Genomic DNA, 1,153,433 nt, shown 5'->3' on the forward strand with positions numbered 1-1,153,433 from the left:
ACATAAATACATTATCTGTAGGTAGCATAGAATATATCCAAAATACTGAAACCGGTCAGGGGAGAGCACAAGACAGGCTGCTGTTTTTCATTGTTTGATTAACTGTAGGCTAGTTGAATACTAGAACAAAAAAGAGTGTCAGATAAAAAATGAATAGTGTTTTTAGTATACCTCTAGTACACTACTTGAGACATGAGAATTCATGTCTACTTGAGAATTCCTTATAAAACCTGATTTTAAAAAAATGTTAATATACTAGCTGGATAAAAATTGCAAATACAAAAAAAAAAAAAACCTTTGAATACGGAAAAGTGTTCAGACTAGGTGAACACTAGATTCAACCAACCCTAGAACCATTGAAAAAGGAATATCTGGGGACATTCCTTTACCCTCCAAGCCTCCGGAATTCTAATAGCAAACGGAGCAGTGGTGAATCGCTGCTAGCCAGCTGGAACTTCATGCACTGCTTTTACTTGCTCCCTTTCTATTTTGTGTTTGACTTACTAGTCTTCTCCCCCTTTTCCCTTCTCACATTTCACGCCACCCTGCAATTCTTCATTGCAGTGTAAGATTAAAAAGAAATTAATAAGCCCAAGGCAACTGGCTGATCATTGAATTCAACTACTGTGCCATCTAGACAATAGTATGACTACTTTTCCTCCCAGCAACACCACATATGCCTGCTCTTTTATGGCATTTTTTAGCAAAAAGATCCTGAAAATCACTAGTAATCCTAAGATAACAAGAATTTCAAGATTCAATAAGCTTTCAAAATGGGATCCAGATGTATTCTTTAAGCCCTTTTAAATCACAAAGCAAGGCAAGGTGGCCTGACTGACTGATTAAATGATTATTTCTGCCTGGATTTAATTTCTGGCTCTTTTGGGAATTCATCTGTGGTCTAGAGTAAAGCATTAGTCTTTTACTCAGAAATCTGAATTTGGCTTCTCTTAGGTTTACATGTGTAGCACTCATTAGAGATGAATTCTTGTCTATTAAAACTCAGCTCAGAAATCACCTCATTTCTGAACCCAATTTTCCCCTCTCCTTCCTCAGACACTTTTACACAAAATTGCTCTTAAGTTCACATACACACCTTTGTGCCTACACCTCCTAGGTTGAACTACAATCTGTGTCACAGTCTATACCCATTCTACTTACTAAAGGGTTCATTTTTAGACGCACAAAGGGTGTGTATAATCCTCTTCCTTTGCATATGGGCAGGACTTGCGCTTAAGGAGGGTTATTGTCCCATGGATCAGGTTACTTTATATGACAAAGATGAGGGAATAATATAATGTTCTATAATGTTCTATAAGATTTTCAGAGCAGGTGGCAGGGACACTGCGCTACAGGGGTTCTTGATTTTGGTCCACTGTGATTGATTTTGAACTTCTGATCTCCAGAACAATAAAATAACAACAAAATAACAGATTTGTGTTATTTTAAGCCACTGGCTGTGTGGTAATTTATTTCCATAGCAATAGAGATTTCAACCCCTGCCCCATTCTACATGATTTTGGTGACTATTAATCATGTACTTTTCCACTCTTTCTTCTTCTTCAAAGAAAAGACATAACCCACATTTTCTAGACCAAGATCAGAATGGAAGACAGTTGGATCAAAATCATGCCAGTGCATCCCCCAGGATATCTTAAATGAATTTCAACACTTGAGACCCCTGTATGTCTATCCTTCCCAATGTTGACTGGTTACCTCTGAGCCAGTAAGAATGCTAGTAAATGCCATTTGGTGTGGGCTTGGGGGTTTAAACCAGTCAAATGCAATTTCTTTTGCCTACAATCAAAATACCCTACCAGCTATCATTTAGTGAGAACTTATTTTCTTCTCCCCCAAATATTCTCTTCAGTTGACTTTGCATTTGAGGTATTATGCTTTGTCTGTAATTAGGTTTTAACTCTATGATAACTCTTTATATTTCAACTCTTTACAACAACTCTTACAATAATTCTAGAATTATTTATTTTTAGTACCATTTCACTGAAGGGAAACAGACACAAAGTGTTAATGTGCCCAATGTCACATGGCTATTTTGTGGATCTTGTTCTTACAAGTCCACACACCCAGTGACCAAGTTATATTGTTTTCAGATAGGTGATGTCTGCCAAATAAAGATGGAAGAGGCATTTCTCACAGAGGGAAGGAAGACCCCAAAGTTAAGGGCAAGGAGGAGGCTATGCATATAACCGTTACAGAGATAAAAGCTAAAGGAGGAGAGTATTTTCAGAGGGGAGGGAAATTGCTGACTAGAGGAACTAATCAATCAACCAGTGTTGGTTGTTCCTTCCAATTACTGTGTTTTGTGCTGTGATGTTTGGACAAATATCAAGCGAAAGAATTAAGAGAACAAAAGACATGGTTCCTGTTCCCTTGGTCTTAGTAATCTAGCTCTGATGATAAGATCAGTGACCAATGGGCTCTTTGGAGGATTACAAGAGATAATACAAGGAAATCTCTTAGTAAGGTGTTTGGAAATAATGAGGCTAAGTAAATATTTAGTCTAATTCCAGTTTTTTTTTTTAAGATTTATTTATTTACTTACTTACTTAGTTACTTATACAAGCACTGGGTACAGTCAGAAGCGCAGGAGGGTGAGAGAATTCACCAGAGCCAGAGCGGGGAGCAGAGCAGGCAGAAGGACCAAAGTACACTGCTGAGGGGAGCAGCGGGCGACAGAAGAGGTGTACGCGCCATGCAGGACCCTCCTCTGGTGGCTGGGGAGCAGCCGGGGATCGAACCAGCGCTGCAGAGGCTGTGGGCAGCTTTGCAACCCAGCGCTCAACCGCTGCGCCACCGGGGAGGCCCCTAATTCCAGTTTTGATCAGCCCTTCATCAGGGATAAATTCTTTGCTTAGACATGGTAATGCCTCCACCTGAGATTTACCTTCCTCCTCTGGCTTCCAGCACTAGTGCGTTTCCTGTACACCTGTCTGAAGGTAATCTTACTTTCCTCCTCCTTCATTTTCTTGGAGGGCTTTCACTTTGGGTTCCAACATATCACCAGTAATGCTTGTTGGATAATGTGGCAGGATGGAGTTTTCTCCTCCTACCTCATCCTCATTCCCTGGTCAGAAGTCCATTTTTGATGAGAAGGAACAACTATGGGCATAATAATGCATGAGCTGTATATTTAGCAATATTAGCCTATGAAAGGTTGACTATTCTCAGTGTTTCCTTTTGAGGTTGGATTATTTCAACCTAATGTCCTCCAGATGGAAGGAAGGGTCTAAAACCCTCCCCTCCAGGATCATCTAGGAAAAGTCGTTAGTCTGGGGCAGGAGCCTAAGGGAGGAGATGAGGTCTGGGGAAGGGACAGAGATAGAAAAATCAGAAGAGATACAGGGGAGAACTGACAGTGGATTAGGATGTGAACCAAGAAGTAATGAGAGAGGAGCCAGTACATTTCTTCATTACTTTAATGGATATTTCTAGCCAATGACTACATTTGAGGAAATGTGTTCATGGGACAATTCTCCTGACTTCAACGATCTCAAATGACAGTGAAAACATGGACAATGCACTAGTGAATGGTGGAACAACTAGAAAATGTTGGAGAGTAGTAAGTCATAAAACAGAGAGAAAAGAGGGTGATACACTGGAGAGCACCTGGGGGTGAATGAGACAGGGATTCATCACAGGACACCAACACAACCTGGAGCTGGGACTTTCCATTTAACTAGTATGGCTGTCCTAGACACTGGAATCCAGGTTTAGCTGGGCCTTTATTTAGAATCATATCACTCTCCAATGTGTCCCTTCAGAAAGCGTTCTTGGTGCATTGCCTTAACCTCCCCCTCCTCCAGTGATCCGTTAAGGATCTTATTAAGGTTAAACACCTTGTATGGACCAGTGATGATACTGCAGCTCAAGTCATCATCTGTACTTCTAGACCCTTTTTTAAAAAAGTTTTATTTATTCATGCATACAAGAACCGGGGTTCAGGCCAGATGTGCGGGAGAGGATTCACCAGAGACAGAGCAGGGGACAGAATAGGTGACTGACGAAATACACTGCTGAGGGGAGCAGCGGGCGAGACAGGAGACCTTCATCATGTCAGCGTGTATTAGGAAACAGGTCAGACTGAGAACCTGAAGCTGTGTGGGGTTCCCCCTCTTGTGCACAGCCCTGTCCTTCTGGGAGCTCCATGAGAACCTGGAGAGACCTAAGGGTTCTCGCCCCTTGTCCTCTGCCCCGTGGCCACACGGGGGCGCTGCGGCGCTGTCCTAGTCTGGCAGCCAGGGGAGAGGCTGGGTGTGTGTGACTCAGGCTGAGAGGGTGAGCTGGGGCTGAGCATCACTAGGGGAGCCGTGAGATGCCCTGTGAGCAACCCTGGCACCAGGCTGGGGTGGGGGTAGTGAGGAGAGGAGGCTCTGGAGCTGCCATCTTCTCTCCCCACAGCCTCTCTCTGAGCCCCTTGATGACAACACCCTGGAGACTGCAAAGCAGATGCTTTTCCCTTCAACGCCCTGTTACTTTCATGAGGCCTATTTTTTTTTTTTTTTAATTGAAGCAACACTGATTTACAGTACTGTGTGTGATTTAGGGGAATAATTTCACATCTCTTCGATGTGAAATTACCAAAGCAGATATGTTTCTCTTCCACTCCCTGTCCCTTTGCTGAGGGCTGTTTTTCAAATTGCAGTAACATTGATTTACAATTCATGTAGGGAACAGGCTCCCATCTCTTCAGAGGTAGTGACCACACCACCCCTCCACCCCAGTGCCCAGAGTCCTTTTCCAGATCCACTGTGCCCCCCACACTCTGCTCTCACCCTCCCTCCTGGACAGAGAGGCAGGGACCTGCTGTCTGGGTCCCTCAGGCCTCGCTCCTGCCACCTTCTGCAATGACAGTAAAGGTTTGTGGTTCTACTTTCTATTTCCTTGGCATATCCTTTCACCCTTTCACTTTTAAACTACATTTGTTTGTATAGAAAGTCTTTCTAACACACACAGAATACAAATCTCCTTGATATTATCCAATCTGAGAATTGCAGGCTTTTTTTGAATTTTATATAATTCTTACATCATTTTTCATTTTTGCATAGTGTATGCATTTTTATTTTGGTTATATTCCCACACAATTCCCACCCCCCTTATTCTGACCCTAATCCCTCTTCTCCTCCCCCTGCCCCCCACTGTAGTGTGTCTCTGGTCTAGAGGTGCTTATTGATTTTGATTTTTACTTTATTGCAATTAGTCTTTTTCCTGGTCCCTTATTTTGGTTTTCTAAATTCCTGCTATGAGTGAGACCATCCGGTATTTTTCTTTTTCTTTCTGGCTTATTTCGCTGAGCATGATCCCTTATAGCTCTATCCATGTTGCTGCAAATGGCATGAGTTTATCCTTTCTGATTGCTGAGTAATATTCCGTGGTGTATATGTACCACACCTCCAGTCTTCTTTCCTCATCTCAATCCACGTCTTCCTCCTGTTCCTTAGCTTCTCATCCCTGCTCAGCCCCACATTTCCTTGGGTGGGGCGGTAACCTGGAACCTCTCTTTTCTACGGATAGCACATTGGTCCTGCCCCTATGGAAAACAAATGAAGTTTCCTCAAAATATTCAAAATAGACCTGTCCCATGGTCAAGCATTCCATTCCTTGGTATTTATCCAAAGAATGTAAAATGCTAATTCAAAGGAATATGCGCCTCCTATGGTCACTGCAGCACTGTCTGCCATAAACAAGCAATGGAGACTACCTAAGTGCCCAACGGCAGGTGAGGGGATAAAGAACACAAACCGTATACACAATGGAATACTACTCAGTCATGAAAAAGAAAAATACTGACTTTGCAACAAGGATAGATATGGATGGGATTATGCTAAGTAAAATAAGTTTGAAGGAGAAAGTTAAATACTGGATGATTTCATTCATATGTGGAATATAAAGAAACAAAACAGGCACAGGTGAAACTAAACCAAAACAAACTCTAGAAATATGACGGTGGAATTGAAGGTATGGAGTGGGGTAAGAGCAGGAAACAAGGTAGGAAAAGAGCCCAGTGAACTATGGTGAAGACTGTGGGTGCCCTTATGGTAGGCGTGATGTGGTAACAAACATCTGAAGAGGGGTGACCCTGGGCCTCTGAACACATACGGTGTGTAAAGCAATGTTACCTCAACTGAGTAGTACAATGAGGGGAAAAAGAAACGAAAAAAAAAATTGTCTCCTCCAGCAGTCACTGACCTCAGGACTTTGCCTTCGCCTCCTCATTGTCACGCAGGCTTAGGGGCTGGTTTCCCACAAGGTCAGAGGCAGGAGGTGCAGGGACTCCTGGGGCTGCTCAGACCCTGCTGAGTAGAGACACTGCAGAGAGGGCGGCTCTGAGGGGACCAGAGACAGAGGGTCAGAGTAACCCCAGTGCTGAGTGAGGGTCTGGTTCCCAAGGAGAGGGGAGTGTGTGTGTGTGTGTGTGTGTGTGTGTGTGTGTAACAAGAATGACAGGATATACAACACAAGATGATGGGAAGACAATTAACATCAAGCCCCAGAATGAATGAATTGAAATCGCACACAGAGTAAAGAGTGTGAGAACAACACCTCAGTAAATGCAGTTCTGTGGAGAAGCAGTTTCCAAGCAGGACTGAAAAGGCATTGGACCTGAAGAAGAGGCTGAGGTTTAGAACTATCTCATGGTTGGCTTGAGGTGTAAGGAGCTGGGCAGGACCCCTGCTCCAGACCCCTGCTAGGATGTGGTGGTAACTTCACCCCTGACAGCTCCCTCCCCCAGTCGCCAATGTTCATCTTCAGTCCCCGACGTTCATCTTCTTTGGACTCACCATAGAAAACCCACGGGCCTCAAAATGAGGTTGTTCCATGCGCTTCAGCTACTTTTTCTCTAAACCAGAACTGGAGGGAGCCACACAGGGGGAGGGAGGAATGTGTGTCCCCCCACTGGCCTGGCCCAGGGGCAGGATTAGCCCGAGTCACCCCAGTTCCTGAGCTGAGCCTTTGTCCACAGTCCAGGAATGGAGGGGAGATGGAGCAGGGTCTGTTGCGTCAGGCAACATCACACTGATAAAGAAACGGGAGTCGTGGAGCAGGCTACATGATGCAGGATGCTGCGGAAGAGGAAGATCTGGGCCGTTTTTATTGCTAGAATAATCATACAGCGTCAGTTACGTGGGGTAGGAGGACGAGGAGGAAAGGATGGGTGAAATAAGGAATGTCATCTTGGGCTTTGGGGGCACAGGAGTCTGCTGACCAGATAATTCTTATCTGCTTGATGATCACGTGTTGGAATCGAAACCAGACCCCAGACCCTGGACCATGGGCCTAATCTTATCAACAAGGCGGTCCCCTGGTCAGCTTCTGGGCTCCCTTGTCCCACCTCGTGATGCATCGCCTTCCAGGGAGATCAAGCTTTCTCTCTGGAAAGATTTGAAAGGCACCTTGTAAGGCTTGGCTCCCGTGACTGAGTGACCCGGCAGCTCTGACCTTGTGCGGGAATGCAGAACTGCAGGTCACACAAATGGCACCTGAACAGGCTGCTCAAGTTTAGCGGACCCGCCAGGGTCTCCCTCAGCTCTTAGGGGAAGATGTAATGTTAGAGGGGCGAACTGACGTTTCTTTCTCATTCTGGGGCTCTCCCGTCTCCCCAGCATAACCCTCCACGTGCAGCAGGGAGAGGATGTCAGGTCAAACCCAGGCTGCTTCCCCCATGCCTCTCCCCACTAGTGTTCAGGATGCATCTGCTTGTCCGCATGGCCACGCTGGAGGAGAGCACGGAAAGGTAAGTATCATCATGATATTTGCTACTGGGATTGGAGGTAATTTTTTTTTTTTTTACAATAAAAGATCTTTTATTTGGGTTGTTGCTGTAACAAGGCTGTGCAATTAGAAAAACACCTGGGAGAAGGAGAAAGTGTTGAACTGAGTTTTCATAATACAACCAAAAAAAAAAAAAAGAAAAAAAGTCAACAGTGAAAATAAGAGAAACATTTGCATGAATTATTCAGTTAACCCACGACACCCTGTGAGTTGTCAGATACCATGATCCCAGGGTAACTCATGACTGTGGGGAGTGAGACTCAGAAGCGCAGCCCAGGCCGCACATCGGGAGACCCGGGGTTCTGACCACCCAGGGCCCCCTGCTGTGGCAGCTGCAGTGAGGAAGGGTCTCCGAGCTGAGTAGGCTGAGGCCTCAGTGTGGTCACATCCACTGGAAACATCCAGAGTGAGGGTTGGGTCCTCTTAGTGATGGCCACCCACTACCTGCCCAGGCGCCCTTCTACTGACAAGTCAAATTAAAAAACATTCCTCCTGATGTTGCTCTGGTGCTGGAGGCAGGTGAGGTGGGAGAGAAAGTGGAGGTGATGCCAGGCCCTGTGAGCCCTCCCTGCCTGGTGTGGGGAGCAGAGAAGGCAGCTGAGGGTCCAGTTTGAGAAAGGCCTGGGGCACCGTGGGGAGCAGAGACTGGAGAGGGTGAGAGTGTGCGGGGCAGGGAGGAGGCTCCTGCGGTCTGACCAGGGCAGGTGTGGTCACCTCCTCCCTGAGCGTCTCCTCTGCCCTCCCTTGTTCAACTTCCTCACCCACCTTGCAGGACAGTCATGGCCTTGGGGTCACTACTGGACCCCTCCTGGAAGAAGTGACCTGCAGCATCTGCCTGGAGACAGGAGGCCCCTGGGAGCATCTCCTGTGTCCACAGCTTCTGCCAGGCCTGCTCTCAGCTGAGTGACTCTCTGACCCGCCGAGGTCACTGTGTGCTGTCCATGCTGCCAGGAGCCACCACAAGAGGGAACAGCAGGTTCAGTTTTATTCTGGTCAGTTTGTCCTCTGGGAGCAAACTTGCCCAGAGGTCATTTTCCTGCTTTTACATTTAATCTGGATCCCTGCAGCCTGGTGCAAGTGGTGGGGTATGACCAGCTTTGCTGAGGCCCGCTTCAGTAGCAAGCCTTGACAGAAGCCATGGGGAGAGAGGCCCATGGCATTCTAGGCCCAAACTCAGCATGTGGACTGTGGGCCTCCCTGAGCTCTGGCAGCGTTGGCCTGGGCTGTGCTGTGGCAGGTGGGAGACCGGCCTGGTGGCCTGTGATAGAGGGGTGCCTGCTCTGGATGCTCAGGTGAGCATCTGGCCCTGCTGAAGCCCACACCCACTGTGATCCCTGATGCTGGGGGGAGAGGGGACCTTACTGCGTGCAGCCTATGGGCCTGTTTGATGCCCTCTGAGTGACAGCAGCCCGCACTCCAGGGTGAGACTATCTGACCTCAGGCATCTGGACACACTGGCATGTGTTTCATTTGAGAACACAGTGCCAGAATTGTAATGGACCAAACAGATTCAGGCTCTGACAGGTGTCATTCAAGATATTTTTTGTTTTGTTTGTTTGTTTTAAAAGAGATTTTTATTTTTACTTATGTATGCACACAAGAATGGGGGTTTAGGCCAGAGGTGTCAGGGGTAAGAGGATTCACCAGAGTCAGAGTAGGGAGCAGAACAGGAGGATCTACTGAAATACATTGCTAAGGGGAGCATCGGGCTAGACAGGAGAGGCCTGCTGTGCCACGTGGATTGGCTCCCTGGCCAGGGATCGAACTCATGTTGTAGTGGCTGGCAATAGCTTGATTGTGCTGTGTCTTTAACCCCTGTACCGCCAGGGAGCACCCCACTATTCAAGGTTTTTGAGACCATCCAGGCCTCTAAATGGACCAATCTGATTGGAGCTCCACTGGCACCAACCAAACAGCTGGCATTATAAAGGGGCCAATCAAGCTTGAAAGGTGGCACCCTGAAGAGGATACAAGCCAGAGCAGCAGCCAGCCTGAGCCACTTGATAGACAGCTCCTGGTCAGATTTGTCGGTACTCCTAGAAAGATCTTTGCCAAGCCCTCTGCAGAGTGTGAGACCTTTCCAGACACCTTTCTGAGACCTGATGGCTACACCTGCCTCTGGCCCTGGCTCTAACACCGCCTGCAGAGAACATCGTCAGGCTGTCCCTGGGGTTTCTAAAGGGGCTGTTTGCTGGTGGCTTATGTCCAGCCTCTCTAAGGCTGTTTGCTGTTGGTACAATGGCATCTTGATTAAGATGTAAACTGGCATCTCTGGCACCATTGCCTGCTGGACCAGTGCTGACCAGCACTGCTGACCTGTATCCGGCCTCCTCTGAGAGCTGTCCACCACTTCTCATTCTTTGGCACTATCTCCTGGTGCTGTTGCATTTGACAGTGTCCAGTCCAGGGTCTGGTGCTGTTCGCCTGGCCTTTGGACAGCTGTTGCTGGCTGCTGCAGCATCACCTGAGCAGCCCCACCTGGGATCACCTCCTGCTGCCACCGGGAGTTGGATCCTGCTCCACTGCTTACCTGTTGTCACCAGCTCCAGGCTGTCACAGCACAGCTTGTATGAGTAGCCTTTGTTTTGGACCACTGGACACTGAGGACACTGTCTGAGGTAGGATGGATGGCCATTTCTGGGCTTAGACACTCCTTCCTTGTTTGCAGTCTCCCCTTTTTAATAAACCCTGTTGCTTTTACATCCTGAGCCTGAGTGTTGTCTTGCAAGTGTGAATACGTGGATGAGGACCCAGAGACAGTGACTGTCCCCAACATTGCCCTGTTTTAACATAACCTGAGAGTGGAACTGGTGACTGTCCCGCTGCAGGGTGTGGTGTCCTGCGCCCACCTGACCCCCCCTTCTCTGTTCTGTCTTGAGAAAGTGACAAGTGAAGCTGCAAAAATTCATGCCTCGTCCTCCCTGGTGGCATAAGGGGTTAAGCACAGCACTGTGAAGCCATCCACAGACTCTGAAGCGTGAGTTAGATCCCAGGCCAGGGAGCAACCCACATAGTGCAGCAGACCTCGCCTGTCTCACCCACTGTTCCCCGCAGCAGTGGATTTCAGTCAGTCTGCCTGTCCTGCTCCCCACTGCCTCTGGTGAATCCTATTACCCCCCACACCTCTGCCCTGTATCCCAGTTCTTATAAGCATGAATAAATAAATCTTGGGCCTCCCAGTGGCACAAGGGCTTAAGATGCAACCTATGAAGCTGTCCGCAGTCTCTGCAGCACGAGTTCAATCCCTGTCCATGGAGATACCCACATGGCGCAGCAGACCTCTCCTGACTTGCCCACTGCTCCCCTCAGCAATGTATTTCAGTCACTCTGCCTGTTCTGTTCCCGCTGTCTCTGGTGAACCCTCTCACCCCCACCTCTGGTCTGTACCCCAGTTCTTGTATGCATAAACACATAAATTTAAAAATAATTAAATAAATCTTAAAAACAAAATCCATGCCTGCCAGAGTGTTAGGATTTGAGCTAAAAAGAACTTCAAATTCATTCTTATTTTCTAGATGAGGGTAAATAATGAAAAGAGCATCAGGCCAGTGATGGCAGAACCTAGACACAGCAGGTACCCCGACTCCCTGTCCTTGTTCATGCCCTGACGCCTGAGGGAGGACAGAGGCTGAGGGTCCGGAGAGGAGCTGGACACTCCCCTCCTCCTGCTCGGCCCTCATGGAAAAAGCAGGAGCCAAATGGTGAGAAAAGTTCAGGCCACGGGAAGCTGTATGTCTGTCTCCCATGACCAGTCCTTGCCCGGGGAGGGCTGTGCGCTAGGAGATGTGACCATAAGGCTGTGAGCCCTGATGACAACATCATCTAGGAGGGGGACCATGCAGCAGAGGGTTCCTGTTTCTCCCCAAACACTTCAAACCTTCTCACTGAAAGGATGTTAATATAGAGGGAAAATGAGGAATCAAGTTTAAAGCAAAAGGATACTTATGAGTCCGGGGTACTGAGGCGATACAATACATCATTATTGAAGCGACATGGAGGATTTCAGGACAGACGCCCTGTGGACACGCACAGGTGCAAGAGGAAGTTCTGCAGGTGCAGCCTGTGAGCACACGTGTGAGGACCTATGTAGGGTCAGAGACACGTGAAAGAGACAGAGATGTGGGTGAGAGACCCAGGGGAGCCTGACAATGGCAGCTGTTATCTTGATGTGGATTTGACATTGCTCTTGTCCTTCCAGACTTGCCTGGCCCCTCCTGCCCCTGTCCCATGGGTCACCAGTAGGTGCCATAGATTGTGGCAGGCTTTTGGGCCTCAGTGGTTCTGCTTTGAGCCAAGCCTGTTTGGCTGGACATTTACCCATGAGGGGACAGGTAGCTTTGGGTGCTTAATTGGGAATTATTTATCTATGTTCTTTCTCTTCTCTTTCCCTATTGCACACTAATTCTCTATTGCACACACATTGTGTTCAAGTTCTTTTCTAACAAAGATGTTATGCGTTAGATTTTGTCTTTAGGCAGCTGATGCAGATCCCATGTAGAGTGTACAGGTTTGAGGGCCCCTGGGAACCCCTCATTCAGACCGCTAACAGGACCAGACTTCATCCTCATGTGCCAGAGTTCCTTTCCCTCCACACCCTTCAACGGGTCATTCTCACAGGTGTGAGGTGGTAACTCATTGTGGTTTTAATTGGCATTTTCCTGACAGCACATGATGATAAACATGTATCCATGTACCTGTTGGCCACATGTGTGTCTTCTTTAGAAAAGTACCTATTTAGCTTCTCTGCCCCTGTTTTGATTGGGTTGTTTCCTTGTTTTGGAGTTCTTTGTAGATCTTGGATAGTAACTCCTTGTTGGATTGATGATGTGCAAATATTTTCTCTGACTCTATATTGTCTTTTCATTTTAATGATAGTTTGCTTCACTATGTAGAAGCTTTTTAGTCCCATGTGATTCCATTGGGTTTTTGGTTTTTTTTTGCTTTTGTTTCATTGGGGCACAGAAGACATTATGGGCAGTGAAAATACTCTGATGGACACAGGTCATTGTACATTTGTCCAACAACACCCACAGAATGGACAACACCAGAGTGAACCCAAAGGGAAACCATGAGTTTGGCGACTGTGACGTGCGGGTCCATCACTGGTAACACACGTGCCAGTCTGGTCTTAACACGTGATTTGGTCGTGATGTGTGAGGAGTGTTATAAATTGAGTAATGTAGTGTAATTTACTTTTGAAAGCATATTTCATGCACATACAAGAACATTTAAATAACACTCAAGGACACACATAGGTAAGTCACCCCCCCCAACACCCAGTCAGCTAGGACATCTGCTCAAAGCCAGTTAGTGATTTATCATTTCTCTTCTTTAAAAAAAAAAAATATGTATATATATATATATCTCCAAGCTTCTGTCTGGACAACAATGCTTGTTTTCCTGTCAGTACAGGAGTTCAGGACACAGAGTGGGGGAAACATTTGCAAATCATGAATCTGATCAAGGACTGTATCTAGAATTTACAAAATAACGCTTAAAACTCAATGAGCAGAGAGAAATAACACAATTTTAAAAGGGACAAAAACAGTGTTGTAAATGAGTGGTGCCTCATTTGAAAAATGGACAAAAGACTTTAACAGACACGTCACCAAGAAGAGACACAGACGACAAGGAAGAACATGAACAGATGCTCAGCATCACAGGGCACTAGGGAAAGACAAAGGGAACAACAATGACACCATCACACCTGGTAGGGGCTGAAAAATGCAAACCCTGCACAGGTGCTGCCCAGGATGTGGACAACAGGAGCCTCAACACTGCCTGCAGGAATGCTAAAGGGTGCGGTCACTGTCAAAGATCTTTGACAGTTTCTTTGAAAACCCAAAAACCTGACATACAGCCCAGCGATCACTGCCCCAGCTAGTTACCCAAATATTTTGAAAACACATTTGGGGGCCTCCCTGGAGGCACAAGTGGTTAAGACGCAACCTATGAAGCTGTGTGCAGTTGGGGAGGTGACACACATGGCACAGCAGACCTCTCTTGACTCGTCCACTGCTCCCTCAAGCAGTGTATTTCAGTTAGCTGCCTGTTCTGCCCCCCACTCTGTCTCTGGTGAATACTCTCAACCCACTCATCCCTGGCCTGTACCCCAGTTCTTGTATGCATGAATAAATAAATCTTTAAAAAAAATGAAAACTTATATTAAAAAACTCTGCATGCATGTAAATGGTTTTTTCTACTTTATTTTTTATTAAGATTTATTTTTTTATATTCCCCATACAATTGCACCCCCCTCATTTTGACCCCAATCCCTCTTCTCCCCTCCCCCCCATAGTGTGTCTCTGGTTTATAGTTGCTTGTTGATTTTGATTTTTTCTTTATTATAGTTATTCTTTTTCCTAGTCCCTTATTTAGGTTTTCTAGATTCCTGCTATGAGTGAGACCATCTGGTATTTTTCTTTTTCTTTCTGGCTTATTTCGCTGAGCATGATCCCTTCCAGCTCCATCCATGTTGCTTCAAACTGCATGTGTTTACCTTTTTCGATTGCTGAGTAATATTCCATGGTGTATATGTACCACATCTTCTTGATCCAGTCACCTATTATTGGGCATTTGGGTTGTTTCCATAACTTAACTATTGTAAATAGTGCTGCTATAAACATAGGGGTGCAGGTGCCCTTGAAATGAATGTTTCTGTGTCATTTGGGTCAATGCCTAGGAGTAGAATCATGCATGTAAATGTTTATAGCAGCACACCCGTAAGTGTGAGCTGCCCATACTGACTTCCTTCCAAAGACAACAGCCTCTAAATAAATGGGAAAAAGAAGCTTTTCAGGAAGAAATCTGGGGAAGTGTGACTTAGCCAGGTGTTGAAGGTTAACACCATCAGTGATGAGTCAGGTGGACATAATGAGCACTGCCGTGGTGAGTGGACAATGTCCCTGCACCCCTGGAGTCTGCTTCCCCAAACCCACAGTCCCAGTCAAAACAAAAAACCTAAATTGAGGGACAATACTCCTGAGCAGTGCTCCTTGATGGAGGCTAAGAGTAGGAAATTTAGGGTGGAGGGGTCATAAGACCTGAAACTGGAGGTGGGGGTAGAAGTGATTAACATAGTCATTAAATCAATTATGGAAATGAAAATCGCTGTGGGCCAACTGCTATAGCAAGTATCAGATGCTACAGGAAGTATAAGGAGGTGCAGACCAGAGGCGGGATACAGGGATAGAGCCACTGCAGAGACTCGCTGCTCCTGACAAATCAGCCTAGTCACACCATAGAAGTAATTAATTTAACAACAGATGACAATTCCACAAAGGAATGAGCCCTCCCAACTAGAACACGACCTCAGTGCCTTTTCTGCCCCAGGAAGACGCAGCTCTGCTCCCAAGGCTCCGCCTGGGGCCTGCAGGCTTCTCCTCACACACCCGCCCTCTCCAAGGGCAGCTCCTCCGGTCTACTGGTGTCTGCACAAGCATCATCTTCTTTCCGTGTGTGTGTGTCCCCTCACGCCACTGAGAGGAGGACTCTGGTGAAGCTTTTCTTACAGGTGACCCAAGAACCTCCATCTGTGATCCCAACACCTCTCCCGAACATCACTCCTCACCAGTGTCAATGTTATAAAAACAAGGAAAGTCTGAGGAACTGTCATCCAGGCAAACTGGATGGGATTATGGAGCATCAAATGGACATTAGCAAAAACTGAAATGAAAGTATGGCGTTTAGTTATTATGTCAACATTGCTGCAGTAGTTGTTAAAAAAAAAAATTGTACTCGTGTAGGATGTTAACATGGAAATGGTGTGGGATAAACAAGACCTGTACTGCCTTTGCAACTTTTCTGTAAATCTGATAGTATTCTTTAAATGTTATTTTTTAAAATACTCTCAATATTTAATAGGTTATAGAAGGAAATATTTTCTCTTTTTCCATTGGTCCCAGGAATCACCGTCCAGGGACTGGAGAGAGGGGTTCTGAGTAGAAAAGCTGGAAACCTCACACACAGGGCAGGCTCCGGAGTCTCCTCTCCTCTGAGCCCTGCTGCTCTGACTCCTCACAGAGCATTTCACCCCCACGCCGCCGCCCTCCAGGACCCCCAACTCTGCCCACCTCAGCCCCCGCCCCGTCCTGGCGGCTCCACCAGAATCCGGAACAGGCGGCAGCGCCCCCGTGTGGCCACAGGGCTGAGCACAGGAGCCCAGAGCTGCCCTTTCTCCTGCTCAGCCAGGCCCTCCCCAGGCTCCCTGGGCCCCCAGCGGCAGGACAGGGATCTGCTCACAAGGGGGCGCCCAAGTCCAGTGTCAGGTCTGAAGTCCTCAAATTTTCTTGTCCTATGGCCAAAGGACAAAGCTGGTTTCCAGGTCATAACAGCTGATTCCCAGATTATGGGCTGGTCTCCCAAATACAGAGTTTCCTTTAGTCTTGGATGGATCCTTGGACTCCAGAGTCTCTGTCATTTGTTTCTGCTTCTGCTTCCAGAGGTGAAATCACTTCCACCTGGGAATTAACATTCAATTCTACCCTGGAGCCCAGGTCCTCACCTAGGAAAAGGACAAGGTTCCAGGAAAACGCCAAGACCCGTGGGCCAACCACCCATCCACGTCTTACAGCAGAGGGGAGCAGGAGTGATCAGAGCCGGGGAGAGACACGAGGAGCTGGTGGTGGTGTGTGGTGGATCATTGGTGAAAGGGCCGCACCTAAGAGAAACAATAACTATAGAAAGATGACCCACGCTGTAAGGAAATAAATATACATATTTAAAAAATTTTCCATCCCTGAATGAGGGGAGGTTGAGGAGAGCCCCCAGGGCATGACTAGGAAGACAGGGAGGCTCCTGGAAATGGAGCAGAGGATGAAAATGGGGACTAGGAAAATGGGGCCCAAAAGGAGTGGTGGGGGCACCAGGGAGGGTGGGGCCAGGAAGGGGCAGCATTGGGGACACTGTGAGGGGAAGGTCTGTGTGGGTGACACGGCTCTGGCTGGGGCTGGGAGAGTCTCTGTCTCCCCTGGTGGGACTGCAGAGGGGCTGGTGCTGTAACTGACCAGGGAATCACTTAAGTTCTGGGCCTCTCCTGTCCGTGCAGGGCTGGTGTGACTCAAACACACACACTCAGGCTGATGAAGGAGAGAGAGGAGGAGAGGACAGATGGTTTGGAGGAGGCCCCCATTTCCTGAGCCTCAACATCCTCCCCAACTCCCCAATGCTCGGGTGGCAGGGAGATTCCTGGAATCAAGAGGAGGTGATTCAGGGAATCAAGAGGAGAAAGGCCTGTGTTGCTCTGGAGGGCCAGCCCTGGGGGCTGATTCTGGGGCTCCAGGGCCCCACTCCCTGCAGGCGGGTCAGAGTCAGCCCTGCTTACAGCTCCAGGCTGCTGACAGCCCCTCTGTGCCATGACCCTGCAGACACCGCTCTGGGGATAGTATAAAGAAAAAAGAGTAAAACTAAATGGGAATCTAAAAACGGTAGAACTCATTTTTTAAAATCACATATTTTGAAGGACACTTCAGAGGATGTGGAATCCTTGTCTGACAGCTCATTGCAATCAGGACCTTGACCGTCACGTGAGCTACTCTGGCCTCCACTGTTTCTTGTGAGAAAACAGCCACTGATCACTTTATCGCCTGAATATTTTACTGGTTTGTACCAAATCTTTCCTCCTTTGCACCTAAAACAAAGATCTGGCGTCTCCACAGTCTCTGAGGGGGAGGCGGCAGGAGGGGCCTCCCTCAGAGGCTCCAGCTCTGGGTCCCACGAGGCTGCGATGGGGACGAGATGTTGGCGGATCTGAACGGCCGTGATCAGCGTGGAAGGACCTGCCTCAGAGCTCATGCATGTGGCTCCTGGAGAAAACCCTCAGGTCCTTGTCCTGGGGGCATCCCCTTAGCTGAGGGTCCACCGTGTGCAGGGAGTCACCCCAGAGAGGGACCAGGAGGGGAGCCCGGGCGGGAAGTCTCAGCCCCTGTGAGCCTGACTCTGCACGTCCCTTCTGCTTCATTCTCCTCACAAGGAAGAGCCAGAGAGTCAGACACACTCACAGGGGGGAGTTGTCTCCCCTCATGTTTATCACAGAATTGGTGGAAAATCAAAAATCAACACAGAAGAACTTCTGGGCACTCATTATTTCCATTCTGCCCACATGAAAAATAAGCTGCCTCCCACCCAAGGCCCCCAAAAGTCTCTCCCATCACAGAAGCAGCGTAATGTCAGCATCTCATCACGTGACTCAGGACCATGCAGAGGAAGTTCCTTGAGAGCATCTGTGCAGTGAAGCCGTCTGTGCTCAGCTCCTCGTGGGCTGAGGCAGTTTCCTGCCCCACAAGCCCTCACTGTGGATACAGTGGAGGACAGACACAGGGCAACTTGTAGACCCATTTCTTAATATGGTTCTAAAGCCACTTAATTGAGATATAACTTACGACCATCAAGTCACTAGTTGAGGCTCACCTCTCATGTCCTTCCTGTAAGTAATGAGCCGGGCGACCCCCTCTGTCCTTGCTCACCGGGCACCAGCCAGCCCCCCACAGGCTGTTCCCTCCATGGGACCCTCACCCCATCACTCCTCCCCAGGGCTTTGCTCCCATCCCACCATCTACACTGACCCCCTTAATGGACACAGGAACCTCCACATCCCTCCCTCCCCTGCTGCCCGACCTGCTCCCTGCCTGACCTCCTCTCAGCCCCTCTACAGGTGGGGGTGATACAGTTACAAATGACTAGTCTCTTAGACAGGCATTAACAAGGTTGTCTTTCCCCTATGTCCCTACAGGTTTGTCTTTGATGGGCATTAGCAAGACTAAGAGTTTGTCTTCCCCCCATTTGTTGCAGTTTCCCCCTTGTTTGAGAGATTTATCTTGATGACTCATCTCCCAGATGAATGTTCCTGCATTTCCTTTTTTTTTTTTTCATTTTATTTTTTCCTTTTTTTTTTTTAAAGATTTATTTATTAATGCATACCAGAACTGGGGTACAGGCCAGAGGTACGGGGGAAGGGGTGGTGAGAGGATTCACCAGAGACAGAGTGGGGAGCAGAACAGGCAGACTGATGAAATACGCTGCTGAGGGGAGCAGCGCACGAGACAGGAGAGGTCTGCTGTGCCATGTGGGACCCTCACCCGCCGGCTGGGATCGAACTGGCGCTGCAGAGGCTGCAGACAGCTTCACAGCGCTGTGCTCAACCACCTGCGCCATAGGGGAGTCCCGGGGTATTTATTTTTTTTTAATAATACTCCAAGCCCTCACTGTTCCTTCTCTTCCGTGCTGCCACCTTTCAACCGCAGTAGCAACCCTGTGCTGTCTGATTCTGTGTAGAAACGGGATGTCGTAGAGATGACCCACTCCCCACACTGCCTGGTTCCCCTCCCCCTCTCTGGTCATGGCCACTCATGGAGGCAGGACTAGTAAGGGACATTCTATTACAAAGGAAAAGCACAACAATTAAAAGAAAACTGTGTATATATGTCTCTGGTGAAGCCTCTCACCCTCCCGCGCATCTGGCCTGTACCCCAGTTCTTGTATAAATAAATAAATAAATAAATAAATAAATCTTTATAAAAAATACCCCAATATACCTCTTGCTGCTGGAGATGGGGGCACCCAGAGGAGGAGAACAGAACTGAGCACAAAACAGTCATAATTCCCTTCTGGGGGGAACGTGGTCTGCTTAAACCCAAGAGGGATCAGATCAAAGGTGGTTTGGGAAGGCCAGATCTGTCAGGGATGGAGGTTGGAAAAAGTTCTGGGGGTGGGGGGGGTTTTGGCAACTAGGTGGAGGCTTCGTCCTCCCCCTGCTGGGATTCCCTAGTCCCTCTGGTCTGGCAGGAAGGGGGCAGCCTGCAACCCCTGTGGGCAGGTCTGGGGAAGCCAGATGTTTTAGGCAGGGGTTGGAAGGGGCTTGCCCTCCAGGAAGATGACACGCTACCCCCAGCTTCTCTGCCAGGGTAGAGTTTTTTTTTTTTTTTAATTATGCATACAAGAGCTAGGGTGCAGGCCAGAGGTGTGGGGTGGGGAGTGAGAGGATTCACCAGAGACAGAGTGGGGAGCAGAACAGGCAGACTGACTGAAATACACTGCTGAGGGGAGCAGCGGGCGAGACAGGAGAGGTCTGCTGCGCCATGTGGGTAACTCCCTGGCCAGGGATCGAACTCGTGCTGCAGTGGTTGCAGATAGCTTCATACCGCGGAGACATAACCCCTTACACCACCAGGGAGGCCCCAGCAGTTTGTAATTCATACTTGATCCATGTCAGCTTCTCCTTGGAGCTGGCAGAGATGATTTTGCACTTAAGGGTGCACACTCAGGGGCCCAGAAGATAAGCATCAAGGCCTCCTTCTTGCTCTCCTTGGTCTGTTAGGTTGCGTCATGGAGGGCACAGTCCTGGTCTGGCAGTATCTTGACAAAGATGGGTAGGGGTTGTTCATGGCCTGGCCCACATCAGCTACCAGGATTTCTCTGCCCTCCGGGATGATGTTCTTCTTGTCCTCACACGGGCAGAAGAGCACCACCTTCTTGCGCCTCTTCACTTCCTGTGGCGTTGATGACTTACACACCTTCATGTCCTTGGACACTTTCCTGACACCTTCAGAGACAGCCACGCTGGAAGCCATGTTTCCCGAGAAAGCAAGGAGAGCCAGGAAAGGCAAGAGCTGCTACGGCTGCTGCCAGAATCTGACTGCATGTGGCCTTTCCCAGCCCCTTCTGTTTAGTATCAGATTCTCTATTTTATTTTTTTTTAAGATTTATTTAGATTCTCTATTTTAACAGAGGAGAAGCTGCAGCTCAGTGCAATAGAAGTTAAGACAGGGATGAAGACGACCCAGTCCCGCCTCTGCTGGAGCAGGAAAGTCATCAGGGAGAGACACAGGTCAGTGTGGGGAGGGATCTGGTGGGCAGGGCTGGGCCAGTCTCCCCACCTCCTCACATTATGCTAGTAGGAGCACAGACAGACACATGCAGGTACCCTTTGCAACAAGAGAAGTTAGGTGGTCTTTTCTTTTTAAAGATTTATTTATTTGTGCATATAAGAGCTGGGATACAGGCCAGAGTTGTGGGGGGGGGGGTGAGAGGATTCACCAGAGACAGAGTGAGGAACAGAACAGGCAGATCTGCTGAAATACACTGCTGAGGGCAGCAGCGGGTGAATCAGGAGAGGTCTGCTGTGCCATGTGGGTAGCTCCCTGGCTGGGGATCGAACTCGTGCTGTAGTGGCTGTGGCGAGCTTCATAGGTTGTATCTTAAACCCTTTCACCACCAGGGAGGCCCCAGAGTTTTACTTTAAAAGTTGGTTGGGGCAAAACCAGAAGACAGACCCTGGTTAGAGTGCCCAGAAGATGAGACTAAGGAGCGATTATGGGGTGGGTGAGCTCCCCCATGGACTCCATCTACACTTTTCTTTTCTTTTTTTAAAGATTTATTCATTTATGCATATAAGAGCTGGGATAAAGGCCAGAGATGCGGGGGGTGAGAGGATTCACCAGAGACAGAGTGGGGAACAGAACAGGCAGATTGACTGAAATACACTGCTGAGGGGAGCAGCGGGCGTGACAGGAGAGGTCTGTCTCGCCATGTGAGATGCACCCTGGCCGGTTGGGGACTGAACTCGCTCTGCAGAGGCAGCAGACCACCCCATAGTGCCGTGCCCAAGCCCATGTGCCACCAGGGAGGCCCACCATCTACACTTTTCTAAGGGCCTTCCTACCCCACATATCCAGACTTAGTATTTCTCTCCTTCTCTTCCTATAGGAAGAAAACATTTTGTGAGAGGTCAGGGAGGAGGCAGGACCAAGAAGTCCTGAGGAACTGGCCTGTCCTGGTCTTCAGGACAGGATCAGGGAACATGAGGAGAAAGCACGTGTGGGAGCTGGGCCAGCCTCCTCCGTCCTTAGCAGGGACATTTCCTTTTTACCTGCAGCTACTCAAGTGAGGTCCCCATGACCAAAGTCATCAGTTGAAATATTTGTCCTTCATTTTTCATACCAAGGAGTTTCATGAGCTTTACAAAAAAGTGTCAGCAAACCTGGCTCTCAGCTGAGAAAGTGCATGTATGTGAGACCATGCCTCACAGTATCAAGCAGATGTTAGACAAGAAATCTCAGACCTCATATGAGGTCTTCTCTACCTGAGAGCCTCTTCCTCCAAATCACAGGTCCAGTGAGCACAGCCCCAAGGAGAACCAGGACAGCAATGATGTCCACAGTGGGTAAGGAGGACTGAGGAGGTGGCTCTGGAAGGGAAAAGTTGCAACTCTGACTTTCAGGCCTCAGCCTCCATCCTGCTGGAGGGCTCCAGAAGGGCTCCTGATGCCCCTGAGAAGCTCTGTGCCCATGACCCCCTCCTTACCCCATCTCAGGACTCGGGGCTCCAGCAGCCCCTCATGCTGCACACGGCACATGTATCTCTGCTCCTCTCCAGAAGGCACCACCACAGCCGCCCACTTCTGGAAGGTTCCATCCCCCCCAGGCTGGGTGTCCACCAGCTCCATGTCATGGGTCAGGTCCACCCCATCTCACTGCCAGGTCAGGATGATGTCCACAGGGTAGAAGCCCAGGGCCCAGCACCTCAGGGTGACCTCATGGTCAGAGGTAGCATGGTGGGTCACGAGTGTCTTTAGGAGTTCTGAAAATTCATACTTTAGGTTACTTTCATAGGCCACTGAAGCAGCCTCATGTGACCATCCTGAGAATGGACAGATAATTGCACTGGGTGGACAGAGTGCAAAACTGGAACACCAGCCTGGCCTTGGATCACTGGGATAGTCTCCTAATCCTTGGAAAGTTCTAGAATCAGGGTGCAGGGTGCAGGGTGGCAGGCTGCAGGGCTCTGAGGGAGAGACTAGAGACTTCTCGTCTTGACCTGGATAGAGGCCCAAGTGACTCAGGAAAGTTGGAGTCAGGATCCAAGACCTCTGAGAATCAGATGTGAGCAAGAAATACATGGTTCACCAGAACACCGCCAGGATCAGAGAGATCAGTTATTTCAGGACTGTTCCTCACCTGGAGAGAGCGCCTTCCTTAATTGCCCCCAGGAAGGGCTGGCACTCTAGGGGTCACTTTCCAGGATCTGGACACCAAGGAGGACTCCTCACCTTCTGGGGCCATAGGAGGGTGGTATCTGGCCTTGAGCCCACTCTGCTTCCCTGTGCTGGACGCCAGCCTTGGCCCTAGGGGAGGCCCGAGGCAACTCTTACTTGCACGCAGTGTCCGGTTCCCTTTCTTCAGTTGTCCTTGGAGCCACTGGCCACACTCGCGTTCCAGGCGGGGAGTGTGGAATTCCGAGCGAGGACCTCCTCCCATTCACCCTCCCAGGTCTGCGCCTCAATGCCCGCTGGGGTCCTGGCGCGCAGCTCCTCCATCAGGGTGAGGGGATCAACGCCGTCGTAGGCGAACTGATTGAAGCGGCTTAGGCTACCGTCCAGGCCCACTTCACAGCCATCCCTCACCTGCAAGGTGTGAGGCACCGGCCGCCCCCGCCACGTCAGCCGCGCCCACTTAGCACCTCCCATCCCCAGGCAAGCGCAGCTGCTGGGGATTTGTAATAAACTAAAATAGAAACAGGGTAAAAGTTCCAAGGCCTCGAGGGGAAGCTCGGACCCAGAGACTGGAGGGAACCCCTGCCTGTAGGTGGGGATCACGCACCTGTTCCGCTCTGGGTGTAGTGTATCCGCAGGTTGCTCAGTCGGAGCCTGGACAGGTGTACGTGGCTCTCGACAATCCTCTTTTGGCTCTCCCAACCCCTCTAGCTCCATCCAGGGCACTGTTGCCTCCATTTTCAGACTCGGGTCATTGTTGTGGCACCACAGGAACTGCGTGTCGTCCACGTAGCCCACGCAGATGAAGTGGGGTTCCCCGGGGCCAGGCCAGGACATCGCGGTGTGCAAGTACATTACAGAGTGGGAGCCTGGGGGAGGGGAGGGGCTGAGACCCCAACTCTCCTCTGGGCGCCAGTGTCTGGGTCCGAGGATGAAGGGGCCGGGCAGGGGGAGAGAGCAAGGGATTCGTGAGAGTAAAAGGGGGTGGCAGGAAAAGGTCAGGGCACAGGAGTGGGTGGAAGGGAGGAGCAGGACACCGAGGTGTGGGGTTTGATGCGGGTGGAGGAGAGGGCGGTCCGGGGACTCTTCCTGGGTCCTGGCCACTGCAGGGTCCTCTCACTCCTTCCAGGCCAAAGCCTGGAAGGACTTTTCTCCTCCGAACTTTTCCCCTCCGAACTTCGCACTCACCTGCCCAGGTCTCAGTCATGACCAGGGCCCCGGACAGCAGCAGGAGGAAGGTTGGGGGTGGCATAGTCTGGATCCTCCTGGTCTGGGAAGACTATAAAACTCAGTTCAGACTTTACACCCCGAAAGCCTTGACGTTGATTGACTTATCCGGACGGTCGTGTACAGGGAAATAGAACTGGGCGTGTACAGGGTGAGGACTTGGCGCAGCCTGTGACAGAGCAAAGTGGAGATGAATATTCCCTTCGCTTGGCTCCCCACCCAAACACGGTCCTGAGGCCTGAAGCCCTGAGAACCAGCCTGAGAGCTGGGGCTGGGTCCCGACCCTCCTGCAGGTGGCTCTTGGCTCTGGCGTCTTTGCTTCTGCATTGAGTAGCCTTTCTCACACCCTCTCTCTGAGTACCAGGGTCTGTTTCAGTCAGTGATTCTCAAAATTTCTGTCTTTATGATCTGAATACACTCTCACAGATGAATGAGGATCCAAGGTAATTTTGTTGGTTATATCTATCAATATTTGCCATACTAGAGATCGAAAATTAAAAAATGCTTATTCATTTAGAATGATATTAACAACCCTACATGTTAATAGGAATAAAATATTTTTATAAAAACTTTTTTCCAAAATAAAAACTATAGTGACAATATTAGGGGGCAGGATGTCCTGAGCAAGCTTCATACAGGCTTTGTGGACCCCACCCCCACTCCAGACCAAAGCCATCAGGACATTGGGAAAGACAAATCCCATCACCACCAAAGGGAGGGTGGCTGGGACCTGAGGGTGGGGTTAAGCTGCCAGGTTTGGTATAAAACCAGACACGTGGGCTTGTGTTGGCCGCACATGGCTCTTGGCTCGTCCCCAGCTCTCAGCGTGCCCTTGGGATTCCAGGTCAGCAGAACTTGTAGGATGCATTCATGAATTTATCTCCCTCTTTATCTCCCTGAGTTATTCATTTCTAAATTTCCCCTTCTTTGGTAAATTAACTTTTTATTAACCATTTTTGTGTGCCTGCAGTCAAGCCTTAATAAGGCCCTTCTAAGTGCGCAGGTGAGGACCCACAGTCACACAACCAGTTTCATAAGGGGGTTGCCCTGTAAAAGATTGGTGTTCAACGTGGTTGACCAGGTTACACCTGTGGTTGACCAGCCCAAAGTAACTTTCCTTGCGATGGTCACCACAAGTGCCACTAGGTCTGCAGGACGTGTGGTGTAATCTTTGTCTCAGGTCTTGAAAAGTCTGCTTTTTCCCCTGCTTGTGTACAGCTCTCTCTTATGGGTGTGTTTTTGACCAAAGCATGGCCTCAACCATGAGCTTAAGCAGTTGTATCCCTAGTTTGAGTTCTTTCGGTTTTTTCCAGCCTTGAGTTTAAGTAGCCTTTTTCCATTAAATATTATCACCAGTTTTATAAATGTACATAATTTGATAAAACCTGGTATATGGCACATTTTTTTACTTCTGTACACAAATGTGGGTGGTTTATAAGCCATCCCTACTTTACAGTCTTTGCTTCTGTGTTTTTTTTTTTTTGGGAATGTGCATAAGCGCCATTTGCTACATTCTTGTTTCTATGAGAGGTAGATGTTCTACTTCACATACTGAGAATGTGCAAGAACGCATTCAGGCTCTTAGCCATGCAACAACAAATTCAGGCTCTTGATTTAACTATTAAGAGTATGAGGGATGAAAACCGTACTGTTTTTGAGTCAGCTTTTAAAAGCATGCAGGATCAAGCTTGTAAAAGTATGTAGGGCCAGCTACAGGCCGCCCTCCACGAGGACTGCAAGAGGGCAGAGTTAGAAGAGGAGGATTATCACGTGTTAAACATCTTAAACACATCAAGACAAAGTCCTTCTCCGTGTGACAAGGCCCCTCCCACGCAGACTCCTGAGGCATCACAGCCTCCACTGCCCTCCAGGGAAGAAAAAAAAAATGGCATCTCCCCCCACACTAGATGGGGCACCCACTTTTGCAGGAAGAATCACCCTGATGCAGGACAGTTTCCTCTCCGACAGCTGCCAGTGGGTGGCTTGAATGAACATGGGTGACCTGCTGGGTACTTTTGGTCACACCATCCCTTTAGCACCGCGGACCTCCTAAATTGGAGGAGATCTGTCCCCTCATACCGGCAGGCTGCTAAGAGGATGGCGAACTTGTCTGCATTTATCTTCCTCTCCCAACGCCCTAACAGTCCATGCTCACTGCAGGGAGGAGGGACATTGGAAGTACAGTTGTCCCAGATTACAGGGGAGCAGCAGACACAATAATGACAGAAGACAGGACAGAAGACAGAGGACACCACGACATGACGATTCACCCAGGGGTGACTGGACGGAATATAGACAGAGCACACAGAACCCAGAACCACGGAGAGAGGAAAGGAGAGAAATGATAGCCCAGAGTAGAGGCTCCGATGAAGATAGGAGGGAATATAGACAGAATAGAAGGAATCTAGAGCCAATTACAGAGGAAAGGAGACAAATGATATTCATGGAGAAGGTTCAGATGAAGAATAGGCGTTCCCGGGGGCTCCACTAAATCTAAAGAAGCCCATTACAATAACCGCCTCAGAGCCCCGATAACACTCGCTGTGGGGGATCGTCTGATTGATTTCTTGGTGGACACTGGAGCGACATTCTCAGTTCTGAATTCTAAATTGACTAAAGTGAGCAAAGAGACCGCAGCAGTCACTGGGATCCCAGGAAGGCCACAACAGAAAGCCTTCTTACAACCTCTGGATGCTGGCTGGGCACCACACAGCTCCAGCACAGCGTCCTGTACATGGAAGAGTGTCCAATCCCGCTGCTTGGTTGTGACCTTTTAAGTAAGCTTAACGCACAAATTATGTTTTCACCCAAAATTCTGAGGCTTCACCTACAGGTACCTCCAGAACATGCTCTGTAGTTCCAGATGTTTTTTACTCAAGATGTTCCACCAAAAGTGAAGTTTTACCTTCAGAAATCATTGAACGAGTAAGTAAATGGGTATGGGCTGGTGGGACCCCAGGACGTGCAAAAAATGCAGAGTCTATAAAGATAGAAGTGATTGCAGGGGGCCTCCCTGGTGGCACAGTGTGTTGAGTGCTGCGCTGTGAAGCTGTCTGCAGCCTCTGCAGCGCTGGTTCGATTCCTGGCCGGCCAGGGAGATTCCCACATGGCGGGGCAGGCCTCTCCTGCCTTGCCCACTGCTCCCCTCAGCAGTGTATTTCTGCCTGTTCTGTTCCCCATTCTGTCTCTGGTGAATCCTCTCACCATCCCTCGCTTGTGTCCTGTACCCCAGTTCTTGTATAAAAATAAATAAATCTTTAAAAAAATAAAAGAAGTGATTGAAGGAAACAAAACCCCAAGGAGGAAGCAATACCCCTTAAAGAAGGAGGCCTTGAGGGGAATTGAGCCAGTGTTAAAAAGATTCCTTCAATCTGGACTCATTAGGCCCTGCCGCTCACCATACAACACTCCGATGTTGCCAGTGAGGAAACCCCATACAGGCCGTTTTGTCCAAGATTTTTGGGCCATTAATGACATTGTCCAGGATTTATATCCCGACTGTGCCTAATCCCTACACCTTATTAACTGCCATACCTGGTGACTTTGGATGGTTTTCTATATTAGATCTTAAAGATGACTTTTTCTGTATCCCAATAGATGTTCAGGATCAACTGCTTTTTTTTTTTTTAAAGAGGTATGTATTTTTATTTATTTGTTTGTTTGTTTTGTTTATACATGCACTGGGTACAGTCAGAAGTGCGGGAGGGTGAGAGAATTCACCAGAGCCAGAGCGGGGAGCAGAGCAGGCAGAAGGACTGAAGCACACTGCTGAGGGGAGCAGCGGGCGGCAGGAGAGGTCTGCGAGCCATGTGGGAACCTCCTCCGGTGTCCGGGGAGCAGCCGGGAATCGAACCGGTGCTGCAGAGGCCGCGGGCAGCTTTGCAACCCAGCGCTCAACTGCTGCACCACCAGGGAGGCCCAGGATCAACTGCTTTTTGCCTTTGAATGGCAAGACCCTAAGTCCAAGAGCACCCTCCGGTATTGCCGGCCTGTGCTTCCACAGGACCTCCCTGGTGGTGCAAGGAGTTAAGACGCAACCTATGAAGCTATCAGCAGCCACTGAAGCAGGAGTTCTAGCCCTAGCCAGGGAGCTACCCACATGGCACAGCAGACCTCTCCTGACTTGCCAGCTACTCCCCTCGGCAGTGTATTTCAGTCAGTCTGCCTGTTCTACTCCCCACTCTGTCTCCAGTGAATTCTCTCACCCTCCACGCCTCTGGCCCATACGCCAGTTCTTATATGTATAAATAAATCTTAAAAAAAAAAAAAAGAGAGTTATAGGTATCCCAGAAGGTGAGGAGAGAGACCAAGGCACTGAGACACTATTCAAGGAAATTAAGCATGGAGTTTGGTAATTGTGTCACCATTGCTTTATTAGCTATAAAATAAACAACAACTTTAGTCATGCAAGATGTTAACAAAGTGGAAATGGTGTGGGGTAAACAAGAACTGTACTACCTTTGCAACTTTTCTGTAAATTTAACAGTATTCTTTAAATGTTATTTTTTTTTTTAATGTCCTCAATACTAAATAGATTGTAGAAGGAAAAAATGATCCACTTTCCTGTTTTCCAGAGACTGGAATCCAGGGACTTGTTTTGTTATCCAGGGACTGGAGGGGTCCTGGGGAGAAAAGCTGGAAACCTCACACCCAGGGCAGGCTCCAGAGTCTTCTCTCCTCTGAGTCCTGCTTCTCTGACTCCTCACAGAGCATCTCACCCCAGGACACCGGACCCCAGAGCCCCCAACTCTGCCCAATTCACATCCCGCCCCATCCTGGCGGCTCCACCAGAATCCGGAGCAGCGCGGCAGCGCCCCCGTGTGGCCACAGGGCTGAGCACAGGAGCCCAGAGCCGCCCTTTCTCCCGCTCACCCAGGCCCTCCCCAGGCCCTGGGCTCGCAGCGGCAGGACAGGGATCTGCCACAAGGTGGCGCCCAAGTCTGTGTCAGTTTTAGTGTCCTCATTTTTAGTCTCCAGTGGACATGACAACTGGTTCCTAGATTCTGAGAAAATCCCCAAATATAAAGGTTGCCTCAGTCTCTTGGGATGGAAACTTAGATCCCAGGGTCCCTGTAATTTGTTTCTGCTCTGCTTCCAAGGACGAAAGGCCTTCCTCCTGGGAATCACCTGACATTCTCCATCCTTGGAGGAGGGGAAGGCCTAGGAGAGCCCCCAGGGCACTGACTAGGAAGATGGGGAGACTCCTGGAAAAGAGAGAGAAGATGGAAATGGGGACTTTAGGGGACAGAGGTGGAAAGGGGTACAGTGGGGAGCCAGAGAGGACCGGGCAGGGACGGGGCAGCATCAGGGACACTGTGGGGGGAAGGTCTGTGTGGGCTGATCTCAATTACAATACCCAGTCAACCAGCAGATGAGAAGTGCCTGGAGAGCAGACTCACAACCCCTGAAACTATAGATGTGGAGCACATTTTCTAGTCACCTTCTTCCCCTTTTTCTTTTTTCCTTCCCCTTACAACTGCTACTGTATGATTATTCTGTTAATAAAAAGGCCAGGATCTTGCTCTTCAGCAGCATGCTGCATTATGTAGCCTGCTCCATGACTCCCATTTCTTTATCAGTGTGGTGTTGCCAGATGCAACACTTGGTAAAACACCCATATTTCCAATAGTCAGTCAACTAGAAGGGAAAAAAGAACCTTATTGGATATATGCAAACTAACATTTTGACATGAGAAAATAGAATACTTAGTAAAAGTTTTACTGCTGCAAACCAGCCGCAACAGCCTGGGTGTCAGGGGTTCCTGAAATATGGGACAGCGTCGGCGCGATTGTAGAAAATGAGTGAGGATGAGATGCAAACACTTAATCAGGGTGCGGCCCGGACCCTTGTCAGACAACATGAGTAGCATGGCTTCCAGCATTTTACATCCTCGGGAGAGAGAAAGAAAGGAAATATTTCAGTTAGCTTTTATATATATATATTTTTTATTGAAAGATATATCAGGGCCTCCCTGGTGGTGCAGGGGTTAAGATACAATCAATGAAGCTATCTGCAGCCACTGCAGCACTAGTTTGATCCCCAGCTAGAGAGCTACCCACATGGTGCAGCAGACCTCTCCTGACTTGCCTGCTGCTCCCCTCAGCAGTGTACTTCGTCAATCTGCCTGTTCTGTTCCCCACTTTTCTCTGGTGAATTCTCTCGCCCCCCTATCTCTGGCCTGTACCCCAGTTCTTATATGGATAAATACATAAATCTTTTTAAAAAAATATATATCGGGCCTCCCCTGGTGGCGCAGGTGGTTGAGCCCTGTGCTGTGAAGCTGTCTGCAGCCTCTGCAGCGCCGGTTCTATCCCGGCCGGCTGGCGATGGTCCCAAATGGTGCAGCAGAACTCTCTTGTCATGCCCGCTGCTCTCTTCAGCAGTGTATTTTGTCAGTCTGCCTGTTCTGTTCCCCGCTCTGTCTCTGGTGAATCCTCTCACCCTCCTGCGCATCTAGCCGGTACCCTGGTTCTTGTGTAAATGAATAGATAAATCTTTTAAAAAAAGATATATCATATATCAAAAGATATATTTATGGGCCCAGCTTTGCATAAGTTTTGTAGTTTTCTTTAGTTTCATGACAAAACTGTAGTTTTATTTCTTAGTGTGAAAGAAGTTTAAAAGAATTAATGTTCATAGAGAGAAAGGAAGAAATAACATTAGGAATAAAACACCCAAAGTTCCCCAGCCCCTCGTGGGTAAAGACCCAAACACACAGCCTTGGCCCAAAGCAGGCCACTGTGGCCTGAAAGGTCCCCCAATGCTAAGGCACCTTCAGGTGGGGACCTGGGAAGTGGATGAAAGGAGCCAGTAAGTCTGGGCCAAAAGGAGCAAAATTAAAGTACAAGGGAAAGGTCTGTCTCCCCCCTGAGTCTCTTCCAGGAGTCTCCTTCCACGTCTCTAAGTTCCTGGTTCAAGTCCAAAGCCAAGAAGCAAGGCGGCTTCTCCACACGCCTCTCTCCTGTGTGTCTCCCGGGGCTCTCTGCGCTGACAAACCTTTATGTTCTAAGCAAATCATCCATCAGAACAGCCTGTCACAGCTGACACTCTTGGTGTCTGTCATGAGCAGCCCCAGAACTTGCCATCAACCTCCTGGGTATCCTGCCCCTGGTACATCAGAAGGCATCAGTGTCCGGCACTCTTTGGGGCATCAGCAGGGCAGGATCTCAGTTTAAACAAGAGCTTTAGTTCAAAGAAAACAGATCATGAGTCATGTAGCATGTATGTGCAGCCTGCATGTGTGCAGATTCCTCTACTAGGTATGGGCCCTTCCTTCCTGGCCCCCTCTCAGAAAGACAGAGCTAAGGTAGGGGAGAGGACACTGTGGTTCTCACCCCTGTGCTCAATTGCAACCACTCAGGCTCAGGGAACAGCAATGAGGTTTCTCTAACAAACAGGAGATCAGGGAAATAAAGAGTTTCTAAGGCCTCAGTGGCCGGCTGTGTCACCCAAGATAGTGTCCGCTGTGTCCAATAGTCCCAAATTAAGGCTGCCTGTGTAAGGTGGTACAGTCCCATCAGGGAGGGCCTGGAGCTGGTGGAACAGCCGGAAGCACTGGGCCAGGACCCAACCCATAGTGGCAGCAGGAGGTGTTCCCCGGGGGTGCTCCCCTCTGAGCATCACCCCAGCAGGCACAGCCACAGTCTGAATGCTGGGCCTGAAGGGAAGGAGGCAACAGCACCGGGAGGTGGTGCCGGACAGTCAGCAGCAATGACAGGTCTCAAAGCTGACCTTGCTGCTGTAGCCCCAGTGGGCTGCATGCCCTGGGGTGGTGTGTGGGGAGAGAGAGCCTCTGCTGCCCGATTGGTTGCCGCCATTTCCATGACACTGACGGTGGCTGCTGGTAAAGTGCCCACCTACTGTCACCCACTGCCACTCCCGCTGCTGGGTGCAGTGGCCACAGCTGTCAGGGTGGCCTCAGCCCTGTCCTCAAGCAGCGGCCTTCTGGAGCCTGCCAGAGCTGGTGGGGTCCATTCATACCCAGCTGATGCCCCCCAGCTATCATCCCTAGCTCAGTGAGGAGGTCCTTAGCGAAGCTGTCATGTGGCACCCACTGCAGGGCGGCCTTGGTGCTGCCCAGAAGCAGCTCCTCTGAGGGGCCAGGGATGGAGGAGCCAAGCCCTAGGTGCTCCTGTGCTTAACCCTGGCTTGCTCTGGGGGAGGGGCCCTCTGAAGTCTGTCTGCCCCCTGTCAGGAAACTCCCCCTCTGCCACCACCTCTAGAGCTGCGCCCACCAGCTCCCACCTGCACACACAGGGTGCCAGGGTAGGAAAGCCCCACTGCATCTGCCAGCCCTTTCAGACTCCTGCTCCCACTGGCCTCTGGCTGTGCCCACTGGGGCAGCTGCACCAACAAAGCCCACATGTCCCACCACTCAGGGGGCAGGACAGAGCTGGGTAAGCCACAGGGATCTGGAGTCAGTGTTACACACTACACTATTATATACAGACATATACACATTCACATGTATCTATTAATGCCTTTAGTAAATTTTACTTGAAAAATCTATGTTGTAAATTTGTATGAAACGAGTAAGAAATCCATCCAGGAATAGTGACAGATTTTCCTTATGCTGAACCACTTCCTCATGTCCACCTGGATATGCCTTCTGGGAGAGAAAGCAAAACAGACCCCCCAGCACATGTCTTGTCTTTTTCCTCCCAGGTCCTCACAGCTCCCTGATCACCGACATCAGGGGGATCCCAATTTGGCTGTGTGGCATCGGGCAACCCCACACTGACAAAGACGCGGGAGGCGTGGAGCAGGCTGCATAATGCAGGCTGCCGCTGCGAGCAAGATCCTGACCGTTTTTATTGGTGGAATAATCATAGAGCATCAGCTACGTGCGTTAGGAGGACAAGGAGAAAGGATGGGTGAAACTCGGGAATGTCATCAAGGGCTTGGGGGGACATGAGTCTGCTGACTATGTTATCAGCTTGATGACCAAGTGTTGTAATCGAAAACTGGACCCCAAACCCCCGGCCATGTTTCTAATCTTATTAAGAAGGCATTCCACTGATCAGCCTCTGGGGTCCCTTGTCATACATCAGTCCTCAGCGCCCAGGGTGTTCCCGGTCCTATCTCTTGATGCACACCCTTTCCAGAGTGATCCAGCTTTCTGCTCTTGATTGGTATGAAAGTCACCTTGTAAGGTTTGGCTCATATGACTGTGACTGGACCGTTCTGACCTTGGTATAGGAATGCAGAACTGCAGGTAACCGTAATGGTGGCTGAACGGGCCACTGAAGTCTGGCAGACCCACATGGTTGAGCCCCAGGATGTATGTGGGCGTGTTACAAACGCTCAGGTCTCGCCCAGATCCAGCAGCTCAGAGTGATGAACAGGGAGCCTGGGAATCTCTTCTTCAACATGCTCTGCATGTGAGGCTGACGCACAGCCAGGTGGGAGTCATGGTTTTGACCTGCTGCTAAAAGTGTGATATGAAAGCAGCACATCAGCACCAGCGCTTTTATAAACACAGACTCTCGGGCTCTGTTCTAGACCTTCTCAGTCTTCATAAGCATCCCAGTGACTCCTCGGCTCACTGAAGTGGGACTCTTTGATCTTTGTGTCTTCTCCACGTGGGGTCAGACTGTGCAGTGAGTGGGGCTTTGGTCTGATCAGGTCACCCAACAAATATCATTTACATCATATCACCTCCCAGATCTATTTCTCAGTTTACATATTTCACCTGTGCTCCAGGCTTGTCTGACCTTTGCCACCATCACTGTATTTTCAGTAACCCTCAGCTTCAACTCTCCTAATGAACACCTCGGATGCCATTTCCACAAATGTGCTACTTCTGAAGCCTGCTCGTGTCACCGAGGGCTCCACATCTCCACTTCACAGTCTGAGATGTTGGGTGGCATCCTGACCCATCTTTCTCACAACCCAGATGTTACATTAGGAAATGCTGTAAAGTCCATCTCTAAATATATCCAGATCCAAACACTGTGTTACTTTCCTCATCATACCCCATAAAGCTACCAAATTTTCCATCTTAGAACCTGTGCTAGTTTCCCACATTTATCTTCCCACCTATCACCTTCACCTCTTGATTCTGCACAGCAGCCAGACGGAGGCTTCCAAAAAGAAGTTGCACCATATCAATCTCTGCTCAGAAAGTTCTGGTAATCCCACATCTTACTCAGAGAAAAACCAGTCTTCAGTGACAAGAATAAATATTTGGCAGTTATTTCTTTTTAGGAAAAGTATAGGTTTTTCACTTTGAAAAAAGCAAAAGCACAATGTATCAGTTTAGCTAGAAATCCAGCAGCCAAATATACTACTTGGCCATCAATGTTCCCTTTCCAAATACATTTAGATGCACACTATTTTACAATTATTTCATGATGGTTTTAAATTAAAAGCCATAAAATCTTTAGTTAAATAGCCCCACATCTGGATTGAATCATGGTAGTATAGATATTTTTTAGAAATTCCAGTGTAGGGCCTCCCTGGTGGTGCAAGGGGTTAAGACACAACCTATGATGCTATCCTCAGCCACTGCAGCAAGACTTCGATCCCTGGCCAGCCAGGGAGCTACCCGCATGGTGCAGCGGACCTCTCCTGACTTGCCTGCTGCTCCCCTCAGCAGTGTACTTCAGTCAATCTGCCTGTTCTGTTCCCCACTCTGTTTCTGGTGAATCCTCTCACTCCCCCGCTTCTGGCCTGTACCCCAGTTCTTGTATACATAAATAAATAAATCTTAAAAAATAAAGAAATTCCAGTTTATCTATTCATCAGTAAAATGCATTTCACAATGTCCCCAAAGAAGAAGCTTCCTGTGTGTCAGGAGTTGACAGTGTCATCACACCTGCTAGGAAGTGGGTCACTTGCACAGTCACTACTAGATTCCATCAGACCTGCTGTCATACTGAGGCTTCCCGTGAACAAAGTACTACAAGTGGTCATTGCCAGACCAGCAGGAAGACGGAGCTCACTCCTGACACCAGACACCACCTGAATCCTGTACTTATGTTCCCTTGTCATGGTGCTGAGCCTTGGTGCTATTAAGCACAATGAGTTTTCCTTAATGAATTTTGGGAGTTAAAGCAAAGGTATATTGGGCCTCCCCGGTTGCGCAGCGGTTGAGCGCTGGGTTGCGAGACTACGGCCTCTGCAGTGCCGGTTCGATCCCCGGCTGCTCCCCGGCCACCGGAGGAGGGTCCCACATGGCGTGCAGACCTCTCCTGCCGCCCGCTGCTCCCCTCAGCAGTGTACTTCGGTCCTTCTGCCTGCTCTGCTCCCCGCTCTGGCTCTGGTGAATTCTCTCACCCTCCCGCACTTCTGACTGTACCCAGTGCATGTATAAACAAAAAACAAACAAACAAACCAGCAAACAAATAAATAAAGCATGCCTCTAAAAAAAAAAAATAAATAAATAAATAAAGCAAAGGTATATTACCTGGCTCCCTCAATAATTTACTATCTCTCCAACTTTTTAAAAATTATTGATGAGACTATATAAGTTATAGATTCACTGGCTAGGAAGACACGGTGACCTCTTAGGTCAAACCCTGGTGTTTACCCATGAGGTTGGTTTCTCTTGGTCTCTCACCATGACCATCATCTATCTGTCAGCAGTGCCCTCAATGTGGAGTTTCAAATGCTGTCATTGCTATGTCTCCTGGCTGGATATAGATTATTTCCCCTCATTAAAAATATTTAATAATGGAGCAATAATGTGCTCAGGGTGTCCCCGGTGGTGCAACGGGTTGTGCACAGTGCTACGAAGCTGTCCACAGCCTATGCAGCGCAGGTTCACTTCCTGGCCCAACAGAGAGTTGTTGACATGGCATGGCAGACCTCTCCTGTCTCACCTGCTGCTCCCCTCAGCAGTGCTTTCAGTCCGTCTGTTTGTTCTGCTCCCCACTCTGTCTCTGGTGAATTCTCTCACCTTCCCGTGCCTCTGGCCTATACCCTATTTCTTGTATAAATAAATCTTTAAAGAAAAAATAATGTGCTCAGTCTTTGTAAAGTCAGCATTGAATAATTTCTCTCTCTCTTTTTTGGAAAGATTTATTCATGCACAGAAGAACCGGGGCACAGGCCAGATGCATGGGAGGTGAGAAGATTCACCAGAGCCAGAGCAGGGAACAGAACAGGCAGACTGACGAAATACACTGCTGAGGGGCGCCGCGGGCGAGACAGGAGAAGTCTGCCATGCCATGTGGGTTGCTCTGTGGCTGGCGAGGATCGAACTGGCACTGCAGAGGCTGCAGACAGCTACACAGTGCTGCGCTCAACCTTCTGCACCATCAGGGAGGCCCTAATTTCTCATTTTTCACAACCATTTCCTGCTTGCTGCTGTGCTTTTCTTCTGTCACCTTCTTCCATAACTGTGGTCTCTTTCCTTCAAAGGAGGAATGAGCCTCCAATTCTACCCCACAATGTAAATTATTGTTCACAGCTGAAGTCAAAAGAAGAGGTGAATGTCTGTATGGTGAGCTGAGCCACTAATAAGTGGCCTTAAGATCTGAAGACATGAAAATCACCATCATGAATGGAAACTGAATGGCTTCATCAGCACTATCCCCAGGGCCTCTGGGATCAAACCCCTGACCCACACTTACCTGCAACCTGAGTGTAGCTTCCTCTTTGTCCTCCTGTGGGATGAATCATCATGTGAGACAAGGGAGGAGTCAGCCCGTGCAGTCCTAAAGGAATCTTCTAATCCTGGAATACTGTGACTAAAGACCCAGGTCAGGACTGGGAAAAATGAAGAAAGGAAGTGCGGGGACTGGACCAAATGCCTTCTGGGCAACATGTGTGTGGATGGTACTTCCCATTAACCAGGCAGGGCAAGTTCTCCCTCGGACTTGAAAGCCCCCAGTGGACAAGATCCCCCCAGTCCCTTCCCTACCTGAGTGCTTCTTCCTCCAGATCACAACTGCAGCCACTGCAGCTCCAGTGAGCACAGCTCCAAGGAGAACCAGGTCAGCAATGATGCTTTTGAAGTTCTCAGAAGGGCTCCTGATTCCCTTGAGAAGAGGCCCTGTGCCCAAGTCCCCCTCCTTACCGCATCTCAAGATAAGGGGCTCCAGCAGCCCCTCATGCTGCACATAGTATGTGTCTCTCTGCTCCTCTCTAGAAGGCACCACCACAGCCAACCACTTCTGGAAGCTTCCATCACCTGCAGGCCTGGCGTCCACCCAATCCATGTCCTTCATCAGCTCTTCCCCATTTCTCTGCCAGTTCAGGCTGATGTCCACAGGGTAAAAGCCCAGGGCCCAGCACCTCGGGGTGACCTCATGCTCAGAGATGGGGTTGTGGGCCACATGTGCCCTTTGGGGGTCTGAGTGGGAAGAATCGGAAATTTTATGGTTTATATTTTCTCCATGGACACTGAAGCAGCTTCATGACGATCCTCAGAATGGACAGGACAATATGCTTGGAAGAAGGAAGCACAACCCCCAGAAACCAGCCTGGTCTGGGAGTCCGGGAGAGTAGGTGAGAGCCTGGGGTAGGATGCGGGTCTCTAAGCATTTTGTTGCTGACTTGGGTGGAGGGTAATGACACAGACAGGCAGGAGTGAGATCTCCAAAAATGCTCTCTGACTAAATATCAAGATCTTGAGGGAGAAACTCATTGTTCCTAAGAAGACTGCCAGTGAAAAGGATCCTATGCAGGGTGATTTCAGGGGGTGTCTCCCCTCTTTCTCAGGAGAAACTGGATTCCTTAACTGTCCCTCAGAAAAAATAGGAGCCGCTGGACCAGTCTCTACTACAGTTTTGAAATGTGACAGACAGCTCCTTCTCTGACCAGAAGGGGGCGCTTTTCTGACCATGATTCCGTTTTCCCTGAGGGGTGTAAGCCTCAGGGAGATGAAAGACTCCTCAGCACCTCTTACTTCTGAGCTGCAGCACCTCCTTCCCCATCTGCAGGAGTCTTGGGAGTCACTCCACGCACCTGCCCTCCAGGTTGTTCATTTTGTGCTTTGCCCAAACTCCTCCTCCACTATGACAGGTGCCATAGCCTCTCGAAATCACTGTGGAATGGGATCTGTGACCTGCCCTGGGCAAATATTGTTCACCATCCTAGCTCTGATTGTAGTAGCTGCGCAGGTCCTCCAGGAGCCATGTAGGGCAGCTTTGAACCTCTGTGCCTCTTGTCTTTGGTTCTGTATCATTGTCCAGATCCTCCTGTCCCATCTGCTCTACCCTGGGCTCCAGCACCTCCACACTGTGACCTGGAGAGTCACTGTCAAACCGCCTGAACTGTGTGTGTCGTCCATGTAGCCCACGGCGATGTGCTGGGGCTCCTTGAGGCTGGGCTGGGAGGTCTTGGTGGTACAGGTCAGAAGCGTGGGAGGGTGAGAGGATTCACCAGGGACAGAGTAGGGAGCAGAACAGGCAGACGGACCGAAGACACTACTGAGGGGGGCAGTGGGCGAGACAGGAGAGGACTGCTGTGCCATGTGGGCTTCTCCCTGGCCAGCGTAGAATTGAACCAGTGCTGCAGAGCCTGCAGACAGCTTTGCAGTGCGACGCTCAACCACTGTGCCACCGGAGGCCCTGGGAGATCTTGGTTTCGAAAAGCCTTAGATAGTGGGAGCCTGGAGGCAGGAAGGGGTGAAAGCCAGGCTGACCCATCTCCCTGGGTCCTGAGTCCCAGGAAGATGGGGCATGAGGGGAGAAAGTGTTCAGGGAAGGAGGAGCCTCCAGAGCTTGAAAAGGGGCATCAGGTGGAGAAGGAGTGGGACTCAGGGGGACAGAAGAGGGAGCTAGTGTGGGAGGGACAGAAAGGCACTAGGACTGAGAGGAACCGTGGGGGGACAGAGGGGCCTAAGTCAACAGCCTCCACCAGAGAAGCCTTTTCTCTCCCCATCCTGCACTCACCAGCCTGGGCCTGGGACACAGCCCTGGAGAGAAGCAGCAGGAGGAGGTTGGGGGCCCCATGACCAGCACTGCTGGGGTCTGGGGAGCTTCTGACTCTAGGCTGGTGGACAGAGACTTAACTGGGGGCCATGCTGATTGGCTTCTCTGGGAACCTCCAGGCACTGGGGACTGAGAACTGGGGGGGAGTCACAAGTGTCCAGGGTCCAGCACAGGTGGTGGAGACAGAAGGGAGGCTAAGGGGGCAGTGGGGTATCCCCAACAGTAACCTTCCTGCCCTGGACACAGCCCTGGGGCCTGGAACTATGGGAACCAGACTAGGGCCCTGAGGCTTTGCTCTGCCCCCTCCTCTCCTCACCCAGAGCTTTGTCACACTGTCTCCCCGATTCCAGGCCCAAGGACTGGGTCAGCGCTTCTCAGTCATTTTCCTTTCAGAATCTGCATAAAGTCTTACAGATACGTGAGGACGCCAAGTATACTTTTGTTTATGAGGTATTACTACCCCTATTTACCACCCTAGGAATAAAGCTGTGTTTAATCATGTAACTATTTCATTTAGAATAATATGTATAACCCAATGCATGTTAACAGAAAGTGTTCTTAACAGAAATAATATTTCTGAAAATAATCGGGGCAATGAGAAGAGTGGATCTTTTGCATTTTATATTTTTGCAATTGTCTTTCTTGTCTGTCTCATTAGAAGACCTTTGCATTTTCATATTTTCTTCTCCATTTGGTCTGTTGTTCTGGTTGAAGTCTATGAAAAAATACACACTGCCTTACTATAACTATGCAGACACTGCCTTACACAAATATGTTGAAGTAGTGTTTTCAGACAATTTGAAATATTCCACTTTGATACTACATTAAAACTATACAGGTGGTGTTTTGGTATTTTCTCCAAGGTTAATTGCAAAGTGAAACCTGAAACAGTATCATTGAATATTTCTTATTCTGTTACATTTCCATAGTGTTCTTGTAGAAATAAATTCTGGCCTTTTATCCAGGCAGAGGAAGAACAATCGGTACTTCAGGAATGGTGAGGTCAGCAGCTTTATTATTCATGTATGAGGTCCCAGACCTGGGTAGCCCCATAAGGTTTGAGCACCGGTTTAAAGACCAAGGGCATTTGGTTTGTTTCCAAAGCTTAGCTATTGTAAACAGTGCTGCTATAAACATAGGGGTGCAGGTGCTCTTTGGAATTGATGTTTCGGTGTCCTTTGGGTAAATACCTAGGAGTGCAATTGCTGGATCCTATGGAAGCTCTATGTTTAGTAGGTCCAGAAATCTCCACACAGCTCTCCATAGTGGTTGGACCAGTTTGCACTCCCACCAGCAGTGCAGGAGAGTTCCTTTTTCTCTACATCCTCGCCAACATTTGTTGTTGCTAGTTTTTTTAGTATGTGCCATTCTCACTGGTGTAAGATGGTATCTCATGGTAGTTTTGATTTGCATTTCCCTGATGACAAGTGATGTTCAAAATTTTTTCATATGCCTGTTGGCCATTTGCATTTACTCTTCAGAGATAAAGAAGGTGTGGTACATATACACCATGGAATATTACTCAGCATTCAAAAAAGATAAACACATGCAATTTGAAGCAACATGGATGGAGCTGGAAGGGATCATGCTCAGCGAAATAAGCAAGAAAGAAAAAGAAAAATACCGGATGGTCTCACTCATAGCAGGAATCTAGAAAACTTAAATAAGGGACCAGGAAAAAGAATAACTATAAGAAAGTGAAAATCAAAATCAACAAACAACTATGAACCAGAGACACTCTATGGGGGTTGGGGGGCGGGGAGGGGAGGGATTGGGGTCAAAATAAGGGGGTTCCAATTGTATGGGGAATATAAAAATAAAATTTATTTTAAAAAAATCAACAAAACAAAACAAAACAAAAAATAAAGACCAAGGGTTCCTTTTATACACAACTGTGTCCATATCTCTTACATTGATAGTGATGTGGTTTTTGTGGTCTGTGGGTTTAGAATGTGGGGTCCTTGGGGTCACTCTGGGAAAGGTTTCACCAGAGCTCCTATTTCAGCGACACATGGAGAATTCTCCAGGCGAGTTTCTCCACGGGACAGAGACACTAGTTATATTTAAAGGGAAGGTTTATTAGGGCAAGAGACAGAAGAGTAAGACACTTACATAGACACAGGTGGGCAGGAAGAGCTGCTCCGAAAGGGACAGGTTTGCTGAGAGAGGCCTGCGTGGTTGCAGGGGAGCGGCCTTGAGGAGAGCTGCCTCCACTGAGGGAAGTCAGTGAGGAGAAGCCTTGGCAGGTACAGGTCATGGCAGGCAGGGAGGCTGCTGCCCTGCGGAGAGAGGTATCTGTCACAGGTGGGCAGAGGGATATAGTCCTTTTCTGTTGGGAGGGGCCACTCCTTGTAAGCTTTAGGGTTAGTGGCTGATTTGGGATAACTTTGCAGAATCTGAAAAAGACCTGAAATTCCACAATGGGCTCAATCTCCATATCTTTACCTTTGGATGCACCCTGGGATACCTGCTTGGATGTTATGCTTTGTAATCTAGGCTTTGGCGCCAAAGGATCTTAGTTTTCACAACTGTGTAGTCTGAGCAGAAGGATCCTAGTTTCCACAACTGTGTTGATGGTTATGCTAATCTCTTCTACCCCCATCCTTGTGAGAGCCAGTGTAGGACCAGGATGGCCACAGAGCAGGTTATTTATCATTCGGCAGATGGGGTAAAGGAGAGTCCTGGAGCCCGCATTGGTTTTATTAGGCTTTTATTGAGCTTTACATGTAGTGTGGCAAACAGGTACAGGGTAGGCAGGGGTGCCAGGGGGCCAGAAAGCCTGCAGGCCTCCTAGCCCCTGGCAAGTCTTCACTTTGGGCTTCTCTGGCTACTTTCTCCCCTTTTCTCTTCTGCTGCTCTCCTGCTTCTGCTTCTCTGGAGCCTATCTCAATACCCCTCCCACGGCCCACAGAAGTAAACCAGACAGCTTGCAACAATGTAACAACTGCAGGTGCCCCATCAGGCAAGGCAATCCTGATAGTGGAAGGGCAGAAAAGCCTGAAAACCATTTATCCTACAGCCAGGTTTCTGGTCTTGTGGTGCTTCCTTTCTTCAGTTTTTTTCATTCCTGTCCTCCATCAATAGCATCGTTTTCAGCAGTACAGGGTCAGGACTGGATACAGTGCAGGTTTTCTGATCCCATGCAGACCGGGTAAAGGAGGAGTCAGAGTCCTCAGTGGGTTTTTTGCAGGTCTTTTATTGGGGTTCACCAGGCATATGGCAGGCAGGGGTGTTGGGGGGGGCGGGACGCTGGCAGGCCTCCCAGCCCCCAGCAAATCCTCACTCGATCTGGGCTCTCTGGTGATCTCGGCTTCTCTTTCGGTTTCGGCTTCGGCTTCTACTGCTGCTGCTGGCATCCCCGTGACGCCGCCCTTAAAAGCACAGTCTTAGCTCAGCTGAATCCCATCTACCTATGCCCACACCCTATTCCAGGTGCCCGCCATCAGGCACGCATTCAGGACAAGGATCCATCATCTATCCTGATGGCGGAAGGGCAGAAAAGCTTGATATTTTCTTTACCCTACAAGCAGGCACAACCATTTGCTGCAAAGTCCCCAGACAAGGGGCGCCAGGCAAAGGGGGCAAGATGAGGTATTTGAGGATGCCCTTTAAGAGACAGGCCAGCTGGTTTACTGCCCAACGTTGTAGATAAGAGTGCTCAGGCCCTGGCCATGCATCTTAGAAGGGAAAGAGCTGTGAGTAAGCAAACTTGTTAATTATGCCTGCATGGGCGTGTTCATTGTGTTACAGGGCAGGGAGAGGAGCACCCCAGGCCCCGCAAACCTGCCTGCTCTAAATAGGTTCTGTCATCGGCCATATCAAGACAAAACATTTAAGACTGTAATGGAAAGGAAATTGAATACAATTAGTAAACTATATAGAAAAGACAAAGAATATAGTTTCTAAATCCAGCACCCAAAGTTACCCGTCCCCTCATGGGTAAAAGACCACCCGAATGGGATTGGCCCAGAGCGAGGCCCAAAAGCCTGCCACAAATCTAAAGCATCTTTTAGTGGGGACCCACAGAAAAGGATCAGAAATAACCAGACAAGTCTGGAGGGAAAAGAGCAAAATCAAAATCAAGATAAAAGCTAACATTGCTCTCCTCCCCATGGGTCTCTCAACCACGTCTGTTTCAGGACCAAAAGGCAAGCGCAGTTTCTTCACGTGTCTGTCTGTTCCATGTGCCTCCTCCATGTCTCCTTCTGGCTCCATCCTGCTTCATTTCTTCTTCTGTCTCCTCTCCAGGTTCTTCTCTTCTCTTTAGCTCCACCCTCCTTTGGGTGGGGCGAGGGAACATTTTCCTGGGCACCACTCTATTACAATTGCACCTAGACTGGAAATTCTGCTGGAATCTTTATATTCATTTGCTCAATAATATATTTTCTCATCACTCTCTTGCATATTGGTTGGGTCTTGTGCTAATGTGTGATTTTTTTTTTTAAAGTAATATATTGTTCCACTAAGTTATAAAGTCAAGGTCCATGCAGGAGGCCAAATGCAAAAACCCACCAGGCAGCCCACCTGGGAACAGCCCACCAGGCTTCACTGACCCCCACCATGGGTCCGTGAAGTCCGCCCGGGGCGCAATAAATTTTCCCTTCCTTTGAGAAAGTTTAGCCTGGCTCTCCTTTTCTTTACCAGGCCAAACCTTTCATAAAGCTCTTCAGTATTCATTACACTGGAATCAAATTATTTATTTTTTTAAAAGATTTATTTATTTATGCATACAAGAGCTGGAGAACAGACCAGAGGTGTGGGGGGTGAGAGGATTCACCAGACACAGAGTGGGGAACAGAACAGGCAGATTGACCAAAGGACACTGCTGAGGGTAGCAGTGGGCTAGTCAGGAGAGGTCTGCTATGCCATGTGGGTTGCTCCCTGGCTGGCCTGGGAATCCAGAGCAGATTGAGGCTGCAGAGGCTTCTGATTACCTCATAGGTTGCGTCTTAACCCCTTGCGCCACCAGGGAGGTCCCTGGAATCAAATTATTTAAAAAAATTTTTTTCACTTTATTTTGCACCACAAATCCCAATAGTAAAAATAGTACTGGAAGTTGTCAAGTTAGTAAATGATGGAGAACAGACTGGAAAGGAGGTTCCCCAAGATCAGAAATCTGGCTCACACAAGGAGCAGGGGGTAGAAGGGATTAACACAGCCACTGACACAGATCTAGAAACCAAGATCCTTAGGCACCAAAGCCTAGATTACAAAACAGAAAATCCAAGCAGGTATCAGACTGCTGTCTAGAGCACAGGCCCAAGGGTAAAGATATGGAGATTGAGCCCATGGTGGAATCTCTGGTCGCTTTCAGATTCTGCACAGTTATCCATAATCAGCAACTAACCCAAAGGCTCACAAGGAGTGGCCCCTCCCCAACAGAAGACTGTATTAGTGCGGTCTCTGCACAGGCTGGGGTAGCACTCCCTCTGTCCACCTGTGACTATGCAGGTGCCTCTTTTCACCAAATCTCTCCTCCGCAGGGCAGCAGCCTCCTGCCTGCCCATGACCTGTATCATGCCTGCACTTCTCTTCATTGACCTCCCTCAGTGGAGGCAGCTCTCCTCAAGGCCGCCCACTTGCAACCATGCAGGCCTCTCTCAGCAAACCTGTCCCTTTCTGGGCAGCTCTTCCTGCCCACCTGTGTCTATGCAAATATCCTTTACTCTTCTGTCCCTTTCCCTAATAAACCTTTCCCTAATAAACCTGAGCAGCCCCGATATAAAAATGGGTTGCCTGGCTGTGGGTTCTCACCTGCGCGCATAAAAGGGACTTATTTGTACTCCACTACAGGCACACACAAAAGGTTAATAAAAGGGAAAGGGACATGAGGAAATGTACAACTCAGGGAGAAAATAGGGAAATAAAGTCTTTAATGCGTCCTACCCTATTCGCCAACCTGGAAACACAAAGGCACTGTCAGAGCTGGCCAAGCACTGCCAGCTGGCAGAGAGCCAAAAAAAGAGCCCCCCCACCAAAGCCCACGTGTCTGGTTTTATACCAAACCTGGCTGCTTAACCCCACCCTCAGGTCCCAGCCACCTTCCCTTGGGTGGTGATGGGATTTGGAGTTCCCAGTGTCTTTGGCTTTGGCCTGGGGTGGGGGTGGAGTCCACAAAGCCTGTATGGAATTAGCTTTAGGACATCCTTTTCCCCGTAAAAAACCTTCCCTTTAAATATAACTAGTGTCTCTGTCTCGTGAAGAAACTTGCCTGGGGAACTCTCCACGTACTGCTGAAATGGGAGCCCTGGTGACATCTTTCCCAGAGTGACCCCAAGAATCCCTCACTCCAAACCCACTGACTCAAAAACTCCATCATTAGCATATCATAGGTTATTAGTATTCTTTTTAAAAAAGATTTATTTATTTATGCATACAAGAACTGGGGTACAGGCCAGAGGTGTGGCAGGTGAGTGGATTCACCAAAGACAGAGAGTGGGGAGCAGAACAGGCAGATCTACAGAAATCCACTGCTGAGGGGAGCAGCAGGTGAGGCAGGAGAGGTCTGCGGTGCCATACGAGTTGCTCCCTGGCCAACTTGTGCTGCTGCAGCTACAGGTCACTTCACAGTGCTGATGCTTAACCCCTTGTGCCACCAGGGAGGCCCCAGGTTATTTATATTCTAAAGTAAAGAAGCAATAACATCTTTTAAAAAGGTTTTATTCTAGTAAAGTAAATATTTAAAGCTGTAACCCACGTAACAAAATCATACATGGGATCCGTAATAATTTGTGAGACTGAACAGAGTTTCTGAAAGAAAAATGTCTGAGACTTGCGGACCCAGTCCCTGGGCCTGGACTCAGGGACACGGTGTGGCAAAGGTCTCAGAGCAGGATAGGAGGGGGCGGCAAAGTCCCAGGTCTCGGGGTGTGGCTGTCTGGGTCTCTGTCCCCAGCGCGGGGTGCAGGGCTGGAAGGTGACTGCTGGGGATTCGCCCTCTCCCCTCGGTTCCGCTTCTGGGCTCACAGCCTGGGCGGGTCCTCCTGCCTGGATACTGGTGACTCACCCCAGGGCTCACTCCCCATTGCCTGGAGGTCTCCAGAGCAGCCAATCAGCAGCCCCGCGGTTCCCGTTCCAAAGCCCTCGCCCGCCCGCCCGGACTCCGTCTCCCCAGCCCGGGTGGAGGCGCGTCCTGGGGGATGGGGGGCGCCGCCCTCCTGCTCCTGCTCGCGGGGGCCGCGGCCCCGAGGGAGACCCGGGCGGGTGAGTGCGGGTCGGGAGGGGACAGGGCGCTCCCAGAGGCGGGAGCGAGGGCGTGAGCGGGCGTGGGAAAGGCGCGACCTCGCCGCCGCCCTAGTTGTCCCCCCACCTCGGCCCCGCCCCGTCCTGGCCCCTTTCCGTCCCCCGAGACCCCAGCCTCCTCTGGCCCCCGAGTCCCGGCCATTTTCGTCCCGCAGCCGCTTTTCACTCTCATTCGTCTTTCACCCACTTTCTGTCTCGTGGGCGCCCCCTGGGACTCGAGCCCCCGAAGGGGAGAAGAATAACCCGGGTCTCCCCTCCCGCCCCCAGGCCCCCACTCCCTGAGGACTTTCTACACCGCGATGACCCGGCCCGGCCTCGGGGAGCCCCGCTTCATGGCCGTGGGCTCCGTGGACGACACGCAGTTCGGGCGGTTCGACAGCGACTCTCCGGGCCAGAGTGCGGAGCCGCGGGCGCCCTGGGCGGGGCAGGTGGAGCAGGAGGAGCAGGAGGAGCAGGAGGAGCGGGACGGGAGGACGCGGATCCTAAGGGACAGCGCACTGAGGTACTGAGAGCACCTGGACGCCCTGCGCGGCCTCTACAACCAGAGCGAGACCGGTGAGCTGGCGCGGGTCCGGGCCGGGTCAGCACCCCCATCCCCACGGACGGGGGTCGCCCAGGGTCTCCCCCTCCAGGCTTCTCTGCAACCTGCCCGGGAACAGCCCACTGGACTTTCACCCCATTTCATTCTGTTTAGTTTATTCCCGGCGGGAGGGGGCGTGGGCGGGGAGATCCCGGGGTGACGGGGCAGGGACAGGCTCTCACACCTTCCAGAACATGTTTGGCTGCGACTTGGGGCCCAATGGGCGCCTCCTCCACGGGTATGATCAGTTCGCGGTGCTGATTACCTGGCCCTGAACTAGAACCTGCGCTCCTGGACCACTGCGGACATGGCTGCTCAGATCACCCGGCGCGAGTGGGAGGCCCAGGGTGAGGCAGAGAAATTCAGGAACTATGCGGAGGGCAGGTGCTTGAGGTGGCTGCGCACATGCCTGGAGTACAGGAAGGAGACTCTGCAGCGCATGGGTAAGAGGGGCCTGGAGGCCTCCCGGTCCCCCCCCTGCCTGGAGTCACTGCGGGAAATGAGTCCTCTCTCTAGTCCCGAGAGGGGGGCTCCCCTGGGTTTCATGTTCTGCACTAGAAAGACTCCCAGAGACTCTGGCTTCTCCTGAAGGACAGGGAAGGGATCCCGTCTCTCCTGAGAAAGACAGACAGCCCCTGACCTCACACATCACCAGGTCCTTTTGACCAGGGGCCTGTTTGAGAACCACGAGTTTCTCTCTCAGTCTTGTTTCTGGTCTGAGAACATTTTCAGTTATGTGATTCCTGCTTTTCTGTGTCATTCACCTTCCACCCAGGTCAGGAATAAAAAGTCTGTGTTCCACTCCCTCTGCTTCATCCTACCCTGGGCTTTCCTCCTCATTCCAGAACTTTCTTAGGAATAGGAGAATCACACAGATTCCCCAGATTAGCCTGTTTTTTACAGTTTATGCTTCTTCCTGCCACACCAGTTGTCTTGTCCATTGTGAGGATGCTCTCATGAGGATTCTTCAGTGTCCATGGAGGAAACACAAAATGACTTTTCTGATTTACCACCTCAGATCCCCCAAGGACACATGTGACTCACCACCCCACCTCTGAGCATGAGGTCACCCTGAGGTGCTGGGCCCTGGGCTTCTACCCAGCGGACATCACCCTGACCTGGCAGCGAGATGGGGAGGACCTGACCCAGGAGATGGAGCTGGTGGAGACCAGGCCTGGGGGAGATGGAACCTTCCAGAAGTGGGCGGCTCTGGTGGTGCCTTCTGGAGAGGAGCAGAGATACACGTGCCATGTGCAGCATGAGGGACTGCTGGAGCCCCAAGTCCTGAGATGGGGTAAGGAGGAGGATGTGGGCACTGAGGCTGTTCTCAGGGCCATCAGGAGCCCTTCTGGAGACCTTCAGAGAGTCAGGATAAGGTCTGGGGCTCAGGGTATGATCTTCCCTTCCCTTCCAGTGCCCCTTCCTCAGTCCTCCATCCCCACCGCGGGCATCATTGCTGGCCTGGTTCTCCTGGGAGCTGTGCTCCCTGGAGCTGTGGTGGCTGCAGCTGTGATGTGGAGGAGGAAGCACTCAGGTAGGGAAAGGAGTGGGGGATCTTGTCCACTGGGGGCTTCCATGTCCCAGGCAGAACTTGCCCTGCCTGTTTATTGGGAAGTGCCATCCACACACATGTGTTGCCCAGAGGGCATTTGCTCCAGTCCCCCCTCACCTCCTTTCTTCTTTTTCCCCAGTCCTGACCGGGGTCTTTAGTCCCAGTTCTGGAAACTTCCCTGTGGTGCAGGATTAGAAGATTCCTTTAGGCTTCTGACCTGACTGCTCCCTGGTCTCACATGATTTTTCTACCCACAGGGAGACAAGGAGGAAGCTACACTCAGGCTCTAGGTAAGTGTAGATCAGTGGTTTGACCCTGAGCCCCTGGGGACAGTGTAAATGGACTCCATGAGGGAGTCACCCTCATCAGTCCCTCCTGTGGTGTCATCTCTTACCAGGTTCCGTTTTGTTCTCAACCAGGCAACAATAGTGCCCAGGGCTCTGATGTGTCTCTCAGCCCCTAAAGCATCTTTTAAAATGAATGTGATGAGGGCCCTCCACGGTGGCACAGTGGGTTGAACGTAGTGCTGTGAAGCTGTCCGCAGCCTCACAGTGCAGGTTCGATTCCTGGCCAGCCAGGAAGACTCCCACTTGGCAGGGCAGACATCTCCTCTCTCGTCCACTGCTTCCCTCAGCAGTGCTTTCAGTCCATCTGTCTGTTCTGCTCCCCACTCTGGTGAATCCTGATTCATCAGATCTGGTGAATCAGGTCTCTGGTGAACCCTTTCACTCTCCCGCGACTTGGGCCTGTACCCCAGCTCTTATATAAATAAAAAAATTTAAAAAAATGAATGTAATGAGGCTTCTGTTGTTCACACCCTGGACAGCACCTGGTATTGTGCAGAGTTTGCATTTTCAGTCTCTCCTAGGTGTGATGGTGTCACTGTTCTTAACTGTGATAGTGAGCATTTGTTCATATTTTCACTTTTCTATGAATACAGTTGCCGTTTGTATAGAAGTTTTGTACATTTTTACAGATGAGGTGCCATTCATTTATTACACTATTTTTGTCCTTATTAAAATTGGGTTATTTCTTTCTGATCATTGAGTTTTCGGCATTATTTGTAGATACAGTCCTTTGTCAGATTCGTGATTTGCAAATGTTTCCCCCCAACTCTGTGACCTGAACTCCTTTACTGATGGGAAAACGAACACTGTTGCCCAGACAGGAGCATGGAGATACATATATTTGGAAGAGAAAAGATAAATTGCTAGGTTTTGAGCAGATACTGGCTGATTGGGGTGTTGGGGGTGGAGGGGAATGACTTATGCGTATCCTTGAGTGTTATTTAAATGTCCTTGTATGAGCATGAAATATGTTTTCTAAAGTAAATTACACTTCATTCCTCAACTTATAAAACTCTTCACACATCATGACCAAATCATGTGTTAAGACCAGACTGAAATGTGGGTTACAAAAGTAATGGACCTGCTCGTCATAGTTGCAAAGTCATGGTTTCCCTTTGGGTTTACTCTGGTATTGTCCATTCTTGGGGTGTTGGACACGTGTAATGACCTGTATCCATCATGAGAATATCATACAGAGGATTTTCACTGCCCATAGTGTCTTCTGTGCTCAAAGGATTCAAAAGCAAAAAGGAACCAGTGGAATCACATCAGACTAAAAAGCTACATAGTGAAGGAAACTATCATTAAAATGAAAAGACAATATCAAATTAGAGAAACTATTTGTACATCATCAATCCAATAAGGATTTAATATCCAAGATCTACAAAGAACTCCAAAACAAGAAAATACCTCAAAACAGAGGAGAGGAGCTAAATAGGTACTTTTCTAAAAAAGATACACATGTGGCCATTAGATATATGGATACAAGTTTATCATCATGTGCTGTCAGAAAAATGCCAATTCAAACCACAATGAAGGTCTCCCCTGGTGGCGCAGCGGTTGAGCACTGGGCTGCAAAGCTGCCAGCAGCCTCTGCAAGCCAGTTTGATCCCCGGCCGCAGGCGAGGGTCCCACATGGTGCAACAGACCTCACCTGCCCCTCCTGCTGCTCCCCTCAGCAGTGTATTTCTTCGTCAGCCTGCCTATTCTGTTCCCTGCTCTGGCTTTGGTGAATTCTCTCACCCTCCTGCGCTTCTTACTGTACCCAGTGCTTGTATAAATAAATAAATAAATCTTTAAAAAATAAATAAAACCACAGTGAGTTCCCACCTCACATCTGTGAGAATGACCCATTGAAAGGTGTGGAGAAAAAGGAACTCTGGCACATGGTGGGTGGGAATGATGTCTTGTCCTGTCAGTGGGCAGAATGAGGGGTTCCCTGGACCTTCAAAACTGCACACTCTACATGGGATCTGCCATCAGCTGCATAAAGACAAAACATACACTAAAGTGTAAGACCTTCAATAGAAAAGAACTTTAATACAATTACTATAAAATAGAGAATCAGTGTGCAATAGAGAGAGAAGAAGAGAAAGAATATAGTTAGTATAGTTCCCAAGTGAAGCACCCAAAGTTACCCGTCCCCTCATGGGTCAATGCCCAGCCAAACAGGCTGGGCCCAAAGCAGGCCCACTGGGGCCCGAACGCCTGCCACAAGGCTAAGGCACCTACTGGTAGAGACCCATGGGAAAGGGTCAGGAGGGGCCAGGCAAGTCTGGAAGGAAAAGAACAAAATCTAAATCCATGACAAGATAACAGCGGTCATTGTCAGCCTCCCCATGAGTCTCTCACCCATGTTTTTAATCCCTTTCACATGTCTCTTTCCATGTCCCCAACTCCATGGCACAAGTCCAAGTGAGAAGCAAGGCGTGGTTTCTTCTTCACATGTCTCTCTGCTCCATGCACCTCCTCAGTCTCCTTTCCCCATCTTGCTCCATGTCTTCCTCCTCTTCCTTAGCTTCTCATCCCTGCTCAGCCCCACCTTTCCTTAGGCGGGGCGGTAACTTGGTACCTCTGTTTTCTATGGATAGCACATTGGTCCTGCCCCTATGGGGAAAAAAATAATGAAGGTTCCTCAAAATAGACCTGTCATATGGTCAAGGATCCCATTCCATGGTATTTATCCAAAGAAATTAAAACACTAATTCCAAGGAATATGCACCTCCTACAGTCACTGCGGCACTGTCTACTATAACCAAGCTATGGAGACAATCTAAGTGCCCAACGGCAGATGAGGGGATAAAGAACACAAGCTATACACACTATGGAATACTACTCAGCTGTGAAAAAGATGAAATATTGAATTTGCATCAACATGATAGATATAGATGGGATTATGCTAAGTGAAATAAATTTGAAGGAAAAAGTTATATACAGATGATTTCATTCATATTTGGAATATAAAGAAACAAAGTTGGGACAGATGAAACTAAACCAAAACATATTCTATATATATGACTGTAGAATTGAAGCTATGGCTGGAGGTAAGAGTAGGAAACAAAGTAGGAAGAGGGCCCGATGGACTGTAGTGAAGACTATGGGTGCCCTTAGGGTGGGTGTGATGTGGTAACAAACATCTGAAGAGATGTGACCCTTGCCTCTGAACACATGCAGTGTGTAAACCAATGCTAACCTCAACTGAATAATACAATGAGGGGGAAAAGAAAAGAAAAAGGTAAATTGTCTCCTCTATTGGTCACTGACCTCAGGACTTGGCCTTCGCCTCCTCACTGCCATGCAGGGTGAGGGGCTGGTTGCCCACAAGGGCAGAGGCAGGAGGTGCAGGGACTCCTGGGGCTGCCCAGGCACTGCTGAGTAGAGACACTGCAGAGAGGGAGGCTCTGAGGGGACCAGAGACAGAGGGTCAGAGTACCCCAGTGCTGAGTGAGGGTCTGGTTCCCAAGGAGAGGGGAATGTGCGCGTGTGTGTGTGTGTGTGTGCGTGTGTGTGTGTGTGTAACAAGAATGACAGGGTACACAATATAAAATGATGGGAAGTCAATTAACATCAAGCCCCAGAATAAAGTAATTCAAATTTCACACAGTGTAAAGAGTGTCAGAACAACACCCCAATAAATACAGTTCCATGGAGAAGGAGCTTCTGAGTGGGACTGAAAAAGCATTGGACCTGCAGAAGAGGAGGAGGTTTATGGTTGGCTTGAGGTGTAAGGAGCTGGGCAGGACCCCTCCGCCTGTCCTGGCCCCTGCTAGGATGTGGTGGCATCTTCACCCCTGACAGCTCACTCATTACCCGAGTGTTAACATTATCAATGGTCCACTGCATTCCCAAGATGTCCTCCTGAAAGCATCCCCATTGCATAGTCCCAGCCTCTCTGCCTCAATCCCCACCCCCACTGCAATTCTCCAGGGTCTCACCTATAGGGGCGGAGATACACTTCAGAGCACAGGGACTGTGGCTGCCCATGGGAGAACACAACAAAACTTGGTGAGAGGTGAGACCACAGGAGAAACTGATGAGAGTGAATCTCTCATGGGCTCCATCTACACCATTCCCAGGGCTCAGGGATCCAAGCCTTGACCACACTTACTTGCAGCCTGAGTGTAGCTTCCTCCTTGTCCTCCTGTGGGAAGAAGCATCAGGTGAGACCAGGGAGTAGTCAGGTCAGAAGTCCTAAAGGAATCTTCTAATCCTGCAGAACAGGGAAGTTTCCAGAACTGTGACTAAAGACCCAGTTCAGGACTGGGAAAAATGAGGAAAGGAGATGAAGGGGGACTGGACCAAATGCCCTCTGGGCAACACCCGTGTGTGTGGATGGTACTTCCCATTAACCAGGCAGGGCAAGTTCTCCCTGGGACATGAAAGCCCCCAGTGGACAAGATCCCCCACTCCCTTCCCTACCTGAGCACTTCTTCTACCCCCTCACACATGAAGCCACCTTGTGTCCAATGAGCACCTCTAAAGAAAACCGAGCTGGAAATGAGGACCAAGGCAAGGATGGAGAACTGAGGAGGCGGCACTGGAAGGGAAGGGAAGGTCAGACCCTGAACCTGAGGCCTCGGTCTGACTCTCTGAAGGTCTCCAGAAGGGCTTCTGATGGCCCCGAGTCAGCCTCTGTGCCCACATTTCCCTCCTTAACCCATCTCAGGACTAGGGGTGCTATCAACCCCTCATGCTGCACATGGCATGTGTATCTCTGCTCCTCTCCAGAAGGCACCTCCACAGCTGCCCACTTCTGGAAGTTTCCAGTCCCCACTGCCCCCCGCCTGGTGTTCACCAGCTCTGTGTCCTGGGTCAGGTCCTCCCCAACTCGCTGCCAGGTCAGGGTGATGTCATCAGGGTAGAAGCCCAAGGCCCAGCACCTCAGGGTGACCTCATGCTCAGAGATGGGGTGATGGGTCACATATGGCGATTGGGGGGCCTGAGTAGGAAGAAATGGAATTTTAATGCTTTTTGTTTCCTCCATGGACACTGAAGCAGCCTCATGTGACCATCCTCCAGTGGAGAGAACAGTGTAGATGGAGGGAGGGGCACAAACCCCAGAAACCAGCCTGGTCTGGGAGTCTGGGGTAGTAGGTGAGAGCCCAGGGAGGGATGCAGGTCTCTGAGCATTTTGTTGCTGACCTGGGTGGAGGGTGATGACACAGACAGGCAGGAGTAAGATCTCCAAAAATGCTCTCTGACCAAAAACAAGATCTCGAGAGAGAAACTCATTGCTCCTACGATGGCTGCTGGTCAGAAGGATCCAGTGAAGGGTGATTTCAGGGGTGGTCTCCCCTCTTTCTCAGGAGAAACTGGATTCCTTAACTGTCCTTCAGAAAAAGCAGGAGCCTCCAGGCCAGTCTCCATCCCAGAGCTGGAAAACGTGGCCGACAGCTCCTTCTCTGGCCAGAAGGGGGCGCTTCCTCTCCATGATTCCATTGCCCTGCGGGGTGCGCGCCTCAGGGAGATCAAAGGCCCCGCAGCCCTCTCACCTCTGAGCTGCGGCGCCTCCTTCCACATCCCCAGGAGTCTGGGGGCCCCTCCACGCACCCGCCCCCAGGCTGCTCCCGTCCTGCTCTGCCCGACCTTCCCCCTCCCCCTCGCGCCGGGGAGCTGAGCCGCGGGCCCGCCGGGTCCAGGCGCGCAGGTCCCCGCCCAGGGCGCGTCCCCGGCGCCGTCGTGGGGAGCTGGTCGTGCCCGCGGGGGAGGCGCCGTCGGGCCCCGCGGCGCAGCCCAGAGTCCTCTGGATCGTGGGAGACCCTGAGCCCGCCCTTCAGTCACCCCGTGGTCTCCGCCCGCACCCGATCTCCCGCCCTGAATAATCCCAAACTTAAATAAAACCTAAAGGGGGAAAGTCCCGCGGACTCTTCCCTGGTCAAGGGGCCTGGCAGGGGCCACGGCCTCGGGGGTCACGGGGCCCCGAGACTCGGGGCGGGGGGTGGGGCGGGCCCGCGCTGCTCCCCGGCCCGGCTCTGGCTGCGGCGGCCGCGCGGGGCCTCCAGGAGCGCTTGGAGCCTCCGCGCCGAGTGTCTGCGGAGCCGCGTCTCCTCGCCCGACCTCCCGCCCCGCCCGCCCGCCCAGGGGCCCGCGGCTCCGCGCTCTGGCCCGGGGAGTCGCTGTCGAACCCCGAACTGCGTGTTGTCCACGTAGCCCCCGGGATGCACCGGGGCTCCCCGAGGCCGGGCGGGACATCACCATTTCTAACACCCTCAGAGAGGGGGAGCCTGGGAGCGGGGAGGGGTGAAAGCCGGGCGGACCCTCCTCCCAGGGCAGGTCCTGAGTCCCAGGGAGATGGGGAAGGGGAGAAAGTGTCCAGGAGGGAGGGAGCTCCAGAGACTGAACATGGGCAGCGGGTCCAGAGGGGGCAAGACTCAGGGGACAAAAGGAGGAGGCAGGGTGGGGGGACAGAAAGGGACCAGGACTGAGGGGGCCACGGGGGTGACAGAGGGCCCTAAGGCAGCAGCTTCCTCTGCAGAAGCCTTTTCCCTCCACCCTGCACTCACCAGCCCAGGTGTCTGTCTGGGCCAGAGCCCTGGAGAGAAGCAGCAGGAGGAGGGTTGGGGGCCCCAAGACCAGCACTGCTGGGGTCTGGGGAGCTTCTGACCCTAGGCTGGTGGGTGGAGACTTAACTGGGCAGGCAGTGATGCTGACTGGTTCTCTGGGAACCTCCAGGCACTGGGGACTGAGAACTGGGGAGGAGTCACAAGTGTCCAGGGCCCAGCACAGGTGGTGGAGACAGAAGGGAGGCTAAGGGGGCAGTGGGGTATCCCCAACAGTAACCTTCCTGCCCTAGACACAGCCCTGGGGCCTGGAATTATGAGAACCAGACTGGGGCCCTGGGGCTTTGCTCTGGCCCCTCCTCTCCTCACCCAAAGCTTCCCCACCCTGTCTCCGTGACCCAAGCACTGGGTCTGTGATTCTCAGTATTTTCCTTCCGGATCCGTGTCCAGTCTGACAAATTAGGGAGGACGCCAAGCATAATCTTGTTTAGGAGGTATCGCTCCCCATACTTACCACACTGGGAATAAAGCGAGTTTGATCATGTAGTTGTTTCATTTAGAATTATAGTAATAATCCAATGTCTTAATAGATAATCAATAACCAATGCCTGTTAAATAACTTCTTTTAATCAGGGCAATGGGAAGAGTGGATCTTTCACGTGGTTTATGTTTGCAGTTGTCTTTCTTGTCTGTCTCATTGTTTTTTCTTGTCTGTCTCATTAGAAGACAGTAGGATTTTCAAGTTTCCTTCTGCATTTAGCTGTGGTTCTGGTTGAAGTCTATGAAAAAATGTCTACAGCCTCACACAAATATGTTGGAGTAGTGTTTTCACATTATTGTGAATATTTCACTTTGATACTAAATTAAATCTATACAGCTGGTATTTTCTCCCAGGTTATTTGCAAAGTGAAACCTGAAACAATATCATTAAATATTTCTTATTCTGTTACATTTCCTTAGTTCTCTCTTGCATAAAACTAACTGCAGTTAGTTTTAATGTGTGATTTTTGTAAAGTAATATATTGTTCCACAAATTATAAAGCTCTTCAATGTTCATTACACTGGAATCAAATTATTTTAAAAAATTCATTTTATTTTTCACCACAAATCCAAAAAGTAAAAGTAGTACTGGAAATTGTCAAGTTAGTGATAGGACACAATTTTCCATGATTCTGGTTTTTTCTGAGCACTTATATTTGGTCAAGGAGAAGTTACTCTCAGTTAGCAATTGTCAGTTGATTTTCTCAAAGGAGCACACACTCATTTTAAGGACAATGTCTGTCTAATTAACCGAATCAAATAGCCACAGATTTTGTCATTCATTCCTTCATGTGCAGATGGAATTACCTACAAAAAAAGAAAAACTGTCTAATTCATCTCATGCAAATATTTTTCTTGGCACATGGTAGTTGGGGACGCAACAGGAGTGTTGTGTGTGCACTTGCGTGTCATCGCATCAGGTGCTGTAAAATGTGGATTTGAGGATGACAGAATTATGAAGATAATTTTTAATGCTTCAACCAAGACACTTTGAAATGACACTGCCTTTGAATTGTGTTTCTGAGGTAAGTAGTTGTGAAGAATAACTGCAGTTAGTAATTTAAGCTCCATTTTTAGTAAGTTTTACCTCAGCAGATGGCGAAGTAGTGAAAAAGCCAATGGTGTCTAAGTGACGTTTAGAAAATAGTTTTGACCTCGTGGCTCCTGTGACAGGCTCTGGGTGACTTCAAGGATTCCACAACCACACTTTGAGAAATGCTTTTCTCAGTGAACCAGGGAGCATCTCCCTAGTGTTCTCTGCCTTTGCCTCCTCTTCACTTGCCAGCATCCCTCTCCCTGGCTGGCTCCTGCCTCCCCAAGCTGCCTCCCCTGCAGACACAATGGCAGCAGAGAGAGGACTCTGGAGACATGGAGCTTGCACTGTCGTGAGAGATGGACACTGAGCAAAGGTGACAAAGACACGTGTAAACCTGACCTGAGCCAAGGGCTGGAGCGTGTTTATTATGAAAGTAGAGCAGTAGGAGTGCTTCTATTATTTTAAATAATATCAAAAGATGTTAAAAAAAAAAAAAAACCAGGGCCTCCGTGGGGGCATAAGGTTTAAGTCTGAGTGCTATCACTTCTTAGACCTGAGTTTGATTCCTGACCAGGGAGCAACCCACATGGGGCAGCAGACCTCTCCTGTCTCACCCACCACTCCCCTCAGCAGGTGATTTCAGTGGATTGGCCTATTCTGCTCCCTACTCTGTGTCTGGTGAATCCTCTCACCCTCTGCACCTCTGGCCTGTACCCCAGTTCTCGTATGCATAAATAAATTAAAAATGCATCTAAAAACAAAGAAATAAAAAATTACATGCAGCATCAAGTACAAGATCCATCTCAGACCCAGTAAACAGCAGAGGCTGGGGACCCAGTGGTGGTGTAGGTGAAACAAGACAATGGGGCACTCAGTCAGCAGGAGTCAGACTTTGTCATCAAATGAGTTTGATGTCAAACTAGAGAGGGTCAGTCCACCATCCAGTGCTGCCAGGCCAAGAAGTCTAGGCTGGTCTGCAGCCCCAGCCAGTAGTCAGGCACCACCTGGGAGACTCAAGGGATAGTTTAATCTAGCCCTTTGTTTAATTTCTCTATATCCATATCTAAGTGACGTTTTTGTCTTTCTCCTTTGGGCTTATTTCCATTAGCTCCGTCCATGTTGCCCCAGATGGCATGAGTTTATGTTTCTTGATGAGTCGTATTCTATTATCTATGTACAACCCCTTCCACAGCTCGGCTACTGTAAATTGTGCTGTAGTGATCAGGGGGTGCCAGTTTCCTTTGAAGTAGTGTAAGGTCCTCTGCTGGTGTGCTGGCGCCTGCCACCCTAAAGGGAGCTGGAGTCTCTGAGAGCACCTGCTTACTCTGCACAGGGGGTTGCAGGAGGTTAGAAGTTCTGCCAATAGAACTTTTTTCTTTTTTTATTCATATAAGCGTTAGGTAAAGTCAGAAGCGCGGGAAGGTGAGAGAATTTACCAGAGCCAGGGCAGGAAGCAGAACAGGCAGAAGGACCCAAGTACATTGCTGAGGGGAACAGTGGGTGGCAGGAGAGGTCTGTCCCGCCATGTGGGACCCTCACCAGCGGCCAGGGATAGAGCCGGGGAACCGGCGCTGCAGAGGCTGCAGGCAGCAGAGGCAGCAGCTTCACAGCCCAGCACTCAACCGCTGCGCCACCAGGGGAGGCCCCCAAGGTGGTTGTTCCCAGACTGAAGTCTCTTGCAATTGTGCACACGGTTGAGAACCACAGTGATGAGTCCCCTACCAGGCACTATCCTTCCATCGGCTCCAGCCTGTAGGCCCCTATCGTATGGGTACTGTAATGCTCCAGCCCTTGGTTTTGGCTTTGGGGCTTTTTGGCGGCTCTCTTATCTTAGAGCCCGGGCAGGTGGGTGCCACTGCGGCCTATCCTGGCATCCCATCCTCATGCCCCGTGACTACCCTTTTCAGTTGGGATCCCAGCCGGTGTCAGAGACACCAAGTGTTAAAAGCTCTTTATGAGTTGCTGGACAACACCAACAACAAACAGCTCTTTCAGACATGAGGCCCGGAGCCTTTGCTCCTTTCCGGTGATGTCAGACTGCGGACTGGAGGCCCAGTCTCTGACAGAGGTCTTCATCCTCTCTTCCTCCTGCAGAGGTTGGCTCCTGGGTGCTGCTTTTCTTCTTTCAGCTTCTGGTTCTCCTTTATTCAGAGGCCAGGAACAGAGTCTTCCCCTTCTTTCTTTGGAGGTTGGAACAGAGCCCCTCAGCTCCCTCTAACCCTGGCTTATATCACTCTTCAGGGTGTCCCAACATCAAGTCTGGTTGGACTATTTTTCCTTTTTTGTGCAGAAGAACTGGGGTATTGGCCAAAGGTGTAGAGTGAGCAGAACAGGCAGACTGACTGAAACACACTGCTGAGGGGAGCAGCTGGCAAGGCAGGAGAGGTCTGCTGTGCCCTGTGGGTCAGATCCCAGCCAGGGATCAAACTCAGGCAGTAGTGATGATGGGTGCCGAGACTTAACATCTAGGCCACCAGGGAGGCCCTGGACAATCTTCATCCTTGGCTGACTGGACCACTTAGCACCAATCAGCTCAGAACTTGCACCTGATTGGTCCTGCCCATAACCCAGGAAGCATGCAGAAAAGGGCAATTCTGAGGAGCAACTGCTACAACAGACTTGTGGTGGAGCAACAGAGTGGAGACCACCGCTGCTGCTGGCTCCTGCCGCCAAGTCATCTCACAGATCTATGCCCATAGATGCGGGGGACAGGCGCGGGCCCCTCTTCCTGAGGCAGGCACTGTGGGACTTTGCCACCTGCCTAGGCCCCTTCCTTCACCGCAGCAGAACTGCTTTCTAGTGCTCTCTGAAGTGAAGGATGCTGAGGCTCAGCCCTGTTCAGTGAAGCATGACCCGGGCCAAGTCTGGAACCAGGATGTCTCCACGTCTCCTCCGTCTCTCCCCTACTGGCTCATGCCTTCAGCAGGGAGGTGACCTGCAGTCCTGAGGAACCCACCACTCCATGTCAGAACCTAGGGCACAGGTGGTCACAGACCTTGCAGGACTGCAGGGTCATCAGTGCCCCCCAGCCCTGAGTTGGAGCTACCTCTGTCCTGGCCTAAGGACCTCCCTCCCAGAGGCCTCCGAGCCCTTCCCAGCTAGCGCAGGCCTTACCAGCTCCTTCAGCTCTGCCAGCTTCTCCCATAGCTGGCCGAGTTTCATGGCCAGCTCGCTCTTGGTGTGTTGCTCTGTTTGGAGGGAGCCGGTCCATACTCTGATGGGCCAGGACAGACAGAAGTAACAATGAGACGCCACCCAATACAGCTGGAGAACCAGAGCTCGGTGTCCCCTTCCACATCAGGACGAGGTCATCCCCCAGCCCAGGGCACCCCAGCCTCCTTACCTTCTTGCCAAGCGCTCTCTGGGCTCCGAACCCTGATCATCTCCTGCACCCACCCTCTGCCCGGGACTCCCACGTCACCCGTTCTCCACGGGGATGAACACTGCCCACCTCTACACATCAGTCTCAAAGGCCACCCCCTCCAGCCTCCAGACCCTTCAGAGCCAACTGCTCCCTCAGTTGCCACATCCCACCTTGCCACCTAGCAAAGTGTCTGCTGCCAAGGGCCCATGGGAGATGGGTAAGTGTCCAGTTGATTTTTAAAAGACAGTGGGGGGGGATGTCCCAGTCACTTATCTCTGGTGAACCTCACGCACTTGCAGTTCTGCTACAAAACTCACCTTAGTCCTTGCACCTGTAACAAAAGCCCCTTTTCTCCTAATCTTGCATTTCCTACTCCTAAGCTAAAATGAATTCATCACTTTGGAAAATCAACTGCAGTGTGGACTGTTGGTCTTTGCAGGACATGCCCAGAGGGCAAGCCCTGTGTTTGGGGCGGGGGTTTATTGAGGCTCTCCCAGTAGGACGGGCCCCTGAGCATTCACCCTGGAGGCTTGGAAGGCCCAAATCTCACACCCCTGCTCTGGAAGCTCTTCCCAAATGACCTCTCACCCTTCACGGTGTATTGTATCTTCTCCAAGATGATAAAGATGTGCAGGAAGGAAAAGAACGATCAACCAAGCAGGTGAAATAGCAGACGTGGACATACCGAGGGTTAATGATGGCAACATAAAATCAGCCAGAGGCCAAGTACCCCAAGCAGACAATCCTCGGGCATGCATGCTGGGAGAGGGCAAGCCAGAGAGGGGGTCTCAGCACAGCCTCACCTTCCTCCTGTCAAATGGGGGGAGCGCTACCCCATTGGAGCGGTTAAGGTCGGACACCAGCACCTGCAGAATGTCCTGAATCTACATGAGGTGAAAAGAGAAAAACAAGAGTATGCGGGGAGGAAGAGAAAAGTGGCTTAGAGAAGACAAAAAGGTCAGAGAAGTAAAGAGAGAGCAGCTCTGGACGATGGATGCTGGAGACATGGTCGAGGGATCATACCACGGCCTGCGCCATCTTTCTAAACGGCCACTCACCACCTCACCTGAGGCAGAAAGCAACATGAACCAAGAGATGATCAAAGCTACCAAATCAGTCTGGAGGACACTGATCTGGCCCAACAACTTCATCTTCCAGGTGAGGAAACTGAGGCCCGGGAGGGACGTGACTTTCCCTGGGATCACCCAGCAAGCAGGTGGCAAAGACGGACTCCCACCTCAGAGGTCACCTAATCCCAAGCACCCAGGGTTCATCTGTGCCACCCTAAAGGGAGAGGGTGTCCTCACTGACTGGCTTCCCCTTGAGGCTGGGGATGAGGGAAATTGCCAGAGCAAGAAGTCCATAGCGACGCCCTGTACTGAAGGCTCACTGCGCACCAGGCCCCGCATGAAGGGATGAATGCACAATCCTCTCACGGATGCTGCCTAGATTTAAGTAGAGCTGTAGCACCCTGACTCACAGGTGGACAAAGAGCTTAAACAGTGTTGCCCCAAATCAGATCCCCAGCAGAGCTACGGAGAGGCCGCACTCAGACCCAGGGTTCTTACCCACTTCTTTCATGCTCTTCACCTCTCACTCAGCTGCCCCTGGAGCACCCCTCTCCCAGCCTGGCTGAGCAAGACTTACATCTTCAGATGACTTACAACCACTGGAAGTGGTTGTCTCTGGCCTACTGCCATGTTTCTTCTTTTTTTCCTTAACTCCTGCAGGAGACCCCAAGGTGTTTTTCCTTTGGTAGTCTGTCAACTGCGGAGAGGAAAAAGAGAGTTGAGGCTCACGAGAACGGCAAGCCCCTGTACTCACACCCCACTTTACAAGTTAGATTTGCCATCTGACGTCATGCCACCAACATCTCCACCAGGTGCTGTGAGTAGTCCCCCCGTCCCATCCTCCCAATGACAGAAGAAATGGACTGATAACTTGGTTTAAAGAAAAAATGTTTAGGAATTTTCACTCAGTCTTCAGACTCGAACTTCTGGGATGCCATGACTCAGTAGCTGCCAGCAGGCAGCGCTGCTCAAGCTCCTGCACCAGTGGATGCTCATGGCAGGAGGCAGTGAGGGGACAGCCAGGGGCACAGCCAGGCCCATTTCAGAGCAATCTGTTACAATCTCACATATGTCTGCATACGTGCATTAACACAGAAGGCTTTTTTTCTCAGGAGACTCAAGCAGAATTGATGCTTCAGTCGCCTGTTTATCCTGTGGCGAGCAGAGCAACCCATGTTGAGACGACTGGGGGAAGATTCCCAACTGGGAAGGTCAGTTTGCTGGGGTCTGCTCCACAGAGGATAAACAGATCACTCCAAAGAGCACCGATTGGGGGGCACTCTGGCCCCAGGGTCATAAGGAATTAGAATGTGAGATGGAGGAGTCAGACAAAAATTGGAAAGTCTCCGAGGAGAAGTAGAAACCCCGCAGAAAACCAAACTAAACAATTCTTCCCAGTGTCACCCAGAGCAGTTGACAGCGTTTCAAGTTTACTAGGGAAGCGTAGGCTTTGTAGGCGCTCAGTGTTTAAAGGTGGGGTACAGTACAGAGCAAGCGAGCCTGAACCCTCTCCCAGGGTCGGGTCCCATGGTCTTGGGTCCCCTTCAAGTTGGTAATCTGCAGCCACAAGAGAAACCTGAAAGGGGGTTAGTCCTGGGGGGCTGGGGCAACAAATCAAGCACCCAGCTCTTGATGTGACATAAGGATGGTTCCCAGGGATTGTGAGGGAACTACCTTCCAACCCTTGCCCCGCCACGCACATTCGCCGCTCCTCTTTGTCCTGGACCAGCCCGTTTATGAGAACCCCTTCTCTAGGTGCTGCTCCCTCATCACTGCTCTCTGGTCTGGCAGAGAGCCAAGGGGGTGGCTCAGGCCTGGTTATGAGGGTCTTCTGCAGGGATGCGATAACGTTGGTGGAGAAGGAGTTGGTTAAAGGTGGTAGGAGACATTTCCTGAATGTGAGCCTGTGTGAATTTCAGGAGGCAAGGAGCAAAAAGAAAAAAAAAAAGTAAAGTCATCATTAGTATTGGCCCCAAGAGTGGGAGGAGCCATGACACTATAGGATTTTGAAACCATGTCAGCGGGGAATTGGAGCCCCCAATTTCCCTTTCCATGTCTTTGCGTAGTTTCATGAAGGCTTCCACATTTTGTTCTACAATCTCTGATTCATTGATACAATAACAACATTCTTCCCTGAGGAACAGGCAGGTGCCCCCCTTGTTAGCCATTTACAGGTCCAGAGCCCGCCGGTTTTGGAGCATGGCCTGTGCCAGGGAGGGGAGCTGTCTTTGTGATGATGCTAAAGACACAGAGGTTTTTTCTAAGGAGGGGTAGATACCTTTAACCGAAATGTTAGAAGTGCAGGAATGAAAGCCGACAAGGGCATCAGTTGGATAGCAGGGGTAGCTGTGATTGGAGTCCCATAGGGCGACTGAGAGTTGGAGAGTCTGGCAAGCAGCGTCTGTAATCTTGATCATAGTGGTATTGAGATGAATTGGAGCTGCCGCCAGTAGAGGCCTCTGAAGGGAAGCACAGAGGAAACAAGAAAGGTATTAGATCCAAAAGAGTTATGTAGGAATAGTATAGCGTTTTGTATTTTACGAATCCAGGTTGAGGGCGTCTCTGTCTTTTCTGATGATGTTAGCTGATTTTGTAGGACTTGCTCTGAATGGAGGATGTCCTGGGAGACTTGGACTGTGGCATTTTGTGTCGGGACATAGTCCCTTGAGATGGGAAAATGTTGCCACTGTGTAGGAATGCCAGCCTGTGTACCCGGTGGCTTGGACTCCCTGTACCCAGCGTAGGTCCCAAGGACCTGAAATAGTATAGTTAACTTGATTCGTATTGAAACCCGTATTATGACAGATGGAGAGAACATTCGGCCTTTGTCTGGAAGGTGCACTGCACATGACGGGCAAGGGCACCCCCCATATTCTTTGTAGGTATTCTTGCAATGATCTAAGGTTTGATGGTAAAAGAAAGAAAACATGGTGTTCATAGTGTTGTTCATTGATGAAAGAGTTAGGGTGAGAGTGATGGGTGCTGTGCATCCGGCCTGTGGGCACTCTGCAGTACCCACCAAGTGGGTAGTCTCCGTGGATCCTGAGACAAAGGTCTCCCTAACTTTGAATTTCTACACATAGGACACTGAGCTAGGGGAGATTTTGACAAGAAATGTGCATCCTAGTAGGACCCAGGTTACAACATACATACTGTTTGTCTTCGGGCGCACGTTTGACCCGAGAGAGATGGTACCAGGAGGGGTCTCCCAGAGGTGTTACCACTATAGGCGTGGTGAGAATGACTGTGTGCGGACCAGTCCATGGAGGCTGCAGTGGCTTTGGCTGAAGCGGTTTGAGCAGAACTTGGTCTCCTGGATGCAGTGGTGGGGAAGGTCAGTTGAGGAGGTCGAGATTCGGGCAGGACTGGGTAAGTACCGGTCTGCGTGTTCCTGGAGCAGTTGCAGAGCTCTCAGGAGAGTTTAGTCAGGTGACCCTTGATTAGCTCATTGGCGCGCTCCACTTTCCCTGAGAATTGTGGGTGGTGGGGAATGTGAAGCTTCCAGGTGATACCCAGAGCTGCGGAGACCTGCTGAGTAATCTTTGAGATAAAAGCTGGACCATTGTCAGATAGGACAGATGTGGGGAGGCCAACGCATGGGATAATGTGGTTAAGAAGGGCCTCGGTTACCCCCTGAGCCGTTTCTCTAGCTGCGGGGAAGGGCTTGACCCAACCTGTTATTGTATCAACCGTTGTGAGCAGATATTTTACTTTTTTGTGAGTAGGGAGGTGAGTAAAATCAACCTGCCAATCCTGTCCGGGTAAGTGTCCACGCAGCTGGGGAGCTGCAGAAGAAGGAGGTTGGTGAATTCCCCCTTGAGGTGATCCAGGAGCACCGGTTTGACGATGGGAACACAGCTGCCAGACTTTTGCATTCAAGGAGGGTGGAAGAGCAGACTCAGGATTTGGCGTTCATTAGGTTCTAAGTCGGAGTGATGGAGGGGACAGATAGAGAGAGAATAGGACCAGGATCTGCAGCAGAGTGAGTGGTGGGAGCCCTTGTTGCTGCATCAGCCTTGTTATTCCCTGTGGTCACATAAGAATTGTCCGTGTGGTGTCCTTCACAGTGGATAATGGCAACTTCAGTTGGAAGCTGCAAGGCCGCTAGAAGCTTAAGGGCAAGTTTAACGTTCATGATGGGGGACCCCTGGGTGGAGAGGAACCCCCTTTCCTGCCAAATCGCAGCAGGACTGTGAGCCATAAGGAAGGCATATGTTGAATCCGTATAGATGGTGACTTTCTTATGGTGGCTGAGGGTGAGGGCCCCGGTAAGTGCTCTGAGTTCTGCCTTTCGGGAGGTGGTTAACGGTAAACCGTGACATGTACGCCATGCAGCTTAAACTTAAAAATAGAGGGGGAACTGCGGCAGCCTCTGCCGCTGAACGCCAGTGAACTTACTGGAAAGAGGGAGGCTTTCACTCAGACACATCAGAGTGAGTAAGTGTAGGGTAAAGAAAATGTCAGGCTTTTCTGCCCTTCCGCCGTCAGGATAGATGATGGATCCTTTTCCTGAATGCATGCCTGATGGCGGGCACCTGGAGTAGGGTGTGGGCATAGGTAGATGGGATTCAGCTGAGTTAAGACTGTGCTTTTTAAGGGCGGCGTCAAGGGGGGACGCCAGCAGCCCCAGCCAGCAGCAGCAGCAGTAGCAGCAGTAGAAGCCGAAGCGGAAAAGCAGCAGAAAGAACGCCAGAGAGCCCAGATAGAGTGAAGACTTGCTGGCAGGCCTCCCAGCCCCCCAGCCAGCACCCCTGCCTGCCATATGCCTGGTGAACCCCAAATAAAAAACCTGCAAAAACCCACTAAGGACTCTGACTCCTTTACCCGGTCTGCATGGGATCAGAAAACCTGCTCTGTGTCCAGTTCCTGCCCTTACAATTGGCGTAAGTCGGCAAGATCCATGCAGACGGGTATTGGAGCCCTCCGAAGACCTGGAGGGACTAAGGAGAACAGACTGTGTGTTTGCCTGTGAGGACGCTGGAGGCGCCATGGCGGCACAGAAGATGGATACGGTCCGGGAGCTGTGGGACGAGACCTCGCATGGAGGAGATGCCCGAGAGGACCAGGCAACAATACCGGAAAGGACCAGCCAACGACACCGGAAAGGACCAGGCAATGACCCCTGAGGCAGCAGGCCGCTGCTGACGCAGGGAGAGGCCAATGGACATGGACTGATAAACTTGGACTGACAATCCTGCCAGAAGGCGGAGGACCTTGGCAGGTTATGTTTTTTTTTTTTTTTTTTTTTTTTAGAATCTGGGGGTGGCCAGTGGGCCTTGATGGCCAAAAGCAGCCTGTGCATGCCCAGCAGCCAGGTGGAGGAGAAAAGCCAACTAAGGCAGCAAAAGCTGGTACTGATGCTAAGTTGAGAAGCCCTAAGCGGCTGTTAAGCAGCCTGACTATGCTGAAGCCCTGTGAGTCTCGTAAAATCACCTGTGGGTGATGCCCTGCTCATTCTTGAGTGAGGGTGAGGAGCTGAGGAACCTGTCCTTGGGGGACGGGTGGGGAACGTGGCTTGGGGTGGAGCCCAAGCCGAATGCAGAGTTTGGATCCCGACCCATGTGCTTGTGCAGTGGGTTGGCCTGAGTGCAGGGGTCTGCGAGTCGCATTGGTGGCTATGAAGGCCGAGTGTTGGAGCGACTACAGACAGAAACCCTGAGGGTTGGTGATTACCCCCAAGAGAATAAAATTGCCAATCCCAGAGCTAGTGCATCCTGGGGGTGGATGCTGTGTGTGCCTTGTAGCCGAGACTACAGCCAGAGAAGGCCAGGAAGCCTGACGGCTCCTGGTGTGATATAGTAGATGCCGTGAGTGATTCCCCTCCCTCGTATGAGCAGTGCCTTCGGCAGCAGATTTGGTGGCTCATCTGCTGGTACCAATAATTGTCTTTTGCGCTAGGTTGGTGCCCTGCCTGGACTTATTTGTGTTCTGTTGTATTTTGTTATATTGTATTTTGTTATATTTGATGTATTTGCTTTTGTGGGCCATGGCTGCATTGTTTGTTTGCTTAGAAAATTGTATATATATGTATAGACTGTATGGCAGAAAACCCTGAGGGGGTGGACTGTAGGGTAAAGAAAATGTCAGGCTTTTCTGCCCTTCCGCCATCAGGATAGATGATGGATCCTTTTCCTGAATGCATGCCTGATGGCAGGCACCTGGAATAGGGTGTGGGCATAGGTAGATGGGATTCAGCTGAGTTAAGACTGTGCTTTTTAAGGGCGGCGTCACGGGGGGACGCCAGCAGCCCCAGCCAGCAGCAGCAGCAGTAGCAGCAGTAGAAGCCGAAGCGGAAAAGCAGCAGAAAGAACGCCAGAGAGCCCAGATAGAGTGAAGACTTGCTGGGGGCTGGGAGGCCTGCCAGCCCCCCAGCCAGCACCCCTGCCTGCCATATGCCTGGTGAACCCCAAATAAAAAACCTGCAAAAACCCACTAAGGACTCTGACTGCTTTACCCAGTCTGCATGGGATCAGAAAACCTGCTCTGTGTCCAGTTCCTGCCCTTACAGTAAGACCCCCTTCCCCTGTGCTCTGGACTGGACAGTCAATGACGGGTAAGATCGGGGGCAGACTAAAGAAGGCACTGGCCAGCCTCATGTCTGTGACTCCTGACGACCTAAGACAGGCGCAGTCCCCGAGGGGCTTCATCATGATAAACTTTGGCGTTCAGATCAAACAAGGCACACATGCCTATAAGCCTAATTTAGGCAACAAGCCCCCAGTAATTAACCCCTCCTTTGATAGAAACAAGGCTGCTAAGGGCGTCACCTGCAAACAAGCCTGATGGAATTACCTACAAAGCAGTTTAACCATTAACCAGATAGACATTGTTTCAGAAATAGCAACAACTTAGCAACCTGTCCATAATCATACAACTTTTCACTTACTTTGCTTTTTCTTTATATGTGTACAATCAGTTTCAGGAAATGCATGATAAAGAAAATAGTGTGTGGCAATGGTAGTTTTATAATAATCATAATACTTCTCACATGAGACAACACCATAAAAATCAAAATGCTTATGTAGAGAATATATTGCTCGTGATCACTAAAAGTAAAAGGTGCCAGTAGGTAAATATCAATGCTTTCTGATAATTGAGGTCTTGGGAAACAAATCAAGAAAAACTAGCTTAAAGAGTGCTGTTCTGTATAAGCAAAAATGATTGTGTAGATTCAGTACCTGGAGATCGTTTACTGTGCCATGTCATGGAACAGCGATCACATGAACATGAATAACAAAGTAGATGTCTTATGCCTTACAAAGTATTTTATGCTGAGAAAGAATTAAATTGTATGAAATCATCTATTGTTGGAAAAGGTATAAAAGTGTATGATGATTTTGAGCAAATTACATTCAGATCTTCACTCTTGAAGTGTGTCTGTCTGTCATTTGTGTGTCTGTCTGTCATTTATGCGCCGATTCCTTGAGCATCCTCACAGTTTCTCAATCCTGAGACAGTCCTGCAAGTCTACCGCTGCGCTGGTCCGTGGCAGTGGTTCCTCCGGGCGGCTTTCCTGCCTCGATGACGTGATCGAGGGTAACCATGGCCTGGGCAGCCCTCCGCTGACCTCGCACACCTTCACAAGAGCTGCCGCCTACAGGTAGAGTCCAGTAGGCATCTGACCAAGGGGAGTCGGCCGAACCCAGTCTGGAGGTTTGCATTTCGCCCAGGATTTCAGGGCATGAATGAGCGGCAGAAGGGGGGCCAGAGACAGAAGAGGGGCTGGGTTGAGAGAAGTTGACTGAGTGAGACTCGCCAGAGGGTTTTCGAGAAAGAGCACGTGGAAGTCCTGTGAGCGGGCAGGAGTGAGAGTGGAGAGTGGGCCGGGAGACAGGAGGGCCTGAAGGCGGTGCAAGGAATGTGCTTGGACAGGTCTTCCCAGAGTAAGTTTGAGGGTTTCCCGGGTGAGTAGAGCTGCCGCCACCAGGGCTCTAAGGCAAGGTTGCCAGCCCCTGACGGTGGGATCCATCTGCTTGGAGAGATAAGCGACAGGACACAGGGCTGGGCCCAGAGGTTGGGAAAGGCCGCCTGCCGCCATACCCCGACGTGCGTCTGTGCACAGGAGGAAAGGCTTTTCTGGGTCAGGAAGGCCGAGGGCAGGTGCCCTAAGGAGGATATGTGTGAGTAAAAGGAAGGCCCTGCAGACCTCCCCGGGGGATTGGAGAAGTCCTTCGAGGGAGGCTTTTGCTGTGTCGTACAGTGGCTTGGCTGGGAAAGCAAAATTAGGGATCCAGTGACGGAAGAATCTGACCAAACCTAGGAAGGAAAGGATTTGTTCTGCCGATTCAGGGGAGGGAAGGTCCCGGATGGCCTGTTTGTGGTCCACCGTCAGCTGTTTGGAGGAAGGAGTTAGTGGAAGACCCAGATAGACGGCTGTGGGAACTGAAAGTTGGGCTTTGGACGGGGAGACACCGTATCCTTTTGAGCCCAGGAAGGTGAGGAGTTGTGCAGTGTGTTGCTGAGATTGTGGCAGAGAAGGTCTGCAGAGGAGGAGGCCAGCAACATATTAAAGGAGAGCCCAGAAAGGAGTTGGACTTACCTGCTACCTTGACTGTTACCCTGGGCTCCTTGAAGTTTATCGGGGTCGATGAGTCCGGGCCTCTTCAGTCCTCAGCTGCCAAACCAAAGACCGCCGGTGGCAAGAGTTGCAGGGGCTGGAAGGACTGGTCCACCGCAGCCAGGCATGGAGGGACAGTCACTTTTCCAGTGACCCTGGACGTTGCAGATGGGGCACGGTCCTGGCAGGTGTTGGGGCATTGTCTGGACCAGTGGCCTTCTCGACCACATTTGAAGCAGGCTCCCAGCGGTGGTCGGTTGGGGGCCATGGGGCCCGTTGTCGTCCTCTGTCGGGCGGCAGGCACTGCGGTGGTTGGAGGAACATGGCCTGGCGGTCTCAAGACCCTACCAGGGCCTGAGCTTGAAGCCCAGCCATCTGAAGACTACGGGGTTCCCTCTCTACCCTGTCCTGTTCCTTCCGGTTTTTAAATACTGTTAAGGCCATATTCAGCAGATCCTGGATAGGGGTTTGAGGACAGTCCTCAGCCTTCTTTAAAAAAAAAAAAAAAAAGATTTATTTATTCATTTACACTAGAACTGGGGTCCAGGCCAGATACGTGGGAGGGTGAGAGGATTCACCAGAGACAGAGTGGGGAACAGAACAGGCAGACTGACGAAATACACTGCTGCGGGGAGTAGCGGGCGAGGCAGGATTGGTCAGCTGTGCCATGTGGGACCCTCGCTGGCCGGCCGGCATGGAACCGGCACTGCAGAGGCCTCGGAGAGACTCACAGTGCGGCGCTTTGCCATCTGCGCCTTCAGGGGAGGCCTCTCAAACTTCTTAAGCTTCTATTAATGTCAGGAGCTGACTGAGATATAAAATGGGTAGCCAGAACTGTTGAGCCTCCATTTGAGTCAGGGTCAAGCCTGGTATGGCGCTGGAGCGCCTCCGTCAGGCGGCTAAGGAAGGCAGCAGGGTTTTCTGAGGCAGACTGGGTGATCTCCCTGAGCTTAGCAAAATTTACACTTTTGTGCACAGCCGCTTGGAGACCAGCTAGGAGACAGGTAATAAAATGGTCTTGGTGAGCCCTGCCCCGGGGGCCCTGCCTGTGTCAGTCTGGTAGCCCCACCCCAGCTCTGGGCTGGGAACTGCTGCAGAGCCTGGGGCCATGGTTGTGTCAGTCACAGGGACCTGATCTGCATGGTCTTGGGCAGACCTAAAAACCTGCTCCCTTTTGTCCGAGGTCAGGGTGGAAGAGAGGATCACATGTAATCATGACAAGTAAGGTCACAGGCTTGGGTAAGACAAGGAAACTCTTTGGTGTAGGTGGTGGGATTGTTAGTGAAAGAGCCAAGAAGCTTTTCAGTCTTGGAGAGACCAGACAGAGAGGAAGGACCATGGACCCTAATTCCTCTTCAGTCCCCGCCACTTCCCTGAGGGGACCCAGAAGAGGACCACCCAGAACGGGTGTGGTGGCTAGGAGGTGAAAAAAAGAGGGGAGGCCGGATTGGGGAGCTGGAGGAGGTGAAGACTGAGAACTAGAGGATCAGAGAACATTGAAGAGGGTCCAGAGAGGGGGAGAGTGAGAGGAGTCTCAAGACTTGGAGAGTGTGGCAGGTTTTCAGGAGGGAGGGGCTGGAGGGTGGCACGGGAGCACAAGAGAAAGACAGCCTGGCCCTAAGGGATCTCTGACCATTTTCCATTGCGGTGACAGAACTCTTTAGGTCTGTAAGGATGGAGAAGTCAAAAGCGCCATGCTCGGCCCATGGGAGCCATTGTCCAATTGGTATTGAGGCCACGCAGCGCTGCAGTAAAAGATGAGACGCTTAGGGCACATATCTGGCCTAAGCTCCAAGGGACCGAGGTTTGAGAGAAGGCATCTGCCGCGAGGGTGATAGATAAGCTTCAGTCAGAAGTTGGCTCTCAGAGAGAATTTGATTCCTATATTGGTCACACACACACTTAAGTTCATACAGGCAAGCCAACCCCAGGTTCCCAAAGTACCTCCGACTGAAGACAGCCACTGAGACTTGTCTTACCCGGGCCTTCCACCTAGGTGGATGTTCTCTGGCTGTGGAAGTCTCTAGGCTCGAGGACCTGCAGTGCAGATGGTCACGCAGGGTGTTGAGTTGATAGGCCGCTTGTGCCGCTGTCAGGGAGCAGGCCGTCAGGGAGCCTTCGAAATTCATGCTGGGGGTGCAGCCCCCATCCCCCTATGTGAGTGTGCTGCTGGGGCAGGGCAGCCGCCTTGGGAGCTTTGGAACAGGATCCACCACAGGGCAGAGGAGGTCTAACCCCTCCTCCTTATGGTGGCAACTGAGTCCCTTCAGGAAGGCTCAGGCTGTCTGATGGCTTTGGAAAGCCTGAGGGTCCAAGCCACACCCTCGGCCCGCAGCCACCTTGCAACCAGGCAGGCCACAGAGCGCCTTGCCCTCCGTGCCTGCTGTTGCTGTTCCCGCCAGCACAGGGCCACGGCAGTCCCTGTGCCCCAGGTGAAGCACCGAAGCCCGCCTGCAGGCCCGTGGACCTGGGCCTGTTGTTCCATAGTGTCACTTCTCCTTTTTCAGCCAGGGGACCTCAGTGTCGGCTGACCTGGGCAAGTCGGCTTCTCTGAGTTCTACCCAAGCTGGTCAGTAAAACTCGCCCCACAGACCTGCCTGCCCCCGCACCCCTACACGGATGCTTGCTCTTCTGCTTTTCCACACCAGGAAGGGCCCAGCCTCACCTACACGACCTGTGGTCCCCCAGCCTGCTGAGGCTCCCCTCTTAGACTTATAAGCCTGTGGCCACTAGCATCTGGCCTCCTGCCCTCCCTGCCTCCCCAGGGTCCATATGGGGAACTACTGTGCTTTCTGCCCACCCCAGGGTCCCCCGGTGCTCCCTCCAGCCATCCTCTCAGCTCTGCCCTCCCGGGGCAAACAGTGGTATTCCCCTGTCTTTCTCCATCAGAAATGGTGGAGTCACGTGGGGCCCGAGGCCGCCTCCTCCTGACACTAAGGGTGACCCTGGGCTGGTGGGTTGAAAGACAGGGGAACAGAGAGGAGGGAGCCGGAGGGGGCCGATCACATGTTTGGCACAGGGGTGCACTGTCTCCTGTGTGTGAGAGGCTGGCGAGTGAGCAGGGAGAGGCTCCAGCTCCTGCTCCTGCATCCCCCCTCCCTGTCCCCCCTCCCCTCTCATCCAGAACCCCTGCCCACACCCTCCCCTGCTTAGTCTTCCCTCCTCACCTCCCCCCCAGCGCTGCAGCCCAGGCTGCACCTGCCTTCCCAGCTCTCCCCCTTCTCTGCCCTCCCCCGTTTTCTCTCTGCTTCTCTCCAGCTGCCAGCTGATCGGGTCAGGCAAGTCCATCCAACCTGAGAGCCCCAGGGCCCCCTTCGGCCTCTAACCAGACCCCTCCTCTTCTTGGGACACCTCTCTTCCCAGGCCTGCCTGGGTGGCTGTTCTGTGACTTGGCCCCCAGCCCCCAAGCCTCCCCCTTCATCTGTGACTTTAGTCTGTTGTGGTGGTGAGCTGACACCCCAGGCGTGACCTCGGTGACTCTTGTGCCCCCTCGGTGGTATGGCTCCTGCCCTGCTCTATGCATGTCTATAAATACACGGGCACACACACACGTGCAAGCGTGCATCTCTGGTGCTGGGAACCGCCGGCTGTGCTGTCCTTCTGAGTCTTGTGGCCCAACTACAAGCAAACACTGTCACCCCAGCCACCCCCGCCAACACGTGCCACCTCCGACGAGCCTCCCTGCCATTCCCGGCCTGTGCACAGTCAGCCCCCCAGCCACCTTCCTGCCCCTTCCCCGAGCATGGGGGTGCTGTCCTGGCAGCTGTGTGCTTCTGGCTGCGACCAGTCCTGCTGTCTCTTGGCTGAGAATGAAACCCATTTCTGAACAATGGGGAGCAACCTGTTGTGTGCTGGTTGTGTTCTGTGGTGTTCAAGGGGAAGGGAAGGTTTAAGCATGGGGGCGCAGGGGTGCCTGGGAGGCCCCAGTTTTTCCCAGGCTGCTTGGGAAAGCACCTGGACTTAGCTGTTCTTCATCTGAACCCTGCTGTGGCCACCAGGGGTAGAGTGCCAGCCTGGAGGACTCATGGGGCCTGGGTGGGAGCCCCAGAAGAACAGGGTGAGAGGAGAAATGCCTAGGCTGGAAGCCAGTACTCTGGCCCTCCCAGCGCGGCACGCAGCCCACAGGCCCCACAGGTCAGAGAGCTGAGGGGGATTGGATGCCCTGACAGGCAGCGCCAATGCGCACCTTGCACCCCGAAGCCTGCCCTCTGCTGGCAGGACCCACACCCAGCGCAGCACCTGAGCCCAGATCCCAGGGCCCGACCACGTGGTGAGTTTGGTTTATTCAGAAACAAAAGTGAAACACCAGGAACCACTCCCTGGCCTTGCCTCCTTCCTCTGTCCTGGGCGATCTATAAATAAGTTTCCTCGATGTCAACTGATTCATAGAAACCTCCTCTCCCAGGGGCCACCGCAGCCTCCGCTGTGATACAGGGGCCGTCTCAGCCCCATGTACACACGTCCCAGCACAGTATGTACACCGCGGGGCGCCCGCACGCCTTCCGCCTGGCCTCCACCAGCCACCCCGGCCCGGCTTCTGGCCAAGCCCAGTTTTCCACAGGGTTGGGGGAGTGTGTACCCCCAAATTGCCTCAGTAAGCCATGCATCCCCTCTATGGGGACTTTCTGTAAAAGAAGAGTGAAGGCCACCTCTGCAAATCCGGGGTGGCCCCAAGATAATCAGGCACAGAGGCCCACGGGACTTTTGCAAAGACAGCAAGTGGAGGCCACCCCCTTGTGGAGTGCGGTGGCCTCATACCTGTGGGACATTCGAGAGGAGCGACGCTGGAGTCCACACCTTTGCGGATTGGGGTGGCCTCATGCCTGCAGGACTTTTGTGAGGAGGGGGATGGGGGAGTTCTCCCCTTTGTGGATTGGGGTGGCCTCATACTTTTGTGAGGGGGCAAGGGGGAGACCACCCCTTTGTGCACCGGGGTGGCTTCATGCCTGTGGATCTTTTGTGAGGTGCAGGACGGGAGAGGCCACTCCTCTGCAGATTGGGTGGCCTCATGCCCATGGGCCTTTTGTGAGGGGGGAAGGAGGAGGCCACCCCTTTGCACATTGGGGTGGCCTCATGCCCATGGGGCTTTTGTGAGGAGGACAGCAGAAGCCACCCCTTTGTGGATTGGGGTAGCCCCATGCCCGCAGGACTTGAGGGGTGATGGGCGAGGCCACCCCCTTGCAGATTGGGGTGCCTCATGCCCGCGGACCTTTTGTGAGTGGGGACAGGGGAGGACACCCCTTTGAGGACTGTGGTGGCCTCATGCCCGCGGGACTTTTGTGAGTGGGACAGGGTAACCTCAAGCTGCAAGACATATGTAGTGAGCAGAGCCCCCCCTTAACAGGTGGGTTCCCACAAAATAATCGGGCACACAGGCCCATGGGGACTTTTGCTAGGTAGTAGGAGAGGCCTCCCCTTTGCAGATAGGGATCACCTCCAGAATAATTGGGTGCAACAAAAAGTAAAAATAAAAAAAAAATAAAGAAAAATCAAAACAATTATTTGGTCCAACAAAAAATTAAAAACAAAACAAAACAAAAAAAAAACAAAAACAAAATTGGGTGCAAAGGCCCATGGGGAAATTTCAAAAGGGAGCAGGGGAGGCCACCCCTTTGTGGATCTGGGTGGTCTCAAATAAACCACTGCTATCTCTGTGGCTACACTCTAGACAGGTGTTGGTGCCCACCTGCCCCAGCTGGTATCTCTGTCTGCACTTAGCCCCCGTGCTGGGCTTCCATAAAGTGCTGCCCCGCTCGACATGGTTGGGGTGAGGTGGGGGGCACGTGGCCCAAAATTGCCTAATATAAACTAGGCCCTCTGCAAGAAGGCCTGGTAAGGATTCAATTGGTCATTCAAGGAGCCCCTATATTGTAGAACGGAGCCCCCTAAATAACTAGCTGGATATTTCTAGCTCCTTGCCTCTGCAAGTATGATTAGTCCAGAGTTAAATTAAGACACAGCCCTAACCTCAGAGGCTAGGGTCTGCACCTATTTCACCCTATTAGATAGGGGAGTTGTTGTACCCCTTTTTTAAGCCGAGGGATGAAAGGACGACTGGGAAGGAGAGCCAAAGGATGGGGGGGGAAAGCCTGGGGAACAGGGATGGGTTGGTGAGGGCCAGGTGGGGGCAGAGCTTCCGGCCCCATGCCGGTGGCCTAGACCACCATTATCTTCACCTCGTTGTCGTCAGCCTGGTAGAAGAAGGGAAGGCATGGGCTGTTTCCAATGGTGACGCCTTCCTGGGAGTTCTGCATTTCTTGAAGCAGCTGAACGACCTGCTGTGCAGAGGTGTTCTCGAGGGGAGTCAGGCCCAGCTGGGCCTCGCCCTGGGTCAGCTACACATCGTGGACAAGGCTCACCTTACTTGGTTCTTTAGAGAGAGTAAGGGCAGGAGCAGGGCACAGCGCAGGTTTTCTGATCCCATGCAGACCGGGTAAAGGAGGAGTCAGAGTCCTCAGTGGTTTTGCAGGTTTTTTATTGGGGTTCACCAGGCATATGGCAGGCAGGGGTGCTGGCTGGGGGGCTGGGAGGCTGGCAGGCCTCCCAGCTCCCAGCAAATCTTCACTTTATCTGGGCTCTCTGGTGATCTCGACTTCTCTTCCAGCTTCGGCTTCGGCTTCTACTGCTGCTGCTGGCGTCCCCGTGACGCCGCCCTTAAAAGCACAGTCTTAGCTCAGCTGAATTCCATCTACCTATGCCCACACCCTATTCCAGGTGCCGGCCATCAGGCATGCATTCAGGACAAGGATCCATCATCTATCCTGATGGTGGAAGGGCAGAAAAGCCTGATATTTTCTTTACCCTACAGAGAGACAGAGACAGGATGCTGTGTGCCTGGCGGAGTGTGCTCTTCCTGACCAGCCGCCCGTTAGGGGCCTTCCTCACCTTGCACGTTGGCGGTGCCAAGCTTCTTGGGGACTAGGCATGCGCTAGTGGGCTCAGCAGCAGGGTTCTGGGCAGGTGCTCAGGGCTTCGCCTGCCATTCGTTGCGTGCCTCCACCAGCCGCAAAACCAACTCTTGCAGCTCTAACAGCTTCACCTAGAAGCAGAGATGCTCAGAAGCCCACCCCCCCCCCAGCCGCACCACCATGGAGCCAGAGCTCTGACTACCTTCATCTCCTCTTTGTCCTGGGCCAGCTGCCTTATGGACTCCTCCTTCTCTTGGTGCTCCTCCCTCATCACTGCTCTCTGGTTCTGGTAGAAAGCGATGTATTCTCCTAGGGGGAGGGAGCGCAGACAGCTCAGCTGCTGGGGTCTCCCCAGCCTCTGCATAGCACCCCAGCTGCAGGGCACAAGACTCCCCGCTCACCGATGGTGTCAGTCTCTCCAGACATCTGGATACATCGATGCTCCAGCTCCTCCATCCAGTCCTGTAAGCCCACTTTTTCCTGCATGAGCTCGGTAAAGCGGCCCTCGGCCAGAGAGCGGGCTCAGGGGCTCAGCAGTGCCGGCCTGCGCAGCACCCAGCCCGCCCAGACCTCCGGAAAACCACACTGTAGAGTAAGATAAAACTATCAGGCTTTTCTGCCCTCCCGCCTTTAGGATAGATGAGGGAACCCTGTGGTCTGAATGCAAGCCTGATGCAGGCACCTGGAGTAGGGTGTGGGCATATGTAGATGGGATTCACCTGGGCTAAGACTGGGCTTTTAAGGGTGGCATTCACAGCAAAAGCAGAGAAACCTAAGCAGAACCGAGAGAGCAGAGCAGCAGAGGCCACCAGAGAATGCCAGAGAGCCCAGAAAGAGTGAAGTCTTGCTGGGGGCTGGGAGGCCTGTCAGCCTCCTGACCCCCTAGCACCCCTACCTGCCATGTATCCAGTAAATCCCAATAAAAGCCTACAAAAGCCACTGAGGCTTCCAGGACACTCTTCTCCTGGACCGAGTCTGCTGGATCAGAAAATCTGCCCCGTGTCCATTCCTTCCTCTCTTACAATTGGTGTAAGTCAGCAAGATGATCCATGTAGACCGGTATGGAGCCCTCCGAAGACCGGGAGGGACTGAGGAGCAGCAGACAGTGTTTGCCTGTGACAGCGCTGGACGTGTCATGGCGGGACAGGGGAAGGGCAAAGTCCGGGAGCTGCGGGATGAGACCTCGCCTGGAGGAGGAGATGCCCGAGAGGACCAGCCAACAATCCCCGCCGAGGCAGCAAGAATCATCGGGGGAGAAAGGACCACGACTCAGAGCTCCCCAGTGTGGACAAAGGGAAAAGCCGATGAACTTGGACTAATGGACTAACAATCCCGCCAGAGGGGGAGGACCTTGGCAAGTTTGATATGTTTTGGGGACCCTGAGGAAGTATGGGATTGTCCACCCCCAGAGATGGGAGTCTGGGGGTGTCAGTGGGCCTTGGTGGCCAAAGGCAGCCGGTGTACTGCCCAGCAGCTAAGCAGAGGAGAAAAGCCAACTGAGAAGGCAAAAGCTGGTGCTATTCGGGAAGCCCTGAGCGGCTGTTAAGCACTACGTAAGCTAAAGGCCAGTGAGTCTTTTAAAATCACCTGTGGGTGATGCCCTGCTCATAGTTGAGTGAGGGTGAGGAGCTGAGGAGCCCATCTTTGGGGGATGGGTAGGGAACGTGGCTTGTGGTGGAGCCCACAGCCAAAGAGGGGACCCAAGAGAGGCCGCATGTGGACTTGTATCCACGGATCCCCGACCCATGTACTTGTGCAGTGGGTTGGCCTGAGTGCAGGGGCCTGCATGTTGGAGCGTTGGAGCGACCACAGATAGAAAACCCTGAGGGATGGGCGATTACTCCCAAAGAATACAGAATCGCCAACCCAAGAGTGAGTGCATCCTGGGGGTGGATGCGGTGTGTGGCTTGTGGCCGAGACTGCAGCCGCAGGGGGCCGGGAGGCCTGATGGCTCCTGGCATGTGACGGCTGATGCCTGAGTGGTTCCCTCCCTCCCATGAGCAGTGCCTTCGGCAGCGGAAGTGGTGGATCATCTACTGGTGCCAATAATTGTCTTTTGCCACTAGGTTGATGCCCTGCCTGGACTTATTTGTGTTCTGTTATATTTCATTGTGATATATTTCATTTGCTTTTGTGGGCCATGGCTGCAGTGTTCATATTCGTCAAGAGAAACGTGTGTATCACTTGTATAGACTGTCTGGCAGAAAACCCTGAGGGGGTGGATTGTAGGGTAAGGTAAAAGTATCAGGCTTTTCTGCTCTCCCGCCCATAGGATGGATGACGGAACCCTGCGGTCCCTAATGCATGCCTGATGCGGGCACCTGGAGTAGGGTGTGGGCATAGGTAGATGGGATTCCCCTGGGCTAAGATGGGCTTTTAAGGGTGGCATCACGGGGACGCCAGCAGCAGCAGAGAAGCAGAAGCAGAACCGAGAGAGCAGAGCAGCAGAGACCACCAGAGAACGCCAGAGAGCCCAGAAAGAGCGAAGACTTGCTGGGGGCTGGGAGGCCTGTCAGCCTCCTGGCCCCCTAGCACCCCTACCTGCCATGTATCTGGTAAATCCCAATAAAAGTCTGCAAAATTCACTGAGGCTTCCAGGACTCACTTCTCCTATACCTGGTCTGCTGGATCAGAAAACCTGCCCTGTGGACATTCCTTCCTGCCTTACACACACTCACCTGCAGTTTCTTCTTCTCACCAGGCTCCCTGAAGGGCCTGGTGGGTCTCCCCAGGCACACTTTCCCCCCGGGGGCTGGGGCCTCCATCTTCTCAGGCTCCTGGTCCCATGGGGCTACCTGCTGAGCCAGGAGCCAGCAGAGCAGCTTTTACTCCTTTAGCTGCCTGTGCAGCCGCACCTGTTCTTCCTCAGCACTGGCCAAGGCCGAGTCACAAAATGCCACCTGTGGGCCAGAAGTGCAGGGTGCCCCTGTGCGCCCAGCAGGAGGTTGGGAGGCACACCTCTCAGGGCCTCCGTGGGCACACCTGAGATTCGAGGATGGTGTTGGTGTCTACCCACTAGCTCCCAGCAGAGGTGGGTGAAAGCTTAATCAAAGGGAGGGGAACCAAGAAGAAGGGTGTGCTGGTGGGAGGGGGAAGGTGGGGCAGGGAGGGGGCCCCAGGGCCGAGCTCACCATGGCCTCGCAGCTGTCTAGATCGTCCGTGATGCTTAGTTTTGTCAGGGGACCCTTGTCCTCCTCTTCCTCCTCCTCTTCACCGTTCAGTCCATTTACTGTTGGGGGGGGGGCAGCCAGAGGGGCTCAGAGAACCCCTGGGTTCTGAAGCAGCCCTGAAAGCCAGCAAGCTCTGCCCCCTCCTCTCTGTGCAACCCCGCGCCAGCAATTCCCCAAAGGAGAAGGATCCAAGTTGTCCTAAGGGTGGCTTCCATCTCTTTGGAGTGCTCCTTTAGGGGTGTCGGAAACTGTTCACCAGACTGAGACTAGCACTGGGGACAACACTCCACCAGAGTGTTGATGCTGTGTTGCTGGGCACTGTCCCTTACATTTCCATCCCTCTGTATTTAGTCAGTTCCAACAGGGAATCAGTTAGTTGGTGATTTTGTTCTGGTCATGAGGTGGCACCAGAGACCTGTCCTTGCTGACCTTTGCTTTTTCCCAGTGGTTCTCCGCTGGCCTTAGGCTATTTGTAGGTCTCCGTGGAATCCTTGTCTTCCTCTGATGGCGCCCGGAGCCGCTCGATCACCTCTGTGGTGATTTCTTCACCGTTCTCCACAGTTCCCATTTGTGGGGTGCGGTGCCTGAAATAGTTCCTCTCTACTCAGTGTCCCACTTGATCTGTAGTTCGTTCTTGCAGTTTTTTTTTTTTTTTCCCCTCCTTTCCGTTGGTCGGAGAGAGCCTACTCAGTGGGTGGGGGAGAGTAGCAGGGTTCTGACTCTTTCCCTTTTTTTAAAAAAAGAAATAATAAAACTTCTCTTTGGCAGAGACAAAAAGTCTCTGTCTTGTGGGGAAACTCACTGTGTATGTGAAAGGGGGAATCTGGTGAAACTTTTCTCAGACGTGACCCAAGAACCCCAACTGTGAACCCAACCCCTCTCCAAAATATCACTCCTCACCAATGTCAACGTTATAAAAACAAGCAAAGTCAGAAACAGTCAGCAAGAGGCACATCGAGGAGAACTGGCTGTAACTGAGTGAGGCAATTTGGATTATGGAACATAAAATGTGCATTAGGGAAAACTGATGAAATTAAGCACAGAGTTTGGTCACTGTGTCAACATTGCTTCATTAGCTGTGAAAAAAAAGACAACTGTATTCATGTAAGATGTTAACAAAGTGGAAATGGTGTGGGATGAATAAGAACTGTACTATCTTTGCAACTTTTCTGTAAATTTAACAGTATTCATTAAATGTTATGTGTTTTTTTTTTAAAGTCCTCAATACTAAATAGGTTGTAAAAGGAAAAAATGATCTACTTTCCTGTTTCCCCAGGTTTTGTTATCCAGAGGCTGGAGAGAGGGGTCCTGGGGAGAAAAGCTGGAAACCTCACACCCAGAGCATTCCCCGAGTCTCCTCTCCTCTGAGCCCTGCTTCTCTGACTCCTCACAGAGCATCTCACCACCAGGATGCCGCCCTCCAGGACCCCCAACTCTGCCCATCTTAGAACTGGCCCTGTCCGGGCAGCTCCACCAGAATCCGAAACACTCCACCAGAATCCGGAAACAGTCAGACAACCCTTTTTATACCGGGGCTGCCCTGTAACAGTTTGGCGCAGTAAAGAAAAGGGGAGCCAAGCTAAACTTTCTCAAAGGAAGGGAAAATTCATTGCGCCCCCAGGCAAGTGTCGTACCCAAGATGGGTGTCCCTGAAATCGTGCCCGTTGTGGGGGGAGATGTCATTTCATAGGGTGAGGAGAGGTTAGGCAGGAAAACTGGGTTGGTAGCGGGGGGGAAACAGGCTTAGGGGGAACTAAGTTGTTTTTTCGTGGAGCTGAGTAGTTTTCTCCTGCTTATGGCTTCAGTTTGGGTTTGATGGAATCAGGGGTACTGGTGTCAGGGCCATCTTGTTGTTTGTATGTGGGCTTCCCCATTCCTGGCCCCTGCATCGACCTTTCATACCAGCCTTTTGTTGAAAAGGGGAAATGGTTCTCTCTTTGGCTACTTCCTGCTGGACAGGGGCGAAGACCAGGGTGGGCGCTCAGGCCTGGCTATGAGACAGTCTTTGCAGCGCGAGGATATGGGTGGAGAAGGAGTTGGTTAAAGGTGGTATGGGACAGTTCTTGGATCCGGTGTTGGATGAAATGGAGTAAGCATGGGGCAAACAGAAAAAATGAGGAGATTAGGATAAGAAGCCCTATGAGTGGTAATACCTGGTCTGAGGCTGTGCTGATCTGGAATTGCTGGGCATAGACAGAAGAACTGGAAGTGGCTTGAAGAGATGGGATTAGAAACAGAGGAAGGAGAGGGGCCTCCCCGGTGGCGCAGCGGTTGACGGTTGAGCGCTCGGTTGTGAAGCTGCCCACAGCCTCTACAGCACCGGTTCAATCCCTAGCCTCAAGGCGAGGGTCCAACATGGCGGGCAGACCTCTCCTGCCGCCCACTGCTCCCCTCAGCAGTGTGCTTCGTCAAGTCTGCCTGTTCTGCTCTTCGCTTTGTCTCTGGTGAGTTCTCTCACCCTCCTGTGTTTCTGACTGTACCCAGTGCTTGCATAAATAAATCTTTAAAAAAAAAAAAAAAAGAAACGGAGGAAGGAGAATCAGAGGGCCTCTACTCTATAGGCTGAGTGGGATGTGGACCAGGGATGCATTGATGCAAACCCGAGTTGGGCCCATGTGCTTGTATACATACTGCTTGTCCACAGGGACCGCTTTGACCCTGGACAGCTGATGCATTGACAGTCATTGGTGTAGTCAGGATGATCGTGTGTGGACCCATCCACTTTGGCGGAAGTGCTTTTGGAGAGATGGCTTTCAGAAGAACCTGGTCTCCAGGGCACAGCAGGTTGACAGGTGCATCAGGGGACGGAGGCACAGGTTGTGGCAGACAAAGGTCTGTGTGTTCTTGGAGCAGCTGTCTGAGCAGAGAAGTATGAAAAATATCCAGCCAACAGTTTAAGTTGGACGGGGAGCTCATGGTTAGTAAGAGGATGTCTGCCATACATCCATACAAGGGGGCTCAGGAACAAGGGGCCACAGGGAGTGGCTCAGAGGTGCATTAAAGCCAGTGGGAGCAGCTCCACCAAGGATTTGCGCAGCTCAGTGGTTAGGTGGTCTCTGGTCAGACCATTTACCCGTTCTCCCTTACCAGAGGATTGCGGTCGGGAAGGAATGTGTAGTTCCCAGGTGATGCCCAGGGAGGAGACCTGTGGAGTAATCTTTGAGATAAAGGCAGGTCCACTGTCCAACTGGTGATGGTGTCCACCGTAGTAAGAAGAGGGTGTTACCTGCGTTAGGGAGTGGAACACCCGTGAAGCCTGGCAGGATGGAGAGTCGAGGATTGGGAGAGGGAGATGAGAGGGTCTTTGACAAAGAGAGTAGAAATCTAACAGACAAGAGGGTGATGGAGGGGAGAGAGCCTGATGAGTGAGCAGGTCCTGGAGCCAAAGTGGAGAACTAACATTTACAGGTTGGCCCAGTGTGGGTTTTAAGGCCTTAGGTCTAGCGAGACGAGCAGCTACCACAAGGGCACGCAGGCAGGGCTGCCATCCTCTTACAGTGGGATCCATTTGTTTAGAGAAATAAGCAACTGCTCGCTGGACTGGCGTAGGTTGGCCCAGAACCCCTAGAGCTACGCCCTGTTGCTCATCTGTCAATAACAGGAATGGCTTTCCCGGGTCTGGGAGTGCGAAGGCTCATCTCAGAGAGCTTTACCTGGATAAAGCAGAGAAAATGGGGTGTAGAAGCAAATAAAAGCATGATCATGATCACCAGGCCTACTATGGGAAGGATCCATGGCAGTAAGGGAGAATTGGTCCAAGTTTGGATGTCCTGGTCCCAGATTCAGCTGACAAAAGGTCAGTCAGAGGGGGCTTTGCTGGTCAGATGAGCAAGCCCAGGAATGTGTTGGAGGAGGGGGAGACACCTGAGTACACACGATTTCTCACCAAAACCTCCCTGTCAGACCTTCAACACTTTCTTTTCCTTGCTTTCATTCTAATGCCATTTCATTTTACCCATCCGGCTTTACATTATCTTAAGGCCCTTCAGAATATCCCTCTTCCATACATTTCTTTTTCAAACACACATACCTCACCTCACTTGCATTTACCAGACTTAGCAAAACCTTAGTTTTAGAAGGGAATTGAACACCATCTAAACAATGATGAAAAAACACAAATTTAAGGTAGACAGCCCCTGTAGCTTTTCATTCCTGTACCCAGTGATTTAATTGGCAGAGACTGGTGTCCAAAGCCTGCATCTGTTGGGCATATTAATGTTTCCAATTTGGCTAAGGTCACCCTGCAGGGTTTGAATCCAGGGAGGAGGAAGGGTGGGTAGCCGTCTGGAGAGGATTTTTAAAAGGAGAAATTCCAGCTGGACTGACACTGTGTAAGAATCCCAAGTTGCAAAATCCCTCCTGCATGTACTCCATGACGAGCTGCAGCTTCGGCCCAGGGGACACTGGACACCTAGGTGTGCTCACTGCGGGACTGAGACTGATCATAGCCTAGGCTTCGTGGAGCAGGAAGATGTGCGGATTTTCCAGCTGAGCAGGTCATGGTGGATTAGGGCTGCTCTGTGAATAACCTATGCCCACCTTGGAGAGTCCTGTTTGGATTCTAATATACTGGTCCCAGAGTCTTTCTTAAGGGGAGCTAGAGAGCCTATCTATGTGCTCCTTGCAATCTGCACGATTTACCACCCAGGCCCAAGCCTTTGCAAGAGCTCCTGCATCCTCTGCACCATCTGTGTGCCCAGGGGTGAGCAGCAGGTTTCTCCCACCAAGGGGGCAATACCTAAGATGGGGGAGAGAGGCCCAGGGTTCCTCGCCTGTGGCCCTGGGACCTCTGGAGGCTCTGCCCACACAGCCCCACACCCCTCTCCTGGTCCTGTACCTGCTCAACTCTCCCCAACCCCCCCGCACGCCAACCCTCACCCGCTCTGCTCCTCTCCAGATGCTTCACCAGTTTCGTTGCCTGCCTGGTCCTTCACCTGCTCTGCTCCAGGGACATCAGTGCTGCCCAGACTTCTGTGCTGCAGTCCTGTGAGTCTCATGCTGCTCCTGGCCCCTCTGACTGGGCCCAGCCCCGGAGCCTTCTCCAGAGCCTCAACCTTCCCTGGTGTACTCCTGTTCACCATGGCCACTGAGTGCTTGTTCTTTGGGGGTGGGGGGTCTTCTGCCGGGTATGGCACTATTTTTAATCTTTGTTGCTCTCCAGTTCCTAATGCTGCACATCAGCAACAAAATTCTAGGATAATTTCTAATACTCTATCTCTGGCCCTGATGATTGCTGAAGGGGCCACTGCACTGGAAGGCCAGTCACATATTGGGGGACGTCTTAGGGTGGTGCTGGAGGGCTGGGGAGCTGGACTGATTGTGTTGGCCCTGCTTTCCTGGTCCCTCTCCAGCTGGGGGCCTGTCTCAGTGATTCTGCCGTGCTCCCCAGTGTTCTCCAGCTGGGGTCTAGCCACAGAGGTGCTGGTGTCCCCCCAGGCATCCTCCAGCTCTGGGCCTAGCGCAGAGGGACTGCCCTTTGGGGTGTCCTCTAGCAGGGGGCTTGGACCTGCAGCAGTGGTGTGCTGCTGCGCATCCTCCAGCTCAGGGACCTGGTGGAGATGACCCTGTTGCCTGGGGTGACATCCTTTCCTCTTTTGGACTTCCTGCTTTCGCAGGATACCTGGCCTTGGGGCATTCCCCAAAACCTCAGGCTGAGGGAGTGGGGTGGGTATCTTTTCCAATCTTCTGCACTGGGTGCTTTCCCAGGATACCCGGCCTTGGGGTATTCCCCGAAACCTCAGGTGCCGGCGGGGTGGGGGTGGGTGGGGATTCCTTGTAATCAGGGTAACCGGGATCCCGGAAGGTGACGCACTTCGGCACCTGGAAGGTAAGGCGCCTGGGCCGCTCCTCCCCCTCCTCCTCATAGTCCTCCTCCCCCGCCTGCTTCCTGGAGGAGGATCAGGTAGGGGGCCATGACCTCGCGGTACTTGTTGGTGTCAATGGCCTCCCGAATTTCCTGCCTCTGGTAGCCCAGGCGCTCTATACCTTTGGTTATGGCCAGGTCCTGGGGGCAGAGCGACGGCTCGCTGAAGGGCAGGAGTCCCCTGCTCGTTTCTGCTACCCAGGCGTGCTGCTGGATGCTCTCCAGGGTGCTGTGCTTCCAGGGGTCCCGTGCCAGCATTTTGGCCAGCAGGTCCCCGCCCTGGACCATGAGGTAGGTGGTCTGGTGGACGTTCCCACCCAGAACGCACTACCTGATTGCCCTGAGGCTGGGCCCCCTGAAGGGCAATGTGCCGGTCACCATTTCGTAGGGCATGATGCCCAGGCTCCACACGTCCACCTTGGGGCCGTTGTACTGCTGGCCAAGGTAGACCTTGGGGGCCCTGTATTCTGGGCGACAGCAGCACGTGCTCAGCGCCTGGGGGAAGCCTTGGACACTGAGCCCGAAGAGGTAAAGGACCTATACAAAGAAAACTATAAAACACTATTAAAAGAAATAGAAGAAGACACAAATAAATGGAAGGACATCCCCTGCTCATGGATTGGTAGAATAAACATTATTAAATGGCCATCCTACCAAAAGCAATATACAGATTCAATGCTATTCCAATCAAAATCTCAATGTCATTCTTCAAAGAACTAGAACAATTATTGATGAAATTCATATGGAATTACAAAAAACTCCGAATAGCCAAGCTCTCCTGAAAAAAAAAAAGAAGGGAATGGAGGCATCACACTCCCAGACTTCAAACTCTACTACAAAGCCATAATCATCAAAACTGCATGGTATTGGAAGAAGAACAGACACACAGACCAATGGAATCGAATAGAAAATCCAGAAATAAACCCACAGATTTATGTCAACTAATCTTTGACAAAGGAGCAAAGACTATGCATTGGAGCAAAGAAAGTTTGTTCAATAAATGGTGCTGGGAAAACTGGGTTGCCACATGCAAAAGAATGAAGCTTGACCACTACCTCACACCATACACAAAAATCAACTCAAAATGGATTAAAGAACTAGACATAAGACCTGAAACCACAAAATACATAGAAGGAAATATAGGCGAAACACTACATGATTTGCACATCAAAGACATCTTTACAAACACATCACCCAAAGCAGTGATAGTGAAGACAAAGATAAACAGCTGGGACTACATCAAATTAAAGAGCTTCTGCACAGCAAAAGAGACAATAACAAAAACAAAGAGAAACCCCACCAACTGGGAGAACATTTTTTTTTATTTTTATTTTTTTTTAATTTTGTTTTTTATTTATTTTTTTAATAATAAATTTTATTGTTATATTCCCCATACAATTGCAGTCCCCCCATTCTGACCCCAATCCCTCCCCTCCCGCCCCCGCCCCCCTAAAAGTGTCTCTGGTTCATAGTTTTTTGTTGATTTTGATTTTCACTTTCTTATAGTTATTCATTTTCCTGGTCCCTTATTTAAGTTTTCTAGATTCCTGCTATGAGTGAGACCATCCGGTATTTTTCTTTTTCTTTTTGGCTTATTTCGCTGAGCATGATCCCTTCCAGCGCCATCCATGTTGCGGGAGAACATTTTTTTACACAACACTAATGATAAAGAACTGATCACAAAAATCTGCAAAGAGCTGATGAGACTCAACAACAACAAAGAAAATAATCCAGTCAAAAATTGGGCAGAAGAGCTAAAAAGAAACTTCTCTGAAGAGGAAATGCAAATGGCCAACAGACATATGAAAAAATGTTCAACATCACTTGTAATCAGGGAAATGCAAATCAAAACTACCATGAGATACCATCTTACACCAGTGAGAATGGCACATATTAAAAAAACTAGCAACAACAAATATTGGCGAGGGTGTGGAGAAAAAGGAACTCTCTGCACTGTTGGTGGGAGTGCAAACTGGTCTAACCACTATGGAGAGCTGTGTGGAGATTTCTGGACCTACTAAACATAGAGCTTCCATATGATCCAGCAATTCCACTCCTAGGTATTTACCCAAAGGACACAGAAACATCAATTCCAAAGAACACCTGCACCCCTACGTTTATAGCAGCACTACTTACAATAGCTAAGCTTTGGAAACAGCCCAAATGCCCAAAAATAGATGACTGGATCAAGAAGATGTGGTACATATATACCATGGAATATTACTCAGCATTCAAAAAAGATAAACACATGCAGTTTGCAGCAACATGGATGGCGCTGGAAGGGATCATGCTCAGCGAAATAAGCCAGAAAGAAAAGCAAAACTACTGGATGGACTCACTCATAGCAGGAATCTAGAAAACTTAAATAAGGGACCAGGAAAATGAGTAACTATATGAAAGTAAAAATCAAAATCAACAAAAAACTTTGAACCAGTGACACTTTTTTGGGGATGGGTGGCGGGAGGGGAGGGATTGGGGTCAGAATGGGGGGGGTTGCAATTGTTGGGGAATATAAAAATAAAATTTATTATTAAAAAAAAGAATAACTACTTTTTAAAACTAATGCACATGACCAAAGTTTAAAAAAAAAAATCAAAAAATCTGTTTGTATCACTATCTAATGCCTTAGGAGTATTAGTTATAAATGACAACTATATAAAGTCTAATAAAAAATTCCCAATTTTGAGATCAGGATTTAAGATTTTGGTAATCAAAAACTAGATCAAAACTTAATGGTTGAATTTGTAGCATTCAAGCCTTACAGTTTTCATGTTGAGTATCAATATTTTATGTTGAAATGTCTCTATTTTCAAAAGGAAGCACACAGTATTCAGGAAAAAAAAAAAGAGTAATTGACCTAGTCTACATCAAAAAAGATAAGTTTGCATTTTGATGGTTAGTCCTAAATCTCTTGATAAAATTCTTTTCCAGAAAAATCCCAGATTGACTTCTTTCTTTCCCCTTGTCCTAGCAAAATCTAGCCTCATGGGCAAGTTCCTTAGCAACACTGTGTTCCTCACAGGTATGTAGGAAATGTATATGATATTAAGTCTCTCTTATTTTTCTTGGTTTTCATCAATCTATCTAGTACTTGCCTAAGAAAGAAATTTGGTTTTTGGGATGTTAGAATTTGCAACTCTGAAATTAATTTAAAATTCCTGTCCTAAGAAAAACTAACAGCTACAATTGGTATCTCTCCCTTAAATTTTTTCTTTTATCACTATTTAAATGGTGGCCAAATTTCATATAAAACTAAGGTCTTATTAAGTTTAAGAATGAGAATGTTAAACAATATCACTTTCTCTAAATATTGTTGAGCTTGCAGGTTTATTTTTTTGCTTCTTATTATAAGAAAACTAAAATTTAATGACATCTCACCTAAACAAATTAAGACAGTTAAAATATGTGTTTCTGTATGAGATATCCAAGATAATAGGGTGGTCCCCAGGTAAAGGGGAAGTTCCAGGTTCCCTGCCCAACCCAAAGGAAGAGAGGGAAGGGAGCTGAGAAGGGAGAGAAGAAGCTGCAGTGGAGACTGAGAAGGAAAGAAGCAGGATGGAGCCAGAAGGAGACCTGGAGGAGGCACATGGAGCCGAGAGACACGTGCAGAAACTGCACTTGCCTTTTGGTCGTGGACTGGGTGACAACAGCATGGGCAAGAGACCGGTGGGGAGGTGACAATGGTGGTTTTTGTCTTGATTTTGATTTTGCTGTTTTCCTCCCACACTTGTCTGGTTGTTTCTGATCCTTTTCTGTGGGTCCCCACTGGAAGGCGCTTTAGACTTTGGAGAGGCTTTCAGGACTTGCTCTAGGCCAATCCTGTTTGGGTGGACTTTTCCCCACAAGGGGATGGGTAACTTTGGATGCTTATTTTAGAAACTATATTCTTTACCTTTCCTGCATTGTTTACTAATTGTATTAACGTTCCTTTTCATTTAAGTCTCATATGTTTTCTGTTGATGCGGCGGATGGCAGAACCTATTTAGAGCAGGCAAGTTTGTGGTGTCTGGGCTGCCCTTCTCCCTGACCTCTAACAGATTCTTTGTCTTTTCTGTATTGTTTACTAATTGTGTTAAAGTTCCTTTCCATTAAAGTCTTAAATGTTTTGTGTCCATGCGGCAGATGGCAGAAACTATTTAGAGCAAGCAGCTTTGGGGGTTCTGGGGTGCCCCTCTCCCTGCCCTGTAGTAGACTGACTACTGACACCTCCTGGATGACAAGTGATAGGGCCCAAGGACGTCACCAGGTCCCCAATGTCATGGTCTCTGTGGTTAAGCCTAGAGTAACCCTGGATGTCACAGGTAAGATATTAATTCTCTGATTGCTATAGGAGCCACTTACTCCATACTCACCCAGCATTCGGGACCCAGCTTCCCCTCCTCACAAAATAGGAATACCTTAATAGCAGACAGAATAGAAAGATTGGAAAGGAGGTACCCTGACACCAGAACCTGACTCACAAGGAGGTAGGGATAGAGGGAAATAGCATGACCATTAACTCAGCGGTAGAGGTCGTGACCCTTAGGCACCAGGGCCTTATCACAAGGCATGAGACCCAAGCAGGATCAGATGCTCTAGGGAGTGGAGCACAGGCCTGAGGGGAAAGATTTGGAGATTGGGCCCATCCTGGAATCTCCACTCCCCATCCTGGTATCTCCAGTGCCTCTTGGATTCTGCGTGGTTATCCAAAATCAGCAACCAACTGACGGCTCACAAGGAGTGACCCCCCCAAACAGAAGAGGACTGTGTCTGTAAATTCTCTGCACTGGCTCGGGGCAGCACTCCCTCTGCCCACCTGGGACTGTGTAGGTTCCTCTTCTTACCAAGTCTCTCCCTCTGCAGGGCAGCAGCTTCCTGCCCGCCTATGACCTGTCAAGGCTGCCCGCCTTCAACCATGCAGGCCTCTCTCAGCAAAACCTGCCCCTTTCCCTTTCCCCAATAAACCTGTTTTTTAAATGTAACTACCGTCTCTGTCTCGTGGAGAAACTCGCCTGGGAAACTCGCCGCGTGCCACTGACAGGGGAGCTCTGCAGATACCTATCCCAGAGTGAAGCCCAGGACCCCGCTGTAACGCAACCAACCCATTCCAGGTGTGTTTATGAACGGTTCTAGCAGCCACATGCTCCTCGCTCTTGTTTGTAGTCGCCGCTCTCCTCCACACACTCCACTGTCCTCCTCCACCCTCGACACCGCACCCCCACCCTACTCCAGGTGCCGCCATCAGGCCTGCGTTCAGGCCCGCACAGATGCGTCATCTCTCCTAATGGCGGGAGAGCAGAAAAGCCTGATACTTTTTACCTTACCCTACAATCCACCCCCTCAGGGTTTTCTGCCAGACCATCTACATATAGACAATTTTGTTTCTTAGCAAACATAAACAACGCAGCCATGTCCCATAAAAGTAAATAGTACACATCATACTATAACAACAAAATACAACAGAACACAAGTTAGTCCAGGCGAGGTACCAACCTAGTGGCAAAAGACATTCATTGGCACCAGCAGATGATCCCCAAATCTGCTGCCGAAGGCACTGCAGCATGCAAAGTGGGAACTAGCTTATTTAACTCATGATAATCTACCGTCATGCGCCAAGAGCCATCGGCTTCTTCACTGGCCACACCGGTGAATTGTCGGGGCTGTGGGCAGTACGCACAATGCCCGCTTTCTCCAGTTCTGATATTGTGCCCAATTTCCTTGTAGACTCCGGGCAACTGATATTGGTTGGTATTAGTCACTCGCCTAGGGACTGGCAGTTGTGTGGGCAGATGCTTAGCGTGTCCTCTCACCACTGCCTTTACCACACGCACTCTAAGGTGAAACTCTCCGGCTGTGGTCTCTAGCCATAAGCCACTTAGTACATCCACCCCCAGGATGTACTCCAGGACGGGCGACACATATACTTTATACTCTTTTGGGGGGTAATGGCCCAATCCCCAGAGATAGTCTCACTGCTGTCACCTTGACACTCTGGCCTCCATAGCCATCAATACAAGTAGACCTGTGAAATCTTTCTGGATTTCCATAGAGCAGAGTACATTCTGCTCCTGTGTCTACCAGAGCTAAAACCCTTTGCATGTTAGTTGGGGACCAGTGGATGGCAAGCTCCACATGTGGCCTCTGGTCCCCGCCCATCCCCTGTGGACAGGTTCCTTGGCCCTCACCCTATTTGAAAGCGATCAGGCCTCACCCGAGGATAGGGTTGGCAGCAAGTGTCTTCCAGGCGCAGGACATGTGCCTGAGGCCTGGAGCTTCCAGGCTCCCTCTGAGCAGCAGTCCTTCTCATGGGCGTGAACCTCTGGTCTTCTTGCAGCTGCTGCCATAATTCCAACAAATATAGATTGGGCTGTGCGTGTATTTTAGTGCTATCTACACCTGCTCTCACTAAATCTGTCCACATTTGGTTATGGGTGACTTTAATAAATTCTGTGGTGCCAAGAAGATTCCTTTCCCTCCTTGGCATTCCTTTTAACTTTTCAACAACTACCCATATTCCCTCCTGAGTTTGAGAGCGCCAGTTCTCAACTTCGCCCAAGCTGGCTATCACTGTTGTGACGTCGTGTAGCTGACGACTCACATGGGGTGCTACAACTGCCATGAGGGATCCAAATGAGGATGAGGGGACATTTTTTAATACCAAGTCTCTCATCCCTGCTGTGAAACGCTCATCATCAGGACCACGGGAATTCACATTAAACATGGCCTGCCGCATCCCCAATTCCCGAAGGACCTGTACCAGCTCGGCGTACGTCTGCCATCCACTTACTGTGTCCGGCACGTCTCCTGCATCAGCCAGACTGTCCGTATGGCAGCCATTATCCATTCCCGGAGGGTGTGGTCGCCCCGGCCATACTGCTGTCTGTTCTGTAGCCTCTGTCGCAAGGATGGGTGTAAACCATGGAGGCCAGTCTCTCCATCACTTGTGCCGTGCAAATGATCCCATCCAGCCCCAGGCCCCACAAATGTAGCAGCCAGGCTGCCAAGGGTTCCCCTGGTTTCTGGTGGAAACTGTTTGTCCAAGTCCACCAGTTCCGCCTGGGTGTATGGTTGATAGGAAGTAAATTCTGTCATTTGTGGTGGTCCAGCAGCCTGACCACCCACCTGGGGCCATGGGTGGCTGCCGCTTTATTTCTGAGTCACCACTCGGCGGGCCCGGAGCATGGGACCAGCCTCCACCTCCTCTCCAGAGGAGTCCGGCATCTCAGGGGTCGCAGGTTGGTTTGCCATTGCTGGTTGTGACTCGGGCAAAGGGGCAGCCTCCCTCTCCTCCTGTCCTGAGGAGGGGTCTGGCATCTCTGGAGTCATGGGTTGGTTTCCCACCACCAGCTGCGATTCGGGCAAAGGGCCAGCCTCCCTCTCCTTCCTTTCTGAGCTGGAGTCTGGCATCTCCAGAATGGTGGGTTGGTTTCTCTGAACTTCTTCCTCCAGAATCCTCAAACATTGTAGTTTTTGCATCTTTTCCCGCATCTCATCCCATACTCGCTGGACTCTAGATTGCTCTTTCTGCCTGGACTCAAGCAGAGCTGTGAGAAACACCCATCCCACTGCTCCTGCCACCTCGCGGGAACTGCATCTGTAACAGGGTGGTCCCCAGGAAAGGGGGAGGTTCCCTGCCCCACCCAAGGGAGGGTGGAGCTGAGCAGGAAGAGGAGAAGCTGAAGAAGAGACTGAGGAAGGAAGCAGGATGGAGCAAGGAGACCTGGAGGAGGCGCATGGAGCCTAGAGACATGTGTAGAAACTGTGCTTGTCTTTTGGTCGTGGACTGGGTAACACAGATGTGGGTGAGACCCGTGGGGAGGTGACAATGGCAGCTTTTATCTTGATGTTGATTTTGCTCTTTTCCTTCCGGGCTTGTTCAGTTGTTTGTGACCCTTTTCTGTGGGTCCCCACTGGAAGATGCTTTAGACTTGTAGCAGGCTTTGGGGCCTTGTTCTGGGCCAATCCCATTTGGATGGACTTTTACCCACGAGGGGACGGGTAACTCTGGATGTTTCATTTAGAAACTAGACTCTTTGCCTTCCCTGTATTGTTTCCTAGTTTTATTAAAGTTCCTTCCCATTAAAGTCTCCTATGTTTTGTGTTGATGCAGCGGATGGCAGAACCCATGTAGAATAGGCAGGTTTGCGGGGTTTGGGCTGCCCCTCTCCCTGTCCTATAACACATCCACTCAGGGTTTCTTCTATTTCATACAGGGCCTGTTCCAACTGCCCTGGGGATCCATCTACCTCTGGCCATTCCTGGAGAGGTGCCCACAGGGCGAGGAGGTTGGCCACCGAGTACCATCTGCTCGTGGCTGGCCACCTGGCAACCCCTCCCCAGGTTCCAAAGGGTTTCGTCTGCGTAGAGCCGTCCTGCTTTGAACCGTCCTGCCGTCTACGCTAGTTGTAGTGCAACCAACCCATCCCGGGTAGGTTTATGAACAGATCTAGCACCCACATGCTCTTCATCGCTGTTTGTAGTCACCGTCCTCCTCGTATGGGGTGGAACTGGGTGATCTCCCGTGCTTGTCAAAATTAACTGCCTTGGAGACAGGCTGCTGCTTGGAGCCTGGCTAAGAGGCAGCGAGCCCTGCCCCTGCGACCCGCATCAGTGTCAGTCTGGGATTCCCAGCCAGGCTCCTGGCGGGGACCTGCTTCAGGGCCTGGGGCATGGTTGTGTCAGTGAAGTGGCCTGATCTGGGTGGCCTTGAGCAGACTGAAAAACAAGTTCTCTTTGATTAGAGGTCAGGGTGGAAGAGAGGATAACGTGTAGTCATGACACCGAAGGTTATAGGTGTAACCTTAGGTGTAACCTTGGGTAAGATAACGAAATTCTTTGGTGTAGGTAGTGGGGTCCTTAGTGAAACAGCCGAGATGCTTTTCAATCTGGGAGAGATCAGACAGAGGGAAAGGATCGTGGACTCCACCTGCTCCTTCAGTCCCCGCAACCTCCCTAAGGGGACAAAGAGGACGACTGTGAGAGCAGGTGTGGTAGCTGGGAGGTGGAAGCGGGGGCAGGCCTGGGGAGCTGAAGGAGGTGAAGACTGAACATCTAGAGGACAAGAGAACGCAGAAGAGGAGAGGGCGAGAGGGAGAGGAGAATGGAGACTTGGAAAGTACAACTGGTTTGCAGGAGGGAGAGATGGGAGGGCATGAGAAAGGGACACCTGGACTGGATGGGCTTCCCCAAATCAGAACCAGGAGCAATGGGGGTCGGCTGGCGTAGGCCCGCGGTTTATGGAACAGTCGACCAGGATGGGGGTGAGGAGAGGAGCCAGGTAACCCGGGGTGAGGGCCTCCTAGGAAGGAGGGTCAGGCAGGTGACTCACCCCAAGGATCAAGGCCGGTGGTGGATGTGAGGCGTCTGCCATGGAGAGGAGAGGTCCCAGGGACGGGAAGGCGGCCCCAGCGCCAGGGGACACAGCCTTCCAGGTTTCGGGCACCAAGATGAAAGGTTTGGCGCGGTAAAGAAAAGGGGAGCCAGGCTAAACTTTCTCAAAGGAAGGGACATTCATTGTGCCCCCAGGCGAGCTTTGCTGATTCAAGGTGGGGTGTCCCTGAAGTCACGCCCGTCGTGGGGGGAGATGTCATTTCATAGGGTGAGGAGAGGATAGGCAGGAAAACTGGGTTGGCAGGGGGGAACAGGTTTAGGTGGAACAAAGTTGTTTTTTCGTGGAGCCGAGTTGTTTTCCCCTGCTTATGGCTTCAGTTTCAGTTTGATGGAATCAGGGGTACTGGTGTCAGGGCCATCTTGTTGTTTGTATGTGGGCTTCCCCATTCCTGGCCCCTGCATCGACCTTTCATACCAGCCTTTTGTTGATAGGAAAAGGGGCGACGGTTCTTTCTTTGGCTACTTCCTGCTGGACGGGGGCGAAGACCGGGGTGGGGGCTCAGGCCTGGTTATGAGAAGGTCTTTGCAGGGACAGGAGGACATGGGTGGAGGAGTTGGTTAAAGGTGCTACGGGGCGGATCTTGGATCCCGTGTTGGATGAAATGCAGTAAGCATGGGGCAAAAAGAAAAAAATAGGGTTAGGTTCAGAGGCCCTGTGAGTGCTAATACCTTGCCTGAGGCTGCGCTGATCTGGAATTTCCAGGTATAGACAGAAGAACGGGAAGTGGCTTGAAGTGATGGGATTAGAAACAGTGGGTCTCTGCTCTGTAGGCTGAGTGGAACCTGGACCAGGGGAGCAGTGATGCGTGCCCGAGTTGGGCCCAGCACTTGCATACATACTGCTTGAGTAGGTCCTGGAGCCGATGTGGAGAATTAACATCTACAGATTGGCCCAGTGTGGGTTTTAAGGCCTGTCTAGCGAGACGAGCAGCTGCCGCAAGTGCGTGCAGGCAGGGCTGCCATCCTCTTACAGTGGGATCCCTTTGTTTAGGGAAATAAGTAACTGGTCACTGGACAGCCCAGGTTGGCCCAGAACCCCTAGAGCAATGCCCTGTTGCTCATCTGTCAATAACAGGAATGGCTTTCCCGGGTCTGGGAGAGCGAAGGCTCATCTCAGAGAGCTTTGCGTGGATAAAGCAGAGAAAACAGGGTGTAGAAACAAAGAAAAGCATCATCATAATCACTGGGCCTACTAGGGGCAGGATCCATGGCAGTAAGGGAGAGCTGGTCCACATTTGGATGTCCTGGCCCCAGCTTCGGCTGACGAAGTATCGATCAGAGGGGACTTTGCTGGTCAGATGAGCAAGTCCATGAATGTGTTGGAGGAGGGGGAGACACCTGAGTACACATGATTTCTCACCAAAATCTCTCTCAGACCTTCAACACTTTCTTTTGCTTTCTTTCTTTCTTATGCCATTTCATTTTACCCATCTTGAACAACATCTAAACAATGATGAAAAACACAAATTTAAGGTAGACAGCCCCTGTAGCTTTTCGTTCCTGGACCCAGTGATTTAATTGGCAGAGACTGGTGTCCAAAGCCTGCATCTGTTGGGCGATATTAACGTTTCCAATTTGGCTAAGGTCACCCTGCAGGGTTTGAATCCAGGGAGGAGGAGGGGTGGGTGGCCGTCTGGAGAGGATTTTTAAAAGGGGAAATACCAGCTGGGCTGACACTGTGTAAGAATCCCAAGCTGCAAAAATTTGAGGTGACAATGCTCACTGTGGGACTGAGTTTGATCACAGCCTAGGGCTTCCTGGTGTAGGAAGATGTGCAGATTTTCCAGCTGAGCAGGTCGTGTGGAGTAAGGTTGGTCTGTGCATAAACTCTGTCCACCTTGAAGAGTCCTGTTTGGATTCTAATATACTGGTCCCCGAGTCTTTCTTAAGGGGAGCTAGAGACCTTCTCTATCTGCTCCTTGCAATCTGCACGTTTTACCACCTGGACCCAAGCCTTTGCAAGAGCTCCTGCATCCTCTATGCCATCCCTGTGCCCAGGATAGAGCAGCAGGTCTCTCCCAGCAAGGGGGCAGTATGGTCCTCAGGGAACTGAGCCTATGATGGGGGAGAGAGGCCCAGGGTTTCCTGCCTCTGGCCCTGGGGCCACCCACACAGCCTCATACCCCTCCTGGGCCCTGTACCTGCTCAGCTCTCCCCAGCCACTCCACACCCCACCACTCACCCACTATGCTCCCCTCCAGGTGTTTCACCAGTTCCGTGGCCCTCCTGGCCCTTCACCTGCTCTGCTCAGGGACATCAGTTTTGCCCAGATTTCTGTGCTGCAGTCCCATGGGTCTCATGCTGCCCCTGGCTCCTGTGACTGGGCCCAGTCCCTGAGCCTCTCCAGAGCCTCAACCTTCCCTGGTGTACTCCTGTTCCCCATGGCCACTTTGTGCTTTGGGGTGGGGAGGCTTTTGTCTGGTGTGGTGCTATTTTTAGTCTTTGTTGCTCTGCAATTCGAATGTTGCACAGCAGCAACAAAATTCTAGGATAATATCTAATACCCTGTCTCTGGCCCTGATGATTGCTGAAGGGGCCACTGCACTGGAAGGCCAGCCACGTCTTGGGGGAGGTCTTAGGGGGGTGCTAGAGGCCTGTGGAGCTAGACAGATCGTGCTGGCCCTGCTTTCCTGGTCCCTCTCCAGCTGGGGGCCTGTCTCAGTTGTGCTGCCGTGCTCCCCAGTGTCCTCCAGCTGGAGGACTGACACCAAGGTGCTACTGTGCTCCCTGGTGTCCTCCTGCTGGGGTCTGGCCACAGAGGTGCTGGTGTCCCCCCAGGCGTCCTCCAGTACCGGGCCTAGCGCAGAGGGTCTGCCCTTCGGGGCATCATCTAACAGGCGGCCTGGCCCTGTGGCGGTGGTGTGCTTCTGGGCGTCCTCCAGCTCAGGGACTCCTGCGGAGATGACCCTGGTGCCCGGGGTGGCATCCTTTGCCCTCTTTTGGACTTCCTGCTTTCGCAGGATACCCGGCCTTGGGGTATTCCCCGAAACCTCAGGCTGCGGGAGGCTGTCCTTGGAATCGGGGTCACCGGGCTCCCGGAAGGTGACGAGCTTTGGCACCTGGAAAGTGACGCGCCTGGGCCGCTCCTGGCCCTCCTCCTCATAGTCCTCCTCCCCCGCCTGCTTCCTGGAGCGGAGGATCAGGTAGGTGGCCATGACCTTGTCGTACTTGTTAGCGTCAATGGCCTCCCGAATTTCCTGCCTCTGGTAGCCCAGGCGCTCCATACCTTTGATTATGGCCGGGTCCTGGGGGCTGAGGGACGGCTCGCTGAAGGGCAGGAGTCCCTCAGTGTTTTCTGCTAGCCAGGCGTGCTGCCGGATGCTCTCCAGGGTGCTGCGCCTCCAGGGGTCTGGTGCCAGCATTTTGGCCAGTAGGTCCTGGCATTGCTCCGTGAGATAGTCGGGCAGCTGGACCCGCCTGCCCACGACGCGCACCCTGATTGCCCAGAGGTTTGGGCCCCTGAAGGGCAGTGTGCCGGTCACCATTTTATAGAACACGACGCCCAGGCTCCACACGTCCACCTTGGGGCCATTGTAGCCCTGGCCAAGGTAGACCTCGGGGGCCCTGTATTCTGGGCGACAGCAGCACCTGCTCAGCGCCCGGTTGAAGGCCTGGACGCTGAGCCCAAAGTCCACCAGCTTGACTTTCCCCTCTCGGGTCAGCAGAATGTTCTCAGGCCTCACATCCCTGTGCGCGATGCCTTTGGCATGGCAGTAGCTGAGGGCCGCGAGGATCTGCCGAAAGAGCGGCCGGGCCTCGCGCTCGCCCAGGCGCCCACGCCTGTCCAGGAAGTCCTGCAGGTCCTCCCCCTGCACGTACTCCATGACCAGCTGCAGCTCCGGCCCGGTGTCCACCACCTGGAAGAGCTCCACGATGTTCGGGTGGTGAAGGGCCTTCATGCACCCCATCTCGCGGGCCAGGAGGCGGAGGTCGGGCACCTCGGACTTGCGGACGCCCCTGATGAGCACCTTCGTGCCCGTGAGCGCGTGCAGCGCCAGCGTCACCTTGGCGTGGGAGCCCCGCCCCAGCTCCCGCAGCACCAGGTAGCTTTGCCCTTGACGTCCCTGGGACATAGCGCCTGTGCGCTTGACTACGCTGACCACCCTCACCAGCCCTGACTATAAGCAAATACAAAAAAAAACCAAAAACAAGGAAAATAAGGTAAAAAACAAAGAAAGAAAAATAAAATAACTAAAATAAATAGCCTAAACAAATAATTAAATAAATAAACCAATAAATAAAACAAAAGAGAACCAAAACAGGCTCTCACTGTCTCTCACGTCGTCCGGAGTGCACAGGTCACTGTCCAGAGCTTCCCGGCTCCTGAGGACACAGGCGCAGTCCGGGCGGGCCTGATGCAGGCGGTGCCGGTGCCGTCACAAGGGCTCTTTGTGGCGTCAGAGCCACAGGCCACAGCCATTGGCAGAGGGAACCGCCAGCGGTTTCTCAGCCTTAACGAAAAAGCTGCCGCTTAACGACAACCCTTGGAATGCCCGAGAGGCCCTTTCATCGGTCCTGAGCAATCCCGGCCTGGGATTTGGCTTTTCCAGGCGTCCCCATCCTGGCCCTGCCTTGTGCAGATGCTTTACTGTCGCGCTCACACTGTGGAGAGAACAGCAAACAGGGGGCGCAGGCGGTTGGGCGCGCGCTGGGGAGCTGTCCACAGCCTCTGCCGCGCCCGCGAGGGTCCACGTGGCGCGCAGACCCCTCCTGCAGCGCCCGCTGCTCCCCTCAGCAGTGGATTTCAGTCAGTCTGTCTGTTCTGTTCCAGGCTGTCTTTGGGGAATCCTCTCACCCTCCCGCGCATCTGGCCTGCACCCCGGTGCTTGCATAAATAAAATACATCTTTAAGAAAATTAAAAAAAAAATAAAGGCACAGTTACTGCTGTTGCAATGAACTAGTAAGGTGTAAATTCTAAAATTTTCAAGAGGTAATTTCAGGATTCTTTTTCAGCCTGTCTTTCTTTTTGGGGGGCTGTAATTGTGTCATGCAGTCAGTTTAGTAGAAAAATAACATTAAATAATAATACTATATGCACAAAACTTCCTTTGAGAAGGAATATACTAACAAATCCAATAGGTCATAACAGTACCAGTGTGCTTCAAACTAAACAAAAATGTTAGGAAATTCAGAATACTTTGTTTTTTAGGTTGCTTTTAACACTTCAACCAAAATAAAGTGATTTAATAGTGATAAATATCAGGAAGTATAAGTATCATTGGTTTAATTCTATGTATATTACATATATCAATATGTGCACTTACATATATATTAATATCTGAGGAAGGAGATTTAGAGAGGCTAATTACTTTTTCCAAGGTTACCTATATATGATATTCACTCAAAAGAAACAATGACTAATTATTGAGAAACTACACTGTACTTTTGTAGAATTGATAGTGTTCTAGTGATCAAGATATAGAGAGATTGTTGTGATAAAACTGACTTTTCAGTGGCAGGGAATAAAAGCAATATAAATAAGTTTTAAAATATCCAACAGAGAAATAACAAATGGTGATAGGATCTGTACAAAGGATTGAAACAAACCAATTGAATTTTCAATGCCATTTAGGATAACATCAAAATATGAAACCCATCAAGATATTTTTAATAAAATGTATGTATCTGTAAAGCTATGAAAACATTATTCTTTCATGGAAATGATAAGACTTCAATAAATGACAATATGAACTCTATTTACAGACCAGGATGCATACAGCAAAGTTTGGGAGAAAGCACAATGGCAGAGGGGAGCACAGAGAGGCAGAAAGGACTGAATCACCCTGCAGTAAGAAAAAGCAGGTCAGTGTTTCATGTGGACAAAGGATAAGGAATTGTGAGACAAGGTCAAAGATATTCACAGAAACTAGTCACTCAGAACTTCCTAATTCAGGGGGATGGCCTGAACTTCATGCTAATTGTGAAAATGGAGAGAGGTGTTGGCGAGTGGAGTGAATTGAATAATTTGTGTTTGAGGAAAATCTCTTTGCATTGGGGAAACTAGATTGTAGGAGAACAAGATGCAACAGGGAAAACAACAGAGAAACTTGCAGTAGACAAAGAGAGAGGTGTGGGTCAGAATGGTACTTTGCTTAGGATGTTAGCTAATAGGGCTGCTTTGGATGGATATAGAAAGTGAGGGAAAGACAGAAATTAAAGATGCTGCCAAACTTTCTATCCTGAGCAACTTGGTAGATGTAATTGCTATTTGCTTTTTTTTTTTTTTTTAAAGATTTATGTATTTATTTATACAAGACCTGGGTACAGTCAGAAGTGGGGGAGGGTAAGAGAATTCACCAGAGCCAGAGCAGAGAACAGAATAGGCAGAGTGACAAAATACACTGCTGAGGGGAGCAGCGGGCACAACAGGAGAGTTCTGTGGTGCCATGTGAGACTCTCGCCGGTGGCCAGGGATCGAACCGGCACTGCAGAGTCTGCGGGCAGCTTCGCAACCTAGCACTCAACCGCTGCGCCACCAGGGGAGGCCCATGCTTTTTTTTTTTTAAGTTTTATTTTTATTTGCTGAATTCAGAGAACAAAGAGTAGAGGTTTGGGTAGATGGAAGATTGGTGTAGTTGAAGAGGTTAGGTTCCATCTTCTTTTATAAGAAATCACACCACTCTATCTAACAAAGATTATTGATATAGAATGTTGTGGGGAAGAATCAAGGTGGAGGCCCTGTTGCAGGGTGAAAGAGTTCACCAGATACAGATGGGAAATACCAGGTGAATTTATTGAAATACACTGCTAAAAGAAGCAGAGGGCGAAACAGGAAGGGTGGACTGCTCAGAGTTTGGGTCCCAAGTCTCTACGCTTTAGAACCATTGACTGGTTAGGGTGACTAGTCTTGGGTGTGTCCTGACTGATGATCTGAATCAGCATAGAGGATCATCAGTTCTGGGCCTCACTAGCTTAATGTCCATGTTTCCATGGCAGTTCCATCCACTCCCTTTATCATTCCAGCCTCCCAAACTTGCCTCTGGCCAAGGAGTGGGGGCTTGGTTTTCAAATTCTTAACGATACCTTGACAGACCAGAGGTGCAGGGGTGAAAAATTTCACCAGAGGCAGAGTGGAGAACAGAAAAGGAACATTTGTTCAAATACACTGCTAAGAGAAGCAGCTAGGGAGATAGGAAAGATCTGCAAGTGAAGAAAGATTTTGGGCTCCCTTTTATAAATAGTTTTGTCAGTTTTGCTTTGGGGAGTTAGTTTTGGGCTGGTTAGTACAGGGGTGTCTGATCCTGGGGGCTTGATCTTTGACCCAGAATGTGTCCTGGCCTTGCCTCCACATTCCTGGTCAAAGGGATCCATCTTACAGATTGGGACCCAGAGCAGCCTTATCCGTTCTCTCTGTGTTCAAGCCTCCCAAACCTTCCTGCTGGGCAAGGGGTAGGGGCTTAATTTTAACCTTATTTAACACTACCCCACCATTTGGTTTCTGTTTTTCTGCCACAGTGGGTAATTTCCTATATGCGATTTACATTCCATCTTCTTGGTCTTCACCTGTCTGCATCCATTAAATTTGGAAGTCTCTACTGACAGAAACAATCCAAAGCATGCACTTTATGACTTAACACTCTTATATCAATGAATGTCAAGTAAATTACCAAAAAGGGAACCCCAAATCCCCAAAGGCTAAACACGGAAGCAATTCTACATTTTCTTAAGAGAGAATTTCTGACAATTAAGTTGTAAGTTATGGTACAATCAAAAGAGCAAAAGGGGGTTGTATTGGGTTGCTTTATTTTTTTATTACTCATTCCCTGTCAAAACCATGTTTAATTACCAAATATTAAAACATGAGCCCATCAAATCAGCAAAAATAGTATAAATTCTGGAAAAAGGAAAGAAAATACTGTGATTTCCAGAGAAAGGATCATGTTGTCACTCCTGCAGTATACATCTGGCCCAACACGGGTGTCAGGGTGTCATTTCATAAGGTTAAAAACTAAGCTCTCACTCTTACCCCACAGTCATGTTTGAGAGACTTGAGCAGAGAAGGGCATCAATAAGGCTGCCACGGGAACTGGGCCGCTAGACTGACCACCATGGCAGATAAACCAGCCCAACTCCAGGAATGCAGAGGCAGGGCCTGCACATGTGTCTGTGTCAAGGGTCTGCACCCAAGAGCAGACACCCCAGCCGATAACCCGTGCAAACTGGCTCCCCAAGTAAGAAACCCTATGGAACCCTAGTGTAAAAGTCTCAAATCCTTCACACACAGCTGTATAGCTCCCTCTTGCCCCCTGTTCCCTTGCAGGGTATTTCAATAAATCCTCCTTTTCTGTTCTCTACTCCATCTCTGCCGCACTCTTACACCCCCATACCTCACGCCTCCCCCAGCTATGGTTCCACCACAAAGACTGCTTAATAATGTTTGTTCCACTTAATGAACTATCCAATCATCGCTTATATCACTGACCCTGAATTATTATTATTTCTGATATAAATGTTATTAACAGCATTAGCAAGCTAATATTGATGGGGCAATCAAAGATAAATTCACTGATTTTCAAACTCTAAAAAGTTCCTTTATTTTCTGTAGATTCAGAGACCTGCTAAGGGAAGAAGAACACAGGCTCAGATCTCTTTCTTCACCCTCCCTATGCCAGAGAAGCTGGGCGTGAATGTTTACAAATCATGACTGTAGAACAAGGATTGACAAATTTCTCTCTCCTCAAAGAATAAATATTTCAAACTTTATTTACCATATATTGTAGTTCCTTTTGCAACTACTAAAATCTGCACTACAGCAAGGAGATAGCCAAGGACAATTAACAAATGAATGTGGCTGGTTTTTCATTGTATTTACAAGGTTGAATTTAGCCTGAGGTGTCATTTTCTTGTTCTAAGGAAATCATTTCCCTTTTCTCCACAATTTTACATCTTTGGGTTTGCTCCATGAATTTTGAAGTGGCTGGAATTTAGGATGACTTAGGAAATTTGCATCAAAATGTGAGTCTTTGAGCAACCCTCATCCATCTTGGAGATTCTGACTCCCATGTATTATAGCAAAAACTGTAAAGAACACACAGCAATCAGAATAAATGTCCTCTGAAATTAAGACCTTGAAATGTCCCTTCATAGGCCATCAGTTGATTCCATTGTTTTTAAAAATTAACTGCTGAGGGAGAAAAAATTTAAAAAAGGAAAAGTATGAGGATTGCATCTAAGAGAGCAAGTCAAAATATCTCAGAATAGCTTTTACTTTTTTACATATATATACAAATGGAGCTTCGGAATTATCACAAATTTCATGAGCTCTAATAAACATCTTTGTGTTTCACTTCATTTTCTTTTAATTTTTACTGAAGTTCCACTGGTTTGTACCATTATATAGGGATAGGTTTTGGTGTACATTAAAAATTAACATTTGAATAAACAGTTTCTATTCTTCACCATACAAGAACTCCTTTACCCAAATTCCTCAGCCCCTTTTCCTGTTTCCCTCTGGCAGCAAATATTTGGTTCTTACAAACTAAGATGTTGTTTTTGGTTTGTTTTGTTTGTTCTTTTGTTTTGTTTCTTTATCATCTATATAGGAGTGAAATTGTTACAGGGTGGTCACCAGGAAAGGGGAGGTTCCAGGTTCCCACCCCACCCAAGGGAGGGTGGAGCTGAGCAGGGAGAGAAGAAGCTGCAGAGGAAACTGAGGAAGGAAGCAGGATGGAGCCAGAAGGAGACCCAGAGGAGGCACGTAGAGCAGAGAGACGCGTGAAGAAACCACGCTTGCCTTTTGGTCGTGGACTGGGTGACCCAGATGTGGGCGAGAGACCCATGGGGAGGTGGCAATGGCGGTTTTTGTCTTGCTTTTGATAATTTACTCTTTTCCTTCCAGACTTGTCTGGTGGTTTCTGATCCTTTTCTATGGGTCCCCACTGGAAGATGCCTTAGACCTGTGGCAGGCTTTGGGACCTTATTCTGGGCCAATCCCTTTTGGATGGACTTTTACCAACAAGGGGACTGGTAACATTGGATACTTTATTTAGAAACTATAGAGACACACTGCAGGGGGAGGGGGTGCGGGGTGGGGGGAGGGAGGGAGGGCAGGGAGAGGAAGGACTAGAGTCAAAATAAGGGGGGGGTGCAATTGTATTGGGAATATAACCAAAATGAAAATGCATACATTGTGCCAAGAGGAAAAATGATGTAAGAATTATATAAAATAAAATATTTAAAAAAAAAGAAACTGTAGTCTCTGCCTTTCCTGTATTGTTTCCTAATTGTATTGAAGTTCCTTCCCAGTAAACTCTCATATGTTTGTGGTGATGCGGTGGACGGCAGAACCCATTTAGAACAGGTAGGTTTGTGGTGTCTGGGCTGCTCCTCTCATTGCCCTGTAACAAAATGATATGGTGCTTTTATTATCCCTCTGACTTATTTTAGATAGCAAAATATAAATACTCTAGGTCAATCCATGTTGTTGCAAACGGCAGGATTTCATCTTCTTTATAGCTGAGTAGTCTCCCACTGTATATATATATGATATATATATATATCATATATGTCACTTTTTTTTATTTTATCATCTATCAGTGGGCTCTGAGTTTGTTTCTCTGTCTTGAGTGTTGTGAATAATGTTATGATGAACATGGTGTTCCATATATCTCTTTGAATTTAAGTTTGTATATTTTTGTGGTAAAGCTTGACAACTAAAGAGAAGTCAGCTAGCTGGGTCATGTGATATTTATTTTCTTAATTTTGTTGAGGGATTGCTACACTATTTCCATGATTAGAACAGTTTAAATTTGTAACAACAATCTACAAAGAATTTTTTCTCTCCACAACTTTACCATCACTTGTTTCTTGTCTATTTTGATAATAACCCTCTTAACAGATAGGAGATGATCGCTCATTTTGCTTCTGATTTGCTTTCTGAATAGGAGAGGAGGAACCACGTTCATGTGCCTGCTGCCATCTCTGTCTCCTGTGGACAAGGCTCTCTTCAACATCTCTGTCCACTTTTCAATGGGGACATTTGTTCTTTTGGTGATGAGTTTAATGAGTTCTTTATAAAATTTCTATATTAAGCCCTTGTCTGACATATGTAAGTATTTTCTCCAAATCATTAGCTTTTTTAATGGTGGTTTCTTTCACTCTATAGAAACCTTTTAGTTTAATATTGTCCCATTTGTTTATATTTGCTTTTGTTTCCTTTGCCAATGTAATCCGATTGACAAAAGTCATCTCTAAGGCTGATTAAGGAACTGTGTCATTTTTGTTTTTCTGTGTATTTTGTGATTTCAGAACTTATATCCATGTCTTTACTCCACTGTTGGTGGAAATGAAGACTGTTTCCTTTCCTAGAAAAGTAGGATAGGTATTTCTGAAAACACTAAAAATAGTTCTACCTGATGATCCAGCAATCCCATTCTTAGATATCTCTCTGAAGTATACAAAAACACTAATATGAAGGGATATGTGCACTCCTATGTTCATTGTAATAGTATTTTCAATACCAAAGTGTTAGAAGCAACCTAAGGGTCCAACAATAGATGAGTTGGTTACAAAAATATGGCGCACAATACACAAATACTACTCAGCTACTAAAAAAACCCCACCGGATTAAATCTTCCTCTTTGCAATAATATCGATGGTACCAGAAGAGACTATGACTCACAGAATTAGCTAGAAGAAAGATAATACCAGGGAGAGTAAATGGTTTGTCCACAGATCCAAAACTATAGCCTAACTTGAAAATAAAACAAAAATCTCTTACTTAGAGAGACCAATTTTCCATCAACTACTTAAAAATTTATGGGCACAGAATGAACTACATCTATTTCAAACATAATGTTTTTTATTAGACTGTTATTTCATTGCAATCTGGTTCAGTATGCAAACTTGTAACATAAAAAGGTAATGAAGGGCTATTTATTAAAAGAGATGGATAAAAGGGATCTGAAAAGCATTATCCTTCAGGGCTACCATGTGAAACCCTGTCATTTGTTATTTTCCATTTTGTTATAATAAGAACGAAAGGTTAAATATTTTCATATTAGTTTTTACTTTGACATTTACCAAAAAGAATCTTTTCAATTTCAGAAAAAACTATTCATAGTAACCATGTAGTATGTAGTCCTTACACATGCATACCAATTAATTTAAATCTAAAACTTGCCTGTGACATGATTCATTGATCAGTAAAGACACATTCATTTTATATTAAATTCTATATGGCCAATGGTGCAGTGAGAAATTATTGGGAAAGGGGCCACGCTGTTGGCTTTGAGAGTAAGTCTCAGCTCTATCACTGCTGTGGCCTGAGTTCAATTCCCCACGAGGGAGCTAAGCCACATAGGGTACAGCAGCCTTCTCCTGTCATGCCTGCTGCTCCCTGGAGCAGTGTATTTCAGTACATCTGCCTGTTCTGCTCCCCACTCTCTCTGGTGAATCCTTTCAACCACTGCACCTCTGGTCTACACCCCAGTTCTGTGATGCTTGAAAAACATACATTGGAAAAAGGTGGCAGTCTTTGTTTGGAAAGTCTGCAAAGCAGATCAAGGAGAAAAGACTTTAATGAGAAACTATTTGAGAATAGTACAGAGCAATATGATGAAGGGATTAACATGGTAATTCCAACTAAAGCATAAACTAACTGAAGTATAAACATTTTGAGAATAAAGCAGTCAGCTAATTCTATTACATTACATTCATTTATCAACTCTTAATCAACTTGCTTCAGTGTACTTCTGCTACATTGTCTAGTCCACAAATCACTATACAACAGAATACAACTTAAATATATGAAGGGAAACTCCATTATGGAAGTTTGTAGATGGCTCACAGCTATTCCATGCAAACACAGTTCGGGGAACCTCCTTCAGGAAACCACAGGAAACAAAGTCTGTACAAGGGTGTTGCCACAATATGCCCCCTGTGGGGCAGAGGAGTGTGCACGCATGAGCCACAAATTCATGGTCCTCCTTGGAACCCGGGTCTAGGTTAGTTATTTAGGCTTATGAAACAGGACTTGGGCACTATTCCAAAATGTGCTATGGATCAAACCATGGCAATACAACCCTGCATTTCCATTACATTGTGAGTGCTCCTGCATCAGGAAATAATCTCCTCTTTTCACCACCATAGAGAACACTTGATTTTCCTAGGGCTACAAGAATTAAGGAGTGATGTATTACTATCTCATCTATTTCTTTCTCTACCACTGTTCCCTATTGGAATGGCATTAAAATTAGCCAAATCAGACTGGAAAGGAAAGGAAAACAATGAAATAACTGCAGGGGACATAATTTGAGGAACATTTTCCAGGACATAATTTGAGGAAATTCAAGGATTCTCTATATTACTGATGCAGATGTTGGCTACATAGATCAACTGAGGAGCAAACATTTTCTTACCCATGACCTAGATGTGGTATAAATGGAATTAGAAATTTCCTCCATATCTGAGGATTGGAAAGCTGATAGTATACCAGAGACTATGATTCAACTAAGAGGCCCACATAGTAAGACCTCCGTAATGGATCATGGCTTTTAGCAGTAATGTAAGCAAAACACCCAAAAGCAATAATTAATATATATATGCGTGTGTTACACTAGTTTATAACACTGTATAAATTTTTGGAGTACAGCTTCACACCTATTAAAATGTGTAATTCCACACCACACACACCAACAGATTTCTAATGAGCCTCCACTAACAGGTTTCCCAACACCCCCCCCCACTCCAGGATCAGGTCCTCCTGACAATTTGTGTCTGTGCAAGCATGGACTTCTTTCTTTTCATATGTGTGCGTGTGTGTGTGTGCCCTCACCCCACTGAAAGGAGGACTCTGGTGAAGTTTTTCTTAGAGGTGACCCAAGAACCCCCATCTGTGACCCCAACACCTCTCCCAAGGAAACAAGGAAAGTCTGAGAAACTGTCATCCAGGCAAACTGGATGGGATTATTGGGCATAAAATGGACATTAGCAAAAACGAATTAAAGTATGGCGTTTAGTTATTATGTCAACATTGCTGCATTAGTGGCAAAAAAAAAAATCTGTACTCATGTAGGATGTTAACAAAAGGGAAATGGTGTGGGATAAACAAGACGTGTACTGCCTTTGCAACTTTTCTGTAAATCGAACAGTATTCTTTAAATGTTATTTTTTAAAATACTCTCAATATTTAATAGGTTATATAAAGAAAAATTTTTTTCTTTTCCAGTTTTCCCAGGCATCACCGTCCAGGGACTGGAGAGAGGGGTTCTGGGAGAAAAGCTGGAAACCTCACACACAGGGCAGGCTCCGGAGTCTCCTCTCCTCTGAGCCCTGCTGCTCTGACTCCTCACAGAGCATCTCACCCCCAGGTCGCCACCCTCCAGCATCCCCAGCTGTGCCCACCTCAGCCCCCGCCCCGTCCTGGCAGCGCCACCAAATCCAGAGCAGCGCGGCAGCGCCCCCGTGTGGCCACAGGGCTGAGCACAGGAGCCCAGAGCCGCCCTTTCTCCTGCTCAGCCAGGCCCTCCCCAGGCTCCCTGGGCCCCCAGCGGCAGGACAGGGATCTGCTCACAAGGGGGTGCCCAAGTCCAGTGTCAGGTCAGAAGTCCCCAAATTTTCTTAGTCCTATGGACAAAGGACAAAAGCAGGTTTCCAGGTCATTACAGCTGATTCCCAGACTATGGGCTGATCCCCAAATATAGAGGTTCCTTCAGTCTCGGATGGATCCTTGGCCTCCAGAGTCTCTGTACTTTGTTTCTGCTTCTGCTTCCAGGGAATTAACATTCAATTCTACCCAGGAGCCCAGGGCCTCGCCCAAAAAAAGGACAAGGTTCCAGGAAACGCCAAGACCCGGGGCCAACCACCCATCCAAGTCTTGCAGCAGGGGGGAGCAGGAGTGATCAGAGCCGGGGAGAGACCCGGGGAGCTGGTGGTGGTGTGTGGTGGATCATTGGTGGAAGGGCCGCACCTAAGAGGAACAATAACTATAGAAAGATGACCCACGCTGTAAGGAAATAAATAAACAAATATACATCTTTTAAAAATTTTCCATCCCTGAATGAGGGGAGGTTGAGGAGAGCCCCCAGGGCATGACTAGGAAGACAGGGAGGCTCCTGGAAATGGAGCAGAGGATGAAAATGGGGACTAGGGCATGGGGCCCAAAAGGAGTGGTGGGGGCACCAGGAAGGGTGGGGCCAGGAAGGGGCAGCATAGGGGACACTGTGAGGGGAAGGTCTGTGTGGGAGATGCGACTCTGGCTGGGGCTGGGAGAGTCTCTGTCTCCCCTGGTGGGACTGCAGAGGGGCTGGTGCTGTAACTGACCAAGGAATCACTTAAGTTCTGGGCCTCTCCTGTCAGTGCAGGGCTGGTGTGACTCAAACACACACACTCAGGCTGATGAAGGAGAGAGAGGAGGAGAGGACAGATGGTTAGGAGGAGGCCCCCATTTCCTGAGCCTCAACATCCTCCCCAACTCCCCAATGCTGGGGTGGCAGGGAGATTCCTGCAATGAAGAGGAGGTGATTCAGGGAATCAAGAGGAGAAAGGCCTGTGCTGCCCTGGAGGGCCATCTGTGGGGAATGATTCTGGGGCTCCAGGGCCCCACTCCCTGCTAGCAGGTTAGAGTCAGCCCTGCTCACAGCTCCAGGCTGCTGACAGCCCCTCTGTGCCGTGACCCTGCAGACACTGCTCTGGGGATAGTATAAAGAAAACAAAACAGCAAAATTAAATGGGAATCTGAAAACGGTAGAACTGATTTTTAAAAATCACATATTTTGAAGGACACTTCAGAGGACTTGGATTCCTTGTCTGACAGCTCATTGCAATCAGGACCTTGACCGTCACGTGAGCTACTCTGGCCTCCACTGTTTCTTGTGAGAAAACAGCCACTGATCACTTTATCGCCTGAATATTTTACTGGTTTGTACCAAATCTCTTCCTCCTTTGCACCTAAAACAAAGATCTGGCATCTCCACAGTCTCTGAGGGGGAGGCGGCAGGTGGGGCCTCACTCAGAGGCTCCAGCTCTGGGTTCCACGAGGCTGTGATGGGGACGAGATGTTGGCGACTCTGAATGGCCGTGATCAGCGTGGAAGGACCTGCCTCAGAGCTCCTGCATGTGGCTCCTGGAGAAAACCCTCAGGTCCTTGTCCTGTGGGCGTCCCCTTAGCTGAGGGTCCACCGTGTGCAGGGAGTCACCCCAGAGAGGGGGAGCCAGGGCGGGAAGTCTCAGCCCCTGTGAGCCTGACTCTGTGACGTGGCGCGTCCCTTCTGCTTCATTCTCCTCACGAGGAAGAGCCAGGGAGTCAGACACACTCACGGGGGGAGCCGTCTCCCCTCCTGTGTATCCCAGAACTGGTGGAGAATTGAAAACCAACACAGTAGACCTTCTGGACACTCATTATTTCCATTCTGCCCACATGAAAAATGAGCTGCCTCCCACCCAAGGCCCCTAAAGTCTCTCCCATCACAGAAGCAGCGTGATGTCAGCATCTCATCGCGTGACTCAGGACCACACAAAGGAGGCGCCTTGACAGCTTCTGTCCAGTGAAACCGTCTGTGCTCAGCTCCTCATGGGCTCAGGCAGTTCCCTGCCACACAAGCCCTTGATGAGGATACTGTGGAGGACAGACACAGGGCAACTTGTAGACCCTATTTGTTATGTTTTTAAAGCAAATTTATTGAGATATAACTTTTTAAAAAAAAATATTTATTTATTTATTTATACAAGCACTGGGTACAGTGAGAAGTGCAGGAGGGTGAGAGAATTCACCAGAGCCAGATCAGGTTGCAGAACAGGCAGACTGACGAAGTACACTGCTGAGGGTAGCAGCGGGCAGCAGGAGAGATCTGCGCGCCATGTGGGACCATCCTCAGGTGGCCGGGGAGCAGCCAGAGATCGAACCCATGCTGCAGAGGCTGCAGGCAGCCTTGCAACCCAGCGCTCAACCGCTGCGCCACCGGGGAGGCCCTACCACACATTTCTTGCCTGGATTTGACTAAAGACAAAAGCACAGTAGAAAGTCATCATGTCATCACCCTTCATGGAAATGAATTGAACTCACCAAAGAGAAAGACACAGAGTGACTGGTTGTACCAAAAAACAAAACCCAATTTTATGCTGTCTCCAGGAGACAGGATCAAAACAGCCCTACTGCGGGAGACAGGTATAGGCCAGGATGCTTGAGGAACTGCCCAGTGTGGACAGTTCACACCCCCACTGCTGCAGAAACCAGGACCAGGATGAGGATCCTGCAGGCGTGATTGTATTTTTTTTTATATTCTTCTTTTTTTTATTTTTTAACTTCACTTTTCACTTGTAAAGACTATTTGTTTTCCCCCTACCCCCTCAGGTGTAGTCCCCATAGAGTTTCCTTCTCCAAGGCACCCGTGCACCATCACCTCAGTCCCCTGTGCTCCTCCCTCCCTCCCTCTGGTCCTCTGCACACTGGGGATCAGAGAGAGACTGAGACAGGGACACAGAGGAATGGGGCAGGGACAGAGAGGCCAAGAGGGACAGGGACACACACAGAGAGTGAGATGAGGACAGACCTGGAGGGGGAGAGAGAACATCAGAGGGACATACAGAAAGAGAAAGGGAGAGTCAGCCAGTGAGGACAGGGAAGGAGACAGAAGAGGCCTCGCTGGCATCAGTCACTGTTGGAGTGGACACCCCCTGCCTTGGGTGGCCTCGTCCCAGTCAGAATCCAGTCCCAAGTCAATACAACCTCCAGGCAGGTGGGCAGGTGTGTGAGCAGGTTGGGGGCCCTGAGAAATCTGTGGCCGGCACGTGTGCACTGTCTGTGGCCCTGGCACCTTGACTGGGACCGCAAAGCCCTGTAGGGCACGGCCAGAGAGGAGCAGGGCTGACAGGTACACTGGGTGGGAGGACAGGCACCCCGGGTGGGAGATGTCTCTGCCCCCAGCAGGGCTGGCCAGGCCTGGGTGAGGCGTGTGCAGGTGCCCTTCCCCGGGTGGGACCCTCCAAGTGCTGTGAGCCTGACACCAGCCTCCCCTCCAAGGGCAGCAGAGAGGTGTGGCCCACTCCCCAGGGAGAGGCTCCACACTCTGGAGCTCCTCTGGGCCCATGGGAGACAGGAGCCTGGAGTTGCCGATGCTGCAGGGCCTGCTCCCTGGCAGGGAGGATGAGCCAGGTCAGCAGCCAGAGACCTGGGTCCCCAGGTTGTCCCTGGCTGCATGGCTCCATCCAAGGTCTCTGGGAGGCTGTGCTGCTGTCAGTGTGAGATGAGCCTGGTATGGAGGGCCAACAGGAAGTGGCCCAGTTAGCCATGTGGCGGGCCGGGGGGGGAGCGGGGGGGGGGCATCTGTCTGAGCAGGAAGTCCAGGGAAGGGGACCCAGGAAGTGACATCACCTCCGCGAGATGACAGGGCACACATGACCTCGGAACCCTGGTCCCCAGGCAGTTGGTTCTGAACCAAACCTGACCCAGCTCACTTGCCTGGTGGGCCTGGACCCGGCCCCACGTTTTCTTGCTGTTTGCCCAGGTCTCCCCGCAGTGGACCCAAAAAAGGTCCACAAAACTCGTGTCACACTCTGCCGAAAGGCATGAGGAGCCTGTGTGTACGCCTCGGGCCAGCGCCAGCACTGCCCCTCAGGTAACTAGGGGGGCCCTGGGGACAGGTCAGACCACGCCAGGGCTCTGATGCCCCCACCCCTCCCTTCCCCCTGTGAGTGCGGGTGTGCGTGCGGTGAGAGTGAGTGTGTGCGTGCTCCAGGAAGGAGGGTCTGGCCCACCCAGGAGTCTGCTCATGTCTACACCAGAACCAGCCTGGCTGGTGGTGGGACCCAAACCGTCATGGCTGCTCCCTCTTGCCCCAGCTGGTTGCTACCCAGCAGGTGCGTCTGTTTACTCCCAGGAGGTCTTTTGTGTCCAGGAAGGTGAAGAGATCCAGAGAGTGCAATTCCCCGACTGTCCTCCCACAGCCCAGTGTGGGATCTGTCCCAGCACAGAGCCCAGGTTGAAGTGCACCTGCAACTTTGAGATTGGGGCACATGTCCAAAGGAACTGGCTGCAGTACCCGAAATCCCTGGAGGAGCCGTCCGAGGGTGAGTGGCCCAGGCTGGTGCATGGGCCCGGCTGGGCGGGGTAGGGTCAGGTGGCTCTTGGAGGAGACCACACGGGCTAGATTTGGACCACGAGCAGTCTGACCTGGCATCTGCAACTGCCTCATTTGAGGAACAGAATCCCAAGGGCCCCCTATTTTAGGGTGGTCCCTGCTCAGGGCTCTAGCATGTGGTCTGTTTGAAAAGGCAAGAGGCAATCTGGCGTGTGGCTGATGGCCTGTCCTCTTGCATCTGTAGCCGCTTCTCAAGCAGCACAGTCGGGCTCCCCTGCAGCCCATGGGACAGGCCAGAGCCCAGCCAAGTTGCTGATTGGAGAGAAGCAGACACCGGGGTTGTCTCTGCTTGTGCTTCAGGATCCCTGCAGGGGCTGGTTCCCCAGGCAGGGCTGCTGCTGCCTTCGCACCCTCACTTGAACCTGCAGGATGTTGGCCAGAGGTGGCTTCCTCCCACAGGTGTGGTTCGAGCTCAGGACGCTCTTGCGTAGGCTGCATTCTCCTGGCCAGGGCCTGGCTTTTCCAGCAGGGTGGAGTGAGCTCAGCACTGTCCCCATGGGGTGCAGCATCCTGGTCATTGTCTGGTTCCTCCTGCAGCACTCCTCTTATCTCAAAATCCTCAAAGAAGTCTTTGGGATCCTGCGCCAGTCTTGGCTTCCCCAGAAGGGGTGGGGTGTGAACTGCCCACACTGGGCAGCTCCTGAAGCATCCTGGCCTCTACCTGTCTCCTGCGGTGGGGCTGGTGTAAACACACCACTGCCAACATGCCCTGCTATGGCCTGGCTAGGGCCTGGCTCCCCACAAACAGGTGGTGTGTGCTTATGCCCAGCAGGTTTTCCCACAGGTTTCAGGTCCTGGACTGGTTTCCCCAGCAGGGCTGGTATTAGCTCAGCAGCCTGGGGACATCCTGCTGGAATCTGGAGGGTTTCAGGCTATGTAGGGGTTTAGTGAGCTCAGAGTGCCCAGGAACAGCTACAGTACCCTGGGCATTGTCTGTCTGACCCAGCAGGCCTTCTGGGCTCTCCTGTTGCTCTGGAACAACATATGCAGAGGGTGCTCACCTGATGCCATTCCTCCAGGGTCCCATCCCCTGACCCCTGTCCTGCCTGCCCACCTCTGGTGTTGACTAAGCACCGCTGACCCCAAACCTCTCCTCACCCACCTCTCTAGCCACATATCCTCGTTTAACTTCTACTATCCCTCCACCCACTGACACCTGGCCCTCCTCTTGTAATTCAAAAATCTTTGTTTCCTAATTGATTTCACGTTTTTTTCATTTTATTTCCTCCAGGGTTTCTTGTTCATTATAGAAATACTAATAAAGTTTGTTTTGTATCACCCAAATTTTTTCACTCCTTTTGCGTCCAGTTCTGTCATAGTGCTGGCCTCCTTCTTGCTATGGCCTATGCAGAAGATCTACAACTAGTGTAAACCCTTTAGCCAAACCACTCACTGCCCAGGCCCCTCAGGCCCTGATTCCTTCACATGTCTGCTGCCTCTGTTCTGAATTCTACCCGGGCGTTTTACAGAGCAGGAACCAAATAAGTGGTGACCTGGGATCTTCCAAAGTACACAATAGAGGTAGTACACATGGTAGGTGTAATGCAAATTTGGTTTGTTGGGCCTCCCTGGTGTCCTAGGGGTGAAGTCTCAGTGCTGCACCACTGAGGCCTGAATCTAGGCCAGCTCAGGGAGCTGACCCTGCTAGGGCTCAGCAGACTTCTCCTATCTCACCAGATGCTCCCTTAGCAGTGTATTTCAGTAAATCTACCTGTTCTGCTTCCCAGTCTGTCTCTGCTGAATCCTCTTATCCCTATGCCGAAAGAAAAAAAAAATTGGGGATATTGAATTTTAGTTAAACAGTAGGGTTTTGTAAATGAGCAATATCTATCAAATCAGCCATATGTCATTACATAAGTATAATCAAGGAATCATTATTAATGTCTATATCAGTCCATGTTAGGACATCCATTTATAAGAACATATGTTTTAGGAGGAAGATATTAAGATTAGAGATGTAATGGGATATCCAGGGCTACAATTTCATTAAATAGCCTCACCCAGGAACACCCAATGAGACAGTGAGGAGTGGCAAGAGCTGCAGGCAGTGCCCTGATGACTTAATTTGAATGGTGGCAATGTTGACCTCCCTCCGTTACGGCTATAAAATAGACTCCTGGCAGTGGTTTGTGACTTTCTGAATGATTCAGTGCTGAGAAGGCGAAAGATGAGAAGATGAACGTCAAAGGAATTTAGGAAATGAGGCATTTTTGTCCATGGGAGTGGACACAGGGTTTAAGACCTTTGTGTCTCATGTTAGTTCTCACCTCAGAGAGCACCTACCACAGATCATGTCCCCTTTGTGTGGATAACACTCAGCCTCTCTCGTTGGTCACCCCAGGGCTTATTCAACAGTCCCTGAAAGTCATAGAAATCGAGATCAAGGGTGATTTAATCATACCTGAGTCCAGTAGCATGAGTTTCTTCTCATCATGGGTGATTCATCAGTCACTGTCACTCACGAATGCCCAGATTTCCAGTCAAAGAAATCACAGTCAAGCTCTTGCTGTGATAACATCACTTAAGTAGACCAGACAGCTACATGGTAACAGGTGGATTTCTTCACTCAGTTTACTCTGTTATGGAGAGTGATTTGTTCTCAAGAATTGACATCCATTCTGGATGTAAGATTCCCTTCCCTGACTGCCAGCATCTCCTTTCAAGAGCCAACAGATTGCCTGATTCACCAGCATAGAGCCTATATAACATTGCCTCTGATAAGGGGCACATTTTATGGTGAAGTAAGTATGACATTGGCAGCGTGTCTGCAGGAATCACTGATTCTACCACACAGCATGTCACCTGGAAGTTGACAGCATAATTGAAGTATGAGAGACATTAAAAACTTTTAACATTTTATCTTGGGCAAAACACTCTGAGATGGTGGAAGACAGCTTTCAACATGTGCTATACACATTGAAGTAATGGCCAATATATAATCTGTGTTCCAATATTGAGAAAGCATGGATCCTGCAACTAAGAGGTGAAGAAGGATCAGCCACTCTCACCATTACTCCTAATGATGCACTGGAGGAATTTATACTTTTCACCCCACGCCTTCACCCTATTAGATTAGAGGCTCTCCAGGGACGTGAGGTGGGAGGTTGGGAGGCATATTTGTACCAGCAAGGTTCTGCTGGATTTGATGTTATATCTACTGCCTAAGCATTTATATTCCTTGAGCCAGTGAGCCATAATGAACTCTATTGTGATCGTTTTCAGAATAATTGACCCTGATTACTATGAGGAGCTAGGGTTGCTGCTGCACAATGGAGTAAGAAAGGAGCTCATGTAGAAACTCTGGAGAACTGGGGCTTCTTGCCAAATAGAAATACAAACGGGCCATGCAGCAACCATGTCCTGATGGGGGTGAGGGACTCAGTCTCCCACTCTGCAGGGATGAAGAATATAGGTTTGCTCCAGGGAGAGTGGAATCTGGAATGACTGTGTGGGAAAGAGACAAAGCACATTAATAATGGTGTTGTGACCACATGCATCTGTGGAGGCTTGGTCCATTAACAGAGTCTTTTGTAGAGCTTGTCACTGGCCACCACATCAAAGACTGTGACTGACTGGACTCCACAGAGTGCGTGAATAGATCTGAGTGGTGTAAGGAGTAGACTGTATGGGACATTTCTCAGGCCTCATGTCTTCTATCCCTTCAGTTCACCTTTTTACTGCTATAGTTTATTGTTTCATAGTGAGCAGTTTCATGCAGGTATAACCTTCCACCACCTTAGTCCAGTTGCACCGTATGTGTCACTTGCTGCCTCAGGTCCTTTCTGAAGCCATTCTGTGAGATGACTGCTGCACTGGTCTGGCACCTGCTCACTCATGTACAACCTAGGAGAGGGAATTAATAGCCCAGGTGGCGACCCTCGATCTATGGGAGATAGAAATCAGCGAGTTAATAGGTCCCTCCATCTTTCCTTCCATCGGTGGATAATTTTCTGTATTCCACAGAATTAGCTCCTTCGAGGGCCCCAGGGAGACTGAACCCCAGTTGCCCATGGCAGTACCCAGGTCAGTAAAGCACCCTGGTATCAACTTTTCTTCCACTCCCTGCTTTATGTTTCCTGTTCCCATGGTAATGAACCCAAATTAACTATTTGCATGCAAAACCACAAGTTTTTTTCTGGCTAAGATACGTGTGTTACTTGGGGAAAATGGAGATGGGGATAAATCTGCTGACATGGGTGTGGAAAGATATCCCAGGAAAATTATCATTTATGCTAAATGCTGTTTATGTAAAAACACATAGATATGTAAAGAGATGCATGCAAAAATGTCACGAAAATATTAATGCTTATTATTATGGTAAGATGACAAGATAATTTTTATTATATTTTTATATTTCAAAAGTTTCATATTTTATAAATGGTTTGAGTTGTTCACAATGAATGTGTGATATTTACATTATATAATTAGAGAAACGTAGTAAAAATGGGAGTACAAATAATGAGACAATAAATAGATCTTTGGGCCAAGGTGGTATTTCTCGCTTTAGACATCTACACATAACAATCTTTTTTTCCTGAAGCCAGAAAGCAAACCCATCTCTATAGAAGTAAATAGAAGTTTTACCTTGTCAAAACAAGTGTCAAGGCATGAGCAGAGCCCACTAGTTGCATAGCAAGGGCTGGACTTCAGTCTGAGCTCCACTGGAACCTCTTGCTCTCCTCACACACCATCCTCCAACCTTGCTGAAATCACATAACTCCAACTCCCACTTGGAGAAAAAGAAAAAAAAATGTCCTAAACTCTTAGGCATTTGGTATTTCCTCAAAATTCTTACTTATGAGAGATAACAAGAGGAATTAAATTGGCTTATTTGTTCCAAAGGCTGATTTGGGCCCTATGAGGAATGATGGCATCTATTTACAATTATCTTTCCTCCACTATCCCTCCCTCTGATCCACAGTTTCAAGTCTTTTATTTATAATTGTCCTTAATATAGTTTGGTTCAGTTCCTAACTAGAACGTGCACTGGGAAGGAATTGAGACAGTGTTTTTGAGAGGTGGGGAAAGTGATTGAAGCCCTTTTATGAACCAGGATTTGAATTTTGGAAAATATAGGCAACTTTCTATTTCTTTTTAAAGATTTTTTTTATTTATATAAGAACTGGAGTGTAGTCAGAGGCATGGGAGGGTGAAAGAATTCACCAGAGATAGAGCAGGGAGAAGAACAGGCAGACAGACAGAAGACACTGCTGAGGGCAGCAGCGGGAGAGGCAGGAGAGGTCTGCCGTGCCATGTGGGTTTCTCCCTGGGCGGCCGGGAATCGAACCCACACTGCAGAGGCTGCGGACAGCTTCACAGTGCAGTGTTCCACCCACTGCACCACCAGGGAGGCCCACAACTTTCTATTTCACACCCCTCACAGAAGAAATCTTCAGGGTGAAGATTCTAAGTATGAAGGATTTTGAAATGTGTACTGGACTGAAGAAGGTTGGGGAAATCCGTTCCAAAATCATCAGGTGACAGTAGCTTCAAATATTAGTAAATCCTGACTTGAGAATTGAAGAAAATTTCCCACTGGGGAAAAAAAAAAATGGAATGGAAGTTGGTACCTGGCACTTGATTCTACAATCCAGAAGAAAGAAAAGGCAAACTTCCTGCAAACATCAGTTTAGGGACTTAAACACACCAGAAGCATCGTTTTTCAACTTCAAGATGTATGTTTCTACCACCCAGTGGCGATTAAACAAACTGATGAACACTCTTTTAAGTTCAATATTCTTTATTGAAAACCATAACTTATAAGACAAACTATCAGGTCATCCCCAAACGCCGGGTTTTCCTTAAACCTCAGGTTCTCACCATCCCCGGCTGCAGGGGGCCTTTTTGGCCCAGTCAGATAAGGTACTAGCAAGCAGCTAAGAAAAAGGGCCTCACACCGTGGGGCTGAAGATTTAACAACCCTTTGCGTGTTCTTGGTCACAAAAAAGAGAAAAATTTATCAGAAAGTATATTAGGCAATAAATTACACGTATCAGCATATTGTAAGTGAACAGCACGGGAAATTATCTGTTTAGAAATTAGTTATTAAACAATTTGGCCCACTTGACAATGGGAGACAATTTATTTTACATGCCTGACAAGCAATCCAGCACAACAATTATAGTAGGTCCTTCTTTTGCCTTCTCTTGAAGCTTCTTGGGAAAGTTTTTTAATGAAGCTATTTGAGTTAAGGAGTTTTAGGTAGAAAAAGTTCTGATAGTTGAGTAGCAGCCTGTCCCCTGGCTGAAGGCCATGCGAATAAGAAAAGTCTTTTCTTGCTTAGGCTTTAGCTGATAGGGGTGTCCTGGCGGCTATCCACTGTCTTAGGTTATTGTTTAACTGAAACAATGAGTTTTAGTGTAAGGCTTAGTTTTTTATTAACCTTGAAGGTTGCCTTCTTACTGAGAGCACGTAGTGGCCAAAAGTCTATGGAAAAAAGGATGCACTGATTGTTTCTGCTTTGTTTCTATGCACATGATATTGTCATCTCAGGGCTTGCTAAAAAAGTATAAAGAACCTGCTGAGTCTCTCGGCAGAAGATACTTGCACCTCATCCAGTGTCAGTGTCTCCTCACTGCCTCATCCCCTTCCCCTCAGTCCTTTTCGCTGCACCTAGACCGTCTTTTCCTTTCAAGGACTTCAGACCTGACATTTTGCTGAAAGCTGGTCTGCGGCAATCCCCCATTCCACATGGCTCCTTAGAGGGAGCAAAGAATAAAGTTTTGCCTTACCCTAGGCCTTAGCCTTCCTTTACCTTGTCAATAAGTTGTTCTCAAGGCATGGTCCTGTTTTGAGAAGGCAGTGGGTGGGGCGTTCTGAGCTCGGGTGCCTGAATGTCTTAGGAGGCCTGTCTTCAGGATAATGCCAGGTTTGGGATGAGCTAGCCACCCGGATGGTGGAGGTTTCCATTTTCGTAATATTTTAATGTTATTTAGATATCCAAGCACTCCAGGAAGCTTCTAGGGAGCAGGAAATGTCCTCTTGGTCTTGGTCAGCGGGGCAGTGGTTATCAGGTTTATAAAACGTAAAAACCAATTTTCATGCACTTGATTATAAATAAGATATATTTCAGTTTAAAACGTTATTAAAAACATGTACCTTTAGTGCAAAAATGTTCTCCCAGTTGGTGGGGTTTCTCTTTGTTTTTGTTATTGTCTCTTTTGCTGTGCAGAAGCTCTTTAATTTGATGTAGTCCCAGCTGTTTATCTTTGCCTTCACTATCACTGCTTTGGGTGATGTGTCTGTAAAGATGTCTTTGATGTGCAGATCACGTAGTGTTTCGCCTATATTTCCTTCTATATATTTTATGGTTTCAGGTCTTATGTCTAGTTCTTTAATCCATTTTGAGTTGATTTTTGTGTATGGTGTGAGGTAGTGGTCAAGCTTCATTCTTTTGCATGTAGCGACCCAGTTTTCCCAGCACCATTTATTGAACAAACTTTCTTTGCTCCAATGCATAGTCTTTGCTCCTTTGTCAAAGATTAGTTGACCATAAATCTGTGGGTTTATTTCTGGATTTTCTATTTGATTCCATTGGTCTGTATGTCTGTTCTTGTTCCAATACCATGCAGTTTTGATGATTATGGCTTTGTAGTATAGTTTGAAGTCTGGGAGTGTAATGCCTCCATTCCCTTCTTTTTTTTTCAGGAGAGCTTTGGCTATTCGGGGTTTTTTGTGATTCCATATGAATTTCATCAATAATTGTTCTATTTCTTTGAAGAATGACATTGAAATTTTGATTGGAATAGCATTGAATCTGTATATTGCTTTTGGAAGGATTGCCATTTTAATAATGTTTATTCTTCCAATCCACGAGCAGGGGATGTCTCTCCATTTCTTTGTGTCTTCTTCTATTTCTTTTAACAGTGTTTTATAGTTTTCTTTGTATAGGTCCTTTACCTCTTTTGTTAGATTTATTCCCAAATATTTGATTTTTTTTGTTTCAATAACAAAAGGGATGGTTTTTTTGATTTCTTCTTCTTCAGATTTATTGTTTGTGTATAGGAAGGCTACTGACTTTTGCATGTTGATTTTGTATCCTGCCACTTTACTGAACTGATAACACTAATGATAAAGGACTGATCACAAAAATCTGCAAAGAGCTGATGAGACTCAACAACAACAAAGAAAATAATCCAGTCAAAAAATGGGCAGAAGAGCTAAAAAGAAACTTCTCTGAAGAGGAAATGCAAATGGCCAACAGGCATATGAAAAAATGTTCAACATCACTTGCCATCAGGGAAATGCAAATCGAAACTACCATGAGATACCATCTTACACCAGTGAGAATGGCACATATTAAAAAAACTAGCAACAACAAATGCTGGCAAGGGTGTGGAGAAAAAGGAACTCTTCTGCACTGTTGGTGGGAGTGCAAACTGGTCCAACCACTGTGGAGAGCTGTGTGGAGATTTCTGGACCTACTAAACATAGAGCTTCCATATGATCCAGCAATTCCACTCCTAGGTATTTACCCAAAGGACACAGAAACATCAATTCCAAAGAACACCTGCACCCCTATGTTTATAGCAGCACTGTTTACAATAGCTAAGCTTTGGAAACAACCCAAATGCCCAAAAATAGATGACTGGATCAAGAAGATGTGGTACATATATACCATGGAATATTACTCAGCATTCAAAAAAGATAAACACATGCAATTTGCAGCAACATGGATGGCGCTGGAAGGGATCATGCTCAGCGAAATAAGCCAAAAAGAAAAAGAAAAATACCGGAAGGTCTCACTCATAGCAGGAATCTAGAAAACTTAAATAAGGGACCAGGAAAATGAATAACTATAAGAAAGTGAAAATCAAAATCAACAAAAAACTATGAACCAGAGACACTTTTAGGGGGGCGGGGGCGGGAGGGGAGGGATTGGGGTCAGAATGGGGGGGCTGCAGTTGTATGGGGAATATAACAATAAAATTTATAAAAAAAAAAAAAGAAGATGTGGTACATATATACCATCGACTATTACTCAGCATTCAAAAAAGATAAACACATGCAATTTGCAGCAACATGGATGGCGCTGGAAGGGATCATGCTCAGCGAAATAAGCCAGAAAGAAAAAGAAAAATACCGGATGGTCTCACTCATAGCAGGAATCTAGAAAACTTAAATAAGGGACCAGGAAAAAGAATAACTATAAGAAAGTGAAAATCAAAATCAACAAAAAACTATGAACCAGAGACACTCTATGGGGGCAAGGGGGCGGGAGGGGAGGGATTGGGGTCAAAATAAGGGGGTTGCAATTGTATGGGGAATATAAAAATAAAATTTATTATAAAAAAAAAAAACATATACCTTTAAAATGTTCAGTGCCAGGGATAAAACCTCACACTGTTCTCCTCATGACTTTGGACTGTCACTGCAAAAACATTGACTTCTCCTAAGAGAAAATTAGAACTTAGAGAAGAAATGGATATTTAATTGCAAGATATTTTGATCGGAGACAGTTATTTCCATTTAGGTGATTCATTTCTTTTCCTTTTTAACATCACATTTGATTTATAGTTGATAGTACCTTGGAATGCTATTTAGTTATAAAACTGGAAATGCTTAATTCTTGCTTTCTGGCTCCTTTCTTAGGACGTGACTTCCATGACCGTTCTTGGACAACCTGCTGACCATGCTGCAGGCCACTCTTGGCTGGAGCCTGCAGCCTGCATGGGGCAGTCCCGATGCCAGTGCACATGGCGGGGAGCCTAGCGGCAGCTGGCTTTTGCTCTCCTCCCCACCCATGCACCCTGGGCTCTTAAAACAGAAGAGGGTGCTCTCCAGACCACGGACCAGGTATGTATTTCCAATTTGGAATTGTTTGCTTTTGTTAAATCAGTCACTCTTTGGCCGACCTGCAAAAGCTGTTTTCTTCTCAGGGTTTCTGTTTTTGTTCACCTATGAAATGAAGGAGCTGGTCTGACTTAAATCACCTGGGGTGATATAACCCAAACAAGAAAACAAGTGCTGTAGCAGACAGTGTTCAGTGCTTTGGTTAAACAATGTCCGTCCCTTAGCTTTTTCATAGAGAGCATGTTTTTCAAAAACACATGCCTGGTGCAACAAGTTTCATCACCTCTACCTCACTGAGTGGCACTCAAAATACACTAGCTTGGCAACGAGGTGCTGTGAGTATGCTCTGTATCTTGCCCATCCCTCCCCCACCCCTCAAGTCATCCACTCTTTGTGAGAATAACTGAAACCATTGAGAGTTATTATTATTATCAAATGTTTATGAAATAATTTTGATCACAAGATATTGCTAAAAATACATATATAAAATATAAATGTGTATATAAAAATATATGTATATAAATATATACAAATATGTGTGTGTATACAGAAATTCCTATTTCTCCTTCACACTGCTTTCCCCAATGACATCAATTTTTATGGAACCTTCATTTCATAACATGATTACCCCTTCCCCACTCTTATCCCCTAGCCATCAGTCTTGGATTCTGAAAAAAATCCTACTCTCAAATGGCAGCATATTCGCAGCACAAGAATGAGAATCTGAGAATAAGAAGCCTTTCCTGGTTCCTGAGCCACAGCTTATTGTCTTTATGTGATATGGCTTCTCGAGGACATAAATAAATTCCCTCAAACAAAAGCCAATGGTTTATTTATATAAAGTAGAGGCAATGAGCTCATGAATGCATGCATTTGCTTATTATTCTTCCTCGCAGAGGAGATGGATGGATGACTCTATTTATCTCTCTGTCTACACATCTCTCTCTCTCCATATGCAAAGAAAAGTGGTTTAAGTTGAGGAAATCAGTGAGTAATGATAGGAGGACTTGGTTGAGATGTGGGAAACTAAAGACTTAGTCCCAGCCCTGCTTATAGAATGAACTTGGCAAGTCATTATCTGAGACATCATTTCCTCTACAATGAGGGAGGAAGGCTGGGGTGACGTGCAGTCAGAGGCTCAAACTGTACAACTCTATGGAGTGACCTTGACAGGCTGGGCTTTCTCAGAAGCTGACTCCATGAAGGGGCTTAGCAGGAAGGCTGCTTATTCAGGAGGAACTGAGGAGCATCATTGACTCTGGTATATAGTTTTATGCAATTTGAGGCAATTTTTCCTGGTGACACTTTCCAACTCTGGACAATAAGGTCTTCACTTAAGTGTTACAGGGCAAGAGAGGGACACCCCAGAACCGCCAAACCTGCCCATTCTAAATACGTTCTGCCGTCTGCCACACCAAGACAAAACATACAAGACCTTTAATGGAAAGTAACATTAATACAATTAGTGTGCAGTACAGAAAAGTCAAAGAATATAGTTTCCAAATCAAGCACCTAAAGTTACCCATGCCCTCATGGGTGAATGCCCAGCCAAACTGGGTTGAACCAAAGCAGGGCCACTGAGGCCCAAAATTCTGCCACAAGTCTAAAGCACCTTCTGGTGGGGACCCATAGAAAAGGGTCAGAAACAGCCAGACAAGTCTGGAGGAAAAGTGCAAAATCAAAATCAAGATCAATGCTGCCATTGGTCTCTCACCCACATCTGTTTCAGTCCGTCTAGGACCAAACATCAAGCACAGCTTCTTCACATGTCTCTTCACTCCCTGTGCCTCCTCTAGGTCTCCTTCTGGCTCTCCATCCTGCTTCCTTCCTTCTCCAGTCTCCTCTTCAGCTTCTTCTCTTCCCTGATCAGCTATAACCTCCCTTGGGTGGGGCAGGGAATCTGGCACTTCCCCTTTTCCTGGGAAGCTCCCTGTTACAGAAGGACCATCTGGGAAGCCCATCACCATGTCCACCACAATGTGAAAGCATAAGGTTGCTGTTAGTAAAATAATAGGATCGTAACATCATGCGGATATTGGAGATCATGCCAGTCTACCTCTCTGTTGAACAGTGGAGGAAAATGTGGGGTTCAGTGACTTGCCCATGATCACTCAGCAAGATTACAGCAAAATAAGTCTGTTCTTTCCAGAACAAGACTGTTCACATGGTATACACCTGATGGAGGACAGGAATAGCAAAACTGCAAAGGCGGCCCCACAAGACCAGCGACCTGGCTCACACAGGAATTGGGGGTAGAAGAGATTAGCATAGCTGTTGACACAGCTATGGAAACCAAGATCCTTAGGTGCCAAAGCCCAATTTACAAAGCATAAGATCCAAGCAGGTATCAAGCTGCTGTAGGCAGTGTCCAGAGCAAAGGTTCAAGGGTAAAGATATGGAGATCAAGTCCATTGTGGAATCTCCTGTCCTTTTCAGATTCTACATAGTTATCCAAAATGAGCAAATGGGCCTTCCTGGTGGCACAAGGGGTTAAGATGCAACCTATGAAGCTATCTGAAGCCACTGCAGGACGAGTTCCATCCCCAGCCAGGGAGCAACCCACATGGCGCAGTAGACCTCTCCTGACTCGCCCGCTGCTTCCCTCAGCAGTGTATTTCTGTCAGTCTGACTGTTCTGCTCCCCACTCTGTTTCTGGTGAAACCTCTCACCCCCCACACCTCTGGCCTGTACCCCAGCTCTTGTATGCATAAATAAATAGATCTTAAAAAAAAAAATAAGCAACTAACCTAAGGCTCACAAGGAGTGAGCCCCTCCCAAACAAGAGAAGACTTTATCAGTGCAGTCTCTGCACAGGCTCTGGGAGCCATCTCTCTGCCCATCTGTGCCTATGCAGGTGCTTCTTTTTACCAACCCTCTCCCTCTGCAGGGCAGCAGCTCCCTACCTGCCCGTGACCTGTACTTCCCCTCATTGACCTCCTTCAGCGGAGGCCGCTCTCCTCAAGGCCACCTGCCTGCAAACATGCAGGACTCTCTTAGCCAACCTGTCCCTTTCAGGGCAGCTCTTCCTGCCTGCTTGTGTCTATGCAAGTGTCCTTTATTCTTCTGTCCCTTTCCCTAACAAACCTGCTTTTTAAATATAACCAATGTCTCTGTTCTCGTGGAGGAACTTGCCTGGGAAACTCACCGCGTATTGCTGAATCGGGAGCTCTGGTGAAACCTTTCCCAGAGTGAGCCCAAGGACCCCGCACTCCAAACCCACTAACTCCAAAAAAATCCCATCACACCTGCTGAACTCTCCACAGGAGCATAAAGAGGCAGGTCACAACTGTCCTGAGGGTGCCACACTGGCCTTGGCCGCAGTCACAGCCCTGGGGGTCTGGAGCTCTAGCCTGCATTTTATGACAACTCTTCTACTCCCAGTGCCTCAGCCTTTCAAAGAAAGTGGCATTCATGCCTCTTGCTTCCTTGGTGCCTGTTCAGGGAATTTTTTCAAGTTGGTCTTTTCTCCTTGGCGCCTGGTTAAAAAAGGGGAAGTTAAAAATGCATTAGGATTAAGCCCAGTGGTGATGGTGCCTTGGTGCCTTTGGCCATATGGGAAATTCTTCAATTCCTCATGCAAAGCTGGATTGACAGAAAACAGGGCCAAGCCTGAGAGGATCAGGAACTGGCATATTCCCCCCCCTCCCTCCCCCCCCCGATTTGCACAATTCACCCACAAGTGTCTCTGGGGCTTGAGCTGAAGAGGCCCCAGGGGTTTGTGTTCAGAACCAGTCTCTGTGCCTGGCAGCACTTGGGGTGGGGGTTAGGAGGCAGGAATCAGAGGTAAAACTGCCAGAAATGGTTACATTTTGTAAGTAATGTGTCTTATCTTGTTCCATTCAGAGAGGAAAAGAAAACATCAGCCTCAGAGCCAAACCTATTTCTGGGGTTAATCCATCTCTGTACAGCTGCTCTCTGTAAATCTCTCTTGCATTAGGTTCCAGGTGCTTTAGACTAATTAATGCACGCATTGTGTTTCTGGGAAATTTAATAAGAGCCGGCTGTGTCTCTTGTAATTCGCGTTTCTGTGTCTTACCTCCACATCATGCGTTCATATGGAAATTAATTTAGTGCTCATCAGATAGCAGAGTGAATGGTCAAGGTGTGGGTTTCTCTTAAGCATTGTTGAAAGTCCTTCCCCCACCCTCCTGCAGGTGAATACTTAATATTATCCAAACAGGGAGAAACTACCTTGCTGCCAATACACAGGAATGATTTTAGAGCTGAAGGTGTAACAAGGCAATCCCCAGGAAAGGGGAGTTTCCAGGTTCCTTGTGATACCGGAATTGTCAGGCCTAGTCTTCCAGCCTGGAACAGATCCCAGGCTGCAGGTGCAGCGCTGAGTCCCAGCCACTAGACCCTCACGGGATGGTGTCTCCGAAGCCGCAGCAGGAACTTCGCAGACTCTCAGGCAAGCAAGCAAGAAGAGGCAGGTTTGTTTTGAGAAAGAAAAAGTTTATTGAGGAGAAAATCCCTAAATTCTTCAGAGGTCCCCTCCTGCACTGTCCCTAAAACTGCCTAATTTCTAGCTTGCCCTGTGTCTCACTTGCCCCGTCATGGAAGTGCGGAGCTGAGCAGGGATGGGGAGCAAGAGAAGGCAGGAGAAGGAAGGAAGGGGATACCAAGACCAGCACCTGGAGGAGACAGTGGAGCAGAGAGACATGTGAAGAAGCTGTACTTGCTCCTTGGCCTTGGGTTGTACCAGGAACTTGGGGGATATGGAAGGAAACAATTGAAAGAGACAGAGATGTGGGGAAGAGACCTGTGGGGAGGCTGACACTGGCAGCCTTTATACTGATTTGGGTTTTGATTTTGATTTTGCTTGTTTCTTTTTTATTTATTTATTTAGTTAGTTCGTTTTTTATTTTATTTTTATGCAAGGTCTGGGGTACAGGCCAGGTGCAGGGGAGGGTGAGTGAATTCACCAGAGACAGAGTGGGGAGCAGAACAGGCAGACGGACCAAAGACACTGCTGAGGGGAGCAGCGGGCGATGAAGGAGAAGTCTGCCGCGCCATGTGGGTATCTCCCTGGCCTGCCAGAATCGAACCCACACTGCAGAGGCTGCAGACAGTTTCACAGCCCTGCGCTCAACCCGCTGCACTACGGGGAGGCCCTGATTTTGCTCTTTTCCTTCTAGACTTTCCTGGCCCCTTTTGCCCCTTTCCTATGGGCCCCCACCAGGAAATGCCTTAGACTCGGGTCCTGTTTTGAGCTAACTCTGTTTGGCTGGGCATTTACCCACAAGCGCATGGGTGGTAGTTTTTGGTGCTTGATTTGGAAACTGTATTCTTCCTGTTTGTCTTCTCTTTATTGCACACTAATTGTATTAAAGTTGTTTTCCATTGAAACTTTCATGCACTGGGGCATGTTTTGTCTTGATGTGCTGGGTGGCAGAACCTAAATAGGTTTGGAGGTCCTGGGGTACCCCTCGTCCTCCTGTAACAAAGGGATTCCTTCACTTTTCACATCTGGACTTGACCTGGCCCTCCATGGCCAGTGTGTTCCCATCACGCCCTGCCATGCCCTACCTGGGAACCCTCTAATTTAGCTGACCTCTAGATGCTTCCTAAATGTTCATTCTTTTCCAGGCCTTCTCGTCCCTTAGTATATGCTGGTCCCTTTGCCTGGACCATCTTTCTCTGCCTTCTTCACTAGAGGAACATCTGCTTCTCCTTTGAAGGCTCCTAAAATGTCATTCCTCTGAAGGATTGGAGTTGGGATTCCTCAATAATGAAGGTGTCATAAGGTTGCTGGTGAGAGACAAGCCTGCATGAGGAAACCCCAGGTAGCTGAGAAACTGATTCATTGTTCTCCCTCCCTGGAAAGATTCTTACAAGGGTCCTGCTCTTGCTTATTTGCTGCAGGGGGTCTTGTTGCCCCAGCCAGATAGGATACTGACAAGCAGCAAAGAGAAAGGGCCTCACACCATGGGGCTGAAGATCTGGCATCCCTTCGCTTTTTGTTCTTGGTCATAGAGAGAGAAAAAATTTATTAGAGAGTATATTGGGCAGTGGATTGTACGTGTCAGCAGACTGTGGGTGGATGGCGTGGAAAATTGTTTAGAAATTAGTTATTAAACAATTTGACCCACTTGACAATGGGAGACAATTTATTGTACATACCTGACAAGCAAATCAGCACAACTATTATAGTAAGTCCTTCTTTCGCTTTTTTAGAAGTTCCTTTTTATTTAGAAGTTTCTTAGGAAAGTTTTTAAATGAAGTTAACTGTGTTAAGAAGTTTCTAGTTAGAAAAAGTTCTGATAGCTGAGTAGCAGCCGGTCCCGGCTGAAGGCCATGCGAATAAGAAAAGTCTTTTCTTGCTTAAGCTTTAGCTGATAGGGATGTACTGGCGTCTATCCACTGTCTTAGGTAATTGTCTAGCTGAAATCATAAGTTTTAGTGTTAGGTTTGGTTTTTTATCTATTATCCTTGAAGGCTACCGTCTAGCTGAAACCTGCAGGAGCCAGTAGTCCATGGGAATAGAATACTCTGATTGTCTCTGCTTTACACATGATAATGCATTTTTTTCCTGATTACTAAAACTGAATAAAGACATGCTGAGTCTCTCAGCAGAAGATACTTGCACCTCATCCAGTGTCAGTGTCTCCTCACTGCCTCATCCCCTTCCCCTCAGTCCTTTACACCGTACCTAGGCCGTCTTTTCCTTTCAAGGACTTCTGACCCGACATTTTGCCGAAAGCTGGTCTGTGGCACTTATTCAAGTAGGCCATCTGGGACTGCTTGCACTGTTTTCATTAGGCATTACTGGGCGCATTGTCAATAATTCCTTGTTGGCTACCCGAACTTAGCAGGCCTGGAAAAGCAGTGGGTGGGGGTGGGGGGGACGATGAGAAAGAAGGCGGGGAAGACAGGGGGTGGCAATGAGTCTTCCTCAGTGAGCACACAAAACAGTGAAGGGATGAAATATAAGCAAGAAGTGAATTTGCTTCCAAGGGAAAATTGGTGGAAAATTATTTTTCCTCTGCTTTGGATTTCATTTTTAAAAAATGCCTTTCTCATTGGCCTCCCCTCGTGGCACAGCAGTTGAGCGCTGGGCTGCGAAGCTGCCTGCAGGCTCTGCAGCACCAGTTCAATCCCAGCCACTGGTGAAGGTCCCACGTGGCGCACAGACCTCTCCTGCCGCCCGCTGCTCCCCTCAGCCGTGTATTTCGTCAGTCTGCCTGTTCTGTTCTCCGCTCTGGCTGTGGTGAATTCTCTCACCCTCCCACACTTCTGACTGTACCCAGTGCTTGTATAAATAAATAAATAAATCTTTAAAAAAAATGCCTTTCACTTTAGTGGAGAAAAAAAAATTTAAAGGTAAACCCACAATGAGGCACCACTTCATGCCCAAGAGGAAAGCCCATCTTGAAATAAAAAAAGACATCCCCTGCTCATGGATTGGAAGAATTAACATTATTAAAATGGCCATCCTACCAAAAGCAATTTACAGATTCAGTGCTATTCCAATAAAAATTTCAATGACATTCTTCAAAGAAATAGAACAATTATTGATGAAATTCATATGGAATCACCAGAAACCCCAAATAGCCAAAGCTCGCTTGAAATAAAAAAGAAGGGAATGGAGGCATCACACTCTCAGACTTCAAACTATACTAACAAGCCATAATCATCAGAACTGCATAGTATTGGACCAAGAACAGACAAATGGACCAATGGAACCGAATAGAAAATCCAGAAATAAGCCCACAGATTTATGGTCAGCTAATCTTTGACAAAGGAGCAAAGAATATGCATTGGAGCAAAGAAATTTTGTTCAATAAATGGTGCTGGGAAAACTGGGTCGCTACATGCAAAAGAATGAAGCTTGACTACTACCTCACACCATGCACAATAACCAACTCAAAATGGATTAAAGAACTAGACATAAGACCTGAAAATACATAGAAGGAAATACAGGCGAAACACTACATGACATGCACCTCAAAGACATCTTTACAGACACATCACCCAAAGCAGTGAGAGTGAAAGCAAAGATTAACAGCTGGGGGCCTCCCCAGTGGTGCAGCGGTTGAGCGCTGGGTTGCGAAGCTGCCCGCGGCCTCTGCGGCGCCGGTTCGATCCCTGGCTGCTCCCCGGCCACAGGAGGAGGGTCCCACATGGCGCGCAGACCTCTCCTGCCGCCAGCTGCTCCCCTCAGCAGTGTACTTTGGTCCTTCTGCTTGCTCTGCTCCCTGCTCTGGCTCTGGTGAATTCTCTCACCCTCCCGTGCTTCCGACTGTACCCAGTGCATGTATAAAACAAACAAACAAACAAACAAACAAATAAATAATAAGTAAATAAAAAAAGTGCCTCTATAAAAAAAAAAAGAGAATTAAAAAAAAAAAAGATGAACAGCTTGACGACATCAAATTAAAGAGCTTCTGCACAGCAAAAGAGGCAATAACCAAAACAAAGAGAAATCCCACCAACTGGAAGAAAATTTTTGCACACGACACTAATGATAAAGGACTGATCACAAAAATCTACAAAGAGCTGATGAGACTCAACAAAAACAAAGAAAATAATCCAGTGACAAAATGGGCAGAAGAGCTAAAAAAAACTTCTTCAAAGAGGAAATGCAAATGGCCAACAGGCATATGAAAAAATGTTCAACATCACTTGTAATCAGGAAAATACAAATCAAAACTACAATGAGATACCATCTTACACCAGTGAGAATGGCACATATTAAAAAACTAGCAACAACAAATGTTGGTAAGGTTGTGGAGAAAAAGGAACTCTCCTGCATTGCTGGTGGGAGTGCAAACTGGTCCAACCACTATGGAGAGCTGTATGGAGGTTACTTGACCTACTAAAGATAGAGCTTCCATATGATCCAGCAATTCCACTCCTAGGTATTTACCCAAATGACACAGAAACAGTCATTCCAAAGGGCACCTGCACGCCTTTGTTTATAGCAGCACTATTTACAATAGCTAAGCTATGGCAACAACCCAAATGCCCAAAAATAGATGACTGGATCAAGGAGATGTGGTACATATACACAATGGAATATTACTCAGCAATCAAAAAAGATAAGCACATGCAGTTTGCAGCAACATGGATGGAGCTAGAAGGGATCATGCTCATCGAAATAAGTCAGAAAGAAAAAGAAAAATACCACATGGCCTCACTCAAAGCAGGAATTTAAAAACCTAAATAAGGGACCAGGAAAAAGACTAATTAATACAAAGTAAAAATCAAAATCAACAAGCAACTATAAACCAGAGACACACTATGGGGGGCGGGCAGGGAAAGGAAGGACTGGGTCAAAACAAGGGGGGGTGCAATTGTATGGGGAATATAACCAATATGAAAATGCAGACATTGTGCAAAAATGAAAAATGATATAAGAATTATATAAAATAAAATATTAATTAAAAAAAAGAAAAAAAAGAAATGCTTTTATTCTTTTGGTACAGCAGGAACATTGCTCCTCAAATAGTTTTCGCCCGTGGGATGAGGAGATGTTGAGTGTTCTAACCTCAGTGTCTCTGACATTACATCCATGAGCTCCTACAAAGATTCACTTCTAAGACATCGTGGTTGTTTGAATGATTGTACCCAAAAGGTATTGATAAATGGATCCATGTTCACCCCCAAAGAAATTTCTAATGGGCTGCAACAAGGTTCTATCTGTAACTCTGTACACTTTATCATTCACTCACGAAGATGTGAAAGTCAGACTCTGGATAAGTAGAATACAAAAGCAATGAATATAGGCTGCAAAGGTGTTCTGAAGTTCAGTTAGTAAAAACGATGTCACAATCACAAGAATAGAACAGGACATGAGACTAAACTGAGGTTTAAATATAAATGTTAAAGTGGGTTAAACTAATTGCTATTCAAAAAAAAAAAAGAAAAGAAAACTAAAACAACGTGTTCTCCAGTGAACACTGGCAGGGCTGTCCTTCTAGCACATCTTTTCCAGAAATTAACTCTCTACCTATACAGAATGGTAGCCACATAAGCACTTAAGGTACAACGTGGCGTAGGTGATAAGACCAGAAGTGGACACTTGAACAAGAAAGAGAATCTATTTCGGAGGATTCCAAAATCAGATCGGAGAATGGTAAGACAGTCCCTTTTAGGAAGTCTGGGGTCTAAGAGGTAAAACCTTGGGTTGGGTGGTAGCCATATCTCCACTATGGGGGCAACACAGGGATCTGATCTGTATAGACAGGAACAGGAGAGACTTCTTTCTATTTTTAGTTTCCTTGGGTCAGTTGCTTCTGTGGCTGAGGTGCATCTTTATCTCTTAGTGCCATTCTACTGTAATAACCTGCCAGAATCTAGTAAATTCCCTTTTAACTCAAGCTAATTAAGTTTCTGTCATTTGCAACACAAAATGTCAGTAATAATATTTAAACTTGACCTCCAACATAGTGTCTAGAATAAGGGTGGAATAATAATAAAGTATTAAATCTCTATGTAGTACTAATAAAGTATTAAATCTAAGCTCTGCCCTGATTATACTGGGTGGACTACAGTGGTCATTTCCAGGTTCAGTTTTCTAAAGATGACTGTCAAGGGATAGGTCTGAAGGAAGAGGATGTAGCTGTACAGAAATGTTTGAAGAGTTGTCATGTGGAAAACAGGGAAGCTGGTCTGTGTTGTCCAATGAACAAAATTTACAGCAAAAGTTGAAGGCTGGAATGTAATATACAAGTTTCCTTTCTCAGCATTAGAGCTATCCAATAATGGATGGATTATCTAGTGGAAGATCAAGGCCATCATCAATGGGAAGATTGCATCACGATTTGGATATTCACTTATTTGGTAATTTGAAATAGGTAGCAATTAATTATTAGTTTATAATTTATTGAAGATTTTCCACTCGTGAACTGTTGTTTGACATATGCTTTATATGAATTTAATCATGTAAACTTCATAATGATCATATGAAATAAGGATTGCCATATCCATTAAAATTATTTATCAACTATTGTGACAAAGGATAATACTGTGGCAATTTTTAAAATGCAAAAGCTAATTTATGGAATGATGCTACTGTTAGTTTCAATTGTCATAAGTACTTGTAATTTTACCATTACATGGAATATTTTAGGTTAATAGATAGTTCTCAATTTTGACTCAATTCTATAGCAAATTGTAACCTTTCAGATTTTTAATAAATATAAGCTATAGCACTTCCCTTTCCATTATGATTAAGTTAGTTATAATTACTCAATTAATTCCCTGTTGTGCTTTCAGGAAGTGGGGAATAATGTGGTGAATAACGTCCTTTCATTTTTTTACATAGTAGGAAAACTGACTCTTGTCTTAATATTTCAGAGTTGTGAAATTCAATTATTTCATCTTTCATAGGAAGGTAAGACATGGAGTTATACTTATTTACTTTACTACGGATCAAATTCCCAAATCTTTAAATTTATCTGCTCCATAAAGATTCCAAAACAAACTACTAAGTGGTCTGCTTAACATCAGATTGAATGTGGAGGGAAGATAACCCAAAGTAGATAACTAGCCCAACTTACCATATTCTTTATAAAATAACAAAATATTATCTATCACACTAACTTCTAACATACATTTTTTAGAGACTACAGAAATAAACCCATACTTATATGGACAATTAATCTATGACAAAGGAGCCAAAAGTATAGATTAGAGAAAGGAAACTTTCTTCAACAAATGGTACTAGGAAAACTGGACAGTCACATGCAGAAAAATGAAATTAGATCACTGTCTCATACCACATACAAAAGTTAACTCAAAATGGAATAGAGATGTGGATGTAAGATCTGAAATCGTAAAAAATACACAGAAGAAAACATAAGCAGAACACTCTACTACATTGACTTCAGGGATGTATTTGGGGAATTGACTCCAACGGCAAGGTAAACATAAGCAAAAATAAACAAATGGGATGACACCCAACTGAAAAGTTTTGCACAGTGAAATAAACTATCATTAAAATAAAAAGATGCCCCACTGAGTGGAAGAAAATATTTGTATTTTCTAATATCAAAGGGGACTAATATCAAAGATCTACAAAATTCAGCAACAAAAATTATCCAATAAAATAGACACTTCTCCAAAGAAAACATATAGATGACCAGCAGGAACATGAAAAAATGTTCATCATCACTTTTCATCATATGTAAATCAAAACCACAGTGGGTTACCACCTTACATTGTGAGAATGACCCATATTGATAAGACCAGAACAAGTGTTGGGGAGGATGTTAATGGGATGCAGACAGGGCTAGCTAGCCCTTATAGAAAACAGTATGGAGTTTGCTCAAAATATTAAAAACAGATCTGATGGTTGATGCAACATTCCTAGGTATCTATCTGAAGTTACTTAGGTATGCACTAGAAGAATTACAAAAAGACTAATTCAAAGGGATATTTGCACTCCTATGTTCGCTACAGCACTATTTGCATTGGTTATAGAAATAACCTCAGTGCCCAAGGATAGATGAGTGGGTAAAGAAGTTGTGGCATACATGTACAATGAATATTACTCAGTTTAAAAATAGATGAAAATTTGCCAGAACAACATGCATAGAACTGGAGGGGATTATGCTAAGGAACTAAGAAGAAGAAAGACAAATACTGGATGATTTGATTCATATATGAAATACAGAGAAATAAACAAAAGGAACAGACAAAACTAATAAAAACAAACTACAGAAATATGGCTGCAGAATAGAGGCTAGAGAGGGGATGAGTGGGAAGGAGGCTCAGTGGTCTATGGCAGAGGATTCTGGGTATACATTTGTGGTAGCAAGGTGTGGAAACATATAGCTTATGAGGTGTGAACCTATATCCCTAAATTATATACAGTGTTGTAAATCAATGTTCCCTCAAAAAGTTATAGAAACATTAAAAATATATTTTAGCTTAGAGAAACTGTAATTATCAATTTAATTTTAAACCCAATTTTTTTACCAGACACTATAAAAATTCTGCTACAGTACAAGATTTTTGCTTAATTTCCTCATTCTCTTTTCCTAGTTTGTCCTACATTTTTTTTTCTTTTTAAAATGTCTGCTTAAAAGACTATACATAAAAATACAAAGATCATAGCTAAACCAGATGCAGAGAGACTAACAGTTAATGACAAATGCTGGAGATTCTTTTCCAGTTAAATATTCAGGACCAGACGGCTGAGTAGGCCTAACAAAAGAACACATGTTTAAGAGGGTTACAAAGATGGAGTAAGAAGAACTGTTCTCATTTGGATAAAATTAAGTTATTTAATGAAAGCATGTAAGAAGGATTTGAAATCAAAGTAAAAGTGAAATTAAGTTAAATCATTTATTCACTCCTATACAAAAGGGAAATGTTTTTGCAATTTGTAAAATTTCTTTTCAAAATTAATGCTTAGGACAAATGCTAGTATTTGGTGCCTTACAGCTGCATGTAGTAAATGAACTGTCCATGTAGTTTGACTTCACCCAGAAGCTAAGGACCTCAGAAGCAGTTTAAGATGTTTGTGAAACACAAATGAAGTGAGTTATCAGAGATATGCTGCAATATGTGTTTGAGATACATGCTCATACATGTGGATAATATTTGTTCTCAAGCAGATGACTATTGCTGTTGCCAAAGTGGTCACTATTTAAAAAGTAATCAAATGAAGACAAGATAACTACTTTTGCTAGGCAAGGTAGCACTGTTTTGTCTTAAATTTATTTCTTAAAAATTCCTTTTATAAGTATACAATAGAAGGTACTGATAAAATAGTGTCTCAAAAATGTTTTAGAAATATTTATAGTCTCAAATTATTTAGACTTGCTCTAGGATTTTGTTAGTGGGTATGGTGAGGCATCTTCATATCAAGGTGTGGAAAATTGTTCAAAAAATCTATATGGTATTGTAATCCAATGATAATTCCAAGAACTTTTTATTATAGTTTTGATTTGCATTTTCCTGATGATAAGAGACAATGAATATTCTTTTCCTTTGATGTCTTCTTTTGCTATCTCATATTTTTGTATGTTCACTGAATGAGAACAAAAACCAATGTTTAGTTTTCCACTGAGATAACATTGGCTCACAACACTCTCTATGATTCAGAGGTATAGGTTTACACCTCTTTAGGTATATTTTACCACACCACACCCACCACCAGGCACCCTTACTCCTCCACATTTTCCCCCTGTGTCTGTTCGCCATCTGCATGTCTTAATTGGAGAAGTGTCTATTTTGTTCTCCTGCCCATTTTTTGATTAGGTTATTTGCATTCTTTTTGCTAAATTGCATGAGTTCTTTGTAGATTTTGTGTAGATTTTGGTAATCAGTCCTTTGTAGAATGTGTGATGTACAAATACTTTCTCCCTCTCAGTAGATATCTTTTATTTTAATGATAGTTTATTTTAATGATATTTATTTCACTGTGCAGAAGCTTTTAGTTTGATATAATGCCATTTGTTTATTTTGCTTTTGTTTACCTTGCCTTTGGAGTCAAGTCCCCCAAAACATCCTTGAAGCCAATGTTGTGGAGTGTTTTGCCTATGTTTTTCTTCTATGTATTTTATGACTTAAGGTCTTACCTTCATGTCTTTAATACATTTTGAGTTTACTTTTGTGTATGGTGTGAAACAGTGGTCTAGTTTAATTTCTCTGCATTTGGTTGTCCACTTTTCCCAGTGTCATTTATTGAAGGGGCTTTCCTTTTCCCAATGTATAGTCTTGGCTCTTTTGTTGAAGATTACTTGTCTGTATAAGCATGGGTTTATTTCTGGGTGTTTAATTGTATTCCAGTGGTCTACTTGTCTGTTTTATTCAATTACTATTTTTATTACTATAGTTTTGTTGTATAGTCTGAAGTCTAGTAGTGTAATTCTTCTGTTCTTTTTGGTTTGGATTGATTTGGCAAGATATCACCCGCCTCACACCTGTGAGAATGGCCCATAACAAAAATATCAGAAACAACAATATTGGTGAGGAGAAAAAGAAACCCTCATATACTGTTGGTGGGACTGTACACTGGTTCAGCCTTTACGGAAACAGTATGGAGGTTTCTCAAAAAAGTAAAATACATCTTCCATATGGTCTGGCAATTCCATTCCTAAGTATCTATTTCCCAAAATGCAAAAACACTAACTTAAAGAGATAGATGAATTCCTATGCTAAATCCAGCACTGTTTATAACAGCTGAGTTGTGGAAGTAGTCTAAGTTCCCGAGGACTGATGGGTGAATAAAGAATTCAAGGTAAATTTACACAATGAAATACTGTTCAACTACACAAAAAAATGAAGTCATGCCATTTGCAACAACATGGAAGGAACTGATGGAACTGGAGGGGATTACACTAAGTGAAGTAAGTTGGAGAAAGACAAATACTGGATGATTATACTCATATACGGAACATCAAAACCAAGGAACGGACACAATTAAATCAAACCCTAGAAATCCTACCATAGAATTGAGGTTACCAGAGGGCGTGTTGGGGGAGAAAAAGGGGGGAACCACAATGGACTGGTGGAGGGTTGTGGGTGCTTTGGTGGTTGGTGTGGAAAGACAAGATGCATCTGAAGGGGTGTGGGGGTAAGTAGGCGGCTTTGCCGCCCTCCCACTGTACATGCGCACTTGGCCAAACAGCGTGGCGCAGCGTGCGTGGCGCGGCGTGCATGGCATGGCGGGCATGGCGTGGCGGGCATGGCGTGGCGTGCGTGGCGTGCGTGGCGTGGCGTGCATGGCGTGGCGTGCATGGCGTGGCGCAGCGCAGCGCAGTGTGATGCGGTGCCGAGGCCGGAGGAGGGGCTGGAGCGGCCGAGTGGACGGGCGCGGCGACGACTGAGCGCGGAGAGCGTGACGACACCAACGGGGCTGCTGGAGCCGGTAATGAACCTCCCCGGGGCGGCGGGTTGCCCAGTTCTTGCGTGTGTAAATAAATAAATCTTTAGAAAGAAAACATTTGCCCCAACAGAAGGTGTCCTTGGGGGACATCACATGTTCTCTCAGAGAAAACCCCTGTTCCCGTCTCTGCGTGACGCGCCCGCGCTGGTGCTCCTGACCGTCTTCGCGGTCACCCGGCGGCGGGTCGCGGCTCCTCGTGGTTCTCGCGTCCCCGCCCCGCCCAGCGCGAGTCCCCGGGCCTGGGCCCGAGACAGACGGGGAAGCGCGAGGCCGGACACTCCCCGCGGGGATGCGGGTGACTGGACGGGCGTGTCCACTTCTGGTGCAGAGACTCCCTGGGTCCTGCTCCCTGGTGAGCTTGGCGGGTCCTCGAGGTCACTTTCCAGGGTGAATATGAAGTTAGAGAGAGAGAGAGAGAAGGGGGGGGTAAATTTGAGAACTGCCGCTTCTTGTGTAACTGTGCAGACTTAGGCAAATTATTTTATTTCTCTGAACCTCAGATTCTTCAGTAACACTTTTCTTAAAATACCAGCCCCCCAGGAGGAGTGTGAGGAGGAAATGGAATGATGCGTGTGAAGAAGTGAGTGCAGTGTTTGTCAGGAGATGGTTCCACCATTCTCCTTCCTGATCCCACAGGAAAGAAGGGAATCCTGGTGATAATAACGCAGTGCACTTTGTAGTCATGTAGACATTACAAAGGAAATGTGTCACTTTCATAGTTCTTAAACTAGAGTTTGAAAATAACTTTAAAATTACCTTGCTTTTGTTTGTATCTTTTTTTTAAACTGAGGTCAAGTGACCTTATGCAAAGTATCCACAGTCACCCAACTAGGTAATGGCGAGATAATAATTCAAACATGGGTGATATTTTGTTCCTAAATATGCTTTTTTGGATATCTTATCTTTATTAAGTTTGTCTTAAAGTAATAGCACTTTATAATCACAAACCAATGCAAGATTTTCTCATCTAATTCCTACAAAAATATCTAGGTAGGTAGCATTATTTTCCCCATTAAGAAATCACAATGGAGGTTCAGAGAAGTTAGGTAATATCTACAAGTCTGCAAATTATGAAGTACCCTCTGAGAACTGCTTTATGTGTATTCCATGAAATTTGACATCGTGTGTTTTATTATGAGTTTGTTCAAAATATTTTCTAGTTTTGCTTGTGATTTGTTTGACCCAAGAAAATGTGGTTTTGTGTATTAAGTGTATTAAAAATGTGCCTTTTAAATTTCTGAATATTTGGAGATTTAATGGATCTGAACTGTCCAATATGATATTCATTGGTCAGTTGTGGATATTTAATTTATTTAAATGAATTTAAATTAAAATACAGGGCCTCCCAGGTGGCGCAGTGGTTGAGTGCTGAGTTGCCCTCTGCAGCGCCAGTTCGATCCCCGGCTGCTCCCCGGCCGCAGGAGGAGGGTCCCACATGGCGCACAGACCCCTCCTGCAGCCCACTGCTCCCCTCAGCAGTGTACTTTGGTCCTTCTGCCTGCTCTGCTCCCTGCCCTGGCTCTGGTGAATTCTCTCACCCTCCTGCCCTTCTGACTGTACCCAGTGCTTGTATAAATAAATAAATAAATCTTTAAAACAAACAAACAAAAAAGAGCAATTATTAAAAAAAAAAAAAGACTGAAGTGTCTTTTAGAAAAAAAAATAAAATTCAGTGGCTAAGGCATTCTAGCCAAATTTTAATTGCTTGAAAGTCATATATGGATAATGGGTACCATATTTGGGTGGTACAGATATAGAACCTTTTCATCATTACAGAAAATTCTATTATAATATTTTGTTAATGATTTCTAATCTAATACTGTTACAGCCTAAGAACATGCTTTGTTTGTATGATTTTGACTTTTGACATTTATTGAGACTTGTTTTATGTCTCAGAGTATAGTCTACCTTGGTGAATTATTCAAGTGCACATGAGAAGATTATACAATTCTTTTCGGTTCTTGGGTGTAGTGTTCTATAACTTTCAACTAAGTTGATTTATATCTCCGATGTCTTTGTTTAATTTTTGTCTTGTTATCAACTGCTGAGATATAGGTGCTAAAATCTGCAACAATAATTTGGATCTGTCTATACTTTTTATTAGTTCATAACAGAACTAGTAATATGACAGCTTTAAAATTTTTAAGATTTCTTGATGACTTAACCCTTTTATCATTATGAAATGCCTATCTTGGTAATACTCTTTGAAGTCTACTTCTGTTATAAAAAATACGGTAATGGACGATGTGTTATGATTAGTATTTCAATGCTGTGTATTTTCCATTCTTTCATTTTCAATTTTCCTGTTGTCTTTTTTTTTTAAGATTTATTTATTTATGCACACAAGAACTGGGGTGTAGACCAGAGGTGTGGGGGGGTGAGGGGTGGTGAGAGGATTCACCAGAGAGAGTGGGGAGCAGAACAGGAAGATCTACTGAAATATACTGCTGAGGGGAGAAGTGGGCAAGACAAGGAGAGGTCTGCTGTGCCATGTGGGTTGCGCCCTGGCTGGCTGAGGGTAGAACTCATGCTGCAGTGGTTGGGGAGAGCTCGATAGTGCGTGTATTTAACCCCTGCGCCACCAGGGAGGCTCCCTTTTCTGTTGTCGCTATGTTTAAAGAGTGTTACTTGTCAAAACATCTACTTTGATGTTGCATTCTTTAGCCAGTCTGAGTCTGCATCTTTTAATTTCTTTTTTTAGTTATTATTTAGTTACTAATAAGTATATGTGGGTTTTAAACTACAATGCTGATATTAGATTTTAATTGTTGCATTTGCTCTTTCTTTGTTCCTCCCTTTTTATTGTTAATTAAGTATTTTTAGGTCTTTACTTTTATTTTCATTTTCTATGTTAGGTATTATCTTTAGTTATATCATTTTATGTTATGTTCTTAGTGGTTGATTTAAAGATTACATTATATATCTCTAACTTGTCATATGTATATAATAACAAAATTCTGCTACTTTACAATGTAAGGATATTAAAATAGCATATTTTAATGATCACTCTCTCTTCCCCTGTGCTCTGTCTTGCCACACATTTTTTTATTTCTAAATATGGTACAACCTAACATTACGTTGTTACTGTTTTTACCTTATAAGATTAATAGTCTTTAAAATGTATGTATTTGTGTGTGTATGTGTTTGTTACTTATATCTACTGATATGTCTTTTCTCTTTCCAGTGTTCTTCACACCTTCCCAAATAACTGGGTCTCTACTTGGTATTTTTCTTTTTGAACTAAACATTTTAGTGTTCCTTTAGTATTCCTTGAACTAATACATTTTAGTATTCCTTATCGAAGTCTATTTAAGACAATTTCTTTCACCTTTTCCTTGGGGAAATATCTTTATTTTTGAAAGATAATTTAACTAGTTCTAGAATTCTAGACTAATATGTTTTTTCTGTTTAACACTTAAAGTTGTCATGGCTGTGTCTTCTGGTCTCTATTGATTCCAATGAGGTGATATAATTTCTATTGTTTTTCTCCTTTCTGGAATGTGTTTTGTTTTCTCTTGTGGCTTTTAAGATTTTTCTTTTCATGTTTGATTTTAAGCAGTTAGACGGTGATGTATAATTTTGGTATTTCTTTGTATTTATTCTTCTTTAGGTTTCTGAGTCTATTGAATCTTGGGTCAATGGCTTTCATATGTTCTGGGCCATTAAAGTATTTCTCCTGGAAATCAAGTTATGTATGTATTAGCATGTTTATCCTGAACGCAAATATGTTTTAAAATCACATTGTCTGTTTTCAATGACACTGATTCCTTCTTCTGCTGTATACAACATAATAAACTCATTGACAGTATTATTTATCTGTAATATATCTTTCATTTCTAGCATTTGCATTTGACTCTGAAATTATCCAAACATGTTCACTTATTCTATTTCTTTCATCTTAAATATTTATAAGCATTATTGTAAAGTGTCTGCCTTATAATTCCAACAACAATTTTATTCTGTAGGGAAGGTTTCATTTACTGTTTTCTCTTTGAGGACATATTAGTTTTCTTACTTTTTCTATGTGTTTTATAATTTGATTTTGATAAAGATTAAATTCAGACATCATCAATTATAAAGAAATAGTAGCGTCTGAAGAAAACAGCAATCATCTCTAGAGAAAGGGCTGACTTTTGTTATCTGGCTCACCATTAGTGAGACGATTTGAGACAATCTAGTCAGTAGTGGAGCTAGGCCTGTAAGGTTTTGTGGCTTTAGTTATTTAGTTCATTATAGGTTTCATGTTACATGGTAGAGGAGTCACAACTTCCTGTAGGGGAAGAGAGGAAGTTTCTCCCTACCCCTTTGGGTTCTTTTAGACTGACTGAACAACAAAGTAATGTCAGATACATCAATAGGACAAAAAAAAAAAAAAACAAAATTGAGTTACATACATATGGAGAATTTTTTTAAAAGATTTATTATTTATTTATACAAGTACTGGGTACAGTCAGAAACGCGGGAGGGTGAGAGATTTCACCAGAGCCAGAGGAGAGAGCAGAGCAGGCAGAAGGACCGAAGTACACTGCTGAGGGGAGCAGCGGGCGGCAGGAGAGGTCTGCGCGCCATGTGGGACCCTCGCCCTGCGGCCGGTAATCGAACTGGTGCTGCAGAGGCTGCGGGCAGCTTAGCAACCCAGCACTCAGCCGCTGAGCCACTGGGGAGGCCCACATATGGAGAATTTAAGTGGATGTGAATTCCAGGGTCAGTGGGGGCAAATGAGGGTCTATGTCCTTAGCTAAGGAATAAGATAGAGGCCAGGGCCTTCAAGGAGAGAGGAAGGGAACTCACATTATGAGGACTGGGTGACTCATATGACAAAGACCAGATTTTTGAATTAGATGTTTGCCCTGCCTTGTAGATAGGTTTCTACCATTGAAGGGTTCTTTCTGGTAAAAGCCTAATTCTGAGTAATAGTCTCAATTTTCATTTTTCAAGATAGTTAAGGGAGTGGTAAAGGTTTCTGCTATGAGAACCTGCAGGGTCTTTATTAACCTTAGTTTGAAATAATCCACATGCCAAATTGACACATCTCCATCAAGCCTCTTCTAAAACACTTACAGAGGCCTATCCTCCACTTCCCTTTAGCAGGAACTGGGATGTGAACACCTGGGAGTATTTAATCACTTCTTTTTTTTTTTTTCAAGATTCATTTATTTATGCATACAAGAACTGGGGTACAGGTCAGAGTTGTGGGGGGTGTGAGGATTCACCAGAGACAGAGCCGGGCACAGAACAGGCAGACTGACTGAAATGCATTGCTGAGGGGAACAGCAGGCGAGTCAGGAGAGGTCTGCTGTGCGATGTAGGTTGCTCCCTGGCTCCGGATCAAACTCATGCTGCAGTGGCTGTGGGCAGCGTCATAGGTTACGTCTTCACCCCTGCGCCACCAGGGAGGCCAATCACTTCTTTCATACCTTCACTTTTAACAACATCTGTTTGCTTTTGCTTTATTCCTCTGTGGTAGTAGTCTCTTGAAAAGGGTTCACATAGACTTTTTCTAAGATATCTAGATTCCCGCCCCCCCATATATGTTATCTTGATATGTAGAACTAGGATCAATTGAGATCCTCAACTGAAACTGTTACTACTTCTTCAAGAATGATTACCTAGATTTACTAAATTTAGGATATTTCCAGAAACAACCTTTTTTTTTTTTTTTTCCTTTTTAAAATCAGAGGAACCTACCTTAAGGCAGGGCAAACATCCAGAGGGAAGATTTTGTCATATGAAGTTGTTCCCTCCTCGTCATGTGAAATGACCTCCAACCACCTTATACTTTAGATCCCTTCACACAGAATATAAACCCCAGACTTGCATCATTTATTTTAGAATTTATAATGTAAATTCTCCATATATCTGTTATTAAATTTGCTATTTTCTCCTACTTATCTGTTTGATATAAATGTATTTGTCTAGTGTCAGAAGAACCCAGGGGGGTGGGGAAAAATTTCCCCCTGTATCCTAACACAGGTATCCACGCTCCTGCCCTCTACCAACTGTACATGGTCCCTTCCTAGTACTCAGTGCAAGGTCTGGGGTTTCTCTCCATATCCCTGTTCTGCCCTTAGTCTTCAGGAGGTCTTTTGTAGTTGTGTTTGGGGTGGGCTGTCTACCTCAACTTCCTGGTCCTTCCCTCAGTGGGGAGAAGAACCTAACCCAGGGTAAGGCCCATGTGTATCTCTGGGATGACTCTGAGTTCTCCTGGAATCACTCTCAGTTTTCCTTAGACTCCCATCTGTACCTGGGGGCAGAGAGTAGATGTTTTTCTCAGTTCTGCAGCTCCTCACCCAGACGTACATGCTGCTCATCAGCAGCACCATGATGTGGGTGTTGGGGACTTCCCCTAGTTCTTCCTCTCTGACTTCAGCAGGATTTCCATGCCTGAGTTCAGGGTCTCTCAGTTTTCTCCCTGCCCCCTCAAGCTGTCCTGTGAAGGTCCATGGAAAAGGGCCAAAGGATAGGTGCAGGCCCCCTGTGTCTGAGCTCTTGAGGATTCTAAACCCTTTAAAATTGCCTTGAAGGCTCAGCTGCTTTTTTTTTCAGCTTCCTTTTCCATTGGATTTGCTGCCCAGGATAAAAGCCGCTCTCCTAGGAGGTTGTTGTCACTTTTTGGATCCGGTTCATTAGGCTTTTTTTTACAACCTGAATTCTCTTCAGGCTTAAAAAAACATGATTTTTGTAGATTATCTGGGTTGCTCTTCTTAAGGTAGGAGCAGTGTTCTCTTGTGGATGTGAAAGTCAAGATAGCTTTTTCTATCATGTTTTATGTTGAAATGATTACAAGTGAACCCTAATTGACTTTTTAATGCATTCTCTTGAAATTCTCATCATCACCCTTAAAAACAGTTTTGCACATAGGTGATAACACTTTGAAACCATTATTTCACAGCCTATTCAAACACTTGCAAGGGTAAATTTATATTTAAAGACTTCAGTAGTTTTTCCTTTTCCTTGTTGACAAATGATATGTTAAATTTTAGCTTACAATAATGCAATCAGAGTTCAAAAACTGTATTTTACATATCAAGTATTTGAAAGTAACAATGAAACTCTAATTTACAGAACATGAATACAGTCATCTGAGAAGCTTGCTAGATTGCCAGTAAGAGCACATGGGCCACAAAGCAACATTTATCCAATATATGTGAAAGAGATTTGGAGTTATATTGTGTGGGCCCATACCTGAAAGATGTCCTGACCACCTTCACCCCGACAACTTGCACCTTGGGCTGTGAGACCTGCTCTTCGAGCATTTGGAATACAAACTTGAAGGTGCATGGGTCTCCTTGTCCATGATGGGCAGTGGCATGCTTTGCAGCTGGCTGCCGATGTAGATGGAACTATTCTGAAAGTCATCCGAGAGAATATTGGGCCCCCTTTAGACCTCATCATGCTTGGGTCACCCTTCAAGGAGTCCTGGAAAGAACTTGTGTTTCTACCACTTCTGACTTCCTTAACTGTGCAGGGGGCTGAGGGAACCAGTACTTCTCCATCTTGTTAAACCATCAGCACACACCAGTTGAGAAGCTCAGAGACAGAGCTTAATGTCCCACTGCTTCCAGGTCACTTAGCTTCCATCTCTACTTTTACTCAATCCTGTGTTCTGAGCTCTGTTTCCAGTTATCAAGTTGCCAGATAAAATGCATATGAAAATTTTTACATCAACAATGCATGTGAAATCTTACTGTAAGCATGTCTCAAGTAGTGTACTAGACATATACTAAAACCACTAGTCATTCTTTATCTGACATTCTTTTTTGTTCTACTATTCAACTAGCCTAGAGTTAATCAAACCTGATAATTTAGACTATTCAAAGATTTTTATTCTTATTTTTATTTTTTAATCGTAGATTCCTGTATTTTTATTCATTAAATTTGGACACTCTTCTCGCTAGGATAGAGATAGTAATAAGGTAAACCCCTGACTATTTTAGTCCTTGATTAGTGATGTTGAGTTAGCCAGCACATTCAAACTTTTGTATCCTTCAAACTTTTTGTATCCAGTGGACTTCTCAGTCCACTGACAGGGTTGGGTGAGACTCTAGGAGATAATAAATGTAAATGATGTTGGTGTAAAATAAGTTGCTCTACAGAGGTAAAAGTCAGCATGATGTTTACAGAAAATGACAGAATCTAATTAATGTGCCTGGGTCTTTAAACAGTCCTTTTGCACTGCTTTCCTTTTAGACAGTTTAGCTGTCATTGGGGGAGGCAGAAGAGTGTCCTGGGGGATTTCTAAACCTGAGTCCTCGATTTGAATCATGACTGCCACTTAATGTGGTGGGACACTGTACAAACTATTTGCCATTTCTATACCTCAGCCTCTCTCTTTGTGAAATTGAGGTACTGTTAGCACAGCTGGCACTCAGTATAGCACCTGCAGGTATCCAGTTCTCAACGCCCTAGCAGATCACTACTGTTTCACTAAAAGGCAACTTTGTGTTCCTTCCATCACATCAAAGAGGAGATTGCCTCCTGGACCTTTTTATAAGCATTTCCTTAAGATATCACTGGATGTGCTGTGAAAAAGTTTCTATCATTAGAAGATTGGAAAATGTTGCATATCACATGCTCTTTTGAAGCTTTACAGCACATATTTGCACACCAAAGCTTCTATATGCTCCATTATAAACAACTTCTACTTATTTACCCAGAATTTCTTAAACTCATTTATACATGAAACACCTTTCTTTATGACCCATCTATTAATATTCTGTGTAAGTATTTTCATCTGTCATCATTCCTATTAAGTCCTTTTAAGGCAAGAGAGAAAGTCAAGAGGTACTATTGTACAGATAATCCAACACTATATAAAAGGGGGATATCATTTACTATTGCAAAATTAATCAAGAGAGGAAGTACAAATAGTGATAAAAAGCTACTGGTGTCAGGAAATATTTCTCAAATAAGCTCACAAAGCAAGAGTGACATAAATACATTATCTGTAGGTAGCATAGAATATATCCAAAATACTGAAACCGGTCTGGGGAGAGCACAAGACAGGCTGCTGTTTTTCATTGTTTGATTAACTGTAGGCTAGTTGAATACTAGAACAAAAAAGAGTGTCAGATAAAAAATGAATAGTGTTTTTAGTATACCTCTAGTACACTACTTGAGACATGAGAATTCATGTCTACTTGAGAATTCCTTATAAAACCTGATTTTAAAAAAATGTTAATATACTAGCTGGATAAAAATTGCAAATACAAAAAAAAAAAAAAAACCTTTGAATACGGAAAAGTGTTCAGACTAGGTGAACACTAGATTCAACCAACCCTAGAACCATTGAAAAAGGAATATCTGGGGACATTCCTTTACCCTCCAAGCCTCCAGAATTCTAATAGCAAACGGAGCAGTGATGAATCGCTGCTAGCCAGCTGGAACTTCTTGCACTGCTTTTACTAGCTCCCTTTCTATTTTGTGTTTGACTTAATAGTCTTCTCCCCCTTTTCCCTTCTCACATTTCACGCCACCCTGCAATTCTTCATTGCAGTGTAAGATTAAAAAGAAATTAGTAAGGCCAAGGCAACTGGCTGATCATTGAATTCAACTACTGTGCCATCTAGACAATAGTGTGACTACTTTTCCTCCCAGCAACACCACATATGCCTGCTCTTTTATGGCATTTTTTAGCAAAAAGTTCCTGAAAATCACTAGTAATCCTAAGATAACAAGAATTTCAAGATTCAATAAGCTTTCAAAATGGGATCCAGATGTATTCTTTAAGCCCTTTTAAATCACAAAGCAAGGCAAGGTGGCCTGACTGACTGATTAAATGATTATTTCTGCCTGGATTTAATTTTTGGCTCTTTTGGGAATTCATCTGTGGTCTAGAGTAAAGCATTAGTCTTTTACTCAGAAATCTGAATTTGGCTTCTCTTAGGTTTACATGTGTAGCTCCCATTAGAGATGAATTCTTGTCTATTAAAACTCAGCTCAGAAATCACCTCATTTCTGAACCCAATTTTCTCCTCTCCTTCCTCAGACACTTTTACACAAAATTGCTCTTAAGTTCACATACACACCTTTGTGCCTACACCTCCTAGGTTGAACTACAATCTGTGTCACAGTCTATACCCATTCTACTTACTACAGGGTTCATTTTTAGATGCACAAAGGGTGTGTATAATCCTCTTCCTTTGCATATGGGCAGGACTTGCGCTTAAGGAGGGTTATTGTCCCATGGATCAGGTTACTTTATATGACAAAGATGAGGGAATAATATGTTCTATAAGATTTTCAGAGCAGGTGGCAGGAACACTGCACTACAGGGGTTCTTGATTTTGGTCCACTGTGATTGATTTTGAACTTCTGATCTCCAGAACAATAAAATAACAACAAAATAACAGATTTGTGTTATTTTAAGCCACTGGCTGTGTGGTAATTTATTTCCATAGCAATAGAGATTTCAACCCCTGCCCCATTCTACATGATTTTGGTGACTATTAATCATGTACTTTTCCACTCTTTCTTCTTCTTCAAAGAAAAGACATAACCCACATTTTCTAGACCAAGATCAGAATGGAAGACAGTTGGATCAAAATCATGCCAGTGCATCCCCCAGGATATCTTAAATGAATTTCAACACTTGAGACCCCTGTATGTCTATCCTTCCCAATGTTGACTGGTTACCTCTGAGCCAGTTAGAATGCTAGTAAATTCCATTTGGTGTGGGCTTGGGGGTTTAAACCAGTCAAATGCAATTTCTTTTGCCTACAATCAAAATACCCTACCAGCTATCATTTAGTGAGAACTTATTTTCTTCTCCCCCAAATATTCTCTTCAGTTTGACTTTGCATTTGAGGTATTATGCTTTGTCTGTAATTAGGTTTTAACTCTATGGTAACTCTTTATATTTCAACTCTTTACAACAACTCTTACAATAATTCTAGAATTATGTATTTTTAGTACCATTTCACTGAAGGGAAACAGACACAAAGTGTTAATGTGTCCAATGTCACATGGCTATTTTGTGGATCTTGTTCTTACAAGTCCACCCACCCAGTGACCAAGTTATATTGTTTTCAGATAGGTGATGTCTGCCAAATAAAGATGGAAGAGGCATTTCTCACAGAGGGAAGGAAGACCCCAAAGTTAAGGGCAAGGAGGAGGCTATGCATATAACCGTTACAGAGATAAAAGCTAAAGGAGGAGGAGAGTATTTTCAGAGGGGAGGAAAATTGCTGACTAGAGGAACTAATCAATCAACCAGTGTTGGTTGTTCCTTCCAATTATTGTGTTTTGTGCTGTGATGTTTGGACAAAATATCAAGCGAAAGAATTAAGAGAACAAAAGACATGGTTCCTGTTCCCCTGGTCTTAGTAATCTAGCTCTGATGATAAGACCAGTGACCAATGGGCTCTTTGGAGGATTACAAGAGATAATACAAGGAAATCTCTTAGTAAGGTGTTTGGAAGTAATGAGGCTAAGTAAATATTTAGTCTAATTCCAGTTGTTTTTTTTTTTAAGATTTATTTATTTACTTACTTACTTAGTTACTTATACAAGCACTGGGTACAGTCAGAAGCGCGGGAGGGTGAGAGAATTCACCAGAGCCAGAGCGGGGAGCAGAGCAGGCAGAAGGACCAAAGTACACTGCTGAGGGGAGCAGCGGGCGGCAGAAGAGGTGTACGCGCCATGCAGGACCCTCCTCTGGTGGCCGGGGAGCAGCCAGGGATCGAACCAGCGCTGCAGAGGCTGTGGGCAGCTTTGCAACCCAGCGCTCAACCGCTGCGCCACCGGGGAGGCCCCTAATTCCAGTTTTGATCAGCCCTTCATCAGGGATAAATTCTTTGCTTAGACATGGTAATGCCTCCACCTGAGATTTACCTTCCACCTCTGGCTTCCAGCACTAGTGCTTTTCCTGTACACCTGTCTGAAGGTAATCTTACTTTCCTCCTCCTTCATTTTCTTGGAGGGCTTTCACTTTGGGTTCCAACATATCACCAGTAATGCTTGTTGGATAATGTGGCAGGATGGAGTTTTCTCCTCCTACCTCATCCTCATTCCCTGGTCAGAAGTCCATTTTTGATGAGAAGGAACAACTATGGGCATAATAATGCATGAGCTCTATATTTAGCAATATTAGCCTATGAAAGGTTGACTATTCTCAGTGTTTCCTTTTGAGGTTGGATTATTTCAACCTAATGTCCTCCAGATGGAAGGAAGGGTCTAAAACCCTCCCCTCCAGGATCATCTAGGAAAAGTCGTTAGTCTGGGGCAGGAGCCTAAGGGAGGAGATGAGGTCTGGGGAAGGGACAGAGATAGAAAAATCAAAAGAGATACAGGGGAGAACTGACAGTGGATTAGGATGTGAACCAAGAAGTAATGAGAGAGGAGCCAGTATATTTCTTCATTACTTTAATGGATATTTCTAGCCAATCGCTACATTTGAGGAAATGTGTTCATGGGACAATTCTCCTGACTTCAAGGATCTCAAATGACAGTGAAAACATGGACAATGCACTAGTGAATGGTGGAACAACTCGAAAATGTTGGAGAGTAGTAAGTCATAAAACAGAGAGAAAAGAGGGTGATACACTGGAGAGCACCTGGGGGTGAATGAGACAGGGATTCATCACAGGACACCAACACAACCTGGAGCTGGGACCTTCCATTTAACTAGTATGGCTGTCCTAGACACTGGAATCCAGGTTTAGCTGGGCCTTTATTTAGAATCATATCACTCTCCAATGTGTCCCTTCAGAAAGCGTTCTTGGTGCATTGCCTTAACCTCCCCCCTCCTCCAGTGATCCGTTAAGGATCTTATTAAGGTTAAACACCTTGTATGGACCAGTGATGATACTGCAGCTCAAGTCATCATCTGTACTTCTAGACCCTTTTTTTAAAAAGATTTATTTATTCATGCATACAAGAACCGGGGTTCAGGCCAGATGTGCGGGAGGGTGAGAGGATTCACCAGAGACAGAGCAGGGGACAGAATAGGTGGACTGACGAAATACACTGCTAAGGGGAGCAGCGGGCGAGACAGGAGACCTTCATCATGTCAGCGTGTATTAGGAAACAGGTCAGACTGAGAACCTGAAGCTGTGTGGGGCTCCCCCTCCTGTGCACAGCCCTGTCCTTCTGGGAGCTCCAGGAGAACCTGGAGAGACCTAAGGGTTCTCGCCCCTTGTCCTCTGCCCCGTGGCCACACGGGGGCGCTGCGGCGCTGTCCTAGTCTGGCAGCCAGGGGAGAGGCTGGGTGTGTGTGACTCAGGCTGAGAGGGTGAGCTGGGGCTGAGCATCACTAGGGGAGCGGGTGAGATGCCCTGTGAGCAACCCTGGCACCAGGCTGGGGTGGGGGCAGTGAGGAGAGGAGGCTCTGGAGCTGCCATCTTCTCTCCCCACAGCCTCTCTCTGCAGCCCCTTGATGACAACACCCTGGAGACTGCAAAGCAGATGCTTTTCCCTTCAACTCCCTGTTACTTTCATGAGGCCTATTTTTTTTTTTTTTAATTGAAGCAACACTGATTTACAGTACTGTGTGTGATTTAGGGGAATAATTTCACATCTCTTCGATGTGAAATTACCAAAGCAAATATGTTTCTCTTCCACTCCCTGTCCCTTTGCTGAGGGCTGTTTTTCAAATTGCAGTAACATTGATGTACAATTCATGTAGGGAACAGGCTCCCATCTCTTCAGAGGTAGTGACCACACCACCCCTCCACCCCAGTGCCCAGAGTCCTTTTCCAGATCCACTGTGCCCCCCACACTCTGCTCTCACCCTCCCTCCTGGACAGAGAGGCAGGGACCTGCTGTCTGGGTCCCTCAGGCCTCGCTCCTGCCACCTTCTGCAATGACAGTAAAGGTTTGTGTTTCTACTTTCTATTTCCTTGGCATATCCTTTCACCCTTTCACTTTTAAACTACATTTGTTTGTATAGAAAGTCTTTCTAACACACACAGAATACAAATCTCCTTGATATTATCCAATCTGAGAATCGCAGGCTTTTTTTGAATTTTATATAATTCTTACATCATTTTTCATTTTTGCATAGTGTATGCATTTTTATTTTGGTTATATTCCCCACACAATTCCCACCCCCCTTATTCTGACCCTAATCCCTCTTCTCCTCCCCCCCGCCCCCCACTGTAGTGTGTCTCTGGTCTAGAGGTGCTTATTGATTTTTATTTTTATTTTTTTTTAGAGGCATGTTTTTCATTTATTTATTTATTTATTCAGTTTTGTTTATTTATACATGCACTGGGCACAGTCAGAAGCGCGGGAGGGTGAGAGAATTCACCAGAGCCACAGCGGGGAGCAGAGCAGGCAGAAAGACCGAAGGACACTGCTGAGGGGAGCAGCGGGCGGCAGGAGAGGTCTGCGCGCCATGCGGGACCCTCCTGTGGTGACCGGGGAGCAGCCGGGGATCGAACCGGCGCCGCACAGGCCGCAGGCAGCTTCGCAACCCAGCGCTCAACCGCTGCGCCACCGGGGAGGCCCGATTTTGATTTTTACTTTATTGCAATTAGTCTTTTTCCTGGTCCCTTATTTTGGTTTTCTAAATTCCTGCTATGAGTGAGACCATCCGGTATTTTTCTTTTTCTTTCTGGCTTATTTCGCTGAGCATGATCCCTTCTAGCTCTATCCATGTTGCTGCAAATGGCATGAGTTTATCCTTTCTGATTGCTGAGTAATATTCCGTGGTGTATACGTACCACACCTTCTTGATCTAGTCATCTATTTTTGGGCATTTGGGTTGTTTCCAAAGCTTAGCTATTGTAAACAGTGGTGCTATAAAGATAGGAGTGCAGGTGCCCTTTGGAATTAATGTTTCTGTGTCATTTGGGTAAATACCTAGGAGTGGAATTTCTGGATCCTATGGAAGCTCTATCTTTAGTAGGTTGAGGAATCTCCACACAGCTCTCCATAGTGGTTGGACCAGTTTGCACTCCCACCAGCAGTGCAGGAGAGTTCCTTTATCTCCACATCCTCGCCAACATTTATTGTTGCTAGTTTTTTAATATGTGCCAGAGAATCACAGGCTTTTGATTAGGATTTAGCTAATTTTTTTTTTCAGTATAATAACAACTTTACTGAAGACGGGTGGTGGGAGCTCTGTTTGGTGTTGGGTCCAGGGAGCAGAACAAACGGGGGACCCTGGAGAAACCCTGAAGGAACAGCGGGACCCCATCACCTCAATCACTGTGAGGCCAGCGGCCAAAGTCCCTGAGCCCAGCCGCATCGCAAGCCCTCCTGGCGGGGTCTGGACTCCGCCCCACCCAAGCCTCTCAGGCCACAAAGCTGTGTGTCCAGGGGGCCGCCTCTAGAGCACCCACAGTGCCTAATTTATTTTTTATTATTATTTTATTTTATCTATTTTTACATCATTTCTCATTTTAATTTTTGCAAAATGTGTGCATTTTCATCTTGGTTATATTCCCCATACAATTCCCGCCCCCCTTATTTTGACCCTAATCCCTCCTCCCGCCCCCACTCCCCAGTGTGTCTCTGGTTTATAGTTGCTTGCTGATTTTGATTTTTACTTTATTGCAATTAGTCTTTTTCCTGATCCCTTATTTAGGTTTTCTAAATTCCTGCTATGAGTGAGACCATCCAGTATTTGATATGGTAAGATTTGAGTCTATCACTTTGATGTTTATTTTTTCATTGCCTCGCATCTTTCTCATTCCATTTCATCATTTTCTGCCTTTCTTTGATTCAAGCAAATAGTTTTCTGTGAAATTAATTCTTCTTGTGGCTTTAGATATATTTATTTCAGTACTTTTTATTGTTGTAAATACTTAAATCTTTCATTTTTCAATATCTACTTAATTGAACTACATTCCATAATATATAGGAAATTTACAGCAATATAGTTCTGTTTAACCATCTTAATGTTATTCGTGTAATATATATATATTAAACCAAAATAAACAGAAGCCAAATAAAACTGTAAAACACAAAATGTAAGCAGTCATATCTGTTCAATAAGTTAAGACAAGCTACAAAAAAAGAGTATTCTGCATGTCTCTGTTGCTAGTTGTTGCTCTAATGTGTGAGTTATCATCTACTGTCACTTCCCGAGGCCTGGAAGAAATCCTTTAACATTCCTTGGGACAGAACTGCTAGCAATGAATTCTGTTTTTAATTAACTCTAGTGTATTTACTTTGTCTTCATTCTCCCCGCTTTTATTTTTTTTTATGTTTTTATTTATTTATTTGTTTGCTTGTTTGTTTGTTTTTTGTTTATACAAGCACTGGGTACAGTCAAAAGCGTGGGAGGGTGAGAGAATTCACCAGAGCCAGAGCGGGGAACAGAGCAGGCAGAAGGACCGAAGTCCACTGCTGAGGGGAGCAGCGGGTGGCAGGAGAGGTCTGCGCGCCATGTGGGACCCATCTCTGTGGCCGGGGAGCAGCCAGGGATCGAACCGGTGCCACAGAGGCCACGGGCAGCTTTGCAACCCAGCGCTCAACCGCTGCACCACCGGGGAGGCCCCCGCTTTTATTTCTTAAGATCTTTACATGAAATAAAATTTACCAGTTATAGATGGACAGTTAGGTAAATATAAATAATAGAATAAATAGATAAATAAATATTCTAAATAAATAGAATCCTGGAAGCACAGACATAGAGCACAGATAGCACAGCCCCCTCATCCTAAAATGTCTCCTGCTCCTTTACATTGTTTTTTGAAATTTATTTATATATTTTTACATTGTTCTTCATTTTTGTACAGTGTTTGATTTCCCCTCTCAGGTGTTGTCCCCATGAAAGTGCCTCCACCAGGACACCTGGGAACATCACCACAGACTCTGCTGCTCACCCCTCCCATTTTGACCCCTTTCCCTCCCTCTCCCCAGATGAATGTCTCCAATGTATAGTTTGCTGCTAGTTTTGTCTTTTCCCCCAATCCCTTGTATGGTTTCCCTATGTTCCTCCTCTAAGTGAAACCATCCACTATTTTTCCTTTTCCTTCTGACTTATTTTTCACTGAGCATAATCCCTTCCAGCTCCATCTATGTTGCTGCATATGGCATCTTTATCTTTTTTGATTGCCGAGTAGTATTCCCTTGTGTATATATGGCACATCTTCTTGATCCAGACATCTGATTTAGGGCATTTAGGTTGTTTCCATATCTTTGCTCTTGTCAATAGCTGCACCTTTATATTTGATCCCTCTCCCTACCCCAGTCAGGCAACGTGCCTCCTTTCTAGCTATACTCTGGAGTTTCTCACTCTATTAGATATTATCATTCTGAGGGAGTTCTCTATATTGCCAATGAATTCTATTATGAAATCTTTTATGGCTGATTTTGATAGAACCACTCCAATCTCCTTGTGATGTCTATCTTCATAGGTTATCTTTTTCCATCAATTTACCTTCAGTGTGTCTTTATATTGAAACTTCATCTCTTGCAAGCAATATATAGTTCACTTCTACAGTACTGTAAGTTTAAGCTTAATCTTCTTATCACCTGTGTGAGGCAGACAACCAAGACTCTATATGTCCCATTTTACAGGCAAGAGTGGCAACATTCCCATATTTAGCATGACACAGACCTAGGACCAAAGCCCAAGGCTTCCACACTCTTAACTTCTTTCTCCAAGATTTCTTTTGTTGTTGTCTAAGATGTATTTATTTATGGGCCTCCCTGATGGCGCAAGGGGTTAAGACACGACCTATGAAGCTGTCCACAGCCTCTGCAGCACCAGTTCGAACCCCGGTCATGGAGCTACCCACATGGCACAGCAGACCTCTCCTGACTTGACTGCAGTGTATTTCAGTCAGTCAGTCTGTTCTGTACCCCACTCTGTCTCTGGTGCATCCTCTCACCCTCCACACCTCTGGCCTGTACCCCAGTGGTGGTTCCAGCTCAGGGCACCTCACATGATGCAATCACAATGTCACGCTGAAGAAAAGGCTTGGTGGACATGGAAGGGTCTACATAGAGGCTCATGCACATGGCTGCTGGAAAAAAAGCTTCAGTTCTTCACCATGTGAGCATCTCCTTATCTGAGTGCCCACCAAGCAGAGCAAATGTCTTTCCCCCAGAGAGGAGCAGGAGAGATCAAGTAGGAGATCGAGACGCCTTTTGAGCCTCACTGTGAAGTAGCGCAGGCGCCCCAGCCTCTTCCATGAGCAGGGAGCCAGCAAGTCCAGGGACTCACAGGAGGGGAATTGGTCTTGACCTCTGGAGTGTATAAAAATATCTGTGGACATTTGAAAAACTTCTGTTCTCCATCATCTGGCCACTAAATATTTGTATTCTTTTGTCAAAGAAGGAAAATCATGCTTTATTCAAAAAAGCACCATGGAGAAAGCAGGTTTAATTCTAAATACATGAAAGACAAGATTTAACACATCTGGATTCTTTCATTTTTCTGGGGATTTCTTTTTTCCCCCACTGACGCTGGACATTTGCCAGAATCAGGTAAAATCTGCCCCTGCAGTGTGCAAAGCTGGGCCCCTGCTCTGTTGCTTCAGTCTCCACTTGCTGCATTTTCATGCTGGGTCTTAAAGGGTTTGACTTGTCTCCATGTGATTCAATGGTCAACCAAGGTTTTGGACAATGTCTACCCAGATGTTGGCATTCACTCACTTGTTGGTTACCTTGTGCCTGGTGTATCCAAATGTCGCCACCAAATCTAATGTTTAATTCCTCAAGTCAGTAAGACTTGATCCAGGAGGTCAAAACTATTTTTATAACATCACTTAGATACCATTTGCCTTTCACTATTTTGACATTTGCTAAGTTAAAACTTAGTAAGAATGGAAATTATAGTACCAACTGCAGTTGTAGTTATTTTTCACCACCACTTTCTTGCAGGAAAAAAAAAAAAATCCAGACCAGTTTCACTTCAAAATGTCCTAGTTAAATCATGAAAGCATATTTTCTATTTATCATCCTGAAATCCACATTTTTTTAAAGGTCTGAAGTGATGACCAGGAAGTGCACATAAGGCACGTCTGGTACAGTCCAAAGGGACATGTCCCAGGGGGAGAAAACATATGACGTGAATTCGCCTCTTCTTTTAGGCAATATCATTTTTAATTGAAAGAATAAATGGCTGAAACCATGGTTCCTTAGACTAGTTGAATTAGCAGACACTTTCCTGAAAATGAACGTGAGTCTGTCCCTTTTAAAAATCAACTGAGGGCACTTGTTGCCTTGATAAAATGTAAACTTCCAGAGAAAACCAGAATTATGGAAAATTGAGTCCTATTACTATAAACTTGACAACTTACAGTATGGACCAATTTTTTTCTTTTGGGATCTGTGGTAAAAAGTAAAACATGATTTTTGATAACTTGATCCCAGAGTAATCAACACTATCTTTTTAATATGTAGTTGAAAGGTGTGGAGCAGTAAAGAAAAGGAGAGTCAGGCTACATTTCTCAAAGGAAGGGAAAAATTTATTGTGCCCAGGGCAGACCTCAGGGAACCAAGGCGGGGTCTGTGAAGCCAAGCCCTTTGTCAGGGGGAAGCAGGCTTTTACAGGGTGAGGAGAGGTCAGGTGGGAGACTGGGCTTATAGGGCGGGGAAAAGATTTGTAGTGCAGGGGGAGGTTCATTATCTGAATTCTCTAGGCAGGTTTTAACATTCCTGTTCCCAGGTAGGCTTCCTGGTGGGTTTTTGCATTCAGGCCTCCTGCATGGACCCTTCATACCAGCCTTTTGTTGATAGGAAAAATGGCGAAAGTTTCTTTCTTTGGCTACTTCCTGCTGGAAGGGGGTGAAGACCAAGGGGGTGGCTCAGGCCTGGTTATGAGGGTCTTCTGCAGGGATGCGAGAATGTGGGTGGAGAAGGAGTTGGTTAAAGGTGGTAGGAGACATTTCCTGAATGCGAGCCTGTGTGAATTTTAAGAGGCAAGGAGCAAAAAGAAAGAACAAGGTTATTATTAATATTGGCTCCAAGAGTGGGAGGAGCCAGGACACTATAGGATTTTGAAACCATGTTAGCGGAGAGTGGGAGCCCCCGCTTTCCCTTTCCACGTCTTTGCGTAGTTTCATGAAGGCTTCCACATTTTTTTTTACAATCCCTGACTCACTGATATAGTAACAACATTCTTCCCTGAGGAACAGGCAGGTGCCTCCCTTATCAGCCATTAACAAGTCCAGAGCCAGCTGATTTTGGAGAGTGGCCTGTGCCAGGGAGGGGAGCTGTCGTTGTAGTGATGCTAAAGACAGAGAGGTTTTTTCTAAGGAGGTATCTATCCTTTAACCGAAATGTTAGAAGTGCTGGAATGAAAGCCGACAAGGGTGTCAGTTTGCTAGCAGGGGTAGCTGTGATTGGAGTCCCATAGGGGGACTGAGAGTTGGGGAGTCTGGCAAGCAGCGTCCATTATCTTGGGTTATCTTGGTCGTAGTGGTATTGTGATTAATTGAAGCCGCCGCCAGTAGAGGCCTCTGAAGGGAAGCTCAGAGGAAACAAGAGGAGGTATTAGTCCCAAAAGAGTCATTTAGGAAGGGTATATAACATTTTGGATTATATGAATCCACGCTGAGGGTATCTCGGTCTTTTTTGATGACGTTAGCTCATTTTATAGGACTTGTTCCGAATGGAGGATGTCCTGGGAGACTTAGACTGTGGCATTTTGTGTCAGGACATATTCCCTTGAGAAGGACAATGTTGCCACTGGGTAGAAATGCCAGCCAGTGTACCCTGCGGCTTGGACTCCCTGTACCCAACTTTGGTCTCAAGGATCTGAAATAGCAGAGTTAACTTGATTCATACCGAAACCCGTATTATGATGGACCAGAGAGAACATGCAGCCTTTGTCTGGAAGGTGCACTGTACATGACGGGTAAGGGCACCCCCTATATTATCTGTAGGTATTTTTGCGGTGATTTAAGATTTGATGGTAAAAGAAATAAAAGACGGTGTTCATAGGATTAGTAATTGACGAAAGAGTTAGGGTGAGAGTGATGGGTGCTGTGCATCCGGCCTGTGGGCATCCGCAGTACCCACCAAGTGGGTAGTCTCAGTGGACCCTGAGACAAATGTTTCCCTAACTTTGAATTTCCACACACAGGACACTGGGCTAGGGGAGATTTTGACAAGAAATGTGCATCCTAGTAGGACCCAGGTTACAACATGCATACTGTTTGTCTTCGGGGGCACGTTTGACCCGAGAGATATGGTGCCAGGAGGGGTCTCCCAGAGGTGTTACCACTATAGGCGTGGTGAGAAGGACCGTGTGTGGACCAGTCCACGGAGGCTGCAGTGGCTTTGGCTGAAGTGATTTGTGCAGGACTTGGTCTCCCGGCTGCAGTGGTGGGGAAGGTCAGTTGAGGAGGTTGAGATTCAAGGCAGGACTATAAAGGGATGGCTTGTAAACCACCCATGTATGTATACAGTAGTAAAATCATGTGCCATACACCGGGCTTCATCAAATTATTTACATTCATGAAACTGGTGGTAATTAATGGATAAGGGCTACTTAAATTCAAGGCCGGAAGAAAACTGAAAGAACTTAAGCTAGGGATAAAACTGTGTAAGCTCATGGTTGAGGCCATATTTGGGTCAAAAACACACAAGAGCTGTACACACAGGAAAAAAACAGACTTTTCAGGACTTGAGACAAAGATTACACTGCGAGTCCTGCAGACCTAGTGCGCTTATGGTGACCAAGGCAAGGAAAGTTAGTTTGGGCTGGTCAACCGTGGGTGTAACTTGGAAACCACGTTGGGCTCAAACTGCTACAGGGCAGCCCTAATACAAAACGGGGTGCCTGACTGTGGGCCCTCACCTGCACACTTAAAAACTCTTATCAATACTCTACTGCAGGCACACACAAAAGGTTAATAAAAGGTTTATTTACAAGGGAAGGGCAAATGAGGAAATGTACAGCTCAGGGAGAAAAGTGGGAGATAAAGTTTTAAATGTGTCCTACCCAATCTGCCAATCTGGAATCCCAAATGGCGCTCTGAGAGCTGGCCGCAAGCCAGGAGCCGTGAAGCCAGGAGGCGAGTGAGAGAGAGACCCCAAGGCCCACGTGTTTGGTTTTTATACCAAACCTGGCTGCTTAACTCCATCCTCAGGTCCCAGCAACCTTCTCTTTGTGGTGATGGGATTTGTCTTTCCCAATGTCTTGATGGCTTTTGTCTGGAGTGGGGGTGGAGTCCACAAAGCCTGTATGGAATTAGCTCAGGACATCCTTTCCTCCTAACAGAAGCACTGGCCCACCACAGCCAGGCGTGGAAGGACAGTCACTTTTCCAGTGACCCTGGACATTGCAGATGGGGCATGGTCCTGACAGAGGGTGGGGGTTGGGGCATTGTCTGGACCACTGGCTTTTTCGGCCACATTTGAAGCAGGGTCCCAGCTGCGGTCGGTTGGGGCCCATTGTCATCCTCTTTGAAAGGGCGGCAGGTGCTGAGATCATTGGAAGAGCATGGCCTGGCGGTTTTAAGGCAGCTACTAGGGCCTAAGCTTGAAGCTCAGCCTTCTGGCAACTATGGAGTTCCCTCTCTGCCCCTGTCATGTGTAAAGGCCATATTCAGCAGATCCTAGATAGGGGTTTGAGGACTGTCGTCAGCCTTCTTAAGCTGTCTTTTAATATCTGGGGCTGACCTAGATATAAAATGGGTAGCCAGAACTGTGGCACCTCCAGGCAAGTCAGGGTCAAGCCTGGTATGGCGCTGGAGCGCCTCCGTCAGGCAGCAGCTAAGGAGGGCAGCAGGGTTATTTGAGGCCGACTGGGTAATCTTTGTGAGCTTAGTAAAGCTTATAGGTTTAGGTGCTGCCCGTTGGAGACCAGTTAGGAGACAGGTGAGCCCAGCCCCAGGGTCCTGCCTGTGTCACTCTGGTAGTCCCACCCCGGCTCTGGGCTGGGAACTGCTGCAGAGTCAAATGGACCTGATCTCCATGGTCTTGGGCAGACCTAAAAACACATTCCCTTTTATTAGAGGTCAGGGTGGAAGAGAAGATAACATGTAATCATGACTTGTAAGGTCATAGGCTTGGGTAAGAAAACGATATTTTTGGGTGTAGGGAGTGAAAGAGCCAAGACGCTTTTCAATCTGGGAGAGGTCAGAGAAAGGAACATGGGCTCTACCTCCTCCTTCAGTCCCACCCACTTCCCTGAGGGGAGGGACAAGAGGATAAGCAGAGAGAGGGTATGGCGGCTGGGAGGTGAAAAGAAAGGGGGGGGGCTGGATTGGGGAGCTGGAGGAGGAGAAGATAGAGAATTTAGGGGATCAAAGAACACAGAAGAGGGGTAGGGAGAGGGCGAAGAGTCTGAGAGGAGTCTTGAGACTTTAAAAATATGGCAGGTTTTCAGGAGGGAGGGAAGGGGTGGAGCACAAGAGAAAGACAGCCTGGGCTTAAGGCAATTTTGGGCCCTTTTTCTGCCTACAACAAAGGTTGTCTAAGTTGGTTAGAATTTTGGGGTCAAAAGAGCCCATTTCCGGCCTCCTAGAGCCATTGTCCAGTTCATATTTGGGCCAGGCCATGGTGCAATAAAAAATGAGGCGTTTAGGTCTCACATCTGGCTTTAAATGTAGAGGGCCAAGGGCCTTTAGGAGGCACCCCAAGGGGGTGTCTGCCGGAATGCGGGATTGCATTGACCCCATAGCGAGTGTCCCTCTTAGGATCTCAAATGGAGGGTCGGGGAGGGAGGCCGGAGTCCCAGCGTCCCTGGCCCGATCCTCAGGGAATCGAGCGGGAGAGTGAAAGGGGAAGGCAGCGTCCCACCATCCTCTTTACCTCCAAGAAATAGGAGAGGTTGTTCCCCTGAGGAGACCTCTCACCTCAGAGGGAGCCCCAAATGGAAAGCGCAGATCAGGAGGGGCTAGCAATCGCTGAATAAAATGAAGAAACCCCAGTGATCCTGTTACAGGGCAGCACCGATGTTAGGGGGAAAGGATGTCCTGAGCTCATTCCATACAGGCTTTGTGGACTCCACCCCCACTCCAGACTAAAGCCATCAGGACACCGGGAAAGACAAATCCCATCACCACCAAAGGGAAGGTTGCTAGGGACCTATAACTAACCAATACAAAACGGGGTGCCTGACTGTGGGTCCTCACCCACAGGCTTAAAAGGACTTATCAATGCTCTACTGCAGGCACATGCGAAAGGTTAATAAAAGGTTTATTTACAAGGGAAGGGGAAATGAGGAAATGTACAGCTCAGGGAGAAAAGTGGGAGACAAAGTTTTAAATGAGTCCTACCAGATCCGCAGATCTGGAATCCCAAATGGCACTCTGAGAGCTGGCCGCGAGCCAGGATCCCTGAAGCCAGGAGGCGAGCCAGAGAGCGAGCCCCCCAAGGCCCACATGTCTGGTTTTTATACCAACCCAGGCTGCTTAACTCCACCCTCAGGTCCCAGCCACCTTCCCTTTGGTGGTGTCCGGATTTGTCTTTCCTGGTGTCCTGATGGCTTTAGTCTGGAGTGGGGGTGGAGTCCACAAAGCCTGCATGGAATTAGCTCAGGACATCCTTTCCCCCTAACAATCCAAGGGACCTTAGAGGCAACAGCTCACCCTGGGAGAGTCACGAGCCAAGTGCTGGTGGTCCACAGGCCGGCCGGCCGGGTCTTTTCGTTATTCGCGATTATTTGGCGAAGTGCCGTAGGAAGAGAAGGTGGGCCAACAGGAGGAAGAGGAGGATGGCCCCTCCAAGGGAGATGAGAAGAAGAAGTTGTTGAGGCATAAGTGGCCACATGGATTGGAGTTACCAGGAAGCCCAGTAAGGGACTAGAGCAAGTCCCTGCTCCGCTCACGTGACATGAGAGGCAGCGAGGGCCTGTTCTCCCGCAGGGAGTGTGCCCCGGGTCGTGTACCAGCGGCCGCCAGTGCACCAGATGAAAGGTTCAGAGCAGTAAAGAAAAGGAGAGCCAGGCTAAATTTCTCAAAAGAAGGGAAAATTTATTGCACTCCTGATGGCCTCAGGGACCCAAGGTGGGGGTCTGTGAAGCCACACACATTGTCAGGGGGAAGCAGGCTTTTATAGGGTGAGGAGAGGTCAGGTGGTAGACTGGGTTTGTAGGTCCCTGAAAAGATTTGTAGGGCAGGGGAGATTCATTATCTGAATCCTCTAGGCAGGCTTCTGCATTCCTGTTCCCAGGTGGGCTTCCTGGTGGGTTTTTGTATTCAGGCCTCCTGCATGGACCTTTCAGTAGTGAAACAATAGGTAACTTTTAAAAAAAAATCATACAATTGTACGATTATCCTTACATTTACAGAAAGTTATTTTCTTAAAAATGCTTTGTTAGCATACATTGGTTATTAATATTCTAAAGTAAAGAAGTAATAATGCCAGGGACCAGCCTCAGCAAACTGTCCTGTGAGGGGTTCCTGTAAGGATGAGAGGGCATGGACAAATCTGAGGGATTAGGGGGAGGGCTAGTGAGGAGATGCAAACACTTGATCAGGGTGCAGACATCATCCTGCTGAGGGTCTCAGCAGCCCTTTATTTATACATTACAAGCAAACCCAGAGTACATAAGCATATGTATTAGAGCAGGAAGATAACAATCATCACATCTTCCTCTAGAACAGCCAGGGGTTAATTTGCCCTTCAGCAGAGGTTGTAACATTCTTTATTTTGAAGAAGGCACAGTTGCTAAACAAAAGTGTTCTTAGAATAGTCATTTATCTTAATCATTTTATTACTAGCAAAAACTTACGTGACTGAGACTAACATTTCTATATTTACTACAGTGAAGGATTAACTAAGGGCTGGGGAAACAAAGGACAGGAAGTTACCTGGAGGAAGGGAGACACAGGGATTTTTTTCTAACTAACCTATAAAGTTGAGACTAACATATAACCATATTGTTACAGGGCAGGGAAAGGGGCAGCCCAGACACCACAAACCTGCCTATTCTAAATGGGTTCTGCCATCCACTGCATGAACACAAATCATATGAGACTTTAATGGGAAGGAACTTTAATACAATTAGGAAAAAATACAGAAAAGGCAAAGAATATAGTTTCTAAATCAAGCACCCAAAGTTACCCATCGCCTCGTGGGTAAAAGTCCACCCAAGCAGGATTGGCCCAGAACAAGGCCCCAAAGCCTGCCACAAGTCTTAAGCATCTTCCAGTGGGGATCCACAGAAAAGGATCAGAAATAACCAGACAAGTCTGGAGGGAAAAGAGCAAAATCAAAATCAAGATAAAAACAGCCATTGCCACCTCCTCACTGGTCTCTCACCCACATCTGTGTCACCCAGTCCACGACCAAAAGGCAAGTGCAGTTTCTTCACGTGTCTCTCGGCTCCATGTGCCTCCTCTGGCTCCATCCGGCTTCCTTCCTTCCTCAGTCTCCTCTGCAGCTTCTTCTCTCTCTGCTCAGCTCCACCCTCCACTTGGGTGGGGCAGGGAGCCTGGAATCTCCCCCTTTCTTGGGGACCACCCTGTTACAATCACCCCTTTTAATTTTTATTCCACCATATCTATGGTGGCACAGATCTCAGGGTGTAGTCTTAGGAGACAGGCTTTTTTCAGGGTTACAATGTGTGTAAGAGAAGCAACAATTAGTCAGCAGCATTGTCCATGAATGTCCAGTATGACAGTTTTCCATTACTGGAAAATAGTCCATTATCCAAGCCAAAAGAAAAAAAAATCTGGAGCATTAGAAGCGTGCAGGTGAATGTTACAGGGCAGCCCGGATACAAAATGGGTTGCCTGACTGTGGGTCCTCACCCATGCACTTAAAAGGACTTATCAATACTATACTGCAGGCGGGCCTCCCCGGTGGCTCAGCGCTGCAGGCGGGCCTCCCTGGTGGCGCAGCGGTTGAGCGCTGGATTACAAAGCTGCCCCCAGCCTCTGCAGCGCCGGTTCAATCCCCAGCTGCTCCCTGGCCACCTGAGGAGGGTCCCACGTGGTGCACAGACCTCTCCTGCCGCCCGCTGCTCCCCTCAGCAGTGTACTTCCATCTTTCTGCCTGCTCTGCTCCCCACTCTGGCTCTGTGAATTCTCTCACCCTCCCACACTTCTGACTGTACCCAGTGCTTGTATAAATAAATAAAAAAATTTAAAAAATCTAAAAAAAAAATACTGCAGGCACAAACATGAAAGGTTAATAAAAGGTTTACTTTTAATGGAAGAGCAAATGAGGAAATATACAACTCAGGGAGAAAAGTGGGAGACAAAATTTTAAATGTGTCCTACCCGATTCGCTGATCTGGAATTCCAAATGGCACTCTGAGAGCTGGCACGAGCCAGGAGCCGTGAAGCCAGGAGGGAGCAAGAGAGCAAGAGCCCCCAAGGCCCCCCAAGGCCCCAAGGTTTTTATACCAAACCTGGCTGCTTAACCCCACCCTCAGGTTCCAGCAACCTTCCCTTAGGTGGTGACTGGATTTGTCTTTCCCAATGTCCTGATGGCTTTGGTCTGGAGTGGGGGTGGAGTCCACAAAGCCTGTATGGGATTAGCTCAGGACATCCATTCCCCCTAACATGAGGACCCACAGCTAGGCAACCCGTTTTATATCAGGGCTGCTTTGTAACAATATGATTAAAGCAAAAAACAGAAGGCTTTTATAAGAAATCATCATCTAATGTATATTGTTTTAATAAGATACTGATTCAATATTAAGGAACCAAGGGCATGGAGGACGTCAGTGCCAGACAAGCCGCACTGACTCTTCACTAGCCCCAAGCTCTCAATTAAGGGAGGAATTCTCCTAATCTAACAGAATCTAACCTATTACTCCTCTACTTATTTAATCAGCCTAGTTTTCATATCTAACTTTAAGATCAAGGGAAAATTCCTTTTTCTGTAAGATTGCTGACTGTTGTTTTAAGGAACTACAAATATTTCATCAGAGGCAGGGCCTGAGATGGTTATAGCTTTTGGTTCTCAGAATGGTTAATATGTGACATCAGCAGTGGTAACATTGACTATTTCCAAGTACATTATTTGTGCTGTCAAGATTATTAGCTTAACCAGTCACAAAATTGTTGTTGGCTTATTCGTGAATGCATACTCCAACAGCTACCATACCCATTGTCACTGAAAGGGAACTGTTAAGGAAAAGGGAATCTTTCCCTGGTAAAGAGCCATAGACATGGAAATGTCAGTAAAAGACAAGCTTGCTTCCTTAACAGGCATATCTAAACAAGGCCTGGCAGCCTGCTAGGCTGGTTGTTCTCCTGGGCCAGTCTCAAAGATCTGCATCCTCCCCCTTTTCCTGTGTCAAGAATGTGTATGCTAACTAACCAATGTTATCAATGAATTACGCAGTGCCATTTGCTGTCAGATTGGTTATTCAGTAATTGATCAAACAGCATTTGCAGTTTTACTTTTAAATGCGTATTTTAACAATGGTAGAAACTAGCCATAAACAAATGAGACTCTAGCAGGAGTCAGCTAAAGAGATTCCTGACTTTTCAGGAATCTGCCCCATGCCTGGACCTTTGTCAGACTGTTAGGGGGAAAGGATGTCCTGAGCTAATTCCATACTGGCTTTGTGGACTCCACCCCCACTCCAGACCAAAGCCATCAGGACATTGGGAAAGACCAATCCTGTCACCACCAAAGGGAAGGTGGCAGGGACCTGAGGGTGGAGTTAGTCAGCCAGGGTTGGTATAAAAAACCAAACACATGGGCCTGGGGGGGGGCTCACTATCACTTGCCTCCTGACTTCATGGCTCGGGGCTTGCGGCCAACTCTCAGAGTGCCATTTGGGATTCCAGATTGGTGGATCGGGTAGGGCGCATTTAAAACTTTGTCTCCCATTTTTCTCCCTGAGCTGTACATTTCCTCATCTGCCCTTCCCTTGTAAATAAACCTTTTATTAACCTTTCGTGTGTGCCTGCAGTAGAGCATTGATAAGTCCTTTTAATCGCGCGGGTGAGGACCCACAGTCAGGCACCCCGTTTTGTATCGGGGCTGCCCTATAACAAGACGACAGGAGTAGCATGGCTCCCTGCATAATAACATCTTTTGAAAGGTTTTATTCTAGTAAAGTAAATATTTAAGCTATAACCCACATGAAAAAATTATACATGGGATCCGTAGTGATTTATGAGACTGTAGAGACATGCTGAAAGAAAAATGTTTGAGAATCACTGACCCAATTCCTGGGCCTGGATTCAGGGAGGCAATAGTGTGACAAAGGTCTTGGTGCAGGAGAGCAGGGGTCTCGGGGTGTGGCTCTCAAGGTCTCAGTCCCCAGAGCGCTGTTCTGGACTGGAAGGTGACTATTGGGGCTTCCTCATCTCCCCAGTTTCACATCTCACAACCTGTGTCAGGTCCTCCCTCCTGGATACTGGTGAGAGTCACCCCAGGGCTCACTCCCCATTGCCTGGAGGTCTCCAGAGCAGCCAATCAGCAGCCCCGCGGCTCCCGTTCCAAAGCCCCCACCCACCCGCCGGGACTCCGTCTCCCCAGCCCGGGTGAGGGCTCCTCCTGGGGGATGGGGGGCGCAGCCCTCCTGCTCCTGCTCGCGGTGGCCGGTGGCCATGGCCCCGAGGGAGACCCGGGAGGGTGAGTGCGGGTCAGGAGGGGACAGGGCGCTCCCAGAGGCGGGAGCGAGGGCGTGGGCAGGGGTGGGAAAGGCGCGACCTCTCTGCTGCCCTAGTTGTCCCCCCACCTCGGCCCCGCCCCGTCCTGGCCCCTTTCCGTCCCCCGAGACCCCAGCCTCCTCTGGCCCCCCCCCCGAGTCCCGGCCATTTTCGACCCGCAGCCGCTTTTCACTCTCACTTGTCTTTCACCCACTTTCTGTCTCTGGGTGCCCCCTGGGACTCGAGCCCCCGAAGGGGAGAAGAATAGCCCGGGTCTCCCCTCCCGCCCCCAGGCCCCTACTCCATAAGGATTTTCCACACCACGATGTCCCGGACTGGCCCCGGGGAGCCCCGCTTCATCTCCGTGGTCTACGTGGACAACACGCAGTCCCAGCGGTTCGACAGCGACTCTCCGGGCTGGAGCTTGGAGCCTCTGGCGCCCTGGGCTGAGCAGGTGGAGCAGGAGAAGCAGGAGGAGTGGGATGAGGACGTGCGGATCCTAAGGGAGCGCGCACTGTGGTACCGAGCACGACTGGACGCCCTGAGCGGCCTCTACAACCGGAGCGAGACCAGTGAGCTGGCGCGGGTCCGGGCTGGGTCAGCACCCCCATCCCCATGGACGGGGCGGGGGTGTCGCTCAGGGTCTCCCCCTCCAGGCTTCTCTGCAATTGCCCGGGAACAGCCCAAGGGACTTTCACCCCGTTTCATTCTGTTTAGTTTATTAAGGGCGGGAGGGGGCGCGGGCGGGGTGACCGCGGGGTGACACTGGCTCGGACAGGGTCTCACACCTTCCAGATGATGTCTGGCTGCGACTTGGGGCCCGACTGGCGAGTCCTCCGCGCGTACAGACAGTACGCCTACGTTGGCGCCTATTACCTGGCCCTGAACCCGGACCTGTGCTCCTGGACTGCAGCGGACACGGCCGCTCAGATCTCCCGGCGCGAGTGGGAGGCCCTGGGTGAGGCAGAGAGATTCAGAAACTATTTGGAGTACTGGTACTTGAGGTGGCTGCACACATGCCTGGAGTACGGGAAGGAGACTCTGCAGCGCACGGGTAAGAGGGGCCTGGAGGCCTCCCGTTCCCCCCCTGCCTGGAGTCACTGCAGGAAATGAGTCCTCTCTCTAGTCCCGAGAGGGGGACTCCCCTGGGTTTCATGTTCTGCACGAGAGAGACTCCCAGAGACTCCGGCTTCTCCTGAAGGACAGTGAAGGGATCCCGTCTCTCCTGAGAAAGACAGACAGTCCCTGACCTCACACGTCACCGGGTCCTTTTGACCAGGGGCCTGTTTGAGAACCACGAGTTTCTCTCTCAGTCTTGTTTCTGGTCTGAGAACATTTTCAGTTATGTGATTCCTGCTTTTCTGTGTCATTCACCTTCCACCCAGGTCAGGAATAAAACGTCTGTGTTCCCCTCCCTCTGCTTCATCCTACCCTGGGTTTTCATCCTCATTCTAGTACTATCTAAGGAATAGGAGACTCTCACAGATTCCCCAGATTAGCCTGTTTTTTACATTTTTTATGCTTCTAGCTGTTACAGGGCAAACCCTGATAAAAATGGGGTTTCCTGACTGTGGGTCCTCACCTTGCGCTTAAAGGGGACTTATGAATGCTAAATTGCAGACACACACAAAAGGTTGATGAAAGGTTTATTTACACAGGAAGGGGAATGGGAAATAAATAACTCAGGGAGAAAAAGAGGGAGATAAGTTCGAAAATACGTCCTACCCGTTCCGCTGACCTGGGATTCCAGTGACCCACAGAGGTGGCGAAAACCTAGCTCGCCTCGTGGCCAAGCCAGAGACTCCCGGCCACATGACCAGTTATATACCCAAATGGAGAGCCTAGTTGCTTAACTCCACCCTCGGGTCCTCCCAACCTTCCCTTTGGTGATCGTGGGATTTGTAGTTCCCAGTGTCGTGGGGGTGGAGTCCACAAAACTTGTATGGAGTTTGCTCAGGACATCCTTCACCCCTGTCATTCCTGCCACACCAGGTGTCTTGTCCATTGTGAGGACGGTCTTATGAGGATTCCTCAGTGTCCATGGAGGAAACACAAAGTGAGTTTTCTGATTTACCACCTCAGAACCCCCAAGGACACGTGTGACCCACCACCCCACCTCTGAGTATGCGGTCACCCTGAGGTGCTGGGCCCTGGGCTTCTACCCTGCGGACATCACCCTGACCTGGCAGCGAGATGGGGAGGACCTCATCCAGGAGATGGAGCTGGTGGAGACCAGGCCTGGAGGAGATGGAACCTTCCAGAAGTGGGCAGCTGTGGTGGTGCCTTCTGGAGAGGAGCAGAAATACACGTGCCACATGCAGCATGAAGGCCTGCTGGAGCCCCAAGTCCTGAGATGGGGTAAGGAGGAGGATGTGGGCAGTGATGTTGTTCTCAGGGCCATCAGGAGCCCTTCTGGAGCCCTTCTGGAGCCCTTCAGAGGGTCAGGATAAGGTCTGGAGCTCAGGGTATGATCTTCCCTTCCCTACCAGTGCCCCCTCCTCAGTCCTCCATCCTCACCGTGAGCATCATTGCTGGCCTGGTTCTCCTTGTTGCTGTGCTCTCTGTAGCTGCAGTGGTTTCAGCTGTGATGTGGAGGAAGAAGCACTCAGGGAAGGGAGTGGGGGATCTTGTCCACTGGGGGCTTTCATATCCCATGGAGAACTTGCCCTGCCTGGTTAATGGGAAGTACCATCCACGCATGTGTGTTGCCCAGAGGGCATTTGGTCCAGTCCCCCCTCACCTCCTTTCTTCATTTTTCTCAGTCCTGACCTGGGTCTTTAGTCCCAGTTCTGAAAACTTCCTGTTGTGCAGGATTAAAAGATTCCTTTAGGTCTTCTGACCTGACTGCTCCCTGGTCTCCCATGATGCTTCTTCCCACAGTAGGACAAGGAGGAAGCTACACTGAGGCCGCAGGTAAGTGTGGATCTGGGGTTTGATCCCTGAGCCCCTGGGGACAGTGTAGATGGACTCCATGGGGGAGTCACCCTCATCAGTCCTTCCTGTGGTCTCATCTCTGACCAGGTTCTGTTTTGTTCTCAACCAGGCAGCGACAGTGCCTATGGCTCTGATGTGTCTCTCAGCCCCTAAGGATCTTTTACAATGAACCCGATGAGGCTCCTGTTGTGCGCACCCTGGGCAGCAGGGTGATGGTGTCACTGTTGTTCTTAACTGTGATATTGAACATTTGTTCATATATTTATTTTTCTATGTCTACATAAGTTGTTATGTCTATAAATAATAATAAATAAAATATAATAAATAAAAAATTTATTTTTTCATTCATACAAGAAATGGGGTACAGGCCAGATGCACGGGAGGTGATAATATTCACCAGAGACAGAGTGGGGAACAGAACAAGCAGACTGATGAAATACACTGCTGAGGGGAGCAGCGGGCGAGACAGGAGAGGTCTGCCGCACCATGTGGGATTCTTGCCTGCTGGCCGGGATCTAACCTACACTGCAGATGCTGCGGACAGCCTCACAGTGCTGCGCTCAACCACCAGCGCCACCAAGGGAGGCCTGGAAGTCAATTTTTTTTTGCTATATTTATAACACTGTTTTTTTGTCCTTATTAAAATTGGGTTATATCTTGCTGATCATTGAGTTTTAAGCATTATTTGTAAATTCTTGATATAGTCCTTTATCAGTTTTTTAATATGCAAATGTTTCCCCCCACTCTGTGACTGAACTCCTTTACTGACGGGAAAGCAAGCATTATTGTCCAGACAGAAGCATGGATATATTTTTTTAGAAAAGAAAAGATAAATTTCTAATTGGTTTTGAGCAGCTACTGGCTGACTGGGATGTTGGGGGATGGAAGGGAATGACTGACTTATGCGTATCCTTGAGTGTTATTTAAATGTTCTTGCATGAGCGTGAAATATGCTTTCAAAACTAAATTACACTTCATTCCTCAATTTATAAAACTCTTCACACATCATGTCCAAATCACGTATTAAGATCAGACTGGCATGTGGGCTACAAGTGAGGGACCCGCACATCATAGTTGCACAGTCATGATTTCTCTCAGGGGTCACCCTGGTGTTGTTCGTTCTGTGGGTGTTGGACAAATGTATAATGACCTGTGTCCATCATGAGAATATCATGCAGAGTATTTTCACTGTCCCTAATGTCTTCTGTGCTCCAAGGAAGCAAAAGCAAAAAAGAAACCAATGGAATCACATGAGACTAGAAAGCTTCTGTATAGTGGGGGAAACTCATTAAAATGAAAAGACAATATCAAGTTGGAGAAAATATTTGCACACCATCAATCCAAAAAGGAGTTTGCTGCAGGAGGCCTTGTTGCTCCAGCCAGATAGGATACTGACAAGCAGCTAAGAGAAAAGGCCTCACACCGTGGGGCTGAAGATCTGGCATCCCTTTGCTTTTTGTTCTTGGTCATAGAGAGAGAAAAATTTATCAGAAAGTATATTAGGCAATAAATTATATGTATCAGCATACTGTAAGTAAATAGCACGGAAAATTGTGTGTTTAGAAATTAGTTGTTGGGCAGTTTGGCTCACTTGACAATGGGAGATGGTTTGTTGAACATGCCTGACAAGCATTACAATACAATAATTATAGTGGGTCCTTCTTTTGCCTTCCCTTGAAGTTTCTTGGGGAAGTTTTTAAATGAAGCTATTTAGTGTTAGGAGTTTCTAAATAAAAAAAAGTTCTGATAGCTGAGTAGCAGCCAGCTCCTGCTGTGAAGGCCATGAGAATAAAAGTCTTTTCTTGCTTAGGCTTTGGCTGATAGGGATGTACTGGCGGCTATCCACTGTCTTAGGTTATTGTTTGGTTGAAACAATGAGTTCTAGTGTAAGGCTTAGTTTTTTATTAGCCTTGAAGGTTGCCTTCTTACTGAGAGCATGTAGTGGCCAAAAGCCCCTAGAAAAAGAGATGCACTGATTGTTTCTGCTTTGTTTCTATGCCCATGATAATGTCATCTCACTTCTTGCAAAAAATGTATAAATAAAAAACCTGCTGAGCCTCTCGGCAGAAGATACTAGCACCACACCAAGTGTCGGTGTCTCCTCATTCCCTTCCCCTCAGCCCCTAAGTTTCAGTCCTTTCGTTTTTGCCGAGGCCGTCTCATCCTTTCAGGAACCCCTGACACGACATTTTGCCGGAGGCTGGTCCCCGGCAGGAGTTACTATCCAAGACCTGCAAAGAACTGCAAAACAAGAAAACAACTCAATAAAAACAGGGCAGAGGAGCTAGATGGATACTTTTGTAAAGAAGACATACAGATGGCCAATAGGTACATGGATAAATGTTTGTCATGTGCTGTCAGGAAAATGCCAATTAAAACCACAATGAGTTACCCCCTTACACCTGTGAGAATGACCCACTGAAGGGTGTGGAGGAAAAGGAACTCTCTCTGGTACATGGTGGGTGGGAATGAAGTCTGGTCCTGTTAGTGGACAGAATGAGGGTTTTCCAGGGTTTCTCAAACCTGTACACTCTACATGGGATCTGCCATCATCTGAATTAAGACAAAACATACTCTAAAGCCTAAGACCTTCAATAGAAAAGAACTTTAATACAATTAGTGTGCAATAGAGAGAAGAGAAAGAATATAGTTAGAATAGTTCCCAAGTGAAGCACCCAAAGCTACCCGTCCCCTCATGGGTAAATGCCCAGAGGAACAGGGTTGGCCCAAAGCAGGCCCACTGGGCCCGAACGCCTGCCACAAGGGTAAGGCACCTACTGGTAGAGACCCATGGGACAGGGGCAGGAGGGGCCAGTCAAGTCTGGAAGGAAATGAGCAAAATCAAAATCCACATCAAGACAACAGCTGCCGGGCCTCCCCGGTGGTGCAGCGGTTGAGCGCTGGGTTGCGAAGCTGCCTGCAGCCTCTGCAGCGCCGGTTCGATCCCCGGCTGCTCCGCGGCCTCCGGAGGAGGGTCCCACATGGCATGCAGACCTCTCCTGCCGCCCACTGCTCCCCTCAGCAGTGTACTTCGGTCCTTCTGCCTGCTCTGCTCTCCGCTCTGGCTCTGGTGAATTCTCTCACCCTCCCGCGCTTCTGACTGTACCCAGTGCTTGTATAAATAAATAAATAAATCTTTAAAAAAAAAAAAAAAGACAACAGCTGCCATTGTCAGCGTCTCAGTGGGACTCTCACCCAAGTCTTTGTCTCTTTCACATGTCTCTTTCTGTGTCCCTAATTCCCTGGCACAAGTCCAAGCCTGAGGAACAAGCCTGGCTGCTGCTTCACATGTCTCTCTGCTCCATGTGCCTCCTCCAGTCTTCTTTCCTCATCTCAATCCACGTCTTCCTCCTGTTCCTTAGCTTCGCATCCCTGCTCAGCCCCACATTTCCTTGGGTGGGGCGGTAACCTGGAACCTCTCTTTTCTACGGATAGCACATTGGCCCTGCCCCTATGGAAAACAAATGAAGTTTCCTCAAAATATTCAAAATAGACCTGTCCCATGGTCAAGCATTCCATTCCTTGGTATTTATCCAAAGAACGTAAAATGCTAATTCCGAGGAGTATGCGCCTCCTATGGTCAATGCAGCACTGTCTGCCATAACCAAGCAATGGAGACTACCTAAGTGCCCAACAGCAGGTGAGGGGATAAAGAACACAAACCGTATACACAATGGAATACTACTCAGCCATGAAAAAGAAAAATACTGACTTTGCAACAAGGATAGATATGGATGGGATTATGCTAAGTAAAATAAGTTTGAAGGAGAAAGTTAAACACTGGATGATTTCATTCATATATGGAATATAAAGAAACAAAGCAGGCACAGGTGAAACTAAACCAAAACAAACTCTAGAAATATGACTATGGAATTGAAGGTATGGAGTGGGGTAAGAGCAGGAAACAAGGTAGGAAGAGGGCCCAGTGAACTATGGTGAAGACTGTGGGTGCCCTTATGGTAGGCGTGATGTGGTAACAGACATCTGAAGAGGGGTGACCCTGGGCCTCTGAACACATACAGTGTGTAAAGCAATGTTACCTCAACTGAATAATACAGTGAGGGGAAAAAGAAACGAAAAAAGCAAATTGTCTCCTCAGCAGTCACTGACATCAGGACTTTGCCTTCGCCTCCTCACTGTCACGCAGGCTTAGGGGCTGGTTTCCCACAAGGTCAGAGGCAGGAGGTGCAGGGACTCCTGGGGCTGCTCAGACCCTGCTGGGTAGAGACACTGCAGAGAGGGCGGCTCTGAGGGGACCAGAGACAGAGGGTCAGAGTAACCCCAGTGTTGAGTGAGGGTCTGGTTCCCAAGGAGAGGGGAGTGTGTGTGTGTGTGTGTGTGTGTGTGTGTGTGTGTGTGTGTGTGTAACAAGAATGACAGGATATACAACACAAGATGATGGGAAGACAATTAACATCAAGCCCCAGAATAAATGAATTGAAATCGCACACAGAGTAAAGTGTGAGAACAACACCTCAGTAAATGCAGTTCTGTGGAGAAGCAGTTTCCAAGCAGGACTGAAAAGGCATTGGACCTGAAGAAGAGGCTGAGGTTTAGAACTATCTCATGGTTGGTTTGAGGTGTAAGGACCTGGGAAGGACCCCTGCTCCAGGCGCCTGCTAGGATGTGGTGGTAACTTCACCCCTGACAGCTCCCTCCCCCAGTCGCCAATGTTCCTCTTCAGTCCCCAACGTTCATCTTCTTTGGACTCACCATAGAAAACCCACGGGCCTCAAAATGAGGTTGTTCCATGCGCTTCAGCTACTTTCTCTCTAAACCAGAGCTGGAGGGAGCCACACAGGGGGAGGGAGGAATGTGTGTCCCCCACTGGCCTGGCCCAGGGTCAGGATTAGCCCGAGTCACCCCAGTTCCTGAGCTGAGCCTTTGTCCACAGTCCAGGAAGGGAGGGGAGATGGAGCAGGGTCTGTTGCGTTGGGCAACACCACACTGATAAAGAAACGGGCGTCGTGGACAGGCTACATGATGCAGGATGCTGCGGAAGAGGAAGATCCAGGCCGTTTTTATTGCTAGAATAATCATACAGCGTCAGTTACGTGGGGCAGGAGGACGAGGAGGAAAGGATGGGTGAAATAAGGAACGTCATCTTGGGCTTCAGGGGGACAGGAGTCTGCTGACCAGATAATTCTTATCTGCTTGATGATCAAGTGTTGGAATCGAAACCAGACCCCAGACCCTGGACCATGGGCCTAATCTTATCAACAAGGCGGTCCCCTGGTCAGCTTCTGGGCTCCCTCGTCCCACCTCGTGATGCATCGCCTTCCCAGGGAGCTCAAGCTTTCTCTCTTGAAAGATTTGAAAGGCACCTTGTAAGGTCTGGCTCCCGTGACTGAGTGACCGGGCACCTCTGACCTTGTGCAGGAATGCAGAACTGCAGGTCACACAAATGGCGCCTGAACAGGCTGCTCAAGTTTACTGGAACCACCAGGGTCTCCCTCAGCTCCTAGGGGAAGATGGAATGTTAGAGGGGTGAACTGACGTTTCTTTCTCATTCTGGGGCTCTCCCGTCTCCCCAGCATAACCCTCCACGTGCAGCAGGGAGAGGATGTCAGGTCAAACCCAGGCTGCTTCCCCCACGCCTCTCCCCACTAGTGTTCAGGATGGATCTGCTTGTACGCATGGCCGCGCTGGAGGAGAGCACGGAAAGGTAAGTATCATTATGATATTTGCTACTGGGATTGGAGGGAAGTTTTTTTTTTTTTTACAATAAAAGATCTTTTATTTGGGTTGTTGCTGTAACAAGGCTGTGCAATTAGAAAAACACCTGGGAGAAGGAGAAAGTGTTGAACTGAGTTTTCATAATACAACCAAAAAAAAAAAAAAAAAGAAAAAAAGTCAACAGTGAAAATAAGAGAAACATTTGCATGAATTATTCATTTTAACCCACGACACCCTGTGAGTTGTCAGATACCATGATCCCAGCATAACTCATGACTGTGGGGAGTGAGACTCAGAAGCTCAGCCCAGGCCGCACATTGGGTGACCCGGGGTTCTGACCACCCAGGCCCCCCTGCTGTGGCAGCTGCAGTGAGGAAGGGTCTCCGAGCTGAGGAGGCTGAGGCCTCAGTGTGGTCACATCCACTGGAAACATCCAGAGTGAGGGTTGGGTCCTCTTAGTGATGGGCACTCACTACCTGCCCAGACGCCCTTCTACCAACAAGTCAAATTAAAAAACATTCCTCCTGATGTTGCTCTGGTGCTGGAGGCAGGTGAGGTGGGAGAGAAAGTGGAGGTGATGCCAGGCCCTGTGAGCCCTCCCTGCCTGGTGTGGGGAGCAGAGAAGGCAGGTGAGGGTCCATGTTGAGAAAGGCCTGGTGTGCCGTGGGGAGCAGAGACTGGAGAGGGTGAGAGTGTGCGGGCCAGGGAGGAGGCTCCTGTGGTCTGACCAGGGCAGGTGTGGTCACCTCCTCCGTGAGCGTCTCCTCTGCCCTCCCTTGTTCAACTTCCTCACCCACCTTGCAGGACAGTCATGGCCTTGGGGTCACTACTGGACCCCTCCTGGAAGAAGTGACCTGCAGCATCTGCCTGGAGACAGGAGGCCCCTGGAGCATCTCCTGTGGCCACAGCTTCTGCCAGCCCTGCTCTCAGCTGAGTGACTCTCTGACCCGCCGAGGTCACTGTGTGTTGTCCATGCTGCCAGAAGCCACCACAAGAGGGAACAGCAGGTTCAGTTTTATTCTGGTCAGTTTGTCCTCTGGGAGCAGACTTGCCCAGGGGTCATTTTCCTGCTTCTACATTTAATCTGGATCCCTGCAACCTGGTGCAAGTGGTGGGGTATGACCAGCTTTGCTGAGGCCCACTTCAGTAGCAAGCCTTGACAGAAGCCATGGAGAGAGAGGCCCCTGGCATTCTAGGCCCAAACTCAGCATGTGGACTGTGGGCCTCCCTGAGCTCTGGCAGCGTTGGCCTGGGCTGTGTTGTGGCAGGTGGGAGACCGGCCTGGTGGCCTGTGATAGAGGGGTGCCTGCTCTGGATGCTCAGGTGAGCATCTAGCCCTGCTGAAGTCCACACCCCTGATGCTGGGGGGAGAGGGGACCTTACTGCGTGCAGCCTATGGGCCTGTTTGATGCCATCTGAGTGACAGCAGCCCGCACTCCAGGGTGAGACTATCTGACCTCAGGCATCTGGACACACTGGCAGGTGTTTCATTTGAGAACACAGTGCCAGAATTGTAATGGACCAAACAGATTCAGGCTCTGACAGGTGTCATTCAAGATATTTTTTGTTTTGTTTGTTTGTTTTAAAAGAGATTTTTATTTTTACTTACGTATGCACACAAGAATGGGGGTTTAGGCCAGAGGTGTCGGGGGTAAGAGGATTCACCAGAGTCAGAGTAGGGAGCAGAACAGGAGGATCTACTGAAATACATTGCTAAGGGGAGCATCGGGCTAGACAGGAGAGGCCTGCTGTGCCACGTGGATTGGCTCCCTGGCCAGGGATCGAACTCATGTTGTAGTGGCTGGCAATAGCTTGATTGTGCTGTGTCTTTAACCCCTGCACCACCAGGGAGCACCCCACCATTCAAGTTTTTTGAGACCATCCAGGCCTCTAAATGGACCAATCTGATTGGAGCTCCACTGGCACCAACCAAACAGCTGGGATTATAAAGGGGCCAATCAAGCTTGAAAGGTGGCACCCTGAAGAGGATACAAGCCAGAGCAGCAGCCAGCCTGAGCCACTTGATAGACAGCTCCTGGTCAGATTTGTCGGTACTCCTAGAAAGATCTTTGCCAAGCCCTCTGCAGAGTGTGAGACCTTTCCAGACACCTTTCTGAGACCTGATGGCTACACCTGCTTCTGGCCCTGGCTCTAACACCGCCTGCAGAGAACATCGTCAGGCTGTCCCTGGAGTTTCTAAAGGGGCTGTTTGCTGGTGGCTTATGCCCAGCCTCTCTAAGGCTGTTTGCTGTTGGTACAATGGCGTCTTGATTAAGATGTAAACTGGCATCTCTGGCACCATTGCCTGCTGGACCAGTGCTGACCAGCACTGCTGACCTGTATCCGGCCTCCTCTGAGAGCTGTCCACCACTTCTCATTCTTTGGCACTATCTCCTGGTGCTGTTGTATTTGACAGTGTCCAGTCCAGGGTCTGGTGCTGTTCGCCTGGCCTTTGGATAGCTGTTGCTGGCTGCTGCAGCATCACCTGAGCAGACCCACCTGGGATCACCTCCTGCTGCCACCGGGAGTTGGATCCTGCTCCACTGCTTACCTCTTGTCACCAGCTCCAGGCTGTCATAGCACAGCTTGTGTGAGTAGCCTTTGTTTTGGACCGGTGGACACTGAGGACACTGTCTGAGGTAGGACGGATGGCCATTTCAGGGCTTAGACACTCCTTCCTTGTTTGCAGTCTCCCCTTTTTAATAAACCCTGTTGCTTTTACATCCTGAGCCTGAGTGTTGTCTTCCAAGTGTGAGCACATGGATGAGGACCCAGAGACAGTGACTGTCCCCAACATTGCCCTGTTTTAACATAACCTGAGAGTGGAACTGGTGACTGTCCCGCTGCAGGGTGTGGTGTCCTGCGCCCACCTGACCCCCCTTCTCTCTTCTGGCTTGAGAAAGTGACAAGTGAAGCTGCAAAAATTCATGCCTCATCCTCCCTGGTGGCCTAAGGGGTTAAGCACAGCACTGTGAAGCTATCCACAGACTCTGAAGCGTAGTTAGATCCCAGGCCAGGGAGCAACCCACATAGTGCAGCAGACCTCGCCTGTCTCACCCACTGTTCCCCTCAGCAGTGGATTTCAGTCAGTCTGCCTGTTCTGCTCCCCACTGCCTCTGGTGAATCCTCTTACCCCCCACACCTCTGCCCTGTACCGCAGTTCTTATAAACATGAATAAATAAATCTTGGGCCTCCCAGTGGCACAAGGGCTTAAGATGCAACCTATGAAGCTGTCCGCAGTCTCTGCAGCATGAGTTCAATCCCTGGCCATGGAGATACCCACATGGCGCAGCAGACCTCTGCTGACTTGTCCACTACTCCCCTCAGCAGTGTATTTCAGTCACTCTGCCTGTTCTGTTCCCGCTGTCTCTGGTGAACCCTCTCACCCCCACGTCTGGACTGTCCCCCAGTTCTTGTATGCATAAACACATAAATTTAACAATAATTAAATAAATCTTAAAAACAAAATCCATGCCTGCCAGAGTGTTAGGATTTGAGCTAAAAAGGAACTTCAAATCCATTCTTATTTTCTAGATGAGGGTAAATAATGAAAAGAGCATCAGGCCAGTGATGGCAGAACCTAGACACAGCAGGTACCCCGACTGCCTGTCCTTGTTCATGCCCTGACGCCTGAGGGAGGACAGAGGCTGAGGGTTCCGGGGAGGAGCTGGACACTCCCCTCCTCCTGCTCGGCCCTCATGAAAAAAGCAGGAACCAAATGGTGAGAAAAGTTCAGGCCACGGGAAGCTGTAAGTCTGTCTCCCATGACCAGTCCTTGCCCGGGGAGGGCTGTGCGCTAGGAGATGTGACCATAAGGCCATGAGCCCTGATGACAACATCCTCTAGGAGGGGGACCATGTAGCAGAGGGTTCCTGTTTCTCCCCAAACACTTCAAACCTTCTCACTGAAAGGATGTTGATACAGAGGGAAAATGAGGAATCAAGTTTAAAGCAAAAGGATACTTCTGAGTCCTGGGTACTGAGGCGATACAATACATCATTATTGAAGTGACATGGAGGATTTCAGGACAGACGCCCTGTGGACACGCACAGGTGCAAGAGGAAGTTCTGTAGGTGCAGCCTGTGAGCACACGTGTGAGGACCTAGGTAGGGTCAGAGACACGTGAAAGAGACAGAGATGTGGGTGAGAGACCCAGGGGAGCCTGACAATGGCAGCTGTTATCTTGATGTGGATTTGATATTGCTCTTGTCCTTCCAGACTTGCCTGGCCCCTCCTGCCCCTGTCCCATGGGTCACCAGTAGGTGCCATAGATTGTGGCAGGCTTTTGGGCCTCAGTGGTTCTGCTTTGAGCCCAGCCTGTTTGGCTGGACATTTACCCATGAGGGGACAGGTAGCTTTGGGTGCTTAATTGGGAATTATTTATCTATGTTCTTTCTCTTCTCTTTTCCTATTACACACTAATTCTCTATTGCACACTCATTGTGTTCAAGTTCTTTTCTAACAAAGATGTTATCCGTTAGGTTTTGTCTTTAGGCAGCTGATGCAGATCCCATGTAGAGTGTACAGGTTTGAGGGCCCCTGGGAACCTCTCATTCAGCCCGCTAACAGGACCAGACTTCATCCTCATGTGCCAGAGTTCCTTTCCCTCCACACCCTTCAACGGGTCATTCTCACAGGTGTGAGGTGGTAACTCATTGTGGTTTTAATTGGCATTTTCCTGACAGCACATGATGATAAACATGTATCCATGTACCTGTTGGCCACATGTGTGTCTTCTTTAGAAAAGTACCTATTTAGCTTCTCTGCCCCTGTTTTGATTGGGTTGTTTCCGTGTTTTGGAGTTCTTTGTAGATCTTGGATAGTAACTCCTTGTTGGATTGATGATGTGCAAATATCTTCTCTGACTCAATATTGTCTTTTCATTTTAATGATAGTTTGCTTCACTATGTAGAAGCTTTTTAGTCTCATGTGATTCCATTGGGTTTTTGGGGTTTTTTTTTGCTTTTGTTTCATTGGAGCACAGAAGACATTATGGGCAGTGAAAATACTCTGATGGACACAGGTCATTGTACATTTGTCCAACAACACCCACAGAACGGACAACACCAGAGTGAACCCAAAGGGAAACCATGAGTTTGGCGACTGTGACGTGCGGGTCCATCACTGGTAACACATGTGCCAGTCTGGTCTTAACACGTGATTTGGTCGTGATGTGTGAGGAGTGTTATAAATTGAGTAATGTAGTGTAATTTACTTTTGAAAGCATATTTCATGCACATACAAGAACATTTAAATAACACTCAAGGACACATATAGGTAAGTCACCCCCCCCAACACCCAGTCAGCTAGGACATCTGCTCAAAAACAGTTAGTGATTTATCATTTCTCTTCTTAAAAAAAATATATATATATATTTATATATATATATATATATATATATATATATATATATATATATCTCCATGCTTCTGTCTGGACAACAATGCTTGTTTTCCTGTCAGTACAGGAGTTCAGGACACAGAGTGGGGGAAACATTTGCAAATCATGAATCTGATCAAGGACTGTATCTAGAATTTACAAAATAACGCTTAAAACTCAATGAGCAGAGAGAAATAACACAATTTTAAAAGGGACAAAAACAGTGTTGTAAATGAGTGGTGCCTCATTTGAAAAATGGACAAAAGACTTTAACAGACACGTCACCAAGAAGAGACACAGACGACAAGGAAGAACATGAACAGATGCTCAGCATCACAGGGCACTAGGGAAAGACAAAGGGAACAACAGTGACACCATCACACCTGGTAGGGGCTGAAAAATGCAAACCCTGCACAGGTGCTGCCCAGGATGTGGACAACAGGAGCCTCAACACTGCCTGCAGGAATGCTAAAGGGTGCGGTCACTGTCAAAGATCTTTGACAGTTTCTTTGAAAAGCCAAAAACCTGACATACAGCCCAGCGCTCACTGCCCCAGCTAGTTACCCAAATAATTTGAAAACACATGTGGGGGCCTCCCTGGAGGCACAAGGGGTTAAGACGCAACCTATGAAGCTGTGTGCAGTTGGGGAGGTGACACACATGGCACAGCAGACCTCTCTTGACTCGTCCACTGCTCCCCCAAGCAGTGTATTTCAGTTAGCTGCCTGTTCTGCCCCCCACTCTGTCTCTGGTGAATCCTCTCAACCCCCTCATCCCTGGCCTGTACCCCAGTTCTTGTATGCATGAATAAATAAATCTTTAAAAAAATGAAAACTTATATTAAAAAACTCTGCATGCATGTAAATGGTTTTTTCTACTTTATTTTTTATTAAGATTTATTTTTTTATATTCCCCATACAATTGCACCCCCCTCATTTTGACCCCAATCCCTCTTCTCCCCTCCCCCCCATAGTGTGTCTCTGGTTTATAGTTGCTTGGTGATTTTGATTTTTTCTTTATTATGGTTATTCATTTTCCTGGTCCCTTATTTAGGTTTTCTAGATTCCTGCTATGAGTGAGACCATCCGGTATTTTTCTTTTTCTTTCTGGCTTATTTCGCTGAGCATGATCCCTTCCAGCGCCATCCATGTTGCTGCAAATTGCATGTGTTTACCTTTTTTGATTGCTGAGTAATATTCCATGGTGTATATGTACCACATCTTCTTGATCCAGTCATCTATTTTTGGGCATTTGGGTTGTTTCCATAACTTAACTATTGTAAATAGTGCTGCTATAAACATAGGGGTGCAGGTGCCCTTGAAATTAATGTTTCTGTGTCATTTGGGTCAATGCCTAGGAGTAGAATCATGCATGTAAATGTTTATAGCAGCACACCCGTAAGTGTGAGCTGCCCATACTGACTTCCTTCCAAAGACAACAGCCTCTAAATAAATGGGAAAAAGAGAAGCTTTTCAGGAAGAAATCTGGGAAAGTGTGCCTTAGCCAGGTGTTGAAGGTTAACACCATCAGTGATGGGTCAGGTGGACATAATGAGCACTGCCGTGGTGAGTGGACAATGTCCCTGCACCCCTGGAGTCTGCTTCCCCAAACCCACAGTCCCAGTCAAAACAAAAAACCTAAATTGAGGGACAATACTCCTGAGCAGTGCTCCTTGATGGAGGCTAAGAGTAGGAAATTTAGGGTGGAGGGGTCACAAGACCTGAAACTGGAGGTGGGGTAGAAGTGATTAACATAGTCATTAAATCAATTATGGAAATGAAAATCGCTGTGGGCCAACTGCTATAGCAAGTATCAGATGCTACAGGAAGTATAAGGATGTGCAGACCAGAGGCGGGATACAGGGATGGAGCCATTGCAGAGACTCGCTGCTCCTGACAAATCAGCCCAGTCACACCATAGAAGTAATTAATTTAACAACAGATGACAATTCCACAAAGGAATGAGCCCTCCCAACTAGAACACGACCTCAGTGCCTTTTCTGCCTCAAGAAGACGCAGCTCTGCTCCCAAGGCTCCACCTAGGGCCTGCAGGTTTCTCCTCACACACCCGCCCTCTCCAAGGGCAGCTCCTCCTGCCTGCTGGTGTCTGCACAAGCATCGTCTTCTTTCCTTGTGTGTGTGTGTGTGTGTGTGTGTGCATGTGTGTGTGTGCCCTCACGCCACTGAGAGGAGGACTCTGGTGAAGCTTTTCTTACAGGTGACCCAAGAACCTCCATCTGTGACCCCATCACCTCTCCCAAACATCACTCCTCACCAGTGTCAATGTTATGAAAACAAGGAAAGTCTGAGAAACTGTCATCCAGGCAAACTGGATGGGATTATGGAGCATCAAATGGACATTAGCAAAAACTGAAATGAAAGTATGGCATTTAGTTATTATGTCAACATTGCTGCAGTAGTTGTTAAAAAAAAAAAAAACTGTACTTGTGTAGGATGTTAACATGGAAATGGTGTGGGAGAAACAAGACGTGTACTGCCTTTGCAACTTTTCTGTAAATCGAACAGTATTCTTTAAATGTTATTTTTTAAAATACTCTCAATATTTAATAGGTTATAGAAGGAAATATTTTCTCTTTTCCAGTGGTCCCAGGAATCACCGTCCAGGGACTGGAGAGAGGGGTTCTGGGAGAAAAGCTGGAAACCTCACACACAGGGCAGGCTCCGGAGTCTCCTCTCCTCTGAGCCCTGCTGCTCTGACTCCTCACAGAGCATCTCACCCCCAGGACGCCGCCCTCCAGGACCCCCAACTCTGCCCACCTCAGCCCCCGCCCCGTCCTGGCGGCTCCACCAGAATCCGGAGCAGCGCGGCAGCGCCCCCGTGTGGCCACAGGGCTGAGCACAGGAGCCCAGAGCCGCCCTTTCTCCTGCTCAGCCAGTCCCTCCCCAGGCTCCCTGGGCCCCCAGCGGCAGGACAGGGATCTGCTCACAAGGGGGCGCCCAAGTCCAGTGTCAGGTCTGAAGTCCTCAAATTTTCTTGGTCCTATGGCCAAAGGACAAAGCAGGTTTCCAGGTCATAACAGCTGATTCCCAGATTATGGGCTGATCTCCCAAATATAGAGTTTCCTTTAGTCTTGGATGGATCCTTGGACTCCAGAGTCTCTGTCATTTGTTTCTGCTTCTGCTTCCAGAGGTGAAATCACTTCCACCTGGGAATTAACATTCAATTCTACCCAGGAGCCCAGGTCCTCACCCAGGAAAAGGACAAGATTCCAGGAAAACGCCAAGACCTGTGGGCCGACCACCCATCCACGTCTTACAGCAGAGAGGAGCAGGAGTGATCAGAGCCAGGGAGAGACACGAGGAGCTGGTGGTGGTGTGTGGTGGATCATTGGTGAAAGGGCCGCACCTAAGAGAAACAATAACTATAGAAAGATGACCCACGCTGTAAGGAAATAAATATACATATTTAAAAAATTTTCCATCCCTGAATGAGGGGAGGTTGAGGAGAGCCCCCAGGGCATGACTAGGAAGACGGGGAGGCTCCTGGAAATGGAGCAGAGGATGAAAATGGGGACTAGGAAAATGGGGCCCAAAAGGAGTGGTGGGGGCACCTGGAAGGGTGGGGCTAGGAAGGGGCAGCATTGGGGACACTGTGAGGGGAAGGTCTGTGTGGGTGACGCGGCTCTGGCTGGGGCTGGGAGAGTCTCTGTCTCCCCTGGTGGGACTGCAGAGGGGCTGGTGCTGTAACTGACCAAGGAATCACTTAAGTTCTGGGCCTCTCCTGTCTGTGCAGGGCTGGTGTGACTCAAACACGCACACTCAGGCGGATGAAGGAGAGAGAGGAGGAGAGGACAGATGGTTAGGAGGAGGCCCCCATTTCCTGAGCCTCAACATCCTCCCCAACTCCCCAATGCTCGGGTGGCAGGGAGATTCCTGGAATCAAGAGGAGGTGATTCAGGGAACCAAGAGGAGAAAGGCCTGTGTTGCTCTGGAGGGCCAGCCCTGGGGGCTGATTCTGGGGCTCCAGGGCCCCACTCCCTGCAGGCGGGTCAGAGTCAGCCCTGCTCACAGCTCCAGGCTGCTGACAGCCCCTCTGTGCCGTGACCCTGCAGACACCGCTCTGGGGATAGTATAAAGAAACAAAACAGCAAAACTAAATGGGAATCTAAAAACGGTAGAACTCATTTTTTAAAATCACATATTTTGAAGGACACTTCAGAGGATGTGGAATCCTTGTCTGACAGCTCATTGCTATCAGGACCTTGACTGTCACGTGAGCTACTCTGGCCTCCACTGTTTCTTGTGAGAAAACAGCCACTGATCACTTATCGCCTGAATATTTTACTGGTTTGTACCAAATCACTTCCTACTTTGCACCTAAAACAAAGTTCTGGTGTCTCCACAGTCTCTGAGGGGGAGGCGGCAGGAGGGGCCTCCCTCAGAGGCTCCAGCTCTGGGTCCCACGAGGCTGCGATGGGGATGAGATGTTGGCGGATCTGAACGGCCGTGATCAGCGTGGAAGGACCTGCCTCAGAGCTCATGCATGTGGCTCCTGGAGAAAACCCTCAGGTCCTTGTCCTGGGGGCGTCCCCTTAGCTGAGGGTCCACCGTGTGCAGGGAGTCACCCCAGAGAGGGACCAGGAGGGGAGCCCAGGCGGGAAGTCTCAGCCCCTGTGAGCCTGACTCTGCACGTCCCTTCTGCTTCATTCTCCTCACAAGGAAGAGCCAGAGAGTCAGACACACTCACAGGGGGGAGTTGTCTCCCCTCATGTTTATCACAGAATTGGTGGAAAATCAAAAATCAACACAGAAGAACTTCTGGGCACTCATTATTTCCATTCTGCCCACATGAAAAATAAGCTGCCTCCCACCCATGGCCCCCCAAAGTCTCTCCCATCACAGAAGCAGCGTGATGTCAGCATCTCATCACGTGACTCAGGACCATGCAGAGGAAGTTCCTTGAGAGCATCTGTGCAGTGAAGCCGTCTGTGCTCAGCTCCTCGTGGGCTGAGGCAGTTCCCTGCCCCACAAGCCCTCACTGTGGATACAGTGGAGGACAGACACAGGGCAACTTGTAGACCCATTTCTTAATATGGTTCTAAAGCCACTTAATTGAGATATAACTTACGACCATCAAGTCACTAGTTGAGGCTCACCTCTCATGTCCTTCCTGTAAGTAATGAGCCGGGCGAACCCCTCTGTCCTTGCTCACCGGGCACCAGCCAGTCCCCCATGGGCTGTTCCCTCCATGGGACCCTCACCCCCATCACTCCTCCCCAGGGCTTTGCTCCCATCCCACCATCTACACTGACCCCCTTAATGGACACAGGAACCTCCACATCCCTCCCTCCCCTGCTCCCCGACCTGCTCCCTGCCTGACCTCCTCTCAGCCCCTCTACAGGTGGGGGTGATGCAGTTACAAGTGACTAGTCTCTTGGACAGGCATTAACAAGGTTGTCTTTCCCCTATGTCCCTACAGGTTTGTCTTTGATGGGCATTGGCAAGACTAAGAGTTTGTCTTCCCCCCATTTGTTGCAATTTCCCCCTTGTTTGAGAGATTTATCTTTATGACTCATCTCCCAGATGAATGTTCCTGCATTTCCTTTTTTTTTTCATTTTATTTTTTCCTTTTTTTTTTTAAAGATTTATTTATTAATGCATACCAGAACTGGGGTACAGGCCAGAGGTACGGGGGAAGGGGTGGTGAGAGGATTCACCAGAGACAGAGCGGGGAGCAGAACAGGCAGACTGATGAAATACGCTGCTGAGGGGAGCAGCGCACGAGACAGGAGACGTCTGCTGTGCCATGTGGGACCCTCACCCGCCGGCTGGGATCGAACTGGCGCCGCAGAGGCTGCAGACAGCTTCACAGCGCTGTGCTCAACCACCTGCGCCATAAGGGGAGTCCCGGGGTATTTATTTTTTTTTAATAATACTCCAAGCCCTCACTGTTCCTTCTCTTCCGTGCTGCCACCTTTCAACCGCAATAGCAACCCTGTGCTGTCTGATTCTGTGTAGAAACGGGATGTCGTAGAGATGACCCACTCCCCACACTGCCTGGTTCCCCTCCCCCTCCCTGGTCATGGCCACTCATGGAGGCAGGACTAGTAAGGGACCTTCTATTACAAAGGAAAAGCACAACAATTAAAAGAAAACTGTGTATATATGTCTCTGGTGAAGCCTCTCACCCTCCCGCGCATCTGGCCTGTACCCCAGTTCTTGTATAAATAAATAAATAAATAAATCTTTATAAAAAATACCCCAATATACCTCTTGCTGCTGGAGATGGGGGCACCCAGAGGAGGAGAACAGAACTGAGCACAAAACAGTCATAATTCCCTTCTGGGGGGAACGTGGTCTGCTTAAACCCAAGAGGGATCAGATCAAAGGTGGTTTCGGAAGGCCAGATCTGTCAGGGATGGAGGTTGGAAAAAGTTCTGGGGGTGGGGGGGGTTTTGGCAACTAGGTGGAGGCTTTGTCCTCCCCCTGCTGGGATTCCCTAGTCCCTCTGGTCTGGCAGGAAGGGGGCAGCCTGCAACCCCTGTGGGCAGGTCTGGGGAAGCCAGATGTTTTAGGCAGGGGTTGGAAGGGGCTTGCCCTCCAGGAAGATGACACGCTACCCCCAGCTTCTCTGCCAGGGTAGAGTTTTTTTTTTTTTTTTAATTATGCATACAAGAGCTAGGGTGCAGGCCAGAGGTGTGGGGTGGGGAGTGAGAGGATTCACCAGAGACAGAGTGGGGAGCAGAACAGGCAGACTGACTGAAATACACTGCTGAGGGGAGCAGCGGGCGAGACAGGAGAGGTCTGCTGCGCCATGTGGGTAACTCCCTGGCCAGGGATCGAACTCGTGCTGCAGTGGTTGCAGATAGCTTCATACCGCGGAGACATAACCCCTTACACCACCAGGGAGGCCCCAGCAGTTTGTAATTCATACTTGATCCATGTCAGCTTCTCCTTGGAGCTGGCAGAGATGATTTTGCACTTAAGGGTGCACACTCAGGGGCCCAGAAGATAAGCATCAAGGCCTCCTTCTTGCTCTCCTTGGTCTGTTAGGTTGCGTCATGGAGGGCACAGTCCTGGTCTGGCAGTATCTTGACAAAGATGGGTAGGGGTTGTTCATGGCCTGGCCCACATCAGCTACCAGGATTTCTCTGCCCTCCGGGATGATGTTCTTCTTGTCCTCACACGGGCAGAAGAGCACCACCTTCTTGCGCCTCTTCACTTCCTGTGGCGTTGATGACTTACACACCTTAATGCCCTTGGACACTTTCCTGACACCTTCAGAGACAGCCACGCTGGAAGCCATGTTTCCCGAGAAAGCAAGGAGAGCCAGGAAAGGCAAGAGCTGCTACGGCTGCTGCCAGAATCTGACTGCATGTGGCCTTTCCCAGCCCCTTCTGTTTAGTATCAGATTCTCTATTTTATTTTTTTTTAAGATTTATTTAGATTCTCTATTTTAACAGAGGAGAAGCTGCAGCTCAGTGCAATAGAAGTTAAGACAGGGATGAAGACGACCCAGTCCCGCCTCTGCTGGAGCAGGAAAGTCATCAGGGAGAGACACAGGTCAGTGTGGGGAGGGATCTGGTGGGCAGGGCTGGGCCAGTCTCCCCACCTCCTCACGTTATGCTAGTAGGAGCACAGACAGACACATGCAGGTACCCTTTGCAACAAGAGAAGTTAGGTGGTCTTTTCTTTTTAAAGATTTATTTATTTGTGCATATAAGAGCTGGGATACAGGCCAGAGTTGTGGGGGGGGGTGAGAGGATTCACCAGAGACAGAGTGAGGAACAGAACAGGCAGATCTGCTGAAATACACTGCTGAGGGCAGCAGCGGGTGAATCAGGAGAGGTCTGCTGTGCCATGTGGGTAGCTCCCTGGCTGGGGATCGAACTCGTGCTGTAGTGGCTGTGGCGAGCTTCATAGGTTGTATCTTAAACCCTTTCACCACCAGGGAGGCCCCAGAGTTTTACTTTAAAAGTTGGTTGGGGCAAAACCAGAAGACAGACCCTGGTTAGAGTGCCCAGAAGATGAGACTAAGGAGCGATTATGGGGTGGGTGAGCTCCCCCATGGACTCCATCTACACTTTTCTTTTCTTTTTTTAAAGATTTATTCATTTATGCATATAAGAGCTGGGATAAAGGCCAGAGATGCGGGGGGTGAGAGGATTCACCAGAGACAGAGTGGGGAACAGAACAGGCAGATTGACTGAAATACACTGCTGAGGGGAGCAGCGGGCGTGACAGGAGAGGTCTGTCTCGCCATGTGAGATGCACCCTGGCCGGTTGGGGACTGAACTCGCTCTGCAGAGGCAGCAGACCACCCCATAGTGCTGTGCCCAAGCCCATGTGCCACCAGGGAGGCCCACCATCTACACTTTTCTAAGGGCCTTCCTACCCCACATATCCAGACTTAGTATTTCTCTCCTTCTCTTCCTATAGGAAGAAAACATTTTGTGAGAGGTCAGGGAGGAGGTAGGACCAAGAAGTCCTGAGGAACTGGCCTGTCCTGGTCTTCAGGACAGGATCAGGGAACATGAGGAGAAAGCACGTGTGGGAGCTGCGCCAGCCTCCTCCGTCCTTAGCAGGGACATTTCCTTTTTACCTGCAGCTACTCAAGTGAGGTCCCCATGACCAAAGTCATCAGTTGAAATATTTGTCCTTCATTTTTCATACCAAGGAGTTTCATGAGCTTTACAAAAAAGTGTCAGCAAACCTGGCTCTCAGCTGAGAAAGTGCATGTATGTGAGACCATGCCTCACAGTATCAAGCAGATGTTAGACAAGAAATCTCAGACCTCATATGAGGTCTTCTCTACCTGAGAGCCTCTTCCTCCAAATCACAGGTCCAGGGAGCACAGCCCCAAGGAGAACCAGGACAGCAATGATGTCCACAGTGGGTAAGGAGGACTGAGGAGGTGGCTCTGGAAGGGAAAAGTTGCGACTCTGACTTTCAGGCCTCAGCCTCCATCCTGCTGGAGGGCTCCAGAAGGGCTCCTGATGCCCCTGAGAAGCTCTGTGCCCATGACCCCCTCCTTACCCCATCTCAGGACTCGGGGATCCAGCAGCCCCTCATGCTGCACACGGCACGTGTATCTCTGCTCCTCTCCAGAAGGCACCACCAGAGCCGCCCACTTCTGGAAGGTTCCATCCCCCCCAGGCTGGGTGTCCACCAGCTCCATGTCATGGGTCAGGTCCTCCCCATCTCACTGCCAGGTCAGGATGATGTCCACAGGGTAGAAGCCCAGGGCCCAGCACCTCAGGGTGACCTCATGGTCAGAGGTAGCATGGTGGGTCACGAGTGTCTTTAGGAGTTCTGAAAATTCATACTTTAGGTTACTTTCATAGGCCACTGAAGCAGCCTCATGTGACCATCCTGAGAATGGACAGATAATTGCACTGGGTGGACAGAGTACAAAACTGGAACACCAGCCTGGCCTTGGATCACTGGGATAGTCTCCTAATCCTTGGAAAGTTCTAGAATCAGGGTGCAGGGTGCAGGGTGGCAGGCTGCAGGGCTCTGAGGGAGAGACTAGAGACTTCTCGTCTTGACCTGGATAGAGACCCAAGTGACTCAGGAAAGTTGGAGTCAGGATCCAAGACCTCTGAGAATCAGATGTGAGCAAGAAATACACGGTTCACCAGAACACCGCCAGGATCAGAGAGATCAGTTATTTCAGGACTGTTCCTCACCTGGAGAGAGCGCCTTCCTTAATTGCCCCCAGGAAGGGCTGGCACTCTAGGGGTCACTTTTGAGGATCTGGACACCAAGGAGGACTCCTCACCTTCTGGGGCCATAGGAGGGTGGTATCTGGCCTTGAGCCCACTCTGCTTCCCTGTGCTGGACGCCAGCCTTGGCCCTAGGGGAGGCCCGAGGCAACTCTTACTTGCACGCAGTGTCCGGTTCCCTTTCTTCAGTTGTCCTTGGAGCCACTGGCCACACTCGCGTTCCAGGCGGGGAGTGTGGAATTCCGAGCGAGGACCTCCTCCCACTCACCCTCCCAGGTCTGCACCTCATGCCCGCTGGGGTCCTGGCGCGCAGCTCCTCCATCAGGGTGAGGGGATCAACGCCGACGTAGGCGAACTGATTGAAGCGGCTTAGGCTACCGTCCAGGCCCACTTCACAGCCATCCCTCACCTGCAAGGTGTGAGGCACCGGCCGCCCCCGCCACGTCAGCCGCGCCCACTTAGCACCTCCCATCCCCAGGCAAGCGCAGCTGCTGGGGATTTGTAATAAACTAAAATAGAAACAGGGTAAAAGTTCCAAGGCCTCGAGGGGAAGCTCGGACCCAGAGACTGGAGGGAACCCCTGCCCGCAGGTGGGGATCACGCACCTGTTCCGCTCTGGGTGTAGTGTATCCGCAGGTTGCTCAGTCGGAGCCTGGACAGGTGTACGTGGCTCTCGACAATCCGCTTTTGGCTCTCCCAACCCCTCTAGCTCCATCCAGGGCACTGTTGCCTCCATTTTCAGACTCGGGTCATTGTTGTGGCACCACAGGAACTGCGTGTCGTCCACGTAGCCCACGCAGATGAAGTGGGGTTCCCCGGGGCCAGGCCAGGACATCGCGGTGTGCAAGTACATTACAGAGTGGGAGCCTGGGGGAGGGGAGGGGCTGAGACCTCAACTCTCCTCTGGGCGCCAGTGTCTGGGTCCGAGGATGAAGGGGCCGGGCAGGGGGAGAGAGCAAGGGATTCGTGAGAGTAAAAGGGGGTGGCAGGAAAAGGTCAGGGCACAGGAGTGGGTGGAAGGGAGGAGCAGGACACCGAGGTGTGGGGTTTGATGCGGGTGGAGGAGAGAGCGGTCCGGGGACTCTTCCTGGGTCCTGGCCACTGCAGGGTCCTCTCACTCCTTCCAGGCCAAAGCCTGGAAGGACTTTTCTCCTCCGAACTTTTCCCCTCCGAACTTCGCACTCACCTGCCCAGGTCTCAGTCATGACCAGGGCCCCGGACAGCAGCAGGAGGAAGGTTGGGGGTGGCATAGTCTGGATCCTCCTGGTCTGGGAAGACTATAAAACTCAGTTCAGACTTTACACCCCGAAAGCCTTGACGTTGATTGACTTATCCGGACGGTCGTGTACAGGGAAATAGAACTGGGCGTGTACAGGGTGAGGACTTGGCGCAGCCTGTGACAGAGCAAAGTGGAGATGAATATTCCCTTCGCTTGGCTCCCCACCCAAACACGGTCCTGAGGCCTGAAGCCCTGAGAACCAGCCTGAGAGCTGGGGCTGGGTCCCGACCCTCCTGCAGGTGGCTCTTGGCTCTGGCGTCTTTGCTTCTGCATTGAGTAGCCTTTCTCACACCCTCTCTCTGAGTACCAGGGTCTGTTTCAGTCAGTGATTCTCAAAATTTCTGTCTTTATGATCTGAATACACTCTCACAGATGAATGAGGATCCAAGGTAATTTTGTTGGTTATATCTATCAATATTTGCCATACTAGAGATCGAAAATTAAAAAATGCTTATTCATTTAGAATGATATTAACAACCCTACATGTTAATAGGAATAAAATATTTTTATAAAAACTTTTTTCCAAAATAAAAACTATAGTGACAATATTAGGGGGCAGGATGTCCTGAGCAAGCTTCATACAGGCTTTGTGGACCCCACCCCCACTCCAGACCAAAGCCATCAGGACATTGGGAAAGACAAATCCCATCACCACCAAAGGGAGGGTGGCTGGGACCTGAGGGTGGGGTTAAGCTGCCAGGTTTGGTATAAAACCAGACACGTGGGCTTGTGTTGGCCGCACATGGCTCTTGGCTCGTCCCCAGCTCTCAGCGTGCCCTTGGGATTCCAGGTCAGCAGAACTTGTAGGATGCATTCATGAATTTATCTCCCTCTTTATCTCCCTGAGTTATTCATTTCTAAATTTCCCCTTCTTTGGTAAATTAACTTTTTATTAACCATTTTTGTGTGCCTGCAGTCAAGCCTTAATAAGGCCCTTCTAAGTGCGCAGGTGAGGACCCACAGTCACACAACCAGTTTCATAAGGGGGTTGCCATGTAAAAGATTGGTGTTCAACGTGGTTGACCAGGTTACACCTGTGGTTGACCAGCCCAAAGTAACTTTCCTTGCGATGGTCACCACAAGTGCCACTAGGTCTGCAGGACGTGTGGTGTAATCTTTGTCTCAGGTCTTGAAAAGTCTGCTTTTTCCCCTGCTTGTGTACAGCTCTCTCTTATGGGTGTGTTTTTGACCAAAGCATGGCCTCAGCCATGAGCTTAAGCAGTTGTATCCCTAGTTTGAGTTCTTTCGGTTTTTTCCAGCCTTGAGTTTAAGTAGCCTTTTTCCATTAAATATTATCACCAGTTTTATAAATGTACATAATTTGATAAAACCTGGTATATGGCACATTTTTTTACTTCTGTACACAAATGTGGGTGGTTTATAAGCCATCCCTACTTTACAATCTTTGCTTCTGGGTTTTTTTTTTTGGGGAATGTGCATAAGCGCCATTTGCTACATTCTTGTTTCTATGAGAGGTAGATGTTCTACTTCACATACTGAGAATGTGCAAGAACGCATTCAGGCTCTTAACTTAGCCATGCAACAACAAATTCAGGCTCTTGATTTAACTATTAAGAGTATGAGGGATGAAAACCATAACATTTTTGAGTCAGCTTTTAAAAGCATGCAGGATCAAGCTTGTAAAAGTATGTAGGGCCAGCTACAGGCCGCCCTCCACGAGGACTGCAAGAGGGCAGAGTTAGAAGAGGAGGATTATCACGTGTTAAACATCTTAAACACATCAAGACAAAGTCCTTCTCCGTGTGACAAGGCCCCTCCCACGCAGACTCCTGAGGCGTCACAGCCTCCACTGCCCTCCAGGGAAGAAAAAAAAAATGGCATCTCCCCCCACACTAGATGGGGCACCCACTTTTGCAGGAAGAATCACCCTGATGCAGGACAGTTTCCTCTCCGACAGCTGCCAGTGGGTGGCTTGAATGAACATGGGTGACCTGCTGGGTACTTTTGGTCACACCATCCCTTTAGCACCGCGGACCTCCTAAATTGGAGGAGATCTGTCCCCTCATACCGGCAGGCTGCTAAGAGGATGGCGAACTTGTCTGCATTTATCTTCCTCTCCCAACGCCCTAACAGTCCATGCTCACTGCAGGGAGGAGGGACATTGGAAGTACAGTTGTCCCAGATTACAGGGGAGCAGCAGACACAATAATGACAGAAGACAGGACAGAAGACAGAGGACACCACGACATGACGATTCACCCAGGGGTGACTGGACGGAATATAGACAGAGCACACAGAACCCAGAACCACGGAGAGAGGAAAGGAGAGAAATGATAGCCCAGAGTAGAGGCTCCGGTGAAGATAGGAGGGAATATAGACAGAATAGAAGGAATCTAGAGCCAATTACAGAGGAAAGGAGACAAATGATATTCATGGAGAAGGTTCAGATGAAGAATAGGCGTTCCCGGGGGCTCCACTAAATCTAAAGAAGCCCATTACAATAACCGCCTCAGAGCCCCGATAACACTCGCTGTCGGGGATCGTCTGATTGATTTCTTGGTGGACACTGGAGCGACATTCTCAGTTCTGAATTCTAAATTGACTAAAGTGAGCAAAGAGACCGCAGCAGTCACTGGGATCCCAGGAAGGCCACAACAGAAAGCCTTCTTACAACCTCTGGATGCCGGCTGGGCACCACACAGCTCCAGCACAGCGTCCTGTACATGGAAGAGTGTCCAATCCCGCTGCTTGGTTGTGACCTTTTAAGTAAGCTTAACGCACAAATTATGTTTTCACCCAAAATTCTGAGGCTTCACCTACAGGTACCTCCAGAACATGCTCTGTAGTTCCAGATGTTTTTTACTCAAGATGTTCCACCAAAAGTGAAGTTTTACCTTCAGAAATCATTGAACGAGTAAGTAAATGGGTATGGGCTGGTGGGACCCCAGGACGTGCAAAAAATGCAGAGTCTATAAAGATAGAAGTGATTGCAGGGGGCCTCCCTGGTGGCACAGTGTGTTGAGTGCTGCGCTGTGAAGCTGTCTGCAGCCTCTGCAGCGCTGGTTCGATTCCTGGCCGGCCAGGGAGATTCCCACATGGCGGGGCAGGCCTCTCCTGCCTTGCCCACTGCTCCCCTCAGCAGTGTATTTCTGCCTGTTCTGTTCCCCATTCTGTCTCTGGTGAATCCTCTCACCATCCCTCGCTTGTGTCCTGTACCCCAGTTCTTGTATAAAAATAAATAAATCTTTAAAAAAATAAAAGAAGTGATAGAAGGAAACAAAACCCCAAGGAGGAAGCAATACCCCTTAAAGAAGGAGGCCTTGAGGGGAATTGAGCCAGTGTTAAAAAGATTCCTTCAATCTGGACTCATTAGGCCCTGCCGCTCACCATACAACACTCCAGTGTTGCCAGTGAGGAAACCCCATACAGGCCGTTTTGTCCAAGATTTTTGGGCCATTAATGACATTGTCCAGGATTTATATCCCGACTGTGCCTAATCCCTACACCTTATTAACTGCCATACCTGGTGACTTTGGATGGTTTTCTATATTAGATCTTAAAGATGACTTTTTCTGTATCCCAATAGATGTTCAGGATCAACTGCTTTTTTTTTTTTAAAGAGGTATGTATTTTTATTTATTTGTTTATTTGTTTTGTTTATACATGCACTGGGTACAGTCAGAAGTGCGGGAGGGTGAGAGAATTCACCAGAGCCAGAGCGGGGAGCAGAGCAGGCAGAAGGACTGAAGCACACTGCTGAGGGGAGCAGCGGGCGGCAGGAGAGGTCTGCGAGCCATGTGGGAACCTCCTCCGGTGTCCGGGGAGCAGCCGGGAATCGAACCGGTGCTGCAGAGGCCGCGGGCAGCTTTGCAACCCAGCGCTCAACTGCTGCACCACCAGGGAGGCCCAGGATCAACTGCTTTTTGCCTTTGAATGGCAAGACCCTAAGTCCAAGAGCACCCTCCGGTATTGCCGGCCTGTGCTTCCACAGGACCTCCCTGGTGGTGCAAGGAGTTAAGACGCAACCTATGAAGCTATCAGCAGCCACTGAAGCAGGAGTTCTAGCCCTAGCCAGGGAGCTACCCACATGGCACAGCAGACCTCTCCTGACTTGCCAGCTACTCCCCTCGGCAGTGTATTTCAGTCAGTCTGCCTGTTCTACTCCCCACTCTGTCTCCAGTGAATTCTCTCACCCTCCACGCCTCTGGCCCATACGCCAGTTCTTATATGTATAAATAAATCTTAAAAAAAAAAAAAAAGAGTTATAGGTATCCCAGAAGGTGAGGAGAGAGACCAAGGCACTGAGACACTATTCAAGGAAATTAAGCATGGAGTTTGGTAATTGCGTCACCATTGCTTTATTAGCTATAAAATAAATAACAACTTTAGTCATGCAAGATGTTAACAAAGTGGAAATGGTGTGGGGTAAACAAGAACTGTACTACCTTTGCAACTTTTCTGTAAATTTAACAGTATTCTTTAAATGTTATTTTTTTTTTAATGTCCTCAATACTAAATAGATTGTAGAAGGAAAAAATGATCCACTTTCCTGTTTTCCAGAGACTGGAATCCAGGGACTTGTTTTGTTATCCAGGGACTGGAGGGGTCCTGGGGAGAAAAGCTGGAAACCTCACACCCAGGGCAGGCTCCAGAGTCTTCTCTCCTCTGAGTCCTGCTTCTCTGACTCCTCACAGAGCATCTCACCCCAGGACACCGGACCCCAGAGCCCCCAACTCTGCCCAATTCACATCCCGCCCCATCCTGGCGGCTCCACCAGAATCCGGAGCAGCGCGGCAGCGCCCCCGTGTGGCCACAGGGCTGAGCACAGGAGCCCAGAGCCGCCCTTTCTCCCGCTCACCCAGGCCCTCCCCAGGCCCTGGGCTCGCAGCGGCAGGACAGGGATCTGCCACAAGGTGGCGCCCAAGTCTGTGTCAGTTTTAGTGTCCTCATTTTTAGTCTCCAGTGGACATGACAACTGGTTCCTAGATTCTGAGAAAATCCCCAAATATAAAGGTTGCCTCAGTCTCTTGGGATGGAAACTTAGATCCCAGGGTCCCTGTAATTTGTTTCTGCTCTGCTTCCAAGGACGAAAGGCCTTCCTCCTGGGAATCACCTGACATTCTCCATCCTTGGAGGAGGGGAAGGCCTAGGAGAGCCCCCAGGGCACTGACTAGGAAGATGGGGAGACTCCTGGAAAAGAGAGAGAAGATGGAAATGGGGACTTTAGGGGACAGAGGTGGAAAGGGGTACAGTGGGGAGCCAGAGAGGACCGGGCAGGGACGGGGCAGCATCAGGGACACTGTGGGGGGAAGGTCTGTGTGGGCTGATCTCAATTACAATACCCAGTCAACCAGCAGATGAGAAGTGCCTGGAGAGCAGACTCACAACCCCTGAAACTATAGATGTGGAGCACATTTTCTAGTCACCTTCTTCCCCTTTTTCTTTTTTCCTTCCCCTTACAACTGCTACTGTATGATTATTCTGTTAATAAAAAGGCCAGGATCTTGCTCTTCAGCAGCATGCTGCATTATGTAGCCTGCTCCATGACTCCCATTTCTTTATCAGTGTGGTGTTGCCAGATGCAACACTTGGTAAAACACCCATATTTCCAATAGTCAGTCAACTAGAAGGGAAAAAAGAACCTTATTGGATATATGCAAACTAACATTTTGACATGAGAAAATAGAATACTTAGTAAAAGTTTTACTGCTGCAAACCAGCCGCAACAGCCTGGGTGTCAGGGGTTCCTGAAATATGGGACAGCGTCGGCGCGATTGTAGAAAATGAGTGAGGATGAGATGCAAACACTTAATCAGGGTGCGGCCCGGACCCTTGTCAGACAACATGAGTAGCATGGCTTCCAGCATTTTACATCCTCGGGAGAGAGAAAGAAAGGAAATATTTCAGTTAGCTTTTATATATATATATTTTTTATTGAAAGATATATCAGGGCCTCCCTGGTGGTGCAGGGGTTAAGATACAATCAATGAAGCTATCTGCAGCCACTGCAGCACTAGTTTGATCCCCAGCTAGAGAGCTACCCACATGGTGCAGCAGACCTCTCCTGACTTGCCTGCTGCTCCCCTCAGCAGTGTACTTCGTCAATCTGCCTGTTCTGTTCCCCACTTTTCTCTGGTGAATTCTCTCGCCCCCCTATCTCTGGCCTGTACCCCAGTTCTTATATGGATAAATACATAAATCTTTTTAAAAAAATATATATCGGGCCTCCCCTGGTGGCGCAGGTGGTTGAGCCCTGTGCTGTGAAGCTGTCTGCAGCCTCTGCAGCGCCGGTTCTATCCCGGCCGGCTGGCGATGGTCCCAAATGGTGCAGCAGAACTCTCTTGTCATGCCCGCTGCTCTCTTCAGCAGTGTATTTTGTCAGTCTGCCTGTTCTGTTCCCCGCTCTGTCTCTGGTGAATCCTCTCACCCTCCTGCGCATCTAGCCGGTACCCTGGTTCTTGTGTAAATGAATAGATAAATCTTTTAAAAAAAGATATATCATATATCAAAAGATATATTTATGGGCCCAGCTTTGCATAAGTTTTGTAGTTTTCTTTAGTTTCATGACAAAACTGTAGTTTTATTTCTTAGTGTGAAAGAAGTTTAAAAGAATTAATGTTCATAGAGAGAAAGGAAGAAATAACATTAGGAATAAAACACCCAAAGTTCCCCAGCCCCTCGTGGGTAAAGACCCAAACACACAGCCTTGGCCCAAAGCAGGCCACTGTGGCCTGAAAGGTCCCCCAATGCTAAGGCACCTTCAGGTGGGGACCTGGGAAGTGGATGAAAGGAGCCAGTAAGTCTGGGCCAAAAGGAGCAAAATTAAAGTACAAGGGAAAGGTCTGTCTCCCCCCTGGGTCTCTTCCAGGAGTCTCCTTCCATGTCTCTAAGTTCCTGGTTCAAGTCCAAAGCCAAGAAGCAAGGCAGCTTCTCCACACGCCTCTCTCCTGTGTGTCTCCCGGGGCTCTCTGTGCTGGCAAACCTTTATGTTCTGAGAAAATCATCCATCAGAACAGCCTGTCACAGCTGACACTCTTGGTGTCTGTCTGTCATGAGCAGCCCCAGAACTTGCCATCAACCTCCTGGGTATCCTGCCCCTGGTACATCAGAAGGCATCAGTGTCCGGCACTCTTTGGGGCATCAGCAGGGCAGGATCTCAGTTTAAACAAGAGCTTTAGTTCAAAGAAAACAGATCATGAGTCATGTAGCATGTATGTGCAGCCTGCATGTGTGCAGATTCCTCTACTAGGTATGGGCCCTTCCTTCCTGGCCCCCTCTCAGAAAGACAGAGCTAAGGTAGGGGAGAGGACACTGTGGTTCTCACCCCTGTGCTCAATTGCAACCACTCAGGCTCAGGGAACAGCAATGAGGTTTCTCTAACAAACAGGAGATCAGGGAAATAAAGAGTTTCTAAGGCCTCAGTGGCCAGCTGTGTCACCCCAGATAGTGTCCGCTGTGTCCAATAGTCCCAAATTAAGGCTGCCTGTGTAAGGTGGTACAGTCCCATCAGGGAGGGCCTGGAGCTGGTGGAACAGCCGGAAGCACTGGGCCAGGACCCAACCCATAGTGGCAGCAGGAGGTGTTCCCCGGGGGTGCTCCCCTCTGAGCATCACCCCAGCAGGCACAGCCACAGTCTGAATGCTGGGCCTGAAGGGAAGGAGGCAACAGCACCGGGAGGTGGTGCCGGACAGTCAGCAGCAATGACAGGTCTCAAAGCTGACCTTGCTGCTGTAGCCCCAGTGGGCTGCATGCCCTGGGGTGGTGTGTGGGGACAGAGAGCCTCTGCTGCCAGATTGGTTGCCGCCATTTCCATGACACTGACGGTGGCTGCTGGTAAAGTGCCCACCTACTGTCACCCACTGCCACTTCCGCTGCTGAGTGCAGTGGCCACAGCTGTCAGGGTGGCCTCAGCCCTGTCCTCAAGCAGCGGCCTTCTGGAGCCTGCCAGAGCTGGTGGGGTCCATTCATACCCAGCTGATGCCCCCCAGCTATCATCCCTAGCTCAGTGAGGAGGTCCTTAGCGAAGCTGTCCTGTGGCACCCACTGCAGGGCGGCCTTGGTGCTGCCCAGAAGCAGCTCCTCTGAGGGGCCAGGGATGGAAGAGCCAAGCCCTAGGTGCTCCTGTGCTTAACCCTGGCTTGCTCTGGGGGAGGGGCCCTCTGAAGTCTGTCTGCCCCCTGTCAGGAAACTCCCCCTCTGCCACCACCTCTAGAGCTGCGCCCACCAGCTCCCACCTGCACACACAGGGTGCCAGGGTAGGAAAGCCCCACTGCATCTGCCAGCCCTTTCAGACTCCTGCTCCCACTGGCCTCTGGCTGTGCCCACTGGGGCAGCTGCACCAATAAAGCCCACATGTCCCACCACTCAGGGGGCAGGACAGAGCTGGGTAAGCCACAGGGATCTGGAGTCAGTGTTACACACTACACTATTATATACAGACATATACACATTCACATGTATCTATTAATGCCTTTAGTAAATTTTACTTGAAAAATCTATGTTGTAAATTTGTATGAAACGAGTAAGAAATCCATCCAGGAATAGTGACAGATTTTCCTTATGCTGAACCACTTCCTCATGTCCACCTGGATATGCCTTCTGGGAGAGAAAGCAAAACAGACCCCCCAGCACATGTCTTGTCTTTTTCCTCCCAGGTCCTCACAGCTCCCTGATCACCGACATCAGGGGGATCCCAATTTGGCTGTGTGGCATCGGGCAACCCCACACTGACAAAGACGCGGGAGCCGTGGAGCAGGCTGCATAATGCAGGCTGCCGCTGCGAGCAAGATCCTGACCGTTTTTATTGGTGGAATAATCATAGAGCATCAGCTACGTGCGTTAGGAGGACAAGGAGAAAGAATGGGTGAAACTCGGGAATGTCATCAAGGGCTTGGGGGGGACATGAGTCTGCTGACCATGTTATCAGCTTGATGACCAAGTGTTGTAATCGAAAACTGGACCCCAAACCCCCGGCCATGTTTCTAATCTTATTAAGAAGGCATTCCACTGATCAGCCTTTGGTGTCCCTTGTCATACATCAGTCCTCAGCGCCCAGGGTGTTCCCGGTCCTATCTCTTGATGCACACCCTTTCCAGAGTGATCCAGCTTTCTGCTCTTGATTGGTATGAAAGTCACCTTGTAAGGTTTGGCTCATATGACTGTGACTGGACCGTTCTGACCTTGGTATAGGAATGCAGAACTGCAGGTAACCGTAATGGTGGCTGAACGGGCCACTGAAGTCTGGCAGACCCACATGGTTGAGCCCCAGGATGTATGTGGGCATGTTACAAACGCTCAGGTCTCGCCCAGATCCAGCAGCTCAGAGTGATGAACAGGGAGCCTGGGAATCTCTTCTTCATCATGCTCTGCATGTGAGGCTGACGCACAGCCAGGTGGGAGTCATGGTTTTGACCTGCTGCTAAAAGTGTGATATGAAAGCAGCACATCAGCACCAGCGCTGTTATAAACACAGACTCTCGGGCTCTGTTCTAGACCTTCTCAGTCTTCATAAGCATCCCAGTGACTCCTCGGCTCACTGAAGTGGGACTCTTTGATCTTTGTGTCTTCTCCACGTGGGGTCAGACTGTGCAGTGAGTGGGGCTTTGGTCTGATCAGGTCACCCAACAAATATCATTTACATCATATCACCTCCCAGATCTATTTCTCAGTTTACATATTTCACCTGTGCTCCAGGCTTGTCTGACCTTTGCCACCATCACTGTATTTTCAGTAACCCTCAGCTTCAACTCTCCTAATGAACACCTCGGATGCCATTTCCACAAATGTGCTACTTCTGAAGCCTGCTCGTGTCACCGAGGGCTCCACATCTCCACTTCACAGTCTGAGATGTTGGGTGGCATCCTGACCCATCTTTCTCACAACCCAGATGTTACATTAGGAAATGCTGTAAAGTCCATCTCTAAATATATCCAGATCCAAACACTGTGTTACTTTCCTCATCATACCCCATAAAGCTACCAAATTTTCCATCTTAGAACCTGTGATAGTTTCCCACATTTATCTTCCCACCTATCACCTTCACCTCTTGATTCTGCACAGCAGCCAGACGGAGGCTTCCAAAAAGAAGTTGCACCATATCAATCTCTGCTCAGAAAGTTCTGGTAATCCCACATCTTACTCAGAGAAAAACCAGTCTTCAGTGACAAGAATAAATATTTGGCAGTTATTTCTTTTTAGGAAAAGTATAGGTTTTTCACTTTGAAAAAAGCAAAAGCACAATGTATCAGTTTAGCTAGAAATCCAGCAGCCAAATATACTACTTGGCCATCAATGTTCCCTTTCCAAATACATTTAGATGCACACTATTTTACAATTATTTCATGATGGTTTTAAATTAAAAGCCATAAAATCTTTAGTTAAATAGCCCCACATCTGGATTGAATCATGGTAGTATAGATATTTTTTAGAAATTCCAGTGTAGGGCCTCCCTGGTGGTGCAAGGGGTTAAGACACAACCTATGATGCTATCCTCAGCCACTGCAGCAAGACTTCGATCCCTGGCCAGCCAGGGAGCTACCCGCATGGTGCAGCGGACCTCTCCTGACTTGCCTGCTGCTCCCCTCAGCAGTGTACTTCAGTCAATCTGCCTGTTCTGTTCCCCACTCTGTTTCTGGTGAATCCTCTCACTCCCCCACTTCTGGCCTGTACCCCAGTTCTTGTATACATAAATAAATAAATCTTAAAAAATAAAGAAATTCCAGTTTATCTATTCATCAGTAAAATGCATTTCACAATGTCCCCAAAGAAGAAGCTTCCTGTGTGTCAGGAGTTGACAGTGTCATCACACCTGCTAGGAAGTGGGTCACTTGCACAGTCACTACTAGATTCCATCAGACCTGCTGTCATACTGAGGCTTCCCGTGAACAAAGTACTACAAGTGGTCATTGCCAGACCAGCAGGAAGACAGAGCTCACTCCTGACACCAGACACCACCTGAATCCTGTACTTATGTTCCCTTGTCATGGTGCTGAGCCTTGGTGCTATTAAGCACAATGAGTTTTCCTTAATGAATTTTGGGAGTTAAAGCAAAGGTATATTGGGCCTCCCCGGTGGCGCAGCGGTTGAGCGCTGGGTTGCGAGACTGCGCGCGGCCTCTGCAGTGCCGGTTCGATCCCCGGCTGCTCCCCGGCCACCGGAGGAGGGTCCCACATGGCGTGCAGACCTCTCCTGCCGCCCGCTGCTTCCCTCAGCAGTGTACTTCGGTCCTTCTGCCTGCTCTGCTCCCCGCTCTGGCTCTGGTGAAATCTCTCACCCTCCCGCGCTTCTGACTGTACCCAGTGCATGTATAAACAAAAAACAAACAAACAAACCAGCAAACAAATAAATAAAGCATGCCTCTAAAAAAAAAAATAAAATAAAAAAAAAATAAAGCAAAGGTATATTACCTGGCTCCCTCAATAATTTACTATCTCTCCAACTTTTTAAAAATTATTGATGAGACTATATAAGTTATGGATTCACTGGCTAGGAAGACACAGTGACCTCTTAGGTCAAACCCTGGTGTTTACCCATGAGGTTGGTTTCTCTTGGTCTCTCACCATGACCATCATCTATCTGTCAGCAGTGCCCTCAATGTGGAGTTTCAAATGCTGTCATTGCTATGTCTCCTGGCTGGATATAGATTATTTCCCCTCATTAAAAATATTTAATAATGGAGCAATAATGTGCTCAGGGTGTCCCCGGTGGTGCAACGGGTTGTGCACAGTGCTACGAAGCTGTCCACAGCCTATGCAGCGCAGGTTCACTTCCTGGCCCAACAGAGAGTTATTGACATGGCATGGCAGACCTCTCCTGTCTCACCTGCTGCTCCCCTCAGCAGTGCTTTCAGTCTGTCTGTTTGTTCTGCTCCCCACTCTGTCTCTGGTGAATTCTCTCACCTTCCCGTGCCTCTGGCCTATACCCTATTTCTTGTATAAATAAATCTTTAAAGAAAAAATAATGTGCTCAGTCTTTGTAAAGTCAGCATTGAATAATTTCTCTCTCTCTTTTTTGGAAAGATTTATTCATGCACAGAAGAACCGGGGCACAGGCCAGATGCATGGGAGGTGAGAAGATTCACCAGAGCCAGAGCAGGGAACAGAACAGGCAGACTGACGAAATACACTGCTGAGGGGCACAGCGGGCGAGACAGGAGAAGTCTGCCATGCCATGTGGGTTGCTCTGTGGCTGGCGAGGATCGAACCGGCACTGCAGAGGCTGCAGACAGCTACACAGTGCTGCGCTCAACCTTCTGCACCATCAGGGAGGCCCTAATTTCTCATTTTTCACAACCATTTCCTGCTTGCTGCTGTGCTTTTCTTCTGTCACCTTCTTCCATAACTGTGGTCTCTTTCCTTCAAAGGAGGAATGAGCCTCCAATTCTACCCCACAATGTAAATTATTGTTCACAGCTGAAGTCAAAAGAAGAGGTGAATGTCTGTATGGTGAGCTGAGCCACTAATAAGTGGCCTTAAGATCTGAAGACATGAAAATCACCATCATGAATGGAAACTGAATGGCTTCATCAGCACTATCCCCAGGGCCTCTGGGATCAAATCCCTGACCCACACTTACCTGCAACCTGAGTGTAGCTTCCTCCTTGTCCTCCTGTGGGATGAATCATCATGTGAGACAAGGGAGGAGTCAGCCCGTGCAGTCCTAAAGGAATCTTCTAATCCTGGAATACTTTGACTAAAGACCCAGGTCAGGACTGGGAAAAATGAAGAAAGGAAGTGCGGGGACTGGACCAAATGCCTTCTGGGCAACATGTGTGTGGATGGTACTTCCCATTAACCAGGCAGGGCAAGTTCTCCCTCGGACTTGAAAGCCCCCAGTGGACAAGATCCCCCCAGTCCCTTCCCTACCTGAGTGCTTCTTCCTCCAGATCACAGCTGCAGCCACTGCAGCTCCAGTGAGCACAGCTCCAAGGAGAACCAGGTCAGCAATGATGCTTTTGAAGTTCTCAGAAGGGCTCCTGATTCCCTTGAGAAGAGGCCCTGTGCCCAAGTCCCCCTCCTTACCCCATCTCAAGATAAGGGGCTCCAGCAGCCCCTCATGCTGCACATAGTATGTGTCTCTCTGCTCCTCTCTAGAAGGCACCACCACAGCCAACCACTTCTGGAAGCTTCCATCACCTGCAGGCCTGGCGTCCACCCAATCCATGTCCTGCATCAGCTCTTCCCCATTTCTCTGCCAGTTCAGGCTGATGTCCACAGGGTAAAAGCCCAGGGCCCAGCACCTCGGGGTGACCTCATGCTCAGAGATGGGGTTGTGGGCCACATGTGCCCTTTGGGGGTCTGAGTGGGAAGAATCGGAAATTTTATGGTTTATATTTTCTCCATGGACACTGAAGCAGCTTCATGACGATCCTCAGAATGGACAGGACAATATGCTTGGAAGAAGGAAGCACAACCCCCAGAAACCAGCCTGGTCTGGGAGTCCGGGAGAGTAGGTGAGAGCCTGGGGTAGGATGCGGGTCTCTAAGCATTTTGTTGCTGACTTGGGTGGAGGGTAATGACACAGACAGGCAGGAGTGAGATCTCCAAAAATGCTCTCTGACTAAATATCAAGATCTTGAGGGAGAAACTCATTGTTCCTAAGAAGACTGCCAGTGAAAAGGATCCTATGCAGGGTGATTTCAGGGGGTGTCTCCCCTCTTTCTCAGGAGAAACTGGATTCCTTAACTGTCCCTCAGAAAAAATAGGAGCCGCTGGACCAGTCTCTACTACAGTTTTGAAATGTGACAGACAGCTCCTTCTCTGACCAGAAGGGGGCGCTTTTCTGACCATGATTCCGTTTTCCCTGAGGGGTGTAAGCCTCAGGGAGATGAAAGACTCCTCAGCACCTCTTACTTCTGAGCTGCAGCACCTCCTTCCCCATCTGCAGGAGTCTTGGGAGTCACTCCACGCACCTGCCCTCCAGGTTGTTCATTTTGTGCTTTGCCCAAACTCCTCCTCCACTATGACAGGTGCCATAGCCTCTCGAAATCACTGTGGAATGGGATCTGTGACCTGCCCTGGGCAAATATTGTTCACCATCCTAGCTCTGATTGTAGTAGCTGCGCAGGTCCTCCAGGAGCCATGTAGGGCAGCTTTGAACCTCTGTGCCTCTTGTCTTTGGTTCTGTATCATTGTCCAGATCCTCCTGTCCCATCTGCTCTACCCTGGGCTCCAGCACCTCCACACTGTGACCTGGAGAGTCGCTGTCAAACCGCCTGAACTGTGTGTGTCGTCCATGTAGCCCACGGCGATGTGCTGGGGCTCCTTGAGGCTGGGCTGGGAGGTCTTGGTGGTACAGGTCAGAAGCGTGGGAGGGTGAGAGGATTCACCAGGGACAGAGTAGGGAGCAGAACAGGCAGACGGACCGAAGACACTACTGAGGGGAGCAGTGGGCGAGACAGGAGAGGACTGCTGTGCCATGTGGGCTTCTCCCTGGCCAGCGTAGAATTGAACCAGTGCTGCAGAGCCTGCAGACAGCTTTGCAGTGCGACGCTCAACCACTGTGCCACCGGAGGCCCTGGGAGATCTTGGTTTCGAAAAGCCTTAGATAGTGGGAGCCTGGAGGCAGGAAGGGGTGAAAGCCAGGCTGACCCATCTCCCTGGGTCCTGAGTCCCAGGAAGATGGGGCATGAGGGGAGAAAGTGTTCAGGGAAGGAGGAGCCTCCAGAGCTTGAAAAGGGGCATCAGGTGGAGAAGGAGTGGGACTCAGGGGGACAGAAGAGGGAGCTAGTGTGGGAGGGACAGAAAGGCACTAGGACTGAGAGGAACCGTGGGGGGACAGAGGGGCCTAAGTCAACAGCCTCCACCAGAGAAGCCTTTTCTCTCCCCATCCTGCACTCACCAGCCTGGGCCTGGGACACAGCCCTGGAGAGAAGCAGCAGGAGGAGGTTGGGGGCCCCATGACCAGCACTGCTGGGGTCTGGGGAGCTTCTGACTCTAGGCTGGTGGACAGAGACTTAACTGGGGGCCATGCTGATTGGCTTCTCTGGGAACCTCCAGGCACTGAGGACTGAGAACTGGGGGGGAGTCACAAGTGTCCAGGGTCCAGCACAGGTGGTGGAGACAGAAGGGAGGCTAAGGGGGCAGTGGGGTATCCCCAACAGTAACCTTCCTGCCCTGGACACAGCCCTGGGGCCTGGAACTATGGGAACCAGACTAGGGCCCTGAGGCTTTGCTCTGCCCCCTCCTCTCCTCACCCAGAGCTTTGTCACACTGTCTCCCCGATTCCAGGCCCAAGGACTGGGTCAGTGCTTCTCAGTCATTTTCCTTTCAGAATCTGCATAAAGTCTTACAGATAAGTGAGGACGCCAAGTATACTTTTGTTTATGAGGTATTACTACCCCTATTTACCACCCTAGGAATAAAGCTGTGTTTAATCATGTAACTATTTCATTTAGAATAATATGTATAACCCAATGCATGTTAACAGAAAGTGTTCTTAACAGAAATAATATTTCTGAAAATAATCGGGGCAATGAGAAGAGTGGATCTTTTGCATTTTATATTTTTGCAATTGTCTTTCTTGTCTGTCTCATTAGAAGACCTTTGCATTTTCATATTTTCTTCTCCATTTGGTCTGTTGTTCTGGTTGAAGTCTATGAAAAAATACACACTGCCTTACTATAACTATGCAGACACTGCCTTACACAAATATGTTGAAGTAGTGTTTTCAGACAATTAGAAATATTCCACTTTGATACTATATTAAAACTATACAGGTGGTGTTTTGGTATTTTCTCCAAGGTTAATTGCAAAGTGAAACCTGAAACAGTATCATTGAATATTTCTTATTCTGTTACATTTCCATAGTGTTCTTGTAGAAATAAATTCTGGCCTTTTATCCAGGCAGAGGAAGAACAATCGGTACTTCAGGAATGGTGAGGTCAGCAGCTTTATTATTCATGTATGAGGTCCCAGACCTGGGTAGCCCCATAAGGTTTGAGCACCGGTTTAAAGACCAAGGGCATTTGGTTTGTTTCCAAAGCTTAGCTATTGTAAACAGTGCTGCTATAAACATAGGGGTGCAGGTGCTCTTTGGAATTGATGTTTCGGTGTCCTTTGGGTAAATACCTAGGAGTGCAATTGCTGGATCCTATGGAAGCTCTATGTTTAGTAGGTCCAGAAATCTCCACACAGCTCTCCATAGTGGTTGGACCAGTTTGCACTCCCACCAGCAGTGCAGGAGAGTTCCTTTTTCTCTACATCCTCACCAACATTTGTTGTTGCTAGTTTTTTTAGTATGTGCCATTCTCACTGGTGTAAGATGGTATCTCATGGTAGTTTTGATTTGCATTTCCCTGATGACAAGTGATGTTCAAAATTTTTTCATATGCCTGTTGGCCATTTGCATTTACTCTTCAGAGATAAAGAAGGTGTGGTACATATACACCATGGAATATTACTCAGCATTCAAAAAAGATAAACACATGCAATTTGAAGCAACATGGATGGAGCTGGAAGGGATCATGCTCAGCGAAATAAGCAAGAAAGAAAAAGAAAAATACCGGATGGTCTCACTCATAGCAGGAATCTAGAAAACTTAAATAAGGGACCAGGAAAATGAATAACTATAAGAAAGTGAAAATCAAAATCAACAAACAACTATGAACCAGAGACACTCTATGGGGGTTGGGGGGCGGGGAGGGGAGGGATTGGGGTCAAAATAAGGGGGTTCCAATTGTATGGGGAATATAAAAATAAAATTTATTTTAAAAAAATCAACAAAACAAAACAAAACAAAAAATAAAGACCAAGGGTTCCTTTTATACACAACTGTGTCCATATCTCTTACATTGATAGTGATGTGGTTTTTGTGGTCTGTGGGTTTAGAATGTGGGGTCCTTGGGGTCACTCTGGGAAAGGTTTCACCAGAGCTCCTATTTCAGCGACACATGGAGAATTCTCCAGGCGAGTTTCTCCACGGGACAGAGACACTAGTTATATTTAAAGGGAAGGTTTATTAGGGCAAGAGACAGAAGAGTAAGACACTTACATAGACACAGGTGGGCAGGAAGAGCTGCTCCGAAAGGGACAGGTTTGCTGAGAGAGGCCTGCGTGGTTGCAGGCGAGCGGCCTTGAGGAGAGCTGCCTCCACGGAGGGAAGTCAGTGAGGAGAAGCCTTGGCAGGTACAGGTCATGGCAGGCAGGGAGGCTGCTGCCCTGCGGAGAGAGGTATCTGTCACAGGTGGGCAGAGGGATATAGTCCTTTTCTGTTGGGAGGGGCCACTCCTTGTAAGCTTTAGGGTTAGTGGCTGATTTGGGATAACTTTGCAGAATCTGAAAAAGACCTGAAATTCCACAATGGGCTCAATCTCCCTATCTTTACCTTTGGATGCACCCTGGGATACCTGCTTGGATGTTATGCTTTGTAATCTAGGCTTTGGCGCCAAAGGATCTTAGTTTTCACAACTGTGTAGTCTGAGCAGAAGGATCCTAGTTTCCACAACTGTGTTGATGGTTATGCTAATCTCTTCTACCCCCATCCTTGTGAGAGCCAGTGTAGGACCAGGATGGCCACAGAGCAGGTTATTTATCATTCGGCAGATGGGGTAAAGGAGAGTCCTGGAGCCCGCATTGGTTTTATTAGGCTTTTATTGAGCTTTACATGTAGTGTGGCAAACAGGTACAGGGTAGGCAGGGGTGCCAGGGGGCCAGAAAGCCTGCAGGCCTCCTAGCCCCTGGCAAGTCTTCACTTTGGGCTTCTCTGGCTACTTTCTCCCCTTTTCTCTTCTGCTGCTCTCCTGCTTCTGCTTCTCTGGAGCCTATCTCAATACCCCTCCCACGGCCCACAGAAGTAAACCAGACAGCTTGCAACAATGTAACAACTGCAGGTGCCCCATCAGGCAAGGCAATCCTGATAGTGGAAGGGCAGAAAAGCCTGAAAACCATTTATCCTACAGCCAGGTTTCTGGTCTTGTGGTGCTTCCTTTCTTCAGTTTTTTTCATTCCTGTCCTCCATCAATAGCATCGTTTTCAGCAGTACAGGGTCAGGACTGGATACAGTGCAGGTTTTCTGATCCCATGCAGACCGGGTAAAGGAGGAGTCAGAGTCCTCAGTGGGTTTTTTGCAGGTCTTTTATTGGGGTTCACCAGGCATATGGCAGGCAGGGGTGTTGGGGGGGGCGGGACGCTGGCAGGCCTCCCAGCCCCCAGCAAATCCTCACTCTATCTGGGCTCTCTGGTGATCTCGGCTTCTCTTTCGGTTTCGGCTTCGGCTTCTACTGCTGCTGCTGGCATCCCCGTGACGCCGCCCTTAAAAGCACAGTCTTAGCTCAGCTGAATCCCATCTACCTATGCCCACACCCTATTCCAGGTGCCCGCCATCAGGCACGCATTCAGGACAAGGATCCATCATCTATCCTGATGGCGGAAGGGCAGAAAAGCTTGATATTTTCTTTACCCTACAAGCAGGCACAACCATTTGCTGCAAAGTCCCCAGACAAGGGGCGCCAGGCAAAGGGGGCAAGATGAGGTATTTGAGGATGCCCTTTAAGAGACAGGCCAGCTGGTTTACTGCCCAACGTTGTAGATAAGAGTGCTCAGGCCCTGGCCATGCATCTTAGAAGGGAAAGAGCTGTGAGTAAGCAAACTTGTTAATTATGCCTGCATGGGCGTGTTCATTGTGTTACAGGGCAGGGAGAGGAGCACCCCAGGCCCCGCAAACCTGCCTGCTCTAAATAGGTTCTGTCATCGGCCATATCAAGACAAAACATTTAAGACTGTAATGGAAAGGAAATTGAATACAATTAGTAAACTATATAGAAAAGACAAAGAATATAGTTTCTAAATCCAGCACCCAAAGTTACCCGTCCCCTCATGGGTAAAAGACCACCCGAATGGGATTGGCCCAGAGCGAGGCCCAAAAGCCTGCCACAAATCTAAAGCATCTTTTAGTGGGGACCCACAGAAAAGGATCAGAAATAACCAGACAAGTCTGGAGGGAAAAGAGCAAAATCAAAATCAAGATAAAAGCTAACATTGCTCTCCTCCCCATGGGTCTCTCAACCACGTCTGTTTCAGGACCAAAAGGCAAGCGCAGTTTCTTCACGTGTCTCTCTGTTCCATGTGCCTCCTCCATGTCTCCTTCTGGCTCCATCCTGCTTCATTTCTTCTTCTGTCTCCTCTCCAGGTTCTTCTCTTCTCTTTAGCTCCACCCTCCTTTGGGTGGGGCGAGGGAACATTTTCCTGGGCACCACTCTATTACAATTGCACCTAGACTGGAAATTCTGCTGGAATCTTTATATTCATTTGCTCAATAATATATTTTCTCATCACTCTCTTGCATATTGGTTGGGTCTTGTGCTAATGTGTGATTTTTTTTTTAAAGTAATATATTGTTCCACTAAGTTATAAAGTCAAGGTCCATGCAGGAGGCCAAATGCAAAAACCCACCAGGCAGCCCACCTGGGAACAGCCCACCAGGCTTCACTGACCCCCACCATGGGTCCGTGAAGTCCGCCCGGGGCGCAATAAATTTTCCCTTCCTTTGAGAAAGTTTAGCCTGGCTCTCCTTTTCTTTACCAGGCCAAACCTTTCATAAAGCTCTTCAGTATTCATTACACTGGAATCAAATTATTTATTTTTTTAAAAGATTTATTTATTTATGCATACAAGAGCTGGAGAACAGACCAGAGGTGTGGGGGGTGAGAGGATTCACCAGACACAGAGTGGGGAACAGAACAGGCAGATTGACCAAAGGACACTGCTGAGGGTAGCAGTGGGCTAGTCAGGAGAGGTCTGCTATGCCATGTGGGTTGCTCCCTGGCTGGCCTGGGAATCCAGAGCAGATTGAGGCTGCAGAGGCTTCTGATTACCTCATAGGTTGCGTCTTAACCCCTTGCGCCACCAGGGAGGTCCCTGGAATCAAATTATTTAAAAAAATTTTTTTCACTTTATTTTGCACCACAAATCCCAATAGTAAAAATAGTACTGGAAGTTGTCAAGTTAGTAAATGATGGAGAACAGCAATATAAAAAGACTGGAAAGGAGGTTCCCCAAGACCAGAAATCTGGCTCACACAAGGAGCAGGGGGTAGAAGGGATTAACACAGCCACTGACACAGATCTAGAAACCAAGATCCTTAGGCACCAAAGCCTAGATTACAAAACAGAAAATCCAAGCAGGTATCAGACTGCTGTCTAGAGCACAGGCCCAAGGGTAAAGATATGGAGATTGAGCCCATGGTGGAATCTCTGGTCGCTTTCAGATTCTGCACAGTTATCCATAATCAGCAACTACCCCAAAGGCTCACAAGGAGTGGCCCCTCCCCAACAGAAGACTGTATTAGTGCGGTCTCTGCACAGGCTGGGGTAGCACTCCCTCTGTCCACCTGTGACTATGCAGGTGCCTCTTTTCACCAAATCTCTCCTCCGCAGGGCAGCAGCCTCCTGCCTGCCCATGACCTGTATCATGCCTGCACTTCTCTTCATTGACCTCCCTCAGTGGAGGCAGCTCTCCTCAAGGCCGCCCACTTGCAACCATGCAGGCCTCTCTCAGCAAACCTGTCCCTTTCTGGGCAGCTCTTCCTGCCCACCTGTGTCTATGCAAATATCCTTTACTCTTCTGTCCCTTTCCCTAATAAACCTTTCCCTAATAAACCTGAGCAGCCCCGATATAAAAATGGGTTGCCTGGCTGTGGGTTCTCACCTGCGCGCATAAAAGGGACTTATTTGTACTCCACTACAGGCACACACAAAAGGTTAATAAAAGGGAAAGGGAAATGAGGAAATGTACAACTCAGGGAGAAAATAGGGAAATAAAGTCTTTAATGCGTCCTACCCTATTCGCCAACCTGGAAACACAAAGGCACTGTCAGAGCTGGCCAAGCACTGCCAGCTGGCGGAGAGCCAAAAAAAGAGCCCCCCACCAAAGCCCACGTGTCTGGTTTTATACCAAACCTGGCTGCTTCACCCCACCCTCAGATCCCAGCCACCTTCCCTTGGGTGGTGATGGGATTTGGAGTTCCCAGTGTCTTTGGCTTTGGCCTGGGGTGGGGGTGGAGTCCACAAAGCCTGTATGGAATTAGCTTTAGGACATCCTTTTCCCCGTAAAAAACCTTCCCTTTAAATATAACTAGTGTCTCTGTCTCGTGAAGAAACTTGCCTGGGGAACTCTCCACGTACCGCTGAAACGGGAGCCCTGGTGACATCTTTCCCAGAGTGACCCCAAGAATCCCTCACTCCAAACCCACTGACTCAAAAACTCCATCATTAGCATATCATAGGTTATTAGTATTCTTTTTAAAAAAGATTTATTTATTTATGCATACAAGAACTGGGGTACAGGCCAGAGGTGTGGCAGGTGAGTGGATTCACCAAAGACAGAGAGTGGGGAGCAGAACAGGCAGATCTACAGAAATCCACTGCTGAGGGGAGCAGCAGGTGAGGCAGGAGAGGTCTGCGGTGCCATATGAGTTGCTCCCTGGCCAACTTGTGCTGCTGCAGCTACAGGTCACTTCACAGTGCTGATGCTTAACCCCTTGTGCCAACAGGGAGGCCCCAGGTTATTTATATTCTAAAGTAAAGAAGCAATAACATCTTTTAAAAAGGTTTTATTCTAGTAAAGTAAATATTTAAAGCTGTAACCCACGTAACAAAATTATACATGGGATCCGTAATAATTTGTGAGACTGAACAGAGTTTCTGAAAGAAAAATGTCTGAGACTTGCGGACCCAGTCCCTGGGCCTGGACTCAGGGACACGGTGTGGCAAAGGTCTCAGAGCAGGATAGGAGGGGGCGGCAAAGTCCCAGGTCTCGGGGTGTGGCTGTCTGGGTCTCAGTGCCCAGCGCGGGGTGCAGGGCTGGAAGGTGACTGCTGGGGATTCGCCCTCTCCCCTCGGTTCCGCTTCTGGGCTCACAGCCTGGGCGGGTCCTCCTGCCTGGATACTGGTGACTCACCCCAGGGCTCACTCCCCATTGCCTGGAGGTCTCCAGAGCAGCCAATCAGCAGCCCCGCGGCTCCCGTTCCAAAGCCCTCGCCCGCCCGCCCGGACTCCGTCTCCCCAGCCCGGGTGGAGGCGCGTCCTGGGGGATGGGGGGCGCCGCCCTCCTGCTCCTGCTCGCGGGGGCCGCGGCCCCGAGGGAGACCCGGGCGGGTGAGTGCGGGTCGGGAGGGGACAGGGCGCTCCCAGAGGCGGGAGCGAGGGCGCGGGCGGGCGTGGGAAAGGCGCGACCTCGCCGCCGCCCTAGTTGTCCCCCCACCTCGGCCCCGCCCCGTCCTGGCCCCTTTCCGTCCCCCGAGACCCCAGCCTCCTCTGGCCCCCGAGTCCCGGCCATTTTCGTCCCGCAGCCGCTTTTCACTCTCATTCGTCTTTCACCCACTTTCTGTCTCGTGGGCGCCCCCTGGGACTCGAGCCCCCGAAGGGGAGAAGAACAGGCCGGGTCTCCCCTCCCGCCCCCAGGCCCCCACTCCCTGAGGACTTTCTACACCGCGATGACCCGGCCCGGCCTCGGGGAGCCCCGCTTCATGGCCGTGGGCTACGTGGACGACACGCAGTTCGGGCGGTTCGACAGCGACTCCCCGGGCCAGAGCGCGGAGCCGCGGGCGCCCTGGGCGGGGCAGCTGGGGCAGGAGGAGCAGGAGGAGCGGGACGGGAGGACGCGGATCCTAAGGGACAGCGCACTGAGGTACTGAGAGCACCTGGACTCCCTGCGCGGCCTCTACAACCAGAGCGAGACCGGTGAGCTGGCGCGGGGCCGGGCCGGGTCAGCACCCCCATCCCCACGGACGGGGGTCGCCCAGGGTCTCCCCCTCCAGGCTTCTCTGCAACCTGCCCGGGAACAGCCCACTGGACTTTCACCCCATTTCATTCTGTTTAGTTTATTCCCGGCGGGAGGGGGCATGGGCTGGGAGATCCCGGGGTGACGGGGCGGGGACAGGCTCTCACACCTTCCAGAACATGTTTGGCTGCGACTTGGGGCCCAAAGGGCGCCTCCTCCACGGGTATGATCAGTTCGCTGCGCTGATTACCTGGCCCTGAACTAGAACCTGTGCTCCTGGACCGCTGCGGACATGGCTGCTCAGATCACCCGGCGCGAGTGGGAGGCCCAGGGTGAGGCAGAGAGATTCAGGAACTATGCGGATGGCAGGTGCTTGAGGTGGCTGCGCACATGCCTGGCGCACGGGAAGGAGACTCTGCAGCGCACGGGTAAGAGGGGCCTGGAGGCCTCCCGGTCCCCCCCTGCCTGGAGTCACTGCGGGAAATGAGTCCTCTCTCTAGTCCCGAGAGGGGGGCTCCCCTGGGTTTCATGTTCTGCACTAGAGAGACTCCCAGAGACTCTGGCTTCTCCTGAAGGACAGGGAAGGGATCCCGTCTCTCCTGAGAAAGACAGACAGCCCCTGACCTCACACATCACCAGGTCCTTTTGACCAGGGGCCTGTTTGAGAACCACGAGTTTCTCTCTCAGTCTTGTTTCTGGTCTGAGAACATTTTCAGTTATGTGATTCCTGCTTTTCTGTGTCATTCACCTTCCACCCAGGTCAGGAATAAAAAGTCTGTGTTCCACTCCCTCTGCTTCATCCTACCCTGGGCTTTCCTCCTCATTCCAGAACTTTCTTAGGAATAGGAGAATCACACAGATTCCCCAGATTAGCCTGTTTTTTACAGTTTATGCTTCTTCCTGCCACACCAGTTGTCTTGTCCATTGTGAGGATGCTCTCATGAGGATTCTTCAGTGTCCATGGAGGAAACACAAAATGACTTTTCTGATTTACCACCTCAGATCCCCCAAGGACACATGTGACTCACCACCCCACCTCTGAGCATGAGGTCACCCTGAGGTGCTGGGCCCTGGGCTTCTACCCAGCGGACATCACCCTGACCTGGCAGCGAGATGGGGAGGACCTGACCCAGGAGATGGAGCTGGTGGAGACCAGGCCTGGGGGAGATGGAACCTTCCAGAAGTGGGCGGCTCTGGTGGTGCCTTCTGGAGAGGAGCAGAGATACACGTGCCATGTGCAGCATGAGGGACTGCTGGAGCCCCAAGTCCTGAGATGGGGTAAGGAGGAGGATGTGGGCACTGAGGCTGTTCTCAGGGCCATCAGGAGCCCTTCTGGAGACCTTCAGAGAGTCAGGATAAGGTCTGGGGCTCAGGGTATGATCTTCCCTTCCCTTCCAGTGCCCCTTCCTCAGTCCTCCATCCCCACCGCGGGCATCATTGCTGGCCTGGTTCTCCTTGGAGCTGTGCTCCCTGGAGCTGTGGTGGCTGCAGCTGTGATGTGGAGGAGGAAGCACTCAGGTAGGGAAAGGAGTGAGGGATCTTGTCCACTGGGGGCTTCCATGTCCCAGGCAGAACTTGCCCTGCCTGTTTATTGGGAAGTGCCATCCACACACATGTGTTGCCCAGAGGGCATTTGCTCCAGTCCCCCCTCACCTCCTTTCTTCTTTTTCCCCAGTCCTGACCTGGGTCTTTAGTCCCAGTTCTGGAAACTTCCCTGTGGTGCAGGATTAGAAGATTCCTTTAGGCTTCTGACCTGACTGCTCCCTGGTCTCACATGATTTTTCTACCCACAGGGAGACAAGGAGGAAGCTACACTCAGGCTCTAGGTAAGTGTAGATCAGTGGTTTGACCCTGAGCCCCTGGGGACAGTGTAAATGGACTCCATGGGGGAGTCACCCTCATCTGTCCCTCCTGTGGTGTCATCTCTTACCAGGTTCTGTTTTGTTCTCAACCAGGCAACAATAGTGCCCAGGGCTCTGATGTGTCTCTCAGCCCCTAAAGCATCTTTTAAAATGAATGTGATGAGGGCCCTCCACGGTGGCACAGTGGGTTGAACGTAGTGCTGTGAAGCTGTCCGCAGCCTCACAGTGCAGGTTCGATTCCTGGCCAGCCAGGAAGACTCCCACTTGGCAGGGCAGACATCTCCTCTCTCGCCCGCTGCTTCCCTCAGCAGTGCTTTCAGTTCGTCTGTCTGTTCTGCTCCCCACTCTGGTGAATCCTGATTCATCAGATCTGGTGAATCAGGTCTCTGGTGAACCCTTTCACTCTCCCGCGACTTGGGCCTGTACCCCAGCTCTTATATAAATAAAAAAATTTAAAAAAATGAATGTAATGAGGCTTCTGTTGTTCACACCCTGGACAGCACCTGGTATTGTGCAGAGTTTGCATTTTCAGTCTCTCCTAGGTGTGATGGTGTCACTGTTCTTAACTGTGATAGTGAGCATTTGTTCATATTTTCACTTTTCTATGAATACAGTTGCCGTTTGTATAGAAGTTTTGTACATTTTTACAGATGAGGTGCCATTCATTTATTACACTATTTTTGTCCTTATTAAAATTGGGTTATTTCTTTCTGATCATTGAGTTTTCGGCATTATTTGTAGATACAGTCCTTTGTCAGATTCGTGATTTGCAAATGTTTCCCCCCAACTCTGTGACCTGAACTCCTTTACTGATGGGAAAACGAACACTGTTGCCCAGACAGGAGCATGGAGATACATATATTTGGAAGAGAAAAGATAAATTGCTAGGTTTTGAGCAGATACTGGCTGATTGGGGTGTTGGGGGTGGAGGGGAATGACTTATGCGTATCCTTGAGTGTTATTTAAATGTCCTTGTATGAGCATGAAATATGTTTTCTAAAGTAAATTACACTTCATTCCTCAACTTATAAAACTCTTCACACATCATGACCAAATCATGTGTTAAGACCAGACTGAAATGTGGGTTACAAGTAATGGACCTGCTCGTCATAGTTGCAAAGTCATGGTTTCCCTTTGGGTTTACTCTGGTATTGTCCATTCTTGGGGTGTTGGACACGTGTAATGACCTGTGTCCATCATGAGAATATCATACAGAGGATTTTCACTGCCCATAGTGTCTTCTGTGCTCCAAGGATTCAAAAGCAAAAAGGAACCAGTGGAATCACATCAGACTAAAAAGCTACATAGTGAAGGAAACTATCATTAAAATGAAAAGACAATATCAAATTAGAGAAACTATTTGTACATCATCAATCCAATAAGGATTTAATATCCAAGATCTACAAAGAACTCCAAAACAAGAAAATACCTCAAAACAGAGGAGAGGAGCTAAATAGGTACTTTTCTAAAAAAGATACACATGTGGCCATTAGATATATGGATACAAGTTTATCATCATGTGCTGTCAGAAAAATGCCAATTCAAACCACAATGAAGGTCTCCCCTGGTGGCGCAGCGGTTGAGCACTGGGCTGCGAAGCTGCCAGCAGCCTCTGCAAGCCAGTTTGATCCCCGGCCGCAGGTGAGGGTCCCACATGGTGCAACAGACCTCACCTGCCCCTCCTGCTGCTCCCCTCAGCAGTGTATTTCTTCGTCAGCCTGCCTATTCTGTTCCCTGCTCTGGCTTTGGTGAATTCTCTCACCCTCCTGCGCTTCTTACTGTACCCAGTGCTTGTATAAATAAATAAATAAATCTTTAAAAAATAAATAAAACCACAGTGAGTTCCCACCTCACATCTGTGAGAATGACCCATTGAAAGGTGTGGAGAAAAAGGAACTCTGGCACATGGTGGGTGGGAATGATGTCTTGTCCTGTCAGTGGGCAGAATGAGGGGTTCCCTGGACCTTCAAAACTGCACACTCTACATGGGATCTGCCATCAGCTGCATAAAGACAAAACATACACTAAAGTGTAAGACCTTCAATAGAAAAGAACTTTAATACAATTACTATAAAATAGAGAATCAGTGTGCAATAGAGAGAGAAGAAGAGAAAGAATATAGTTAGTATAGTTCCCAAGTGAAGCACCCAAAGTTACCGGTCCCCTCATGGGTCAATGCCCAGCCAAACAGGCTGGGCCCAAAGCAGGCCCACTGGGGCCCGAACGCCTGCCACAAGGCTAAGGCACCAACTGGTAGAGACCCATGGGAAAGGGTCAGGAGGGGCCAGGCAAGTCTGGAAGGAAAAGAACAAAATCTAAATCCATGACAAGATAACAGCGGTCATTGTCAGCCTCCCCATGAGTCTCTCACCCATGTTTTTAATCCCTTTCACATGTCTCTTTCCATGTCCCCAACTCCATGGCACAAGTCCAAGTGAGAAGCAAGGCGTGGTTTCTTCTTCACATGTCTCTCTGCTCCATGCACCTCCTCAGTCTCCTTTCCCCATCTTGCTCCATGTCTTCCTCCTCTTCCTTAGCTTCTCATCCCTGCTCAGCCCCACCTTTCCTTAGGCGGGGCGGTAACTTGGTACCTCTGTTTTCTATGGATAGCACATTGGTCCTGCCCCTATGGGGAAAAAAAAAATGAAGGTTCCTCAAAATAGACCTGTCATATGGTCAAGGATCCCATTCCATGGTATTTATCCAAAGAAGTTAAAACACTAATTCCAAGGAATATGCACCTCCTACAGTCACTGCGGCACTGTCTACTATAACCAAGCTATGGAGACAATCTAAGTGCCCAACGGCAGATGAGGGGATAAAGAACACAAGCTATACACACTATGGAATACTACTCAGCTGTGAAAAAGATGAAATATTGAATTTGCATCAACATGATAGATATAGATGGGATTATGCTAAGTGAAATAAATTTGAAGGAAAAAGTTATATACAGATGATTTCATTCATATTTGGAATATAAAGAAACAAAGTTGGGACAGATGAAACTAAACCAAAACATATTCTATATATATGACTGTAGAATTGAAGCTATGGCTGGAGGTAAGAGTAGGAAACAAAGTAGGAAGAGGGCCCGATGGACTGTAGTGAAGACTACGGGTGCCCTTAGGGTGGGTGTGATGTGGTAACAAACATCTGAAGAGATGTGACCCTTGCCTCTGAACACATGCAGTGTGTAAACCAATGCTAACCTCAACTGAATAATACAATGAGGGGGAAAAGAAAAGAAAAAGGTAAATTGTCTCCTCTATTGGTCACTGACCTCAGGACTTGGCCTTCGCCTCCTCACTGCCATGCAGGGTGAGGGGCTGGTTGCCCACAAGGGCAGAGGCAGGAGGTGCAGGGACTCCTGGGGCTGCCCAGGCACTGCTGAGTAGAGACACTGCAGAGAGGGAGGCTCTGAGGGGACCAGAGACAGAGGGTCAGAGTACCCCAGTGCTGAGTGAGGGTCTGGTTCCCAAGGAGAGGGGAATGTGCATGTGTGTGTGTGTGTGTGTGTGTGTGTGTGTAACAAGAATGACAGGGTACACAATATAAAATGATGGGAAGTCAATTAACATCAAGCCCCAGAATAAAGTAATTCAAATTTCACACAGTGTAAAGAGTGTCAGAACAACACCCCAATAAATACAGTTCCATGGAGAAGGAGCTTCTGAGTGGGACTGAAAAAGCACTGGACCTGCAGAAGAGAAGGAGGTTTATGGTTGGCTTGAGGTGTAAGGAGCTGGGCGGGACCCCTCCGCCTGTCCTGGCCCCTGCTAGGATGTGGTGGCATCTTCACCCCTGACAGCTCACTCATTACCCGAGTGTTAACATTATCAATGGTCCACTGCATTCCCAAGATGTCCTCCTGAAAGCATCCCCATTGCATAGTCCCAGCCTCTCTGCCTCAATCCCCACCCCCACTGCAATTCTCCAGGGTCTCACCTATAGGGGCGGAGATACACTTCAGAGCACAGGGACTGTGACTGCCTGGGGGAGAACACAACAAAACTTGGTGAGAGGTGAGACCACAGGAGAAACTGATGAGAGTGACTCCCCCATGGGCTCCATCTACGGCATTCCCAGGGCTCAGGGATCCAAGCCTTGACCACACTTACTTGCAGCCTGAGTGTAGCTTCCTCCTTGTCCTCCTGTGGGAAGAAGCATCAGGTGAGACCAGGGAGTAGTCAGGTCAGAAGTCCTAAAGGAATCTTCTAATCCTGCAGAACAGGGAAGTTTCCAGAACTGTGACTAAAGACCCAGGTCAGGACTGGGAAAAATGAGGAAAGGAGATGAAGGGGGACTGGACCAAATGCCCTCTGGGCAACACCCGTGTGTGTGGATGGTACTTCCCATTAACCAGGCAGGGCAAGTTCTCCCTGGGACATGAAAGCCCCCAGTGGACAAGATCCCCCACTCCCTTCCCTACCTGAGCACTTCTTCTACCCCCTCACACATGAAGCCACCTTGTGTCCAATGAGCACCTCTAAAGAAAACCGAGCTGGAATTGAGGACCACGGCAAGGATGGAGAACTGAGGAGGTGGCACTGGAAGGGAAGGGAAGGTCAGACCCTGAACCTGAGGCCTTGGTCTGACTCTCTGAAGGTCTCCAGAAGGGCTTCTGATGGCCCCGAGTCAGCCTCTGTGCCCACATTTCCCTCCTTATCCCATCTCAGGACTAGGGGTGCTATCAACCCCTCATGCTGCACATGGCATGTGTATCTCTGCTCCTCTCCAGAAGGCACCTCCACAGCTGCCCACTTCTGGAAGTTTCCAGTCCCCACTGCCCCCCGCCCGGTGTTCACCAGCTCTGTGTCCTGGGTCAGGTCCTCCCCAACTCGCTGCCAGGTCAGGGTGAGGTCATCAGGGTAGAAGCCCAAGGCCCAGCACCTCAGGGTGACCTCATGCTCAGAGATGGGGTGATGGGTCACATATGGCGATTGGGGGGCCTGAGTAGGAAGAAATGGAATTTTAATGCTTTTTGTTTCCTCCATGGACACTGAAGCAGCCTCATGTGACCATCCTCCAGTGGAGAGAACAGTGTAGATGGAGGGAGGGGCACAAACCCCAGAAACCAGCCTGGTCTGGGAGTCTGGGGTAGTAGGTGAGAGCCCAGGGAGGGATGCAGGTCTCTGAGCATTTTGTTGCTGACCTGGGTGGAGGGTGATGACACAGACAGGCAGGAGTAAGATCTCCAAAAATGCTCTCTGACCAAAAACAAGATCTCGAGAGAGAAACTCATTGCTCCTACGATGGCTGCTGGTCAGAAGGATCCAGTGAAGGGTGATTTCAGGGGTGGTCTCCCCTCTTTCTCAGGAGAAACTGGATTCCTTAACTGTCCTTCAGAAAAAGCAGGAGCCTCCAGGCCAGTCTCCATCCCAGAGCTGGAAAACGTGGCCGACAGCTCCTTCTCTGGCCAGAAGGGGGCGCTTCCTCACCATGATTCCATTGCCCTGCGGGGTGCGCGCCTCAGGGAGATCAAAGGCCCCGCAGCCCTCTCACCTCTGAGCTGCGGCGCCTCCTTCCCCATCCCCAGGAGTCTGGGGGCCCCTCCACGCACCCGCCCCCAGGCTGCTCCCGTCCTGCTCTGCCCGACCTTCCCCCTCCCCCTCGCGCCGGGGAGCTGAACCGCGGGCCCCCCGGGTCCAGGCGCGCAGGTCCCCGCCCAGGGCGCGTCCCCGGCGCCGTCGTGAGGAGCTGGTCGTGCCCGCGGGGGAGGCGCCGTCGGGCCCCGCGGCGCAGCCCAGAGTCCTCTGGACCGTGGGAGACCCTGAGCCCGCCCTGCAGTCACCCCGTGGTCTCCGCCCGCACCCGATCTCCCGCCCTGAATAATCCCAAACTTAAATAAAACCTAAAGGGGGAAAGTCCCGCGGGCTCTTCCCTGGTCAAGGGGCCTGGCAGGGGCCACGGCCTCGGGGGTCACGGGGCCCCGAGACTCGGGGCGGGGGGTGGGGCGGGAGCGGTGACCCGCCCCGGCCCGCGCTGCTCCCCGGCCCGGCTCTGGCTGCGGCGGCCGCGCGGGGCCTCCAGGAGCGCTTGGAGCCTCCGCGCCGAGTGTCTGCGGAGCCGCGTCTCCTCGCCCGACCTCCCGCCCCGCCCGCCCGCCCAGGGGCCCGCGGCTCCGCGCTCTGGCCCGGGGAGTCGCTGTCGAACCCCGAACTGCGTGTTGTCCACGTAGCCCCCGCGATGCACCGGGGCTCCCCGAGGCCGGGCGGGACATCACCATTTCTAACACCCTCAGAGAGGGGGAGCCTGGGGGCGGGGAGGGGTGAAAGCCGGGCGGACCCTCCTCCCAGGGCAGGTCCTGAGTCCCGGGGAGATGGGGCAGGGGAGAAAGTGTCCAGGAGGGAGGGAGCTCCAGAGACTGAACATGGGCAGCGGGTCCAGAGGGGGCAAGACTCAGGGGACAAAAGGAGGAGGCAGGGTGGGGGGACAGAAAGGGACCAGGACTGAGGGGGCCACGGGGGTGACAGAGGGCCCTAAGGCAGCAGCTTCCTCTGCAGAAGCCTTTTCCCTCCACCCTGCACTCACCAGCCCAGGGGTCTGTCTGGGCCAGAGCCCTGGAGAGAAGCAGCAGGAGGAGGGTTGGGGGCCCCAAGACCAGCACTGCTGGGGTCTGGGGAGCTTCTGACCCTAGGCTGGTGGGTGGAGACTTAACTGGGCAGGCAGTGATGCTGACTGGTTCTCTGGGAACCTCCAGGCACTGGGGACTGAGAACTGGGGAGGAGTCACAAGTGTCCAGGGCCCAGCACAGGTGGTGGAGACAGAAGGGAGGCTAAGGGGGCAGTGGGGTATCCCCAACAGTAACCTTCCTGCCCTAGACACAGCCCTGGGGCCTGGAATTATGAGAACCAGACTGGGGCCCTGGGGCTGCAGCTGCAGGATGTAAACCACCCCCACCCCAGCTCTCAGCACAGTGCAGTCCCTAAATCCACCCACCTCATGGGGAGGGGAGCAGGAAGTGACTGGGACTCAAAACTGCCCCAGGAGGACACAAGTCTCCCCATTAGTGCTTCCTTTTGTTCCAAGTGGAGAGGGAAAAGAGGGGGGTACAGAGCACAGGGCAGGTGTCCCTGGACAACACTAGGGGATCCTGCACACCCTGCAGGAAGGACACTCACCCCCTCACTGCCTCTCCCAGCCCTTCAGGGCCTGTTCCTGCTGCTCTGTCAGCCCACACTGTTCCCTGTTCTGTCTTGTCAGATATTAATGGTCCTGATCCAGATGGGTTCATCATTTACTTTCCTCTTTAATGGACATATGCCTCTAATCTTTCGATCGTTTCAAGAGCTTTTGAAATAGTTCCAGGTAAATACCTAAGGTTGCTGAAAGACAATGGAGAACATAAAATGAATTGTAATTTTAAAATACAACTATGGATGGGAAGAAGTAAACCCCTTTCTCCAACGTGCCATCCAGTGAAGTTTATGTAGGCAAGGTTAAGATGAGGGGGTCACAAGGAAAGGCTCTTCGATAAACGGTGCTGGGGACACTGGACAGCCACGTGCAAAAGAATGAAACTAGACCACTGTCTCCCACCTCACACAAAAATCAACTCAAAATGGATAACAGGCTGGGACTTAAGACCAGAAACCATAAAATCCATGGAAGACAACAAGGACAGAACGCACCATGACATACCAAAAAAAAAAAAAATAATGTGCTCAGTTTTTGTAAAGTCAGCGTTGAGTCATTTCTCTCTCTCTCTCTTTTCCTTTTAAAGATTTATTTATACAAGAAGTAGGGTGCAGGCCAGATGTGCGGGAGGGTGAGAGGATTCACCAGGGATAGAGTGGGGAACAGAACAGGCAGACTGATGAAATAAACTGCTGAGGGGAGCAGCGGGCAAGACAGGAGAGGTCTGCCGTGCCACTGCAGAGGGTGTGGACTGCTTCACAGCACTGCACTCAACTACCTGCACCACCAGCGATGCCCTAATTTCTCATTTTTACAACCATTTCCTGCTTGCTGCTGTGCTTTCCTTCGTCACCTTCTTCACATAACTGTGGTCTCTTTCCTTCAAAGGAAGAATGCCCCTCCAATTCTACCCCACAATGTAAATTATTGTCCACAGTTGAAGTCAAAGAGGTGAATGTCTGCATGGTGAGCTGAGCCATTAATAAGTGGCCTTAAGATTTGAAGACATGAAAATCACCATCATGAATGGAAACTGAATGGCTTCATCAACACTATCCCCAGGGCCTCAGGGATCAAACCCCTGATCCACACTTACCTGCAACCTGAGTGTAGCTTCCTCCTTGTCTTCCTGTGGGAAGAATCATCATGTGAGACAAGGGAGGAGTCAGCCCACACAGTCTTTAAGGAATCTTCTAACCCTGGAATACTGTGACTAAATACCCAGGTCAGGACTGGGAAAAATGAAGAAAGGAGGTGAGGGGGGACTGAACCAAATGCCCTCTGGGCAACACACGTTTGTGGATGGTACTTCCCATTAACCAGGCAGGGCAAGTTCTCCCTGGGACATGGAAGCCCCCAGTGGACAAGATTCCCCCACTCCCTTCCCCACCTGAGCGCTTCTTCCTCCACATCACAGCTGCAGCCACTGCAGCTCCAGTGAGCACAGCTCCAAGGAGAACCAGGCCAGCAGTGATGCCCACAGTGGGGATGGAGGGCTGAGGAGGGGGCACTGGAAGGGAAGGGAAGGGGAGACCCCAGTCCTTAGTCTGACCCTTAGAAGTTCTCAAAGGGCTCCTGATTCTCCTGAGAATGGGCTCCGTGCCCAAGTCCCCCTAGTTACCCTATCTCAAGATAAAGGGCTCCAGCAGCCCCTCATGCTGAAGATACACATGTATCTCTGCTCCTCTCCAGAAGGCACCACCACAGCCACCCACTTCCGGAAGTTTCCATCCGCCTAGCCTGGTCTCCACCAGCTCCATGTACGGGGCCAGGTCAGGGTAGAAGCCCAGGGCCCAGCACCTCAGGGTGATGTCATGCTCAGAGATGGGGTGCTGGGTCACACATGCCCTTTGGGGGCCTGAGCAGGAAGAATCGGACATTTTATGGTTGCTATTTCCTCTATGGTCACTGAAGCAGCCTCATGACCATCCTCAGAATGGACAGGAAAATATGCTTGGAGGGAGGTAGCACAAACCCCAGAAACCAGCCTGGTCTGGGAGTCTGGGATAGTAGGTGAGAGCCCAGCGTGGGATGCAGGTCTCTAAACATTTTGTTGCTGTCTTGGGTGGAGGGTGATAACAGAGACAGGCAGGAGTGAGATCTCCAAAAATGCTCTCTGACCAAAAAACAAGATCTCAAGAGAGAAACTCATTGTCACTAAGATGGCTGCCAGTGAAAAGGGTCCTGTGCAGGGTGATTTCAGGGGTGGTCTCCCCTCTTTCTCAGGAGAAACTGGATTCCTTAACTGTCCTTCAGAAACAATAGGACCCTCTGGGCCAGTCTCTATACAGGGCTTGAAATCTTGAGAGACAGTTCTCTCTCTGACCAGAAGGGGGCGCTTTTCTGACCATTCAGTTTTCCCTGTAGGGTGTGAGCCTCAGGGAGATCAAAGGCCCTGTAGCCCCACTTACCTCTGAGCTGCAAAGCCTCCTTCCCCATCTCCAGGAGACTTGGGATCCACTCCAAGTACCTGCCCTACAGGTTGTTCATTTCGTGCTTTACCCAAACTCCCTCCTCCACTATGGCAGGTGCCATAGCCTCTGGGAATCACTGCGACCCTGAGTAGGGGCAAAGGACTCTGGGGAATGGGAGCGTGACCTGGCCCTGGGCAAGCATTGTTCACTGTCCTAGCTCTGGTTGTAGCAGCCATGCAAATCCTCCAGGAGCCATTAGGGCAGCTTGAACCTCTGTGCCTATTGTCTTTGGTTCTCTCTCCTTGTCCAGGTCCTCCTGTCCCACCTGCTCCGCCCTGGGCTCCAGCACCTCCACACTGTGACCTGGAGAGTTGCTGTCAAACTGGCTGAACTGTGCGTGGTCCATGTAGCACACTGCGATGTACCGGGGTCCTGGAGGCTGGGCTGGGAGGTCTTGATTTCTAAAAGCCTTAAAGAGTGGGAGCCTGGGGGCAGGAAGGGGTGAAAGTTGGGCCGAACCTCCTCCCTGCACTTGTCCTGAATCCCAGGGAGATGGGGCATGAGGGGAGAAAGTGTTCAGGAAGGGAGGAGGCTCGAGAGCTTGAAAAGGGGCATCAGGTGGAGAAGGAGTGGGACTCAGGGGGACAGAAGAGGGCACTAGGGTGGGGGGACAGAAAGGGACTAGGATTGAGAGGAACCCTGGGGGGACAGAGGAGCCTAAGGCAACAGCCTCCACCAGAGAAGCCTTTTCCCTCCTCCCTGCCACAGCCCTGGAGAGAAGCAGCAGGAGGAGGGTTGGGGACCCCATGACCAGCACTACTGGGGTCTGGGGAGCTCCTGACTCCAGGCTGGTGGGTGGAGACTTACCTGGGGGCCATGCTGATTGGCTTCCCTGGGAGCCTCCAGGCACTGGGGACTGAGAACTGGGGAGGAGTCACAAGTGTCCAGGGCCCAGCACAGGTGGTGGAGACAGAAGGGAGGCTAAGGGGACAGTGGGGTATCCCCAACAGTAACCTTCCTGCCCTAGACACAGCCCTGGGGCCTGGAACTATGAGAACCAGACTGGGGACCTCAGGCTTTGCTCTGGCCCCTCCTCTCCTCACCCAAAGCTTCCCCACCCTGTCTCCGTGACCCAAGCACTGGGTCTGTGATTCTCAGTATTTTCCTTCCGGATCCGTGTCCAGTCTGACAAATTAGGGAGGATGCCAAGCATAATCTTGTTTAGGAGTTATCGCTCCCCATACTTACCACACTGGGAATAAAGCGAGTTTGATCATGTAGTTGTTTCATTTAGAATTATAGTAATAATCCAATGTCTTAATAGATAATCAATAACCAATGCCTGTTAAATAACTTCTTTTAATCAGGGCAATGGGAAGAGTGGATCTTTCACGTGGTTTATGTTTGCAGTTGTCTTTCTTGTCTGTCTCATTGTTTTTTCTTGTCTGTCTCATTAGAAGACAGTAGGATTTTCAAGTTTCCTTCTGCATTTAGCTGTGGTTCTGGTTGAAGTCTATGAAAAAATGTCTACAGCCTCACACAAATATGTTGGAGTAGTGTTTTCACATTATTGTGAATATTTCACTTTGATACTAAATTAAATCTATACAGCTGGTATTTTCTCCCAGGTTATTTGCAAAGTGAAACCTGAAACAATATCATTAAATATTTCTTATTCTGTTACATTTCCTTAGTTCTCTCTTGCATAAAACTAACTGCAGTTAGTTTTAATGTGTGATTTTTGTAAAGTAATATATTGTTCCACAAATTATAAAGCTCTTCAATGTTCATTACACTGGAATCAAATTATTTTAAAAAATTCATTTTATTTTTCACCACAAATCCAAAAAGTAAAAGTAGTACTGGAAATTGTCAAGTTAGTGATAGGACACAATTTTCCATGATTCTGGTTTTTTCTGAGCACTTATATTTGGTCAAGGAGAAGTGACTGTCAGTTATCAATTGTCAGTTGATTTTCTCAAAGGAGCACACACTCATTTTAAGGACAATGTCTGTCTAATTAACCGAATCAAATAGCCACAGATTTTGTCATTCATTCCTTCATGTGCAGATGGAATTACCTACAAAAAAAGAAAAACTGTCTAATTCATCTCATGCAAATATTTTTCTTGGCACATGGTAGTTGGGGACGCAACAGGAGTGTTGTGTGTGCACTTGCGTGTCATCGCATCAGGTGCTGTAAAATGTGGATTTGAGGATGACAGAATAATGAAGATAATTTTTAATGCTTCAACCAAGACACTTTGAAATGACACTGCCTTTGAATTGTGTTTCTGAGGTAAGTAGTTGTGAAGAATAACTGCAGTTAGTAATTTAAGCTCCATTTTTAGTAAGTTTTACCTCAGCAGATGGCGAAGTAGTGAAAAAGCCAATGGTGTCTAAGTGACGTTTAGAAAATAGTTTTGACCTTGTGGCTCCTGTGACAGGCTCTGGGTGACTTCAAGGATTCCACAACCACACTTTGAGAAATGCTTTTCTCAGTGAACCAGGGAGCATCTCCCTAGTGTTCTCTGCCTTTGCCTCCTCTTCACTTCCCAGCATCCCTCTCCCTGGCTGGCTCCTGCCTCCCCAAGCTGCCTCCCCTGCAGACACAATGGCAGCAGAGAGAGGACTCTGGAGACATGGAGCTTGCACTGTCGTGAGAGATGGACACTGAGCAAAGGTGACAAAGACACGTGTAAACCTGACCTGAGCCAAGGGCTGGAGCGTGTTTATTATGAAAGTAGAGCAGTAGGAGTGCTTCTATTATTTTAAATAATATCAAAAGATGTTAAAAAAAAAAAAAAAAACCAGGGCCTCCGTGGGGGCATAAGGTTTAAGTCTGAGTGCTATCACTTCTTAGACCTGAGTTTGATTCCTGACCAGGGAGCAACCCACATGGGGCAGCAGACCTCTCCTGTCTCACCCACCACTCCCCTCAGCAGGTGATTTCAGTGGATTGGCCTATTCTGCTCCCTACTCTGTGTCTGGTGAATCCTCTCACCCTCTGCACCTCTGGCCTGTACCCCAGTTCTCGTATGCATAAATAAATTAAAAATGCATCTAAAAACAAAGAAATAAAAAATTACATGCAGCATCAAGTACAAGATCCATCTCAGACCCAGTAAACAGCAGAGGCTGGGGACCCAGTGGTGGTGTAGGTGAAACAAGACAATGGGGCACTCAGTCAGCAGGAGTCAGACTTTGTCATCAAATGAGTTTGATGTCAAACTAGAGAGGGTCAGTCCACCATGCAGTGCTGCCAGGCCAAGAAGTCTAGGCTGGTCTGCAGCCCCAGCCAGTAGTCAGGCACCACCTGGGAGACTCAAGGGATAGTTTAATCTAGCCCTTTGTTTAATTTCTCTATATCCATATCTAAGTGACGTTTTTGTCTTTCTCCTTTGGGCTTATTTCCATTAGCTCCGTCCATGTTGCCCCAGATGGCATGAGTTTATGTTTCTTGATGAGTCGTATTCTATTATCTATGTACAACCCCTTCCACAGCTCGGCTACTGTAAATTGTGCTGTAGTGATCAGGGGGTGCCAGTTTCCTTTGAAGTAGTGTAAGGTCCTCTGCTGGTATGCTGGCGCCTGCCACCCTAAAGGGAGCTGGAGTCTCTGAGAGCACCTGCTTACTCTGCACAGGGGGTTGCAGGAGGTTAGAAGTTCTGCAAATAGAACTTTTTTCTTTTTTTTATTCATATAAGCGTTAGGTAAAGTCAGAAGCGTGGGAAGGTGAGAGAATTCACCAGAGCCAGGGCAGGAAGCAGAACAGGCAGAAGGACCCAAGTACATTGCTGAGGGGAACAGTGGGTGGCAGGAGAGGTCTGTCCCGCCATGTGGGACCCTCACCAGCGGCCAGGGATAGAGCCGGGGAACCGGCGCTGCAGAGGCTGCAGGCAGCAGAGGCAGCAGCTTCACAGCCCAGCACTCAACCGCTGCACCACCAGGGGAGGCCCCCAAGGTGGTTGTTCCCAGACTGAAGTCTCTTGCAATTGTGCACACGGTTGAGAACCACAGTGATGAGTCCCCTACCAGGCACTATCCTTCCATCGGCTCCAGCCTGTAGGCCCCTATCGTATGGGTACTGTAATGCTCCAGCCCTTGGTTTTGGCTTTGGGGCTTTTTGGCGGCTCTCTTATCTTAGAGCCCGGGCAGGTGGGTGCCACTGCGGCCTATCCTGGCATCCCATCCTCATGCCCCGTGACTACCCTTTTCAGTTGGGATCCCAGCCGGTGTCAGAGACACCAAGTGTTAAAAGCTCTTTATGAGTTGCTGGACAACACCAACAACAAACAGCTCTTTCAGACATGAGGCCCGGAGCCTTTGCTCCTTTCCGGTGATGTCAGACTGCGGACTGGAGGCCCAGTCTCTGACAGAGGTCTTCATCCTCTCTTCCTCCTGCAGAGGTTGGCTCCTGGGTGCTGCTTTTCTTCTTTCAGCTTCTGGTTCTCCTTTATTCAGAGGCCAGGAACAGAGTCTTCCCCTTCTTTCTTTGGAGGTTGGAACAGAGCCCCTCAGCTCCCTCTAACCCTGGCTTATATCACTCTTCAGGGTGTCCCAACATCAAGTCTGGTTGGACTATTTTTCCTTTTTTGTGCAGAAGAACTGGGGTATTGGCCAAAGGTGTAGAGTGAGCAGAACAGGCAGACTGACTGAAACACACTGCTGAGGGGAGCAGCTGGCAAGGCAGGAGAGGTCTGCTGTGCCCTGTGGGTGAGATCCCAGCCAGGGATCAAACTCAGGCAGTAGTGATGATGGGTGCCGAGACTTAACATCTAGGCCACCAGGGAGGCCCTGGACAATCTTCATCCTTGGCTGACTGGACCACTTAGCACCAATCAGCTCAGAACTTGCACCTCATTGGTCCTGCCCATAACCCAGGAAGCATGCAGAAAAGGGCAATTCTGAGGAGCAACTGCTACAACAGACTTGTGGCGGAGCAACAGAGTGGAGACCACCGCTGCTGCTGGCTCCTGCCGCCAAGTCATCTCACAGATCTATGCCCATAGATGCGGGGGACAGGCGCGGGCCCCTCTTCCTGAGGCAGGCACTGTGGGACTTTGCCACCTGCCTAGGCCCCTTCCTTCACCGCAGCAGAACTGCTTTCTAGTGCTCTCTGAAGTGAAGGATGCTGAGGCTCAGCCCTGTTCAGTGAAGCATGACCCGGGCCAAGTCTGGAACCAGGATGTCTCCACGTCTCCTCCGTCTCTCCCCTACTGGCTCATGCCTTCAGCAGGGAGGTGACCTGCAGTCCTGAGGAACCCACCACTCCATGTCAGAACCTAGGGCACAGGTGGTCACAGACCTTGCAGGACTGCAGGGTCATCAGTGCCCCCCAGCCCTGAGTTGGAGCTACCTCTGTCCTGGCCTAAGGACCTCCCTCCCAGAGGCCTCCGAGCCCTTCCCAGCTAGCGCAGGCCTTACCAGCTCCTTCAGCTCTGCCAGCTTCTCCCATAGCTGGCCGAGTTTCATGGCCAGCTCGCTCTTGGTGTGTTGCTCTGTTTGGAGGGAGCCGGTCCATACTCTGATGGGCCAGGACAGACAGAAGTAACAATGAGACGCCACCCAATACAGCTGGAGACCCAAAGCTCAGTGTCCCCTTCCACATCAGGACGAGGTCATCCCCCAGCCCAGGGCACCCCAGCCTCCTTACCTTCTTGCCAAGCGCTCTCTGGGCTCCAAATCCGATCATCTCCTGCACCCACCCTCTGCCCGGGACTCCCACGTCACCCGTTCTCCACGGGGATGAACACTGCCCACCTCTACACATCAGTCTCAAAGGCCACCCCCTCCAGCCTCCAGACCCTTCAGAGCCAACTGCTCCCTCAGTTGCCACATCCCACCTTGCCACCTAGCAAAGTGTCTGCTGCCAAGGGCCCATGGGAGATGGGTAAGTGTCCAGTTGATTTTTAAAAGACAGTGGGGGGGGATGTCCCAGTCACTTATCTCTGGTGAACCTCACGCACTTGCAGTTCTGCTACAAAACTCACCTTAGTCCTTGCACCTGTAACAAAAGCCCCTTTTCTCCTAATCTTGCATTTCCTACTCCTAAGCTAAAATGAATTCATCACTTTGGAAAATCAACTGCAGTGTGGACTGTTGGTCTTTGCAGGACATGCCCAGAGGGCAAGCCCTGTGTTTGGGGCAGGGGTTTATTGAGGCTCTCCCAGTAGGACGGGCCCCTGAGCATTCACCCTGGAGGCTTGGAAGGCCCAAATCTCACACCCCTGCTCTGGAAGCTCTTCCCAAATGACCTCTCACCCTTCACGGTGTATTGTATCTTCTCCAAGATGATAAAGATGTGCAGGAAGGAAAAGAACGATCAACCAAGCAGGTGAAATAGCAGACGTGGACATACCGAGGGTTAATGATGGCAACATAAAATCAGCCAGAGGCCAAGTACCCCAAGCAGACAATCCTCGGGCATGCATGCTGGGAGAGGGCAAGCCAGAGAGGGGGTCTCAGCACAGCCTCACCTTCCTCCTGTCAAATGGGGGGAGCGCTACCCCATTGGAGCGGTTAAGGTCGGACACCAGCACCTGCAGAATGTCCTGAATCTACATGAGGTGAAAAGAGAAAAACAAGAGTATGCGGGGAGGAAGAGAAAAGTGGCTTAGAGAAGACAAAAAGGTCAGAGAAGTAAAGAGAGAGCAGCTCTGGACGATGGATGCTGGAGACATGGTCGAGGGATCATACCACGGCCTGCGCCATCTTTCTAAACGGCCACTCACCACCTCACCTGAGGCAGAAAGCAACATGAACCAAGAGATGATCAAAGCTACCAAATCAGTCTGGAGGACACTGATCTGGCCCAACAACTTCATCTTCCAGGTGAGGAAACTGAGGCCCGGGAGGGACGTGACTTTCCCTGGGATCACCCAGCAAGCAGGTGGCAAAGACGGACTCCCACCTCAGAGGTCACCTAATCCCGAGCACCCATGGTTCATCTGTGCCACCCTAAAGGGAGAGGGTGTCCTCACTGACTGGCTTCCCCTTGAGGCTGGGGATGAGAGAAATTGCCAGAGCAAGAAGTCCATAGCGACGCCCTGTACTGAAGGCTCACTGCGCACCAGGCCCCGCATGAAGGGATGAATGCACAATCCTCTCACGGATGCTGCCTAGATTTAAGTAGAGCTGTAGCACCCTGACTCACAGGTGGACAAAGAGCTTAAACAGTGTTGCCCCAAATCAGATCCCCAGCAGAGCTACGGAGAGGCCGCACTCAGACCCAGGGTTCTTACCCACTTCTTTCATGCTCTTCACCTCTCACTCAGCTGCCCCTGGAGCACCCCTCTCCCAGCCTGGCTGAGCAAGACTTACATCTTCAGATGACTTACAACCACTGGAAGTGGTTGTCTCTGGCCTACTGCCATGTTTCTTCTTTTTTTCCTTAACTCCTGCAGGAGACCCCAAGATGTTTTTCCTTTGGTAGTCTCTCCACTGTGGAGAGGAAAAAGAGAGTTGAGGCTCACGAGAACGGCAAGCCCCTGTACTCACACCCCACTTTACAAGTTAGATTTGCCATCTGACGTCATGCCACCAAATTCTCCACCAGGTGCTGTGAGTAGTCCCCCCGTCCCATCCTCCCAATGACAGAAGAAATGGACTGATAACTTGGTTTAAAGAAAAAATGTTTAGGAATTTTCACTCAGTCTTCAGACTTGAACTTCTGGGATGCCATGACTCAGTAGCTGCCAGCAGGCAGCGCTGCTCAAGCTCCTGCACCAGTGGATGCTCATGGCAGGAGGCAGTGAGGGGACAGCCAGGGGCACAGCCAGGCCCATTTCAGAGCAATCTGTTACAATCTCACATATGTCTGCATACGTGCATTAACACAGAAGGCTTTTTTTTTTCTCAGGAGACTCAAGCAGAATTGATGCTTCAGTCGCCTGTTTATCCTGTGGCGTGCAGAGCAACCCATGTTGAGACAACTGGGGGAAGATTCCCAACTGGGAAGGTCAGTTTGCTGGGATCTGATCCACAGAGGGTAAACAGATCACTCCAAAGAGCACTGATTGGGGGGCACTCTGGCCCCAGGGTCATAAGGAATTAGAATGTGAGATGGAGAAGTCAGACAAAAATTGGAAAGTCTCCGTGGAGTAGAAACCCGCAGAAAACCAAACTAAACAATTCTTCCCAGTGTCTCCCAGAGCAGTTGCCAACGTTTCAAGTTTACTAGGGAAGCGTAGGCTTTGTAGGCGCTCAGTGTTTAAAGGTGGGGTACAGTACAGAGCAAGCGAGCCTGAACCCTCTCCCAGGGTCGGGTCCCATGGTCTTGGGTCCCCTTCAAGTTGGTAATCTGCAGCCACAAGAGAAACCTGAAAGGGGGTTAGTCCTGGGGGGCTGGGGCAACAAATCAAGCACCCAGCTCTTGATGTGACATAAGGATGGTTCCCAGGGATTGTGAGGGAACTACCTTCCAACCCTTGCCCCGCCACGCACATTCGCCGCTCCTCTTTGTCCTGGGCCAGCCCGTTTATGAGAACCCCTTCTCTAGGTGCTGCTCCCTCATCACTGCTCTCTGGTCTGGCAGAGAGCCAAGGGGGTGGCTCAGGCCTGGTTATGAGGGTCTTCTGCAGGGATGCGATAACGTGGGTGGAGAAGGAGTTGGTTAAAGGTGGTAGGAGACATTTCCTGAATGTGAGCCTGTCTGAATTTCAGGAGGCAAGGAGCAAAAAGAAAAAAAAAAAGTAAAGTCATCATTAGTATTGGCCCCAAGAGTGGGAGGAGCCATGACACTATAGGATTTTGAAACCATGTCAGCGGGGAATTGGAGCCCCCAATTTCCCTTTCCATGTCTTTGCGTAGTTTCATGAAGGCTTCCACATTTTGTTCTACAATCTCTGATTCATTGATACAATAACAACATTCTTCCCTGAGGAACAGGCAGGTGCCCCCCTTGTTAGCCATTTACAGGTCCAGAGCCCGCCGGTTTTGGAGCATGGCCTATGCCAGGGAGGGGAGCTGTCTTTATGATGATGCTAAAGACACAGAGGTTTTTTCTATGGAGGGGTAGATACCTTTAACCGAAATGTTAGAAGTGCAGGAATGAAAGCCGACAAGGGCATCAGATGGATAGCAGGGGTAGCTGTGATTGGAGTCCCATAGGGCGACTGAGAGTTGGAGAGTCTGGCAAGCAGCGTCTGTAATCTTGATCATAGTGGTATTGAGATGAATTGGAGCTGCCGCCAGTAGAGGCCTCTGAAGGGAAGCACAGAGGAAACAAGAAAGGTATTAGATCCAAAAGAGTTATGTAGGTATAGTATAGCGTTTTGTATTTTACGAATCCAGGTTGAGGGCGTCTCAGTCTTTTCTGATGATGTTAGCTGATTTTGTAGGACTTGCTCTGAATGGAGGATGTCCTGGGAGACTTGGACTGTGGCATTTTGTGTCGGGACATAGTCCCTTGAGATGGGAAAATGTTGCCACTGTGTAGGAATGCCAGCCTGTGTACCCGGTGGCTTGGACTCCCTGTACCCAGCGTAGGTCCCAAGGACCTGAAATAGTATAGTTAACTTGATTCGTATTGAAACCCGTATTATGACAGATGGAGAGAACATTCGGCCTTTGTCTGGAAGGTGCACTGCACATGACGGGCAAGGGCACCCCCCATATTCTTTGTAGGTATTCTTGCAATGATCTAAGGTTTGATGGTAAAAGAAAGAAAACATGGTGTTCATAGTGTTGTTCATTGATGAAAGAGTTAGGGTGAGAGTGATGGGTGCTGTGCATCCGGCCTGTGGGCACTCTGCAGTACCCACCAAGTGGGTAGTCTCCGTGGATCCTGAGACAAAGGTCTCCCTAACTTTGAATTTCTACACATAGGTCACTGAGCTAGGGGAGATTTTGACAAGAAATGCGCATCCTAGTAGGACCCAGGTTACAACATACATACTGTTTGTCTTCGGGCGCACGTTTGACCCGAGAGAGATGGTACCAGGAGGGGTCTCCCAGAGGTGTTACCACTATAGGCATGGTGAGAATGACTGTGTGCGGACCAGTCCATGGAGGCTGCAGTGGCTTTGGCTGAAGCGGTTTGAGCAGAACTTGGTCTCCTGGATGCAGTGGTGGGGAAGGTCAGTTGAGGAGGTCGAGATTCGGGCAGGACTGTGTAAGTACCGGTCTGCGTGTTCCTGGAGCAGTCGCAGAGCTCTCAGGAGAGTTTAGTCAGGTGACCCTTGATTAGCCCATTGGCGCGCTCCACCTCCCCTGAGGATTGCGGGTGGTGGGGAATGTGAAGCTTCCAGGTGATACCCAGAGCTGCGGAGACCTGCTGAGTAATCTTTGAGATAAAAGCTGGACCATTGTCAGATAGGACAGATGTGGGGAGGCCAACGCATGGGATAATGTGGTTAAGAAGGGCCTCGGTTACCCCCTGAGCCGTTTCTCTAGCTGCGGGGAAGGGCTTGACCCAACCTGTTATTGTATCAACCGTTGTGAGCAGATATTTTACTTTTTTGTGAGTAGGGAGGTGAATAAAATCAACCTGCCAATCCTGTCCGGGTAAGTGTCCACGCAGCTGGTGAGCTGCAGAAGAAGGAGGTTGGTGAATTCCCCCTTGAGGTGATCCAGGAGCACCGGTTTGACGATGGGAACACAGCTGCCAGACTTTTGCATTCAAGGAGGGGTGGAAGAGCAGACTCAGGATTTGGCGTTCATTAGGTTCTAAGTCGGAGTGATGGAGGGGACAGATAGAGAGAGAATAGGACCAGGATCTGCAGCAGAGTGAGTGGTGGGAGCCCTTGTTGCTGCATCAGCCTTGTTATTCCCTGTGGTCACATAAGAATTGTCCGTGTGGTGTCCTTCATAGTGGATCATGGCGACTTCAGTTGGAAGCTGCAAGGCCGCTAGAAGCTTAAGGGCAAGTTTAACGTTCATGATGGGGGACCCCTGGGTGGAGAGGAACCCCCTTTCCTGCCAAATCGCAGCAGGACTGTGAGCCATAAGGAAGGCATATGTTGAATCCGTATAGATGGTGACTTTCTTATGGTGGCTGAGGGTGAGGGCCCCGGTAAGTGCTCTGAGTTCTGCCTTTCGGGAGGTGGTTAACGGTAAACCGTGACATGTACGCCATGCAGCTTAAACTTAAAAATAGAGGGGGAACTGCGGCAGCCTCTGCCGCTGAACGCCAGTGAACTTACTGGAAAGAGGGAGGCTTTCACTCAGACACATCAGAGTGAGTAAGTGTAGGGTAAAGAAAATGTCAGGCTTTTCTGCCCTTCCGCCGTCAGGATAGATGATGGATCCTTTTCCTGAATGCATGCCTGATGGCGGGCACCTGGAGTAGGGTGTGGGCATAGGTAGATGGGATTCAGCTGAGTTAAGACTGTGCTTTTTAAGGGCGGCGTCAAGGGGGGACGCCAGCAGCCCCAGCCAGCAGCAGCAGCAGTAGCAGCAGTAGAAGCCGAAGCGGAAAAGCAGCAGAAAGAACGCCAGAGAGCCCAGATAGAGTGAAGACTTGCTGGCAGGCCTCCCAGCCCCCCAGCCAGCACCCCTGCCTGCCATATGCCTGGTGAACCCCAAATAAAAAACCTGCAAAAACCCACTAAGGACTCTGACTCCTTTACCCGGTCTGCATGGGATCAGAAAACCTGCTCTGTGTCCAGTTCCTGCCCTTACAATTGGCGTAAGTCGGCAAGATCCATGCAGACGGGTATTGGAGCCCTCCGAAGACCTGGAGGGACTAAGGAGAACAGACTGTGTGTTTGCCTGTGACGACGCTGGAGGCGCCATGGCGGCACAGAAGATGGATACGGTCTGGGAGCTATGGGACGAGACCTCGCATGGAGGAGATGCCCGAGAGGACCAGGCAACAATACCGGAAAGGACCAGCCAACGACACCGGAAAGGACCAGGCAATGACCCCTGAGGCAGCAGGCCGCTGCTGACGCAGGGAGAGGCCAATGGACATGGACTGATAAACTTGGACTGACAATCCTGCCAGAAGGCGGAGGACCTTGGCAGGTTATGTTTTTTTTTTTTTTTTTTTTTTTTTTTGAGAATCTGGGGGTGGCCAGTGGGCCTTGATGGCCAAAAGCAGCCTGTGCATGCCCAGCAGCCAGGTGGAGGAGAAAAGCCAACTAAGGCAGCAAAAGCTGGTACTGATGCTAAGTTGAGAAGCCCTAAGCGGCTGTTAAGCAGCCTGACTATGCTGAAGCCCTGTGAGTCTCGTAAAATCACCTGTGGGTGATGCCCTGCTCATTCTTGAGTGAGGGTGAGGAGCTGAGGAACCTGTCCTTGGGGGACGGGTGGGGAACGTGGCTTGGGGTGGAGCCCAAGCCGAATGCAGAGTTTGGATCCCGACCCATGTGCTTGTGCAGTGGGTTGGCCTGAGTGCAGGGGTCTGCGAGTCGCATTGGTGGCTATGAAGGCCGAGTGTTGGAGCGACTGCAGACAGAAACCCTGAGGGTTGGTGATTACCCCCAAGAGAATAAAATTGCCAATCCCAGAGCTAGTGCATCCTGGGGGTGGATGCTGTGTGTGCCTTGTAGCCGAGACTACAGCCAGAGAAGGCCAGGAAGCCTGACGGCTCCTGGTGTGATATAGTAGATGCCGTGAGTGATTCCCCTCCCTCGTATGAGCAGTGCCTTCGGCAGCAGATTTGGTGGCTCATCTGCTGGTACCAATAATTGTCTTTTGCGCTAGGTTGGTGCCCTGCCTGGACTTATTTGTGTTCTGTTGTATTTTGTTATATTGTATTTTGTTATATTTGATGTATTTGCTTTTGTGGGCCATGGCTGCATTGTTTGTTTGCTTAGAAAATTGTATATATATGTATAGACTGTATGGCAGAAAACCCTGAGGGGGTGGACTGTAGGGTAAAGAAAATGTCAGGCTTTTCTGCCCTTCCGCCATCAGGATAGATGATGGATCCTTTTCCTGAATGCATGCCTGATGGCGGGCACCTGGAATAGGGTGTGGGCATAGGTAGATGGGATTCAGCTGAGTTAAGACTGTGCTTTTTAAGGGCGGCGTCACGGGGGGACGCCAGCAGCCCCAGCCAGCAGCAGCAGCAGTAGCAGCAGTAGAAGCCGAAGCGGAAAAGCAGCAGAAAGAACGCCAGAGAGCCCAGATAGAGTGAAGACTTGCTGGGGGCTGGGAGGCCTGCCAGCCTCCCAGCCCCCCAGCCAGCACCCCTGCCTGCCATATGCCTGGTGAACCCCAAATAAAAAACCTGCAAAAACCCACTAAGGACTCTGACTGCTTTACCCAGTCTGCATGGGATCAGAAAACCTGCTCTGTGTCCAGTTCCTGCCCTTACAGTAAGACCCCCTTCCCCTGTGCGCTGGACTGGACAGTCAATGACGGGTAAGATCGGGGGCAGACTAAAGAAGGCACTGGCCAGCCTCATGTCTGTGACTCCTGACGACCTAAGACAGGCGCAGTCCCCGAGGGGCTTCATCATGATAAACTTTGGCGTTCAGATCAAACAAGGCACACATGCCTATAAGCCTAATTTAGGCAACAAGCCCCCAGTAATTAACCCCTCCTTTGATGGAAACAAGGCTGCTAAGGGCGTCACCTGCAAACAAGCCTGATGGAATTACCTACAAAGCAGTTTAACCATTAACCAGATAGACATTGTTTCAGAAATAGCAACAACTTAGCAACCTGTCCATAATCATACAACTTTTCACTTACTTTGCTTTTTCTTTATATGTGTACAATCAGTTTCAGGAAATGCATGATAAAGAAAATAGTGTGTGGCAATGGTAGTTTTATAATAATCATAATACTTCTCACATGAGACAACACCATAAAAATCAAAATGCTTATGTAGAGAATATATTGCTCGTGATCACTAAAAGTAAAAGGTGCCAGTAGGTAAATATCAATGCTTTCTGATAATTGAGGTCTTGGGAAACAAATCAAGAAAAACTAGCTTAAAGAGTGCTGTTCTGTATAAGCAAAAATGATTGTGTAGATTCAGTACCTGGAGATCGTTTACTGTGCCATGTCATGGAACAGCGATCACATGAACATGAATAACAAAGTAGATGTCTTATGCCTTACAAAGTATTTTATGCTGAGAAAGAATTAAATTGTATGAAATCATCTATTGTTGGAAAAGGTATAAAAGTGTATGATGATTTTGAGCAAATTACATTCAGATCTTCACTCTTGAAGTGTGTCTGTCTGTCATTTGTGTGTCTGTCTGTCATTTATGCGCCGATTCCTTGAGCATCCTCACAGTTTCTCAATCCTGAGACAGTCCTGCAAGTCTACCGCTGCGCTGGTCCGTGGCAGTGGTTCCTCCGGGCGGCTTTCCTGCCTCGATGACGTGATCGAGGGTAACCATGGCCTGGGCAGCCCTCCGCTGACCTCGCACACCTTCACAAGAGCTGCCGCCTACAGGTAGAGTCCAGTAGGCATCTGACCAAGGGGAGTCGGCCGAACCCAGTCTGGAGGTTTGCATTTCGCCCAGGATTTCAGGGCATGAATGAGCGGCAGAAGGGGGGCCAGAGACAGAAGAGGGGCTGGGTTGAGAGAAGTTGACTGAGTGAGACTCGCCAGAGGGTTTTCGAGAAAGAGCACGTGGAAGTCCTGTGAGCGGGCAGGAGTGAGAGTGGAGAGTGGGCCGGGAGACAGGAGGGCCTGAAGGCGGTGCAAGGAATGTGCTTGGACAGGTCTTCCCAGAGTAAGTTTGAGGGTTTCCCGGGTGAGTAGAGCTGCCGCCACCAGGGCTCTAAGGCAAGGTTGCCAGCCCCTGACGGTGGGATCCATCTGCTTGGAGAGATAAGCGACAGGACACAGGGCTGGGCCCAGAGGTTGGGAAAGGCCGCCTGCCGCCATACCCCGACGTGCGTCTGTGCACAGGAGGAAAGGCTTTTCTGGGTCAGGAAGGCCAAGGGCAGGTGCCCTAAGGAGGATATGTGTGAGTAAAAGGAAGGCCCTGCAGACCTCCCCGGGGGATTGGAGAAGTCCTTCGAGGGAGGCTTTTGCTGTGTCGTACAGTGGCTTGGCTGGGAAAGCAAAATTAGGGATCCAGTGACGGAAGAATCTGACCAAACCTAGGAAGGAAAGGGTTTGTTCTGCCGATTCAGGGGAGGGAAGGTCCCGGATGGCCTGTTTGTGGTCCACCGTCAGCTGTTTGGAGGAAGGAGTTAGTGGAAGACCCAGATAGACGGCTGTGGGAACTGAAAGTTGGGCTTTGGACGGGGAGACACCGTATCCTTTTGAGCCCAGGAAGGTGAGGAGTTGTGCAGTGTGTTGCTGAGATTGTGGCAGAGAAGGTCTGCAGAGGAGGAGGCCAGCAACATATTAAAGGAGAGCCCAGAAAGGAGTTGGACTTACCTGCTACCTTGACTGTTACCCTGGGCTCCTTGAAGTTTATCGGGGTCGATGAGTCCGGGCCTCTTCAGTCCTCAGCTGCCAAACCAAAGACCACCGGTGGCAAGAGTTGCAGGGGCTGGAAGGACTGGTCCACCGCAGCCAGGCATGGAGGGACAGTCACTTTTCCAGTGACCCTGGACGTTGCAGATGGGGCACGGTCCTGGCAGGTGTTGGGGCATTGTCTGGACCAGTGGCCTTCTCGACCACATTTGAAGCAGGCTCCCAGCGGTGGTCGGTTGGGGGCCATGGGGCCCGTTGTCGTCCTCTGTCGGGCGGCAGGCACTGCGGTGGTTGGAGGAACATGGCCTGGCGGTCTCAAGACCCTACCAGGGCCTGAGCTTGAAGCCCAGCCATCTGAAGACTACGGGGTTCCCTCTCTGCCCTGTACTGTTCCTTCCGGTTTTTAAATACTGTCAAGGCCATATTCAGCAGATCCTGGATAGGGGTTTGAGGACAGTCCTCAGCCTTCTTTAAAAAAAAAAAAAAAAAGATTTATTTATTCATTTACACTAGAACCGGGGTCCAGGCCAGATACGTGGGAGGGTGAGAGGATTCACTAGAGACAGAGTGGGGGAACAGAACAGGCAGACTGACGAAATACACTGCTGCGGGGAGTAGCGGGCGAGGCAGGATTGGTCAGCTGTGCCATGTGGGACCCTCGCTGGCCGGCCGGCATGGAACCGGCACTGCAGAGGCCTCGGAGAGACTCACAGCGCGGCGCTTTGCCATCTGCGCCTTCAGGGGAGGCCTCTCAAACTTCTTAAGCTTCTATTAATGTCAGGAGCTGACTGAGATATAAAATGGGTAGCCAGAACTGTTGAGCCTCCATTTGAGTCAGGGTCAAGCCTGGTATGGCGCTGGAACGCCTCCGTCAGGCGGCTAAGGAAGGCAGCAGGGTTTTCTGAGGCAGACTGGGTGATCTCCCTGAGCTTAGCAAAATTTACACTTTTGTGCACAGCCGCTTGGAGACCAGCTAAGAGACAGGTAATAAAATGGTCTTGGTGAGCCCTGCCCCGGGGGCCCTGCCTGTGTCAGTCTGGTAGCCCCACCCCAGCTCTGGGCTGGGAACTGCTGCAGAGCCTGGGGCCATGGTTGTGTCAGTCACAGGGACCTGATCTGCATGGTCTTGGGCAGACCTAAAAACCTGCTCCCTTTTTTCATAGGTCAGGGTGGATGAGAAGATCACATGTAATCATGACAAGTAAGGTCACAGGCTTGGGTAAGACAAGGAAACTCTTTGGTGTAGGTGGTGGGATTGTTAGTGAAAGAGCCAAGAAGCTTTTCAGTCTTGGAGAGACCAGACGGAGAGGAAGGACCATGGACCCTAATTCCTCTTCAGTCCCCGCCACTTCCCTGAGGGGACCCAGAAGAGGACCACCCAGAACGGGTGTGGTGGCTAGGAGGTGAAAAAAAGAGGGGAGGCCGGATTGGGGAGCTGGAGGAGGTGAAGACTGAGAACTAGAGGATCAGAGAACATTGAAGAGGGTCCAGAGAGGGGGAGAGTGAGAGGAGTCTCAAGACTTGGAGAGTGTGGCAGGTTTTCAGGAGGGAGGGGCTGGAGGGGGGCACGGGAGCACAAGAGAAAGACAGCCTGGCCCTAAGGGATCTCTGACCATTTTCCATTGCGGTGACAGAACTCTTTAGGTCTGTAAGGATGGAGAAGTCAAAAGCGCCATGCTCGGCCCATGGGAGCCATTGTCCAATTGGTATGGAGGCCACGCAGCGCTGCAGTAAAAGATGAGACGCTTAGGGCACATATTTGGCCTAAGCTCCAAGGGACCGAGGTTTGAGAGAAGGCATCTGCCGCGAGGGTGATAGATAAGCTTCAGTCAGAAGTTGGCTCTCAGAGAGAATTTGATTCCTATATTGGTCACACACACACTTAAGTTCATACAGGCAAGCCAACCCCAGGTTCCCAAAGTACCTCCGACTGAAGACAGCCACTGAGACTTGTCTTACCCGGGCCTTCCACCTAGGTGGATGTTCTCTGGCTGTGGAAGTCTCCAGGCTCGAGGACCTGCAGTGCAGATGGTCACGCAGGGTGTTGAGCTGATAGGCCGCTTGTGCCGCTGTCAGGGAGCAGGCCGTCAGGGAGCCTTCGAAATTCATGCTGGGGGTGCAGCCCCCATCCCACTATGTGAGTGTGCTGCTGGGGCAGGGCAGCCGCCTTGGGAGCTTTGGAACAGGATCCACCACAGGCAGAGGAGGTCTGACCCCTCCTCCTTATTGTGGCAACTGAGTCCCTTCAGGAAGGCTCAGGTTGTCTGATGGCTTTGGAAAGCCTGAGGGTCCAAGCCACACCCTCGGCCCGCAGCCACCTTGCAACCAGGCAGGCCACAGAGCGCCTTGCCCTCCGTGCCTGCTGTTGCTGTTCCCGCCAGCACAGGGCCAAGGCAGCCCCTGTGCCCCAGGTGAAGCACCGAAGCCCGCCTGCAGGCCCGTGGACCTGGGCCTGTTGCTCCATAGTGTCACCTCTCCTTTTTCAGCCAGGGGACCTCAGTGTCGGCTGACCTGGGCAAGTCGGCTTCTCTGAGTTCTACCCAAGCTGGTCAGTAAAACTCGCCCCACAGACCTGCCTGCCCCCGCACCCCGACACTGATGCTTGCTCTTCTGCTTTTCCACACCAGGAAGGGCCCAGCCTCACCTACATGACCTGTGGTCCCCCAGCCTGCTGAGGCTCCCCTCTTAGACTTATAAGCCTGTGGCCACTAGCATCTGGCCTCCTGCCCTCCCTGCCTCCCCAGGGTCCATATGGGGAACTACTGTGCTTTCTGCCTACCCCAGGGGGCCCCCGGTGCTCCCCCCAGCCATCCTCTCAGCTCTGCCCTCCCGGGGCCAACAGTGGTATTCCCCTGTCTTTCTCCATCAGAAATGGTGGAGTCACGTGGGGCCCAAGGCCGCCTCCTCCTGACACTAAGGGTGACCCTGGGCTGGTGGGTTGAAAGACAGGGGAGCAGAGAGGAGGGAGCCGGAGGGGGCCGATCACATGTCTGGCACACGGGTGCACTGTCTCGTGTGTGTGAGAGGCCGGCGAGTGAGCAGGGAGAGGCTCCAGCTCCTGCTCCTGCATCCCCCCTCCCTGTCCCCCCTCCCCTCTCATCCAGAACCCCTGCCCACACCCTCCCCTGCTTCGTCTTCCCTCCCCACCTCCCCCCCAGCACTGCAGCCCAGGCTGCACCTGCCTTCCCAGCTCTCCCCCTTCTCTGCCCTCCCCCGTTTTCTCTCTGCTTCTCTCCAGCTGCCAGCTGATCGGGTCAGGCAAGTCCATCCAACCTGAGAGCCCCAGGGCCCCCTTCGGCCTCTAACCAGACCCCTCCTCTTCTTGGGACACCTCTCTTCCCAGGCCTGCCTGGGTGGCTGTTCTGTGACTTGGCCCCCAGCCCCCAAGCCTCCCCCTTCATCTGTGACTTTAGTCTGTTGTGGTGGTGAGCTGACACCCCAGGCGTGACCTCGGTGACTCTTGTGCCCCCTCGGTGGTATTGCTCCTGCCCTGCTCTATGCATGTCTATAAATACACGGGCACACACACACGTGCAAGCGCGCATCTCTGGTGCTGGGAACCGCCGGCTGTGCTGTCCTTCTGAGTCTTGTGGCCCAACTACAAGCAAACACTGTCACCCCAGCCGCCCCCGCCAACACGTGCCACCTCCGACGAGCCTCCCTGCCATTCCCGGCCTGTGCACAGTCAGCCCCCCAGCCACCTTCCTGCCCCTTCCCCGAGCATGGGGGTGCTGTCCCGGCAGCTGTGTGCTTCTGGCCGCGACCAGTCCTGCTGTCTCTTGGCTGAGAATGAAACCCATTTCTGAACAATGGGGAGCAACCTGTTGTGTGCTGGTTGTGTTCTGTGGTGTTCAAGGGGAAGGGAAGGTTTAAGCATGGGGGCGCAGAGGTGCCTGGGAGGCCCCAGTTTTTCCCAGGCTGCTTGGGAAAGCACCTGGACTTAGCTGTTCTTCATCTGAACCCTGCTGTGGCCACCAGGGGTAGAGTGCCAGCCTGGAGGACTCATGGGGCCTGGGTGGGAGCCCCAGAAGAACAGGGTGAGAGGAGAAATGCCTAGGCTGGAAGCCAGTACTCTGGCCCTCCCGGGGCGGCACGCAGCCCACAGGCCCCACAGGTCAGAGAGCTGAGGGGGATTGGATGCCCTGACAGGCAGCGCCAATGAGCACCTTGCACCCCGAAGCCTGCCCTCTGCTGGCAGGACCCACACCCAGCGCAGCACATGAGCCCAGATCCCAGGGCCCAACCACGTGGTGAGTTTGGTTTATTCAGAAACAAAAGTGAAACACCAGGAACCACTCCCTGGCCTTGCCTCCTTCCTCTGTCCTGGGCGATCTATAAATAAGTTTCCTCGATGTCAACTGATTCATAGAAACCTCCTCTCCCAGGGCCCACCGCAGCCTCCGCTGTGATACAGGGGCCGTCTCAGCCCCATGTACACAAGTGCCAGCACATTATGTACACCGCGGGGTGCCCGCACGCCTTCCGCCTGGCCTCCACCAGCCACCCCAGCCCGGCTTCTGGCCAAGCCCAGTTTTCCACAGGGTTGGGGGAGTGTGTACCCCCAAATTGCCTGAGTAAGCCATGCATCCCCTCTATGGGGACTTTCTGTAAAAGAAGAGTGAAGGCCACCTCTGCAAATCCGGGGTGGCCCCAAGATAATCAGGCACAGAGGCCCACGGGACTTTTGCAAAGACAGCAAGTGGAGGCCACCCCCTTGTGGAGTGCGGTGGCCTCATACCTGTGGGACATTCGAGAGGAGCGACGGGGGAGTCCACACCTTTGCGGATTGGGGTGGCCTCATGCCTGCAGGACTTTTGTGAGGAGGGGGATGGGGGAGTTCTCCCCTTTGTGGATTGGGGTAGCCTCATACTTTTGTGAGGGGGCAAGGGGGAGACCACCCCTTTGTGCACCGGGGTGGCTTCATGCCTGTGGATCTTTTGTGAGGTGCAGGACGGGAGAGGCCACTCCTCTGCAGATTGGGTGGCCTCATGCCCATGGGCCTTTTGTGAGGGGGGAAGGAGGAGGCCACCCCTTTGCACATTGGGGTGGCCTCATGCCCATGGGGCTTTTGTGAGGAGGACAGCAGAAGCCACCCCTTTGTGGATTGGGGTAGCCCCATGCCCGCAGGACTTGAGGGGTGATGGGCGAGGCCACCCCCTTGCAGATTGGGGTGCCTCATGCCCGCGGACCTTTTGTGAGTGGGGACAGGGGAGGACACCCCTTTGAGGACTGTGGTGGCCTCATGCCCGCGGGACTTTTGTGAGTGGGACAGGGTAACCTCAAGCTGCAAGACATATGTAGTGAGCAGAGCCCCCCCTTAACAGGTGGGTTCCCACAAAATAATCGGGCACACAGGCCCATGGGGACTTTTGCTAGGTAGTAGGAGAGGCCTCCCCTTTGCAGATAGGGATCACCTCCAGAATAATTGGGTGCAACAAAAAGTAAAAATAAAAAAAAATAAAGAAAAATCAAAACAATTATTTGGTCCAACAAAAAATTAAAAACAAAACAAAACAAAAAAAAAACAAAAACAAAATTGGGTGCAAAGGCCCATGGGGAAATTTCAAAAGGGAGCAGGGGAGGCCACCCCTTTGTGGATCTGGGTGGTCTCAAATAAACCACTGCTATCTCTGTGGCTACACTCTAGACAGGTGTTGGTGCCCACCTGCCCCAGCTGGTATCTCTGTCTGCACTTAGCCCCCGTGCTGGGCTTCCACAAAGTGCTGCCCTGCTCGACATGGTTGGGGTGAGGTGGGGGGCACGTGGCCCAAAATTGCCTAATATAAACTAGGCCCTCTGCAAGAAGGCCTGGTAAGGATTCAATTGGTCATTCAAGGAGCCCCTATATTGTAGAACGGAGCCCCCTAAATAACTAGCTGGATATTTCTAGCTCCTTGCCTCTGCAAGTATGATTAGTCCAGAGTTAAATTAAGACACAGCCCTAACCTCAGAGGCTAGGGTCTGCACCTATTTCACCCTATTAGATAGGGGAGTTGTTGTACCCCTTTTTTAAGCCGAGGGATGAAAGGACGACTGGGATGGAGAGCCAAAGGATGGGGGGGGAAAGCCTGGGGAACAGGGATGGGTTGGTGAGGGCCAGGTGGGGGCAGAGCTTCCGGCCCCATGCCGGTGGCCTAGACCACCATTATCTTCACCTCGTTGTCGTCAGCCTGGTAGAAGAAGGGAAGGCATGGGCTGTTTCCAATGGTGACGCCTTCCTGGGAGTTCTGCATTTCTTGAAGCAGCTGAACGACCTGCTGTGCAGAGGCGTTCTCGAGGGGAGTCAGGCCCAGCTGGGCCTCGCCCTGGGTCAGCTACACATCGTGGACAAGGCTCACCTTACTTGGTTCTTTAGAGAGAGTAAGGGCAGGAGCAGGGCACAGCGCAGGTTTTCTGATCCCATGCAGACCGGGTAAAGGAGGAGTCAGAGTCCTCAGTGGTTTTGCAGGTTTTTTATTGGGGTTCACCAGGCATATGGCAGGCAGGGGTTCTGGCTGGGGGGCTGGGAGGCTGGCAGGCCTCCCAGCTCCCAGCAAATCTTCACTTTATCTGGGCTCTCTGGTGATCTCGACTTCTCTTCCAGCTTCGGCTTCGGCTTCTACTGCTGCTGCTGGCGTCCCCGTGACACCGCCCTTAAAAGCACAGTCTTAGCTCAGCTGAATCCCATCTACCTATGCCCACACCCTACTCCAGTGCCCGCCATCAGGCATGCATTCAGGACAAGGATCCATCATCTATCCTGATGGTGGAAGGGCAGAAAAGCCTGATATTTTCTTTACCCTACAGAGAGACAGAGACAGGATGCTGTGTGCCTGGCGGAGTGTGCTCTTCCTGACCAGCCGCCCGTTAGGGGCCTTCCTCACCTTGCACGTTGGCGGTGCCAAGCTTCTTGGGGACTAGGCATGCGCTAGTGGGCTCAGCAGCAGGGTTCTGGGCAGGTGCTCAGGGCTTCGCCCGCCATTCGTTGCGTGCCTCCACCAGCCGCAAAACCAACTCTTGCAGCTCTAACAGCTTCACCTAGAAGCAGAGATGCTCAGAAGCCCACCCCCCCCCCCAGCCGCACCACCATGGAGCCAGAGCTCTGACTACCTTCATCTCCTCTTTGTCCTGGGCCAGCTGGCTTATGGACTCCTCCTTCTCTTGGTGCTCCTCCCTCATCACTGCTCTCTGGTTCTGGTAGAGAGCGATGTATTCTCCTAGGGGGAGGGCGCGCAGACAGCTCAGCTGCTGGGGTCTCCCCAGCCTCTGCATAGCACCCCAGCTGCAGGGCACAAGCCTCCCCGCTCACCGATGGTGTCAGTCTCTCCAGACATCTGGATACATCGATGCTCCAGCTCCTCCATCCAGTCCTGTAAGCCCACTTTCTCCTGCATGAGCTCGGTAAAGCGGCCCTCGGCCAGAGAGCGGGCTCAGGGGCTCAGCAGTGCCGGCCTGCGCAGCACCCAGCCCGCCCAGACCTCCGGAAAACCACACTGTAGAGTAAGATAAAACTATCAGGCTTTTCTGCCCTCCCGCCTTTAGGATAGATGAGGGAACCCTGTGGTCTGAATGCAAGCCTGATGCAGGCACCTGGAGTAGGGTGTGGGCATATGTAGATGGGATTCACCTGGGCTAAGACTGGGCTTTTAAGGGTGGCATTCACAGCAAAAGCAAAGAAAACTAAGCAGAACCGAGAGAGCAGAGCAGCAGAGGCCACCAGAGAATGCCAGAGAGCCCAGAAAGAGTGAAGTCTTGCTGGGGGCTGGGAGGCCTGTCAGCCTCCTGACCCCCTAGCACCCCTACCTGCCATGTATCCAGTAAATCCCAAAAAAAGCCTACAAAAGCCACTGAGGCTTCCAGGACTCTCTTCTCCTGTACCCAGTCTGCTGGATCAGAAAACCTGCCCCGTGTCCATTCCCTCCTCTCTTACAATTGGTATAAGTCAGCAAGATGATCCATGTAGACCAGTATGGAGCCCTCCGAAGACCGGGAGGGACTGAGGAGCAGCAGACAGTGTTTGCCTGTGACAGCGCTGGACGTGTCATGGCGGGACAGGGGAAGGGCAAGGTCCGGGAGCTGCGGGATGAGACCTCGCCTGGAGGAGGAGATGCCCGAGAGGACCAGCCAACAATCCCCGCCGAGGCAGCAAGAATCATCGGGGGAGAAAGGACCACGACTCAGAGCTCCCCAGTGTGGACAAAGGGAAAAGCCGATGAACTTGGACTAATGGACTAACAATCCCGCCAGAAGGGGGAGGACCTTGGCAAGTTTGATATGTTTTGGGGACCCTGAGGAAGGATGGGATTGTCCACCCCCAGAGATGGGAGTCTGGGGGTGTCAGTGGGCCTTGGTGGCCAAAGGCAGCCGGTGTACTGCCCAGCAGCTAAGCAGAGGAGAAAAGCCAACTGAGAAGGCAAAAGCTGGTGCTATTCGGGAAGCCCTGAGCGGCTGTTAAGCACTACGTAAGCTAAAGGCCAGTGAGTCTTTTAAAATCACCTGTGGGTGATGCCCTGCTCATAGTTGAGTGAGGGTGAGGAGCTGAGGAGCCCATCTTTGGGGGATGGGTAGGGAACGTGGCTTGTGGTGGAGCCCACAGCCAAAGAGGGGACCCAAGAGAGGCCGCATGTGGACTTGTATCCACGGATCCCCGACCCATGTGCTTGTGCAGTGGGTTGGCCTGAGTGCAGGGGCCTGCATGTTGGAGCGTTGGAGCGACCACAGATAGAAAACCCTGAGGGATGGGCGATTACTCCCAAAGAATACAGAATCGCCAACCCAAGAGTGAGTGCATCCTGGGGGTGGATGCGGTGTGTGGCTTGTGGCCGAGACTGCAACCGGAGGGGGCCGGGAGGCCTGATGGCTCCTGGCATGTGACGGCTGATGCCTGAGTGGTTCCCTCCCTCCCATGAGCAGTGCCTTCGGCAGCGGAAGTGGTGGATCATCTACTGGTGCCAATAATTGTCTTTTGCCACTAGGTTGATGCCCTGCCTGGACTTATTTGTGTTCTGTTATATTTCATTGTGATATATTTCATTTGCTTTTGTGGGCCATGGCTGCAGTGTTCATATTCGTCAAGAGAAACGTGTGTATCACTTGTATAGACTGTCTGGCAGAAAACCCTGAGGGGGTGGATTGTAGGGTAAGGTAAAAGTATCAGGCTTTTCTGCTCTCCCGCCCATAGGATGGATGACGGAACCCTGCGGTCCCTAATGCATGCCTGATGCGGGCACCTGGAGTAGGGTGTGGGCATAGGTAGATGGGATTCACCTGGGCTAAGATGGGCTTTTAAGGGTGGCATCACGGGGACGCCAGCAGCAGCAGAGAAGCAGAAGCAGAACCGAGAGAGCAGAGCAGCAGAGACCACCAGAGAACGCCAGAGAGCCCAGAAAGAGTGAAGACTTGCTGGGGGCTGGGAGGCCTGTCAGCCTCCTGGCCCCCCAGCACCCCTACCTGCCATGTATCTGGTAAATCCCAATAAAGTCTGCAAAATTCACTGAGGCTTCCAGGACTCACTTCTCCTGTACCTGGTCTGCTGGATCAGAAAACCTGCCCTGTGCCCATTCCTTCCTGCCTTACACACACTCACCTGAAGTTTCTGCATGGCTCCCTGAAGGGCCTGGTGGGTCTCCCCAGGCACACTTTCCCCCCGGGGGCTGGGGCCTCCATCTTCTCAGTCTCCTGGTCCCATGGGGCTACCTGCTGAGCCAGGAGCCAGCAGAGCAGCTTTTGCTCCTTTAGCTGCCTGTGCAGCCGCGCCTGTTCTTCCTCAGCACTGGCCAAGGCCGAGTCACAAAATGCCACCTGTGGGCCAGAAGTGCAGGGTGCCCCTGTGCGCCCGGCAGGAGGTTGGGAGGCACACCTCTCAGGGCCTCCGTGGGCACACCTGAGATTCGAGGATGGTGTTGGTGTCTACCCACTGGCTCCCAGCAGAGGTGGGTGAAAGTTTAATCAAAGGGAGGGGAACCAAGAAGAAGGGTGTGCTGGTGGGAGGGGGAAGGTGGGGCAGGGAAGGGGGCCCAGGGCCGAGCTCACCATGGCCTCGCAGCTGTCTAGATCGTCCGGGATGCTTAGTTTTGTCAGGGGACCCTTGTCCTCCTCTTCCTCCTCCTCTTCACTGTTCAGTCCATTTACTGTTGGGGGGGGCAGCCAGAGGGGCTCAGAGAACCCCTGGGTTCTGAAGCAGCCCTGAAAGCCAGCAAGCTCTGCCCCCTCCTCTCTGTGCAACCCCGCGCCAGCAATTCCCCAAAGGAGAAGGATCCAAGTTGTCCTAAGGGTGGCTTCCATCTCTTTGGAGTGCTCCTTTAGGGGTGTCGGAAACTGTTCACCAGACTGAGACTAGCACTGGGGACAACACTCCACCAGAGTGTTGATGCTGTGTTGCTGGGCACTGTCCCTTACATTTCCCTCCCTCTGTATTTAGTTAGTTCCAACAGGGAATCAGTTAGTTGGTGATTTTGTTCTGGTCATGAGGTGGCACCAGAGACCTGTCCTTGCTGACCTTTGCTTTTTCCCAGTGGTTCTCAGCTGGCCTTAGGCTATTTGTAGGTCTCCGTGGAATCCTTGTCTTCCTCTGATGGCGCCCGGAGCCGCTCTGTGGTGATTTCTTCACCGTTCTCCACAGTTCCCATTTGTGGGGTGCGGTGCCTGAAATAGTTCCTCTCTACTCAGTGTCCCACTTGATCTGTAGTTCGTTCTTGCAGTTTTTTTTTTTTCCCCTCCTTTCCGTTGGTCGGAGAGAGCCTACTCAGTGGGTGGGGGAGAGTAGCAGGGTTCTGACTCTTTCCCTTTTTTTTAAAAAAAGAAATAATAAAACTTCTCTTTGGCAGAGACAAAAAGTCTCTGTCTTGTGGGGAAACTCACTGTGTATGTGAAAGGGGGAATCTGGTGAAACTTTTCTCAGACGTGACCCAAGAACCCCAACTGTGAACCCAACCCCTCTCCAAAATATCACTCCTCACCAATGTCAACGTTATAAAAACAAGCAAAGTCAGAAACAGTCAGCAAGAGGCACATCGAGGAGAACTGGCTGTAACTGAGTGAGGCAATTTGGATTATGGAACATAAAATGTACATTAGGGAAAACTGATGAAATTAAGCACAGAGTTTGGTAACTGTGTCAACATTGCTTCATTAGCTGTGAAAAAAAAAAAAGACAACTGTATTCATGTAAGATGTTAAAGTGGAAATGGTGTGGGATGAATAAGAACTGTACTATCTTTGCAACTTTTCTGTAAATTTAACAGTATTCATTAAATGTTATGTTTTTTTTTTTAAAGTCCTCAATACTAAATAGGTTGTAAAAGGAAAAAATGATCTACTTTCCTGTTTCCCCAGGTTTTGTTATCCAGAGGCTGGAGAGAGGGGTCCTGGGGGGAAAAGCTGGAAACCTCACACCCAGAGCATTCCCCCGAGTCTCCTCTCCTCTGAGCCCTGCTTCTCTGACTCCTCACAGAGCATCTCACCACCAGGATGCCGCCCTCCAGGACCCCCAACTCTGCCCATCTTAGAACCGGCCCTGTCCAGGCAGCTCCACCAGAATCCGAAACACTCCACCAGAATCCGGAAACAGTCAGACAACCCTTTTTATACCGGGGCTGCCCTGAACAGTTTGGCGCAGTAAAGAAAAGGGGAGCCAAGCTAAACTTTCTCAAAGGAAGGGAAAATTCATTGCGCCCCCAGGCAAGTGTCGTACCCAAGATGGGTGTCCCTGAAATCGTGCCCGTTGTGGGGGGAGATGTCATTTCATAGGGTGAGGAGAGGTTACGCAGGAAAACTGGGTTGGTAGCGGGGGGAAACAGGCTTAGGGGGAACTAAGTTGTTTTTTCGTGGAGCTGAGTAGTTTTCTCCTGCTTATGGCTTCAGTTTTGGTTTGATGGAATCAGGGGTACTGGTGTCATGGCCATCTTGTTGTTTGTATGTGGGCTTCCCCATTCCTGGTCCCTGCATCAACCTTTCATACCAGCCTTTTGTTGAAAAGGGGAAATGGTTCTCTCTTTGGCTACTTCCTGCTGGACAGGGGCGAAGACCAGGGTGGGCGCTCAGGCCTGGTTGTGAGACAGTCTTTGCAGCGCGAGGATATGGGTGGAGAAGGAGTTGGTTAAAGGTGGTATGGGACAGTTCTTGGATCCGGTGTTGGATGAAATGGACTAAGCATGGGGCAAACAGAAAAAATGAGGAGATTAGGATAAGAAGCCCTATGAGTGGTAATACCTGGTCTGAGGCTGTGCTGATCTGGAATTGCTGGGCATAGACAGAAGAACTGGAAGTGGCTTGAAGAGATGGGATTAGAAACAGAGGAAGGAGAGGGGCCTCCCCGGTGGCGCAGCGGTTGACGGTTGAGCGCTCGGTTGTGAAGCTGCCCACAGCCTCTACAGCACCGGTTCAATCCCTAGCCTCAAGGTGAGGGTCCAACATGGCGGGCAGACCTCTCCTGCCGCCCACTGCTCCCCTCAGCAGTGTGCTTCGTCAAGTCTGCCTGTTCTGCTCTTCGCTTTGTCTCTGGTGAGTTCTCTCACCCTCCTGTGTTTCTGACTGTACCCAGTGCTTGCATAAATAAATCTTTAAAAAAAAAAAAAAAAGAAACGGAGGAAGGAGAATCAGAGGGCCTCTACTCTATAGGCTGAGTGGGATGTGGACCAGGGATGCATTGATGCAAACCCGAGTTGGGCCCATGTGCTTGTATACATACTGCTTGTCCACAGGGACCGCTTTGACCCTGGACAGCTGATGCATTGACAGCCATTGGTGTAGTCAGGATGATCGTGTGTGGACCCATCCACTTTGGCGGAAGTGCTTTTGGAGAGATGGCTTTCAGAAGAACCTGGTCTCCAGGGCACAGCAGGTTGACAGGTGCATCAGGGGACGGAGGCACAGGTTGTGGCAGACAAAGGTCTGTGTGTTCTTGGAGCAGCTGTCTGAGCAGAGAAGTATGAAAAATATCCAGCCTACAGTTTAAGTTGGACGGGGAGCTCATGGTTAGTAAGAGGATGTCTGCCATACATCCATACAAGGGGGCTCAGGAACAAGGGGCCACAGGGAGTGGCTCAGAGGTGCATTAAAGCCAGTGGGAGCAGCTCCACCTAGGATTTGCGCAGCTCAGTGGTTAGGTGGTCTCTGGTCAGACCATTTACCCGTTCTCCCTTACCAGAGGATTGCGGTGGGAAGGAATGTGTAGTTTCCAGGTGATGCCCAGGGAGGAGACCTGTGGAGTAATCTTTGAGATAAAGGCAGGTCCACTGTCCAACTGGTGATGGTGTCCACCGTAGTAAGAAGAGGGTGTTACCTGCGTTAGGGAGTGGAACACCCGTGAAGCCTGGCAGGATGGAGAGTCGAGGATTGGGAGAGGGAGATGAGAGGGTCTTTGAGAAAGAGAGTAGAAATCTAACAGACAAGAGGGTGATGGAGGGGAGAGAGCCTGATGAGTGAGCAGGTCCTGGAGCCAAAGTGGAGAACTAACATTTACAGGTTGGCCCAGTGTGGGTTTTAAGGCCTTAGGTCTAGCGAGACGAGCAGCTACCGCAAGGGCACGCAGGCAGGGCTGCCATCCTCTTACAGTGGGATCCATTTGTTTAGAGAAATAAGCAACTGCTCGCTGGACTGGCGTAGGTTGGCCCAGAACCCCTTGAGCTACGCCCTGTTGCTCATCTGTCAATAACAGGAATGGCTTTCCCGGGTCTGGGAGTGCGAAGGCTCATCTCAGAGAGCTTTTCCTGAATAAAGCAGAGAAAATGGGGTGTAGAAGCAAATAAAAGCATGATCATGATCACCAGGCCTACTATGGGAAGGATCCATGGCATTAAGGGAGAATTGGTCCAAGTTTGGATGTCCTGGTCCTAGATTCAGCTGACAAAAGGTCAGTCAGAGGGGGCTTTGCTGGTCAGATGAGCAAGCCCAGGAATGTGTTGGAGGAGGGGGAGACACCTGAGTACACACGATTTCTCACCAAAACCTCCCTGTCAGACCTTCAACACTTTCTTTTGCTTGCTTTCATTCTAATGCCATTTCATTTTACCCATCCGGCTTTACATTATCTTAAGGCCCTTCAGAATATCCCTCTTCCATACATTTCTTTTTCAAACACACATACCTCACCTCACTTGCATTTACCAGACTTAGCAAAACCTTAGTTTTACAAGGGAATTGAACACCATCTAAACAATGATGAAAAAACACAAATTTAAGGTAGACAGCCCCTGTAGCTTTTCATTCCTGTACCCAGTGATTTAATTGGCAGAGACTGGTGTCCAAAGCCTGCATCTGTTGGGCATATTAATGTTTCCAATTTGGCTAAGGTCACCCTGCAGGGTTTGAATCCAGGGAGGAGGAAGGGTGGGTAGCCGTCTGGAGAGGATTTTTAAAAGGAGAAATTCCAGCTGGACTGACACTGTGTAAGAATCCCAAGTTGCAAAATCCCTCCTGCATGTACTCCATGACGAGCTGCAGCTTCGGCCCAGGGGACACTGGACACCTAGGTGTGCTCACTGCGGGACTGAGACTGATCATAGCCTAGGCTTCATGGAGCAGGAAGATGTGCGGATTTTCCAGCTGAGCAGGTCATGGTGGATTAGGGCTGCTCTGTGAATAACCTCTGCCCACCTTGGAGAGTCCTGTTTGGATTCTAATATACTGGTCCCAGAGTCTTTCTTAAGGGGAGCTAGAGAGCCTATCTATGTGCTCCTTGCAATCTGCACGATTTACCACCCAGGCCCAAGCCTTTGCAAGAGCTCCTGCATCCTCTGCACCATCTGTGTGCCCAGGGGTGAGCAGCAGGTTTCTCCCACCAAGGGGGCAGTATCTAAGATGGGGGAGAGAGGCCCAGGGTTCCTCGCCTGTGGCCCTGGGACCTCTGGAGGCTCTGCCCACACAGCCCCACACCCCTCTCCTGGTCCCGTACCTGCTCAACTCTCCCCAACCCCCCCGCACGCCAACCCTCACCTGCTCTGCTCCTCTCCAGATGCTTCACCAGTTTCGTTGCCTGCCTGGTCCTTCACCTGCTCTGCTCCAGGGACATCAGTGCTGCCCAGACTTCTGTGCTGCAGTCCTGTGAGTCTCATGCTGCTCCTGACCCCTCTGACTGGGCCCAGCCCCGGAGCCTTGTCCAGAGCCTCAACCTTCCCTGGTGTACTCCTGTTCACCATGGCCACTGAGTGCTTGTTCTTTGGGGGTGGGGGGTCTTCTGCCGGGTATGGCACTATTTTTAATCTTTGTTGCTCTCCAGTTCCTAATGCTGCACATCAGCAACAAAATTCTAGGATAATTTCTAATACTCTATCTCTGGCCCTGATGATTGCTGAAGGGGCCACTGCACTGGAAGGCCAGTCACATATTGGGGGACGTCTTAGGGTGGTGCTGGAGGGCTGGGGAGCTGGACTGATTGTGTTGGCCCTGCTTTCCTGGTCCCTCTCCAGCTGGGGGCCTGTCTCAGTGGTTCTGCCGTGCTCCCCAGTGTTCTCCAGCTGGGGTCTAGCCACAGAGGTGCTGGTGTCCCCCCAGGCATCCTCCAGCTCTGGGCCTAGCGCAGAGGGACTGCCCTTTGGGGTGTCCTCTAGCAGGGGGCTTGGACCTGCAGCAGTGGTGTGCTGCTGCGCATCCTCCAGCTCAGGGACCTGGTGGAGATGACCCTGTTGCCTGGGGTGACATCCTTTCCTCTTTTGGACTTCCTGCTTTCGCAGGATACCTGGCCTTGGGGCATTCCCCAAAACCTCAGGCTGAGGGAGTGGGGTGGGTATCTTTTCCAATCTTCTGCACTGGGTGCTTTCCCAGGATACCCGGCCTTGGGGTATTCCCCGAAACCTCAGGTGCCGGCGGGGTGGGGGTGGGTGGGGAGTCCTTGTAATCAGGGTAACCGGGATCCCGGAAGGTGACGCACTTTGGCACCTGGAAGGTAACGCGCCTGGGCCGCTCCTCCCCCTCCTCCTCATAGTCCTCCTCCCCCGCCTGCTTCCTGGAGCGGAGGATCAGGTAGGTGGCCATGACCTCGCGGTACTTGTTGGTGTCAATGGCCTCCCGAATTTCCTGCCTCTGGTAGCCCAGGCGCTCTATACCTTTGGTTATGGCCAGGTCCTGGGGGCAGAGCGACGGCTCGCTGAAGGGCAGGAGTCCCCTGCTCGTTTCTGCTACCCAGGCGTGCTGCTGGATGCTCTCCAGGGTGCTGTGCTTCCAGGGGTCCCGTGCCAGCATTTTGGCCAGCAGGTCCCCGCCCTGGACCATGAAGTAGGTGGTCTGGTGGACGTTCCCACCCAGAACGCACTACCTGATTGCCCTGAGGCTGGGCCCCCTGAAGGGCAATGTGCCGGTCACCATTTCGTAGGGCATGATGCCCAGGCTCCACACGTCCACCTTGGGGCCGTTGTACTGCTGGCCAAGGTAGACCTTGGGGGCCCTGTATTCTGGGCGACAGCAGCACGTGCTCAGCGCCTGGGGGAAGCCTTGGACACTGAGCCCGCAGAGGTAAAGGACCTATACAAAGAAAACTATAAAACACTATTAAAAGAAATAGAAGACACAAAGAAATGGAAAGACATCCCCTGCTCATGGATTGGTAGAATAAACATTATTAAATGGCCATCCTACCAAAAGCAATATACAGATTCAATGCTATTCCAATCAAAATCTCAATGTCATTCTTCAAAGAACTAGAACAATTATTGATGAAATTCATATGAAATTACAAAAAACTCCGAATAGCCAAGCTCTCCTGAGAAAAAAAAGAAGGGAATGGAGGCATCACACTCCCAGACTTCAAACTCTACTACAAAGCCATAATCATCAAAACTGCATGGTATTGGAAGAAGAACAGACACACAGACCAATGGAATCGAATAGAAAATCCAGAAATAAACCCACAGATTTATGGTCAACTAATCTTTGACAAAGGAGCAAAGACTATGCATTGGAGCAAAGAAAGTTTGTTCAATAAATGGTGCTGGGAAAACTGGGTTGCCACATGCAAAAGAATGAAGCTTGAATACTACCTCACACCATACACAAAAATCAACTCAAAATGGATTAAAGAACTAGACATAAGACCTGAAACCATAAAATACATAGAAGGAAATATAGGCGAAACACTACATGATTTGCACGTCAAAGACATCTTTACAAACACATCACCCAAAGCAGTGATAGTGAAGGCAAAGATAAACAGCTGAGACTACATCAAATTAAAGAGCTTCTGCACAGCAAAAGAGACAATAACAAAAACAAAGAGAAACCCCACCAACTGGGATAACATTTTTTTACACAACACTAATGATAAAGAACTGATCACAAAAATCTGCAAAGAGCTGATGAGACTCAACAACAACAAAGAAAATAATCCAGTCAAAAATTGGGCAGAAGAGCTAAAAAGAAACTTCTCTGAAGAGGAAATGCAAATGGCCAACAGACATATGAAAAAATGTTCAACATCACTTGTAATCAGGGAAATGCAAATCAAAACTACCATGAGATACCATCTTACACCAGTGAGAATGGCACATATTAAAAAAACTAGCAACAACTAATATTGGCGAGGGTGTGGAGAAAAAGGAACTCTCTGCACTGTTGGTGGGAGTGCAAACTGGTCCAACCACTATGGAGAGCTGTGTGGAGATTTCTGGACCTACTAAACATAGAGCTTCCATATGATCCAGCAATTCCACTCCTAGGTATTTACCCAAAGGACACAGAAACATCAATTCCAAAGAACACCTGCACCCCTAGGTTTATAGCAGCACTGTTTACAATAGCTAAGCTTTGAAAACAGCCCAAATGCCCAAAAATAGATGACTGGATCAAGAAGATGTGGTACAGATATACCATGGAATATTACTCAGCATTCAAAAAAGATAAACACATGCAGTTTGCAGCAACATGGATGGCGCTGGAAGGGATCATGCTCAGCGAAATAAGCCAGAAAGAAAAAGAAAACTACCGGATGGTCTCACTCATAGCAGGAATCTAGAAAACTTAAATAAGGGACCAGGAAAATGAGTAACTATAAGAAAGTAAAAATCAAAATCAACAAAAAACTTTGAACCAGAGACACATTTTTGGGGGTGGGTGGCGGGAGGGGAGGGATTGGGGTCAGAATGGGGGGGGTTGCAATTGTTGCGGAATATAAAAATAAAATTTATTATTGAAAAAAAGAATAACTACTTTTTAGAAGTAATGCACATGACCAAAATTTAAAAAAAAAACAAATCAAAAAATCTGTTTTTATCACTAATGCCTTAGGAGTATTAGTTATAAATGACAACTATATAAAGTCTAATAAAAAATTCCCAATTTTGAGATCAGGATTTAAGATTTTGGTAATCAAAAACTAGATCAAAACTTAATGGTTGAATTTGTAGCATGCAAGCCTTACAGTTTTCATGTTGAGTATCAATATTTTTTGTTGAAATGTCTCTATTTTCAAAAGGAAGCACCCAGTATTCAGGAAAAAAAACGAGTAATTGACCTAGTCTACATCAAAAAAGATAAGTTTGCATTTTGATGATTAGTCCTAAATCTCTTGATAAAATTCTTTTCCAGAAAAATCCCAGATTGACTTCTTTCTTTCCCCTTGTCCTAGCAAAATCTAGCCTCATAGGCAAGTTCCTTAGCAACACTGTGTTCCTCACAGGTATGTAGGAAATGTATATGATATTAAGTCTCTCTTATTTTTCTTGGTTTTCATCAATCTATCTAGTACTTGCCTAAGAAAGAAATTTGGTTTTTGGGATGTTAGAATTTGCAACTCTGAAATTAATTTAAAATTCCTGTCCTAAGAAAAACTAACAGCTACAATTGGTATCTCTCCCTTAAATTTTTTCTTTTATCATTATTTAAATGGTGGCCAAATTTCATATAAAACTAAGGTCTTATTAAGTTTAAGAATGAGAATGTTAAACAATATCACTTTCTTTAAATATTGTTGAGCTTGCAGGTTTATTTTTTTTTTTATTTTTTTTTTTAGCACTCCTTTTTTTTTTTAATAGAGGCATGTTTTACTTATTTCTTTATTTGTTTGTTTTGTTTACACATGCACTGGGTACAGTCAGAAGCACGGGAGGGTGAGAGAATTCACCAGAGCCAGAGCGGGGAGCAGAGCAGGCAGAGGGACCGAAGTACACTGCTGAGGGGAGCAGCGGGCGGCAGGAGAGGTCTGCGCGCCATGTGGGACCCTCCTCCTGTGGCCGGGGAGCAGCCGGGGATTGAACCGGCGCTGCAGAGGCCGCGGGCAGCTTCGCAACCCAGCGCTCAACCGCTGCGCCACGGGGGAGGCCCTGCAGGTTTAATTTTTTTCTTCTTATTATAAGAAAACTAAAATTTAATGACATCTCACCTAAACAAATTAAGACAGTTAAAATATGTGTTTCTGTATGAGATATCCAAGATAATAGGGTGGTCCCCAGGTAAAGGGGAAGTTCCAGGTTCCCTGCCCAACCCAAAGGAAGAGAGAGAAGGGAGCTGAGAAGGGAGAGAAGAAGCTGCAGTGGAGACTGAGAAGGAAAGAAGCAGGATGGAGCCAGAAGGAGACCTGGAGGAGGCACATGGAGCCGAGAGACACGTGCAGAAACTGCACTTGCCTTTTGGTCGTGGACTGGGTGACAACAGCATGGGCAAGAGACCGGTGGGGAGGTGACAATGGTGGTTTTTGTCTTGATTTTGATTTTGCTCTTTTCCTCCCACACTTGTCTGGTTGTTTCTGATCCTTTTCTGTGGGTCCCCACTGGAAGGCGCTTTAGACTTTGGAGAGGCTTTCAGGACTTGCTCTAGGCCAATCCTGTTTGGGTGGACTTTTCCCCACAAGGGGATGGGTAACTTTGGATGCTTATTTTAGAAACTATATTCTTTACCTTTCCTGCATTGTTTACTAATTGTATTAACGTTCCTTTTCATTTAAGTCTCATATGTTTTCTGTTGATGCGGCGGATGGCAGAACCTATTTAGAGCAGGCAGGTTTGTGGTGTCTGGGCTGCCCTTCTCCCTGACCTCTAACAGATTCTTTGTCTTTTCTGTATTGTTTACTAATTGTGTTAAAGTTCCTTTCCATTAAAGTCTTAAATGTTTTGTGTCCATGCTGCAGATGGCAGAAACTATTTCGAGCAAGCAGCTTTGGGGGTTCTGGGGTGCCCCTCTCCCTGCCCAGTAGTAGACTGACTACTGACAACTCCTGGATGACAAGTGATAGGGCCCAAGGACGTCACCAGGTCCCCAATGACATGGTCTCTGTGGTTAAGCCTAGAGTAACCCTGGATGTCACAGGTAAGATATTAATTCTCTGATTTCTATAGGAGCCACTTACTCCATACTCTCCCAGCATTCGGGACCCAGCTTCCCCTCCTCACAAAATAGGAATACCTTAATAGCAGACAGAATAGAAAGATTGGAAAGGAGGTACCCTGACACCAGAACCTGACTCACAAGGAGGTAGGGATAGAGGGAAATAGCATGACCATTAACTCAGCGGTAGAGGTCGTGACCCTTAGGCACCAGGGCCTTATCACAAGGCATGAGAGCCAAGCAGGATCAGATGCTCTAGGGAGTGGAGCACAGGCCTGAGGGGAAAGATTTGGAGATTGGGCCCATCCTGGAATCTCCACTCCCCATCCTGGTATCTCCAGTCCCTCTTGGATTCTGCGTGGTTATCCAAAAATCAGCAACCAACTGACGGCTCACAAGGAGTGACCCCCCGCAAACAGAAGAGGACTGTGTCTGTAAAGTCTGCACTGGCTCGGGGCAGCACTCCCTTTGCCCACCTGGGACTGTGTAGGTTCCTCTTCTTACCAACTCTCTCCCTCTGCAGGGCAGCAGCTTCCTGCCCGCCTATGACCTGTCAAGGCTGCCCACCTTCAACCATGCAGGCCTCTCTCAGCAAAACCTGCCCCTTTCCCTTTCCCCAATAAACCTGTTTTTTAAATATAACTACCGTCTCTGTCTTGTGGAGAAACTCGCCTGGGAAACTCGCCGCGTGCCACTGACAGAGGAGCTCTGCAGACACCTTTCCCAGAGTGAACCCCAGGACCCCGCTGTAACGCAACCAACAAATTCCAGGTGTGTTTATGAACGGTTCTAGCAGCCACATGCTCCTCGCCCTTGTTTGTAGTCGCCGCTCTCCCCCGCACACTCCACTGTCCTCCTCCACCCTCGACACCGCACCCCCACCCTACTCCAGGTGCCGCCATCATGCCTGCGTTCAGGCTCGCAGGGATGTGTCATCTCTCCTAATGGCGGGAGAGCAGAAAAGCCTGATACTTTTTACCTTACCCTACAATCCACCCCCTCAGGGTTTTCTGCCAGACCATCTACATATAGACAATTTTGTTTCTTAGCAAACATAAACAACGCAGCCATGGCCCACAAAAGTAAATAGTACACATCACACTATAACAAAAAAGACAAGAGAACACAAGTTATTCCAGGCGAGGTACCAACCTACTGGCAAAAGACATTCATGGCACCAGCAGATGATCCACCAAATCTGCTGCCAAAGGCACTGCAGCATGCAAAGTGGGAACTAGCTTATTTAACTCATGATAAATCTACTGTCATACGCCAAGAGCCATCGGGCTTCTTCACTGGCCACACCGGTGAATTGTCGGGGCTGTGGGCAGTACGCACAATGCCCGCTTTCTCCAGTTCTGATACTGTGCCCGTCATTTCCTTGTAGACTCCGGGCAACTGATATTGGTTGGTATTAGTCACTTGCCTAGGGACTGGCAGTTGTGTGGGCAGATGCTTAGCGTGTCCTCTCACCACTGCCTTTACCACACGCACTCTAAGGTGAAACTCTCCGGCTGTGGTCTCTAGCCATAAGCCACTTAGTACATCCACCCCCAGGATGTACTCCAGGACGGGCGACACATATACTTTATACTCTTTTGGGGGGTAATGGCCCAATCCCCAGAGATAGTCTCACTGCTGTCACCTTGACACTCTGGCCTCCATAGCCATCAATACAAGTAGACCTGTGAAATCTTTCTGGATTTCCATAGAGCAGAGTACATTAGCTCTGTGTCTGCCAGAGCTAAAACCCTTTGCATGTTAGTTGGGGACCAGTGGATGGCAAGCTCCACATGTGGCCTCCGGTCCCCGCCCGTCCCCTGTGGACGGGTTCCTTGGCCCTCACCCTATTTGAAAGCGATCAGGCCTCACCCGAGGATAGGGTTGGCAGCAAGTGTCTTCCAGGCGCAGGACATGTGCCTGAGGCCTGGCGCTTCCAGGCTCCCCCTGAGCAGCAGTCCTTCTCATGGGCGTGAACCTCTGGTCTTCTTGCAGCTGCTGCCATAATTCCAACAAATATAGATTGGGCTGTGCGTGTATTTTAGTGCTATTTACACCTGCTCTCAATAAATCTGTCCACATTTGGTTATGGGTGACTTTAATAAATTCTGTGGTGCCAAGAAGATTCCTTTCCCTCCTTGGCATTCCTTTTGACTTTTCAACAACTACCCATATTCCCTCCTGAGTTTGAGAGCGCCAGTTCTCAACTTCGCCCAAGCTGGCTATCACTGTTGTGACGTCGTGTAGCTGACGACTCACATGGGGTGCTACAACTGCCAGGAGGGATCCAAATGAGGATGAGGGGACATTTTAATACCAAGTCTCTCATCCCTGCTGTGAAACACTCATCATCAGGACCACGGGAATTCACATTAAACATGGCCTGCAGCATCCCCAATTCCCGAAGGACCTGTACCAGCTCGGCGTACGTCTGCCATCCACTTACTGTGTCCAGCACGTCTCCTGCATCAGCCAGACTGTCCGTATGGCAGCTATTATCCATTCCCGGTATGGTCGCCCTGGCCATACTGCTGGCTGTTCTGTAGCCTCTGTCGCAAGGATGGGTGTAAACCATGGAGGCCAGTCTCTCCATCACTTGTGCCGTGCAAATGATCCCATCCAGCCCCAGGCCCCACAAATGTAGCAGCCAGGCTGCCAAGGGTTCCCCTGGTTTCTGGTGGAAACTGTTTGTCCAAGTCCACCAGTTCCGCCTGGGTGTATGGTTGATAGGAAGTAAATTCTGTCATTTGTGGTGGTCCAGCAGCCTGACCACACACCTGGGGCCATGGGTGGCTGCCGCTTTATTTCTGAGTCACCACTCGGCGGGCCCGGAGCATGGGACCAGCCTCCACCTCCTCTCCAGAGGAGTCCGGCATCTCAGGGGTCGCAGGTTGGTTTGCCATTGCTGGTTGTGACTCGGGCAAAGGGCCAGCCTCCCTCTCCTCCTGTCCTGAGGAGGGGTCTGGCATCTCTGGAGTCATGGGTTGGTTTCCCACCACCAGCTGCGATTCGGGCAAAGGGCCAGCCTCCCTCTCCTTCCTTTCTGAGCTGGAGTCTGGCATCTCCAGAATGGTGGGTTGGTTTCTCTGAACTTCTTCCTCCAGAATCCTCAAACATTGTAGTTTTCGCATCTTTTCCCGCATCTCATCCCATACTCGCTGGACTCTAGATTGCTCTTTCTGCCTGGACTCAAGCAGAGCTGTGAGAAACACCCATCCCACTGCTCCTGCCACCTCGCGGGCACTGCATCTGTAACAGGGTGGTCCCCAGGAAAGGGGGAGGTTCCCTGCCCCACCCAAGGGAGGGTGGAGCTGAGCAGGAAGAGGAGAAGCTGAAGAAGAGACTGAGGAAGGAAGCAGGATGGAGCAAGGAGACCTGGAGGAGGCGCATGGAGCCTAGAGACACGTGAAGAAACTGTGCTTGTCTTTTGGTCGTGGACTGGGTGACACAGATGTGGGTGAGACCCGTGGGGAGGTGACAATGGCAGCTTTTTTCTTGATGTTGATTTTGCTCTTTTCCTTCCGGGCTTGTTCAGTTGTTTGTGACCCTTTTCTGTGGGTCCCCACTGGAAGATGCTTTAGACTTGTAGCAGGCTTTGGGGCCTTGTTCTGGGCCAATCCCATTTGGATGGACTTTTACCCACGAGGGGACGGGTAACTCTGGATGCTTCATTTAGAAACTAGACTCTTTGCCTTCCCTGTATTGTTTCCTAGTTTTATTAAAGTTCCTTCCCATTAAAGTCTCCTATGTTTTGTGTTGATGCAGCGGATGGCAGAACCCATGTAGAATAGGCAGGTTTGTGGGGTTTGGGCTGCCCCTCTCCCTGTCCTATAACACATCCACTCAGGGTTTCTTCTATTTCATACAGGGCCTGTTCCAACTGCCCTGGGGATCCATCTACCTCTGGCCATTCCTGGAGAGGTGCCCACAGGGCGAGGAGGTTGGCCACCGAGTACCATCTGCTCGTGGCTGGCCACCTGGCAACCCCTCCCCAGGTTCCAAAGGGTTTCGTCTGCGTAGAGCCGTCCTGCTTTGAACCGTCCTGCCGTCTACGCTAGTTGTAGTGCAACCAACCCATCCCGGGTAGGTTTATGAACAGATCTAGCACCCACATGCTCTTCATCGCTGTTTGTAGTCACCGTCCTCCTCGTATGGGGTGGAACTGGGTGATCTCCCGTGCTTGTCAAAATTAACTGCCTTGGAGACAGGCTGCTGCTTGGAGCCTGGCTAAGAGGCAGCGAGCCCTGCCCCTGCGACCCGCATCAGTGTCAGTCTGGGATTCCCAGCCAGGCTCCTGGCGGGGACCTGCTTCAGGGCCTGGGGGCATGGTTGTGTCAGTGAAGTGGCCTGATCTGCGTGGCCTCGAGCAGACTGAAAAACACGTTCTCTTTGATTAGAGGTCAGGGTGGAAGAGAGGATAACGTGTAGTCATGACACCGAAGGTTATAGGTGTAACCTTAGGTGTAACCTTGGGTAAGATAACGAAATTCTTTGGTGTAGGTAGTGGGGTCCTTAGTGAAACAGCCGAGATGCTTTTCAATCTGGGAGAGATCAGACAGAGGGAAAGGATCGTGGACTCCACCTGCTCCTTCAGTCCCCGCAACCTCCCTAAGGGGACAAAGAGGACGACTGTGAGAGCAGGTGTGGTAGCTGGGAGGTGGAAGCGGGGGCAGGCCTGGGGAGCTGAAGGAGGTGAAGACTGAACATCTAGAGGACAAGAGAACGCAGAAGAGGAGAGGGCGAAGAGGGAGAGGAGACTGGAGACTTGGAAAGTACAACTGGTTTGCAGGAGGGAGAGATGGGAGGGCATGAGAAGGGGACACCTGGACTGGATGGGCGTCCCCAAATCAGAACCAGGAGCAATGGGGGTCGGCTGGCGTAGGCCCGCGGTTTATGGAACAGTCGACCAGGATGGGGGTGAGGAGAGGAGCCAGGTAACCAGGGGTGAGGGCCTCCTAGGAAGGAGGGTCAGGCAGGTGACTCACCCCAAGGATCAAGGCCGGTGGTGGATGTGAGGCGTCTGCCATGGAGAGGAGAGGTCCCAGGGACGGGAAGGCGGCCCCAGCGCCAGGGGACACAGCCTTCCAGGTTTCGGGCACCAAGATGAAAGGTTTGGCGCGGTAAAGAAAAGGGGAGCCAGGCTAAACTTTCTCAAAGGAAGGGAACATTCATTGTGCCCCCAGGCGAGCTTTGCTGATTCAAGGTGGGGTGTCCCTGAAGTCTCGCCTGTTGTGGGGGGAGATGTCATTTCATAGGGTGAGGAGAGGTTAGGCAGGAAAACTGGGTTGGCAGGGGGGAACAGGTTTAGGTGGAACAAAGTTGTTTTTTCGTGGAGCCGAGTTGTTTTCCCCTGCTTATGGCTTCAGTTTCGGTTTGATGGAATCAGGGGTACTGGTGTCAGGGCCATCTTGTTGTTTGTATGTGGGCTTCCCCATTCCTGGCCCCTGCATCGACCTTTCATACCAGCCTTTTGTTGATAGGAAAAGGGGCGACGGTTCTTTCTTTGGCTACTTCCTGCTGGACGGGGGCGAAGACCGGGGTGGGGGCTCAGGCCTGGTTATGAGAAGGTCTTTGCAGGGACACGAGGATATGGGTGGAGGAGTTGGTTAAAGGTGCTACGGGGTGGGTCTTGGATCCGGTGTTGGATGAAATGCAGTAAGCATGGGGCAAAAAGAAAAAAATAAGGTTAGGATCAGAGGCCCTGTGAGTGCTAATACCTTGCCTGAGGCTGCGCTGATCTGGAATTTCCAGGTATAGACAGAAGAAGGGGAAGTGGCTTGAAGTGATGGGATTAGAAACAGTGGGTCTCTGCTCTGTAGGCTGAGTGGAACCTGGACCAGGGGAGCAGTGATGCGTGCCCGAGTTGGGCCCAGCACTTGCATACATACTGCTTGAGTAGGTCCTGGAGCCGATTTGGAGAATTAACATCTACAGATTGGCCCAGTGTGGGTTTTAAGGCCTGTCTAGCGAGAGGAGCAGCTGCCGCAAGTGCGTGCAGGCAGGGCTGCCATCCTCTTACAGTGGGATCCGTGTGTTTAGGGAAATAAGCAACTGGTCGCTGGACAGCCCAGGTTGGCCCAGAACCCCTAGAGCAATGCCCTGTTGCTCATCTGTCAATAACAGGAATGGCTTTCCCGGGTCTGGGAGAGCGAAGGCTCATCTCAGAGAGCTTTGCGTGGATAAAGCAGAGAAAACAGGGTGTAGAAACAAAGAAAAGCATCATCATAATCACTGGGCCTACTAGGGGCAGGATCCATGGCAGTAAGGGAGAGCTGGTCCACATTTGGATGTCCTGGCCCCAGCTTCGGCTGACGAAGTATCGATCAGAGGGGACTTTGCTGGTCAGATGAGCAAGTCCATGAATGTGTTGGAGGAGGGGGAGACACCTGAGTACACATGATTTCTCACCAAAATCTCTCTCAGACCTTCAACACTTTCTTTTGCTTTCTTTCTTATGCCATTTCATTTTACCCATCTTGAACACCATCTAAACAATGATGAAAAACACAAATTTAAGGTAGACAGCCCCTGTAGCTTTTCGTTCCTGGACCCAGTGATTTACTTGGCAGAGACTGGTGTCCAAAGCCTGCATCTGTTGGGCGATATTAACGTTTCCAATTTGGCTAAGGTCACCCTGCAGGGTTTGAATCCAGGGAGGAGGAGGGGTGGGTGGCCGTCTGGAGAGGATTTTTAAAAGGGGAAATACCAGCTGGGCTGACACTGTGTAAGAATCCCAAGCTGCAAAAATTTGAGGTGACAATGCTCACTGTGGGACTGAGTTTGATCACAGCCTAGGGCTTCCTGGTGTAGGAAGATGTGCAGATTTTCCAGCTGAGCAGGTCGTGTGGAGTAAGGTTGGTCTGTGCATAAACTCTGTCCACCTTGAAGAGTCCTGTTTGGATTCTAATATACTGGTCCCCGAGTCTTTCTTAAGGGGAGCTAGAGACCTTCTCTATCTGCTCCTTGCAATCTGCACGTTTTACCACCTGGACCCAAGCCTTTGCAAGAGCTCCTGCATCCTCTATGCCATCCCTGTGCCCAGGATAGAGCAGCAGGTCTCTCCCAGCAAGGGGGCAGTATGGTCCTCAGGGAACTGAGCCTATGATGGGGGAGAGAGGCCCAGGGTTTCCTGCCTCTGGCCCTGGGGCCACCCACACAGCCTCATACCCCTCCTGGGCCCTGTACCTGCTCAGCTCTCCCCAGCCCCTCCACACCCCACCACTCACCCACTCTGCTCCCCTCCAGGTGTTTCACCAGTTCCGTGGCCCTCCTGGCCCTTCACCTGCTCTGCTCAGGGACATCCGTTTTGCCCAGATTTCTGTGCTGCAGTCCCATGGGTCTCATGCTGCTCCTGGCTCCTGTGACTGGGCCCAGCCCCTGAGTCTCTCCAGAGCCTCAACCTTCCCTGGTGTACTCCTGTTCACCATGGCCACTTTGTGCTTTGGGGTGGGGAGGCTTTTGTCTGGTGTGGTGCTATTTTTACTCTTTGTTGCTCTGCAACTCGAATGCTGCACAGCAGCAACAAAATTCTAAGATAATATCTAATACCCTGTCTCTGGCCCTGATGATTGCTGAAGGGGCCACTGCACTGGAAGGCCAGCCCCGTCTTGGGGGAGGTCTTAGGGGGGTGCTGGAGGCCTGTGGAGCTGGACAGATCGTGCTGGCCCTGCTTTCCTGGTCCCTCTCCAGCTGGGGGCCTGTCTCAGTGGTGCTGCCGTGCTCCCCAGTGTCCTCCAGCTGGAGGACTGACACCAAGGTGCTACTGTGCTCCCTGGTGTCCTCCTGCTGGGGTCTGGCCACAGAGGTGCTGGTGTCCCCCCAGGCGTCCTCCAGTACCGGGCCTAGCGCAGAGGGTCTGCCCTTCGGGGCATCATCTAACAGGCGGCCTGGCCCTGTGGCGGTGGTGTGCTTCTGGGCGTCCTCCAGCTCAGGGACTCCTGCGGAGATGACCCTGGTGCCCGGGGTGGCATCCTTTGCCCTCTTTTGGACTTCCTGCTTTCGCAGGATACCCGGCCTTGGGGTATTCCCCGAAACCTCAGGCTGCGGGAGGCTGTCCTTGGAATCGGGGTCACCGGGCTCCCGGAAGGTGACGAGCTTTGGCACCTGGAAAGTGACGCGCCTGGGCCGCTCCTGGCCCTCCTCCTCATAGTCCTCCTCCCCCGCCTGCTTCCTGGAGCGGAGGATCAGGTAGGTGGCCATGACCTTGTCGTACTTGTTAGCGTCAATGGCCTCCCGAATTTCCTGCCTCTGGTAGCCCAGGCGCTCCATACCTTTGATTATGGCCGGGTCCTGGGGGCTGAGGGACGGCTCGCTGAAGGGCAGGAGTCCCTCAGTCTTTTCTGCTACCCAGGCGTGCTGCCGGATGCTCTCCAGGGTGCTGCGCCTCCAGGGGTCTGGTGCCAGCATTTTGGCCAGTAGGTCCTGGCATTGCTCCGTGAGATAGTCGGGCAGCTCGACCCGCCTGCCCACGACGCGCACCCTGATCGCCCAGAGGTTTGGGCCCCTGAAGGGCAGTGTGCCGGTCACCATTTTATAGAACACGACGCCCAGGCTCCACACGTCCACCTTGGGGCCATTGTAGCGCTGGCCAAGGTAGACCTCGGGGGCCCTGTATTCTGGGCGACAGCAGCACCTGCTCAGCGCCCGGTTGAAGGCCTGGACGCTGAGCCCAAAGTCCACCAGCTTGACTTTCCCCTCTCGGGTCAGCAGAATGTTCTCAGGCCTCACATCCCTGTGCGCGATGCCTTTGGCATGGCAGTAGCTGAGGGCCGCGAGGATCTGCCGAAAGAGCGGCCGGGCCTCGCGCTCGCCCAGGCGCCCACGCCTGTCCAGGAAGTCTTGCAGGTCCTCCCCCTGCACGTACTCCATGACCAGCTGCAGCTCCGGCCCGGTGTCCACCACCTGGAAGAGCTCCACGATGTTCGGGTGGTGAAGGGCCTTCATGCACCCCATCTCGCGGGCCAGGAGGCGGAGGTCGGGCACCTCAGACTTGCGGACGCCCCTGATGAGCACCTTCGTGCCCGTGAGCGCATGCAGCGCCATCGTCACCTTGGCGTGGGAGCCCCGCCCCAGCTCCCGCAGCACCAGGTAGCTTTGCCCTTGCCGTCCCTGGGACATAGCGCCTGGGCGCTTGACTACGCTGACCACCCTCACCAGCCCTGACTATAAGCAAATACAAAAAAAAAACAAAAACAAGGAAAATAAGGTAAAAAACAAAGAAAGAAAAATAAAATAACTAAAATAAATAGCCTAAACAAATAATTAAATAAATAAACCAATAAATAAAACAAAAGAGAACCAAAACAGGCTCTCACTGTCTCTCACGTCGTCCGGAGTGCACAGGTCACTGTCCACAGCTTCCCGGCTCCTGAGGACACAGGCGCAGTCCGGGCGGGCCTGATGCAGGCGGTGCCGGTGCCGTCACAAGGGCTCTTTGTGGCGTCAGAGCCACAGGCCACAGCCATTGGCAGAGGGAACCGCCAGCGGTTTCTCAGCCTTAACGAAAAAGCTGCCGCTTAACGACAACCCTTGGAATGCCCGAGAGGCCCTTTCATCAGTCCTGAGCAATCCCGTCCTGGGATTTGGCTTTTCCAGGCGTCCCCATCCTAGCTCTGCCTTGTGCAGATGCTTTACTGTCACGCTCACACTGTGGGGAGAACAGCAAACAGGGGGCGCAGGCGGTTGGGCGCGCGCTGGGGAGCTGTCCACAGCCTCTGCCGCGCCCGCGAGGGTCCAGGTGGCGCGCAGACCCCCTCCTGCAGCGCCCGCTGCTCCCCTCAGCAGTGGATTTCAGTCAGTCTGTCTGTTCTGTTCCAGGCTGTCTTTGGGGAATCCTCTCACCCTCCCGCGCATCTGGCCTGCACCCCGGTGCTTGCATAAATAAAATACATCTTTAAGAAAATTAAAAAAAAAAAATAAAGGCACAGTTACTGCTGTTGCAATGAACTAGTAAGGTGTAAATTCTAAAATTTTCAAGAGGTAATTTCAGGATTCTTTTTCAGCCTGTCTTTCTTTTTGGGGGGCTGTAATTGTGTCATGCAGTCAGTTTAGTAGAAAAATAACATTAAATAATAATACTATATGCACAAAAGTTCCTTTGAGAAGGAATATACTAACAAATCCAATAGGTCATAACAGTACCAGTGTGCTTCAAACTAAACAAAAATGTTAGGAAATTCAGAATACTTTGTTTTTTAGGTTGCTTTTAACACTTCAACCAAAATAAAGTGATTTAATAGTGATAAATATCAGGAAGTATAAGTATCATTGGTTTAATTCTATGTATATTACATATATCAATATGTGCACTTACATATATATTAATATCTGAGGAAGGAGATTTAGAGAGGCTAATTACTTTTTCCAAGGTTACCTATATATGATATTCACTCAAAAGAAACAATGACTAATTATTGAGAAACTACACTGTACTTTTGTAGAATTGATAGTGTTCTAGTGATCAAGATATAGAGAGATTGTTGTGATAAAACTGACTTTTCAGTGGCAGGGAATAAAAGCAATATAAATAAGTTTTAAAATATCCAACAGAGAAATAACAAATGGTGATAGGAACTGTACAAAGGATCGAAACAAACCAATTGAATTTTCAATGCCATTTAGGATAACATCAAAATATGAAACCCATCAGGATATTTTTAATAAAATGTATGTATCTGTAAAGCTATGAAAACATTCTTTCATGGAAATGATAAGACTTCAATAAATGACAATATGAACTCTATTGACAGACCAGGATGCATACAGCAAAGTTTGGGAGAAAGCACAATTGCAGAGGGGAGCACAGAGAGGCAGAAAGGACTGAATCACCCTGCAGTAAGAAAAAGGAGGTCAGTGTTTCATGTGGACAAAGGAGAAGGAATTGTGAGACAAGGTCAAAGATATTCACAGAAACTAGTCACTCAGAACTTCCTAATTCAGGGGGATGGCCTGAACTTCAACTAATTGTGAAAATGGAGAGAGGTGTTGGCGAGTGGAGTGAATTGAATAATTTGTGTTTGAGGAAAAATCTCTTTGCATTGGGGAAACTAGATTGTAGGAGAACAAGATGCAACAGGGAAAAAAACGGAGAAACTTGCAGTAGACAAAGAGAGAGGAGTAGGACAGAGTGGTACTTTGCTTAGGATGTTAGCTAATAGGGCTGATTTGGATGGATATAGAAAGTGAGGGAAAGACAGAAATTAAAGATGCTGCCAAACTTTCTATCTTGAGCAACTTGGTAGATGTAATTGCTATTTGTTTTTTTTGTTTTTTTTTAAGATTTATGTATTTATTTATACAAGCCCTGGGTACAGTCAGAAGTGCGGGAGGGTAAGAGAATTCACCAGAACCAGAGCAGAGAACAGAATAGGCAGAGTGACGAAATACACTGCTGAGGGGAGCAGCGGGCACAACAGGAGAGTTCTGTGGTGCCATGTGAGACCCTCGCTGGTGGCCAGGTATTGAACCGGCACTGCAGATTCTGTGGGCAGCTTCGCAACCTAGTACTCAACCCCTGCGCCACTAGGGGAGGCCCATGCTTTTTTTTTTTTTTTTTTAAGTTTTATTTTTATTTGCTGAATTCAGAGAACAAAGAGTAGAGGTTTGGGTAGATGGAAGATTGGTATAGTTGAAGAGGTTAGGTTCCATCTTCTTTTATAAGAAATCACACCACTCTATCTAACAAAGATTATTGATATAGAATGTTGTGGGGAAGAATCAAGGTGGAGGCCCTGTAGCAGGGGTGAAAGAGTTCACCAGAGACAGATGGGAAATACCAGGCGAATTTATTGAAATACACTGCTAAAAGAAGCAGAGGGCGAAACAGGAAGGGTGGACTGCTCAGAGTTTGGGTCCCAAGTCTCTACGCTTTAGAACCATTGACTGGTTAGGGTGACTAGTCTTGGGTGTGTCCTGACTGATGATCTGAATCAGCATAGAGGATCATCAGTTCTGGGCCTCACCAGCTTAAGGTCCATGTTTCCATGGCAGTTCCATCCACTCCCTTTATCATTCCAGCCTCCCAAACTTGCCTCTGGCCAAGGAGTGGGGGCTTGGTTTTCAAATTCTTAATGATACCTTGACAGACCACATGTGCAGGGGTGAAAAATTTCACCAGAGGCAGACTGGAGAACAGAAAAGGCACATTTGTTCAAATACACTGCTAAGAGAAGCAGCTAGGGAGACAGGAAAGATCTACAGGTGAAGAAAGATTTTGGGCTCCCTTTTATAAATAGTTTTGTCAGTTTTGCTTTGGGGAGTTAGTTTTGGGCTGGTTAGTACAGGGGTGTCTGATCCTGGGGGCTTGATCTTTGACCCAGAATGTGTCCTGGCCTTGCCTCCACATTCCTGGTCAAAGGGATCCATCTTACAGATTGGGACCCAGAGCAGCCTCATCAGTTCTCTCTGTGTTCAAGCCTCCCAAACCTTCCTGCTGGGCAAGGGGTAGGGGCTTAATTTTAACCTTATTGAACACTACCCCACCATTTGGTTTCTGTTTTTCTGCCACAGTGGATAATTTCCTATATGCGATTTACATTCCCTCTTCTTGGTCTTCACCTGTCTGCATCCATTAAATTTGGAAGTCTCTACTGACAGAAACAATTCAAAGCATGCACTTTATGACTTAACACTCTTATATCAATAAGTGTCAAGTAAATTACCAAAAAGGGAACCCCAAATCCCCAAAGGCTAAACACGGAAGCAATTCTACATTTTCTTAAGAGAGAATTTCTGACAATTAAGTTGTAAGTTATGGTACAATCAAAAGAGCAAAAGGGGGTTGAATTGGGTTGCTTTATTTTTTTATTACTCATTCCATGTCAAAACCATGTTTAATTACCAAATATTAAAACATGAGCCCATCAAATCAGCAAAAATAGTATAAATTCTGGAAAAAGGAAAGAAAATACTGTGATTTCCAGAGAAAGGATTATGTTGTCACTCCTGAAGTATACATCTGGCCCAACACGGGTGTCAGGGTTTCATTTCATAAGGTTAAAAACTAAGCTCTCACTCTTACCCCACAGTCATGTTTGAGAGACTTGAGCAGAGAAGGGCATCAATAAGGCTGCCATGGGAACTGGGCCGCTAGACTGACCACCATGGCAGATAAACCAGCCCAACTCCAGGAATGCAGAGGCAGGGCCTGCACATGTGTCTGTGTCAAGGGTCTGCACCCAAGAGCAGACACCCCAGCCGATAACCTGTGCAAACTGGCTCCCCAAGTAAGAAACCCTATGGAACCCTAGTGTAAAAGTCTCAAATCCTTCACACACAGCTGTATAGCTCCCTCTTGCCCCCTGTTCCCTTGCAGGGTATTTCAATAAATCCTCCTTTTCTGTTCTCTACTCCATCTCTGCCACACTCTTACACCCCCATTCCTCACGCCTCCCCCAGCTATGGTTCCACCACAAAGACTGCTTAATAATGTTTGTTCCACTTAATGAACTATCCAATCATCGCTTATATCACTGACCCTGAATTATCATTATTTCTGATATAAATGTTATTAACAGCATTACCAAGCTAATATTGATGCGGCAATTAAAGATAAATTCACTGATTTTCAAACTCTAAAAAGTTCCCTTATTTTCTGTAGATTCAGAGACCTGATAAGGGAAGAAGGACACAGGCTCAGATCTCTTTCTTCACCCTCCCTATGCCAGAGAAGCTGCGCTTGAATGTTTACAAATCATGACTGTAGAACAAGGATTGACAAATTTCTCTCTCCTCAAAGAATAAATATTTCAAACTTTATTTACCATATATTGTAGTTCCTTTTGCAACTACTAAAATCTGCACTACAGCAAGGAGATAGCCAAGGACAATTAACAAATGAATGTGGCTGGTTTTTCATTGTATTTACAAGGTTGAATTTAGCCTGAGGTGTCATTTTCTTGTTCTAAGGAAATCATTTCCCTTTTCTCCACAATTTTACATCTTTGGGTTTGCTCCATGAATTTTGAAGTGGCTGGAATTTAGGATGACTTAGGAAATTTGCATCAAAATGTGGGTCTTTGAGCAACCCTCATCCATCTTGTAGATTCTGACTCCCATGTATTATAGCAAAAACTGTAAAGAACACACAGCAATCAGAATAAATGTCCTCTGAAATTAAGACCTTTAAATGTCCCTTCATAGGCCATCAGTTGATTCCATTGTTTTTAAAAATTAACTGCTGAGGGAGAAAAAATTTAAAAAAGGAAAAGTATGAGGATTGCATCTAAGAGAGCAAGTCAAAATATCTCAGAATAGCTTTTATTTTTTTACATATATATACAAACAGAGCTTCGGAATTATCACAAATTTCATGAGCTCTAACATAAATCTTTGTGTTTCACTTCATTTTCTGTTAATTTTTACTGAAGTTCCACTGGTTTGTACCATTATATAGGGATAGGTTTTGGTGTACATTAAAAATTAACATTTGAATAAACAGTTTCTATTCTTCCCCATACAAGAACTCCTTCACCCAAATTCCTCAGCCCCTTCTCCTGTTTCCCTCTGGCAGCAAATATTTGGTTCTTACAGACTAAGATGTTGTTTTTGGTTTGTTTTGTTTGTTCATTTGTTTTGTTTCTCTATCATCCATATAGGAGTGAAATTGTAACAGGGTGGTCCCCAGGAAAGGGGGAGGTTCCAGGTTCCCACCCCACCCAAGGGAGGGTGGAGCTGAGCAGGGAGAGAAGAAGCTGCAGAGGAAACTGAGGAAGGAAGGAAGCAGGATGGAGCCAGAAGGAGACCCAGAGGAGGCACGTAGAGCAGAGAGACGCGTGAAGAAACCACGCTTGCCTTTTGGTCGTGGACTGGGTGACACAGATGTGGGCGAGAGACCCGTGGGGAGGTGGCAATGGCGGTTTTTGTCTTGCTTTTGATAATTTACTCTTTTCCTTCCAGACTTGTCTGGTGGTTTCTGATCCTTTTCTATGGGTCCCCACTGGAAGATGCCTTAGACCTGTGGCAGGCTTTGGGACCTTATTCTGGGCCAATCCCTTTTGGATGGACTTTTACCAACAAGGGGACTGGTAACATTGGATACTTTATTTAGAAACTATAGAGACACACTGCAGGGGGAGGGGGTGCGGGGTGGGGGGAGGGAGGGAGGGCAGGGAGAGGAAGACTAGAGTCAAAATAAGGGGGAGGTGCAATTGTATTGGGAATATAACCAAAATGAAAATGCATACATTGTGCCAAGATGAAAAATGATATAAGAATTATATAAAATAAAATATTTAAAAAAAAGAAACTGTAGTCTCTGCCTTTCCTATATTGTTTCCTAATTGTATTGAAGTTCCTTCCCAGTAAAGTCTCATATGTTTGTGGTGATGCGGTGGACGGCAGAACCCATTTAGAGCAGGTAGGTTTGTGGTGTCTGGGCTACCCCTCTCCTTGCCCTGTAACAAAATCATATGGTGCTTTTATTATCCCTCTGACTTATTTTAGATAGCAAAATATAGATACTCTAGGTCAATCCATGTTGTTGCAAACAGCAGGATTTCATCTTCTTTATAGCTGAGTAGTCTCCCACTGTATATATATATATGATATATATATCATATATATCACTTTTTTTTTATTTTATCATCTATCAGTGGGCTCTGAGTTTGTTTCTCTGTCTTGAGTGTTGTGAATAATGTTATGATGAACATGGTGTTCCATATATCTCTTTGAATTTAAGTTTGTATATTTTTGTGGTAAAGCTTGACAACAAAAGAGAAGTCAGCTAGCTGGGTCATGTGATATTTCTTTTCTTAATTTTGTTGAGGGATTGCCACACTATTTCCATGATTAGAACAGTTTAAATTTATAACAACATCTACAAAGAATTTTTTCTCTCCACAACTTTACCATTACTTGTTTCTTGTCTATTTTGATAATAACCCTCTTAACAGATAGGAGATGATCGCTCATTTTGCTTCTGATTTGCTTTCTGAATAGGAGAGGAAGAACACACGTTCATGGGCCTGCTGCCATCTCTGTCTCCTGTGGACAAGGCGCTCTTCAACATCTCTGTCCACTTTTCAATGGGGACATTTGTTCTTTTGGTGATGAGTTTAATGACTTCTTTATAAAATTTCTATATTAAGCCCTTGTCTGACATATATAAGTATTTTCTCCAAATCATTAGCTTTTTTAATGGTGGTTTCTTTCACTCTATAGAAACCTTTTAGTTTAATATTGTCCCATTTGTTTATATTTGCTTTTGTTTCCTTTGCCAATGTAATCCGATTGACAAAAGTCATCTCTAAGGCTGATTAAGGAACTGTGTCATTTTTGTTTTTCTGTGTATTTTGTGATTTCAGAACTTATATCCATGTCTTTACTCCACTGTTGGTGGAAATGAAGACTGTTTCCTTTCCTAGAAAAGTAGGATAGGTATTTCTGAAAATACTAAAAATAGTTCTACCTGATGATCCAGCAATCCCATTCTTAGATATCTCTCTGAAGTATACAAAACCACTAATATGAAGGGATATGTGCACTCCTATGTTCATTGTAATAGTATTTTCAATACCAAAGTGATAGAAGCAACCTAAGGGTCCAACAATAGATGAGTTGGTTACAAAAATATGGCGCACAACACACAAATACTACTCAGCTACTAAAAAAACCCCACCGGATTAAATCTTCCTCTTTGCAATAATATCAATGGTACCAGAAGAGACTATGACTCACAGAATTAGCTAGAAGAAAGATAATACCAGGGAGAGTAAATGGTTTGTCCACAGATCCAAAACTATAGCCTAACTTGAAAATAAAACAAAAATCTCTTACTTAGAGAGACCAATTTTCCATCAACTACTTAAAAATTTATGGGCACAGAATGAACTACATCTATTTCAAACATAATGTTTTTATTAGACTGTTATTTCATTGCAATCTGGTTCAGTATGCAAACTTGTAACATAAAAAGGTAATGAAGGGCTATTTATTAAAAGAGATGGATAAAAGGGATCTGAAAAGCATTATCCTTCAGGGCTACCATGTGAAACCCTGTCATTTGTTATTTTCCATTTTGTTATAATAAGAACGAAAGGTTAAATATTTTCATATTAGTTTATACTTTGACATTTACCAAAAAGAGTCTTTTCAATTTCAGAAAAAACTATTCATAGTAACCATGTAGTATATAGTCCTTACACATGCATACCAATTAATTTAAATCTAAAACTTGCCTGTGACATGATTCATTGATCAGTAAAGACACATTCATTTTATATTAAATTCTATATGGCCAATGGTGCAGTGAGAAATTATTGGGAAAGGGGCCACGCTGTTGGCTTTGAGAGTAAGTCTCAGCTCTATCACTGCTGTGGCCTGAGTTCAATTCCCCACGAGGGAGCTAAGCCACATAGGGTGCAGCAGCCTTCTCCTGTCATGCCTGCTGCTCCCTGGAGCAGTGTATTTCAGTACATCTGCCAGTTCTGCTCCCCACTCTCTCTGGTGAATCCTTTCAACCACTGCACCTCTGGTCTACACCCCAGTTCTGTTATGCTTGAAAAACATACATTGGAAAAAGGTGGCAGTCTTTGTTTGGAAAGTCTGCAAAGCAGATCAAGGAGAAAAGACTTTAATGAGAAACTATTTGCGAATAGTACAGAGCAATATGATGAAGGGATTAACATGGTAATTCCAACTAAAGCATAAACTTACTGAAGTATAAACATTTTGAGAATAAAGCAGTCAGCTAATTCTGTTACATTACATTCATTTATCAACTCTTAATCAACTTGCTTCAGTGTACTTCTGCTACATTGTCTGGTCCACAAATCACTATACAACAGAATACAGCTTAAATACATGAAGGGAAACTCCATTATGGAAGTTTGTAGATGGCTCACAGCTATTCCATGCAAACACAGTTCGGGGAACCTCCCCTCAGGAAACCACAGGAAACAAAGTCTGTACAAGGGTGTTGCCACAATATGCCCCCCGTGGGGCAGAGGAGTGTGCACGCATGAGCCACAAATTCATGGTCCTCCTTGGAACCCGGGTCCAGGTTAGTTATTTAGGCTTATGAAACAGGACTTGGGCACTATTCCAAAATGTGCTATGGATCAAACCATGGCAATACAACCCTGCATTTCCATTACATTGTGAGTGCTCCTGCATCAGGAAATAATCTCCTCTTTTCACCACCATAGAGAACACTTGATTTTCCTAGGGCTACAAGAATTACGGAGTGATGTATTACTATCTCATCTATTTCTTTCTCTACCACTGTTCCCTATTGGAATGGCATTAAAATTAGCCAAATCAGACTGGAAAGGAAAGGAAAACAATGAAATAACTGCAGGGGACATAATTTGAGGAACGTTTACCGGGACATAATTTGAGGAAATTCAAGGATTTTCTATATTACTGATGCAGATGTTGGCTACATAGATCAACTGAGGAGCAAACATTTTCTTACCCATGACCTAGATGTGGTATAAATGGAATTAGAAATTTCCTCCATATCTAAGGATTGGAAAGCTGATAGTATACCAGAGACTATGATTCAACTAAGAGGCCCACATAGTAAGACCTCCGTAATGGATCATGGCTTTTAGCAGTAATGTAAGCAAAACACCCAAAAGCAATAATTAATATATATATGCGTGTGTTACACTAGTTTATAACACTGTATAAATTTTTGGAGTACAGCTTCACACCTATTAAAATGTGTAATTCCACACCACACACACCAACAGAGTTCTAATGAGCCTCCACTAACAGGCTTCCCCAACACCCCCCCCCTCCAGGATCAGATCCTCCTGCCAATTTGTGTCTGTGCAAGCATGGACTTCTTTCTTTTCATATGTGTGCGTGTGTGTGTGTGCCCTCACCCCACTGAAAGGAGGACTCTGGTGAAGTTTTTCTTAGAGGTGACCCAAGAACCCCCATCTGTGACCCCAACACCTCTCCCAAGGAAACAAGGAAAGTCTGAGAAACTGTCATCCAGGCAAACTGGATGGGATTATTGGGCATAAAATGGACATTAGCAAAAACGAATTAAAGTATGGCGTTTAGTTATTATGTCAACATTGCTGCATTAGTGGTAAAAAAAAAAAATCTGTACTCATGTAGGATGTTAGCAAAAGGGAAATGGTGTGGGATAAACAAGACGTGTACTGCCTTTGCAACTTTTCTGTAAATCGAACAGTATTCTTTAAATGTTATTTTTTAAAATACTCTCAATATTTAATAGGTTATATAAAGAAAAATTTTTTTCTTTTCCAGTTTTCCCAGGTATCACCGTCCAGGGACTGGAGAGAGGGGTTCTGGAGAAAAGATGGAAACCTCACACACAGGGCAGGCTCCGGAGTCTCCTCTCCTCTGAGCCCTGCTGCTCTGACTCCTCACAGAGCATCTCACCCCCAGGTCGCCACCCTCCAGCATCCCCAGCTGTGCCCACCTCAGCCCCCGCCCCGTCCTGGCAGCGCAACCAAATCCGGAGCAGCGCGGCAGCGCCCCCGTGTGGCCACAGGGCTGAGCACAGGAGACCAGAGCCGCCCTTTCTCCTGCTCAGCCAGGCCCTCCCCAGGCTCCCTGGGCCCCCAGCGGCAGGACAGGGATCTGCACACAAGGGGGCGCCCAAGTCCAGTGTCAGGTCAGAAGTCCCCAAATTTTCTTAGTCCTATGGACAAAGGACAAAAGCAGGTTTCCAGGTCATTACAGCTGATAACCAGACTATGGGCTGTTCCCCAAATATAGAGGTTCCTTCAGTCTCGGATGGATCCTTGGACTCCAGAGTCTCTGTACTTTGTTTCTGCTTCTGCTTCCAGGGAATTAACATTCAATTCTACCCAGGAGCCCAGGGCCTCGCCCAAGAAAAGGACAAGGTTCCAGGAAAACACCAAGACCCGGGGCCAACCACCATCCACGTCTTGCAGCAGTGGGGAGCAGGAGTGATCAGAGCCGGGGATAGACCCGGGGAGCTGGTGGTGGTGTGTGGTGGATCCTTGGTGGAAGGGCCGCACCTAAGAGGAACAATAACTATAGAAAGATGACCCACGCTGTAAGGAAATAAATAAACAAATATACATCTTTTAAAAATTTTCCATCCCTGAATGAAGGGAGGTTGAGGAGAGCCCCCAGGGCATGACTAGGAAGACAGGGAGGCTCCTGGAAATGGAGCAGAGGATGAAAATGGGGACTAGGGGAGGGGGCCCAAATGGAGTGGTAGGGGCACCAGGAAGGGTGGGGCCAGGAAGGGGCAGCATCGGGGACACTGTGAGGGGAAGGTCTGTGTGGGAGATGCGACTCTGGCTGGGGCTGGGAGAGTCTCTGTCTCCCCTGGTGGGACTGCAGAGGGGCTGGAGCTGTAACTGATTAGGGAATCACTTAGGTTCTGGGCCTTTCCTGTCAGTGCAGGGCTGGTGTGACTCAAACACGCACACTCAGGCTGATGAAGGAGAGAGAGGAGGAGAGGATAGATGGTTTGGAGGAGGCCCCCATTTCCTGAGCCTCAACATCCTCCCCAACTCCCCAATGCTGGGGTGGCAGGGAGATTCCTGCAATGAAGAGGAGGTGATTCAGGGAATCAAGAGGAGAAAGGCCTGTGCTGCCCTGGAGGGCCATCTGTGGGGAATGATTCTGGGGCTCCAGGGCCCCACTCCCTGCTAGCAGGTTAGAGTCAGCCCTGCTCACAGCTCCAGGCTGCTGACAGCCCCTCTGTGCCGTGACCCTGCAGACACTGCTCTGGGGATAGTATAAAGAAAACAAAACAGCAAAATTAAATGGGAATCTGAAAACGGTAGAGCTGATTTTTAAAAATCACATATTTTGAAGGACACTTCAGAGGACGTGGATTCCTTGTCTGACAGCTCATTGCAATCAGGACCTTGACCGTCACGTGAGCTACTCTGGCCTCCACTGTTTCTTGTGAGAAAACTGCCACTGATCACTTTATCGCCTGAATATTTTACTGGTTTGTACCAAATCTCTTCCTCCTTTGCACCTAAAACAAAGATCTGGCATCTCCACAGTCTCTGAGGGGGAGGCGGCAGGTGGGGCCTCACTCAGAGGCTCCAGCTCTGGGTTCCACGAGGCTGTGATGGGGACGAGATGTTGGCAACTCTGAATGGCCGTGATCAGCGTGGAAGGACCTGCCTCAGAGCTCCTGCATGTGGCTCCTGGAGAAAACCCTCAGGTCCTTGTCCTGTGGGCGTCCCCTTAGCTGAGGGTCCACCGTGTGCAGGGAGTCACCCCAGAGAGGGGGAGCCCGGGCGGGAAGTCTCAGCCCCTGTGAGCCTGACTCTGTGACGTGGCGCGTCCCTTCTGCTTCATTCTCCTCACGAGGAAGAGCCAGGGAGTCAGACACACTCACGGGGGGAGCTGTCTCCCCTCCTGTGTATCCCAGAACTGGTGGAGAATTGAAAACCAACACAGTAGACCTTCTGGACACTCATTATTTCCATTCTGCCCACATGAAAAATAAGCTGCCTCCCACCCAAGGCCCCTAAAGTCTCTCCCATCACAGAAGCAGCGTGATGTCAGCATCTCATCGCGTGACTTAGGACCACGCAGAGGAGGCGCCTTGACGGCATCTGTCCAGTGAAACCGTCTGTGCTCAGCTCCTCATGGGCTCAGGCAGTTCCCTGCCACACAAGCCCTTGATGAGGATACTGTGGAGGACAGACACAGGGCAACTTGTAGACCCTATTTGTTATGTTTTTAAAGCAAATTTATTGAGATATAAGTTTTTTTAAAAAAAATATTTATTTATTTATTTATACAAGCACTGGGTACAGTGAGAAGTGCAGGAGGGTGAGAGAATTCACCAGAGCCAGATCAGGTTGCAGAACAGGCAGACTGACGAAGTACACTGCTGAGGGGAGCAGCGGGCAGCAGGAGAGATCTGCGCGCCATGTGGGACCATCCTCAGGTGGCCGGGGAGCAGCCAGAGATCGAACCGATGCTGCAGAGGCTGCGGGCAGCCTTGCAACCCAGCGCTCAACCGCTGCGCCACCGGGGAGGCCCTACCACACATTTCTTGCCTGGATTTGACTAAAGACAAAAGCACAGTAGAAAGTCATCATGTCATCACCCTTCATGGAAATGAATTGAACTCACCAAAGAGAAAGACACAGAGTGACTGGTTGTACCAAAAAACAAAACCCAATTTTATGCTGTCTCCAGGAGACAGGATCAAAACAGCCCCACTGCGGGAGACAGGTATAGGCCAGGATGCTTGAGGAACTGCCCAGTGTGGACAGTTCACACCCCCACTGCTGCAGAAACCAGGACCAGGATGAGGATCCTGCAGGCGTGATTGTATTTTTTTTTTATATTCTTCTTTTTTTTTATTTTTTAACTTCACTTTTCACTTGTAAAGACTATTTGTTTTCCACCTACCCCCTCAGGTGTAGTCCCCATAGAGTTTCCTTCTCCAAGGCACCCGTGCACCATCACCTCAGTCCCCTGTGCTCCTCCCTCCCTCCCTCTGGTCCTCTGCACACTGGGGATCAGAGAGAGACTGAGACAGGGACACAGAGGAATGGGGCAGGGACAGAGAGGCCAAGAGGGACAGGGACACACACAGAGAGTGAGATGAGGACAGACCAGGAGGGGGAGAGAGAACATCAGAGGGACATACAGAAAGAGAAAGGGAGAGTCAGCCAGTGAGGACAGGGAAGGAGACAGAAGAAGCCTCGCTGGCATCAGTCACTATTGGAGTGGACACCCCCTGCCTTGGGTGGCCTCGTCCCCGTCAGAACCCAGTCCCAAGTCAATACAACCTCCAGGCAGGTGGGCAGGTGTGTGAGCAGTTTGGGGGCCCTGAGAAATCTGTGGCCGGCACGTGTGCACTGTCTGTGGCCCTGGCACCTTGACTGGGCCCGCAAAGCCCTGTAGGGCACGGCCAGAGAGGAGCAGGGCTGACAGGAACACTGGGTGGGAGGACAGGCACCCCGGGTGGGAGATGTCTCTGCCCCCAGCAGGGCTGGCCAGGCCTGGGTGAGGCGTGTGCAGGTGCCCTTCCCCGGGTGGGACCCTCCAAGTGCTGTGAGCCTGACACCAGCCTCCCCTCCAAGGGCAGCAGAGAGGAGTGGCCCACTCCCCAGGGAGAGGCTCCACACTCTGGAGCTCCTCTGGGCCCATGGGAGACAGGAGCCTGGAGTTGCCGATGCTGCAGGGCCTGCTCCCTGGCAGGGAGGATGAGCCAGGTCAGCAGCCAGAGACCTGGGTCCCCAGTTTGTCCCTGGCTGCATGGCTCCATCCAAGGTCTCTGGGAGGCTGTGCTGCTGTCAGTGTTGTGAGATGAGCCTGGTATGGAGGGCCAACAGGAAGTGGCCCAGGTAGCCATGTGGCGGGCTGGGGGGGGAGCGGGGGGGGTGCATCTGTCTGAGCAGGAAGTCCAGGGAAGGGGACCCAGGAAGTGACATCACCTCCACGAGATGACAGGGCACACATGACCTCGGAACCCTGGTCCCCAGGCAGTTGGTTCTGAACCAAACCTGACCCAGCTCACTTGCCTGGTGGGCCTGGACCCGGCCCCACGTTTTCTTGCTGTTTGCCCAGGTCTCCCCGCAGTGGACCCAAAAAAGGTCCACGAAACTCGTGTCACACTCTGCCGAAAGGCATGAGGAGCCTGTGCGTACGCCTCGGGCCAGCACCAGCACTGCCCCTCAGGTAACTAGGGGGGCCCTAGGGACAGGTCAGACAACGCCAGGGCTCTGATGCCCCCACCCCTCCCTTCCCCCTGTGAGTGCGGGTGTGTGTGCGGTGAGAGTGAGTGTGTGCGTGCTCCAGGAAGGAGGGTCTGGCCCACCCAGGAGTCTGCTCATGTCTACACCAGAACCAGCCTGGCTGGTGGTGGGACCCAAACCGTCATGGCTGCTCCCTCTTGCCCCAGCTGGTTGCTACCCAGCAGGTGCGTCTGTTTACTCCCAGGAGGTCTTTTGTGTCCAGGAAGGTGAAGAGATCCAGAGAGTGCAATTCCCCAACTGTCCTCCCACAGCCCAGTGTGGGATCTGTCCCAGCACAGAGCCCAGGTTGAAGTGCACCTGCAACTTTGAGATTGGGGCACATGTCCAAAGGAACTGGCTGCAGTACCCGAAATCCCTGGAGGAGCCGTCCGAGGGTGAGTGGCCCAGGCTGGTGCATGGGCCCGGCTGGGCGGGGTAGGGTCTGGTGGCCCTTGGAGGAGACCACACGGGCTAGATTTGGACCACGAGCAGTCTGACCTGGCATCTGCAACTGCCTCATTTGAGGAACAGAATCCCAAGGGCCCCCTATTTTAGGGTGGTCCCTGCTCAGGTCTCTAGCATGTGGTCTGTTTGAAAAGGCAAGAGGCAATCTGGCGTGTGGCTGATGGCCTGTACTCTTGCATCTGTAGCCGCTTCTCAAGGAGCACAGTCGGGCTCCCCTGCAGCCCATGGGACAGGCCAGAGCCCAGCCAAGTTGCTGATTGGAGAGAAGCAGACACCGGGGTTGTCTCTGCTTGTGCTGCAGGATCCCTGCAGGGGCTGTTTCCCCAGGCAGGGCTGCTGCTGCCTTCGCACCCTCACTTGAACCTGCAGGATGTTGGCCTGAGGTGGCTTCCTCCCACAGGTGTGGTTCGAGCTCAGGACGCTCTTGCGTAGGCTGCATTCACCTGGCCAGGGCCTGGCTGTTCCAGAAGGGGTGGAGTGAGCTCAGCACTGTCCCCATGGGGTGCAGCATCCTGGTCATTGTCTGGTTCCTCCTGCAGCACTCCTCTTATCTCAAAATCCTCAAAGAAGTCTTTGGGATCCTGCGCCAGTCTTGGCTTCCCCAGAAGGGGTGGGGTGTGAACTGCCCACACTGGGCAGCTCCTGAAGCATCCTGGCCTCTACCTGTCTCCCGCGGTGGGGCTGGTGTAAACACACCACTGCCAGCTGCCCTGCTAGGCCTGGCTAGGGCCTGGCTCCCCACAAGCAGGTGGTGTGTGCTTATGCCCGGCAGGTTGTCCCACAGGTTGCAGGTCCTGGACTGGTTTCCCCAGCAGGGCTGGTATTAGCTCAGCAGCCTGGGGACATCCTGCTGGAATCTGGAGGGTTTCAGGCTATGTAGGGGTTTAGTGAGCTCAGAGTGCCCAGGAACAGCTACAGTACCCTGGGCATTGTCTGTCTGACCCAGCAGGCCTGCTGGGCTCTCCTGTTGCTCTGGAACAACATATGCAGAGGGTGCTCACCTGATGCCATTCCTCCAGGGTCCCATCCCCTGACCCCTGTCCTGCCTGCCCACCTCTGCTGTTGACTAAGCACCGCTGACCCCAAACCTCTCCTCACCCACCTCTCTAGCCACATGTCCTCGTTTAACTTCTACTATCCCTCCACCCACTGACACCTGGCCCTCCTCTTGTAATTCAAAAATCTTTGTTTCCTAATTGATTTCACGTTTTTTTCATTTTATTTCCTCCAGGGTTTCTTGTTCATTATAGAAATACTAATAAAGTTTGTTTTGTATCACCCAAATTTTTTCACTCCTTTTGCGTCCAGTTCTGTCATAGTGCTGGCCTCCTTCTTGCTATGGCCTATGCAGAAGATCTACAACTAGTGTAAACCCTTTAGCCAAACCACTCACTGCCCAGGCCCCTCAGGCACTGATTCCTTCACATGTCTGCTGCCTCTGTTCTGAATTCTACCTGGGCGTTTTACAGAGCAGGAACCAAATAAGTGGTGACCTGGGATCTTCCCAAGTACACAATAGAGGTAGTACACATGGTAGGTGTAATGCAAATTTGATTTGTTGGGCCTCCCTGGTGTCCTAGGGGTGAAGTCTCAGTGCTGCACCACTGAGGCCTGAATCTAGGCCAGCTCAGGGAGCTGAACCTGCTAGGGCTCAGCAGACTTCTCCTATCTCACCAGATGCTCCCCTTAGCAGTGTATTTCAGTAAATCTACCTGTTCTGCTTCCCACTCTGTCTCTGCTGAATCCTCTTATCCCTATGCTGAAATAAAAAAAAAATTGGGGATATTGAATTTTAGTTAAACAGTAGGGTTTTGTAAATGAGCAATATCTATCAAATCATCCATATGTCATTACATAAGTATAATCAAGAAATCATTATTAATGTCTATATCAGTCCATGTTAGGACATCCATTTATAAGAACATATGTTTTAGGAGGAAGATATTAAGATTAGAGATGGAATGGGATATCCAGGGCTACAATTTCATTAAATAGCCTCACCCAGGAGCACCCAATGAGACAGTGAGGAGTGGCAAGAGCTGCAGGCAGTGCCCTGATGACTTAATTTGAATGGTGGCAATGTTGACCTCCCAATGTTGACCTCCCTCCGTTATGGCTATAAAATAGACTCCTGGCAGTGGTTTGTGACTTTCTGAATGATTCAGTGCTGAGAAGGCGAAAGATGAGAAGGCGAAAGATGAACATCAAAGGAAGTTAGGAAATGAGGCATTTTTGTCCATGGGAGTGGACACAGAGTTTAAGACCTTTGTGTCTCATGTTAGTTCTCACCTCAGAGAGCACCTACCACAGATCATGTCCCCTTTGTGTGGATAACACTCAGCCTCTCTCGTTGGTCACCCCAGGGCTTATTCAACAGTCCCTGAAAGTCATAGAAATCGAGATCAAGGGTGATTTCATCATACCTGAGTCCAGTAGCATGAGTTTCTTCTTATCATGGGAGATTCATCAGTCACTGTCACTCACGAATGCCCAGATTTCCAGTCAAAGAAATCACAGTCAAGCTCTTGCTGTGATAACATCACTTAAGTAGACCAGACAGCTACATGGTAACAGGTGGATTTCTTCACTCAGTTTACTCTGTTATGGAGAGTGATTTGTTCTCAAGAATTGACATCCATTCTGGATGTAAGATTCCCTTCCCTGACTGCCAGCATCTCCTTTCAAGAGCCAACAGATTGCCTGATTCACCAGCATAGAGCCTATATAACATTGCCTCTGAATAGGGACACATTTTATGGTGAAGTAAGTATGACATTGGCAGCGTGTCTGCAGGAATCACTGATTCTACCACACAGCATGTCACCTGGAAGTTGACAGCATAATTGAAGTATGAGAGACATTAAAAACTTTTAACATTTTATCTTGGGCAAAACACTCTGAGATGGTGGAAGACAGCTTTCAACATGTGCTATACACATTGAAGTAATGGCCAATATATAATCTGTGTTCCAATATTGAGAAAGCATGGATCCTGCAACTAAGAGGTGAAGAAGGATCAGCCACTCTCACCATTACTCCTAATGATGCACTGGAGGAATTTATACTTTTCACCCCACGCCTTCACCCTATTAGATTAGAGGCTCTCCAGGGACGTGAGGTGGGAGGTTGGGAGGCATATTTGTACCAGCAAGGTTCTGCTGGATTTGATGTTATATCTACTGCCTAAGCATTTATATTCCTTGAGCCAGTGAGCCATAATGAACTCTATTGTGATCGTTTTCAGAATAATTGACCCTGATTACTATGATGAGCTAGGGTTGCTGCTGCACAATGGAGTAAGAAAGGAGCTCATGTAGAAACTCTGGAGAACTGGGGCTTCTTGCCAAATAGAAATACAAACGGGCCATGCAGCAACCATGTCCTGATGGGGGTGAGGGACTCAGTCTCCCACTCTGCAGGGATGAAGAATATAGGTTTGCTCCAGGGAGAGTGGAATCTGGAATGACTGTGTGGGAAAGAGACAAAGCACATTAATAATGGTGTTGTGACCACATGCATCTGTGGAGGCTTGGTCCATTAACAGAGTCTTTTGTAGAGCTTGTCACTGGCCACCACATCAAAGACTGTGACTGACTGGACTCCACAGAGTGCGTGAATAGATCTGAGTGGTGTAAGGAGTAGACTGTATGGGACATTTCTCAGGCCTCATGTCTTCTATCCCTTCAGTTCACCTTTTTACTGCTATAGTTTATTGTTTCATAGTGAGCAGTTTCATGCAGGTATAACCTTCCACCACCTTAGTCCAGTTGCACCGTATGTGTCACTTGCTGCCTCAGGTCCTTTCTGAAGCCATTCTGTGAGATGACTGCTGCTGAGATGACTGCTGCACTGGTCTGGCACCTGCTCACTCATGTACAACCTAGGAGAGGGAATTAATAGCCCATGTGGCGACCCTCGATCTATGGAAGATAGAAATCAGCGGGTTAATAGGTCCCTCCATCTTTCCTTCCATCGGTGGATAATTTTCTGTATTCCACAGAATTAGCTCCTTCGAGAGCCCCAGGGAGACTGAACCCCAGTTGCCCATGGCAGTACCCAGGTCAGTAAAGCACCCTGGTATCAACTTTTCTTCCACTCCCTGCTTTATGTTTCCTGTTCCCATGGTAAAGAACCCAAATAAACTATTTGCATGCAAAACCTCAAGTTTTTTTTCTGGCTAAGATACGTGTGTTACTTGGGGAAAATGGAGATGGGGATAAATCTGCTGACATGGGTGTGGAAAGATATCCCAGGAAAATTATCATTTATGCTAAATGCTGTTTATGTAAAAACACATAGATATGTAAAGAGATGCATGCAAAAATGTCACGAAAATATTAATGCTTATTATTATGGTAAGATGACAAGATAATTTTTATTATATTTTTATATTTCAAAAGTTTCATATTTTATAAATGGTTTGAGTTGTTCACAATGAATGTGTGATATTTACATTATATAATTAGAGAAACGTAGTAAAAATGGGAGTACAAATAATGAGACAATAAATAGATCTTTGGGCCAAGGTGGTATTTCTCGCTTTAGACATCTACACATAACAATCTTTTTTTCCTGAAGCCAGAAAGCAAACCCATCTCTATAGAAGTAAATAGAAGTTTTACCTTGTCAAAACAAGTGTCAAGGCATGAGCAGAGCCCACTAGTTGCATAGCAAGGGCTGGACTTCAGTCTGAGCTCCACTGGAACCTCTTGCTATCCTCACACACCATCCTCCAACCTTGCTGAAATCACATAACTCCAACTCCCACTTGGAGAAAAAGAAAAAAAATGTCCTAAACTCTTAGGCATTTGGTATTTCCTCAAAATTCTTACTTATGAGAGATAACAAGAGGAATTAAATTGGCTTATTTGTTCCAAAGGCTGATTTGGGCCCTATGAGGAATGATGGCATCTATTTACAATTATCTTTCCTCCACTATCCCTCCCTCTGATCCACAGTTTCAAGTCTTTTATTTATAATTGTCCTTAATATAGTTTGGTTCAGTTCCTAACTAGAACGTGCACTGGGAAGGAATTGAGACAGTGTTTTTGAGAGGTGGGGAAAGTGATTGAAGCCCTTTTATGAACTAGGATTTGAATTTTGGAAAATATAGGCAACTTTCTATTTCTTTTTAAAGATTTTTTTTTTTATTTATATAAGAACTGGAGTGTAGTCAGAGGCATGGGACGGTGAAAGAATTCACCAGAGACAGATCAGGGAGAAGAACAGGCAGCCAGACAGAAGACACTGCTGAGGGCAGCAGCGGGAGAGGCAGGAGAGGTCTGCCGTGCCATGTGGGTTTCTCCCTGGGCGGCCGGGAATCGAACCCACACTGCAGAGGCTGCGGACAGCTTCACAGTGCAGTGTTCCACCCACTGCACCACCAGGGAGGCCCACAACTTTCTATTTCACACCCCTCACAGAAGAAATCTTCAGGGTGAAGATTCTAAGTATGAAGGATTTTGAAATGTGTACTGGAATGAAGAAGGTTGGGGAAATCCGTTCCAAAATCATCAGGTGACAGCAGCTTCAAATATTAGTAAATCCTGACTTGAGAATTGAAGAAAATTTCCCACTGGGGGAAAAAAAAAAATGGAATGGAAGTTGGTACCTGGCACTTGATTCTACAATCCAGAAGAAAGAAAAGGCAAACTTCCTGCAAACATCAGTTTAGGGACTGAAACACACCAGAAGCATCGTTTTTCAACTTCAAGGTGTATGTTTCTACCACCCAGTGGCGATTAAACAAACTGATGAACACTCTTTTAAGTTCAATATTCTTTATTGAAAACCATAACTTATAAGACAAACTATCAGGTCATCCCCAAACGCCGGGTTTTCCTTAAACCTCAGGTTCTCACCATCCCCGGCTGCAGGGGGCCTTTTTGGCCCAGTCAGATAAGGTACTAGCAAGCAGCTAAGAAAAAGGGCCTCACACCGTGGGGCTGAAGATTTAACAACCCTTTGCTTGTTGTTCTTGGTCACAAAAAGAGAAAAATTTATTAGGCAATAAATTACACGTATCAGCATATTGTAAGTGAACAGCACGGAAAATTATCTGTTTAGAAATTAGTTATTAAACAATTTGGCCCACTTGACAATGGGAGACAATTTATTGTACATGCCTGACAAGCAATCCAGCACAACAATTAATAGTAGGTCCTTCTTTTGCCTTCTCTTGAAGCTTCTTGGGAAAGTTATTTAATGAAGCTATTTGAGTTAAGGAGTTTCTAGGTAGAAAAAGTCCTGATAGTTGAGTAGCAGCCGGTCCCCTGGCTGAAGGCCATGCGAATAAGCAAAGTCTTTTCTTGCTTAGGCTTTAGCTGATAGGGGTGTCCTGGCGGCTATCCACTGTCTTAGGTTATTGTTTAACTGAAACAATGAGTTTTAGTGTAAGGCTTAGTTTTTTATTAACCTTGAAGGTTGCCTTCTTACTGAGAGCACGTAGTGGCCAAAAGTCTATGGAAAAAAGGATGCACTGATTGTTTCTGCTTCGTTTCTATGCACATGATATTGTCATCTCACGGCTTGCTAAAAAAGTATAAAGAACCTGCTGAGTCTCTCGGCAGAAGATACTTGCACCTCATCCAGTGTCAGTGTCTCCTCACTGCCTCATCCCCTTCCCCTCAGTCCTTTTCGCTGCACCTAGACCGTCTTTTCCTTTCAAGGACTTCAGACCTGACATTTTGCTGAACGCTGGTCTGCGGCAATCCCCCATTCCACATGGCTCCTTAGAGGGAGCAAAGAATAAAGTTTTGCCTTACCCTAGGCCTTAGCCTTCCTTTACCTTGTCAATAAGATGTTCTCAAGGCATGGTCCTGTTTTGAGAAGGCAGTGTGTGGGGCGTTCTGAGCTCGGGTGCCTGAATGTCTTAGGAGGCCTGTCTTCAGGATAAATGCCGGGTTTGGGATGAGCTAGCCACCCGGATGGTGGAGGTTTCCATTTTTGTAATATTTTAATGTTATTTAGATATCCAAGCACTCCAGGAAGCTTCTAGGGAGCAGGAAATGTCCTCTTGGTCTTGGTCAGCGGGGCAGTGGTTATCAGGTTTATAAAACGTAAAAACCAATTTCCATGCACTTGATTATAAATAAGATATATTTCAGTTTAAAGCGCTATTAAAAACATATACCTTTAAAATGTTCAGTGCCAGGGATAAAACCTCACACTGTTCTCCTCATGACTTTGGACTGTCACTGCAAAAACATTGATTTCTCCTAAGAGAAAATTAGAACTTAGAGAAGAAATGGATATTTAATTGCAAGATATTTTGATCGGAGACAGTTATTTCCATTTAGGTGATTCGTTTCTTTTCCTTTTTAACATCACATTTGATTTATAGTTGATAGTACCTTGGAATGCTATTTAGTTATAAAACTGGAAATGCTTAATTCTTGCTTTATGGCTCCTTTCTTAGGACGTGACTTCCATGACCGTCCTTGGACAACCTGCTGACCATGCTGCAGGCAACTCTTGGCTGGAGCCTGCAGCCTGCATGGGGCAGTCCCGATGCCAGTGCACATGGCGGGGAGCCTAGCGGCAGCTGGCTTTTGCTCTCCTCCCCACCCATGCACCCCGGGCTCTTGAAACAGAAGAGGGTGCTCTCCAGACCACGGACCAGGTATGTATTTCCAATTTGGAATTGTTTGCTTTTGTTAAATCAGTCACTCTTTGGCCGACCTGCAAAAGCTGTTTTCTTCTCAGGGTTTCTGTTTTTGTTCACCTATGAAATGAAGGAGCTGGTCTGACTTAAATCACCTGGAGTGATTTAACCCAAACAAGAAAACAGGTGCTGTAGCAGACAGTGTTCAGTGCTTTGGTTAAACAATGTCCGTCCCTTAGCTTTTTCATAGAGAGCATGTTTTTCAAAAACACATGCCTGGTGCAACAAGTTTCATCACCTCTACCTCACTGAGTGGCACTCAAAATACACTAGCTTGGCAACGAGGTGCTGTGAGTATGCTCTGTGTCTTGCCCATCCCTCCCCCACCCCTCAAGTCATCCACTCTTTGTGAGAATAACTGAAACCATTGAGAGTTATTATTATTATCAAATGTTTATGAAATAATTTTGACCACAAGATATTGCTAAAAATACATATATAAAATATCAATGTGTATATATAAATATATGTATATAAATATATAGAAATATGTGTGTGTATACAGAAATTCCTATTTCTCCTTCACACTGCTTTCCCCAATGACATCAATCTTTGTGGAACCATCATTTCATAACATGATTACCCCTTCCCCACTCTTATCCCCCAGCCATCAGTCTTGGATTCTGAAAAAATCCTACTCTCAAATGGCAGCATATTTGCAGCACAAGAATGAGAATCTGAGAATAAGAAGCCTTTCCTGGTTCCTGAGCCACAGCTTATTGTCTTTATGTGATATGGCTTCTCAAGGACATAAAAAAATTCCCTCAAACAAAAGCCAATGGTTTATTTATATAAAGTAGAGGCAATGAGCTCATGAATGCATGCATTTCTTACTATTCTTCCTCGCAGAGGAGATGGATGGATGACTCTATTTATCTCTCTGTCTACACATCTCTCTCTCTCCATATGCAAAGAAAAGTGGTTTAAGTTGAGGAAATCAGTGAGTAATGATAGGAGGACTTGGTTGAGATGTGGGAAACTGAAGACTTAGTCCCAGCCCTGCTTATAGAATGAACTTGGCAAGTCATTATCTGAGACATCATTTCCTCTACAATGAGGGAGGAAGGCTGGGGGGACGTGCAGTCAGAGGCTCAAACTGTACAACTCTATGGAGTGACCTTGACAGGCTGGGCTTTCTCGGAAGCTGACTCCATAAAGGGGCTTAGCAGGAAGGCTGCTTATTCAGGAGGAACTGAGGAGCATCATTGACTCTGGTATATAGCTTTATGCAATTTGAGGCAATTTTTCCTGGTGACACTTTCCAACTCTGGACAATAAGGTCTTCACTTAAGTGTTACAGGGCAAGATAGGGACACCCTAGAACCCCCAAACCTGCCCATTCTAAATACGTTCTGCCGTCTGCCACACCAAGACAAAACATACAAGACCTTTAATGGAAAGTAACTTTAATACAATTAGTGTGCAGTACAGAAAAGACAAAGTATATAGTTTCCAAATCAAGCACCTAAAGTTACCCATGCCCTCATGGGTGAATGCCCAGCCAAACTGGGTTGAACCAAAGCAGGGCCACTGAGGCCCAAAAGTCTGCCACAAGTCTAAAGCACCTTCTGGTGGGGACCCATAGAAAAGGGTCAGAAACAGCCAGACAAGTCTGGAGGAAAAGTACAAAATCAAAATCAAGATCAATGCTGCCATTGGTCTCTCACCCACATCTGTTTCAGTCCGTCTAGGACCAAACATCAAGCACAGCTTCTTCACATGTCTCTTCACTCCATGTGCCTCCTCTAGGTCTCCTTCTGGCTCTCCATCCTGCTTCCTTCCTTCTCCAGTCTCCTCTTCAGCTTCTTCTCTTCCCTGATCAGCTCTAACCTCCCTTGGGTGGGGCAGGGAATCTGGCACTTCCCCTTTTCCTGGGAAGCTCCCTGTTACAGAAGGACCATCTGGGAGGCCCATCACCATGTCCACCACAATGTGAAAGCATAAGGTTGCTGTTAGTAAAATAATAGGATCTTAACATTATGCGGATATTGGAGATCATGCCACTCTACCTCTCTGTTGAACAGTGGAGGAAAATGTGGGGTTCAGTGACTTGCCCATGATCACTCAGCAAGATTACAGCAAAATAAGTCTGTTCTTTCCAGAACAAGACTGTTCACGTGGTATTCACCTGATGGAGGACAGGAATAGCAAAACTGCAAAGGCGGCCCCACAAGACCAGCAACCTGGCTCACACAGGAATTGGGGGTAGAAGAGATTAGCATAGCTGTTGACACAGCTATGGAAACCAAGATCCTTAGGTGCCAAAGCCCAGATTACAAAGCATAAGATCCAAGCAGGTATCAAGCTGCTGTAGGCAGTGTCCAGAGCAAATTTTCAAGGGTAAAGATATGGAGATCAAGTCCATTGTGGAATCTCCTGTCCTTTTCAGATTCTACATAGTTATCCAAAATGAGCAAATGGGCCTCCCTGGTGGCACAAGGGGTTAAGATGCAACCTATGAAGCTATCCGCAGCCACTGCAGGACGAGTTCCATCCCCAGCCAGGGAGCAACCCACATGGCGCAGTAGACCTCTCCTGACTCGCCCGCTGCTCCCCTCAGCAGTGTATTTCAGTCAGTCTGCCTGTTCTGCTCCCCACTCTGTCTCTGGTGAATCCTCTCACCCCCCACACCTCTGGCCTGTATCCCAGCTCTTGTATGCATAAATAAATAGATCTTTAAAAAAAAATAAGCAACTAACCTAAGGCTCACAAGGAGTGAGCCCCTCCCAAACAAGAGAAGACTATATCAGTGCAGTCTCTGCGCAGGCTCTGGGAGCAATCTCTCTGCCCACCTGTGCCTATGCAGGTGCTTCTTTTTACCAACTCTCTCCCTCTTCAGGGCAGCAGCTCCCTACCTGCCCATGACCTGTACTTCCCCTCATTGACCTCCCTCAGCGGAGGCCGCTCTCCTCAAGGCCACCTGCCTGCAAACATGCAGGCCTCTCTTAGCAAACCTGTCCCTTTCAGGGCAGCTCTTCCTGCCTGCTTGTGTCTATGCAAGTGTCCTTTATTCTTCTGTCCCTTTCCCTAACAAACCTGCCTTTTAAATATAACCAATGTCTCTGTCTCGTGGAGAAACTTGCCTGGGAAACTCACCGCGTATTGCTAAAACGGGAGCTCTGGTATTGCTGAAACGGGAGCTTTCCCAGAGCGAGCCCAAGGACCCCGCACTCCAAACCCACTAACTCCAAAAAAATCCCATCACACCTGCTGAACTCTCCACAGGAGCATAAAGAGGCAGGTCACAACTGTCCTGAGGGAGCCACACTGGCCTTGGCCTCGGTCACAGCCCAGGGGGTCTGGAGCTCTAGCCTGCATTTTATGACAACTCTTCTACTCCCAGTGCCTCAGCCTTTCAAAGAAAGTGGCATTCATGCCTCTTGCTTCCTTGGTGCCTGTTCAGGGAATTTTTTCAAGTTGATCTTTTCTCCTTGGCGCCTGGTTAAAAAAGGGGAAGTTAAAAATGCATTAGGATTAAACCCAATGGTGATGGTGCCTTGGTGCCTTCGGCCATATGGGAAATTCTTCAATTCATCATGTAAAGTTGGATTGACAGAAAACAGGGCCAAGCCTGAGAGGATCAGGAACTGGCATTCCCCCCCCCTCCCTGATTTGCACAATTCACCAGCAAGTGTCTCTGGGGCTTGAGCTGAAGAGGCCCCAGGGGTTTGTGTTCAGAACCAGTCTCTGTGCCTGGCAGCACTTGGGGTGGGGGTAGGAGGCAGGAATCAGAGGTAAAACTGCCAGAAGTGGTTACATTTTGTAAGTAATGTGTCTTATCTTGTTCCATTCAGAGAGGAAAAGAAAACATCAGCCTCAGAGCCAAACCTATTTCTGGGGTTAATCCATCTCTGTACCACTGCTCCCTGTAAATCTCTCTTGCATTAGGTTCCAGGTGCTTTAGACTAATTAATGCACACACTGTGTTTCTGGGAAATTTAATAAGAGCCGGCTGTGTCTCTTGTAATTCGTGTTTCTGTGTCTTACCTCCACATCATGCGTACATATGGAAATTAATTTAGTGCTCATCAGATAGCAGAGTGAATGGTCAAGGTGTGGGTTTCTCTTAAGCATTGTTGAAAGTCCTTCCCCCACCCTCCTGCAGGTGAATACTTAATATTATCCAAACAGGGAGAAACTACCTTGCTGCCAAATACACAGGAATGATTTTAGAGCTGAAGGTGTAACAAGGCAATCCCCAGGAAAGGGGAGTTTCCAGGTTCCTTGTGATACCGGAATTGTCAGGCCTAGTCTTCCAGCCTGGAACAGATCCCAGGCTGCAGGTGCAGCGCTGAGTCCCAGCCACTAGACCCCCACGGGATGGTGTCTCCGAAGCCGCAGCAGGAACTTCGCAGACTCTCAGGCAAGCAAGCAAGAAGAGGCAGGTTTATTTTGAGAAAGAAAAAGTTTATTGAGGAGAAAATCCCTAAATTCTTCAGAGGTCCCCTCCTGCACTGTCCCTAAAACTGCCTAATTTCTAGCTTGCCCTGTGTCTCACTTGCCCTGTCATGGAAGTGTGGAGCTGAGCAGGGACGGGGAGCAAGAGAAGGCAGGAGAAAGAAGGAAGGGGATACCAAGCCCAGCACCTGGAGGAGACAGTGGAGCAGAGAGACATGTGAAGAAGCTGTACTTACTTGTTCCTTGGCCTGGGGCTTGTATCAGGAACTTGGGGGATATGGAAGGAGACAATTGAAAGAGACAGAGATGTGGGGAAGAGACCTGTGGGGAGGCTGACAATGGCAGCCTTTATATTGATTTGGGTTTTGATTTTGCTTGTTTCTTTTATTTATTTATTTCTTTATTTATTTAGTTTTTAGTTTTTTATTTTATTTTTATGCAAGGTCTGGGGTACAGGCCAGGTGCAGGGGAGGGTGAGAGAATTCACCAGAGACAGAGTGAGGAGCAGAACAGGCAGACGGACCAAAGACACTGCTGAGGGGAGCAGCGGGCGATGAAGGAGAAGTCTGCCACGCCATGTGGGTATCTCCCTGGCCTGCCAGAATCGAACCCACACTGCAGAGGCTGCAGACAGTTTCACAGCCCTGCGCTCAGCCCGCTGAGCCACGGGGAGGCCCTGATTTTGCTCTTTTCCTTCTAGACTTTCCTGGCCCCTTTTGCCCCTTTCCTATGGGCCCCCACCAGGAAATGCCTTAGACTCGGGTCCTGTTTTGAGCTAACTCTGTTTGGCTGGGCATTTACCCACAAGCGCATGGGTAGTAGTTTTTGGTGCTTGATTTGGAAACTGTATTCTTCCTGTTTTTCTTCTCTTTATTGCACACTAATTGTATTAAAGTTGTTTTCCATTGAAGCTTTTATGCACTTGAGCATGTTTTGTCTTGATGTGCTGGGTGGCAGAACCTATTTAGAGCAGACAGGTTTGGAGGTCCTGGGGTACCCCTCATCCTCCTGTAACAAAGGGATTCCTTCACTTTTCACATCTGGACCTGACCTGGCCCTCCATGGCCAGTGTGTTCCCATCACGCCCTGCCATGCCCTACCTGGGAACCCTCTAATTTAGCTGACCTCTGGACACTTCCTAAATGTTCATTCTTTTCCAGGCCTTCTCGTCCCTTAGTATATGCTGGTCCCTTTGCCTGGACCATCTTTCTCTGCCTTCTTTACTAGAGAAACATCTGCTTCTCCTTTGAAGGCTCCTAAAATGTCACTCCTCCAAATGATTGGAGTTGGGATTCCTCAATAATGAAGGTGTCATAGGGTTGCTGGTGGGAGACAAGCCTGCATGAGGAAACCCCAGGTGGCTGAGAAACTGATTCATTGTTCTCCCTCCCTGGAGAGACTTTTACAGGGGTCCTGCTCTTGCTTATTTGCTGCAGGGGGTCTTGTTGCCCCAGCCAGATATGATACTGACAAGCAGCAAAGAGAAAGGGCCTCACACCATGGGGCTGAAGATCCGGCATCCCTTTGCTTTTTGTTCTTGGTCATAGAGAGAGAAAAATTTATTAGAGAGTATATTGGGCAGTGGATTGTACGTGTCAGCAGACTGTGGGTGGATGGCACGGAAAATTATCTCTTTAGAAATTAGTTATTAAACAATTTGACCCACTTGACAATGGGAGACAATTTATTGTACATGCCTGACAAGCAAACCAGCACAACTATTATAGTAAGTCCTTCTTTTGCTTTTTTAGAAGCTCCTTTTTATTTAGAAGTTTCTTAGGAAAGTTTTTAAATGAAGTTAACTGTGTTAAGAAGTTTCTAGGGGATGTGAGGGCGATCTGGCTGCGACATCTGTCACCCCATTGATCGCCAGGGTTGATTCGGCTGATCTGGCTTGCTAGGCGGGTGTCCCCTTCCTCCCTCACCACTCCATGTGCGTCCCTCCCGAAGCTGCGCGCTCGGTCGAAGAGGACGGCCTTCCCCGAATAGAGACGGACCGGTCTTCGGTCGAGGGTATACGAGTAGCTGCGCTCCCCTGCTAGAACCTCCAAACAAGCTCTCAAGAAGTTTCTAGGTAGAAAAAGTTCTGATGCTGAGTAGCAGCCGGTCCCGGCTGAAGGCCATGCGAATAAGAAAAGTCTTTTCTTGCTTAAGCTTTAGTTGATAGAGATGTACTGGCATCTATCCACTGTCTAGGTAATTGTCTAGCTGAAATCATAAGTTTTAGTGTTAGGTTTGGTTTTTTATCTATTGACCTTGAAGGCTACCGTCTAGCTGAAACCTGTAGGAGCCAGTAGTCCATGGGAATAGAATACTCTGATTGTCTCTGCTTTACACATGATAATGCATTTTTTTTCTGATTACTAAAACTGAATAAAGACCTGCTGAGTCTCTCAGCAGAAGATACTTGCACCTCATCCAGTGTCAGTGTCTCCTCACTGCCTCATCCCCTTCCCCTCAGTCCTTTACACCACACCTAGGCCGTCTTTTCCTTTCAAGGACTCTGACCCAATATTTTGCCAAAAGCTGGTCTGCGGCACTTATTCAAGTAGGCCATCTGTGACTGCCTGCACTGTTTTCATTTGGCATTACTGGGCGGATTGTCAATAATTCCTTGTTGGCTACCAGAACTTAGCAGGCCTGGAAAAGCAGTGGGGGGGGGGGACAGTGAGAAAGAAGAGGGGGAAGACAGGGGGTGGCTAATGAGTCTCCGCAGTGAGCACACAAAACAGTGAAGGAATGAAATATAAGCAGGAAGTGAATTTGCTTCCAAGGGAAAATTGGTGGAAAATTATTTTTCCTCTGCTTTGGATTTCATTTTAAAAAAATGCCTTTCTCTTTGGCCTCCCCTCGTGGCACAGCAGTTGAGCGCTGGGCTGCGAAGCTGCCTGCAGGCTCTGCAGCACCAGTACGATCCCAGCCACCGGTGAAGGTCCCACGTGGCGCACAGACCTCTCCTGCCGCCCGCTGCTCCCCTCAGCCGTGTATTTCGTCAGTCTGCCTGTTCTGTTCTCCACTCTGGCTGTGGTGAATTCTCTCACCCTCCCACACTTCTGACTGTACCCAGTGCTTGAATAAATAAATAAATAAATCTTTAAAAAAATGCCTTTCTCTTTAGTGGAGAAAAAAAAATTTAAAGGTAAACCCACAATGAGGCACCACTTCATGCCCAAGAGAAAAGCCCATCTTGAAATAAAAAAAGACATCCCCTGCTCATGGATTGGAAGAATTAACATTATTAAAATGGCCATCCTACCAAAAGCAATTTACAGATTCAATGCTATTCCAATAAAAATTTCAATGACATTCTTCAAAGAAATAGAACAATTATTGATGAAATTCATATGGAATCACCAGAAACCCCAAATAGCCAAAGCTCGCTTGAAATAAAAAAGAAGGGAATGGAGGCATCTCACTCCCAGACTTCAAACTATACTACAAAGGCATAATCATCAGAACTGCATAGTATTGGACCAAGAACAGACACATGGACCAATGGAACCGAATAGAAAATACAGAAATAAACCCACAGATTTATGGTCAGCTAATCTTTGACAAAGGAGCAAAGAATATGCACTGGAGCAAAGAAAGTTTGTTCAATAAATGGTGCTGGGAAAACTGGGTCGCTACATGCAAAAGAATGAAGCTCGACTACTACCTCACACCATGCACAAAAACCAACTCAAAATGGATTAAAGAACTAGACATAAGACCTGAAAATACATAGAAGGAAATACAGGTGAAACACTATATGACATGCACCTCAAAGACATCTTTACAGACACATCACCCAAAGCAGTGAGAGTGAAAGCAAAGATTAACAGCTGGGGGCCTCCCCAGTGGCGCAGCGGTTGAGCGCTGGGTTGCGAAGCTGCCCGCGGCCTCTGCGGCACCAGTTCGATCCCCGGCTGCTCCCCGGCCACAGGAGGAGGGTCCCACATGGTGCGCAGACCTACCTGCCACCCGCTGCTCCCCTCAGCAGTGTACTTTGGTCCTTCTGCCTGCTCTGCTCCCTGCTCTGGCTCTGGTGAATTCTCTCACCCTCCTGTGCTTCCGACTATACCCAGTGCATGTATAAAACAAACAAACAAACAAATAAATAAATAATAAGTAAATAAAAAAAAGTGCCTCTATAAAAAAAAAAGAGGATTAAAAAAAAAAAGATTAACAGCTGGGACAACATCAAATTAAAGAGCTTCTGCACAGCAAAAGAGTCAATAACCAAAACAAAGAGAAATCCCACCAACTGGGAGAAAATTTTTGCACAGGACACTAATGATAAAGGACTGATCACAAAAATCTACAAAGAGCTGATGAGACTCAACAAAAACAAAGAAAATAATCCAGTGACAAAATGGGCAGAATAGCTAAAAAGAAACTTCTTGAAAGAGAAAATGCAAATGGCCAACAGGCATATGAAAAAATGTTCAACATCACTTGTAATCAGGAAAATGTAATTCAAAACTACCATGAGATACCATCTTACACCAGTGAGAATGGCACATATTAAAAAACTAGCAACAACAAATGTTGGTAAGGTTGCGGAGAAAAAGGAACTCTCCTGCATTGCTGGTGGGAGTGCAAACTGGTCCAACCACTATGGATTGCTGTGTGGAGGTTACTTGACCTACTAGAGATAGAGCTTCCATATGATCCAGCAATTCCACTCCTAGGTATTTACCCAAATGACACAGAATCAGTAATTCCAAAGTGCACCTGCACGCCTTTGTTTATAGTAGCACTATTTACAATAGCTAAGCTATGGCAACAACCCAAATGCCCAGAAATAGATGACTGGAACAAGGAGATGTGGTACATATACACAATGGAATATTACTCAGCAATCAAAAAAGATAAACACATGCAGTTTGCAGCAACATGGATGGAGCTAGAAGGGATCATGCTCAGCGGAATAAGTCAGAAAGAAAAAGAAAAATACCACATCGTCTCACTCAGAGCAGGAATTTAAAAACCTAAATAAGGGACCAGGAAAAAGACAAATTAATACAAAGTAAAAATCAAAATCAACAAGCAACTATAAACCAGAGACACACTATGGGGGGGCGGGCAGGGAGAGAGAGGACTTGGGTCAAAACAAGGGGGGGTGCAATTGTATGGGGAATATAACCAATATGAAAATGCAGACATTGTGCAAAAATGAAACATGATATAAGAATTATATAAAATAAAATATTAATTAAAAAAAAGGAAAAAAAAGAAATGCTTTTATTCTTTTGGTGCAGCAGGAACATTGCTCCTCAAATAGTTTTCGCCCATGGGATGAGGAGATGTTGAGTGTTCTAACCTCAGTGTCTCTGACATTACATCCATGAGCTCCTACAAAGATTCACTTCTAAGACATCGTGGTTGTTTGAATGATTGTACCCAAAAGGTATTAATAAATGGATCCATGTTCACCCCCAAAGAAATTTCTAATGGGCTGCAACAAGGTTCTATCTGTAACTCTGTACACTTTATCATTCACTCACGAAGATGTGAAAGTCAGACTCTGGATAAGTAGAATACAAAAGCAATGGATATAGGCTGCAAAGGTGTTCTGAAGTTCAGTTAATAAAAACGATGTCACAATCACAAGAATAGAACAGGACATGAGACTAAACTGAGGTTTAAATATAAATGTTAAAGTGGGTTAAACTAATTGCTATTCAAAAAAAAAAAAAAGAAAAGAAAACTAAAACAACGTGTTCTCCAGTGAACACTGGCAGGGCTGTCCTTCCAGCACATCTTTTCCAGAAATTAACTCTCTACGTATACAGAATGGTAGCCACATAAGCACTTAAGGTACAACATGACGTAGGTGATAAGACCAGAAGTGGACACTTGAACAAGAAAGAGAATCTATTTCGAGTCCAAAATCAGATCTGAGAATGGTAATTCAGTCCCTTTTAGGAAATCTGGGGTCTAAGAGGTAAAACCTTGGGTTGGCAGGTAGCCATATCTCCACTATGGGGGCAACACAGGGATCTGATCTGTATAAACAGGAACAGGAGAGACTTCTTTCTATTTTTAGTTTCCTTGGGTCAGTTGCTTCTGTGGCTGAGGTGCATCTTTATCTCTTAGTGTCATTCTACTGTGATAACCTGCCAGAATCTAGTAAATTCCCTTTTAACTCAAGCTAATTAAGTTTCTGTCATTTGCAACACAAAATGTCAGTAATAATATTTAAACTTAACCTCCAACATAGTGTCTAGAATAAGGGTGGAATAATAATAAAGTATTAAATCTCTAGGTAGTACTAATAAAGTATTAAATCTAAGCTCTGCCCTGATTATACTGTGGTGGACTACAGTGGTCATTTCCAGGTTCAGTTTTCTAAAGATGACTGTCAAGGGATAGGTCTGAAGGAAGAGGATGTAGCTGTACAGAAATGTTTGAAGAGTTGTCATGTGGAAAACAGGGAAGCTGGTCTGTGTTTTCCAATGAACAAAATTTACAGCAAAAGTTGAAGGCTGGGATGTAATATACAAGTTTCCTTTCTCAGCATTAGAGCTATCCAACAATGGATGGATTATCTAGTGGAAGATCAAGGCCATCATCAATGGGAAGACTGCCTCACAATTTGGATATTTACTTATTTGGTAATTTGAAATAGGTAGCAATTAATTGTTAGTTTATAATTTATTGAAGATTTTCCATACGTGAACTGTTGTGTTTGACATATGCTTTATATGAATTTACTCATGTAAACTTCATAATGATCATATGAAATAAGGATTGCCATATCCATTAAAATTATTTATCAACTATTGTGACAAAGGGTAATATTGTGGCAATTTTTAAAATGCAAAAGCTAATTTGTGGAATGATGCTACTGTTCGTTTCAATTCTCATAAGTACTTGTAATTTTACCATTACATGGAATATTTTAGGTTAATAGATAGTTCTCAATTTTGACTCAATTCTATAACAAATTGTAACCTTTCAGATTTTTAATAAGTATAAGCTATAGCACTTTCATTTCCATTATGATTAAGTTAGTTATAATTACTCAATTAACTCCCTGTTGTGCTTTCAGGAAGTGGTGAATAATGTCCTTTCATTTTTTTACATAGTAGGAAAACTGACTCTTGTCTTAATATTTCAGAGTTGTGAAATTCAATTATTTCATCTTTCACAGGTAGGTAAGACATGGAGTTATACTTACTTACTTTACTATGGATCAAATCCCCAAATATTTAAATTTATCTGCTCCATAAAGATTCCAAAACAAACTACTAAGTGGTCTGCTTAACATCAGATTGAATGTGGAGGGAAGATAACCCAAAGTAGATAAGTAGCCCAATTTACCATATTCTTTATATAATAACAAAATATTATCTATCACACTAAATTCTAACATACATTTTTTTAGAGACTACAGAAACTTATTTAAATGGACAATTAATCTATGACAAAGGAGCCAAAAGTATACATTAGAGAAAGGAAACGTTCTTCAACAAATGGTACTAGGAAAACTGAACAGTCACATGCAGAAAAATGAAACTAGACCACTGTCTCATACCACATACAAAAGTTAACTCAAAATGGAATAGAGATGTGGATGTAAGATCTGAAGCCATAAAAAATACACAGAAGAAAACATAAGCAGAACACTCTACCACATGGACTTCAGGATGTATTTGGGGAATTGACTCCAATGGCAAGGTAAACAGCAGCAAAAATAAACAAATGGGATGACACCCAACTGAAAAGTTTTTGCACAGTGAAATAAACTACCATTAAAACAAAAAGATGTCCCACTGAGTGGAAGAAAATATTTGTATATCATATATCTGACAGGGGACTAATATAAAAGATCTACAAACTTCAACAACAAAAATTATCTAATAAAATCGACACTTCTCCAAACAAAACATATAGATGACCAGCAGGAACATGAAAAAATGTTCATCATCACTTTTCATCATCTGTAATTCAAAACCACATTGGGATACCACCTGACACTGTGAGAATGACCCATATTGAAAAGACTAGAACAAGTGTTGGGGAGGGTGTTGGTTGGATTCAGACAGGGCTAGCCCTTATAGAAAAGAGTACAGAGTTTGCTCAAAATATTAAAAACAGATCTGATGGTTGATGCCACATTCCTAGGTATCTATCTGAAGTTACTTAGGCATGCACTAGAAGAATTACAAAAAGATTAATTCAAAGGAATATTTATACTCCTATGTTCACTACCCACGATTTGCATTGGTTATAGAAATAACCTCAATGAACTGGTCCAACCACTATGGAAAGCTGTGTGGAAATTCCTCAACCTACTAAAGACAGAATTTCCATATGATCCAGCAATTCCACTCCTAGGTATTTACCCAAAGGACACAGAAACGTTAATTCCAAAGAGTACCTGCACCCCTATGTTTATAGCAGCACTATTTACAATAGCTAAGCTTTGGAAACAACCCAAATGCCCAAAAATAAATGACTGGATCAAGAAGATATGGTACATATACACCATGGAATATTACTCAGCATTCAAAAAAGAGAAACACATACAATTTGCAGCAACATGGATGGAGCTGGAAGGGATCATGCTCAGCGAAATAAGCCAGAAAGAAAAAGAACAAAACCAGATGGTCTCACTCATAGCAGGAATCTAGAAAACCTAAATAAGGGACCAGGAAAAAGAATAACTATAAGAAAGAAAAAAATCAAAATCAACAAGCAACAATGAACCAGAGAAACAGTATGGGGGGGAGGGCGGGGAAAGGATTGGGGTCAAAATCAGGGGATTGCAATTGTATGGGGAATATAAAAATAAAAGAAATTAAAAAAAAAGAAATAACCTCAGTGCTCAAGTATAGATGAGTGGGTAAAGAAGTTGTGGCCTATTTGTACAATGAATATTACTCAGTTTAAAAACAGATGAAAATTTAACAAAACAACATGCATAGAACTGGAGGGGATTATGCTAAGGAACTAAGAAGAAGAAAGACAAATACTGGATGATTTGATTCATATATGAAATACAGAGAAATAAACAAAAGGAACAGACAAAACTAATAAAAACAAACTCTAGAAATATGGCTGCAGAATAGAGGCTAGAGAGGGGATGAGTGGGAAGGAGGCTCAGTGGTCTATGGTGGAGCATTCTAGGTATACATGTGTGGTAGGCCTGGTGTGGAAACATATAACTTATGAGGCATGAACCTATATCCCTTAATTGTATAAAGTGTTGCAAATCAATGTTCCCTCAAAAAGTTATAGAAACAGGGCCTCCCCTGGTGGCACAGGCAGTTGAGCGGAGCACTGTGAAGCTGTTCACAGCTTCTGCAGCGTCAGTTTGATCCCGACCAGCCGGCGAGGGTCCCACATGGCACCACAGACCTCTCCTGTCTCGCCTGCTGCTCCCCTCAGCAGTGTACTTCGTCTGTCTGCCTGTTCTGTTCCGGGCTCTGTCTCTAGTGAATCCTCTCACCCTCCCACGCATCTGGCCTGTACCCCGGTTCTTGTATAAATCAATAAATAAATCTTTAAAAAAATAATGTTATAGAAACATTAACAATATATTTTAGCTTAAAGAAACTCTGCATTATCAATTTAATTTTAGACCCAATTTTTTTACCAGACACTATAAAAATTCTGCTACAGTACATGATTTTTGCTTAATTTCCCTCATTCTCTTTTCCTAGTTTATCCTACATTTTTTTTTTGAAAATGTCTGCTTAAAAGACTATCCATAAATATACAAAGATCATAGCTAAACCAGAAGCAGAGAGACTGACAGTTAATGACAGATGCTGGAGATTCTTTTCAAATTAAATATTCAGGACCAGGTGGCTGAGTAGGCCTAACAAAAGAACACAAGCTTATGAGGGACAAAAAGATGGAGTTAGAAGAACTAGTTCTCATTTGGATAAATTTAAGTTATTTAATGAAAGCATGTAAGAAGGATTTGAAATCAAAGTCAAAGTGAAATTAAGTAAAATCATTTATTCACTTCTATACAAAAGGGAAATGTTATTGCAATTTGTAATATTTCTTTTCAAAATTAATACTTAGGACAAATGCTAGTATTTATAATATCAGCTAAAGGGAAAAAAATCCCTTAATTATGCTTTAGTGAGAGCATAATATTTAGTCTGTTTCCAACTCCTACAGACTGGTAATAATTAAAATAATCAACTTTTCTTCATATGAGTTAAAGTAGAAATAGAATCTCATAAAATACATCGTACTTCTTGTACTGAAAGATCTCATAGATGAAATTCAGTTTGGTGCCTTACAGCTGGATACAGTAAATGAACTATCCATGTAGTTTGACTTCACCCAGAAGCTAATGACCTCAGAAGCATTTTAAGATGTTTATGAAACACAAATGAAGTGAGTCATCAGAGATATGCTGCAATATGTGTTTGAGATACATGCTCACACGTGTGGATATTTGTTCCAAGCAGATGAATATTGCTGTTGCCAAAGTGGTCACTATTTTAGAAAGTAATCAAATGAAGACAACATAACTATATTTTTTTTTTGGCAAGGTCACACTGTTGAGACTTAAATTTATTTCATAAAAATTCCTTTTATAGGGCCTCCCCGGTGGTCCAGCGGTTGAGCGCTGGGTTGCGAAGCTGCCTGCAGCCTCTGCAGCGCCGGTTCGATCCCCGCCTACTCCCTGGCCACAGGAGGAGGGTCTCACATGGCGAGCAGACCTCTCCTGCCGCCTGCTGCTCCCCTCAGCAGTGTATTTCAGTCCTTCTGCCTGCTCTGCTCCCCACTCTAGCTCTGGTGAATTTTCTCACCCTCCTGTGCTTCTGACTATACCCAGTGCTTGCACTGTTGGTGGGAGTGCAAACTGGTCCAACCACTATGGAGAGCTGTGTGGAGATTTCTTGACCTACTAAACATAGAGCTTCCATATGATCCAGCAATTCCACTCCTAGGTATTTACGCAAAGGACACAGAAACATCAATTCCAAAGAGCACCTGCACCCCTATATTCATAGCAGCACTGTTTACAATAGCTAAGCTTTGGAAACAACCCAAATGCCCAAAAATAAATGACTGGATCAAGAAGATGTGGTACATATACACCATGGAATATTACTCAGCATTCAAAAAAGATAAACACATGCAATTTGCAGCAACATGGATGGCACTGGAAGGGATCATGCTCAGCGAAATAAGCCAGAAAAAAAAAAAAGAAAAATACCGGATGGTCTCACTCATAGCAGGAATCTAGAAAACTTAAATAAGGGACCAGGAAAATGAATAACTATAAGAAAAAAAAATCAAAATCAACAAACAACAAACAACTATGAACCAGAGACGCTTGGTGGGGAGGGGAGGGATTGGGGGCAAAATAAGGGGGTTGTAATTGTATAAATAAATCTTTTAAAAAATTCCTTTTTAAAGTATACAATAGAAGATACTGACAAAATAGTCTTTTAAAAATATTTTGGAAATATTTATAGACTCAAATTATTTAGACGTGCTCTAGAACTTTGTTAGTGGGTATGATGAGGCATCTTCATATCAAGGTGTGGAAAATTGTTCCAAAAATCTATATGGTATTGTAATCCAATGATAATTCCAAGAACTTTTTATTACAGTTTTGATTTGCATTTTCCTGATGATAAGTGACAATGAATATTCTTTTCCTTTGATGTCTTCTTCTGCTATCTCATTTTTGTATTTTCACTGAATGGGAACAAAAACCAATGTTTAGTTTTCCGCTGAGATAACATTGGCTCACAACACTGTCTATGATTCAGAGGTATAGGTTTACACCTCTTTAGGTATATTTTACCACACCACACCCACCACCAGGCACCCTCACTCCTCCACATTTTCCCCCTGTGTCTGTTCGCCATCTGCATGTCTTAATTGGAGAAGTGTCTATTTTGTTCTTCTGCCCATTTTTTGATTAGATTATTTGCTTTTTTTTTTTTTTGTTAAGTTGTATGAGTTCTCTGTAGAGTTTGTGTAGATTTTGGTAATCAATCTTTTGTAGAATGTATGATGTACAAATACTTTCTCCCTCTAAGTATATATCTTTTATTTTAATGATAGTTTATTTTAATGATATTTATTTCACTGTGCAGAAGCTTTTAGTTTGATATAAAGCCATTTGTTTATTTTGTTTTTGTTTACCTTGCCTTTGGAGTCAAGTCCCCCAAAACATCTTTGAAGCCAATGTTGTGGAGTGTTTTGTCTATGTTTTTCTTCTATGTACTTTATGACCTAAGGTCTTACATTCATGTCTTTAATATATTTTGAGTTTATTTTGGTGTATGGTGTGAAACAGTGGTCTAGTTTAGTTTCTCTGCATTTGGTTGTCCACTTTTCCCAGTGTCATTTATTGAAGGGACTTTCCTTTTCCCAATGTATACTCTTGGCTCTTTTGTCAAATATTACTTGTCTGTATAAGCATGGGTTTATTTCTGGGTGTTTAATTGTATTCCAGTGGTCTACTTGTCTGTTTTATTCAATTACCATACTGTTTTTCTTACTATAGCTTTGTGGTATAGTCTGAAGTCTAGTAGTGTAATTCTTCTGTTCTTTTTGGTTTGGATTGCTTTGGCAAGATATCATCCGCCTCACACCTGTGAGAATGGCCCATAGCAAAAATATCACAAACAACAATATTGGTGAGGAGAAAAAGAAACCCTCACATACTGTTCATGGGACTGTACACTGGTTCAGCCTTTATGGGAACAGTATGGAGGTTTCTCAAAAAAGTAAAATATATCTTCCGTATGGTCTGGCAATTCCATTCCTAAATATCTATTTCCCAAAATGCAAAAACACTAACTTAAAGAGATAGATGAATTCCTATCCTAATTGTGGCGCTATTTATAACAGCTGAGTTGTGGAAGTAGTCTAAGTTCCCAAGGACTGATGGGTGAATAAAGAATTTATGGTAAATTTACACAATGAAATACTGTTCAACTACACAAAAAAATGCAGTCATGCCATTTGCAACAACATGGAGGGAACTGATGGAACTGGAGGGGATTACACTAAGTGAAGTAAATTGGAGAAAGACAAATACTGGATGATTATACTCATATACGGAACATCAAAACCAAGGAACGGACACAATTAAATCAAACCCTAGAAATCCTACCATAGAATTGAGGTTACCAGAGGGCGTGTTGGGGGAGAAAAAGGGGGGAACCACAATGGACTGGTGGAGGGTTGTGGGTGCTTTGGTGGCTGGTGTGGAATGACACTATGTGGGGGTAAGTAGGGGGGAAGCTTCAGGCTTTGCCGCCCTTCCATTGCACATGTGCACTCGGCCAAACGGCGTGGCGTGGTGTGCGTGGCGTCGTGCGTGGCATGCGTGGCGTGGCATGCGTGCGTGCCATGTGTGGCGTACGAGGTATGGCGTGGCATGCGAGGCATGGCGTGCGAGGATGGCGTGGCGTGCGTGGCGTGCGTGGCGTGCGTGGCGTGGCGCAGCGCAGAGGCCGGAGGAGGGGCTGGAGTGGCCGAGCGGGGCGGAGCGCGGCGAGGGCTGAGCGCAGAGAGCGTGACGACACCAACGGGGCTGCTGGAGCCGGTAATGAACCTCCCCGGGGCGGCGGGTTGCCCAGCTCTTGCGTGTGTAAATAAATAAATCTTTAGAAAGAAACATTTGCCCCAACAGAAGGTGTCCTTGGGGGACATCACACGTTCTCTCAGAGAAAACCCCTGTTCCCGTCTCTGCGTGACGCGCCCGCGCTGGTGCTCGTGACCGTCTTCGCGGTCACCCGGCGGCGGGTCGCGGCTCCTCGTGGTTCTCGCGTCCCCGCCCCGCCCAGCGCGAGTCCCCGGGCCTGGGCCCGAGACAGACGGGGAAGCGTGTCCACTTCTGGAGCAGAGACTCCCTCGGTCCTGCTCCCTGGTGAGCTTGGCGGGTCCTCGAGGTCACTTTCCAGGGTGAATATGAAGTTAGAGAGAGAGAGAGGGTGGGGGGTAAATTTGAGAACTGCCCCTTCTTGTGTAACTGTGCAGACTTAGGCAAATCATTTTATTTCTCTGAACCTCAGATTCTTCAGTAACACTTTTCTTAAAATACCAGCCCCCCAGGAGGAGTGTGAGGAAGAAACGGAATGATGCGTGTGAAGAAGTGAGTGCAGTGTTTGTCAGGAGATGGTTCCACCTTTCTCCTTCCTGATCCCACAGGAAAGAAGGGAATCCTGGTGATGATAATGCAGTGCACTTTGTAGTCATGTAGACATTACAAAGGAAATGTCACACTTTCATAGTTCTTAAAAATTAGAGTTTGAAAATAACTTTAAAATTACCTTGCTTTTGTTTTTATCTTTTTTTTTTTAAACTGAGGTCAAGTGACTTTATGCAAAGTATCCACAGTCACCCAACTAGGTAATAATAATTAAAACATGGGTGATATTTTGTTCCTAAATATGCTTTTTTGGATATCTTATCTTTATTAAGTTTGTCTTAAAGTAATAGCACTTTATAATCACAAACCAATGCAAGATTTTCTCATCTAATTCCTACAAAAATATCTAGGTAGGTAGCATTATTTTCCCCATTAAGAAATCAGAATGGAGGTTCAGAGAAGTTAGGTGATATCTACAAGTCTTCAAATTATGAAGTACCCTCTGAGAACTGCTTGTGTGTATTCCATGAAATTTGACATCGTGTGTTTTATTATGAGTTTGTTCAAAATATTTTCTAGTTTTGCTTGTGATTTGTTTGACCCAAGAAAATGTGGTTTTGTGTATTAAGTGTATTAAAAATGTGTCTTAAATTTCTGAATATATGGAGATTTAATGGATTTGAACTGTCCATTATGATATTCATTGGTCAATTGTGGATATTTAATTTATTTAAATGAATTCAAATTAAAATTCAGGACCTCCCGGGTGGCACAGTGGTTGAGCGCTGAGTTGCGAAGCTGCCCTCAGCCTCTGCGGCGCTGGTTCGATCCCCGGCTGCTCCCCGGCCACCGGAGGAGGGTCCCACATGGTGCGCAGGCCTCTGCTGCCGCCCGTTGCTCCCCTCAGCAGTGTACTTCGGTCCTTCTGCCTGCTCTGCTCCCCGCCCTGGCTCTGGTGAATTCTCTCACTCTCCCGTGCTTCTGACTGTACCCAGTGCATGTATAAATAAATAAATCTTTAAAACAAAAAAAGAGCAATTATAAAAAAAAAAAGACTGAAGTGTCTTTTAGAAAAAAAAATTAAAATTCAGTGGCTAAACCATTCTAGCCAAATTTTAATTGCTTAAAAGTCATATATGGATAATGGGTACCATATTTGGGTGGTACAGATATAGAACCTTTTCATCATTACAGAAAATTCTATTGTAATATTTTGTTAATGATTTCTAATCTAATACTGTTACAGCCTAAGAACATGCTTTGTTTGTATGATTTTGACTTTTGACATTTATTGAGACTTGTTTTATGTCTCAGAGTATAGTCTACCTTGGTGAATTTTTCAAGTGCACATGAGAAGATTACAATTCTTTTCGGTTCTTGGGTGTAGTGTTCTATAGCTTTCAACTAAGTTGATTTATATCTCTGATGTCGTTGTTAAATTTTTGTCTTGTCCATTGCTGAGATATAGGTGCTAAAATCTGCAACAATAATTTGGAACTGTCTATACTTTTTATTAGTTCATAACAGAACTAATAATATGACAGCTTTAAAATTTTTACGTTTTCTTGATGACTTAACCCTTTTATCATTATGAAATGCCTATCTTGGGAATACTCTTTGAAGTCTACTTCTATTATAAAATATGGTAATGGAAGATGTTTTATGATTAGTATTTCAATTCTATATATTTTCCATTCTTTCCTTTTCAGTTTTTCTGTTGTCTTTTTTTTTTTTGTTTTAAAGATTTATTTATTTATTTATACAAGCACTGGGTACAGTCAGAAGCGCGGGAGGGTGAGAGAATTCACCAGAGCCAGAGCGGGGAGAAGAGCAGGCAGAAGGACCGAAGTACACTGCTGAGGGGAGCAGCGGGCAGCAGGAGAGGTCTGCCGCCATGTGGGACCCTCCTCCAGTGGCCTGGGAGCAGCTGGGTATCAAACTGGCGCTGCAGAGGCTGAGGGCAGCTTCGCAACACAGCGTTCAACCACTGTGCCACCGGGGAGGCCCTGTTGTCTTTTTTTTTTTAAGATTTATTTATTTATGCACACAAGAACTGGGGTGTAGACCAGAGGTGCGGGGATTGGGGGGTGAGAGGATTCACCAGAGAGAGTGGGGAGCAGAACAGGAAGATCTACTGAAATATACTGATGAGGGGAGAAGTGGGTGAGACAGGAGAGGTCTGCTGTGCAATGTGGGTTGCGCCCTGGCTGGCTGAGGGTAGAACTCATGCTGCAGTGGTTGGGGAGAGCTTGATAGTGCGTGTCTTTAACCCCTGCGCCACCAGGGAGGCCCCCTTTTCTGTTGTCGCGATGTTTAAAGAGTGTTACTTGTCAAAAACATCTACTTTGATGTTGCGTTCTTTAGCCAGTCTGAGTCTGAATCTTTTAATTTCTTTTTTTAGTTATTATTAGTTATTATTATAAACTACAATGCTGATATTTGATTTTTATTGTTGCATTTGCTCTTTCTTTGTTCCTCTCTTTTTATTGTTAATTAAGTATTTTTAGGTCTTCACTTTTTATTTTCTATGTTTGGTATTATCTTTAGTTATACCATTTTATGTTATGTTCTTAGTGGTTGATTTAAAGATTACATTATATATCTCTAACTTGTCATATGTATATAATAACAAAATTCTGCTACTTTACAATGTAAGGATATTAAAATAGCATATTTTAATTATCACTCTCTCTTCCCCTGTGCTCTGTCTTGCCACACATTTTTTTATTTCTAAATATGGTACAACCTAACATTACCTTGTTACTATTTTTACCTTATAAGAGTAATAGTCTTTAAAATGTATGTATTTGTGTGTGTATGTGTTTGTCACTTATATCATATGTCTTTTCTTTTTCCATTGTTCTTCACACCTTCCCAAATAACTGGGTCTCTACTTGTTATTTTTCTTTTTGAACTAAACATTTTAGTGTTCCTTTTGTATTCCTTGAACTAATACCTTTTAGTATTCCTTATCGAAGTCTATTTAAAACAATTTCTTTCACCTTTTCCTTGAGGAAATATCTTTATTTTTTAAAGATAATTTAACTAGTTCTAGAATTCTAGACTAATATGTTTTTCTGTTTAACACTTTAAGGTTGTCATGGCCGTGTCTTCTGGTCTCTATTGATTCCAATGAGGAGATATAACTTCTATTGTTTTTCTCCTTTCTGGAATGTGTTTTGTTTTCTCTTGTGGCTTTTAAGATTTTTCTCTTCATGTTTGATTTTAAGCAGTTAGACAGTGATGTATAATTTTGGCATTTCTTTGTATTTATTCTTCTTTAGGTTTCTGAGTCTATTGAATCTTGGGTCAATGGCTTTCATATGTTCTAGGCCATTAAAGTATTTCTCCTGGAAATCAAGTTATGTATTATAGCATGTTTGTCTTGAACGCAAATATGTTTTAAAATCACATTGTCTGTTTTCAATGACACTGATTCCTCTGCTGTATACAACATAATAAACTCATTGACAGTATTATTTATCTGTAATATATCTTTGATTTCTAGCATTTGCATTTGACTCTGAAATTGTCCAAACATGTTCACTTATTCTATTTCTTTCATCTTAAATATTTATAAACATTATTTTAAAGTGTCTGCCTTATAATTCCAACAACAATTTTATTCTTTAGGGAAGGTTTCATTTACTGTTTTCTCTTTGAGGAAATATTAGTTTTCTTTTTCTATGTGTTTTATAATTTGATTTTGATTAAGATTAAATTCAGACATCATCAATTGTAAAGGAATAGGAGAGTCTGAAGAAAACAGCAATCATCTCTAGAGAAAGGGCTGACTTTTGTTATCTGGCTCACCATTAGTGAGAAGATTTGAGACAATCTAGTCAGTAGTGGAGCTAGACCTGTAAGGTTTTGTGGCTTTAGTTATTCAGTTCACTATAGGTTTCAGGTTACATGGTAGAGGAATCACAACTTTGTGTAGGGGAAGAGAGGATGTTTCTCCCTACCCCTTTGGGTTCTTTTAGACTGACTGAACAACAAAGTAATGTCAGATACATCAGTAGCAAAAAAAACAATATTGAGTTACATACATATGGAGAATTTTTTTTAATAAAGATTTATTATTTATTTATACAAGTACTGGGTACAGTCAGAAGCGCGGGAGGGTGAGAGAATTCACCAGAGCCAGAGGAGAGAGCAGAGCAGGCAGACTGACGAAATACACTGCTGAGGGGAGCAGTGGGTGGCAGGAGAGGTCTGCGTGCCATGTGGGACCCTCGCCATGCAGCCAGGAATCAAACTGGTGCTGCAGAGGCTGCGGGCAGCTTCACAACCCAGCACTCAGCCGCTGTGCCACTGGGGAGGCCCTCATATGGAGAATTTAAGTGGATGTGAATTCCAGGGTCAGTGGGGGCAAATGAGGGTCTACGTCCTTAGCTAAGTAATAAAATAGAGGCCAGGGCCTTCAAGGAGAGAGGAAGGGAACTCACATTATGAGGACTGGGTGACTCACATGACAAAGACCAGATTTTTTAATTAGGTGTTTGCCCTGCCTCTTAGATAGGTTTCTACCATCGAAGGGTTCTTTCTGGTAAAAAGCCTAATTCTGAATAATAGTCTCAATTTTCATTTTTCAAGATAGTTAAGGGAGTGGTAAAGTTTTCTGCTATGAGAACCTGCAGGGTCTTTATTAACCTTAGTTTGAAATAATCCACATGCCAAATTGACACATATCCATCAAGCCTCTTCTAAAACACTTAGAGAGGCCTATCCTCCACTTCCCTTTAGCAGTAACTGGGATATGAACACCTGGCAGTATTTAATCACTTCTTTTTTTTTTAAAGATTTATTTATTTATGCATACAAGAACTGGGGTACAGGCCAGAGTTGTGGGGGGTGTGAGGATTCACCAGAGACAGAGCCTGGCACAGAACAGGCAGATTGACTGAAATATATTGCTGAGGGGAACAGCAGGCGAGTCAGGAGAGGTCTGCTGTGCCATGTAGGTTGCTCCCTGGCTCTGGATCATACTCATGCTGCAGTGGCTGTGGGTAGCGTCATAGGTTACACCTTTTTTTTTTTTTTTAATTAAATTTTATTTTTATATTCCCCATACAATTGCAACCCCCCATTTTGACCCCAATCCCTCCCCTCCCACCCCTCACCCCCTAAAAGTGTCTCTGGTTCATAGTTGTTTGTTGATTTTGATTTTCACTTTCTTATAGTTATTCAATTTTTTGGTCCCTTATTTAAGTTTTCTAGATTCCTGCTATGAGTGAGACCATCCGGTATTTTTCTTTTTCTTTCTGGCTTATTTTGCTGAGCATGATCCCTTCCAGCGCCATCCATGTTGCTGCAAATTGCATGTGTTTATCTTTTTTGAATGCTGAGTAATATTCCATGGTATATATGTACCACATCCTCTTGATCCAGTCATCTATTTTTGGGCATTTGGGCATTTTCCAAAGCTTAGCTATTGTAAACAGTGCTGCTATAAACATAGGGGTGCAGGTGTTCTTTGGAATTGATGTTTCTGTGTCCTTTGGGTAAATACCTAGGAGTGGAATTGCTGGATCACATGGAAGCTCTAGGTTTAGTAGGTCCAGAAATCTCCACACAGCTCTCCATAGTGGTTGGACCAGTTTGCACTCCCACCAGCAGTGCAGGAGAGTTCCTTTTTCTCCACAACCTCGCCAACATTTGTGTTGCTAGTTTTTTTAATATGTGCCATTCTCACTGGTGTAAGATGGTATCTCATGGTAGTTTTGATTTGCATTTCCCTGATTACAAGTGATGTTGAACATTTTTTCATATGCCTGTTGGCCCATAGGTTACATCTTAACCCCTGCGCCACCAGGGAGGCCAATCACTTCTTTCTTACCTTCATGTTTAACAGGATCTGTTTGCTTTTGCTTTATTCTTCTGTGGTGGTAGTCTCCTGAAAAAGGTTTACATAGACTTTTTCTAAGATATCTAGATTCCCCCCCATATATGTTATCTTGATATGTAGAACTAGGATCAATTGAGATCCTCAACTGAAACTGTTACTACTACTTCAAGAATGATTATCTAGATTTACTAAATTAAGGATATTTCCAGAAACAACCCCTTTTTTATTTCCCCCTTTTTAAAATCAGAGGAACCTACCTTAAGGCAGGGCAAACATCCAGAGGGAAGATTTTGTCATATGAAATTGTTCCCTCCTCATCACGTGAAATGACCCCCAACCACCTTATACTTTAGATCCCTTCACACAGAATATAAACCGCAGACGTGCATCATTTATTTCAGAATTTATAATGTAAATTCTCCATGTATCTGTTATTAAATTTGATATTTCCTCCTACTTATCTGTTTGATATAAATGTATTTGTCTAGTGTCGGAAGAACCCAGGGGGGTGGGGAAAAATTCCCCCCTGTCTCCTAAGAGAGGTATCCACGCTCCTGCCCTCTACCAACTGTTCATGGTCCCTTCCTAGTACTCAGTGCAAGGTCTGGGGTTTCTCTCCATATCCCTGTTCTGCCCTTAGTCTTCAGGGGGTCTTTTGTAGTTGTGTTTGGGGTGGTCTGTCTACCTCCATTTCCTGGTCCTTCCCTCAGTGGGGAGAAGAACCTAACCCAGGGTAAGGCCCATGTGTATCTCTGGGGTGACTCTGAGTTCTCCTGGAATCACTCTCAGTTCTCCTCAGACTCTCATCTGTACCTGGGGACAGAGAGTAGATGTTTTTCTCAGTTCTGCAGCTCCTCACCCAGAGGTACATGCTGCTCATCAGCAGCACCATGACGTGGGTGTTCGGGACTTCCCCTAGTTCTTCCTCTCTGACTTCAGCAGGATTTCCATGCCTGAGTTCAGGGTCTCTCAGTTATCTCCCTGCCCCCTCAAGCTGTCCTGTGAAGGTCCATGGAAAAGGGCCAAAGGATAGATGCTGGCCCCTGTGTCTGAGCTCTTGGGGATTCTAAACCCTTTAAAATCACCTTGAAGGCTCAGCTGCTTTTTTTTTCAGCTTCCTTTTCCATTGGATTTGCTGCTCAAGAAAAAAGCTGCTCTCCTAGGAGGTTGTTGTCACTTTTTGGATCCGGTTCATTAGGCTTTTTTTTTTTTTTTTTTTGGTAAGACAAAAATAGCAATTTTATTGTCAATATTTTGCTTTACAGGGAGCAAATAAAGCAATTGAAACAAATTATTCACTGAGGTAACCCAGCCCACAAAAGGGCCTTAGCGGTAGCTTCTGGATCACTTGCCACTAACAGTAAAGCCCACATCATCTTTAGTGCAAGGACAAAAGCCCCTAAAGATCTTTGTGTTTCTCTAAAGATTTTGATTTCCAAAATTTTATATTCTTAAAGTTAGTTATACTATATGCCTAGATGTCTATCAGATAGGTAAGTAAAGGATTAGTAGAGTCCTGAGTTATACCACCTAAACAAAATCTTTCTCTCTGTTGGTTTGGTTTATTGTTCATTGGCTTGAATAGCCTTGAGATACATGGCCACATGCTCACACAGGCCAGGAATCACATTCTAGCTTTATTCGTTACTAATGCATACCAGACATTTACACCACAGAACTGGGAAGCTGACTGATGGGAGAACTGAACTAGGTGTGCCTAATGTTTGTACCAGGTAAAATAAGCCTGTTTAGCATCTGGCACTATAACATGTACCCAGGTATGATTTCAAGAGGGTTCAATTTAGTCAATGTTAATTTTTCCTTTCATCCTATTATAAGCCATGGCTACTTTTTTATTTTTAATGTTTAATGTGGATTTGATTTGAATTTTTTTTTTTTTAGTATATTTCTTTTTTTTTTTTTATAAATTTTATTGTTATATTCCCCATACAATTGCAGCCCCCCATTCTGAACCCAATCCCTCCCCTCCCGCCCCCGCCCCCCTAAAAGTGTCTCTGGTTCATAGTTTTTTGTTGATTTTGATTTTCACTTTCTTATAGTTATTCATTTTCCTGGTCCCTTATTTAAGTTTTCTAGATTCCTGCTATGAGTGAGACCATCCGGTATTTTTCTTTTTCTTTTTGGCTTATTTCGCTGAGCATGATCCCTTCCAGCGCCATCCATGTTGCAGCAAATTGCATGTGTTTATCTTTTTTGAATGCTGAGTAATATTCCATGGTGTATATGCACCACATCTTCTTGATCCAGTCATCTATTTTTGGGCATTTGGGCATTTTCCAAAGCTTAGCTATTGTAAACAGTGCTGCTATAAACATAGGGGTGCAGGTGTTCTTTGGAATTGATGTTTCTGTGTCCTTTGGGTAAATACCTAGGAGTGGAATTGCTGGATCATATGGAAGCTCTATGTTTAGTAGGTCCAGAAATCTCCACACAGCTTTCCACAGTGGTTGGACCAGTTTGCACTCCCACCAACAGTGCAGAAGAGTTCCTTTTTCTCCACACCCTCGCCAACATTTGTTGTTGCTAGTTTTTTTAATATGTGCCATTCTCACTGGTGTAAGATGGTATCTCATGGTAGTTTTGATTTGCATTTCCCTGATGACAAGTGATGTTGAACATTTTTTCATATGCCTGTTGGCCATTTGCATTTCCTCTTCAGAGAAGTTTCTTTTAAGCTCTTCTGCCCATTTTTTGACTGGATTATTTTCTTTGTTGTTGTTGAGTCTCATCAGCTCTTTGCAGATTTTTGTGATCAGTCCTTTATCATTAGTGTTGGGTGCAAAAATGTTCTCCCAGTTGGTGGGGTTTCTCTTTGTTTTTGTTATTGTCTCTTTTGCTGTGCAGAAGCTCTTTAATTTGATGTAGTCCCAGCTGTTTATCTTTGCCTTCACTATCACTGCTTTGGGTGACGTGTCTGTAAAGATGTCTTTGATGTGCAAATCACGTAGTGTTTCGCCTATATTTCCTTCTATATATTTTATGGTTTCAGGTCTTATGTCTAGTTCTTTAATCCATTTTGAGTTGATTCATTAGGCTTTTTTTACAACCTGAATTCTCTTCAGGCTTAAAAAAACATGATTTTTGTAGATTATCTGGGTCGCTCTTCTTAAGGTAGGAGCAGTGTTCTCTTGTGGATGTGAAAGTCAGGATAGCTTTTTCTATCATGTTTAATGTTGAAATGGTTACAAGTGAACGCTAATTGACTTTTTAATGCATTCTCTTGAAATTCTCATCATTACCATTACAGTTTTGCACATAGGTGATAACACCTTGAAACCATTTTTTCACAGCCTATTCAAACACTTGCAAGAGTAAATTTATGTTTAAAGATTTTAATAGTTTTTCCTTTATTGACAAATGATATGTTAAATTTTAGCTTGCAATAATGCAGAGTTCAAAACTATATTTTACGTATCAAATATTTGAAAGTAGCAATGAAACTCTATTTACAGAATATGAATACAGTCATCTGAGAAGCTTGCTAGATTGCCAGTAAGAGCACATCAGCCACAAAGCAACATTTATCCAATTTATGTGAAAGAGATTTTGAGTTATATTGTGTGGGCTCATACCTGAAAGGTGTCCTGACCACCTTCACCCCGACAACTTGCACCTTTGGGCATTTGGAATACAAACTTGTGGGTGCATGGGTCTCCTTGCCCATGATGGGTAGTGGCATGCTTTGCAGCTGGCTGCCGATGTAGATGGAACTATTCTGAAAGCCATCCGAGAGAACAGTGGGCCTGTTCTGAATTTGGCTTCTGAATTTGGCTTCTCTTAGGTATACATGTGTAGATCCCAATAGAGATGAATTCTTGTCTATTAAAACTCAGCTCAGAAATCAACTCCTTTCTGAACCCCATTTTCTCCCCTACTTCCTCGGACACTTTTACACATAATTGCTCTTAAATTTACATACACACCTTTGTGCCTACACCTCCTAGGTTGAACTACAATCTGTGTAACAGTCTATACCCATTCTACTTACTAAAGAATTCCTCCCGGGCCTCCCCTGGTGGCGCAGCGGTTGAGTGCTGGGTTGCGAGGTTGCCCGCAGCCTCTGTGGCTCCGGTTCAATCCCCGGCTGCTCCCTGGCCCCGGAGGAGGGTCCCACATGGCGTGCAGACCTCTCCTGCCGCCCGCTGCTCCCCTCAGCAGTGTACTTGGGCCCTTCTGCCTGCTCTGCTCCCCGCTCTGGCTCTGGTGAATTCTCTCACCCTCTGGTGCTTCTGACTGTACCCAGTGCTTGCATAAACAAACAAACAAACAAACAAGTAAATAAATAAAAAGAATTCCTCCCCTTTAGACCTCATCATGCTTGGGTCACCCTTCAGGGAGTCCTGAAAAGAACTTGTGTTTCTACCACTTCTGACTTCCTTAATTGTGCAGGGGGCTGAGGGAACCAGTACCTCCCCTTGTTAAACCATCAGCACACACCACTTGAGAAGCTCAGAGACAGAGCTTAATGTCCCACTGCTTCCAGGTCACTTAGCTTCCATCTCTACTTTTACTCAATCCTGTGTTCTGAGCTCTGTTTCCAGTTATCAAGTTGCCAGATAAAATGCATATAAAAATTTTTACATCAACAATGCATGTGAAATCTTACTGTAAGCATGTCTCAAGTAGTGTACTAGACATATACTAAAACCACTAGTCATTCTTTATCTGACATTCTTTTTTGTTCTACTATTCAACTAGCCTAGAGTTAATCAAACCTGATAATTTAGACTATTCAAAGATTTTTATTCTTATTTTTATTTTTTTAATCGTAGATTCCTGTATTTTTATTCATTAAATTTGGACACTCTTCTCGCTAGGATAGAGATAGTAAAAAGGTAAACCCCTGACTATTTTAGTCCTTGATTAGTGATGTTGAGTTAGCCAGCACATTCAAACTTTTGTATCCTTCAAACTTTTTGTATCCAGTGGACTTCTCAGTCCACTGACAGGGTTGGGTGAGACTCTAGGAGATAATAAATGTAAATGATGTTGGTGTAAAATAAGTTGCTCTACAGAGGTAAAAGTCAGCATGATGTTTACAGAAAATGACAGAATCTAATTAATGTGCCTGGGTCTTTAAACAGTCCTTTTGCACTGCTTTCCTTTTAGGCAGTTTAGCTGTCATTGGGGGAGGCAGAAGAGTGTCCTGGGGGATTTCTAAACCTGAGTCCTCGATTTGAATCATGACTGCCACTTAATGTGGTGGGACACTGTCCAAAGTATTTGTCGTTTCTAAACCTCAGCCTCTCTCTTTGTAAAATTGAGGTACTGTTAGTGTTAGGGGGAAATGATGTCCTGAGCTAATCCCATACAGGCTTTGTGGACCCCACCCCCACTCCAGACTAAAGCCATCAAGACACTGGGAAGACAAATCCCATCACCACCAAAGGGAGGGTGGCTGGGACCTGAGGGTGGAGTTGGGCAGCCAGGTTGGATATAAAAACCAAACATGTGGGCCTTGGGCTGGCTAGCTGTCGCTCGCCTCCTGGCTACACAGCTCCTGGCTTGCAGCCAGCTCTCAGAGCGCCATTTTGGGATTCCTGATCGGCGGATCGGGTAGGACTCATTTAAAACTTTGTCTCCCACTTTTCTCCCTGAGCTGTACATTTCCTCATTTCCCCTTCCCTTGTAAATAAACCTTTTATTAACCTTTTGCATGTGCCTGCAGTAGAGCATTGATAAGTCCTTTAAAGCGCGTGGGTGAGGACCCACAGTCACGCACCCCGTTTTGTATCGGGGTTGCTCTACACAGTTGCACAGCTGGCACTCAGTATAGCACCCACAGGTATCCAGTTCTCAAAGCCCTAGCAGATCACTACTGTTTCACTAAAAGGTAACTTTGTATTCCTGCTATCACATCAAATAGGAGATTGCCTCCTGGACCTTTTTATTATAAGCATTTCCTTAAGATATCACTGGATGTGCTGTGAAAAAGTTTCTATCATCAGAAGTTTGGAAAATGTTGCATATCACATGCTCTTTGGAAGCTTTACAGCACATATTTGCACATCAAAGCTTCTGATATGCTCCATTATAAACAACTTCTACTTATTTACCCAGAATTTCTTAAACTCATTTACACATGAAACACCTTTTTTTATGACCCATCTATTAATATTCTGTGTAACTATTTTCACCTGTCATCATTCCTATTAAGTCCTTTTAAGGCAAGAGAGAAAGTCAAGAGGTACTATTGTACAGATAATCCAACACTATATAAAAGGGGGATATCATTTACCATTGCAAAATTAATCAAGAGAGGAAGTACAAATAGTGATAAAAAGCTACTGGCGTCAGGAAATATTTCTAAAATAAGCTCACAAAGCAAGAGTGACATAACTACATTATTTGTAGGTAGCATAGAATATATCCAAAATACTGAAAACGGTCAGGGGAGAGCACAAGACAGGCTGCTGTTTTTCATTGTTTGATTAACTGTAGGCTGGTTGAATACTAGAACAAAAAAGAATGGCAGATAAAAAATGAATAATGTTTTTAGTATACGTCTTGTACACTACTTGAGACATGAGAATTCATGTCTACTTGAGAATTCCTCTACAAAGCCTGATTTAAAAAAAATGTTAATATACTAGCTGGATTAAAAAATTGCAAATACAAAAAAAAAAAAAAACAACCTTTGAATATGGAAAAGTGTTCAGACTAGGTGAACACTAGATTCAACCAACCCTAGAACCATTGAAAAAGGAATGTCCCCACATTCCTTTACCCTCCAATCCTCTACAATTCTAATAGCAAATGGAGCAGTGATGAATCACTGCTAGCTAGCTGGAACTTCACACACTGCTTTCACTTGCTCCCTTTCTATTTTGTGTTTGACTTAATAGTCTTCTCCCCCTTTTCCCTTCTCACATTTCACACCATCCTGCAATTGTTCATTGCAGTGTAAGATTAAAAAGAAATTGGTAAACCCAAGGCAACTGGCTGATCATTGAATTCAACTACTGTGCCATCTAGACAATAGTATGACTACTTTTCCTCCCAGCAATACCACATATGCCTGCTCTTTTCTGGCATTTTTTTAGCAAAAAGATCCTGAAAATCACTAGTAATCCTAAGATAACAAGAATTTCAAGATTCAGTAAGCTTTCGAAATGGAATCCAGATGTATTCTTTAAGCCCTTTTAAATCACAAAGCAAGGCAAGGTGGCCTGACTGACTGATTAAATGATTATTTCTGCCTGGATTTAATTTCTGGCTCTTTTGGGAATTCATCTGTGGTCTAGAGTAAAGCATTAGTCTTTTACTCAGAAATCTGAATTTGGCTTCTCTTAGGTTTACATGTGTAGCACTCATTAGAGATGAATTCTTGTCTATTAAAACTCAGCTCAGAAATCACCTCCTTTCTGAACCCCAGTTTCTCCTCTCCTTCCTCAGCCACTTTTACACATAATTGCTCTTAAGTTCACATACACACCTTTGTGCCTACACCTCCTAGGTTGAACTACAATCTGTGTCACAGTCTATACCCATTCTACTTACTAAAGTGTTCATTTTTAGACTCACAAAGGGTGGGTCTAATCCTCTTCCTTTGCATATGGGCAGGACTTGCACTTAAGGCAGGTTATTTTCCCATGGATCAGGTTACTTTATATGACAAAAATGATGGAATAATATGTTCTATAAGATTCTCAGAGCAGGTGGCAGGGACACTGCACTACAGGAGTCTTGATTTTGGTCCACTGAGATTGATTTTTGAACTTCTGATCTCCAGAACAATAAAATAACAGATTTGTGTTATTTTAAGCCACTGGCTATGTGGTAATTTATTCCCATAGCAATAGAGATTTCAACCCCTGCCCCATTCTACATGATTTTGGTGACTATTAATCATGTACTTTTCCACTCTTTCTTCTTCTTCAAAGAAAAGACATAACCCAGATTTTCTAGACCAAGATCAGAATGAAAGACAGTTCGATCAAAATCATCCCAGTGCATCCCCCAGGATATCTTAAATGAATTTCAACACTTGAGATCCCTGTATGTCCATCCTTCCCAATATTGACTGGTTACCTCTGAGCCAGTTAGAACGCTAGTAAATTCCATTTGGTGTGGGCTTGGGGGTTTAAACCAGTCAAATGCAATTTCTTTTGCCTACAATCAAAATACCCTACCAGCTATCATTTGGCGAGAACTTATTTTCTTCTCCCTCAAATATTCTCTTCAGTTTGACTTTGCATTTGAGATATTATGCTTTGGCTGTAATTAGGTTTTAAATCTATGATAACTCTTTATATTTCAACTCTTTACAACAATTCTTACAATAATTCTAGAATTATTTATTTTTAGTACCATTTCACTGAAGGGAAACAGACACCAAGTATTAATGTGCCCAATGTCACATGGCTATTTTGTGGATCTTGTTCTTACAAGTCCACCCACCCAGCGACAAAGTTATATTGTTTTCAGAGGGGTGATGTCTGCCAAAGAAAGATGGAAGAGGCTAAATTTCTCAAAGGAAGGGAAAATTTATTGTGCCCAGGGTGGACCTCAGGGACCCAAGGGGTGGGGGTCCGTGAGTCCGCACACGTTGTCAGGGGGAAGCAGGCTATTACAGGGTGAGGAGAGGTCAGGTGGGAGACTGGGTTTATAGGGCAGGGAAAGGATTTGTAGGTGGGGGGTAGGGGGGGAGGTTAATTGTCTGAATCCTCTAGGCAGGCTTCCACATTCCTGTTCCCAGGTGGGCTTCCTGGTGGGTTTTTGCATTCAGACCTCCTGCATGGACCCTTCATACCAGCCTTTTGTTGATAGGAAAAAGGGCAGAAGTTTCTTTCTTTGTCTACTTCCTGCTGGAAGGGGATGAAAACAAGGGAGTGGCTCAGGCCTGGTTATGAGGGTCTTCTGCAGGGATGGGAGAATGTGGGTGGAGAAGGAGTTGTTTAAAGGTGGTAGGAGACATTTCCCGAATGCGAGCCTGTGTGAATTTTAAGAGGCAAGGAGCAAAAAGAAAAAACAAGGTTATTATTAATATTGGCTCCAAGAGTGGGAGGAACCATGAGGCTATAGGATTTTGAAACCATGTCAGCGGAGAGTTGGAGCCCCTGCTTTCCCTTTCCACGTCTTTGCGTAGTTTCATGAAGGCTTCCACGTTTTGTTCTACAATCCCTGACTCACTGATATAGTAACAACATTCTTCCCTAAGGAACAAGCAGGTGCCCCCTTATCAGATGTTAACAGGTCCAGAGCCCGCCGGTTTTGGAGAGTGGCCTGTGCCAGGGAGGGGAGCTGTCTTTGTGATGATGCTAAAGACACAGAGGTTTTTTCTAAGGAGGTATCTATCCTTTAACCAAAGTGTTAGAAGTGCTGGAATGAAAGCCGACAGGGGCGTCAGTTTGCTAGCAGGGGTAGCTGTGATTGGAGTCCCATAGGGGGACTGAAAGTTGGGGAGTCTGGCAAGCAGCGTCCATTATCTTGGTCGTAGTGGTATTGAGATTAATTGGAGCTGCCGCCAGTAGAGGCCTCTGAAGGGAAGCGCAGAGGAAACAAGAGGAGGTATTAGTCCCAAAAGAGTAATTTAGGAAGGGTATAACATTTTGGATTATATGAATCCACGCTGAGGGTATCTCGGTCTTTTCTGATGATGTTAGCTGATTTTATAGGACTTGTTCTGAATGGAGGATGCCCCGGGAGACTTGGACTGTGGCATTTTGTGTTGGGACATATTCCCTTGAGAAGGACAATGTTGCCACTGGGTAGAACTGCCAGCCAGTAGAAATACACTGCGGCTTGGACTCCCTGTACCCAATTTGGTCTCAAGGATCTGAAATAGCAGAGTTAACTTGATTCATACCGAAACCCGTATTATGATGGACCGGAGAGAACATTCAGCCTTTGTCTGGAAGGGCACTCTACATGACGGGTAAGGGCACCCCCTATATTATCTGTAGGTATTTTTGCAGTGATTTAAGTTTTGATGGTAAAAGAAATAAAAGACGGTGTTCATAGGATTAGTAATTGACGAAAGAGTTAGGGTGAGAGTGATGGGTGCTGTGCATCCGGCCTGTGGGCACTCCACAGTACCCACCAAGTGGGTAGTCTCAGTGGATCCTGAGACAAAGGTTTCCCTAACTTTGAATTTCCATACACAGGACACTGGGCTAGGGGAGATTTTGACAAGAAATGTGCATCCTAGTAGGACCCAGGTTACGACATGCATACTGTTTGTCTTCGGGGGCACGTTTGACCCAAGAGAGATGGTGCCAGGTGGGGTCTCCCAGAAGTGTTACCACTATAGGCGTGGTGAGAAGGACCGTGTGTGGACCGGTCCACGGAGGCTGCAGTGGCTTTGGCTGAAGTGATTTGTGCAGGACTTGGTCTCCCGGCTGCAGTGGTGGGGAAGGTCAGTTGAGAAGGATGAGATTCAAGGCAGGACTGGGTAAGTGCAGGTCTGCGTGTTCCCAGAGCAGCTGCAGAGTTCTAACAAAAGTTTAGTCAGGTGATCCTTGATTAGCCCATTGGCGTGCCCCACTTTCCTTGAGGATTGTGGGTGGTGGGGAATGTGAAGCTTCCAGGTGACACCCAGAGCCGCGGAGACCTGCTGAGTAACATTTGAGATAAAAAGCTGGACCATTGTGAGATTGGAGAGAGGTGGGGAGGCCAGGGTTAGGGTTAGGGTTAGGGTTAGGGAAGTGTGGGATAATGTGGCTAAGAAGGGCCTCTGTTACCACCTGAGCCATTTTTCTAGCTGCAGGAAGACCTCGACCCAACCCGTTATTGTATTAACCATTGTTAGCAGATATTTAACCTTTTTGTGAGTAGGGAGGTGAGTAAAATCAACCTGCCAATCCTGTCTGGGTAAGTGTCCACGCAGCTGGTGAGCTGCAAGGCTGCTAAAAGCTTAAGTATAAGTTTAGCGTTCATGATGGGGGACCCCTTGGTGGAGAGGAACCCTCTTTCCTGCCAAGTTGCAGCATGACTGTGAGCCATAAGGAAGGCATATGTTGAATCCGTATAGATGTTGACTTTCTTATGGTTGCTGAGGGTCAGGGCCCTGGTTAAATGCTATGAGTTTTGCATTTTGGAAGGTGGTTTCTCTGGGCAGCTTTCCTGCCTCAATTACTTGATTGATGGTAACAATGGCCTAGGCAGCCCTCCGCTGACCTCGCGCATTTACGCAAGAGCCACCAGTCTACACACACAGTAGGCATCTGACAAAGGGGCGTCAGTTAAACCCAGTCTGGAGGTTTGCATTTTTTTCCCCAGGATTTCAGGACACAAATGGACGACAGAAGGGGGGCCAGAGACAGGCAGAAGAGAGAATTAGACTGAATAAGACTCACCAGAGGGTTTGCGATAAAGAGCACATGGAAGTCCTGTGAGCGGGCAGGAGTGAGAGTGGAGAGCAGGCGGGGAGACAGGAGGGCCTGAAGGCGGTGCGAGGAATGTGCTTGGACAGGTCTTCCCAGAGTAAGTTTGAGGGGTTCCCGGGTGAGTAGAGCTGCCGCCGCCAGGGCTCTAAGGCAAGATTGCCAGCCCCTGACGGTGGGATCCATCTGCTTTGAGAGAGAAGCGACAGGACACAGGGCTGGGCCCAGAGGCTGGGAAAGGCCGCCTGCCACCATACCCCGACGTGCGTCTGTGCACAGGAGGAAAGGCTTTTCTGGATGAAGAAGGCCAAGGGCAGGTGCCCTAAGGAGGATATGTGTAAGTAAAAGGAAGACCCTGGGGACCTCCCCGGAGGATTGGAGACGTCCTTTGGGGGAGGCATTTGCTGTGTCGTACAGTGGGTTGGCTGGGAAAGCAAAATTAGGGATCCACGATGGAAGAATCAGACCAAACCTAGGAAGTAAAAGGGTTTGTTCTGCCGATTCAAGGGAGGGAAGGCCCTGGATGGCCTGTTTGTGGTCCACCGTCAGCTGTTTGTGTAACAGGGTGGTCCCCAGGAAAGGGGGAGGTTCCCTGCCCCACCCAAGGGAGGGTGGAGCTGAGCAGGAAGAGGAGAAGCTGCAGAAGAGACTGAGGAAGGAAGCAGGATGGAGCCAGGAGACCTGGAGGAGGCGCGTGGAGCCTAGAAACATGTGAAGAAACTGCGCTTGTCTTTTGGTCGTGGACTGGGTGACACAGATGTGGGTGAGACCCATGGGGAGGTGACCATGGCAGCTTTTATCTGGATGTTGATTTTGCTCTTTTCCTTCCGGGCTTGTCCGGTTGTTTGTGACCCTTTTCTGTGGGTCCCCACTGGAAGATGCTTTAGACTTGTAGTAGGCTTTGGGGCCTTGTTCTGGGCCGATCCCATATGGATGGAGTTTTACCCACGAGGGGATGGGTAACTTTGGGTGCTTCATTTAGAAACTAGACTCTTTGCCTTACCTGTATTGTTTCCTAGTTTTATTAAAGTTCCTTCCCATTAAAGTCTCATGTGTTTTGTGTTGATGCGGCGGATGGCAGAACCCATTTAGAATAGGCAGGTTTGCGGGGTTTGGGCTGCCCCTCTCCCTGTCCTATAACATTTGGAGGAAGGAGTTAGTCGAAGACGGCTGTGGGAACTGAAAGTTGGGCTTTGGAAGGGGAGACACGGTATCCTTTTGAGCACAGGAAGGTGAGGAGTTGTTCAGTGTGTTGCTAGATTGTGGCGGAGAAGGACTTCAGAGGAGGAGGCCAGCGACATCCTGGAGGAGAGTGCGGGGTGGAGTATGACGTGACGGGAGATCACTAGCTCATGCCTGACCAAACAGATGAGGGCTGTCCAGGAACCCCTGAGGCAGGACTGTCCAGGCCAGTTGCTGGGAGGTGTGTGTGTCCGGATCTTCCCAAGTAAAAGCAAATAGGAAGTAACCTTGAGGATCCAGAGGGATGGAAAAAAAGGCATTTTCGAGGTCAAGTACAGAGAAGCGTGTGGTAGAAGACAGTATATGAGATAGGAGGGTGTTGGGGTTGGCACTCTGGGATGGATAGGCATCACCGCCATGTTAATGAGGTGAAGGTCTCACACTAGGCAGTAAGAACCGTCAGGCTTTTTAACGGGGAGGATGGGAGTATTACAGGGCGAGTTCATAGGAGTAAGGAGTCCCTTTCCCAGGAGTCATTGGATGATGGGTTTGAGACCCTGACGGTGAGTGAGGAAGATTGGAAACTGGAGGCGAAAGGGAAAAGAAGGATCCTTAAGGCAAATGAGGACTGGGGTATGATGAGTGGCAACAATCAGGATAGAGATATTGTAGACCAGGGGGTTGACAGTGGGAGGAGACAGCGGGGAGTCCTGAGGAGGATCAGGAGATGTTTGGAGCAGTGGGAGGATGAGAGCAGCGCTAGGATCTTGGAACCATGAGTAGCCCCGAGTTTGGTCAGGCTGTCTCGACCCAGGAGTGGTGTGGGGCAAGAAGGCATGACTAGGAAAGAGTGGCCCAGTGGTCCTGGGCTGAGAAGGAAGGCCGTCAGCACCCGTAGCCGAGACCTGAGAAGGATAAACTTGACTGGAATAGGAGAGGAGGACAGAGAAGGCAGCCCCGGTGCCAACCAGAAAGGAGATGGACTTACCTGCTACCTTGAACATTACTCTGGGCTCCTCGAAGATTATTGGAGTCGATGAGTCCGGTCCTCTTTAGTCCTCAGCCGCCAAACCCAAGACTGCCGGTGGAAGTGTAGCAGGGACTGGAAGTGTTACAGGGCAGCACCGATACAAAACGGGGTGCCTGACTGTGGGTCCTCACCCGTGTGCTTAAAAGGACTTATCAATACTCTACTGCACGCACATACAAAAGATTAATAAAAGGTTCATTTATAAGGGAAGGGCAAATGAGGAAATGTACATGCCGCAGACCAGCACAGCAGTAGACGATGAGGCCACCTCAGGGTTGAGAGAAGCGTGCAGGGTGGTCAGGGAGTCGGCGAAAGAAATGACAAACAGACACACTTCAAGAGTGAAAATCTGAGTGTAATTTTCTTTAAGTTTGTGACTAGTATATATATGTTTTCTAAAAGCACAGGAATGAATATCAAAGAAATTAGCTTGCTCACTGGCTCAGTCTATCACTATCAGGGAGGTGATCTACATAACAAGCAATGACCATTATAGAAGAAAGGAGGAAGTTTAGAAAGACAGATAAGGGATTAAAGTTTGTAGTTCTAGAAAGACAGGATAAGATTTTTAGCATTCTTGTAGTGGTTCTTGGTGGTCATTATCTTTTGATAAGCTTCTGCCTTTTCAGGGAACTTCTGCTGCACTTTCTCTGCTTCAGGCTGTTCTCCCCCCCCCCCCCCCCACAGGCTAGTTGCCCAGCCAGATCTAGGGACCTTGGCGAAAGCCATTCCTAAAGATCACTGCGGGGGGAGGTGCAGTAGGTAGGGTTTTGCTGTTCTCCCCCTGCGCGCTGGTTGCCCAGCCGGACCTAGGGACGGTTAGCCCTAAAGGTCACTGCAGGGGGAGGTGCAGCAGTACAAATCAGGGAGAAAAGTGGGAGATTAAATTTTAAATGCGTCCTATCTAATCCACCGATCTGGAATCCCAAATGGCACTCTGAGAGCTGGCCGCAAGCCAGGAGCTGTGAAGCCAGGAGACAAGTGAGAGAGAGACCCCAAGGCCCATGTGTTTGGTTTTTATACCAAATCTGGCTGCTTAACCCCACCCTCAGGTCCCAGCAACCTTCCCTTTGGTGGTGACGGGATTTGTCTTTCCCAGTGTCTCAATGGCTTTGGTCCGGAGTGGGGGTGGGGTCCACAAAGCCTGCATGGAATTAGCTCAGGACTTCCTTTCCCCCTAACAATTCCCCCCTTTCACTTTTTGCCACCATTTCCATGGTGATAAAGATCAAATATGTGGATGCTGGGATATAATCTCAGATGAAAATTTTCCAGGGTTCCAGTGTGAAAGAAAACCAGTCCCTCCAGGTATTGTCCATTGTGGAAAGCAAAAGTCCTCCATTCCTGGAAAAACAGTTCATCGGTCCAAGCCAAAAAAAAAAATCTGGAGGCATTAGCCAGAATAAGATAGCAAATACTTCAAAATCACAGGAAAAAAAATCTTTAAATGGTTAAAACCATTATGTAAAAACAAATTCTCTCAACTTTAATCCCAAATTTTGAACAGCATAGCAAAAGTTTGCAAACTAAATGTACTTTTAAACCATAGTACCTATTTTTGCATAAAATCACAGGGCAGAATAACTAAGCAGCAATTTTAGCTGGCTTTGTTGGAATACTCCATATAGGATCAGAGTGAACTGTTGACATCCGGTCCATGTAGGTTTCAGGAACAAAGTTGGTCTCATCAGACTCCTTCTAGGCTTTCCTCTTCTGGAGGGTACCAGGGACTTTTCGTTGGCCGGGTTGTCCAGTCCTGCCAATGGAGGCAGCTTCCTCGCCTTCTTTGGATGTCTCTGGAACCCTACAAACAAAGCAAACAGGTTCTCTTCCTCTTGGTACAGCTCTGTTTCAACTTTCTGGAAGAACTCCACTCAAAGCCACACAATAACACTCATGTCCAATTTTTTGTTCAAGCAGACAAAATCCCTATGGAAGTTATGCAAAAACAGATTCTGAGATAAGTAGTAAAAGATTACTACCACTATTTTTATGCTGTGTTGGTATCAAGGGGAGAGAAAATGCAAACACAAGTTAGCTTTGCTGGAAAAAAAATTGCAACCTTGCTGCAGATCCTGGTCACCAAAACAAGAAACTTTGTGGATTCAGAACAAAATGCAAAAAAAAAAATCAGTATTATGTGAAAGAAAACTTAGTAAATATCAAGTGTATTTCCAGGTCTATTCAGTCCTTTGTGGGAAAGTTTTATTCTCAACAGTTCCATCAATAGGAATCCGTTGAGACCCTTTTCTCCCTATATTTCCAGAAACCATTCCTGGTGGTGCAGCGGTTGAGCGCTGGTCTGCGAGGCTGCCTGAAGCCTCTGTAGCACCGGTTCGTTCCCCGGCCGCCGGCGAGGGTCCAAAAAAAAAAAAAAATTCTGTAGATATTAAACAATTGAAGTATACAATATTACATTCACCATTGATAATTTACATACATATCAGGTCAAAGTGTTACCCATTTTCCCAAGTAACAGCGCTTCCCTTCTAGTTTTACTCTACTAGGTAAGCCAAATAGAACAAATTCATCGAACGCCTTTCCCAGGAGGAAAGGGAGAAACTTTGTGGAGTGTCTCAGGAGCTCTACTGCGGTTCCACAAAATTTCCGTGCATCAGCCAAATGACAGGCTACCAAATTTGTACTTGAATTTAGATTTCTGGGAAGCTTTGCCATAAATATCAGAAAAACAACAGAAACAACAATATTCAATCTCTATGAAGGCACCGGCTTAGTTCAGTAGTACAATGTTGACAATCAAACCATAACCTTTAGTTTTTTTCTCATGACTGGAGATTCTTTTTTTTTTTTCCAATGTCTATGGGCACCATGTGTACCAATTTTTCAACTACTGGAAGCCAAGACAAGGACACAAGGAAAGGACATACAGACATACAACATATAGACACAAAGAGCTCTTTAGTTACCATTTATCACACGGGGGATATCTCATACAACTGCAGTTTCACTCATAGGCCAAAGTAACAAAAACAAGCAGAGAAAAAAAAGAAAACCTCAAAGTTATAAACAAAAAGTTAAAAGGAAATACCAAAATCAAGATTGAAAGTCTATCTGTGTAAAAAAAAAAAAATACTGCCAGCATATGCATGATCCTAGATGTTATTTCATGTCTCCTAAACTTTGAAAGGAAGATTGGTTAGAGCATGTTAGTTTTCTCAGGGTTTAGTTAGTTTTCTCATGTTAGTTTTCTCAGTCCTTGGGTATCCTGCAATAACTGGAAAAGAAGTCAGTAACATTCAAGTTTTTGTCTGTTTCTTAAACAAATATCTCAAGTCCTCAATGGGTTCACAAGACCAATGGGACTTCGTCTCTGGGTCAGTTCCTCTTGGGGCTTTCTTAACTCTGGAATGATGTACCCGGGATTTTATGCCTGCAAGTTTCAGAGAAGTATATGTGCTCAGCAAAACATCGTAGGGACCAGTCCATTTTTCTGACAGTTGATTTTGGGCATCCCCACCCTGTCAAGTCTTCAGTAAGTCCTGATCTCCAGGTCTGAAGGGATGCAATGGTTGATCAGGAGGCATTGAGATCCTCAAGGTTGCAAAGTTATGAATTACTGCCAGAACCTCCTGGATGTGTTTCACATATTGTGTGATGCGGCAATCTTGTGCTATTTCCAGAACTGAGGCCTGGAAGGGTCTTTCAAACACAATTTCAAAGGGGCTTAATTGTAGCCCACTTCTAGGTGCCACTCTTATGTGGAGGAGGGCAAGGGATAGTACCTGGTCCCAACGAAGTCGTGTTTCTTGGCACAGTTTTGCCAAGGTTTTCTTCAAGGTGTGGTTCATCTTTTCTGTTTGCCCAGAAGACTGTGGTCTCCATGCAGCATGCAATTTCCAGTTGATCTGTAATGCACTGCTTTCTGCAGGAGTAACGTCAGAGACGAATGCCGGCCCATTATCACTGTGGATGGAGTTGGGCAACCCAAAGCGAGGGATTATCTCCTTCAGCAGCTGTTTTGCAACCTCAGAAGCTTTTTCCGTCATTGTGGGAAATGCTTCCAACCATCCCGAGAAGATGTCCACAAAAACCAATACGTATATGAAATTGCCTGTTGTTCTAGGCATTTGTGTAAAGTCTACCTGCCAGTCCTCAAAAGGGCACTTGCCCCAATATTGAACCCCAATGTCTTTAGGGTGGGAGTCAGTCTTGGGGTTATTCCTGGCACATAGTTGACAACCTTGGGTGATGCGTTGTGCTATTGTATGTAAATATGGGCCCTTCAAATATGGGCGCACTTTTTCTAAAAAGGCATCTCTCCCATAGTGAGATCCTTCGTGCAGATGTTTTAGCAACGTATATGCAAGGGCCTTCGGGAGGAGTATCATCCCATGGGGGTTTACTCTCCAAGTGGAGCTGGGGTCAAACTCAGTGAATCCCCATGCACGAGCTCTCTCCTCATCCCGCTCGGTGTATTCAGGAGCATACTGAGTCAGGTCCACAAGAGGGATGAGTGCACCCTGGAGGGCAGAATGGGCAGCAGCCTTAGCCACCCGATCAGCTGTCCTGTTACACTTTGCCATGTCAGACCCACCCTTTTGGTGGCCAGGGCAGTGCATCACAGCCACAGGTGATGGTAAAGCTACTTACTGCCTTTAACAAGGCCAGGATTTCTAATGGATATTTGATGTCCTTGTTACTGGCGGTAAGGAGTCCCCGTTCCTTCCAAATGGCCCGGTTCATGTGGAAAATCAAAAAAGAGTACTTGGAGTCAGTAAATATATTGACTCTTTTACCTTTCAAGAGTTCCAACACATGGGTCAGGGCTATTAATTTGGCTTTTTGCGCTGATATACCTGCCGGAAGAGTCTTGGCCTCCACGGTGTTCTGGTGCGTCACCACTGCGTATCCCGCGCGTCGATGGCCTTGGCCCATGAAGCTGCTGCCATCTGTAATAGCTCCCACTCTGGATCTGGCAGAGGCTGGTCAGTCAGATCTGCTCGTCTGGCAGATCTGTGTCTATGGTTTCTAAACGGTTATATATTAAAGTGGCATCCTCAGGTCTGTCTGCATTACTTGGAAGCAGTGTGGCAGGATTCAGGGAATTAGAAAACTGCAGATTCACATTAGGATTGTCCAACAGAGCTGCTTGATATTTTCCCATTCGCCCAGCGGTCAATCAAAGTCCACCCTTCTGCTCCAGCAATGTCAAGACCTGATGTGGCACACACACAGTGATGGGCTGACCCAATGTAAACTTCTCCTCCTCGTGTAGGAGGTCACAATTGGCAGCGACAACACGCAAACATGGAGGCCATCCCTTAGTGGTATGGTCTAGTTGTTTGGACAGATATGCCACAGGCTGCATTTCTGGCCCCAACAATTGGATTAGCACTCCTAGGCCAACTCCCTGTCTCTCATGTACATAAAGTTTGAATGGCTTCCTAAGATCTGGAAGCCCTAATGCTTGTGCTGAGATCAACTTTACTTTCATTTTATCAAAGGCCTTTTGACATTCTGGAGTCCAAGACAAAGGTTCAGAGTCCAGGCCTTTGAGAGCATCATATAAGGGTTTTGCTATTAATCCAAAGTTAGGAATCCAAATCCTGCAAAACCCAGTCATACCCAAAAATCCACGCAACTGTCGCCGGTTGCTGGGGACTTTAAGGGCTGAAATTACCTGTTTCCTTTCCGTCATCAGGTTCCATCTGCCTTTCTTAATTTCAAACCCCAAATACGTCACCGTTTGTTTACAGATCTGTGCCTTTTGAGGTGACACCTTATAGCCACATTCTGCCAGGTGGTTCAGTACCACTATGGTATTTTCCAGACAAGATTTGTAGTCTGGACTTGCAATCAATAAATCATCTACGTATTGCAACAAGATACCTTGGTTTAATTGAACCTTCCTGAGATCCCTGGCCAGTGTTTCCCCAAAAATAGTTGGGGAGTTCTTAAACCCCTGTGGAAGCACAGTCCAGCAATACTGGAGAGTGCTCTTAGGGTCTTGCCACTAAACGGCAAAAAGCAGTTGATGCTGGACATCTATTGGGATACAGAAAAAGACATCCTTAAAGTCTAATACTGAAAACCACCCGAAGTCACCAGGTATGGCAGTTAATAAGGTGTAGGATTAGGCACGGTGGGATGTAAATCCCAAACAATGTCATTAATGGCCCTTAAATCTTGGACAAAATGGGACTCGCCCATATGGGGTTTCTTCACTGGCAGAATCGAAGTGTTGTGCGGTGAGCAGTAGGGCTGAATGAGTCCAGAATGAAGGAACCTTTTCAGTACTGGTTCAATTCCCCTCAAGACCTCCTCCTTTAAGGGGTATTGCTTCCTCCTTGGGGTTCTGCTCCCCTCTATCACTTCTGTCTTTATAGGCTCTGCATTTTTCGCACATCCTGGGGTCTCATCAGCCCATACCCATTTACTTACTCTTTTAGCAATTTCTGGAGGTAAAAGTTCACCTTGCAGTGGAACATCTTGAGTAACATCTGGAACCGCAGAGCATGCCCTGGAGGTACCTGTAGGTAAAGCCCCTGATGTTTTGGTGAGAATATAATTCATGTGTTGTGCTTATTTAAAAGGTCACGACCAAGTAGAGGGATTGGACATTCTTCCGTGTACAGGAAGCTGTGCTGAAGCTGTGTGGTGCCCAGCCGGCACTCCAAAGGTTGTAAGAAGGCTTTCTGTTGTGGCCTTCCCGTAATCCCAGTGACTGTTACAGTCTCTTTGCTCATTTTAGTTAATTTTGAATTCAAAACTGAGTATGTCACTCCAGTGTCCACCAAGAAATCAATCAGAATCCCCCACAGCGAGGGTTATCTGGGGCTTTGAGGGGGGTTGTCCTAATAGGCTTCTTCAGATCTAGTGGAGCACCCCAGCACCCCTATTCTTCTTCTGAAAATTCTCCATGAACTATCATTTATCTCCTTTCCTCTGCACTTGGCTCTAGATTCCTTCTACTCTGTCTATATTCCCTCCTATCTTCACCTGAGGCTCTACTCTGTGCTGCCATTTGTCTCCTTTCCTCTGTGCTGAGCTCTCGATTCCTTCTGTCTGTATTCCCTATCATCATGAGCCTCTACTCTGTGCTAACATTTGTCTTCTTTCCTCTCTCCTTGGTTCCTGGTTCTGTGTACTCCTTCTGTATTCCCTCCTGTAACCCCTGCGTGAATCATCATATCGTGGTGTCCTCGGTCTTCTATCCTGCCTTCTGTAATTATTGCGTCTGCCGCTTCCCTGTAATCTGGGACTACTGTACTTCTAATGTCCCTATTCCTACAGAAAGCACACTGATTTCTTCCTAGGGGTTCATGTCTCAATCCGTTACTGTTTCCCTGAACCCCTGTCCTGTGCTCTCTTTGTACGAAAACAGTCACAGGTTTCGGTCTCCTGTCCTCTCTATTATTATAAACCCTAAATGCTAAGTCCACTACCTGGGACGGACTCATCTCTGTGATGCTTTCCACCTTTGCTTACTTTTTCTTTATGTCTGGGGCACTATGGATAAGGAACGCCATAGTGATCAAATGAGCATTTTCTGGGGCATCTGGGTTTGTATTCGTGTGGTTGGTGTATGTTTGAATAATTCTCTCAAGGAACTCTGACGGATCCTCATTAGCTACTTGTTCAAGTTGTAATATTTTGTTAAAATTTTTTGTTTGGGGATTCCCTGCTGCAGTCCTACCAATAAACATTTTTTATACAGTTCTAACATCACCATTCCTCCATTGTTGGGGTCCCATTCAGGATCTACCACTGGGACAACCATCTCTGGCTCTGGGGATTCTCTATCCTGTTGGTGGAAATGGTCAGCCTCCTCCCTGGCTTTTCTGAATACCATTCTCTGCTCATCCAGAGTTATTAAAGTGTGCAGCATGGACTGTATATCTGCCTAGTCAGAGCAGTGGGAGATGAAGATAGAGGCAAACAAGTTCGCCATCCTCTTAGGAGCCTGCTGTTATGAAGGGACAGAGCTCCTCCAATTCAGGAGGTCTGCAGTACTAAAAGGATGGTGCGACCAAAAGTACCCAGCAGGTTGCCCATGTTCATTCAAGCCACCCATTGGCATCTGGCAAAGAGGAAACTGTCCTGCCTCAGGGTGATCCTTCCTGCCAAAATGGGTGTTGCGTCTAGTGTGGGGAGGAGATGCCATTTTAGTTTCTTCCTCGGAGGGCAGTGGAGGCTGTGAAGCTTCAGGAGTCTGTGCAGGAGGGGCCTTGTCACATGAAGAAGGACTTTGTCCTCATGTATTTAAGGAATTTAACATATGATGCTCCTCCTCTTCTAACTCTGCCCTCTGGCAGTCCTCATGGGAAGGGAAAGGTTTATCCTTTCTCTGTGCCATCAGCCGAGCCTCTGCCATATCCAATTTATGGAGGGCGGCCTGTATCTAGTACTGCAAACCTTTAAAAGCTTGATCCTGCATGCTTTTAAAAGCTGACTCAAAAATGTTATGGTTTTCATCCCTCATACTCTTAATAGTTAAATCAAGAGCCTGAATTTGTTGTTGCATGGCTAAGTTAAGAGCCTGAATGTGTTGAAGTATGTGAAGTAGAACATCTACCTCTCATAGAACCAAGAATGTAGCAAATGGCGCTTACACATGTTACAAAAAAAAACACCCAGAAGCACAGACTGTAAAGGGATGGCTTGTAAACCACCCATGTATGTATACAGTAGTAAAATCATGTGCCATACACCAGGCTTCATCAAATTATTTACATTCATGAAACTGGTGGTAATTAATGGATAAGGGCTACTTAAATTCAAGGCTGGAAGAAAACTGAAAGAACTCAAGCTAGGGATAAAACTGTGTAAGCTCATGGTTGAGGCCATATTTGGGTCAAAAACACACAAGAGCTGTACGCACAGGAAAAAAACAGACTTTTCAGGACTTGAGACAAAGATTACACTGCGAGTCCTGCAGACCTAGTGCGCTTATGGTGACCAACGCAAGGAAAGTTACTTTGGGCTGGTCAACCGTGGGTGTAACTTGGAAACCACGTTGGGCTCAAACTGCTACAGGGAGCCCTAATACAAAACAGGTTGCCTGACTGTGGGCCCTCACCTGCGCTTAAAAGGTCTTATCAATACTCTATTGCAGGCACACACAAAAGGTTAATAAAAGGTTTATTTACAAGGGAAGGGCAAATGAGGAAATGTACAACTCAGGGAGAAAAGTGGGAGATAAAGTTTTAAAAGTGTCCTACCCGATCTGCCAATCTGGAATCGCAAATGGCACTCTGAGAGCTGGCCGCAAGCCAGGAGCCGTGAAGCCAGGAGGCAAGTGAGAGAGAGACCCCAAGTCCCACGTGTCTGGTTTTTATACCAAACCTGGCTGCTTAACTCCACCCTCAGGTCCCAGCAACCTTCTCTTTGGTGGTGATGGGATTTGTCTTTCCCAATGTCTTGATGGCTTTGGTCTGGAGTGGGGGTGGAGTCCACAAAGCCTGTATGGAATTAGCTCAGGACATCCTTTCCCCCTAACAGAAGCACTGGCCCACCACAGCCAGGCGTGGAAGGACAGTCACTTTTCTAGTGACCCTGGACATTGCAGATGGGGCACGGTCCTGACAGAGGGTGGGGGTTGGGGCATTGTCTGGACCAGTGGCTTTTTCGGCCGCATTTGAAGCAGGGTCCCAGCTGCGGTCGGTTGGGGCCCATTGTCATCCTCTTTGAAAGGGCGGCAGGTGCTGAGATCATTGGAAGAGCATGGCCTGGCGGGTTTAAGGCAGCTACTAGGGCCTGAGCTTGAAGCTCAGCCTTCTGGCAACTATGGAGTTCCCTCTCTGCCCTGTCATGTGTAAAGGCCATATTCAGCAGATCCTAGATAGGGGTTTGAGGACTGTCGTCAGCCTTCTTAAGCTGTCTTTTAATATCTGGGGCTGACTGAGATATAAAATGGGTAGCCAGAACTGTGGCACCTCTAGGCAAGTCAGGGTCAAGCCTGGTATGGTGCTGGAGCACCTCCGTCAGGCAGCTAAGGAGGGCAGCAGGGTTTTTTGAGGCCGACTGGGTAATCTTTGTGAGCTTAGTAAAGGTTATATGTTTATGTGCTGCCCCTTGGAGACCAGCTAGGAGACAGGTGAGCCCAGCCCCGGGGTCCTGCCTGTGTCACTCTGGTAGTCCCACCCAGGCTCTGGGCTGGGAACTGCTGCAGAGCCTGGGGGCATGGCTGTGTCAGTCAAATGGACCTGATCTCCATGGTCTTGGACAGACCTAAAAACACATTCCCTTTTATCAGAGGTCAGGGTGGAAGAGAAGATCACATGTAATCATGACTTGTAAGGTCATAGGCTTGGGTAAGAAAACGATATTTTTGGGTGTAGGGAGTGAAAGAGCCAAGACGCTTTTCAATCTGGGAGAGGTCAGAGAAAGGAACATGGGCTCTACCTCCTCCTTCAGTCCCACCCACTTCCCTGAGGGGAGGGACAAGAGGATAAGCAGAGAGAGGGTGTGGCGGCTGGGAGGTGAAAAGAAAGAGGGGGGACTGGATTGGGGAGCTGGAGGAGGAGAAGATAGAGAATTTAGGGGATCAAAGAACACAGAAGAGGGGTTGGGAGAGGGCGAAGAGTCTGAGAGGAGTCTCGAGACTTTAAAAATATGGCAGGTTTTCAGGAGGGAGGGAAGGGGTGGAGCGCAAGAGAAAGACAGCCTGGGAATAGGCAATTTCAGGCCACTTTTTCTGCCTACGACAAAGGTTGTCTAAGTCGGTTAGAATTTTGGGGTCAAAAGAGCCCATTTCCGGCCTCCTAGAGCCATTGTCCAGTTCATATTTTGGCCAGGCCATGGTGCAATAAAAAATGAGGTGCTTAGGTCTCACATCTGGCTTTAAATGTAGAGGGCCAGGGGCCTTTAGGAGGCACCCCAAGGGGGTGTCAGCCAGAATGTGGGATTGCGTTGATTCCATAGTGAGTGTCCCTCTTAGGATCTCAAACGGAGGGTTAGGGAGGGAGGCTGGAGTCCCAGTGTCCCTGGCCCGATCCTCAGGGAATCGAGAGGGAGAGTGAAAGGGGAAGGCAGCGTCCTGCCATCCTCTTTACCTCCAAGAAATAGGAGAGGTCGTTCCCCTGAGGAGACGTCTCACCTCAGAGGGAGCCCCAAATGGAAAGCGCAGTTCAGGAGGGGGTAGCAATCGCTGAATAAAATGAAGATGTTAGGGGGAAAAGGATGTCCCAAAGCTAATTCCATACAGGCTTTGTGGACTCCACCCCCACCCCAGGCCAAAGACAAAGACACTGGGAACTCCAAATCCCATCACCACCAAAGGGAAGGTGGCTGGGACCTGAGGGTGGGGTTAAGCAGCCAGGTGGATATAAAAGGCAGACACGTGGGTTTTGGGGATCCCCCATTTTTGGCTCTCGGCCAGCTCGGAGCGTCCGGTCAGCTTTGAGAGTGACTTTGGGTTTCCAGGTCGTTGGATCGGGTAGGACGCATTAAAGACTTTATTTCCCTATTTTCTCCCTGAGTTGTACATTTTCCTCATTTCCTTTTCTCTTGTAAATAAACCTTTTATTAAACCTTTTTGTGTGTGTCTGTAGTAGAGTATTCATAAGTCCCTTTAAAGCGCGCAGGTGAGGACCCACAGCCAGGAACCCGTTTAATATCGGGGTTGCTCTATAACAAAGAGACCCCCGTGATCCTGTTATAGGGCAGCACCAATGTTAGGGGGAAAGGATGTCCTGAGCTAATCCCATACAGGCTTTGTGGACTGCACCCCTACTCCAGACCAAAGCCATCAGGACACCGGGAAAGACAAATCCCATCACCACCAAAGGGAAGGTTACTGGGACCTTTAACCGATACAAAACGGGGTGCCTGACTGTGGGTCCTCACCCGCGCGCTTAAAAGGACTTATCAATACTCTACTGCAGCCACATGTGAAAGGTTAATAAAAGGTTTATTTACAAGGGAAGGGGAAATGAGGAAATGTACAGCTCAGGGAGAAAAGTGGGAGACAAAGTTTTAAATGCGTCCTACCCGATCCGCTGATCTGGAATTCCAAATGGCGCTCTGAGAGCTGGCTGCCAGCCAGGAGCCGTGAAGCCAGGAGGCGAGCCAGAGAGCGAGAGACCCCAAGGCCCACGTGTCTGGTTTTTATACCAACCCTGGCTGCTTAACTCCATCCTCAGGTCCCAGCCACCTTCCCTTTGGTGGTGACGGGATTTGTCTTTCCTGGTGTCCTGATGGCTTTGGTCTGGAGTGGGGGTGGGGTCCACAAAGCCTGCATGGAATTAGTGCAGGACATCCTTTCCCCCTAACAATCCGAGGGACCTTAGAGGCAACAGCTCACCCTGGGACAGTCACGACCCAAGCGCTGGTGGTCCACAGGCCGGACGGCCGGGTCTTTTCGTTATTCGCGATTATTTGGCGAAGTGCCGTAGGAAGAGAAGGTGGGCCAACAGGAGGAAGAGGAGGATGGCCCCTCCAAGGGAGATGAGAAGAAATTGTTGAGGCGGAAGTGGCCACATGGATTGGAGTTACCAGGGAAGCCCAGTAAGGGACTAGAGCAAGTCCCTGCTCTGCTCACGTGGCATGAGAGGCAGCGAGGTCCTGTTCTCCCGCAGGGAGGGTGCCCCGGGTCGTGTACCAGCGGCTGTTAAGCCTTAGTGAGCTCAGAGGGGTTGCAGGCTTCCAGTTCCACGGGGAGAGGTAGAAAGAGAGAGAGTGAAGGAGAGGGAGAGTGGAGGGTTTGGGACAGGGCAGGATCCCCAGGCGGGATCGAACCCCGTTCCCGGCCAATGCACCAGATGAAAGGTTCAGAGCGGTAAAGAAAAGGAGAGCCAGGCTAAATTTCTCAAAGGAAGGGAAAATTTATTGCACCCCTGAAGACCTCAGGGACCCAAGGTGGGGGTCTGTGAAGCCGCGCACATTGTCAGGGGGAAACAGGCTTTTATAGGGTGAGGAGAGGTCAGGTGTGAGACTGGGTTTGTAGGTCCCTGATAAGATTTGTAGGGCAGGGGAGATTCATTATCTGAATCCTCTAGGCAGGCTTCTGCATTCCTGTTCCCAGGTGGGCTTCCTGGTGGGTTTTTGTATTCAGGCCTCCTGCATGGACCTTTCAGTAGTGAAACAATAGGTAACTTTTAAAAAAAAAAAATCCTACAATTGTACGATTATCCTTACATTTACAGAAAGTTATTTTTGTAAAATAAATACTTTGTTCTCATACATTGATTATTAATATTCTAAAGTAAAGAAGTAATAATGCCAGGGACCAGCCTCAGCAAACTGTCCTGTGAGGGGTTCCTGTAAGGATGAGAGGGCATGGACAAATCTGAGGGATTAGGGGGAGGGCAAGTGAGGAGATGCAAACACTTGATCAGGGTGCAGACATCATCCTGCTGAAGGTCTCAGCAGCCCTTTATTTATACCTTACAAGCAAACCCAGAGCACATAAGCATATGTATTAGAGCAGGAAGATAACAATCATCACATCTTCCTCTAGAACAGCCAGGGGGTTATTTGCCCTTCAGCAGAGGTTGTAACATTCTTTATTTTGAAGAAGGCACAGTTGCTAAACAAAAGTGTTCTTAGAAGAGTCATTTATCTTAAACAATCATTTTATTACCAGCAAAAACTTACGTGACTGAGACTAACATTTCTATATTTACTACAGTGAAGGATTAACTAAGGGCTGGGGAAACAAAGGACAGGAAGTTACCTGGAGGAAGGGAGACAGAGGGATTTTTTTCTAACTAACCTATAAAGTTGAGACTAACATATAACCATATTGTTACAGGGCAGGGAAAGGGGCAGCCCAGACACCACAAACCTGCCTATTCTAAATGGGTTCTGCCATCCACTGCATCAACACAAATCATATGAGACTTTAATGGGAAGGAACTTTAATACAATTAGGAAAAAATACAGAAAAGGCAAAGAATATAGTTTCTAAATCAAGCACCCAAAGTTACCTGTCGCCTCGTGGGTAAAAGTCCACCCAAGCAGGATTGGCCCAGAACAAGGCCCCAAAGCCTGCCACAAGTCTTAAGCATCTTCCAGTGGGGATCCACAGAAAAGGATCAGAAATAACCAGACAAGTGTGGAGGGAAAAGAGCAAAATCAAAATCAAGATAAAAACAGCCATTGTCACCTCCCCATGGGTCTCTCACCCACATCTGTGTCACCCAGTCCACAACCAAAAGGCAAGTGCAATTTCTTCACATGTCTCTCGGCTCCATGTGCCTTCTCGGCCTCCATCCGTGTTCCTTCCTTCCTCAGTCTCCTCTGCAGCTTCTTCTCTCTCTGCTCAGCTCCACCCTCCACTTGGGTGGGGCAGGGAGCCTGGAACCTCCCCCTTTCTTGGGGACCACCCTGTTACAATCACCCCTTTTAATTTTTATTCCACCATATCTATGGTGGCACAGATCTCAGGGTGTAGTCTTAGGAGACAGTCTTTTTTCAGGGTTACAATGTGTGTAAGAGAAGCAACAATTAGTCAGCAGCATTGTCCATGAATGTCCAGTATGACAGTTTTCCATTACTGGAAAATAGTCCATTATCCAAGCCAAAAGACAAAAAGCATTAGAAGCGCGCAGGTGAATGTTACAGGGCAGCCTGGATACAAAATGGGTTGCCTGACTGTGGGTCCTCACCCACGCACTTAAAAGGACTTATCAATACTCTACTGCAGGCGGGCCTCCCCAGTGGCGCAGCGCTGCAGGTGGGCCTCTCAGGTGGCGCAGCGGTTGAGCGCTGGATTGCAAAGCTGCCCCCAGCCTCTGTAGCGCCGGTTCAATCCCCGGCTGCTCCCTGGCCACCTGAGGAGGGTCCCACGTGGTGTGCAGACCTCTCCTGCCGCCCGCTACACCCCTCAGCAGTGTACTTCTGTCTTTCTGCCTGCTCTGCTCCCCGCTCTGGCTCTGTGAATTCTCTCACCCTCCCACGCTTCTGACTGTACCCAGTGCTTGTATAAATAAATAAAAAAATTTTAAAAATCTAAAAAAAAAAAAATACTGCAGGCGCAAACATGAAAGGTTAATAAAAGGTTTATTTTTAATGGAAAAGCAAATGAGGCAATATACAACTCAGGGAGAAAAGTGGGAGACAAAATTTTAAATGTGTCCTACCCGATTCGCTGATCTGGAATTCCAAATGGCACTCTGAGAGCTGGCGCGAGCCAGGAGCCGTGAAGCCAGGAGGGAGCAAGAGAGCAAGAGCCCCCAAGGCCCCCCAAGGCCCCAAGGTTTTTATACCAAACCTGGCTGCTTAACCCCACCCTCAGGTTCCAGCAACCTTCCCTTAGGTGGTGACTGCATTTGTCTTTCCCAATGTCCTGATGGCTTTGGTCTGGAGTGGGGGTGGAGTCCACAAAGCCTGTATGGGATTAGCTCAGGACATCCATTCCCCCTAACATGAGGACCCACAGCTAGGCAACCCGTTTTATATCGGGGCTGCTTTGTAACAATATGATTAAAGCAAAAAACAGAAGGCTTTTATACAGAAATCATCATCTAATATATATTGTTTTAATAAGATACTGATTCAATATTAAGGCACCAAGGGCATGGAGGGCGTCCGTCAGTGCCAGACAAGCAGCACTGACTCTTCACTAGCCCCAAGCTCTCAATTAAGGGAGGAATTCTCCTAATCTAACAGAATCTAATCTATTACTCCTCTACTTATTTAATCAGCCTAGTTTTCATATCTAACTTTAAGATCAAGGGAAAATTCCTTTTTCTGTAAGATTGCTGATTGTTGTTTTAAGGAACTACAAATATTTCATCAGAGGCAGGGCCTGAGATGGTTATAGCTTTGGTTCTCAGAATGGTTAATACGTGACATCAGCAGTGGTAACATTGACTATTCTCAAGTGCATTATTTGTGCTGTCAAGATTATTAGCTTAATTCAACTCATCAATCAGTTCAGTAAAGTGGCAGGATACAAAATCAACACGCAAAAGTCAGTAGCCTTCCTATACACAAACAATAAATCTGAAGAAGAAGAAATCAAAAAAACCATCCCTTTTGTTATTGAAACAAAAAAAATCAAATATTTGGGAATCTAACAAAAGAGGTAAAGGACCTATACAAAGAAAACTATAAAACACTGTTAAAAGAAATAGAAGAAGACACAAAGAAATGGAGAGACATCCCCTGCTCATGGATTGGAAGAATAAACATTATTAAAATGGCCATCCTTCCAAAAGCAATATACAGATTCAATGCTATTCCAATCAAAATTTCAATGTCATTCTTCAAAGAAATAGAACAATTATTGATGAAATTCATATGGAATCACAAAAAACCCCGAATAGCCAAAGCTCTCCTGAAAAAGAAAGAAGGGAATGGAGGCATTACACTCCCTGACTTCAAACTATACTACAAAGCCATAATCATCAAAACTGCATGGTATTGGAACAAGAACAGACATACAGACCAATGGAATCGAATAGAAAATCCAGAAATAAACCCACAGATTTATGGTCAACTAATCTTTGACAAAGGAGCAAAGACTATGCATTGGAGCAAAGAAAGTTTGTTCAATAAATGGTGCTGGGAAAACTGGGTTGCTACATGCAAAAGAATGAAGCTTGACCACTACCTCACACCATACACAAAAATCAACTCAAAATGGATTAAAGAACTAGACATAAGACCTGAAACCATAAAATATATAGAAGGAAATATAGGCGAAACACTACGTGATCTGCACATCAAAGACATCTTTACAGACACATCACCCAAAGCAGTGATAGTGAAGGGAAAGATAAAAAGCTGGGACTACATCACATTAAAGAGCTTCTGCACAGCAAAAGAGACAATAACAAAAACAAAGAGAAACCCCACCAACTGGGAGAACATTTTTGCACCCAACACTAATGATAAAGGACTGATCACAAAAATCTGCAAAGAGCTGATGAGACTCAACAACAACAAAGAAAATAATCCAGTCAAAAAATGGGCAGAAGAGCTAAAAAGAAACTTCTCTGAAGAGGAAATGCAAATGGCCAACAGGCATATGACAAAATGTTCAACATCACTTGCCATCAGGGAAATGCAAATCAAAACTACCATGAGATACCATCTTACACCAGTGAGAATGGCACATATTAAAAAAAACTAGCAACAACAAATGCTGGCGAGGGTGTGGAGAAAAAGGAACTCTTCTACACTGTTGGTGGGAGTGCAAACTGGTCCAACCACTGTGGAAAGCTGTGTGGAGATTTCTGGACCTACTAAACATAGAGCTTCCATATGATCCAGCAATTCCACTCCTAGGTATTTACCCAAAGGACACAGATACATCAATTCCAAAGAACACCTGCACCCCTATGTTTATAGCAGCACTGTTTACAATAGCTAAGCTTTGGAAACAACCCAAATGCCCAAAAATAGATGACTGGATCAAGAAGATGTGGTCCATATATACCATGGAATATTACTCAGCATTCAAAAAAGATAAACACATGCAATTTGCAGCAACATGGATGGCGCTGGAAGGGATCATGCTCAGCGAAATAAGCCAAAAAGAGAAAGAAAAATACCGGATGGTCTCACTCATAGCAGGAATCTAGAAAACTTAAATAAGGGACCAGGAAAATGAATAACTATAAGAAAGTGAAAATCAAAATCAAAAAAAAACTATGAACCAGAGACACTTTTAGGGGGGCGGGGGCGGGAGGGGAGGGATTGGGGTCAGAATGAGGGGGCTGCAATTGTATGGGGAATATAACAATAAAATTTATTATTAAAAAAAAAGATTATTAGCTTAACCAGTCACAAAATTGTTGTTGGCTTATTCGTGAATGCATACTCCAACAGCTACCATACCCATTGTCACTGAAAGGGAACTGTTAAGGAAAAGGGAATCTTTCCCTGGTAAAGAGCCATAGACATGGAAATGTCAGTAAAAGACAAGCTTGCTTCCTTAACAGGCATATCTAAACAAGGACTGGCAGCCTGCTAGGCTGGTTGTTCTCCTGGGCCAGTCTCAAAGATCTGCATCCTCCCCCTTTTCCTGTGTCAAGAATTTGTATGCTAACTCACCAATGTTATCAATGAATTACGCAGTGCCATTTGCTGTCAGATTGGTTATTCAGTAATTGATCAAACAGCATTTGCAGTTTTACTTTTAAATGGGTATTTTAACAATGGTAGAAACTAGCCATAAACAAATGAGACTCTAGCAGGAGTCAGCTAAAGAGATTCCTGACTTTTCAGGAATCTGCCCCATGCCTGGACCTTTGTCAGACTGTTAGGGGGAAAGGATGTCCTGAGCTAATTCCATACAGGCTTTGTGGACTCCACCCCCACTCCAGACCAAAGCCATCAGGACATTGGGAAAGACAAATCCTGTCACCACCAAAGGGGAAGGTGGCAGGGACCTGAGGGTGGAGTTAATCAGCCAGGGTTGGTATAAAAACCAAACACATGGGCCTGGGGGGGCTCACTATCGCTTGCCTCCTGGCTTCATGGCTCCTGGCTTGAGGCCAGCTCTCAGCGCGCCATTTGGGATTCCAGATTGGTGGATCAGGTAGGGCGCATTTAAAACTTTGTCTCCCACTTTTCTCCCTGAGCTGTACATTTCCTCATCTGCCCTTCCCTTGTAAATAGACCTTTTATTAACCTTTCGTGTGTGCCTGCAGTAGAGTATTGGTAAGTCCTTTTAATCGCGCGGGTAAGGACCCACAGTCAGGCACCCCGTTTTGTATCGGGGCTGCCCTATAACAAGACGACAGGGGTAGCATGGCTCCCAGCATAATAACATCTTTTGAAAGGTTTTATTCTAGTAAAGTAAATATTTAAAGCTATAACCCACATGAAAAAATTATGCATGGGATCCGTAGTGATTTATGAGACTGTAGAGACATGCTGAAAGAAAAATGTTGGAGAATCACTGACCCAATTCCTGGGCCTGGATTCAGGGAGGCAATAGTGTGACAAAGGTCTTGGTGCAGGAGAGCAGGGGTCTCGGGGTGTGGCTCTCAAGGTCTCAGTCCCCAGAGCACTGTTCCGGACTGGAAGGTGACTGTTGGGGTTTCCTCATCTCCCCAGTTTCACGTGTCACAACCTGGGCGGGTCCTCCTTCCTGGATACTGGTGACTCACCCCAGGGCTCACTCCCCATTGCCTGGAGGTCTCCAGAGCAGCCAATCAGCAGCCCCGCGGCTCCCGTTCCAAAGCCCTCACCTGCCCGCCGGGACTCCGTCTCCCCAGCCCTGGTGGAGGCGCGTCCTGGGGGATGGGGGGCGCAGCCCTCCTGCTCCTGCTCGCGGTGGCCGCGGCCCCGAGGGAGACCCGGGCGGGTGAGTGCGGGTCGGGAGGGGACAGGGCGCTCCCAGAGGCGGGAGCGAGGGCGCGGGCGAGGGTGGGAAAGGTGCGACCTCGCCGCCGCCCTAGTTGTCCCCCCACCTCGGCCCGCCCCGTCCTGGCCGCTTTCCGTCCCCCCGAGACCCCAGCCTCCTCTGGCCCCCCGAGTCCCGGCCATTTTCGTCCCGCAGCCACTTTTCAATCTCACTCGTCTTTCACCCACTTTCTGTCTCGTGGGCGCCCCCCCGGGACTCGAGCCCCCGAAGGGGAGAAGAATAGGCCGGGTCTCCCCTCCCGCCCCCAGGCCCCCACTCCATAAGGATTTTCCACACCACGATGTCCCGGCCCGGCCCCGGGGAGCCCCGCTTCATCTCCGTGGTCTACGTGGACGACACGCAGTTCCGGTGGTTCGACAGCGACTCTCCGGGCTGGAGCTTGGAGCCATGGGCGCCCTGGGCGGAGCAGGTGGAGCAGGAGAAGCAGGAGGAGTGGGATGAGGACGCGCGGATCCTAAGGGAGCGCGCACTGTGGTACCGAGCGCGACTGGACGCCCTGCGAGGCCTCTACAACCAGAGTGAGACCTGTGAGCTGGCGCGGGTCCAAGCCGGGTCAGCACCTCCATCCCCACGGACGGGGCGGGGGTGTCGCTCAGGGTCTCCCCCTCCAGGCTTCTCTGCAATTGCCTGGGAACAGCCCGCGGGACTTTCACCCCATTTCATTCTGTTTAGTTTATTCAGGGCGGGAGGGGGCGCGGGCGGGGTGACTGCGGGGTGACACTGGCGGGACAGGGTCTCACACCTTCCAGATGATGTCTGGCTGCAACGTGGGGCCCGACTGGCGAGTCCTCCGCGCGTAAAGACAGTACGCTTATGATGGCGCCGATTACCTGGCCCTGAACCCGGACCTGCGCTCCTGGACTGCAGCGGAAACGGCTGCTCAGATCTCCCGGCGCTAGTGGGAGGCCCTGGGTGAGGCAGAGAGATTCAGAAACTATTTGGAGTACTGGTACTTGAGGTGGCTGCACACATGCCTGGAGTACGGGAAGGAGACTCTGCAGCGCACGGGTAAGAGGGGCCTGGAGGCCTCCCGGTCCCCCCCTGCCTGGAGTCACTGCGGGAAATGAGTCCTCTCTCTAGTCCCGAGAGGGGGGATCCCCTGGGTTTCATGTTCTGCACTAGAGAGACTCCCAGAGACTCAGGCTTCTCCTGAAGGACAGTGAAGGGATCCCGTCTCTCCTGAGAAAGACAGACAGTCCCTGACATCACACGTCACCGGGTCCTTTTGACCAGGGGCCTGTTTGAGAACCACGAGTTTCTCTCTCAGTCTTGTTTCTGGTCTGAGAACATTTTCAGTTATGTGATTCCTGCTTTTCTGTGTCATTCACCTTCCACCCAGGTCAGGAATAAAAAGTCTGTGTTCCCCTCCCTCTGCTTCATCCTACCCTGGGTTTTCATCCTCATTCTAGTACTATCTAAGAAATAGGAGACTCTCACAGATTCCCCAGATTAGCCTGTTTTTTACATTTTTATGCTTCTAGCTGTTACAGGGCAAACCCTGATAAAAAATGGGGTTTCCTGACTGTGGGTCCTCACCTGTGTGCTTAAAGGTGACGTATGAATGCTAAACTGGAGACACACATAAAAGGTTGATAAAAGGTTTATTTACACGGTAAGAGGAAATGGGAAATGAATAACTCAGGGAGAAAAAGAGGGAGATAAGTTTGTAAATACGTCCTACCCGTTCCGCTGACCTGGGATTCCAGTGACCCACAGAGGTGGCGAAAACCTAGCTCGCCTCGTGGCCAAGCCAGAGACTCCCAGCCACATGACCAGTTAAATACCCAAAGGGAGAGCCTAGTTGCTTAACTCCACCCTCGGGTCCTCCCAACCTTCCCTTTGGTGATATGGGATTTGTAGTTCCCAGTGTCGTGGGGGTGGAGTCCACAAAGCCTGTATGGAGTTTGCTCAGGACATCCTTCACCCCTGTCATTCCTGCCACGCCAGTTGTCCATTGTGAGGACAGTCTCATGAGGAGTCCTCAGTGTCCATGGAGGAAACACAAAGTGAGTTTTCTGATTTACCACCTCAGAACCCCCAAGGACATGTGTGACCCACCACCCCACCTCTGAGTATGCGGTCACCCTGAGGTGCTGGGCCCTGGGCTTCTACCCTGTGGACATCACCCTGACCTGGCAGCGAGATGGGGAGGATCTGACCCAGGAGATGGAGCTGGTGGAGACTAGGCCTGGAGGAGATGGAACCTTCCAGAAGTGGGCAGCTGTGGTGGTGCCTTCTGGAGAGGAGCAGAGATACACGTGCCATGTGCAGCATGAAGGCCTGCTGGAGCCCCAAGTCCTGAGATGGGGTAAGGAGGAGGATGTGGGCAGTGATGTTGTACTCAGGGCCATCAGGAGCCCTTCTGGAGCCCTTCTGGAGCCCTTCAGAGGGTCAGGATAAGGTCTGGAGCTCAGGGTATGATCTTCCCTTCCCTACCAGTGCCCCCTCCTCAGTCCTCCATCCTCACTGTGAGCATCATTGCTGGCCTGGTTCTCCTTGTTGCTGTGCTCACTGGAGCTGCAGTGGTTGCAGCTGTGAGGTGGAGGAAGAAGCACTCAGGTAGGGAAGGGAGTGGAGGATCTTGTCCATTGGGGGCTTTCATATCCCAGGGAGAACTTGCCCTGCCTGGTTAATGGGAAGTACCATCCACACACATGTGTGTGCCCAGAGGGCATTTGGTCCAGTCCCCCCCTCACCTCCTTTCTTCATTTTTCCCAGTCCTGACCTGGGTCTTTACTCACAGTTCTGGAAACTTCCCTGTTGTGCAGGATTAAAAGATTCCTTTAAGTCTTCTAACCTGACTGCTCCCTGGTCTCCCATGATGCTTTTTCCCACAGTAGGACATGGAGGAAGCTACACTGAGGCCGCAGGTAAGTGTGGATCTGGGGTTTGATCCCTGAGCCCCTGGGGACAGTGTAGATGGACTCCATGGGGGAGTTACCCTCATCAGTCCTTCCTGTGGTCTCATCTCTGACCAGGTTCTGTTTTGTTCTCAACCAGGCAGCGACAGTGCCTGTGGCTCTGATGTGTCTCTCAGCCCCTAAGGATCTTTTACAATGAACCCGATGAGGCTCCTGTTGTGCGTACCCTGGGCAGCAGGGTGATGGTGTCACTGTTGTTCTTAACTGTGATATTGAGCATTTGTTCATATATTTATTTTTCTATGTCTACATAAGTTGCTATGTCTATAAATAATAATAAATAAAATATAATAAATAAAAAAATTTATTCATTCATACAAGAAATGGGGTACAGGCCAGATGCACGGGAGGTGATAATATTCACCAGAGACAGAGTGGGGAACAGAACAAGCAGACTGATGAAATACACTGCTGAGGGGAGCAGCGGGTGAGACAGGAGAGGTCTGCTGCACCATGTGGGATTCTTGCCTGCTGGCCGGGATCTAACCTACACTGCAGATGCTGCAGACAGCCTCACAGTGCTGCGCTCAACCACCAGCGCCACCAAGGGAGGCCTGGAAGTCAATTTTTTTTTTTTTGCTATATTGATAAGACTGTTTTTTTGTCCTTATTAAAATTGGGTTATATCTTGCTGATTATTGAATTTTAAGCATTATTTGTAAATTCTTGATACAGTCTTTTATCAGTTTTGTGATATGCAAATGTTTCCCCCCACTCTGTGACTGAACTCCTTTACTGACGGGAAAGCAAGCATTATTGTCCAGACAGAAGCATGGATATATTTTTTTAGAAAAGAAAAGATAAATTGCTAATTGGTTTTGAGCAGCTACTGGCTGACTGGGATGTTGGGGGATGGAAGGGAATGACTGACTGATGCGTATCCTTGAGTGTTATTTAAATGTTCTTGCATGAGCGTGAAATATGCTTTCAAAACTAAATTACGCTTCATTCCTCAATTTATAAAACTCTTCACACATCATGTCCAAATCACGTATTAAGATCAGACTGGCATGTGGGCTACAAGTGAGGGACCCGCACATCATAGTTGCACAGTCATGATTTCTCTCAGGGGTCACCCTGGTGTTGTTCGTTCTGTGGGTGTTGGACAAATGTATAATGACCTGTGTCCATCATGAGAATATCATGCAGAGTATTTTCACTGTCCCTAATATCTTCTGTGCTCCAAGGAAGCAAAAGCAAAAAAGAAACCAATGGAATCACATGAGACTAGAAAGCTTCTGTATAGTGGGGGAAACTCATTAAAATGAAAAGACAATATCAAGTTGGAGAAAATCTTTGCACATCATCAATCCAAAAAGGAGTTTGCTGCAGGAGGTCTTGTTGCTCCAGCCAGATAGGATGCTGACAAGCAGCTAAGAGAAAAGGCCTCACACCGTGTGGGGCTGAAGATCTGGCATCCCTTTGCTTTTTGTTCTTGGTCATAGAGAAAAATTTATCTGAAAGTATATTAGGCATAAATTATATGTATCAGCATACTGTAAGTAAATAGCACGGAAAATTGTGTGTTTAGAAATTAGTTGTTGGGCAGTTTGGCCCACTTGACAATGGGAGATGGTTTGTTGAACATGCCTGACAAGCATTACAATACAATAATTATAGTGGGTCCTTCTTTTGCCTTCCCTTGAAGTTTCTTGGGGAAGTTTTTAAATGAAGCTATTTGAGTTAGGAGTTTCTAAATAAAAAAAGTTCTGATAGCTGAGTAGCAGCCAGCTCCTGCTGTGAAGGCCATGAGAATAAAAAAAGTCTTTTCTTGCTTAGGCTTTGGCTGATAGGGATATACTGGTGGCTATCTACTGTCTTAGGTTATTGTTTGGTTGAAACAATGAGTTCTAGTGTAAGGCTTAGTTTTTTATTAGCCTTGAAGGTTGCCTTCTTGCTGAGAGCACGTAGTGGCCAAAAGCCCATAGAAAAAGAGATGCACTGACTGTTTCTGCTTTGTTTCTATGCCCATGATAATGTCATCTCACTGCTTGCAAAAAATGTATAAATAAAAAACCTGCTGAGCCTCTCGGCAGAAGATACTAACACCTCACCAAGTGTCGGTGTCTCCTCATTCCCTTCCCCTCAGCCCCTAAGTTTCAGTCCTTTCGTTTTCGCGGAGGCCGTCTCATCCTTTCAGGAACCCCTGACACGACATTTTGCCGGAGGCTGGTCCCCGGCAGGAGTTACTATCCACGACCTACAAAGAACTGCAAAACAAGAAAACAACTCAATAAAAACAGGGCAGAGGAGCTAGATGGATACTTTTGTAAAGAAGACATACAGATGCTCAGTAGGTACATGGATAAATGTTTGTCATGTGCTGTCAGGAAAATGCCAATTAAAACCACAATGAATTACCCCCTTACACCTGTGAGAATGACCCACTGAAGGGTGTGGAGGAAAAGGAACTCTCTCTGGTACATGGTGGGTGGGAATGAAGTCTGGTCCTGTTAGTGGGCAGAATGAGGGTTTTCCAGGGTTTCTCAAACCTGTACACTCTTCATGGGATCTGCCATCATCTGAATTAAGACAAAACATACTCTAAAGCCTAAGACCTTCAATAGAAAAGAACTTTAATACAATTAGTGTGCAATAGAGAGAAGAGAAAGAATATAGTTAGAATAGTTCCCAAGTGAAGCACCCAAAGCTACCCGTCCCCTCATGGGTAAATGCCCAGAGAAATAGGGTTGGCCCAAAGCAGGCCCACTGGGCCTGAACGCCCGCCACAAGGGTAAGGCACCTACTGGTAGAGACCCATGGGACAGGGGCAGGAGGGGCCAGTCAAGTCTGGAAGGAAACGAGCAAAATCAAAATCCACATCAAGACAACAGCTGCCATTGTCAGCGTCTCCGTGGGACTCTCACCCAAGTCTTTGTCTCTTTCACATGTCTCTTTCTGTGTCCCCAATTCCCTGGCACAAGTCCAAGCCTGAGGAACAAGCCTGGCTGCTGCTTCACATGTCTCTCTGCTCCATGTGCCTCCTCCAGTCTTCTTTCCTCATCTCAATCCACGTCTTCCTCCTGTTCCTTAGCTTCTCATCCCTGCTCAGCCCCACATTTCCTTGGGTGGGGCGGTAACCTGGAACATCTCTTTTCTACGGATAGCACATTGGTCCTGCCCCTATGGAAAACAAATGAAGTTTCTTCAAAATATTCAAAATAGACCTGTCCCATGGTCAAGCATTCCATTCCTTGGTATTTATCCAAAGAACGTAAAATGCTAATTCCGAGGAATATGCACCTCCTATGGTCACTGCAGCACTGTCTGCCATAATCAAGCAATGGAGACTACCTAAGTGCCCAACGGCAGGTGAGGGGATAAAGAACACAAACCGTAAACACAATGGAATACTACTCAGTCATGAAAAAGAAAAATACTGACTTTGCAACAAGGATAGATATGGATGGGATTATGCTAAGTAAAATAAGTTTGAAGGAGAAAGTTAAATACTGGATGATTTCATTCATATGTGGAATATAAAGAAACAAAGAAGGCACAGGTGAAACTAAACCAAAACAAACTCTAGAAATATGACTGTGGAATTGAAGGTATGGAGTGGGGTAAGAGCAGGAAACAAGGTAGGAAGAGGGCCCAGTGAACTATGGTGAAGACTGTGGGTGCCCTTATGGTAGGCGTGATGTGGTAACAAACATCTGAAGAGGGGTGACCCTGGGCCTCTGAACACATACGGTGTGTAAAGCAATGTTACCTCAACTGAGTAGTACAATGAGGGGAAAAAGAAACGAAAAAAGCATATTGTCTCCTCCAGCAGTCACTGACCTCAGGACTTTGCCTTCACCTCCTCACTGTCACGCAGGCTTAGGGGCTGGTTTCCCACAAGGTCAGAGGCAGGAGGTGCAGGGACTCCTGGGGCTGCTCAGACCCTGCTGGTTAGAGACACTGCAGAGAGGGCGGCTCTGAGGGGACCAGAGACAGAGGGTCAGAGTAACCCCAGTGCTGAGTGAGGGTCTGGTTCCCAAGCTGAGGGGAGTGTGTGTGTGTGTGTGTGTGTGTGTGTAACAAGAATGACAGGATATACAACACAAGATGATGGGAAGACAATTAACATCAAGCCCCAGAATGAATGAATTGAAATCGCACACAGAGTAAAGAGTGTGAGAACAACACCTCAGTAAATGCAGTTCTGTGGAGAAGCAGTTTCCAAGCAGGACTGAAAAGGCATTGGACCTGAAGAAGAGGCTGAGGTTTAGAACTATCTCATGGTTGGTTTGAGGTGTAAGGAGCTGGGCAGGACCCCTGCTCCAGGCCCCTGCTAGGATGTGGTGGTAACTTCACCCCTGACAGCTCCCTCCCCCAGTCGCCAATGTTCCTCTTCAGTCCCGACGCTCATCTTCTTTGGACTCACTGTAGAAAACCCACGGGCCTCAAAATGAGGTTGTTCCATGAGCTTCAGCTACTTTTTCTCTAGACCAGAACTGGAGGGAGCCACACAGGGGGAGGGAGAAATGTGTGTCCCCCACTGGCCTGGCCCAGGGGCAGGATTAGCTCAGGTCACCCCAGTTCCTGAGCTGAGCCTTTGTCCACAGTCCAGGAAGGGAGGGGAGATGGAGCAGGGTCTGTTGCGTCGGGCAACACCACACTGATAAAGAAACGGGCGTCGTGGACAGGCTACATGATGCAGGATGCTGCGGAAGAGGAAGATCCGGGCCGTTTTTATTGCTAGAATAATCATACAGCGTCAGTTACGTGGGGTAGGAGGACAAGGAGGAGGATGGGTGAAATAATGAATGTCATCTTGGGCTTCAGGGGGACAGGAGTCTGCCAGATAATTCTTATCTGCTTGATGACCAAGTGTTGGACCCCAGACTCTGGACCATGGGCCTAATCTTATCAACAAGGCGGTCCCCTGGTCAGCTTCTGGGCTCCCTTGTCACATCTCGTGATGCATCACCTTCCCAGGGCGATCAAGCTTTCTCTCTTGAAAGATTTGCAAGGCACCTTGTAAGGCTTGGCTCCCGTAACTGAGTGACCAGGCAGCTCTGACCTTGTGCAGGAATGCAGAACTGCAGGTCACACAAATGGCACCTGAACAGGCTGCTCAAGTTTAGCGGACCCACCAGGGTCTCCCTCAGCTCCTAGGGGAAGATGTAATGTTAGAGGGCGAACTGATGTTTCTTTCTCATTCTGGGGCTCTCCCGTCTCCCCCGCGTAACCCTCCATGCGCAGCCGGGAGAGGATGTCAGGTCAAACCCAGGCTGCTTCTCCCCACGCCTCTCCCCACTAGTGTTCAGGATGGATCTGCTTGTCCACATGGCCGCGCCGGAGGAGAGCACGGAAAGGTAAGTATCATTATGATATTTGCTACTGGGATTGGAGGGAAGTTTTTTTTTCACTATAAAAGATCTTTTATTTGGGTTGTTGCTGTAACAAGGCTGTGCAATTAGAAAAACACCTGGGAGAAGGAGAAAGTGTTGAATTGAGTTTTCATAATGCAAAAAAAAAAAAGGGAAAAAAGTCAACAATGAAAATAAGAGAAACATTTGCATGAATTATTCAGTTTAACCCACGACACCCTGTGAGTTGTCAGATACCATGATCCCAGGGTAACTCATGACTGTGGGGAGTGAGACTCAGAAGCGCAGCCCAGGCCACACATTGGGCGACCCAGGGTTCTGACCACCCAGGCCCCCCTGCTGTGGCAGCTGCAATGAGGAAGGTTCTCTGACCTGAGGGGGCTGAGGCCTCAGTGTGGTCACATCCACTTGAAACATCCAGAGTGAGGGTTGGGTCCTCTTAGTGACGGGCGCCCACTACCTGCCCAGGCGCCCTTCTATTGACAAGTCAAATTAAAAAACATTCCTCCTGATGTTGCTCTGGTGCTGGAGGCAGGTGAGGTGGGAGAGAAAGTGGAGGTGATGCCAGGCCCTGTGAGCCCTCCCTGCCTGGTGTGGGGAGCAGAGAAGGCAGCTGAGGGTCCATGTTGAGAAAGACCTGGGGCGCCGTGAGGAGCAGAGACTGGAGATGGTGAGAGTGTGCAGGGCAGGCAGGAGGCTCCTGTGGTCTGACCAGGGCAGGTGTGGTCACCTCCTCCCTGAGCGTCTCCTCTGCCCTCCCTGTTCAACTTCCTCACCCACCTTGCAGGACAATCATGGCCTTGGGGTCACTACTGGACCCCTCCTGGAAGAAGTGACCTGCAGCATCTGCCTGGAGACAGGAGGCCGCTAGGAGCATCTCCTGTGGCCACAGCTTCTGCCAGCCCTGCTCTCAGCTGAGTGACTCTCTGACCCGCCGAGGTCACTGTGTGCTGTCCACGCTGCCAGATCCACCACAAGAGGGAACAGCAGGTTTAGTTTTATTCTGGTCAGTTTGTCCTTTGGGAGCAAACTTGCCCAGGGGTCATTTTCCTGCTTCTACATTTAATCTGGATCCCTGCAGCCTGGTGCAAGTGGTGGGGTATGAACAGCTTTGCTGAGGCCCGCTTCAGTAGCAAGCCTTGACAGAAGCCACAGGGAGAGAGGCCCATGGCATTCTAGGCCCAAACTCAGCATGTGGACTGTGGGCCTCCCTGAGCTCTGGCAGCATTGGCCTGGGCTGTGCTGTGGCAGGTGGGAGACCAGCCTGGTGGGCTGTGATAGAGGGGTGCCTGCTCTGGATGCTCAGGTGAGCATCTGGCCCTGCTGAAGCCCACACCCACTGTGATCCCTGATGCTGGGGGGAGAGGGGACCTTACTGCGTGCAGCCTACGGGCCTGTTTGATGCCCTCTGAGTGACAGCAGCCTGCACTCCAGGGTGAGACTATCTGACCTCAGGCATCTGGACACACTGGCAGGTGTTTCATTTGAGAACACAGTGCCAGAATTGTAATGGACCAAACAGATTCAGGCTCTGACAGGTGTCATTCAAGATATTTTTGGTTTTGTTTGTTTGTTTTAAAAGAGATTTTTATTTTTACTTACGTATGCACACAAGAATGGGGGTTTAGGCCAGAGGTGTCGGGGGTAAGAGGATTCACCAGAGTCAGAGTAGGGAGCAGAACAGGAGGATCTACTGAAATACATTGCTAAGGGGAGCAGCGGGCTAGACAGGAGAGGCCTGCTGTGCCACGTGGGTTGGCTCCCTGGCCAGGGATCGAACTCATGTTGTAGTGGCTGGCAATAGCTTGGTTGTGCTGTGTCTTTAACCACTGCACCACCAGGGAGCCCCCCACCATTCAAGGTTTTTGAGACCATCCAGGCCTCTAAATGGAGCAATCTGGTTGGAGCTCCACTGGCACCAACCAAACAGCTGGGATTATAAAGGGGCCAATCAAGCTTGAAAGATGGCGCCCTGAAGAGGATACAAGCCAGAGCAGCAGTCACCTGAGCCACTTGATAGACAGCTACTGGTTAGATTTGTTAGTACTCCTAGAAAGATCTTTGCCAAGACCTCCGCACAGTATGAGACCTTTCCCAAGACCTTTGCTGAGACCTGATGGCTACACCTGCCTCTGGCCCTGGCTCTAACACCGCCTGCAGAGAACATCGTCAGGCTGTCCCTGGGGTTTCTAAAGGGGCTGTTTGCTGGTGGCTTATGCCCAGCCTCTCTAAGGCTGTTTGCTGTTGGTACAATGGCATCTTGATTAAGATGTAAACTGGCATCTCTGGCACCATTGCCTGCTGGACCAGTGCTGACCAGCACTGCTGACCTGTATCCGGCCTCCTCTGAGAGCTGTCCACCACTTCTCATCCTCTGGCACCATCTCCTGGTGCTGTTGCATCTGGAAGTGTCCAGTCCAGGGTCTGGTGCTGTCCACCTGGCCTTTGGATATCTGTTGCTGGCTGCTGCAGCATCACCTGAGCAGCCCCACCTGGGATCACCTCCTGCTGCCACCGGGAGTTGGATCCTGCTCCACTGCTTACCTGTTGTCACCAGCTCCAGGCTGTCATAGCACAGCTTGTGTGAGTAGCCTTTGTTTTGGACCGGTGGACACTGAGGACACTGTCTGAGGTAGGACAGATGGCCATTTCTGGGCTTAGACACTCCTTCCTTGTTTGCAGTCTCCCCTTTTTAATAAACCCTGTTGCTTTTACATCCTGAGCCTGAGTGTTGTCTTGCAAGTGTGAGCACATGGATGAGGACCCAGAGACAGTGACTGTCCCCAACATTGCGCTGTTTTAACATAACCTGAGATTGGAACTGGTGACTGTCCCACTGCAGGGTATGGTGTCCTGCACCCACCTGACCCCCCTTCTCTGTTCCGGCCTGAGAAAGTGACAAGTGAAGCTGCAAAAATTCATGCCTCGTCCTCCCTGCTGGCATAAGGGGTTAAGCACAGCACTGTGAAGCTATCCACAGCCTCTGAAGCATGAGTTAGATCCCAGGCCAGGGAGCAACCCACATAGTGCAGCAGACCTCGCCTGTCTCACCCACTGTTCCCCTCAGCAGTGTATTTCAGTCAGTCTGCCTGTCCTGCTCCCCACTGCCTCTGGTGAATCCTCTTACCCCCCACACCTCTGCCCTGTACCCCAGTTCTTATAAGCATGAATAAATAAATCTTGGGCCTCCCAGTGGCACAAGGGCTTAAGATGCAACCTATGAAGCTGTCCACAGTCTCTGCAGCACGAGTTCAATCCCTGGCCATGGAGATACCCACATGGCGCAGCAGACCTCTCCTGTCTCGCCCACTGCTCCCCTCAGCAGTGTATTTCAGTCACTCTGCCTGTTCTGTTCCCTGCTGTCTCTGGTGAACCCTCTCACCCCCACCTCTGGTCTGTCCCCCAGTTCTTGTATGCATAAACACATAAATTTTAAAATAATTAAATAAATCTTAAAAACAAAATCCATGCCTGCCAGAGTGTTAGGATTTGAGCTAAAAAGAACTTCAAATCCATTCTTATTTTCTAGCTGAGGGTAAATAATGAAAAGAGCATCAGGCCAGTGATGGCAGAACCTAGACACAGCAGGTACCCCGACTCCCTGTCCTTGTTCATGCCCTGACGCCTGAGGGAGGACAGAGGCTGAGGGTCCGGAGAGGAGCTGGACACTCCCCTCCTCCTGCTCGGCCCTCATGGAAAAAGCAGGAACCAAATGGTGAGAAAAGTTCAGGCCACGGGAAGCTGTAAGTCTGTCTCCCATGACCAGTCCTTGCCCGGGGAGGGCTGTGCGCTAGGAGATGTGACCATAAGGCCGTGAGCCCTGATGACAACATCCTCTAGGAGGGGGACCATGGAGCAGAGGGTTCCTGTTTCTCCCCAAACCCTTCAAACCTTCTCACTGAAAGGATGTTGATATAGAGGGAAAATGAGGAATCAAGGTTAAAGCAAAAGGATACTTATGAGTCCGGGGTACTGAGGCGATACAATACATCATTATTGAAGCGACAGGGAAGATTTCAGGACAGACGCCCTGTGGACGCGCACAGGTGCAAGAGGAAGTTCTGCAGGTGCAGCCTGTGAGCACACGTGTGAGGACCTATGTAGGGTCAGAGACACGTGAAAGAGACAGAGATGTGGGTGAGAGACCCAGGGGAGCCTGACAATGGCACCTGTTATCTTGATGTGGATTTGACATTGCTCTTGTCCTTCCAGACTTGCCTGGCCCCTCCTGCCCCTGTCCCATGGGTCACCAGTAGGTGCCATAGATTGTGGCAGGCTTTTGGGCCTCAGTGGTTCTGCTTGGAGCCAAGCCTGTTTGGCTGGACATTTACCCATGAGGGGACGGGTAGCTTTGGTTGCTTAATTGGGAATTATTTATCTATGTTCTTTCTCTTCTCTTTTCCTATTACACACTAATTCTCTATTGCACACTCATTGTGTTCAAGTTCTTTTCTAACAAAAATGTTATGTGTTAGATTTTGTCTTTAGGCAGCTGATGCAGATCCCAGGTAGAGTGTACAGGTTTGAGGGCCCCTGGGAACCCCTCATTCAGCCCGCTAACAGGACCAGACTTCATCCTCATGTGCCAGAGTTCCTTTCCCTCCACACCCTTCAACGGGTCATTCTCACAGGTGTGAGGTGGTAACTCATTGTGGTTTTAATTGGCATTTTCCTGACAGCACATGATGATAAACATGTATCAATGTACCTGTTGGCCACATGTGTGTCTTCTTTAGAAAAGTACCTATTTAGCTTCTCTGCCCCTGTTGTGATTGGGTTGTTTCCGTGTTTTGGAGTTCTTTGTAGATCTTGGATAGTAACTCCTTGTTGGATTGATGATGTGCAAATATTTTCTCTGACTCAATATTGTCTTTTCATTTTAATGATAGTTTCCTTCACTATGTAGAAGCTTTTTAGTCTCATGTGATTCCATTGGGTTTTTTTTTTTTTTTGCTTTTGTTTCATTGGAGCACAGAAGACATTATGGGCAGTGAAAATACTCTGATGGACACAGGTCATTGTACATTTGTCCAACAACACCCACAGAATGGACAACACCAGAGTGAACCCAAAGGGAAACCATGAGTTTGGCGACTGTGACGTGCGGGTCCATCACTGGTAACACACGTGCCAGTCTGGTCTTAACACATGATTTGGTCGTGATGTGTGAGGAGTGTTATAAATTGAGTAATGTAGTGTAATTTACTTTTGAAAGCATATTTCATGCACATACAAGAACATTTAAATAACACTCAAGGACACACATAGGTAAGTCACCCACCCAACACCCAGTCAGCTAGGACATCTGCTCAAAGCCAGTTAGTGATTTATCATTTCTCTTCTTAAAAAAAAAAAAAAATATATATATATATATATATATATATATATATATCTCCATGCTTCTGTCTGGACAACAATGCTTGTTTTCCTGTCAGTACAGGAGTTCAGGACACAGAGTGGGGGAAACATTTGCAAATCATGAATCTGATCAAGGACTGTATCTAGTATTTACAAAATAACGCTTAAAACTCAATGAGCAGAGAGAAATAATACCATTTTAAAAGGGACAAAAACAGTGTTGTAAATGAGTGGTGCCTCATTTGAAAAATGGACAAAAGACTTTAACAGACACGTCACCAAGAAGAGACACAGACGACAAGGAAGAACATGACCAGATGCTCAGCATCACAGGGCACTAGGGAAAGACAAAGGGAACAACAGTGACACCATCACACCTGGTAGGGGCTGAAAAAATGCAAACCCTGCACAGGTGCTGCCCAGGATGTGGACAACAGGAGCCTCAACACTGTCTGCAGGAATGCTAAAGGGTGCGGTCACTGTCAAAGATCTTTGACAGTTTCTTAGAAAACCCAAAAACCTGACATACAGCCCAGCGATCACTGCCCCAGCTAGTTACCCAAATAATTTGAAAACATATTTGGGGGCCTCCCTGGAGGCACAAGGGGTTAAGACGCAACCTATGAAGCTGTGTGCAGTTGGGGAGGTAACACACATGGCACAGCAGACCTCTCTTGACTCGTCCACTGCTCTCCCAAGCAGTGTATTTCAGTTAGCTGCCAGTTCTGCCCCCCACTCTGTCTCTGGTGAATCCGCTCAACCCCCGCATCCCTGGCCTATACCCCAGTTCTTGTATGCATGAATAAATAAATCTTTAAAAAAATGAAAACTTATATTAAAAAACTCTGCATGCATGTAAATGGTTTTTTCTACTTTATTTTTTTATTAAGATTTATTTTTTTATATTCCCCATACAATTGCACCCCCCTCATTTTGACCCCAATCCCTCTTCTCCCCTCCCCCCTATAGTGTGTCTCTGGTTTATAATTGCTTGGTGATTTTGATTTTTTCTTTATTACAGTTATTCTTTTTCCTAGTCCCTTATTTAGGTTTTCTAGATTCCTGCTATGAGTGAGACCATCTGGTATTTTTCTTTTTCTTTCTGGCTTATTTCGCTGAGCATGATCCCTTCCAGCTCCATCCATGTTGCTGCAAATTGCATGTGTTTACCTTTTTCGATTGCTGAGTAATATTCCATTGTGTCTATATAACACATTTTCTTGATCCAGTCATCTATTTTTGGGCATTTGGGTTGTTTCCATAACTTAACTATTGTAAATAGTGCTGCTATAAACATAGGGGTGCAGGTGCCCTTGAAATTAATGTTTCTGTGTCATTTGGGTCAATGCCTAGGAGCAGAATCATGCATGTAAATGTTTATAGCAGCACACCCATAAGTGTGAGCTGCCCATACTGACTTCCTTCCAAAGACAACAGCCTCTAAATAAATGGGAAAAAGAGAAGCTTTTCAGGAAGAAATCTGGGGAAGTGTGCCTTAGCCAGGTGTTGAAGGTTAACACCATCAGTGATGGATTAGGTGGACATAATGAGCACTGCCGTGGTGAGTGGACAATGTCCCTGCGCCCCTGGAGTCTGCTTCCCCAAACCCACAGTCCCAGTCAAAACAAAAAACCTAAATTGAGGGACAATAGTCCTGAGCAGTGCTCCTTGATGGAGGCTAAGAGTAGGAAATTTAGGGTGGAGGGGTCACAAGACCTGAAACTGGAGGTGGGGTTAGAAGTGATTAACATAGTCATTAAATCAATTATGGAAATGAAAATCGCTGTGGGCCAACTGCTATAGCAAGTATCAGATGCTACAGGAAGTATAAGGAGGTGCAGACCAGAGGCGGGATACAGGGATGGAGCCATTGCAGAGACTCGCTGCTCCTGACAAATCAGCCCAGTCACACCATAGAAGTAATTAATTTAACAACAGATGACAATTCCACAAAGGAATGAGCCCTCCCAACTAGAACAGACCTCAGGGCCTTTTCTGCCCCAGGAAGACGCAGCTCTGCTCCCAAGGCTCCACCTAGGGCCTGCAGGCTTCTCCTCACACACCCGCCCTCTCCAAGGGCAGCTCCTCCTGTCTACTGGTGTCTCTGCACAAGCATCGTCTTCTTTCCTTGTGTGTGTGTGTGTGTGTGTGTGTGTCCCCTCACGCCACTGAGAGGAGGACTCTGGTGAAGCTTTTCTTACAGGTGACCCAAGAACCTCCATCTGTGACCCCAACACCTCTCCCGAACATCACTCCTCACCAGTGTCAATGTTATAAAAACAAGGAAAGTCTGAGGAACTGTCATCCAGGCAAACTGGATGGGATTATGGAGCATCAAATGGACATTAGCAAAAACTGAAATGAAAGTATGGCGTTTAGTTATTATGTCAACATTGCTGCATTAGTTGTTAAAAAAAAAAAAACTGTACTCGTGTAGGATGTTAACATGGAAATGGTGTGAGAGAAACAAGACGTGTACTGCCTTTGCAACTTTTCTGTAAATCGAACAGTATTCTTTAAATGTTATTTTTTAAAATACTCTCAATATTTAATAGGTTATAGAAGGAAATATTTTCTCTTTTCCAGTGGTCCCAGGAATCACCGTCCAGGGACTGGAGAGAGGGGTTCTGAGTAGAAAAGCTGGAAACCTCACACACAGGGCAGGCTCCGGAGTCTCCTCTCCTCTGAGCCCTGCTGCTCTGACTCCTCACAGAGCATCTCACCCCCAGGACGCCGCCCTCCAGGACCCCCAACTCTGCCCACCTCAGCCCCCGCCCCGTCCTGGCGGCTCCACCAGAATCCGGAACAGGCGGCAGCGCCCCCGTGTGGCCACAGGGCTGAGCACAGGAGCCCAGAGCCGCCCTTTCTCCTGCTCAGCCAGGCCCTCCCCAGGCTCCCTGGGCCCCCAGCGGCAGGACAGGGATCTGCACACAAGGGGGCGCCCAAGTCCAGTGTCAGGTCTGAAGTCTTCAAATTTTCTTGGTCCTATGGCCAAAGGACAAAAGCAGGTTTCCAGGTCATAACAGCTGATTCCCAGATTATGGGCTGATCCCCAAATATAGAGGTTCCTTCAGTCTCGGATGGATCCTTGGACTCCAGAGTCTCTGTACTTTGTTTCTGCTTCTGCTTCCAGAGGTGAAATCACTTCCACCTGGGAATTAACATTCTATTCTACCCAGGAGCCCAGGTCCTCACCCAGGAAAAGGACAAGGTTCCAGGAAAACGCCAAGACCCGGGGCCAACCACCCATCCACGTCTTACAGCAGGGGGGAGCAGGAGTGATCAGAGCCGGGGAGAGACACGAGGAGCTGGTGGTGGTGTGTGGTGGATCATTGGTGAAAGGGCCGCACCTAAGAGAAACAATAACTATAGAAAGATGACCCACGCTGTAAGGAAATAAATATACATATTTAAAAAATTTTCCATCCCTGAATGAGGGGAGGGTCGAGGAGAGCCCCCAGGGAATGACCAGGAAAATGGGGAGGCTCCTGGAAATGGAGCAGAGGATGAAAATGGGGACTAGGAAAATGGGCCCAAAAGGAGTGGTGGGGGCACCAGGAAGGGTGGGGCCAGGAAGGGGCAGCATGGGGACACTGTGAGGGGAAGGTCTGTGTGGGTTACGCGGCTCTGGCTGGGGCTGGGAGAGTCTCTGTCTCCCCTGGTGGGACTGCAGAGGGGCTGGTGCTGTAACTGACCAGGGAATCACTTAAGTTCTGGGCCTTTCCTGTCCGTGCAGGGCTGGTGTGACTCAAACACGCACACTCAGGCTGATGAAGGAGAGAGAGGAGGAGAGGACAGATGGTTAGGAGGAGGCCCCCATTTCCTGAGCCACAACATCCTCCCCAACTCCCCAATGCTCCGGTGGCAGGGAGATTCCTGGAATCAAGAGGAGGTGATTCAGGGAATCAAGAGGAGAAAGGCCTGTGTTGCTCTGGAGGGCCAGCCCTGGGGGCTGATTCTGGGGCTCCAGGGCCCCACTCCCTGCAGGCGGGTCAGAGTCAGCCCTGCTCACAGCTCCAGGCTGCTGACAGCCCCTCTGTGCCGTGACCCTGCAGACACCACTCTGGGGATAGTATAAAGAAAACAAAAGAGTAAAACTAAATGGGAATCTAAAAACGGTAGAACTCATTTTTTAAAATCACATATTTTGAAGGACACTCAGAGGATGTGGAATCCTTTTCTGACAGCTCATTCCTATCAGGACCTTGACTGTCACGTGAGCTACTCTGGCCTCCACTGTTTCTTGTGAGAAAACAGCCACTGATCACTTTATTGCCTGAATATTTTACTGGTTTGTACCAAATCACTTCCTCCTTTGCACCTAAAACAAAGTTCTGGCGTCTCCACAGTCTCTGAGGGGGAGGCGGCAGGAGGGGCCTCCCTCAGAGGCTCCAGCTCTGGGTCCCACGAGGCTGCGATGGGGACGAGATGTTGGCAGATCTGAAAGGCCGTGATCAGCGTGGAAGGACCTGCCTCAGAGCTCATGCATGTGGCTCCTGGAGAAAACCCTCAGGTCCTTGTCCTGGGGGCATCCCCTTAGCTGAGGGTCCACCGTGTGCAGGGAGTCACCCCAGAGAGGGACCAGGAGGGGAGCCCGGGCGGGAAGTCTCAGCCCCTGTGAGCCTGACTCTGCACGTCCCTTCTGCTTCATTCTCCTCACAAGGAAGAGCCAGAGAGTCAGACACACTCACAGGGGGGAGTTGTCTCCCCTCATGTTTATCACAGAATTGGTGGAAAATCAAAAATCAACACAGAAGACCTTCTGGGCACAAATTATTTCCATTCTGCCCACATGAAAAATAAGCTGCCTCCCACCCAAGGCCCCCCAAAGTCTCTCCCATCACAGAAGCAGCGTGATGTCAGCATCTCATCACGTGACTCAGGACCACGCAGAGGAAGTTCCTTGAGAGCATCTGTGCAGTGAAGCCGTCTGTGCTCAGCTCCTCGTGGGCTGAGGCAGTTTCCTGCCCCACAAGCCCTCACTGTGGCTACAGTGGAGGACAGACACAGGGCAACTTGTAGACCCATTTCTTAATATGGTTCTAAAGCCACTGAATTGAGATATAACTTATGACCATCAAGTCACTAGTTGAGGCTCACCTCTCATGTCCTTCCTGTAAGTAATGAGCCGGGCGACCCCCTCTGTCCTTGCTCACCGGGCACCAGCCAGTCCCCCACGGGCTGTTCCCTCCATGGGACCCTCACCCCCATCACTCCTCCCCAGGGCTTTGCTCCCATCCCACCATCTACACTGACCCCCTTAATGGACACAGGAACCCCCATACCCCTCCCTCCCCTGCTGCCCGACCTGCTCCCTGCCTGACCTCCTCTCAGCCCCTCTACAGGTGGGGGTGATGCAGTTACAAATGACTAGTCTCTTGGACAGGCATTAACAAGGTTGTCTTTCCCCTATGTCCCTACAGGTTTGTCTTTGATGGGCATTAGCAAGACTAAGAGTTTGTCTTCCCCCCATTTGTTGCAATTTCCCCCTTGTTTGAGAGATTTATCTTTATGACTCATCTCCCAGATGAATGTTCCTGCATTTCCTTTTTTTTTTCATTTTATTTTTTTCCTTCTTTTTTTTTAAAGATTTATTTATTAATGCATACCAGAACTGGGGTACAGGCCAGAGGTACGGGGGAAGGGGTGGTGAGAGGATTCACCAGAGACAGAGCGGGGAGCAGAACAGGCAGACTGATGAAATACGCTGCTGAGGGGAGCAGCGCACGAGACAGGAGAGGTCTGCTGTGCCATGTGGGACCCTCACCCGCCGGCTGGGATGGAACTGGCGCTGCAGAGGCTGCAGACAGCTTCACAGCGCTGTGCTCAACCACCTGCGCCATAAGGGGAGTCCCGGGGTATTTATTTTTTTTTTAATAATACTCCAAGCCCTCACTGTTCCTTCTCTTCCGTGCTGCCACCTTTCAACCGCAATAGCAACCCTGTGCTGTCTGATTCTGTGTAGAAACGGGATGTCGTAGAGATGACCCACTCCCCACACTGCCTGGTTCCCCTCCCCCTCCCTGGTCATGGCCACTCATGGAGGCAGGACTAGTAAGGGACCTTCTATTACAAAGGAAAAGCACAACAATTAAAAGAAAACTGTGTATATATGTCTCTGGTGAAGCCTCTCACCCTCCCGCGCATCTGGCCTGTACCCCAGTTCTTGTATAAATAAATAAATAAATAAATCTTTATAAAAAAATACCCCAATATTCCTCTTGCTGCTGGAGATGGGGGCACCCAGAGGAGGAGAACAGAACTGAGCACACAACAGTCATAATTCCCTTCTGGGGGGAACGTGGTCTGCTTAAACCCAAGAGGGATCAGATCAAAGGTGGTTTGGGAAGGCCAGATCTGTCAGGGATGGAGGTTGGAAAAAGTTCTGGGGGTGGGGGGGCTTTTGGCAACTAGGTGGAGGCTTCGTCCTCCCCCTGCTGGGATTCCCTAGTCCCTCTGGTCTGGCAGGAAGGGGGCAGCCTGCAACCCCTGTGGGCAGGTCTGGGGAAGCCAGATGTTTTAGGCAGGGGTTGGAAGGGGCTTGCCCTCCAGGAAGATGACATGCTACCCCCAGCTTCTCTGCCAGGGTAGAGTTTTTTTTTTTTTAATTATGCATACAAGAGCTAGGGTGCAGGCCAGAGGTGTGGGGTGGGGAGTGAGAGGATTCACCAGAGACAGAGTGGGGAGCAGAACAGGCAGACTGACTGAAATACACTGCTGAGGGGAGCAGCGGGCGAGACAGGAGAGGTCTGCTGTGCCATGTGGGTAACTCCCTGGCCAGGGATCGAACTCGTGCTGCAGTGGCTGCAGATAGCTTCATACCGCGGAGACATAACCCCTTACACCACCAGGGAGGCCCCAGCAGTTTATAATTCATACTTGATCCATGTCAGCTTCTCCTTGGAGCTGGCAGAGATGATTTTGCACTTAAGGGTGTACACTCAGGGGCCCAGAAGATAAGCATCAAGGCCTCCTTCTTGCTCTCCTTGGTCTGTTAGGTTGCGTCATGGAGGGCACAGTCCTGGTCTGGCAGTATCTTGACAAAGATGGGTAGGGGTTGTTCATGGCCTGGCCCACATCAGCTACCAGGATTTCTCTGCCCTCCGGGATGATGTTCTTCTTGTCCTCACACGGGCAGAAGAGCACCACCTTCTTGCGCCTCTTCACTTCCTGTGGCGTTGATGACTTACACACCTTCATGTCCTTGGACACTTTCCTGACACCTTCAGAGACAGCCACGCTGTAAGCCATGTTTCCCGAGAAAGCAAGGAGAGCCAGGAAAGGCAAGAGCTGCTACGGCTGCTGTGAGAATCCGACTGCATGTGGCCTTTCCCAGCCCCTTCTGTTTAGTATCAGATTCTCTATTTTATTTTTTTTTAAGATTTATTTAGATTCTCTATTTTAACAGAGGAGAAGCTGCAGCTCAGTGCAATAGAAGTTAAGACAGGGATGAAGACGACCCAGTCCCGCCTCTGCTGGAGCAGGAAAGTCATCAGGGAGAGACACAGGTCAGTGTGGGGAGGGATCTGGTGGGCAGGGCTGGGCCAGTCTCCCCACCTCCTCACATTATGCTAGTAGGAGCACAGACAGACACATGCAGGTACCCTTTGCAACAAGAGAAGTTAGGTGGTCTTTTCTTTTTAAAGATTTATTTATTTGTGCATATAAGAGCTGGGATACAGGCCAGAGTTGTGGGGGGGGGGGTGAGAGGATTCACCAGAGACAGAGTGAGGAACAGAACAGGCAGATCTGCTGAAATACACTGCTGAGGGCAGCAGCGGGTGAATCAGGAGAGGTCTGCTGTGCCATGTGGGTAGCTCCCTGGCTGGGGATCGAACTCGTGCTGTAGTGGCTGTGGTGAGCTTCATAGGTTGTATCTTAAACCCTTTCACCACCAGGGAGGCCCCAGAGTTTTACTTTAAAAGTTGGTTGGGGCAAAACCAGAAGACAGACCCTGGTTAGAGTGCCCAGAAGATGAGACTAAGGAACGATTATGGGGTGGGTGAGCTCCCCCATGGACTCCATCTACACTTTTCTTTTTTTAAAGATTTATTCATTTATGCATATAAGAGCTGGGATAAAGGCCAGAGATGCGGGGGGTGAGAGGATTCACCAGAGCAGAGTGGGGAACAGAACAGGCAGACTGAAATACACTGCTGAGGGGAGCAGCGGGCGTGACAGGAGAGGTCTGTCTCGCCATGTGAGATGCACCCTGGCCGGTTGGGGACTGAACTCGCTCTGCAGAGGCAGCAGAGGCACCCCATAGTGCCGTGCCCAAGCCCATGTGCCACCAGGGAGGTCCACCATCTACACTTTTCTAAGGGCCTTCCTACCCCACATATCCAGACTTAGTATTTCTCTCCTTCTCTTCCTATAGGAAGAAAACATTTTGTGAGAGGTCAGGGAGGAGGCAGGACCAAGAAGTCCTGAGGAACTGGCCTGTCCTGGTCTTCAGGACAGGATCAGGGAACATGAGGAGAAAGCACGTGTGGGAGCTGGGCCAGCCTCCTCCGTCCTTAGCAGGGACATTACCTTTTTACCTGCAGCTACTCAAGTGAGGTCCCCATGACCAAAGTCATCAGTTGAAATATTTGTCCTTCATTTTTCATACCAAGGAGTTTCATGAGCTTTACAAAAAAGTGTCAGCAAACCTGGCTCTCAGCTGAGAAAGTGCATGTATGTGAGATCATGCCTCACATTATCAAGCAGATGTTAGACAAGAAATCTCAGATCTCATATGAGGTCTTCTCTACCTGAGAGCCTCTTCCTCCAAATCACAGCTCCAGTGAGCACAGCCCCAAGGAGAACCAGGACAGCAATAATATCCACAGTGGGTAAGGAGGACTGAGGAGGTGGCTCTGGAAGGGAAAAGTTGAGACTCTGACTTTCAGGCCTCAGCCCCCATCCTGCTGGAGGGCTCCAGAAGGGCTCCTGATGCCCCTGAGAAGCTCTGTGCCCATGACCCCCTCCTTACCCCATCTCAGGACTCGGGGATCCAGCAGCCCCTCATGCTGCACACGGCACGTGTATCTCTGCTCCTCTCCAGAAGGCACCACCACAGCTGCCCACTTCTGGAAGGTTCCACCCCCCCCAGGCTGGGTGTCCACCAGCTCCATGTCATGGGTCAGGTCCTCCCCATCTCACTGCCAGGTCAGGATGATGTCCACAGGGTAGAAGCCCAGGGCCCAGCACCTCAGGGTGACCTCATGGTCAGAGGTAGCATGGTGGGTCACGAGTGTCTTTAGGAGTTCTGAAAATTCATACTTTAGGTTACTTTCATAGGCCACTGAAGCAGCCTCATGTGACCATCCTGAGAATGGACAGATAATTGCACTGGGTGGACAGAGTGCAAAACTGGAACACCAGCCTGGCCTTGGATCACTGGGATAGTCTCCTAATCCTTGGAAAGTTCTAGAATCAGGGTGCAGCAGTTGAGGGTAGCAGGCTGCAGGGCTCTGAGGGAGAGACTAGAGACCTCTCGTCTTGACCTGGATAGAGGCCCAAGTGACTCAGGAAAGTTGGAGTCAGGATCCAAGACCTCTGAGAATCAGATGTGAGCAAGAAATACACGGTTCACCAGAACACCGCCAGGATCAGAGAGATCAGTTATTTCAGGACTGTTCCTCACCTGGAGAGAGCGCCTTCCTTAAATGCCCCCAGGAAGGGCTGGCACTCTAGGGGTCACTTTCCAGGATCTGGACACCAAGGAGGACTCCTCACCTTCTGGGGCCATAGGAGGGTGGTATCTGGCCTTGAGCCCACTTTGCTTCCCTGTGCTGGACGCCAGCCTTGGCCCTAGGGGAGGCCCGAGGCAACTCTTACTTGCACGCAGTGTCCGGTTCCCTTTCTTCAGTTGTCCTTGGAGCCACTGGCCACACTCGCGTTCCAGGCGGGGAGTGTGGAATTCCGAGCGAGGACTTCCTCCCATTCACCCTCCCAGGTCTGCGCCTCCATGCCCGCTGGGGTCCTGGCGCGCAGCTCCTCCATCAGGGTGAGGGGATCAACGCCGTCGTAGGCGAACTGATTGAAGCGGCTTAGGCTACCGTCCAGGCCCACTTCACAGCCATCCCTCACCTGCAAGGTGTGAGGCACCGGCCGCCCCCGCCACGTCAGCCGCACCCACTTAGCACCTCCCATCCCCAGGCAAGCGCAGCTGCTGGGGATTTGTAATAAACTAAAATAAAAACAGGGTAAAAGTTCCAAGGCCTCGAGGGGAAGCTCGGACCCAGAGACTGGAGGGAACCCCTGCCCGCAGGTGGGGATCACGCACCTGTTCCGCTCTGGGTGTAGTGTATCCGCAGGTTGCTCAGTCGGAGCCTGGACAGGTGTACGTGGCTCTCGACAATCTGCTTTTGGCTCTCCCAACCCCTCTAGCTCCATCCAGGGCACTGTTGCCTCCATTTTCAGACTCGGGTCATTGTTGTGCCACCACAGGAACTGCGTGTCGTCCACGTAGCCCACGCAGATGAAGTGGGGTTCCCCGGGGCCAGGCCAGAACATCGCGGTGTGCAAGTACATTACAGAGTGGGAGCCTGGGGGAGGGGAGGGGCTGAGACCCCAACTCTCCTCTGGGCGCCAGTGTCTGGGTCCGAGGATGAAGGGGCCAGGCAGGGGGAGAGAGCAAGGGGATTCGTGAGAGTAAAAAGGGGTGGCAGGAAAAGGTCAGGGCACAGGAGTGGGTGGAAGGGAGGAGCAGGACACCGAGGTGTGGGGTTTGATGCGGGTGGAGGAGAGGGCGGTCCGGGGACTCTTCCTGGGTCCTGGCCACTGCAGGGTCCTCTCACTCCTTCCAGGCCAAAGCCTGGAAGGACTTTTCTCCTCCGAACTTTTCCCCTCCGAACTTCGCACTCACCTGCCCAGGTCTCAGTCATGACCAGGGCCCCGGACAGCAGCAGGAGGAAGGTTGGGGGTGGCATAGTCTGGATCCTCCTGGTCTGGGAAGACTATAAAACTCAGTTCAGACTTTACACCCCGAAAGCCTTGACGTTGATTGACTTATCCGGACGGTCGTGTACAGGGAAATAGAACTGGGCGTGTACAGGGTGAGGACTTGGCGCAGCCTGTGACAGAGCAAAGTGGAGATGAATATTCCCTGCGCTTGGCTCCCCACCCAAACACTGTCCTGAGGCCTGAAGCCCTGAGAACCAGCCTGAGAGCTGGGGCTGGGTCCCGACCCTCCTGCAGGTGGCTCTTGGCTCTGGCGTCTTTGCTTCTGCATTGAGTAGCCTTTCTCACACCCTCTCTCTGAGTACCAGGGTCTGTTTCAGTCAGTGATTCTCAAAATTTCTGTCTTTATGATCTGAATACACTCTCACAGATGAATGAGGATCCAAGGTAATTTTGTGGGTTATATCTATCAATATTTGCCATACTAGAGATCGAAAATTAAAAAATGCTTATTCATTTAGAATGATATTAACAACCCTACATGTTAATAGGAATAAAATATTTTTATAAAAACTTTTTTCCAAAATAAAAACTATAGTGACAATATTAGGGGGCAGGATGTCCTGAGCAAGCTTCATACAGGCTTTGTGGACTCCACCCCCACTCCAGACCAAAGCCATCAGGACATTGGGAAAGACAAATCCCATCACCACCAAAGGGAGGGTGGCTGGGACCTGAGGTGGGGTTAAGCTGCCAGGTTTGGTATAAAACCAGACACGTGGGCTTGTGTTGGCCGCACATGGCTCTTGGCTCGTCCCCAGCTCTCAGCGTGCCCTTGGGATTCCAGGTCAGCAGAACTTGTAGGATGCATTCATGAATTTATCTCCCTCTTTATCTCCCTGAGTTATTCATTTCTAAATTTCCCCTTCTTTGGTAAATTAACTTTTTATTAACCATTTTTGTGTGCCTGCAGTCAAGCCTTAATGAGGCCCTTCTAAGCGCGCAGGTGAGGACCCACAGTCACACAACCAGTTTCATAAGGGGGTTGTCCTGTAAAAGTTTGGTGTTCAACGTGGTTGACCAGGTTACACCTGTGGTTGACCAGCCCAAAGTAACTTTCCTTGCGATGGTCACCACAAGTGCCACTAGGTCTGCAGGACGTGTGGTGTAATCTTTGTCTCACGTCTTGAAAAGTCTGCTTTTTCCCCTGCTTGTGTACAGCTCTCTCTTATGGGTGTGTTTTTGACCAAAGCATGGCCTCAACCATGAGCTTAAGCAGTTGTATCCCTAGTTTGAGTTCTTTCGGTTTTTTCCAGCCTTGAGTTTAAGTAGCCTTTTTCCATTAAATATTATCACCAGTTTTATAAATGTACATAATTTGATAAAACCTGGTATATGGCACATTTTTTTACTTCTGTACACAAATGTGGGTGGTTTATAAGCCATCCCTACTTTACAGTCTTTGCTTCTGGGTTTTTTTTTTGGGAATGTGCATAAGCGCCATTTGCTACATTCTTGTTCCTATGAGAGGTAGATGTTCTACTTCACATACTGAGAATGTGCAAGAATGCATTCAGGCTCTTAACTTAGCCATGCAACAACAAATTCAGGCTCTTGATTTAACTATTAAGAGTATGAGGGATGAAAACCGTACTGTTTTTGAGTCGGCTTTTAAAAGCATGCAGGATCAAGCTTGTAAAAGTATGCAGGACCAGCTACAGGCCGCCCTCCACGAGGACTGCAAGAGGGCAGAGTTAGAAGAGGAGGATTATCACGTGTTAAACATCTTAAACACACCAAGTCCTTCTCCATGTGACAAGGCCCCTCCCACGCAGACTCCTGAGGCTTCACAGCCTCCACTGCCCTCCAGGGAAGAAAAAAAAAAAATGGCATCTCCCCCCACACTAGATGGGGCACCCACTTTTGCAGGAAGAATCACCCTGAAGCAGGACAGTTTCCTCTCCGACAGCTGCCAGTGGGTGGCTTGAATGAACATGGGTGACCTGCTGGGTACTTTTGGTCACACCATCCCTTTAGCACCGCGGACCTCCTAAATTGGAGGAGATCTGTCCCCTCATACTGGCAGGCTGCTAAGAGGATGGCGAACTTGTCTGCATTTATCTTCCTCTCCCAACGCCCTAACAGTCCATGCTCACTGCAGGGAGGAGGGACATTGGAAGTACAGTTGTCCCAGATTACAGGGGAGCAGCAGACACAATAATGACAGAAGACAGGACAGAAGACAGAGGACACCACGACATGACGATTCACCCAGGGGTGACTGGACGGAATATAGACAGAGCACACAGAACCCAGAACCACGGAGAGAGGAAAGGAGAGAAATGATAGCCCAGAGTAGAGGCTCCGGTGAAGATAGGAGGGAATATAGACAGAATAGAAGGAATCTAGAGCCAATTACAGAGGAAAGGAGACAAATGATATTCATGGAGAAGGTTCAGATGAAGAATAGGCGTTCCCGGGGGCTCCACTAGATCTAAAGAAGCCCATTACAATAACCGCCTCAGAGCCCCGATAATACTCGCTGTGGGGAATCGTCTGATTGATTTCTTGGTGGACACTGGAGCGACATTCTCAGTTCTGAATTCTAAATTGACTAAAGTGAGCAAAGAGACCGCAGCAGTCACTGGGATCCCAGGAAGGCCACACAGAAAGCCTTCTTACAACCTCTGGATGCCGGCTGGGCACCACACAGCTCCAGCACAGCGTCCTGTACATGGAAGAGTGTCCAATCCCGCTGCTTGGTTGTGACCTTTTAAGTAAGCTTAACGCACGAATTATGTTTTCACCCAAAATTCTGAGGCTTCACCTACAGGTACCTCCAGAACATGCTCTGTAGTTCCAGATGTTTTTTACTCAAGATGTTCCACCAAAAGTGAAGTTTTACCTTCAGAAATCATTGAACGAGTAAGTAAATGGGTATGGGCTGGTGGGACCCCAGGACGTGCAAAAAATGCAGAGTCTATAAAGATAGAAGTGATTGCAGGGGGCCTCCCTGGTGGCACAGTGTGTTGAGTGCTGCGCTGTGAAGCTGTCTGCAGCCTCTGCAGCGCTGGTTCGATTCCTGGCCGGCCAGGGAGATTCCCACATGGCGGGGCAGGCCTCTCCTGCCTTGCCCACTGCTCCCCTCAGCAGTGTATTTCTGCCTGTTCTGTTCCCCATTCTGTCTCTGGTGAATCCTCTCACCATCCCTCGCTTGTGTCCTATACCCCAGTTCTTGTATAAAAATAAATAAATCTTTAAAAAAATAAAAGAAGTGATAGAAGGAAACAAAACTCCAAGGAGGAAGCAATACCCCTTAAAGAAGGAGGCCTTGAGGGGAATTGAGCCAGTGTTAAAAAGATTCCTTCAATCTGGACTCATTAGGCCCTGCCGCTCACCATACAACACTCCGATGTTGCCAGTGAGGAAACCCCATACAGGCCGTTTTGTCCAAGATTTTTGGGCCATTAATGACATTGTCCAGGATTTATATCCCGACTGTGCCTAATCCCTACACCTTATTAACTGCCATACCTGGTGACTTTGGATGGTTTTCTATATTATATCTTAAAGATGACTTTTTCTGTATCCCAATAGATGTTCAGGATCAACTGCTTTTTTTTTTTTTAAAAAGGTATGTATTTTTATTTATTTGTTTGTTTGTTTTGTTTATACATGCACTGGGTACAGTCAGAAGTGCGGGAGGGTGAGAGAATTCACCAGAGCCAGAGCGGGGAGCAGAGCAGGCAGAAGGACCGAAGTACACTGCTGAGGGGAGCAGCGGGCGGCAGGAGAGGTCTGCGCGCCATGTGGGAACCTCCTCCGGTGTCCGGGGAGCAGCCGGGAATCGAACCGGTGCTGCAGAGGCCGCAGGCAGCTTCGCAACCCAGCGCTCAACTGCTGCACCACCAGGGAGGCCCAGGATCAACTGCTTTTTGCCTTTGAATGGCAAGACCCTAAGTCCAAGAGCACCCTCCGGTATTGCCGGCCTGTGCTTCCACAGGACCTCCCTGGTGGTGCAAGGAGTTAAGACGCAACCTATGAAGCTATCAGCAGCCACTGAAGCAGGAGTTCTACCCCTAGCCAGCGAGCTACCCACATGGCACAGCAGACCTCTCCTGACTTGCCAGCTACTCCCCTCAGCAGTGTATTTCAGTCAGTCTGCCTGTTCTACTCCCCACTCTGTCTCCAGTGAATTCTCTCACCCTCCACGCCTCTGGCCCATACGCCAGTTCTTATATGTATAAATAAATCTTAAAAAAAAAAAAAAGAGTTATAGGTATCCCAGAAGGTGAGGAGAGAGACCAAGGCACTGAGACACTATTCAAGGAAATTAAGCATGGAGTTTGGTAATTGTGTCACCATTGCTTTATTAGCTATAAAATAAATAACAACTTTAGTCATGCAAGATGTTAACAAAGTGGAAATGGTGTGGGGTAAACAAGAACTGTACTACCTTTGCAACTTTTCTGTAAATTTAACAGTATTCTTTAAATGTTATTTTTTTTTAATGTCCTCAATACTAAATAGATTGTAGAAGGAAAAAATGATCCACTTTCCTGTTTTCCAGAGACTGGAATCCAGGGACTTGTTTTGTTATCCAGGGACTGGAGGGGTCCTGGGGAGAAAAGCTGGAAACCTCACACCCAGGGCAGGCTCCAGAGTCTTCTCTCCTCTGAGTCCTGCTTCTCTGACTCCTCACAGAGTATCTAACCCCAGGACACCGACCCCAGAGCCCCCAACTCTGCCCAATTCACATCCCGCCCCATCCTGGCGGCTCCACCAGAATCCGGAGCAGCGCGGCAGCGCCCCCGTGTGGCCACAGGGCTGAGCCCAGGAGCCCAGAGCCGCCCTTTCTCCCGCTCAGCCAGGCCCTCCCCAGGCCCTGGGCTCGCAGCGGCAGGACAGGGATCTGCCACAAGGGGGCGCCCAAGTCTGTGTCAGTTTTAGTGTCCTCATTTTTAGTCTCCAGTGGACATGACAACTGGTTCCTAGATTCTGAGAAAATCCCCAAATATAAAGGTTGCCTCAGTCTCTTGGGATGGAAACTTAGATCCCAGGGTCCCTGTAATTTGTTTCTGCTCTGCTTCCAAGGACGAAAGGCCTTCCTCCTGGGAATCACCTGACATTCTCCATCCTTGGAGGAGGGGAAGGCCTAGGAGAGCCCCCAGGGCACTGACTAGGAAGATGGGGAGACTCCTGGAAAAGAGAGAGAAGATGGAAATGGGGACTTTAGGGGACAGAGGTGGAAAGGGGTACAGTGGGGAGCCAGAGAGGACCGGGCAGGGACGGGGCAGCATCGGGGACACTGTGGGGGGAAGGTCTGTGTGGGCTGATCTCAGTTACAATACCCAGTCAACCAGCAGATGAGAAGTGCCTGGAGAGCAGACTCACAACCCCTGAAACTATAGATGTGGAGCACATTTTCTAGTCACCTTCTTCCCCTTTTTCTTTTTTCCTTCCCCTTACAACTGCTACTGTATGATTATTCTGTTAATAAAAAGGCCAGGATCTTGCTCTTCAGCAGCATGCTGCATTATGTAGCCTGCTCCATGACTCCCATTTCTTTATCAGTGTGGTGTTGCCAGATGCAACACTTGGTAAAACACCCATATTTCCAATAGTCAGTCAACTAGAAGGGAAAAAAGAACCTTATTGGATATATGCAAACTAACATTTTGACATGAGAAAATAGAATACTTAGTAAAACTTTTACTGCTGCAAACCAGCCGCAACAGCCTGGGTGTCAGGGGTTCCTGAAATATGGGACAGCGTCGGCGCGATTGTAGAAAATGAGTGAGGATGAGATGCAAACACTTAATCAGGGTGCGGCCCGGACCCTTGTCAGACAACATGAGTAGCATGGCTTCCAGCATTTTACATCCTTGGGAGAGAGAAAGAAAGGAAATATTTCAGTTAGCTTTTATATATATATATATTTATTGAAAGATATATCAGGGCCTCCCTGGTGGTGCAGGGGTTAAGATACAATCAATGAAGCTATCTGCAGCCACTGCAGCACTAGTTTGATCCCCAGCTAGAGAGCTACCCACATGGTGCAGCAGACCTCTCCTGACTTGCCTGCTGCTCCCCTCAGCAGTGTACTTCGTCAATCTGCCTGTTCTGTTCCCCACTTTTCTCTGGTGAATTCTCTCGCCCCCCTATCTCTGGCCTGTACCCCAGTTCTTATATGGATAAATACATAAATCTTTTTAAAAAAAGATATATCGGGCCTCCCCTGGTGGCGCAGGTGGTTGAGCCCTGTGCTGTGAAGCTGTCTGCAGCCTCTGCAGCGCCGGTTCTATCCCGGCCGGCTGGCGATGGTCCCAAATGGCGCAGCAGAACTCTCTTGTCATGCCCGCTGCTCTCATCAGCAGTGTATTTTGTCAGTCTGCCTGTTCTGTTCCCCGCTCTGTCTCTGGTGAATCCTCTCACCCTCCTGCGCATCTAGCCGGTACCCTGGTTCTTGTGTAAATGAATAGATAAATCTTTTAAAAAAAGATATATCATATATCAAAAGATATATTTATGGGCCCAGCTTTGCATAAGTTTTGTAGTTTTCTTTAGTTTCATGACAAAACTGTAGTTTTATTTCTTAGTGTGAAAGAAGTTTAAAAGAATTAATGTTCATAGAGAGAAAGGAAGAAATAACATTAGGAATAAAACACCCAAAGTTCCCCAGCCCCTCGTGGGTAAAGACCCAAACACACAGCCTTGGCCCAAAGCAGGCCACTGTGGCCTGAAAGGTCCCCCAATGCTAAGGCACCTTCAGGTGGGGACCTGGGAAGTGGATGAAAGGAGCCAGTAAGTCTGGGCCAAAAGGAGCAAAATTAAAGTACAAGGGAAAGGTCTGTCTCCCCCCTGGGTCTCTTCCAGGAGTCTCCTTCCATGTCTCTAAGTTCCTGGTTCAAGTCCAAAGCCAAGAAGCAAGGCAGCTTCTCCACATGCCTCTCTCCTGTGTGTCTCCCGGGGCTCTCTGTGCTGGCAAACCTTTATGTTCTGAGAAAATCATCCATCAGAACAGCCTGTCACAGCTGACACTCTTGGTGTCTGTCTGTCATGAGCAGCCCCAGAACTTGCCATCAACCTCCTGGGTATCCTGCCCCTGGTACATCAGAGGGCGTCAGTGTCCGGCACTCTTTGGGGCATCAGCAGGGCAGGATCTCAGTTTAAACAAGAGCTTTAGTTCAAAGAAAACAGATCATGAGTCATGTAGCATGTATGTGCAGCCTGCATGTGTGCAGATTCCTCTACTAGGTATGGGCCCTTCCTTCCTGGCCCCCTCTCAGAAAGACAGAGCTAAGGTAGGGGAGAGGACACTGTGGTTCTCACCCCTGTGCTCAATTGCAACCACTCAGGCTCAGGGAACAGCAATGAGGTTTCTCTAACAAACAGGAGAGCAGGGAAATAAAGAGTTTCTAAGGCCTCAGTGGCCAGCTGTGTCACCCCAGATAGTGTCCGCTGTGTCCAATAGTCCCAAATTAAGGCTGCCTGTGTAAGGTGGTACAGTCCCATCAGGGAGGGCCTGGAGCTGGTGGAACAGCCGGAAGCACTGGGCCAGGACCCAACCCATAGTGGCAGCAGGAGGTGTTCCCCGGGGGTGCTCCCCTCTGAGCATCACCCCAGCAGGCACAGCCACAGTCTGAATGCTGGGCCTGAAGGGAAGGAGGCAACAGCACCGGGAGGTGGTGCCGGACAGTCAGCAGCAATGACAGGTCTCAAAGCTGACCTTGCTGCTGTAGCCCCAGTGGGCTGCATGCCCTGGGGTGGTGTGTGGGGACAGAGAGCCTCTGCTGCCCGATTGGTTGCCGCCATTTCCATGACACTGACGGTGGCTGCTGGTAAAGTGCCCACCTACTGTCACCCACTGCCACTCCCGCTGCTGGGTGCAGTGGCCACAGCTGTCAGGGTGGCCTCAGCCCTGTCCTCAAGCAGCGGCCTTCTGGAGCCTGCCAGAGCTGGTGGGGTCCATTCATACCCAGCTGATGCCCCCCAGCTATCATCCCTAGCTCAGTGAGGAGGTCCTTAGCGAAGCTGTCATGTGGCACCCACTGCAGGGCGGCCTTGGTGCTGCCCAGAAGCAGCTCCTCTGAGGGGCCAGGGATGGAGGAGCCAAGCCCTAGGTGCTCCTGTGCTTAACCCTGGCTTGCTCTGGGGGAGGGGCCCTCTGAAGTCTGTCTGCCCCCTGTCAGGAAACTCCCCCTCTGCCACCACCTCTAGAGCTGCGCCCACCAGCTCCCACCTGCACACACAGGGTGCCAGGGTAGGAAAGCCCCACTGCATCTGCCAGCCCTTTCAGACTCCTGCTCCCACTGGCCTCTGGCTGTGCCCACTGGGGCAGCTGCACCAACAAAGCCCACATGTCCCACCACTCAGGGGGCAGGACAGAGCTGGGTAAGCCACAGGGATCTGGAGTCAGTGTTACACACTACACTATTATATACAGACATATACACATTCACATGTATCTATTAATGCCTTTAGTAAATTTTACTTGAAAAATCTATGTTGTAAATTTGTATGAAACGAGTAAGAAATCCATCCAGGAATAGTGACAGATTTTCCTTATGCTGAACCACTTCCTCATGTCCACCTGGATATGCCTTCTGGGAGAGAAAGCAAAACAGACCCCCCAGCACATGTCTTGTCTTTTTCCTCCCAGGTCCTCACAGCTCCCTGATCACCGACATCAGGGGGATCCCAATTTGGCTGTGTGGCATCGGGCAACCCCACACTGACAAAGACGCGGGAGCCGTGGAGCAGGCTGCATAATGCAGGCTGCCGCTGCGAGCAAGATCCTGACCGTTTTTATTGGTGGGATAATCATAGAGCATCAGCTACGTGCGTTAGGAGGACAAGGAGAAAGGATGGGTGAAACTCGGGAATGTCATCAAGGGCTTGGGGGGACATGAGTCTGCTGACTATGTTATCAGCTTGATGACCAAGTGTTGTAATCGAAAACTGGACCCCAAACCCCCAGCCATGTTTCTAATCTTATTAAGAAGGCATTCCACTGATCAGCCTTTGGGGTCCCTTGTCATACATCAGTCCTCAGCGCCCAGGGTGTTCCCGGTCCTATCTCTTGATGCACACCCTTTCCAGAGTGATCCAGCTTTCTGCTCTTGATTGGTATGAAAGTCACCTTGTAAGGTTTGGCTCATATGACTGTGACTGGACCGTTCTGACCTTGGTATAGGAATGCAGAACTGCAGGTAACCGTAATGGTGGCTGAACGGGCCACTGAAGTCTGGCAGACCCACATGGTTGAGCCCCAGGATGTATGTGGGCGTGTTACAAACGCTCAGGTCTCGCCCAGATCCAGCAGCTCAGAGTGATGAACAGGGAGCCTGGGAATCTCTTCTTCAACATGCTCTGCATGTGAGGCTGACGCACAGCCAGGTGGGAGTCATGGTTTTGACCTGCTGCTAAAAGTGTGATCTGAAAGCAGCACATCAGCACCAGCGCTGTTATAAACACAGACTCTCGGGCTCTGTTCTAGACCTTCTCAGTCTTCATAAGCATCCCAGTGACTCCTCGGCTCACTGAAGTGGGCCTCTTTGATCTTTGTGTCTTCTCCACGTGGGGTCAGACTGTGCAGTGAGTGGGGCTTTGGTCTGATCAGGTCACCCAACAAATATCATTTACATCATATCACCTCCCAGATCTATTTCTCAGTTTACATATTTCACCTGTGCTCCAGGCTTGTCTGACCTTTGCCACCATCACTGTATTTTCAGTAACCCTCAGCTTCAACTCTCCTAATGAACACCTCGGATGCCTTTTCCACCAATGTGCTACTTCTGAAGCCTGCCCGTGTCACCGAGGGCTCCACATCTCTACTTCACAGTCTGAGATATTGGGCGGTATCCTGACCCATCTTTCTCATAACCCAGATGTTACATTAGGAAATGCTGTAAAGTCCATCTCTAAATATATCCAGATCCAAACACTGTGTTACTTTCCTCATCATACTCCATAAAGCTACCAAATTTTCCATCTTAGAACCTGTGCTAGTTTCCCACATTTATCTTCCCACCTATCACCTTCGCCTCTTGATTCTGCACAGCAGCCAGACGGAGGCTTCCAAAAAGAAGTTGCACCATGTCAATCTCTGCCCAGAAAGGTCTGGTAATCCCACATCTTACTCAGAGAAAAACCAGTCTTCAGTGACAAGAATAAATATTTGGCAGTTATTTCTTTTTAGGAAAAGTATAGGTTTTTCACTTTGAAAAAAGCAAAAGCACAATGTATCAGTTTAGCTACAAATCCAGCAGCCAAATATACTACTTGGCCATCAATGTTCCCTTTCCAAATACATTTAGATGCACAATATTTTACAATTATTTCATGATGGTTTTAAATTAAAAGCCATGAAATCTTTAGTTAAATATCCCCACATCTGGATTGAATCATGGTAGTATGGATATTTTTTAGAAATTCCAGTGTAGGGCCTCCCTGGTGGTGCAAGGGGTTAAGACACAACCTATGATGCTATCCTCAGCCACTGCAGCAAGACTTCGATCCCTGGCCAGCCAGGGAGCTACCCGCATGGTGCAGCGGACCTCTCCTGACTTGCCTGCTGCTCCCCTCAGCAGTGTACTTCAGTCAATCTGCCTGTTCTGTTCCCCACTCTGTTTCTGGTGAATCCTCTCACTCCCCCGCTTCTGGCCTGTACCCCAGTTCTTGTATACATAAATAAATAAATCTTAAAAAATAAAGAAATTCCAGTTTATCTATTCATCAGTAAAATGCATTTCACAATGTCCCCAAAGAAGAAGCTTCCTGTGTGTCAGGAGTTGACAGTGTCATCACACCTGCTAGGAAGTGGGTCACTTGCACAGTCACTACTAAATTCCATCAGACCTGCTGTCATACTGAGGCTTCCCGTGAACAAAGTACTACAAGTGGTCATTGCCAGACCAGCAGGAAGACGGAGCTCACTCCTGACACCAGACACCACCTGAATCCTGTACTTATGTTCCCTTGTCATGGTGCTGAGCCTTGGTGCTATTAAGCACAATGAGTTTTCCTTAATGAATTTTGGGAGTTAAAGCAAAGGTATATTACCTGGCTCCCTCAATAATTTACTAACTCTCCAACTTTTTAAAAATTATTGATGAGACTATATAAGTTATGGATTCACTGGCTAGGAAGACACAGTGACCTCTTAGGTCAAACCCTGGTGTTTACCCATGAGGTTGGTTTCTCTTGGTCTCTCACCATGACCATCATCTATCTGTCAGCAGTGCCCTCAATGTGGAGTTTCAAATGCTGTCATTGCTATGTCTCCTGGCTGGATATAGATTATTACCCCTCATTAAAAATATTTAATAATGGAGCAATAATGTGCTCAGGGTGTCCCCGGTGGTGCAGCGGGTTGTGCACAGTGCTACGAAGCTGTCCACAGCCTATGCAGCGCAGGTTCAATTCCTGGCCCACCAGAGAGTTATTGACATGGCGTGGCAGACCTCTCCTGTCTCACCTGCTGCTCCCCTCAGCAGTGCTTTCAGTCCATCTGTTTGTTCTGCTCCCCACTCTGTCTCTGGTGAATTCTCTCACCTTCCCGCACCTCTGGCCTATACCCTATTTCTTGTATAAATAAATAAATCTTTAAAGAAAAAATAATGTGCTCAGTCTTTGTAAAGTCAGCATTGAATAATTTCTCTCTCTCTTTTTTTGAAAGATTTATTCATGCACAGAAGAACCGGGGCACAGGCCAGATGCATGGGAGGTGAGAAGATTCACCAGAGCCAGAGCAGGGAACAGAACAGGCAGACTGACGAAATACACTGCTGAGGGGCACAGCGGGCGAGACAGGAGAAGTCTGCCATGCCATGTGGGTTGCTCTGTGGCTGGCGAGGATCGAACCGGCACTGCAGAGGCTGCAGACAGCTACACAGTGCTGCGCTCAACCTTCTGCACCATCAGGGAGGCCCTAATTTCTCATTTTTCACAACTATTTCCTGCTTGCTGCTGTGCTTTTCTTCTGTCACCTTCTTCCATAACTGTGGTCTCTTTCCTTCAAAGGAGGAATGAGCCTCCAATTCTACCCCACAAGGTAAATTATTGTTCACAGCTGAAGTCAAAAGAAGAGGTGAATGTCTGTATGGTGAGCTGAGCCACTAATAAGTGGCCTTAAGATCTGAAGACATGAAAATCACCATCATGAATGGAAACTGAATGGCTTCATCAGCACTATCCCCAGGGCCTCAGGGATCAAACCCCTGACCCACACTTACCTGCAACCTGAGTGTAGCTTCCTCTTTGTCCTCCTGTGGGATGAATCATCATGTGAGACAAGGGAGGAGTCAGCCCGTGCAGTCCTAAAGGAATCTTCTAATCCTGGAATACTTTGACTAAAGACCCAGGTTAGGACTGGGAAAAATGAAGAAAGGAAGTGCGGGGACTGGACCAAATGCCTTCTGGGCAACATGTGTGTGGATGGTACTTCCCATTAACCAGGCAGGGCAAGTTCTCCCTCGGACTTGAAAGCCCTCAGTGGACAAGATCCCCCCAGTCCCTTCCCTACCTGAGTGCTTCTTCCTCCAGATCACAGCTGCAGCCACTGCAGCTCCAGTGAGCACAGCTCCAAGGAGAACCAGGTCAGCAATGATGCTTTTGAAGTTCTCAGAAGGGCTCCTGATTCCCTTGAGAAGAGGCCCTGTGCCCAAGTCCCCCTCCTTACCCCATCTCAAGATAAGGGGCTCCAGCAGCCCCTCATGCTGCACATAGTATGTGTCTCTCTGCTCCTCTCTAGAAGGCACCACCACAGCCAACCACTTCTGGAAGCTTCCATCACCTGCAGGCCTGGTGTCCACCCAATCCATGTCCTGCATCAGATCTTCCCCATTTCTCTGCCAGTTCAGGCTAATGTCTACAGGGTAAAATCCCAGGGCCCAGCACCTCGGGGTGACCTCATGCTCAGAGATGGGGTTGTGGGCCACGTGTGCCCTTTGGGGGTCTGAGTGGGAAGAATCGGAAATTTTATGGTTTATATTTTCTCCATGGACACTGAAGCAGCTTCATGATGATCCTCAGAATGGACAGGACAATATGCTTGGAAGAAGGAAGCACAAACCCCAGAAACCAGCCTGGTCTGGGAGTCCGGGAGAGCAGGTGAGAGCCTGGGGTAGGATGCAGGTCTCTAAGCATTTTGTTGCTGACTTGGGTGGAGGGTGATGACACAGACAGGCAGGAGTGAGATCTCCAAAAATGCTCTCTGACTAAAAATCAAGATCTTGAGGGAGAAACTCATTGTTCCTAAGAAGACTGCCAGTGAAAAGGATCCTATGCAGGGTGATTTCAGGGGGTGGTCTCCCCTCTTTCTCAGGAGAAACTGGATTCCTTAACTGTCCCTCAGAAAAAATAGGAGCCGCTGGACCAGTCTCTACTACAGAGTTTTGAAATGTGACAGACAGCTCCTTCTCTGACCAGAAGGGGGCGCTTTTCTGACCATGATTCCGTTCTCCCTGAGGGGTGTAAGCCTCAGGGAGATGAAAGACTCCTCAGCACCTCTTACTTCTGAGCTGCAGCACCTCCTTCCCCATCTGCAAGAGTCTTGGGAGTCACTCCACGCACCTGCCCTCCAGGTTGTTCATTTTGTGCTTTGCCCAAACTTCCTCCTCCACTATGGCAGGTGCCATAGCCTCTCGAAATCACTATGGAATGGGATCTGTGACCTGCCCTGGGCAAATATTGTTCACCATCCTAGCTCTGATTGTAGTAGCTGCGCAGGTCCTCCAGGAGCCATTAGGGCAGCTTTGAACCTCTGTGCCTATTGTCTTTGGTTCTGTATCATTGTCCAGATCTTCCTGTCCCATCTGCTCTACCCTGGGCTCCAGCACCTCCACACTGTGACCTGGAGAGTCGCTGTCAAACCGCCTGAACTGTGTGTGTCGTCCATGTAGCCCACGGCGATGTACTGGGGCTCCTTGAGGCTGGGCTGGGAGGTCTTGGTGGTACAGGTCAGAAGCGTGGGAGGGTGAGAGGATTCACCAGGGACAGAGTAGGGAGCAGAACAGGCAGACGGACCGAAGACACTACTGAGGGGAGCAGTGGGCGAGACAGGAGAGGTCTGCTGTGCCATGTGGGCTTCTCCCTGGCCAGCGTAGAATTGAACCAGTGCTGCAGAGCCTGCAGACAGCTTTGCAGTGCGACGCTCAACCACTGTGCCACCGGAGGCCCTGGGAGATCTTGGTTTCGAAAAGCCTTAGATAGTGGGAGCCTGGAGGCAGGAAGGGGTGAAAGCCAGGCTGACCCATCTCCCTGGGTCCTGAGTCCCAGGAAGATGGGGCATGAGGGGAGAAAGTGTTCAGGGAAGGAGGAGCCTCCAGAGCTTGAAAAGGGGCATCAGGTGGAGAAGGAGTGGGACTCAGGGGGACAGAAGAGGGAGCTAGTGTGGGAGGGACAGAAAGGCACTAGGACTGAGAGGAACCGTGGGGGGACAGAGGGGCCTAAGGCAACAGCCTCCACCAGAGAAGCCTTTTCTCTCCCCATCCTGCACTCACCAGCCTGGGCCTGGGACACAGCCCTGGAGAGAAGCAGCAGGAGGAGGTTGGGGGCCCCATGACCAGCACTGCTGGGGTCTGGGGAGCTTCTGACTCTAGGCTGGTGGACAGAGACTTAACTGGGGGCCATGCTGATTGGCTTCTCTGGGAACCTCCAGGCACTGGGGACTGAGAACTGGGGGGGAGTCACAAGTGTCCAGGGTCCAGCACAGGTGGTGGAGACAGAAGGGAGGCTAAGGGGGCAGTGGGGTATCCCCAACAGTAACCTTCCTGCCCTGGACACAGCCCTGGGGCCTGGAACTATGAGAACCAGACTAGGGCCCTGGGGCTTTGCTCTGCCCCCTCCTCTCCTCACCCAGAGCTTTGTCACACTGTCTCCCCGATTCCAGACCCAAGGACTGGGTCAGCGCTTCTCAGTCATTTTCCTTTCAGAATCTGCATAAAGTCTTACAGATAAGTGAGGACGCCAAGTATACTTTTGTTTATGAGGTATTACTACCCCTATTTACCACCCTAGGAATAAAGCTGTGTTTAATCATGTAACTATTTCATTTAGAATAATATGTATAACCCAATGCATGTTACCAGAAAGTGTTCTTAACAGAAATAATATTTCTGAAAATAATCGGGGCAATGAGAAGAGTGGATCTTTTGCATTTTATATTTTTGCAATTGTCTTTCTTGTCTGTCTCATTAGAAGACCTTTGCATTTTCATATTTTCTTCTCCATTTGGTCTGTTGTTCTGGTTGAAGTCTATGAAAAAATACACACTGCCTTACTATAACTATGCAGACACTGCCTTACACAAATATGTTGAAGTAGTGTTTTCAGACAATTTGAAATATTCCACTTTGATACTACATTAAAACTATACAGGTGGTGTTTTGGTATTTTCTCCAAGGTTAATTGCAAAGTGAAACCTGAAACAGTATCATTGAATATTTCTTATTCTGTTACATTTCCATAGTGTTCTTGTAGAAATAAATTCTGGCCTTTTATCCAGGCAGAGGAAGAACAATCGGTACTTCAGGAATGGTGAGGTCAGCAGCTTTATTATTCATGTATGAGGTCCCAGACCTGGGTAGCCCCATAAGGTTTGAGCACCGGTTTAAAGACCAAGGGCATTTGGTTTGTTTCCAAAGCTTAGCTATTGTAAACAGTGCTGCTATAAACATAGGGGTGCAGGTGCTCTTTGGAATTAATGTTTCGGTGTCCTTTGGGTAAATACCTAGGAGTGGAATTGCTGGATCCTATGGAAGCTCTATGTTTAGTAGGTCCAGAAATCTCCACACAGCTCTCCATAGTGGTTGGACCAGTTTGCACTCCCACCAACAGTGCAGGAGAGTTCCTTTTTCTCTACATCCTCGCCAACATTTGTTGTTGCTAGTTTTTTTAATATGTGCCATTCTCACTGGTGTAAGATGGTATCTCATGGTAGTTTTGATTTGCATTTCCCTGATGACAAGTGATGTTCAACATTTTTTCATATGCCTGTTGGCCATTTGCATTTACTCTTCAGAGATCAAGAAGGTGTGGTACATATACACCATGGAATATTACTCAGCATTCAAAAAAGATAAACACATGCAATTTGCAGCAACATGGATGGCGCTGGAAGGGATCATGCTCAGCGAAATAAGCCAGAAAGAAAAAGAAAACTACCGGATGGTCTCACTCATAGCAGGAATCTAGAAAACTTAAATAAGGGACCAGGAAAAAGAATAACTATACGAAAGTGAAAATCAAAATCAACAAGCAACTATGAACCAGAGACACTCTATGGGGGTTGGGGGGCGGGGAGGGGAGGGATTGGGGTCAAAATAAGGGGGTTCCAATTGTATGGGGAATATAAAAATAAAATTTATTTAAAAAAAATCAACAAAACAAAACAAAACAAAAAATAAAGACCAAGGGTTCCTTTTATACACAACTGTGTCCATATCTCTTACATTGATAGTGATGTGGTTTTTGTGGTCTGTGGGTTTAGAATGTGGGGTCCTTGGGGTCACTCTGGGAAAGGTTTCACCAGAGCTCCTATTTCAGCGACACATGGAGAATTCTCCAGGCGAGTTTCTCCACGGGACAGAGACACTAGTTATATTTAAAGGGAAGGTTTATTACTGCAAGAGACAGAAGAGTAAGACACTTACATAGACACAGGTGGGCAGGAAGAGCTGCTCCGAAAGGGACAGGTTTGCTGAGAGAGGCCTGTGTGGTTGCAGGCGAGCGGCCTTGAGGAGAGCTGCCTCCACTGAGGGAAGTCAGTGAGGAGAAGCCTTGGCAGGTACAGGTCATGGCAGGCAGGGAGGCTGCTGCCCTGCGGAGAGAGATATCTGTCACAGGTGGGCAGAGGGAGAGCTGCCCCAAGCTTGTGCAGACTGCACTGATATAGTCCTTTTCTGTTGGGAGGGGCCACTCCTTGTAAGCTTTAGGGTTAGTGGCTGATTTGGGATAACTTTGCAGAATCTGAAAAAGACCTGAAATTCCACAATGGGCTCAATCTCCCTATCTTTACCTTTGGATGCACCCTGGGATACCTGCTTGGATGTTATGCTTTGTAATCTAGGCTTTGGCGCCAAAGGATCTTAGTTTTCACAACTGTGTAGTCTGTGCAGAAGGATCCTAGTTTCCACAACTGTGTTGATGGTTATGCTAATCTCTTCTACCCCCATCCTTGTGAGAGCCAGTGTAGGACCAGGATGGCCACAGAGCAGGTTATTTATGATTGGGCAGATGGGGTAAAGGAGAGTCCTGGAGCCCGCATTGGTTTTATTAGGCTTTTATTGAGCTTTACATGTAGTGTGGCAAACAGGTACAGGGTAGGCAGGGGTGCCAGGGGGCCAGAAAGCCTGCAGGCCTCCTAGCCCCTGGCAAGTCTTCACTTTGGGCTTCTCTGGCTACTTTCTCCCCTTTTCTCTTCTGCTGCTCTCCTGCTTCTGCTTCTCTGGAGCCTATCTCAATACCCCTCCCACGGCCCACAGAAGTAAACCAGACAGCTTGCAACAATGTAACAACTGCAGGTGCCCCATCAGGCAAGGCAATCCTGATGGTGGAAGGGCAGAAAAGCCTGAAAACCATTTATCCTACAGCCAGGTTTCTGGTCTTGTGGTGCTTCCTTTCTTCAGTTGTTTTCATTCCTGTCCTCCATCAATAGCATCGTTTTCAGCAGTGCAGGGTCAGGACTGGATACAGTGCAGGTTTTCTGATCCCATGCAGACCGGGTAAAGGAGGAGTCAGAGTCCTCAGTGGGTTTTTTGCAGGTCTTTTATTGGGGTTCACCAGGCATATGGCAGGCAGAGGTGTTGGGGGGGCGGGACGCTGGCAGGCCTCCCAGCCCCCAGCAAATCCTCACTCTATCTGGGCTCTCTGGTGATCTCGGCTTCTCTTTCGGTTTCGGCTTCGGCTTCTACTGCTGCTGCTGGCATCCCCGTGACACTGCCCTTAAAAGCACAGTCTTAGCTCAGCTGAATCCCATCTACCTATGCCCACACCCTACTCCAGGTGCCCGCCATCAGGCATGCATTCAGGACAAGGATCCATCATCTATCCTGATGGCGGAAGGGCAGAAAAGCTTGATATTTTCTTTACCCTACAAGCAGGCACAACCATTTGCTGCAAAGTCCCCCGACAAGGGGCGCCAGGCAAAGGGGGCAAGATGAGGTATTTGAGGATGCCCTTTAAGAGACAGGCCAGCTGGTTTACTGCCCAACGTTGTAGATAAGAGTGCTCAGGCCCTGGCCATGCATCTTAGAAGGGAAAGAGCTGTGAGTAAGCAAACTTGTTAATTATGCCTGCATGGGAGTGTTCATTGTGTTACAGGGCAGGGAGAGGAGCACCCCAGGCCCCGCAAACCTGCCTGCTCTAAATAGGTTCTGTCATCGGCCATATCAAGACAAAACATTTAAGACTGTAATGGAAAGGAAATTGAATACAATTAGTAAACTATATAGAAAAGACAAAGAATATAGTTTCTAAATCCAGCACCCAAAGTTACCCGTCCCCTCATGGGTGAAAGACCACCCGAATGGGATTGGCCCAGAGCGAGGCCCAAAAGCCTGCCACAAATCTAAAGCATCTTTTAGTGGGGACCCACAGAAAAGGATCAGAAATAACCAGACAAGTCTGGAGGGAAAAGAGCAAAATCAAAATCAAGATAAAAGCTAACATTGCTCTCCTCCCCATGGGTCTCTCAACCACGTCTGTTTCAGGACCAAAAGGCAAACGCAGTTTCTTCACATGTCTCTCTGTTCCATGTGCCTCCTCCATGTCTCCTTCTGGCTCCATCCTGCTTCATTTCTTCTTCTGTCTCCTCTCCAGGTTCTTCTCTTCTCTTTAGCTCTACCCTCCTTTGGGTGGGGCAAGGGAACATTTTCCTGGGCACCACTCTATTACAATTGCACCTAGACTGGAAATTCTGCTGGAATCTTTATATTCATTTGCTCAATAATATATTTTCTCATCACTCTCTTGCATATTGGTTGGGTCTTGTGCTAATGTGTGATTTTTTTTTAAAGTAATATATTGTTCCACTAAGTTATAAAGTCAAGGTCCATGCAGGAGGCCAAATGCAAAAACCCACCAGGCAGCCCACCTGGGAACAGCCCACCAGGCTTCACTGACCCCCACCATGGGTTCGTGAAGTCCGCCCAGGGCGCAATAAATTTTCCCTTCCTTTGAGAAAGTTTAGCCTGGCTCTCCTTTTCTTTACCAGGCCAAACCTTTCATAAAGCTCTTCAGTATTCATTACACTGGAATCAAATTATTTATTTTTTTAAAAGATTTATTTATTTATGCATACAAGAGCTGGAGAACAGACCAGAGGTGTGGGGGGTGAGAGGATTCACCAGACACAGAGTGGGGAACAGAACAGGCAGATTGACCAAAGGACACTGCTGAGGGTAGCAGTGGGCTAGTCAGGAGAGGTCTGCTATGCCAGCCACGTCTTGGGGGAGGTCTTAGGGGGGTGCTGGAGGCCTGTGGAGCTGGACAGATGGTGCTGGCCCTGCTTTCCTGGTCTCTCTAGAGCTGGGGGCCTGTCTCAGTGGTGCTGCCGTGCTCCCCAGTGTCCTCCAGCTGGAGGACTGACACCAAGGTGCTACTGTGCTCCCTGGTGTCCTCCTGCTGGGGTCTGGCCACAGAGGTGCTGGTGTCCCCCCAGGCGTCCTCCAGTACCGGGCCTAGTGCAGAGGGTCTGCCCTTCGGGGCATCATCTAACAGGCGGCCTGGCCCTGCGGCGGTGGTGTGCTTCTGGGCGTCCTCCAGCTCAGGGACTCCTGCGGAGATGACCCTGGTGCCCGGGGTGGCATCCTTTGCCCTCTTTTGGACTTCCTGCTTTCGCAGGATACCCGGCCTTGGGGTATTCCCCGAAACCTCAGGCTGCGGGAGGCTGTCCTTGGAATCGGGGTCACCGGGCTCCCGGAAGGTGACGAGCTTTGGCACCTGGAAAGTGACGCGCCTGGGCCGCTCCTGGCCCTCCTCCTCATAGTCCTCCTCCCCCGCCTGCTTCCTGGAGCGGAGGATCAGGTAGGTGGCCATGACCTTGTCGTACTTGTTAGCGTCAATGGCCTCCCGAATTTCCTGCCTCTGGTAGCCCAGGCGCTCCATACCTTTGATTATGGCCGGGTCCTGGGGGCTGAGGGACGGCTCGCTGAAGGGCAGGAGTCCCTCAGTGTTTTCTGCTACCCAGGCGTGCTGCCGGATGCTCTCCAGGGTGCTGCGCCTCCAGGGGTCTGGTGCCAGCATTTTGGCCAGTAGGTCCTGGCATTGCTCCGTGAGATAGTCGGGCAGCTGGACCCGCCTGCCCACGACGCGCACCCTGATCGCCCAGAGGTTTGGGCCCCTGAAGGGCAGTGTGCCGGTCACCATTTTATAGAACACGACGCCCAGGCTCCACACGTCCACCTTGGGGCCATTGTAGCGCTGGCCAAGGTAGACCTCGGGGGCCCTGTATTCTGGGCGACAGCAGCTCGTGCTCAGCGCCCGGTTGAAGGCCTGGACGCTGAGCCCAAAGTCCACCAGCTTGACTTTCCCCTCTCGGGTCAGCAGAATGTTCTCAGGCCTCACATCCCTGTGCGCGATGCCTTTGGCATGGCAGTAGCTGAGGGCCGCGAGGATCTGCCGAAAGAGCGGCCGGGCCTCGCGCTCGCCCAGGCGCCCACGCCTGTCCAGGAAGGCCTGCAGGTCCTCCCCCTGCACGTACTCCATGACGAGCTGCAGCTCCGGCCCGGTGTCCACCACCTGGAAGAGCTCCACGATGTTCGGGTGGTGAAAGGCCTTCATGCACCCCATCTCGCGGGCCAGGAGGCGGAGGTCGGGCACCTCGGACTTGCGGACGCCCCTGATGAGCACCTTCGTGCCCGTGAGCGCGTGCAGCGCCAGCGTCACCTTGGCGTGGGAGCCCCGCCCCAGCTCCCGCAGCACCAGGTAGCTTTGCCCTTGACGTCCCTGGGACATAGCGCCTGTGCGCTTGACTACGCTGACCACCCTCACCAGCCCTGACTATAAGCAAATACAAAAAAAAAAAAAAAAAAAAAAAAAAAACACGGAAAATAAGGTAAAAAACAAAGAAAGAAAAATAAAATAACTAAAATAAATAGCCTAAACAAATAATTAAATAAATAAACCAATAAATAAAACAAAAGAGAACCAAATACCCCAAAACTGGCTCTCACGGTCTCTCTCGTCGTCCGGAGTGCACAGGTCACTGTCCAGAGCTTCCCGGCTCCTGAGGACACAGGCGCAGTCCGGGCGGGCCTGATGCAGGCGGTGCCGGTGCCGTCACAAGGGCTCTTTGTGGCGTCAGAGCCACAGGCCACAGCCATTGGCAGAGGGAACCGCCAGTGGTTTCTCAGCCTTAACGAAAAAGCTGCCGCTTAACGACAACCCTTGGAATGCCCGGGAGGCCCTTTCATTTGTCCTGAGCAATCCCGGCCTGGGTTTTGGCTTTTCCAGGCGTCCCCATCCTGGCCCCGCCTTGTGCAGATGCTTTACTGTCGCGCTCACACTGTGGGGAGAACAGCAAACAGGGGGTGCAGGCGGTTGGGCGCGCGCTGGGGAGCTGTCCACAGCCTCTGCCGCGCCCGCGAGGGGCCACGTGGCGCGCAGACCCCTCCTGCCCCGCCCGCTGCTCCCCTCAGCAGTGGATTTCAGTCAGTCTGTCTGTTCTGTTCCAGGCTGTCTCTGGGGAATCCTCTCACCCTCCCGCGCATCTGGCCTGCACCCCGGTGCTTGTATAAATAAAATACATCTTTAAGAAAATTAAAAAAAAAAAAAATAAAGGCACAGTTATTGCTGTTGCAATGAACTAGTAAGGTTTAAATTCTAAAATTTTCGGGCCTCCCCGGTGGCGCAGCAGTTGAGCGCTGGGTTGCGAGGCTGCCCGCAGCCTCTGCAGCGCCGGTTCGATCCCCGGATGCTCCCCAGCCACTGAGTGAGGGTCCCACATGGCGCGCAGACCTCTCCTGCTGCCCACTGCTCCCCTCAGCAGTGTACTTCGGTCCTTCTGTCTTCTCTGTTCCCTGCTCTGGCTCTGGTGAATTCTCTCACCCTCCCGAGCTTCTGACTGTACCCAGTGCTTGTATAAATAAATAAATAAATAAAAATAAAATAAAAAAAAAATAAATTCTAAAATTTTCAAGAGGTAATTTCAGGATTCTTTTTCAGCCTGTCTTTCTTTTTGGGGGGCTGTAATTGTGTCATGCAGTCAGTTTAGTAGAAAAATAACATTAAATAATAATACTATATGCACAAAAGTTCCTTTGAGAAGGAATATACTAACAAATCCAATAGGTCATAACAGTACCAGTGTGCTTCAAACTAAACAAAAATGTTAGGAAATTCAGAATACTTTGTTTTTTAGGTTGCTTTTAACACTTCAACCAAAATAAAGTGATTTAATAGTGATAAATATCAGGAAGTATAAGTATCATTGGTTTAATTCTATGTATATTACATATATCAATATGTGCACTTACATATATATTAATATCTGAGGAAGGAGATTTAGAGAGGCTAATTACTTTTTCCAAGGTTACCTATATATGATATTCACTCAAAAGAAACAATGACTAATTATTGAGAAACTACACTGTACTTTTGTAGAATTGATAGTGTTCTAGTGATCAAGATATAGAGAGATTGTTGTGATAAAACTGACTTTTCAGTGGCAGGGAATAAAAGCAATATAAATAAGTTTTAAAATATCCAACAGAGAAATAACAAATGGTGATAGGATCTGTACAAAGGATCGAAACAAACCAATTGAATTTTCAATGCCATTTAGGATAACATCAAAATATGAAACCCATCAGGATATTTTTAATAAAATGTATGTATCTGTAAAGGTATGAAAACATTATTCTTTCATGGAAATGATAAGACTTCAATAAATGACAATATGAACTCTATTGACAGACCAGGATGCATACAGCAAAGTTTGGGAGAAAGCACAATTGCAGAGGGGAGCACAGAGAGGCAGAAAGGACTGAATCACCCTGCAGTAAGAAAAAGCAGGTCAGTGTTTCATGTGGACAAAGGAGAAGGAATTGTGAGACAAGGTCAAAGATATTCACAGAAACTAGTCACTCAGAACTTCCTAATTCAGGGGGATGGCCTGAACTTCATGCTAATTGTGAAAATGGAGAGAGGTGTTGGCGAGTGGAGTGAATTGAATAATTTGTGTTTGAGGAAAATCTCTTTGCATTGGGGAAACTAGATTGTAGGAGAACAAGATGCAACAGGGAAAACAACAGAGAAACTTGCAGTAGACAAAGAGAGAGGTGTGGGTCAGAGTGGTACTTTGCTTAGGATGTTAGCTAATAGGGCTGCTTTGGATGGATATAGAAAGTGAGGGAAAGACAGAAATTAAAGATGCTGCCAAACTTTCTATCCTGAGCAACTTGGTAGATGTAATTGCTATTTGCTTTTTTTTTTTAAAGATTTATGTATTTATTTATACAAGACCTGGGTACAGTCAGTAGTGGGGGAGGGTAAGAGAATTCACCAGAGCCAGAGCAGAGAACAGAATAGGCAGAGTGACAAAATACACTGCTGAGGGGAGCAGCGGGCACAACAGGAGCGTTCTGTGGTGCCATGTGAGACCCTCGCTGGTGGCCAGGGATCGAACCGGCACTGCAGAGTCTGCGGGCAGCTTCGCAACCTAGCACTCAACCGCTGCGCCACTAGGGGAGGCCCATGCTTTTTTTTTTTTTTAAGTTTTATTTTTATTTGCTGAATTCAGAGAACAAAGAGTAGAGGTTTGGGTAGATGGAAGATTGGTGTAGTTGAAGAGGTTAGGTTCCATCTTCCTTTATAAGAAACCACACCACTCTATCTAACAAAGATTATTGATATAGAATGTTGTGGGGAAGAATCAAGGTAGAGGCCCTGCTGCAGGGGTGAAAGAGTTCACCAGAGACAGATGGGAAATACCAGGTGAATTTATTGAAATACACTGCTAAAAGAAGCAGAGGGCGAAACAGGAAGGGTGGACTGCTCAGAAGTTTGGGTCCCAAGTCTCTACGCTTTAGAACCATTGACTGGTTAGGGTGACTAGTCTTGGGTGTGTCCTGACTGATGATCTGAATCAGCATAGAGGATCATCAGTTCTGGGCCTCACCAGCTTAATGTCCATGTTTCCATGGCAGTTCCATCCACTCCCTTTATCATTCCAGCCTCCCAAACTTGCCTCTGGCCAAGGAGTGGGGGCTTGGTTTTCAAATTCTTAACGATACCTTGACAGACCAGAGGTGCAGGGGTGAAAAATTTCACCAGAGGCAGACTGGAGAACAGAAAAGGCACATTTGTTCAAATACACTGCTAAGAGAAGCAGCTAGGGAGACAGGAAAGATCTGCAAGTGAAGAAAGATTTTGGGCTCCCTTTTATAAATAGTTTTGTCAGTTTTGCTTTGGGGAGTTAGTTTTGGGCTGGTTAGTACAGGGGTGTCTGATCCTGGGGGCTTGATCTTTGACCCAGAATGTGTCCTGGCCTTGCCTCCACATTCCTGGTCAAAGGGATCCATCTTACGGATTGGGACCCAGAGCAGCCTTATCAGTTCTCTCTGTGTTCAAGCCTCCCAAACCTTCCTGCTGGGCAAGGGGTAGGGGTTAATTTTAACCTTATTTAACACTACCCCACCATTTGGTTTCTGTTTTTCTGCCACAGTGTATAATTTCCTATATGCGATTTACATTCCCTCTTCTTGGTCTTCACCTGTCTGCATCCATTAAATTTGGAAGTCTCTACTGACAGAAACAATTCAAAGCATGCACTTTATGACTTAACACTCTTATATCAATAAGTGTCAAGTAAATTACCAGAAAGGGAACCCCAAATCCCCAAAGGCTAAACACGGAAGCAATTCTACATTTTCTTAAGAGAGAATTTCTGACAATTAAGTTGTAAGTTATGGTACAATCAAAAGAGCAAAAGGGGGTTGAATTGGGTTGCTTTATTTTTTTATTACTCATTCCCTGTCAAAACCATGTTTAATTACCAAATATTAAAACATGAGCCCATCAAATCAGCAAAAAATAGTATAAATTCTGGAAAAAGGAAAGAAAATACTGTGATTTCCAGAGAAAGGATTATGTTGTCACTCCTGCAGTATACATCTGGCCCAACACGGGTGTCAGGGTGTCATTTCATAAGGTTAAAAACTAAGCTCTCACTCTTACCCCACAGTCATGTTTGAGAGACTTGAGCAGAGAAGGGCATCAATAAGGCTGCCACGGGAACTGGGCCGCTAGACTGACCACCATGGCAGATAAACCAGCCCAACTCCAGGAATGCAGAGGCAGGGCCTGCACATGTGTCTGTGTCAAGGGTCTGCACCCAAGAGCAGACACCCCAGCCGATAACCCGTGCAAACTGGCTCCCCAAGTAAGAAACCCTATGGAACCCTAGTGTAAAAGTCTCAAATCCTTCACACACAGCTGTATAGCTCCCTCTTGCCCCCTGTTCCCTTGCAGGGTATTTCAATAAATCCTCCTTTTCTGTTCTCTACTCCATCTCTGCTGCACTCTTACACCCCCATACCTCACGTCTCCCCCAGCTATGGTTCCACCACAAAGACTGCTTAATAATGTTTGTTCCACTTAAGGAACTATCCAATCATCGCTTATATCACTGACCCTGAATTATTATTATTTCTGATATAAATGTTATTAACAGCATTAGCAAGCTAATATTGATGGGGCAATCAAAGATAAATTCACTGATTTTCAAACTCTAAAAAGTTCCCTTATTTTCTGTAGATTCAGAGACCTGCTAAGGGAAGAAGAACACAGGCTCAGATCTCTTTCTTCACCCTCCCTATGCCAGAGAAGCTGCGCTTGAATGTTTACAAATCATGACTGTAGAACAAGGATTGACAAATTTCTCTCTCCTCAAAGAATAAATATTTCAAACTTTATTTACCATATATTGTAGTTCCTTTTGCAACTACTAAAATCTGCACTACAGCAAGGAGATAGCCAAGGACAATTAACAAATGAATGTGGCTGGTTTTTCATTGTATTTACAAGGTTGAATTTAGCCTGAGGTGTCATTTTCTTGTTCTAAGGAAATCATTTCCCTTTTCTCCACAATTTTACATCTTTGGGTTTGCTCCATGAATTTTGAAGTGGCTGGAATTTAGGATGACTTAGGAAATTTGCATCAAAATGTGGGTCTTTGAGCAACCCTCATCCATCTTGGAGATTCTGACTCCCATGTATTATAGCAAAAACTGTAAAGAACACACAGCAATCAGAATAAATGTCCTCTGAAATTAAGACCTTTAAATGTCCCTTCATAGGCCATCAGTTGATTCCATTGTTTTTAAAAATTAACTGCTGAGGGAGAAAAAATTTAAAAAAGGAAAAGTATGAGGATTGCATCTAAGAGAGCAAGTCAAAATATCTCAGAATAGCTTTTACTTTTTTACATATATATACAAATGGAGCTTCGGAATTATCACAAATTTCATGAGCTCTAATAAACATCTTTGTGTTTCACTTCATTTTCTTTTAATTTTTACTGAAGTTCCACTGGTTTGTACCATTATATAGGGATAGGTTTTGGTGTACATTGAAAATTAACATTTGAATAAACAGTTTCTATTCTTCACCATACAAGAACTCCTTCACCCAAATTCCTCAGCCCCTTTTCCTGTTTCCCTCTGGCAGCAAATATTTGGTTCTTACAAACTAAGATGTTGTTTTTGGTTTGTTTTGTTTGTTCTTTTGTTTTGTTTCTTTATCATCTATATAGGAGTGAAATTGTAACAGGGTGGTCCCCAGGAAAGGGGGAGGTTCCAGGTTCCCACCCCACCCAAGGGAGGGTGGAGCTGAGCAGGGAGAGAAGAAGCTGCAGAGGAAACTGAGGAAGGAAGCAGGATGGAGCCAGAAGGAGACCCAGAGGAGGCACGTAGAGCAGAGAGACGCGTGAAGAAACCACGCTTGCCTTTTGGTCGTGGACTGGGTGACACAGATGTGGGCGAGAGTCCCGTGGGGAGGTGGCAATGGCGGTTTTTGTCTTGCTTTTGATAATTTACTCTTTTCCTTCCAGACTTGTCTGGTGGTTTCTGATCCTTTTCTATGGGTCCCCACTGGAAGATGCCTTAGACCTGTGGCAGGCTTTGGGACCTTATTCTGGGCCAATCCCTTTTGGATGGACTTTTACCAACAAGGGGACTGCTAACACTGGATACTTTATTTAGAAACTATAGAGACACACTGCAGGGGGAGGGGATGGGGGGTGGGGGGAGGGAGGGAGGGCAGGGAGAGGAAGGACTAGAGTCAAAATAAGGGGGGGGTGCAATTGTATTGGGAATATAACCAAAATGAAAATGCATACATTGTGCCAAGATGAAAAATGATGTAAGAATTATATAAAATAAAATATCTTAAAAAAAAGAAACTGTAGTCTCTGCCTTTCCTATATTGTTTCCTAATTGTATTGAAGTTCCTTCCCAGTAAAGTCTCATATGTTTGTGGTGATGCGGTGGACGGCAGAACCCATTTAGAGCAGGTAGGTTTGTGGTGTCTGGGCTGCTCCTCTCCTTGCCCTGTAACAAAATCATATGGTGCTTTTATTATCCCTCTGACTTATTTTAGATAGCAAAATATAGATACTCTAGGTCAATCCATGTTGTTGCAAACGGCAGGATTTCATCTTCTTTATAGCTGAGTAGTCTCCCACTGTATACATATATATCACATTTTTTTTTATTTTATCATCTATCAGTGGGCTCTGAGTTTGTTTCTCTGTCTTGAGTGTTGTGAATAATGTTATGATGAACATGGTGTTCCACATATCTCTTTGAATTTAAGTTTGTATATTTTTGTTGTAAAGCTTGACAACTAAAGAGAAGTCAGCTAGCTGGGTCATGTGATATTTATATTCTTAATTTTGTTGAGGGATTGCCACACTATTTCCATGATTAGAACAGTTTAAATTTGTAACAACAATCTACAAAGAATTTTTTCTCTCCACAACTTTACCATCACTTGTTTCTTGTCTATTTTGATAATAACCCTTTTAACAGATAGGAGATGATCGCTCATTTTGCTTCTGATTTGCTTTCTGAATAGGAGAGGAAGAACACACGTTCATGGGCCTGCTGCCATCTCTGTCTCCTGTGGACAAGGCGCTCTTCAACATCTCTGTCCACTTTTCAATGGGGACATTTGTTCTTTTGGTGATGAGTTTAATGAGTTCTTTATAAAATTTCTATATTAAGCCCTTGTCTGACATATGTAAGTATTTTCTCCAAATCATTAGCTTTTTTAATGGTGGTTTCTTTCACTCTATAGAAACCTTTTAGTTTAATATTGTCCCATTTGTTTATATTTGCTTTTGTTTCCTTTGCCAATGTAATCCGATTGACAAAAGTCATCTCTAAGGCGGATTAAGGAACTGTGTCATTTTTGTTTTTCTGTGTATTTTGTGATTTCAGAACTTATATCCATGTCTTTACTCCACTGTTGGTGGAAGTGAAGACTGTTTCCTTTCCTAGAAAAGTAGGATAGGTATTTCTGAAAATACTAAAAATAGTTCTACCTGATGATCCAGCAATCCCATTCTTAGATATCTCTCTGAAGTATACAAAAACACTAATATGAAGGGATATGTGCACTCCTATGTTCATTGTAATAGTATTTTCAATACCAAAGTGATGGAAGCAACCTAAGGGTCCAACAATAGATGAGTTGGTTCCGAAAATATGGCGCACAACACACAATACGACTCACCTACTAAAAAACCCCACCGGATTAAATCTTCCTCTTTGAAATAATATCGATGGTACCAGAAGAGACTATGACTCACAGAATTAGCTAGAAGAAAGATAATACCAGGGAGAGTAAATGGTTTGTCCACAGATCCAAAACTATAGCCTAACTTGAAAATAAAACAAAAATCTCTTACTTAGAGAGACCAATTTTCCTTCAACTACTTAAAAATTTATGGGCACAGAATGACCTACATCTATTTCAATCATAGTGTTTTTCATTAGACTGTTCTTTCATTGCAATCTGGTCAGTATGCAAACTTGTAACATAAAAAGGTAATGAAGGGCTATTTATTAAATGAGATGGATAAAAGGGATCTGAAAAGCATTATCCTTCAGGGCTACCATGTGAAAACCTGTCATTTGTTATTTTCCATTTTGTTATAATAAGAACGAAAGGTTAAATATTTTCATATTAGTTTTCACTTTGACATTTACCAAAAAGAGTCTTTTCAATTTCAGAAAAAACTATTCATAGTAACCATGTAGTATATAGTCCTTACACATGCATACCAATAAATTTAAATCTAAAACTTGCCTGTGACATGATTCATTGATCAGTAAAGACACATTCATTTTATATTAAATTCTATATGGCCAATGGTGCAGTGAGAAATTATTGGGAAAGGGGCCACGCTGTTGGCTTTGAGAGTAAGTCTCAGCTCTATCACTGCTGTGGCCTGAGTTCAATTCCCCACGAGGGAGCTAAGCCACATAGGGTGCAGCAGCCTTCTCCTGTCATGCCTGCTGCTCCCTGGAGCAGTGTATTTCAGTACATCTGCCTGTTCTGCTCCCCACTCTCTCTGGTGAATCCTTTCAACCACTGCACCTCTGGTCTACACCCCAGTTCTGTTATGCTTGAAAAACATACATTGGAAAAAGGTGGCAGTCTTTGTTTGGAAAGTCTGCAAAGCAGATCAAGGAGAAAAGACTTTAATGAGAAACTATTTGAGAATAGTACAGAGCAATATGATGAAGGGATTAACATGGTAATTCAAACTAAAGCATAAACTAACTGAAGTATAAACATTTTGAGAATAAATCAGTCAGATAATTCTGTTACATTACATTCATTTATCAACTCTTAATCAACTTGCTTCAGTGTACTTCTGCTACATTGTCTAGTCCACAAATCACTATACAACAGAATACAACTTAAATATATGAAGGAAACTCCATTATGGAAGTTTGTAGATGGCTCACAGCTATTCCATGCAAACACAGTTTGGGGAACCTCCCCTCAGGAAACCACAGGAAACAAAGTCTCTATAAGGGTGTTGCCACAATATGCCCCCTGTGGGGCAGAGGAGTGTGCACCCATGAGCCACAAATTCATGGTCCTCCTTGGAACCCGGGTCCAGGTTAGTTATTTAGGCTTATGAAACAGGACTTGGGCCCTATTCCAAAATGTGCTATGGATCAAACCATGGCAATACAACCCTGCATTTCCGTTACATTGTGAGTGCTCCTGCATCAGGACATAATCTCCTTTTTTCACCACCATAGAGAACACTTGATTTTCCTAGGGCTACATGAATTAAGGAGTGATGTATTACTATCTCGTCTATTTCTTTCTCTACCACTGTTCCCTATTGGAATGGCATTAAAATTAGCCAAATCAGACTGGAAAGGAAAGGAAAACAATGAAATAACTGCAGGGGACATAATTTGAGGAACATTTTCCAGGACATAATTTGAGGAAATTCAAGGATTTTCTATATTACTGATGCAGATGTTGGCTACATAGATCAACTGAGGAGCAAACATTTTCTTACCCATGACCTAGATGGGGTATAAATGGAATTAGAATTTTCCTCCATATCTGAGGATTGGAAAGCTGATAGTATACCAAAGACTATGATTCAACTAAGAGGCCCACATAGTAAGACCTCCGCAATGGATCATGGCTTTTAGCAGTAATGTAAGCAAAACACCCAAAAGCAATAATTAATATATATATGTGTGTGTTACACTAGTTTATAACACTGTATAAATTTTTGGAGTACAGCTTCACACCTATTAAAATGTGTAATTCCACACCACACACACCAACAGAGTTCTAATGAGCCTCCACTAACAGGCTTCCCCAACACCCCCCACCCCCTCCAGGATCAGGTCCTCCTGCCAATTTGTGTCTGTGCAAGCATGGACTTTTTTCTTTTCATATGTGTGCGTGTGTGTGTGTGTGTGTGCCCTCACCCGACTGAAAGGAGGACTCTGGTGAAGTTTTTCTTAGAGGTGACCCAAGAACCCCCATCTGTGACCCCAACACCTCTCCCAAGGAAACAAGGAAAGTCTGAGAAACTGTCATCCAGGCAAACTGGATGGGATTATTGGGCATAAAATGGACATTAGCAAAAACGAATTAAAGTATGGCGTTTAGTTATTATGTCAACATTGCTGCATTAGTGGTAAAAGAAAAATCTGTACTCATGTAGGATGTTAACAAAATGGAAATGGTGTTAGATAAACAAGACGTGTACTGCCTTTGCAACTTTTCTGTAAATCGAACAGTATTCTTTAAATGTTATTTTTTAAAATACTCTCAATATTTAATAGGTTATATAAAGAAAACTTTTTTTCTTTTCCAATTTTCCCAGGTATCACCGTCCAGGGACTGGAAAGAGGGGTTCTGGGAGAAAAGATGGAAACCTCACACCCAGGGCAGGCTCCGGAGTCTCCTCTCCTCTGAGCCCTGCTGCTCTGACTCCTCACAGAGCATCTCACCCCCAGGTCGCCACCCTCCAGCATCCCCAGCTGTGCCCACCTCAGCCCCCGCCCCCTCCTGGCAGCGCCACCAAATCCGGAGCAGCGCGGCAGCGCCCCCGTGTGGCCACAGGGCTGAGCACAGGAGACCAGAGCCGCCCTTTCTCCCGCTCAGCCAGGCCCTCCCCAGGCTCCCTGGGCCCCCAGCGTCAGGTCAGAAGTCCCCAAATTTTCTTAGTCCTATGGACAAAGGACAAAGGCAGGTTTCCAGGTCATTACAGCTGATTCCCAGACTATGGGCTGATCCCCAAATATAGAGGTTCCTTCAGTCTCGGATGGATCCTTGGACTCCAGAGTCTCTGTACTTTGTTTCTGCTTCTGCTTCCAGGGAATTAACATTCAATTCTACCCAGGAGCCCAGGTCCTCGCCCAAGAAAAGGACAAGGTTCCAGGAAAACACCAAGACCCGGGGCCAACCACCATCCACGTCTTGCAGCAGGGGGGAGCAGGAGTGATCAGAGCCGGGGAGAGACCCGGGGAGCTGGTGGTGGTGTGTGGTGGATCATTGCTGGAAGGGCCGCACTTAAGAGGAACAATAACTATAGAAAGATGACCCACGCTGTAAGGAAATAAATAAACAAATATACATCTTTTAAAAATTTTCCATCCCTGAATGAGGGGAGGTTGAGGAGAGCCCCCAGGGCATGACTAGGAAGACAGGGAGGCTCCTGGAAATGGAGCAGAGGATGAAAATGGGGACTAGGGGATGGGGCCCAAAAGGAGTGGTGGGGGCACCAGGAAGGGTGGGGCCAGGAAGGGGCAGCATCGGGGACACTGTGAGGGGAAGGTCTGTGTGGGAGATGCGACTCTGGCTGGGGCTGGGAGAGTCTCTGTCTCCCCTGGTGGGACTGCAGAGGGGCTGGAGCTGTAACTGATTAGGGAATCACTTAGGTTCTGGGCCTTTCCTGTCAGTGCAGGGCTGGTGTGACTCAAACACGCACACTCAGGCTGATGAAGGAGAGAGAGGAGGAGAGGACAGATGGTTAGGAGGAGGCCCCCATTTCCTGAGCCTCAACATCCTCCCCAACTCCCCAATGCTGGGGTGGCAGGGAGATTCCTGCAATGAAGAGGAGGTGATTCAGGGAATCAAGAGGAGAAAGGCCTGTGCTGCCCTGGAGGGCCATCTGTGGGGAATGATTGTGGGGCTCCAAGGCCCCCTCCCTGCTAGCAGGTTAGAGTCAGCCCTGCTCACAGCTCCAGGCTGCTGACAGCCCCTCTGTGCCGTGACCCTGCAGACACCGCTCTGGGGATAGTATAAAGAAAACAAAACAGCAAAATTAAATGGGAATCTGAAAACGGTAGAACTGATTTTTAAAAATCACATATTTTGCAGGACACTTCAGAGGACGGGGATTCCTTGTCTGACAGCTCATTGCAATCAGGACCTTGACTGTCACGTGAGCTACTCTGGCCTCCACTGTTTCTTGTGAGAAAACAACCACTGATCACTTTATCGCCTGAATATTTTACTGGTTTGTACCAAATCTCTTCCTCCTTTGCACCTAAAACAAAGATCTGGCGTCTCCACAGTCTCTGAGGGGGAGGCGGCAGGAGGGGCCTCACTCAGAGGCTCCAGGTCTGGGTCCCACGAGGCTGCGATAGGGACGAGATGTTGGCGACTCTGAATGGCCGTGATCAGCGTGGAAGGACCTGCCTCAGAGCTCCTGCATGTGGCTCCTGGAGAAAACCCTCAGGTCCTTGTCCTGTGGGCGTCCCCTTAGCTGAGGGTCCACCGTGTGCAGGGAGTCACCCCAGAGAGGGACCAGGAGGGGAGCCCGGGCGGGAAGTCTCAGCCCCTGTGAGCCTGACTCTGTGACGTGGCGCGTCCCTTCTGCTTCATTCTCCTCACGAGGAAGAGCCAGCGAGTCAGACACACTCACGGGGGGAGCTGTCTCCCCTCCTGTGTATCCCAGAACTGGTGGAGAATTGAAAACCAACACAGTAGACCTTCTGGACACTCATTATTTCCATTCTGCCCACATGAAAAATAAGCTGCCTTCTACCCAAGGCCCCTAAAGTCTCTCCCATCACAGAAGCAGCGTGATGTCAGCATCTCATCGCGTGACTCAGGACCACGCAGAGGAGGCGCCTTGACAGCTTCTGTCCAGTGAAACCGTCTGTGCTCAGCTCCTCATGGGCTCAGGCAGTTCCCTGCCCCACAAGCCCTTGATGAGGATACTGTGGAGGACAGACACAGGGCAACTTGTAGACCCTATTTGTTATGTTTTTAAAGCAAATTTATTGAGATATAACTTTTAAAAATATTTTATTTATTTATTTATTTATTTATTTATACAAGCAGTGGGTACAGTGAGAAGTGCAGGAGGGTGAGAGAATTCACCAGAGCCAGAGCGGGGAGCAGAGCAGGCAGAAGGACCGAAGTACACTGCTGAGGGGAGCAGCGGGCGGCAGGAGAGATCTGCGCGCCATGTGGGACCCTCCTCCGGTGGCCGGGGAGCAGCCAGAGATCGAACCGATGCTGCAGAGGCTGCGGGCAGCCTTGCAACCCAGCGCTCAACCGCTGCGCCACCGGGGAGGCCCTACCACACATTTCTTTCCTGGATTTGACTAAAGACAAAAGCACAGTAGAAAGTCATCATGTCATCACCCTTCATGGAAATGAATTGAACTCACCAAAGAGAAAGACACAGAGTGACTGGTTGTACCAAAAAACAAAACCCAATTTTATGCTGTCTCCAGGAGACAGGATCAAAACAGCCCCACTGCGGGAGACAGGTATAGGCCAGGATGCTTGAGGAACTGCCCAGTGTGGACAGTTCACACCCCCACTGCTGCGAAACCAAGACAGGATGAGGATCCTGCAGGCGTGATTGTATTTTTTTTTATATTCTTCTTTTTTTTATTTTTTAACTTCACTTTTCACTTGTAAAGACTATTTGTTTTCCACCTACCCCCTCAGGTGTAGTCCCCATAGAGTTTCCTTCTCCAAGGCACCCGTGCACCATCACCTCAGTCCACTGTGCTCCTCCCTCCCTCCCTCTGGTCCTCTGCACACTGGGGATCAGAGAGAGACTGAGACAGGGACACAGAGGAATGGGGCAGGGACAGAGAGGCCAAGAGGGACAGGGACACACACAGAGAGTGAGATGAGGACAGACCAGGAGGGGGAAAGAGAACATCAGAGGGACATACAGAAAGAGAAAGGGAGAGTCAGCCAGTGAGGACAGGGAAGGAGACAGAAGAGGCCTCGCTGGCATCAGTCACTGTTGGAGTGGACACCCCCTGCCTTGGGTGGCCTCGTCCCAGTCAGAACCCAGTCCCAAGTCAATACAACCTCCAGGCAGGTGGGCAGGTGTGTGAGCAGGTTGGGGGCCCTGAGAAATCTGTGGCCGGCACATGTGCACTGTCTGTGGCCCTGGCACCTGGACTGGGCCCGCAAAGCCCTGTAGGGCACGGCCAGAGAGGAGCAGGGCTGACAGGCACACTGGGTGGGAGGACAGGCACCCCGGGTGGGAGATGTCTCTGCCCCCAGCAGGGCTGGCCAGGCCTGGGTGAGGCGTGTGCAGGTGCCCTTCCCCGGGTGGGACCCTCCAAGTGCTGTGAGCCTGACACCAGCCTCCCCTCCAAGGGCAGCAGAGAGGAGTGGCCCACTCCCCAGGGAGAGGCTCCACACTCTGGAGCTCCTCTGGGCCCATGGGAGACAGGAGCCTGGAGTTGCCGATGCTGCAGGGCCTGCTCCCTGGCAGGGAGGATGAGCCAGGTCAGCAGCCAGAGACCTGGGTCCCCAGGTTGTCCCTGGCTGCATGGCTCCATCCAAGGTCTCTGGGAGGCTGTGCTGCTGTCAGTGTTGTGAGAAGAGCCTGGTATGGAGGGCCAACAGGAAGTGGCCAGGTAGCCATGTGGCGGGCCGGGGGGGAGCGGGGGGGGCATCTGTCTGAGCAGGAAGTCCAGCGAAGGGGACCCAGGAAGTGACATCACCTCCGCGAGATGACAGGGCACACATGACCTCGGAACCCTGGTCCCCAGCAGTTGGTTCTGAACCAAACCTGACCCAGCTCACTTGCCTGGTGGGCCTGGACCCGCCCCACGTTTTCTTGCTGTTTGCCCAGGTCTCCCCGCAGCGGACCCAAAAAAGGTCCCCGAAACTCGTGACACACTCTGCCGAAAGGCATGAGGAGCCTGTGCGTACGCCTCGGGCCAGCACCAGCACTGCCCCTGAGGTAACTAGGGGGGCCCTGGGGACAGGTCAGACAACACCAGGGCTCTGATGCCCCCACCCCTCCCTTCCCCCTGTGAGTGCAGGTGTGCGTGCGGTGAGAGTGAGTGTGTGCGTGCTCCAGGAAGGAGGGTCTGGCCCACCCAGGAGTCTGCTCATGTCTACACCAGAACCAGCCTGGCTGGTGGTGGGACCCAAACCGTCATGGCTGCTCCCTCTTGCCCCAGCTGGTTGCTACCCAGCAGGTGTGTCTGTTTACTGCCAGGAGGTCTTTTGTGTCCAGGAAGGTGAAGAGATCCAGAGAGTGCAATTCCCCGACTGTCCTCCCACAGCCCAGTGTGGGATCTGTCCCAGCACAGAGCCCAGGTTGAAGTGCACCTGCAACTTTGAGATTGGGGCACATGTCCAAAGGAACTGGCTGCAGTACCCGAAATCCCTGGAGGAGCCATCCGAGGGTGAGTGGCCCAGGCTGGTGCATGGGCCCTGCTGGGCGGGGTAGGGTCAGGTGGCCCTTGGAGGAGACCACACGGGCTAGATTTGGACCACGAGCAGTCTGACCTGGCATCTGCAACTGCCTCATTTGAGGAACAGAATCCCAAGGGCCCCCTATTTTAGGCTGGTCTCTGCTCAGGGCTCTAGCATGTGGTCTGTTTGAAAAGGCAAGTGGCAATCCGGCATGTGGCTGATGGCCTGTCCTCTTGCATCTCTAACCGCTTCTCAAGGAGTACAGCCAGGCTCCCCTGCAGCCCATGGGACAGGCCAGAGCCCAGCCAAGTTGCTGATTGGAGAGAAGCAGACACCGGGGTTGTCTCTGCTTGTGCTGCAGGATCCCTGCAGGGGCTGGTTCCCCAGGCAGGGCTGCTGCTGCCTTCGCACCCTCACTTGAACCTGCAGGATGTTGGCCAGAGGTGGCTTCCTCCCACAGGTGTGGTTCGAGCTCAGGACGCTCTTGCATAGGCTGCATTCTCCTGGCCAGGGCCTGGCTGTTCCAGCAGGGGTGGAGTGAGCTCAGCACTGTCCCCATGGGGTGCAGCATCCTGGTCATTGTCTGGTTCCTCCTGCTTCACTCCTCTTATCTCAAAATCCTCAAAGAAGTCTTTGGGATCCTGCGCCAGTCTTGGCTTCCCCAGAAGGGGTGGGTGTGAACTGCCCACACTGGGCAGCTCCTGAAGCATCCTGGCCTCTACCTGTCTCCCGCGGTGGGGCAGGTGTAAACACACCACTGCCAGCATGCCCTGCTGGCGCCTGGCTAGGGCCTGGCTCCCCACAAACAGGTGGTGTGTGCTTATGCCCAGCAGGTTGTCCCACAGGTTGCAGGTCCTGGCCTGGTTTCCCCAGCAGGGCTGGTATTAGCTCAGCAGCCTGGGGACATCCTGCTGGAATCTGGAGAGTTTCAGGCTATGTAGGCGTTTAGTGAGCTCAGAGTGCCCAGGAACAGATACAGTACCGTGGGCATTGTCTGTCTGACCCAGCAGGCCTGCTGGGCTCTCCTGTTCGTCTGGAACAACATATGCAGAGGGTGCTCACCTGATGCCATTCCTCCAGGGTCCCATCCCCTGACCCTGTCCTGCCTGCCCACCTCTGGTGCTGACTAAGCACCGCTGACCCCAAACCTCTCCTCACCCACCTCTCTAGCCACATGTCCTCGTTTAACTTCTACTATCCCTCCACCCACTGACACCTGGCCCTCCTCTTGTAATTCAAAAATCTTTGTTTCCTAATTGATTTCAAATTGTTTTCATTTTATTTCCTCCAGGGTTTCTTGTTCATTATAGAAATACTAATAAAGTTTGTTTTGTATCACCCAAATTTTTTCACTCCTTTTGCGTCCAGTTCTGTCATAGTGCTGGCCTCCTTCTTGCTATGGCCTTTGCAGAAGATCTACAACTAGTGTAAACCCTTTAGCCAAAGCACTCACTGCCAGGCCCCTCAGGCCCTGATTCCTTCACATGTCTGCTGCCTCTGTTCTGAATTCTACCTGGGCGTTTTACAGAGCAGGAACCAAATAAGTGGTGACCTGGGATCTTCCCAAGTACACAATAGAGGTAGTACACATGGTAGGTGTAATGCAAATTTGGTTTGTTGGGCCTCCCTGGTGTCCTAGGGGTGAAGTCTCAGCGCTGTCACCACTGAGGCCTGAATCTAGCCCAGGCCAGGGAGCTGACCCTGCTAGGGCTCAGCAGACTTCCCCTATCTCACCAGATGCTCCCCTTAACAGTGTATTTCAGTAAATCTACCTGTTCTGCTTCCCACTCTGTCTCTGCTGAATCCTCTTATCCCTATGCCGAAAGAAAAAAAAAATTGGGGATATTGAATTTTAGTTAAACAGTAGGGTTTTGTAAATGAGCAATATCTATCAAATCAGCCATAGGTCATTACATAAGTATAATCAAGAAATCATTATTAATGTCTACATCAGTCCATGTTAGGACATCCATTTATAAGAACATATGTTTTAGGAGGAAGATATTAAGATTAGAGATGTAATGGGATATCCAGGGCTACAATTTCATTAAATAGCCTCACCCAGGAGCGCCCAATGAGACAGCGAGGAGTGGCAAGAGTTGCAGGCAGTGCCCTGATGACTTAATTTGAATGGTGGCAATGTTGACCTCCCTCCGTTACGGCTATAAAATAGACTCCTGGCAGTGGTTTGTGACTTTCTGAATGATTCAGTGCTGAGAAGGAGCAAGATGAGAAGGTGAACGTCAAAGGAAGTTAGGAAATGAGGCTTTTTTGTCCATGGGAGTTTACACAGGGTTTAAGACCTTTGTGTCTCATGTTAGTTCTCACCTCAGAGAGCACCTACCACAGAGAATGTCCCCTTTGTGTGGATAACACTCAGCCTCTCTCGTTGGTCACCCCAGGGCTTATTCAACAGTCCCTGAAAGTCATAGAAATCGAGATCAAGGGTGATTTGATCATACCTGAGTCCAGTAGCATGAGTTTTTTCTCATCATGGGAGATTCATCAGTCACTGTCACTCACGAATGCCCAGATTTCCAGTCAAAGAAATCACAGTCAAGCTCTTGCTGTGATAACATCACTTAAGTAGACCAGACAGCTACATGGTAACAGGTGGATTTCTTCACCCTGTTTACCCTGTTATGGAGAGTGATGTGTTCTCAAGAGTTGATATCCATTGTGGATGTGATTCCCTTCCTTGACTGCCAGCATCTTCATTCAAGAGCCAACAGCTTGCCTGATTCACCAGCATAGAGCCTATATAACATTGCCTCTGAATAGGGGCACGTTTTATGGTGAAATAAGTATGACATTGGCAGCGTGTCTGCAGGAATCACTGATTCTACCACACAGCATGTCACTGGAAGTTGACAGCATAATTGAAGGAGGAGAGACATTAAAAACTTTTAACATTTTATCTTGGGCAAAACACTTTGTGATGGTGGAAGGCAGCTTTCAATATGTGTTATACACATTGAAGTAATGGCAATATATAATCTGTGTTCCAATATCGAGAAAGCATGGATCCTGCAACTAAGAGGTGAAGAAGAATCAGCTGCTCTCACCATTACTCCTAATGAGGCACTGGAGGAATTTATACTTCTCACCCCACACCTTCACCCTATTAGATTAGAGGCTCTCCAGGGACGTGAGGTGGGACGTTGGGAGGCATATTTGTACCAGCAAGGTTATGCTAGATTTGATGTTATATCTACTGCCTAAGCATTTATATTCCTTGAGCCAGTGAGCCATAATGAACTCTATTGTTATTGTTTTCAGAATAATTGACCCTGATTACTATGAGGAGCTAGGGTTGCTGCTGCACAATGGAGTAAGAAAGGAGCACGTGTAGAAGCTCTGGAGAACTGGGGCTTCTTGCCAAGTAGAAATACAAAGAGGCCATGCAGCAACCATGTCCTGATGGGGGTGAGGGACTCAGCCTCCAACTGTGCAGGGATGAAGAATGTAGGTTTGCTCCAGGGAGAGGGGAATCTGGAATGGGTGTGGGGGAAAGAGACAAAGCACATTAATAATGGTGTAGTGACCACATGCATCTGTGGAGGCTTGGCCCATTAACTGAGTCTTTTGTAGAGCTTGTCACTGGCCACCACATCAAAGACCCTGTGACTGACTGGACTCCACAGAGCCCATGAAAAGATCTGAGTGGTGAAAGGAGTAGACTGTATTGGACATTTCTCAGACCTCATGTCTTCTATCCCTTCAGTTCACCTTTTTACTGCTATAGTTTATTGTTTCATAGTAAGTAGTTTCATGCAGGTATCAAATTCCACCACCTTAGTCCAGTTCCACCTTATTTGTCAGGGAGATTGAACCCCAGTTGCCCATGGCAGTACCCAGGTCAGTAAAGCTCCCTGGTATCAACTTTTCTTCCACTCCCTGCTTTATGTTTCCTGTTCCCACGGTAATGAACCCAAATAAACTATTCCCATGCAAAATCTCAAGTTTTTTTTCTGGCTAAGATATGTGTGTTACTTGGGGAAAATGGAGATGGGGATTAAGCTGCTGAGATGGGTGTAGAAAGGTATCCACAGGAAAATTATCATTTATGCTAAATGCTGTTTATTAAAAACACATAGATATGTAAAGAGATGCATGCAAAAATGTCACCAAAATATTAATGTTTATTATTATGGTAAGATGACAAGATATTTTTTATTACATTTTTATATTTCAGAAGTTTCATATTTTATAAATGGTTTGAGTTGTTCACAATGAATGTGTGATATTTACATAATATAATTAGAGAAACACAGTAAAAATGGGAGCACAAATAATGAGACAAGGTGGGATTTCTCACTTTAGACATCTACACATAAAAATCTTTTTTCCTGAAGCCAGAAAGCAAACCCTTCCCTATAGAAGTAAATAGAAGTTTTACCTTGTCAAAACAAGTGTCAAGGCATGAGCAGAGCCCACTAGTTGCATAGCAAGGGCTGGACTTCAATCTGAGCTCCACTGGAACCTCTTGCTATCCTCACACACCATCCTCCAACCTTGCTGAAATCACATAACTCCAACTCCCACTTGGAGAAAAAGAAAAAAAAAATGTCCTAAACTCTTAGGCATTTGGTATTGCCACAAAATTCTCACTTATGAGAGATAACAAGAGGAATTAAATTGGCTGATGTGTTCCAAAGGCTGATTTGGGCCCTATGAGGAATGATGCCGTTTATTCACAATTTTCTTTCCGTCACTCTCCCTCCCTCTGATCCACTGTTTCAAGTCTTTCATTTATAATTGTCCTTAATATAGTTTGGTTCAGTTCCTAACCAGACCGTGCAGTGGGAAGGAATTGAGACAGTGTTTTTGAGAGGTGGGGAAAGTGATTGAACCCCTTTTATGAATTAGGATTTGAATTTTGGAAAATATAGGCAACTTTCTATTTCTTTTTAAAGATTTATTTATTTATATAAAACTGGAGTATAGTCAGAGGCTTGGGAGGGTGAAAGAAATCACCAGAGACAGAGTGGGGAGCAGAACAGGCAGACAGACAGAAGACACTGCTGAGGGCAGCAGTGGGAGAGGCAGGAGAGGTCTGCCGTGCCATGTGGGTTTCTCCCTGGGCGGCCGGGAATCGAACCCACACTGCAGAGGCTGCGGACAGCTTCACAGCGCAGTGCTCCGCCCGCTGCACCACCAGGGAGGCCCACAACTTTCTATTTCAAAGAGTCGTTTATCACAGCCCTCACAGAGGAAATCTTCAGGGTGAAGATTCTAAGTATGAAGGATTTTGAAATGTGCACTGGAATGAAGAAGGTTGGGGAAATCCGTTCCAAAATCATCAGGTGACAGCAGCTTCAAATATTAGTAAATCCTGACTTGAGAATTGAAGAAAATTTCCCACTGGGAAAAAAAAGGAATGAAAGTTGATACCTGGCACTTGATTCTACAATCCAGAAGAAAGAAAAGGCAAACTTCCTGCAAACATTAGTTTAGGGACTGAAACACACCAGAGGCATCGTTTTTCAACATCACGATGGATGTTTTTACCACCCAGTGGCGATTAAACAAACTTATAAGCACTCTTTTCAGTTCAATATTCTCTATTGGAAACCATAACTTATAAGTCAAACTGTCAGGTCATCCCCAAACTCCGGGTTTTCCTTAAACCTCAGGTTCTCACCATCCCCCATTCCACATGGCTCCTTAGAGGGAGCAAAGAATAAAGTTTTGCCTTACCCTAGGCCTTAGCCTTCCTTTACCTTGTCAATAAGTTGTTCTCAAGGCATGGTCCTGTTTTGAGAAGGCAGTGGGTGGGGCGTTCTGTGCTCGGGTGCCTGAATGTCTTAGGAGGCCTGTCTTTGGGATAAATGCCAGGTTTGGGATGAGCTAGCCACCCGGATGGTGGAGCTTCGATTTTTCATATTTTAATGTTATTTAGATATCCAAGCACTCCAGGAAGCTTCTAGGGAGCAGGCAATGTCCTCTTGGGGAGACAATTAAGACACAGAACCTCACTCTGGATGCGGCTCCCCCTTGTGTGCACAGCCCTGTCCCTCTGGGAGCTCCAGGAGAAGCTGGGGAGACCTAATTATATGTCAAGTTCCTTCCCACAAAGGCCCTAGGAGCCCTCAGGATCAAGCAGTCCCTGTGCTGGGTCCCGAGCTGTCTGCACACGTGCTCGGGGGCTCACTCCCCACATGATCCCCAGGAGGGAAGACGTGGCAGGGCAGGTCTTCCTCCCCCGTCACGTGAGTCCTCTGCTCACTAGAGGAGGCAGCAGAGGCCCCTGAGGAGACACTCGGGGACTCTCCTTGGGCCGGGCTGTGAGGGAAGGGCCTGCATGGACACCACCACCTTTCCCTGACACTTTCACTCCAGGGAGGAATTTTTTAAATTCGACTTATCAATAGTAGGACGGCCTGGGCTGGTAGTGAGGCAGCTGTCACTAGGATGACCCAACCTCACTCTGGATGTTTCCAGTGGATGTGACCACACTGAGTTCCCAGACTCCTCAGCTCGGAGACCCTTCCTCACTGCAGCTGCCACAGCAGGGGGGCCCTGGGCTGGTCAGAGCCCTGCATCCCCCGCTGTGTTTCCTGGGCTGGGCTTTTGAGTCTCACTCCCCACAGACATTAATTGCTCTGGGATCATGATATCTGGCAACTTCCAGGGTGTCATGGGTTAAACTGAATAATCCATGTTTGTCTTATTTTCATTTTTGCCTTTTTTTTCCTTTTTTTTTTTTGTTTGCATCATGAAAACTCAATTCCACACTTTCTCCCTCTCCCAGGTTTTTTTTTCTGATTGTGCAGCATTATTACAGCAACAACAAAAATAAAAGAGCATTTACAGTAAAAAATCTTCCTTCTAATCACTTGCGAATACAATAATAATACTTACCTTTCTGTGCTCTCCTCCAGTGTAGCCATGAATACAAGGGGATTCACCCTGAACACTATAGTGGGGAGGGAGGTGCGGGATCCAGCCTGGGTTTCTCTGAGATCCTCTCCCTGCTGCACATGGAGGGGTACCTGGGGAGATGGGGGAGCTCAGAATGAGAAAGAAACCTAAGTTCACCCACCTAACATTACACCTTCCTCCAGGAGCTGAGGGAGACCCTGCTCCATCTCTCCCTCCCTTCCTGGACTGTGGACAAAGGCTCAGCTCAGGAACTGGGGTGACCTGGGCTAATCCTGCCCCTGGGCCAGGCCAGCAGGACACACACTCCTCCTCCCCCTGTGTGGCTCCCTCCTGCTCTGGTCTAGAGAGAAAGTAGGCGCAGCCCATGGTGCTCCTTGACTCTGAGACCAGTGGGTTTTCTATGGTTACTCCAAAGGAGAAAAAAATTGGGGCTTGGGGGAGGGAGCTGTCAGGGTGAAGGTGCCACCATATTGTGGGCGGGGCCTGGAGGGGGGTCCTGCCCAGCTCCTTCCACCTCAAGCCAACCATGAGGTATTTCTAAACCTCCTCCTCCTCTTCAGGTCCAATGCTTTTTCAGTCCTGCTCAAAAACTGGCCACTAACTTAAATAAAATTACACTCAGATTTCCACCTTCTTGATGTGTGTCTGTATGTCATTTATTCACCGAATCCCTGACCACCCTGCGCAGTCTCTCAATCCTGAGATGGCCTCATCGTTCACTGCTGTGCTGGTCCGCGGCAGTGGGGCTGAGCAGGCATGAGAAGCTAAGGAAGAGGAGGAAGACGTGGAGCAAGATGGGGAGAGAAGACTGGAGGAGGCGCATGGAGCAGAGAGACATTCCAAGAAGAAGCCACTCTCGCTCCTCAGGCTTGGACTTGTGCCAAGGAGTTGGGGACATGGAAAGAGACACGTGAAAGAGACAAAGACATGCAGGAAAGACTCAAGGGGAGGCTGACAATGGCCGCTGTTATCTTGCTGTGGATTTTGACTTTGCTCTTTTCCTTCCAGACTTGCCTGGCCCCCCTGCGCCTTTCCCATGGGTCTCTACCAGTAGGAGCCTTAGCCTTGTGGCAGGCCTTCGGGCCTCAGCGGGCCTGCTTTGGGCAAGCCTGTTTGGCTGGGCCTTACCCATGAGGGGACGGGTAACTTTGGGTGCTTCACTTGGGAACTATTCTAACTATATTCTTTCTCTTCTCTTTTGCTATTGCACACTCATTCTCTATTGCACGCTAGTTTGTATTCATTTTCTTTTCTAATGAAGGTGTTATGCATTAGAGTATGTTTTTTCTTTATGCAGCTGATGACACAACTCATGTCAACTGCGCAGGTTTGAGGGGCCAGGGAACCCCTCATTCTGCTGGCTAACAGGACCAGTCTCCATTCTGACCCACCATGTACCAGAGTTCCCTTTTCTCCACACCCTTCAGTGGGTCATTCTCACAAGTGTAAGGTGGTACCTGGGTAACACTGCCTTAGTCTGGCATTGAAGGTTAATGCCATCAGTGATGAGTCAGGTGGACATGATGAGCACTGATGTGTTGAGTGGACAATGGCCCTGCACCCCTGGGGTCTGCTTCCCTAAACCCAGGGTCCCAATGAAAAAAAAAAAAAAAAAAACCTAAGTTGAGGGACAATAGTCCTGAGCAGTGCTCCTTGATGGAGGCTAAGAGTAGAAAATTTAGGGTGGAGGGGTTACATGACCAGAAACTAGAGGTGGGGGTAGAAGTGATTATTAGCACAGTTATTAAACCAACTATAGAAATGAAAATCGCTTCCGGCCAACTGCTATAGCAAGTATCAGATGTTCCAGGAAGTATAAGGAGGCGCAGACCAGAGCTGGGATGTGGGGATGGAGCCATTGCAGAGACTCGCTGCTCCTGACAAATCAGCCTAGTCACACCATAGAAGTAATTAATTTAATGACATATAACATTCCCACAAAGGAATGGGCCCTCCCAACTAGAACACTACCTCAGGGCCCTTTCTGCCCCGGGAAGACGCAGCTCTGCTCCCAAGGCTCCGCCTGGGGCCAGCAGGCTTCTCCTCACACACCCGCCCTCTCCAGGGGCAGCTCCTCCTGCCTGCTGGTGTCTGCACAAGCATCTTCTTCTTTCTGTGTGTGTGTGTGTGTGTGTGCGCCCACACGCTACTGAAAGGAGGACTCTGGTGACGCTTTTCTTAGAGGTGACCCAAGAACCCTCATCTGTGACCCCAATACCTCTCCCAAACATCACTCCTCACCAGTGTCAATGTTATAAAAACAAGGGAAATCTGAGAAACTGTCATCCAGGCGAACTGGATGGGATTATGGAGCATAAAATGGACAGTAGCAAAGATGGCATTTAGTAATTATGTCAACATAGCTGCATTAGTTGTAAAAAAATAAAAGTATTCATGTAGGATGTTAACAAAATGGAAATGGTGTGGGATAAACAAGACCTGTACTGCCTTTGCAACTTTTCTATAAATCTGATAGTATTCTTTAAATGTTATTTTTTAAGATCAATTTCTTTTTTTATAAAGATTTATTTATGCATACAAGAACTGGGGTGCAGGCCAGAAATGTGGAGGTGAGAGGATTCACCAGAGATAGGGTGGGGAGCAGAACAGGCAGATGTACTGAAATGCACTGCTGAGGGGAGGAGCGGGCGAGACAGGAGAGGTCTGACGTGCCATATGGGCAGCTCCCTGGCTGGGGATTAAACTCATGCCGTAGTGGCTGCGGATAGCTTCATACTGCTGTGTCTTGGCTCCTTGAGAAGCCAGGAAGGCCCTAAATATTATTTTTTTAAATGCCCTCAATATTGAATAGGTTGTAGAAGAAAAAAATTTTCTCTTTTCCAGTTCTCCCAGGTATCACTGTCCAGGGACTGGAGAGAGGATTTCTGGGGAGAAAAGACGGAAACTTCACACAAGGGCAGGCTCTGGAGTCTCCTCTCCTCTGAGCCCTGCTTCTCTGACTCCTCACAGAGCATCTCACCCCCAGGACGCCGCCCTCCAGGACCCCCAACTCTGCCCACCTCAGCCCCCGCCCCGTCCTGGCGGCTCCACCAGAATCCGCAACAGCGCGGCAGCGCCCCCGTGTGGCCACAGGGCTGAGCACAGGAGCCCAGAGCTGCCCTTTCTCCTGCTCAGCCAGGCCCTCCCCAGGCTCCCTGGGCCCCCAGCGGCAGGACAGGGATCTGCACACAAGGGGCGCCCAAGTCTGTGTCAGTTTCAGTGTCCTTATTTTTAGTCTGCAGTGGTCTCCAGGACATAATTGGTTCCTAGGTTCTGGGCAAATCCCCAAATATATAGATTGCCTCAGTCTCTTTATATGAAAACTTAGATTCCAGGGTCCCTGTAATTTGTTTCTGCCTCTGCTTCCAAGGACGAAAGCCCCTCCTCCTGGGAATCACCTTACATTCTCCATCCTTTGGAGGAGGGGAGGGCCTAGGAGAGCCCCCAGGGCACTGGCTAGGAAGATGGGGAAGCTCCTGGAAAATAGAGCAGAGGATGGAAATGGGGACTTTAGGGGACAGAGGTGGAAAGGGGTGCAGGGGGAGCCAGAGAGGACCAGGCAGGGAAGGGGCAACATGGGGGACACTGAGGGGGAAGGTCTGTGTGGGTGACATAGGCTCTCACTGGGGAGCTGGAGCATCTGTCTCCCCTGGGGGATGCAGTAGTGCTGGCCTGTAACTGCCCAGGGAACTGCGCACATCTGGGGCCTTGCCTGTCCTTGCAGGGCTGGTGTCACCCACACATATGCACATGCTGATGACAGAGAGGACTGTAACAGGGGGGTCCCCAAGGGAGGATCTGGGTTCGTGCCCCACCCAAGAAGGGTGGAGCTGAGCAGGGAGAGGAAGCTTGAGAGGAGGCTGAGGAGGGAGGAAGCAGGATGTAACCAGAAGGAGACCTAGGGGAGGCACATGGGACAGAGACACGTGAAGAAGCTGCACTTGCTTCTTGGCCTTGGACTGGGTGACACAGACATGGGTAAGAAATCCATTGGGAGGTGACAATGGCAGCTTCTATCTTGATTTTGCTCTTTTCCTTCCACACTTGTCAGCCCTGTCCCCCCTTTTCTATGGGTCCCGCCAGGAGGTGCTTTAGACTGTGACAGGCTTTCAGGCCCTGCTTGGGCCAACCCTGTTTGGCTGAACATTTACCCACAAGGGAATGGTGTCTTTGGTGCTTGATTTGGAAACGTTATTCTTTCATTTGTCTTTGTTGCACACTAACTGTATTAAAAATCCTTTCCATGAAAGGTCTTACATGTTTTGTCTTGATGCTGCGGATGGCAGGGAGATGGGGGAGATAAATAATTAAGGGGAGTCCCCTTCCTCATCCAGAACATCCCCGTTCAGTTCCCCAATGCTGGGGTGGCTGGGAGATTCAGGGAGCCAAGAGGAGAGCAGAGCAAGGCCTGTGCTGCCCTGGAGGACCAGCCCTTGGGACTGATTCTGGGGCTCCAGGGCCCCACTCCCTGCAGGTGGGTCAGAGTCAACCCTGCTCGCAGCCCCAGGCTGCTGACAGTCCCTCTGTGCCATGATCCTGCAGACACCGCTCTGGGGATAGTGTGAAAAATAAATGAACAGCAACATTAAATGGAATCTTAAAACACTAGGAATAATTTTTTAAATCAGGTTTATTTTGAAGGACACTTCAGGGGATGTGGAATCCTTGTCTGACAGCTCATTGCTATCAGGACCTTGACTGTCATGTGACTTACTCAGTCTCCACTATTTCTTGTAAGACAACAGCCACTGATCACTTTATTGCCTTCATTTTTTTAATAGTTTGTACCAATCACTTCATCCTTTGCACCTTAAACAAAGATCTGGCAACTCGCAGTCTCTGAGGGGGAGGCAGCAGGAGGGGCCTCGCTCAGAAGCTCCTGCTGTGGGTCTCAGGAGGCTGCGATGGGGACGAGATGTTGGCAGGTCTGAAGGGCTGTGATCAGCGTGGAAGGATCTTCCCCTCCCCAGCCCTGGGCAGCCAGAGCCCACTCTCTGCCTTTGGGGACAGGTCGGGGAACTTCTCTCTAAATACACCCCAGGTGACTCTGATGGCACAAACTTGCAGTCAGGCATTTGGGATCCCCAAGCCCAATGCATGCTGTTGCCCAGGAACATACTCCATAGGGTGCTGGGGTCACAGAGAACCACGTAACCCCGCCCTGGAGGTCCTGCAGCCTGGGGTGTGTGAGGAGAGAAGGGCTGCAGTAGCTGCCTCAGAGGGGGCCAAGGCAGAGCCAGGGAGGTTCCTTCCTCAGCAGGAAGGGGACATGGGAGTTGGGTCTCGAAAGCCAGATGTGGGCACAGGAACAGAAGTGGCTCAGGGAGCTGACTGAAGGCCGGCTACATACCTCAGCAGTTACTTTCTCTGCGTCACCTGGGGGATTCCTCCCCAGCACTCTGTGATTTGGGAATTGATACTACCCTGACACCCCTCCCCCACATTCCCCTTCAGAAACAAGGACATGGAGCCTGAGGGGTTATGGCAGTGTCCAGGTCTGAACCCCAGCTGCCTGGCTAATGTCTGGGCCTCTCGCCTGACACCATCCTGCCAACTGACCAGGGGACCAAGGAGGCAGGGACCCTGAAGCCCTCACCACCCTCTCCAGATACCACACATTTCTGGGCTGGATTTGACTAAAGACAAAAGGGCAGTAGTAAGTCATCATGTCATCACCCTTCATGGAAATGAATTGAACTCACCAAAGAAAAAGACACAGAGTGACTGGTTGTACCAAAAAGTAAAACCCAACTTTATGCTGTCTCCAGGAGACTGGATCAAAACATTTCTTGGGATGAACATCATAGGATTAAGGAATCCTACATCAGGAAGACATAACACTCATCAATACGCATGCATCAAACAAAGGAGCAGCAAAATACATAAGGCAACTATTAACACATCTGAAAACAGATATTGGCAGCAACACAACAGTGGTAAAGAAATTCAACACTCCACTTTCATCAAGGACACATCACCCTACAGAACTCCGGGAAACTATAACTTTAAGTGAGAAATTAGACCATCTGGGCTGAATAGATATTTATAGGGCGCTATACTCCAAAAAGCTAAATAATATTCTAGTCAGGTGCACCTGGAATAGCCTCCAGAATACATCACTTGTTGGGTCATCTAACAAGTGTCATAAATTCATGATGACTGAACTCATACAAGTATCTCTCTGATCACAATGGTATCAAACTCGAATCAACCATAAAAAGAAACCAGGGGGAAAAATAACATGTGAAGATTGAACGACACACTACCAAATCACTCTTGGGTTAAGAAGGAAAGCAACCAAGAAAATTAAAAATACCTTGAGACAAATGACAACCTATCAGTGGGCACAGCACAAGCAGCACTAAGAGGGGAATATAGAGCAATACAGGCCACACCTAGAGTCAAGACAGAGCTCAGGTAAAGAATCTAAACAGCTAGAAAGAACAAATGAAACCAAGAGACAGTAGAAGGAAAAAAATATTAAAGCAGAAATAAATGACAAAGAAATCAAAGACAGACAAAAAAAAACAATGAAACCAAAATATGGTTCTTTCAAAAAAATAAACAAAACAGACAAATATTTTACTACACTTTCAAGGAGGAAAAAAGGAAAAAAAAATTAATAGAATAAGAAACAAAATGGGAGAAGTTACAACAGACACATTAGGATACAAAAGATCATAATACCAAATATCTATATGTCATAATACAAATATCTATATGTCAATAAATTGAATGACCTCAAATAACCTAGAAGAAAGTGACAAATTCTTTGAAGTACACAACCTTCTGAGACTGAGTCAGGAAGATTCAGAACAAAGCAACTACGAGCAAAGACACTAAAACTTGAATCAAAAGTTTCCTGAAAAACAAAGTCCAGGACCAGACATTTTCAGTCACTTCTACAAACTCTTTAAAGATGAACTAATACCTGACTTCTCAACTCTTCAAAAAAACAGAGGAAGAGGGAATGCTGCCATCATATCTCATGAGCCCAACATTCCCTTGATACCAAAAGCAGAGAAGGACATCACACAAAAAGAAAGCTACAGACTAATCCCTGATGAACATAGATGCAAACATCCTCAACAAGACCTTAGCAAACCAAATTCAATCACACATGAAAAAGGATCACACATCATGACAGAGTGGGGTTTATCTCAGCAACACAAGGATGGGTCAACATTTGAAAAAATCAATTAGATTTCTGCTCACACCAGTAAAAATGTCTATTATCAAAAGTCAAGAAATAAATTCTGTGAGGAACAAGGATTAAAGGACCCTTGTGCACTATTGGTTGGATGTAACTGGTGCAGCCATTTGGGAAAACAATACGGTGGTTCTCAAAAAAATAAAAAAGAATTGCAATATGATCCAGGATTTCCACCTCTGGATATTGACCTGATGAATAAGAAAACACTTATTCAAAAAGAGACAGGGCCCCTATTTTCATTGCAGTGCTATTTACAATTGCCACAATAGGGAACAACCCAAGTTCTAAAGAACAGATGAAAGGATTAACAAAATGTGATTTACATATATCATACACACACATAATGGAATAGTACTCAGATACTGCAAAAAGAAGAAATTTTGCCATTTTCAACAATGTGGATAGAATTTCAGGGAATTATGCTATGTCAAATTGAGAAAGACAGATACATAGGATTGTACTCATTTGTGGAATATGAAGGGAAAAAAGCAATCAACAACCACAACAAAATGGCAATCACCAGAGGGGACAGAGGGTAGAAGGAATATCTTGGTGAAGGATTGTGATTGGACATTTGCTGGTGGATGTGTGTGAAATATACAGTTGCCTGCTGAGAAGCTCTACACCTCACATCTATGCAGTGTGTAAATTAATGTTACCTCAATTGAAAAAGGAAGAGAAAGCTTCACCCAGCCTGCTCCCCAGTCAGAGCCCTCTACCTGATGAGGCCTGGGAAGACAGGACAGCACCGTGCTGTCTTCGGGAGCCCCCTGCACCTCCAAAGAGGCACTTCTCACCTGTGCTGCCCCAGCTTGGCCAGAGCCCCTCGTGTCTCACCTGGAGACACACAGACTAGTCTCTTCTGCCACCTGGGAGCTGAACCAGGCCCTGGTCTGCTCACAGCCTGGCAGGGGCTCCCCATCCCCACAGTTACCCCCAGCCTCACAGGGTGGCCCCTTCCCAGGCCTCTGACACCCACTCCTGTGTCCCTCCCTCTCCCTCTGCTCTAGCTGATCCTCATCCCCTCTGCCCTTGCACCCCGGGCACCAGCCAGTCCACCACAGGCTGTTCCCTCCATGGGAACCTCACTCCCAAACATCCCCTTCCCAGGGCTTTGTTTCCATCCCACCATCTGCACTGACCCCCTTGATGGACACAGCTGCCCCCACACCCCCCTTTCCTGCTGCCCCACCTGCTCCCTGCCTGTCCCTCCTCTCAGCCCCTCTACAGGATGGGGTGGGTTTCTTGTCTTTATTATTCACTGTCTCCTGCATGAAAGCAGCTCTCTGAAGTTAGGAATGTCTCTGTTTTGTACACAGCACCAAGCACATAACATATAAATATTGGTGGAGTTAAATGAATTAGTAACTGACAAGTGTTTCTTTTTTTCTTAATTTTTAAAAATTTTTATTTTTTACATCATTGTTCATTTTTAAACAATACTTGCTCCCCCACCCTCAGGTGTAGTCCCCATAGAATTTCCTTCACCAATGTATCCGTGCACCATCACCACAGTCCCCTGTGCTCCTCCCTCCCTTCCTCTGATCCCTCTCCCTCCTCCTCCCCTGCAGGATGTCTCTCATTTATAATTGTCTGTTTTTGCTTTATTGTGTTTTGTACTGTTCTTATTGTTTCCTCAGAGAAGTCTGAAGTTAACCTGATTGGTTTTCCCTTATAAGGTATTTGTTTCTTCCCCCTAAGTTAACTGACAAGTATTTGATACAAATAAATCAAAAGTAAAAAATGAGGGGATAGGTATTTTCACATTTTTGATAGTTCACCTTTTGAAACATCATAACCCCTGACTGAGCAATGGTCATCCCTCCCCCTCTTGTTGCAGCTCAGAGACTGCTCTTAACTGTGTCATCACAATAGTTTTTGGGGAGCAGCCCCACCATTTATATTTATCTATGTCTATCTATCTATCTATCTGTCTATCTATCTATCTATCTATCTATCTATCTATCTATCTATCTATCTATCTATCTATCACATCATTCTTCATTTTTGTGGAATGTATGTTTTCTTCTCTTGTAACAGGGTAGTGCCCAGGAAAAGGGGAAGTTCCAGGTTCCCTGCCCCACCTGAGGTAGGGTATTGCTGATCAGGGTGGAGCAGAAGCTGGAGGAGGAAACTGGAGAAGGAAGGAAGCAGGACAGAGAGCCAGAAGGAGACCTGGAAGAGGCACATGGAGCAGACAGAACTGTGAAACATGGAGCAGAGAGAACTGTGCTTGCCTTTTTGTCCTGGATTGGTTGAAACAGATGTGGGTGACTCATGGGGAGGTGACAATGGTGTTTTTTGTCTTGATTTGATTTTGCTCTTTTCCTCCCAGACTTATCGGTTGTTTCTGATCCTTTTCTGTGGGTCCCCACCAGAAGGTGCTTTAGACTTGGGGCAGGCTTTCAGGCCTTGCTCGAGGCCAATCCTGTTTGGGTGAACTTTTACCCACGAGGGGACAGGTAACTTTTGGTGCTTGATTTAGAAACTATAGTCTTTGTCTTTTCTGTATTGTTTACTAATTGTATTAAAGTTCCTTTCCATTAAAGTCTTATATGTTTTGTGTTGATAGGCAGATGGCAGAACCTATTTAGAGCATGCAGGTTTGGGGGTTCTGGGGTGCCCCTCTCCCTGCCCTGTAACACTCTCAGGTGTAGTCCCCTTAAAATTCCCACCACCAGTTCACCCACGCACCATCAGCATTGTCCTTTGTGTTCTTCCCTCTTCTGTTTCGATCCCTCTCTCTCCCCTGGGAAGTACCCCAATTTTTCTAGAGCCATGGTCCCCCCCACAGCCATCCTTCCTGAAGGAAGAGCTCCAGACCCCAGGGCTCTACCTACTCGAAAACTATTTTGCCAGGCTAGAAAGGACCAAAGGGCACTCCAAGGACAAGTGGGTACAGGTTTCATTATTATCACACTAGTGGGCACCAGACAGGAGAGTCTCCCCTCTAAGATCTGGGCAACTAACATACACAAAGATTTCCATTTATACTCAGAAATTTCAGCATTTGTTACACTGATAAATTTGACAGATTTCCTTTTTTTTTTGTAGTGCGCAGGCCATTTGGTAGAGTACAGGGCTGTTTAGACAAAGGCTGGGGAGGGGTGGTTAGACAAGGATCTGTGCTATGGGAGGGGAAAGGAGCCAGCCACTTGACTCCTTTCTTTTGGAATGAGGCCCTGTTAAGATAGAGACCAGGGACTCCCTGTTGGCGCAGGCGGTTGAGCACAGCACTGTGAAGCTGTCCACAGCCTCTGCAGTGCCAGTTTGATCCCCACCGGCCTCCCAGCAACCCACCTGGCGAGCAGACCTCTCCTGTCTCGCCCCCTGCTCCCCTCAGCAGTGTATTTCGTCAGTCTGCCTGTTCTGTTCCGCGCTCTGTCTCTGGTGAATCCTCTCACCCTCCTGCACATCTGGCCTGTACCCCAGTTCTTGTATAAATAAAATAAAAATCTTTAAAAAAAAAAAAGATAGAGACCAGTCATAAATTGCTCAGAGGGGAACTTGCAAATGCTAAGATGGTAAACGTGCTAATTGTGCCAGGCGGGTGTGATGGGCCCTTTTACTGCATCAGTTGTTTCATTGCTTTCCCCTTCACCATCAGTTTCAACATTGCTTTGGACAGTTTCCACTTCAACAGAACAGGGAGGGACATTGTAGAGAAAATGATTGTCAGGCTTTTCTGCTCTTCCGCCATTAGGATTGATGATGGATCCCTGTGATCCTGAATGCATGTCTGATGGCGGGCACCTGAGAAGGGTGCGGGCATGCGCAGGTGGGTGCACCTGGGCTGAGATGGGGCTTGTAAGGGCGGTGTCGCAGAATGGAAAACGACCAGAAGTGAGAGAACAAGACCATGAGAGAACGCTGGAGCGCCCAGAAAGAGTGAAGATTTTTTCTTTTTTTTTTTTTTTAAAGATTTATTTATTTACGCATACAAGAGCTGGGGTAAAGGCCTGCGATGCGGGAAGGGGGAAGGTGTGAGAGGATCCACCAGTGACAGAGTGGCAGATTGACTGAAATACACTGCTGTGGGGAGCAAAAAAAAAAAGTGAAGATTCACCGGGGGCTAGGAGGCCTGCCAGCCTCCTGGCCCCCAGGCACATGGCAGGCAGGGGTGTGCCCAATAAGAGCCTGAAAATCCCAATAAAAGCCTGAAAAAGCCACTGAGGGCTCGAGGACTCCTTCACACTTCTGCATGGGTTCATAGAGATCCTACTCTGAGCCATCATGCCCTTCGGTCATCACACTCACCTTCGGACCCCGGGGAGCAGCTGGAGGAGGAGCAGCAGGGAGGGGACGAGGCAGAGCACAGAGCTGGGACAGGAGCAGGCGCCATCTCCTCAGGGCTGGGGAGAGATAGGGCAAGAGGCAGCCAGGCCCACACAGAGGAGCAGGGCAGCCAGGAGCTCTGGGCTCAGGGGGGAGAAGGATCCCCACCAGCAGGAGCAGGGCCCTTCCTGGTGACTCCTTAGGCCCTGAGACCAAGGACACACCTGGCTCCTCTCAGGGCTGCTGAGCCTCTGTGCTGCTAGAGACCAAGAGGTTTATTGGAAAAAAACATCCTCCCTTCCCTTCCCACCCCGTGGAAACCACAGCCCAGACCCACTCTGCTCAAAACACTGGACCCCTCCATTCCCAGCACCTGGTCCCGGGTGCAAACTGCTCTACCCTCCTCCTCATCATCCAGTGACTTCCCAGGTCAGAGGCCCAGGCACAGGCCCCCCATGAAGGATAGGCCAGTGCCTGCTTGTGGACCTGTCCCCCTCAGTGTGAGCATGTGTCATGGAGAAGCATCAGGACACTCAATATTGTCTCCAAGGAGTTGGGGTCCCCCCCCCACAGGCCCCTGTTCTATTCTGCTCTGTCTGCTTCATTAGTTCACCTGAAGGTCAGTCCCTTCCCAGCCCTGACCTGCCAGGGCCAAAGACAAGGTCCTGCCTCAAACAGCAGGAACCTGGTCAGATCCCCACTGAGGGCTTAGTCCTCCTCCTGGGGGATTCCTGCCTCTGGGTGAGGATCCAGTGGGGAGGCAGAGCAATAGAGAAGGGAAATGAGTCATGATCAGAGAAAACACACTGTAAGGGCAGTAACAGACATGGGGCAGGTTTTCTGATCCCATGCAGAACGGGTGAAGGAGGAGTCAGAGTCCTCAGTGGTTTTTGCAGGTTTTTTATTGGGGTTCCAGGTACACAGCATGCAGGGGTGCTGGGGGGCCGGGAGGCTGGCAGGCCTCCCAGCCCCCAGCAAGTCTTCACTCTATCTGGGCTCACTGGCCTTCTCTGCTTCTCTCTCGGCTTCTGTTCGTTCTCGGCTTCTCCTCGGCTTTTGTTTGGCTTCTGCTGGCGTCTCCATGACGCCGCCCTTAAAAGCACAGTCTCAGCCCAGGTGAATCCCATCTACCTATGCCCACACCCTACTCCAGGTGCCCGCCATCAGGCATGCATTCAGGATCACAAGGATCCATCATCTATCCTGATGGCGGGAGGGTAGAAAAGCCTGACATTTTTTTACCTCACCCTACACACCCTCAATGAGGGGACCCTGGACACCCAAATCTGTATGCTCCAAATGGCTTCTGCCATCTGCCACATAAAGGCAGAGCACACTGTGAGTATCAAAGACCACACCAGAGGAGCGCCAGAGGAGAAGGGAAGATGGTGTTATAGGGCAGGGAGCGGGGCACACCAACCCCGCAAACCTGCCTGCTCTAAATAGGTTCTGCCATCCGCCCATCAACACAAAACATGAGACTTTAATGAAAAGTAAATTTAATACAATTAGGGAACAATACAGAAAAGACAAAGAATATAGTTTCTAAATCAAGCACCCAAAGTTACCCGTCCCCTCATGGGTAAAAGTCCATTCACACGGGATTGGCCCAGAGCAAGGCGCCAAAGCCTGCCCCAAGTCTAAAGCACCTTCTGGCGGGGACCCACAGAAAAGGATCAGAAACCACCAGACAAGTATGGGAGGAAAAGAGCAAAATGAAAATCAAGGGATAAGCTGCCATTGTCACCTCCCCATGGGTCTCTCACCCACATCATATCACCCAGTCCACGACCATAAGGCAAGCGCAGTTTCTTCACGTGTCTCTCGGCTCCATGTGCCTCCTCTGGTCTCCTTCTGGCTCCATCCTCCTTCCTCTGTCTCCTCTGCAGCTTCTTCTCTCCCAGCTCAGCTCCACCCTCCTTTTGGGAGGGGCAGGGAACCTGGATGCCCCCCCTTTCCTGGAGACCACCCTGTTACAATGGGATAACAGTTTCCCAACAAAACACTGAAAGTTACCCACCCTGCAAGGTAACTGATTGTCAGGCTTTACTGCCCTCCCCATTAGCATCACATGCCTGATGGAACACCTGCATTTTGTTACATTGTTATATTCAGTTGTATTGTTTACTTCTGTGGGCCAGGGCTGCAGTGTTTATATTGGCCCAGAGAAGCAAAGAACACAGGAGAGGGAGAACTGCCAGAGAGCCCAGTAAAGAGTGCCAGCTCCTGGCACCCCAGAACCCCTGTCTGCCATGTACCTGGTTGCTGCACTACATGTAAAAGGTCAACAAAAGCCTGAGAAAGCCACCGAGGGCTCCAGGGCTTTTCTTTACACGTTTGCTCAGATCATAGAGAATCAGCTCTGTGCCTTTCTGGCACTACCAAGCCCCCTCTCCCCAGGGTAGATGACCAGCCAGACTTCCTGGGGGGCGGGGCTGCAGCTCCAGGATGTACCCCACCCCCACCCCAGCTCTCAGCACAGTGCAGCCCCTAAATCCACCCACCTCATGGGAGGGGAGCAGGAAGTGACTTGGACTCAAAACTGCCCCAGGAGGACACACGTCTCCCCATTAGTGCTTCCTTTTGTTCCAAGTGGAGAGGGAAAAGAGAGGGGTACAGAGCACAGGGCAGGTGTCCCTGGACAACACTGGGGGATCCTGGACACCCTGCAGGAGGGACACTCACCCCCTCACTGCCTCTCCCAGCCCTTCAGGGCCTGTTCCTGCTGCTCTGTCAGCCCACACTGTTCCCTGTTCTGTCTTGTCAGACATTAATGGTCCTGATCCAGATGGGTTCATCACTTACTTTCCTCTGTAATGGACATATGCCTCTAATCTTTCAATTGTTTCAAGTGCTTTTGAAATAGTTCCAGGTAAATACCTAAGGTTGCTGAAAGACAATGGAGAACGTAAAATGAATTATAGTTTTAAAATACAACTATGGATGGGAAGAAGTAAACCCCTTTCTCCAACGTGCCATCCAGTGAAGTTTATGTAGACAAGGTTAAGATGAGGGGGTCACAAGGAAAGGCTCTTCGATAAACAGTGCTGGGGACACTGGACAGCCACGTGCAAAAGAATGAAACTAGACCACTGTCTCCCACATCACACAAAAATCAACTCAAAATGGATAACAGGCTGGGACTTAAGACCAGAAACCATAAAATCCATGGAAGACAACAAGGACAGAACGCACCATGACATACCAAAAAAAAATAATGTGCTCAGTCTTTGTAAAGTCAGCGCTGAGTAATCTCTCTCTCTCTCTCTCTCTCTCTCTCTCTCTTAAAGATTTATTTATACAAGAACTGGGGTGCAGGCCAGATGTGCGGGAGGGTGAGAGGATTCACCAGGGACAGCTGGGAACAGAACAGGCAGACTGACTGAAATCCACTGCTGAGGGGAGCAGCGGGCAAGACAGGAGAGGTCTGCCGTGCCACTGCAGAGGCTGCGGACAGCTTCACAGCACTGCACTCAACTACCTGCACCACCAGCGATGCCCTAATTTCTCATTTTTACAACCATTTCCTGCTGGCTGCTGTGCTTTCCTTCGTCACCTTCTTCACATAACTGTGGTCTCTTTCCTCAAAGGAAGAATGCCCCTCCAATTCTACCCCACAATGTAAATTATTGTCCACAGTTGAAGTCAAAGAGGTGAATGTCTGTATGGTGAGCTCAGCCATTAATAAGTGGCCTTAAGATTTGAAGACATGAAAATCACCATCATGAATGGAAACTGAATGGCTTCATCAAAACTATTCCCAGTTACCTGCACACTTACCTGCAACCACACTTACCTGCAACCTGAGTGTAGCTTCCTCCTTGTCTTCCTGTGGGAAGAATCATCATGTGAGACAAGGGAGGAGTCAGCCCACGCAGTCTTTAAGGAATCTTCTAACCCTGGAATACTGTGACTAAAGACCCAGGTCAGGACTGGGAAAAATGAAGAAAGGAGGTGAGGGGGGACTGAACCAAATGCCCTCTGGGCAACACCCATGTGTGTGGATGGTACTTCCCATTAACCAGGCAGGGCAAGTTCTCCCTGGGACATGAAAGCCCCCAGTGGACAAGATCCCCCACTCCCTTCCCTACTTGAGCGTTTCTTCCTCCACATCACAGCTGCAGCCACCTCAGCTCCAGTGAGCACAGCTCCAAGGAGAACCAGGCCAGCAGTGATGCCCGCAGTGGGGATGGAGGGCTGAGGAGGGGGCACTGGAAGGGAAGGGAAGGGGAGACCCCAGTCCTTAGTCTGACCCTTAGAAGTTCTCAGAGGACTCCTGATTCTCCTGAGAAGAGGCTCTGTGCCTAAGTCCCCCTAGTTACCCTATCTCAAGATAAGGGGCTCCAGCAGCCCCTCATGCTGAAGATACACATGTATCTCTGCTCCTCTCCAGAAGGCACCACCACAGCCGCCCGCTTCTGGAAGTTTCCATCCCCCAAGCCTGGTCTCCACCAGCTCCGTGTACGGGGCCAGGTCAGGGTAGAAGCCCAGGACCCAAAACCTCAGGGTGATGTCATGCTCAGAGATGGGGTGCTGGGTCACACGTGCCCTTTGGGGGCCTGAGCGGGAAGAATAGGACATTTTATGGTTGCTATTTCCTCTATGGTCACTGAAGCAGCCTCATGACCATCCTCAGAATGGACAGGAAAACATGCTTGGAGGGAGGAAGCACAAACCCCAGAAACCAGCCTGGTCTGGGAGTCTGGGATAGCAGGTGAGAGCCCAGCGTGGGATGCAGGTCTCTAAACATTTTGTTGCTGACTTAGGTGGAGGGTGATGACACAGACAGGCAGGAGTGAGATCTCCAAAAATGCTCTCTGACCAAAAAACAAGATCTTGAGAGAGAAACTCATTGTTCCTACGATGGCTGCCGGTGAAAAGGGTCCTGTGCAGGGTGATTTCAGGGGTGGTCTCCCCTCTTTCTCAGGAGAAACTGGATTCCTTAACTGTCCTTCAGAAACAATAGGACCCTCTGGGCCAGTCTCTATTCAGAGCTTGAAAACTTGAGAGACAGTTCTCTCTCTGACCAGAAGGGGGCGCATTTCTGACCATTCAGTTTTCCCTGTGGGGTGTGAGCCTCAGGGAGATCAAAGGCCCTGTAGCCCCTTTTACCTCTGAGCTGCAGCGCCTCCTTCCCCATCTCCAGGAGACTTGGGATCCACTCCAAGTACCTGCCCTCCGGGTTGTTCATTTCGTGCTTTACCCAAACTCCCTCCTCCACTATGGCGGGTGCCATAGCCTCTGGGAATCACTGTGACCCTGACTAGGGGCAAAGGTCTCTGGCGAATGGGAGCTGTGACCTGGCCCTGGGCAAGCATTGTTCACTGTCCTAGCTCTGGTTGAAGCAGCCATGCAGGTCCTCCAGGAGCCATTAGGGCAGCTTGAACCTCTGTGCCTATTGTCTTTGGTTCTGTCTCCTTGTCCAGGTCCTCCTGCCCCACCTGCTCCACCCTGGGCTCCAGCATCTCCACACTGTGACCTGGAGAGTCTCTGTCAAGCCGCCTGAACTGTGCGTGGTCCATGTAGCCCACTGCGACGTACCGGGGCTCCTTGAGGCTGGGCTGGGAGGTCTTGATTTCTAAAAGCCTTAAAGAGTGGGAGCCTGGGGGCAGGACGGTGAAAGTCAGGCTGAACCTCCTCCCTGCACTGGTCCTGAGTCCCAGGGAGATGGGGCATGAGGGGAGAAAGTGTTCAGGAAGGGAGGAGGCTTGAGAGCTTGAAAAGGGGCATCAGGTGGAGAAGGAGTGGGACTCAGGGGGACAGAAGAGGAAGCTAGGGTGGGGGGGACAGAAAGGGACTAGGATTGAGAGGAACCCTGGGAGGACAGAGGAGCCTAAGGCAACAGCCTCTAACAGAGAAGACTTTTCCCTCCTCCCTGCTCTCACCAGCCCAGGTTTGGGCCACAGCCCTGGAGAGAAGCAGCAGGAGGAGGGTTGGGGGCCCCATAACCAGCACTACTGAGGTCAGGGGAGCTCCTGACTCTAGGCTGGTGGGTGGAAACTTACCTGGGGGCCATGCTGATTGGCTTCCCTGGGAACCATCTAGGCACTGGGGACTGAGAACGGGGATGAGCATTCACAAGTGTCCAGGGCCCAGCACAGGTGGTGGAGACAGAAGTGAAGCAAAGGGAGGCAGTGGGGTATCCCCAACAGTAACCTCCCTGCCCTGGACACAGCCCTGGGACCTGGAACCATGAGAACCAGACTAGGTGACCTGTGGCTTTGCTCTGCCCCCTCCTCTCCTCACCCAAAGCTTCCTTACCCTGTCTCCGTGACCCAAGCACTGGGTCTGTGATTCTCAGTCATTTTCCTTCCAGTAAATAAGTGAGGACACCAAGTATACTTTTGTGTATGAGATATCGCTCCCCATATTTACCACACTGGGAATAAAGCTGTGTTTAATCATGTAACTATTTCATTTAGAATAATATGAATAACCCAATGCATGTTGACAGAAAGTATTCTTTTTTTTAATAAATTACTTTATTTTATATACTTCTTACATCATTTTTCATTTTTACATAATGTATGCATTTTCATTTTGGTTATATTCCCCATACAATTCCCAGCCCTTTTTCTGACCGTAATCCCTCTGTAGTGTGTCTCTGGTCTATAGCTGCTTGTTGATTTTGATTTTTTACTTTATTGCAATTAGTCTTTATCCTGGCCTCTTATTTAGGTTTTCTAAATTCCTGCTATGAGTGAGACCATACGGTATTTTTGTTTTTCTTTCTGGCTTATTTCACTGAGCATGATCCCTTCCAGCTCCATCCATGTTGCTACAAATTGCATGAGTTTATCTTTTTGATTGCTGAGTAATATTCCATTGTGTATATATTCCACATCTTTTTGATCCAGTCATCTATTTTGGGCATTTGGGCTGTTTCCAAAGCTTAGCTATTGTAAATAGTGCTGCAATAAACATAGGGGTGCAGGTGCCCTTTTGAATTAATGTTTCTGTGTCCTTTGGGTAAATACCTAGGAGTGGAATTGCTGGATCATATGGAAGCTCTGTGTTTAGTAGGTCAAGAAATCTCCACACAGCTCTCCATAGTGGTTGGACCATTTTGCACTCCCACCAGCCATGCAGGAGAGTTCCTTTTTCTCCACAACCTTGCCAACATTTGTTGTTGCTAGTTTTTTTAATATGTGCAATTCTGACTGGTGTAAGATGGTATCTCATGGTAGTTTTGATTTGCATTTCCCTGATAACAAGTGTTGTTGAACATTTTTTGATATGCCCTGTTGGCCATTTGCATTTCCTCTTTGGAGAAGTTTCTTTTTAGCTCTTCTGCCCATTTTTTTGACTGGATTATTTTCTTTGATTTTTGTTGAGTCTCATCAGCTCTTTGTAGATTTTTGTGATCAGTCCTTTATCATTAGTGTTGGGTGCAAAAATGTTCTCCCAGTTGGTGGGGTTTCTCTTTGTTTTTGTTATTGTCTCTTTTGCTGTGCAGAAGCTCTTTAATTTGATGTAGTCCCACCTGTTGATCTTTGCCTTCACTATCACTGCTTTGGGTGATGTGTCTGTAAAGATGTCTTTGAGGTACATGTCATGTAATGTTTTGTGTATATTTCCTTCTATATATTTTATGGTTTCAGGTTTTATGTCTAGTTCTTTAATCCATTTTGAATTGGTTTTTGTGCATGGTGTGAGGTAGTGGTCAAGCTTCATTCTTTTGCATATAGTGACCCAGTTTTCCCAGCACCATTTATTCAGCAAACTTTCTTTAAATGAGAAAGTGTTCTTCTAAAAAAATATGTATATATATTTATTTATTTATACAAGCACTGGATCCAGTCAGAAGCGCGTGAGGGTGAGAGAATTCACCAGAGCTGGAGCAGGGAACAGAACAGGCAGAAGGACCGAAGTACACTGCTGAGGGGAGCAGCGGGCGTCAGGAGAGGTCTACATGCCATGTGGGACACTCACCAGTCAGCCAGGGATTGAACCAGCGCTGCAGAGGCTGCAGGCAGCTTCGCAACCCAGCGCTCAACCGCTGCACCACCAGGGAGGCCTGAGAAAGTATTCTTAACAAAAATAACATTTCTGAAAATAATCAGGCCAATGAAAAGAGTGGATCTTTTACATTTTTGCAATTGTCTTTCTTGTCTGTCTCATTAGAAGACCTTTGGATTTTCTTCATATTTTCGTCTCCGTTTAGTCTGTTGTTCTGGTTGAAGTCTATGAAAAAATACACACTGCCTTACTATAACTATGCAGACACTGCCTTACACAAATATGTTGAAGTAGTGTTTTCAGACAATTTGTAATATCCCACTTTGATACTACATTAAAACTATACAGTTTTAACCTTGGTATTTTCTCCAAGGTTAATTGCAAAGTGAAACCTGAAATATTATCATTGAATATTTCTTATTCTGTTACATTTCCATAGTCCTCTTGTTGTAGAAATAAATTCTGGCCTTTTACCCAGGCAGAGGAAGAACAAGGGGTACTTCATAATGGTGAGGTCAGAAGCTTTATTATTCATGCATGAGGTCCCAGACCTGGGTAGCCCCATAAGTCAGAGCACCAGTTTAAAGACCAAGGGTTCCTTTTATACACAACTGTGTCCATATCTGTTACATTGATAGTGACGTGGTTTTTGTGAAGTCTGTGGGTTTGGAGTAAGGGGTCTTTGGGGTCACTCTGGGAAAGGTTTCACCAGAGCTCCCCTTTCAGCGACACGTGGTGAGGTCCCCAGCGAGTTTCTCCACGAGACAAAGACACTAGTTATATTTAAAGGACAGGTTTATTAGGGAAAGGGACAGAAGAGTAAAAGACACTTGCATAGACACAAGCGGGCAGGAATAGCTGCCCCGAAAGGGACAGGTTTGCTGAGAGAGGCCTGCGTGGTTGCAGGCGGGCAGTCTTGAGGAGAGCGGCCTTCGCTGAAGGAGGTCAGTGCAGAGAAGTCCAGGCATGGTGCAGGTCACGGGCAGGCAGGCAGGCAGGAAGCTGCTGTCCTGCGGAGGGAGAGGGTTGGTAAAAAGAGGCATCTGCATAGACACAGGTGGGCAGTGGGCTTGCTGCCCTGAGCCTGTGCAGAGACTGCACTGATATAGTCCTCTGCTGTTTGGGAGGGGCCGCTCCTTGTGAGATTTAGGGTTAGTGGCTGATTTTGGATAACTAAGTAGAATCTGAAAGGGACAGCAGATTCCACCATGGGCTCAATCTCCACATCTTTACGGGTGGATGTGTGCTCTGATACCTGCTTGGATGTTATGTGATCCAGGCATTGGTGCCTGAAGATCTTAGTTTTCACAAGGTGAAGTCTGTGCCTAAGGATCCTAGTTTCCATAACTGTGTTGATGGTTATGCTAATCTCTTCTATCCCCATCTTCTTGTGAGAGCCACGTTTCTGGTCATGTGGTGCTTCCTTTTTCAGTTTATTTATTTATTTTTTTCATTCCTGTCCTCCATCAATAGCATAATTTTCAGCAGGCACAACCATTTGCTGCAAAGTCCTCCAACAAGGGAGGCCCGGCAAGTGGGTGAAGATGCAGGCATTTGGGGATGCCCTTTAAGAGAGAGGCCAGCGGGTTGACTGCCCAGCCTTGTAGATAAGAGTGCTGAGGCCCTGGCCATGCATCTTAAAAGGGAAAGAGCTGTGAGTAAGCAAACTTGTTAATTATGCCTGCATGGGAGTGTTCATTGTGTTACAGGACAAGGAGAGGAGCACCCCAGACCCCGCAAACCTGCCTGCTCTAAATAGGCTCTGCCATCCACTGCATCCACACAAAACATGTAAGACTGTAATGGGAAGGAACTTGAATACAATTAGCAAACAATACAGAAAAGACAAAGAATATAGTTTCTAAATCAAGCACCCTTGTTACCCATCCCCTTGTGGGTAAAAGACCACCCGAATGGTCTTTCGGGCCAGAGCAAGGCCCAAAAGCCTGCCACAAATCTAAAGCATCTTTTAGTGGGGACCCACAGAAAAGGATCAGAAATAACTGGGCAAGATTGGGAGGAAAAGAGCAAATTCAAAATCAAGATAAAAGCTGCCATTGTCACCTCCCCACGGGTCTCTCACCCACATCAGTTTCAGCACCAAAAGGTAAGTGCAGTTTCTTCACGTGTCTCTCTGTTCCATGTGCCTCCTCCAGGTCTCCTTATGGCTCCATCCTGCTTCCTTCCTTCCTCAGTCTCCTCTGCAGCTTCTTCTCTTCTCTTTAGCTCCACCCTCCATTGAGTGGGGCAAGAGAACCTGAAACTTCCCCTTTCCCTGGGCAGCACCCTGTTACAATTGCACCAAGACTGGAAATTCTGCTGGAATCTTTATTATATTCATTTGCTCAATAATATATGTTCTCATCACTCTCTTGCATATTGGTTGGGTCTTGTGCTAATGTGTGATTTTTTTAAAGTAATATATTATTCCACTAAGTTATAAAGATCTTCAGTATTCTTTACACTAGAATCAAATTATTAAAAAGAAATTTTCACTTTATTTTTCACCACAAATCCCAAAAGTAAAAGTAGTACTGGAAGTTGTCAAGTTAGTGAAAGATGGAGGAGAGCAATAGAAAAAGACTGGAAAGGAGATGCCCCAAGACCAGAAATCTTGCCTACACAAGGAGCAGGAGGTAGAAGGGATTAACACAGCCATTGACACAGATCTAGAAACCAAGATCCTTAGGCTCCAAAGCCTAGATTACAAAGCAGAAAATCCAAGCAGGTATCAGACTGCTGTCTAGAGCACAGGCCCAAGGGTAAAGATATGGAGATTGTGTTCATTGTAGACTCTCCTGTCCCTTTCAGATTCTGCATAGTTATCCAACATCAACAACTAACCAGAAGGCTCACAAGGAGTGACCCCTTCCAAAAAGAAGACTATGTCAGTGCAGTCTCTGCACAGGCTGGGGGCAGCAATCCCTCTGCCCACCTGTGACTATGCAGGTGCATCTTTTCACCAATTCTCTTCTCTGCAGGGCAGCAGCCTCCTGCCTGGCCATGACTTGCATCATGCCTGCACTTCTCTTCACCGACCTCCCTCAGTGGAAGCAGCTCTCCTCAAGGCCATCCACCTGTAGCCATGCAGGCCTCTCTCAGCAAATCTGTCCCTCTGGGTTGGGGGGGGGCAGCTCTTCCTGCCCGTTTGTGTCTATGCAAGTGTCTTTTACTCTTCCGTTCCTTGTCTAGTAAATCTGTTTTTTAAATATAACTAATGTCTCTGTCTTGTGGAGTAACTCGCCTGGGGAATTCTTCGTGTGTCGCTGAAACAGGAACCCTGGTGAAACCTTTCCCAGAGTGAACCCAAGGACTCCACACTCCAAACCCACTGACTCCAAAAACTCCATCATCAGCATACCATAGGCTATTAATATTCTTTTTTAAAAAAAGATTTATTTATTTATGCATACAAGAACTGGGGTGTAGGCCTGAGGTGTGGTGGGTGAGAGGATTCACCAAAGAGAGTGGAGAGCAGAACAGGCAGATCTACAGAAATACACCGCTGAGGGGAGCAGCAGGTAAGGCAGGAGAGGTCTGCTGTGCCAAGTGGGCTGCTCCCTGGCCGGATTGAACTGGTGCTGCTGCAGCTACAGGTCACTTCATAGTGCTGATGCTTAACCCCTTGCGCCACCAGGAAGGCCCCATGTTATTTATATTCTAAAGTAAAGAAGCAATAACATCTTTTAAAAAGGTTTTATTCTAGTAAAGTAAATATTTAAAGCTGTAGCCCACATAACAATATTATACATGGGATCCGTAATAATTTGTGAGACTGAACAGAGTTTCTGAAAGAAAAATGTTTGAGGTTGGGGGGCGGGGGCGGGAGGGGAGGGATTGGGGTCAGAATGGGGGGCTGCAATTGTATGGGGAATATAACAATAAAATTTATAAAAAAAAAAAAAAATGTTTGAGGCTTGCGGACCCAGTCCCTGGGCCTGGACTCAGGGACACGGTGTGGCAAAGGTCTCAGAGCAGGAGAGGAGGGGGCTGCAAAGTCCCAGGTCTCGGGGTGTGGCTGTCTGGGTCTCAGTCCCCAGCGCGGGGTGCAGGGCTGGAAGGTGACTGCTGGGGATTCGCCCTCTCCCCTCGGTTCCGCTTCTGGGCTCACAGCCTGGGCGGGTCCTCCTGCCTGGATACTGGTGAGTCACCCCAGGGCTCACTCCCCATTGCCTGCAGGTCTCCAGAGCAGCCAATCAGCAGCCCCGCGGCTCCAGTTCCACAGGCCTCACCCGCCCGCCGGGACTCCGTCTCCCCAGCCCGGGTGGAGGCGCGTCCTGGGGGATGGGGGGCGCAGCCCTCCTGCTCCTGCTCGCGGTGGCCGCGGCCCCGAGGGAGACCCGGGCGGGTGAGTGCGGGTCGGGAGGGGACAGGGCGCTCCCAGAGGCGGGAGCGAGGGCGCGGGCGGGCGTGGGAAAGGCGCGACCTCGCCGCCGCCCTAGTTGTCCCCCCACCTCGACCCCGCCCCGTCCTGGCCCCTTTCCGTCCCCCGAGACCCCAGCCTCCTCTGGCCCCCCGAGTCCCGGCCATTTTCGTCCCGCAGCCTCTTTTCACTCTACTCGTCTTTCACCCACTTTCTGTCTCGTGGGCGCCCCCCGGGACTCGAGCCCCCGAAGGGGAGAAGAATAGCCCGGGTCTCCCCTCCCGCCCCCAGGCCCCCACTCCGTGAGGTTTTTCTCCACCGCGATGTCCCGGCCCGGCCTCGGGGAGTCCCGGTGCATCATCGTGGGCTACGTGGACGACACGCAGTTCGGGCGGTTCGACAGCGACTCCCCGAGCCAGAGAGTGGAGCCGCAGGCGCCCTGGGCGGGGCAGCTGGGGCAGGAGGTGTGGGACTGGAGGTCGCAGATCGCAAGGCACAGTGCACTGTGGTCGCGAGCGCACCTGGACGCCTTGCGCGGCCTCTACAACCAGAGCGAGACCGGTGAGCTGGCGCGGGTCCGGGCCGGGTCAGCACCCCCATCCCCACGGACGGGGGGTCGCTCAGGGTCTCCCCCTCCAGGCTTCTCTGCAACCTGCCCGGGAACAGCCCGCGGGACTTTCACCCCATTTCATTCTGTTTAGTTTATTCCCGGCGGGAGGGGGTGCGGGCGGGGTGACCACGGGGTGACACGGGGCAGGGACAGGGTCTCATACCTTCCAGTGGATGTCTGGCTGCGACGTGGGGCCCGACGGGCGCCTCCTCCGCGCGTACAGTCAGTTTGCCTACAACGGCGCGGATTACCTGGCCCTGAACGAGGACCTGCACTCCTGGACCGCCCTGGACACAGCCGCTCAGATCACCCAGCGCCAGTGGGAGGCGCAGGGTGAGGCAGAGAAATTCAGGAACAATTTGGAGGACTGGTACTTGTGGTGGCTGCGCAGATTCCTGGAGTACGGGAAGGAGACTCTGCAGCGCACGGGTAAGAGGGGCCTGGAGGCCTCCCGGTCCCCCCCTGCCTGGAGTCACTGCGGGAAATGAGTCCTCTCTCTAGTCCCGAGAGGGGGACTCCCCTGGGTTTCATGTTCTGCACTGGAGAGACTCCCAGAGACTCCGGCTTCTCCTGAAGGACAGTGAAGGGATCCCGTCTCTCCTGAGAAAGACAGACAGTCCCTGACACCACACGTCACCGGGTCCTTTTGACCAGGGGCCTGTTTGAGAACCACGAGTTTCTCTCTCAGTCTTGTTTCTGGTCTGAGAACATTTCCAGTTATGTGATTCCTGCTTTTCTGTGTCATTCACCTTCCACCCAGGTCAGGAATAAAACGTCTGTGTTCCACTCCCTCTGCTTCATCCTAACCTGGGTTTCCTTCCTCATTCTAGAACTTTCTAAGGAATAGGAGAATCTCACAAATGCCCCCAGACTGGCCTATTTTTTACATTTTATGCTTCTTCCTGCCACACCAGTTGTCTTGTCCATTGTGAGGATGGTCTCATGAGGATTCTTCAGTGTCCATGAAGGAAACAAAGTGAATTTTCTGTTTACCACCTCAGATCCCCCAAAGACACGCATGACCCACCATCCCAGCTCTGAGTATGAGGTCACCCTGAGGTGCTGGGCCCTGGGCTTCTACCCTGTGGACATCACCCTGACCTGGCAGCGAGATGGGGAGGACCTGACCCAGGAGATGGAGCTGGTGGAGACCAGGCCTGGGGGAGACGGAACCTTCCAGAAGTGGGCGGCTGTGGTGGTGCCTTCTGGAGAGGAGCAGAGGTACACGTGCCACGTGCAGCATGAAGGCCTGCTGGAGCCACAGGTCCTGATATGGGGTAAGGAGGAGGATGTGGGCACTGAGGCTAGTCTCAGGGCCATCAGGAGTCCTTCTGGAGTCCTTTAGAGGGTCAGGATAAGGTCTGGGGCTCAGGGTATGCTCTTCCCTTCCCTTCCAGTGCCCCCTTCTCAGTTTTCCATCCCCACCGTGGCCATCATTGCTGGCCTGTTTCTCCTTGGAGCTGTGCTCACTGGAGCTGCGGTGACTGCAGCTGTGATGTGGAGGAAGAAACACTCAGGTAGGGAAGGGAGTGGGGGATCTTGTCCACTGAGAGCTTTCAAGTCCCAGGGAAAACCGCCCTGACTGGTTAATGGGAAGTACCATCCACACACATGGGTGTTGCCCAGAGGGCATTTGGTCCAGTCCCCCCTCACCAGCTTTCTTCATTTCTCCCAGTCCTGACCTGGATCTTTACTCACAGTTCTGGAATCTTCCCTGCTCTGCAGGATTAAAAGATTCCGTTAGGTCTTCTGACCTGACTGCTCCCTGGTTTCACATGATGTTTCTTCCCACAGAAGGGCAAGGAGGAAGCTACACTCAGGCTGCAGGTAAGTGTGCATCAGCAGTGTGATCCCTGCGCCCCTGGGGACAGTGTAGATGGACTCCATGGGGGAGTCACCCTCATCAGTCCCTCCTGTGGTCTCATCTCTGACCAAGTTCTATTTTGTTCTCAACCAGGCAGTGACAGTGCCCAGGGCTCTGATGTGTCTCTCAGCCCCTAAAGCATCTTTTAAAATGAATGTGATAAGGGCTCCTCCCCGGTGGCGCAGCGGGTTGAGCGCATCTCTGTGAAGCTGTCAGCAGCCACTGCAGCACCAGTTCGATTACCAGCCAGTCAGGGAGAATCCCACATGGTGAGGCAGACCTCTCCTGTCTCTCCCCTGCTGCACTTTCAGTCCGTCTGCCTGTTCTGCTTCCTGCTCTGTCTCTGGTGAACCCTCTCACCCTTCTGTGACTCTGGCCTGTACCCCAGCTCTTATATAAATAAAAAATAAAAAAAAATGATGAATGTGATGAGGCTCCTATTGTTCACACCCTGGACAGCACCTGGTATTGTGCAGAGTTTGCATTTTCAGTCTCTCCTGGTTGTCACTGTTCTTAATTGTGATATTGAACATTTGTTCATATTTTTACTTTCCTATGACTATAGTTGCTGTTTGTATGGAAGTTTTGTACATTTCTACAGATGAAGTGCTGTTCATTTATTACACTATTTTTGTCTTTATTAAAATTGGGTTATTTCTTTCTGATCATTGAGTTTTGGGCATTATTTCTAGATAAAGTCCTTTATCAGATTCATGATTTGCAAATGTTTCCCCCAACTCTGTGGCCTGAACTCCTTTACTGATGGGAAAACAAACACTGTTGCCCTGACAGGAGCATGGAGATGTATATATATGTGTGTGTGTAGGTATATATGTATGTATATGTATACATGTATGTATATGCATATGTATATAGGTACATATATATGTATATGTATAATGTATATAAAGAGAAAAGATAAATTGCTAACTGGATTTGAGCAGATACTGGCTGACTGGGGTGTTGGGGGTGGAGTGGAATGACTTAATGCATATCCTTGAGTGTTATTTAAATGTCCTTGTTTGAGCATGAAATATGCTTTCTAAAGTAAATTACACTTCATTCCTCAACTTATAAAACTCTTCACACATCATGTTCAAATCACGTGTTAAGACCAGACTGACACGTGGGTTACAAGTGATGGATCCGGACATCATAGTTGCAAAGTCATGGTTTCCCTTTGGGTTCACTCTGGTGTTGTCCATTCTTGGAGTGTTGGGCAAATGTATAATGACCTGTGTCCATCATGAGAATATCATGCAGAGTATTTTCACTGCCCATAGTGTCTTCTGTGCTCCAAGGAAGCAAAAGCAGAAGAAACCAGTGGAAACACATCAGACTAAAAAGCTTATACATAGTGAAGGAAACTATCATTAAAATGAAAAGAGAATATTGAATTGGAGAAACTATTTGTACATCATCAATCCAACAAGGAGATAATATCCAAAATCTACAAAGAACCCCAAAACAGGGCTCTCCGGTGGCACAGAGGTTGAGCATTGGGTTGCGAAGCTGCCCACAGCCTCTGCAGCACTGGTTCAATCCCCGGCTGCTCCCCGGCCACCGGAGGAGGGTCCCACATGGCACGCAGACCTCTCCTGCCGCCCACTGCTCCCCTCAGCAGTGTACTTCGGTCCTTCTGCCTGTTCTGCTCTCCACTCTGGCTCTGGTGAATTCTCTCACCCTCCCGAGCTTCTGACTGTACCCAATGCTTGTATAAATAAATAGATAAATCTTAAAAAAAAAAAAAGAAAACAACTCAAAACAGGGACAGAGGAGCTAAATAGGTACTTTTCTAAAGAAGACACATATGTGGCCAATAGGTACATGGATAAATGTTTGTCATGTGCTGTCAGGAAAATGTCAATTAAAACCACAATGAGTTACCACCTCACATCTGTGAGAATGACCCATTGAAGGGTGTGGAGGAAAAAGAACTCTGGTACATGGTGGGTGGGAATGATGTCTGGTCCTGTTAGTGGGCAGAATGAGGGGTTCCCTGGGCCCTCAAAACTGTACAGTCTACGTGGGTTTGCCCATCAGCTGTAAAGACAAAACATACTCTAAAGCATAAGACCTTCAATAGAAAAGAACTTTAATACAGTTAGTATATAATAGAGAATCAGTGTGCAATAGAGAGAGAAAAGAGAAAGAATATAGTTAGAAAATTTCCCACGTGAAGCACCCAAAGTCACCCACCCCTCATGGGTAAACGCCCAGCTGAGGCCTGAAGGCCTGCCACAAATCTAAGGCACCTACTGGTAGAGACCCATGGGAAAGGTGCAGGAGGGGTCAGGAAAGTCTGGAAGGATAAGAGCAAAATCAAAATCCACATCAAGATAATAGCTGCCATTGTCAGCCTCCCCATGGGTCCCTCACCCACGTCTTTGTCTCTTTCATGTGTCTCTTTCACGTGTCTCTTTCCATGTCCCCAACTCCCTGGAACAAGTCCAAGTCTAAGGAGGAAGCCTGGCTTCTTCTTCACATGTCTCTCTTCTCCATGCGCCTCCTCCAGTCTTCTTTCCTCATCTTACTCCACGTCTTCTTCCTCTTCCTTAGCTTCTCATCCCTGCTCAGCTCTATATTTCCTTGGGCAGGGCGGTAACCTGGAACCTCTCTTTTCTATGGATAGCACATTGGTCCTGCCCCTATGGAAAAAAATATTAAGGTTCCTCAAAATAGACCTGTCCCATGGTCAAGCATCCCATTCCTTGGTATTTATCCAAAGAAGGCAAAAACACTAATTCCAAGGAATATGCACCTCCTATGGTCACTGCAGCGCTGTCTACCATAACCAAGCTATGGAGACAACCTAAATGCCCAATGGCAGATGAGGGGATAAAGAACACAAGCTATATATACAATGGAATACTATTCGGCTGTGAAAAAGTTGAAATATTGAATTTGCAACAACGTGGGTAGATGTGGATGGAATTATGCTATGTGAAATAAGTTTGAAGGAGAAAGTTAAATACTGGATGATTTCATTCATATTTGGAATATAAAGAAACAAAACAGGGACAGACTAAACCAAAACATAGTCTATATATATGACTGCAGAATTGAAGCTATGGGCTGGGGGTAAGAGCAGGAAACAAAGTAGGAAAAGAACCCAATGGACTGTAGTGAAGACTGTGGGTGCCCTTAGGGTGGGTGTGATGCGGTAACAAACATCTGAAGAGGTGTAACCCTGTGCCTCTGAACACATACAGTGTGTAAACCAGTGTTACCTCAATTGAATAATACAATGGGGAGGGAAGAAGAGAATAAAGTAAATTGTCTCCTCCATCCATCACTGATCTCAGGACTTTGCCTTCGCCTCCTCACTGTCATGCAGGCTGAGGGGCTGGTTTCCCACAAGGTCAGAGGCAGGAGGTGCAGGGACTCCTGGTGCTGCTCAGACCCCGCTGAGTAGAGACACTGCAGAGAGGGCGGCTCTGAGGGGACCAGAGACAGAGGGTCAGAGTAACCCCAGTGCTGAGTGAGGATGTGGTTCCCAAGGAGATGGGAGTGTGTGTGTGTGTGTGTGTGTGTGTGTGTGTGTGTGTGTGTAACAACAATGTCAGGATGCACAATACAAGATGATGTAAAGACAATTAACATCAAGCCCCAGAATAAATGAATTCAATCTCACAGAGTAAAGAGCATCAATACAACATCTCATTAAATTCGATTTTGTGAAGAAGCAGCTTCTAAGCAGGACTTAAAAAGCATTGGACCTGAAGAAGAGGAGGATATTTAGAAATATCTCATGGTTGGCTTGAGGTGTGAGGAGCTGGACAGGACCCCTCCCCCCACCCTGGCCTCTGCTAGGATGTGGTGGCATCTTCACCCCTGACAGTTCCCTTCCCCAGTCCCCAACATTCATCTCCTTTGGAGTCACCTGTATATGTACATATATGTATACCTGTAATCCCAGCTTCTTCTTCATTTGTCACCTGTCTGGGGCATTCGGGTGGTGTCCATAGCTTGGCTACTGTAAATAGTGCTGCAGTGGTGACGGGAGTGCAGGTCCCTTCACAGGAGAGTGTTTATCCTCTGTGAGGAGATCCTCAGTATAGAATTGCTGGGTCCAATGGCAGAACCACATTTACTCTTTTAAGAAACCTCAATACTGTTTCCAGAAGGGCTGGCTCAGTCTTTATCCAAAAACAATGCACGACTGTCCCCCTTTTTCCACATCCTTGCCAGCACTTGTTTCTGGTCTTGTGGATATGGGCCGTTCTCACAGGTGTGAAGGTTTAAACCAGGAGATCATAAAGCCAGAAAATGTGGGCAAAAAGAAATCCTGTAACACTCAGGCCAACACAAGGCTGTCTCTCACTGTGAAAGAAAATAATTGTGAAGAAATTCAGGTGAATTACCTGAGTGTTAACAATATAATGGTCCACTGCATTCTCAAGATGTCCTCCTGAAAGCATCCCCATCACCTAGTCCCAGCCTCTCTGCCTCAACCCCCACCCCCACGGCAGGCCTCAAGGGTCTCACCTATAGGGACTGAGATACAATTCAGAGCACTGGGACTGTGGCTGCCTGGGGGAGAACACAACAAAACTTTTTTTTTTTTATAAATTTTATTGTTATATTCCCCATACAATTGCAGCCCCCCCATTCTGACCCCAATCCCTCCCCTCCCGCCCCCGCCCCCCTAAAAGTGTCTCTGGTTCATAGTTTTTTGTTGATTTTGATTTTCACTTTCTTATAGTTATTCATTTTCCTGGTCCCTTATTTAAGTTTTCTAGATTCCTGCTATGAGTGAGACCATCCGGTATTTTTCTTTTTCTTTTTGGCTTATTTCGCTGAGCATGATCCCTTCCAGCGCCATCCATGTTGCTGCAAATTGCATGTGTTTATCTTTTTTGAATGCTGAGTAATATTCCATGGTATATATGTAACACATCTTCTTGATCCAGTCATCTATTTTTGGGCATTTGGGTTGTTTCCAAAGCTTAGCTATTGTAAACAGTGCTGCTATAAACATAGGGGTGCAGGTGTTCTTTGGAATTGATGTTTCTGTGTCCTTTGGGTAAATACCTAGGAGTGGAATTGCTGGATCATATGGAAGCTCTATGTTTAGTAGGTCCAGAAATCTCCACACAGCTCTCCACAGTGGTTGGACCAGTTTGCACTCCCACCAACAGTGCAGAAGAGTTCCTTTTTCTCCACACCCTCGCCAGCATTTGCTGTTGCTAGTTTTTTTAATATGTGCCATTCTCACTGGTGTAAGATGGTATCTCATGGTAGTTTTGATTTGCATTTCCCTGATGGCAAGTGATTTTGAACATTTTTTCATATGCCTGTTGGCCATTTGCATTTCCTCTTCAGAGAAGTTTCTTTTTAGCTCTTCTGCCCATTTTTTGACTGGATTATTTTCTTTGTTGTTGTTGAGTCTCATCAGCTCTTTGCAGATTTTTGTGATCAGTCCTTTATCATTAGTGTTGGGTGCAAAAATAGAACACAACAAAACTTGGTCAGAGATGAGACCACGGGAGGAACTGATGAGAATGACTCCCCCATGGGCTCCATCTTCATTGTCCCCAGGGGCTCAGGGATCCAACCCTTGAACACACTTACTTGCAACCTGAGTGTAGTTTCCCCCTTGTCCTCCCATGGGAAGAAGCATCATGTGAGACCAGGGAGCAGCCAGGTCAGAAGACCTAATGGAATCTTTTAATCCTGCAGAACAGGGAAGTTTCCAGAACTGTGAGTAAAGACCCAGGTCAGGACTGGGAAAAATGAAGAAAGGAGGTGAGTGGGACTGGACCAAATGCCCTCTAGGCAACACCCGTGTGTGGATGGTATTTCCCATTAACCAGGCAGGGCAAGTTCTCCCTGGGACATGAAAGCTCCTAGTGGACAAGATCCCCCACTCCCTTCCCTACCTGAGCACTTCTTCTACCCCCTCACACATGAAGCCACCTTGTGTCCAATGAGCACACCTCCAAAGAAACCAAGCCGGAAATGAGGACAACAGCAAGGATGGAGAACTGAGGAGGTGGCACTGGAAGGGAAGGGAAGGTCAGAGCCTGAACCTGAGGCCTCAGTCTGATCTTCTGAAGGTCTCGAGAAGGGCTTCTGATACACCTGAGTCAGCCTCTGTGCCCACATCCCCCTCAATACCCCATCTCAGGACTCGGGGTGCAATCAGCCCCTCATGCTTCACATGGCACGTGTATCTCTTCTCCTCTCCAGAAGGCACCTCTATAGCTGCTCACTTCTGGAAGTTTCCATCCCCCCTCCGATCCCGGGACTGGTGTTCACCAGCTTCGTTTCCTGGGCCAGGTCCTCCCCATCTCGCTGCCAGGTCAGGGTGATGTCTGCAGGGTAGAAGCCCAGGGCCCAGCACCTCAGGGTGACCTCATGCTCAGAGATGGGGTGGCGGGTCACATATGGCGATTGGGGGCCTCAGTAGGAAGAATCGGAAATTTCATGCTTTGTGTTTCCTGCATGGACACTGAAGCAGCCTCATGTGACCATCCTGCAGTGGACAGAACAGTATGCTTGGAGGGAGGAAGCACAAACCCCAGAAACCAGCCTGGTCTGGGAGTCCGGGAGAGCAGGTGAGAGCCCAGGGTGGGATGCAGGTCTCTGAGCATTTTGCTGCTGACTTGGGTGGAGGGTGATGACACAGACAGGCAGGAGGGAGATCTCCAAAAATGCTCTCTGACCAAAAAACAAGATCTCGAGAGAGAAACTCATTGTTCCTATGATGGCTGCTGGTCAAAAAGATCCTGCGAAGGGTGATTTCAGGGGTGGTCTCCCCTCTTTCTCAGGAGGAACTGGATTCCTTAACTGTCCTTCAGAAAAAGCAGGAGCCTCCAGGCCAGTCTCCATGCCAGAGCTGGAAAACGTGGCCGACAGCTCCCTCTCTGGCCAGAAGGGGGCGCTTCCTCACCATGATTCCATTTCCCTGCGGGGTGCGCGCCTCAGGGAGATCAAAGGCCGCAGCCCTCTCACCTCTGAGCTGCGGCGCCTCCTTCCCCATCCCCAGGAGTCTGGGGGCCCCTCCACGCACCCGCCCCCGGGCTGCTCCCGTCCTGCTCTGCCCGACCTTCCCCCTCCCCCTCGCGCCGGGGAGCTGAGCCGCGGGCCCGCCGGGTCCAGGCGCGCAGGTCCCCGCCCAGGGCGCGTCCCCGGCGCCGTCGTGGGGAGCTGGTCGTGCCCGCGGGGGAGGCGCCGTCGGGCCCCGCGGCGCAGCCCAGAGTCCTCTGGACCGTGGGAGACCCTGAGGTCAGTCCCCTGGTCACCCCACCCGCACCCCTACTTCCAGCGCAGAATAAATGTAAACTTAAAATCTCGCGGGTGAAAGTCCCGCGGGCTCTTCCTGGTCAAGGGGCCTGGCAGGGGCCACGGCCTCGGGGGTCACGGGGCCCCGAGACTCGGGGCGGGGGGGTGGGGCGGGAGCGGTGACCCGCCCCGGCCCGCGCGGCTCCCCGGCCCGGCTCTGGCTGCGGCGGCCGCGCGGGGCCTCCAGGAGCGCTTGGAGCCTCCGCGCCCAGTGTCTGCGGAGCCGCGTCTCCTCGCCCGACCCTCCCGCCCCGCCCGCCCGGCCGCCCAGGGGCCCGCGGCTCCGCGCTCTGGCCCGGGGAGTCGCTGTGGAACCCCCGAAATGCGTGTCGTCCACGTGGCCCCCCGCGATGCACCGGGGCTCCCCAAGGCCAGGTGGGACACAGCGGTTTCTAAAAGCCTCAGAGAGCGGGAGTCTCGGGGCGGGGAGGGGTGAAAGGCGGGTGGACCCTCCTCCAGGGGCAGGTCCTGAGTCCTAGGGAGGTTGGGCAGGGGAGAAAGTGAGACACAGGGCAAGCCAGCAATTAGGCAGTTTTAGGGACACTGCAGGAGGGGACCTCGGAGAATTGAGGAAGGCTTCAGAGATAAGGGCAGCAAGAGGAGTATAACCAATTCCACTAGGGAAAACAAACATCCCAGGACCAAGGACAACATTGTTAACGCTGGTCCTGGTTTCCTTCAGGTGGTAAAGGGGGGTAGAGATTGGCGAAATGGAGAGTGGTTTAATTTATGGACAACTTAGAAGGGCAGCTGTTTAACTTCAATGCAGGGATGCTCATCCAGAGGACTGGGCCATAAAGATAAAGATGCAACAAATGGGGAAAGACAAACCTGTTAGATAAGGGATGTGAAGATCCCCACTCAGTAGCAAATTAAGTGAGACAGCCGAGAACTAACCAATCACAGAGAGACTGGTGGAGCTTTAGAATAATGAGGGAAAAAAGGTCTATATTCCCTGAGACACGACTCCACTTTGGCTTCCTTGCCCCTCCCAGGCCTGGTTTCCTGGCCTGGGAATCCCACTTTATTTCTGCTCTTTTTCTCCTCAATAAACTTTTTCTTTCTCTAAACAAACCTGCCTCTTCTCGCTTGCTTGCCTGAGAGTCTGCGAAGTTCCTGCTGCGGCTTCATGAGACACCAACCCGTGGTGATCTGATGGCTGGGACTCAGCGCTGCCCCTGCAGCCTGGGATCCGTTTCTGGCTGGAAGACTAGGCCTGACAATTCCGGTATCAAAAGTGTCCAGGAGGGAGGGAGCTCCAGAGACTGAACATGGGCAGCCGGTCCAGAAGGGGCAAGACTCGGGGGCACAAAAGGAGGAGGCAGGGTGGGGGGTCAGAAAGGGACCAGGACTGAGGGGCACCACGGGGTGACAGAGGGGCCTAAGGCAGCAGTTTCCACTGCAGAAGCCTTTTCCCTCCACCCTGCTCTCACCAGCCCAGGTGTCTGTCTGGGCCAGAGCCCTGGAGAGAAGCAGCAGGAGGAGGGTTGGGGGCCCCATGCCCAGCACTGCTGGGGTCTGGGGAGCTTCTGACTCTAGGCTGGTGGACAGAGACTTAACTGGGCAGGCAGTGATGCTGATTGGTTCTCTGGGAACCTCCAGGCACTGGGGACTGAGAACTGGGGAGGGGTCACAAGTGTCCAGGGCCCAGCACAGGTGGTGGAGACAGAAGGGAGGCTAAGGGGGCAGTGGGGTATCCCCAACAGTAACCTTCCTGCCCCAGACATGTTACAGGGCAGCCCCGATATAAAACGGGTTGCCTGGTTGTGGGTCCTCACCCGGGCGCTTAAAAGGGACTTATTAATACTCCACTACAGGCACACACAAAAGGTTAATAAAAGGTTTATTTACAAGGGAAAGGGAATTAAGGAAATGTACAACTCAGGGAGAAAATAGGGAAATAAAGTCTTTAATGTGTCCTACCCGATCCGCCTACCTGGAAACCCAAAGGCACTCTCAGAGCTGGCTGGACGCTGTGAGCTGGCGGAGAGCCAAAATGGGGATCCCCTCCAAAGCCCATGTGTCTAGCTTTATACCAACCTGGCTGCTTAACCCCACCCTCAGGTCCCAGCCACCTTCCCTTTGGTGGTGATGGGATTTGGAGTGGGGGGTGGAGTCCACAAAGCCTGTATGGAATTAGCTGTAGGACATCCTTTTCCCCCTAACAGACACAGCCCTGGGGCCTGGAACTATGAGAACCAGACTAAGGGGCCTGGAGCTTTGCTCTGCCCCCTCATTTCCTCACCCAAAGCTTCCTCACCCTGTCTCCATGACCCAAGCACTGGGTCTGCGATTCTCAGTATTTTCCTTCCGGATCCGTGTCCAGTCTCACAAATTAGGGAGGACGCCAAGTGTAATCTTGTTTAGGAGGTATCGCTCCCCATATTTACCACACTTGGAATAAAGCTGAGTTTAATCATGTAGCTATTTATTTAGAATAATAGTAATAATCCAATGCATGTTAATAGAAGTGTTCTTTTTTTTTTAAGATTTATTTATTTATTTATACAAGCACTGGGTACAGTCAGAAGCGTGGGAGGGTGAGAGAATTCACCAGAGCCAGAGCAGGGAGCAGAGCAGGCAGAAGGACTGAAGTACAATGCTGAGGGGAGCAGCGGACGGCAGGAGAGGTCTGTGCGCCATGTGGGGCCCTCCTCAGGTGGCCGGGGAGCAGCCGGGGATCGAACCGGTGCTGCAGAAGCTGCGCGCAACTTCGCAACCCAGCGCTCAACCGCTGCGCCACTGGGGAGGCCCAATAGAAATGTTCTTAAGAAAAATAACTTGGGCCTCCCCGGTGGCGCAGTGGTTGAGCTTTGGGTTGCAAAGCTGCCCGCAGCTTCTGCAGCAGTGATTAGATACCTGGCTGTTCCCGGGCCACAAGAGGCGGGTCCCGCATGACGCGCAGACCTCTCCTGCTGCCCGCTGCTCCCCTCAGTGTACTTAGTCACTCTGCCTGTTCTGCTCCCCGCTCTGTCTCTGGTGAATTCTCTCACCCTCCTGCGCTTCTGACTGTACCCAGTGCTTTTATAAATAAATAAACAAACAAACAAACAAATAAATAAATAAATAAATAAATAAATAAATCTTTTAAAAAAAACTTATTTCTGAAAATAATCAGGGCGATGAGAAGAGTGGATATTTTACATTTGTTTATTTTTGCAATTGTCTTTCTTGTCTGTCTCATTAGAAGACGGTTGGATTTTCATGTTTCTTCATTTGTTTTTTTTAAAGATTTTATTTTTATTTATGCATACAAGAGCTGGGGTACAGAGCAGAGATGCAGGGCATGAGAGGATTCACCAGATACAGAGTGGGGAACAGAACAGGCGGACTGACTGATATATACTGCCAAGGGGAGCAGCAGGAAAGTCAGGAGAGGTCTGCTGAGCCATGTTGGTTGTTCCCTGGCTGGCCTGAGATCGAACTCTGTGCTGCAGAAGCTGCGGATTGCTTCACAGCGCGGTGCTTAACCCCTGGAGTCACCAGGGAGGCCCTCCTTCTGTGTTTAGTCTGTGGTTCTGGTTGAAGTCTATGAAAAATGTATACAGCCTCACACAAATATGTTGGAGTAGTATTCACATAATTATGAATATTCCACTTTGATACTAAATTAAAACTATATAGGTGGTATTTTCTCGAAGGTTACTTGCAAAGTCAAACCTCAAACAATATCACTGAGTATTTCTTATTCTATTACATTTCCATAGTCCTCTCTTGCATGTTAATGGGGTCTTGTGCTATTGTGTGATTTTATTTTTAAAGATTTATTTATTTATTTACACAAGCACTGGGTACAGTCAGAAGCACAGGAGGGTGAGAGAATTCACCAGCGCCAGAGCGGAGAGCAGAGCAGGCAGACTGACGAAATACACTGCTGAGGGGAGCAGCGGGTGGCAGGAGAGGTCTGCGCACCATGTGGGACCCTCGGTGGCGGCCGAGGATGAACCAGTGCTGCAGAGGCTGTGGGCAGCTTCGCAGCCCAGCACTCAACCTCTGTGCCATCAGGGGAGGCCCTAATGTGTGATTTTTTTTAAGTAATATATTGTTTCACTAAGTTATAAAGCTCTTCAGTGTTCTTTACACTGGAATCAAATTATTTTTAAAAAGTCATTTTATTTTTCACCACAAATCCCAAAAGTAAAAGTAGTACTGGAAATTGTCAAGTTAGTGATGGGACACAATTTTCTGTATTCTGTTTTTTTCTGAGCACTTACATTTTGTCAAGGTGAAGTGACTGTCAGTTATCATTTGTCAGTTGATTTTCTTAAAGGAGCACACACTCATTTTCAGGACGATGTCTGCTAATTAACCAAATCAAATAGCCACAGTTTTTGTCATTCAGCCCTTCATGTGAAGATGGTATTACAAATATGTTCCTTGGCACATGGTAGTTGAGAACGCAGCAGAAGTGCTCTGTGTGCACTTGCATGTCATCACATCAGGTGCTGTAAAATGTGCATTTGAGGATAATAAAATAATGAAGATAATTTTCAATGTTTCAGCCAAGACACTTTGAAATGAAACTGGCTTGGAGTTGTGTTTCTGAGGTAAGAAGTGGTGAAGAATAACTACTACTGCAGTTAGTAATATAAGCTCCATTTTTACTAAGTTTTACCTCAGCAAATGTCAAAATAGTGAAAATACAAATGGTGTCTAAGCGATGTTTTGAAAATAGTTTTAACCTCATGGACCTTGTGACAAGTTCTGGGTGACTTCAAGGATTCCACAACCACACTTTGAGAAATGCTTTTCTCAGGGAACCAGGGAGCATCTCCCAAGTGTTCTCTGCCTTTGCATCCTCATCACTTCCCAACATCCCTCTCCCTGGCTGGCTTCTGCCTCCCTAAGCTGCCTCCCCTGCAGACACAATGGAGAGCAGAGAGAGGACCCTGGAGATGTGGAGCTTGCACTGTCAGGAGAGATGGACACTGAGCAAAGGTGACAAACACACGTGTAAACCCAACCTGAGCCCCTGGCAGGATGGAGTGTGTATATTATGAAAGCAGAGAAGCAGGAGCACTAACTGGCCCCCTTCTGTTATTTTAAATAATATCAAAAGATGTAAAAAATAAATTAAAAACTGGGCCTCCCTGGTGGCATCAGGGTTAAGTATCAGTGTTATCACTGTGTGGGACTGAGTTTGACCCCCTGCCAGGCATGGCAGAGCAGACCTCTTCTGTCTCACTCACCTCTCCCCTCAGCAGTGGATTTCAGTGGATCGGCCTGTTCTGCTCCCCACACTGTCTCTGGTGAATCCTCTCACCCTCTGCACCTCTGGCCTACACCCCAGCTCTTATATAAATAAATAAATAGATAAATAGATAAATAAATAAATAAATAAATAAATAAATCTTTAAAAAACGAACAAAAGAATACCCTGCAGCATCAGGTATAAGATCCATCTCAGACCCAGCAAACAGCAGAGACTGGGGATCCAGTGGTGGTACAGGTGCTACAAGACACTGTGGGGTACTCAGTCAGCAGGAGTCAGGCTTTGTCGTCAAATGAGTTTGATGCCAAACTACAGAGGGTCAGTCCACCCAGCACTGCTGAGCCAAGAAGCCTGGGCTGGTCCACAGCCCCAGTCAGCAGTCAGGTACCACCTGGGAGACTCAAGGATAGCTTTTAAGTTTGACTTAATCTAGCCCTTTATTTGATTTCTCTATATCCATATCTAAGTGATACATTTGTCTTTCTCCGTTAGGCTTATTTCAATTAGCTCCATCCATGTTGCCCCAAATGGCATGAGTTTATGTTTCTTGATGAGTAGTATTCTATTATCTATGTACAACCCCTTACACAGCTCAGCTACTATAAATAGTGTTGCAGTGATGGGGGGCGGGGGGTACAGGTTTCCTTTGAAGAAGTGTAACATCCTCTGCGGGTGTGCTGGCACCTGCTGCCCTAAGGGGAGCCAGAGTCTCTGAGAGCACCTGCTTACTCTGCACAGGAGGTGCCAGGAGGTTAGAAATTCTGCAAACAGAACTTCTTCCCCAAATTAACTCCTGTTCCCTGAGGACATGCTGACTTGTGTGCATGATCCTACTAATTAGAAAAACTTGTTCCAGCAGTAACTTATTCATGTGTATAAGCATAAACACAAATGCACGCTGTTTCCTTATCCCTTTGTTCATATCTTTAATAAGAGCTCAGGCTGGGAGAGTGAGAGGCAGAGCCGCTCTAGAGGGCTCTCCCCAGCCTCCCTCTGCTGCTAATTCATTTAGACTTCAAATCCAGTTCATAGCTGAGAACTTCTCATGGGCCGTCTGAGGCAGGGTAGATACCTTGGAATGGGACTGCTGGGTCCTATGGCAGATGCTCAGTTAATTTTCTAAGAAACTTGCATACTGTTTCCCATCAGGGATGAGCCTGTCTATATTCCCCAAAATAGTGCAGGACTGTCCCTTGTCTCCATGTCCTACCAACTCTTGTTAGGTCTGGTCTTTTTGATATGGGCCATTCTCACAGGTATGAAGTAGTTTCTCATTGTATTTTAAATCAAGGGATCTTGAATGGATCAAGAAGATGGGTACACTTCAGTCCAGTGAGAATGCCCACATTAAAAATGAAAAAACCAGAAACATCAAATGCTGGAGAGGATGTGGAGAAAAAGGAACTCTCCTGCATGGCTGGTGGGAATGCAAACTGGTCCAACCATTATTCAGAGCTGTGTGGAGGACCCTCAAGTTACTACAAATGGATCTACCTAATGATCCAGCAATTCCATTCCTAGAAATCTACTCAAAGGACACAAAAACACTAATTCAGAAGGAAAACTGCACTGCTATGTTTATTTCAGCAATATTTACAGTAGCCAAGATATGGAAACAAACCCAATGCCCCCAAATCAACAAATGAGTCAAAAGGTTTTGGTATATTTAAACAATAGAATATTACTAAGTGATGAAAAAAGACAAACGCATCCCATTTGCAGCAACGTGGAAGGAGCTAGAAGGAATTATGCTCAGTGAAATAAGTCAGAAGGAAAAAGAAAAACAACAGATGGTTTCACATATAGGAGGAATACAGGGGAAACAAATAAGATGTAGGGGAAAAATAATAACAGTATAAAGCACAACAAAGCAAAACAAAAAAACAGGCAATTATAAACCAGAGACATCCCGCAGGGGAGCCTGAGGGAGAGGGTTGGTAAGGAGGGAGGGAGGCGCACAGGGGGCTGTGGGGATGGTGCACGGCTGCATTGGTGGAGGAACTTCTATGGGGACTACACCTGAGGAGGAAAAAACAAACAAACATTGTTTAAAAAGAAACAATGATGTAAAATATATATAAATAAGTTAATTTAAAAAATAAAAAGAACTTTTACAGTTAAAAAAAAAGTCTTATCTCCAATCCTGGTAACAAACACGGTAACAATGCTTGTCTGTCTGTGCTCCCCTCCAGTGTGGCCATGAATACAAGGAGATTCATCCTGACACTATAGTGGGGAGGGAGGTGGGGAACCAGCCTGGGTTTATCTGAAATCCTCTCCCTGCTGCACAGGGAGGGTTACCCTGGAATAACATCACATCTTCCAAGAGCTGAAGGACCCTGCCCCATCTCTCCCTCCCTTCCTGCTCCTTAAATGAAGGCTCAGCTCAGTAACTGGTGTGACCTGGGCTAATCCTGTCCCTGGGCCAGGCCAGCAGGGCACACACACTGTGTGACTCCCTCCAGCTCTGGTCTAGAGAGAAAGTAGCTGCAGCCCACGGAGGCAGTGACCCTTGGGAAACAGAGGGGGTGCCAGAGTGGACGTCCCTGACTCTGAGGCCTGTGTATTTTCTACAGTGACCCCAAAGAAGAAGAGCTTGAAGTGAACATTGGGGGTTGGGGAGGGAACTGTCAGGTGCAACCACATCCTGGCAGGGGTCTTGAGTGGGTCCTACCCAGCTCCTTCAGCTCAGTCCAACCACAACATATTTCTAAACTTCCTTCTATTCTGAGACCCAGTGCTTCTTCACGTCCTGCTCAAAGACAGCTTCTTCATGGAACTGTACTGACTGAGGTGTTGTGCTGACATTCTCCCTCTCTGTGAGATTTGAATTTATTTATCCTGGGACTTGAGGTATAATTCTCCCCTATTTTTTTTATGCTGTGTGCCCTGTCTCTCCTGTTACACACACACACACACACACACACACACACACTCCCCTCTCTTTGGGAACCAGACCCTCACTCAGCACTGGGGTTACTCTGACTCTCTGTCTCTGGTCCCCTCAGAGCCACCTTCTCTGCAGTGTCTCTACTCAGTGGTCTCTGAGCAGCCCCAGGAGTCCCTGCACCTCCTGCCTCTGCCCTTGTGGGAAACCAGCCCCTCACCCTGCATGACAGTGAGGAGGTGAAGGCAAAGTCCTGAGGTCAGTGATGGATGGAAAAGACAATTTTTCTTTTGCTCAAGATAGTTTCTCCCCCCAACCATGATTGTATTATTTCTACTGAGGTAACATGGGTTTACACACTGTATGTGTGCAGAGGCACAGGGTTACACCTCTTCAGGTGTTTGTTACCACTTCACACCCACCTAAGGGTACCACAGTCCTCACCACCATCACCCGGCCCTCTTCCCACTTTGTTTCCTACATCACACTCTCTCCCTCCCCTCCCACATAGCCTCATATTTCTTTTTTTTTTAAGAGAATTTTTTTTAAAGATTTATCTTTATTTATTTATACAAGCACTGGGTACAGTCAGAAGTGCGGGAGGGTAAGCGAATTCACCAGAGCCAGAGCGGGGAGCAGAGCAGGCAGAAGGACCAAAATACACTGCTGAGGGGAGCAGCAGGCGGCAGAGAGGTCTGCGCACCATGTGGGACCCTCCTCCGGTGGCCGGGGAGCAGCCGGGGATCGAACCGGCACTGCAGAGGCTGCGGGCAGCTTCGCAACCCAGCACTCAACTGCTGAACCACTGGGGAGGCCCTCACATAGCCTTATATTTCTAGAATATGTTTTGGTTTAGTCTTGTCTGTCCCTGCCTGGTTTCTTTATATTCCACTAATGAGTGACATCACTCAGTATTTGACTTTCTCATTCTAACTTATTTCACTTAGCATAATCCCCTCCACATCTGTCAATGTTGCTGCAAATTCAACTTTTTCACAGCTGAGTAGTATTCCATTGTGTCTGTCTACCACCTCTTCTTAACCCACTCATCTGTCATTGGGCACTGAGGTGTTTCCATAGTTGGTTATTGTGCTCAGGCTGCAACAAGCACAGGAGGCGCATATCCTTTGGAATTAGTGTTTTTACCTCCCTTGGATGTATACCAAGAAATGGAATACTTGACCATATGGAAGGTGTATTTTCGGTATTTTGAGAAATCTTCATTTTTTTTTTTTTTTTTGCCTAGGGGCAGGACTGCAACAGTGTGATATCCACAGTAAAGGAGGTTCTGTTACCAGGCAGGGTGAGAGAACCCAAGACTCCCAAACCTGCCCACGCTAAATGGGTTCTGCCATCTGCCTCATGAAAACAAAACATACTCTAGTGCATAAGACATTTAATGGGAAGGTACTTTAATACAATCACTGTGTAAAAAAGAGAATGAAGGGACAGAATAGAGAATATGTTTCCCAATCAAGCACCCCAATTTACCCATCCCCTTGTGGGTCACCTCAGCCAAAGAATTTGATCCAAAACAGGGACACTGAGGCCCCCAAATCTGTCAAAAGTCTAAGGCACCTTCTGGTGGGGACCCTTAGGAAAGGGGCAGAAAAAGCCAGACAAGTCTGGAAGGAAAAGAGCAAAATCAAAATCAAGATAAATGTTGCCACTGTAATCTCCCCATAGGTGTCTCACCCACATCTGTTCCCAGTGTCTCCTTCCATGTCCCCCAAGTCTCTGGCACAAGCCCAAGGCTGAGAAGCAATCACAGCTTCTTCACCTGCTCCCAGCTTTGCTGCTGTTAGAGCCTGGAAGGGAAGGTGACGACCTGGAACTGGGATTTAATTAATTAATCTATTTATTTATTTATTTACTCTAGTACATAAGATCTCCAATAGAAGAGGACTTCAACACACTTAGTGAGCAATAAAGAGAACAGAAAGACTATAGTTAAAGTAGTTACTAAATGAAACACCCAGAGTTACCATCCCATTGCGTGTAAATATCCAGCCAAACAGAGTTGGCCCAGAGCAGGACCGCTGAGGCCTGAGAGCTTACAACAAGACCAAGGCACCTTCTGGTGGAGACTCAGAAGCGGCAGACGCAGAAGCGGCCAGGCAAGTCTGGAAGGAAAAGAGCAAAATAAAAATGATACAGGGCAAAAGAGGCATGAAAGCTGACCAAGGTCACTGCTCAGATAGTTTACCAGTCTGAGTTCTTCCCCCGTGCACACAATTACAAGACCACTCAGCCTCAGAGGACAACAATAATGGAGTGTATTTAAAAACCAGGGAAAAACAGAGTTCCTGAGACCACAAATGGCCGTTTACCTCACCTGAAGCAGTGTCCAGTGTTTTAAAGTCCTAAACACAAATGTTCCCAAGTAGCGTCTTCCTGACACTGGGGACCTGGAGCATGTGGCTGCCAGACCATAGGCCGGGATCCAACTCACGAAGACAGCAGAAGACACAACAGGAGATGCTCAACAGAGCTGCCGAGATGCCCCAGCACAGCACCAGACAAGTGACACTCAAAACAGCTGCTGCAGCGGCCAAAAGGCCTGACAAATGGCCACACTGAAAGCTTAGAGAGGCTCCCGGGTCCAGGTCTCGCCTTCCCTGCCAGGCTGTGACAGCAGCAAAACCTGGAACAGTTTCAGTCACTCAGCTACTTGTAAAGCCTCCAAACATTTCCTCTCTTAGGTTGGTTGCAGAATACACAAATAAATGCACATATATACCTTTTCCTTTTAAGAAAGAACAAATTGCAAAATTTACAGCACCTGAATTCAAAATTTACTAAAGCTGCATTAATCGGGACAGTGTGATCCTGGCCTAAGTCCTGACAGGCATCAACAGAACAGATTAGAGTGTCCGGAAATAGACACACTTGGGCAATCACTTAATTTTTAACAAACACAGCAAAGTAATGCATTGGGTCAAGGAAAACCTTTTCAATGAAAGGTATGGGAACAATCAGATATTCAACTGGAAAGTTTATTTAAAAGGAGCCTGAATATTCTTCAGCATTGCTCTCATCCAGCACCACACTCTGCTCTTACCCTTTTCTAGTGACACATTAGTAATGTATCACTACTGATTCGTGTCAGCAATCAAGACAGTGTTTCCACTATTCCAGTGCTATTCCTCATACAGGGATAGCACCTGCTCTTTATTAAAAAAAAAACTTTTTAAATTATTAAAATAGCAGTAGTCATTAATAGCAGTTCCAGTATTAAAGAAAAAGTGCACAATAATTGTCCATTATCATACAACCCAGGAATCACTGAAATTGAGATGATGTTTTTGAGCTTCCACAAATGATATCATAAAATTTGTATAATGCCTTTTTTACCTAATACTATTTTACACATGCTTCTCTTTTTTGATTCCCTGCAATTTTATTATTTTTGTTTGAATGTAATGTGACCATATTAGCTTTCACTTCAACTTATTCTCATGACATTTGTATGTCATTTTCATGATATTTCATTTCCCAAAGAAATAAATTTTAACGGCAAGCTATGGCGAAATTGCATATCTAGTAAACATCTATTTCTAGAGTATTGAACAAACTCATGACTCTTCTATGGAAATTTCACATTTCACAATCCTTTATCAAAAATGTAATTTGACTGTTGAGCAAGCAAGGAAGCAAGGGTAGAACAAATTTATTTTTGTTTTTTTTTTGTTATATTAGACATATTTTGTGTACTTTGTATACTTAGTTGTAACACTGACCACTAGGAAATTTAGGGTAGGCTTCAAAACTGAATATTTCAGGGGCCTCCCTGGTGGCACAAGGGGTTAAGACGCAACCTATGAGGCTATCCTCAGCCACTGAAGCAGGAGTTTGATCCCAGGCCAGGGAGCAACCCACGTAGCGCAGTATACCTCTCCTGACTCGCCCACTGCTCCCCTCAGCAGTGTGTTTCCGTTGATCTGCCTGTTCTGTTCCCCACTCTGTCTCTGGTGAATCCTCTCACCCCCCCAACCCTGCACCCCTGGCCTGTACCCCAGTTCTTGTATGCATAAATACTGCTGACTGTTGAAGTTCTGGCAACATGAACTAACTGACCAACTATGGTCTCATCCAGGCATTTCAACATTATGTACAAGAATAAAGTTTGCCACTTCATGTGGCCTTCCACTATAGGCCACTTTGTGATGTGAAGACCAGAGAGAGGCAAACTTCAGGGAGAAAGAAGACAGGAGGAAATGCAAAAAGGGGAAGCAGATTTGGACCAAGAGCACTTCCTGGAATCTGTCAGCTTAGTTGCAGGTTTCACTTCCTTCCAGAACTCCAGTGCATTCCTGCCTTTGAAACCGGAGAAACCTGTGAAACCTCAATCATTGCAACACCCAGCTCCCAACTTACTTTATTTCAGATCAAGTTTCTGTTAAAGAAGCCCATACACTACAAAAAGAATATGACTTGTGGGAGATTTTCTCTCATCAGCAACCAACCCTCCTCATGTTTAGTATATTCTTTGACGTTGCCCTTGGAGAGATTTAGTCCTTCAACCTAAGGGGTCCCTGTGAGCTATAAACTTGGTGTTTCCAGCTCACTTACTGAGGTGCTGATAGAACTACTCAGGTCATCTGTGTTTTCTTGAAGTCTCAGTGTCAAATTTGTATGCATATTTTCCTGGCTTGAGAAAAATACCTTATCAGAATGCATAAGATTCAATAATCAGTGACTCCTTCAAGTAGTTTAATTCTAGTGCCTTTCTAATCTTGGAAATGAAATCAAATTTAATTTGCTCTATTATTGTTCCCAATGTAGTCAATAATGGCAATACTCTGAGAAGGAAGCATTTGTTGATTTTTGAATGTTAATCTGCTTTCAAAATTTTTGTTGGGTGAAACATAAATTTACCTGGCATATTTTCAGTGACTACCACAAGAAGAATGACATTCACTAACAAAATTAAAATATTTTTTTTTTATATAGAGGCATGTTTTCATTTATTTATTTATTTGTTTTTTGTTTATACATGCACTGGGTACAGTCAGAAGCACGGGAGGGTGAGAGAATTCACCAGAGCCAGAGCGGGGAGCAGAGCAGGCAGAAGGACTGAAGTACACTGCTGAGGGGAGCAGGACCGCAGGAGAGGTCTGCATGCTATGTGGGACCCTCCTCCAGTGGCAGGGGAAACCCAACCTTAGTCAGGGAGGGAAGGTGACATCACCAGTGAGGATCACGTGCAGGTGACTCTCCAGGGCTCTGTGTTGAGAATGACCCTTCATGTTTCAGTTTTTTTCCCAACCGCATCACCCCAGGCAGCCAAACTCAACTTGTCAAGACCATCAAAACTAGGGAGAGTCTGAGAGACTGACTCAGCCAGAGGAGCCTCAGAGACGTGACTGGGACTTAATGTGGTATCAGGATGGGAGCCTGGAGAAGCCAAAAGAAACACTAACAACACCCAAGTCAGGTATGGGGATTATTCATAACATGTGACTATTGCTCCATTGGCTGTACAGACAAGACAGAGAGATCCACGTTAACAGAGAAAAGGCGTGTGGGATACACAGGAATCTTGTACCAATTTTTATATAAATTAAATTATTTAAAATAAAAACATTAAAACAGGCCTCAGGAAAGGCACAGGGAGTGGAAGGGAAAAGCATCTGCTTTGCGGTCTCTAGGGTGTGGTCTTCAAGGGGCTGCAGAGGGAGGCTGTGGGGAGAGAAGATGGCGCCTCAGACACAGGGCAGCTCCAGAGCCTCCTCTCCTCTCCTCCACTCCCCCCACCCAGCCTGGTGCCAGGGCTGCTCACAGGGCACCTTCACTCCCTCCCCCAGTGATGCTCAGCCCCAGCTCACCCTCTCAGCTTGAGTCACACACACCCAGCCTCTACCCTGGCTGACAGACTAGGACAGCGCCGCAGCGCCCCCGCGTGGCCACGGGGCTGAGGTCAGAGGGGGAGAACCCTGTGATCTCCTAGGTTCTCAGGGTCTCCTAGGTTCTCAGGGTCTCCCAGAAGGACAGGGCTGTGCACAGGAGGGGGAGCCCCATACAGCTTACGGTTCTCAGTCTGACCTGTTTCCTAATACACGCTGACATGATGGCCCCTGTCCACTAATCACCACAGACTTTGGTTCAGGCAGGAGCAGATCCCCAGGCCATAACAGCTGGATAATGACCAGGGTGGGCCCCACAGCATGCCAGGTGCCCTCAGTCTCCTGGGATGACACCTTGACCCAGTGTCCCTGTCACTTGTTCCAGCTGCTGACTCCAGGGATGGAGGCTCCTTCTTCAGGGAATCAACACTAATCCCTCCATCCCCAGGATGGGCTGGAAGAGGGGCAGGAGGAGAGACCCTCAGGGTCATGGGCTAGAAAGAGGGGAGGCTCCTGGAGCAGAGGGAGGAAATAGGGGCTTTAGGGGAGGGAGGCCAATAGGAGTAGAGGGGGAGGAGCCAGATGGTGGGGGCAGAGAAGGGTCAGCTTAGTGGACACTGGGCAGCAGGGATGGTCTGTGTGGGAGAGGCCCAGGGGCTCTGGCTGGGGTTGGGATAGTCTGTTTTCAGTTGGGCTGTCACCACACAGATGTTACTCTGTGATCAGCTGGGAAACTGTACTTAAGTGTAAGGCCTTCTCCAGGCAGAGACATAAGGTATAATTCAAACACACAGGGAAGAAAGGGAAAAGAAGATAGAGGGGGTCATCTAGGGGCCTCCTCTTCCAGAGCAAAGTGCCCTTTGCTGGGGTGACAGGGAGAAGCAAGGAGCCCAGAGGTGGGGAGCACAAGGCCTGTGTCTCCTGCTGGGGGCAGCCCTCCCTGTGCTGGGACCTCACAGCCCAGTCTGAGGCCATCACAGCTCACAGCCCTCAGCACCTGGACACTGTCCTGGCACCAGGAACCCCTGCACCAGGAGGAGTGGCCCAGGCCTTGGACTTCTTGTTCTGGAGCACAGAGGCAGGAGGTAGGAGGAGCCTGGAGTCTGAGGAGGCCACAAGGAGATCAACTGGAAGGGGCCTTGACTGCTGACTCACTTCTCCCTTAAAGGGAAAGTATCTCCCCATCCCCATGCTCCAGGGCAAGTACCCAGGGCGAGGCCACCCAGCTTTTGGAGCCTAGAGAGTGACCCCTCCCTCCCTCTCCGTATATGGGAGCCAGATCCTGGTGTCCTCTCTCTTTGCCCCCTTCCTGGGCCTAAGAGATGCCCTCAGGGCTCCTGACTCTTAAGTTAAAGGCCTGGTGATACTGGACACATCGACTTTTGATCTTCAATATTGACCTAGGGGGGGAGTTCCCAGAGTCCCATAGGTGGCAGCTGCACCAGGCCTTCCAGTGGGGCAGAATGATCAGAACCTGGACATAAGACTGGGGCCAGAAGGACTTTAATGCCAAACAAACCTACTACCTGCCAGGGGCCCTCCCAAATGCAAGAATCTGCAGAGGCTGGTGGTCTGTCTTAGAATGACAAATTGCACGTTTTTTAAAAAAATGATAAAATATTTATTTATTTATTTTCTTAAACCATTAATTTTTGTACAGTATTTGATTTTTCCTCTCAGGTGTAGTCCCCATAGTTTCCCCACCACTGTGATCCATCATCACACTCCCCTGTGCGCTTGCTTCCCCTGTTTTGACCCTCTCTCCCCCAACCCTGCTGATTGCCTTAGATTTATGGCAGCTTGTAAGTTTTGTTGTTTTCCTGACACTTTGTTCCATTTCTCTGTATTCCACATACAAGTGAAGCCAAATGATATTTATCTTTTTTCCTTCTGACTTATTTTGCTTAGCATAATCCCTTCTAGCTCCACCCTCGTTGCCACAAATGGCATGAGTTCATCTTTTTTGATAGTTGAGTAGTATTCCATTGTATAAATATGCTATAACTTTTTGATCCAGTTCTCTGTTTTGGAACATTTGGGTAATTTTCATATCTCAGCCATTGTAAATAGTGCTGCGATAAACATAAGGGTGCAGGCTTCGTTTTGAGTTAGAATTTTTGTGTTTTGGGTAGATTCCTGGGAGTGGAATTGCTGGGTCATATGGTAGATCCATGTTTAATAATTTGAGGAACGTCCACACAGCTTTCTGTAGTGGTTGGACCAGTTATATTCCCACAAGCAGTGTAAGAAGATACCTTTTTCTCCACATCCTCATCACCATTTGTTGTTTCAGGTTTTTTTTTTTTTTTTTTTTTTTTTTAATATGGACCTTTCTCACAGGTGTGAGGTGGTATCTCACAGTGGTTTTGATTTCCATTTCCCTGATTATAAATGATGTTGAGCATTTTTTCTTATTCTTGTTGGCCATTTCCTCTTTGGAGAAGTGTCTTTTTAGCTCTTCTGCCCATTTATTGAATGGTTGTTTGCTTTGTTTTTTTGAGTTGTGTAGGCTCTTTGTAGATATTTTATATCAGTTCCTCATCAGTTGTAGGATGTGCAAATATTTTCTCCCATTAAATAGGGTGACTTCTCATTTTAGTTGCTGTCTCTTTTGCTGCACAGAAACGTTTAGTTTGATGTTGTCCCAGCTCTTTCTCTTCTCTTTTGTTTTCCATGTTTTTGGAGAGAAGTCCTCAAGGATGTTTCTGAAGTTTATGTCACAGAGTGTTTGCCAATGTTTCTTCTATATAGTTTTATGGTTTCAGGACTAACATTCGAGTCTCATCCATTTTGAGTTGATTTTTTTGTGTGTGTGAAATAGTAATCTCATTTCATTCTTTTGCATGTGGCAGTCGAGTTTTCCCAGCACCGTTTGTTGACGAGGCTTTCCTTACTCCAGTGTATATTCTTTGTCCTTTTGTCATAGATTAGTGTAGTTTTATTACTGGGCTTTCCTTTTGGTTTTTTTGTTTGTTTGTTTGTTTTAATAGAGGCGTGTTTTTATTTATTTGCTTGTTTGTTTGTTTATACAAGCACTGGGTACAGTCAGAAGCGCGGGAGGGTGAGCGAATTCACCAGAGCCAGAGCGGGGAGCAGAGCAGGCAGAAGGACCGAAGTACACTGCTGAGGGGAGCAGCGGGCGGCAGGAGAGGTCCACGTGCCATGCGGGACCCTTCTTTGGTGGCCGGGGAGCAGCCGGGGATCGAACCGGCGCCGCAGAGGCTGCGGGCAGCTCTGCAACCCAGCGCTCAACCGCTGTGCCACCGGGGAGGCCCTGGGCTTTCCTTTTGGTTCTATTGGTGTTTGTGTGTGTGTGTTGTTGTTTCAATGCTATGCTGCTTTTATTGTAACACTTTGTAGTATAGTTTGGAGTCTGGGAGTGTGATGCCTCCGTTCTCCTCCCTTCTAGTCAGGAGAGCTTTTGCTATTTGCTGTTTCTTTGTGGTTCCATATGAATTTCATCAATATTTGTTCCATTTCTTTGAAGATTTTTATTGAGATTTTTATTGGAATAGCATTGAATCTGTAAATTGGTTTTGGTGGGATGACCATTTTGATGTCTTCTCCTATTTCTTTTAAAAGTATTTTGTAGTTTTCCTTATAAAGTTCTTTCACCTCCTTTGTAAGGTTTATTCCCAAGTATTTAAATTTTGGGGGGGTACAATTGTAGATGAGATGATTTTCTTAATTTCTTCCTCTTGAGATTGATTGATTTATTGCATATAGGAAGGCTACTGATATTTTTGTGTTGATTTTATAACCTGCTACTTTACTGAACTGGTTTATTGTTTTTATTAGTTTTTCTGTGGAATTTTTAGGATTCTCTCTTTAATTATTGTATCATGTACATATAGTGACAGTTTCATTTCTTCTTTCCTGATTTGGGCTCCTTTCATGTCTTTCTCTTACCCAGTTGCTCTGGCTAGGACTTCTAGTACTACATTGAAAAGCAGTGGTGAGAGTGGACATCCTTGTCTTGTTCCAGATCTTAATGGGAGGCTTTCGATTTTTCACCCTTGAGAACGATGTTAGCTGTGAGTTTGTCATATATGGCTTTCATTACGTTAAGATCTTTCTCTTTTAACCCAAGATTTTTGAGGGCCTTCATCATAAATAGATGCTGGACTTTATCAAATGCTTTCTCAGGATCTATTGATATGATCATATGGTTTCTATTGTTCTTTTTGTTGATGTGGTGCAATACGTACATTAATTGATTTTTGGATGTGAATCATCTTTGTGTCTCTGGGAAAATCCCACTTGATTGTGATGTATAATCCTTTTGATGCATTGTTGGATTCAGTTTGCTAAGATTTATTGAGGATTTTTTTATCTGTGTTCATTAGGGAGATTAGTCTGTAATTTTCTATTTTTGTGTTGTCTTTGTTTGGTTTTGACATTAGTGTAATGTTGACCTCGTAAAATGAATTTGGTAGTTATACTTCTTTCCTCACTTTGTGTAAGATAAACATTAATTCATCTTTGAATGTTTGGTAGAGCTTGTTTGTGGAACCATCTGATCCTGGGCTTTTGTGTTTTGGGAGAGTTTTGATTACTGCTTCAATTTCACTGCTTGTAATTGGTTTAAGTTTTCAGTTTCTTCTTTGTTCAGTTGGGTAATTGTATAGTCCTAAGAATTTGTCCATCTCATCCAGATTGTTGAACTTGTTTGCATATAAACTTGTTTGCATGTGTCCACAAGTAAAACTTGTTTGCATATGTCCACAGTAATCTTTTATTATCCTCCGGATTTCTACTCTGCTGTTATAGTTTCTCCTCTCTCATTTATAATCCTATTTATTGGGGTTTTCTTCCTTTTTTCTTTGTGAACTTTGTAGGGGTTTGTTTATTTTGTTAAAATTTTTTGAAGAACCAGCTTTTGGATCTTTTGGATTGTCTCTTTTATTTATCTTGCATTTATTTCTGCTTGAATTTTTATTATTTCTTTTTTTTTTTTCCTACCAGCTTTCAATTTTTTTTTGTTGTTCTTTAATTCCTCAAAGTGGGAGATTAGGGGCCTCCCCTAGTGGCACAGACAGTTGAGCACCACGCTGTGGAGCTGTCCGCAGCTTCTGCAGCACAGGTTCCATCCCGGCTGGCAGGTGAGAATCCCGCATGGCGCAGCAGACCTCTCCTCTCTCGCCCACTGCTCTCCTCTGCAGTGTATTTCATCAGTCTGCCTGTTCTGCTCCCCTCTCTGTCTCTGGTGAATCCTCTCACCCTCCTGCGCATCTGGCCTGTACCCCAGTTCTTGTGTAAAAATGAATAAAATAAATTCTTAAAAATAAAGTGGGAGATTAGGTTGGTTCTTTGGATTATTTCTTACTTCTTGATATGGGCCTGTATTGCTTTATACTTTCCTCCTAACACCACTTTTGCTGAATCCATACGTGCTGGAATGGTGTGTGATCTTTGTCATTGGCCTCAAGGTATTTTTTAATTTTTTCTTTGATTTCCTCGATAACCCAGTGGTCTCTCAGTAGCATGTTGTTCAGTCTCCATGTAGTGGGCAATGTCCTTGTTTTCTTTTCATGGTTTATTTCTAGTTTGATGCCTTTACCATCTGAGGAGACACTTGGTATGATTTCTGTCTTCATGTATTTTTTCATGTTTGTGTTGTGACCCCTGTGTATGCTTCATCTTGGACAATGATTCACTTGTACTTGAGAAAAATGTGTAGTTAGTTTTTATTTTTTTGAGGGGGTAGCAGTGTCCTATAGATGTTTATTAGTTCCATATGGTCTAGATTTTCATTTAGGGCTATTGTGTCCTTGATTATTTTCTGTCTTGTTACTCTGTCCCTTAGTGAGTATGCAGTATTGAAGTCTCCTACCATAAATGTTTCCAGAGCTGACAATAATTGTCTAATGTATTTTAGGGCTCTCTCATTTGGTAAGTATATACTGATGAGTGTTATGACTTTCTGATGTATTGTCCCCTTGATCATTATATAGTGTCCTTGGTGTCTCTTGTCACCCTTTTTAGTGTGAAGTCTGTTCTATCTGCTATAAGTATGGCTACCCCTGCCTTCTTTTGAGGCCATTTGTTTGTTTGAAGAATTGTTTTCCAAACCTTTACTTTCAATCTATGCTTATCTTTAGAACTTAAGTGTATTTCCTGGAGGCAGCAGGAGTTTGGGTTCTGTGTTTGAATCCAGCGTGCTACTGGTGAGTTTAGTCCATGAGCACTTAGATACATGGAGTCTGTTATTGCCATTTGGTGATTGTTTCCTGATTTTCTTCACTAACTTGTTCAGTTCTTCCTGTTCTTTCCTCTGTTGGTTTAGATTTTAAGGCTTCTTGTAATAGTTCTTGGAGTGGGGGTTTAATCATAATGAATTTCTCAGTTTGTGTTTTTATAAGAAGGTCCTTAATTTTCTCTCACAAAGGAAGGAGAGCTATGCAGAATAAAGTATTCTTGGCTCTTTTCCACCATGTTGTTGACATCATTCTCCCAAACCTAATAAATTTAAAAGGACATAAATAATATAACGTATGTTCACACACAGGGTAGAAAATACAATAACTAAAAGATATATGGGAACATAACAAATATGTGCAAATGCACTTCTACATAACCAAAAGATCAAAGAGAAATGGAAATGGAAATTAGAAAATACTTTCAGAATAATGATAATGATAAAACAGCATATCAAAATTTACTGGATGTATTAAAGCCTGTAGAGGGAAGTTTATAGATGTAACTGACTAACTTAATAGAGAAAATTCCATAAACAATTACCAAAAGGTCCTCTTTAAAGCAAAGAAAAAAGAGGAGCAAAGCTAAATCCAAAACAAGCAAAGCAAGGAAAACTAAATAAGTCAGAAATGAATGAAATAGAGAAAAAAGATACAATACATAAAATAACTCAGTTAAATGTGTTCCATTGAAAGTCCAATGAAACGGACATATTTTCAAGTAGACACACTAAAAAAAGAAAAAAAAAAGAATCAAACCTTTTGTGTATGTAGTGAAAGAGGGACTTTATGCGACCTTACAAAAATAAAGAGAATTATAAAAGAACTCCTTGAAAAAGGATATGCCAAGTAGTAGAGAACTTAGATAAAAAACAGGTTCATAGAAAAATATCAACTATGTAAGTAGTTCAAGATGCAACAGGCAATTACAAGATTGAATCAGTTATTAAAATCTACCCAAATATAATGCTCTAGCCCAAATGTCCAAATAGTTTCAAAGTATATAGGCAGTAAAACTACCCGATTCATTATATGAGGCCAATATTGTGCAGATATCAGAACAGATCAAGTTGTCATAAGTAAAGAAAACTGCAGGCCAATATCTCTTACGGATATTCTCTCAAGAAATACTCAACAAAATATAGCAAATCCAAACCTAAAAAAGGGACCAGGAAAAAGGCTAATTATAATAAAATCAAAATCAAAATCAAACAGAAACTATAAGCCAGAGGCACACTACAGGGTGGAGAGAAGGGAGTAGGATCAAAACAAGGGTGGTGGGAATTTTACGGGGACAATAACCAAGATGAAAATGCATACATTGTACAAAAATGAAAAACGGGGCCTCCCCAGTGGTGCAGCGGTTGAGTGCGGGGCTGCCAAGCTGCCCGCAGCCTCTGCAGCATCCGTTAGATCCCGGCGCGGGGCGAGGGTCCCACATGGCGCGCAGACCTCTCCTGCCATGCCTGCTGCTCCCCTCAGCAGTGTACTTCGTCAGTCTGCTTGTTCTGCTCCCTGCTCTGGCTCTGGTGAATACTCTCACCCTCCTGCGCTTCTCACTGTACCCAGTGCTTGTATAAATAAATAAATAAATCTTTAAAAAAAATGTTGTAAAAAATATACAAAATTAAAAAAAAATAAAGGAATTTTACTAAGGGGGGGAAAAAAAAGAATGAATTTTTTTCAGTTGTCTTCTGGGGGTGGGGAGGGGGTGGAATATAATGTCATTATACAATTTTCCAATCTGACAAAATCTACAACACCAAGAATGAACCTTAATGTAAACTATGGACTTGGGGCAATTATAGTGTATCAGTAGAGGTTTATCAGTTGTAACAAAGGTGTTAGTCTGTGGGGATGTTGGTAATGGGGGAGGTTATACATATGTGGGTACAGGAGCCGTATGGAAATTAATGTACCTTCCCCACAATTTGGCTGTGAATCAAAAACTGCTCTAAAAATAACATCCTTTAAAAAATGAAAAAAAAAAAAAGTAAATCCAACCCAGCAACATATAAAAAGAATTATGCAGAATAACTAAGTAGAATTTATTCCAAAATCAAGCCTGAGTTAACCTCCAATTCAATTACTATAATACACCAAACCATGTAATAAAAAACAAAAACCTCAAGCTTATCTCAGAATGTGCTGTAAAGGATTTGACAAGAAGAGCCTGGCAAGTTGGCAGCAGAGTGAAGATACCGGCTCACCTCCTTCTTATATTCACACTAAAGTACAGCAGAACAAAATCATATCCCCTAAAAGATGAGCAACAGTCCAGCGGAACCGGGTGGGAAATCTTTAATTGAACTCTGTTGCAGGGAATATAAATCATAAGGGGGACCCTCCACAGGGCTGAACAGGTCTCCACAGAGACCCTGCACAGGGGCTTAACCACAATGGGGACCCTGGAGATCCAGCACTGGGGACTTTGGAGGGGGTGCACAGAGTTGGCTTCCAGGACAGGGTGTGCACTGTTGGAGCACCACAGGGGCAGGGTGCAGAGTGATGACTGATGAAACTGGTGCTCTTGATAGAGAACAGCCAGGGCCCAAACTAGAGAGAAGGGCCAGGCGGATTCACTTGTCTCTCCTATAAGAGACTGTTATTTGTTGTGAGAGGTTGTGATGTTCTAAACAACAGCCATTACTGAACCTCCTGACTCCCCCTGCCCACCAATTCCCTACCCTCCCACATCCCACTCTCCACACCGCCTCTCACCTGCTCCAAACAGGGTCAAAACACAACTAAATATTTTGTTTTTGTTGAGCCGTGTGAGTTCTTTGTATATCTTTGTGATCAGTTGAATGGAGTGCAAAGATGTTTTCCCAATCACTGGGGTGTCTCTCTGTTTTGGTTAATGTCTCTTTGGCTGTACAGAAGCTTTTCAGTTTGATGTAATCCGTGTTTATCTTTGCCTTCATTATCACTGCTTTGGATGGTGAGTCTTTAAGATGTTTCTGAGATGTAGGTCTTGTAGTGTTGTACCTGTATTTTCTTCTATATACTTTATGGTTTCAGGTCTTATGTCCAGTTCTTTTATCCATTTTGAGTTGATTTTTGTGCAGAGTGAGAGGTAGTGGTCTAGTTTCATTTTTTTGCATGTGGTGGTCCAATTCTCCCAGCGCCATTTATTGAACAAACTGTCCGTGTTCCATGCATATTCTCTGCTCCTTTGTCAAAGATTAGTTGTTCATATAAGTGTGGCATTATTTCTGGGCTCTCTATTCGGTTCCATTGGTCTGTGTGCCTGATTTTGTTCCAATACCAAACTGTTTTAATTATTATGGCTTTGTAGTATAGCCTGAAGTTTCCTTTCTCCTTTCTCCTTTGTTTTCATCAGTAGGGCTTTAGATATTGGTGGTTTTTTTGTAGTTCCATATGAATTTCATCAATATTTGTTCTATTTCTTTGAAGAACTCATGCCATTAGCAGCAATGTGGATGGAGCTAGAAGGAATTATGCTCAGTGAAATAAGCCAGAAGGAAAAAGAACAAGATCAATATCGAGATATTGAGAAGGGAATATTGAGAAGGGATATTGAGAAGGAACCCAATATGGTTTCACTTATAACAGGAATATAGGGGAACGAAATAAGACATCAGTATAAAAAAAAAGTATAAAACACAGCAAAGCAAAAAACAGATAGTTATAAATCAGAGACATACTGCAGGGGAGGCGGAGGGAGAGGGATGAGAGGGAGGGAGGGAAGAGCACAGGGGACTGTGGTGATGGTGCATGGGTGCCTTGGGGAAGGAAATTCTATGGGGATTCAATCTGAGGGGGTGGGGGGAAGCAAATATTGTTTAAAAAAATGATGTTAAAAATAAATAACAAATAAATAAAACCTGGGGGGAAAAAAATCCCGCAACTAAACACATCCGCTAGCTGGTATTTAATATCAACTGGATTTTAACCCAGGAGAAAGCAACCCAGGAGAAAGCTGTGCACAGGAAAGCTCAGTTTGTGTCCAGTGCTGAATTAAGTTCTCAAACTTAGCATAGGGGCTGAGGTTAGCATAAGTCTATTCAAGATATTTAGGGTGAGGAATTGCCCTAGAGGAGGGAATCACTGTGGACCCCTCCCCACAACTCTGGTACCTACAGCACAGGAGGAAGCTTGAGTCCTTGACACTCACTGAAGCTGATTCTTCAGGCCTCCTGCCCTGGATCCTTTCCCCTATTACTCCTCGTCAGTAACAGTTCTCCCGTCACCCGGACAGGTGCAAAGGTGGCAGCCTGCAGTTTAGCCCTGGTCCCTGCTATAAACACTACAATGAAGAGACCAAAGAACAAATCACAAATGCCGGAGCAAACAACAACCAAAACCCTGAGAGAAGCCTCCATCCAGCAGACTGTGGCATCTGCCTGAAGAGGAGCTCAAGTGAACAGTTATCACACCACTGAACTTAAACAAAAAATGCATGATGTAAATCAGGAACAGGATAAAGACTGAGAAAATATGATACTGTTACATTTAGAATCAGCATCAAAATATTAACAACAAATAAGAAAATACAGGGCTTCAATAACAGATGTACATAAGTAATGGAGAAAATGAATGAACTCAAAAAGGATAATATCGGAGAAAATGCAAATAAAACAAATAGTGAAAAAAAATTTAAATGAAAATAGTGTAAGACCAGGAGAGTGTAGCCCCTGCACCATTGTTGTTGGAAGTCAGGGACCTCAGGATTCCCCTCTGGAGCTGAGAGGAGGGGGGCCCTACAAACAAAGGCCAGCAGGAGAACCTGCATGCCTAGCAAGGCTGCTGCAGGCCCCACACACCCTTTTGGACTTAGAAGAGACAGGGAGAGATCGCCATCAAGGGGAACTGTGGGCACTGGGAAGTGCAGCCCCTGCTCCAGTGTTGGAAGTCAGGGACCCCCAGGATTCCCTTCTGAAACTGAGTAAATACAGAGGGAGGGGATCTTCCACAACATCACTACCCTTGTGGAGTCCGCTGTAGCAGAGCTGGACTCGGTCTGGCCACCCGTTCCCAAATCCCAGAAGGAGCACCCAAAAGCGAGGCCTACCAGAACCAGCGACAGTGTCCCCATGCATAGAACAAATTAGAAAACAAACAACAAGGAGAAGGGAAAATACAAATAACCAAGAAGCCCTCGGGGGAAGGACACACCACAAAAAGAAAATCAGCCACCAGAGCTCAATAACAATGACATGGAAGAACTCGTCAGCCTGCCAGATAGACAATTTAAAATTGTCTTGATTAAAAAAAATAAAGAAGATGAAAAGGAAAAGAAAGATATGAGAAATATAAGGAATGAATTGAAGAATGAAATTGAGACCTGACAGAGGGAAATGAAAGAAGCACAGGGAATGCAAAAATGAGTGGAGGAGCTAAATTTAGAACTCTGAGAAAAGCAACAAAAACAGAACTGATGAAATAGAAGAACGAAATAAAAAGAACCAAAAAAGAAAAGGAAAGATATGTCCAAAGGAAAAAGAATGAAGAAACACTTCGAGAACTATCTGACACCATAAGGAAATGAAACATAAGAGTTATAGGTATCAGAGCCTCCCTGGTGGAGCAAGAGGTTAAGCTCTGCGCTATGAAGCAATTTGCAACCTCTGCAGCACGAGTTCAGTCCCCGGCCGGCCAGAGAGCTGCCCACATGGCTCCGCAGACCCCTCCTGTCTCGCCTGCTGCTCCCCTCAGCAGTGTATTTCAGCGGATCTGCCTGTTCTGTTCCCCACTCTCTCTGGTGAATCTTCTCACCCCCTGCATCTCTGGCCTGTATTGAGCTCTTGTATGCATAAATAAATAAATCTTTTTTAAAAAAGTTATAGATATCAGATCTCCCTAGTGGTGCAAGGGGTTAAGACACAACCTATGAAGCTATCAGCAGCCACTACAGCAAGAGTTCTATCCCCAGCCAGGGAGGTACCCACATGGCACAGCAGACCTCTCCTGACTCAGCAATGAATTTCACTCAGTCTGCCTGTTCTGCTCCCCACTCTGTCTCTGGTGAATCCTCTCACCTCTGGCCTGTACCCCAGTTCTTGTATGCATAAATAAATAAATCTTTAAAAAAAAAAAGAAAGAAGTTATAGGCATCCCAGAAGGCGAGGAGAGAGCCCAAGGCACTGTGAAACTATTCACGGAAATTAAGCATGGAGTTTGGTGATTGTGTCAACATTGCTTCATTGGGTGTAAAAAAAAAAAAAATGACAACTTTAGTCATGTAAGATGTTAAAGTGGAAATGGTGTGGGATAAACAAGAACTGTACTACCTTTGCAACTTTTCTGTAAATTTAACAGTATTCTTTAAATGTTATTTTTTTTTTAATGTCCTCAATACTAAATAGGCTGTAGAAGGAAAAAATGATCCACTTTCTAGTTTTCCCAGGTTTTGTTATCCAGGTACAGGAGAGAGGGGTTCTGGGAGAAAAGCTGGAAACCTCACACCCAGGGCAGGCTCCGGAGTCTCCTCTCCTCTGAGCCCTGCTTCTCTGACTCCTCACAGAGCATCTCACCCCAGGACACCGCCCTCCAGGACCCCCAACTCTGCCCACCTCAGCCCCCGCCCCGACCTGGCGGCTCCACCAGAATCCGGAGCAGCGCGGCAGCGCCCCCGTGTGGCCACAGGGCTGAGCACAGGAGCCCAGAGCCGCCCTTTCTCCTGCTCAGCCAGGCCCTCCCCAGGCTCCCTGGGCCCCCAGCGGCAGGACAGGGATCCGCACACAAGTGGGCGCCCAAGTCTGTGTCAGTTTAAGCATCCCCGGGACATAACAACTGGCCCCTAGGTTCTGGGCAAATCCCTAAATATATAGGTACCTCAGTCTCTTGGGATGGATACTTAGATTCCAGGGTCCCTGTAGTTTGTTTCTACTTCTGCTTCCAAGGACGAAAGCCCCTCCTCCTGGGAATCACCTCACATTCTCCATCCTTGGAGGAGGGGAGGGCCTAGAAGAGCCCCAGGGCACTGGCTAGGAAGATGGGGAGGCTCCTGGAAAAGAGAGCAGAGGATGGAAATGGGGACTTTAGGGGACAGAGGTGGAAAGGGGTGCAGTGGGGAACCAGAGAGGACCGGGCAGGGAAGGGGCAGCACAGGGGGCAAGGTCTGTGTGGGTGACACGGGGGGCTGGAGCATCTGTCTCCCCTGGGGGGACGCAGCAGTGCTGGCCTGTGACTGTCCAGGGAACTGCGCACATCCGGGGCCTTGCCCGTCCCTGCAGGGCTGGTGTCACCCACACACATGCACATGCTGGTGAAGGAGAGGACTGTAACAGGGGGGTCCTCAGGGGAGGGTCCAGGTTTCCTACCCCACCCAAGGAGGGGGGGTGAAGCTGAACAGGGAGAAGCAGCTGGAGAGGAGACTGAGGTGGGAGGAAGCAGGATGGAGCCAGAAGGAGACCTGGGAGAGGCGCATGGGGCAGAGACATGTGAAAAAGCTGCACTTGCTTCTTGGCCTTGGACTGGGTGACACAGACGTGGGTGAGAAATCCATGCAGAGGTTGCAATGGCAGCTTCTACCTTGATTTTGCTTTTTTCCTTCCAGACTTGTCATCCCCGTCCACCCTTTTCTATGGGTCCCGCCAGGAGGTGCTTTAGACTGTGACAGGCTTTCACCCCTGCTTGGGCCAACCCTGTTTGGCTGAACATTTACCCACAAGGGGATGGTGACTTTCGTGCTTGATTTGGAAACTTTATTCTTTCCTTTTTCTTTGTTGCACACTAATTGCAGTAAAGATCCTTTCCATTAAAGTTCTTACATGTTTTGTCTTGATGCCGCGGATGGCAGAGAGATGGGGGAGACAGACAGTTCAAGGGAGGCCGCCCTCCTTATCCAGAACATCCCCACTCAGCTCTCCAATGCTGGGATGTCAGGGAGATTCAGGGAGCCAAGAGGAGGGCAGAGCAAGGCCTGGGCCACCCTGGAGGACCAGTCCTGGGGGCTGATTCTGGAGCTCCAGGGCCCCACTCCCTATAGGTGTGTCAGAGTCAGCCCCATTCACAGCTCCAGGCTGCTGTTACCCTCTGTTCCATGACCTTGCAGACATCACTCTGGAGACAGTGTGAAAAAATAAATGAACAGCAAAATTAAATGGAATCTAAAAACAGTAGAAATAATTTTTTAAAATCGTGTTTATTTTGAAGGACACTTTCAGGGGATGTGGAATCCTTGTCTGACACCTCATTGCTATCAGGACCTTGACTATCAGGTGAGCTACTCTGGCCGCCACTGTTTCTTGCAAGAAAACAGCCACTGATCACTTTATCGCCTTAATTTTTTACTGGTTTGTACCAAATCACTTCAAACTTAGCAGCTAAACCACAAATATCTGGCATCTATGGGGGGGAGGCAGCAGGAGGAGCCTCACTTAGAGGCTTCAGCTTTGGATCCCATGAGGCTGCGATGGGGACGAGATGTTGGTGGATCTGAACAGCCGTGATCAGGTGGAAGGATCTGCCTCAGAGCTCATGCATGTGGCTCCTGGAGAAAAGCCTCAGTTCCTTGTCCTGTGGGTGTCCCCTTAGCTGAGGGGAGCCCAGGCGGGACGTCTCAGCCCCTGTGAGCCTGACTCTCTGACGTGGCACGTCCCTTCTGCTTTATTCTCCTCATGAGGAAGAGCCAGCAAGTCAGACACTCTGGGGCGGCGGGGGGAGAACTGTCTCCCCTCCTGTGTATCAGAAAATTTGTGGAAAATTGAAAACCAACACAATAGACCATCTGAACACTAATTAATTCCTTTCTTCCCACATGATAAATAAACTCTCTCCCACCCAAGGCCCCTAAAAGTCTCTCCCATCACAGAAGCAGCGTGACGTCAGCATCTCATCACGTGACTCAGGACCACGCAGAGGAGGCTCTGTGAGAGCATCTGTGCTGTGAAGCCATCTGAGCTCAGGTCCTTGTGGGCTGAGGCAGTTTCCTGACCCACAAGCCCTGGATGTGGATACAGTGGAGGACAGACACAGGGCAACTTGTAGACCCATTTTTTAATATGAATCTTGTTGGGAGAGACCCCGCACAGTGAGCAGAAGGGCCTTGACCTGAGTCCCTAAGGCATGTGAAAACACACGCGTCTCGGAGGAAAACCTCTGAGTAAACGGACCTGGTGGTGAGTGCCCGGAAATTGACCTGTGCAGAGTCATGCCTCGTATTCCACAGCCAAAACCAATTAGGAGCAAAACTCTCTGCACTAGCTAATGAGCAATCAGATGACGTATAGGAGTTGACCACCTGGCACTTAAAATTCGGGAGTAGGCAGATATCAGTAGCAAAGTAAAATAGTTAATCATTTAAGCTGTCACTGTATGGTACGCTTTTATGTTATGCCTAATGCACCCTGAGAAAGTATATAATGAGCACTTAGACAATAAAGATTCACTGCAGGCTGGACATGACAGTCCCCCATGTCTGATTTCCCTCCCCATAGTGTCCCAGGTCCGGGACTCACCAGAAGTCCACAAGTGGCGCCAGAACAGGACCTGAAGGGACCTACCACTAAAGTGACGAGGTGATGATGGCGGTGGTGGAAGTTTACAAAAGGTGGTGAGTAAACAAGGGGAAAATACAGCATGGGGCTCTCTTCTCGTCTTTCTACTTTCACTTCTTTGTGGAAACATTTATTAGCTGAAAATGGAGAAAAAGTCCCGTTCTCTCAAATTCTTGACTGTTTATAGGTTGTTACTGAATATAATCCTTGGTTTCCTGCTACTGGTACTTTTGATATAGAAACTAGAGAACAAATAAGAAATAAGGTGACATGGTCTTATAAATGGAAGAAGAAATGCTTCAAGTTTTTCCTGTTAATTATTTGGGGAGGAGGCCAGGTTTCTCCCTGCCAGAGTTTTGCCATTTATTCTTTTTAAGAAAAATAAAAAAGGTATTTCTAAATAATAGTATTCAAAGTTCATTCACAATTGTTAAAGTGATAGAAAATGGTTAAATATGACTATATGAGACTATATGACTATAATATGACTAAAAGGCTTCTATTAAAATAGGATAAACCCACTGTGGCAGAGAGGTGGGGCCTGCCCCTGGTCTCAACAAATAGCTGCCTGGACTTTTTCTCTGGTGTTGGGATCACTGGCAGGTCTCCACTGCCTTCCTGCTGTGGGGGACTGGACTTTCCTTTCGTCCATCTTAAAAAACTATTTGGTTCATTCTACAAAAAAAACTTCTATTTCCCTGTGTTTTTCTGATTTTATAGTCTAGATTGTCTAAGGTAAAAACTGCTGAGTTACTTTGGACTTGCTAGCAAGCTATACAGAATGCTTATTGGTTGAATAAGAGCTTTTAAATTTACTTTTTGGACCTGTAAAAGGTTAAGCTTCTTGTTAAAACTAATATACCTGGTAAAATATAAAGTGATAATACAGCTAAATTCTAAACCTCAGATTTTGATAAAAGCCTAAAAATGGACAAACTGTAAAAATTTACCTATTCTCCTGCCCTCAGATAATAGTGTTCTTTTTTGTCTTAAAAATATGCTTGCTCTCGGACCTCCCCGGTGGCGCAGCGGTTGAGCTCTGGGTTGCGAAGCTGCCCGCAGACTCTGCGGTGCTGGTTCGATGCCCGGCTGCTCCCCGGCCACCGGAGGAGGGTCCCACATGGCGTGCAGACCTCTCCTGCCACCCGCTGCTCCCTGCAGCAGTTCACTTCAGTCCTTCTGCCTGCTCTGCTCCCTGCTCTGGCTCTGGTGAATTCTCTCACCCTCCCGCACTTCTGACTGTACCCAGTGCTTGTATAAATAAATAAATCTTTAAAAAAAATTTTTTTTTCTTATCTAAAAAAGTTAGTAAAAACTGCTGTGACTGTTGTGGTCTCGAGCTCAAGGTCTGTGGTAATAATTAAGATTAGACACTTATTCTATGTAAAGTTTTTAGCTTTTAACTCATTAAAAACCTTCTTAATATAAAAGTGTATAGAAAAAACTTGGTGAAGGAGAATTTTTTTTAAGATTTATTTATTTATTTATACAAGCACTGGGTACAGTCAGAAGCGTGGGAGGGTGAGAGAATTCACCAGAGCCAGAGCGGGGTGCAAAACAGGCAGACCAACGAAGTACACTGCTGAGGGGAGCAACGGGCAGCAGGAGGGGTCTAAGCACCATGTGGGACCATCGTCCAGCGGCCGGGAATCGAACCGGCGCTGCAGAGGCTGCGGGCAGCTTCACAACCCAGTGCTCAACCGCTTTGCCACCGGGGAGGCCCGGTAAAGGAGAATATTAAACATAAATAAAAAGCTAAGGCATCTGAAAAACTAGGTTGTTTGAGATGTTTTATAAAGGTTCTTTTACTATTTTAAAGAAAATTTTTTTCCTATTTTTTTTTCTGGCCTTAAAATACTAATGTAAATTCTCTGTGCACAGTTTCTTTAAAGCCAGACTCACTCTTAAAAATACAAGTTTAAAATATGGTTGATCTAAAAGAGTTGTTATAAAACTAAAATTAAATCATTAACAGGTTTCTCAGTGTCTTCACAAATATTGATAAAATAACTATCTCTTAAAATATATACACCTGGCCAAAATTTCAAATGTATATCAAGAGATCTCTGTGTCTGTTTGTGTCTGTCTTTGTGTTTTGTTTTGTTTTGTTTTTTACCTCTGGAGGACTAACTATAAACGGCGCCTATATAAATTATAGAAACAAATCTTGAGATCGAGATCAAAAAATTTTTTGATAAACAAGAACTAGTTCAAAGTTTATGATATAATTCAAAGCATATATGCCTTAAAGTTATGTTAAGTATTAATAATTTACTTTGTTTAAATGTGTTTATTTCAAAAGAAACTTCTGGTATAAAAGGTACTTTTGTCTTTCCTGCTGTAAGTGAAAAATGTACATAGTATCTATATGTTGCTTTGATTTTTTTTTTGGTTTTTATTAATTTGCCTAATACTTGTTTAATTATTAGCCAGCCTAGAAAAAACTTGGTATGTGCCATTGTTTTATTAACAGCCGTGCAAAATGGAATTCCAGTCATAACACAAACTAAAGCTACAACTAAACTTTCAGGTTTACTTTTTGCTCCTATTTGTGAAAGCTGAAAATTTTAATGTCATATTACCTTTTGTGTTCACGTTTAAGTCATCCAGTCCAAAGAGATGACATTATTACAATGTATGATAATGCCTGACTGCTAACAAAAGATGTGACAATCCTAAATCGATGTAAAGTGAAATGTGTGTTCACAAAGAAAAACATGTATTAAAAATAGATATTTTAATAGTCCTAAAAGTAAAGTAATGAGTGTTAAAGCAAATGTTGAAGATCTAAAAAAGAAATTAAAAAAAAAGAGTTAAAAGTAACAAAGTTAAGGAAAGTGTTAAAGATATGAGAAAGGAATTTTAGGAAAAGAAATTTTGTGTACTCAAATTATTTGTATTATTTTAGTGTTTTGGGAACACATCAGCTGAAATAATTTTTGGTTAATAGTAACTGAATTGTAGTCTAATGGGTTGTTTCAAAACATGTACTTATAAACTGGCATTGGGTATAATCTTGGCTCTTGTCTGGGTTAATGATGTTGGGTACATGATGTCTTTTTTTTTTTTTTAAAGATTTATTTATTTATTTTATATAAGAACCGGGGTACAGACTAAATGTGTGGGAGGTGAGAGGATTCACCAGAGAGAGAGCGGGGAACAGAACAGGCAGACTAACGAACTACACTGCTGAGGGGAGCAGCGGGCACGACAGGAGAGGTCTGCCGCCCTTGTGGGACCTTCACCAGCTGGCCAGGATTGAACCGTCGCTGCAGAGGCTGCGGACAGCTTCACAGTGCGGCGCTCAACCGGCTGCGCCACCAGGGGAGGCCCCATAAAAGTCTTTTAGTGTTTGAAGAATTACTAAGGTTTTTGAGACAAAAATTAAAGGTTATGATTTGACGTCAATATTATACTTAGGGCCGAAACTTTCGCAGAGATTAAATATGGTTGTTGTTGCTGTTTTCTAATATTTATGACAAAGCTTTCCAAAAATCTAAATTGAAGTAAAATTTGTTAGCCTGTCATTTGATTGATTAAAGGAAATTTTGTGGAACCTTAGTAGAGCTTCAGAGACACTCCACAAATTTTCTTCCTTTCCTCCTGGGAAAGGCACTAGATAAAGTTGTCCTTTATGGTATACTTAATAAAGTTACGCTAAAAGGGAAGCATTGTCACTTGGGAAAATGGTAAAACTCTGATATGTACAAAAATGTTAACCTTGGTTTTCTAAAACAAAATCTTTCAGTACCTCATATGTATGTAAATTGTCAATCGTTATTGTTGCCTTGCAATATTATATACTTCAATGGTTTGATGTCTGCAGAAATTGTTTCTACAAAAAATATGAAGAAAAGGCCTCAATTGCTTCAAATTGATATACCTTTTGATTTTTACTGTTTTAGCTAACTTGTATTTACATTTTGTGTAGCTTTAAGTAAAATTCTTCCAGGGAGTTGACCTAGAGCTGAACCAATAAGTGGAAAAACTACTGCTTTGTTTGTAGGGTTTCAGAGACCTCCAAAAATAATAAAAAAGCTTGCCTCCATTGACAGGACTGGACAACAAGAAAAAACCCTGGTGGGTCTGGTGAGACCAACTTTGTTTTTAAAGTCTATATGGACTGGATTTTAGGAGTTCACTCTGATCCTATGTGGGGTATTGTAACAAAGCCAGCAAAAATTGCTGTTTGGTTATTCTGCCTGTGATTTTATGCAAAAATAGGTAAATTGGTCTAAAAGTAAATTTAGTTCACAAGTATTTTATGTACTGTTAGATAAAATTGGGATCACAGTAGAAAAATTCTCCTTCTTACTGGTATTCCTTCCAACCCTCACAGCCAAGCCATTGTTGAACGCTCTCACCATAAGTTAAAAACACTGCTTTCCTCTTTAACTATAAACAGAAAAGGGGGACATGGAGGACGGCATGGATGGATACGAGAAACCCTGTTATCAGCTCTTTTTACTTTAAATTTTCTGAATTTACCACAGGGGGGGCCCATAACGTGCAGCAGTAAACATTTTGCTACTCAACCAGCACGTAGCATGCAAGAACCAGTATGTGTAAAAACCCCAGGAACAAATGTGTGGGAAGCGGGGGTCATGATTTTAAAGGGAAAAGGCTATGCTTCTGTCATTCTAGATGGATCCTCCGAAACAATATGGACACCTCTTAGGCTCATCCGGCCTGGGATCCTGGCCCTCCAAGAGACTGCCCCAGACTCTAGAGAAATCACCATGGGAGATGCTGTCTCCTCAGCCACTTCCGTGGGAGACACAGAAGCCATTAATCCAGATCATGGCCCGTCTTCTGTTAAAAAGAAAAAGAAGGCCACCAGTAGTCCTGTTGCGCCCATTACATGGGGCAGTGTCAAGGCACTCAGCTACCACGGTGAATGGTGAATGAGTTCTCCGCAAACAGGGAGCTCCAATAACCCGGGAAAATATGTTCCTTGCTATGGTGGCAGTCATCACTTGTGCCTCTGCCGTAGGTGCCAACTAAACACATGTATATTGGGCATGTATTCCACATCCCCCATTGTTACAGGTGGTAGAAAGGGGGCACATTGGGCCTGTCGTTTTCGCCAACGACACTCGACATATGCCTGGGCCATGGTCAAAAGAGGAATCTTCTCGTCCTGATGAGGAGGAGTGTAATTTTAATTTTACCTTGGGATATGAACACCTTCCCCTGTGTGTTGGTGTACACCTTGCACACCCATTGCCCCACAGACCTGGGTTAATATTGCTCCCCCTATTAAAATCAATGATCAATCAGGCTCGCAGGTTCATACGCTTATGGATATGTATGTTGCTCTTTCTTTTAATTTTACTGAAGTGAACACAATGTCCAAGGCACGCGGTAATAAGCTGGTTTGTCGGCAAATTTCATATAAGAATTATACATATTCCCCTACTTTTTGGAATCAGTGCCGTGGATTAAAAGGAAAATTGTTAAAATCAGGGAACTGTACTTTTGTTGATTGGGGACCTCATGGGAAGTTTTTGACTCTGGTGAATCCTCTCATCCCAAGCATGTCTGGCCTGCACCCCAGCTCTTGTACGCATAATAAATAAATCGTTAGAAAAATGCTTTGTTAGCATACATTGGTTATTAATATTCTAAAGTAAAGAAGTAATAACATCTTTTTGAAAGGTTTTATTCTAGAAAAGTAAATATTTAAAGCTATAGCCCACATAAAAAAATTATACGTGGGATCCGTAATAATTTGTGAGACTGTAGAGACATCCTGAAAGAAAAATGTTTGAGAATCACTGACCCAATTCCTGGGCCTGGATTCAGGGAGGCAACAGTGTGACAAAGGTCTTGGTGCAGGAGAGGAGGGTCTCGGGGTGTGGCTCTCAAGGTCTCAGTCCCCAGAGCACTGTCTGGGGCTGGAAGGTGACTGTTGGGGCTTCCTCATCTCTCCAGTTTCACTTCGCACAGCCTGGGCGGGTCCTCCTGCCTGGATACTGGTGACTCACCCCAGGGCTCACTCCCCATTGCCTGGAGGTCTCCAGAGCAGCCAATCAGCAGCCCCGCGGCTCCCGTTCCAAAGCCCCCACCCGCCCGCCGGGACTCCGTCTCCCCAGCCCGGGTGGAGGCGCGTCCTGGGGGATGGGGGGCGCAGCCCTCCTGCTCCTGCTCGCGGGGGCCGCGGCCCCGAGGGAGACCCGGGCGGGTGAGTGCGGGTCGGGAGGGGGCAGGGCGCTACCAGAGGCGGGGGCGTGGGAAGGGCGCGACCTCGCCGCCGCCCTAGTTGTCCCCCCACGTCGGCCCGCCCCGTCCTGGCCCCTTTCCGTCCCCCCGAGACCCCAGCCTCCTCTGGCCCCCCGAGTCCCGGCCATTTTCGTCCCGCAGCCGCTTTTCACTCTCGCTCGTCTTTCACCCACTTTCTGTCTCGTGGGCGCCCCCTGGGAATCGAGCCCCCGAAGGGGAGAAGAATAGCCCGGGTCTCCCCTCCCGCCCCCAGGTCCCCACTCCCTGAGGCTTTTCCACACCGCGATGTCCCGGCCCGGCCTCGGGGAGCCGCGCTTCATGGCCGTGGGCTACGTGGACGACACGCAGCACTTACGGTTCTACAGCGACTCCCCGGGCCAGAGGGCGGAGCCGCGGGCGCCCTGGGCGGGGCAGGTGGAGCAGGTGGAGCAGGAGGAGTGGGAGGAGGAGATGCGGATCCTAAGGGAGCGCGCACTGTGGTACCGAGCGCGACTGGACGCCCTGCGCGGCCTCTACAACCAGAGCGAGACCGGTGAGCCGGCGCGGGTCCGGGCCGGGTCAGCACCCCCATCCCCACGGACGGGGGTCGCTCAGGGTCTCCCCCTCCAGGCTTCTCTGCAACCTGCCCGGGAACAGCCCGCGGTACTTTTACTCCATTTCATTCTGGACAGGGTCTCACACCCTCCAGAGGATGTCTGGCTTCGACATGGGGCCCGACCAGCGCCTCCTCCGTGCATACAGACAGTTCGCCTACGACAGCGCTGATTACCTGGCCCTGAACTGGGACCTGCGCTCCTGGACCGCGGCGGACACGGCCGCTCAGATCACCCCGGCGCGAGTGGGAGGCCCAGGGTGAGGCAGAGAAATTCAGGAACTATGAGAAGGGCAAGTGCTTGAGGTGGCTGCGCACATTCCTGGAGCACGGGAAGGAGACTCTGCAGCACACGGGTAAGAGGGGCCTGGAGGCCTCCCGGTCCCCCCCTGCCTGGAGTCACTGCGGGAAATGAGTCCTCTCTCTAGTCCCGAGAGGGGGGCTCCCCTGGGGTTCATGTTCTGCACTAGAGAGACTCCCAGAGACTCCGGCTTCTCCTGAAGGACAGTGAAGGGATCCCGTCTCTCCTGAGAAAGACAGACAGTCCCTGACACCACACGTCACTGGGTCCTTTTGACCAGGGGCCTGTTTGAGAACCACGAGTTTCTCTCTCAGGCTTGTTTCTGGTCTGAGAACATTTTCAGTTATGTGATTCCTGCTTTTCTGTGTCATTCACCTTCCACCCAGGTCAGGAATAAAAAGTCTGTGTTCCCCTCCCTCTGTTTCATCCTACCCTGGGTTTTCATCCTGATCCTAGGACTGTCAAGGTATAGGAGAATCGCACAGATTCCCCCAGATTAGCCTGTTTTTTACATTTTGTGCTTCTTCCTGCCACACCAGTTGTCTTGTCCGTTGTGAGGATGGTCTCATGAAGATTCTTCAGTGTCCATGGAGGAAACACAAAGTAGGTTTTTTGATTTACCACCTCAGATCCCCCAAAGACACGCATGACCCACCACCCCACCTCTGAGCATGAGGTCACCCTGAGGTGCTGGGCCCTGGACTTCTACCCTGCGGACATTACCCAGACCTGGCAGCGAGATGGGGATGACCTGACCCAGGAGATGGAGCTGGTGGAGACCAGGCCTGGGGGAGACGGAACCTTCCAGAAGTGGGCGGCTGTGGAGGTACCTTCTGGAGAGGAGCAGAGATACACGTGTCATGTGCAGCATGAGGGGCTGCTGGAGCCCCAAGTCCTGAGATGGGGTGAGGAGGAGGATGTGGGCACTGAGGCTGTTCTCAGGGCCATCAGGAGCCCTTCTGGAGCCCTTCAGAGGGTCCGGATAAGGTCTGGGGCTCAGGGTATGATCTTCCCTTCCCTTCCAGTGCCCCCTCCTCAGTCCGTCATCCCTACTTCGGGCATCACTGCTGGCCTGGTTCTCCTTGGAGTTGTGCTCACTGGAGCTGCGGTGGCTGTAGCTGTGATGTGGAGGAAGAAGAACTCAGGTATGGAAGGGAGTGGGGGATCTTGTCCACTGAGGGCTTTCACGTCCCAGGGAGAACTTGCCCTGCCTGGTTAATGGGAAGTACCATCCACACACACATGTGTTGCCCAGAGGGCATTTGGTCCAGTCCCCGCTCACCTCCTTTCTTCATTTTTCCCAGTCCTGACCTGGGTCTTTACTCACAGTTCTGGAAACTTCCCTGTTCTGCAGGATTAAAAGATTCCTTTAGGTCTTCTGACCTGACTGCTCCCTGGTCTCATATGATGTTTCTTCCCACAGGAGGACAAGGAGGAAGCTACACTCAGGCTGCAGGTAAGTGTGGATCAGAGGTTTGATCCCTGAGCCCCTGGGGACAGTGTAAATGGACTCCATGGCGGAGTCACCCTCATCACTCCCTCCTGTGGTCTCATCTCTGACCAGGTTCTGTTTTGTTCTCAACCAGGCGGCGACAGTGCCTAGGGCTCTGATGTGTCTCTCAGCCCCTAAGGATCTTTTACAATGAACCTGATGAGGCTACTGTTGTGCACACCTTGGACAGCAGGGTGATGGTGTCACTATTGTTCTTAACTGTGATATTGAGCATTAGTTCATATTTTTACTTTTCTATGACTACAGTTGCTGTCTCTATGGAAGTTTTGTACATTTTTATAGAGGAAGTGCTATTTATTTATTACACTATTTTGTCCTTATTAAAATTGGGTTATATCTTTCTGATCATTGAGCTTTAGGCATTATTTGTAGATACAATCCTTTCTCAGATTTGTGATTTGCAAATGTTTCCTTCCATACTGTGACCTGAACTCCTTTACTAATGGGAAAACAAACACTATTGCCCAGACAGGAGCATGGAGATATATGTGTGTGTGTGTGTGTGTGTGTGAGTGTGTGTGTTTGTGTGTGTATTTTTTTTAGAAGAGAAAAGATAAATTGCTAACTGGTTTTGAGCAGATACTGGCCGACTGGGGTGTTGGGGGTGCAGGGGAATGACTTATGCGTATCCTTGCGTGTTATTAAATGTCCTTGTATGAGCATGAAATATGCTTTCTAAAGTAAATTACACTTCATTCCTCAACTTATAAAACTCTTCACACATCATGACCAAATCATGTGTTAAGACCAGACTGACACGTGGGTTACAAGTGATGAACCCGCACGTCGTATTTGCAGAGTCATGGTTTCCCTTTGGGTTCACTCTGGTGTTGTCCGTTCTCGGGGTATTGGACAAACGTATAACGACCTGTGTCCATCATGAGAATATCATGCAGAGTATTTTCACTGCCCTAATGTCTTCTATGCTCCAAGAAACTAATGGAATCACATCAGACTAAAAAGCTTCTAATTAGTGAAGGAAACTATCGTTAAAATGAAAAGACAATATCAAATCGGAGAAACTATTTGCACATCATCAATCCAACAAGGAGTTAATATCCAAAATCTACGAATAACTCCAAAACAAGAAAACAACTCAAACTAGGGGCAGAGGAGCTAAATAGGTATTTTTCTAAAGAAGACACACATGTGGCCAATAGGTGTGTGGATAAATGTTTGTCATCATGTGCTGTCAGGAAAATGCCAATTAAAACCACAGTGAGTTACCACCTCACACTGTGAGAATGACCCATTGAAGGGTGTGGAGGAAAAGGAACTCTGGCACATGGTGGGTGGGGATGGAGACTGGTCCTGTTAGTGGGCAGAATGAGGGGTTCCCTGGACCCTCAAAACTGCACACTCTACATGGGATCTGCCATCAGCTGCATAAAGACAAAACATACTCTGAAGTGTAAGACCTTCAATAGAACAGAACTTTAATACAACTAGCATAAAATAGAGAATCAGTGTGCAATAGAGAGAGAGAAGAGAAGGAATACAATTAGAATAGTTTCCAAGTGAAGCACCCAAAGCTACCCGTCCCCTCATGGGTAAATGCCCAGCCAAACAGGCTTGGCCCAAAGCAGGCCCACTGAGTCCCGAAGACCTGCCACAAGGCTAAGGCTACTGGTACCAAGGCTACTGGTAGAGACCCATGGGAAAGGACAGGAGGGGCCATGCAAGTCTGAAAGGAAAAGAGCAAAATCAAAATCCACATCAAGATAACAGCTGCCATTCTGAGCCTCCCCATGGGCCTCTCACCCACGTCTTTGTCTATTTCACGTGTCTCTTTCCATGTCCTCAACTCCCTGGCACAAGTCCAAGCCTGAGGAGCAAGCCTGGCTTCTTCTTCACATGTCTCTCTGCTTCATGCTCCTCCTCCAGTCTTCTTTCCTCATCTTACTCCACATCTTCCTCCTCTTCCTTAGCTTCTCATCCCTGCTCAGCTCCACCTTTCCTTGGGTGGGGTGGTAACCTGGAACCTTTCTTTTCTATGGATAGCACATTGGTCCTGCCCCTATGGAAAAAAGAAAATGAAGGTTCCTCAAAATGGACCTGTCCCATGGTCAAGCATCCCATTCCTTGGTATTTATCCAAAGTAGGTAAAAACACTAATTCTGAGGGACCTCCCCATGCCCTCGGCCTCTGCAGTGCTGGTTCATTCCCCAGCTGCCAGCGAGAGTCCCACATGGTGCGACAGACCTCTCCTGTCTCGCCTGCTGCTCCCCTCAGCAGTGTATTTCGTCAGTCTGCCTGTTCTGCTCCCCGCTCTGGCTCTGGTGAATTCTGTCACCCTCTGTGCTTCTTACTGTACCTAGTGCTTGTATAAATAAATAAATAAATCTTTAAAAAAAAAAAACACATTAATACTGAGGAATATGCACCTCCTATGGTCACTGCAGCACTGTCTACCATAACCAAGCTATGGACACAACGTAAGTGCTGAACGACAGATGAGGGGATAAAGAACACAAGCTATATACACAATGGAAAACTAGTTGGCTGTGAAAAAGATGAAATATTGGATTTGCAACAACATGGATAGATGTGGATGGGATTATGCTAAGTGAAATAAGTCTGAAGTGAGAAAGTTAAATACTGGATGATTTCATACATATTTGGAATATAAGGAAACAAAGCACGGGAAGACTAAACCAAAACATAAACTAAACCAAAACATACGCTCTATATATGACTGCAGAATTGAAGCTATGGGCTGGGGTAAGAGTAGGAAACAAAGTAGGAAGAGGGCCCAGTGGACTATGGTGAAGAACTATGGGTGCCCCTAGGGTGAGTGTGATGTGGTAACAAACATCTGAAGAGGTGTGACCCTTGTCTCTGGACACTTTCGGTGTGTAAACCAATGCTAATCTCAATTGAGTAATATAGCGAGGGGAAAAAGAAAAAAAAAGTAAATTATCTCTTAGATCAGTCACTGACCTCAGGACTTTGCCTTCGCCTCCTCACTATCATGCAGGGTGAGGGGCTGGTTTCCCATAAGATCAGAGGCAGGAGGTTCAGGGACTCCTGGGGCAGCTCAGACACTGCTGAGTAGAGACACTGCAGAGAGGGCAGTGCTGAGGGGAACCAGAGACAGAGGGTCAGAGTAACCCCCAGTGCTGAGTGAGGATCTGGTTCCCAAGGAGAGGGGAGTGCGTGCGTGTGCCCCCTTCCAGTGTGTGTGTGTGTGTGTGTGTGTGTGTGTGTGTAACAGGAGAGACAGGATACACAACATAAGATAAGATACACAACAATTAACATCCAGCCCCAGAATAAATTAATTCAAATCGCACACAGAGTAAAGAGCGTCAGAACAACACCTCAATAAATACAGTTCCATGGAGAAGCAGCCTCTGAGCAGGACTGAAAAAGCATTGGACCTGAAGAGGAGGAGGAGGTTTAGAAATATCTCATGGTTGGCTTGAGGTGTAAAGAGCTGGGCAGGACCCCTCCCCTTACCCTGGCCCCTCCCCCAAACCCCAATGTTCATCTCCTTTGGAGTCACCAGTATATGTACATTTATGTACACGTGTAATCCCAGCTGCTTCTTAATTTCCCACCTGTCTGGGGCATGTAGGTGGTTCCCATAGCTTGGCTACTGTAAATAGTGCTGCAGTGGTGATAGGAGTGCAGGTCCCGTCACAGGAAAGTATTTATCCTCTGTGAGGAGATGCTCACTGTAGAATTGCTGGGTCCAAAGGCAGAACCACATTCACCCTTTTAAGAAACCCCAGTACTGTTTCCAGAAGGGCTGGCTCGGTCTTTATCCAAAAACAACGCAGGACTGTCCCCTTTTTTTGTACATCCTTGCCAGTACTTGTTGTTTTGGTCCTCTGGATATGGGCCATTCTCACAGGTGTGAAGGTTTAAGCCAGGGCATCATAAAGGCACAAAATGTGGGCAAAAAGAAATCCTGTAACACTCAGGCCAACACAAGGCTGTCTCTCACCGTGAAAGAAAATAATGATGAAGAAATTCAGGTGAATGACCTGAGTTTTAACATTATCAATGGTCCACTGCATTCTCAGGATGTCCTCCTGAAAGCATCCCCATCACCTAGTCCCAGCCTCTCTGCCTCAACCCCCACCCCCACTGCAGTCCTCCAGGGTCTCACTTATAGGGACTGAGATACACTTCGGAGCACAGGGACTGTGGCTGCCTGGGGGAGAACACAACAAAACTTGGTCAGAGATGAGACCACGGGAGGAACTGATGAGAGTGACTGCCCAATGGGCTCCATCTACACTGTCCCCAGGGGCTCAGGGATCAAACCCCTGATCCACACTTACCTGCAGCCTGAGTGTAGCTTCCTTCTTGTCCTCCTGTGGAAAGAAGCATCATGTGAGACCAGGAAGGAGTCAGGTCAGAAGGCTAAAAGAATCTTCTATTCCTGCACTACAGGGAAGTTTCCAGAACTGTGAGTAAAGTCCCAGGTCAGGACTGGGAAAAATGAAGAAAGGAGATGAAGGGGGACTGGACTAAATGCCCTCTGGGCAACACCCGTGTGTGGATGGTACTTCCCATTAACCAGGCAGGGCAAGTTCTCCCTGGGACATGAAAGACCTCAGTGGACAAGATCCCCCACTCCCTTCCCTACCTGAGCACTTCTACCCCTCACACATGAAGCCACCTTGTGTGCAGTGAGCACATTTACAAAGAAAACAGAGCGGGAAATGAGGACCATGGCAAGGATGGAGAACTGAGGAGGTGGCACTGGAAGGGAAGGGAAGGTCAGACCCTGAACCTGAGGCCTCAGTCTGACTCTCTGAAGGTCTCCAGAAGGGCTTCTGATGCCCCTGAGACAGCCGTGTGCCCACGTCCCCCTCCTTACCCCATCTCAGAACTCAGGGTGCTATCAGCCCCTCATGCTGCACATGGCACGTGTATCTCTGTTCCTCTCCAGAAGGTACCACTACAGCTGCCCACTTCTGGAAGGTTCCGTCTCCCCCAGGCCTGGTCTCTACCAGCTCTGTCTCCTGGGTCAGGTCCTCCCCACCTCGCTGCCAGGTCAGGGTGATGTCTGTAGGGTAGAAGCCCAGGGCTCAGCACCTCAGGGTGACCTCATGCTCAGAGATGGGGTGATGGGTCACATATGGCGATTGGGGGCCTGAGTGGGAAGAACCGGAAATTTCATGCCATGTGTTTCCTCCATGGACACTGAAGCAGCCTCATGTGACCATCCTCCAGTGGACAGCACAGTATGCTTGGAGGGAGGAAGCACAAACCCCAGAAACCAGCCTGGTCTGGGAGGTGGGATAGCAGGTGAGAGCCCAGGGTGGGATGCAGGTCTCTGAGCATTTTGTTGCTGACCTGGGTGGAGGGTGATGACACAGACAGGCAGGAGTGAGATCTCCAAAAATGCTCTCTCACCAAAAAACAAGATCTCGAGAGAGAAACTCATTGTTCCTACAATGGCTGCTGGTCAAAAAGATCCAGCGAAGGGTGACTTCAGGGATGGTCTCCCCTCTTTCTCAGGAGAATTTCTATTCTTAAACTGTCCTTCAGAAAAAGTAGAACCCCCTGGACCAGTCTCCATCCCAGAGCTGGAAAACGAGGCCGACAGCTCCCTCTCTGGCCAGAAGGGGGCGCTTCCTCACCATGATGCCATTTCCCTGCGGGGTGCGCGCCTCAGGGGGATCAAAGGCCCCGCAGCCCCTCTTCAGCCCCGCCCTTCCGTCACCCCGTGGTCTCCCGCCCGCACCCGATCTCCCGCCCTGAATAATCCTGAACTTAAATAAAACCTAAGGGTGCTTTTTCCCTCCATGGTTTCTCTCCGCTCCCGCGAGTAACGTGGCTCCGGGGGCTCCGCTCGCCGGGACCGCGCCGCCGGCCGCTGCCGCGCGCAGACCCCTCCTGAGGCCCTCGCCGCGCGGGCGGGAGCCTCTCCCCGCTCCGCCTCTGCCGCGGACAGTGAAGTTTGAAGAGGGGGGAAGAGGGAATCGTGGAAACGAAGAAGAGGATCCACCCGGAGCCGAGGAACCGGGCCCGGCCGCTTGTCCTGGACAACTGCAAAGCACCGGACGGAACATTGAGGGCCTGACAGGTGAATGTGTGGACTTAGAGTTCCTCAGTTTGATAAGTGCAGGCGGGATTTCAGTCTCAAATCTCCCCAAACTCCCTAAATTGAAAAGGCTTGAGCTCAGTGACAATAGAATCTGGCGTTCTGGACATGTTAGCAGAAAAACCTCCAGATCTCAGACATCTTAACTTAAGTGGAAATAAACTGAAGGACACCAGCACCTCGGAGCCGTTGAAAAGGCTGGCGGGTCTGAAGCGCCTGGGCCTGTGTGACTGTGGGTCGCTGACCCGAATGACCCCCAGAGGGCGTGTCCACGCTTCCGCCTCGGCTGGCCTGTCTGGGCGGCTGTGACCCGAGGGGAGAAGCCCCGGCCCAGATGCTGCGGCGCGTGGTGTGAGGAGGAGGAGGGGGACGGAGAAGGGGGAGATGCCCAGGATGGGAAGACGGGATGGTGAGGAGCAAGAGTGTGAGGAGGACAAGGACGAGGATGTAGAAGGGGACGAAGACGAAGTCAGTGGGAGGAAGGAGATTTTGGGCAGGATGGAGAAGCTGATGAAGATGAAGATGACGAGATGAGGATGAGGATGAGGATGAGGAGGCGGAAGAGAGCTGAGAAGGAGAAAAAAGGAAGCGGGAAACAGATGATGAAGGAGAAGATGATTAAAACCCAAATAAACTTTTTAAAAAAGAGCGAACTGTTCAGTATTGGTTGGACTGCGCAGAAGGATTTGGTAGATCTTTTTTTTTTTAAAGGCGGCTGTGACACAAACCCCAGGGCACCCCCCACCCAGAGAGCCAAGGAACAGTTCCTGCGACATTCCGCCCTCCGTTGAGTCCCTCTTGGAAGGACTGGGGACTTCACCCCAACAAAACTGTAAGCGTGTTAGGTTGTCGTGTGAGACTTGCTGCAGCGGGGACAGCCGTGGTGGGTGAATCCCCATCTGTGACCACCGGTTATGCCCAAGTTGGAACAGCGTTTTTACTTTCTGTACAACGAAGAAGCTTTGTAAGTAAAATCTTAACATTTTGGGTCTGTTTTTTCATGCTTTCCTTTTTCAATGAAATTTTTTACATTAGGACATTTTATGTGACAACTGACAAAAAAAAGTATTTTTAAGAATTCAAGTGAAATAAACACATTACTCTTTGGTTAAAAAACAAACAAACAAAAAAACAAAAACAAAAAAAAACTAAAGGGTGAAAGTCCCGCGGGCTCCTCCCTGGTCAAGGGGCCTGGCAGGGGCCACGGCCTCGGGGGTCACGGGGCCCCGAGACTCGGGGCAGGGGGTGGGGCGGGAGCGGTGACCCGCCCTGGCCCGCGCGGCTCCCCGGCCCGGCTCTGGCTGCGGCGGCCGCGCGGGGCCTCCGGGAGCGCTTGGAGCCTCCGCGCCGAGTGTCTGCGGAGCCGCGTCTCCTCGCCCGACCCTCCCGCCCCGCCCGCCCGCCCAGGGGCCCGCGGCTCCGCGCTCTGGCCCGGGGAGTCGCTGTCGAACCCCGAACTGCGGGTCGTCCACGTAGCCCCCCGCGATGCACCGGGGCTCCCCGAGGCCGGGCGGGACATCACCATTGCTAACACCCTCAGAGAGGGGGAGCCTGGGGGCGGGGAGGGGTGAAGCTGGGTGGACCCTCCTCCCAGGGCAGGTCCTGAGTCCCGGGGAGATGGGGCAGGGGAGAAAGTGTCCAGGAGGGAGGGAGCTCCAGAGACTGAACATGGGCAGCGGGTCCAGAAGGGGCAAGACTCGGGACAAAAGGAGGAGGCAGGTGGGGGGACAGAAAGGGACCAGGACTGAGGGGGCCACGGGGGTGACAGAGGGGCCTAAGGCAGCAGCTTCCTCTGCAGAAGCCTTTTCCCTCCACCCTGCACTCACCAGCCCAGGTGTCTGTCTGGGCCAGAGCCCTGGAGAGAAGCAGCAGGAGGAGGTTGGGGGCCCCATGCCCAGCACTGCTGGGGTCTGGGGAGCTTCTGACCCTAGGCTGGTGGGTGGAGACTTACCTGGGCAGGCAGTGATGCTGACTGGTTCTCTGGGAACCTCCAGGCACTGGGGACTGAGAACTGGGGAGGAGTCACAAGTGTCCAGGGCCCAGCACAGGTGGTGGAGACAGAAGGGAGGCTAAGGGGGCAGTGGGGTGTCCCCAACAGTAACCTTCCTGCCCTAGACACAGCCCTGGGGCCTGGAACTATGAGAACCAGACTAGGGCCCTGGGGCTTTGCTCTGGCCCCTCCTCTCCTCACCCAAAGCTTCCTCACCCTGTCTCCATGACCCAGGCACTGGGTCTGCGATTCTCAGTCTTCCTTCCCGGATCTGTGTCCAGTCTTACAAATTAGGGAGGACGCCAAGTATAATCTTGTTTAGGAGGTATCGCTCCCCATACTTACCACACTGGGAATAAAGCTGAGTTTGATCATGTAGCTGTTTATTTAGAATAATAGTAATAATCCAATGCATGTTAATAGAAAGTGTTCTTAAGAAAAATAACTTATTTCTGAAAATAATCAGGGCAATGAGAAGAGTGGATCTTTCACGTGTTTTATGTTTGCAGATGTCTTCTTGTCTGTCTCGTTGTTTATCTTGTCTGTCTCATTAGAAGACAGTAGGAATTTCATGCTTCCTTCTGCATTTAACTGTGGTTCTGGTTGAAGTCTATGAAAAAATTATTTTTCACTACAAATACAAAAAGTAAAAGTAGTACTGGAAGTTGGCAAGTGATAGGACACAATTTTCATGATTCTGTTTTTTTCTGAGCACTTATATTTGGTCAAGGTGAAGTTACTCTCAGTTATCAATTGCCAGTTGATTTTCTTTTTTTTTTTTTTAAAGATTTATTTATTTATTTACACAAGAACTGGGTACAGTCAGAGAGCTGAAAGGTGAGAGAATTCACCAGGGCCAGAGTGGGGAGCAGAACAGGCAGAACAAGGAAATACACTGCTGAGGAGAGCACTGGGCAGCAAGAGAGGTCTGCTTGCCATGTGGGACCCTCACCAGTGGCCAGGATCACAGCCCAACCCTCAACTGCTGTGCCACCAGGGGAGGCCCTTGTCAGTTGATTTTCTCAAAGGAGCACACACTCAAGTTCAGGACAATGTCTGCTAATTAACCAAATCAAATAGCCACAGATTTTGTCATTCATTCCTTCATGTGAAGATGGTATTGCCTACAAAAAAAAGAAAAATAGTCTAATTCATCTCATGCAAATATGTTTCTTGGCACATAATAGCTGGGAACGCAGCAGGAGTGTTGTGTGTGCACTTGCATGTCATCGCATCAGGTGCTGTAAAATGTGGATTTGAGGATGATAGAATAATGAAGATAATTTTTAATGCTTCAACCAAGACACTTTGAAATGAAACTGGCTTGGAGTTGTGTTTCTGAGGTAAGTACTTGTGAAGAATAACTGCAGTTAGTAATATAAGATCCATTTTTAGTAAGTTTTACCTCAGCAGATGGCAAAATAGTGAAAAAGTCAGTGGTATGTATCTAAGTGACATTTTGAAAATAGTTTTGACCTCGTGGCTCCTGTGACAGGCTCTGGGTAACTTCAAGGATTCCACAACCACACTTTGAGAAATGCTTTTCTCAGTGAACCGGAAGCATCTCCCTAGTGTTCTCTGCCTTTGCCTCCTCTTCACTTCCCAGCATCCCTCTCCCTGGCTGGCTCCTGCCTCCCCAAGCTGCCTCCCCTGCAGACACAATGGGGAGCAGAGAGAGGACCCTGGAGACATAGAGCTTGCTCTGTCATGAGAGATGGACACTGAGTAAAGGTGACAAAGACACGTGTAAACCCGACCTGAGCCAAAGGCAGGGAGGAAGGAGCATGTTTATTATGAAAGTAGAGCAGTAGGAGTGCTTCTATTATTTTAAATAATATCAAAAGATATAAAAAAATATAAAAACAGGGCCTCCCTGGTGGCATAAGGTTTAAGCCTGAATGCTATCACTGCTTAGATCTGAGTTTGATCCCTGGCCAGGGAGCAACCCTCATGGGGCAGCAGACCTCTCCTGTCTCACCCACCCCTCCCCTCAGCAGTGGATTTCAGTGGATCGGCCTATTCCGCTCCCTACTCTGTGTCTGGTGAATCCTCTCACCCTCTGCCCCTCTGGCCTATACCCCAGTTCTTGTATGCATAAATAAATAAAAAATTAATCTTAAAAACAAACAAACAAAAAATTACATGCAGCATCAAGTACAAGATCCATCTCAGACTCTGCAAACAGCAGAGGCTGGGGAACAGTAGTTGGTGCAGGTAAAACAAGACACAATGGGGGATTCAGTCAGCTGGAGTCAGGCTTTGTCATCAAATGAGTTTGATGCCAAACTACAGAGGGTCAGTCCACCATCCAGCTGCCAGGCCAGAAAGTCTGGGCTGGTCTGCAGCCGAGCCAGTAGTCAGGCACCACCTGGGAGACTCACGGGATAGCTTAAACTAGCCCTTTGTTTAATTTTTCTATATCCATATATCTAAGTGATATATTTGTCTTTCTCCTTTGGGCTTATTTCAATTAGCTCCATCCATGTTGCCCCAGATGGCATGAGTTTATGTTTCTTGATGAGTAGTATCCTATTATCTATGTACCATCCCTTCTACAGTTCGGCTACTGTAAAAAGTGCTGCAGTGATCAGGGGGGTGCAGGTTTCCTTTGAAGTAGTGTAAGATCTTCTGCGGGTGTGCTGGCACCTGCCGCCCTAAAGGGAGCCAGAGTCTCCTAGAACACCTGCTTACTCTGCACAGGGGGGTCCAGGAGGTTAGAAGTTCTGCAAACAGAACTTTTTTTTTTTTTAATTTTATTTATACAAGCACTGGGTACAGTCAGAAGCACGGGAGGGTGAGAAAATTCACCAGAGCCAGAGCAGGGAGCAGAACAGGCAGAAGGACCGAAGTACATTGCTGAGGGGACCAGTGGGCAGCAGGAGAGGACTGTCGCGCCATGTGGGACCCTCACCTGTGGCCAGGGATTGAACCAGCGCTGCAGAGGCTGCGGGCAGTAGAGGCTGCAAGCAGCTTCGCAGCCCAACACTCAACCACTGCACCACCAGTGGAGGCCACCAAGGTGGTTGTTTCCAGAGCCTGAAGTCTCTTGCAACTGTGCACACGGTCGAGGACCACAGTGATGAGTCCCCTACTGGGCACTATCCTTCAATCGCCTCCAGCCTGTAGGCCCCTATCGTATGGGGTCTGTATTGCTTCAGCCTTTAGTTTTGGCTTTGGGGCTTTTTGGCAGCCCTCCTGTCTTAGAGCCCAGGCAGGTAGGTGCCACTGCGGCCTATCCTGGCATCCCATCCTCATGCCCCGTGACTACCCTTTTCAGTTGGGATCCCAGCTGGTGTCAGAGACACGAAGGGTTAAAAGCTCTTTGTGAGTTGCTAGACAACACCAACAACAAACAGCTCTTTCAGACATGAGGCCTGGAGCCTTTGGTGCTCCTTTCAGGTGTTGTCAGACACTGACTGGAGGCCCAGTCAATGACAGAGTTCTTCATCCTCTCTTTCCCCTGCAGAGGTTGGCTACTGGATGCTGCTTTTCTTCTTTTAGCTTCTGGTTCTCCTTTCTTCAGAGGCCAGGAAAAGAGTCTTCCCCTTCTTTCTTTGGAGGTTGGAACAGAGCCCCTCAGCTCCCTCTAACCCTGGCTTATATCACTCTTCAGGGTGTCCCAACATCAAGTCTGATTGGACCATTTTTCTTTTTTTGTGCAGAAGAACTGGGGTATTGGCCAGAGGTGCAGAGTGAGCAGAACGGGCAGACTGACTGAAACACACTGCTGAGGGGAGCAGCTGGCAAGGCAGGAGAGGTCTGCTGCGCCCTGTGGGTCAGATCCCAGCCAGGGATCAAACTCAGACATCAGCTGTAATGGTGCCGAGACTTAACCCCTAGTCCACCAGGGAAGCCCTGCACCATTTTTCATCCTTGACTGACTGGGCCACTTAGTACCAATCAGCCCATAGCTTGCACCTGATTGGTCCTGCCCATAACTCAGGAAGCTTGCAGAAAAAGGCAGCTCTGAGGAGCAACTGCCTCAAGGGACTTGTGGTGGAGCAGCAGAGTGGAGACCACCGCTGCTGCTGGCTCCCGCCACCGAGGCACCTCCCAGATCTGCGCCACAGATGGGGGGGACAGGCACTGACCTCTCTTCCTGAGGCAGGCACTGTGGGACTTTGCCACCTGCCCAGACCCCTTCCTTTCACCACAACAGAACTGCTTTCTACTGCTCTCTGAAGTGAAGGATGCTGAGGCTCAGCCCTGTTCATTGAAGCGCGACCCAGAGCCAAGTCTGGAACCAGGATGTCTCCACGTCTCCTCGTCTCTCCCCTACTGGCTCATGCCTCCAGCAGGGAGGTGACCTGCAGTCCCGAGGAACCCACCACTTCATGTCAGAGCCTAGGGCACAGGTGGTCACAGACCTGGCAGGACTGCAGGGTCATCAGTGCCCCCCAGTCCTGAGTTGGAGCTACCTCTGTTCTGGCCTAAGGACCTCCCTCCCAGAGGCCTCCAAGCCCGTCCAAGCTGGCGCAGGACTTACCAGCTCCTTCAGCTCTGCCAGCTTCTCCCGCAGCTGGCCAAGTTTCGTGGCCAGCTCGCTGTTGGTGTGCTGCTCTGTTTGGAGTGAGCCAGTCACCTCCATGTTCTGATGTACCTGGATAGACAGAAGAAACAATGAGACACCACCCAATGCAGCTGGAGACCCAGAGCTCGGTGTCCCCTCCCACATCATGACGAGGTCATCCCCTAGCCCAGGGCACCCCAGGCACCTTACCTTCTTGCCAAGTGCTCTCTGGCCTCCGAATCCTGATCACTTCCTGCACCCACCCTCTGCCCGGGACTCCCACGTCACCCGCTCTCCACGTGGATGAACACAGCCCACCTCTACAGATCAGTCTCAAAGGCCACCCTCTCCAGCCTCCAGACCTTTCAGAGCCAACTGCTCCCTCAGTTGCCACATCCCACCTTGCCGCCTAGCAAAGGGTCTGCTGCCAAGGGTCCATGGGAGATGGGTAAGTGTCCAGTTGATTTTTAAAAGACAAGGTGGCAGAATGTCCCATTTACTCATCTCTGGTTAACCTCAGGTACTTTGCAGTTCTGCTACAAAACTCACCTTAATCCTTGCACCTGTAACAAAAGCCCCCTTTCTCCTAAGCCTGCATTTCCCACTCCCAAGCTAAAATGAATTCATCACTTTGAAAAATCAACCACTATGTGCACTGTTGGTCTTTGGGGGACATGCCCAGAGGGCAAGCCCTGTGTGTGTGTGTGTGGGGGGGGGGGGTTATTGACACTCTCCCAGTAGGACGGGCCCCTGAGCATTCACCCTGAAGGGTTGGAAGGCCCAAATCTCACACTCCTGCTCTGGAAGCTCTTCCCAAAATATCTGTTACCCTTCACAGTGTATTTTATCTTGTCTAAGATGATAAAGATGTGTGGGAAGGAAAACAACAATCAACCAAGCAGGTGAAATAGCAGACATGGACATAATGAGGGTTAATGATGGCAACATAAAATCAGCCATAGGCCAAGTACCCCAACCAGACAAGCCTCGGGCATGCACGCTGGGAGAGGGCAAGCCAGAGAGGGGGTCTCGGCACAGCCTCACCTTCCTCTTGTCCAATGGGGGCAGTGCTACCCCATTGGAGCGGTTAAGGTCGGACACAGCACCTGCAGAATATCCTGAATCTACAGGAAGTGAAAAGGGAAAAACAAGGGCAAGGGGAGGAAGAGAAAAGTGACTTAGAGAAGACAAGAAGGCCAGAGAAGGAAAGAGAGAGCAGCTCTGGATGATGGATGCTGGAGACATGGGTGACGGATCCATACCACGGCCTGCGCCATCTTTCCAAACGGCCACTCTCCGCCTCGCCTGAGGCAGAAAGCAACGTGAACCAAGAGATGATCAAAGCTACCAAATCAGTCTGGAAGACACTGATCTGGCCCAGCAATATCATTTTTTTTTATAGAGGCATGTTTTATTTATTTATTTATTTGTTTGTTTGTTTTGTTTATACAAGCACTGGGTACAGTCAGAAGCGCGGGAGGGTGAGAGAATTCACCAGAGCCAGAGCGGGGAGCAGAGCAGGCAGAAGGACCGAAGTACACTGCTGAGGGGAGCAGCGGGCAGCAGGAGAGGTCTGTGCACCATGTGGGACCCTCCTCTGGTGACCGGGGAACAGCCGGGGATCAAACCGGCGCCTCAGAGGCAGCGGGCAGCTTCGCAACCCAGAGCTCAACTGCTGTGCCACCGGGGAGGCCCCCCAGAAGTATCCTTTTCCAGGTGAGGAAACTGAGACCTGGGAAGAATGTGATTTTCCCTGTGATCACCCAGCAAGCAGGTGGCAAAGACAGACTCCACTTTAGTGGTTGCCTAAACCCAAGCACCCGGGGCTCATCTGTGCCGCCCTAAAGGGAGAGGGTGATCTCAATGCCTGGCTTCCCCTTGAGGCTGGGGATGAGGGAAATTGCCAGAGCAAGAAGTCCATAGCGATGCCCTGTACTGAAGGCTCACTGCGCACAAGGACCCGCACGAAGGGATGAACGCACAATCATCTCATGGATGCTGCCTAGATTTAAGTAGAGCTGTAGCACCCTGACTCACAGGTGGACAAAGAGCTTAAACAGTGTCGCCCCAAATCAGATCCCCAGCAGAGCTACGGAGAGGCCGCACTCAGACCCAGGGTTCTTACCCACTTCTTTCATGCTCTCCACCTCTCACTGAGCTGCCCCTGGAGCACCCCTCTCCCAGCCTGGCTGAGCAAGACTTACATCTTCAGATGACTTACAACCACTTCCAGTGGTCTCTTGCAGGAGACCCCAAGATGTTTTTCCTTTGGCAGTCTCTCAACTGCGGAGAGGAAAAAGAGAGTTGAGGCTCACGAGAACGGCAAGCCCCTGTACTCACACCCCACTTTACAAGTTAGATTTGCCATCTGACGTCATGCCACCAACATCTCCACCAGGTGCTGTGAGTAGTCCCCCCGTCCCATCCTCCCAATGACAGAAGAAATGGACTGATAACTTGGTTTAAAGAAAAAATGTTTAGGAATTTTCACTCAGTCTTCAGACTCGCACTTCTGGGATGCCATGACTCAGTAGCTGCCAGCCGGCAGCGCTGCTCAAGCTCCTGCACCAGTGGATGCTGATGGCAGGAGGCAGTTAGGGGACAGCCAGGGGCACAGCCAGGCCCATTTCAGAGCAATCTGTTACAATCTCACATATGTCTGCATACGTGCATTAACACAGAAGGCTTTTTTTTCTCAGGAGACTCAAGCAGAATTGATGCTTCAGTCGCCTGTTTATCCTGTGGCGAGCTGAGCAACCCATGTTGAGACGACTGGGGGAAGATTCCCAACTGGGAAGGTCAGTTTGCTGGGATCTGATCCACAGAGGATAAACAGATCACTCCAAAGAGCACTGATTGGGGGCACTCTGGCCCCAGGGTCATAAGGAATTAGAATGTGAGATGGAGGAGTCAGACAAAAATTGGAAAGTCTCCGTGGAGAAGTAGAAACCCCGCAGAAAACCAAACTAAACAATTCTTCCCAGTGTCTCCCAGAGCAGTTGCCAGCGTTTCTAGTTTACTAGGGAAGCGTAGGCTTTGTAGGGGCTCAGTGTTTAAAAGTGGGGTACAGTACAGAGCAAGCGAGCCTGAACCCTCTCCCAGGGTCGGGTCCCATGGTCTTGGGTCCCCTTCAAGTTGGTAATCTGCAGCCACAAGAGAAACCTGAAAGGGGGTTAGTCCTGGGGGGCTGGGGCAACAAATCAAGCACCCAGCTCTTGATGTGACATAAGGATGGTTCCCAGGGATTGTGAGGGAACTACATCCCACCCCTTGCCCCTCCACGCACATTCGCCGCTCCTCTTTGTCCTGGGCCAGCCCGTTTATGAGAACCCCTTCTCTAGGTGCTGCTCCCTCGTCACTGCTCTCTGGTCTGGCAGAGAGCCAAGGGGGTGGCTCAGGCCTGGTTATGAGGGTCTTCTGCAGGGATGCGATAACGTGGGTGGAGAAGGAGTTGGTTAAAGGTGGTAGGAGACATTTCCTGAATGTGAGCCTGTGTGAAATTCAGGAGGCAAGGAGCAAAAAGAAAAAAAAAAGTAAAGTCATCATTAGTATTGGCCCCAAGAGTGGGAGGAGCCATGACACTATAGGATTTTGAAACCATGTCAGCGGGGAATTGGAGCCCCCAATTTCCCTTTCCATGTCTTCACCAGAGTGAACATTTGACCTTTGTCTGGAAGGTACACTGTACATGACAGATAAGGGCACCTCCCATATTCTTTGTAGGAATTCTTACAGTAATCTAAGGTTTGATGGTAAAAGAAGCAAGGAGTTCATAGGGTTGGTAATCAAGGAAAGAGTTAGGGTGAGAGTGATAGGTGCTGTGCATCCGGCCTGTGGGCACTCCACGGTACCCACCAAGTGGGTAGTCTCCATGGATCCTGAGACAAAGGTCTCCCTAACTTTGTATTTCCACACACAGGACACTGGGCTCAGGGAGATTTTGACAAGAAATGCGCATCCTAGTAGGACCCAGGTTACAACATGCATACTGTTTGTCTTCTGAGAGAGATGACCCGAGAGAGATGGTACCAGGAGGGGTCTCCCAGAAGTGTTATCGCTGCAGGCTTGGTGAGAATGACTGTGTGTGACCAGTCCATGGAGGCTGCTGTGGCTTTGGCTGAAGCAATTTGAGCAGGACTTGGTCTCCCGGATGCAGTGGTGGGGAAGGTCAGCTGAGGAGGTCGAGATTCAAGGCAGGACTGGGTAAGTGCAGGTCTTCATGTTCCCGGAGCAGTTGCAGAGCTCTCAGGAGAGTTTAGTCAGGTGACCCTTGATTAGCCCATTGGCGCGCTCCACCTTCCCTGAGGATTGCGGGTGGTGGGGAATGTGAAGCTTCCAGGTGATACCCAGAGCTGTGGAGACCTGCTGAGTAATCTTTGAGATAAAAGCTGGACCATTGTCAGATAGGACAGATGTGGGGAGGCCAACGCATGGGATAATGTGGTTAAGAAGGGCCTCGGTTACCCCCTGAGCCGTTTCTCTAGCTGCGGGGAAGGGCTTGACCCAACCTGTTATTGTATCAACCGTTGTGAGCAGATATTTTACTTTTTTGTGAGTAGGGAGGTGAGTAAAATCAACCTGCCTATCCTGTCCGGGTAAGTGTCCACGCAACTGGTGAGCTGCAGAAGAAGGAGGTTGGTGAATTCCCCCTTGAGGTGATCCAGGAGCACCGGTTTGACGATGGGAACACAGCTGCCTGACTTATGCATTCAAGGAGGGGTGGAAGAGCAGACTCAGGATTTGGCGTTCATTAGGTTCTAAGTCGGAGTGATGGAGGGGACAGATAGAGAGAGAATAGGACCAGGATCTGCAGCAGAGTGAGTTGTGGGAGCCCTTGGTGCTGCATCAGCCTTGTTATTCCCTGTGGTCACATAAGAATTGTCCGTGTGGTGTCCTTCACAGTGGATAATGGCGACTTCAGTTGGAAGCTGCAAGGCCACTAGAAGCTTAAGGGCAAGTTTAACGTTCATGATGGGGGACCCCTGGGTGGAGAGGAACCCCCTTTCCTGCCAAATCGCAGCAGGACTGTGAGCCATAAGGAAGGCATATGTTGAATCCGTATAGATCGTGACTTTCTTATGGTTGCTGAAGGTCACGGCCCCGGTAAGTGCTCTGAGTTCTGCCTTTCGGGAGGTGGTTCCCCCGGGCGGCTTTCCTGCCTCGATGACCTGATCGAGGGTAACCATGGCCTAGGCAGCCCTCCGCTGACCTTGCGCACCTTCGCAAGAGCTGCCGTCTACAGACAGAGCCCAGTAGGCATCTGACAAAGGGGAGTCGGCCAAACCCAGTCTGGAGGTTTGCATTTCGCCCAGGATTTCAGGGCATGAATGAGCGGCAGAAGGGGGGCCAGAGACAGAAGAGGGGCTGGGTTGAGAGAAGTTGACTGAGTGAGACTCGCCAGAGGGTTTTCGATAAAGAGCACGTGGAAGTCCTATGAGCGGGCAGGAGTGAGAGTAGAGAGCGGGCCGGGAGACAGGAGGGCCTGAAGGTGGTGCGAGGAATGTGCTTGGACAGGTCCTCCCAGAGTAAGTTTGAGGGGTTCCCAGGTGAGTAGAGCTGCCGCCCCCAGGGCTCTAAGGCAAGGTTGCCAGCCCCTGACGGTGGGATCCATCTGCTTGGAGAGATAAGCGACAGGACACAGGGCTGGGCCCAGAGGCTGGGAAAGGCCACCTGCCGCCATACCCCTATGTGCGTCTGTGCACAGGAGGAAAGGCTTTTATGGGTCAGGAAGGCCAAGGACAGGTGCCCTAAGGAGGATATGTGTGAGTAAAAGGAAGGCCCTGCAGACCTCCCCGGGAGATTGGAGATGTCCTTCGAGGGAGGCTTTTGCTGTGTCGTACAGTGGCTTGGCTGGGAAAGCAAAATTAGGGATCCAGTGACGGAAGAATCCGACCAAACCAAGGAAGGAAAGGATTTGTTCTGCCGATTCAGGGGAGGGAAGGTCCCGGATGGCCTGTTTGTGGTCCACCGTCAGCTGTTTGGAGGAAGGAGTTAGTGGAAGACCCAGATAGACGGCTGTGGGAACTGAAAGTTGGGCTTTGGACGGGGAGACACGGTATCCTTTTGAGCCCAGGAAGGTGAGGAGTTGTGCAGTGAGTTGCTGAGATTGTGGCAGAGAAGGTCTGCAGAGAAGGAGGCCAGCAACATATTAAAGGAGAGCCCAGAAAGGAGTTGGACTTACCTGCTACCTTGACTGTTACCCTGGGCTCCTTGAAGTTTATCAGGGTCTATGAGTCCGGGCCTCTTCAGTCCTCAGCTGCCAAACCGAAGACCGCCGGTGGCAAGAGTTGCAGGGGCTGGAAGGACTGGTCCACCGCAGCCAGGCATGGAGGGATAGTCACTTTTCCAGTGACCCTGGACGTTGCAGATGGGGCATGGTCCTGGCAGGTGTTGGGGCATTGTCTGGACCAGTGGCCTTCTCGACCACATTTGAAGCAGGCTCCCAGCGGTGGTCGGTTGGGGGCCATGGGGCCCCTTGTCGTCCTCTGTCGGGCGGCAGGCACTGCGGTGGTTGAAGGAACATGGCCTGGTGGTCTCAAGGCCCTACCAGGGCCTGAGCTTGAAGCCCAGCCTTCTGGAGACTACGGGGTTCCCTCTCTGCCCTGTCCTGTTCCTTCCGGTTTTTAAAAACTGTCAAGGCCATATTCAGCAGATCCTGGATAGGGGTTTGAGGACAGTCCTCAGCCTCTTTAAAAAAAAAAAAAAAAAAGGTTTATTTATTCATTTACACTAGAACAGGGGTCCAGGCCAGATATGTGGGAGGGTGAGAGGATTCACCAGAGACAGAGTGGGGAACAGAACAGGCAGACTGACGAAATACACTGCTGAAGGGAGTAGCGGGCGAGGCAGGAGAGGTCTGCTGTGCCATGTGGGACCCTCGCTGGCCGGCCGGCATGGAACCGGCACTGCAGAGGCCTCGGAGAGACTCACACCGCGGCGCTTTGCCATCTGCGCCATCAGGGGAGTCCTCTCAAACTTCTTAAGCTTCTATTAATGTCAGGAGCTGACTGAGATATAAAATGGGTAGCCAGAACTGTTGAGCCTCCATTTGAGTCAGGGTCAAGCCTGGTATGGCGCTGGAACGCCTCCGTCAGGCGGCTAAGGAAGGCAGCAGGGTTTTCTGAGGCAGACTGGGTGATCTCCCTGAGCTTAGCAAAATTTACACTTTTGTGCACAGCTGCTTGGAGACCAGCTAGGAGACAGGTAATAAAATGGTCTTGGTGAGTCCTGCCCCGGGGGCCCTGCCTGTGTCAGTCTGGGAGCCCCACCCCAGCTCTGGGCTGGGAACTGCTGCAGAGCCTGGGGCCATGGTTGTGTCAGTCACAGGGACCTGATCTGCATGGTCTTGGGCAGACCTAAAAACCTGTTCCCTTTTGTCAGAGGTCAGGGTGGAAGAGAGGATCACATGTAATCATGACAAGTAAGGTCACAGGCTTGGGTAAGACAAGGAAACTCTTTGGTGTAGGTGGTGGGATTGTTAGTGAAAGAGCCAAGAAGCTTTTCAGTCTGGGAGAGACCAGACAGAGAGGAAGGACCATGGACCCTAATTCCTCCTTCACTCCCGCCACTTCCCTGAGGGGACCCAGAAGAGGACCACCCAGAACGGGTCTGGTGGCTAGGAGGTGAAAAAAAAGAGGGGAGGCCCGATTGGGGAGCTGGAGGAGGTGAAGACTGAGAATTTAGAGGATCAGAAAATGTTGAAGAGGGTCCAGAGAGGGGGAGAGTGAGAGGAGTCTCAAGACTTGGAGAGTGTGGCAGGTTTTCAGGAGGGAGGGGCTGGAGGGGGGCACCGGAGCACAAGAGAAAGACAGCCTGGCCCTAAGGGATCTCTGACCATTTTCCATTGCGGTGACAGAACTCTTTAGGTCTGTAAGGATCGAGAAGTCAAAAGCGCCATGCTCGGCCCGTGGGAGCCATTGTCCAATTGGTATTGAGGCCACGCAGCGCTGCAGTAAAAGATGAGACGCTTAGGGCACATATCTGGCCTAAGCTCCAAGGGACCGAGGTTTGAGAGAAGGCATCTGCCGCGAGGGTGATAGATAAGCTTCAGTCAGAATTTGGCTCTCAGAGAGAATTTTATTCCTTTATTGGTCACACACACACTTAAGTTCATACAGGCAAGCCAACCCCAGGTTCCCAAAGTACCTCCGACTGAAGACAGCCACTGAGACTTGTCTTACCCGGGCCTTCCACCTAGGTGGATGTTCTCTGGCTGTGGAAGTCTCTAGGCTCGAGGACCTGCAGGGCAGATGGTCACGCAGGGTGTTGAGCTGATAGGCCGCTTGTGCCGCTGTCAGGGAGCAGGCCGTCAGGGAGCCTTCGAAATTCATGCTGGGGGTGCAGCCCCCATCCCCCTATGTGAGCGTGCTGCTGGGGCAGGGCAGCCGCCTTGGGAGCTTTGGAACTGGATCCACCACAGGGCAGAGGAGGTCTGACCCCTCCTCCTTATGGTGGCAACTGAGTCACCTTCAGGAAGGCTCAGGTTGTCTGATGGCTTTGGAAAGCCTGAGGGTCCAAGCCACACCCTCGGCCCGCAGCCACCTTGCAACCAGGCAAGTCACAGAGTGCCTTGCTCTAAGTGCCCAGTATTGCTGTGCCTGCCAGCACAGGGCCAACCAGCCCCTGTGCCCCAGGTGAAGCACCGAAGCCTGCCTGCAGGCCCGTGGACCTGGGCCTGTTGTTCCATAGTGTCACTTCTCCTTTTTCAGCCAGGGGACCTCTATACTCTACTTCTTCTATGCAGAAAGAAAAAAAAAATTGGGGATATTGAATTTTAGTTAAACAGTAGGGTTTTGTAAATGAGCAATATCTATCAAATCAGCCATAGGTCATTACGTAAGTATAATCAAGAAATCATTATTAATGTCTATATCAGTCCATGTTAGGACATCCATTTATAAGAACATATGTTTTAGGAGGAAGATATTAAGATTAGAGATGTAATGGGATATCCAGGGCTACAATTTCATTAAATAGCCTCACCCAGGAGCGCCCAATGAGACAGCAAGGAGTGGCAAGAGCTGCAGGCAGTGCCCTGATGACTTAATTTGAATGGTGGCAATGTTGACCTCCCTCCGTTACGGCTATAAAATAGACTCCTGGCAGTGGCTTGTGACTTTCTGAATGATTCAGTGCTGAGAAGGAGCAAGATGAGAAGATGAACGTCAAAGGAAGTTAGGAAATGAGGCATTTTTATCCATGGGAGTGGACACAGGGTTTAAGACCTTTGTGTCTCATGTTAGTTCTCACCTCAGAGAGCACCTACCACAGATCATGTCCCCTTTGTGTGGATAACACTCAGCCTCTCTCGTTGGTCACCCCAGGGCTTATTCAACAGTCCCTGAAAGTCATAGAAATCGAGATCAAGGGCGATTTGATCATACATGAGTCCAGTAGCATGAGTTTCTTCTCATCATGGGAGATTCACAGTCACTGTCACTCACGAATGCCCAGATTTCCAGTCAAAGAAATCACAGTCAAGCTCTTGCTGTGATAACATCACTTAAGTAGACCAGACAGCTACATGGTAACAGGTGGATTTCTTCACTCAGTTTACCCTGTTATGAAGAGTGATGTGTTCTCAAGAATTGACATCCATTCTGGATGTAAGATTCCCTTCCCTGACTGCCAGCATCTCCTTTTAAGAGCCAACAGATTGCCTGATTCACCAGCATAGAGCCTATATAACATTGCCTCTGATAAGGGGCACATTTTATGGTGAAATAAGTATGACATTGGCAGCATGTCTGCAGGAATCACTGATTCTACCACACAGCATGTCACTTGGAAGTTGACAGCATAATTGAAGGAGGAGAGACATTAAAAACTTTTAACATTTTATCTTGGGCAAAACACTCTGAGATGGTGGAAGGCAGCTTTCAACATGTGTTATACACATTGAGTAATGGCCAATAATATAATCTGTGTTCCAATATTGAGAAAGCATGGATCCTGCAACTAAGAGGTGAAGAAGGATCAGCCACTCTCACCATTACTCCTAATGATGCACTGGAGGAATTTATACTTCTCACCCCACACCTTCACCCTATTAGTTTAGAGGCTCTCCAGGGACGTGAGGTGGGACGTTGGGAGGCATATTTGTACCAGCAAGGTTCTGCTAGATTTGATGTTATATCTACTGCCTAAGCATTTATATTCCTTGAGCCAGTGAGCCACAATGAACTCTATTGTTATTGTTTTCAGAAAAACTGACCCTGATTACTATGAGGAGCTAGGGTTGCTGCTGCACAATGTAATAAGAAAGGAGCACGTGTAGAAACTCTGGAGAACTGGGGCTTCTTGCCAAGTAGAAATACAAACGGGCCATGCAGCAACCATGTCCTGATGGGGGTGAGGGACTCAGCCTCCCACTCTGCAGGGATGAAGAATGTAGGTTTGCTCCAGGGGGAGGGGAATCTGGAATGGCTGTGTGGGAAAGAGACAAAGCACATTGATAATGGTGTTGTGACCACATGCATCTGTGGAGGCTTGGCCCATTAACTGATCTTTTGTAGAGCTTGTCACTGGCCACCACATCAAAGACCCTGTGACTGACTGGACTCCACAGAGCCCATGAAAAGATCTGAGTGGTGTAAGGAGTAGACTGTATTGGACATTTCTCAGTCCTCATGTCTTCTATCCCTTCAGTTCACCTTTTTACTGCTATAGTTTATTGTTTCATAGTAACCAGTTTCATGCAGGTATCAACTTCCACCACCTTAGTCCAGTTGCACCTTATTTGTCAGGGAGATTGAACCCCAGTTGCCCATGGCAGTACCCAGGTCAGTAAAGCTCCCTGGTATCAACTTTTCTTCCACTCCCTGCTTTATGTTTCCTGTTCCCATGGTAATGAACCCAAATAAACTATTCGCATGCAAAATCTCAAGTTTTTTTTCTGGCTAAGATATGTGTGTTACTTGGGGAAAATGGAGATGGGGATTAAGCTGCTGAGATGGGTGTAGAATGGTATCCACAGGAAAATTATCATTTATGCTAAATGCTGTTTATTAAAAACACATAGATATGTAAAGTGATGCATGCAAAAATGTCACCAAAATATTAATGTTTATTATTATGGTAAGATGACAAGATTTTTTTATTACATTTTTATATTTCAGAAGTTTCATATTTTATAAATGGTTTGAGTTGTTCACAATGAATGTGTGATATTTACATAATATAATTAGAGAAACACAGTAAAAATGGGAGTACAAATAATGAGACAAGGTGGGATTTCTCACTTTAGACATCTACACATAAAAATCTTTTTTCCTGAAACCAGAAAGCAAACCCTTCCCTATAGAAGTAAATAGAAGTTTTACCTTGTCAAAAGAAGTGTCAAGGCATGAACAGAGCCCACTAGTTGCGTAGCAAGGGCTGGACTTCAATCTGAGCTCCAGTGGAACCTCTTGCTCTCCTCACACACCATCCTCCAACCTTGCTGAAATCACATAACTCCAACTCCCACTTGGAGAAAAAGAAAAAAAAAATGTCCTAAACTCTCAGGCATTTGGTATTGCCTCAAAATTCTCACTTGTGAGAGATAACAACAGGAATTAAATTGGCTTATGTGTTTCAAAGGCTGATTTGGGCCCTATGAGGAATGATGCCGTTTATTCAGAATTTTCTTTCCGTCACTATCCCTCCCTCTGATCCACTGTTTCAAGTCTTTCATTTATAATTGTCCTTAATATAGTTTGGTTCAGTTCCTAACCAGACCGTGCAGTGGGAAGGAATTGAGACAGTGTTTTTGAGAGGTGGGGGAAGTGATTGAAGCCCTTTTATGAATTATGATTTGAATTTTGGAAAATATAGGCAACTTTCTATTTCTTTTTAAAGATTTATTTATTTATATAAGAACTGGAGTATAGTCAGAGGCTTGGGAGGGTGAAAGAAATCACCAGAGACAGAGTGGGGAGCAGAACAGGCAGACAGACAGAAGACACTGCTGAGGGGAGCAGCGGGAGAGGCAGGAGAGGTGTGCCGTGCCACGTGGGTTTCTCCCTGGGCGGCCGGGAATCGAACCCACACTGCAGAGGCTGCGGACAGCTTCACAGCGCAGTGCTCCGCCCGCTGCACCACCAGGGAGGCCCGCAACTTTCTATTTCAAAGAGTCAGTTATCACAGCCCTCACAGAGGAAATCTTCAGGGTGAAGATTCTAAGTATGAAGGATTTTGAAATGTGTACTGGAATGAAGAAGGTTGGGAAAATCAGTTCCAAAATCATCAGGTGACAGCAGCTTCAAATATCAGTAAATCCTGACTTGAGAATTGAAGAAAATTTCCCACTGGGAAAAAAATGGAATGAAAGTTGATACCTGGCACTTGATTCTACAATCCAGAAGAAAGAAAAGGCAAACTTCCTGCAAACATCAGTTTAGGGACTGAAACACACCAGAGGCGTCGTTTTTCAACCTCACGATGGATGTTTTTACCACCCAGTGGCGATTAAACAAACTTATGAACACTATTTTAAGTTCAATGTTCTCTATTGGAAACCATAACTTATAAGTCAAACTGTCAGGTCATCCCCAAACGCCGGGTTTTCCTTAAAGCTCAGGTTCTCACCATCCCCCATTCCACATGGCTCCTTAGAGGGAGCAAAGAATAAAGTTTTGCCTGACCCTAAGCCTTAGCCTTCCTTTACCTTGTCAATAAGATGTTCTCAAGGCATGGTCCTGTTTTGAGAAGGCAGTGGGTGGGGCGTTCTGAGCTAGGGTGCCTGAATGTCTTAGGAGGCCTGTCTTTAGGATAAATGCCAGGTTTGGGATGAGCCACTGAGAGCTCGAGGACTCCTTCACACTTCTGCATGGGTTCATAGAGATCCTACTCTCAGCCATCATGCCCTTTGCTCATCACACTCATGTTTGGACCCCGGGGAGCAGCTGGAGGAGGAGCAGCAGGGAGGGGAGGAGGCAGAGAACAGAGCTGGGACAGGAGCAGGCGCCATCTCCTCAGGGCTGGGGAGAGACAGGGCAAGAGGCAGCCAGGCCCACACAAAGGAGCAGGGCAGCCAGGACTCTGGGCTCAGGGGGGAGAAGGGCCCAGGGACCCCCACCAACAGGAGCAGGGCCCTTCCTGGTGACTCCTTAGGCCCTGAGACCAAGGACAGACCTGGCTCCTCCCAGGGCTGCTGAGCCTCTGCGCTGCCAGAGACTAAGAGGTTCATTGGAAAAAACATCCTCCCTTCCCTTCCCACCCTGTGGAACCCACACACCAGACCCACTCTGCTCAAAACACTGGACCCCTCCATTCCCAGCACCTGGTCCCGGGTGCAAACTGCTCTACCCTCCTCATCACCCAGTGACTTCCCAGGTCAGAGGCCCAGACCCAGGCCCCCCATGAAGGACAGGCCAGCGCCTGCTTGTGGTCCTGTCCCCCTCAGTGTGAGCAGGTGTCATGGAGAAGCATCAGGACACACAATATTGTCCCCAAGGAGTTGGGGTCCCCCCCACAGGCCCCTGTTCTATTCTGCTCTGTCTGCTTCTTTAGTTCACCTGAAGGTCAGTCCCTCCCCAGCCCTGACCTGCCAGGGCCGAAGACAAGGTCCTGCCTCAAACAGCAGGAACCTGGTCAGATCCCCACTGAGGGCTTAGTCCTCCTCCTGGCGGATTCCTGTCTCTGGGTGAGGATCCAGTGGAGGCAGAGCAGTAGAGAAGTGAAATGAGTCCTGATCAGAGAAAACAACCTCAATCAGTTAGGCAGAATGAGGGGCACCCTGGGACACCCAAATCTGTATGCTCCAAATGGCTTCTGCCATCTGCCTCATAAAGGCAGAGCACACTCTGAGTGTGAAAGAACACACCAGAGGAGCGCCAGAGGGGAAGGGAAGATGGTGTTACAGGGCAGGGAGACGGGCACCCTGACCCCGCAAACCTGCCTGCTCTAAATAGGTTCTGCCATCTGCCCCATCAAAACAAAACATATGAGACTTTAATGAAAAGTAAATTTAATACAATTAGGGAACAATACAGAAAAGACAAAGAATATAGTTTATAAATCAAGCACCCAAAGTTATCCATCCCCTCGTGGGTAAAAGTCTACCCCAATGGGATTGGCTCCGAGCAAGGCCCCAATGCCTGCCACAAGTCTAAAGCATCCTCCAGTGGGGACCCACAGAAAAGGATCAGAAACAACCAGACAAGTATGGGAGGAAAAGAGCAAAATCACAATAAAGGGATAAGCTGCCATTGTCACCTCCGCACGGGTCTCTCATCCACATCTGTGTCACCCAGTCCACGACCAAAAGGAAGCGCAGTTTCTTCACATGTCTCTCCGCTCCATGTGCCTCCTCCAGGTCTCCTCTGGCTCCATCCTGCTTCGTTCCTTCCTCAGTCTCCTCTGCAGCTTCTTCTCTCCCAGCTCAGCTCCACCCTCCTTTTGGGTGGGGCAGGAAACCTGGAAGCTCCTCCTTTCTTGGAGACCATCCTGTTACAGTGAGATAACAGTTTCCCAACAAAACACTGAAAGTTACCCACCCTGCAGGGTAAATGATTGTCAGGTTTTTCTGCCCTCCCGCCATTATCATCGCATGCCTGATGGAAGCCTGCATTTTGTTACATTGTTATATTCAGTTGCTTGTTTACTTCTGTGGGCCAGGGCTGCAGTATTTATATTGGCTGAGAAAAGCAGAGAACACAGGAGAGGGACAACTGCCAGAGAGCCCAGTAAAGAGTGCCAGCTCCTGGCACCCCAGCACCCCTGTCTGCTGTGTACCTGGTTGCCTCTCTGCATGTAAAAGATCAATAAAAGCCTGAGAAAGCCACTGAGGGCTCCAGGGCTTTTCTTTACAGGTTTGCTCAGGTCATAGAGAATCAGCTCCATGCTTTTCTGGCACTACCACGACCCCGCCCCCTCTCCCCAGGGTAGATGACCAGCCAGACTTCCTGGGGGGCGGGGCTGCAGCTCCAGGATGTACCCCACCCCCACCCCAGCTCTCAGCACAGTGCAGCCCCTAAATCCACCCACCTCATGGGGAGGGGAGCAGGAAGTGACTGGGACTCAAAACTGCCCCAGGAGGACACAGGTCTCCCCATTAATGCGTCCTTTTGTTCCAAGTGGAGAGGGAAAAGAGGGGGGTACAGAGCACAGGGCAGGTGTCCCTGGATAACACTAGGAGATCCTGGACACCCTGCAGGAAGGACACTCACCCCCTCACTGCCTCTCCCAGCCCTTCAGGGCCTGTTCCTGCTGCTCTGTCAGCCCACACTGTTCCTTGTTCTGTCTTGTTGTAACAGGGTGGTCCCCAGGAAAGGGGGAGGTTCCCTGCCCCACCCAAGGGAGGGTGGAGCTGAGCAGGAAGAGGAGAAGCTGCAGAAGAGATTGAGGAAGGAAGCAGGATGGAGCCAGGAGACCTGGAGGAGGCGCATGGAGCCTAGAGACACGTGAAGAAACTGCACTTGTCTTTTGGTCGTGGACTGGGTGACACAGATGTGGGTGAGACCCGTGGGGAGGTGACAATGGCAGCTTTTATCTTGATGTTGATTTTGCTCTTTTCCTTCCGGGCTTGTCGGGTTGTTTGTGACCCTTTTCTGTGGGTCCCCACTGGAAGATGCTTTAGACTTGTGGCAGGCCTTGGGGCCTTGCTCTGGGCCAATCCCATTTGGATGGACTTTTACCCACGAGGGGATGGGTAAATTTGGGTGCTTGATTTAGAAACTAGATTCTTTGCCTTACCTGTATTGTTTCCTAGTTTTATTACAGTTCCTTTTCATTAAAGTCTCCTATGTTTTGTGTTGATGCGGTGGATGGCAGAACCCATTTAGAATAGGCAGGTTTGCGGGGCTTGGGCTGCCCCTCTCCCTGTCCTATAACATTGTCAGATATTAATGGTCCTGATCCAGATGGGTTCATCATTTACTTTCCTCTTTAATGGACATATGCCTCTAATCTTTCGATCGTTTCAAGTGCTTTTGAAATAGTTGCAGGTAAATACCTAAGGTTGCTGAAAGACAATGGAGAACATAAAATGAATTGTAATTTTAAAATACAACTACTGATGGGAAGAAGTAAACCCCTTTCTCCAACGTGCCATCCAGTGAAGTTTATGTAGACAAGGTTAAGATGAGGGGTTCACAAGGAAAGGCTCTTCGATAAACGGTGCTGGGGACACTGGACAGCCACGTGCAAAAGAATGAAACTAGACCACTGTCTCCCACCTCACACAAAAATCAACTCAAAATAGATAATAGGCTGGGACTTAAGACCAGAAACCATAAAATCCATGGAAGACAACAAGGACAGAACGCGCCATGACATACCAAAAAAAAATAATGTGCTCAGTCTTTGTAAAATCAGCGTTGAGTCATTTCTCTCTCTCTCTCTCTTTTCTTTTTAAAGATTTATTTATACAAGAACTAGGGTGCAGGCCAGATGTGCGGGAGGGTGAGAGGATTCACCAAGGACAGAGTGGGGAACAGAACAGGCAGACTGACTGAAATACACTGCTGAGGGGAGCAGCGGGCAAGACAGGAGAGGTCTGCCGTGCCACTGCAGAGGCTGCGGACAGCTTCACAGCACTGTGCTCAACTGCCTGCACCACCAGCAATGCCCTAATTTCTCATTTTTACAACCATTTCCTGCTCGCTGCCATGCTTTTCTTCTGTCACCTTCTTCACATAACTGTGGTCTCTTCCTTCAAAGGAAGAATGCTCCTCCAATTCTACCCCACAATGTAAATTATTGTCCACAGTTGAAGTCAAAGAGGTGAACGTCTGCATGGTGAGCTGAGCCATTAATAAGTGGCCTTAAGATTTGAAGACATGAAAATCGCCATCATGAATGGAAACTGAATGGCTTCATCAACACTATCCCCAGGGCCTCAGGGATCAAACCCCTGATCCACACTTACCTGCAACCTGAGTGTAGCTTCCCTCCTCCTTGTCTTCCTGTGGGAAGAATCATCATGTGAGACAAGGGAGGAGTCAGCCCACACAGTCTTTAAGGAATCTTCTAATCCTGGAATACTGTGCCTAAAGACCCAGGTCAGGACTGGGAAAAATGAAGAAAGGAGGTGAGGGGGGACTGAACCAAATGCCCTCTGGGCAACACACATGTGTGGATGGTACTTCCCATTAACCAGGCAGGGCAAGTTCTCCCTGGGACATGGAGGCCCCCAGTGGACAAGATCCCCCACTCCCTTCCCCACTTGAGTGCTTCTTCCTCCACATCACAGCTGCAGCCACCACAGCTCCAGTGAGCACAGCACCAGTTTAAATACCAAGGTTTCCTTTTATACACAACTGTGTCCATATCTGTTACATTGATAGTGACGTGGTTTTTGTGGAGTCTGTGGGTTTGGAGTACGGGGTCTTTGGGGTCACTCTGGGAAAGGTTTCACCAGAGCTCCCCTTTCAGCGACACGTGGTGGGGTCCCCAGCGAGTTTCTCCAGGAGACAAAGACACTAGTTATATTTAAAAGATAGGTTTATTAGGGAAAGGGACAGAAGAGTAGAAGACACTTGCATAGACATAAGTGGGCAGGAAGAGCTGCCCCGAAAGGGACGGGTTTGCTGAGAGAGGCCTGCGTGGTTGCAGGCGGGCAGTCTTGAGGAGAGCGGCCTTTGCTGAAGGAGGTCAGTGCAGAGAAGTCCAGGCATGGTGCAGGTCACGGGCAGGCAGGCAGGAAACTGCTGTCCTGCGGAGGGAGAGGGTTGGTAAAAAGAGGCATCTGCATAGACACAGGTGGGCAGTGGGCTTGCTGCCCTGAGCCTGTGCAGAGACTGCACTGATATAGTCCTCTGCTGTTTGGGAGGGGCCACTCCTTGTGAGCTTTAGGGTTAGTGGCTGATTTTGGATAACTAAGCAGAATCTGAAAGGGACAGCAGATTCCACCATGGGCTCAATCTCCATGTCTTTACCTGTGGATGTGAGCTCTGATACCTGCTTGGATGTTATGTAATCCAGGCATTGGTGCCTGAAGATCTTAGTTTTCACAACTGTGTAGTCTGTGCCTAAGGATCCTAGTTTCCATAACTGTGTTGATGGTTATGCTAATCTCTTCTACCTCCATCTTCTTGTGAGAGCCACGTTTCTGGTCTTGTGGTGCTTCCTTTTGCAGTTTATTTATTTATTTTTTTCATTCCTGTCCTCCATCAATAGCATCGTTTTTCAGCAGGCACAACCATTTGCTGCAAAGTCCCCCGACAAGGGGGGCCAGGCAAGGGGGTGAAGATGCAGGCATTTGGGGATGCCCTTTAAGAGACAGGCCAGCTGGCTGACTGCCCAACCTTGTAGATAAGAGTGCTGAGGCCCTGGCCATGCATCTTAAAAGGGAAAGAGCTGTGAGTAAGCAAACTTGTTAATTATGCCTGCATGGGAGTGTTCATTGTGTTACAGGACAAGGAGAGGAGCACCCCAGGCCCTGCAAACCTGTCTGCTCTAAATAGGCTCTGCTATCCACTGCATCCACACAAAACATGTAAGACTGTAATGGGAAGGAACTTGAATACTGAAAGGTTCGGCGCAGTAAAGGAGAGGAGAGCCAGGCTACATTTCTCAAAGGGAGGGAAAGTTTATTGCGCCCCAGGCGGACCTCACAGACCCAAGGTGGGGGGTCAGTGAAGTGGCGCACGTTGTTAGAGGGAAGCAGGGTTTTATAGGGTGAGGAGAGGTCAGGTGGGTAGTTGGGCTCCTATGGTGGGAAAAGTTTGTAGGGCAGGTAGAGGTTCTTTGTTTGAGAGGAGACTGGTAGGGGGAGGGGGGAGGCTCATTGTCTGAGTCCTCCAGGCAGGTATCCACATTCCTGCCCCCCAGGTGGGCTTCCTGGTTGGCTCCTGCATTCAGGCCTGCTGCATGGACCTTTCAAATACAATTAGTAAACAATACAGAAAAGACAAAGAATATAGTTTCTAAATCAAGCACCCATGTTACCAATCCCCTTGTGGGTAAAAGACCACAGGAATGGTCTTTTGGGCCAGAGCAAGGCCCGAAAGCCTGCCACAAATCTAAAGCATCTTTTAGTGGGAACCCACAGAAAAGGATCAGAAATAACCAGACAAGCTTGGGAGAAAAAGAGCAAATTCAAAATCAAGATAAAAGCTGCCATTGTCACCTTCCCACAGGTCTCTCACCAACATCAGTTTCAGCACCAAAAGGTAAGCGCAGTTTCTTCACGTGTCTCTCTGTTCCATGTGCCTCCTCCAGGTCTCCTTATGGCTCCACCTGCTTCTTTCCTTCCTCAGTCTCCTCTGCAGCTTCTTGTCTTCTCTTTAGCTCCACCCTCCTTTGAGTGGGATAAGGGAACCTGGAACTTCCCCTTTCCCTGGGCAGCAGCCTGTTACAATTGCACCAAGACTGGAAATTCTGCTGGAATCTTTATTATATTCATTTGCTCAATAATATATGTTCTCATCACTCTCTTGCATATTGGTTGGGTCTTGTGCTTATGTGTGATTTTTTTAAAGTAATATATTGTTCTACTAAGTTATAAAGATCTTCAGTATTCATTACACTGGAATCAAATTATTAAAAAAAATTTTTTTTCACTTAATTTTTCACCACAAATCCCAAAAGTAAAAGTAGTACTGGAAGTTGTGAAGTTAGTGAAAGATGGAGGAGAGCAATGGAAAAAGACTGGAAAGGAGATGGCCCACGACCAGAAACCTGGCTCACACAAGGAGCAGGGGGTAGAAGGGATTAACACAGCCATTGACACAGATAGAGAAACCAAGATCCTTAGGCTCCAAAGCCTGGATTACAAAGCAGAAAATCCAAGCAGGTATCAGACTGCTGTCTAGAGCACTGGCCCAAGGGTAAAGATATGGAGATTGAGCCCTTTGTAGACTCTCCTGTCCCTTTCAGATTCTGCATAGTTGTCCAACATCAACAACTAACCAGAAGGCTCATGAGGAGTGACCCCTTCCAAACAGAAAAAGACTATGTCAGTGCAGTCTCTGCACAGGCTGGGGGCAGCAATCCCTCTGCCCACCTGTGACTATGCAGGTGCATCTTTTCACCAACTTTCTTCTCTGCAGGGCAGCAGCCTCCTGCCTGCCTGTGACCTGCATCATGCCTGCACTTCTCTTCATTGACCTCCCTCAGTGGAGGCAGCTCTCCTCAAGGCCACCTGCCTGCAACCATGCAGGCCTCTCTCAGCAAACCTGCCCCTTTCGGGAGGCAGATCTTCCTGCCCGCTTGTGTCTATGCAAGTGTCCTTTACTCTTCTGTCCCTTGTCTAATAAATCTGCTCTTTAAATATAACTAATGTCTTGTGGAGAAACTCACCTGGGGAATTCTTCGTGTGTTGCTGAAACAGGAACTCTGGTGAAACCTTTCCCAGAGTGAACCCCAGGACCCCGCACTCCAAACCCACTGACTCCAAAAACTCCATCATTAGCATACCATAGGTTATTAATATTCTTTTTAAAAAAAATTATTTATGCATACAAGAACTGGGGTACAGGCCAGAGGTGTGGCGGGTGAGAGGATTCATCAAAGACAGAGTGGGGAGCAGAACAGGAAGAACTACAGAAATACATTGCTGAGGGGAGCAGCAGGTGAGACAGGGGAGGTCTGCTGTGCCATGTGGGTTGCTCCCTGGCCATGGATTGAACTGGTGCTTCTGCAGCTACAGGTCACTTCATTGTGCTGATGCTTAACCCCTTGCGCCACCAGGGAGGCCCCAGGTTATTTATATTCTAAAGTAAAGAAGCAATAACATCTTTTAAAAAGGTTTTATTCTAGTAAAGTAAATGTTTAAAGCTATAACCCACCTAAAAAAATATATATATACATGGGATCCGTAATAATTTGTGAGACTGTACAGAGTTTCTGAAAGAAAAATGTTTGAGGCTTGTGGACCTAGTCCCTGGGCCTGGACTCAGGGACACGGTGTGGCAAAGGTCTTGGAGCAGGAGAGGAGGGGGCGGCAAAGTCCCAGGTCTCGGGGTGTGGCTGTCTGGGTCTCAGTCCCCAGTGCAGTGTGCAGGGCTGGAAGGTGACTGCTGGGGGTTTGCCCTCTCCCCTTGGTTCCACTTCTGGGCTCACAGCCTGGGCGGGTCCTACTTCCTGGATACTGGTGACTCACCCCAGGGCTCACTCCCCATTGCCTGGAGGTCTCCGGAGCAGCCAATCAGCAGCCCCGCGGCTCCCGTTCCAAAGCCCTCGCCCGCCCGCCGGGACTCCGTCTCCCCAGCCCGGGTGGAGGCGTGTCCTGGGGGATGGGGGGCGCAGCCCTCCTGCTCCTGCTCGCGGTGGCCGCGGCCCCGAGGGAGACCCGGGCGGGTGAGTGCGGGTCGGGAGGGGACAGGGCGCTCCCAGAGGCGGGAGCGAGGGCGCGGGCGGGCGTGGGAAAGGCGCGACCCCGCCGCCGCCCTAGTTGTCCCCCCACCTCGGCCCCGCCCCGTCCTGGCCCCTTTCCGTCCCCCGAGACCCCAGCCTCCTCTGGCCCCCCGAGTCCCGGCCATTTTCGTCCCGCAGCCGCTTCTCACTCTCACTTTCTGTCTCGTGGGCGCCCCCTGGGACTCGAGCCCCCGAAGGGGAAAAGAATAGGCCGGGTCTCCCCTCCCGCCCCCAGGTCCCCACTCCCTGAGGCTTTTCTACACCACGTTGGCCCGGCCCGGCCTCGGGGAGCCCCGGTACATCGCCGTGGGCTACGTGGACGACACGCAGTTCGGGCGGTTCGACAGCGACTCTCTGGGCCAGAGCGCGGAGCCGCGGGCGCCCTGGGCGGGGCAGGCGGTGCAGGAGGAGCAGGAGGACTGGGACAAGGAGACGCGGCACCAAAGGGACAACACACGGTGGTCCCGAGCGCACCTGGACGCCCTGCGCGGCCTCTACAACCAGAGCGAGACAGGTGAGCTGGCGCGGGTCCGGGCCGGGTCAGCACCCCCATCCCCACGGACGGGGGTCGCTCAGGGTCTCCCCCTCCAGGCTTCTCTGCAACCTGCCCGGAAACAGCCGTGGGGCTTTCACTCCTTTTCATTCTGTTTAGTTTATTCCCGGTGGGAGGGGATGCTTGCGGGGTGACAAGAGGTGACACGGGGCAGGGACAGGGTCTCACACCCTCCAGGAGATGTTTGGCTGCGACGTGGGGCCCGACGGGCGCCTCCTCAGTGGGTATGTGCAGTTCGCCTACGAAGGCGCGGATTACCTGGCCCTGAATGAGGACCTGCGCTCCTGGACCGCTGTGGACACTGCCGCTCAGATCACCCGGCGCCAGTGGGAGGCCCGGGGTGAGGCTGAGAAGATCAGGAACTTTGTGGAGGGCAGGTGCCTGAGGTGGCTGCTCAGATTCCTGGCGCACGGGAAGGAGACTCTGCAGCGCACGGGTAAGAGGGGCCTGGAGGCCTCCCGGTCCCCCCCTGCCTGGAGTCACTGCGGGAAATGAGTCCTCTCTCCAGTCCAGAGAGGGGGACTCCCCTGGGTTTCATGTTCTGCACTAGAGAGACTCCCAGAGACTCCTGCTTCTCCTGAAGGACAGTGAAGGGATCCCGTCTCTCCTGAGAAAGACAGACAGTCCCTGACATCACGCGTCACCGGGTCCTTTTGACCAGGGGCCTGTTTGAGAACCACGAGTTTCTCTCTCAGTCTTGTTTCTGGTCTGAGAACATTTCCAGTTATGTGATTCCTGCTTTTCTGTGTCATTCACCTTCCACCCAGGTCAGGAATAAAAAGTCTGTGTTCCACTCCCTCTGCTTCATCGTACCCTGGGTTTTCGTCCTCATTCTAGAACTTTCTAAGGAATAGGAGAATCTCATAGATTCCCCCAGATTAGCCTGTTTTTTACATTTTATGCTTCTTGCTGCCACACCAGTTGTCTTGTCCATTGTGAGGATGGTCTCATGAGGATTCTTCAGTGTCCATGGAGGAAACACAAGGTGAGTTTTCTGATTTACCACCTCAGATCCCCCAAAGACACACATGACCCACCACCCCTCCAGTGACCATGAGGTCATCCTGAGGTGCTGGGCCCTGGACTTCTACCCTGCGGACATCACCCTGACCTGGCAGCGAGATGGGGAGGACCTGACCCAGGAGATGGAGCTGGTGGAGACCAGGCCTGGGGGAGATGGAACCTTCCAGAAGTGGGCGGCTGTGGTGGTGCCTTCTGGAGAGGAGCAGAGATACACGTGTCACGTGCAGCATGAAGGCCTGCTGGAGCCCCAAGTCCTGAGATGGGGTAAGGAGGAGGATGTGGGCACAGAGGCTGTTCTCAGGGCCATCAGGGCACTTCTGGAGCCCTTCAGAGGGCCAGGATAAGGTCTGGGGCTCAGGGTATAATCTTCCCTTCCCTTCCAGTGCCTCCTCAGTCCTCCATCCCTACCACGGGCATCTTTGCTGGCCTGGTTCTCCTTGGAGCTGTGCTCACTGGAACTGCGGTGGCTGCAGCTGTGATGTGGAGGAAGAAACGCTCAGGTAGGGAAGGGACTGGGGGCTTTCAAGTTCCAGGGAGAACTTGCCCTACCTGGTTAATGGGAAGTACGATCCACACATATGTGTGGTACCGAGAGGGTATTTGGTCCCCCTCACCTCCTTTCTTCATTTTTCCCAGTCCTGACCTGGGTCTTTACTCACAGTTCTGGAAACTTCCCTGTTCTGCAGGATTAAAAGATTCCTTTAGGTCTCCTGACCTGACCACACCCTAGTCTCACATGATGTTTCTTCACACAGGAGGAAAAGGAGGAAGCTACACTCAGGCTGCAGGTAAGTGTGGTTTGATCCCTGAGCACCTGGGGACAGTGTAAATGGACTCCATGGGAGAGTCACCATCATCACTCCCTCCTATGGTCTCATTTCTGACCAGGTTCTGTTTTGTTCTCAACCAGGCAGCAGCAGTGCCCAGGGCTCTGATGTATCTCTCAGCCCCTAAGGATCTTTTACAATGAACCTGTTGAGTCTCCTGTTGTGCACACCCTGGACAGAAGGATGATGGTGTCACTGTTGTTCTTAACTGTGATATTGAGCATTTGATCATATTTTTACTTTTCTATGACTAAAGTTGCTGTTTGTAAGGAAATTTTGTACATTTTTACAGATGAGTTGCCATTCATTTATTACACTATTTTGTCCTTATTAAAATTGGGTTATTTCTTTCTGATCATTGAGTTTTAGGCATTATTTGTAGATACCATCCTTTATCAGATTCGTGATTTGCAAATGTTTCTCCCCACTCTGTGACCTGAACTCCTTTACTGTTGGGAAAATAAACACTATTGCCCAGACAGGAGCATGGATATATATATATATATATATATATATATATATATATATATATATATATGAGAAAAGATAAATTGCTAACTGTTTTTGAGCAGACACTGGCTGCCTGGGGTCTTGGGGGTGGAGTGGAATGACTTATGCGTATCCTTGAGTGTTATTTAAATGTCCTTGTATGAGCATGAAATATGCTTTCTAAAGTAAATTACACTTTATTCCTCGATTTATAAAACTGTTCACACATCATGTCCAAATCATGTGTTAAGACCAGACTGACACGTGGATTACATGTGATGGACCTGCATGTCACAGTCACAAAGTCATGGTTTCTCTCAGGGTTCACTCTGGTGTTGTCCATTCTCGGGGTGCTGGACAAATGTATAATGACCTGTGTCCACCATGAGAATATCATGCAGAGTATTTTCACTGCCCATAGTGTCTTCTGTGCTCCAAGGAAGCAAAAGCAAAAAGAAACCAATGGAATCACATCAGACTAAAAAGCTTCTACATAGTGAAGGAAACTATCATTAAAATGATAAGACAATATCAAATCGGAGAAACTATTTGCACATCATCAATCCAACAAGGAGTTAATCTCCAAAATCTACAAAGAACTCCAAAACAAGAAAACAACTCAAAACAGGGGCAGAGGAGCTAAATAGGTACTTTTTCTAAAGAAGACACACATGTGGCCAATAGGTAGATGGATAAATGTTTGCCATGTGCTGTCAGGAAAATGCCAATTGAAATCATAATGAGTTACCACCTCACACTGTGAGAATGATCCACTGAAGGGTGTGGAGGAAAAGGAACTCTGGCACATGGTGGGAATGATGTCTGGTCCTGTTAGTGGGCAGAATGAGGGGTTCCCTGGACCCTAAAAACTGTACACTCTACAAGGGATCTGCCATCAGCTGCATAAAAAGAAAACATACTCTAAAGTATAAGACCTTCAACAGAAAAGAACTTTAATGCAATTAGTATAAAATAGAGAATCAGTGTGCAATAGAGCGAGAGAAGAGAAAGAATATAATTAGAATAGTTAACCAAGTGAAGCACCCAATGTTACCCGTCTCCTCAATGGTAAATGCCCAGAGAAACAGGCTTGGCCCAAAGTAGGCACACTGGGGCCCAAAAGCCTGCCACAAGGCTAAGGCACCCACTGGTAGAGACCCATGGGACAGGGGCAGGAGGGGCCAGGCAAGTCTGGAAGGAAAAGAACAAAATCAAAATCCACATCAAGATAACAGCAGCCATTGTCAGCTTCCCCATGGGTCTCTCATTCACATTTTTGTCTCTTTCACTTGTCTCTTTCCATGTCCCCAACTCCCTGGAACAAGTCCAAGTGAGAAGCAAGTGTGGTTTCTTCTTCACATGTCTCTCTTCTTCATGCACCTCCTCTAGCCTCCTTTCCTCGTCTTACTCCACGTCTTCTTCCTCTTCCTTAGCTTCTCATCCCTGATCAGCTCCACCTTTCCTTGGGCGGGGCAGTAACCTGGAACCTCTGTTTTCTATGGATAGCACATTGGTCCTGCCCCTATATAAAAAAAAATTAAAATGAAGTTTCCTCAAAATAGACCTGTCACATGGTCAAGCATCCCATTCCGTAGTATTTATCCAAAGAAGGTAAAAACACTAATTCCAAGGAATATGCGCCTCCTCTGGTCACTGCAACACTGTCTACTATAACCAAGCGATGAAGACAACCTAAGTGCCCAATGGCAGATGAGGGGATAAAGAATGCAAGCTATATACACAATGGAATACTACTCGCCTGTGAAAAAGATGAAATATTGTATTTGCAACAACATGGATAGTTGTGTATGGGATTGTGCTAAGTGAAATAAGTTTGATGGGGAAAGTTAAATACTGGATGATTTCATATTTGGAATATAAAGAAACAAAGCAGGGACAGATGAAACTAAACCAAAACATACTCTCTATATATATGACTGCAGAATGGAAGCCATGGGCTGGGGGTAAGAGTAGGAAACAGTCGGAAGAGGGCCCAATGGACTATGGTTAAGACTGTGCGTGCCCTTAGGGTGGGTGTGATGTGGTAACAAACATCTGAAGAGGTGTGACCCTTGCCTCTGAACACATGCAGTATTGTAAACCAATGCTAACCTCAGGTGAATAATACAATGAAGGTAAAAAGAAAAAAAAGTAAATTGTCTCCTCCATCAGTCACTGACCTCAGGACTTTGCCTTCGCCTCCTCACTGTCATGCAGGCTGAGGGGCTGGTTTCCCATAAGGTCAGAGGCAAGAGGTGCAGGGACTCCTGGAGCTGCTCAGACCCCGCTGAGTAGAGACACTGCAGAGAGGGCGGCTTTGAGGGGACCAGAGACAGAGGGTCAGAGTAACGCCAGTGCTAAATGAGGGTCTGGTTCCCAAGGAGAGGGGAGTGTGTGTGTGTTTGTGCGTGTGTGTAACAGGAATGACAGGATACACAACATAAGATGATGGGAAGTCAATTAACATCAAGCCCCAGAATAAATTAATTCAAATTGCACACAGAGTAGAGAGTGTCAAAACAACACCTCAGTAAATACAGGTCCATGCAGAAGCAGCTTCTAAGCAGGACTGAAAAAGCATTGGACCTGAAGAAGAGGAGGAGGTTTAGAAATATCTCATGGTTGCCTTGAGGTGTAAAGAGCTGGGCAGGACCACTCCCCCCACCGTGGCCCCCGCTAAGATGTGGTGGCATCTTCACCCTTGACAGCTCCCTCCCCCAACCCCAATGTTCATCTCCTTTGGAGTCACCTGTATATGTACATATATGTACACGTGTAATCCCAGCTGCTTCTTAATTTCCCACCTGTGTGGGGCATTTAGGTTGTTTCCATAGCTTGGTTACTGTAAATAGTGCTTCAGTGGTGACGGGAGTGCAGGTCCCTTTACCGGAGAGTATCCTCTGTGAGGAGATCCTCAGTGTAGAATTTCTGGGTCCAATGGCAGAACCACATTTACTCTTTAAGAAACCTCAGTACTGTTTCCAGAAGGGCTGGCTCAGTCTTTATCCAAAAACTGTGCAGGACTGTCCCCTTTTTCCACATCCTTGCCAGCACTTGAGTTTCTGGTCTTTTGGATATGGGCCGTTCTCACAGGTGTGAAGGTTTAAAGCAGGGGATCATAAAGCCACACAATGTGGGCAAAAAGAAATCCTGTAACACTCAGGCCCACACAAGGCTGTCTAATACCCTGAAAGAAAATAATGATGAAGAAATTCAGGTGAATTCCCTCAGTGTTAACAATATCAATGGTCCACTGCATTCTCAAGATGTCCTCCTGAAAGCATCCCCATAATCTTGTCCCAGCCTCTCTGCCACAAACCCCAACCCCCCCAGCAGTCTTCGAGGGTCTCACCTTTAGGGGCTGAGATACATTTCAGAGCACTGGGACTGTGGCTGCTGGGGGAGAACACAACAAACCTTGGTCAGAGATAAGACCACGGGAGGAACAGATGAGAGTGACTCCCCCACGGGCTCCATCTACACTGTTCCCAGGGGCTCAGGGATCCAACCCTTGAACACACTTACTTGCAGCCTGAGTGTAGCTTCCTCCTTGTCCTCCTATGGGAAGAAGCATCATGTCAGGCGAGGGAGGAGTCAGGTCAGAAGCCTATGGGAATCTTCTAATCCTGGACCACAAGGAAGTTTCCAGAACTGTGAGTGAAAACCCAGGTCAGGACTGGGAAAAAAAAGAAAGGAGGTGAGGGGGGACTGGACCAAATGCCCTCTGGGCAACACACATGTGTGGATGGTACTTCCCAATAACCACGTAGGGCAACTTCTCCCTGAGACATGAAAGCCCCCAGTGGACAAGATCCCCTCACTCCCTTCCCTACCTGAGCACGTCTTCTAGCCCCTCACACATGAAGCCACCTTGTGTCCAATGAGCACACCTCCAAAGAGAACCAAGCCGGAAATGAGGATGACAGCAAGGATGGAGAACTGAGGAGAGCGAACTGGAAGGGAGGAGAAGGCCAGACCCTGAACCTGAGGCCTCAATCTGACCCGCTGAAGGTCTCCAGAAGGGCTTCTGATGACCCTGAGTCAGCTGTGTGCCCACATCCCACTCCTTATCCCATCTCAGGACTTGGGGTGCTATCAGCCCCTCATGCTGCACATGGCATGTGTATTTCTTCTCCTCTCCAGAAGGCACCTCCACAGCAGCCCATTTCTGGTAGTTTCCACCTCCCCACCCCCAGCCTGGTGTTCACCAGCTCCATTTCCTGGGGTCATGTCCTCCCCATCTAGCCCTTTGTCTAATTTCTCTATATCCATATCTAAGTGATACATTTGTTTCTCTCCGTTAGGCTTATTTCAATTAGCTCCATCCGTGTTGCCCCAGATGGCATTAGTTTATGTTCCTTGATGAGCAGTATTCTATTATCTGTGTACCACCCCTTCCACAGCTTGGCAATTATAAACAGTGCTGCAGTGATCATGGGGGTGTAGGTTTCCTTTGAAGTAATGTAACATCCTCTGGGTATGCTGGCACCTGCCGCCCTAAGGGAAGCTGGAGTCCCTGAGAGCCCCTGCTTACTCTGCACAGGAGGTTCCAGGAGGTTAGTAGTTCTGCAAACAGAACTTCTTCCCCAAATGAACTCCTGTTCCCTGAGGACATGCTGACTTGTGGCATGATCCCTACTAATTAGAAAAACTTGTTCCAGCAGTAACTAATTCATGTGTATAAGCATAAACACAATTGCACGCTGTTTCCTTGTCCCTTTGTTCATATCTTTAATAAGAGCTCAGGCTGGGGGAGAGGCAGAGCCACTCTAGAGGGCTCTCCCCAGCCTCCCCCCTGCTGCTAATTCATTTAGACTTCGAATCCAGTTCATAGCTGAGAACTTCTCATGGGCCGTCTGAGGCAGGGTAGATACCTTGGAATGGGACTGCTGGGTCCTATGGCAGATGCTCAGTTAATTTTCTAAGAAACCTGGACACTTTTTTCCATCAGGGATGAACCAGTCTATATTCCCCAAATCAGTGCAGGGCCGTCCCTTGTCTCCATGTCCTACCAGCTCTTGTTAGGTCTGGTCTTTTAGATATGGGCCCTTCTCACAGGTGTGAAGTAGTTTCTCATTGTATTTTAAATCAGGGATCTTGAATGGATCAAGAAGATGGGGTACACTTCAGTCCCATGAGAATGCCCACATTAAAAATGAAAAACAAAACAAAACAAAACAAAACAAAAAAACCCCAGAAACAACAAATGCTGGAGAGGATGTGGAGAAAAAGGAACTCTCCTGCACTGCTGGTGGAAATGCACACTGGTCCTACCATTATTCAGAGCTGTGAGGAGGACCCTCAAATTACTATAAATGGATCTATCTAATGATCCGCAATTCCATTCCTAGGAATCTACCCAAAGGACACAAAAACAGTAATTCAAAAGGAAAACTGCACTGCTATGTTTATTTCAGCAATATTTACAGTAGCCAAGATATGGAAACAAACCCAATGCCCCCAAATCAACAAATGAGTCAAAAGGTTTTGGTATATTTAGGCAATAGAATATTACTAAGTGATGAAAGAAGACAAACTCATCAAATTTGCAGCAACGTGGAAGGAGCTAGAAGGAATTAAGCTCAGTGAAATAAGTCAGAAGGAAAAAGAAAAATAACAGGTGGCTTCACATATAGGAGGAATATAGGGGAAACAAATAAGATGTAGGGGAAAAATAATAACAGTACAAAGCACAACAAAGCAAAACAAAACAAAACAAAACAAAACAAAAAAACAGATAATTATAAACCAGAGACATCCTGTAGGGGAGCCTGAGGGAGAGGGATGGGAAGGAGGGAGGGAGGAGCACAGGGAGCTGTGGGGATGGTGCACAGCTGCATTGGTGGAGGAACTTCTATGGGGTCTATACCTGAGGAGGAAAAAACAAACAAACATTGTTTAAAAAGGAACAATGATGTAAAATATATATAAATTAATTAATTTTAAAAATAAAAGAACTTTTACAGTTAAAAAAAAAGTCTGACCTCCAATCCTGGTAACAAACACAGTAACAATGCTTGTCTGTCTGTGCTCCCCTCCAGTGTGGCCATGAATACAAGGAGATTTATCCTGTCACTATAGTGGGGAGGGAGGTGGGGAACCAGCCTGGGTTTATCTGAGATCCTCTCCCTGCTGCACATGGAGGGTTACCCTGGGGTAACATTACATCTTCCAAGAGCTGATGGACCCTGCCCCATCTCTCCCTCCCTTCCTGCACCTTCCATGAAGGCTCAGCTCAGTTACCTGTGTGACCTGGGCTAATCCTGTCCCTGGGCCAGGCCAGTAGGGCACACACACTGTGTGACTCCCTCCAGCTCTGGTCTAGAGAGAAAGTAGCTGTAGCCCACGGAGGCAGTGACCCCTGGGAAACAGGGGGTGCCAGGGTAGACCTCCCTGACTCTGAGGCCTGTGTATTTTCTACAGTGACGCCAAAGAAGAAGAGCTTGAAGTGAACATTGGGGGTTGGGAAGGGAGCTGTCAGGTGCAACCACATCCTGGTAGGGTCCTCGAGGGGGTCCTACCCAGCTCCTTCAGCTCAGTCCAACCACAACATATTTCTAAACTTCCTTCTATTCTGAGACCCAGTTCTTCTTCACGTCCTGCTCAAAGACAGCTTCTTCATGGAACTGTACTGATTGAGGTGTTGTGCTGACATTCTCCCTCTCTGTGAGATTTGAATTTATTTATGCTGGGACTTGATGTATAATTCTCCCCTATTTTCTTATCTTGTGTGCCCTGTGTCTCCTGTTACACACACACACACACACACACACACACACGCACATACACACTCGCCTCCCCTAGAGAACCAGACCCTCACTCAGCACTGGGGTTACTCTGACCCTCTGTCTCTGGTCTCCTCGGAGCCGCCCTCTCTGCAGTGTCTCTACTCAGCCGGATCTGAGCAGCCCCAGGAGTCCCTGCATCTCCTGCCTCTGCCCTTGTGGGAAACCAGGCCCTCACCCTGCATGACAGTGAGGAGGCGAAGGCAAAGTCCTGAGGTCAGTGATGGATGGAAAAGACAATTTTTCTTTTGCTCAAGATAGTTTCTCCCCCCAGCCATGATTGTATTATTTCTACTGAGGTAACATAGGTTTACATACTGTATGTGTGCAGAGGCACAGGGTCACACCTCTTCAAGTGTTTGTTACCACTTCACACCCACCTAAGGGCACCCACAGTCCTCACCACCGTCACTGGGCCCTCTTCCCACTTTGTTTCCTACATCACACCCTCTCCCTCCCCTCCCACATAGCCTCATATTTCTAGAGTAAGTTTTGGTTTAGTCTCATCTGTCCCTGCTTGGTTACGTTATATTCCACTGAGTGACATCACTCAGTAGTTGACTTTCTCATTCTAACTTATTTCACTTAGCATAATCCCCTCCACATCTGTCAATGTTGCTGCAAATATAACTTTTCACAGCTGAGTAGTATTTCATTGTGTCTGTCTACCACCTCTTCTTAACCCACTCATCTGTCGTTGGGCACTGAGGTGTTTCCATAGTTTGTTATTGTGCACAGGCTGCAGTGAGCACAGGAGGTGCATATCCTTTGGAATTAGTGCTTTTACCTTGGGATATATAGCAAGGAATGGAATACTTGACCATATGAAAGGTGTATTTTGGATATTTTGGGAAACCTTCCTTTTTTTTTTTTTTGCCTAAGGGCAGGACTGTAACAGTGTGATATCCATAGTAAAAGGAGGTTCTGTTACCAGGCAGGGTGAGGGACCCAGGACTCCCAAACCTGCCCACGCTAAATGGGTTCTGCCATCAGCCACATGAAAACAAAACACACTCTAGTGCATAAGACATTTAATGGGAAGGGACTTTAATACAATCACTGTGTAAGAAAGAGAATGAAGGGGGCCTCCCCGGTGGCGCAGCGGTTGAGCGCTGGGTTGCGAAGCTGCGCGCGGCCTCTGCGGTGCCGGTTCGATCCCCGGCTGCTCCCCGGCCACCAGGGGAGGGTCCCACATGGCGTGCAGACCTCTCCTGCCGCCCGCTGCTCCCCTCAGCAGTGTACTTCGGTCCTTCTGCCTGCTCTGCTCCCCGCTCTGGCTCTGGTGAATTCTCTCACCCTCCCGCGCTTCTGACTGTACCCAGTGCATGTATAAACAAAACAAACAAACAAACCAGCAAACAAATAAATAAAGCATGCCTCTATAAAAAAAAAAAAAAAGAAAGAGAATGAAGGGAGAGAGTAGAGAATATGTTTCCCAATCAAGCACCCAAAGTTACCCATCCCCTTGTGGGTCACCTCAGCCAAACAGTTTGATCCAAAACAGGGACACTGAGGCCCCAAAACCTGTCAAAAGTCTAAGGTACCTTCTTGTGGGGACCTATAGGAAAGGGGCAGAAAGAGCCAGACAAATCTGGATGGAAAAGCGCAAAATCAAAATCAAGATAAATGTTGCCACTGTAATCTCCCCACAGGTCTCTCACTCACATCTATTCCCAGTGTCTCCTCCCATGTCCCCCAAGTCCAAGGCTGAGAAGCAATCACAGCTTCTTCACCTGTTCCCAGCTTTGCTGCTGTTAGAGCCTGGGGGAAGGTGAAGACCTGGAACTGGGATTTATTTAGTTAATTAATTAATTAATTAATTTACTCTAATGCATAAGGTCTTCAATAGAAGAGGACTTCAATACACTTAGTGTTTAATAAAGAGAACGAAAGACTATAGTTAAAGTAGTTTCTAAATGAAACACCCAAAGTTACCATTCCATTGCATGTAAATGTCCAGCCAAACAGGGTTGGCCCAGAGCAGGACCGCTGAGGCCTGAGAGCTTACAACAAGACTAAGGCACCTTCTGGTGGAGACCCAGAGGAGAGGGGCAGAAGCGGCCAGGCAAGTCTGAAAGGAAAAGAGCAAAATAAAAATGATACAGGGCAAGAGAGACACTAAAGCTGTCCCAGGACACTGCCCAAATAGTTTACCAATCTGAGTTCCTCCCCCGTGCACAAAATTACAAGACCACTCAGCCTCAGAGGACAACAATAATGGGGTTTATTTAAAAACCAGGGAAAAACATAGAGTTCCTGAGACCACAAATGGCCGTTTACCTCACCTGAAGCAGTGTCCAGTGTTTTAAAGTCCTAAACACAAATGTTCCCAAGTAGCATCTTCCTGCCACTGAGGGCCTGGAGCACGTGGCCACCAGACTATAGGCCGGGATGCAACTCACGAAGACAGCAGAAGACACAACAGGAGATGCTCAACGGAGCTGCCGAGATGCCCCAGCACAGCACCAGACAAGCGACACTCAAAATAGCTGCTGCAGCCGAAAGGCCTGACAAATGGCCACACTGAAATCTTAGAGAGGCTCCCAGGTCCAGGTCTCGCCTTCCCTGCCAGGCTGTGACAGCAGCAAAACGGGGAACAGTTTCAGTCACTCAGCTACTTGCAAAGCCTCCGAACATTTCCTCTCTGAGGTTGGCTGCAGAAAACACAAATAAATGGACATATATACCTTTTCCTTTTAAAAAAGAACAAATTGCAAAATTTACAGTACCTGAATTCAAAATTTACTAATGCTGCATTAATCGGGACAGTGTGATCCTGGCCTAAGTCCTGACAGGCATCAACAGAACAGATTAGAGTGTCCGGAAATAGATACACTTGGGCAATCACTTAATTTTTAACAAACAGCAAAGTAATGCATTGGGGTCAAGGAAAACCTTTTCAATGAAAGGTACGGGAACAATCAGATATTCAACTGGAAAGTTTATTTAAAAGGAACCTGAATATTCTTCAGCATTGCTCTCATCCAGCACCACACTCTCTGTTACCCTTTTCTAGTGATGCATTAGTAATGTATCACTACTGATTCGTGTCAGCAATCAAGACAGTGTTTCCACTATTCCAGTGCTATTCCTCCTACAGGGATAGCACCTTCTCTTTATTAAAAAAAAAACTTTTTAAATTATTAAAATAGCAGTAGTCATTAATAACAGTTCCAGTATTAAAGAAAAAGTGCATTGTCCATTATCATACAACTCAGGAATCACTGAAATTGAGATGATGTTTTTAAGCTTCTACAAATGATATCATAAAATTTGTATAATGCCTTTTTTACCTAATACTATTTTGCATGTGCTTCTCTTTTTTGTGATTTCTTGAAATTTTACTATTTTTGTTTGAATGTAATGTGACCATTCCATTTCAACTTATGACATTTGTATGTCATTTTTACAACATTTTGTTTCCCAAAGAAATAAATTTTAACTGCAAGCTATATCCAAATTGCATATCTAATAAACATCTATTTCTAGAGTATCGAACAAACTCATGACTCTTCTATGGAAATTGCCCATTTCACAATCCTCTATCAAAAACGTAATTTGACTGTTGAGCAAGCAAGGAAGCAAGGGTGGAGAAAATTTATTTTTTTGTTATGTTACACATATTTTGTGTACTTTGTATACTTTGTTTTAACACTGACCACTAGGAAATTTAGGGTAGGTTTCAAAACTGAGCATTTCAAAATTATATTCAAGCATCCTGTTCCAAGAAAAACCACAGAAGCAGTCTCCAGGCAGTCAAATGGATGACAGGTACGATGGTCCAAGGCCACTGCTGACTGTTGAAGTTCAGGCAATATGAACTAACTGACCAGCTATGGTCTCATCCAGGAATTTCAACATTATGTACAGGAGTAAAGTGGGCCACTTCATGTGCCTTCCACTGTAGCCCACTTTGTGAAGTGAAGACCAGAAAGAGGCAAACATCAGGGAGAAAGAAGACAGGAGGAAATGCAAAAAGGAGAAGCAGATTTGGACCAAGAGCACTTCCTTCCTAGAATCTATCAGCTTCGTTGGGTTTCACTACCTTCCAGAACTCCAGCGCATTCCTGCCTTTAAACTCTGTGAAACTTCTCAATCATTGCAATACCCAGCTCCCAACCTACTTTATGTCAAATCAAGTTTCTGTTAAAGGGGCCCATATAATACAAAATGAATATGACTTGTGGGAGATTTTCTCTCATCAGCAACCAACCCTCCTCATGTTTAGCATATTCTTTGACTTTGCCCTTGGAGAGATTTTGTCCTTCAACCTAAGGGTCCCTGTGAGCTATAAACTTAGTGTTTCCAGCTCACATACTGAGGTGCTGATAGAATTACCCAGGTCAGAGATCTGCTTTCCTGAAGTCTCAGTGTCAAATTCGTATGCATATTTTCCTGGCTTGAGAAAATAGCTTATCAGAATGCATAAGATTCAATAATCAGTGACTCCTTCAAGTAGCTTAATTCTAGTCCCTTTCTAATCTTGGAAATGAAATCAAATTTAATTTGCTCTATTATTGTTCCCATTGTAGCCAATAATTGTAATACTCTGAGAAGGAAGCATTTGTTGATTTTTGAATGTCAATCTGTTTTCAAAATTTTTGTTGGGTGAAACATAAATTTACATGGCATATTTTCAGTGACTACAAGAAGAATCATATTCACTAACAATGTTAAAATATTTTAGTATTACCAGTGCAATTTTTATTGGTCCATATAGCTGAACGGTATGTCCAGAAAGACAATAAAATCATAAAGATATGTCTAAAATTAACACAACTCTAAAATATCCTGATATGAATTTTTCTCTCATATGACCAAGAAAATTATCTTTTCAATTCATTTGGCAATTCTGTCTACTTTGTATGAGATATTTTTAACTTTAAACAAGTTTATTGATATATTAGATTTTAGACAATTGATTTCTCTATACTTCTGTAAAACACCCACTCTTAAACTATTGTGAACATTTATTAAAAGAAGTAACCCGGGCCTCTCTGATGGTGCAAGGGGTTAAGCACCGCGCTACGAAGCAGTTTGCAGCCTCTGCAGCATGAGTTTGTCCCCGCCAGCCAGAGAGCAACCCACATGGCACAGCAGACCTCTCCTGACTTGCCTGCTGCTCCCCTCGGCAATACCCAAATTGTACTTTGGTCAATCTGCCTGTTCTGTTCCCCACTCTGTCTCTGGTTAATCCTCTCACCACCACCGCCCCCGCCCCCCCCTCCCCCCTGCGTCTCTGGCCTGTACCCCAGCTCTTATATGCCTAAATAAATGAATCTTTTAAAAAAGAACAAGTAACTCAAGCAAATACTGTTCGTTAAATATTTAGCACTCTTCCAGATGCTGTGAATGATTTAGGGAAAAAAAAAGATAAGATGTGTTCTTTGCCCTCCTTTACCTGGTAAAGTAGCTGGGGAATCTATAAAGCAATAGTGATAAAACAGGACAATATAGAGTGATGTGTGTGCTGATTTTCTTTTTTAAGTTATGAGATGAGGAGACAGAAACAAACTGAAAAAGAAAACAGAAGCGAAGAATAATACATGAAGAAAAGTACACCTTTCACTTCTGGCAACTTTTCTCTTCTTCCCTTTTTGGGGCGCCACTGGAATGAATCCAAGCTGAAGTGGTTAGAGAGAAGGGGTGGGATTTGATTTGGGGACTGAAGGTATACTTAGAACTTGAAGGGAAAAATGACTAAAGGCAACCTAAGTCAACATAATTATGTTGGCCGGTTCCTTGTAATACTTGAAAGAAATCATTTACACACACACACACACACACACAATCTATAGGACTATTTGTATGGACAACTCTAATACATCTACCCTTTCATTTTTAGCTAAACTGCTATGTACAGTTGGGCATCAGAGCCGCCCTCTTTTCCACCACTATTTCTGTATCTGTCCCATGCTGGGGACAGGGCGGGGCTCTGTGTTTAATGGTCGTTTTCATTAACCTCATGGTTCTCCTGTTCTCAGTCTCCTCTCAGTTCTCTTTTCTGAAACTACATTTCTTCGCTCCTGTTTTAAACTCTTCCTCTGCACCCCAGCATTCTCCCTACACTGTCATCTAAAGAAACATAAGGTGCTGATGGTGCAAGAAAAGCAGCAACTCTCTGGGAACGCGGGTTTTAGGGCATCGTCATCCATCTTCCCGTCACAGGGACCTTCTCACTGGCCATTTCTCTTCTCAGGTCCTGTCTGTCCCCATCATGCTTAACTTCCCTCTATTTTTAAATCTTGCTCCCAATTTCTTCACTCTTACAGGAGCCCCACTTTGCCGACCTGTCTCCCCAAAAGGGTTGGGTGGGCTTCTCTCCACACGCCCAGGGAGGGTCTCCTCCAGGGATGTCACCAGCGAGGAGACCCTGTGCCTAAGGAAGCTGCTACTGTTGCTTCAATAGTGCAGAATATTTTAAATTAAGAGTCCTGAGGACTTAGGAGCTTTTTGTCCTTTTCCCTTTTCCTGAGAAAAGACGTAATCATGGTCCCACCTTTTAGATCCCACAAGAATGTTTCAGTAGTTTGGAGGGAACCAAACTGGTCACGTGTACAGTGACCATGTCTGCTCCCCCGAGAATCTCACCTTTACTCTCAGAGAGAAGCTGAGTCACCCCCTTCTTATCTGCCCGTCCTGGAACATCTCTCCCCCTCTCTCCAGATGCCTCAGGGCCCTAAACACAAAGTAAACATCACAGGTTCACACCATTATTCTTTAGAATTCATAAGCATGTAATTCCCCACACACATGCTTTTAAATTTTGGTCTGTTCGCCCACGAATCTGTCTGTTGTGGATTTGCTCATCCATTGAGTCTTAGAAGAACCCTGATGGGGTGGGGGGAATTCTCCTTTGCCCCAACACAACTCCATCATCTGGAGAAAGCCTCATTTCTCTTACCTTAGTGGGTAAAAATTTATCTCCTTTGACTAAACCTCTATCATCAAAAGTTATAACTTTAGGGCCTCCCCGGTGGCGCAGCGGCTGAGCGCAGGGTTGTGAAGTTGCCCGCGGCCTCTGCGGCGCAGGTTCGATCCCCGGCTGCTCCCCGGCCAACTGAGGAGGGTCCCGCATGGCGCGCAGACCTCTCCTGCCGCCCGCTGCTCCCCTCAGCAGTGTACTTCGGTCCTTCTGCCTGCTCTGCTCCCCGCTCTGGCTCTGGTGAATTCTCTCACCCTCCCACGCTTCTGACTGTACCCAGTGCATGTATAAACAACAAAAAAAAAAACCAACCAAACAAATAAATAAATAAAACATGCCTCTATAAAAAATATATTAAAAATAGTTATCACTTTAATTAATAATAAAAAGATGTGAAATTTAATGAGATCGTTTAAATACGGGTTTTGGCTATTATTTTATAGAGGACCAGTGAGATGACAGTAATTTATTCTAGAGTTTTTAAGATACTCTGTGCCAGGTATGGCCATAGGTGCTAGCGAGAAACCAATGAACAATCAGGCAGTGCCTGCTCCCATGGAGGACAGTGGGAGACCCTAATGTTTGCCTATTGTAAAAACCATTCACCGTTCTCTTTTTTTTATGAAAAGATTTTAATTTTCTTTGGAGTCAATATGCCCATGTTTTTCCAAAGTCACATTTCCCAGTTCCCTCTGTACCTATGACAGACCACATGACATTATTTTTTTTTTAAAGATTTATTTATTTATTTATACAAGCACTGGGTACAGTCAGAAGCGCGGGAGGGTGAGAGAATTCACCAGAGCCAGAGCGGGGAGCAGAGCAGGCAGAAGGAGCGAAGTAGACTGCTGAGGGGAGCAGCGGGCGGCAGGAGAGGTCTGCGCGCCATGCGGGACCCTCCTCCATTGGCTGGGGAGAAGCCGGGGATCGAACCGGCGCTGCAGAGGCCACGGGCAGCTTCGCAGCCCAGCGCTCAACCGCTGCGCCACCGGGGAGGCTCACACATGACATTATTTTGACTAATGAAATATAGGTGAAAAATAATATTTTGAGTTAGCATACGTCAATTTTTTTTTTAAGGGGAATTAGTGAGGGGGCAATGAGTGTGGACCTCGGGGCGTGGAGTGTTCCAGACAGAAGATGAGTGATTGCAAGCGTCCTGGGAGGGACCATGTCTGGAGGGCCCCAGGGAGAGCCAGAATGGTGGTGCTGCTGGAATGCAGGTGTCGGGAAAGAAAATAATCTTTGTCCATCCTGGTAAAGATTTATGGGCGCACCATACAATAAAATTATAGAGCAATCAAACAATTCCCTTCTGTTAAATCTTTTGTCACACGCTCCTTCACTGCAAAGTTTAAGAACTGAGCAATTTTCAGTTGCTACCCTTTTGTCTGGAAGAAGGTCATACACATGGAATGATGCAATAGGCAACCTTTTGAGATAGACTTTGTTTCCCCTCTGCATATCACCTTAAGCTCTGTCTGGGTTGTTGAGTGCATCAGTAGGTTTTTATCTATTTACTATTGAGTAGTATTGGATGGTTTGTACATATTTTTCATCCATTTACACATCGAAGGATATTGGGTTGTTTCCAGTTTTTGGTGCTTGTGAATAAATCTACCATAAGCTTTCTATTATCAAGCCCATTCCATGATATTTTAATTTAAGTTATTGCATTTTTTGATGTACATTTAAATATCCTATGTTTTTTAATAGCGGTTTTAGGTTCATACCATCCTATCCCAGCCGCTCATGTACGTGAAGGTGCTCATCCAGGTGGGATATGAGCCTCTGCCTCCAACAATAGGCCGAAATATTTTTGGGCGGCAAGTATGTCAGCTTCCTGGGCTCTTTTGTTATGCTCAGCACATTGCGAGCATCGATGGGAAGCATGGGTTGTTCACAGGCTTAACACCAAGACTGTGTTCAGGAGTCCTTGGAACTGTGGTCCATGGTAAAGTTTTACAGCATTACCAGGAGTGTGATAAGAATGAGGAGTTAGGACCTGGAAATGCACAGAAAGAAGTTTCATTTTGCTTTGACGGAGTTATCAAGGAGACAACTTCGAGAGATGATGGCCCGTTCTGCTGCTGCCCTCATCACACACCCTTCCATGTGATCACTCTGAGATCTATGGTACAATTTATTGGCAGAGAATCCAAGTACTGTGGACTTTGTGACTCCATTGCAACCATCTATCGGGAAGAGGGCATCCTAGGATTTTTTGCAGGTCTTATTTCTCGCCTTCTAGGTGACATCATTTCTTTGTGACTCTGTAACTCACTGGCTTACCCCGTCAATACCTATGCACTGGACAGTGGGGTTTCCACCCTGAATGAAATGAAAAGTTATTCCCAAGCTGTCACAGGATTTTTTGCCAGTATGTTGACCTATCCCTTTGTGCTTGTCTCTAATCTTATGGCTCTCAACAACTGTGGGCTTGCTGTTCAGTGCCCTCCTTACTCCCCAATATATAATTCTTGGATAGGTTGCTGGTGTATGCTACAAAAAGAGGGAAATATGAGCCGAGGAAATAGCTTGTTTTTCCGGAAAGTCCCCTTTGGGAAGACATTGTTGTGACCTGAGAATGTTAATTTGAAGATGTGGGACAGGGACAGTGATGTTACTATAGTCCCAGATGCACAGAATTATGGGAGAGAATGTTGATTTATATACAGTGTGGCGTGCTTTTTTAATAATCATTTAATCTTGGGAAAATGGAGGTGTTTGGTGTCTGTCTTTTGTGTTCTTTATCCCAATGTAGCATAATTTACCACTGGTACTTTCCCTTGGGTCATTCTGAAATGGACATTTTTGCTCCAGACTCTATTTAACTTAAGCGAAAAAAAAAAGTTACGTTTTCCTAAAGGGACAGGCAAATTGTCATATGATTTGAGTCTCATTTTAAAGCTTTGTAAAATGAAGAATACAATCCCAAGAAGAGAAATAATTCTGTAAAATTTAAGAAAATGAATAAAGCAAACTGTGTCGCAGGAAAAAAAAACAAAAAAACAAAAAAACAAAAGTGAACAGAAAGCACAGTGTCTCCACATACTCTGCCCACCAACATGGCAGCCCTCCCTACTCTCAACATCCTGCCCTGGAGTGGAACACTGTCATACAGCCAACCAATGTTACTGTATTTCCAGTTCTAAAATTTTCATTTATAACTTTTTTATATCTTCTATTCTCTCATTAAAATCGTTTGCAGTTACTGGCTTGAGCATTTTCATAAGGGCTGCTTTAAAGTTTTCAGATGATTCCAAATTCCACGTGTAGGGTAAATGAAGTAATCAGGCCATTTTATATCCTCTGGCCTCTGTGGATGCCCAGGGCTGATGGGTGAGGAAGGGGCATGCAAGCCTTTGATTATGGACACCTGGGCCCAGGAGCACAGGACTTGCATGTGTGACCGCAGGCACCTGTGCTGCCGGGGCTGTAAGGGCAGCGACACTACAAGCACCACATGGACTGGGGGACCACTTTGAGGTGAGACCACGAGATTACAGGAGACTGAGAATGCCAGAGAACACCAGAGAGAGATCAGAGAAAGAGAGCAAAGATTTGCAAGGAGCTGGAAAGCTTGTCAGCCTCTAGGCAACCCGGGACACCCTGCCTGGCCCATGCCTGCCTCCTTGCATGCCAGCTTCCCTGCCTGGTGTGCCTGTGTACCTGTAAAATCCACTAGGACTTCTGGACTCTTGTGACTCGTCTGCCTGAATCCACAGTGAACCGGCCCTGTACATGTTTGCACTAGACCATCATGCCCTCCTGAGCTGATGCCTGTTGATTGTCTCTCCCATGAGAACTGAAATTATCCTGCCAATTCACATATCCAGTAATTTGGGATGACTATTTAGATTACTTGGCTATTTTGATTAGACTCTGTACCTTGTTTACATTTTATTGAGAATATTGACTTTTTTTTTTTTTAAGTCAGCCATCGGTGTGGTTAAGTCATAAACACAAGTTCAGACCAGTATTCTGTGGATTATGCTGTCAAAGTCTTTGCAGCACTAGTTGAAGCTATCCCCCATTATTTGCCACTGCTAGTGTCCTGTCTGGTGCTTAGGTGGTGATTTCTTTTAGTCAGCTCGTGATGCTATAACAAAATTCCATAGACTGGGTGCTTAAACAACAAGTATTTATTTATGACTATTTTGGAGGCCAGGACATCCAAGATCAATTCACATTGGTGAGAGGCATTTTAGCTAGCTACCCTCTCACTATATCCTCACCTGTCAGAGGGCGATCATCTGTGAAAAGTTTCTTCTCATAAGGGCACTAATCCAATTTTTTAAAGACTTAATTATATATGCATACAAAAACTAGGGTATAGGCCAGAGGTGTGAGGGGTAAGAGGATTCACCAGAAACAGAGTGGGGAGCAGAACAGGCAGATTGACTGAAATACACTGCTGAGGAGAGCAGCAGGTTATACAGGAGAGGTCTGCTGCACCATATGTGGGTCAGCTCCCTGGCAGGGTTCCAATTCAGGCCACAGCAGTGATAGTGCTGAGACATAACCCCTAGGGCACCAGAGAAGCCCCCATATGTGTACTTTCATCTCATCATATCAGATATTATTAAAATTTGGCTCTCAGAATGATAAAATAAGGAAGGCAATTTTTATTGCTTCAACCAGGACATTTTGAACTGAAGTCCTCGGGTATTTTTATTCCATAAATAAGTGGTGGTGAAGAATAACTACTACAACAGTACTAACAACAGTAGCAAAACAGTGCCAAGGAGGGGACAGGTCACTAATAATGGGTTGTCATCTGTGTGCACAATTGTATAAGCACTGAGGCTTGGGTCCAACAGCAAGAAGAAGTTTATTTAATTAATCATCACCATGAGTGAAACTGAGCTCAAACTCGATTGGTCCGTTGCCTGATTAGTCCATTTATGACATTGGTGCCAAATTTAAAAGGGAAAAGCCTGGAACCTGCACAGAGGTCAGGGCAGGCTTTTGGGCTGGAGTGGGCACGGTGGGGATGGAGGCGCACCATACCCAGGGACCTTGGATGGGCCAGTTTAACTGCAGCAGGAAGGAATGGGGGTTGGGGGGGTGTAGGGAGGAGGAAATGGCTGCAAAGTGGGCTCTGCTGGGAGCCTGCTATGTTGACCTGGCACTCTGTGGGTCCCTCTGCCTGCAGCTCCAAGGATCAGCAGCACCAGAACTTCCCTAGAGGGGCCTAATGCTCCTCCAAGTCCCCCTGGGCCAGAGGCCATAGGGCTCAGGGCTGCCTCTGGTACCAGAGACCCAGGGCTGTGCCCTCTGGGACAGCAGGACATGGGAACCATGGCCACTGCTGCCTCTGCTGTGAGTGGCTGGGCCCCTGGCCCACAGGCAGCACACGTGGGCAGTGGGCAGGGAAACTCCCTTCTCTGCTGCTGCTTTCAGAGCTGCCTGTGCTGGCTGACCACAAGCTACACAAAAGGGTGGTCCCCAGGAAAGGGGAGGTTCCAGTTTCCCTGCCCAACCCAAGGAAGAGTGAAGCTGAGCAGGGAGGAAGAGAAACTGGAGAGAGACTGGGAGAAAGAAGGAAGATGGAGAGCCAGAAGGAGGCCTGGAGGAGGCACATGGAGCAGAGACATGCGAAGAAGCTGCACTTGCCTTGCTTCTTGGTCTTGTTCTGGTTAAAACACTAGATGTGGGTGAGAGGACCATGGGGAGGTTAACAATGGCAGCTTTTATCTTGATTTTGATTTTGCAGCTTCTGTCCCAGACATGCAGGGCTTCTTCTGCCCTTTCCTATGGGTCCCCCCCAGAAGGTACCTTAGACTTGTGGCAAGTTTCAGGCTTCACTGCACTGGCCTTGTTTTGGCCCAACGTGCTTGACTGGGCATTTACCCATGAAGGGGTGGGTAACTTTGGGTGCTTGATTTGGAAACTGTATTATCTATTCTTTCCCTCCTCTTCTTTTTATTGCTCACTAATGATATCAAAGTTCCTTTCTATTAGAGGTCTTTTGCACTAGAGTATGTGTTGTGTTGATGCGGTGGATGGCAGAAACTATTTAGAGCAGGCAGGTTTGGGGGTTCTAGGCTGTCCCTCACCTTGTTGTGTAACAGGTGTACATGCGGGGACACTGGCTCTAGCACAGGCAACACACCTGCTTCTTAGGCTGTGGGGGGAGCCTGTTTTGTCCTGTGGCTTGTGCCGTGTGGACCCGTTTCACTACTACTCAGTCGTTACTATAATCTGCATTCTTACTAGCCTCACCTCAGTGTTCGACAGCCAAGATAAAAGAAATTGTGGGCAGTAGGATGAGTTGTCCCAGTCCTATTTGAACAGGTGGACTAAATCACGGACTGGCCAGTCCTGACCAAGCAATTGGGCCCGCTACACTGACGTGAAGCACCCTGGGAGATAAAAATTACATCCTGGCACCTTCATGGTGTGGTCCTTCTAGGCTTCTCATTGCTCTGCACATGGACTCTCAGTAATTTTTTTTCTCCTGCACCACACAGTCTAAGGACACAACTAATGATTATCTCCTCATTTCCTGGAGGGAGGAAACTGAGCAACCACACACAGCAGGAACATCATCATGTGCACAGGCACAGGCAGAGCCCAACCCAGAAGTAGCTCCCTCCTCTCTACCTCTGGAACTTACCTTTTTTTTTTTTGAAAGGTTTATTTATTCATGCATACAGAAACCAGGGTACAGGCCAGATGCGCGAGAGGGTAAGAGGATTCACCAGAGACAGAGCAGGGAACAGAACAGGCAGACTGACGAAATACACTGCTGAGGGGAGCAGCGGGTGAGACAGGAGAGGTCTGCTGCACCATGTGGGAATCTTGCCCGCCACTGGGATCGAACTTATGCCGGCCGGGATCAAACTCGTGCTGCAAAGGGGGTCCTCCACCATAGCCCATTGGGCCCTCTTCCTACCTTGTTTCCTGCTCTTACCCCCACCCCATAGCTTCAGTTCTGCAGTCATATTTCTAGTTTGTTTGTTGATCAAATTCGTGCTGCAAAGGGAGCCCAAACTTACCCTTTAAATAGCTCCTCCTAACTCCCTTAGGAGAACTGGGTCATATTCTGCTTTCCCAAACTGGCTCCCTCATACATGAGTCTAATAAATCCTTACCCGGTTCAACTACCATTAGCACTCTCTGGTGAATTCTTTCCCTAGAGTGCAAAGAACCCACTCTTTTGGGTTGTGGTCCTCTAACAAGTGCAAATGGCAAAATAATGAAGAAACAAATGATGTCTGAATAATATTTTGAAAATAGTTTTGACCCATGGATTCCCCGCAAAGTTCCTGGGGACTTCAAGGGTTCCACAGACCACACTTTGAGAAATGCTTTTCTGGTCAACTAGGAGAGTTTTCCAAGTGTTCTTCTATGTCTTTGCCTCCTCTTCATTTCCTAAAATCCCTCTCTTTGGGTTGGATTCCCTGACTTCCAAAGCTTGTTTTAGATCTTTGCCCTGAACTCTTCTACAACTCACCCCTCAGAAACGGGATGCCAGAGAGTGTCCACTGCCTGAGACAGGAGATGGAGGGACGGTGCTTCCCTTTGGGACTGGGAAGTTTGTGCCTGTTTGGGTTTTGTTTTATACCAGCTTAATATGGCATCTCAGCTCAGAGAGAGATCTGACATATTCTTTAAGAGGAATACTACTGGCCCTTTTATTTTTCATGTGTCTAATGCATTTGACTTGATGGCCACAGAGCATGAAGAGCTGTGCTGTCCCACAAGATACTCTGAGACAAGGGATAATTCTATGTGTGCACGGAACACTGTGATGCCTCTAGCTCATTGGTTATTGAGCACTTGAAATGTGAGTTTTTTAGCTGAGAAGTTGAATTTTTTTATTTTTTAAAAGATTTGTTTTTATTTATACAAGAGCTGGGGTACAGGCCAGATGCGTGGGAGGGTGAGAAGATTCACCAAACAGAGCAGGGAGCAGAACAGGCAGATGCCCGAAAACACTGCTGCGGGGAGCAGAGGTTGAGATAGGAGAGGTCTGCTGCACCATGTGGGTAGCTCCCTAGACGGCCGGGAATCGAACCCACACTCTAGAGACTGCAGACAGCTTCACAGCACTGCACTCAACCTGCTGCATCACTGGGAAGGCCCTGAATTATTTATTTTATTTTATTTTATTTAAACCAAAAATTCCCTATATATGACTACTAGGTACCGTATTGGAAATGCATACCTATGATGTCCTTAGTTTTCAGCATCTGTCTCCTCGAAATACTGTGTGACTCAAAGGAAAATGTGTATTGAAATTATCTTCATATGGCTGTCATGGGTTAGTCTGTGTGGGTCTGAGACACATTGTTAAAATATAACATGCCCAAGGAAATTTAATTAACACTTATTTCAACAACTGGATTGTAGAGATATTGTCCCTGCACCTCCTGCCTCTGACCTTGTGGGAAACCAGCCCCTCAGCCTGCATGACAGTGAGGAGGCGAAGGCAAAGTCCTGAGGTCAGTGGCTGATGGAGGAGATAATTTACTTTTTTTTTTTGCTTAAGAACTTTCCTTTTTGCCCTCATTGTGTTATTCAGTTGAGGCAACACTGGTTTACACACTGTATGTGTTAGAGGCACAGGGTCACACCTCTTCAGATGTTTGTTACCACTTAACACCCAACATAAGGACCCCACAGTCCTCCACCATAGCCTATTGGGCCCTCTTCCTACCTTGTTTCCTGCTCTTACCCCCACCCCATAGCTTCAATTCTGCAGTCATATTTCTAGTTTGTTTTGGTTTAGTTTCATCAATCCCTGCTTTGTTTCTTTATATTCCACATATGAATGAAATCTAATATTTAACTTCCCCCTTCAAATTTATTTCACTTCGTATAATCCCATCTGTATCTATCCATGTTGCTGCAAATTCAGTATTTCATCTTTTTCACAGCTGAGTAGTATTCCATTGTGTGTATAGCTTGTGTTCTTTATCCCCTCATGTGTCGTTGGGCACTTAAGTTGTCTCCATTGCTTGGTTATGGTAGACAGCACTGCAGTGACCATAAGAGGCACATATTCCTCAGAATTAGTGTTTTACTTCCTTTGGATAAATACCAAGGAATGGACAGGTACCATGGGACAGGTCTATTTTGAATATTTTAAGGAATCTTCATTTGTTCTCCACAGGGCAGGGCTGTACCCATGTGATATCCATAGAAAAGGGAGGTTCCAGGAGTCCTGCCCACCCCCAATCCCCCCCACCCCGCCCCAGGAAAGATGGAGCTGAGCAGGGATGAGAAGCTAACGAATAGGAGGAAGATATGGAGTAAGATGGGGAAAGAAGACTGGAGGAGGCGCATGGAGCAGAGAGACATGTGAAGAAGAATTCAGGCTTGCTCCTCAGGCTTGGACTTGTGTCAGGGAGTTGGGGACATGGAGACCCTTGAAAGAGACAAAGACGTGGGTGAGGGATCCATGGGGAGGCTGACAATGGCAGCTGTTATCTTGATGCGAATTTTGATTTTGCTCTTGTCCTTCCAGACTTGCCTGGCCCCTCCTGTCCCTGTCCCTGTCCCATGGGTCTCTACCAGTAGGTGCCTTAGCCTTGTGGCAGGCTTTTGGGCCTCAGTGGGCCTGCTTTGGGCCAAGCCTGCTTTGCTGGGCCTTACCCATGAGGGGACGGGTAACTTTAATTAATTCATGTGGGAACTATTTTAACTATGTTCTTTCTCTTCTCTTTCGCTATTGCACACTTATTCTCTATTGCACACAAATTAAAATTCTTTTCTATTGAAGGTCTTATGCATTAGAGTACGTTTTATCTTTAAGCAGCTGATGACAGAAACCATGTAGAGTGTACAGGTTTGGGAGTCCAGGGAACCTCTCCTGCCTGCTAACAGGACCAGTCTCCATTCCCACCTACCGTGTACCAGAGTTCCTTTTCCTCCACACCCTTCAATGGGTCATTCTCACAGGTGTAAGATGGTAACTCACTGTGGTTTTAATTGGCATTTTCCTGACAGCACATGACAATAAACTTTTATCCATGTACCTTTTGGCCACATGCGTGTCTTCTATAGAAAAGTACCTATTTAGCTCCTCTGCCCCCTGTTTTGATTTGCTTGTTTTATTGTTGTGGAGTTTTTTGTAGATAGTAACTCCTTGCTGGATATATGATGTGCAAATATTTTCTCCAAATTGATATTGTCTTTTCATTTTAATGATTTTTCCTTCACAATGTAGAAGCTTTTTAGTTTGATGTTATCCATTGGTTTCTTTTTGCTTTTGTTTCCTTGGAGCACAGAAGACATTATGGGCAGTGAAAATACTCTGCATGATAATCTAATGATGGACATAGGTCATTGTACATTTGTCCAACACCCACAGAACAGACAACACCAGAGTGAACCTAAAGGAAACCATGACTTTGGCGTCTATGACGTGTGGGTCCATCACTGGTAACACACATACTGGTCTGGTCTTATATGATTTGGATGTGACATATGAAGAGTGTTATAAGTTGAGCAGTGTAGTGTAATTGACTTTTGAAAGCATATTTCATGCACATATCAGAACATTTAAATCACACTCAAGGATACACATAAGTTAAGTATGTGTATTGCCTCCACCCCCAACACCCCAGGCAGCCAGTATCTGCTCAAAACCAGTTAGTGATTTATCATTTCACTTTTCCAATAAAAAGTATATCTATGCTTCTGTATGGACACTAGTGTTTGTTTTCCTGTCAGTAAAGGAGTTCAGGACAGAGTGGGGGAAGCATTTGCATATCATGAATCTGATTAAGGATTGTATCTAGAATTTACAAAATAACACTTAAAACTCAATGAGCAAAAAGAACAAACCAAGTTTAAAAAGGACAAAACAGTGTTGTAAATGAGTGGTGCCTCGTTTGAAAAATGGACAAAAGACTTTAACAGACACGTCACCAAGAAGAGACACAGACGACAAGGAAGAACATGAACAGATGCTCAGCATCACAGGGCACTAGGGAAAGACAAAAAGAACAACAGTGACGCCATCACACCTGGTAGGGGCTGAAAAATGCAAACCCTGCACAGGTGCTGCCCAGGATGTGGACAATGGGAGCCTCATCGTTGCCAGCAAGAGTGCAAAATGGCACGGTCACTGTGGAAGATCTTTGACAGTTTCTTTGAAAACCAGAAAACCTGACATACAGCCCAGTGATCACTGCCCCAGCTGGTTACCAACTAACTTATATTTGCACAGAACCCTGCATGCATGCAAATGTTTATAGCAGAATACCCGTAAGTGTGAGCTGCACATAGTGCTTCCTTCCAAAGACAACAGCATTTAAATAAATGGAACAAAAAGTAGTTTGGCAGGAAGAAATCTAGGAAACACTGCTTTAGCCTGGTGTTGAAGGTTAACACCATCAGTGATCAGTCAGGTGGACATGATGAGCACTGACATGTTGAATGGACAATGACCTGTACCCCTGTGGTCTGCGTCCCCAAACCCACAGTCCCACTGAAAAAAAACAAAAACAAAAAAATACCTAAATTGAGGTACTATGTTCCTGAGCAGTCCTCCTTGATGGAGGCTAAGAATAAAAAATTAGGTTCCTTGGTGGCTCCAGGGGTTAAGACTCCACCTATGAAGCTATACTTAACCTCTGTAGCACAAGTTCGATCCCTGGCCAGGGAGATACCCACATGGCACAGCAGACCTCTCCTGACTCCCCGCTGCTCCCCTCAGCAATGCATTTCAGTCAATCTGTGTGTTCTGCACCCCACACTGTCTCTGGTGAATCATCTCTCCCCCCATACCTCTAGCCTGTGCCCCAATTCTTATATGCATAAATAAATAAATATTTTTAAAAAAAGAGTAGAAAAATTAGGGTGGAGGGGTCACATGACCAGAAACTGTGGGTGGGGGTAGAAGTGATTAACATAGTTACTAAACCAACTATAGAAATGAAAAATGCTTAGGGGCAACTGCTATAGCAAGTATCAGATGCAATAGGACGTGTACAGACCAGAGCTGGGATACGCACATGGAGCCACTGCAGAGAATTACTGGTCCTGACAAATCAGCCTAGTCACACCATAGAAGTAATTCATGTAAAGACAGATGACAATTGCGCAAAGGAATGAGCCCTCCCATCTAGAACACCACCTCTGTGCCCTTTCTGCCCTGGGAAGACACAGCTCTGCTCCCAAGGCTGCCACCTGGGGCCTGCAGGCTTCTCCTAACACACCCGCCCTCTCCAGGGGCAGCTCTTCCTACCTGTTGGGGTCTGCACAAGCATCTTCTTCCTTCCTTTTGTGTGTGGGGGTTGGGGGCAGAGTGTGGGGTGTGGACACGCACACCACTGAAGGAGGACTTTGTTTTTGATGAAACTTTTCTTCTCAGAGGTGACCCAAGAACCTCCATCTATGAACCCATGACCTCCCCAAAACATCACTCCTCACCAAAGTCAATGTTTCAAAAATGACGAAAGTCTGAGAAACTGTCATCCAGGCACACTGGATGGGATTATGGAGCATAAAATGGACATTAGCAAAAACTAATGAAAGTATGGCGTTTAGGAATTATGTCAATGTTGCTTCATTAGTTGTAAAAAAAAAAAACTTTACTCATGTAGGATGTTAACAAAATAGAAATGCTGTGGTATAAACAAGAACTGTGCTACCTTTGCAACTTTTCTGTAAGTCTCACAGTATTCTTTAAATGTTATTTTTTAAAAGATTTATTTATTTATGCATACAATAACTGGGGTACAGACCAGAGGTGTCGGGGTGACAGGATTCACCAGAGACAGAGTGGGGAGCAGAACAGGCAAACTGACTGAAACACACTGCTGAGGGGAGCAGCTGGGAGGTCAGGAGAGGTCTGCTGCGCCATGTTGGTAGCTTCCTGGCTGGGGATCGAACTTGTGCTGCAGTGGCTGCAGATAGCTTCATAGGCTGCATCTTAACCCCTTGCACCACCAGGGAGGCCCTAAATGTAATTTTTTTTTTAATGCCCTCCAAATTTTATAGGTTGTAGAAGGAAAAATCTAATTTCCAATTTTCCTAGGCCTTCTGAGGAGAAAAGATGGAAACCTCACACACAGGGCAGGGCTCTGGAGTCTCCTCTCCTCTGAGCCCTGGTTTTCTTGCTGCACACAGAGCATCTCAGCCCCCAAGACGCCGCCCTCCAGGAGACCCAACTCTGAGAATTCTTTAGAATTCTTTGTGTGCATTAGGTCTTTTCCAGACTCCAGATCAGCGCGGCAGCGCCCCCGTGTGGCCACGTGGCTGAGCACAGGAGACCAGAGCTGCCCTTTCTCCTGCTCAGCCAGGCCCTCCCCAGGCTCCCTGGGCTCCCAGCAGCAGAACAGGGCTCTGCACACAAGGGGGCGCCCAAGTCTGTGTCAGTTTATCCTTATTTTTAGTCTCCAGTTGTCTCCGGGACATAACAACTGGTTCCTAGGTTCTAGGCAAATCCCCAAATAGACAGGCTGCCTCAGTCTCTTGGGATGGAAACTTAGATTCCAGGGTCCCTGTAATTTGTTTCTGCTTCTGCTTCCAAGGATGAAAGCCCCTCCTCCTGGGAATCACCTGACATTCTCCATCCTTGGATGAGGGGCGGGGCCTAGGAGAGCCCCCAGGGCACTTACTAGGAAGATGGGGAGGCTCCTGGAAAAGAGAGCAGAGGATGGAAATGGGGATTTTAGGGGACAAAGGTGGAAAGGGGTGTAGGGGAGCCAGAGAGGACCGGGCAGGGAAGGGGCAGCATAGGGGACCCTGTGAGGGGAAGTACTGTGTGAGTGACATGGGGCTCTCACTGCGGGGCTGGAGTGTCTGTCTCCCCTGGGGGGATGCAGCAGTGCTGGCCTGTAACTGCCCAGGGAACTGCGCACATCCGGGGCCTTGCCCGTCCTTGCAGGGCTGGTGTCACCCACACACACGCACATGCTGGTGAGGGAGAGACTGTAACAGGGGGGCCCCAGGGGAATATCCAAGCTCCCTGACCTACCTAAGCAGGGTTGAGCTGAGCAGGGAGAAGAAGCAGCTGGAGAGGAGACTGGAGAAGGAAGGAAGCAGGATGGAGCCAGAAGGAGACCTGGAGGAGGCACACGGAGCAGAGAGACACGTGAAGAACTTGCACTTCCTTCTTGACCTTGGACTGCGTGACACAGATGTGGGGAGAGACCCGTGGGGAGGTTACAATGTTAGATTCTATCTTGATTTTGCTCTTTTCCTTCCAGACTTGTCAGCTCCATCCACCCCTTTACAATGGGTCCCCGCCAGGAGGTGCTTTAGGTGGCAGGCATTCAAGCCCTGTTTGGGCCAACCCTGTTTGGTTGAACATTTACCCACAAGGGGATGGTGACTTTGAATGTTTGATTTGGAAACTTTATTCTTTCCTTTTTCTTTGTTGCACACTAATTGTATTAAAGTTCCTTTCCATTAAAGGTCTTACATGTTTTGTCTTGATGCAGCAGATGGCAGAGTATGGGGGAGATAGATGGTTAAGGGGTGTCCTTAACCCCTCCTTACCCAGGACATCCCCCTCAGTTCCCCAATGCTGGGGTGTCAAGGAGATTCAGGGGGGCCAAGAGGAGGAGAGAAAGGCCTGAGCCACCCTGGAGGAGTAGCCCTGGGGGCTGATTCTGGGGCTCCAGGACCGCAATCCCTGCAGGCGGGTCAGAGTCAGCCCCACTCACAGCTCCAGGCCACTGACAACTCCTCTGTGCTTTGACCCTGCAGACACCACTTGGGATAGTGTGAAGAAAAAGAAATGAACAGCAAAATTAAATGGAATCTTAAAAACGTAGAAATAATTTCTTAAAATCTGTTTATTTTGAAAGACACTTCATGGGACATGGAATCCTTGTCTGACACTCATTGTTATCATGACCTTAACTGTCATGGAGTTACTCTGGCGCACGTGTTTATTGTGAGAAAACAGCCACTTATCAATTTATTGCCTTAATTTATTAATGGTTTGTACAAAATCACTTCCTACTTTGCACCTAAAACAAAGATCTGGCATCTGGCTATGCATTCCACCCACCCGACAACTCTACCTGGTCCCACGAGGGGGTGTGAGAGGTGACCAGGCTCTCCTTCAGTCCCTTGGGACGCGCTGAACTAGAACCAGGGAACCAAAAATGTTCTGGCAGTTTCCCAGAGAAATCAGAGGGCACTCAGAGAGGTAGAGAGAGAGAGATTTAATTGTCACACCGGTGGGCTCAGTGGGATCGCTCCCCAAAGAGCTGAGCACCCAGGAACAAGAATGGCAAGGTTTTATACAGTTTGTATGAGATACTTGCTACCCCATCTCTCATGGTATAAGTGTTCTTTATTGTTTGGGAAGGAGGTTCAAGGGTGTCATGGCTACCACCTCAGGCAAGCAGTGAGTACACCAGCAACTTCTCCGCTCCAGCAAGCAGCAGAACCAAAGCAGCAGATTTGGGAAGGCAACAGAAACTAAGCATCAGACTCCCCCAAGCAGCAGGCTTGGGGAATGTCCTGCTTCAGTTATCACTGTGTTTTAAATCAGGGGATCGTGGGCCTCCCCGGTGGCGCAGCGGTTGAGCGCTGGGTTGCGAAACTGCGCGCGGCCTCTGCGGCGCCGGTTCGATCCCCGGCTGCCCCCCGGCCACCAGAGGAGGGTCCCACATGGCGTGCAGACCTCTCCTGCCGCCCGCTGCTCCCCTCAGCAGTGTACTTCGGTCCTTCTGCCTGCTCTGCTCCCCGCTCTGGCTCTGGTGAATTCTCTCACCCTCCCGCGCTTCTGACTGTACCCAGTGCTTGTATAAACAAAACAAACAAACAAACCAGCAAACAAATAAATAAAAGCATGCCTCTATAAATAAAATAAAATAAAATAAAATAAAATAAAATAAAATAAAATAAATCAGGGGATCGTGAATGGATCAAGAAGGTGTGGTCCATAGATACAGTGGAATACTACTCAGTGATCAAAAACAGAAACTCATGCCATTTGGGAAATATGGATGGGGTCGGAAGGGATACTAAGCTTGATAAGTCAGAAGGAAAAAATAAATATCATGGTTTCCCTTATATGTGGGATATATAGAAATCAAACAAAGGGTCAGATTAAACATAAAACTCGCAGCCTGATCCTAGATCTGAGGCCTACAGCAGGGGGAAGGAGAGAGATGGTTCCAAATAGGGGAGGGAAGAGCACAAGGGACTGTAGTGATGGATCTGGGTGCTATGGTGGTGAGAGAACCATAAGGACTGTAGTCCTGAGAGAGAAATCAAATATTATACAAAAATTAACAGTGATGTAAGGGAACAAATAAATAGATTGAATAAAAACTTTTATATCAATCACTGACAGCTAGAAAACAAATAAAATTAAATAAAGCAGAGGATTCTGAAGTTACAAAATGGGGGGGGGGAAATCCTATAACATTCAGTCCCACATAAGGCAGAGCTCTCATTCTCTGAGGGAAAATAATATTGCAGAAATTCAGGTGAATTACATTAAGTGATAACATTCTCAGTAGTCCAGTGCATCCTAAGACTGTCCCACTCACAGCTCCCCACAACCTGGCCCCATCCTCTGGTGTGTCCCAGGGGGTGAGAGTTCCCTCTAAGCTGTCCTCTGGGGCTCAGGACCCAACCCTTAATCCACACTTACCTGTAGCTTGACTGTAGTTGACTGCGTGTCCCCCTGTGGGAAGAAACATCATGTGAGACAAGGGAGGAGTCAGCCCATGGAGTCCTAAAGGAATCCCCAAGTCTGGGTCACAGGGAATTTTCTAGAACTGTGACTGAAGACCCAGGTCAGGACTGGGATATATGAAGAATGGATATGAAAAGGAATTGGAGTCTTTCCTTAGCAGGATCCTTCCCTTATGACATTTACTGGGAAACAGATCCCCACCACCACAGTTATAAGGTGAACAATTGGTGATGCATTTTCATAAGTGCTTTACAAAGAGTGAGTATTCGCAATCAGCTCCAGACTGGGCAACACATGTGTGCGGATCATACTCCCTACTAACCAGGAAGGGCAAGTTCTCCCCGGACATGAAATCCCCCAGTGGACAAGATCCCCCACTCCCTTCCCTACCTGAGTGCTTCTTCCTCCACATCACAGCTGCAGCCACCGCAGCTCCAGTGAGCACAGCTCCAAGGAGAACCAGGCCAACAATGTGGCCCACGGTGGAGTCGGTGGAGTCAGTAGGACAGTGGACTGAGGAGGGGGCACTGGAAGGGACGGGAAGGGGAGACCCTGAGCCCCAGGCCTCAACCTGACCCTCTGAAGGTCTCCAGAAGGGCTCCTGATGCCCCTGAGAAGCTCTGTGCTCACTTTCCCTCCTTAACCCAAGTCAGGACTCGGGACTCCAGCAGCCCCTCATGCTGCACACGGCACATGTATCTCTGGCTCCTCTCCAGAAGCCACCACTACAGCCGCCCACTTTTGGAAGTTTCCATCCCCACCAGGCCTGGTCTCCACCAGCTCTGTGTCCTGGGTCAGGTCCTCCCCATCTTGCTGCCAGGTCAGGGTAATGTTCGAAGGGTAGAAGCCCAGGGCCCAGCACCTCAGGGTGACCTCATGCTCAGAGGTGGGGTGGTGGGTCACATGTGTCTTTGGGGGATCTGAGGAGAAGGGACAAAAAGTTCACACTTCAGGTTTTTCCTTCCTGGACACTGAAGCAGCCTCACTGACCATCCTCAGAATGAACATGACAATTGGTTTGGAGGGAGGAAGCACAAAGCCCAGAAACCAGCCTAGTCTGAAGAATCTGGGATAATCCAGTAGGAGCCCAGGGTAGGAGGATTCAGGTCTCTAAGGAGAACACAGACTTTTGCTCCTGACCTGGGTGGAGGATGAATAACAGAAAGGCAGGAGTCAGATCCAAAAATGTCCTCAGACCAAAAACAAGGCCTTGAAAGAGAAACTCATGGTTCCCAGGATGGCTGCTGGGTCAAACGGATCCAGGAAGAGTTATTTCAGGACAGCCTCCCCTCCCTCAGGAGAGACTGGATTCCTTAACCATCCAGAAAAGTGGTGTCTTCTGGGCGAGTCTCTCTCTAGCACAGAACATGCAACCCAGGGGGACTCTCCCTCTCTGCCCAGAAAGCAGCTGCTGTTCTGCCCATTATTCCATGTTCCCTGTGGGGCGCCAGGAGAGGGGAGGTCCGAGGCCTCGTGGCCCCTCTTACCTGTGCGCTGCAGCACCTCCTTCCCCGTCTCCAGGAGTTTGTGGAGCCACAGCTGTTATAGAGCAGCCCTGATATTAAACGGGTTCCTGGCTGTGGGTCCTCACCCGCGCGCTTTAAAGGGACTTATGAATACTCTACTACAGACACACACAAAAGGGTTAATAAAAGGTTTATTTACAAGAGGAAAGGAAATAAGGAAAATGTACAACTCAGGGAGAAAATAGGGAAATAAAGTCTTTAATGCGTCCTACCCGATCCGACGACCTGGAAACCCCAAAGTCACTCTCAGAGCTGATCGGACGCTGCTGCTGGCCAAGAGCCCAAAATGGAGAGCGCCCCCAAAGCCCACGTGTCTGCCTTTTGTATCCACCTGGCTGCTTAACCCCACCCTCAGGTCCCAGCCACCTTCCCTTTGGTGGTGATGGGATTTGGAGTTCCCAGTGTCTTTGGCTTTGACCTGGGGTGGGGGTGGAGTCCACAAAGCCTGTATGGAATTTGCTTTGGGACCGCCTTTTCCCCCTAACAATTCCCCCCTTTCACTTTTTGCCACCATTTCCATGGTGATGAAGATCAAATATATGGAGGTTGGGATGGGAAGCACCTGCTCTGCACACTGTGCCTGACGCGCTCGGCCCTGCCCGCCGCCTCCCACGCGCGCTGGGTGATCTGAGCCCCCGAGTCCGCGGGGTCCAGGAGCGCAGGTCCTCGCTCAGGGAGATGGAATCCGCGCCGTCCTAGGCGAACTGGTCATACCCGCCGAGGAGGTTTCCGTGGGGCCCCACTTCACAGCCACACATTTTCTGAGAGTGTGAGACCCTGAGCCCCGCCCAGCGGTCAGCCCCGAGGTCACTCCCTAATCACTCACCCCCTACCCTGAATAAACCTAAACTGAAAACGAATGGGCAGGCAGGAAAGTCCCGCGGGCTCTTCCCGGTGGAGGGTCCTGGCAGATCCACCAGCCTCGAGGGGTCAGTGGACCCTGAGACCCGGGACACCCTGGCCTTAGGGTGGGAATGGGGGTGACCTGACCCTGGCCCCGCTCCGCGAAGCTCACCGTCCTTGCTCTGGTTGTAGCGGCCGCGCAGGTCCCTCAGGAGCGCTTTGAACCACTGCGCGTTGTCCCTTTGGTTCTGAGTCTCCTCGTCCAGGTCCTCCTGCCCCACCTGCCCGGCCCAGGGCGTCCGCGGCTCCACACTCTGGCCCGGAGAGTCGCTGTCGAACCGCCCGAACTGCGTGTCGTCCACGTAGCCCACGGCGATGTAGCGGGGCTCCCCGAGGCCAGGCCGGGCCATCACGGTGTAGAAATACCTCAGGGAGTGGGGGCCTGGGGGCGGGAGGGGAGACCCGGGCTGACCCTCCTCTCAGCGGGCCCAGGGCCCAGGGAGATGGGCCTGGAGGGGAGAAAGGGGCGGGGCCGTGAGAGTGAAAAGGGGCGGTGGGCCAAGAAGGGCCCAGACTCAGGGGACCAGAGCACTCAGGGGAGGCGGGAGGGACAGAAGGGGCCAGAACACAACTGGCCTGCAGCGGGTACAAGAGGTTGGGGAGGAGATGAGCCTTTCCTGGGGTCCTGCACCCGCAGGGGGCTCCTGGCTCCTCCCTCCTGGGGCAACAGTGTCCAGCTGGACACGCACTCACCCGCCCGGGTCTCCATCAGGGCCAGGGGCCCCCAGAGCAGCAGCAGGAGGGGGAGGGGCATCACACCCCATCCAGGGCCCTGGGGAGAAGGAGTCCAGGACAGTCCTTGGAGACTTTGTCACTGGAGCAGGATGATGCTGATTGTCTTCCCTGGACAACCACCCCCACCTCAAATGGGGAGAGAGAATGGGGGTGAGTGTGGGGTCATCAAGGCTGCACCACCCCACAGAGCCTGTGAGAGGGAGACATGATGCTGTGACAGTGTGACATCCACAGACAGGGGAGGCTCCAAATTCCCTTCCCCACCTTAGGGGGGAGTGGATTTGGGCTGGGAGAGGCAGCAGCCTGGAGGAATGAAGAAAACTAGTAGTATTTTCAAATAATTGTGAATATTGATACTAAATTAAAACTGTACACACGGTAGTTTCTCAAAGGTTATTTGCAAAGTAAAACCTGAAATAATATCAGGGAATATTTCCTATTCTGTTAAATGTCCATGGGCCTCTCTTGCATATTGGTTGGGACTTGTGCTAATGTATGACTTTTAAGGTGATATGTTGTTTCACTAAGTTACATAGATTTTTAGTATTAATTACACTGGAATCAAATGATCAAAAAAGTTTTATTTTTTTAATCACAAATCCCAAAAGAAAAATTTGTGCTGTAAATTGTCAAGTAGTGATGCACTCAGTTTTTCATAATTCTGGTTTTCCCTGAGAGCTTATATTTTATCAGGCAAAGTTACTGTCATTTGTCGATTGTTGATTTTCTTCAAGAAACAGACACTCATTTTGAGGAAAGTGTCTGCTAATTAACCAAATTTAAATAACCTTAGTTTGTGTCATTCATCCCTCAGGTAAGATTGGTGTTGCCCACAAATAAAAAGAGTCTAATTCATCTCGTAACAAATATTTTCCTCAAGACACAGGGCTTGGGATGCCACAGAGGTGCTCTGTGTGTCCTTCCAGGTCAGCACACCAGATAATTTCAAATGTGGAGTTGAGGATGATGCAATAATGAAGACAACTTCTAATGCTTTTTTTCAGGACATTTTCAAGTGAAACTGGCTTTGATTTTGTTCCTGCAGGTAAGTGCTGGTGAAGAATTACTACTTCTGCAGTGGTACTATAAGCTCCACTCTTTTTTTTTCTATTTTAAATATTTTATTTTATATAATTCTTACATCTTTTTTCATTTTTGCACAATGTGTGCATTTTCATTTTGGTTATATTCCCCATACAATTGCATCCCCCCCCTTATTTTGACTCTAGCTCCACTCTTACGAATTTTTACCTCAGCAAATGCCAAATAGTGAAAAGACAAATGGTGTCTAAGTGATGTTTTGAAACTAGTTTTACCTCATGGATCCCATGAAAGATTCTGGGTGACGTCAAGGGCTCCACAACCACACTTTGAGAAATGCTTTTCTCAGTCAACCAGGGAGCATCTCCCAAGTGTTCTCTGCCTTTGCCTCCTCTTCACTTCCCAGCATCCCTCTCCCTGGCTGGCTCCTGCCTCCCCAAGCTGCCTCTCCTGCAGATACAATGGGGAGCAGAGAGAGGACCCTGGAGACGTGGAGCTTGCACTGTCATGAGATATGGTCACTGAGCAAAGGTGACAAAGACACGTGTATACCCTACCTGAACCCTGTGCTGGGAGGAAGGAGTGTGTTTATTGTGAAAGCAGAGAAGCAGGAGCCCTAACAGGACCCGACCACTACTATCAATAGTATCAATAGTATCAAAAAATATATATGTTAAAAACAAATTAAGCATAAGGAAAAGATTTTATCTCTTCCCATAACTGTTACTCCCGCCCCTGACACACATGCTCTGGCCTCATAGAACCAGCCTGTCCCCTCTTCCTCAGCCCCCCTCCACGTCCTGCCCCAGCACCCAACCATACTGAGGAGGCCTGTAGCCTAATCTACAGCCTGGTCCTGGCCCCATCCTCCCCCTCATCGGCTCTTCCCTCATTTATTATGCGCTGAAGGTCAGGCCTCCCGAGATGTTCAGAAAGGTGTCCCCAAGACAGGCCACTTGGTGTGTGAATTATTTCCATCTGAGGTTCATCAGGGGTTCATCTTAAGAAACGGTTACCACTTCTAGAACTACCTAGTATGAAAATTGGTGCTCTTACCCAAAATTAGGGTTATTACCAGAAATAAGCTTTGTACCCAAGAAACTTCCCTATGTGTCAGTGCAAACATAGAACATCTGATCTTTGTCATGAGTCATCCTTTTTTTTTTGAGATAAAACTATCTGGAGAAATGCACAAATCTTTAAGTACACTACTGTACTTTGTCAAGAACATTATGTATATTGTGCTTTTCTTCTCTTGGAAACAACGAACATTTAAATAATTGAATGATGTGTCTCACTTACCAGTACAATTTATCTGCCCTCCCTCCTTTTGAGTAACTGCCACAGTTCAATCTGAAGCCTCTCTGGCCCCTCCATTCTCAGCACGTTCCTGTGGCCACACGCTCCTTGGAACAGAGCCCAGGCCTGAGTCATCTTCATAGTTATTTATTTTTTATTGTATTTATTCAGATAACTTTGATTTTTCAAAGTTATTTTTCATATTTTTGGGGGGGGCTATAGGCGCAAAACTCCAAAATACATCTTATTGTCCCATATAAATGTGATATATCAATATATATATAAGGCTATTCATCTTTAACCTTTCAACATATAAGTTTATCTAACTCTCCCTTTTCCTTTCATCCACAAAACTATAAGTCAATCATAAGCAGCAGCTTAGCTGTTTTCATACCTTCACAGCCATATACTACCTTTTATATCCATGTTAAATATTCTAATTATCAGTTTTATTAGAGAAACTTGTATTTACAGAAAATGTCTGAAGTATAATTTCATTAGAGCAATAAATGATCATTTCTTCTAGAAAAAAAAATGTCTGGAGTTAGATGAAAGACAAGGAAATAGAGCACCCCTGGTAGCACAGGATTTTAAGTCGCAGCACTATCAAGCTATCAGCAGCCACAATGGCATGAATTTGATCCCCAACCAGGGAGCTGGTCCACATGGCACAGCAGACCTCTCCTGTCTCGCATGCTGCTCCCCTCAGCAGTGTATTTCAGTAGATCTGCCTGTACTGCTCCCCCACTCTGTATCTAGTGACTCTTGTCACCCCTACACTTCTGGCCTATTCCCTGGTTCTTGTATGCATAAATAAATAAAAATAAATCTTTCATGAAAAAGAAAGACAAGAAAATAATGCTTTTACTTTATAATTATCCTATATGCAGTCACCCAAATCACATCAATTCCTTTATATGAGTACTATCTTAACATTGTATAACAAGTTATTCAACAGAAAATACACAAGCCAGAAACTTATAGCCTTAAACATCAAATTAACCATCAACTTTTCTTAATTTTTGAAGACCTAAAAATAAAAATCTTTCATATAACAGCATGAAAATTCCATACCTTTGTAAAGTGGTGAGACAGTCAAATTATTTCCCAGGTTTTAGCTGAAATGACCATCAAGAGTGCTCAGATTGTATCCAGCTTGTTTTTGGGCAATTTGCCTTCTTGAGCCTAAGCAGAGGACAATATTAAAATACCTGAATGATTCCCACTGACACTGTGGTGTAGTGAGTGTCTGGTTTTTTGTGACTCAAATAGAAAAGAGGAAACTTTCCACGGGGTGGGGAGAGTAAGAATCTCCCCACGAACACTGAGGAAATGAACTGGACAGAAAATCTCATTTGTAATTAATTACTGTTACCACAGCTCTGCAAAAAATGTTGGTCTGTGGTCAGATTTCCCCACACAAACTGAGAACATAACAGTTGAAACTGCTGCGTTGTACCAGTCCACCTCAGAGTCTGACCTCACAGATTTTCTGTCCCCCCTGGACTGGCCCCTGGATCCCCTTCTTGGTTTCCCTGCTCCTCCATTCAGTCACCACAGACATCGTCCTGGAAGCTGGGAAAGGCTCCTCCTCCATGTCCTGGAGTCTCACCAGCCACTGAGACCTGCCCTCCAGGCAGGTGCCCGACTGCGTGTTCAGACTCCTGGAAAGGAGTAGGGGCAGGACGAGAGATGCTGGGCGTGGGTAAGGGTGACTAAGCCACGGATTCTGTCCCATCCAACTGGTGGGTGCAGGTCACCTCCCCACCTGACAATTCCGAGACAAAAGGGGTGCCTTTCTGCTACAGTTAAGAGATGACAAAAAAGAGGAGTGCTTTTCCTGTCATTCTCTTGCAGGTGGGTAATGAGGCCTCCACTGCCTGCTCATCCCTGGGCTGTGTCCTCACATCTTCTGAACTCCTGCCTAGCCAGCTCGAAAACTAGAGAACAAAGAAATCCTGGCCAAAGTTGGGAGTATAAATTTCAATTCTTACGCCACGACTGAGGCAGGAGGGAAAATGCTGGAGACTAAAGTGAGAGACTTACAGCAGCTGATGGGGAAGCTGCCTCTGTTCTCATGAGACCAAGTGAAACACAAGGACTTTGGGAAAGTAATGTAAACCTTCTGTCTCTCTAAAAGGGCCTGAAGCAACCAGGACATTTCAGCCTCAAGTGTCCAAAGAGACCACCCAGGGCCATGCCCTCTGTGCCGTCACACAGGGCGCTGGAAGAGGGACTGTCCCACTCTCTATAGAGGGAGGGGCAGCCCAAACCATAGGCCAGACTGCAGGACAAATGGACCATAAGCGTCTCTGGCTGTGAAGACCCCAGTGCAGGAGGAAAAGACCTTCTCTAAAGGAGCCAGAGGTGAGACAGGCTCCCCCAGGTACTATCTCTAAGGACAAGCCTCGGTGACCCCATAAATCACAAAGAGAGAGACACCTTCCTGGTGGATACAGGGGCCACTTGTTCAGCCTTGCTCTGATTTTCCACCCCAACCTACTGGTCAGCTGTCCTTTCACTGGCATCAATGCCAACCCAGGCCAGGCTGCTTGACAGTGCCCTCCCCTGCTCACTGCAAGGCCAATGTTATACACTGAGGGTTGATCTTGACTTCCTGTCCCATTCCTGTGGCAAGATCACATAACCACATTCCAAGCCAGCCTCCAATCAGTCGTCTACACAGCCAGTGTCCACATCAGGCAGACACGGCCTCTGCAACCACAGTGAGGATGGACTTTAAGGGCAGAGATGCCTAGAGACCCCTCTCCCCATGTGGACACTGCAGACATGGGGTAAGGTCACCCCAGGGCCCCATTAGAGCTGCTCTTCTATCCGAGGGAGCAAGTGACCCACAGACCCCCCTCCTGAAACCCACTTCTCTCCTGGGAGGAGAAGCCACACTTTCCCCTTTGCCTCCAGAGTGGCCATGAGAGGTAAAGAAGAGGTAAAGGAGCTCTGTGCGTTGTAAGATGGTGATAAATTGTTTCAGTACTCCTCATGAATAATAATGGCATGGGCCCCCCTGGTAGTGCAGGGGTTCAAGTATCAGCACTATCAAGCTGTCACCAGCCACTGCAGCACGAGTTCAATCCCTGGCCAGGGAGTTGACCCTCATGGCACAGCAGACCTCTCCTGACTCGCCTGCTGCTCCCCTCAGCAGTATATTTCAGTCAATCTACCTGTTCTGCTCCCCACTCTGTCTCTAGTGAATCCTCTCACCCCCCACACCTCTGGCCTACTCCCCAGTTCTTGTATGCATAAATAAATAAAAATAAATCTTTAAAAAATAATTATAACAAAAGGAGAAACTAAGCCACAGGTAGCTAACATGATCTGCCCCTACCTAAGGGCAGGGCCTGGGACTCCTGTTTCCATGAGTGACTCACTGACCTCAGTCTTATCTCTAGCGAGGGAAGAGGTCCTGGAGGGATGCACCTCACTCGAAGCTCTGGGTCCCCACAGGTGGGAACTATGGGAGTCTCTCTACTGAGTTACATGCTGCACCCTAGAACCTGGACAGCAGGCCCCTGTGCTGGGGCAGAGGCTGCTCCTCGCACACACCACTCATGGCGACACTGTGTTATGCACCCTGGGGTGACTGGAGAGTCCTTGAGTGAAAGGGAAAATTCTCTCTCTGCAGGAGGAGGGCATCTGGGTCCTGCGGATCACCTTCCTGTGAGTCAGTTCTGGGCTCTCACACCCCAGAAAAATCCCAAATTTAGAGGTGAGCTTGGATTTCGAAACGGACAGGTGACCATCACTAGTGCAGAAAAACAGGCTATTATATTTTTTCTTTTAAGAAATTTTAAAGAGAAAAGAGCCCCAATCTTTGGTTTTGGAGGACTCAGGCAGACCTGACCTTGTCTCCCGCCAGAGACACAGCTTTCCCACAGACGCTCATTAGAACCTGCTGAGAATTGGGCATCAGGGGTCCTACCATATTAGTCCAATGTTGGCATCAGTGAAGGGACAGGTGTGTTAGCCTCCCTGCATCACATCATGTGGGTCATGAGGGTAGAAGGTCTCTGTTACCTGCGGGTCCCCCAGATCTACCCACTGACGCCAGTAGGAGCCATGGCAGGTGCTCCAGGTCCTAATCACTGTCCATTTCCAGCCACAGCCCTCCCTCCCCACCCAGATCCTGGCCGTGCAGGGCGTCCTCACATAAGGAGCCTGGGTCTCTGGGAAGGGCCTATGAGCACCCTGAACCCCCAACAAAAACCTGGGTGCACGATGCTGTGCTGAGGAAGGAACTTCCCTTCTCACAGACCCAAGAACAGATGAAAACCCTGAGCTCAGGGAAAGGACTAGGCCAGGGCCCGGCCAGGCTAAGGAAGCCACCAGATGCATGTGAGCCAGCCTGTCTGAGTCTCAGCTGTCACCAGAGTGTTAGAACTTGGGCTCTCAGCAGAGGCAGCTGAGTACTGTTTTATGCTCTTCTTTTGAATTCTATTTCAAGTTCCTTCCCAAAAAAACGCCCTAGGAGCCCTCAGGTTCAAGCACGCCCTGTGCTGGGTCCCGTGCTGTCTGCACACGTGCTTGGGGGCTCACTAAGCACATCATCCCCAGGAAGGAAGACATGACAGGACAGGTCTCCCTCCCCCATGACGTGAGTCCTCTGCTCACTAGAGGAGGCAGCAGAGGCCCCTGAGGAGACACTCGGGGACTCTCCTTGGGCCGGGCTATGAGGGAAGGGCCTGCATGGACACCACCACCTTTCCCTGACATATTACCTCCAGTTTCTTAAGATACAGCAGAAAGTAATCCAAATCTTTTCCTACATTTTCCAAATAAAAACACATGCTTTCAAAGCTTTGTGCTTTCCGGGGCTCCGGGCTGAGCTGAGTTGCTGGAGGCACTGATGGTCCCCCGCCTCAGCAGCCAGGCAGCATCTTCTTGAGGAAGCCCCTTGTCTCTTTACAGTTGAGGGTGCACAGACACCCCCTGGGAATGCTTCACCGGAAGGCAAATTCCTGGATGAGATCTTCCAAACAAAAGACCCCAATTCCCCGGGTGCCTCAGTCACGGTGTTGTCTGTGGAGACACAGTCTCATCCTGACCTTGGCTCCTCACCTTTGAGGATGATCCCCAGACAGACCTCAGTGTCAGGGAGCCCCAGTGACATAAGAGCCTGCGGTGTGAGGATGTGAAGCACTTTCATGGGTTGGGGGTCACCCAGCCGTCTCCCACCCAGCAGCACTGCTGCCCTCAGACCCATCAGGAAGTCCAGGTTCATCAAAAGGAAACCAACAAGTTCATGCTGCACCAGTCAGACTGACAGGTCAAAATCAAGGCTAATTGGAAGCAACCAGGGGCATGGATGGAACAAATAGAAAGCCCAGAAATAAAGCCACATATAAATGGACAACTAGTCTTTGACAAGGGAGCAAAGAATATGCAATGGAACAAGGACAGTTTGTTCAATAAATGGTGCTGGGAAAACTGGACCATCACATGCCAAAGAATGAAGCTAGACCACTACCTCTCACCGTGCACAAAAGTCAGTTCAAAATGGATAAAAGATCTGGACATAAGACCTGAAACCACAAAATATATAGAATATAGGTAAAACAAGGCATCCATCTCAGTAACACCTTTAAAGCCTCATCATCCAAAGCAAAGAAAGTGAAGGAAAAGATAAACACCTGGGATTACATCAAACTGAAAAGCTTCTGTACAGCAAAAGAGACATTAACCAAAACAAAGAGACACCCCACTGATTGGGAAAAAAATCTTTGCACTCCATACAACTGATAAGGGAGTGATCACAAAGATCCACAAAGAACTCACAGGACTCAACAAAAACAAAGTAAACAATTCAGTCAAGAAATGGGCAGAAGAACTTAAAAGACACTTCTCCAAAGAAGAAGTGCAAATGGCCAACAGGCATATGAAAAAAGGTACAACATCCCATATAATCAGGGAAATGCAAATTAGAGCTACAATGAGATACCACCTTACACCAGGAAGAATGGCACATATCAAAAAAACTAACAACAAATGCTGGAGAGGATGAGGTGAAAAAGGAACTCTCCTACACTGCTGGTGGGAGTGCAGATTGGTCCAACCACTGTGGAAAGCTGTCTGGAGGGTCCTCCGTCTGCTAAAAATGGAGCTACCATAAGACCCAGCAATTCCACTCCTAGGGATCTACCCAAAGGACACAAAAACATTGATTCAAAAGAACACCTGTACACCTATGTTTATTGCAGCACTATTTACAACGTGTAAGATATGGAAACCACCCAAATGCCCAAAAATAGATGACTAAATCAAGAAGATGTGTTATAGATACATAACGGAATACTGTTCAGCAATCAGAAAAGATAAACTCATGCCCTTCGCAGCAACGTGGTAGAGCTAGAAGGAATTAGGCTCAGTGAAATAAGTCAGAGGGAAAATGAAAAGTACCAGATGGTTTCATTTATAGGAGGAATATAGGGGAACCAAATAAGACATGGGGGGGGGGAATAATAACAATACAAATGAGTATTGTATTTTTTTTTTGTGTGAGTCACACAAAAAAAAGAGAAACACACACACAAAAAAGAGAAACATACTGACACACACACACAAAAAAGAGAAACATACTGACAATTATAAACCAGAGACATCCTGCAGGGGAGGGAGTGGGGGAGGGATCAGAGGGAGGAAGGGAGGGAGTGAGGAGCACAGGGGACTGTGGTGACAGGGCACGGGTGCATTGGTGCATTAGTGAAGGAAATTTTATGGGGATTACACCTGAGGGGGAAAAAAAGCAAATTTTTCCATTTTAAAAATGGAAAAATTATGTAAAATATATGTAAATTAATTAATTTTAAAAAATAAAAATGAAAGTATCTTTACAGTAAAAAAAAAATCTTACCTCCAATCCTGCTAACAAATACAGTATCAATGCTTATCTGTCTGTGCTCCCATCCAGTGTGGCCATGAATACAAGGAGATTCATCTTGACACTATAGTGGGGAGGGAGGTGGGGAACCAGCCTGAGTTTATCTGAAAGCCTCTCCCTGCTGCACACGGAGGGTTACCCTGGGGAGATGGGAGAGCCCCAGAATGAGAAAGAAACAATAATTTCACCCACTCTAACATTACATTTTCTAGCAACTGAGGTAGACCCTGCTCCATCTCGCCCTCCCTTCCTGGACTGTGGTCAAAGGCTCAGCTCAGTAACTGGGGTGACCTGGGCCAATCCTGACCCTGGGCCAGGCCAGCAGGGCACACACTCCTCCCTCCCCGTGTGGGACTCCCTCCAGCTCTGCTCTAGAGAGAAGCTGCAGCCTACAGAGGAAATGAGATAGAGGAGCTTCCAGGCTGGAACTCCATGACTCTGAGGCCTGTTGGTTTTCTACAATGACCCCAAAGGAGAAAAGCTTGAAGTGAACATTGGGTACTGGGGGAGGGAGCTGTCAGGTGCAACCATATCCTAGCAGGGGACCTTGAGGGGGTCCTACCCAGCTCCTTCAGTTCCGTCCAACCATGACATATTTCTAAACTTCCTCTATTCTTGAGACCCAGTGCTTCTTCACATCCTGCTCAGAGACAGCTTCTTCACGGAACTGTAGTTACTGAGGTGTTGTGCTGACATTCTCCTACTCTGTGAGGCTTGAATTTATTTATGCTGGGACTTGATGTATAATTCTCCCCCATTTTCTTGTGTTGTGTGTCCCTTCTCTCCTGTCTCTCTCTCTCTCTCTCTCTCACACACACACACACACACACACACACACACACACACACCCCTCTCCTTGGGTACCAGACCCTCACTCAGCACTGGGGATACTCTGTCCCTCTGTCTCTGGTCCCCTCAGAGCCACCCTCTCTGCAGTGTCTCTACTCAACAGTATGTCCCTGCACCTCCTGCCTCTGACCTTGTGGGAAACCAGCCCCTCAACCTGCATGACAGTGAGGAGGTGAAGGCAAAGTCCTGAGGTCAGTGATTGATGGAGGCGACAACTTATCTTTCTTTTGCTGAAGACAGTTTCTTTCCCCAGCCCCCATTATTGTATTATTTCCATTGAGGAAACATCAGTTTACACACTGTATGTGTTAGAGGCACAGGGTCACACCTCCTCAGATGTTTGTTACCACTTCACACCCACCTAAGGGCACCCACAGTCTTCACTACCATCACCGGGCCCTCTTCTCACTTTGTTTCCTACATCACACCCACTCCCTCCCCTCCCACATAGCCTCATATTTCTAGAGTATGTTTTGGTTTAGTTTCATCTGTCCCTGCTTGGTTTCTTTATATTCCACTAATGAGTGACATCACTCAGCATTTGACTTTCTCATTCTAACTTATTTCATTTAGCATAATCCCCTCCACATCTGTCAATGTTGTTGCAAATTCAACTTTTTCACAGCTGAGCAGTATTCCACTGTGTCTGTCTAGGACCTCTTCTTAACCCACTCATCTGTTGTTGGGCACTGAGGTGTTTCCATAACTTGGTTATTATGCACAGGCTGCAGTGAGCACAGGGGGCGCATATCCTTTGGAATTAGTGTTTTTACCTCCTTTGGATAAATACCAAGGTATGGAATACTTGACCATATAGAAAGTGTATTTTGGATATTTTGAGAAATATATATATGCTTAGGGGCAGGACTGTGGCAGTGTGGTATCCATAGTAAAAGGAGGTTCTGTTACCAGGCAGGGTAAGGAAACCCAGGAGCCCCAAACCTGCCCACGCTAAATGGGTTCTGCCATCAGCTGCATCGAAACAAAACAAACAAGACATTTAATGGAAACAAACTTTAATACAATCACTGTGCAAGAGCGAGAATGAAGGGAAAGAATAGAGACTATGGTTTCCCAATCAAGCACCCAAAGTTACCCATCCCCTTGTGGGTCACCTCAGCCAAACAGTTTGGCCCAAAATAGGGACACTAAGGCCCAAAAACATGTCAAAAGTCTAAGGTGCCTTCCAATGGGGACTCATGGAGAGGGACAGAAAGAGCCAGACAAGTCTGGAAGGAAAAGAGCAAAATCAAAATCAATATAAATGCTGCCATTGTAATCTCCCCACAGGTCTCTCACCCACATCTGTTTCACGTGTCTCCTCCCATGTCTCCCAAGTCTCTGGCACAAGCCCAAGGCTGAGAAGCAATCACAGATTCTTCACCTGTTCCCAGCTTTGCTGTAGAGCCTAGAAGGGAAGGTGAAGACCCAGAACTGGGCATCTCACTGAGCTGTGTGCGATGTGGGTAGTTTGTCAGGCCATTTGGCTACAGCAGCTGTGGTTTCAATGCTGATTGTCTGGTGTTGTGCTGGCCCCTCTCAGCAGCTCCACTGACCATCTCGTGTTGTGACTTCTGCTACCTTAGTGAGTTGGATACTGGCCTATTATCTGGATGTCACAGCCTCCAGGCCATCAGTGGCAGGAAGATGTCCATTTGGGAGCAATGCCTTTTTTCAGGATAGTTTTGAACAACTTCAGTGGCAGGTGGATGCCATATTAGATGCATGTTGTTTAGGAGTTCAAAACACTGGACACTGCTTGGGGTGAGACAAACTGCCCTTATGGCCTCAGAGATTCTTTGTTTTTCCTGTTTGTTAAATAAATCCCATTATTATTGTTCTCTGAACATGAGTGATGTTGCAGTTGTGCAACCTCTGTGACTCTCGCCAGGTGCCAGCCTAGCAGAATGCCTTGTCTGTACCATTGGATCTCCTGGATGTCCATGGGTCTAGGAGCCATAGTTCAGTCATCCTGAGCACCATCAGAGTCCATGGATGATAGAGAAAAGCAAGGAATCAGTGACAGGAGAATCCTGACATTCCCACTCAGAATGTGAGGGATCAGGAAGCCTTGTCAACTGAGCAACGTGTCACCCTAGACTTTAAGATTGGCTTTTACCAGGCTGACAGGAGCCCATTAATTTTTCAGCCAAATAAAGGACAGAAAGTTTGTGAAATGTCTACAGCCTGTCTGAAACCCCCTGGGTAACAGAGAAATAAATCAGCTACACTGGAAGAGAGGGATGAATGGGGAGGAGAGAGAGAGAGAAAGGGAGTAAGGGAAGATAAGGGGAACCATTTAAATAATCCTGATGGGGATCTGAAGCTAGAGTGGGGTTCTGTGTCGGATCCTGTGTAGTGCTTAGTGAGAAATGATCCCAATGTCACACTTGGATCATCCATCTTCTACTGGGTCTCGGCATCTCCTCCACTGCTGAGGGTGGGGGATGATGGACCCAGCTGCTGGGAGATCAGCCCTTCTGTGCAGCTCCCGCATGGCCTCCAGATGATGTATGTGCCCAGCTCTTCACAGACCGCAGTCCCTCATACGACAACGATGACAACCAGACTTTTATTTTTCCAACTGGCAGATGGGCTAATCCCCTTGTGTGGTGTGGTCACCATTTTATCCTTCTGTTACAGGGCAGGGAGATGGGCACCCCAAACCTGCCTCCTCTAAATAGGTTCTGCCATCTGCCACATCAAGACAAAACATAGAAGATCTTTAATGGAAAGGAACTTTAATACCATTAGGAAACAATACAGAAAAGAAAAAAAAATACAGTTTCTAAATCAAGCACTCACAGTTACCCATCCCCTCGTGGGTAAAAGTCCACTCAAATGGAATTGGCCCAGAGCAAGGCCCAAAAGCCAGACATAAGTCAAAGGCATCTTCCAGTGGGGATCCACAGGAAAGGATCAGAAACTACCACACAAGTCTGGGAAGAAAAGAGCAAAATCAAAATCAAGCTAAAAGCTGCTGTTGTTATCCTCTCCATAGGTCTCTTGCCCACATCTGTTTCAACCAGTCCATGACCAAAAGGCAAGTGCAGGTTCTTCATGTGTCTCTCTGCTCCATGTGCCTCCTCCAGGTCTCCTACTGGTTCCATACTGCTTCCTTCCTTCCTCAGTCTCTTCTCTAGCTTCCTTTTTCTCCCTGCTCAGCATCACCCTCCTTTGGGTGGGGCAGGGAACCCAGAACTTCCCCTTTTCCTGGCGACCACCCTGTTACAGAACCAGGCCAGGGAGGGGCAAGGAAGCCCAAGTGGAGTTGGTCCTCAGGGAATATAGACCTTCGTTCCCTGATTACCCTAAAGCTCCACCTGTCTCTTTGTGATTGGTTACTTCTCTGTGGTCTCATTCACTGCCTGAATGTCTCTGTGCCCAGAACTGAGTGTCTGTGTCCCAGCCCTTATCTTTTTCTTTATCATCCTTGTTCAGGAATGTTGCCCTGGTGTGAGATTATCCCCTTGGAATGTGTTGCCCTTATCTCTGGAGCCTTCCTTAACTCTCCTGCACTGCCCTTGAGGCTGCCTAATTATCCCTAACTTTCCCTAGGACTCAGTAGCAGGCTGCTCTTGCTCTCAGAACTATTATGTTCCATTCCCTCTATTGTAAGTAATATTGTAACAGGGTGGTCCCCAGGAAAAGGGAAGTTCCGGGTTCCCTGCCCCACCCGAAGGAGGGTAGAACTGAGTAGGGAGAAGAAAGGCTAGAGAAGAGACTGGAGAAAGTAGGAATTAGGATGGGGAGCCAGAAGGAGATCTGGAGGAGGCACATGGAGCAGAGAGACATATCAAGAAACTGCACTTGCCTTTTGGTCATGGACTGGTTGAAACAGATGTGGGTGAGAGACCTGCAGGGAGGTTAACAATGGCAGCTTTTATCTTGATTTTGATTTTGATCTTTTCTTCCCAGACTTGTCTGGTTGTTTCTGATCCTTTTCTGTGGGTCCCACTAGAAAGTGCTTTAGACTTGTGTCAGGCTTTCAGACCTTGCTCTGGGCCAATCCTGTTGACTGGACTTTTACCCATGAGGGGGATGGGTAGCCGTGGGTGCTTGATTTAGAAACTATATTCTTTATATATTATATATTATAACAATATATTCTATATTGTTCCCTAATTGTATTAAAGTTCCATTTCGTTAAGGTCTTACATGTTTTGTGTTGATATGGCGGATGGCAGGCACATTTTGATCAGGCACATTTGGGGGGGTCTAAGGTACCTCTTTCCCTGCCCTGTAAAAATATCACCTGTTGAACACGTAGGTGTGTTTAGTTTACTCCCATGTTGAAGTGTTTAGTTTACTCCCATGTTGAAGGTTTGAGGGAGGTAAAGGCACCTATTCTGCATGAATTAATTACTTTACTGGAGGGAATTGGCTTCCTCCTGTGGGTCCACTAAGAAATCATGGTGCTATATGCAAGAAGGTTTTCAGGGTGGATGGCATTTCCTTGTTCATGATTGGTTTTTCCTCACAGTAGATCTGCCCATTTGCACCCTTGCTCCCCACAGCTCTGGTCATTATGCATTCCTTTTCACCTCAGTGGTACATGAATCACATTTATCTAGATACAGATGGTGAAAATCATAGAAAACTATTGAAACATCAAATTTTCATTCAAACAGCAGGAGTAGGAGGCACATCAATATTGGGGGAAAACTTGCCTAAACCTAATGTCCCATCTGTTCTCCTCCTGGCTACCTCTTGGAGAAGACCTGGACCTAAATTGGGTCATCTGTACATCAGCTAATCTTACAGTAAATTCTTTGTTTGCTAACCAGTCCCTAGAAACTGGGGATCTTGAAATATATTGGTCCAGGAAACTAACACAACCTGGGACTGGGCCCTTCCATTTAATTATTATGGCTATTCTGGACACTAGAATCCGGGTTTAGCTGGTCCTTTATTAAGAATCAGATATCACTCTCAAATGTCTCCCTTAAAAAAGCATTTTGGACCATCACCTTAACCTTCCCACCCTCCCTCAGTGATGTTGAGGCGCTTATTAAGGCTAGATGTCTTGTATGGACCAGTAATGACACTACAGCTCAGGTCATGATCTGTACTTCTAGACCCTATATTTTTATTATGACCTCCAGAACACCTAACATGATGGTGACTACTTATTCTGCTTCTACCAGCAAAGGGTTAAAGGTGTTAACACCACCTTTCATGCGGATGCCATATGGTTAACCCCTCTCTTCACTCACCATAACATCACTAGCCTTAACATTACTCATCTGTTCCTTCTAAAACAAAGAGCTGAAGTCTGGCTGCCAGTTAATCTTACCCGTGAGTGGATTGAGAATCTGCTCTTGAACAAATTACCAGTGCTTTAGAACATGATCTTTCGGGTGTCCTCATAGCTGCTGTTATTGCTGCCACTGTTATGGCTGCTGCTGCTGCTACTGCTATAGTGGCCCACCTCACTCCATTCACACTGCACAGCAAATGAATCAATGTTTTCAAAATGTTACTTTGGAACTCCTGACTCAAACCACCAGTGATCAGGAAATCTTACAGTGACTGGATGCCTTCAAGACTGCAGCGTCCTGGCTTGGAGAACATCAACAAGCCCTCAGGACTCGCACCAGGCTTAGTGGTGATGCCCAGTACCAGTCAGTGTGCGTTACTCCTGTTCCTTTTACCACCACTTCCTCTTGGGAAGACGTCCAATGGCGCCTTCACGGTGCCGTCCACGATCATCTGGGATGAGATACTCAGAAACAAACTTCAGCAACAAATAGCTCAACTCCAACAAGAGGCAAAAAATGCCACCGTAAGCCATCTAAATCATCTAGCCCACTGGCTAAACCCAACAAATGGATTTCAGGTCTCAATATCAGAATATGGGGTCTGACTGGACTGGGTATATTATGTTTTCTTTCAGTGCTAAAGGCCCACTGTCCCTTGCTCGGGCAGACCCCAGACAAGCTGAGGCCAGGCTGACCCTTCTACAGCCATCACCATATCAATCCCTTCCTGACTCCTCTCCTGATTCTCATAAAACAAAAGGAAAGGACATGTGGGAACTTGGATTATTCTTTGCCTTGACTAATTTGTGCTTTTCAGAATATGAACAGGGAGAGTTTGAGATAAGGAACCTCTCTGGGCAAAAGTCCCGAGAGTCCTGTCTCAGCATGTGCTGAAAACAGCAATAGATGTTGTGCTTAGAAAAGCAAACCACTGACTCCCTGATTTCCCAGCCTTGGCTGGGCCAGCTGGTTACTAGTCCCCCTACATACTTGTGCATTCCCCATTTGTCTGCTTGCTTCTTTGATATTTTTTATTTTCTGTTTGATTCTAAATTAAAACGAGTCTGCCCTTGGAGCTGGGCTGCTCCTTCATGGTGTGGCCCCTCTAGGCTTCTCATTGTTCTGCACATGGACTCTAGGTAATCCTTTTTCATCCTGCCACACGTCATAATGAGACACACATTCACTGCTCAGTCTGTGATCTCTTATGAATATTTTCAAGCACAAAGAAAAACGGAAATAACAGTGCAGAGCACACCGCCTAGACCCCAGCATTAGCATTTGCCACATTTGCTTTATCACTTATCTTTATCCATGGATCTGTCTCTCTATTCATCCATCTTATTACTCTGATGCATTTCTTTTTTTTTTTTTAAAGACAAATTCCTATTTATTTATTTATTTATTTTGAAGAGGCAAGCTTTATTTATTTATTAATTATTTATTTATTTATACAAGCACTGGGTACAGTCAGAAGCGCGGGAGGGTGAGAGAATTCACCAGAGCCAGAGCGGGGAGCAGAGCAGGCAGAAGGACCGAAGTACACTGCTGAGGGGAGCAGCGGGCGGCACGAGAGGTCTGCGTGCATTGCGGGACCCTCCTCCGGTGGCCAGGGAGCAGCCGGGGATCGAACCGGCGCTGTGGAGGCTGCGGGCAGCTTCGCAACCCAGCGCTCAACCGCTGCACCACCGGGGAGGCCCTCTGATGCATTTCAAAGTTAGTTGCACATGTCAGCACCTTTCATTTCTCAACATTTGAGCATTCCAATTAACAACTAGAGCTCAAATTGGGTTAAGAGTTTTCTTTGAGATAAATATTTGGAGAAAGGCACAAACCTTAAGTATACTATTAGAGGAATTTTGACCCTTGTCAAGAACATTATGTATATTATTCCGTTCTTCTCTTGGAAACAATGAACATTCGAATAATTTAATAATGTGTCACACTTAACAATATAATTTATTGGTCCCCCCATCTTTTGAGTAACTACCACAGTCCAATCTGAAGCCTCCCTGACCCCTCCATTCTCAGCACATTCCTGAGAACACACTCTCCTTGGAACAGATCCCAGGCCAGATTCATCTTCATAGTTATTTATTCTTATTCTATTTATTTGGATAACTTTGATTTTTCAACCATATATACATTTTTTAGGGTTTATAGGTAAAACTCCAAAATATATGTTATCACCCAATATAAATTGATATATCAATATATGATGTTATTCATTTTGATCTTTCAACAAATAAGTTATCTAATTCTCCCTTTTCCTTTCATCCACAAGACTATTTGTCAATCATAAGAGCAGTTTAGCTGTTTTCATATCTTTACAGCCATATATTACCATATGTATCTATGGTAATTTTTATTATCATTTATATTATTTTATTATCAGTTTTATTAGACAAACTTGTATTTACAAGCAATACCTGAAGCATCATTTCTTCTAGAAAAATGAATGTTTGAAATTAGATGAAAGACAAGGAAATAGGGCCTCCCTGCTGGCCAGGGGTTAAAGTGTCAGCACTGTGAAGGTATCACCAGCCACTGCGGCACAAATTGGACCCCAGCCAGGGAGCTGACTCACATGAAGCAGCAAACCTTTCCTGTCTCACCCACTTCTCCCCTCAGCTGTGTATATTACTAGATGCACCTGTTCTGCTCCCCACTCTGTCTCTGGTGAATCTCATCACCCCCTCCCCCCACACATAACTCTGGCCGACACCCAATTTCTTGTATATATAAATAAATAAAAATAAATCTTTTAGGGCCTCCCCGGTGGCGCAGCGGTTGAGTGCTGGGTTGCGAAGCTGCCCGGGACCTCTGCGGCGCCGGTTCAATCCCCGGCTGCTCCCCAGCCACCGGAGGAGGGTCCCGCAATGCACGCAGACCTCTCCTGCCGCCCGCTGCTCCCCTCAGCAGTGTACTTCGGTCCTTCTGCCTGCTCTGCTCCCCTCTCTGGCTCTGGTGAATTCTCTCACCCTCCCGCGCTTCTGACTGTACCCAGTGCATGTATAAACAAAAACAAACAAACAAACAAATAAATAAATAAAACATGCCTCTATAAAAAAATAAATAAATTTTTTTAAAAAAGAGCAGGAAATAATGATTTAATTTTATAATTAGTCTGTATGCAGTCACCCAAGTCACAGCAATTCCTTTATATGTGTAATACTTTAACATTACATAACAAGCTATTAACAGAAAACAAACAAGCCAGAAACCTTATAACCTTAAACTTCAAATCAACCATCAACTTTTTTTAGTTATTTGAAGACATAAAAATAAAAAGCATTTCATATAACAGCATGCAAATGACATACCTTTGTAAAGTGTGGGACAGTCAAACTATTTCCTAGGCTTTCACTGAAATGAGCATCAAAAGTGTTCAGATTGTATCCACCTCGTTTTTAGGCAATTTGCCTCCTTGAGCCTAAGCAGAGGACAATATTAAAATCCATAAATGATCCTCACTGACAATGTGGTGTAAATGGGGCTCTGGGTCTTTAGGCCTCAAATGGAAACGAAACACCCCCTGTACAATGACTGAGCGTGAGCAGTTGCTTCATGTCATTTCCTGTGGTTTGTTACTGCACTTTCTAGAAAAACAAATGAGTTTACTTTGTCTCAAGATTCTTTCTCTCAGCCTTGAGGAGATGCTCCCTGCTTTCCTGAGCCTCCCCGTCCAGGACCCCACAGCTCTTCATGCTGGACAGGATGGTCTCTGTCCATGTCCCTGACTCGCGGTCATGGCTTTGCATCAATAATCTGTGACTCTTAAATCTGTCCCAAGTCCTGAGTCCCACCCACCTTTTCCCACACACCACTTGGGACATAACCCTGGAAACTATACCGGTCCTAGCCAGCCGAGTCTGCCCTCACAGATTTTCTGACCCACCTGGACAGGCCCCTAGATCCCCTCCTTGGTTTCCCTGCTCCTTTATTCAGTCACCACAGATATTGTCCTGGAAGCTGGGAAAGGTTCCCCCTCCGTGTCCACCAGCTCCTGAGACCCGCCCTCCAGGCAGGTGCCCAACTGCGTGTTCAGACCAGTGGAAAGGAGTCGGGACAGGATGAGACCTCTGGGCATGAAAAAGGGTGACTAATCCAGAGGATCTTTCCCCTCCAACTTGTCAGTGAAGGTCACCCTCCCCCCACAATTCTGAGACCCAAAAGGGGGTACTTTTTGGCTACAGGTCAGAGTTGACCAAAAAGAGGGTGCTTTTCCTGTCATTCTCATCCAGGTGTGTAAGGAGGCCTCCACTGCCTGTTCATCCCTGGACTGTGTCCTCAGATCTTCTTCTGAACTCCTGCCTGGCCAGCTCATAAACTAGAGAACAAAGAAATCCTGGCCGAAGTTGAGAGTGTAAATTTAAATTCTTACGCCACAACTGAGTCAGGAGGGAAAATGCTGGAGACTAAAGTGAGAGACTCACAGCAGCTGCTGGGGAAGCTGCCTCTGTTCTCATGAGACCAAGTGAAACACAAGGACTTTGGGAAACTAATGTAAATCTTTTGTCTCAATTTAAAGCCATAAAACAATAATTTATTTTAAATGCAACCTTAAAACAAATGTTTTCTTATTAAAGAAAATTACCAGGATCCTAAGATTACCAGGGCCCTGTGGGCCAGTTAAAATCCATTAGGGTGTCCCGTATACTCTGGAAAGTTTTGTCCTCATTGTCGTTCAACTCAAAGCATTTTTTAATTTCTTCTTTGATCTCCTCTTTAATCCAATGGTCTTCTTCCCGTAGTGTGGGTTTCAATCTCCATGAAGTGGGCAGGTTCCTTGCTTTCTTTTCATGGTTTCTTTCTTTTAAAAAAAAAAAAAGATTTATTTTATTTTTACAAGAGATGGGGTACAGGCCAAAGTCGCAGGAAGGTGAGAGGATTCACCAGAGACAGAGCGGGGAGCAGAACAGGCAGACAGACTGAAAGTACTGCTGAGGGGAGCAGCAGGAGAGACAGGAGAGGTCTGCCTCACGATGTGGGAATCTCCCTGGCCTGCCGGCAATTGACCCTCGCTGCAGAGGCTGAGGCAGCTTCACAGCTCTGTGCTCAACCAGCTGCACCACCGGAGAGGTCCCTCTTTTCATAGTTTATTTCTGGTTGATACCTTTATGATCAGAGAAGATAGTTGGAATGATTTTTATCTTAATGTATCTGTTGATGCTTGTCTTGTAGCCAGTATGTGATCGATTCTGAAGAATGATCTGTGCACACTTGAGAAAAATGTGTGCTTGGATATTTTTTTGGGTGCAGAATCCCATAGATATCTGTTAAACCCATAAGGTCTAGGTCTTTATTTAGGGCTCTAGTGTCCTTGCTCATTTTTTGTCTCTTCGATATGTCCATTGATGAGAGAGGGATGTTGAAGTCTCTATATATGCATTTTCTGTAATGTCTGTTTTCAGAGCTGGTAGTAATTGTCTTATATATGTTGGTTCTCCTTCATTTGGTGAGTATATCTTCACCCCCATGTTTATGGCAGCACTTTTTATAATAGGGGCTTGGGTTTGGAAACAACCCAAATGCCCAAATAGATGACTGGATCAAGAAGATGTGCTATATATACACAATGGAATACTATTCAGCAACCAAAAAAGATAAACTCATGCCATTCACAGCAACATGGATGAAATTAGAAGGAATTACGCTCAGTGAAATAAATCAGAAGGAAAAAGAAAAACATCGCATGGTTTCACTTATAGGAAGAATAAAGGGTAACCAAATAAGGGATCAGAGAAAAAATGATAACAATGAAAAAAAAAAAACCAAACAAACAGGCGACTATAAGTCAGAGACATTCTGCAGGGGAGGGGAGGGCGAGGGATCAAAACAAGGGTGTGAAGAGCAGAAGGGACTATGGTGATGGTGCATAGGTGAATTGTTGGTGGGAGTTTTATTGGGACCACACCTGAGAAAAGAAAGCAAACATTGTACAAAAATGAACAATGATGTAATATATATATATATATATATAATTTTTTTAAAGACCACTGGGGTAGGGACCTCCCTGGTGGCAAAAGGGTTAAAGTCTCAGCACTACCAAGCTATCAGCCACTGTAGCATGAGTTCAATCCCCAGTCAGGGAGCTGACCCACATGGCACAGCAGACTTCTCCTGTCTCGCTTGCTGCTCCCCTTAAGCAGTGTGTTTCAGTAGATCTGCCTATTCTGCTCCCCAATCTGCCATGGGTGAATCCTCTCACCCCCCACACCTCTGGCCTACACCACAATTCTTGTATGCATGAATAAAATTTAAAAAAAAAACAACAACACTACAGTGACTGTAGGCAGCAAAGTCTCAGGGTAGGCTGTGTGCTGTAGAGTAGAAACTCCTGGAGTCTTTTGAGGCGGGAAGTTGTCCTCTCTTGCACCACTTTCTATTTATACTCTGACTGTCCATCTTAACCACAGGCCCAGGGCTCTGCTACTCCTGATCTCACTCATCATCTTGGAGGCCGTCCCGTATCCTAGACCTAAATAAAATCCTCAAGTCAGTAAAAACTGCTTAAAGTTAAATTAATAAAAGTTCTCCATGCTTCCACAAATAAAAAAACAATTCAAAATTTAGTAGTTTAATTAAAAACATATTTGCCTTAAAGTTATGATGTTGAGAATTAGTACTTGATTCTGTGTTTAAATGTGATTACTTAAAAAAAAAAGCTCATGGTATTCAGCAAAAAAAAAAAAGTGATTAACCTGCTCTATGTCGACAAAGATAAATTTGCTTTTTGATGTTAATACCAAAACTTCTCTTTATGAAATTATATTCCAAAAGACAAATCCACTTATCATTACGTAAAGTTGTATTGAGTTATAAAAATTTGTTAAATATCTAAAATTATTTTATTTAAAATTACTAAAATTTCAGGTTTACATTTTGCTCCTTATTTTAAAGAAGCTGAAATTTTAATGTCATGTAACTGAAAGGACAAAACTTAAACCATGTGTTTAAGTGTAAGACATTCAGTGCAAAGGGATGATAGTACAATCATTGCTTCAATATTTTACAATCTAGAAAAAAAAAACTAGGGTGTTATAAATTTCAACAGAGGTAAAGTAAAATGTGTGTTTTTAAAAAAAGGTTTATTTTTTTTCCAATGAATTACGATATAATTAAAAGTCTGCTTTAAATATTTTTTTAGAGAGGGGACACCACACCTCTGCTCAATTAGGAGAAACATTTTTATAGTCCAGATCTCTTTTATTTCTTTTTGCACACCTATCATGCCATGAATTCATAGGGAATAGGTTCTAGCAGCTCAGGCTCCTTCCCACAGGTTCTCACAAAGTGTGCTTCTCCAGGTGGCGCAAGCACCCTTCTCTTTGGCTTCCTTTTTCTTCTGATCATTTTCTTTCACCCGTTTCAGGAAGCTATCTCGGCTCTTAGAGTGCTTAATGTGCTCTGTACGAACATTAATTCTCTTTGCAAGAATCTTGCCCTTTACTTGCTTGTTTACAACAATGCCAACTGCATGCTGGGCAACATTATAGACTCTTCCGGTTTTGCCATGGTAACACCTGTGGGGCATTCCTTTCTGAACAGTGCCCATCCCCTTGATGTCTACAATTATCATCTTTCTTACAGATTCGCATGTATGGGGCCAGAGGAACAACTCCATGTTTTCTAAAAGGCCTAGAGAACATATAGTGGGTCCCTGTTCTCTTTCCCTTTGTGTTAGTCATTTTGGCGACTTACTGAGAGATGGCGGTTCAGGCTGAAAAGCTAAAAAAGGGTTTACTATCAAATTAAAACTCATTATCTTTGAAATAAAGTCCCATAAAACAGAAAAGCAAAAGAAAATATTTAAAGTTAAAGGCATCCTAAAAAAAATGTTATGTGGTCCTCTAACTCACTATAATAGCAATTAAATTAAACTTTAATATTTCTAGTGTGCTTATTGATACCAAACTTAAATTTCTGATTTGCAAGAAGAACTAAAGTATTCTTGGACTGTCTTTACTAATTTTTAATAATCTGGTCAGCATTGCTAAGCCTTGTCAGAAAAATAAGATCTGCTCTGGAAAATCTTTGTCACTCCAGGTAATTAAATATGTTATAAAAATCTGTACATTTCTTAATCCTATGCAGACTGCCATAATATCAAATATTCTAAAATAGTAAGGATTTTCTTTGAAAGTCTTGAAAGGACACCTAAGACATCTGATAAAGTAGTTTTTCTTGTGAAAAACAAATTGGATCAATTTGAGTGTATTAAAACCAGTAAAGAAACATTTATTACCATTTAAAAAATGGTTACATGGGCCTCCCCAGTGGCGCAGCATGTTGAGCGCAGCACTATGAAGCTGGCCGCAGCCTCACCAGTGTGAGTTCGATTCCCCACTGGCCAGGGAGATACCCATATGGCGTGGCAGACCTCTCTTTTCTCACCCGCTGCTTCCCTCAGCAGTGTTTTCGGTCCGTCTGCCTGTTCTGCTCTCCTTTCACCTGCCCATGCCTCTGGCCTATACCCCAAGTTCTTGTATAAATAAATAAATATTTTTGAAAAAAATGGTTACACATTTTCAGCATAAAAATATCCGAATATGAGTGATTCTAGAATTTATGAGTTCTTAAAACTTCATACTTTCTGGTGGGTGGTCCCTAGAACTGGCCTTAAAGCAGCGACCAAGTGATCACCTGCCTCCTTCAGGGAACACAAAACAATTGTTAATTTTGATTTTTACTTTATTATAATTAGTCTTTTTCCTGGTCCCTTATTTAGGTTTTCTAAATTCCTGCCATGAGTGAGACCATCTGGTATTTTTCTTTTTCTTTCTGGCTTATTTTGCTGAGCATGATCCCTTTCCAGCTCCATCCATGTTGCTGCAAATTGCATGAGTTTATCTTTTTGAATGCTGAGTAATATTCCATTGTGTATATGTACCACATCTTCTTGATCCAGTCATCTATTTTTGGGCATTTGGGTTGTTTCCATAAATCAACGAGCAACTATAAACCAGAGACACACTACAGCGGGCGAGGTGAGGAGGGAGTACAATCAAAATAAGGGGTGGTGGGAATTGTAAGGGGACTATAACCAAGATGAAAATGCATACATTGTGCAAAAATGAAAAATGATATAAAAACATATAAGATTAAAATAATAATAATAATAATAATAAATGCTACTTTAAAAACAATTGTTAAGCCCTTCAATAATAACAAATGGAGCAAGGTTACTCAGGAGCCTGATAAAAATCCTGCATTATTTCAGGCTAGACTTGCTGAGGCCATAAAAAATATATACTAATCTGGCCCCAGGGACTGTAAAAAATGAAGCCATTCTAGCAGCCCCTTCATTAGCCAGTCTTGCCCTGGATCAAGAGCCTCAAACCTCTTTCTCACACTTTTGGGTATAAACTTCAAGGCCAATAGTAACAGGGAGACCAGGCAGACTAAAAAAGGAGAGGAAGAAAGAATCAGTATGTTGGCAGCCATTGGCAGTACCGCCACCTTAAACACCCCACACCCCATGTGTGCCCAGGGTGCTCAGGACCTCACCCGCTTAAAGAGCCTGAAGCAACCAGGACATTTCAGCCACAAGTGTCCAAAGAGACCTCCCCAAGGCCATGCCTTCTGTGCCATCACACAGGGCTTTGGAAGAGGCTCTCTCTACAGAGGTCAGACTGGAGGACAAATGGACCATAAGCTGCCTCTGGCTGTGAAGACCCCAGTGCAGGAGGAAAAGACCTTCTCTAAAGGAGCCCAGAGGTGAGACAGGCTCCCCCACATACTATCTCTAAGGACAAGCCTCGGCTTGACTCCAATGAGCCCCGTGAGAAATCAGCTTTAATTCCGAATACATGGAAGATAAGATTTAGCACATCTGGAATCTATGTTACTTTCCTGGGGTACATTTCCCTCCACCCCACCCCCCATGGACCCTTGCCTGGACCCTAGGGAAGCCTGCAGTGTGCGCAGCTGCTGTGTTCTCTCCTCCAGGGTCCACATGCTACGCCTTTATCCTGGGCTTGAAGGATTTAACCGCATCTGTGAGATTGAAAGGTCAACCGAGGTTTGGGCAGTTTCTACTCCAACCGTGTCGATCTCCCTCTCAGCGGTTGCCTTGCTCCTGGCTTTTACCCCAAATTTCCAAATGTCTCTCCATAAAGTTCCACCCTCAATATCTCAATCCAGTAGGATTTTTGCTTTTGACAGCCTGAGCTTTGCGGGAATGGACAAGTCATCAGTGAAAGGTGGAAACTCACCGATTTCACCAGGATCACTCTGTCTCTTTCAAGGCAAAAATACCTCTTGGTGTTGTGGCTTGGTATTGTGGTATTGTGGCTTTTCTAGCAGTTTTCTTGAGGCCCCCACACCTGGGCACAGTTTGTATTCAGATTTGGTTTCAACCCTTCTGCTCTCTCAGGTTTGTATTTCCCCTGGAATGTCTGGCTGCTCTGCTCTGCCCCTGAGACACTGGGCTGCAGTGTCTGTGGGAGAGGAGAGCACCCTGGGGTGAGAAGGCTGCACATTGCTGTTTCTACTCATTGCAGGAGTTCTTCAAGATGAAATTTCTTCCCATATTTCTGCTGTGTTGGTTTATTTTTCTGGTTACTTCAAATATTTATTTTTATACTTTTGTTCAATTGTAATTATTTTCTGTCAAAGACTTGCTCAAACTATTGTTTTGTACTTTCACATATCGATTTTCAAAATGTATTTCATACAAGGTTGTTCATTTTTGTGCAGTTTCTTCCCTCAGGTGTAGTCCCCATAGCTCTCCCACCACCCCAGCATCTGGGAATGCTCACCATAGCCGTGTGCTCTTCCTTCCCCTGTTTTGAAGCCCTCCTTACCCTCCCCTGCTGTATGACTCTGGTCTATAGTCAGCTTGCAACTTTTGTCTTGTTCTTGATGTTTTGTTCAGTTTCTCTACATGCCACATGTAAGTGAAGCCATCCTACATTTATCTTTGTCCTTTCTACTTATTGTGCCTAGCATAATCCCTTCCAGTGTCTTCCCTTTTGCCTCAAATAACATGAGTTTGTCATTTTTGATTGCTGAGTAGTATTCACTTGCGCATATATACCACACCTTTTTTATCCATTCTTCTGCTTGGGGTATTTGGATTGTTTCCATATCTTGACCATTATAAATAATGATGCAACAAACATAGGAGTGCAGGTTTCCTTTTACATTAGTGTGTCCTGGGTATTAGTGTAAATTCCTAAGAGTGGAATTGCTGGATCATATGGCAGATCCATTTTTAGTGTTTGGAGGAAACTCCCCACAGCCTCCATAGTGGCTGCACCAGTTTATATTCCCACACTTGCTGAACCTCTCTACCCTGCCATCAGCAGTCCCACCTGACAGAGGATTTGGGGGAGAAGGTCACAGTCCATGATTTAATTGTGTGAAACTAATGTGCATCCAGGTCTTAGGATCCCTGCTTAAGTTCTCAAACTGACATGAGACTGGACCAGGGACTGGGAAGCACCAAACCCACTCAGGAACCACTGAGCGTGCACAGCCAGCATGACAATGGAGGACAATCCCTCTGGCCTCGCTAGTTTGGAGGCAGCACCTGCAGACTGAGGACGTCCCTGCATTATCTAAGTCACCAGAAATACAGTCAAGTTTGAAAGGAGCCCTGGAAGTGGTTAGCTCACATCTGAACTGTTTCTGCATTTGTCTCATCTTCCCCAAACCATGAAATCACATGTGTCTCATCAATCTGACAGATGCTTGTGGGCTCTGACAGTGAGAAGCCCCATTACTCATGGGTGCTGGGCCTCTTGAATAGGGATCCCTCCACCTCTGAGGAGCACAGGCATTTTGAGAAGTGACTGCATAATCCCATGGGTCAGGAGCCTAATGAATACTGTAGCACCAGGAAGGCACAGAGCAGTTTCTCTATGACCCAGACAGATGGGTAGAGGAGGAGTCTAGAGCCCTCAGCGGCTTCCTCAGGCTTTTACTGATCTTTCTACATCATTTGCAGTGAGGTGTGCAGGTGCAGGGCTGGCAGGGGAGCCTGGGGGCCAGAAAGCTGGTAGGTGTCCCAGCCTCTGGTGAATCTTTACTGTTTCTGGGCTCTCTGGCATTCTCTTGTGGTCTCTCGGCTGGTCTCTACTGCCCTCTGCTGCATGGTCCTCTGTGACGCTGCCTTTATATGCTCAGTCTCAGCTCAGGCACTCATGCATGCCTGCACCACATTCCAGGTGCCACCATCAGGCACACGTGTAAGCCCACAGGTGTGGATCACGGATGCTAATGGCAGGAGGGCGGGAAAAACCTGATCCCTCCCATTCACCCTACAATCTACCCCCTCAGGGTTTTCTCCGTACAATCTACACAATAGTTTCCCTCTGGTGAATATGAGCACTGCAGCCATGATCCACAAAAGTAAACAATACAACTGAATATAGGAATGCAACTAAGCCCAGGGAGGGCACCAACCAAGGGGCAACAAGACAAGATTATTGTCGTCAGCAGATGATCCACCAATTCTGCTGCCGAACGTTGCTGCAGACAGGACAGCTGATGAAGTTCTCTACCATTAAAGCAGACTCAGAGTCTAAATGATTTTGCAGCAAGGTAGGCGGGGGAGAGCCATCGAGAGCAGCTCTGCCTCTCACTCTCCAGCCCAAGCTTTATGGAAGATATGAACAAAGGATCAAGAAAATAGCACACAATTGTGTTTGTGCTTATACAGATCAATAAGGTACTGCTGAAAACAAGTTTCCCTGGTTAGCAGGGAACATGCACACACCCCAGCACGTCCTCAGAGAACAGGAGTCCGTTCCGGAGAGAAGGAATCAGTCATGGGAAGTTCCATTTATAGCACTTCTGATGTCCTGAAACTCCGTGTGCAGAGCAAGCAGGTGCTCTCCAAAAACTCCAGCTCCCTTTAAGGCAGCAGGCTCCAAACAGATCCTCCTTTTTGTTTCTAAAGCAGAGTAAGCATAACTAGTTTCGGTAAAACTTGTATGAATCTTTTGGTGTGGTGTTTTAAGTGATGCAGCAACTCTTGTATGAATGTGATAGAAGGGTCTGTTGCAACAGATCTGGAGTTCAACTGGAACCCAAGTGGCTACCAGCCATTTGAGTATTAAGAATGTGATAATTACCCAATATGTCCAGTTAATACATTGTTGCAGCTGTTAGATTGGGTCCTTCAGACCCCTCCGTGGTTCCCAGGTGAAGGTGTTTTGGATGTAGAACTTGGCAAAGAATTGGTGAAACTTTGAAAAGGCATCATGAACAAGGTATGAAAATCCCTACTGTAGATTTTTCAACATGGGTGTTGGTATGAACAGCTCTGGAACCCTTCTAGGAAACTTTAAAAAAGGAAACTAAACATAAACATGAGGTACCTGATATTTCTCAGCCTTTCACACCTTCAGCACCACTAAATGAAAGGGAAACTTGCTCTGAAAGTAAAATCCCTAGAAATACATGGTCCCACAATCATCCTTTACAGAAGGAATACGTTGTTGGTTCAACTTCCTTAGCCAAAGCAATGAAGGAACAAAAGACAATTTTTGCAGATGGCCCAAAAATGGCTTCTGTATTGATGACTTTTCCAGTATTAAAAAAAAAAAGGGCAAGTTGACCACCAGGCATATCAACAGGTCGCTTTAGCAGCAGGTAGAGATGGACAGAGCTTGCCTCAACCCAGAACACCGGATTGGTCTTTCGTGTGTATATTGCAGGAGCCCAGGCAGTTCCCTTGTTAGGCCCAGGCTAAAACTTTAATAATAAAACTCACATGTTCTTTATGGCCCAGTCCTCTGGATGGGCATCCCTGCATTGAAGTTAAACAGCTGCCCTTCTAAGTTGTCCATAAATTAAACCACTCTCCATTTCTCCAATCTCCGCCTCCCTTTACCACCTGAAGGAAACCAGGACCAGCATTAACAATGTTGTCCTTGGTCCTGGGATGTTTGTTTTTCCTAGTGGAATTGGTTACTTTCCCTTGGTTGTCCTTATCTCTGAAGCCTCCCTAAATTCTTCAGAGGTCCCTCCTGCACTGTCCCTAAAACTGCCTAATTTCTAGCTTGCCCTGTGTCTCATGATGATGAGCCAAATTCTGCCCCATTTTTACCCAACCTTAGATAATCCCCTCTTGGTCAGTTGCGACCCACGACTATAGAGGAGCTAGAGAACACACTTACCACACGCACCTTCCTAGAGGTTCAGGGTTTGTGACCCTGTTCAGATGCCACTGCTGCAGACAGGACAGCCGATGAAGTTCTCTGCCATTAACAAAGACTTAGAGTCCAAATGAATTTGCAGTGGGGGGAGCTGGGGAGAGCCATCGAGCAGCTCTGCCTCTCACTCTCCCAGCCCAAGCTTTTATTAAAGATACAAAGGAACAAGAAACCAGCACACAATTGTGTTTGTGCTTATACAGATGAATAAGTTACTGCTGGAACAAGCTTTCCTGGTTAGTGGGGATCATCCATACGCACCAGCATGTTCTCAGAGAACCGGAGTCAGTCATGGGAAGTTCTCTTTGCAGCACTTCTAATGTCCTGGAGCTCCGTGTGCAGAGTGAACAGGTGCTCTCCAAATACTCAGGCTCCCTTTCAGTCAGCAGGCTCCCAACAGAAGATGCTGCTTATGTGAGGGGGAACCACTCTTCACTCATAGCATCTGCCTTCATACTCCAGGAGCCATCAGCTTCCTGACCTTCTCTGAATGTGGTCTCAGCCTCAAGCCACACACCACACCCATCCCCAGGATGCGCTCATTCTGACACTGGTGACACAATCTATACTCTTTTGTGGGTAACCACAAATCCCCAGGGGTACTCACTGCTGTCACTCCAACACTTGGCCTTCATAGCCACCAGAGTGATACGCAGACCCCTGCACTAAGGCCCGCCCATTGCACATGCACATGGGTTGGGGATCCATGTATACAAGCTCCACATGCAACCTCTCTCGGGGCCACAGTTCTTTGGCTGTGGACTCCACCACAGCCACGTTCCCCACCCATCCCCCAAGGACGGTTCCTCAGCTCCTCCCCCTTATTCAAAACAAACAGGGCATTACCCACAGGTGATTTTAAGAGACCCCTTGTCTTCTTTAGCATCTTTTTGGCTACTTAACAACTGTTCAGGGCTTCCCAATCTTAGCACCTAAGATTGGAGTCTCCACACTGGATTTTGAAGGACACATTATAAAGTGAACCCCTTTATAAAGAAGTTTAAATGGGGTCTCCCTGGTGGCACAAAAGGTTAAGCCTCAGCACTATGAAGCAGTCCTCAGCCACTGCAGCACAAGTTTGATCCCCGGCCAGAGAGGTGACCCACATGGTGCAGCAGACTTCTTCTGTCTCTCCTGCTGCTCCCCTCAGCAGTGTATTTCAGTAGATCTGCCTGTTCTGCTCCCCACTCTGTCTCTGATGAATCCTATCACTCTCCACACCTCTGGCCTACACCCCAGCTCTTTTATGCATAAATAATTCTTTAAAAAAAAGAAGAAAGCTAAATGAACTAGAGTAAGACTTAATCTTTATGATATAACTTTCATGCCATGAAAATGGATTTCAGGACCAGTTCCCAAATCACAGGATTGCTGCAGGAGGCCTTGTTGCTCCAGCCAGATAGGATACTGACAAGCAGCAAAGAGAAAAGGCCTCACACCATGGGGCTGAAGATCTGGCATCCCTTTGCTTTTTGTTCTTGGTCATAGAGAGAGAAAAATTTATCAGAAAGTATATTAGGCAATAAATTATATGTATCAGCATATTGTAAGTAAATAGCATGAAAAATTGTTTGTTTAGAAATTAGTTGTTGGGCAGTTTGGCCCACTTGACAATGGGAGATGGTTTGTTGAACATGCCTGACAAGCATTGCAATGCAATAATTACAGTGGGTCCTTCTTTTGCCTTCTCTTGAAGTTTCTTGGGAAAGTTTTTAAAATAAAGCTATTTGAGTTAAGGAGTTTCTAGGTAAAGGAAGTTCTGATAGCTGAGTAGCAGCTGGCCCCTGGTGTGAAGGCCAAGAGAATAAGAAAAGTTCTTTCTTTTCTTAGGCTTTAGCTGATGGGAATGTTCTGGTGGCTATCAATTGTGTTGGGCTATTGTTTAGCTGAAACAATGAATTTCAGTGTAAGACTTAGTTTTTTATTAACCTTGAAGGTTGCCTTCTTGCTGAGAGCAGGGAAAAGGAAATGCACTAATTGTTTCTGCTTTGTTTCTATGCACATGATAATGTAATCCTACTGCTTGCAAAAAATGTATAAATAAAGAACCTGCTGAGCCTTTCCAGCAAAAGATACTAACACCTCACAAAGTGTGGGTGTCTTCTCATTCCCTTCCCCCCAGTCCCTAAGTTTCAGATCATTCGTATTCGCCAACGCCATCTCATCCTTTCAGAAACCCTGACACGACATTTTGCCGGAGGCTGGTCCCCGGCACAGGATCAGGGTTTACATTTTATTTATTTTTTTTAATTGTTTTTTGAAAGATTTATTTATTTAATTATACAAGTACTGGGCACAGTCAGAAGTGTGGGAGGGTGAGATGGTGAGATAATTCACCAGAGCCAGAGGGGAGAGCAGAGCAGGCAGACCAACGAAGTACACTGCTGAGGGGAGCAGTGGGCAGCAGGAGAGGTCTGCGTGCCATGTGGGACCCTCACCCGGTGGCCAGGGATTGAACTGTCACTGCAGAGGTTGCAGGCAGCTTCGCAACCCAGCGCTCAACCACTGCGCCACCGGGGAGGCCCAGGGTTTACATTTTAACAAGATGCTTCTTATTTGCGTAACTGCTAGACACCTGGAACTCATCTCAGAGAGAAGATTCTCAAGCTCTGTCCAGAGGTTCTGCATCTGGTTGGGGAGGTCCAGGAATCTGCATTATGACAATCATCCTAAATTTTCTGAAACCTCAGGCTTCAGAACCACTCTAGATGGTGCGGAATCTGGGTGAGATCTGTGTTTGGAAATGGATGAGGATTAGGACCTGGAACACCTGCCATGGATCTTACTTTCATCAGTGGGCAGATTCAGTGAGACCAGATGACACAGACCTTCCATCCTCATGAACCACACAGATGTGATGAGGGGAGGATGACACACCTGCCCCTACACTCATCCAATGTGGGACAAACATGATAGGAGCCCTGAGCTGGTAGTTAATTAACTGAGCAGGTTCTCATGAGAGGTCGTGGGAAAGCCATGTCCCTGCCAACATCATGGGCTCAGCTGTGCCCTGGTCCACAGAGGCCAAGGAATGGGGCTGTTTTTCCTGTGAAAGATCCTGAAAAAGAAAAATAATGGCCTGTTCTTCCTGCTCTAGTGAATGTCACCTGTCCTTTTTGAAATTCAAGGTCACCTCTGTTGTTGGGGATTTTCATACAGGATCAGTTTGGTTTCTGGGGTGTGAGAGTCCAGACCTGTCCTCTGGTGACCCTCACAGCCCAGAAGCCCTCCTCCTGCAGAGGAAGAGTCAGCCCTTTATTCTCAATGACTCTCCAGCCACCCCAGCTGCAGTGTCCTCCTATGACAGTGTCACTACAGCAGTGGGTCCCTGGCAGAGAGGGACCCTCACACCCAGCAGGAGGAGGTGAGTATCCAGCTCCTCTCTGGGGACTCTCAGCCTCTGCCCTCCCTCAGACATCAGGGGACGAGCAGGGATGGGGAGTCAGAGTCCCGGATGTGTCCAGGTTCTGCCATCATTGGCCCTGACGGTCTTTTCATTGATCACGCTCATGGGTATAGTTGAAAATGACTGTGAAGGTCTATTTACCTCAAATCCTAACACTTTCTGGAAGTCATGACTTACATACCATCACTTCTGTATTTAGTGTCACTTTCTCAGGACTGAGCAGAGAAAGAAGCTGTCAGGTGGGTGCAGGACATCACACCCTGCAGCGGGACAGTCACCAGTTCCAATTTCTGGTCATGTTGAAACAGCACAAAGGTGGGGGACAAGTCACTGTTTCTGGTCCTCACTCATGCATTCACAATTGCAAGACAGCTGTCAGGTTCAAGGTGCAACAACAGGGTCTGTTAAAGAGACACTGCAAAAAAGGGAGGAGTGTCTAAGGCCATAAATGACCATCTGTCCTACCTCAGATAGTGTCTACAGTGTCCAGCTGTCCAAACAAATGCTACTCAGGTTTGGTGGTGCTGGCCCTTCAATGAGAGCATGGAGCTCATAGATAAACAGTGGACAAGATGGAGGTGATCACAGTGGCAGCTGGAGGTGATCCCAGGTGGGGCTGCTCAGGTGACACAGCAGCAACCACAACAAAGTCCAAAGGCCAGGAGGACAGCACCAGACACTGGACTGGACAGTGCCAGATGTAACAGCACCAAGCGATGGTGCCAGAGGATCAGAAGTGGTGGACAGCCTCAAAGGCGGCCAGCTACAGGCCAGCAGTGCTGGTGAGCAGACAATGGTGCAAGAGATGCAAGTGTCACAGCTCATAGAGCTGCCACTGTGCCAACAGCAAATGGCCTTAGAGATGTTGGGCATAAGCCAACTCCTTTAGAAGCACAAGGGACAGGCCAATGATGCTCTCTGCAGGCGATGTTAAAGGCGGGGCTGTAGGCATGTGCAAAGTTCAGTGCTGCGGGGGGCCTTGGTGCCCCAGCCAGATAAGACACTGGCAAGCAGCGAAGCTAAAGCGCCTCACACCGTGGGGTTGAAGATTTAACATCCCTTTATTTTTTGCTCTTGGTCATAAAAAGAGAAAAAATTATCAGAAAGTACATTAGGCAATAAATTATATGCGTCAGTATACTGCAAATAAACGGCACGGAAAATTATCTGTTTAGAAAATTAGTTATTAAACAATTTGGCCCACTTGACAGTGGGAGACAATTTATTGTATATATCTGACAAGCAATCCAGCATAACAATTATAGTAAATCCTTCTTTTGCTTTTTCAGAATTTCCTTTTTTTTTTTTAAGAAATTTCTTAGGAAAGTTTTTAAATGAAGTTAACTGTGTTAAGGCGTTTCTAGGTGGAAAAAGTTCTGATAGCTGAGAAGCAGCTGGTCTCCGGCTGACGGCCATGTGAATAGAAGAGTCTTTTGATGCTTAGGCTTTAACTGATATGGGTGTACTGGCGGCTATCCACTGTCTTAGGTAATTGTCTAGCTGAAATAATAAGTTTTATTGTTAGGTTTGGTTTTTTTATCTATTAACCTTGAAGGCTACCCTCTAGCTGAGACCCGTAGGAGCCAGTAGTCCATGGGAATAGGATACACTAATTGTTTCTGCTTTGCACATGATGATGTAATTTTTCTGATTACTGAAAATGAATAAATGAAGACCTGCTGAGTCTCTCGGCAGAAGAATATACTTGCACCCCATCCAGTGTCAGTGTCTCCTTTATCCCCTTCCTTTCGGCCCCTTACAGGTCGCCTAGGCCATCTCATCCTTTCAGGAAACCCTAACACGACATTTTGCCAGAGGCTGGTCCCTGGCAGTTCAGGTCTCAGCAAAGGTCTCAAAGGCATCAATATATGAGGTCTCAAAGTCTGTGGAGGTCTGAGCAGGTCTTTCTAGGAGTACTGATGAATCAGATCTGCAGCCTCTAATCAACTAACACAGACTGGCTTGTATCCTCTTCAGGGTCCCAGCCATTTAAGTTGAATTGGTCCTTTTGATAATCCCAGCTGTTTGAGTGGTACCAGTCAAGCTCCAATCGGATTGGTCCATTTATGGCCCTGAATGGTCTCAAAAACCTTGAATGGCACCTGTGAGAGCTTGAATCTCATTGGTCTATTGGGAGCTTGAACTTGATTGGTCTGTTTACAGTCCTGGCACTGTAATCATAAGTGAAACTCCTGCCAGTGTGTCAGATACGTGAGGTCAGGTAGTCTTACCCTGCAGTGCAGGCTGCTGCCACTCAGAGTCCATCAGATGGGCCCTCAGGCTTCAAACAGTAAGGTCCCCTCTTCCCACAGCATCAGGGATTACAGTAGGAGTGGGCTTCAGCAGGGCCAGATGCTCACCTGAGCACCCAGGCATCCCTCAATCACAGCCTACCAGGCCAGATTCCCACCTGTCACAGCACAGCCCAGGTCAGCACTGCCAGAGCTCAGGGATGTCCATAGGCTACATGTTGAGCTTGGGGCCTGGCACTCCATGCACCTCTCTCCCCGTGGCTTGTGTCAAACCTTGCTGCTAAAGTGGCCTCAGCAAAGCCATTCATACCCCACTGTTCGCACCTGGTGGCAGGGATCTTAATTTATGTAGCTACTGGAAAATGACACTGGCCAATTCTGCCCCCAGAGGACAATCTGCCCCCAGAGGACAAACCCACTGGGCCTGCTGTCCACTCTTGGGTGCTCCTGGCAGCATGGACAGCAAGTGGCCCCGCTGTGGGTCTGGGAGTGACTCGGCCGTGACAGGCCTGGCAGAAGCTGTGGCCACAGGAGGTGCTCCCTGGGCCCCTGTCTCCAGGCAGAAACTGCAGGTCCCCTCTGCCAGGAGGGTCCAGTTGTGGCCCCGAGTTCATGACTGTCCTGCAAGGTAGGTGAGGAAGGGGAACAAAAGGAGGGCAGAGGAGACGCTGAGGGAGGAGGTGACCACACTTGCCTTGGTCAGGCCACAGGAGCCTCCTCTGTGCCCCGCACACTCTCACCCTCTCCAGTCTCTGTTCCCCATGGCGCCCCAGGCATTTCTCAACATGGACCCTCACCTGCCTTCTCTGCTGCCCACACCAGGCAGGGAGGGCTCACAGGACCTGGCATCACCTCCACTTTCTCCTCCACCCACTTTCCCTGCAGCCAGGAGGGCACATGTGCTGAGCGCCCACGATGTGCCAGGCCCTGAGCTGAGACTCACAGGCATCATCTCCCCACCCTCACTGCGTCCCTAATCTCACCACACACAGGTGAGGAAACTGAGGCTCTGGTGTTCAGTCCCTGTGCAGGTCCCACCCTCGTGCTGGGGAGATGGGCTGGAGTCCAGGTCCAGGCCCACACCCCTCAGCACCCACTGCAGCGGCTCCAGCTCCAGTCTGTGCCCAGCCCGGACACCCCACGCCCAACACCCAGGACCCTCACCCTGTCTCCTCAGGGTGACTCGCCTCTCTGTCACCTCCTGCTCCCCTGGGCTCAGATCACCAGTCACCTCCTCAGGTGGGAGGCCCAGCAGCTCCCAGGTCAGGGCCCCTCGCTATGTGGTGCCCGGGCCCGTCTCCGGCTGAATTCTGAGTTACAGACACACAGAGTCCCGGGACGGCTCACTCTGTGCCCCAGTGCCTGACGGATGGCACCCCAAATATAGGTCATTTTGTTATAGGGCAGGGAGAGGGGCAGCCCAGACCCCACAAACCTGCATGTTCTAAATAGGTTCTGCCATCCGCCGCATCAACACCAAAACATATGAGACTTTAATGGGAAGGAACTTTAATACAATTAGTAAACAATACAGGAAAGGCAAAGAATCTAGTTTCTAAATCAAGCACCCAAAGTTATCCGTCCCCTCGTGGGTAAAACTCCATCCAAATGGGATTGGCCCAGAGCAAGGCCCCAAAGCCTGCCACAAGTCTAAAGCATCTTCCAGTGGGGACCCACAGAAAAGGGTCAGAAACAACCAGACAAGCCTGGAAGGAAAAGAACAAAATCAAAATCAAGATAAAAGCTGCCATTGTCACCTCCCCACGGGTCTCTCACCCACATCTCTGTCACCCAGTCCACGACCAAAAGGCAAGTGCAATTTCTTCATGTGTCTCTCGGCTCCATGCGCCTCCTCCGGGTCTCCTTCTGGCTCCATCCTGCTTCCTTCCTTCCTCAGTCTCCTCTGCAGCTTCTTCTCTCCCTGCTCAGCTACACCTTCCCTTGGGTGGGGCAGGGAACCTGGAACCTCCCCCTTTCCTGGGGACCACCCTGTTACAATTTGAGTTAAGAAATTGACAGTTACACAAATAGCAGCTCAGGAGGGCTCTTGTTTCTGGCATGACTGTTAGGACATCTCCATCAAACACATACTGAAAACAATATCTATGGGTGGCATTTATCCTCCTTAAGAACACAAAGATTTCAGATATCTCATGCGCTATTATGTGAAGATTTATATTTATTCTGTTTACACACAGAGGTCAGAACCTGGTCATGTCTGCAGCAGTCTCAGGCCCAGCCTCTGTCATCACCTCCTCTCTCCCCTAGTCTCCCTCCATCACAAGAGCAACATCACGAGGAATTTTTAAATTCATCTTAATCACATATGGCTGCCTGGGCAGGAAGTGGGCGCCCGTCACTAAGAGGACCCAACCCTCTCTCTGGATGTTTCCAGTGGATGTGACCACACTGAGGCCTCAGCCTCCTCAGCTCGGAGACCCTTCCTCACTGCAGCTGCCACAGCAGGGGGACCTGAGGCAAATTTCTTTTTGTTTGTTTGTTTATTTCATTTTTGCCTTTTTGTCCTGCTTTTATGGTTTGCTTGGGTCAACATTTTCTCCCTTTCCCTCAATCTTCTATTTCACATCATTATAACGACAAAAAAAAAAAATAGAACATTTACAGTAAAAATGAAAACACTTACCTCCAATCCTGGTGGCTACTGTGGTGACAACACTCTTTTTCTGCCTCCTCTTCCAGTGAGGACCAGGACAGTCATCCTGAGCACAGGGTGAGGCAGGGAGGGAGGGAGGTGGGGGAACCAGCCTGGGATTATCTGAGATCCTCTCCCTGCTGCACAGGGAGGGTGACCCTGGGGAGATGGGAGAACCCCAGAAATGAAAAACAATAATTTCACCCACTCTAGCATTTTTCCTTCCTCCAGGAGCTGAGGCTGACCCTGTCCCATCTCTCCCTCCCTTCCTGGACTGTGGACAAAGGCTCAGCTCAGGAACTGGGGTGACCTGGGCTAATCCTGCCCCTGGGCCAGGCCAGCAGGACACACACTCCTCCCTCCCCCTGTGGGACTCCCTCCAGCTCTGGTCTAGAGAGAAAGTAGCTGCAGCCCACGGAAGCAGTGACCTCCTGGGAAACAGAGATGCTGCCAGGCTGGAGCTCCCTGACTCCAAAGGAGATGAGGCTGGAGTGAGCATTAGAGGAGGAGAGAGGGAGCTGTTGGGGGGGGACTGCCCACCCTGAGCCCAGCAGTTCCCACCCAGGCTCTTTAAATCTAACATGAGACTAGTCCCAAACCCCTCCTGTCTCCAGATCCTCTGCTGCCTCAAGTCCTGCTCCAAACCTACTCCTCCATGGAACTGTACTATTGGGGTGTTGCCTGACATTCTTCACTGTGGGATCTGAATTCATTTATTCTGGAGCTTGATGTGCAATTGTCCTCCCTGTCTCTCCTCTTCCATACACACACAAGCATACACACACACACACGCGCACACACACGCACACACACACTCCCCTCTCCTTGGGAACCAGACCCTCAGTCAGCACTGGGGTTACTCTGACCCTCTGTCTCTGGTCCCCTCAGAGGTGCCCTCTCTGCAGTGTCTCTACTCAGCAGGGTCTGAGCAGCCCCAGGAGTCCCTGCACCTCCTGCCTCTGCCCTTGTGGGAAACCAGCCCCTCATCCTGCATGACAGTGTGGAGATGAAGGCAAAGTCCTCAGGTCAGTGATTGATGAAGAGGACAAGGTATTTTTTTTTTCTTGGTTTAAAATAGTTTTTTTACACCCTCGCCAACATTTGTTGTTGCTAGGTTTTTTTTTAATATGTGCCATTCTCACTGGTGTAAGATGGTATCTCATGGTAGTTTTGATTTGCATTTCCCTGATTACAAGTGATGTTGAACATTTTTTCACATGTGCAAACTCATCCAACCACTATGGAGAGCTGTGTGGAGATTTCTGGACCTACTAAACATAGAGCTTCCATATGATCCAGCAATTCCACTCCTAGGTATTTACCCAAAGGACACAGAAACATCAATTCCAAAGAGCACCTGCACCCCTATGTTTATAGCAGCACTGTTTACAATAGTTAAGCTTTGGAAACAGCCCAAATGCCCAAAAATAGATGATTGGATCAAGAAGATGTGGTACATATACACCATGGAATATTACTCAGCATTCAAAAAAGATAAACACATGCAATTTGCAGCAACATGGATGGCGCTGGAAGGGATCATGCTCAGCGAAATGAGCCAAAAAGAAAAAGAAAAATACTGGATGGTCTCACTCATAGCAGGAATCTAGAAAACTTAAATAAGGGACCAGGAAAATGAATATAAGAAAGTGAAAATCAAGATCAACAAAAAAACTATGAACCAGAGACACTTTTTGGGGGGTGGGGGGGCGGGAGTGGAGGGATTGGGGTCAGAATGGGGGGGTTGCAATTGTATGGGGAATATAAAAATAAAATTTATTATTTTAAAAAAATAGATTTTTTATTACTGTCTTCTTTGTGGTAGCACGCGTTTACACACTGCACATGACTCAAAGTCAGAGACTCACCTCCTCAGATGCAGGTTCCCTCACCCCCCACCTCCAATGCACCCAGAGTCCTCCACTGTGTTCTTCTGGACCTTTTTACTCCTTTTGCTTCCCAACCTCAACCCCCTCTGGTAGCCTAGTTCTGCAGCCAGGCTCAAGGACTTGGTCAGGTTTTCTCTGCTTCTTCGCTGGGTTTCTGTATATTACACATATGAGTCATGTCATCTGGTGTTTGTGGTTCTCCTGATTTATTTCACTTAGAATACTTTTACCCATTTCCATTCATGTTGTAAATTGAAGATTTCCTGCACTTGCCACAAGAGTGCCCATAATCTATTTTAAGCACATAGATTGTTTCCATAATTTGGTGATTGTCAATATTGTTGCAATGAACACAAGAGTGCACATAGCCCTTGAAATGACCTTTTGCATTCTTTGGATAAATCCCAAGGAGTGAATGCTGGGCTCTCTGGCAAATCTATGTTTAATATTTTGAGGAGACTCCATATTGTTTTCTGCAGGGTCTGGACCAGTTCCCACAATAGTGTATGAAGGTTCCTTTCCCCCCACACCCTTGCCGACACTTGTTGTCTCTGGTCTTTTTAATATGAGCCCCTCACAGTGGGAGGTGGTGTCTCATTGTGGTTCTGATCTGCATCCCCTGATGACGTGTGATGGGGGCATTTTCCATGTGCCTGTGGCCATCTGCATCTTCTTTGGAGAAGTGTCCACTTAGCTCCTCTCCCCATTTTTGATTGGATTGTTTTCTGTTGTTGAGTTATATGTATTATTCGTACCTCTTGGATGTATGATATGCAAATTATTTCTCCCACTCCACAGGGTGTCTTTACATGTAAGGACAGTTTCCTTCGCTGGGCAGGAGCTTGCAGTTTGATGTGTATCCACTGGTCTGTCTTTGCTTCTGTTTCCTTGGAGCACAGAAGATACTGAGGGCAGTGAGTCTACTGTGTAGGACACACTATGGTGTCCATGTCATTGTGTATTTGTCTACAACCCACAGCACAGACACCACCAAGAGTGACCCCAATGTGCAGCCACGAGCCATGAGAGGTGATGATGATCGGGTTCATCATGTGGTTCGTCATGTGACAGATGTGCCGCTCTGGGCTTAGCATGTGACTAGGACATGATGCAGTTGAAGGGTTTTTAGTAGGATTTAACTTTGAAAATATTATTTTCTGAGCACAGAAGAAAATTTTATACTGAAGAATTTACATAGCTAAATGAATAAATCTCCTTCCCACAGGAGCCCTCCAGTGAGCCAGGTCACCTGCTCAAAACCAGTTAGCAAGTTACCATTTCTCTTTCCAGAAAAATATATCTATGCCTATATCTAATCACTAGTGTATACTATTGTATAAGTACAAGAGTGTCAGACACAGAGTGGAAGAAATGATTACAAATCAGATCATGTATCTGATAAAGGACTTGTATCTAGAATTGATATTATAAATGAAATCTTAGATCTCAACAATAAGAAATAAATGATCCAATGCAAACAATGGACAAAAGACTTCACCAATGAAGAGACACAGATACCAAATAACTGTGATGTTCAATTATCAAAGGTTATTAGGAAAAGATAGACTAGAAACAATAGTGATACCACTACATGCTTATATAGGTGAAAGTCCCCCAAAATGTGCAACCCCAAGTGCTGACTGCAGCAACAGGACCCCTCGTCACCACTGGCAGGATAGGATGACCTAGCCGCTAGGGGGGATCTGACACTTCTTTTAAAGCCAAATAGAGAACAACCATACAGCCCAGTGAGCACTGTCCCTGCTATTTACCCGACCAATCTGAAAACTTGTATTTGCAAAACAACAAAGAAACCAAACCAAAAAAAAAAAAAAATCCCTGCATGGAAGTAAATGTTTATAGCAGAATCCCCTTCTAAGTGTGAGCTGCCCATAGTGACTTCCTTCCAAAGACAACAATAACTTAAGAAAAGAAAAATAAAAGTGAACATTTGTACACTTGATGTGCTGATGGAGAACGGCCTCAAATGGAGGCCTGTGTGCCTGAGCAGCTCTGCTCACAGGTGTCATCGGAAGAGGAAAGTTTGAGAAACTGTCAGCCAGAGGAACTGTGCTTGGAACTTCATGTGGTGTCCTGGGAGGGATGTCGGACCATGAATGGAGCATTAGGACAATTAATGGCATCCAAATACAATGCAGAGTTTAGTGAAAGTGCATCAGTATTGCTTCCTTAGCTGCTCAAATGCACTGTGGTCACGTGAGATGTTAATTTGGAAATGATGTGGGTTTAAAGGAACTCTACTACCTTTGCCATGTTTCTGTAAATCTAACAACATTTTTTAAAATGTTGTTAGAATTAAATTTTAAAATAACATTTTAAAAAATAGCCCTCAACGAAGTTCTAGGTTGAAGAAGGGGAAATGATGAAGTTTCCCGTTTTCCCAGGTATTGCATTCAAGGGACTGGAAAGAGGGCTTCTTGGAGAAAAGCTGTAAATATCCCACACAGGGCAGGCTCCGGAGTCTCCTCTCCTCTGAGCCCTGCTGCTCTGACTCCTCACAGAGCATCTCACCCCAGGACGCCACCCTCCAGCACCCCCAACTCTGCCCACCTCAGCCCCCGCCCCGTCCTGGCGGCTCCACCAGAATCCGGAGCAGCGCGGCAGCGCCCCCGTGTGGCCACAGGGCTGAGCACAGGAGCCCAGAGCTGCCCTTTCTCCTGCTCAGCCAGGCCCTCCCCAGGCTCCCTGGGCCCCCAGCGGCAGGACAGGGATCTGCCACAAGGGGGCGCCCAAGTCCAGTGTCAGTTTAAGTGTCCTTAATTTTAGTCTCCGTGGACATGACAGCTGGTTCCTAGGTTCTGGGCAAATCCCCAAATATATAGGTCCCCTCAGAATCTTGGGATGGAAACTTAGATCCCAGGGTCCCTGTAATTTGTTTCTGCTTCTGCTTCCAAGGACGAAAGCCCCTCCTCCTGGGATTCACCTCACATTCTCCATCCTTGATTAGGGGGGGGCCTAGGAGAACCCCCAGGGCCCTGCTCTTTTCCTCTGCAGAGGATGGAAATGGGGACTTTAGGAGACAGAGGTGGAAAGGGGTGCAGGGGGAGCCAGAGAGGACCGGGCAGGGAAGGGGCATCACGGGGGACACTGTGAGGGGAAGGTCTGTGTGGGTGACACGGGCTCTCACTGGGGGACTGGAGCGTCTGTCTCCCCTGGGGGATGCAGCAGTGCTGGCCTGTAACTTCCCAGGGAATTACCCACATCTGGGGCCTTGCCTGTCCATGCAGGGCTGGTGTCACCCCCACACACTCACATGCTGGTGATGGAGAGGACTGTAACAGGCTACCCAAGGGAGGATCAGGGTTCCCTGCCCCAGCCAAGGAGGATGGAGCTGAGCAGGGAGAAGCATCTGGAGAGGAGGCTGAGGAGGAAGGAAGCAGGATGGAGCCAGAAGGAGACCTGGGGGAGGCACATGGGGCAGAGACACGTGAAGAAGCTGCACTTGCTTCTTGGCCTTGGACTGGGTGACACAGACGTGGGTGAGAAATCCATGTGGAGGTGACAATGGCAGCTTCTATCTTGATTTTGCTGTTTTCCTTCCAGACTTGTCAGCCCCGTCCACCCTTTTCCATGGGTCCCCGTCAGGAGGGTCTTTAGACTGTGACAGGCTTTCAGGCTCTGATTGGGCCAAGCCTGTTTGGCTGATCATTTACTGACGAGGGGATGGTGACTTTGGTGCTTGATTTGGAAACTTTATTCTTTCCTTTTCTTTGTTGCACACTAATTGTATTTAAGTTCCTTTCCATTAAAGGTCTTACATGTTTTGTATCTTACATGTTTTGTATCTCTCTGCCATCAAGGCAGAGAGATAAGTTGTTAAGGAGGGAGATAAATAGTTAAGGATAGTCCCTGTCCTTATCGAGAACTTCCCTCCTCAGGTCCCGAATGCTGGGGTGTCAGGGAGATTCAGGGAGCCAAGAGGAGGGCAGAGCAAGGCCTGTGCCACCCTGGAGGACCAGTCCTGGGGGCTGATTCTGAGGCTCCAGGGCCCCACTCCCTGCAGGTGGGTCAGAGTCAGCCCTGCTCACAGCTCCAGGCTGCTGACAGCCCCTCTGTGCTGTGATTCTGAAGATACTGCTCTGGAGACAGTGTGAAAAATAAATGAACAGCAAAATTAAATGGAATCTGAAAACAGTAAAATAATTTTCTAAAATCACGTTTATTTTGAAGGACACTTCAGGGGATGTGGAATTCTCGTCTGACATCTCATTGCTATCAAGACTTGACTGTCATGTGAGCTGCTCTGGTCTCCACTGTTTCTTGTGAGAAAACAGCCACCGATCACTTTATCGCCTTAATTTTTTTAATGGTTTGTAACAAATCACTTCATCCTTTGCAGCTAACACAAAGATCTGGCATCTGGCACAATCTTTGAGTGGGAGGCAGCACGAGGGGCCTCACTCAGAGGCTCCAGCTCCAGGTCCCATGAGGCTGCGATGGGGACGAGATGTTGACGGATCTGAACGGCCATGATCAATGTGAAAGGACCTGCCTCAGAGCTCATACGTGTGGCTCCTGGAGAAAATCCTCAGTTCCTTGTGGCGACCCCTTAGCTGAATGTCCACCATATGCAGGGAGTCACCCCAGAGAGGGACCAGGAGGGGAGCCGGGGCGGGAAGTCTCAGCCCCTGTGAGCCTGACTCTGTTACGTGGCGCGTCCCTTCTGCTTCATTCTCCTCACGAGGAAGAGCCAGCAAGTCAGACACACTCACAGGGGGAACTGTCTCTCCTCCTGTGTATCCCAGAATGGGTGGAAAATTAAAAACCAACACAGAAGACCTTCTGGACACTCATTATTTCCATTCTGCCTACATGAAAAATAAGCTGCCTCCCACCCAAGGCCCCTAAAAAGTCTCTTCCATCACAGAAGCAGTGTGACGTCAGCATCTCATCGCATGACTCAGGACCACGGAGAGGAGGCGCCATGAGAGCATCTGTGCAGTGAAACCATCTGTGCTCAGCTCCTCGTGGGCTGAGGCAGTTTCCTGCCCCACGAGCCCTGGATGTGGATACAGTGGAGGACAGTCACAGGCCAACTTGTAGACCCATTTGTTAATGTTTTTAAAGCAAATTTATTGAGATATAACTTTTGACCATCAAGTCACTTGTTGAAGGCTCAACTCTCATGTCCTTTTGGTAAGTACAGAGCAGGGCAACCCTCCCATACTCTACCTTGAGAACATCTCCATCACCATAACAACCTTGTTTCCTGAGCCTGGACCATGGGCACCACCCCCCACTTTCCCCTCCCCAGCCCTGGGCAGCCAGGAGCCCACACTCTGCCTCTGGGGATGGCAGGGGGAACTTCTCTCTAAACACATCCCAGGCGACTCTGCTGACACAGACCTGCAGTCAGGCATTTGGGGTCCCCCAGCCCAATGCATGCTGGTGCCCAGGAACATGCTCCACAGGGTGTTAAGGTCACAGAGAAACACATGACCCCACCCAGGAGGCCCTGCAGCCTGGCATGTGTGAGGAGAGAAGGCTGAAGTAGCTGCCTCAGAGGGGCCCAAGGGCAGAGCGAGGGAGGTTACTTCCTCAGTAGGAAGGGGACATGGGAGCTGGGCCTTGAAAGCCAGATGTGGGCACAGGAACAGAAGTGACTCAGGGAGCTAATGAAAGGCCGACTACATGACCTCAGCAGTGACTTTCTCCATATGACCTTGGAGATCCCTCCCCAGCACTCTGTGAATTGGGAATTGATACTGTCCTGACACCCCTCCCTCATACCCTTTCAGAAACAAGGATATGGAGACTGGGGGGTTATGGCAGTACCCAGGTCTGAACCCCAGTCACCAGGCTAATGTCTGGGCCTCCTGTCCAACACCATCCTGCAAACTGACCAGGGGGCCTATAAGGTCAGGACCCTGGAGCTGTCACCACCCTCTCCAGATACCACACATTTCTTGGTTGGATTTGACTACGGACAAAAGCACAGTAGTAAGTCATCATGTCATCACCCTTTATGTAAATGAATTGAACTCACCAAAGAAAAAGACACAGAGGCCTCCTCTGGTGGCGCAGCACTTGAGCACTGGGCTGCAGGCTGCCTGCAGCCTCTGCAGCGCCAGTTCGTTCCCCGGCTGCCAGCAAGGGTCCCACATCGCGCGATAGACCTCTCCTGCTGCACCCGCTGCTCCCCTCAGCAGTGTATTTTGTCAGTCTGCCTATTCTGTTCCCCACTCGGGCTCTGGTGAATTCTCTCACCCTCCCATGCTTCTGACTGTTCTCAGTGCTTGGATAAATAAATAAATAATCTTAAAAAGAAAAAGATACAGAGTGACTGGTTGTACCAAAAAACAAAACCCAACTTTATGCTGTCTCCAGGAGACAGGATCAAAAATGTTCATGGGAAAAGAAAACAAAAACCAAGAAAATGGGGCACCCCCAAGAGGCCATAAAATATAAACTTCCAGCTACAAAAGGTAACAGGAGACAGGGATGACCATCATCTGATTAAGGAATCCTATATCAGAAGACATAACACTCATCAATACACATGTACCAAACAAAGGAGCAACAAAATATATAAGGTAACTATTAACAAATCTGAAAACAGATATTGGCAGCAACATAACACTGGTAAAGGAATTAAACACCTCACTTTCATCAAAGACACATCACCTGACAGAAAATCAGAAAGGAAACTGTTGCTCTAGGTGAGGCATTACACCCCAAGGGTTAAATAGATATCTACAGGGCACTCCACTCCACAGTCTTCTCAAGTGTACAGGGAACAGTCTCCAGAATAAACCACTTGTTGGGTCACAGAACAAGTGTCAATAAATTCATAATGACTGAGCACACAACCAAATGACTATTGGGTTAAGGAGGAAATCAAACAAGAAAATTAAAAATACCTTGAGACAAATGACAACCTATCAGTGGACACAGCACACACAACACACACAACAGAGGGGAATATAGAGCAATATAGACCACATCTAGAGTCAAGATAGAGCTCAAGGAAAGAATCTAACCTTAGGCCTAAAAGAACTACAAAGAATAAATGAAACCAAGAGACAGTAGAAGGAAATAAAATTAAAGCAGAAATAAATGACACAGAAATCAAAGGCAGACTGAAAAATCAATGAAACCAAAAACTGGTTCTTGAAAAAAAATAAACAAAATAGACAAATCTTTTGTTATACTTTCACGGAGGAAAAAAGGAAAAAAAAATCTAATAAATAGAATAAGAAACGAAGGGGAGACGTCATAGCAGACATTTTAGGAATAGAGAGGATCATAAGACATTACTAATTATCTATATGTCAATAAATTGAATAACCTCAAATAACCTAGAAGAAACTGACAAATTCTTAGAAGTGTACAACCTTCTGAGACCGAGTCAGGAAGATTCAGAACAAAGCAACTACAAGCAAAGACATTGAAACACGAATCAAAAGTTTGCCAAAAAACAAAGCCCAGGACCAGGCATTTTCAGTGACTTCTACAAAATCTTTAAAGATGAACTAACACCTGACTCCTCAAGTCCTCAAAAAAAATAGAGGACGAGGGAATGCTGCCATCACATCTCCTGAGGCCAACATTCCCTTGATACCAAAAGCAGAGAAGGACATCGCGCACAAAAAGAAAGTTACAGACCAATATCCCTGATGAACACAGATGCAAAATTCCTCAACAAGACCTTCACAAACCCTGATCCAGCCACACGCAGCCTCCATTGACATCCTAGAGACAGGACAGGCCCAGGTGGGGTCTTAGTCCCTGTGATCACAGGCCCTGCTGGGACAGGCGCTCCTGAAGGACAAGGACAAAGGAGCAGAGAGATGACCCCTGAGGAGTGACCATGTCAAAGCCCATGATGCACTGAGCACTGACTGGACACAGGTCCCATCCCCCTCTGCTCCTACAGCCTCTCCCGCCCCCTCCTACACAGACTCAGCCCAGCAAATGTATGCAATTTGAGCTGGTCCTCATGGCTCCTCCCTATATCCTGTCAAATTTTAAGAATCTTTTCAATTAACCCATTGAAAAAACAATCCAATAAAAAAAAGTTTCATTTCTGGATGTCTATTTTCAGTAGGGAAGTGGGCGTTTTCCTCAGGAAAACACAAAGTACAGGCAGGGGTAGAACAGGAAAGTCACCAGGGAGAGACACAGGTCAGTGAGAAGGGGCCTGGTGGGCAGGGCTGGGCCAGTCTCCTCACGTTATGCTGATAGGAACAGACACATGAGGACGCCCTTTACAGCAAGAGAAACCAGAGGATCTCTTATTGAGGGAGTGTTGGCTACATCACTGCTTATACTTTAGAGGGTAGGATCACCCCGTCAGGTGTTGTCACTGCAGCACACCCACACCTGAGCTCCATGGTCCTCCAGCAGTGTCCACTGTGTTCCCTCCCCACTTATTTTTACCCTTCCCACTGCCCCTCTGCCAGCCCCTGCTCTCCATGCAGACTTCAAGGGTCAGTGTGTGTGAGCGTGTGTTGTTAATAGTCATAATCAACTTTTATTGGTTTCACATAAATAGCTAATAGTTTGCAAACCATGTTATCCCAATGCATTTATGTGAACATGTACGAACATATTTATTAGACATTTTGGCAGTGGAGGTAGGGAAAAGTGAGGGGAAGATGACAATGTCAAAGCTCAGATGACAATGTCAAAGCTCATCTTCAGTGACAGGGAAACACTTGGCCATCGTTGCCCTTCATAGACAGTTACAGATTTATAAACTCCAAACATGTCAAAACTGCAGTGCCTCGGTTTATTTAAAAAACAATAGTCAAATATATTAGTTGGGCATCACGTTTCCCTTTCTACATGTATTTACATTCACATAATTTTACACTTACTACATAATGGATTTTAAAATTGAACATCAAAATGTTAAATTAATAATCCCACATGTGAGAAATCATATCATTTTTTTTAATTCCAGTTTATTTATTCATCAGTAAAATGTAACATTTGGTAAGGTCCCCAGAGAATAGGGGTACATATGAAATATGAAAAGGTCATTTGCATAATCACTACTAGATTCTATCAGACCTGCTGTCACTTTGCGGCTCCCCCTTGAACAAAGTACTACGAGTGGTCATCCTGGGCAAGCAGGGAAGACGGAGCTCACTCCTGACACCAGGCACCACCTGTCACTGTATTCCTGTTCCTTGTCATGTGCTGAGCCTTGGTGCTATTAGCACAATGAGTTTTCCTTAATGAATGTGGTGGGTTAAGGCAAAAGGACATAACCTGGTCCCTTCGATCATTTACTTTCTCTCCACCTTTTTAAAAATTATTGATGAGACTATGTAAGTTACAGGTTCACTGGCTGGAAAGACACAGTCACCTCTTAGGTCACCCCTGGTGTGGTACGCAGGAGGTTGCTTTCTCTTGGTCTCTCGGCATGACCATCCCTCAGCAGGGCCCTCAATGCGGAGTTTCAAATGCTGCCATTGCTATGTCTTCTGGCTGGGTGTAGATTATTTTCCCCCATTAAAAATATTAATCACTGGGCAATAATCTGTTCAGTCTTTGTAAACTCTCCACTGAATAATTTCTTATTTGGGGGGGGGGCGCCCCGGTGGTACAGAAGATTGAGCACAGCTCTGTGAAGCTGTCTGCAGCCTCTGCAGTATGGGTTCGATTCCTGGCCGGCCAGGGAGATTGCCTGATGGCGCAGCAGACCTCTCCTGTCGCGCCTGCTACTCCCCTCAGAGGTCTGCCTGCCTGTTCTGCTCCCCACTCTGTCTCTGGTGAATCCTCTCGCCCTCCCACACCTCTGGCCTGTACCCCAGCTATTGTATAAATAAAAAAATAAATCTTAAAAAATAATAATTTCGTATTTTTCCAACAACTTCCTGCTGGCTGCTGTGCTTTTTTCTCTCACTTTCCCTTCAAAGGGGGAAGGGTTTTTGAATGAGCCTCCAATTCTACCCCACAATGTAAAATATTGTCCACAGTTGTAGTTAGAGAAGAGGTGATGGTCTGTATGATGAGCTGAGTCATTGATAAAAGGCCTTCAGATTTGAGGAGACAGAAATCACTGTCATGAATGGAAATTGTGCAGACATTGACCGAGATGTTCAACCTAAATAAACCAGCTGGTTTAATGGTAAGATGAAAGGGTGGACTCTGAAGAAAGCCATCCACAGGGTGAAAGCCATGACTTGCAGGTGAAGAAGGATCTTCTAAAGAGGAGGTTCATGTATTCCCTTATCTATAAGTCTATAAAGAAAGCCTCTGTGAATCCAGTAGATCAGCATGTTGGTGAGAAAGAGGACAGTCCATAAAGGAACAGTGAGTTGAATCCAGCTGTTTGAAACTCTCTTATGGTGTCATGTAATTGGCTGTATCCTCCCAGCTCCACAGAAGCAGTAAAATGGTGGGAATACTTAATCCATGGCAATGACCTAACAGTAAACATGATTCTCAGTAGACTTGATTCTATAAATATTATGGGTGATTCATTAGGAAATGACTATAGACAAAGTAATAGCTCATTGTTCCAAAGAGGAAATAAATACAGGAGAAAAGCAGCAAGATTTCTTATAAGCAGGAAAATGACAATTTGTTGGAAGATGTCATGCTCTGGCCCAGTGGTTGGATATAGAAATAATATAAAAAATAATTATCTGCAGCATCGAGTACAAGATCCATCTTCGCTCTAGCATAAAGGGGAGGCTGGGGACCCAGCGGAGGTGCAGGTGCAACAAGACACAAAGGGGGACTGAGTCAGCTGGAGTCAGGCTTCATCATCAAATGAGTCTGTTGCCAAACTAGAGAGGGTCAGTCCACCATCCAGCACTGCCGGGCCAGGAAGCCTGGGCTGGTCTGAAGCCCTGGTCAGTAACAGGCGCAGCCTGGGGAATTCAAGGGTTAGTTTTTGAGTTTGCCTTAATGTAGCCCTTTCTTAGACTTCTTCTACCATATATAAGTGACATATTTGTCTTTCTCCTTTGGACTTATTTCAATAAGCATGATCCATCCACATTGCCGTAGATGGCATGTATTTGTTTTTCTGATAAGTAGTATTCTATTATCTATATACCACTTCTTGTTGATTTCTCATCTGTTTTCGGGAATTTTGGTTGTTTCCATAGCTTGGATATTGTAACTAGTGCTGCAGTGATCATGGCTGTGCAAGGTACCCTTCATAGTAGTGTATGTGTGCTCTGTGGGTACATACCTAGGAGAGGGGACTGCTGGGCCCTATGGCAGATACACTATTAATGTTCTAAGAAACCTCAGAACTGTTTTATATATCTATATCTGTAATGTCATTGTTCATTTTTTACAATGTATGCTTTTATGCTTTCTCCTTTCAGGTGTATTCCCCATGAAATTCCCAGCACCACTTCACCCATGAACCATCACCATGGTCCCTTGTGCTCATCTCTCCCGCTTTGCTCCTTCTACCTCTCCCTACCCTGCAATGTCTCTGATTTATAGTTGCCCTCATTTTGGTTTTTTATTTATTATTGCTGGTATTTTTTTTTCCTGATCCCTTATTTGATTCTCCTATATTCCTCCTATAAGTGAAACCACTCGATATTTTTCTTCATCTCTCTGGCTTATTTCACTGAACATAATCCATTCTAGATTATGAGATTATCTTTTTTGATAATCTTTTAGCCTTTGAGATTATCTTTTTTGATTGCTGAATAGAATTCCATTGTGTATATACCACATCCTCTTAATCCAGTCATCTATTTTTGAGCATTTGGTTTGTTTCCACATCTTAGCTATCATAAATAGTGCTGCAATAAACATAGGGGGGCAGGTATCCTTTTGAATTAATGCTTTTGTATCTTTTGAGTACATTCCTAGGAATGGAACTGCTGGATCATAAGGTAGATCCATTTTTAGTAGTTTGAGGCATCTCCACAGTTTTCCATAATGGTTGCACAAGTTTGCATACCCACAAGCAGAGAAGCAGAGTTACTTTTTCTCCAAAACCTTGGCAACATTTGCTGTTTCCTGTGCTTTTTAATATGTGCCATTCTCTCTGGTGTAAGTTGGCATCTCATTGTGGTTTTGATATACATTTCCCTGATTTAAGTGATGTTGAACATTTTTTCATATGCTTGTTGGCCATTTGTATTTCCTCTTTGGAGTGGTCTTTTTTGCTCTTTTGCCCATTTTTTTGCCTGGATTGTATACTTTTGTTGAGTCATGTGAGCTCTTTGTATATCGTTGTGATCAGTCTCTTATCAGTTTCATTGCGTGCAAAAATTTTCTCCTGATCAGAAGGGTGTCTCTTTGTTTTGGTTAATGTCTCCTTTGCAGTACAAAAGTTTTAGCTTGATGTAATCCCAGCTGTTTATCTTTTCCTTCACTTTCTTTGCTTAGGGGGATGTGTCTTTAAAGATGTTACTGAGATATATGTCATGTAGTGTTTTGCCTAAATTTTCATCTATCTATTTTATGGTTTCAGGTCTTATGTTGAGTTATTTTATCCATTTTGAGTTGGTTTTTGTGCATGGTGTGAGGTATTAGCCTAGCTTCATTTTTTGCATATAGCAGTTCCATTTTCCCAGCCTCATTTATTGAACAAACTGTCCTTGTTCCATTGCATATACTTTGTTCCTTTGTCAAAGATTAGTTGTCCATATGTATGTGGGCTTATTTATGAGTCTTCTATTTAATACCATTGGTCTGTGTGTCTGCTTTTGTTCCAGTACCATACTGTTTTAATTATTATGGATCTGTAGTATAGTTTGAAATCTGGCAGTGTGATGCCTCCATTTTCCTTTTTAGTTAGGAGAGCTTTCGCTATTTGCAGAAATTTTGATACCATTTCAATCAAAACCAAGCCAGGGGCCTCCCCAGTAGTGCAGTGGGTTGAGCACAGTGCTGTGAAGCTGTCCAAAGCCTCTGCAGAGTGGGCTTAATTCCCAGCCGGCCAGGGAGATTCCACATGGTGCAGCAGACCTCTTCTGTCTTGCCCGCTGCTCCCCTCAGTAGTGCTTTCATTTTGTCTGCCTGTTTTGCTCCCTGCTCTGTCTCTGGTGAATCCTCTCACCCTCCCATGCCTCTGACCTATACCCCAGTTCTTGTATATTAAAAAAAAAAAACTTTAAAAAAAAACAACAAGTCAGTCTACATTCTCAAAAACAATGTTAGGACTGTTACCTATTCTCCATGTTCTTGCCAGCATTTTTTAATATCATGTCTTTCTGATCTAGGGCATTCTCACAGACATGAAGTGGTTTGTCACTGTGTTTTAAATCAGGGGATCATGAACGGATTAAGAAGGTGTGGTACATATATACAGTGGAATGTACTCAGTGATCAAAAACATAAACTTATGCCATTTGGGAAATATGGATGAGGTAGGAAGGGATACTAAGCTTTATAAGTCAAAAGGACAAAAATAAATATCAGATGTTTGCCCTTATATGTGGTATATATGAAACCAAACAGGGTCAGAATAAAGACAAAACTTGCAACCTGATCATAGATCTGAGGCAAACGGCAGGGGAAAGGGAGAGTGATGGTTCCAAACAGGGGATGAAGAGCACAAGGGACTGTAGTGATGGATCATGGGTGCTATGGTGGTGACAGAACTACAAGGACTACACCTGAGAGAGAAATCAAATATTATACAAAATTTAACAATGAATAGATTTCATTAAAAAAATTGTATCAATCACTGACAGCTAGAAAACAAATAAAATTAAATAAACCAGGATATCCTGAAGTTACAAAATGGGGGTGAGAGAAATTCTACAACGTTCAGTTCTATACGAGGCAGAGCTCTCTTACTCAGTGAAGGAAAATAATATTGAAGAAATTCAGGTGAATCACCTTAAGTGATAACATTCTCAATAGTCCACTGCATCCTCAGAATGTCCCACTCACAGATCCCCTCTGGTGTGTCCCAGGAGAGGAGAGACATCCCAGAGTCCTGGGGACTGTTTCTGCTGAGGAAGCACAAAAGAACATGGTCAGAGAACAGAGATGAGACCCTTATAGGAAACGATGAGGGTGACTCTCCCTAGAGTTTCCTCTACACTGTCCCCCGGGGCTCAGGGATCCAACCCTGATCCACACTTACCTGCACCCTCTGTGTAGCTTCCTCCTTATCCTCCTGTGGGAAGAAACATGTGAGACCAGGGAGGAGTTAGCCCATGGACTCCTAAAAGAATTCCCAAGTCTGGACCACAGGGAAGTTTCTAGAACTGTGACTGAAGACCCAGGTCATGACTGGGATATATGAAGAATGGATATGAAAGGCAATGGAGTCTTTCCTCAGCATGGTTCCTCCACAATGGCATTTACTGGGAAAAAAATCCCCATCACCACAATTATAAGGTGAACAATTGGTGATTCATTTCAACCAAAAGTGATTTACAAAAACCTGAGTGTTAGCAATCTGTTCCAGACTGGGGAACACATGTATGGATGGTACTTCCTACTAACCAGGCAGGGCAAGTTCTCCCTGGGACCGAAAGCCCCCAGTGGACAAGATCCCCCACTCCCTTCCCCACCTGAGTGCTTCTTCCTCCACATCACAGCTGCAGCCACCACAGCTCCAGTGAGCACAGCTCCAAGGAGAACCAGGCCAGCAATGATGCCCGCGGTGGGGATGGAGGATTGAGGAGGGGGTTCTGGAAGGGAAGGGAAGGTGAGACCCTGAGCCCCAGGAACATCCTGTCCCTCTGAAGGTCTCCAAAAGGGCTCCTGATTCCTCCAAGCAGAAGCTCAGGGCCTCCCTGGAGGCACAGTGGGTTAAGCACAGCACTGTGGAGCAGTCCACAGCCTCTGCAGCATGGGTTCGATTCCTGGCTGGCCAGGGAGAAACCCACATGGCGTGGCAGACCTCTCTCCTATCTCGCCTGCTGCTCCCTTCAGCAGTGTTTTTGGTTGTCTGCCTGTTCTGTTCCCCCTCTGTCTCTGGTGAATTCTCTCACCCTCCCGCGCCTCTGACTTATACCCCAATTCTTGTATAAATAAATAAATCTTAAAAAAAAAATAGAAGCTCAGAGCCCACGTCCCTATCCTTACCCCATTTCAGGACTTGGGGTTCCAGCAAGCCTTCATGCTGCACGTGGCACGTGTATCTCTACTCTTCTCCAGAAGGCACCACCACAGCCACTCACTTCTGGAAGGTTCCGTCTCCCCTAGGACTGGTGTCCACCAGCTTCGGGACCTGGGTCAGTTCCTCCTCATCTTGCTGCCAGGTTAGGCTGATGTCTGAAGGGTAAAAACCCAGGGCCCAGCACAAGATGACCTCATGGTCAAAGGTGAGGTGGAGGGACACCTGTGTTTTGGGGGGATCTGAGGAGAAGGGTCAAAAAATCACACTTTGGGTTTTTCCTTCCTGGTCACTGAAGCAGCCTCACTGACCATCCTCCGAATGAACATGACTATTGGTTTGGAGGGAGGAAGCACAAAACCCAGAAACCAGCCTAGGCTGGGGAAGCTGGGATAATCAGGTGAGAGCCCAGGGTAGGAGGATGCAGGTCTCTAAGGAGAACACAGACTTTTGCTCCTGACCTGGGTGGAGGGTGAATGACACAGAAAGGTAGGAGAACATTCCAGAAATGTTCTCAGACCAAAAACAAGACCTTGAAAGAGAATCTTAGGGTTCCCAGGATGGCTGCTGTGTCAAAAGGATCAGGGAAGAGTTATTTCAGGATGGCCTCCCCTCCCTCAGGAGAGACTGGATTCCTTAACTGTCCAGAAAAGTGTTGTCTGCTGGGCGAGTCTCTCTAGCACAGAACATGACACCCAGGGGGACTCTCCCTCTCTGCCCAAAAATCAGGTGCTGTTCTGCCCATTATTCCATGTTCCCTGTGGGGCGCCAGGAGAGGGGAGGTCCGAGGCCTCGTGGCCCCTCTTACCTGTGCGCTGCAGCACCTCCTTCCCCATCTCCAGGAGTCTGCAGAGCCGCGGGAAGCACCTGCTCTGCACACTGTGCCTGACGCGCTTGGCCCTGCCCGCCGCTCTTGTATTAGGCTCGAGGTTTGTGAACTTGTGAATGGGTTTCACTAGTCGCCCTTGCTTTAGTCTCTGGAGCCTGCACCGATGTCAGAGCAAGGCTGCACAGATGTCAGAGCAAGGCAAAATGAAGGAGACCACTAAAATGCTTGTCCTCTTCTGGGCTAGATTAGTATACCTTTTCATAGCCTCAGCAAATTTAGTCTGAAATGATGCGGGTTTTTTTTTTTTTTAAAGATTTATTTATTTATTTATTTATTTATACAAGCACTGGGTACAGTCAGAAGTGCGGGAGGGTGAGAGAATTCACCAGAGCCAGAGCGGAGAGCAGAGCAGGCAGAAGGACCGAAGTACACTGCTGAGGAGAGCAGCGGGCGGCAGGAGAGGTCTGTGCGCCATGTGGGACCCTCCTCTGGTGGCCGGGGAGCAGCCGGGGATCGAACCGGCGCTGCAGAGGCTGTGGGCAGCTTCGCAACCCAGCGCTTAACCGCTGCACCACCAGGGAGGCCCTGATGTGGGATTTTTTGGCCTTTGAGTAACTTCTTTTTAGCCCTTTTTATAATTGACTGGCTTATTAGGTTTTAGGAAGTCTTATATATTTTATTTTTATTTATTTATTTTCTTTAAGATTTACGTGTTTATGCATACAAGAACTGGGGTACAGGCCAGATGCATGGGAGGGTGAGAGGACTCACCAGGGACAGAGTGGAGAAGAGGACGGCCAGACTGATGAAATACACTGCTGAGGGGAGTAGCAGGCAAGTCAGGAGAGGTCTGGCGCGCCAGCCAGACAGCTTCACAGTGCTGTGCTCAACTGCCTATGCCACCAGGGGAGGCCCTCTTATGTATTTTAGAACAACCACATTAATTTACATTTGTGTTGAAAAGGTGTAACAATCCTATGAGAATACTTCCTATGAGCTATCAATATACCCAAATTGACATGTTTGTTTCTCACAATGAAAAACAATTTTGTTAGGTATCTTAACAGCCCTCTTAAGACAAAAACTTTACTATTTCAGAATGAATAGTCATAGAACAAACTTACAGATCTTTACAAAACAATTACTCAGAGTGACAAGGATTTTTAAGAGTAGATCTATTGCTTTGACAAGACTCAGCAATGCTGACATGATAAGGGTTTTCGCAGGTGACCTGAGGGTAAAAGAGCACCAGGCTTTTCTGCCCTCCCACCATTAGGAATGCCATTTCTGATGGGGCACCTGCAGTTGTTACATTGTTACATTGTTGCAAACTATCTTATTTACTTCTGTGGTCCATGGGAGGGTATTGAGATAGTCATCAGAGAAGCAGAGGCAAGAGAAGCAGCAGGAGAGAGAAGGAGAGAAAGAGGTGAAGGCTTGCCTGGGACCTGGGGGACTGCCGGCCTCCTGGCCCCTGGGCACCCCTATATGCCATGTACCTGGGTGCTGCTCTATATGTAACAGCTCAGTAAAAGCCTGAGAAACCCACTGAGGACTCCAAGACTCTCCTTTACCCATCTGCTGGATCAGAAAACCCGTTTGGTGCCCATCTTGCCCCTACACCCACCTGGCTGAGGTCGGGTCGCCACTTCCTCCCTGGGAAGTTCTTTCTTTCCTGTGTCTCTTTCCACAGGACAGTTGTTGGAAGGCATCACCATGTGGAACTCACACTTAAGGGGTGCTCTGCTATAAACATTTCTGCGCAGGTTTTATGTGAACAAAAGTTTTCAAGTGAGTTGGGTATCTACCCAGGAGAGTGATCAGCAGGTTTTAGGGTAAATCTGTGTTGCATTTAATAAGTATTTGAAATTGCCAAATCTCTTCCATAGTGACTGCATGATTTTGCATTTCCTCCAGCAGTGAATGGGGGTCCCTGTTGCTCCCCATCCTGGTCAGCACCTGGTGCAGTGTCCCCCCATTCTGAGGTTTCACTTTCCAAGGCTTTAGTTTCCCGAAATTAAAGTAGGTTAAAATTTTTTCATAAGATATTTAGAGAGAGATCACAGTCACACACAGCTTTTATTACAGTACATTGTTGTGATTGTCCTGTTTTAAAGTTATTAATCACATGGTGCCTAATTTATAAAGTAAATGTATCATAAGTGTGTATGTGCAGGGAAATCTTCGTATATAGAGGGCTCCATACTATTTTGTGGTTCTGGTATCTACTGGGGGTCTTGGAATACATCCCATGTGGATAAAGGAGGGCTGCTGTACTAGGATTTGGATTTAGGCCATATAATAGGTGTGCATAGCGTGTCCATGTTGCTTTAATTTGTACTTGCATTTACATATGTCAGCATATGATGTTGAGTTTCTGTTCATATGCCTACTTGCCATCAATGTAGTCCTTGGAAACTGTTCAGAGTTTTGCTCAGTTTTAGAAAGTTATTTGTTCCTTGTTGAATTTTAAGGGTCCCATGCATATTCTAAAACATGTATTAGTCATATTTTGCAAATATTTTCTCCTGGTTTGTGGCCCAAGCTCTTTTACAGACCTATCACATCAATGCATACAAAGACTTTTGTGGGGAGAAAATGAGAAGTTGCTGACTACAGTGGGTTCAGAGTAGAGGCGCCTTGGTAGACTGAGGATGAGGTGACTTATGTATTTGTGTATGTTCTTGAGTATTTATGAATCCTCTTTGGAGCGTGAATAGCAAATATTAGTTATTATCAAAATCATTTATTATCAAAAATAAATTACACAATACCTGACACTTATCAAACACTTGGCACTTCCCCCTCAGTCACATGTTCTCAGGCTCTGACCTTCTACTCTAGGACCTGTCATCTTGTCACTGAATGATTTTGCCTTAGAATTTCCACCTGACCAAGGTGGGCTGGATGGAGGGACACCTTCCCACTGAAAAGAGCTAAAAATGTGAGATACGTATGAGATACAAAACCACCTTCTTAAAAGCATTAGAACTGGGCCTCCCCTGGTGGCCCAGGCGGTTGAGTGCCATGCTGTGAAGCTGTCTGCAGCCTCTGCAGCACCGGTTCGATCCCAGCCGGCCGGCGAGGGTCCCACATGGACTGCAGACATCTCCTGTCTTGCCCGCTGCTCCCCTCAGCAGTGTATTTTGTAGTCCGCCTGTTCTGTTCCCCGTTCTGTCTCTGGTGAATCCTCTCACCCTCCTGCACATCTGGCCTGTACCCCGGTTCTTGTATAAATCAATAAATAAATCTTTAAAAAAAAAAAAGGCATTAGAACTGACAATATAGAAATGAATGCTCACACCCAGTAAAGAAGGGGGAGACCCTACATGGGTCCCACAGAGAACAGCATCTTGAGGAGGGGAGGAAGGGCTGTGAGGGCCCTGTGCAGAGCAGACATGGAGCCCAGCCCTTCAGCTTTGCGCTGAGCCTGATGACCACCACCCGACGTCCCTTTCAAAATTTAGGAAGACCTGATTTATTTTGCTTATGATGTGTGTGTGTGTGTGTGTGTGTATACACACATATATATATGGTACACTTCTTAGAATATAAACTGTATTCCCTATAAAAATAAAAATGTTGGGCCTCCCTGGTGGCGCAGCCTGTTGAGCACAGTGATGTGAAGCTGTCCTGAGCCTCTGCAGCGCAGGATTGATTTCTGGTTGGCCAGGGAGACACCCACATGGCGCAGCAGACCTCTCCTGGCTTGCCCGCTGCTCCCCTCAACAGTGTATTTCAGTCTGCCTATTCTGTTCCCCACTCTGTCTCTGGTGAATCCTCTCACCCTCTCGCACACCCCAGTTCTTATATGCACAAATAAATCTTTAAATAAAAATAAAATAAAATAAAAATGTTACAAACAAAGCATTTTCAGACAAGGAGGGAGTAAAAAACACTGTCAGCTGTTGTTAACAATGAGAAACAGAAAAGCATTGAAATGAGGCCTCAAGTTTGGTGACGACCTCTCATTGTCAACCTTCCCCAGGCAGGTCCAGCACCTGAGCCTGGAGGAGAAGGGCTGCCCAGGAGGGAGCAGGAGGGAGGGAGTAGGACATGGACAGAGACCACCCTGTCCAATATGAAGGGCTGTGGGGTCCTAGCCAGGGAGGCTCAGGAAAGCAGGGAGCATCTCCTCAGGCCTGAGAGAAAGAATCTGGACACAAAGTAAACCCAGTTTCTGATGACATAGAGCACATATCAGTCACTTCTGTCACAATCCAAAGTACTATGTGCCAAGGAAACTAATTTGTATAAGGAGAGTTAGACCTTTTTTGGGGGGGGTACTACCATCTTTACTTGAAGGGATGAATGACAAAACACTGTCATTATTTAGATTTTGTTAATCTATACCCACTCTCTAGAAAGTGAATGTGAGCTGTCCCTTTAAGAAAATCAACTGACAGTTGACAACTGATAGTAATTAACTACCTTGATAAAGTGCAAGCGCCACGTGAAAACCAGATAGTGCAAAATTGTGTCCCGTCACTGTAAACTTGACAACTTCCAGTAGCCACTTACTTTTCTTTGGGGATTTTTGGAACATGAAACATATATGATTTTCAAAATTTGGTTCTCAAATAATTAACATAAAGATCATATAACCTGGTAAGACAATGCATCACTTTTTAAAGTCATGTATTAGTACAAGATTAATAATCAATAGAGGCCTATGGAATTAATATAACAGAAAACATTCAGTGATACTGTTCTACCACTCACTTTGCAAATAACATTTGAAAAACCACCACTTGTATAGTTTCAATTTATGGCAGAAGTGGAACAAAGTTAAATAGTCACAATTATGTGAAGAATACTTAAAATGCTATTTTCACATATTTCAGAGAGGCTGTATAGTTTTTCATTGACCCACCAAAACAAAGAGTAAATGCAGGAGAAACTATGACAGTCCAACATGCCTCTAGTGAGACACAGAAGAAAAATTGCAAAAAATATAAGCTGTAAAAGATCCACTCATGACCCTGATTATTTTCATTAAATATCTACATTTCTTTAAGACACTTTGAACACACAATGGGTTATTAATATTATTTTAAATTAAATGAAAATATCTTTAAATTGATTTTATTCCTCAGGTAGTAAATACTGAGAGCTAGAACCTCCTAAACTATACCGGGGTCCTGGCTAATTTTAATCTTTTTTTTTTTTAATAGAGGCTTTTTTTTTTTTTATTTAGTTGTTTGTTTGTTTGTTTTGTTTATACATGCACTGGGTACAGTCAGAAGCGCGGGAGGGTGAGAGAATTCACCAGAGCCAGAGCGGGGAGCAGAGCAGGCAGAAGGAGCGAAGTACACTGCTGAGGGGAGCAGCGGGCGGCAGGAGAGGTCTGCGCGCCATGTGGGACCCTCCTCCAGTGGCCGGGGAGCAGCCGGGGATCGAACCAGCGCCGCAGCCACGGGCAGCTTCGCAACCCAGCACTCAACCGCTGCGCCACCTGGGAGGCCCGGTCCTGGCTAATTTTAAAACTGCAGAGACCTTGAAACAAAAAAGCTTGAAAAATCGCTGACCCAGTGCCTGGCCTGGACTCAGGGAGGCAACAGTGTGACAAAGGCCTTGGAGCAGGAGAGGAGGGGGGCGGCAAAGTCCCAGGTATCTGGTGTGGTTCTCAGGGTCACAGCCCTCTGGGCTGTGCAGGGGGCAGGGAAGGTTACTGTTGGGGATTCTTCATCTCCCCACCATTTCACATCTCCCACAACAGGTGTCAAGATCTCCTTTGAATACTGGTGACTCACACCCAGTTCTCACTCCCCATTGCCTGGAGGTCTCCAAAGACTCCAGCCAGCATCACAGCTGCCACCAGTCTGGACTCAGTCTCCCCTGACCCAAGAGCACCCGTCATGAGGCCCCCAACCCTCCTGCTGCTGCTTTCAGGGGCCCTGACAGAGATCAGGGCAGGTGAGTGCGGGCTCAGGAGCGAAAAGGTCTCATAGAGAGAGGAACCCCGGCGGGGGGCTCAGGTCCCAGAAAAAGCAAGTCTCCCCCGCCTCTGACCCTGTTGTTCCCCTTGACCCCAACCTGCCCAGACCCCTTTCTGTCCCTCTCAGGCTCCTGCCGCCCCTCTGAGTCTCCAGCCTTCTCCTCCGCTGCCCCATTTCAATCTCAGGAGCCCCCTCGCCCCCCTCCCCTCCGCCCCGTCTCCCCGGGACCCGCGGGAGGAGGGTCAGCCCGGGTCTCCCTCCCGCCCCCAGGCCCCCACTCCCTGAGGTATTTCGACACCGCGATGTCCCGGCCCGGCCTCGGGGAGCCCCGCTTCATCTCCGTGGGCTACGTGGACGACACGCAGATCGACCGCTTCGACAGCCACTCCGCGAGTGGGAAGACGGAGCCGCGGGCGCCCTGGATGGCGCAGGAGGGGCCGGGGTACTGGGAGGAGGAGACGCGGAGCGCGAAGGGCAATGCGCAGACGTTCCGAGTCAGCCTGAACAACCTGCGCGGCTACTACAACCAGAGCGCGGCCGGTGAGCGGGGCGGGCCCGGGGCGCTCACGACCCCACCCCCGCGGGCGGGCGGGGACCCCAGACCCCGGGCCCGAGCGTCCCCCGAGGCAGGGGGGCCCGCCGGACCCTCGACCCGGGACGAGCCCCGGGACGTTCCCCGCGGGGTTCCCGCGTCAGTTTCGGTTTATTCCCGGCGGGGGCGGGCGGGGTGACCGCGGGGTGACGCGGGGTGACGGGGCGGGGACAGGCTCTCACACCCTCCAGGGGATGTCTGGCTGCGACGTGGGGCCCGACGGGCGCCTCCTCCGCGGGTACCATTAGTTCGCCTACGACGGCGCCGATTACCTGGCCCTGAACGAGGACCTGTGCTCCTGGACAGCGGCGGACACGGCCGCTCAGATCTCATGGCGCAAGTTGGAGGCGGCCGGAGTGGCCGAGCACTTCAGGAACTACCTGGAGGGCAGGTGCGTGGAGTCGCTGCGCAGATACCTGGAGCACGGGAAGGAGACGCTGCAGCGCGTAGGTAAGAGGGGCTGCAAGGTCTCCAAACCCCCCTCAGGCGGCACCCAAGGGGAGGGTGGAGTCAGGGTCACAGCAGCGCCCCCTCTCTGGTCAGGGGAGGAGGAGCCCCCTGGGTTTCCTGACTCCCCAGAGGACCCCACTTTTCCTCAGAAGTTTTCCTCTGAGCCTGAGGGGAGACCAGCCCTGAAATCACCCCTCACTGATCCTTTTGACCCAGCAGCCCTCTCTGGAACCATCAGTTTTTCTCTCAGGGTCTTGTGATTGGTCTGAGGACATTTTTCTGATCTGACTCTGCTTTTGTGAGTCCCCATGTCAGGAGCAAAAGCCTGTGCTCTCCTCCTTAGAGAACTGCGTCCTCCTATCCAGAGTTGTCAACTAATTCTAGAACTTTCTAAGGAGCAGAGATTATCCCAGACTCCCCAGACGAGGCTGGTTTCTAGATTTTGTGCCTCCTCTTTCCAAACCCACTGCCCTGTCCATTCTGAGGATGGTCACAGGAGGGTTTTTCAGGGTCCATGAAAGAAAAACCCAGAGTGTGTAAGTTTTCACCCTTCTCCTCAGAGGCCCCAAAGACACAGGTGACCCGCCTCCCCACCTCTGACCAGAAGGTCACCCTGAGGTGCTGGGCCCTGGGCTTCTACCCTGCGGACATCACCCTGACCTGGCAGCGAGATGGGAAAGACCTGACCCAGGACATGGAGCTGGTGGAGACCAGGCCTGGGGGTGATGGAAACTTCCAGAAGTGGGCGGCTGTGGTGGTGCCTCCTGGAGAGGAACAGAGATACACGTGCCATGTGCAGCATGAGGGGCTGCTGGAGCCCCGATTCCTGACTTGGGGTAAGGAGGGGGATGTGGGCACAAAGCTTCTCAGGGGCATCAAGAATCCTTCTGGAGACCTTCAGAGGGTCAGGATGAGGCCTGGGGCTCAGGGTCTCCCCTTCCCTTCCAGATCCCTCTCTTCAGCCCCCCGACTCCGCCGTGGACATCATTGCTGGCCTGGTTCTCCTTGGAGCTGCGCTCACTGGAGCTGCACTGGTGCAGCTGTGATGTGGAGGAAGAAGCGCTCAGATAGGGAAGGGAGTGTGGGGATCATGTCCACTGGGGGCTTTGAGGCCACAGGTAGAACTAGCCCTACCTGGTAATGGGAAGCACCATTGTAAGAGCAGGATGAGCACAGCGCAGGTTCTCTATGACCCGAGCTGACGGGTGAAGGAGGAGTCCTGGAGCCCTCGGTGGCTTTTTCAGGCTTTTATTGAGTTCACCAGGTACAGGGAAGGCAGGGGTGCTGTGTTGGGGTCAGGAGGCTGATAGGCACTGGCAGGCCTCCCAGCCCCCAGCAAGTCTTCACTCTTTCTGGACTGTCCTGTGTTTTCTAGTGGCCTCTGCTTCTCTGCTGGTGCTGCTCTCTTGCTTGTCCTCCTTCTAGTGGTTCTGCTGTTCCCCTGGCTTTCCCGTGATGCCACCCTTGTGGGCTGCACTCTCAACCCAGGTGTATCCCACCTATGCATGCCCACACCCTACTCCAGGTGCCCACCATCTGGCATGCATTTAATCTAATGGCGGGAAGGCGAAAAACTTGATATGGATTTTTACTCTAGGGTCAGGAACAGGGCATGGAGCAGGTTTTCTGATCCAGCAGACCGGGTAAAGGAGGAGTCAGAGTCCTCAGTGGTTTTGCAGGTTTTTATTGGGATTACCAGGTACACAGCAGGCAGGGGTGCTGGGAGGCTGGAAGGCTGTCAGGCCTCCCAGCCCCCAGCAGGTCTTCACTCTGGGCTCTCCGGCCTTCTCTCGGCTTCTACTTCTCTTGCTTCTCTCTCAACTTCTGCTGGCATCCCTGTGAGTCCACCCTTACAAACTCAGTCTTTCAGTCCAGGTGTACCCACTTCAGGTGCCCGCCATCAGGCATGCATTCAGGACCACAGGCTTCCCTCATCTATCCTAATGGCGGGAGGGCAGAAAAGCCTGATACTTTTTCCTTACCCTACACTTACCCTACAACCATCCACACACGTGTGTTGCCCAGTCTGGAGCTGATTGCTAACCCTCTTTTGTAAAGCATTTTTGAAAATGAGTCACATTATTCCCCTTGATAATTCTGGTGCTGGGCCCTGATTCCAGTAAATGGCAGAGGAGGGGAAGGTCCCTGCTGAGGGCAGACCCAGGAGGCAGTTGGTCCAGTCTCCTCTCATCTCCTCTCTTCATATTTCCTGGTTCTGTCGTAAGTGTCCAGTCACAGTTCTGGAAGCTTCCCTGTGTTCCAGACTTGGGGATTCTGTTAGGGCTTCATAGCCTGACTTCTCCCTGGTCTCACATGGTGCTCCCTCCCACAGGAGGAAAAGGAGGAAGCTACACTCAGGCTGCAGGTCAGTGTGTGTGATGGTCAGTGTAGAGGACAGGACCGGACATGGTGCAGGTTTTCTGATCCCATGCAGACTGGATAAAGGAGGAGTCAGAGTCCTCAGTGGTTTTTTGCAGGTCTTTTATTGGGGTTCACCAGGCATATGGCAGGCAGGGGTGCTGGGGGGCCGGGAGGCTGGCAGTCCTCCCCGCCCCCAGCAAATCCTCACTCTCTTTGGGCTCTCTGGCGTTCTCTGCTTCTGCGTCTTTGCTTCTCTCATTGGCTTCTTTCTCAGCTTCTGCTGGCGTCCCCGTGACGCCACCCTTAAAAGCAGTCTTAGCTCATCTGAATCCCATCTACCTATGCTCACACCCTATTCCAGGTGCCCGCCATCAGGCATGCACCCAGGACAAGGATCCATCATCCATCCTGATGGCGGAAGGGCAGAAAAGCCTGACATTTTCTTTACCCCACAGTCAGTGTGTGTAGGGTAAATTATTGTCAGGCTTTTCTTTCCTCTTGCCATTAAGATTGATGATGGATCCCTGCAGTCCTGAATGCATGCCTGATGGAGGCCACCTGGAGTAGGGTGTGGGCATACATAGGTGGGATTTAACTGGGCTGAGTCAGGGCTTATAAGGGGGGCGTCCGGGAACAGAATCACCAGGAGAATGGCGTGGACCATGCTACCCATGCTGTCTGACAAGGTCCGGGCGTGAGGAAAATTTCTGAAAAGAAAACTCGATAGCTGGCTCCTGCTATTCCTTTCATTTGTTTGTGGCAGTTATTGAAACCGTGGAAATTTTCTATAAGCTTCAGAATAACACAACAACTGTTGGCACCAGTGCCAGTTTTGGTAATGCACACCTCAGTAGTTTGAGAAATGAGCCTTCCGACACAATTGATAGTGAAACGATTCCCAATAATTCTCCATGTTCTCCAATTTGTAATTCAGTTACCATGAGTAACATTGAGTTCTTTAACAAGCCACGCTTGATAGAGCTGTTGGAACCAAGCCCGGCTAAAGTCCCCACTAGCGAAGGCCCTGAGGCACCCCGGGAGGCAAAATGGTCCGAGAGAAACACCCCACATACTGTTTCCATGGTACCGGGACCCCTTGGTTCTATATAGAAAATAGGAAGCCGCCCTCGATCTTACAATGCCTGCTTAGCCTTGTTTCAGTTACCTAGCTTGACCGCATAAATCACGTTGTGTGCAGCACCTGTTTCTATTTTCTGACTAACATACATCACCTAGGGAAATGTGTAACCAAGTAAATGTAACCTGCTGCAGGGGGCATTGTTGCCCCAGCCAGATAGGATACTGACAAGCAGCTAAGAGAAAAGGCCTCACACCGTGGGGCTGAAGATCTGGCATCCCTTTGCTTTTTGTTCTTGGTCATAGAGAGAGAAAAATTTATCAGAAAGTATATTAGGCAATAAATTATATGTATCAGCACACTGTAAGTAAATAGCACGGAAAATTGTCTGTTTAGAAATTAGTTGTTGGGCAGTGTGGCCCACTTGACAATGGGAGATGGTTTGTTGAACATGCCTGACAAGCATTACAATACAATAATTATAGTGGGTCCTTCTTTTGCCTTCTCTTGAAGTTTCTTGGGAAAGTGTTTAAATGAAGCTATTTGAGTTAAGGAGTTTCTAGGTAGAAAAAGTTTTGATAGCTGAGTAGCAGCCAGCCCCTGGTGTGAAGGCCATGAGAATAAGAAAAGTCTTTTCTTACTTAGGCTTTAGCTGATAGGGATGTCCTGGCGGCTATCTACTGTCTTAGGTTATTGTTTGGTTGAAACAATGAGTTCTAGTGTAAGGCTTAGTTTTTTATTAACCTTGAAGGTTGCCTTCTTACTGAGAGCACGTAGTGGCCAAAAGCCCATGGAATAAGAGATGCACTGATTGTTTCTGTGCACATGATAATGTCATCTCTCTGCTTGCAAAAAATGTATAAATAAAAAACCTGCTGAGCCTCTCGGCAGAAGATACTAGCACCTCACCAAGTGTCAGTGTCTCCTCATTCTACCTCATCCCCTTCCCCTCAGCCCTTTCGTTTTCGCCGAGGCCGTCTCATCCTTTCAGGAACCCCTGACACGACATTTTGCCGGAGGCTGGTCCCCGGCAGTAACCAAGTGACCAAGTTAATCATAGACTGGGAAAATTAAAAAAGGACTGTGCACTGTTAATGATCATTAATTTCTGAAACACTGTAAAAGTAAAATCAATCATGATTGCATGATGTAATGATCAAATATTTCTGATGTAAAAATAAAGCTCCACTGAGGTTATCAGTGGGAGATGTCAAGAGTCAGTGTCTCCTCACTACCTCATCTACCTCAGCTCCCCCTCCCCTCATCCCTCCATTCCGCCAACACCATCTCATCCTGCGGGGACCCTGCCCTGGTTGGAGCTGGACTCCGGCAACCGCCTGCAGGGAGTGGGGCCCTGGAACTCCAGAATCAGCCCCCTGGTCCTCCAGGGGACACAGGCCTTGCTCTGCCCTCCTTTTGGCTTCCTGATCCCTCAGCATTGGGGAGTTGGGGAGGATGTTGTGGCTCAGGAAATGGGGGCGTCCTCCTAACCATCTGTCCTCTCCTCATCTCTCTCCTTCATCAGCCTGAGTGTGTGTGTTTGAGTCACACCAGCCCTGCATGGACAGGAAAGACCCAAAACTTAAGTGATTCTCTGGTCAGTTACAGCACCAGCCCCTCTGCAGTCTCACCAGGAGAGACAGAGACTCTCCCAACCCCAGCCAGAGCCCATGTCACCCACACAGACCTTCCCCTCACAGTGTCCCCCTTTCTACCCCTTCCCCCTGCCCGGTCCTCTCTGGTTCCCCCACAACTCCTTTTGGACCCCATCCCCTAGCCCCATTTTCATCCTCTGCTCCATTTCCAGGAGCCTCCCCATCTTCCTAGCCACACCCTGGGGGCTCTCCTTGGCCCTCCCTTCATTCAAGGATGGAGAATTTTTCTTTAAAGATTTGTTTATTTATGCACACAAGAACTGGAGTATAGGCCAGTGGTGTGGGGCGTGAGAGGATTCACCAGAGACAGAGTGGGGAACAGAACAGCAGATTGACTGAAACACACTGCTGAGGGGAGCAGTGAGCGAGACAGTCAAGGTCTGCTGCGCCATGTGGGTAGCTCCGTGGCTGGCTGGGGAATCGAACTCATGCTGCAGAGACTGTGGATATCTCCACAATGCTGTGCTTAACCCCGTGCACCACCAGGGAGGCCCATCAAGGATAAAGAATGATTTAAATATATATATATTTTTCCTTACATCGTGGGTCATCTTTCCACAGTTATTGTTCCTATTAGGTGCGGCCCTTCCACCTTCCTTCCCATACCACCACCCAGCTCCCCTATGTCTCTCCCCAGCTCTGATCACTCCCGCACCCCCTCTGCTGCAAGATGTGGATGGATGGTCGCCCTCGGGCCTTGTCTTTTTCCTGGAACCATGTCCTTTTCCTGGGAGAGGACTTGGGCTCCTGGGTAGAATTGAATGTTAATTCCCAGGAGGTGCTTTCACCCCTGGAAGCAGAAGCAGAAACAAAGTACAGAGACTCTGGAGTCCAAGGTTCCATTCAAGACTGAAGGAACATCTGTATTTGGGGAAATCTGCCCATAATCTGGGAATCAGCTGTTTTGACCTGGAAACCCGGTTTTGCCTCTTTGTCCATGGGACTAAGAAAATTTGAGGTCTTCTGACCTGACACTGGACATGGGCGCCCCCTTGTGTGCAGATCCCTGTCCTGCCGCTGGGGGCCCAGGGAGCCTGGGGAGGGCCTGGCTGAGCAGGAGAAAGGGCGGCTCTGGGCTCCTGTGCTCAGCCCTGTGGCCACACCGGGGCGCTGCCGCGCTGCTCCGGATTCTGGTGGAGCCGCCAGGACGGGGCGGGGGCTGAGGTGGGCAGAGTTGGGGGTCCTGGAGGGCCGCGTCCTGGGGGTGAGATGCTCTGTGAGGAGTCAGAGCAGCAGGGCTCAGAGGAGAGGAGACTCCGGAGCCTGCCCTGGGTGTGAGGTTTCCAGCTTTTCTCCCAGAACCCCTCTCTCCTGTCCTGGACAGCGATACCTGCGGAAACTGGAAAAGAGAAAAAATTTCCCTTCTATAACCTATTAAATATTGCGAGTATTTTAAAAAAATAACATTTAAAGAATACTGTTAGATTGACAGAAAAGTTGCAAAAGTAGTACGGTCTTGTTTATCCCACACCATCTCCACTTTGTTTACTCTTCTTACATGAGTACAGTTTTGTTTTTTAAAGATTTTATTTATTTATACAAGAACCGGGGTACAGGCCAAATGCGCAGAAGGGTGAGAGGATTCACGGGAGACAGAGTGGGGAACAGAACAGGCAGACTGACGAAATACACTGCTGAGGGCGGCAGTGGGCGAGGCAGGCGAGGTCTGCTTCGCCATGTGGGACCCTCGCCGCCGGCCAGGCTTGAACCTGCGCTGCAGAGGCTGCGGACAGCTTCACAGGGCAGCACTCAACTGCCTGTGCCACCAAGGGAGGCCCCAGTGTTTTTTTTTTTTTTTTTTTTTTTTTTTTTTTTTACAACTAATGCAGCAATGTTGACATAATTACTAAATGCCATACTTTCATGAGTTTTTGCTAATATCCATTTTATGCTGCATAATCCCATCCAGTTTGCCTGGATGACAGTTTCTCAGACTTTCCTTGTTTTTATAACATTGACATTGGTGAGGAGTGATGTTTGGGAGAAGTGTTGGGGTCACAGATGGGGGTCCTTGGGTCACCTCTAAGAAAAGCTTCACCAGAGTCCTTTCAGTGGCGCGTGTGCACACGCACACACACACACGGAAAGAATAAGATGCTTGTGCAGACACACTTGGCAGAAATTGTTGCACCTGAAGAGGGCGGTGTGTTAGGTCCGATCCCAGGAGGCAGCCTTGGGTGCAGAGCTTCATCTTCCCGAGGCAAAAAGGGCACTGAGGTAGTGTTGTGGTTGGGAGGGCCTCATTCTTTTGTGCAATTGTCATGTCTTTAAGTTAATTACTTCTATGGTGTGACTAGGCTGATTTGTCAGGAGCAGCGATTCTCTGCAATGGCTCCATCCCCACATCCCACCTCTGGTCTGCGCCTCCTTGTGTAGCATTTTCCTATAGCATCCTGTAGTGGCAGGAAGGGCACAGAGCAGGACCTCTATGATCTGGGCAGATGGGTGAAGGAGCAGTCCTGGAACCCTCAGTGGCTTTTTCAGGCTTTTAGTGAGTTTACCAGGTACATGGCAGGTGGAGTGCTGGGGTGCCAGGAGGCTGCTAGGACTCCTAGCCCCTGGTGAATCTTCACTCTTTCTGGGCATTCTCTCGTGGCCTCTGCTGGTTCTCCTCTGGTCTCTCTTTTGCTCTGCTGGCATCCCCGTGACACCGCCCTTATAAGCCCAGTCTCTCAGCCCAGTTGTACCCACTATGCATGCCCACACCCCACTCCAGGTGTCAGCCATCTTTTCCATTTCTTTAGATACTGTTGTCTTTGGAAGAAAGTCATTATGGACAGCTCACACTTACAGGTGTTCTGCTATAAGCATTTACATGCATGCAGGGTTTTATGCAAATTTAAGTTTCTAAGTGGTTGTGTAACTAGCTGGGGCAGTGACCACTGGGCTGTATGTCAAGTTTTTGGGTTTTCAAAGAAACTGTTGAAGATCTTCCACAGTGACCGCGCCATTTTGCATTCCGGCCGCAGTGAGGAGGCGCATGTTGTCCACATCCTGGGCAGCACCTGTGCAGGGTTTGCATTTTTCAGCCCCTACCAGGTGTGATGGAGTCACTGTTGTTCTTTTTGTCTTTCCCTACTGACCTGTGATGCTGAGCATCTGTTCATGTTCTTCCTTGTTATCTGTATCTCTTCTTGGTGATGTGGCTGTTAAAGTCTTTTGTTCATTTTTCAAATGAGGCACCACTCATTTACAACACTGTTGTTGTCCCTTTTAAAATTGGGTTATTTCTTTCTGATCATTGTTTTCAGTGTTATTTTGTAAATTCTAGAGAAATGATAAATTGCTAACTGGCTTTGAGCAGATGTCCTGGCTGGGATGTTGGGGGGTGGAGGGGAATGACTTAATTATGTGTATCCCTGAGTGTTATTTAAATGTTCTTGTATGTGCATGAAATATGCTTTCAAAAGTAAATTACACTACACTGTTCAACTTATAAAACTCTCCACACATCACGTCCAAATCACGTGTTAAGGCCAGATGAACACGTGTGTTACCAGTGATGGACCAGCATGTCATAGTTGCCAAAGTCCTGGTGTTGTCCCTTCTGTGGATGTTGGACAAACCTGTTCCATCATTATAATATCATGCGGAGTATTTTCACCGCCCATATTATATTCTGTGCTCCAAGGAAACAAAAGCAAAAAGAAACCAATGGATTCACATCACACTAAAAAGCTTCTACATAGTGAAGGAAACGATCATTAAAATGAAAAGACAATATTGAGTCAGAGAAAATATTTGCATCTCATATATCCAGAAGGAGTTACTATCCAAGATCTACAAAGAACTCCAAAACAAGAAAACAACCCAACCAAAACAGAGGCAGAAGAGCTAAATAGGTACTTTTCTAAAGAAGACACACATGTGGCCAATAGGTACATGGATAAATGTTTATCATCATGTGCTATCAGGAAAATGCCAATTAAAACCACAATGAGTTACCACCTTACACCTGTGAGAATGGCCCATTGAAGGGTGTGGAGGAAAAGGAACTCTGGTACATGGTGGGTGGAAATGGAATCTGCTCCTGTTAGTGGACAGAATGAGGGGTTCCCCTGACCCTCAAACCTGCACACTCTACATGGGATCTGTCATCAGCTGCATAAAGACAAAACATTCTCTAATAAGACCTTCAATATAAACGAACTTTAATACACTTAGTGTGCAATAGAGAATTAGTGTGCAATAGCGAAAGAGAACAGAATATAGTTAAAATAGTTGCCAAAAGAAGCACCCAAAGTTACCCAACCCCCAAGTGGGTAAATGCCCAGCCAAATAGGCTTGGCTCTAAGCAGGCCCACTGAGGCTTGAAAGCCTGCCACAGACTAAGGCATCTACTGCTAGAGACCCATGGGACAGAGGCAGGAGGGGCCAGGCAAGTCTGGAAGGAAAAGAGGAAAATCAAAATCCACATCAAGATAACAGCTACCACTGTCCGCCTCCCCATGGGTCCCTCACCCACGTCTTTGTCTCTTTCACGTGTCTCTTTCCATGTCCTGAACTCTCTGGCATAAGTCCAAGCCTGAGAAGCAAACATGGTTTCTTCTTCACATGTCTATTTGCTCCACTTATACCTCCCCTTCTGTAACTTCTCATCCCTTCTCAGCTCCACCTTTCCTTGGGTGGGGCAGGAAACCTGGAACCTCCCTTTTCTATGGATACCACATGAGTACAGTCCTGCCCCAATGGAAAACAAATGACAGTTCCTCAAAATATTCAAAATAGACCTGTCCCATGGTCAAGCATTCCATTTATCCAAGAAGGTAAAACATTATTTCCAAGGAATATACGCCTCCTATGGTCACTGCAGCACTGTCTACCATAACCAAGTGATGGAGACAACCTAAGTGCCCAATGGCAGATGAGGGGATAAAGAACACAAGCTATATACACAATGGAATACTACTCAGCTGTGAAAAGGATGAAATATTGAATTTGCAGCAACATGGATAGATGTGGATGGGATTATGCTAAGTGAAATAAGTTTGAAGGAGAAAGTTAAATACTGGATGATTTCATTCATATATGGAATATAAGGAAACAAAGCAGAGACAGATGAAACAAAACCAAACCAAACTCTAGAAATATGAGTACAGAAATGAAGCTATAAGGTGGGGGTAAGAGCAGGAAACAAGGTAGGAAGAGGGCCCAATAGGCTATGGTGGAGGACCATGGGGGCCCTTTGGTGGGTGTGATGTGGTAACAAACATCTGAAGAGGGGTGACCCTGTGCCTCTGAACACATACAGTGTGTAAACCAATGCCAACTCAATAATACAATGAGGGAAAAAAAGAAAAGTTCTTAAGCAAAAGAAAAAAAAGTAAATCGACTTCTCCATCACTGACCTCAGGACTTTGCCTTCGCCTCCTCGCTGTCATGGAGGGTGAGGGGCTGGTTTCCCACAAGGGCAGAGGCAGGAGGTGCAGGGACTTCTGGGGCTGCTCAGACACTGCTGAGTAGAGACACTGCAGAGAGGGCGGCTCTGAGGGGAACCAGAGACAGAGGGTCAGAGTAACCCCCAGTTCTGAGTGAGGATCTGGTTCCCAAGGAGATGGGAGTATTTGTGTGTGTGTGTGTGTGTGTTTATAACAGGAACAACAAGATACACAGCATAAGATGATGGGAAATCAATTAACATTAAGTCCCAGAATAAATTAATTGAAATCGCACATAAAGAGTGTCAGCACAACACCTCAGTAAACACAGTTCCATGGAAAAGCCATTATTGAGCAGGACAGGACTGTAAAAATTGGACCTGAAAAAGAGGAGGAGGCTTAGAAATATCTCATGGTTGCCTTGAGGTGTAAGGATCTGGGAGGACACCCCTTCCAGGCCCCTGCTAGGATGTGGTGGCACCTTCACCCTTGGCAGCTCCGTCCCCCAAACCCCAACTTTCATAGAAAACCCACTGGCCTCAGAATTGGGGCACTATGGGCTGCAGCTTCTCTCTCTCTAGACCAGAGCTGGAGGGAGTCCCACAGGGGGAAGGAGGAGTGTGTGGCCTGCTGGCCTGGCCCAGGGGCAGGATTAGCCCAGGTCACCCCAGTTCCTGAGCTGAGCCTTTGTCCGCAGTCCAGGAAGGGAGGGGAGATGGAGCAGGGTCCACCTCAGCTCCTAGTGGAAAGTATAATGTTAGGTGGGTGAACTGATGTTTCTTTCTCATTCTGGGGCTCTCTCATGTCCCCAGGGTAACCCTCCAAGTACAGCAGGGAGAGGATCTCATGTCAAACCCAAGCTGGTGTCCCCAAGTCTCTACCCAATATTGTGTTCAGGATGAATCTCCTTGTATTCATGGCCACACTGGAGGAGAACACAGAAAGGTAAGTATTATTATTGTATTTGCTACTGGGATGGGAGGTAAGATTTTTGCTATAAAAGTTCTTTTATTTCTGTTGTTGCTGTAACAATGTTGTGCAATCACACACACACACGCACAAAAAACCCTGGGAGAGGGAGAAAGTGTTGAATTGAGTTTTCATGATGAAAAAAAAAATGAAGAAAAAGGCAATAATGAAAATAAGACAAACATTTGCATGGATTATTCAGTTTAACCCATGACGCCCTGTGAGTTGTCAGATACCACAATCCTAGCGTAACTAATGACTGTGGAGAGTGAGACTCAGAAGCCAGCCCAGGCTACACAGCAGGAGACCCAGGGTTCTGACCACCCAGGGTCCCCTGCTGTGACAGCTGCAGTGAGGAAGGGTCTGCGAGCTGAGGGGGCTGAGGCCTCAGTGTGGTCACATGCACTGGAAACATCCAGATTGAGGGTTGGGTCCTCTTAGTGACGGGCGCCCACTACCTGCCCAGGCAGCTCTTCTATTGACAAGTCAAATTTGAAAAAATCCTCCTGATGTTGCTCTAGTGATGAAAGCAAGTGAGATGGGAGAGAAAGTGGAGGTGATGACAGCCCCTGTGAGCCCTCCCTGCCTGGTGTGGGGAGCAGAGAGATGCTGGTGAAGGTCCATGTTGAGGAAGGCCTGGGGTGCCTTGGGAAGCAGAGACAGGAGAGGGTGAGAGTGTGCAGGGCAGGGAGTAGGGTCCTGCAGCCTGACCAGGGCAAGTGTGGTCACCTCCTCCCTGACCGTCTCCTCTGCCCTCCGTTTTTTCCCCTTCCTTACCCGCCTTGTGGGACAGTCATGACAAGGCCGTGACTGGACCCTCCTGGCAGAGGGGACCTGCAGTGTCTGCCTGGAATACAGGGGCCCCTGGGCCACAGCTTCTGTGGCCACAGCTTCTGCCAGGCCTGTCACAGCCGAGTCACTCTCAAACTCACCGAGGGGCCACGTGCTGTCCACACTGCCAGGAGCCACTCAAGAGGGAACAGCAGCCTCAGTGGGTTTGTCCTCTGGGGACAGATTGTCCTCTGGGGGCAGAACTGGCCAGTGGTCATTTTCTAGCAGTTACATTAAATGAGGACCCCTGCCACCTGGTGCAACCAGTGGGGTGTGACCAGCTTTGCTGAGGCCGCTTCGGCAGCAAGGTTTGACATAAGCCATGGGGAGAGAGGCCCATGTTGTGCCCGGCCCCAAGCTCAGTGTGCAGTCTGTGGGCATCCCTGAGCTCTGGCAGCATTGACCAGGGCTGTGCTGTGGCAGGTGGTAGACCGGCCTGGTGGGCTGTGATAGAGGGGAGCCTGGCTGCTCAGGTGAGTTTCTGGCCCTGCTAAAGCCCACTCCCACTGTGATCCCTGATGCCGTGGGGAGAGGGGACTTTACTGTGTGCAGACTGTGGTCCTGTCTAGTGGGCTCTTAGTGACAGCGGCCTGCACTTCAGAGAGACACTACCTGACCTCAAGCATCTGGACATGCTGGCAGGTGTTTCATTTATGAATACAGTGCCAGAATTATAAATGAACCAATCAGGTTCACGCTCTCACAGGTACCATTGAAGGTTTATGAGACTATGCAGGGCTCTAAATGGGCCAATCTGATTGGAGCTCCACTGGCACCAACGAAAGAGCTGGGATTATAAAGGGACCCCTCAGGCTTGAAAGGTGGCACCCTGAAGAGGATACAAGCCAGAGCAGGAGCCAGCTTGAGCCACTTGATAGACGGCTGCAGGTCAGATTTGTAAGTACTCCTAGAAAGATCTTTGTAAAGTCCTCCGCAGACTTCAAAATCACAATATATTTTGAGACCTTTCTGGAGACTTGATCACTATAACTCCCTTTGGCCCTGCCTCTAACATTGCCTGCAGAGAGCATCGTCAGTCTGTCCCTGGTGGGTTTTTTGTTGTTTTTTTTTTTTTAAGATTTATTTATACAAGCACTGGGTACAGTCAGAAGCGCGGGAGGGTGAGAGAATTCACCAGAGCCAGAACAGGGAGCAGAACAGGCAGACCGATGAAGTACACTGCTGAGGGGAGCAGCGGGTGGCAGGAGAGGTCTGCGTGCCATGTGGGACCCTCACCCGGCGGCCAGGGATAGAACTGGCGCTGCAGAGGCTGTAGGCAGCTTCGCAACCCAGCACTCAACCACCGCGCCACTGGGGAGGCCCCTGTCCCTGGTGTTTCTAAAAGAGCTGTTTGCAGATGGCTTATGCCCAGCCTCTCTAAGGCTGTTTGCTGTTGGTACAATGGCATCTCTACAAGCTGTGACACTGACATCTCTGGCACCAATGCCTGCTGACCATCACTGATGACTTGTATCCAGCCTCCTCTGAGAGCTGTCCATCACTCCGGCACCATCTCCTGGTGCTGTTGCATCTGCACAAGCTTTGTTGAGGCAGCGAGCTCTCAGATCAGTTCCGGTGCTAGAAACAAAGCCAAAGCCCTGTCTGCACCCGCATGTGTGAGCCTTGTGCACAGGGCAGGCTTCTGCAGCGTGTCCTGCAGGGGCTGGAGCACATAGTCACACCGCTGCGGGCAGGGGTGGTGCAGAGGGAGTGGAGGGTTCCAGCTTTGATCATCAGGGAAAAGGGGGTCATCAGAAAAGCGGGCCTCAGAAGGTGGGGTTGCTGGGTGGGCAGCTGCTAACCAGCTCGCTGCCTGGGACACGTGCTACAGAATGGGAAGATGGCTCCTGCCATGGGAGGGGGATCTAGGAACTTCGGAGGGTGACCCTCCTGGAGGTCAGTCATTACTTCTGTACTTGGGGGTGGGGGAGGGATGTGGTTTGAAACTTGTTTATGTGTGTCCAAGACCTTGTGTTCTCCCACTACCTGATATGTTCCAACTTTGCAGAGGAAAAAGAAGAGGCCTGTAACATTTTTAAAAATTTTTATTTATTTTGTAGAAGAACTTGGGTATAGGCCAGAGGTGCCGGGCTGGGTGGGTGAGAGGACGTACCAGAGACAGAGTGGGGAGCAGAACAGGCAGATCCACTGCTGAGGGGGGCAGCGGGGAAGACAGGAGAGGTCTGCTGCACCATGTGGGTAGCTCCCTGGCCAGGGATGGAACTTGTGCTGCAGTGGCGGCCCATAGCTTCACAGAGCTGAGACTTAAGGCCTTGCGCCACCAGGGAGGCCCTCATTTCACTTTTTAAAGTTATTCTTTGAATCACATTAGATTTACAGAAATGCTGTGAAGCTAGCGCAGAGGTAGGTCCCTTACACCTTTCACCCAGTTTCTCTTGATGTTAACATCTAACAAAGCTATGCTAAGCCCGAGAAGCTAACACTGGTATAATACCTTTGGCAACACTACAGACTCGTTTTGGATTTCACCCGTTTTTCTACACTCTTTTGAGTTTCTGAGTTCTTACCTGTTTCCATGACCTTGAAAGTTGTGAAGAGTACTGGACAGATACTTTGTACAATGTCAGTCATTCGAGTTTGTCTGAAGTTTTCTTATGATTAGATGGTGGTTGTGAGGTGTGGGGGAGAAAACCAGAGGTGAAGCGCCCTCCTCACATGCCCAGCCCCCCGCAGTGCGATAGCCCCAGGGTCCTCACGGCAGTCACCACCACCCTGGCCACGCGGGAGAGACTAGAGACTGAGTGAGCTGCCCACCGCAGCTCTCTCCCCCCACCCTCACCACGCCACCATCTTCCTCCCAAAGCAATGCCTCCTCCCTCCCCAGCCCAGGGCTTCTGAGGGCCAGAGCAGGAAGGGGGTCCCCACAGCTCCCTGCAGGAGTCTGGCTAACTGAGCCCCTCCATTCCCACCACAGCCTGAGTGCCTGCGCCGCGCAGCCTTATACACGTAGAGGCAACCCAGGAAGGGGTCCCTGCAAGTCCCTGTGTGCCTCAGTCTCCTGCTTCAATTTTGCTCAACTATCACCCAGTGAGGCCCGCCCTGACCACCCTATTGGCAAGTGCCCCTCCCATCTGCTTGCCTTGGGCGTCCACCCTGCTGGAGTTTTCCTCTAACTCCTGTCACTTTCTGACACACTGTACAGGGGCCTTTTCCCAAGACGGGCTCGACAACACCCACCCCACATGCCCTTCCGCAGTGTGACGCCGCCACCGCCTACCTAGGGATGTGACCACCTCCCTCCCTTTGACCTTTGAAGAGCTTTGGGACAATGACACTTTGAATTCTGAGGATCTGACACCAGATCCCCAGTGGGGCTGACTTGTCCACAGGCGACACTCCCTCCTGGAGCCCAGGAGCCGAGCTGGGAACAGCCAAACCACGCAGTGAGCAGCCCCAGTGAGCCCCAGCCCACAGCCTGCACCCCCTGTCGTCCTGGGAGGGACCCTCCTGGGTGTTCCGGACCACTGCACCTCCTGCTCGTGTACATGGAGCAGAGAAGCTGCCCACTGACCCTGTCACCCAGCAGAAGGGGGAAAATAAAAGATGCTTTTATTTGGATCATTGTTTTGTTAGTGATGGACAAGAACACATATCACACTTTATTCTTCTTGTGATGTTCTCATTTGTTGTCTGTTTTCCTGTCAGATGGAAGCATCAGGAAAGCAGTATTTTTTTCTCTGATTTCATGAAATGATCACCAGGCCCAGAACCATGCCTGGCACAGAATGTCACTGCATATCAATGACAGCACATGAATATACGCTGTGACAGTCCTGTAAAGCTGGTACGTCTGAAACTGAAAGGGAGAGTTGCCTGGATTTTGGTTTGGAGTGGCCTTGGTCTGCTCAGGCTGGGTCAACAAATACACACACTAGGGGGTTGAAAGAAGTATGTTTTCTTGCCGCAGACCAGCTTTCGGCAAAATGTCGGGTCAGAAGTCCTTGAAAGGAAAAGACGGCCTAGGTGTAGCGAAAGGGGCTGAGGGGAAGGGGATGAGGTAGTGAGGAGACACTGACACTCGGTGAGGTGCTAGTATCTTCTGCCGAGAGACTCGGCAGGTCTTTATTTATTCATTTTTAGTAATCAAAAAAATGCATTATCATGTGTAGAGCAGAGACAATCAGAGTATTCTATTCCCATGGACTACTGGCTCCTACAGGTTTCAGCTAGACGGTAGCTGTCAAGGTTAATAGATAAAAAACCAAACCTAACACTAAAACTTATTATTTCAGCTAGACCATTACCTAAGACAGTGGATAGCCGCCAGTGCATCCCTATCAGCTAAAGCCTCAGCATCAAGAGACTCTTCTATTCATATGGCCTTCAGCCAGAGACCAGCTGCTTCTCAGCTATCAGAACTTTTTCTACCTAGAAACTTCTTCACACAGTTAACTTCATTTAAAAACTTTCCCAAGAAACTTCAAGAGAAGGCAAAGGAAGGACCTACTATAACTATTGTGTTGTAATGCTTGTCAGGCATGTTCAATAAATCATCTCCCATTGTCAAGTGGGCCAAATTGTTTAATACTAATTTCTAAACAGATAATTTTCCATGCCATTTACTTACAGTCTGCTGACATGTACGATCCACTGCCCAATATACTCTAATAAATTTTTCTCTCTCTATGACCAAGAATAAAAAGCAGATCTTCAGCCCCACGGTGTGAGGCCCTTTCTCTTTCCTGCTTGTCAGTATCCCATCCGGCTGGGGCAACAAGGCCCCTGCAGCATTTTCAAGCAGTTGGAGGCTAGAAATCAAAGATCAAAGTGCTAGAAAGCTGGTGTCTGATGAGGGTTCTCTTCCTGATTTGTAGCTGGGACTTCACAACATGGCCTCACATGGTGTTTCCTCTGTGTGCGTGAGTGCGTGTGTGTGTGCATGTGTGCATGTGTGTGTGTGCACACAAGTTGGGGAGAGAGAGATTTCTGATATTTCTCATAACCACCAGTCCTCTCAGATTAGGGCCCCAGGCTTATGACCTGATTTAACCTTAGTTATATTTTCAAAGGCTGTATCTCTACGTACAATCATATTGAGGGATAGGACTTCAATGTATGAATTTTGGGGGACACAACTGTTCAAAATGGGCATTTCTTGAGATCTGTGTGTGTTTGCTACTATCATTTCATCTCAGTTTCCTTAGCCTCTCACCACACAGCTGAGAAGACAGGTGGTGCCAGCCACCAACTGCCTCTGATGTCTCTTGGGCCAGGAAGTGTGTCCATCCGGTTGGGGGTCACAACACTGTCACCCAGATGACAACTGAAGGGACACTGCAGCACATGGGACTCTGGGGAACAGTCTCCTGGCTTTTGAACACTTGTCCATTTGGGCTATGATAACAGAACATCATAAACTGATACATGCACACTAGAAATTCATTTTTCGCAGTCCTAGAGTCTGAGAAGTCCAAGATCAAGGTGCCAGCAAATTCCAGTGCTCTCTTCCCTATTCATAGCTGGCTGCCCTCCCACAGTACCCTCACACAGTGGATGTGGTGAGGAGCTCTCTGGAGTGTCTCCCAGGGACATAATCCCATTCATGAGGCCCTAGCTCATCACCTAATCATCCCCCAAGGCCCCACCTCCAAATACCATCACATTGGGGATTAGTATTCAACTTATGAATTTGCATGGAACACACTTACTCTGCACTCCACAAGCCCTGGGTCGCTCATCAAGGTAGAAAAGACATTGGGGTGGGGCTGCGGAGCTCCTAAGTTCATGGATTGTGGGCGGCAAAGAATCTGAGGACCCAGCCTGCGGGTCTGGGTGCATGTCCCCGAAGGAGAGGGAACCCCTTGAGCAGCAGCTGCGGAGGGTGTCAGAACTGCTGCTGGGAAGTGGCTGTGGGGCATCTGTGGGGCCATCACTGATGCCTGTAGCCTCAGTGGGGTCAGCAGCTGCTGAAGGTCAGCACAGGCCCTCGGGTCCCTGGCCTGGTTGTCACAGGGGAAGAAGGGACAACTGAGACCATGACAACCAGTTACTGGGGAGGTCGTCCACAGGGGGTGGGAGCCTGGAGACCCCTGGAATTTGGGACTAGGGCTGGTGCCTACAGGGGTGGCACAGCCTCTCCCCTTTGCTCTCTCAGGCCAGAACCTGGAGATCCTCTCCAGACTGCCCACAGCTATCTCCCAGGCCAGGCAGTTCCCTCCCCTCGCTCCTCTCCCCTCCTGTAACCTCTGCTCCTTTCATGTCCTGATTTCTGTTCTAGCCTTACTTTCCCAGGGTGTCCCCAGGTCACCCCAGGACCTAACACCCCAGGCAGCTCCTCCCCTCCCCATCCCATGGTTAGAGACACACTAGACTGAGTCCAACTCTAGAAGCAGTGGAAGGAGCAAGGAACAGGGATTCAGGTGTCTTATGTTCCATCTCAGGTGACTGAGGGCACCCCGTTTGTTTGTGGGGTTCCCCACCTGGGACCTGCTGTAATGACAGGAGATCCTACAGCCCCAAGGCAGTCCATGGTGACTCAGCGGGGAGGAAACACTGATATAAGTGTGGGGTTTTGGGAAACACTTTATACTTCATACCTGACATGGATGGGGGCTCCTCTTGTGTTCAAAGCCCTCTTTGTGCTGCTGGGAGCCCCAGGAGCCCTCTGCAGGGCCTGACTGAGCAGGAGAAAGGGCAGCTCTGGTCTCCTGTGCTCAGCCCCGTGGCCACACGGGGGCGCTGCCGCGCTGCTCCGGATTCTGGTTCAACAGGTGGAAGGACCTCAGCTGTGCTTGGTGGGAGGAGGCTGACCTGGAGGATGGGCACCCAATGTGAGGAGTTTTGAACTGCTTGTGTCAGAGTGAGGAGTGGGGCAGGGACTGAAGAAGAAGAGGGCTCAGAAGCCCTTGTGCCATCTCTGAGGGTTCCGTGTTCTTCCCAGCCCACCACCTCTCTCTAGTTCTTTAATGACTATACCCCAGAAAATTAAAATAATTTCTTCTATTTCCTGTTTCTCAGTTTTTTTAAACTCATTTTTTTAAAAAAATATTTTATTTATTTATGCATACAAGAACTGGGGTGCAGGCCAGAAATGTGGGAGGTGAGAGGATTCACCAGAGACAGAGTGGGGAGCAGAACAGGCAGATCTACTGAGATACACTGTTGAGGGGAGCAGCAGGGGAGATGGGAGAGGTCGGCTGTGTCATGTGGGTAGCTCCCTGGCTGGGAATTGAACTCAGGCTGCAATGGCTGCTGAGAGCTTCATAGTGCCGAGACTTTAACCCCTGCACCACTGGGAAGGCCCTGAAACTCAATTTTTGAATAAAATCACCTGGAGGTGGAAAGAACATCTCACTGTTGACACAACACTACAAGGTGTGGATCTACTGGGTCTAAGAGCACAGGTCCCCCACGCCCACCCCAGGCTTTCTGTTCCCTCAGCAGGGAGGAAGAGGGGCCTGTGCCAGGGCTCACTCCTGGTGCCCCAAGTCACCTCCAACAGCAGGGCCAGGCCGACCTGAGTGCAGGTGTGAGCGTCTCCCTGCCCCCAGGGCTGGAGTGGACTCATGCCCGTCTCTGAGAACCCGTCCTCTGTCAGGCACTCTGCCCAGGATCAGGGCCAAGAAAGGGTCCACACCCTAGACCTGACACCTGGCTACCCCACACCTCCTCATCTCCATCGACAGAACCCAAGGGTGGCGCCCAACTCCTCTCCTCCCATCTTCATCTCTCAGACTCACCTCCACCACCTGCCGGACTAATCTCACCATGTCCTTTTCCTGTTTGCGTCTGTCACCAAGTAGCCTTCACTCTTATCTCCACCAGAGAGAAGTGTGTCTGCACACCCCTATTCTGTCTCCTCTCACACATCTCCTGAACCCCTGAAACCTTCCCACTGTGGTCCCTGGAGTTCTCAGCCCAGGATCAGTAAAATCGCCAAAGCCCTCCCTCAAGATGTCCCTTCAGCTCGCAGCTCTGATAGAAACCTGGTCTCCTGAGGACATGGCTCCCTGCAGGGCCTGTCCCCCGGGGTGCTTCCTCTCCCCCCAACATTGTACCTGGGGGCTGGCAGGTGGGTGGGGTCTTTGCTCATCGCTATCTTCAGGCCTTTCTCCCTCACACCCCCTAAGGTGTCCTCAGATCAGGCCCCGCCGCCCCCGCTGCTGCTGTTCTCTGGACCCCCAGCCATTCCCCGCTTTCCTCCACATTTCCAGCTGTGGTGCACCTCACTGTCTCCACAGTGGCATTTAAAACCACAGGAAAGATGTTGTATTTTTTTATAGAATGCTAACTGAATAGAGTCAGTTCTTGAAAAGCTGAGTTCCTAGTTTGGAGTTAACCATTTCCATCTGGATCACACCAAAACTGTTCTCTTGATGGTAAACTAGGTGTATAGAGCAAGGCAGGAGGTTCACACTATTCTGAAAGTGAAAGCAATTTCATTAGGCAAATATTTTTGAAGATGATGTGGAGTAAGAATTGGCATTTCAGCATTCTGAGGTAACGTCCTGGCCTGTGTGGTTCTATTTGCCCTTTGAACTCACAGTGCTTTCTTTTCCTTGGGACAGTGTCTACAGCTATTCAGATGGGCCAGCATTTGATCTACTGACTTTGGTGAGACTTCAATATACCCTGTAACTGAAATGGGCTGTCCCAAATCCCTGGAAATAAGAACTGCTCATCTTATATCCAGAAAGTTTAGAAAGCACCCAAAAGTGCAGTTGCTGTGTGCCCGGGCGGACTGCAGGAGTTCCCCTGTAAGGCTCAAGTTCTTACAAGCTCGTCAAAAATGAAAGAACATGTCAGCCGGGCCTATTCTGGGGGCTGTGCTGTATGAGTGTGTCTGGACGGGACACCTGTGCTCCCCTTCTGAGGAGCAGAGGATCACTGTGAAAGCTTCGCCAGCACAAACACAGTATCAGAAGGCTACCAAAAAAAAAAAAAAAAAAGAAAAGAAACAAAGAAAAAAACTTTTTTGAGTTAAAACAAATCAACAGGGTAAAACAATTGGCATTTTAGTCAATATTGTTCACAATCTTAACAAACTAACATTAAAATATTTATTTTTTTAGCAAAAGAGACAATAACAAAGACAAAGAGAAACCCCACCAACTGGGAGAACATTTTTGCACCCAACACTAATGATAAAGGACTGATCACAAAAATCTGCAAAGAGCTGATGAGACTCAACAACAACAAAGAAAATAATCCAGTCAAAAATTGGGCAGAAGAGCTAAAAAGAAACTTCTCTGAAGAGGAAATGCAAATGGCCAACAGACATATGAAAAAATGTTCAACATCACTTGTCATCAGGGAAATGCAAATCAAAACTACCATGAGATACCATCTTACACCAGTGAGAATGGCACATATTAAAAAAAACTAGCAACAACAAATGCTGGCGAGGGTGTGGAGAAAAAGGAACTCTCTTGCACTGTTGGTGGGAGTACAAACTGGTCCAACCACTATGGAGAGCTGTGTGGAGATTTCTGGACCTACTAAACATAGAGCTTCCATATGATCCAGCAATTCCACTCCTACGTATTTACCCAAAGGACACAGAAACATCAATTCCAAAGAACACCTGCACCCCTATGTTTATAGCAGCACTATTTACAATAGCTAAGCTTTGGAAACAGCCCAAATGCCCAAAAATAGATGACTGGATCAAGAAGATGTGGTACATATACACCATGGAATATTACTCAGCATTCAAAAAAGATAAACACATGCAATTTGCAGCAACATGGATGGCGCTGGAAGGGATCAAGCTCAGCGAAATAAGCCAGAAAGAAAAAGAAAAATACCAGATGGTCTCACTCATAGCAGGAATCTAGAAAACTTAAATAAGGGACCAGGAAAATGAATAACTATAAGAAAGTGAAAATCAAAATCAACAAAAAACTATGAAACAGAGACACTTTTTGGGGGGTGGGGGGCGGGAGGGGAGGGATTGGGGTCAGAATGGGGGATTGCAATTGTATGGGGAATATAAAAATAAAATTTATTTTAAAAAATAAATAAATAAATTTTAAAAATAAAAAAAATATTTATTTTTTTTAAAAGATTTTATTTATTTATTTTTATGTAGAAGAATGAGGTGTAGGCCAGAGATGCAAGGGCGGTGAGAGGATTTTACCAGAGACAGAGTGGGGAAAAGAACAGGTGGATTTACTGAAATACACTGCTGAGGGGAGCAGTGGGTGAGAGAGAAGAGGTCGGCTGTGCCTTGTGGGTTAGCTCCCTGGCAAGGGATCAAACTCCGGCCTTAGGGTGATAGCACTGAGACTTAACTGCCAGACCACCAGGGAGGCCCCAAAACATCTATTTTTAATCATGTTTTATTCAGTTACCATTCCTTTACAAAACTAGATACAATTTCAGGAGCACAGTTTTACACCTCGAGATATATGTATTTTCTTCCCTCACCCCCCACCAAAGTCCTAGGTCCTAACACTGTCAGTTCACCCCCCTCTACCTCTGCTCCCACCCTTCCCAATCTCTGGTAGCCACCATATCTCCAGAGTCTAAGGGTTCATGTTACTGTGTTTTGTCAGTTTGTTTGCTTTGGTTATTTATATTCTGCACATGAGCAAAACCATCTGATAATTGCTATTCACTTGTTGACTTAAATTTGAAACTTAAGGGCATCCCTCATGGCACAGGGGTTAAGTCTCACCACTATGAACTTAACAGCAGCCACTGCAGCATGAGTCTGATCCCTGGCCAGGGAATTAACCCATATGGCACAGCAGACCTCTCCTGTCTCTCCCGCTGCTCCCCTCAGCAGTGCATTTCAGTCAGTCTGTCTGTTCTGCTCCCCACTCTCTCTGGTGATTCCTCTCACAACCCCTTATCTCACCTCTGGCCTGCACCCCAGCTCTTATATGCATAAATAAATAAATCTCTAAAAAAACTGAAACTTAAATAAGAAAAACAATATTATTTTAAGGCATTATGGTTATGACATCCATGTCTTGAAACTATTTGATCTAGCTAAAATATGTTCTCAACTTTGTGGCAATTATTTGTAGGGAGTGTTAGAGAAGGCAACTGTAAGAAAACTTACAAATATTGTTGTATTTCCTTGCTCTGTCTCAAATTTTAATTCATTCCTTCTGAAAGTGAAATTTTAAATGTGAAAGACAAATACTCCCATAAAAGAAACATTGATTTAAAAGTCCTGACACAGGGCTTCCCTGGAGGATTAGGGGTTAAGTCTCAGTGCTAGCATTGCTCTGGCCTGAGTTCAATCCCCGGCCAGGGAGCTACCCACATGGTGCAGCAGACCTCTCCTGCCTCACCCACTTCTCCCCTCAGCAGTGTATTTCAGTAAATCCACCTGTTCTGTTCAGTATTTCAGTAGATCCACCTATTCTACTCCTCACTCTGTGTCTGGTGAATCATCTCACCCCCGTGCTTCTGATCTACACCCCAGTTCTTCTGCATACAAAAAAGTCCTGAAACAATATTAAATTTTAAGTTTGGTTTTAATATGTATACAAATTCTTTGATAAACCTCCCCTCCAGAGGTGGAGCTTAATTCCCTCCTGTTGAGTGTGTGCTATACTTAACAAATCACTTCTGACAGGTTGAGGCTGATGTGTGTGTGCTTGTGGGTCTAGGTCATAAAACTTGCTGCAATTCCCACCTTGGTTCCACAATCCCCATCTTCCCCATCTCTCTCTGTCTCCACTCACTGGGGGAAATTAGTCACTTTAGTAGTTATTGCCTTATGGAAAATTGCACATGGCTAGGAACTAAGCCTCTTGGGAACATTCAGGAAGGAACTGAGACTTTCCCAACAGCCACACAAGTTAGCCATGTTTCATAGTCCCACAGCCCAGGTCAAGCCATCAGATGATACAACTGTGGCTACAACTAGACTGCAACCTTGAGAGAGACCCTGAGTGAGAAGCACTCAGTTATAACTGTTGTAGTGCCGGGAAGGGCACAGAACTGGATCTCTATAATCGGGCAGATGGGTAAAGGAGGAGAGTCCTGGAACCCTTGGTGGCTTTTTCGGGCTTGTATTGAATTTACCAGGTACACGGCAGGCAGGGGTGCCGAGGGCTCCAGGACTCTCCTTTACCCATCTGCTTGCATCATAGAGAACCAGCTCTGTGCCTTCCTGGCACTATACCTGTCCTTGATTTCTGACCCTGGGAAACTGTGGAAGGTAATACACATTTGTTCTGAGCTGCTAACTTTTGTGTGATATATATAACATGTAACAAATATAGCATCTAACAAAAGAATGTATTATATTACTTTAATTTTCCTTTGCTCTAAGTTAATCAAAAATTTTAAACATGGGCCTCCCTGGTGGCTCAGGGATTAAAGTCTCAGTACTATCAAGCTATTGCCAGCCACTGCAGCATGAGTTGGTTCCCTGGCCAGAGAGCTATCCACATGGCACAGCAGACCTCTCCTTTCTCACCCACTGCTCCCCTCAGCAGTGTATTTCAGTAGATCCATCTGTTCTGCTCCCAACTCTGTCTCTGGTGAATCCTCTCACCCCCCACCCCCCACACACACACCTCTGGTCTACATCCCAGTTCTTGTATGCATAAGTAAATAAAATAAGTCTTAAAAAAAGTTAAACATGTCATTTGGTTTTATTTTTTAAAAGACTTAATTATTTATGCATACAAGAACTGGGGTACAGGCCAGAGGTGTGGGGGGTAAGAGGATTCACCATAGACAGAGTGGGGAACAGAACAGGTGGATTGACTGAAACACACTGCTGAGGGGAGCAGCAGGTGAGACACGAGAGGTCTGCTGCACCATGTGGGTAGCTCCCTAGCCGGGGATCAAACTCATGCTGCAGTGCCTGCGGATAGCTGCATAGGTTGTGTCTTAACCCTTTGAGCCACCAGGGGGGCCCTGGTTTTAAGATTTAAGAAGAATTTCCAAGGCCAATAGGTAGTACACACTTTATTGCCACCCACAACAATACTTACTTGAATTTCAATTTCCAACTGTGACTCAATCAAACACAAAGGACTAACTAGACCATAGTAGGATGATTCAGCAATGATCCATGATACCACCCAGTTATTACCTTCCTCCCATTTATTCAATTAACTACCAGTGTGGATGCTCCTGTGAAGGGATTTTTACAATATAAACAGATCCCCCCCGCCTCAAGATTCAGATATTTACTAATCAGTGTAACCCCCAAAACAAAACACCAACATGATTTGGTGTTCTGGACAAACTTCCTCTTAAGTAGCTTTATAGTGAAATATTCATTTAGAGTCTGGGCCTTCTTTCTTCAGGTTGCTGTCATCTATACTCCTGGGTAGAACTTGTATTGATCACTGGAACCCCATTTGTTCCAGGGTCTAGGCCATTTTTTTCTGTCCCACCTGAAGTCTGGATTGACCAAAGGCAGACACATGACATGCAGCACTGCTCCAGCACCTCCGGCCCCAGTAAACACAGACAGGTGGGTCAAGCTAGAGTGCTTCCTGGCCCCACTGAGGGTCTGGTGGTGTGTGGTTTCAGGATAGGACTTGGGCAGGAAGATGAGAACAAGCCTGCAAGGCCCAGGATGAAGTCATTCCCAAAGATTTTTTTGTTGTTGCAGAATTTTGTAGACACTGACATGGGATTAACCTGGGTTGAACTGTCTAATCAGGTTGTAACTGGTGGTTAAAGCCAAAAGTCTTTTACAGGGGTGCCCCTTGGAGGAGGTTGCTGGTGAGGATAGCCCCAGGGAAAATGCTAAAAATTATCATATTTTAGAGTGGGTTGACCGATAAGACATAAGGGATTGCAGAAGGGGGTGGATTAATTCAGTCTTCAGGATTTCAGCCGTTTTTTGGATCTTCAGAGTTTGGGGTCAGTGGATTTTGGCCCCCACCATGCTGATCTGCCAGAAGGTGGAGGCCCCCAGCAGCCAACCTTGGAGAGAAAAAGTTCAGAAGCTTTGCAATTAGCCAAGCCACTAATTGCTGCTGTTACAGCCTAACAGAGAAGGCCAAGACCTGGAGCCGGGCGCCTCGCTGAGCTGCATGAGTGTGGCCATTTGTCAGGTCATTCGGTTGCTGCACCTGCTGTCTTTAGTGTTACTTGTCTGGTGCTTCACTGGGGCATCTTGGAAGCTCAAGGATAGTCTACTGTCATGTCTTCTGCTGTGTGCATGAGTTGGAACCTGGCCTATAGTCTGCCTGCCACATGCTGCATGCTCAGCAAAGGCAGGAAGAAACCACCTTGGACACATGGCCTATTGTTCAGGAGAGGAACTCCTTGTCCTCATTGGCAGGAAGATGCCATTTTTCCTACTTTTGCTTAGCTTTGAAAAACACTGGGCGCTGCTTTGGGTGAGGTAAACAGCCATTTTTGGCCTCAGTAACTCTTTGTTTTTCCCTGGTTTGTTAAATAAATCCCATTATTGTTGTTCTCTGAGCCCGAGTAGTCTTGCAATTGTGCATGTTGGTGAAGAACTCAGACAGTGACCGTAAACTATTTGGGCAGTGTCCTTGGCCAGCTTTAGTGCCCCCTGCTGCCCTGTATCAAGGTGAGCCCTTGAAAGGACTGGGTTTTTCCTGAGCAAAGTGGTTCAAAGTGTGAGAGGAACTTAATGTGGGATTTTCTTCATTGTGGACTTTGAGAATGAAGGGTCAACCCAAAAAAGAATGCTGTGGACACCAGGAGTTGGGAGCAGCCCTCCCTCAGCTCTGTACTGACATCTGTTAGGGAATCAGGGACCGCAGTCCTGCAACCTCAAGAACTGAATTCTCCCAATAATCTCTGTATAAGCCTGGAGGAGGATCCTGAGCTCAAGATGAGAACACAACTTTGTGAAAACCTGAGCAGAGACCCCACCCACACTAGACCTGGATTTCTTACTAAGGAACTGCAAGTAAATAAATGGTTGTTGTTCTGAGCCACAAAGTTGTGGCAACTTGTTATGCAGTGATGGACGCATACAAAGGCGCAACTGCACAACAGACAAGCAGGTGGTATTTTTCCCACCAGAATGAACTTATGAGCCGATTTGTGTACTGGTTGCATGAGATAAAAATCTTTCCTAACCTTTTTTGGTGTTGTTCACTTTATGATTTTTATGCAATGCAATAAAGTTTTCAATAAATCATAGCTTATTCATTCAAAACTATTTGATGCCTACAATGCACTTTTTATGACTGTTTATGACTTTTTATTCTAGGGATGCAACTTTGACCTCAGTAACCCAAGATTCCTGTGCGCAGGTGCTTCACAATGCTAGAGGCTCCCCAGGAGTGAGATGGAGCCACTGGAGCATTATAAGCGAGGCAATGGCACGTCCTGACTCACATTAGCAGGGATGCTGACCCCAGTGGAGAGAACAGTCTTTGGGTGGCAGGGAGGGGGTGTAGCTAGTGCCAAAATTCAGGTGTGAGGGTGTGGTAGAGACTAAGGGGAGGAGAAAGCCTGGGAGGTGAGAGAGACAGGGAAGGGCTGGAGAAGCAGGGGTGAGGAAAAGACTTAATGCACACAAAGAATTCTAAAGACTTCTCAAATTTAATACATTGTTTTATAGATCTTTGAGAAATAGCATAGCAGAGTACTTTTTGCATTTGGTATTTAAAACAGTCTGTGGGGCTGCTTAAAAACCAATGCCTCTTTAGATTAATCTGTTTAAAATAAGCGATAATAATTTAAAAAGTCTCAGAAAAATATGTACATTACTTAGATGTGAATAATTCATAAAAATAATGTTTTTTTAATTTAATTTTTATTTTTTACATCATTGTTCATTTTAAAACAATATTTGCTTCCCTCCGCCCAGGTATAGTCCCCATAGAATTTCCTTCCCCAAGGCACTCGTGCACCATCACCTCAGTCCCCTGTGCTCTTCCCTCCCTCCCTCTGATCCCTCTCCCTCCTCCCCTGCAGGATGTCTCTGATTTATAATTGTCTGTTTTTGTGTTGTTGTGGAAAAGTAATGTTTTTCTAAAGATTTGTTTATTTATGCATACAAGAGCTGGTGTGCAGGCCAGAGATGCAGGCCAGAATATACCAGAGCCAGATTGCGGAACAGAACAGGCAGACTGACTGAAATACACTGCAAAGGGGAGCAGCGGGCGAGACAGGAGAGGTCTGCTGCGCCATGTGTGTCAGTTCCGTGGCCAGCAAGGGATTGAACTCATGCTACAGAGGCTGAGGATAGCTTCACAGTGCTGCGTTTAACCCCTTGTGCCACCAGGAAGGCCCATAAATAAACAAATCTTTTAAAAAAGAGTCATGGGGAAAGAGCAGTTTTTTTTTTTTTATTTATGTATTTATTTATACAAGAACCGGGGCACAGGCCAGATGCACAGGAGGGTGAGAGGATTCACCAGAGACAGAGTGGGGAACAGAACTGCAGACTGACAAAATACACTGCTGAGGGGGCAGCGGGCACAACAGGAGAGGTCTGCCATGCCATATGGGATCCTCGCCGGCCGGCCGGGGTTCGATCCAGCACTGCAGAGGCTGCGGACAGTTTCACAGCAGCGCGGCACTCAAACACCTGCGCCACCGGGGGAGGCCCAAGAATAGTTTTTTTTTTTTTTAAGATTTATTTATGCATACAAGAGCTGGGGTGTAGGCAAGAGGTTGGGGGGGAGAGGATTCACTAGAGACAGAGTGGGGAGTAGAACAGGCAGAGCTACTGAAATACACAATATTTCAGTGTGTTTCGCTGTATATTTTCAGTGTATTTCAGTGTATTTCCCAGTATATTTGCATACAGTGAAATACACTGTATTCAGTGTATTCCCTGCTGCTGAGGGGAGCAGTGGGCAAAACATGAGAGGTCTGCTGTGCCATGTGGCTAGCTCCCTGGCCAAGGATCGAACTCATTCTGCAGTGGCTGCAGTCTCTGTGGATTGCTTCATAATGCTGAGGCTTAACCCCTTGCACCACCAGGGAGCCCCCATTTAACCTTCTTTATCAAGGGGTTCACTTAGAATGTGTCCTTCAAAATCCAGTGTCCAGAGTCCAAAGACCCTTCCATCAGCAGGTGCATCACGAGGCCTGAATATGAGCTCTGTCAGGGTCAGTGTGTGCTCCAGGCCCAGCCCTGCTCACCTGCCCGCACTGTCTCAACACCACGGGCTGTGGGCAGGTTCCCATTATGTCAGGGGGGCTGCAGTGCCCCTTGGATTTGCCAGGGTGGAACCAGTGAGCTGTCCTGACATAACTCAGCTTCATTATTAGGGAACACATCTCAGTTCAGGCTGAGAGCCAATATGGTTCGAGCAAAGAGCAGACAAACACACCTTAGCCACCGTCTCTTCCTGCAGTTGAGAGGCCCTGGCCTGGCCCTTAAGTGCAAGTGCCATTTCCATGGCACTTGGAAGATGGGAGTTTTTTTTTTGCACTTTCCCTCTCTCAGATTTTGACTCACAGCGCCCCCTCTGGTATGAGAATGCACATCTTTTTCTTTGGCATGATACTGGTTTTGGAGGGTGAATGGGCATGATCATGTTTTGCCACCTCCCTCCATTAGCATCCAAGATCCACCCCTGTGGTCTTACATGCGTGCCTGATGGCGGCACCTGGAGCGTGGTGTGGGCGTGCATGAGTGGGTGTACCTGAGCCAGAGACGGAGCCTATAAGGGTGGTGGTAGAGGACGGGGCTGCAGAGGATTCCCCGCAGTGGATGCAGGAGAGACCGGTGAGGAGACCGCAAGGGAACACCTGAGAGCCCAGAGAGAATAAAGACTTACTGGGGTGAGGTGGCCTGCCAGCCTCCTGGCCGCTAGACGCCCCTGCCTACTCTGCCCTGGTCACCTCACTACAAATAGTGTAGAAAGATCATTAAAAGGCTGAAAAAGCCACCAATAGATCCAGGACCCTCCTTTTTCCGTCTGTCTTGATCCTAGAAAACCTGCTCCGTGTCTAGCTGGCGCTACAGTGGTGTAGTCGGCAGGATGATGGGATGCAGACGGGTATGCCGCCTCCAGAGACCTCGGGAGGGACTGAGGGGTGCAGACCGTGAGCCTGTGAAAACGCTGGAGGCACCGTGGCAGCATAGGAAGTGACCAAACTTTTGGAGCTGTGGGAAGAGCTAAGATGCTGCTGGAGCACAGGAGGTGGATGAGGTCCAGGAGCTGCGGGATGAGACCTTGAGTGGAGGAAGAGACAGCCCACGAGGACCAGCCCACGACCCCTGAGGTAGCAGAGTCATCAGGGAAGAAAGAGGACCATGATTCATAATCTGGTGTTCTTCCTGTGCCAAAGCCAGGGAAAAGCTGATGGACTTGGACTAACAATCCCGTCAGAAGGCTGGGGGACACTGGCAGGTGGATGTTATGTCTATGGGCCCCGGGGGTGGATGGGATTCTGTGTACATCCCAGGAGATAAAAATCAAGGCATGGCCAGTGGGTCTTGGTGGCACGGCCAGTGGGCCTTGTGTGAGGTTCTCTGCAGCCAGGCAGAGGAGATGGATCCAAAAGCCAGTTCAGACAGGGCAAAAGCTGGTGCTAAGATTAGGAAGCCCAGAATAGTTGTTTAGTAGCTGAAAGGATGCTAAAGAAGTCAGGGGAGCCTGTTAAAACCACCTGTGGGTGATGCCCTGTTCGTTTTTGAATAAGGGAGAGGAGCTGAGGCACCGACCTTGGGGGATGTGTGGGGAATGTGGCTTGTGGTGGTGACGACAACCAAAGAGGGGACCTGAGAGAGGCCGCATGCGGAGTAGCCCATGTGAGTGGCCTGAGTGCAGGGGTCTGCCTGTCACTCTGGTGGCTGAGAAGGTTGAGTGTTGGAGTGACAGCAGTGAGTACCCCTGGGGATTGTGTGGTACCCCAAAAGAGTATAGATTGTATCACCCGTTTCAGAATGAGTGCATCCTGGGGGTGGATGTGGTGTGTGTGGCTTGTGGCTGAAACCACAGCAGAGACGGCCAGGAAGCCTGACGGCTCCTGGAATGTGAGGGCAGATGCTGTGAGTGAAGAGTGGTTCCCCCTCGCATAAGCAGCGCCTTCAGCAGCAGAATTGGTGGATCATCTGCTACGACAATAATCTTGTCTTTTTACCCCAAGGTTAGTTGCATTCTGTTGTATTTTGGTGCATTGCTATGTTCATTTGTATTGTTTACTTTCTTGGGTCATGGCTGCAGTGTTCATATTTGCCAAGGGAAACTATTGCATACGTTGTATGGTGAAAAACCCTGAGGGGTGGATTGTAGGGTGAATGGAAACCCTGAGGGGTGGATTGCAGCGTGAATGGAAGTGATGAGGCTTTTTCCTTCCCTCCTGCCATTAGCATCTGTGATCCACCCCTGGAGTGCTGTGCGGGCGTGAGTGAGTGGGCACACCTGAGCGGAGACTGAGCATATAAAGGCGGAGTCACAGAGGACCATGCAGCAGAGTGCAGCAGAGACCAGCAGAGAGACCACAAGAGAACACCAGAGAGCCCAGAGAGAGTAAAGATTCACCTGAGGCTGGGACGCCTGCCAGCCTCCTGGCCCCTGGGATCCCCTGCCAGCTCTGCACCTGGTCACCTCACTGCAAATGGTGCAGAAAGATCAGTAAAGCCTGAGGAAGCCAGCGAGGACTCCAGACTCCTCCTCCACACATCTGTCATAGAAAACTGCTCTGTGCCTTTCTGGTGCTACAGTATTCATTGGATCCTGACCCATGTGATTTGCAGTCACATCTCAAAATGCCTGTGCTGCTCAGAGGGGGAGGGATCCCAGTGCAAGAGGCCCAGAACTAATGAGTAATGGGGTGTAGGATAAATGGTTTTCAGGCTTTTCTGCCCTCCCTCCATTAGCATTGCATGCCTGATGCCAGACACCTGGATTTTGTTACATTGTTATATTCAGTTGTGTTGCTTACTTCTGTGGGCCATGGCTGCAGTACTGATACATTCTCCCAGAGAAGCAGAGGCAAGGGAGAACCTGAGAGAGAAAAGGAGAGACAGAGTGCCAGAGAGCCCAGGAAAGAGTGAAGGTTCACCAGTGCCTGGGAGGCTGTAGGGTCAGGAATGGACCACAGTGCAGGTTTTCTGATCCAGCAGACCGGGTAAAAGAGGACTCAGAGTCCTCAGTGGTTTTGCAGGTTTTTATTGGGATTACCAGGTACACGACAGGCAGGGGGAATGGGGGCCTGGGGGACTGGCAGGCCTCCCAGGCCCCAGCAGGTCTTCACTCTATGGGCTCTCCGGCCTTCTCTTGGCTTCTGCTTGGCTTCTGTTCGTTCTTGGCTTCTGCTGGCGTCCCCATGACGCCGCCCTTAAAAGCACAGTCTTAGCCCAGGTGGATCTCATCTACCTATGACCACACCCTACACCAGGTGCCCGCCATCAGGCATGCATTCAGGACCACAAGGATCCATCATCTATCCTGATGGCTGGATGGCAGAAAAGACATTTTTTCTTTACCCTACAGAGGCCTACTGGCCTCCTGCCGCCCCCCCGCTGACCTCCTTGCCTGCCGTGTACCTGTTTGCCACACTGCATGTAAAGCTCAATAAAAGCCTGAGAAAGCTACCGAGGGCTCTAGGACTCCTACTTTACCTGTCTGCCAGATCATAGATAAACTGCTCAGTGCCCATCCTGCCCCTACAATTGGCGTAAGTTGAGAGGATGATCCATGCAGACAGGTGTGGAGCCCTGAAGACCTCAGGAGGGACCAAGGAGGAGCAGACTGTTTGCCTGTGACAACGCTGGATGTGCCATGGCAGCACAGGTGGTGGCCAGAGTCTAGGAGCTGTGGGAAGGGCTAAAGATGCTGCTGGAGCCCAGGAGGTGGACAGAGTACGGGAGCTGTGGGACGAGACCGCGCCTGGAGGAGACGGCCCGAGAGGACCAGCCCAGGACCCTTAAGGCAGCAGAATCGTCGGGGAAGAAAGGACCACGATTCAGAGCTCGCCAGTGCTGACACAAGGAACAATGGATGGACTTGGACCGACAATCCCGCCAGAAGGTGGAGGAACTTTGGCAGATTAATGTTAAGCTTTGGGAACCCTGGGGGAGGATGGTATCTTTTGTACACCCCAGGAGGTGGGAACCTGGGGGTGCCAGTAGGCCTTGGTGGGTGTAAAGTCAGGAACAGGTACAGGGCAGGTTTTCTGATCCCATGCAGACCGGGTAAAGGAGGAGTCAGAGTCCTCGGCGGTTTTGCAGGTCTTTTATTGGGGTTCACCAGGCATATGGCAGGCAGGGGTGCTAGCTGGCGGGCTGGGAGGATGGCAGGCCTCCCAGCCCCCAGTAAGTCTTCACTCTATCTGGGCTCTCTGGCGTTCGTTCTGCTGCTTCTCGGCTTCTCTTTCAGCTTCTGTTCGGCTTCTACTGCTGCTCCTGCTGCTGCTGGCATCCCCATAATGCCGCCCTTAAAAGCCCAGTCTTAGCCCAGGTGAATCCCAACTACCTATGCCCACACCCTATTCCAGGTGCCCGCCATCAGGCATGCATTCAGGACAAGGATCCTTCATCTATCCTGATGGCGGAAGGGCAGAAAAGCCTGACATTTTCTTTACCCTACAGTGGGCAATAGCAGCCTGTGCACTGCCCAGCAATCCTAGGGCCACAGCCCAGAGAGGCAAAGGCCAGATGTAAGGGCAGGAAGGACACAGTGCAGGTTTTCTAAGATCCCTATCAAGACCGGGTAAAGAAGGAGTCCTAGAGAGTCCTCATTGGGTTTTTGCAGGTCTTTTATTGGGTTCACCAGGCATATGGCAGGCAGGGGTGCTGGGGGGCTGGGAGGCTGGCAGTCCTCCCAGCCCCCAGCAAATCCTCACTCTATCTGGGCTCTCTGGCGTTCTCTGTTTCTGCTGCTTCTTCTCTGCTTCTCTCGGCTTCTCTTTCAGCTTCTGCTGCTGCTGGCGTCCCCATGACGCTGCCCTTAAAAGCAGTCTTAGCCCAGGTGAATCCCATCTACCTATGCCCACACCTATTCCAGGTGCCCGCCATCAGGTATGCATTCAGGACCTCAAGGATCCATCCTCTATCCTGATGGCGGGAGGGCAGAAAAGCCTGACATTTTTCCTTACCCTACACCAGAGTAGAGGAAGGACAGGCATGAGAAGAGCCCAAGAGACTGAGGGAGGAAGCCCTCGCCAAGTTCTCTGCAGCCAGGCCGAGGAGGGATCAAAAAGCCAACTTAGAAAGGCAAAAGCTGGTGCTGAGACTGGGAGTCCCTGAGCAGCTGTTAAGCAGCCTGAGTGTGCTAAAGGCCAGTGAGTCTCTTAAAATCACTTGTGGATGATGCCCTGTTCATTGCTGAGTGAGGGTGAGGAGCTGAGGAACCCATACTTGGGGGACAGGTGGGGAACATGGCTTGTGGTGGAGCCCACAGCCAAAGAGGAGAGCTAAGAGCGGCCGCATGTGGAGATTGTATCCACAGATCCCCAACCCATGTGCATGTGTAGTGGCAGGAAGGGATGGAGCAGGATCTCTATGAGTCGAGCAGACGGGTGAAGGAGGAATCTTAGGAGCCCTCGGTGGCGTTTGCAGGCTTTTTATTGGGATTTACCAGGTACACAACAGGCAGGGGTGCCGGGGGGCCGAGAGGCTAGCAGGCCTCCCAGCCCCTAGCAAGTCTTTACTCTTTCTGGGCTCTCTGGTGTTTTCTCATGGCCTGTTCTCTCTTCTGCTTCTGCTGTTCCTCTGTTATCCTGTTACGCCGCCCTTATATGCCCAGTATCTCAGCCCAGGTGTACCCACCTACACATGCCAACACCCTACTTCAGGTGCCCGCCATCAGGCATGCATTCAGGACAGCAGGGATCCATCATCAATTCTAATGGTGGGAGGACAGAAAAGCCTGATACTTTATTTGCCCTACAATCCATCCACTTAGGGTTTTCTGCCAGACAGTCTGTACAATTTATACACACTTTTCACACATTTCTTTTGGCAAATATGAACACTGCAGCCATGGCCCACAAAAGTAAATAGAATACATCACAATGTAACTGAATACATAACAAAATACAACAGAACACAAGTCCAGGCAGGGCACCAATCTAGTGGCCAAAGACAGGATTATTGGCACCAGCAGATGATTCACCATGTCTTCTGCCAAAGGCACTGCTCATGCAAGGGGAACGACCCCCAGCATCTGCCGTCACATGCCAGGAGCCATTAGGCTTCCTGGCCTTCTCTCTCTGTGGTCTCAGCCATAAGCCACACCACATCCACCTCCAGGATGCACTCACTCTTGGACTGGAGATTCTGTACTCTTTGGGGTGATCGCCCAACCCTCAGGGTTCTGTCTGCGATCACTCCAACACTCAGCTTTCATAGCCACCAATGTGACACGCAGGCCTGCACTCAGGCCAACCCTTTGCATGTGCATATGTGTCAGGGATCCATGGATACAAGCTCCATGTGCAGCCTCTCTTGGGTTTCCTCCTTGACTTAGGCTTTACCACAAGCCACGTTCCCCAACCGTTCCCCGAGGACAGATTCCTCAGCTCCTCACCCTAACTCAACGGTGAGCAGGGCATCACCCACAGGTGATTTTAAGAGACTCACTGGCCTTCCTTAGCATACTCAGGCTGCTTAACAGCTGCTCAGGGATTCCCAGTCTCAACACCAGCTTTTGCCTTTCTAAGTTGGCTTTTTGTCACCAAGACCCACTGGCCACCCCCAGATTCCCATCTCTTGCAGTGTACAAACAATACCCTGCACCCCCAGGGTCCCATAAACATATATCAATCTGCCAAAGCTCTTCCGCCTTCTGGCGGGATTGTCAGTCCAAGTCCATTGGCCTCTCCCTGCATTAGCACTGGCGAGCTCCGAATCGTGGTCCTTTCTTCCCTGACGATTCTGCTGCCTCAGGAGTTGTGGGCCAGCCCTTGTAGGCTGTCTCTGCCTCTACTCGAGGTCTCGTTCTGCAGCTCCCAGACCTTGTCTACCTCCTGTGCTCCTGCAGCATTTTTAGCTCTTCTGGAAGCTCCTAGACTTTGGTCACCTCCTGTGCTGCCAATGGTGCCTCCAGCATTGTCCCAGGCTCATGATCTGCTACTCCTCAGTCTCTCCTGAGGTCTTTGGAGGGCTCTACACCCATCTGCTTAGATCATTCTGCCGACTTATGCCAATTGTAGCGGCAACAAGGGATGGAGCAGGATCTCTATGATTCGAGCAGACGGGTGAAGGAGGAGTCCTAGGAGCCCTCGGTGGCTTTTGTAGGCTTTTTATTGGGATTTACTAGGTACACGGCAGGCAGGGGTGCTGGGGGCCCAGGAGGCTGGTAGGCCTTTACTCTTTCTGTGCTCTCTGGCATTCTCTCATGGCCTTTTTTTCTCTCTTCTGCTTCTGCTGTTCCTCTGGTGTCCCGTGATGTTGCCCTTACATGCCCAGTCTCTCAGCCCAGTTATACCCATCCACAAATGCCCATACCCTACTCCAGGAGTCTGCCATCAGGCATGCATTCAGGACTGCAGGGATCCACCATCAATCCTAATGGTGGGAGGGCAGAAAAGCCTGATACTTTACTTACCCTACAGCATATGGAAAGGGTTGGCCTGAGTGCAGGGGTCTGCGTGTCGCATTGGTGGCTATGAAAGCCAAATCTTGGAATGACCACAGACAGAAACCCTAAGGATTGGGTGATTACCCCCAAAGAGTATAGAAACGCCAATCCAAGAGTGAGTGCATCTTGGGGGTGGATGCATTGTATGACTTGTGACCGAGACTACAACCAGTGTAGGACAGAAGGCCTGATGCTTGCCGGCTTTTGAGGGGCAGATTCCTGGGTTCCCCCTCAAATGAGCAGTGCCTTTGGCAGCAGAAGTGGTGGATCATCTGCTGGTGTCTATAATCATCTTTTGCCACTAGGTTGGTGTTTTTTTCATAGCCGCCAAGGCCTGTGTTACAGGGCAACACCAAAATAAAATGGGTTACCTGACTGTGGGTCCTCACCTGTGTGCTTAAAGGGGACTTCAACTGTGGGCACAACAAAAGGTTGATCAAATGTTTATGTACAAGGAAAGGGGAAATGCAGGCCAGAAGTGTGGGAGTGAGAGGATTCACCCATGGCACAGTGGGGAGAAGTAAAGGGGGATTCAAAGCAGGGGATGAAGAGCGCACGGCCATGGTGAGTGTTCCCAGGTGCTAGGGTGGTGGGAGAGCTATGGGGAATACACCTGAGGGGAGAAGCTGCACAAAAATGAAACACAATATATGAAAATAAATTTAAAAATTTGATATGTGGAAGTACAAAACAATAGTTTGAGCAAGTCTTTGGCAGAAGATAATTATAACAATTGAAACACAGAATCAAGTACTAATTCCCAACATCATAACTTTAAGGCAAATATGTTTTAAGTTAAACGACTAAATTTTGAATTGGCTTTTATTTGTGAAGGCATGGAGAACTTTTATTAATTTAACTATAAGCAGTTTTTACTGACTTGAGGACTTAACTTAGGTCTAGGATACGGGACGGCCTCCAAGATGATGAGTGAGGTCAGGAGTAGCAGAGCCCTGGGCCTGTGGTTAAGGTGAACAGTCAGAAAGTGGTGCAAGAAAGGACAACTTCCCTGCCTCAGAAAGAGACTGGAGAGTCTCTACACACACAGCCTACCCTGAGACTTTTCTCTCTACAGTCAACCCTCGTGTTTTTTTTTTTTTTAATTTATTCATGCACACAAGAAGTGGGGTGTAGGCCAGAGATGTGGGAGTGAGAGGATTCACCCATGGCACAGTGAGGAGAAGAGGCAGATCTACTGAAGTACACTGCTGAGGGGAACTGCAGGTGAGACAGGAGAGGTCTGCTGCGCCATGAGGTCAGCTCCCTGTCTGGGGATTAAACTCATGCTGCAGTGGCTGGTGATAGCTTGATAGTTCTGAGACTTTAACTCTTTTGCCACCAGGGAGACCCCCACCCTAATGATGTTTTTTATTAATAATTTATTTATATATATTTTACATCACTGTTCATTTTGTACAATGTTTGCTTTCTTAGGTGTAGTCCCCATAGAATTCCTACCAGCAATTCACCTGTGCACCATAACCATAGTCCCCTGGGCTCTTCCCGCCCTTGTTTTGACCCCACTCCCTCCTCCTCCCCTGCAGAATGTCTCTGATTTATAGATTACTGTTTTTGTTTTGTTTTTTATTGTCATTATTTTTTTCCTTATTTGTTTCCACAGTATTTTTCGTGCAAGTGAAACCATGTGATAGTTTTCTTTTTCCTTCTGACTTATTTGACTGAGTGTAATCCCTCCTAGCTCCATCCATATTGCTGTGAATGGCATGAGTTTATCTTATTGGATTGCTGAAAATAGTATTCCATTGTGTATATGTACCACATCTTCTTGATCCAGTCATCTGTTTTTGGGCATTAGGGTTGTTTCCAAATCTTACCTATTATAAATAGTGCAGCAATAAACATAGGGGTACAGGTACACTCACCAAATGAAGGAGCTCCAACATCTATAAGACAATTATTATGAGCTCTGAAAACAGACATTAGAGGAAATACATATATACTAGGAGATTTCAACACTGCACTCTGACCCATGGACAGATCAACGAGACAAAAAATGAACAAGGACACTAGGCCCCAAATAAAGATCTAGACCTCATGGGTTTAACAGACATTTACAGGACACTGCACCCAAGAAAATCCAAGTATATTTTTTTCTCAAGTGCGCTCGGATCATTCTCCAGAATCGATCATACTTTGGGCCACAAGATGATGTTAATGTTTTAACAGATACATTCAGATCAAAATCATTCCAACTGTCTTCTCTGATCACAAAGGCATCAAACTGGAAATAAACCATGAAAAGAAAGTAAGGAATCTCCCACTTCATGGATATTGAAACCCACGCTATGGGTAGACCATTGGATTAAAGAGGAGATCAAAGAAGAAATTAAAAAATACTTTGAGCTGAACAACAATGAAGATGTTAGGGGGAAAGGCTGTCCTAAAGCTAATTCCATACAGGCTTTGTGGACTCCACCCCCACCCAGGCCAAAGCCAAAGACACTGGGAACTCCAAATCTTATCACCACCAAAGGGAAGGTTACTCCAACCTGAGGGTGGGGTTAAGCAGCCAGGTTTGGTATAAAACCAGACACGTGGGCTTTAGGGGATTCCCCTATTTGGCTCCCCGACAGCTCGCAGCACGCGGACAGCTCGCAATGCGCGGCCAGCTCTGAGAGTGCCTTTGGGTTTCCAGGTCGGCGGATCAGGTAGGACGTATTAAAGACTTTATTTCCCTATTTTCTCCCTGAGCTGTACGTTTCCTCAATTCCCTTTCCCTTGTAAATAAACCTTTTATTAACCTGTTGTGTGTGCCTGTAGTGGAGTATTAATAAGTCCCTTTTTAAGCGCGCGGGTGAGGACCCACAGCCAGGCAACCCGTTTTATATCGGGGCTGCTCTGTAACACTTGTGCACTCTCCCGGTTTGCTTGAAATGTATAAAGTACCGCTGAGACCCTCAGCAGGACGATGCCTGCACCCTGATCAAGTGTCCGCGTCTCCTCATTTCCCCTCCCTCACGATTGCGCCGACGCCTTCCCATCCTTCAGGAACCCCTGACATCCAGACTGCTGCGGCTTGTTCGCAACAAACATGTGTTTTAAGTTTGCATTTATAAGAAATAATTGTTTTTTGGCTTTAAACCGAGACAGAAGATTTACAATCTCCACAGCCACGATGGCTCTCCAGCTGCTGCTACACAAGACAGGAATAACATGGAAGCCCTAATTCTCACTGATGCTGCCACTTTGGCTACAACCCCTCCAGGTGTTTGGGACACTACAGTGCCAGGGTGAGGTGTCTTTGCCACCCCTCTTAGGGTGCAATTAAAGGAACTGCCTCTCTTCCTGATGGAACCACAACACCCCTCAAGCCAAAGCCCAACAATGCTCCCTGAATTCCCTAGTCTCAGTGATTATGTAACACCATGGAGTTCTGGGCTTACCAGTCTGTGCCCTTCTTACTCTTAAAGCCTTAAAAAACAAACAAACAAAAAAAAAAAAAAAAAAAAAAAACAGCTGTCCTGGATGTTCCCCTGTTCAATTCTCTTACTAAAACTTTTTTTTTTTTTTCCATTTTTCTCTTGCTTGGGCCCTGCATCCTCCATGCCCTCATTGGGATTATCTCCCACCTGGAGGCCATCAAACTCCATATGGTCCTTCAATGGAACCCACTATGAAACCTCCACCTTCTGAGATCTCTTAGATTATCACCCTGCAGTGGAGCCCTGACTGCCTCCCCACGTTACCCACGTTCAGCAGGAAGAAGTCATTGATCAGATGGATGTCATTTGTGCTAACAGCAGTTAGGGGCTCCATCCATAGAGGGGGGAAGGAGTCCTAGGGCAAGTTAGGGTAATCGGGTAGTTTTAGGGACATTGTAGATGGGGACTTCAGCAGTTAAGGAAGGCTCCAGAGATTATTCCTAAGGGGATAATCAAACACCCCCAGGACTAGGGCCAACAGGACATAGCTGGACAAGGAAATAAAGAAAAAAGATAAGGACTGGGACACAGACACTCAGTTCTGGGCACAGAGACATTCAGGCAGTGAGTGAGACACCGAGCACTAACCAATCACAAAGAGGCAGGTGGAGCTTTAGAGTAATCAAGGAATGAAGGTCTCTATTCCCTGAAGCCCGACTCCACTTGGGCTTCCTTGCCCCTCCCTGGCCTGGTTCCACCGGCCTGGGAGTCCCACTTTATTTCTGTTCCTTTTCTGCTCAATAAAGTTTTTCTTTCTCTAAACATATCTGCCTCTTCTTGCCTGCTTGCTTGAGCGTCAAGTGCAGTTCCTGTTGTGGCTTCGTAAGACACCAATGACACCGAACACGGGGGGAAATTGCAAGAGATGGGAGGAGACAAGCTTGTTAATTCTTATCTGACAGAGAGGTCATTTGTTACTGTATCACCAACCCGTGGTGGTCTAGTGGCTGGGACTCAGCGCTGCCCCTGCAGCCTGGGATCTGTTCCTGGCTGGGAGACCAGGCCTGAACACCTGCAAGTTTGGTATCATTACCTTAGTGTTGTTTTCTGAGTCAGTGGGTTTGGAGTGCAGGGTCCTTGGGTTCACTCTGGGAAAGGTTTCACCAGAGCTCCCGTTTCAGTGACACGTGGTAAGTTCCCCAGGTGGGTTTCTCCACGAGACAGAGACATTAGTTATATTTAAAGGGCAGGTTTGTTAGGGAAGGGATAAAACAGTAAAAGACACTTGCACAGACACAAGCAGGCAGGAGGAGCTGCCCCTCAAGGGATAGGTTTGCTGAGAGAGGCCTGCATGTTTGCAGGTGAGCAGCCTTGAGGAGAGCTGCCTCCGCTGAGGGAGGTCAGTGAAGAGAAGACCAGCATGGTATGGCTCACGGGCAGCAGGAAGCTGCTGTTCTGCGGAGGGAGAGAGTTGGTGAAGAGGCACCTGTGTAGTCACAGGTGGGCAGAGGGAGTGCTGCTCAGGGTCTGTGCAGACTGCACTGATATAGTCTTCTTCTGTTGGGAGGGGGCACTCCTTGTGATATGAAATGGGGGCAATGTGAAATGTAGCAGACCACGCAAGGCCTATGCTTGAGCTATCTCAGGAGGACAAGAGAGGGCTGTGGGGAAATTCCAGGCCAAAACAATAGAGGCCGGGTTCCCGTCTGTAAAGGCAGGAATGGCCACAGTGCAGGTTTTCTGATCCCATGCAGACCAGGTAAAGGAGGAGTCAGAGTCCTCAGTAGTTTTGCAGGTTTTTTATTGGGGTTCACCAGGCATTGGCAGGCAGGGGTGCTGGCTGGGGGGCTGGGAGGCTGTCAGGCCTCCCAGCCCCCAGCAAGTCTTCACTCTATCTGGGCTCTCTGGCGTTTGTTCTGCTGCTTCTCCACTTCTCTTTCAGCTTCGGCTTCGGCTTCTACTGCTGCTGCTGGTGTCCCCGTGACACCGCCCTTAAAAGCACAGTCTTAGCTCAGCTGAATCCCATCTACCTATGCCCACACCCTACTCCAGGTGCCCGCCATCAGGCATGCATTCAGGACAAGGATCCATCATCTATCCTGATGGCGGGAGGGCAGAAAAGCCTGATATTTTCTTTACCCTACACCGTCAAAAATAAGAAGTATGTGCCCTTTGTACCTGAAACATGGGATGTGGTGAAATGCTCTGCTGCTTATAACAGCACAGTTTGGCTTTTGTACTCCCGCTTGCTGTAGAACTGCATACTCCCAGGTGTGGTTTTCGGCTTTAAAAACCCTTAATGATGGAGGACAAGAATAGAAAGACTGGAAAGGAAGTGCCTCAAGACCAGAACCTGACTCAAAAGGAGGTAGGGATAGAGGGAAATAGCATGACCATTAACCCAGCTGTAGAGGTCGTGACCCTTAGGCACCAGGGCCTTATCACAAGGCATGAGACCCAAGCAGGATCAGATGCTCTAGGGAGTGGAGCACAGACCTGAGGGGAAAGATATAGAGATTGCGCCCATCCTGGAATCTCCACTCCCCATCCTGGAATCTCCCGTCCCTCTTGGATGCTGCGTGGTTATCCAAAATCAGCAACCAACTGACGTGACGGCTCACAAGGAGTGACCCCCCCCCCCCCAAACAGAAGAGGGCTCTATCAGTGCAGTCTCTGCACAGGCTTGGGCCAGCAATCCCTCTGCCCACCTGTGACTATGCAGGTGTCTCTTTTCACCAACTCTCTCCCTCTCTAGGGCAGCAGCTTTCTGGTTCCCCATGGCCTGTACCTGCCGGGACTTCTCACTGACCTCCCTCAGAGGAGGCAGCTCTCCTCAAGGCCACCCACCTGCAGCCATGTAGGACTCTCTTAGCAAAACCTGTCCCTTTCCCTAATAAACCTGTTCTTTAAATATAACCATGGTCTCTGTCTCATGGAGAAACTTGCATGGGAAACTCGCTGTGTGCCGCTGAAAACGGGAGCTTCTCCCGTTCTTCTAATTAAACATTTCCCAGAGTGAACCCAAGGACCCTGCAACTCCAAAAACCCCATCATTTTGGCACCCAATGTTTGGTTTTTCATGGCATCTGTGAGATTTCTCCAGTTTTCTCTATATTCATGCTACTACCTCCTTTTCTGAGAGGAGCTGGTATTCGTCGACAGTTTGGCTGTGCTACACGGACTCAGGGGCCCAGGCCAAGGCTACTCTTTAGCAGCTCCCAAAATTCCCAGTTGCCCTTGGCCCAGCCAGGTGAGCGCCTCATGCCTCTCTGCCTCATTCTCTCAACTATCACCACCTCTTTCTCTGAGAGGAGCTGGTGTTCGGCTACTGCTTGGCTGTCCTACACGAACTGAGGGGCTCAGGCGAAGGCTACTCTTTGGTGGGCCCTAAAATGTGAGGGAACAGCCTTCCAGTTGCCCTTGGTCTGACCAGGTGAACGCCTCATGCCTTTCTCTTTGCCTCACTGCCTTGCTTATCAATCTCAGTCAAGCAGCCATTCCCTCTCTGCCTTGGGGAAAGAGCTGGCTCCTGAGTTCTGTCTTCAAACCAGGTCTTGCTCTCGCCGCAAAAAATAGTGGGCACAGGTCAGCCATGTAAGAGGCCAGTAGGGCCGGCTGCCACATTTTAGAAGACTCCCGTGAAAGTGTTAGGGGGAAAGGAAGTCCTGAGCAAGCTCCATACAGGCTTTGTGGACTCCACCCCCACTCCAGACCAAAGCCAGCAAGACATTGGGAATGACAAATCCCATCATCACCAAAGGGAGGGTTGCTGGGCCTGAGGGTGGAGTTAAGCAGCCAGGTTTGTTATAAAACCAGACATGTGGGCCTTGGGTCGCTCTTTTGGCCTCACAGCACTTGGCTCTTCGCCAGCTCTCAGCGTGCCATTGGGATTCCAGGTCAGCGGAACTGGTAGGACGCATGAATTTTTCTCCCTCATTTTCTCCCTGAGCTATTCATTTCTTCATTTTCCCTTTCTTTTGTAAATAAACCTTTTATTAACATTTTGTGTGTGTCTGCAGTTGAGTATTAATAAGTCTCTTAAGCCTGTGGGTGAGGACCCACACACAGGCAAGCCTTTTTTTATCGGGGTTGCTCTAGTCCTGCCAACTGCAAGACAAAGGGTGCAGCAACACAGGAACTAGTGATAAGCACCCGCATGTCCCACTCCTTTACAACCTATTTACTGCTCTTCCCTAACTCGAACTACAACCTTCCACTGCTTCCTTTTCATCACAATCAACTACAAGTCAACAAACTATAAGTAGCCAGCAACCCATCCAGCCCTTTCCTTGCTCAGGTAGACCTCTCCTTCTCAGAGCTTCCCCTCTCTGAATCCTTGCCTTTTAGGTGCCTTCCTACATCACAGGTACTCTTGATAGTCTTCTTCCCTTGCTTTGGAGACCAGATTTCCTCTCCTTGGTTAAACTATCTTGTTATATGTGCCTAAACTTTAAGACTTGTGAGGGACTAAGACAACCCCAGTCAGCTAATTTAGATTCTACAGTGTCAGAGAGAGGCCTCTGGTCCTACATTGAAAATCATCTTATTAAATGCCAACGGGTTTCCTTGTTAACTGGTATTAAGATCTGCCATACATGGCCAAGTACCAGCTATCTTTCTTAAAACATTTCTAAATAAAAAAGGAGCCCGAGACAGCCTTCCTTTCCACCCAGAGAAGAGAGAATGGCAGGGACAGATAGTAAGTCGCGGCCTGGGGAAGCTAAGGCCTGGGGAGTTCTTCCTCAGCGTGGGGGCGCCCACAAAAATAGGACTACTCCCCTGGGGAGTATGCCCATGGCTACTCCCCACCCCGTGGGGGTACGCCCATGGCTGCCGCCACTGTAATCTGTCCAGGACAGGTTCAAGCTCTCTTCCAGCCTATCATACGCTGGGTCTGCTCCCTCCATTCCTGCAGACTCTACTTTGGGTTCTCTCTTAAAACACCTTAACTCAGCCTGACATTCTCACATAACTAACCCTCGGCTATAACACCATTCTCTAAACCTTCGCTTTGGCTGAAGCAAAAGATAAAAATGCTGAAAAATAAGGTGGGGAACACCACCCTGGCTGACATGTGTGGGACCCCCCATTGTTCTCAGCTAGCAGCTGCCTGGACCTTTGCTCCAGTGCTGAGATCATTGGTATGTCCACCACCACCTAGCCTTGGGGGACTGGGTTTCTTCTTTCCATCTTGATATCTTCCTCTGGTCTATAGGTAGGAATTTCTGCCATGCCTTCCACTCTTAAGGTATGTTTGGTTGGTTTAAGAAAAAAAGAAAAACTATCAAATTACTTTGGTCTTACTAGCAGGCTATGTAGGATGCTTTATTGATTAAAAGACAAGACAAAAGATCTTAATCTGCTGCCTCTCTTGTTCTCACAGTCTGTAAATAAGGTGCTCTCTTGTCTTAAGGAAACTGAAATTTCACGTTTACATTTTACTCCTTATTGTAAGGAAACTTAACTTTTAGGTCTACTTTTTACTCCTTATTGTAAGGGAACTAAAGTTTAATGTCATCTCAAAGAAAACTAAAGGATGTGTTTGTGTAAGCTGTCCAGTCTAAAGAAACGATATATAACAGCTATTACAATGTCTTACAATGCAGAGGTTAAAAACCAGGATGTAATAACTCTAAATGTAAGTGACATAAGGTGTGTGTGTGTGTTTGGAAAAAATATATTAAATGTGGATATTCTGAAAGTCCTTAAGCTAATTCAAAGTAGGATGGGTAAATCAAATAGTATTAGAAACAAAGAAAGCAAAGGAAAGTGTTGAAGGTCTGAGACAGAGATTTTAGTGGAAAATTTTGTGTGCTCAGGTGACTTACTATGAAATGTTTTGGTTAATTTGGGTATCAGTAATACACCCATGTAACACCAAGCTTTAGTTCTTGATATATATATATATATATATTAATTTATATAAATATATAAATTAAGGTATTCTAAAACTACATTCACTAGTTTCTTATAACAAGTGGAAGACTGCTCAGGTAATCTGAAAATCTTGGTGTTCTTTTACCCTCGGGTTACCTGGAAAAAAAACCTTATGTCTGCATTGCTGAGTCTTGTAAAAAAAAAAAAAAAAATAGATCTATACTCTTAAATATCCTGTCACTCTGATTAAGTGTTTTTTAAAGATCTGTAAATTCTATGACAATTTCAGTCTAAAATAGTAAAATTTTTGCCTTAAGAGGACTCTTAAAGACACCTAATAAAATTGTTTTTCCTTGCGAAAAACAAACTGAATTAATTTGGGTATATTGATACCTCATAGAAAGTATTCTCATAAGATTGTTTCACCTTTTCAACATAAATGTACACAAATAAAATTATTCTAAAATACATAAGACTTCTTAAAACCTAATAAGCCAGTCAATTATAAATGATTCTTTTTTTTAAAGATAATTTTTTTTCTTTATTCATACAATAGCTGTGGTACAGGCCAGAGAGAGGCGTGGGAGGGTGAAAGGATTCACCAGAGACAGAGTGAGGAGCAGAAGAGGCAGACTGACCAAAACACACTGCTGAGGGGAGCAGCAGATGAGACAGGAGAGTCTGCTGCACCATGTGGGAATCTCCCTAGCCGTCCAGGAATTGAACCCACGCTGCAGAGGCTGTGGACAGCTTCATAGCGCTGTGTTCACCCCGCTGCACCACAGGGGAGGCCCCTAGCCAGTCAATTATAAAAGGGCAAAAAAGTTACTCAAAAGTCAAAAAATTCCAAATCATTTTAGGTTACATTTGCTGAGGCTATAAAAGGTATGCTAATCTAGACCCAGAAAAGAACAAGCATTTTAGCAATCTCCTTCATTAGCCAGTCTTGCTCTGACATCAGGTGCAGGCTCCAGAAACAAAATCAAGGGCGATTAGTGAAAGCCATTCCCAAGTTCACAAACCTGGATCCTAATACAAGACGGGGCGAGGTGATTCTGGGGACTCATTTTAAAACTAGCCATGGGACACCAATCTCAGCCACAATAGCTTTTAAAAATGGCTTTTAATATCTTTAATAATAGGGACCAAAGTGAAGGGTTTAAAAAAAAAAAAAAGGCAAGAAGGCCATGGTGAGTGAGTAAAGACAGCTCCATTAATAGGCACCTCCATTGCCAGCAGCCTGCAGACCCAGGCTTCCCCAGGCTCAGAGAAACAGAAGACTGACCTGCCTGGAATAAAGAACGGAGGAGCTGGGCCTCCCCTGGTGGCACAGCGGTTGACCACTGGGCTGCGAAGCTGCCCGCAGCCTCTGCAGTGCTGGTTTGATCCCCCGGCCACTTGCAAGGGTCCCACATGGCGCGCAGACCACTCCTGCCACCCGCTGCTCCCCTCAGCAGTGTATTTCGTCAGTCTGTCAGCTCTGTTCCCTGCTCTGGCTCTGGTGAATTCTCTCACCCTCCCGTGCTTCTGACTGTACCCAGTGCTTGTATAAATAAATAAAAAATAAATCTTAAAAAAAAAAAAAGAATGGAGGAGCTTCAACAGCCCCACACTACAGGTACAAGTCTGGGCACTGGAGCAGGAATTACACACAACCCAAAAATCCACCTGGGCCATGCCCCAGGTACAAGAAGAAAGGCCTCTGGAAAAGGGATTGTCCCCTTCTCCGAAGAGAGGAGGGACCAGACCCTCAGCCACCAGCTGATGGTGGTTGATGAGTGATGCCTCCTGGACAAGTGACACCTCCTGGATGGAAAGTGATGGGGCCCAAGGATATCACCAACTCCCCAGCTGACCATCTCTAAGGCTGAGTCTGGGGTAACCCTGGATGTTGCAGGTAAGAATATTAATTTTCTGATTGATACAGGAGCCATTTTCTCTGCACTCACCCGACATTCTGGACCCACCTTCCCCTCCTCACAAAATATAATAGGAATGGCCTGAACACAGTCAAAGGTCACTAAATCTGCTTACTGCCGCCCAAGGAAAACATATGTCTATTAACAGGATAAAACACATGTTTGAGTAACTTAATTTCTGGTCCTCTTCAACCTACAGATAGGACTAGCACTTTCTATATCTAACTGTTTAATATAAGCTTGCTCCTAACAGATGACAGTCTCCCGCAGACTCCCCTTCACATGACTGGTGCTCCTGAACACTTGGAATGTCCACCTGGAGCCCAAAAAGGGTCTGGCACCGTCTTTCTTTTTTTTTTTTTAAATAAAAGATTTATTTGTTTATTTATACGAGCACTGGGTACAGTCAGAAGCACGGGAGGGTGAGAGAATTCACCAGAGCCAGAGCAGAGAACAGAACAGGCAGGTTGACGAAATACACTGCTGAGGGAAGCAGCAGGTGCAGCAGGAGAGGTCTGCATGCCATGTGGGACCCTCGCCCGTTGCCAGGGATAGAACCGGCGCTGCAAAGGCTGCGGGCAGCTTCGCAACCCACCGCTCAACTGCTGTGCCACCGGGGAGGCCCTGGCACCGTCTTTCTAATACTGCTTTGCCTCAAAATTGGAAGAAATAAAACCATGAAGTCATCATACTTAGGCAAAATCTTAACATGTAAAAAGGTGGACTGCGGTCCTCACGCTAACTTAACTTTAAAGCTGGCTAGCCTCACAGTGACCACACTCATGACACTGTCCCTAACACAACTAAATAACTAGTAGTTTTCACTGGACTTGCTGCTCTGTGCACACACAAGCCAACCCTCACGCTGAGTCCATGACTATCTGCCTCACTCCAGCACCTCAGGGCTCCCCGGCGGGTGTTGCCCTAACGAAAGGTTTGGTGCCACATATGGTGGGGTGGGGGGGATGACAAAGGACAAGAATAGAAAGACTGGAAAGGAGGTGCCCCAAAACCAGAACCTGACTCACAAGGAGGTGTGGGTCGAGGGGAATAACATGACCATTAAACCAGCTGTAGAGGTCGGACCCTTAGGCGCCAGTGCCTTATCACAAGACAGGAGACTCAAGCAGGAACAGATGCTACAGGGAGTGGAGCACAGCCCTGAGGGTAAAGATGCAGAGATTGGGCCCATGCTGGAATCTTCACTCCCCATGCTGGTATCTCTGGTATCTTGGATTCTGCGTGGTTATCCAAAATCAGCAACACACTGACCGCTCACAAGGAGTGACCCCTCCAAACAGAAGAGGGCTGTATCAGTGCAGTCTCTGCCCAGGCTCGGGGCAGCACTCCCTCTGCCCACCTGGGACTGTGCAGGTGCCTCTTTTCACCAACTCTCTCCCTCTGCAGGGCAGCAGCCTCCCTGCCTGCCTGTGACCTGTACCTGTAGGGGCTTCACATCACTGACCTCCCTCGGTGGAGGCAGCTCTCCTCAAGGCTGCCCGCCTGCAACCATGCAGGCCTCTCTCAGCAAACCTGTCCCTTTCCCTAATAAACTTGTTTTTCAAATATAACTAACTGCTCTGTCTCGTGGAGAAACTCTCCTAGGGAAATTGCCGCGTGCCACTGAAACGGGAGCTCTGGTGACACTTTTCCCAGAGTGAACCCCAGGACCCTGCAACTCCAAAAACCTCATCATTATCACCCCCTGCTAGGGCTGCCCCCTACAAGGGGGCCAGTGGCCGGCAGATTAATAAAGGTTTTTTTTTAAATCTGCTTCAGACTCAGGTCTGTGTCTAGCGGGAGATGTTACAGTAGTGAGCCTTCTGGTGAGTTGCTGATTCTGGATAACCGTGCAGAGTCTGAAAGGGACCAGAGACACCACAATGGGCTCATCTCCATATCTTTACCTTTGGATGTGCAGCTGATACCTGCTTGGATCTTATGTTTTGTAATCTAGGTGTCCCCAGCCTCAAATATCTTGGTTTCCATGGCTGTGTGGATGGCTATGCTAATGTCTCCTACCCCCACCTCCTGTGTGAGCCAGGGCTTCTGGTCTTGTGGTGCCTCTGTTAGGGGGAAAGGATGTCCTGAGCTAATTCCATACAGGCTTTGTGGACCCCACCCCCACTCCAGACCAAAGCCATCAGGACATTGGGAAAGACAAATCCCGTCACCACCAAAGGGAAGGTGGCAGGGACCTGAGGGTGGAGTTAAGCAGCCAGGTTTGGTATAAAAACCAGACAAGTGGGCCTTGGGCTTTCTCGGGCTCTCGCCTCTTGGCTTCACTGGTTTTGGCTCACCGCCATTTGGGAATCCAGATCAACGGACCGGGTAGGACTCATTTAAGACTTTATCTCCCACTTTTCTCCCTGAGTTGTACATTTCCTCATTTCCCCTTCCCTTGTGAATAAATCTTTTATTAACCTTTTGTGTGTGCCCGCAGTGGAGTATTAAATCCCTTTTAAGCACGTGAGTGAGGACCAAGTCAGGCAACCCGTTTTATATCGCGGCTGCCCTGTAAGTTTGTTGTCCAACGTGGGGCTCAAACCCATGGCCCTGAGATTAAGAGTCTCAGGCTCTACCGATGCAAATTGCCACTGCTGAGATCATAGCCCAGTTTAAAGACAAGTTTTCTAGAGATAAAAAAACAAAACAATACATTAAAGACCAATATTTTTAAAAAGTCATTAAATATTATACAAATCCTCCTCAGTCTACTTTTTCCATGTATTAAGTCTCGATCCTCTGTCGGTAATTTTTATAAATCCATTTTTTTTTAATAGGGCTTGGTAGGTCTTTTCAGTTCCAAAACATATCTATATTGCCAGTCTTTTTTTTGTGAATTTTCTGAAGACAAAACTCAGCAAGTAACCTTTAGAAATAGCAAAAACTTGAAAATGACCATACCTAAAATTATGGCTTAAGGTAAAAGACAAGGATGTTTGCTCAATTTTGTGACATGCACATGCACATATATATTTCAAAATAATCAGAATCGCCCAATAATATAATGCCAGAGCATCTTAAAAATCTCATGTATTTTAGAACACTTTAATCAGCTTTCTTTTATATATGCTGAAAACGTATAACTTCCCCCTCAATGACAATATTTTTTTCTATGAAATTTAACATCTCTAGATTGGCCCAATGTGTTTTAGCATTTTCCTACAAGGAGAAATAATTTATTAAGAGTCCTAACACACATCAAATTGTTTTACTAATCAAAAACTTTACTATTTTTGAAATTTCAATTTAAGAAAAATTTTGTCACAGGCTTAATAAATATATACAGATTTCTATAAAACAACACTAAATTACTCAGAGTAATAACTGGAGGGTTTTTTTAAAGTAGTTATATTTTTACAGTGCTCAACAATGCTGACAGATCTGTATTTTTTTAGTTTCCAAGTCTGAGGTTAAAAGAGAACCAAGAGGGCCTCCACGGTGGCGCAGCAGTTGAGCGCTGGGCTGCGAAGGTGTCCGCAGCCTCTGCAGCACCGGTTCAATCCCCGGCCACTGGGTGAGGGTCCCACCTGGCGCTCACCTGGCGCGCAGACCTCTCCTGCCGCCCGCTGCTCCCCTCAGCAGTGTACTTCGTCCATCTGCCTGTTCTGCTCTCCGCTCTGGCTCTGGTGAATTCTCTCACCCTCCTGCGCTTCTGACTGTACCCAGTGCTTGTATAAATAAATAAATAAATAAATAAATAAATAAATCTTTAAAATAAATAAATAAAAATAAAAAAAATTCTTTAAAAAAAAAGAGAAACAAGATTTTAGATAGCCTAGACAGTTTTTTTTTTTCCCATTAAGAACCAGTAAAAGCAGTTTAAGAATACTTGAGTCTTTACTGCAAATGAAAAAGAAATTAAAGTTTGGTTGTTCATAAGGACACTACTGATAATAAACTTAAATATTTTTAAAGCAAGTCATTCTGTCACATAGCATTTTTTAAGATACTTCTCTCAGACCTTTAAACTATTTTTCTTCCTATTGTACCATTTTTTCAAAGATAGCCATTTTTTTGGACACTAAATTTTTCAAGACATTTAACATATCTGTCTTAAATACATTCCTTTTTTATCATTTTATTTTTCATTTAAATTTTATTTTATATTCCTCATACAATTACAACCCCCTTATTTTGACTGCAAGCCATCCTTTCCCTGCCCCCCACTCCCCATAGAGTGTCTCTGGTTCATAGTTGTTTGTTGATTTTGATATTTTCTTTCTTATAGTTATTCTTTTTCCTGGTCCCTTATTTAAGTTATCTAGATCCCTGCTTTAAGTGAGACCATCCAGTATTTTCCTTTTTCTTTCTGACTTATTTCGCTGAGCATGATCTCTCCCAGCTCCATCCATGTTGCTGCAAATTGCATGAGTTTATCTTTTTTTAATGCTGAGTAATATTCCATTGTGTATATGCACCACATCTTCTTGATCCAGTCATCTAATTTTGGGCATTTGGGTTGTTTCCAAAGCTTAGTTATTGTAAATAGTGCTGCTATAAATGTAGGGGTGCAGGTGCTCTTTGGAATTGATGTTTCTGTGTCCCTTGGGTAAATACGTAGGAGTGGAATTGCTGGATCATATGGAAGTTCTATGTTTAGTAGGTCAAGAAATCTCCACACAGCTCTCTTTTTATGACCAAGAACAAAAACCAAAGGGATGTTAAATCTTCAGCCCCACGGTGTGAAGCACAAGGAATCTTCAGCCCCACGGTGTGAGGATCTTTAGCTTCGGCCCCACGGTGTGAGGCCCTTTAGCTTTAGCCACACAGTGTGAGGCCCTTTTTCTTAGCTGCTTGTCAGTGTCTTACCTGGCTGAGGCATCAAGGCACCCTGCAGCACCTGGCCACCAGGCGAGGTTCCCACATGGCACTCAGACCTCTCCTGCTGCCAGCTGCTCCCCTCAGCAGTGTACTTCATCAGTCTGCCTGTTCTGTTCCCTGCTCTGACTCTGGTGAATTCTCTCACCCTCCCACACTTCTGTATAAATAAAATAAATAAATAAAATGAATAAATCTTTATTTATATATAAATAATAAATAAAGCTTTAAAAAAAAGATCTGGAACAAGACAAGGATGTCTACTTTCACCACTGCTTTTCAATATAATACTGGAAGTCCTAGACAGAGCAATAAGACAAGAGAGAGACATACAAGGAATCCAAATAGGCAAGGAAGAAGTGAAACTATCATTATTCACAGATGATATGATAATATACATAAAGAACCCCAAAAACTCGACAGAAAAACTAATTAAACTAATCAATCAGTATAGTAAAGTGGCAATATAGAAAATCAACAACAAAAATCAGTAGCCTTCCTATACACAAACAATAAATCTGAAGAAGAAGAAATCAAGAAAACCATACCTTTTATTATTAAAACAAAAACAATCAAATATTTGGGAATAAACCTAATAAAAGAGGTAAAGGACCTATACAAAGAAAACTATAAAACACTGTTAAAAGAAATAGAAGAAGACAAAAGAAATGGAAAGACATCCCCTACTCAAGGATTGGAAGAATTAACATCAAAATGGCCATCCTACCAAAAGGAATTTACAGATTCCATGCTATGCTATTACAATAAAAATTTCAATGACATACTGCAAAGAAATAGAACAAATATTGATGAAATTCATATGGAGCCACCAAAACCCCTGAATAGCCAAAGCCCTCCTGAAAAAAAAAGAAGGGAATTGAGGCATCACACTCTCAGATTTCAAACTATACCACAAAGCCATAATAATCAAAACTGCGTGGTATTGGAACAAGAACAGACACACGGACCACTGGAACTGAATAGAAAATCCAGAAATAAACCCACAGATTTATGATCAACTAATCTTTGACAAAGGAGCAAAGACTATGCAATGAAACAAAGAAAGTTTGTTCAATAAATGGTGCTGGGAATACAGGGACACTATATGCAAAAGAATGAAGTTTGACTGCTACCTCACATGATACACAAAAAACAACTCAACATGGATTAAAGAGCTAGACTTAAGACCTGAAACCATAAAATATAAAGAAGGAAATATAGGCGAAACACCACATGACATGCACCTCAAAAACATCTTTGTAGACACATCACCCAAAGCAGTGATAATGAAGGCAAAATATAAACAGCTGGGACTACATCAAGTTAAAGAGCTTCTGCACAGCAAAAAAGACAATAACCAAAACAAAGAGAAACCCCAATGACTGGGAGAAAATTTTTGCACACAACACTAATGATAAAGGACTGATCACAAAAATCTACAAAGAGCTAGCTGATGAGACTCAACAAAAATAAAGTATATAATGCAGTCAAAAAAAATGGGCAGAAGAGATAAAAAGGAACTTCTCCTTTTTAGGAGGAAATGCAAATGGCCAACAGGTATATGAAAAATTGTTCAACAGCACTTGTAATCAGGAAAATGCAAATCAAAACTACAATGAGCTACCAACTTACACCAGTGAGAATGGCACATATTAAAAAAACTAGCAACAACAAGTGTTGGCGAGGGTGTGGAGAAAAAGGAACTCTTCTGCACTGTTGGTGGGAGTGCAAACTGGTCAAACCACTATGGAAAGCTGTGTGGAGATTCCTCAACCTACTAAAGATAGAGCTTCCACAGGATCCAGCAATTCCACTCCTAGGTATTTACCCAAATGACACAGAAACATCAATTCAAAGGGGCACCTGTACCCCTGTGTTTATAGCAGCACTGTTTACAATAGCTAAGCTATGGAAACAACCCAAATGCCCAAAAATAGATGACTGGATCAAGAAGATGTGGTACATATACACAATGGAATATTACTCAGCAATCAGAAAATATAAACTCATGCAATTTGCACCAACATGGAGCTGGAAGGGATCATGCTCAGCGAAATAAGCCAGAAAGAAAAAGAAAATTACTGGATGGTCTCACTCACAGCAGGAATTTGGAAAACCTAAATAAGGGACCAGGAAAAAGACTAACTATAATAAAGAAAAAATCAAAATCAACAAGGAAATATAAACCAGAGACACACTACGGTGGGGGATGGTGGTGGTGGGGAGAGGAAGGATTAGGGTCAAAATAAAGGGGGTGCTGGGCCTCCCCTGGTGGCACAGATGGCTGTGCACAGCGCTGTGAAGCTGTGGGCAGCCTCTGCAGCACAGGTTCAATTCAGTCCAGCCAGAGAGGGTCCCACATGGCTCAGCAGACCTCTCCTGTGTCGCCTGCTGCCCCCCTCAGAAGTGTATTTCAGTCACTCTGCCTGTTCTGTTCCCTGCTCTGTCTCTGGTGAATAAATCTTTAAAAAAAATAAGGGGGGTGGAATTGTATGGGGAATACAACCAAAATGAAAATGTATACATTGTGCAAAAATGAAAAATTATGTAAGAATTATATGAAGTAAAATATTTTTAAAAAATCATACATTAGCACAAGTTCCAACCAATACGCAAGAGAGGCCTGTGGAAATGTAACAATAGGAAATATTCCATGATATTATTTCAGGTTTCACTTTACAAATAACCTTCGAGAAACTACCACCTGTATATATATATATATATTTTTTTTTTTTAAAAGATTTATGGGCCTCCCCTGGTGGCGCAGTGGTTGAGTGCTGGGCTGCAAAGCTGCCCTCAACCTCTGCAGCACCGGTTCAATCCCTGGCCGCCAGCAAGGGTCCCACATGGCATGCAGACCTCTCCTGCCACTCACTGCTCCCCTCAGCAGTGTACTTATTCAGTCTGCCTGTTCTGCTCTCCACTCTGGCTCTGGTGGATTCTCTCACCCTCCCACACTTCTGACTGTACCCAGTGCTTGTATAAATAAATAAATAAATCTTTTTTAAAAAAAGATTTATTTATTTATGCATACAAGAACTGGGGTGCAGGAGGTGGTGAGAGGATTCACCAGAGACAGAGTGGGGAGCAGAACAGGCAGACTGAGTGAAATACACTGCTGAGGGGAGCAGCAGGCAAGTCAGGAGAAGTCTGCTCTGCCATGTGCGTATCTCCATGGCTGGGGATCAAACTTGTGCTGCAGTGGCTGTGGATAGCTTCATAGGTTGTGTCTGAACGCCTTGTGCCACCAGGGAGGCCCCATCTGTTTAGTTTTAATTCAGTATCAATATTCACATTTATCTCAAAATATTGCTAGTTTCTTCATTCCTCCAGGCTGCTGCTTCCCCCAGCCCAAATCCACTCCTCCTAAAAGTGGGGAAGGGAATTTGGAGCCTCCCCTGTCTGTGGATGTCACACTGTTACAGCATCACGTCTCCCTCTCACAGGCTCTGTGGGGTGGGGCAGCCTTGATGACCCCACACTCACCCCCATTCTCTCTCCCCATTTCCTGGGAAGACAATCAGCATCCTCCTGCTCCAGTTACAAAGTCTCCAAGGACTCTCCTGGACTCCTTCTCCCCAGGCTCCTGGATGAGTGTGATGCCCCTCACCCTCCTGCTGCTGCTCTGGGGGCCCCTGGTCCTGATGGAGACCCGGGCGGGTGAGTGCGTGTCCAGCTGGACACTGTTGCTCCAGGAGGGAGGAGCCAGGAGCCCCCGCAGGTGCAGGACCCCAGGAAAGGCTCATCTCCCCCAACCTCTTGTACCCCCTTCAGGCCCCTTGTGTTCTGGCCCCTTCTGTCCCTCCCGCCTCCCCTGAGTGCTCTGGTCCCCTGAGTCTGGGCCCTTCTTGGCCCACCGCCCCTTTTCACTCTCACGGCCCCGCCCCTTTCTCCCTTCCAGGCCCATCTCCCTGGGCCCTGGGCCCGCTGAGAGGAGGGTCAGCCCGGGTCTCCCCTCCTGCCCCCAGGCTCCCACTCCCTGAGGCTTTTCTACACCATGATGTCCCGGCCCGGCCTCAGGGAGCCCCGCTACATCGCCGTGGGCTACGTGGACGACACGCAGTTCGGGCGGTTCGACAGCGACTCTCCGGGCCAGAGCGCGGAGCCGCGGGCGCCCTGGGCGGGGCAGGTGGGGCAAGAGGACCTGGACGAGGAGACTCAGAACCAAAGGGACAACGCGCAGTGGTTCAAAGCGCTCCTGAGGGACCTGCGCGGCCGCTACAACCAGAGCGAGGACGGTGAGCTTCGCGGAGCGGGGCCAGGGTCAGGTCACCCCCATTCCCATCATGAGGCCGGGGTGTCCCGGGTCTCAGGGTCCACTGACCCCTCGAGGCGGGTGGATCTGCCAGGACCCTCCACCGGGAAGAGCCCGCGGGACATTCCTGCCTGCATTTCATTTTCAGTTTAGGTTTATTGAGGTTTATTCAGAGAGGGCGGGGTGACCTCGGGGCTGACCACAGGGGTGGGTCTCAGGGTCTCACACCCTCCAGAGGATGTTTGGCTGCGAAGTGAGCCCAGACCTGAGACTCCTCGGCGGGTATGACCAGTTCGCCTACGAGGGCGCGGATTTCATCTCCCTGAGCGAGGACCTGCGCTCCTGGACCCCCGCAGACTCGGGGGCTCAGATCACCCAGCGCGCGTGGGAGGCGGCGGGCAGGGCCGAGCGCGTCAGGCACAGTGTGCAGAGCAGGTGCTTCCCGTGGCTCCTCAGATTTCTAGTTTTGGGGAAGGAGGTGCTGCAGCGCACAGGTAAGAGGGGCCAAAAGGCCTTGGACCTCCCCTCAAACTGGAAGAGGGGGGTTTCGTGGGGGGCGAATGGAATCATGGGCAGAACAGCAGCTGCTTTCTGGGCAGAGAGGGAGAGTCCCCCTGGGTGTCCTGTTCTGTGCTAGAGAGAGACTAGCCCAAAAGACACCACTTTTCTGGAGGGTTAAGGAATCCAGTCTCTCGTGAGGGAGGGGAGGCCATCCTGAAAGAACTCTTCCAGGATTCTTTTGACCTGGCAGCCATCCTGGGAAACATAAGCTTCTCTTTCAAGGTCTTGTTTTTGGTCTGAGAACATTTCTGGACCTGACTCCTGCCTTTCTGTGTCATTCACCCTCCAACCAAGTCTGGAGTAAAAATCTGTGTTCTCCCCAGAGACCCGCATCCTCCCTCATGGGCTCTTACCTAATTATCCCAGATTCCCCAGACTAGGCTGGTTTTTGGGTTTTGTGCTTCCTCCCTCCAAACCAATTGTCATGTTTGTTCTGAGGATGGTCAGTGAGTCTGCTTCAGTGTCCAGGAAGGAAAACCCAAAGTGTGATTTTTTTTGACCCTTCTCCTCAGATCCCCCAAAGACACAGGTTTCCCTCCACGTCACCTCTGACCGTGATGTCACCCTGAGGTGCTGGGCCCTAGGTTTCTACCCTGCAGACATCACCCTGACCTGGCAGCGAGATGGGGAGGAACTGACCCAGGAGATGGAGCTGGTGGAGACCAGGCCTGGGGGGGATGGAACCTTCCAGAAGTGGGCGGCTGTGATGGTGCCTTCTGGAGAGGAGCAGAGCTACACTTGCCATGTGCAGCATGAGGGGCTGCTGGAACCCCAAGTCCTGAGATGGGGTAAGGATGGGCTCTGAGTTTCTTTTTTTCTTTTTTTTAAATATTTGTTTATTTATACAAGAACTGGGGTAAAAGTTAGAGGTGCAGGAGGGTGAGAGAATTCACCAGAGACAGAATGGGGAGAAGAACAGGCAGACAACCGAAAACACTGCTGAGGGGAGCAGCAGGCGAGATAGGAGAGATCTGCCATGCCATGTGGGTATCTCCCTGGCCAGGTGGCAATCGAACTCGTGCTGCAGAGGCTGTGGACAGCTACAGAGCACTGCATTCAACCCATTGTGCCACCAGAGAGGCCCTGAGCTTCTGCTTGGAGGAATCAGGAGCCCTTCTGGAGAATTTCAGAGAGTCAGGATGTTCCTGGGGCTCAGGGTCTCATCTTCCTGTCCCTTCCAGTGCCCCCTCCTCAGTCCTCTGTCCCCACCGCGGGCATCATTGCTGGCCTGGTTTTCCTTGGAGCTGTGCTCACTGGAGCTGTGGTGGCTGCAGCTGTGATGTGGAGGAAGAAGTGCTCAGGTAGGGAAGGGAGTAGGGGAATTTGTCCACTGGGGACTTTCATGTCCCAGGGAGGACTTGCCTTACCTGGGTAGGAGGAAGTACCATCCACACATATGTTGCCCAGTCTGGTGCTGATTGCTAACACTCAGGTTTTTGTAAAACACTTTTGAAAATGAATCACCAATTATTCACCTTATAATTGTGGTGATGGGGATCTGTTTCCCAGCAAATGCCAATGGGAAGGGACCCTGCTGTGGAAAGACTCCAATTCCCTTTCATATCCATTCTTCATATATCCCAGTTCTGACCTGGGTCTTCAATCACAGTTCTAGAAATTTCCCTGTGACCCAGACTTGGAGATTCCTTTAGGACTCCATGCGCTGACTACTCCCTTATCTCACATGATGTTTCTTCCTGTAGGGGGACAAGCAATCAGCTACACTCAGGGTGCAGGTAAGTGTAGATCAGGGGTTGGATCCCTGAGCCCCTGAGGACAGTGTAGAGGGAACTCTAGGGAGAGTCACTGTTGCACAAGGATGATCAAGAGGTCACCTGAGGATGGCAAGGGAAGGGCTGACCGAAACGCTGAGAAAACTCGCATATGCCAGGATGGAAAACCACCTGGGAGGGACGCCCTGGACTTGCTTCGTCCTTGGAAGTCTCCTTGGTCGTAACTTAGCAACAGAGACTCACAAGGACAGGCATGTCCGACAAGCACAAGGGCTCATATAAGTGATGTGTATGAGCTCACGCACATGGTGTGTGAGGCAAGGTTGTTTTGGCTTTTTCTGACTTATGATAAAACGCAGATGTGTTTGTTCACAATTCCCATATAACCATGCTGAGAAATGTAGAGAATCACTGCTTGTAGCTGAAAGCATTGCCCCGTCTGGTGGGTCCTTTGCGACCAGCGTCCCAGGTCTCAGAGCCCACTGGAGGCTCACAAGTGGCACCCAAACAGGGACCTGAAGGAGAAACCTCCCACTGAAGTGACGAGGTGACAGCAGTGGTCACGACTCCACAGAAGGATGTGAGTAGAGGTGGGAATTCCAGATGGGGCAATCTTCTTCAAGGCTTTCTACTTTCGCTTTGCTTCTGCAGCATCTGCTTTCTCACCATAGGGCAAAAATACCCCTTAACCAGATTCTAGAATGTTTAATGGTAGTTGAAAAATATAACCCATGGTTCCCAGAGGGCAGGTTGCTGGATATAGAAACTTGGGAACAAGTAAGAGATAACGTGACACAGTCTTATAAATGGAGGAAGAAATGCTTCAAGCTTTTCCTGTTAATTATTTGGGGTGGGGGGAGGCCAGGGTTTCTGCCACTAGAGTTTTGCCATTTGTTTTTTTTAAGAAAAATAAAAAAGTTATTTCTAAAAAATGGTATTCGAAGTTCATTCACAATTGTTAAAGTGATAGGAAATGGTTATAATATGACTATATGAGACTAAAAGGTTTTTATTAAAATAATGTAAACCCACTGTGGTGGACAGGTGGAGGCTACCCCAGTCTCAGCAAGCAGCTGCCTGGACTTTTTCTCCAGTGTTGAGATCACTGGCAGGTCTCTGCTGCCTTTCTGCTGTGGGGGACTGGACTCTCCTTTTGTCCACCTTAAAACACCATTCTGGCCTGTTCTATAGGTAAAAATCCTATTTCCCTGTGTCTCCTACAAAATGCTTATTGCTTGAGTAAAAACTTTTAAATTTACTTACTTGCTCTTTTTTGTCTTAAAAATATGCTTGTTCTCAAGGCCTCCTCTGGTGGCGCAGGTGGTTGAGTGCCACACTGTGAAGCTGTCCGCAGCCTCTGCAGCACTGGTTCAATCCCGGCTGGCTGGCGAGGGTCCCACATCGCGTGGCAGACCTCTCCTGTCTTGCCCGCTGCTCCCCTCAGCAGTGTATTTCGTCAGTCTGCCTGTTCTGTTCCCCGCTCTGTCCCTGGTGAATCCTCTCACCCTCCCGCGCATCTGACCTGTACCCTGGTTCTTATATAAATAAATAAATAAATAAATCTTTTCAAAATATGCTTGTTCTTGGTGAGATAAAACAATAACAACTTAAAGCCAAAGGATCATTTCTTTAAAATATAAACTCAAAAAAAATTTCTTATCTAAAAAAAGTTAGTAAAAACTGCCGTGACTGTTGTAGTCTCAAGCCCAAGGTCTTTAGTAATAATTAAGATTGGACACATATTCTATGTAAAGATTTTGGCTTTTAACTCATTAAAAACCTTCTTAATATAAAAGTGTAACAAAAAAAAACTTGGTAATTGAGAATATCAAACATAAATGAGAAGCTAAGGCATCTCAAAAACTAGGTTGTTTGAGATGTTTTATAAAGGCTCTTTTACAATTTTTAAGGAATTTTTTTTCAGGTCTTAAAATACTAATGTAAATTCTCTGTGCACAGCTTCTTCAAAGCCAGAGTCACTCTTAAAAATACAAATTTAAAATATGTTTGATCTAAAAGAATTGTTATAGAACTAAAATTAAATCATTAACAGGTTTCTCAGTGTCTTCACAAATATTGATAAAATAAATATCTCTTAAAATTTATACACATGACCAAAGTTGAATATGAATATCAAGAACTCTCTGTTTGTTTGTAACTGTCTTTGTTTTGTTTTGTTTTTTACCTCCAGAGGATTAATTATAAATCTTATGATATAATTCAAAGCATATATGCTTTAAAGTTATAATGTTAAGTATTAATAATTTACTCTGTTTAAATGTGTTTATTTCAAAAGAAACTTCTGGTATAAAAGGTACTTTTGTCTTTCCTACTGAGTCACATGTATATGAAAAATGTACATAGTATCTATATGTTACTATGATTTTTCTTGTTTTTATTAATCTGCCTAATGCTTGTTTGATTATTAGCCAGCCTAGAAAAACTTGGTATGTGCCATTGTTTTATTAACAGCCCTGCAAAATGGAATTCCAGTCATAACAGGAACTAAAGCTACAACTAAACTTTCTTAGATACCTTAGTGTCTTGGGAACACATCAGCTGGAATAATTTTTGGTTAAAAGTAACTGAGTTTTAATCCAATGGGTTGTTTTAAAACATGTACTTATAAACTCGCATTGGGTATAACCTTAGCTCTTGTCTGGGTTAATGATGTTGGGTACATAATGTCTTTTAAGTGTCTGAAAAATTACTAAGGTTTTTGAGATGAAAATTAAAGGTTATGATTTGAATGTCAATATTATACTTAGGGCTGGAACTTTCATAGAGATTAAATATGGTTGTTGTTGCTGTTTTCTAATATTTATGGCAAAGCTTTCCAAAAATCTAAATTGAAGTAAAATTTGGTAGCCTCTCATTTGATCAATTGAAGGAAATTTTGTGGAACCTCAGTAAAGCTCCAGAAACACTCCACAAACTTTCTCCCTTTCCTCCTGGGAAAGACATTAGATAAATTTGTACTATTTGGTCTACTTAATAAAGTTACACTGAAAGGGAAGTATTGTCACTTGGAAAATGGTAAAACTTTGGCATGTACAGAAATGTTAATATTGGTTTTCTAAAACAAAATCTAGTGCAGGCCATGCTACTCATGCTGTCTGCCAAGGTCCGGGCATGGGGGAAATTTCTGAAACGTCAGAAAACTCCTTAGCTGGCTCCAGCTACTTCTTTTCACTCGGTTGTGGCAGTTATTGAAACCATGGAAGTTTTCTATAAGCTCCAGAATAACACAATGAGTGCTGGCATCAATGCCAGTTTCGGTGATGCACACCTCAGTAGTTTAAGAAAAGTGCCTTCCAACATGATTGATAATGAAACGGTTTCCAATGATTCTCCACATCCTCCAATTTGTAACTCAGTTACCATGAGTAACATTGAGTTCTTTAACAAGCCACATTTGATAGAGCTGTTGGAACCAGAAGAGAAGGCCCTGAGGCACCAGGGGAGGCAAAATGGTCTGAGAAAGACACACCATATACTGTTCCCATGGTACCAGGAAACCTTAGGTTCTATATAGAAAATAGGAGGCCGCCCTCAATCTTACAATCCCTGCTTAGCCTTGTTTTATTTACCTAGCCTGACCGCATAAATCATGTAGTGTGTAGCACCTGTTTTTATTTTCTGAATAACATACATCACCTAGGAAAATATGTAACCAAGTTAATGTAACCAAGTAACCAAGTTAATCATAAACTAGGAAAATTAAGAAATGGGTTGTGCACTGAGTGATCAAAAATAAATTCTGACACAATGTAAATGACATAATGCATGATGTAATGATCAAATAAAAAAATTCTGATGTATAAATAAAGACCCTCTGAGACCCTCAGCAGGAGATACTTGCACCCTATCAAGTGTTTGTGTCTCCTCATTCCCTCATCCCCTCATCCCTCCACTTTGCTGATGCCATCTTGTCCTGTGAGGACCCTTGACATGACATTTTGCAGGAGCTGGCCTCCGGCAAAAATCTTTCAGTACCTGGTATGTATGCAAATTGTCAATGGTTATTGTTGCCTTGCAATATTGTGTACTTCAATGGTTTCTACAAAAAATAAAGAGAAAAGGCCTCAATTGATTCAAATTGATGCAACTTTTGACAGTAAAAATTTTCTGCAAAGGACTGCATAGACTGTTGGAGTTACACCTGATTTTTACTAGGTTTTAGCTAAGTTGTATTTACATTTTGTGTGGCTTTGAGTGGAATTTTTCCAGGGAGTTGACATAGAGCTGAACCAAAAAAAGGAGAAACTGCTGCTTTGTTCATAGGGTTCCAGAGACCTCCAAAAATGATGAGGAAGCTTGCCTTCATTGGCAGGACTGGCCAACCCAGAAAAAGAAAAAGTCCTGGTACCCTCAAAAAGAGGAAAGCCCAGGTGGAGTCTGGGGAGACCAGCTGTGTTCCTGAAGCCTATTTTTAGACCCTATTTTAACAGTTCCATCTGATCCTATTTGGAGTATTCCAACAAAGCTATCAAAAATTGCTGTTTGGTTATTCTGCCTTGTGATTTTATGCAAAAATAGGCAAATTGGTCTAAAAGTAAATTTAGTTCACAAATATTTTGCTGTACTGTTATATAAAATTGGAATCAAGGTGGAGAAAACTTGTTTTTAAATAAGTTAAACTAGTTTTCAGAATTTTCTTTTTGCTTCTTTTTTCCTGTGATTTGACATATTTACTGTTTGTTTTGGTTAATGCCTTCTAATGCTTTTTTGGCATGGCCTAACTAATTTCCAGTAATGAAGGATTGTCAATACTGGAACTTCATGGACAATACTGGTGGCAGACTGTTATTCTCTAACATACACAAAACCCTGGAAAAAAACTGTTTCCTAAGACTACGTCCTGGGATCTGCCCTTAAAAATCAAAAAAGGGGGAGAGAGTCCCCTGCTACACTGATTGCTCAAGCACTTATTACTCTAATTTTTTTTAAATTTGCAGGCTGATACTGACTGTTCTGCAGCTAAAAAGCATTGGCATTCAGAAGTGGCTGTAGTAAAACAGCCCATTTGGTGGAAAGATGAGATGACCAATCAGTGGGAAAAGGGAGAGGTGCTCACCTGGGGAAGAGGGTTTACTTGTGTTTCTCCAGGTCTGGAAGCCAGAGAGCGGTGGTTACCTTCAAAACTGATTAAGCCTCATTATGGCCAAGAGGGGGAGATTCCACTTCAAGCCTCTGACTCAGGAGATGAACAGCTTGAGCCTGATAGCAGTGACCAACCCCACTTTCAACAGCAATAAGGCAGATCCTCCAACATGGGGACAGTTGAAGAAGCTGGTGCATCAAGCTGAGAGTGGTGGCCCATACGAAGAAACCTCAAAATTCTGTGATTTTGTTTTTTGAAATGATGGCCATTGTGGAGGTAATTGGTGCAGAATCTTTTTATTGGATCTATGTCCCTAATCCTCCACTGCTGCAGACTATGAGCTGGAATGCAAGGTCACAAGGATTCCAGGCAGCTTTGGCAGCCTCACCTTCATCTGGATGAGGAACTGGAGGGTTGCCTGGGCAAATTACAACAAGCTGTTCAATGGCTAGGTGGCCAGTTTGTAGCACTTCAACATCAGATTATGCTACATTGTGACTGGAATGTCTCAGCTTGCTATGTGACTCCAGTGCAGTACAGTAGTTTGAACCACTTCTGGCAGGTAATCCGATACCACCTGACAGTATCTCTGGTAATATGTCCTTGGATGTTCATGCTCTTCAACAACAGGTGTTGGATTGTTTTTTGCTTGATCTACCCAAGGAAACATATGAGGCACTGGCTCAAGGAATAGCCGAGGCACTTCAGGGAATGGACTCACAATCATTTATGCAGAGCATGACCCATAGCATTAGTAGTGCTGTGATTGTTGTACTAATATGTGTGATTATTTTTTGTGTAGGATACTCCTTCCTCTGCCGAACCATGAGTGAACAATACTCCACCTCAAAGATCTTAGCCCTCTTTTTAAAGAAAAAGAAAGGGGGGATGTTGCATGAGGATGATCGAGAGGTGACCTGAGGCCGGCAAGGGAAGGGCTGACCAAAACGCTGAGAAAACGTACATGTACCAGGGGGGAAACAGCCTGGGAGGGACACCCCGAACTCGCTTTGTCCTTGGAAGTCTCCTCTGTGGTAACTTAGCAACAGAGGCTCACAAGGACAGGCATGTCCAACAAGCCCAAGGGTTCACATATGTGGTGTGTGTGAGCTCACGCGCATGGCATGCGAGGCAAGTTTGTTTTGCTTTCTCTGACTTACGATAAAATGCAGAGGTCCTTGTTCATAGTTCCCATATAACCATGCTGAGAAAAATAGAGAATCATTGCTTGTAGCTGACAGCAGTCCCCCATCTGGTGGGTCCTTCACGACCAGCGTCCCAGGTCTCAGAGCCCACTAGAGGCTCACTGTCACCCTCATCATTTCCTCCGAGGGTCTCATCTCTGGCCTCTGACCAGGTTCTCTTTTGTGTTTCCTCAGCAGAAACAGTCCCCAGGACTCTGGGATGTCTCTCATCCCCTGGGACACACCAGAGAGAGATGTGAGAGGGACATTCTGAGGATGCAGTGGACTATTGAGAATGTTATCATTTAAGGTGATTCACCTGAATTTCTTCAATATTATTTTCCTTCACCGAGTGAGAGAGCTATGCCTTGTGTAGAACTGAATGTGGTAGAATTTCTCTCACCCCCCCATTATATCAGTGATTGATATAAATTTCTTAAATTAAATCTATTCATTGTTAATTTTTGTATAATATTTAATTTCTCTCTCAGGTGTAGTCCTTGTAGTTCCGTCACCACCATAGCACCCATGATCCATCACTACAGTCCCTTGTGCTCTTCTCTCCCCTATTTGGAATCATCTCTCTCCCTTTCCCCTTCTGTATGTCTCAAATCTATAATCAGGTTGCAAATTTTGTCTTTATTCTGACCCTCTGTTTGGTTTCGTATATATCACATATAAGGACAACCACCTGATATTTTTTTTTCCTTTTGACTTATCAAGCTTAATATACTCCCTTCCTACCCCATCCATATTTCCCAAATGGCATAAGTTTATGGTTTCAATCACTGAGTACATTCCACTGTATATATGTACCACACCTTTTTGATCTGTTCATGATCCCCTGATTTAAAACACAGTGACAAATCACTTCATGTCTGTAACAATGCCTTATATTAGAAAGACCAGATATTAACAAGTGCTGGTGAGAACATGGAGAATATGGAACAATCCTACATTGTTTTTGAGAATGTAGACAGGCTCCTTTTTTTATTAAAGATTTGTCCTTTTTATACAAGAAGTGGGGTACAGGTCAGAGGCATGGGAGACTGAGGCGATTCACCAGAGACAGCGGGGCACACAACAGGCAGACAGACTGAAAGCACTGCTGAGCGGAGCAGTGGGTGAGATAGGAGAGGTCTGCTGTGCCATGTGGGAATCTCCCTAGCTGGCCAGGATTTGAGCCCATGCTGCAGAGTCTGTGGACAGCTTCATAGTGCTCTGCTCAACCTGCTGCGCCACCAGGGAGGCCTCTGGCTTGGTTTTGATGTCAACAATATCAAGGTTTCTGCAAATAATGAAAGCTCTCCTGACTAAAAAGGAGAATGGAGGCATCATACTGCCAGATTTCAAATTATACTACAAAGCCATAATAATTAAAACAGTATGGTACTGGAAGAAAAGCAGACACACAGACCAATGGCATCAAATAGAAAACCCAGAAATAAACCCACATATTTATGGGCACCTAATCTTTGACAAAGGAGCAAAGTATATGCAATGCAACAAGGACAGTTTATTCAATAAATGATGCTGGGAAAACTGAACTGCTACATGCAAAAAAAAAAAAAAAATGAAGCTAGACTAATACCTCATACCATGCACAAAAAACAAACTCAAAATGGATAAAATAATTCAACGTAACACCTGAAACCATAAAGTAGATAGATGAAAACATAGGCAAAACACTACAAGAAATACATCTCAGCAACACCTTTAAAGACACATTCCCCAAAGCAGAGAAAACAAAAGAAAAGATAAATAGCTAGGATTACATCAAACTAAAACTTTTGTACACCAAAGGAGACATTAACCAAAACCCAGAGACACCCTTCTGATTGGGAGAAGATTTTTGCTCACAATGCAACTGATAAGGGACTGATCACAAAGAGCTCACATGACTCAACAAAAGAAAACAATCCAGTCAAAAAATTGTCAAAAGATCAAAAAAGACTACTCCAAAGAGGAAATGCAAATGGCCAACAAGTATATGAAAAATGTTTGACATCACTTAAATCAGGGAAATGCATATCAAAACCATAATGAGATACCAACTTACACCAGTGAAAATGGCACATATTTAAAAAACAGGAAACAGCAAATATTGCCAAGGTTTTGGAGAAAAGAAACTCTGCTACTCTGCTGGTGGGAATGCAAACTTGTGCAACCATTATGGAAAACTGTTTGGAGTTGCCTCAAACTACTAAAAATGCATCTACCTTTTGAGCCAGCAACTCCATTCCTAGGAATGTACTCACAAGGCACAGAAGCATCAATTCAAAAGAATACCTTCCCCCTTTGTTTATTGCAGCACTATTTATGATAGGTAAGATATGGAAACAACCAAATGCTCAAGAATAGATGACTGGATCAAGAGGATATGGTATATACACAATGGAATACCATTCAGCAATGAAAAAAGATAATCTCATGCCATTCTCAACATGAATGGAGCTAGAGGGATTATGTTCTGTAAAATAAGCCAGAGATGAAGAAAAATATCAGAGGATTTCACTTATAGGAGGAATATAATGGAATCAAATAAGGGATCAGGAAAAAAATACCAGTAATAATAGAAAAACAAAATTAGGCAACTATAAATCAGAGACATTTTTCAGGGGAGGGGGAGGTAGAAGGAGCAAAACGGGAGAGAAGAGCACAAAGGACCATGGTGATGGTTCATGGGTGAAGTGGTGCTAGGAATTTCATGGGGAATACACCTGAAAGGAGAAAGCATAAAAGCATACATTGTACAAAAATGAACAATGATATCATATATATATAAATAAATGATTATATATATGACATACATCTATGACTATATATATGACATTTTATATATATACATATAAAACATAATTAAGGTTTCTTAGAAAATTCAAAGTGCGTCTGCCATAGGGCCCAACAGTCCCACTCCTAGGTATGTACCCACAGAACACAAATACACTACTATGAAGGGCACCTTGCACATCCATGATCACTGCAGCACTATTTACAATATCCAAGCGATGGAAACAACCAAAATGCCCAAAAACAGATGAGAAATCAAGAAGTGGTATATAGATAATAGAATACTACTTATCAGAAAAACATAAATGCATGCCATCTGGGGCAACATGGATGGATTATGCTAATTGAAATAAGTCCAAAGGAGAAAGACAAATATGTCACTTATATATGGTCTAAGAAGTCTAAGGGCTATATTAAGGCAAACTTAAAAACTAACCCTTGAACTCCCCAGGCTGCGCCTACTGCTGACCAGGGCTGCAGACCAGCCCAGGCTTCCTGGCCCAGCAGTGCTGGGTGGTGGATGGACCCTCTCTAGTTTGGCAACAGACTGATTTGATGACAAAGCCTGACTCCCGCTGACTGAGTCCCCCACTGTGTCTTGTTGCACCTACACCACCACTGGGTCCCCAGCCTCCCCTTTATGCTAGAGCTGAGATGGATCTTGTACTCGATGCTGCAGATAATTATTTTTTTATATTATTTCTATATCCAACCACTGGGCCAGAGTATGACATCTTCCAACAAACTGTTATTTTACTGGTTATAAGAAATCTTGCTGCTTTTATCCTGTATTTCTTCTTTGTGACAATGAGTTGTTACTTTGTCTATAGTCATTTCCTAATGAACCACCCACAATATTTGTAGAATCAAGTCTACTGAGAATCATGTTTACTGTTAGGTCATTACCATGGATTAAGTATTCCCACCATGTCATGGAGCTGGAAGGGATCCTGCTCAGCGAAATAAGCCAGAAAGAAAAAGAAAAATACCGGATGGTCTCACTCATAGCAGGAATCTAGAAAACTTAAATGAGGGGCCAGGAAAAAGAATGACTATAAGAAAGAAAATATCAAAATCAACAAACAACTATGAACCAGAGACACTCTATGGGGGTTGGGGGTGGGGAAAGGAGGGCTTGGCGTCAAAATAAGGGGGTTGTAATTGTATGGGGAATATAAAGATAAAATTTAAATAAAAAAATATAAAAAAATATATCCCCACCATGTCACTGCTTCTGTGGAGCTGAGAGGATGCAGCAAATTACATGACAACATAGGAAAGTTTCAAACAGCTGGATTCAACTCATTGTTCCTGTATGATCTGTCCTCTTTCTCACTAACATGCTGATCTACTGGATTCACAGAGGCTTTCTTTATAGACTTAAAGATAAAGGAATCCATGAACCTCCTCTCTGGAAGATCCTCTTTACCTGAAAGTCATGGTCTTCTCCCTGTGGATGGCTTTCTTCAGAGTCCACCCTTTCATCTTACCATTAAACCAGCTGGTTTATTTAGGTTGAACATCTCGGTCAATGTCTGCACAATTTCCATTCATGACAGTGATTTCTGTCTCCTCAAATCTGAAGGCCTTTTATCAATGACTCAGCTCATCATACAGACCATCACCTCTTCTCTAACTACAACTGTGGACAATATTTTACATTGTGGGGTAGAATTGGAGGCTCATTCAAAACCCTTCCCCCTTTGAAGGGAAGGTGAGAGAAAAAAGCACAGCAGCCAGCAGGAAGTTGTAAAAAATAAGAAATTATTATTTTTTAAGATTTATATTTTATTTATACAATAGCTGGGGCACAAGCCACAGGTGTGAGAGGGTGAGAGGATTCAGCAGAGACAGAGTAGGGAGCAGAACAGGCAGGCAGAGGGGAGCAGCGGGAGCGACAGGAGAGATCTGCCGCACCATCGGGGAATCTCCCTGGCTGGCCAGGAATCGAACCCGCACTACAGAGGCTGAAGACAGCTTCACAGCATATGCTCAATCTGCTGTGGCACTGGAGTGACCCCCCAAAAAGTAAGAAATTATTCAGTGGAGAGTTTACAAAGACTGAGCAGATTATTGCCCAATGATTAAATATTTTTAATGAGGGAAAATAATCTATACCCAGCCAGGAGACATAGTGATGGTAGCATTTGAAACTCCACATTGAGGGCCCTCCTGAGGGATGGTCAGCAGGGAGGGAGAGACCAAGAGAAACCAACCTCCTGCGTAAACACCATGGGTGACCTAAGAGGTGACTGTGTCTTTCCAGCCAGTGACTCTGCAACTTATATTGTCTCATCAATAATTTTTAAAAAGGTGGAGAGAAAATAAATGATTGAGGGGACCAGGTTATGTCCTTTTGCCTTAACCCACCACATTCATTAAGGAAAATTCATTGTGCTAATAGCACCAAGGCTCAGCGCCATACAAGGAACACAAATACAGTGACAGGTGGTGCCTGGTGTCAGGAGTGAGCTCCGTCTTCCATGCTGGGCTGGGATGACCACTTGTAGTACTTTGTTCAAGGGAGAGCTGCAATGTGACTGCCAGTCTGACAGAATCTAGTAGTGACTATGCAAATGAATGTTTCATATTTCATCTGCCCCCCCAATTCTCTGGGGACATTGCCAAATGTTACATTTTACTGACTAATAAGTAAACTGGAATTTTTAAAAAATGATGCTATCATGATTTATCAGATGTGGGATTATTTAGTTTAACATGTCAATGTTTATTTTTAAAAACCATTATGTAATAAGTGTAAAATTATGTGAATGTATATACATGTAGAAAGGAAAATGTGATGCGCAAGTAATATGTTTCACTATTGTTTTTTTAAAGTAAACTGAGGCACTGCAGTTTTGACATGTTTTGAGGTTATAAATATGTAACTGTCTTAGAAGAGCAACAATGGCCAAGAGTTTACCCTGTCACTGAAGATTAGCTTTGACATCGTCAGTGTCACTTTTTTTTCTTTTTCCCTACCTCCACTGCCAAAAAGTCTAATAAATACATTTGTACATGTTAACATAAATATATTGGAAAAACATGGTTTGCAAACTATTAGCTATTTATGTGAAACCAATAAAAGTTGATTATGGGGACTATTTAACAACACACGCTCACACACACTGACCCTTGAAGTCTGCATGGAGAGCAGGGGCTGGCAGAGGGGCAGTGGGGAGGGTGAAAATAAGCGGGAAGGGAGCACAGTGGACGCTGCCGGAGGACCATGGAGCTCAGGTGTGGGTGTGCTGCAGTGACAGCACCTGACGGGGTGATCCTACCCTCTAAAGTATAAGCAGTGATGTAACCAGCGCTCCCTCAAGAAGAGATCCTCTGGTTTCTCTTTCTGCAAAGGGAGTCCTCATGTGTCTGTTCCTATCAGCATAACGTGAGGAGGTGGGGAGACGGGCCCAACCCCATCCATCTGGCCCCTCCCCACCCTGACCTGTGTCTCTCCCTGGTGACTTTCCTGCTCCATCAGAGGCGGGGCTGACTCCACTCCTGCCTGTACTCTGTGTTTTCCTGAGGAATAATGTCCACTTCCCTACAGAAAATAGACACCCAGACATGAAACTTTTTTTTTTTCTGGATTGTTTTTTTGATGGGTTAATTGAAAAGATTCTTAAAATTTGACAAGATATAGGGAGGAGCCACAAGGACCAGCCCGAACTGCATGCATTTGGTGTGCTGAGTCTGTGCAGGTGGGGGGCGGGAGAGGCTGTGAGGAGCCGAGGGGGATGGGACCAGTGTCCAGTCGGTGCTCAGTGCATTGTGGGCATTGCTGTGGTCACTCCTCAGGGTCATCTCTCTGCTCCTTTGTCCCTGTCCTTCAGGAGCACCTGTCCCAGCAGGGCCTGCGATCACAGGGATTCAGACCCCACCTGGGCCTGTCCTGTCTCCAGGATGTCAGTGGGGCTGCGTGTGGCTGGATCAGGGTTTGCTAAGGTCTTGTTGAGGAATTTTGCTTCTGTGTTCATCACGGATATTGGTCTGTAGCTTTCTTTCTTGTGTGTGATGTCTTTCTCTGCTTTTGGTATCAAGGGAATGTTGGCCTCATGAGATGTGATGGCAGTGTTCCCGTTTCTTCTATTTTTCTGAAGAGTTGAGGAGTCAGGTGTTAGTTCATCTTTAAAGATTTTGTAGAAGGTACTGAAAATGTCTGGTTCTGGGCTTTATTTTTTTGGGGAAATTTTGATTCGTGTTTCAGTGTCTTTGCTTGCAGTTGCTTTGTTCTGAATCTTCCTGACTCAGTCTCAGAAGGTTGTATACTTCTAAGAATTCCTCAGTTTCTTCTAGGTTATTTGAGGTCATTCAATCTATTGACATATAGATAATTAGTATTGTCTTATTATCCTCTCTATTCCTGAAATGTCTGCTATAACGTCTCCCCTTCATATCTTATTCTATTTATTATTTTTTTTCCCTTTTTTCCTCCTTGAAAGTATAGCAAAATATTTGTCTGTTTTGTTTATTTTTTGTCAAGAACCAGTTTTTGGTTTCATTGATTTTTGGATGCCTTTGATTTCTGTTTCATTTATTTCAGCTTTAATATTTTTCCTTCTACTGTCTCTTTGTTTCGTTTGTTCTTTCTAGCTATTTTTAGGCATAAGGTTAGATTCTTTCCTTGAGCTGTCTTGACTCCAGGTGTGGCCCGAATTGCTCTATATTCCCCTCTTAGTGCTGCTTGTGCTGTGCCCACTGATAGGTTGTCATTTGTCTCAAGGTATTTTTAATTTTCTTCTTTGATTCCCTCCTTAACCCAATTGTCATGTGGTAGTGTGCTCAGTCATTATGAATTTATTGACACTTGTTCTGTGACCCAACAAGTGGTTTATTCTGGAGACTATTCCCTGTACACTTGAGAGAACTGTGGAGTGCAGTGCCCTGTAGATAGCTATTTAGCCCTTGGGGTCTAACACTCACTTAGAGGAAATTTTCCTTGTTGATTTTCTGTCAGGTGATGTGTCTTTGATCAAAGTGGGGTGTAGAGTTTCTTTACTAGTACTGTGCTGCTGTCAATATCTGTTTTCAGATGTGTTAATAGTTGCCTTATCTATTTTGCTGCTCCTTTGTTTGGTGCATGTGTATTGATGAGTGTTATGTCTTCCTGATGTAGGATTCCTTAATCAGATGATGGTCATCCCTGTCTCTTGTTACCTTTTTTAGCTGGAAGTTTATTTTATATTTTATGGCATTTTGGGGTGTCCCATTTTCTTGTGTTTTTCCCAAGAACTATTTTGATCCTGTCTCCTGGAGGCAGCATAAAGTTGGGTTTTGTTTTTTGGTGCAACCAGTCACAGTGTGTCTTTTTCTTTGGTGAATTCAATTTGTTTCCATAAAGGGTGATGACATGATGACTTACTACTGAGCTTTTGTCTTTAGTCAAATCCAGGCAAGAAATGCGTGGTATCTGGAGCGGGTGGTGAGGGCTCCAGGGTCACTGCCTCCTTGGTCCCCTGGTCAGTTTGGAGGATGGTGTCGGTCCAGAGGCCCAGACATTAGCCAGGTGGCTGGGGTTCTGACCTGGGCACTGCCATAACCCCTCAGTCTCCATATCCTTGTCTCTGAGAGGGTGTGGGGGAGGGGTGTCAGGACAGTATCACTTCCCAGTTCACAGAGTGCTGGGGAGGGATCTGCAAGGTCACATGGAGAAAGTAACTGCTGAGGTCATGTAGTCAGCCTTCAATCAGCTCCCTGAGCCACTTCTGTTCCTGTGCCCACATCTGGCTTTCAAGGCCCAGCTCCCATGTCCCCTTCCTGCTGAGGAAGGAACCTCCCTGGCTCTGCCCTTGGCCTCCTCTGAGGCAGCTACTGCAGCCCTTCTCTCCTCACACACCCCAGGCTGCAAGGCCTCCTAGGTGGGGTCATGTGTTTCTCTGTGACCTAAACACCCTGTGGAGTATGTTCCTGGGCACCAGCATGCATTGGGTTAGGGTACCCCAAATGTCCACTGCAGGTCTGTGTCAGCAGAGTCGCCTGGGATGTGTTTAGAGAGAAGTTCCCTGGCCCATCCCCAGAGGCAGAGAGTGGGCTCTGGCTGCCCAGGGCTGGGGAGGGGAAAGTGTGGGTGGTGCCCATGGGCCCAGGCCCAGGAAACGAGGTTGTTGTGGTGATGGAGATGTTCTCAAGGTAGAGTATGGGATGATTGCTCTGCTCTGCACTTACCAAAAGGACATGACAGGTGAGCCTTCAACAAATGACTCAATTGTCAAAAGTTATATTTCAATAAATTTGCTTTAAAAACATTAAAAAATGGGTCCACAAGTTGCCCTGTGTCTGTCCTCCACTGTATCCTCATCGAGGGCTTGTGGGGCAGGAAACTGCCTTAGCCCACGAGGAGCTGAGCACAGACAATTTCACTGCACAGATGCTGTCAAGGTGCTTCCTCTGCATGGTCCAGAGTCACGCGATGAGATGCTGACGTCACGCTGCTTCTGTGATGGGAGACACTTTTAGGGGCCTTGGGTGGGAGGCAGCTTATTTTTCATGTGGGCAGAATGGAAATACTTAGTGTCCAGAAGGTCTACTGTGTTGGTTTTCAACTTTCAATTTTCCACCAATTCTGGGATACACAGGAGGGGAGACAGTGCCCCCGTGAGTGTGTCTGACTTGCTGGCTCTTCCTCGTGAGGAGAATGAAGCAGAAGGGATGCGCCACATCACAGAGTCAGGCTCACAGAGGCTGAGACTTCCCACCTGGGCTCCCCCCCCCCCGCCCCGTCCCTCTCTGGGGTGACACCCTGCACACGGTGGACCCTCAGCTAAGGGGACGCCCACAGGACAAGGACCTGAGGGTTTTCTCCGGGAGCCACATGCATGAGCTCTGAGGCAGGTCCTTCCACGCTGATCACGGCCATTCAGATCCGCCAACATCTTGTCCCCATCGCATCCTCGTGGGACCCAGAGCTGGAGCCTCTGAGGAAGGCCCCTCCTGCTGCCTCCCCCTCAGAGACTGTGGAGACGCCAGATCTTTGTTTTAGGTGCAAAGTAGGAAGTGATTTGGTACAAACCAGTAAAATATTCAGGTGATAAAGTGATCAGTGGCTGTTTTCTCACAAGAAACAGTGGAGGCCAGAGTAGCTCACGTGACGGTCAAGGTCCTGATAGCAATGAGCTGTCAGACAAGGATTCCAAGTCCTCTGAAGTGTCCTTCAAAATATGTGATTTTAAGAAATTAGTTCTACCGTTTTTAGATTCCCATTTAATTTTGCTGTTTTGCTTCTTTATACTATCCCCAGAGCGGTGTCTGCAGGGTCACGGCACAGAGGGGCTGTCAGCAGCCTGGAGCTGTGAACAGGGCTGACTCTGACCTGCCTGCAGGGAGTGGGGCCCTGGAGCCCCAGAATCAGCCCCCAGGGCTGGCCCTCCAGGACAGCACAGGCCTTTCTCCTCTTGATTCCCTGAATCACCTCCTCTTGATTCCAGGAATCTCCCTGCCACCCCAGCATTGGGGAGTTGGGGAGGATGTTGTGGCTCAGGAAATGGGGGCCTCCTCCTAACCATCTGTCCTCTCCTCCTCTCTCTCCTTCATCAGCCTGAGTGTGCGTGTTTGAGTCACACCAGCCCTGCACGGACAGGAAAGGCCCAGAACTTAAGTGATTCCCTGGTCAGTTACAGCACCAGCCCCTCTGCAGTCCCACCAGGGGAGACAGAGACTCTCCCAGCCCCAGCCAGAGTCGCGTCACCCACACAGACCTTCCCCTCACAGTGTCCCTGATGCTGCCCCTTCCTGGCCCCACCCTTCCTGGTGCCCCCACCACTCCTTTGGGCCCCGTCCCCTAGTCCCCATTTTCATCCTCTGCTCCATTTCCAGGAGCCCCCCCGTCTTCCTAGTCATGCCCTGGGGGCTCTCCTCAACCTCCCCTCATTCAGGGATGGAAAATTTTTAAAAGATGTATATTTATTTATTTATTTCCTTACAGCATGGGTCATCTTTCTATAGTTATTGTTCCTCTTAGGTGTGGTCCTTCCACCAATGATCTACCCACATACCACCACCAGCTCCCCGGGTCTCTCCCTGGCTCTGATCACTCCTGCTCCCCCCTGTGGTAAGACGTGGATGGTGGTTGGCCCATGGGTCTTGGCGTTTTCTTGGAACCTTGTCCTTTTCTTGGGTGAGGCCCTGGGCTCCTGGGTAGAATTGAATGTTAATTCCCTGGAAGCAGAAGCAGAAACAAAGTACAGAGACTCTGGAGTCCAAGGATCCATCTGAGACTGAAGGAACCTCTATATTTGGGGATCAGCCCATAATCTGGGAATCAGCTGTAATGACCTGGAAACCTGCTTTGTCCTTTGTCCATAGGACTAAGAAAATTGGAGGACTTCTGACCTGACACAGCACTTGGGCGCCCCCTGGTGTGCAGATCCCTGTCCTGCCGCTGGGCGCCCAGGGAGCCTGGGGAGGGCCTGGCTGAACTGGATAAAGGGCAGCTCTGGGCTCCTGTGCTCAGCCCTCTGGCCACACGGGGGCGCTACCGCGCTGCTCCGGATTCTGGTGGAGCCGCCAGGATGGGGCGGGGGCTGAGGTGGGCACAGCTGGGGATGCTGGAGGGTGGCGTCCTGGGGTGAGATGCTCTGTGAGAAGTCAGAGCAGCAGGGCTCAGAGGAGAGGAGACTCTGGAGCCTGCCCTGTGTGTGAGGTTTCCAGCTTTTCTCCCAGAACCCCTCTTTCCAGTCCCTGGAAGGTGATACCTGGGAAAACTGGAAAAGAAAAAATTTTTTCTTTATATAACCTATTAAATACTGAGAGTATTTTAAAAAATAACATTTAAAGAATACTGTTCGATTTACAGAAAAGTTGCAGAGGCAGTACACGTCTTGTTTATCCCACACCATTTCCCTTTTGTTAACATCCTACATGAGTACAGATTTTTTTTTTACCACTAAAGCAGCAATGTTGACATAATAACTAAATGCCATACTTTAATTCGTTTTTGCTAATGTCCATTTTATGCCCAATAATCCCATCCAGTTTGCCTGGATGACAGTTTCTCAGACTTTCCTTGTTTCCTTGGGAGAGGTGTTGGGGTCACAGATGGGCGTTCTTGTGTCACCTCTAAGAAAAACTTCACCAGAGTCCTCCTTTCAGTGGGGTGAGGGCACACACACACACACACACACACACACACGAAAAGAAAGAAGTCGATGCTTGCACAGACACAAATTGGCAGGAGGACCTGATCCTGGGGGCGTTGGGGGGTGTTAGGGGAAGCCTGTTAGTGGAGGCTCATTAGAACTTTGTTGGTGTGTGTGGTGTGGAATTACACATTTTAATAGGTGTGAAGATGTACTCCAAAAATTTATAGTGTTATAAACTAGAGTAACACGTGCATATATATATTAATTATTGCTCTTGGGTGTTTTGCTTACATTACTGCTAAAAGACATGATCCATTACGGAGGTCTTACTATGTGGGCCTCTTAGTTGAATCATAGTCTTTGGTATACTATCAGCTTTCCAATCCTCAGATATGGAGGAAATTTCTAATTCCATTTATACAACATCTAGGTCATGGGTAAGAAAATGTTTGCACCTCAGTTGATCTATGTAGCCAACATCTGCATCAATAATATAGAAAATCAATTTCTAATTCCATTTATACCACATCTAGGTCATGGGTAAGAAAATGTTTGCTCCTCAGTTGATCTATGTAGCCAACATCTGCATCAGTAATATAGAAAATCCTTGAATTTCCTCAAATTATGTCCTGGAAAATGTTCCTCAAATTATGTCCCCTGCAGTTATTTCATTGTTTTCCTTTCCTTTCCAGTCTGATTTGGCTAATTTTAATGCCATTCCAATAGGGAACAGTGGTAGAGAAAGAAATAGACGAGATAGTAATACATCACTCCTTAATTCTTGTAGCCCTAGGAACATCAAGTGTTCTCTATGGTGGTGAAAAGAGGAGATTATTTCCTGATGCAGGAGCACTCACAATGTAATGGAAATGCAGGGTTGTATTGCCATGGTTTGATCCATAGCACATTTTGGAATAGTGCCCAAGTCCTGTTTCAGAAGCCTAAATAACTAACCTGGACCCGGGTTCCAAGGAGGACCATGGATTTGTGGCTCATGCGTGCACACTCCTCTGCCCTACGGGGGGCATATTGTGGCAACACCCTTGTAGAGACTTTGTTTCCTGTGGTTTCCTGAGGGGAGGTTCCCCAAACTGTGTTTGCATGGAATAGCTGTGAGCCATCTACAAACTTCCATAATGAAGTTTCCCTTCATATATTTAAGTTGTATTCTGTTGTATAGTGATTTGTGGACCAGACAATGTAGCAGAAGTACACTGAAGCAAGTCGATTAAGAGTTGATAAATGAATGTAATGTAACAGAATTAGCTGACTGCTTTATTCTCAAAATGTTTATAATTTACCCGTTCTCCCTTACCAGAGGATTGCGGTGAATGAGCCTGAGCAGGTCCTGGAGCCGATGTGGAGAACTAACATTTACAGGTTGGCCCAGTGTGGGTTTTAAGGCCTGCCTAGCGAGACGAGAAGCTGCCGCAAGTGCGCGCAGGCAGGGCTGCCATCCTCTTACTGTGGGATCCATTTGTTTAGAGAAATAAGCAACTGATCACTGGACTGGCCCAGGTTGGCCCAGAACCCCTAGAGCAAAGCCCTAGTGTCAAATACCCTCTCATCTCCCTCTCCCAATCCGCGACTCTCCATCCTGCTAGGCCTCACAAGTGTTCCACTCCCTAAAGCAGATAACACCCTCTCCTTACTATAGTGGACACCATCACCAGTCAGACAATGGACCTGCCTTTATCTCAAAGATTACTCCACAGGTCTCCTCCCTGGGCGTCACCTGGGAACCACACATTCCTTCCCGACCGCAATCCTCTGGTAAGGGAGAACGGGTAAATGGTCTGACCAGAGACCACCTAACCACTGAGCTGCGCAAATCCTAGGTGGAGCTGCTCCCACTGGCTTTAATGCACCTCTGAGCCACTCCCTGCGGCCCCTTGTTCCTGAGCCCCCTTGTATGGATGTATGGCAGACCTCCTCTTACTAACCATGAGCTCCCCGTCCAACCTAAACTGTTGGCTGGATATTTTTCATACTTTTCTGCTCAGACAGCTGCTCCAAGAACACACAGACCGTTGTCTGCCACAACCTGTGCCTCCGTCCCCTGATGCACCTGTCAACCTGCTGTGCCCTGGAGACCGGGTTCTTCTGAAAGCCATCTCTCCAAAACCACTTCCGCCAAAGTGGATGGGTCCACACACGATCATCCTGGCTACACCAACGGCTGTCAAGGTCTTGGGCAACACGTCCTGGCATCAGCTTTGCAGGGTCAAACTGGTCCCTGTGGACAAGCAGTATGTATGCAAGCACATGGGCCCAACTCGGGCACGCATCACTGCGCCCCTGGTCCAGGTTCCACTCAGCCTACAAAGCAGAGGCCCTCTGACTCTCCCTCCTCTGTTTCTAATCCCATCACTTCAAGCCACTTCCTGTTCTTGTGTCTATACCTGGAGATTCCAGACCAGCACAGCCTCAGGCAAGGTATTAGCACTCACAGGGCCACTGATCCTGATCTTATTTTTTCTTTTTTGCCCCATGCTTACTGCATTTCATCCAAGGCTGGATCCAAGACCCGCCCCGTAGCACCTTTAACCAACTCCTCCACCCATATCCTCGCGTCCCTGCAAAGACCTTCTCATAACCAGGCCTGAGCCCCCACCCTGGTCTTCGCCCCCGTCCAGCAGGAAGTAGCTAAAGAAAGAACCGTCGCCCCTTTTCCTATCAACAAAAGGCTGGTATGAAAGGTCGATGCAGGGGCCAGGAATGGGGAAACCCACATAGAAACAAGATGGTCCTGACACCAGTACCCCTGATTCCATCAAACCAAAACTGAAGCCATAAGCAGGGGAAAACAACTCGGCTCCACGAAAAAACAACTTTGTTCCACCTAAACCTGTTTCCCCCCCTGCCAACCCAGTTTTCCTGCCTAACCTCTCCTCACCCTATGAAAAGACATCTCCCCCCACAATGGGGTGACTTCAGGGACAACCCACCTTGGGTCAGCAGAGCTCGCCCGGGGAAGCAATGAATTTTCCCTTCCTTTGAGAGAGTTTAGCTTGGCTCCCCTTTTCTTTGTCACGCCAAACCTTTCATCTTGGTGCCCGAAACCCGGAAGGCTGTGTCCCCTGACTCTGGGGCCGCCTCCCTGTCCCTGGGACTCTCCTCTCCATGGCAGACGCCTCACATCCACCACTGGCCTTGATCCTTGGGGCGAGTCACTGCCTGACCCTCCTTCCTAGGAGGCCCTCACCCCTGGTTACCCGGCTCCTCTCCTCACCCCCATCCAGGTCGACTGTTCCATAAACCACGGGCCTATGCCAGTCGACCCCCATTGCTCCTGGTTCTGGATTTGAGGACGCCCGTGCAGCCCAGGTGTCCCAGTCCAGGCGACAACCTAGCGGTGGTGACATCCCCCTTGCTCTCCTGCCCCTATTCCAAAGGCCAGGACCGGGTCGTGGGATGCCGCGATTCGGGGCCTGTGCCCCCATAGGTTAGATGAGGAGGTGAGACGCTGCAGTCCTGAGTCTGTACCCCCATTCGTTGGGGAGAGGAGCCCACTTAGCCATGGGGTTCACAGATTCCAAGCCGAGCCCGGCCACCCCTCTGGGACGCCTTCTCTCAAACCTCGATCTGCTGGGACTCGGGCCAGATCTGTGCTTCAGCGTCTCGTCTTCTCCTGCAACACTGCCCGGCCTCAGTGCCCATTGGAGAATGGCTCTCACTGGCCGGGACATGGCGCTTTCCATTTCACGGTCCTTACAGACCTAAACAGTCTCTGTCACCGCAATGGAACATGGTCAGATCCCTCATGTCCAGGCTTGCTTTCTCGTGCGCTCCAGTCCCTCCCTCCTGCAAACCGGTCGTACTTTCCAAGTCTCCAGACTCCTCTCACTCCTCGCCCTCTCCGGACCCCTCTTCTGCGTTCTCTGATCCTCTAGATGTTCAGTCTTCACCTCCTTCAGCTCCCCAATCCAGCCCCCGCTTCCACCTCCCAGCCAGCACACCTGCTCTCACAATCGTCCTCTTTGTCCCCTTAGGGAGGTTGCGGGGGCTGAAGGAGCAGGTGGAGTCCAGGATCCTTTCCCTCTGTCTGATCTCTCCCAGATTGAAAAGCATCTCGGCTGTTTCACTAAGGACCCCACTACCTGCACCAAAGAATTTCGTTATCTTACCCAAGGTTACACCTAAGGTTACACCTATAACCTTCGGAGTCATGATTACACGTTATCCTCTCTTCCACCCTGACCTCTAATCACAGAGAACGTGTTTTTCAGTCTGCTCGAGGCCACGCAGATCAGGTCACTTCACTGACACAACCATGCCCCAGGCCCTGAAGCAGGTCCCCGCCAGGAGCCTGGCTGGGAATCCCAGACTGACACTGACGCGGGCCGCGGGGGCAGGGCTCGCTGAGACGCTTCATCCCCTGCCTCTTAGCCGGACTCCAAGCAGCAGCCGGTCTCCAAGGCAGTTAATTTTGACAAGCTGCGAGAGTTCACCCAGTTCCACCCCGTATAGAGGAGTATGGTGACTACAAACAATGGCGAAGAGCATATGGCTGCTAGAACTTTTTATAAACCTACCCGGGATGCGTTGGTTGCATTACAACTGGCGTAGACAGAAGGACAGTTCAAAGCAGGACGGCTCTACGCAGACGAAACCCTTTGGAACCTCTGGAGGGATTGCCGGGTGGCTGGCTAAGAGCAGATGGTACTCCGTGGCCAACCTCTTCGCCAAGTGGGCACCTCCCCAGGAATGGCCAGAGGTAGATGGATTGGCGGGGAAGTTGGAACAGGCCCTGTATGAAATAGAAGAAACCCTGAATGCATGCAGTGCCCGCGAGGCGGCAAGAGCCGTGGGATGGGTGTTTCTCACAGCTCTGCTTGAGTCCAGGCAGAAAGAGCAATCTAGAATCCAGCAAGTATGAGATGAGATGCGGAAAGAGATGCAGAAACTGCAACAACATTTGAGGATTCTGGAGGAAGAAGTTCAGAGAAACCAACCCACAATTCCGGAGATGCCAGACTCAGAAAGGAAGGAGAGGGAGGCTGGTCCTTTGCCCCAATCTCAGCCATTAATGGCAAACCAACCTGCAATGCTGGAGATGCCAGATTCCTATGGAGAGGAGGAGGAGGCTGGTCCCATGCTCTGGGTCCGCCTGGTGGTGACTCTGAAAATGAAGCAGCAGTGATCTATGGCCCCAAGGGGTCAGGCTGCTGGACCACCACAAATGACAGAATTTACTACCTATCGACCATACACCCAGGCAGAACTGGTGGACCTGGGCAAACATTTCCACCAGAAACCAGGGGAAACCCTTGGCAGCCTGGCTGCTATGTTTAGGGGACTGCGGAGGATGGGATTATTTGCACAGCACAAGAGATGGACATACTTGACTGACTTTACACCCATCCTTGCAACAGAGGCTGCAGAACAGCCGATGGTGTTGCCAGGGCAACCACACCCTCCTGGAATGGATAATGGCTGCCATACGGACAGTATGGGCTGATGCGGGACACGTGCCGGACACAGTAAGCGGATGACACACGTACGCCGAGCTGGTACAGGTCCTTCGGGAATTGGGCATGTGGCAGGCCATGTTTTATGTGAATACCTGTGGTCCTGATGACGAATGTTTCACAGCAGGGATGAGAGACTTGGTATTAAAGAATGCCCCCTCATCCTCATTTGGATCCCTCCTGGCAGTTCTGGCACCCTATGTGGGACGTCAGATACACGACGTCACAAGAATGATAGCCAGCTTGGGCGAAGTAGAGAGCCGGCGCTCTCAAACTCAGAAGGGAAAACGGGTAGTTGTTGAAAAGTCAAAAGGAATGCCAAGGAGGGAAAGGAAACCTCTTGGCATCAAAGAACCTATTAAAGTCACCCATAACCAAATGTGGACAGATTTAGTGAGAGCAGGTGCAGATAGCACTAAAATACACGCACAGCCCAATGCATGTTTGTTGCAATTATGGCAGCAGCTGCAAGAAGACCAGAGGGTCACGCCCATGAGAAGGACTGCTGGTCAAGGGCAGCCTGGAAGCTCCAGGCCTCAGGAGTGCGCCCTGCGCCTGGAAGACCATTTGCCGCCAACCTCATCCTCGGGTAATGGCCTGATCACCTTCAGTAGGGTGAGGGCCAAGGAACCCGTCCACAGGGGACGGGCGGGGACTGGAGGCCACATGTGGAGCTTGCCATCCACTGGTCCCCAACTAACGTGCAAAGCGTTTTAGCTCTGGTAGACACAGGAGCAGAATGTACTCTGCTCTATGGAAATCCAGGAAGATATCACGGGTCTACTTGTTGTATTGATGGCTCTGGAGGCCAGAGTGTCAAGGTGACAATGGTGAGACTATCTCTGGGTATTGGGCGATTACCCCGGAAAGAGTATAAAGTATATGTATTGCCCATCCCGGAGTACATCCTGGGGGTGGATGTACTATGTGGCTTATGGCTAGAGACCACAGCCGGAGTGTTTCACCTTAGAGTGTGTGTGGTAAAGGCAGTGGTCAGAGGACATGCTAAGCATCCAACCATACAACTGCCAGTCCCTAGGCGAGTGACTCATACCAAGCAATATCAGTTGTCCAGAGGGAACAAGGAAATGATGGGCACAATATCAGAACTGGAGAAAGCAGGCATTGTGCGTACTGCCCACAGCCCCTACAATTCGGCGGTGTGGCAGGTGAAGAAGCCGATGGCTCTTGGCGCATGACAGTAGATTATCATGAGTTCAATAAGCTAGTTCCTGCCTTGCATGCTGCAGTGCCTTCGACAGCAGATTTGGTGGATCATCTGCTGGTGCCAATAAATGTCTTTTGCCGCTAGGTTGGTACCTTGCCTGGACTAGCTTGTGTTCTGTTGTATTTTGTTGTTATAGTGTGATGTGTACTATTTACTTTTGTGCGCCATGGCTGCGTTGTTTATGTTTGCTAAGAAACAAAATTGTCTATATGTAGATGGTCTGGCAGAAAACCCTGAGGGGGTGGATTGTAGGGTAAGGTAAAAAGTATCAGGCTTTGGGCCTCCCCGGTGGCACAGCGGTTGAGCGCTGGGTTGCGAAGCTGCCCGCGGCCTCTGCGGCGCCGGTTCGATCCCCAGCTGCTCCCCGGCCACCGGAGGAGGGTCCCACATGGCGCGCAGACCTCTCCTGCCGCCCGCTGCTCCCCTCAGCAGTGTACTTCGGTCCTTCTGCCTGCTCTGCTCCCCGCTCTGGCTCTGGTGAATTCTCTCACCCTCCCGCGCTTCTGACTGTACCCAGTGCATGTATAAACCAAACAAACAAATAATAAATAAATAAATAAATAAGACATGCTTCTAGAAAATTTAAAAAAAAAAAAAAAGTATCAGGCTTTTGTGCCCTCCCGCCATTAGGAGAGATGACGGATCCCTGCGGGCCTGAACGCAGGCCTGATGGCAGCACCTGGAGTAGGGTGGGGGTGCGGTGTGGAGGGTGGAGGAGGGCAGTGGAGTGTGCGGAGGAGAGCGGCGACTACAAACAAGGGTGAGGAGCATGTGGCTGCTAGAACCGTTCATAAACCCACCCGGAATGGGTTGGTTGTGTTACAGCGGGGTCCTGGGGTTCACTCTGGGAAAGGTGTCTGCAGAGCTCCCCTGTCAGTGGCACACGGCGAGTTTTCAGGGCGAGTTTCTCCACGAGACAGAGACGGTAGTTACATTTAAAGACCAGGTTTATTAGGGAAAGGGGCAGGTTTTGCTAAGCAAGGCCTGCATGGTGGCTGGCAGGCAACCTTGACAGGTCACAGGCGGGCAGGAAGCTGCTGCCCTGAGGAGGGAGGGAGTTGGTAAGAAGAGGCACCTGCACAGTCCCAGGTGGACAGAGGGAGTGCTGCCCTGAGCCAGTGCAGAGACTTTACAGACACAGTCCTCTTCTGTTTGGGGGGGGGGGGGGGTCACTCCTTGTGAGCCCTCAGTTGGCTGCTGATTTTGGATAACCACGCAGAATCCAAGAGGGACCGGAGATACCAGGATGGGGAGTGGAGATTCCAGGATGGGCCCAATCTCTGTATCTTTTTTCTCTGGTCTGTGCTCCACTCCCTAGAGCATCTGATCCTGCTTGGGTCTCATGCCTTGTGATAAGGCCCTGGTGCCTAAGGGTCACGACCTCTACAGCTGGGTTAATGGTCATGCTATTACCCTCTATCCCTACCTCCTTGTGAGTCAGCTATGGTCTTAGGGCACCTCCGTTCCAGCCTTTCTATTCTGTCCGCCATCAAGGCCATTCCTATTATATTTTGTGAGGAGGGGAAGGTGGGTCCAGAATGCTGGGTGAGTACAGAGTATGCGGCTCTCGTAGCAATCAGGAAATTCATATCTTGCCAGTGACATCCAGGATTACCCCAGGCTCAACCACAAAGACCTCTTCACTGGGGAGCTGACGACATCCTTGGTCCCTGTCACTTGTCTTCCAGGAGGTGGCAGTAGTCAGTCTGTTACAGGGCCCGAGAAGATCACCCCAGAACCCCCAAAGCTGCTTGCTCTAAATAGGTTCTGCCATCTGCCGCATCAACACAAAACATGTAAGATTTTAATGGAAAGGAACTTTAACACAATTAGTAAACAATACAGAAAAGACAAAGAATCTATTGGAGGTCAGGGAGAAGGGCAGCCCAGACACCACAAACCTGCCTGCTCTAGATGGGTTCTGCCATCCGCCGCATCAACATAAAACATGAGATTTTAATGAAAAGGAACATTAATACAGTTAGTAAACAGTACAGGGAAGGTAAAGAATATAGTTTCTAAATCAAGCACCCAAAGTTACCTGTCCCCTCGTGGGTAAAATTCCACCCAAACAGGATAGGCCCAGAGCAAGGCCCAAAGCCTGTCCCAAGTCTAAAGCACTTTCCAAGGGGACCCACAGAAAAGGATCAGAAACAACCAGACAAGTTTGGGAGGAAAAGAGTAAAACGAAAATCAAGACAAAAACTGCCATTGTCACCTCCCCATGGGTCTCTCACCCACATCTGTGTCACCCAGTCCACGACCAAAAGGCAAGGATAGTTTCTTCATGTGTTTCTTGGCTCCATGCGCCTCCTCCAGGGCTCCTTCTGGCTCCATCCTGCTTCCTTCCTCAGTCTCCTCTGCAACTTCTTCTCTCCCTGCTTAGCTCCACCTTCCTTCGGGTAGAGCAGGGAACCTGGAACTTCCGCTTTGCCTGGGGACCACCCTATTATCCTGGATAACTCATACAGAAACACATATTTTAATTGTCTTAATTTTTTTAGGTGAGATGTCATTAAATTTTAGTTTTCTTATAACTAGAAGCAAAAAGTAAACCTGCAAGCTCAATGATTTTTAGAGAAAGTGATATTAATTATTTAACAAATTCTCATTCTTAAACTTAATAAAACCTTAGTTTTATATGAAATTTGGTCACCATTTAAATAATGATAAAAAATACACACACCAGACTTTGCAACAGACCACATGCTAGACCCTGAGAGGCGACCAGGCCAGGATATTGAGCCCTTGGGGGATCTAGTTCCCTACATTTGGCAATTACAAGTCCCAGCTCATACTGCTTATGGTCCAAATCCAGCCCGTGCGGTCTCTACCCATAGCACCTGACCCTACCACTCCCAGTCCAGACAGGGCACCAGCCTGGGTCACTCACCCTCAGGCTGCTCCTCCATGGGCTTGATGTATTTGGTGACCCCAGAGCCCACAGGATCACCATGGGCATTTTCTGTCTGACCCAGCAGGCCTGCTGGGCTCTCCTGTTGCTCTGGAACCGCACATGCAGGAGCAGATTTTAGTGTCCCTTCAGGTCCCCTGGTGACTGTTGGCTTCCAATCAGCAAATTGGCTGGGTTCTTGGCCTGTCCCCTGGGCTTCAGAGGAGCCCTGTTAACTCCTGGAGAAGGCGCTGGAGATGCAAGAGGACAATCAGCCGCACACCAGACTTTGCAACAGACATATTGCACATGCTAGAGCCTGAGAGGAGACCAGCCCAGGATAGTGGGCCCTTGGGGGTCTTGTTCCCTGCATTTGGCAACTGCAAGTCCCAGGTCATACTGCTTAGGGTCCAAATCCAGCCCGTGTGGTCTCCTCCCATGGCCCCTGACCCTACCCCTCCCAGTCAAGCCAGGACACCAGCCTAGGCACTCACCCTCAGGCAGCTCCTCCATGGGCTTTATGTACTCTAGCCAGTTCCTATGGACATGTGCGACAAGCTCAATGTTGCGGGTGCACTTCAAACTGGGCTCTGCTCTGGGTGGGATCCCACAGGGATGGGAGGGCTATGGGAGGGTAATGGGACGGGCTACGGGAGGCCAGCAGCTGAAATGCACTCACTGGGCCTCCTCAGTTTCCTGGACACAGAGCACCTTCTGGGAGCAAACAGACACACCTGCTGGGTAGCACTGAGCTGGGGCAAGAGGGAGCACCATGACTCTCAGGGTCCCACCACCATCCAGGCTGACCCTGGTGTAGACATCACACACCTCCTGGGTGGGCCAGACCCTCCTTCGTTGAGCATGCACACACTCACTCTCACAGCTTGCAACCCACACTCACAGGGGGAAAGGGCGGGGTGGGGGGCATCAGAGCCCTGGCCCGGCCTCACCTGTCCCCAGGGTCCCCCTAGTTACCTTAGGAGCAGTGCTGCCTGCTAGCCTGAGATGTCGACACAGGCTCCTCATGACTTTCCTCATGACTTTACCCCTAGGCTACCATGAAGGCCCAACAACCCCAAATTTACATGTTCCATGTATACCACCTCTATTGTGTATTTGGGAAATTCCTAAAATGACAACTTATTTGGTTCCTTCGCTGGGAATCCCCCCGCAGGATTAGCAACAGAGGCAGCAGGCAGGCGAGGGCATCGGGAATTGAAGGGCCAGGGAAGTGAATGGTTTGGCTAAAGTGTTTCCACTGGGGAGATGATTTTCTGCAAGTAAAAGGAGGCCAGGCCTATGAAGAGACTGGACTTCAAAGCATTAGACAACTTGGGTGAAATGAAACAAACTTTATTAGTATTTCCACAATGAACCAGAAACCTGAATGGAAAGAAAATGAAACCTCAACTTGAAACAATTAAAACCAAAAGATTTTGAACAACAAGACAAGACCCAGTTTTCTTGGGTGGGGACACGGTAGAAGCTAAACAAGGCATGTGGCTAGGGAGGAGGGCGAGGACAGGTTTGGGGTCAGCAGTGCTGAGTGGATGCACCAATTGCATTGGATGTGGACAGGCAGGTCCAGGGCCATAGGCCATGTCCTTGGAGGGGTGGTGTCAGGTGAGCACCCTCTATTTTGCTGCAGGATCCCTGCAGGGGCTGGTTCCCCAGGCAGGGCTGCTGCTGGCTTAGAACCCTCTCTTGAACCTTCAGGATGTTGGCCAGAGGTGGCTGTTCATTGTGTGGTTCCTCCTGCAATACTCCTGTTGCCTCAGAATCCTCAAAGAAGTGTGCAGGATCCCAAGTCAGAGGCCTTAATCAGAGACATCCTGCAGGGGAGGAGACAGAAGAAGGACCAGAGGGAGGGAGGGAGGAGCACAGGGGACTGCGGTGATGGTGCACGGGTGCCTTGCAGAAGGAAACTCTAGGGGACTGTATCTGATGGGGTGAGGGGGAAGCAAAGAGTGTTTGCAAGTGAAAAATGATGTAAAAAATAAGAAGAATATCAAAAACAATACAATCAAGCCTGCGGGCTCCTGCTCCTGTCTTGGCTGCCCCAGCAGTGGGGGTGTGAACTGCCCACACTGGGCAGCTCCTGAAGCATCCTGGCCTATACCTGTCTCCCGCAGTGGGGCTGGTATGAACACACCAATGCCAGCATGCCCTGCTGGGGCCTGGCTAGGGCCTGGCTCCCCACAAACTGGTGGTGTGAGTTTGTGCCCACCAGGTTGTCCTGCAGTTTGTAGGTCCTGACCTGGCTTCCCCAACAGGGCTGGTATTAGTTCAGCATCTTGGAGACCTCCTGGGGAACTCTGGGGAGTTTCAGGCTGACTGTACAGGGGTTCAGTGACCTCGGAGGCACCGGGATCATCCTGGGCATTTTCTGCCTGACTCAGTAGGCCTGCTTGGGCTCTCCAGTTGCTCTGGAACCGCATATACAGAAACAGATTCTCCTGTCCCTTCAGGACCCCTGGTGACTATTGGCGTCCAACCCGCCAGGATAGTGGGCCCTTGGGGGTCTCATTCCCTACATTTGGCAACTGCAAGTCCCAGGTCATACTGCTTAGGGTCCAAATCCAGCCCATGTGGTCTCCTCCCATGGCACCTGACCCTACCCCTCCCAGTCAAGCCAGGGCACCAGCCTAGGCCACTCGCACTTGGGCTGCTCCTCCATGGGCTTTATGGACTCCAGACAGTTCCTATGGACATGTGCAGCAAGCTCAATGTTGGGGGTGCGCTTCAAACTGGGCTCTGCTCTGGGTGGGATCCCACACTAGGCTGAGGGAGGCCTGTCGCTGAAATGTACTCCCTGGGCCTCCTCAGTTTCCTGGACACAGAGCACCTTCTGGGAGCAAGCAGACCCACCTGCTGGGTAGCACCGAGCTGGGGCAAGAGGGAGCGGCCATGACTCTCAGGGTCCCACCACCATCCAGGCTGGTCCTGTTGTAGACATCACGCACCTCCTGTGTGGGCCAGATCCTCCTTCCTTGAGCACGCACACACTCACTCTCACAGCTCGCACACCCGCACTCATGGGGGAAAGGGAGGGGTGGGGTCATCAGAGCCCTGGTGTGGCCTGACCTGTCCCCAGGGCCCCCCTGATTTCCTTAGGGTCAGTGCCGCCTGCTGGCCTGAGACGTCGTCACAGGCTCCTCATGCCTTTCAGCAGAGGGTGACTTGCGTTTCAGGGACCTCTTTTTGGGTCACTGTGGGGGGACCTGGGCATACAGCAAGAAAGCATGGTGCCTGGACCAGGAATACCAGTCACGTGAGCCGGGTAGAGTTTGTGTTCAGAACCCAGCTGCCTGGGGACCAGCGTTCTGAGTTCTGTGCCGTGTCATCTCATGGAGGTGATGTCACTTCCTGGGTCCCCTTCTCTGGACTTCCTGCTCAGACAGATGCCCCCCCATCCCTATGGCTACCTGGGCCCTTCCTGTTCACCCTCCATGCCAGGCCCAGTCCACAACACATACAGCAGCACAGCCTCCCCGAGCCCTTGGATGGCGAGTCTTAGCCAGGGCCCCTGCTGGGTACTCTGGCCTCTGGCTGCTGACCTGGCTCATCCTCCCTGCCAGGAAGCAGGCCCGGCAGTATCAGCAACTCCAAGCTTCTGTCTTCCATGGGCCTGGAGGAGCTCCAGAGTATGGAGCCTCTCCCTGGGGCAGTCCTGGGGAGTGGGCCACTCCTCTCTGCTGCCCTTGGAGGGTGGTTGGTGTCAGGCTACAGCACTTGGAGGGTTCCCCCTTGGGGAGGGCACCTGTACACGCCTCACCCAGGCTCGGCCAGCCCTGCTGGGGGCAGAGTCACCTCCCACCCAGTGTGCCTGTTCTCCTGAGAGGTGGAATCCACCCAAACTCAGCCCTGCTCCTCTCTGGCCGTGCCCTACAGGGGTCTTGTGGGCCCGAATCAAAGGGCCAGAGCCACACACATCCTGCGAGTGCCGGCCACAGTGTTCCCAGGGCGCCCTCCTTGCTCGCAGATGTCTGCTGACCCTGTCCGGCAGTGTTATTCACTGAGGGCTGGGTTACGGCTGGATGATGAGGCCCGAGGCATGGGGTGTCCACTCCTACAGTGATTAGCTCCTTGCTGTCCTGTCCACGCTAGCTGACTCTCCCTTTCTTCTGTCTCTGTGTTCCTCTGACTCTGATTTTCTCTCTGCCTTTTTGGTCTGTCCTCAACTCCTTCTCTCTGTTTGTCCCGGTCCTTCTCTTCATGCCCGTTTCTGCCCCAGTGTTCTGTGTCCCCCTCTGTTTCTCTCTGGGTTCCCCGAGTGGTGCTGACTCTAGCTCAGCTCCCCTTAGGTGATCAGACAGTCCCCAGGCCCTGTGGCACCCCCGTGAGAACAAGTTGGAGACGCCAGGGTTCTTCTGCCGGTCGGGCAGAGTTCATACAGCTGAGGGGCTGTGGGACAGGGTTGCTGGGAGGGGAGGACTGGGTGTGCCCTGTGCTCTCCAGTGAGGGCAGTGAGAGTGAGTGAGGGGATGGCTGCACCCCATGGGGACACAGGCCCTTCCTGGCTCCAGGTTGCCTGAATGTTGATGAAAATGACCTTGATGGCCACAATCCATGTTGCGTGTAAACAAACTGGGCACTGGGAGGAGGCCCTGAATTGGGCCCTGGAGTCTGATGTAAGGTTTTGTTGATGGAACCGCCATCTAATTTTTTTTTTTTTTAGATTTATATTTTTATCCAAGCACTGGGGTACGGTCAGAAGTGCGGGAGGGTGGGAGAATTCCTCAGAGCCACAGTGGAGAGCAGAACAGGCAGACTGACAAAGTACACTGCTGGGGGAAGCAGCAGGCGGCAGGAGAGGTCTGCGTGCCATGTGGGACCCTCGCTAGGCGGCCGGGGATCGAACCGGCTCTATAGAGGCTGAGGGCAGATTTGCAACTGCTGTGCCACCTGGGAGGCCCCGATGGAACCTCCATCTAAACACATGGGTTGAGCTATCACGAAGCACAGAACATAAACAGACGGCCTGCTGGGAGGCACGGGACAGCTCTGTGCTCTGGCTGTTCTGGCCACAGTCCAGGCACCAGCCCTGAGGGCTGTTGACCCAACAGGCAGATTGACTGAATTACACTGCTGAGGGGAACTGTGGACAAGACATGTGGGGTCTGCTGCACCATAGATGGGTTTTCTCCCTGGCCTGGGCTTGACTCAGGACTCAGCTGTGACAGTGCTGAGACTTTACCCCTAGGCCAACATGGAGGTCCAACCAACCCAAATGGACAGATACCATGTATGTTACCTCGACTGTGTGGTGGGGATGATCCCGAAGTCACCATTTATTTGGTTCCTTCCCTGGGAATCCCCAGGCAACAATGGGAATAGAGGTGGCAGGCAGGTGAGGGCATCATGGCCTGAGAGGACTGGGCAGTAGTGGTTTGGCTAAATGGTTCCCACTGAGGAGTTGGTCATCTGCAAGGCCACAGTGAGGAGGAGGCCAGCCCTGTGAAGGGAATGGACATCAAAGGAGTGGACAACTTGGGTGAAGTGAGAACAACTTTTTTAGCATTTGTGCAGTGAACAAGAAACCTTGGAGGAGATACATGAAAATAACTAGAAATGAATTAGGAGACCAAGATTTGGAACTACAAGAGAAGGGCCAGGTGTCTGTGGGTAGAGGCCTTGTATAACTTAAAGGAGGGCATGTAGCTGAGAGTTGGAGAGGAGAAGTTGGGGGTGCAGCAGTGCTGAATGGTCAGCTGCCCCTGATGTGGACAGGCAGGACAGGGGTTGCGGCAGCCTCTGCCGCTGAACACCAGTGAACTTACTGGAAAGAGGGAGGCTTTTACTCAGACACATAGAAAGTCAGAGTAAATAAGACCCCCTTCCCCTGTGCGCTGGACTGGACAGTCAATGACGGGTAAGATCGGGGGCAGACTAAAGAAGGCACTGGCCAGTCTCATGTCTGTGACTCCTGACGACCTAAGACAGGCGCAGTCCCCGAGGGGCTTCATCATGATAAACTTTGGCGTTCAGATCAAACAAGGTCTACATGCCTATAAGCCTAATTTAGGCAACAAGCCCGCAGTAATTAACCCCTCCTTTGATGGAAACAAGGCTGCTAAGAACGTCACCTGCAAACAAGCCTGATGGAATTACCTACAAAGCAGTTTTACCATTAATCAGATAGCCATTGTTTCAGAATAAGTAGCAACCTAGCAACCTGTCTATAATCATACTACTTTTTCACTTACTTTGCTTTTTCTTTATATGTGTACAATCAGTTTCAGGAAATGCATGATAAAGAAAATAGTGTGTGGCAATAGTAGTTTTATAATAATCATAATACTTCTCACATGAGACAACACCATAAAAATCAAAATGCTTACATAGAGAATATATTGCTCGTGATCACTAAAAGTAGAAGGTGCCAGTAGGTAAATATCAATGTTTTTGATCATTGTGGTTTTGGGATACGAATCAAGAAAAGCTAGCTTAAAGAGTGCTGTTCTGTATAAGCAAAAATGATTGTGTAGATTCAGTACCTGGAGATCGTTTACTGTGCCATGTCATGGATCAGCGATCACATGCACATGAATAATGCAGTAGATGTCTTATGCCTTACGAAGTATTTTATGCTGAGAAAGAATTAAATTGTATGAAATCATCTATTGTTAAAAAAGGTATAAAAGTGTATGATGATTTTGAGCAAATTACATTCAGATCTTCACTCTTGAAGTGTGTCTGTTTGTCATTTGTGTGTCTGTCTGTCATTTATGCGCCGATTCCTTGAGCATTCTCACAGTTTCTCAATCCTGAGACAGTCCTGCAAGTCTACCGCTGCGCTGGTCCGCGGCAAGGGGTGAGGAGCTGGGTCCCTTGAGGGTTGGTGTCAGGTGAGCACCCTCGGCTTGTGCTATGGATCCCTGCAGGGCCTGCTTCCCCAGGCAGGCTGCTGTTGCCTTAGCTCCCTCACTTTAACCTGCAGGAAGCTGGCCAGGGCTGATCCTCCCGCAGGCCTGGTGTGAGCTCAGGATCGCCTGCACAGGCTGCATTCTCCGGGGCACAGCCTTGCTCTCCCAGCGAGGGTAGGTGAGCTCAGCGCCATCCTCATGGGGTGCAGCATCCTGGTCATTGTCTGGTTCCTCCGGCAGCACTCTTCTTGCCTCAAAATCCTCAAAGAAGTGTGCGGGACCCCAAGTCAGAGGCCTTAATCAGAGACATCCTGCAGGGGAGGAGGGAGTAGAAGGACCAGAGGGTGGGAGGGAGGAGCACAGGGGACTGAGGTGATGGTGCACGGGTGTCTTGCAGAAGGAAACTCTAGGGGACTATATCTGATGGGTTGGGGGGAAGCAAATAGTGTGTATAAGTGAAAAGTGAAGTAAAAAATAAAAAATGAAGACTAAAAAAAAAAATACAATCAAGCCTGCAGGATCGTCCTCCTGTCTTGGATTCTCCAGCAGTGGGGGTGTGAACTGCCCACACTGGGCAGCTCCTGAAACATTCTGGCCTATACCTGTATCCCGCAGTGGGGCTGCTGTGAACACACCACTGCCAGCATGCCCTGCTGGGGCCTGGCTAGGGCCTAGCTAGGGCCTGGCTCCCCACAAACAGGTGGTATGAACTTGTGCCCAACAGGTTGTCCTGCAGGTTGCAGGTCCTGGCCTGGCTCCCCAGCAGGGTCTGGTGAGTGACCCCTGAATGCAGGGGGGCTAAGGCCAGTACCCCCACTGCCTCTCTGAGTCCTCAGTCACACCCATGGGTGGGTACAGCCTGGTCTTGCTGCCCCCAAAGTACAGCCACAGGCTGCTAGAGGCAGAGGGACGAGGTATCCTCACGGTCAGGGGCTGGGCTCGGGTCTGCAGCCTCACCGGGGCCCAGGCCAGCTTTCATCAGCAGCGCCCCACCTGCTACACAAAGCCCAAGGGGATCAGAGAGTTGGCAGTGTGTTAATGAGTCCCTCCCGGTGCCGGCACCCCACGACATCCCTTGCCTATGTTCTCGTTGACCTCTGGGGGGATCCTCATGATCTTCTGGTGGGATCCTGCCAGGAGCCTCTGATACAGATAAGAAAATCGCGGCTCAGAGAGAGGGAGCAGCTCGTCCCAGAGCCACTGCTGATCAGATGGCCGAGTCAGCATTTGAAACAAAGTCCGCTGCATTCCCAAGCCAGTGGCCTGACGTCCATTATTGCCAAACCCCAGAAACACTGCGGAAGACAACCCTTAGGTCCCCTGCCCTCAGATAAGGGATCTGGGTGCAGAGGGGTGTTATGATTCACCCAGGGCCATAAAGCAGGGAAGAGTGGCAGGCCGCTCTGAACGCTAGTCCTGCTGTCATCTTGATGCCACAGGGGGACTACCCTTGCCGTGCCAGCCTTGGGGAGGGTGCCCTCACTTTGAGCCTCGATATGTATCTCTGCTGGGACAAACGTGTCCTTCACATCCTGTGGGCTGCTGGGTTCTGGGTCCCAGAAGTAGCATCATCTCAGGGCTGTCACCATGAAAAGGGGTGTGACTGGGCAAGGTACCAGGGAGGTGCTGGTTTTCCCTTCCCCTCCACAGCCACAGGATAAAGGGTTCAGGGGAACTTGAGGAGCCTGTCCCTCCCTGGGTGGCACTTGGGGCAGATCACCCAACTTGATAAAACAACTCGGTCCTCATGAAGTCTGAGGGAGAGGGTGTGAAAGGGGCCGGTGGCCGGCGTCGGGACAGCGTGGGGGGCAGAGTGTCTCAGGGACAGTAGCTTCTAGAACAGTGGTTCTCAATTGTTCACCAGGGAGCATTTGCAAAGTCTGAGGTCCACAGCTTAGCGGCTGAGTGCTACTCAACCTACTGGCCAGGCTGGGTAGGTAGGGGCCAGGGAAGCTGCCCAACATCCTACAGGGCACAGAACAGCTCCCACAATTGAGCATAATCTGGCCCCCAATGTCATCGGTATCAAAGTTGAAAAACCCTTTTCTAAAGCAACCTCCACGCCGCCGCTTGCAAGAGGTGCTCTGCCAGGTGGTATGTGTGGGGAGTGGGAAGGGGTCCAGCTGTACCCCAAATTCTTTAATAAATTAGATCACATTACTGTCCTGCTCGGAACCCTCCTGGGTCTCCCAGTGCTCCTCTGACAAAATCTAAACCACTTTCCGTGGCTGCAGGCCCTGGCCCGGCTGACCTTCCAGCCCACTGGCTGCCTCCCCCAGTGCACACCTCTAGGCCCATTGTCCTTAAGCACAGCCTGGCACTGGCGGGAATGTTCCTCCTTGCCCTCCTCAGGGCGGGCTCCTCTCTTCTCCTGTGTCTCCTCAGTGGGGCCTCTCCCGACCCCCCTGTGAGAGGCGGCCAAGCTCCCACCCCGCCCTTGTCCCGATCACGCTGGCTGGCCTCACCATCTGCTCGATGGACGCTCCACACGGGCAGGCTCTTCGCTGGTTTCATTCCCTGCGTACCAACCGTTCTGTCATGTTTTCATTACTGCTAGTATCCGCCTGAATCCTTATGTGAATTTTCTTATTTTACAGCTTTCCTGTCTGCCTCCCCAACTACAGAATGAGCACCGCGAGGGCAGGAGCTACCTGGCTGGTTGTCTAGTTCCCCAGCACCTCGAACAACAGCCAGCAAGGGGCAGGTGCTAGACAAAAGGAGTTCCTCAGGAGTTGGGGTTCCCAACCCCAGCCACTATCCTTCCTGCCTCGGGCTGGGAGTGTCAGTTTTGCCATCGCCAAGGGAGAGAAACACTACCCCCAGAATAGGGGGACACATTGCACCAGCAGTTAAGAACATGATCTGAGTTTGCCTCCATGAACACTGGCTGTGTGAAAGCAGCAAGTTGCTTAACTGCGCAGAGTCTGTCTTCTCCATGGAAAGGGGATAAGAATAGAACAGACTTGATAGCAATGCTGGGCATCTGGCATGCAGTAAGAGGTGAATAAATGCTGGCCAATATATTTGATAGAAGCGATGCTCACAGCCCATCTGCCTGCCCCAGAGAAAATGACAAAGCCTTGGCACAGAGGCTGACAAGCACTCCTGTCCCCAGTGGCAGTCAAGACTCTGCTCTGCCCTTCCTGGTGACCGCCAGATGTGCAGTAGCTGGAAACTCACATTCTCGTGCAGGAAATGGAGATAATCGTGGCCCAGAGATCCCTGAGGCTGGCTCTGGAGCTTGCTTAGGTCGAGGGTGGACAGTGAGATCCAGGGACGTTCCCAGCAGGCAGAAGGCGGCACTCAGGTATTGGGAGGGGGCAGATGAAGCAGGCGAAAGGTCCAGCTAGAGCAAGACCATGAGGGGTGACGGAGCAGCAAGGGAGCCGCAAGCCCTAATGGGACGCCTGTTACTGGCAGGCCAGCGGCAGGAACTGAGCAGAAGAGCGCGAGCCAAGGACATGGCTCCTGCTTGCAGGGCATGTGGGCAGGGTAGTCAGAGGCACTGCCATGGGGGTGGGGGGTACAGCTAGTACATGTTATAGTAGCTCAGTGAAGGCACAGAGCTCTGCGGAGGCCACCACATGGCACTACCCAGGGGTTGTCACTCTGTCTACCTGAATGGCACCAGTGGAGTTGGGCAGTGCCCAGCCTGTGCAGCACCATGACCAAAGTATCAGGATGAGCTGCCCAGAGGAAACAGTCTGATACAATATGACTCCAGAGAGAAAAGGATCCTCAGAGAATGCCCCCAAGCCCCAGGCAGGGCTAGCACCTACTGTAGCATCTGGGTACCCTCTGGATCCCTCCTAATCTGGTCTCTGAGAGCTTCAATGCATGGAGTCCACTGGTCTCCCCTAGAACTGCAACCATGTCTGAAAGGAGAGAAGTGGGGACAGATGGAGGGTATGATGCCACATAAGTTACCTGGCCTGTTCTGAGCCTTAGTTTCCTACCTGACGAAACGGGGATAATGTCCACCTGCACTATGAGGATTCACACCACACACATAGCAAATCAGAGCTCCCAGGGCTCAATAGAATCATAGTTATTATTACTGCTGATCTCTCTGGATAAGGTGGCTCTGGCTAGCAGTGTGCTAAAGGGTTTGTAAATCAGAATATCACATCTCTACCAACAAGTACAGGCTTTGGCATCAGTGTTGGTTGAGCCAGGGTGCAATCATTATATAGGTGATCTTGTGCCAACCTCTCCACATTTCCAACTTCTTCAGTGTCCTATGGGGTTAGTGTGCAAGCTCAACAACATCATGCATACAAAACAGCACAGTGAGCAGCCAAAAGGAGTGCTTAGTGAGCACTTAATATCACCATTTTTAATAGGCGCAAAGCTAGAGAATGCTAGGCTGTTCCATTCGTACCTCAGCAAGCGTTTATGGAACATATATAAGGTATCAGGCAAAATCCCATGTGCTGCTACACAGTAGGACATGGTCTCTGACTTCAAAGTTTAATTTCCAGTGGGATGTTCTAATTTTGAAAGGTTCATCAGGGGAAGACGAGGAGGGAAAGATGAGGATGACAGAATAAGTTTAAAAGGGGGCTTTATTGCGTTCCTGGACAAACTTCACGGACCCAAGGTGGGGGCCGGTGAAGCCGCGCCTATTGTCAGGGGAAGGCAGGTGTTTATAGGATGGGGAGAGGGAAGCCGGGGCTTGCAGGTAACAAGGAACAGTTGTTTTCTGATGGTATCAGCAGGTCCTCATTCTCGGCCCTAAGTGGGCTTCCTTCCAGATGCCTTTTCATCCTAGTAACTCTGGTTCCCGCCAGACCTTTCAAATTTGACGGGTGCTTACGAATCATCTGTTTAGTACAGAGGTTCTCCATGTGGCTGGGCAGCAGAATCTGCCAGAAAGTAGTTTACAAAGGCAGGAGCTCAGAGCCCCGGTCCTTCCTCCCTCCTCCCCCCTCGCTGGCAAATTCGGATTGAGTGAGTTTAGAATGGAACCTGAAAGGTCCATGCAAGAAGCCAGAATGCAAAAGCCCACCAGGAAGCCCACCTTGGGCAGGAACGCAGGAGCCTGCCTAGAAAATTCAGACAATGAACCCCTCCCCGCCCTAGAATCTTTTCCCGCCCTTGCAAACCCAGTCTCCCACCTGCTCTCTCCTCACCCTGTAAAGCCTGCCTCCCCCTGGCAACGTGTGCGACTTCACACAGGGGTCCCCACCTTGGGTCTGTGAATTTCACCTGGGGCGCAATAAATTTTTCCTTCCTTTGAGAAAGCTTGGCCTGGCTCTTTCCTTTACCACACCGAACCTTTCATCTTGGTGCCTGAAACCCGGGAAGGCTGTGTCCCCTGGTGCCAGGGCCGCCTTCCCGTCCCTGGGACTCTCCTCTCCATGGCAGACCCTCACATCCACCACCGGCCTTGACCCTTGGGGTGAGTCACCTGCCTGACCCGCCTTCCTGGGAGGCCCTCACCTCTGGGTATTCAGCTCCTCACCTAACCCTCTCCCTCAGTCGGCTGTTCCGTAAACCATGGTGGGTCCACGTCAGCCGACTCCAGTTACACCTAGACCCTGGCTTTGGAGACGCCCGTCCAGACTAGGTGCCCGAATCCTAGGCAACAAAGGAGTAGTGGAGATGACCCTCTCGTTTGTTTGTCCCGTACCGAAGGCCAGGACGGAATCATGGGATGCCACGATTGTGGGCCTGTGCCCCTCGACGGCCAGATCAGGTTCGTGGGATGCTGACTCTGTGCCCCCGTTAGTTGGTGTAACGAACATATAAAACTTACAAGTAAAATTGACAATGTTAAGGTGCCTGCGAGCGCTGTGAGAGAAAGTAGCTGAGGCCACATACGGAGTGGTGAAGACTGATAAAGTAGACGGTGCCTGAGCCTAAACCTGGTAAGAAGGTATAAAAGGAGCAGCTCCCTGAAGCAGACTCAGAGCAGTCCTAACAACTGGCTCGGAGCAACAGACTCACTGGAGGCTACTCTTCCAGAGTCCAGCTCGCTGCCTCCCTTTGGACTCAGACTCGCTCTCCAGCTGAAACCTCTCCTCGCTCCTGCTGCTAGCTCGCTCCCAGGTTTGGCACACCAGGAAACTTGCACTTTCAGGCTCTGCTCCCCGTGACCCCGGTGGCCTGCTCCCTGACAGCAGCCCAAGGGGTCTATCAGCTCAACACCCTGCACGACCATCCGCACTGCGTGCCCTCGAGCCTAGAGACTTCCACGGCCTAAGGACTTCCACCTTGGTGGAAGGCCCGGCTAACACACTTCGCGGCGACTGTCTTCAGTCTAATGTACTTTGGGAACTTGGGGTTGGCTTGCCTGTATGAACATAAGTGTGTGTGACTAATATAGGAAAAAATTTCTCTTTGAGAGCCAACTTCTGACTGAAGCTTATCTATCACGCTCGCGACAATGTATTGTTTACTAATTGTATTAAAGTTCCTTTCCAGGGCCTCCCTGGTAGCACAGGTGGTTGAGCGCAGTGCTGTGAAGCTGTCTGCAGCCTCTGCAGTGCCAGTTCGATCCCCACCGGCCTCGGAACAACCCACATGGTGAGCAGACCTCTCCAGTCTCGCCTACTACTCCCTTCAGCAGTGTATTTCGTCATTCTGCCTGTTCTGTTCCCCGCTCTGTCTCTGGTGAATCCTCTCACCCTCCTGTGCATATGGACTGTACCCTGGTTCTTGCATAAATAAAAAAAATATATATATATAAAAATATAAGTTCCTTTCCATTAAAATCTCATACGTTTTGTATTGACGCAGCCGATGGCAGAACCTATTTAGAGCAGGCAGGTTTGTGGGGTCTGGGGTGCCCTTCTCCCTGCATACCAGATATTTTAGAATGTGGATTTGAGGATAATCTTACGCACACAAAGTCCACCCAAATGGAACTGGCCCAGAGCAAGGCCCAGAAGCCTGCCCCAAGTCCAAAGCACCTTTCAGTGGGAACCCACAGGAAAGGATCAGAAACAACCAGACAAGTCTGGGAGGAAAAGAGAAAAATCAAGACAAGAACCACCATTGTCACCTCCCCACGGGTCTGTCACACACATCTGTGTCACCCAGTCCACGACCAAAAGGCAAGAGCAATTTGTCCACATGTCTGTCAGTTCCACGTGTCTCCTCCAGGTTTCCTTTTAGCTCCATCTTGCTTCCTTCCTTCCTCCATCCCTTCTGCAGCTTCTTCCTCTCCCAGCTCAGCTCCAACCTCTCTTGGGTGGGGCAAGAAACCAGAAACCCCCTTTCCTGGGGACCACCCCATTGCCAGGACACAGTGCTTGGGAATGCAGAAGACTCCATTTGTACTTCCAGGTCAGCACAGCAGATATTTTAGACTGTGGATTGAGGATGATCTTAATGATTGCTGAATAGTTTTCCTTGTGTATATGTATCACATCTTCTCCATCCAGTCATCTATTTTTGGGCATTTGGGTTGTTTTCATATCTTACCTATTATAAATAGTGCTACAATAAACATAGGGGTGCCATTTTCCTTTTGAATTAGTGTTTTTGTGTCCTTTGGGTAGATTCTTAGGAATGGAATTGCTAGATCATTAGGTAGATCCATTTTTAGTAATTTGAGGGTCTTCCACACAGCTCTGAATAATGTTTGGACAAGTTTGCATTCCCACCAGCAATATAGGAGAGTTCCTTTTTCTCCACATCCTCACCAGCATTTGTTGTTTCTGTTTTTTTCATTTTTCATGTGGGCTTTCTCACTGGAGTGAAGTGTACCCCATCTTCTTGATTCAAGATCCCCTGATTTAAAACACAATGAGAAACCACTTCACACCTGTGAGAAGGGCCCATATCAAAAGGACCAGACATAACAAGAGCTGGCAGGACATGGAGACAAGGGAACAGTCCTGCACTATTTTGGGGAATGTAGACTGGTTCAGCCCTGCTGGAAAATGGTGACCAGGTTTCTTAGAAAATTAACTGAGCACCTGCCATAGGCCCCAGCAGGCCCATTCCAACGTATCTACCCTGCCTCAACAGCCCATGAGAAGTTCTCAGCTATGAAGGAAGACTCAAAGTCTAAATGAATTAGCAGCAGGGGGAGGCTGGGGAGAGACCTCTAGGGCGGCTCTGCCTCTCACTTTCCCAACCCAAGCTCTTATTAAAGATATGAACAAAGGGATAAGGAAATAGTTTGCAATTGTGTTTATGCTTATACAAATGAATAAGTTACTGCAGGAACAAGTTTTTCTAGTTAGTAGGGATCATGCCACAAGTCAGCATGTCCTCAGGGAACAGGAGTTCATTTGGGGAAGAAGTTCTGTTTGCAGAACTTCTAACCTCCTGGAACCTCCTGTGCAGAGTAAGCAGGTGCTCTCAGAGACTCCAGCTCCCTTTAGGGCGGCAGGCGCCAGCATACCTTCAGAGGACGTTACACTACTTCACAGGAAAACTGCACCCCCCTGATCACTGCAGCACTATTTACAGTAGCCAAGCTGTGGAAGGGGTGGTACATAGGTAATAGAATACTAATCATCAAGAAACATGAACTAATGCCATCTGGGGCAACATGGATAGAGCAAATGGAAATAAGCCCAAAGGAGAAAGACAAATATGTCACTTAGGTATGGATGTAGAGTAATTAAACAAAGGGCTAGATTAAGCCAAACTTAAAAGCTATCCCTTGAGTCTCTTAGGTGGTGCCTGACTACTGGCTGGGGCTGCAGACCAGCCCAGACTTCCTGGCCTGGCAGCGCTGGATGGCAGATAGACCCTCTCTAGTTTACATCAAACTCATTTGACAACAAAGCCTGACTCCAGCTGACTGAATCCCCCATTGTGTATTGTTTCACCTACACCACCACTGGGTCCCCAGCCTCTGCTGTTTGCTGGGTCTGAGATGGATCTTGTACTTGATGCTGCATGTAATTTATTTCTTTGTTTGTTTTTAAGATTCATTTTTTATTTATTTATGCATATAAGAACTGGGGTACAGGCCAGAGGTGCAGAGGGTGAGAGGATTCACCAGACACAGAGGAGGGAGCAGAACTGGCCAATCTACTGAAATCCACTGCTGAGGGGAGTGGTGGGTGAGACAGGAGAGGTCTGCTGCCCTCTGTGGGTTGCTTCCTGGCCGGGGATCAAACTCAGATCTAAGAAGTGTTAGCACTCAGACTTAAACCTTATGCCACGAGGGAGGCCCTGTTTTTAATATTTTTTTTACATCTCTGATACTATTGATAATAGTGTGAGGTCTCCTGCTTCTCTGCTTTCACAACAAACACACTCCTTCCAGCACGTGGCTCAGGTTGGGTTTACACGTGTCTTTGTCACCTTTACTCAGTGTCCATCTCTCACGACAGTGCAAGCTCCATGTCTCCAGGGTCCTCTCTCTGCTGCCATTGTATCTGCAGGGGAGGCAGCTTGGGGAGGCAGGAGCCAGCCAGGGAGAGGGATGCTGGGAAGTGAAGAGGAGGCAAAGGCAGAGAAGACTTGGGAGATGCTCCCTGGTTCACTGAGAAAAGCATTTCTCAAAATGTGGTTGTGGAATCCTTGAAGTCACCCAGAGCCTGTCACAGGAGCCACGAGGTCAAAACTATTTTCTAAACGTCACTTAGACACCATTGGCTTTTTCACTATTTTGCCATCTGCTGAGGTAAAAATTACTGAAAATGGAGCTTATATTACTAACTGCAGTTTTTCTTCACAACTACTTACCTCAGAAACACATCTCCAAGCCAGTTCCATTTCAAAGTGTCTTGGTTGAAGTATTAAAAATTATCTTGGGGGCCTCCCCGGTGGCGCAGCGGTTGAGCGCTGGGTTGCAAAGCTGCCCACGGCCTCTGCGGCGCCGGTTCGATCCCAGGCTGCTCCCCAGCCACCAGACGAGGGTCCCACATGGCGCGCAGACCTCTCCTGCCGCCCGCTGCTCCCCTCAGCAGTGTACTTCGGTCCTTCTGCCTGCTCTGCTCCCCGCTCTGGCTCTGGTGAATTCTCTCACCCTCCCGCGCTTCTGACTGTACCCAGTGCATGTATAAACAAAACAAACAAACAAATAAAAAAAAATGCATAAAAAAAAAAATTATCTTGGGCCCCAGCCCCGTCAGCGCCGGAACCGCCTCCTGTCCGCGCCCGCCGCGGGCAGGATGATGTGCGGCGCCCACCGCCCCGCAGCCCCGCGCCAAGACCCAGGCCATCGCCGACCAGGGGAAGGCCCAGCTGGAAGAGAAGGAGAACCAGACGTTCCCCAGGTTCAAGGCTGTGGGGTTCAAGAGCCAGCTGTTCGCCGGGAGGAACTTCTTCATCAAGGTTCAAGTGGGCGAGGAAGACTTCATGCCCCTTCGAGTCTTTCGGAGCCTCCCCCAAGAAAACAAGCCCCGTCCCTGTCCAGCTCTCAGACCAGCAGGACCCGGCAGGAGGAGCTCTCCTACTTCTAGCCCCAACTGAGGCCGCTCCCCGGCCGCCTTTCCATGCCCTGCCAGCTGCGCAGACCTGCTGGGGGAAGGCCGTCCTGCTCACAGTTCCTTTTGGGCTTCCCTCCCCATCAGCGATCCCCAGAATACAATAGTTTCTTAACTCTCTAAAAAAAAAAGTCATCTTCATTATTCTATCATCCTCAAATCCACATTTTACAGCACCTGATGCGATGACACGCAAGTGCACACGCAACACTCCTGCTGCGTCCCCAACTACCATGTGCCAAGGAAAACATTTGCATGAGATGAATTAGACTGTTTTTCTTTGTTTGTAGGCAATACCATCTTCACATGAAGGAATGAATGACAAAATCTGTGGCTATTTGATTTGGTTAATTAGCAGACATTGTCCCGAAAATGAGTGCTGGTCATGGGGCCCCCAACCTCCTCCTGCTGCTTCTCTCCAGGGCTCTGGCCCAGACAGACCCCTGGGCTGGTGAGTGCAGGGTGGAGGGAAAAGGCTTCTGCAGAGGAAGCTGCTGCCTTAGGCCCCTCTGTTACCCCCGTGGCCCCCTCAGTCCGGGTCCCTTTCTGTCCCCCCACCCTGCCTCCTCCTTTTGTCCCCTGAGTCTTGCCCCTTCGTCTCTGGAGCTCCCTCCCTCCTGGACACTTTCTCCCCTGCCCCATCTCCCTGGGACTCAGGACCTGCCCCGGGAGGAGTGTCCGCCCGGCTTCACCCCTCCCCGCCCCCAGGCTCCCCCTCTCTGAGGGTGTTAGAAATGGTGATGTCCCGCCCGGCCTCGGGGAGCCCCGGTGCATCGCGGGGGGCTACGTGGACGACACGCAGTTCGGGGTTCGACAGCGACTCCCCGGGCCAGAGCGCGGAGCCGCGGGCCCCTGGGCGGGCGGGCGGGGCGGGAGGGTCGGGCGAGGAGACGCGGCTCCGCAGACACTCGGCGCGGAGGCTCCAAGCGCTCCTGGAGGCCCCGCGCGGCCGCCGCAGCCAGAGCCGGGCCGGGGAGCAGCGCGGGCCGGGGCGGGTCACCGCTCCCGCCCCACCCCCCGCCCCGAGTCTCGGGGCCCCGTGACCCCCGAGGCCGTGGCCCCTGCCAGGCCCCTTGACCAGGGAAGAGCCCGCGGGACTTTCCCCCTTTAGGTTTCATTTAAGTTCAGGATTATTCAGGGCGGGAGATCGGGTGCGGGCGGGAGACCACGGGGTGACTGAAGGGCGGGGCTGAAGAGGGGCTGCGGGGCTTTGATCTCCCTGAGGCGCGCACCCCGCAGGGAAATGGAATCATGGTGAGGAAGCGCCCCCTTCTGGCCAGAGAGGGAGCTGTCGGCCACGTTTTCCAGCTCTGGGATGGAGACTGGCCCAGAGGCTCCTACTTTTTCTGAAGGACAGTTCAGGAATCCAATTTCTCCTGAGAAAGAGGGGAGACCACCCCTGAAATCACCCTGCACAGGACCCTTTTCACCAGCAGCCATCTTAGGAGCAACGAGTTTCTCTCTCGAGATCTTGTTTTTTGGTGAGAGAGCATTTTTGGAGATATCACTCCCGCCTGTCTGTGTCATCACCCTCCACCCAAGTCAGCAGCAAAATGCTCAGAGACCTGCATCCCACCCTGGGCTCTCACCTGCTCTCCCGGACTCCCAGACCAGGCTGGTTTCTGGGGTTTGTGCTTCCTCCCTCCAAGCATACTGTTCTGTCCACCGGAGGATGGTCACATGAGGCTGCTTCAGTGTCCATGGAGGAAACACAAAGCATGAAATTTCTGATTCTTCCTACTCAGGCCCCCCAATCACCATACATGACCCATCACCCCATCTCTGAGCATGAGGTCACCCTGAGGTGTTGGGCCCTGAGCTTCTACCTTGCAGACATCACGCTGACCTGGCAGCGAGATGGGGAGGACCTGACCCAGCACACAGAGCTGGTGAACTCCAGACCAGGGAGGGGGGAATGGAAACTTCCAGAAGTGGGCAGCTGTGGAGGTGGCACTGGAAGGGAAGGGAATGTCAGACCCTGAACCTGAGGCCTCAATCTGACCCTCTGAAGGTTTCTAGAAGGGCTTCTGATGCCCCTGAGTCAGCCGTGTGCCCACATCCCCCTCCTTACCCCTTCTCAGGACTTGGGGCTCCAGCAGCCCCTCATACTGCACATGGCATGTGTGTCTCTGCTCCTTCCCAGGAGTTCTCAGTTCTCCATCCTTGCCATGGTCCTCATTTCCAGCTCAGTTTTCTTTGTAGGTGTGCTGATTACACTAAAGGTGTAGAGGCTGGCACTAAAGGCAGGTGTGCTGATTACACTAAAGGCAGAGAGGCTGGCACTAGGTGATGGGGATGCTTTCAGGGACATCTTGAGAATGCAGTGGACCATTGATAATGTTAACACTCAGGTCATTCACCTGAATTTCTTCATGATTATTTTCTTTCACAGTGTGAGACAGCCTTGTGTTGGCCTGAGTGTTACAGGATTTCTTTTTGCCCACATTTTGTGCCTTTATGATCCCCTGGTTTAAACCAATTCACACTGTGAGAACGGCCCATATCCAAAAGACCAGAAACTCAAGTGCTGGCAAGGATATGGAAAAAAAGGGGACAGTCCTGCATTGTTTTTGGATATAGACTGAGCCAGCCCTTGTGGAAACAGTATTGAGGTTTCTTAAAGGAGTAAATGTGGTTCTGCCTTTGGACCCAGCAATTCCACTCTGAGGATCTCCTCACAGAGGATAAATACTCTCCTGTGAAGGGACCCTGCTCTCCCGTCACCACTGCAGAACTATTTACAGTAGCCAAGCTATGGGAACCACCTAAATGCCCCAGACAGGTGGGAGATTAAGAAGCAGCTGGGATTACACATATACATATATGTACATATACAGGTGTCTCCAAAGGAGATGGATGTTTAGGTTTGGGGGAGGGAGCTGTCAGGGGTGAAGATGCCACCATATCCAGCAGGGGCCAGGGTGGGGGGAGGGGTATTGCCCAGCTCTTTACACCTCAAGCCAACCATGAGATATTTCTAAACCTCCTCCTCTTCTTCAGGGCCAATGCTTTTCAGTCCTACTCAGAAGCTGCTTCTCCATGGAACTGTATTTATTGAGGTGTTCTGACACTCTTTACTCTGTATGTGATTTGAATTAATTTATTCCGGGGCTTGATGTTAATTGACTTCCCATCATCTTATGTTGTGTATCCTTCATTCCTGTTACACACACACGCACACATGCACTCCCCTCTCCTTGGGAACCAGATCCTCAACTCAGCACTGGGGTTACTCTGACCCTCTGTCTCTGGTCCCCTCAGAGCCGCCCTCTCTGCAGTGTCTCTACTCAGCGGGGTTTGAGCAGCCCCAGAAATCCCTGCACCTCCTGCCTCTGACCTTGTGGGAAAACAGCCCCTCAGCCTGCATGACAGTGAGGAGGCAAAGGCAAAGTCCAGAGGTCAGTGACTGAGAGAGGAGATAATTTACTTTTTTTATTTTTCCCCTCATTGTATTATTCAGTTGAGATTAGCATTGGTTTACACACTGTATGTGTTCAGAGACAAGGGTCAAGCCTCTTCAGATGTTTGTTACCACATCACACCCACCCTAAGGGCATGCATAGTCTTCACCATAGTCCATTGGCCCTCTTCCTACTTTGTTTCCTACTCTTACCCCAGCCCATAGCTTCAACTCTGCAGTCATGTATATAGAGTATGTTTTGATTTAGTTTATGTTTTAGTTTAGTCTGTCCCTGCTCTGTTTCCTTACATTCCAAATATGAATGAAATCATCCAGTATTTAACTTTCTCCTTCAAACTTATTTCACTTAGCATAATCCCATCCATATCTATCCATGTTGTTGCAAATTCAATATTTCATCTTTTTCACAGCCAAATAGTATTCCATTGTGCATATAGCTTGTGTTCTTTATCCCCTCATCTGCCGTTCGGCACTTACATTGTCTCCATAGCTTGGTTATGGTGGACAGTGCTGCAGTGACCAGAGGAGGCGCATATTCCTCAGAATTAGTGTTTTTACCTTCTTTGGATAAATACCAAGGACCATTTTGAGGAACCTTCTTTTTTTTTCCTATAGTAGCAGGACCTTTGTGCTATCCATAGAAAAGAAAGGTTCCAGGTTACCGCCCCACCCAAGGAAAGGTGGGGCTGAGCAGGGATGAGAAGCTAAGGAAGAGGAGGAAGATGTGGAGTGAGATGCGGAAAGAAGACTGGAGGAGGCACATGGAGAGAGAGACATGTGAAGAAGAAGCCAGGCTTGTTCCTCAGACGTGGACTTGTGCCAGGGAATTGAGGACATGGAAAGAGACACATGAAAGAGACAAAGATGTGGGTGGGAGGCCCATGGGGAGGCTGACAATGGCAGCTGTTATCTTGATGTGGATTTTTATTTTGCTCTTGTCCTTCCAGACTTGCCTGGCCCCTCCTGCCCTGTCCCATGGGTCTCTACCAGTAGGTGCCTTAGCCTTGTGGCAGGCCTTCGGGCCTCAGTGGGCCTGCTTTGGGCCAAGCCTGTTTGGCTGGGCACTTACCCATGAGGGGACGGGTAACTTTGGATGCTTCACTTGGGAACTATTCTAACTATATTCTTTCTCTTCTCTCTCTCTCTATTGCACACTGATTCTCTATTTTATACTAATTGTATTAAAGTTCTTTTCTATTGAAGGTCTTACACTTTAGATTATGTTTTGTCTTTATGCAGCTGATGGCAGACCCCATGTAGATTGTGTAGTTTTGAGGGTCCAGGGAACCCCTCATTCAGCCTGCTAACAGGATCAGACATCATTCCCACCCACCATGTGCCAGAGTTCCTTTTCCTCCACACCCTTCAGTGGGTCATTCTCACAGTGTGAGGTGGTAACTCCTTGTGGTCTTAACTGGCATTTTCCTGACAGCACATGATGACAAACATTTATCCTATTGGCCACATGTCTGTCTTCTTTAGAAAAGTACCTATTTAGCTCCTCTGCCCTGCTTTGAGTTTTTTTCTTGTTTTGGAATTCTTTGTAGATTTTGGATATTAACTTCTTGTTGGATTGATGATGTGCAAATAGTTTCTCCGATTTGATATTGTCTTTTCATTTTAACGATAGTTTCCTTCACTACATAGAAGCTTTTTAGTCTGATGTGATTCCATTTTTTTTTTTTGCTTTTGCTTCCTTGGAGCACAGAAGACATTAGGGGCAGTGAAAATATTCTGCATGATATTCTCATGATGGACACAGGTATTGTCTGGGCAATAGTGTTTGTTTTCCCATCAGTAAAGGAGTTCAGGTCACAGTGTGGGGGGAAACATTTGCAAATCACGAATCTGATAAAGGACTGTATCTACACATAATACATTTGTTCAACACCCTGAGAACTGACAACACCAGAGTGAACCCAAAGGGAAACCATGACTTTGTAACTATGATGTGCGGGTTCATCACTTGTAACCCACATGTCAGTCTGGCCTTAACACATGATTTGGTCATGATGTGTGAAGAGTTTTATAACTTGAGGAATGAAGTGTAATTTACTTTAGAAAGCATATTTCATGCTCATACAAGGACATTTAAATAACACTCAAGGATATGCATAAGTCATTCCCCTCCACCCCCAACACCCCAGTGAGCCAGTATCTGCTCAAAACCAGTTAGCAATTTATCTTTTCTCTTCTAAAAAAAAAAAAATACACACACACACATATACACACACACACACGCATATATATATATGTGTGTGTGTGTCTATGTTTTTTTAATCTCCATGCTCCTGTCTGGGCAATAGTGTTTGTTTTTCCATCAGTAAAGGAATTCAGGTCACAGTGTGGGGGGGAAACATTTGCAAGTCACGAATCATATAAAGGACTGTATCTACACATAATGCCTAAAACTCAATGATCACAAAGAAATAACCTAATATTAATAAGGACAAAATAGTGAAATAAATAAATAGCACTTCCTCTATAAAAATGTACAAAACTTCCATACAAACAGCAACTGTAGTCATAGAAAAGTAAAAATATGAACAAATGCTCAATATCACAGTTAAGAACAACAGTGACATCATCGCCCTGATGCCTAGGGTGTGCACAACAGGAGCCTCATCGGGTTCATTGTAAAAGATCCTTAGGGGCTGAGAGACACATCAGAGCCCTGGGCACTGTCGTTGCCTGGTTGAGAACAAAACAGAACCTGGTCAGAGATGAGACCACAGGAGGGACTGATGAGGGTGACTCCCCCATGGAGTCCATCTACACTGTCCCCAGGGGCTCAGGGATCAAACCCCTGATCCACACTTACCTGCAGCCTGAGTGTAGCTTCCTCCTTGTCCTCCTGTGGGAAGAAACATCATGTGAGACCAGGGAGCAGTCAGGTCAGAAGACCTAAAGGAATCTTTTAATCCTGCACAACAGGGAAGTTTTCAGAACTGTGAGTAAAGAAAAACCCAGGTCATGACTGGGAAAAAAGAAGAAAGGACATGAGGGGGGACTGGACCAAATGCCCTCTGGGCAACACCCGTGTGTGTGTGGATGGTACTTCCCATTAACCAGGCAGGGCAAGTTCTCCCTGGGACGTGAAAGCCCTCAGTGGACAAGATCCCCCACTCCCTTCCCTACCTGAGTGCTTCTTCCTCCACATCACAGCTGCAGCCACTGCAGCTCCAGTGAGCACAGCTCCAAGGAGAACCAGGCCAGCAATGATGCCAAAGGTAGGGATGGAGGACTGAGGAGGGGGCACTGGAAGGGAAGGGAAGGTCATACCCTGAGCCCCAGACCTTATCCTGACCCCCTGAAGGTCTCCAGAAGGGCTCCTAATGGCCCTGAGAACAGCCTCAGTGCCCACATCCTCCTCCTCACCCCATCTCAGGACTTGGGGCTCCAGCAGCCCCTCATGCTGCACATGGCACGTGTATCTCTGCTCCTCTCCAGAAGGCACCACCATAGCCGCCCACTTCTGGAAGGTTCCATCTCCCCCAGGCCTGGTGTCCACCAGCTCCATCTCCTGGGTCAGGTCCTCCCCATCTCGCTGCCAGGTTAGGGTGATGTCCGCAGGGTAGAAGTCCAGGGCCCAGTACCTCAGGGTGACCTCATGCTCAGAGGTGGGGTGGTGGGTCATGCGTGTTTTTGGGGGATCTGAGGTGGTAAATCAGAAAACTCACTTTATATTTCCTCCATGGACACTGAAGAATCCGCATGAGACCATCCTCACAATGGACAAGACAACTGGTGTGGCAGGAAGAAGCATAAAATGTAAAAAACAGGCTAATCTGGGGAATCTGTGAGATTCTCCTATTCCTTAGAAAGTTCTAGAATGAGGACGAAAACCCAGGGTAGGATGAAGCAGAGGGAGTGGAACACAGACTTTTTATTCCTGACCTGGGTGGAAGGTGAAGGACACAGAAAAGCAGGAATCACATAACTGACAATGTTCTCAGACCAGAAACAAGACTGAGAGAGAAACTCGTGGTTCTCAAACAGGCCCCTGGTCAAAAGGACCCGGTGACGCGTGATGTCAGGGACTCTCTGTCTTTCTCAGGAGAGACTGGATCCCTTCCCTGTCCTTCAGGAGAAGCCGGAGTCTCTGGGAGTCTCTCTAGTGCAGAACATGAAACCCAGGGGAGTCCCCCTCTCGGGACTAGAGAGAGGACTCATTTCCCGCAGTGACTCCAGGCAGGGGGGGACCGGGAGGCCTCCAGGCCCCTCTTACCCGTGCGCTGCAGAGTCTCCTTCCCGTGCGCCAGGCATGTGAGCAGCCACCTCAAACATTTGCCCTCCGCATAGTTCCTGAATTTCTCTGCCTCACCCCGGGCCTCCCACTGGCGCCGGGTGATCTGAGCGGCCTTGTCCACCGCGGTCCAGGAGCGCAGGTCCCCGTTCAGGGCCAGGTAATCGGCGCCATCGTAGGCGAACTGTCTGTACGCGCGGAGGAGGCGCCCGTGGGGCCCCATGTCGCAGCCAGACATCCTCTGGAGGGTGTGAGAGCCTGTCCAGAATGAAACGGGGTGAAAGCCCCGCGTTCTGTTCCCGGGCAGGTTGCAGAGAAGCCTGGAGGGGGAGACCCTGAGCGACCCCCGTCCGTGGGGATGGGGGTGCTGACCCGGCCCGGCCCCGCGCCAGCTCACCGGTCTCGCTCTGGTTGTAGAGGCCGCGCAGGGTGTCCAGCTGCGCTCCGTACCATAGTATGTTGTCCCTTTGGTGCCAAGTCTCCTCGTCCAGCTCCTCCTGCCCCAAGCTCTCCGCCCAGGGCGCCCGCGGCTCCGCGCTCTGGCCTGGGGAGTCGCTGTCGAACCGCCCGAACTGCGTGTCGTCCACGTAGCCCACGGCGATGTACCGGGGCTCCCCGAGGCCGGGCCGGGTCATCGCGGTGTGGAAAGTCCTCAGGGAGTGGGGGCCTGGGGGCGGGAGGGGAGACCCGGGCTATTCTTCTCCCCTTCGGGGACTCGAGTCCCAGGGGGCGCCCACGAGACAGAAAATGGGTGAAAGACGAGCGAGAGTGAAAAGCGGCTACGGGACGAAAATGGCCGGGACTCGGGGGGCCAGAGGAGGCTGGGGTCTCGGGGGGACGGAAAGGGGCCAGGACGGGGCGGGGCGGAGGTGGGGGGACAACTAGGGCGGCGGCGAGGTCGCGCCTTTCCCACGCCCGCCCACGCCCTCGCTCCCGCCTCTGGGAGCGCCCTGTCCCCTCCCGACCCGCACTCACCCGCCCGGGTCTCCCTCGGGGCCGCGGCCCCCGCGAGCAGGAGCAGGAGGGCTGCGCCCCCCATCCCCCAGGACGCGCCTCCACCCGGGCTGGGGAGACGGAGTCCCGGCGGGCGGGCGAGGGCTTTGGAACGGGAGCCGCGGGGCTGCTGATTGGCTGCTCTGGAGACCTCCAGGCAATGGGGAGTGAGCCCTGGGGTGAGTCACCAGTATCCAGGAGGAAGGACTCGACCTAGGCTGTAAGAAGCGAAACTGGATGAATGGAGTGTGTAGGAGTAATAGGAGGGAGCCCTGTGGTGATGTAACATTTCCATATCTTGTAGGTGGTGGCAAGATGCAAGAAGTAATGAAATTTGCATGGAATAACATAAATACCCAATAGCACACAAATAAGGAAGTATAGAGCTTGGTGACATCTGAATACGGTCAACGGATTATATCCATATCAATTTCCTGGTTGTAATATTGTACAATACAGCAAGTTGTTACTATTGTGAGAATCTGTTTGAGTTTACAATTATTTCAAAATAAAAATTTTAAAGTATTCAAAAAAAAAAAAGAAGAAGTGAAACTGGGGAGATGAGGAATCCCCAACAGTAACCTTCCTGCCCCAGACAGCGCCCTGGGGACTGAGACCTTGAGAGCCACACCCCGAGACCCCTCCTCTCCTGCACCAGAACCTTTGAAACACCCACACCTTCTCCCCGAGTCCAGGCCCAGGAAATGGGTCAGCGATTCTCAAACATTTTTCTTTCAGGATGTCTCTACAGTCTCACAAATTATTACGGATCCCATGCATATTTTTTTATGTGGGTTACAGCTTTAAATATTTACTAGAATGAAGGCTTTTAAGATGGTATTACTTTCTTACTTTAGAATATTAATAACCAATGTATGCTAACAAAGCATTTTTTTAAAGATTTATTTACTTATGCATAGAAGAGCTGAGGTGCAGGCCAGAGATGCTTGGGGTGAGAGGATTGACCACAGACGGAGTGGGGAGCACATCAGGCAGATGTACTGAAACACACTGCTGAGGGGAGCAGGGGGCTAGGCTGCAGAGGTCTGCTGCACTATGTGGGGTAGCTCCCTGGCCAGGGATTGAACTCATGCTGTAGTGGCTGCAGGCAGCTTCATAGGTTGCATCTTAACCCCTTGCACCACCAGGGAGGCCCAAACAAAGCATTTTTAAGAAAATAACTTTCTGTAAACATAAGGATAATGAAAAGAGGGGAACTTTTACATTTTATATTTTTGCAACTGTCATTTTTGTCTCATTAGAAGATATTTTAGTTTCCATAGTTTCTTCTACATTGAATGTTTTGTTTGAAATCTATGAAAAAATATACAATCTCATGGAAATATGTAGGAATAGTCTTTTAATAACCTTTTCAGATTATGGATATTCAACTTTGTTACAACTTTCATACTCAATCATAACTATATAAGTTATATTTTCTCAAAGGTTATTTGCAAAGTGAAATCTGAAACAATGTCATTGAATATTTCCTATTCTGTTATATTAACTCCCTAGCGCTCTCTTGTATATTAATGGATATTGTACAATTGTATGATTTTTTTTAAAAAGTTACCTATTGTTTCACTATGTCTTATATAAATATATAGTGTTAATTATACTGGGGTCAAGTTATCCAAAATCACATGTTTTATTTTTTACCACAGATCCCAAAAGAAAAAATTAGCCCATACTGTAATTTGTCAACGTGATAGGACTCAATTTTCCATAATTCTGGTTTTCTCTGGGAGTTTACATTTTATCAAGGCAACAAGTGCCCTCAGTTGATTTTTAAAAAGGACAGACTCACATTCATTTTCAGGAAAGTGTCTGCCAGTTCAACTAGTCTAAGTAACCATGGTTTTATCAACTCATTCCTTCAATTAAAAATGATATTGCCTAAAACAAGAGGCAAATTCATGTCATACATTTTTCTCCCTGGGACACGGCCCTTTGGACTGTAGCAGAAGTGCCTTATGTGCACGTCCTTGTCATCGTTTCAGACCTGTAAAAAATGTGGATTTCAGGATGATAAATAGAAAATATGCTTTCGTGATTTAACCAGGACATTTTGAAGTGAAACTGGTTTGGATTTTTTTTTTTCCTGCGAGAAAGTGGTGGTGAAGAATAACTACACTGCAGTTGGTACTATAATTTCCATTCTTACTAAGTTTTACTTTAGCAAATGTCAAAATAGTGAAAGGCAAATGGTGTCAAAGTAATGTTATAAAAATGGTTTTGTCCTCCTGTATCCCGTGAAAGGTTCTGGGTGATCTCAAGGATTCCACAGACCTACTTTGGAAATGCTTTTCTCAGTGAACCAGGGAGAGTTTCCCAAGTGTTCTCTGCCTTTGTCTCTTATTGAGCACCCAGAATCCATCTCCTTGGTTTGGATGTCCTATTTCCAAAGTTTTTCTTAGAGCTTTGCCCCTGGACACCCTGGAAGAGAACTCATTCCTTAGAGATGATGAGAGAGAGTCCTCAGTCTGAGAAGGGAATTAGAGAGACAGGTGCTTCCATTTGGAACTGGGACTGTTTGTGTCTGGAGGTACCAGACCCACTGATAATCTTTTTTGATTTTGTTTTTCACCTGCTTAATATTATTTCCATCCAGGGACCTCGCCTCATCTTTAAGAGAGATAATATTGGCCCCTTGATTTTATGTGTTTAATGCATCTGTCTTGATGCTCCCAAAGCATGAAGAGCTGTGCTGGCCAACAGAATGTTCTGGAAGGAAAAATGTTCTATATATGCACTGACCAATATGGTGCCTCTAACTATTGAACACTTGAAATGTGGCTCATAAGCTGAGATATTGCATATTTTACTATATATCATTTAAAATTAAAAAGCCGGGCCTCCCCGGTGGCGTAGCGGTTGAGCACTGGGTTGCAAAGCTGCCCACAGCCTCTGCAGCGCCCTTCGATCCCAGGCTGCTCCCCAGCCACTGGAGGAGGGTCCCACATGGTGCGCAGACCTCTCCTGCCGCCCGCTGCTCCCCTCAGCTGTGTACTTCGGTCCTTCTGCCTGCTCTGGCTCTTGTGAATTCTCTCACCCTCCCGCGCTTCTGACTGTACCCAGTGCTTGTATAAATAATAAATAAATAAATCTTTAAAAAAAAACTGTTTGTTTAAAAAAAATTAAATTAAATTAAAAGCCATATGTGGCTTGTAGCTACCATATTGACAGTACATACCTAAGTTTCAGTATCTGCCCCCCAATATTTTGTTGTATAATAAAATTGTATAATAAAATATAATGTATAATAAAATTACCTTTGTGTGGAAGTCATGGATTTTTATACGTGGATTTTATTTTAGGTATATCCTTAAAATATGGCATATCCAGATAGTTTAAGCAACATGTATTTCAACAACAGATGGAGAGGTGACATCCCAAATCTGAAAACAAACTCTGTCAAATCCCTGAATGACCACTAAACTGTGCTGAGGTGTGGGACACTCAAGAGAAACTGCTGGAAAACCAGGAAGAACTTAGAGGGCGTTCTACCCTTGAGTGACAGACTCATCCTGGTGCAATCTGTGAATCTGCACCTAAGACTGATGACTTTCCCAATCCACACACGCTCAGAGAACCAGAAGCAAAAATCTTACTGAATTGAGGAATCAAACATCAGATCTGGTGGCTGCATTTGGGTATTTGGGTACGCCAGGAACAAGTGAGTAAAAGCCAACATCCAGTCCAAAACCTTGGTTGACCATTGAATCACATGGAGACAAGTCAAATTCAAGACCCAGGATGGAAATGCAGCAAGTGGAGACTGAAGCAACAGAGCAGGGGCCCAGCTGTGCACACTGCAGGGGCAGATTTTGCCTGGTTCTGGCAAATGTTCAACTTCAGTGGGGAAGAAAAGGAATCCCCAGAAAAATAAAAAAGATTCCAGATGTGTTAAATCTTAGATCTTTAATGTATTTGGAATTAAGTGTGATTTCTCCATGTTGCTTGTTTGAATAAAGCCTGACCACTCTCTACAAGGTATCAGAATACTTCTCTCTCTTTGACAAAAGGATATAAATATTTAGTGGCCAGATGATGGACAGTAGAAGTTTTTCAAATATCCACCATTTTTTTTTATGCTCAAGAGGTCAAGGCCAGTTTCCCTCTTGTGAGTCCCTGGACTTGCTGGCTCCCTGCTCATGGAGGAGGCTGGGGTGCCTGTGCCACTTCACAGTAAGGCTCAAAAGGAGCTGTGATCTCCTGCTTGATCTCTCCTGCTCACTCTCTGGGGTAAGATATTTGCCGTGCTGCACTGAGTGGGCACTCAGATAAGGCGACACTCACATGGTGAGGAAGTGAGGCTGTTTTCCAGCAGCCACATGCATGAGCCTTTATGTAGATCCTTCCATGTCCATCAAGCCTTTTCTTTGGCCTGACATCATGATTGCAGCCTCGTGAGACCCCCCGAGCTGAAATCACCAAACTGAAGTTCTCTGGACTCCTCACCCACAGAAAATGTGTGAAATACCAAATCTTTGTTGTTTTAAGCTGCATACTTTTACAGTAATTGTTACAAACATGTAAATGACTAATGCACCAGGAGCAACAATTTGATCAATGGCTGGTTTCTCTTCGGAACAGCTGAGGACAGAAGAGCCTGCAGTGAAATACTCAAGGCCCTCTAGGAAAAGGAGGCCAAGTAAGAATTCTATATTCACCAAAACTGTCCTTCAAAATAAAGTTGATTTTTAGGGGCCTCTCTGGTGGCACAAGGGTTAAGACGCAGCACTATGAAGCTATCTGCAGCCACTGCAGCACAAGTTCGATCTCCCGGCCAGGGAGGTGACCCACGTGGAGCAGCAGACCTCTCATGTCTTACCAGCTGCTCCACTCAGCAGTGTATTTCAGCCCCTATTTCCTCCCTCCCTCACCCCTCCAGGAGCCACCCCTATTACTAGCCTATGACTTCTTCCCTCCTCCAGCCCATCCTAGGGGTGAAGAGTTTAGAGTTGATTCCCTGGGGAAGGAGCTTCAACCCTGGAGTCAGCAGGGAAACAAGTGACCTTGGGTCAAGGTCTCATCCCAGGAGACTGAGACCTGGTGTGTTTGTGGGGCCACCCTGGTCCTTGCATCCAGGTGTAATGGCCTGGGGACCTGCTCCTCCCTGAAACAAAGTCTGTGGTTATTAGTGGAGAGGGACCATTAAGTCAGCGTGTGTTTGGGGAAACAGCTCAGACACAGAACCTGATTCTGGATGGAGGTTCCCCGTTGTGTGCACAGTTCTGTTCCTCTGGGAGCCCCAGGAAGACCTGGGAGACCAGAGGGTACCTGCTCTCTGTCCTCAGCCCGTGGCCACACGGGGGCGCTGCGGGGCTGTCCTAGTCTGGCAGCCAGGGGAGAGGCTGGGTGGGTGTGACTCAGGCTGAGAGGGTGAGCTGGGGCTGAGCATCCCTGGGGGAGGGGGTGAGCTGCCCTGTGAGCAGCCCTGGCACCAGGCTGGGGTGGGGGGAGTGGGGGAGAGGAGAGGAGGCTCTGGAGCTGCCCCGTGTCTGAGGCACCATCTTCTCTCCCCACAGCCTCTCTCTGCAGCCCCTTGATGACCACACCCTGGAGACAGCAAAGCAGATGCTTTTCCCTTCAACTCCCGGTTCCTTTCCCGAGGGCAATTTTAAGTTTTTCAATTGAAGCAACACTGATGTACAGTACTGTGTGTGATTTAGGTGAATAATTTCACATCTCTTCGGATCTGTGTTACCAAAGTAGGTAATTTTGTCTTCCACACTCTCTGTCCCTTTGCTGAGGGCTGTTTTTCAAATTGCAGCAGTCACGGTGATTTACAATTCAAGTAGGGAACAGGCTTCCATCTCTTCATTGGTGTGACCACACCACCCCCTCCACCCCAGCACCCAGAGTCCTTCCCCAGATCCACTGTGCCCCCAAAACTCTCTCTCCGGCTTCCTCCCCCTCTAGTAGCCTCCTTCCCGCAATCGCAATCATAAGTCTAGGGCTTGTTTTGGTTTGGGTTTTTTACTGGCCTTTTTTTGGTTCTTCTATATTCTACATATGAACAAAGTTGTTGTCTTGGAACAGAGTCCATGCCTGATTCATCTTCATAGTTATTGGTTTTTATTATATTTTTTCCAATAACTTTGATTTTTCAACTCTATCTATCGATCTAGAAATATTGAAAACATTGAAATATTTATTTCATATATAAAATATTTCAATATATAATATTGAAAACATTATATATATTTAGGGGTTATAGGAACAAAACTCCAAAATATATGTGTGTGTGTTTAAAAAGAAAGGAATGTATTGAAAATGGCTATTCTAGAAGTCCTTAAAATAATTTAAAGATGGTATCTTTGTAATGAAATGGTACTCAAAAGTAAGAAAGTATTGAAGGTCTGAGAGAGGGATTTTAGTAAAAAAAAAAGTGTGCTCAAATGACTTACTATAAAATATTTTAGTTAACTTAAATATCAGTAGTGCACCTATGTAACACCAAGCTTTAGTCCCTTTATATATAAAAATTAAGGTATTCTAAAACCGCTTTCTCTAGTTTCTTGTAACAAATTAAAGACTGTTCAGGTAATCTAAAAAATCCTGGTGCTCTTTACCCTCAGCTTACCCGAACAAAACCCTTATATCACCATTGCTAAGCCTTGTCAAAGAAATAGATATACACTTAAAAATCCTTGTTACTCCGAGTAATTGTTTTGTGAAGATCTGTAAGTTTGTTCTATGACAATTTCATTCCGAAATAGTGGAGTTTCTTTCTTTTTTCTTTTTTCTTTTTAAATTATTCATTTTTCATGCATACAAGAACTGGGGCACAGGCCAGAGGTTGGGGGGTGAGAGGACTCACCAGAGACAGAGTGGGGAAAAGAACAGGCACATTGACTAAAATACACTGCTGTGGGGAGCAGCCGGGTTGTCAGGAGGGGTCTGTTGCGCCATGTGGGCAGCTCTCTGCTGACAGCCTCCTAGGCTACGTCCCAACCCCCTGCACAACAAGGGAAGCCCAGTAAATTTTTTTCTTGAGAGGACTCTTAAGAAACCTGATAAAATTGTTTTTCGTTTGGAAAAACAAACAACTGAGTCAATTTGGGTATATTGATACCTTATAGTGAGACACAGGGCAAGCTAGGGTTATTAGGCAGTTTCAGGGACAGTGCAGGAGGGGACCTCGGAAGAATTTAGGGAGGCTTCAGAGATAAGGACAACCAAGGGAATGTAACCAATTCCACTAGGAAAAACAAACATCTCAGGACCAAGGACAACATTGTTAATGCTAGTCCTGGTTTCCTTCAGGTGGTAAAGGGAGGCAGATTTGAGAAATGGAGAGTGGTTTAATTTATGGACAACTTAGAAGGGCAGCTGTTTAACTTCAATGCAGGGATGCCCATCCAGAGGACTGGGCCATAAAGATAAAGATGCAACAAATGGGGAAAGACAAACCTGTTAGATAAGGAATGTGAAGATCCCCCACTCAGTAGCAAATTAAGTGAGACAGCAGAGAACTAACCAATCACAATGAGACTGGTGGAGCTTTAGAATAATGAGGGAAAGAAGGTCTATATTCCCTGAGACAGGACTCCACTTTGGCTTCCTTGCCCCTCCCAGCCTGGTTTCCTGGCCTGGGAGTCCCACTTTATTTCTGTTCTTTTTCTCCTCAATAAACTTCTTTCTCTAAACAAACCTGCCTCTTCTAGCTTGCTTGCCTGAGCGTCTGTTAAGTTCCTGCTGCGGCTTCCTGAGACACCAACCTGGGGGGTCTAGCGGCTGGGACTCAGCGCTGCCCCTGCAGCCTGGGATCCGTTCCTGGCTGGGAGACTAGGCCTGACAATTCCGGTATCAATAGGACGTATTATCATAGGATTGTTACACCTGTTCAACATAAATGTAAACTAATGAGATTGTTCTAAAATACCTAAGACTTAAAACCTAATAAGTCAGTCAAAGATAAAAGGGCTGAGAAAAGTTACTCAAAAGCCCCACAATTCCACATCATTTCAGGCTAAATTTGCTGAGGCTACAAAAAGGTATACTAACCTAGATCCATGCTGGGAGCCATGCTACTCATGTCTTCTTGTAACAGGGTGGTCCTCAGGAAAGGGGGAGGTTCCAGGTTCCCTGCCCCACCCAAGGGAGGGTGGAGCTGAGCAGGGAGAGAAGAAGCTATAGAGGAGACTGAGGAAGGAAGGAAGCAGGATGGAGCCAGAAGGAGACCCCGAGGAGGCACATGGAGCCGAGAGACACGTGAAGAAACTGCGCTTGTCTTTTGGTCGTGGACTGGGTGACACAGATGTGTGTGAGACCCGTGGGGAGGTGACCATGGCAGCTTTTATCTTGATGTTGATTCTGCTCTTTTCCTTCCTGGCTTGTCTGGTTGTTTCTGACCCTTTTCTGTGGGTCCCCACTGGAAGATGTTTAGACTTGTGGCAGACTTTGGGGCCTTGCTCTGGGCCGATCCCATATGGATGGACTTTTACCCATGAGGGGACGGTTAACTTTGGGTGCTTGATTTAGAAACTAGATTCTTTGCCTTTCCTGCATTGTTTCCTAGTTTTATTAAAGTTCCTTCTCATTAAAGTCTCATATGTTTTGTGTTGATGCGGCGGATGGCAGAACCCATTTAGAATAGGCAGGTTTGCGGGGTTTTGGGCTGCCCCACTCCCTGCCCTGTAACAGTCTGACAAAGGTCCAGGCATGGGGCAGATTCCTAAAAAGTCAGGAATCTCATTAGGTGACTCCTGCTAGATTCTTCTCATTTGTTTATGGCTGGTTTCTACCATATATGGCAATTGTCAAAATACATATTTATAAGTAAAACTGCAAATGCTGTTTGATCAATTACTGAATAACCAATTTGAAGGCAAATGGCCCTGCATGATTCATTGATAACATTGGTTAGTTAGCATACAGATTTTTGACACAGGAAAATGGGAAGGATGCAGATCTTTGAGAATGGCTGGGGAGAGCAACCAGTCTAGCAGGCTGCCAGGCCTTATTTATGTTATAGAGCAGCCCGATATTAAACGGGTTCCTGGCTGTGGGTCCTCACCCGCACGCTTTAAAGGGACTTATGAATACTCCACTACGGATACACACAAAAGGTTAATAAAAGGTTTATTTACAAGGGAAAAGGAAATAAGGAAAATGTACAACGCAGAGAGAAAATAGAGAAATAAAGTCTTTAATGCGTCCTACCCGATCCGCCGACCTGGAAACCCAAAGTCACTCTCAGAGCTGGCCAGATGGACGCTGCGAGCTGGCAGAGAGCCAAAATGGGAATCCCCCAAAGCCCACGTGTCTGCCTTTTATATCCACCTGGCTGCTTAACCCCACCCTCAGGTCCCAGCCACCTTCCCTTTGGTGCTGATGGGTTTGGAGTTTCCAGTGTCTTGGCCTGGGGTGGGGGTGGAGTCCACAAAGCCTGTATGGAAATAGCTTTAGGACATCCTGTTCCCCCTAACAATTCCCCCCTTTCACTTTTTGCCACCATTTCCATGGTGATGAAGATCGAATATATGGAGGTTGGGATGCAGTCTCAGATGAACATTTTTTCCAGGTTCCAGTGTGAAAGAAAACCAGTCCCTCCAAGTATTTGCCCATTGTGGAAAGCAAAAGTCCTCTATTCCTGGAAAAACAGTTCGTCAGTTCAAGCCAAAAAAAAAACAAAAAAAAAAAACAAAAAAAACCAAAAACATCTGGAGGCATTAGCCAAAACAAGACAGCAGATATGTCAAAATCACAGGAAAAAAAATCTTAAAATGGTTCAACTGATATAAAACACAAATTTTCTCAACCTTGATCCCAAACTTTTAACAGCATAGCAAAAGTTTGCAAACTAAATCTACCTTTTTTAACCATTCTTCCTATTTTTGCATAAAATCACAGAGCAGAAAATAACTAAACAGCAATGTTAGCTGGCTTGTTGGAATACTCCATATCGGATCAGAGCGAACCATTGGCATCCATTCCATGTAGGCTTCAGGAACAAAGTTGGTCTCATCAGACTCCACCTGGGCTTTCCTCTTCTCGAGGGTGCCAGGACTTTTTCCTTGGTTGGGCTGTCCAGTCCTACCAATGGAGGCAGCTTCCTCACCTTCTTTGGAGGTTTCTGGAACCCTACGAACAAAGCAAACAGGTTCTCCTCTTCTTGGTTCAGCTGTTTCAACTCTCTGGAAGAACTCCACGCAAAGCCACACAATGAAACTCATGTCCAATTTTTTTTTTTTTAGTTTAAGCAGACAAAATCCCTATGGAAGTTATGCAAAAACAGACTGAGACAAGTAGCAAAAAAATTACTACCACTGTGTGTATGCTGTGTTGGTACCAAGGGGAGAGAAAATGTGAACACAAGAAGTTAGCTTTGCTGGGGGAAAAAAAAAACCCAAAACTGCAACCTTGCTGCAGGTCCTGGTCACTCACAACAACAACAAAAAAAACTTTGTGGATTCAGAACAAAATGCAAAAAAAATTACCAGTATTATGTTAAAGAAAACTTAGTAAATATCAGGTCTATTCAGTCCTGTGTAGGAAATTTGTACTCTCAACAGTTCCATCAATAGGAATCTGTTGAAGTCTTTTCTCCCTATTTTTCCAGAAACAATTTCTGTCAATAAACAATCTAAGTATACACTATTACAAGGCGACAATCACCATGGGCAATTTACATACATATCAGGTACTGAGAGGTTTTATACACAATTTAGAAAACCACTGTTAACATTTCTGTACATGCCAAAGTTTTACCATTTTCCCAAGTGACAATGCTTCCCTTACAGTTTTACTTCACTAGGTAAGCCAAATAGAACAAATTCATCTAACGCCTTTCCCCAGAGGAAAGGGAGAAATTTTGTGGAGTCTCAGGAGCTCTACTGAGGTTCCACAAAATTTCCTTGCGTCAGCCAAATGACAGGCTACCAATTTGTACTTGAATTTAGATTTCTGGGAAGCTTTGCCACAAATATCAGAAAAACAGCAGAAACAACAATATTCAATCTCTTAGTTCAGTAGTACAGTGTTGACAATCAAACCATAACATTTAGTTCTTCTCATAACTGGAGACTTTTTTTTTTCCCAACGTCTATGGGCACCATGTATACCAATTTGCCTACCACTGGAGGCCAAGACAAGGACACAAGGAAAGGACATACAGACATACAACATATGGACACAAAGAGCTCTTTAGTTACCATTCATCACACGTGGGATATCTCATACAACTACAGTTTCACTCATAGGCCAAAGTAACAAAAAAGCAGAGAAAAAAAAAAAAACCTCAAAGTTAAAAAAAGCAAAAAGTTAAAAAGGAAATAACAAAATCAAGATCGAAAACCTTTCTGTGTAAAAAAAAAAAAAATACTGCCAGCACATGCATGATCCTAGATGTTATTTCACGTCTCCTAAACTTTGAAAGGAAGAGATTGGTTAGAGCATGTTAGTTTTTTTTTCCTCAGGGTTTCTTCAGAAAAAAATGAGTCCTTGGGTATCCTGCAACAATAACTGGAAAAGAAGTCAGTAACATTCAAGGTTTTTTCTGTTTCTTAAACAAATATCTCAAGTCCTCAATGGGTTCACAAGGCCAGTGGGACTTTGTCTCTGGGTCAGTTCCTTCTGGCGCTTTCTTAACTCTGGAATGATGTACCCAGGGTTTTATGCTTGCAAGTGTTACCGAACGCCGGCCTCAGTTTCCCTCAGCCAATAAAAGGAAACTAAGTTTGAGGAAAAGGAAAGCGGTTTTATTTGTCGACAAATGAGGAGGGAGGCAGACTCAAGTCCGAAAAACCACCTTCCTCCTCTTTGGCAGTGGGCAGGGGTATTTATACAGGGGGAGATGGGTAGGCATCCACGAAGGGGAGGGGAAGGGGTCCGCACAGAGACAAGTGGGTGCCAGCTCAACAGGGAGATGGATGGGTGTCAGCTCCTTCATCTTAAGGGAAGGGGAAGGTGTCAAGGCACAGAGATGGGTGATCGCCAACTTGTTTTCCTTAGGGCGAGGGGGAAGGGTCTACAGGGAAACCGGTGGAGCCAGCTTTTTTTTTTCTTCCCAAGGGGAGGGGAAGCTGCAACAAATGGGAAAGACAAGTCATCAATCCTGTTAATGCTAGATAAGGGGAATTGCAAAAAATGGGGGAAAGACGAACTTGTTAACTGTATCATAATCCCCACTCTCAGTTATGACCTTCCATTTCTATGGGAAAAGGGGCATCATGTCATCTGGCTGCTTCCTGCTGAACAGGGTCATCGTGGTGGGGGTTTACTATGGAAGGCCTGCACTTACTGGTGCCATAGTTCCCGACATGATGTTAAGGTCTTGGTGCTGGTGTGGCAGTGACAAGATATACAACACAGCGTAGTAGTCCTAAATGTAAGAGGGATTACTTTTTCTCTTCCTCAAGATGATGACATTAAGGCTATAGCCCTCACTGGAGAGGACCAGAGAATAATATAGTTACGGAGACATAATTTTTCTCTACCCTCATCCCAATTCTGTAAAATAGTAAACCAAATCTAATTTTAACAATTTTCCCTATATTTGCATAAACTCATAGGGCAGAGTAAACAAGTAGAGTGTTGTTGGCTTTGTTGAAAATTCCACAGGCCTTAGTGAGCTTTTTAACATCCAGTCCATGCCGGCTTTATCAAAGTCACAGTCTCACCAAACTTCACCTGAGATTTCCTCTTCTCAATGTTCCCAGGACTTTTTCCAGGGTTTTCCTCAGTCCTGTCCATGGAGGCAGCTTCCTCATTTTTCATGGAGGTCTCTGGAACCCAGTAAGCAAGGTGACAGGCTCTTCTTGGCTCGCTCTTCTCAGCTCAGCACGGTTTATTCCCAGAAGAATTTCAATCAAAGCCTTTTAACAAAACATGTTTAATTTACCAGGTTAAGGAGAAATAAATAAAATTCCCTATTGAGATTATGCAAAGATAGACATTGTCCTGAGAAGTACAAATATTGCCTATAAATTTTTGGGATGAGACAAGAGAAAAGCAAATGCTTCAGTTTGTTCATAAAAAGATGCAAATTGTCATTGTTAAGATCATAGCCCAGCTTAAAGACAAGGTTTCTGGAGACCCAAAAACCCAAAACATTAAAAACTATTTTTTTTTAAAAGTCATGAAATATTATTCAAATCTTCCTCAGTGTACTTTCCATATATTAAGTCTCCATCTTCTGTTGGTAATTTTCATAAATCAAATTTTTATAGGCTCGGTAGGTCTTTTCAGTTCCAAAACATATCTATATTGTCAGTCTCTTTTTGTGAGTTTTTTTAAAGACAAAGCTCAGCAAATAAACTTTAGAAAGAACAAAAACTCGAAAATGACCATACCTAAAATCATGGCTTAAGGTAAAAGACAAGGATGTTTGCTCAATTTTGTGACACACATACACATATATATTTCAGTATAATCAGAACCATCCAATAATATTATACCAGAATATACTAGGTTTTAAAAATCGCATATATTTTAGAACACTTTAATCAATTTTATATATGCTGAAAAGGTATAACTTTTTCCCTCAATGACAATTTTTATGAAGTTTTAACATTTCTAGATTGGTCCAATGTGTTTTAGCATTTTGCTATAAGGAAAATAATTTATTAAGAGTCCTAAGACGCATCAAATAATTTTACTTGATTCAAAAAAAAACTTTACCATTTCTGAAATTTGACTCCAAGAAAAGTTTTCCACAGGCTTAATAATATATACAGATTTTTATAAAACAACACTAAGGTACCCAGAGTGATAACTAGAGGTTTTTAAAAGTAGATATATTTTCACAGTGCTCAACAATGCTGACAGGACTATATTACAACATTTTAGTTTTTAATTTTTAGATTGTAAGACTGTTATAGAAGACTTTTGTCTTTATTTATGCCCACAGGCCCAGAGATCTTTTTCCAAAGTCCAAGCCCCCAGCAATTAGGCAATAGAGCATCCATTGCCCCAGCAGAGGCACATTCGCACTTTAAAGCAAGCAGGGAGTACAGAAGCTGGAGACTCCCAAGAGGTCATCTGGTCATCTGGGGCACACAAGTCAGGCGCCTGGCCAGAGAAAGTCCATCAGTCACTCCCTGAAACTTTTAGTCCACTCTGAGGCCTTGTCCCAACAAAACTTCAGCTAATTAACAGGCAAGCCTCACATTTTTTACTTTAAGACATTGTTAGAGCTGTTATGCTATTATTCCTTTGTACTGGATAACTCATACATAAACACGTTTTATTTTTTTCTGGATGATAACAATAAAGTTTTGTTTTCCTACTATAAGAAGCAAAAATACACCAAAAGCTCATCAAGCAGTCAGCAAACTTTCGTTATTAAACTTAGTAAATCCTTAGTTTTACAGGAAAAATATACCACCATTTAAATAATGATAAGAAGAACAGAGATACCAACTGTAGCTCTAGTTTTTCTTAGGATACGAAGTTCAAATTGCAGAGTTATAAAGGAAACAAATTTATATACCAGAGGTTTTTCTTTTTTTTTCCTTGGCTAGGACAAGGGAAGGAAAAATCAATTAAGTTGCTTACCTGGGGAACAAAGGTATTTCTTTCAAGGTAAAGAAATAGTGGGCCAGTCTTTTTAGAAGAGAATTTTATCAAAAAGAAGTCCAGCTATAAACAAAATCACACTTATCTCTGTTAACATAGACCAGGTCAATATTTTTTCTTTTTCTTTTTTTTTTTTTTTTTTGACCACTCCAAATTTTTTAAAACACATTTAACATACAATAAAACTTTTAACTCCCAACATTATAAATCTAAGACATATGTGCTTTAATTAAACCATTACATTTTGAACTAGTTTTTGTTTACCAAAAATTTTAGATCGCGATCTCAAAATTTGGGTTCTTTTCTATTAGAATTTATATAGGCGCCATTTAAAATGATTTTTAACACAGTAACCCTCCAGAGACAAAAAAACACAAAGGCAAAGACATAGACACAGAGATCTCTTTCATTTAGAATTTTGGCCATTTGCACTAATTTTTAGAGATAGTTATTTTACCAATATTTCTGACAACACTGACAACAATTATTAATTTGCTTTTTAATATCTTTTCTAACTAACTCCTTCAGATAAGAAAACATTTCTCAAGTTATATTTGTAAGAATAACTCTTAGGTTCTAAAGAAAGTGGGGCATAAAATTCCCTATCAGTTTTCTAAGGCCACATATTCCTTTAAATTCCTAGAAGAGATATTGGATGGGTAGACAGTTTCACCAAAACTATATCCCTTTCAATACAAAGATAGACTAATTCCTAAAACAACTTAACTTTTCAAGTTAAGTTGATATAGCCATCTAAGTTCTGTTGTTTTTTTTTTTGTTTGTTTGTTTTTGTTTTTAATCAAGGAGGTTTCCAATAAGAGAGATGGAAGTTAAAGTCCTTACATGTTCTAATAAGCATCCCATTTTAATCATTTTAAAACCTCTAGAACCCAAGATTGGAACCATTTTTAAAGACAAGCATAGAAAACTCAAATTGCTTCACGGAGTCCTAGTTTCTGTTTGACCTCACGGATGAGACCTGGTCCTAAGAAAGATAGAACATGGGCCATGAGATATACATGGGCCACGAGAAGGACAGCAGAAGAGGCAAATTAAGATCTTACTTGGCAGCTTATTTGTTCTTAGATTCTTACTAGAAATTTGATAAGGAATATTATTTACAGAAACCTACTATGTAGTTTGATTAGTAAATTGATTATTTTAAGAGTCTTAGATTTTCAAGGAAACCTAAAATTTTATGGTCAATAAGAAGTTTAGAAATTTTCCAACCAACTAGCAAGCTACCTTTATAGCTAACTAGAAAGTCCAAAGTAATCTTGACAAAACCAACTGAGCCTGATCCCAGAAGTCTCAGCACGTGATCAGAAAAAGCCTGCAAATTTAGAGGAAGAAAACACCTCCTTAAAGTGGAGAACACTCTCTTCAGCTTACTTTACATCCAATTATTACAGTGACTGGTAAATACTGAGTTAGGTATCTGACTAAAACACAAAAAGCAGAAAAATACCAAATTTTTAAATTATCCAAGACCTGATTCCAGATACTTGCTTGAATTCCTTACACAGGCACAAAGATCAGATTCACAAATCTATTTGCATAAAATGGGGAAAAGGTAAGGTAAGACAAGAATAGAAAAACTGAAAAAGAGGTGTCCACAAGACCAAAAACCTGGCTCACAAAATGTCAAGAGCTGGAGGCCTGGGTAGAAGGGATTAGCATAGCCATTGACACAGCTATGGAAACCAAGATCCTCAGTCTCCAATGCCTAGATTACAAAGCATAACACCCAAGCAGGTATAAAGATATGGAGATTGGGCCTATTGTAGAATTGGGCCTATTGTAGAATCTCTGGTCACTTTCAGATTCTACATAATTATCCAGAATCAGCAACTAACCCGAAGGCTCACAAGGGGCGAATCCCTCCCAAACAGAAGACAACTATATCCATTCAATCTCTGCACAGGCTTCGGAGAGCACTCCGTCTGCCCACCTGTGCCTAAGTAGCTTCCTCTTTTCACCAACCCTCTCCCTCTGCAGGGCAGCAGCCTCCCTGCCTGCCCATGACCTGTCTCTCTGGGGCCTCTCCTCACTGATCTCCCTCAGCAGAGGTCACTCTCCTCAAAGCCACCCACCTGCAACCACGCAGGCCTCTCTCAGCAAACCTGTCCCTCCTGGGGCAGCTGTTCCTGCCTGCTTGTGTCTCCTTTACTTTCCTTGTCCCCTTTCCCTAATAAACCTGCCCTTTCAATATAACTAATGTCTCTGTCTCTTGGAGAAACTGGCCTGGGAAGCTTGCTGCAGGTCCCTGAAACAGGAGCTCTGGCAACACCTTTCCCATAGTGAACCCAAAGACCCCGCACTCCAGACCCACTAACTCCAAAAACAACATCAAGTAGAAGTCCTGGTCCAAGCCCAGTTTTCTCTCTGGAACAATTACAGTCCTTCCGGCCATCTGCCAATGTCCTAGAAGAGTCAGAATAATCTTAGGTTGCCTAAAGCCAAAGCATCTGGACTGACACTGAATGTCAGGGTAAGATTTTAGCAGAGCATAGATAAAAGGAGCTCACAGGTGAGCCAGCCAATGTGGAAAAGGAGAGCATATTGCCTGGCTCTTGTGCTAAAAAAAAAAAATCAGTCTGTTCCCCACAATCAGTTTTTCCTGGGCTCCTGCAGGGAAACCTTGATAGGAGCTGCTTCTTAGACATAGGTTTGTAGCTACAGGTCGACCACTCAGTTAATATTTTCCCCAAGGGGCTTTTAGATGGAACAAATACGGCACCTTTCATAAGTTTAACTAAATCCCTGGCTTCCAAAAACAAACGGGAAATTCCAAATACCAAATACCAAATAGATATCAAGTGACAAAAACACCAAATGTTTCCCAATTCCCACTCAACCGGGCCTAACACACCAAAGAGCGCTCCAAATTGAGGGAGACTCATAGACTCCCTCCCAAATGAGGAGACCTGAACTCCCCTGGCGAGGGGACTCAGATTCCTCCCGAATGTGTGAAGGCCAAGGTCTTGGCGTGCATGCCAGGGGAACTTACACCAAACGCCAGGGGACCGCGGTTTTCCATCCAGTTTCCATCTCCTCAAAGGTAAATCCAGGGTGCAGAGAAGAGCTGTGCCTCTCCCAAGGAGGACTTGGGAAGTTCCCCGGAGGAAAAAGAACTCTGGCAGCTGCTGGGACTCTCCCTCATCCTCCTGGAGAGAGGGCGCTCCCTCGCAGCAGGAGGGTCAGGATGCCACCCAGGATGCCCAGGCCCCTCTCTGACAGCACAGACCAGCATAGATAGGTGAGCCCTGGTGCTCTGCAGCGGGCAACAGCTCCGTCAGTTGGAAGTCAGAGTTGGGGTTGGGAGAGCCGAAGTGGCATCCACCTCCTGGCTGGCTCGCCAAAATTGTTACCGAACGCCGGCCTCAGTTTCCCTCAGCCAATAAAAGGAAACTGAGTTTGAGGAAAAGGAAAGCGGTTTTATTTGTCGACAAATGAGGAGGGAGGCAGACTCATGTCCGAAAAACCACCGTCCTGCTCTTTGGCAGCGGGCAGGGGTATTTATACAGGGGGAGATGGGTAGGCATCCGCGAAGGGGAGGGGAAGGGGTCCGCACAGAGACAAGTGGGCGCCAGCTCAACAGGGAGATGGATGGGTGTCAGCTCCTTCATCTTAAGGGAAGGGGAAGGTGTCAAGGCACAGAGATGGGTGATCGCCAACTTGTTTTCCTTAGGGCTAGGGGGAAGGGTCTACAGGGAAACTGGTGAGCGCCAGCTTTTTTTTTCTTCCCAAGGGGAGGGGAAGCTGCAACAAATGGGAAAGACAAGTCATCAATCCTGTTAATGCTAGATAAGGGGAATTGCAAAAAATGGGGGAAAGACAAACTTGTTAACTGTATCAAAAGCATATCAGGAGCAAAATGAGTGATCATCTCCTATCTGTTAAGAGGGTTATTATCAAAATAGACAAGAAACAAGTGATGGTAAAGTTGTGGAGAGAAAAAATCCTTGTAGATTGTTGTTAGGAATTTCAATTGTTGCAATCATGGAAAATAGTGTGGCAATCCCCAACAAAATTAAGAATAGAAATATCGGGCCTCCCCTGTTGGCGCAGCATTTGAGCGCTGGGCTGCGAAGCTGCCCAAAGCATCTGCAGCGCCAGTTAGATCCCTGGCCACCTGGCGAGGGTCCCACATGGCGCTAAAGACCTCTCCTGTCATGCCCACTGCTCCAATCAGCAGTGTATTTTGTCACTCTGCCTATTCTGTTCTCTGCTCTGGCTCTGGTGAATTCTCTTACCCTCCCGCACTTCTGACTGTACCCAGGGCTTGTATAAATAAATACATAAATCTTAAAAAAAAAAAAAAAAGCAAATAGCAATTACATCTACCAAGTTGCTCAGGATAGAAAGTTTGGCAGCATCTTTAATTTCTGTCTTTCCCTCACTTTCTATATCCATCCAAATCAGCCCTATTAGCTAACATCCTAAGCAAAGTACCACTCTGACCCACTCCTCTTGTTATAGAGCAGCCCCGATATTAAACGGGTTCCTGGCTGTGGGTCCTCACCCGCGCGCTTTAAAGGGACTTATGAATACTCTACTACAGACACATACAAAAGGTTAATAAAAGGTTTATTTACAAGAGAAAAGGAAATAAGGAAAATGTACAACTCAGGGAGAAAATAGGGAAATAAAGTCTTTAATGCCTATCCGCCAACCTGGAAACCCAAAGGCACTCTCCGAGTTGGCTGGACGCTGAGAGCTGGCGGGGAGCCCAAAAATGGAGAGAGCCCCCCAAAACCCACGTGTCTGCCTTTTGTATCCACCTGGCTGCTTAACCCCACCCTCAGGTCCCAGCCACCTTCCCTTTGGTGGTGATGGGATTTGGAGTTCCCAGTGTCTTTGGCTTTGACCTGGGGTGGGGGTGGAGTCCACAAAGCCTGTATGGAATTTGCTTTGGGACCGCCTTTTCTCCCTAACACTCTCTCTTTGTCTACTGCAAGTTTCTCCGTTGTTTTCCCTGTTGCATTCTTGTTCTCCTACAATCTAGTTTCCCCAATGCAAAGAGATTTTCCTCAAACACAAATTATTCAATTCACTCCACTCGCCAACACCTCTCTCCATTTTCACAATTAGCATTAAGGTCAGGCCATCACCCTGAATTAGGAAGTTCTGAGTGACTAGTTTCTGTGACTATCTTTGACCTTATCTCTCTGGTGGCCTAGGGGGCTTTCAAGGCAATACTGGTTGCCTTTACTGGTTAATGGGAGGTACCATCCACACATGTGTGTTGCCCAGGGGGTATTTGGTCCAATCCCCTTCACCTTCTTTCTTCATTTTCCAAGTCCTGACCTGTGGCAGGCTGCGCCTCCCATGCTGTCTCTTGACATGGTCTGGGCATTGGGGGAGACTCCTGAGAAGCAGGGAGTTCCTGTGCTCCCCTGAAGAGGGAAAGTTGTACTTCCCAGAAAAGGGGAGTTCTTGCACTTCCCAAAGAAGGTCTGAACTGGGGAGTCTCCATGGCAATGTCTGCTAATGCTCTCCTCTTTGTTCTTGGTTAATGCAAAAGTAAGTTATTAACTGGCATGTGAAAACCTAATTCAGACCCAGGTGACAATTGGCTCATTGTTCTTACACATGAACTATCACAAAATAAGTAAAAATTGTTAAAGTTATAGTTAGGAAAGAAATGTTTCAGCCCTGAGAACTATGGAGAACAAGCTGCCCTGAACCAGCTGTGCTTGGAAACTATAGCCTAACCTGGGGGGTACCTGTTTGCGGCAACAATACATCTCTTGGTGTATGCAAAGGGCCAACAGTTCGCAGGTTGTGTGGATGTTAGGAATTTCTAGTTAAGAGTTAGACTTCAGTAGAACTTACATAGAATTAATGAGTTACTTTAGACCACTTTGAAGTAATTGATAATAGGCTAGATGAATTGAGTACTAGAAAATGGGTTGATTTTAGTAATATAGCCTAACAATGGACTTTCATGTCTACTCCAAAATCAGGAAGGCGTGGCAGGATGATTGATTGTTACTAAACATTGTACTGTCTTAGACAATTGATAATGTTAGAAAAAGAGTTATACCTAGGAGAGTAATTGTCCCTGTTGATTTTTTTAATCATATTAAAGAAGTGTCCTTTTGTAGTATGAGATCAAGAGGGTCTTTTGTATATTCATGAGAAAATATGTAATGATTGTTTCTGTTCTGCTTTGATGCTTATGCTGATGTAATCTTACTGCTTGCCTTAAGGTATAAATAAAGACCTGCTGAGACCCTCAGTAGGAGATACTTTCACGAACTAAAGTGTTTGTGTCTTCCTCACTCCTACCTCGCTCCACTTCCCCTCAGCCCTTTGAGAGAAAACTTTCACTGACTCCTTCCTCTCCTTTCTGAGATCCCTGACAGGACTTCTAGCTGGGGCTGGTCTCCAGCACTGACCTGGGTCTTTAGTCACAGTTCTGGAAACGTTCCTATTCTGCAGGATTTGAAGATTCCTTTAGGTTTCTGACCTGACTGCTCCCTGGTATCACATGATGTTTCTTCTCACAAGTGGACAAGGAGGAAGCTACACTCAGGCTCCAGGTGAGTATGGATAGGAGTTTGATCCCTGAACGCCCCGGGGACAGTGTAGATGGAGACCATGGGGAGTTACACTCATCAGTTCCTCCTGTGGTCTCATCTCTGGCCAAGTTTTGTTGTGTTCTCCCCTGGGCAGTGGCAGTGCCCAGGTCTCTGAAATGTATGTCAGCCCCTAAAGGTGAGACCCTGGAGGACTGCAGTGGGGTGGGGATGAGGCATCAAGGCTGGGACTAGTTGATGGGGATGCTTTCAAGAGGACATCTTGAGAATGCAGTGGACCATTGATAATGTTAACACTCAGGTCATTCACCTGAATTTCTTCATGATTATTTTCTTTCACAGTGTGAGACAGCCTTGTGTTGGCCTGAGTGTTACAGGATTTCTTTTTGCCCACATTTTGTGGTTTTATGATCCCCTGGTTTAAAACGCTTCACACCTGCGAGAATGGCCCATATCCAAAAGACCAGAAACTCAAGTGCTGGCAAGGATGTAGAAAAAAGGGGACAGTCCTGCATTGCTTTTGGATATAGACTGAGCCAGCCCTTATGGAAACAGTATTGAGGTTTCTTAAAAGAGTGAATGTGGACCCAGCAATGGGACCCAGCAATTCTACACTGAGGATCTACTCACAGAGGATAAATACTCTTCTGTGAAGGGCCCTGCACCCCCATCACCACTGCAGCACTGTTTACAGTAGCTAAGCTATGGGAACCACCTGAATGCCCCAGACAGGTGACAAATCAAGAAGAAGCTGGAATTACAGGTATACATGAATGTACATATACAAGTGATGTATGTCCTGGTATAATGAAATAGCATCCACGGTCAGAAAACATAACTCATGCCACTGCAGCAACATGGATGGAAGACGGGTACATCAAAAAGATAAAGAGAAATCCCTCATATATGGATGGAGGGAAAGCAAACGAAGGGCCAGATTAAACCAAACTTCAAAACTAACCCTTGAGCCCCACCAGGCTTCGCCTATTGCTGACCAGGGCTGCAGACCAGCCCAGGCTTCCTGGCCCAGCAGCGCTGGATGGTGGACAGACCCTCTCTAGTTTGGCATCACTCATTTGATGACAAAGCCTGACTCCCACTGACTAAGTCCCCCATTGTGTCTTGTTGCACCTGCACCACCACTGGGTCCCCAGCCTCTGCTGTTTGCTGGGTCTGAGATGGATCTTGTACTTGATGCTGCAGGTTATGACTTTTTAATGCCACTTATATATCCCCCACATGGCCACAAGGAACATCTTCCAACAAATTTTTATTCTCCTGATAGTAACAAGTCTTGGTGCCTTTAACCTGTATTTTCTTTTTTCAACAATGAGTTATTATTTATCTATAATTCCCTAATGAAACATTCACAGTTTTTTTAAGTTTTTTTTTTTTTTAATTTTTGTGTAGAAGTACTGGGGTGAAGGCCAGAGGTACGGGTGGTGGGGGGGTGGGTGCGGAGGGAGGTGGTGAGAGAATTCACCAGAGACAGAGTGGGGAGCAGAATAGGTGGATATACTGAAATGCATTGCTAATGGGAGTAGTGGGTAAGATGAGGAGGTCTGCTGTGCCATGTGGGTCAGCTCCCTGGGCCAGGATCCACTCAGGCTGTTGCAGTGGACCTTCTCAGTGGTAGTGCTGAGGCTTAACCCCTAGACCACCAGAGAGGCCCAATACCCACAATTTTAAAAGAATCAAACTTGCAAGAAATTGTTTACTGTTATGTCATTACCATGGATTAAGTATTCCCACCATCTCACTGTTCTTGCTAAAGCTGAGAGGATACAGCAAATTATGTGACAACATAGGAGAATTCCCAAATGGCTAGATTCAACTCATTATTAGTGTATGGTCCACAAGCTGGCTTATTTAGTGCTACATCTTGGTCAATATCTGGACAATTTCTATTCATGATGATGACTTTTGTATCGTCAAATCTTTTAAAAAAATATTTATTTATGCATACAAAAGTTGGGGTACAGGCCTGAGATGCGGGGGGTGAGAGGACTCACCAGAGACACAGCGGGGAACAAAACAGGCAGACTGACTGAAATCCACTGCTGAGGGGAGCAGCGGGCAAGACAGGAGAGGTCTGCCTCACCATGTGGGCTTCTCCCTGGTTGGCCGGGGATGGAACTCGTGCTGCGGAGGCTGCGGATAGCTTCATAGTGCGGTGCTTAACCCCTTGTGCCACCAGGGAGGCCTGTAGCTTCAAATCTTAAGGCCGTTTATTAATGGCTCTGCTCAACATACACATCTTCACCTCTTCTTTGACTAAAAGTCTGGGCAATATTTTACATTGCGGGATTGGATTGGAGGCTCATTTAAAAATTCTTACTCCTTTCAAGGGAAAGGCCCACAGTTATGTGAAGGAGACAGAAGGAAAGCACAGCAGCCAGCAGGGAATGATAAAATGAGAAGTTATTCCATGGAGAGACTACAGAGTTTGGGCAGATGATTTCCCAATTATTAAATTATTTTTAAAGATTTATTTGTTTGTTTGTTTGTTTATACAAGCACTGGGTACAGTCAGAAGTGAGGGAGGGTGAGAGAATTCACCAGAGCCAGAGCGGGGGGCAGAGCAGGCAGAAGGACCTAAGTACATTGCTGAGGGGAGCAGTGGGCGGCTGGAGAGGTCTGCGCGCCATGTGGAACCCTCGCCCGGTTGCCGGGGACTGAACCGGCGCTGCAGAGGCTGCGGGCACCTTCGCAACCCTGTGCTCAACCACTGAGCCACCAGGGAGGCCCTATTAAATATTTTTAATGAAGGAAAATAATCTACATCCAGCCAGGAGATTTGGTAGCATTTGAAACTCCGCATTGAGGGCCCTGCTGAGAGATGGTCATGCTGAGAGACCAAGAGAAACCAACCTCCTGCATAAACACCAGGGGTGACCTAAGAGGTGACTGTGTCTTTCCAGCCAGTGAATATGTAACTCATATTGTCTGAACACTAATTTTTAAAAAGGTAGAGAGAAAGTAAATGATTGAGGGGACCAGGTTATGTCCTTTTCTATTAACCCACCACGTTCATTAAGAAAATCGCATTGTGGAATCACAAAAACCCCGAATAGCCAAAGCTCTCCTGAAAAAAAAAGAAGGGAATGGAGGCATCACACTCCCAGCCTTCAAACTATACTACAAAGCCATAATCATCAAAACTGCATGGTATTGGAACAAGAACAGACATACAGACCAATGGAATCAAATAGAAAATCCAGAAATAAACCCACAGATTTATGATCAACTAATCTTTGACAAAGGAGCAAAGACTATGTATTGGAGCAAAGAAAGTCTGTTCAATAAATGGTGCTGGGAAAACTGGGTCGCTACATGCAAAAGAATGAAGCTTGACCACTACCTCACACCATACACAAAAATCAACTCAAAATGGATTAAAGAACTAGACATAAGACCTGAAAACATAAAATACATAGAAGGAAATATAGGCAAAACACTACGTGATATGCACATCAAAGACATCTTTACAGACACATCACCCAAAGCAGTGATAGTGAAGGCAAAGATAAACAGCTGGGACTACATCAAATTAAAGAGCTTCTGCACAGCAAAAGAGACAATAACAAAAACAAAGAGAAACCCCACCAACTGGGAGAACATTTTTGCACACAACACTAACACTAATGATAAAGAACTGATCACAAAAATCTGCAAAGAGCTGATGAGACTCAACAACAACAAAGAAAATAATCCTGTCAAAAAATGGGCAGAAGAGCTAAAAAGAAACTTCTGTGAAGAGGAAATGCAAATGTCCAACAGGCATATGAAAAAATGTTCAACATCACTTGTAATCAGGGAAATGCAAATCAAAACTACCATGAGATACCATCTCACACCAGTGAGAATGGCACATATTAAAAAAACTAGCAACAACAAATGTTGGCGAGGGTGTGGAGAAAAAGGAACTCTTCTGCACTGTTGGTGGGAGTGCAAACTGGTCCAACCACTATGGAGAGCTGTGTGGAGATTTCTGGACCTACTAAACATAGAGCTTCCATATGATCCAGCAATTCCACTCCTAGGTATTTACCCAAAGGACACAGAAACATCAGTTCCAAAGAACACCTGCACCCCTATGTTTATAGCAGCTCTATTTACAATAGCTAAGCTTTGGAAACAGCCCAAATGCCCAAAAATAGATGACTGGATCAAGAAGATGTGGTACATATATACCATAGAATATTACTCAGCATTCAAAAAAGATAAACACATGCAATTTGCAGCAACATGGATGGCGCTGGAAGGGATCATGCTCAGTGAAATAAGCCAGAAAGAAAAAAAAAAAAAAAACTGGATGGTCTCACTCATAGCAGGAATCTAGAGAACTTAAATAAGGGACCAGGAAAATGAATAACTATAAGAAAGTGAAAATCAAAATCAACAAAAAACTATGAACCAGAGACAGTTTTTGGGGAGTGGGGGGTGGGAGGGGAGGGATTGGGGTCAGAATGGGGGGGTTGCAAATGTATGGGGAATATAAAAATAAAATTTATTATTAAAAAAAAAAAGAAAATGGCATTGTGTTTAATAACACCAAGGCTCAGCGCCATAACAAGGAAACACAAACACATGAATCAGGTGGTGCTTGGTGTCAGGAGTGAGCTCCATCTTCCCTGCTGGCCTGGCAGTGACCACTTGTCATACTTTGCTCACGGGGAAGCCTCAGCATGACAGCAGGTCTGATAGAATCTAGTAGTGACTGTGCAAGTGACCCACTTCCTAACAGGTGTGATGACGCTGTCATCTCCCTACACACAAGGAAGCTTCTTCTCTGATCATTGTCAAATGTTACATGTTACTGATCAATAAATAAACTGGAATTAAAAAAAATATCCATACTACCATGATTCAGTCCAGATGTGGGATTATTTAGCTAAAGATTTTGATGGTTTTTATTTATTTTTTTTTTAAAGATTCATTTATTTATGCATACCAGAGCTGGGGTACAGGCCAGAGATGCAGGGGGTGAGAGGATTCACCAGAGACAGAGTGGGGAACAGAACAGGCAGACGACAGAAATACACTGCTGAGGGGAGCAGCGGGTGAGACAGGAGAGGTCTGCTTCACCATATGGGTTTCTCCCTGGCCGGCCGGGGATTGAACTTGTGCTGCAGAGGCTGCGGTTTGCTTCACAGTGCGGGGCTTAACCACTTGCACCACCAGGGAGGCCCGATGGTTTTTATTTAAAACCTTCATGTAATAAGCTTATGTGAATCTAAATGTACTTACAAAGGGAAACTTGATGGCCATGTAGTATATTTGGCTGCTGGATTTTTCACTAAACTGATACACTGGGCTTTTGCTATGTTTCAAGGTGAAAAATCTACACTTTTCTATAAAAGGAAATAATTGCCAAATATTTGGGCTTGTCGATGAAGATTGGTTTGGAATTCATCATCTTTTCTCTGAGTAAGATGTGGGATTAACAGACCTTTCTGGACAGAGAGTGACACGGTGCAACTTCTCTTTAGAAGCCTCTGTCTGGCTGCTGTGCAGAATCAAGAGGTGAAGGTGAGAGGTGGGAAGATAAATGTAGGAAACTAGCACAGATTCTAGGATGGAAAATTTGGTAGCTTTATGGGGTGAGATAAGGAAAATAACAGGAAGTCGTTATATCTGGATATATTTAGAGGAGGACTTTACAGCACATCCTAATGTAACATCTGGGTTGTAAGAAAGGGGTGAGGATGCCATCCAACATTTCAGACAGTGAAGCATGTGAAGGAGAGATGCGGAGGGCCTGCTACTATCCCTAGATGGATTTCTCACTCATTTGATACAAATTTATGATGCAATTTTTTTTTCAAGTAAAATTTACTAAAGGCATTAATAGATATGTGTGAATGTGTGTATGTTTGTATATAATGGTATAGTGTGTGACACTGACTCCAGACCCCTGTGCCTTACCCAGCTCTGTCCTGCCCCCTGAGTGGTGGAATGAGGGCTTTGTTGGTGGGGCTGCCCCAGTGGGCACAGCCAGAGGCCAGTGGGAGCAGGAGTCTGAAAGGGCTGGCAGCAGCAGGGGGGGGTTTCCTGCCCTGGCACCCTGCGTGTGCGGGTGGGAGCTGGTGGGCACAGCTCTAGAGGTGGTGGCAGAGGGGGATTTCCAGCCAGTGGCAGGCAGCCTTCAGAGGGCCCCTCCCCCAGAGCAAGCCAGGGTTAAGCACAGGAGCCCCTAGGGCTTAGGGTCCCCCTCCCCTGCCCCCAGAGGAGCTGCTTCTGGGCAGCTCCAAGGCCGCCCTGCAGTGGGTGCCACAGGACAGCTTCGCTGAGGCAAACTCGTGGGCTAGGGATGAGAGCTGTGGGGGCCTCAGCTGGGTTTGAATGGACCCCACCCACCCTGGCAGGCTCCAGGAGGCTGCTGCTTGAGGACAGGGCCCAGGCCACCCTGACATCTGTGCCCACTGCAACCAGCAGAGGGAATGGCAGAGGGTGACAATAGGTGGGCACTTCACCACCAGCCCCCATTAGTGTCATGGACAAAGGCCGCAGCCAATCTGGCAGCAGAGGCTCTCTATCCCCCCCACACCACCCCAGGGCATGCAGCCCACTGGGGCTACAGCAGCAAGTTCCCCTTTGAGACCTGTCATGCTGCTGTCTGTCTGGCACCACCTCCTACTACTGTTGCCTCCTTCCAGTCCAGCTTGGCATTCAGACTGTGGCTGTGCCTGTTGGGGTGTTACCTCAGATGGGAGCACCCCCTGCGAGCACCTCCCGATGCCACTGTGAGTTGGATCCTGACCCAGTGCTTGCGGCTGTGCCCCACCTCCAGGCCCTCCCTGATGGGACTGTACCACCTTGCATGGCAGCCTTAATTTGGGACTATTAGACACTGCGGACACTATCTGGGGTGAACAGCTGCCACTGAGCCCTTAGAAACTCTTTATTTCCCTGCTCTCCTGTTTGTTAATGAAACCTCATTGCTGTTCCCTGAGCCTGAGTGGTTGTAATTGAGCACATGGGTGAGAACCACAGACAGTGCCCTGTCCTCTACCTCACCTTTGTCCTTTTGAGAGGGGGCCAGGGAGGAAGGGCCCATACCTAGTACAGGAACCTGCAAACACACAGGCTGCATGCACACACTACATGACTCATGATCTGTTTTCTTTGAACTAAAGCTCTTGTTTTAAACTGAGATCCTGCCCTGCTGATGACCCAAAGAGTGCCAGACACTGACGCCCTCTGATGTACCAGGGGCAGGATACCCAGGAGGTTGATGGCAAGTTCTGGGGCTGAACAGGATGGACACCAGGAGTGTCATCTGTGCTGGGCTGTTCTGGTGGGCTGTTTGCTTGGAACATAAAGGTTTGTCAGTGCAGAGAACACCCGGAGACGCACAGGAGAGAGGCGTGTGGAGAAGGCCCCCTGATTCTTGGCTTTGGACTTGAACCAAGAACTTAGAGACGTGGAAGGAAACACCTGGAAGAGACACTGTGATGGCCTGAGATGGATCCCCTGCCAGGGAGCTGCCCACATGGTGCAGCAGACCTCTCCCTACTTGCCCGCTGCTCCCCTCAGCAGTGTATTTCAGTAGATCTGCCTGTTCTGTTTCCCACTCTGTCTCTGGTGAATCCTCTCACCAGCCTCCCCACCACCTCTGGCCTATACCCGATCTCTTCTATGCATAAATAAATCATTAAAAAAAAAGTTTGCATAAATCCAGTAAAGTTCTTTTTCCCCTTCTCTTTAATAGACAATTGGAAATACGGATATGTTACCAAGGCTTTGTCTGGAATGTTGTGTTTCCAGAAACCAGACTCATCTCAGAGGCTGCAAGACAACAATAAACTGGCACTTATTTAAGGGGTACAAGGGTCTGTCATGAGGGTAAAGAAGGCAACCCCTTGGCAGGTCCAGAAACCCCAAATGTCATGGGAGCCTCATGAGGAATTTCCCCAAAGATACAGGTACTGCAGGCCAATTCTGGTGGTGAGAACTTGGCGTGGTCCTGAGCCCTGACTCCTGGCTGTAAGGAGCTCTCAGTCTGAGGGTTCCTGTATGAAGGTCTGACAAAGCAAGATTAAAAAGTCTGCATAATAATTTCTGTTCCTGATGAATTCATGCAAACTGACTGTGGCAGTGTAGTGTCTGGGTGAGGCCGGGGGCTGATAACCAGTACTGGAGGCTGAACATAATGGATACCAGGAGCACCAGCTGTGACGGGCTGTTCTGACGGCTGTTTGCTGTAACTGACTGTGTGTGACTGATTATAACGAGGCCAGCTGGAGATGAGATGGGGAAACAGGCCCTTTAGGGTGCGATGCCCCCCCATTTTCTCAGATCAATGGCCTGTAATCTGAGAAGTGAAAGTGTTACAGGGCAGCCCTGATATAAAATGGGTTGCCTGACTGTGGGTCCTCACCCGCACGCTTAAAAGGGACTTATTAATACTCCACTGCAGGCACACACAAAGGTTAATAAAAGGTTTATTTACAAGGGAAGGGGATATGAGGAAATGTACAACTCGGGAGAAAAGAGGGAGATAAAGTCTTAAATGCGTCTTACCCGTGTTCGCTGACATGGAATCCCAATGGCACACTGAGAGCTGGAGGTGAGCCAAGAGCCATGAAGACAAGGGACCCCCCACCCCCACCCCGCAAGGCCCATGTGTCTGGTTTTATACCAAACCTGGCTGCTTAACTCCACCCTCAGCTCCCAGCAACCCTCCCTTGGGTGATGATGGGATTTGTAGTTCCCAGTGTCTTCACAGCTTTGATTGGAGTGGGGGTGGGGTCCACAAAGCCTGTATGGAATTAGCTCAGGACATCCTTTCCCCCCAGCAATTCCCCCCTTTCACTTTTTGCCACCATTTCCATGGTGATAAAGATCAGTTATATGGATGCTGGGATACAGTCTCAGATGAAAATTTTTCAGGGTTTCAGTGTGAAAGAAAACCAGTCTTTCCAGGTATAGTCCATTGTGGAAAGCAAAAGTCCTCCATTCCTAGAAAAAGAGTTCATCAGTGCAAGCCAAAACAAACAAACAAAAAAAAAATCTGGAGGCATTAGTCAAAACAAGATAGCAAACATGTCAAAATCACAAGAAAAAAGCTTAAAATTGGTTCAAATTATGTAAAAACCATGTTCTCTCAACCTTGAGCCCAAATTCTTTTGACGGCACAGCAAAAGTTTGCAAACTAAATCTACTTGTAAGCCATATTACCTATTTTTGCATAAAATCATAGGGCAGAATAACTAAACAGCAATTTTAGCTGGCTTTTGGAATACTCCATTTAGAATCAGAGTGAACTCTTGACATTTGGTCCATGTAGGCTTCAGGAACAAAGTTGGTCTCTTCAGACTCCACCTGGGCTTTCCTCTTCTTGAGGGTACCAGGACTTCTTCATTTGCCAGGTTGTCCAGTCCTGCCAATGGAGGCAAGCTTCCTCACCTTCTTTGGAGGTCTCTGGAACCCTACGAACAAAGCAACAGGTTCTCCTCTTCTTGGTTCAGCTCTGCTTCAACTTCCTGGAAGAACTCCACTCAAAGCCACACAATGAAACTCATGTCCAATTTTTTTTAGTTTAAGCAGACAAAATCCCTACAGAAGTTATGCAAAAACAGTCTCTGAGATAAGTAGTAAAAAAAATTACTACCACTATTTTTATGCTGTGTTGGTATCAAGGGGAGAGAAAATGTGAACACAAGTTAGCTCTGCTGAAAAAAGAAAAAAATCAGCATCGCTGCACATCCTGGTCAGTCAAAACAAAATTTTTGTGGATTCAGAACAAAAGGAAAAAAAAATTTGCCGATATTATGTCAAAACTTAGTAAAAATCAGGTGTATCTCCAGATCAATTCAGTCCTTTGTAGGAAATTTTTACTCTCAACAATTCCATCACTAGGAATCTGTTGAGGCCTTTTACCCCTATTTTCTCCAGAAACAATTTCTGTTGATAAACAATTGAAGTGTACAATATTACAAGGCAACAATCACCATTGACAATTTACATACATAATCAGGTCAAGGTGTTACCCGCTTTCCCAAGTGACAATGCTTCCCTTCTAGTTTTCTCTACTAGGTAAGCCAAATAGGACAAATTCATCTAATACCTTTCCCAGGAGGAAAGGGAGGAAATGTGGAGTGTCTCAGGAGCTCTACTGAGGTTCCACAAAATTTCCTTCCATCGGCCAATGACAGGCTACCAAATTTGTACTTGGATTTAGATTTCTGGGAAGCTTTGCCATAAATATCAGAAAACAGCAGAAACAACAATATTCAATCTTATGAAGGCACTGGCTTAGTTCAGTTTTATAATGTTGACAATCAAACCATAACCTTTAGCTTTTCCTCATAACTGAAGACTTTTTTTTTTTTCAATGTCTATAGGAACTATGCATACCAATTTGTCAACCACTAGAGGCCAAGACAAGGACACAAGGAAAGGACATACAGACATACAACGTATAGACACAAAGAGCTCTTTAGTAACGATTTTTCACGCATGGGGTATCTTATACAATTGCAGTTTCACTCATAGACCAAAGTAACAAAAACAAGCAGAAAATCAACCTTGAATTTAAAAAAAAAAAGCAAAAAGTTAAAAGGAAATACCAAAATCAAGATTGAAAGCCTTTCTGTGTAAAAAAAAAAAAAAATACTGCCAGCATATGCATGATTCTAGATGTTATTTCACATCTCTTAAATTTTGAAAGGAAGAAGATTGGTTTGATCATGTTAGTCATCTTAGGGTTTCTTCAGAAAAGTGAATCCGGGCCTCCCCTGGTGGCACAGTGGTTGAGCGCTGGACTGTGGGGCTGCCCGCAGCCTCTGCAGTGCCGGTTCAATCCCCGGCCAATGGGGAGGGTCCCACATGGCACAACAGACCTCTCCTGCCTCACCCCGCTGCTCCCCTCAGCAATGTATTTCGTCATTCTGCCTGTTCTGTTCCCCGCTCTGGCTCTGGTGAATTCTCTCACCCTCCCGCACTTCTGACTGTACGCAGTGCTTGTATAAATAAATAAATAAATCTTAAAAAAAAAAATCCAGAAAAGTGAATCTTTGGACATCCTGCAACAATAACTGGAAAAGAAGTCAGTAACATTCAAGTTTTTGTCTTTTTCTTAAATATACATCTCAAGTCCTCAATGAGTTCACAAGACCAGTGGGACTTTGTCTCTGGGTCAGTTCCTTCTGGTGCTTGCTTAACTCTGGAATGATGTACCCAGGGTTTTATGCCTGCAAGTTTCAAAGAAGTATGTATGTTCAGCAAAACGTCATGTGGACCAGTGCATTTTTCTGAAAGCTGGTTTTTGGCATGCCCACTCTGCCAAGTCTTGAGTAAGATCTGCTCTCCAGGTCGGAAGGGATACAATGGTTGATCAGGAGGCATAGAGATCCTTGAGGTTGCAAAGTTGTGCCAGAACCTCCTGGCTATGTTTCGCATATTGTATGATCCAGCAATCTTGTGCTATTTCTGGACCGCCTTTCCAAACTGAGGCCTGGAAAGGTCTTCCAAACACAGTTTCAAAGGGGTTTAATTGTAGCCCACTTCTAGGTGCTACTCTTATCTGGAGCAGGGCAAGGGATAGTACTTGGTCCCAACGAAGGTGTGTTTCTTGGCACCGTTTTGCCAAGGTTTTCTTTAAGGTGTGGTTCATTTTTTCCAGAAGACTGTGGTCTCCATGCAGCATGCAATTTCCAGCTGATCTGTAACACATTGCTTACTGCATGAGTAAAGTCAGAGATGAATGTTGGCCCATTATCACTCTGGATGGAGCTGGGCAACCCAAAGCGAGGGATTATCTCCTTCAGCAGCTCTTTTGCCACCTTGGAAGCTTTCTTCGTCTTTGTGGGAGAAGCTTCCACCCATCCGGAGAACGTGTCCACAAAATCCAGTAGGTATTTGAAACTGCCTGTTTTTCTAAGTATTTGTGTAAAGTCCACCTGCCAGTCCTCAAAAGGGCACTTGCCCCGATATTGAACCCGAATGGCTTTAGGGTGGGAGTCAGTCTTGGGGTTATTCCTGGCACATAGTTGACAGACCCAGGTGTGCTATTTTATGTAAATATGGGTCCTTCAAATATGGGTGCACTGTTTCTAATAAGGCATCTCTCCCATAGTGAGATCCTCCATGAAGATGTTTTAGCATCGGATATACCAGGGCCTCAGGGAGGAGTATCATCCCATGGGAGTTTACTCTCCAAGTGGAGCTGGGGTCAAACTCAGTAAATCCCCATGCACGAGCTCTCTCCTCATCCCGCTCAGTGTAGTCAGGAGCATACTGAGTCAGGTCCACAAGAGGGATGAGTGCACTCTGAGGAAAGGGGAAATGAGGGAATGTACAACTCAGGGAGAAAATAGGGAGATAAAGTATTAAATGCGTCCTACCCGTTCCGCCGACCTGGAAACCCAATGGTACTCTGAGATCTGGCCGCGAGCCAAGAGCCGTGAAGCCAAGAAGGGGGCCCCCAAGACCCATGTGTCTGGTTTTATATCAAACCTGGCTGCTTAACTCCACCCTCAGGTCCCAGCAACCCTCTTTTTGTGGTGATGGAATTTGTCTTTCCCAGTGTCCTGACGGCTTTGGTCTGGAGTGGGGGTGGAGTCCACAAAGCCTGTATGGAATTAGCTCAGGACTTCCTTTCCCCCTAACACTTTGATGGGCACATGTTTTAATATTTGGTAATTAAGCATATGGCTTTGACAGGGAATTAGCAATAAAACATAAAGCAACCCTATTCAACACCTTTTGCTGCTTTAGATTTCACCATAACTTACAATTTAATTGTCAGAAATTCTCTTAAGAAAATGTAGCTTCCGTGTTTAGCCTTTGGGGATTTGGGCTTCTCTTTTTGGTAATTTATGTGACACTTATTGATATAAGAGTGTTAAGTCATAAAGTGCATGCTTTGAATTGTTTCTGTCAGTAGAGACTTCCGAATTTAACAGATGCAGACAGGTGAAGACCGGGAAGAGGGAATGTAAATCGCATATAGGAAAGTATCCACTGTGGCAGAAAAACAGAAACCAAATGGTGGGGAAGTGTTAAATAAGGTTAAAATTAAGCCCCTACCCCTTGCCCAGCAGGAAGGTTTGGGAGGCTTGAACACAGAGAGAACTGATAAGGCTGCTCTGGGTCCCAATCCATAAGATGGATCCCTTTGACCAGGAATGTGGAGGCAAGGCCAGGACACATTCTGGGTCAAAGATCAAGCCCCCAGGATCAGACTCCCCTGCACTAACCAGCCCAAAACTTACTCCCCAAAGCAAAAATGACAAAACCAGTTATAAAAGGGAGCCCCCAAATCTTTCTTCACTTGCAGATCTTTCCTGTCTCCCCAGCTACTTCATTAGCAGTGTATTTGAACAAATGTGCCTTTTCTGTTCTCCAGTCTGCCTCTGGTGAAATTTTTCACCCCTGCACCTCTGGCCTGTCAAAGTATCATTAAGAATTTGAAAACCAAGCTCCCACTCCTTACCCAGCAGGCAAGTAGGAGAGGCTGGAATGATAAAGGGAGTGGATGGGACTGCCATGGAAACATGGTCCTTAAGCTGGTGAAGCCCGGAACTGATGACCCTCTATGCTGATTCGGATCATCAGTCAGGACACACCCAAGACTAGTCACCCTAACCAGTCAATGGTTCTAAAGTATAGAGACTTGGGACCCAAACTCTGAGCAGTCCACCCTTCCTGTTTCGCCCTCTGCTTCTTTTAGCAGTGTATTTCAATAAATTCACCTGGTATTTCCCATCTGTCTCTGGTGAACTCTGTCACCCCTGCAACAGGGCCTCCACCTTGATTCTTCCCCACATTATATATCAATAATCTTTGTTAGATAGAGTGGTGTGATTTCTTATAAAAGAAGATGGAATTTAACCTCTTCAACTACACCAATCTTCTATTTACCTAAACATCTACTCTTTTTCTCTGAATTCAGCAAATAGAAATGAAACTTAAAAAAAAAAAAAAAAGCAAATAGCAATTATATCTACCAAGTTGCTCAGGATAGGAACTTTGGCAGCATCTTTAATTTCTGTCTTTCCCTCACTTTCTATACCCATCCACATCAGTCCTATTAGCTAACAACCTATGCAATACACCACTCTGACCCACTCCTCTCTCTTTGTCTACTGCAAGTTTCTTGGTTGTTTTCCTGTTGCATTCTTGTTCTCCTACAATCTAGTTTCCCCAATGCAAAGAGATTTTTCTCAAACACAAATTATTCAATTCACTCCACTCTCCAACACCTCTCTCCATTTTCACAATTAGCATGAAGTTCTGAGTGACTAGTTTCTGTGAATATCTTTGACCTTATCTCACAATTCTTTCTTCTTTGTCCACATGAAACACGGACCTCCTTTTTCTTACTGCAGGGTGATTCAGTCCTTTCTGCCTCTCTGTGCTCCCCTCTGCAATTGTACTTTCTCCCAAACTTTGCTGTATGCATCCTGGTCTGTCAATAGAGTTCATATTGTCATTTATTGAAGTCTTATAATTTCCATGAAAGAATAATGTTTTCATAGCTTTACAGATACATACATTTTATTAAAAATATCCTTAAGGGTTTCATATTTTGATGTTATCCTGAATGGTATTGAAAATTCAGCTGGTTTGTTTCGATCCTTTTTACAGATCCTATAACCATTTGGTATTTCTCTGTTGGATTATTTTAAAACTTATTTATATTGCTTTTTTTTTTCCCTGTCACTGAAAAGTCATTTTTATCACATTCTCTCTATATTTTAATCACTAGAACACTATCAATTCTACAAAAGTACAGTGTAGTTTCTCAATAATTAGTCATTGTTTCTTTTGAGTGAATATCATATATAGGTAACCTTGGAAAAAATGATTGACCTCTCTTCTCAAAATCTCCTTCCTCAGATACTTATTAATGTATTTTTAAGTGCACATATTGATATATGTAATATACATAGAATTAAAACAATGATACTTATACTTCCTGATATTTATCACTATTAAATCAATTTTGGTAAGTGTTAAAAGCATCGTAAAAAACGAAGTATTCTGAATTTCCTAACATTTTTGTTTAGTATTTAAGCACATTGGTATTGTTATTACCTATTGTGTTTGTAGTTTGTGCCTTCTCAAAGGAAATATTGTGTATATAGTGTTATTATTTAATGTTATTTTTCTACTAAACTAGACTCCATGACACAATTATAGCCCCCAAAAAGAAAGACATGCTGAAAAAGAAATCTGAAATTACCTCTTGAAAATTTTAGAATTTAAACCTTACTAGTTAACTCCAACAGTAGTAACTGTGCCTCCTTTTTTTTTTAAAAAAAAAAATATTTTTAAGATTTATCTTATTTATACAAAAACTGTGGTAAAAGCCAAATTCACGGGAGGGTGAGAGGATTCCCCAGAGACAGCCGGGAACAGAACAGGCAGACTGACTGAAATCCACTGCTGAGGGGAGCAGCGGGCGGGGCAGGAGGGGTCTGCGCGCCACGTGGCCCCTCGCGTGCTCGGCAGAGGCTGTGGACAGCTCCCCAGCGCGCCCCAACCGCCTGCGCCCCCTGTTTGCTGTTCTCTCCACAGTGTGAGCGTGACAGTAAAGCATCTGCACAAGGCAGGGCCAGGATGGGGACACCTGGAAAAGCCAAAACCCAGGACGGGATTGCTCAGGACAGATGAAAGGGCCTCTCGGGCATTCCAAGGGTTGTCGTTAAGCGGCAGCTTTTTCGTTAAGGCTGAGAAACCGCTGGCGGTTCCCTCTGCCAATGGCTGTGGCCTGTGGCTCTGACGCCACAAAGAGCCCTTGTGACGGCACCAGCACCGCCTGCATCAGGCCCGCCCGGACTGCGCCTGTGTCCTCAGGAGCCGGGAAGCTCTGGACAGTGACCTGTGCACTCCGGACGACGAGAGAGACAGTGAGAGCCAGTTTTGGGGTATTTGGTTCTCTTTCGTTTTATTTATTGGTTTATTTATTTAATTATTTGTTTAGGCTATTTATTTTAGTTATTTTACTTTTCTTTCTTTGTTTTTTACATTATTTTCCTTGATTTTTTTTTTTTGTATTTGCTTATACTTTTTTCTATTTTTTCTTTTTCCTTTTATTTCCTTGTTTTTTATTTTCCTTTATTGTTTTGTTATTGGCTTTTTTTTCTTTTTTATGTCAGTTTTTAGTTTTTTGATTTTATTTTTTGAATGATTTCCCCCATTTTCCCTTCTGTTCTTGTTTCATTGCTTGTTCTTTCTTCCCCTTTGTCGTTTCTCTGGTTTTTTGTTTGTTTTTTCCAGTTTTTAGTTTCTAATTGTGGTTTGTTCTGTTGTTTATTCTATTGGTCTTTGTTGTTCTGTTTTATTCTTCAATTTAGTGGTTAGTTTGTAATTGGTTTATTGTTATCATATTTTTACATTTTTGTCTCATTTGTAATTTTTTTGATTGTATTTTTATTTATTTGTAGTGTAGTTAGTATTGCTAGTAAGGTTAGTGAAGTTAGTATTGCGGGTTGAGTTAAGTTAGCATTGTTAGTATTTAGTGAGGTTTAGTGAATACTTTTTGAGTACTATTAATACTAGTCCATTTGTTAATATCGTAGGAGAGTCAGTTGTCAGCGGAGGTAGCGCAAGGGCTGTGAGCACAGTCAGGGCTGGTGAGTGTAGTTGGCGTAGTCCAAGTGCACAGGCGCTATGTGCAATCGCCTCAGTCCCCAGGGACATAAAGTAAAAAGCTACCAGGCGCTGCGGGCGCTGGGGCGGGGAACCCACACCAAGGTTATGCTGGCGCTGCACGTGCTCACGGGCACGAAGGTGCTCATCAGGGAAGTCCGCAAGTCCGAGCTGCCCGACCTCCGCCTCCTGGCCCGCGAGATGGGGTGCATGAAGGCCCTTCACCACCCGAACATCGTGGAGCTTTTCCAGGTGGTGGACACTGGGCCGAAGCTACACCTCGTCATGGAGTACGTGCAGGGGGAAGACCTGCAGGACTTTCTGAGCTAGCGTGGGCACCTGGAGGAGAGCGTGGCCTGCCAGCTCTTTCAGTAGATCCTCGTGGCCCTCAGATACTACCATGCCAAGGGCATTGCACACGGGGATGTGAGGCCCCAAGAAAGTTGTGCTGATCTGAGAAGGAAAAGTCAAGCTGGCAGACTTCTGGCTCAGCGTCCAAGGCTTCCCCCAGGCACTAAGCACATGCTGCTGTCACCCAGAACACAGGGCCCCCGAGGTCTACCTTGGCCAGTGGTACAACGGCCCCAAGGTGGACGTGTGGAGCCTGGGCATATTGTGACCGGCATACTGCCCTTCAGGGTGCCAAGCCTCAGGGCGATCAGGGAGCGCGTCCTGGGCGGGAACGTCCACCTGACCTCCTACCTCACAGTCCAGGGCGGGGACCTGCTGGCCAAAATGCTGGCACAGGACCCCTGGAGGCGCCGCCCCCTGGAGAGCATCCAACAGCACGCCTGGGTAGCAGAAAGAGCGAGGGACTCCTGCCCTTCAGCGAGCCATTGCTCAGACCCCAGGACTCAGCCATAATCAAAGCTATGGAGTGCCTGGGCTACCAGAGGCAGGAAATTCGGGAGGCCATTGACACTAACAAGTACGACGAGGTCATGGCCACCTACCTGATCCTCCGCTCCAGGAAGCAGGAGGGGGAGGAGTACCACAAAGAAGAGGGGGAGGAGCGGCCGAGGCACATCACCTTCCGGGAGCCTGGTGACCCCGATTCCAAGGACTGCCCTCCCACCCCCCACAACCTGAGGTTTCGGGGAATACCCCAAGCCAGTTATCCTGCGAAAGTACCCAGTTGAAAAGAGCGGAAAGGATGCCCCCACCCCACCTCCTGCAGCCTGAGGTTTTGGGGAATACCCGAAGGCCAGGTATCCTGCGAAAGCAGGAAGTCCGAAAGAGGGCAAAGGATGCCACCCCGGGCACAAGGGTCATCTCCGCCAGGCACCTGAGCTGGAGGACGCCCAGGAGCACACCACTGCTGCAGGTCCTAGCGCCCTGCTAGAGGACACCCCAAAGGGCAGACCCTCCGCGCTAGGCCCAGAGCTGGAGGACGCCTGGGGGGACACCAGCACCTCTGTGGTCGGACCACAGCAGGAGGACACCAGGGAGCACAGCAGCACCTCGGTGTCAGTCCTCCAGCTGGAGGACGCTGGGGAGCACGGCAGCACCACTGAGACAGGCCCCCAGCTGGAGAGGGACCAGGAAAGCAGGGCCAACACAATCTGTCCAGCTCCCCAGCCCTCCAGCACCACCCTAAGACCTCCCCCAAGACGTGGCTGGCCTTTCAGTGCAGTGGCCCCTTCAGCCATCATCAGGGCCAGAGATAGGGTATTAGAAATTATCCTGGAATTTTGTTGCTGCTGTGCAGCATTGGAACTGGAGAGCAACAAAGATTGAAAATAGCGCCATACCCGGCAGAAGACCTCCACCCCCAAAGCACAACCACTCAGTGGCCATGGGGAACAGGAGTACACCAGGGAAGGCTGAGGCTCTGGAGAGGCTCAGGGGCTGGGCCCACTCAGTGGGGCCAGGAGTAGCATGAGACTCACAGGACTGCAGCACAGAAGTCTGGGCAGCACAGATGTCCTTGGAGCACAGATGTCCCTGGAGCAGAGCAGGTGAAGGGCCAGGCAGGCAACGAAACTGGTGAAGCACCTGGAGGGGAGCAGAGCGGGTGAGGGGTGGGGTGTGGAGGGGTTGGGAGAGCTGAGCAGGTACAGGACCAGAAGAGGGGTGTGGGGCTGTGTGGGCAGAGCCTCCAGAGGCCCCAGGGCCAGAGGCGTGGAACCCTGGACCACTATCCCCCATCTTAGGTTCTGCCCCCTTGGTGGGAGAGACCTGCTGCTCACTCCTGGGCACATGGATGGCGCAGATGATGCAGGAGCTCTTGCAAAAGCTTAGGTCCAGGTAGTAATACGTGCAGATTGCAAGGAGCAGATAGAGAGGCTCTCTAGCTCCCCTTAAGAAAGACTCTGGGACCAGTATATTAGAATCCAAACGGGACTCTCCAAGGTGGGCAGAGGTTATTTACAGAGCAGCCCTAATCCACCATGACCTGCTCAGCTGGAAAATCCGCACATCTTCCTGCTCCACGAAGCCTAGGCTATGATCAATCTCAGTCCCACAGCGAGCACAACTAGGTGTCCAGTGTCCCCTGGACCGAAGCTGCAACTCGTCGTGGAGTACGTGCAGAAGGGATTTTGCAGCTTGGGATTCTGACACAGTGTCAGCCCAGCTGGAATTTCTCCTTTTAAAAATCCTCTCCAGATGGCCACCCACCCTTCCTCCTCCCTGGATTCTAACCCCACAGTGTGACCTTAGCCAAATTGGAAACATTAATATCACCTCACAGATGCAGGCTTTGGACAACATTCACTGCCAATTAAATCACTGGATACAGGAATGAAAGCTACAGTGGCTATCTACCTTTTTTCATCATTGTTTAGACGGTGTTCAATTCCCTTCTAAAACTAAGGTTTTGCTAAGTCTGGTAAATGCAAGTGAGGTGAGGTATGTGTGTTTGAAAAAAGAAATGTATGGAAGAGGGATATTCTGAAGGGCCTTAAGATAATGTAAAGCCGGATGGGTAAAATGAAATGGCATTAGAATGAAAGCAAGCAAAAGAAAGTGTTGAAGGTCTGAGAGAGAGATTTTGGTGAGAAATCGTGTGTACTCAGGTGTCCCCCTCCTCCAACACATTCATGGGCTTGCTCATCTGACCAGCAAAGGCCCCTCTACTGACACTTCGTCAGCCGAAGCTGGGGCCAGGACATCCAAACGTGGACCAGCTCTCCCTTACTGCCATGGATCCTTCCCATAGTAGGCCCAGTGATCATGATCATGCTTTTCTTTGTTTCTACACCCTGTTTGCTCTGCTTTATCCAGAAAAAGCTCTCTGAGATAAGCCTTCACTCTCCCAGACCCGGGAAAGCCATTCCTGTTATTGACAGATGAGCAACAGGGGGTTGCTCTAGGGGTTCTGGGCCAACCTGGGCCAGTCCAGTGACCAGTTGTTTATTTCTCTAAACAAATGAATCCCACAGTAAGATGATGGCAGCCCTGCCTGCGTGCACTTGCGGCAGCTGCTCGTCTCGCTAGACAGGCCTTAAAACCCACACTGGGCCAACCTGTACATGTTAGTTCTCCACATCGGCTCCAGGACCTGCTCATTCACCAGGCTCTCTCCCCTCCATCACCCTCTTGTCTGTCAGATTTCTACTCTCTTTGTCAAAGATCCTCTCATCTCCCTCTCCCAATCCTCAACTCTCCATCCTGCTAGGCCTCACGGGTGTTCCACTCCCTAACGCAGATAACACCCTCTTCTTACTACGGTGGACACCATCACCAGTCGGACAATGGACCTGCCTTAATCTCAAAGATTACTCCACAGGTCTCCTCCCTGGGCATCACCTGGAAACTACACATTCCCTCCCGACCACAACCCTCTGGTAAGGTAGAACGGGTAAATGGTCTGACCAGAGACCACCTAGCCAAACTCTCCACTGAGCCCGCAAATCCTAGGTGGATCTGCTCCCACTGGCTTTAATGCACCTCCGAGCCACTCTCTGTGGCTCCTTGTTCCAGAGCCCCCTTGAAAGGATGTATGGCAGACCTGTTAAATTTATTGAAAAGTTGCAAAGATAGTACAGTTCTTATTTATTCCACACCATTTCCACTTTGTTAACATCTTACATGAATTTTTTTGTATTTTTTTTACAGTTAATGAAGCAATATTGACACAATTACCAAACTCTTAATTTCATTACTTCTTCCTAATGTACATTTTATGTTCCATAATCCAAATTGCCTCATTCAGTTAGAGCCAGTTCTCTTCGATGTGCCTCTTGCTGACTCTTTCTCTGACTTTGCTTGTTTTTATAACATTGACATTTGTGAGGAGTGATATTTTGGAGAGGTGTTGGGTTCACAGTTGGGGTTCTTGGGTCATGTCCGAGAAAACTTTGACCAGATTCCCCCATTCACATACACAGTGAGTTTCCCCACAAGACAGAGACTTTTAGTCTCTGCCAAAGAGAAGTTTTATTATTTCTTTTTTTTTAAAAAAAGGGAAAGAGTCAGAACTCTGCTACCCTCCTCCACCCACTGAGTAGGCTCTCTCCGACCAACGGAAAGGAGGGAAAAAAAAAAAAAAAACCCAGCAAGAACAAACTACAGATCAAGTGGGAAACTGAGTAGAGAGGAACTATTTCAGGCACCACACCCCACAAATGGGAACTGTGGAGAACGGTGAAGAAAACACCACAGAGGTGATCTAGCGGCTCCGGGAGCCATCAGAGGAAGACAAGGATTCCACGGTGACCTACAAATAGTCTAAGGCCAGCCGAGAACCACTGGGAAAAAGCAAAGGTCAGCAAGGACAGGTCTCTGGTGCCACCTCATGACCAGAACAAAATCACCAACTAACTGATTCCCTGTTGGAACTAAATAAATACAGAGGGAGGGAACTGTAAGGGACAGTGCCCAGCAACACAGCATCAACACTCTGGTGGAGTTTTGGTCTACCAGTCTGGTGAACAGTTTCCGACACCCCTAAAGGAGCACTCCAAAGAGATGCTCGCCAACACCAGTGGCACATGTCCCAATGAATAGAACTAAATTGAAAGCAAACAACAGGGAGAAGAAAACATAAATAACCAAGCAAGCCTGCAGGGGAAGGACACACCACAAAAAGAAATACAGTCACCAGAGCTCAGCAATGACATGGAAGAACTTCTCGGCCTATCAGATAGAGAATTAATGCTTATCATGATCAAAAACAAAGAAAACAAAAATGAAAAAATGATTTGAGACAAATAATCACTGAAGAATGAAATTGAGACCTTAAGAAAGGAAAGAAAAGAAACACAGGAGATTAAAAGATTACTAGAGGAGATAAACAACTCTGGGAAAAGCAATGAAAACAGAATTGGTGAAATGGAAAAATGGATCAGTACTATCTCAGGTACAGAAATAAAAAGAGTCAAAAGAAAAGAGATAGAAGAGCAAATAAAGAAGTATGAAGATACTCTTAGACAATTATCAGACTCCATGAAGAGAGGAAACATAAGAGTTATAGGCATTCCAGAAGGTGAGGAGACAAAGGAACAGAGAAATTATTCAAGGAGACAATTGAAGAAAATTTCCCTAGTATGAAAAAGGAGACGAACATAGACATACAAGAAGCGAGAAGAACTACCAATTACCACAATGAAAAGAAAACTACAGCAAGACACCAAATAGTAAAGCTTGCAAGAGTCCAAGACAAGGAAAAAATAAAACAGGCAAGGGGAAGAAAAAGATAACTTTAAAGGGAAAACCAATCAGGTTACCTTCAGAATTCCCCAAAGAAACATTACGGACAAGAAGAGAATAGAGTAACATATTCAGCAAACTTCAACACAGCAAATGCCAACCAAGAATACTTTACCCTGCAAAGCTCTCCTTCCTCTACAAAGAAAAGATATGGGCCTTCTCAGACAAACAGAAACTCCAGAAATTCATTACAATTAAACCACCACTCCAAAAAAATTCTACAAGTCCTAAAGCCACAACCAACAGAGGAATGAACAAGAAGAACAGAACAAACCAAGGAATAAAATCACAAAAAAAGACAAACAAAATGGCAAATACAGATGCCAACATATCAATATTAACTCTAAATGTAAATGGATTAAACTCATCAATAAAAAGACAGAGTAGCAGGCTGGATTAAAAAAATAAATCCAACCTTTTGCTGTCTCCAGGAAACACATTTTAACCACAAAAGATAAACATAGACTGAAAGTAAAAGGTTGGAAAACAATCCTACAAGCAAATGGACCAAGAAAGAAGGCAGGAACAGCCATACTTATATCAGTTGAAATTGACTTCAAATTAAAAAAGGTAAAAAGATGCATAGACGGACACTAAATTATGATCAAGGGGATAATACATCAGGAAGATATAACACTCATTGAAATGTACTCACCAAATGAAGGGGCACCAAAATATATTAGACAATGATTATCAGTTCTGAAAACAGACATGAAAGAAAATACATATACAATGGGATACTTCAACACCCCACTCTCACCAATGGACAGATCAATGAGACAAAAACAAAGACTATAACCCTAAATAAAGACATAGAACTCATGGACTTGACAGACACTTATAGGACACTGCACCCAAAGAAATCTGAGTACACAATTTTCTCAAGTGTGCATGGAACATTCTCCAGAATTGATCACATACTGGGCCACAAGACAAACATCTACAGATACACAAAGATCAAAATCATTCCAACTATCTTCTCTGATCATAAAGACATCAAGCTAGAAATAAATCATGAAAAGAAAACAAGGAACATTCCCACTTCATGGAGATTGAAATCCATACTATTGGAAGACCACTGGACTAATGAGGGGATCAAAGAAGAAATTAAAAAATACTTTGAGTTGAACGACAAGGAGGACATCACTTTTCAGAATGTATGGGATGCAGCAAAAGCAGTAATAAGAGGAAAATATATAGCAATCCAGGCTCACATCAAGAAACAAGAAAGAATTCAAAGAAACAACCTAATCTCACATCTTAAAGAGCTAGAAAAAGAACAACAAAAAACCCCTAAAGCCAGTAGAAGAAAGGAAATAATAAAAATCAAAGCAGAAATAAGCAAATTGGAAATTTAAAAAAAATTATCCAAAAGATCAATGAAACCTAAAGTTGGTTCTTTGCAAAAATAAACAAAATAGACAAACCTCTAGCCAGGCTCACAAAGAAAAAATGGGAGAAACACATATAAATATGATTATAAATGAAATAGGAGAAATCTCAACAGACTCAGTAGAAATCAAAAGAGTAATCAGAGATTACAGTGAACACTTACATGCAAACAAATTCAACAACCTAGAAGAGATGGACAAATTCCTTGAATGATATAATCATCCAAAGCTGGACAAAGAAGAAATAGAACAACTAAACAGACCAATTACAAGCAGTGAAATTGAGGCAGTGATCAAAGCACTCCCCCAAAACAAAAGCCCAGGCCCAGATGGTTTCACAAATGAATTCCACCAAAAAATAAGCAGTGAATTAGTACCTATCTTACACAAACTCTTTCAAGAAATTGAAAAAGAAGGAATACTACCAAATACATTCTGCAAAGCCAACATTACAATAATACCAAAACCAAACAAAGACAGCACAAAAAAAGAAAATCCTTGCCAACAGAATCCAACAATACATCAAAGAAATAATACCCCACAATCAAGTGGGATTCATCCCAGGGACACAAGGATGGTTCAACATATGAAAATTGGTAAGTGTAATCCAACACATCAAGAAAAAGAAAAAGAAAACCCATATGATCATATCAATAGATGCTGAGAAAGCATTTGACAAAGTCCAACATCCATTTATTATGAAGGCCCTTGAAATTCTCGGGATAGAAGGAACATACCTTAACATGATAAAAGCCATATACAACAAACAGTCAATATTATTCACAATGGTGAAAAGCTGGAGGCCTTTCCTTTAAGATCAGAAACAAGACAAGGACGTCCTCTCTCACCACTGCTCTTCAATATAATACTGGAGGTCCTAGCCAGGGCAATAAGACAAGAGAAAGACATACAAGGAATTCAAATAGGGAAAGAAGAAGTAAAACTATCACTATTTGCAGACAATATGATACCATACATAGAGAACCCTAAAAACTCCACAGAAAAACTACTCAAAATAATCAACCAGTTCAGTAAAGTAGCAGGATACAAAATCAACACAGAAGCATCAGTAGCCTTCCTATAAACAATCAATCTGGAGGAGAAATCAAGAACACCATCCCTTTTATAATTGAAACAAAAAAAAATCAAATACTTGGGAATAAACCTAACAAAAGAGGTGAAAGACCTATATAAAGAAAATTATAAAACACTGTTAAAAGAAATTGAAGAGGACACAAAGAAATGGAAAGACATCCCCTGCTCATGGATTGGAAGAATTAACATTATTAAAATGGCCATCCTCCCAAAAGCAATATAAAGATTCCATGCTATTCCAACAAAAATCTCAATGACATTCTTCAAAGAAATAGAACAAATACTGATGAAATTTATATGGAACCACAAAAAACCTCAAATAGCCAAAGCCCTACTGATGAAAACAAAGGAGAAAGGAGGTATCGCCCTTCCAAACTTCAAGCTATATTACAAAGCCATAATAATTAAAACAGTTTGGTATTGGAACAAAAACAGACACACAGACCAATGGAACCGAATAGAGAGCCCAGAAATAAAGCCATACTTTTATGAACAACTAATCTTTGACAAAGGAGTAAAGAATATGCAATGGAACACGGACAGTTTGTTCAATAAACGGTGCTGGGAAAACTGGACCTCCACATGTAAAAAAATGAAACTAAAACACTACCTCTCACTCTGCACAAAAATCAACTCAAAATGGATAAAAGAACTGGACATAAGATCTGAAATCATAAAATATATAGAAGAAAATATAGGTAAAACACTGCAAGACATACATCTCAGAAATATCTTTAAAGACATCACTCAAAGCAGTGATAGTGAAGACAAAGATAAACACCTGGGATTACATCAAACTGAAAAGCTTCTGTACAGCCAAAGAGACATTAACCAAAATAGGGAGACACCCCAGTGATTGGGAAAACATCTTTGCACTCCATTCAACTGATAAGGGACTGATCACAAATTTATACAAAGAACTCACACGGCTCAACAAAAACAAAATAAACAATCCGGTCAAGAAACAGGCAGAAGAACTTAAAAGACATTTCTGCAAAGAGGAAATGCAAATGGCCAACAGGCACATGAAAAAATGTTCAACATCCCTTATAATCAGGGAAATGCAAATCAAAACCACACTGAGATACCACCTTACACCAGTAAGAATGGCACATATCAAAAAACAAGCAACAACATATGTTGGCGAGGATGTGGTGAAAAAGGAACTCTCCTACACTGCTGGTGGGAGTGCAAACTGGTCCAACCACTATGGAAAGCTGTCTGGAGTTTCCTCAGTCTACTAAAAATGGAGCTACCATACAACCCGGAAATTCCACTACCAGGGAATCTACCCAAAGGAAACAAAAACATTGATTCAAAAGAACACCTGTACACCTATGTTTATTGCAGCACTATTTACAATGGGTAAAACCAGAAACAACCCAAATGCCCAAAAACAGATGACTGGATCAAGAAGATGTGGTATATATATAAAATGGAATATTATTCAGCAATCAAAAAAAAGATAAACTCATGCCATTTGCAGCAATGTGGATGGAGCTAGAAGGAATTATGCTCAGTGAAATAAGACAGAAGGAAAAAGAAAAATATAGGATGATTTTACTTATAACAGGAATATAGGGGAGCCTAATAAGACATCAGTGTAAAAAAAATAATAGCAATACAAAGGACAACAAAACAAAAACAGACAATTATAAATCAGAGACATACTGCAGGAGAGGAGAAGGAAGAGGCATCAGAGGGAAGGAGGGAGGTGCACAGGGGACTGTGGTGATGGTGCACAGGTGCCTTGGGGAAGGAAATTCTGTGGAGACTCAAACTGAAGGGATGGGGGTAAGCAGATCAACTGGACACTTACCCATCTCCCATGGACCCTTGGCAGCAGACACTTTGCTAGGTGGCAAGGTGGGATGTGGCAACTGAGGGAGCAGTTGGCTCTGAAAGGTCTGGAGGCTGGAGCTGGCCTCAAAACTCAGCCAGCTGCAGGAGAAGCTGGCAGAGCTGAAGGAGATGGTATGTCCTGTGCCAGCTGGGAAGGGCTCGGAGGCCTCCGGGAGGAAGGTCCTTAGGCCAGGACATAGGTAGCTCCAACTCAGGGCTGGGGGGCACTGGTGACCCTGCAGTCCTGCCAGGTCCGTGACCACCTGTGCCCAGGGTCTGACATGGAGTGGTGGGTTCCCCGGGACTGCAGGTCACCTGCCCTGCTGGAGGTTGAGCCACTAGGGGAGAGACGAGGAGACGTGGAGACATCCTGGTTCCAGACTTGGCTCCGGGGTTGTGCTTCACTGAACAGGGTTGAGCCTCAGCATCCTTCACTTCAGAGAGCACTGGAAAGCAGTTCTGCTGCAGTTGAAGGAAGGGGCCTGGGCAGGTGGCAAAGTCCCACAGTGCCTGTCCCCTTCCCTTTGTGGGTGCAGATCTGGGAGTTGCCTCGGTGGTCTCCACTCTGTTGCTCCACCACAAGTCTGTTGAGGCAGTTGCTGCTCAGAACTGCCCTTTTCTGCACGCTTCCTGGGTTATGGGCAGGACCAATCAGGTGGAAGCTATGAGCTGATTGGTGCTAAATGGTCCAGTCAGCCAAGGATGAAAATGGTCCAGGGCCTCCCTGGTGGCCTAGGGGTTAAGTCTCGGCACCCATCATCACTACTGCCTGAGTTTGATCCCTGGCTGGGATCTGACCCACAGGGCACAGCAGACCTCTCCTGCCTTGCCAGCTGCTCCCCAACCCGGTGTGTTTCAGTCAGTCTGTCTGTTCTGCTCACTCTACACCTCTGGCCAATACCCCAGTTCTTCTGCACAAAAAAAGAAAAATGGTCCATTCAGACTTGATGTTGGGACACCCTGAAGAGTGATATAAGCCAGGGTTAGAGGGAGCTGAGGGGCTCTGTTCCAACCTCCAAAGAAAGAAGGGGAAGACTCTGTTCCTGGCCTCTGAAGAAAGGAGGGCCAGAAGCTGAAAGAAGAAAAGCAGCATCCAATAGCCAACCTCTGTGGGAGGAAGAGAGGATGAAGACCTCTGTCAGAGACTGGGCCTCCAGTCCTGTGTCTGACATCACCGGAAAGGAGCACCAAAGGCTCCGAGCCTCGTGTCTGAAAGAGCTGTTTGTTGTTGGTGTTGTCCAGCAACTCACAAAGAAAGTTTTAACACTTTGTGTCTCTGACATCAGCTGGGATCCCAACTGAAAAGGATAGTCACAGGGCATGAATGGGATGCCAGGATAGGCCACGGTGGCACTCACCTGCCCAGGCTCTAAGACAAGAGAGCTGCCAAAAAGCCCCAAAGTCAAAACCAAAGGCTGGAGCAATACAGACCCCATACGATAGGGGCCTACAGGCTAGAGCCAATGGAAGGATAGTGCCCGGTAGGGGACTCATCACTGTGGTTCTCAACCATGTGCACAATTGCAAGAGACTTCAGCCTCTGTAAACAACCACCTTCCAGTTTATTTTACAAACGGGAAACGGAGCTTACTGTAGCCACAAGTGGTGTCTACCTCAGCCAGGTACTGTCCACCAGAAGTACAAGTAGGGTTCCAATCCCCTGTCACCAGGAGTGCTGAGCAGCACTGGTCAGTAGTGATGGTCACTACTGGTCTCCCTGAGGTAGCGTCTAGCAGAGGCAGCTGGGTTCCAGTGACAATTTGGAGGCCAACTGCCACCTGCCCTCACCCCCCCGCGTCCTGCAGGTGGAGGAGAAATATCAAGAGGCTCAGGAGCTGCAGCAGCAGCGGGACCACTACCTTAGTCACCTTCAGCAGTACATGGCCGCCTGCCAGAAGCTCGTGGCCACCTACCAGCAGCTGGCCAACGAGAAGGACGTCCTGCAGAAGCAGGTGCTGCTTAACACCCAGCTTGGCAACTGGATGCAGCACGAAGAAGAGCAGGGCAAGATGGAGGTCGTGTTGGCCAACCAAGAGCTGCTGGAAACACAAGTGGGGCAGTTGGAGTGCCAGACACCCTGTGGCCGCTGGAGCAGGAAGACCTGCGAGCAGCATCCCTTCTCACTCTTTCCTGCCGGCCCCACTGAACCTCCTGGCTCGGACTGGAGAAAGTGAGTGGGACTCCAGCAGAGGAGGGGTTTGCAAGAGTGGAAGCCACCCTTAGGACAACTTGGATCCTTCTCCTTTGGGGACTTGCTGGCGCGGGGTTGCACAGAGAGGAGGGAGCAGAGCTTGCTGGCTTTCAGGGCTGCTTCAGAACCCAGGTGTTCTTTGAGCCCCTCTGGCTGCCCCCCAACAGTAAATGGACTGAGCAGTGAGGAGGAGGAAGAGGAGAACAAGGGTCCCCTGCCAAAGCTAAGCATCCCTGACGACCTAGACAGCCGCGAGGCCATGGTGAGCTCGGCCCCAGAGCCCCTTCCCTGCCCCAAATTCCCCCTCCCACCCTTCTCTTTGGTTTCCCTCCCTTTGATTAAGCTTCCCCCCACCTCTGCTGGGGACCAGTGGGCAGACACCAACACCATCCTCGAATCTCAGCTGTGCCCACGGAGGCCCTGAGAGGTGTGCCTCCCAGCCCCCTGCCCGACCCTCAGGGACACCCTGCTCCTCTGGCCCACAAATGGCATTTTGTAACTCGGCCTTGGCCAGTGCTGAGGAAGAGCGGAGCAGCTACGCGGGCAGCTCAAGGAGCAAAAGCTGCTCTGCCAGTTCCTGGCTTAGCAGACAGCCCCATGGGACCAGGAGCCTGAGAAGATGGAGGCCCCAGCCCCCGCCACCTGGGGGGAGAGTGTGCCTGGGGAGACCCACCAGGCCCTTCAGGGAGCCATGGAGAAACTGCAGGTGAGTGTGTGTAAGGCAGGAAGGAATGGCCACAGGGCAGGTTTTCTGATCCATCAGACCGGGTAAAGGAGAAGTGAGTCCTGGAAGCCTCAGTGACTTTTGCAGGCTTTTATTGGGATTTACCGGGTACATGGCAGGCAGGGGTGCTGGGGGGGTCAGGAGGCTGACAGGCCTCCCAGCCCCCAGCAAGTCTTCACTCTTTCTGGGCTCTCCGCGGTGTTCTCTGGTGGTCTCTGCTGCTCTGCTCTCTCGGTTCTGCTTCTGCTTCTCTGCTGCTGCTGGCGTCCCCGTGACGCTGCCATTAAAAGCCCAGTCTTGGGCCTCCCCAGTGGCACAGCGGTTGAGCACTGGGTTGTGAAGCTGCCCGCAGCCTCCACCGCCGGTTCGATCCACAGCTACTCCCGGGCCACCGGAGGAGGGTCCCGCATGGCGCACAGACCTCTCCTGCCGCCCGCTGCTCCCCTCAGCAGTGTACTTCGGTCCTTCTGCCTGCTCTGCTCCCCGCTCTGGCTCTGGTGAATTCTCTCACCCTCCCACGCTTCTGACTATACCCAGTGTTTGTATGAATAAATAAATAAATCTTTAAAAGAGAGAGAGAGACTGACTTCACAAAGTTCATTTAAAAAATAAATAAATAAATAAAAGCCCAGTCTTAGCCCAGGTGAATCCCATCTACCTATACCCACACCCTACTCCAGGTGCCCGCATCAGGCATGCCTTCTGGACCACAGGGTTCCGTCATCCATCCTAATGGCGGGAGGGCAGAAAAGCCTGATATTTTTACCTGCCAGACAGTCTATACGAGTTATACACACGTTTCTCTTGGCGAATATGAACACTGCAGCCATGGCCCACAAAAGCAAATGAAATATATCACAATGAAATATAACAGAACACAAATAAGTCCAGGCAGGGCACCGACCTAGGAGCAAAAGACTATTGGCACCAGTACGTGATCCACCACTTCAGCTGCTGAAGGCACTGCTCATGCGAGAGAGGGAACCACTCAGGCATCTGCCGTCACTGGCCAGGAGCCCTCAGGGCTCCCGGCCCCCTCCACCTGGGGTCTCGGCCACAAGCCACACACCGCATCCACCCCCAGGATGCACTCACTCTTGGGTTGGCGATTCTGTACTCTTTGGGGGTAATCGCCAACCCTCGGGGTTTCTGTCTGCAGTCACTCGAACACTCGGCCTTCATAGCCACCAATGCGACACGCAGGCCCCTGCACTCAGGCCAGCCCACTGCACAAGCACATGGGTCGGGGATCCGTGGATGCAAGTGCCACATGCGGCCTCTCTTGGGACCCTCTTTGGCTGTGGGCTCCACCACAAGCCACGTTCCCTGCCTGTCCCCCAAGGATGGGTTCCTCAGCTCCTCACCCTCACTCAGCAATGAACAGGGCATCACCCACAGCTGATTTTAAGAGACTCACTGGCCTTCTTTAGCTTACGTAGTGCTTAACAGCCACTCAGGGCTTCCCGAACTTAGCACCAGCTTTTGCCTTCTCAGTTGGCTTTTTCTCCTCTGCCTGGCTGCTGGGCAATACACTGGCTGCTTTTGGCCACCAAGGCCCACTGGCCACCCCCAGATTCCCATCTCCGGGGGTGTACAATCCCATCCTCCCCCAGGGCCCCCAAAACATATCAAACTTGCCAAGGTCCTCCGCCTTCTGGCGGGATTGTTAGTCCATTAGTTCAAGTTCATCGGCTTTTCCCTTTGTCCACACTGGGGAGCTCTGAATCGTGGTCCTTTCTTCCCTGACGATTCTTGCTGCCTTGGGGATCACTGGGTAGTCCTCTCGGGCGTCTCCTCCTCCAGGCGAGGTCTCATCCCGCAGCTTCCGGACCTTTTCCATCCCCTGTGCCGCCATGACATGTCCAGCGCTGTCACAGGAAAACACTGTCTGCTGCTCCTCAGTCCCTCCCGGTCTTTGGAGGGCTCCATACCGTCTGCATGGAGCACCTTGCCGACTTACGCCAATTGTAAGGCAGAAAGGAATGGACACGGGGCAGGTTTTCTGATCCAGCAGACCGGGTCCGGGAGAATAGAGTCCTGGAAGCCTCAGTGACTTTTGCAGGCTTTTATTGGGATTTACCAGGTACATGGCAAGTAAGGGTGCTGGGGGGCCAGGAGGCTGACAGGCCTCCCAGCCCCCAGCAAGTCTTCACTCTTTCTGGGCTCTCCGCGGTGTTCTCTGGTGGTCTCTGGTGTTCTCTGGTGGTCTCTGCTGCTCTGCTGTCTCGGTTCTGCTTCTGCTTCTCTGCTTCTGCTGGCGTCCCCATGACGCCACCCTTAAAAGCCCATCTTAGCCCAGGTGAATCCCATCTACATATGCCCACACACTACTCCAGGTGCCCGCATCAGGCATGCATTCAGACCCCAGGGTTCTGTCTTCTATGCAAATGGCGGGAGGGCAGAAAAGCCTGATAGTTTTTTCTTACCCTACAGTGTGGTTCTCCGGAGGGCTGGGCGGGCTGGGTGCTGGGCAGGCCGGCACTGCTGAGCCCCTGAGCCCACTGTCTGGCTGCAGGGTCACTTTACCAAGCTCATTCAGGAGAAAGTGGACTTACAGGACTGGATGGAGGAGCTGAAGCATCGATGTATCTAGATGTCTGGAGAGACTGACACCATCAGTTAGTGGGGAGGCCTGTGCCCCGCAGCTGGGGTGTTATGCAGAGGCTGGGGAGACCCCAGCAGCTGAGCTGTTTACACACCCTCCCCCTAGGACAATACATCGCTCTCTACCAGACCCAGAAAGCAGTGATGAGCAATGAGCATCGAGAGAAGGAGGAGTCCATAAGCCAGCTGGCCCAGAGCAAAGAGGAGATGAAGGTAGTCAGAGCTCTGGCTCCATGGTGGTGCAGCTGGGCGTGGGGCGGGCTTCTGAGCATCTCTGCTTCCAGGTGAAGCTGTTAGAGCTGCAAGAACTGGTTTTGTGGCTGGTGGAGGTGCACAACGAATGGCGGGTGAAGCTCTGAGCCCCTGCCCAGAACCCTGCTGCTGAGCCCACTAGCACATGCCTAGCCCCCAAGGAGCTTGGCGCTGCCAGCGGCCAAGGTGAGGAAAGCCCCGCATGGGCATCTAGGCAGGAGGAGCACACTGCGCCAGGCACACAGCATCCTGTCTCTGTTTCTCTAAAGCACGGAGTGAGGTGAGCCTCGTCCACGACGTGTAGCCAACCCAGGGCAAGGCCCAGCTGGGCCTGACTCCCCTCGAGAATACCTCTGTGCAGCAGATCATTCAGCTGCTTCAAGAAATGCAGAACCCCCAGGAAGTCATCACCATTGGAAACAGCCCGTGTATTCCCTTCTTCTACCAGGCTGATGACAACAAGGTGAAGAAAATGGTGGTCTAGGCAACCGGCATGGGGCCGGGGGCTCTGCCCCCACCTGGCCCTCACCAACCCATCCCTGTTCCCCAAGCTTTCCCCCCCTGGCCTTTGGCTCTCCTTCCCAGTCGTCCTTATATGCCTCGGCTTAAAAAAGGGGTACAACAACTCCCCTATCTAATAGGGGGAAACAGGTGCAGACCCTAGCCTCTTAGGTCAGAGCTGTGTCTTAATCTCTGGGCTAATCATACTTCCAGAGACAAGGAGCTAGAAACATCCAACTTGTTATTTAGGGGGCTCCCTTCTACAACATAGGGGCTCCTTGATGACCAATTGAATCCTTACCAGGCCTTCCTGCAGAGGGCCTAGGTTGTATCAGGCAATTTGGAGCCACTTGCCCCCACCACGCTACCCCAACCACGTGGAATGGGGCAGCATTTTGAAGGCCCGGCATGGGGGCTAAGTCCAGACAGAGATACCAGCTGGGGCAGGTGGGAACCTACACCTGTCTAGAGTGTAGCCAAGAGATAGCAGTGAGACCCCCCAGATCCACAAAGTGGTGGCCTCCCCTGCTCCCTTTTGAAATTTTCCCACGGGCCTTTGCACCCAATTTTTTTTTTTTTAATTTTTTGTTGGACTCAATAATTGTTTTGATTTTTCTTTATTTTTTTCTTTTTACTTTTTGTTGCACCCAATTATTTTGGAGGTGATCCCTAACTGCAGAGGGGAGGCCTCTCCTACTACCTAGCAAAAGTCCCCATGGGAATGTGTGCCCGATTATTTTGTAGGCACCCACCTGTTAAGGGGGGGGGCTCTGCTCACTACACAAGTCTTGCGGCTTGAGGTTACCCTGTCCCCCTCACAAAAGTCCTGCGGGCATGAGGGCACCACAATCCTCAAAGGGGTGTCCTCCCCTGTCCCCACTCAAAAAAGGCCCGCGGGCATGAGGCCACCCCAATGTGCAAAGTGGTGGCCTCCTCCTTACCCCTCACAAAAGGCCCATGGGCATGAGGCCACCCCAATCCACAGAGGAGTGGCCTCTCCCATCCCGCCCCTCACAAAAGACCCGCGGGCATGAGGACAACCCAATTCTCAAAGGGGTGGCTTACCCTGTCCCCCCTCCCAAAAGACCCATGGGCATGAGGCCACCCCAATGCACAAAGGGGTGGCTTCCCCCCATGCCCCCTCACAAAAGTCCCGCAGGCATGAGGCCTCCCCAACCCGCAAAAGGGTGGCCTCCCCCGTCGCTCCTCTCAAATGTCCTGCAGGTATGAAGCCACCGCAGTCCACAAGGGGGTGGCCTCCACTTGCTGTCTTTACAAAAGTCCCGTGGGCCTCTGTGCCTGATTATCTTGGAGGCCACCCCGGATTTGCACAGAGGTGGCCTTCACTGCTTCTTTAATAAAAAGTCCCCATAGAGGGGATGCATGGCTTACTCAGGCAATTTGGGGGTACACACTCCCCCAACCCTGTGGAAAATTCGGCTTGGCCAGAAGCTGGGCCAAGGTGGCTGGTGGAGGCCAGGCGGAAGATGCATGGGCACCCCGCGGTGTACATACTGTGCTGTGACATGTGTACATGGGGCTGAGACAGCCCCTGTATCACAGCGGAGGCTGCGGTGGCCCCTGGGAGAGGAGGTTTCTGTGAATCAGATGACATCGAGGAAACTTATTTATAGATCGCCCAGGACAGAGGAAGGAGGCAAGGCCAGGGAGTGGTTCCTGGTGTTTCACTTTTGTTTCTGAATAAACGGAACTCACCATGTGGTCGGGCCCTGGGATCTGGGCTCAGGGGCTGCGCTGGGTGTGGGTCCTGCCAGCAGAGGGCAGGCTTCGGGGTGCGAGGTACGCATTGGCGCTGCCTGTCAGGGCATCCAACCCTGCTCAGCTCTCAGGCCCCACAGGTGCCACCCACTGTGTGCCACCCCGGGAGGGCCAGCTCCTGCTCTGATGACCAAGACTGGGAAACCTGGTCTACTTTTATGGGAGGAAAGCAGGGTGCCAGCACCCCAGAGTACTGGCTTCCAGCCTAGGCATTTCTCCTCTCACCTGTTCCTCTGGGGCCCCCACCAGGCCCCATGAGTCCTCCAGGCTGGCACTCTACCCCTGGCATGCACCCAGGATCACAGGGCTCCCTCATCTATCCTGATGGCGGAAGGGCAGAAAAGCCTGATACCTTTTACCTTACCCTACAGAGGGGCACCCCAGAACCCTCAAACCTGCCTCCTCTAAATAGGTTCTGCCATCTGCCTCATCAACACAAAACATATAAGACTTTAATGGAAAGGAACTTTAATGCAATTAGTAAACAATACAGAAAAGACAAAGACTATAGTTTCTAAATCAAGCACCTAAAGTTTCCCCTCGTGGGTAAAAGTTCACCCAAACAGGATTGGCCCTGAGCAAGGCCTGAAAGCCTGCCCCAAGTCTAAAGCAGCTTCTGGTGGGGACCCACAGAAAAGGCTCAGAAACAATCAAACAAGTCTGGGAGGAAAAGAGCAAAATCAAATCAAGACAAAAAACACCATTGCCACCTCCCCATGAGTCACCCACATCTGTTTCAACCAGTCCACGACCAAAAGGCAAGCACAGTTTTTTCACAGTTCTCTCTGCTCCATGTGCCTCTTCCAGGTCTCCTTCTGGCTCTCTGTCCTGCTTCCTTCCTTCTCCAGTTTCCTCCTCCAGCTTCTGCTCCTCCCTGCTCAGCTCCACCCTACCTTGGGTGGGGCAGGGAACCTGGAAATTCTCCTTTTCGTGGGCACTACCCTGTTACAAGAGGAGAAAGCATACATTCCACAAAAATGTAGAATGATGTGATAGATAGATAGATAGATAGATAGATTGATAGATAGACATAAAAGATGGGGGTGCTCCCCCCAAACTATTGTGATGACACAGTTAAGAGCAGTCTCTGAGCTGCAACAAGAGGGGGCAGGATGACAATTGCTCAGTCAGGGGTTATGATGTTTCAAGAAGTGAACTATCAAAAATGTGAAAATACCTATCCCCTCATTGTTTACTTTTGATTTATTTGTATCAAACACTTGTCAGTTAACTTAGGGGGAAGAAACAGATACCTTATAAGGGAAAACCAATCAGGTTAACTTCAGACTTCTCTGAAGAAACAATAACAACAGTACAAAACACAATAAAGCAAAAACAGACAATTATAAATGAGAGACATCCTGCAGGGGAGGAGGAGGGAGAGGGATCCGAAGGAGGGAGGGAGGAGCACAGGGGTCTGTGGTGCTGGTGCACGGATACATTGGTGAAGGAAATTCTATGGGGACTACACCTGAGGGTGGGGGAGCAAATATTGTTTAAAAATGAACAATGATGTAAAAAATAAAAATTTTTAAAAATTAAAAAAAAAAGAAACACTTGTCAGTTACTAATTCATTTAACTCCACCAATATTTGTATGTTATGTGCTTGGTGCTGTGTACAAAACAGAGACATTCCTAACTTCAGAGAGCTGCTTTCATGCAGGAGACAGTGAATAATAAAGACAAGAAACCCACCCCATCCTGTAGAGGGGCTGAGAGGAGGGACAGGCAGGGAGCAGGTAGGGCAGCAAGAAAGGGGGGTGTGGGGGCAGCTGTGTCCATCAAGGGGGTCAGTGCAGAAGGTGGGATGGAAGCAAAGCCCTGGGAAGGGGATGTTCGGGAGTGAGGTTCCCATGGAGGGAACAGCCTGTGGGGGGCTGGCTGGTGCCAGGGGTGCAAGGGCAGAGGGGGTGAGGATCAGCTAGAGCAGAGGGAGAGGGAGGGACATAGGAGTGGGTGTCAGAGGCCTGGGAAGGGGCCACCCTGTGAGGCTGGGGGTAACTGTGGGGATGGGGAGCCCCTGCCAGGCTGTGAGCAGACCAGGGCCTGGTTCAGCTCCCAGGTGGCAGAAGAGACTAGTCTGTGTGTCTCCAGGTGAGACAGGAGGGGCTCAGGCCAAGCTGGGGCAGCACAGGTGAGAAGTGGCTCTTTGGAGGTTCAGGGGGCTCCCGAGGACAGTACTGTCCTGTCCCGTCTTCCCAGGCCTCATCAGGTGGAGGGCTCTGACTGGGGAGCAGGCTGGGTGAAGCTTTCTCTTCTTTCTTCAATTGAGGTAACATTAATTTACACACTGCATTTACACATAGATGTGAGGTGTAGAGCTTCTCAGCAGGCAACTGTATATTTCACACACACCCACCAGCAAAAGTCCAATCACAATCCTTCACCAAGATATTTCCTCTACCCTCGTCCCCTCCGGTGATTGCCATTTTGTTGTGGTTGTTGATTGCTTTTTTCCCTTCATATTCCACAAATGAGTACAATCCTATGGTATCTGTCTTTCTCAATTTGACATAGCATAATTCCCTGAAATTCTATCCACATTGTTGAAAATGGCGAGATTTCTTCTTTTTGCAGTATCTGAGTACTATTCCATTATGTGTGTGTATGATGTATGTAAATCACATTTTGTTAATCCTTTCATCTGTTCTTTAGAACTTGGGTTGTTCCCTATTTTGGCAATTGTAAATAGCACTGCAATGAAAATAGGGGCCCTGTCTCGTTTTGAATAAGTGTTTTCTTATTCATCAGGTCAATATCCAGAGGTGGAAATACTGGATCATATTGCAATTCTTTTTTATTTTTTTGAGAACCACCGTATTGTTTTCCCAAATGGCTGCACCAGTTACATCCAACCAATAGTGCACAAGGGTCCTTTAATCCTGGTTCCTCACAGAATTTATTTCTTGACTTTTGATAATAGACATTTTTACTGGTGTGAGTGGAAATCTAATTGATTTTTTTCAAATGTTGACCCATCCTTGTGTTGCTGAGATAAACCCCACTCAGTCATGACGTGTGATCCTTTTTCATGTGTAATTGAATTTGGCTTGCTAAGGTCTTGTTGAGGATGTTTGCATCTATGTTCATCAGGGATTGGTCTGTAGCTTTCTTTTTTTTGTGATGTCCTTCTCTGCTTTTGGTATCCAGGGAATGTTGGGCTCATGAGATGTGATGGCAGCATTCCCTCTTCCACACTGATCACAGCCCTTCAGATCTGCCAACATCCCGTCCCCATCGCAGCCTCATGGGACCCGGAGCTGGAGCCTCTGAGTGAGGCCCCTCCTGCTGCCTTCCCCTCAGAGACTGTGGAGATGCCAGATCTTTGTTTTAGGTGCAAAGTATGAAGTGATTTGGTACAGACCACTAAAAAAATTAAGGCGATAAAGTGATCAGTGGCTATTTTCTCAAAAGAAACAGGTGCTCCAGAGTAGCTCACGTGACAGTCAAGGTCCTGATAACTATGAGCTGTCAGGCCAGGATTCCATGTCCCTTGAAGTGTCCTTCAAAATAAACGTGATTGTAAAAACTATTTCTACTGCTTTTAGATTCCATTTAATTTTGCTGTTCATTTATTTTTCACACTATCCCCAGAGCAGTGTCTGCAGAGTCATGGCACAGAGGGGCTCTCTGGCTTCCTGCAGATGTGAGCGGGGCTGGCTCTGACCCACCTGCAGGGAGTGGAGCCCTGGAGCCCCAGAATCAGCCTCCAGGGTTGGTCTTCCAGGGCGGCCCAGGCCTTGCTCTGCTCTCCTCTTGGAACCCTGAATCTCCCTGGCACCCCAGCATTCATGCACTGAGGGGGGATATTCTGCATTGGGGGCTTCATGTATACATCTATATCCCCCATCTCTCTGCCATCTGCAGCATTAAAACAAAACATCTAAGTTCCTTTAATGGAAAGGAACTTCACTACAATTAGTGTGCAACAAAGAGAAAGGAAAGAATAAAGTTTCCAAATCAAGCACCAAAGTCACCACCCCCTCGTGGGTAAATGTTCAGCCAAACGGGGTTGGCCCAAAGCAGGGCCTGAAAGCCTGTCACAGTCTAAAGCACCTCCTGGTGTGGATCCATAGAAAAGGGTGGACGGGGCTGACAAGTCTGAAAGGAAAAACCAAAATCAAGATAGAAGCTGCCATTGTCACCTCCACATGGATTTCTCACCCACATCTGTGTCACCCAGTCCAAGGCCAAGAAGCAAGTGCAGCTTCTCTGCCCCATGTGCCTCCCCCAGGTCTCCTTCTGCCTCCATCCTGCTTCCTTCCTCCTCAGCCTCCTCTCCAGCTGCTTCTCCCTGCTCAGCTCCACCCTCCTTGGGTGGGGCAGGAGCCTGGATCCTCCCCTGGGGACCCCCCTGTTACAGTCCTCTCCATCACCAGCATGTGCCTGTGTGTGGGTGACACCAGCCCTGCAAGGATGGGCAAGGCCCCAGATGTGCGCAGTTCCCTGGGCAGTTACAGGCCAGCACTGCTGCATCCCCCCATGTGAGACAGATGCTCCAGCCCCCCAGTGAGAGCCCATGTCACCCACACCGACCTTCCCCCTCAGTGGCCCCCGTGCTGCCCCTTCCCTGCCCGGTCCTCTCTGGCTCCCCCTGCACCCCTTTCCACCTCTGTCCCCTAAAGTCCCCATTTCCATCCTCTGCTCTCTTTTCCAGGAGCCTCCCCATCCTCCTAGCCGGTGCCCTGGGGGCTCTCCTAGGCCCTCCCCTGATCCAAAGGATAGGAAATGTCAGGCAATTCCCAGGAGGAGGGGCTTTCATCCTTGGAAGCAGAAGCAGAAACAAATTACAGGGACACTGGAATCTAAGTTTTCATCCCAACAGACTGAGGCAATCTTTATATTTGGGGATTTGCCCAGAACCTAGGAACCAGTTATATCCTGGAGACCACTGGAAACTAAAAATAAGGACACTGATCTTTGCCTTCACTATCACTGCTTTGGGTGATGTGTCTGTAAAGATGTCTTTGATGTGCATATCACGTAGTGTTTCGCCTATATTTCCTTCTATGTATTTTATGGTTTCAGGTCTTATGTTTAGTTCTTTAATCCATTTTGAGTTGATTTTTGTGTATGGTGTGAGATAGTGGTCAAGCTTCATTCTTTTACATGTAGTGACCCAGTTTTCCCAGCACCATTTATTGAACACACTTTCTTTGCTCCAATGCATATTCTTTGCTCCTTTGTCAAAGATTAGTTGGCCATAAATCTGTGGGTTTATATCTGGATTTTCTATTCGATTCCATTGGTCTGTGTGTCTGTTCTTGTTCCAATACCATGCAGTTTTGATGATTATGGCTTTGCAGTATAGTTTGAAATCTGGGAGTGTGATGCCTCCATTCCCTTCTTCTTTTTTTTTTTTTTTTCAGAAGAGCTTTGGCTATTCGGGGTTTTTGGTGATTCCATATAAATCTCATCAATAATTGTTCTATTTCTTTGAAGAATGACATTGAAATTTTTATTGGAATAGCATTGAATCTGTATATTGCTTTTGGTGGGATGGCCATTTTAATAATGTTTATTCTTCCAATCCATGAGCAAGGGACTACATCAAATTAAAGAGCTTCAGCACAGTGAAAGAGACAATAACAAAAACAAAGAGAAATCCCACCGAATGGGGAGAATATTTTTGCACACAACACTAATGATAAAGGACTGATCACAAAAATCTGCAAAGAGCTAATGAGACTCAACAACAACAAAGAAAATAATCCAGTCAAAAAATGGGCAGAAGAGCTAAAAAGAAAGTTCTCTGAAGAGGAAATGCAAATGGCCAACAGGCACATGAAAAAAATGTTCAACATCACTTGTAATCAGGGAAGTGCAGATCAAAACTAACATGAGATACCATCTTACACCAGTGAGAATGGCACATATTAAAAAAAACTAGCAACAACAAATGTTGGGGAGGTTGTGGAGAAAAAGGAACTCTCCTGCACTGCTGGTGGGAGTGCAAACTGGTCCAACCACTATGGAGCTGTGTGGAGATTTCTGGACCTACTAAACATAGAGCTTCCATGTGATCCAGCAATTCCACTCCTAGGTATTTACCCAAAGGACACAGAAACATCAATTCCAAAAAGCACCTGCACCCCTAAGTTTATAGCAGCACTGTTTACAATAGCTAAGCTTTGGAAACAGCCCAAATGCCCAAAAATAGATGACTGGATCAAGAAGATGTGGTACATATATACCATGGAATATTACTCAGCATTCATAAAAGATAAACACATGCAATTTGCAGCAACATGGATGGCGCTGGAAGGGATCATGCTCAGCGAAATAAGCCAGAAAGAAAAAGAAAAATACCGGATGGTCTCACTCATAGCAGGAATCTAGAAAACTTAAATAAGGGACCAGGAAAATGAATAACTATAAGAAAGTGAAAATCAAAATCAACAAACAACTATGAACCAGAGACACTCTGTGAGGGTGAGGGGAGGGGAGGGATTGGGGTCAAAATAAGGGGGTGGCAATTGTATGGGGAATATAAAAATAAAATTTATTAAAAAAAAAAATAAGGACTTCTGACCTGACACTGGACTTGGGCGCCCCCTTGTGTGCAGATCCCTGTCCTGCCGCTGGGGGCCCAGGGAGCCTGGGGAGGGCCTGGCTGAGCAGGAGAAAGGGCGGCTCTGGGCTCCTGTGCTCAGCCCTGTGGCCACACGGGGGCGCTGCCGCGCTGCTCCGGATTTGGTGGCGCCGCCAGGACGGGGAGGGGGCTGAGGTGGGCACAGCTGGGGATGCTGGAGGGTGGCGACCTGGGGGTGAGATGCTCTGTGAGGAGTCAGAGCAGCAGGGCTCAGAGGAGAGGAGACTCCAGAGCCTGCCCTTGTGTGAAGTTTCCGTCTTTTCTCCCCAGAACTCCTCTCTTCAGTCCCTGGATGGTGATACCTGGGAGAACTGGAAAAGAGAAAATTTTTTTCTTCCACAACCTATTCAATATTGAGGGCATTTTAAAAAAAATAATATTTAGGGCCTCCCTGGCGGAGCAAGGAGCTAAGACACAGCAGTATGAAGCTCTCCGCAGCCACTACGGCATGAGTTTGATCCCCAGCCAGGGAGCTGCCCATATGGCACGTCAGACCTCTCCTGTCTCGCCCGCTCCTCCCCTCAGCAGTGCATTTCAGTACATCTGCCTGTTCTGCTCCCCACCCTATCTCTGGTGAATCCTCTCACCTCCACATTTCTGGCCTGCACCCCAGTTCTTGTATACATAAATAAACCTTTATAAAAAATAAATTGATCTTAAAAAATAACATTTAAAGAATACTGTTAGACTTATAGAAAAGTTGCAAAGGCAGTACAGGTCTTGTTTATCCCACACCATTTCCATTTTGTTAACATCCTACACGAATACTTTTATTTTTTTACAACTAATGCAGCAATGTTGACATATTTACTAAACGTCATACTTTCATTAATTTTTGCTACTGTCCGTTTGATGCTTCATAATCCCATCCAGTTTGCCTGGATGACAGTTTCTCAGACTTTCCTTGTTTTTATAACATTGACACTGGTGAGTGATGTTTGGGAGAGGTGTTGGGGTCACAGATGGCGGTTCTTGGGTCACCTCTAAGAAAAGCGTCACCAGAGTCCTCCTTTCAGTGGCATGTGGGCACACACACACACACACACACACACACACACACACACACACGGAAAAAAGAAGAGGATGCTTGTGCAGACACCAGCAGGCAGGAGGAGCTGCCCCTGGAGTGAGCGGGTGTGTGAGGAGAAGCCTGCAGGCCCCAGGTGGAGCCTTGGGAGCAGAGCTGCGTCATCCTGGGGCAGAAAGCACACTGAGGTAGTGTTCTAGTTGGGAGGGCTCATTCCTTTGTGGGATTGTCATCTGTTGTTAAATTAATTACTTCTATGGTGTGACTAGGCTGATTTGTCAGGAGCAGCGAGTCTCTGCAATGGCTCCATCCCCACATCCCAGCTCTTGTCTACGCCTCCTTATACTTCCTGTAGCACCTGATACTTGCTATGGCAGTTGGCCTGAAGCAATTTTCATTTCTATAGCTGGTTTAATAACTGCTAATCAATTCTACCCCCACCTCTAGTTTCTGGTCATGTGACCCCTGCACCCTAAATTTCTTACTCTTAACCTCCATCAAGGAGCACTGCTCAGGACTATTGTCCCTCAACTTGTTTTTTTTTTTTTTTTTAATTGGGACTCTGGATGTAGGGAAGCAGACCCCAGGGGTGCAGGGCCATTGTCCACTCAACACATCAGTGCTCATCATGTCCACCTGACTCATCACTGATGGCATTAACCTTCAATGCCAGAATAAGGCAGTGTTACCCAGGTACCACCTTACACTTGTGAGAATGACCCACTGAAGGGTGTGGAGGAAAAGGAACTCTGGTACATGGTGGGTCAGAATGGAGACTGGTCCTGTTAGCCAGCAGAATGAGGGGTTCCCTGGCCCCTCAAACCTGTGCACTTGATATGAGTTGTGTCATCAGCTGCATAAAGACAAAACATACTCTAATGCATAACACCTTCATTAGAAAAGAAAATTAATACAAATTAGTGTGCAATAGAGAATGAGTGTGCAATAGCAAAAGAGAAGAGAAAGAATATAGTTAGAATAGTTCCCAAGTGAAGCACCCAAAGTTACCCGTCCCCTCATGGGTGAGACCCAGCCAAACAGGCTTGCCCAAAGCAGGCCCGCTGAGGCCCGGAGGCCTGCCACAAGGCTAAGGCACCCACCGGTAGAGACCCATGGGAAAGGCGCAGGAGGGGCCAGGCAAGTCTGGAAGGAAAAGAGCAAAGTCAAAATCCACAACAAGATAACAGCGGCCATTGTCAGCCTCCCCTTGAGTCTCTCATGCACGTCTTTGTCTCTTTCACGTGTCTCTATCCATGTCCCCAACTCCCTGGCACAAGTCCAAGCCTGAGGAGCAAGAGTGGCTTCTTCTTGGAATGTCTCTCTTCTCCATGCGCCTCCTCCAGTCTCCTCTCCCCATCTTGCTCCACGTCTTCCTCCTCTTCCTTAGCTTCTCATCCCTGCTCAGCCCCACCTTTCCTCGGGCGGGGCAGGACACCTGGAACCTCCCTTTTCTATGGAGAGCACATGGTACAGCCCTGCCCCTGTGGAGAACAAATGAAGGTTCCTCAAAATATTCAAAATAGACCTGTCACCTGGTCAGGGACTCCATTCCTTGGTGTTTATCCAAAGAAGGTAAAACACTAATTCCGAGGAATATGCGCCTCCTCTGGTCACTGCAGCGCTGTCCACCATAACCAAGCTATGGGCACAACCTAAGTGCCCAACGGCAGAGGAGGGGATAAAGAACACAAGCTTGATACCCAGTGGAATACTACCCAGCCGTGAAAAAGAAGAAATATTGAATTTGCAACAACATGGACAGATGTGGATGGGATGATGCTACGTGATAAAGTTTGAAAGAGAAAGTTAAATACTGGATGATTTCATTCATACATGGAATATAAGGAGACCAAGCAGGCACAGATGAGACTAAACCAAAACAAACTCTTGAAATATGAGTGCAAAACTGAAGCTATGGGGTGGGGGTAAGAGCAGGAAACAAGGTAGGAAGAGGGCCCAATGGACTGTGGTGGAGGACTATGGATGCCCTTAGGTGGGTGGGAAGTGATAATGGACATCTGAAGAGGGTGACCCTGGGCCTCTGCACACATGCAGTGTGTAAACCAATGTTACCTCAACTCAATAATACAATGAGGGGAAAAAGAAAAGTTCTTAAGCAAAAGAAAAAAAGTAACTTGTCTTCTCTGTCAATCACCGGCCTCAGGACTTTGCCTTCGCCTCCTCACTGTCATGCAGGATGAGGGGCTGGTTTCCCACAAGGTCAGAGGCAGGAGGTGCAGGGACTCCTGGGGCTGCTCAGACACCGCTGGGTAGAGACACTGCAGAGAGGGCGGCTCTGAGGGGAACCAGAGACAGAGGGTCAGAGTAACCCCCATTGCTGAAAGAGGATCTGGTTCCCAAGCAGATGGGAGTGAGTGTGTGTGTGTGTGTGTGTGTGTGTGTGTGTAACAGGAATGAGAGGATACACAACATAAGATGATGGGAAGTCAATTAACATCAAGCCCCAGAATAAATTAATTCAAATTACACACAGAGTAGAGAGTGTCAGAACAACAGTAAATACAGTTCCACGGAGAAGCAGCTTTGAGCAGGACTGAAAAAGCATCCTACTCTGAAGAGGAGGAGGTTTAGAAATACCTCAGGTTGGCTTGAGGTGTAAGGAGCTAGGCAGGACCCTCCTCCAGGCCCCGCCTACAATATGGTGGCACCTTCACCCTGACAGCTCCCTCCCCCAAACCCCAATTTTTTTCTCCTTTGGAGTAACCATAGAGAACCCACTGGACTCAGAGTCAGGGAGCACCATGGGCTGCAGCTACTTTCTCTCTAGACCAGAGCAGGAGGGAGCCACACAGGGGGAGGGAGGAGTGTGTGTCCTGCTGGCCTGGTCCAGGGGCAGGATTAGCCCAGGTCACCCCAGTTCCTGAGCTGAGCCTTTGTCCACAGTCCAGGAAGGGAGGGAGAGATGGAGCAGGGTCTCCCTCAGCTCCTGGAGGAAGGTGTAACGTTAGGTGGGTGAACTTAGGTTTCTTTCTCATTCTGGGCTCCCCCAACTCCCCAGGTACCCTACATGTGCAGCAGGGAGAGGATCTCAGATAAACCCAGGCTGGATCCCGTACCTCCCTCCCCACTATAGTGTTCAGGATGAATCCCCTTGTATTCATGGCCACACTGGAGGAGAGCACAGAAAGGTAAGTATTATTATTGTATTTGCAAGTGATTAGAAGTAAGATTTTTTACTATAAATGCTCTTTTATTTTTGTTGTTGCTGTAACAGTGCTGTGCCATCAGAAAAAAACCTGGGAGAGGGAGAAAGTGTGGAATTGAGTTTTCATGATGCAAACAAAAAAAAAAAAAAGGAAAAAAAGCCAAAAATGAAAATAAGACAAACATGGATTATTCAGTTTAACCCATGACACCCTGGAAGTTGCCAGATATCATGATCCCAGAGCAATTCATGACTGTGGGGAGTGAGACTCAAAAGCCCAGCCCAGGAAACACAGCGGGGGATGCAGGGCTCTGACCAGGCCAGGGCCTCCCTGCTGTGGCAGCTGCAGTGGGGAAGGGTCTCCGAGCTGGGGAGTCTGGGAACTCAGTGTGGTCACATCCACTGGAAACATCCAGAGTGAGGTTGGGTCATCCTAGTGACAGTTGCCTCACTACCAGCCCAGGCCGTCCTACTATTGATAAGTCAAATTTAAAAAATTCCTCCCTGGAGGGAAAGTGTCAGGGAAAGGTGGTGGTGTCCATGCAGGCCCTTCCCTCACAGCCCGGCCCAAGGAGAGTCCCCGAGTGTCTCCTCAGGGGCCTCTGCTGCCTCCTCTAGTGAGCAGAGGACTCATGTCAATGGGGAGGGAGACCTGCCCTGCCAAGTCTTCCCTCCTGGGGATTATACAGGGAATGAGCCCCCGAGCACATGTGCAGACACCACGGGACCCAGCACAGGGAGTGCTTGATCCTGAGGGCTCCTAGGGCCTTTGTGGGAAGGATCTTGAAATATAATTAGGTCTCCCCAGCTTCTCCTGGAGCTCCCAGAGGGACAGGGCTGTGCACACAAGGGGGAGCTGCATCCAGAGTGAGGTTCTGTGTCTTAATTGTCTCCCCAAGAGGACATTTCCTGCTCCCTAGAAGCTTCCTGGAGTGCTTGGATATCTAAATAACATTAAAATATTACGAAAATCGAAGCTCCACCATCCGGGTGGCTAGCTCATCCCAAACCTGGCATTTATCCTGAAGATAGGCCTCCTAAGACATTCAGGCACCCGAGCTCAGAACACCCCACCCACTGCCTTCTCAAAACAGGACCATGTCTTGAGAACAACTTATTGACAAGGTAAAGGAAGGCTAAGGCCTAGGGTAAGGCAAAACTTTATTCTTTGCTCCCTCTAAGGAGCCATGTGGAATGGGGGATGGTGAGAACCTGAGGTTTAAGGAAAACCCGGCGTTTGGGGATGACCTGACAGTTTGACTTATAAGTTATGGTTTCCAATAGAGAATATTGAACTGAAAAGAGTGTTTATAAGTTTGTTTAATCGCCACTGGGTGGTAAAAACATCCATCGTGATGTTGAAAAACGACGCCTCTGGTGTGTTTCAGTCCCTAAACTGATGTTTGCAGGAAGTTTGCCTTTTCTTTCTTCTGGATTTGTAGAATCAAGTGCCAGGTATCAACTTTCATTCCTTTTTTTTCCCAGTGGGAAATTTTCTTCAATTCTCAAGTCAGGATTTACTAATATTTGAAGCTGCTGTCACCTGATGATTTTGGAACGGATTTCCCCAACCTTCTTCATTCCAGTACACATTTCAAAATCCTTCATACTTAGAATCTTCACCCTGAAGATTTCCTCTGTGAGGGCTGTGATAACCGACCCTTTGAAATAGAAAGTTGCGGGCCTCCCTGGTGGTGCAGTGGGCGGAGAACTGCGCTGTGATGCTGACCGCAGCCTCTGCAGTGTGGGTTCCATTCCCGGCCACCCAGGGAGAAACCCACATGGCACGGCAGACCTCTCCTTCCTCTCCCGCTGCTCCCCTCAGCAGTGTCTTCTGTCTGTCTGCCTGTTCCGCTCCCCACTCTGTCTCTGGTGATTTCTTTCACCCTCCCAAGCCTCTGACCATACTCCAGTTCTTATATAAATAAATAAATCTTTAAAAAGAAATAGAAAGTTGCCTATATTTTCCAAAATTCAAATCCTAATTCATAAAAGGGCTTCAATCACTTCCCCCACCTCTCAAAAACACTGTCCCAATTCCTTCCCACTGCACGGTCTGGTTAGGAACTGAACCAAACTATATTAAGGACAATTACAAATGAAAGACTTGAAACTGTGGATCAGAGGGAGGGATAGTGACGAAAAGAAAATTCTGAATAAATGGCTTCATTCTGCATAGGGCCCAAATCAGCCTTTGGAACACATCAGCCAATTTAATTCCTCTTGTTATCTCTCATAAGTGAGAATTTTGAGGCAATACGAAATGCCTGAGAGTTTAGGACATTTTTTTTTCTTTTTCTCCAAGTGGGAGTTGGAGTTATGTGATTTCAGCAAGGTTGGAGGATGGTGTGTGAGGATAGCAAGAGGTTCCAGTGGAGCTCAGACTGAAGTCCAGCCCTTGCTATGCAACTAGTGGGCTCTGCTCATGCCTTGACACTTCTTTTGACAAGGTAAAACTTCTATTTACTTCTATAGGGAAGATTTTGCTTTCTGGCTTCAGGAAAAGAAGTTTTTTATGTGTAGATGTCTAAAGTGAGAAATACCACCTTGTCTCATTATTTGTACTCCCATTTTTACTGTGTTTCTCTAATTATATTATGTAAATATCACACATTCATTGTGAACAACTCAAACCATTTATAAAATATGAAACTTCTAAAATATAAAAATGTAATAAAAATTATCATGTCATCTTACCATAATAATAAACATTAATATTTTGGTGACATTTTTGCATGCATCTATTTACATATCTATGTGTTTTTACATAAACAGCATTTAGCATAAATGATAATTTTCCTGTGGATACCTTTCCACACCCATGTCAGCAGCTTTATCCCCATCTCCATTTTCCCCAAGTAACACACATATCTTAGCCAGAAAAAAAAACTTGAGATTTTGCATGCAAATAGTTTATTTGGGTTCATTACCATGGGAACAGGAAGCATAAAGCAGGGAGTGGAAAAAAAGTTGATACCAGGGAGCTTTACTGACCTGGGTACTGCCATGGGCAACTGGGGTTCAATCTCCCTGACAAATAAGGTGCAACTGGACTAAGATGGTGGAAGGTTATACCTGCATGAAACTGGTTACTATGAAACAATCAACTATAGCAGTAAAAAGGTGAACTGACTGGATAGAAGACATGAGGCCTGAGAAATGTCCAGTACATTCTACTCCTTACACCACTCAGATCTTTTCACGCGCTCTGTGGAGTCCAGTCAGTCACAGGGTCTTTGATGTGGTGGCCAGTGACAAGCTCTACAAAAGATCAGTTAATGGACCAAACCTCCACAGATGCATGTGGTCACAACACCATTATTAATGTGCTTTGTCTCTTTCCCACACAGCCATTCCAGATTCCCCTCTCCCTGGAGCAAACCTACATTCTTCATCCCTGCAGAGTGGGAGGCTGAGTCCCTCACCCCCATCAGGACATGGTTGCTGCATGGCCTGTTTGTATTTCTACTTGGCAAGAAGCCCCAGTTCTCCAGAGTTTCTACACGTGCTCCTTTCTTACTCCATTGTGCAGCAGCAACCCTAGCTCCTCATAGTAATCAGGGTCAATTATTCTGAAAACGATTACAATAAGTTCATTATGGTTCACTGGCTCAAGGAATATAAATGCTTAAGCAGTACATATAACATCAAATCCAGCAGAACCTTGCTGGTACAAATATGCCTCCCAACCTCCCACCTCACGTCCCTGGAGAGCCTCTAATCTAATAGGGTGAAGGTGTGGGGTGAGAAGGATAAATTCCTCCAGTGCATCATTAGGAGTAATGGTGAGAGTGGCTGATCCTTCTTCACCTCTTAGTTGCAGGATCCATGCTTTCTCAATATTGGAACACAGATTATATATTGGCCATTATTTCAATGTGTATAGCACATGTTGAAAGCTGCCTTCCACCATCTCAGAGTGTTTTGCCCAAGATAAAATGTTAAAAGTTTTTAATGTCTCTCCTACTTCAATTATGCTGTCAACTTCCAAGTGACATGCTGTGTGGTAGAATCAGTGATTCCTGCAGACATGCTGCCAATGTCATACTTATTTCACCATAAAACGTGCCCCTTATCAGAGGCAATGTTATATAGGCTCTATGCTGGTGAATCAGGCAATCTGTTGGCTCTTGAATGGAGATGCTGGCAGTCAGGGAAGGGAATCTTACATCCAGAATGGATGTCAATTCTTGAGAACAAATCACTCTCCATAACAGGGTAAACTGAGTGAAGAAATCCACCTGTTACCATGTAGCTGTCTGGTCTACTTAAGTGATGTTATCACAGCAAGAGCTTGACTGTGATTTCTTTGACTGGAAATCTGGGCATTCGTGAGTGACAGTGACTGATGAATCTCCCATGATGAGAAAAAACTCATGCTACTGGACTCAGGTAAGATCAAATCGCCCTTGATCTCGATTTCTATGACATTCAGGGACTGTTGAATAAGCCCTGGGGTGACCAACGAGAGAGGCAGAGTGTTATCCACACAAAGGGGACATTATCTGTGGTAGGTGCTCTCTGATGTGAGAACTAACATGAGACACAAAGGTCTTACACCCTGTGTCCACTCCCATGGACAAAAATGCCTCATTTCCTAACTTCCTTTGACGTTCATCTTCTCATCTTGCTCCTTCTCAGCACTGAATCATTCAGAAAGTCACAAACCACTGCCAGGAGTCTATTTTATAGCAGTAACGGAGGGAGGTCAACATTGCCACCATTCAAATTAAGTCATCAGGGCACTGCCTGCAACTCTTACCACACCTCACTGTCTCATTGGGCGCTCCTGGGTGAGGCTATTTAATGAAATTGTAGCCCTGGATATCCCATTACATCTCTAATCTTAATATCTTCCTCCTAAAACATATGTTCTTATAAATGGATGTCCTAACATGGACTGATATAGACATTAATAATGATTCCTTGATTATACTTATGTAATGACATATGGCTGATTTGATAGATATTGCTCATTTACAAAACCCTACTGTTTAACTAAAATTCAATATCCCCAATTTTTTTTTTTCTTTCGGCATAGGGATAAGAGGATTCAGCAGAGACAGACTGGGAAGCAGAACAGGTAGATTTACTGAAATACACTGCTAAGGGGAGCATCTGGTGAGATAGGAGAAGTCTGCTGAGCCCTAGCAGGGTCAGCTCCCTGAGCTGGCCTAGATTCAGGCCTCAGTGGTGCAGCACTGAGACTTCACCCCTAGGACACCAGGGAGGCCCAACAAACCAAATTTGCATTACACCTACCATGTGTACTACCTCTATTGTGTACTTTGGAAGATCCCAGGTCACCACTTACTTGGTTCCTGCTCTGTAAAACGCCCGGGTAGAATTCAGAACAGAGGCAGCAGACATGTGAAGGAATCAGGGCCTGAGGGGCCTGGGCAGTGAGTGGTTTGGCTAAAGGGTTTACACTAGTTGTAGATCTTCTGCATAGGCCATAGCAAGAAGGAGGCCAGCACTATGACAGAACTGGACGCAAAAGGAGTGAAAAAATTTGGGTGATACAAAACAAACTTTATTAGTATTTCTATAATGAACAAGAAACCCTGGAGGAAATAAAATGAAAAAAACGTGAAATCAATTAGGAAACAAAGATTTTTGAATTACAAGAGGAGGGTCAGGTGTCAGTGGGTGGAGGGATAGTAGAAGTTAAACGAGGATATGTGGCTAGAGAGGTGGGTGAGGAGAGGTTTGGGGTCAGCGGTGCTTAGTCAACACCAGAGGTGGGCAGGCAGGACAGGGGTCAGGGGATGGGACCCTGGAGGAATGGCATCAGGTGAGCACCCTCTGCATATGTTGTTCCAGAGCAACAGGAGAGCCCAGCAGGCCTGCTGGGTCAGACAGACAATGCCCAGGGTACTGTAGCTGTTCCTGGGCACTCTGAGCTCACTAAACCCCTACATAGCCTGAAACCCTCCAGATTCCAGCAGGATGTCCCCAGGCTGCTGAGCTAATACCAGCCCTGCTGGGGAAACCAGTCCAGGACCTGAAACCTGTGGGACAACCTGCTGGGCATAAGCACACACCACCTGTTTGTGGGGAGCCAGGCCCTAGCCAGGCCATAGCAGGGCATGTTGGCAGTGGTGTGTTTACACCAGCCCCACCGCAGGAGACAGGTAGAGGCCAGGATGCTTCAGGAGCTGCCCAGTGTGGGCAGTTCACACCCCACCCCTTCTGGGGAAGCCAAGACTGGCGCAGGATCCCAAAGACTTCTTTGAGGATTTTGAGATAAGAGGAGTGCTGCAGGAGGAACCAGACAATGACCAGGATGCTGCACCCCATGGGGACATTGCTGAGCTCACTCCACCCTGCTGGAAAAGCCAGGCCCTGGCCAGGAGAATGCAGCCTACGCAAGAGCGTCCTGAGCTCGAACCACACCTGTGGGAGGAAGCCACCTCTGGCCAACATCCTGCAGGTTCAAGTGAGGGTGCGAAGGCAGCAGCAGCCCTGCCTGGGGAACCAGCCCCTGCAGGGATCCTGAAGCACAAGCAGAGACAACCCCGGTGTCTGCTTCTCTCCAATCAGCAACTTGGCTGGGCTCTGGCCTGTCCCATGGGCTGCAGGGGAGCCCGACTGTGCTGCTTGAGAAGCGGCTACAGATGCAAGAGGACAGGCCATCAGCCACACGCCAGATTGCCTCTTGCCTTTTCAAACAGACCACATGCTAGAGCCCTGAGCAGGGACCACCCTAAAATAGGGGGCCCTTGGGATTCTGTTCCTCAAATGAGGCAGTTGCAGATGCAAGGTCAGACTGCTCGTGGTCCAAATCTAGCCCGTGTGGTCTCCTCCAAGAGCCACCTGACCCTACCCCGCCCAGCCGGGCCCATGCACCAGCCTGGGCCACTCACCCTCGGACGGCTCCTCCAGGGATTTCGGGTACTGCAGCCAGTTCCTTTGGACATGTGCCCCAATCTCAAAGTTGCAGGTGCACTTCAACCTGGGCTCTGTGCTGGGACAGATCCCACACTGGGCTGTGGGAGGACAGTCGGGGAATTGCACTCTCTGGATCTCTTCACCTTCCTGGACACAAAAGACCTCCTGGGAGTAAACAGACGCACCTGCTGGGTAGCAACCAGCTGGGGCAAGAGGGAGCAGCCATGACGGTTTGGGTCCCACCACCAGCCAGGCTGGTTCTGGTGTAGACATGAGCAGACTCCTGGGTGGGCCAGACCCTCCTTCCTGGAGCACGCACACACTCACTCTCACCGCACGCACACCCGCACTCACAGGGGGAAGGGAGGGGTGGGGGCATCAGAGCCCTGGCGTGGTCTTACCTGTCCCCAGGGCCCCCCTAGTTACCTGAGGGGCAGTGCTGGCGCTGGCCCGAGGCGTACGCAAAGGCTCCTCATGCCTTTCGGCAGAGTGTGACACGAGTTTCGTGGACCTTTTTTGGGTCCACTGCGGGGAGACCTGGGCAAACAGCAAGAAAACGTGGGGCCGGGTCCAGGCCCACCAGGCAAGTGAGCTGGGTCAGGTTTGGTTCAGAACCAACTGCCTGGGGACCAGGGTTCCGAGGTCATGTGTGCCCTGTCATCTCGCGGAGGTGATGTCACTTCCTGGGTCCCCTTCCCTGGACTTCCTGCTCAGACAGATGCCCCCCCCCCGCTCCCCCCCCCCGGCCCGCCACATGGCTACCTGGGCCACTTCCTGTTGGCCCTCCATACCAGGCTCATCTCACACTGACAGCAGCACAGCCTCCCAGAGACCTTGGATGGAGCCATGCAGCCAGGGACAACCTGGGGACCCAGGTCTCTGGCTGCTGACCTGGCTCATCCTCCCTGCCAGGGAGCAGGCCCTGCAGCATCGGCAACTCCAGGCTCCTGTCTCCCATGGGCCCAGAGGAGCTCCAGAGTGTGGAGCCTCTCCCTGGGGAGTGGGCCACACCTCTCTGCTGCCCTTGGAGGGGAGGCTGGTGTCAGGCTCACAGCACTTGGAGGGTCCCACCCGGGGAAGGGCACCTGCACACGCCTCACCCAGGCCTGGCCAGCCCTGCTGGGGGCAGAGACATCTCCCACCCGGGGTGCCTGTCCTCCCACCCAGTGTACCTGTCAGCCCTGCTCCTCTCTGGCCGTGCCCTACAGGGCTTTGCGGTCCCAGTCAAGGTGCCAGGGCCACAGACAGTGCACACGTGCCGGCCACAGATTTCTCAGGGCCCCCAAACTGCTCACACACCTGCCCACCTGCCTGGAGGTTGTATTGACTTGGGACTGGGTTCTGACTGGGACGAGGCCACCCAAGGCAGGGGGTGTCCACTCCAACAGTGACTGATGCCAGCGAGGCCTCTTCTGTCTCCTTCCCTGTCCTCACTGGCTGACTCTCCCTTTCTCTTTCTGTATGTCCCTCTGATGTTCTCTCTCCCCCTCCTGGTCTGTCCTCATCTCACTCTCTGTGTGTGTCCCTGTCCCTCTTGGCCTCTCTGTCCCTGCCCCATTCCTCTGTGTCCCTGTCTCAGTCTCTCTCTGATCCCCAGTGTGCAGAGGACCAGAGGGAGGGAGGGAGGAGCACAGGGGACTGAGGTGATGGTGCACGGGTGCCTTGGAGAAGGAAACTCTATGGGGACTACACCTGAGGGGGTAGGTGGAAAACAAATAGTCTTTACAAGTGAAAAGTGAAGTTAAAAAATAAAAAAAAGAAGAATATAAAAAAAAATACAATCACGCCTGCAGGATCCTCATCCTGGTCCTGGTTTCTGCAGCAGTGGGGGTGTGAACTGTCCACACTGGGCAGTTCCTCAAGCATCCTGGCCTATACCTGTCTCCCACAGTGGGGCTGTTTTGATCCTGTCTCCTGGAGACAGCATAAAATTGGGTTTTGTTTTTTGGTACAACCAGTCACTCTGTGTCTTTCTCTTTGGTGAGTTCAATTCATTTCCATGAAGGGTGATGACATGATGACTTTCTACTGTGCTTTTGTCTTTAGTCAAATCCAGGCAAGAAATGTGTGGTAGGGCCTCCCCGGTGGCGCAGCGGTTGAGCGCTGGGTTGCAAGGCTGCCCGCAGCCTCTGAAGCATCGGTTCGATCTCTGGCTGCTCCCCGGCCACCTGAGGATGGTCCCACATGGCGCGCAGATCTCTCCTGCTGCCCGCTGCTCCCCTCAGCAGTGTACTTCGTCAGTCTGCCTGTTCTGCAACCTGATCTGGCTCTGGTGAATTCTCTCACCCTCCTGCACTTCTCACTGTACCCAGTGCTTGTATAAATAAATAAATAAATAATTTTTTTTAAAAAGTTATATCTCAATAAATTTGCTTTAAAAACATAACAAATAGGGTCTACAAGTTGCCCTGTGTCTGTCCTCCACAGTATCCTCATCAAGGGCTTGTGTGGCAGGGAACTGCCTGAGCCCATGAGGAGCTGAGCACAGACGGTTTCACTGGACAGAAGCTGTCAAGGCGCCTCCTTTGCGTGGTCCTGAGTCACGCGATGAGATGCTGACATCACGCTGCTTCTGTGATGGGAGAGACTTTAGGGGCCTTGGGTGGGAGGCAGCTTATTTTTCATGTGGGCAGAATGGAAATAATGAGTGTCCAGAAGGTCTACTGTGTTGGTTTTCAATTCTCCACCAGTTCTGGGATACACAGGAGGGGAGACAGCTCCCCCCGTGAGTGTGTCTGACTCCCTGGCTCTTCCTCGTGAGGAGAATGAAGCAGAAGGGACGCGCCACGTCACAGAGTCAGGCTCACAGGGGCTGAGACTTCCCGCCCGGGCTCCCCCTCTCTGGGGTGACTCCCTGCACACGGTGGACCCTCAGCTAAGGGGACGCCCACAGGACAAGGACCTGAGGGTTTTCTCCAGGAGCCACATGCAGGAGCTCTGAGGCAGGTCCTTCCACGCTGATCACGGCCATTCAGAGTCGCCAACATCTCGTCCCCATCACAGCCTCGTGGAACCCAGAGCTGGAGCCTCTGAGTGAGGCCCCACCTGCCGCCTCCCCCTCAGAGACTGTGGAGATGCCAGATCTTTCTTTTAGGTGCAAAGGAGGAAGAGATTTGGTACAAACCAGTAAAATATTCAGGCGATAAAGTGATCAGTGGCTGTTTTCTCACAAGAAACAGTGGAGGCCAGAGTAGCTCACGTGACGGTCAAGGTCCTGATTGCAATGAGCTGTCAGACAAGGAATCCAAGTCCTCTGAAGTGTCCTTCAAAATATGTGATTTTTAAAAATCAGTTCTACCGTTTTCAGATTCCCATTTAATTTTGCTGTTTTGTTTTCTTTATACAATCCCCAGAGCAGTGTCTGCAGGGTCACGGCACAGAGGGGCTGTCAGCAGCCTGGAGCTGTGAGCAGGGCTGACTCTAACCTGCTAGCAGGGACTGGGGCCCTGGAGCCCCAGAATCATTCCCCACAGATGGCCCTCCAGGGCAGCACAGGCCTTTCTCCTCTTGATTCCCTGAATCACCTCCTCTTCATTGCAGGAATCTCCCTGCCACCCCAGCATTGGGGAGTTGGGGAGGATGTTGAGGCTCAGGAAATGGGGGCCTCCTCCTAACCATCTGTCCTCTCCTCCTCTCTCTCCTTCATCAGCCTGAGTGTGCGTGTTTGAGTCACACCAGCCCTGCACTGACAGGAAAGGCCCAGAACCTAAGTGATTCCCTAATCAGTTACAGCTCCAGCCCCTCTGCAGTCCCACCAGGGGAGACAGAGACTCTCCCAGCCCCAGCCAGAGTCGCATCTCCCACACAGACCTTCCCCTCACAGTGTCCCCTATGCTGCCCCTTCCTGGCCCCACCCTTCCTGGTGCCCCCACCACTCCTTTTGGGCCCCATGCCCTAGTCCCCATTTTCATCCTCTGCTCCATTTCCAGGAGCCTCCCTGTCTTCCTAGTCATGCCATGGGGGCTCTCCTCAACCTCCCCTCATTCAGGGATGGAAAATTTTTAAAAGATGTATATTTGTTTATTTATTTCCTTACAGCGTGGGTCATCTTTCTATAGTTATTGCTCCTCTTAGGTGCGGCCCTTCCACCAATGATCCACCACACACCACCACCAGCTCCCCGGGTCTCTCCCCGGCTCTGATCACTCCTGCTCCCCCCTGCTGCAAGACGTGGATGGTGGTTGGCCCCGGGTCTTGGTGTTTTCCTGGAACCTTGTCCTTTTCTTGGGCGAGGCCCTGGGCTCCTGGGTAGAATTGAATGTTAATTCCCTGGAAGCAGAAGCAGAAACAAAGTACAGAGACTCTGGAGTCCAAGGATCCAACCGAGACTGAAGGAACCTCTATATTTGGGGATCAACCCATAGTCTGGGAATCAGCTGTAATGACCTGGAAACCTGCTCTTGTCCTTTGTCCATAGGACTAAGAAAATTTGGGGACTTCTGACCTGACACTGGACTTGGGCGCCCCCTTGTGAGCAGATCCCTGTCCTGCCGCTGGGGGCCCAGGGAGCCTGGGGAGGGCCTGGCTGAGCAGGAGAAAGGGCGGCTCTGGTCTCCTGTGCTCAGCCCTGTGGCCACACGGGGGCGCTGCCGCGCTGCTCTGGATTTGGTGGCGCTGCCAGGATGGGGCGGGGGCTGAGGTGGGCACAGCTGGGGATGCTGGAGGGTGGCGACCTGGGGGTGAGATGCTCTGTGAGGAGTCAGAGCAGCAGGGCTCAGAGGAGAGGAGACTCCGGAGCCTGCCCTGTGTGTGAGGTTTCCAGCTTTTCTCCTAGACCCCTCTCTCCAGTCCCTGGACGGTGATACCTGGGAAAACTGGAAAAGAAAAAAATTTTTCTTTATATAACCTATTAAATATTGAGAGTATTTTAAAAAATAACATTTAAAGAATACTGTTCAATTTACAGAAAAGTTGCAAAGGCAGTACACGTCTTGTTTATCCCACACCATTTCCCTTTTGTTAACATCCTACATGAGTACAGATTTTTTTTTTTTTGCCACTAATGCAGCAATGTTGACATAATAACTAAACGCCATACTTTAATTCGTTTTTGCTAATGTCCATTTTATGCCCAATAATCCCATCCAGTTTGCCTGGATGACAGTTTCTCAGACTTTCCTTGTTTCCTTGGGAGAGGTGTTGGGGTCACAGATGGGGGTTCTTGGGTCACCTCTAAGAAAAACTTCACCAGAGTCCTCCTTTCAGTGGGGTGAGGGCACACACACACACGCACACATATGAAAAGAAAGAAGTCCATGCTTGCACAGACACAAATTGTCAGGAGGACCTGATCCTGGAGTGGGGGGGGGGGGTGTTGGGAAACCTGTTAGTGGAGGCTCATTAGAAATCTGTTGGTGTGTGTGGTGTGGAATTACACATTTTAATAGGTGTGAAGCTGTACTCCAAAAATTTATACAGTGTTATAAACTAGTGTAACACACGCATATATATATTAATTATTGCTTTTGGGTGTTTTGCTTACATTACTGCTAAAAGCCATGATCCATTACGGAGGTCTTACTATGTGGGCCTCTTAGTTGAATCATAGTCTCTGGTATACTATCAGCTTTCCAATCCTCAGATATGGAGGAAATTTCTAATTCCATTTATACCACATCTAGGTCATGGGTAAGAAAATGTTTGCTCCTCAGTTGATCTATGTAGCCAACATCTGCATCAGTAATATAGAGAATCCTTGAATTTCCTCAAATTATGTCCTGGAAAATGTTCCTCAAATTATGTCCCCTGCAGTTATTTCATTGTTTTCCTTTCCTTTCCAGTCTGATTTGGCTAATTTTAATGCCATTCCAATAGGGAACAGTGGTAGAGAAAGAAATAGATGAGATAGTAATACATCACTCCTTAATTCTTGTAGCCCTATGAAAATCAAGTGTTCTCTATGGTGGTGAAAAGAGGAGATTATTTCCTGATGCAGGAGCACTCACAATGTAATGGAAATGCAGGGTTGTATTGCCATGGTTTGATCCATAGCACATTTTGGAATAGTGCCCAAGTCCTGTTTCATAAGCCTAAATAACTAACCTAGACCCGGGTTCCAAGGAGGACCATGAATTTGTGGCTCATGCGTGCACACTCCTCTGCCCCACAGGGGGCATATTGTGGCAACACCCTTGTACAGACTTTGTTTCCTGTGGTTTCCTGAGGGGAGGTTCCCCGAACTGTGTTTGCATGGAATAGCTGTGAGCCATCTACAAACTTCCATAATGGAGTTTCCCTTCATATATTTAAGTTGTATTCTGTTGTATAGTGATTTGTGGACTAGACAATGTAGCAGAAGTACACTGAAGCAAGTTGATTAAGAGTTGATAAATGAATGTAATGTAACAGAATTAGCTGACTGCTTTATTCTCAAAATGTTTATACTTCAGTTAGTTTATGCTTTAGTTGGAATTACCATGTTAATCCCTTCATCATATTGCTCTGTACTATTCTCAAATAGTTTCTCATTAAAGTCTTTTCTCCTTGATCTGCTTTGCAGACTTTCCAAACAAAGACTGCCACCTTTTTCCAATGTATGTTTTTCAAGCATCACAGAACTGGGGTGTAGACCAGAGGTGCAGTGGTTGAAAGGATTCACCAGAGAGAGTGGGGAGCAGAACAGGCAGATGTACTGAAATACACTGCTCCAGGGAGCAGCAGGCATGACAGGAGAAGGCTGCTGTACCCTATGTGGCTTAGCTCCCTCGTGGGGAATTGAACTCAGTCCACAGCAGTGATAGAGCTGAGACTTACTCTCAAAGCCAACAGCGTGGCCCCTTTCCCAATAATTTCTCACTGCACCATTGGCCATATAGAATTTAATATAAAATGAATGTGTCTTTACTGATCAATGAATCATGTCACAGGCAAGTTTTAGATTTAAATTAATTGGTATGCATGTGTAAGGACTACATACTACATGGTTACTATGAATAGTTTTTTCTGAAATTGAAAAGACTCTTTTTGGTAAATGTCAAAGTAAAAACTAATATGAAAATATTTAACCTTTCGTTCTTATTATAACAAAATGGAAAATAACAAATGACAGGGTTTCACATGGTAGCCCTGAAGGATAATGCTTTTCAGATCCCTTTTATCCATCTCTTTTAATAAATAGCCCTTCATTACCTTTTTATGTTACAAGTTTGCATACTGAACCAGATTGCAATGAAATAACAGTCTAATAAAAAACATTATGTTTGAAATAGATGTAGTTCATTCTGTGCCCATAAATTTTTAAGTAGTTGATGGAAAATTGGTCTCTCTAAGTAAGAGATTTTTGTTTTATTTTCAAGTTAGGCTATAGTTTTGGATCTGTGGACAAACCATTTACTCTCCCTGGTATTATCTTTCTTCTAGCTAATTCTGTGAGTCATAGTCTCTTCTGGTACCATCGATATTATTGCAAAGAGGAAGATTTAATCCGGTGGGGTTTTTTTAGTAGCTGAGTAGTATTTGTGTATTGTGCGCCATATTTTTGTAACCAACTCATCTATTGTTGGACCCTTAGGTTGCTTCTAACACTTTGGTATTGAAAATACTATTACAATGAACATAGGAGTGCACATATCCCTTCATATTAGTGTTTTTGTATACTTCAGAGAGATATCTAAGAATGGGATTGCTGGATCATCAGGTAGAACTATTTTTAGTGTTTTCAGAAATACCTATCCTACTTTTCTAGGAAAGGAAACAGTCTTCATTTCCACCAACAGTGGAGTAAAGACATGGATATAAGTTCTGAAATCACAAAATACACAGAAAAACAAAAATGACACAGTTCCTTAATCAGCCTTAGAGATGACTTTTGTCAATCGGATTACATTGGCAAAGGAAACAAAAGCAAATATAAACAAATGGGACAATATTAAACTAAAAGGTTTCTATAGAGTGAAAGAAACCACCATTAAAAAAGCTAATGATTTGGAGAAAATACTTACATATGTCAGACAAGGGCTTAATATAGAAATTTTATAAAGAACTCATTAAACTCATCACCAAAAGAACAAATGTCCCCATTGAAAAGTGGACAGAGATGTTGAAGAGAGCCTTGTCCACAGGAGACAGAGATGGCAGCAGGCACATGAACGTGGTTCCTCCTCTCCTATTCAGAAAGCAAATCAGAAGCAAAATGAGCGATCATCTCCTATCTGTTAAGAGGGTTATTATCAAAATAGACAAGAAACAAGTGATGGTAAAGTTGTGGAGAGAAAAAATTCTTTGTAGATTGTTGTTACAAATTTAAACTGTTCTAATCATGGAAATAGTGTAGCAATCCCTCAACAAAATTAAGAAAATAAATATCACATGACCCAGCTAGCTGACTTCTCTTTAGTTGTCAAGCTTTACCACAAAAATATACAAACTTAAATTCAAAGAGATATATGGAACACCATGTTCATCATAACATTATTCACAACACTCAAGACAGAGAAACAAACTCAGAGCCCACTGATAGATGATAAAATAAAAAAAAAGTGACATATATGATATATATATATCATATATATATACAGTGGGAGACTACTCAGCTATAAAGAAGATGAAATCCTGCCGTTTGCAACAACATGGATTGACCTAGAGTATTTATATTTTGCTATCTAAAATAAGTCAGAGGGATAATAAAAGCACCATATCATTTTGTTACAGGGCAATGAGAGGAGCAGCCCAGACACCACAAACCTACCTGTTCTAAATGGGTTCTGCCGTCCACCGCATCACCACAAACATATGAGACTTTACTGGGAAGGAACTTCAATACAATTAGGAAACAATACAGGAAAGGCAGAGACTACAGTTTCTTTTTTTTTAAATATTTTATTTTATATAATTCTTACATCATTTTTCCTCTTGGCACAATGTATGCATTTTCATTTTGGTTATATTCCCAATACAATTGCACCCCCCCCTTATTTTGACTCTAGTCCTTCCTCTCCCTGCCCTCCCTCCCTCCCCCCACCCCGCACCCCCTCCCCCTGCAGTGTGTCTCTATAGTTTCTAAATAAAGTATCCAATGTTACCAGTCCCCTTGTTGGTAAAAGTCCATCCAAAAGGGATTGGCCCAGAATAAGGTCCCAAAGCCTGCCACAGGTCTAAGGCATCTTCCAGTGGGGACCCATAGAAAAGGATCAGAAACCACCAGACAAGTCTGGAAGGAAAAGAGTAAATTATCAAAAGCAAGACAAAAACCGCCATTGCCACCTCCCCATGGGTCTCTCGCCCACATCTGTGTCACCCAGTCCACGACCAAAAGGCAAGCGTGGTTTCTTCACGCGTCTCTCTGCTCTACGTGCCTCCTCTGGGTCTCCTTCTGGCTCCATCCTGCTTCCTTCCTCAGTTTCCTCTGCAGCTTCTTCTCTCCCTGCTCAGCTCCACCCTCCCTTGGGTGGGGTGGGAACCTGGAACCTCCCCTTTCCTGGGGACCACCCTGTAACAATTTCACTCCTATATAGATGATAAAGAAACAAAACAAAAGAACAAACAAAACAAACCAAAAACAACATCTTAGTTTGTAAGAACCAAATATTTGCTGCCAGAGGGAAACAGGAAAAGGGGCTGAGGAATTTGGGTAAAGGAGTTCTTGTATGGTGAAGAATAGAAACTGTTTATTCAAATGTTAATTTTTAATGTACACCAAAACCTATCCCTATATAATGGTACAAACCAGTGGAACTTCAGTAAAAATTAAAAGAAAATGAAGTGAAACACAAAGATGTTTATTAGAGCTCATGAAATTTGTGATAATTCCGAAGCTCCATTTGTATATATATGTAAAAAAGTAAAAGCTATTCTGAGATATTTTGACTTGCTCTCTTAGATGCAATCCTCATACTTTTCCTTTTTTAAATTTTTTCTCCCTCAGCAGTTAATTTTTAAAAACAATGGAATCAACTGATGGCCTATGAAGGGACATTTCAAGGTCTTAATTTCAGAGGACATTTATTCTGATTGCTGTGTGTTCTTTACAGTTTTTGCTATAATACATGGGAGTCAGAATCTCCAAGATGGATGAGGGTTGCTCAAAGACTCACATTTTGATGCAAATTTCCTAAGTCATCCTAAATTCCAGCCACTTCAAAATTCATGGAGCAAACCCAAAGATGTAAAATTGTGGAGAAAAGGGAAATGATTTCCTTAGAACAAGAAAATGACACCTCAGGCTAAATTCAACCTTGTAAATACAATGAAAAACCAGCCACATTCATTTGTTAATTGTCCTTGGCTATCTCCTTGCTGTAGTGCAGATTTTAGTAGTTGCAAAAGGAACTACAATATATGGTAAATAAAGTTTGAAATATTTATTCTTTGAGGAGAGAGAAATTTGTCAATCTTTGTTCTACAGTCATGATTTGTAAACATTCACGCCCAGCTTCTCTGGCATAGGGAGGGTGAAGAAAGAGATCTGAGCCTGTGTTCTTCTTCCCTTAGCAGGTCTCTGAATCTACAGAAAATAAAGGAACTTTTTAGAGTTTGAAAATCAGTGAATTTATCTTTGATTGCCCCATCAATATTAGCTTGCTAATGCTGTTAATAACATTTATATCAGAAATAATAATAATTCAGGGTCAGTGATATAAGCGATGATTGGATAGTTCATTAAGTGGAACAAACATTATTAAGCAGTCTTTGTGGTGGAACCATAGCTGGGGGAGGCGTGAGGTATGGGGGTGTAAGAGTGCGGCAGAGATGGAGTAGAGAACAGAAAAGGAGGATTTATTGAAATACCCTGCAAGGGAACAGGGGGCAAGAGGGATCTATACAGCTGTGTGTGAAGGATTTGAGACTTTTACACTAGGGTTCCATAGGGTTTCTTACTTGGGGAGCCAGTTTGCACGGGTTATCGGCTGGGGTGTCTGCTCTTGGGTGCAGACCCTTGACACAGACACATGTGCAGGCCCTGCCTCTGCATTCCTGGAGTTGGGCTGGTTTATCTGCCATGGTGGTCAGTCTAGCGGCCCAGTTCCCGTGGCAGCCTTAATGATGCCCTTCTCTGCTCAAGTCTCTCAAACATGACTGTGGGGTAAGAGTGAGAGCTTAGTTTTTAACCTTATGAAATGACACCCTGACACCCGTGTTGGGCCAGATGTATACTGCAGGAGTGACAACATGATCCTTTCTCTGGAAATCACAGTATTTTCTTTCCTTTTTCCAGAATTTATACTATTTTTGCTGATTTGATGGGCTCATGTTTTAATATTTGGTAATTAAACATGGTTTTGACAGGGAATGAGTAATAAAAAAATAAAGCAACCCAATACAACCCCCTTTTGCTCTTTTGATTGTACCATAACTTACAACTTAATTGTCAGAAATTCTCTCTTAAGAAAATGTAGAATTGCTTCCGTGTTTAGCCTTTGGGGATTTGGGGTTCCCTTTTTGGTAATTTACTTGACATTCATTGATATAAGAGTGTTAAGTCATAAAGTGCATGCTTTGGATTGTTTCTGTCAGTAGAGACTTCCAAATTTAATGGATGCAGACAGGTGAAGACCAAGAAGATGGAATGTAAATCGCATATAGGAAATTACCCACTGTGGCAGAAAAACAGAAACCAAATGGTGGGGTAGTGTTAAATAAGGTTAAAATTAAGCCCCTACCCCTTGCCCAGCAGGAAGGTTTGGGAGGCTTGAACACAGAGAGAACTGATGAGGCTGCTCTGGGTCCCAATCCGTAAGATGGATCCCTTTGACCAGGAATGTGGAGGCAAGGCCAGGACACATTCTGGGTCAAAGATCAAGCCCCCAGGATCAGACACCCCTGTACTAACCAGCCCAAAACTAACTCCCCAAAGCAAAACTGACAAAACTATTTATAAAAGGGAGCCCAAAATCTTTCTTCACTTGCAGATCTTTCCTGTCTCCCTAGCTGCTTCTCTTAGCAGTGTATTTGAACAAATGTGCCTTTTCTGTTCTCCACTCTGCCTCTGGTGAAATTTTTCACCCCTGCACCTCTGGTCTGTCAAGGTATCGTTAAGAATTTGAAAACCAAGCCCCCACTCCTTGGCCAGAGGCAAGTTTGGGAGGCTGGAATGATAAAGGGAGTGGATGGAACTGCCATGGAAACATGGACATTAAGCTAGTGAGGCCCAGAACTGATGATCCTCTATGCTGATTCAGATCATCAGTCAGGACACACCCAAGACTAGTCACCCTAACCAGTCAATGGTTCTAAAGCGTAGAGACTTAGGACCCAAACTCTGAGCAGTCCACCCTTCCTGTTTCGCCCTCTGCTTCTTTTAGCAGTGTATTTCAATAAATTCACCTGGTATTTCCCATCTGTATCTGGTGAACTCTTTCACCCTGCAACAGGGCCTCCACCTTGATTCTTCCCCACAACATTCTATATCAATAATCTTTGTTAGATAGAGTGGTGTGATTTCTTATAAAAGAAGATGGAACCTAACCTCTTCAACTACACCAATCTTCCATCTACCCAAACCTCTACTCTTTGTTCTCTGAATTCAGCAAATAAAAATAAAACTTAAAAAAAAAAAAGCATGGGCCTCCCCTGGTGGCGCAGCGGTTGAGTGCTAGGTTGCGAAGCTGCCCGCAGACTCTGCAGTGCCGGTTCGATCCCTGGCCACCGGCGAGAGTCTCACATGGCACCACAGAACTCTCCTGTTGTGCCCGCTGCTCCCCTCAGCAGTGTATTTTGTCACTCTGCCTATTCTGTTCTCTGCTCTGGCTCTGGTGAATTCTCTTACCCTCCCCCACTTCTGACTGTACCCAGGTCTTGTATAAATAAATACATAAATCTTTAAAAAAAAAAAAAAAAGCAAATAGCAATTACATCTACCAAGTTGCTCAGGATAGAAAGTTTGGCAGCATCTTTAATTTCTGTCTTTCCCTCACTTTCTATATCCATCCAAAGCAGCCCTATTAGCTAACATCCTAAGCAAAGTACCATTCTGACCCACACCTCTCTCTTTGTCTACTGCAAGTTTCTCTGTTGTTTTCCCTGTTGCATCTTGTTCTCCTACAATCTAGTTTCCCCAATGCAAAGAGATTTTCCTCAAACACAAATTATTCAATTCACTCCACTCGCCAACACCTCTCTCCATTTTCACAATTAGCATGAAGTTCAGGCCATCCCCCTGAATTAGGAAGTTCTGAGTGACTAGTTTCTGTGAATATCTTTGACCTTGTCTCACAATTCCTTATCCTTTGTCCACATGAAACACTGACCTGCTTTTTCTTACTGCAGGGTGATTCAGTCCTTTCTGCCTCTCTGTGCTCCCCTCTGCCATTGTGCTTTCTCCCAAACTTTGCTGTATGCATCCTGGTCTGTAAATAGAGTTCATATTGTCATTTATTGAAGTCTTATAATTTCCATGAAAGAATAATGTTTTCATAGCTTTACAGATACATACATTTTATTAAAAATATCTTGATGGGTTTCATATGTTGATGTTATCCTAAATGGCATTGAAAATTCAATTGGTTTGTTTCGATCCTTTGTACAGATCCTATCACCATTTGTTATTTCTCTGTTGGATATTTTAAAACTTATTTATATTGCTTTTATTCCCTGCCACTGAAAAGTCAGTTTTATCACAACAATCTCTCTATATCTTGATCACTAGAACACTATCAATTCTACAAAAGTACAGTGTAGTTTCTCAATAATTAGTCATTGTTTCTTTTGAGTGAATATCATATATAGGTAACCTTGGAAAAAGTAATTAGCCTCTCTAAATCTCCTTCCTCAGATATTAATATATATGTAAGTGCACATATTGATATATGTAATATACATAGAATTAAACCAATGATACTTATACTTCCTGATATTTATCACTATTAAATCACTTTATTTTGGTTGAAGTGTTAAAAGCAACCTAAAAAACAAAGTATTCTGAATTTCCTAACATTTTTGTTTAGTTTGAAGCACACTGGTACTGTTATGACCTATTGGATTTGTTAGTATATTCCTTCTCAAAGGAACTTTTGTGCATATAGTATTATTATTTAATGTTATTTTTCTACTAAACTGACTGCATGACACAATTACAGCCCCCCAAAAAGAAAGACAGGCTGAAAAAGAATCCTGAAATTACCTCTTGAAAATTTTAGAATTTAAACCTTACTAGTTCATTGCAACAGCAGTAACTGTGCCTTTATTTTTTTTTTTAAATTTTCTTAAAGATGTATTTTATTTATGCAAGCACCGGGGTGCAGGCCAGATGCGCGGGAGGGTGAGAGGATTCCCCAAAGACAGCCTGGAACAGAACAGACAGACTGACTGAAATCCACTGCTGAGGGGAGCAGCGGGCGGGGCAGGAGGGGGTCTGCGCGCCACGTGGGCCCTCGCGGGCGCGGCAGAGGCTGTGGACAGCTCCCCAGCACGCGCCCAACCGCCTGCGCCCCCTGTTTGCTGTTCTCCCCACAGTGTGAGCGCGACAGTAAAGCATCTGCACAAGGCAGGGCCAGGATGGGGACGCCTGGAAAAGCCAAATCCCAGGCCGGGATTGCTCAGGACCGATGAAAGGGCCTCTCGGGCATTCCAAGGGTTGTCGTTAAGCGGCAGCTTTTTCGTTAAGGCTGAGAAACCGCTGGCGGTTCCCTCTGCCAATGGCTGTGGCCTGTGGCTCTGACGCCACAAAGAGCCCTTGTGACGGCACCGGCACCGCCTGCATCAGGCCCGCCCGGACTGCGCCTGTGTCCTCAGGAGCCGGGAAGCTCTGGACAGTGACCTGTGCACTCCGGTCGACGTGAGAGACAGTGAGAGCCTGTTTTGGTTCTCTTTTGTTTTATTTATTGGTTTATTTATTTAATTATTTGTTTAGGCTATTTATTTTAGTTATTTTATTTTTCTTTCTTTGTTTTTTACCTTATTTTCCTTGTTTTTGTTTTTTTTTTGTATTTGCTTATAGTCAGGGCTGGTGAGGGTGGTCAGCGTAGTCAAGCGCACAGGCGCTATGTCCCAGGGACGGCAAGGGCAAAGCTACCTGGTGCTGCGGGAGCTGGGGCGGGGCTCCCACGCCAAGGTGATGCTGGCGCTGCACGCGCTCACGGGCACGAAGGTGCTCATCAGGGGCGTCCGCAAGTCCGAGGTGCCCGACCTCCGCCTCCTGGCCCGCGAGATGGGGTGCATGAAGGCCCTTCACCACCCGAACATCGTGGAGCTCTTCCAGGTGGTGGACACTGGGCCGGAGCTGCAGCTGGTCATGGAGTACGTGCAGGGGGAGGACCTGCAGGACTTCCTGGACAGGCGTGGGCGCCTGGGCGAGCGCGAGGCTCGCCCGCTCTTTCGGCAGATCCTCGCGGCCCTCAGCTACTGCCATGCCAAAGGCATCGCGCACAGGGATGTGAGGCCTGAGAACATTCTGCTGACCCGAGAGGGGAAAGTCAAGCTGGTGGACTTTGGGCTCAGCGTCCAGGCCTTCAACCGGGCGCTGAGCAGGTGCTGCTGTCGCCCAGAATACAGGGCCCCCGAGGTCTACCTTGGCCAGCGCTACAATGGCCCCAAGGTGGACGTGTGGAGCCTGGGCGTCGTGTTCTATAAAATGGTGACCGGCACACTGCCCTTCAGGGGCCCAAACCTCTGGGCGATCAGGGTGCGCGTCGTGGGCAGGCGGGTCCAGCTGCCCGACTATCTCACGGAGCAATGCCAGGACCTACTGGCCAAAATGCTGGCACCAGACCCCTGGAGGCGCAGCACCCTGGAGAGCATCCGGCAGCACGCCTGGCTAGCAGAAAACACTGAGGGACTCCTGCCCTTCAGCGAGCCGTCCCTCAGCCCCCAGGACCCGGCCATAATCAAAGGTATGGAGCGCCTGGGCTACCAGAGGCAGGAAATTCGGGAGGCCATTGACGCTAACAAGTACGACAAGGTCATGGCCACCTACCTGATCCTCCGCTCCAGGAAGCAGGCGGGGGAGGAGGACTATGAGGAGGAGGGCCAGGAGCGCCCCAGGCGCGTCACTTTCCAGGTGCCAAAGCTCGTCACCTTCCGGGAGCCCGGTGACCCCGATTCCAAGGACAGCCTCCCGCAGCCTGAGGTTTCGGGGAATACCCCAAGGCCGGGTATCCTGCGAAAGCAGGAAGTCCAAAAGAGGGCAAAGGATGCCACCCCGGGCACCAGGGTCATCTCCGCAGGAGTCCCTGAGCTGGAGGACGCCCAGAAGCACTCCACCGCCGCAGGGCCAGGCCGCCTGTTAGATGATGCCCCGAAGGGCAGACCCTCTGCGCTAGGCCCGGTACTGGAGGACGCCTGGGGGGACACCAGCACCTCTGTGGCCAGACCCCAGCAGGAGGACACCAGGGAGCACAGTAGCACCTTGGTGTCAGTCCTCCAGCTGGAGGACACTGGGGAGCACGGCAGCACCACTGAGACAGGCCCCCAGCTGGAGAGGGACCAGGAAAGCAGGGCCAGCACGATCTGTCCAGCTCCACAGGCCTCTAGCACCCCCCTAAGACCTCCCCCAAGACGTGGCTGGCCTTCCAGTGCAGTGGCCCCTTCAGCAATCATCAGGGCCAGAGACAGGGTATTAGATATTATCCTAGAATTTTGTTGCTGCTGTGCAACATTCGAATTGCAGAGAAACAAAGACTAAAAATAGCACCACACCAGACAAAAGCCTCCCCACCCCAAAGCACAAAGTGGCCATGGGGAACAGGAGTACACCAGGGAAGGTTGAGGCTCTGGAGAGGCTCAGGGACTGGGCCCAGTCACAGGAGCCAGGGGCAGCATGAGACCCATGGGACTGCAGCACAGAAATCTGGGCAAAACTGATGTCCCTGAGCAGAGCAGGTGAAGGGCCAGGAGGGCCACGGAACTGGTGAAACACCTGGAGGGGAGCAGAGTGGGTGAGTGGTGGGGTGTGGAGGGGCTGGGGAGAGCTGAGCAGGTACAGGGCCCAGGAGGGGTATGAGGCTGTGTGGGTGGCCCCAGGGCCAGAGGCAGGAAACCCTGGGCCTCTCTCCCCCATCATAGGCTCAGTTCCCTGAGGACCATACTGCCCCCTTGCTGGGAGAGACCTGCTGCTCTATCCTGGGCACAGGGATGGCATAGAGGATGCAGGAGCTCTTGCAAAGGCTTGGGTCCAGGTGATAAAACGTGCAGATTGCAAGGAGCAGATAGAGAAGGTCTCTAGCTCCCCTTAAGAAAGACTCGGGGACCAGTATATTAGAATCCAAACAGGACTCTTCAAGGTGGACAGAGTTTATGCACAGACCAACCTTACTCCACACGACCTGCTCAGCTGGAAAATCTGCACATCTTCCTACACCAGGAAGCCCTAGGCTGTGATCAAACTCAGTCCCACAGTGAGCATTGTCACCTCAAATTTTTGCAGCTTGGGATTCTTACACAGTGTCAGCCCAGCTGGTATTTCCCCTTTTAAAAATCCTCTCCAGAAGGCCACCCACCCCTCCTCCTCCCTGAATTCAAACCCTGCAGGGTGACCTTAGCCAAATTGGAAACGTTAATATCGCCCAACAGATGCAGGCTTTGGACACCAGTCTCTGCCAAGTAAATCACTGGGTCCAGGAACGAAAAGCTACAGGGGCTGTCTACCTTAAATTTGTGTTTTTCATCATTGTTTAGATGGTGTTCAAGATGGGTAAAATGAAATGGCATAAGAAAGAAAGAAAGCAAAAGAAAGTGTTGAAGGTCTGAGAGAGATTTTGGTGAGAAATCATGTGTACTCAGGTGTCTCCCCCTCCTCCAACACATTCATGGACTTGCTCATCTGACCAGCAAAGTCCCCTCTGATCGATACTTCGTCAGCCGAAGCTGGGGCCAGGACATCCAAATGTGGACCAGCTCTCCCTTACTGCCATGGATCCTGCCCCTAGTAGGCCCAGTGATTATGATGATGCTTTTCTTTGTTTCTACACCCTGTTTTCTCTGCTTTATCCACGCAAAGCTCTCTGAGATGAGCCTTCGCTCTCCCAGACCCGGGAAAGCCATTCCTGTTATTGACAGATGAGCAACAGGGCATTGCTCTAGGGGTTCTGGGCCAACCTGGGCTGTCCAGCGACCAGTTGCTTATTTCCCTAAACAAAGGGATCCCACTGTAAGAGGATGGCAGCCCTGCCTGCACGCACTTGCGGCAGCTGCTCGTCTCGCTAGACAGGCCTTAAAACCCACACTGGGCCAATCTGTAGATGTTAATTCTCCACATCGGCTCCAGGACCTACTCAAGCAGTATGTATGCAAGTGCTGGGCCCAACTCGGGCACGCATCACTGGTCCCCTGGTCCAGGTTCCACTCAGCCTACAGAGCAGAGACCCACTGTTTCTAATCCCATCACTTCAAGCCACTTCCCGTTCTTCTGTCTATACCTGGAAATTCCAGATCAGCGCAGCCTCAGGCAAAGTATTAGCACTCACAGGGCCTCTGAACCTAACCTTATTTTTTTCTTTTTGCCCCATGCTTACTGCATTTCATCCAACACGGGATCCAAGATCCGCCCCGTAGCACCTTTAACCAACTCCTCCACCCATGTCCTCCTGTCCCTGCAAAGACCTTCTCATAACCAGGCCTGAGCCCCCACCCCGGTCTTCGCCCCCGTCCAGCAGGAAGTAGCCAAAGAAAGAACCGTCGCCCCTTTTCCTATCAACAAAAGGCTGGTATGAAAGGTCGATGCAGGGGCCAGGAATGGGGAAGCCCACATACAAACAACAAGATGGCCCTGACACCAGTACCCCTGATTCCATCAAACTGAAACTGAAGCCATAAGCAGGGGAAAACAACTCGGCTCCACGAAAAAACAACTTTGTTCCACCTAAACCTGTTCCCCCCTGCCAACCCAGTTTTCCTGCCTAACCTCTCCTCACCCTATGAAATGACATCTCCCCCCACGACGGGCGTGACTTCAGGGACACCCCACCTTGAATCAGCAAAGCTCGCCTGGGGGCACAATGAATGTCCCTTCCTTTGAGAAAGTTTAGCCTGGCTCCTCTTTTCTTTACCGCGCCAAACCTTTCATCTTGGTGCCCGAAACCTGGAAGGCTGTGTCCCCTGGCGCTGGGGCCGCCTTCCCGTCCCTGGGACCTCTCCTCTCCATGGCAGACGCCTCACATCCACCACCGGCCTTGATCCTTGGGGTGAGTCACCTGCCTGACCCTCCTTCCTAGGAGGCCCTCACCCCTGGTTACCTGGCTCCTCTCCTCACCCCCATCCTGGTCGACTGTTCCATAAACCGCGGGCCTACGCCAGCCGACCCCCATTGCTCCTGGTTCTGATTTGGGGACGCCCATCCAGTCCAGGTGTCCCCTTCTCATGCCCTCCCATCTCTCCCTCCTGCAAACCAGTTGTACTTTCCAAGTCTCCATTCTCCTCTCCCTCTTCGCCCTCTCCTCTTCTGCGTTCTCTTGTCCTCTAGATGTTCAGTCTTCACCTCCTTCAGCTCCCCAGGCCTGCCCCCGCTTCCACCTCCCAGCTACCACACCTGCTCTCACAGTCGTCCTCTTTGTCCCCTTAGGGAGGTTGCGGGGACTGAAGGAGCAGGTGGAGTCCACGATCCTTTCCCTCTGTCTGATCTCTCCCAGATTGAAAAGCATCTCGGCTGTTTCACTAAGGACCCCACTACCTACACCAAAGAATTTCGTTATCTTACCCAAGGTTACACCTAAGGTTACACCTATAACCTTCGGTGTCATGACTACACGTTATCCTCTCTTCCACCCTGACCTCTAATCAAAGAGAACTTGTTTTTCAGTCTGCTCAAGGCCACCCAGATCAGGCCACTTCACTGACACAACCATGCCCCAGGCCCTGAAGCAGGTCCCCGCCAGGAGCCTGGCTGGGAATCCCAGACTGACACTGATGCGGGTCGCAGGGGCAGGGCTCGCTGCCTCTTAGCCAGGCTCCAAGCAGCAGCCTGTCTCCAAGGCAGTTAATTTTGACAAGCACGGGAGATCACCCAGTTCCACCCCATACGAGGAGGACGGTGACTACAAACAGCGATGAAGAGCATGTGGGTGCTAGATCTGTTCATAAACCTACCCGGGATGGGTTGGTTGCACTACAACTAGCGTAGACGGCAGGACGGTTCAAAGCAGGACGGCTCTACGCAGACGAAACCCTTTGGAACCTGGGGAGGGATTGCCAGGTGGCCAGCCACGAGCAGATGGTACTCGGTGGCCAACCTCCTCGCCCTGTGGGCACCTCTCCAGGAATGGCCAGAGGTAGATGGATCCCCAGGGCAGTTGGAACAGGCCCTGTATGAAATAGAAGAAACCCTGAGTGGATGTGTTATAGGACAGGGAGAGGGGCAGCCCAAACCCCGCAAACCTGCCTATTCTACATGGGTTCTGCCATCCGCCGCATCAACACAAAACATAGGAGACTTTAATGGGAAGGAACTTTAATAAAACTAGGAAACAATACAGGGAAGGCAAAGAGTCTAGTTTCTAAATGAAACATCCAGAGTTACCCGTCCCCTCGTGGGTAAAAGTCCATCCAAATGGGATTGGCCCAGAACAAGGCCCCAAAGCCTGCTACAAGTCTAAAGCATCTTCCAGTGGGGACCCACAGAAAAGGGTCACAAACAACTGAACAAGCCCGGAAGGAAAAGAGCAAAATCAACATCAAGATAAAAGCTGCCATTGTCACCTCCCCACGGGTCTCACCCACATCTGTGTTACCCAGTCCACGACCAAAAGACAAGCACAGTTTCTACACATGTCTCTAGGCTCCATGCGCCTCCTCCAGGTCTCCTTGCTCCATCCTGCTTCCTTCCTCAGTCTCTTCTTCAGCTTCTCCTCTTCCTGCTCAGCTCCACCCTCCCTTGGGTGGGGCAGGGAACCTCCCCCTTTCCTGGGGACCACCCTGTTACAGATGCAGTGCCCGCGAGGTGGCAGGAGCAGTGGGATGGGTGTTTCTCACAGCTCTGCTTGAGTCCAGGCAGAAAGAGCAATCTAGAGTCCAGCGAGTATGGGATGAGATGCGGGAAAAGATGCGAAAACTACAATGTTTGAGGATTCTGGAGGAAGAAGTTCAGAGAAACCAACCCACCATTCTGGAGATGCCAGACTCCAGCTCAGAAAGGAAGGAGAGGGAGGCTGGCCCTTTGCCCGAATCGCAGCTGGTGGTGGGAAACCAACCCATGACTCCAGAGATGCCAGACCCCTCCTCAGGACAGGAGGAGAGGGAGGCTGCCCCTTTGCCCGAGTCACAACCAGCAATGGCAAACCAACCTGCGACCCCTGAGATGCCGGACTCCTCTGGAGAGGAGGTGGAGGCTGGTCCCATGCTCCGGGCCCGCCGAGTGGTGACTCAGAAATAAAGCGGCAGCCACCCATGGCCCCAGGTGGGTGGTCAGGCTGCTGGACCACCACAAATGACAGAATTTACTTCCTATCAACCATACACCCAGGCGGAACTGGTGGACTTGGACAAACAGTTTCCACCAGAAACCAGGGGAACCCTTGGCAGCCTGGCTGCTACATTTGTGGGGCCTGGGGCTGGATGGGATCATTTGCACGGCACAAGTGATGGAGAGACTGGCCTCCATGGTTTACACCCATCCTTGCGACAGAGGCTACAGAACAGACAGCAGTATGGCCAGGGCGACCACACCCTCCGGGAATGGATAATGGCTGCCATACGGACAGTCTGGCTGATGCAGGAGACGTGCCGGACACAGTAAGTGGATGGCAGACGTACGCCGAGCTGGTACAGGTCCTTCGGGAATTGGGGATGCAGCAGGCCATGTTTAATGTGAATTCCCGTGGTCCTGATGATGAGCGTTTCACAGCAGGGATGAGAGACTTGGTATTAAAAAATGTCCCCTCATCCTCATTTGGATCCCTCATGGCAGTTGCAGCACCCCATGTGAGTCGTCAGCTACACGACGTCACAACAGTGATAGCCAGCTTGGGCGAAGTTGAGAACTGGCGCTCTCAAACTCAGGAGGGAATATGGGTAGTTGTTGAAAAGTTAAAAGGAATGCCAAGGAGGGAAAGGAATCTTCTTGGCACCACAGAATTTATTAAAGTCACCCATAACCAAATGTGGACAGATTTAGTGAGAGCAGGTGTAGATAGCACTAAAATACACGCACAGCCCAATCTATATTTGTTGGAATTATGGCAGCAGCTGCAAGAAGACCAGAGGTTCACGCCCATGAGAAGGACTGCTGCTCAGAGGGAGCCTGGAAGCTCCAGGCCTCAGGCACATGTCCTGCGCCTGGAAGACACTTGCTGCCAACCCTATCCTCGGGTGAGGCCTGATCGCTTTCAAATAGGGTGAGGGCCAAGGAACCTGTCCATAGGGGACGGGCGGGGACCGGAGGCCACATGTGGAGCTTGCCATCCACTGGTCCCCAACTAACATGCAAAGGGTTTTAGCTCTGGTAGACACAGGAGCAGAATGTACTCTGCTCTATGGAAATCCAGAAAGATTTCACAGGTCTACTTGTATTGATGGCTATGGAGGCCAGAGTGTCAAGGTGACATCAGTGAGACTATCTCTGGGGATTGGGCCATTACCCCCCAAAAGAGTATAAAGTATATGTGTTGCCCGTCCTGGAGTACATCCTGGGGGTGGATGTACTATGTGGCTTATGGCGAGAGACCACAGCCGGAGAGTTTCACCTTAGAGTGCGTGTGGTAAAGGCAGTGGTGAGAGGACACGCTAAGCATCTGCCCACACAACTGCCAGTCCCTAGGCGAGTGACTAATACCAACCAATATCAGTTGCCCGGAGTCTACAAGGAAATTGGGCACAATATCAGAACTGGAGAAAGCGGGCATTGTGCGTACTGCCCACAGCCCCGACAATTCACCGGTGTGGCCAGTGAAGAAGCCGATGGCTCTTGGCGCATGACGGTAGATTATCATGAGTTAAATAAGCTAGTTCCCACTTTGCATGCTGCAGTGCCTTCGGCAGCAGATTTGGGGATCATCTGCTGGTGCCAATGAATGTCTTTTGCCACTAGGTTGGTACCTCGCCTGGACTAACTTGTGTTCTGTTGTATTTTGTTGTTATAGTGTGATGTGTACTATTTACCTTTATGGGACATGGCTGCGTTGTTTATGTTTGCTAAGAAACAAAATTGTCTATATGTAGATGGTCTGGCAGAAAACCCTGAGGGGGTGGATTGTAGGGTAAGGTAAAAAGTATCAGGCTTTTCTGCTCTCCCGCCATTAGGAGAGATGACGGATCCCTGCGGGCCTGAACGCAGGCCTGATGGCGGCACCTGGAGTAGGGTGGGGGTGCGGTGTCGAGGGTGGAGGAGGACAGTGGAGTGTGTGGAGGAGAGCGGCGACTACAAACAAGAGCGAGGAGCATGTGGCTGCTAGAACCGTTCATAAACACACCTGGAATGGGTTGGTTGCGTTACAGCGGGGTCCTGGGCTTCACTCTGGGATAGGTATCTGCAGAGCTCCCCTGTCAGTGGCACGCGGCGAGTTTCCCAGGTGAGTTTCTCCACGAGACAGAGACGGTAGTTACATTTAAAAAAACAGGTTTATTGGGGAAAGGGAAAGGGGCAGGTTTTGCTGAGAGAGGCCTGCATGGTTGAAGGCTGGCAGCCTTGACAGGTCATAGGCGGGCAGGAAGCTGCTGCCCTGCAGAGGGAGAGAGTTGGTAAGAAGAGGAACCTACACAGTCCCAGGTGGGCAGAGGGAGTGCTGCCCCGAGCCAGTGCAGAGAATTTACAGACACAGTCCTCTTCTGTTTGGGGGGGTCACTCCTTGTGAGCCGTCAGTTGGTTGCTGATTTTGGATAACCACGCAGAATCCAAGAGGGACCGGAGATACCAGGATGGGGAGTGGAGATTCCAGGATGGGCCCAATCTCCAAATCTTTCCCCTCAGGCCTGTGCTCCACTCCCTAGAGCATCTGATCCTGCTTGGGTCTCATGCCTTGTGATAAGGCCCTGGTGCCTAAGGGTCATGACCTCTACCGCTGAGTTAATGGTCATGCTATTACCCTCTATCCCTACCTCCTTGTGAGTCAGGTTCTGGTGTCAGGGTACCTCCTTTCCAATCTTTCTATTCTGTCTGCTATTAAGGTATTCCTATTTTGTGAGGAGGGGAAGCTGGGTCCCGAATGCTGGGTGAGTATGGAGTAAGTGGCTCCTATAGCAATCAGAGAATTAATATCTTACCTGTGACATCCAGGGTTACTCTAGGCTTAACCACAGAGACCATGACATTGGGGACCTGGTGACGTCCTTGGGCCCTATCACTTGTCATCCAGGAGGTGTCAGTAGTCAGTCTACTACAGGGCAGGGAGAGGGGCACCCCAGAACCCCCAAAGCTGCTTGCTCTAAATAGTTTCTGCCATCTGCCGCATGGACACAAAACATTTAAGACTTTAATGGAAAGGAACTTTAACACAATTAGTAAACAATACAGAAAAGACAAAGAATCTGTTAGAGGTCAGGGAGAAGGGCAGCCCAGACACCACAAACTTGCCTGCTCTAAATAGGTTCTGCCATCCGCCGCATCAACAGAAAACATATGAGACTTAAATGAAAAGGAACGTTAATACAATTAGTAAACAATGCAGGAAAGGTAAAGAATATAGTTTCTAAAATAAGCATCCAAAGTTACCCATCCCCTTGTGGGGAAAAGTCCACCCAAACAGGATTGGCCTAGAGCAAGTCCTGAAAGCCTCTCCAAAGTCTAAAGCGCCTTCCAGTGGGGACCCACAGAAAAGGATCAGAAACAACCAGACAAGTGTGGGAGGAAAACAGCAAAATCAAAATCAAGACAAAAACCACCATTGTCACCTCCCCACCGGTCTCTTGCCCATGCTGTTGTCACCCAGTCCACGACCAAAAGGCAAGTGCAGTTTCTGCACGTGTCTCTCGGCTCCATGTGCCTCCTCCAGGTCTCCTTCTGGCTCCATCCTGCTTCTTTCCTTCTCAGTCTCCACTGCAGCTTCTTCTCTCCCTTCTCAGCTCCCTTCCCTCTCTTCCTTTGGGTTGGGCAGGGAACCTGGAACTTCCCCTTTACCTGGGGACCACCCTATTATCTTGGATATCTCATACAGAAACACATATTTTAACTGTCTTAATTTGTTTAGGTGAGATGTCATTAAATTTTAGTTTTCTTATAATAAGAAGCAAAAAAATAAACCTGCAAGCTCAACAATATTTAGAGAAAGTGATATTGTTTAACATTCTCATTCTTAAACTTAATAAGACCTTAGTTTTATATGAAATTTGGCCACCATTTAAATAGTGATAAAAGAAAAAATTTAAGGGAGAGATACCAATTGTAGCTGTTAGTTTTTCTTAGGACAGGAATTTTAAATTAATTTCAGAGTTGCAAATTCTAACATCCCAAAAACCAAATTTCTTTCTTAGGCAAGTACTAGATAGATTGATGAAAACCAAGAAAAATAAGAGAGACTTAATATCATATACATTTCCTACATACCTGTGAGGAACACAGTGTTGCTAAGGAACTTGCCCATGAGGCTAGATTTTGCTAGGACAAGGGGAAAGAAAGAAGTCAATCTGGGATTTTTCTGGAAAAGAATTTTATCAAGAGATTTAGGACTAACCATCAAAATGCAAACTTATCTTTTTTGATGTAGACTAGGTCAATTACTCTTTTTTTTTTCCTGAATACTGTGTGCTTCCTTTTCAAAATAGAGACATTTCAACATAAAATATTGATACTCAACATGAAAACTGTAAGGCTTGAATGCTACAAATTCAACCATTAAGTTTTGATCTAGTTTTTGATTACCAAAATCTTAAATCCTGATCTCAAAATTGGGAATTTTTTATTAGACTTTATATAGTTGTCATTTATAACTAATACTCCTAAGGCATTAGATAGTGATACAAACAGATTTTTTGATTTTTTTTTTAAAACTTTGGTCATGTGCATTAGTTTTAAAAAGTAGTTATTCTTTTTTTTTAATAATAAATTTTATTTTTATATTCCCCAACAATTGCAAACCCCCCCCCCCATTCTGACCCCAATCCCTCCCCTCCCGCCACCCACCCCCAAAAAAGTGTCTCTGGTTCAAAGTTTTTTGTTGATTTTGATTTTTACTTTCATATAGTTACTCATTTTCCTGGTCCCTTATTTAAGTTTTCTAGATTCCTGCTATGAGTGAGTCCATCCGGTAGTTTTGCTTTTCTTTCTGGCTTATTTCGCTGAGCATGATCCCTTCCGGCGCCATCCATGTTGCTGCAAACTGCATGTGTTTATCTTTTTTGAATGCTGAGTAATATTCCATGGTATATATGTACCACATCTTCTTGATCCAGTCATCTATTTTTGGGCATTTGGGCTGTTTCCAAAGCTTAGCTATTGTAAGTAGTGCTGCTATAAACGTAGGGGTGCAGGTGTTCTTTGGAATTGATGTTTCTGTGTCCTTTGGGTAAATACCTAGGAGTGGAATTGCTGGATCATATGGAAGCTCTATGTTTAGTAGGTCCAGAAATCTCCACACAGCTCTCCATAGTGGTTAGACCAGTTTGCACTCCCACCAGCAGTGCAGAGAGTTCCTTTTTCTCCACACCCTCGCCAATATTTGTTGTTGCTAATTTTTTTAATATGTGCCATTCTCACTGGTGTAAGATGGTATCTCATGGTAGTTTTGATTTGCATTTCCCTGATGACAAGTGATGTTGAACATTTTTTCATATGTCTGTTGGCCATTTGCATTTCCTCTTCAGAGAAGTTTCTTTTTAGCTCTTCTGCCCAATTTTTGACTGGATTATTTTCTTTGTTGTTGTTGAGTCTCATCAGCTCTTTGCAGATTTTTGTGATCAGTTCTTTATCATTAGTGTTGTGTAAAAAAATGTTCTCCCGCAACATGGATGGCGCTGGAAGGGATCATGCTCAGCGAAATAAGCCAAAAAGAAAAAGAAAAATACCGGATGGTCTCACTCATAGCAGGAATCTAGAAAACTTAAATAAGGGACCAGGAAAATGAATAACTATAAGAAAGTGAAAATCAAAATCAACAAAAAACTATGAACCAGAGACACTTTTAGGGGGGCGGGGTGGGAGGGGAGGGATTGGGGTCAGAATGGGGGGACTGCAATTGTATGGGGAATATAACAATAAAATTTATTATTAAAAAAATAAATAAAAAACAAAATTAAAAAAAAATAAAAATAAAAAAAAATGTTCTCCCAGTTGGTGGGGTTTCTCTTTGTTTTTGTTATTGTCTCTTTTGCTGTGCAGAAGCTCTTTAATTTGATGTAGTCCCAGCTGTTGATCTTTGCCTTCACTATCACTGCTTTGGGTGATGTGTTTGTAAAGATGTCTTTGATGTGCAAATCATGTAGTGTTTCGCCTATATTTCCTTCTATGTATTTTATGGTTTCAGGTCTTATGTCTAGTTCTTTAATCCATTTTGAGTTGATTTTTGTGTATGGTGTGAGGTAGTGGTCAAGCTTCATTCTTTTGCATGTGGCAACCCAGTTTTCCCAGCACCATTTATTGAACAAACTTTCTTTGCTCCAATGCATAGTCTTTGCTCCTTTGTCAAAGATTAGTTGACATAAATCTGTGGGTTTATTTCTGGATTTTCTATTCGATTCCATTGGTCTGTGTGTCTGTTCTTCTTCCAATACCATGCAGTTTTGATGATTATGGCTTTGTAGTAGAGTTTGAAGTCTGGGAGTGTGATGCCTCCATTCCCTTCTTTTTTTTTTCAGGAGAGCTTGGCTATTCGGAGTTTTTTGTAATTCCATATGAATTTCATCAATAATTGTTCTAGTTCTTTGAAGAATGACATTGAGATTTTGATTGGAATAGCATTGAATCTGTATATTGCTTTTGGTAGGATGGCCATTTAATAATGTTTATTCTACCAATCCATGAGCAGGGGATGTCTTTCCATTTATTTGTGTCTTCTTCTATTTCTTTTAATAGTGTGTTATAGTTTTCTTTCTATAGGTCCTTTACCTCTTCGGGCTCAGTGTCCAAGGCTTCCCCCAGGCGCTGAGCACGTGCTGCTGTCGCCCAGAATACAGGGCCCCCAAGGTCTACCTTGGCCAGCAGTACAACGGCCCCAAGGTGGACGTGTGGAGCCTGGGCATCATGCCCTACGAAATGGTGACCGGCACACTGCCCTTCAGGGGGCCCAGCCTCAGGGCAATCAGGGAGTGCGTCCTGGGTGGGAACGTCCACCAGACCACCTACTTCATGGTCCAGGGCGGGGACCTGCTGGCCAAAATGCTGGCACGGGACCCCTGGAAGCGCAGCACCCTGGAGAGCATCCAGCAGCACGCCTGGGTAGCAGAAACGAGCAGGGGACTCCTGCCCTTCAGCGAGCCGTCGCTCTGCCCCAGGACCTGGCCATAACCAAAGGTATGGAGCGCCTGGGCTACCAGAGGCAGGAAATTCGGGAGGCCATTGACACTAACAAGTACCGCGAGGTCATGGCCACCTACCTGATCCTCCGCTCCAGGAAGCAGGCGGGGGAGGAGGACTATGAGGAGGAGGGCGAGGAGCGGCCCAGGCGCGTTACCTTCCAGGTGCCGAAGCGCGTCACCTTCCGGGATCCCGGTTACCCTGATTACAAGGACTCCCCACCCACACCCACCCCGCCGGCACCTGAGGTTTCGGGGAATACCCCAAGGCCGGGTATCCTGGGAAAGCACCCAGTGCAGAAGATTGGAAAGGATACCCACCCCACTCCCTCAGCCTGAGGTTTTGGGGAATGCCCCAAGGCCAGGAATCCTGCGAAAGCAGGAAATCCAAAAGAGGGGAAAGGATGCCACCCCGGACAACAGGGTCAACTCCACCAGGTCCCTGAGCTGGAGGATGCGCAGCAGCACACCACTGCTGCAGGTCCAAGCCCCCTGCTAGAGGACACCCCAAAGGGCAGACCCTCTGCGCTAGGCCCAGAGCTGGAGGATGCCTGGGGGGACACCAGCACCTCTGTGGCTAGACCCCAGCAGGAGGACCCTGGGGAGCACAGGAGCACCGCGGTGTCAGTCCTCCAGCTGGAGAACACTGGGGAGCACGGCAGCACCACTGAGACAGGCCCCCAGCTGGAGAGGGACCAGGAAAGCAGGGCCAACAGGATCAGTCCAGCTCCCCAGCCCTCCAGCACCACCCTAAGACGTCCCCCAATATGTGACTGGCCTTCCAGTACAGTGGCCCCTTCAGCAATCATCAGGGCCAGAGATAGAGTATTAGAAATTATCCTAGAATTTTGTTGCTGCTGTGCAGCATTGGAACTGGAGAGCAACAAAGATTAAAAATAGCACCATACCCGGCAGAAGACCCCCCACCCCCAAAGAACAAGCACTCAGTGGCCACGGTGAACAGGAGTACACCAGGGAAGGTTGAGGCTCTGGAGAGGCTCCGGGGCTGGGCCCAGTCAGAGGGGCCAAGAGCAGCATGAGACTCACAGGACTGCAGCACATAAGTCTGGGCAGCACTGATGTCCCTGGGGCAGAGCAGGTGAAGGACCAGGCAGGCAACGAAACTGGTGAAGCATCTGGAGAGGAGCAGAGCGGGTGAGGGTTGGCGTGTGAAGGGGTTGGGGAGAGTTGAGCAGGTACAGGACCAGGAGAGGGGTGTGGGGCTGTGTGGGCAGAGCCTCCAGAGGTCCCAGGGCCACAGGCGAAGAACCCTAGGCCTCTCTCCCCCATCTTAGGTACTGCCCCCTTGGTGGGAGAGACCTGCTGCTCACCCCTGGGCACACAGATGGTGCAGAGGATGCAGGAGCTCTTGCAAAGGCTTGGGCCTGGGTGGTAAATCGTGCAGATTGCAAGGAGCACAAAGATAGGCTCTCTAGCTCCCCTTAAGAAAGACTCTGGGACCAGTATATTAGAATCCAAACGGGACTCTCCAAGGTGGGCAGAGGTTATTCACAGAGCAGCCCTAATCCACCATGACCTGCTCAGCTGGAAAATCCGCACATCTTCCTGCTCCACGAAGCCTAGGCTATGATCAGTCTCAGTCCCGCAGTGAGCACACCTAGGTGTCCAGTGTCCCCTGGGCTGAAGCTGCAGCTCGTCATGGAGTACGTGCAGAAGGGATTTTGCAACTTGGGATTCTTACACAGTGTCAGTCCAGTTGGAATTTCTCCTTTTAAAAATCCTCTCCAGAGGGCTACCCACCCTTCCTCCTCCCTGGATTCAAACCCTGCAGGGTGACCTTAGCCAAATTGGAAACATTAATATGCCCAACAGATGCAGGCTTTGGACACCATTCCCTGCCAATTAAATCACTGGGTACAGGAATGAAAAACTACAGGGGCTGTCTACCTTAAATTGGTGTTTTTTCATCATTGGTTAGATGGTGTTCAATTCCCTTCTAAAACTAAGGTTTTGCTAAGTCTGGTAAATGCAAGTGAGGTGATTATGTGTGTTTGAAAAAAGAAATGTATGGAAGAGGGATATTCTGAAGGGCCTTAAGATTATGTAAAGCCAGATGGGTAAAATGAAATGGCATTAGAATGAAAGCAAGCAAAAGAAAGTGTTGAAGGTCTGAGAGGGAGGTTTTGGTGAGAAATCGTGTGTACTCAGGTGTCTCCCCCTCCTCCAACACATTCCTGGGCTTGCTCATCTGACAAGCAAAGCCCCCTCTGACTGACCTTTTGTCAGCTGAAGCTGGGGCCAGGACATCCAAACTTGGACCAACTCTCCCTTACTGCCATGGATCCTTCCCATAGTAGGCCTGGTGATCATGATCATGCTTTTATTTGTTTCTACACCCCATTTTCTCTGCTTTATCCAGGAAAAGCTCTCTGAGATGAGCCTTCGCACTCCCAGACCCGGGAAAGCCATTCCTGTTATTGACAGATGAGGAACAGGGCGTTGCTCTAGGGGTTCTGGGCCAACCTACACCAGTCCAGCGAGCAGTTGCTTATTTCTCTAAACAAATGGATCCCACTGTAAGAGGATGGCAGCCCTGCCTGCGTGCACTTGCGACAGCTTCTCGTCTCGCTAGACCTAAGGCCTTAAAACCCACACTGGGCCAACCTGTAAATGTTAGTTCTCCACATTGGCTCCAGGACCTGCTCACTCATCAGGCTCTCTCCCCTCCATCACCCTCTTGTCTGTTAGATTTCTACTCTCTTTGTCAAAGACCCTCTCATCTCCCTCTCCCAATCCTCGACTCTCCATCCTGCCAGGCTTCACGGGTGTTCCACTCCCTAACGCAGGTAACACCCTCTTCTTACTACGGGGGACACCATCACCATTCGGACAGTGGACCCGCCTTTATCTCAAAGATTACTCCACAGGTCTCCTCCCTGGGCATCACCTGGGAACTACACATTCCCTCCCGACTGCAATCCTCTGGTAAGGTAGAACGGGTAAATGGTCTGACCAGAGACCACCTAGCCAAACTCTCCACAGAGCCCACAAATCCTGGGTGGAGCTGCTCCCACTGGCTTTAGTGCACCTCCGAACCACTCCCCATGGCCCCTTGTTCCTGAGCCCCCTTGAACGGATGTATGGCAGACCTCTTCTTACTAACCATGAGCTCCGCGTCCAACCTACACTGTTGGCTGGATATTTTCCATACTTCTCTTTGCTCAGACAGCTGCTCCAAGAACACGCAGACCTTTGTCTGCCACAACCTGTGCCTCCGTCCCCTGATGCACCTGTCAACCTGCTGTGCCCTGGAGACCAGGTTCTTCTGAAAGCCATCTCTCCAAAACCACTTCCGCCAAAGTGGATGGGTCCACACACGATCATCCTGACTACACCAATGGCTGTCAAGGCATCAGCTGTCCAGGGTCAAAGTGGTCCCTGTGGACAAGCAGTATGTATACAAGCACATGGGCCCAACTCGGGTTTGCATCAATGCATCCCTGGTCCACATCCCACTCAGCCTATAGAGTAGAGGCCCTCTGATTCTCCTTCCTCTGTTTCTTTTTTTTTTTTTCTTTAAAGATTTATTTATGCAAGCACTGGGTACAGTCAGAAACACAAGAGGGTGAGAGAACTCACCAGAGACAAAGCGAAGAGCAGAACAGGCAGACTTGACGAAGCACACTGCTGAGGGGAGCAGTGGGCGGCAGGAGAGGTCTGCCCGCCATGTGGGACCCTCGCCTTGAGGCCAGGGATTGAACCAGTGCTGTAGAGGCTGTGGGCAGCTTCACAACCCAGCGCTCAACCGTCAACCGCTGCACCACCGGGGAGGCCCCTCTCTTTCCTCTGTTTCTAATCCCATCTCTTCAAGCCACTTCCAGTTCTTCTGTCTATGTCCAGCAATTCCAGATCAGCACAGCCTCGGACCAGGTATTACCACTCACAGGGTTTCTTATCCTAATCTCCTCATTTTTTCTTTTTGCCCCATGCTTAGTCCATTTCATCCAACACCGGATCCAAGAATTGTCCCATACCACCTTTAACCAACTCCTTCTCCACCCATATCCTCGCGCTGCAAAGACTGTCTCATAACCAGGCCTGAGCGCCCACCCTGGTCTTTGCCCCTGTCCAGCAGGAAGTAGCCAAAGAGAGAACCATTGCCCCTTTTCAACAAAAGGCTGGTATGAAAGGTCGATGCAGGGGCCAGGAATGGGGAAGCCCACATACAAACAACAGGATGGCCCTGACACCAGTACCCCTAATTCCATCAAACCGAAACTGAAGCCATAAGCAGGAGAAAACAACTCGGCTCCACGAAAAAACAACTTAGTTCCCCCTAAGCCTGTTTCCCCCCCGCTACCAACCCAGTTTTCCTGCCTAACCTCTCCTCACCCTATGAAATGACATCTCCCCCCACAACGGGCACGATTTCAGGGACACCCATCTTGGGTATGACGCTTGCCTGGGGGCGCAATGAATTGTCCCTTCCTTTGAGGAAGTTTAGCTTGGCTCCCCTTTTCTTTACTGCGCCAAACTGTTACAGGGCAGCCCTGGTATAAAAAGGGTTGTCTGACTGTTTCCCGATTCTGGTGGAGTGTTTCGGATTCTGGTGGAGCTGCCCGGACAGGGCCGGATTTGAGATGGGCAGAGTTGGGGGTCCTGGAGGGCGGCATCCTGGTGGTGAGATGCTCTGTGAGGAGTCAGAGAAGCAGGGCTCAGAGGAGAGGAGACTCGGGGGAATGCCCTGGGTGTGAGGTTTCCAGCTTTTCTCCCCAGGACCCCTCTCTCCAGCCTCTGGATAACAAAACCTGGGGAAACAGGAAAGTAGATCATTTTTTCCTTTTACAACCTCTTTAGTATTGAGGACTTAAAAAAAAAAAAACATAACATTTAATGAATACTGTTAAATTTACAGAAAAGTTGCAAAGATAGTACAGTTCTTATTCATCCCACACCATTTCCACTTTGTTAACATCTTACATGAATACAGTTGTCTTTTTTTTTCACAGCTAATGAAGCAATGTTGACACAGTTACCAAACTCCGTGCTTAATTTCATCAGTTTTCCCTAATGCACATTTTATGTTCCATAATCCAAATTGCCTCACTCAGTTACAGCCAGTTCTCCTCGATGTGCCTCTTGCTGACTGTTTCTGACTTTGCTTGTTTTTATAACGTTGACATTGGTGAGGAGTGATATTTTGGAGAGGTGTTGGGTTCACAGTTGGGGTTCTTGGGTCACGTCTGAGATAAGTTTCACCACCCTCCCCCACCCACTGAGTAGGCTCTCTCCGACCAACGGAAAGGAAGGAAAAAAAAAAAAACTGCAAGAACGAACTACAGATCAAGTGGGACACTGAGTAGAGAGGAACTATTTCAGGCACCGCACCCCACAAATGGGAACTGTGGAGAACGGTGAAGAAATCACCACAGAGGTGATCGAGCGGCTCCGGGCGCCATCAGAGGAAGACAAGGATTCCACGGTGACCTACAAATAGCCTAAGGCCAGCCGAGAACCACTGGGAAAAAGCAAAGGTCAGCAAGGACAGGTCTCTCTGCCACCTCATGACCAGAACAAAATCACCAACTAACTGATTCCCTGTTGGAACTAAGTAAATACAGAGGGAGGGAACTGTAAGGGACAGTGCCCAGCAACACAGCATCAACACTCTGGTGGAGTGTTGTCTCCAGTGCTAGTCTCAGTCTGCTGAAGAGTTTCCGACACCCCTGAAGGAGCACTCCAAAGAGATGGAAGCCACCCTTAGGACAACTTGGATCCTTCTCCTTTGGGGACTTGCTTGCGCGGGGTTGCACAGAGAGGAGGGGGCAGATCTTGCTGGCTTTCAGGTCTGCTTCAGAACCCAGGGGTTCTCTGAGCCCCTCTGGCTGCCCCCCCAACAGTAAATGGACTGAACGGTGAAGAGGAGGAGGAAGAGGAGGACAAGGGTCCCCTGACAAAACTAAGCATCCCGGACGATCTAGACAGCTGCGAGGCCATGGTGAGCTCGGCCCTGGGGCCCCCTCCCTGCCCCACCTTCCCCCTCCCACCAGCACACCCTTCTTCTTGGTTCCCCTCCCTTTGATTAAGCTTTCACCCACCTCTGCTGGGAGCCAGTGGGTAGACACCAACACCATCCCGAATCTAAGGTGTGCCCACGGAGGCCCTGAGAGGTGTGCCTCCCAACCTCCTGCCGGGCCCACAGGGGCACCCTGCACCTCTGGCCCACAGGTGGCATTTTGTAACTTGGCCTTGGCCAGTGCTGAGGAAGAACAGGCGCGGCTGCACAGACAGCTAAATGAGCAAAAGCTGCTCTGGTGGCTCCTGGCTCAGCAGGTAGCCCCATGGGACCAGGAGACTGAGAAGATGGAGGCCCCAGCCCCCGGGGGGAAAGTGTGCCTGGGGAGACCCACCAGGCCCTTCAGGGAGCCATGGAGAAACTGCAGGTGAGTGTGTGTAAGGCAGGAAGGAATGGCCACAGGGCAGGTTTTCTGATCCAGCAGACCAGGTACAGGAGAAGTGAGTCCTGGAAGCCTCAGTGAATTTTGCAGACTTTATTGGGATTTACCAGATACATGGCAGGTAGGGGTGCTAGGGGGCCAGGAGGCTGACAGGCCTCCCAGCCCCCAGCAAGTCTTCACTCTTTCTGGGCTCTTTGGCGTTCTCTGGTGGTCTCTGCTGCTCTGCTCTCTCGGTTCTGCTTCTGCTTCTCTGCTGCTGCTGGCGTCCCCGTGACGCCACCCTTAAAAGCCCATCTTAGCCCAGGTGAATCCCATCTACCTATGCCCACACCCTACTCCAGGTGCCCGCATCAGGCATGCATTCGGGACCACAGGGTTCCATCATCCATCCTATGGGCGGGAGAGCAGAAAAGCCTGATACTTTTACCTTACCCTACAATCCACCCCCTCAGGGTTTTCTGCCAGACAGTCTATACAAGTGATACACACGTTTCTCTTGACGAATATGAACACTGCAGCCATGGCCCACAAAAGCAAATGAAATATATCACAATGAAATATATAACAGAACACAAATAAGTCCAGGCAGGGCATCAACCTAGTGCAAAAGACAATTATTGGCACCAGTAGATGATCCACCACTTCCGCTGCCGAAGGCACTGCTCATGCGAGGGAGGGAACCACTCAGGCATCAGCTGTCACACGCCGGGAGCCATCAGGCCTCCCGGCCCCCTCCGGCTGCAGTCTCGGCCACAAGCCACACACCGCATCCACCCCCAGGATGCACTCACTCTTGGGTTGGCGATTCTGTACTCTTTGGGGGTAATCGCCCATCCCTCAGGGTTTTCTATCTGTGGTCGCTCCAACGCTCCAACATTCAGGCCCCTGCACTCAGGCCAACCCACTGCACAAGCACATGGGTCAGGGATCCGTGGATACAAGTCCACATGCGGCCTCTCTTGGGTCCCCTCTTTGGCTGTGGGCTCCACCACAAGCCACGTTCCCTACCCATCCCCCAAAGATGGGCTCCTCAGCTCCTCACCCTCACTCAACTATGAGCAGGGCATCACCCACAGGTGATTTTAAAAGACTCACTGGCCTTTAGCTTACGTAGTGCTTAACAGCCGCTCAGGGCTTCCCGAACTTAGCACAAGCTTTTGCCTTCTCAGTTGGCTTTTCTCCTCTGCTTAGCTGCTGGGCAGTACACCGGCTGCCTTTGTCCACCAAGGCCCACTGACACCCCCAGACTCCCATCTCTGGGGGTGGACAATCCCATCCTTCCTCAGGGTCCCCAAAACATATCAAACTTGCCAAGGTCCTCCCCCTTCTGGCGGGATTGTTAGTCCAATAGTCCAAGTTCATCGTCTTTTCCCTTTGTCCACACTGGGGAGCTCTGAGTCGTGGTCCTTTCTCCCCCGACGATTCTTGCTGCCTAGGCGGGGATTGTTGGCTGGTCCTCTCGGGCATCTCCTCCTCCAGGCGAGGTCTCATCCCGCAGGTCCCGCACCTTTCCCTTCCCCTGTCCCGCCATGACACGTCCAGCGCTGTCACAGGCAAACACTGTCTGCTGCTCCTCAGTCCCTCCCGGTCTTCGGAGGGCTCCATACCGGTCTACATGGATCATCTTGCTGACTTACACCAATTGTAAGAGAGGAAGGAATGGACACGGGGCAGATTTTCTGATCCAGCTGACTCGGTCTTGGAGAAGAGTGTCCTGGAAGCCTCAGTGGCTTTTGTAGGCTTTTATTGGGATTTACTGGATACATGGCAGGTAGGGGTGCTAGGGGGTCAGGAGGCTGGCAGGCCTCCCAGCCCCCAGCAAGTCTTCACTCTTTCTGGGCTCTCTGGCGTTCTCTGGTGGTCTCTGCTGCTCTGCTCTCTCGGTTCTGCTTATGTTTCTCTGCTTTTGCTGTGAATGCCACCCTTAAAAGCCCGGTCTTAGCCCAGGTGAATGCCATCTACATATGCCCACACCCTACTCCAGGTGCCTGCATCAGGCTTGCATTCAGACCACAGGGTTCCCTCATCTATCCTAAAGGCGGGAGGGCAGAAAAGCCTGATAGTTTTATCTTTCCCTACAGTGTGGTTTTCCAGAGGGCTAGGCGGGCTGGGTGCTGGGCAGGCCAGCACTGCTGAGCCCCTGAGCCCGCTGTCTGGCCGAGGGCCGATTTACCGAGCTCATGCAGGAAAAAGTGGGCTTACAGGACTGGATGGAGGAGCTGGAGCATCGAAGTATCCAGATGTCTGGAGAGACAGACACCATCGGTGAGCAGGGAGGCTTGTGCCCTGCAGCTGGGGTGCTATGCAGAGGCTGGGGAGACCCCAGCAGCTGAGCTGTCTGCGCGCCCTCCCCCTAGGAGAATACATCGCTCTCTACCAGAACCAGAGAGCAGTGATGAGGGAGGAGCACCAAGAGAAGGAGGAGTCCATAAGGCAGCTGGCCCAGGACAAAGAGGAGATGAAGGTAGTCAGAGCTCTGGCTCCATGGTGGTGCGGCTGGGGGCGGGGCGGGCTTCTGAGCATCTCTGCTTCCAGGTGAAGCTGTTAGAGCTGCAAGAGTTGGTTTTGCGGCTGGTGGAGGCACGCAACGAATGGCGGGCAAAGCCCTGAGCACCCACCCAGAACCCTGCTGCTGAGCCCACTAGCGCATGCCTAGTCCCCAAGAAGCTTGGCACCGCCAACGTCCAAGGTGAGGAAAGCCCCTAACGGGCAGCTGGTCAGGAAGAGCACACTCCGCCAGGCACACAGCATCCTGTCTCTGTCTCTCTGTAGGGTAAAGAAAATATCAGGCTTTTCTGCCCTTCCGCCATCAGGATAGATGATGGATCCTTGTCCTGAATGCATGCCTGATGGCGGGCACCTGGAGTAGGGTGTGGGCATAGGTAGATGGGATTCAGCTGAGCTAAGACTGTGCTTTTAAGGGCGGTGTGACGGGGACGCCAGCAGCAGCAGTAGAAGCCGAAGCCGAAGCCGGTAGAGAAGCCAAGATCACCAGAGAGCCCAGATAAAGTGAAGATTTGCTGGGGGCCGGAGGCCTGCCAGCCTCCCAACCCCCCAGCCAGCACCCCTGCCTGCCATATGCCTGGTGAACCCCAATAACAAACCTGCAAAACCACTGAGGACTCTGACTCCTCCTTTACCCGGTCTGCATGGGATCAGAAAACCTGCGCTGTGCCCTGCTCATGCCCTTACTCTCTCTAAAGAACCAAGTAAGGTAAGCCTTGTCCACGATGTGCAGCCGACCCCGGGTGAGGCCCAGCTGGGCCTGACTCCCCTTGAGAACGCCTCTGCGCAGCAGGTCGTTCAGCTGCTTCAAGAAATGCAGAACTCCCAGGAAGGCGTCACCATTGGAAACAGCCCATGCCTTCCCTTCTTCTACCAGGCTGACGACAACGAGGTGAAGATAATGGTGGTCTAGGCCACCGGCATGGGGCCGGAGGCTCTGCCCCCACCTGGCCCTCACCAACCCATCCCTGTTCCCCAGGCTTTCCCCCCCCATCCTTTGGCTCTCCTTCCCAGTCGTCCTTTCATCCCTCGGCTTAAAAAAGGGGTACAACAACTCCCCTATCTAATAGGGTGAAATAGGTGCAGACCCTAGCCTCTGAGGTTAGGGCTGTGTCTTCATTTAACTCTGGACTAATCATACTTCCAGAGGCAAGGAGCTAGAAATATCCAGCTAGTTATTTAGGGGGCTCCGTTCTACAATATAGGGGCTCCTTGAATGACCAATTGAATCCTTACCAGGCCTTCTTGCAGAGGGCCTAGGTTATATTAGGCAATTTTGGGCCACGTGCCCCCCACCTCACCCCAACCATGTCGAGCGGGGCAGCACTTTGAAAGCCCAGCACGGGGGCTAAGTACAGACAGAGATACCAGCTGGGGCAGGTGGGCACCAACACCTGTCTAGAGTGTAGCCACAGAGATAGCAGTGGTTTATTTGAGACCACCCAGATCCACAAAGGGGTGGCCTCCCCTGCTCCCTTTTGAAATTTCCCCATGGGCCTTTGCACCCAATTTTGTTTTTGTTTTTCTTTGTTTTGTTTTGTTTTTAATTTTTTGTTGGACCCAATAATTGTTTTGATTTTTCTTTATTTTTTTTATTTTTACTTTTTGTTGCACCCAATTATTCTGGAGGTGATCCCTATCTGCAAAGGGGAGGCCTCTCCTACTACCTAGCAAAAGTCCCCATGGGACTGTGTGCCCGATTATTTTGTGGGAACCCACCTGTTAAGGGTGGGCTCTGCTCACTACACATGTCTTGCAGCTTGAGGTTAACCTGTCCCACTCACAAAAGGCCCGCGGGCATGAGGCCACCCCAATCTGCAAAGGGGTGGCCTCCCCCATCACCCCTCAAGTCCTGCGGGCATGAGGCTACCCCAATCCACAAAGGGGTGGCTTCTGCTGTCCTCCTCACAAAAGTCCCACGGGCATGAGGCCACCCCAATGTGCAAAGGGGTGGCCTACTCCTTCCCGCCTCACAAAAGTCCCATGGGCATGAGGCCACCCAATCTGCAGAGGAGTGGCCTCTCCCGTCCCGCCCCTCACAAAAGATCCACAGGCTTGAAGCCACCCCAGTGCACAAAGGGGTGGTCTCCCCCTTGCCCCCTCACAAAAGTATGAGGCCACCCCAATCCACAAAGGGGAGAACTCCCCCATCCCCCTCCTCACATAAGTCCTGCAGGCATGAGGCCACCCCAATCCGCAAAGGGGTGGCCTCCCCCGTCGCTCCTCTCGAATGCCCCACAGGTATGAGGCCACCGCAGTCCACAAGGGGGTGGCCTCCACTTGCTGTCTTTGCAAAAGTCCCGTGGGCCTCTGTGCCTGATTATCTTGGGACCACCCCAGATTTGCAGAGAGGTGGCCTTCACTGCTTCTTTTACAGAAAGTACCCATAGAGGGGATGCATGGCTTACTGAGGCAATTTGGGGGTACACACTCCCCCAACCCTGTGGAAAACTGGGCTTGACCAGAAGCCGGGCCGGGGTGGCTGGTGGAGGCCAGGCGGAAGGCGCGCGGGCGCCCCGCGGTGTACATACTGTGCTGGGACATGTGTACATGGGACTGAGACGGCCCCTGTATCACAGCGGAGGCTGGGGTGGCCCCTGGGAGAGGAGGTTTCTATGAATCAGTTGACATCGAGGAAACTTATTTATAGATCGCCCAGGACAGAGGAAGGAGGCAAGGCCAGGGAGTGGTTCCTGGTGTTTCACTTTTGTTTCTGAATAAACCGAACTCACCACGTGGTGGGGCCCTGGGTTCTGGGCTCAGGCGCTGCACTGGGTGTGGGGCCTGCCAGCAGAGGGCAGGCTTCGGGGTGCAAGGTGCGCATTGGCGCTGCCTGTCAGGGCATCTAATCCCCCTCAGCTCTCTGACCTGTAGGGCCTGTGGGCTGCTTGCTGCCCCGGGAGGGCCAGAGTACTGGCTTCCAGCCTAGGCATTTCTCCTCTCACCCTGTTCTTCTGGGGCTCCCACCCAGGCCCCATGAGTCCTCCAGGCTGGCACTCTACCCCTGATGGCCACAGCAGGGTTCAGATGAAGACCAGCTAAGTGCAGGTGCTTTCCCGAGCAGCCTGGGAAAAACTGGTGCCTCCCAGGCACCCCTGCGCCCCCATGCTTAAACCTTCCCTTCCCCCTGAACGCCACAGAACACAACCAGCACACAACACGTTGCTCCCCATTGTTCAGAAATGGGTTTCATTCTCAGCCAAGAGACAGCAGGACTGGTCGTGGCCAGAAGCACACAGCTGCCGGAACAGCACCCCCATGCTCGGGGAAGGGGCAGGAAGGTGGCTGGGGGGGCTGACTGTGCACAGGCCGGGAATGGCAGGGAGGCTCGTCGGAGGTGGCACGTGTTGGCGGGGGTGGCTGGGGTGACAGTGTTTGCTTGTAGTTGGGCCACAAGACTCAGAAGGACAGCACAGCCAGCGGTTCCCAGCACCAGAGATGCGCGCTTGCACGTGTGTGTGTGCCCGTGTATTTATAGACATGCATAGAGCAGGGCAGGAGCAATACCACCGAGGAGGCACAAGAGTCACCGAGGTCACGCCTGGGGTGTCAGCTCACCACCACAACAGACTAAAGTCACAGATGAAGGGGGAGGCTTGGGGGCTGGGGGCCAAGTCACAGAACAGTCACCCAGGCAGGCCTGGGAAGAGAGGTGTCCCAGGAAGAGGAGGGGTCTGGTTAGAGGCCGAAGGGGGCCCTGGGTCTCTCAGGTTGGATGGACTTGCCTGACCCGATCAGCTGGCAGCTGGAGAGAAGCAGAGAGAAAACGGGGGAGGGCAGAGAAGGGGGAGAGCTGGGAAGGCAGGTGCAGCCTGGGCTGCAGCACTGGGGGGGAGGTGGGGAGGGAAGACGAAGCAGGGGAGGGTGTGGGCAGGGGTTCTGGATGAGAGGGGAGGGGGACAGGGAGGGGGGACGCAGGAGCAGGAGCTGGAGCCTCTCCCTGCTCGCTCAACGGCCTCTCACACACAGGAGACAGTGCACCCATAGGCCAGCATGTGATCGGCCCCCTCTGGCTCCCTCCTCTCTGCTCCCCTGTCTTTCAACCTACCGGCCCAGGGTCACCCTTAGTGTCAGGAGTAGGGGCCCGCGGGCCGATGCGACACCACCATTTCTGATGGAGAAAGACAGGGGAATACCACTGTTTGCCCCGGGAGGGCAGAGCTGAGAGGATGGCTGGAGGGAGCACCGGGGGCCCCCTGGGGTGGGCAGAAAGCACAGTAGTTCCCCATATGGACCCTGGGGAGGCAGGGAGGGCAGGAGGCCAGATGCTAGTGGCCACAGGCTTATAAGTCTAAGAGGGGAGCCTCAGCTGGCTGGGGGACCACAGGTCGTGTAGGTGAGGCTGGGCCCTTCCTGGTGTGGAAAAGCAGACGAGCAAGCATCAGTGTAGGGGTGCGGGGGCAGGCAGGTCTGTGGGGCAAGTTTTACTGACCAGCTTGGGTAGAACTCAGAGAAGCCGACTTGCCCAGGTCAGCCGACACTGAGGTCCCCTGGCTGAAAAAGGAGAAGTGACACTATGGAACAACAGGCCCAGGTCCACGGGCTGCAGGCAGGCTTCGGTGCTTCACCTGGGGCACAGGGACGGCCGTGGCCCTGTGCTGGCGGGAACAGCAACAGCAGGCACGGAGGGCAAGGCGCTCTGTGGCCTGCCTGGTTGCAAGGTGGCTGCGGGCCGAGGGTGTGGCTTGGACCCTCAGGCTTTCCAAAGCCATCAGACAACCTGAGCCTTCCTGAAGGGACTCAGTTGCCACAATAAGGAGGAGGGGTCAGACCTCCTCTGCCCTGTGGTGGATCCGGTTCCAAAGCTCCCAAGGCAGCTGCCCTGCCCCAGCAGCAAGCTCAAATAGGGGGATGGGGGCTGCACCCCCAGCATGAATTTCGAAGGCTCCCTGACGGCCTGCTCCCTGACAGCGGCACAAGCGGCCTATCAGCTCAACACCCTGCGTGACCATCTGCACTGCAGGTCCTCGAGCCTAGAGACTTCCACAGCCAGAGAACATCCACCTAGGTGGAAGGCCCGGGTAAGACAAGTCTCAGTGGCTGTCTTCAGTCGGAGGTACTTTGGGAACCTGGGGTTGGCTTGCCTGTATGAACTTAAGTGTGTGTGTGACCAATATAGGAATCAAATTCTCTCTGAGAGCCAACTTCTGACTGAAGCTTATCTATCACCCTCGCGGCAGATGCCTTCTCTCAAACCTCGGACCCCTGGGGCTTAGGCCAGATATGTGCCCTAAGCGTCTCATCTTTTACTGCAGCGCTGCGTGGCCTCAATACCAATTGGACAATGGCTCCCACGGGCCGAGCATGGCGCTTTTGACTTCTCCATCCTTACAGACCTAAAGAGTTCTGTCACCGCAATGGAAAATGGTCAGAGATCCCTTAGGGCCAGGCTTGCTTTCTCTTGTGCTCCCGTGCCCCCCTCCAGCCCCTCCCTCCTGAAAACCTGCCACACTCTCCAAGTCTTGAGACTCCTCTCACTCTTCCCCTCTCTGGACCCTCTTCAACGTTTTCTGATCCTCTAGATTCTCAGTCTTCACCTCCTCCAGCTCCCCAATCCGGCCTCCCCTCTTTTTTTCACCTCCTAGCCACCACACCCATTCTGGGTGGTTCTCTTCTGGGTCCCCTCAGGGAAGTGGCAGGGACTGAAGGAGGAGTTAGAGTCCATGGTCCTTCCTCTCTGTCTGGTCTCTCCCAGACTGAAAAGCCTCCAGGTTCTTTCACTAACAATCCCACCACCTACACCAAAGAGTTTCCTTGTCTTACCCAAGCCTGTGACCTTACTTGTCATGATTACATGTGATCCTCTCTTCCACCCTGACCTCTGACAAAAGGGAGCAGGTTTTTAGGTCTGCCCAAGACCAAGCAGATCAGGTCCCTGTGACTGACACAACCATGGCCCCAGGCTCTGCAGCAGTTCCCAGCCCAGAGCTGGGGTGGGGCTACCAGACTGACACAGGCAGGGCCCCCAGGGCAGGACTCACCAAGACCATTTTATTACCTGTCTCCTAGCTGGTCTCCAAGAGGCTGTGCACAAAAGTGTAAATTTTGCTAAGCTCAGGGAGATCACCTAGTCTGCCTCAGAAAACCCTGCTGCCTTCCTTAGTCGCCTGACGGAGGCGTTCCAGCGCCATACCAGGCTTGACCCTGACTCAAATGGAGGCTCAACAGTTCTGGCTACCCATTTTATATCTCAGTCAGCTCCTGACATTAATAGAAGCTTAAGAAGTTTGAGAGGACTCCCCTGATGGCGCAGATGGCAAAGCGCCGCGCTGTGAGTCTCTCCGAGGCCTCTGCAGTGCCGGTTCCATGCCGGCCGGCCAGCAAGGGTCCCACATGGCACAGCAGACCTCTCCTGCCTCGCCCGCTACTCCCTTCAGCAGTGTATTTCGTCAGTCGGCCTGATCTGTTCCCCACTCTGTCTCTGGTGAATCCTCTCACCCTCCCACATATCTGGCCTGGACCCCTGTTCTAGTGTAAATGAATAAATAAACCTTTTTTTTTTTTTTAAAGAAGGCTGAGGACTGTCCTCAAACCCCTATCCAGGATCTGCTGAATATGGCCTTGACAGTTTTTAAAAACCGGAAGGAACAGGACAGGGCAGAGAGGGAACCCCGTAGTCTCCAGAAGGCTGGGCTTCAAGCTCAGGCCCTGGTAGGGCCTTGAGACTGCCAGGCCATGTTCCTTCAACCACCGCAGTGCCTGCCGGCCGACAGAGGACGACAACGGGCCCCATGGCCCCCAACCGACCACCGCTGGGAGCCTTCTTCAAATGTGGTCGAGAAGGCCACTGGACCAGACAATGCCTCAACACCTGCCAGGACCATGCCCCATCTGCAACGTCCAGGGTCACTGGAGAAGTGACTGTCCCTCCATGCCTGGCTGCGGTGGACCAGTCCTTCCAGCCCCTGCAACTCTTGCCACCGGCGGTCTTCGGTTTGGCAGCTGAGGACTGAAGAGGCCCGGACTCATCGACCCCGATAGACTTCAAGGAGCCCAGGGTAACAGTCAAGGTAGCAGGTAAGTCCAACTCCTTTCTGGGCTCTCCTTTAATATGTTGCTGGCCTCCTTCTCTGCAGACCTTCTCTGCCACAATCTCAGCAACACACTGCACAACTCCTCACCTTCCTGGGCTCAAAAGGATACCGTGTCTCCCCGTCCAAAGCCCAACTTTCAGTTCCCACAGCCGTCTATCTGGGTCTTCCACTAACTCCTTCCTCCAAACAGCTGACGGTGGACCACAAACAGGCCATCCGGGACCTTCCCTCCCCTGAATCGGCAGAACAAATCCTTTCCTTCCTAGGTTTGGTCGGATTCTTCCGTCACTGGATCCCTAATTTTGCTTTCCTAGCCAAGCCACTGTACGACACAGCAAAAGCCTCCCTCGAAGGACGTCTCCAATCTCCCGGGGAGGTCTGCAGGGCCTTCCTTTTACTCACACATATCCTCCTTAGGGCACCTGTCCTTGGCCTTCCTGACCCAGAAAAGCCTTTCCTCCTGTGCACAGACGCACATAGGGGTATGGCGGCAGGTGGCCTTTCCCAGCCTCTGGGCCCAGCCCTGTGTCCTGTCGCTTATCTCTCCAAGCAGATGGATCCCACCGTCAGGGGCTGGCAACCTTGCCTTAGAGCCCTGGCGGCGGCAGCTCTACTCATCCGGGATCCCCTCAAACTTACTCTGGGAGGACCTGTCCAAGCACATTCCTCGCACAGCCTTCAGGCCCTCCTGTCTCCCCGCCCGCTCTCCACTCTCCCTCCTGCCCACTCACAGGACTTCCACGTGCTCTTTATCGAAAACCCTCTGGCGAGTCTCACTCAGTCAACTTCTCTCAACCCAGCCCCTCTTCTGTCTCTGGCCCCCCTTCTGCCGCTCATTCATGCCCTGAAATCCTGGGCGAAATGCAAACCTCCAGACTGGGTTTGGCCGACTCCCCTTTGTCAGCTGCCTACTGGGCTCTGTCTGTAGACTGCAGCTCTTGCGAAGGTGCGCGAGGTCAGCGGAGGGCTGCCTAGGCCATGGTTACCCTTGATCAGGTCATCGAGGCAGGAAAGCTGCCCGGGGGAACCACCTTCTGAAAGGCAGAATTCAGAGCACTTACCGGGGCCCTGACCCTCAGCAACCATAAGAAAGTCACGATCTATACGGATTCAACATATGCCTTCCTTATGGCTCACAGTCCTGCTGCGATTTGGCAGGAAAGGGGGTTCCTCTCCACCCAGGGGTCCCCCATCGTGAACGTTAAACTTGCCCTTAAGCTTCTAGCGGCCTTGCAGCTTCCAACTGAAGTTGCCATTATCCACTGTGAAGGACACCACACGGACAATTCTTATGTGACCACAGGGAATAACAAGGCTGATGCAGCAACAAGGGCTCCCACCACTCACTCTGCTGCAGATCCTGGTCCTATTCTCTCTCTATCTGTCCCCTCCATCTCTCCGACTTAGAACCTAATGAACGCCAAATCCTGAGTCTGCTTTTCCACCCCTCCTTGAATGCAAAAGTCTGGCAGCTGTGTTCCCATCGTCAAACCGGTGCTCCTGGATCACCTCAAGGGGGAATTCGCCAACCTCCTTCTTCTGCAGCTCACCAGCTGCGTGGACACTTACCTGGACAGGATTGGCAGGTTGATTTTACTCACCTCCCTACTCACAAAAAAGTTAAATATCTGCTCACAAAGGTTGATACAATAACAGGTTGGGTCAAGCCCTTCCCCGCAGCTAGAGAAACGGCTCAGGGGGTAACCGAGGCCCTTCTTAACCACATTATCCCATGCGTTGGCCTCCCCACATCTGTCCTATCTGACAATGGTCCAGCTTTTATCTCAAAGATTACTCAGCAGGTCTCCGCAGCTCTGGGTATCACCTGGAAGCTTCACATTCCCCACCACCAGCAATCCTCAGGGAAAGTGGAGCGCGCCAATGGGCTCATCAAGGGTCACCTGACTAAACTCTCCTGAGAGCTCTGCAACTGCTCCAGGAACATGCAGACCGGTACTTACCCAGTCCTGCCCGAATCTCGACCTCCTCAACTGACCTTCCCCACCACTGAATCCAGGAGACAAAGTTCTGCTCAAACCGCTTCAGCCAAAGCCACTGCAGCCTCCACGGACTGGTCCGCACACAGTCATTCTCATCACGCCTATAGCGGTAACACCTCTGGGAGACCCCTGCTGGCACCATCTCTCTTGGGTCAAACGTGCGCCCGAAGACAAACAGTATGTATGTTGTAACCTGGGTCCTACTAGGATGCGCATTTCTTGTCAAAATCTCCCCTAGCTCAGTGTCCTATGTGTGGAAATTCAAAGTTAGGGAGACCTTTGTCTCAGGATCCACGGAGACTACCCACTTGGTGGGTACTGCGGATGCCCACAGGCCGGATGCACAGCACCCATCACTCTCACCCTAACTCTTTCATCAATGAACAACACTATGAACACCATGTTTTCTTTCTTTTACCATCAAACCTTATCATTGCAAGAATACCTACAAAGAATATGGGGGGTGCCCTTGCCCGTCATGTGCAGTGCACCTTCCAGACAAAGGCCGAATGTTCTCTCCATCTGTCATAATACGGGTTTCAATACGAATCAAGTTAACTATACTATTTCAGGTCCTTGGGACCTACGCTGGGTACAGGGAGTCCAAGCCACAGGGTACACGGGCTGGCATTCCTACACAGTGGCAACATTTTCCCATCTCAAGGGACTATGTCCCGACACAAAATGCCACAGTCCAAGTCTCCCAGGACATCCTCCATTCAGAGCAAGTCCTACAAAATCAGCTAACATCATCAGAAAAGACTGAGACACCCCCAACCTGGATTCGTAAAATACAAAACGCTATACTATTCCTACATAACTCTTTTGGATCTAATACCTTTCTTGTTTCCTCTGTGCTTCCCTTCAGAGGCCTCTACTGGCAGCAGCTCCAATTCATCTCAATAGCACTATGATCAAGATTACAGACGCTGCTTGCCAGACTCCCCAACTCTCAGTCCACCTATGGGACTCCAATCACAGCTACCCCTGCTATCCAACTGATGCCCTTGTCGGCTTTCTTTCCTGCACTTCTAACATTTCGGTTAAAGGTATCTACCCCTCCTTAGAAAAAACCTCTGTGTCTTTAGCATCATCACAAAGACAGCTCCCCTCCCTGGCACAGGCCATGCTCCAAAACCGGCGGGCTCTGGACCTGTTGACAACTAACAAGGGGGGCACCTGCCTGTTCCTCAGGGAAGAATATTGTTATTGTATCAATGAATCAAAGATTGTAGAACAAAATGTGGAAGCCTTCATGAAACTACGCAAAGACATGGAAAGGGAAATTGGGGGCTCCAATTCCCCGCTGACATGGTTTCAAAATCCTATAGTGTCATGGTTCCTCCCACTCTTGGGGCCAATACTAATGATGACTTTACTTTTTTTTTTCTTTTTGCTCCTTGCCTCCTGAAATTCACACAGGCTCACATTCAGGAAATGTCTCCTACCACCTTTGACCAACTCCTTCTCCACCCACGTTATCGCATCCCTGCAGAAGACCCTCATAACCAGGCCTGAGCCACCCCCTTGGCTCTCTGCCAGACCAGAGAGCAGTAATGAGGGAGCAGCACCTAGAGAAGGGGTTCTCATAAACGGGCTGGCCCAGGACAAAGAGGAGCGGCGAATGTGCGTGGAGGGGCAAAGGGTGGAAAGTAGCTACGTCACAATCCCTGGGAACCATCCTTATGTCACATCAAGAGCTGGGTGCTTGATTTGTTGCCCCAGCCCCCAGGACTAACCCCCTTTCAGGTTTCTCTTGTGGCTGCAGATTACCAACTTGAAGGGGACCCAAGACCTGACCCTGGGAGAGGGTTCAGGCTCGCTTGCTCTGTACTGTACCCCACCTTTAAACACTGAGCGCCTACAAAGCCTACGCTTCCCTAGTAAACTTGAAACGCTGGCAACTGCTCTGGGAGACACTGGGAAGAACTGTTTAGTTTGGTTTTCTGCGGGGTTTCTACTTCTCCACGGAGACTTTCCAATTTTTGTCTGACTCCTCCATCTCACATTCTAATTCCTTATGACCCTGGGGCCAGAGTGCCCCCCAATCAGTGCTCTTTGGAGTGATCTGTTTACCCTCTGTGGATCAGATCCCAGCAAACTGACCTTCCCAGTTGGGAATCTTCCCCCAGTCGTCTCAACATGGGTTGCTCTGCTCGCCACAGGATAAACAGGCGACTGAAGCATCAATTCTGCTTGAGTCTCCTGAGAAAAAAAAGCCTTCTGTGTTAATGCACGTATGCAGACATATGTGAGATTGTAACAGATTGCTCTGAAATGGGCCTGGCTGTGCCCCTGGCTGTCCCCTCACTGCCTCCTGCCATGAGCATCCACTGGTGCAGGAGCTTGAGCAGCGCTGCCTGCTGGCAGCTACTGAGTCGTGGCATCCCAGAAGTTCGAGTCTGAAGACTGAGTGAAAATTCCTAAACATTTTTTCTTTAAACCAAGTTATCAGTCCATTTCTTCTGTCATTGGGAGGATGGGACGGGGGGACTACTCACAGCACCTGGTGGAGATGTTGGTGGCATGACGTCAGATGGCAAATCTAACTTGTAAAGTGGGGTGTGAGTACAGTGGCTTGCCGTTCTCGTGAGCCTCAACTCTCTTTTTCCTCTCCACAGTGGAGAGACTACCAAAGGAAAAACATCTTGGGGTCTCCTGCAAGAGACCACTGGAAGTGGTTGTAATTCATCTGAAGATGTAAGTCTTGCTCAGCCAGGCTGGGAGAGGGGTGCTCCAGGGGCAGCTCAGTGAGAGGTGAAGAGCATGAAAGAAGTGGGTAAGAACCCTGGGTCTGAGTGCGGCCTTTCCATAGCACTGCTGGGGATCTGATTTGGGGCAACACTGTTTAAGCTCTTTGTCCACCTGTGAGTCAGGGTGCTACAGCTCTACTTAAATCTAGGCAGCATCCGTGAGAGGATTGTGCGTTCATCCCTTCGCGTGGGGCCTGGTGCGCAGTGAGCCTTCAGTACAGGGCGTCGCTATGGACTTCTTGCTCTGGCAATTTCCCTCATCCCCAGCCTCAAGGGGAAGCCAGTCAGTGAGGACACCCTCTCCCTTTAGGGCGGCAAAGATGAGCCCCAGGTGCTTGGGATTAGGTGACCTCTGAGGTGGGAGTCCGTCTTTGCCACCGGCTTGCTGGGTGATCCCAGGGAAAGTCACGTCCTTCTCAGGCCTCAGTTTCCTCAACTGGAAGATGAAGTTGTTGGGTCAGATCAGTGTCTTTCAGACTGATTTGGTAGCTTTGATCATCTCTTGGTTCATGTTGCTTTCTGCCTCGGGCGAGGTGGTGAGTGGCCGTTTGGAAAGAAGGCACAGGCCATGTTATGATCCGTCACCCATGTCTCCATCATCCATCGTCCAGAGCTGCTCTCTCTTTCCTTCTCTGACCTTCTTGTCTTCTCTAAGTCGCTTTTCTCTTCCTCCCCTTGCCCTTGTTTTTCTCTTTTCACCTCCTGTAGATTCAGGACATTCTGCAGGTGCTGTGTCCGACCTTAACCGCTCCAATGGGGTAGCGCTCCCCCCATTGGACAGGAGGAAGGTGAGGCCGTGCCGAGACCCCCTCTCTGGCTTGGCCTCTCCGAGCGTGCATGCCCGAGGCTTGTCTGGTTGAGGTACTTGGCCTCTGGCTGATTTTATGTTGCCATCATTAACCCTCGGTGTGTCCATGTCTGCTGTTTCACCTGCTTGGTTGATCGTTGTTTTCCTTCCCGCACATCTTTATCATCTTGGAGAAGATACAATACACCGTGAAGGGTGAGAGGTCATTTGTGAAGAGCTTCCAGAGCAGGAGTGTGAGATTTGGGCCTTCCAAGCCTCCAGGGTGAATGCTCAGGGGCCCGTCCTACTAGGAGAGCCTCAAACCCCCGCCCCAAACACGGGGCTTGCCCTCTGGTCATGTCCCGCAACAACCAACAGTCCACACTGCAGTTGATTTTCCAAAGTGATGAATTCATTTTAGCTTAGGAATGGGAAATGCAGGCTTAGGAGAAAGGGGGCTTTTGTTATAGGTGCAAGGACTAAGGTGAGTTTTGTAGCAGAACTGCATGTGCGTGAGGTTCACCAGAGATGAGTGGCTGGGACATCCTCCCCCACTGTCTTTTAAAAATCAACTGGACACTTACCCATCTCCCATGGGCCCTTGGCAGCAGACACTTTGCTAGGCGGCAAGGTGGGATGTGGCAACTGAGGGAGCAGTTGGCTCTGAAGGGTTTGGAGGCTGGAGGGGTGGCTTTTGAGACTGATGTGTAGAGGTGGGCAGTGTTCATCCCCGTGGAGAGCGGGTGACCTGGGAGTCCCGGGCAGAGGGTGGGTGCAGGAGATGATCAGATTCGGAGCCCAGAGAGTGGTTGGCAAGAAGGTAAGGTGCCTGGGGTGCCCTGGCCTGGGGGATGACCTCTTCCTGATGTGGGAGGGGACACCGAGCTCTGGGTCTCCAGCTGTATTGGGTGGCGTCTCATTGTTACTTCTGTCTGTCCTGGCCCATCAGAGTATGGAGGTGACCGGCTCCCTCCAAACAGAGCAACACACCAAGAGCGAGCTGGCCATGAAACTCGGCCAGGTACGGGAGAAGCTGGCAGAGTTGAAGGAGCTGGTAAGGCCTGCGCTAGCTGGGAAGGGCTCGGAGGCCTCCGGGAGGGAGGTCCTTAGGCCGGGACAGAGATGGCTCCAACTCAGGGCTGGGGGGCACTGAGGACCCTGCAATCCTGCCAGGTCCGTGACCACCTGTGCCCTAGGCTCTGACATGGAGTGGTGGGTTCCTCGGGACTGCAGGTCACCTCCCTGCTGGAGGCATGAGCCAGTAGGGGAGAGACGAGGAGATGTGGAGACATCCTGGTTCCAGAATTGGCTCTGGGTTGCGCTTCACTGAACAGGGCTGAGCCTCAGCATCCTTCACTTCAGAGAGCACTAGAAAGCAGTTCTGCTTCGGTGAGGGAAGGGGTCTGGGCAGGTGGCAAAGTCCCACAGTGCCTGCCTCAGGAAGAGGGGTCCGTGCCTGTCCCCCGCATCTGTGGGCGCAGATCTGGGAGATGACTTGGTGGCGGGAGCCAGTAGCAGCGGTGGTCTCCACTCTGCTGTTCCACCACAAGTCCGTTGTAGCAGTTGCTCTTCAGAACTGCCCTTTTCTGCATGCTTCCTGGGTTATGGGCAGGACCAATCAGGTGGTCCAGTCAGCCAAGGATGAAGATGGTCCAGGGCCTCCCTGGTGGCCTAGAGGTTAAGTCTCGGCACCATCACCACTGCTGCCTGAGTTTGATCCCTGGCCGGGTGCTGACCCACAGGGCGTAGCAGACCTCTCCTGCCTTGCCGGCTGCTCCCCTCAGCAGTGTGTTTCAGTCAGTCTGCCTGTTCTGCTCACTCTACACCTTTGGCCAATACCCCAGTTCTTCTGCACAAAAAAAGAAAAATAGTCCAACCAGACTTGATGTTGGGACACCCTGAAGAGTGATATAAGCCAGGGTTAGAGGGAGCTGAGGGGCTCTGTTCCAACCTCCAAAGAAAGAAGGGGAAGACTCTGTTCCTGGCCTCTCAAGAAAGGAGGGCCAGAAGCTAAAAGAAGAAAAGCAGCATCCAGTAGCCAACCTCTGTGGGAGGAAGAGAGGATGAAGACCTCTGTCAGAGACTGGGCCTCCAGTCCTCAGTCTGACATCACCGGAAAGGAGCAAAGGCTCCGGGCCTCATGTCTGAAAGAGCTGTTCGTTGTTGGTGTTGTCCAGCAACTCATAAAGAGCTTTTAACACTTGGTGTCTCTGACACCGGCTGGGATCCCAACTGAAATGGGTATTCACGGGGCATGAGGATGGGATGCCAGGATAGGCTGCAGTGGCACCCACCTGCCCGGGCTCTAAGACAAGAGAGCCACCAAAAGCCCCAAAGCTAAAACCAAGGGCTGGAGCATTACAGTACCCATACGATAGGGGCCTACAGGCTAGAGCCGATGGAAGGATAGTGCCCAGTAGGGGACTCATCACCGTGGTTCTCAACCGTGTGCACAATTGCAAGAGACTTCAGTCTGGAAACAACCACCTTGAGGGCCTCTGCTGGTGGTGCAGCAGTTGAGTGCTGGGCTGTGAAGCTGCTGCCTCTGCTGCCCGCAGCCTCTGCAGTGCCGGTTCACCGGCTCGATCCCTGGCCGCTGATGAGGGTCCCACATGGTGCGAAGGACCTCTTCTGCCACCCGCTGCTCCCCTCAGCAATATACTTCAGTCCTTCTACCTGTTCTGCTCCCTGCTCTGGCTCTGGTGAATTCTCTCACCCTCCCCCGCTTCTGACTTTACCCAGTGCTTATATAAATAGAAAAAAGTTCTATTTGCAGAACTTCTAACCTCCTGGAATCCCCTGTGCAGAGTAAGCAGGTGCTCTCAGAGACTCCAGCTCCCTTTAGGGTGGCAGGTGCCAGCACACCAGCAGAGGACCTTACACTACTTCAAAGGAAATTGGCACCCCCTGATCACTGCAGCACTATTTACAGTAGCCAGGCTGTGGAAGGGGTTGTACATTGATAATAGAATATTACTCATCAAGAAATATAAACTCATGCCATCTGGGGCAACATGGATGGAGCTAATGGAAATAAGCCCAAAGGAGAAAGACAAAAACATCACTTAGATATGGATATAGAGAAATTAAACAAAGGGCTAGATTAAGCTATACCTTGAGTCTCCCAGGTGGTGCCTGACTACTGGCTGGGGCTGCAGACCAGCCTAGACTTCCTGGCCTGGCAGCACTGGATGGTGGACTGACCCTCTCTAGTTTGACATCAAACTTATTTGACGACAAAGCCTGACTCCTGCTGACTGAGTGCCCCATTGTCTTGTTTCACTTACACCACCACTGGGTCCCCAGCCTCTGCTATTTACTGGGTCTGAGATGGATCTTGTACTTGATGCTGCATGTAATTTTTTGTTTCTTTGTTTTTAGATGCATTTTTAATTTATTTATGCATACGAGAACTGGGGTACAGGCCAGAGGTGCAGAGGGTGAGAGGATTCACCAGACACAGAGTAGGGAGCAGAATAGGCCGATCCACTGAAATCCACTGCTGAGGGGAGTGGTGGGTGAGACAGGAGAGGTCTGCTGCCCCTGTGGGTTGCTCCCTGGTCAGGAATCAAACTCAGGTGTAAGAAGTGATAGCACTCAGACTTAAACCTTATGCCCCCACGGAGGCCCTGTTTTTTTTTTTTTTTTTACATCTTTTGATATTATTTAAAATAATAGAAGCACTCCTTCTGCTCTAATTTCATAATAAACACGCTCCAGCCCTTGGCTCAGGTCAGGTTTACACGTGTCTTTGTCACCTTTACTCAGTGTCCATCTCTCATGACAGTGCAAGCTCCATGTCTCCAGGGTCCTCTCTCTGCTGCCATTGTGTCTGCAGGGGAGGCAGCTTGGGGAGGCAGGAGCCAGCCAGGGAGAGGGATGCTGGGAAGTGAAGAGGAGGCAAAGGCAGAGAACACTTGGGAGATGTTCCCTGGTTCACTGAGAAAAGCATTTCTCAAAGTGTGGTTGTGGAATCCTTGAAGTCACCCAGAGCCTGTCATAGGAGCCACGAGGTCAAAACTATTTTCTAAATGTCACTTAGACACCATTGGCTTTTTCACTATTTTGACATCTGCTGAGGTAAAACTTACTAAAAATGGAGCTTATATTACTAACTGCTGTTATTCTTCACAACTTCTTACCTCAGAAACACAACTCAAAGGCAGTGTCTTTCAAAGTGTCTTGGTTGAAGTATTAAAAATTATCTTCATTATTCTGTCATCCTCAAATCCACATTTTACAGCACCTGATGCGATGACACGCAAGTGCACACACAACACTCCTGTTGCGTCCCCAACTACCATGTGCCAAGGAAAATATTTGCATGAGATGAATTAGACTGTTTTTCTTTTTTTGTAGGCAATACCATCTTCACATGAAGGAATGATTGATAAAATCTGTGGCTATTTGATCTGGTTAATTAGCAGACATTGTCCTGAAAATGAGTGTGTGCTCCTTTGAGAAAATCAACTGACAATTGCTAACTGAGACTAACTTCAACTTGACCAAATGCAAGTGCTCAGAAAAAAAACAGAATCATGGAAAATTGTGTCCTATCACTAACTTGACAACTTCCAGTACTACTTTTACTTTTTGGATTTGTGGTGAAAAATAAAATAAATTTTTTAAAATAATTTGATTCCAGTGTAATGAACATTGAAGAGCTTTATAATTTGTGGAACAATATATTACTTTAAAAAAATCACACATTAAAACTAACTGCAGTTAGTTTTATGCAAGAGAGAACTATGGAAATGTAAGAAATATTTAATGATATTGTTTCAGGTTTGACTTTGCAAATAACCTGGGAGAAAATGCCAGCTGTATAGATTTTTTTTTTATTTGTTTGTTTGTTTGTTTTGTTTATACATGCACTGGGTACAGTCAGAAGCGCGGGAGGGTGAGAGAATTCACCAGAGCCAGAGCGGGGAGCAGAGCAGGCAGAAGGATCGAAGTACACTGCTGAGGGGAGCAGCGGGTGGCAGGAGAGGTCTGCGTGCCATGTGGGACCCTCCTCCGGTGGCGGGGAGCAGCCGGGGATCAAACTGGCGCCGCAGAGGCCGTGAGCAGATTCGCAACCCAGCGCTCAACCGCTGTGCCACAGGGGAGGCCCCAGCTGTATAGATTTAATTTAGTATCCAAGTGGAATATTCACAATAATGTGAAAACACTACTTCAACATATTTGTGTGAGGCTGTAGACATTTTTTTTAATAATAAATTTTATTTTTATATTCCCCATACAATTTCAACACCTCCATTCTGAGCTGTAGACATTTTTTCATAGACTTCAACCAGAACCACAGCTAAATGCAGAAGGAAACATGAAAATCCTACTCTCTTCTAATGAGACAGACAAGAAAAAACAATGAGACAGACAAGAAAGACAACTGCAAACATAAACCACGTGAAAGATCCACTCTTCCCATTGCCCTGATTAAAAGAAGTTATTTAACAGGCATTGGTTATTGATTATCTATTAACAGGCATTGGATTATTATTATTATTCTAAATGAAACAACTACATGATCAAACTCGCTTTATTCCCAGTGTGGTAAGTATGGGGAGTGATACCTCCTAAACAAGATTATGCTTGGCGTCCTCCCTAATTTGTAAGACTGGACACGGATCCGGAAGGAAAATACTGAGAATCGCAGACCCAGTGCTTGGGTCATGGAGACAGGGTGAGGAAGCTTTGGGTGAGGACAGGAGGGGCCAGAGCAAAGCCCCAGGTCCCTAGTCTGGTTCTCATAGTTCCAGGCCCCAGGACTGTGTCTAGGGCAGGAAGGTTACTGTTGGGGATACCCCACTGCCCCCTTAGCCTCCCTTCTGTCTCCACCACCTGTGCTGGGCCCTGGACACTTGTGACTCCTCCCCAGTTCTCAGTCCCCAGTGCCTAGATGGTTCCCAGGGAAGCCAATCAGCATGGCCCCCGGGTAAGTCTCCACCCACCAGCCTAGAGTCAGGAGCTCCCCAGACCCCAGTAGTGCTGGTCATGGGGTCCCCAACCCTCCTCCTGCTGCTTCTCTCCAGGGCTGTGGCCCAAACCTGGGCTGGTGAGAGCAGGGAGGAGGGAAAAGCCTTCTCTGGAGGAGGCTGTTGCCTTAGGCTCCTCTGTCCCCCCACGCTTCCTCTCAATCCTAGTCCCTTTCTGTCCCCCCACCCTAGCGCCCTCTTCTGTCCCCCTGAGTCCCTCTCCTTCTCCACCTGATGCCCCTTTTCAAGCTCTCGAGCCTCCTCCCTTCCTGAACACGTTCTCCCCTCATGCCCCATCTCCCTGGGACTCAGGACCAGTGCAGGGAGGAGGTTCAGCCCAACTTTCACCCCTTCCTGCCCCCAGGCTCCCACTCTTTAAGGCTTTTAGAAATAAAGACCTCCCAGCCCAGCCTCCAGGAGCCCCGGTACATCACAGTGGGCTACATGGACCACGCACAGTTCAGGCGGTTTGACAGCAACTCTCCAGGTCACAGTGTGGAGATGCTGCAGCCCAGGGCAGAGCAGGTGGGGCAGGAGGACCTGGACTAGGAGACAGAACCAAAGACAATAGGCACAGAGGTTCAAAGCTGCCCTAATGGCTCCTGGAGGACCTGCATGGCTGCTACAACCAGAGCTAGGACAGTGAACAATGCTTGCCCAGGGCCAGGTCACAGCTCCCATTCGCCAGACCTTTGCCCCTAGTCAGGGTCGCAGTGATTCCCAGAGGCTATGGCACCTGCCATAGTGGAGGAGGGAGTTTGGGTAAAGCACGAAATGAACAACCCGGAGGGCAGGTATTTGGAGTGGATCCCAAGTCTCCTGGAGATGGGGAAGGAGGCGCTGCAGCTCAGTGGTAAGAGGGGCTACAGGCCTTTTGATCTCCCTGAGGCTCACACCCTACAGGGAAAACTGAATGGTCAGAAAAGCGCCCCCTTCTGGTCAGAAAGAGAACTGTCTCTCAAGTTTTCAAGCTCTGGGATGGAGACTGGCCCAGAGGGTCCTATTGTTTCTGAAGGACACTTAAGGAATCCAGTTTCTCCCGAGAAAGAGGGGAGACCACCCCTGAAATCACCCTGCACAGGACCCTTTTCACCAGCAGCCATCGTAGGAACAATGAGTTTCTCTCTTGAGATCTTGTTTTTTGGTCAGAGAGCATTTTTGGAGATCTCACTCCTACCTGTGTCCTCACCCTCCACCCAAGTCAGCAACAAAATGTTTAGAGACCTGCATCCCACCCTGGGCTCTCACCTACTATCCCAGACTCCCAGACCAGGCTGGTTTCTGGGGTTTGTGCTACCTCCCTCCAAGCATGTTTTCCTGTCCATTCTGAGGATGGCCATGAGGCTGCTTCAGTGACCATAGAGGAAATAGCAACCATAAAATGTCCGATTCTTCCTGCTCAGACCCCCAAAGGGCATGTGTGACCCAGTACCCCATCTCTGAGCATGACATCACCCTGAGGTTCTGGGTCCTGGGCTTCTACCCTGACCTGGCCCCGTACATGGAGCTGGTGGAGACCAGGCTTGGCGGATGGAAACTTCCGGAAGTGGGCGGCTGTGGTGGTGCCTTCTGGAGAGGAGCAGAGATACATGTGTATCTTCAGCATGAGGGGCTGCTGGAGCCCCTTATCTTGAGATAGGGTAACTAGGGGGACTTGGGCACGGAGCCCATTCTCAGGAGTATTAGGAGCCCTTTGAGAACTTCTAAGGGTCAGACTAAGGACTGGGGTCTCCCCTTCCCTTCCCTTCCAGTGCCCCCTCCTCAGCCTTCCATCCCCACTGTGGGCATCACTGCTGGCCTGGTTCTCCTTGGAGCTCTGCTCACTGGAGCTGCGGTGGCTGCAGCTGTGATGTGGAGGAAGAAGCGCTCAGGTGGGGAAGGGAGTGGGGGAATCTTGTCCACTGGGGGCTTCCATGTCCCAGGGAGAACTTGCCCTGCCTGGTTAATGGGAAGTACCATCCACGCATGTGTGTTGCCCAGAGGGCATTTTGTCCAGTCCCCCCTCACCTCCTTTCTTCATTTTTCCCAGTCCTGACCTGGGTCTTTAGTCACAGTATTCCAGGATTAGAAGATTCCTTAAAGACTGCAAGGGCTGACTCCTCCCTTGTCTCACATGATGATTCTTCCCACAGGAAGACAAGGAGGAAGCTACACTCAGGTTGCAGGTAAGTGTGGATCAGGGGTTTGATCCCTGAGGCCCTGTGGATAGTGTTGATGAAGCCATTCAGTTTCCATTCATGATGGTGATATTCATGTCTTCAAATCTTAAGGCCACTTATTAATGGCTCACCTCACCATGCAGACGTTCACCTCTTTGACTTCAACTGTGGACAATAATTTACATTGTGGGGTAGAATTGGAGGGGCATTCTTCCTTGGAAGGAAAGAGACCACAGTTATGTGAAGAAGGTGACGAAGGAAAGCACAGCAGCAAGCAGGGAATGGTTGTAAAAATGAGAAATTAGGGCATCGCTGGTGGTGCAGGCAGTTGAGTGCAGTGCTGTGAAGCAGTCCGCACCCTCTGCAGTGGCACGGCAGACCTGTCCTGTCTTGCCCGCTGCTCCCCTCAGCAGTGGATTTCAGTCAGTCTGTTCTGTTCCCCACTCTGTCCCTGCTGAATCCTCTCACCCTCCCCCACATCTGGCCTGCACCCTACTTCTTGTATAAATAAATCTTTAAAAAGAAAAGGGAGAGAGAAATGACTCAACGCTGACTTTTCAAAGACTGAGCACATTATTTTTTTTTTGGTATGTCATGGCGTGTTCTGTCCTTGTTGTCTTCCATGGATTTTATGGTTTCTTGTCTTAAGTCCCATCCTGTTATCCATTTTGAGTTGATTTTTGTGTGAGGTGGGAGACAGTGGTCTAGTTTCATTCTTTTGCACGTGGCTGTCCAGTGTCCCCAGCACTGTTTATCGAAGAGCCTTTCCTTGTGACCCCCTCATCTTAACCTTGTCTACATAAACTTCACTGGATGGCACGTTGGAGAAAGGGGTTTACTTCTTCCCATCCATAGTTGTATTTTAAAATTACAATTCATTTTACGTTCTCCATTGTCTTTCAGCAACCTTAGGTATTTACCTGGAACTATTTCAAAAGCACTTGAAACAATTGAAAGATTAGCGGCATATGTCCTTTAAAGAGGAAAGTAAATGATGAACCCATCTGGATCAGGACCATTAATATCTGACAAGACAGAACAGGGAACAGTGTGGGCTGACAGAACAGCAGGAACAGGCCCTGAAGGGCTGGGAGATGCAGTGAGGGGGTGAGTGTCCTTCCTGCAGGGTGTCCAGGATCCCCTAGTGTTGTCCAGGGACACCTGCCCTATGCTCTGTACCCCCTCTTTTCCCTCTCCACTTGGAACAAAAGGAAGCACTAATGGGGAGACATGTGTCCTCCTGGGGCAGTTTTGATTCCAAGTCACTTCCTGCTCCCCTCCCCATGAGGTGGGTGGATTTAGGGGCTGTACTGTGCTGAGAGCTGGGGTGGGGGTGGTTTATATCCTGCAGCTGCAGCCCTGCCCCCCAAGAAGTCTGGCTGGTCATCTACCCTGGGGAGAGGGGGCATGGTAGTGCCAGAAAGGCACAGAGCTGATTCTCTATGATCTGAGCAAACGTGTAAAGAAAAGTTTGCCCTGGAGCCCTCAGTGGCTTTCTCAGGCTTTTACTGATCTTTTACATGTAGTGCAGAAACCAGGTACACGGCAGACAGGGGTGCTGGGGTGCCAGGAGCTGGCACTCTTTACTGGGCTCTCTGGCAGTTGTCCCTCTCCTGTGTTCTTTGCTTCTCTTGCCAATATAAATACTGCAGCCCTGGCCCACAGAAGTAAACAATACAACTGAATATAACAGTGTAACAAAATGCAGGCGTCCATCAGGCATGCGATGCTAATGGCGGGAGGGCAGAAGCCTGACAATCATTTACCCCACAGGGTGGGTAACTTTCAGTGTTTTGTTGGGAAACTGTTATCCCACTGTAATAGGATGGTCTCCAGGAAATGGGGAGGTTCCAGGTTTCCTGCCCCACCCAAAAGGAGGGTGGAGCTGAGCGGGGAGAGAAAAAGCTGCAGAGGAGACTGAGGAAGGAGGATGGAGCCAGAGGAGACCTGGAGGAGGCACATGGAGCGGAGAGAAACGTGAAGAAACTGCGCTTGCCTATTGGTCGTGGACTGGGTGACACAGATGTGGATGAGACCCGTGGGGAGGTGACAATGGCAGCTTTTATCTTTGATTTTGATTTTGCTCTTTTCCTCCCATACTTGTCTGGTTGTTTCTGATCCTTTTCTGTGGGTCCCCACTGGAGGATGCTTTAGACTTGGGGCAGGCTTTGGGGCCTTGCTCGGGGCCAATCCCGTTTGGGTAGACTTTTACCCACGAGGGGATGGATAACTTTGGTTGCTTGATTTAGAAACTATATTCTTTGTCTTTTTTGTACTGTTCCCTAATTGTATTAAATTTACATTTCATTAAAATCTCATATGTTTTGTGTTGATGGGCGCATGGCAGAACCTGTATAGAGCAGGCAGGTTAGCGGGGTCAGGGTGCCCGTCTCCCTGCCCTGTAACACCATCTTCCCTTCCCCTCTGGCGCTCCTCTAGTGTGTTCTTTCACACTCAGAGTGTGCTCTGCCTTTATGAGGCAGATGGCAAAAGCCATTTGGAGCATACAGATTTGGGTGTCCCAGGGTGCCCCTCATTCTGCCTAACTGATTGAGGTTGTTTTCTCTGATCAGGACTCATTTCACTTCTCTGCTGCTCTGCCTCCACTGGATCCTCACCCAGAGGCAGGAATCCCCCAGGAGGAATAAGCCCTCAGTGGGGATCTGAGCAGGTTCCTGCTGTTTGAGGCAGGACCTTGTCTTCAGCCCTGGCAGGTCAGGGCTGGGGAGGGACTGACCTTCAGGTAAACTAAAGGAGCAGACAGAGCAGAATAGAATAGAGGCCTGTGGGGGGTACCCCAACTCCTTGGGGACAATATTGTGTGTCCTGATGCTTCTCCATGACACCTGCTCACACTGAGGGGCATAGGACCACAAGCAGGTGCTGGCCTGTCCTTCATGGGGGGCCTGGGTCTGGGCCTCTGAGCTGGGAAGTCACTGGGTGATGAGGAGGAGGGAAGAGCAGTTTGCAGCCGGGACCAGGTGCTGGGAATGAAGGGGTCCAGTGTTTTGAGCAGAGTGGGTCTGGGGTGTGGGTTCCACGGGGTGGGAAGGGAAGGGAGGATGTTTTTTCCCAATAAACCTCTTGGTCTCTAGCAGCACAGAGGCTCAGCAGCCCTGAGAGTAGCCAGGTGTGTCCTTGGTCTCAGGGCCTAAGGAGTCACCAGAAGGGCCCTGCTCCTGCTGGTGGGGGTCCCTGGGCCCTTCTCCCCCCTGAGCCCAGAGCTCCTGGCTGCCCTGCTCCTCTGTGTGGCCCTGGCTGCCTCTTGCCCTGTTTCTCCCCAGCCCTGAGGAGATGGCGCCTGCTCTTGTCCCAGCTCTGTGCTCCTTGGGGACAATAGCATTAGGCTTGTCCCAGCTCTGCCTCCTCCCCTCCCTGCTGCTCCTCCTCCAGCTGCTCCCCGGGGTCCAAACGTGAGTGTGATGACCGAAGGGCATGATGGCTCAGAGTAGGATCTCTATGAACCCATGCAGAAGTGTGAAGGAGTCCTTGAGCCCTCAGTGGCTTTTTCAGGCTTTTATTGGGATTTTCAGGTTCTTACTGGGCACACCCCTGCCTGCCATGTGCCTGGGGGCCAGGAGGCTGGCAGGCCTCATAGCTCCCGGTGAATCTTCACTTTTTTTTTTTTTGCTCCCCACAGCAGTGTATTTCAGTCAATCTGCCACTCTGGTGGATCTCTGGTGGATCCTCTCACCCCCCACCCCTTTCCTCATCGCAGGCCTTACCCCAGCTCTTGTATGCATAAATAAATAAATCTTTAAAAAAAAAAAAGAAAAAGAATCTTCACTCTTTCTGGGTGCTCCAGCATTCTCTCATGGTCTTGTTCTCTCACTTCTGGTCGTTTTCCATTCTGCGACACCGCCCTTACAAGCCCCGTCTCAGCACAGGTGCACCCACCTGCGCATGCCCACACCCTTCTCAGGTGCCCGCCATCAGACATGCATTCAGGACCGCAGGGATCCATCATCAATCCTAATGGTGGAAGAGCAGAAAAGCCTGACAATCATTTACCCTACAGTGTCCCTCCGTGTTCTGTGGAAGTGGAAACTGTCCAAAGTAATGTTGAAACTGATGGTGAAGGGGAAAGCAATGAAACAACTGATGCAGTAAAAGGGCCCATCACACCCGCCTGGCACAATTAGCACGTTTACCATCTTAGCATTTGCAAGTTCCCCTCTGAGCAATTTATGACTTGACTCTTTTTTTTTAAAGATTTTTATTTTATTTATACAAGAACTGGGGTACAGGCCAGATGCGCGGGAGGGTGAGAGGATTCACCAGAGACAGAGCGCGGAACAGAACAGGCAGACTGACGAAATACTCTGCTGAGGGGAGCAGGGGGCGAGACAGGAGAGGTCTGCTCGCCAGGTGGGTTGCTCCAAGGCTGGCAGGGATCAAAGCGGCACTGTAGTGTCTGCAGACAACTTCACAGCGCTGCGCTCAACCGCCTGAGCCACCAGGGAGGCCCTGGTCTCTATCTTAACTGGGCCTCATTCCAAAAGAAAGGAGTCAAGTGGCTGGCTCCTTCCCCCTCCCATAGCACAGATCCTTGTCTAACCACCCCCCCCCGCCTTTGTCTAAACAGCCCTGTGCTCTACCAAATGGCCTGTGCACTACAAAAAAAATGAAATCTGTCAAATTTATCAGCGTAATGAATGCTGAAATTCCTGAGTATAAATGGAAATCTTTGTGTATGTTGGTGGCCCAGATCTTAGGGGGAGACTCTCCTGTCTGGTGTCCACTAGTGTGATAATAATGAAACCTGTACCCACCTGTCCTTGGAGTGCCCTTTGTTCCTTTCTAGCCTGGCAAAATAGTTTTCGAGTAGGTAGGGCCCTGGGGTCTGGAGCTCTTCCTTCAGGAATGATGGCTGTGTGGGGGGACCCTGGCTCTAGAAAAATTGGGGTACTTCCCAGGGGAGGGAGAGGGATCGAAACAGAAGAGGGAAGAACACAAAGGACAATGCTGATGGTGCGTGGGTGAACTGGTGGTGGGAATTTTAAGGGGACTACACCTGAGAGTGTTACAGGGCAGGGAGAGGGGCACCCCAGAACCCCCAAACCTGCCTGCTCTAAATAGGTTCTGCCATCTGCCTCATCAACACAAAACATATAAGACTTTAATGGAAAGGAGCTTTAATACAATTAGTAAACAATACAGAAAAGACAAAGACTATAATTTCTCAATCAAGCACCTAAAGCTACCCGTCCCCTCGTGGGTAAAAGTTCATCCAAACAGGATTGGCCTCGAGCAAGGCCTGAAAGCCTGCCCCAAGTCTAAGGCACCTTCTGGTGGGGACCCACAGAAAAGGATCAGAAACAACCAAACAAGTCTGGAAGGAAAAGAGCAAAATCAAAATCAAGACAAAAAATACCACTGTCACCTCCCCATGAGTCTCACCCACATCTGTTTCAACCAGTCCACGACCAAAAGGCAAGCACAGTTTTTTCACAGTTCTCTCTGCTCCATGTGCCTCTTCCAGGTCTCCTTCTGGCTCTCTGTCCTGCTTCCTTCCTTCTCCAGTTTCCTCCTCCAGCTTCTGCTCCTCCCTGCTCAGCTCCACCCTACCTTGGGTGGGGCAGGGAACCTGGAACTTCCCCTTTTCGTGGGCACTACCCCGTTACAAGAGGAGAAAGCATACATTCCACAAAAATGTAGAATGATGTGGTAGATAGATAGATAGATAGATAGATAGATAGATAGATAGATAGATAGATATAAAAGATGGGGGTGCTCTCCAAAAACTATTGTGATGACACAGTTAAGAGCAGTCTCTGAGCTGCAACAAGAGGGGGAGGGATGACCATTGCTCAGTCAGGGGTTATGATGTTTCAAAAAGTGAACTATCAAAAATGTGAACATACCTATCCCCTCATTTTTTACTTTTGATTTATTTGTATCAAACACTTGTCAGTTAACTTAGGGGGAAGAAACAGACACCTTATAAGGGAAAACCAATCAGGTTAACTTCAGACTTCTCTGAAGAAACAATAACAATAATAACAGTACGAAACAATAAAGCAAAAACAGACAATTATAAATGAGAGACATCCTACAGGGGAGGAGGAGGGAGAGGGATCAGAGGGAGGGAGGGAGGAGCACAGGGGACTGTGGTGATGGTGCACGGATACATCGGTGAAGGAAATTCTATGGGGACTACACCTGAGGGTGGGGGAGCAAATATTTTTTTTTTAAAATGAACAATGTTGTAAAAAATAAAAAAAAATTAAAAATTAAAAAGAAAAGAAACACTTGTCAGTTACTAATTCATTTAACTCCACCAATATTTGTATGTTATGTGCTTGGTGCTGTGTACAAAACAGAGACATTCCCTAACTTCAGAGAGCTGCTTTCATGCAGGAGACAGTGAATAATAAAGACAAGAAACCCACCCCATCCTGTAGAGGGGCTGAGGGGAGGGACAGGCAGGGAGCAGGTGGGGCAGCAAGAAAGGGGGGTATGGGGGCAGCTGTGTCCATCAAGGGGGTCAGTGCAGAAGGTGGGATGGAAGCAAAGCCCTGGGAAGGGGATGTTCGGGAGTGAGGTTCCCATGGAAGGAACATCCTGTGGGGGGCTGGCTGGTGCCCGGGGTGCAAGGGCAGAGGGGATGAGGATCAGCTAGAGCAGAGGGAAAGGGAGGGACACAGGAGTGGGTGTCATAGGCCTGGGAAGGGGCCACCTTGTGAGGATGGGGGTGACTGTGGGGTTGGGGCGCCCCTGCCAGGCTGTGAACAGACCAGGGCCTGGTTCAGCTCCCAGGTGGCAGGAGAGACTAGTCTGTGTGTCTCCAGGTGAGAGAGGAGGGGCTCAGGTCAAGCTGGGTGAGAAGTGGCTCTTTGGAGGTGCAGGGGGCTCCCAAGGACAGCACAGTCCTGTCCTGTCTTCCTAGGCCTCATCATCAGGTGAAGGGCCCTGACTGGGGAGCAGGCTGGGTGAAGCTTTTTCTTCTTCTTCTTCTTCTCTCTCTCTCTTTTTTTTTTAAAGATTTATTTATTTATTTATACAAGCACTGGGTACAGTCAAAAGCACGGGAGGGTGAGAGCCAGAGCGGGGAGCAGAGCAGGCAGACTGACGAAGTACACAGCTGAGGGGAGCAGGGGGCAGCAGGAGAGGTCTGCGTGCCATGTGGGACCCTCCTCCGGTGGCCGGGGAGCAGCCGGGGATCAAATCAGTGCTGCAGAGGCTGTGGGCAGCTTGGCAACCCAGCGCTCAACTGCTGCGCCACCGGGGAGGCCCTCCTCTTCTTTTTTTAATTGAGGTAACATTAATTTACACACTGCATAGATGTGAGGTGTAGAGCTTCTCATCAGGCAACTGTATATTTCACACATACCCATTAGCAAAAGTCCAATCACAATCCTTCACCAAGATATTCCCTCTACCCTCCGTCTCCTCTGGTCACTGTCATTTTGTTGTGGTTGTTGATTGCTTTTTTCCCTTCATAGTCCACAAATAAGTACAATCCTATGTTTTCTGTCTTTCTCAATTTGACATAGCATAATTCCCTGAAATTCTATCCACATTGTTGAAAATGGCGAGATTTCTTCTTTTTGCAGTATCTGAGTACTATTCCATTATGTGTGTGTATGATGTATGTAAATCACATTTTGTTAATCCTTTCATCTGTTCTTTAGAACTTGGGTTGTTCCCTATTTTGGCTATTGTAAATAGCACTGCAATGAAAATAGGGGCCCTGTCTCGTTTTGAATAAGTGTTTTCTTATTCATCAGGTCAATATCCAGAGGTGGAAATCCTGCATCATATTGCAATTCTTTTTTATTTTCTTGAGAACCACCGTATTGTTTTTCCAAATGGCTGTACCAATTACATCCAACCATTAGTGCAAAGGGTCCTTTAACCCTTGTTCCTCACAGAATTTATTTCTTGACTTTTGATAATAGACATTTTTACTGGTGTGAGCAGAAATCTAATTGATTTTTTCAAATGTTGACCCATCCTTGTGTTGCTGAGATAAAACTCACTCTGTCATGGTGTGTGATCCTTTTTCATGTGTGATTGAATTTGGTTTGCTAAGGTCTTGTTGAGGATGTTTGCATCTATGTTCATCAGGGATTAGTCTGTAGCTTTCTTTTTGTGTGATGTCCTTCTCTGCTTTTGGTATCAAGAGAATGTTGGGCTCATGAGATGTGATGGCAGCATTCCCTCTTCCTCTGTGTTTTTGAAGAGTTGAGAAGTCAGGTGTTAGTTCATCTTTAAAGAGTTTGTAGAAGTCACTGAAAATGTCTGGTCCTGGACTTTGTTTTTCAGGAAACTTTTGATTCATGTTTTAGTGTCTTTGCTTGTAGTTGCTTTGTTCTGAATTTTCCTGACTCAGTCTCAGAAGGTTTGTATACTTCTAAGAATTTGTCACTTTCTTCCAGGTTATTTGAGGTCATTCAATTTATTGACATATAGGTATTTGGAATTATGACATATAGATATTTGGTATTATGATCTTTTGTATCCTAATGTGTCTGTTGTAACTTCTCCCCTTTTGTTTCTTATTCTATTAGTTTTTTTTTCCTTTTTTCCTCCTTGAAAGTGTAGTAAAATATTTGTCTGTTTTGTTTATTTTTTTCAAAGAACCATATTTTGGTTTCATTGATTTTTTTGTCTCTCTTTGATTTCTTTGTTATTTATTTCTGCTTTAATATTTTTTTCCTTCGACTGTCTCTTGGTTTCATTTGTTCTTTCTAGCTGTTTAGATTCTTTACCTGAGCTCTGTCTTGACTCTAGGTGTGGCCTGTATTGCTCTGTATTGCCCTCTTAGTGCTGCTTGTGCTGTGTCATTTGTCTCAAGGTATTTTAAAATTTCTTGGTTGCTTTCCTTCTTAACCCAAGAGTGATTTGGTAGAGTGTCGTTCAATCTTCACATGTTATTTTTCCCCCTGGTTTCTTTTTATGGTTGATTTGAGTTTGATACCATTGTGATCAGAGAGATACTTGTATGATTTCAGTCATCCTGAATTTATGACACTTGTTAGATGACCCAACAAGTGATGTATTCTGGAGGCTATTCCAGGTGCACCTGACAAGAATATTATTTAGCTTTTTGGAGTATAAATATTCAGCCCAGATGGTCTAATTTCTCACATAAAGTTATAGTTTCCCGGAGTTCTGTAGGGTGATGTGTCCTTGATGAAAGTGGAGTGTTGAATTTCTTTACCACTGTTGTGTTGCTGCCAATATCTGTTTTCAGATGTGTTAATAGTTGCCTTATGTATTTTGCTGCTCCTTTGCTTGGTGCATGTGTATTGATGAGTGTTATGTCTTCCTGATGTAGGATTCCTTAATCGTATGATGTTCATCTCTGTCTCTTGTTACCTTTTTTTCTGGAAGCTTATTTTATCTTATATGGCAGCCCCTGCAAATTTGGGGGTGCCCCATTTTCTTGTGTTTTTCCCAAGAACTGTTTTGATCCAGTCTCCTGGAGACAGCATAAAGTTGGGTTTTATTTTTTGGTACAACCAGTCACTCTGTGTCTTTCTCTTTGGTTAGTTCAATTCATTTGCATAAAGGATGATGACATGATGACTTACTACTGCCCTTTTGTCTTTAGTCAAATCCAGCCCAGAAATGTGTGGTATCTGGAGAGGGTGGTGAGGGCTCCAGGGAACCTGCCTCATAGGTTCCCCGGTCAGATTGCAGGATGGTGTCAGGCGAGAGGCCCAGACATTAACCAGGCAGCTGGGGTTCAGACCTGGACACTGCCATAACCCCTCAGGCTCCATGTCCTTGTTTCTGAAGGGGAATGTGGGGGAGGGGTGTCAGGATAGTATCAATTCCCAATTCACAGAGTGCTGGAGAAGAATCCCTGAGGTGACACAGAGAAAGTAACTGCTGAGGTATGTAGCCGGCCTTCAGTCAGCACCCTGAGCCACTTCTGTTCCTGTGCCCACCTCTGGCTTTTGAGACCCAACTCCCATGTCCCCTTCCTGCTGAGGAAGGAACCTCCCTGGCTCTGTGTTGGCCCCCTCCGAGGCAACTACTGCAGCCCTTGTCTCCTCACACACCCCAGGCTGCAGGACCTCCAGGGCGGGGTCACGTGGTTCTCTGTGACCCCAGCACCCTGTGGAGTATGTTCCTGGGCAACAGCATGCATTGGGCTTGGGGACCCCAAATGCCTGACTGCAAGTCTGCGCCATCAGAGTCACCTGGGGTGTATTTAGAGAGAAGTTCCCAGGCCTGTCCCCAGAGGCAGAGAGTGGGCTCTGGCTGCCCAGGGCTGGGGAAGGGAAGATCCTTCCACACTGATCACAGCCCTTCAGATCCACCAACATCTCATCCCCATCGCAGCCTCCTGAGACCCAGAGCAGGAGCCCCTGAGCACGGACCCTCCTGCTGCCTCCCCCTCAGAGACTGTGCGAATTGCCAGATCTTTGTTTAATGTGCAAAGGATGAAGTGATTGGTACAAACTATTAAAAAATTTAAGGCAATAAAGTGATCAGTGTCTGTTTTCTTACAAGAAATAGTGGAGACTGAATAAGTCACGTGACAGTCAAGGTCCTGATAGCAATGAGCTGTCAGACAAGGATTCCACATCCCCTGAAGTGTCCTTCAAAATAAACCTGATTTAAAAAAATTATTCCTAGTGTTTTAAGATTCCATTTAATGTTGCTGTTCATTTTTTTTTTCACATTATCCTCAGAGCGGTGTCTGCAGGATCACGGCACAGAGGGACTGTCAGCAGCCTGGGGCTGTGAGCAGGGTTGACTCTGACCCACCTTTAGGGAGTGGGGCCCTGGAGCCCCAGAATCAGTCCCAAGGGCTGGTCCTCCAGGGAGGCACAGGCCTTGCTCTGCCCTCCTCTTGGCTCCCTGAATCTCCCAGACACCCCAGCATTGGGGAACTGAACGGGGATGTTCCGGATGAGGAAGGGGACTCCCCTTAACTATTATCTCCCCCATCTCCCTGCCATCTCCAGCATCAAGACAAAACATGGAAGACCTTTCATGGAAAGGATTTTTAATACAGTTAGTGTGCAACAAAGACAAATGAAAGAATAAAGTTTCCAAATCAAGCACCAAAGTCACCATCCCTTGTGGGTAAATGTTCAGCCAAACAGGGTTGGCCCAAGCAGGGCCTGAAAGCCTGTCACAGTCTAAAGCACCTCCTGGCGGGACCCATAGAAAAGGGGGGACAGGGCTGACAAGTCTGGAAGGAAAAGAGCAAAATCAAGGTAGAAGCTGCCATTGTCACCTCCCATGGATTTCTCACCCATGTCTGTGTCACCCAGTCCAAGGCCAAGAAGCAAGTGCAGCTTCTTCACGTGTCTCTGCCCCATGTGCCTCCCCCAGGTCTCCTTCTGGTTCCATCCTGCTTCCTCCCTCCTCAGCCTCCTCTCAAGCTTCCTCTCCCTGCTCAGCTCCACCCTTCTTGGGTGGGGCACGAATCCAGATCCTCCCTTGGGGGCCCCCCTGTTACAGTCCTCTCTGTCACCAGCATGTGCATATGTGTGGGTGACACCTGCCCTGCAAGGACAGGCAAGGCCCCAGATGAGCGCAGTTCCCTGGGCAGTTACAGGCCAGCACTGCTGCATCCCCCAGGGGAGACAGAAGCTCCAGCTCCCCAGTGAGAGCCTATGTCACCCACACAGACCTTCCCCCTCAGTGTCCCCCGTGTGGCCCCTTCCCTGCCCGGTCCTCTCTGGCTCCCCCTGCACCCCTTTCCACCTCTGTCCCCTAAAGTCCCCATTTCCATCCTCTGCTCTATTTTCCAGGAGCTTCCCCATCTTCCTAGCCAGTGCCCTGGGGGCTCTCCTAGGCCCCTCCCCTCCTCCAAAGGATGGAGAATGTAAGGTGATTCCCAGGAGGAGGGGCTTTCGTCCTTGGAAGCAGAGGCAGAAACAAATGACAGGGACCCTGGAATCTAAGTTTTCATATAAAGAGACTGAGGCAATCTATATATTTGGGGATTTGCCCAGAACCTAGGAACCAATTATGTCCTGGAGACCACTGCAGACTAAAAATAAGGACACTGAAACTGACGCAGACTTGGGCGCCCCCTTGTGTGCAGATCCCTGTCCTGCCGCTGGGGGCCCAGGGAGCCTGGGGAGGGCCTGGCTGAGCAGGAGAAAGGGCGGCTCTGGGCTCCTGTGCTCAGCCCTGTGGCCACACGGGGGCGCTGCCGCGCTGCTCCGGATTCTGGTGGAGCAGCCAGGTCGGGGCGGGGGGCTGAGGTGGGCAGAGTTGGGGGTGCTGGAGGGCGGCGTCCTGGGGTGAGATGCTCTGTGAGGGGTCAGAGCAGCAGGGCTCAGAAGAGAGGAGACTCCGGAGCCTGCCCTGTGTGTGAGGTTTCCGTCTTTTCTCCCCAGAACCCCTCTCTCCAGTCCCTGGACAGTGATACCTGGGAGAATCGGAAAAGAGAAAATTTTTTTCTTCTACAACCTATTCAATGTTGAGGGCATTTTTAAAAAAATAATATTTAGGGCCTCCCTGGTGGCTCAAGGAGCTAAGACATAGCACTATGAAGCTCTCCGCAGCCACTACGGCGTGAGTTTGATCCCCAGCCAGGGAGCTGCCCATATGGCACGTCAGACCTCTCCTGTCTCGCCCGCTCCTCTCCTCAGCAGTGCATTTCAGTACATCTGCCTGTTCAGCTCCCCACCCTATCTCTGGTGAATCCTCTCACCTCCACATTTCTGGCCTGCACCCCAGTTCTTGTATGCATAAATAAATCTTTATAAAAAAATAAATTGATCTTAAAAATAACATTTAAAGAATACTATCAGATTTATAGAAAAGTTGCAAAGGCAGTACAGGTCTTGTTTATCCCACACCATTTCCATGTTGTTAACATCCTACATGAATACTTTTATTTTTTTACAACTAATGCAGCTATGTTGACATAATTACTAAATGCCATCTTTGCTACTGTCCATTTTATGCTCCATAATCCCATCCAGTTCGCCTGGATGACAGTTTCTCAGATTTTCCTTGTTTTTATAACATTGACACTGGTGAGGAGTGATGTTTGGGAGAGGTGTTGGGGTCACAGATGAGGGTTCTTGGGTTACCTCTAAGAAAAGCGTCACCAGAGTCCTCCTTTCAGTAGCGTGTGGGCACACACACACACACACACACACACAAGGAAAGAAGATGATGCTTGCGCAGACACCAGCAGGCAGGAGGAGCTGCCCCTGGAGAGGGTGGGTGTGTGAGGAGAAGCCTGTTAGTAGAGGCTCATTAGAACTCTGTTAGTGTGTGTGGTGTGGAATTACACATTTTAAAAGATGTGAAGCTGTACTCCAAAGATTTATACAGTGTTATAAAGTAGTGTAACACACACACACACACACATATATATTAATTATTGCTTTTGGGTATTTTGCTTACATTACTGCTAAAAGCCATGATCCATTACGGAGGTCTTACTATGTGGGGCTCTTAGTTGAATCATAGTCTCTGGTATACTATCAGCTTTCCAATCCTCAGATATGGAGGAAATTTCTAATTCTGTTTATACCACAGCTAGGTCATGGGTAAGAAAATGTTTACTCCTCCGTTGATCTATGTAGCCAATATCTGCATCAATAATATAGAAAATCCTTGAATTTCCTCAAATTATGTCCTGGAAAATGTTCCTCAAATTATGTTCCCTGCAGTTATGTCATTGTTTTCCTTTCCTTTCCAGTCTGATTTGGCTAATTTTAATGCCATTCCAAAAGGGAACTTTGGGAGAGAAAGAAATAGATGAGATAGTAATAAATCACTCCTTGAGTCTTGTAGCCCTAGGAAAATCAAGTGTCCTCTGTGGTGGCGAAAAGAGATGATTTCCCGATGCAGGAGCACTCACAGTGTAATGGAAATGCAGGGTTGGATTGCCTTGGGTTTGATCCCTAGCACATTTTGGAACAGGGCCCGAGTCCTGTGTCATAAGCCTATATACCTGACCTGGGACCTGGGTTCCAAGGAGGACAATGGACTTGTGACTCATGCATGCACACTTCTCTGCCCCACTGGGGGCATTTTGTGGCACCACCCTTGTAGAGATTTGGGCCCAAGACCTGTTTCCTGAGGTGAGGTTCCCCAAACTGTGTGTGCATGGAATAGCTGTGAGCCATCCACAAACTTCCACAATGGAGTTTCCCTTCATGTATTTAAGTTTCATTCTATTGTGTAGTGATTTGTGGACTAGACAGTGTAGCAGAAGTACACTGAAGCAAGTTGAATAAGAGTGGATAAATGAATAAAGTGTAACAGAATTAGCTGATTGATTTATTCTCAAAATGTTTATACTTCAGTTAGTTTATGCTCTAGTTTGAGTTACCATGTTTATCCCTTCATCATATTGCTCTGTTAGTATTGTTGGTAGAGTTAAGTTAGCATTGCTAGTATTTAGTGAGGTTAGTGAATACTTTTTGAGTACTATTAATGCTAGATTAATAGTACATTTGTTAATATCGTAGGAGAGTCAGTTGTCAGCAGAGGTAGCGCAAGGGCTGGGAGCACAGTCAGGGCTGGTGAGTGTAGTCAGCGTAGTCCAAGTGCATAGGCGCTATACATAGGGCACCTCCCTGCTGACCTCTGCAGGATTCAGAGGGAAGCAAGCCACTCCTGGGGAGTGGGAGGGGACCCTGACCCCGGCGACCCTGAGCTGGTCCTCAGCCTGCCCCTGCCCACTGCCCACAGGGGCACCCAGGAGCCCCAGGTACGCACACCTGTCAGGTGTGTTCACTCTATAGTGGGTGCCTGGTGTGCACTGCGTGTCACTCCCGCCTGGACCCTCCCCCGCACAGAGCCCACGCCCAGGGCCCGTGGGTCTGGGAGTGGTTCTGAGAGCAGGTCTAGACAGATCATTGGGGCACCCCCTCACCCTGTTCAGAGGCGGGGTTTGCACTGCTGGAGCTGGATCCAGACTTTGTCCACACTGTGCTCTGATGAATAACTGTCATCTATGAAACTTCCGAAGAAACGCAGGAGTTTTATAATCATTCCCTTTTTCATACCGAACCCAGTGATGCTCCGTGCGGGGCTTCAAGTGTGAGTCTTAGAATTTCCTTCCATGGACCCAGAAGACCTCCTCCTGAAGGCCCGTCTGGAGCGGCGCCTCTACCCTTACGGGTAGAGATTCCACCCCTCCTGTAACGGCCGAGTCCCTGGAGTGACCCCACGAGAAAGCTCCTGGCTGGGCTTCCTCTGCTAACTGTCCCGTCCCCAGCGAGCACAACACACCCTCGCCCCCAGACCCCGGCCTGGGCCCGCGGGGTGGCAGCCCCCACAGCTCGCCAGGGCTCCCCCTGGACTCCTGCTTCCCCTTCCCTGCCTCACAGACCTGCCCCTGCCTGGGCAGCCCTCCCACCCCTGGGCCTGGTGCACCCCACATGCCCCAATCCCTGGGCTCCGGCCACGTTGCTCTGGGGCCCGCCATGGGATGAGCAAAGCCCCAACTCAGCCGCCCCAGGAAATGGCCGGCCGGGACCACGCACCGTCGCGCCAAGGGGGCAGGTCACTTTGCCTAGACTGAGGTGACTTCAGCACATCTGGTCAGCGTGAGAGTGACCACCGATGGCAGTTTCCGGCACCCCTGCCCGGCCCCTGTGCGGGATGGAGGGGCTGACCGCGTGGGCGTGAGGAAGTGTCCCAGCGACCGCGTGGGAAAGAGGAAGGAGGGATTCTGGAAGGTACTTCCGGGTGAGGATTTGAACATCTCAAAGTATCTGTGAGCTTGTCTTGGTGGAGACGGATACACAGATGCCGACTTGTAGCCGATGGTGCACCCGCACCCAGGGGCGCCCGCCTGAGTGAGAGCAGGCCGTTGTGCTGGGGACGAGGGCGCGTGCCAGGGTGAGGACGCGTGCCGGAGTGGTGCTGCGGGGATGGCACAGGCGCCTGGGGCTGGTCAGGCAGTGGAGGCTGGGGCCTGGGGAGTGGGGAGGACAGCCTGGGGTGCAGAGCAGTCTTGAGGCCAGTCCTGGGCCTGCATGTGCTCCCAGGGCCGGGACTGGAAGCCTGGGGAAGCCTGCTCTGGCCGGCCGGCTCCGGACGCAGCTGGGGCGCGTGTCTGCCATGGCCCTGCTGCCTCTTGGAGGTGACGTTTTCCGGCCTCTCCTCCGTCGCACGTCTGCCGGGGCGAGGGGCCCCTCAGATGTCAGCACACCTGAGCCGGGCGCCCCCCCAGGCTCCTCAGGCCAAGCCTCAGGCTGGTCGCCTGCTGGCACGTGAGTGCTGGGGTGACCTTGTGGGGCTTGCATGCCAGTGCCCTTTGCCGGCCACCCTCACGTGGCAGCGCTGATGGGGTGGGTGGCCTGGGCGTCCCCAGGTCCCGCTGTACCCTGTGCTCTCACCTGCTGGAACCTGCCCACCTGCCTGCTCGCCTGTTCCCTGGGTGCCTGCACTGCTCTCCTCCCCTGGCCGCGGCGTGCCAGGCGAAGAGTGGGGGCCCAGTGTGAAGACCTCACAGAAGAAGCCTGCCCACAGGCCGGGGTGCAGCTTGTTTTCTTCCCCACTTTTAGCAGTGAGAAAGACGGTGATGGAGAGGGGCTAAGGCCAGCCAAGGCCGCAGCCGCAGGGCGCGTGTTGCCCGCGAGGAACAGGAGAGCTGGGGGGTGGGCCATCAGGGGGCCAACTCGGGTGGAGCGTAGTGGACCCCAACCTGCCCAGGACCCTGCCTGGGACTCCATCCAAGAGCCTGGACACTCTTCCCCGCAGCCTCACCCCCATGAACTCAGGTTTCCTGGCGCCGCGGGCACCCCAAGACCGGGTGGTGCCAGCTAGAGCTTGCAGCGGCTCCTCACCCAGTGCCCCAAAATGTACCTGTGCGTGTGCAGCCACCCGTGCCCCTGAGCGTGTTCACAGCGGGCACTCGTGCACGCGCCGCGCCCTGGCCGTCTTCTGTCTGCAAATTTTCTGAAAAATATACACACGGATAACATTATTTTAGAAAATAAATTATTAAGTCAAGCACAAGTGCGTCGCGGGACAGTGCCCCCCCATGCAGCAGCCTCTGGTCCTGCTGGTAAGAGGGGGGCGGGGGTACGTGGAGGGCTCCGCTCAGGCCTTTCCAGGCTGAGATGCTGCGTTTTCCTTGTGGAGTTGGGAGACGCCCTCGGCGCAGGTGCTCTGGTCTCTGGAAGTTGGCCTGGGTGGGGGTCTCACCGTGTGGGTGCGTGGATGTGCTCTCGTGGGCACACCTGAAACTGCAGTGTGAAGCGGAAGGCCGCTGGCACCCGTCTCAGGATGGGCCCCTGGGTACCTGCTCCCTAGATTTTCAAGAAACACCCATTTGTTTGAGTCAGTCCAGTTCAGCATCTCCGGGGCCATCCTAAGCTACATTTTAAAAAAGTTTTCCAAGGAACTGCTTGGGTCCCCGGGGTGCCCCCGTGCCTGAGCCCCCTGGGCAGCAGGGAGTCTCAAAAGTTTGCTTTTGTTGATTATTAACTCATAGGCAAACTGTGGAAGAATACCTGGGAGGAGGATTCCCCGAAGGCCAGGCCCCAGGAGACCTGGGTTATTGAAAGGTGGAGCGTGTTCCAGCCGCGTCACCCGCAGAAGATGGCCAGTCGCAGCTCGCAGAAGGGAGCCAGGGCCAGCGTGCAGGGCGGAGGGCAGCAGGGCCGAGCCGGCAGCAGGGAGGACCGTGGGCGCTGTGTGCCAGGGAGATGGACAGGTAGGCCCAGGGCTCAGAATGCCACCAGGAGAGGTGTGTTTGGAGCCAGAGGCCATGCCTGTGGGCGAGGGACTGCGAGCCTGAGGCTGCAGGCCCTGCGGATGCTCTGTCCAGGTGGGATCGCCGGCCCTGTGGTGCCTGGAGAGCATCAGGGAGGCCCTAGCCCAGAGGCGCCTGGTGGCCCTGGATGGCGGGAGGTCTGTGGTACTGGGGCATGTTTATTTCCATAAAGGCTCCAGGGAAGCTGTGAAATGAGATGTGGGGCTGGCGCCTGGGAGGTTCTGTCTCGGGGCGGGTCTTGTTGGCTGAGCTCATTGTAAATCAGGTGATCCAGTCCCTGGAATAGCCAGGACTTGATGTCAGCCCCAAGCAGGTCTGCACCCCCACCCCCATCACCCCACCACCTGCTCGCACCTCCACCCCTGCCACCCCCCACCCCCGCCAACCTCCCACCCTGTCACCCTGGCACCCCGTCCTGCCCCAAAGGGCTAGGCCCAGCAGGTCCTTTTTCCCTTGTGTCTTTGACTGCGTTTGAGGGGGACTTTAGGTGACTCAGAAATGGGGCCAAATGCCCTGTGACCCAACCACGTTGCCCATGCTGACCCCGTCAACCAGGCCCTGGTGGTCTCAGCATTTAAATTCTGCCTTTGTCCGGTCACTGCTCATGTCACGGAAGTGGGAGCAATGGCAGGAAAGGACCATGTTCCAAAGTGAATCGCATCACTCGCTGCCCTGTGGGGTCACGCTTCCCCTCAGCCTGGGCTCCTGGACTGGCCTGGGGTCAGCCTGCCCCGGGGCAGGGCCCAGGAACAGCAGTGAGCAGAGAAGGCCAGAGACTGTGGTCTGTGCTGTGCGCAGGAGCTGAGATGGGGTCAGAACAGAGACCCAGAGGTCTGGTGCCTCTGAGGAGGGTGGGGAGCGGCTGGGAGGGAGCAGGGCAGGCCGGCCCTAGGCACAGAGAGCAGACACCACGCAGCAGGGCCAGCTCCTGGGCGCAGCCAGCAGGTGGAGCCAGGGGCCTTTTTCACTGCAGAGCTCCAGGGACCATGGCTCCAGAGCCCTGAATTGGCCGCTCCCTGCAGCCTCACGCCCAAGCCCCTCGCCAAATCCTCTGCTTTGCGCTCTGGTTTCCAGCCTAGCAGAGGCCTCTGCTGTGGCAGCTGCTCTGTCCACTTTCCCAGGAGGAAGGATAGGTGTGCCTGGGGCGCAGGGAGACTAGAGCAGTCGGGTGGGAGGGGCGGTGCTCCTTTGGGGGATGAGGCATTTCCGAGGTGGGGGTTGTTGGTTAATTTGGGCAAGAGACCAAATAAAGCCACAGCTCAGCCTGCTCAGGTGCAACCTCTGCGGGAGAGGTGGGGAGAAGGGGGTGATGCACCACCCATCGGGCTCCCGGGGAGACAGAGGGGGGCGGTGAAGGAGGGCCTCCGGGTACTTCAGCTTCATCACTTTCCTACACAAAAAGTCTTGGAAGGTTTTGGAGAAGCGCCTGAAATAGTCACTAGGGGAGAGGGAGGGACGTGGAAGGGCCTGCGGCTGGAGTCCTGGGCCTGGGCATTACAGAGGTGACATCACGCTCAGTCCTTGGTGAGGGAAGCCCCTGATGGCGGGTGGATGCTGGCTTCATCCAGAACTAGGCTAGACCTTGAAAAAAAGGAGGGGTGACTTGTTGACTGGACACAAAATCCGATCACTAAGCTGGTGTCCACCTGGGTGAGAAGGTACCAGTGGAGATGCAGGCTGGCTCAGCCCTGGCCACACAGACACACACAGACACACTCAGATGCTCAAGTGCCCGGAGGAGGTGTCCATAAACACTGAGGGCAGAACACAGTCTCCCGGGGCTGGGAGACGGGCCAGGTGTGACCTGTTTCCAGATGAGGGTCACTTGTGGGAGGAAAGGGCCCAGGCCCTTTCCAGGAAAACATAGCTATTAATTTTTTAAGGGTTTATTTATTTATGCATACAAGAACTGGGGTACAGGCCAAAGGTTGGGGTGAGTGGGTGAGAGGATTTACCAGAGACCAGAGATAGAGTGGGGAGCATAACAGGCAGATCTACTGAAACACGCTGCTGAGGGGAGCAGCGGGGAGACAGAAGAGGTCTGTCTCGCCTTGTGGGTCACTCCCTGGCCGGGGATTGAACTCATGCCTTAGTGGCTGGCGACAGCTTCACAGTGCTGAGACTTAACCCTCGCGCCACCAGGGAGGCCCGGCTATTAATTGTATTTCCTGTGTTTGGCTCAGTGAGCACCTTCTCACCTGTGGTGTTGAACCTGAAACTTCTAGATTTCAGAGAGCCTGGTGAGTGGAGCTTGCTGAGGCCCTCCCCAACTCTTGTGCCCCTTTCACCTAACGTTGAAACCACAGTGGTCTAAAAGCCAGGTGGAACCGCGCACGTTCTTCCAGAAAGCTGTCGTGGAGACGGGAGTGCTCGAAGACAGTCTCTCATGTTCCAGATAGCACCGAGGATTTTCATGCCTTGTCCGCAGTGCTTTCCAAGGTCTCTTCCCCTCCGCAGGCGATGGAGCCCCCAAATGTGTCTGCTGTCACTGAGTTTCAGCTGCTGGGGTTCCAGAACCTTCTCGAGTGGCAGTCCCTGCTGTTTGCCATCTTTCTGTTCATCTACGTGCTGACGGTGGTGGGGAACGTCGTCATCATTGCCGTGGCGAGCCATGACCGGCGGCTGCACACGCCCATGTACACGTTCCTCAAGCACCTGTCCTTCGTGGAGGTCTGGGACACCTCCACCGTCGTGCCGCCGCTGCTCGCCGGCCTGCTGTCCCCGGGCCGTGCCATCTCCTTCCCCGCCTGCATGGCCCAGCTCTACTTCTTTGTGTTTTTCGGGGCCACGGAGTGCTTCCTCCTGGCCACGATGGCCTATGACCGCTACCTGGCCGTCTGCAGCCCCCTGCACTACCCCCTCCTGATGCGCCCCAGACCTGCGCCAAGCTGGTGGCCGTCTCCTGGGTGACCAGGGTGGGCACGGGGTCCTGCCCTGCCTGATGATCTCCAGGCTGGACTTCTGTGGCCCCAACCGGATCAACCACTTCTTCTGCGACCTGCCCCTCCATGTGGCTCTCCTGCTCCCGTGTCTACCTCACCGAGATGGTCATCTTCGCCCTGTCCATCGCCGCCTGCGCGTGTGCCTCCTCCCCACCCTCGTGTCCCACGTCTTCATCGTGGCCGCCATCGTAAGGATCCCCTCCGCCTCCGGCCCGCGAAGACCTTCTCCACGGCGGCTCCCACCTGGCCGTGGTCACTGTCTACTCCGGGACCACGATCTCCATGTACGTGCGCCCCAAAGCCCACCTGTCCCCTGAAATCAACAAGATCATTTCCCTCTTCTACACCGTGGTCACCCCACTGCCGAACCCTGTCATCTACCGTTTGAGGAACAAAGACTTCCAAGAGGCCGCGAGGAAAGTGATGACTAGGAGGGGCCGCGTCTGCGGCCTCAGAGCGCAGGGCAGCTTCTCGCTCAGGTGCGGCCAGTTGGCGGGGCCAGGCGCGGCCCAGTGCGGTGGGGCCCTCGGCGGGCACTGCCCGGGCTGCTGCAGGTGGGGGCTGCTTCCCCGCCCCCCCCCGCCCGCCGGCCCTGCTGTCCTCGCTCTGCCCTCCGGGGTCCCGCCGTGTGGCCGCGGGCTCCGCACGTCCTGTCCCCGTGCACGGCCGGCCCGAGCTCGTGGGGCCGCGGACAGAAGCCGCCCGGGGGCCCGCGCGGGGTGTCCCGGCGTCGCCCCGGCCCGCGGCAGGCGGCCCAGGGGCGCTTCCAAACGCCAGGCTGGTCTGCAGAGACTCAGATCCCGGGTGCGTGTTGAATGGAATCTTAGGAAAAGCAGTCATGGCGGGAGGAGAGGGCTGGGCGGGTGAAGGGGGCAGAGGCGAGAGACGGAGGGGCGGGGGGAGGAGGGAACCGAGGGGGAGGGGGGAGGGGGGAAGGGGGAGGGGGGAGGGGGCGGGGGAGGGACAGGCTGCCGTGGCCCTCGTGGCCGCCCCGTGAAGCTGCCGTCCCCGCCGACTCTGGACCCGCCGTCGACGCGCCGCTGCTGACCGGCTGCCCCTGCCCCTCCCCGGGTGCCTGTCCCCGCCGGGTGGGGGCCGGGGCGGCCTGGGGCGTCTCTGCCTCGGTGGCGTCTGTCTCCGGCCTGCAGCGGAGGCCTGCAGTGCCCGCGGCGCCCCGTCCCCGCCCGGCTCAGGGCTCCGCCCGCTGCCCTCCAGCTCGCCCCGGCCCCAGCGCGGGCCGCGGAGCTGCTCCCGCCTCCCCGGGCCCGCCCCCCAGGACGTCGTCGGGCCCGGGCGAGGCCTTCGGGCCGGGTGAGCGTGGACCCGGGCAGCGCGCGAGGGAGGCGGGGGACGGGCCGGCGCGGACCCGCCGCCCAGAGGCCCGGGAGGCCGAGGCCGGGGCCCGCCAAGGGGCAGCGCGAGGGCGCACGGGGCGGCGGACGCCCAGGACCGGCCAGGGCCCCCCGGCCGCCGCTTCCCGCCCGCCGCTCACCACGGGCGCCGGCCAGCCACGGGGGCCGCCGCGGGCCGCTCGGCGAGAGACACCGGCGCCCGCAGCTGCGTGAGTGGTGGGGCGACACCTGCAGCAAACGACGCCCTGAGGCCCCGGGCCCCGGGGCGCCTTCGGGGGACCCCAGAGAAGAGGCGGGGCCTGCAGCCCGCGGCCCCGCCCGTGTCTGAGCGCCGCCAGCCCTGCTTATAGCCGCTCTCAGGCTGCCCCGCCCACACAGCTGATTGGACCGTTTTTCAATCCTGAGGCTGATTGGACCGTTTAGCACCAGTCAGCTGGTAGCTCACACCTGATTGGGCCAGCCCACAAGCCGGGAAGCACAGGTTGCATAAAAAGGCGCTGAGGCGCCGGTCGGCTCTGGCCCCGCTGCCCGGATGCCAGGGCCGGGCGTGGGGCGGGGCTTGGCCAGGCTCTGCGGGGAGTAGCGGGAGGGGTGACCCGCCGCGCCCGGCGGATGCCCAGCGGTGGTCAGCGGCCTGCCAGGCCAGCGCTGTGGGCCTGTCCCTGACCCCCTGCCCTGGCGCCCGCTGTACGGGGAGCAGGCGGGGCTCCCTGCGCACCGAAGAGAGACCTGCGGGCTGAGGCGGGGCTTCCCCGGGTCGGGGTGGCGCTGGGGCTCGGAAATCCTCGGGGTTCCCGGGAACAGGACGCGCCCCCGAGCTAACCTGGGGCCGGGCCAGGGCCTCTCGGGCTTGACTGAGCGCGGGGCCGGGGCGGTTGTGGGGGCTCCGGGGGCGCCATCCCGCGGCAGCCGGGACGCACGGGGCCCTGCGGGGCCGGGAGACGCGTGGGTCGCGAGGAACGCTGCGAAGGCGAAGGCGCCCGCGCGGGCTGCGGGTCGGGCGAGGGGCGCGGCGGGGGCGCCCGGGGTGCCCGAGTCCTCGGCGGAGGGGCGTCCCAGCGCCCGGCGCCCCCGCCGAGCCCGCACCGAGGCCTGAGGACGCGCGGGCGCGGTGCCCGGTTCCGGGCCCCGAGCGGCCCTGCCTGGCGAGCTGCCTGCGTCCGCCCTGGCGCCGCGGTCCGCGTCCTGGGCGCCCGGGGCGCAGCCCCCCGCCCCCGCTCTTTGGGGCACGGAGTTCTGTGACACCAGCCCCGTCGCCCGAGCCTGTCCCCCGCGAGGTCCGGCTCCGCGCGGCCGGGGCGGGGGGCGCAGCCCAGGTGGCCAGGGGCACTGCTTCCCCCTGGGCGTGCCGACCCCGGAGCCGCCGGGAACGCCCCTCCGCCGGCGGGGGCCGCGGGGCGAGCCGGGCCTGACCCCCGGGCGGGCAGACGCGCCCTGGGCGCTGCCCCGTCCTCTGCAGCCGGCCCGGCCGAGCCGCGGGCCCGGGATGTCCTCGGAGGCTCGGACGCGCGCCCGCCCGCCCCTCGGGCTTCTCTGTGGCCCTGGAGGAGGGTCCTCAACGGCCGGGCCGGACAGGCGGCAGACGGACCCAGGGGCCCGAGGAGCTGAACCTGCGGGGCGGGGGCCCCTCGGGAAGCACCCGCGGTTTTTGAAAAAAGACATTTATTTATTTATTCATGCGCATAAGAGCCGGGGTGCAGCCAGCGGCAGGGGTGGGGGTGGCGGTGGGGAGACTCCCCAGGACAGCGAGGGGCGGAGCGGGCGGATGGGCTGAGGCGCCGCTGCGGGGCGGCGTGGCCAGAGCATAGGCTGCCCCTGGGGTCTGCGCCTGGCTGACCCACTCGGCGCCCGCCAGAGCCTCGGCCCGCGCGCCCTCGGCGCTTCCCGCCTCGGAGCTGGACTTGGGGACTCTGGGGCGCGTCCCTTAACGCCCGCCTTGGCGCTGCTTCTCCTGATTTTCCCTGCAGGCCCCCACCCCTTGCGTGGAGGGGACCCCGCTGCGCCCACCCCGCCTGCGTCCAGTCCTCCGGGCGCGTGACCCGCGAGGGGGGCGGGGGGTGCGCGGGGAGCGCCAGAGCCCCTCGGAGCGGGGGCCTGGGCCTGGGAACTGAAGCGATGGGCGGAGGACACGCGTCTCAGGGGCGTCCCGTTCATCCCTCACGTTGGGTCCTCACCGGACACACCCCCTTCTGCTAGCTGGTTCCCCTCACCGCCCCCCTCCCCACCAGCTCCTGGCGGGACCTTCCCCACAGGGGACAGACAGAGGCTGCCAGGGAGCCCAGGGGCCCCTTTGGTGTCTGCAGCGCGCGCCAGCCTCCTCCGCGGCTCCTCACCCAGGCGCCCTGGCAGGGTGAGCAACGAGTGCGCACCCCCGCCCGCCCCATCACCCCCTCCCCAGCGCGCCCTGCTCTGGGGCTCCCCTGCGGGGCGCGGCCATAGGTTCGCAGTTGAGCGTGGCCCCACGATGGGTCTCAGTCCCCCAGGCCCCCCCCCTCCGTCACGGGTGCCCCCAGGCGCCCCGAGGAGCCCAGGAAGACCCCCGGCGCGCCGCTGGCGCTGAGGAGGCGCCCAGTTCGCCTAATGAGCCCTGGGCCTCACAGGGGCGGTTTGGAAAGGGGGGGCTCCGCGCTCCGCTGTCCCCAGCGCGCCTCCCATGCGCTCCCTCCGCGCGGCTGGGGTAGCTGTGCCCCAGGATGGGAGGAGACCCCGGGGACCCCAGGGGCGCCCACAGACACCAGGAGGGCTCCGGACGCGCCTGAAAGACCGACCTGCGCCGTCCCCGGCTCGAGCTGCTGTCCCGGGTCCCATGGGGACTCCAGCAGGGCTCGGAGTCCCCAGCCCGGACCCGGGCCCGGTGGGCGGAAGCGCCCCCCCAGCCCCCGGCCCACACCCGCGCAGGGGACGGGCAAGGCCGCCTTACCGGGCGAGGGGAGCGGGGCGGGGAGCCTTGCGGTCAGCGCCTAGCTCCCCGGCCGCGGTCACCCCGTCCCCCCAAGACCGTAGTCACCTCCCCGACCCGGGGAATCCCTCGCGTCCACCGCGCCCCTCACTGACGGGACAGGTGTCGCTGCCCCCCCAACCCAGGGCGGGCCCTGACCAGGGGAGGCGGCGTCTACGCGGACCGGTCTCCCGCTGGGTACCCGGCCTGAGGCTCCTCCCCTGCCTCGAGTGTGGCCCCGGGCTCCTGCGCCACACAGACTCCAGATGGCGGGGGTGTCGGCACCCTGCTGCGCATCCTCCCTCCTCTGGGTTCCTGCCCGGCTGTCGGCTCCCCGAGAGGGCGGGATGGGGGCCCAGGGGGGCCCTGGAGGGGCCGAGAGCGCGGGCAGGCCCAGCGTCCAGGGATGGCCGGTCCACGCCGGCCTGGGCGCCACACCTGCTGGACGCACGGCTGGGCGGCTCTGGGGCCTGAGCCCCTGGGCGGACGAGCAAGGTCCGGGAAGTGGGGCGCGCGCAGAGCGGCGCGGGGTGCGGGCCTTTCCTAAACCGCGGTGCAGCAGGATCAGCCCGGGTCGCTGCCCGGCGCGGAGCTGCCCCTGCCGCGGGCCAGGAAGGGCCGGGAGCCCTGGAAGCGGCTCGGCTCCGGCTCGGGGGCGGCCCTCGAGGGGCGGGGCCGGGAACCCCCCTTTCCGGCAGCGGTGGGGCCGGCGGGGCGGAGCTGGTGGGCGGGTGGTGGGCGCTGCCAGGGCAGGGGAGCCGTGGTGGGGGGAGGGGGTGGCCTGGCGCTCCAGCTCGATTTCAGCTTTGGTCTCCACAGTGACCCGCGCCCCTGCGCGCGCGAGAAAACAGGAGGCGAGTTCTGCTTCCCGCGGTCCAGCTTCTTGTGGTCAATAATTATCTTCCTTCCTTTTTAGCTTTTGATACTTTCTAGTGAATTTAAGTTCGTAATGTATTTCTTGACCTTCTATATCAACAGTTGGAATGTACGACTTCTGGCACATTGAGAATTTATAAAAATGTTATTTAATACCCACAACTGTGCTAGCAGCAAGTTAACATGATAAAAAGAAATAGTGAGATAAATCATTTAGTAACACCAAGTAAGAAAAAAAAAACAGAAATCAATGGTTTTAATTGTGATTAAATGTTTGAATTCATACAACTTAAAGCAGTTAATGTTTTATTAACTTATATATCTAATTACGTTGTACAAGGCTGGCAAAAATGTTGGCAGTGAAGAGTGTGTTTAGAATGGTCTGATCCAGTTTCTTGTTCAATGTACACACTGGATTCTCATTATATTCCATAACGTTTATTGACCAGTGTAACAGCATCATGAATTAATGTTAAGAGTCACTTATCAGCACTAAAAATAAAAAGGCCAATCACTTAAAAGAGCAGTAGGCCGTTGTCAGCCCAGAAGCTCAAAGGTCAGGATTCTGCCACCTCTTCTACCGCTGGACACAAGGTTAGCCTGACTCAGCCCCTCCCAGGTGAGTGAGAGTGACTGAATGTCTGATATCCAATTGGAACTGCATTTCATCATGAAATATTTGGTGTGAAATTTTCAAGTATGGAACATCACAGATGGGAAAGTAAAGGATGATGCAGTCAGCGGAGAGGAGTTGAGGCCAGACAGCAGCCACACCCACGGGGCACTTCACTTCCCAAATGAGATCTTCTTCAAATCCTTTGCATGTCTATGAACACACCAAATGATAGTGTTACTTTTTGCGCATAAATCCGAAGGCTTTTTTCACTTCAATGAGTTCATAAAAATGCAGACACTCTGTGTGAGATTCCTGTTGATGACCTGCCCAGCCAGGGCATTGTCCTGCCATTCCCACCCGCCCACTCTAGGTGATGAAATAAATGGGGACAACACTCCTGTGAAGTGTGGTGTGAGTCATGGATGGCATCCCTAACACATTTCTAGGAATATTAGATACGAGGTAGACTACTAGCTACCGTTTTGTTTTGAGCAGATTGTTTCTCAAAAATTCCCACCCAATGATTTTTGTAATATTTTAGTAATTATACTGCACAGGGACTTAACTTTCTTATTTCTGCTGTCCACCAAGCGCTGAGTGTGTTTATGGTAAATGTGGTGACACCCACACCAGAGCTTCCAGAGGGTCTCCACCACATCACGTGTGTGGGTCCTTCTCTACAGTGGATCGCAACTGCTCAGATTCTAACTTGGACCCTAAGACCTTGTTTATGCTGTGAAGGCCTCACTCACTAAGTACAGGGGCCTCTGTCCTACCATGACCCCTGATCCCACATGTGACCGTGAGGGTCAGTGACATTAGAGGGGAAGCCGCCTTAGAGACTGGAGATGCTGCCCCAGGGACAACTAAGATGACAACAGATGAAACTGCTGCTGACAACTGCTGACAACTGAGATGAAACCCAGCCATCTTCTCTCTTGGCCGGGAGCTACAGAAATGGAGAACAGCAAAGAGTGGCTGAAAGTTCAGTTACTCCAGTATACACGGAATATCACATGGCACCTAAGAGGTAAAAAGAGCAACAACTAAAACTAAGGGTATATGAAGTTATCTTAATATGATGATGGTAAAGGGAAATGTATAATTATTGTGACAAAAATCCACAGCATTTGCTTTTATATATTCTCTTTAAAAATCTTTAAAAATGATTTCTTTCCTTATTAAACTACCATTTTACTTGCTCTCAAGTAAAATGAGCGGGAATGAACATTTACAAAGGAAATTAAACCCTCTTGATAGAGCATGGTCAGTGGTCAGATTGTATAAGTGGGGAATTAGCCTGCAATCATATGTGCTTTCCTCCCTTCTGGTCCTCTTTTATGGCCACTTTCTTCTTCGGGTAGTTTGCTGGAGTCGTCCGTTTATCTTCCGTGTCCCAGTTCTCACTGGGACCTGCCGCTTTTCCTCCCTATTAACTTTTTTGAATGGGAGATCTTACTCACAGCGTCTTCTCGCCGCCATGTTGCTCCGCCCCTCCTGTTAGAATTTTTTAATGTCTTCCGTGACCTTGCTCTTCCCTCCTCTTGGCTCCCTGAATCTCTCTGATACCCCAGCATTCGGGAACTGAGGGGGGATATTCTGGATATGTAGCCTGGCCTCCACTTAACAATCTCCCCCAACTCTCTGCCATCCGCAGCATCAAGACAAGACCTGTAGGACCTTTAATGGAAAGGAACTTTAATACAGTTAGTGTGCAACAAAGACAAAGGAAAGAATAAAGTTTCCAAATCAAGCACCCAAAGTCACCATCCCCTTGTGGGTAAATGTTCAGCCAAACAGGGTTGGCCCAAGCAGGGCCTGAAAGCCTGTTACTGTCTAAAGCACCTCCTGGCGGGGACCCATAGAAAAGGGGGGACAGGGCTGACAAGTCTGGAAGGAAAAGAGCAAAATCAAGGTAGAAGCTGCCATTGTCACCTCCCATGGATTTCTCACCCACACCTGTGTAACCCAGTCCAAGGCCAAGAAGCAAGCGCAGCTTCTTCACTTGTCTCTGCCCCATGTGCCTCCCCCAGGTCTCCTTCTGGCTCCATCCTGCTTCCTTCCTCCTCAGCCTCCTCTCCAGATGCTTCTTTCTGTTCAGCTTCACCCTCCTTAGATGGGGCAGGAACCTGGACCCTCCCCTGGGTACCCCCCATTACAGTCCTCTCCGTCACCAGCATGTACATGTGTGTGGTTGACACAAGCCCTGCAAGGACGGGCAAGGCCCCGGATGTGCACAGTTCCCTGGGCAGTTACAGGCCAGCACTGCTGCATCTCCCTAGGGGAGAGAGACGCTCCAGCTCCCCAGTGAGAGCCCGTGTCACCCACACAGACCTTCCCCCTCAGTGTCCCCTGTGCCGCCCCTTCCCTGCCCGGTCCTCTCTGGCTCTCCCTGCACCCCTTTCCGCCTCTGTCCCCTAAAGTCCCCATTTCCATCCTCTGCTTTTCCAGGAGTCTCCCCATCCTCCTAGCCAGTGCCCTGGGGGCTCTCCTAGGCCCCTCCCCTCATCCAAGGATGGAGAATGTCAGGTGATTCCCAGGAGGAGGGGCTTTCATCCTTGGAAGCAGAAGCAGAAACAAATTCAGGGACCCAGGAATCTAAGTTTCCATCCCAAGAGACTGAGGTGACCTATATATTTGCGGATTTGTCCAGAACCTAGGAACCAGTTGTCATGTCCTGGAGACCACTGGAGACTAAAAAGGACACTTAATCTGACACAGCACTTGGACACCCCCTTGTGTGCAGATCCCTGTCCTGCCCCTGGGGGCCCAGGGAGCCTGGGGAGGGCCTGGCTGAGCAGGAGAAAGGGCGGCTCTGGGCTCCTGTGCTCAGCCCTGTGGCCACACGGGGGCGCTGCCGCGCTGCTCCGGATTCTGGTGGAGCCTCCAGGACGGGGCGGGGGCTGAGGTGGGCAGAGTTGGGGGTCCTGGAGGGCGGCGTCCTGGGGGTGAGATGCTCTGTAAGGAGTCAGAGCAGCAGGGCTCAGAGGAAAGGAGACTCCGGAGCCTGCCCTGTGTGTGAGGTTTCCGTCTTTTTTCCCAGAACCCCTCTCTCCAGGCCCCGGATGATGATGCCTGGGAAAACTGGAAAAGAGAAAATTTTTCACTTCTACAACCTATTCAATATTGAGGGCATTACAAAAAAATAACATTTAGGGCCTCCCTGGCGGTTCAAGGGGTTAAGACGCAGCACTATGCAGCTATCCGCAGCCACTGCGGCATAAGTTTGATTCCCCAGCCAGGAAGCTGCCCACATGGCGCAGCAGACCTCTCCTGACTCGCTCCCTTCTCCCCCCAGCAGTGTATTTCAGTCGGTCTGCCTGTTCTGCTCCCCACTCTGTCTCTGGTTAATCCTCTTACCTCCACATTTCTGGCCTGCACCCCAGTTCTTGTATGCATAAATAAATCTTCATAAAAAAATAAATTGATCTTTAAAAAAAAACATTTAAAGAATACTGTTAGATTTATAGAAAAGTTGCAAAGGTAGTACAGGTATTGTTTATCCCACACCATTTCCATTTTGTTAACATCCTACATGAATACTTTTATTTTTTTACAACTAATGCAGCAATGTTGACATAATTACTAAATGCCATACTTTCATTAGTTTTTGCTAATGTCCATTTTATTCTCCATAATCTCATCCAGTTTGCCTGGATGACAGTTTCTCAGACTTTCCTTGTTTTTAAAACATTGACACTGGTGAAGAGTGATGTTTGGGAGAGGTGTTGGGATCACAAGTCTTGGGTCACCTCTAAGAAAAGCTTCACCAGAGTCCTCCTTTCAGTGGCTTGTGGGCACACACACACATGCACACACACACACACAAAAGGAAAGAAGAAGCAGCTGCTTGCGCAGATGCCGGCAGGTAGGAGGAACTGCCCCTGGAGTGGGCGGGTGTGTGAGGAGAATCCTGCAGGCCCCAGGCGGAGCCTTGGGAGCAGAGCTGTGACTTCCCAGGGCAGAAAGGGCCCTGAGGTAGTGTTCTGGTTGGGAGGGCTCATTCCTTTGTGGGATTGTCATCTGTCATTAAATTAATTACTTCTATGGTGTGACTAGACTGATTTGTCAGGAGCAGCGAGTCTCTGCAAAGGCTCCATCCCCACATCCCAGCTCTGGTCTGCGCCTCCTTATACTTCCTGCAGCATCTGATACTTGCTATATCAGTTGGCCCAAAACAATTTTTATTTCTATAGTTGGTTTAATAACTGTGCTAATCACTTCTACCTCCACCTCTAGTTTTTTTTTTTTTTAAAGATTTATTTTATTTATTTATGCAAGCACTGGGTACAGTCAGAAGTGCGGGAGGGTGAGAGAATTCACCAGAGCCAGAGCAGAGAGCAGACAGGCAGAAGGACCGAAGTACACTGCTGAGGGGGAGCAGCGGGCGGCAGGAGAGGTCTGTGTGCCATGTGGGACCCTCCTCCAGTGGCCGGGGAGCAGCCGGGGATCGAACCAGCGCTATAGAGGCTGCGGGCAGCTTCATAACCCAGCGCTCAACTGCTGCGCCACTGGGGAGGCCCTCCACCTCTAGTTTCTGGTCATGTGACCCCTGCACCCTAAATTTTCTACTCTTAGCCTCCATCAAGGAGCACTGCTCAGGACTATTGTTCTTCAACTTAGGATTTTTTTTTTTTTTTTTTGACTGGGACTCTGGGTTTAGGGAAGCAGACCCCAGGGGTGCAGGGCCATTGTCCACTCAACACGTCAGTGCTCATCATGTCCACCTGACTCATCACTGAAGGTGTTAACCTTCAATGCCAGATTAAGGCAGTGTTACCCAGATACCACCTTACACCTGTGAGAATGACCCATTGAAGTGTGTGGAGAAAAAGGAATTCTGGTGGTGGGTCAGAATGGAGACTAGTCCTGTTAGCCAGCAGAATAAGGGGTTCTTAAACCTGTGCACTTCACATGAGTTATGTCATCAGCTGCATAAAGACAAAACATACTCTAATGCATAACACCTTCGTTAGAAAAGAAAATTAATACAAATCAGTGTGCAATAGAGAATTAATGTGCAATAGCAAAAGAGAAGAAAAGGAATATAGGTAGAATAGTTCCCAAGTGAAGCACCCAAAGTTACCCGTCCCCTCATGGGTAAATGCCCAGCCAAACAGGCTTGCCCAAAGCAGGCCAGCTGAGGCCCAAAGGCCTGCCACAAGGTGAAGGCATCTACTGGTAGAGACCCATGGGACAGGGGTAGGAAAGGTCAGGCAAGTCTGGAAGGAAAAGAGAAAAGTCAAAATCCACAAAAACATAAGAGCAGCCATTGTCAGCCTCCCCTTGAGTCTCTCATGCACGTCTTTGTCTCTTTCACGTGTCTCTTTCCATGTCCCCAACTCCTTGGCACAAGTCCAAGCCTGAGGAGCGAGAGTGGCTTCTTCTTGGAATGTCTCTCTGCTCCATGCGCCTCCTCCAGTCTCCTCTCCCCATCGTGCTCCACGTCTTCCTCCTCTTCCTTGGCGTCTCCTCCCTGCTCAGCCCCACCTTTCCTGGGGTGGGGCAGGACACCTGGAACCTCCCTTTTCTATGGAGAGCACATGGTACAGTCCTGCCCCTGTGGAGAACAAACGAGGGTTCCTCAAAATATTCAAAATAGACCTGTCACCCGGTCAGGGACTCCATTCCTTGGTATTTATCCAAAGAAGGTAAAACACTAATTCCGAGGAATATGCGCCTCCTATGGTCACTGCAGCGCTGTCCACCATAACCAAGCTATGGACACAACCTAAGTGCCCAACGGCAGAGGAGGGGATAAAGAACACAAGCTTTATACCCAGTGGAATACTACCCAGCTGTGAAAAAGATGAAATATTGAATTTGCAACAACATGGACAGATGTGGATGGGATGACGCTAAGTGCTGCACCTCCCCCTGCAGTGACCTTTTGCGCAGTCTCTCAACCCTGAGACGGCCTCATCGTTCACTGCTGTGCTGGTCCGCGGCAGCTAAGTGAAAAAGTTTGGAGGCGAAAGTTAAATACTGGATGATTTTATTCATATGTGAAATATAAAGAAACAAAGCAGGGACTGGTAAAACTAAACCAAAACAAACTCTAGAACTGTAACTGCAAAACTGAAGCTATGGGGTGGGGTGAGAGCAGGAAACAAGGTAGGAAGAGGGTCCCATGGACTGTGGTGGAGGACTATGGGGGCCCTTAGGTGGGTGGGAAGTGATAATGAACATCTAAAGAGGGTGACCCTGTGCCTCGCACACATGCAGTGTGTAAACCAGTGTTACCTCAACTGAATAATACAATGAGGGGAAAAAAGAAAAGTTCTTAAGCAAAAGAAAAAAATTAACTGGTCTTCTCCATCAATCACCGGCCTCAGGACTTTGCCTTTGCCTCCTCACTGTCATGCAGGCTGAGGGGCTGGTTTCCCACAAGGGCAGAGGCAGGAGGTGCAGGGACTCCTGGGGCTGCTCAGACACCGCTGGGTAGAGACAGTGCAGAGAGGGCGGCTCTGAGGGGAACCAGAGACAGAGGGTTAGAGTAACCCCAGTGCTGAGCGAGGATCTGGTTCCCAAGGAGAGGGGAGTGTGTGTGTGTGTGTGTGTGTGTGTGTGTGTAACAGCAGAGACAGGATACACAACATAAGATGATGGGAAGTCAATTAACATCAAGCTCCAGAATAAATTAATTCAAATCACACACAGAGTAGAGAGTGTCAGAACAACAACTCAGTAAATACAGTTCCACGGAGAAGCAGTTTTTGAGCAGGACTGAGAAAGCATTGGACCTGAAGAGGAGGAGGAGGTTTAGAAATACCTCATGGTTGGCTTGAGGTGGAAGGAGCTGGGCAGGAACCCCTCCAGGCCCCGCCCACAATATGGTGGCACCTTCACCCTGACAGCTCCCTCCCCCAAACCTCAATTTTTCTCTCCTTTGGAGTCACCATAGAAAACCCACTGGCCTCAGAGTCAGGGAGCACCATGGGCTGCAGCTACTTTCTCTCTAGACCAGAGCAGGAGGGAGCCACACAGGGGGAGGGGGGAGTGTGTGCCCTGCTGGCCTGGCCCAGGGGCTGGATTAGCCCAGGTCACCCCAGTTACCCAGCTGAGCCTTTGTCCACAGTCCAGGAAGGGAGGGAGAGATGGAGCAGGGTCTGCCTCAGCTCCTGGAGGAAGGTGTAATGTTAGGTGGGTGAACTTAGGTTTCTTTCTCATTCTGGGCTCCCCCATCTCCCCAGGTACCCCTCCATGTGCAGCAGGGAGAGGATCTCAGAGAAACCCAGGCTGGATCCCGCACCTCCCTCCCCACTATAGTGTTCAGGGTGAATCCCCTTGTATTCATGGCTACACTGGAGGAGAGCACAGAAAGGTAAGTATTATTATTGTATTCGCAAGTGATTAGAAGTAAGATTTTTTACTATAAATGCTCTTTTATTTTTGTTGTTGCTGTAACAGTGCTGTGCAATCAGAAAAAAACCTGGGAGAGGGAGAAAGTGTGGACTTGAGTTTTCATGATGCAAACAAAAAAAAAAAAAAAAAAGGAAAAAAGCCAAAAATGAAAATAAGACAAACATGGATTATTCAGTTTAACCCATGACACCCTGGAAGTTGCCAGATATCATGATCCCAGAGCAATTAATGTCTGTGGGGAGTGAGACTCAAAAGCCCAGCCCAGGAAACACAGCGGGGGATGCAGGGCTCTGACCAGCCCAGGGCCCCCCTGCTGTGGCAGCTGCAGTGGGGAAGGGTCTCCGAGCTGAGGAGTCTGGGAACTCAGTGTGGTCACATCCACTGGAAACATCCAGAGTGAGGTTGGGTCATCCTAGTGACAGCTGCCTCACTACCAGCCCAGGCCGTCCTACTATTGATAAGTCAAATTTAAAAAATTCCTCCCTGGAGGGAAAGTGTCAGGGAAAGGTGGTGGTGTCCATGCAGGCCCTTCCCTCACAGCCCGGCCCAAGGAGAGTCCCCGAGTGTCTCCTCAGGGGCCTCTGCTGCCTCCTCTAGTGAGCAGAGGACTCACATCACGGGGGAGGGAGACCTGCCCTGCCATGTCTTCCCTCCCGGGGATCCTGTGGGGAGTGAGCCCCTGAGCACGTGTGCAGACAGCTCGGGACCCAGCACAGGGAGTGCTTGATCCTGAGGGCTCCTGGGCCTTTGTGGGAAGGAACTTGAAATATAATTAGGTCTCCCCAGCTTCTCCTGGAGCTCCCAGAGGGACAGGGCTGTGCACACAAGGGGAGCCGCATCCAGAGTAAGGTTCTGTGTCTTAATTGTCTCCCCAAGAGGACATTGCCTGCTCCCTAGAAGCTTCCTGGAGTGCTTGGATATCTAAATAACATTAAAATATTACGAAAATCGAAGCCTCCACCATCTGGGCGTCTAGCTCATCCCAAACCTGGCATTTATCCGAAAGACAGGCATCCTAAGACATTCAGGCACCCGAGCTCAGAACGCCCCACCCATTGCCTTCTCAAAACAGCACCATGCCTTGAGAACATCTTACCGACAAGGTAAAGGAAGGCTAAGGCCTAGGGTAAGGCAAAACTTAATTCTTTGCTCCCTCTAAGGAGCCATGTGGAATGGGGCATGGTGAGAACCTGAGGTTTAAGGAAAACCCGGCGTTTGGGGATGACCTGACAGTTTGACTTATAAGTTATAGTTTTCAATAGAGAATAATTGAACTTAAAAGAGTGTTCATAAGTTTGTTTAATCGCCACTGGGTGGTAAAAACATCCATCGTGATGTTGGAAAACGACGCCTCTGGTGTGTTTCAGTCCCTAAACTGATGTTTGCAGGAAGTTTGCCTTTTCTTTCTTCTGGATTGTAGAATCAAGTGCCAGGTATCAACTTTTATTCAATTTTTTTCCCAGTGGGAAATTTTCTTCAATTCTCAAGTCAGAATTTACTAATATTTGAAGCTGCTGTCACCTGATGATTTTGGAACGGATTTCACCAACCTTCTTCATTCCAGTACACATTTCAAACTCCTTCATACTTAGAATCTTCACCCTGAAGATTTCCTCTGTGAGGGCTGTGATAAACGACTCTTTGAAATAGAAAGTTGCGGGCCTCCCTGGTGGTGCAGCGGGTGGAGCACTGCGCTGTGAAGCTGTCCGCAGCCTCTACAGTGTGGGTTCGATTCCCGGCCGCCCAGGGAGAAACCCACATGGCACGGCAGACCTCTCCTGCCTCTCCCGCTGCTCCCCTCAGGAGTGTCTTCTGTCTGTCTGCCTGTTCTGCTCCCCACTCTGTCTCTGGTGATTTCTTTCACCCTCCCAAGCCTCTGACTATACTCCAGTTCTTATATAAATAAATAAATCTTTAAAAAGAAATAGAAAGTTGCCTATATTTTCCAAAATTCAAATCATAATTCATAAAAGGGCTTCAATCACTTCCCCCACCTCTCAAAAACACTGTCTCAATTCCTTCCCACTGCACGGTCTGGTTAGGAACTGAACCAAACTATATTAAGGACAATTATAAATGAAAGACTTGAAACAGTGGATCAGAGGGAGGGATAGTGACGGAAAGAAAATTCTGAATAAACGGCATCATTCCTCATAGGGCCCAAATCAACCTTTGGAACACATAAGCCAATTTAATTCCTCTTGTTATCTCTCATAAGTGAGAATTTTGTGGCAATACCAAATGCCTGAGAGTTTAGGACATTTTTTTTTTTCTTTTTCTCCAAGTGGGAGTTGGAGTTATCTGATTTCAGCAAGGTTGGAGGATGGTGTATGAGGAGAGCAAGAGGTTCCAATGGAGCTCAGATTGAAGTCCAGCCCTTGCTATGCAACTAGTGGGCTTTGCTCATGCCTTGACACTTCTTTTGACAAGGAAAAACTTCTATTTACTTCCATAGGGAAGGGTTTGCTTTCTGGGTCTGCTTTCATGTGTAGATGTCTAAAGTGAGAAATCCCACCTTGTCTCATTATTTGTACTCCCATTTTTACTGTGTTTCTCTAATTATATTATGTAAATATCACACATTCATTGTGAACAACTCAAACCATTTATAAAATATGAAACTCTGAAATATAAAAATGTAATTAAAAATATCTTGTCATCTTACCATAATAATAAACATTAATATTTTGGTGACATTTTTGCATGCATCTCTTTACATATCTATGTGTTTTAATAAACAGCATTTAGCATAAATGATAATTTTCCTGTGGATACCTTTCCACACCCATCTCAGCAGCTTAATCCCCATCTCCATTTTCCCCAAGTAACACACATATCTTAGCCAGAAAAAAAACTTGAGATTTTGCATGGGAATAGTTTATTTGGGTTCATTACCGTGGGAACAGGAAACATAAAGCAGGGAGTGGAAAAAAAGTTGATACCAGGGAGCTTTACTGACCTGGGTACTGCCATGGGCAACTGGGGTTCAATCTCCCTGACAAATAAGGTGCAACTGGACTAAGGTGGTGGAAGTTGATACCTGCATGAAACTGCTTACTATGATACAATAAACTATAGCAGTAAAAAGGTGAACTGAAGGGATAGAAGACATGAGGTCTGAGAAATGTCCAATACAGTCTACTCCTTACACCACTCAGATCTTTTCATGGGCTCTGTGGAGTCCAGTCAGTCACAGGGTCTTTGATGTGGTGGCCAGTGACAAGCTCTACAAAAGATCAGTTAATGGGCCAAGCCTCCACAGATGCATGTGGTCACAACACCATTATTAATGTGCTTTGTCTCTTTCCCACACAGCCATTCCAGATTCCCCTCCCCCTGGAGCAAACCTACATTCTTCATCCCTGCAGAGTGGGAGGCTGAGTCCCTCACCCCCATCAGGACATGGTTGCTGCATGGCCTCTTTGTATTTCTACTTGGCAAGAAGCCCCAGTTCTCCAGAGTTTCTGCACATGCTCATTTCTTATTACATTGTGCAGCAGCAACCCTAGCTCCTCATAGTAATCAGGGTCAATTATTCTGAAAACAATAACAATAGAGTTCATTATGGCTCACTGGCTCAAGGAATATAAATGCTTAGGCAGTAGATATAACATCAAATCTAGCAGAACCTTGCTGGTACAAATATGCCTCCCAACGTCCCACCTCACGTCCCTGGAGAGCCTCTAAACTAATAGGGTGAATGCGTGGGGTGAGAAGGATAAATTCCTCCAGTGGATCATTAGGAGTAATGGTGAGAGTGGCTGATCCTTCTTCACCTCTTAGTTGCAGGATCCATGCTTTCTCGATATTGGAACACAGATTATATATTGGCCATTACTCAATGTGTATAACACATGTTGAAAGCTGCCTACCACCATCTCAGTGTTTTGCCCAAGATAAAATGTTAAAAGTTTTTAATGTCTCTCCTCCTTCAATTATGCTGTCAACTTCCAAGTGACATGCTGTGTGGTAGAATCAGTGATTCCTGCAGACATGCTGCCAATGTCATACTTATTTCACCATAAAACGTGCCCCTTATCAGAGGCAATGTTATATAGGCTCTATGCTGGTGAATCAGGCAATCTGTTGGCTCTTGAATGGAGATGCTGGCAGTCAGGGAAGGGAATCTTACATCCAGAATGGATGTCAATTCTTGAGAACACATCACTCTCCATAACAGGGTAAACTGAGTGAAGAAATCCACCTGTTTCCATGTAGCTGTCTGGTCTACTTAAGTGATGTTATCACAGCAAGAGCTTGACTGTGATTTCTTTGACTGGAAATCTGGGCATTCGTGAGTGACAGTGACTTATGAATCTCCCATGATGAGAAAAAACTCATGCTACTGGACTCAGGTATGATCAAATCACCCTTAATCTCGATTTCTATGACTTTCAGGGACTGTTGAATAAGCCCTGGGGTGACCAACGAGAGAGGCTGAGTGTTATCCACACAAAGGGGATATTATCTGTGGTAGGTGCTCTCTGAGGTGAGAACTCACATGAGACACAAAGGTCTTACAACGTGTGTCCACTCCCATGGACAAAAATGCCTCATTTCCTAATTTCCTTTGACGTTCATCTTCTCATCTTGCTCCTTCTCAGCACTGAATCATTCAGAAAGTCACAAGCCACTGCCAGGAGTCTATTTTATAGCCGTAACGGAGGGAGGTCAACATTGCCACCATTCAAATTAAGTCATCAGGGCACTGCCTGCAGCTCTTGCCAATCCTCACTGTCTCATTGGGTGCTCCTGGGTGAGGCTATTTAATGAAATTGTAGCCCTGGATGTCCCATTACATCTCTAATCTTAATATCTTCCTCCTAAAACATATGTTCTTATAAATGGATGCCCTAACATGGACTGATATAGACATTAATAATGATTTCTTGATTATACTTATGTAATGACCTATGGCTGATTTGATAGATATTGCTCATTTACAAAACCCTACTGTTTAACTAAAATTCAATATCCCCAATTTTTTTTTTCTTTCGGCATAGGGATAAGAGGATTCAGCAGAGACAGAGTGGGAAGCAGAACAGGTAGATTTACTGAAATACACTGTTAAGGGGAGCATCTGGTGAGATAGGAGAAGTCTGCTGAGCCCTAGCAGGGTCAGCTCCCTGAGCTGGCCTAGATTCAGGCCTCAGTGGTGACAGCGCTGAGACTTCACCCCTAGGACACCAGGGAGGCCCAGCAAACCAAATTTGCATTACACCTACCATGTGTACTACCTCTATTGTGTACTTGGGAAGATCCCAGGTCACCACTTATTTGGTTCCTGCTCTGTAAAACGCCCAGGTAGAATTCAGAACAGAGACAGCAGACATATGAAGGAATCACTGCCTGAGGGGCCTGGGCAGTGAGTGGTTTGGCTAAAGGGTTTACACTAGTTGTAGATCTTCTGCATAGGCCATAGCAAGAAGGAGGCCAGCACTATGACAGAACTGGACGCAAAAGGAGTGAAAAAATTTGGGTGATACAAAACAAACTTTATTAGTATTTCTATAATGAACAAGAAACCCTGGAGGAAATAAAATGAAAACAATTTGAAATCAATTAGGAAACAAAGATTTTTGAATTACAAGAGGAGGGCCAGGTGTCAGTGGGTGGAGGGATAGTAGAAGTTAAACAAGGATATGTGGCTAGAGAGGTGGGTGAGGAGAGGTTTGGGGTCAGCGGTGCTTAGTCAGCACCAGAGGTGGGCAGGCAGGACAGGGGTCAGGGGATGGGACCCTGGAGGAACGGCATCAGGTGAGCACCCTCTGCATATGTTGTTCCAGATGAACAGGAGAGCCCAGCAGGCCTGCTGGGTCAGACAGACAATGCCCAGGGTACTGTAGCTGTTCCTGGGCACTCTGAGCTCACTAAACCCCTACATAGCCTGAAACTCCCCAGATTCCAGCAGGATGTCCCCAGGCTGCTGAGCTAATACCAGCCCTGCTGGGGAAACTAGTCCAGGACCTGCAACCTGTGGGACAACCTGCTGGACATAACCATACACCACCTGTTTGTGGGGAGCCAGGCCCTAGCCAGGCCCCAGCAGGGCATGCTGGCAGTGGTGTGTTTACACCAGCCCCACCGCGGGAGACAGGTAGAGGCCAGGATGCTTCAGGAGCTGCCCAGTGTGGGCAGTTCACACCCACCCCTTCTGGGGAAGCCAAGACTGGCGCAGGATCCCAAAGACTTCTTTGAGGATTTTGAGATAAGAGGAGTGCTGCAGGAGGAACCAGACAATGACCAGGATGCTGCACCCCATGGGGACAGTGCTGAGCTCACTCCACCCCTGCTGGAACAGCCAGGCCCTGGCCAGGAGAATGCAGCCTATGCAAGAGCGTCCTGAGCTCGAACCACACCTGTGGGAGGAAGCCACTTCTGGCCAAAATCCTGCAGGTTCAAGTGAGGGTGCGAAGGCAGCAGCAGCCCTGCCTGGGGAACCAGCCCCTGCAGGGATCCTGCAGCACAAGCAGAGACAACCCCGGTGTCTGCTTCTCTCCAGTCAGCAACTTGGCTGGGCTCTGGCCTGTCCCATGGGCTGCAGGGGAGCCTGACTGTGCTCCTTGAGAAGCGGCTAGAGATGCGATTGGACAGGCCATCAGCCACATGCCAGATTGCCACTTGCCTTTTCAAACAGACCACATGCTAGAGCCCTGAGCAGGGACCACCCTAAAATAGGGGGCCCTTGGTATTCTGTTCCTCAAATGAGGCAGTTGCAGATGCCAGGTCAGACTGCTCGTGGTCCAAATCTAGCCCGTGTGGTCTCCTCCAAGGGCCACCTGACCCTACCCCGCCCAGCCGGGCCCATGCACCAGCCTGGGCCACTCACCCTCGGACGGCTCCTCCAGGGATTTCAGGTACTGCAGCCAGTTCCTTTGGACATGTGCCCCAGTCTCAAAGTTGCAGGTGCACTTCAACCTGGGCTCTGTGCTGGGACAGATCCCACACTGGGCTGTGGGAGGACAGTCGGGGAATTGCACTCTCTGGGTCTCTTCAACTTCCTGGACACAAAAGATCTCCGGGGAGTAAACAGACACACCTGCTGGGTAGCAACCAGCTGGGGCAAGAGGGAGCAGCCATGACGCTTTGGGTCCCACCACCAGCCAGGCTGGTTCTGGTGTAGACATGAGCAGACTCCTGGGTGGGCCAGACCCTCCTTCCTGGAGCACGCACACACTCACTCTCACCGCACGCACACCCGCACTCACAGGGGGAAGGGAGGAGTAGGGGAATCAGAGCCCTGGAGTGGTCTGACCTGTCCCCAGGGCCCCCCTAGTTACCTCAGGGGCAGTGCTGGCGCTGGCCTGAGGCGTACGCACAGGCTCCTCATGCCTTTCAGCAGAGTGTGACACGAGTTTCGGGGACCTTTTTTGGGTCCACTGTGGGGAGACCTGGGCAAACAGCAAGAAAACGTGGGGCGGGTCCAGGCCCACCAGGCAAGTGAGCTGGGTCAGGTTTGGTTCAGAACCAACTGCCTGGGGACCAGGGTTCCGAGGTCATGTGTGCCCTGTCATCTCGCGGAGGTGATGTCACTTCCTGGGTCCCCTTCCCTGGACTTCCTGCTCAGACAGATGCCCAACCCGCTCCGCGCCCCCCTGGCCTGCCACATGGCTACCTGGGCCACTTCCTGTTGGCCCTCCATACCAGGCTCATCTCACAACACTGACAGCAGCACAGCCTCCCAGAGACCTTGGATGGAGCCATGCAGCCAGGGACAACCTGGGGACCCAGGTCTCTGGCTGCTGACCTGGCTCATCCTCCCTGCCAGGGAGCAGGCCCTGCAGCATCGGCAACTCCAGGCTCCTGTCTCCCATGGGCCCAGAGGAGCTCCAGAGTGTGGATCATCTCCCTGGGGCGGTCCTGGGGAGTGGGCCACTCCTCTCTGCTGCCCTTGGAGGGGAGGCTGGTGTCAGGCTCACAGAACTTGGAGGGTCCCACCCGGGGAAGGGCACCTGCACACGCCTCACCCAGGCCTGGCCAGCCCTGCTGGGGGCAGAGACATCTCCCACCCGGGGTGCCTGTCCTCCCACCCAGTGTGCCTGTCAGCCCTGCTCCTCTCTGGCCGTGCCCTACAGGGCCCTGTGGGCCCAGACAAGGTGCCAGGGCCACAGACAGTGCACACCTGCCGGCCACAGACTTCTCAGGGCCCCCTGCCTGCTCACACACCTGCCCACCTGCCTGGAGGTTGTATTGACTTGGGGCTGGGTTCTGACTGGGACGAGGCCACCCAAGGCAGGGGGTGTCCACTCCAACAGTGACTGATGCCAGCGAGGCCTCTTCTGTCTCCTTCCCTGTCCTCACTGGCTGACTCTCCCTTTCTCTTTCTGTATGTCCCTCTGATGTTCTCTCTCCCCCTCTTGGTCTGTCCTCATCTCACTCTCTGTGTGTGTCCCTGTCCTTCTCTGCTTCTCTGTCCCTGCCCCATTCCTCTGTGTCCCTGTCTCAGTCTCTCTCTGATCCCCAGTGTGCAGAGGACCAGAGGGAGGGAGGGAGGAGCACAGGGGACTGAGGTGATGGTGCACGGGTGCCTTGGAGAAGGAAACTCTATGGGGACTACACCTGAGGGGGTAGGTGGAAAACAAATAGTCTTTACAAGTGAAAAGTGAAGTTAAAAAATAAAAAAAAGAAGAATATAAAAAAAAAAATACAATCACGCCTGCAGGATCCTCATCCTGTCTTGGCTTCCCCAGCAGTGGGGGTGTGAACTGTCCACACTGGGCAGTTCCTCAAACATCCTGGCCTATACCTGTCTCCCGCAGTGGGGCTGTTTTGATCCTGTCTCCTGGAGGCAGCATAAAATTGGGTTTTGTTTTTGGTACAACCAGTCACTCTGTGTCTTTCTGTTTGGTGAATTCAATTCATTTCCATGAAGGGTGATGACATGATGACTTACTACTGCGCTTTTGTCTTTAGTCAAATCCAGGCAAGAAATGTGTGGTAGGGCCTCCCCGGTGGCGCAGCGGTTGAGCACTGGGTTGCAAGGCTGCCCGCAGCCTCTGCAGCATCGGTTCGATCTCTGGCTGCTCCCTGGCCACCGGAGGAGGGTCCCACATGGCGCGCAGACCTCTCCTGCTGCCCGCTGCTCCCATCAGCAGTGTACTTCATCAGTCTGCCTGTTCTGCAACCTGATCTGGCTCTGGTGAATTCTCTCACCCTCCTGCACTTCTCACTGTACCCAGTGCTTGTATAAATAAATAAATAAACAAATCTTTAAAAAAAAAAAGTTGTATCTCAATAAATTTGCTTTAAAAACATAACAAATAGGGTCTACAAGTTGCCCTGTGTCTGTCCTCCACAGTATCCTCATCAAGGGCTTGTGGGGAAGGAAACTGCCTGAGCCCACGAGGAGCTGAGCACAGACGGTTTCACTGGACAGAAGCCGTCATGGCGCCTCCTCTGCGTGGTCCTGAGTCACGCGATGAGATGCTGACATCACGCTGCTTCTGTGATGGGAGAGACTTTAGGGGCCTTGGGTGGGAGGCAGCTTATTTTTCATGTGGGCAGAATAGAAATAATGAGTGTCCAGAAGGTCTACTGTGTTGGTTTTCAATTCTCCACCAGTTCTGGGATACACAGGAGGGGAGACAGCTCCCCCCGTGAGTGTGTCTGACTCCCTGGCTCTTCCTCGTGAGGAGAATGAAGCAGAAGGGACGTGCCACGTCACAGAGTCAGGCTCACAGGGGCTGAGACTTCCCGCCCGGGCTCCCCCTCTCTGGGGTGACTCCCTGCACACGGTGGACCCTCAGCTAAGGGGACGCCCACAGGACAAGGACCTGAGGGTTTTCTCCAGGAGCCACATGCCTGAGCTCTGAGGCAGGTCCTTCCACGCTGATCACGGCCATTCAGAGTAGCCAACATCTCGTCCCCATCACAGCCTCGTGGAACCCAGAGCTGGAGCCTCTGAGTGAGGCCCCACCTGCCGCCTCCCCCTCAGAGACTGTGGAGATGCCAGATCTTTGTTTTAGGTGCAAAGGAGGAAGAGATTTGGTACAAACCAGTAAAATATTCAGGCGATAAAGTGATCAGTGGCTGTTTTCTCACAAGAAACAGTGGAGACCAGAGTAGCTCACACGACGGTCAAGATCCTGATTGCAATGAGCTGTCAGACAAGGATTCCACGTCCTCTGAAGTGTCCTTCAAAATATGTGATTTTTAAAAATCAGTTCTACCGTTTTCAGATTCCCATTTAATTTTGCTGTTTTGTTTTCTTTATACTATCCCCAGAGCGGTGTCTGCAGGGTCACGGCACAGAGGGGCTGTCAGCAGCCTGGAGCTGTGAGCAGGGCTGACTCTAACCTGCTAGCAGGGAGTGGGGCCCTGGAGCCCCAGAATCATTCCCCACAGATGGCCCTCCAGGGCAGCACAGGCCTTTCTCCTCTTGATTCCCTGAATCACCTCCTCTTCATTGCAGGAATCTCCCTGCCACCCCAGCATTGGGGAGTTGGGGAGGATGTTGAGGCTCAGGAAATGGGGGCCTCCTCCTAACCATCTGTCCTCTCCTCCTCTCTCTCCTTCATCAGCCTGAGTGTGCGTGTTTGAGTCACACCAGCCCTGCACTGACAGGAAAGGCCCAGAACCTAAGTGATTCCCTAATCAGTTACAGCTCCAGCCCCTCTGCAGTCCCACCAGGGGAGACAGAGACTCTCCCAGGCCCAGCCAGAGTCGCATCTCCCACACAGACCTTCCCCTCACAGTGTCCCCTATGCTGCCCCTTCCTGGCCCCACCCTTCTTCGTGCCCCCACCACTCCTTTTGGGCCCCATCCCCTAGTCCCCATTTTCATCCTCTGCTCCATTTCCAGGAGCCTCCCTGTCTTCCTAGTCATGCCATGGGGGCTCTCCTCAACCTCCCCTCATTCAGGGATGGAAAATTTTTAAAAGATGTATATTTGTTTATTCATTTCCTTACAGCGTGGGTCATCTTTCTATAGTTATTGTTCCTCTTAGGTGCGGCCCTTCCACCAATGATCCACCACACACCACCACCAGCTCCCCGGGTCTCTCCCCGGCTCTGATCACTCCTGCTCCCCCCTGCTGCAAGACGTGGATGGTGGTTGGCCCCGGGTCTTGGTGTTTTCCTGGAACCTTGTCCTTTTCTTGGGCGAGGCCCTGGGCTCCTGGGTAGAATTGAATGTTAATTCCCTGGAAGCAGAAGCAGAAACAAAGTACAGAGACTCTGGAGTCCAAGGATCCATCCGAGACTGAAGGAACCTCTATATTTGGGGATCAGCCCATAGTCTGGGAATCAGCTGTAATGACCTGGAAACCTGCCTTTGTCCTTTGTCCATAGGACTAAGAAAATTTGGGGACTTCTGACCTGACACTGGACTTGGGCGCCCCCTTGTGAGCAGATCCCTGTCCTGCCGCTGGGGGCCCAGGGAGCCTGGGGAGGGCCTGGCTGAGCAGGAGAAAGGGCGGCTCTGGGCTCCTGTGCTCAGCCCTGTGGCCACACGGGGGCGCTGCCGCGCTGCTCCGGATTTGGTGGCGCTGCCAGGACGGGGCGGGGGCTGAGGTGGGCACAGCTGGGGATGCTGGAGGGTGGCGACCTGGGGGTGAGATGCTCTGTGAGGAGTCAGAGCAGCAGGGCTCAGAGGAGAGGAGACTCCGGAGCCTGCCCTGTGTGTGAGGTTTCCATCTTTTCTCCCAGAACCCCTCTCTCCAGTCCCTGGACGGTGATACCTGGGAAAACTGGAAAAGAAAAAAATTTTTCTTTATATAACCTATTAAATATTGAGAGTATTTTAAAAAATAACATTTAAAGAATACTGTTCGATTTACAGAAAAGTTGCAAAGGCAGTACACGTCTTGTTTATCCCACACCATTTCCCTTTTGTTAACATCCTACATGAGTACAGATTTTTTTTTTTTACCACTAATGCAGCAATGTTGACATAATAACTAAACGCCATACTTTAATTCATTTTTGCTAATGTCGATTTTATGCCCAATAATCCCATCCAGTTTGCCTGGATGACAGTTTCTCAGACTTTCCTTGTTTCCTTGGGAGAGGTGTTGGGGTCACAGATGGGGGTTCTTGTGTCACCTCTAAGAAAAACTTCACCAGAGTCCTCCTTTCAGTGGGGTGAGGGCACACACACACACGCACACATATGAAAAGAAAGAAGTCCATGCTTGCACTGACACAAATTGGCAGGAGGACCTGATCCTGGAGTGGGGGGGGTGTTTGGGAAGCCTGTTAGTGGAGGCTCATTAGAACTCTGTTGGTGTGTGTGGTGTGGAATTACACATTTTAATAGGTGTGAAGCTGTACTCCAAAAATTTATACAGTGTTATAAACTAGTGTAACACACGCATATATATATTAATTATTGCTTTTGGGTGTTTTGCTTACATTACTGCTAAAAGCCATGATCCATTACGGAGGTCTTACTATGTGGGCCTCTTAGTTGAATCATAGTCTCTGGTATACTATCAGCTTTCCAATCCTCAGATATGGAGGAAATTTCTAATTCCATTTATACCACATCTAGGTCATGGGTAAGAAAATGTTTGCTCCTCAGTTGATCTATGTAGCCAACATCTGCATCAGTAATATAGAAAATCCTTGAATTTCCTCAAATTATGTCCTGGAAAACGTTCCTCAAATTATGTCCCCTGCAGTTATTTCATTGTTTTCCTTTCCTTTCCAGTCTGATTTGGCTAATTTTAATGCCATTCCAATAGGGAGCAGTGGTAGAGAAAGAAATAGATGAGATAGTAATACATCACTCCTTAATTCTTGTAGCCCTAGGAAAATCAAGTGTTCTCTATGGTGGTGAAAAAAGGAGATTATTTCCTGATGCAGGAGCACTCACAATGTAATGGAAATGCAGGGTTGTATTGCCATGGTTTGATCCATAGCACATTTTGGAATAGTGCCCAAGTCCTGTTTCATAAGCCTAAATAACTAACCTGGACCCGGGTTCCAAGGAGGACCATGAATTTGTGGCTCATGCGTGCACACTCCTCTGCCCCACGGGGGGCATATTGTGGCAACACCCTTGTACAGACTTTGTTTCCTGTGGTTTCCTGAGGGGAGGTTCCCCGAACTGTGTTTGCATGGAATAGCTGTGAGCCATCTACAAACTTCCATAATGGAGTTTCCCTTCATGTATTTATGCTGTATTCTGTTGTATAGTGATTTGTGGACCAGACAATGTAGCAGAAGTACACTGAAGCAAGTTGATTAAGAGTTGATAAATGAATGTAATGTAACAGAATTAGCTGACTGCTTTATTCTCAAAATGTTTATACTTCAGTTAGTTTATGCTTTAGTTGGAATTACCATGTTAATCCCTTCATCATATTGCTCTGTACTATTCGCAAATAGTTTCTCATTAAAGTCTTTTCTCCTTGATCTGCTTTGCAGACTTTCCAAACAAAGACTACCACCTTTTTCCAATGTATGTTTCTCAAGCATCACAGAACTGGGGTGTAGACCAGAGGTGCAGTGGTTGAAAGGATTCACCAGAGAGAGTGGGGAGCAGAACAGGCAGATGTACTGAAATACACTGCTCCAGGGAGCAGCAGGCATGACAGGAGAAGGCTGCTGTACCCTATGTGGCTTAGCTCCCTCGTGGGGAATTGAACTCAGTCCACAGCAGTGATAGAGCTGAGACTTACTCTCAAAGCCAACAGCGTGGCCCCTTTCCCAATAATTTCTCACTGCACCATTGGCCATATAGAATTTAATATAAAATGAATGTGTCTTTACTGATCAATGAATCATGTCACAGGCAAGTTTTAGATTTAAATTAATTGGTATGCATGTGTAAGGACTACATACTACATGGTTACTATGAATAGTTTTTTCTGAAATTGAAAAGAGTCTTTTTGGTAAATGTCAAAGTAAAAACTAATATGAAAATATTTAACCTTTCGTTCTTATTATAACAAAATGGAAAATAACAAATGACAGGGTTTCACATGGTAGCCCTGAAGGATAATGCTTTTCAGATCCCTTTTATCCATCTCTTTTAATAAATAGCCCTTCATTACCTTTTTATGTTACAAGTTTGCATACTGAACCAGATTGCAATGAAATAACAGTCTAATAAAAAACATTATGTTTGAAATAGATGTAGTTCATTCTGTGCCCATAAATTTTTAAGTAGTTGATGGAAAATTGGTCTCTCTAAGTAAGAGATTTTTGTTTTATTTTCAAGTTAGGCTATAGTTTTGGATCTGTGGACAAACCATTTACTCTCCCTGGTATTATCTTTCTTCTAGCTAATTCTGTGAGTCATAGTCTCTTCTGGTACCATCGATATTATTGCAAAGAGGAAGATTTAATCCGGTGGGGTTTTTTAGTAGCTGAGTAGCATTTGTGTGTTGTGCGCCATATTTTTGTAACCAACTCATCTATTGTTGGACCCTTAGGTTGCTTCTATAACTTTGGTATTGAAAATACTATTACAATGAACATAGGAGTGCACATATCCCTTCATATTAGTGGTTTTGTATACTTCAGAGAGATATCTAAGAATGGGATTGCTGGATCATCAGGTAGAACTATTTTTAGTGTTTTCAGAAATACCTATCCTACTTTTCTAGGAAAGGAAACAGTCTTCATTTCCACCAACAGTGGAGTAAAGATATGGCTATAAGTTCTGAAATCACAAAATACACAGAAAAACAAAAATGACACAGTTCCTTAATCAGCCTTAGAGATGACTTTTGTCAATCGGATTACATTGGCAAAGGAAACAAAAGCAAATATAAACAAATGGGACAATATTAAACTAAAAGGTTTCTATAGAGTGAAAGAAACCACCATTAAAAAAGCTAATGATTTGGAGAAAATACTTACATATGTCAGACAAGGGCTTAATATAGAAATTTTATAAAGAACTCATTAAACTCATCACCAAAAGAACAAATGCCCCCATTGAAAAGTGGACAGAGATGTTGAAGAGCGCCTTGTCCACAGGAGACAGAGATGGCAGCAGGCCCATGAACGTGTGTTCTTCCTCTCCTATTCAGAAAGCAAATCAGAAGCAAAATGAGCGATCATCTCCTATCTGTTAACAGGGTTATTATCAAAATAGACAAGAAACAAGTGATGGTAAAGTTGTGGAGAGAAAAAATTCTTTGTAGATGTTGTTACAAATTTAAACTCTTCTAATCATGGAAATAGTGTGGCAATCCCTCAACAAAATTAAGAAAAGAAATATCACATGACCCAGCTAGCTGACTTCTCTTTAGTTGTCAAGCTTTACCACAAAAATATACAAACTTAAATTCAAAGAGATATATGGAACACCATGTTCATCATAACATTATTCACAACACTCAAGACAGAGAAACAAACTCAGAGCCCACTGATAGATGATAAAATAAAAAAAAAGTGATATATATGATATATATATATATATATCATATATATATATACAGTGGGAGACTACTCAGCTATAAAGAAGATGAAATCCTGCTGTTTGCAACAACATGGATTGACCTAGAGTATCTATATTTTGCTATCTAAAATAAGTCAGAGGGATAATAAAAGCACCATATGATTTTGTTACAGGGCAAGGAGAGGGGTAGCCCAGACACCACAAACCTACCTGCTCTAAATGGGTTCTGCCGTCCACCGCATCACCACAAACATATGAGACTTTACTGGGAAGGAACTTCAATACAATCAGGAAACAATATAGGAAAGGCAGAGACTACAGTTTCTTTTTTTTAAAATATTTTATTTTATATAATTCTTACATCATTTTTCATCTTTGCACAATGTATGCATTTTCATTTTGGTTATATTCCCAATACAATTGCACCTCCCCCTTATTTTGACTCTAGTCTTCCTCTCCCTGCCCTCCCTCCCTCCCCCCACCCCGCACCCCCTCCCGCTGCAGTGTGTCTCTATAGTGTCTAAATAAAGTATCCAATGTTACCAGTCCCCTTGTTGGTAAAAGTCCATCCAAAAGGGATTGGCCCAGAATAAGGTCCCAAAGCCTGCCACAGGTCTAAGGCATCTTCCAGTGGGGAGCCATAGAAAAGGATCAGAAACCACCAGACAAGTCTGGAAGGAAAAGAGTAAATTATCAAAAGCAAGACAAAAACCGCCATTGCCACCTCCCCACGGGTCTCTCGCCCACATCTGTGTCACCCAGTCCACGACCAAAAGGCAAGCGTGGTTTCTTCACGCGTCTCTCTGCTCTACGTGCCTCCTCTGGGTCTCCTTCTGGCTCCATCCTGCTTCCTTCCTTCCTCAGTTTCCTCTGCAGCTTCTTCTCTCCCTGCTCAGCTCCACCCTCCCTTGGGTGGGGTGGGAACCTGGAACCTCCCCCTTTCCTGGGGACCACCCTGTTACAATTTCACTCCTATATGGATGATAGAGAAACAAAACAAATGAACAAACAAAACAAACCAAAAACAACATCTTAGTCTGTAAGAACAAAATATTTGCTGCCAGAGGGAAACAGGAAAAGGGGCTGAGGAATTTGGGTGAAGGAGTTCTTGTATGGGGAAGAATAGAAACTGTTTATTCAAATGTTAATTTTTAATGTACACCAAAACCTATCCCTATATAATGGTACAAACCAGTGGAACTTCAGTAAAAATTAACAGAAAATGAAGTGAAACACAAAGATTTTTGTTAGAGCTCATGAAATTTGTGATAATTCCGAAGCTCTGTTTGTATATATATGTAAAAAAATAAAAGCTATTCTGAGATATTTTGACTTGCTCTCTTATATGCAATCCTCATACTTTTCCTTTTTTAAATTTTTTCTCCCTCAGCAGTTAATTTTTAAAAACAATGGAATCAACTGATGGCCTATGAAGGGACATTTCAAGGTCTTAATTTCAGAGGACATTTATTCTGATTGCTGTGTGTTCTTTACAGTTTTTGCTATAATACATGGGAGTCAGAATCTACAAGATGGATGAGGGTTGCTCAAAGACCCACATTTTGATGCAAATTTCCTAAGTCATCCTAAATTCCAGCCACTTCAAAATTCATGGAGCAAACCCAAAGATGTAAAATTGTGGAGAAAAGGGAAATGATTTCCTTAGAACAAGAAAATGACACCTCAGGCTAAATTCAACCTTGTAAATACAATGAAAAACCAGCCACATTCATTTGTTAATTGTCCTTGGCTATCTCCTTGCTGTAGTGCAGATTTTAGTAGTTGCAAAAGGAACTACAATATATGGTAAATAAAGTTTGAAATATTTATTCTTTGAGGAGAGAGAAATTTGTCAATCCTTGTTCTACAGTCATGATTTGTAAACATTCAAGCGCAGCTTCTCTGGCATAGGGAGGGTGAAGAAAGAGATCTGAGCCTGTGTCCTTCTTCCCTTATCAGGTCTCTGAATCTACAGAAAATAAGGGAACTTTTTAGAGTTTGAAAATCAGTGAATTTATCTTTAATTGCCGCATCAATATTAGCTTGGTAATGCTGTTAATAACATTTATATCAGAAATAATGATAATTCAGGGTCAGTGATATAAGCGATGATTGGATAGTTCATTAAGTGGAACAAACATTATTAAGCAGTCTTTGTGGTGGAACCATAGCTGGGGGAGGCGTGAGGTATGGGGGTGTAAGAGTGTGGCAGAGATGGAGTAGAGAACAGAAAAGGAGGATTTATTGAAATACCCTGCAAGGGAACAGGGGGCAAGAGGGAGCTATACAGCTGTGTGTGAAGGATTTGAGACTTTTACACTAGGGTTCCATAGGGTTTCTTACTTGGGGAGCCAGTTTGCACAGGTTATCGGCTGGGGTGTCTGCTCTTGGGTGCAGACCCTTGACACAGACACATGTGCAGGCCCTGCCTCTGCATTCCTGGAGTTGGGCTGGTTTATCTGCCATGGTGGTCAGTCTAGCGGCCCAGTTCCCATGGCAGCCTTATTGATGCCCTTCTCTGCTCAAGTCTCTCAAACATGACTGTGGGGTAAGAGTGAGAGCTTAGTTTTTAACCTTATGAAATGAAACCCTGACACCCGTGTTGGGCCAGATGTATACTTCAGGAGTGACAACATAATCCTTTCTCTGGAAATCACAGTATTTTCTTTCCTTTTTCCAGAATTTATACTATTTTTGCTGATTTGATGGGCTCATGTTTTAATATTTGGTAATTAAACATGGTTTTGACAGGGAATGAGTAATAAAAAAATAAAGCAACCCAATTCAACCCCCTTTTGCTCTTTTGATTGTACCATAACTTACAACTTAATTGTCAGAAATTCTCTCTTAAGAAAATGTAGAATTGCTTCCGTGTTTAGCCTTTGGGGATTTGGGGTTCCCTTTTTGGTAATTTACTTGACACTTATTGATATAAGAGTGTTAAGTCATAAAGTGCATGCTTTGAATTGTTTCTGTCAGTAGAGACTTCCAAATTTAATGGATGCAGACAGGTGAAGACCAAGAAGAGGGAATGTAAATCGCATATAGGAAATTATCCACTGTGGCAGAAAAACAGAAACCAAATGGTGGGGTAGTGTTCAATAAGGTTAAAATTAAGCCCCTACCCCTTGCCCAGCAGGAAGGTTTGGGAGGCTTGAACACAGAGAGAACTGATGAGGCTGCTCTGGGTCCCAATCTGTAAGATGGATCCCTTTGACCAGGAATGTGGAGGCAAGGCCAGGACACATTCTGGGTCAAAGATCAAGCCCCCAGGATCAGACACCCCTGTACTAACCAGCCCAAAACTAACTCCCCAAAGCAAAACTGACAAAACTATTTATAAAAGGGAGCCCAAAATCTTTCTTCACCTGTAGATCTTTCCTGTCTCCCTAGCTGCTTCTCTTAGCAGTGTATTTGAACAAATGTGCCTTTTCTGTTCTCCAGTCTGCCTCTGGTGAAATTTTTCACCCCTGCACATGTGGTCTGTCAAGGTATCATTAAGAATTTGAAAACCAAGCCCCCACTCCTTGGCCAGAGGCAAGTTTGGGAGGCTGGAATGATAAAGGGAGTGGATGGAACTGCCATGGAAACATGGACCTTAAGCTGGTGAGGCCCAGAACTGATGATCCTCTATGCTGATTCAGATCATCAGTCAGGACACACCCAAGACTAGTCACCCTAACCAGTCAATGGTTCTAAAGCGTAGAGACTTGGGACCCAAACTCTGAGCAGTCCACCCTTCCTGTTTCGCCCTCTGCTTCTTTTAGCAGTGTATTTCAATAAATTCGCCTGGTATTTCCCATCTGTCTCTGGTGAACTCTTTCACCCCTGCAACAGGGCCTCCACCTTGATTCTTCCCCACAACATTCTATATCAATAATCTTTGTTAGATAGAGTGGTGTGATTTCTTATAAAAGAAGATGGAACCTAACCTCTTCAACTACACCAATCTTCCATCTACCCAAACCTCCACTCTTTGTTCTCTGAATTCAGCAAATAAAAATAAAACTTAAAAAAAAAAAAAAAAAAAGCATGGGCCTCCCCTAGTGGCGCAGGGGTTGAGTACTAGGTTGCGAAGCTGCCCACAGAATCTGCAGTGCCGGTTCAATACCTGGCCACCAGCGAGGGTCTCACATGGCACCACAGAACTCTCCTGTTGTGCCCGCTGCTCCCCTCAGCAGTGTATTTCGTCACTCTGCCTATTCTGTTCTCTGCTCTGGTTCTGGTGAATTCTCTTACCCTCCCGCACTTCTGACTGTACCCAGGGCTTGTATAAATAAATACATAAATCTTAAAAAAAAAAAAAAAACAAATAGCAATTACATCTACCAAGTTGCTCAAGATAGAAAGTTTGGCAGCATCTTTAATTTCTGTCTTTCCCTCACTTTCTATATCCATCCAAATCAGCCCTATTAGCTAACATCCTAAGCAAAGTACCACTCTGTCCTACTCCTCTCTCTTTGTCTACTGCAAGTTTCTCCGTTTTTTTTCCCTGTTGCATCTTGTTCTCCTACAATCTAGTTTCCCCAATGCAAAGAGATTTTTCCTCAAACACAAATTATTCAATTCACTCCACTCGCCAACACCTCTCTCCATTTTCACAATTAGTTGAAGTTCAGGCCATCCCCCTGAATTAGGAAGTTCTGAGTGACTAGTTTCTGTGAATATCTTTGACCTTGTCTCACAATTCCTTCTCCTTTGTCCACATGAAACACTGACCTCCTTTTTCTTACTGCAGGGTGATTCAGTCCTTTCTGCCTCTCTGTGCTCCCCTCTGCAATTGTGCTTTCTCCCAAACTTTGCTGTATGCATCCTGGTCTGTCAATAGAGTTCATATTGTCATTTATTGAAGTCTTATCATTTCCATGAAAGAATAATGTTTTCATAGCTTTACAGATACATACATTTTATTAAAAATATCCTGATGGGTTTCATATTTTGATGTTATCCTAAATGGCATTGAAAATTCAATTGGTTTGTTTCGATCCTTTGTACAGTTCCTATCACCATTTGTTATTTCTCTGTTGGATATTTTAAAACTTATTTATATTGCTTTTATTCCCTGCCACTGAAAAGTCAGTTTTATCACAACAATCTCTCTATATCTTGATCACTAGAACACTATCAATTCTACAAAAGTACAGTGTAGTTTCTCAATAATTAGTCATTGTTTCTTTTGAGTGAATATCATATATAGGTAACCTTGGAAAAAGTAATTAGCCTCTCTAAATCTCCTTCCTCAGATATTAATATATATGTAAGTGCACATATTGATATATGTAATATACATAGAATTAAACCAATGATACTTATACTTCCTGATATTTATCACTATTAAATCACTTTATTTTGGTTGAAGTGTTAAAAGCAACCTAAAAAACAAAGTATTCTGAATTTCCTAACATTTTTGTTTAGTTTGAAGCACACTGGTACTGTTATGACCTATTGGATTTGTTAGTATATTCCTTCTCAAAGGAACTTTTGTGCATATAGTATTATTATTTAATGTTATTTTTCTACTAAACTGACTGCATGACACAATTACAGCCCCCCAAAAAGAAAGACAGGCTGAAAAAGAATCCTGAAATTACCTCTTGAAAATTTTAGAATTTAAACCTTACTAGTTCATTGCAACAGCAGTAACTGTGCCTTTATTTTTTTTTTTTAATTTTCTTAAAGATGTATTTTATTTATGCAAGCACCGGGGTGCAGGCCAGATGCGCGGGAGGGTGAGAGGATTCCCCAAAGACAGCCTGGAACAGAACAGACAGACTGACTGAAATCCACTGCTGAGGGGAGCAGCGGGCGCTGCAGGAGGGGTCTGGGCGCCACGTGGACCCTCGCGGGCGCGGCAGAGGCTGTGGACAGCTCCCCAGCGCGCGCCCAACCGCCTGCGCCCCCTGTTTGCTGTTCTCCCCACAGTGTGAGCGCGACAGTAAAGCATCTGCACAAGGCAGGGCCAGGATGGGGACGCCTGGAAAAGCCAAAACCCAGGACGGGATTGCTCAGGACCGATGAAAGGGCCTCTCGGGCATTCCAAGGGTTGTCGTTAAGCGGCAGCTTTTTCGTTAAGGCTGAGAAACCGCTGGCGGTTCCCTCTGCCAATGGCTGTGGCCTGTGGCTCTGACGCCACAAAGAGCCCTTGTGACGGCACCGGCACCGCCTGCATCAGGCCCGCCCGGACTGCGCCTGTGTCCTCAGGAGCCGGGAAGCTGTGGACAGTGACCTGTGCACTCCGGACGACGTGAGAGACAGTGAGAGCCTGTTTTGGTTCTCTTTTGTTTTATTTATTGGTTTATTTATTTAATTATTTGTTTAGGCTATTTATTTTAGTTATTTTATTTTTCTTTCTTTGTTTTTTACCTTATTTTCCTTGTTTTTGTTTTTTTTTTTTGTATTTGCTTATAGTCAGGGCTGGTGAGGGTGGTCAGCGTAGTCAAGCGCACAGGCGCTATGTCCCAGGGACGGCAAGGGCAAAGCTACCTGGTGCTGGGGGAGCTGGGGCGGGGCTCCCACGCCAAGGTGACGCTGGCGCTGCACGCGCTCACGGGCACGAAGGTGCTCATCAGGGGCGTCCGCAAGTCTGAGGTGCCCGACCTCCGCCTCCTGGCCCGCGAGATGGGGTGCATGAAGGCCCTTCACCACCCGAACATCGTGGAGCTCTTCCAGGTGGTGGACACCGGGCCGGAGCTGCAGCTGGTCATGGAGTACGTGCAGGGGGAGGACCTGCAGGACTTCCTGGACAGGCGTGGGCGCCTGGGTGAGCGCGAGGCCCGGCCGCTCTTTCGGCAGATCCTCGCGGTCCTCAGCTACTGCCATGCCAAAGGCATCGCGCACAGGGATGTGAGGCCTGAGAACATTCTGCTGACCCGAGAGGGGAAAGTCAAGCTGGTGGACTTTGGGCTCAGCGTCCAGGCCTTCAACCGGGCGCTGAGCAGGTGCTGCTGTCGCCCAGAATACAGGGCCCCCGAGGTCTACCTTGGCCAGCGCTACAATGGCCCCAAGGTGGACGTGTGGAGCCTGGGCGTCGTGTTCTATAAAATGGTGACCGGCACACTGCCCTTCAGGGGCCCAAACCTCTGGGCGATCAGGGTGCGCATCGTGGGCAGGCGGGTCCAGCTGCCCGACTATCTCACGGAGCAATGCCAGGACCTACTGGCCAAAATGCTGGCACCAGACCCCTGGAGGCGCAGCACCCTGGAGAGCATCCGGCAGCACGCCTGGGTAGCAGAAAACACTGAGGGACTCCTGCCCTTCAGCGAGCCGTCCCTCAGCCCCCAGGACCCGGCCATAATCAAAGGTATGGAGCGCCTGGGCTACCAGAGGCAGGAAATTCGGGAGGCCATTGACGCTAACAAGTACGACAAGGTCATGGCCACCTACCTGATCCTCCGCTCCAGGAAGCAGGCGGGGGAGGAGGACTATGAGGAGGAGGGCCAGGAGCGGCCCAGGCGCGTCACTTTCCAGGTGCCAAAGCTCGTCACCTTCCGGGAGCCCGGTGACCCCAATTCCAAGGACAGCCTCCCGCAGCCTGAGGTTTCGGGGAATACCCCAAGGCCGGGTATCCTGCGAAAGCAGGAAGTCCAAAAGAGGGCAAAGGATGCCACCCCGGGCACCAGGGTCATCTCCGCAGGAGTCCCTGAGCTGGAGGACGCCCAGAAGCACACCACCGCCGCAGGGCCAGGCCGCCTGTTAGATGATGCCCCGAAGGGCAGACCCTCTGCGCTAGGCCCGGTACTGGAGGACGCCTGGGGGGACACCAGCACCTCTGTGGCCAGACCCCAGCAGGAGGACACCAGGGAGCACAGTAGCACCTTGGTGTCAGTCCTCCAGCTGGAGGACACTGGGGAGCACGGCAGCACCACTGAGACAGGCCCCCAGCTGGAGAGGGACCAGGAAAGCAGGGCCAGCACGATCTGTCCAGCTCCACAGGCCTCCAGCACCCCCCTAAGACCTCCCCCAAGACGTGGCTGGCCTTCCAGTGCAGTGGCCCCTTCAGCAATCATCAGGGCCAGAGACAGGGTATTAGATATTATCCTAGAATTTTGTTGCTGCTGTGCAGCATTCGAGTTGCAGAGCAACAAAGAGTAAAAATAGCACCACACCAGACAAAAGCCTCCCCACCCCAAAGCACAAAGTGGCCATGGTGAACAGGAGTACACCAGGGAAGGTTGAGGCTCTGGAGAGGCTCAGGGGCTGGGCCCAGTCACAGGAGCCAGGAGCAGCATGAGACCCATGGGACTGCAGCACAGAAATCTGGGCAAAACTGATGTCCCTGAGCAGAGCAGGTGAAGGGCCAGGAGGGCCACGGAACTGGTGAAACACCTGGAGGGGAGCAGAGTGGGTGAGTGGTGGGGTGTGGAGGGGCTGGGGAGAGCTGAGCAGGTACAGGGCCCAGGAGGGGTATGAGGCTGTGTGGGTGGCCCCAGGGCCAGAGGCAGGAAACCCTGGGCCTCTCTCCCCCATCATAGGCTCAGTTCCCTGAGGACCATACTGCCCCCTTGCTGGGAGAGACCTGCTGCTCTATCCTGGGCACAGGGATGGCATAGAGGATGCAGGAGCTCTTGCAAAGGCTTGGGTCCAGGTGGTAAAACGTGCAGATTGCAAGGAGCAGATAGAGAAGGTCTCTAGCTCCCCTTAAGAAAGACTCGGGGACCAGTATATTAGAATCCAAACAGGACTCTTCAAGGTGGACAGAGTTTATGCACAGACCAACCTTACTCCACACGACCTGCTCAGCTGGAAAATCTGCACATCTTCCTACACCAGGAAGCCCTAGGCTGTGATCAAACTCAGTCCCACAGTGAGCATTGTCACCTCAAATTTTTGCAGCTTGGGATTCTTACACAGTGTCAGCCCAGCTGGTATTTCCCCTTTTAAAAATCCTCTCCAGACGGCCACCCACCCCTCCTCCTCCCTGGATTCAAACCCTGCAGGGTGACCTTAGCCAAATTGGAAACGTTAATATCGCCCAACAGATGCAGGCTTTGGACACCAGTCTCTGCCAAGTAAATCACTGGGTCCAGGAACGAAAAGCTACAGGGGCTGTCTACCTTAAATTTGTGTTTTTCATCATTGTTTAGATGGTGTTCAAGATGGGTAAAATGAAATGGCATAAGAAAGAAAGCAAAAGAAAGTGTTGAAGGTCTGAGAGAGATTTTGGTGAGAAATCATGTGTACTCAGGTGTCTCCCCCTCCTCCAACACATTCATGGACTTGCTCATCTGACCAGCAAAGTCCCCTCTGATCGATACTTCGTCAGCCGAAGCTGGGGCCAGGACATCCAAATGTGGACCAGCTCTCCCTTACTGCCATGGATCCTGCCCCTAGTAGGCCCAGTGATTATGATGATGCTTTTCTTTGTTTCTACACCCTGTTTTCTCTGCTTTATCCACGCAAAGCTCTCTGAGATGAGCCTTCGCTCTCCCAGACCCGGGAAAGCCATTCCTGTTATTGACAGATGAGCAACAGGGCATTGCTCTAGGGGTTCTGGGCCAACCTGGGCTGTCCAGCGACCAGTTGCTTATTTCCCTAAACACACGGATCCCACTGTAAGAGGATGGCAGCCCTGCCTGCACGCACTTGCGGCAGCTGCTCGTCTCGCTAGACAGGCCTTAAAACCCACACTGGGCCAATCTGTAGATGTTAATTCTCCACATCGGCTCCAGGACCTACTCAAGCAGTATGTATGCAAGTGCTGGGCCCAACTCGGGCACGCATCACTGCTCCCCTGGTCCAGGTTCCACTCAGCCTACAGAGCAGAGACCCACTGTTTCTAATCCCATCACTTCAAGCCACTTCCCCTTCTTCTGTCTATACCTGGAAATTCCAGATCAGCGCAGCCTCAGGCAAGGTATTAGCACTCACAGGGCCTCTGATCCTAACCTTATTTTTTTCTTTTTGCCCCATGCTTACTGCATTTCATCCAACACCGGATCCAAGACCCACCCCGTAGCACCTTTAACCAACTCCTCCACCCATATCCTCGTGTCCCTGCAAAGACCTTCTCATAACCAGGCCTGAGCCCCCACCCCGGTCTTCGCCCCCGTCCAGCAGGAAGTAGCCAAAGAAAGAACCGTCGCCCCTTTTCCTATCAACAAAAGGCTGGTATGAAAGGTCGATGCAGGGGCCAGGAATGGGGAAGCCCACATACAAACAACAAGATGGCCCTGACACCAGTACCCCTGATTCCATCAAACCGAAACTGAAGCCATAAGCAGGGGAAAACAACTCGGCTCCACGAAAAAACAACTTTGTTCCACCTAAACCTGTTCCCCCCTGCCAACCCAGTTTTCCTGCCTAACCTCTCCTCACCCTATGAAATGACATCTCCCCCCACAACAGGCGAGACTTCAGGGACACCCCACCTTGAATCAGCAAAGCTCGCCTGGGGGCACAATGAATGTCCCTTCCTTTGAGAAAGTTTAGCCTGGCTCCCCTTTTCTTTACCGCGCCAAACCTTTCATCTTGGTGCCCGAAACCTGGAAGGCTGTGTCCCCTGGCGCTGGGGCCGCCTTCCCGTCCCTGGGACCTCTCCTCTCCATGGCAGACGCCTCACATCCACCACCGGCCTTGATCCTTGGGGTGAGTCACCTGCCTGACCCTCCTTCCTAGGAGTCCCTCACCCCTGGTTACCTGGCTCCTCTCCTCACCCCCATCCTGGTCGACTGTTCCATAAACCGCGGGCCTATGCCAGCCGACCCCCATTGCTCCTGCTTCTGATTTGGGGACGTCCATCCAGTCCAGGTGTCCCCTTCTCATGCCCTCCCATCTCTCCCTCCTGCAAACCAGTTGTACTTTCCAAGTCTCCAGTCTCCTCTCCCTCTTCGCCCTCTCCTCTTCTGCGTTCTCTGATCCTCTAGATGTTCAGTCTTCACCTCCTTCAGCTCCCCAGGCCTGCCCCCGCTTCCACCTCCCAGCTACCACACCTGCTCTCACAGTCGTCCTCTTTGTCCCCTTAGGGAGGTTGCGGGGACTGAAGGAGCAGGTGGAGTCCACGATCCTTTCCCTCTGTCTGATCTCTCCCAGATTGAAAAGCATCTCGGCTGTTTCACTAAGGACCCCACTACCTACACCAAAGAATTTCGTTATCTTACCCAAGGTTACACCTAAGGTTACACCTATAACCTTCGGTGTCATGACTACACGTTATCCTCTCTTCCACCCTGACCTCTAATCAAAGAGAACGTGTTTTTCAGTCTGCTCGAGGCCACGCAGATCAGGCCACTTCACTGACACAACCATGCCCCAGGCCCTGAAGCAGGTCCCCGCCAGGAGCCTGGCTGGGAATCCCAGACTGACACTGATGCGGGTCGCAGGGGCAGGGCTCGCTGCCTCTTAGCCAGGCTCCAAGCAGCAGCCTGTCTCCAAGGCAGTTAATTTTGACAAGCACGGGAGATCACCCAGTTCCACCCCATACGAGGAGGACGGTGACTACAAACAGCGATGAAGAGCATGTGGGTGCTAGATCTGTTCATAAACCTACCCGGGATGGGTTGGTTGCACTACAACTAGCGTAGACGGCAGGATGGTTCAAAGCAGGACGGCTCTACGCAGACGAAACCCTTTGGAACCTGGGGAGGGGTTGCCAGGTGGCCAGCCACGAGCAGATGGTACTCGGTGGCCAACCTCCTCGCCCTGTGGGCACCTCTCCAGGAATGGCCAGAGGTAGATGGATCCCCAGGGCAGTTGGAACAGGCCCTGTATGAAATAGAAGAAACCCTGAGTGGATGTGTTATAGGACAGGGAGAGGGGCAGCCCAAACCCCGCAAACCTGCCTATTCTACATGGGTTCTGCCATCCGCCGCATCAACACAAAACATAGGAGACTTTAATGGGAAGGAACTTTAATAAAACTAGGAAACAATACAGGGAAGGCAAAGAGTCTAGTTTCTAAATGAAACATCCAGAGTTACCCGTCCCCTCGTGGGTAAAAGTCCATCCAAATGGGATTGGCCCAGAACAAGGCCCCAAAGCCTGCTACAAGTCTAAAGCATCTTCCAGTGGGGACCCACAGAAATGGGTCACAAACAACTGAACAAGCCCGGAAGGAAAAGAGCAAAATCAACATCAAGATAAAAGCTGCCATTGTCACCTCCCCACGGGTCTCACCCACATCTGTGTTACCCAGTCCACGACCAAAAGACAAGCACAGTTTCTACACATGTCTCTAGGCTCCATGCGCCTCCTCCAGGTCTCCTTGCTCCATCCTGCTTCCTTCCTCAGTCTCTTCTTCAGCTTCTCCTCTTCCTGCTCAGCTCCACCCTCCCTTGGGTGGGGCAGGGAACCTCCCCCTTTCCTGGGGACCACCCTGTTACAGATGCAGTTCCCGCGAGGTGGCAGGAGCAGTGGGATGGGTGTTTCTCACAGCTCTGCTTGAGTCCAGGCAGAAAGAGCAATCTAGAGTCCAGCGAGTATGGGATGAGATGCGGGAAAAGATGCGAAAACTACAATGTTTGAGGATTCTGGAGGAAGAAGTTCAGAGAAACCAACCCACCATTCTGGAGATGCCAGACTCCAGCTCAGAAAGGAAGGAGAGGGAGGCTGGCCCTTTGCCCGAATCGCAGCTGGTGGTGGGAAACCAACCCATGACTCCAGAGATGCCAGACCCCTCCTCAGGACAGGAGGAGAGGGAGGCTGGCCCTTTGCCCGAGTCACAACCAGCAATGGCAAACCAACCTGCGACCCCTGAGATGCCGGACTCCTCTGGAGAGGAGGTGGAGGCTGGTCCCATGCTCCGGGCCCGCCGAGTGGTGACTCAGAAATAAAGCGGCAGCCACCCATGGCCCCAGGTGGGTGGTCAGGCTGCTGGACCACCACAAATGACAGAATTTACTTCCTATCAACCATACACCCAGGCGGAACTGGTGGACTTGGACAAACAGTTTCCACCAGAAACCAGGGGAACCCTTGGCAGCCTGGCTGCTACATTTGTGGGGCCTGGGGCTGGATGGGATCATTTGCACGGCACAAGTGATGGAGAGACTGGCCTCCATGGTTTACACCCATCCTTGCGACAGAGGCTACAGAACAGCCAGCAGTATGGCCAGGGCGACCATACCGGGAATGGATAATAGCTGCCATACGGACAGTCTGGCTGATGCAGGAGACGTGCCGGACACAGTAAGTGGATGGCAGACGTACGCCGAGCTGGTACAGGTCCTTCAGGAATTGGGGATGCGGCAGGCCATGTTTAATGTGAATTCCCGTGGTCCTCATGATGAGTGTTTCACAGCAGGGATGAGAGACTTGGTATTAAAATGTCCCCTCATCCTCATTTGGATCCCTCCTGGCAGTTGTAGCACCCCATGTGAGTCGTCAGCTACACGACGTCACAACAGTTATAGCCAGCTTGGGCGAAGTTGAGAACTGGCGCTCTCAAACTCAGGAGGGAATATGGGTAGTTGTTGAAAAGTCAAAAGGAATGCCAAGGAGGGAAAGGAATCTTCTTGGCACCACAGAATTTATTAAAGTCACCCATAACCAAATGTGGACAGATTTATTGAGAGCAGGTGTAAATAGCACTAAAATACACGCACAGCCCAATCTATATTTGTTGGAATTATGGCAGCAGCTGCAAGAAGACCAGAGGTTCACGCCCATGAGAAGGACTGCTGCTCAGGGGGAGCCTGGAAGCTCCAGGCCTCAGGCACATGTCCTGCGCCTGGAAGACACTTGCTGCCAACCCTATCCTCGGGTGAGGCCTGATCGCTTTCAAATAGGGTGAGGGCCAAGGAACCCGTCCACAGGGGACGGGCGGGGACCGGAGGCCACATGTGGAGCTTGCCATCCACTGGTCCCCAACTAACATGCAAAGGGTTTTAGCTCTGGCAGACACAGAGCTAATGTACTCTGCTCTATGGAAATCCAGAAAGATTTCACAGGTCTACTTGTATTGATGGCTATGGAGGCCAGAGTGTCAAGGTGACAGCAGTGAGACTATCTCTGGGGATTGGGCCATTACCCCCCAAAAGAGTATAAAGTATATGTGTCGCCCGTCCTGGAGTACATCCTGGGGGTGGATGTACTATGTGGCTTATGGCGAGAGACCACAGCCGGAGAGTTTCACCTTAGAGTGCGTGTGGTAAAGGCAGTGGTGAGAGGACACGCTAAGCATCTGCCCACACAACTGCCAGTCCCTAGGCAAGTGACTAATACCAACCAATATCAGTTGCCCGGAGTCTACAAGGAAATGACGGGCACAGTATCAGAACTGGAGAAAGCGGGCATTGTGCGTACTGCCCACAGCCCCGACAATTCACCGGTGTGGCCAGTGAAGAAGCCCGATGGCTCTTGGCGTATGACAGTAGATTTATCATGAGTTAAATAAGCTAGTTCCCACTTTGCATGCTGCAGTGCCTTTGGCAGCAGATTTGGTGGATCATCTGCTGGTGCCAATGAATGTCTTTTGCCACTAGGTTGGTACCTCGCCTGGAATAACTTGTGTTCTCTTGTCTTTTTTGTTATAGTGTGATGTGTACTATTTACTTTTGTGGGCCATGGCTGCGTTGTTTATGTTTGCTAAGAAACAACATTGTCTATATGTAGATGGTCTGGCAGAAAACCCTGAGGGGGTGGATTGTAGGGTAAGGTAAAAAGTATCAGGCTTTTCTGCTCTCCCGCCATTAGGAGAGATGACACATCCCTGCGAGCCTGAACGCAGGCCTGATGGCGGCACCTGGAGTAGGGTGGGGGTGCGGTGTCGAGGGTGGAGGAGGACAGTGGAGTGTGCGGGGGAGAGCGGTGACTACAAACAAGGGCGAGGAGCATGTGGCTGCTAGAACCGTTCATAAACACACCTGGAATGTGTTGGTTGCGTTACAGCGGGGTCCTGGGGTTCACTCTGGGAAAGGTGTCTGCAGAGCTCCCCTGTGAGTGGCACGCGGCGAGTTTCCCAGGCGAGTTTCTCCACAAGACAGAGACGGTAGTTATATTTAAAAAACAGGTTTATTGGGGAAAGGGAAAGGGGCAGGTTTTGCTGAGAGAGGCCTGCATGGTTGAAGGCGGGCAGCCTTGACAGGTCATAGGCGGGCAGGAAGCTGCTGCCCTGCAGAGGGAGAGAGTTGGTAAGAAGAGGAACCTACACAGTCCCAGGTGGGCAAAGGGAGTGCTGCCCCGAGCCAGTGCAGAGACTTTACAGACACAGTCCTCTTCTGTTTGGGGGGGTCACTCCTTGTGAGCCGTCAGTTGGTTGCTGATTTTTGGATAACCACGCAGAATCCAAGAGGGACTGGAGATACCAGGATGGGGAGTGGAGATTCCAGGATGGGCCCAATCTCCAAATCTTTCCCCTCAGGCCTGTGCTCCACTCCCTAGAGCATCTGATCCTGCTTGGCTCTCATGCCTTGTGATAAGGCCCTGGTGCCTAAGGGTCACGACCTCTACCGCTGAGTTAATGGTCATGCTATTTCCCTCTATCCCTACCTCCTTGTGAGTCAGGTTCTGGTGTCAGGGTACCTCCTTTCCAATCTTTCTATTCTGTCTGCTATTAAGGTATTCCTATTTTGTGAGGAGGGGAAGCTGGGTCCCGAATGCTGGGAGAGTATGGAGTAAGTGGCTCCTATAGAAATCAGAGAATTAATATCTTACCTGTGACATCCAGGGTTACTCTAGGCTTAACCACAGAGACCATGTCATTGGGGACCTGGTGACGTCCTTGGGCCCTATCACTTGTCATCCAGGAGTTGTCAGTAGTCAGTCTACTACAGGGCAGGGAGAGGGGCACCCCAGAACCCCCAAAGCTGCTTGCTCGAAATAGTTTCTGCCATCTGCAGCATGGACACAAAACATTTAAGACTTTAATGGAAAGGAACTTTAACACAATTAGTAAACAATACAGAAAAGACAAAGAATCTGTTAGAGGTCAGGGAGAAGGGCAGCCCAGACACCACAAACCTGCCTGCTCTAAATAGGTTCTGCCATCCGCCGCATCAACAGAAAACATATGAGACTTAAATGAAAAGGAACGTTAATACAATTAGTAAACAATGCAGGAAAGGTAAAGAATATTGTTTCTAAAACAAGCATCCAAAGTTACCTGTCCCCTTGTGGGGAAAAGTCCACCCAAACAGGATTGGCCTAGAGCAAGGCCTGAAAGCCTCTCCAAAGTCTAAAGCGCCTTCCAGTGGGGACCCACAGAAAAGGATCAGAAACAACCAGACAAGTGTGGGAGGAAAAGAGCAAAATCAAAATCAAGACAAAAACCACCATTGTCACCTCCCCACCGGTCTCTTGCCCATGCTGTTGTCACCCAGTCCACGACCAAAATGCAAGTGCAGTTTCTGCACGTGTCTCTCGGCTCCATGTGCCTCCTCCAGGTCTCCTTCTGGCTCCATCCTGCTTCTTTCCTTCTCAGTCTCCACTGCAGCTTCTTCTCTCCCTTCTCAGCTCCCTTCTCTCTCTTCCTTTGGGTTGGGCAGGGAACCTGGAACTTCCCCTTTACCTGGGGACCACCCTATTATCTTGGATATCTCATACAGAAACACATATTTTAACTGTCTTAATTTGTTTAGGTGAGATGTCATTAAATTTTAGTTTTCTTATAATAAGAAGAAAAAAATTAAACCTGCAGGGCCTCCCCCGTGGCGCAGCGGTTGAGCGCTGGGTTGCGAAGCTGCCCGCGGCCTCTGCAGCGACGGTTCAATCCCCGGCTGCTCCCAGGCCACAGGAGGAGGGTCCCACATGGCGCGCAGACCTCTCCTGCCGCCCGCTGCTCCCCTCAGCAGTGTACTTCGGTCCCTCTGCCTGCTCTGCTCCCCGCTCTGGCTCTGGTGAATTCTCTCACCCTCCCGTGCTTCTGACTGTACCCAGTGCATGTGTAAACAAAACAAACAAATAAATAAATAAGTAAAACATGCCTCTATTAAAAAAAAAAAAGGAGTGCTAAAAAAAAATATAAAAAAAAAAATAAACCTGCAAGCTCAACAATATTTAAAGAAAGTGATATTGTTTAACATTCTCATTCTTAAACTTAATAAGACCTTAGTTTTATATGAAATTTGGCCACCATTTAAATAATGATAAAAGAAAAAATTTAAGGGAGAGATACCAATTGTAGCTGTTAGTTTTTCTTAGGACAGGAATTTTAAATTAATTTCAGAGTTGCAAATTCTAACATCCCAAAAACCAAATTTCTTTCTTAGGCAAGTACTAGATAGATTGATGAAAACCAAGAAAAATAAGAGAGACTTAATATCATATACATTTCCTACATACCTGTGAGGAACACAGTGTTGCTAAGGAACTTGCCCATGAGGCTAGATTTTGCTAGGACAAGGGGAAAGAAAGAAGTCAATCTGGGATTTTTCTGGAAAAGAATTTTATCAAGAGATTTAGGACTAATCATCAAAATGCAAACTTATCTTTTTTGATGTAGACTAGGTCAATTACTCATTTTTTTTCCTGAATACTGTGTGCTTCCTTTTGAAAATAGAGACATTTCAACAAAAAATATTGATACTCAACATGAAAACTGTAAGGCTTGCATGCTACAAATTCAACCATTAAGTTTTGATCTAGTTTTTGATTACCAAAATCTTAAATCCTGATCTCAAAATTGGGAATTTTTTATTAGACTTTATATAGTTGTCATTTATAACTAATACTCCTAAGGCATTAGTGATACAAACAGATTTTTTGATTTGTTTTTTTTTTTAATTTTGGTCATGTGCATTACTTCTAAAAAGTAGTTATTCTTTTTTTCAATAATAAATTTTATTTTTATATTCCGCAACAATTGCAACCCCCCCCATTCTGACCCCAATCCCTCCCCTCCCGCCACCCACCCCCAAAAATGTGTCTCTGGTTCAAAGTTTTTTGTTGATTTTGATTTTTACTTTCTTATAGTTACTCATTTTCCTGGTCCCTTATTTAAGTTTTCTAGATTCCTGCTATGAGTGAGACCATCCGGTAGTTTTCTTTTTCTTTCTGGCTTATTTCGCTGAGCATGATCCCTTCCAGCGCCATCCATGTTGCTGCAAACTGCATGTGTTTATCTTTTTTGAATGCTGAGTAATATTCCATGGTATATCTGTACCACATCTTCTTGATCCAGTCATCTATTTTTGGGCATTTGGGCTGTTTTCAAAGCTTAGCTATTGTAAACAGTGCTGCTATAAACCTAGGGGTGCAGGTGTTCTTTGGAATTGATGTTTCTGTGTCCTTTGGGTAAATACCTAGGAGTGGAATTGCTGGATCATATGGAAGCTCTATGTTTAGTAGGTCCAGAAATCTCCACACAGCTCTCCATAGTGGTTGGACCAGTTTGCACTCCCACCAACAGTGCAGAGAGTTCCTTTTTCTCCACACCCTCGCCAATATTAGTTGTTGCTAGTTTTTTTAATATGTGCCATTCTCACTGGTGTAAGATGGTATCTCATGGTAGATTTGATTTGCATTTCCCTGATTACAAGTGATGTTGAACATTTTTTCATATGTCTGTTGGCCATTTGCATTTCCTCTTCAGAGAAGTTTCTTTTTAGCTCTTCTGCCCAATTTTTGACTGGATTATTTTCTTTGTTGTTGTTGAGTCTCATCAGCTCTTTGCAGATTTTTGTGATCAGTTCTTTATCATTAGTGTTGTGTAAAAAAATGTTATCCCAGTTGGTGGGGTTTCTCTTTGTTTTTGTTATTGTCTCTTTTGCTGTGCAGAAGCTCTTTAATTTGATGTAGTCTCAGCTGTTTATCTTTGCCTTCACTATCACTGCTTTGGGTGATGTGTTTGTAAAGATGTCTTTGACGTGCAAATCATGTAGTGTTTCGCCTATATTTCCTTCTATGTATTTTATGGTTTCAGGTCTTATGTCTAGTTCTTTAATCCATTTGGAGTTGATTTTTGTGTATGGTGTGAGGTAGTATTCAAGCTTCATTCTTTTGCATGTGGCAACCCAGTTTTCCCAGCACCATTTATTGAAAAAACTTTCTTTGCTCCAATGCATAGTCTTTGCTCCTTTGTCAAAGATTAGTTGACCATAAATCTGTGGGTTTATTTCTGGATTTTCTATTCGATTCCATTGGTCTGTGTGTCTGTTCTTCTTCCAATACCATGCAGTTTTGATGATTATGGCTTTGTAGTAGAGTTTGAAGTCTGGGAGTGTGATGCCTCCATTCCCTTCTTTTTTTTCTCAGGAGAGCTTGGCTATTCGGAGTTTTTTGTAATTTCATATGAATTTCATCAATAATTGTTCTAGTTCTTTGAAGAATGACATTGAGATTTTGATTGGAATAGCATTGAATCTGTATATTGCTTTTGGTAGGATGGCCATTTAATAATGTTTATTCTACCAATCCATGAGCAGGGGATGTCTTTCCATTTCTTTGTGTCTTCTATTTCTTTTAATAGTGTTTTATAGTTTTCTTTGTATAGATCCTTTACCTCTGCGGGCTCAGTGTCCAAGGCTTCCCCCAGGCGCTGAGCACGTGCTGCTGTCGCCCAGAATACAGGGCCCCCAAGGTCTACCTTGGCCAGCAGTACAACGGCCCCAAGGTGGACGTGTGGAGCCTGGGCATCATGCCCTACGAAATGGTGACCGGCACATTGCCCTTCAGGGGGCCCAGCCTCAGGGCAATCAGGTAGTGCGTTCTGGGTGGGAACGTCCACCAGACCACCTACCTCATGGTCCAGGGCGGGGACCTGCTGGCCAAAATGCTGGCACGGGACCCCTGGAAGCACAGCACCCTGGAGAGCATCCAGCAGCACGCCTGGGTAGCAGAAACGAGCAGGGGACTCCTGCCCTTCAGCGAGCCGTCGCTCTGCCCCCAGGACCTGGCCATAACCAAAGGTATAGAGCGCCTGGGCTACCAGAGGCAGGAAATTCGGGAGGCCATTGACACCAACAAGTACCGCGAGGTCATGGCCACCTACCTGATCCTCCGCTCCAGGAAGCAGGCGGGGGAGGAGGACTATGAGGAGGAGGGGGAGGAGCGGCCCAGGCGCGTTACCTTCCAGGTGCCAAAGTGCGTCACCTTCCGGGATCCCGGTTACCCTGATTACAAGGACTCCCCACCCACCCCCATCCCGCCGGCACCTGAGGTTTCGGGGAATACCCCAAGGCCGGGTATCCTGGGAAAGCACCCAGTGCAGAAGATTGGAAAAGATACCCACCCCACTCCCTCAGCCTGAGGTTTTGGGGAATGCCCCAAGGCCAGGTATCCTGCGAAAGCAGGAAGTCCAAAAGAGGAAAGGATGTCACCCCAGGCAACAGGGTCATCTCCACCAGGTCCCTGAGCTGGAGGATGCGCAGCAGCACACCACTGCTGCCGGTCCAAGCCCCCTGCTAGAGGACACCCCAAAGGGCAGTCCCTCTGCACTAGGCCCAGAGCTGGAGGATGCCTGGGGGGACACCAGCACCTCTGTGGCTAGACCCCAGCTAGAGAACACTGGGGAGCACGGCAGAACCACTGAGACAGGCCCCCAGCTGGAGAGGGACCAGGAAAGCAGGGCCAACACAATCAGTCCAGCTCCCCAGCCCTCCAGCACCACCCTAAGACGTCCCCCAATATGTGACTGGCCTTCCAGTGCAGTGGCCCCTTCAGCAATCATCAGGGCCAGAGATAGAGTATTAGAAATTATCCTAGAATTTTGTTGCTGATGTGCAGCATTAGGAACTGGAGAGCAACAAAGATTAAAAATAGTGCCATACCCGGCAGAAGACCCCCCACCCCCAAAGAACAAGCACTCAGTGGCCATGGTGAACAGGAGTACACCAGGGAAGGTTGAGGCTCTGGAGAAGGCTCCGGGGCTGGGCCCAGTCAGAGGGGCCAGGAGCAGCATGAGACTCACAGGACTGCAGCACAGAAGTCTGGGCAGCACTGATGTCCCTGGAGCAGAGCAGGTGAAGGACCAGGCAGGCAACGAAACTGGTGAAGCATCTGGAGAGGAGCAGAGCAGGTGAGGGTTGGCGTGCGGGGGGGGTTGGGGAGAGTTGAGCAGGTACGGGACCAGGAGAGGGGTGTGGGGCTGTGTGGGCAGAGCCTCCAGAGGTCCCAGGGCCACAGGCGAGGAACCCTGGGCCTCTCTCCCCCATCTTAGGTACTGCCCCCTTGGTGGGAGAAACCTGCTGCTCACCCCTGGGCACACAGATGGTGCAGAGGATGCAGGAGCTCTTGCAAAGGCTTGGGCCTGGGTGGTAAATCGTGCAGATTGCAAGGAGCACATAGATAGGCTCTCTAGCTCCCCTTAAGAAGGACTCTGGGACCAGTATATTAGAATCCAAACGGGACTCTCCAAGGTGGGCAGAGGTTATTCACAGAGCAGCCCTAATCCACCATGACCTGCTCAGCTGGAAAATCCGCACATCTTCCTGCTCCACGAAGCCTAGGCTATGATCAGTCTCAGTCCCGCAGTGAGCACACCTAGGTGTCCAGTGTCCCCTGGGCCGAAGCTGCAGCTCGTCATGGAGTACATGCAGGAGGGATTTTGCAACTTGGGATTCTTACACAGTGTCAGTCCAGCTGGAATTTCTCCTTTTAAAAATCCTCTCCAGACGGCTACCCACCCTTCCTCCTCCCTGGATTCAAACCCTGCAGGGTGACCTTAGCCAAATTGGAAACATTAATATGCCCAACAGATGCAGGCTTTGGACACCAGTCTCTGCCAATTAAATCACTGGGTACAGGAATGAAAAGCTACAGGGGCTGTCTACCTTAAATTTGTGTTTTTTCATCATTGTTTAGATGGTGTTCAATTCCCTTCTAAAACTAAGGTTTTGCTAAGTCTGGTAAATGCAAGTGAGGTGAGGTATGTGTGTTTGAAAAAGAAATGTATGGAAGAGGGATATTCTGAAGGGCCTTAAGATAATGTAAAGCCGGATGGGTAAAATGAAATGGCATTAGAATGAAAGCAAGCAAAAGAAAGTGTTGAAGGTCTGACAGGGAGGTTTTGGTGAGAAATCGTGTGTACTCAGGTGTCTCCCCCTCCTCCAACACATTCCTGGGCTTGCTCATCTGACCAGCAAAGCCCCCTCTGACTGACCTTTTGTCAGCTGAAGCTGGGACCAGGACATCCAAACTTGGACCAATTCTCCCTTACTGCCATGGATCCTTCCCATAGTAGGCCTGGTGATCATGATCATGCTTTTATTTGCTTCTACACCCCATTTTCTCTGCTTTATCCAGGAAAAGCTCTCTGAGATGAGCCTTCGCACTCCCAGACCCGGGAAAGCCATTCCTGTTATTGACAGATGAGCAACAGGGCGTAGCTCTAGGGGTTCTGGGCCAACCTACGCCAGTCCAGCGAGCAGTTGCTTATTTCTCTAAACAAATGGATCCCACTGTAAGAGGATGGCAGCCCTGCCTGCGTGCCCTTGCGGTAGCTGCTCGTCTCGCTAGACCTAAGGCCTTAAAACCCACACTGGGCCAACCTGTAAATGTTAGTTCTCCACTTTGGCTCCAGGACCTGCTCACTCATCAGGCTCTCTCCCCTCCATCACCCTCTTGTCTGTTAGATTTCTACTCTCTTTGTCAAAGACCCTCTCATCTCCCTCTCCCAATCCTCGACTCTCCATCCTGCCAGGCTTCACGGGTGTTCCACTCCCTAACGCAGGTAACACCCTCTTCTTACTACGGTGGACACCATCACCAGTTGGACAGTGGACCTGCCTTTATCTCAAAGATTACTCCACAGGTCTCCTCCCTGGGCATCACCTGGGAACTACACATTCCTTCCCGACCGCAATCCTCTGGTAAGGGAGAACGGGTAAATGGTCTGACCAGAGACCACCTAACCACTGAGCTGAGCAAATCCTAGGTGGAGCTGCTCCCACTGGCTTTAATGCACCTCTGAGCCACTCCCTGTGGCCCCTTGTTCCTGAGCCCCCTTGTATGGATGTATGGCAGACATCCTCTTACTAACCATGAGCTCCCCGTCCAACTTAAACTGTTGGCTGGATATTTTTCATACTTCTCTGCTCAGACAGCTGCTCCAAGAACACACAGACCTTTGTCTGCCACAACCTGTGCCTCCGTCCCCTGATGCACCTGTCAACCTGCTGTACCCTGGAGACCAGGTTCTTCTGAAAGCCATCTCTCCAAAAGCACTTCCGCCAAAGTGGATGGGTCCACACACGATCATCCTGACTACACCAATGGCTGTCAATGCATCAGCTGTCCAGGGTCAAAGCGGTCCCTGTGGACAAGCAGTATGTATACAAGCACATGGGCCCAACTCGGGTTTGCATCAATGCATCCCTGGTCCACATCCCACTCAGCCTATAGAGTAGAGGCCCTCTGATTCTCCTTCCTCCGTTTCTTTTTTTTTTTAAAGATTTATTTATGCAAGCACTGGGTACAGTCAGAAACACAGGAGGGTGAGAGAACTCACCAGAGACAAAGCGAAGAGCAGAACAGGCAGACTTGACGAAGCACACTGCTGAGGGGAGCAGTGGGCGGCAGGAGAGGTCTGCCCGCCATGTGGGACCCTCGCCTTGAGGCTAGGGATTGAACCGGTGCTGTAGAGGCTGTGGGCAGCTTCACAACCCAGCGCTCAACCGTCAACCGCTGCGCCACCGCGGAGGCCCCTCTCCTTCCTCTGTTTCTAATCCCATCTCTTCAAGCCACTTCCAGTTCTTCTGTCTATGCCCAGCAATTCCAGATCAGCACAGCCTCGGACCAGGTATTACCACTCACGGGGCTTCTTATCCTAATCTCCTCATTTTTTCTGTTTGCCCCATGCTTACTCCATTTCATCCAACACCGGATCCAAGAACTGTCCCATACCACCTTTAACCAACTCCTTCTCCACCCATATCCTCGCGCTGCAAAGACTGTCTCATAACCAGGCCTGAGCGCCCACCCTGGTCTTCGCCCCTGTCCAGCAGGAAGTAGCCAAAGAGAGAACCATTTCCCCTTTTCAACAAAAGGCTGGTATGAAAGGTTGATGCAGGGACCAGGAATGGGGAAGCCCACATACAAACAACAAGATGGCCATGACACCAGTACCCCTGATTCCATCAAACCAAAACTGAAGCCATAAGCAGGAGAAAACTACTCAGCTCCACGAAAAAACAACTTAGTTCCCCCTAAGCCTGTTTCCCCCCGCTACCAACCCAGTTTTCCTGCGTAACCTCTCCTCACCCTATGAAATGACATCTCCCCCCACAACGGGCACGATTTCAGGGACACCCATCTTGGGTACGACACTTGCCTGGGGGCGCAATGAATTTTCCCTTCCTTTGAGAAAGTTTAGCTTGGCTCCCCTTTTCTTTACTGCGCCAAACTGTTACAGGGCAGCCCCGGTATAAATAGGGTTGTTTGACTGTTTCCGGATTCTGGTGGAGTGTTTCGGATTCTGGTGGAGCTGCCCGGACAGGGCCGGTTCTAAGATGGGCAGAGTTGGGGGTCCTGGAGGGCGGCAACCTGGTGGTGAGATGCTCTGTGAGGAGTCAGAGAAGCAGGGCTCAGAGGAGAGGAGACTCGGGGAATGCTCTGGGTGTGAGGTTTCCAGCTTTTCCCCCCAGGACCCCTCTCTCCAGCCTCTGGATAACAAAACCTGGGGAAACAGGAAAGTAGATCATTTTTTCCTTTTACAACCTATTTAGTATTGAGGACTTTAAAAAAAAAAAACATAACATTTAATGAGACTTTAAAAAAAAAAACATAACATTTAATGAATACTGTTAAATTTACAGAAAAGTTGCAAAGATAGTACAGTTCTTATTCATCCCACACCATTTCCACTTTAACATCTTACATGAATACAGTTGTCTTTTTTTTTTCACAGCTAATGAAGCAATGTTGACACAGTTACCAAACTCCGTGCTTAATTTCATCAGTTTTTCCTAATGCACATTTTATGTTCCATAATCCAAATTGCCTCACTCAGTTACAGCCAGTTCTCCTCGATGTGCCTCTTGCTGACTGTTTCTGACTTTGCTTGTTTTTATAACGTTGACATTGGTGAGGAGTGATATTTTGGAGAGGGGTTGGGTTCACAGTTGGGGTTCTTGGGTCACGTCTGAGAAAAGTTTCACCAGATTCCCCCTTTCACATACACAGTGAGTTTCCCCACAAGACAGAGACTTTTTGTCTCTGCCAAAGAGAAGTTTTATTATTTCTTTTTTTAAAAAAAGGGAAAGAGTCAGAACCCTGCTACTCTCCCCCACCCACTGAGTAGGCTCTCTCCGACCAATTGAAAGGAGGGGAAAAAAAAAAAAAAACTGCAAGAACGAACTACAGATCAAGTGGGACACTGAGTAGAGAGGAACTATTTCAGGCACCGCACCCCACAAATGGGAACTGTGGAGAACGGTGAAGAAATCACCACAGAGGTGATCGAGCGGCTCCGGGCGCCATCAGAGGAAGACAAGGATTCCACGGAGACCTACAAATAGCCTAAGGCCAGCTGAGAACCACTGGGAAAAAGCAAAGGTCAGCAAGGACAGGTCTCTGGTGCCACCTCATGACCAGAACAAAATCACCAACTAACTGATTCCCTGTTGGAACTAACTAAATACAGAGGGAGGGAAATGTAAGGGACAGTGCCCAGCAACACAGCATCAACACTCTGGTGGAGTGTTGTCCCCAGTGCTAGTCTCAGTCTGGTGAACAGTTTCCGACACCCCTAAAGGAGCACTCCAAAGAGATGGAAGCCACCCTTAGGACAACTTGGATCCTTCTCCTTTGGGGAATTGCTGGCGCGGGTTGCACAGAGAGGAGGGGGCAGAGCTTGCTGGCTTTCAGGGCTGCTTCAGAACCCAGGGGTTCTCTGAGCCCCTCTGGCTGCCCCCCCCCAACAGTAAATGGACTGAACAGTGAAGAGGAGGAGGAAGAGGAGGACAAGGGTCCCCTGACAAAACTAAGCATCCCGGACGATCTAGACAGCTGCGAGGCCATGGTGAGCTCGGCCCTGGGCCCCCTTCCCTGCCCCACCTTTCCCCTCCCACCAGCACACCCTTCTTCTTGGTTCCCCTCCCTTTGATTAAGCTTTCACCCACCTCTGCTGGGAGCCAGTGGGTAGACACCAACACCATCCTCGAATCTCAGGTGTGCCCACGGAGGCCCTGAGAGGTGTGCCTCCCAACCTCCTGCCGGGCGCACAGGGGCACCCTGCACTTCTGGCCCACAGGTGGCATTTTGTGACTCGGCCTTGGCCAGTGCTGAGGAAGAAAAGGCGCGGCTGCACAGGCAGCTAAAGGAGCAAAAGCTGCTCTGCTGGCTCCTGGCTCAGCAGGTAGCCCCATGGGACCAGGAGCCTGAGAAGATGGAGGCCCCAGCCCCCGGGGGGAAAGTGTGCCTGGGGAGACCCACCAGGCCCTTCAGGGAGCCATGGAGAAACTGCAGGTGAGTGTGTGTAAGGCAGGAAGGAATGTCCACAGGGCAGGTTTTCTGATCCAGCAGACCAGGTACAGGAGAAGTGAGTCCTGGAAGCCTCAGTGAATTTTGCAGACTTTATTGGGATTTACCAGATACATGGCAGGTAGGGGTGCTAGGGGGCCGGGAGGCTGACAGGCCTCCCAGCCCCCAGCAAGTCTTCACTCTTTCTGGGCTCTCTGGCGTTCTCTGGTGGTCTCTGCTGCTCTGCTCTCTCGGTTCTGCTTCTGCTTCTCTGCTTCTGCTGGCGTCCCCGTGACGCCACCCTTAAAAGCCCATCTTAGCCCAGGTGAATCCCATCTACCTATGCCCACACCCTACTCCAGGTGCCCGCATCATTAGGGCATGCATTAGGGACCGCAGGGTTCCGTCATCCATCCTATGGGCGGGAGAGCAGAAAAGCCTGATACTTTTACCTTACCCTACAATCCACCCCCTCAGGGTTTTCTGCCAGACAGTCTATACAAGTGATACACACGTTTCTCTTGACGAATATGAACACTGCAGCCATGGCCCACAAAAGCAAATGAAATATATCACAATGAAATATAACAGAACACAAATAAGTCCAGGCAGGGCATCAACCTAGTGGCAAAAGACAATTATTGGCACCAGTAGATGATCCACCACTTCCGCTGCCGAAGGCACTGCTCATGGGAGGGAGGGAACCACTCAGGCATCAGCCGTCACATGCCAGGAGCCATCAGGCCTCCCGGCCCCCTCCGGTTGCAGTCTCGGCCACAAGCCACACACCGCATCCACCCCCAGGATGCACTCACTCTTGGGTTGGCGATTCTGTATTCTTTGGGAGTAATCGCCCATCCCTCAGGGTTTTCTATCTGTGGTCGCTCCAACGCTCCAACATGCAGGCCCCTGCACTCAGGCCAACCCACTGCACAAGCACATGGGTCGGGGATCCGTGGATACAAGTCCACACGCGGCCTCTCTTGGGTCCCCTCTTTGGCTGTGGGCTCCACCACAAGCCACGTTCCCTACCCATCCCCCAAAGATGGGCTCCTCAGCTCCTCACCCTCACTCAACTATGAGCAGGGCATCACCCACAGGTGATTTTAAAAGACTCACTGGCCTTTAGCTTACGTAGTGCTTAACAGCCGCTCAGGGCTTCCCGAATAGCACCAGCTTTTGCCTTCTCAGTTGGCTTTTCTCCTCTGCTTAGCTGCTGGGCAGTACACCGGCTGCCTTTGGCCACCAAGGCCCACTGACACCCCCAGACTCCCATCTCTGGGGGTGTACAATCCCATCCTTCCTCAGGGTCCCCAAAACATATCAAACTTGCCAAGGTCCTCCCCCTTCTGGCGGGATTGTTAGTCCATTAGTCCAAGTTCATCGGCTTTTCCCTTTGTCCACACTGGGGAGCTCTGAGTCTTGGTCCTTTCTCCCCCGATGATTCTTGCTGCCTCGGCGGGGATTGTTGGCTGGTCCTCTCGGGCATCTCCTCCTCCAGGCGAGGTCTCATCCCGCAGCTCCCGGACTTTGCCCTTCCCCTGTCCCGCCATGACACGTCCAGCGCTGTCACAGGCAAACACTGTCTGCTGCTCCTCAGTCCCTCCCGGTCTTCGGAGGGCTCCATACCGGTCTACATGGATCATCTTGCTGACTTATACCAATTGTAAGAGAGGAGGGAATGGACACGGGGCAGGTTTTCTGATCCAGCAGACTGGGTACAGGAGAAGAGAGTCCTGGAAGCCTCAGTGGCTTTTGTAGGCTTTTATTGGGATTTACTGGATACATGGCAGGTAGGGGTGCTAGGGGGTCAGGAGGCTGACAGGCCTCCCAGCCCCCAGCAAGACTTCACTCTTTCTGGGCTCTCTGGCGTTCTCTGGTGGCCTCTGCTGCTCTGCTCTCTCGGTTCTGCTTAGGTTTCTCTGCTTTTGCTGTGAATGCCACCCTTAAAAGCCCGGTCTTAGCCCAGGTGAATCCCATCTACATATGCCCACACCCTACTCCAGGTGCCTGCATCAGGCTTGCATTCAGACCACAGGGTTCCCTCATCTATCCTAAAGGCGGGAGGGCAGAAAAGCCTGATAGTTTTATCTTACTCTACAGTGTGGTTTTCCGGAGGTCTGGGCGGGCTGGGTGCTGCGCAGGCCGGCACTGCTGAGCCCCTGAGCCCGCTCTCTGGCCGAGGGCCGCTTTACCGAGCTCATGCAGGAGAAAGTGGGCTTACAGGACTGGATGGAGGAGCTGGAGCATCGATGTATCCAGATGTCTGGAGAGACTGACACCATCGGTGAGCGGGGAGGCTTGTGCCCTGCAGCTGGGGTGCTATGCAGAGGCTGGGGAGACCCCAGCAGCTGAGCTGTCTGCGCGCCCTCCCCCTAGGAGAATACATCGCTCTCTACCAGAACCAGAGAGCAGTGATGAGGGAGGAGCACCAAGAGAAGGAGGAGTCCATAAGCCAGCTGGCCCAGGACAAAGAGGAGATGAAGGTAGTCAGAGCTCTGGCTCCATGGTGGTGCGGCTGGGGGGGGGGGGGTGGGCTTCTGAGCATCTCTGCTTCTAGGTGAAGCTGTTAGAGCTGCAAGAGTTGGTTTTGCGGCTGGTGGAGGCACGCAACGAATGGCGGGCGAAGCCCTGAGCACCTGCCCAGAACCCTGCTGCTGAGCCCACTAGCGCATGCCTAGTCCCCAAGAAGCTTGGCACCGCCAACGTGCAAGGTGAGGAAGGCCCCTAACGGGCGGCTGGTCAGGAAGAGCACACTCCGCCAGGCACACAGCATCCTGTCTCTGTCTCTCTGTAGGGTAAAGAAAATATCAGGCTTTTCTGCCCTTCCACCATCAGGATAGATGATGGATCCTTGTCCTGAATGCATGCCTGATGGCGGGCACTGGAGTAGGGTGTGGGCATAGGTAGATGGGATTCAGCTGAGCTAAGACTGTGCTTTTAAGGGCGGTGTCACGGGGACGCCAGCAGCAGCAGTAGAAGCCGAAGCCGAAGCTGGAAGAGAAGTCGAGATCACCAGAGAGCCCAGATAAAGTGAAGATTTGCTGGGAGCTGGGAGGCCTGCCAGCCTCCCAGCCCCCCAGCCAGCACCCCTGCCTGCCATATGCCTGGTGAACCCCAATAAAAAACCTGCAAAACCACTGAGGACTCTGACTCCTCCTTTACCCGGTCTGCATGGGATCAGAAAACCTGCGCTGTGCCCTGCTCATGCCCTTACTCTCTCTAAAGAACCAAGTAAGGTGAGCCTTGTCCACGATGTGTAGCTGACCCAGGGCGAGGCCCAGCTGGGCCTGACTCCCCTCGAGAACGCCTCTGCACAGCAGGTCGTTCAGCTGCTTCAAGAAATGCAGAACTCCCAGGAAGGCGTCACCATTGGAAACAGCCCATGCCTTCCCTTCTTCTACCAGGCTGACGACAACGAGGTGAAGATAATGGTGGTCTAGGCCACCGGCATGGGGCCGGAAGCTCTGCCCCCACCTGGCCCTCACCAACCCATCCCTATTCCCCAGGCTTTCCCCCCCCATCCTTTGGCTCTCCTTCCCAGTCGTCCTTTCATCCCTCGGCTTAAAAAAGGGGTACAACAACTCCCCTATCTAATAGGGTGAAATAGGTGCAGACCCTAGCCTCTGAGGTTAGGGCTGTGTCTTAATTTAACTCTGGACTAATCATACTTGCAGAGGCAAGGAGCTAGAAATATCCAGCTAGTTATTTAGGGGGCTCCGTTCCACAATATAGGGGCTCCTTGAATGACCAATTGAATCCTTACCAGGCCTTCTTGCAGAGGGCCTAGTTTATATTAGGCAATTTTGGGCCACGTGCCCCCCACCTCACCCCAACCATGTCGAGCGGGGCAGCACTTTGTGGAAGCCCAGCACGGGGGCTAAGTGTAGACAGAGATACCAGCTGGGGCAGGTGGGCACCAACACCTGTCTAGAGTGTAGCCACAGAGATAGCAGTGGTTTATTTGAGACCACCCAGATCCACAAAGGGGTGGCCTCCCCTGCTCCCTTTTGAAATTTCCCCATGGGCCTTTGCACCCAATTTTGTTTTTGTTTTTTTTTTTTGTTTTGTTTTGTTTTTAATTTTTTGTTGGACCAAATAATTGTTTTGATTTTTCTTTATTTTTTTTTATTTTTACTTTTTGTTGCACCCAATTATTCTGGAGGTGATCCCTATCTGCAAAGGGGAGGCCTCTCCTACTACCTAGCAAAAGTCCCCATGGGCCTGTGTGCCCGATTATTTTGTGGGAACCCACCTGTTAAGGGGGGGCTCTGCTCACTACATATGTCTTGCAGCTTGAGGTTACCCTGTCCCACTCACAAAAGGTCCGCGGGCATGAGGCACCCCAATCTGCAAGGGGGTGGCCTCGCCCATCACCCCTCAAGTCCTGCGGGCATGGGGCTACCCCAATCCACAAAGGGGTGGCTTCTGCTGTCCTCCTCACAAAAGCCCCATGGGCATGAGGCCACCCCAATGTGCAAAGGGGTGGCCTCCTCCTTCCCCCCTCACAAAAGGCCCATGGGCATGAGGCCACCCAATCTGCAGAGGAGTGGCCTCTCCCGTCCTGCACCTCACAAAAGATCCACAGGCATGAAGCCACCCCGGTGCACAAAGGGGTGGTCTCCCCCTTGCCCCCTCACAAAAGTATGAGGCTACCCCAATCCACAAAGGGGAGAACTCCCCCATCCCCCTCCTCACAAAAGTCCTGCAGGCATGAGGCCACCCCAATCCGCAAAGGTGTGGACTCCAGCGTCGCTCCTCTCGAATGTCCCACAGGTATGAGGCCACCGCACTCCACAAGGGGGTGGCCTCCACTTGCTGTCTTTGCAAAAGTCCCGTGGGCCTCTGTGCCTGATTATCTTGGGGCCACCCCGGATTTGCAGAGGTGGCCTTCACTCTTCTTTTACAGAAAGTCCCCATAGAGGGGATGCATGGCTTACTCAGGCAATTTGGGGGTACACACTCCCCCAACCCTGTGGAAAACTGGGCTTGGCCAGAAGCCGGGCCGGGGTGGCTGGTGGAGGCCAGGCGGAAGGCGTGCGGGCACCCCGCGGTGTACATAATGTGCTGGCACTTGTGTACATGGGGCTGAGACGGCCCCTGTATCACAGTGGAGGCTGCGGTGGCCCCTGGGAGAGGAGGTTTCTATGAATCAGTTGACATCGAGGAAACTTATTTATAGATCGGCCAGGACATAGGAAGGAGGCAAGGCCAGGGAGTGGTTCCTGGTGTTTCACTTTTGTTTCTGAATAAACCGAACTCACCACGTGGTCGGGCCCTGGGATCTGGGCTCAGGTGCTGCGCTGGGTGTGGGTCCTGCCAGCAGAGGGCAGGCTTCGGGGTGCAAGGTGCGCATTGGCGCTGCCTGTCAGGGCATCCAATCCCCCTCAGCTCTCTGACCTGTGGGGCCTGTGGGCTGCGTGCCGCCCCGGGAGGGCCAGAGTACTGGCTTCCAGCCTAGGCATTTCTCCTCTCACCCTGTTCTTCTGGGGCTCCCACCCAGGCCCCATGAGTCCTCCAGGCTGGCACTCTACCCCTGGTGGCCACAGCAGGGTTCAGATGAAGAACAGCTAAGTCCAGGTGCTTTCCCAAGCAGCCTGGGAAAAACTGGGGCCTCCCAGGCACCTCTGCGCCCCCATGCTTAAACCATCCCTTCCCCCTGAACGCCACAGAACACAACCAGCACACAACACGTTGCTCCCCATTGTTCAGAAATGGGTTTCATTCTCAGCCAAGAGACAGCAGGACTGGTCGCAGCCAGAAGCACACAGCTGCCAGGACAGCACCCCCATGCTCGGGGAAGGGGCAGGAAGGTGGCTGGGGGGCTGACTGTGCACAGGCCGGGAATGGCAGGGAGGCTCGTCGGAGGTGGCACGTGTTGGCGGGGTGGCTGGGGTGACAGTGTTTGCTTGTAGTTGGGCCACAAGACTCAGAAGGACAGCACAGCCGGCGGTTCCCAGCACCAGAGATGCGCGCTTGCACGTGTGTGTGTGTGTGCCCGTGTATTTATAGACATGTATAGAGCAGGGCAGGGGCAATACCACCGAGGGGGCACAAGAGTCACCGAGGTCACGCCTGGGGTGTCAGCTCACCACCACAACAGACTAAAGTCACAGATGAAGGGGGAGGCTTGAGGGCTGGGGGCCAAGTCACAGAACAGCCACCCAGGCAGGCCTGGGAAGAGAGGTGTCCCAGGAAGAGGAGGGGTCTGGTTAGAGGCCAAAGGGGGCCCTGGGGCTCTCAGGTTGGATGGACTTGCCTGACCCGATCAGCTGGCAGCTGGAGAGAAGCAGAGAGAAAACGGGGGAGGGCAGAGAAGGGGGAGAGCTGGGAAGGCAGGTGCAGCCTGGGCTGCAGCGCTGGGGGGGAGGTGGGGAGGGAAGACGAAGCAGGGGAGGGTGTGGGCAGGGGTTCTGGATGAGAGGAGAGGGGGGACAGGGAGGGGGGATGCAGGAGCAGGAGCTGGAGCCTCTCCCTGCTCACTCGCCAGCCTCTCACACACAGGAGACAGTGCACCCCTGTGCCAGACATGTGATCGGCCCCCTCCGGCTCCCTCCTCTCTGTTCCCCTGTCTTTCAACCCCCCAGCCCAGGGTCACCCTTAGTGTCAGGAGGAGGCGGCCTCGGGCCCCACGTGACTCCACCATTTCTGATGGAGAAAGACAGGGGAATACCACTGTTTGCCCCGGGAGGGCAGAGCTGAGAGGATGGCTGGAGGGAGCACTGGGGGCCCCCTGGGGTGGGCAGAAAGCACAGTAGTTCCCCATATGGACCCTGGGGAGGCAGGGAGGGCAGGAGGCCAGATGCTAGTGGCCACAGGCTTATAAGTCTAAGAGGGGAGCCTCAGCTGGCTGGGGGACCACAGGTCGTGTGGTGAGGCTGGGCCCTTCCTGGTGTGGAAAAGCAGAAGAGCAAGCATCAGTGTAGGGGTGCGGGGGCAGGCAGGTCTGTGGGGAAGTTTTACTGACCAGCTTGGGTAGAACTCAGAGAAGCCGACTTGCCCAGGTCAGCCGACACTGAGGTCCCCTGGCTGAAAAAGGAGAGGTGACACTATGGAACAACAGGCCCAGGTCCACGGGCCTGCAGGCAGGCTTCGGTGCTTCACCTGGGGCACAGGGACTGCCGTGGCCCTGTGCTGGCGGGAACAGCAACAGCAGGCACGGAGGGCAAGGCGCTCTGTGGCCTGCCTGGTTGCAAGGTGGCTGCGGGCCGAGGGTGTGGCTTGGACCCTCAGGCTTTCCAAAGCCATCAGACAACCTGAGCCTTCCTGAAGGCGACTCAGTTGCCACAATAAGGAGGAGGGGTCAGACCTCCTCTGCCCTGTGGTGGATCCTGTTCCAAAGCTCCCAAGGTGGCTGCCCTGCCCCAGCAGCACACTCACATAGGGGGATGGGGGCTGCACCCCCAGCATGAATTTCAAAGGCTCCCTGATGGCCTGCTCCCTCACAGCAGCACAAGCTGCCTATCAGCTCAACACCCTGTGTGACCATCTGCACTGCAGGTCCTGGAGCCTAGAGACTTCCACAGCCAGAGAACATCCACCTAGGTGGAAGGCCCGGGTAAGACAAGTCTCAGTGGCTGTCTTCAGTCGGAGGTACTTTGGGAACCTGGGGTTGGCTTGCCTGTGTGAACTTAAGTGTGTGTGTGACCAATATAGGAATCAAATTCTCTCTGAGAGCCAACTTCTGACTGAAGCTTATCTATCACCCTCGCGGCAGATGCCTTCTCTCAAACCTCGGTCCCTTGGAGCTTAGGCCAGATATGTGCCCTAAGCGTCTCATCTTTTACCGCAGCGCTGCGTGGCCTCAATACCAATTGGACAATGGCTCCCATGGGCCGAGCATGGCGCTTTTGACTTCTCCATCCTTACAGACCTAAAGAGTTCTGTCACCGCAATGGAAAATGGTCAGAGATCCCTTAGGGCCAGACTGTCTTTCTCTTGTGCTCCCGTGCCACCCTCCAGCCCCTCCCTCCTGAAAACCTGCCACACTCTCCAAGTCTTGAGACTCCTCTCACTCTCCCCCTCTCTGGACCCTCTTCAATGTTCTCTGATCCTCTAGTTCTCAGTCTTCACCTCCTCCAGCTCCCCAATCCGGCCTCCCCTCTTTTTTTCACCTCCTAGCCACCACACCCGTTCTGGGTGGTCCTCTTCTGGGTCCCCTCAGGGAAGTGGCGGGGACTGAAGAGGAATTAGGGTCCATGGTCCTTCCTCTCTGTCTGGTCTCTCCAAGACTGAAAAGCTTCTTGGCTCTTTCACTAACAATCCCACCACCTACACCAAAGAGTTTCCTTGTCTTACCCAAGCCTGTGACCTTACTTGTCATGATTACATGTGATCTTCTCATCCACCCTGACCTATGAAAAAAGGGAGCAGGTTTTTAGGTCTGCCCAAGACCATGCAGATCAGGTCCCTGTGACTGACACAACCATGGCCCCAGGCTCTGCAGCAGTTCCCAGCCCAGAGCTGGGGTGGGGCTACCAGACTGACACAGGCAGGGCCCCCGGGGCAGGGCTCACCAAGACCATTTTATTACCTGTCTCCTAGCTGGTCTCCAAGGGGCTGTGCACAAAAGTGTAAATTTTGCTAAGCTCAGGGAGATCACCCAGTCTGCCTCAGAAAACCCTGCTGCCTTCCTTAGCCGCCTGACGGAGGCGCTCCAGCGCCATACCAGGCTTGACCCTGACTCAAATGGAGGCTCAACAGTTCTGGCTACCCATTTTATATCTCAGTCAGCTCCTGACATTAATAGAAGCTTAAGAAGTTTGAGAGGCCTCCCCTGAAGGCGCAGATGGCAAAGCGCCGCGCTGTGAGTCTCTCCGAGGCCTCTGCAGTGCCGGTTCCATGCCGGCCGGCCAGCGAGGGTCCCACATGGCACAGCAGACCTCTCCTGCCTCGCCCGCTACTCCCCGCAGCAGTGTATTTCGTCAGTCTGCCTGTTCTGTTCCCCACTCTGTCTCTAGTGAATCCTCTCACCCTCCCACGTATCTGGCCTGGACCCCGGTTCTAGTGTAAATGAATAAATAAATCTTTTTTTTTTTTTTTTTTTTTAAAGAAGGCTGAGGACTGTCCTCAAACCCCTATCCAGGATCTGCTGAATATGGCCTTGACAGTATTTAAAAACCGGAAGGAACAGTACAGGGCAGAGAGGGAACCCCGTAGTCTTCAGATGGCTGGGCTTCAAGCTCAGGCCCTGGTAGGGTCTTGAGACCGCCAGGCCATGTTCCTCCAACCACCGCAGTGCCTGCCGCCCGACAGAGGACGACAACGGGCCCCATGGCCCCCAACCGACCACCGCTGGGAGCCTGCTTCAAATGTGGTCGAGAAGGCCACTGGTCCAGACAATGCCCCAACACCTGCCAGGACCGTGCCCCATCTGCAACGTCCAGGGTCACTGGAAAAGTGACTGTCCCTCCATGCCTGGCTGCGGTGGACCAGTCCTTCCAGCCCCTGCAACTCTTGCCACCGGCGGTCTTTGGTTTGGCAGCTGAGGACTGAAGAGGCCCGGACTCATCGACCCGGATAAACTTCAAGGAGCCCAGGGTAACAGTCAAGGTAGCAGGTAAGTCCAACTCCTTTCTGGGCTCTCCTTTAATATGTTGCTGGCCTCCTCCTCTGCAGACCTTCTCTGCCACAATCTCAGCAACACACTGCACAACTCCTCACCTTCCTGGGCTCAAAAGGATACGGTGTCTCCCCGTCCAAAGCCCAACTTTCAGTTCCCACAGCCGTCTATCTGGGTCTTCCACTAACTCCTTCCTCCAAACAGCTGACGGTGGACCACAAACAGGCCATCCGGGACCTTCCCTCCCCTGAATCGGCAGAACAAATCCTTTCCTTCCTAGGTTTGGTCAGATTCTTCCGTCACTGGATCCCTAATTTTGCTTTCCCAGCCAAGCCACTGTACGACACAGCAAAAGCCTGCCTCGAAGGACTTCTCCAATCCCCGGGGGAGGTCTGCAGGGCCTTCCTTTTACTCACACATATCCTCCTTAGGGCACCTGCCCTTGGCCTTCCTGACCCAGAAAAGCCTTTCCTCCTGTGCACAGATGCACGTCGGGGTATGGCGGCAGGCGGCCTTTCCCAACCTCTGGGCCCAGCCCTGTGTCCTGTCGCTTATCTCTCCAAGCAGATGGATCCCACCGTCAGGGGCTGGCAACCTTGCCTTAGAGCCCTGGTGGCGGCAGCTCTACTCACCCGGGAAACCCTCAAACTTACTCTGGGAAGACCTGTCCAAGCACATTCCTTGCACCGCCTTCAGGCCCTCCTGTCTCCCGGCCCACTCTCCACTCTCACTCCTGCCCGCTCACAGGACTTCCACGTGCTCTTTCTCGAAAACCCTCTGGCGAGTCTCACTCAGTCAACTTCTCTCAACCCAGCCCCTCTTCTGTCTCTGGCCCCCCTTCTGCCGCTCATTCATGCCCTGAAATCCTGGGCGAAATGCAAACCTCCAGACTGGGTTCGGCCGACTCCCCTTGGTCAGATGCCTACTGGACTCTACCTGTAGGCGGCAGCTCTTGTGAAGGTGTGCGAGGTCAGCGGAGGGCTGCCCAGGCCATGGTTACCCTCGATCACGTCATCGAGGCAGGAAAGCCGCCCGGAGGAACCACTGCCACGGACCAGCGCAGCGGTAGACTTGCAGGACTGTCTCAGGATTGAGAAACTGTGAGGATGCTCAAGGAATCGGCGCATAAATGACAGACAGACACACAAATGACAGACAGACACACTTCAAGAGTGAAGATCTGAATGTAATTTGCTCAAAATCATCATACACTTTTATACCTTTTCCAACAATAGATGATTTCATACAATTTAATTCTTTCTCAGCATAAAATACTTTGTAAGGCATAAGACATCTACTTTGTTATTCATGTTCATGTGATCGCTGTTCCATGACATGGCACAGTAAACGATCTCCAGGTACTGAATCTACACAATCATTTTTGCTTATACAGAACAGCACTCTTTAAGCTAGTTTTTCTTGATTTGTTTCCCAAGACCTCAATTATCAGAAAGCATTGATATTTACCTACTGGCACCTTTTACTTTTAGTGATCACGAGCAATATATTCTCTACATAAGCATTTTGATTTTTATGGTGTTGTCTCATGTGAGAAGTATTATGATTATTATAAAACTACCATTGCCACACACTATTTTCTTTATCATGCATTTCCTGAAACTGATTGTACACATATAAAGAAAAAGCAAAGTAAGTGAAAAGTTGTATGATTATGGACAGGTTGCTAAGTTGTTGCTATTTCTGAAACAATGTCTATCTGGTTAATGGTTAAACTGCTTTGTAGGTAATTCCATCAGGCTTGTTTGCAGGTGACGCCCTTAGCAGCCTTGTTTCCATCAAAGGAGGGGTTAATTACTGGGGGCTTGTTGCCTAAATTAGGCTTATAGGCATGTGTGCCTTGTTTGATCTGAACGCCAAAGTTTATCATGATGAAGCCCCTCGGGGACTGCGCCTGTCTTAGGTCGTCAGGAGTCACAGACATGAGGCTGGCCAGTGCCTTCTTTAGTCTGCCCCCGATCTTACCCGTCATTGACTGTCCAGTCCAGCGCACAGGGGAAGGGGGTCTTACTGTAAGGGCAGGAACTGGACACAGAGCAGGTTTTCTGATCCCATGCAGACTGGGTAAAGCAGTCAGAGTCCTTAGTGGGTTTTTGCAGGTTTTTTATTTGGGGTTCACCAGGCATATGGCAGGCAGGGGTGCTGGCTGGGGGGCTGGGAGGCTGGCAGGCCTCCCAGCCCCCAGCAAGTCTTCACTCTATCTGGGCTCTCTGGCGTTCTTTCTGCTGCTTTTCCGCTTCGGCTTCTACTGCTGCTACTGCTGCTGCTGCTGGCTGGGGCTGCTGGCGTCCCCCCGTGACGCCGCCCTTAAAAAGCACAGTCTTAACTCAGCTGAATCCCATCTACCTATGCCCACACCCTATTCCAGGTGCCCGCCATCAGGCATGCATTCAGGAAAAGGATCCATCATCTATCCTGATGGCGGAAGGGCAGAAAAGCCTGACATTTTCTTTACCCTACAGTCCACCCCCTCAGGGTTTTCTGCCATACAGTCTATACATATATATACAATTTTCTAAGCAAACAAACAATGCAGCCATGGCCCACAAAAGCAAATACATCAAATATAACAAAATACAATATAACAAAATACAACAGAACACAAATAAGTCCAGGCAGGGCACCAACCTAGCGCAAAAGACAATTATTGGTACCAGCAGATGAGCCACCAAATCTGCTGCCGAAGGCACTGCTCATACGAGGGAAGGGAATCACTCACGGCATCTACTATATCACACCAGGAGCCGTCAGGCTTCCTGGCCTTCTCTGGCTGTAGTCTCGGCTACAAGGCACACACAGCATCCACCCCCAGGATGCACTAGCTCTGGGATTGGCAATTTTATTCTCTTGGGGGTAATCACCAACCCTCAGGGTTTCTGTCTGCAGTCGCTCCAACACTCGGCCTTCATAGCCACCAATGCGACTCGCAGACCCCTGCACTCAGGCCAACCCACTGCACAAGCACATGGGTCGGGATCCAAACTCTGCATTCGGCTTGGGCTCCACCCCAAGCCACGTTCCCCACCCGTCCCCCAAGGACAGGTTCCTCAGCTCCTCACCCTCACTCAAGAATGAGCAGGGCATCACCCACAGGTGATTTTACGAGACTCACAGGGCTTCAGCATAGTCAGGCTGCTTAACAGCCGCTTAGGGCTTCTCAACTTAGCATCAGTACCAGCTTTTGCTGCCTTAGTTGGCTTTTCTCCTCCACCTGGCTGCTGGGCATGCACAGGCTGCTTTTGGCCATCAAGGCCCACTGGCCACCCCCAGATTCTCAAAAAAAAAAAAAAAAAACATAACCTGCCAAGGTCCTCCGCCTTCTGGCAGGATTGTCAGTCCAAGTTTATCAGTCCATGTCCATTGGCCTCTCCCTGCGTCAGCAGCGGCCTGCTGCCTCAGGGGTCATTGCCTGGTCCTTTCCGGTGTCGTTGGCTGGTCCTTTCCGGTATTGTTGCCTGGTCCTCTCGGGCATCTCCTCCATGCGAGGTCTCGTCCCACAGCTCCCGGACCGTATCCATCTTCTGTGCCGCCATGGCGCCTCCAGCGTCCTCACAGGCAAACACACAGTCTGTTCTCCTTAGTCCCTCCAGGTCTTCGGAGGGCTCCAATACCCGTCTGCATGGATCTTGCCGACTTACGCCAATTGTAAGGGCAGGAACTGGACACAGAGCAGGTTTTCTGATCCCATGCAGACCGGGTAAAGGAGTCAGAGTCCTTAGTGGGTTTTTGCAGGTTTTTTATTTGGGGTTCACCAGGCATATGGCAGGCAGGGGTGCTGGCTGGGGGGCTGGGAGGCCTGCCAGCAAGTCTTCACTCTATCTGGGCTCTCTGGCGTTCTTTCTGCTGCTTTTCCGCTTCGGCTTCTACTGCTGCTACTGCTGCTGCTGCTGGCTGGGGCTGCTGGCGTCCCCCCTTGACGCCGCCCTTAAAAAGCACAGTCTTAACTCAGCTGAATCCCATCTACCTATGCCCACACCCTACTCCAGGTGCCCGCCATCAGGCATGCATTCAGGAAAAGGATCCATCATCTATCCTGACGGCGGAAGGGCAGAAAAGCCTGACATTTTCTTTACCCTACACTTACTCACTCTGATGTGTCTGAGTGAAAGCCTCCCTCTTTCCAGTAAGTTCACTGGCGTTCAGCGGCAGAGGCTGCCGCAGTTCCCCCTCTATTTTTAAGTTTAAGCTGCATGGCGTACATGTCACGTTTTACCGTTAACCACCTCCCGAAAGGCAGAACTCAGAGCACTTACCGGGGCCCTCACCCTCAGCCACCATAAGAAAGTCACCATCTATACGGATTCAACATATGCCTTCCTTATGGCTCACAGTCCTGCTGCGATTTGGCAGGAAAGGGGGTTCCTCTCCACCCAGGGGTCCCCCATCATGAACGTTAAACTTGCCCTTAAGCTTCTAGCGGCCTTGCAGCTTCCAACTGAAGTCGCCATGATCCACTGTGAAGGACACCACACGGACAATTCTTATGTGACCACAGGGAATAACAAGGCTGATGCAGCAACAAGGGCTCCCACCACTCACTCTGCTGCAGATCCTGGTCCTATTCTCTCTCTATCTGTCCCCTCCATCACTCCGACTTAGAACCTAATGAACGCCAAATCCTGAGTCTGCTCTTCCACCCTCCTTGAATGCAAAAGTCTGGCAGCTGTGTTCCCATCGTCAAACCGGTGCTCCTGGATCACCTCAAGGGGGAATTCACCAACCTCCTTCTTCTGCAGCTCCCCAGCTGCGTGGACACTTACCCGGACAGGATTGGCAGGTTGATTTTACTCACCTCCCTACTCACAAAAAAGTAAAATATCTGCTCACAACGGTTGATACAATAACAGGTTGGGTCAAGCCCTTCCCCGCAGCTAGAGAAATGGCTCAGGGGGTAACCGAGGCCCTTCTTAACCACATTATCCCATGCGTTGGCCTCCCCACATCTGTCCTATCTGACAATGGTCCAGCTTTTATCTCAAAGATTACTCAGCAGGTCTCCGCAGCTCTGGGTATCACCTGGAAGCTTCACATTCCCCACCACCCACAATTCTCAGGGAAAGTGGAGCGCGCCAATGAGCTAATCAAGGGTCACCTGACTAAACTCTCCTGAGAGCTCTGCAACTGCTCCAGGAACACGCAGACCGGTACTTACCCAGTCCTGCCCGAATCTCGACCTCCTCAACTGACCTTCCCCACCACTGCATCCAGGAGACCAAGTTCTGCTCAAACCGCTTCAGCCAAAGCCACTGCAGCCTCCATGGAATGGTCCGCACACAGTCATTCTCACCACGCCTATAGTGGTAACACCTCTGGGAGACCCCTCCTGGTACCATCTCTCTCGGGTCAAACGTGCGCCCGAAGACAAACAGTATGTATGTTGTAACCTGGGTCCTACTAGGATGCACATTTCTTGTCAAAATCTCCCCTAGCTCAGTGTCCTATGTGTAGAAATTCAAAGTTAGGGAGACCTTTGTCTCAGGATCCACGGAGACTACCCACTTGGTGGGTACTGCAGAGTGCCCACAGGCCGGATGCACAGCACCCATCACTCTCACCCTAACTCTTTCATCAATGAACAACACTATGAACACCATGTTTTCTTTCTTTTACCATCAAACCTTAGATCATTGCAAGAATACCTACAAAGAATATGGGGGGTGCCCTTGCCCGTCATGTGCAGTGCACCTTCCAGACAAAGGCCGAATGTTCTCTCCATCTGTCATAATACGGGTTTCAATACGAATCAAGTTAACTATACTATTTCAGGTCCTTGGGACCTACGCTGGGTACAGGGAGTCCAAGCCACCGGGTACACAGGCTGGCATTCCTACACAGTGGCAACATTTTCCCATCTCAAGGGACTATGTCCCGACACAAAATGCCACAGTCCAAGTCTCCCAGGACATCCTCCATTCAGAGCAAGTCCTACAAAATCAGCTAACATCATCAGAAAAGACTGAGACGCCCTCAACCTGGATTCTTAAAATACAAAACGCTATACTATTCCTACATAACTCTTTTGGATCTAATACCTTTCTTGTTTCCTCTGTGCTTCCCTTCAGAGGCCTCTACTGGCGGCAGCTCCAATTCATCTCAATACCACTATGACCAAGATTACAGACGCTGCTTGCCAGACTCTCCAACTCTCAGTCGCCCTATGGGACTCCAATCACAGCTACCCCTGCCAGCAAACTGACGCCCTTGTCGGCTTTCATTCCTGCACTTCTAACATTTCGGTTAAAGGTATCTACCCCTCCTTAGAAAAAACCTCTGTGTCTTTAGCATCATCACAAAGACAGCTCCCCTCCCTGGCATAGGCCATGCTCCAAAACCGGCGGGCTCTGGACCTGTAAATGGCTAACAAGGGGGGCACCTGCCTGTTCCTCAGGGAAGAATGTTGTTATTGTATCAATGAATCAGAGATTGTAGAACAAAATGTGGAAGCCTTCATGAAACTACGCAAAGACATGGAAAGGGAAATTGGGGGCTCCAATTCCCCGCTGACATGGTTTCAAAATCCTATAGTGTTATGGCTCCTCCCACTCTTGGGGCCAATACTAATGATGACTTTACTTTTTTTTTTCTTTTTGCTCCTTGCCTCCTGAAATTCACACAGGCTCACATTCAGGAAATGTCTCCTACCACCTTTAACCAACTCCTTCTCCACCCACATTCTCGCATCCCTGCAGAAGACCCTCATAACCAGGCCTGAGCCACCCCCTTGGCTCTCTGCCAGACCAGAGAGCAGTTATGAGGGAGCAGCACCTAGAGAAGGGGTTCTCATAAACGGGCTGGCCCAGGACAAAGAGGAGCGGCGAATGTGCGTGGCGGGGCAAGGGTTGGAAGGTAGTTCCCTCACAATCCCTGGGAACCATCCTTATGTCACATCAAGAGCTGGGTGCTTGATTTGTTGCCCCAGCCCCCCAGGACTAACCCCCTTTCAGGTTTCTCTTGTGGCTGCAGATTACCAACTTGAAGGGGACCCAAGACCATGGGACCCGACCCTGGGAGAGGGTTCAGGCTCGCTTGCTCTGTACTGTACCCCACCTTTAAACACTGAGCGCCTACAAAGCCTACGCTTCCCTAGTAAACTTGAAACGCTGTCAACTGCTCTGGGTGACACTGGGAAGAATTGTTTAGTTTGGTTTTCTGCGGGGTTTCTACTTCTCCTCGGAGACTTTCCAATTTTTGTCTGACTCCTCCATCTCACATTCTAATTCCTTATGACCCTGGGGCCAGAGTGCCCCCCAATCGGTGCTCTTTGGAGTGATCTGTTTATCCTCTGTGGAGCAGACCCCAGCAAACTGACCTTCCCAGTTGGGAATCTTCCCCCAGTCGTCTCAACATGGGTTGCTCTGCTCGCCACAGGATAAACAGGTGACTGAAGCATCAATTCTGCTTGAGTCTCCTGAGAAAAAAAGCCTTCTGTGTTAATGCACGTATGCAGACATATGTGAGATTGTAACAGATTGCTCTGAAATGGGCCTGGCTGTGCCCCTGGCTGTCCCCTCACTGCCTCCTGCCATGAGCATCCACTGGTGCAGGAGCTTGAGCAGCGCTGCCTGCTGGCAGCTACTGAGTCATGGCATCCCAGAAGTTCGAGTCTGAAGACTGAGTGAAAATTCCTAAACATTTTTTCTTTAAACCAAGTTATCAGTCCATTTCTTCTGTCATTGGGAGGATGGGACGGGGGGACTACTCACAGCACCTGGTGGAGATGTTGGTGGCATGACGTCAGATGGCAAATCTAACTTGTAAAGTGGGGTGTGAGTACAGGGGCTTGCCGTTCTCGTGAGCCTCAACTCTCTTTTTCCTCTCCGCAGTTGACAGACTACCAAAGGAAAAACACCTTGGGGTCTCCTGCAGGAGTTAAGGAAAAAAAGAAGAAACATGGCAGTAGGCCAGAGACAACCACTTCCAGTGGTTGTAAGTCATCTGAAGATGTAAGTCTTGCTCAGCCAGGCTGGGAGAGGGGTGCTCCAGGGGCAGCTGAGTGAGAGGTGAAGAGCATGAAAGAAGTGGGTAAGAACCCTGGGTCTGAGTGCGGCCTCTCCGTAGCTCTGCTGGGGATCTGATTTGGGGCAACACTGTTTAAGCTCTTTGTCCACCTGTGAGTCAGGGTGCTACAGCTCTACTTAAATCTAGGCAGCATCCGTGAGAGGATTGTGCATTCATCCCTTCATGCGGGGCCTGGTGCGCAGTGAGCCTTCAGTACAGGGCGTCGCTATGGACTTCTTGCTCTGGCAATTTCCCTCATCCCCAGCCTCAAGGGGAAGCCAGTCAGTGAGGACACCCTCTCCCTTTAGGGTGGCACAGATGAACCCTGGGTGCTCGGGATTAGGTGACCTCTGAGGTGGGAGTCCGTCTTTGCCACCTGCTTGCTGGGTGATCCCAGGGAAAGTCACGTCCCTCCCGGGCCTCAGTTTCCTCACCTGGAAGATGAAGTTGTTGGGCCAGATCAGTGTCCTCCAGACTGATTTGGTAGCTTTGATCATCTCTTGGTTCATGTTGCTTTCTGCCTCAGGTGAGGTGGTGAGTGGCCGTTTAGAAAGATGGCGCAGGCCGTGGTATGATCCCTCGACCATGTCTCCAGCATCCATCGTCCAGAGCTGCTCTCTCTTTACTTCTCTGACCTTTTTGTCTTCTCTAAGCCACTTTTCTCTTCCTCCCCGCATACTCTTGTTTTTCTCTTTTCACCTCATGTAGATTCAGGACATTCTGCAGGTGCTGGTGTCCGACCTTAACCGCTCCAATGGGGTAGCGCTCCCCCCATTTGACAGGAGGAAGGTGAGGCTGTGCTGAGACCCCCTCTCTGGCTTGCCCTCTCCCAGCATGCATGCCCGAGGATTGTCTGCTTGGGGTACTTGGCCTCTGGCTGATTTTATGTTGCCATCATTAACCCTCGGTATGTCCACGTCTGCTATTTCACCTGCTTGGTTGATCGTTCTTTTCCTTCCTGCACATCTTTATCATCTTGGAGAAGATACAATACACCGTGAAGGGTGAGAGGTCATTTGGGAAGAGCTTCCAGAGCAGGGGTGTGAGATTTGGGCCTTCCAAGCCTCCAGGGTGAATGCTCAGGGGCCCGTCCTACTGGGAGATCCTCAATAAACCCCCGCCCCAAACACAGGGCTTGCCCTCTGGGCATGTCCTGCAAAGACCAACAGTCCACACTGCAGTTGATTTTCCAAAGTGATGAATTCATTTTAGCTTAGGAGTAGGAAATGCAAGATTAGGAGAAAAGGGGCTTTTGTTACAGGTGCAAGGACTAAGGTGAGTTTTGTAGCAGAACTGCAAGTGCGTGAGGTTCACCAGAGATAAGTGACTGGGACATCCTCCCCCACTGTCTTTTAAAAATCAACTGGACACTTACCCATCTCCCATGGGCCCTTGGCAGCAGACACTTTGCTAGGCGGCAAGGTGGGATGTGGCAACTGAGGGAGCAGTTGGCTCTGAAGGGTCTGGAGGCTGGAGGGGGTGGCCTTTGAGACTGATGTGTAGAGGTGGGCAGTGTTCATCCCCGTGGAGAACGGGTGACGTGGGAGTCCCGGGCAGAGGGTGGGTGCAGGAGATGATCGGATTTGGAGCCCAGAGAGCGCTTGGCAAGAAGGTAAGGAGGCTGGGGTGCCCTGGGCTGGGGGATGACCTCGTCCTGATGTGGAAGGGGACACTGAGCTTTGGGTCTCCAGCTGTATTGGGTGGCGTCTCATTGTTACTTCTGTCTGTCCTGGCCCATCAGAGTATGGACCGGCTCCCTCCAAACAGAGCAACACACCAAGAGCGAGCTGGCTATGAAACTCGGCCAGCTATGGGAGAAGCTGGCAGAGCTGAAGGAGCTGGTAAGGCCTGCGCTAGCTGGGAAGGGCTCGGAGGCCTCTGGGAGGGAGGTCCTTAGGCCAGGACAGAGGTAGCTCCAACTCAGGGCTGGGGGGCACTGATGACCCTGCAGTCCTGCAAGGTCTGTGACCACCTGTGCCCTAGGTTCTGACATGGAGTGGTGGGTTCCTCAGGACTGCAGGTCACCTCCCTGCTGAAGGCATGAGCCAGTAGGGGAGAGACGGAGGAGACGTGGAGACATCCTGGTTCCAGACTTGGCCCGGGTCATGCTTCACTGAACAGGGCTGAGCCTCAGCATCCTTCACTTCAGAGAGCACTAGAAAGCAGTTCTGCTGCGGTGAAGGAAGGGGCCTAGGCAGGTGGCAAAGTCCCACAGTGCCTGCCTCAGGAAGAGGGGCCCGCGCCTGTCCCCCGCATCTATGGGCATAGATCTGTGAGATGACTTGGCGGCAGGAGCCAGCAGCAGCGGTGGTCTCCACTCTGTTGCTCCACCACAAGTCTGTTGTAGCAGTTGCTCCTCAGAATTGCCCTTTTCTGCATGCTTCCTGGGTTATGGGCAGGACCAATGAGGTGCAAGTTCTGAGCTGATTGGTGCTAAGTGGTCCAGTCAGCCAAGGATGAAGATTGTCCAGGGCCTCCCTGGTGGCCTAGATGTTAAGTCTCGGCACCCATCATCACTACTGCCTGAGTTTGATCCCTGGCTGGGATCTGACCCACAGGGCACAGCAGACCTCTCCTGCCTTGCCAGCTGCTCCCCTCAGCAGTGTGTTTCAGTCAGTCTGCCTGTTCTGCTCACTCTACACCTTTGGCCAATACCCCAGTTCTTCTGCACAAAAAAGGAAAAATAGTCCAACCAGACTTGATGTTGGGACACCCTGAAGAGTGATATAAGCCAGGGTTAGAGGGAGCTGAGGGGCTCTGTTCCAACCTCCAAAGAAAGAAGGGGAAGACTCTGTTCCTGGCCTCTGAATAAAGGAGAACCAGAAGCTGAAAGAAGAAAAGCAGCACCCAGGAGCCAACCTCTGCAGGAGGAAGAGAGGATGAAGACCTCTGTCAGAGACTGGGCCTCCAGTCCGCAGTCTGACATCACCGGAAAGGAGCAAAGGCTCCGGGCCTCATGTCTGAAAGAGCTGTTTGTTGTTGGTGTTGTCCAGCAACTCATAAAGAGCTTTTAACACTTGGTGTCTCTGACACCGGCTGGGATCCCAACTGAAAAGGGTAGTCACGGGGCATGAGGATGGGATGCCAGGATAGGCCGCAGTGGCACCCACCTGCCCGGGCTCTAAGATAAGAGAGCCGCCAAAAAGCCCCAAAGCCAAAACCAAGGGCTGGAGCATTACAGTACCCATACGATAGGGGCCTACAGGCTGGAGCCGATGGAAGGATAGTGCCTGGTAGGGGACTCATCACTGTGGTTCTCAACCGTGTGCACAATTGCAAGAGACTTCAGTCTGGGAACAACCACCTTGGGGGCCTCCCCTGGTGGCGCAGCGGTTGAGTGCTGGGCTGTGAAGCTGCTGCCTCTGCTGCCTGCAGCCTCTGCAGCGCCGGTTCCCCGGCTCTATCCCTGGCCGCTGGTGAGGGTCCCACATGGCGGGACAGACCTCTCCTGCCACCCACTGTTCCCCTCAGCAATGTACTTGGGTCCTTCTGCCTGTTCTGCTTCCTGCCCTGGCTCTGGTGAATTCTCTCACCTTCCCGCGCTTCTGACTTTACCTAACGCTTATATGAATAAAAAAAAGAAAAAAGTTCTATTTGCAGAACTTCTAACCTCCTGCAACCCCCTGTGCAGAGTAAGCAGGTGCTCTCAGAGACTCCAGCTCCCTTTAGGGTGGCAGGTGCCAGCATACCAGCAGAGGACCTTACACTACTTCAAAGGAAACTGGCACCCCCTGATCACTACAGCACAATTTACAGTAGCCGAGCTGTGGAAGGGGTTGTACATAGATAATAGAATACGACTCATCAAGAAACATAAACTCATGCCATCTGGGGCAACATGGACGGAGCTAATGGAAATAAGCCCAAAGGAGAAAGACAAAAACGTCACTTAGATATGGATATAGAGAAATTAAACAAAGGGCTAGATTAAACTATCCCTTGAGTCTCCCAGGTGGTGCCTGACTACTGGCTGGGGCTGCAGACCAGCCTAGACTTCTTGGCCTGGCAGCACTGGATGGTGGACTGACCCTCTCTAGTTTGACATCAAACTCATTTGATGACAAAGTCTGACTCCTGCTGACTGAGTGCCCCATTGTCTTGTTTCACCTACACCACCACTGGGTCCCCAGCCTCTGCTGTTTACTGGGTCTGAGATGGATCTTGTACTTGATGCTGCATGTAATTTTTTATTTCTTTGTTTTTAGATGCATTTTTAATTTATTTATGCATACGAGAACTGGGGTACAGGCCAGAGGTGCAGAGGGTGAGAGGATTCACCAGACACAGAGTAGGGAGCAGAATAGGCCAATCCACTGAAATCACCTGCTGAGGGGAGTGGTGGGTGAGACAGGAGAGGTCTGCTGCCCCATGTGGGTTGCTCCCTGGTCAGGAATCAAACTCAGGTCTAAGAAGTGATAGCACTCAGACTTAAACCTTATGCCCCCACGGAGGCCCTGGTTTTTTTTTTTTTTTTTTAACATCTTTTGATATTATTTAAAATAATAGAAGCACTCCTACTGCTCTACTTTCATAATAAACACGCTCCAGCCCTTGGCTCAGGTCAGGTTTACACGTGTCTTTGTCACCTTTGCTCAGTGTCCATCTCTCATGACAGTGCAAGCTCCATGTCTCCAGAGTCCTCTCTCTGCTGCCATTGTGTCTGCAGGGGAGGCAGCTTGGGGAGGCAGGAGCCAGCCAGGGAGAGGGATGCTGGGAAGTGAAGAGGAGGCAAAGGCAGAGAACACTAGGGAGATGCTCCCTGGTTCACTGAGAAAAGCATTTCTCAAAGTGTGGTTGTGGAATCCTTGAAGTCACCCAGAGCCTGTCACAGGAGCCACGAGGTCAAAACTATTTTCTAAACGTCACTTAGACACCATTGGCTTTTTCACTACTTCGCCATCTGCTGAGGTAAAACTTACTAAAAATGGAGCTTAAATTACTAACTGCAGTTATTCTTCACAACTACTTACCTCAGAAACACAATTCAAAGGCAGTGTCATTTCAAAGTGTCTTGGTTGAAGCATTAAAAATTATCTTCATTATTCTGTCATCCTCAAATCCACATTTTACAGCACCTGATGCGATGACACGCAAGTGCACACACAACACTCCTGTTGCGTCCCCAACTACCATGTGCCAAGAAAAATATTTGCATGAGATGAATTAGACAGTTTTTCTTTTTTTGTAGGTAATTCCATCTGCACATGAAGGAATGAATGACAAAATCTGTGGCTATTTGATTCGGTTAATTAGACAGACATTGTCCTTAAAATGAGTGTGTGCTCCTTTGAGAAAATCAACTGACAATTGCTAACTGAGAGTAACTTCTCCTTGACCAAATATAAGTGCTCAGAAAAAACCAGAATCATGGAAAATTGTGTCCTATCACTAACTTGACAATTTCCAGTACTACTTTTACTTTTTGGATTTGTGGTGAAAAATAAAATGAATTTTTTAAAATAATTTGATTCCAGTGTAATGAACATTGAAGAGCTTTATAATTTGTGGAACAATATATTACTTTACAAAAATCACACATTAAAACTAACTGCAGTTAGTTTTATGCAAGAGAGAACTAAGGAAATGTAACAGAATAAGAAATATTTAATGATATTGTTTCAGGTTTCACTTTGCAAATAACCTGGGAGAAAATACCAGCTGTATAGATTTAATTTAGTATCAAAGTGAAATATTCACAATAATGTGAAAACACTACTCCAACATATTTGTGTGAGGCTGTAGACATTTTTTCATAGACTTCAACCAGAACCACAGCTAAATGCAGAAGGAAACTTGAAAATCCTACTGTCTTCTAATGAGACAGACAAGAAAAAACAATGAGACAGACAAGAAAGACAACTGCAAACATAAACCACGTGAAAGATCCACTCTTCCCATTGCCCTGATTAAAAGAAGTTATTTAACAGGCATTGGTTATTGATTATCTATTAAGACATTGGATTATTACTATAATTCTAAATGAAACAACTACATGATCAAACTCGCTTTATTCCCAGTGTGGTAAGTATGGGGAGCGATACCTCCTAAACAAGATTATGCTTGGCGTCCTCCCTAATTTGTCAGACTGGACACGGATCCGGAAGGAAAATACTGAGAATCACAGACCCAGTGCTTGGGTCACGGAGACAGGGTGGGGAAGCTTTGGGTGAGGAGAGGAGGGGCCAGAGCAAAGCCTCAGGGCCCCAGTCTGGTTCTCATAATTCCAGGCCCCAGGGCTGTGTCTAGGGCAGGAAGGTTACTGTTGGGGATACCCCACTGCCCCCTTAGCCTCCCTTCTGTCTCCACCACCTGTGCTGGGCCCTGGACACTTGTGACTCCTCCCCAGTTCTCAGTCCCCAGTGCCTGGAGGTTCCCAGAGAACCAGTCAGCATCACTGCCTGCCCAGTTAAGTCTCCACCCACCAGCCTAGGGTCAGAAACTCCCCAGACCCCAGCAGTGCTGGTCTTGGGGCCCCCAACCCTCCTCCTGCTGCTTCTCTCCAGGGCTCTGGCCCAGACAGACACCTGGGCTGGTGAGTGCAGGGTGGAGGGAAAAGGCTTCTGCAGAGGAAGCTGCTGCCTTAGGGCCCTCTGTCACCCCCGTGGCCCCCTCAGTCCTGGTCCCTTTCTGTCCCCCCACCCTGCCTCCTCCTTTTGTCCCCTGAGTCTTGCCCCCTCTGGACCCGCTGCCCATGTTCAGTCTCTGGAGCTCCCTCCCTCCTGGACACTTTCTCCCCTGCCCCATCTCCCCGGGACTCAGGACCTGCCCTGGGAGGAGGGTCCACCCAGCTTCACCCCTCCCCGCTCCCAGGCTCCCCCTCTCTGAGGGTGTTAGAAATGGTGATGTCCCGCCCGGCCTCGGGGAGCCCCGGTGCATCGCGGGGGCTACGTGGACAACACGCAGTTCGGGGTTCGACAGCGACTCCCCGGGCCAGAGCGCGGAGCCGCGGGCCCCTGGGCGGGCGGGGCGGGAGGTCGGGCGAGGAGACGCGGCTCCGCAGACACTCGGCGCGGAGGCTCCAAGCGCTCCTGGAGGCCCCGCGCGGCCGCCGCAGCCAGAGCCGGGCCGGGGAGCAGCGCGGGCCCGCCCCACCCCCCGCCCCGAGTCTCGGGGCCCCGTGACCCCCGAGGCCGTGGCCCCTGCCAGGCCCCTTGACCAGGGAAGAGCCCGCGGGACTTTCCCCCTTTAGGTTTTATTTAAGTTTGGGATTATTCAGGGCGGGAGATCGGGTGCGGGCGGAGACCACGGGGTGACTGCAGGGCGGGCTCAGGGTCTCCCACGATCCAGAGGACTCTGGGCTGCGCCGCGGGGCCCGACGGCGCCTCCCCCGCGGGCACGACCAGCTCCTCACGACGGCGCCGGGGACGCGCCCTGGGCGGGGACCTGCGCGCCTGGACCCGGCGGGCCCGCGGCTCAGCTCCCCGGCGCGAGGGGGAGGGGGAAGGTCGGGCAGAGCAGGACGGGAGCAGCCTGGGGGGCGGGTGCGGGGAGGGGCCCCCAGACTCCTGGGGATGTGGAAGGAGGCGCCGCAGCTCAGAGGTGAGAGGGCTGCGGGGCCTTTGATCTCCCTGAGGCGCGCACCCCGCAGGGCAATGGAATCATGGAGAGAAAGCGCCCCCTTCTGGCCAGAGAAGGAGCTGTCGGCCACGTTTTCCAGCTCTGGGATGGAGACTGGCCTGGAGGCTCCTGCTTTTTCTGAAGGACAGTTAAGGAATCCAGTTTCTCCTGAGAAAGAGGGGAGACCACCCCTGAAATCACCCTTCACTGGATCCTTCTGACCAGCAGCCATCGTAGGAGCAATGAGTTTCTCTCTCGAGATCTTGTTTTTGGTCAGAGAGCATTTTTGGAGATCTTACTCCTGCCTGTCTGTGTCATCACCCTCCACCCAGGTCAGCAACAAAATGCTCAGAGACCTGCATCCCTCCCTGGGCTCTCACCTACTACCCCAGACTCCCAGACCAGGCTGGTTTCTGGGGTTTGTGCCCCTCCCTCCATCTACACTGTTCTCTCCACTGGAGGATGGTCACATGAGGCTGCTTCAGTGTCCATGGAGGAAACAAAAAGCATTAAAATTCCATTTCTTCCTACTCAGGCCCCCCAATCGCCATATGTGACCCATCACCCCATCTCTGAGCATGAGGTCACCCTGAGGTGCTGGGCCTTGGGCTTCTACCCTGATGACATCACCCTGACCTGGCAGCGAGTTGGGGAGGACCTGACCCAGGACACAGAGCTGGTGAACACCAGGCGGGGGGCAGTGGGGACTGGAAACTTCCAGAAGTGGGCAGCTGTGGAGGTGCCTTCTGGAGAGGAGCAGAGATACACATGCCATGTGCAGCATGAGGGGTTGATAGCACCCCTAGTCCTGAGATGGGATAAGGAGGGAAATGTGGGCACAGAGGCTGACTCGGGGCCATCAGAAGCCCTTCTGGAGACCTTCAGAGAGTCAGACCGAGGCCTCAGGTTCAGGGTCTGACCTTCCCTTCCCTTCCAGTGCCGCCTCCTCAGTTCTCCATCCTTGCCGTGGTCCTCATTTCCAGCTCGGTTTTCTTTAGAGGTGCTCATTGGACACAAGGTGGCTTCATGTGTGAGGGGGTAGAAGAAGTGCTCAGGTAGGGAAGGGAGTGGGGGATCTTGTCCACTGGGGGCTTTCACGTCCCAGGGAGAACTTGCCCTGCCTGGTTAATGGGAAGTACCATCCACACACACGGGTGTTGCCCAGAGGGCATTTGGTCCAGTCCCCCTTCATCTCCTTTCCTCATTTTTCCCAGTCCTGACCTGGGTCTTTAGTCACAGTTCTGGAAACTTCCCTGTTCTGCAGGATTAGAAGATTCCTTTAGGACTTCTGACCTGACTATTCCCTGGTCTCACCTGATGCTTCTTCCCACAGGAGGACAAGGAGGAAGCTACACTCAGGCTGCAAGTAAGTGTGGTCAAGGCTTTGATCCCTGAGCCCTGGGAATGGTGTAGATGGAGCCCATGAGAGAGTCACTCTCATCAGTTTCTCCTGTGGTCTCACCTCTCACCAAGTTTTGTTGTGTTCTCCCCCAGGCAGCCACAGTCCCTGTGCTCTGAAGTGTATCTCCGCCCCTATAGGTGAGACCCTGGAGAATTGCAGTGGGGGTGGGGATTGAGGCAGAGAGGCTGGGACTATGCAATGGGGATGCTTTCAGGAGGACATCTTGGGAATGCAGTGGACCATTGATAATGTTAACACTCGGGTAATGAGTGAGCTGTCAGGGGTGAAGATGCCACCACATCCTAGCAGGGGCCAGGACAGGCGGAGGGGTCCCGCCCAGCTCCTTACACCTCAAGCCAACCATAAACCTCCTTCTCTTCTGCAGGTCCAATGCTTTTTCAGTCCCACTCAGAAGCTCCTTCTCCATGGAACTGTATTTATTGGGGTGTTGTTCTGACACTCTACACTGTGTGAAATTTGAATTACTTTATTCTGGGGCTTGATGTTAATTGACTTCCCATCATTTTATATTGTGTACCCTGTCATTCTTGTTACACACACACACACACACACGCACACACACACACACACACACGCGCGCACATTCCCCTCTCCTTGAGAACCAGACCCTCACTCAGCACTGGGGTACTCTGACCCTCTGTCTCTGGTCCCCTCAGAGCCTCCCTCTCTGCAGTGTCTCTACTCAGCAGTGCCTGGGCAGCCCCAGGAGTCCCTGCACCTCCTGCCTCTGCCCTTGTGGGCAACCAGCCCCTCACCCTGCATGGCAGTGAGGAGGCGAAGGCCAAGTTCTGAGGTCAGTGACCAATAGAGGAGACAATTTACCTTTTTCTTTTCTTTTCCCCCTCATTGTATTATTCAGTTGAGGTTAGCATTGGTTTACACACTGTATGTGTTCAGAGGCAAGGGTCACATCTCTTCAGATGTTTGTTACCACATCACACCCACCCTAAGGGCACCCATAGTCTTCACTACAGTCCATCGGGCCCTCTTCCTACTTTGTTTTCTACTCTTACCTCCAGCCATAGCTTCAGTTCTACAGTCATATATATAGAATATGTTTTGGTTTAGTTTCATCTGTCCCAACTTTGTTTCTTTATATTCCAAATATGAATGAAATCATCTGTATATAACTTTTTCCTTCAAATTTATTTCACTTAGCATAATCCCATCTATATCTATCATGTTGATGCAAATTCAATATTTCATCTTTTTCACAGCTGAGTAGTATTCCATAGTGTTTATAGCTTGTGTTCTTTATCCCCTCATCTGCCATTGGGCACTTAGATTGTCTCCATAGCTTGGTTATAGTAGACAGTGCCGCAGTGACTGTAGGAGGTGCATATTCCTTGGAATTAGTGTTTTAATTTCTTTGGATAAATACCATGGAATGGGATCCTTGACCATATGACAGGTCTATTTTGAGGAACCTTCATTTTTTTTTTCCCCATAGGGGCAGGACCAATGTGCTATCCATAGAAAACAGAGGTACCAAGTTACCGCCCCGCCTAAGGAAAGGTGGGGCTGAGCAGGGATGATAAGCTAAGGAAGAGGAGGAAGACATGGAGCAAGATGGGGAAAGGAGACTGAGGAGGTGCATGGAGCAGAGAGACATGTGAAGAAGAAACCACGCCTTGCTTCTCACTTGGACTTGTGCCATGGAGTTGGGGACATGGAAAGAGACATGTGAAAGGGATTAAAAACATGGGTGAGAGACTCATGGGGAGGCTGACAATGACCGCTGTTATCTTGTCATGGATTTAGATTTTGTTCTTTTCCTTCCAGACTTGCCTGGCCCCTCCTGACCCTTTCCCATGGGTCTCTACCAGTTGGTGCCTTAGCCTTGTGGCAGGCGTTCGGGCCCCAGTGGGCCTGCTTTGGGCCCAGCCTGTTTGGCTGGGCATTGACCCATGAGGGGACCGGTAACTTTGGGTGCTTCACTTGGGAACTATACTAACTATATTCTTTCTCTTCTTCTCTCTCTATTGCACACTGATTCTCTATTTTATAGTAATTGTATTAAAGTTCTTTTCTATTGAAGGTCTTACACTTTAGTGTATGTTTTGTCTTTATGCAGCTGATGGCAGATCCCATGTAGAGTGTGCAGTTTTGAAGGTCCAGGGAACCCCTCATTCTGCCCACTGACAGGACAAGACATCATTCCCACCCACCATGTGCCAGAGTTCCTTTTTCTCCACACCTTTCAATGGGTCATTCTCACAGATGTGAGGTGGGAACTCACTGTGGTTTTATTTATTTTTTAAAGATTTATTTATTTATTTATACAAACACTGGGTACAGTAAGAAGCGCAGGAGGGTGAGAGAATTCACCAAAGCCAGAGCAGGGAACAGAACAGGCAGGCTGACGAAGAAATACACTGCTGAGGGGAGCAGCAGGAGGGGCAGGTGAGGTCTGTTGCACCATGTGGGACCCTCGCCTGCGGCCGCGGATCAAACTGGCTTGCAGAGGCTGCTGGCAGCTTCGCAGCCCAGTGCTCAACCGCTGCGCCACCAGGGGAGACCTTCATTGTGGTTTGAATTGGCATTTTTCTGACAGCACATGATGATAAACTTGTATCCATATATCTAATGGCCACATGTGTATCTTTTTTAGAAAAGTACCTATTTAGCTCCTCTCCTCTGTTTTGAGGTATTTTCTTGTTTTGGAGTTCTTTGTAGATCTTGGATATTAAATCCTTATTGGATTGATGATGTACAAATAGTTTCTCTAATTTGATATTGTCTTTTCATTTTAATGATAGTTTCCTTCACTATGTAGCTTTTTAGTCTGATGTGATTCCACTGGTTCCTTTTTGCTTTTGAATCCTTGGAGCACAGAAGACACTATGGGCAGTGAAAATCCTCTGTATGATATTCTCATGATGGACACAGGTCATTACACGTGTCCAACACCCCAAGAATGGACAATACCAGAGTAAACCCAAAGGGAAACCATGACTTTGCAACTATGACGAGCAGGTCCATTACTTTTGTAACCCACATTTCAGTCTGGTCTTAACACATGATTTGGTCATGATGTGTGAAGAGTTTTATAAGTTGAGGAATGAAGTGTAATTTACTTTAGAAAACATATTTCATGCTCATACAAGGACATTTAAATAACACTCAAGGATACGCATAAGTCATTCCCCTCCACCCCCAACACCCCAATCAGCCAGTATCTGCTCAAAACCTAGCAATTTATCTTTTCTCTTCCAAATATATGTATCTCCATGCTCCTGTCTGGGCAACAGTGTTCGTTTTCCCATCAGTAAAGGAGTTCAGGTCACAGAGTTGGGGGGAAACATTTGCAAATCACGAATCTGACAAAGGACTGTATCTACAAATAATGCCGAAAACTCAATGATCAGAAAGAAATAACCCAATTTTAATAAGGACAAAAATAGTGTAATAAATGAATGGCACCTCATCTGTAAAAATGTACAAAACTTCTATACAAACGGCAACTGTATTCATAGAAAAGTGAAAATATGAACAAATGCTCACTATCACAGTTAAGAACAGTGACACCATCACACCTAGGAGAGACTGAAAATGCAAACTCTGCACAATACCAGGTGCTGTCCAGGGTGTGAACAACAGAAGCCTCATTACATTCATTTTTTTAAATTTTTTTATTTATATAAGAGCTGGGGTACAGGCCCAAGTCGCGGGAGAGTGAAAGGGTTCACCAGAGACCTGATTCACCAGATCTGATGAATCAGGATTCACCAGAGTGGGGAGCAGAACAGACAGACGGACTGAAAGCACTGCTGAGGGAAGCAGCGGACGAGAGAGGAGATGTCTGCCCTGCCAAGTGGGAGTCTTCCTGGCTGGCCAGGAATCGAACCTGCACTGTGAGGCTGCGGACAGCTTCACAGCACTACGTTCAACCCACTGTGCCACCGTGGAGGGCCCTCATCACATTCATTTTAAAAGATGCTTTAGGGGCTGAGAGACACATCAGAGCCCTGGGCACTATTGTTGCCTGGTTGAGAACAAAACGGAACCTGGTAAGAGATGACACCACAGGAGGGACTGATGAGGGTGACTCCCCCGTGGAGTCCATTTACACTGTCCCCAGGGGCTCAGGGTCAAACCACTGATCTACACTTACCTAGAGCCTGAGTGTAGCTTCCTCCTTGTCTCCCTGTGGGTAGAAAAATCATGTGAGACCAGGGAGCAGTCAGGTCAGAAGCCTAAAGGAATCTTCTAATCCTGCACCACAGGGAAGTTTCCAGAACTGGGACTAAAGACCCAGGTCAGGACTGGGGAAAAAGAAGAAAGGAGGTGAGGGGGGACTGGAGCAAATGCCCTCTGGGCAACACATGTGTGTGGATGGCACTTCCCAATAAACAGGCAGGGCAAGTTCTGCCTGGGACATGGAAGCCCCCAGTGGACAAGATCCCTCACTCCTTTCCCTACCTGAGTGCTTCCTCCTCCACATCACAGCTGCAGCCACCGCAGCTCCAGGGAGCACAGCTCCCAGGAGAACCAGGCCAGCAATGATGCCCGCGGTGGGGATGGAGGACTGAGGAAGGGGCACTGGAAGGGAAGGGAAGATCATACCCTGAGCCCCAGACCTTATCCTGACTCTCTGAAGGTCTCCAGAAGGGCTCCTGATGGCCCTGAGAACAGCCTCAGTGCCCACATCCTCCTCCTTACCCCATCTCAGGACTTGGGGCTCCAGCAGTCCCTCATGCTGCACGTGGCACATGTATCTCTGCTCCTCTCCAGAAGGCACCACCAGAGCCGCCCACTTCTGGAAGGTTCCATCTCCCCCAGGCCTGGTCTCCACCAGCTCCATCTCCTGGGTCAGGTCCTCCCCATCTCGCTGCCAGGTCAGGGTGATGTCCGCTGGGTAGAAGCCCAGGGCCCAGCACCTCAGGGTGACCTCATGCTCAGAGGTGGGGTGGTGAGTCACATGTGTCCTTGGGGGATCTGAGGTGGTAAATCAGAAAAGTCATTTTGTGTTTCCTCCATGGACACTGAAGAATCCTCATGAGAGCATCCTCACAATGGACAAGACAACTGGTGTGGCAGGAAGAAGCATAAACTGTAAAAAACAGGCTAATCTGGGGAATCTGTGTGATTCTCCTATTCCTAAGAAAGTTCTGGAATGAGGAGGAAAGCCCAGGGTAGGATGAAGCAGAGGGAGTGGAACACAGACTTTTTATTCCTGACCTGGGTGGAAGGTGAATGACACAGAAAAGCAGGAATCACATAACTGAAAATGTTCTCAGACCAGAAACAAGACTGAGAGAGAAACTCGTGGTTCTCAAACAGGCCCCTGGTCAAAAGGACCTGGTGATGTGTGAGGTCAGGGGCTGTCTGTCTTTCTCAGGAGAGACGGGATCCCTTCCCTGTCCTTCAGGAGAAGCCAGAGTCTCTGGGAGTCTCTCTAGTGCAGAACATGAAACCCAGGGGAGCCCCCCTCTCGGGACTAGAGAGAGGACTCATTTCCCGCAGTGACTCCAGGCAGGGGGGGGACCGGGAGGCCTCCAGGCCCCTCTTACCCATGAGCTGCAGAGTCTCCTTCCTGTACTCCAGGCATGTGCGCAGCCACCTCAAGCACCTGCCATCCGCATAGTTCCTGAATTTCTCTGCCTCACCCTGGGCCTCCCACTCGCGCCGGGTGATCTGAGCAGCCATGTCCGCAGCGGTCCAGGAGCGCAGGTTCTAGTTCAGGGCCAGGTAATCAGCACCGCGAACTGATCATACCCGTGGAGGAGGCGCCCGTTGGGCCCCAAGTCGCAGCCAAACATGTTCTGGAAGGTGTGAGAGCCTGTCCCCGCCCCGTCACCCCGGGATCTCCCCGCCCACGCCCCCTCCCGCCGGGAATAAACTAAACAGAATGAAATGGGGTGAAAGTCCCGTGGGCTGTTCCCGGGCAGGTTGCAGAGAAGCCTGGAGGGGGAGACCCTGGGCGACCCCCGTCCGTGGGGATGGGGGTGCTGACCCGGCCCGGACCCGCGCCAGCTCACCGGTCTCGCTCTGGTTGTAGAGGCCGCGCAGGGCGTCCAGGTGCTCTCAGTACCTCAGTGCGCTGTCCCTTAGGATCCGCGTCCTCCCGTCCCGCTCCTCCTGCTCCTCCTGCCCCAGCTGCCCCGCCCAGGGCGGCCGCGGCTCCGCACTCTGGCCCGGAGAGTCGCTGTCGAACCGCCCGAACTGCGTGTCGTCCACGTAGCCCACGGCCATGAAGCGGGGCTCCCCGAGGCCGGGCCGGGTCATCGCGGTGTAGAAAGTCCTCAGGGAGTGGGGGCCTGGGGGCGGGAGGGGAGACCCGGCCTGTTCTTCTCCCCTTCGGGGGCTCGAGTCCCAGGGGGCGCCCACGAGACAGAAAGTGGGTGAAAGACGAGTGAGAGTGAAAAGCGGCTGCGGGACGAAAATGGCCGGGACTCGGGGGCCAGAGGAGGCTGGGGTCTCGGGGGACGGAAAGGGGCCAGGACGGGGCGGGGCCGAGGTGGGGGGACAACTAGGGCGGCGGCGAGGTCGCGCCTTTCCCACGCCCGCCCGCGCCCTCGCTCCCGCCTCTGGGAGCGCCCTGTCCCCTCCCGACCCGCACTCACCTGCCCGGGTCCCCCTCGGGGCCGCGGCCCCGCGAGCAGGAGCAGGAGGGCGGCGCCCCCCATCCCCCAGGACGCGCCTCCACCCGGGCTGGGGAGACGGAGTCCCGGCGGGCGGGCGAGGGCTTTGGAACGGGAACCGCGGGGCTGCTGATTGGCTGCTCTGGAGACCTCCAGGCAATGGGGAGTGAGCCCTGGGGTGAGTCACCAGTATCCAGGCAGGAGGACCCGCCCAGGCTGTGAGCCCAGAAGCGGAACCGAGGGGAGAGGGCGAATCCCCAGCAGTCACCTTCCAGCCCTGCACCCCGCGCTGGGGACTGAGACCCAGACAGCCACACCCGGAGACCTGGGACTTTGCCGCCCCCTCCTATCCTGCTCTGAGACCTTTGCCACACCGTGTCCCTGAGTCCAGGCCCAGGGACTGGGTCCGCAAGTCTCAGACATTTTTCTTTCAGAAACTCTGTTCAGTCTCACAAATTATTACGGATCCCATGTATAATTTTGTTACGTGGGTTACAGCTTTAAACATTTACTTTACTAGAATAAAACCTTTTTAAAAGATGTTATTGCTTCTTTACTTTAGAATATAAATAACCTGGGGCCTCCCTGGTGGCGCAAGGGGTTAAGCATCAGCACTGTGAAGTGACCTGTAGCTGCAGCAGCACAAGTTGGCCAGGGAGCAACTCCTATGGCACCGCAGACCTCTCCTGCCTCACCTGCTGCTCCCCTCAGCAGTGGATTTCTGTAGATCTGCCTGTTCTGCTCCCCACTCTCTGTCTTTGGTGAATCCACTCACCTGCCACACCTCTGGCCTGTACCCCAGTTCTTGTATGCATAAATAAATAAATCTTTTTTAAAAAGAATACTAATAACCTATGATATGCTAATGATGGAGTTTTTGAGTCAGTGGGTTTGGAGTGAGGGATTCTTGGGGTCACTCTGGGAAAGATGTCACCAGGGCTCCCATTTCAGCAGTACGTGGAGAGTTCCCCAGGCAAGTTTCTTCACGAGACAGAGACACTAGTTATATTTAAAGGGAAGGTTTTTTACGGGGAAAAGGATGTCCTAAAGCTAATTCCATACAGGCTTTGTGGACTCCACCCCCACCCCAGGCCAAAGCCAAAGACACTGGGAACTCCAAATCCCATCACCACCCAAGGGAAGGTGGCTGGGACCTGAGGGTGGGGTTAAGCAGCCAGGTTTGGTATAAAACCAGACACGTGGGCTTTGGTGGGGGGGCTCTTTTTTTGGCTCTCCGCCAGCTGGCAGTGCTTGGCCAGCTCTGACAGTGCCTTTGTGTTTCCAGGTTGGCGAATAGGGTAGGACGCATTAAAGACTTTATTTCCCTATTTTCTCCCTGAGTTGTACATTTCCTCATGTCCCTTTCCCTTTTATTAACCTTTTGTGTGTGCCTGTAGTGGAGTACAAATAAGTCCCTTTTATGCGCGCAGGTGAGAACCCACAGCCAGGCAACCCATTTTTATATCGGGGCTGCTCAGGTTTATTAGGGAAAGGTTTATTAGGGAAAGGGACAGAAGAGTAAAGGATATTTGCATAGACACAGGTGGGCAGGAAGAGCTGCCCAGAAAGGGACAGGTTTGCTGAGAGAGGCCTGCATGGTTGCAAGTGGGCGGCCTTGAGGAGAGCTGCCTCCACTGAGGGAGGTCAATGAAGAGAAGTGCAGGCATGATACAGGTCATGGGCAGGCAGGAGGCTGCTGCCCTGCGGAGGAGAGATTTGGTGAAAAGAGGCACCTGCATAGTCACAGGTGGACAGAGGGAGTGCTACCCCAGCCTGTGCAGAGACCGCACTAATACAGTCTTCTGTTGGGGAGGGGCCACTCCTTGTGAGCCTTTGGGTTAGTTGCTGATTTTGGATAACTGTGCAGAATCTGAAAGCGACCAGAGATTCCACCATGGGCTCAATCTCCACATCTTTACCCTTGGGCCTGTGCTCTAGACAGCAGTCTGATACCTGCTTGGATTTTCTGTTTTGTAATCTAGGCTTTGGTGCCTAAGGATCTTGGTTTCTAGATCTGTGTCAGTGGCTGTGTTAATCCCTTCTACCCCCTGCTCCTTGTGTGAGCCAGATTTCTGATCTTGGGGAACCTCCTTTCCAGTCTGTTCTCCATCATTTACTAACTTGACAACTTCCAGTACTATTTTTACTATTGGGATTTGTGGTGCAAAATAAAGTGAAAAAATTTTTTTTAAATAATTTGATTCCAGGGACCTCCCTGGTGGCGCAAGGGGTTAAGACGCAACCTATGAGGTAATCAGAAGCCTCTGCAGCCTCAATCTGCTCTGGATTCCCAGGCCAGCCAGGGAGCAACCCACATGGCATAGCAGACCTCTCCTGACTAGCCCACTGCTACCCTCAGCAGTGTCCTTTGGTCAATCTGCCTGTTCTGTTCCCCACTCTGTGTCTGGTGAATCCTCTCACCCCCCACACCTCTGGTCTGTTCTCCAGCTCTTGTATGCATAAATAAATAAATCTTTTAAAAAAATAAATAATTTGATTCCAGTGTAATGAATACTGAAGAGCTTTATGAAAGGTTTGGCCTGGTAAAGAAAAGGAGAGCCAGGCTAAACTTTCTCAAAGGAAGGGAAAATTGATTGCGCCCCGGGCGGACTTCACGGACCCATGGTGGGGGTCAGTGAAGCCTGGTGGGCTGTTCCCAGGTGGGCTGCCTGGTGGGTTTTTGCATTTGGCCTCCTGCATGGACCTTGACTTTATAACTTAGTGGAACAATATATTACTTTAAAAAAAAAAAAATCACACATTAGCACAAGACCCAACCAATATGCAAGAGAGTGATGAGAAAATATATTATTGAGCAAATGAATATAAAGATTCCAGCAGAATTTCCAGTCTAGGTGCAATTGTAATAGAGTGGTGCCCAGGAAAATGTTCCCTCGCCCCACCCAAAGGAGGGTGGAGCTAAAGAGAAGAGAAGAACCTGGAGAGGAGACAGAAGAAGAAATGAAGCAGGATGGAGCCAGAAGGAGACATGGAGGAGGCACATGGAACAGAGAGACACGTGAAGAAACTGCGTTTGCCTTTTGGTCCTGAAACAGACGTGGTTGAGAGACCCATGGGGAGGAGAGCAATGTTAGCTTTTATCTTGATTTTGATTTTGCTCTTTTCCCTCCAGACTTGTCTGTTTATTTCTGATCCTTTTCTGTGGGTCCCCACTAAAAGATTCTTTAGATTTGTGGCAGGCTTTTGGGCCTCGCTCTGGGCCAATCCCATTCGGGTGGTCTTTTACCCATGAGGGGACGGGTAACTTTGGGTGCTGGATTTAGAAACTATATTCTTTGTCTTTTCTATATAGTTTACTAATTGTATTCAATTTCCTTTCCATTACAGTCTTAAATGTTTTGTCTTGATATGGCCGATGACAGAACCTATTTAGAGCAGGCAGGTTTGCGGGGCCTGGGGTGCTCCTCTCCCTGCCCTGTAACACAATGAACACGCCCATCCAGGCATAATTAACAAGTTTGCTTACTCACAGCTCTTTCCCTTCTAAGATGCATGGCCAGGGCCTGAGCACTCTTATCTACAACGTTGGGCAGTAAACCAGCTGGCCTGTCTCTTAAAGGGCATCCTCAAATACCTCATCTTGCCCCCTTTGCCTGGCGCCCCTTGTCTGGGGACTTTGCAGCAAATGGTTGTGCCTGCTTGTAGGGTAAAGAAAATATCAAGCTTTTCTGCCCTTCCGCCATCAGGATAGATGATGGATCCTTGTCCTGAATGCGTGCCTGATGGCGGGCACCTGGAATAGGGTGTGGGCATAGGTAGATGGGATTCAGCTGAGCTAAGACTGTGCTTTTAAGGGCGGCGTCACGGGGATGCCAGCAGCAGCAGTAGAAGCCGAAGCCAAAAACGAAAGAGAAGCCGAGATCACCAGAGAGCCCAGATCGAGTGAGGATTTGCTGGGGGCTGGGAGGCCTGCCAGCGTCCCGCCCCCCCCAACACCCCTGCCTGCCATATGCCTGGTGAACCCCAATAAAAGACCTGCAAAAAACCCACTGAGGACTCTGACTCCTCCTTTACCCGGTCTGCATGGGATCAGAAAACCTGCACTGTATCCAGTCCTGACCCTGTACTGCTGAAAACGATGCTATTGATGGAGGACAGGAATGAAAAAAACTGAAGAAAGGAAGCACCACAAGACCAGAAACCTGGCTGTAGGATAAATGGTTTTCAGGCTTTTCTGCCCTTCCACTATCAGGATTGCCTTGCCTGATGGGGCACCTGCAGTTGTTACATTGTTGCAAGCTGTCTGGTTTACTTCTGTGGGCCGTGGGAGGGGTATTGAGATAGGCTCCAGAGAAGCAGAAGCAGGAGAGCAGCAGAAGAGAAAAGGGGAGAAAGTAGCCAGAGAAGCCCAAAGTGAAGACTTGCCAGGGGCTAGGAGGCCTGCAGGCTTTCTGGCCCCCTGGCACCCCTGCCTACCCTGTACCTGTTTGCCACACTACATGTAAAGCTCAATAAAAGCCTAATAAAACCAATGCGGGCTCCAGGACTCTCCTTTACCCCATCTGCCGAATGATAAATAACCTGCTCTGTGGCCATCCTGGTCCTACACTGGCTCTCACAAGGATGGGGGTAGAAGAGATTAGCATAACCATCAACACAGTTGTGGAAACTAGGATCCTTCTGCTCAGACTACACAGTTGTGAAAACTAAGATCCTTTGGCGCCAAAGCCTAGATTACAAAGCATAACATCCAAGCAGGTATCCCAGGGTGCATCCAAAGGTAAAGATATGGAGATTGAGCCCATTGTGGAATTTCAGGTCTTTTTCAGATTCTGCAAAGTTATCCCAAATCAGCCACTAACCCTAAAGCTTACAAGGAGTGGCCCCTCCCAACAGAAAAGGACTATATCCCTCTGCCCACCTGTGACAGATACCTCTCTCCGCAGGGCAGCAGCCTCCCTGCCTGCCATGACCTGTACCTGCCAAGGCTTCTCCTCACTGACTTCCCTCAGTGGAGGCAGCTCTCCTCAAGGCCGCTCCCCTGCAACCACGCAGGCCTCTCTCAGCAAACCTGTCCCTTTCGGAGCAGCTCTTCCTGCCCACCTGTGTCTATGTAAGTGTCTTACTCTTCTGTCTCTTGCCCTAATAAACCTTCCCTTTAAATATAACTAGTGTCTCTGTCCCGTGGAGAAACTCGCCTGGAGAATTCTCCATGTGTCGCTGAAATAGGAGCTCTGGTGAAACCTTTCCCAGAGTGACCCCAAGGACCCCACATTCTAAACCCACAGACCACAAAAACCACATCACTATCAATGTAAGAGATATGGACACAGTTGTGTATAAAAGGAACCCTTGGTCTTTATTTTTTGTTTTGTTTTGTTTTGTTGATTTTTTTAAAATAAATTTTATTTTTATATTCCCCATACAATTGGAACCCCCTTATTTTGACCCCAATCCCTCCCCTCCCCGCCCCCCAACCCCCATAGAGTGTCTCTGGTTCATAGTTGTTTGTTGATTTTGATTTTCACTTTCTTATAGTTATTCTTTTTCCTGGTCCCTTATTTAAGTTTTCTAGATTCCTGCTATGAGTGAGACCATCCGGTATTTTTCTTTTTCTTTCTGGCTTATTTCGCTGAGCATGATCCCTTCCAGCTCCATCCATGTTGTTTCAAATTGCATGTGTTTATCTTTTTTGAATGCTGAGTAATATTCCATGGTGTATATGTACCACACCTTCTTTATCTCTGAAGAGTAAATGCAAATGGCCAACAGGCATATGAAAAAATTTTGAACATCACTTGTCATCAGGGAAATGCAAATCAAAACTACCATGAGATACCATCTTACACCAGTGAGAATGGCACATACTAAAAAAACTAGCAACAACAAATGTTGGCGAGGATGTAGAGAAAAAGGAACTCTCCTGCACTGCTGGTGGGAGTGCAAACTGGTCCAACCACTATGGAGAGCTGTGTGGAGATTTCTGGACCTACTAAACATAGAGCTTCCATAGGATCCAGCAATTGCACTCCTAGGTATTTACCCAAAGGACACCGAAACATCAATTCCAAAGAGCACCTGCACCCCTATGTTTATAGCAGCACTGTTTACAATAGCTAAGCTTTGGAAACAAACCAAATGCCCTTGGTCTTTAAACCGGTGCTCAAACCTTATGGGGCTACCCAGGTCTGGGACCTCATACATGAATAATAAAGCTGCTGACCTCACCATTCCTGAAGTACCGATTGTTCTTCCTCTGCCTGGATAAAAGGCCAGAATTTATTTCTACAAGAACACTATGGAAATGTAACAGAATAAGAAATATTCAATGATACTGTTTCAGGTTTCACTTTGCAATTAACCTTGGAGAAAATACCAAAACACCACCTGTATAGTTTTAATGTAGTATCAAAGTGGAATATTTCAAATTGTCTGAAAACACTACTTCAACATATTTGTGTAAGGCAGTGTCTGCATAGTTATAGTAAGGCAGTGTGTATTTTTTCATAGACTTCAACCAGAACAACAGACCAAATGGAGAAGAAAATATGAAAATGCAAAGGTCTTCTAATGAGACAGACAAGAAAGACAATTGCAAAAATATAAAATGCAAAAGATCCACTCTTCTCATTGCCCCGATTATTTTCAGAAATATTATTTCTGTTAAGAACACTTTCTGTTAACATGCATTGGGTTATACATATTATTCTAAATGAAATAGTTACATGATTAAACACAGCTTTATTCCTAGGGTGGTAAATAGGGGTAGTAATACCTCATAAACAAAAGTATACTTGGCGTCCTCACTTATCTGTAAGACTTTATGCAGATTCTGAAAGGAAAATGACTGAGAAGCACTGACCCAGTCCTTGGGCCTGGAATCGGGGAGACAGTGTGACAAAGCTCTGGGTGAGGAGAGGAGGGGGCAGAGCAAAGCCTCAGGGCCCTAGTCTGGTTCCCATAGTTCCAGGCCCCAGGGCTGTGTCCAGGGCAGGAAGGTTACTGTTGGGGATACCCCACTGCCCCCTTAGCCTCCCTTCTGTCTCCACCACCTGTGCTGGACCCTGGACACTTGTGACTCCCCCCCAGTTCTCAGTCCCCAGTGCCTGGAGGTTCCCAGAGAAGCCAATCAGCATGGCCCCCAGTTAAGTCTCTGTCCACCAGCCTAGAGTCAGAAGCTCCCCAGACCCCAGCAGTGCTGGTCATGGGGCCCCCAACCTCCTCCTGCTGCTTCTCTCCAGGGCTGTGTCCCAGGCCCAGGCTGGTGAGTGCAGGATGGGGAGAGAAAAGGCTTCTCTGGTGGAGGCTGTTGACTTAGGCCCCTCTGTCCCCCCACGGTTCCTCTCAGTCCTAGTGCCTTTCTGTCCCTCCCACACTAGCTCCCTCTTCTGTCCCCCTGAGTCCCACTCCTTCTCCACCTGATGCCCCTTTTCAAGCTCTGGAGGCTCCTCCTTCCCTGAACACTTTCTCCCCTCATGCCCCATCTTCCTGGGACTCAGGACCCAGGGAGATGGGTCAGCCTGGCTTTCACCCCTTCCTGCCTCCAGGCTCCCACTATCTAAGGCTTTTCGAAACCAAGATCTCCCAGGGCCTCCGGTGGCACAGTGGTTGAGCGTCGCACTGCAAAGCTGTCTGCAGGCTCTGCAGCACTGGTTCAATTCTACGCTGGCCAGGGAGAAGCCCACATGGCACAGCAGACCTCTCCTGTCTCGCCCACTGCTCCCCTCAGTAGTGTCTTCGGTCCGTCTGCCTGTTCTGCTCCCTACTCTGTCCCTGGTGAATCCTCTCACCCTCCCACGCTTCTGACCTGTACCACCAAGACCTCCCAGCCCAGCCTCAAGGAGGCCCAGTACATCGCCGTGGGCTACATGGACGACACACACAGTTCAGGCGGTTTGACAGCGACTCTCCAGGTCACAGTGTGGAGGTGCTGGAGCCCAGGGTAGAGCAGATGGGACAGGAGGATCTGGACAATGATACAGAACCAAAGACAAGAGGCACAGAGGTTCAAAGCTGCCCTACATGGCTCCTGGAGGACCTGCGCAGCTACTACAATCAGAGCTAGGATGGTGAACAATATTTGCCCAGGGCAGGTCACAGATCCCATTCCACAGTGATTTCGAGAGGCTACGGCACCTGTCATAGTGGAGGAGGAGTTTGGGCAAAGCACAAAATGAACAACCTGGAGGGCAGGTGCGTGGAGTGACTCCCAAGACTCCTGCAGATGGGGAAGGAGGTGCTGCAGCTCAGAAGTAAGAGGTGCTGAGGAGTCTTTCATCTCCCTGAGGCTTACACCCCTCAGGGAAAACGGAATCATGGTCAGAAAAGCGCCCCCTTCTGGTCAGAGAAGGAGCTGTCTGTCACATTTCAAAACTGTAGTAGAGACTGGTCCAGCGGCTCCTATTTTTTCTGAGGGACAGTTAAGGAATCCAGTTTCTCCTGGGAAAGAGGGGAGACACCCCCTGAAATCACCCTGCATAGGATCCTTTTCACTGGCAGTCTTCTTAGGAACAATGAGTTTCTCCCTCAAGATCTTGATATTTAGTCAGAGAGCATTTTTGGAGATCTCACTCCTGCCTGTCTGTGTCATTACCCTCCACCCAAGTCAGCAACAAAATGCTTAGAGACCCGCATCCTACCCCAGGCTCTCACCTACTCTCCCGGACTCCCAGACCAGGCTGGTTTCTGGGGGTTGTGCTTCCTTCTTCCAAGCATATTGTCCTGTCCATTCTGAGGATCGTCATGAAGCTGCTTCAGTGTCCATGGAGAAAATATAAACCATAAAATTTCCGATTCTTCCCACTCAGACCCCCAAAGGGCACATGTGGCCCACAACCCCATCTCTGAGCATGAGGTCACCCCGAGGTGCTGGGCCCTGGGCTTTTACCCTGTGGACATCAGCCTGAACTGGCAGAGAAATGGGGAAGAGCTGATGCAGGACATGGATTGGGTGGACGCCAGGCCTGCAGGTGATGGAAGCTTCCAGAAGTGGTTGGCTGTGGTGGTGCCTTCTAGAGAGGAGCAGAGAGACACATACTATGTGCAGCATGAGGGGCTGCTGGAGCCCCTTATCTTGAGATGGGGTAAGGAGGGGGACTTGGGCACAGGGCCTCTTCTCAAGGGAATCAGGAGCCCTTCTGAGAACTTCAAAAGCATCATTGCTGACCTGGTTCTCCTTGGAGCTGTGCTCACTGGAGCTGCAGTGGCTGCAGCTGTGATCTGGAGGAAGAAGCACTCAGGTAGGGAAGGGACTGGGGGGATCTTGTCCACTGGGGGCTTTCAAGTCCGAGGGAGAACTTGCCCTGCCTGGTTAATGGGAAGTACCATCCATACACATGTTGCCCAGAGGGCATTTGGTCCAGTCCCCGCACTTCCTTTTTTCATTTTTCCCAGTCCTGACCTGGGTCTTTAGTCACAGTATTCCAGGATTAGAAGATTCCTTTCGGACTGCACGGGCTGACTCCTCCCTTGTCTCACATGATGATTCATCCCACAGGAGGACAAAGAGGAAGCTACACTCAGGTTGCAGGTAAGTGTGGGTCAGGGGTTTGATCCCTGAGGCCCTGGGGATAGTGCTGATGAAGCCATTCAGTTTCCATTCATGATGGTGATTTTCATGTCTTCAGATCTTAAGGCCACGTATTAGTGGCTCAGCTCACCATACAGACATTCACCTCTTCTTTTGACTTCAGCTGTGAACAATAATTTACATTGTGGGGTAGAATTGGAGGCTCATTCCTCCTTTGAAGGAAAGAGACCACAGTTATGGAAGAAGGTGACAGAAGAAAAGCACAGCAGCAAGCAGGTTGTGAAAAATGAGAAATTAGGGCCTCCCTGATGGTGCAGAAGGTTGAGCGCAGCACTGTGTAGCTGTCTGCAGCCTCTGCAGTGCCGGTTCGATCCTCGCCAGCCACAGAGCAACCCACATGGCATGGCAGACTTCTCCTGTCTCGCCCGCTGTGCCCCTCAGCAGTGTATTTCGTCAGTCTGCCTGTTCTGTTCCCTGCTCTGGCTCTGGTGAATCTTCTCACCTCCCATGCATCTGGCCTGTGCCCCGGTTCTTCTGTGCATGAATAAATCTTTCCAAAAAAGAGAGAGAGAAATTATTCAATGCTGACTTTACAAAGACTGAGCAAATTATTTTTTCTTTAAAGATTTATTTATTTATACAAGAAATAGGGTATAGGCCAGAGGTACGGGAAGGTGAGAGAATTCACCAGAGACAGAGTGGGGAGCAGAACAAACAGACGGACTGAAAGCACTGCTGAGGGGAGCAGCAGTGAGACAGGAGAGGTCTGCCATGCCATGTCAATAACTCTCTGTTGGGCCAGGAAGTGAACCTGCGCTGCATAGGCTGTGGACAGCTTCGTAGCACTGTGCACAACCCGTTGCACCACCGGGGACACCCTGAGCACATTATTGCTCCATTATTAAATATTTTTAATGAGGGGAAATAATCTATATCCAGCCAGGAGACATAGCAATGACAGCATTTGAAACTCCACATTGAGGGCACTGCTGACAGATAGATGATGGTCATGGTGAGAGACCAAGAGAAACCAACCTCATGGGTAAACACCAGGGTTTGACCTAAGAGGTCACCGTGTCTTCCTAGCCAGTGAATCTATAACTTATATAGTCTCATCAATAATTTTTAAAAAGTTGGAGAGATAGTAAATTATTGAGGGAGCCAGGTAATATACCTTTGCTTTAACTCCCAAAATTCATTAAGGAAAACTCATTGTGCTTAATAGCACCAAGGCTCAGCACCATGACAAGGGAACATAAGTACAGGATTCAGGTGGTGTCTGGTGTCAGGAGTGAGCTCCGTCTTCCTGCTGGTCTGGCAATGACCACTTGTAGTACTTTGTTCACGGGAAGCCTCAGTATGACAGCAGGTCTGATGGAATCTAGTAGTGACTGTGCAAGTGACCCACTTCCTAGCAGGTGTGATGACACTGTCAACTCCTGACACACAGGAAGCTTCTTCTTTGGGGACATTGTGAAATGCATTTTACTGATGAATAGATAAACTGGAATTTCTTTATTTTTTAAGATTTATTTATTTATGTATACAAGAACTGGGGTACAGGCCAGAAGTGGGGGAGTGAGAGGATTCACCAGAAACAGAGTGGGGAACAGAACAGGCAGATTGACTGAAGTACACTGCTGAGGGGAGCAGCAGGCAAGTCAGGAGAGGTCCGCTGCACCATGCGGGTAGCTCCCTGGCTGGCCAGGGATCGAAGTCTTGCTGCAGTGGCTGAGGATAGCATCATAGGTTGTGTCTTAACCCCTTGCACCACCAGGGAGGCCCTACACTGGAATTTCTAAAAAATATCTATACTACCATGATTCAATCCAGATGTGGGGCTATTTAACTAAAGATTTTATGGCTTTTAATTTAAAACCATCATGAAATAATTGTAAAATAGTGTGCATCTAAATGTATTTAGAAAGGGAACATTGATGGCCAAGTAGTATATTTGGCTGCTGGATTTCTAGCTAAACTGATACATTGTGCTTTTGCTTTTTTCAAAGTGAAAAACCTATACTTTTCCTAAAAAGAAATAACTGCCAAATATTTATTCTTGTCACTGAAGACTGGTTTTTCTCTGAGTAAGATGTGGGATTACCAGACCTTTCTGGGCAGAGATTGACATGGTGCAACTTCTTTTTGGAAGCCTCCGTCTGGCTGCTGTGCAGAATCAAGAGGTGAAGGTGATAGGTGGGAAGATAAATGTGGGAAACTAGCACAGGTTCTAAGATGGAAAATTTGGTAGCTTTATGGGGTATGATGAGGAAAGTAACACAGTGTTTGGATCTGGATATATTTAGAGATGGACTTTATAGCATTTCCTAATGTAACATCTGGGTTGTGAGAAAGATGGGTCAGGATGCCACCCAACATCTCAGACTGTGAAGTGGAGATGTGGAGCCCTCGGTGACACGAGCAGGCTTCAGAAGTAGCACATTTGTGGAAATGGCATCCAAGGTGTTCATTAGGAGAGTTGAAGCTGAGGGTTACTGAAAATACAGTGATGGTGGCAAAGGTCAGACAAGCCTGGAGCACAGGTGAAATATGTAAACTGAGAAATAGATCTGGGAGGTGATATGATGTAAATGATATTTGTTGGGTGACCTGATCAGACCAAAGCCCCACTCACTGCACAGTCTGACCCCACGTGGAGAAGACACAAAGATCAAAGAGTCCCACTTCAGTGAGCCGAGGAGTCACTGGGATGCTTATGAAGACTGAGAAGGTCTAGAACAGAGCCCGAGAGTCTGTGTTTATAACAGCGCTGGTGCTGATGTGCTGCTTTCATATCACACTTTTAGCAGCAGGTCAACACCATGACTCCCACTTGGCTGTGCGTCAGCCTCACATGCAGGGCATGTTGAAGAAGAGATTCCCAGGCTCCCTGTTCATCACTCTGAGCTGCTGGATCTGGGCGAGACCTGAGCGTTTGTAACACGCCCACATACATCCTGGGGCTCAACCATGTGGGTCTGCCAGACACCAGTGGCCCGTTCAGCCACCATTACGGTTACCTGCAGTTCTGCATTCCTATACCAAGGTCAGAACGGTCCAGTCACAGTCATATGAGCCAAACCTTACAAGGTGACTTTCATACCAATCAAGAGCAGAAAGCTGGATCACTCTGGAAAGGGTGTGCATCAAGAGGTAGGACCGGGAACACCCTGGGCGCTGAGGACTGATGTATGACAAGGGACCCCAGAGGCTGATCAGTGGAATGCCTTCTTAATAAGATTAGAAACATGGCCGGGGGTTTGGGGTCCAGTTTTCGATTACAACACTTGGTCATCAAGCTGATAACATAGTCAGCAGACTCATGTCCCCCCAAGCCCTTGATGACATTCCCGAGTTTCACCCATCCTTTCTCCTTGTCCTCCTAACGCACGTAGCTGATGCTCTATGATTATTCCACCAATAAAAACGGTCAGGATCTTGCTCGCAGCGGCAGCCTGCATTATGCAGCCTGCTCCACGCCTCCCGCGTCTTTGTCAGTGTGGGGTTGCCCGATGCAACACAGCCAAATTGGGATCCCCCTGATGTCGGTGATCAGGGAGCTGTGAGGACCTGGGAGGAAAAAGACAAGACATGTGCTGGGGGGTCTGTTTTGCTTTCTCTCCCAGAAGGCATATCCAGGTGGGCATGAGGAAGTGGTTCAGCATAAGGAAAATCTGTCACTATTCCTGGATGGATTTCTTACTCGTTTCATACAAAGTTACAACATAGATTTTTCAAGTAAAATTTACTAAAGGCATTAATAGATACATGTGAATGTGTATATGTCTGTATATAATAGTGTAGTGTGTAACACTGACTCCAGATCCCTGTGGCTTACCCAGCTCTGTCCTGCCCCCTGAGTGGTGGGACATGTGGGCTTTATTGGTGCAGCTGCCCCAGTGGGCACAGCCAGAGGCCAGTGGGAGCAGGAGTCTGAAAGGGCTGGCAGATGCAGTGGGGCTTTCCTACCCTGGCACCCTGTGTGTGCAGGTGGGAGCTGGTGGGCACAGCTCTAGAGATGGTGGCAGAGGGGGAGTTTCCTGACAGGGGGCAGACAGACTTCAGAGGGCCCCTCCCCCAGAGCAAGCCAGGGTTAAGCACAGGAGCCCCTAGGGCTTGGCTCCTCCATCCCTGGCCCCTCAGAGGAGCTGCTTCTGGGCAGCACCAAGGCCGCCCTGCAGTGGGTGCCACAGGACAGCTTCGCTAAGGACCTCCTCACTGAGCTAGGGATGATAGCTGGGGGGCATCAGCTGGGTATGAATGGACCCCACCAGCTCTGGCAGGCTCCAGAAGGCCGCTGCTTGAGGACAGGGCTGAGGCCACCCTGACAGCTGTGGCCACTGCACCCAGCAGCGGGAGTGGCAGTGGGTGACAGTAGGTGGGCACTTTACCAGCAGCCACCGTCAGTGTCATGGAAATGGCGGCAACCAATCTGGCAGCAGAGGCTCTCTGTCCCCACACACCACCCCAGGGCATGCAGCCCACTGGGGCTACAGCAGCAAGGTCAGCTTTGAGACCTGTCATTGCTGCTGACTGTCCGGCACCACCTCCCGGTGCTGTTGCCTCCTTCCCTTCAGGCCCAGCATTCAGACTGTGGCTGTGCCTGCTGGGGTGATGCTCAGAGGGGAGCACCCCCTGGGAACACCTCCTGCTGCCACTATGGGTTGGGTCCTGGCCCAGTGCTTCCGGCTGTTCCACCAGCTCCAGGCCCTCCCTGATGGGACTGTACCACCTTACACAGGCAGCCTTAATTTGGGACTATTGGACACAGCGGACACTATCTGGGGTGACACAGCTGGCCACTGAGGCCTTAGAAACTCTTTATTTCCCTGCTCTCCTGTTTGTTAGAGAAACCTCATTGCTGTTCCCTGAGCCTGAGTGGTTGCAATTGAGCACAGGGGTGAGAACCACAGTGTCCTCTCCCCTACCTTAGCTCTGTCTTTCTGAGAGGGGGCCAGGGAGGAAGGGCCCATACCTAGTAGAGGAATCTGCACACATGCAGGCTGCACATACATGCTACATGACTCATGATCTGTTTTCTTTGAACTAAAGCTCTTGTTTAAACTGAGATCCTGCCCTGCTGATGCCCCAAAGAGTGCCGGACACTGATGCCTTCTGATGTACCAGGGGCAGGATACCCAGGAGGTTGATGGCAAGTTCTGGGGCTGCTCATGACAGACACCAAGAGTGTCAGCTGTGACAGGCTGTTCTGATGGATTATTTTCTCAGAACATAAAGGTTTGCCAGCACAGAGAGCCCCGGGAGACACACAGGAGAGAGGCGTGTGGAGAAGCCGCCTTGCTTCTTGGCTTTGGACTTGAACCAGGAACTTAGAGACGTGGAAGGAGACTCCTGGAAGAGACCCAGGGGGGAGACAGACCTTTCCCTTGTACTTTAACTTTGCTCCTTTTGGCCCAGACTTACTGGCTCCTTTCATCCACTTCCCAGGTCCCCACCTGAAGGTGCCTTAGCATTGGGGGACCTTTCAGGCCACAGTGGCCTGCTTTGGGCCAAGGCTGTGTGTTTGGGTCTTTACCCACGAGGGCTGGGGAACTTTGGGTGTTTTATTCCTAATGTTATTTCTTCCTTTCTCTCTATGAACATTAATTCTTTTAAACTTCTTTCACACTAAGAAATAAAACTACAGTTTTGTCATGAAACTAAAGAAAACTACAAAACTTATGCAAAGCTGGGCCCATAAATATATCTTTTGATATATGATATATCTTTTGTTAAAAGATTTATCTATTCATTTACACAAGAACCAGGGTACAGGCTAGATGCGCAGGAGGGTGAGAGGATTCACCAGAGACAGAGCGGGGAACAGAACAGGCAGACTGACAAAATACACTGCTGAAGAGAGCAGCGGGCATGACAAGAGAGTTCTGCTGCACCATTTGGGACCATCGCCAGCCGGCCGGGATAGAACCGGCGCTGCAGAGGCTGCAGACAGCTTCACAGCACAGGGCTCAACCACCTGCGCCACCAGGGGAGGCCGGATATATCTTTTTTTAAAAAGATTTATGTATTTATCCATATAAGAACTGGGGTACAGGCCAGAGATAGGGGGCGAGAGAATTCACCAGAGAAAAGTGGGGAACAGGCAGATTGACGAAGTACACTGCTGAGGGGAGCAGCAGGCAAGTCAGGAGAGGTCTGCTGCACCATGTGGGTAGCTCTCTAGCTGGGGATCAAACTAGTGCTGCAGTGGCTGCAGATAGCTTCATTGATTGTATCTTAACCCCTGCACCACCAGGGAGGCCCTGATATATCTTTCAATAAAAATATATATATATAAAAGCTAACTGAAATATTTCCTTTCTTTCTCTCTCCCAAGGATGTAAAATGCTGGAAGCCATGCTACTCATGTTGTCTGACAAGGGTCCGGGCCGCACCCTGATTAAGTGTTTGCATCTCATCCTCACTCATTTTCTACAATCGCGCCGACGCTGTCCCATATTTCAGGAACCCCTGACACCCAGGCTGTTGCGGCTGGTTTGCAGCAGTAAAACTTTTACTAAGTATTCTATTTTCTCATGTCAAAATGTTAGTTTGCATATATCCAATAAGGTTCTTTTTTCCCTTCTAGTTGACTGGCTATTGGAAATATGGGTGTTTTACCAAGTGTTGCATCTGGCAACACCACACTGATAAAGAAATGGGAGTCATGGAGCAGGCTACATAATGCAGCATGCTGCTGAAGAGCAAGATCCTGGCCTTTTTATTAACAGAATAATCATACAGTAGCAGTTGTAAGGGGAAGGAAAAAAGAAAAAGGGGAAGAAGGTGACTAGAAAATGTGCTCCACATCTATAGTTTCAGGGGTTGTGAGTCTGCTCTCCAGGCACTTCTCATCTGCTGGTTGACTGGGTATTGTAATTGAGATCAGCCCACACAGACCTTCCCCCCACAGTGTCCCCTATGCTGCCCCGTCCCTGCCCGGTCCTCTCTGGCTCCCCACTGTACCCCTTTCCACCTCTGTCCCCTAAAGTCCCCATTTCCATCTTCTCTCTCTTTTCCAGGAGTCTCCACATCTTCCTAGTCAGTGCCCTGGGGGCTCTCCTAGGCCCTACCCTCCTCCAAGGATGGAGAATGTCAGGTGATTCCCAGGAGGAAGGCCTTTCGTCCTTGGAAGCAGAAGCAGAAACAAATTACAGGGACCCTGGGATCTAAGTTTCCATCCCAAGAGACTGAGGCAACCTTTATATTTGGGGATTTTCTCAGAATCTAGGAACCAGTTGTCATGTCCACTGGAGACTAAAAATGAGGACACTAAAACTTACACAGACTTGGGCGCCCCCTTGTGGCAGATTCCTGTCCTGCCGCTGCGAGCCCAGGGCCTGGGGAGGGCCTGGCTGAGCGGGAGAAAGGGCGGCTCTGGGCTCCTGTGCTCAGCCCTGTGGCCACACGGGGGCGCTGCCGCGCTGCTCCGGATTCTGGTGGAGCCGCCAGGATGGGGCGGGATGTGAATTGGGCAGAGTTGGGGGCTCTGGGGTCCAGTGTCCTGGGGTTAGATACTCTGTGAGGAGTCAGAGAAGCAGGACTCAGAGGAGGGAAGACTCTGGAGCCTGCCCTGTGTGTGAGGTTTCCAGCTTTTCTCCCCAGGACTCCTCCAGTCCCTGGATAACAAAACAAGTCCCTGGATTCCAGTCTCTGGAAAACAGGAAAGTGGATCATTTTTTCCTTCTACAATCTATTTAGTATTGAGGACATTAAAAAAAAATAACATTTAAAGAATACTGTTAAATTTACAGAAAAGTTGCAAAGGTAGTACAGTTCTTGTTTACCCCACACCATTTCCACTTTGTTAACATCTTGCATGACTAAAGTTGTTATTTATTTTATAGCTAATAAAGCAATGGTGACACAATTACCAAACTCCATGCTTAATTTCCTTGAATAGTGTCTCAGTGCCTTGGTCTCTCTCCTCACCTTCTGGGATACCTATAACTCTTTTTTTTTTTTTTTTAAGATTTATTTATACATATAAGAACTGGCGTATGGGCCAGAGGCGTGGAGGGTGAGAGAATTCACTGGAGACAGAGTGGGGAGTAGAACAGGCAGACTGACTGAAATACACTGCTGAGGGGAGTAGCTGGCAAGTCAGGAGAGGTCTGCTGTGCCATGTGGGTAGCTCGCTGGCTAGGGCTAGAACTCCTGCTTCAGTGGCTGCTGATAGCTTCATAGGTTGCGTCTTAACTCCTTGCACCACCAGGGAGGTCCTGTGGAAGCACAGGCCGGCAATACCGGAGGGTGCTCTTGGACTTAGGGTCTTGCCATTCAAAGGCAAAAAGCAGTTGATCCTGGGCCTCCCTGGTGGTGCAGCAGTTGAGCGCTGGGTTGCGAAGCTGCCCGCGGCCTCTGCAGCACCGGTTCGATTCCCGGCTGCTCCCCGGACACCGGAGGAGGTTCCCACATGGCGCGCAGACCTCTCCTGCCGCCTGCTGCTCCCCTCAGCAGTGTACTTCGGTCCTTCTGCCTGCTCTGCTCCCCGCTCTGGCTCTGGTGAATTCTCTCACCCTCCCGCACTTCTGACTGTACCCAGTGCATGTATAAAGAAAACAAACAAACAAATAAATAAAAATACATACCTCTTTAAAAAAAAAAAAAGCAGTTGATCCTGAACATCTATTGGGATACAGAAAAAGTCATCTTTAAGATATAATATAGAAAACCATCCAAAGTCACCAGGTATGGCAGTTAATAAGGTGTAGGGATTAGGCACAGTCGGGATATAAATCCTGGACAATGTCATTAATGGCCCAAAAATCTTGGACAAAACGGCCTGTATGGGGTTTCCTCACTGGCAACATTGGAGTGTTGTATGGTGAGCGGCAGGGCCTAATGAGTCCAGATTGAAGGAATCTTTTTAACACTGGCTCAATTCCCCTCAAGGCCTCCTTCTTTAAGGGGTATTGCTTCCTCCTTGGAGTTTTGTTTCCTTCTATCACTTCTTTTATTTTTTTAAAGATTTATTTATTTTTATACAAGAACTGGGGTATAGGACACAAGCGAGGGATGGTGAGAGGATTCACCAGAGACAGAATGGGGAACAGAACAGGCAGAAATACACTGCTGAGGGGAGCAGTGGGCAAGGCAGGAGAGGCCTGCCCCGCCATGTGGGAATCTCCCTGGCCGGCCAGGAATCGAACCAGCGCTGCAGAGGCTGCAGACAGCTTCACAGCGCAGCACTCAACACACTGTGCCACCAGGGAGGCCCCCTGCAATCACTTCTATCTTTATAGACTCTGCATTTTTTGCACGTCCTGGGGTCCCACCAGCCCATACCCATTTACTTACTCGTTCAATGATTTCTGAAGGTAAAACTTCACTTTTGGTGGAACATCTTGAGTAAAAAACATCTGGAACTACAGAGCATGTTCTGGAGGTACCTGTAGGTGAAGCCTCAGAATTTTGGGTGAAAACATAATTCGTGCGTTAAGCTTACTTAAAAGGTCACAACCAAGCAGCGGGATTGGACACTCTTCCATGTACAGGACGCTGTGCTGGAGCTGTGTGGTGCCCAGCCGGCATCCAGAGGCTGTAAGAAGGCTTTCTCTTGTGGCCTTCCTGGGATCCCAGTGACTGCTGCGGTCTCTTTGCTCACTTTAGTCAATTTAGAATTCAGAACTGAGAATGTCGCTCCAGTGTCCACCAAGAAATCAATCAGACGATTCCCCACAGCGAGTGTTATCGGGGCTCTGAGGCAGTTATTGTAATGGGCTTCTTTAGATCTAGTGGAGCCCCCGGGAACGCCTATTCTTCATCTGAACCTTCTCCATGAATATCATTTGTCTCCTTTCCTCTGTAATTGGCTCTAGATTCCTTCTATTCTGTCTATATTCCCTCCTATCTTCACCGGAGCCTCTACTCTGGGCTATCATTTCTCTCCTTTCCTCTCTCCGTGGTTCTGGGTTCTGTGTGCTCTGTCTATATTCCGTCCAGTCACCCCTGGGTGAATCGTCATGTCGTGGTGTCCTCTGTCTTCTGTCCTGTCTTCTGTCATTATTGTGTCTGCTGCTCCCCTGTAATCTGGGACAACTGTACTTCCAATGTCCCTCCTCCCTGCAGTGAGCATGGACTGTTAGGGCGTTGGGAGAGGAAGATAAATGCAGACAAGTTCGCCATCCTCTTAGCAGCCTGCCGGTATGAGGGGACAGATCTCCTCCAATTTAGGAGGTCCGCGGTGCTAAAGGGATGGTGTGACCAAAAGTACCCAGCAGGTCACCCATGTTCATTCAAGCCACCCACTGGCAGCTGTCGGAGAGGAAACTGTCCTGCTTCAGGGTGATTCTTCCTGCAAAAGTGGGTGCCCCATCTAGTGTGGGGGGAGATGCCATTTTTTTTTTTTTCTTCCCTGGAGGGCAGTGGAGGCTGTGAAGCCTCAGGAGTCTGCGTGGGAGGGGCCTTGTCACACGGAGAAGGACTTGGTGTGTTTAAGATGTTTAACACGTGATAATCCTCCTCTTCTAACTCTGCCCTCTTGCAGTCCTCGTGGAGGGCGGCCTGTAGCTGGTCCTGCATACTTTTACAAGCTTGATCCTGCATGCTTTTAAAAGCCGACTCAAAAACAGTACGGTTTTCATCCCTCATACTCTTAATAGTTAAATCAAGAGCCTGAATTTGTTGTTGCATGGCTAAGTTAAGAGCCTGAATGCGTTCTTGCACATTCTCAGTATGTGAAGTAGAACATCTACCTCTCATAGGAACAAGAATGTAGCAAATGGCGCTTATGCACATTCCCAAAAAAAAAACCCAGAAGCAAAGACTGTAAAGTAGGGATGGCTTATAAACCACCCACATTTGTGTACAGAAGTAAAAAAATGTGCCATATACCAGGTTTTATCAAATTATGTACATTTATAAAACTGGTGATAATATTTAATGGAAAAAGGCTACTTAAACTCAAGGCTGGAAAAAACCGAAAGAACTCAAACTAGGGATACAACTGCTTAAGCTCATGGTTAAGGCCATGCTTTGGTCAAAAACACACCCATAAGAGAGAGCTGTACACAAGCAGGGGAAAAAGCAGACTTTTCAAGACCTGAGACAAAGATTACACCACACGTCCTGCAGACCTAGTGGCACTTGTGGTGACCATCGCAAGGAAAGTTACTTTGGGCTGGTCAACCACAGGTGTAACCTGGTCAACCACGTTGAACACCAAACTTTTACAGGGCAACCCCCTTATGAAACTGGTTGTGTGACTGTGGGTCCTCACCTGCGTGCTTAGAAGGGCCTTATTAAGGCTTGACTGCAGGCACACAAAAATGGTTAATAAAAAGTTAATTTACCAAAGAAGGGGAAATTTAGAAATGAATAACTCAGGGAGATAAAGAGGGAGATAAATTCATGAATGCATCCTACAAGTTCTGCTGACCTGGAATCCCAAGGGCACGCTGAGAGCTGGGGACGAGCCAAGAGCCATGTGCGGCCAACACAAGCCCACGTGTCAGGTTTTATACCAAACCTGGCAGCTTAACCCCACCTCAGGTCCCAGCCACCCTCCCTTTGGTGGTGATGGGATTTGTCTTTCCCAATGTCCTGATGGCTTTGGTCTGGAGTGGGGGTGGGGACCACAAAGCCTGTATGAAGCTTGCTCAGGACATCCTGCCCCCTAATATTGTCACTATAGTTTTTATTTTGGAAAAAAGTTTTTATAAAAATATTTTATTCCTATTAACATGTAGGGTTGTTAATATCATTCTAAATGAATAAGCATTTTTTAATTTTCGATCTCTAGTATGGCAAATATTGATAGATATAACCAACAAAATTACCTTGGATCCTCATTCATCTGTGAGAGTGTATTCAGATCATAAAGACAGAAATTTTGAGAATCACTGACTGAAACAGACCCTGGTACTCAGAGAGAGGGTGTGAGAAAGGCTACTCAATGCAGAAGCAAAGACGCCAGAGCCAAGAGCTACCTGCAGGAGGGTCGGGACCCAGCCCCAGCTCTCAGGCTGGTTCTCAGGGCTTCAGGCCTCAGGACAGTGTTTGGGTGGGGAGCCAAGCGAAGGGAATATTCATCTCCACTTTGCTCTGTCACAGGCTGCGCCAAGTCCTCACCCTGTACACGCCCAGTTCTATTTCCCTGTACACGACCGTCCGGATAAGTCAATCAACGTCAAGGCTTTCGGGGTGTAAAGTCTGAACTGAGTTTTATAGTCTTCCCAGACCAGGAGGATCCAGACTATGCCACCCCCAACCTTCCTCCTGCTGCTGTCCGGGGCCCTGGTCATGACTGAGACCTGGGCAGGTGAGTGCGAAGTTCGGAGGGGAAAAGTTCGGAGGAGAAAAGTCCTTCCAGGCTTTGGCCTGGAAGGAGTGAGAGGACCCTGCAGTGGCCAGGACCCAGGAAGAGTCCCCGGACCGCCCTCTCCTCCACCCGCATCAAACCCCACACCTCGGTGTCCTGCTCCTCCCTTCCACCCACTCCTGTGCCCTGACCTTTTCCTGCCACCCCCTTTTACTCTCACGAATCCCCTTGCTCTCTCCCCCTGCCTGGCCCCTTCATCCTCGGACCCAGACACTGGCGCCCAGAGGAGAGTTGGGGTCTCAGCCCCTCCCCTCCCCCAGGCTCCCACTCTGTAATGTACTTGCACACCGCGATGTCCTGGCCTGGCCCCGGGGAACCCCACTTCATCTGCGTGGGCTACGTGGACGACACGCAGTTCCTGTGGTGCCACAACAATGACCCGAGTCTGAAAATGGAGGCAACAGTGCCCTGGATGGAGCTAGAGGGGTTGGGAGAGCCAAAAGCGGATTGTCGAGAGCCACGTACACCTGTCCAGGCTCCGACTGAGCAACCTGCGGATACAGTACACCCAGAGCGGAACAGGTGCGTGATCCCCACCTACGGACAGGGGTTCCCTCCAGTCTCTGGGTCCGAGCTTCCCCTCGAGGCCTTGGAACTTTTACCCTGTTTCTATTTTAGTTTATTACAAATCCCCAGCAGCTGCGCTTGCCTGGGGATGGGAGGTGCTAAGTGGGCGCGGCTGACGTGGCGGGGGCGGCCGGTGCCTCACACCTTGCAGGTGAGGGATGGCTGTGAAGTGGGCCTGGACGGTAGCCTAAGCCGCTTCAATCAGTTCGCCTACGACGGCGTTGATTCCCTCACCCTGATGGAGGAGCTGCGCGCCAGGACCCCAGCGGGCATGGAGGTGCAGACCTGGGAGGGTGAGTGGGAGGAGGTCCTCGCTCGGAATTCCACACTCCCCGCCTGGAACGCAAGTGTGGCCAGTGGCTCCAAGGACAACTGAAGAAAGGGAACCGGACACTGCGTGCAAGTAAGAGTTGCCTCGGGCCTCCCCTAGGGCCAAGGCTGGCGTCCAGCACAGGGAAGCAGAGTGGGCTCAAGGCCAGATACCACCCTCCTATGGCCCCAGAAGGTGAGGAGTCCTCCTTGGTGTCCAGATCCTGGAAAGTGACCCCTAGAGTGCCAGCCCTTCCTGGGGGCAATTAAGGAAGGCGCTCTCTCCAGGTGAGGAACAGTCCTGAAATAACTGATCTCTCTGATCCTGGCGGTGTTCTGGTGAACCGTGTATTTCTTGCTCACATCTGATTCTCAGAGGTCTTGGATCCTGACTCCAACTTTCCTGAGTCACTTGGGCCTCTATCCAGGTCAAGACGAGAAGTCTCTAGTCTCTCCCTCAGAGCCCTGCAGCCTGCCACCCTGCACCCTGCACCCTGATTCTAGAACTTTCCAAGGATTAGGAGACTATCCCAGTGATCCAAGGCCAGGCTGGTGTTCCAGTTTTGCACTCTGTCCACCCAGTGCAATTATCTGTCCATTCTCAGGATGGTCACATGAGGCTGCTTCAGTGGCCTATGAAAGTAACCTAAAGTATGAATTTTCAGAACTCCTAAAGACACTCGTGACCCACCATGCTACCTCTGACCATGAGGTCACCCTGAGGTGCTGGGCCCTGGGTTTCTACCCTGTGGACATCATCCTGACCTGGCAGTGAGATGGGGAGGACCTGACCCATGACATGGAGCTGGTGGACACCCAGCCTGGGGGGGATGGAACCTTCCAGAAGTGGGCGGCTGTGGTGGTGCCTTCTGGAGAGGAGCAGAGATACACGTGCCGTGTGCAGCATGAGGGGCTGCTGGAGCCCCGAGTCCTGAGATGGGGTAAGGAGGGGGTCATGGGCACAGAGCTTCTCAGGGGCATCAGGAGCCCTTCTGGAGCCCTCCAGCAGGATGGAGGCTGAGGCCTGAAAGTCAGAGTCGCAACTTTTCCCTTCCAGAGCCACCTCCTCAGTCCTCCTTACCCACTGTGGACATCATTGCTGTCCTGGTTCTCCTTGGGGCTGTGCTCACTGGACCTGTGATTTGGAGGAAGAGGCTCTCAGGTAGAGAAGACCTCATATGAGGTCTGAGATTTCTTGTCTAACATCTGCTTGATACTGTGAGGCATGGTCTCACATACATGCACTTTCTCAGCTGAGAGCCAGGTTTGCTGACACTTTTTTGTAAAGCTCATGAAACTCCTTGGTATGAAAAATGAAGGACAAATATTTCAACTGATGACTTTGGTCATGGGGACCTCACTTGAGTAGCTGCAGGTAAAAAGGAAATGTCCCTGCTAAGGACGGAGGAGGCTGGCGCAGCTCCCACACGTGCTTTCTCCTCATGTTCCCTGATCCTGTCCTGAAGACCAGGACAGGCCAGTTCCTCAGGACTTCTTGGTCCTACCTCCTCCCTGACCTCTCACAAAATGTTTTCTTCCTATAGGAAGAGAAGGAGAGAAATACTAAGTCTGGATATGTGGGGTAGGAAGGCCCTTAGAAAAGTGTAGATGGTGGGCCTCCCTGGTGGCACATGGGCTTGGGCACGGCACTATGGGGTGGTCTGCTGCCTCTGCAGAGCGAGTTCAGTCCCCAACCGGCCAGGGTGCATCTCACATGGCGAGACAGACCTCTCCTGTCACGCCCGCTGCTCCCCTCAGCAGTGTATTTCAGTCAATCTGCCTGTTCTGTTCCCCACTCTGTCTCTGGTGAATCCTCTCACCCCCCGCATCTCTGGCCTTTATCCCAGCTCTTATATGCATAAATGAATAAATCTTTAAAAAAAGAAAAGAAAAGTGTAGATGGAGTCCATGGGGGAGCTCACCCACCCCATAATCGCTCCTTAGTCTCATCTTCTGGGCACTCTAACCAGGGTCTGTCTTCTGGTTTTGCCCCAACCAACTTTTAAAGTAAAACTCTGGGGCCTCCCTGGTGGTGAAAGGGTTTAAGATACAACCTATGAAGCTCGCCACAGCCACTACAGCACGAGTTCGATCCCCAGCCAGGGAGCTACCCACATGGCACAGCAGACCTCTCCTGATTCACCCGCTGCTGCCCTCAGCAGTGTATTTCAGCAGATCTGCCTGTTCTGTTCCTCACTCTGTCTCTGGTGAATCCTCTCACACCCCCCCCCCCACAACTCTGGCCTGTATCCCAGCTCTTATATGCACAAATAAATAAATCTTTAAAAAGAAAAGACCACCTAACTTCTCTTGTTGCAAAGGGTACCTGCATGTGTCTGTCTGTGCTCCTACTAGCATAATGTGAGGAGGTGGGGAGACTGGCCCAGCCCTGCCCACCAGATCCCTCCCCACACTGACCTGTGTCTCTCCCTGATGACTTTCCTGCTCCAGCAGAGGCGGGACTGGGTCGTCTTCATCCCTGTCTTAACTTCTATTGCACTGAGCTGCAGCTTCTCCTCTGTTAAAATAGAGAATCTAAATAAATCTTAAAAAAAAATAAAATAGAGAATCTGATACTAAACAGAAGGGGCTGGGAAAGGCCACATGCAGTCAGATTCTGGCAGCAGCCATAGCAGCTCTTGCCTTTCCTGGCTCTCCTTGCTTTCTCGGGAAACATGGCTTCCAGCGTGGCTGTCTCTGAAGGTGTCAGGAAAGTGTCCAAGGACATGAAGGTGTGTAAGTCATCAACGCCACAGGAAGTGAAGAGGCGCAAGAAGGTGGTGCTCTTCTGCCCGTGTGAGGACAAGAAGAACATCATCCCGGAGGGCAGAGAAATCCTGGTAGCTGATGTGGGCCAGGCCATGAACAACCCCTACCCATCTTTGTCAAGATACTGCCAGACCAGGACTGTGCCCTCCATGACGCAACCTAACAGACCAAGGAGAGCAAGAAGGAGGCCTTGATGCTTATCTTCTGGGCCCCTGAGTGTGCACCCTTAAGTGCAAAATCATCTCTGCCAGCTCCAAGGAGAAGCTGACATGGATCAAGTATGAATTACAAACTGCTGGGGCCTCCCTGGTGGTGTAAGGGGTTATGTCTCCGCGGTATGAAGCTATCTGCAACCACTGCAGCACGAGTTCGATCCCTGGCCAGGGAGTTACCCACATGGCGTAGCAGACCTCTCCTGTCTCGCCCGCTGCTCCCCTCAGCAGTGTATTTCAGTCAGTCTGCCTGTTCTGCTCCCCACTCTGTCTCTGGTGAATCCTCTCACTCCCCACCCCACACCTCTGGCCTGCACCCTAGCTCTTGTATGCATAATTAAAAAAAAAAAAAACAACTCTACCCTGGCAGAGAAGCTGGGGGTAGCGTGTCATCTTCCTGGAGGGCAAGCCCCTTCCAACCCCTGCCTAAAGCATCTGGCTTGCCCAGACCTGCCCACAGGGGTTGCAGGCTGCCCCCTTCCTGCCAGACCAGAGGGACTAGGGAATCCCAGCAGGGGGAGGACGAAGCCTCCACCTAGTTGCCAAAACCCCCCCCACCCCCAGAACTTTTTCCAACCTCCATCCCTGACAGATCTGGCCTTCCCAAACCACCTTTGATCTGATCCCTCTTGGGTTTAAGCAGACCACGTTCCCCCCAGAAGGGAATTATGACTGTTTTGTGCTCAGTTCTGTTCTCCTCCTCTGGGTGCCCCCATCTCCAGCAGCAAGAGGTATATTGGGGTATTTTTTATAAAGATTTATTTATTTATTTATTTATTTATTTATACAAGAACTGGGGTACAGGCCAGATGCGCGGGAGGGTGAGAGGCTTCACCAGAGACATATATACACAGTTTTCTTTTAATTGTTGTGCTTTTCCTTTGTAATAGAAGGTCCCTTACTAGTCCTGCCTCCATGAGTGGCCATGACCAGGGAGGGGGAGGGGAACCAGGCAGTGTGGGGAGTGGGTCATCTCTACGACATCCCGTTTCTACACAGAATCAGACAGCACAGGGTTGCTATTGCGGTTGAAAGGTGGCAGCACGGAAGAGAAGGAACAGTGAGGGCTTGGAGTATTATTAAAAAAAAATAAATACCCCGGGACTCCCCTTATGGCGCAGGTGGTTGAGCACAGCGCTGTGAAGCTGTCTGCAGCCTCTGCAGCGCCAGTTCGATCCCAGCCGGCGGGTGAGGGTCCCACATGGCACAGCAGACGTCTCCTGTCTCGTGCGCTGCTCCCCTCAGCAGCGTATTTCATCAGTCTGCCTGTTCTGCTCCCCGCTCTGTCTCTGGTGAATCCTCTCACCACCCCTTCCCCCGTACCTCTGGCCTGTACCCCAGTTCTGGTATGCATTAATAAATAAATCTTTAAAAAAAAAAAAGGAAAAAATAAAATGAAAAAAAAAAGGAAATGCAGGAACATTCATCTGGGAGATGAGTCATAAAGATAAATCTCTCAAACAAGGGGGAAATTGCAACAAATGGGGGGAAGACAAACTCTTAGTCTTGCCAATGCCCATCAAAGACAAACCTGTAGGGACATAGGGGAAAGACAACCTTGTTAATGCCTGTCCAAGAGACTAGTCATTTGTAACTGCATCACCCCCACCTGTAGAGGGGCTGAGAGGAGGTCAGGCAGGGAGCAGGTCGGGCAGCAGGGGAGGGAGGGATGTGGAGGTTCCTGTGTCCATTAAGGGGGTCAGTGTAGATGGTGGGATGGGAGCAAAGCCCTGGGGAGGAGTGATGGGGGTGAGGGTCCCATGGAGGGAACAGCCCGTGGGGGACTGGCTGGTGCCCGGTGAGCAAGGACAGAGGGGGTCGCCCTGCTCATTACTTACAGGAAGGACATGAGAGGTGAGCCTCAGCTAGTGACTTGATGGTCGTAAGTTATATCTCAATTAAGTGGCTTTAGAACCATATTAAGAAATGGGTCTACAAGTTGCCCTGTGTCTGTCCTCCACTGTATCCACAGTGAGGGCTTGTGGGGCAGGAAACTGCCTCAGCCCACGAGGAGCTGAGCACAGACGGCTTCACTGCACAGATGCTCTCAAGGAACTTCCTCTGCATGGTCCTGAGTCACGTGATGAGATGCTGACATTACGCTGCTTCTGTGATTGGAGAGACTTTGGGGGGCCATGGGTGGGAGGCAGCTTATTTTTCATGTGGGCAGAATGGAAATAATGAGTGCCCAGAAGGTCTTCTGTGTTGATTTTTGATTTTCCACCAATTCTGTGATAAACATGAGGGGAGACAACTCCCCCCCGTGAGTGTGTCTGACTCGCTGGCTCTTCCTTGTGAGGAGAATGAAGCAGAAGGGACGTGCAGAGTCAGGCTCACAGGGGCTGAGACTTCCCGCCTGGGCTCCCCTCCTGGTCCCTCTCTGGGGTGACTCCCTGCACACGGTGGACCCTCAGCTAAGGGGACGCCCACAGGACAAGGACCTGAGGGTTTTCTCCAGGAGCCACATGCATGAGCTCTGAGGCAGGTCCTTCCACGCTGATCACGGCCGTTCAGATCCGCCAACATCTCATCCCCATCGCAGCCTCGTGGGACCCAGAGCTGGAGCCTCTGAGGGAGGCCCCTCCTGCCGCCTCCCCCTCAGAGACTGTGGAGACACCAGAACTTTGTTTTAGGTGCAAAGTAGGAAGTGATTTGGTACAAACCAGTAAAATATTCAGGCGATAAGTGATCAGTGGCTGTTTTCTCACAAGAAACAGTGGAGGCCAGAGTAGCTCACGTGACAGTCAAGGTCCTGATAGCAATGAGCTGTCAGACAAGGATTCCACATCCTCTGAAGTGTCCTTCAAAATATGTGATTTTAAAAAATGAGTTCTACCGTTTTTAGATTCCCATTTAGTTTTGCTGTTTTGTTTCTTTATACTATCCCCAGAGCGGTGTCTGCAGGGTCACGGCACAGAGGGGCTGTCAGCAGCCTGGAGCTGTGAGCAGGGCTGACTCTGACCCGCCTGCAGGGAGTGGGGCCCTGGAGCCCCAGAATCAGCCCCCAGGGCTGGCCCTCCAGAGCAACACAGGCCTTTCTCCTCTTGGTTCCCTGAATCACCTCCTCTTGATTCCAGGAATCTCCCTGCCACCCGAGCATTGGGGAGTTGGGGAGGATGTTGAGGCTCAGGAAATGGGGGCCTCCTCCTAACCATCTGTCCTCTCCTCCTCTCTCTCCTTCATCAGCCTGAGTGTGCGTGTTTGAGTCACACCAGCCCTGCACAGACAGGAGAGGCCCAGAACTTAAGTGATTCCTTGGTCAGTTACAGCACCAGCCCCTCTGCAGTCCCACCAGGGGAGACAGAGACTCTCCCAGCCCCAGCCAGAGCCGCGTCACCCACACAGACCTTCCCCTCACAGTGTCCCCAATGCTGCCCCTTCCTAGCCCCACCCTTCCAGGTGCCCCCACCACTCCTTTTGGGCCCCATTTTCCTAGTCCCCATTTTCATCCTCTGCTCCATTTCCAGGAGCCTCCCCGTCTTCCTAGTCATGCCCTGGGGGCTCTCCTCAACCTCCCCTCATTCAGGGATGGAAAATTTTTTAAATATGTATATTTATTTCCTTACAGCGTGGGTCATCTTTCTATAGTTATTGTTTCTCTTAGGTGTGGCCCTTCCACCAATGATCCACCACACACCACCACCAGCTCCTCGTGTCTCTCCCTGGCTCTGATCACTCCTGCTCCCCTCTGCTGTAAGACGTGGATGGGTGGTCGGCCCACAGGTCTTGGCGTTTTCCTGGAATCTTGTCCTTTTCCTGGGTGAGGACCTGGGCTCCTGGGTAGAATTGAATGTTAATTCCCAGGTGGAAGTGATTTCACCTCTGGAAGCAGAAGCAGAAACAAATGACAGAGACTCTGGAGTCCAAGGATCCATCCAAGACTAAAGGAAACTCTATATTTGGGAGATCAGCCCATAATCTGGGAATCAGCTGTTATGACCTGGAAACCTGCTTTGTCCTTTGGCCATAGGACCAAGAAAATTTGAGGACTTCAGACCTGACACTGGACTTGGGCGCCCCCTTGTGAGCAGATCCCTGTCCTGCCGCTGGGGGCCCAGGGAGCCTGGGGAGGGCCTGGCTGAGCAGGAGAAAGGGCGGCTCTGGGCTCCTGTGCTCAGCCCTGTGGCCACACGGGGGCGCTGCCGCGCTGCTCCGGATTCTGGTGGAGCCGCCAGGACGGGGCGGGGGCTGAGGTGGGCAGAGTTGGGGGTCCTGGAGGGTGGCGACCTGGGGGTGAGATGCTCTGTGAGGAGTCAGAGCAGCAGGGCTCAGAGGAGAGGAGACTCCGGAGCCTGCCCTGTGTGTGAGGTTTCCAGCTTTTCTCCCAGAACCCCTCTCTCCAGTCCCTGGACGGTGATTCCTGGGACCACTGGAAAAGAGAAAATATTTCCTTCTATAACCTATTAAATATTGAGAGTATTTTAAAAAATAACATTTAAAGAATACTGTTCGATTTACAGAAAAGTTGCAAAGGCAGTACACGTCTTGTTTCTCCCACACCATTTCCATGTTAACATCCTACACAAGTACAGTTTTTTTTTTTTAACAACTACTGCAGCAATGTTGACATAATAACTAAATGCCATACTTTCATTTCAGTTTTTGCTAATGTCCATTTGATGCTCCATAATCCCATCCAGTTTGCCTGGATGACAGTTTCTCAGACTTTCCTTGTTTTCATAACATTGACACTGGTGAGGAGTGATGTTTGGGAGAGGTGATGGGGTCACAGATGGAGGTTCTTGGGTCACCTGTAAGAAAAGCTTCACCAGAGTCCTCCTCTCAGTGGCGTGAGGGCACACACACACATGCACACACACACACACACACACACACAAGGAAAGAAGACGATGCTTGTGCAGACACCAGCAGGCAGGAGGAGCTGCCCTTGGAGAGGGCGGGTGTGTGAGGAGAAACCTGCAGGCCCTAGGTGGAGCCTTGGGAGCAGAGCTGCGTCTTCCTGAGGCAGAAAAGGCACTGAGGTCGTGTTCTAGTTGGGAGGGCTCATTCCTTTGTGGAATTGTCATCTGTTGTTAAATTAATTACTTCTATGGTGTGACTGGGCTGATTTGTCAGGAACAGCGAGTCTCTGCAATGGCTCCATCCCTGTATCCCGCCTCTGGTCTGCACATCCTTATACTTCCTGTAGCATCTGATACTTGCTATAGCAGTTGGCCCACAGCGATTTTCATTTCCATAATTGATTTAATGACTATGTTAATCACTTCTACCCCACCTCCAGTTTCAGGTCTTGTGACCCCTCCACCCTAAATTTCCTACTCTTAGCCTCCATCAAGGAGCACTGCTCAGGAGTATTGTCCCTCAATTTAGGTTTTTTGTTTTGACTGGGACTGTGGGTTTGGGGAAGCAGACTCCAGGGGTGCAGGGACATTGTCCACTCACCACGGCAGTGCTCATTATGTCCACCTGACCCATCACTGATGGTGTTAACCTTCAACACCTGGCTAAGGCACACTTTCCCAGATTTCTTCCTGAAAAGCTTCTCTTTTTCCCATTTATTTAGAGGCTGTTGTCTTTGGAAGGAAGTCAGTATGGGCAGCTCACACTTACGGGTGTGCTGCTATAAACATTTACATGCATGATTCTACTCCTAGGCATTGACCCAAATGACACAGAAACATTAATTTCAAGGGCACCTGCACCCCTATGTTTATAGCAGCACTATTTACAATAGTTAAGTTATGGAAACAACCCAAATGCCCAAAAATAGATGACTGGATCAAGAAGATGTGGTACATATACACCATGGAATATTACTCAGCAATCAAAAAAGGTAAACACATGCAATTTGCAGCAACATGGATGGCGCTGGAAGGGATCATGCTCAGCGAAATAAGCCAGAAAGAAAAAGAAAAATACCGGATGGTCTCACTCATAGCAGGAATCTAGAAAACCTAAATAAGGGACCAGGAAAATGAATAACCATAATAAAGAAAAAATCAAAATCACCAAGCAACTATAAACCAGAGACACACTATGGGGGGGAGGGGAGAAGAGGGATTGGGGTCAAAATGAGGGGGGTGCAATTGTATGGGGAATATAAAAAAATAAATCTTAATAAAAAATAAAGTAGAAAAAACCATTTACATGCATGCAGAGTTTTTTAATATAAGTTTTCATTTTTTTAAAGATTTATTTATTCATGCATACAAGAACTGGGGTACAGGCCAGGGATGAGGGGGTTGAGAGGATTCACCAGAGACAGAGTGGGGGGCAGAACAGGCAGCTAACTGAAATACACTGCTTGGGGGAGCAGTGGACGAGTCAAGAGAGGTCTGCTGTGCCATGTGTGTCACCTCCCCAACTGCACACAGCTTCATAGGTTGCGTCTTAACCCCTTGTGCCTCCAGGGAGGCCCCCACATGTGTTTTCAAATTATTTGGGTAACTAGCTGGGGCAGTGATCGCTGGGCTGTATGTCAGGTTTTTGGCTTTTCAAAGAAACTGTCAAAGATCTTTGACAGTGACCGCACCCTTTAGCATTCCTGCAGGCAGTGTTGAGGCTCCTGTTGTCCACATCCTGGGCAGCACCTGTGCAGGGTTTGCATTTTTCAGCCCCTACCAGGTGTGATGGTGTCACTGTTGTTCCCTTTGTCTTTCCCTAGTGCCCTGTGATGCTGAGCATCTGTTCATGTTCTTCCTTGTCGTCTGTGTCTCTTCTTGGTGACGTGTCTGTTAAAGTCTTTTGTCCATTTTTCAAATGAGGCACCACTCATTTACAACACTGTTTTTGTCCCTTTTAAAATTGTGTTATTTCTCTCTGCTCATTGAGTTTTAAGCGTTATTTTGTAAATTCTAGATACAGTCCTTGATCAGATTCATGATTTGCAAATGTTTCCCCCACTCTGTGTCCTGAACTCCTGTACTGACAGGAAAACAACATTGTTGTCCAGACAGAAGCATGGAGATATATATATATAGATAGATAGATAGATATATAAAAATATATATATTTTTTTTTTAAGAAGAGAAATGATAAATCACTAACTGTTTTTGAGCAGATGTCCTAGCTGACTGGGTGTTGGGGGGGGTGACTTACCTATATGTGTCCTTGAGTGTTATTTAAATGTTCTTGTATGTGCATGAAATATGCTTTCAAAAGTAAATTACACTACATTACTCAATTTATAACACTCCTCACACATCACGACCAAATCACGTGTTAAGACCAGACTGGCACATGTGTTACCAGTGATGGACCCGCAAGTCACAGTCGCCAAACTCATGGTTTCCCTTTGGGTTCACTCTGGTGTTGTCCGTTCTGTAGGTGTTGTTGGACAAATGTACAATGACCTGTGTCCATCAGAGTATTTTCACTGCCCATAATGTCTTCTGTGCTCCAATGAAACAAAAGCAAAAAAAACCCCAAAAACCCAATGGAATCACATGGGACTAAAAAGCTTCTACATAGTGAAGGAAACTATCATTAAAATGAAAAGACAATATTGAGTCAGAGAAGATATTTGCACATCATCAATCCAACAAGGAGTTACTATCCAAGATCTACAAAGAACTCCAAAACACGGAAACAACCCAATCAAAACAGGGGCAGAGAAGCTAAATAGGTACTTTTCTAAAGAAGACACACATGTGGCCAACAGGTACATGGATACATGTTTATCATCATGTGCTGTCAGGAAAATGCCAATTAAAACCACAATGAGTTACCACCTCACACCTGTGAGAATGACCCGTTGAAGGGTGTGGAGGGAAAGGAACTCTGGCACATGAGGATGAAGTCTGGTCCTGTTAGCGGGCTGAATGAGGGGTTCCCAGGGGCCCTCAAACCTGTACACTCTACATGGGATCTGCATCAGCTGCCTAAAGACAAAACCTAACGGATAACATCTTTGTTACAAAAGAACTTGAACACAATGAGTGTGCAATAGAGAATTAGTGTGTAATAGGAAAAGAGAAGAGAAAGAACATAGATAAATAATTCCCAATTAAGCACCCAAAGCTACCTGTCCCCTCATGGGTAAATGTCCAGCCAAACAGGCTGGGCTCAAAGCAGAACCACTGAGGCCCAAAAGCCTGCCACAATCTATGGCACCTACTGGTGACCCATGGGACAGGGGCAGGAGGGGCCAGGCAAGTCTGGAAGGACAAGAGCAATATCAAATCCACATCAAGATAACAGCTGCCATTGTCAGGCTCCCCTGGGTCTCTCACCCACATCTCTGTCTCTTTCACGTGTCTCTGACCCTACCTAGGTCCTCACACGTGTGCTCACAGGCTGCACCTACAGAACTTCCTCTTGCACCTGTGCGTGTCCACAGGGCGTCTGTCCTGAAATCCTCCATGTCACTTCAATAATGATGTATTGTATCGCCTCAGTACCCAGGACTCAGAAGTATCCTTTTGCTTTAAACTTGATTCCTCATTTCCCCTCTATATCAACATCCTTTCAGTGAGAAGGTTTGAAGTGTTTGGGGAGAAACAGGAACCCTCTGCTACATGGTCCCCCTCCTAGAGGATGTTGTCATCAGGGCTCACGGCCTTATGGTCACATCTCCTAGCGCACAGCCCTCCCCGGGCAAGGACTGGTCATGGGAGACAGACTTACAGCTTCCCGTGGCCTGAACTTTTCTCACCATTTGGTTCCTGCTTTTTTCATGAGGGCCGAGCAGGAGGAGGGGAGTGTCCAGCTCCTCCCCGGAACCCTCAGCCTCTGTCCTCCCTCAGGCGTCAGGGCATGAACAAGGACAGGGAGTCGGGGTACCTGCTGTGTCTAGGTTCTGCCATCACTGGCCTGATGCTCTTTTCATTATTTACCCTCATCTAGAAAATAAGAATGGATTTGAAGTTCCTTTTTAGCTCAAATCCTAACACTCTGGCAGGCATGGATTTTGTTTTTAAGATTTATTTTAATTATTGTTAAATTTATGTGTTTATGCATACAAGAACTGGGGGACAGACCAGACGTGGGGGTGAGAGGGTTCACCAGAGACAGCGGGAACAGAACAGGCAGAGTGACTGAAATACACTGCTGAGGGGAGTAGTGGACAAGTCAGCAGAGGTCTGCTGCGCCATGTGGGTATCTCCATGGCCAGGGATTGAACTCGTGCTGCAGAGACTGCGGACAGCTTCATAGGTTGCATCTTAAGCCCTTGTGCCACTGGGAGGCCCAAGATTTATTTATTCATGTTTATAAGAACTGCGGTACAGGGCAGAGGTGTGGGGGGTAAGAGGATTCACCAGAGGCAGTGGGGAGCAGAACAGGCAGACTGACTGAAATCCACTGCTGAGGGGAACAGTGGGTGAGACAGGCAAGGTCTGCTGCACTATGTGGGTTGCTCCCTGGCCTGGGATCTAACTACGCTTCAGAGTCTGTGGATAGCTTCACAGTGCTGTGCTTAACCCCTTAGGCCACCAGGGAGGATGAGGCATGAATTTTTGCAGCTTCACTTGTCACTTTCTCAAGCCAGAACAGAGAAGGGGGGTCAGATGGGCGCAGGACACCACACCCTGCAGCGGGACAGTCACCAGTTCCACTCTCAGGTTATGTTAAAACAGGGCAATGTTGGGGACAGTCACTGTCTCTGGGTCCTCATCCATGTGCTCACACTTGGAAGACAACACTCAGGCTCAGGATGTAAAAGCAACAGGGTTTATTAAAAAGGGGAGACTGCAAACAAGGAAGGAGTGTCTAAGCCCTGAAATGGCCATCCGTCCTACCTCAGACAGTGTCCTCAGTGTCCACCGGTCCAAAACAAAGGCTACTCACACAAGCTGTGCTATGACAGCCTGGAGCTGGTGACAACAGGTAAGCAGTGGAGCAGGATCCAACTCCCGGTGGCAGCAGGAGGTGATCCCAGGTGGGGCTGCTCAGGTGATGCTGCAGCAGCCAGCAACAGCTATCCAAAGGCCAGGCGAACAGCACCAGACCCTGGACTGGACACTGTCAAATACAACAGCACCAGGAGATAGTGCCAAAGAATGAGAAGTGGTGGACAGCTCTCAGAGGAGGCCGGATACAGGTCAGCAGTGCTGGTCAGCACTGGTCCAGCAGGCAATGGTGCCAGAGATGCCAGTTTACATCTTAATCAAGACGCCATTGTACCAACAGCAAACAGCCTTAGAGAGGCTGGGCATAAGCCACCAGCAAACAGCCCCTTTAGAAACTCCAGGGACAGCCTGACGATGTTCTCTGCAGGCGGTGTTAGAGCCAGGGCCAGAAGCAGGTGTAGCCATCAGGTCTCAGAAAGGTGTCTGGAAAGGTCTCACACTCTGCAGAGGGCTTGGCAAAGATCTTTCTAGGAGTACCGACAAATCTGACCAGGAGCTGTCTATCAAGTGGCTCAGGCTGGCTGCTGCTCTGGCTTGTATCCTCTTCAGGGTGCCACCTTTCAAGCTTGATTGGCCCCTTTATAATCCCAGCTGTTTGGTTGGTGCCAGTGGAGCTCCAATCAGATTGGTCCATTTAGAGGCCTGGATGGTCTCAAAAAACTTGAATGGTGGGGTGCTCCCTGGTGGTGCAGGGGTTAAAGACACAGCACAATCAAGCTATTGCCAGCCACTACAACATGAGTTCGATCCCTGGCCAGGGAGCCAATCCACGTGGCACAGCAGGCCTCTCCTGTCTAGCCCGATGCTCCCCTTAGCAATGTATTTCAGTAGATCCTCCTGTTCTGCTCCCTACTCTGACTCTGGTGAATCCTCTTACCCCCGACACCTCTGGCCTAAACCCCCATTCTTGTGTGCATACGTAAGTAAAAATAAAAATCTCTTTTAAAACAAACAAACAAAACAAAAAATATCTTGAATGACACCTGTCAGAGCCTGAATCTGTTTGGTCCATTACAATTCTGGCACTGTGTTCTCAAATGAAACACCTGCCAGTGTGTCCAGATGCCTGAGGTCAGATAGTCTCACCCTGGAGTGCGGGCTGCTGTCACTCAGATGGCATCAAACAGGCCCATAGGCTGCACGCAGTAAGGTCCCCTCTCCCCCCAGCATCAGGGGTGTGGACTTCAGCAGGGCTAGATGCTCACCTGAGCATCCAGAGCAGGCACCCCTCTATCACAGGCCACCAGGCCGGTCTCCCACCTGCCACAACACAGCCCAGGCCAACGCTGCCAGAGCTCAGGGAGGCCCACAGTCCACATGCTGAGTTTGGGCCTAGAATGCCAGGGGCCTCTCTCTCCATGGCTTCTGTCAAGGCTTGCTACTGAAGTGGGCCTCAGCAAAGCTGGTCATACCCCACCACTTGCACCAGGTTGCAGGGATCCAGATTAAATGTAGAAGCAGGAAAATGACCCCTGGGCAAGTCTGCTCCCAGAGGACAAACTGACCAGAATAAAACTGAACCTGCTGTTCCCTCTTGTGGTGGCTTCTGGCAGCATGGACAACACACAGTGACCTCGGCGGGTCAGAGAGTCACTCAGCTGAGAGCAGGGCTGGCAGAAGCTGTGGCCACAGGAGATGCTCCAGGGGCCTCCTGTCTCCAGGCAGATGCTGCAGGTCACTTCTTCCAGGAGGGGTCCAGTAGTGACCCCAAGGCCATGACTGTCCTGCAAGGTGGGTGAGGAAGTTGAACAAGGGAGGGCAGAGGAGACGCTCACGGAGGAGGTGACCACACCTGCCCTGGTCAGACCACAGGAGCCTCCTCCCTGGCCCGCACACTCTCACCCTCTCCAGTCTCTGCTCCCCACGGCACACCAGGCCTTTCTCAACATGGACCCTCACCTGCCTTCTCTGCTCCCCACACCAGGCAGGGAGGGCTCACAGGGCCTGGCATCACCTCCACTTTCTCTCCCACCTCACCTGCCTCCAGCACCAGAGCAACATCAGGAGGAATGTTTTTTAATTTGACTTGTTGGTAGAAGGGCGTCTGGGCAGGTAGTGAGTGCCCATCACTAAGAGGACCCAACCCTCACTCTGGATGTTTCCAGTGGATGTGACCACACTGAGGCCTCAGCCTCCTCAGCTCGGAGACCCTTCCTCACTGCAGCTGCCACAGCAGGGGGGCCTGGGTGGTCAGAACCCCGGGTCACCCAATGTGCGGCCTGGGCTGAGCTTCTGAGTCTCACTCCCCACAGTCATGAGTTATGCTGGGATCATGGTATCTGACAACTCACAGGGTGTCGTGGGTTAAAATGAATAATTCATGCAAATGTTTCTCTTATTTTCACTGTTGACTTTTTTTCTTTTTTTTTTTTTTTTTGGTTGTATTATGAAAACTCAGTTCAACACTTTCTCCTTCTCCCAGGTGTTTTTCTAATTGCACAGCCTTGTTACAGCAACAACCCAAATAAAAGATCTTTTATTGTAAAAAAAAAAAAACTTCCCTCCAATCCCAGTAGCAAATATCATAATGATACTTACCTTTCCGTGCTCTCCTCCAGCGCGGCCATGCGTACAAGCAGATCCATCCTGAACACTAGTGGGGAGAGGCGTGGGGGAAGCAGCCTGGGTTTGACCTGACATCCTCTCCCTGCTGCACGTGGAGGGTTATGCTGGGGAGACGGGAGAGCCCCAGAATGAGAAAGAAACGTCAGTTCACCCCTCTAACATTCCATCTTCCCCTAGGAGCTGAGGGAGACCCTGGTGGTTCCAGTAAACTTGAGCAGCCTGTTCAGGCGCCATTTGTGTGACCTGCAGTTCTGCATTCCTGCACAAGGTCAGAGGTGCCCGGTCACTCAGTCACGGGAGCCAGACCTTACAAGGTGCCTTTCAAATCTTTCAAGAGAGAAAGCTTGAGCTCCCTGGGAAGGCGATGCATCACGAGGTGGGACGAGGGAGCCCAGAAGCTGACCAGGGGACCGCCTTGTTGATAAGATTAGGCCCATGGTCCAGGGTCTGGGGTCTGGTTTCGATTCCAACACTTGATCATCAAGCAGATAAGAATTATCTGGTCAGCAGACTCCTGTCCCCCTGAAGCCCAAGATGACGTTCCTTATTTCACCCATCCTTTCCTCCTCGTCCTCCTGCCCCACGTAACTGACGCTGTATGATTATTCTAGCAATAAAAACGGCCTGGATCTTCCTCTTCCGCAGCATCCTGCACCATGTAGCCTGCTCCACGACGCCCGTTTCTTTATCAGTGTGGTGTTGCCCAACGCAACAGACCCTGCTCCATCTCCCCTCCCTTCCTGGACTGTGGACAAAGGCTCAGCTCAGGAACTGGGGTGACTCCGGCTAATCCTGCCCCTGGGCCAGGCCAGTGGGGGACACACATTCCTCCCTCCCCCTGTGTGGCTCCCTCCAGCTCTGGTTTAGAGAGAAAGTAGCTGAAGCGCATGGAACAACCTCATTTTGAGGCCCGTGGGTTTTCTATGGTGAGTCCAAAGAAGATGAACGTTGGGGACTGAAGAGGAACATTGGCGACTGGGGGAGGGAGCTGTCAGGGGTGAAGTTACCACCACATCCTAGCAGGCGCCTGGAGCAGGGGTCCTTCCCAGGCCCTTACACCTCAAACCAACCATGAGATAGTTCTAAACCTCAGCCTCTTCTTCAGGTCCAATGCCTTTTCAGTCCTGCTTGGAAACTGCTTCTCCACAGAACTGCATTTACTGAGGTGTTGTTCTCACACTTTACTCTGTGTGCGATTTCAATTCATTTATTCTGGGGCTTGATGTTAATTGTCTTCCCATCATCTTGTGTTGTATATCCTGTCATTCTTGTTACACACACACACACACACACACACACACACACACACACACACACACTCCCCTCTCCTTGGGAACCAGACCCTCACTCAACACTGGGGTTACTCTGACCCTCTGTCTCTGGTCCCCTCAGAGCCGCCCTCTCTGCAGTGTCTCTACCCAGCAGGGTCTGAGCAGCCCCAGGAGTCCCTGCACCTCCTGCCTCTGACCTTGTGGGAAACCAGCCCCTAAGCCTGCGTGACAGTGAGGAGGCGAAGGCAAAGTCCTGAGGTCAGTGACTGCTGAGGAGACAATTTGCTTTTTTCGTTTCTTTTTCCCCTCACTGTATTATTCAGTTGAGGTAACATTGCTTTACACACTGTATGTGTTCAGAGGCCCAGGGTCACCCCTCTTCAGATGTTTGTTACCACATCACGCCTACCATAAGGGCACCCACAGTCTTCACCATAGTTCACTGGGCCCTCTTCCTACCTTGTTTCCTGCTCTTACCCCACTCCATACCTTCAATTCCATAGTCATATTTCTAGAGTTTGTTTTGGTTTAGTTTCACCTGTGCCTGCTTTGTTTCTTTATATTCCACATATGAATGAAATCATCCAGTATTTAACTTTCTCCTTCAAACTTATTTTACTTAGCATAATCCCATCCATATCTATCCTTGTTGCAAAGTCAGTATTTTTCTTTTTCATGGCTGAGTAGTATTCCATTGTATATACGGTTTGTGTTCTTTATCCCCTCACCTGCTGTTGGGCACTTAGGTAGTCTCCATTGCTTGGTTATGGCAGACAGTGCTGCATTGACCATAGGAGGCGCATACTCCTCGGAATTAGCATTTTACGTTCTTTGGATAAATACCAAGGAATGGAATGCTTGACCATGGGACAGGTCTATTTTGAATATTTTGAGGAAACTTCATTTGTTTTCCATAGGGGCAGGACCAATGTGCTATCCGTAGAAAAGAGAGGTTCCAGGTTACCGCCCCACCCAAGGAAATGTGGGGCTGAGCAGGGATGAGAAGCTAAGGAACAGGAGGAAGACGTGGATTGAGATGAGGAAAGAAGACTGGAGGAGGCACATGGAGCAGAGAGACATGTGAAGAAGCAGCCAGGCTTGTTCCTCAGGCTTGGACTTGTGCCAGGGAATTGGGGACACAGAAAGAGACATGTGAAAGAGACAAAGACTTGGGTGAGAGTCCCACTGAGACGCTGACAATGGCAGCTGTTGTCTTTTTTTTTTTTTTAAGATTTATTTATTTATTTATACAAGCACTGGGTACAGTCAGAAGCGCGGGAGGGTGAGAGAATTCACCAGAGCCAGAGCGGAGAGCAGAGCAGGCAGAAGGACCGAAGTACACTGCTGAGGGGAGCAGTGGGCGGCAGGAGAGGTCTGCATGCCATGTGGGACCCTCCTCCGGAGGCCGCGGAGCAGCCGGGGATCGAACCGGCGCTGCAGAGGCTGCAGGCAGCTTTGCAACCCAGCGCTCAACCGCTGCACCACCGGGGAGGCCCAGCAGCTGTTGTCTTGATGTGGATTTTGATTTTGCTCATTTCCTTCCAGACTTGACTGGCCCCTCCTGCCCCTGTCCCATGGGTCTCTACCAGTAGGTGCCTTACCCTTGTGGCAGGCGTTCGGGCCCAGTGGGCCTGCTTTGGGCCAACCCTGTTCCTCTGGGCATTTACCCATGAGGGGACGGGTAGCTTTGGGTGCTTCACTTGGGAACTATTCTAACTATATTCTTTCTCTTCTCTCTATTGCACACTAATTGTATTAAAGTTCTTTTCTATTGAAGGTCTTAGGCTTTAGAGTATGTTTTGTCTTAATTCAGATGATGGCAGATCCCATGTAGAGTGTACAGGTTTGAGAAACCCTGGAAAACCCTCATTCTGTCCACTAACAGGACCAGACTTCATTCCCACCCACCATGTACCAGAGAGAGTTCCTTTTCCTCCACACCCTTCAGTGGGTCATTCTCACAGGTGTAAGGGGGTAACTCATTGTGGTTTTAATTGGCATTTTCCTGACAGCACATGACAAACATTTATCCATGTACCTATTGGCCATCTGTATGTCTTCTTTACAAAAGTATCCATCTAGCTCCTCTGCCCTGTTTTTATTGAGTTGTTTTCTTGTTTTGCAGTTCTTTGCAGGTCTTGGATAGTAACTCCTGCCGGGGACCAGCCTCCGGCAAAATGTCGTGTCAGGGGTTCCTGAAAGGATGAGACGGCCTCGGCGAAAACGAAAGGACTGAAACTTAGGGGCTGAGGGGAAGGGAATGAGGAGACACCGACACTTGGTGTGGTGCTAGTATCTTCTGCCGAGAGGCTCAGCAGGTTTTTTATTTATACATTTTTTGCAAGAAGTGAGATGACATTATCATGGGCATAGAAACAAAGCAGAAACAATCAGTGCATCTCTTTTTCTAGGGGCTTTTGGCCACTACATGCTCTCAGTAAGAAGGCAACCTTCAAGGCTAATAAAAAACTAAGCCTTACACTAGAACTCATTGTTTCAACCAAACAATAACCTAAGACAGTAGATAGCCGCCAGTACATCCCTATCAGCCAAAGCCTAAGCAAGAAAAGACTTTTATTCTCATGGCCTTCACAGCAGGAGCTGGCTGCTACTCAGCTATCAGAACTTTTTTTATTTAGAAACTCCTAACACTAAATAGCTTCATTTAAAAACTTCCCCAAGAAACTTCAAGGGAAGGCAAAAGAAGGACCCACTATAATTATTGTATTGTAATGCTTGTCAGGCATGTTCAACAAACCATCTCCCATTGTCAAGTGAGCCAAACTGCCCAACAACTAATTTCTAAACACACAATTTTTCGTGCTATTTACTTACAGTATGCTGATACATATAATTTATTGCCTAATATACTTTCTGATAAATTTGTCTCTCTCTATGACCAAGAACAAAAAGCAAAGGGATGCCAGATCTTCAGCCCCACGGTGTGAGGCCTTTTCTCTTAGCTGCTTGTCAGTATCCTATCTGGCTGGAGCAACAAGGCCTCCTGCAGCAAACTCCTTTTTGGATTGATGATGTGCAAATATTTTCTCCAACTTGATATTGTCTTTTCATTTTAATGAGTTTCCCCCACTATACAGAAGCTTTCTAGTCTCATGTGATTCCATTGGTTTCTTTTTTGCTTTTGCTTCCTTGGAGCACAGAAGACATTAGGGACAGTGAAAATACTCTGCATGATATTCTCATGATGGACACAGGTCATTATACATTTGTCCAACACCCACAGAACGAACAACACCAGGGTGACCCCTGAGAGAAATCATGACTGTGCAACTATGATGTGCGGGTCCCTCACTTGTAGCCCACATGCCAGTCTGATCTTAATACGTGATTTGGACATGATGTGTGAAGAGTTTTATAAATTGAGGAATGAAGTGTAATTTAGTTTTGAAAGCATATTTCACGCTCATGCAAGAACATTTAAATAACACTCAAGGATACGCATAAGTCAGTCATTCCCTTCCATCCCCCAACATCCCAGTCAGCCAGTATCTGCTCAAAACCAATTAGAAATTTATCTTTTCTTTTCTAAAAAAATATATCCATGCTTCTGTCTGGACAATAATGCTTGCTTTCCCGTCAGTAAAGGAGTTCAGTCACAGAGTGGGGGGAAACATTTGCATATTAAAAAACTGATAAAGGACTATATCAAGAATTTACAAATAATGCTTAAAACTCAATGATCAGCAAGATATAACCCAATTTTAATAAGGACAAAAAAACAGTGTTATAAATATAGCAAAAAAAAATTGACTTCCAGGCCTCCCTTGGTGGCGCTGGTGGTTGAGGGCAGCACTGTGAGGCTGTCCGCAGCATCTGCAGTGTAGGTTAGATCCCGGCCAGCAGGCAAGAATCCCACATGGTGCGGCAGACCTCTCCTGTCTCGCCCGCTGCTCCCCTCAGCAGTGTATTTCATCAGTCTGCTTGTTCTGTTCCCCACTCTGTCTCTGGTGAATATTATCACCTCCCGTGCATCTGGCCTGTACCCCATTTCTTGTATGAATGAAAAAATAAATTTTTTATTTATTATATTTTATTTATTATTATTTATAGACATAACAACTTATGTAGACATAGAAAAATAAATATATGAACAAATGTTCAATATCACAGTTAAGAACAACAGTGACACCATCACCCTGCTGCCCAGGGTACGCACAACAGGAGCCTCATCGGGTTCACTGTAAAAGATCCTTAGGGGCTGAGAGACACATCAGAGCCATAGGCACTGTCGCTGCCTGGTTGAGAACAAAACAGAACCTGGTCAGAGATGAGACCACAGGAAGGACTGATGAGGGTGACTCCCCCATGGAGTCCATCTACACTGTCCCCAGGGGCTCAGGGATCAAACCCCAGATCCACACTTACCTGCGGCCTCAGTGTAGCTTCCTCCTTGTCCTACTGTGGGAAGAAGCATCATGGGAGACCAGGGAGCAGTCAGGTCAGAAGACCTAAAGGAATCTTTTAATCCTGCACAACAGGAAGTTTTCAGAACTGGGACTAAAGACCCAGGTCAGGACTGAGAAAAATGAAGAAAGGAGGTGAGGGGGGACTGGACCAAATGCCCTCTGGGCAACACACATGCGTGGATGGTACTTCCCATTAACCAGGCAGGGCAAGTTCTCCATGGGATATGAAAGCCCCCAGTGGACAAGATACCCCACTCCCTTCCCTGAGTGCTTCTTCCTCCACATCACAGCTGAAACCACTGCAGCTACAGAGAGCACAGCAACAAGGAGAACCAGGCCAGCAATGATGCTCACGGTGAGGATGGAGGACTGAGGAGGGGGCACTGGTAGGGAAGGGAAGATCATACCCTGAGCTCCAGACCTTATCCTGACCCTCTGAAGGGCTCCAGAAGGGCTCCAGAAGGGCTCCTGATGGCCCTGAGAACAACATCACTGCCCACATCCTCCTCCTTACCCCATCTCAGGACTTGGGGCTCCAGCAGGCCTTCATGCTGCACGTGGCACGTGTATTTCTGCTCCTCTCCAGAAGGCACCACCACAGCTGCCCACTTCTGGAAGGTTCCATCTCCTCCAGGCCTGGTCTCCACCAGCTCCATCTCCTGGATGAGGTCCTCCCCATCTCGCTGCCAGGTCAGGGTGATGTCCGCAGGGTAGAAGCCCAGGGCCCAGCACCTCAGGGTGACCGCATACTCAGAGGTGGGGTGGTGGGTCACACGTGTCCTTGGGGGTTCTGAGGTGGTAAATCAGAAAACTCACTTTGTGTTTCCTCCATGGACACTGAGGAATCCTCATAAGACCGTCCTCACAATGGACAAGACAACTGGTGTGGCAGGAATGACAGGGGTGAAGGATGTCCTGAGCAAACTCCATACAAGTTTTGTGGACTCCACCCCCACGACACTGGGAACTACAAATCCCACGATCACCAAAGGGAAGGTTGGGAGGACCCGAGGATGGAGTTAAGCAACTAGGCTCTCCATTTGGGTATATAACTGGTCATGTGGCCGGGAGTCTCTGGCTTGGCCACGAGGCGAGCTAGGTTTTCGCCACCTCTGTGGGTCACTGGAATCCCAGGTCAGCGGAACGGGTAGGACGTATTTTCGAACTTATCTCCCTCTTTTTCTCCCTGAGTTATTTATTTCCCATTCCCCTTCCTGTGTAAATAAACCTTTCATCAACCTTTTGTGTGTGTCTGCAGTTTAGCATTCATAAGTCCCCTTTAAGCGCAAGGTGAGGACCCACAGTCAGGAAACCCCATTTTTATCAGGGTTTGCCCTGTAACAGCTAGAAGCATAAAAAATGTAAAAAACAGGCTAATCTGGGGAATCTGTGAGAGTCTCCTATTCCTTAGATAGTACTAGAATGAGGATGAAAACCCAGGGTAGGATGAAGCAGAGGGAGGGGAACACAGACTTTTTATTCCTGACCTGGGTGGAAGGTGAATGACACAGAAAAGCAGGAATCACATAACTGAAAATGTTCTCAGACCAGAAACAAGACTGAGAGAGAAACTCGTGGTTCTCAAACAGGCCCCTGGTCAAAAGGACCTGGTGATGTGTGAGGTCAGGGGCTGTCTGTCTTTCTCAGGAGAGACGGGATCCCTTCACTGTCCTTCAGGAGAAGCCGGAGTCTCTGGGAGTCTTTCTCGTGCAGAACATGAAACCCAGGGGAGTCCCCCTCTCGGGACTAGAGAGAGGACTCATTTCCTGCAGTGACTCCAGGCAGGGGGGGAACGGGAGGCCTCCAGGCCCCTCTTACCCATGCGCTGCAGAGTCTCCTTCCCGTACTCCAGGCATGTGCGCAGCCACCTCAAGTACCAGTACTCCAAATAGTTTCTGAATCTCTCTGCCTCACCCAGGGCCTCCCACTCGCGCCGGGAGATCTGAGCGGCCGTGTCCGCTGCAGTCCAGGAGCACAGGTCCGGGTTCAGGGCCAGGTAATAGGCGCCAACGTAGGCGTACTGTCTGTACGCGCGGAGGACTCGCCAGTCGGGCCCCAAGTCGCAGCCAGACATCATCTGGAAGGTGTGAGACCCTGTCCCAGCCAGTGTCACCCCGCGGTCACCCCGCCCGCGCCCCCTCCCGCCCTTAATAAACTAAACAGAATGAAACGGGGTGAAAGTCCCTTGGGCTGTTCCCGGGCAATTGCAGAGAAGCCTGGAGGGGGAGACCCTGAGCGACACCCCCGCCCCGTCCATGGGGATGGGGGTGCTGACCCAGCCCGGACCCGCGCCAGCTCACTGGTCTCGCTCCGGTTGTAGAGGCCGCTCAGGGCGTCCAGTCGTGCTCGGTACCACAGTGCGCGCTCCCTTAGGATCCGCGCGTCCTCATCCCACTCCTCCTGCTTCTCCTGCTCCACCTGCTCAGCCCAGGGCGCCAGAGGCTCCAAGCTCCAGCCCGGAGAGTCGCTGTCGAACCGCTGGGACTGCGTGTTGTCCACGTAGACCACGGAGATGAAGCGGGGCTCCCCGGGGCCGGTCCGGGACATCGTGGTGTGGAAAATCCTTATGGAGTAGGGGCCTGGGGGCGGGAGGGGAGACCCGGGCTATTCTTCTCCCCTTCGGGGGCTCGAGTCCCAGGGGGCACCCAGAGACAGAAAGTGGGTGAAAGACAAGTGAGAGTGAAAAGCGGCTGCGGGTCGAAAATGGCCGGGACTCGGGGGGCCAGAGGAGGCTGGGGTCTCGGGGGATGGAAAGGGGCCAGGACGGGGCGGGGCCGAGGTGGGGGGACAACTAGGGCAGCAGAGAGGTCGCGCCTTTCCCACCCCTGCCCAGGCCCTCGCTCCCGCCTCTGGGAGCGCCCTGTCCCCTCCTGACCCGCACTCACCCTCCCGGGTCTCCCTCGGGGCCATGGCCACCGGCCACCGCGAGCAGGAGCAGGAGGGCTGCGCCCCCCATCCCCCAGGAGGAGCCCTCACCCGGGCTGGGGAGATGGAGTCCCGGCGGGTGGGTGGGGGCTTTGGAACTGGAGCCGCGGGGCTGCTGATTGGCTGCTCTGGAGACCTCCAGGCAATGGGGAGTGAGCCCTGGGGTGACTCTCACCAGTATCCAGGAGGGAGGACCTGACACAGGTTGTGAGATGTGAAACTGGGGAGATGAGGAAGCCCCAATAGTCACCTTCCAGTCCAGAACAGCGCTCTGGGGACTGAGACCTTGAGAGCCACACCCAGAGACCCCTGCTCTCCTGCACCAAGACCTTTGTCACACTATTGCCTCCCTGAATCCAGGCCCAGGAATTGGGTCAGTGATTCTCAAACATTTTTCTTTCAGCATGTCTCTACAGTCTCATAAATCACTACGGATCCCATGTATAATTTTTTCATGTGGGTTATAGCTTAAATATTTACTTTACTAGAATAAAACCTTTCAAAAGATGTTATTATGCAGGGAGCCATGCTACTCCTGTCGTCTTGTTATAGGGCAGCCCCGATACAAAACGGGGTGCCTGACTGTGGGTCCTCACCCGCGCGATTTAAAGGACTTATCAATGCTCTACTGCAGGCACACACGAAAGGTTAATAAAAGGTTTATTTACAAGGGAAGGGCAGATGAGGAAATGTACAGCTCAGGGAGAAAAATGGGAGACAAAGTTTTAAATGCGCCCTACCCGATCCACCAATCTGGAATCCCAAATGGCACTCTGAGAGTTGGCCGCAAGCCCCGAGCCATGAAGTCAGGAGGCAAGCGATAGTGAGCCCCCCCCCAGGCCCATGTGTTTGGTTTTTTATACCAACCCTGGCTGACTAACTCCACCCTCAGGTCCCTGCCACCTTCCCTTTGGTGGTGACAGGATTGGTCTTTCCCAATGTCCTGATGGCTTTGGTCTGGAGTGGGGGTGGAGTCCACAAAGCCTGTATGGAATTAGCTCAGGACATCCTTTCCCCCTAACAGTCTGACAAAGGTCCAGGCATGGGGCAGATTCCTGAAAAGTCAGGAATCTCTTTAGCTGACTCCTGCTAGAGTCTCATTTGTTTATGGCTAGTTTCTACCATTGTTAAAATACGCATTTAAAAGTAAAACTGCAAATGCTGTTTGATCAATTACTGAATAACCAATCTGACAGCAAATGGCACTGCGTAATTCATTGATAACATTGGTTAGTTAGCATACACATTCTTGACACAGGAAAAGGGGGAGGATGCAGATCTTTGAGACTGGCCCAGGAGAACAACCAGCCTAGCAGGCTGCCAGGCCTTGTTTAGATATGCCTGTTAAGGAAGCAAGCTTGTCTTTTACTTACATGTCCATGTCTATGGCTCTTTACCAGGGAAAGATTCCCTTTTCCTTAACAGTTCCCTTTCAGTGACAATGGGTATGGTAGCTGTTGGAGTATGCATTCACGAATAAGCCAACAACAATTTTGTGACTGGTTAAGCTAATAATCTTGACAGCACAAATAATGTACTTGGAAATAGTCAATGTTACCACTGCTGATGTCACGTATTAACCATTCTGAGAACCAAAAGCTATAACCATCTCAGGCCCTGCCTCTGATGAAATATTTGTAGTTCCTTAAAACAACAGTCAGCAATCTTACAGAAAAAGGAATTTTCCCTTGATCTTAAAGTTAGATATGAAAACTAGGCTGATTAAATAAGTAGAGGAGTAATAGGTTAGATTCTGTTAGATTAGGAGAATTCCTCCCTTAATTGAGAGCTTGGGGCTAGTGAAGAGTCAGTGCGGCTTGTCTGGCACTGACGTCCTCCATGCCCTTGGTTCCTTAATATTGAATCAGTATCTTATTAAAACAATATATATTAGATGATGATTTCTTATAAAAGCCTTCTGTTTTTTGCTTTAATCATATTGTTACAAAGCAGCCCTGATATAAAACGGGTTGCCTAGCTGTGGGTCCTCATGTTAGGGGGAATGGATGTCCTGAGCTAATCCCATACAGGCTTTGTGGACTCCACCCCCACTCCAGACCAAAGCCATCAGGACATTGGGAAAGACAAATCCAGTCACCACCTAAGGGAAGGTTGCTGGAACCTGAGGGTGGGGTTAAGCAGCCAGGTTTGGTATAAAAACCTTGGGGCCTTGGGGGGCCTTGGGGGCTCTTGCTCTCTTGCTCCCTCCTGGCTTCACGGCTCCTGGCTCGTGCCAGCTCTCAGAGTGCCATTTGGAATTCCAGATCAGCGAATCGGGTAGGACACATTTAAAATTTTGTCTCCCACTTTTCTCCCTGAGTTGTATATTTCCTCATTTGCTCTTCCATTAAAAGTAAACCTTTTATTAACCTTTCATGTTTGTGCCTGCAGTATTTTTTTTTTAGATTTTTTAAATTTTTTTATTTATTTATACAAGCACTGGGTACAGTCAGAAGTGTGGGAGGGTGAGAGAATTCACAGAGCCAGAGTGGGGAGCAGAGCAGGCAGAAAGATGGAAGTACACTGCTGAGGGGAGCAGCGGGCGGCAGGAGAGGTCTGTGCACCACGTGGGACCCTCCTCAGGTGGCCAGGGAGCAGCTGGGGATTGAACCGGCGCTGCAGAGGCTGGGGGCAGCTTTGTAATCCAGCGCTCAACCGCTGCGCCACCAGGGAGGCCCGCCTGAAGCGCTGAGCCACCGGGGAGGCCCGCCTGCAGTATAGTATTGATAAGTCCTTTTAAGTGCATGGGTGAGGACCCACAGTCAGGCAACCCATTTTGTATCCGGGCTGCCCTGTAACATTCACCTGCACGCTTCTAATGCTCCAGATTTTTTTTTCTTTTGGCTTGGATAATGGACTATTTTCCAGTAATGGAAAACTGTCATACTGGACATTCATGGACAATGCTGCTGACTAATTGTTGCTTCTCTTACACACATTGTAACCCTGAAAAAAGCCTGTCTCCTAAGACTACACCCTGAGATCTGTGCCACCATAGATATGGTGGAATAAAAATTAAAAGGGGGGATTGTAACAGGGTGGTCCCCAAGAAAGGGGGAGATTCCAGGCTCCCTGCCCCACCCAAGTGGAGGGTGGAGCTGAGCAGAGAGAGAAGAAGCTGCAGAGGAGACTGAGGAAGGAAGGAAGCCGGATGGAGCCAGAGGAGGCACATGGAGCCGAGAGACACGTGAAGAAACTGCACTTGCCTTTTGGTCGTGGACTGGGTGACACAGATGTGGGTGAGAGACCAGTGAGGAGGTGGCAATGGCTGTTTTTATCTTGATTTTGATTTTGCTCTTTTCCCTCCAGACTTGTCTGGTTATTTCTGATCCTTTTCTGTGGATCCCCACTGGAAGATGCTTAAGACTTGTGGCAGGCTTTGGGGCCTTGTTCTGGGCCAATCCTGCTTGGGTGGACTTTTACCCACGAGGCGATGGGTAACTTTGGGTGCTTGATTTAGAAACTATATTCTTTGCCTTTTCTGTATTTTTTCCTAATTGTATTAAAGTTCCTTCCCATTAAAGTCTCATATGATTTGTGTTGATGCAGTGGATGGCAGAACCCATTTAGAATAGGCAGGTTTGTGGTGTCTGGGCTGCCCCTTTCCCTGCCCTGTAACAATATGGTTATATGTTAGTCTCAACTTTATAGGTTAGTTAGAAAAAAATCCCTGTGTCTCCCTTCCTCCAGGTAACTTCCTGTCCTTTGTTTCCCCAGCCCTTAGTTAATCCTTCACTGTAGTAAATATAGAAATGTTAGTCTCAGTCACGTAAGTTTTTGCTAGTAATAAAATGATTAAGATAAATGACTATTCTAAGAACACTTTTGTTTAGCAACTGTGCCTTCTTCAAAATAAAGAATGTTACAACCTCTGCTGAAGGGCAAATTAACCCCTGGCTGTTCTAGAGGAAGATGTGATGATTGTTATCTTCCTGCTCTAATACATATGCTTATGTACTCTGGGTTTGCTTGTAATGTATAAATAAAGGGCTGCTGAGACCCTCAGCAGGATGATGTCTGCACCCTGATCAAGTGTTTGCATCTCCTCACTAGCCCTCCCCCTAATCCCTCAGATTTGTCCATGCCCTCTCATCCTTACAGGAACCCCTCACAGGACAGTTTGCTGAGGCTGGTCCCTGGCATTATTACTTCTTTACTTTAGAATATTAATAACCAATGTATGCTAACAAAGCATTTTTAAGAAAATAACTTTCTGTAAATGTAAGGATAATCGTACAATTGTATGATTTTTTTTTAAAAGTTACCTATTGTTTCACTACTGAAAGGTCCATGCAGGAGGCCTGAATACAAAAACCCACCAGGAAGCCCACCTGGGAACAGGAATGCAGAAGCCTGCCTAGAGGATTCAGATAATGAATCTCCCCTGCCCTACAAATCTTTTCAGGGACCTACAAACCCAGTCTACCACCTGACCTCTCCTCACCCTATAAAAGCCTGCTTCCCCCTGACAATGTGTGTGGCTTCACAGACCCCCACCTTGGGTCCCTGAGGCCATCAGGAGTGCAATAAATTTTCCCTTCTTTTGAGAAATTTAGCCTGGCTCTCCTTTTCTTTACTGCTCTGAACCTTTCATCTGGTGCACTGGCGGCCGCTGGTACACGACCCGGGGCACACTCCCTGCGGGAGAACAGGCCCTCGCTGCCTCTCATGTCACGTGAGCGGAGCAGGGACTTGCTCTAGTCCCTTACTGGGCTTCCTGGTAACTCCAATCCATGTGGCCACTTATGCCTCAACAACTTCTTCTTCTCATCTCCCTTGGAGGGGCCATCCTCCTCTTCCTCCTGTTGGCCCACCTTCTCTTCCTACGGCACTTCGCCAAATAATCGCGAATAATGAAAAGACCCGGCCGGCCGGCCTGTGGACCACCAGCACTTGGCTCGTGACTCTCCCAGGGTGAGCTGTTGCCTCTAAGGTCCCTTGGATTGTTAGGGGGAAAGGATGTCCTGAGCTAATTCCATGCAGGCTTTGTGGACTCCACCCCCACTCCAGACTAAAGCCATCAGGACACCAGGAAAGACAAATCCGGACACCACCAAAGGGAAGGTGGCTGGGACCTGAGGGTGGAGTTAAGCAGCCTGGGTTGGTATAAAAACCAGACATGTGGGCCTTGGGGGGCTCGCTCTCTGGCTCGCCTCCTGGCTTCAGGGATCCTGGCTCGCGGCCAGCTCTCAGAGTGCCATTTGGGATTCCAGATCTGCGGATCTGGTAGGACTCATTTAAAACTTTGTCTCCCACTTTTCTCCCTGAGCTGTACATTTCCTCATTTCCCCTTCCCTTGTAAATAAACCTTTTATTAACCTTTCGCATGTGCCTGCAGTAGAGCATTGATAAGTCCTTTTAAGCCTGTGGGTGAGGACCCACAGTCAGGCACCCCGTTTTGTATTGGTTAGTTATAGGTCCCTAGCAACCTTCCCTTTGGTGGTGATGGGATTTGTCTTTCCCGGTGTCCTGATGGCTTTAGTCTGGAGTGGGGGTGGAGTCCACAAAGCCTGTATGGAATGAGCTCAGGACATCCTTTCCCCCTAACATCGGTGCTGCCCTGTAACAGGATCACTGGGGTTTCTTCATTTTATTCAGCGATTGCTATCCCCTCCTGATCTGCGCTTTCCATTTGGGGCTCCCTCTGAGGTGAGAGGTCTCCTCAGGGGAACAACCTCTCCTATTTCTTGGAGGTAAAGAGGATGGTGGGACGCTGCCTTCCCCTTTCACTCTCCCGCTCGATTCCCTGAGGATCGGGCCAGGGACGCTGGGACTCCGGCCTCCCTCCCCGACCCTCCATTTGAGATCCTAAGAGGGACACTCGCTATGGGGTCAATGCAATCCCGCATTCCGGCAGACACCCCCTTGGGGTGCCTCCTAAAGGCCCTTGGCCCTCTACATTTAAAGCCAGATGTGAGACCTAAACGCCTCATTTTTTATTGCACCATGGCCTGGCCCAAATATGAACTGGACAATGGCTCTAGGAGGCCGGAAATGGGCTCTTTTGACCCCAAAATTCTAACCAACTTAGACAACCTTTGTTGTAGGCAGAAAAAGGGCCCAAAATTGCCTTAAGCCCAGGCTGTCTTTCTCTTGTGCTCCACCCCTTCCCTCCCTCCTGAAAACCTGCCATATTTTTAAAGTCTCAAGACTCCTCTCAGACTCTTCGCCCTCTCCCTACCCCTCTTCTGTGTTCTTTGATCCCCTAAATTCTCTATCTTCTCCTCCTCCAGCTCCCCAATCCAGCCCCCCCCCCTTTCTTTTCACCTCCCAGCCGCCATACCCTCTCTCTGCTTATCCTCTTGTCCCTCCCCTCAGGGAAGTGGGTGGGACTGAAGGAGGAGGTAGAGCCCATGTTCCTTTCTCTGACCTCTCCCAGATTGAAAAGTGTCTTGGCTCTTTCACTCCCTACACCCAAAAATATCGTTTTCTTACCCAAGCCTATGACCTTACAAGTCATGATTACATGTTATCTTCTCTTCCACCCTGACCTCTAATAAAAGGGAATGTGTTTTTAGGTCTGCCCAAGACCATGGAGATCAGGTCCATTTGACTCTGCAGCAGTTCCCAGCCCAGAGCCGGGGTGGGACTACCAGAGTGACACAGGCAGGACCCTGGGGCTGGGCTCACCTGTCTCCTAACTGGTCTCCAACGGGCAGCACCTAAACCTATAAGCTTTACTAAGCTCACAAAGATTACCCAGTCGGCCTCAAATAACCCTGCTGCCCTCCTTAGCTGCTGCCTGACGGAGGCGCTCCAGCGCCATACCAGGCTTGACCCTGACTTGCCTGGAGGTGCCACAGTTCTGGCTACCCATTTTATATCTAGGTCAGCCCCAGATATTAAAAGACAGCTTAAGAAGGCTGACGACAGTCCTCAAACCCCTATCTAGGATCTGCTGAATATGGCCTTTACACATGACAGGGGCAGAGAGGGAACTCCATAGTTGCCAGAAGGCTGAGCTTCAAGCTTAGGCCCTAGTAGCTGCCTTAAAACCGCCAGGCCATGCTCTTCCAATGATCTCAGCACCTGCCGCCCTTTCAAAGAGGATGACAATGGGCCCCAACCGACCGCAGCTGGGACCCTGCTTCAAATGTGGCCGAAAAAGCCAGTGGTCCAGACAATGCCCCAACCCCCACCCTCTGTCAGGACCATGCCCCATCTGCAATGTCCAGGGTCACTGGAAAAGTGACTGTCCTTCCACGCCTGGCTGTGGTGGGCCAGTGCTTCTGTTAGGAGGAAAGGATGTCCTGAGCTAATTCCATACAGGCTTTGTGGACTCCACCCCCACTCCAGACAAAAGCCATCAAGACATTGGGAAAGACAAATCCCATCACCACAAAGAGAAGGTTGCTGGGACCTGAGGATGGAGTTAAGCAGCCAGGTTTGGTATAAAAACCAAACACGTGGGCCTTGGGGTCCCTCTCTCACTCGCCTCCTGGCTTCACGGCTCCTGGCTTGCGGCCAGCTCTCAGAGCGCCATTTGGGATTCCAGATTGGCAGATTGGGTAGGACACATTTAAAACTTTATCTCCCACTTTTCTCCCTGAGCTGTACATTTCCTCATTTGCCCTTCCCTTGTAAATAAACCTTTTATTAACCTTTTGTGTGTGCCTGCAGTAGAGTATTGATAAGAGTTTTTAAGTGTGCAGGTGAGGGCCCACAGTCAGGCACCCCGTTTTGTATTAGGGCTGCCCTGTAGCAGTTTGAGCCCAACGTGGTTTCCAAGTTACACCCACGGTTGACCAGCCCAAACTAACTTTCCTTGCCTTGGTCACCATAAGCGCACTAGGTCTGCAGGACTCGCAGTGTAATCTTTGTCTCAAGTCCTGAAAAGTCTGTTTTTTTCCTGTGTGTACAGCTCTTGTGTGTTTTTGACCCAAATATGGCCTCAACCATGAGCTTACACAGTTTTATCCCTAGCTTAAGTTCTTTCAGTTTTCTTCCGGCCTTGAATTTAAGTAGCCCTTATCCATTAATTACCACCAGTTTCATGAATGTAAATAATTTGATGAAGCCCGGTGTATGGCACATGATTTTACTACTGTATACATACATGGGTGGTTTACAAGTCATCCCTTTATAGTCCTGCCTTGAATCTCAACCTCCTCAACTGACCTTCCCCACCACTGCAGCCGGGAGACCAAGTCCTGCACAAATCACTTCAGCCAAAGCCACTGCAGCCTCCGTGGACTGGTCCACACACGGTCCTTCTCACCACGCCTATAGTGGTAACACCTCTGGGAGACCCCTCCTGGCACCATATCTCTCGGGTCAAAAGTGCCCCCGAAGACAAACAGTATGCATGTTGTAACCTGAGTCCTACTAGGATGCGCATTTCTTGTCAAAATCTCCCCTAGCCCAGTGTCCTGTGTGTGGAAATTCAAAGTTAGGGAAACATTTGTCTCAGGGTCCACTGAGACTACCCACTTGGTGGGTACTGCGGATGCCCACAGGCCGGATGCACAGCACCCATCACTCTCACCCTAACTCTTTCGTCAATTACTAATCCTATGAACACCGTCTTTTATTTCTTTTACCATCAAATCTTAAATCACCGCAAAAATACCTACAGATAATATAGGGGGTGCCCTTACCCGTCATGTACAGTGCACCTTCCAGACAAAGGCTGCATGTTCTCTCTGGTCCATCATAATACGGGTTTCGGTATGAATCAAGTTAACTCTGCTATTTCAGATCCTTGAGACCAAAGTTGGGTACAGGGAGTCCAAGCCGCAGGGTACACTGGCTGGCATTTCTACCCAGTGGCAACATTGTCCTTCTCAAGGGAATATGTCCTGACACAAAATGCCACAGTCTAAGTCTCCCAGGACATCCTCCATTCGGAACAAGTCCTATAAAATGAGCTAACGTCATCAAAAAAGACCGAGATACCCTCAGCGTGGATTCATATAATCCAAAATGTTATATACCCTTCCTAAATGACTCTTTTGGGACTAATACCTCCTCTTGTTTCCTCTGAGCTTCCCTTCAGAGGCCTCTACTGGCGGCGGCTTCAATTAATCACAATACCACTACGACCAAGATAACCCAAGATAATGGACGCTGCTTGCCAGACTCCCCAACTCTCAGTCCCCCTATGGGACTCCAATCACAGCTACCCCTGCTAGCAAACTGACACCCTTGTCGGCTTTCATTCCTGCACTTCTAACATTTCGGTTAAAGGATAGATACCTCCTTAGAAAAAACCTCTCTGTCTTTAGTATCACTACAACGACAGCTCCCCTCCCTGGCACAGGCCACTCTCCAAAATCAGCTGGCTCTGGACTTGTTAATGGCTGATAAGGGAGGCACCTGCCTGTTCCTCAGGGAAGAATGTTGTTACTATATCAGTGAGTCAGGGATTGTAAAAAAAAATGTGGAAGCCTTCATGAAACTACGCAAAGACGTGGAAAGGGAAAGCGGGGGCTCCCACTCTCCGCTAACATGGTTTCAAAATCCTATAGTGTCCTGGCTCCTCCCACTCTTGGAGCCAATATTAATAATAACCTTGTTCTTTCTTTTTGCTCCTTGCCTCTTAAAATTCACACAGGCTCGCATTCAGGAAATGTCTCCTACCACCTTTAACCAACTCCTTCTCCACCCACATTCTCGCATCCCTGCAGAAGACCCTCATAACCAGGCCTGAGCCACCCCCTTGGTCTTCACCCCCTTCCAGCAGGAAGTAGCCAAAGAAAGAAACTTTCGCCATTTTTCCTATCAACAAAAGGCTGGTATGAAGGGTCCATGCAGGAGGCCTGAATGCAAAAACCCACCAGGAAGCCTACCTGGGAACAGGAATGTTAAAACCTGCCTAGAGAATTCAGATAATGAACCTCCCCCTGCACTACAAATCTTTTCCCCGCCCTATAAGCCCAGTCTCCCACCTGACCTCTCCTCACCCTGTAAAAGCCTGCTTCCCCCTGACAAAGGGCTTGGCTTCACAGACCCCGCCTTGGTTCCCTGAGGTCTGCCCTGGGCACAATAAATTTTTCCCTTCCTTTGAGAAATGTAGCCTGACTCTCCTTTTCTTTACTGCTCCAAACCTTTCAACTACATATTAAAAAGATAGTGTTGATTACTCTGGGATCAAGTTATCAAAAATCATGTTTTACTTTTTACCACAGATCCCAAAAGAAAAAAATTGGTCCATACTGTAAGTTGTCAAGTTTATAGTAATAGGACTCAATTTTCCATAATTCTGGTTTTCTCTGGAAGTTTACATTTTATCAAGGCAACAAGTGCCCTCAGTTGATTTTTAAAAGGGACAGACTCACGTTCATTTTCAGGAAAGTGTCTGCTAATTCAACTAGTCTAAGGAACCATGGTTTCAGCCATTTATTCTTTCAATTAAAAATGATATTGCCTAAAAGAAGAGGCGAATTCACGTCATATGTTTTCTCCCCCTGGGACATGTCCCTTTGGACTGTACCAGACGTGCCTTATGTGCACTTCCTGGTCATCACTTCAGACCTTTAAAAAAATGTGGATTTCAGGATGATAAATAGAAAATATGCTTTCATGATTTAACTAGGACATTTTGAAGTGAAACTGGTCTGGATTTTTTTTTTTTTCCTGCAAGAAAGTGGTGGTGAAAAATAACTACAACTGCAGTTGGTACTATAATTTCCATTCTTACTAAGTTTTAACTTAGCAAATGTCAAAATAGTGAAAGGCAAATGGTATCTAAGTGATGTTATAAAAATAGTTTTGACCTCCTGGATCAAGTCTTACTGACTTGAGGAATTAAACATTAGATTTGGTGGCGACATTTGGATACACCAGGCACAAGGTAACCAACAAGTGAGTGAATGCCAACATCTGGGTAGACACTGTCCAAAACCTTGGTTGACCATTGAATCACATGGAGACAAGTCAAACCCTTTAAGACCCAGCATGAAAATGCAGCAAGTGGAGACTGAAGCAACAGAGCAGGGGCCCAGCTTTGCACACTGCAGGGGCAGATTTTACCTGATTCTGGCAAATGTCCAGCGTCAGTGGGGGAAAAAAGAAATCCCCAGAAAAATGAAAGAATCCAGATGTGTTAAATCTTGTCTTTCATGTATTTAGAATTAAACCTGCTTTCTCCATGGTGCTTTTTTGAATAAAGCATGATTTTCCTTCTTTGACAAAAGAATACAAATATTTAGTGGCCAGATGATGGAGAACAGAAGTTTTTCAAATGTCCACAGATATTTTTATACACTCCAGAGGTCAAGACCAATTCCCCTCCTGTGAGTCCCTGGACTTGCTGGCTCCCTGCTCATGGAAGAGGCTGGGGCGCCTGCGCTACTTCACAGTGAGGCTCAAAAGGCGTCTCGATCTCCTACTTGATCTCTCCTGCTCCTCTCTGGGGGAAAGACATTTGCTCTGCTTGGTGGGCACTCAGATAAGGAGATGCTCACATGGTGAAGAACTGAAGCTTTTTTTCCAGCAGCCATGTGCATGAGCCTCTATGTAGACCCTTCCATGTCCACCAAGCCTTTTCTTCAGCGTGACATTGTGATTGCATCATGTGAGGTGCCCTGAGCTGGAACCACCACTGGGGTACAGGCCAGAGGTGTGGAGGGTGAGAGGATGCACCAGAGACAGAGTGGGGTACAGAACAGACTGACTGACTGAAATACACTGCAGTCAAGTCAGGAGAGGTCTGCTGTGCCATGTGGGTAGCTCCATGACCGGGGTTCGAACTGGTGCTGCAGAGGCTGTGGACAGCTTCATAGGTCGTGTCTTAACCCCTTGCGCCATCAGGGAGGCCCATAAATAAATACATCTTAGACAACAACAAAAGAAATCTTGGAGAAAGAAGTTAAGAGTGTGGAAGCCTTGGGCTTTGGTCCTAGGTCTGTGTCATGCTAAATATGGGAATGTTGCCACTCTTGCCTGTAAAATGGGACATATAGAGTCTTGGTTGTCTGCCTCACACAGGTGATAAGAAGATTAAGCTTAAACTTACAGTACTGTAGAAGTGAACTATATATTGCTTGCAAGAGATGAAGTTTCAATATAAAGACACACTGAAGGTAAATTGATGGAAAAAGATAACCTATGAAGATAGACATCACAAGGAGATTGGAGTGGTTCTATCAAAATCAGCCATAAAAGATTTCATAATAGAATTCATTGGCAATATAGAGAACTCCCTCAGAATGATAATATCTAATAGAGTGAGAAACTCCAGAGTATAGCTAGAAAGGAGGCACGTTGCCTGACTGGGGTAGGGAGAGGGATCAAATATAAAGGTGCAGCTATTGACAAGAGCAAAGATATGGAAACAACCTAAATGCCCTAAATCAGATGTCTGGATCAAGAAGATGTGCCATATATACACAAGGGAATACTACTCGGCAATCAAAAAAGATAAAGATGCCATATGCAGCAACATAGATGGAGCTGGAAGGGATTATGCTCAGTGAAAAATAAGTCAGAAGGAAAAGGAAAAATAGTGGATGGTTTCACTTAGAGGAGGAACATAGGGAAACCATACAAGGGATTGGGGGAAAAGACAAAACTAGCAGCAAACTATACATTGGAGACATTCATCTGGGGAGAGGGAGGGAAAGGGGTCAAAATGGGAGGGGTGAGCAGCAGAGTCTGTGGTGATGTTCCCAGGTGTCCTGGTGGAGGCACTTTCATGGGGACAACACCTGAGAGGGGAAATCAAACACTGTACAAAAATGAAGAACAATGTAAAAATATATAAATAAATTTCAAAAAACAATGTAAAGGAGCAGGAGACATTTTAGGATGAGGGGGCTGTGCTATCTGTGCTCTATGTCTGTGCTTCCAGGATTCTATTTATTTAGAATATTTATTTATCTATTTATTCTATTATTTATATTTACCTAACTGTCCATCTATAACTGGTAAATTTTATTTCATGTAAAGATCTTAAGAAATAAAAGCGGGGGCCTCCCCGGTGGTGCAGCGGTTGAGCGCTGGGTTGCAAAGCTGCCCGTGGCCTCTGTGGCACCGGTTCGATCCCTGGCTGCTCCCCGGCCACAGAGATGGGTCCCACATGGCGCGCAGACCTCTCCTGCCACCCGCTGCTCCCCTCAGCAGTGGACTTCGGTCCTTCTGCCTGCTCTGTTCCCCGCTCTGGCTCTGGTGAATTCTCTCACCCTCCCACGCTTTTGACTGTACCCAGTGCTTGTATAAACAAAAAACAAACAAACAAGCAAACAAATAAATAAATAAAAAACATAAAAAAAAATAAAAGCGGGGAGAATGAAGACAAAGTAAATACACTAGAGTTAATTAAAAACAGAATTCATTGCTAGCAGTTCTGTCCCAAGGAATGTTAAAGGATTTCTTCCAGGCCTCGGGAAGTGACAGTAGATGATAACTCACACATTAGAGCAACAACTAGCAACAGAGACATGCAGAATACTCTTTTTTTGTAGCTTGTCTTAACTTATTGAACAGATATGACTGCTTACATTTTGTGTTTTACAGTTTTATTTGGCTTCTGTTTATTTTGGTTTAATATATATATATTACACGAATAACATTAAGATGGTTAAACAGAACTATATTGCTGTAAATTTCCTATATATTATGGAATGTAGTTCAATTAAGTAGATATTGAAAAATGAAAGATTTAAGTATTTACAACAATAAAAAGTACTGAAATAAATATATCTAAAGCCACAAGAAGAATTAATTTCACAGAAAACTATTTGCTTGAATCAAAGAAAGGCAGAAAATGATGAAATGGAATGAGAAAGATGCGAGGCAATGAAAAAATAAACATCAAAGTGATAGACTCAAATCTTACCATATCAAATACTGGATGGTCTCACTCATAGCAGGAATTTAGAAAACCTAAATAAGGGATCAGGAAAAAGACTAATTGCAATAAAGTAAAAATCAAAATCAGCAAGCAACTATAAACCAGAGACACACTGGGGAGTGGGGGCGGGAGGAGGGATTAGGGTCAAAATAAGGGGGGCGGGAATTGTATGGGGAATATAACCAAGATGAAAATGCACACATTTTGCAAAAATTAAAATGAGAAATGATGTAAAAATAGATAAAATAAAATAATAATAAAAAATAAATTAGGCACTGTGGGTGCTCTAGAGGCGGCCCCCTGGACACACAGCTTTGTGGCCTGAGAGGCTTGGGTGGGGCGGAGTCCAGACCCCGCCAGGAGGGCTTGCGATGCGGCTGGGCTCAGGGACTTTGGCCGCTGGCCTCACAGTGATTGAGGTGATGGGGTCCCGCTGTTCCTTCAGGGTTTCTCCAGGGTCCCCCGTTTGTTCTGCTCCCTGGACCCAACACCAAACAGAGCTCCCACCACCCGTCTTCAGTAAAGTTGTTATTATACTGAAAAAAAAAAATTAGCTAAATCCTAATCAAAAGCCTGTGATTCTCTGGCACATATTAAAAAACTAGCAACAATAAATGTTGGCGAGGATGTGGAGATAAAGGAACTCTCCTGCACTGCTGGTGGGAGTGCAAACTGGTCCAACCACTATGGAGAGCTGTGTGGAGATTCCTCAACCTACTAAAGATAGAGCTTCCATAGGATCCAGAAATTCCACTCCTAGGTATTTACCCAAATGACACAGAAACATTAATTCCAAAGGGCACCTGCACTCCTATCTTTATAGCACCACTGTTTACAATAGCTAAGCTTTGGAAACAACCCAAATGCCCAAAAATAGATGACTAGATCAAGAAGGTGTGGTACATATACACCACGGAATATTACTCAGCAATCAGAAAGGATAAACTCATGCCATTTGCAGCAACATGGATAGAGCTAGAAGGGATCATGCTCAGCGAAATAAGCCAGAAAGAAAAAGAAAAATACCGGATGGTCTCACTCATAGCAGGAATTTAGAAAACCAAAATAAGGGACCAGGAAAAAGACTAATTGCAATAAAGTAAAAATCAAAATCGGGCCTCCCCGGTGGCGCAGCGGTTGAGCGCTGGGTTGCGAAGCTGCCTGCGGCCTGTGCGGCGCCGGTTCGATCCCCGGCTGCTCCCCGGTCACCACAGGAGGGTCCCGCATGGCGCGCAGACCTCTCCTGCCGCCCGCTGCTCCCCTCAGCAGTGTCCTTCGGTCTTTCTGCCTGCTCTGCTCCCCGCTGTGGCTCTGGTGAATTCTCTCACCCTCCCGCGCTTCTGACTGTGCCCAGTGCATGTATAAATAAACAAAACTGAATAAATAAATAAATAAATAAATAAATGAAAAACATGCCTCTAAAAAAAAATAAAAATCAAAATCAATAAGCACCTCTAGACCAGAGACACTACAGTGGGGGGCGGGGGGGAGGAGAAGAGGGATTAGGGTCAGAATAAGGGGGGTGGGAATTGTGTGGGGAATATAACCAAAATACAAATGCATACACTATGCAAAAATGAAAAATGATGTAAGAATTATATAAAATTCAAAAAAAGCCTGCAATTCTCAGATTGGATAATATCAAGGAGATTTGTATTCTGTGTGTGTTAGAAAGACTTTCTATACAAACAAATGTAGTTTAAAAGTGAAAGGGTGAAAGGATATGCCAAGGAAATAGAAAGTAGAACCACAAACCTTTACTGCCATTGCAGAAGGTGGCAGGAGCGAGGCCTGAGGGACCCAGACAGCAGGTCCCTGCCTCTCTGTCCAGGAGGGAGGGTGAGAGCAGAGTGTGGGGGGCACAGTGGATCTGGAAAAGGACTCTGGGCACTGGGGTGGAGGGGTGGTGTGGTCACTACCTCTGAAGAGATGGGAGCCTGTTCCCTACAGGAATTGTACATCAATGTTACTGCAATTTGAAAAACAGCCCTCAGCAAAGGGACAGGGAGTGGAAGAGAAACGTATTTGCTTTGGTAATTTCACATCGAAGAGATGTGAAATTATTCCCCTAAATCACACACAGTACTGTAAATCAGTGTTGCTTCAATTAAAAAAAAAAAAAATAGGCCTCATGAAAGTAACAGGGAGTTGAAGGGAAAAGCATCTGCTTTGCAGTCTCCAGGGTGTTGTCATCAAGGGGCTGCAGAGAGAGGCTGTGGGGAGAGAAGATGGCAGCTCCAGAGCCTCCTCTCCTCACTGCCCCCACCCCAGCCTGGTGCCAGGGTTGCTCACAGGGCATCTCACCCGCTCCCCTAGTGATGCTCAGCCCCAGCTCACCCTCTCAGCCTGAGTCACACACACCCAGCCTCTCCCCTGGCTGCCAGACTAGGACAGCGCCGCAGCACCCCTGTGTGGCCACGGGGCAGAGGACAAGGGGCGAGAACCCTTAGGTCTCTCCAGGTTCTCCTGGAGCTCCCAGAAGGACAGGGCTGTGCACAGGAGGGGGAGCCCCACACAGCTTCAGGTTCTCAGTCTGACCTGTTTCCTAATACACGCTGACATGATGAAGGTCTCCTGTCTCGCCCGCTGCTCCCCTTAGCAGTGTATTTCGTCAGTCCACCTATTCTGTCCCCTGCTCTGTCTCTGGTGAATCCTCTCACCCTCCCGCACATCTGGCCTGAACCCCGGTTCTTGTATGCATGAATAAATAAATCTTTTTAAAAAAAGGGTCTAGAAGTACAGATGATGACTTGAGCTGCAGTATCATCACTGGTCCATACAAGGTGTTTAACCTTAATAAGATCCTTAACGGATCACTGGAGGAGGGGGAGGTTAAGGCAATGCACCAAGAACGTTTTCTGAAGGGACACATTGGAGAGTGATATGATTCTAAATAAAGGCCCAGCTAAACCTGGATTCCAGTGTCTAGGACAGCCATACTAGTTAAATGGAAGGTCCCAGCTCCAGGTTGTGTTGGTGTCCTGTGATGAATCCCTGTCTCATTCACCCCCAGGTGCTCTCCAGTGTATCACCCTCTTTTCTCTCTGTTTTATGACTTACTACTCTCCAACATTTTCGAGTTGTTCCACCATTCACTAGTGCATTGTCCATGTTTTCACTGTCATTTGAGATCCTTGAAGTCAGGAGAATTGTCCCATGAACACATTTCCTCAAATGTAGCGATTGGCTAGAAATATCCATTAAAGTAATGAAGAAATATACTGGCTCCTCTCTCATTACTTCTTGGTTCACATCCTAATCCACTGTCAGTTCTCCCCTGTATCTCTTTTGATTTTTCTATCTCTGTCCCTTCCCCAGACCTCATCTCCTCCCTTAGGCTCCTGCCCCAGACTAACGACTTTTCCTAGATGATCCTGGAGGGGAGGGTTTTAGACCCTTCCTTCCATCTGGAGGACATTAGGTTGAAATAATCCAACCTCAAAAGGAAACACTGAGAATAGTCAACCTTTCATAGGCTAATATTGCTAAATATACAGCTCATGCATTATTATGCCCATAGTTGTTCCTTCTCATCAAAAATGGACTTCTGACCAGGGAATGAGGATGAGGTAGGAGGAGAAAACTCCATCCTGCCACATTATCCAACAAGCATTACTGGTGATATGTTGGAACCCAAAGTGAAAGCCCTCCAAGAAAATGAAGGAGGAGGAAAGTAAGATTACCTTCAGACAGGTGTACAGGAAACGCACTAGTGCTGGAAGCCAGAGGAGGAAGGTAAATCTCAGGTGGAGGCATTACCATGTCTAAGCAAAGAATTTATCCCTGATGAAGGGCTGATCAAAACTGGAATTAGGGGCCTCCCCGGTGGCGCAGCGGTTGAGCGCTGGGTTGCAAAGCTGCCCACAGCCTCTGCAGCGCTGGTTCGATCCCCGGCTGCTCCCCGGCCACCAGAGGAGGGTCCTGCATGGCGCGTACACCTCTTCTGCCGCCCGCTGCTCCCCTCAGCAGTGTACTTTGGTCCTTCTGCCTGCTCTACTCCCCGCTCTGGCTCTGGTGAATTCTCTCACCCTCCCGCGCTTCTGACTGTACCCAGTGCTTGTATAAGTAACTAAGTAAGTAAGTAAATAAATAAATCTTAAAAAAAAAAACAACTGGAATTAGACTAAATATTTACTTAGCCTCATTACTTCCAAACACCTTACTAAGAGATTTCCTTGTATTATCTCTTGTAATCCTCCAAAGAGCCCATTGGTCACTGGTCTTATCATCAGAGCTAGATTACTAAGACCAGGGGAACAGGAACCATGTCTTTTGTTCTCTTAATTCTTTCGCTTGATATTTTGTCCAAACATCACAGCACAAAACACAATAATTGGAAGGAACAACCAACACTGGTTGATTGATTAGTTCCTCTAGTCAGCAATTTTCCTCCCCTCTGAAAATACTCTCCTCCTCCTTTAGCTTTTATCTCTGTAACGGTTATATGCATAGCCTCCTCCTTGCCCTTAACTTTGGGGTCTTCCTTCCCTCTGTGAGAAATGCCTCTTCCATCTTTCTTTGGCAGACATCACCTATCTGAAAACAATATAACTTGGTCACTGGGTGGGTGGACTTGTAAGAACAAGATCCACAAAATAGCCATGTGACATTGGACACATTAACACTTTGTGTCTGTTTCCCTTCAGTGAAATGGTACTAAAAATACATAATTCTAGAATTATTGTAAGAGTTGTTGTAAAGAGTTGAAATATAAAGAGTTACCATAGAGTTAAAACCTAATTACAGACAAAGCATAATACCTCAAATGCAAAGTCAAACTGAAGAGAATATTTGGGGGAGAAGAAAATAAGTTCTCACTAAATGATAGCTGGTAGGGTATTTTGATTGTAGGCAAAAGAAATTGCATTTGACTGGTTTAAACCCCCAAGCCCACACCAAATGGAATTTACTAGCATTCTAACTGGCTCAGAGGTAACCAGTCAACATTGGGAAGGATAGACATACAGGGGTCTCAAGTGTTGAAATTCATTTAAGATATCCTGGGGGATGCACTGGCATGATTTTGATCCAACTGTCTTCCATTCTGATCTTGGTCTAGAAAATGTGGGTTATGTCTTTTCTTTGAAGAAGAAGAAAGAGTGGAAAAGTACATGATTAATAGTCACCAAAATCATGTAGAATGGGGCAGGGGTTGAAATCTCTATTGCTATGGAAATAAATTACCACACAGCCAGTGGCTTAAAATAACACAAATCTGTTATTTTGTTGTTATTTTATTGTTCTGGAGATCAGAAGTTCAAAATCAATCACAGTGGACCAAAATCAAGAACCCCTGCAGTGTTCCTGCCACCTGCTCTGAAAATCTTATAGAACATATTATTCCCTCATCTTTGTCATATAAAGTAACCTGATCCATGGGACAATAACCCTCCTTAAGCGCAAGTCCTGCCCATATGCAAAGGAAGAGGATTATACACACCCTTTGTGCGTCTAAAAATGAACCCTGTAGTAAGTAGAATGGGTATAGACTGTGACACAGATTGTAGTTCAACCTAGGAGGTGTAGGCACAAAGGTGTGTATGTGAACTTAAGAGCAATTTTGTGTAAAAGTGTCTGAGGAAGGAGAGGAGAAAATTGGGTTCAGAAATGAGGTGATTTCTGAGCTGAGTTTTAATAGACAAGAATTCATCTCTAATGGGAGCTACACATGTAAACCTAAGAGAAGCCAAATTCAGATTTCTGAGTAAAAGACTAATGCTTTACTCTAGACCACAGATGAATTCCCAAAAGAGCCAAAAATTAAATCCAGGCAGAAATAATCATTTAATCAGTCAGTCAGGCCAACTTGCCTTGCTTTGTGATTTAAAAGGGCTTAAAGAATACATCTGGATCCCATTTTGAAAGCTTATTGAATCTTGAAATTCTTGTTATCTTAGGATTACTAGTGATTTTCAGGAACTTTTTGCTAAAAAATGCCATAAAAGAGCAGGCATATGTGGTGTTGCTGGGAGGAAAAGTAGTCACACTATTGTCTAGATGGCACAGTAGTTGAATTCAATGATCAGCCAGTTGCCTTGGCCTTACTAATTTCTTTTTAATCTTACACTGCAATGAAGAATTGCAGGGTGGCGTGAAATGTGAGAAGGGAAAAGGGGGAGAAGACTAGTAAGTCAAACACAAAATAGAAAGGGAGCTAGTAAAAGCAGTGCATGAAGTTCCAGCTGGCTAGCAGCGATTCATCACTGCTCCGTTTGCTATTAGAATTCTGGAGGCTTGGAGGGTAAAGGAATGTCCCCAGATATTCCTTTTTCAATGGTTCTAGGGTTGGTTGAATCTAGTGTTCACCTAGTCTGAACACTTTTCCGTATTCAAAGGTTTTTTTTTTTTTTTTGTATTTGCAATTTTTATCCAGCTAGTATATTAACATTTTTTTAAAATCAGGTTTTATAAGGAATTCTCAAGTAGACATGAATTCTCATGTCTCAAGTAGTGTACTAGAGGTATACTAAAAACACTATTCATTTTTTATCTGACACTCTTTTTTGTTCTAGTATTCAACTAGCCTACAGTTAATCAAACAATGAAAAACAGCAGCCTGTCTTGTGCTCTCCCCAGACCGGTTTCAGTATTTTGGATATGTTCTATGCTACCTACAGATAATGTATTTATGTCACTCTTGCTTTGTGAGCTTATTTGAGAAATATTTCCTGACACCAGTAGCTTTTTATCACTATTTGTACTTCCTCTCTTGATTAATTTTGCAATAGTAAATGATATCCCCCTTTTATATAGTGTTGGATTATCTGTACAATAGTACCTCTTGACTTTCTCTCTTGCCTTAAAAGGACTTAATAGGAATGATGACAGATGAAAATACTTACACAGAATATTAATAGATGGGTCATAAAGAAAGGTGTTTCATGTATAAATGAGTTTAAGAAATTCTGGGTAAATAAGTAGAAGTTGTTTATAATGGAGCATATAGAAGCTTTGGTGTGCAAATATGTGCTGTAAAGCTTCAAAAGAGCATGTGATATGCAACATTTTCCAATCTTCTAATGATAGAAACTTTTTCACAGCACATCCAGTGATATCTTAAGGAAATGCTTATAAAAAGGTCCAGGAGGCAATCTCCTCTTTGATGTGATGGAAGGAACACAAAGTTGCCTTTTAGTGAAACAGTAGTGATCTGCTAGGGCGTTGAGAACTGGATACCTGCAGGTGCTATACTGAGTGCCAGCTGTGCTAACAGTACCTCAATTTCACAAAGAGAGAGGCTGAGGTATAGAAATGGCAAATAGTTTGTACAGTGTCCCACCACATTAAGTGGCAGTCATGATTCAAATCGAGGACTCAGGTTTAGAAATCCCCCAGGACACTCTTCTGCCTCCCCCAATGACAGCTAAACTGTCTAAAAGGAAAGCAGTGCAAAAGGACTGTTTAAAGACCCAGGCACATTAATTAGATTCTGTCATTTTCTGTAAACATCATGCTGACTTTTACCTCTGTAGAGCAACTTATTTTACACCAACATCATTTACATTTATTATCTCCTAGAGTCTCACCCAACCCTGTCAGTGGACTGAGAAGTCCACTGGATACAAAAAGTTTGAAGGATACAAAAGTTTGAATGTGCTGGCTAACTCAACATCACTCATCAAGGACTAAAATAGTCAGGGGTTTACCTTATTACTATCTCTATCCTAGCGAGAAGAGTGTCCAAATTTAATGAATAAAAATACAGGAATCTACGATTAAAAAATAAAAATAAGAATAAAAATCTTTGAATAGTCTAAATTATCAGGTTTGATTAACTCTAGGCTAGTTGAATAGTAGAACAAAAAAGAATGTCAGATAAAGAATGACTAGTGGTTTTAGTATATGTCTAGTACACTACTTGAGACATGCTTACAGTAAGATTTCACATGCATTGTTGATGTAAAAATTTTCATATGCATTTTATCTGGCAACTTGATAACTGGAAACAGAGCTCAGAACACAGGATTGAGTAAAAGTAGAGATGGAAGCTAAGTGACCTGGAAGCAGTGGGACATTAAGCTCTGTCTCTGAGCTTCTCAACTGGTGTGTGCTGATGGTTTAACAAGATGGAGAAGTACTGGTTCCCTCAGCCCCCTGCACAGTTAAGGAAGTCAGAAGTGGTAGAAACACAAGTTCTTTCCAGGACTCCTTGAAGGGTGACCCAAGCATGATGAGGTCTAAAGGGGGCCCAACATTCTCTCGGATGACTTTCAGAATAGTTCCATCTACATCGGCAGCCAGCTGCAAAGCATGCCACTGCCCATCATGGACAAGGAGACCCATGCACCTTCAAGTTTGTATTCCAAATGCTCGAAGAGCAGGTCTCACAGCCCAAGGTGCAAGTTGTCGGGGTGAAGGTGGTCAGGACATCTTTCAGGTATGGGCCCACACAATATAACTCCAAATCTCTTTCACATATATTGGATAAATGTTGCTTTGTGGCCCATGTGCTCTTACTGGCAATCTAGCAAGCTTCTCAGATGACTGTATTCATGTTCTGTAAATTAGAGTTTCATTGTTACTTTCAAATACTTGATATGTAAAATACAGTTTTTGAACTCTGATTGCATTATTGTAAGCTAAAATTTAACATATCATTTGTCAACAAGGAAAAGGAAAAACTACTGAAGTCTTTAAATATAAATTTACCCTTGCAAGTGTTTGAATAGGCTGTGAAATAATGGTTTCAAAGTGTTATCACCTATGTGCAAAACTGTTTTTAAGGGTGATGATGAGAATTTCAAGAGAATGCATTAAAAAGTCAATTAGGGTTCACTTGTAATCATTTCAACATAAAACATGATAGAAAAAGCTATCTTGACTTTCACATCCACAAGAGAACACTGCTCCTACCTTAAGAAGAGCAACCCAGATAATCTACAAAAATCATGTTTTTTTAAGCCTGAAGAGAATTCAGGTTGTAAAAAAAAGCCTAATGAACCGGATCCAAAAAGTGACAACAACCTCCTAGGAGAGCGGCTTTTATCCTGGGCAGCAAATCCAATGGAAAAGGAAGCTGAAAAAAAAAGCAGCTGAGCCTTCAAGGCAATTTTAAAGGGTTTAGAATCCTCAAGAGCTCAGACACAGGGGGCCTGCACCTATCCTTTGGCCCTTTTCCATGGACCTTCACAGGACAGCTTGAGGGGGCAGGGAGAAAACTGAGAGACCCTGAACTCAGGCATGGAAATCCTGCTGAAGTCAGAGAGGAAGAACTAGGGGAAGTCCCCAACACCCACATCATGGTGCTGCTGATGAGCAGCATGTACGTCTGGGTGAGGAGCTGCAGAACTGAGAAAAACATCTACTCTCTGCCCCCAGGTACAGATGGGAGTCTAAGGAAAACTGAGAGTGATTCCAGGAGAACTCAGAGTCATCCCAGAGATACACATGGGCCTTACCCTGGGTTAGGTTCTTCTCCCCACTGAGGGAAGGACCAGGAAGTTGAGGTAGACAGCCCACCCCAAACACAACTACAAAAGACCTCCTGAAGACTAAGGGCAGAACAGGGATATGGAGAGAAACCCCAGACCTTGCACTGAGTACTAGGAAGGGACCATGTACAGTTGGTAGAGGGCAGGAGCGTGGATACCTGTGTTAGGATACAGGGGGAAATTTTTCCCCACCCCCCTGGGTTCTTCTGACACTAGACAAATACATTTATATCAAACAGATAAGTAGGAGAAAATAGCAAATTTAATAACAGATATATGGAGAATTTACATTATAAATTCTAAAATAAATGATGCAAGTCTGGGGTTTATATTCTGTGTGAAGGGATCTAAAGTATAAGGTGGTTGGAGGTCATTTCACATGACGAGGAGGGAACAACTTCATATGACAAAATCTTCCCTCTGGATGTTTGCCCTGCCTTAAGGTAGGTTCCTCTGATTTTAAAAAGGAAAAAAAAAAAAAAAAAGGTTGTTTCTGGAAATATCCTAAATTTAGTAAATCTAGGTAATCATTCTTGAAGAAGTAGTAACAGTTTCAGTTGAGGATCTCAATTGATCCTAGTTCTACATATCAAGATAACATATATGGGGGGGCGGGAATCTAGATATCTTAGAAAAAGTCTATGTGAACCCTTTTCAAGAGACTACTACCACAGAGGAATAAAGCAAAAGCAAACAGATCTTGTTAAAAGTGAAGGTATGAAAGAAGTGATTGGCCTCCCTGGTGGCGCAGGGGTGAAGACGTAACCTATGACGCTGCCCACAGCCACTGCAGCATGAGTTTGATCCGGAGCCAGGGAGCAACCTACATCGCACAGCAGACCTCTCCTGACTCGCCTGCTGTTCCCCTCAGCAATGCATTTCAGTCAGTCTGCCTGTTCTGTGCCCGGCTCTGTCTCTGGTGAATCCTCACACCCCCCACAACTCTGACCTGTACCCCAGTTCTTGTATGCATAAATAAATGAATCTTGAAAAAAAAAAAAAGAAGTGATTAAATACTCCCAGGTGTTCACATCCCAGTTCCTGCTAAAGGGAAGTGGAGGATAGGCCTCTGTAAGTGTTTTAGAAGAGGCTTGATGGAGATGTGTCAATTTGGCATGTGGATTATTTCAAACTAAGGTTAATAAAGACCCTGCAGGTTCTCATAGCAGAAACCTTTACCACTCCCTTAACTATCTTGAAAAATGAAAATTGAGACTATTACTCAGAATTAGGCTTTTACCAGAAAGAACCCTTCAATGGTAGAAACCTATCTACAAGGCAGGGCAAACATCTAATTCAAAAATCTGGTCTTTGTCATATGAGTCACCCAGTCCTCATAATGTGAGTTCCCTTCCTCTCTCCTTGAAGGCCCTGGCCTCTATCTTATTCCTTAGCTAAGGACATAGACCCTCATTTGCCCCCACTGACCCTGGAATTCACATCCACTTAAATTCTCCATATGTGGGCCTCCCCAGTGGCTCAGCGGCTGAGTGCTGGGTTGCTAAGCTGCCCGCAGCCTCTGCAGCACCAGTTCGATTACCGGCCGCAGGGCGAGGGTCCCACATGGCGCGCAGACCTCTCCTGCCGCCCGCTGCTCCCCTCAGCAGTGTACTTCGGTCCTTCTGCCTGCTCTGCTCTCTCCTCTGGCTCTGGTGAAATCTCTCACCCTCCCGCGTTTCTGACTGTACCCAGTACTTGTATAAATAAATAATAAATCTTTTAAAAAAATTCTCCATATGTATGTAACTCAATTTTGTTTTTTTTTTTGTCCTATTGATGTATCTGACATTACTTTGTTGTTCAGTCAGTCTAAAAGAACCCAAAGGGGTAGGGAGAAACTTCCTCTCTTCCCCTACAGGAAGTTGTGACTCCTCTACCATGTAACATGAAACCTATAATGAACTAAATAACTAAAGCCACAAAACCTTACAGGCCTAGCTCCACTACTGACTAGATTGTCTCAAATCGTCTCACTAATGGTGAGCCAGATAACAAAAGTCAGCCCTTTCTCTAGAGATGATTGCTGTTTTCTTCAGACGCTACTATTTCTTTATAATTGATGATGTCTGAATTTAATCTTTATCAAAATCAAATTATAAAACACATAGAAAAAGTAAGAAAACTAATATGTCCTCAAAGAGAAAACAGTAAATGAAACCTTCCCTACAGAATAAAATTGTTGTTGGAATTATAAGGCAGACACTTTAAAATAATGCTTATAAATATTTAAGATGAAAGAAATAGAATAAGTGAACATGTTTGGATAATTTCAGAGTCAAATGCAAATGCTAGAAATGAAAGATATATTACAGATAAATAATACTGTCAATGAGTTTATTATGTTGTATACAGCAGAAGAAGGAATCAGTGTCATTGAAAACAGACAATGTGATTTTACAACATATTTGCGTTCAGGATAAACATGCTAATACATACATAACTTGATTTCCAGGAGAAATACTTTAATGGCCCAGAACATATGAAAGCCATTGACCCAAGATTCAATAGACTCAGAAACCTAAAGAAGAATAAATACAAAGAAATACCAAAATTATACATCACCGTCTAACTGCTTAAAATCAAACATGAAAAGAAAAATCTTAAAAGCCACAAGAGAAAACAAAACACATTCCAGAAAGGAGAAAAACAATAGAAATTATATCACCTCATTGGAATCAATAGAGACCAGAAGACACAGCCATGACAACTTTAAGTGTTAAACAGAAAAAACATATTAGTCTAGAATTCTAGAACTAGTTAAATTATCTTTCAAAAATAAAGATATTTCCCCAAGGAAAAGGTGAAAGAAATTGTCTTAAATAGACTTCGATAAGGAATACTAAAATGTATTAGTTCAAGGAATACTAAAGGAACACTAAAATGTTTAGTTCAAAAAGAAAAATACCAAGTAGAGACCCAGTTATTTGGGAAGGTGTGAAGAACACTGGAAAGAGAAAAGACATATCAGTAGATATAAGTAACAAACACATACACACACAAATACATACATTTTAAAGACTATTAATCTTATAAGGTAAAAACAGTAACAACGTAATGTTAGGTTGTACCATATTTAGAAATAAAAAAATGTGTGGCAAGACAGAGCACAGGGGAAGAGAGAGTGATCATTAAAATATGCTATTTTAATATCCTTACATTGTAAAGTAGCAGAATTTTGTTATTATATACATATGACAAGTTAGAGATATATAATGTAATCTTTAAATCAACCACTAAGAACATAACATAAAATGATATAACTAAAGATAATACCTAACATAGAAAATGAAAATAAAAGTAAAGACCTAAAAATACTTAATTAACAATAAAAAGGGAGGAACAAAGAAAGAGCAAATGCAACAATTAAAATCTAATATCAGACATGGCGGCGAGGAGACGCTGCGAGTAAGATCTCCCATTAAAAAAAGTTAATAGGGAGGAAAAGCGGCAGGTCCCAGTGAGAACTTGGACACGGAAGATAAACGGAGGACTCCAGCAAACTGCCCGAAGAAGAAAGTTGCCATAAAAGAGGACGAGAAGGGAGGGAAGCGCAGAACCCTGCTCCCCTCCCCCGCCCACAGAGGCGGCACTCTCCGACCGGCAGAGACGAGGGAAACAACAAACCAAAACGCCCAACAAGAAAAACGGATGCAGCAAGTGGGACTGTGAGTGGAAAGGAACTATTTCAGCCACCACACCCCGTGAACGGGAGCTGAGGCAAACCCTGCAGGATCCGCCGCGGAGGTGAGCTCCAGGCGCCATTAAAGAGAGCCCCGCCCACCAGGAGGAGACCAGCACCAGCACACAGCCCCGGCCGCCCTGTAAGCTTGCGCGAAAGCGGCGCTCAGATTGCAGCTGCCCAGGGCCCTACGCCTGCGACCTAGGCTTGCGGGGAGACGGCGGAGGCCCTCCCTGAGTGAGCAGGAACAAGGTGCCCAGGCAGGGGAGCGGGATTCAAAAGGCGCCATTCCCGCGCCACTGATCTGGGCTACAGCCCGCGTCCTGGAACTGAGGGCTTTGGAACTGAGACCCGGGCGGAGGCCCTCCCTGAGTGAGCAGGAACAAGGCGCCCAGGCAGGGGAGCGGGATTCAAAAGGCGCCATTCCCGCGCCACTGATCTGGGCTACAGCCCGCGTCCTGGAACTGAGGGCTTTGGAACTGAGACCCGGGGCACGAAATTAGGGGCGTGGGTTCCCCACGACGGTGGGGCACAAGGCAGACACAGCACCCCAAAGCCGTTGAGGTGTACCCTACCATCCCCGCTCTGCTCCCTGTCCCACGGGGTGGAAAATCAGCTCCCCAAGGGCTCTAGGAGAGATCTCTGGCGCCACCTAGCGACTTGACCCCAGCACAGGCTACTGAAGGAGCTAGTGGCCAGCTGGGGAGTTAGCCCACACCGGGCCCCTTCTGAACAAGTAGTCTGAGCCCACAGGGAGAGCGAGCACCCACAGCCGGGGCAGACCAGGCGCGCAGAATAGTGTGCCTGAGACCAGAAGCGCAGGGAGTGTGTCCCACATCACCATTTTAGAACAGGGACATTTCTTCAGTAAAGACTACCTGCAGAAGGCTTCCCCAGGAGCCAGAGGTGAGCGGGGGAAGTTCGCCCACGCCAGACCCCCTCTGGCCTGCAGTCCAAGCCCAGAGGGGAGCAGGAACCCACCGCCGGGGCAGACCAGGCGCACAGGGGAGTGTGTCCCCACATCAGCATTTTAGAACAGGGACCTTTCTCCAGTAAAGGCTGCTTGAAACTGACAGATGACTCCTGGAAGAACCAGAGGGGAACAGAGAAGCCCACCCAAGATGCCGGCAAGTCCCAACAACACAGTGTCCCAACGCATACGGCAAATTAGAAAACAGACAGTAGGGAGGAGAAGAACCACATGCAACCTAGCAACTCTCCAGAGAAAAAGCACACCACAAAAAGAAAGCCAGCCCCCAGATTGCAACGACAATAACTTGGAAGAATTTCTGAGCCTTCCAGAAAGAGAATTTAAAATTGCCGTGATTAAAAAACTGACAGAAGTCATAAAGGAAAACAATGATAAGGGAAAAATAATCAACGATCAGAAGAATGCAATTGAGTCCCTAGAGAGGGAAAACAATGGTCAGAAGAAAGAAATTGAGTCCCTAAAGAGGGAAGTAAAAGTAATGCAGGAGATCAAAGAATTAATGGAAGAACTAAAGAATTCTGGGAAAAGCAATGAAAGCAGAATAGATGAAATGGAAGAACGAATAAGTAATCTTGAAGACACAGAAATAAAAAGAACCAAAACAGAGAAGGAAAGAGAAGTACGAAGGAAAAAGAACGAAGAAAGACTTCGGGAACTATCTGACTCCATGAGGAAAGGAAATATAAGAGTTATAGGAATACCAGAAGGAGAGGAGAGAGATGTAGGAACAGAGAAAATATTCAAAGAGATAATTGAAGAGAACTTCCCAAATGTGAAGAAGGAGCTGAAAATTGATATACAAGAAGCAAGAAGAACACCAAACTTCCACGACGAAAGGAAAAATACAGCAAGACACATAATAGTAAAGCTCCCAAGAATCCAGGACAAGGAAAAAATAATGAAGCTGGCAAAGAGGGAAGAAACAGATAACATTCAAAGGAAAACCAATCAGGCTGACATCAGACTTCTCCGAAGAAACACTACGGGCAAGGAGAGAGTGGAGGGACATAGTCAACAGACTCCAAGAAAACAGATGCCAACCAAGAATACTCTATCCCGCAAAGCTCTCCTTCCTCTTTGAAGAAAGAATATGGACCTTCCCAGACAAACAGAAACTCTGGAATTTCATTGCAACTAAACCCCCACTCCAAAAAATACTACAAGGAGTCCTAAAGCCAGAACCTCAGAGCGACGAATAACAATGAAAGAAGGCCAAAAAAAAAAAAAAGTTATTAAAAGAATAAATAAATAAAATCAAAGGAAAGACAAACACAATGGCAAATACAGATGTTAACATATCAATATTAACTCTAAATGTAAATGGACTAAACTCTTCAATAAAAAGACACAGAGTTGCAGCCTGGATTAAGAAACAAAACCCAACCTTTTGCTGTCTCCAGGAAACACATTTAGCTACAAAAGATAAAAATAGGCTCAAAGTCAAAGGATGGAAAACAATCCTACAAGCAAATGGGCCAAAAAAGAAAGCAGGAACAGCTATACTTATATCAGATAAAACAGATTTCAAACTCAAAAAGATAAAAAGAGACCCCAATGGTCACTACATTATGATCAAGGGGACAATACTTCAAGAAGAAATAACACTCATTAACATATACTCACCAAACGAAGGAGCACCAAAATATATCAGACAACTGTTGTCCTCTCTGAAAACAGACATCAGAGAAAACACATACGTAGTGGGAGACTTCAACACACCACTATCAACAATGGATAGATCAACAAGACAAAAAATAAGTAAAGAAACCAAAGCTCTAAATAAAGACCTAGAGCAATTGGGCTTAACAGACATCTATAGAACACTAAACCCCAAAAAAACGGAGTACACATTTTTCTCAAGCGCACACGGATCATTCTCCAGGATCGATCACATACTGGGGCACAAGACAAACATCAACAGATACACCAAGATTGAAATCATATCAACCATCTTTTCTGACCATGAAGGCATCAAACTAGAAATAAACCATAAAAAGAAGGCAAGGAACTTTCCTACCTCATGGAGATTAAAAACCACACTACTGGAAGACCATTGGACTAATGAGGAGATCAAAGAAGAAATTAAAAAATTTTTTGAATTGAACGACAAGGAGGACACCAATATCCTAAATGTATGGGATGCAGCAAAAGCAGTAATAAGAGGAAAATATATAGCAATAGAAGCTCACATCAAGAAACAAGAAAGAACGCAAAGAAACAACCTAATCTCGAAGCTCAAAGATCTAGAAAAAGAACAACAAGAAAACCCCAAAACCAGTAGAAGAAAAGAAATAATAAAAACCAAAGCAGAAATAAATGAAATTGAAACTAAAAAAACAATCCAAAAGATCAATGAAACCAAGAGCTGGTTCTTTGAAAAAATCAATAAAATAGACAAACCCCTAGCCAGGCTCACAAAGGAAAAAAGGGAGAAAGCACAAATAAACAGGATCATCAATGAAAGAGGAGAAATCACAACGGACACAGCAGAAATCAAAAGAATAATCAGTAACTACTATGAACAGTTATATGGAAACAAGTTTAACAATCTAGAGGAGATGGACAAATTCCTACAACTCTACAATCACCCAAAGCTAGATAAAGAAGAAATAGAACACCTAAACAGACCAATTACAATTAGCGAAATTGAAATGGTAATCAAAAACCTCCCCAAAAACAAAAGCCCAGGACCTGATGGATTTACAAATGAATTCTACCAAACATTCAGAGACGAATTAGTGCCTATCCTTCACAAACTCTTCCAAAAAATTGAGAAGGAAGGGACAATACCAAACACGTTCTATGAAGCCAACATTACACTAATACCAAAACCGAACAAGGACAACACAAAAAAGGAAAACTACAGGCCAATCTCCCTAATGAACACTGATGCAAAAATCCTCAATAAAATTTTAGCTATCAGAATCCAACAATGTATCCATAAGATAATTCACCACGACCAAGTTGGATTCATTCCAGGGGCACAAGGATGGTTTAACATCCGAAAATCAACGTTATCCAACACATCAACAAAAAGAAATATAAAAACCATATGATAATATCAATAGATGCTGAGAAAGCTTTCAACAAAGTGCAACACCCATTCATGATAAAAGCCCTTGAAGTTCTTGGGATACAAGGAACATACCTCAACATCATAAAGGCCATCTATGACAAGCCAACAGCCAGTATCATTCTCAATGGTGAAAAGCTGAAAGCAATTCCATTAAGATCTGGAACAAGACAAGGATGTCCACTCTCACCATTGCTTTTCAATATAATACTGGAAGTCCTAGCCAGGGCAATAAGACAAGAGAAAGACATCCAAGGAATCCAAATAGGAAAAGAAGAAGTCAAACTATCACTATTTGCAGACGATATGATATTATACATAGAGAACCCCAAAAACTCCACAGAAAATCTAATTCAACTCATCAACCAGTTCAGTAAAGTGGCAGGATACAAAATCAACACGCAAAAGTCAGTAGCCTTCCTATACACAAACAATAAATCTGAAGAAGAAGAAATCAAAAAGACCATCCCTTTTGTTATTGAAACAAAAAAAATCAAATATTTGGGAATAAATCTAACAAAAGAGGTAAAGGACCTATACAAAGAAAACTATAAAACACTGTTAAAAGAAATAGAAGAAGACACAAAGAAATGGAGAGACATCCCCTGCTCATGGATTGGAAGAATAAACATTATTAAAATGGCCATCCTTCCAAAAGCAATATACAGATTCAATGCTATTCCAATCAAAATTTCAATGTCATTCTTCAAAGAAATAGAACAATTATTGATGAAATTCATATGGAATCACAAAAAACCCCGAATAGCCAAAGCTCTCCTGAAAAAAAAAGAAGGGAATGGAGGCATCAGACTCCCAGACTTCAAACTATACTACAAAGCCATAATCATCAAAACTGCATGGTATTGGAACAAGAACAGACATACAGACCAATGGAATCGAATAGAAAATCCAGAAATAAACCCACAGATTTATGGTCAACTAATCTTTGACAAAGGAGCAAAGACTATGCATTGGAGCAAAGAAAGTTTGTTCAATAAATGGTGCTGGGAAAACTGGGTCGCTACATGCAAAAGAATGAAGCTTGACCACCACCTCACACCATACACAAAAATCAACTCAAAATGGATTAAAGAACTAGACATAAGACCTGAAACCATAAAATATATAGAAGGAAATATAGGCAAAACACTACGTGATTTGCACATCAAAGACATCTTTACAGACACATCACCCAAAGCAGTGATAGTGAAGGCAAAGATAAACAGCTGGGACTATATCAAATTAAAGAGCTTTTGCACAGCAAAAGAGACAATAACAAAAACAAAGAGAAACCCCACCAACTGGGAGAACATTTTTGCACCCAACACTAATGATAAAGGACTGATCACAAAAATCTGCAAAGAGCTGATGAGACTCAACAACAACAAAGAAAATAATCCAGTCAAAAAATGGGCAGAAGAGCTTAAAAGAAACTTCTCTGAAGAGGAAATGCAAATGGCCAACAGGCATATGAAAAAATGTTCAACATCACTTGTCATCAGGGAAATGCAAATCAAAACTACCATGAGATACCATCTTACACCAGTGAGAATGGCACATATTAAAAAAACTAGCAACAACAAATGTTGGCGAGGGTGTGGAGAAAAAGGAACTCTTCTGCACTGTTGGTGGGAGTGCAAACTGGTCCAACCACTATGGAAAGCTGTGTGGAGATTTCTGGACCTACTAAACATAGAGCTTCCATATGACCCAGCAATTCCACTCCTAGGTATGTACCCAAAGGACACAGAAACATCAATTCCAAAGAACACCTGCACCCCTATGTTTATAGCAGCACTGTTTACAATAGCTAAGCTTTGGAAACAACCCAAATGCCCAAAAATAGATGACTGGATCAAGAAGATGTGGTACATATATACCATGGAATATTACTCAGCATTCAAAAAAGATAAACACATGCAATTTGCTGCAACATGGATGGCGCTGGAAGGGATCATGCTCAGCGAAATAAGCCAAAAAGAAAAAGAAAAATACCGGATGGTCTCACTCATAGCAGGAATCTAGAAAACTTAAATAATGGACCAGGAAAATGAATAACTATAAGAAAGTGAAAATCAAAATCAACAAAAAACTATGAACCAGAGACACTTTTAGGGGGGCGGGGGCGGGAGGGGAGGGATTGGGGTCAGAATGGGGGGCTGCAATTGTATGGGGAATATAACAATAAAATTTATAAAAAAAAAAAATGTTAAAAAAAAAAAAATAAATAAAATCTAATATCAGCATTGTAGTTTAAAACCCACATATACTTATTAGTAACTAAATAATAACTAAAAAAAGAAATTAAAAGATGCAGACTCAGACTGGCTAAAGAATGCAACATCAAAGTAGATGTTTTGACAAGTAACACTCTTTAAACATAGCGACAACAGAAAAGGGAGCCTCCCTGGTGGCGCAGGGGTTAAATACACGCACTATCGAGCTCTCCCCAACCACTGCAGCATGAGTTCTACCCTCAGCCAGCCAGGGCGCAACCCACATGGCACAGCAGACCTCTCCTTGTCTTGCCCACTTCTCCCCTCAGCAGTATATTTCAGTAGATCTTCCTGTTCTGCTCCCCACTCTCTCTGGTGAATCCTCTCACCACCCCTCACCCCCCCACACCTCTGGTATACACCCCAGTTCTTGTGTGCATAAATAAATAAATCTTAAAAAAAAAAAGACAACAGGAAAATTGAAAATGAAAGAATGGAAAATACACAGCATTGAAATACTAATCATAACACATCGTCCATTACCGTATTTTTTATAACAGAAGTAGACTTCAAAGAGTATTACCAAGATAGGCATTTCATAATGATAAAAGGGTTAAGTCATCAAGAAATCTTAAAAATTTTAAAGCTGTCATATTACTAGTTCTGTTATGAACTAATAAAAAGTATAGACAGATCCAAATTATTGTTGCAGATTTTAGCACCTATATCTCAGCAGTTGATAACAAGACAAAAATTAAACAAAGACATCGGAGATATAAATCAACTTAGTTGAAAGTTATAGAACACTACACCCAAGAACCGAAAAGAATTGTATAATCTTCTCATGTGCACTTGAATAATTCACCAAGGTAGACTATACTCTGAGACATAAAACAAGTCTCAATAAATGTCAAAAGTCAAAATCATACAAACAAAGCATGTTCTTAGGCTGTAACAGTATTAGATTAGAAATCATTAACAAAATATTATAATAGAATTTTCTGTAATGATGAAAAGGTTCTATATCTGTACCACCCAAATATGGTACCCATTATCCATATATGACTTTCAAGCAATTAAAATTTGGCTAGAATGCCTTAGCCACTGAATTTTATTTTTTTTTTCTAAAAGACACTTCAGTCTTTTTTTTTTTAATAATTGCTCTTTTTTGTTTGTTTGTTTTAAAGATTTATTTATTTATTTATACAAGCACTGGGTACAGTCAGAAGGGCAGGAGGGTGAGAGAATTCACCAGAGCCAGGGCAGGGAGCAGAGCAGGCAGAAGGACCAAAGTACACTGCTGAGGGGAGCAGTGGGCAGCAGGAGGGGTCTGTGCGCCATGTGGGACCCTCCTCCTGCGGCCGGGGAGCAGCCGGGGAACGAACTGGCGCTGCAGAGGGCAACTCAGCACTCAACCACTGCGCCACCTGGGAGGCCCTGTATTTTAATTTAAATTCATTTAAATAAATTAAATATCCACAACTGACCAATGAATATCATATTGGACAGTTCAGATCCATTAAATCTCCAAATATTCAGAAATTTAAAAGGCACATTTTTAATACACTTAATACACAAAACCACATTTTCTTGGGTCAAACAAATCACAAGCAAAACTAGAAAATATTTTGAACAAACTCATAATAAAACACACAATGTCAAATTTCATGGAATACACATAAAGCAGTTCTCAGAGGGTACTTCATAATTTGCAGACTTGTAGATATTACCTAACTTCTCTGAACCTCCATTGTGATTTCTTAATGGGGAAAATAATGCTACCTACCTAGATATTTTTGTAGGAATTAGATGAGAAAATCTTGCATTGGTTTGTGATTATAAAGTGCTATTACTTTAAGACAAACTTAATAAAGATAAGATATCCAAAAAAGCATATTTAGGAACAAAATATCACCCATGTTTGAATTATTATCTCGCCATTACCTAGTTGGGTGACTGTGGATACTTTGCATAAGGTCACTTGACCTCAGTTTAAAAAAAAGATACAAACAAAAGCAAGGTAATTTTAAAGTTATTTTCAAACTCTAGTTTAAGAACTATGAAAGTGACACATTTCCTTTGTAATGTCTACATGACTACAAAGTGCACTGCGTTATCATCACCGGGATTCCCTTCTTTCCTGTGGGATCAGGAAGGAGAATGGTGGAACCATCTCCTGACAAACACTGCACTCACTTCTTCACACGCATCATTCCATTTCTTCCTCACACTCCTCCTGGGGGGCTGGTATTTTAAGAAAAGTGTTACTGAAGAATCTGAGGTTCAGAGAAATAAAATAATTTGCCTAAGTCTGCACAGTTACACAAGAAGGGGCAGTTCTCAAATTTACCCCCCCCTTCTCTCTCTCTGTCTCTAACTTCATATTCACCCTGGAAAGTGACCTCGAGGACCCGCCAAGCTCACCAGGGAGCAGGACCCAGGGAGTCTCTGCACCAGAAGTGGACACGCCCGTCCAGTCACCCGCATCCCCGCGGGGAGTGTCCGGGCCTCGCGCTTCCCCGTCTGTCTCGGGCCCAGGCCCGGGGACTCGCGCTGGGCGGGGCGGGGACGCGAGAACCACGAGGAGCCGCGACCCGCCGCCGGGTGACCGCGAAGACGGTCACGAGCACCAGCGCGGGCGCGTCACGCAGAGACGGGAACAGGGGTTTTCTCTGAGAGAACGTGTGATGTCCCCCAAGGACACCTTCTGTTGGGGCAAATGTTTTCTTTCTAAAGATTTATTTATTTACACACGCAAGAACTGGGCAACCCGCCGCCCCGGGGAGGTTCATTACCGGCTCCAGCAGCCCCGTTGGTGTCGTCACGCTCTCCGCGCTCAGTCGTCACCGCGCTCCGTCCGCTCGGCCACTCCAGCCCCTCCTCCGGCCTCGGCACCGCATCACACTGCGCTGCGCTGCGCCACGCCACGCACGCCACGCACGCCACGCACGCCACGCACGCCACGCACGCCACGCACGCCACGCACGCCACGCCATGCCCGCCATGCCATGCACGCCGCGCCACGCACGCTGCGCCACGCCGTTTGGCCAAGTGCGCATGTACAGTGGGAGGGCGGCAAAGCCGCCTACTTACCCCCACACCCCTTCAGATGCATCTTGTCTTTCCACACCAACCACCAAAGCACCCACAACCCTCCACCAGTCCATTGTGGTTCCCCCCTTTTTCTCCCCCAACACGCCCTCTGGTAACCTCAATTCTATGGTAGGATTTCTAGGGTTTGATTTAATTGTGTCCGTTCCTTGGTTTTGATGTTCCGTATATGAGTATAATCATCCAGTATTTGTCTTTCTCCAACTTACTTCACTTAGTGTAATCCCCTCCAGTTCCATCAGTTCCTTCCATGTTGTTGCAAATGGCATGACTTCATTTTTTTGTGTAGTTGAACAGTATTTCATTGTGTAAATTTACCATGAATTCTTTATTCACCCATCAGTCCTCGGGAACTTAGACTACTTCCACAACACAGCTGTTATAAATAGTGCTGGATTTAGCATAGGAATTCATCTATCTCTTTAAGTTAGTGTTTTTGCATTTTGGGAAATAGATACTTAGGAATGGAATTGCCAGACCATATGGAAGATGTATTTTACTTTTTTGAGAAACCTCCATACTGTTTCCGTAAAGGCTGAACCAGTGTACAGTCCCACCAACAGTATATGAGGGTTTCTTTTTCTCCTCACCAATATTGTTGTTTCTGATATTTTTGTTATGGGCCATTCTCACAGGTGTGAGGCGGGTGATATCTTGCCAAATCAATCCAAACCAAAAAGAACAGAAGAATTACACTACTAGACTTCAGACTATACAACAAAACTATAGTAATAAAAATAGTAATTGAATAAAACAGACAAGTAGACCACTGGAATACAATTAAACACCCAGAAATAAACCCATGCTTATACAGACAAGTAATCTTCAACAAAAGAGCCAAGACTATACATTGGGAAAAGGAAAGCCCCTTCAATAAATGACACTGGGAAAAGTGGACAACCAAATGCAGAGAAATTAAACTAGACCACTGTTTCACACCATACACAAAAGTAAACTCAAAATGTATTAAAGACATGAAGGTAAGACCTTAAGTCATAAAATACATAGAAGAAAAACATAGGCAAAACACTCCACAACATTGGCTTCAAGGATGTTTTGGGGGACTTGACTCCAAAGGCAAGGTAAACAAAAGCAAAATAAACAAATGGCATTATATCAAACTAAAAGCTTCTGCACAGTGAAATAAATATCATTAAAATAAACTATCATTAAAATAAAAGATATCTACTGAGAGGGAGAAAGTATTTGTACATCACACATTCTACAAAGGACTGATTACCAAAATCTACACAAAATCTACAAAGAACTCATGCAATTTAGCAAAAAGAATGCAAATAAACTAATCAAAAAATGGGCAGGAGAACAAAATAGACACTTCTCCAATTAAGACATGCAGATGGCGAACAGACACAGGGGGAAAATGTGGAGGAGTAAGGGTGCCTGGTGGTGGGTGTGGTGTGGTAAAATATACCTAAAGAGGTGTAAACCTATACCTCTGAATCATAGAGAGTGTTGTGAGCCAATGTTATCTCAGTGGAAAACTAAACATTGGTTTTTGTTCTCATTCAGTGAACATACAAAAATATGAGATAGCAAAAGAAGACATCAAAGGAAAAGAATATTCATTGTCTCTTATCATCAGGAAAATGCAAATCAAAACTATAATAAAAAGTTCTTGGAATTATCATTGGATTACAATACCATATAGATTTTTTGAACAATTTTCCACACCTTGATATGAAGATGCCTCACCATACCCACTAACAAAATCCTAGAGCAAGTCTAAATAATTTGAGACTATAAATATTTCTAAAACATTTTTGAGACACTATTTTATCAGTACCTTCTATTGTATACTTATAAAAGGAATTTTTATGAAATAAATTTAAGACAAAACAGTGCTACCTTGCCTAGCAAAAGTAGTTATCTTGTCTTCATTTGATTACTTTTTAAATAGTGACCACTTTGGCAACAGCAATAGTCATCTGCTTGAGAACAAATATTATCCACATGTATGAGCATGTATCTCAAACACATATTGCAGCATATCTCTGATAACTCACTTCATTTGTGTTTCACAAACATCTTAAACTGCTTCTGAGGTCCTTAGCTTCTGGGTGAAGTCAAACTACATGGACAGTTCATTTACTACATGCAGCTGTAAGGCACCAAATACTAGCATTTGTCCTAAGCATTAATTTTGAAAAGAAATTTTACAAATTGCAAAAACATTTCCCTTTTGTATAGGAGTGAATAAATGATTTAACTTAATTTCACTTTTACTTTGATTTCAAATCCTTCTTACATGCTTTCATTAAATAACTTAATTTTATCCAAATGAGAACAGTTCTTCTTACTCCATCTTTGTAACCCTCTTAAACATGTGTTCTTTTGTTAGGCCTACTCAGCCGTCTGGTCCTGAATATTTAACTGGAAAAGAATCTCCAGCATTTGTCATTAACTGTTAGTCTCTCTGCATCTGGTTTAGCTATGATCTTTGTATTTTTATGTATAGTCTTTTAAGCAGACATTTTAAAAAGAAAAAAAAATGTAGGACAAACTAGGAAAAGAGAATGAGGAAATTAAGCAAAAATCTTGTACTGTAGCAGAATTTTTATAGTGTCTGGTAAAAAAATTGGGTTTAAAATTAAATTGATAATTACAGTTTCTCTAAGCTAAAATATATTTTTAATGTTTCTATAACTTTTTGAGGGAACATTGATTTACAACACTGTATATAATTTAGGGATATAGGTTCACACCTCATAAGCTATATGTTTCCACACCTTGCTACCACAAATGTATACCCAGAATCCTCTGCCATAGACCACTGAGCCTCCTTCCCACTCATCCCCTCTCTAGCCTCTATTCTGCAGCCATATTTCTGTAGTTTGTTTTTATTAGTTTTGTCTGTTCCTTTTGTTTATTTCTCTGTATTTCATATATGAATCAAATCATCCAGTATTTGTCTTTCTTCTTCTTAGTTCCTTAGCATAATCCCCTCCAGTTCTATGCATGTTGTTCTGGCAAATTTTCATCTATTTTTAAACTGAGTAATATTCATTGTACATGTATGCCACAACTTCTTTACCCACTCATCTATCCTTGGGCACTGAGGTTATTTCTATAACCAATGCAAATAGTGCTGTAGCGAACATAGGAGTGCAAATATCCCTTTGAATTAGTCTTTTTGTAATTCTTCTAGTGCATACCTAAGTAACTTCAGATAGATACCTAGGAATGTTGCATCAACCATCAGATCTGTTTTTAATATTTTGAGCAAACTCCATACTGTTTTCTATAAGGGCTAGCTAGCCCTGTCTGCATCCCACTAACATCCTCCCCAACACTTGTTCTGGTCTTATCAATATGGGTCATTCTCACAATGTAAGGTGGTAACCCACTGTGGTTTTGATTTACATATGATGAAAAGTGATGATGAACATTTTTTCATGTTCCTGCTGGTCATCTATATGTTTTCTTTGGAGAAGTGTCTATTTTATTGGATAATTTTTGTTGCTGAATTTTGTAGATCTTTGATATTAGTCCCCTTTGATATTAGAAAATACAAATATTTTCTTCCACTCAGTGGGGCATCTTTTTATTTTAATGATAGTTTATTTCACTGTGCAAAACTTTTCAGTTGGGTGTCATCCCATTTGTTTATTTTTGCTTATGTTTACCTTGCCGTTGGAGTCAATTCCCCAAATACATCCCTGAAGTCAAAGTAGTAGAGTGTTCTGCTTATGTTTTCTTCTGTGTATTTTTTACGATTTCAGATCTTACATCCACATCTCTATTCCATTTTGAGTTAACTTTTGTATGTGGTATGAGACAGTGATCTAATTTCATTTTTCTGCATGTGACTGTCCAGTTTTCCTAGTACCATTTGTTGAAGAAAGTTTCCTTTCTCTAATCTATACTTTTGGCTCCTTTGTCATAGATTAATTGTCCATATAAGTATGGGTTTATTTCTGTAGTCTCTAAAAAATGTATGTTAGAAGTTAGTGTGATAGATAATATTTTGTTATTTTATAAAGAATATGGTAAGTTGGGCTAGTTATCTACTTTGGGTTATCTTCCCTCCACATTCAATCTGATGTTAAGCAGACCACTTAGTAGTTTGTTTTGGAATCTTTATGGAGCAGATAAATTTAAAGATTTGGGAATTTGATCCGTAGTAAAGTAAATAAGTATAACTCCATGTCTTACCTTCCTATGAAAGATGAAATAATTGAATTTCACAACTCTGAAATATTAAGACAAGAGTCAGTTTTCCTACTATGTAAAAAAATGAAAGGACGTTATTCACCACATTATTCACCACTTCCTGAAAGCACAACAGGGAATTAATTGAGTAATTATAACTAACTTAATCATAATGGAAAGGGAAGTGCTATAGCTTATATTTATTAAAAATCTGAAAGGTTACAATTTGCTATAGAATTGAGTCAAAATTGAGAACTATCTATTAACCTAAAATATTCCATGTAATGGTAAAATTACAAGTACTTATGACAATTGAAACTAACAGTAGCATCATTCCATAAATTAGCTTTTGCATTTTAAAAATTGCCACAGTATTATCCTTTGTCACAATAGTTGATAAATAATTTTAATGGATATGGCAATCCTTATTTCATATGATCATTATGAAGTTTACATGATTAAATTCATATAAAGCATATGTCAAACAACAGTTCACGAGTGGAAAATCTTCAATAAATTATAAACTAATAATTAATTGCTACCTATTTCAAATTACCAAATAAGTGAATATCCAAATCGTGATGCAATCTTCCCATTGATGATGGCCTTGATCTTCCACTAGATAATCCATCCATTATTGGATAGCTCTAATGCTGAGAAAGGAAACTTGTATATTACATTCCAGCCTTCAACTTTTGCTGTAAATTTTGTTCATTGGACAACACAGACCAGCTTCCCTGTTTTCCACATAACAACTCTTCAAACATTTCTGTACAGCTACATCCTCTTCCTTCAGACCTATCCCTTGACAGTCATCTTTAGAAAACTGAACCTGGAAATGACCACTGTAGTCCACCCAGTATAATCAGGGCAGAGCTTAGATTTAATACTTTATTAGTACTACCTAGAGATTTAATACTTTATTATTATTCCACCCTTATTCTAGACACTATGTTGGAGGTCAAGTTTAAATATTATTACTGACATTTTGTGTTGCAAATGACAGAAACTTAATTAGCTTGAGTTAAAAGGGAATTTACTAGATTCTGGCAGGTTATTACAGTAGAATGGCACTAAGAGATAAAGATGCACCTCAGCCACAGAAGCAACTGACCCAAGGAAACTAAAAATAGAAAGAAGTCTCTCCTGTTCCTGTCTATACAGATCAGATCCCTGTGTTGCCCCCATAGTGGAGATATGGCTACCACCCAACCCAAGGTTTTACCTCTTAGACCCCAGACTTCCTAAAAGGGACGTCTTACCATTCTCCGATCTGATTTTGGAATCCTCCGAAATAGATTCTCTTTCTTGTTCAAGTGTCCACTTCTGGTCTTATCACCTACGCCACGTTGTACCTTAAGTGCTTATGTGGCTACCATTCTGTATAGGTAGAGAGTTAATTTCTGGAAAAGATGTGCTAGAAGGACAGCCCTGCCAGTGTTCACTGGAGAACACGTTGTTTTAGTTTTCTTTTCTTTTTTTTTTTTGAATAGCAATTAGTTTAACCCACTTTAACATTTATATTTAAACCTCAGTTTAGTCTCATGTCCTGTTCTATTCTTGTGATTGTGACATCGTTTTTACTAACTGAACTTCAGAACACCTTTGCAGCCTATATTCATTGCTTTTGTATTCTACTTATCCAGAGTCTGACTTTCACATCTTCGTGAGTGAATGATAAAGTGTACAGAGTTACAGATAGAACCTTGTTGCAGCCCATTAGAAATTTCTTTGGGGGTGAACATGGATCCATTTATCAATACCTTTTGGGTACAATCATTCAAACAACCACGATGTCTTAGAAGTGAATCTTTGTAGGAGCTCATGGATGTAATGTCAGAGACACTGAGGTTAGAACACTCAACATCTCCTCATCCCATGGGCGAAAACTATTTGAGGAGCAATGTTCCTGCTGTACCAAAAGAATAAAAGCATTTCTTTTTTTTCTTTTTTTTAATTAATATTTTATTTTATATAATTCTTATATCATTTTTCATTTTTGCACAATGTCTGCATTTTCATATTGGTTATATTCCCCATACAATTGCACCCCCCCCTTGTTTTGACCCAGTCCTTCCTTTCCCTGCCCGCCCCCCATAGTGTGTCTCTGGTTTATAGTTGCTTGTTGATTTTGATTTTTACTTTGTATTAATTAGTCTTTTTCCTGGTCCCTTATTTAGGTTTTTAAATTCCTGCTTTGAGTGAGGCCATGTGGTATTTTTCTTTTTCTTTCTGACTTATTTCGCTGAGCATGATCCCTTCTAGCTCCATCCATGTTGCTGCAAACTGCATGTGCTTATCTTTTTTGATTGCTGAGTAATATTCCATTGTGTATATGTACCACATCTCCTTGATCCAGTCATCTATTTTTGGGCATTTGGGTTGTTGCCATAGCTTAGCTATTGTAAATAGTGCTGCTATAAACAAAGGCGTGCAGGTGCCCTTTGGAATGACTGTTTCTGTGTCATTTGGGTAAATACCTAGGAGTGGAATTGCTGGATCATATGGAAGCTCTATCTTTAGTAGGTCAAGTAACCTCCATACAGCTCTCCATAGTGGTTGGAACAGTTTGCACTCCCACCAGCAATGCAGGAGAGTTCTTTTTTCTCCACAACCTTACCAACATTTGTTGTTGGTAGTTTTTTAATATGTGCCATTCTCACTGGTGTAAGATGGTATCTCATTGTAGTTTTGATTTGTATTTTCCTGATTACAAGTGATGTTGAACATTTTTTCATATGCCTGTTGGCCATTTGCATTTCCTCTTTGAAGAAGTTTTTTTTAGCTCTTCTGCCCATTTTGTCACTGGATTATTTTCTTTGTTTTTGTTGAGTCTCATCAGCTCTTTGTAGATTTTTGTGATCAGTCCTTTATCATTAGTGTCGTGTGCAAAAATTTTCTTCCAGTTGGTGGGATTTCTCTTTGTTTTGGTTATTGCCTCTTTTGCTGTGCAGAAGCTCTTTAATTTGATGTCGTCAAGCTGTTCATCTTTTTTTTTTTTAAATTCTCTTTTTTTTTTATAGAGGCACTTTTTTTATTTACTTATTATTTATTTATTTATTTGTTTGTTTGTTTGTTTTATACATGCACTGGGTACAGTCGGAAGCACGGGAGGGTGAGAGAATTCACCAGAGCCAGAGCAGGGAGCAGAGCAAGCAGAAGGACCAAAGTACACTGCTGAGGGGAGCAGCTGGCGGCAGGAGAGGTCTGCGCGCCATGTGGGACCCTCCTCCTGTGGCCGGGGAGCAGCCGGGGATCGAACCGGCGCCGCAGAGGCCGCGGGCAGCTTCGCAACCCAGCGCTCAACCGCTGCACCACTGGGGAGGCCCCCAGCTGTTAATCTTTGCTTTCACTCTCACTGCTTTGGGTGATGTGTCTGTAAAGATGTCTTTGAGGTGCATGTCATGTAGTGTTTCGCCTGTATTTCCTTCTATGTATTTTCAGGTCTTATGTCTAGTTCTTTAATCCATTTTGAGTTGGTTTTTGTGCATGGTGTGAGGTAGTAGTCAAGCTTCATTCTTTTGCATGTAGCGACCCAGTTTTCCCAGCACCATTTATTGAACAAAATTTCTTTGCTCCAATGCATATTCTTTGCTCCTTTGTCAAAGATTAGCTGACCATAAATCTGTGGGCTTATTTCTGGATTTTCTATTCGGTTCCATTGGTCCATTTGTCTGTTCTTGGTCCAATACTATGCAGTTCTGATGATTATGGCTTGTTAGTATAGTTTGAAGTCTGAGAGTGTGATGCCTCCATTCCCTTCTTTTTTATTTCAAGCGAGCTTTGGCAATTTGGGGTTTCTGGTGATTCCATATGAATTTCATCAATAATTGTTCTATTTCTTTGAAGAATGTCATTGAAATTTTTATTGGAATAGCACTGAATCTGTAAATTGCTTTTGGTAGGATGGCCATTTTAATAATGTTAATTCTTCCAATCCATGAGCAGGGGATGTCTTTTTTTATTTCAAGATGGGCTTTCCTCTTGGGCATGAAGTGGTGCCTCATTGTGGGTTTACCTTTAAATTTTTTTTTCTCCACTAAAGTGAAAGGCATTTTTTTTAAAGATTTATTTATTTATTTATACAAGCACTGGGTACAGTCAGAAGTGTGGGAGGGTGAGAGAATTCACCACAGCCAGAGCGGAGAACAGAACAGGCAGACTGACGAAATACACGGCTGAGGGGAGCAGCGGGCGGCAGGAGAGGTCTGTGCGCCACGTGGGACCTTCACCAGTGGCTGGGATTGAACTGGTGCTGCAGAGCCTGCAGGCAGCTTCGCAGCCCAGCGCTCAACTGCTGTGCCACGAGGGGAGGCCAATGAGAAAGGCATTTTTTAAAAATGAAATCCAAAGCAGAGGAAAAATAATTTTCCACCAATTTTCCCTTGGAAGCAAATTCACTTCTTGCTTATATTTCATCCCTTCACTGTTTTGTGTGCTCACTGAGGAAGACTCATTGCCACCCCCTGTCTTCCCCGCCTTCTTTCTCATCGTCCCCCCCACCCCCACCCACTGCTTTTCCAGGCCTGCTAAGTTCGGGTAGCCAACAAGGAATTATTGACAATGCGCCCAGTAATGCCTAATGAAAACAGTGCAAGCAGTCCCAGATGGCCTACTTGAATAAGTGCCACAGACCAGCTTTCGGCAAAATGTCGGGTCAGAAGTCCTTGAAAGGAAAAGACGGCCTAGGTACGGTGTAAAGGACTGAGGGGAAGGGGATGAGGCAGTGAGGAGACACTGACACTGGATGAGGTGCAAGTATCTTCTGCTGAGAGACTCAGCATGTCTTTATTCAGTTTTAGTAATCAGGAAAAAAATGCATTATCATGTGTAAAGCAGAGACAATCAGAGTATTCTATTCCCATGGACTACTGGCTCCTACAGGTTTCAGCTAGACGGTAGCCTTCAAGGATAATAGATAAAAAACCAAACCTAACACTAAAACTTATGATTTCAGCTAGACAATTACCTAAGACAGTGGATAGACGCCAGTACATCCCTATCAGCTAAAGCTTAAGCAAGAAAAGACTTTTCTTATTCGCATGGCCTTCAGCCGGGACCGACTGCTACTCAGCTATCAGAACTTTTTCTAACTAGAAACTTCTTAACACAGTTAACTTCATTTAAAAACTTTCCTAAGAAACTTCTAAATAAAAAGGAACTTCTAAAAAAGCGAAAGAAGGACTTACTATAATAGTTGTGCTGATTTGCTTGTCAGGTATGTACAATAAATTGTCTCCCATTGTCAAGTGGGTCAAATTGTTTAATAACTAATTTCTAAACAATTTTCCACGCCATCCACCCACAGTCTGCTGACACGTACAATCCACTGCCCAATATACTCTCTAATAAATTTTTTCTCTCTCTATGACCAAGAACAAAAAGCGAAGGGATGCCAGATCTTCAGCCCCATGGTGTGAGGCCCTTTCTCTTTGCTGCTTGTCAGTATCCTATCTGGCTGGGGCAACAAGACCCCCTGCAGCAAATAAGCAAGAGCAGGACCCTTGTAAGAATCTTTCCAGGGAGGGAGAACAATGAATCAGTTTCTCAGCTACCTGGGGTTTCCTCATGCAGGCTTGTCTCTCACCAGCAACCCTATGACACCTTCATTATTGAGGAATCCCAACTCCAATCCTTCAGAGGAATGACATTTTAGGAGCCTTCAAAGGAGAAGCAGATGTTCCTCTAGTGAAGAAGGCAGAGAAAGATGGTCCAGGCAAAGGGACCAGCATATACTAAGGGACGAGAAGGCCTGGAAAAGAATGAACATTTAGGAAGCATCTAGAGGTCAGCTAAATTAGAGGGTTCCCAGGTAGGGCATGGCAGGGCGTGATGGGAACACACTGGCCATGGAGGGCCAGGTCAAGTCCAGATGTGAAAAGCGAAGGAATCCCTTTGTTACAGGAGGACGAGGGGTACCCCAGGACCTCCAAACCTAAATAGGTTCTGCCACCCAGCACATCAAGACAAAACATGCCCCAGTGCATGAAAGTTTCAATGGAAAACAACTTTAATACAATTAGTGTGCAATAAAGAGAAGAAAAACAGGAAGAATACAGTTTCCAAATCAAGCACCAAAAACTACCACCCATGCGCTTGTGGGTAAATGCCCAGCCAAACAGAGTTAGCTCAAAACAGGACCCGAGTCTAAGGCATTTCCTGGTGGGGGCCCATAGGAAAGGGGCAAAAGGGGCCAGGAAAGTCTAGAAGGAAAAGAGCAAAATCAGGGCCTCCCCGTGGTGCAGCGGGTTGAGCGCAGGGCTGTGAAACTGTCTGCAGCCTCTGCAGTGTGGGTTCGATTCTGGCAGGCCAGGGAGATACCCACATGGCGCGGCAGACTTCTCCTTCATCGCCCGCTGCTCCCCTCAGCAGTGTCTTTGGTCCGTCTGCCTGTTCTGCTCCCCACTCTGTCTCTGGTGAATTCTCTCACCCTCCCCTGCACCTGGCCTGTACCCCAGACCTTGCATAAAAATAAAATAAAAAACGAACTAACTAAATAAATAAATAAAAAAGAAACAAGCAAAATCAAAATCAAAACCCAAATCAGTATAAAGGCTGCCAGTGTCAGCCTCCCCACAGGTCTCTTCCCCACATCTCTGTCTCTTTCAATTGTTTCCTTCCATATCCCCCAAGTTCCTGGTACAACCCAAGGCCAAGGAGCAAGTACAGCTTCTTCACATGTCTCTCTGCTCCACTGTCTCCTCCAGGTGCTGGTCTTGGTATCCCCTTCCTTCCTTCTCCTGCCTTCTCTTGCTCCCCATCCTTGCTCAGCTCCGCACTTCCATGACGGGGCAAGTGAGACACAGGGCAAGCTAGAAATTAGGCAGTTTTAGGGACAGTGCAGGAGGGGACCTCTGAAGAATTTAGGGATTTTCTCCTCAATAAACTTTTTCTTTCTCAAAACAAACCTGCCTCTTCTTGCTTGCTTGCCTGAGAGTCTGCGAAGTTCCTGCTGCGGCTTCGGAGACACCATCCCGTGGGGGTCTAGTGGCTGGGACTCAGCGCTGCACCTGCAGCCTGGGATCTGTTCCAGGCTGGAAGACTAGGCCTGACAATTCCGGTATCACAAGGAACCTGGAAACTCCCCTTTCCTGGGGATTGCCTTGTTACACCTTCAGCTCTAAAATCATTCCTGTGTATTGGCAGCAAGGTAGTTTCTCCCTGTTTGGATAATATTAAGTATTCACCTGCAGGAGGGTGGGGGAAGGACTTTCAACAATGCTTAAGAGAAACCCACACCTTGACCATTCACTCTGCTATCTGATGAGCACTAAATTAATTTCCATATGAACGCATGATGTGGAGGTAAGACACAGAAACGCGAATTACAAGAGACACAGCCGACTCTTATTAAATTTCCCAGAAACACAATGTGTGCATTAATTAGTCTAAAGCACCTGGAACCTAATGCAAGAGAGATTTACAGAGAGCAGCTGTACAGAGATGGATTAACCCCAGAAATAGGTTTGGCTCTGAGGCTGATGTTTTCTTTTCCTCTCTGAATGGAACAAGATAAGACACATTACTTACAAAATGTAACCATTTCTGGCAGTTTTACCTCTGATTCCTGCCTCCTAACCCCCACCCCAAGTGCTGCCAGGCACAGAGACTGGTTCGGAACACAAACCCCTGGGGCCTCTTCAGCTCAAGCCCCAGAGACACTTGTGGGTGAATTGTGCAAATCGGGGGGGGGGGGGGGGGGGAGGGAATATGCCAGTTCCTGATCCTCTCAGGCTTGGCCCTGTTTTCTGTCAATCCAGCTTTGCATGAGGAATTGAAGAATTTCCCATATGGCCGAAGGCACCAAGGCACCATCACCACTGGGCTTAATCCTAATGCATTTTTAACTTCCCCTTTTTTAACCAGGCGCCAAGGAGAAAAGACCAACTTGAAAAAATTCCCTGAACAGGCACCAAGGAAGCAAGAGGCATGAATGCCACTTTCTTTGAAAGGCTGAGGCACTGGGAGTAGAAGAGTTGTCATAAAATGCAGGCTAGAGCTCCAGACCCCCAGGGCTGTGACTGCGGCCAAGGCCAGTGTGGCACCCTCAGGACAGTTGTGACCTGCCTCTTTATGCTCCTGTGGAGAGTTCAGCAGGTGTGATGGGATTTTTTTGGAGTTAGTGGGTTTGGAGTGCGGGGTCCTTGGGCTCACTCTGGGAAAGGTTTCACCAGAGCTCCCGATTCAGCAATACGCGGTGAGTTTCCCAGGCAAGTTCCTCCACGAGAACAGAGACATTGGTTATATTTAAAAAGCAGGTTTGTTAGGGAAAGGGACAGAAGAATAAAGGACACTTGCATAGACACAAGCAGGCAGGAAGAGCTGCCCTGAAAGGGACAGGTTGGCTAAGAGAGGCCTGCATGTTTGCAGGCAGGTGGCCTTGAGGAGAGCGGCCTCCGCTGAAGGAGGTCAATGAGGGGAAGTACAGGTCACGGGCAGGTAGGGAGCTGCTGCCCTGCAGAGGGAGAGGGTTGGTAAAAAGAAGCACCTGCATAGGCACAGATGGGCAGAGAGATGGCTCCCAGAGCCTGTGCAGAGACTGCACTGATAAAGTCTTCTCTTGTTTGGGAGGGGCTCACTCCTTGTGAGCCTTAGGTTAGTTGCTTATTTTTTTTTTTTAAGATCTATTTATTTATGCATACAAGAGCTGGGGTACAGGCCAGAGGTGTGGGGGGTGAGAGGTTTCACCAGAAACAGAGTGGGGAGCAGAACAGTCAGACTGACAGAAATACACTGCTGAGGGAAGCAGCGGGCGAGTCAGGAGAGGTCTACTGCGCCATGTGGGTTGCTCCCTGGCTGGGGATGGAACTCGTCCTGCAGTGGCTTCAGATAGCTTCATAGGTTGCATCTTAACCCCTTGTGCCACCAGGAAGGCCCATTTGCTCATTTTGGATAACTATGTAGAATCTGAAAAGGACAGGAGATTCCACAATGGACTTGATCTCCATATCTTTACCCTTGAACCTTTGCTCTGGACACTGCCTACAGCAGCTTGATACCTGCTTGGATCTTATGCTTTGTAAATTGGGCTTTGGCACCTAAGGATCTTGGTTTCCATAGCTGTGTCAACAGCTATGCTAATCTCTTCTACCCCCAATTCCTGTGTGAGCCAGGTCGCTGGTCTTGTGGGGCCGCCTTTGCAGTTTTGCTATTCCTGTCCTCCATCAGGTGTATACCATGTGAACAGTCTTGTTCTGGAAAGAACAGACTTATTTTGCTGTAATCTTGCTGAGTGATCATGGGCAAGTCACTGAACCCCACATTTTCCTCCACTGTTCAACAGAGAGGTAGACTGGCATGATCTCCAATATCCGCATGATGTTACGATCCTATTATTTTACTAACAGCAACCTTATGCTTTCACATTGTGGTGGACATGGTGATGGGCTTCCCAGATGGTCCTTCTGTAACAGGGAGCTTCCCAGGAAAAGGGGAAGTGCCAGATTCCCTGCCCCACCCAAGGGAGGTTATAGCTGATCAGGGAAGAGAAGAAGCTGAAGAGGAGACTGGAGAAGGAAGGAAGCAGGATGGAGAGCCAGAAGGAGACCTAGAGGAGGCACAGGGAGTGAAGAGACATGTGAAGAAGCTGTGCTTGATGTTTGGTCCTAGACGGACTGAAACAGATGTGGGTGAGAGACCAATGGCAGCATTGATCTTGATTTTGATTTTGCACTTTTCCTCCAGACTTGTCTGGCTGTTTCTGACCCTTTTCTATGGGTCCCCACCAGAAGGTGCTTTAGACTTGTGGCAGAATTTTGGGCCTCAGTGGCCCTGCTTTGGTTCAACCCAGTTTGGCTGGGCATTCACCCATGAGGGCATGGGTAACTTTAGGTGCTTGATTTGGAAACTATATTCTTTGACTTTTCTGTACTGCACACTAATTGTATTAATGTTACTTTCCATTAAAGGTCTTGTATGTTTTGTCTTGGTGTGGCAGACGGCAGAACATATTTAGAATGGGCAGGTTTGGCGGTTCTGGGGTGTCCCTCTCTTGCCCTGTAACACTTAAGTGAAGACCTTATTGTCCAGAGTTGGAAAGTGTCACCAGGAAAAATTGCCTCAAATTGCATAAAACTATATACCAGAGTCAATGATGCTCCTCAGTTCCTCCTGAATAAGCAGCCTTCCTGCTAAGCCCCTTCATGGAGTCAGCTTCTGAGAAAGCCCAGCCTGTCAAGGTCACTCCATAGAGTTGTACAGTTTGAGCCTCTGACTGCACGTCACCCCAGCCTTCCTCCCTCATTGTAGAGGAAATGATGTCTCAGATAATGACTTGCCAAGTTCATTCTATAAGCAGGGCTGGGACTAATTCTTTAGTTTCCCACATCTCAACCAAGTCCTCCTATCATTACTCACTGATTTCCTCAACTTAAACCACTTTTCTTTGCATATGGAGAGAGAGAGATGTGTAGACAGAGAGATAAATAGAGTCACCCATCCATCTCCTCTGCGAGGAAGAATAATAAGCAAATGCATGCATTCATGAGCTCATTGCCTCTACTTTATATAAATAAACCATTGGCTTTTGTTTGAGGGAATTTATTTATGTCCTCGAGAAGCCATATCACATAAAGACAATAAGCTGTGGCTCAGGAACCAGGAAAGGCTTCTTATTCTCAGATTCTCATTCTTGTGCTGCGAATATGCTGCCATTTGAGAGTAGGATTTTTTTCAGAATCCAAGACTGATGGCTGGGGGATAAGAGTGGGGAAGGGGTAATCATGTTATGAAATGAAGGTTCCATAAAAATTGATGTCATTGGGGAAAGCAGTGTGAAGGAGAAATAGGAATTTCTGTATACACACACATATTTGTATATATTTATATACATATATTTTTATATACACATTTATATTTTATATATGTATTTTTAGCAATATCTTGTGATCAAAATTATTTCATAAACATTTGATAATAATAATAACTCTCAATGGTTTCAGTTATTCTCACAAAGAGTGGATGACTTGAGGGGTGGGGGAGGGATGGGCAAGATACAGAGCATACTCACAGCACCTCGTTGCCAAGCTAGTGTATTTTGAGTGCCACTCAGTGAGGTAGAGGTGATGAAACTTGTTGCACCAGGCATGTGTTTTTGAAAAACATGCTCTCTATGAAAAAGCTAAGGGACGGACATTCTTTAACCAAAGCACTGAACACTGTCTGCTACAGCACTTGTTTTCTTGTTTGGGTTATATCACCCCAGGTGATTTAAGTCAGACCAGCTCCTTCATTTCATAGGTGAACAAAAACAGAAACCCTGAGAAGAAAACAGCTTTTGCAGGTCGGCCAAAGAGTGACTGATTTAACAAAAGCAAACAATTCCAAATTGGAAATACATACCTGGTCCGTGGTCTGGAGAGCACCCTCTTCTGTTTTAAGAGCCCAGGGTGCATGGGTGGGGAGGAGAGCAAAAGCCAGCTGCCACTAGGCTCCCCGCCATGTGCACTGGCATCGGGACTGCCCCATGCAGGCTGCAGGCTCCAGCCAAGAGTGGCCTGCAGCATGGTCAGCAGGTTGTCCAAGGACGGTCATGGAAGTCACGTCCTAAGAAAGGAGCCAGAAAGCAAGAATTAAGCATTTCCAGTTTTATAACTAAATAGCATTCCAAGGTACTATCAACTATAAATCAAATGTGATGTTAAAAAGGAAAAGAAATGAATCACCTAAATGGAAATAACTGTCTCCGATCAAAATATCTTGCAATTAAATATCCATTTCTTCTCTAAGTTCTAATTTTCTCTTAGGAGAAGTCAATGTTTTTGCAGTGACAGTCCAAAGTCATGAGGAGAACAGTGTGAGGTTTTATCCCTGGCACTGAACATTTTAAAGGTATATGGTTTTTTTTTTTATAATAAATTTTATTTTTATATTCCCCATACAATTGCAACCCCCTTATTTTGACCCCAATCCCTCCCCTCCCGCCCCCTTGCCCCCATAGAGTGTCTCTGGTTCATAGTTTTTTGTTGATTTTATTTTCACTTTCTTATAGTTATTCTTTTTCCTGGTCCCTTATTTAAGTTTTCTAGATTCCTGCTATGAGTGAGACCATCCGGTATTTTTCTTTTTCTTTCTGGCTTATTTCGCTGAGCATGATCCCTTCCAGCGCCATCCATGTTGCTGCAAATTGCATGTGTTTATCTTTTTTGAATGCTGAGTAATAGTCGATGGTATATATGTACCACATCTTCTTTTTTTTTTTTTTTTATAAATTTTATTGTTATATTCCCCATACAACTGCAGCCCCCCCATTCTGACCCCAATCCCTCCCCTCCCGCCCCCGCCCCCCTAAAAGTGTCTCTGGTTCATAGTTTTTTGTTGATTTTGATTTTCACTTTCTTATAGTTATTCATTTTCCTGGTCCCTTATTTAAGTTTTCTAGATTCCTGCTATGAGTGAGACCTTCCGGTATTTTTCTTTTTCTTTTTGGCTTATTTCGCTGAGCATGATCCCTTCCAGCGCCATCCATGTTGCTGCAAATTGCATGTGTTTATCTTTTTTGAATGCTGAGTAATATTCCATGGTATATATGTACCACATCTTCTTGATCCAGTCATCTATTTTTGGGCATTTGGGTTGTTTCCAAAGCTTAGCTATTGTAAACAGTGCTGCTATAAACATAGGGGTGCAGGTGTTCTTTGGAATTGATGTTTCTGTGTCCTTTGGGTAAATACCTAGGAGTGGAATTGCTGGATCATATGGAAGCTCTATGTTTAGTAGGTCCAGAAATCTCCACACAGCTCTCCACAGTGGTTGGACCAGTTTGCACTCCCACCAACAGTGCAGAAGAGTTCCTTTTTCTCCACACCCTTGCCAGCATTTGTTGTTGCTAGTTTTTTTAATATGTGCCATTCTCACTGGTGTAAGATGGTATCTCATGGTAGTTTTGATTTGCATTTCCCTGATGGCAAGTGATGTTGAACATTTTTTCATATGCCTGTTGGCCATTTGCATTTCCTCTTCAGAGAAGTTTCTTTTTAGCTCTTCTGCCCATTTTTTGACTGGATTATTTTCTTTGTTGTTGTTGAGTCTCATCAGCTCTTTGCAGATTTTTGTGATCAGTCCTTTATCATTAGTGTTATCAGTTCAGTAAAGTGGCAGGATACAAAATCAACATGCAAAAGTCAGTAGCCTTCCTATACACAAACAATAAATCTGAAGAAGAAGAAATCAAAAAAACCATCCCTTTTGTTATTGAAACAAAAAAAATCAAATATTTGGGAATAAATCTAACAAAAGAGGTAAAGGACCTATACAAAGAAAACTATAAAACACTGTTAAAAGAAATAGAAGAAGACACAAAGAAATGGAGAGACATCCCCTGCTCGTGGATTGGAAGAATAAACATTATTAAAATGACAATCCTTCCAAAAGCAATATACAGATTCAGTGCTATTCCAATCAAAATTTCAATGTCATTCTTCAAAGAAATAGAACAATTATTGATGAAATTCATATGGAATCACAAAAAACCCCGAATAGCCAAAGCTCTCCTGAAAAAAAAAGAAGGGAATGGAGGCATCACACTCCCAGACTTCAAACTATACTACAAAGCCATAATCATCAAAACGGCATGGTATTGGAACAAGAACAGACATGCAGACCAATGGAATCAAATAGAAAATCCAGAAATAAACCCACAGATTTATGGTCAACTAATCTTTGACAAAGGAGCAAAGACTATGCATTGGAGCAAAGAAAGTTTGTTCAATAAATGGTGCTGGGAAAACTGGGTCGCTACATGCAAAAGAATGAAGCTTGACCACTACCTCACACCATACACAAAAATCAACTCAAAATGGATTAAAGAACTAGACATAAGACCTGAAACCATAAAATATATAGAAGGAAATATAGGCGAAACACTACGTGATCTGCACATCAAAGACATCTTTACAGACACATCACCCAAAGCAGTGATAGTGAAGGCAAAGATAAACAGCTGGGACTACATCAAATTAAAGAGCTTCTGCACAGCAAAAGAGACAATAACAAAAACAAAGAGAAACCCCACCAACTGGGAGAACATTTTTGCACTAAAGGTACATGTTTTTAATAACGTTTTAAACTGAAATATATCTTATTTATAATCAAGTGCATGAAAATTGGTTTTTACGTTTTATAAACCTGATAACCACTGCCCCGCTGACCAAGACCAAGAGGACATTTCCTGCTCCCTAGAAGCTTCCTGGAGTGCTTGGATATCTAAATAACATTAAAATATTACGAAAATGGAAACCTCCACCATCCGGGTGGCTAGCTCATCCCAAACCTGGCATTATCCTGAAGACAGGCCTCCTAAGACATTCAGGCACCCGAGCTCAGAACGCCCCACCCACTGCCTTCTCAAAACAGCACCATGCCTTGAGAACAACTTATTGACAAGGTAAAGGAAGGCTAAGGCCTAGGGTAAGGCAAAACTTTATTCTTTGCTCCCTCTAAGGAGCCATGTGGAATGGGGGATTGCCGCAGACCAGCTTTCAGCAAAATGTCAGGTCTGAAGTCCTTGAAAGGAAAAGACGGTCTAGGTGCAGCGAAAAGGACTGAGGGGAAGGGGATGAGGCAGTGAGGAGACACTGACACTGGATGAGGTGCAAGTATCTTCTGCCGAGAGACTCAGCAGGTTCTTTATACTTTTTTAGCAAGCCCTGAGATGACAATATCATGTGCATAGAAACAAAGCAGAAACAATCAGTGCATCCTTTTTTCCATAGACTTTTGGCCACTACGTGCTCTCAGTAAGAAGGCAACCTTCAAGGTTAATAAAAAACTAAGCCTTACACTAAAACTCATTGTTTCAGTTAAACAATAACCTAAGACAGTGGATAGCCGCCAGGACACCCCTATCAGCTAAAGCCTAAGCAAGAAAAGACTTTTCTTATTCGCATGGCCTTCAGCCAGGGGACAGGCTGCTACTCAACTATCAGAACTTTTTCTACCTAAAACTCCTTAACTCAAATAGCTTCATTAAAAAACTTTCCCAAGAAGCTTCAAGAGAAGGCAAAAGAAGGACCTACTATAATTGTTGTGCTGGATTGCTTGTCAGGCATGTAAAATAAATTGTCTCCCATTGTCAAGTGGGCCAAATTGTTTAATAACTAATTTCTAAACAGATAATTTCCCGTGCTGTTCACTTACAATATGCTGATACGTGTAATTTATTGCCTAATATACTTTCTGATAAATTTTTCTCTTTTTTGTGACCAAGAACAAGCAAAGGGTTGTTAAATCTTCAGCCCCACGGTGTGAGGCCCTTTTTCTTAGCTGCTTGCTAGTACCTTATCTGACTGGGCCAAAAAGGCCCCCTGCAGCCGGGGATGGTGAGAACCTGAGGTTTAAGGAAAACCCGGCGTTTGGGGATGACCTGATAGTTTGTCTTATAAGTTATGGTTTTCAATAAAGAATATTGAACTTAAAAGAGTGTTCATCAGTTTGTTTAATCGCCACTGGGTGGTAGAAACATACATCTTGAAGTTGAAAAACGATGCTTCTGGTGTGTTTAAGTCCCTAAACTGATGTTTGCAGGAAGTTTGCCTTTTCTTTCTTCTGGATTGTAGAATCAAGTGCCAGGTATCAACTTCCATTCCATTTTTTTTTTCCCCAGTGGGAAATTTTCTTTAATTCTCAAGTCAGGATTTACTAATATTTGAAGCTACTGTCACCTGATGATTTTGGAACGGATTTCCCCAACCTTCTTCAGTCCAGTACACATTTCAAAATCCTTCATACTTAGAATCTTCACCCTGAAGATTTCTTCTGTGAGGGGTGTGAAATAGAAAGTTGTGGGCCTCCCTGGTGGTGCAGTGGGTGGAACACTGCACTGTGAAGCTGTCCGCAGCCTCTGCAGTGTGGGTTCGATTCCCGGCCGCCCAGGGAGAAACCCACATGGCACGGCAGACCTCTCCTGCCTCTCCCGCTGCTGCCCTCAGCAGTGTCTTCTGTCTGTCTGCCTGTTCTTCTCCCTGCTCTATCTCTGGTGAATTCTTTCACCCTCCCATGCCTCTGACTACACTCCAGTTCTTATATAAATAAAAAAAAATCTTTAAAAAGAAATAGAAAGTTGCCTATATTTTCCAAAATTCAAATCCTGGTTCATAAAAGGGCTTCAATCACTTTCCCCACCTCTCAAAAACACTGTCTCAATTCCTTCCCAGTGCACGTTCTAGTTAGGAACTGAACCAAACTATATTAAGGACAATTATAAATAAAAGACTTGAAACTGTGGATCAGAGGGAGGGATAGTGGAGGAAAGATAATTGTAAATAGATGCCATCATTCCTCATAGGGCCCAAATCAGCCTTTGGAACAAATAAGCCAATTTAATTCCTCTTGTTATCTCTCATAAGTAAGAATTTTGAGGAAATACCAAATGCCTAAGAGTTTAGGACATTTTTTTTTCTTTTTCTCCAAGTGGGAGTTGGAGTTATGTGATTTCAGCAAGGTTGGAGGATGGTGTGTGAGGAGAGCAAGAGGTTCCAGTGGAGCTCAGACTGAAGTCCAGCCCTTGCTATGCAACTAGTGGGCTCTGCTCATGCCTTGACACTTGTTTTGACAAGGTAAAACTTCTATTTACTTCTATAGAGATGGGTTTGCTTTCTGGCTTCAGGAAAAAAAGATTGTTATGTGTAGATGTCTAAAGCGAGAAATACCACCTTGGCCCAAAGATCTATTTATTGTCTCATTATTTGTACTCCCATTTTTACTACGTTTCTCTAATTATATAATGTAAATATCACACATTCATTGTGAACAACTCAAACCATTTATAAAATATGAAACTTTTGAAATATAAAAATATAATAAAAATTATCTTGTCATCTTACCATAATAATAAGCATTAATATTTTCGTGACATTTTTGCATGCATCTCTTTACATATCTATGTGTTTTTACATAAACAGCATTTAGCATAAATGATAATTTTCCTGGGATATCTTTCCACACCCATGTCAGCAGATTTATCCCCATCTCCATTTTCCCCAAGTAACACACGTATCTTAGCCAGAAAAAAACTTGTGGTTTTGCATGCAAATAGTTAATTTGGGTTCATTACCATGGGAACAGGAAACATAAAGCAGGGAGTGGAAGAAAAGTTGATACCAGGGTGCTTTACTGACCTGGGTACTGCCATGGGCAACTGGGGTTCAGTCTCCCTGGGGCCCTCGAAGGAGCTAATTCTGTGGAATACAGAAAATTATCCACCGATGGAAGGAAAGATGGAGGGACCTATTAACTCGCTGATTTCTATCTCCCATAGATCGAGGGTTGCCACCTGGGCTATTAATTCCCTCTCCTAGGTTGTACATGAGTGAGCAGGTGCCAGACCAGTGCAGCAGTCATCTCACAGAATGGCTTCAGAAAGGACCTGAGGCAGCAAGTGACACATAAGGTGCAACTGGACTAAGGTGGTGGAAGGTTATACCTGCATGAAACTGCTCACTATGAAACAATAAACTATAGCAGTAAAAAGGTGAACTGAAGGGATAGAAGACATGAGGCCTGAGAAATGTCCCATACAGTCTACTCCTTACACCACTCAGATCTATTCACGCACTCTGTGGAGTCCAGTCAGTCACAGTCTTTGATGTGGTGGCCAGTGACAAGGTCTACAAAAGACTCTGTTAATGGACCAAGCCTCCACAGATGCATGTGGTCACAACACCATTATTAATGTGCTTTGTCTCTTTCCCACACAGTCATTCCAGATTCCACTCTCCCTGGAGCAAACCTATATTCTTCATCCCTGCAGAGTGGGAGACTGAGTCCCTCACCCCCATCAGGACATGGTTGCTGCATGGCCCGTTTGTATTTCTATTTGGCAAGAAGCCCCAGTTCTCCAGAGTTTCTACATGAGCTCCTTTCTTACTCCATTGTGCAGCAGCAACCCTAGCTCATCATAGTAATCAGGGTCAATTATTCTGAAAACGATCACAATAGAGTTCATTATGGCTCACTGGCTCAAGGAATATAAATGCTTAGGCAGTAGATATAACATCAAATCCAGCAGAACCTTGCTGGTACAAATATGCCTCCCAACCTCCCACCTCACGTCCCTGGAGAGCCTCTAATCTAATAGGGTGAAGGTGTGGGGTGAAAAGTATAAATTCCTCCAGTGCATCATTAGGAGTAATGGTGAGAGTGGCTGATCCTTCTTCACCTCTTAGTTGCAGGATCCATGCTTTCTCAATATTGGAACACAGATTATATATTGGCCATTACTTCAATGTGTATAGCACATGTTGAAAGCTGTCTTCCACCATCTCAGAGTGTTTTGCCCAAGATAAAATGTTAAAAGTTTTTAATGTCTCTCATACTTCAATTATGCTGTCAACTTCCAGGTGACATGCTGTGTGGTAGAATCAGTGATTCCTGCAGACACGCTGCCAATGTCATACTTACTTCACCATAAAATGTGCCCCTTATCAGAGGCAATGTTATATAGGCTCTATGCTGGTGAATCAGGCAATCTGTTGGCTCTTGAAAGGAGATGCTGGCAGTCAGGGAAGGGAATCTTACATCCAGAATGGATGTCAATTCTTGAGAACAAATCACTCTCCATAACAGAGTAAACTGAGTGAAGAAATCCACCTGTTACCATGTAGCTGTCTGGTCTACTTAAGTGATGTTATCACAGCAAGAGCTTGACTGTGATTTCTTTGACTGGAAATCTGGGCATTCGTGAGTGACAGTGACTGATGAATCACCCATGATGAGAAGAAACTCATGCTACTGGACTCAGGTATGATTAAATCACCCTTGATCTCGATTTCTATGACTTTCAGGGACTGTTGAATAAGCCCTGGGGTGACCAACGAGAGAGGCTGAGTGTTATCCACACAAAGGGGACATGATCTGTGGTAGGTGCTCTCTGAGGTGAGAACTAACATGAGACACAAAGGTCTTAAACCCTGTGTCCACTCCCATGGACAAAAATGCCTCATTTCCTAAATTCCTTTGACGTTCATCTTCTCATCTTTCGCCTTCTCAGCACTGAATCATTCAGAAAGTCACAAACCACTGCCAGGAGTCTATTTTATAGCCATAACGGAGGGAGGTCAACATTGCCACCATTCAAATTAAGTCATCAGGGCACTGCCTGCAGCTCTTGCCACTCCTCACTGTCTCATTGGGTGTTCCTGGGTGAGGCTATTTAATGAAATTGTAGCCCTGGATATCCCATTACATCTCTAATCTTAATATCTTCCTCCTAAAACATATGTTCTTATAAATGGATGTCCTAACATGGACTGATATAGACATTAATAATGATTTCTTGATTATACTTATGTAATGACATATGGCTGATTTGATAGATATTGCTCATTTACAAAACCCTACTGTTTAACTAAAATTCAATATCCCCAATTTTTTTTTTCTTTCGGCATAGGGATAAGAGGATTCAGCAGAGACAGACTGGGAAGCAGAACAGGTAGATTTACTGAAATACACTGCTAAGGGGAGCATCTGGTGAGATAGGAGAAGTCTGCTGAGCCCTAGCAGGGTCAGCTCCCTGAGCTGGCCTAGATTCAGGCCTCAGTGGTGCAGCACTGAGACTTCACCCCTAGGACACCAGGGAGGCCCAACAAACCAAATTTGCATTACACCTACCATGTGTACTACCTCTATTGTGTACTTTGGAAGATCCCAGGTCACCACTTATTTGGTTCCTGCTCTGTAAAACGCCCGGGTAGAATTCAGAACAGAGGCAGCAGACATGTGAAGGAATCAGGGCCTGAGGGGCCTGGGCAGTGAGTGGTTTGGCTAAAGGGTTTACACTAGTTGTAGATCTTCTGCATAGGCCATAGCAAGAAGGAGGCCAGCACTATGACAGAACTGGACGCAAAAGGAGTGAAAAAATTTGGGTGATACAAAACAAACTTTATTAGTATTTCTATAATGAACAAGAAACTCTGGAGGAAATAAAATGAAAACAATTTGAAATCAATTAGGAAACAAAGATTTTTGAATTACAAGAGGAGGGCCAGGTGTCAGTGGGTGGAGGGATAGTAGAAGTTAAACAAGGATATGTGGCTAGAGAGGTGGGTGAGGAGAGGTTTGGGGTCAGCGGTGCTTAGTCAGCACCAGAGGTGGGCAGGCAGGACAGGGGTCAGGGGATGGGACCCTGGAGGAACGGCATCAGGTGAGCACCCTCTGCATATGTTGTTCCAGACGAACAGGAGAGCCCAGCAGGCCTGCTGGGTCAGACAGACAATGCCCAGGGTACTGTAGCTGTTCCTGGGCACTCTGAGCTCACTAAACCCCTACATAGCCTGAAACTCCCCAGATTCCAGCAGGATGTCCCCAGGCTGCTGAGCTAATACCAGCCCTGCTGGGGAAACTAGTCCAGGACCTGCAACCTGTGGGACAACCTGCTGGACATAACCATACACCACCTGTTTGTGGGGAGCCAGGCCCTAGCCAGGCCCCAGCAGGGCATGCTGGCAGTGGTGTGTTTACACCAGCCCCACCGCGGGAGACAGGTAGAGGCCAGGATGCTTCAGGAGCTGCCCAGTGTGGGCAGTTCACACCCACCCCTTCTGGGGAAGCCAAGACTGGCGCAGGATCCCAAAGACTTCTTTGAGGATTTTAAGATAAGAGGAGTGCTGCAGGAGGAACCAGACAATGACCAGGATGCTGCACCCCATGGGGACAGTGCTGAGCTCACTCCACCCCTGCTGGAACAGCCAGGCCCTGGCCAGGAGAATGCAGCCTATGCAAGAGCGTCCTGAGCTCGAACCACACCTGTGGGAGGAAGCCACTTCTGGCCAAAATCCTGCAGGTTCAAGTGAGGGTGCGAAGGCAGCAGCAGCCCTGCCTGGGGAACCAGCCCCTGCAGGGATCCTGCAGCACAAGCAGAGACAACCCCGGTGTCTGCTTCTCTCCAGTCAGCAACTTGGCTGGGCTCTGGCCTGTCCCATGGGCTGCAGGGGAGCCTGACTGTGCTCCTTGAGAAGCGGCTAGAGATGCGATTAGACAGGCCATCAGCCACACGCCAGATTGCCACTTGTCTTTTCAAACAGACCACATGCTAGAGCCCTGAGCAGGGACCACCCTAAAATAGGGGGCCCTTGGTATTCTGTTCCTCAAATGAGGCAGTTGCAGATGCCAGGTCAGACTGCTCGTGGTCCAAATCTAGCCCGTGTGGTCTCCTCCAAGGGCCACCTGACCCTACCCCGCCCAGCCGGGCCCATGCACCAGCCTGGGCCACTCACCCTCGGACGGCTCCTCCAGGGATTTCGGGTACTGCAGCCAGTTCCTTTGGACATGTGCCCCAATCTCAAAGTTGCAGGTGCACTTCAACCTGGGCTCTGTGCTGGGACAGATCCCACACTGGGCTGTGGGAGGACAGTCGGGGAATTGCACTCTCTGGATCTCTTCAACTTCCTGGACACAAAAGATCTCCGGGGAGTAAACAGACACACCTGCTGGGTAGCAAACAGCTGGGGCAAGAGGGAGCAGCCATGACGCTTTGGGTCCCACCACCAGCCAGGCTGGTTCTGGTGTAGACATGAGCAGACTCCTGGGTGGGCCAGACCCTCCTTCCTGGAGCATGCACACACTCACTCTCACCGCACGCACACCCGCACTCACAGGGGGAAGGGAGGAGTAGGGGCATCAGAGCCCTGGAGTGGTCTGACCTGTCCCCAGGGCCCCCCTAGTTACCTCAGGGGCAGTGCTGGCGCTGGCCTGAGGCGTACGCACAGGCTCCTCATGCCTTTCAGCAGAGTGTGACACGAGTTTCGGGGACCTTTTTTGGGTCCACTGTGGGGAGACCTGGGCAAACAGCAAGAAAACGTGGGGCGGGTCCAGGCCCACCAGGCAAGTGAGCGGGGTCAGGTTTGGTTCAGAACCAACTGCCTGGGGACCAGGGTTCCGAGGTCATGTGTGCCCTGTCATCTCGCGGAGGTGATGTCACTTCCTGGGTCCCCTTCCCTGGACTTCCTGCTCAGACAGATGCCCAACCCACTCCGCCCCCCCCCTGGCCTGCCACATGGCTACCTGGGCCACTTCCTGTTGGCCCTCCATACCAGGCTCATCTCACAACACTGACAGCAGCACAGCCTCCCAGAGACCTTGGATGGAGCCATGCAGCCAGGGACAACCTGGGGACCCAGGTCTCTGGCTGCTGACCTGGCTCATCCTCCCTGCCAGGGAGCAGGCCCTGCAGCATCGGCAACTCCAGGCTCCTGTCTCCCATGGGCCCAGAGGAGCTCCAGAGTGTGGAGCCTCTCCCTGGGGAGTGGGCCACTCCTCTCTGCTGCCCTTGGAGGGGAGGCTGGTGTCAGGCTCACAGCACTTGGAGGGTCCCACCCGGGGAAGGGCACCTGCACACGCCTCACCCAGGCCTGGCCAGCCCTGCTGGGGGCAGAGACATCTCCCACCCGGGGTGCCTGTCCTCCCACCCAGTGTGCCTGTCAGCCCTGCTCCTCTCTGGCCGTGCCCTACAGGGCCCTGTGGGCCCAGACAAGGTGCCAGGGCCACAGACAGTGCACACCTGCCGGCCACAGACTTCTCAGGGCCCCCTGCCTGCTCACACACCTACCCACCTGCCTGGAGGTTGTATTGACTTGGGGCTGGGTTCTGACTGGGACGAGGCCACCCAAGACAGGGGGTGTCCACTCCAACAGTGACTGATGCCAGCGAGGCCTCTTCTGTCTCCTTCCCTGTCCTCACTGGCTGACTCTCCCTTTCTCTTTCTGTATGTCCCTCTGATGTTCTCTCTCCCCCTCCTGGTCTGTCCTCATCTCACTCTCTGTGTGTGTCCCTGTCCTTCTCTGCTTCTCTGTCCCTGCCCCATTCCTCTGTGTCCCTGTCTCAGTCTCTCTCTGATCCCCAGTGTGCAGAGGACCAGAGGGAGGGAGGGAGGAGCACAGGGGACTGAGGTGATGGTGCACGGGTGCCTTGGAGAAGGAAACTCTATGGGGACTACACCTGAGGGGGTAGGTGGAAAACAAATAGTCTTTACAAGTGAAAAGTGAAGTTAAAAAATAAAAAAAAGAAGAATATAAAAAAAAAATACAATCACGCCTGCAGGATCCTCATCCTGTTGGCTTCCCCAGCAGTGGGGGTGTGAACTGTCCACACTGGGCAGTTCCTCAAACATCCTGGCCTATACCTGTCTCCCGCAGTGGGGCTGTTTTGATCCTGTCTCCTGAAGGCAGCATAAAATTGGGTTTTGTTTTTGGTACAACCAGTCACTCTGTGTCTTTCTGTTTGGTGAATTCAATTCATTTCCATGAAGGGTGATGACATGATGACTTACTACTGCGCTTTTGTCTTTAGTCAAATCCAGGCAAGAAATGTGTGGTAGGGCCTCCCCGGTGGCGCAGCGGTTGAGCACTGGGTTGCAAGGCTGCCCGCAGCCTCTGCAGCATCGGTTCGATCTCTGGCTGCTCCCTGGCCACCGGAGGAGGGTCCCACATGGCGCGCAGACCTCTCCTGCTGCCCGCTGCTCCCATCAGCAGTGTACTTCATCAGTCTGCCTGTTCTGCAACCTGATCTGGCTCTGGTGAATTCTCTCACCCTCCTGCACTTCTCACTGTACCCAGTGCTTGTATAAATAAATAAATAAACAAATCTTTAAAAAAAAAAAGTTGTATCTCAATAAATTTGCTTTAAAAACATAACAAATAGGGTCTACAAGTTGCCCTGTGTCTGTCCTCCACAGTATCCTCATCAAGGGCTTGTGGGGCAGGAAACTGCCTGAGCCCACGAGGAGCTGAGCACAGACGGTTTCACTGGACAGAAGCCGTCATGGCGCCTCCTCTGCGTGGTCCTGAGTCACGCGATGAGATGCTGACATCACGCTGCATCTGTGATGGGAGAGACTTTAGGGGCCTTGGGTGGGAGGCAGCTTATTTTTCATGTGGGCAGAATAGAAATAATGAGTGTCCAGAAGGTCTACTGTGTTGGTTTTCAATTCTCCACCAGTTCTGGGATACACAGGAGGGGAGACAGCTCCCCCGTGAGTGTGTCTGACTCCCTGGCTCTTCCTCGTGAGGAGAATGAAGAAGAAGGGACGTGCCACGTCACAGAGTCAGGCTCACAGGGGCTGAGACTTCCCGCCCGGGCTCCCCCTCTCTGGGGTGACTCCCTGCACACGGTGGACCCTCAGCTAAGGGGACGCCCACAGGACAAGGACCTGAGGGTTTTCTCCAGGAGCCACATGCAGGAGCTCTGAGGCAGGTCCTTCCACGCTGATCACGGCCATTCAGAGTCGCCAACATCTCGTCCCGATCACAGCCTCGTGGAACCCAGAGCTGGAGCCTCTGAGTGAGGCCCCACCTGCCGCCTCCCCCTCAGAGACTGTGGAGATGCCAGATCTTTCTTTTAGGTGCAAAGGAGGAAGAGATTTGGTACAAACCAGTAAAATATTCAGGCGATAAAGTGATCAGTGGCTGTTTTCTCACAAGAAACAGTGGAGGCCAGAGTAGCTCACGTGACGGTCAAGGTCCTGATTGCAATGAGCTGTCAGACAAGGAATCCAAGTCCTCTGAAGTGTCCTTCAAAATATGTGATTTTTAAAAATCAGTTCTACCGTTTTCAGATTCCCATTTAATTTTGCTGTTTTGTTTTCTTTATACTATCCCCAGAGCGGTGTCTGCAGGGTCACGGCACAGAGGGGCTGTCAGCAGCCTGGAGCTGTGAGCAGGGCTGACTCTAACCTGCTAGCAGGGAGTGGGGCCCTGGAGCCCCAGAATCATTCCCCACAGATGGCCCTCCAGGGCAGCACAGGCCTTTCTCCTCTTGATTCCCTGAATCACCTCCTCTTCATTGCAGGAATCTCCCTGCCACCCCAGCATTGGAGAGTTGGGGAGGATGTTGAGGCTCAGGAAATGGGGGCCTCCTCCTAACCATCTGTCCTCTCCTCCTCTCTCTCCTTCATCAGCCTGAGTGTGCGTGTTTGAGTCACACCAGCCCTGCACTGACAGGAAAGGCCCAGAACCTAAGTGATTCCCTAATCAGTTACAGCTCCAGCCCCTCTGCAGTCCCACCAGGGGAGACAGAGACTCTCCCAGGCCCAGCCAGAGTCGCATCTCCCACACAGACCTTCCCCTCACAGTGTCCCCGATGCTGCCCCTTCCTGGCCCCACCCTTCTTCGTGCCCCCAACACTCCTTTTGGGCCCCATCCCCTAGTCCCCATTTTCATCCTCTGCTCCATTTCCAGGAGCCTCCCTGTCTTCCTAGTCATGCCCTGGGGGCTCTCCTCAACCTCCCCTCATTCAGGGATGGAAAATTTTTAAAAGATGTATATTTGTTTATTTATTTCCTTACAGCGTGGGTCATCTTTCTATAGTTATTGTTCCTCTTAGGTGCGGCCCTTCCACCAAGGATCCACCACACACCACCACCAGCTCCCCGGGTCTCTCCCCGGCTCTGATCACTCCTGCTCCCCCCTGCTGCAAGACGTGGATGGTGGTTGGCCCCGGGTCTTGGTGTTTTCCTGGAACCTTGTCCTTTTCTTGGGCGAGGCCCTGGGCTCCTGGGTAGAATTGAATGTTAATTCCCTGGAAGCAGAAGCAGAAACAAAGTACAGAGACTCTGGAGTCCACGGATCCATCCGAGACTGAAGGAACCTCTATATTTGGGGATCAGCCCATAGTCTGGGAATCAGCTGTAATGACCTGGAAACCTGCCTTTGTCCTTTGTCCATAGGACTAAGAAAATTTGGGGACTTCTGACCTGACACTGGACTTGGGCGCCCCCTTGTGAGCAGATCCCTGTCCTGCCGCTGGGGGCCCAGGGAGCCTGGGGAGGGCCTGGCTGAGCAGGAGAAAGGGCGGCTCTGGGCTCCTGTGCTCAGCCCTGTGGCCACACGGGGGCGCTGCCGCGCTGCTCCGGATTTGGTGGCGCTGCCAGGACGGGGCGGGGGCTGAGGTGGGCACAGCTGGGGATGCTGGAGGGTGGCGACCTGGGGGTGAGATGCTCTGTGAGGAGTCAGAGCAGCAGGACTCAGAGGAGAGGAGACTCCGGAGCCTGCCCTGTGTGTGAGGTTTCCATCTTTTCTCCCAGAACCCCTCTCTCCAGTCCCTGGACGGTGATACCTGGGAAAACTGGAAAAGAAAAAAATTTTTCTTTATATAACCTATTAAATATTGAGAGTATTTTAAAAAATAACATTTAAAGAATACTGTTCGATTTACAGAAAAGTTGCAAAGGCAGTACACGTCTTGTTTATCCCACACCATTTCCCTTTTGTTAACATCCTACATGAGTACAGATTTTTTTTTTTTACCACTAATGCAGCAATGTTGACATAATAACTAAACGCCATACTTTAATTCATTTTTGCTAATGTCCATTTTATGCCCAATAATCCCATCCAGTTTGCCTGGATGACAGTTTCTCAGACTTTCCTTGTTTCCTTGGGAGAGGTGTTGGGGTCACAGATGGGGGTTCTTGGGTCACCTCTAAGAAAAACTTCACCAGAGTCCTCCTTTCAGTGGGGTGAGGGCACACACACACACGCATACATATGAAAAGAAAGAAGTCCATGCTTGCACAGACACAAATTGGCAGGAGGACCTGATCCTGGAGTGGGGGGGGGGCGGTTTTGGGGAAGCCTGTTACTGGAGGCTCATTAGAACACTGTTGGTGTGTGTGGTGTGGAATTACACATTTTAATAGGTGTGAAGCTGTACTCCAAAAATTTATACAGTGTTATAAACTAGTGTAACACACGCATATATATATTAATTATTGCTTTTGGGTGTTTTGCTTACATTACTGCTAAAAGCCATGATCCATTACGGAGGTCTTACTATGTGGGCCTCTTAGTTGAATCATAGTCTCTGGTATACTATCAGCTTTCCAATCCTCAGATATGGAGGAAATTTCTAATTCCATTTATACCACATCTAGGTCATGGGTAAGAAAATGTTTGCTCCTCAGTTGATCTATGTAGCCAACATCTGCATCAGTAATATAGAAAATCCTTGAATTTCCTCAAATTATGTCCTGGAAAACGTTCCTCAAATTATGTCCCCTGCAGTTATTTCATTGTTTTCCTTTCCTTTCCAGTCTGATTTGGCTAATTTTAATGCCATTCCAATAGGGAGCAGTGGAAGAGAAAGAAATAGATGAGATAGTAATACATCACTCCTTAATTCTTGTAGCCCTAGGAAAATCAAGTGTTCTCTATGGTGGTGAAAAGAGGAGATTATTTCCTGATGCAGGAGCACTCACAATGTAATGGAAATGCAGGGTTGTATTGCCATGGTTTGATCCATAGCACATTTTGGAATAGTGCCCAAGTCCTGTTTCATAAGCCTAAATAACTAACCTGGACCCGGGTTCCAAGGAGGACCATGAATTTGTGGCTCATGCGTGCACACTCCTCTGCCCCACGGGGAGCATATTGTGGCAACACCCTTGTAGAGACTTTGTTTCCTGTGGTTTCCTGAGGGGAGGTTCCCCGAACTGTGTTTGCATGGAATAGCTGTGAGCCATCTACAAACTTCCATAATGGAGTTTCCCTTCATGTATTTAAGCTGTATTCTGTTGTATAGTGATTTGTGGACCAGACAATGTAGCAGAAGTACACTGAAGCAAGTTGATTAAGAGTTGATAAATGAATGTAATGTAACAGAATTAGCTGACTGCTTTATTCTCAAAATGTTTATACTTCAGTTAGTTTATGCTTTAGTTGGAATTACCATGTTAATCCCTTCATCATATTGCTCTGTACTATTCGCAAATAGTTTCTCATTAAAGTCTTTTCTCCTTGATCTGCTTTGCAGACTTTCCAAACAAAGACTGCCACCTTTTTCCAATGTATGTTTCTCAAGCATCACAGAACTGGGGTGTAGACCAGAGGTGCAGTGGTTGAAAGGATTCACCAGAGAGAGTGGGGAGCAGAACAGGCAGATGTACTGAAATACACTGCTCCAGGGAGCAGCAGGCATGACAGGAGAAGGCTGCTGTACCCTATGTGGCTTAGCTCCCTCGTGGGGAATTGAACTCAGGCCACAGCAGTGATAGAGCTGAGACTTACTCTCAAAGCCAACAGCGTGGCCCCTTTCCCAATAATTTCTCACTGCACCATTGGCCATATAGAATTTAATATAAAATGAATGTGTCTTTACTGATCAATGAATCATGTCACAGGCAAGTTTTAGATTTAAATTAATTGGTATGCATGTGTAAGGACTATATACTACATGGTTACTATGAATAGTTTTTTCTGAAATTGAAAAGACTCTTTTTGGTAAATGTCAAAGTAAAAACTAATATGAAAATATTTAACCTTTCATTCTTATTATAACAAAATGGAAAATAACAAATGACAGGGTTTCACATGGTAGCCCTGAAGGATAATGCTTTTCAGATCCCTTTTATCCATCTCTTTTAATAAATAGCCCTTCATTACCTTTTTATGTTACAAGTTTGCATACTGAACCAGATTGCAATGAAATAACAGTCTAATAAAAAACATTATGTTTGAAATAGATGTAGTTCATTCTGTGACCATAAATTTTTAAGTAGTTGATGGAAAATTGGTCTCTCTAAGTAAGAGATTTTTGTTTTATTTTCAAGTTAGGCTATAGTTTTGGATCTGTGGACAAACCATTTACTCTCCCTGGTATTATCTTTCTTCTAGCTAATTCTGTGAGTCATAGTCTCTTCTGGTACCATCGATATTATTGCAAAGAGGAAGATTTAATCCGGTGGGGTTTTTTTAGTAGCTGAGTAGCATTTGTGTGTTGTGCGCCATATTTTTGTAACCAACTCATCTATTGTTGGACCCTTAGGTTGCTTCTATCACTTTGGTATTGAAAATACTATTACAATGAACATAGGAGTGCACATATCCCTTCATATTAGTGTTTTTGTATACTTCAGAGAGATATCTAAGAATGGGATTGCTGGATCATCAGGTAGAACTATTTTTAGTGTTTTCAGAAATACCTATCCTACTTTTCTAGGAAAGGAAACAGTCTTCATTTCCACCAACAGTGGAGTAAAGACATGGCTATAAGTTCTGAAATCACAAAATACACAGAAAAACAAAAATGACACAGTTCCTTAATCAGCCTTAGAGATGACTTTTGTCAATCGGATTACATTGGCAAAGGAAACAAAAGCAAATATAAACAAATGGGACAATATTAAACTAAAAGGTTTCTATAGAGTGAAAGAAACCACCATTAAAAAAGCTAATGATTTGGAGAAAATACTTACATATGTCAGACAAGGGCTTAATATAGAAATTTTATAAAGAACTCATTAAACTCATCACCAAAAGAACAAATGCCCCCATTGAAAAGTGGACAGAGATGTTGAAGAGCGCCTTGTCCACAGGAGACAGAAATGGCAGCAGGCCCATGAACGTGTGTTCTTCCTCTCCTATTCAGAAAGCAAATCAGAAGCAAAATGAGCGATCATCTCCTATCTGTTAAGAGGGTTATTATCAAAATAGACAAGAAACAAGTGATGGTAAAGTTGTGGAGAGAAAAAATTCTTTGTAGATGTTGTTACAAATTTAAACTCTTCTAATCATGGAAATAGTGTGGCAATCCCTCAACAAAATTAAGAAAAGAAATATCACATGACCCAGCTAGCTGACTTCTCTTTAGTTGTCAAGCTTTACCACAAAAATATACAAACTTAAATTCAAAGAGATATATGGAACACCATGTTCATCATAACATTATTCACAACACTCAAGACAGAGAAACAAACTCAGAGCCCACTGATAGATGATAAAATAAAAAAAAAGTGATATATATGATATATATATATCATATATATATATATACAGTGGGAGACTACTCAGCTATAAAGAAGATGAAATCCTGCTGTTTGCAACAACATGGATTGACCTAGAGTATCTATATTTTGCTATCTAAAATAAGTCAGAGGGATAATAAAAGCACCATATGATTTTGTTACAGGGCAAGGAGAGGGGTAGCCCAGACACCACAAACCTACCTGCTCTAAATGGGTTCTGCCGTCCTCCGCATCACCACAAACATATGAGACTTTACTGGGAAGGAACTTCAATACAATTAGGAAACAATATAGGAAAGGCAGAGACTACAGTTTCTTTTTTTTTAAATATTTTATTTTATATAATTCTTACATCATTTTTCATCTTGGCACAATGTATGCATTTTCAGTTTGGTTATATTCCCAATACAATTGCACCTCCCCCTTATTTTGACTCTAGTCCTTCCTCTCCCTGCCCTCCCTCCCTCCCCCCACCCCGCACCCCCTCCCCCTGCAGTGTGTCTCTATAGTTTCTAAATAAAGTATCCAATGTTACCAGTCCCCTTGTTGGTAAAAGTCCATCCAAAAGGGATTGGCCCAGAATAAGGTCCCAAAGCCTGCCACAGGTCTAAGGCATCTTCCAGTGGGGACCCATAGAAAAGGATCAGAAACCACCAGACAAGTCTGGAAGGAAAAGAGTAAATTATCAAAAGCAAGACAAAAACCGCCATTGCCACCTCCCCACGGGTCTCTCGCCCACATCTGTGTCACCCAGTCCACGACCAAAAGGCAAGCGTGGTTTCTTCACGCGTCTCTCTGCTCTACGTGCCTCCTCTGTGTCTCCTTCTGGCTCCATCCTGCTTCCTTCCTTCCTCAGTTTCCTCTGCAGCTTCTTCTCTCCCTGCTCAGCTCCACCCTCCCTTGGGTGGGGTGGGAACATGGAACCTCCCCCTTTCCTGGGGACCACCCTGTTACAATTTCACTCCTATATGGATGATAGAGAAACAAAACAAATGAACAAACAAAACAAACCAAAAACAACATCTTAGTCTGTAAGAACAAAATATTTGCTGCCAGAGGGAAACAGGAAAAGGGGCTGAGGAATTTGGGTGAAGGAGTTCTTGTATGGTGAAGAATAGAAACTGTTTATTCAAATGTTAATTTTTAATGTACACCAAAACCTATCGCTATATAATGGTACAAACCAGTGGAACTTCAGTAAAAATTAAAAGAAAATGAAGTGAAACACAAAGATGTTTATTAGAGCTTATGAAATTTGTGATAATTCCGAAGCTCCGTTTGTATATATATGTAAAAAAGTAAAAGCTATTCTGAGATATTTTGACTTGCTCTCTTATATGCAATCCTCATACTTTTCCTTTTTTAAATTTTTTCTCCCTCAGCAGTTAATTTTTAAAAACAATGGAATCAACTGATGGCCTATGAAGGGACATTTCAAGGTCTTAATTTCAGAGGACATTTATTCTGATTGCTGTGTGTTCTTTACAGTTTTTGCTATAATACATGGGAGTCAGAATCTCCAAGATGGATGAGGGTTGCTCAAAGACCCACATTTTGATGCAAATTTCCTAAGTCATCCTAAATTCCAGCCACTTCAAAATTCATGGAGCAAACCCAAAGATGTAAAATTGTGGAGAAAAGGGAAATGATTTCCTTAGAACAAGAAAATGACACCTCAGGCTAAATTCAACCTTGTAAATACAATGAAAAACCAGCCACATTCATTTGTTAATTGTCCTTGGCTATCTCCTTGCTGTAGTGCAGATTTTAGTAGTTGCAAAAGGAACTACAATATATGGTAAATAAAGTTTGAAATATTTATTCTTTGAGGAGAGAGAAATTTGTCAATCCTTGTTCTACAGTCATGATTTGTAAACATTCACGCCCAGCTTCTCTGGCATAGGGAGGGTGAAGAAAGAGATCTGAGCCTGTGTTCTTCTTCCCTTATCAGGTCTCTGAATCTACAGAAAATAAGGGAACTTTTTAGAGTTTGAAAATCAGTGAATTTATCTTTAATTGCCGCATCAATATTAGCTTGCTAATGCTGTTAATAACATTTATATCAGAAATAATAATAATTCAGGGTCAGTGATATAAGCGATGATTGGATAGTTCATTAAGTGGAACAAACATTATTAAGCAGTCTTTGTGGTGGAACCATAGCTGGGGGAGGCGTGAGGTATGGGGGTGTAAGAGTGCGGCAGAGATGGAGTAGAGAACAGAAAAGGAGGATTTATTGAAATACCCTGCAAGGGAACAGGGGGCAAGAGGGAGCTATACAGCTGTGTGTGAAGGATTTGAGACTTTTACACTAGGGTTCCATAGGGTTTCTTACTTGGGGAGCCAGTTTGCACAGGTTATCGGCTGGGGTGTCTGCTCTTGGGTGCAGACCCTTGACACAGACACATGTGCAGGCCCTGCCTCTGCATTCCTGGAGTTGGGCTGGTTTATCTGCCATGGTGGTCAGTCTAGCGGCCCAGTTCCCATGGCAGCCTTATTGATGCCCTTCTCTGCTCAAGTCTCTCAAACATGACTGTGGGGTAAGAGTGAGAGCTTAGTTTTTAACCTTATGAAATGACACCCTGACACCCCTGTTGGGCCAGATGTATACGGCAGGAGTGACAACATAATCCTTTCTCTGGAAATCACAGTATTTTCTTTCCTTTTTCCAGAATTTATACTATTTTTGCTGATTTGATGGGCTCATGTTTTAATATTTGGTAATTAAACATGGTTTTGACAGGGAATGAGTAATAAAAAAATAAAGCAACCCAATTCAACCCCCTTTTGCTCTTTTGATTGTACCATAACTTACAACTTAATTGTCAGAAATGCTCTCTTAAGAAAATGTAGAATTGCTTCCGTGTTTAGCCTTTGGGGATTTGGGGTTCCATTTTTGGTAATTTACTTGACACTTATTGATATAAGAGTGTTAAGTCATAAAGTGCATGCTTTGAATTGTTTCTGTCAGTAGAGACTTCCAAATTTAATGGATGCAGACAGGTGAAGACCAAGAAGAGGGAATGTAAATCGCATATAGGGAATTATCCACTGTGGCAGAAAAACAGAAACCAAATGGTGGGGTAGTGTTAAATAAGGTTAAAATTAAGCCCCTACCCCTTGCCCAGCAGGAAGGTTTGGGAGGCTTGAACACAGAGAGAACTGATGAGGCTGCTCTGGGTCCCAATCCGTAAGATGGATCCCTTTGACCAGGAATGTGGAGGCAAGGCCAGGACACATTCTGGGTCAAAGATCAAGCCCCCAGGATCAGACACCCCTGTACTAACCAGCCCAAAACTAACTCCCCAAAGCAAAACTGACAAAACTATTTATAAAAGGGAGCCCAAAATCTTTCTTCACTTGCAGATCTTTCCTGTCTCCCTAGCTGCTTCTCTTAGCAGTGTATTTGAACAAATGTGCCTTTTCTGTTCTCCAGTCTGCCTCTGGTGAAATTTTTCACCCCTGCACATCTGGTCTGTCAAGGTATCATTAAGAATTTGAAAACCAAGCCCCCACTCCTTGGCCAGAGGCAAGTTTGGGAGGCTGGGATGATAAAGGGAGTGGATGGAACTGCCATGGAAACATGGACCTTAAGCTGGTGAGGCCCAGAACTGATGATCCTCTATGCTGATTCAGATCATCAGTCAGGACACACCCAAGACTAGTCAACCTAACCAGTCAATGGTTCTAAAGCGTAGAGACTTGGGACCCAAACTCTGTGCAGTCCACCCTTCCTGTTTCGCCCTCTGCTTCTTTTAGCAGTGTATTTCAATAAATTCGCCTGGTATTTCCCATCTGTCTCTGGTGAACTCTTTCACCCCTGCAGCAGGGCCTCCACCTTGATTCTTCCCCACAACATTCTATATCAATAATCTTTGTTAGATAGAGTGGTGTGATTTCTTATAAAAGAAGATGGAACCTAACCTCTTCAACTACACCAATCTTCCATCTACCCAAACCTCTACTCTTTGTTCTCTGAATTCAGCAAATAAAAATAAAACTTAAAAAAAAAAAAAAAGCATGGGCCTCCCCTAGTGGCGCAGGGGTTCAGTACTAGGTTGCGAAGCTGCCCAGAGAATCTGCAGTGCCGGTTCAATCCCTGGCCACCAGCGAGGGTCTCACATGGCACCACAGAACTCTCCTGTTGTGCCCGCTGCTCCCCTCAGCAGTGTATTTCATCACTCTGCCTATTCTGTTCTCTGCTCTGGCTCTGGTGAATTCTCTTACCCTCCCGCACTTCTGACTGTACCCAGGGCTTGTATAAATAAATACATCTTTAAAAAAAAAAAAAAAGCAAATAGCAATTACATCTACCAAGTTGCTCAAGATAGAAAGTTTGGCAGCATCTTTAATTTCTGTCTTTCCCTCACTTTCTATATCCATCCACATCAGCCCTATTAGCTAACATCCTAACCAAAGTACCACTCTGACCCACTCCTCTCTCTTTGTCTACTGCAAGTTTCTCCGTTGTTTTCCCTGTTGCATCTTGTTCTCCTACAATCTAGTTTCCCCAATGCAAAGAGATTTTCCTCAAACACAAATTATTCAATTCACTCCACTCGCCAACACCTCTCTCCATTTTCACAATTAGTTGAAGTTCAGGCCATCCCCCTGAATTAGGAAGTTCTCAGTGACTAGTTTCTGTGAATATCTTTGACCTTGTCTCACAATTCCTTCTCCTTTGTCCACATGAAACACTGACCTCCTTTTTCTTACTGCAGGGTGATTCAGTCCTTTCTGCCTCTCTGTGCTCCCCTCTGCAATTGTGCTTTCTCCCAAACTTTGCTGTATGCATCCTGGTCTGTCAATAGAGTTCATATTGTCATTTATTGAAGTCTTATCATTTCCATGAAAGAATAATGTTTTCATAGCTTTACAGATACATACATTTTATTAAAAATATCCTGATGGTTTTCATATTTTGATGTTATCCTAAATGGCATTGAAAATTCAATTGGTTTGTTTCGATCCTTTGTACAGTTCCTATCACCATTTGTTATTTCTCTGTTGGATATTTTAAAACTTATTTATATTGCTTTTATTCCCTGCCACTGAAAAGTCAGTTTTATCACAACAATCTCTCTATATCTTGATCACTAGAACACTATCAATTCTACAAAAGTACAGTGTAGTTTCTCAATAATTAGTCATTGTTTCTTTTGAGTGAATATCATATATAGGTAACCTTGGAAAAAGTAATTAGCCTCTCTAAATCTCCTTCCTCAGATATTAATATATATGTAAGTGCACATATTGATATATGTAATATACATAGAATTAAACCAATGATACTTATACTTCCTGATATTTATCACTATTAAATCACTTTATTTTGGTTGAAGTGTTAAAAGCAACCTAAAAAACAAAGTATTCTGAATTTCCTAACATTTTTGTTTAGTTTGAAGCACACTGGTACTGTTATGACCTATTGGATTTGTTAGTATATTCCTTCTCAAAGGAACTTTTGTGCATATAGTATTATTATTTAATGTTATTTTTCTACTAAACTGACTGCATGACACAATTACAGCCCCCCAAAAAGAAAGACAGGCTGAAAAAGAATCCTGAAATTACCTCTTGAAAATTTTAGAATTTAAACCTTACTAGTTCATTGCAACAGCAGTAACTGTGCCTTTATTTTTTTTTTTTAATTTTCTTAAAGATGTATTTTATTTATGCAAGCACCGGGGTGCAGGCCAGATGCGCGGGAGGGTGAGAGGATTCCCCAAAGACTGCCTGGAACAGAACAGACAGACTGACTGAAATCCACTGCTGAGGGGAGCAGCGGGCGGGGCAGGAGGGGTCTGGGCGCCACGTGGACCCTCGCGGGCGCGGCAGAGGCTGTGGACAGCTCCCCAGCGCGCGCCCAACCGCCTGCGCCCCCTGTTTGCTGTTCTCCCCACAGTGTGAGCGCGACAGTAAAGCATCTGCACAAGGCGGGGCCAGGATGGGGACGCCTGGAAAAGCCAAATCCCAGGACAGGATTGCTCAGGACCGATGAAAGGGCCTCTCGGGCATTCCAAGGGTTGTCGTTAAGCGGCAGCTTTTTCGTTAAGGCTGAGAAACCGCTGGCGGTTCCCTCTGCCAATGGCTGTGGCCTGTGGCTCTGACGCCACAAAGAGCCCTTGTGACGGCACCGGCACCGCCTGCATCAGGCCCGCCCGGACTGCGCCTGTGTCCTCAGGAGCCGGGAAGCTCTGGACAGTGACCTGTGCACTCCGGACGACGTGAGAGACAGTGAGAGCCTGTTTTGGTTCTCTTTTGTTTTATTTATTGGTTTATTTATTTAATTATTTGTTTAGGCTATTTATTTTAGTTATTTTATTTTTCTTTCTTTGTTTTTTACCTTATTTTCCTTGTTTTTGGTTTTTTTTTTTTTTTGTATTTGCTTATAGTCAGGGCTGGTGAGGGTGGTCAGCGTAGTCAAGCGCACAGGCGCTATGTCCCAGGGACGGCAAGGGCAAAGCTACCTGGTGCTGCGGGAGCTGGGGCGGGGCTCCCACGCCAAGGTGACGCTGGCGCTGCATGCGCTCACGGGCACGAAGGTGCTCATCAGGGGCGTCCACAAGTCCGAGGTGCCCGACCTCCGCCTCCTGGCCCGCGAGATGGGGTGCATGAAGGCCCTTCACCACCCAAACATCGTGGAGCTCTTCCAGGTGGTGGACACCGGGCCGGAGCTGCAGCTGGTCATGGAGTACGTGCAGGGGGAGGACCTGCAGGACTTCCTGGACAGGCGTGGGCGCCTGGGCGAGCGCGAGGCCCGGCCGCTCTTTCGGCAGATCCTCGCGGCCCTCAGCTACTGCCATGCCAAAGGCATCGCGCACAGGGATGTGAGGCCTGAGAACATTCTGCTGACCCGAGAGGGGAAAGTCAAGCTGGTGGACTTTGGGCTCAGCGTCCAGGCCTTCAACCGGGCGCTGAGCAGGTGCTGCTGTCGCCCAGAATACAGGGCCCCCGAGGTCTACCTTGGCCAGCGCTACAATGGCCCCAAGGTGGACGTGTGGAGCCTGGGCGTCGTGTTCTATAAAATGGTGACCGGCACACTGCCCTTCAGGGGCCCAAACCTCTGGGAGATCAGGGTGCGCATCCTGGGCAGGCGGGTCCAGCTGCCCGACTATCTCACGGAGCAATGCCAGGACCTACTGGCCAAAATGCTGGCACCAGACCCCTGGAGGCGCAGCACCCTGGAGAGCATCCGGCAGCATGCCTGGGTAGCAGAAAAGACTGAGGGACTCCTGCCCTTCAGCGAGCCGTCCCTCAGCCCCCAGGACCCGGCCATAATCAAAGGTATGGAGCGCCTGGGCTACCAGAGGCAGGAAATTCGGGAGGCCATTGACGCTAACAAGTACGACAAGGTCATGGCCACCTACCTGATCCTCCGCTCCAGGAAGCAGGCGGGGGAGGAGGACTATGAGGAGGAGGGCCAGGAGCGGCCCAGGCGCGTCACTTTCCAGGTGCCAAAGCTCGTCACCTTCCGGGAGCCCGGTGACCCCTATTCCAAGGACAGCCTCCCGCAGCCTGAGGTTTCGGGGAATACCCCAAGGCCGGGTATCCTGCGAAAGCAGGAAGTCCAAAAGAGGGCAAAGGATGCCACCCCGGGCACCAGGGTCATCTCCGCAGGAGTCCCTGAGCTGGTGGAAGCCCAGAAGCACACCACCGCCGCAGGGCCAGGCCGCCTGTTAGATGATGCCCCGAAGGGCAGACCCTCTGCGCTAGGCCCGGTACTGGAGGACGCCTGGGGGGACACCAGCACCTCTGTGGCCAGACCCCAGCAGGAGGACACCAGGGAGCACAGTAGCACCTTGGTGTCAGTCCTCCAGCTGGAGGACACTGGGGAGCACGGCAGCACCACTGAGACAGGCCCCCAGCTGGAGAGGGACCAGGAAAGCAGGGCCAGCACGATCTGTCCAGCTCCACAGGCCTCCAGCACCCCCCTAAGACCTCCCCCAAGACGTGGCTGGCCTTCCAGTGCAGTGGCCCCTTCAGCAATCATCAGGGCCAGAGACAGGATATTAGATATTATCCTAGAATTTTGTTGCTGCTGTGCAGCATTCGAGTTGCAGAGCAACAAAGACTAAAAATAGCACCACACCAGACAAAAGCCTCCCCACCCCAAAGCACAAAGTGGCCATGGGGAACAGGAGTACACCAGGGAAGGTTGAGGCTCTGGAGAGGCTCAGGGGCTGGGCCCAGTCACAGGAGCCAGGAGCAGCATGAGACCCATGGGACTGCAGCACAGAAATCTGGGCAAAACTGATGTCCCTGAGCAGAGCAGGTGAAGGGCCAGGAGGGCCACGGAACTGGTGAAACACCTGGAGGGGAGCAGAGCGGGTGAGTGGTGGGGTGTGGAGGGGCTGGGGAGAGCTGAGCAGGTACAGGGCCCAGGAGGGGTATGAGGCTGTGTGGGTGGCCCCAGGTCCAGAGGCAGGAAACCCTGGGCCTCTCTCCCCCATCATAGGCTCAGTTCCCTGAGGACCATACTGCCCCCTTGCTGGGAGAGACCTGCTGCTCTATCCTGGGCACAGGGATGGCATAGAGGATGCAGGAGCTCTTGCAAAGGCTTGGGTCCAGATGGTAAAACGTGCAGATTGCAAGGAGCAGATAGAGAAGGTCTGTAGCTCCCCTTAAGAAAGACTCGGGGACCAGTATATTAGAATCCAAACAGGACTCTTCAAGGTGGACAGAGTTTATGCACAGACCAACCTTACTCCACACGACCTGCTCAGCTGGAAAATCTGCACATCTTCCTACACCAGGAAGCCCTAGGCTGTGATCAAACTCAGTCCCACAGTGAGCATTGTCACCTCAAATTTTTGCAGCTTGGGATTCTTACACAGTGTCAGCCCAGCTGGTATTTCCCCTTTTAAAAATCCTCTCCAGAGGGCCACCCACCCCTCCTCCTCCCTGGATTCAAACCCTGCAGGGTGACCTTAGCCAAATTGGAAACGTTAATATCGCCCAACAGATGCAGGCTTTGGACACCAGTCTCTGCCAATTAAATCACTGGGTCCAGGAACGAAAAGCTACAGGGGCTGTCTACCTTAAATTGGTGTTTTTTATCATTGTTTAGATGGTGTTCAAGATGGGTAAAATGAAATGGCATAAGAAAGAAAGCAAAAGAAAGTGTTGAAGGTCTGAGAGAGATTTTGGTGAGAAATCATGTGTACTCAGGTGTCTCCCCCTCCTCCAACACATTCATGGACTTGCTCATCTGACCAGCAAAGTCCCCTCTGATCGATACTTCGTCAGCCGAAGCTGGGGCCAGGACATCCAAATGTGGACCAGCTCTCCCTTACTGCCATGGATCCTGCCCCTAGTAGGCCCAGTGATTATGATGATGCTTTTCTTTGTTTCTACACCCTGTTTTCTCTGCTTTATCCACGCAAAGCTCTCTGAGATGAGCCTTCGCTCTCCCAGACCCGGGAAAGCCATTCCTGTTATTGACAGATGAGCAACAGGGCATTGCTCTAGGGGTTCTGGGCCAACCTGGGCTGTCCAGCGACCAGTTGCTTATTTCCCTAAACAAACGGATCCCACTGTAAGAGGATGGCAGCCCTGCCTGCACGCACTTGCGGCAGCTGCTCGTCTCGCTAGACAGGCCTTAAAACCCACACTGGGCCAATCTGTAGATGTTAATTCTCCACATCGGCTCCAGGACCTACTCAAGCAGTATGTATGCAAGTGCTGGGCCCAACTCGGGCACGCATCACTGCTCCCCTGGTCCAGGTTCCACTCAGCCTACAGAGCAGAGACCCACTGTTTCTAATCCCATCACTTCAAGCCACTTCCCGTTCTTCTGTCTATACCTGGAAATTCCAGATCAGCGCAGCCTCAGGCAAGGTATTAGCACTCACAGGGCCTCTGATCCTAACCTTATTTTTTTCTTTTTGCCCCATGCTTACTGCATTTCATCCAACACCGGATCCAAGACCCACCCCGTAGCACCTTTAACCAAACCTTCCACCTATATCCTCGCGTCCCTGCAAAGACCTTCTCATAACCAGGCCTGAGCCCCCACCCCGGTCTTCGCCCCCGTCCAGCAGGAAGTAGCCAAAGAAAGAACCGTCGCCCCTTTTCCTATCAACAAAAGGCTGGTATGAAAGGTCGATGCAGGGGCCAGGAATGGGGAAGCCCACATACAAACAACAAGATGGCCCTGACACCAGTACCCCTGATTCCATCAAACCGAAACTGAAGCCATAAGCAGGGGAAAACAACTCGGCTCCACGAAAAAACAACTTTGTTCCACCTAAACCTGTTCCCCCCTGCCAACCCAGTTTTCCTGCCTAACCTCTCCTCACCCTATGAAATGACATCTCCCCCCACGACGGGCGTGACTTCAGGGACACCCCACCTTGAATCAGCAAAGCTCGCCTGGGGGCACAATGAATGTTCCCTTCCTTTGAGAAAGTTTAGCCTGGCTCCCCTTTTCTTTACTGCGCCAAACCTTTCATCTTGGTGCCCGAAACCTGGAAGGCTGTGTCCCCTGGCGCTGGGGCCGCCTTCCCGTCCCTGGGACCTCTCCTCTCCATGGCAGACGCCTCACATCCACCACCGGCCTTGATCCTTGGGGTGAGTCACCTGCCTGACCCTCCTTCCTAGGAGGCCCTCACCCCTGGTTACCTGGCTCCTCTCCTCACCCCCATCCTGGTCGACTGTTCCATAAACCGCGGGCCTACGCCAGCCGACCCCCATTGCTCCTGGTTCTGATTTGGGGACGCCCATCCAGTCCAGGTGTCCCTTTCTCATGCCCTCCCATCTCTCCCTCCTGCAAACCAGTTGTACTTTCCAAGTCTCCAGTCTCCTCTCCCTCTTCGCCCTCTCCTCTTCTGCGTTCTCTGATCCTCTAGATGTTCAGTCTTCACCTCCTTCAGCTCCCCAGGCCTGCCCCCGCTTCCACCTCCCAGCTACCACACCTGCTCTCACAGTCGTCCTCTTTGTCCCCTTAGGGAGGTTGCGGGGACTGAAGGAGCAGGTGGAGTCCACGATCCTTTCCCTCTGTCTGATCTCTCCCAGATTGAAAAGCATCTCGGCTGTTTCACTAAGGACCCCACTACCTACACCAAAGAATTTCTTTATCTTACCTAAGGTTACACCTAAGGTTACACCTATAACCTTCGGTGTCATGACTACACGTTATCCTCTCTTCCACCCTGACCTCTAATCAAAGAAAGCCACCCCGGGCAAAAGGGTAAGGAAGCCACCCCGGGCAAAAGGGTCACCTTTGCAGGAGTCCATGAGCTGGAGGACGCCCAGAAGCACACCACCGCCGCAGGGCCAGGCTTCCTGTTAGAGGACGCCCTGAAGGGCAGACCCTCTGCGCTAGGCCCGGTGCTGGAGGACGCCTGGGGGGACACCAGCACCTCTGTGGCCAGACCCCAGCAGGAGGACACCAGGGAGCACAGCAGCACCTCGGTGTCAGTCCTCCAGCTGGAGGAAGCTGGGGAGCACGGCAGCACCACTGAGACAGGCCCCCAGCTGGAGAGGGACCAGGAAAGCAGGGCCAGCACGATCTGTCCAGCTCCCCAGGCCTCCAGCACCACCCTAACACCTCCCCAAAGACGTGGCTGGCCTTCCAGTGCAGTGGCCCCTTCAGCAATCATCAGGGCCAGAGATAGGGTATTAGATATTATCCTAGAATTTTGTTGCTGCTGTGCAACATTCGAATTGCAGAGCAACAAAGACTAAAAATAGCACCACACCAGACAAAAGCCTCCCCACCCCCAAAGCACAACCACTCAGTGGCCATGGGGAACAGGAGTACACCAGGGAAGGTTGAGGCTCTGGAGAGTCTCAGGGACTGGGTCCAGTCACAGGAGCCAGGAGGAGCATGAGAACCACGGGACTGCAGCACAGAAATCTGGGCAAAACCGATGTCCCTGGAGCACAGATGTCCCTGGAGCAGAGCAGGTGAAGGGTCAGGAGGGCCACAGAACTGGTGAACCACCTGGAGGGGAGCAGAGCGGGTGAGTGGTGGGGTGTGGAGGGGCTGGGGAGAGCTGAGCAGGTACAGGGTCCCTGGAGGGTTATGAGGCTGTGTGGGTGGCCCCAGGGTCAGAGGCCCCAGGGCCAGAGGCAGGAAACCCTGGACCTCTCTCCCCCATCATAGGCTCAGTTCCCTGAGAACCATACTGCCCCCTTGCTGGGAGAGACCTGCTGCTCTATCTTGGGCACAGGGATGGCATAGAGGATGCAGGAGCTCTTGCAAAGGCTTGGGCCCAGGTGGTAAAACGTGCAGATTGCAAGGAGCAGATAGAGAAGGTCTTTAGCTCCCCTTAAGAAAGACTCGGGGACCAGTATATTAGAATCCAAACAGGACTTTTCAAGGTGGACAGAGTTTATTCACAGACCAGCCCTCCTCCACACGACCTGCTCAGCTGGAAAATCTGCACATCTTCCTACACCAGGAAGCCCTAGGCTATGATCAATCTCAGTCCCGCAGTGAGCACTGTCACCTCAAACTTTTGCAGCTTAGGATTCTTACACAGTGTCAGCCCAGCTGGAATTTCCCCTTTTAAAAATCCTCTCCAGACAGCCCCCCACCCCTCCTCCTCCCTGGATTCAAACCCTGCAGGGTGACCTTAGCCAAATTGGAAACGTTAATATCGCTCAACAGATGCAGGCTTTGGACACCAGTCTCTGCCAATTAAATCACTGGGTACAGGAACGAAAAGCTACAGGGGCTATCTACCTTAAATTGGTGTTTTTTCATCATTGTTTAGATGGTGTTCAATTCCCTTCTAAAACTAAGGTTTTGCTAAGTCTGGTAAATGCAAGTGAGGTGAGGTATGTGTGTTTGAAAAAAGAAATGTATGGAAGAGGGATATTCTGAAGGGCCTTAAGATTATGTAAAGCCGGATGGATAAAATGAAATGGCATTAGAATGAAAGCAAGCAAAAGAAAGTATTGAAGGTCTGAGAGAGAGATTTTGGTGAGAAATCGTGTGTACTCAGGTGCCTCCCCCTCCTCCAACACATTCGTGGGCTTGCTCATCTGACCAGCAAAGCCCCCTCTGATCACTACCTCGTCAGCCAAATGTGGGGCCAGGACATCATGGATCCTGCCCCTAGTAGGCCCAGTGATCATGATTATGCTTTTCTTTGTTTCTGCACCCTGATTGCTCTGCTTTATCCAGGCAAAGCTCTCTGACATGAGCCTTCACTCTCCTAGACCCGGGAAAGCCATTCCTGTAATTGACAGAGGAGCAACAGGGCATTGCTTTAGGGGTTCTGGGCCAACCTGGGCTGTCCAGCGACCAGTTGCTTATTTCTCTAAACAAATGGATCTCACTGTAAGAGGATGGCAGCCCTGCCTGCACGCAATTGTGGCAGCTGCTTGTGTCGCTAGACAAGCTTTAAAACCCACACTGGGCCAACCTGTAGATGTTAGTTCTCCACATCGGCTCCAGGACCTACTCATTCACCAGGCTCTCTCCCCTCCATCACCCTCTTGTCTGTTAGATTTCTACTCTCTTTGTCAAAGACCCTCTCATCTCCCTCTCCCAATCCTCGACTCTCCATCCTGCTAGGTCTCACGGGTGTTCCACTCCCTAACGCAGATAACACCCTCTTCTTACTATGGTGGACACCATCACCAGTCGCACAATGGACCTGCCTTTATCTCAAAGATTACTCCACAGGTCTCCTCCCTGGGCATCACCTGGGAACTACACATTCCCTCCCGACCGCAATCCTCTGGTAAGGGAGCACGGGTAAATGGTGTGACCAGAGACCACCTAACCAAACTCTCCACTGAGCTGCGGAAATCCTGGGTGGAGCTGCTCCCACTGGCTTTAATGCACCTCCGAGCCACCCCTTGTGGCCCCTTGTTCCTGACCCCCCCTTGAACGGATGTGTGGCAGACCTCCTCTTACTAACCATGAGCTCCCCGTCCAACCTTCGCTGTTGGCTGGATATTTTCCATACTTCTCTTTGCTCAGACAGCTGCTCCAAGAACACGCACACCATTGTCTGCCACAACCTGTGCCTCCGTCCCCTGATGCACCTGTCAACCTGCTGTGTCCTGGAGACCAGGTTCTTCTGAAAGCCATCTCTCCAAAACCACTTCCGCCAAAGTGGATGGGTCCACACACGATCATCCTGACTACACCAATGGCTGTCAAGGTCTTGGGCAACACGTTCTGGCATCAGCTTTGCAGGTTCAAACCAGTCCCTGTGGACAAGCAGTATGTATGCGAGTGCTGGGCCCAACTCGGGTACACATCACTGTGCCCGTGGTCCAGGTTCCACTCAGCCTACAGAGCAGAGGCCCTCTGACTCTCCCTCCTCTGTTTCTAATCCAATCACTTCAAGCCACTTCCAGTTCTTCTGTCTATGCCTGGAGATTCCTATCAGCACAGCCTCAGGCAAGGTATTAGCACTCACAGGGCCTCTGATCCTAACCTTATTTTTTCTTTTTGCCCCATGCTTACTGCATTTCATCCAACACGGGATACAAGATCCGCCCCGTAGCACCTTTAACCAACTCCTCCACCCATGTCCTCGTGTCCCTGCAAAGACCTTCTCATAACCAGGCCTGAGCCCCCACCCCGGTCTTCGCCCCCGTCCAGCAGGAAGTAGCCAAAGAAAGAACCGTCGCCCCTTTTCCTATTAACAAAAGGCTGGTATGAAAGGTCGATGCAGGGGCCAGGAATGGGAAGCCCACATACAAACAACAAGATGGCCCTGACACCAGTACCCCTGATTCCATCAAACCGAAACTGAAGCCATAAGCAGGAGAAAACAACTCGGCTCCACGAAAAAACAACTTTGCTCCCCCTAAGCCTGTTTCCCCCCTGCCAACCCAGTTTTCCTGCCTAACCTCTCCTCACCCTATGAAATGACATCTCCCCCCACAACAGGCGTGACTTCAGGGACACCCCACCTTGAATCAGCAAAGCTCGCCTGGGGGCACAATGAGTTTTCCCTTCCTTTGAGAAAGTTTTGCCGCAGACCAGCACAGCAGTAGACGATGAGGCCACCTCAGGGTTGAGAGAAGCGTGCAGGGTGGTCAGGGAGTCGGCGAAAGAAATGACAAACAGACACACTTCAAGAGTGAAAATCTGAGTGTAATTTTTTTTAAGTTTGTGACTAGTATATATATGTTTTCTAAAAGCACAGGAATGAATATCAAAGAAATTAGCTTGCTCGCTGGCTCAAGGGGGAGGTGCAGCAAAGTTTAGCCTGGCTCCCCTTTTCTTTGCCACGCCAAACCTTTCATCTTGGTGCCCGAAACCTGGAAGGCTGTGTTCCTTGGCGCCGGGGCCGTCTCCCCTTCCCTGGGACTCTCCTCTCCATGGCAGACGCCTCACATCCACCACCGGCATTGATCCTTGGGGTGAGTCGCCTGTTGACCCTCCTTCCTGGGAGGCCCTCACCCCTGGTTACCCGGCTCCTCTCCTCACCCCCATCCTGGTTACTGTTCCATAAACCGCAGGCCTATGCCAGCCGACCCCCATTGCTCCTGGTTCTGATTTGGGGACGCCCGTCCAGTCCAGGTGTCCCAGTCCAGGGGACAACCGAGCGGTGGGGACGTCACCCTCGCTCGCCTGCCCTCATTCCATAGGCCAGGACCAGGTCGTGTGTTGCTGCGATTCGGGGTCTGGGCCCCCAAAGGTCAGATCATGTCGTGGGACGCTCTGGTCCTGAGTCTGTACCCCCATTTGTTGGGGAGAGGAGCCGACTTAACCAGGAGTCCACAAATTCCAAGCCGAGCCCGGCCACCCCTCTGGGACGCCTTCTCTCAAACCTCGATCCTCTGGGACTCAGGCCAGATCTGCACCTCAGCGTCTCATCTTCTGCAACATTGCCCGGCCTCAGTGCCCATTGGAGAATGGCTCTCACTGGCCGGGACATGGCACTTTCCATTTCACGGTCCTTACAGACCTAAACAGTCTCTGTCACCGCAATGGAACATGGTCAGATCCCTCATGTCCAGGCTTGCTTTCTCGTGCGCTCCCGTCCCTCCCTCCTGCAAACAAGTTCTACTTCCCAAGTCTCGAGACTCTTCTCACTCTTCACCCTTTCCGGACCCCTCTTCTGCATTCTCTGATCCTCTAGATGTTCAGTCTTCACCTCCTTCAGCTCCCCAAGCCTGCCCCCCCTTCCACCTCCCAGCCAGCACAGCTGCTCTCACAGTCGTCCTCTTTGTCCCCTTAGGGAGGTTGCGGGGACTGAAGGAGCAGGTGGAGTCCACGATCCTTTCCCTCTGTCTGATCTCTCCCAGATTGAAAAGCGTCTCGGCTGTTTCACAAGGACCCCACTACCTACACCAAAGAATTTCTTTATCTTACCCAAGGTTACACCTAAGGTTACACCTATAACCTTCGGTGTCATGACTACACGTTATCCTCTCTTCCACCCTGACCTCTAATCAAAGAGAACGTGTTTTTCAGTCTGCTCGAGGCCACCCAGATCAGGCCACTTCACTGACACAACCATGCCCCAGGCCCTGAAGCAGGTCCCCGCCAGGAGCCTGGCTGGGAATCCCAGACTGACACTGATGCTGGTCGTAGGGGCAGGGCTCGCTGCCTCTTAGCCAGGCTCCAAGCAGCAGCCTGTCTCCAAGGCAGTTAATTTTGACAAGCACGGGAGATCACCCAGTTCCACCCCATACGAGGAGGACGGTGACTACAAACAGCGATGAAGAGCATGTGGGTGCTAGATCTGTTCATAAACCTACCCGGGATGGGTTGGTTGCACTACAACTAGCGTAGACGGCAGGACGGTTCAAAGCAGGACGGCTCTACGCAGACGAAACCCTTTGGAACCTGGGGAGGGGTTGCCAGGTGGCCAGCCATGAGCAGATGGTACTCGGTGGCCAACCTCCTCGCCCTGTGGGCACCTCTCCAGGAATGGCCAGAGGTAGATGGATCCCCAGGGCAGTTGGAACAGGCCCTGTATGAAATAGAAGAAACCCTGAGTGGATGCAGTGCCCGCGAGGTGGCAGGAGCAGTGGGATGGGTGTTTCTCACAGCTCTGCTTGAGTCCAGGCAGAAAGAGCAATCTAGAGTCCAGCGAGTATGGGATGAGATGCGGGAAAAGATGCGAAAACTACAATGTTTGAGGATTCTGGAGGAAGAAGTTCGGAGAAACCAACCCACTATTCTGGAGATGCCAGACTCCAGCTCAGAAAGGAAGGAGAGGGAGGCTGGCCCTTTGCCCGAATCGCAGCTGGTGGTGGGAAACCAACCCATGACTCCAGAGATGCCAGACCCCTCCTCAGGACAGGAGGAGAGGGAGGCTGGCCCTTTGCCCGAGTCACAACCAGCAATGGCAAACCAACCTGCGACCCCTGAGATGCCGGACTCCTCTGGAGAGGAGGTGGAGGCTGGTCCCATGCTCCGGGCCCGCCGAGTGGTGACTCAGAAATAAAGCGGCAGCCACCCATGGCCCCAGGTGGGTGGTCAGGCTGCTGGACCACCACAAATGACAGAATTTACTTCCTATCAACCATACACCCAGGCGGAACTGGTGGACTTGGACAGTTTCCACCAGAAACCAGGGGAACCCTTGGCTGCTACATTTGTGGGGCCTGGGGCTGGATGGGATCATTTGCACGGCACAAGTGATGGAGAGACTGGCCTCCATGGTTTACACCCATCCTTGCGACAGAGGCTACAGAACAGCCAGCAGTATGGCCAGGGCGACCACACCCTCCGGGAATGGATAATGGCTGCCATACGGACAGTCTGGCTGATGCAGGAGACGTGCCGGACACAGTAAGTGGATGGCAGACGTACGCCGAGCTGGTACAGGTCCTTCGGGAATTGGGGATGCGGCAGGCCATGTTTAATGTGAATTCCCGTGGTCCTGATGATGAGCGTTTCACAGCAGGGATGAGAGACTTGGTATTAAAAAATGTCCCCTCATCCTCATTTGGATCCCTCATGGCAGTTGTAGCACCCCATGTGAGTCGTCAGCTACACAACGTCACAACAGTGATAGCCAGCTTGGGCGAAGTTGAGAGCCGGTGCTCTCAAAGTCAGAAGGGAATATGGGTAGTTGTTGAAAAGTCAAAAGGAATGCCAAGGAGGGAAAGGAATCTTCTTGGCACCACAGAACTTATTAAAGTCACCCATAACCAAATGTGGACAGATTTAGTGAGAGCAGGTGTAGATAGCACTAAAATACACGCACAGCCCAATCTATATTTGTTGGAATTATGGCAGCAGCTGCAAGAAGACCAGAGGTTCACGCCCATGAGAAGGACTGCTGCTCAGGGGGAGCCTGGAAGCTCCAGGCCTCAGGCACATGTCCTGCGCCTGGAAGACACTTGCTGCCAACCCCATCCTCGGGTGATGGCCTGATTGCTTTCAAATAGGGTGAGGGGCAAGGAACCTGTCCACAGGGGACGGGCGGGGACCGGAGGCCACATGTGGAGCTTGCCATCCACTGGTCCCCAACTAACATGCAAAGGGTTTTAGCTCTGGTAGACACAGGAGCAGAATGTACTCTGCTCTATGGAAATCCAGAAAGATTTCACAGGTCTACTTGTATTGATGGCTATGGAGGCCAGAGTGTCAAGGTGACAGCAGTGAGACTATCTCTGGGGATTGGGCCATTACCCCCCAAAAGAGTATAAAGTATATGTGTTGCCCATCCTGGAGTACATCCTGGGGGTGGATGTACTATGTGGCTTATGGCGAGAGACCACAGCCGGAGAGTTTCACCTTAGAGTGCGTGTGGTAAAGGCAGTGGTGAGAGGACACGCTAAGCATCTGCCCACACAACTGCCAGTCCCTAGGCGAGTTACTAATACCAAGCAATATCTGTTGCCCAGAGGCCACAAGGAAATGACGGGCACAATATCAGAACTGGAGAAAGCGGGCATTGTGCGTACTGCCCACAGCCCCGACAATTCACCGGTGTGGCCAGTGAAGAAGCCGATGGCTCTTGGCGCATGACGGTAGATTATCATGAGTTAAATAAGCTAGTTCCCAATTTGCATGCTGCAGTGCCTTCGGCAGCAGATTTGGTGGATCATCTGCTGGTGCCAATGAATGTCTTTTGCCACTAGGTTTGTACCTCGCCTGGAATAACTTGTGTTCTCTTGTCTTTTTTGTTATAGTGTGATGTGTACTATTTACTTTTGTGGGCCATGGCTGCGTTGTTTATGTTTGCTAAGAAACAAAATTGTCTATATGTAGATGGTCTGGCAGAAAACCCTGAGGGGGTGGATTGTAGGGTAAGCTAAAAAGTATCAGGCTTTTCTGCTCTCCCGCCATTAGGAGAGATGACACATCCCTGCGGGCCTGAACGCAGGCCTGATGGCGGCACCTGGAGTAGGGTGGGGGTGAGGTGTCGAGGGTGGAGGAGGACAGTGGAGTGTGTGGAGGAGAGCGGCAACTACAAACAAGGGCGAGGAGCATGTGGCTGCTAGAACCGTTCATAAACCCACCCGGAATGGATTGGTTGCGTTACAGCGGGGTCCTGGGGTTCACTCTGGGAAAGGTGTCTGCAGAGCTCCCCTGTCAGTGGCACGCGGCGAGTTTCCCAGGCGAGTTTCTCCACGAGACAGAGACGGTAGTTATATTTAAAAAACAGGTTTATTGGGGAAAGTGAAAGGGGCAGGTTTTGCTGAGAGAGGCCTGCATGGTTGAAGGCGAGCAGCCTTGACAGGTCATAGGCGGGCAGGAAGCTGCTGCCCTGCAGAGGGAGAGAGTTGGTAAGAAGAGGAACCTACACAGTCCCAGGTGGGCAGAGGGAGTGCTGCCCCGAGCCAGTGCAGAGACTTTACAGACACAGTCCTCTTCTGTTTGGGGGGGTCACTCCTTGTGAGCCGTCAGTTGGTTGCTGATTTTTGGATAACCACGCAGAATCCAAGAGGGACTGGAGATACCAGGATGGGGAGTGGAGATTCCAGGATGGGCCCAATCTCCAAATCTTTCTCCTCAGGCCTGTGCTCCACTCCCTAGAGCATCTGATCCTGCTTGGGTCTCATGCCTTGTGATAAGGCCCTGGTGCCTAAGGGTCACGACCTCTACAGCTGAGTTAATGGTCATGCTATTTCCCTCTATCCCTACCTCCTTGTGAGTCAGGTTCTGGTGTCAGGGTACCTCCTTTCCAATCTTTCTATTCTGTCTGCTATTAAGGTATTCCTGTTTTGTGAGGAGGGGAAGCTGGGTCCCGAATGCTGGGTGAGTATGGAGTAAGTGGCTCCTATAGCAATCAGAGAATTAATATCTTACCTGTGACATCCAGGGTTACTCTAGGCTTAACCACAGAGACCATGTCATTGGGGACCTGGTGACGTCCTTGGGCCCTATCACTTGTCATCCAGGAGGTATCAGTAGTCAGTCTACTACAGGGCAGGGAGAGGGGCACCCCAGAACCCCCAAAGCTGCTTGCTCTAAATAGTTTCTGCCATCTGCCGCATCGACACAAAACATTTAAGACTTTAATAGAAAGGAACTTTAACACAATTAGTAAACAATACAGAAAAGACAAAGAATCTGTTAGAGGTCAGGGAGAAGGGCAGCCCAGACACCACAAACCTGCCTGCTCTAAATAGGTTCTGCCATCCGCCGCATCAACAGAAAACATGTGAGACTTAAATGAAAAGGAATGTTAATACAATTAGTAAACAATGCAGGAAAGGTAAAGAATATAGTTTCTAAAACAAGCATCCAAAGTTACCTGTCCCCTTGTGGGGAAAAGTCCACCCAAACAGGATTGGCCTAGAGCAAGGCCTGAAAGCCTCTCCAAAGTCTAAAGCGCCTTCCAGTGGGGACCCACAGAAAAGGATCAGAAACAACCAGACAAGTGTGGGAGGAAAAGAGCAAAATCAAAATCAAGACAAAAACCACCATTGTCACCTCCCCACCGGTCTCTTGCCCATGCTGTTGTCACCCGTCCACGACCAAAAGGCAAGTGCAGTTTCTGCACGTGTCTCTCGGCTCCATGTGCCTCCTCCAGGTCTCCTTCTGGCTCCATCCTGCTTCTTTCCTTCTCAGTCTCCACTGCAGCTTCTTCTCTCCCTTCTCAGCTCCCTTCTCTCTCTTCCTTTGGGTTGGGCAGGGAACCTGGAACTTCCCCTTTACCTGGGGACCACCCTATTATCTTGGATATCTCATACAGAAACACATATTTTAACTGTCTTAATTTGTTTAGGTGAGATGTCATTAAATTTTAGTTTTCTTATAATAATAATAAAAAAAATAAACCTGCAAGCTCAACAATATTTAAAGAAAGTGATATTGTTTAACATTCTCATTCTTAAACTTAATAAGACCTTAGTTTTATATGAAATTTGGCCACCATTTAAATAATGATAAAAGAAAAAATTTAAGGGAGAGATACCAATTGTAGCTGTTAGTTTTTCTTAGGACAGGAATTTTAAATTAATTTCAGCGTTGCAAATTCTAACATCCCAAAAACCAAATTTCTTTCTTAGGCAAGTACTAGATAGATTGATGAAAACCAAGAAAAATAAGAGAGACTTAATATCATATACATTTCCTACATACCTGTGAGGAACACAGTGTTGCTAAGGAACTTGCCCATGAGGCTAGATTTTGCTAGGACAAGGGGAAAGAAAGAAGTCAATCTGGGATTTTTCTGGAAAAGAATTTTATCAAGAGATTTAGGACTAATCATCAAAATGCAAACTTATCTTTTTTGATGTAGACTAGGTCAATTACTCTTTTTTTTTTCCTGAATACTGTGTGCTTCCTTTTGAAAATAGAGACATTTCAACATAAAATATTGATACTCAACATGAAAACTGTAAGGCTTGCATGCTACAAATTCAACCATTAAGTTTTGATCTAGTTTTTGATTACCAAAATCTTAAATCCTGATCTCAAAATTGGGAATTTTTTATAAGACTTTATATAGTTGTCATTTATAACTAATACTCCTAAGGCATTAGATAGTGATACAAACAGATTTTTTGATTTTTTTTTTTAAACTTTGGTCATGGTCATGTGCATTACTTTTAAAAAGTAGTTATTCTTTTTTTTTAATAATAAATTTTATTTTTATATTCCCCAACAATTGCAACCCCCCCCATTCTGACCCCAATCCCTCCCCTCCCGCCACCCACTCCCAAAAAAGTGTCTCTGGTTCAAAGTTTTTTGTTGATTTTGATTTTTACTTTCTTATACTTACTCATTTTCCTGGTCCCTTATTTAAGTTTTCTAGATTCCTGCTATGAGTGAGACCATCCGGTAGTTTTCTTTTTCTTTCTGGCTTATTTTGCTGAGCATGATCCCTTCCAGCGCCATCCATGTTGCTGCAAACTGCATGTGTTTATCTTTTTTGAATGCTGAGTAATATTCCATGGTATATATGTACCACATCTTCTTGATCCAGTCAGCTCTCCATAGTGGTTGGACCAGTTTGCACTCCCACCAACAGTGCAGAGAGTTCCTTTTTCTCCACATCCTCGCCAATATTTGTTGTTGCTAGTTTTTTTAATATGTGCCATTCTCACTGGTGTAAGATGGTATCTCATGGTAGTTTTGATTTGCATTTCCCTGATTACAAGTGATGTTGAACATTTTTTTCATATGTCTGTTGGCCATTTGCATTTCCTCTTCAGAGAAGTTTCTTTTTAGCTCTTCTGCCCAATTTTTGACTGGATTATTTTCTTTGTTGTTGTTGAGTCTCATCAGCTCTTTGCAGATTTTTGTGATCAGTTCTTTATCATTAGTGTTGTGTAAAAAAATGTTATCCCAGTTGGTGGGGTTTCTCTTTGTTTTTGTTATTGTCTCTTTTGCTGTGCAGAAGCTCTTTAATTTGATGTAGTCCCAGCTGTTTATCTTTGCCTTCACTATCACTGCTTTGGGTGATGTGTTTGTAAAGATGTCTTTGACGTGCAAATCATGTAGTGTTTCGACTATATTTCCTTCTATGTATTTTATGGTTTCAGGTCTTATGTCTAGTTCTTTAATCCATTTTGAGTTGATTTTTGTGTATGGTGTGAGGTAGTGGTCAAGCTTCATTCTTTTGCATGTGGCAACCCAGTTCTCCCAGCCCCATTTATTGAACAAACTTTCTTTGCTCCAATGCATAGTCTTTGCTCCTTTGTCAAAGATTAGTTGACCATAAATCTGTGGGTTTATTTCTGGATTTTCTATTCGATTCCATTGGTCTGTGTGTCTGTTCTTGTTCCAATACCATGCAGTTTTGATGATTATGGCTTTGTAGTAGAGTTTGAAGTCTGGGAGTGTGATGCCTCCATTCCCTTCTTTTTTTTCTCAGGAGAGCTTGGCTATTCGGAGTTTTTTGTAATTTCATCAATAATTGTTCTAGTTCTTTGAAGAATGACATTGAGATTTTCATTGGAATACCATTGAATCTGTATATTGCTTTTGGTAGGATGACCATTTAATAATGTTTATTCTACCAATCCATGAGCAGGGGATGTCTTTCCATTTCTTTGTGTCTTCTATTTCTTTTAATAGTGTTTTATAGTTTTCTTTGTATAGGTCCTTTACCTCTTCGGGCTCAGTGTCCAAGACTTCCCCCAGGCGCTGAGCATGTGCTGCTGTCGCCCAGAATACAGGGCCCCCAAGGTCTACCTTGGCCAGCAGTACAACAGCCCCAAGGTGGACGTGTGGAGCCTGGGCATCATGCCCTACGAAATGGTGACCGGCACACTGCCCTTCAGGGGGCCCAGCCTCAGGGCAATCAGGGAGTGCGTTCTGGGTGGGAACGTCCACCAGACCACCTACCTCATGGTCCAGGGCGGGGACCTGCTGGCCAAAATGCTGGCACGGGACCCCTGGAAGCGCAGCACCCTGGAGAGCATCCAGCAGCACGCCTGGGTAGCAGAAACGAGCAGGGGACTCCTGCCCTTCAGCAAGCCGTCGCTCTGCCCCCAGGACCTGGCCAAAACCAAAGGTATGGAGCGCCTGGGCTACCAGAGGCAGGAAATTCGGGAGGCCATTGACACTAACAAGTACCGCGAGGTCATGGCCACCTACCTGATCCTCTGCTCTAGGAAGCAGGCGGGGGAGGAGGACTATGAGGAGGAGGGGGAGGAGCGGCCCAGGGGAGTTACCTTCCAGGTGCCGAAGCGCGTCACCTTCCGGGATCCCGGTTACCCTGATTACAAGGACTCCCCACCCACCCCCACCCCGCCGGCACCTGAGGTTTCGGGGAATACCCCAATGCCGGGTATCCTGGGAAAGCACCCAGTGCAGAAGATTGGAAAAGAAACCCACCCCACTCCCTCAGCCTGAGGTTTTGGGGAATGCCCCAAGGCCAGGTATCCTGCGAAAGCAGGAAGTCCAAAAGAGAGGAAAGGATGTCACCCTGGGCAACAGGGTCATCTCCACCAGGTCCCTGAGCTGGAGGATGCGCAGCAGCACACCACTGCTGCAGGTCCAAGCCCCCTGCTAGGGGACACCCCAAAGGGCAGTCCCTCTGCGCTAGGCCCAGAGCTGGAGGATGGCTGGGGGGACACCAGCACCTCTGTGGCTAGACCCCAGCTGGAGAACACTGGGGAGCACGGCAGCACCACTGAGACAGGCCCCCAGCTGGAGAGGGACCAGGAAAGCAGGGCCAACACAATCAGTCCAGCTCCCCAGCCCTCCAGCACCCCCCTAAGCCGTCCCCCAATATGTGACTGGCCTTCCAGTGCAGTGGCCCCTTCAGCAATCATCAGGGCCAGAGATAGAGTATTAGAAATTATCCTAGAATTTTGTTGCTGCTGTGCAGCATTGGAACTGGAGAGCAACAAAGATTAAAAATAGTGCCATACCCGGCAGAAGACCCCCTACCCCCAAAGAACAAGCACTCAGTGGCCATGGTGAACAGGAGTACACCAGGGAAGGTTGAGGCTCTGGAGAGGCTCCGGGGCTGGGCCCAGTCAGAGGGGCCAGGAGCAGCATGAGACTCACAGGACTGCGGCACAGAAGTCTGGGCAGCACTGATGTCCCTGGAGAAGAGCAGGTAAAGGACCAGGCAGGCAACGAAACTGGTGAAGCATCTGGAGAGGAGCAGAGCAGGTGAGGGTTGGCGTGCGGAGGGGTTGGGGAGAGTTGAGCAGGTACAGGACCAGGAGAGGGGTGTGGGGCTGTGTGGGCAGAGCCTCCAGAGGTCTCAGGGCCACAGGCGAGGAACCCTGGGCCTCTCTCCCCCATCTTAGGTACTGCCCCCTTGGTGGGAGAAACCTGCTGCTCACCCCTGGGCACACAGATGGTGCAGAGGATGCAGGAGCTCTTGCAAAGGCTTGGGCCTGGGTGGTAAATCGTGCAGATTGCAAGGAGCACATAGATAGGCTCTCTAGCTCCCCTTAAGAAAGACTCTGGGACCAGTATATTAGAATCCAAACAGGACTCTCCAAGGTGGGCAGAGGTTATTCACAGAGCAGCCCTAATCCACCATGACCTGCTCAGCTGGAAAATCCGCACATCTTCCTGCTCCACGAAGCCTAGGCTATGATCAATCTCAGTCCCGCAGTGAGCACACCTAGGTGTCCAGTGTCCCCTGGGCCGAAGCTGCAGCTCGTCATGGAGTACATGCAGGAGGGATTTTGCAACTTGGGATTTTTACACAGTGTCAGTCCAGCTGGAATTTCTCCTTTTAAAAATCCTCTCCAGAAGGCTACCCACCCTTCCTCCTCCCTGGATTCAAACCCTGCAGGGTGACCTTAGCCAAATTGGAAACATTAATATGCCCAACAGATGCAGGCTTTGGACACCAGTCTCTGCCAATTAAATCACTGGGTACAGGAATGAAAATCTACAGGGGCTGTCTACCTTAAATTTGTGTTTTTTCATCATTGTTTAGATGGTGTTCAATTCCCTTCTAAAACTAAGGTTTTGCTAAGTCTGGTAAATGCAAGTGAGGTGAGGTATGTGTGTTTGAAAAAAGAAATGTATGGAAGAGGGATATTCTGAAGGGCCTTAAGATAATGTAAAGCCGGATGGGTAAAATGAAATGGCATTAGAATGAAAGCAAGCAAAAGAAAGTGTTGAAGGTCTGACAGGGAGGTTTTGGTGAGAAATCGTGTGTACTCAGGTGTCTCCCCCTCCTCCAACACATTCATGGGCTTGCTCATCTGACCAGCAAAGCCCCCTCAGACTGACCTTTTGTCAGCTGAAGCTGGGGCCAGGACATCCAAACTTGGACCAACTCTCCCTTACTGCCATGGTTCCTTCCCATCGTAGGCCTGGTGATCATGATCATGCTTTTATTTGTTTCTACACCCCATTTTCTCTGCTTTATCCAGGAAAAGCTCTCTGAGATGAGCCTTCACACTCCCAGACCCGGGAAAGCCATTCCTGTTATTGACAGATGAGCAAAAGGGCGTTGCTCTAGGGGTTCTGGGCCAACCTACGCCAGTCCAGCGAGCAGTTGCTTATTTCTCTAAACAAATGGATCCCACTGTAAGAGGATGGCAGCCCTGCCTGCGTGCCCTTGCGGTAGCTGCTCGTCTCGCTAGACCTAAGGCCTTAAAACCCACACTGGGCCAACCTGTAAATGTTAGTTCTCCACATTGGGTCCAGGACCTGCTCGCTCATCAGGCTCTCTCCCCTCCATCACCCTCTTGTCTGTTAGATTTCTACTCTCTTTGTCAAAGACCCTCTCATCTCCCTCTCCCAATCCTCGACTCTCCATCCTGCCAGGCTTCACGGGTGTTCCACTCCCTAACACAGGTAACACCCTCTTCTTACTACGGTGTACACCATCACCAGTCGGACAGTGGACCTGCCTTTATCTCAAAGATTACTCCACAGGTCTCCTCCCTGGGCATCACCTGGAAATTACAAATTCCCTCCCGACTGCAATCCTCTGGTAAGGTAGAACGGGTAAATGGTCTGACCAGAGACCACCTAGCCAAACTCTCCACAGAGCCCACAAATCCTGGGTGGAGCTGCTCCCACTGGCTTTAGTGCATCTCCGAGCCACTCCTCATGGCCCCTTGTTCCTGAGCCCCCTTGAACGGATGTATGGCAGACCTCTTCTTACTAACCATGAGCTTCGCGTCCAACCTACACTGTTGGCTGGATATTTTCCATACTTCTCTTTGCTCAGACAGCTGCTCCAAGAACACGCAGACCTTTGTCTGCCACAACCTGTGCCTCCATCCCCTGATGCACCTGTCAACCTGCTGTGCCCTGGAGACCAGGTTCTTCTGAAAGCCATCTCTCCAAACCACTTCCGCCAAAGGGGATGGGTCCACACACGATCATCCTGACTACACCAATGGCTGTCAAGGCATCAGCTGTCCAGGGTCAAAGCGGCCCCTGTGGACAAGCAGTATGTGTACAAGCACATGGGCCCAACTCGGGTTTGCATCAATGCATCCCTGGTCCACATCCCACTCAGCCTATAGAGTAGAGTCCCTCTGATTCTCCTTCCTCTGTTTCTTTTTTTTTTTTTTTAAAGATTTATTTATGCAAGCACTGGGTACAGTTAGAAACACAGGAGGGTGAGAGAACTCACCAGAGACAAAGCGAAGGGCAGAACAGGCAGACTTGACGAAGCACACTGCTGAGGGGAGCAGTGGGCGGCAGGAGAGGTCTGCCCGCACATGTGGGACCCTCGCCTTGAGGCCAGGGATTGAACCGGTGCTGTAGAGGCTGTGGGCAGCTTCACAACCCAGCGCTCAACCGTCAACCGCTGCGCCACCGGGGAGGCCCCTCTCCTTCCTCTGTTTCTAATCCCATCTCTTCAAGCCACTTCCAGTTCTTCTGTCTATGCCCAGCAATTCCACATCAGCACAGCCTCGGACCAGGTATTACCACTCATAGGGCTTCTTATCCTAATCTCCTCATTTTTTCTTTTTGCCCCATGCTTACTCCATTTCATCCAACACCGGATCCAAGAACTGTCCCATACCACCTTTAACCAACTCCTTCTCCACCCATTTCCTCGCGCTGCAAAGACTGTCTCATAACCAGGCCTGAGCGCTCACCCTGGTCTTCGCCTCCGTCCAGCAGGAAGTAGCCAAAGAGAGAACCATTTCCCCTTTTCAACAAAAGGCTGGTATGAAAGGTCGATGCAGGGGTCAGGAATGGGGAAGCCCACATACAAACAACAAGATGGCCCTGACACCAGTACCCCTGATTCCATCAAACCCAAACTGAAGCCATAAGCAGGAGAAAACAACTCGGCTCCACGAAAAAACAACTTAGTTCCCCCTAAGCCTGTTTCCCCCCCTGCCAACCCAGTTTTCCTGCCTAACCTCTCCTCACCCTATGAAATGACATCTCCCCCCACAACGCGCATGATTTCAGGGACACCCATCTTGGGTACGACACTTGCCTGGGGGCGCAATGAATTTTCCCTTCCTTTGAGAAAGTTTAGCTTGGCTCCCCTTTTCTTTACTGCGCCAAACTGTTACTGGGCAGCCCCGGTATAAAAAGGGTTGTCTGACTGTTTCCCGATTCTGGTGGAGTGTTTCGGATTCTGGTGGAGCTGCCGGACAGGGCCGGTTCTGAGATGGGCAGAGTTGGGGGTCCAGGAGGGCAGCATCCTGGTGGTGAGATGCTCTGTGAGGAGTCAGAGAAGCAGGGCTCAGAGGAGAGGAGACTCGGGGGAATGCTCTGGGTGTGAGGTTTCCAGCTTTTCTCCCCAGGACCCCTCTCTCCAGCCTCTGGATAACAAAACCTGGGGAAACAGGAAAGTAGATCATTTTTTCCTTTTACAACCTATTTAGTATTGAGGACTTAAAAAAAAAAAAAACATAACATTTAATGAATACTGTTAAATTTACAGAAAAGTTGCAAAGATAGTACAGTTCTTATTCATCCCACACCATTTCCACTTTGTTAACATCTTACATGAATACAGTTGTATTTTTTTTCACAGCTAATGAAGCAATGTTGACACAATTACCAAACTCCGTGCTTTATTTCATTAGTTTTTCCTAATGCACATTTTATGTTCCATAATCCAAATTGCCTCACTCAGTTACAGCCAGTTCTCCTCGATGTGCCTCTTGCTGACTGTTTCTCTGACTTTGCTTGTTTTTATAACGTTGACATTGGTGAGGAGTGATATTTTGGAGAGGTGTTGGGTTCACAGTTGGGGTTCTTGGGTCACGTCTGAGAAAAGTTTCACCAGATTCTCTCTTTCACATACACAGTGAGTTTCCCCACAAGACAGAGACTTTTTGTCTCTGCCAAAGAGTAGTTTTATTATTTCTTTTTTTTAAAAAAGGGAAAGAGTCAGAACCCTGCTACTCTCCCCCACCCACTGAGTAGGCTCTCTCCGACCAACGGAAAGGAGGGGAAAAAAAAAAAAAAACTGCAAGAGCGAACTACAGATCAAGTGGGACACTGAGTAGAGAGGAACTATTTCAGGCACCGCACCCCACAAATGGGAACTGTGGAGAACGGTGAAGAAATCACCACAGAGGTGATCCAGCGGCTCCGGGCGCCATCAGAGGAAGACAAGGATATTACGGAGACCTACAAATAGCCTAAGGCCAGCTGAGAACCACTGGGAAAAAGCAAAGGTCAGCAAGGACAGGTCTCTGGTGCCACCTCATGACCAGAACAAAATCACCAACTAACTGATTCCCTGTTGGAACTAAGTAAATACAGAGGGGGGGAACAGTAAGGGACAGTGCCCAGCAACACAGCATCAACACTCTGGTGGAGTGTTGTCTCCAGTGCTAGTCTCAGTCTGGTGAACAGTTTCCGACACCCCTAAAGGAGCACTCCAAAGAGATGGAAGCCACCCTTAGGACAACTTGGATCTTTCTCCTTTGGAGACTTGCTGGCGCGGGGTTGCACAGAGAGGAGGGGGCAGAGCTTGCTGGCTTTCAGGGCTGCTTCAGTACCCAGGGGTTCTCTGAGCCCCTCTGGCTGCCCCCCCAACAGTAAATGGACTGAACGGTGAAGAGGAGGACAAGGGTCCCCTGACAAAACTAAGCATCCCGGACGATCTAGACAGCTGCGAGGCCATGGTGAGCTCGGCCCTGGGGCCCCTTCCCTGCCCCACCTTCCCCCTCCCACCAGCACACCCTTCTTGGTTCCCCTCCCTTTGATTAAGCTTTCACCCACCTCTGCTGGGAGCCAGTGTGTAGACACCAACACCATCCTCGAATCTCAGGTGTGCCCACGGAGGCCCTGAGAGGTGTGCCTCCCAACCTCCTGCCGGGCCCACAGGGGCACTCTGCACCTCTGGCCCACAGGTGGCATTTTGTAACTTGGCCTTGGCCAGTGCTGAGGAAGAACAGGCGCGGCTACACAGGCAGCTAAAGGAGCAAAAGCTGCTCTTCTGGCTCCTGGCTCAGCAGGTAGCCCCATGGGACCAGGAGACTGAGAAGATGGAGGCCCCACCCCCCGGGGGGAAAGTGTGCCTGGGAGACCCACCAGGCCCTTCAGGGAGCCTGGTGAGAAGAAGAAACTGCAGGTGAGTGTGTGTAAGGCAGGAAGGAATGGCCACAGGGCAGGTTTTCTGATCCAGCAGACCAGGTACAGGAGAAGTGAGTCCTGGAAGCCTCAGTGAATTTTGCAGACTTTATTGGGATTTACCAGATACATGGCAGGTAGGGGTGCTAGGGGGCCAGGAGGCTGACAGGCCCCCCAGCCCGCAGCAAGTCTTCACTCTTCTGGGCTCTCTGGCGTTCTCTGGTGGTCTCTGCTGCTCTGCTCTCTCGGTTCTGCTTCTGCTTCTCTGCTTCTGCTGGCGTCCCCGTGATGCCACCCTTAAAAGCCCATCTTAGCCCAGGTGAATCCCATCTACCTATGCCCACACCCTAGTCCAGGTGCCCGCATCAGGCATGCATTCGGGACCACAGGGTTCCATCATCCATCCTATGGGCAGGAGAGCAGAAAAGCCTGATACTTTTACCTTACCCTACAATCCACCCCCGCAGGGTTTTCTGCCAGACAGTCTATACAAGTGATACACACGTTTCTCTTGACGAATATGAACACTGCAGCCATGGCCCACAAAAGCAAATGAAATATATCACAATGAAATATAACAGAACACAAATAAGTCCAGGCAGGGCATCAACCTAGTGGCAAAAGACAATTATTGGCACCAGTAGATGATCCACCACTTCCGCTGCCGAAGGCACTGCTGATGCGAGGGAGGGAACCGCTCAGGCATCAGCTGTCACACGCCGGGAGCCATCAGGCCTCCCGGCCCCCTCCGGCTGCAGTCTCGGCCACAAGCTGCACACCGCATCCACTCCCAGGATGCACTCACTCTTGGGTTGGCGATTCTGCACTCTTTGGGTGTAATCGCCCATCCCTCAGGGTTTTCTATCTGTGGTCGCTCCAACGCTCCAACATGCAGGCCCCTGCACTCAGGCCAACCCACTGCACAAGCACATGGGTCGGGGATCCGTGGATACAAGTCCACACGCGGCCTCTCTTGGGTCCCCTCTTTGGCTGTGGGCTCCACCACAAGCCACGTTCCCTACCCATCACCCAAAGATGGGCTCCTCAGCTCCTCACCCTCACTCAACTATGAGCAGGGCATCACCCACAGGTGATTTTAAAAGACTCACTGGCCTTTAGCTTATGTAGTGCTTAACAGCCGCTCAGGGCTTCCCGAACTTAGCACCAGCTTTTGCCTTCTCAGTTGGCTTTTCTCCTCTGCTTAGCTGCTGGGCAGTACACCGGCTGCCTTTGGCCACCAAGGCCCACTGACACCCCCAGACTCCCATCTCTGGGGGTGGACAATCCCATCCTTCCTCAGGGTCCCCAAAACATATCAAACTTGCCAAGGTCCTCCCCCTTCTGGTGGGATTGTTAGTCCATTAGTCCAAGTTCATCGGCTTTTCCCTTTGTCCACACTGGGGAGCTCTGAGTCGTGGTCCTTTCTCCCCCGACAATTCTTGCTGCCTAGGCGGGGATTGTTGGCTGGTCCTCTCGGGCATCTCCTCCTCCAGGCGAGGTCTCATCCCGCAGGTCCCGCACCTTGCCCTTCCCCTGTCCCGCCATGACACGTCCAGCGCTGTCACAGGCAAACACTGTCTGCTGCTCCTCAGTCCCTCCCGGTCTTCGGAGGGCTCCATACCGGTCTACATGGATCATCTTGCTGACTTACACCAATTGTAAGAGAGGAAGGAATGGACACGGGGCAGGTTTTCTGATCCAGCACGCTGGGTACAGGAGAAGAGAGTCCTGGAAGCCTCAGTGGCTTTTGTAGGGTTTTATTGGGATTTACTGGATACATGGCAGGTAGGGGTGCTAGGGGGTCAGGAGGCTGACAGGCCTCCCAGCCCCCAGCAAGTCTTCACTCTTTCTGGGCTCTCTGGCGTTCTCTGGTGGTCTCTGCTGCTCTGCTCTCTCGGTTCTGCTTACGTTTCTCTGCTTTTGCTGTGAATGCCACCCTTAAAAGCCCAGTCTTAGCCCAGGTGAATCCCATCTACCTATGCCCACACCCTACTCCAGGTGCCTGCATCAGGCTTGCATTCAGACCACAGGGTTCCCTCATCTATCCTAAAGGCGGGAGGGCAGAAAAGCCTGATAGTTTTATCTTTCCCTACAGTGTGGTTTTCCAGAGGGCTGGGAGGGCTGGGTGCTGGGCAGGCCGGCACTGCTGAGCCCCTGAGCCCACTGTCTGGCCGAGGGCCAATTTACCGAGCTCATGCAGGAGAAAGTGGGCTTACAGGACTGGATGGAGCGGCTGGAGCATCGATGTATCCAGATGTCTGGAGAGACTGACACCATCGGTGAGCGGGGAGGCTTGTACCCTGCAGCTGGGGTGCTATGCAGAGGCTGGGGAGACCCCAGCAGCTGAGCTGTCTGCGCGCCCTCCCCCTAGGAGAATACATCGCTCTCTACCAGAACCAGAGAGCAGTGATGAGGGAGGAGCACCAAGAGAAGGAGGAGTCCATAAGCCAGCTGGCCCAGGACAAAGAGGAGATGAAGGTAGTCAGAGCTCTGGCTCCATGGTGGTGCGGCTGGGGGCGGGGCGGCTTCTGAGCATCTCTGCTTCCAGGTGAAGCTGTTAGAGCTGCAAGAGTTGGTTTTGCGGCTGGTGGAGGCACGCAACGAATGGCGGGCAAAGCCCTGAGCACCCGCCCAGAACCCTGCTGCTGAGCCCACTAGCGCATGCCTAGTCCCCAAGAAGCTTGGCACCGCCAACATCCAAGGTGAGGAAAGCCCCTAACGGGCGGCTGGTCAGGAAGAGCACACTCCGCCAGGCACACAGCATCCTGTCTCTGTCTCTCTGTAGGGTAAAGAAAATATCAGGCTTTTCTGCCCTTCCGCCATCAGGATAGATGATGGATCCTTGTCCTGAATGCATGCCTGATGGCGGGCACCTGGAGTAGGGTGTGGGCATAGGTAGATGGGATTCAGCTGAGCTAAGACTGTGTTTTTAAGGGCGGCGTCACGGGGACGCCAGCAGCAGCAGTAGAAGCCGAAGCTGAAGCCGTAAGAGAAGCCGAGATCACCAGAGAGCCCAGATAAAGTGAAGATTTGCTGGGGGCTGGAGGCCTGCCAGCCTCCCAACCCCCAGCCAGCACCCCTGCCTGCCATATGCCTGGTGAACCCCAATAAAAAACCTGCAAAACCACTGAGGACTCTGACTCCTCCTTTACCCGGTCTGCATGGGATCAGAAAACCTGCGCTGTGCCCTGCTCCTGCCCTTACTCTCTCTAAAGAACCAAGTAAGGTGAGCCTTGTCCACGATGTGCAGCCGACCCAGGGTGAGGCCCAGCTGGGCCTGACTCCCCTCGAGAACGCCTCTGCGCAGCAGGTCGTTCAGCTGCTTCAAGAAATGCAGAACTCCCAGGAAGGCGTCACCATTGGAAACAGCCCATGCCTTCCCTTCTTCTACCAGGCTGACGACAACGAGGTGAAGATAATGGTGGTCTAGGCCACCGGCATGGGGCCGGAGGCTCTGCCCCCACCTGGCCCTCACCAACCCATCCCTGTTCCCCAGGCTTTCCCCCCCATCCTTTGGCTCTCCTTCCCAGTCGTCCTTTCATCCCTCGTCTTAAAAAAGGGGTCCAACAACTCCCATATCTAATAGGGTGAAATAGGTGCAGACCCTAGCCTCTGAGGTTAGGGCTGTGTCTTCATCTAACTCTGGACTAATCATACTTCCAGAGGCAAGGAGCTAGAAATATCCAGCTAGTTATTTAGGGGGCTCCATTCTACAATATAGGGGCTCCTTGAATGACCAATTGAATCCTTACCAGGCCTTCTTGCAGAGGGCCTAGGTTATATTAGGCAATTTTGGGACATGTGCCCCCCACTTCACACCAACCATGTTGAGCGGGGCAGCACTTTGAAAGCCCAGCACGGGGGATAAGTCCAGATAGAGATACCAGCTGGGGCAGGTGGGCACCAACACCTGTCTAGAGTGTAGCCACAGAGATAGCAGTGGTTTATTTGAGACCACCCAGATCCACAAAGGGGTGGCCTCCCCTGCTCCCTTTTGAAATTTCCCCATGGGCCTTTGCACCCAATTTTGTTTTTTTTTTTTTTGTTTTGTTTTGTTTTTAATTTTTTGTTGGACCCAATAATTGTTTTGATTTTTCTTTATATTTTTTTTATTTTTACTTTTTGTTGCACCCAATTATTCTGGAGGTGATCCCTATTTGCAAAGGGGAGGCCTCTCCTACTACCTAGCAAAAGTCCCCATGGGCATGTGTGCCGGATTATTTTGTGGGAATCCACCTGTTAAGGGCGGGCTCTGCTCACTACACATGTCTTGCAGCTTGAGGTTACGCTGTCCCACTCACAAAAGTCCCGCGGGCATGAGGCCACCACAGTCCTCAAAGGGGTGTCCTCCCCTGTCCCCACTCACAAAAGGTCCGCGGGCATGAGGCCACCCCAATCTGCAAAGGGGTGGCCTCCCCCATCACCCCTCAAGTCCTTCGGGCATGAGGTTACCCCAATCCACAAAGGGGTGGCTTCCGCTGTCCTCCTCACAAAAGTCCCACGGGCATGAGGCCACCCCAATGTGCAAAGTGGTGGCCTCCTCCTTCCCCCCTCACAAAAGGCCCATGGGCATGAGGCCACCCAATCTGCAGAGTGGCCTCTCCCATCCCACCCCTCAAAAGATCCACTGGCATGAAGCCACCCCAGTGCACAAAGGGTGGTCTCCCGCCATGCCCCCTCACAAAAGTATGAGGCCACCCCAATCCACAAAGGGGAGAACTCCCCCATCCCCTCCTCACAAAAGTCCTGCAGGCATGAGGCCACCCCAATCCGCAAAGGGGTGGCCTCCCCCGTCGCTCCTCTCGAATGTCCCACAGGTATGAGGCCACCGCAGTCCACAAGGGGGTGGCCTCCACTTGCTGTCTTTGCAAAAGTCCCGTGGGCCTCTGTGCCTGATTATCTTGGGGCCACCCCGGATTTGCAGAGAGGTGGCCTTCACTGCTTCTTTTACAGAAAGTCCCCATAGAGGGGATGCATGGCTTACTCAGGCAATTTGGGGGATCTGCTGAATATGGCCTTGACAGTTTTTAAAAACCAGAAGGAACAGGACAGGGTAGAGAGGGAACCCCGTAGTCTTCAGAAGGCTGGGCTTCAAGCTCAGGCCCTGGTAGGGCCTTGAGACCGCCAGGCCATGTTCCTCCAACCAACGCAGTGCCTGCCGCCCGACAGAGGACGACAACGGGCCCCATGGCCCCCAACCCACCACCGCTGGGAGCCTGCTTCAAATGTGGTCGAGAAGGCCACTGGACCAGACAATGCCCCAACACCTGCCAGGACCAGGCCCCATCTGAAACGTCCAGGGTCACTGGAAAAGCGACTGTCCCTCCATGCCTGGCTGCGGTGGACCAGTCCTTCCAGCCCCTGCAACTCTTGCCACCGGCGGTGTTCTGTTCGGCAGCTGAGGACTGAAGAGGCCCGGACTCATCGACCCCGATAAACTTCAAGGAGCCCAGGGTAATAGTCAAAGTAGCAGGTAAGTCCAACTCCTTTCTGGGCTCTCCTTTAATATGTTGCTGGCCTCCTTCTCTGCAGACCTTCTCTGCCACAATCTCAGCAACTCACTGCACAACTCCTCACCTTCCTGGGCTCAAAAGGATACCGTGTCTCCCCGTCCAAAGCCCACTTTCAGTTTCCACAGCCGTCTATCTGGGTCTTCCACTAACTCCTTCCTCCAAACAGCTGACGGTGGACCACAAACAGGCCATCCGGGACCTTCCCTCCCCTGAATCGGCAGAACAAATCCTTTCCTTCCTAGGTTTGGTCAGATTCTTCCGTCACTGGATCCCTAGTTTTGCTTTCCTAGCCAAGCCACTGTACGACACAGCAAAAGCCTCCCTCGAAGGACTTCTCCAATCTCCCGGGGAGGTCTGCAGGGCCTTCCTTTTACTCACACATATCCTCCTTAGGGCACCTGTCCTTGGCCTTCCTGACCCAGAAAAGCCTTTCCTCCTGTGCACAGATGCACGTCGGTGTAGGGCGGCAGGTGGCCTTTCCCAGCCTCTGGGCCCAGTCCTGTGTCCTGTCGCTTCTCTCTCCAAGCAGATGGATCCCACCGTCAGGGGCTGGCAACACTGCCTTAGAGCCCTGGCGGCGGCAGCTCTACTCACCCGGGAACCCCTCAAACTTACTCTGGGAAGACCTGTCCAAGCACATTCCTCTCACCACCTTCAGGCCCTCCTGTCTCCCCGCCCGCTCTCCACTCTCACTCCTGCCCGCTCACAGGACTTCCATGTGCTCGTTATAGAAAACCCCCTGGTGCGTCTCACTCAGTCAACTTCTCTCAACCCAGCCCCTCTTCTGTCTCTGGCCCCCCTTCTGCCGCTCATTCATGCCCTGAAATCCTGGACGAAATGCAAACCTCCAGACTGGGTTTGGCCGACTCCCCTTGTCAGATGCCTCCTGGACTCTGTCTGTAGACGGCAGCTCTTGCGAAGGTGCGCGAGGTCAGCGGAGGGCTGCCTAGGCCATGGTTACCCTCGATCAGGTCATCGAGGCAGGAAAGCCGCCCGGAGGAACCACCTCCCGAAAGGCAGAACTCAGAGCACTTACCGGGGCCCTGACCCTCAGCAACCATAAGAAAGTCACCATCTATACGGATTTAACATATGCCTTCCTTATGACTCACAGTCCTGCTGCGATTTGGCAGGAAAGGGGGTTCCTCTCCACCCAGGGGTCCCCCATCATGAACGTTAAACTTGCCCTTAAGCTTCTAGCGGCCTTGCAGCTTCCAACTGAAGTCGCCATGATCCACTGTGAAGGACACCACACGGACAATTCTTACGTGACCACAGGGAATAACAAGGCTGATGCAGCAACAAGGGCTCCCACCACTCACTCTGCTGCAGATCCTGGTCCTATTCTCTCTCTATCTGTCCCCTCCATCACTCCGACTTAGGAACCTAATGAACGCCAAATCCTGAGTCTGCCCTTCCAGCCCTCCTTGAATGCAAAAGTCTGGCAGCTGTGTTCCCATCGTCAAACCGGTGCTCCTGGATCACCTCAAGGGGGAATTCACCAACCTCCTTCTTCTGCAGCTCACCAGCTGCGTGGACACTTACCCGGACAGGACTGGCAGGTTGATTTTACTCACCTCCCTACTCACAAAAAAGTTAAATATCTGCTCACAACGTTTGATACAATAACAGGTTGGGTCAAGCCCTTCCCCGCAGCTAGAGAAACGGCTCAGGGGGTAACCGAGGCCCTTCTTAACCACATTATCCCATGCGTTGGCCTCCCCACATCTGTCCTATCTGACAATGGTCCAGCTTTTATCTCAAAGATTACTCAGCAGGTCTCCGCGGCTCTGGGTATCACCTGGAAGCTTCACATTCCCCACCACCCACAATTCTCAGGGAAAGTGGAGCGCGCCAATGAGCTAATCAAGGGTCACCTGACTAAACTCTCCTGAGAGCTCTGCAACTGCTCCAGGAACATGCAGACCAGTACTTACCCAGTCCTGCCCGAATCTCGACCTCCTCAACTGACCTTCCCCACCACTGCATCCAGGAGACCAAGTTCTGCTCAAATCGCTTCAGCCAAAGCCACTGCAGCCTCCATGGACGGGTCCGCACACAGTCATTCTCACCACGCCTATAGTGGTAACACCTCTGGGAGACCCCTCCTGGTACCATCTCTCTTGGGTCAAACGTGCGCCTGAAGACAAACAGTATGTATGTTGTAACCTGGGTCCTACTAGGATGCGCATTTCTTGTCAAAATCTCCCCTAGCTCAGTGTCCTATGTGTGGAAATTCAAAGTTAGGGAGACCTTTGTCTCAGGATCCACGGAGACTACCCACTTGGTGGGTACTGCGGATGCCCCCAGGCCGGATGCACAGCACCCATCACTCTTACCCTAACTCTTTCATCAATTGACAACACTATGAACACCATGTTTTCTTTCTTTTACCATCAAACCTTAGATCATTGCAAGAATACCTACAAAGAATATGGGGGGTACACTTGCCCGTCATGTACAGTGCACCTTCCAGACAAAGGCCGAATGTTCTCTCCATCTGTCATAATACGGGTTTCAATACGAATCAAGTTAACTATCTTTTTCAGTTCCTTGGGACCTACGCTGGGTACAGGGAGTCCAAGCCACAGGGTACACTGGCTGGCATTCTACACAGTGGCAACATTTTCCCTTCTCAAGGGAATATGTCCCGACACAAAATGCCACAGTCCAAGTCTCCCAGGACATCCTCCATTCAGAGCAAGTCCTACAAAATCAGCTAACATCATCAGAAAAGACAGAGACACCCTCAACCTGGATTCGTAAAATACAAAAAGCTATACTCTTCCTACATAACTCTTTTGGATCTAATACCTTTCTTGTTTCCTCTGTGCTTCCCTTCAGAGGCCTCTACTGGTGGCAGCTCCAATTAATCTCAATACCACTATGACCAAGATTACAGAAGCTGCTTGCCAGACTCCCCAACTCTCAGTCCCCCTATGGGACTCCAATCACAGCTACCCCTGCCAGCAAACTGACGCCCTTGTCGGCTTTCATTCCTGCACTTCTAACATTTCGGTTAAAGGTATCTACCCCTCCTTAGAAAAAACCTCTGTGTCTTTAGCATCATCACAAAGACAGCTCCCCCGCCCTGGCACAGGCCATGCTCCAAAACCGGCGGGCTCTGGACCTGTTAACGGCTAACAAGGGGGGCACCTGCCTGTTCCTCAGGGAAGAATGTTGTTATTGTATCAATGAATCAAAGATTGTAGAACAAAATGTGGAAGCTTCATGAAACTACGCAAAGACATGGAAAGGGAAATTGGGGGCTCCAATTCCCCGCTGACATGGTTTCAAAATCCTATAGTGTCATGGCTCCTCCCACTCTTAGGGCCAATACTAATGATGACTTTACATTTTTTTTTTTCTTTTTGCTCCTTGCCTCCTGAAATTCACACAGGCTCACATTCAGGAAATGTCTCCTACCACCTTTAACCAACTCCTTCTCCACCCACGTTATCACATCCCTGCAGAAGACCCTCATAACCAGGCCTGAGCCACCCCCTTGGCTCTCTGCCAGACCAGAGAGCAGTAATGAGGGAGCAGCACCTAGAGAAGGGGTTCTCATAAATGGGCTGGCCCAGGACAAAGAGGAGCGGCGAATGTGCGTGGAGGGGCAAGGGGTAGAATGTAGCTACGTCACAATCCCTGGGAACCATCCTTATGTCACATCAAGAGCTGGGTGCTTGATTTGTTGCCCCAGCCCCCCAGGACTAACCCCCTTTCAGGTTTCTCTTGTGGCTGCAGATTACCAACTTGAAGGGGACCCAAGACCATGGGACCCGACCCCGGGAGAGGGTTCAGGCTCGCTTGCTCTGTACTGTACCCCACCTTTAAACACTGAGCGCCTACAAAGCCTACGCTTCCCTAGTAAACTTGAATCGCTGGCAACTGCTCTGGGAGACACTGGGAAGAATTGTTTAGTTTGGTTTTCTGCGGGGTTTCTACTTCTCCACGGAGACTTTCCAATTTTTGTCTGACTCCTCCATCTCACATTCTAATTCCTTATGACCCTGGGGCCAGAGTGCCCCCCAATCAGTGCTCTTTGGAGTGATCTGTTTACCCTCTGTGGATCAGATCCCAGCAAACTGACCTTCCCAGTCGGGAATCTTCCCCCAGTCGTCTCAACATGGGTTGCTCAGCTCGCCACAGGATAAACAGGCGACTGAAGCATCAATTCTGCTTGAGTCTCCTGAGAAAAAAAAGCCTTCTGTGTTAATGCACGTATGCAGACATATGTGAGATTGTAACAGATTGCTCTGAAATGGGCCTGGCTGTGCCCCTGGCTGTCCCCTCACTGCCTCCTGCCATGAGCATCCACTGGTGCAGGAGCTTGAGCAGCGCTGCCTGCTGGCAGCTACTGAGTCGTGGCATCCCAGTGTTGGAGTCTGAAGACTGAGTGAAAATTCCTAAACATTTTTTCTTTAAACCAAGTTATCAGTCCATTTCTTCTGTCATTGGGAGGATGGGACGGGGGGATACTCACAGCACCTGGTGGAGATGTTGGTGGCATGACGTCAGATGGCAAATCTAACTTGTAAAGTGGGGTGTGAGTACAGAGGCTTGCAGATCTCGTGAGCCTCAACTCTCTTTTTCCTCTCTGCAGTTGAGAGACTACCAAAGGAAAAACATCTTGGGGTCTCCTGCAAGAGACCACTGGAAGTTGTTGTAAGTCATCTGACGATGTAAGTCTTGCTCAGCCAGGCTGGGAGAGGGGTGCTCCAGGGGCAGCTCAGTGAGAGGTGAAGAGCATGAAAGAAGTGGGTAAGAACCCCGGGTCTGAGTGCGGCCTCTCTGTAGCTCTGCTGGGGATCTGATTTGGGGCGACACTGTTTAAGCTCTTTGTCCACCTGTGAGTCAGGCTGCTACAGCTCTACTTAAATCTAGGCAGCATCCGTGAGAGGATTGTGCGTTCATCCCTTCGTGCGGGGCCTGGTGCGCAGTGAGCCTTCAGTACAGGGCGTCGCTATGGACTTCTTGCTCTGGCAATTTCCCTCATCCCCAGCCTCAAGGGGAAGCCAGTCAGTGAGGACACCCTCTCCCTTTAGGGCGGCACAGATGAGCCCCAGGTGCTTGGGATTAGGTGACCTCTGGGGTGGGAGTCCGTCTTTGCCACCGGCTTGCTGGGTGATCCCAGGGAAAGTCACGTCCTTCCCGGGCCTCAATTTCCTCAACTGGAAGATGAAGTTGTTGGGCCAGATCAGCGTCTTCCAGACTGATTTGGTAGCTTTGATCATCTCTTGGTTCATGTTGCTTCCTGCCTCAGGCGAGGTGGTGAGTGGCCGTTTGGAAAGAAGGCACAGGCCATGGTATGATCCGTCACCCTTGTCTCCAGCATCCATCGTCCAGAGCTGCTCTCTCTTTCCTTCTCTGACCTTCTTGTCTTCTCTAAGCCGCTTTTCTCTTCCTCCCCTTGCCCTTGTTTTTCTCTTTTCACCTCCTGTAGATTCAGGACATTCTGCAGGTGCTGGTGTCCGACCTTAACCGCTCCAATGGGGTAGCGCTCCCCCCATTGGACAGGAGGAAGGTGAGGCCGTGCCGAGACCCCCTCTCTGGCTTGGCCTCTCCCAGCGTGCATGCCCAAGGCTTGTGTGGTTGACGTACTTGGCCTCTGGCTGATTTTATGTTGCCATCATTAACCCTCGGTGTGTCCACGTCTACTATTTCACCTGCTTGGTTGATCGTTGTTTTCCTTCCCGCACATCTTTATCATCTTGGAGAAGATACAATACACCGTGAAGGGTGAGAGGTCATTTGGGAAGAGCTTCCAGAGCAGGGGTGTGAGATTTGGGCCTTCCAAGCCTCCAGGGTGAATGCTCAGGGGCCCGTCCTACTAGGAGAGCCTCAAACCCCCGCCCCAAACACGGGGCTTGCCCTCTGGGCATGTCCTGCAAAGACCAGCAGTCCACACTGCAGTTGATTTTCCAAAGTGATGAATTCATTTTAGCTTAGGAGTGGGAAATGCAGGCTTAGGAGAAAGGGGGCTTTTGTTACAGGTGCAAGGACTTAGGTGAGTTTTGTAGCAGAACTGCAAGTGCGTGAGGTTCACCAGAGATGAGTGGCTGGGACATCCTCCCCCACTGTCTTTTAAAAATCAACTGGACACTTACCCATCTCCCATGGGCCCTTGGCAGCAGACACTTTGCTAGGCGGCAAGGTGGGATGTGGCAACTGAGGGAGCAGTTGGCTCTGAAGGGTCTGGAGGCTGGAGGGGTGGCTTTTGACACTGATGTGTAGAGGTGGGCAGTGTTCATCCCCGTGGAGAGCGGGTGACGTGGGAGTCCCGGGCAGAGGGTGGGTGCAGGAGATGATCAGGGTTCGGAGCCCAGAGAGCGCTTGGCAAGAAGGTAAGGTGCCTGGGGTGCCCTGGGCTGGGGGATGACCTCTTCCTGATGTGGGAGGGGACACCGAGCTCTGGGTCTCTGCTGCCTCCTCTAGTGAGCAGAGGACTCACGTCATGGAGGATGGCTTCACTTGTGGGAAGAACATAAGGAAACCATACAAGGGATGGGGGCTTCTTCCAGACAAAACTAGCAGGTAAACTATACATTGGAGACATTCATCTGGGGAGAGGGAGAGAAAGGGATCAAAATGGGAGGGGTGTGGTGATGTTCCCGGGTGTCCTGGTGGAGGTAATTTTATGGGGACAACACCTGAGGGGAGAAATCAACATTCCTCAAAAATGAACAACAATATGAAAATACAACAATAAATAAATTAAAAAAAAAAACAAATTAAAGTTGAGGGGGACGTTTTAGGATGAGGGGGCTGTGCTGTCTGTGCTCTATGGTAGTTCCAGGATTCTATTATTTATATTTACCCAACTGTCCATCTAAAATTGGTAAATTTTATTTCATATAAAGATGTTAAGAAAAAAATGGCAAGAAAGAAGACAAAGTAAATTGCGGCAGGCTGCGCCTCCCATGCTGTCTCTTGACAAAGTTTGGGATTGGGGGAGACTCCTGAGAAGCGGGGAGTTCCTGTGCTCCCCTGAAGAGGGAAAGTTGTACTTCCCAGAAGAAGGAAGTTCTCAAACTTCCCAAAGAAGATCTGAACTAGGGAGTCTCCATGGCAACGCCTGGTAATGCTCTCCTCTTTGTTCTTGGTTAATGCTGAAGTTAGTTACAAATTGGCCTGTGAAAACCTAATTCGGACCCAGGTAACAATTGGCTTATTGTTCTTACACATGAACTATCACAAAAGAAGTAAAAAAATTGTTTAAGGTATAGTTAGGAAAGAAATGTTTTGGCCTTGAGAACTATGGAGAACAAGCTGCCCTGAACCAGCTGTGCTCGGAAACCATAGGGGGTACCTGTTTGCAGCAACAATACATTTCCTGGTATATGAGGTCAATAATTCGCAATAATTCGCAGGCTGTGTGGAGGCTAGGAATTTCTAGTTAAGAGTTAGACTTCAGTAGAACTTACGTAGATCTGATAAATTGTTTTAAACCACTTTGAAGTAATAAATAAATTAACCAAGTTAATTGAGTGCTAGGAAATAAATTGATTGTAGTAATTGAATATAGAATAGGAACTTTACACCCACGTTTGTAATTGGGAAAGTTTAAATGTTGCCAAATGTTGTGCTGTTGATCATGCTAGTAAATGAGCTGTACCTAGGAAACTAATTGTTCTTAGGTTACCAAAAAAATGACCTACAGGTATAAGGCCAAGGGAGTCTTTACATGATCATGAGAAAATATGTATTGTCTTTGCTCTGCTTCAATGCTCACGCTGATGTAATCCCACTGCTTGCCTTAAGGTATAAATAAAGACCCGCTGAGACCCTCAGTAGGAGATACTTGCACGAACTAAGTGTTTGTGTCTTCCTCATTCCTACATCGCTCCACTTCCCCTCAGCCCTTTGAGAGAAAATTTTCACCGACTCCATCCTCTCCTTTCTGAGATCCCTGGCACGACTTCTAGCTGGGGCTGGTCTCCAGCAGTAAATATGCTATAGTAATTAAAAACAAAGAATTCATTGCTAGCAGTTCTGTCCTAAGGAATTTTAAAGGAATTCTTCCAGGTCGAGGGAAATTTATAGCAATAACTAACACATTTATAGCACACATTTACAGCAATAAATAACAACAGACACACACATAATACTGTTTTTCTGTAGACTTGTTTTAATTTATTGAACTGATACGATTGCTTAAATTTTTTGTATTATAAAGTTTTATTTGGCTTAAATGTATTTTGGTTTAATATATATATTACAATAATAACATTAAGGTGGTTAAATAGACCTATATTGCGGGGGGCGGGGTGTGGGCAGCTTCGGCAAACTGTCATGTCAGGGGTGCCTGTGTTCCTGTAAGGATGAGAGGGCGTGGACAAATCTGAGAGATTAGGGAGGGGGAGTGAGGAGATGCAAACACTTGATCAGGGTGGGGACATCATTCTGCTGAGGGTCTCAGCAGCCCTTAATTTATACATTACAAGGTACATAAGCATATGTACTAGGGCCTCCCCGGTGGCGCAGCGGTTGAGCGCTGGGTTGCGAAGTTGCCCGTGGCCTCTGCGGCTCAGGTTCGATCCCCGGCTGCTCCCCGGCCACCGGAGGAGGGTCCCACATGGCGCGCAGACCTCTCCTGCCTCCCGCTGCTCCCCTCAGCAGTGTACTTCGGTCCTTCCGCCTGCTCTGCTCCCCGCTCTGGCTCTAGTGAATTCTCTCACCCTCCTGCGCTTCTGACTGTACCCAGTGCTTGTATAAACAAAAACAAACAAATAAATAAATAATACTTGTCTCTATTAAAAAAAAAAATAAGCATATGTACTAGAGAAGGAAGAAAACAATGATCACTTCTTCCTCTAGAACCACCAGGGGTTCATTTGCCCTTTAACAGAGGTTGTAACATTCTTTGAAGAAGGCACAGTTGCTTAAACAAAAGTGTTCTTAGAACAGTCATTTATTTTAAACAACTATTTTATTACTAGTAAAAACTCATGTGACTGAAACTAACATTTCTATGTTTACTATGGTGAAGGATTAACTAAGGGTGGGGAAACAAAGGACAGGGAGTTACCTGGGGGAAGGGAGACAGAGGGATTTTTTCTAACTAACCTATAAAGTTTAGACTGACATATAACCATGATTAAAGCAAAAAACAGAAGGCTTTTATATAGAAATCATTATCTAATAGTATATGGTTTTAATAATGAATCCGAGGGCAAATTAGGGAGGATGAGGCAGCCTCAAGGACAGTGCAGGTGGGGACCTCTGAGCATTGAGGAAGGCTTCAGAGATAAGGACAATGAGAGGAATTTAAGGAATTCCACTGGGAATAATAAACATCCCAGGACCAAGGACAACATTGTTAACTCTGGCCTCGGTTTCCCTCAGGTGATAAGGGGAGGTGGAGTTTGGGGAAACGGAGGAGAGTGGTTTAATGTATGGACAAATGAGGAGGGCAGCAGACTCCTGTCTGGTAGACCACCGTCCTCCCCTTTGTCAGAGTGCAGGAGATTTATGCAAGGGGGGGGATGGGAAGGGGTCAGCACTAAGACCGGTTCGTGCCAGCCTGGTTTTCTTCAATAGATAAGGAATGTAAAGATCCCCCACTCAATAGCAGATTAAGTGAGGCAGCCCAGAACTACCAATCACAAAGAGACTGGTGGAGCTTGGAAATAATGAGGGAAATAAGGTCTATATTCCCTGAGACAGGACTCCACTTTGGCTTCCTTGCCCCTCCCTGGCCTGGTTTCCTGGCCTGGGAGTCTCACTTTATTTCTGTTTCTTTTCTCCTCAATAAACTTTTTCTTTCTCTAAACAAACCTGCCTCTTCTCGCTTGCTTGCCTGAGAGTCTGCGAAATTCCTGCTGTGGCTTCGTGAGACACCAACCCGTGGGGGTCTAGTGGCTGGGACTCAGCCCTGCCCCTGCAGCCTGGGATCCATTCCTGGCTGGGAGACTAGGCCTGACAATTCCGGTATCAATAATATATTAGTGCTTGCTTTGGCAGCACGTATACTAAAATTGGAACGACACAGAGAAGATTAGCATGGCCCCTGCGCAAGGATGACATGCAAATTCGTGAAGCGTTCCATATTTTTAAGCAGCAATTACTTTTAAAAAAATAATAATAATATATTAATTCAATATTAGGGAACCAAGAAGGGCCTGTGTTATAGGGCAGCCCTGATACAAAACGGGGTACCTGTCTGTGGGGTCCTCACCCACGCGATTAAAAGGACTTATCAATGCTCTACTGCAGGCACACACGAAAGTTAATAAAAGGTTTATTTACAAGGGAAGGAGAAATGAGGAAATGTACAGCTCAGGGAGAAAAGTGGGAGACAAAGTTTTAAATGCGTCCTACCCGATCCGCCGATCTGGAATCCCAAATGGCACTCTGAGAGCTGGCCGCCAGCCAGGAGCTGTGATGCCAGGAGGCGAGCGACAGAGGGAGTGCCCCAAGGCCCATGTGTTTGGTTCTTATACCCAACCTGGCTGCTAAACTCCTCCCTCAGGTCCCAGCACATTCCCTTTGGTGGTGAATGGATTTGTCTTTCCCAATGTCTTGATGACTTTGGTCTGGAGTGAGGGTGGGGTCCACAAAGCCTGTATGGGATTAGCTCAGGACATCCTTTCCCCCTAACACCTGGAGGGCATCAATGCCAGACAAGCTGCACTGACTCTTCCCTAGGCCCAAGCTCTCAATTAAGGGGGGAATTCTCCTAATCTAACAGAAGAGTTTTTCTACCTATTACTGCTATACTATTTAGTCAGCCTAGTTTCTGTATCTAACTTTAAGATCAAGGGAAAATTTCTTTTTTTGTAAGATTGTTGATTATTGTTTTAAGGAACTACAAATATTTCATCAGAGGCAGGGCCGGAGATGGTTATAGTTTTTGGTTTTCAGAATGGTTAATACAGGACATATCAGTAGTTGTAACATTGACTATTTCCAAGTGTATTATTTCTGCTGCCATGGTTATTAGCTCAACCAGTCACAAAATTGTTGTTGACTTATTCGTGAATGCATACTCCAACAGCTACCATACCCATTGTCACTGAAAGGGAACTGTTAAAGAAAAAGGAACTGCCAAGGTAAAAGGGAATTCTTGTTGAAAAGGAACTCTTTCCCTCCTAAAGGACCATAGACATGGACATGTAAGTAAAACACAAGTTTGCTTCCTTAGTAAGCATAGCTATACAAGGCCTGGCAGCCTGCTAGGCTGGTTGTTCTCCTGGGCCATTCTCAAAGATCTGCCTCCTTCCCCTTTTGGTAGGTTTCCTATGTCAAGAATTTGCATGCTAGCTATCCATGAATCAGTGAATCACAAAGTGCCATTTGCGTCAAATTGGTTATTCAGAAATTGATAGAAAGTAGACATAAACAAATGAGGAAAATCTAGCAGGAGTCAGCTAACGAGATTCCTGACTTTTTAGGAATCTGCCCCATGCCCCGACCCTTGTCAGACAACATGAGTAGCATGGCTCCCAGCACTATATTGCTGTAAATTTCCTATATTTTATGGGATGTAGTTCAATTAAGTAGATATTGAAAAATTAAAGATACAGACTTAAATACCACAGTAAAAGGTATTGAAACAAATATATCTAAAGCCACATGAAGAATTAATCTCACAGAAAAAAATATTTGCTTGAATCAAAGTAAGGTAGAAAAAGATGAAATGGAATAAAAAAATATGTGAGACAATTAAAAAATAAATATCAGAATGATAGATTCAAATCTGGCCATATCAAAAATCATGTTAAAAATAATTAACTAAAATTCCTATCAAAAATCTGAGATTCTAGGGGCCTCCCTGGTGGCGCAAGGGGTTAAGATGCAAGCTATGAAGCTTACTGCAGGCACTGCAGCACGAGTTCGATCCCCAGCCAGGGAAAAACCCACATGGCGCAGCAGATCCCTCCTGACTCACCCGCTGCTCCCCTCAGCAGTGGATTTCAGTCAATCTGCCTGTTCTGTTTCCCACTCTGTCTCTGGTGAGTCCTCTCACCGCCCACACCTCTGGCCTGTACCCCCATTCTTGTATGCATAAATAAATAAATCTTTAAAGAAAAAAATTAGTTTCACAGAAAAAAAATTGCTTGAATCAAAGAAATGTAGAAAAAGATGAAATGGAAAAAGATGTGAGACAATTGAAAAATAAATATCAAAATGATAAACTCAAATCTGACTATATCAAAAATCATGTTAAAAATAAATTAACTAAAATTCCAATCAAAAGCCTGAGATTCTCAGACTGGATAATATCAAGGAGACTGCAGTCTATATATGCTAGAAAGACTTTCTATACAAACAAAAATAGGTTAAAAGTGAAAGGGTGAAAGGATATGCCAAGGAAATAGAAAGTAGAACCACAAACCTTTACTTTCATCGCAGGAGGTGGCTGGAGCGAGGCCTGAGGGACCCAGACAGCAGGTCCCTGCCTCTTTGTCCCGGAGGGAGAAGTGACAGGACCCCAGGCCTGGGCTCCCAGGGCTAGGGAGGGGGGAAGGGCCGCCCTCCAGGCTCCAAAGGTGGGTGGTCTCACCCTGGGTGTGAGGGCCCATCTTGGGTATGAGTGTGGACACCTGGCCTGGAGGGTGGGGATGGGGAGACACATTCTGTTCTAGGGAGAAGTTAAATAAAAAGCTTCTATTCCTGGCTCATTTCCTGTGGCCACCTCAGACTCCAGGCTCCTCCCACCCTTGCCCTCTGTGCTCCAGGAACAGGGAGTCCAAGGCCTGGGCCACTCCTCCTGGTGCAGGGGCTCCTGGTGCCTGAGACGGTACCCAGGGCCTGAGGGCTGTGAGCTGAGATGGCCTCAGACTGGGCTGTGAGGTCCCAGCACAGGGAGGGGCTCTGGGATCCCTGGTCAGGGCTCAAGCTGCCCCCAGCAGGTGGCACAGGCCTTGTGCTGTCCCTCTTGATTCTTCCTGTCACCCCTGTATAAGGGGGTCCTGCCCTGGAAGAGGGGAATCCCTTCAATTATCACTCCCCTCTTCCTTTCCTGCCTTCCCCTTGAATATGAGTCACCCCACACCTGCAGTGCGGAGATGCCTTTAACTTCAGTACAGTTTCTGGTCAGCTACAGAGCTGTCAGCACAGAGCCAGCAGATCCCTCACCCCCACACTCACTTCCCCTAGGGGGTCACTGCTGGGTGATAACACAGACTCTACAGCCAGAGCCCCTGGGCCTCTCCTCACACAGACCATCCCTCCCATCCAGTGTCCCCTTCCCTGGCCCCATCCTCTCTGGGCCTCCCACTCCATTCCTTCTGGCCTCCCTCCCCTAAAGCCCCTATTTCCTCTCTCTCTGCACCCCTCCAGGAGCCTCCCCTCTTGCCAGCCCATGACCTCTTCCCTCCTCCAGCCCATCCTAGGGGTGAAGAATTTAGAGTTGATCCCCTGGGGAAGGAGCCTCAATGCTGGAGTCAGCAGGGAAACAAGTGACCCTGGGTCAAGGTCTCATCCCAGGAGACTGAGGAGACCTGGTATGTTTGTGGGGCCACCCTGGTCCTTGCATCCAGCTGTAATGGCCTGGGGACCTGCTCCTCCCTGAAACAAAGGCTGTGGCTATTAGTGGAGAGGGACCAGCATGTCAGCCTGTTTTTGGGGAAACAGTTCAGACAAAGAACCTGACTCTGGATGGAGTCTCCCCCTTGTGTGCACAGTTCTGTTCCTCTGGGAGCCCCAGGAAGACCTGGGAGCCCAGAGGGTACCTGCGCGCTGTCCTCAGCCCCGTGGCCACGCGGGGGCGCTGCGGCGCTGTCCTAGTCTGGCAGCCAGGGGAGAGGCTGGGTGTGTGTGCCTCAGGCTGAGAGGGTGAGCTGGGGCTGAGCATCCCTGGGGGAGGGGGTGAGATGCCCTGTGAGCAGCCCTGGCACCAGGCTGGGGTGGGGGGAGTGGGGGAGAGGAGAGGAGGCTCTGGAGCTGCCCCGTGTCTGAGGCGCCATCTTCTCTCCCCACAGCCTCTCTCTGCAGCCCCTTGATGACCACACCCTGGAGACCGCAAAGCAGATGCTTTGTGCCTCCACTCCCTGTGCCTTTCCTCAGGGATATTTTAATTTTTTTTAATTGAAGCGACACTGATGTACAGTACTGTGTGTGATTTAGGGGAATAATCTCACATCTCTTCGGATCTGTGTTACCAAAGCAGGTAATTTTCTCTTCCACTCTCTGTCCCTTTGCTGAGGGCTGTTTTTCAAATCGCAGTCACGGTGATTTACATTTCATTTCATGTAGGGAACAGGCTCCCATCTCTTCAGAGGTAGTGACCACACCACCCCCTCCACCCCAGCACCCAGAGTCCTTCCCCAGATCCACTGTAGCCCCAACACTCTGCTCTCCCCCTCCCTCCCCCTCTAGTAGCCTCCTTTCCGCAATCATATGTCTAGGGTTTGTTTTGGTTTGGGTTTTTTTTCTGACCTTTTTTTGGTTCTTCTATATTCTGCATATGAACAAAGTTGTTGTCTTGGAACAGAGTCCATGCCTGATTCATCTTCATAGTTATTGGTTTTTATTATATTTATTCAGATAACTTTGATTTTTCAACTCTAATCTATCTAGAAATATTGAAAATATTGAAATATATTTCATATATAAAATATTTCAATATATAATATTGAAAATATTATGCATATTTAGGGGTTATAGGTACAAAACTCCAAAATATATGTGTGTGTTTAAAAAGAAAGGAATGTATTGAAAATGGCTATTTTAGAGGTGCTTAAAATAATTTAAAGATGGTATCTTTGTAATGAAATGGTCCTCAAAAGCAAGAAAGCCAAAGAAAGTATTGAAGGTCTGAGAGAGGGATTTTAGTAAAAAAAATGTGTGCTCAAATAACTTACTATAAAATATTTCAGTTAACTTAAATATCAGTAGTGCACCTCTGTAACACCAAGCATTAGTTTTTCTGTTAGGGGGAAAGGATGTCCTGAGCTAATCCCGTGCAGGCTTTGTGGACCCCACCCCCACTCCAGACCAAAGCCATCAGGAGACTGGGAAAGACAAATCCAGTCACCACCAAAGGGAAGGTGGCTGGGACCTGAGGGTGGAGTTAAGCAGCCAGGTTGGGTATAAAAACCAAACACGTGGGCCTTGGGGTCTCTCTCTCACTCGCCTCCTGGCTTCACGGCTCCTGGCTTGCGGCCAGCTCTCAGAGTGCCATTTGCGATTCCAGATCGGCGGATCGGGTAGGACGGATTTAAAACTTTGTCTCCCACTTTTCTCCCTGAGCTGTACATTTCCTCATTTCCCCTTCCCTTGTAAATAAACCTTTTATTAACCTTTCGTGTGTGCCTGCAGTAGAGCATTGATAAGTCCTTTTAAGCGCGCGGGTGAGGACCCACATTCAGGCACCCCGTTTTGTCTCGGGGCTGCCCTATAACACTTTCATATATAAAACTTAAGGTATTCAAAACTGCTTTCTCTAGTTTCTTGTTACATATTAAAGACTGTTCAGTTAATCTAAAAATCCTGGTGCTCTTTTACCCTTAGCTTACCTGAACAAAAACCCTTATATCACCATTGCAAAGCCTCGTCAAAGAAATAGATATATACTTAAAAATCCTTGTTACTCTTGTTATAGGGCAGCCCCTAGGGCTTAGGCTCCCCATCTGCCCCCCAGAGGAGCTGCTTCTGGGCAGCGCTACCGCCCTGCAGTGGGTGCCACCAGACAGCTTCGCTGAGGCCACCTCGCTGGGCTAGGGATGAGAGCTGGGGACACAGCTGGGTTTGAATGGTGCCCACCCACCCTGGCAGGCTACAGGAGGCTGCTGCTTGAGGACAGGGCCCGGCCACCCTGACAGCTGTGCCCACTGCAACCAGCAGCGGGAGTGGCAGTGGGTGACAGTGGGTGGGCACTTTACCACCAGCCACCATCAGTGTCATGGACAAAGGCGGCAGCCAATCTGACAGCAGAGGCTCTCTGTACCCCGACATACCACCCCAGGGCATGCAGCCCACTGGGGCTACAGCAGCAAGGTCCCCTTTGAGACCTGTCATTGCTGCTGATTGTCCGACACCACCTCCAGGTGCTGTTGCCTCCTTCCCATCCAGCCAGGCCATCAGACTGTGGCTGTGCCTGCTGGGGTGTCTCCTAGAGGTGAGCACCCCCTGGGAGCACCTCCTGCTGCCACTGTGAGTTGGATCCTGATCCAGTGCTTGCGGCTGTGCCCCCACCTCCAGGCCCTCCCTGGCGGGACTGTACCACCTTACACAGGCAGCCTTAATTTAGGACTATCAGATACTGTGGACACTATCTGGGGTGACACAGCTGGCCATGGAGGCCTTAGAAACTCTTTATTTCCCTGCTCTCCTATACATTAGAGAAACCTCATTGCTGTTCCCTGAGCCTGAGTGGTTGCAATTGAGCGCACAGGTGAGAACCACAGACAGTGCCCTGTGCTCTGCCTTAGCTCTGTCTTTCTAAGAGGAGGCCAGGGAGGAAGGGCCCATACCTAGTACAGGAATCTGCACACACACAGGCTGCACGCACACGCTACATGACTCATGATCTGTTTTCTTTGAACTAAAGCTCTTGTTTTAAACTGAGATCTTGCCCTGTGGATGCCCCAAAGAGTGCCGGACACTGACACCCTCTGATGTCTGTCAGCAAGTTCTGGGGCTGATCATCACGGACACCAGGAGTGTCAGCTGTGATGGGCTGTTTTGATGGACGATTTGCTCAAAACAAAAAGGTTTGTCAGCACAGAGAGCACCGGAAGGACTCACAGGAGAGAGATATGTAGAGAAGGCCACCTTGCTTCTTGGCTTTGGACTTGAACCAGCAACTTAGAGGCATGGAAGGAAACATGTGGAAGAGACACCGTGATGGCCTGAGTTGAATCCCTGCCCAGGGAGCTACCCACATGGCGCAGCAGACCTCTCCCTTCTTGCCCGATGCTCCCCTCAGCATGGCATTTCAGTAGATCTGCCTGTTTTGTTCCCACCTCTGTCTCTGATGAATCCTCTCACTCCCCTACCCCGCCCACCTCTGGCCTACACCCCAGCTCTTCTACACATAAATACATCTTTAAAAAAAATGTTTGTTTGCATAAATCCAATAAAGTTCTTCTTCTCCTTCTCTTTAATAGAAAATTGGAAATATGGGTATTTTACCAAGGCTTTGTCTGGAATGTTGTGTTTTCAGAAACCAGACTGATCTCAGAGCCTAAGAAAACAGTAAACTTGCACCTGTTTTAGGGGTACAAGGGTCTGTCATGATGGTAAAGAAGGCAACGCCTTGATAGGTCCAGAAACCCCAGATGTCTTGGGAGCCTTGAGAGGAATTTCCCCGATGATACAGGTACCGCAGGCCAAGTCTGATAGTAAGATCTTGGCATGGTCCTGAGCCCTGACTCATGGCTTTAGGAGCTCTCAGTCTGAGGGATCCTATGTGAAGTTCCAACAAAGCAAAATTAAAAGGTCTGCATATTAATTTCTGTTCCTGTTGAATTCATGCAAACTGACTGTGGTAGTGTAGTACCTGGGTGAGGTCAGGTGCTGATAGCAAGTTCTAGAGTCTGGACGTGCTGGAGACCAGGAGCAGCAACTGTGACGGGCTATTTTGATGGCTGTTTGCTGTGACTGTCTTTATGTAACTGATTATAACAAGGCCAGCTGGAGATGAAATGGGGGAACGGTGCGATGTCCCCCCATTCTCTCAGATCAATGGCCTGTGATCTGAGAAGTGAAAGTGCTTATAGATTCAATTCTTGACTCTGCTTGTGGCTTTCTGGTGGTGACGGGCAGCAGACCCAGGCCTATTCCTCTCACACTTGTAGATATTTGCTATCTGTCCCTTTTGTTTTATATTCCCTTTTCTTTTCCTTGCTGCAGGGGCTGGAGCCACAAAGATATCTGAAATGTATGTCATGGCGCGTTCTGTCCTTGTTGTCTTCCATGGATTTTATGGCTTCTGGTCTTACATCCCACCCTGTTATCCATTTTGAGTTGATTTTTGTGTGAGGTGGGAGACAGTGGTCTAGTTTCATTCTTTTGCACGTGGCTGTCCAGTGTCCCCAGCACCATTTTGCCGGGGACCAGCCTCTGGCAAAATGTGGTGTCAGGGTTCCTGAAAGGATGACACGGCGTCTGCGAATACGAATGATCTGAAACTTAGGGGCTGAGGGGAAGGGAATGAGAAGACACCGACACTTGGTGAGGTATTAGTATCTTCTGCTGAAAGGCTCAGCAGGTTCTTTATTTATACATTTTTTGCAAGCAGTGAGATTACATTATCAAGTGCATAGAAACAAAACAGAAACAATTAGTGCATCTCTTTTTCCGTGCTCTCAGCAAGAAGGAAACCTTCAAGGTTAATAAAAAACTAAGTCTTACACTAAAATTCATTGTTTCAGCTAAACAATAGCCTAACACAATTGATAGCCACTGGAACATTCCCATCAGCTAAAGCCTAAGCAAAGAAAGAACTTTTCTTATTCTCTTGGCCTTCACACCAGGGGCCGGCTGCTACTCAGCTATCAGAACTTCCTCTACCTAGAAACTCCTTAACTCAAATAGCTTCATTTAAGAACTTTCCCAAGAAACTTGAAGGGAAGGCAAAAGAAGGACTTAGAATAATAGTTGTATTGTAATGCTTGTCAGGCATGTTCAATAACTTGTCTCCCATTGTCAAGTGGGACAAATTGTTTAATAATTAGTTTTTAAGAGATAATTTTCCGTGCCGTATATTTACTGTATATTGATGCATATAATGTAGTGCCTGATGTACCTTTTGGGAAATTTTTCTCCTTTTATGATCAAGAACAAAAAGTGAAGGGATGTTAGATCTTCAGCCCCACGGTGTGAGGCACAAGGAATCTTCCGCCCCACGGTGTGAGGCCCTTTGAGCTTCGCTTTGAGCTTCGCTGCTTGCCAGTAGTTTATCTGGCTGGGGCTACAAGGCCTCCTGCAGCACCGTTTATGGAAGAGGCTTTCCTTGTGACCCTCATCCTAACCTTGTCAACATGAAGTTTACTGGATGGCACGTTGGAGAAAGGGGTTTATTCTTCCCATCAGTAGTTGTATTTTCAATTCACAATTCGTTTTACCTTCTCCACGGTATTTGGGCAACCTTAGGTATTTACCTGAAACTATTTCAAAAGCACTTGAAACAATTAAAAAAGCTAGAGGTGTATGCCCATTAAAGAGGGAAGTAAATGATTAACCCATCAGGATCAGGACAATTTGTATCTGACAAGACAGAACAGGGAACAGTGTGTGTTGAGAAAGCAGCAGGTACAGACTCTGAGGAGCTGGAGAGGTGGTGAAGGGGGTGAGTGTCCTTCCTGCAGGGTGTCCATTGTCCCCCAGGGTTGTCCAGGGACACCCACCTTGTGCTCTGTACCTCTTCCCCCTCTTTTTCCTCCCCACATGGGCCCAAGGGCAGCATTGGGGGGGAGATGAGGTTTCTGGGTGTGTCCTCCTGGGGCAGTTTTGGGTCCAAGTTTCCCTCCTGCTCCCCTCCTCCTGGGGTGGTTGGAGCTGGGGGCTGGACTGGGCTGAGAGGTGGGGTGAGGGGGGCACATCCTGCAGTTTGGGCCTCTCCCCAGGGAGTCTGGCTGGTCCTCTACCCTGGGGTGGGGGTGGGGGGGTAACTTTCATTGTTGGTTGGGAAACTGTTATCCCATCTTTCCCTGCACGGGGCTCTACTGGGAGCTCACACTAGGAGTGTGCTCTGCCTTTATGCGGCAGATGGCAGAACCCAGAAGGAGCATGCAGGCTTGGGGCCCAGGGGTGCCCCTCATTCTCCCTGCTAACAGGCTGAGTGTGTTTTCTCTGATCAGGACTCATTTCCCCTTCTCTGCTGCTCTGTCCCCGCAGGTCCCTGAACCTGGGGCAGAAATCCGCCCCCCCCCCCCACTTTCCCCCACCAGGAGTTAGCAAGGACAAGGACAAGGAGGAAGCCTGGAAGCCCTCAGTGGGGATCTGACCCGGCTCCTGCTGTGTTTGGGGCAGGGCCTCGTCCTTGTCCCTGGCAGGTCAGGGCTGGGGAGGGACTGACCTTCAGGTGAACTGAACAAGCAGACAGAGCAGGAGAGGGGTCTGTAGAGGGACCCTGGGGGGACCGACTCCTGGGGGATAACGTCCTGTGTCCTGATGCTTCTCAGGGACACCTGCTCACACTGAGGGGGACAGGACCACAAGCAGGCGCTGCCTGTCCTTCATGGGGGCCTGCATCTGGGCCTCTGTCTTGGGGAGTCACCAGGTGTGATGATGGGGATGGAAGGGCAATTTGCACCCCAGGCCCAGGTGCAGGGAAAGGAGGGCCTGGTATTCTGAGCAGTGTGGGTCTGGGGTGTTGTTCCACAGTGTGGGAAGGGAAGGGAGGATGTTTTTCTCCAATAAACCTCATGTTCTAGCAGCAAAGAGGCTCAGCAGCCTTCAGAAGAGCTACGTCTGTACTTCTTGGTCTCAAGGCCTAGGGGTCACTAGGAAGGGCCCTGCTTCTGCTGGTGGGGGTGTCCCTGGGCCCTGCTCCCCCCTGAGCCTAGAGTTCCTGGCTGCCTGATCCTCTGTGTGGGCCTGGCTGCCTCCTGCCCTGTCTCTCCCCAGCCCTGAGGACATGGAGCCTGCTCCTGCCCCAACTCTGTGCTCTGCCTCCTCCCTCCCTGTTTCTCCTCCTCCAGCTGCCCCAGGGGGGTCCCCAGGTGAGTGTGTCCCTCCAGGTCTCCCTCAGTGGGTGGGGCCCAGGGGCTCTGGGAGCTCTTCCTTCAGGAAGGACAGCCCTATGGGGGCCCTGGCTCTCGAAAGTTGGGGGTGCTCCCCAACCACTCATGTGACGACACAGTTCAGAGCAGTCTCTCAGCTGGAACATGGGGGCAGGGATGACATTACTCAGTCAGGGATTTATGGATTTTAAAAAATCAGCTGTCTAAAATGTGAAAATACCTTTCACCTCATTTTTTTGCTTTTGATTTATTTGTATCAGAAACACTTGTCAGTTATTAATTCATTTCACTCCACCAATATGTATATATTATGTGCCATGTGCTGTGCATAAAACAAACAGATTCGCTGTATTCACAGAGCTGCTTTCTTGGAGGAGTCGGTGCATAATAAAGACAAGAAACCCATCCCCCCCCATACTGAACGCCGGCCTCAGTTTCCCTCAGCCAATAAAAGGAAACAGAGTTTGAGGAAAAGGAAAGCGGTTTAATTTGTTGACAAATCTGTTATAGGACAGGAAGAGGGGCAGCCCAAACCCCGCAAACCTGCCTATTCTAATTGGGTTCTGCCATCCGCCGCATCAACACAAAACATAGGAGACTTTAATGGGAAGGAACTTTAATAAAACTAGGAAACAATATAGGTAAGGCGAAGAGTCTAGTTTCTAAATGAAGCACCCAAAGTTACCCGTCCCCTCGTGGGTAAAAGTCCATCCATATGGGATCGGCCCAGAACAAGGCCCCAAAGCCTGCCACAAGTCTAAAGCATCTTCCAGTGGGGACCCACAAAAAAGGGCCAGAAACAACCACACAAGCCTGGAAGGAAAAGAGCAAAATCAACATCAAGATAAAAGCTGCCATTGTCACCTCCCCACAGGTGTCACCCACATCTGTGTCACCCAGGCCATGACCAAAAGACAAGCGCAGTTTCTTCACGTGTCTCTAGGCTCCATGCACCTCCTCCAGGTCTCCTGGCTCCATTCTGCTTCCTTCCTCTGTCTCTTCTGCTGCTTCTTCTCTCCCTGCTCAGCTCCACCCTCCCTTGGGTGGGTCAGGGAACCTCCCCCTTTCCTGGGGACCACCCTGTTACAAAATGAGGAGGGCAGCCGACTCATGTCTGAAAGACCACCGTCCTGCTCTTTGGCAGAGGGCAGGGGTATTTATACAAAGGGAAAAAAGTGGAAGACTGGCAAGGATCTGCAAAGGGAAGGGGGAAGGGGTGAGCATGGATAGGCGGGCACCAGCTTGTTTTTCTTCAATAGCAGATGTTTCACTTTCTCTTCCTTGAAATACAGGAATGGGGCCTCTATGGTGGCGCAAGGGGTTAAGCATAACACTGTGAAGCTGTCCACAGCCTCTGAAGCACCAGTTCGATCCCAGCCCTGCCAGGGAGATACCCTCATGGTGAGCAGACCTCTCCTGTCTCGCCCGCTGCTCCCCTCAGCGGTGTATTTTGCCAGTCTGCCTGTTCTGTTCCCCTCTCTGTCTCTGGTGAATCCTCTCACCACCCCCTTCCCCGTACCTCTGGCCTATACCCCAGTTCTGGTATGCATTAATAAATAAATCTTTAAAAATAAAGGAAAATAATAAAAAATAATAATAATAAAATGGAAAAAGAAAGAAATGCAGGAATGCTCATCTGGGAGATGAGTCATAAAGATAAATCTCTCAAACAAGGGGGAAATTGCAACAAATGGGGGGAAGACAAACTCTTAGTCCTGTTAATGCCCATCAAAGACAAACCTGTAGGGACATAGGGGAAAGACAACCTTGTTAATGCCTGTCTAAGAGACTAGTCATTTGTAACTGTATCACCCCCACCTGTAGAGGGGCTGAGAGGAGGTCAGGCAGGGAGCAGGCCGGGCAGCAGGGGAGGGAGGGATGTGGAGGTTCCTGTGTCCATTAAGGGGGTCAGTGTAGATGGTGGGATGGGAGCAAAGCCCTGGGGAGGAGTGATGGGGGTGAGGGTCCCATGGAGGGAACAGCCCTTGGGGGACTGGCTGGTGCCCGGTGAGCAAGGACAGAGGGGGTCGCCCTGCTCATTACTTACAGGAAGGACATGAGAGGTGAGCCTCAGCTAGTGACTTGATGGTCGTAAGTTATATCTCAATTAAGTGGCTTTAGAACCATATTAAGAAATGGGTCTACAAGTTGCCCTGTGTCTGTCCTCCACTGTAGCCACAGTGAGGGCTTGTGGGGCAGGAAACTGCCTCAGCCCACGAGGAGCTGAGCACAGACGGCTTCACTGCACAGATGCTCTCAAGGAGCCTCTTCTGTGTGGCCCTGAGTCACGTGATAAGATGCTGACGTCACGCTGCCTCTGTGATGGGAGAGACTTTTGGGGGCCTTGGGTGGGAGGCAGCTTATTTTTCATGTGGGCAGAATGGAAATAATTTGTGCCCAGAAGGTCTTCTGTGTTGATTTTTGATTTTCCATCAATTCTGTGATAAACATGAGGGGAGACAACTCCCCCCGTGAGTGTGTCTGACTCGCTGGCTCTTCCTTGTGAGGAGAATGAAGCAGAAGGGACGTGCAGAGTCAGGCTCACAGGGGCTGAGACTTCCCGCCCGGGCTCCCCTCCTGGTCCCTCTCTGGGGTGACTCCCTGCACACGGTGGACCCTCAGCTAAG

General features: G+C 48.3%; 2 protein-coding genes and 7 pseudogenes across 9 annotated transcripts; 8 read left to right on the forward strand and 1 right to left on the reverse strand.

Moving 5' to 3' along the window:
- Nucleotides 1-43,443: 43,443 nt before the first annotated feature.
- On the forward strand, nt 43,444-164,469 carry LOC311188331 (class I histocompatibility antigen, Gogo-OKO alpha chain-like; annotated as a pseudogene). Its single transcript has 6 exons — nt 43,444-43,447; nt 46,393-46,680; nt 46,880-47,148; nt 47,724-47,999; nt 48,120-48,239; nt 164,405-164,469. The product of its transcript is annotated as a class I histocompatibility antigen, Gogo-OKO alpha chain-like (transcript).
- Nucleotides 164,470-169,424: 4,955 nt separating this feature from the next.
- On the forward strand, nt 169,425-869,638 carry LOC311188332 (class I histocompatibility antigen, Gogo-OKO alpha chain-like; annotated as a pseudogene). Its single transcript has 13 exons — nt 169,425-169,671; nt 216,411-216,689; nt 216,889-217,157; nt 217,732-218,007; nt 218,128-218,247; nt 218,523-218,555; nt 352,912-353,003; nt 353,073-353,215; nt 353,466-353,557; nt 354,214-354,218; nt 354,704-354,971; nt 868,559-868,678; nt 869,616-869,638. The product of its transcript is annotated as a class I histocompatibility antigen, Gogo-OKO alpha chain-like (transcript).
- Nucleotides 444,352-446,382, forward strand: LOC311167671 (class I histocompatibility antigen, Gogo-OKO alpha chain-like; the record flags this gene model as incomplete). The annotated part of the gene is made up of 5 exons (XM_084228731.1): nt 444,352-444,394; nt 444,786-445,067; nt 445,640-445,915; nt 446,036-446,155; nt 446,339-446,382. The coding sequence occupies 5 exons, from the start codon at nt 444,352-444,354 to the stop codon at nt 446,380-446,382; spliced, it is 765 nt and encodes a 254-aa protein (XP_084084857.1).
- LOC311167672 (HLA class I histocompatibility antigen, A alpha chain-like) lies at nt 490,324-492,113 on the forward strand (annotated as a pseudogene). The gene is made up of 3 exons: nt 490,324-490,565; nt 491,140-491,415; nt 492,097-492,113. The product of its transcript is annotated as an HLA class I histocompatibility antigen, A alpha chain-like (transcript).
- On the forward strand, nt 498,478-528,509 carry LOC311167673 (HLA class I histocompatibility antigen, A alpha chain-like; the record flags this gene model as incomplete). The annotated part of the gene is made up of 7 exons (XM_084228732.1): nt 498,478-498,556; nt 526,099-526,377; nt 526,577-526,852; nt 527,428-527,717; nt 527,834-527,939; nt 528,195-528,227; nt 528,350-528,509. The coding sequence occupies 7 exons, from the start codon at nt 498,478-498,480 to the stop codon at nt 528,391-528,393; spliced, it is 1,107 nt and encodes a 368-aa protein (XP_084084858.1). The 3' UTR covers nt 528,394-528,509.
- Nucleotides 544,537-545,064, forward strand: LOC311186118 (mitochondrial carrier homolog 2-like; annotated as a pseudogene). The gene has a single exon. The product of its transcript is annotated as a mitochondrial carrier homolog 2-like (transcript).
- Nucleotides 584,676-585,289, reverse strand: LOC311186129 (large ribosomal subunit protein eL21-like; annotated as a pseudogene). The gene has a single exon. The product of its transcript is annotated as a large ribosomal subunit protein eL21-like (transcript).
- LOC311186107 (class I histocompatibility antigen, Gogo-C*0202 alpha chain-like) lies at nt 623,676-683,230 on the forward strand (annotated as a pseudogene). The gene is made up of 4 exons: nt 623,676-623,733; nt 624,027-624,296; nt 624,523-624,798; nt 682,818-683,230. The product of its transcript is annotated as a class I histocompatibility antigen, Gogo-C*0202 alpha chain-like (transcript).
- A 19,456-nt stretch (nt 869,639-889,094) lies between the features above and the next one.
- Nucleotides 889,095-891,141, forward strand: LOC311188334 (olfactory receptor 11L1-like; annotated as a pseudogene). Its single transcript has 2 exons — nt 889,095-890,055; nt 890,853-891,141. The product of its transcript is annotated as an olfactory receptor 11L1-like (transcript).
- Nucleotides 891,142-1,153,433: the final 262,292 nt, after the last annotated feature.

The sequence above is a fragment of the Talpa europaea genome, assembly GCF_964194135.1.
Source record: "Talpa europaea genome assembly, chromosome: 2".
In the NCBI taxonomy this organism is placed as follows: Eukaryota; Metazoa; Chordata; class Mammalia; order Eulipotyphla; family Talpidae; genus Talpa; species Talpa europaea.